Below are 1,066,500 nucleotides of genomic sequence, written 5' to 3' on the forward strand. Positions count from 1 at the left end.
CAGTTCATATTATTATTATTATTATTGTTATTATTATTATTATTATTAAGTAGGGAACAAAAAGTTTGAGGATACTACATTTGGTAGGACAACATTTTATTTCCTCCCAGTTTGTTTTTACACCTATGGACACCTATGTTACAGTATGTTGTCTTGATGTATCAGAACTATTTTAGTTAGGTTTTTCACGAGGATCTCACATTTTTTCACTTAAACGTCTTAATTGCTCTCTATAATATCACCGTTTGCTAGACTCTTATCTCGCAAGAATGCCGTCAGTTCCATGAAACATTGACAATCACCTTACCCCGAACAATTTTACACGAGTATTTTGCGGGTAGAGATAAGGTATGTTCTCTAATGCTTTCAAATTGGCTTTGTCTCAGGTCCAAAGTAGTAGTGTTATCAATGGCTCGAGCAGCTCGACTCACGGCTCAGTCACCACCGAGCAGAATCGAGAAGTGAGCCGAGCGAACAACTCACCCTACCAAACTGATGACTCACAAGAGCTAAGCCGAACCCAGCTGATGACTCACCCCAATTGAGCCGGTTCGAGCCGATGGCTCACTTGAGCCGAGGCGAGCAGGTGGCTCATGCCAATGGAGCTGGCTAGAGGTGTTGATTGAGTTGAACCGAGCCGAGCTAAGCTGGTGGCTCAGGGCTCCAGCCAAGTCGGTTGACATCATTACATTACGATTTTTCCTAAAACTTGGTTGTATTCTCTTTATAAAGATAAATGATGTGCTAAAGAGTGAACACTACTTTTTTCCATAGAAGAGTTTGTCTGAGGAGAAATCAAAATGAGTTGAGGCCATACTGGGATACTATTTGGTATATCTTAGATCCTACGCAGGGCGATGTTTCAACTTCGAGGAGCAAAGTACACCTAGAAAAAACACTGAACTCGCTGCCGACTGTGTTCAGGATTCAGATTTGCAGACCTGTCTGGTCAATATTTTCCTCATGCTCTACCACATAATCTTCAAGACTTCATCCGAGGATGTTGTAACTTCTGATACAAAATGTCTGCAATTTCTATAGCACACCAAAGGTTTTGATTCTGCAATACTATGTAATGGATGATATCAATGTTTTCTTGGTCAGTATTATTGAAGGTGCACCACAGCGAAGTTCATTAGCAATGAACGTCTGACCTTTTAGAAATCTGCAACTCAAATTTTCACAGTAGCATTAGAAATTGCACGTTTCCTCAATGATTGACACATATCAAGATGGATTTTTGAGGTGACATCCTTCTAGCAGAGGCACCCAATAACAGCTCGGTTTTCTGCTCCTGTTCCTTGGTCATACCTATTCACAAGTCCATTCTTTCTGCGCGGTTCGAAGCAAAATTAAATTGTAGTGTCAATGATGTAGGGAGAATTTTGTAACCATAATGATTATATTCTGTGCTACTTTTACAAAAGGACTAATAATAATAATAATTATTATTATATTTCCGTACTTACGTTTATAGAAATACTGGAAACTTTAGAAATTTATATAACATCCGATTTCCGTTGTGATGCTCTTGGATCAAGAACTGTACTAAATAGAGAAAACTCTTTCGCGTGGATTCAGCGTATGAAGAAAACATTCCATCTTACAAGAGGAAAGCATATTTTGTTACAAGAACTTTGGACCCATCTTACGCGAGGATGTAGTGTACATTTAAAGTGTTTATATTACAAACTAAAAGAGCACAATAGCTAGAAATAGCGGAAAAGAAGCATGTTAAAGTTTCCGACTTGACGCATATATGATACGACGCGTTAATTTGTCAAGTAACGTCGTGGCAGAGTTAAGGAGCAACCACACTTCAGTTGCATTCGATTCCCGCTCGAATCAACACATTTTGTTTGCTTTAAATAGTAAAGTAGCCATTTGTAACTAGAAGTAAAATATTAATTCAAGATATGTTTGTAATGCATAAAACAATAGAAATGTTCAAATCAGTTGTAAAACCATCCAATGGTCTATATTAATTAGCAATAAAATGTAACCTATTTCGTAAGTATGTTGATATCACGAGTTATAATATGATCACCACAGTCGTGTAAAAAATATTCTTGACACTTTGTATTTATATGTGTAGACAGTGTGCGAGTTACAAGGGGAATAAGAGAGAAATTCCCTTTGATTACACCATACCTCTAGTATTACCGAAGGGGATTTTCCCCCTTATCCCCCTTGTAATTTGCATAGTGTCCACACAATTTAATTTTGCTCCGAACTCCGCAGACAGAATGGACTTGTGAATAGGCATCACCAAGGAATAGGAAGAGAAAACCGAGCTGTCTTGGGTACCTCTACTATTCTCTTTCCAGCCTCAAAAAAAAGTAGATATAAACAAACCCACCTGACTACCAGTGGGTCGACGACCAGTGATTGGTTGTTGGTCTCACTGAGCTAGTATCCTACTGCAATATAATCCCTATTAAAATAATAATTCCAAATAAAGATATATTAATTTATCCTGCATTTTGTGATAATAAACTCAATATATATAATATTTAACCGACCTCACCCGTATTTGAACATACGGTATTTACTGGACATGCGTAGGCGTTCGCGCGCCTGCTCCACTCATTTAATATTATTGTAGAATGGAGAGTTTCATGGTGACGATGTGTGACAATAATCCATTTTCGTCTCTTGTTATAAAACACAAAAGAGGACAACAGGAACAGCGGTAATCTCGTTTATATAAGGATTTAAGAAAATACATACTTCCAACAGTAGTAGTCAGTTTCAGTGCGTTAAGTATTTACCAACCAAGTGTAGCCTTACACTTTGGAAATTATGCGACGACAGTAAGTAAGCAGACGATCTTGCTGTTCACGATTCTCGCTGCCGAAGCACGTGTGAGCTGCGGAGTAATACATTTCGCTTTGTTTACTTCTACTTTGTTCTAAGGCTGGAAATACTTTAGAAGGATATCACCTCAAGAATCCATCTTGATATGGGTGAATCATTGAGGAACCGTGCAACTTCTAATGCTACTGTGAAAATTTGAGTTCCAGATTTCTAAAAGGTCAGACGTTCGTTGTTAATGTTCGCTGACGTTCGCTGTGGTGCACCTTCAATAATACTGACAAGAAAACATTGATATCATCCATTACATAGTATTGCAGAATCAAAACCTTTGATGTGCTATAGAAATTGCAGACATTTTGTATCAGAAGTTACAACATCCTCTGATGGAAGTCTTGAAGATTATGTGGTAGAGCATGAGGAAAATATTGACCAGACAGGTCTGCAAATCTTCATGCTGAACACAGTAGGAAGCGAGTTCAGTGTTAGTTCTACGTGTACTTTTCCCTCGAAGTTAAAAACACCGCCCTGCGCAGGCTCTAAGATATACCAAATAATGTCCTAGTATGGGCTCAACTCGTTATGATTTCTCCTCAGACAAACTTTTCTATAGGAAAACGTGAAAGAGTGACTTTCGAGCACAGCATTTATCTTTATAAAAAGGAAACAACCAGGTTTTACAAAACAAACAAATAAATAAATAAAATTTTAAAAATCAACGTATAGCTTATATATACTACTTTGAACCTGAGACGAAACCATTTTGAAAGCAGTATAGAACACAACACATCTCCACTCGCAAAATACTCATGTGAGATTGTTCGGGTTAAGGTGATGGCCAGTGTTTTATGAAACTGAGGGCATTCTTGTGAGATAGACTCTGACAAAGGGTGATATTATTGAATTACTAAGACGTTTATGTGAAAAAAATGCGAGATCGTCGTAGAAACCTATCTAAAATGGTTCTGGTACACCAAAACAACGCAAGGTCCATAGGTCTAACAACAAACTGGGAGAAAATAAAATCTCTTACCAAATTTAGTACCCTCAAACCTTTTTGCTATTTCTTAGGTAATAATAATAATAAGAAGAAGGAGAGAATAAGAATAGATTTGATTTTGAGTTTAGTGCCCCTTCAGTAGCGAGGCTATATGAGAAGTGAATCTACAACTTAACGTAGGTCCCGAAGCACATGAACTTCCGTTGGGAATCGAACCCGGGTCTCCCATGCCAAAGACGCGTATAATAATAATAATAATAATAATAATAATACTATTATTATGATTATTATTATGTGGATTGCGTTCTGGTAGTGATGGAGGATGTATTAGGTCTGATAGTGATTTCCTAAACACTAGAATTCGGGATTTATTTACAGGTTTACGAAAATGTTATAGATTGATGCAAAAAGTGATTTGCACTTAGAAGGAATCATATTGGGATATATATATTGTTACACAGTTAAGCCTCGAAGTCCTAAGCCGGACTCAAATTATGGGGCGAGACGCCCGCGCTTTTCTAATTGTGTGTGTTGCAAAGAAAAAAGAGAAAGGGAGAACGGAGTCAGGTGAGGCTTTGATTGTATTAGCAATCTGATGCCTCATTGACACCAACCCACACGCATGTAATAGTGGTATGACCCTGGCTTTGATTCACCTGAATCACAGCGCCGGGTCGCGGATGTAAATTTAGTTAACACCACGCAAGCGATAAGTACATAAAAACTATGTATTTGGAGCTCTGCGTGAAATAAAAATGTATCAGTAAATGTAAAATAGATACTTCAGCCCCGGCGTGATGGGGAAAAATCATAGAAAAACTAGAAGTCTTGGCCACTATTGAGCATGCGCATGAAGAAGCTTCTCCAAGCTCGTCAAGGCTCGTGACGTAGCTCTCGAGCGACGTCAGAACTGGCACAAATGCGTGAGACGAACTCGCTTTATAAGCGAGGCCCGTCGCCCAGCTCGGTTGAATTTCTTTCCAGCATTCGTCCAGTGTGCTTCGCCCTTCGTTCCGGACGCTCGTAGTAAAAACAGGTATGTGATTATTTTTCTAAGTCTCCCCCCCCCCTCGATTCGGGATGAGCACCTTGAGATTTGTGAAGGATTAATATAGTTTAATTCCAACATGAGACCCAGTTCCCCCTTCAAGAATTATCACTTTCTCTTTTGGGCCAATGCAAGTTGCGAGTACGGATTATCAAATTTACTATTCTGAATCAACCGCGGCTTAGCATAATAACCTTCTAGCACCCGTTTGGTAATAAAGGAGTTGTGCCCATACAGGTTAGGTAGTAATAACCTAAAGTTGTAAATTCAAGTAACCAATTTGTAAGATTCTTTGTATTTTCATTTTTTTATTCTTATAAATAAACCGTACAATGGAAATGGTCTCTTTAATTTAGTCAAGCTATCCCTCCCTATCTGGATTCAGTTCACAGTCTTCATATGTTACCTGGGTTTCGATTTCCAGTACAAGCTCTACCTCTGAAATACGAGTCTCTCCCCACTATTGAGACTTTTAGTGCACTTTCTCATCATCTTCGAACCAGTAAGCCGACGATGTTTCGTTACTAAGGCTTAAAGGGAGTTGGACTCAGAACCAAGTTTGACATACTGGGTGGAGAGTAGAGGAGTGATCTCAAATACGATTTCACGAAAGAAAGTGTATACAAATATAACGACAATCTCAGAAAACACATAACAGTTTTATGGTGTTCGGTGTTCGCCGGGTAACAAACTGTGTGTCTTGAATCCTTAAACAAGTCTCTGGTGCTCGTTCACTTTATAGGGGAACCAAAAATCTCAGTTGCGTTTTAGGGCAAATCGCGAGTGATTTTTTTTATCGAAGAGTTATTAATACATAAAAGTGTAAAGTGTACGCGAAGTTTTTCTTTTGACTAGTCAAGTGGTGTATCTGTACTATGTAAAGTCAGTAAAGTCCAGTGGCGTACTTGGCCTAGGCGGTGTTTAGCTTATGACTCTGATATACAAGTATAATCCTTCTGGTCTAAGTAGTGCGTTTTACAAGGAGTGAAGTAGCGACGAAAATTTTCTATTCTCAACTTCTCTCGCTTTAAGTTGTTATAAGTCAGCGGAATAGTTGCTAGGTTCCGCAGAGCAAGACTCAGTTTACCTCACGACGTTTTCTTGTGTACTGATGGAAATGTAAAATCGGGACGCGAGTGTTAAGACAGAATTCAGCTTTTGTCTCATGTACTTGCAAAACCCTAAATCTGCTTATGCTTCTGCTAGCTTTGGTGGGATCACAGTCATTTTTATCTCTGGGCAACAGAACCGCCCGTTTTACGGGATGAAAGTTCGACTCGTTTGTCCGGCGATAAGTGACTAAAATCCTTACCACTTATTTGGGGAGGATCACAGGCAGTTTATCTCTAGACAGCAGAACCGCCCGTTTCACGGGATGAAAGTTCGACGGTCTGTCTGGCGATAAGTGTCTAAAATCCTTTCCCATGCAAAGCTTGGGAGTCACAGGTATTTTATTCTCTGGGTTCAGCAGGGCCCTCCTGTACTAGGAGTGCATGTCCGACGGCTGGCTGGGAATAACTGCCTAAAACTCTCATTTATGCAAATGCAACAAACCAAAAACAAAATGCAGGTACTCCCATGCGCAAAAAAAATTGCGCGTATACTGTAACTCACGATTTTTCGCAATTATTTCATTTTCCTTATGTTTATGGGTAAAATTCAGTTATTAGTATGTGGAGATAATAGAAAGCAATCCATCTAAGGAGATATTTCCAAAAAATATAATAAAATAATAAAAATATAAGCAAAAAAACAAAATTATGTTCGGTTTTGTGTATACTGGCAATAATGTTTTCGAGGGAATTTTTGGAGTAGCACAGCACGATTGTAGAGGGAATTACAGAATTGGTAACAGAACAGGGGGACAGTTGAATCAAGGAACAGGAAAGTGGAGTAAAATATTGCATTTATTGGCTTAAATCTAGGGTGTAAATTGTCTGCCAAATATAAATTAGCTTCTGTAACCAAGATGTTGTACGGAAATATATAAACAAAGAGAAAAACTGTTGTCTTAAGTTTGGAAGTAACATGCTCTATAGCCATGAGCATTTATTTCTTAACAAAAAGATAAGCAACAAAAGAAAGTCTGTGTGGTCAAGTGGGTAGAGTGACGGATTAGTAATTCTTATACTGTTTTGACCCTAGATCGAATCTCATCCGATCCTGTTCAATTTTTTTTCTTTACAAAACATTCTAGAAAGTGTATAATTTTTATGTTAATAAGAACCGAAACAATATAATAATGAAATAACTTTTTGTTTTTCTGATGACGTATTTATTCAGAATTAGCTTACTATTTATTACTAATAGCGATTGTTTTTAGTTTATGGTATGGTATGCTTAATCATTCCCTCTCCTTTTTTTAACACAGCAGAAGTAACTTCAACTCACTGCGAGTGTGTAAAAAACAAAACAAGCGCGACCTGCAGCTTTACACACAGCGTGACGAACACAATCACAGCCATAGCTCGTTGTCTGTTCTAGTGTTTCTGTGTGTGTGTGTTCCTTTTTAGAGTATTGACTCTCTCTCTCTCTCTCTCTCTCTCCTTTTGTTTCATATCAACAAGTGCAACAAATGCAAGTCTGTGTAAAAAAGAAAATCAATAATGCTTTCTTTAAACAAAACTAAATTTTACCGCTCTCTTTGTGAATAACACGAATGCTTCCGACGAATTATACAGTACCGTGAAAAACTGATAATAAAATGATCTAACATGCATAAGCTTTTTCCAGCGTGACAACAAATTAAACATAACAAATTAAATTTTTGGGATTACAAATTATCACATTACGTGTCGGTGTAGGCCTATTCGTTTTCACATTCGAGCGACCAAAGAAAGTGTGGTTATAGTTATAAAAACCGAATACCAGGTTTCAATGAATTCAAGTTACATGGCTCCTACATATCGAAAAAATGATTTTTCGATGTCTGTCCATCTATTCATCTCTCGGTTCGTCACGCTTTTACACGCACTCAAATAGAGGCCATACTGTTCAACGTATCTGGACCGAATTCTAGACATAACGTTTTAATAACATACTATCTTTCGAATTTTATGTCCTTCGACATCTAAAAGTAAGGGTAATTTACTGAAGGATTAAAATTTAAAACAATTCAATTTTCTCAAGTAAAAAAGCTGTGACGATTTTATTTACTTTTTATAAATATATATTTTATTAACGAATCTCCACCGCATATGAATAATTTTTCTGAAAAAATATATATGGTGTAATTTACTGTATGGTATGCGTTCTTTTTGCAGAATTTTCTCAACCACATTTCATAAATAAACGTATCATTAATAACCTAACAAACTACTCGTTCGAAGGAGTAGCTTAATTTTAGGGTGAGCTTTACCCCGATAGTTTTCCCATTAACGCCTCAGGCAATTTTGTTCATATTTCGTGAAGAAATGTTTCATTAATAAACTAACATACAGCATAAATCGTTTATTCCGATAACATACAGAAGAAGTGGTTTTCTCAAGGGTTGAATTTTTTGGACAATTTTCTCAGTAATAACTGAAACAAATTTGTTCTAATTTCAGTAAAATATTTTCTGTAATAATCTTACAATATGGTATAACTCGCTTGTTCCGAAAAGAAAAATCCAAAAGAGATATATTGACAGTGAATTTTTTCCCGACGATTTGCTTAAAAATTACTCGATATACTGTCAAAATTACAGATAGAAGAGTTTACCTTTGGGGGTAAGCTTTTCCCGATGACCTTCCTAAAAAACACTCAGGAGATGTTTGTTGTTCATATTTTATAAATACATGTGACATAAATAACCTAGCTATATGGTATAATTCCCTCATCCGGAAAAACTAGAAATGGTATATTACTTTTGACAGTAAGTTTTACCCTGCGATTTTCTCAAGAACGACTCAGGCGATTGTGTTCGTATTTCATAAATAAATGTTTTACGAAAACACTAACAATATAGCATAGCTCGTTTGTCCTGAAAAGATCCACAAGGGATAATTTATTCTTGGGGGTGACTTTTTTCATGATTTCCTCAGAAATTACTCAGACGCTTTTGCTTATAGTTCACATACAATTATATCCTTAATAATTCTAATATATGGATCGAGTTATTTCTAACGAAAATATGACCAAAGGGTACTTTACTTTTGGGCCTGAAGTTTCTTCTAGCAAAGTTTTCCAAAACATTATTTTATTCGCAATTTCCCAAATAAATGTTTCAATAATAGTTACAGCCTAACATAAGTCAGTGTAAAAAATTCGAGCGAGAAAGTACAGTGCGTTTGCTCCGTATCCTTTCTTAAATATATTTTTTAATGTTACACCTAATCACAATTTTCCGAACAAAATCGAAACTTCTTTTTAAATGTGCCTTGTTGTGGTCAAATGGTTCAAGTGCATTGGTTCTGGATTTGATTTCCAGTGAGAGCTAGTGTATTTTCATCCAAGAGATGTGACACGTCGGTGCAAAGAAAAAAGTGTTTAAATAAGCCTAACCAAGCTAATCAACAAAAGAAATAATACAATGTTACGAAATTATCGTAGAAACGTTGTTAATATTAGGTAGGTGCGACTGAAATGTCCAAACGATTATTGTCAATTCCAAAGGCCTTTGTTTTCGTCCGGCGGGAGCTCATGTGGTTCGGATTCTACGTTAATCAGTAGGTCCACGTCTCATAGCCTCGCTGCTGAAGGGGACGTTAAACTCAAAATCACATCACACATCTTTGTTTTCGCCTTTGTTTTAAATGTCTCTGTTCATGAGCTCCTTAGTGGCTAAGCGGTTAGCGTACGCGCCTTTGGCGTGGAAGACCCGGCTTCGATTCCCGGCGAGAGCTCACGTGCTTCGGAGTCCACGTTAATCAGTAGGCCGACGTCTCATATAGCTTCGTTGCTGAGCGAGACGTTAAACTCAAACTCAATGTCTTTGTTCATAAATGTCTTTGTGTATGGTTTTGCATATACGTGGCATGGACATTAAATTTTGATTTCTACGCCATATGTATCTACTTACATACACAGCTATAGAACGAACACAACAAACTTGGAATATCTACATTGTTTGTGTATGGAAAATAATCACGCTCTACTGCACAGGAGAGCCGTGTGTATGGAATTCCATACACATGGCAATCAACGTAATAAGAAATGTATAATAATAATAATAATAATAATAATAATAATAATAATAATAAACAGAAAACGATACGATCACTTACATAATTTATAAATATAAGTTAACATTTAATAAGGATATAACTGCAATGGAATTAAGTTGTTTCTCTCTCTCCCTGATCGCAACAGCCCTTATTGTGCTAAGGCGTAGAAGGGAACTTGTGGCACTCACGATTTGGGGCGGTGTGTGGTCACAACTTCGGATCCCTTTGTTGTTAGTCCTAGCTTTCTAGACGGATGCAGTTATTCGTCCAAGAGATGTGACGTAGAATATACAAGCAAATCGATTTTGTATTACTATTAAAGTAAATAATTATACTCATTCCCTCAATGTGATACTTGTGGTTGCTTAACCGTATACAGACAGCTGATCCATGGAAGAATCGTTGATAATAATAATAATAACAATAAAAATAGTAATAAATAAATAACAGAAGCTCGACAAATATTCTTGCAAATAATAGGAAAAAGTTTGCATCACACAGTTCACTTTGCTGGACACACCAGTGTGCCGCGTTATACCGATTGTGGCACACTGGAATATAGGGTGTTTTTTTTTTAATTTTTTTTCCAACTATTCCAACTGCTTCAATTGAAATGGATCTATAATAATAAGAGAGTGAATTTAGTCTTCTTACCCTTCGATTTAGAAGTAAGGTTCGCGAGAATTTCATAAAAGAATAATATACTCAGAATTGTATATAGTAGGTTGTTTTATTCGAAATTACATACTTCCTGCAACTGTTTTTTGATTGAAATGATTTGAAATGAAATCTCTAAGTTTTACGTCCCACGATTATGCCGGATAGGCTAAAGGCAGAGCCGTAGCTAGGGGGGGGCAGCGGGGCGCCCGCCCCGGGCGCTGATAGCAAGGGGGCGCCGAACGAGCAAGGAAAAAGAAAAAGTGGTGTTGGACATGAGTAAAAGATGATTCGCGCCCAGAAAGTATTGGCGCTCTATTAGATTAATATTGCTGTCGGTTATCAATGAAATATGTAGATTTCTTTAAAATTTTCTTGCTCGCTTCGCTCGCAATCCAAGAGATTAAATAAGTCACAAGTTTTTACTTATTACTTGAAGAGTTATTATAGATTATTTCTTAATGACATGTGGTATACAAGGTGCCGAGTAATGACTTATAGCGTACGCAGGAGCATTTTCAAAACCAGAAACGAGCAAAGTCATATTCGGCGTTTTGACAGTGATGATTTTGCTCAGTTCAAAACGTTTTTCTACCCAATCGGATTAATCACGAAGCACAGTAGGGCCAAAGCACTGAATTCTTGGCAAAAATAAGAATTCGTAATATGAAGCAGAAAATTGAAAGAAAACCAATTAGTTCGGTGTGTGCAGTGGCTACAATAATGTTATTTCGACATTATTTCATCAAAAACATAGTTTTACATCATAAAAGGAAATATTCCTTATATTCGCTCTTAAATTATGTAACAGATTATATGATTGGCCTAAACAAACGCGTGGGCAATATGCTTTGGTTTGTCAATTTACGATTGGTTTACATTCTTACGCATGAAAGGAAAAAGTGTACTTATTCATTTTACAAGTGAAGAGTAATAAAATTGAAGAGAAGTTCTTGCTTCTCAAATTATTTCAAAGTTGTGGAGGATTCGTTATGACAATGAAGATGCAAGGACGCTTCAATATAAAAATTATTTCATCACAAGTTCTCGACATGAATATATTATCAGATGTATTAAACATATTATGATTTACACGCATCAGTAACCTGTTTCATATATTGCATCGTGCATTACGTGAGCTCATTTCAGGGCTTGATTGGAACACTCTGAGTTCGAGCGAGCGGAGGCTCATTATTAGTTGATTTCAATGTCACTTCTGTACACGCATCACAAAAAACACAATACTGAATTGATAAACATCATTTTTAATATTGATCTATCTTATGGTCCATAGATTGTTTATATGCTTTCAGTACCACAGTATTTTCCAAATATGATATTAAGTAGGGGATTATCTTAGTGATGTGAAAATGATATTAGCATCAACATCATTTGAAATATGATTATTGACTACACATCACATCAACATTCTAAATATACAAAACGATACATACATATCGGCTGTGTCACCATTTTCGCCAGCCACTGAATATCTACATGCAATGGAGGAACAGTCGCATTCAAAGTCAATTTCCTATCTTCTGTCACTAAGCAACGCCTCTCCGGCTTCAGCGGATAACCAAATTTACACGTCCCATGAGTTCATTGTAAACTGCTATCACTTCTTTTCCTGCACACTATCTTGTGTGTACACTATTAAGGTTTCATTATATCGAGTCAATCTTTTATTTCATTTTTCGAGTTTTTGCTAAGAATTGTCTGGTTTGGCCCCACTATGCGACGGTGAGAATGAAGGTATGAAAGTGAGAAGAGTGAAGAGACACATTCAAGCTGCTGTTTGCGCGGGAAAATTAAAAATAAAGGTAAACGAGGGGAACAGTAACATTTTCGAATTTCAAGCAGTTGTAGAATAGGGGCTTAAGGGGTCAGAACTTAGCCAAACGAAATTCTACTTTTTCAGACTCTTATCACTACCAATGATTTATTTTTAAATTCCATTGACATATCAAATGCTTCCAATTTGGAGGTATTTATTGAGGTCATTTTTCATCAATTTTTTTTTGTATCGCCAGCATATTATTTTGTGCATAAGTGTCTAGTTGTGTGATGTTTTTACCTATCTACATACATATAAAAGATAAGTACACACACTCTTTATGTATGTACGTGTTAGTGTATTTTAATATGTTAATTAATAATAAATACCTTAAATTCAGAACTTTCGTTCATTAAGAAATTAAGTAATTACTATAATTTCAGACATTTTAGCAGCCAAAGTACATTTTAGATTTTAAGTACAAACATTGAACATATTCTTCACCTCCATCGATCAATATTTAGATATTTACAAAGAAGGTTCCTTCTGAATTTTCATTACCTTTCACAAAATATTTCTTACCGTAAAAAGATCGAAATTAAAATACTATTGATGTGATCACATACAGAATAAAATTAAAATTTTACAATTATTGCTGGAAATTAATACTGTCACCCATTTCGAACAATTTAAAAACACATAGTTTTTAATATATTGAAATTTCATTTCTTATCGATAGTATGAAACGCTGTAAATAGTCGTAACATTCCATAACTGTTCTCCTAGTGAATCTGTATACAACTAAAGGTAGTTTTCTCAAGTTTACCAAAAAGTCCAAAATAACACTCTTGAAAACAGCTCTTATTTGAAAAAGAATACATAATGATCGTTTTTAGTTGTTGCATGTAGGTCTTCTAAGAAGATTAATAACAACAAAGGCTTCTTTTCTTATATATATACAGGGCCGGTCCAGGATTGTCTGAGGGGGAGTGCACCAACATCCATAGGCGCCGACTTGAAGAAAATATTGGGGGGCCAAACAATGAATAAATATAGTGTCTATCATTATATTCAGTCGTTTTATATCAACTGCTTGATGAAGGCCCCTTCTCCCCTCCCCCCACGGACCTCTTTCCGCTGCATCCGCTCCGCTGGGAAATTCACGACCTAAGTCAAATTTGTCTCAAGGCATTAAAACAAATTCAAGTTCAAAATTTGGGAACTTCACTGGAAGTTTACACACCACATTGATCTTCACTTTTCATATCAGTGCTGCCAGAGTGTTGGTTGAAGCTTCAGTGCTCTATTAAACACAGTTTTGAAAATGATGTTTTCTATCGAATAAGAAGACTGTTCTTAATATTGAATTAAAGGCACGACAAAGTTTACGACAGAAATTCTTGCTCCTCTTTGTTAATTTTTCCTCGACTTTATTATATTGGGGGGGGAGAGGACCCTACCTTTAAATATTGAAGGGGCCAAAAGTGTTCTGCCCCCCAAAGTCGGCGCCTATGCCAATATCTACCAAAATAACCAATCACACTGAAACTCTTCAAAGTGACAGGCGACAATATTCTTTACCCCAGAGAACTGATCCATAGAACGGGGGAGGGGGGAGTATTTTAAAGAGGGTCGCAAGTCTTATGCAGGAAAAAATGTTCTCTCCTCGTGGTTTCTGTTTTCTTCCCTACTTGAGAAATGTTATATTGTTTTGCTTGGTGAATACTTTCCCTTCAACCTTTAGAAAATCGACTTAAACTCTTTTTTTTTTTTTCAAAGCTCTGTCCAAACGGAAACACGATAGAAGAAAGTTTCGGAAAGTGTTGCTATTTTCACTGGTAGCTTCTCATGTTAGATACTGTATATTTACAACGAAGGGGGTTGCACGTGCACCTTTGCACCCCCCTAAATCAGGCCCTGGATATATATATATATATATATATATATATATATATATATATATATATATATATATATATATAATGATTGGTAAGATGAGTGTGGGGGGCGCCGAATTCTACTTCGCCCCGGGCGCCGAAATCTCTACCTACGGCTCTGACTAAAGGAGACAGTGATGATAAGAAATGAATGAAATGATCGAGTGAAGAAAGTGGGATAAAACGGGAGAACCTCGAGAAAACCCACGCACAGTGTTTGTCCAGCACAAGGTTCACTTGGCGCGAGCATAGATCGAACCAAGGACTCCATGCACCAGAGGTGAACGCTCTACCACTGAAACACCGTGGGCTCTGAAATTACTTAAAGGAGAAAGGGACTACTTTATGAAAAGTTGATGACGAACACATTTGTTAAAAAATACCAGCTTTTCGTGAAATATTGCTTATAGACAGGGACGGATTAAGGCTTTTGTGGACCTAGAACCGTCTGTTTTAAGGGGGCCCTATGTTAAGAATAGTTCCAGTGCATAAATTTTCTTTTCTGCCTTCCACAGCCTCATAGGCTTATGGAACTACCGAGAACTATGCTGTAATATTTGAATGTGCTCCAAGTTTAGAATAATTAGTTTAGTTAAATTCATTATTAACAATTAAATAATTGCATTCATTATTAACAGGTAAATGCTGCTGATAGAAAGACTTAAATCTAGCGATACCGCGAGCGTAACGAGCGGGAAAAAATAGCATCGGTCTGAAGCCTATAATATAATAAGTTGATTACTATATTTTAGTATTAAACAGAGGATTTTAAAGGGCCCCCTGAGCTTGGGGCCCCGAAGCCTGGGCTCCATTGGCTCCGCCCTTAATCCGCTAATGCTTATAGATTATAAATTAAAGGGGACGGGCCGGGTCCGTTCTAAAAATTCCGGCCCGTGCAGACCTCTAGCCCCTGTGTATATGCTATCTTTGAAAATACAGTAGAGTTTCGCTTATCCGACATGAAACAGGCAGGCAGAACGCCGGATAATATGGATGTATTAAGGAAAGACCTATTAAAAGTCAAACTATGATATAATTTTACATATTACGCATCTAATTATCATGTTTTGCAAGAAACAAATACAATGCATTGACTCAGTGACGTATCCAGCGTGAGGTCCTGGAAGCTGTCCCTTACCAAACCTCAAGCACTTTTTAATAAAGTTACTTTTTCCCTTTTGAGGTTCTTTTATGACAGATTACTTTGAGTCAGTGTCCAAACTGTGGAGAATGCGTTGTTGTTGTAATTCTAACAAGTAACACTTCCCAAGTGTAACACTCCGATTTTGATCAAATTTGGCAGGTACATACTACACATAAAATAAACAAATAAGTGCTTCTTTATTTTTTGCTGAAAAATGGTTTTAGGGGGCAAAAGCGCTCACCCAAAATTTTGAAAGTTGACGCCCGAAAGGCAAAAACAAGTGGACCAAAGTGAACTAAATTGTGAACAGATATTACGGACATAAAATTAGGAAATACGTGTTTTGTATTTTCCTGGAAAAAGCGGTTAGGTGGGGCACAGACCCCTCCAAACCTTTGATCATGAAATATCAAAAGTGCTAATAACAGTATGCCAGAAGTGCCTAAATTTACACGAAGAATTGGAACAAAACTTTGTGTTAGTACAATAAGCAAAAAATAAACAAATACGGCTTTTTTATTTCCTGCGAAAAAACGGTTTTAGGGGGCAAAAGGTCCCACCCAAAATTTTGAAATTGGACGCAAGAAAGGCAAGAAGAAATGGACCGAACTGAATGAAATTGTTCACAAATATTGTAGAGGTAAGATGAGGGAATACGTGCTTCGTATTTTCCTGAAAAGAAAAAAAAAACTGTTGAGTGGACCGAGGCGTTGAGTGTCGGAAGGAGAGGACCGAAGCGAATGAAATTGTCTGTAGATATTGGATATGAAAAATAAAGCCTCTCGTGTTTCTCAAGCGTCTCCATCAGATTTCTTCAAATTTGGCAGATCAACAACAAGCACAAACAGTTAGCGTATTTTGTAGTATATCACGAGGCAACTTTAACCCTTATAATGTTTTTCCGCATAAACAAAAACACGTGCCGATTAATTTCCTGTTTGTTGTTGATGTGCCAAAATTGATAGGGATATCTTAAAAACACGAAAGTCCTTATTTTACATACAGTCTATACAATATCTACACACATTTTTATTTGCTTCGGTCCATTCCTTCCTGCACTTTTACGGTAATATTTACTTTTTTTTTTGGAGGGGCTCTAGGCCCCAACACTGTTTTGTCGTACAAATTAAAACGCATTTCATTTATTGTTTTGCAAATTGTCCCTATACGAAGTTTCGTTGCAATTCTCCATACTCTTTAGGAACTTCTGACGTATACTTATTTGCACTTTTAATATTTCGTAATCAACAGCTTAGAAGGTCCGTTCCCCACTCAACCGCTTTATTTCCAGGAAAATACGAAACACAATTACCTCAATTTACGTCTAGAATATCTATACACGATTTCAAAATTTTGGGTGGGGAATTCTGCCCCCTAAAACCATTTTTTCGCAGAAAATAAACCCGTATTCGTTTGTTTTTTGCGTATTGTCCCTACACAATGTGTCGTTCAAATTCTTCATGTCCATTAAGCACTTCTGACATACTATTATTAGCACTTTTGATATTTCACGATCAAAGTTTTGGAGGGGTCTGTGTCCCACCCAACGTTTTTCTTTTTTTTTGCAGGAAAATACGGAACCCGTATTCCCTCATTTTTCGTCTGCAATATCTTTGCACAATTTCATTCATTTCGGTTCACTTCTTCTTGCCTTTCGGGCGTCAACTTTCAAAATTTTGGATAGGAGGCTTTTGTCCCTTAAAACCATTTTTCCGCAGAAAATTAAAAAAAAAACAGGTATTCGTTTAGTTTTTGCGTATTGTCCATACACAAAGTGTCGCTGGAATTCTTCGTCCTTTACACACATCAGACATATTGTTACTAGCACTTTTGATATTTCATGATCAAAGGTTTGGAGGGATCTGTGCCCCACCTAACCGTTTTTCCAGGAAAATACAAAACACGTATTCCTTCATTTTACGTCTGCCATATCTGTGCACAATTTCGTTCACTTTGGTCCACTTTTTTTTTTGTCTTTCGGGCGTTAACTTTCAAAATTTTGGGTGAGGGCTTTTGCCCCCTAAAACCGTTTTTCCGCAGAAAATAAAAAAAACACGTATTCGTTTATTTTATGTGTAGTATCTGCCTGTCAAATTTTATCAAAATCGGAGTGTTACACTTGGGAAGTGTTACTTGTAAGAATATACCGTAATGCCATTGATACCAGGTGGAATTAAAGAACACTTTTAAATGGGATTACAATTTCGTTTCCGTTCTGTTTATAACATTACTGTATTAGAACGATACACTCATTCCCATTTGCTATTTTTGTTATGTGATATACGTAGCAGACAGTTTTCCTTACATTTCTCTAGAAAATATTTTTTTGATTTCGTTTGTGTTAGAATGCAGTTTGACCGGTTCATATATGAAAAGTAAGGAATGTTTAAGAGAAATACAGAACTGCTGCATTATTATTATTATTATTATTGATATTTTTGAAACATTAGAATTACGTGCTTACGAGCTTTCGTGTCGGACCCCCTCCGAAAAATAAAGCTGGATATGTGCCTGCACTGAATGATAAACGTATGAGTCAAGGTATAGACGGGCGTGCTAGGCGATCGAGTCCGGAGCATCAAAAACAGACTAAGACCACAACTTGCAGTTTTTCTTGCCGATTGATGCTGCTTTTTACCTGCTATGATATGTCGGATAATAATGTGAAATAAACGAAGGTCAAGACCATGGCGTATTGGTGTTTCATGCACCTAGACCTGTAAAATATTTGTGCCGAAAACATCTTTCATCCACTAGCTAAATTTGTGGGTATGATCGCACATCTTGCCTTATAAAGTATAGTCTTATAAAGAATATATATAGCATGCTAAAAACCTAAAGACCAAATTCAATGATTTTCTATAGTTTTCTTTTTTAATAACGGGAAACTTGTTTATTTCATCACGATAAATCACGTTTGATACTAAAATGTCTGTTTCTGTCTATATATATTTTTCATACATTATTGGAGACAAATTTGTTTTTTTGTTGTTTTTTTTAAGAAAAGAGGATGATAAAAGAAGCTATATAACAGCATAAACTGAAAGCAATGGCTATTACTAATAGTACACTAATTCTAAATAAATACGTCATTAGAGGTAACAGAAAGTTATTTCTTTATTGTATTGTTTCAGTTTTTATTAACATACAAATTATACACTTCTATAATGTTTCGTAAAAAAAATTGAACAGGATCGGATGAGATTCGATCTGGGGTCAAAACAGTATAAGACTTACTAGTCCGTCACTCTACCCACTTGACCACACAGACTTTCTTTTGCTGCTTATCTTTTTCTTAAGAAATAAATGCTCATGGCTATAGAGCATGTCACTTCCAAACTTAAGACAACAGTTTTTCTCTTTGTTTATATATTTCCGTACATCTTGGTTACAGAAGTTAATTTATATTTGGCAGACAATTTACACCCTAGATTTAAGCCAATAAATGCAATATTTTACTCCATTTTCCTGTTCCTCGATTCAACTGTCCCCCTGTTCTGTTACCAATTCTGTAATTCCCTCTACAATCGTGCTGTGCTGCTCCAAAAATTCCCTCGAAAACATTATTGCCAGTATACAGAAAACCGAACATAATTTTGTTTTTTGCTTGTATTTTTATTATTTTATTATATTTTTTGGAAATATCTCCTTAGATGGATTGCTTTCTATTATCTCCACATACTAATAACTGAATTTTACCCATAAACATAAGGAAAATGAAATAATTGAGAAAAATCGTGATTTACAGTATACGCGCATTTTTTTTTTTTTTTTTTTTTTGCGCATGGGAGTACATGATCCAATGGTTGAATGATCGTAATCCCCCCTGTGGATTTAAAATAAAATAGTTTTAAAAAAATGAAGTTTAAAAAGAAAAAAAGAATAGAAGTAAAAAGTAAAATCATCATAAGTGAACAAATAAACATTTTCTTTTATAAACAGCTGTCTAGTCACTTTCCGTTTCCCGTTCTAAAAAATAAAGCAAAATTTATAAAGAAAGGGAAGTTGAGTATTCAAGTTCAAAGGAAGCTAAATAAAGATATTGAAATAATAATAAGTCTCATAATACGTAAAAAATTGACGTAGCATTTCCGAGGGAAGTAGCTATCAGTGATTAAATTCCTATTATATCAGAGGAAATAGATTGATTACCCACTGCCCTGGTTTAAGAGGCCACTGACTTGAAAAAAAAACAGATTTATTCATCAAAAATGAGTTTCGCGCAGAAAATAAAAGAAAAGCTGTTAGATTTAGGGCAATCCCATTGTCCTAAGACACCCACGGGCAAGCACCGTTATATTTTGGATCGGTGGAATAATTATTATTGTATTGAATGCAATAAAGTAAAAGTACATGGGCATTCTCCTCCTCAGTTTGGCCGTTGGAAAAAGAACCCGTTACCGAGATACTTGGATACGTGGAGTCAGCCCAGACATCTCGAACCAACGACTGCTAGCCCGCAAATTCCTGACGCTCCGGCGAGTGGCTACGATCTAACGCCGCTTGCCGCGTCCAGTCCTATCCCGACTAGAAATGATACAGAAATACAGTGCTGGTTCGAGTGATAAACCAACACCAGCTCCCAGGACGATATATGTAAATTCAGATACTGACGAGACCCCACCGGGGGTAGATCCAAAAACTAGTGAATGAATTAAATTTAAAGGACGAATTAGAAATCGCAGAACTAATAACTGCAGGTCAGGAATGCCCTCAAGCAACAATTGAGATAGATTCAACATCAGGTGTAATACCTGATGTCCCCTCGAACCAAAGACCTTTAGACAATAGTAAGTTAGCTGATAAGGAAAATAGATTAAGTAACTTAGTGTTAAGTTCAGGAAAAAAGATAGTGGTGTATCAAAAAAACCAGATAGCCCACTAGCATTATATTTTCCTATTAAATACGAACTGTCAGATCCTACAACGCCGTTAGAAATGCAAAGACCGACCTTTCAATACTTTTATGCTGGTAGTAGTGATGAAACAGTTTATGCTGAGATCCGTCCTAAAACTATGTATGCTAACTTAAATACTGAATCACAAATATCGACGAGTAAAGAACCAATTTATGAAAATATTGGTCTCGAACCCCAGGCTTTCACGAATAAAGAGCCAATTTATGCAAATATAGGAACCGAACCAAGGGAAACGAAAATTGAGAGCCCTGACGAGAATAATGAAAATGAATTGCGCTCTCTGACACAACCTAACGATGAAGCATTAATAGACCAGATTAAGCATTCATTACAAACAGAACTGTCCCCTGCAGTAGGAAACTTAGTTCGACCTTTAACTAAACAACTACGGAACAAGAAAGTACAGGTCACAGTTGTTCGTCGCCAAGGTGACGAGGAAGAGAAATTAGGTATTGTATTTCAAGCTGACCCCTCAGCCCCCTTTGAAGATTTATTACCTGAGAAAAATGTAGTCGGAAATTTTGATATGGAAATACAGACCGAAGTTTTTCAAAAGAAAGATGTTAGCGTTCAGACCGAATATAAGTTTCCTAAAATGATCCGGATTGACAGATCGTGAACTTAAGGTTATTCGGACAACAGCTACTCAAACCAACCCTGTCATGTTTGAAAATAGCCTTACCCTCCAAGAGAAACTGCAATATTTGGACAGCATAGATAACATACTCAGTGTAGTTACTAAAGTGGTCAAATGGAGATATTAGTAGTGCAGATTCAGATGGGGGTGAATCGTTGAAAGACGATTGGTTGGGATACGAACTGCAGAAATTACAAAACGAAGAGATAGCCCAATTACAAGACGACAACCCGGAGTCTCCTCCTGCGTCATCCCTGGAGGATGAGTCAAACCCTTCTTGGAACTCCGAAGAAGAACTCCGATATGACCATTGGGATCCTCCTACGGTTTCCACTCCCCGAGCAGCGAACCAAGACCCTCCCACAGAGGACGCTGACCAGAGGAATGACCTCGTCGCCCCTGCTCTAGCTGAGAGGATGTTAGACGATGAGAAGAAAAGTGATGATGCTTTTCCCTCAGTTTATTCCGACCACCAGAAGCAAATTGAAGAAGACGACTCCTGGTCTGAGAGTAGAATAAACGAAAACATTGCTAGAATATTTGAGTACGCGGAAATTGGTGCGTCAGTAATTTGTTTAGATGAAGTAGAAAATAGAGACGATCCCTCAACCTCTCCAACTCAGAGTGAATCTAACAAACAAACTGATAGTATTAAGAATATTGGTTTACAACCTTCAGCTAGTGCTAGTTCTAAATTTAGTTCCTATAATGAAACTGGTGAATCACCTGCGACCAAGGAAATGAAAAAGTACCAACAAGAGGAAAAGTTAGATCCCTTACAGATAGTGTTTGTTTCGCCACCTAATAGCGTAGTTACACCCACGTCCCCAGTGGAGAAATTAGTTTAGCGAAGGGGAAAAGACAGAAAAATCAGTACTTAGCGAACAAGATAGATCTAATACATCAGAATTTAGTCCAGAACAAACCTCCGAGTTAGAAAATAGAAGCGTCACTGATACCGACTATAGGTCCGTTTCTGAAAATGTCAACACTTCTTTAGACAGGTCCTTAGATCTGAAAGATGAGCCCGTTTCACATTCATCAAGTGAAGATAAGACCTCTGACAAGCAAAAATCAAATTTTTCGCCCTTTTTAAAAGTAGATCCTGAGGATAAGCCTCGTATAAATTTAAAATCTGAGCAAGAAATTAAAACTAGTCCGGTTACCAAGGCATCTATACCATATAGTTTTGAGAAACCTAAATTTACAGATACTGTTGTAACAGGCCAAGTTAGCAACCCTCCTCCCGAGGATGACAATCAAAAATCTACTATTAGTGCTAAACCACAAGCCTTCAAGATTTATCCAAATGTTGAAATTCCCTCCTTCTCTGGTAATAGACATGAGTGCGTGGAAATTTTCCTGCAAGAATATGAATTAGTGGCTAGCATATACGAATGGTCGACCCTCGAGATAGTAAATTACCTCCCTTATTGTTTGAAAGGGGAAGCTCTCTCCTTTTATTTAGTAGACCTAGCAAACCTTTCACCCTTAAACTATAACGAGACAAAGGAAAAACTTAAAAAGGCATTTCCTAGTATTGAGTACACTGCAAGATTAGAATATGACGTTGATACAAGAAAACAACAACCCAATGAAAGTACTTTAGCGTTCATTTATAAGTTAATAAAGGATTTGAAATTCTTACGAGGTTGGGTTAATGAAAGTGAATTGATGAGTAAGCTTAGAATGAGTTTGTTACCAGACATCCTAAATAAGCTGATGCTTGATGTGGATGATTGTGATAATCTCGAACAGTGCCTTCAATATCTTAGAAAACTTCACACAGCACAAAGATTAGTTAGTCAGAGGATGAGTTATGACGTAATATGGGAAAATGACCGCTTGGACTGGTCAAGCATTAAAGAAAATACCCAACCTGGATTTGTACAGATTAGCTCTTGTTACTCAGACGAAGTAGTAGCAGAACCGAGTTATAAAATGTATAAGAACACTCACCAAAATACCTATGGCTTTGGCCATGGGCGGGCGCAGCTTTGTACAGTCAAGATAAAAATAGGAGACCGCTGGGCGCAAGCTCTTATTGACACAGGCTCAGAAATTTCGCTGGCTTCTTACCCTCTTACCCCCAAGATTCCCACTAACTGAGAGATTGAAGGGTTATGTAAAGCTTCGTGGCGTAGGTGCCCACCCCACAGATTACATTCCTGTGGTGAGAATAGCGTGTTGCTTCAAGGATCACTTGAAAACAACCAAACGAAGGTTTCTAGACGTAGCTATACTTGACCCACAGTTTTGCGCCTATGATGTCATTTTAGGGATAGATTTTTTGCATAAGTATGTCACAACCATTCATTCCAAATACTTGGAGCTAGCAGATAAAGACGGGAATCATGTTGAAGACCTATGGTTCACAATCCCAAAAGGTACAAATGGGCATCGTCAAGGTGTAATTCATACTTTAGATTTAACATATGTTGAACGATACCCACCGTCAGCAGTAAAAGGATCGTTTAACGATTCTCAATCGGCACAGGTCGATAATGCTAGACAAACGGCCTTCTCTAACCCCCCTCATAGAAACAACCAAACTTATAGGAAACGGAACCTCCCACTCAGGAGTAGGGATCCGTCTCCAAAATTGGTCAACGGAAATCCCATAAATTCCGTTGCTAGTGTAGCTGATAAGAGACAAAAACTTCCTGTTAAAGAAATTACATCTCGAGTATTCGTGTGTTCCAGGGAAACTACAAAATTTCCCTCGGAGCCTACGAATAGAACGAATGGAAAAGTCAATAGGCGTGAAAAGGCAAGACGTAAACGAACTAAGAAGGGCAAGGTATCTTCAAGTGCTCCTGAGCTGGAACCTACCAATTCGCCTGACTTAGAAAAAGAGGAAAAGAATCTATGCAGCCTTGACCCTCAACCAGGCCCTAGTGGAACTTTGGTAGCTAGTTCTACAGAAAGTTCGAGTACAGAGATTATTCCCAGAAAGAAAAAGAAAGTGTTTTATGCGACAAGATATAGCAAAAAGAACCAACACTCTGAAAAGCCACCCCTGGCCTCACAGGCGCCTTATGAGCCTGTAGAGGACAAATAGAGGACAGTTAGAAACATTAGAAAAACCTTTGACAACGCAAGGAAGTGGAAATGATCCAGCAACTCTCTCTGACCTAGATAGTTTTGCTGAGGATCCTATTAAGAAAGAGGTCGTGCCAAACCCCTTGGGGTTGAGCGACGAAATTTTTGATATCTATCCGGACACTACCTATAAAGTGCACCTTCCAGCAAATGTCCGCGTGCCGTCCAAGGCGTCGTATGACATAGAAATTATGGCACCAACCGGGAACGTGCATATTTGGGAATTCATACCGTCCAAAGGAATTCGGTATTGGCACTCCTGTTTGATCCCCAGAGGTCCAGTTTTTACTGAAAATGGAAATATTACTCTATTTTTAATAGTTCGGATCGAACTAGATCTTTGTCTAAAAACCTTTATTTAGGGAAACTTGTTCCCCAGGTTGAGTCTCTAAATGATGAGACGGACAATGACGTGCAGGCCGTTAATCAGATCGTACACCTTACTAATAAAGATGAAACAGACGACGTGGAAGTCTGGACAACCCCAAAACGTCCCCCAAACATAGGAAGAATTAGCTCAAGTTTTAAATATTGGTCCAAACTTAAACTCAGAAGAAAGAAACCAGTTACTGGACTTATTGATGGAATTTAGGGATGTTGTAGCCTGGGATAAGTCTCGTCTTACTGCGGCTACCGATAAATTTATGTGCCCCTTAGAGGTCATCACAGATATTCCTGTTTCTCACCCCCCATATAGAGAAACACCAAAACAGAGAGACAGAGTCGCAGAAGAGATCCAGAAAATTTTAGACAGCAATATTATCCGGGAAAGTAAGAGCCCATATTCGGCACCAATTATGATAGCACCTAAAAAGATGGCTCCCCACGCATATGTATCGACTTTAGAGGAATCAATAGGATTTTAAGGCCAAATTATGTGCGTGCCGCGCAGAGATGAGGTACTAGCCTTTTTAAACGGGACCAAATTCATAAATACTTTGGACATGCAAAATGGATACCATCAATTACTCATCCGTCCGTGCGATATAGAGAAGACTGCATTCATCTGCAGCCGGGGAAAATTCGAATTTTTGAGATTACCGTTCGGCCTAACCACGGCCCCGGCCCTTTTTCAAAACATGATGAATGTTATCTTTGGTGACATTATGTGGAAGTATGTAATCTGTTATTTAGACGATTTGGTTTGCACTAGTCCTTCCTTTCCAGCTTTAATAGAGAGAACGAGAAATATTCTATCTCGACTACGGGAGGCGAACCTAAAACTCAACCCTAAGAAATGTTACTTTGGTTACGAAGAAGCCTCGGTGCTTGGTCACATCGTCGGTAGACGAGGAATTTGCGTAGATCCCGCCAAAACTGAAGCTATATGAAAGGTACCATAGTCAAAGAAATACGTAGTTTTATTGGACTTTGTTCATTTTACAGAGCTTTTGTCCAAGGATTTTCTACTATTGCAAAACCCCTCATTTCATTGACTAAAAAGAACGCCAAATTCGAATTTGGAGAAACCGAGAAACAAGCATGGGATACTTTGAAGTCTTGTCTCATATCTGCGCCAGTCCTCGCCCACTTTGACCCGAATCAGGACGCCATAGTCTATTCGGATGCCTGTCGAGACGGAATAGGTGGATACGTCGCACAAATTAAGGAAGATAACAAAGAACACCCAATAGCCTATTTTTCGAAATCTGTCTCCAGCGGATCTCAACTACTCTACGATTGAGCTTGAAGCGCTAGGAGTTACTAAGACAATTTTGCATTTCCACGTTTTATTGGCAGATCGCCCCTTCATTGTTCGGACTGATGCCTGCGGCATCTGTTATCTAAGAAATAATAAGATGCTAAATTCTCGTCTTATGCGTTGGGCCATCCGTTTACAACCTTATCAATTTACGATTGAACATGTAAAAGGCCGCAATAACGTGACCGCAGATTTTTTGTCAAGGTGTCCGTTGAAGGATGAGTTACCCTCCAAATTTGGTCAAGAAGAAGATTGTGCAGACGTGTGCAACCTAGTGTTATGTCCCAAAATAGATATAAGAACAATGCAAAAAGAGGACGATAAAATTAGAGAACTAATACAAAAGAAGAAAAATAACCCTACTGATCGTGCCCTAAAACCCTATGTGGTAGTTGACGATGTTCTATATCGTGTCATGAACAAAGATAGGAAACTAGTGATACCCGAAACGGCTATCCCCGACATCTTACAAGAGGCCCATTCGTCTCCGCTGTGTGGAGGCCACACGGGATTTTCTCGCACTTACTCTAGAGTGAACGAACGTTAATACTTTCCTAACATGGGAAAAATAGTTAAGGAGTACGTTCGCTCTTGTGACGAATGTCAAAGGGTGAACATCCCTCGAGAAAAGAAACAAGGTTTTCTTCACCCCTTACCTGTAAAAGAGGAACTATTCTCCCGATGGAGTTTGGATATTTTTGGCCCGCTACATAGTAGTGCAGGCTACAGTTACATCCTGGTTATCATAGAATATCTTAGCCATTTCGCAATATTAGTACCGCTGCGAAACATAAAAGCTCCTACAGTGGCTAGAGCCATGTTGGACGAGTTAATCACGCGTTTTGGCCCCCCAAAAGAGGTATTGACGGATAGGGGAACTAATTTTTTATCAGCGATAATGGCCGAACTAAATGACTTATTTGACATTAAACACGTTCGAATTGCAGCATTCAAACCGTCAACAAACGGGCTATGAGCAATTTAACTCTGTCATTCCAAATTTTCTAACTAAGTACACGGCTAAACAGCCTACTAAGTGGGCAGAATATGTCCGATTGTGTGCATATGCTTACAATATATCAACCTCCCCTATTAGAAAATACTCCCCATACGAGATTGTCTTTGGTCAAAAGGCAAGATTTCCCACTCAGTTGGACACCCAGTATCAATTTACAAAAATACAGGAACACCAGAAACAACTAAAGTTAATCCGTAAGTTAGCTCAGCAGGCTATGACGCATGCACAGCAGCAGACTAAATTACGAGTTGATCGCACTAGACAACCTATTAAGCTAAAAGTTGGTGACAGTATTGTGTAGAGATTATCTACCTAAGAAGGATATTTCTCCTAAATTGACACCAAAGTTTATGGGACCGTATTACCTAAGAAGTATTTCTCCCACAAATGCCTGTAAAATCGAATTAGTAGCAAACCCTAACCACACTCAGATTGTAACCATTGAAAGGTTAAAGAAGTATTTCCCCCGAGACAATTCACGCGTGCTGGAAGTTTCTAGCGATAGTGAGGACGAGGAATGTTAAGTGGGACGTATATGTTGACCATGAGGTCTAGTCGCCTCAATTTAGACGGACTTATGCCATACAAAAAAAGAGGAAAACTTGGAGTATATTATTTATTGAGTGTGTCGAATATCTCATATATCGCATAGACCCCTAAAAGGTGGAGTACACGTATTCAAAATGACCTCTGGCATAACGAAACACGTACATACATAGCTATAGATAGAGCCTAAAGGTATACATTGTGAAATTGTGAAAAAAAACTATATCGTATACTCTTCAAGAATCAGCAACAAAAAAGGTTACTTCCTGGGATCCATTCCCCTCTCCCCTCGATGCCATAAGAGGCATTAGTAGGCCATGTGTAATAGGCACTCATCTTAGTCGGCGGCGCTAAAACCGATTTGAGGATCAAACACGTCATTTTTTGTAGAATCATGGCCCTACCAAACCTACCATACCAAGACGCGTCACAGGAAAAGTTATGTCGAATTGATACCTAAATGAATGGTTTGCCAACATATTGGGATGGATATTTTTTTGTGTGTGAATGTGGCCGGCCACGACTGAGTTACCCTTCCTCTTCTCCTATAAGACTCCCAATATGCTGATAAACACAGAGACCATATAAGGGAAACAAGTGTTGACATAGCTGAAAAGGGAAACTTATTAGTGATCCCGAACATTTATACATACATGTGTACCTCCTTGTATTACCGCGTATACTCAACTCCGGCTTTAAGTATACGTCGTTGCAGCTGCAAACTCCTCATTCACATTACAGGGATCCATCCGTTGCTGACGCCTGATTATTTTATTTCTTTCTCTCAAGAAACTCGCCGCTCTCCCTCTTCGTGTCTAGGAATGCATTAACCTGGAAAATAAAACAGAGTCAATATTGCTTGTTTTTTTTGTTGTTGTTGTTGCTCAGCTACAAACTTACTCCTACTTATGATAAACGCGTTAATGTTTACGTGTCACTTTCTTTTGACCTGGGTTATCTACCCGTGTAAAAAAAAGGAAGCTTGATTCTTCACACCAGAAATTTACATAGGCTCCTTTACCAATGCCTTGCCCAGTTTGTTTTTCTTTCGAGCTTCTTTAGCAATTATCACTATTTTTATTTTATTTTTTCCGCGTAGTTCAGGCGGGAAGAATAGGGATTATTTTTTTTTAATTTAAAAAAATAAAATAAAAAATAAATAAAAATAAAAAAATAAAAACAATCAAAATAAGGAGAAATACGCCTTCGTCTCTTTTATGCTTTTCTGCTGCTGCTGTGGACACCATATATACAGTATATACGTGCAATTTTCCTGCGACCCTTCTGGGTGAACACAAGTGAACTTACGCTGCTGTAAAATTGCTAAGAGATTGGCAAACCACGGCGATGTACTAGCATAATGCGCATATTGTACATAATGCATTTACAATTATATATGTATCGCCCATTCTTTTTTTAAAAAAATGTAAATAGCTACCTGTGTACTATACTTCGCTACCTTTAGTCAGTAAGATTACACTACCTTTAGTTATATTCATGTTGAATTATGATCAAGTATTAAGAGTGATGCTCATTCTAGAATAATGTTTTCAATTATAAGGGCATTAATGATATTTATCAAAATAATTGGTAGTATCGTATCGTATCACTATCTCTTGTTCGTTTTGACAAGCTGACCTTATGTATGACGACCTCTTGATCTTGCCAGCAGTCTAGTTAAATAGTTATTAAGGATGGTAAGTAATTAAACATGTTAGCTGATCTATTGCTAGTAAAACCATTAATGTTAGTATACTTAGTGTTAGAGTTACGATGTGTATTTCGTAAGGACATTGGGTGTAGATCGAGCCCCCCATTTTTTATGTCCTCCCATAATTGGGTAATGGGCTAGAACCCGCTTATTATAATACTAACTTGATTATAATACTACCGACATGTTACGTAAAGTAACGGTTACAAAAATAACATCGTTGTGAGCTATAGTAACTTCCCAGATGTTGTCCTACCACTACACCACTATCCTCGTGTTGTTCAATCATCCCTGTGTAACTGCCTTGATACAAGTTAAAATCTTAGCTTGGTTTGATTAAAAGGCACACAACGCTGGTAATACAACGCAGAGTGGTATTAAATCACGCTATCACTTGTACATTAATAATAATAATAATAATAATAAAAACATTTCGTAATTAGGATCAATAATCGAATAATAGAATCTTTCATAATGTACATGACACATATTAAGGATACTCGAGCTCTGTCAACTTGGTTTTAATAAATCCGGTATAAACTAACTTAATTCTAGTCAGAATAAAACTCAGACTAGTATAGAATAGAATAGACTAGTGGAATAGAATAAGAAAAGACTTAATAACTAGAAGTCATGAGACTTTCAAATTTGGTGGCCCCCTCCATAAGCGGCCCTGCATCACAACAGCGCACAGCACCGTTGACACACGGTAAGTCAAAATCAGATAAGCCGTGAGAGAGATAGACAAACTTTAGGATATAAATATAAGAACTTGACGTTAAATATACATTCAAGTGAAATAAGTTAAAAGTCAAAATAACCAAACAAAAGTAGTACTCTTTAAAACTTAAAAGTCAATCGAATATCATTTTGTTTCCTGAAATTTCTTAAAATGTCCGCGGAGTAGAGAGGGAATGGGGATTCTGCAGACAAATTTATTATTAGCCCATTTAAACTATATGTCACCCTATCATCTCTAATAAATTCTAATCTACCCCTAATAATTTCTAGCGCACCCCCTATCCCAAATAACTTCTATCACATCTCAAATAACTTCTATCTTACTCATAATAATTTCTAATGCATTCTATCACTAAATCTAGTTACAGTTAAAAAATAAAAATCACTAAATCTAGTTATAAAAATCACTAAATCTAGTAAAATAAAATTAAAAAACACTTTTATGATATTACCATAAAAGTTAACTAAATTCTACATAATTACATAATAGTTACAAAATAGTATATTGATAGTTACAAATTAGGATATTGATAATGGAATCTTCTGCTAACCTCGTTCTCAATAGGAAACAATGACTTCTTAAACTCTGTCCACTGATCATAATTCAAGCTGAATAGACAACCGTTAATATCAAAAACAACTTGAACTTCGGTCTGTACATTTTTAACAATTACATTGAAGTTATTAGTAAGTATAAATTTCTTTTGAGGATCCATTCTATTCACTCCATTTTTTACTTCTGACGACATATTTTTGATCATTTTTATTATTTTTTGGATTCACATACAGAACTCAACAGTTGGATAATTATCTTTTAAACCAGTATATTTGATTTTTATTCCATCTTTAACGATCTCATCAATCATTTTATCTGTTAAGTGTTTTGTAAATCTAGGTGGAAGAAATACCTTAAACTCCTCACACTGAACTAAAATACTCTTTCCAAACTTAGTTTTAATCTTTTCCATTTTCACAATCTTATATTCTGTATTTAATTCTAATTCTCTTAATCCAATAACCTGTTTTTGTTCAAGACTTCCAAGTTTATTTAAAAGTTCAATATGACTCGCCATCGTATTTATTATATAGAATTTTTTCTAATAGTCTCGAATTTCGTTAGGTATGTCATTGATTCTGTTAACAATATCTCTTACATTTTCATCTGTTAATTCACCATTCATGAGCTTAATTACATTAAGCTCATCTTTAAACAGCCCAATTCGATTCACCATATTTTTATAATATTCTTTCTTTGAAGCTATATTAAACCGTGTTGATAGGCCAGTGATAACAGCAGAAGCCGAAGCAAATGCAGTTGTAATAATTGAATATACTGTAACAGGAATAAATACATTGATGAACCCTGTAGAAGCTGATAATAGAATTGATAACGTAATAAGAGTAGTATAAACACACTTTATTCTCTTGAACTTCCTTTTGTTTTTCATTAATAACTTCTCAAGATTTAATATAGTATCTTCAATTAACACAATTAAATTCTCACGTGGAATGTTATCTGGAATAGTCATTTTATTAAATAAGTTTTTTATGATATTGTCATAAAAAAACACTTACAAACTAAACAAATCTAATAAACATATAATTGATTTATATCTTCTCAATTATTTTTCTTTCTCAACATCATACTCTAAATTTTTCTTACCAATCATAACAACATAGCAAATTGTTTTATCTGGTACATCGCTTTCAAAATTAACAGTTAATTTCAAATTGGTTCTATCACTTACAGTTACTGATTTATGCTTACTTGTGTTAATTACGAACATCGGCCTATTTTCTAAAAATTCTTTAGGATAATAAAACATGTCAGTATTTCCAATTGTAGCTCGCTTATATACCGTATACATTTCATAAACTTTCAAATACTTATGTTTTGCAAAATCTAAGTTTAAAGATTCTAATGGGAAATATTCATTTCTAGAATTACGAAAATGGATATTCTGAACTTTACAATGATCAAAATAGCTTGAATCTCTTTCTTGATTATCATTTCTATCAGTTTGAAAAAAGGCAATCACGAAATTAGGCATATCAAATTCACTTGAGTTAAATTGTGTGGTTAAATCGAATTCTAAATACTTTCCACTAACTGATTTCTGTAAACATTGATATGTGTTGAATGAAATAGGAATCTTACCTTCTTTTAACATATTAGATCTTAACAAGGTGGCATAGTTAGGTTCATAATTAACAATAGGCATTCTTAACTCCATATTTGTAATCTTAATTTTACCTGGATGCGGTTGATTGTCTTCATATGTTCCATCCTGCTTTTTTGTTTTCCAAATAGCAAATGCATTATCATCAGAACCACTTCTTTTAAATGTATATTTCAAACCTCCTTTCCACATAATATCTTTAAAATCTGAACAAAATCCTGGTAAAAGTCTTAGCAAAAACACTATTTCTTCATCTGTTCTTGCCCACGTAATTCCTTTCCATCCACGTTCATCAGTGATTTGCCTCTGGTTTTGAAATCGTACATGTGTTTACAGCTGTTGAAGTTAAACCAGGATAATCTATAATATCTAATATCTGTCCATGCTTACTAACTTGAATTTGAGAAAACAAATGTGGGAAGAAATTATTAATAAGTCTAATATTTTGACCAGTAGTATATTCTCCATCAGCGTCTCTACCTCTAATTTCAAAAGTTACATAAATATCAGCATAATAAGGATGTATGAAGCCATCACCCACGTCAATATCAAATTCAATAGACCTGTTTGGCTTATTTAAATTCTCGATTGTTTTTTGATTAGGTTTAAAGGATTGTAATTCATATGATTCTATCTTATCCATATTTACTATAAAAAATATTTGTAATCGTTTTATGAATTAAGCCCATAAAAACTTAAATATAACTTCTCCAAATATCCTTATTCCTATTCACCTGACTAATAATTTCTGAAAAACTATACCATCTGTAAACATTTTTAACACTGTAATGCATAAATGTCCACAAATTACCTCGTTAAAATGTTGTATACGGCTGCTATTGTACTCTATATTATGACCAAGATATTTTACGAGTGTTTTTGGCGGGTTACCTCCAAATGAATCAAACACATACTTTCTATTTCCTTTTTTCCAATAACAAATCCAATGCGTTCCTATATTTTTAGACGTATCAAAATTAACAATACCACACTCATTCTTCCTTGGTTGTTTAGGCAATTCATCACTCATAAAAACACCTCTAAAATTTCTTATCTTAAGTTTTTTAACAAGTTGTATTAGGTCTAAATTACTTAAAGGTTTAATTTCTTCTTTTTCTTTACTGTTTTGGAGTTTACGTTTTTTGAAAGCTTACCACCTTGTTTTTCTTCCATTGCTAAGTTATGTCGCTTTTGTTCCTCTAATTCCATTTTATTCTTTTTTGCATCATCTACAGTCTTAGCAATAGCAGCCGCACCTCCAGCAACAGAACCTAGAGCACCTATTAAAGCTAAAATCGTTGGAATAGTAAATATAAAACCACCATAATGAACTTTATTATCATTTGCCTTCATTTCTTTGTTTATTTTCTTAAGTTGTGGTATAGAAAGAGATAGAGACATACATTGTCCTTTACTTAGTTTTGCTTCCTTTTGTTTGAGTTGTTTGTTAGTTAAAATGTGATCTATATTTAATTGTTTAAGTTCCTGATTAGGAATCGTAAATGTAAAACCTTTTAACTGCATATTTATTATATAATTAAAAGCTTTTTATGAAAAATTTCCATAAAAAGTACATATAAACCTAAATCTAAAAATTATTTATAAACCTAAACCAAACCTTACTTTCGTTACTTATAAACCTAAACCAAATCTTACTTTTGTATTCATCACTAAAGCAGTTCCAAGAGCAGGTAGTTTTTCAGTTATTAAATTAGCATCTTTAGCAAAAACTCTTTCCCAAGCTTTATTTTCTAATTCCTTATCTGCAATATGTCTTGATTCTGTATCTTTATTATCCCTATAGTATATATTATGTTCTTTACAAGCCTCATCTAATGGATTAATACCTTTATCACCTCTCTAATCTTTCTTGTAGCTTAGTAAAAGGTCCGCAAAATTCATAACGTGGTATATGTAACTCTGGAATTCCTTTCATGTTTAAAATCCTATTCATTAATCCTTTACCATACTTCTCACTATTCCAAAATTTTGGTGGTAGCGTATTCAATATCTTTATCAAATAACCTATACCTTTTGGATCATTAGGTATAAATTGTATGAGTTTAGAATTAATCATATCCATAATACCTACTTTCTCATTATAAAAGTTATCATTTCCAGATTTTTCTTCCCCATCAATAACAATCAAGCGATCAATTAGTTTTTCTCACATCATCCATCCATATGTATTCTTTTGATAATTCGTTATATACCTTTATTCCTTCTCCAGATTTTGGTGTCTTTTTTGAAGGTGTTGTTGGTTTTATATATTCATCCCAAATAGGTTTGATAATTTCTTTATATTTTTTACCTTTACTAGATTTTGTTTTCTTGTACTTGGATCATTATTATGAAATGCAACACTAGAATCAATTACTATTTGTTTACATTTTTCTAGATCATCAATATTTGTTGGATTATGTTTTGTCAATAATTCCCATAAACCTTCTATTCCTGTATAATGTCGATTATTAATAACTAAATCATCACCATGAATTTTAACTTCTGCATTTCCTATCATATGTATAATTTTCCCATCTTCATCATATGGCTGTATTCCAAAACTTATCATCTCTAGTTGCATAATATCTTGAGGCAATCTTACCAAAATGAGTTGTTGCTAAAGATTCTATTCCTTCTACTTTATATTTGTTTTTTCATGTGTTTTATTTCTTCTGTTATAGGCGTATCACTTTCATTTATAGGACTATCATACATAGGTGGTGTTTCTAATAAGCTTGAATCCACTCTCGCACTTTTATGTACAACTGGAACTAACTCTTGAATTAGATTTTTATTTTCTTCTGCTACTTTTGATATATCTTGCCCTAAATCTTTAATTGCATCAATAACAGGCTGATCTTGTTCTTTAAATTTTTCATACTTACTTCGATTACTTTAATTTCCTTAAATCTTTTAATAAGTTCTTATTTTAACTTAATATATTTCTTAGCTTTATTAACATCCATTTATTATATAAAGAAAAAATAAAAACATAACATAACATAACATAACATATACGTTCACCTGCATTCATATACGTTTAGTTCACACTTTTAGAAATTCTTGAATTTTATTTCTATATTTACCATTATTCACCTTCCTAGTCATATCTATTGTTAAGAAACCATGTTCTTCACTCCAACACTTGCTACATAATGATTGTAATTTTTCAAACGACATATCAGATGCAACAAATTCATCATATATATGTTTTAAATTTACATTGTCCTGTCTAAATATACAAAGAAAGTTTATGTTGTCCCTAATTAATTGTTTTGGTACTTTAGAATATGTTTGTCCAAGATAGAAACAGTTCAAACCCTTATGACGACCTCGAGTAAAATATTCTCTAACGTGGTTTTGTTCTTCTAATATGAAATCATCAAATACTACCACAGAATAGTCCTCACATTCATCTAATGGATAATCTCTTCATTGTTTCCTTTTATTATTGCTATTGTGTCTTTAATATTACGTTCTATATCTCGAAAAAGTTGTATTAAGTGTTGGTATTTAGGTTGATTTAAACTTTTAGAATAGATATAAACATTTGCATATTTTAACCATTTAGGTGCCAACAAAAAATTATCAATCATTAACGTCGTTTTACCACAACCACTAGACCCAACTATTAAACATCTTATATCATCAGGTAACAACTCACCATTCCTCTTTCTCTTCGCTGTTTCTTCTGTTAACCTTACTTTAATATCCCAATTATCCATATTAGTTATTTATTATATAATAAATGAAGGTATTTAATTTAAATGGTTATTCATCTGTATTAAACATGTCTTTGCACTACCCATTTGAAAACGATTTAGAAGTAGCAGTTGCAGGATTTTACACAACATACTTAACACCAAACATTACAGAAAAAAATAATAAGTTGACATTTTGTAGTGAAGAACCTGAAGTTACAAGACAAGCCATAGTTCAACCTGGTCAATATAGTTTAAAAGAATTAGAAGAATATATTAAATCAAACCTTCCATTCTACACTGATGAATTCAAAGATACTTTTGAAATTACGGAAGACAGGAAGAGAAATAGTTAAAATATTTAGTGAGGTTTGTGATATAACCTTAGATACCATTAATACTGTATTAGGTTTTAGTGAGAAAAAGTTAACTAATAATATAGAACATGTTGGAGATAAGCCACCAAAGTTTCATCCGTTTGATACTATAAATATTCACTGTGATTTAGCAGAAGATATTTTAAAACACAATGATACAACACACAACGAAACAGATTTAATCGCAACATTTAGAACAAATGCAGAGTTTAGAGAACCAATTATATATGAACCTAATGAAAAGATATTTTTCCCAATACATCACAATAAATTTAATAATTTCAAAGTTTCAATTAAAGATGAGAATGGTGATTTGATTGATTTTGGTGGAGCTCGTATAACTGTTTTACTTGCTGTTAAATAATTTGAATTGTTATATAATAAATATGGATATCTTTGGTAATACTAAAAGGGGGACTACAAACCTCAATCATGTAAGTGAAGTTTTTACATCAAATAATATAACATGGGTTGATTTCAAAAACAAAAGACTTGTTAATGTAGGTGATGCAATTGACCAACATGATGTAGTAACTTTACAACAGCTAGATTTAATAAACAGTAATGTTAATAGTCAATTGGAAGGTGATAGAAACAAATTTGAAGATGTATTAAAAACATTACAAGACACATATATAAAGAAAGAAGATTTTCAAAAGATTACGATGGATACTACTAAATTGATTATGCAGAAGGAAACTATACCCTTAATATGTCGATTGAGAGCTAAAACTGTTAAGGAACCAATCTTTAGAATATTTAATCTCTCTAATGGTTACAAATTTCTCTATAATGGGAAAATAATGCACATGGAATTAAGTTTGGATAAATACTTTCTAGAGATATATTTAGGTGATACTTTGATTGAAAATTTACCTGTAAACATTAAAAAGGGTGATATAATTACGTTTCAAGCAAATAAGAATTCAGCTATGGAAGGGCAACCATTGCAAGTTATTATGTATATAGAAAGAGAGCTTTCATAAAACCATTTGCTATATTCAATCTATATAACAACATTCTAATTCAATCTATATAACAACATTTTAATTCAATCTATATAACAACATTCTAAATTGAATTATACAGCTGAATTATAAATTGTTTTATAGATTGAATTATTGTTCGAATTATAGACTAAGTTATAGAATGTTATATTGATTAAATTATATAGATGAACAGTGTTTGAATTGTAGAAGTTATTATATAGATTGATTATAGATTGAATTATAGATTGAAGTTCATAATCAATTTTAGTATTAATCAACAAATACCAACAACAGCATTAATTATAGTATTAATCAACAGCAGCATTAATTATAGTATTAATCATCAAATACCGACACCCGCTAATTATAGTATTAATCATCAAATACCGATACCCGTTAATTATAGTATTAATCATCAAATATCGGAAACAGCATCAAACAAACATATGCTTGAATTATAGTTTGAATTAGGCCGATCTTTAGAATGATGTTGTTAGTTGATATAGTGTTTTGAATTATAGATTGAGGTTAATAATTTTCCATATAATAAATAGTATGATGTATTGTGTTAAGTGTAAGAAATCAACAGATACAAAAATAGATAACATTAGAATAGAACAAACAAAGAATGGGAGATATGTTAAGAAAGGTATATGTGTTGTATGTGGTACTAATAAATCCCAATTCATTAAAAACCTCGATTGACTATATGAAGGTGAAGGTATTAGAGAAGATATTATAGAAGAAATTCATAAACCATCTAGAAAGAATTATCCTAGGTTAAGTGTTATTGTTAAAGGTATAGATGACTTATGGCAGGCTGATCTTGTGGAAATGGATAGTGGTGTGAAAAGGTGTTTCGAAATTAAATAAGGGCTATAAGTATCTGCTAACGATTATAGATGTGTTTTCAAAATATGCATTTGCTGTTCCTGTTAAAGATAAGAGTGGTAAGAATGTTACAGAAGCATTTGAATCAGTGTTAAAAGTAAGAAAACCTAGTAACTTACAAACAGATCAAGGGAAAGAGTTTTACAATAAAGAATTTAAGAAGTTGATGGAGGAAAATAGGATTAATAATTACTCAACATATAGTGGTAAAAAAGCTTCTGTTGTTGAAAGATTTAATAGAACACTTAAACAAAATATGTGGAAGAAATTTACTGTTCAACGTAATTATAAGTGGTTAAAAATATTGCAAGGTTTGGTTGATGAATATAATAACAAAGTACATAGAATAATTGGTGTGAAACCTGTAGAAGTGAATAGGAAAAATAAGCATGTGATATTGAAAAAAGTATATAAGAAAGAATATAAGTCTGTTAAGTATAAGATTGGCGATTATGTTCGTATAAGTAAATTTAAAGGTTTGTTTGAAAAAGGTTATACACCAAATTGGTCAGCAGAAGTGTTTGTTATTAATGAGGTTATACCATCTAATCCACCAACATATAAAATTAAAGATTTAAACAATGAAGAAGTTAGAGGAAGATTTTATGAACCAGAAATATTGAAAACTAAATATAAGGATGAGTATTTGGTTGAAAAAATATTGAGAAAGAAAGGTAATAAAGTGTTTGTTAAATGGTTAATGTTTGATGATTCACATAATAGTTGGATAGATAAGAGTAATGTAATATTATAAATGTTATATTTTATGGTTTAATAATTCACATAATAGTTTGATAAGATAAGGAAAATGTAGTGTAAATTTAATGTTTAACTTTTATGAATATTTTCATAAAAGGTAATAAAGTGTTTGTTAAATAACTTAAATTTATTAAATGGTTAGAGTTTAATAATTTGCATAATAATTTAATAAATAAAAGTAATATATTATTATAAATGTTATCTTTTATAGTTATTTCATTAAAGGTAAATAGGATAAGAAGGTGAATGATAATTATGATGATGAGTGAGTTTATGAAAATGATTCAGTTTTTATCATATTAATAATGACTTTGATGGGGTGATCCCATGAAAGCCCTATACTAACACAACACACTAATATATGTAGACAATGGCAGGAGTGTACAAGTATTAGCAGTTGTGTTAGGAAAAATAAGTATGCTAATGTTGGTATATATAACATGAAAAAATATTATGAAAATGAACTAAAAAATTTGGTAAATATTAAAAAACGATACAGTACTTTTTCAAATAACATGAATATAAATAGTGTTAATTTTACTGGTGAGGAGATGAGGGAGATGTCGATTACAAAACTAAAACTAATATGTAAAGTCAAAAAAAATCGTAACTATAGTTCTTTAAATAAGAGTGAATTAATCAAAAAATCGAACAATATCAAAATGAACCAGATGAATTGAAAGTTATATACACAATGAAAGTTGATGAATTAAAAAACCATTGTAAAAGGAAAGGAATAAAAGGTTATTCTAAATAAAGAAAGGCTGAACTTATTGACCGTATTAAAAAATATGAAGATGAACAAAACAGATCACAAATTAGAAACATATTTCCATTTAAACAAGATGTTTTTGAAGAATCGAAACCACAACGAATACCAATTAAAGTAGAAACAAAGGAAACAGCAATACAGAAACGATTACAAACTATCACAATTGAAAACATAGGAGGATATAAAGATCCAGTGAAGTTTTTAAATATAAGTGGGAAAGTAGTTATTAACAAAATCAAGGAAGAATTAAAACACCACCCATTAAAAGTCAACCTTGTATTCATTTGTGATTATATTAAAGATAAAGAAGTACAAGAACGCAATTTTAAAACTATGAATGAAAGAATATTACAATCAACTGACTTAGACGAATATATAACCCATGCTAAACAAAAATTATGTAGAGAGATGGAGGAATTTCAAGGTAGAGGATCAGGATGGACATTACATCAAATTAAACATTTAGAAATCAGACTAAATAAATATGTACCATTACGAGCTTCTTCCTACATTGACCTTCCTAAACCAATTAAAGATAGGAAAGCAGTAATCAATATTAAAAATCAAGATAATAAATGTTTCTTATATTCAGTTGCAAGTTATTTAAAGCCTATTGATAGATGTTCTCAATATCAACGACCTTCACACTATACAAAAATTGTGAATGAGTTACAAGATAAATATTGTAATGGTATTGAATTTTCTGTACAATTAAAAGATATAGTAAAGTTTGAAAAGAGAAGTAACATATTCATTAACGTGTATAGTTATGATAATGAATATAGTATATACCCACTTCAAATCACAAAAAATAAGCAGGACAAACACGTCAATTTATTATATGTAAAAGATGAAAATAATAGTCATTTTTGTTGGATAAAGGATTTATCGAGATTAATAAGTCAAGTAACAAAACATAAGAAGAAATTGTACTTTTGTGATAGATGTTTGGTAAGACATTTTAGAAATGAGAAGCAATTACAACAACATGAGCTATATTGTAAGGAGCATGAGTCTGTTAGAATAGAACTTCCAAAACCATATGACAATCAAATACAGTTCCAAAATTATAATAGATCATTTAGAGTACCATTTGCGATATATGCCGATTTTGAATGTTTGTTATGTAAAATGGAAGTAGACCATAATTGTTCTAAAACTGTGAAATATCAAAAGCATTTACCAATGAGTTTCTGTTATTATATCAAATACTCAAATGGTGTGTATAAAAGTCCTGTTAGTTATATTGGTTTAGATGCTGCAAAGGTGTTTGTGAAGAAGTTAAAACAAGAAGCAATAGAAATAAAGAAAATATATAACAAAAAAGTTGAAATGAATAACCTAACTAAAGATGAGAACGAGATATATAATAATTCCAATAGTTGTCATATATGTGAGAGAAACTTGAATGATTTACCACCAGCAATTGAAAAACAAATAAATATGTTAAATAAGAAAATACAATTCGCTAAAGATAATGATAGCATGATTGAAAAGTTAGAAGAATGGAAACATGAATTAGGAAAATGTTTAAAGGATATAAATAAAAATAAAGCAAAAGTAAGAGATCATGATCATTTAACTGGAAAGTTTAGAGTTGCAGCTCACAGTTATTGTAACTTAAGCTATCGAAATCCTAATTTTATTCCAGTATTTATTCACAACTTAAGTGGTTATGATACTCACCTGTTTGTTAAAGAACTTGCTTATGATAAGAATGAAATAAAACTAATTGCAAATAATGAGGAAAAATATATAACATACTCAAAATATGTGAAGGTTGTTAAAAAGAATGGGATTAATTTACGATTTCTAGATTCATTTAGGTTTATGTCAAAGAGTTTAGCAGAACTAGCAAATAACCTTACAAAAGAACAATATAGAGAAACGTCAAAGTACTTCCCTAATGATTTGTTAGATTTAGTAATTAAAAAAGGTGTGTATCCATATGATTATATTGACTCAATTGAAAGATTAGAAGAAACAAAACTACCTTCAAAAGAAATGTTCTTTAATAAACTTACTAAAACCCACATCAGTGATGAAGATTATGAGCATGCGAAAAATGTTTGGAAGTCATTCAATATTAAAAATCTAGGTGAATATACAGAACTTTATAACAAGACAGATGTATTAATATTAGCTTATGTATTTGAAAGTTTTAGAGATGTGTGTTTAAAAGCATATGGTTTAGATCCTGCTTGGTATTTCACTGCTCCTGGTTTATCGTGGGATTCAATGTTAAAGATGACTAAGATCAAACTAGAAATGTTAACTGACTATGATGAAATATTAATGATAGAAAAAGGTATAAGAGGTGGAATTTCACAATGTAGTAAGAGATATGTAAAAGCAAATAATAAATATATGAAAAATTATAACAAAGACGAACCTTCAAAGTATTTAGCTTATCTAGATGCAAATAATTTATATGGATGGGCTATGAGTCAATACATGCCTTACAAAGACTTTAAATGGCTTCAACCTTACATAAACATAATGAATATTCCAGATGATTCAGAAACTGGCTACATATTAGAAGTTGATTTAGAATATCCAGAATACTTACATGATAAACATACAGATCTACCATTAGCTCCAGAAAATATGTGTCCACCTGGATCGAAACATTCAAAATTATTAACAACGCTTTACAATAAAGAAAGATATGTTATTCACTACAGAAACTTAAAACTATATATGTCACTTGGGATTATATTAAAGAAAATTCATAGAATATTGGAGTTCAAGCAATCAAACTGGTTAAAGGAATATATTGATCTAAATACAAATATGAGAACAAAAGCTAAGAATGATTTCGAGAAAGATTTTTACAAGTTAATGAAATATAATGTATTTGGTCAAACAATGGAAAACATTAGAAAGAGGCCATCTATTACCTTAGAATGTGATCCAATGAGGGTGGAAAAGTTAATAGCGAAACCGAACTTTGATTACAGAACAATATTTACTGAAGATTTGTGTGCGATACATATGAAAAAAGAAAAATTGACCTTCAACAAACCTATATATGTTGGTATGAGTGTGCTAGATTTGTCAAAACTATTAATGTATGACTTCCATTACAATATTATGAAACCTAAATACGATATCGATATAGACTTATGTTACACGGATACTGATAGTTTTATATTTGAAATTGATACAGATGACTTCTACAAAGACTTAAAGGAAATGGTTGATCTATTTGACACAAGTGATTATGGAAAGGATAATCAATATGGAATACCACTAGTAAACAAAAAAGTATTAGGAAAGATGAAGGATGAAAACAAAGGTAAAATAATGACGGAGTTTATTGGGTTTAGATCAAAGATGTATACCTTTAAAGTTGAAAATAAAGAGGAGAAGAAAGCAAAAGGAATAACAAAATGTGTAGTAGCAAAACAGTTACAATTTGATGATTATAAGCAAACCCTATTCAATGATGTGAAAACATAAAAATATAAATCTAATTCGAAGTTGTAAGCATGATGTGTATACTATAGCTGTAAATAAGTTAGCATTAGATTCAAATGATGATAAAAGATATATACTAGAGGGTGGTGTAAGTACATTAGCTTGGAGTCATTATAAGATATAGTTAAAATGTATTTATGTGTAGTTTAGTTTTAAGTCATATTTAATTAACTTTTATGTATAGTTTAGTTTTAGATAAAATTTAATTAACTTTTATGTGTGGTGTAATTTACTTTTAGGACATATTTAATTAACTTTTATGTATAGTTTTAGGTAAAATTTAATTAACTTTTATGTGTGGTGTAATTTACTTTTAGGACATATTTAATTAACTTTTATGTATAGTTTAGTTTTAGGTAAAATTTAATTAACTTTTATGTGTGGTGTAGTTTAGTTTTAGATCATATTTAATTAACTTTTATGTATAGTTTAGTTTTAGGTAAAATTTAGTTAACTTTTATGTATAGTTTAGTTTTAGGAAAAACTTAGTTAACTTTTATGTGTGGTGTAGTTTAGTTTTAGGTCATATTTAATTAACTTTTATGTATATTTTAGTTTTAGGTTAAATTTAGTTAACTTTTATGTGTGGTGTAGTTGATAGGTGTTTGAGTAATTATGTATAGTTTAGTTTTAGGTAAAATTTATATTTTTAAGTCATAAAAGTTGTTTTTGTAATTTTATCCTTAGACATAGGCAACCAGTAATACATGAAAATAATTGTTTTGTAGTCTAGTATTTATGTCCTGTTTACATTTCCTTAATACATTCTTACATAGTGAATTTTTTTGATTTTTTATAATTTTAGACAACCAGTAACGTGTTAGAAAAAAAATATGAGAATAGAAACCATTTACCGTTTGAATTTTGAAAATCGGTTAATATTTGACGAAATTATAACAAGTTCAAAATTTCGGGATTTTTTACGGGTTTATTTTTGAGTTTTCGGGAAAACGTTATTCTTTAAAAATGTCTTAAAATTTTATTTAACTTATGGTAGTATTTTTTTATTTTTCGATTTGTTGAAATTTTGTAGAGATATTGAAAAAGGGAAACATATCCTGTGGGTTATGCAACCATCTATGCATTTTAAAAATTTGTTGTTATTAGTATTCATTTACCGTTTGAATTTTTGAAATCGGTTAATTAGGGACCGAGGTATTAAATAATAACGTTATTTGGGGGTAAAACTCTCAGTGTTGCCAACTCATTTTTAAATATTATCATATTTATTAGTAATGGGGTGAATTCATCCCTATATGTTTTAAAGCGATATCTTGAAAAATTAAACTCCTGGAACGTTCCGAAAAAAATATTGAGTTGGAGACACTGATTTTTTCTTTTTTGAACATTGATGTTTTAACTAAATTTGTCGGTGAGGTGACCATATTCAAGCAGTTACTCACTTACTCAATAGATGATGTTGCATGCGGCATGTTTCAGAATTATAAAAGCTAGAGATTTGCGGACAGATTTTGCATCAAGGATTTTCTTCAAAGTGATGATCTTGAATCGAAAAAAGCGGGACAGACAACAAGCCGTGACAGCTAGGACAGACAGCCAGGACGGACAGTTTTGGTGTTATTATTACATACTCAGAAGAAAGAGAGAAGGAAACGATATATATGCATTTCACGAGTGCTAGGTAAAAAGTTCTGTTGGTGTTAGGAGAAGGAAAAAGAAAGAGACTATAAATCTCATGTACATATATGATCATGCTTCTATCAAGCAAACTGAATTGTAAATGTGTGTGTGTGTGTGTGTGCACAAACTTCTGTGTTGGGTTGTATAAATACAGGCGGCAAAATGCTAAATTCGTTATTTTTTATCCGATTTTGATAATTCAAACGGCATTTAAAAGAGTATATATCAGAATTTAAGATGCAATTGTTCATTCTTGTTAAATGTTGTTAGATTTAGTGATTTTTTGTTTTTATAACTAGATTTAGTGATTTTTTTTGGTTTTTGTAACTAGTTTTAATGATTTTTTGTAACCAAATTTAATGATTTTTGAAGTCAAAACCAGTTATAACCAGATTTTTGAAACCAGATTTAGTAATTTTTGTTTTTGTAACTAGATTTAGTGATTTTTTATAACCAGATTTAATGATTTTTATAACTAGATTTAGTGATAGAATGCATTAGAAGTTATTATGAGTAAGATAGAAGTTATTTGAGATGTGATAGAAGTTATTTGGGATAGGGGGTGCGCTAGAAATTATTAGGGGTAGATTAGAAGTTATTAGAGATGATAGGGTGACATATAGTTTAAATTGGCTAATAATAAATTTGTCTGCAGAATCCCCATTCCCTCTCTACTCCGCGGATAGTTCCTAAAAAAACCGCCTCTCATTCAGTGTTAAAACTAAAGCAAATCACCTCTTATCAGGTTACGAAAGTGAACCCAGCTGCTATCAAGGACTCATGATGGTTGCGCGTAGCGTCAACATCGAAGAACATACCAACATTTACAACGAGAAAATATAGAAACAATTAAAAACAGGGGAATGAATTTACAACGAAACGAATAATAATAATAATGTTGCCCAACAAATCATCACGATTGGGATGCACCGTAGTCTCTGTTGAGCAATTGGTTTTTAACGACGTCTGGTTCGATCCCCCGATGAATTACTTCTTTTATCCTATATCCGAATTATCGCTCCGCACGAGCTCAAGTTAGAATCGAATTGGTTACGTGTAAGTAGTTTAAAATCAAATACCTTCAATAGAAATATAGTTTACCACATATCATCACTATCTACACTAGGGGTCCCGAGTTCGAGACCCGGAATATTCCGGTCAAAATCAATATCATTGTCAAAATGATCTCAATTTCCGGTGATTATTGGCATTTATACAATCTCTTCCAACTTTGAAACAGATAAGTCTGAGATCGAAACCCAACTCACGCACTTTCTGTATGCGTGACACGCTCAAAACTATAGTAAACGTCGGTTTTTTTTGTTCTATTTTCCTTAGGGGAACACTTACTAAATTCACAGGTAATGAAAAACGGACTTCTTATAATCACTGTTAAACTGCAACTTCGAACACTATCTTTCGTTGTGGCTTTCACTTAATTCAGTGATAATAAAAATCGGTATGGGATACTCCCAGGATACGAACTTCGATTTCGTTGCACTCGAGTTCAACATTAAACTATGTTAACACTCAGTAGCTAAATGAATTGGTAACTTGAAGTGAAGTAATTGAAAACGATGCTTCAAGAATAATACACTAACAATTCAGGGAGATAGTACTTACCCCTTTTCTTTGGTTATTTATTCTCCTTCAAGAAATTCTTCTTGTAACGGGAGACCTCCCCACATTGTCTTTGGAAACGTAAGTCTCCCCTTCTCTTTCCTTTGCGTTTCTCGAGCAAAGATAATAAGTATACCCCAACAAGCTGAAAAATATGAACCACAAAGTTAAGAACTTATTTACACTCGTTTGTTATTATACTTAATAATTAGCATATTGTAGAATCAGATAAAAGTTAACTATTAATTAAATCCAGTAAATTTTTAACTAACAAGTTCTTTAAATTTCGTCTAATAAGAAGTCGGGACACTACGAACACATTCGAGTCCCCGGGTTCAATTTATAATACTATTTTGTGTGTGAGAATTTTGCGTTTCAGAACTTTCCTTTCAGAAGCCTAACAGCAGACGCCTGCCCAGGTGAGAAAAGTGAATGAACCTGCGCATTGTAGATAACTGAATATTCATTTTCCTTTTTATGTTTTGTTAAAAGTTATTAATTTTTAATCATTTGATTATCAATTTACTTCTAAAAGAAATGACACTTTTTTCCTCGTATTTTTACTAAGCTACCTACAAAAGTATGCAGACAAAATGAACAAATCATAATGTGCACAAGATAAGACTGCCTCCTCCTCTGAGGGCCTAATTTATCAATAATTAACTATACAACGTTGCACCAAAGCTCAAAACCCTACAGTATTAATTCAAGAAATCTATAACAATTGAGACAACATATCATCAAGGATTTAGTGAGACACTATTTTGAAAAACAAAAAAAAAGGGGAAATCAGCATACAATTGTGAAAAAATATACACGTTAACTGAGAATTTCTCAATGCTGGTTATGCCCTATTGTGAGATACGTCTTATCTTGAACACTATACGTACACAAGTTGTAACAAGGCGTAAAACTAGAAATGATTTTCAATTATGAAATATTACATGTTTCAAATTTATATCAGTTTGCTTGAGATGTTTTAAATTTTTAGTTCAATTAATTGACATAAATTTTGAAGATACTTTGGAACTATTTCTCCTAACTGGCATACTTGCAAAGGTATAAAGAAATTTAATTAAGTCTTGTTGAATCTAAGATCTGCTTAATAGTCTTATGGTTCACGAAGTTACTTAAAAGCATTGCATCAACTCGTTAAGTTTTATCTTTGTTAAAATTCAATTAAAAACAAAAACGTAAATAATGTTAACATTTCCAGGTATAAAACACCGTATATAACACACTTTTTGTACTCATGCATAGCAATCCAAACGACTGACCACTCCTATCCTCTAATTTAAAAAAAATGCAAATATACTTATCTGACAGTGTTAAGATGTTCCTTGTCTAAAGTGCTTAGCTGGCGTTTGTAACAGTATACTAGATATTTTCTCTCAGTTGCGATGCGAAAACACCCCCTTTATTCCCCTCACTCCGAACATTCGTAAGCTGAGCTGATAATTTACAAACCACATATCATTATACCAAGCTGTATAATTAGCTAACTTCCGCCAAGCTGACTCAATTCAACTTCCTCTTAACACTCTATTCCTCAACCTGACCACTTCTGAAAACAAAATTTACGGCAAATGTATGTCAATAAGGCAATTACGTCCCGACCTTTTAATAACAAACAAGGTATTGCCCATCTTGTAAAGTACCTTGGATTTACTCACCATATGACTCATCACCCATCAATCATTCCAGAAAATGAAAATTATATTTAATAATCCACTTTCCTCCATCATTATTATTCCACTCACGAAGAAACAAACCAAGTTAGGTAAATCAATCATCTTGTGAAGAACTTGTTCTACCATGATGTTATCTTTATCTTCGCACCATCACAGCTCAAACACAAGAGGCATTCTAAAAATAATGTGTGGTCAGCGCACATACATTTATTTCTAGGCTTCCGGTTTAATTTGTTCATGGTACAAAAATTGATTCTTAATCTCATTGTGATATTAATACAATTACATACATTATTTAAACAGGTAACTATACCTAGACTCTGACGATGTGTGGACAGCACACTCAGGACATCTGAATGAAAAAACATTTTTTTCTTATTTGACTCTCATTTTCAGATAGCCTCATTATTGATAACCTTCGCAGGTTCCATCGATCACTATACCTTTCCTAAACTGATGTGTGGTCAGCCCCATTTAAAAAAAACATAATGAACAATTACAAGAAGGATACAGTGGACCATCCTATATAAACAAGTACTCCGCACAAGCCAAAGTTATTATGTAAAGCATTAATGATAATGTAGTCTAATAGTCTCTTTGATTGCAGATCTCTATTCATTGCCTTCCCAGTGTGATGCCTAAAGTAAGGCCCCCTCCGTCCTAGTATCTAGAGATACCCAAGGATCCAGATCACAGCTTGTCGGCCCCATCCAGGGCTGATCCAGAGGGACGATATGGAAATCGATTATTTTTATTGTTCGATCCATCACTTTTTGTTGGTGGACATCAGTTATCTAAAATCTGAACTTCCATCCGGATACAGAACCTTCTCTGTGCCACAAAATTTATAAACTTCTGCAGTGACAAGGAAATCTCTTTTATCTACAGACAGACTCCCATTTACCTACCTCAGTTGATTGCTTACAGGTGAAAAAAAAATCTTCTCGTAACAGTACAAACACAAAATTTGGACAAGTGATAATACTCAAAGCAAAAGGAATAAAAGACTCTTTCCAATCGGCGTTGTGATAAATCATAAGAAGATTGTAATAATCAAACAGCAAACGTCAAGAGACTTTAAAACTCTACTCGGAATAACTCAATTTCATTGTAATAATCACGGTATAATGTACCAAAACCATTGAAAGTTGTTGTCTGAATATATAATTTAAATTCCTATTATTTGGTCAAATGTAAGCACAAGATTCGTTTCAGACAATTAAAGAGCCTATATGTGAGTATGGTAATCGACTCTCCACATTCTCATTCCACTACGTTAAAGACCGTAATTTTTGGAACCTCTGTATATTTATCTTTTGTCAAAAACCAAAGCGAGAAAGAACAAGGAAGTATTTTATTAAATTATCCATTGCACATTGAAATTAATCATATCTGCATTCAACTGTTGCTCAACAACAGGATATATACATATCACCATGTATTTAGTCTCTATGTAGAATTAGTCTCCGAATAACTAAATCACTTACAATGTGTGTTTAAGATTTAAACAGGAAAGTTCACCACAGACGGAAACATGGGCGGCGATTAGGGGGGGGCAAAGGGGGGCAGTTGCCCCCCCACTTTTTTGAAGTAACCCGTGAATGTATATAGTTTCATTTGGAAATGTGAAGTTTTTGTATGTATTACTGTTTCATAGAAAAAATGGTACCATATAATATTTGCCGTTGTGTGAGTACATATTGGCTGTCTTCCCGTGGAGTTAAGAAAGCTACAGGAATTGCGTTTTAATTGCGGAGGAAAATAACCCAAAAATTAACCTATTGGAGCACAATAATTCCAGCATACTTTCACTTCTTCTTACAAGGGGTTGATATGTAAGTCAGCCGCTTTGAAACTAATTGAGAGAACATTTCGAAAAAAAAAAGAAAAAAGTATTTCACAAGTTATTCTTTAATTGCACAAAAATTGACAGTTCCTAAAATATATTTTCTTCTATGTAGTAATAAAGAATACTGATTAAAAAGAGAGTAATAAGAAACAACTTCTACCTTTTTCATTGTTTTGCAGTGTAATATACGTTGAAGTGGTGTGTTTAGGGGTGTGCAAGCACGGGCGTCTCTGGCGGGGGGGACGAGAGGGACGCGTCCCCGCCAATATTTAAGTACAATATTTCAATATTTTATTCTAATTTAATTTATTTACTAACGACAGAATATCATATCAATAAAAATAAATATATTTATTTGGAATATAATATTCAGGCTGTGAAACGATTGTAATCGAGTTCTTGATATACCTTAGGGGGTCCGTGAAGGTAAGCAGAAAGGTAACAAATGGAATCGAAGTTAATAAACAGGTTGGGCTAGGTAGTACCATTTAAATCACTTTCTTTAATGTCCGCCCCCCCCCCCCAATTTCACATGCCAGAGACGCCAGTGTGTGCGAGTGTATAGACAATTAAATTTAGTGAACTCAACATAACTCTAGGTTTCGGGTTTATTTTTTATAACTGGAGTGAGTTTACTTTGTAGTGTTTTAATATGTTCAAAAAAAGTGAAAAGTGCACGTAATGAGAACGAACAGGTTTCGGGAAGCTGCTAAAGCAAATATTGCTTTAAAGTCGTAGCATATGCTTGTAGTATTTAATGTCTTTAATTTTCTAAGAGTAATAACATACATTTATAGAATTAAAAATATGAGTTGATCATTAATCCCCAGTCTCAAATTGAGTCTGGGGATTATTGAACAACTCATATTTTTAATTCTAAACTATTTAATTCTAAACTATTTAATTCTATAACTTTTGCAAAACAAGCCTTAATATTCATTACTGATTAATATTATTCTTTCTATTTATTTGTTTTGCAAATTTGTTATTAAATAATCTGATCACACAATTTTCCAGGCAGAATTTTAAGATGTTCACAAGCAAGGAATCAAATCTTTCGTACATCTTCGTTGTTTAAGAGTACAAAAGGCTAGTACCCACTTACGCTGCTCTTGTCAATTTACTTAATAGAATATAAAATGCGATATACGGTATTTTAACAGAAAAAGATACTATCCTATTGGTTATGCAACCTTTCGTCAAACAAAGTGTTAGAAACAACCAGAGAAACTAAGATTGAAATACAAATATTCAGATCATGTCTTGCCCCCCCACTTTTAATGTCCAACCGCCGCCACTGGACGGAAATATATGTTTGTTATCAGTCAAGGTTAGTTGAATTAAAAGAAAGAACGGAACATACTTCCGGTGTTTTTTTTCTTTTTAAAAAAAATCCTCTAGCTCAACCATAGCTTTTGTTGTGGTTAACTTTTGTGTTTAAAATCTATCCTATAAAACAACAAGAACCACCAACATGATGGAACATGATGTGACTTCGTAAATTTCCTTTTTTTTTTTTTTTTTTTGTTTACTACAAAGAAATCCCTTTCGATTTTGTTTGTATATTAAAAAAAATAATACAACTACCAATACCAATACTACTTTTAATAATAAGAATAGGAATACTAACAATACTAACTAACTTATAGACCCTCCAAACATCCCCCCTAATTACGAAGAAACTTTCTGCAGTCCCCTGCAAAACGAGTCCGCTAGTATGGTTAATGTAACTGCATCCCTGATATTAGAATTTGTATCCGTTATTACCGTAGGCCATTAGGGCATAAACTAACACACTAACCATAGGGTCAGTTCTTCAACTATTAAGTCTCCCTCTTGCTGACAGAACCTCCCATGGAAAGGAAATCCATATTTGTTTATATTCAATCCCTAGGTGCGCTAATCAGTTTGTAATGTCTGTATATTGCCAGTATACGTAAATGTTAATGTGTCTGGCATGATTCATACCCCACAGGATGAGAAAAACCAAATCAAGGTGTACTAAATAAAAAAATAATATACTTTGATCACTAGTATAGAACAGAGTTATGCAGTAAGATTGTAATATATTACACTTATTGCAATTGATAGTAATATACGTATTGATAGAATAGCCAATAATGTTAGATTTAGTTTTAATATCAAATGTTTATAGACGAACTCGAAAAATTTAGTAAGCATTGTTTATTAATCGTTAGTTGCTCATTATTCAATATACAATACCACATTCAAGTTATATTACATACACGCTTTAAGCATTTAGTATGCAATCGCTTCTGTATTACAGGAAATATATTACAGGATATGTAACATTGTACTCAAATACTTTCCAAGTTATATATTTCCTTATATGCCATAAATATTCAATATTCACTTGATTCTTGTTTTATAGGAAAGTATAGTATCGCCTATGCTTAATTAATTATAAATGGTATATTGAAACAACATAATGAATTCTGTTCACAAATTGTAAGGCACAACCCCGCAAGGTTTTAAGAAATACGGCAAAAACGATCGAGTGTACTATTCTATATCATTATGTGTTTCCCATTTGGTTTATACTATAAACAAGGAAAACTGCTCTTGTAATTTTATTGTTCATCTCAGTCAAACTTTAAAGCGCTTCACGCTATTTGTTTTTGAGTGTACCTAATTCTACTACTAGATTAAAATCTACTAGATTGATTTCACACGAAACCTCTTAGTAATTATAGGCTAGAAGGATACCATGATTGTAAGGTTTCATCCTACAAATTTCAAATCATAAAGCTTCGTACTAAACATGGTTCTTTAATCTACTATTTTGTTAGTGGAACTGTTGTAGCATTTAAACGTAGTGTAGTCGAAACACATGAAATCTTACAATCCCGCTCTCTTGCAATTTATTCGTTAATAATCTCCAGATTCTCAGGAAAATTTGTTTTTAGTTCCTTAGCGCCTTACGTAAGGCCCGTTCTATATTAACCCTTTAAACCCCAGCAACTTGCCTTGGATAACCGTTTCCGTATTTGGTTATTTTATTAGGAAGACAACTTTCGACATTTTTTTATTTTTTTATTTTTTTTTAACTGAGGTCGGCGGATAACTGTTACACAGTTAAGCCTCGAAGTCCTAAGCCGGACTCAAATTATGGCGCGAGACGCCCGCGCTTTTCTAATTGTGTGTGTTGCAAAGAAAAAAGAGAAAGGGAGAACGGAGTCAGGTGAGGCTTTGATTGTATTAGCAATCTGATGCCTCATTGACACCAACCCACACGCATGTAATAGTGGTATGACCCTGGCTTTGATTTACCTGAATCACAGCGCCGGGTCGCGGATGTAAATTTAGTTAACACCACGCAAGCAATAAGTACATAAAAACATTATGTATTTGGAGCTCTGCGTGAAATAAAAATGTATCAGTAAATGTAAAATAGATACTTCAGCCCCGGCGTGATGGGGAAAAATCATAGAAAAACTAGAAGTCTTGGCCACTATTGAGCATGCGTGGGACGAACTCGCTTTATAAGCGAGGCCCGTCGCCCAGCTCGGTTGATTTTCTTTCCAGCATTCGTCCAGTGTGATTATTTTTCTAAGTCGCCCCCTCGATTCGGGATGAGCACCTTGAGATTTGTGAGGGATTAATATAAAGTTTAATTCCAACATGAGACCCAGTTCCCCCTTCAAGAATTATCACTTTCCCTTTTGGGCCAATGCAAGTTGCGAGTACGGATTATCAAATTTATTATTCTCAATCAACCGCGGCTTAGCATAATAACCTTCTAGCACCCGTTTGGTAATAAAGGGGTTGTGCCCATACAGGTTAGGTAGTAATAACCTAAAGTTGTAAATTAGAGTAACCAATTTGTAAGATTCTTTGTATTTTCTTTTTTCTTTTTTTTATTCTTATAAATAAACCGTACAATGGAAATGGTCTCTTTAATTTAGTCAAGCTATCCCTCCCTATCTGGATTCAGTTCACAGTCTTCATATGTTAGCTGGGTTTCGATTTCCAGTACAAGCTCTACCTCTGAAATACGAGTCTCCCCCCCACTATTGAGACTTTTAGTGCACTTTCTCATCATCTTGGAACCAGTAAGCCGACGATGTTTCGTTACTGAGGCTTAAAGGGAGTTGGACTCAGAACCAAGTTTGACATACTGGGTGGAGAGTAGAGGAGTGATCTCAAATACGATTTCACGAAAGAAAGTGTATACAAATATAACGACAATCTCAGAAAACACATAACAATATATATATATATATATATATATATATATATATATATATATATATATATATATAGGAAAGGTTTTACGCCTGTACACCTTATTTTTTGGATAAATTAGAAAGTTGTCCATCACCTCGTGTAATATATATACTATAAAAGTGTACATCAAGAATAACTGAAGAATTACAAAATAAAAAAAGAGCATCGAGTGGGATTGGAACCATTTTCAAAAGCATTGCATCAACGCAAAAATAGACTACTTAATAGGCATAGCTATCGCAGCAACTACAGAACGCTTCTTCAGTTGTGTATATGAAGAACGAACTCCTTAACAACCCTTCTTTTTATCAATATCTTTTTTTTTCGTCGAGAGGCGTGTGTGTTTTCTTTAACAGTTTTCTGCATATATCCTAACGGACCATTTTGTACTAAAATATTATTATGTAAAGTAACAAAACAGGAACTGAGAATTTCAAGCAGGAAACTGTGACTGTGTTCCTAAGTCTTGTTTCTTTTTTCATTCCTTCCCCTCCTATTATTCAGAATGCGTTGTTGCCAAAGTTACAATTTTAAGGGACTCAGAAAATTTTACTCGCGCAATTGGAGAAGTGTACTACCATGAGCAAAGTAAATGACGCGTCTCTTTATTTTGAAGTTTTTTGAAAATATCTCTGTTTTCTTTATATGTTCGAAATTTCGGAAGGTTTCCCCAGCAGGACAGGTTAATAACAAACCCGTTTTTAATATTTGTGTTAGATATTAGCTTAAAATAAAGAAATTAGAAGCAAAAAACATTAAATCGACAGAAATCTCGAGAATTACGAACTCTGCTAAAGTGGGAAATTTTCAAGAACGCGAGGGAATTCTGCAGTTCAACACGAAGCAGCGACATCTATGTCACTGAGAGAAATGTGGATAAAATCTACAAACGAAACTTTTAACGAAATATTTCTAATATGTCTTATTTCGTGCGTTATCTGCAAACTCCAAATATATGAATATATGCCAAGTATTAACGTAAAGATAGAGCCAAAAGTGGAAATTGTCTATGGAAAAGGACGAATTGGTAGCGCGACCGTAATGAAAAATCGTCTTTACCGTAGAACAAGGTCAGTTCACGTAACGAAACAAATAGCTCAGTTAGTTAAAGCAAGTAGTCTGTATGCCGAAGGTAGCGGGTTCGAATCCAGATGGAAGTGACGTTGTCATTTTTATTATTATGGTTATTTTATTTATTTTTTATGTGGGAAAGAATGAAATTGTAACATATGTGTAAAATTCATGACGATACCAAAAAAAGAAAAAATGTTGTCGCACTTGCATTAGCATCCCTAATTTTGTTTGCAAAAAGTTTAGTAATTATTTCCCCTGTGCTCACTGCTCACTATACGTAATGCTCGCTGGCGCGTTGTTTCCCAGTAAATGTTAATCCTAATTTGGAGAATTTTATAAAGTTTCACAATATTTCTCACTAGATAGTCTTCTATCTACTTGTTTGGATATTTTGATGACAGATTTCCCTATTAAATGTTTAATTTTCCCTAGATGTTTAATTACGGAAAAGTTTTACAATGTATTTGTATTAAATTGAAATTGTTTTGAATTTACCACATGAGATAAGTAGCTCGAAGGAGGAAAACTCAAGTAATTGATATTCTACGTAAAAGCTACCTATTGTAGAATGATGATACTTCTTGCCATCAGCACATAATCTTCACGTTAGAGAGTCACACAGAAAAAAAATTCTGGTTTTTCCTCCCTATGACCACCCATCTTAAACCTCTACATTCCATTGTTCGTCTCACAAAATTTCGGTGCTCCAAAAACATTCATATAATAATAATAATAATAATAATAATAATAATAATAATAATCCTGAATATGCCATCCTTACACAATGTAAGGATATCTTAGTTTCTTAGTTTAAATCTTAGATATCTTAGTCTAAAGTGCTTTCTTTAGTAATTATTTGAACAACCACGTAGGAGGGGGTACGACGTTTCATTTTGCCCCTCTCATTTCAGTACCCTTCCAACAGAAAGAATTTCTCATAAGCAGGGTAGACAAAATGAATAAGAAATATATTTACAGCATCCTCTCACCTTTCATGATTGGAATATCACGTAGCATTTTTTTTATTCTACCAAAGATGGCCCTGTGCGGTTAGGGGTAGGTAACTAAAGAAATACCTAATATATAGCACCCCTTGATTGTAATATTACCGCTTCTTTATTTGTACGAGGGAGCCCCAACAAGGTGATAAAAAGAATAGGAAAAATGTCTATTGAATCCAGTGGCGGATCCAGCACAAACTTCTGGGAGGGAGGGTAGTGAAAGATTCTTTTGATGATGTGAAGCTGTCACAAATTACCACTTAACTAAACTAAACATAATAGTGGGGTGAACTGGAACCCAGTCAGTTTAAATTGATGTAAAAGTTTAATTTTTGGCTTCATATTAAAGTTTTGGTTTCAAATGAAAATCTCTGTCCCAGTGGTCAAGGATCAAATCTCGTGGGGCTCTTCAGTGTAGGCTAATACGGGCCCCTTATGAGAAAAGGCAAAAATATTAAAATGTTTCTAACGTTCGAATTTTTCGTCTATTTTAAAGAATTGTTGGGCTTCGTATTAAAGTGTTGGTTCCAAATGGCAATTTGAGTCCGATGGAGAATGATCAAATCCTGGAGTCGGGGGGGCTCATCAGTATAGTGTGCTACGGCTCCATTATGGGAAAAGGCAAAAATATGAAAATGCTTATAACTTTCGAATTTTTCGTCTATTTTAAAGAAATTATTGGCTTCATATTAAAGTCTTGGCTTCAAATGACAATTTCAGTCCTTGTGGACAATTATCAAATCTCGGAGGGCTCTTTGGTGTAGGGGTTTCGGCTTCTTTATGGGACAAGATTCACGTAATTGAAATTGCAAAATTGTTTTGTATACATTAGTGTAAACTTGCACCATTTGGTTAATTTTACCTCTTATATTTTGCAGATTTCAAATTCCAAGCATAGTTACTTCTCAAAGCTAAAAGGCACTTACTAGTTTCATTAAAAGGAAATGTCTTTTATGAAAAGTTGTCATGGAGTTGACGAACGAACAGGCACCCAAACATTGGTTGAGTCGGACGGTTGAAACTCGTTAAGCTCACTTCAATTATTATTATTATTATTATATTAATATTAATAATAATAATAATAATAGAGCATTCATGGGGTCCGTGGCTCGACTCCACTTCGCGCCAAGTGAAATTTGAGGTAGACAAATACCGTGTGCATGGGTATGGGTTTTCTTGGAATTTTCCATTTTCCTCCCACTTTCTTCATTTCATCATTTCATTCATCATCATTCTCCCTTAGCGTAGGTGCATAATCGTGCAACGTTAAACTAGATATTCCATTTAATTTTAATTTCAATAATAATAATAAACAATTAATTCAACTGAAAGAACTGTAATTTATGTTGACGGCAATTATCATAAATATGCAACCATTATAAAAACAATGCTTTGAGTAGAGAGATAATCCTTCCCAAGTGTTAACGAATGCGCACGAGATAAGACATGTCTCGAGAAAGAGACGAGACGCGCTTTGTGACATCCAAAAGAAGACGTAACAAATGTTTTGGACACGAGATAGCTTTTAAAATGTCTCGTCTTGTCTGGAATGTCTCGAAAACAAAAGTAAGTTTTAAAATTATTTTTAAAGATCTATTCTCTCAAAAGTAGCTCTCTGCCTTAAAATTAATAAAGGCATTTGTGATTTTTTTAAAAAAATAAACAATGTCTAAAGTTAATAGTTAACTTTTCGAAAAGAAGCTTCATTAAGGGTGAACCTGAAAGATGTCCACAAACTTCGGGAGATGATTCGTGACATCAAAAGGAGACAAATAGCCCTCTTGCAGTTTTCGAGTTCAGCTTCGTTGTCGAGATACAGGGTTGCCAACTGGTCGTGTTTGAGAACTCACTGGACATAAATTCAACTCCAAGAATAAGCTACTACAGGTCAATTGACTTATACCATGCTGCAAGGTTAAATATTTGTTTATGAAGTGTGTACAAAATTTGCCAGTGTCCTTTCTGAGAACATCGTCGAGAAAAAGTCACCTCCAAGAATAAACTACCCCTCGTAAATTTTTCTAAGAGAAATATCTGATACTGCAATATAGGGTTGTTAATTAAATATTGATTAATGAAAAATAAACAAAATTGTTAAAACCATTTTGGAGAAAATAGCTTTTTTCGATTTTCGGCTGTTAGTAAACCACACTTATTTTAGGCGGTAGGAAAAAAATGGGAAAATCTCCTGTAGGAATACTATGTAAAGCCTAAGTTTAAAATTTGGTGTAGATACGTTGAACGGTATGGCCTCTAGGCGAGTGCACAGAAAAGTATACCGAACGGACGGACCGGAAGGACAGGTATCGAAAAATCACATTTCCAGTATGTAGACGCCATGAAGTATGTAAATCCGTTGAAATCTGAATTTGATATACTATTTTCACAATCACCATATTTTCTTCTCTCTTTTGTCGCTCGAAAAAGAAAAGCCTGAGTTTACCACAAAAAGCTAGGGTGTTTACCAAAAAATATTCAATTACAGGGCCACCGCACTAAACTTTTTCAATTCAATTTCTTAACTGTGTTAGGCCGCAGTTGTTACTGAAGTGTGTATTTGGATAATACGAAAAAAAAATATCGTATTATTCAAATACATCGAATGTCAGATTATCGAATAAAAAACTTCGATTGAAGAAAATCCACACTACAAAACTAACTCACACTTTGAGCACATTTTCATTAGACATATAATAGAGCAATTAATGCAATAATTGTTTATGAAATATGAAAAAATCAAATGAGTCGTTTTCGAGAAAGTCGTTCAAAAAGAACACGTCAGAAGTAACCTACCTCTTGTGAATTGTTTCGAACAATGAGTTAAGATATACTTTTGCTTATTAATGAAATATTTATTTGCGAAATTTGAACAAAATCGCCTGTCGTTCGAGAAAATTGTTGGGAAAACCTTGACCCCCAAAATAATCTATCCGTCGTAATTGTTTTTCATAGAAATGACTTATACTAAAATATAGGGTTATTAATGAAATATTTATTTATGAATTATCAATAAAATTGTCCACGTAAGTTTTGAGAAAATCGTGAGGGAAAAATAACTCCCCGAATAAACTATCTCTTGAGGGTTCTTTCAGGGCAAGCGAGTTATTACATATTATTAGGTTTTTAATGAAATATTTATTTCTGAGTACGAACAAAATTGCTTGATTCGTTTTAGAGAAAACCGTGGAGGAAAAACACCCCCAAGAGTAAACTACCCCTCGTATATTTTTTTCAGGACAAACGAGTTTTGCCATATTGTTCGGTTATTAACGAAATATGTATTTTTGAAATACGAATAAACTCTTTTGAGTCATTTTTGAGAAAATCACCCAGACAATACACTCCACCAAGAATAAACTACCCCTCGCATTTTTTTTAGGACAAACGAGTTATTTATGCCATATTGTTAAGTTATTAATGAAATATTTATTTATGAAATATGAACGAAAACACTTGAGTCCATTTTGAGAAAATCACTGAGAAAAAACTCACCCCTAAGTATAAACTACCACAAAGTATATACCACAAAATAGGGTTGCTAATTAAATATTGATTTATAAAAAAAGAAAGAAAACAAGATCGTTAGAGCCAGTTATTAGAAAATATATTTTTTCTATTTTCATCGTACAGGAAACTACCCTTGTTTTGGGAGTAGGAGGGAAATAAAAGAAACTATAGGAAATACTATGAAAATCTTAAACTAAAATTTAAGTTGAACGGTTGGCCTCTAGGCGAGTGCACAGAAAAGTGTAGCGAACGGACGGACGAACAGATGGACATGTATCAAAAAATAACTTTTTCGGTATTAGGGGCTATAATACGTGTAAATTCGTTGAAATCTCAAATTTGATTTTTTTTCGATCACCATACTTTCTTCTCTCATTTGTCACTTCAAAGTAAAAGGAACTCAGAACTACAGATAAGAGACACCTACTTTTACACATAGACATTTATTGATTTAAAACTGTTTTAGTTTGTCATTTCACTTCCAATTGAAAAGTTTTACCATGACTAACGGCATACCAATGACGAGACGGATGTTTTGAGGAAGTAAATGCATCCAGAAGTCTAGACTACATTACGCCTATCAGCCGGTTTTTACTTGTTGACAGTTGTAATTTCGCCCAAACGCTATATGAAATAATTCTTGGTTGACGTCATTGTGTTACTATTTTAGTATTGTTCTCTTCAGACTTGGTTGAAGTTTTGTCTTAACGGTTATACATTTATTCTTTCTTATTTCATCGTTACACATAAGAATAAAATGTTCTGGTGAGTGGATAAATTCGAACCTACGAACATTGAGTTTTCATTCTTCCAACACATTACCAATGGACCAAGCTTTGTCTTCACGTTAACGCACGGTTACAGGGTTTATTACGATTTAAATAAAATGGCTGGCTGTTAGAGTTTCCTGCTCACATATTTCGATAAAAAAATTTCATTGCTTCGTAGATACGTAGAGCAATGTTTAGATACACATTTTAGGATAGTGCATTTTAGTGTATATAATAATTTCATGACAGATAAAAGCTAGATAAGTTTTGATAAAATGTTTCATATGTAGTTCTCAATAATAGGCTTGCTGTTCGGGGTGAAGTTTCAAGGTTCAGCATTGACTAGCAGTTTTTGCTATCAATATCCCTCCTAACAATATTGGCAGTGGACAAAAGTTAGCCCGTGTTGAAGCTTTTTGCTCCTAATTTAATTATTTTACTTTATTATTTAACGAATATATTGAAAATTGTCAGCAGGCACGTATACAGTAATTTATTTCGGAAGGGGCCCGACTTCAATATTAGGATAAATTATAATAAAATTTTAAAAGATAATCCCAAAAATTAGGCCAAATTTACAGAAAAGTTGGGATTTCAGAGGGGGTCCGGACCCCCTGTACCCACCCCTAAATGAGTCCTTGTTTGTCAGTAACGTTTCCTCATTTTAAACCCTCAAAAACTTCGGATATATAAAGGGAAAAGAGTTATTTTCGATAAAATATCACTTCAAGGAGACGCGACAGTTTTATTGCACATGGTGGTATCCAACGTTCACAAGGGCAAGAATTCCTTCCATTTTATTCTTTTCCTATTGTGCTCTATCGAAAGGTTAGGTTTGTAAAATATTACTCTTACAAACAAGCGTGATTGGCAGATAGGAATACTGAACAGAACTCCACAGAAATGCATGCTGAACTTACGTTTATAGCTACTCTTTGGTGATATGGCCTCAAGGTCAATCGAGTGGTAATTCAGTTCCGTCTCTGTTCTTGAGCCATGTTCGTATTACTTCGAACAGTTTTGCTAATGAAAAGCATGCCTCGTAATATAACAGACTTCTCTCGCGTAAGAAATCGAAACTCAGTTGGTCACAGCAACTTTTGTTACCTAACCATAACGGCCTAGGGTCGTCTTCAGTAGAATAAAAAATGTTACGTGATATTCCATTCACGAAGGAGGAAAGGTTACTTTAGATATATTTCTTATTCATTTTGTCTACTCTGCTTGTCAGAAATTATATACTTTCTGTTGGGACGATGCTAAAAAGAGAGGGGGGGAAATAAAACTTCGTGCCCCCTCATACATTTTAAATTTTGTTACATGGTTGCTCAAATTATTACTAAAGAAAGCACTTTAAACCAATATATCTAAAGTTACATTATGTAAGGGTGGCATATTCAGGAATAATAATAATAATAATAATAATAATAATAATAATAATAATAATAATAATAAATGTCTTTGGAGAGCCGAAATTATGTGACACGAATCATTACATGTAGAGCTTTAAGATGAGTGGTCATAGGAGAGGAAAAAACAGGGTTTTTCTCTGTCTGACCAACGTAAAGATTATGTGCTGAAGTTAAGAAGCATAATAATTCTACAATAGGTTGTGTTTACGTAGAACATCAGTTACTTCAGTTCTCCTCCTTCGGGCTACTTACCTCAAGTGGTAAATTCAAAACAATTTCAATTTAAGACAAATACATGTAAAACTTTTCTGTAATTAAATATATAGAAAGGAAATTAAACATTTAATAGGGAAATCTGTTATCAAAGTGTCCAGAAAAGTAGATAGAAGACTATCAAGCGAGAAACATTGTGAAACTTTATAAAATTCTCCAAATTAGAATTAACATTTACTGGAAAACATTCGTTATGCACCAGTGAGCATGTAGTGAGTAGTGAGCACAGGGGAAATTTTTACGAAACTGTTTGCAAACAAAAATTAGAGACACTAATGCAAGTGCGAAAACGGCATTTTTTTTGGTATCGTCATGAGTTTTACACATATGTTACAATTTGATTTTTTCCCACATAAAAAATAAATAAAATAACCACAGTAATAAGAATTACAACGGCACTTCCATGGGGTTCGAACCCAATACCTTCGGCATACAGACTAGTTGCTTTAACTAACTGAGCTACTTGTTTTCTTACGTGAACTGAACCTGTTCTACGGTAAAGACGATTTTTCATTACGATTGTGCTAAGAATTCGTCTTTTTCCATAGGTAATTTCCACTATTTGCTCTATCTATACGTTAATACTTAGCATAGATTCATATATTTGGAGTTCGCTGATAATGCATGTAATAAGACACATTAGAAATGTTTCGTTAAAAGTTTCGTTTGTAGATCTAATCCACGTCTCTCTCAATGACATAGATATCGCTGCTTCGTGTTGAACTGCAGAATTCCCTCGCGTTCTTGAAAATTTCCCACTTCAGCAGAGTTGGTAATTCTCGAGATTTTTGTCGATTTAATGTTTTTTGCTTCTAATTTCTTTATTTTAAGCTAATATCTAACACAAATATTAAAAACGGGTTTGTTATTAACCTGTCCTGCTGGGGAAACCTTCCGAAATTTCGAACATATAAAGAAAACAGAGATATTTTCAAAAAACTTCAGAATAAAGAGACGCGTCATTTATTTTGCTCATGGTAGTACATTCTTGTTAGTAAAGACCGACTACTCATGTATAAGTTTCCAGCGGCAAGTAAGGTTGGTTGCATAAACAAAGACTTTCCTCTTCAGTAATTTAATTTAGTGGTCCGAGACACAATTTTGCATGTGTTCCTATTATTGGATTTCGAAATAATAAAACTAAATTTTTGATAATCGAAATAATGTATATTTTATTTGCGTAATGTAACTTGTTAATTATATTTAGAATGTGAATCGTTCAGATATATTTTTATCAGGCGTTGATACTTAAAAGATATTGAAAAAATACATTAATCCAATTTTCACTAGTAGTATATTCAATACAGTTCTTAAGAGATTTTCGTGGTTTTGGGTTCTATACAAAATAATAATTGATTCCATACATTTCCTAATTTGTAACCCACACCATAAGGACAAAATTAAAGTATATACAGTGGAGTCTCGTTAATTCGAACTTGGACAATTCGAACAGAAGTCCATTCCCCTTGAAAACTGTATTGAAAACAATAGTAAAAAATCGTGGATAAATCGAACTTTTGAACCTAAGTTTTGGATAATTCGAAGTAAATAATAGTTGAAAATTTTTAATGTTGAACAGATAAAAACAGAGAAATGCAGTTTTAACATGTTTTCAGTTATCCAGATGCAGCCATAGGGAAGAGTAATACAAAAGATAAATAGAAAATCTATGTAATGATATAGGAGAAGGTGAGTTGGGAAGAAGTAAAGATAGAGAACATGTGCCAATCTCATCTTTCAGAATTGGTTGAAAATTTAAGATGAATTATTGATAAAGTCAACCAAATGTTATTAATACCGTATTCCACGCAATACATGAAATTAAAGATTTATTGACCGTACAGAAACAATCAAATTTAAGCAAATGAGACTTCTTAAAAGTGAGAACAAAATATTCAAATTGTTACTGGTATTTAATTGTTTGGGCTATTCAATGTATGTTGTAGTGTTGTACATAAATATATTTTCCATTGTACACGTAGTTCGAATTATGTGGAGTCAATGTCGTTTGTTAGTTTGCGGTATTCGATCGCGCAAATAATAAGCTGCTTTAAAGGTAAAGTCTACACCATATGAATATGTTTTTGATGCTCAGTACTTTGGTTTGTTTGTTGTAATATATGTGAAAATGAATGTTGTTGGATAATTCGAAGTTTTTTTCGTGTCCCCTTGGACTTCGAATTAAAAAGATTCCACTGTATGTAGTGCAATACAAAGCCTGTTTTAAGAATCATTAACTTTCTCAATCTAGAATTGTGATTAAACTAACGTCAACATCTTGAGGCAAGACAATAATAAACGCATATACCTTTCTCTCTTGACTATGTTGGAAAATGTAAATTATTAATATCTTACAGTTATTAAAACATTAAAAAAGGACTCATAGTTGTGAAACGAAATTTCTTTATATCGAGGGCGGACCAATAAGTCCTTTTTCTTTCTTTCTTTTAATTGTTTGATTGCAAAAGCGTAAACTACTGAGAAAAAATGGTTACATTCGTCTACTCTGCAAAGCAGAAAGATTTTGTTCGTTTGTTTTGGCCGAAAAGACAAGACCCGACTATAATTCGAAGGGAAATGATGTACATAGATGAAAAAGACTCTATAGACTGTAGCAACATTTCTAGGTGGTGCTTTTCTTTGAAGAAGGCCTGTAGACCTTTTTGCTATGTGCCGGACGTCCAATAACAGCGTCAAGCAAACAGAATGTCACTACCATTGAAGAGGCAGACTTTTGAGCTCGTGTTTGCATGCTGATAGAATTTCATTCACTCCTTGGATCGAAATAAACTTGAGTGTTCTTGAATAACATGTTTTACATTATTCTGTAGCTCCGTTAAGACAATTCGTGTTGCGGTTGTCTAGTGAGGGTAATAAGGAAATACTCGTTTGGAGTATTTCTACTTAATATCTTTAATGTGTTGTCAATGTGATATAAATTATCGACATTATCAATGGCTTTCTCAAGAGACGAAATAGTGGATTGTATTTCATGGATTTCTTGAGACGTAGGCAATATATACTGCTTCTCGAATTGAAGCCAAACGTTCCCTAATTTCGTCAAGATTTCCCCTGGTTTCAAGCAGTGTGTGTAAATTTCCGCGCAAGGTTGCTAGATCGAGGGTTCCTACGGGTTTTTAGCAAACATATTCCCTGATTATTTCCATGACTCTCCGTACAAATTCCCTGACTACAGGAAATTTGTGTGGAATCGGCCTGCTCCTCTCCCTAGAGTCGACCGTTCCTCACCAATGTGGTAGTTTTCCTTTGATATAATTGGTTACTATTATACATATTCATTACATATTCCATATTAAATCTTGATTATAATAAATGGTCCAATAAATACCACAACACTATACCTGTGAAAGAAAGAATAATGTTTAACACAATCGTGTTCAGCATCTTGACGAAGTTGTAATCAGCACCATTGTTTGCAGTGCAGTGAAGCGTTTTCTTTCTTCAGGTATTTAATTTCTGCATCAGTTACACACTGTCTCTCCCCATTCTCTTGACTTTCACGCTTACTTTCTTTTTCTAATTTTTAAGCTTTGCACCCAATGTCTTTTTCGCAGCTTTCTTTTGTTCTTGTTCATTCCTCTCTACCTCTTCCTGATCCAGATATTCTTGATAACTTCTCTGTGCATTTAAAACATAACTCAGTATCTTCCTTGAGATCTCGACATTCTTGATTCTATCGGATTCTAGGATCGCACACTTGACGATATGGCACAGCATGTTCTCTACTAACGAAGACGTGTCTACGAAAAAGAAAAAACACCTTCGACAATTGGGTTGCCGTGAGAGAAAATCATGCAGATCTCTGGCAATTTTTATTCTTTTATGATATTATTCGTATAACGTCAATTTATTGGATACTCGCTATACCGATTTCGCTCAAACCACCGATTTTAGTTTGAAAATACAATTATATTCCATTTTTGAGACTCTCATCTTAGGGAGCAGTGGTAAACAGTTCCTGCTTCGTTTCCATATGAACTTGGTTAACTTGTGTTTCATTCTGTAAATAATTGGTTTTATATCTTTCTGGGATACAATATTTTTATCTGCTAACTTTGGTCATTAACCCTTTCGGACGCAGGTCATTTTTGGCGTTTTCCTACATTTTCAGTTAGTGACTTATTGTTCAAAAACTATTTAGCCGATTAATAATGGTTAAGGCCTTGTTTTTTAAAAGAGGGATGTGGCTGTTTTTTGTTCTTCGAGTGTGGCTATTACGAATGTTGTCAACGGGAGAGAGATGTAAGGGTGAAAATTTACAAGAAATCCCTAACCGAATTTGAAGATTTTTTGTAGCTGGCACCACTATTGCCATATCATGTGTTGTCAAGGTACAGTGAACACCTCAAGTCGCTGGCTGCCATACAAAGATGTCATCATACACATGAAATTTTGATACTTTTTACGCCTCAGAAACAAAAATCAACAGATATGCCAGGGCTACAGCTTCCCTAATAGTCCTATTAAAACTTTTTATAGTGCATTCTGTAGGTCAGAAAGGAGGCTTTCAGATAGTGGTATGTTTATTCCAATATAGCCAGCAGGAGGAAAATAATAGAGTGGAGAAAGGGAAATTTTGAGAATTTTTCACCTAACAACGAGAATAAATTTTCTGCAACTGGCAACACTGCTACTAGACACGCAAACTATTTTAAAATAAACCTTGGTACCCCACTAATATATCCTACAAGTATCATGGCCATATCTAGCAAAGTAAGTATGAAATTTTAAAAAATATCTCATTCTACCTCTGAAATTCATAATCTTACCATTTACAGAACATGGGTTATTGTAAACCTCAACTGTAATTCCCCTAATTTATGGTGCGTTATGGTGCGTTGTGTAGGCTAAGGATGATGCTTTCAGACACTGGTACGTTTGTTTGAATGTAGCCAACAAGAGGGAAATAATAGAGACAAAAATTGACTTTTTCCAAAATTTTCCCCTAAAATTGGGAATTTTCTGTAGCTGACAACACTGCTGCCAGACAGACGTAAACTATCTTTAAATAAACATTGGTACAGTCCGCGGCATAAAATTTGTTACAAAAATTCTAAGTCCAAAATAATAACAAACTCTTGCCCAGTTTTCTTATGCATTCCCGCAATACATGTATCAATCGATTAGTTGCTTCTAGTATTTAATCCAACTCCTCCCCGTCCTCCACCTCTCCTTGTCTAAAGCAGTGTGTATGATGTAGTACACTCTTTCCATTCAGCTGAAAAGAAACAGGAATCAACTTTACAACGTTATAGCTTTAAAACAGTCTTTTCCATTCGTTTGTTCTGAAATATTTTTAAGAGCCTAAATTAAAGGAAAGTCACACAATCTTCCCAAAGCTTCATAAATATCATTAGTTTCATTCTTTTCTTTCTTTAAAGACTGCAAGCTAGTAAGGTGCTCCCTAAGAAATCTATGGAAATTGCCAAGAGCTCTAAAATATCTACGGAGAGAAACGAGTTTTATTCAATGATTCATTGAATTTCTTTTCAGTAAGTGCAAGCAAATATTTCACGGGCGTCATTTGGGCAGGACAGGGAGGTGTAATTCTCCCTCTCTTGAGCTTCATAAATACGTATTTTTTGATCAAATGTATAGTAATACACTAATAAAAAGTGAAAATCTTATGTCGCCGGAGAATCTCTTCCCCCCCCCCCCCCCCGAATAAAGTCTAAAAGACACTGGTTTTAACAACAAACCTATAGAGCTACGATAGCACATTGCTAAAGAGCTTACATTTGGTTTCAAGAGTCGAAGGTTTGATCTCAAGCCATATGACTTCCTGGGTGACATTGAGAGAGAGAAAGAGGGATTCAAGTATGGAGACAGAGAGGGATGATTTGTATACACAGATTTAGAATTGGGTAAAAAATTATCGTACAGCATTCGTATTATGACGAAAATTCTGATTTTGTGAAAGATAAGAAGGGAAGTTTTCGAACTGCGAGGATCACATTAGGCAGTTGTCGAATTAATGTGGAGAACTCTTTTTAGAGCATCAGATGATTACGAAAGGAGAGAAAGATCTTCAGAACTGAGGAATTAAGATTTTTTTAAAATCTGGTTTCAGCGACGGGCTTCGAACCACGAACCTTGTGGTCATCGAACCATGACTTTATCCATTCTGCTACGGAGGATTCTATTACTCGTTGACATACGTTTCCCTTAGCTGCGTTGAAACCTACCTTAAGGGGATATTCCAAAAGTTGACTCGGTAGATGCGCCGTTCAGTTAGGACGTAAACCTCTTGTAACTTTTTTGCAGAGGGATTCGTTAACTACTGTTTGAATATCAATGAATTGGCTTTTTTTGCTCTGCATGCTGGAGATTGCCAAAGAACTAAACTTCATTCTGTACTATTGTGCTATGAATATAGTGGTTTAATTCACTGAATACTCGCTTAGATGATGCTCTCGTCACAGGAAAAGTGAGATACAGTCATAAAAGAAAAACGAAACGAAATATTTAAGTTTTACGTCCCACGTTATGCCGACTACGCTAATGGAGACAGTGATGGTGAGAAATGAATGAAATCGTTTAATGAAGAAAGTGGGAAGAAACTGGAGAAACCCGAGAAAACTCATGCACACAATGTTTATCCATAATAAAGTTCATTCAGCGCGAGCTGGGATCTAACCAACAACTCCATGCACCATAGGTAAAGTTGTAAAAGAATAGGCGTCTAAACAAATACGGAACACTACTATCAATGAGAGTTGTATAAGATTAGATTTTTATTTATTTCATTCTAAGTTGAAATTTCAATCAATCTTGATCTTCATTACTGTTCGAAATTCGGACCAACCAGTATTCCCTACTAGGGTAAAGATTAATTGATCGCCAACAGAAATCCAAAATCCTCTGTATAGCCCCACGTTCCATTATTCCATATACACAATTAAGAGTCCAGCGTAACCTACCAGTTAATAAGTTTTCTTATTATTATTATTTTTAACACCTCAAAAATATAGGCTCATAATTGAACCACTGATTGGAAAAAGGGAATAAGTACATAAAAATATTTTTTCCACTTTTAAGCTTTTCTCACCAATTGCAGTGCTACAATACAAGATTCTTCTTCTTGTCTTAGAGTTTGTCAGTTCTTTTGCTACAATAATCAGTTATACACATGTTGAAACAAATACAAATACACCTCGGGAAGGTTTTTTAGCGTTTCTGAAAACTTAGGTCTGATGTACTTATTCCCTTTTGCTGGAAATAGTTGCTGCAAGGACGTGATAAATCTTTTCGGTAGACTTCACAGTCTATAGCTCCTTCACAACTTCCTTTTCATCTAAGACTAAGTAGTTACATTTTAGACATTGAGGAAAAAGTGTGAAATTAATTAAAACCCTTCAAAGTGGAGTTACGAATCTTCAATGGACCCCATTTTGCTGTTGGCCTCGCTCGCTCAACGCACTCCCGTCACTGTTCAGGGTGCACGATGGAGTTTCTCCCTTTTAGGAATACTTTCTAAGACAGTACTATTTTTTTTACAGCTGTTTCAATTGAGTTGTATTTGCTAGAACTGTCGGTTAAAGGAAACTAAAGATCCTATACTCAAACACAAATCATCTCTCTAGAAGCTCTAATGGAAAACGAATCGTTGTAAACATGTTACGTTCTTGAAGAGGAAAACAGCAAAACATTGATTGCACAAACGTATAATGGTATCATTTGCTTGCAAATTTAAAACTTATAGTAGTTGATGGCTTGTTAGGTGAGGGGTTAGTGAACAGGATTTCTGTACTGGTGGTCCAGGGTTCGAATCTCGTCCGTTCTTCTTACGTTTTGTTTCTTTAAGCTACACTGAGTTTGTTCATTCCAGTTCTTTAAGCTTGAATTAAATCTAATACCAGTTAGTGAATTAAAAGTAGCTAACACTATTTTCAAATACGAGACGTTATTACATGCTTGTCACTAGTTCACAATACTCAACCTTGATATAAACTCTTGCAGCCTTCATTTAACTCATTTCTTGACTGTTTTGTTACAAAACTCATGAATCGTGGCGAACAAAATTGCTTTACCAGATAATGGTGACTGCTTTGAAACCAAATGACAAGTATGAGAATGAAACGTATCATATCTGTAGTTTGGTGTGGAGAAGAAACCAAATAGCGAACGAAAGGTTTAAGAACAACCACGTTATTAATATAAACTATGCCAAAGATTATTGACTTATATGATTTTAAAAAATCGAAAGAAATTTTGAAAGAACGAAAAATACTAACTTAGAATTTTGTAACTGGAGGCAAGGAAATCTAATTTAAACATACTAAAACATACCATTTAGCGCATATAGAGCGTGGATCTGTGCTCAAGGCGCTAGCTAATAATCTGGAGGTTCTCAAGTCGGAACCATGTGTGAATATTTTGTTTAAATTTAGAATTTTTGGTGATCATTATTCGGCGATGACACACGTTTAATTGTCTAAAGGTATTTGAATATTTTGATCTTTCAATATTTGAATGATCAAATCTTCAATAATAATAATAGTTATTATTATTATTATTATTATTATTATTATTATTATTATTATTATTATTATTATTAGCAAAGTAATTCAATAACACGTTAATATCTTTAATTATTTCTCGATAACTACTCGAACTTAAGACGTCCTCGAATCTAAGTCGCACCCTGATTTCGCTGGGCTAAATTAAAGAAAAATAGTAATATGTTATGGTTTTACTATTACTAAAGTACTCTTTGATATTGGTCATTTTAGATGATTTTATGTATCCCTCTCCCCTCTCCATGTTGGGGGCACGGTATGACAAAAATTATCCCAGGCCCGAATGTCATGTACGTTGAAAATTTGATCGAAATCTGTTGGATGGTTCAAGAGTTGTTCTATTTATTTTTATAAATTAATCTCCCCTTCTCTTATCCTCTCCTATGTTCTACCGTCAAAGTGAAAATATTACAACAAAAGTTTCTAGCCCCGAACGTCGTCTATGTTGAAAATTAGATCGAGATCGGTCAGGTGGTTCAAGAGTTGTTAAGTTTTATTCATTTTTTAGATATCTCCCCTCCCCTCCTCCTACCCTACGTTCTACCATCAAAGGGATATGACAAAAACCACCCCAGGTCCGAACCTCATCTATGTTGATAATTTGATTAAGATCAGTTCGGTGGTTTAAGCGTGATGAAGTCACCAAGACAGCATTTTTATTTTTATTTGTTTACATAGCCCCCCTTCCCCTCTCCTACATTGTGCCGTCAAGGCAAAAAATGAAAACATCCCAGGTCCGAACCTTATCTATATTGAATGTTTGATTGATTGGGATCAGTCGGATTGTTCAAGAGTTATTAAGTTTTATTCATTTTCATATATTTACCCTCCCCTCCTCTTCCGCAAGTTCTAATATCAAAATGAAATAACAAAAAGCTCCCCAGGTTCGAATTTCATCTATGTTCAAAATGTGATTGAGAACGATCGGGTAGTTCAAGAGTTATTCACCACCGAACATTGTCACTTTTATTTTTATATTTATAGCTGCTATGTATCTTCCCCCTCCTCTCCATCCTCTACGTTATTCCGTCAAAGTGAAATAGTACAATCCATCCCTCGCGTTAATCGAGACGGGGACATATAGCCTCATTGCTGACGTCCCCATTAATTCCCCTACTCATACCCTATAGTGTGTTTAAGTTAGTTTTTTTGTCTTCAGTTGCAAATTTCTAAGTTATTTTTCTTTGTTTCAAAATTCTCGCATTTCTTGTATGATAATACAAGTTAATAGTCTTTGACTTGTTTTATATTAATAATCTGAGTTGTTCTTAAACCTTTGGTTTCCAATTTTGTTTTGTCTCTACACCAAACTTCAGATATGACAAATTTAATTCTCATACTTTACATTTGATTTCAAAGCGTTCGCCATGAACTTCTTAAAAGCACTTTTTCCGTCACGAAACACCCAGCAGAGGGCGTACGATATCGTCTACAGCAATGAGAGGAAACTCCGCCTTGTTACGTGACGTCACATGAAGCACGTTCCGTTCAAACACCTAAGCAAAGCTATCATTTTGCTTCCGGTGTGAAAATGACTCACTACGAAGCTTCTGTTAAAAGCAGCGTGACTGCTTTAATTGAACATGCGGGCATGAACTATAGCGAGGCAGGCGCGAGATATGGCGTTAACCGTGCTACAGCACGAAGGTGGTGGAGGGGATATGAGGAAACAGGAGATGTAAGACGTAAAAGAGGAAGTGGGCGACAAAGAGTTTCCTCTGCCGAAGAAGACCAGAGTGTAATTGCCCAATGCCGTGAGCACTCTTTCATGTCTGCCCGACAGTTACGAGAGGAAACCAATTTCCCAGGCGATGTTACGACTGTCCGTCGTAGACTCAAATCCTTTGGTTTGAGATCATACAGGGCAGCTGTTAAGGAGCGACTAACAGAAGACCACATGGTTGACCGTCTGTCGTTTGCACAGTTAAATATTGCACCTGTGTGGGACGAGGTCGTTTTCACAGACGAAAAAGTATTTTCCAGTGTAAACTTCGGGCCGAGGCGTGTTTACCGCCCCCCTGGAAAAAGGTATGCCTCTGAATACGTTTCCCGTTCTGGTCGAATGGGACATGTAACTGTCCACTGTTGGGCATGGATATGCAAGGCTGTAAATTTCGGAGGAATCTACAGGATTCCTGGTCGCCTAAACGCCCAGAAGTATGTGGAACATCTGGATGAAACGCTTCCGGAAATAAAAGCTCATGTAGGTGACGGCATATTATATTTGCAAAAGGACAATAGCTTGATACATAATTCAAATGTGGTTCAGACATGGTTGCAGAGGCAACCTGATGTCGAAATAGTTGACTGGGTTCCTCATGGAGCAGATCTGAACCCTATTGAAAATATGTGGGCCTCTGTTGCAAAAACATTGCGGGAAACTTGGTCGAACAATCCTCCACGAAAATCTAATGATCTTTGGGAGCGTGTTGAAGATGCGTGGTCGATCTGTTGCACCCAACGCTATATCTCTCGCCTGGTGGATTCAATGCCACGGCGTATGGCAGCTGTAATCGAGTCCCAAGGGGACTATACACACTATTAATAAATGCTCGCCCACAACACCATCAGCCCTCTCGAGGGCTACCTAATTCGCCCCACTTATTAACAAAATTTTATGAAATACATTACGCGACACCAGTGAATGTAAGTGTCTCAGTATGTTCTGCATTAATAAAGAGGCTAACGTGCGAGACTTGGTGGCCGAGTGTTATTACGCTTGCTATGTAAACCAAAACCTCCTGTAACAGTGGTTCGAATCTAGTGAAGAAGACCCCTATTTTTTATCACCAGGGATATTTGCAATACGCCTTCTGCTATGTCCGCCTTCGTACGGTCTATTATATGACACATAATGTGGACCGCCATAAGTTTTTACTTAATAAACAATTTATAAATATATGAACAAATACCTAGGTATATTAGAGTAACAATGGAATATAGTACTTTCGTCCGACTGACGTCGCTCTGCAAATGTTCATTGTATTACACCGGAAGATGAATTAAATAAAGACTGGAAAATTTTATATAAAAATTGATACGTAATAAGTTAAAGACAAAATATGTAATTATAATCTCATATTTGAAACTAATTTCGACTACAATTAATTCTCTACCTGCTTTCATAAATAATCCAAACCATTCTTCGAGGTTTGGAATGCACAAACTAAGTGTAGCTAAGAGAAAAAGTAACAAGAAGAGCAGAGATTCGAACCCACGACCACCAGCGTAAGAATTCCTTTTACTAACCCTTCATCTATCAAACCATGACGTGAACATGACTTTTGTAAGTTATAAATTTGTATCCAAGAAACACCATTAAGCGTATGTGCTACTACTGCTTTGCTCTTTTTCTCTTCAAAAGCGTGACATGTTTAGGACGATTCGTTTCGTTTTCCATTAGAGTTTCGAAAGAGATTATTTGTGTTTGAGTGTAGGATCTTTAGTCTCCTTTAACCGACAATTCTAGCAAATACAACTTAATTCACACAGCAGTTAAAAAAACTCGTACTGCCTTAGAAAGTATTCCTAAAAGCAGAAGCTGCACCATGCATCCTGAACAGTGGCGTAACTAACGGCAGTGCGTTGAGGGAGCTCAGAGTAAAACGGGGTCCATTGAAAATTCGTAATTACACTATTTTTCCTCGATGTCTAAATTGAGACTACTTTAGCCTTACAGGAAAAAGAAGCTGTGGAGGGGACTGCGAAGTCTACTGAAAAGATTTATCACGTCCTTGCAGCAGCAACTTTAAGTTTTCGAACAGTAATGAAGAACAAGATTGATTGAAATTTTAACTTAGAATGAAATAACTAAAAATCTTCTTATATAACTCTCATTGATAGTAGTGTTCCGTATTTGTTTAGACGCCTATTCTTTTATAACTTTACCTATGGTGCATGGGGTCCTTGGTTCGATCCCAGCTCACGTCGAATGAACTTTATTATGGACAAACACCGTGTGCATGAGTGTCCTCGGGTTTCTCCCGTTTCCTCCCACTTTTTTCATTAAACAATTTCATTTATTTTTCACCATTACTCTCTCCATTAGCATAGTCGGCATAATCGTCGGACGTAAAAATTAGATATTTCATTTCATTTTTGTTTTATAACTGTATATCACTTTTTCTGTGACGAGAGCAACATGTAAGCGAGTATTCAGTAAATTAAACCACTAAAACTTATATTCATTGCACAATAGTGCAGATGAAGTTTAGCCCTTTGGCAATCTTCAGCATGGACAGCAAAAAAAGTTAATACATTGATATTGAAACAGTAGTTAACGAATTCCTCTGCGAAAAAGATCACCCGCACTGTTGTGTTTCAGATGATAATTTATAATTATACTTAGTTGGTTGAAATTTGTCCATAGTTGTGGGGGCGTGATACTGAAAAAATCCCTACAAAAAGGTGAAGGTGACATGTAAAAGTAGTCAAATACGAACGAAATTAGTGTCGAATTCATATGCAAAGATGAAAAGTGACACTGTGGATGCTGCGTAAGTCCAAAATAAGGCTTGGTTGGCTTCGAGTTGACAATGGGAGGGTGACAGGAATAAAGAATCGAAAATATCCTATATTTGTGTCGAATGGATAGTTTTCGGGATCGCTGACATAAAAGGTGATATTTCAGATGTGTATATGTCCAAGGTTGGCCATATTGAAATGGGGTCATAGGGAGAACCAGTAAATACTTCAGAACAGTTCGTTTTTGGTGCGTTTCAAGACACTGAGAGTGAAAAGTAATAATGCACAAATCACATTCTGAATTATCGGAGATATGACTTCTGGGGAAGTGTCGTTGCTCCAGGGAGGCATTACTAACTGATCACTCCCTAAAATCGTCACTGTTTTGCAGAGCCGTAGACAGAAATTTATTTCAGCGATCGAAAGCTTGACAGGAATTTATTTCAGCGATTGAGGGCATATTTTACTAAAATGTCTATCATCCAGAGGCGGATCCAGGATGATTGTTTGGGAGGGGCGGTCGTTCGACGTCAAATCAAGGTAAGAGCGGATTGCAAAAAAAACAAAAGAAAAAAGAAAGAAAGAAAAGTAAAAGAGGGGAAAGAGCTCTTCTGTAGAATTAACTTTCTTAAGAAAGTAAGGCCTATCTACTTTAGGTTTTAATTTACGTTTATAATACAAAGATGAAAAACACTTAGGATATGTTTTATTTTTAAAATAAAAAGTATAAAAAGTTCCCTATTCTGAGGGATGCGATCACCCCAAACACACTCCCCTGGATCCGCCCCTGCTATCACCATCTATAAAATTAGATATATATACAAACAAAAAAGTAGTGATTTCGTGGGGGCAAAAGCTCTGGATTGCCAAGGCCTGCATCCTGTGTATGTCTCTGCTGCTCTGAATTGTCAAAAGCTCCTCTTCAAAGGTAAGGCATAAAATGTAAATAATAAACGTGAAACATAGAATACAATATAAATAGAAAATATGTTATAATTAAGAAATAGAAACTAATTATAAAATAAATCTGAAGGACAATTTAAAAAAATCAATAATACTTGAAAGTAAAATATACTTTTAAAACAATTTTGCATTTATGCAGGGCTACAAACAAGTGAGGAGTGCCATGTAAATTTAGTAACAAATATAATATTGGAAAATTATTTCGAATTAAACTAGCTGTGACTACATTACTTCAAACTTGAACTTGTGGAATATACAGTATGAGCGTAGCTCAAATCAAATAATCAATAAGAATGGTCTTGATTGGAAGCTCGGACCATCCACGTAAAAGTAACTTACATTAACCATTCACCTAACAGACAATGACGCACAGGGCTTGGCACTACTTTATCAGATGGTTCTATCAAATGTCACTTAATTAAAACATCAGTAACAAATTTTAAAGCTTTAAAAAGTGTCCTGAAGAAGAGGAAGTTCATTTTGCACATTGTAACTAAGTTACAAGAGGTTTACGTCCTAACTGAACGGCGCATCTACCGAGTCAACCTTTGGAACATCCCCTTAAGGTAGCTTTCAACGCAGCTAAGGGAAACGTATGTCAACGAGTAATAGAATCCTCCGTAGCAGAATGGATAAAGTCATGGTTCGATGACCACAAGGTTCGTGGTTCGAAGCCCGTCGCCGAAACCAGATTTTTTAAAATCTTAATTCCTCAGTTCTGAAGATCTTTCTCTCCTTTCGTAATCATCTGATGCTCTAAAAAGAGTTCTCCACATTAATTGGACAACTGCCTAATGTGATCCTCGCAGTTCGAAAACTTCCCTTCTTATCTTTCACAAAATCAGAATTTTCGTCATAATACGAATGCTGTACGATCATTTTTTCCCCATTTCTAAATCTGTGTATACAAATCATCTCTCTCTGTCTCCATACTTGAATCCCTCTCTCTTTCTCTCAATGTCACCCAGGAAGTCATATGGCTTGAGATCAAACCTTCGACTCTTGAAACCAAATGTAAGCTCTTTAGCAATGTGCTATCGTAGCTCTATAGGTTTGTTGTTGTTAAAACCAGTGTCTTTTAGACTTTATTCGGGGGGGGGGGGAGGAAGAGATTCTCCGGCGACATAAGATTTTCACTTTTTATTAGTGTATTACTATACATTTGATCAAAAAATACGTATTTATGAAGCTCAAGAGAGGGGGAATTACACCCTCCTGTCCTGCCCAAATGACGCCCGTGAAACATTTGTTTGCACTTACTGAAAAGAAATTCAATGAATCATTGAATAAAACTCGTTTCTCTCCGTAGATATTTTAGAGCTCTTGGCAATTTCCGTAGATTTCTTAGGGAGCATCTTACTAGCTTGCAGCCTTTAAAGAAAGAAAAGAATGAAACTAAAGATATTTATGAAGCTCTGGGAAGATTGTGTGACTTTCCTTTAATTTAGGCTCTTAAAAATATTTCAGAACAAACGAATGGAAAAGGCTGTTTTAAAGCTATAACGTTGTAAAGTTGATTCCTGTTTCTTTTTCAGCTGAATGGAAAGAGTGTACTACGTCACACACACTGCTTTAGACAAGGAGAGGTGGAGGACGGGGAGGAGTTGGAATAAATACTAGAAGCAACTAATCGATTGATACATGTATTGCGGGAATGCATAAGAAAACTGGGCAAGAGTTTGTTATTAATTTGGACTTAGAATTTTTGTAACAAATTTTATGCTGCGGACTGTACACCACTAATATATGCTAGATGAATCATGGCGATATTTAAGAACCAAAACTTCTAATTACAAAAAATAGATTACGGTAAACAGAAAAGTGGGGAAAAACTAGAAAAATCAAAGAGTTGGAACCTAAATACGAATTTTTCGTGCGTCCCGTAATTACCCTATTGTAACGATCTGTACCCGCTTTTGTTCAGTAAAGACCATTGTTTACAGGCGTAACTTGACTTGCGCTTTGACGTATAGGTACGGATTTATAAACAAAAATTTCGAATTTTGCCCAAATTTAGGGGAATTTTAATTTCTCTAGTTGGCAACACTGCGCGCTGGCCGGTCCTGTTGATGTCAACAATTACGTATCCATCCAAGGTATTAGGTATCCATTAGGCTACCTGACATGTCTTGAGATTTCTCTACGACGAAGAATGCTACAAGGACAAAAAGAAAATTCGAAAAATCTCGAATTCTTTACTTTAGGCTAAAATTTGAGAAGGAGATTCGACACCAGAAGAAAAAAAAAGAAATATGATAACTATGGTCCAACCATATTTGCCCAGAAAATAATTATCCCGATATCTTAATTATTGTTCACACAGGAGCGAATTAAGAAAGTAACACATGCGTGTGCCACTTTGGCTACCTGAGTCCGAAAGGACTAAAAGGTCAGATATTGAATTAGAAACTCAATTTAAGCAAAATATATTTATTAATAGTAGCAGCTTTCGTTCTTTTCTAGAATTAACAAATAGTATATTGGTAGTAACAAGTAGTATAGATTGTCCCCTCACGTGATACTAATTTTACCACCCCATCCACAGCTCAAGATAGGACAAAAAAGGGGAAAATAACTTAAACCACAACGTCCAGTCCCATTCTTCCAGAAGTAATTTGATGCTTGTTAGTTCGTATACTCGACCATCGCCGGCTACGATCTCTTAGCGCCTTCCCAAATAGCACAGAGAAGCGAACAGGGCCTAGTTTCTTTAGGAGCCGCTGTGGCGCTAGTTACGTTCACCAATATTTTCTCTGTGTAGCAGGGAAATGAAATAGCTAGCTATAACAGGAAAATTCCCCCCCCCCCCACATAGTATCACAAAAACTAAACTGTTTTTAAAATTGAATACAATTAGTATCGATTAATTAAGAATAAAAGATAATACAAACACACCAGAAAGAAATCCTTTACAAATTACAAACGAAATACTTCCGCAGATAATGGCTTGGCATTTAGAAATTTTGCATGTTCAAAACATACTGTTTCAACATCTGCTATGTTCTTCAGCAACACTGGAACTATTACATCGCAAATTTTTACACTTAATTTGAATGAATGATTGTCCGAAAAGAGGCACTGCAAATACTAAACGTGTTGCAGAAAGGAAACAATATAGGCGGAAAGAGTTTCCGAAATTCGGATGTTCACAAACCGACTGGCCTTTTCAACAACGTGAATCACCCATACTAGTTCTTTTGTAGGATAGCGCATTACGTTTCTACTGTCTTGTTTATATATCAAGTTCATAAGCGTGGAATTGCATTTGCCCTGACTGATAAGTTTGTGACATGAGGCACAATCTATACTTTGAATAATTTTCCGATCTACAAAACTTCCTAAGAAAGCAGTAGAAGCTAATTTCACTGTTCCTAATAAAATGTCTGAAAAGAAAACCATAAATGGGAACATTAAAGTACTATACAAATTGTGACAATAGTAGTGAACAATAGGCTAAAATGTTATGAATTGACTAATTTCTTAAAAATGTCATGAGTTGACTTATTTCTTATTGCGCATATAGTGTGTACAGACTGAATTGTTAAGGATTGGATTTCATTTGCGTTATGATTTAACTGAATTTCACTTTTAGTTTACACTTTAATGAATGTGTCTATTTTTCTCCTAGTGCAAAATGGTTATATTTTTTCCTGGCATTATCATATTAGTAGGTTTCATATGGTAGATTGTCAGAAATACATAAATATCTTTCTAAAACATAGGATCTTTGTATATTATTATTATTATTATCTGTTTTAGCAAGATGTAAATAGGACTCTACTAATATATTACTACGACATTTCACAAAATAAATAAAATCATTTTATCTATTGTAGATAAATATTAGGGAAATTTGGGGTTACCACTGGCATACCAAATACTGGGATAGTATCTGAAATATAGGCTCTGGGTTCTTCTATCCCATTAGCAAGGGCATCAATTTTGGGAAGCTTTGTAGGCCGTGCCCCCCGAAGTTAAAATTGGCTCCCCTAATGGGGGGGATGCTAAATTGAAGTAGGTTCTCCAATTTCTACAGTACATGGTAATTCCTTTTCCTGTTCTACTAAAGCGTATCTGCCATAGGGCCAGGGGTGTAGCCAAGGGGGGACCCATCGGGGCCGGGCCCCCCAAATGGTTTCCTGGCCCCCCCAAATGACCAGCTTTTAAAACATCATAGTAAAATTATCTCGCTTCATTCATTTAAAAGTAACAAAGTTTATTGACAATTAATAATTTATGGTAAAATAGTATAGAAAAATGTTGTTTTTCCATACCGATCGAAAAATAGGATACCTTTTTTTTGTGACAGCAGATAACACAATTTACTGCGATTTATATTTGACAGTTTGAAGACAAACGCTTTAACAAGGTACTACAAATACAGCCATAAAACAAAGGTACTAAACTGATTTGTAAGTACAGTATATTTTTATATGCTTTAACAATGTTTTAAAAGACATAGAGGATGGAAAATTTGGTGAGAAACAATGTTTTTATTCAATTTGGATTTCATTCGCTCTCTCTTTTATTTCTACTCAATGTAGATAATATATATATATATATATATATATATATATATATATATATATATATATATATATATATATATATATATATATATATTACTCACGAATAATAAATAAATATTCTCGTCAGGAAACCGTAAAGCAAATAAGTGAAATTTCATAGAAAATCGATCTTGTGTAGATAAGTTCTGTATACAAGGTCTTAAATTTAAATATAAAGGTAACCAAGAAAAGTTTTGTTGCTTTTTCACCCACCACCTTCGAACATCGATATGCCACCGAACCTGGAAGATCAAAAATAGTCCCCATCAGCATCGACGACCTTCTGAAAACGTTCTGGAAGGCCATGGAATCCATCGCGGTAGAACTTGGTGGGCCGTGAAACGAAGAAAGTATCAGGTGCATTTTGGACGTTTACTAGGGATTTGAACTGACGTACTCTAAGGTGATTGTCCAAAGAATGGAGCAGGTGATAATCGGACGGTGCAATACCCGGGAAATATAGTGGTTGCAATATTGTTTCTCATCCAAGGCGGAAAATGGTGTCCTGAGTCATCCTAGCCACGTGGGACTTAGCGTTGTCCCGTAAACGAGGACCCATTTGCAATTCCGAAGTGATGGCTCCAGAGTTTTGAGTTTTTGTTGAGCACAGCTCAACTGCTGACACTACACAGTTGCATTGATACTCTGACCAGCTGGTAGCAGTTCCCGATGCACGATGCACCAAACACACAGAAGGACTTTCTTCTGGTACAGTGCTGGTTTCGGCTGATTTGAAATCGGTTTATGGGATGCTAACCAATGTTGACGGCGCCGTGGAGCTTCGTATAAAACCCACTTTTTGTCACATGTCAACGCCCTGTCCAGAAATGGCTCCGAAACAGTAAATAAACACAGGCGACTGCCGCGTTGCCTTCTGCCCTGGAGTCAAAACATGTGAGACCCATCGACCCAACTTGTAGTGCTTCCCAAGTTGATGGATGTGCTGTCGAATGGTTTCTCCACACACTGAATTGTAGTCCCAGTTCCTCTTTGTACATGTGTTGGTCTTCTGGCACGTGGTGTTTTCGGGTGTTTCGTCATCGTCCTTAAACTTGTTAAACCATCGCTGCACTGTTCGCGTCGTCACGACACCCTCACCAAAGACCTGGCATATCTGTCCCGCTACAGCGGCGTTTGACCTCCATTTGAACTCGTTGAGCATACATGCTCTTATGACGCTCTGTGGATGTCCCATGTTCCCTCTGTCTTTACGCAAGTTCACGGTGTATTTGAATTGCCACAATCAGGTAGTATGTTGAATATACCCACACCAACAACTGACGTTCGCCTTATCTCCACTCGCATTCAACTCACGGTGTGAGGTCCAATTCAACACAGACCTCCACGAAAAGGACAGAACTTTCTTGGTTACCTTTATAGTTATGCACAAAAGTATAGCGTTTGGTCCTGGGCAGTAGTTCTTGATTAAGCATAATAAAAACTATCTTGAATATAATTTATGGATAATAAAAGTAATAATAATAATAATAATAATAACAATAACAATAATAAGCTAAAATAGTGTTTTTAGTTTTCCAGAAGGAAACCAAAATTTTTCTTTCTTTCAGGCCTCAAAAACATTACCAGCAACACATTTTTTTGGGGGCTTTGTATGTAGCTGGCCCCCCCTCAAAAACGACGGGCCCCCCTACACAAACCTGCTGGCTACACCCCTGTATAGGGCTTTCCCAAAGTTACACAGAAATCGGCACTCTTGCACATAAGTTAAAGGTTTTACGTCTGTTTTTTTTCTTTCTTTAGAAAAGTACTAACCTACGCATAGATCCCATTACTAATCAGAAACATAAATAAATAAAATTAATTACACAAGCAAAAAACAACACTTACTAGGATCAGTATGAAGACCCGTTAACAATTATGTAACTGTATCTGGTATGGGGACATATATGCTTCAGAATCAGGAAGGTGATCGGGAATATTTTCCTTTGAAATAGTAATAGAATTTGCAGTGGAAGGCAGCGATTGTAATCCAGTTTTCAAAATTCGATTTATTGTATATACAATGGCTCTGCTAACCAACATATCATTGCTCCCAGACAAAATGATACACAACAATATACCATAATTAAAACAATAAAAGAACATTTTTGTGTTGTTAATTTTACCACATTAAGATACTGCAAGTATTATGCAACTATAGTGCCTATACACGCCACGTGACTTTTTTTTAGCAAGGAGAAAAATCACGTAAAACACCACACTCAGGGTTCCCAAATGTCCCGGATTTTAAGGGACAGTCCCTTATTTTATGATTTTGTGTCGCGTCCCGGGGAGCTTCGATACGGGGCAGCAAAAGTCCCATATTTTGCCCAAATGACAAATTTACCTCAGACAACGACTTTAAAGCCCGCAATTTTTAATGAGTCGTCATGTGTGTGGCCAGTAAATGGCAAATGCTATTTCAGAAAAGCTCCGAGTTGCTGAATTTATTTAAAGTCGTCTCCTTTTGCCTAAGGATCCCACCGTCAAATTCATTTGTGGAAAGTTTGGATATAGTATACGACAGTGCCTCGTTACATCCCGAGGACGCACGAAGTGCAGTCTTTTACAGATTATTCACTGAACATCTAGGAACTTAAAAATGGGGTAAAAAAGCGAGTGTCGTTCACTTTTGTGGTGGTACGAATATAAAGAACAACGTATGTATTTCACTTTTGGGATCGTACAACTTGTTTATTTTGATGCACGGTGAACTCTCTTCAACTGTTTGAGAGTTGTATGCAGTAGTAGCAGGTCTACCGTGATTGATTACCGGTTTTTGAAGGGTTGTTTCGTGAAGGTTTGGGCTCATTCCGTAGAGGTTTTTGTGAGCTCGCGTTTTTTTTTTGTTTTTTTTTTTTTACTTTCGCTTATTGGTAATTTGCATTTTCGGGATTTTCTTGCGGGCCGTATAACGTCCTGCAGTTCTAGACAGAGGTTCCGCCTACATGGGGGTGCCATTTTTTTTTTTTTTTTTTGGTTCTGCCTATATTGACGGAGCTTGTGCTTTGTGTTCTGCAGGTGGCAGTACGGTAGGAAGAAGATGAAAATGGTGATATTTGTACGTGTAAGTAAGTAAAGTGCATGGATCGTGAAGTAAATGTGCGATCTTAATCTTTTTTTATATTTGTGCTTTAAAATCTTGTATTGCAGATCTTGTATTGGAGATAATAAGTGATTTTTTGTGTTGATTGATAGTTTAATGTATTAAAATTTCAGCACGTTGGCGGTAAGCACTTCTATGTTGCTCAATAGGTCATTGTAGGCATTAACTTTTCCAGACCTTTTTATTTCGTGATTAACAATAATATAGCCCTTGTACTTCGGGCTATATGTGCGCTTTTTCGCTTGGTACTCCCTCCCTAATTTTTATTGCATTCTTAAAATGGCCCTTGTACTTACAGATGTTCTTCTAAGAATGTGTTTTTTTATATGGTATGCGAAGAATAATAATGTGCCCTTGTACATTTTGTATGAGTATATGTGGGGCATTTGAAACACATATCGCATGTCACGTGCACGTGGATGCTTCTTACTGTTGCACTATGTATAAAAATGATTTTATTACATGTAGAAGTAGTAATAGAACACGCAAGAGACCCAGATCATGTTGTATTCACACTTCATATTGGAGTGTGAATACAACATGATCTGGGTCTCTTGCGTGTTCTATTACCACTTCTACATGTAATAAAATCATTTTCATACGTAGTGCAACAGTAGGAAGTATGCACGTGCACTGGACATAATGAGGTCCTCTTGTATACTATTACCGAAAGTTTTCTCACGTATGAATTTGAAATGGACTGACACAGAAATATGTGTTTCTGTCCAGTTGATGACAGCTGAGTTTTTCGACAGCCTAAAGAAAACTCCAAACTTGAAAAAGATTATAAGTACAGTTAAGTCAAGCGTAAAGTAGGATTTTTGAAATAGTTTAGATTACATAAATCCAATGGTTTAAAAGTAAGATTTACCTATTTTTTCTTAGATATATATTAACTCTTTGTTTTATTTTATACTTTTGTATTTCTTTCAGTCTAAAATGATTACCTTTTTATGTGATGCATGGTTCATTTTCTACCACTAGATCATGTTTATTAAAACCTTCCTGTTAATACTCACTGAAACTCGTTAACCCATCCCGTATTTAGACTATTTTTATTTTGGCAATCCTGACCACACTACACTTGTCTAAATCCACTCAGACTTACGTGACAGACAACCTGTCCTTCTGTTTAGTGCACGTTAGTAGCGCCACAACGGCCGAAAGGTCAACTATGCCCTGTACGCTAAATCTCATGTTACGAGAGGGATATGGTAAGGCGCTAAGGGATCGTAGCCGGCGATGACTCGACTGTTGTAAGTTGATGTAATAATCTGCGCTGCTTCCACCCACCTTTTTTATTTGAAAGTTTATCTTGATGTTTAGTTTTTATCTTTTGTTAAAATTCATTTTAATATTTATTTACCTTAGATTGGGTATTAGCATGCGGGGTCAGGTTTAGCTTAGTTCAGTTCAGTTCTGGTTTTCATTTATTTTCATTTAATGTTTTTTTTTTAAACGTAGTCTTTAGAGTCATCTACCATCTTAAAATATTTTTATCACTTAATGACAAAATTTTCCTTCGTCCTTCCTGGCGGGTATGTGACAGTCCTCCACCATGATCGAACCCCAACAGTCGTCGTGATCAGCGTTACTTTCTTTTTATTATTTTTAATTTTTTTTTACAAGATTTCCCTTCGTCTTTCTCGTGGTTTCTTTTGGTGTTGTCTGACAAGGTACATTCGCGAAGTGTCCCCTCAGGATTCCTGCAAAAATAATTTAAATGCAAAGTTCTCCGCGACCTAATGTGTATTGTACTAATTTTAACGGCCCGTACGGGTAATTTGCAAATTTGTGGGCCTTCATATACCGGAATTCAATCATACACTACTATAATGCTCGAGACACAAATTGGTTTAGTTTGTTTAAATATCACTGGACATGAATGTGGGCATATGCAAAACAAATTGGATCAAATACTGCTTCTCTGACACATGTTACTCTCACTGGCCGCCATCTTGAATCCCCAATATTGGATTCAACTTTCGGTTTTTCAAATAAGAATAGGTGCAAATGACACATAAAATTCATGTACAATTTTCTCGAAAATTCACTGGTGTAGTAAATTTTACCGTAGCTTGTACCATTTGTAAGGTATTGCATGTTAAATCCCTCCAGGCACTTCGCGAATAGTCATTGCAGAGTAATATCAGTTACTCTTACGTTTTTGTTGCTGACAAATAAAAACAATTTCTAACTGGAAAAATCTTGTAGGTATAAACAAACTCTTTACAACATTGGTGTCATAATCTTATTACATTTCTGTGAGTGATTGTTATTACTTGGATTTTATACTATAACAATAAAGTATTGTATTACGGTCAAAATGCCTAATGTAAATCCAGATATAACCAGATTTGGGTGAAAACCTTCCATTTTCGTATTTACGTCTGTGTGTGTGTATGTACCTATGTTCAGAGAATATTTCGTCAACAATAAATCACGTAAAAGATTACATATACATACAGGGTCCTGCACAACTTCTATTTGATTTAATATTCGTGAAGTGGCTGATATTTAACATGCAATACCTTCCAAACGGTACAAGCTACGGTGAAACTCACTACAAAAATGGATTTCCAAGAAAATTTTATATGGATTTGATGTATGACATGCACCTATTCCCATTTGAAAAACCGAAAGTTGAATACAAAATGGCGGCCGGAGTGAGTAACATGTCAGAGAAGCAGTACTTGATCCAATTCATTTTGCATATACCCACATTCATGTCCACTTACAACTAAAGAAACTAAAGGCAATTTTTTGGCCGAGTGTTATAGTGGTGTGTAATTGAATTCCGGATACATGAAGGCTCATAAATCTTAAATTACCCATATGGGGCGCTAAAATTAGTACAATACATATTGGGCCTTGGAGAATTTTGTATTTGAATCAATTTTACATGAATGCCGAGGGGACACTTCGTGAATGTACACCTTGTCTCAAAAAGGTTGAGCGCATTCTTTATTGGTGTTTTGAGGCAAAAATTTTCTAAGTCCAGCTTCGGGTATCTTCGGAAAAAAGTAAACCAGGTTCGAACCTCCAAGCCAGCCTTTGCAATCGGGAAAAAGTTTGCAGATGTGTTTTTCTTCTTTTAAATATAATAAGACTTGTTACCAAGTGTAGAAAAAAAAGCAACTTTGATTCAAATACTTAATGATACAATATTTCGAAACCTTGTATTAATGTCAACACATGCTTGTTTGCCATTTAGCTCTCCATACGTAATTGAACATTTAGATACGTTAAAGAATCTTTCCATATGTAAAAGAATGCTCAAAGTTAAGACATAGAACGTAATTATCGCCTCAAAAACAGCGTTTGTAGTGGATATGAATGTCATAATTTTCTTGAGAACAGTTACACATGTTTTGCTAGAAGCATGTTAGCTGAAGTTCTTGTGTTAGCTCAGTGGTAAGCTGTCGGATTTCAAATCTTAAAGTTACAAGTTCGATTCCCATCTGGGGTAGTGATTTTTTTTATGAAATTGTATTTTCCGCAATGCATGAAAAATTATATAAAATAATTACATTAAAATACCTCAGTTGTATATATATAACATAATCATTGCAGAACATAGTAATTATTATGCTTAAAATATAACATCTGAGATAGGTAGGTGTTCACAGTAGGTCGGTATTATATATGAGAATGTTAAATACAAGTTAGGAAAATCGTTCAATAGCAATAAATAAATTATGTAGTGTATTTATTTGCAGCTATTTGTCATATAGAGGGTACTTCTCAATATTCATATTACAGCATATCATTTATGTTCTTGAAAAATTATTCGATGCATAAAGAGAGGGTATAAACAGAGAATCCAAAGTCGCAATGCTCGCAGGAAATTCATGAACCCCAAAGGTCACGTGAGCAGACTGGAATTGTCCTTATGAAGCATGCCACAGCAGAAAGTCTTTACATAGATTTTCAATTCAATTCCCATTGGCGTAACTAGGATATTTTCCTAGGGAGGGGGCATGGTCCATTAGTTCTGAAAAAATGGAAGAATCTTTTAGAAGACCTTGTTATGATGTTATATATAGTCTCCCTTACCCCGCACTCATTATCAACTGCAAGTTATTTAGTTCTAACACGATACTGTCATGTAACATTTCAGTGAAAACTTTTTTTTTGAAAATTACTTAAAACTGGATATACCCTATATTCTGATGCTACTAAATAACTACCTAAAATCTACTCTAATTAGGAAAACTCACAATGTTCTATTACTGTTTTACTCGAGCAATTCTGAGTGAAAATACATTATTCGTAAACGTTAACTTTCATGCTCTCAGTTTTCTCTTACACAAGGGTAAAAGTGGGTCTGAAAAGATAGGGAGACGGTTGACGTCACGCCGTCTTCCGTGCCTATCTTTGCCCATTGCATTTTTTAGGAATTGGAGGGGCATCGTAGATAGTTTTGGAAGTGGGAGAAGGGTGTCCTCCTGTATTCCTCTTTACTTTTACCCCTGCTCTTACATCTTATAGAAACACAAATAAATATACAAACAGTGACATAATTTAAAGTTATAACTTTTCAAAAATCAGTCATGAGCTATTCATTGTCGTTTACTAATGTTGCAGTTTAATTACATAAATCTTTGAGAACAAAAAAATACAATAAATTTTTATACACAAAACATTTTTAACTAAAAAAACAGAGACAATGGTATACAAAACAGTGGTAGAAATATAGTTGGCTAACTTCCCGAACAACTTAAATATTAAAAAAACATACAATTAGAGTGAAGCAGATCAACAATACGAGAGGAGAAGACATGTAGACGGACTTGAGGGACTCGTTTTCCTATAAAAGATGTTTCCCATTATCTTTTCAATTAGATATTAAATTACACACCTTACAATTTTCGGGAGGACGTATGATAAGTGGCACTGATGGACAAGCAGATGTGATTGTAAAAATTAAAACAACAAACATTTAATGAAACAAAGATTCAACTAGCAGAATTGATTGATAATAATGTTGATCACAATATTTTAAGAGAGAGAGAAAATATATCAACACTTGTAATATTCCTGAATTACATTATGAGCTTTTAAGCGTATTGTTGTAGTTACATCGTTAGCGTCAACCGTTGGGAAATATCATTACAGCCAGGGGACACCCACGAAGAGGTCCACCGGACCCGAACCCTCAAAAAAAATATTTTTAATGATTGTGTTTTGTTTGTACCATGGAGCACTCATGGAAAGTCCATCCAATTTGGACCGCATGAAATCTTAGTGACTTGACATACATATGTGCACTTCCTTAATAAAACTATACTTTACTTAACAGTGAAATTATTATTGGTTTATTTCCGACGAACAAAGAAAAACTTAAATATTTATATTGGCTAATCAGTAAGCGCAAGAATTTCTCTAGATTAGAGAAATTTCCCTCAAACTACAAACATTGCTTGTTATTGCTGCGATACCCATGTAACTTTTACAGCATGAAACTACAATATCAGGTTATCAGGAACATATATATATATATATTATTTTTTTTTAGCATAGCACAAATACATAGCCCTTTCGAAAGCAAAATATAAAAATTGTTCATGTGGTGCACAACTTACGCTACTTGGAAATTATTTATGGTTTACTCGGACGCAGAATAACGCCATGTTTGTGTCTTGCAATATTGTACCCCTCCCAACTTTCGACGCTCTGAACAAACATTTCTGGGTGCGCATCTGATTACAGTTTATACCTTAAGAATGTAACTACAAACTTCAGCTCATAAATAATACTAATACTAATACTAAGAAGAAGGAGGAGGAAAAGCAACAAACGATATTGAATTGTGACTTTTGAATGGGTATTATATGCGTAATTGCTTCACTTTAGCAGTTCAAGAGTTCGACTTCTTTTTTTCTTTCCTTTCTGTTTTTTTAGTGTATCTTAATAATTTGCTCTGAGAATAGTAACTGTTCAAACATTACTACAGTATGCTATAAATAAAATAATAACAATAAGACTGATTTATCACACATATATAAACAAGAAAAATTACTACATCAATAAGTGAATTAATTGAAAGAATACAAAAATAATTTACATTAATGAAGCTATCAAATAAAAAAAATCGCATACAGCGCAAATCGAGAGGTCACTATACTGCCCACTATCACATTAGTCCAGGTATTTAATTACATTCAGGCACAAGACCATAGACCCATATTTAAAAAAAAAAAGGTCGATAGGCGGACGAATATAGACACTGTTAAACATGTCGAATGCAAGCATCATTAAAATTGTTATGCGTAAATTGAGGTAAATTAATAACATTATTTTCATCCAGTATAAAAATTCTGGGGAGGGCCAGCTTTGCTTCTAGGGGGAGCCGGCACCCCCTGGACCCTCTCTAGTTCCGCCTATGTCAATTCCTGATATATGCTTTTGCAATGTGGAAGTTGTGATGCCTTGAGTCGCTCTCTCTCGCTCGTTCGCTCACTCTCTATTTATACATAATATAAAAGTGGATGTATGTGTGTGTTTCAACATAATTCTGATATATCTAGAGCAATTTTAACTATATTTCTTACAGTCTGGAAAAGAGTACTGTCGGGATACATATCAAAAATGCTAGAAACGGGTCGATATTAGTATCGAATCCATAGTTTTGTGGTCGCTTAGGTGAATAGTTCTACTTTCAATTCAAGTCCAATTAAGCTCCCATTAGCACCCAGGGTGGTTACGTAGCGACATAAAAATATCGACATCAACCGATATTAGAATCGAATCGTAAGTTTTCAGCGCCGCTAACAGTGCCGCATTTCCCATTAGTCCACATTAGTCCCATTGCCTAGAGGGCAACATATTTGCAGAGTGCAAAGTTTAAAACTTGAATAATATTTTAATTTTTTCCGTATGAAAAAGTTAAAAATCAAGAGCAAATATACTATTTCATGAACAATCCTCTTTTACTATTGTAATATGTTTAATAATAGCATTAGAAATCTAAAAATAATTCAGAACATGTTTTACATTTGTTATTTTTTGTTACGTAATTGTAGCTGTTACATCTAGTGAGTGGTATTTAACTGTAATAAATTCACTAATTAAGCATATTCGAATTAAGTTTTATTTTTAAGTTAGGGATGAAGGGGCGGAGAAATATGTAGTTATTGGGGACGACGAGAGCAAAAGTGCGTATGCTTACCGAGTTTATGTGCAGAGATCGGAAGATGCAGAAGATGAGGGGCAAGATTAATGAACTTGAACAGAGGTTGAAAAAGAAAAGAAAGAAATCAAATGATGGACTGGAAAAAATGTAGCCGTGAATTAGAGATCATCTTTTGTTTTAGTTATGTAGACTTGAATTCTTTTGCTGTTTTATTTCGGTAATCCCCGGGAGAATATTGGGATGAGACTGTGCTTTTGACAATTTGCTTTTGGCAATACCCGGGAGAGTGTTGGGTTATATTAGTTAGCCGGACATGGTGTTGATTTTGAATAATCGGACAAAGTGTTGGAAAATAGAAACAACAAATGAAGGATGTTACTATGTAGAAATAAATAATGTGTAATTGTGTTGATGTAGAAATGGAGCCATATAAGTGGCTGAAGTCTTTTGTATGTTAAGGAAAGTTAGAGCCAGTGTGGTAATTGATATTTTAGGGTTTATGAGCCAAGCGTGGTTGTTGATAATAAGGTCGAAGAGCCGAGAGTGGACACTGTTATGGTAGGTTGATGAGCCAAGAGTGGCTTTTGATGTTTTAGTGGCTTATGGTAATGTCAAGTGGGATCATAGTTATTGTTAAAGTTTTTGGGACTCAGAAAGGCTCCTGTTTAATTGAGTGTATTGGTGTAAGTCAATTAAAGGTTGACAGTGAAAAGAATGTGGTATAATTCATTTGTAAACTCTAGTAGATTTGAGAAGTTAATTAAAGTAATACTTTGCTTCACTGAAGGTACCAAAAATAAACAAACCTAACGATTATAATACATATCCTTAGGGAAGGGGGTAGAAGTCCGAATTTTTGCGAAAAATAGAGTATCTCACAAGTCGTTGAACTAAGACCTGAAATTCAGCACATAACTCTTTATTAAAAATAAACAGCATATGTCCTGACATTTTTTTATTTTTTATGAGCGGGGGGGGGGGAATTTTCTACATATTGGAAATTGGTAGTGGGTTGATTTGTAAAAATAATCGAAAACGTTTGATATTAGTTGAGAAAAAAATTGAGTAATGAAAACTACAGTTCTTCGAATTTTATACCCACTGCTTTCTATTTATAATTGCAGAAGCTGGTGTTTAATATATGGAGCGTTCAGAACATAAGGCAATCATGCCATAAAGTTGAGAGAAAATGGCCATAAAATTGGTATTCTGAACTTAATTATATGGGCATTTTCAATTAGTACGGCATGCTTAATTATATAGAAAATTAGTTTTTCTTTCTTTTTTACCTTCGTCTACTTTTCCTTGATTTGAGACTTAAATTTCATCCTATTTTCTACTGAAATGTGTATGTAAGGCAACAAAGAAATAATTATATATGATAAATTTAAATTCATTTTAATTCGGAAGATGAGAAACACTTTACCATTGTATATCTTAAAGGTCAGATCCACCAATATTGTAATAGAGAGGTGCAATGAGCCATTGACGGTAGAAATTCAAACTCCGAAAAGTGATAATTTCATAGTCTTCTTTTATTACAAGCGTAACCTCTTTAGTCAATGGAGAGAAGGACGTGGATCATGGGTCAGAGTGGATCACGATGGATGATGGGTCAGAGTGGGTCAATGGGTCATTTGGGTGTTGGGTGATAGTAGGTCATGGTGGGTCGTGAGTCAAATTTTCATTGACCCACACCATCTCTGGTTAAAATTGTACTAAAGAGAAGAGGCACCGAAGATGCATGTCGGCTATTATGCTCAAATTTTGCACATAGATAGTACCCCACCAGAAAGCAATAAATCTGAAATGGTTCACGGTACCACCTCCTAGAACTCGAGATGTAGGGGTTTGTCTGATTGGCTAAATTAAGACCTCAATGATTTATCCTTCAGCAAGCAAGCTTTTTATGATCGTTTCCGTGGGGAAGTCAGAAGAACAAGTGCCTAGTAATCGTAATATTGATAGTTCGCGTCCACCCCGGGGTATTTGTTTAGTGTTTTTTTGACTCACCTAAATATAAACAAATCACAGATATAGGCAATTTAACATATTTTGGGAGAGTAATTTTGTGGTTCGTTGGCGTTTCATCGCGTCTCTGCCAATGGTAGTAAAGTTTTCAAAATGGAACTGGGGCCACCGCTGATCGTCACTGCGGGACCACCAATTTTTGGCGAGAGGTCAATAGTTGACCATCTGTAGTCCACCGACGCTTACAGCTTAGAGTAATGAACGATGTCTTTGCCTTGTAGACTTCATGACTACCGAATTATTATTATTATTATTATTATTATTATTATTATTATTATTATTATTATTATTATTATTAGTAGTAGTAGTAGTAGTAGTAGTAGTAGTAGTAGTAGTAGTAGTAGTAGTAGTAGTAATAGTAGTATAATTGATAATAGAATAAGTATATTGTCTATGTATTGTCTCGGTAGGACTACACACAGGATTTGGCTCGTTTTGGTTCGACTCGACTCTAATCCGAGTCGAGTTGGAGGAAATTTTTCGCGCCGAGTCCTAGAGGAGACCTCAAAGATGTCTGTTTCGAGTCGAATCGAGTTTCAAAGAAAAGTCGCTCGTGCCCATTCCTACTAATGAGAGCTTAATCGGAGTTAATCGAAATCGAAAGTCACACTATTTTTTCTAAGCGACCCCGAAAACTATGAATTCGACACTAATATCGATCATTTTCTATCATTCTTTTATATGTATCCCCCTCCCATTCACCATAGGTAACCCAACAGCACTCTTTTTCTGACTATAAGAAATGTGGTTAAAATTACTTTAGGCCAGTGGTTCTCAATCTAATTCCTATCATGATCCCCTTTTATCACATCCTCTTGCCAGCGACCCTTTTATAATTTGTGTTTTATAATAAGCTTGTATGGGATTTTTAACATACCTGTTTGTATAATAGTGGAATCCATTTCTTGTTTATAGTGAACAGAGCCGTGGCATGGAAAATCAGCGCCTGGGGCGAGAGTATATGACGATGTCTCCGTACATATGAGTGAGGTCGACAGACTAACTGCGAAGCGCCACCATGGTTGGCACGAAGCTCAATACATTTTTCAAAAGTAAACCCTGCATTTCCTTAATTTTGAGCACATTTTATTACTTTTTCCTTCTATTTTATACATGTGCACATTCACCTTCCTAACATGAGTAACACACTTCCTCCGAAATTTGTGCCCCCTTTTTTCGGCGCCCGGCACTGACAGTGGATTCAGTAACTGTAATATCTATATTCCCAACGACGAAGATGTTGGTTCAAGATGGATGTTAAACTCCTTCATTGAAGAGGTCATTAACGTATCTGATCTAAGCCCACAACTTCTTGACCAAATAATTCAATGATCATGCGACAAGTCTTTGCAACTGGTTTTCTGTAACGAAGACTTGGACAAGTTCTGCCTGATGAGGAGAAAAGATTATCCTGGTCTGGTATTTGCTGCTTTAAAAGTAATAATTCCATTTGCTTTTTCGTACCTGTGCGAAAGTGTGTGTGTGTGTTTTATTTCATGGTAAACATTAAAACAAAGACAAGAAATCGCTTATCAGTTGAAAATGGCTTGATAATGTTCGTCACGAAGATTGAACCGGGCATTGCTATACTAGTGAAATTACACCATGCTTAGGTATCTCATTAGGTTTCAATTTTAATTGTATTTCAATGTGCAGGTTTTGTTCCTTGTGTATTTTTCTAGCATTTCTATATACAATTCTCATTAGTTTCATATCATATCCCTTTCATTTAAATCCATTTTTAAACAACTCTGCACCCTTTGAAAATGTTCAGTAGACTTATTTTTTATTGTGCTTTACAGTATGTATAAAAATAAATGTATGCCTATCAGAACAAAATTCAAAATAATATTTAAAAATAATTTCTGGTATTAGATTCTAACTATATTTATCTCTTCCGCTTATCTTCGCGACTCCCAGGTTGAGAAACCCTGCTCTAGGCATACATGAGTTATGTTGGAACATACATACATACACTTTTATATGTATAAATACAGATAAGAGAGGGTTGAGAGAGAGCGATTAAGGTATTACCGCTCTCAATCTCTTCACTTTACTTTTGCGATTCGTGAATTTCTTACGTGGCAGTTTGGGGCTAGCTAGTTTTTTGTCTTGAACCACGATCCGATTTTCGATATGCTCTACCTAAATGCTGTAATGCGAATATTGAGAAGTTACCTGCGTATGAAAATAGCTGCAAATAAATACATTACATAACTTATTTATTGCTATTACACGATTTTCTTAATTTGTATTTAATATTCACATATAACATACCGACGTTCTGTCAATACCTCAGATGTTATATTTTAAAGATCAGTATTACTTATGTCGTGAAATGATATGAATATATATATTCAACTGATATATATATATATATATATATATATATATATATATATATATATATATATATATAACTGATGAATTGTAATGTAACTATTTTCCATAATTTTCATGCATTGAGGAAAGTAGAATATCATAAAAGAATCTCACCTGAACGGGTATCGAACTCACGATTTAAACGCTCGGGGTGTACACCTGAGCTAACATTACCGCTTTTCGGAATCTGCTTCTGAAATACAACTGAGCTCATACGTAAATGCTCTTTTCCGTATGGAAATCACAATGACGAAACGAGAGTGTGATTACATAGTTTCGAAATATTGTATCATTAAGTATTTCAATCAATGTTACTTTTTTCTACACTTAATACCATTTCAACATGTCTTATTATATTTAACAGAAGGAAAAACATATCTCTACATTTTTTCCCGATTGCTAAGGTCGGCTTGGAGGTTCTAACCAGCAGCTTTAGTTTACTGTTTTCCGAAGATACTCGAAGTTGGACTTCGAAAGTGTTCGTCTCAAAATAGCTATCATCATATCGCTCAATCTGTTCGGTATATGGTATATCTTTTTATACGTATAAAGTCAGTATAACAATTTATTCTTTAAACAGCTTTTCGTATGTATTAATATTCCTTTATAAAAACTGTTTTTAATATTATTATTACGGCGCACCATTTTCAGATTTTTTTCGCGAGTCGTTGACCAAGTCGTTCCCCACAATAGGCGTGTCGTGCAAGTAACCAATCACACGTCAGGTACTAGCTTTTACCTATTGCTTCCTGCTCACAGCTCAGAACATTGGTAACTATGGATAGACGTACAGCAGTAATTGCTTTATGGGAGTTGGAAGGCTATTCTGCAACTGCAGCTATACTAATGCCACATTGACTTGATCCCTAGTCTTCCGTTGGAAGCGCTGCTATCGGCTGAAGGAATTCCACTCACTTTCTCTCTCTTAGCAACAGCTGAACCCTTATTGGCTCAACGCGTAGGTGTTTGAGGGTGTGAGCTTTAGTTTGCATTTTTGCCACGGCTCAAGCCATTTTTGCAGCACAATAGCAGGCGAGAAGGTGTCCCGGCCTCTACAGGAAGGCGATGGATTCGGAAATATGGTGCTACAGGTCAGACTGGTAATTTACGATCTCCTGGTCGTCCGCATGTCAACCGAAGCCGAAGTTGCGAGATTAGTAAACGAAGCCCGGTTAGACCCACTAAGGACGTCTAGACAGCTAAGGGAAGTTTCTCTCTTTCCTGGTAGAAAGCATACAGCTCTGCGAAGGCTTCGTCACGCTGGGTTACGTGGCTGTGTTGCTGCCGTGAAGGAAAAACTCTCAGACGACCACAAAATTTACCGTCTCGCGTTTGCACAGGCGAATGTGGGTCGCAATTGGGAAAACGTAGTTTTCGCAGATGAATCCATATTCACAACATCAAATGAGGGACGCCGTTTTGTGTATCGTCCGAGAGGTACCCGATATGGCCCTGGATATTTGGCTGCTTGCAATCGCAGTGGCCATGTATTTATTTCATGTTGGGGATGGATTTCCAGTCGCGGAGCAGGACAGCTTCACAGAATTGAAGGACATCTGGACAGTGCTCAGTACTTAGACATTATGAGTAATATCATGGTGCCATCTGTATGAGTATTTCAGCCTGATGGTGTAATTCAGTTCCAGCAAGACCAGTCGCCAATACATACTTCCCGTGTGGTTCAGGAATGGTTCGCAGGGCAGACTGAGATTGATTTAATTAACTGGCCGCCTAGTGGAGCAGACCTCAATCCCATGGAAAATATGTGGGCAGAAGTGAAGCGTACTCTAAGGGACAGTTGGCCTGAGGCAGATCCATTAAGAACTCAGGATGACCTGTGGCATCTTGTTTCCGGAGCATGGCTGGAGGTAGGGGAAGGAGATAGATTTGTCACCCATTTAATAGATTCCATGCCCAGAAGAATGGAGTGTAATACATTCAGAAGGGTCTTGGAAACAATATTAATGTCCCCGCCTTAACTCCCGAAAACAGCCCTTTTCAGGACTACCTAAACGCTCCTAAAATATTTCTAGAAGTAAACCACTCCTTGTATCCGATTTCAGTGCAATTCTACTAACAAAAAAACAAAAAAGAAAAGATAAATCGTTGCAGGCTTTGAACTCAAGACTTCTTCATTACCAAGCCCGTACTCTACCAGTGAGCTAACATGAACACGAAACCCAAACACGATTTTCAATTTCTGGTATTCAATGACAATGGTGCTCATATACTTTGCAAATGGTGTATTCAACTTGGGATATTCCGCAACACACACACACACATAAACAAAGCGAGAGAGAGAGAGATGAATATACAAAAGCATATTCAACGTATTCGAATGAGACTCAAAGTAACGACATTCCGTTCTAAAGAGAATTTGTTTTTCTTCCCGTGACGTTAAGGGGATCGGGAAAAATTGTGTCTTCAAGCAGGATCCGACTTTGGATACTCTGTTTATACACTTTCTATATCCGTAGGAATATACTGTATTTCACGAATGTAAAAACATGCTGTAATGAGAATATTGAGAAGTTACATCTGTATGACAAATAGCTGCAAATAAATACACTACATAATTTATTTATTGCTATTGAACGATTTTCCTAACTTGTATTTAACATTCTCATATATAATACCGACCTACTGTGAACACCTACCTATCTCAGATGTTATATTTTAAGCATAATAATTACTATGTTCTGCAATGATTATGTTATATATATACAACTGAGGTATTTTAATGTAATTATTTTATATAATTTTTCATGCATTGCGGAAAATACAATTTCATAAAAAAAATCACTGCCCCAGATGGGAATCGAACTTGTAACTTTAAGATTTGAAATCCGACAGCTTACCACTGAGCTAACACAAGGACTTCTGCTAACATGCTTCTAGCGAAACATGTGTAACTGTTCTCAAGAAAATTATGACATTCATATCCACTACAAACGCTGTTTTTGAGGCGATAATTACGTTCTATGTCTTAACTTTGAGCATTCTTTTACATATGGAAAGATTCTTTAACGTATCTAAATGTTCAATTACGTATGGAGAGCTAAATGGCAAACAAGCATGTGTTGACATTAATACAAGGTTTCGAAATATTGTATCATTAAGTATTTGAATCAATGTTGCTTTTTTTCTACACTTGGTAACAAGTCTTATTATATTTAAAAGAAGAAAAACACATCTGCAAACTTTTTCCCGATTGCAAAGGCTGGCTTGGAGGTTCGAACCTGGTTTACTTTTTTCCGAAGATACCCGAAGCTGGACTTAGAAAATTTTTGCCTCAAAACACCAATAAACAATGCGCTCAACCTTTTTGAGACAAGGTGTACCTTGTGAGAAAAAAACACTGTGTATATATACACTCACACACGAAAGAAGAAAAAACAGCATTAAATTACTGAAATCAATTCGTTCAGCGTGGGCGGTATCGAAATTGATATCAAATGAGGTTTTGCAATATTGGACGCAGATTATTAAAAAATGCCAGAAGCGTCGTTGACGGCTTGGTATATCCCAGTGGTGGAGAGTTTCAGGAAGACCATCATTTGGGAGGAGGTGTAGATTGGGACCCCCATGATCATAGGCGGTAGATTGCTCTCTGCACCGCTGTAGTTCATTGGTCAGCAGGAATATACAGATGGTGATCAGAAAAATGGAAACACCTGAACGAAATTGCAACTTATCAGATTAATATGGTGTCGGGCCACCTTTCGCCTTCAGAACAGCCTTGATGCGACGTGGGATGGAGGCATAGAGGTCGTGAATGGTAGCAAGTGGAATTTTACACCATTCCTCGTGCAGGGCATCGGCCAGTTCTGTGGGAGAGGATGGAGGTGGAATTCGTCGCCGGAGTAGTGTTTCTAAGACGGACCACAGATGTTCAATTATGTTGAGATCTGGAGATTGGGCGGGCCAGGGGAGGTGTTGAACTTCATCCCGATGTTCCTCAAACCACGCTGCAACAACGCCAGCTGTGTGAATGGGTGCATTATCATCCTGGAAGATGGCGTCATTGTCCGGGAACAACATCAGGACCATAGGATGCAAGTGGTCTCATAAAATTGCGACATAGTCATTGGCAGTGATTCGTCCGCTAAGTGTGACCAGAGGACCCAATGAAAACCATGATACGGCGACCCACAGCATCACCGAGCCGCCGCCATGTTTCACAGTTGGGCGGAGACACTGCAGATCATAAACTTCTTTGGGCTTTCTCCACACATGAACACGGCCCGTGGTTGGGAATAGGGTGAAGGATGACTCATCCGACCATATTACACGTTTCCACTCCTCAACGGTCCAAGTTGCATGGTCGCGGCACCATTTGCGGCGTGCGAAAGCGTTATGGTCCCTGATGCAACACGACCCCGTAAGTTCATGTCATATAATTCGCGGCGGACTGTGATTGTCGAAACAGGGTGGGGGAGGTTCTGATTGAATTCCCCTGTCACTTGCTCCGCAGTGGCACGACGGTTCTGCGTGACAATGCGCATTAATATCCGGTGTGACCTGTCACTCATGATTTTCTTCCGCCCACTGTTCCGCTTCCCCGATGTGGTTTTCCCGTGTGTTGTGTAGGCCGTCATCACCTTCGACACTGTCCCACGCGACACATCTAACACAGTAGCCACTGCCGTCACACTCACTCCACATAACCACGCATCAACAATTTGCCCTCTTTGAAAATCTGAGATGTCCCCCATTTTACACTACCTCCGTCTGCTGCAGCCACTGGACACTGCTGTTCCACTGCGCCTGACGTAGTATGGAGACCGACCTAACACACCACCACCAGCGGTCCGGCGCTGCGGGCGCCACGATACCACCACTGCCAACCCATACATCTAACGTGTCGCCAACTACAGGTGTTTCCATTTTTCTGATCACCATCTGTACCTTTGGATAGCCAGATGCTGGATCAGTAGCGGTTGGGATCTAGATCTGCAATAGAGAAGACTGTGCTGTTTTTCACACTGAAGTACGTTTCGGAAACTGGACAGTAGTTGCGGTCAGGGATTAGGAACTAGGGTAAATTGGGAGTAAACGCAATATCATAAAGAAAATGGAAAGAACTCAGTTTAAAAAAAAATTAGCCTAGTATATTTTCATGTTTCCCCTTTTTTTTAAATATTTGTTTTATTTATTTATTGGGCAGAAAGACAAGAGAAGAACTTTCTTTGGGAGAAAAGGAAAATAGGTGTAAAAAAGTGATGGTTACTGAATAATAAAATGAGAGGAGGCTTATTATTACTGTCCTGAACTTAATGAGCACGGTTATGTAATGTGCAATATAGATAGAACGAAGGGGTGTTTATACAACATTTTAAAAATGCGGATCTGCCAAGGGAAATGAAATAGGGGCAGATAAGGAGGTAATTTTGATTGGAGGCGCCCGTGGAGTCATACGGTGATTGTTGGAAATGAGCAGAAGGGAATAGAAACGGCGAGTGAAATACAGTTTACAAGAGAACTCAAAAGCGAGAATAAATAGTAAGATCGTTAAAGGTACTAATACGAGAAGGGCGAGATGTGTATATTGTAAGGCTGCTACGGGACAGGGAGAGTGTGTGATGAAGTAAAACGTAGTATAGAATCTGAGAAAAAGGAAAGGACAAGAATTAGAAATCGGGTGTTTGAGTAGTGAGAGATGTTCTTGATGTGGTCTATCTGCATTGTGTGCTTACTGTTGAAGGCCGCGATATACGATAAAAATGCAAACGGAATTGGCTAAAGATAGGATGAACTGGAAAGCAAGGAGGGGACTATAGATTGGGAACAGGAATCCAACTCAACCAACTGGGAGGGTTATAAGTATTAATAATGGATGAAACAGGGGAAATTTGCGTGCTGAAATTAAGGGAAATGTTCGTAAAATTGAAATGAAAGGTGAACAAGCGATTCGGCGGGAGGAAAAGTAAATTATGATTAACTGATAACATATGGTGCAATAAAATATATCGTGGGTTGGTAGTGTTTTGGAAACTCAGGGAAGGACGTTGGATTAAAAATAGTGGATGTCGATAACTTATAATCACAAGGTAGGAAGACACGACTAGTGCTAGTGTCATGTGCCTGTAATAGTTGAAGGGTATAATTTGGGGGCACAAAGAAAAGTTAGAATGAATTGTTCGCTAGTTAGCTCTAAGATACATAACGGGTAGTCTTGGGTACAAGAATAATTACAGACACCATGAAAGAGTCCGATTACTGTGGGGAAACGTAATTGATGTAGACACTTTGTGAGTTGTGTGTTTTGGTTTGAAATTACTGGTATTTGACAGAAAAATGGCTAAACGGAAAAAGCACCGGTAGGTAAATCGTTCTTGTAAAATGGTATGGTATGGGTAAGATTTGTGGGTAATGGAAGCAGGCCCGGAACCAACCACAGAGGTTTGGGGGGACCATGAATATGTTAGGGGAAGCCAAGTCATTAAAAATTATCTTACAAATATTAAATATCTGAATTGTGTTTTTTGTATTGATGTCTCGAAGGGCCACGAAAAGTTGAGGATTGGCCAGGCTCCCCTAGCCCCCCTTTGGTTGCGGGCCTGAATAGAAGCAAACAGGTTTTATTTCGTGTGGCGACCGGATAACTCCTAAATGGAATAATGTAAAAGATGAGAGAGGAATAATCGGATGAGAGAGGAATAATACTAACTAACTAACTCTATGGCCTATGGAACCCGGAGGTTCAATGCCACGTTCACAAAAGCTCTCCACTGACTTCTATCCTTAGCTAACTGCATCCAGTTTCTACTTTGTATTCCAATCTCTACGAGATCCATCTTAATATTGTCCTCCCATCTGCGCCTAGATCTTCCTAATGGTCGTTTTCCGATTGGTCTTGCAGTGAAGACTTTCAAAGCGTTTCTACTTTCTTCCATTCTAGCTACATGACCCGCCCACCTAAGCCTCCTAGACTTGATGATCCTAACGATGTTGGGTAAACCATCTAACTTATGAAGTTTCCGCCATTCTCCATTCCCGTTCCTCTTGGGACCGAATATTCGTCTCAGGATCTTGTTCTCCAATACTTTCAGTCTATGTTCTTCCCTCAGAGTAAGTGACCCTGTTTCGCAACCATACAGAACAACAGACATGATTATCGTTTTGTATATTTTAAGCTTCAAATTCCTCGACAGAATTCGCGACGACAAGAGATTGTTAACCGAATAATAACACGAATTCCCTGCTTTTAGTCGACATTTAATGTCTTCGTGAATATGATTTTCCTCTGTTAATATTGATTCTAGATATTTGAAACTATACACTTTATCAAAAGTATTACTTAATATTTTAACGTATCCATAATTTGCTGTATTACGGTCCCGACGCACTTCCATGTATTTAGTTTTCTCTGCATTTACTTCTAAACCCATGTTCCTGCAAGTGTTTAATAAGATCTCTGCATTTATCTCTATTGTTCTCCTATCATCCCCTATTAAATTATATCATCAGCATATGCCACAACCTGGTGAATACCGTTCAACTGTATGCCCTGGTCGCTATTTTTGATTTTCCTTATAGCGTATTCCAGAACAAAATTAAATAATAATGGCGACAATGCATCTCCTTGTTTCAGGCCATTTTCGACGTGAAATCTCGTGCACAAATATTTTCCTACCCGGATTTACTTTAGGATTCATTTAAACATATCTTAATTAATCTAATTAGCTTTCTCGGTATTCCAAGTTCTGTAAGAACGTTGTATAATGTTTCTCTCCTAACCGAGTCGTACGCTTTTCTAAAATTAATAAATAGTTGATGTACCGGGGGATTGTATTCCCACTTTTTTTTTGAGTATTTGGCGAATGGTAAATATTTGGTCGATAGTTGATCGATTTCGTCTAAATCCGCACTGATAATCTCCAATAATTTCATCTGCGTATGGGATCAATCTTGCTAATAGAATATTTGAAAGGATTTTATAGGATGTTGACAGAAGAGAAATGCCTCGATAATTATTACAGTCAGTTTTGTCGCCTTTCTTGTGAATTGGAACAATGTTTGATTCTTTCCACTCTTGTGGCAATTCTTCCTTGTTTCAAATAAAGAGAATGAGTTTGTGTATCTTGTTCCAAAATTTTTCGCTTCCAGCTAAAATTAACTCAGCCGGAATTTCATCTACACCCGGAGATTTGTGTTTCTTTAATTTCTTTGTAGCGGTTTCTACTTCTATTCGATTGGGTCTGAAATATACGGTTCTGCGATGTGTATCTCCTTTTCTCCACGCACACTAGTTTTTGATTGCGTATTAAGCAAACCGTCAAAGACAGTGGACAGCGGATTGATTTGTTACAGCCCATAGTTTTTTCGATTAACGTTACAAAGAACTTATCGTCTCAAATTTTTCCATTCGAATGTGTTTTTGGTTTTAAACCTAGGTTACTTCATCAGGCAAGTTTAAACATCCCGTATCAATACGAAGATAAAAACAATTACAGCAGTTACAAGAGATTAGAGACAGATTAGGAAAGATGTGTTTTACCTGTATGCAAACACGCATATTATTGGAATATTAACAAGAGAAAAATTCTATGAAACGTATGCAGAATTATTAAGTGATACAGACTATCTCCCGGAAATACTGGACATTTTCATAAGAAAAGACAGACGGAAATTGGACATTCCAGATTGAAAAATGCATTCTAATAATGGTAGTGTTTCATGTGTGTTATGTAGTGGTGAAAACATTAATCTGAATTGCGTATTAAAAACTATAAAAGTACACTTACGTAATAATAATCCAATTGAATTATGGAATGCAACTTAAATTTTCCTCATGACTGTACTCATCTTCATAATACTGGAACATTTGCAGCGAAGTACTTATCTTGAGCAAACTATTAGTGAACTTTTTGAAGTGTTCGAACAAGAACATAGTGAAATTTCATTTATATGGTTTATGCGTAAAACTTGTGATCTTTCAGAAAATGCAGAATTTGACAAATTATTCCGTTTTTCATTTATCACACACATGAAATTTCACCATGCGTAAATCAGTACATTATCGATATTCAAGATTTTAAAATGTCTGATAACGAATTTATCATTCGTGAGTTTTGTTTAACTGCATGCGCTGATACAGTAAATTTCCATTACTTGGTAAATCACCAATAAATTATAATTTATTATCATTATGTTGTTACAAAGAAATTGATTGGTAAACATTAAATTTACACGCTTTGAAATGGATTAGCAAAACTGGATATATTGTATCATGCATTCGGAGCCTTGTATATTAATCATGTGCAAAGAATTCAACCTTTTATTGTAAAGGTTTAGAAAAATATTCTTTGGATTAAAAGAATATTGTCATTAGATAATGTCATTGATTTAGAAACAAAACATTGTCCTTTATTAAATGAATTATGTGGAAACACATTTAATGAATATCGTTCTTTTCACACAAATATTGTAAAGAAATCAGGATGTGCATATCGTAATGCACAACAGTTGAGTTATTGGTGGAAATATGAAAGATCAAGAGCATTAACTAATGCAATATCAAGATTTAAATGTTTTTCTTAGGAATCTTAAATAAAATAGAGGAGTGTGTTTTAAAAAATATTGAAAAATTAAAAAATTGTATATATGCTAAAAAACTGTAAATATATAATAAAATTAAAAATATTTGTGTTTTCTTTTTAAAAAATGTTAACGTGTATATATATCATCATTCTTTTTCATATTTTTCTTGTTAAACATTTTCAAACACTTTTGAAATGAATGAGTGCTCATAATATGATGCAAAAAAATAAAAAAATATCCACAAAACACAGAATTATCATGTTGATATTGATAATTGTTCGTAAAATATATTTTAGTATTTTGTGATAAAAAGATTTTATTTTCTTGGGAATGTCCATAGCAACACTAGCAAAGTAATATCCATGTCTTTTCTCATCGATGTACACTGCAACTCAACGTGATGGACTTGAATCAGATGTATCGCGATTAATCACAAGTGCAGCAGGAGGTTCTACCGTTACATGAAGTCCTTCAATAGGGTAAATTCGAGTAATACTTACACCATTCACTTTATCAGATAGTAACACTTTTACAAATTCGTCACTATATACTACGAAGATTATTATTTTTAATCGTAGTAGAAATGTAACTATCACTGTTATTCACATGTAACATTCAGTCATACACTTTCACATATTCACTATACGGTAATGCTTCATGAACAGTGCACCTATATCGTCCGAAACGATGCGTATTATGTGTACACCTATGAACGTGAAAACTTAATATAGTCTGGACAGTTTATTTCTTCTAAATTTGTAACATTTCTTCGAAGAATTTCTTGAAGAAAACACTTTCTAGTTATTCTGTAAGTGTTTATGGTTGTAGTATTTGAACAATATAATTGAAGGATTTCCTTAAGATGTGTATACTCTACATCACCTTCGTGCCAGGTAATGCCATATACATTCTCACCTAGGTACTTGCTTGTAGTCTGATCGGCTAAGCTAACTTATTTAAAGGAAATGGTGGTTTAAAAATCCAGTTTTGAAGAAAGGGAACGTCAGGATTTACAATGGCTAGCTCCTTTACAATAAACTCATAATCATTATCGTGATAGGTATAGAAGTGTACAACCACCCTCATCGTACTCAACTGAATAAATTGGAAGGTGTTATCAGTATAAATATATATTTATCTTTGTCTAGTTGTGCTAAGGAATCAAATTGTGCATACACAATGCATGCAACAGGTTCAGTTAAAGTTCTGATACTTTTAAATGCACACGGGAATCGCGTACTACATCCCATGTGTTGTCATCTAAAGTTCCTGTTGGAGATTGAATAAAAGCATATAGAGCATATACGTTTGGGTATTCATCAAGAGTAACAGTATGTGAATAGTTTTGATAATATATACTGGTACCTGAAATCAAAGAATAGTAACTTAGAAGGTACAAATCGTTATTAAAATCAGAGATGAGGGGGTTGGAACAAAATGATTTTGAGCCGACTTGTAATTGCAGTTTGTTAACATTGAAGTTTCGAAACTCATAGGGATTAAGATGTGAAGGCTGTATTGGAGATGAAACCAATAGCCAGGCCTTTAAGAACATTACCCAAGGAGAGAATATCAATGTTGTAAGACTTCATTCGTGAAGGTATAGTATAGGATGTTGTCTCCAGTCTTGTCAGAGGTAACTTGGCAGTTTCCGAAACCATTCGCGTATTTAATTGCATACCTAAATCTGCAGCTACATCAATGCGAGATACATGAAGAATAACTTCCTAAAGTGCAACTTCGTAACTTGTATTTTCAGGAGACATTAAGCAAAATTTATCTTTACTACGGTGTATTCTACACATAAACTTACTTTGTTGGGAAACATACGATCTAAGCTTACAATCAGAGTATCTAGGCACATTTCAAAAGATTTACTATTTTTCATCTTATTAGCACGTTTTGAAGACCAGCATTTGTATTATTTACTAAATGTTTTGGATTATCTTTATGCCACATAGCACATGCTAAATGTGTTTCAGAAGCATCATAAGAGTAATTTAATAATGTTTCATTGTATGCACGACAAGAATAAGATTCTGATAAAGAACTAATTAATTTATCATGTAACGAAATATCAATTTGACTAAATAATGAGTGTAAAATATTATTTACTGGTGAACGGTATCATCTTGAGTTAAAGTTGTACCATCAGCTTTTGTAATTTTAGAACGTACATAAAAAGATGGAGATATGCAATATGAATAAATACCCCTGTTTCTCCAGGAATAACAGATTCAATAGGTCCTTCTGAGGTTAATGTAGAAATAGGACGATATTCAGCATTTGTAGTTGCTTCAATAGATATTTCTGTCATTGGCATACAAAAGAAATCAAATTCATTGGTACAACATTCAGAAATATTTGAATTTAGGAGCGCTATTATGAAAAGATGTCGTTTATATGTTTACGTTTTGTTGGTGGTCCAAGCTTTACAATTGCAGGAACCTTTCTCTTGCGTGACCGTCTCTTGTCGCTACCTGTTAGCAACTGTCCGACTTCATTAATGGTTATTGTCTTTAAACTATCACCAGCTTCTTTCACACGTGCACGAACAGATTGTTTAAATGGACGATTTTCTAATACATTACCCGCAACTTGTATACCCGTTTCTAATGCCTGACGTCCTACAGTTTTTGCACCTTGTTTAAGAAATGGTAAAGCAAAACGAAATAAGCCTTTAAAGAAACTATCTATCCCATGTCCCCTTTGATATACAGGTCCTGAAAAATATGGTATTCCATGTCCACGATGATAAGTAACACGTCTTGTTCTCATCTTTATTATTGTTATTTACCAGATGCACGAGAGCGTTTAAAATGCAGTGTTACGGCCAGTGTCCCAGAACAAAATGGCAAATTTCGCCCTGCATGATCTTTTAATAGTATTTCGGTTGTGTTAAAACAAAATGTTGCAAATGGCATATAATGAATATCTTCAAAGGTAATTGTTTGAACTTTGCCGTATTTAATATCAGAGATTGTTGCTATACGTAATAATGGTGCCTTTATATTACCTAAAAATTGATATTGTATAATATCTGTATAAAAATTTGATGTGGATATCCGATATCTACGTATGGTTGTTTGAATCCATGATATTCTTTAGCAAGATCTGATTTTTCAGAAAAACCTAATTGTAAAGCTAATGTAGGCGACAATGTAACTCATTCTACACGTTCATCATTCAACATGTACAACATTTGAAAAACTAAATCTTATAAAACTTGATATAGCGTGTAATTCTTCTAGTAAATGATGAATGGGTGGATAATATCCAACAGTAACTTTACTTTTAATCGGAACTGCATTTTAAAATTTGTACCATATAACATTTTCATTTTCGGTAACATACATGTTAATGGAATATGTATTTCACCTAATCTTACATACCAACCAGATTCTGGTAAACGAATATTATTTTTAATAGATTAATAAAGTGTTGAACTATTTGCAGGATATACATCTGCACTAGCATTTTAAACTAATGAAATGTAAAAACTATCATCGATACTTTTAGAAATCATTTTCGTTTAAAGTGAAGTGTTAGGTTTGAAGTTCAAAACGAAATGGTAATTTTAACCCATGTTCATCTTTTAAGTGTACTTCTATCGTATCAAAATATTTCTTTTCCACTTTAACATAATGCGGTGTGTGAAACAAAAGATTTTACATGGCCGTGTTGTACATTATACACACTAAGTTTTCAATTTATATTTTGTTGTTTTACAATATCAACGCACACATTAATTGTATTGGGAGTATTATAATCTAAATCACATAGAAATTTTCCACGTGTTAATATAAAATCGACATTTCTAACTTTTGTGTATACAACATTTTTAATATCAACTGTATTTTCATTAATAAATCCAAAAATGTCTTGTAATCCTGGTGTAATACCAATCATACATTGATCTTCTAATTTTAAAGAATGTTTAATAACAATTTGATTATTATTTTGGAAATAATGTAACATACGAACATTTTCAGGAATCAACGGTAGAATATATTCAATCGAATAATATCCCGGTCTTACTTGAACATAATAGCGTTCAACTTTATCATCGATAACAGTAGTAATTATGATTTCTTAATTTTCAACAAATATTATAAAAACTCCCTCGAATATTAATTTGTTATGCAATACTCCATTCCGCATTTCTTAAATCCGCATTTCATAGGTTGTGCTAAGTGAACTCGAAGTGACGATGTAGTATTATCAAAAAGTTTGCTACTTTCATTTGAAGCAAGACTAATGTAAATGTCGCTGTAAAGTTCGAATTTATTTTGCGGACTGAACAGAATCTAATCTAATCCACGAATTCATACTTGATGGATATCCCAACCATTTAACATACATCCACTAATTTTTAGGTTTCATTATTTTTCAATTTCATAAGTTTTCTTTGAATTTATAATTACTTTTCGTAATTCTTGTGCATAAAAATTTCTTTAATTTCTTCACCATTTCAATCTTTTAATTTATTCCAAGTGACAAGATCAGATTTAATATATTTACCAACAATAAATATTTCTTGTGATCATTTAGGTAAATATCCTTTTTCTAATATCTGTTATACTTACTAACCCGAACATAATCATCCGGACTAAATATACAAGTTATATTCTTTTCATTTATTCTAGTCTCGTATAATGTTTTCCACACTTGATTCATATTGGAACCAATTACTTGTGTAGATGCTATTTTAATACTTGAATGATATGAATGATTATAATTATTTACAATTTGATCTAATACATAAATATAACGACAGTTATTCTTGGCGGTAAAATAACAATAGAATCTTTCTTTAATGCACTATAAACTGTTCTGCACCTTCTGTAAAGCACATTTAATTTCGGAATGAATACTATAACGATTAATTTCATATTTTTTAAACAATTGTTTTACATGCCGATTATAAAATTCACCGCCTAAACCTGTTTGTATGTTAAGCACGAGCAACTTGAAAATTTTAAAAATTATTGTTTTTCTCATTTTAGGACTTTTCTTTGTTTTTAACGGAACACAAGATGCATAACCTGAAAAAATATCAATACAACATAATATTTTTATATTTATTATTTATAATTATTATTATACTTTGCAATATTTTGCATATCTGCTAATCCACTTGTAATGTTTCATTTGGTGCACTAACATAATACTTTTTACGTTCAAAAATTTTACGAGCTTGTGCATATAATGTATAAGCGTCTTTAGAAACTAACGATTTCTCAATTTTTTAGATAACTTAGTTTTACGTTGTAATGTTTGTATACTTGCTAAAGAATCAGGATTTGAATAATCATAATATATTTGTGACAATTTTGTCATTGTTACATACTATATTTTTTCCAATGTTTAAATAAATTTGCTACTACTGCAGGACCAGGTGATTTTCTTACTTTACGACTAAGTTGTCTGCTACTATTATTACTATTCATTTTTGATGCTAGTGTGCTAGTATGTGTACCAATAAATTCTTTAGGAACCATAAGATCTTCTAATAAATCTAAATTCATAAACCTATAGGATTTCTTGAATATTTTCTTGTACGAACATCATTTACTAAATCTATAATATTTGAACCTGGTATTCTTTTTCCATGAATATGTACTATACCATACTTATCTCACTGCATTTTATCAGAACTTGTCAACTGTTTTAAAATAGATCTGTTTTCCTACGAATTGTTTGCGGTACTGATTCTAAAATGTCTGATACAAATGGCACAATAGAAGTATTGTTATTCTTCTTGAATGACAGATAAAGTAATAGCTTTATGTGAAGATGGAGTATACTGTAAATAACGATGCAAAGCTTGTTGATATAATTTCCACTTTTGTAATACACTAAGATCACGACGTTTTAAAATGTTATTCATTTCTTCATCTAAATGTGACTAATGTGAATCTATGGACTTAAGATTGGATTGAATTTCATGTATAACATTTTCCGGAACTAAAATCATTTTACGTAATTCTCACATACTTAATGACTAAAAATACAACTACCTTCTGCTGCAAGAAGTGGTCCCAAGATTAACCGTAGAAGCGCACCAGCTTTGTGTGGTAACAACTTCTTTTTCTTCAATGCAATACGCTGCTGAAATAGAGCAGGTAAGATCTTTTTATTTCTACGTAAAAGTTGCTTCTGACGAGAATTTAAAGAGATGTTTCCTTTTATTGTTATTAGCTACTTGAGAAATTGTTCTTATTAAATCTCCTGAAGCATTTTGCAAAACCTGTTTTCGTTTTGTACTCTTGCATTTGCACAGAGCACGGAGCGTGTTGTAATGTTGTTTGAGCTTTAACATCTTGACGGAAATGAAACAAAAAATTCTGAATGCCTGTCTTTTACGTTAGCATACACATACACGATTTCATTCAGAAAAATATTTGTACGTATTCGTAATGCATCGTTTGTTTTCTGTGTCAAGTCAAACAATAAATGTGAGGCTCACCTGTTACTTCTTCGAACACATTCACGATTTCTTTACTATACCGAAGCATAATTTGCCTTGCTAAATATTGTATTTGTAATTTATAAGGATGATTTTTAAATACTATAATATAATGTGCATTTAAACTAATATCATGTGCATGTTTTCCTTTTGGAAATAAATTTTGAATAATAAAAACACTATTACAGTTAACTTTTTATGATGTGTATAATTTCTATATAAACTAGCAACAGCACCGTTGGTTTCTGACATTAAATCATCAACTATTAACAAATAGTTTTCTTTAATTTCAAAATTATTCACGTGAGGTATTCCCTTTACAAAACGTATTTTTGCTTTTGCATCCAATTTTTGGTATTACTGCACCATAACACCAAACAATACCATTAAATGTTATACTAAACATTTGATCACGTTCATTAAGTAAACGATTTAGAAAACAAGTTTTACCAGTTCTTGAAGGACCAGCGATTAAAATAGTACAGGGATGTTGAAACTTTAACATCTTGCACTCAAATGAATGCATACAATAGAGCATTTGCTTGATATACACACATCCACACATTTAACACAGAACTTACATAGGAATAGATCCAACAAAAATTCTAAGGAAACGAAACGGTTAAAAATCACTGGGTTATAAGAATATTAATGTTTCAAATGATTAGTTGAACAATTAGTTTTCACAGAAAACGATCGAATAAATAAGGTAAGGTTCTGCAACAGAAAATAAAGAATAAATTAAAAATAAATTAGCAATAAATTAAGTATAAATAATTTAAAGGGTTCACAGCACGAAAAGAGACATTTATACAAGTCACATTTACTTGTTCGTGGGTGTATAACCTTATGGTACACTTGCACGTTTTTGTATACATTCATCGTCAGTCACGTCATGTTCGTCAATACGTTTCCCTTTTTTGTTGACCTCACGGTGTGTCTGTCTTTCTACAGCTAAAGATTCAGAAACTTGGTCTACACACGATGCTATTTTATAGAAACTCTCAAAGTTAATTTTCTGAGAGGTCCTATCATTTAGTATTATCCCCCTAATTTTGAATATATGCTGAACATCTCCTTGGGCATGTTAGCCTCATAGCATAATTTTTGGCGCCTAAGCCGATAAAGGTTTATACTTCCAACCTTCTGGAATTTTATTTGTCAGATAACCCAAATTGTTTCCGAGCGGCAACAAAGGTTCCTCACTTATTCCTGTATATACATGATGCTTAGTGATGTGAGGTGGACAATTTTCCGCTATATTTTTCCGGAACATTTTCCGTTCTAAAAAATATCAGTAATCAAGAACAATTCGTCAGTAATCATAAAATTGGTTGAATTCATGTACAGAAATGTTAAAAAGTGAAAGATCGTTTAAAGAATCTGAAAATGTTCGTGGTTCAGGCAATTTTCAGTACTATGTAGGAACAAGTTAAACAATTTTTCATGAATCGAAATATTTTCTGTCTTATATACAAAAGTTGGAGAACTTTTTGAGTCGGAAAATTTTCATCATTTTGTAGCAAAAAGTAAAACAACCTTTTGTGAATCGGAAAGTTTTATTGCTCTGTAGAAACAAGTGAAAGGAATTTTCATAGATCGAAAAATTTTCATCACGATGTATAAATAAGTAGAAAAAACTTTCCGTAAGCTGAAAAATTTTCCACTATATTTAACTGCACATAGGGCTACAAAATTGAATTTCTGTAGAGGAATGTTAGTTAGCAACAAATTATTTTCTAATTAGGTATCGGGAACCGAAAAATCTTCTAATGTTTCAAGGTGGGAAGTAAAATTTTACAGTGTTTTTCTCTTTTCCTCTGCGAGCTCCTTCGTCGCTAAGCGGTTAGCACACGCGCTTTTGACATGGAATATCAGCCTTCGATTCCCAGCGGGAGCTCATGTAGTTCGGATTCCACGTTAATCAGTTGGTCCCGCCTTATATAGTCTTGCTGCTGAAAGGGACGTTAAACTCAAAATCATCTCAATTCAACTCCTCTCTCTCTCTCTCTCTCTCTCTCTCGCTCTGTGTCTGTGTGTATGTGTATGCAAAGTGGAGAGAACATACATCGAGTTCGTAGAGTACAAATATCCCATTCTATTGTTTAAAATTTCAATTTATTAAATTCATGAATATTTTCCGACTCATAAAAACATATTCCACTTATTCCTACATCGTTTTTAGCCGTATAATTTATTGGTAATACATATTGTCTTAAAATTTTTCATGAAATGAAAATGTAGTGATTCTTCATTTGAAGAATGTTTCAAAAACTTCAATGCCTTCTTCCCTCAGCATCCACCTTGGATCTTACAATATTAGATTTCGTCAGTTTAATACGCATAAGACGGTTTTTTCATAGCTTTCCTACTTTTATAGATTTCCATACTGCAACATTTATAAATAAGTAGATATAATATAAAGTGCATAGTGTAAATTTTTGACTACCCAAAATTCGAGTTTAAGTAACTCATGAAAGCAAATACTGTACATTTTCAGGAAATAAACATTTATTTATTCATATATTCATTCAGAAAAGAAGGTGAAATGTAACTAATAAGGAAGCTGATTTGTGCAGTTGTTCTTTCAATAAAATAATAAAAGAATCATAAAATACACTATTAGCGCTGCGTTCTAAAAGCAGCAAGTACTTTCATTCTAATTTACAAAATAAAAAACATATTTCTTTGATATATATAATATGTACTTGTATCGAATCATCATTATTCCTAATACATTTCATACACAATATTGGTACTTTTACAATACAAATGTCTGCTCTATGATGTTGATTATACAAAATTCCGATTTTGAAATTATGATTTACGAGTGTTAAATACAATAAAATCATTTATCTTATTTTCTGTTACAAAAATCATCTTCATAAGGAACTCTTATATACTTATTTCATTACATACGCAGTCCTAGTGGGACTTTCTGTTTCTGAAATTTATAAATTCACAAAAGTTTATTTTCCATTTCTTGTTACATTTTAAATATTGGAATGGGATATTTGTTTTCTACGAACTAGATGTATGTCCCCTGCACTATATGCACACATACACGCACAGAGAGAGAGAGAGAGAGAAAGAAACACTGTATATTTTCCTTACCAACTTGAAATATTAGAAAATTTTCTGGTTTCCGAAAGCTAATTGGAAAAATGATAATTTGATGTTGTCTAACTTCCATCTTCAGGAATTTAATTTTATAGCTGAATGTGCAGTTAAATGTAGCGGAAAATTTTTCACCAAACATCACTATACATAATATCCAAAATTGTCCGGATTATCAAATTTTTTCACTTGTTTCTCCATCGTCATGAAAATTTTCTGATTCATGAAAAGTTCTTTCACTTATTCCTACAGAGCAATAAAACTTTCCGATTCACAAAAAGTTGTTTTACTTTTAGCTTCAAAATGATGAAAATCTTCCGACTCATAAAAAGTTTTTCAATTTTTCCATACAAGATAGAAAATACTTCGATTCATAAAAAATGTTTTAACCTGTTCGTACATAGTACTGAAAATTGTCTGAGCCATGAACATTCCAGATTCTTTAAACGATGTTTCACTTTTTAACATTTCTATACATCAATTCAATCAATTATATAAATACTGAGGAATTGTTACTTCAGCACGATTTGTTAAGAACGGAAAATTTTACGGAAAGCTATAGAAGAAAATCTTCCACCTCACATCACGTCTAAACAACGATGTAGCAATAAGTGGAGTATGATTTTATGAATCGGGAAATTTTCCGTTTCAAAATTTTCCTGAAAATTTTCATCACTGATAATGCTGTCAGTGTCACAGTAGATTGCTCTGCCTGATTCTACAGTTGTCAGTAGTTCGTACAGTCTAAGTCGAGCCGATGAAACCTTACTAAATTTTTTTCACAAAAATATGTAGAAAAAACGAGGAATCGTAATCGTGTTTCATTTTACAATAAGGTATTATGAGTCTGCTGTTTCACTTTTGAATGGAATTACGATTCCCCGTTTCTTTTCTACATATTTTTGTGAAAACACGTTAATGAGCAATAATATGCAACTGTTTTTCGATTCGGATTGGTCTAGGTTAACAGCTTGAAAATGAAATCTTTACGATGTTTAATGTCCCACGATTATGCCTGTTAGGTTGAGGAAGACTATGAATAAAGCAAGTGAACTATGATGGACGAATTGGTGGAATGAGAAATGGGAGTGTCCCGAGAATACCCACGAGCACGATGTTGTCCGTCTCAAGCTTACTTGCCTTGGGAACGAACCAGCCACACCATCTATCAGATATTTCAGTTAGCGGGGTCTCAGTTTCGATTCCCGTTGGGAGAGCCTTTGAAATATATGTTGTCGATGCATCTGTGTTCGTGTCCCTGTCGTTCAAGGTTACTGGAAATAAATGTAAAACGAGAAGAACCGAATATAATAGAGATAAGTTACGGAGACACTTTCGGTCTTTTTTAAAAATTTAATCTTGAATTCTCTAGACTATAATATTTTATCATGACTGAAATCAGTGCTTCATCGTTAATAAAATATTGCAATCGTAAACGTTTGCAATTTGTTATGTACACGAGTGTTTCTTGACTCTTACTTAAAAGAGCAGTCTCAGGGTAGTGGCTTGGGCAGTCGTTTCGTGAGTCAGGGGTCCGCGGTTCGAGTCCCTCCGACAAAATTCAGAAATATTTTATAATGTACAAAGTTGATATCTCTGATGTGTAATAACATAAAACAGTCCATTTCTCTCGTTCTTACAAGTTAGAGTTGAAACAATTTCCTTCACGGGGGGAAAACTAACCACATGACGTCACAGTCTACACTCTCAATTCCTACAAGTGAAAACTTCGCATGTTTTGCAAACAATTCATGAATACAAAATGGTCATCCTTAAGATCTAATATGAGTCATAAACTTGTCTGAAATGACATTGTGGAATTGTTTCTAAGTTCTTCCACTCTTACTAAAAGTAATAATATTTCCGTTTTTTTACTTTCAACACGATTCATATATTCGTTCAACCAAACTTGGTAAATACGAACTATTCTTTTTTGTATTTCTATATATTGTTAAAATATCAATATAACGCAAACATAATCCAATGTCTTTTACCCAAAGAAAGGGCATTATTATGTGTCGTGTTGAAAAATCCTAGTCAGTTTCTGTTAAGGCATTTGAAGGTTCGATTTTCATATTCAGTAGGTCAAACCTTTTCCTCCCTCTTTTCTTTCCAAAGTATCTCTTATAAGGCAATTCATCCTTATGCAGGGTCCAAAAAATTTGTGATTTTTCTTAATTTCAGTATGCTTATTTGCATTGGAATATGACGTAATATTTAAGTCTCAAATATTCAGAAATAATAATAATAGTATTAACAACAACAATAATAATAATAATAATATAGAAAACAAATTCCGTATGAGGACAGATTATATTAAAACCTGTAAAATCGCCTCTAGCGTTAGGCAAAAGTTAGAAAATTGTCGGGATTGGGGACAATTGTCTGGACCATCAGGACATACCCTCTGTATACGTCCCTACAACTAGCTAAATGTTAAACGGAAAGTTTCCAGGCCAATTTTATGTAGAAAGTAGCGATACTAAACTCAGAAGAGCCATACAAAAATTTGTTTTTAAGTAATGGTTATGCCGGCTAAGCTACAGAAGAAGTCGATGATGAGAATGAAAGAAATAATGAAAGAAACTGGGAGGAGGCGGAATCCGGAGAAAACTACACTCACGATGTTTATTCAGCACAAAACCCACTAGGCGGGAGCTGGGTGGAAGAGGCTGAAGCATTAAAAGAACAAAACTCAATAATAATATTATAATAATAATGGTATTAAAAGTTTTAAAGTTGCCCTAAACTTTGGAAAAACTTTCTTAAACGTAGGGATTTCGGAGAAGGGTTCTGTACCTACAAGATACACCTCTGCAACTATACACATTTTAAACAAAATTTTCCACTAACGCTTCATGTAGAAAGTGCTGTACTGTATGTTTTTAAAAAATAACTGTAATAGAAATAATTGAATATCACTCAACAGTAAGGCATATAATATACTAATTTTTAGGATATGCAAAGGTAATTAAAAATCTTTGCTACAAATATCTACTCAGACCATAATTCAATGAGCTGAAAAATACAAAGTAACAAAAAGCCTATAATGTTCACTCTACAGAGCAACTCTTACTTAAAGAATGGACATACACTATTTCGAGAATCGTAACAAGACGAGATATGTTTACGATACTTTCCGTATTGTCTGGATTCTCATCTCCAAAGTGACATGATAATTTGAGTTACCCTGGTCCCGTCTAGAATGTAAAATGTTAATTCTCATGTTATTTTGTTTGTTTTAGGAACGAGATGAGAAATTTCTCTTCTCGTGGGCAACATGAAACAAAACCGAAATATTCCTGCCAAATGTCACATTTCTGCTTGTAACGGTATGACCGGAGCGATAATTAGCTTGTAGCTTTTAATGTTCTACGAGATAATAATAATTGTTATTATTACTCTTATTATTCGTGAAGATTTGATAGTTCAAGTATTGAAACATCCGAATATTCAAATATCTGAATATAATAAAACTGTGTCATCGTTGATCAATCGCCATCAAAAATCCTAAATTAAAAATGCCCGACGTGGATTCTAACCACAAACCTCCTGATTACTGATGGAGCGTCTTGACCACTCAACCACGATCACTGCGCCGTAAATGATTCGTCTTTAGTCTTGTTACGTTAGGTTTCTTTGCCTCCGCTTGTAAAGTTGTGTTATATTTTTTTCGTTTTTGCGAAAACGGGTTTTATTGTTTTTGCGAGAAAAGTGTTGCAGGAGCAATGTCGCCTTTGAAATGACAAAGGAGCCCGCACAGTCCTTACGGAAATTGGGTTTCGGTGGAATTGCTTGAAACCGTGATATGTTGTAGATATGGTGTTCCGGGGAAAAAATCTCAGTGGGCACAACCACAAATCACTGACCATTTGACCACTACAGGGCCACTTTTTGAAAACAGCTAGAGATAACGACGTTCTGGATTTCTGTAAAAATGACTGAAACCCTGATATGTTGTCGATATTGTGATCCTGAGAGAGTCTTAACGGACAAAACCACTAGTCGCTGATCGTTTGGCCACTACAGGGCCACTTTCTTGAAATCAGTCGAAGATGGTGATATATTCTGGATTTCGATGAAAATAACTGAAACCCTATGTTGTAGATATTGTGTTCCTAAGAAAAAGTCTCAATGGGCACAATCACAAATCACTGACTGTTTGCCTATTATAGTGTTACTTTTTTGAAAACAGCCGAAGATAGTAATATCCTGGATTTCGATGAAAAAGACTGAACTTATGATATGTTCTAGATATTGTACTCCTAAGAAAAAGTCTCAGTGGACACAACGACAAATCACTGACTGTTTGGCCGCTACAGGGCCACTTTTTGAAAACATCCGAAGATCACGACATTCTGGATTTCTGTAAAACTGAATAAAACCGTGATACACTATGTAAGCAAAAGTATGTTTATGGCCATTTTTGATATGTTTTTCATCATATCAAAAGTACAATGTATGAAAGTAAAATAAATTGTCCCAGACGGACTCCAACTCAAAATTTTTAAATTGAAAGGAGGGTCAACTTTCATATCATTTGAAAGTTGGTGTTAAAAAAGAAGATAAGTCGCGACTCTCTATTATAAGCCTGTGCAAAATAGTGGTGGGTCAAAATATCAACACAATCTTTATTGCAAAGTCTATAGCCTCTCGTATGAATCTGAAACTGTGGGATAGGTGTAGAAACATAAACACGAATATGTAATTATTTCAAAAGTATAATGATTCAAAGTAAAAAATGTTCCATGGTTCCTCACAGGGTCCCAGACGGGATCCAATCAAAATGTTGAAATGGGAAAGTGGTTCAAGTTGAGTATCATATGAAAGCTTGTTAACTGAAAGAAGAGGAAACAAGTCTCGACTCTTGATGAAAAAGTCTATGGCCACTCCTATTAATCTGAAATGGTGAGAGAGGTGTAAAGACAAAACAAAAAATAGAATGTATCAAAGGACATGGCCAGCTGCCATTTTGCAGTGGTTATCGACAGTGGAGACTTGTCCACTGTCCAATTCTGTATCATTTAATACGAACTTTCACATGATGTACTTATTTACCCCTCTTGGCATTTGAAATTTTTGAGTTGGACCCGTCTCGGATCCTGCGGTTGAAACTGGGACATTGCTTTTTTCCTTTGATACATTCTAGCTTTTTTCACACCTGTTTCACCTTTTCAGATTAATAGAAGTGTCCATAGACTTTTCAATGACACTTGTGTTGACATTTTGACCCACCCCCATTTTGCACAACCTTATCATCAAGAATCGAGATTTGTTTCCTCTTCTTTCACTTAACATAAGCATTTGATAGAACCATCTGATAAAGTAGTGCCAAACCTTGTGCGTCATTGTGTGTTAGGTGAATGGTTAATGTCCGAGCTTCGAATCAAGACCATTCTTATTGATTATTTTCTTTGAGCTACGCTCATACTGTGCATTCCACAAGTTCAATTTTGAAGTAATGTAGTCACAGCTAGTTTAATTCGAAATTATTTTCAAATATGATATTTGTTATTACATGTGTTTCTTAAACTTGGGATGTTTCAATCTTGATATTAAATCTTACAACCTTAATATAACTCATTTCTCTACTTCATATCATCATGAATGTCTGCATAACGACGATAGTCAGGTGTTAATACAAAATTCCGTTCTTACTGTAATGTATGTATATATATTTAGAAAGTTTGACTCAGAAAAAAACGTACAGTGCAACATTGACTCTTGGAGGAATTTCAAACGAATTTACTATACGTATAAATTACCATCTCAACAATTTACTGTGGGGGCTAAGACACTGAAACCATTCCAGGGAGGGAAAGGGGTTACAGGTAAAACAGTAATAGAATAAGAAAAATATTGGTGTCAAATTCATAGTTTTCTGGTTCGAAGAGATGAATAGTGGCTACCAGATAGCACTCCTCACTTGTTTGTAGCCTTGCATAAATGGAAAATTGTTTTAAAAGTATATTTTACAATCAAGTGTGATTGTTTTTTTTAAAAAAAGCTTGTCCTTCAACATTATATTTTATAATTACTTTCTACTGTATTTCTTATTTATAATAACATATTTTCTATTTATATTGTATTCTATGTTACACGTTTCTTATATATATTTTATGTCTTACATTTTAAGAAAAGTTTATGAAAATTCAGAGCAGCAGGGACATACACAGAATGCAGGCCTTGGCAATCCAGAGCTCCTGCCCCACGAAATCACTACTTTTCTGTAAATTATATCTAATTTTAGAGATGATGATATACAGTTTAGTAAAACATGCCCTCAAAAAGCCTTGTCTAAGCCCCTGCAAAGCAGTGAAAATTTTAGAGGGTGAGCAGTTAGTAATGTTTCCCCAGAAGTTATATCTCCGATAATTCCGAGTGTGATATCAGTATTTTTGCATTATCACTTTTCACCCGCAGTGTATTGAAAGCACTAAAAAGGAACTGTTCTGAAGTCTTCACTGAATCCACTATGACCTTATGCCAATACGGTCAACCTTAGACATATCCACATCTCAAATATCACCTTTTATGTCAGTGATCCCGAAAACTATCCATTCGACACAAATATAGGGTATTTTCGATTCTTTTTGCCTGTCACTCTCCCATTGTCAACTCCATGCCAACCAAGGCTTAATTTGGACTTACGCAGCATCCACAGTGTCACTATACATCTTTGCACATGAATTCAACACTAATATCGTTGGTATTTGACTTATTTACATGTCATCTTCACCTCTTGGTAGGGGTGGTTTCAGTGTCTCGCCCCCATAACTATGGAGAAATTTCAACCAACGTAAGTATAATTATAAACAACGAATTCCTCTCCGAAAAAGATCACCTGTACACCGAAAAGGATTCGCATTTCTACAGGAGTCGTTGCGTTTCTGAACTGAAACTATACATACTTTCTTTTCTCTATAGGAAAAAAAATTCAAGCTGTAGGTTTTATAATTTTTTTAAAATACTAACTAGGGAAGGTCGCGGGGTGTTACTCTGGCTTTGTATCGATATTATGTTCAGCCGACGCCTTTTTACATATGAAACAATTAGGCAACCGGAGAAATCCTCAATCACAAGCGTATTCGAATTACGAGCGTTAAAAGTTCAAAATTGAACAGGTTTTGCAGAAAGTTTGAAGTACCATTTCTTGAGATAAACGCTTCAGTTTTAGTAGCAGGGGATTTTCTTGGGCACCCCCACAGTGGTAAGACCAAAACGTACGCATTTTGCAAGATAAGGGCAATTATTTGGAAGAGGGTGAAGGCTTATTGCGTCTTACACCTTGCAAATTGCCTCCCATTTAGTATACTGGACCAATAAGCTAAAAAAAAATGTATTTGCTACCCCTATTCGACTGTAGTGTCATTCAAATATCACTTTCCCTCCACCTTCAAATTGAACGATAACATTACTGTCGGAAACGCTTTGTCAGGTGTGCAAAATTCAATGAAGAATGTCGTATACGATAATCTATATTGTAGTGTTCTTCCCCCTTCTGTAGCTAGGAGTGAGACCAATATTTTCTCAAAACGCTCTGTCACCAATATGTTGTTTTATCCGGATCAGCTGTTCAGCAAAAAAGAAAAAAGAAAGAAAGAAACACTACACTGGGCGCACTACAACTCAGTATCATATATGGAAAACGAAAATCAGGTTATTGTTAAAACGAAGTTAAATCAAATAAATTATCCACTACAGGCTGGCATTGACAGTGAATACAAATATTAATTTATACCACCGGTATTTCATTTGTGGTTAGTCATGCGTAAATGGCGATCCAAAGAGCTCGCGTAGCGCCAGAGAGGCCTACTGCGGAACAAACCTGAGCGGTACTCCGACCCTGTCGGCCTATGCTTATGCATCACAGAATACGGTGTTCTAATACATCATCGGTAGCAATGTGCTTAGTTTTCAGTGAATTGGAATGTCGATTATGGGAACATATTGGGCCAGTTCCAAGGAATATTCTAAGACATTCAACGACAAACTAGACCGAAAAATTAAAAAAAAAAAAAAAATGGTTAACGGTAATGTGCGCTCAAAGTTGTGAACAGGTGAATTTGATTCTCGAGAAAACCGCTGATTTGCACACATCATCGCTAGCGATTGTTTTCTGGTCACATTTTTAGCGGAATACCGTAAAATATTGCCTGAAGTTTGGTCACTATTTTCTAACAATCGTCATTAAAATCCGTTGAAAATTAAAAAAAAAATGCCTAGTGGTGAAATATTGAAACACTGTCTTCCACAATGGATACCATCATGCCCATGGGATTTCTCGAAATACTCCCGTTTCCTCCCTTCTTCTCATTCCATCTATTCTTCCATCATCATTCACTTGCCTTAACTATCGTCTTCCTTAGCCTAAAGGGCATACTCGTTGATGTTCCTTAGCCTAAAGGGCATACTCGTTGATGTTAAACTGAAATATTTCAATTTTTCCATAATACTCAAAGGCCGGCTGGGTTGGGAGTCCCGTTCACATTAGTTCCGCGGCAAAGCGTTTCGAAGACATATGTTATTGTTCAATGTCAAGGTGGCCACACAGGAAAGTGACATTCGAACGACAATAGAGCAGAATAGGACTGGCAAATAAATTTTATTAGCCTACTGACCCGGTGTCCCAAACAGTTGGCAATTTGCAAGTTGTAAAACGCCATTACCCTTCAACAGTGGCGTATTTAGGGGGGCTTCCGGGCTTAAGACTATAGTAAAGTATATGAATATCTTGCAGAATTTTCACATTTTCAGGCAAAGCCGAAAGTTAGCAAAGCCCCCCGAACAAAATCGTAAATACGCCGCTGCTCTTGAAGTTTTAACATTTCCTCAATAAGTTCCTTTATCTTGCAAAATACGTACATTTTGACCTCATCATTCTGTCGAGCACCCAAGAAAACACCCCAGTACCAAAAATGAAGCGTGTATCTAAAAAAAAAATGGTTACTTCAAACTTTTTTCAGAACTGTTCGGTTTTGAACTTTTAACGCTCATAATTCGAACACGCTTGCTATTGAAGATTTTCTCCAGTTGCCTAATTGTTTCATATGTCAAAAGGAGTCGACTAAGCATAGGATCAATATGAAGTCAGAGTAACACCCCACGACCTACCCTAGTAAGCGAAATGAATTAGTATTTTCCACTAACGGGTTCAGGCAACTACTCGTGTACATACGAAAGCTCAAAAACATAAATAAATTATTTTCAAGAAGATATAATATTTTACGTAAGCACATTCAATTTCATAAAAAATAAAGAAAGGAAAGGAAATAGAAGAAAACACATATTACATATTTAACGTTCAAAATGATGATGAAAATAAGCTATCCTTATATTATACGTCTGTATAATATTTACGTAGCAACAAACAGTTAAAAATTGAAAAGCGCTTAGCTGTTTCTTAAAATTATTCTCCCTTTCTCTTCGCTTCCTTTGGCTCTTCGACCTTCTACTTTGAGTTGGATTCTTTTTTCTTTTATATCATTCCGCCCGTTTCCCCATTTTAAACTTTTATTAATTATAATAATTTTGTCACAATTCACAGGTCCCGCCTCTGGACTTCAAACGCTAACAGGGAATTGCCCTGCAACTGTGACTGTAACAGTACATATGCAAGTTTGGCAACGAAGCATTATGGCGTCCTGCGCAAGCATGAGATCTAGCCGCTAAAACTATTTCCTGAAACTTAGAATAATATTTGGATAAAATGTAAAACATAACACAAAAAACGGTCATACAATATCCATATTGCGTAAAGAGATAACTACTTGTAAAATAATTTATGCTTATAAGTAAAAATTTCATAAAACTGAGCACAGGAGTAGCAAGATTGAATAGCAAGCGCCATCTTGCGTACTTATCTTAAAACTCATCAAGTTTTCCTCTTATATCTTACTTTTTTAGATAACAGAATACATAAGCACAGGAAATAGTATCTTATGTTGTACCTAACGCATAACTCTATTTTATAGTGCAATACTTATAATAAGTGCCACTTCGTTACGCATTGGTTAAGGCAATGAACTAATGCTTATACTGACTTCCGGGTAGTGATCCACCTTAAACTCCAAATCAACCCACTAACCAACCAATTGAAGTCGGACTTGGGAGCGCCTTTCTATGTTATAATTGAGGTTTGGTGGCTTAATGATCGAGTTCTCATCTCTGGTTTCATAGTCATAGATTCGATTCCAGGCTATGCCAAAAAGTTTGTGTTGAACAGTATCGTGTCGTTGGTTTCTAAGGGATCTTTTTTTCCTTCCAATTCATTCATCAGTTTCTTTCATTATTCGTTTTGTTCACTCATCATCTGTTTCCTTTAGCCCTTAGGACATAATCGTGCGATGTCAAAATTCCCTTTTCATTTCGTAGTATTAGATCAATAATTGCGTCTTGAATTTCCAAAATCAATTTCACTGTTCACATCTAATTACTTGTAAGCAGATAATTAGTATTTAAATATCTAAATTAACTATAATAAGTACCCTGGCACTTGCACATTACTGTGTATAAATTATTTTTCTTGTTTCCGTGAAAAAGAAATTCAAATAATGTTTCTCCTCTCTGTCTAAAAGCATTAAGCTTAGTATCGAATGGAAGATTGCTTTTCAGCAGACACTGGATTTGTTTGACAGGAGTCACTAGATTACAGATCTCACGTGAAAGCTGCAAGTCTCTCGAAGAGGTTAACTTAACTCACGTGAACAAGGTTGGAAATATTTTGCCCTTTTACTCGGCTGACTTACTTCTTTCGCGACTGTACGTGGCCAATAAGAGTGCTACCTCAGCCATGTATTGGATGAATCTCTTTGAGATCGACGAAAATTCGGCCCGTAGAAGTACTAACTTAAGGAAAACTGACAAAGCGCAAGAAACCACCATGAATGATACTCGATCAGGAAGGGCCGTGGAAGCACTAACTCAGGAAAACATTGACAAAGCGCAAGAAACCATCATGAATGATCGGCGAATGACCATCAGGCAGATTGCTGAGATAGTGGGCTTATTCTACTGCAAGCGTTGACCGAATTATCACCCTGTATCTGGGAATGAGCAAGTTTTCCGCGAAATGGGTTGGAAACTTTTGACACCTGATCGAAAGCTCACCAGATACAGCACTTCAAGGGACAATCTTCATCTCTTCCGGACAAATCCAGATGCCTTTCCCATTTGATCGCAACAGTAGATGAGATCTGGGTCCACCATTACCAACCACAGTCCAAACAAATTTCCAACCAGTGGAAATACCCCTCATACCCCTTCGAATAAGGCCAAATGAGAGCCCTCAGCTGAAAAAATGATGACTATAGTTTTCTGGGATTCGGAAGGGATAATAATGGTGAAATATCTTCAAATGGGCAGGGTATGACTGGGCTCATTCCAAGTCAAATCACAAAGAAAAAATCCGAAATGTCACCCACCGATTCAGATTTTAATGAAACATTGTGTACTTGTTAACACTACTAAGGTATGAAGACCTGTAAAATTTTCTTCCGAAATCCTAATAGTTTGTGAGAAATACGAGACCAAAGTTTCAGAATTCCAGGCATCTCAGTCGTTCTCGAGGCCATCTAATATTTCGTAGAGCTTAATACAAAAATTCATATCTCAGTATCTACGCAATGCATCACTTGAAAATTTCTACCCGAAGTTTATATAAGTCTGTAGAGCTAATAATAAAAAACATCATCAAAATTGCTGTACATTAAGGGTGAAAAATGCACCTTTGCACTTCAAAATAATCAATTTTTTGTGTAAATTTCTAATTTTACGTTATGCGCATTATCGCTGTGAGGCGGACAAATTACCTTGCCGCTCTTTTTTTTTAATTGAACCTTAAGGTATGTTCTAAGAGACTGTAAAATAATATTAGTGTTTTTTGAATGCTTCGGTTAGTAATTCTCGTTTAACCCTTCAAGGCTAACGCACCAGCTTTTCGTATCCTCTGTAAAGTGTTATTGCCATTGATGCAAGCAAGGTATTGGCACATTATTGGTCGATTCACTTACAGAGGTCTCAAGTAGTTACTAAGTATAAGTGTTGTTTGTGTTGAAGTGTGTGGGGGTTCAGAGAAGCGGAATAACCAGGCTAGAAACATTCACTTTCGAAATTTTATTTTAAAAAATCTGTTTGCCGAACTATTAATATAATCAAAGTGAATTTAATATTAAAATTGAATTAATTTTCCAAATCTACAGTCCATTATCTTTCAATTAACGTAGAAATAAGGGCTACATGACAGTCCCGGGGGAAGGGGCAGTATTTTTATTCGGATTATTTTTTGATTGGGAAGACGTGCTTTCATAAACATAATTTATAAATAGGAACACCAGGACCAATACAAAGTACAGATCAAAACTCAATATCGTACTTCTTTTTTATCAACATTTACGACAGTTACATTTTAGTCTTCAAAACGAAATAAAAATAATGATTGAAATTTTCCACTACATTAAATTTAAAACTTGTAAAGAAATATGCAAAACTCCTTGTGCATGAAATCAATTTCTTACCTCAGCATATGCCAATCACAATGATTGGATTTCATTATTTGAGACTGAATGAACTTGCTACTTCGTTTAAGCAAAACACAGCCTGTATTGTTCCTCCACAAACTGAACCTCCTTATCTGAGAAATAATATACTAGTCCAGTAAAGGAGTCGCACATAGAGCTAATAATGTTAGATATTGGAACATGTCACACGTCGTCTTTTCCAGCAGAAGGCCAGTAAAAGGATGGAGCCGATCCAAAAGGGTGCATAAACTTGACTTCAACATCATTTTCCTCTTCATCTTTGCCTAACGCTAACCCCAAAAAACTAATGGTTATCGGAAACACATGCAAGATACGAATTAGTGATGATGTCCGCAATGTTCGTTCGAGAAGATGCCTTTTCTTCAGTAAAATGGAAAATGGAACTGAAATCTGGATCAGCACTAATTCGCTTTGTCCCAATCGAGGTTTGGCTTAGAGGAGAGAACTGATGATATGATCGTGTTCCAGGAATTGTTTTTGCACCAAAAAACGATTTTGTAGTTTTTTGCGTGTATTTATGAGAGTATCGTTTTTCAGCAAGCTGAAATTTATATGTTCAATGTGAGATCTACAAAAGGTAAAAACTTTTTCTGGCGTATTTTAAAAATTAGAACATCTTTGAAGGCTTTCTTTAGTAAGCAGACGTTTAATTGTCCCACCAATACAATCACATGGTGATTTACCATGGCTTGTAGCAAAAATGGCCATGATTCACTTAAGGAGAAATTCTCATAATGGTAACGCAAGTTCATGAAATTTTTACAATTCTTGAACTGTGCAGCGCATCCATCACTAAAGTAATTTACAGTTTTGACATATGGAAATTGCTTTTTCAGAAAAGAAGTTATTTGTTTCTGAGTTTCATAAACAAACGCAACATCGTGTTCCAAGTCATCTGACATCACACACAAACTAGAAACAGTGAGGTCTGCAGATCCAGGAAGACGTATATAATACTGCTGGGTGTAGGGTACAGGAATCACTAGACCAGTGATACCCTTAAACTTCGTCTTGAATTATGTAGGAATAATTTTCACTGAAGTCCATCAGAACGACGGGTGTCTCTGGCTCAATATTTTTCTTTCTGTTCTTTAAGAAATGTGACTGTGCTTTGGAAATAAATGAATGTGGCACAAGCTTTACAAGCATTCGTATCAAAATTGTCACATACTTGCCCAGTGTGACAGTACTTTTCACCAATTCTGTTCTGTCCGTTGATACCCACTGGTAATATGTTGTTACTTCCTCCTCAGGATCAAAATCATCGTTTTTTGCAATCAGAAGCTGCCTCAAATTTTCACTGGAGGGCACTCGGAACAATACCCCAGCATGCAATCCCGACTGTACATAGAACAAACTAGATGACGAATCAAGTCTTGATATGTCTCTTCTATATGACATGCATGCAGTAGGAGAATAACGTTTTGATGTATTGTACATACGCACAAGGATTGTGTCCCAGCAGAACCTGCTAATACACACCCCTTAGGACGTAGCGTACAAAATTTAGAAAATCCAATTTTAATGTTGAGTTGTGGGTGTTTAAATGAGGAGTATAATTCTTTTAAATTCCCAAGTAATAATCGCTTCTTCATGTGTACATTTTTTGAAATACTCACTGTTTTTCCAGGTAGAATTCTGGAATATTCATCATCAACGTAGAAATTCTTTACTATTTGAATTGTATCTTCTCTCAGCTGTTTCAGGAATAGTTAAAATTCCTTTATTCTTCAGAACGTCCCTTGCTTGCCGGACGGCGTATTCACTCACATTAAATTCACCGACAATCTGTTTCCTGCTCCAAGATGAGGGCACTAGATTTAACAGTTGTACCTTTTCTCTTCTAGTGAGTTTACCTTGGAGTTTGGCCTTTATTAAATCAAGAAGCTTATCCATATCATGAGCCTTTTGTTTCACACCTTTTGAAATTTTACAAGAATCTTGTTTAGAGACAAGCTCTTTTCCCCCAACGTTGCTTAATTTTACTTTTAAAAGCAGAATTTGCTGAGTCAAGCTTTCTTTTAGCATATGCAGGCTTCCTGTGTGAGGGAATGGCATGGAATTTTAGAGGTGACTCCCCTAATGCTGCAAGTGAAACATTAAGATGCTCTACAGTTTCGTTTCTTGCGACAGATTTTTCTAAACCAGATACACCGTGTTCACTAAATCCGCCCACGTCTTTGGATTCAAAGGAAATCCCAAGTTTGTTTCTGCAATTACCGCTTATCTTTTGTCCAGGAATAGCCTTTACAGAGTCAATGTTTTTATTAATTTCATTAGCAAAATCAACACTTACTTTTCGAAAATTCTTTGTGGTTGTTTTTTTTTTCTTTTGTGGCAATTAAATGGATCAAAACAACTTGTCTGATAATGTTCATTCTTCTTCAAGTAATATGTTTTATGATGTTCACAAACATTAGTTAAGAAATCAGAACTGATTCCACTCCTTTGGGATAATAATTCTTTCTCGGATGCACTGATAATACAATGAAATTTGACCATCCGTGTATAGCTGTTTTTGTGGCATTCAGTTTTAGTTTCCTTTCCTACACTGCACTGTTCTTATTCACTTCGGGACATCGTTATAGGCCAAATTATCAGTTGACAAGATGAACAACACTATCTTGCAGCAACCCCAATAAGTATTGTCTTAAGCACTCAACACGACATAAACAGAAACACAGCTGAAACCGAAATGAACAAGTTACTGTACAGCAACAATGCAAATCAGGCAAGATTAGACATGTTCCTAATCGCATTGCTCAGACAAGATTTTTCACGTCAGCTTGGTAGTTCAAGACACAACTTGCATGATCGCGTTAACTAAATGATTTTCAATCTGTAACTAGTCCTGCATTAGATTTGATAGTTTATTGTGCATCGTGTTCATTCACAACTAAAAGTTCTGAGATGAAGAAATGAAATTTGCTCCCCTCCCACAGTTACAAATTCGGTCAATCTCACTTCGTTTCAAATACTGAAAGCTACACAATAACTCTAAAAATAACAGTGAGTTTAGAACTTCAGATGGAGAAAGTATTTTATTCGGGTGCTCATGAAACGAACATTTGTCCTTGTGTACAGGATGTCTCAAAAGTCCCCTCACATAGGGTAACTCGGTTATTATCAGAGTTACAACAAAATGTAAGAGGAAAAATCGTCTCCAAATATGATGTTTTCAATCTAAAGTGAAGGATTTTTTTTTAATCGAACTAGCCGTTTGGGCTATACACTCTTTATGTAAATGCAACATTGTCATTTACCTGGACCCACAACATAAGTGAATGAAGTTACTGTCTTTTACGCTAACGGTTCGGTGGCCAGCCCCCATTTAAAACATGACCCCTATTCACCATACTTTTACAAAATTGATCCACCTCCCCTAACCCCTCTATTAATGGCAACGTTGCATTTTCGTTCAACATTTGGCACATACAGAGTGCACAGCCCAAACGGCTAGTCCGATTTAAAATAATACTTCACTTTAGATTGAAAACATCATATTTGGAAACTTTTTCCTCTTACATTTTGTTGTAACTATGATAATAACAGTTACCCTGTCAGGGGAATTTAGAGACACCCTGTATATTTAACAACTACGAACGTGAGATCTTTGACGCTATAGATACACATATCAACAAATATATTAAATAAATGTATACTCTTCAAATGATAAAAAACTTTGCATTATGACCAAAAGCTTGTACGATTAGGTTAAGTTTGGTTGGCAGGACTTTTATCTGGCACTAGCTTCCCCTTGACTGTTATATAACCTTCATTTCTACTTTGTTTCAAAGATAATGGACTGTAGTTTTGGAAAATTAATTCAATTTTAACTTTAAATTCATTTTGATTATAGTAATAGTTCGGCAATTTTATTTCTATATATAAAATTTCGAAAGTGAATGTTTCTAGCCTGGTTATCCCGCTTCTCTGAACACCCACACACTTCAACACAAACAACACGTATACTTAGTGATTACTTGAGACCTGTGTGAGTGAATCGAGCAATAATGTGCCAATACCTTGCTTGCATCAATGGCAATAACACTTTACAGAGGATACGAAAAGCTGGCGCGTTGGCCTTGAAGGGTTAAACTAGAATTACTAACCGAAGCATTCAAAAAAATACTAATTTTATTTTACAGTCTCTTAGAATATACCTTAAGGTTAATTTTTTTTAAAAAAAAAAGAGCGGCAAGGTAATTTGTCCGCCTCGCAGCGATAATGCACATTATGTAAAATTAGAAATTTACCCCAAAAATTAACTATTTTGAAGTGCAAAGGTGCATTTTTCACCCTTAATGTACAGCAATCTTGATGGTGTTTTTTAAATTAGCTCTACAGACTTATATAAACCTCGGGTAGACATTTCCAAGTGATACATTGCTTAGATACTGAGATATGAATTTTTGTATTATTCATTCATTCATAGGTATTCTGCCTTTATTGGCAGGTCACTTGCCGCAGCTGAGAAACTTCCATGCTCCACGGTCCTCCGCTAACCTCTTTGTCTTCGCGTATGATCTTTCTGTTTTAATATCATCCATTAATTGTAGTCTCCTTCGCCCCCTCCCTCTCTTTCCCGCCACTATACCCTTTAGGACGTCCCTCATGATACAATCTCTTCTTAGGCAATGTCCCAACCAGTTTTTCTTCCTCTTCCTAATATCTAAAAGTCTTCTTTTCTCACCCACCATTTTTAACACTCTTTCATTGGTTTTCCGCTCGACCCAACTAATTCTTTCCATTCTTCTCCACACCCACATTTCGAAGGCTTCCAGTCGATTTTCGTCACCTTTACCCAATGTCCACGTTTCCGCCCCATACAGTACAACACTCCACACGAAGCATTTTATGAGTCTTTTTCTCAACTCTTTATTCAAGGTCCCACAAAACAGACTTTTCTTCCTCCTAAAGGCTTCTTTCGCCATTGCTATCCTTGCTTTTATTTCACGTTCGCACTTCATGTTATTACTAAGAATACTGACCAGATATCGAAAACTATTCACTTGTTCCATTTTCTCCCCTCCTACTTTTATATTTGACACAGACCCCTTCGTTCCAATCACCATGGCTTTTGTCTTTCTAACATTTATTTTCATCCCATATTCTTCAAAGCCCTTTCTCATTTTTTGTAACATTTTATTGTTTTTCTTTTCAGATTCTGCAAGAAGCGCCATATCGTCTGCAAATCTTACGCATCTAATCATTCTACCTCCTACCGAAATGCCATCATCATCATGTAGGCTCTTTTTCACTATCTCTTCTAGATAGACATTAAATAGTGTTGGCGAGAGGCAGCATCATTGTCGAACTCCCCTTCCAATTGCACTCTCTTCCGTCAGTTCTTCCCCTATCCTAACACTTACTTGTTGGTTCATGTATAAGTTCCTTATGAGGCTTCTATCTTTCCATACAACCGAATCTACGTTAGAACTCCCAACAGCAATTCCCAATTCACGCGGTCAAAAGCCTTTTCTAGATCAATAAATACAACATACACTTCTTTCCCTTTTTCTATAAATCTTTCATCGATCGCCCTTAATAATCCAATTGTATCTCTTGTGCTCTTGCCTCTTCTGAACCCGAACTGCTCCTCCTCAACATCTTTATTTGTTCTTTCATATAACCTTCTGTTCAGTATTCGGAGCAGAATTTTAGCTGCATGAGATATGAGACTAATAGTTCTATAATCCTCACATCTCTTTGGATTCGATTTCTTAGCCATCGGTATCATGATCGTTTTCAGAAAGTCTTTTGGCCATTCTCCTGTTTCATATATTCCATTGCATAGTTCCAACAATTCTTTAATTATTATTATTATTAATTTGTATTAAGCTCTACGAATAGATGGCCTTGAGAACGACCGGGATGCCTGGAATTCTGAAACTTTGGTCTCGTATTTCTCACAAACTATTAGGATGTCGGAAGAAAAATTTTACAGGTCTTCATACCTTAGTAGTGCTAACAAGTGCACGAAGTTTCATTAAAATCTGAATTGGTGGGTGACATGTCCTGAGTGATTTGACGTGGAATGAGCCACTGGGGAATACTATTTTTACGACAGCTGCGTGATAATTTGGCAGAAGCTTCGTGGGAACCTGACAGCTGGTGTGCTTCCGCATCAAGACAATAACCCTAGCCACAAGTCAGTCATCGCAATTGTAGCAATTCACGATTGCCGCTACAGATTGGCCCATTGACTTTATGCGCCTGATTTAGCACCTTCTCACTTTCATCTCTTTCCAAAGCTAGAAGTTGAAAGGCACTCATTTTGACACTGATGATGACGTCATGTATGCCGTAGATAGAATTTTATAAGCCTTCGATAATAATTTACCTGCAGCGTTAACACGCTTGAATATGGATGAGCAAAACGTATTGACTTGTCAGGGGACTATGTTGAAAAGTAGCCCCAACCATAAACTCTGCTTCTCCGCTCATATGTAAGCTTAGAACTTTTGTAACAACCTTCGGACTTCATTAATTGAAATTAGTTCAGCCGGTCCAGCACCATCTTGTTAGCTTTGCCGTAGTCGGGTAAAATTGAAATAAAGTCTCTCAGTTTTACGTCCCACTTAGAGTGGGGTGGGGGGACTCTGAACGGCGGGCGACTCTGAACATATTAACGTTTGTCATTTGTTTCCAAAAACCGCCACCTTGAGTTTGGTAGAAAGTGGTGGAATTGGAAGACGTTTGGGTGGTGAGCTAAATATTTGTGCGACGTGAGGAACTCAACGTTTGTTTTGGCGAGGAAAGCGAAAGAGACAAACACAAATGTAAGGATCAAGTAATAAAATAGCCATATTGTAGTTTGAGACCTTGTGTATAAAGTGTGTAATTTCTATGAGAGACAGCATAGAACCACGTTGTTGATGCATGGAAGTTTGGCGGGGATTTAGTCATGCCTGACTGCTATATGCTGACTGGTGCTGCCATCTGTGAAAAATTACGAACACTTAACCGACAACCTGCGTTGTGGGGCTACTCTGAACAGATTTGGTGGGGTGAAACTGAACACAGCTTTGTATTGCTGTTATGATATTTTTACTCTACAATTTGTATACAGTGCCTTATCAGGGTTTCATGTTTCATTACAGCTACCCAGAGACTACAAGAGAGTAAAGAATGGCACAAAATACGAACGATGGAATGAGCAAACAATGGCGCAAGCCTTCGAAGAAATTAAAAAAAAACTGTCCTTCTGCCAGGCAGCCGAGAAATACGAGATACCCAAGGGCACGTTACACTTGCGGTTGAAATCTGTCAGTAGGAGGTCACAAGGAAGTAAGCCCGTGTTTGGGAAAGAAGAGGAAGACGAAATGGCAAACTTGTTGCTCAAGGTGGCACGAAAAGCTTTCCCTATAACACCGCAAAATGTAAGAAAAGCTTCATTTGACTACGCTGAAAAGAAAGCACTGAAACATCCTTTCAACAGGGAGACGCGATCGGCGGGAAAAGATTGGCTTCGATTGTTTCTCAAACGAAACCCAGAATTATTATTACGAACCCTGAAACAGCTATCTCTTACAAGAGCAAAAGGTTTCAACAAGGAAGAAAGGTTCAGAATATTTTGATCTCCTGCATCAAACCGACACTGGCTTGGTCAACTCTCCGGAACACATCTACAACGTGGAAAAGACTGACCTTTCTTTTAACAATAAACAAAAGTGTGTTGTGGCTGACAAAGGTTGTTCAAATGCAGTATTCGTGACATGCGCCGAGAAACGGGAAAATGTTTCGTTAATTACCTGATGTAATGCTGCAAGCGCTTTCATTTCTCTGTCCTGGGTTATCTGCAATAGATAACTGGATCCAATGTTCAAGATGCAGTCGTTGGTACCGCATAGTCTGTGTGAGCACTGGTGACAATGTACTTTTTATCTGTGGATGATGCAGAACCAGTGCGTGAGCACATGTCAGCATTGCTTAGTTCTTCGTGGTCTACGTTCCCCAAGGAGTTTTAATACACAGTAGATATATTATTGATTTTGCTTTGACTTTAGTAAATCTCTTCCTTTGTTCTTATGGGACAGATCATACATGCAGATTATTCTTTCCTAAGATATATACGTTTAGTATTTCTGCATATTTTAGTGCTTTTTTTAATGTTCAGTGTCACCCCTCCCGTGTTCAGTTTCACCTCACGATCGTGGGTGACTCTGAACAGAACACACGTGTTCATTTCCACGCACGTAGCATCCATTCTATACCAGATATCGCGCAGTGCTTGCATCGAGTGTTGAACAACATATTGGGGTTTCGATTCCATGTAAAGTTTCTTCCATTCGTTGCGAACCGTTTGCTTATAAGGTAAATTACCATGAAATTGTTCAGTGTCCCCCCACCCCACTATATGTGCTCTATAGGGTTAAGGAGACGGATGGTGGAAATGGTGGATGAAGAAAGTGAGACGAAATGGAAAAACCTAATGAAAACCCGCGCGCACAGTATCTGCCCACCACAAAGCCCACTTGGCGTGAGCTGGGATCGAACGAGAGAACCCAGACACCAAAGGTGTACGCTTTATCACTGAGCCACCACGATCCTCTATATTATGGGAAATTTTAATTGCCTTTGGGTGACATGAGAAACAGATAATTCAAATGACTGAAGGACTCTCTAATGGCATTGCAGTTCTTGACAATGTCGTGAAAGTTGAAATACCTCTAAAGGTACATCAAAACTATTTAAGTTTAATTGCTGGATGGGATTTTGTCTTATTGTATAAAGCATATTGTATCCAAAATAGGTAAAGTGATCAAACAACAAATAATTAATTCTAAACTTAGCAATAATTAACTTTGAAATATCAAATCGAGGAGAAAGGTGGTTGTTATTTTGAAATGTCCAAAAGGATTATTGGTGATTTAGTTGTAAGGATTGTAAACAATTAAATAAATGAGAGGAGAAAAATCCCCAGTGGATGTTGTATGCTAAACATGCAATAGAACATCAGTAACAGTGAACAGGAGGGTGAGGTGGAGTGCTCCATCAAAATTAAGTATCTCAATCTAAATTACAATCATTAGTGCGCACATCAAGAAAATTTTATCCTTTAAATCTTCCTCGTACAACAGAACATTTTTCATGAGTAACAAAACATAGAGATACTCTTCTTAAAAGAAGAATGTATTGAAGCAATATGCTTTGTGCAACCATTGCAAGATCCTCAGTGTATTTGTTGTCTGAATTCTGTCACAATATCACGCATCATGTTTTTACTCCTTTGATTCTATTCAAAAGAAGTATATCGTTGCTATTAATGTCAGGAGATCTGTCAACTATTTTGTTAGTGCTCTACATAATGTTCCAGACTGTATATAAATGTTTATTCTTGAAATGATCCGTTGACGAAAAATCTCGCTCATGCAAGACTTGTTTTCCTCCTATGCTTTCTATCCCAAACATGTTTTCTTCTCTTTCCTTATTTTTTACTCTCCTTAAATATATTCTTCAGGACATCTGTTTTCTCTCCTATCTATCCTATTCTATTCCAAATCACATTTTCTTCTTTTTCTTCTCTCTCTCTCTCTATTCTCTTTCGTTTTCTTTTTCTCCTTTAACTTTACTTTACTATATCCATTTTGTTCTAATAAAGTACTGACTTCTCTGTCTTCCCTTTTTATTATTCATTTCTATCCTTTCTTTTATATTTCTAATAGAATTCCTTAAAATTTTCGTTTGTACCGACTTCCAATTCGAGAAAATCAAAAAGTTCTGCTTAGTTTATATGAACGTAGCAAGAGCACTGATAAATTTCCACAAATTTGAAGAATACGTGTATTCCAATAATAAGTGCACAAAAATTCAACGGACACAGAACGCAAACAAAAGATTATTTACATTGCAGAAATGAAACTTTTTTTACATCGACTATTTAAAATGTTTGAATAGGGAGTCTGCCTTAAAGTGCAAAGAATATCCATAAAATAAAATGCAAGTCCTATACATAATAAATAAAAGAATAAATTCACATATAAAAGTCTTGAGTTACGTCAACTTTTTTGTTGACTATTTACTATTTAGCAAAATGTAAAACGGAGTTTAGCAAAGTTTAAAAAATCATCATACCTTCAGAAAGTACTTAAAAACCCAAATTTAGGCAAAATGTAACCCGAATGTACATGAAACATAATTGAACAAATATATTGTATAATCTTTCTTACAACAGAAACAATAGTTCTCATTAATGCGGATTTTAACGTAAGCATTTATGTTATATTTTAGTTTATAAAAAATCCTGATCATACTTTAAAATAAAAATCCTATCTCTTAATTATACTTTTAAAGCAAGTCTCCTGATAAAAGAGATGGGAATTTCAAAAATATTTATCACACAGCATTGTTTTGTGAGAGTTAAAAGTATATATAAATTAAACACTAAATGGAAGAAAATTCCTAGGGGTATTTTGGTTTAAATTCGAATATCATGCACTTACAACTCAAAATGTAACACGAATGTACATGAAACATAATTGAACGAACACTGCAAATAGAGACTAATAATACTGAAACGCTGAATTCATATTACTCTGTTCATAATCTGTTAACATTTATCTCTAAATAAATTTTATGCAAGCTGTTCGGAAACAGAGGTGGAAAGTATTTAAGTCGTTTTTCTTTATTTCCTTTAAGTAGACAACTAACATTTGAGTGTAATATAATAATCAGAATTTTAAAAAAATCTTTGAGTTTTACGTCCCAATAAGAATTCAAAAAACATTTTAGATTCCAAACTTCTTTTCATTTGAAAGTAGGACACTTACCTTAAAAGCAGGGTGAAGAGGTAGGATTTTTTGAGTCTGATTAAACGTTTGTAAACGACAAACCTGACAAAAATGCTTCGTTAAAATCCGTGTGTAATGAGTGACTAATGTCTTTGTTGTAAGAAAGATTATACAGTATGTTTGTGTCAATTATGTTTTATGTTCACTCATCTCCAAAATGATTGTCGCATATCTATAACTATCTTCTTGTAAGAATATAATTTGATAATGATTTTGCAGGGTACTTTTAATACTTATACTATGTGTATAATCGAGAAATGTATATATGTGGTAAATTTCATAGGAAAAGAATTATAAATATGAAAATTAGAATGAGTAAAAGAAAATGTGGCTAAATGGACAAGAAAGTTCTGTTGTTCTTATTTACTGCTCTTTTGACATGAAATTTTGCTGATTATACACATACTAACATTATAAGGAATGCCGGGCGAATTCGTTATCAAATTATATTCCTACAACAACATGTTTATAGATATACGACAATAATTTTGGGCAAGAGTGTACATTCGTGTTATATTTTGTGTGAATTTGGGTTTTAAAGTACTTTCTGAAGATATTTTTTTTCAAATTTTGTTAAACCCCGTTTTAAATTTTCCTAAATAGTAAACAGTAACAGTTGACGTAACTGAAAACATTTAGATATGAATTTGATTTTTTATTTGTTGTGTGTAAGTCTTTCACTTTATTTTCCGGATATTGTTTCCACTTTCAGTAAAACACCTATTTAAACATTTTAAATAGTGATGTAAAAATATTACTTACAGTGTGTCTTACGACGTCTTATTTTTACAGTGTGAATAAAGTTTAGTTTGTGTTCTGTATCCGTTAAATTTTTGTGTAATTATGATTGCATACACATATTCTTCAAATTTGAAGAAATTAGTCAATAGTCCTACTATGTTCACGTGAACTTAGAAAGAACTTTTCGATTTTCTCGAATTTAAAGCCGGACGACTCCAAAAATGCATTCCCACCTGCATTTTTCCCTTTCCTGTAATAGTAGGCAACCCCTGTAAAGTTCGTTGGGGTAGTTGAGAAAGGCGTAGGACTACACCTCAGTTTTATTACAAATATACCAGTGTCGCAAACTGCAAATAAGAGAATAAAATAAATTAAGAAGGACGATTTTATTATCGTGCAAACAATGGGTGACATAAAAAGTTACAAAGTGATCTTACTTAAGCTGCTCAAACAAGATGTAATGTAGACACCCAAGGTCTTACCCTTTTTTTTTCTTGTTCGCTCCCCTTAAGGGCCCTCAAGCCTCCTTTTTTCTTTCTTTGAATACATTTGATAATTTTGGCATTACTCATACACTTACCAATCATATGTCTGTCATGCACTGGATTGCTTATCCATTTAAACTATCATTCAATGTGACCATCAGTTATCATAAAGGGAGCATGTATTTTTACATCAAAAGGAACCACGTTAACATCCAACTCAAATCGCATGACAGCTCCAAAGTTCATGATAACTCCAGTAATTGCAAAGCAGAGAAAGAACGAGAAAAATTACGAAAACCAGTGTCAAGTCATGGATGTGCACTCAAAGCGGCCTACGTCACATCTTGGCAATACTGTCTCTCTATATAAACGTACTACGTCCTTATATCGGGTCAGTCAGTCACTAGAGTTCGTAACTTTCCGCTAAGTATTTTGCGCTTTGAGGCCGCCGTCGCCGCTGCCGCCTCCACTAGCAGTCATCATTATCAATAGGAGCTACCAATATCCTTCAGGTTGTATTGTTTACTTTCTAATTCTTTCTGAACTTAGCAAGTATCGTCCTCACGATTGCCACATACATACTCCGTGTTCAAGATGTGTTCGCAGCCCGCTTTGGGATCTTACTAGTATCTGTAAACTGTTGAACATTATATCCATCTAACCTTATTCGTAGTTATTGGGACTGTAGTTAGTGAGAACTGTATTCTATTTTAGACTCCAATAAACTAGTAGATAACAAGAGGACAACTGAGTTCTTCAGTCATTTCATAGAAAATTACTCGAACCCCTTCTTCGAAGCATTACTGGGCACGTCCTACCAAGGCCCCTGCTACAACAAATCAAACTGGTGCCAGTGGTGGGATTCTCTCACTGAATTGGAAAACATACAACTTTGCAAAATTAGGGGGTGCTAAGTAGGCGGGTCCGATACACAGGCAGTCCCCGAATCTAAATAATTGTTACCAATCGATCACTAGACTGAACCAGTAACCAGCCTACAATGGCATACTATACCAAAATACACAGGCACGTGAAGGAACATTATACCTTTTTCCCAACTTTGCGAACACCCTACATATGTGTCTGGCACATTTAATTCTCTATTAGAAGATCTTTCTGAACGAAGTCAGTGTTAAGTGTGGTGAAAATTCAGAGTATATCCTTTTAGTGTATTCCTGTTAAAAGCAAAATATTATAACCCGACCGGGGTTCGATTCTCATGTTCGGGAAGTTAATTTTATATTTAAAGCGAACTTAGTGGTTAGAGGGAAGAAATACTTGACTCTGCAGGTGGTAGTAGTTAGAGTAAATATCATGCAAGCCTCCAGGTTAAATAAGAAACCAAAGTAAACTCGTGTTGAGATTGCGCCCGCGCATACCCACCATCCTTGACGTGTCCATCTATTATGCTTGCAGAGTATACGCAAGTACCTGTACCTATTGCTAGGAATTCCTGTGGTGATTCATGTAAGAAACATGGCAAAGATTATTGAAAACAAATACACAGAATAAATTTTACTTGAACAAAAGGTATTGTACACTTCACATTTACTTGCGTGCACCTTTTATGAACTTAATTTTATTGATACATCTACTTCGATATTCTTTTAGTACCTTCCTTTTTTTAGCCCATTTTATTTTATACAAAAAAATAAAAAAGGACGAGGGATTAATTCAAAATGATATGATATATTGTCGTAGCCGGCTTATTTTGAGGTTGGTGATATATGACCACTTAGCCCACGTTGGTTCACTAAACACTTTTCTGCACTACACTTTAATTACTGAGGTTTTAAGAGGGATTTGGTGTTATTCCATTGAAAAGGAACCTTATTCCGTCTTCTTATTCTGATGACGATTTCGTGGTTCTATCCTGGTTACTTTTGGCTTTCATCTTCCCATTGCGAAGTTTATGGTAAAATCACTAAATATTCGATAATTTGATGGTACATCAAATGAATTTGTTCTTTGAGATAACTTATACCATCTTGCAATGAATATTGACGTAATCGACTACGAAGATTAAATTTTCTTATTAAACGAACGTGAATGTAACTGGTTTTTACGACGTGCGTTCACGTCATTTTACGTAATTTGCATAAAATTGGCATTTGTTCACTAATTTTCACAAACCATTTATATCTTGAAACTAGATTCACTCTCCAAACCTTTGATACTATTAAGTCCACGACACTATATGAGATGAACAATTTGTTTGCAGATTTTCATTGCATTCGGTTTGCCTAGTCGTTCGTTAAGTTCATGATGGCTTCCAATGCCGTCTTTCGCAATGTTCATGTTCCTACGCCTATTCACGATAGTGCGTAGTATTACAATATTATTGGATGGCGTTTACTCATAGTTAATGTGTATTATGGAGCTTTATACCCACTTGCTGTATAAATAGAACAATTAAAATATTACAAACAATAGAGATGAACATCGATGTCATTAAGTTTCACAACTAGTTTTTTAAAGAATTACAGCCACTTCACAGTTCATTGTCTTCTGGCGTTCGAGGCTGGATGTACGGCGCTGCATAGAATATTTTAACACCATATTCTTCCATTTTCTGCTTGAAGTTTTTAGAAATAAAAAACTACCGTTGTCCGCCAATATAGCCGAAGGTATACCTAGATGCACAAAATACAATGATTCTAAACATTTAACTACACACTTTGTAGTAGCATCCCGAATCGGATAAAGTACAAAGTAGCGAGTGAAAACATGTAAGACTGAAAGTATAAATTTACAGATTGAAGGATATGTCACGAGAGGTCCAATGATATCAATTGAAACCAGTCTGCTACGGCCTTTCACCTGTATGGTTTCTAAAGGTCTAGCTGGAGGTCGAGTATCGACTTTAGTTCGTTTACACTCGAGACAGTCATTAATATAGTTCATCACGTCTAGCCGCATTGATTTCCAATAACAAATTTCACTGATAAAACTTACTGTTTTTTCACAACCGAAATGTTCACGGTTATTATGCATTTCTTCAATTACCAAATTTACTAAAGATGGTGGAATGCAAATTCTCCAACTGTTAGGAAAATGAAAGTTCTTATACAGGAAAATTCCGTTTTCCAATTTATAGAATTTCTCTACATTTCTATTTTTAATATTACTGTAAGGATCGTTCGGTTTCTCTAAAAATTTAATAATTTTATTGGATTCAGGATGTTCCTTCTGTTTTTCGGTTAACTCTCCTGGTGTGAGATTTCTGAAGAATGAAGGGAGAAGTTATATATTGTTCATGTCCAAAATTTCACTAGGAGAGGCCAAAACTATTCTTGACAATGCATCACTAGCAACATTCTCACTCCCCGAAATATGCTTTATTTCTAAATCAAATCCCTGTAGTTCAAGACTCCACCGAGCCAAATGGGAGTTCCAATGGCGAATTTTATTTAAAAACACTAATGAGTTATGGTCTATGCAAACTTTCACATGGTAGCCATCTAACAAATGTCCCCATTTACGTATTGCCGTTACAATCGCATACGCCTCTAATTCGGTAATAGTGAAATTTCGCTGTGCACTATTCAGTCTTACTGTAAAAACCAAGTATGTGTTTTTCACAATTGACTTCTTGAAATAATATACTTCCAACTGCTACTAACGAACTATCAGTCACTAAACAAAAATCGTGATCTAACAGCGGATGATTTAACAACACGTCTTCAGCTAAAGATACTTTTAACTTAATAAAACTCTGCTCACACTCGTCAGTCCAAATCCACTTTTTATGCTTTTTCAGAAGTTCAAACAACGGATTGGCTAGATGAGCGAAATGACGTACGAATTTGGAACACCACTCAAATAAACTTAATACTCGCTTAAGTTCCTTTACATTTTTGGGACGAGGCAATGTTCGAATTGTTTCTACGTATAATGGATCCTTTTTCACGCCTTCAGGTGTGACTACGAAACCAAGAAATTGAAAGCTCGTATTGCAAAATGAAGATTTCTTTAAATTTACAGTCATATTAGCTTCTTCTAATTTCGTAAACAACAAATACAAAATTTTTAACTGTTCATCAAAAGAAAAGGTTGGTACTGAAATCTCATCGATACGTGACTAATTTATCAAATAATGCATGACCTAACACAACCAAAAGACAAGCCATTAATCCTACACCTCCATTTGCATATCCGAAAGGGATGGATGTAAATCTATACATTTTTCCGTTCCAGGAGAATGGTGTGTAATCTCTACAATTTTCAGAAATTGGAACTTGCGTGTAACGTCCTACTAAATCAATATTTGTTACATACTTTACACCCTGAAACTTTAACAACAAGTCATCTATTCTATTCACCTTTAATTGTTTTATTTTCACATGGGAATTCAAAGCCGTCAAATCCACTACTACACGCATTTTACTAGTATTTTTCTTTGGCACGCAGAAAATTGGGTGAGAATGAAATGAAATGAAATCGTTGAGTTTTACTTCCCACGGTTATGCCGGTTAGGCTAAAGGAGACGGTGATGGTGAGTAATGAATGAAATGGTGGAATGAAGAAAGTAGGAGGAAACGGGAGAACCCCGAGAAAACCCACGCACACGGTGGGTGAGAATGAATTGATACATACGGTTCTATTACACCACATCGTAACCACCGATCAATTTGTGAATCAATGTTCTTTAAATTTATATGGTAACGTATATTGTCTTTTGACTAACGGTTGATCAGTATCTACCTCAATTGTATACTCAAATTTATTACAACGTCCGGGAATATTTTTAAAAATATTCCGATGTTTCAACAACAATTTGAACAATTTTTCTCTCAAAATCAGACAATTGTGCTTCCCTCACATTTTCCCGTATATCTGAAATTGAAACAAATTCACTTTCTATTCGACTATCCGTTGTATTACATACTGCAACTCTATCTAACGATTTACAATGCGATTTTTCAATCTCGCTATCAATCTGATATTTGTTGTGAATAATAATCGAACAAAAATTTATCATCATTGGCAATTTCTAAATTTAACACTTTCATTTCTTTATTATCTCTACAAGAATTTCGAATTTTATCGTAATCTTGGTCAGAAAGAACATGATTAACCTATACTTTTTGTAATTTACACCTTTCACTTACCAAATTATTTACTATGGGACATTCTACATTTACTTTTCCAATCTCAAATAAAAATTCCGATTCATCATCACTGTCGCTAACAACATTTACATTAGTTTCATTACCAGTTTGAGACACAGTTTACCTTTTGCTGTACCTCACCTTTAGTTAAAATTTTTGTAACTTTGACATGGTCAACTTGACCACCTAGCATAGGTACGTTAACGATTTCCCCTTCTTTTTCAACCGTAATAGAATTATTACCAAAATCCATCTTCGCCTTGGATTGAGTAAGGAAATTTCTACACAATAAGCATTCAGCGTTTAAGTCGGAAACAACTAGCACACGTACGTCCAAACAAACTTTCCCTATTTCAATACACAATATCGTTTCACCTTGCACCTGTTTCTTTTTCTTACCTGAAAAATCCACCAACAAAACATGTGGGACTGGTCGCAAGTGAGGATGGGAAATAATTGACGCTACCCGTTTCCATGCCTCTAAAGACAAAAGGCTAACTGATGGCCCAGAGTCACACAAGGCTACTATTGGATGATTTAAAATCCGTACCTTTATCTCAGCTGACCTACATTGACTATTAAACTTCTGTTCTTCACTGCTACTATAAGATGAATCGATGTCCCAGCTTACTACATTAACTACATTTTTTCCAATCACAACAAACTTGCATAGCGGATCATTTTTGAGTGCATTTCTACTTTCAATACCTAGATTACCATTTACGTTACCAACTCTGCCAACCGCACTCGCGTTGGAGAGTTACGTTAGTTTACATTCTGATCTTTATTTTGTGGGAACATAACTTTTGGGCTATAATATGGAAATTGTGGTGCAGATTGACCATATGTAGGCATTGACTGTACTCGGTTCATACCTTCATCATAATTACTGTTTACAAAATTAACTTTTTCATTCTGATTCGAAGTTTCATAATCATGATCGTCTTCATAGTTATAACGATTCTTACCTTGGCCCTCATTGCCATCATAATTCCCAGCATAACTATTCTTACCTTTGTTCCAATAAAACCTTTTCTTGTTCGGATTTCCCTTCTTTTTCGGTCTTTTAAACTTCCCTTTAATTGAATTTTCATGGTTTTTATTACCATATTTTCCCTTTCTACTGTACTTCTCGTGGCTTTCTGGCACTTCATCTACCTGATTTACACGTACGGTCCTACCATGAAAATTGTTCCTATCATTAATATGTCTACTATCATAATACAATGCTTCAAGATTTTGTATCGCAGTTAAGAATGAATTGAAATCTAAATTTGGGAACAATGCCAACTGTCGTCGGTAAGAAATGGGTATCACCTATTTAATCGTGTTCACAATAAAAGTTTCCGGTATACCAGATGACAAACCACGTATCTTGTTAAATCTTTTATAAACAAAGTCGGTAACGCTACCATCAGTTTTTGGGTTAAACGCTTGAGATTGCAACACCGATAATTTACTTGCAATAATTTGTTCGGAAGCAAATTGAGCTTTGAATTCTTCGGTAAAGTTCTCGAATGAACGAAATGTACTTAATTTTGATTTGTACCAGTCACGAGCATTACCGGTAAAAACAAATCCTAGTACATCTAAATATTGAGATTTAGGTAAATCTACAGCGTGCGCCGCGAGCTTAAACTGCTTTAAAAACGAAGTTTGTGACTCATCATCTTCTAAACCTGAAAACTTTGGATACATTTTAATGTCACCGTGACGTAATATTCGTCGTTTAGCATTTTTCGCATCACCCCTGTCTGATTTTTTTCCTTTAATTCGTTTCTTTAATGCTGTTATCTCACTTACTGTCGAGGAACTAGAATCTGTTTGGTTGGAACTACTAGTTTCTTCGTTGCTGTATTTTGACTTATGGCTACTCCATTTATCACCCGATATACTTGATCTACGCCAATTACGTTCACTCCCCTCTTTGTTAGCGCTCTCAGCTAAGGAAGTTAACTTCGTTTGAGTTTCATCTACCTTTAATTCTAAACCTGACAATCTATCACTTATTAAAGCAATGTTTTTATTCATATTTATATCAATACCTTGAGGAATTGTGTTCTGTGACAAACTATCGACCTTACGGTGCAATATTGCAACATTTCTTTCTAACTTATGAGTCGTGTCACTTAATCCCACTAACAACTTTATTTTCTAAATTGCTTTCAATATTTTTTACTGACTCTTCAATCGATTCAATTTTTTCTAACGCTCGGCCCCCCTTTTCACATTTACCCAAATCAACCGTAATATTCTCAAGTTCTTTACAGTTTTTCCACATATTTTCTCTCATTTATAATTTACCCTCTCGTCTTTCTCGTCTACCCACACATTCTTTCCTTACTAATTCTAATTGTGCCTCGAGTTTATCGTAAATTTGTTTTTTTGTTGCTTCTAGGATTTCTAGCATTTAGGTTTCTAAAGATTCGTTAACCCTTTCTATTTTACTTTCTAACGCTTCATTAACTTTTTCCATTTTATTTTCCAGAGATTGACGTAAAATTTGCATTTCATCTTTATTTGCTTTAATTGCGTCCAACACTAACTTAACATTACTTTCGTCCATTTTGTATGCCTAAAAAATGTAAACACCAGTCAGACTTGTATTTTACCTTTACGTTTCTAAACATAAATCACTACTTTCAATTCAACGATGCAGCGATTCTGTCGTTGTTCGGTGCCCCATTTTTGTAACCCGACCGGGTTTCGATTCTCATGTTCGAGCAGTTAATTTTATATTTAGTGGTTAGAGGGAAGAAATACTTGACTCTGCAGGTGGTAGTAGTTAGAGTAAATATCATGCAAGCCTCCAGGTTAAATAAGAAACCAAAGTAAACTCGTGTTCAGATTGCGCCCGCGCATACCCACCATCCTTGACGTGTCCATCTATTATGCTTGCAGAGTATACGCAAGTACCTGTACCTATTGCTAGGAATTCCTGTGGTGATTCATGTAAGAAACATGGCAAAGATTATTGAAAACAAATACACAGAATAAATTTTACTTGAACAAAAGGTATTGTACACTTCACATTTACTTGCGTGCACCTTTTATGAACTTAATTTTATTGATACATCTACTTCGATATTCTTTTAGTACCTTCCTTTTTTAGCCCATTTTATTTTATACAAAAAAATAAAAAAGGACGAGGGATTAATTCAAAATGATATGATATATTGTCGTAGCCGGCTTATTTTGAGGTTGGTGATATATGACCACTTAGCCCACGTTGGTTCACTAAACACTTTTCTGCACTACACTTTAATTACTGAGGTTTTAAGGAGGATTTGGTGTTATTGCATTGAAAAGGAATCTTATTCCGTCTTCTTATTCTGATGACGATTTCGTGGTTCTATCCTGGTTACTTTGGCTTTCATCTTCCCATTACGAATTTTACGGTAAAATCACTAAATATTCGATAATTTGATGATACATCAAATGAATTTGTTCTTTGAGATAACTTATACCATCTTGCAATGAATATTGATGTAATCGACTACGAAGATTAAATTTTCTTATTAATCGAACGTGAATGTAACTGGTTTTCACGACGTGCGTTCACGTCATTTTAAGTAATTTGCATAAAATTGGCATTTGTTCACTAATTTTCACAAACCATTTATATCTTGAAACTAGATTCACTCTCCGAACCTTTGATACTATTAAGTCCACGACACTGTATGAGATGAACAATTTCTTTGCAGATTTTCATTGCATTCGGTTTGCCTAGTCGTTCGTTAAGTTCATGATGGCTTCCAATGTCGTCTTTCGCGCCTTCAACACAGAATGTTCATGTTCCTACGCCTATTCATGATAGTGCATAGTATTATAATGTTATTGGATGACGTTCACTCATAGTTAATATGTGTATTATGGAGTTTTGTACCCACTTGCCGTATAAATATAACAATTAAACTATCAAAAACAATAGAGATGAACATCGATGACATTAAGTTTCACTGAACTAGTTTTTTAAAGAATTACAGCCACTTCACAGCTCATTGTCTTCTGAGCACGTAATGCAAGTCACCACTGCACAGCGTTGCCAACACGTTGAAAAAGACAAGACCATAATATAAAGTTTGCGTGAACATATAGTGTATAGAGCCTTATTCCACTTCAGATGAAGCTGAACGGGGAATTTAAACAATTGAAATGGGAGTGAGGGAGGACACACGCTCACAACATTCAGTGAATAATTAATTTCAAGTGAAACAAAATATATAAAATGTATCTCCTTTGGTAACGTCCTCCTTTCATCAGACGTTATGTGTGTGAGAAAATAATATACAAGAAGCAAAACGTCCAATTCGAAGTGCGAACACGAGATAAGCGTCACACTTTTCTTCTATCATTGAATTCTCGCCAACTTATCGATAAAGCCAAGCTAGTTCACCTTTGAATTTCGTGATCTGGCAATTAAAGATAAATTAATTCATGGCAAATTACTTTTTAGAAAATTCTGTTACATTTAGTTTAAAGAATGAGTATTAACGAGAGGAGTGGATCTTGTATAGTTGTAAATAACGAACATTTTTGGGCATGCAATTCGCTTTAGTGTAAGTAATTTAATACAGTGGTTTAATTTTCGTGAATTATATATCCGTGTGGTGAACCTCGTCTGAAATTTCATTTCATAATTTTTTGTGTGTATATCTTTTTTCTTTTAGTTAAAAATGTCAGAAACTACTGAATCAGACAATGAAATAGATCAGTATTGTACCATTTCCTAAGCCCTCAAATTAATTCCTGATGCATTTTCAGGCGACAAACGGAAACTAAAGGAGTTTCTTAAAAACGTAGATACCGCTTTCTCCTTGGTAGCCCCAAATCAGCATACAAAACTTTTAAAATTTGTAAAAGCGCGCATAACTGGCGACGCTAAGGCCAAGATTTTAGTAACAACAACCGCTGAGACATGGACTGATGTGAAACGCATCCTAGAAGAGAATTATTCGGTTAGGAGGACTCTTGATTTTCATGCCTGTCAGCTTTTCAATGCTCGACAAGGCACAAATGAAAGCACGGCTGCCTGGGGGTCACGAGTTGACACCCTTCAGTCAGAACTGAAAGAAAGCGCTAGTCGTGTTTGTTCTGACGAAGAATTAGTGGGAGCCATGTCCCTTATTGAGCACTTAGCTAAAGCAAGTTTTATACAGGGATTAGCAAACAAGCGTATTCAAACTATAGTTAGAAGTAAGAGTAATGATCAAACAAACTTACGTAAGGCTGTGGAAATTGCCCTGGAAGAAGAAAGCTACCTTCTTTCACAGAGAGAAAAAAATTAGAGGCCTCAGTTCGATCTTCAAATTTTAAGAAAAAAACTTCTTCTTTCAAGCCACCTTCCACTATAGTCTGTTGAAACGCTAATAAAAGGGGGCATTCGGCGCAAACCTGCTTTTTCAAAACGAAGCCGGTACAAATTAACGCCGTTTCCGCGGAAGCATTTAAAGGAAGTAAATCTAGTAAAAAGGGTAAGCGCAACCCTTCAGGAGTTCCACGGAGAGGCAACCAGCCGTCGAACCCAAAAATAGGGCAGGAATGATGCTTAAGCCCGCGTTGCAACGCACATATGCATAGTACTTGTGAATGCACACAGTGCACTCACAGGAATCGTAACGCTGCAATACCGCACATTCAGTGCAACAATGCTAGCCAGAGTGCACCCGACTGCAGTGTGCATACCAGTTCTTGTCCAGATATAGGGAAATTACATATAAACCCTATTATGAACACAAGTACAAATCAGGAAAACATTTAATTGTGGAACCAAAGGTGCAGCTGCTTGGTCCCACACCGTGTAAAGGTTGCACAAAATCTCAAGATTACCTCTGGGACTCAGACTTGAGTAAGGTGAACAAGAACATACAGAATTATTTAGAAATATATATTAAGGAGCTAGGCACCGTAGTAGCCCTTTTACCGGATACAGGAGCGCAAATCACCCTCCTTACAGCGCAAGCCCGGACTCCCGATTTGTTAAGTTTAGCTAAACAAGATCGAATGATCAATATCCAAGGGTTAGACGAAACAGTTCATAACACTTTAGGGCTTATCACCCTCACGCTACACAGATTCACAAGATTTTAAACATAAATTTCACATTATATCTGACTAACTCAATATTACCCCGCCTTGTGTAGGAATTTTAGGTATGGATTTTTTTGTTGCAAATAATGGTTGCAATACTATATCTTATTTCAAACACGAACAACCCCTTGGTAGTACAAAGGTAAAAATAACTGTACCAGCGAAAAGTGAATATGTTGCAGTTTTGCCCTCTTCAAGCCAAGGTACCTGCATAATTCCAAAAAAGATATTAGCTACTAATCTGTACGTGGGAGAAGCTCTCACTCAAGCAAGAGATAACAAATTTGTGGCCTGTTTGCTAAATACTGATGAAAAAGATATTACAATAGAACTCGAGCCTATACCATTAGAACCTGTTAGTGAATTAGCTTATATTATTCATACATTAAACCAACATCTTATAAATTCACAAAAAACAAATGTGTCAACCAAAAATCGAAAACAAATCTTGAAACAAGAATTAAGATTAGATCATTTGAGTGTAGCTGAAAAGGAATCGTTATTACACCTATTGGAAAATTATACTGATATTTTTTCTTGCCTGGCGATAAGCTTACTACTACTTCAATCATTCAACATGCAATTCAATTATTACCAGAACACGTACACACGGAAATAACACACAAGCTATAGGTTAACTGAAGTATTATCTGTCAGGAAAGTAAATGTACATTTATTTTTGGAGTCTGGTATTCCTGCGCTCCATCCGTAGAGAGTATGAGAATTAAATCAATCAAATGTTTACTGAGGGACAAGAAGAAAAGTCTAATCTAAATAAGACATTGCAGAGGGGCACAAGCTGTGAATGCGAATAGTCCAAAGTGTAAATAAAGGACGACACCGAAAGAGAAAGCCAGACACAGCTGCTAAACGGAGCAAATAGTTTAAAAATTGTCGAAGTGGGAACATAAAACACAAAAGCAACAAATACGCCGACAACTAAACGTTTACCACGCCATGATCTTGGTGTAGTGGTTAAGGTGCTGGTTTACAAATGCAAAGGGCGCCATTTCGAATCCCCGGCAAGGACGTTTTTAAAAAAAAATTGTTAATAATACATACAGCTCATGAGAGATGGTACAAGAGGACGTATTTAGTCATTCGTAGCAATTATTATTGGTAATGTTTAGCACTGATAATACCTTTTGTCTTTTCGTATTGCTTTTATTCTTGTCTTCATCTCGAAAGAGAAGAATATCCGAACAAAATGTCATCAAAATTCCTCTTATTTTGAATGCAAACGCTATTTTGCAATTAGTAAAGAATAAAAATTGAATGTTCCGACGTAGCTGCAAAAAGTAAAAACGAACATGGTAGTTCAGGGGTTCGAACCCATATTCATGGTTATTAAAAATACAATGTCTGCATGCCTTACACCTCTCGACCACGTTTCTACGTTAGCAAATAAGAGGCTTGTGTTTAGGCTAGGCTGGTAAATACGTTTTGCAAAGAGGCCCGGTTTAGCTCTGACGCAGCACAGGTGCGACAAGGGAGCAATACACTTTTTCTCTCTCCCTCTGTGTGTCTATCTATCTGTATATATCGCTATTTGAGAATGCCATAACCACCCTAATTTTCAGGAGATTGAGACGAAATTTGGCTCAAATATTAACTGTTGAAATATCTTGATGAGTTCGTTAACCAGAATAATCAGATGAAAATGTTCAAAATGGCGGCCCTTCAAACTCTTAAAAAGTTCCAAGGGAACCAAATTTCGCCCATAAATATGTATTCAGAAAGTTTGAGTAACGTTTCCTCTTTTACTGAAATATTTGTGTGCAGGGACGTATCCTCTTTTATTGAAATATTGGACCTGATTAATCGCCTAAAGAAGGTTCACGTCCTTTCGCTACGGTCAGGCTTTCTTTGCAGGAGGGGGATATTTTCCTATCGGAACAAGATGATTGTTAGTGGTGATATGAAATTACACATTGAAAGTGAAGTAACTTGTGAAACGTGTTATTTGAAAGAATAATATAATAAATGTGTTTTCCCCTAAAACAGAGAACTGTAAATAATGTATTTCGTGTTCGTGAGCGTGAATGGCTAGGAGAGTTATTTGATTTGCTTTTTAGTAACACATTGCATTGCAAATAAAGGTAAGCAACATTAATGGTAAATAAAATAATAATAATAATAATAATAATAATAATAATACGAGGTGTTGTTTGTAGGTGTTGTTTGTGGCAAGGCAATATCTTCCTCAATTCTTCTTCAAACGTAATGATTGTAACCCCATATCTTCCTTACAAACAAAATATTAGCAATTTATATCGAGAGAACGGGAAATTATAGAGTGATGGGAGTAACGTTGGACAGTATGCACTCATAGTACTCAGAAAAATAAGCGATTTCAATGCAAAATGAACGAAGAGTCATTGTCATGGGGAGTCATGGGGCACGGCAGAGTCCTCTTTAAGCAAAATGTCGATAACTTATATCGAGAGAACAAGAGATGAGAGTGGGATGGGACCAACGTTGGACACCGTGGACCCATAAGGCGCATCGAAAAAATTAGGGGGGGCGCTAGCCAGCCTTACTTATATCCACATAATAATACAAAATTATATTGTCGAAATACACACACGAGTTAGGTAGTAATATTTCATATTATTATTATTATTATCAACAGCGTCTTTTCATCTCGTGTGCATGTTTGACATGAAACCAAAGAGAAGATCCATCATTCGTAGAAAGAATAAGAATAGGCAGTTACTTTAACTGTGAAGGACGGCGAAAAATACGAAAGGAGTGACTACCTGTAGTGAAAAGAAGCAATACTTTCTCAAAAATGGATAAAAAATCAAGCCGAGATAGATTCGAACTCGCATGGACGGCGCGAAAAGCCAGTGCTTTGTCCACTTTTTTAACTGACTCACTGAACGTGTTTCAGTAACTTACTTATTGCTTATTTTTCCTTGCTTCACTCGTTTAATTTGCTTTTTCTAATAACTTTTAGCGACAGGGACACGAACACAGAAACCTCGAGGATAGTTAAAAATCATAAATGCTCTCCCACCGGGAATCGAACCCGGGACACATACACCAAAGGCCCACGTGCTAGCCACTAGACCAGCGGGGAGAGCACCGCTCACCCCCTGTGTCGTTAGGGATTAGGACCACTGTATTGCCAGCTATCACTTCTGTGGGTTGTATACTATAATCGCATGTTACTTCTTTGCTGGAAGAGTTAAATCTACATTCTATGCAATACACGAGGTATTTAGACCCACATGCTCTTCATATAATGTAATAAAAGGGTCATGCTGAGAATTAAAAAAAAGAACACTCCTTGGACAAAACGGAAACTATTGTGATCAGAAATATTTATTTACGGGGCATGCGCAGTAGTGAAATTCAGAATAGTTACTGTTTAGTTAGGGATGCGCACGAGTCGAGACAAGTCTCGAATCTCGAGTCGAGACACACTTTGTATAATTCGAGACGAGTCGAGACAAACGTATTTCTCGACTCGAATTTTCGAGTCGAGACACGAGTCGAGTCTGCTCGTAAAAATCTCGACTCGACTCGAATGTCTCGAAAATATTTTTATAATTTTTAATATTATTTTGAAGAAAGTATTTACTCACAAACAGCCTTGAAACTAATTGAAGTGAGCATCCATGCATAGACGTAACTTAGGGGGCCAGGGGGGCAACAACTTCCCTCCCACATTTCTGAGGTTTATTCGGATAGTCATCCAGTGTTATCTATGAACTGAGCTGAAGCGTATACAACACAATTTTTCTTAATTCTATGTTTTTGTTTCACAGCATTAAGGTCATTAGGAGACTAACGAGGCCAAGAGAAAGGAGGGGCAAGGAAGTGAAAAGACAGCGACCCTGGCCTGACAAAAGGTACCAGGTAAAACCTCAGTCACTCATTTAGGATGGCCGATCGGAACAGAGTTCGTGGCCATGCTCCACCTTTAAAATGCTGCTTGTTAGGTATACACACTGCCCAGGGCTTCAAGTGGCTTCAGTGAATGGCCACCTCGCCAGAATGCTTTTCCACAGCGATTTGCGAGAACACAGTCAACAATGAAAGTAAATAATCCCTGATCCATGTTTCTGATCTGGTTTGATAAAACATATTAATAGTCGTTTCATAGACGGAACCAAATTTTTAATTAAAAATTAAAGCACAATATTTGTGAAGTGACAAGTGTTGCACACGAACTAAATTCTGACAGCAGGCTGATTTGCCAGTACGCACTGCCAGTGCGTTCCGGCTCACTTTAAGCCCTAACACTGCCTCTCCACTACTAGCTGGGTAATTGTCACTCACTTTTGATGCATGTGATCTGAATTGGTTAACACCTCACATTATTACTTTTTTCGTTTTTAGACATTTCATGTTCCTCTACGACGGTAATAATAATTTATAAACTGTATTGTCTAATTCAGGGTTTCTTTATTTTTCTGTTACATCAGAAATGCTTGTAATTTGAATAGATAGGACTTATTCTGAGCATGTTTTTTTGGGGGTGGGGGAGAGATCACAGAGGCAGTATAAAATTGTGATTGAACTATATCTTTAAAAAAAATGCTCATGTTCAAAGATGTTCATATACCTTCTCCCTTACTGATTCTGGCTGTTTCTTAGACAATGGACAGTTATTAAAAATTTTGCCTTATTTATGCTGATATTATTACAAAATGTTCAAATGTAAACTGTCTTTAAGTCTACTGTCTGTAAACTGTCTTTAGAAAGTTCTAGAATAACAATGGGAATGGAACTCTGATTTTAACCATATCTGGCAATGTCTTGCAATTAATGTTTTGCTACATCCATCTTAATAAAGGTCAGTGTACTTTGGGCGTGCTGGAGAAAAGGATAAGGAGAGACATACAGAACTCGGCTCTTTGTCGGAAATCTTGTGATCCTAAATACAAAAGATATTTTATTGCTTTCCCTGTAAGTCGCAAAAATAGCAACATCTCGTATTGTAAAGTGGAAAGGGAGAATTAATTGTAGGGTTAAAACAACGAGTTATTTTTACTAATAGCCTCCCTGGCACTCAAACCAAAAATATTACACTTGATTTATTCTGAAGATTTTGTTTGCAGTGAGCAAGGGCGCAAATCCTGGGGGGCCGTGGGGGCCGATTCCCCCAAAGTTCATATGGGCCCCATGTATTTTTCTGAATATGTATTTTGTATTGTTATATGTATTGTTTTATAAATATACAAACTCACATCTGAATGCCCCCCCCCAAAGTTACAGAGAAATCGGTGCCCTTGGCAGTGAGCAGTACGTTTGAAGTTTTTTTCTGTATATATAGCCTTCACGTGTATTAGTGTATAGTGGTTTCATTTTTTTATATTTTATCTGTGGTACTTGAATATTTCTCAAGTTTCACAGGAAGTTGTTGCGACTAACATGCAGTGATCAAAAAAAAAAAAAAAAAAAAAAAAACTTTGTTGGAATATTTTAGTAAGAAGCCGAAACTTAGCAATATTGACAGTGCCAGCGGAGATAACGAAATAGTGACTAAACAATTTACTTCTTGCGTTTCAGAAGATAAGAATTCAAGTGCTAGTGTGAAAACAGTGTCAAAATATGAAGTCTCAAAATATAGGAATTCAAATGCCGGTACTACTGTGGAAACAGTCTCACAAGATGAAGTTTCAGAAGATCGTGATCCAGTCAGAGATGGACTGGGTCAAGTTTTCTGAGTGGGTCAGTGGGTCGTGGGTCAACAGGATGTGACCCACTGTGACCCACCAACCACCGTGACCCACTGTGACCCACCAACCACCGTGACCCACTGTGACCCACCAACCACCATGACCCACTGCGACCCACCACCCACCATGACCCACTGCGACCCACGGACTTGGTATGATCTACCGACCCTCTCTGCTCACTGCATTGTAGACAGATCTTCTGAAGACTGGAAAATTTATCTTCGTTTTACTTTCAAGACCTTCATTTCTTTTCCTTTTCCACTTGTTTCTGTCTATTTACCTGAGGTGAGTATATCTAACCAAGTGAAAAAAGAACTTCAGGCGCCTTTGGATATTGATATTTTTAATTGTAATAATAGCAATAGGACTTACACTACAACTTGGCTTTCGAGATCTGTGAGTTTTTAGAGGAGCTAACTACTGAAAAAAAATACATTTTTGAATCACTGTAATTTATAAATTATTATATAAAAAATTGAATGTAACTGTGTGTGCCTGATCATCACGGTCAAATTGCAAAGTCAAATGAAATTACTTTTGGTATATAGTTAGGCCTTAATCCAAATTGGGATGTTATATTGCTTTTATTATAATGCATAATATCCTAAGGAGATAGAGAGGATCCGAATTTTTGCGAGAAAAAATGAGTATCTCGCAAACCGTTAAACTTACGGAGCTGAAGTTCAGTGTATTAACTCTTTATTGAAAATAAACAGAATGTGTCCTAGCATTTTTTTAAATTCTCCTTTATGTGTATGTCGGGGAGGGGCACTTTCTATATATGGAAAATTGGTAGTGAGTTTGTTTGTAAAAATGATCGAAAACGATCGATGTTATTTAAGAAAAAAAATCAGAAACAAAAAATACAATGCTTGGCTTCATATATCCATTGCTTTCTACTATAATAATTGTTGAAGCTTATGTTTATTATATGGAGCGTTTACAGCACAGGGCAATCAACACAAAAACTTGTGACTAAAATAGGCATAAAATTTGTACTGCAATCTTAATTACACGGAAATTTTAAGGTTGAATTGTACGCATAATTATATGGAAAATTTTACAATTTTTTTTCCTTTTAAGTTGGTCTACTTACCTTGATTTGGAACTTTCAAATTTCATCCTTTTTTGCACTGAAAAGTATTCATAATTCAACAAGGAAATAATTATACTATGATAATTTAATTTAAATTCATCGTAATTTGGCACATAACAAACAGTAGTGTGGTAATTGAAGGGGAAGAAGGAGGGAAATTCCCATTCACCTCCGAACACTCCAGGAACCTCGTTCCCTTTCGCTTTCTAGACGGGGGAGGGAACTTGGTAATGGCATCAAACCTTCATGTGTAATTGCAAAAATTAAATTTATAAACAAAAAAGAAATCATCAGTTTATCAGGCTTTAATTGATAATTTATTCACAAGATTCCCTATCGAAGGCGTGGTAGATGAAGTTTCTGTTCTCCATGAGTCGACATTGCCAACTGACATGGTCGATATGGAAAATATGTTGTATGGTGATAGAGAGATTATACTTCTTGCTGAGTATTTCAAAACTGACTAAGAAAAATCGTTATCAGACTTAATTCTAACAAGCAGATTTTCGATGAGGAATTGCAGAAATCGGGCAGAAGTATTATCAATTTTCCACGACAGAGTGCGAACGGGGATTTACCCTTATGAATTTACAGATGACTGATATTAGAAATAGACTAAGTGCTCAAACATTGTCTAACTTGTTGTTCATCAATGTTAATGGCCCACCAGGCCCGTGCTGGCCCACCGGGACACCGGGACGTATCCCGGTGCGCCCTCCGAATCATCGCAGTACCGGTATAAATAAAGGTACAAGATTTAGTAATAAAAATTCTTAAAGTTTTATTGGTAAAGAACCCGTGAAAGGTTCAGTGCGCCCTTTACATGAGGCGCCCTTGCGAGTCCACACCAAAGATGAACGATTTTATTTACTATTTTGTATACCACAGTTCTGTATAATAAATACATACAGTTACTATTGGTAAAGAATCCGTGAAAGGTACAGTGCGCCCAATACATAAGGCGCCCTACGAAACATCACATTATAGATAAGTGGTTTTAGTTATCCTGTGTGCCAGTTTTATATAATAAATTCGAATAGTGATTGTTAATAAAGAAGCTATGAAGAATACAAGGCGCCCTTTCCATGAGATACCATGCGAAATATAGCATTAAAAAAATATTCTTCTGTATTTCAGTTTTGTATTATAAATTCATATCGTTGCTATTGGCAGAACAGGTATAGAGTACAATCACTTACAAAAATATTATAAAGTTATGTAGCTATAAAACGAAACAATGTAATACATCAAGAATAGTTCGGATAGTCAAACGTACAATGCATTCATGAAATACTACACTGACACTAGTCTCTAATTTACGATTTTTACGGCATCGAAACTTTTACACTCTTAATGTGCATCCATATATCCGAGCATATTGATTATTCCTGTGTGTTTTAAATCAATGTTTGGATAATCAGTATCTATTGTAATTCTAAAATATAGGTATATTAATTTCCATAAAATGTGGTCTTCCTGTCACCACGGCACGGCACGTCCTCAGGTTGTGGATCGAGGAGAAGGCCTCTGGGATATAGAGGTTAGCTGCGAATATACTGAATAAGCAGTCGCGGACAGACAAGGGGTGATCCTCCAGCTTGGGGATTTGGTGTGGGACTAACAACTCATCCTGTAAAAAAAAAAAAAAAAAAGTTTGTTCAGATATATTCGCAGAATCCTCGGATCAGAACTGATAACTTGGCACGAACTCAGCTAAGTAAAATCAACATGAAAATTGGAACATGGAAGACAAGAAGTCTCTATAGGGCAGGCGCGTTAAAATGTGTAAGGAACGAGTTCAGAAATAGAAGATGGACCTAGTGGGATATCAGGAAGTTAGATAAGAAGGAAATGGAGGATTCAAGTCGGGAAATTTTACGTTCTTTTACAGGGAACGAATTAAAGTTTACCAACTAGGATCAGGACTTTTCGTTCATAAACGAATACGTAATATCAGCAATTACATAGGTTGAATTTGTTAAAGATAGATTTTCTTTTAATTCTTTTAAGGGTCGGTGGTGTAATATTATTCTTTTAAATGTACATACCCCAACAGAAAATAAGGATGACAATAAAGAAAGTTTTTTACGAAAGAATAGAACGGGTATTTGATCACCTCCTGCAATGCCATATGAAAATTCTGTTAGGCGGTTTCAATGCAAAGGTAGGACGAGAGGGTATTTTCAAACCGATTATAGGGAATAAATGTCTGCATAAGGAAGGTTGTGACAACGGCGTTAGACTCGTGAACTTTGCAAATCCAGAAACCTTATCGTGATGATTACAAAATTCCCACGTCGCAACGTTCATAAATATACATGGTCCTCACCAGACGGAAAAACACATAATCAAATCGATCACGTTTTAGTAGATAGAAGAAAATAGTCTAGCACAACTGATGTTCGGTCGTCCAGAGGACTTGATTATGATAATAAGAGAGAGACTATCGTTGAATAAAGGAAATATTCAATATCTGAAAACGGAGTGGTTTAATTTAAAGAAATTAGAGGAGAGTCAGATGAGAGGGGAGCCAGATTGAAGTGTCGAATAGATTCTCGGTTTTATAAGATTCGGTGTGCACTAGTGTTCAGGATACTTGGTTGAAATTAGAGATAACATTAAGATTTCAGCAATAGAAATATTGAGACACGCAGAAATACGTAGGAACAAAGCATGGTTCAACCAGGAATGCACTAAAGTAGCAGAGAAGAGAAAACAGAAGAAACAGCGTTGGCTACAAAATCCGAACGAAAAAACTACATAAAATTTCACTGTCATCTGGCGGAAAACTTCCAAAACATTTAGAACAAAGAAACGCGATTTTTGAAAGCTAAAATTAATTAACTTGAAGATAATAGTAAAAATAAAAACATTCGGGACATGTATAAATGCATTAACGGACTTAAGAAAGGCTATCAATTTCGTGCTTATATATTAAATAAAGCTAAAGGAACAGTTCTCACTGATCAGGATAGCATCTTAAATAGATTGAAAGATTTCTTTGACCATTTGCTTAACACATAGCCAAAAACTAATGTGAGTGGAGAAACTGAAATGCATACAGCGTAACCGTATATTCCAGAACCTTACCAGACAGAAATAGAAATCGCTATTAAAAAATTAAAGAAACACACATCTCCGGGTATAGACGAAATTCTGGTTGATTTAATTTTAGCTGGAGGGGAAAAATTGTAGAGCAAGATACACAAACTCATTATCCTTATCTGGAACAAGGAGGAATTACCACAAGAGTGAAAAGAATCAATTATTATTCCAGTTCAGAAGGAAAGCAACAAAACTAATTATTGAGGCATTTCTCTTCCGTCAACATCCAATAAATCCTCTTAAACATTCTATTAGAAAGATTGCCTCCATACGCAGATGGAATTATTGGAAATTATCAGAGCGGATGTAGGTAAAATCGATCAACTATCGACCAGATATTTACTATTCAACTAATACTTGAAAAATAAATGGGAATACAATATTCTGGCGCATCAATTATTGACTTTAGACTAGAGTAGGAGGGAAACATTGCATATATAACATGCTTACAGAATTTGCAATACCGAAAAAGGTAGATTAATTAAAATATGTTTAAATGAATCCCAAAGTAAGGTTCGAGTAGAGAAATTCTTGTTCGCGAGATTTCACGTTGAGAATGGCCTGAAAGAAGGAGATGCGTTGTCGCCATTATTATTTAACTTTGCTCTGGAGAACACTATAAGGAAAATCAAAGACAGGAATCAGGTTCTAGAGCTGAATTGTATTTATCAGGTTATGGCGTATGCTGATGATGTAAATTTAATAGGGGATGATAGAACAATAGAAAGGAATGCAGAAATCTTATTTAACGCTTGCAGAGATATGGGCTTAAAAGTAAATGCAGAGAAAACTAAATAAATGAAAGTTTGTCGGGTTGTAATACTACATTTTATGGATGCGTCAAAATACCAAATAATATTTTCTTTCGACAAAGTGGATACTTTCAAATATCTAGAATCATTATTAACAGACCGAAACCATAATCACTAAAAAAATTTGATGTCAACTGAAAGCAAGGATTTCGTGTTATTATTCAGTTAAAAATCTTTTCTTGTCACGAATTCAGTTTAGGAATTTGTAGCTTAAAATATAAAACGATAATCATGCCTGTTGTGCTTTATGGTTGCGAAAGATGGTCACTGAATCTGAGGGAAAATCGCAGACTGAAAGTATTTGAAAACAAGATTCTTAAATCAATATTCGAACTCCAAGAGGAACGGGAATGGGGAATGGCGGAAATTTCATAACGAGGAACTGCATAATTTTATACCGTTTACAAAAACATTGTTAGGGTCATCAAGTCTAGGAGGCTCAAATGGGCATGTTAAGTAGCCAGAATGGAAGAAATTAGAAAACGCTTTCAAAATTCTAATTGGAAATCCAAATAGGAAAACAAAAATTAGGAAGACCGAGGCGCAGATGGGAGGACAATATTAAAATGGTTCTCGCAGAGATTGAAATAAAACGTAGAAACTGGGTCCAGTAGGCTAAAAATAGAAATCAATGGAGAGCTTTTGTAAACGCGGCACTGAACCTCCTGTGTCCATAGGGCATAGAGCTATATTAAATTGTTGATACATTTATCTCCTTTTTATATAGTGGTGGTTTTGATATAGAAAGGCATCCACACTTTCTTTCAAAGTCTATATATATATATATATATATATATATATATATATATATATATATATATATATATATATATATATATATATATATATTCCCGTTTGTATCGGCGCCCTTTTAGTACACCTGTCCACCGCCCTTATTAGTATCCCAGCACGGCCCTGTGGCCCACCGCTAGACAAGCTCAAAGTAGATGAGCTAGTTATTTCTTGGCTAAAGGATGGACATCATTCCGCTGTGGATGATTTACCACGAAAAAGTTACCAACAGGAAATAAACCCGATTTCAGATTTGTTTTAAGGTGGAAAATTACGAGTTATAGAAATTGTATACTTGTATTAATAATGGCTTATTTGTGTTATTCAACTTTGTACCTATTTTTTAGTAAGTCTCTTCTATGCTTTAGGTAAACTATTTTGAATAAATATTCATAATAATTGCAATTATGAATATTTGTAACTTAAATTTAACGTGGTGTTTTAGTGATTACACAAATTACAATTATGAGCATACTTTATGGAGATGCTCTCACATAGGGTACCCGAGCACCTTTATAAACTATGAAAAACTGATTTTTCAAGTTTTTTTTTTTTTTTTTTTTTTTTGTGAGAAAAATACTGTGAACTGAGAAACCCCATATTGTGCAGGGGTATTTTCCTGCGAATAGAAGTTTCTTTTGGAATGCGTTCAGAAATTAACGCTTGCAAGAATACTCTCTTAGTACAAGTATATTTTAGGCACATACTAACTTCCCCCCACCTCGAACTGTTTCAATTTCCTCACTGACAAACACTTTACCATTTCATATCATAAAGGTCAGATCCACCGTTATTCTAACAGAGTGGTGCTTGAGCTATTGACTAGAAATTCAAACTCCGATTAGTGAGAATTTCACAGTCTTGTTTTATTACAAATGTAAACTCTTTAGTCAGTACAGAAGAGGCCGTGGATCGTGTTCAGAGTTGATGACGATGGATTTTGGTTAGTCAGAATAGGTCACAGTGGATGAGAGTGGTTCATGGTTGGTGGTGGGTCACGGTGGGTCAGAGTGGGTCACGGTGGGTGGTGGGTCAGTGGGTCACCGTGGGTGGTGGGTCATGTTGGGTCACAGTGGGTCATTGTGGGTTGCGGGTTAGAGTGGGTCACGGTGGCTGGTGAGTCAGTGGGTCGTGGGTCACGGTGGGTGGTGGGTCAGTGGGTCGTGGGTCAAGTTTTCATTGACCCACGCCAACTCTGGATCCAGTCAAAGGTTGTGAAAAGGCAAAGACATTTCTGGCAGTAGGTCACGGTCCCTTACAACCGCAATTGAAAACATACCCCAATAAAATGGCCGCCGGTTCCGATCTGAGCGGTAAAGGCAATTTAGTTGGTTAGAATATAGCATTTCTCGAGGTAGTGCTCTTTGCTTTTATAGTTGCGCATTCTCCGAAAATATTCCGAAATCTGAAGACACCTTTACTAAGGAGGGTATCCGTAACTGGAAGAGGGTCGTAGATAAATTCGGTACTCATGAAGCAAGTAACGCTCATAAGACTTGTATTTCTAAGACTGCGGAAGTCCAAAACGCGCTATTGCACGGATTAGTTGCGCGTAAATTAGATTTGCAGACGAACCAAATATGTAGTGAACGGCAATAGAATACATTTAGAAGCACTTCTAGATAGTCTTTTGTATTGTGCTCGCCAATGTGTTCCCCTTAGTGGCCATAGGGAAAATAACGAAAGTGAAAATAAAGGTAATTTACTAGAACTCTTATCGCTAAGATTCAAAGACAATGACGTGATTTTTCGGTATTATATTAACAAAGAGAAAACATTTAGATACGTTAGTCCCGAATACCAAAATCAATTTCTAGATTTAATGTGTGAGTGTGTGCTGGGAAAAATAATTGATCGTGTGAAGACTGTAGGTATATATAGTGTCACCATGGATGAAACTCAAGATTTGAAGCGACATGAACAAATATAAATTGTTTTGCGATACTGTGATGAAACATTAAACGTTCACGAAAGTTTTATCGGGTTTTACAACACAGAAAAAACACGGCGAAAGTTTGTCCAAACTGTTAACAAATGTGTTAATATCACCGGGTCTGAGCATAGATAACATCCGAGGACAATGTTACGATGGTGCAGCCGCTATGCGTGGCAGTACTCTGGCGTTGCAAAGAGGACCAGGGACGTGAATGATTTAGCCATTTATATTCATTGTTACGCTCACATTTTGAACTTATGCATTGTTGATGTGTGCCGAGAAGTGTCTGCAATTCAAAACATGTTTGGTGTTCTGAGTAGTTTGCATTCCTTCATAGAAGCGTAGTCAAAAAAGCACGCTATTTTTTGAAAATATTCAACGTCAAGGAGAAAACTTAAAGCATTTGGTAACATTAAAATCTTTGAGCGACGGCAAATGCGCATTCCCTGTTAAGAAATGTTCATGACTTTTTATTTTTGTTTCGTCTTAAACTGATGAGACGTGTTCTTGAATACACGAATCAACTGTCAATACACATACCTAATACACGTGCCAATTTTTCTACTGCGAAAAATTTGTCGCAAGCCAATATCTGCAGCCTTCAGTCCTTACGGAGTGAGAAAAGTTCCAAAACGCTGTGAACAGAAACAGAAGAAATTGCAGAAACCATGGGATGCACTGCACCGAACGTTCCACGAAGAAGACGAATCCCACGAGCATTGGATGGTGGTGATACTTCTTCCGAGTGTGAGACAGCAGCTGAATATTACAGATGCGAAGTGTATTATTTCGTTATTGGCACCCTTGTGGCAGATATTAGCAATAAAAGTTCAAAGAAAATGATATGCAGGTTCTTCATTCCCTCCACGACGTGATGAATCAACACAAGCTATCAGCAGAATGTATCACAATTGTCAGCAACACCTACAAAACCCCCAAAGTTAAGCTGACATCAGAGTTAACAGTTTTCTCCAATTTGTGTGCAGAGAGAGACACTGAAAATGATTTTTCATCGCTTCTAAATTTGTTTTAAAAATTGAATCTTTGCGAATGCTTCCCAAACTTGAACCAAGTTTATAAGATTTTTCTAACCGTGCCCGTCAGTTTCACAACTAGTGAACGTTCCTTTTCATGCCTGAGACGGCTAAAAATATACGTTCGTAGCACTATGGGTTAAGAAAAATTTCGTAGTTTAGCTGTGTTGTGCATAGAAAGGTCTTACGACATTAACGTTTCTCAGATTATCGTCAAATTTGATTCAGAAGCAACACTTCGAGGAAGGCGGCTCCAGCCCCAGCCCAGTTCAAGTCCAGTTTCCATATCATTACACGGAGAAAAATCCGTTCTCCGGACAGCGGTATATTGTACAACGGATACGGTATCCTCTTGCTTACTATAGAAATCAGTACGAAGCATACGTTATCCGTATGCTACATAGACACTGCCCTTAGATATTACATCATGCCGTAGCAGGATGTCTGACATCTAACAGTTTTCCGTATATCACATGCATATACTTGTGTTACCTTCGTCAGCTATATGTTATATACGTCCATTTGTATGTTAGATCCTGACCGCCTACATTGTTTCATACAGAGGTATATATAGATGGAACACTTACACAGAAAGTATTATAAAACATGCGTTTTCAGTTATACGCCTGCTGTACGTTAAGTCCAAAAACTACAGGAATTACGCATGTAACCTATCTTTTTAAGTACGCCACCTACAATTGATTTTCTCAGTGTACATTTACCGGTAAGTGAAATATTAACTTACTAAATCAAAATTATAACTGCGATATTTACTGGCTACAGTTTGGATTTCATAATATTGTGATTTCCTTGTGTTATTGATAAGCAGTATTTCTTTCAGAGGGTGAGCCGGGGCTTTTCCCTCGATACACACACAGTCAAGTGCAAAATACCCTTCAGGCAAATTTTCAGAGAAAATCAGGATATCAAGAAACATACGTTTAACTATAATTCCCTTTTTTACTTTTAAAATACCCTCTTTGGGGATTTTTTTTGAAAGAAACACTATTAATGTGCTGGGGTAAACGAATATGTGGATATTGTGCTGATAGGTTGTTCCAGGTAATTCCTTAACAACATTTAAGGCTCAGGTCAATATGAGGGATTGGGCAAAGATCAGGGAAAGATTGGCTAAGCGGGGCTTGAAATGGACCGGAACGCACCAGTTCTGCGTTCCAGTAAGTCAGTGTGGTGTCCGAATTCAGTTCCTGTGCTGTACTTGTCTCGCTCCAAATTTGTATCTTTTCAGTTTATTATTGTCATATTTTAAGCAGATTAATATCCAATTAAAGCACGATAAAGAACTAATCTAGAACTTTTCGTTCTGCGTCATTGTGTTCCGCGAAATTATTCTAGGGAAAGGCGTTCCGGCTATTGACTAAACCAATTTTTAGAACAGAGACAAAGGTTTAATTTTAGGTCTCATCCACAAAAACTGACGTAAAGTTAGGCTGGATATCTGCGTGAGTAGTATTTATATCATTCCCACACTCCAACTACAAGGGTTTCTCGAAACTACGATGCTGAATATTTGGTTAAAACATTAGAAGCAAATGTATGGTTGGTTTCAAAAAGTGACAATTTAAGGCCGAAGACTACCTGCCCAAGTGGAAATTTGTGATTACATTTTTCTCGAAACAAAGAGAAGTTTACACGTGCACAAGTGAGCAATGTATATTATATACTTCTAATTGCAGTTTGTGATTCTTACAGTCAAAAAAAAAAAACTTGCTATCTTTAACAATGAAAGAAAAGAAGAATCGCAGTTCACGCGATGTTATGACCTGATTATTATTGATATTTCAATCTTAATCTATATTTTGTTTAACTATATCTTATGTTCGATCATGTTGTGTTCAAACAATAACTATATAAATATCACATACATCTTTCTCGAAATACTCTTCATGAAGCCCAAGTAAATGATCAATAGCTTGTAACCCGCATTTAATGGACCCGAAAAAGGACTTAAAATCAAACAGCTTGCAAATAAAATTTCGAATGTACCTTATCGTCATTGAAACGTAGAAATAGATGAAAATGATGATAAGATTTAAAATAAATATGATAATAAATATGAAAATAATATTGTGATAGAATTAAATATGATATATATGTATAATTATATGAATTGTAATTTTGAAGTATACGAGGTGCATTCGAAAACTCGAATGATTAACATATATTATGTAAACGGTCCAGAATTCTTTTTTCTTTTTATGGAGTTAATGAATAGAAAGAAAAGTCCGTCGGAAGCCATAATATACAACGGTACGTTGTATATTTGTACTAAGGTGGCAGATTTTCGTATCAGAAGAAGAGAAAGAAAATAGATATAATGTTAGTGTATATAAAAAATAAGATATTCAAATGTTTAAAAAATAATAAGATTTTGGAACGTCGTTGTCAGGGACAAGAAGATATAAATAAATGGTTTTTATTCAGTGAAGTTTGCGTTGTAGAGGCTCAATTAATTTAATAAAAAGCGAACCAGTGAATCGTTGTAGTAGGGGTGAAGTGCTGGACTTGTGAGTAATACAGCTAATCAATATAGCTTCAAATCCTTTTCAAGTTATTTTATTTTCAAAGCAATCGTGAAGAATCAAAGAGTAACTTCTCATACTAAATGAGCAATCCTTAAGAACGTGTACGCAAACACTTGTATCATGATAGAGACGATTTACGCATGTTAATTGGGAAAGGGCAAGGAAATTACTAAAACATTCGAAACACTTGGTCCATATGCAGTATGCACTTTTTAATTTATCGTTCTAAGGAAAAAAACACTACACCATTTGTTATTGTTAAATTAACTTTGGCTAGCGCAATCGGTCGAATATGATGGTCTCGGTAATAGGCACATTTCTGAAAAAGTTTGCCTATTGTAGAGACTCACATGTGTGAAATTCGGAAAAATTTCGTTTTATCGATCACCGCCCTCTGATTCATACCTCTGATTAGATATACTTGCTTTCTCATTTTCATTCTATCACTTCTCTAATAAATGTCAGTGAAACTTTTACCAAGTTTTCACTTAACATCTCAAACGGGTAATACGCTCTCTTTTACCACCTCTCACGTGCTGTATGCATTATTAAAACATCATTGTACTTGTAGTGGATTCGAACTTACGTCCTTTGTATTTTCAATCTAGCGTCTTAGCCACTACATTCCTGCGTTCTAACCATCTAGAATATGAGAATGAAATCAATACAGAGAAAGCGGAGAAAAAGAAAGTAGAAATTCTCGAAGTGGGGACATAAAATACAAATGCGAACATATATTCCAAAACTAAACGTTTACCAAGCAACGATCTTCGTGTAGTGGTTAAGGCGCTAGATTACAAATCCAAAGGACGGCGATTCGAATTGCTCTAAGAAGTATGATAAGATATATTCATACTAAGAAGTATATATTTTTTTAGGTTTTTAAAAATAATGCATAGAGCACATGCGAGGTGGTGAAACAGAACGTATTATCCGTTTAATACGTTAAGTGAAAAAGAGTTAAAAATTTCGGTTAAATTTATTAGAGAAGTAAAACTGAAAACGAGGAAGAAGGTATATTTTATCAGGGGTATGTATCAGAGGGTGGTAATCTCAGAAACTGCAAATTTTTCCGAATTTCGAACATGCGAGTCTCTACGATAGGCAAATTTCTTCAGAAATGTGCCTATTGCAGAGACCATATTGCCAGAAATGCCGTAAAATTTCTATGCAATTTTGCCCTTTTGTCTATCATCACCTGTAAAACGGAAAGCGAGAGAGACAGAGAGAAAGAGAGGGGTGTTCCCGGAACTGAGAGTGAGGTGCTTCCATTCAAATCAGCGAGTTGACAAATAGATGCTTACATAATGAGAATGCGGAATACAAACAACTATAAAACATCAAAGTGATAATTGCAAGCATTATCACCTAAGGTTCCGGAACCGTGACGGTCAATGAAACATGATCCGATTTCGGACGTCGAGAAATAATTTGATACAGAAATAATTTGAAAAAAGAACTTTAGAAAGGAAATTATTATGATGCACTAGACACAACATGATTGCCTGTTTCTTCACCTCATGTTAAATTCTCATTTTAGCGATGCGAAACGAAGCCTGTGTCTCGTCTTGTGCCTATCCCAGTGTCTTCTGGTGTTTCCGAAACGAGACAAATTATCTCGTCTCCTTTCGTCTAATTTTCTTTCTTAAACCTCATAATAAAGAAGTAAAATTGGAAGCCATGCGACTCCGAAATGTAACAAAGTTTACAAGTTAGAATTGACAATCGGGAAAGAGAGGGCTATGGAATGCTTTCGAGACATTTAAAACGCAAAGAATGCAGACAAGGACATGTCACGTCTCGTGTCGGAAAACGACACGAGACAGACGCTTTGTCTCGTCTCGTCTCGGATTTAACAAAGCCTATATTGTCTCTCCCATGCTGAATTGAAAACCTCTCACCAGAATTGAAGTGGGTATTGTGTCAAGTGAGACATGTGGGTCAAGATGTGTAAGTCGGTTAGTGGGACGTGGTTCAACAGGATGTGACCCACTGCAATCCACCACCCACCGTGACCCACCATAAACCAACGATCCACCATAACCTACAGACTCACTCTGCTTAGTGCACTGTATATAGCATCCTCTGAACAGTGGAGAAAATTTCTACATTTTACTTTTAGGGTCTGTATTTTCATTTTTGGCATTTGTTTTTATTTACTTACCTGAGATGAATATATCTTACAAGGCAAAAGCAGACTTTGTTAAATGAACTTTCGCGAGGTAGTAGTGCATATTTAAAGTGTTAATATTACAAACTGGGAGAGCGTAATAACCAGAATTAGCCTAGGAAATGCGTCTTAAAGTTACGACTCAGGGTATATATGATACGACGCCTAAAATTCCCAAGTGTCGGTGTGGCAGAGTGTGGAGCATTCACGATTCACGCGTAAAGGACCGCGAGTTCGATTCCCGCTCGAGTCAATTTGTTTTTGGTTTTACCAATAAAGTAGTCATTTATAACTACAAGTAAAATATTAATTCACCATATGTTTATAATGCATGAAACAATAGGAATTTTTTAATCAGTTGTAAAACTTTTCAATGTTTCATGTGAACTAGATACAAACATAACCTATTTCGTAAAGTCTTTAAATGAAAAATTTTCTTGACGATTCGTGTCTATATCTGTGGACAGAGTGCGAATTGCAAGGGGGATAATTCGGAAATCCCCTTTGGCTACAGCATTCATCCAGTATTCCCTAGAGGATTGCACCCTCATCCCCCTTGCAATTCGCACACTGTATACAGATATAGACACGAAACTTCAGACACAACGACTGTGGTGACCGTAATACAGGTAGCGATATCAATATATTTCTGAAATAGGTTATATTTTGTATCTAGTTCACATAAAACATTGAAAAGTTTTACAACTGATTTGAAAATTCCTATCGTTTAGAATATATGAACATTTAGTGAATTAATATTTTACTTGTAGTTATAAATGAATACCTTATTGATAAAAAGCAAAAACAAGCCGCCTCGAGTGGGAATCGAATGCTGGACCCTTTACACGAAAGTCGTGAATGCTCCACACTCTGCCACACCGCCACTTGCTAATTTTAGCCGTCGTACCGTATATACGTCGAGTCGAAACTTTAAGACGCTTTTTCTAGGCTAGTTCTGGGTATTGCGCTCTCCCAGTTTAAATGTGCACTACAGGTAAGTAAATAGAAACAAATGCAAATGAAGAAGAAGAAAATGGAGATCCTAAAAGTAAAATGTAGACAATTCACCACTCTTCAAAGGGTGCTATATACAATGCACTAACCAGAGTGTGTCGTTGGGTCGTAGTGGGTATGTAGGTTATGGTGGGTCTCGGCGGATGGTGGGTTGCAGTGGGTCACGTCCTGTTGACCCACGCAATCTATTTCATCTCTGGTGAGAGGCTTCCAATCCAGCATGGGCGAGACAATATAGGCTTTGTTAAATCCGAGACGAGACGAGACAAAGTGTCTTTTTCGTCTCGTTTTCCGAGACCATACGTGACAGGTCCTTGTCTGGACTCGTCGCGTTTTAAATGTCTCAAAAGCCTGCCATAGCCCTCTCTTGTCCGATTATCAATTCTAAATTAAAAACTTCGTTAAAATTTGAAGTCGCATGGCTTCCAATTTTACTTCTATTGTTATGAGGTTTACGAAAGAAAATTAGACGAAAGGAGACTAGATAACAATTTGTCTCGTTTCGGAAACACGAGATGACACCGGGCTAGCCACGAAACCAGTTGAGGATCTAGAAGGTAAAAACAGGGGCTGCCTGAATTTAAACTATGATACGTATATCATGACCTTACTATAAATTTTCAAAACTATATAAATACAGATTACATTATTTTCGTCAATCTGAAAGTGGAGGGGCCTAGGCCCCCCCGAGCTAGATCCGCAACTGCACAATACGAAACACAGGCTTTTTCACGCCTCCCTAAAACGAGACATTTTCACACGACGAGACGAAACAGGCAACCATGTTGTGTTTAGCGCATCATAACCATTCCTTTTATAAAATTATGTTTTCATCTCATTATGAAGTTATTTCTCGAAACCCGACCTCGGATCATCTTCTTTTCATTGACTGTCATTATTTCCTTCATTAACTTGTGTTCATAATTGTAATTAAAAAGCCATTCTATTTTCTACGGTTTCCATTCCACGGTCAGTATACGGTTTTCATTCTAACACTTGTGAAGTGGAATTAACCTATGATAGTTTATAATGGTGTTGTGAATGTTTTGTTATGTGTCTAATTGTTTGAAACTAGTGTATATTTAGATAGTCGATAATATGTGGGGTTAATTGCATTCATCTATTACTACTTAACTGTCTATGTATGGTATATCTATAAGTGTAGTGTTCTACGTTTTCTTTCGAAAGTTGTTTGAAGGCTCTGGATTAAGTGTAATGGAACTGTATAATAGTGTAGGCATGTAACTTTGATGGGGAAATGGAAGTTAAAACTACAGCATGAAGTGTGGAAAGAGGGATCTTTTATTTTTTCCCTTGAAATGTCTGTAATGCATTGCTTGTTCCGTTCACTGTATCGCTCTCTCTCCTCGCTGCTTCCTTCAGGCGTTATTCAGCGTGCCTCGGTGCCTAGGCTCTGCATAGCAAAAGTCACGAGTGTAATATGCATGATTCACTGTGTAACGCAGTGTTGCAATAACTTCGCTTTGTTGTTATCAAATATAGTGCTTTTGCTCTCTTGAATATCAATAAAACTGGTTATGGAACAAAATAACTCAATACGAATCTGCAAAAAGTCCAGTTATGTAGTTTAATATTGTAGTCTCAATATGGTCCCTCATCCCAAAACTTGATTGTTTTCACAGGACATATTTGGGGAGAGGGGGAGTTGTGTAAGTCACAATATTTTGGCATTCGGGATATTAGTGATATGTTGTTCGGACCTTGGAACCTTAGCTGATAACGCTTTCAATTATTACTTTGCTGTTTTTTGGCTGTTTGTATTCGGCATTCTTAGTATGTAAGCGCCTATTTGTCATCTCGTTGATTTGAATGGAGGCAGCACACTCTCAGTTCCAGGAGCATCTCTTTCTCTCTCTTTTTTTTCTGCAATAGACACATTTCTGAAGAAATTTGCCTATCGTAGAGACTCACAAGACAGTCCTGGGTTGTATTACGAGTACCAAGAATTAACACAAAATTTCAACACAGAATGGAAACTCGTAACATACGTAAATATATCTCGGCTAGATTGAAATTTCCAAAAGGTTTTTCAATATATTCAATCTTCTCAATATCTATGTCAACATAAATTGGTAAGAAACAACAAAACCAGTTTTGCTACTACTTTAGAAAATGCGATAAATCAAAAATTAAAATTCATTCGCGAATCACAAGTGTTAATTCGGCCAATAACCGAAGCTAAAACAACAGAACGTACAAAGCGTGGCTTTTCTAATTTTATTGGTACTTTGAGCAAGACCCTGTTCGGAACACTGGATGCCGAGGATGCTGAATACTACACTAGTCAAATAAAAAAATTGGAACAAGATTAAATTGACTTTTTAAAATTAGCTAAACGACAAATGTTAGTAGTTAAGAGTACATTGCAAACTATTAATGGTACTATTTCGATCGTAGAAGAAAACGAAAAACAATTAAACCAATCAATTCACTGCCTGATTGATGAATTAAACAAACAAGACAAATGAATAACTCACTCTTACCTTACACTGGAGATGCGTGTGCTCTTGTATGAAAATATCCAGAACATCGACAAACTTTTGAGAGATCTCAGACAAGATTATAAAATGATACTCCAGGCTATAATGAACACTTAAAAGGGTATTCTTCAACCTCACATTATTAATCCTGGACAAGTATTTGTCCATTTCCAGGCATCCACACCAAGTCTTCCCCAGGGTCTTACACTTCCCTTTGCTCCTTCAGTTTCATATGATTATTTACTTCAAAAGGTGATGACATTGAATGTATTTATATGTAATAATATCCTAGCATATGAAGTAAGCTTACCTCTTGTAGAACATCTAAAATTCGATACTTATCAACTCTTACCCCTTCCGATTATCAATACAAATTCAACTTCTCGATTTCTTTTTATTCAATCAGAAAAAATCCTAATTGTGGATATAACGAAACAATATTATGCTAAATTAGATGTAAGTAGTTTTACCTCTTGTAAACAATTAAACAATGAATGGTACATATGTAAACAAACCTTCCCCATTTTATCAACACACGTTTATGATGAGTGTGAAATTAAATTATTACAATATATAAGAAATATACCATCAGATTTTAACCGGCGCATTGTAGTATTAGAACAGCTGTGTGGACTCAATTACGGAAAAATCAATGGCTGTTTGTAGCACCAAAAACAGAGAAATTAATAATACTTTGTTCACGTCAGGAACCTTATGACCTTATTATTACAGGTATAGGTAAAATTACTCTTAATCCAGATTGCAAGCGGTATGGATTACGAATATTAATACAATCTCATAGTACTTATTAAGTAAATGCAACAAAAATCTTATCCCCAAATTAAATAAGTAACAAAACAACTTAGATGATCTTGAGCTTGCTTTGCATACAATCGATCATATCGATAATGCAATTTCTGAACAAGAATGTAAACTGTATCATTTCAAACAAATTTCACAATTATCAATTTATGCATATACTGGTGCAATCATTATACTCTTACTGATATTAATATACTGTTATAAAAGAAGCTATTGCCTTAAATGGGTTTCGAAAACTTGTACTGATGGCAACTGTATGAAAACAATTTGTTTTAAACCGACTATCATTAATAAAATTCGTTCTAGCAAGACAAGTTATGATGTAGCTTTGGTAAAAATGTCTTAACTGGCACAGTCAAAATAGCTTACATGAACTAGTGAATGTGCCTCCTGTTAAGATTGAAAACGTGGACCGACTTTGAAAAGTCGTTAACTATGTACAACTTGTTATATATCTATATAATAGAGTAATTAGTAATAACGATCCACTTCTCTCCCATTCGAATTACGATAATATGGTAATAGTTGACCACGCTATATCGCTCAAATATCTTTGTTTTGTATCAACATAATATGTGGAGCTTCAACTATATGTGCCCATTTACTTTTAGATTTTTACTCTGGACTAGTTTCTTCTTTGGCTTTCCTATTACTTCTGTGACGCGTTACTCCCATCTCCTTTTTAGGAGAGTGTTGTAGACACCCAGTGTCTTACCCCCTTTTTTTCTTGTTCGGTCCCCTTAAGAGCCCTCACCCTCCTTTTTTTCATTTGATCATTTTGGCATTACTCATACACTTACCAATCACATGTCTGTCATGCGCTGGATTGCTTATCCACTTAAACTATCATTCAATGTGACCATAAGTTATCGTAAAGCATGTATTTTTCCATCAAGGGGAACCATGTTAACATCCAACTCAAATCGAATGACAGCTCCAAAGTTCATGATAACTCCAGTAATTGCAAAGCAGAGAAGGAACTAGAACAATTACGAAAAGCAGTGTCAAGTCATGGATTTGCACTCAAAGCGGCCTACGTCACATCTTGGCAATACTGTCCGTCTCTATAAACGTACTACGCCCTTATATCGGGTCAGTCAGTCACTCGAGTTCGTAACTTTCCGCTAAGTATTTTGCGCTTTGGAGCCGCCGTCGCCTCCACTGCCAGTCATCATTATCAATAGGAGCTACCAGTATCGTTTAGGTTGTATTGTTTACTTTCTAATTCTTTCTGAACTTAGCAAGTATCGTCCTCACGTTTGCCACATACATACTCCGTGTTCAAGATGTGTTCGCAGTCCGCTTTGGGATCTTACTAGTATCTCTAAACTGTTGAACATTATATCATCTATCCTTATTCTTAGTTATTGGGACTGTAGTTAGTGAGAACTGTATTCTATTTTAGACTCCAATAAATTAGTAGATAACAGAGGACAACTGAGTTCTTTAGTCATTTCATAGAAAATTACTCGAACCCCTTCTTCGAAGAGTTACCCGTAGCAGAGGCCGGAGGCTCGGTACATCCTACCAACACACCTGCTACAACAAATCAAACTGGTGGCAGCGGTGGGATTCTCTCACTGAATTGCTTGAATTGGACAACATACAACCTTGCAAAATTAAGGGGTGCTAAGTTGGCGGGTCCGGTATATATGCGGCCCCCCAATCTAACTGTTACCAATCGTTTACTATACTGAACCAGAAACTAGCCTACAGTGGCATACTAAACCAAAATACACAGGCACATGAAGGAACATACCATTTTCCCAACTTTGCGAAGACCCTATATATGTGTGTGGCACATTTAATTATCTATTAGAAGATCTTTCTGAAGGAAGTCAGTGTCAAGTGTGGTGAAAATTCGGTGTTTATTCTTTTAGTGTATTTCTGTTAAAAGCAAAACATTCAGTGAATAATTAAATTCAAATGAAACAAAATATATAAAATGTATCCCGTTTGGTAACGTCCTGCATTCATCAGACGTTATGTGTGTGAGAAGATAATATACAAGAAGCAAAACGTCAAATTCGAAGCGAGAACACGAGATAAGCGTCACACTTTTCTTCTATCATTGAATTCTCATCAACTAATTGTTCACATTTGACTTTCGTTTCAACCTAGTTCACCTTTGACTTTCGTGATCTGGCAATTAAAGATAAATTAATTCATGCAATTACGTTTTAGAAAGTTCTTTTACATTTAGTTTAAAGAATGAGTATTAACGAGAGGAGTGGATCTTGTATAGTTTTAAATAACGAACATTTTTGGGCATGCAATTCGCTTTAGTGTAAGTAATTTAATACAGTGGTTTAATTTTCGTGAATTATATATCCGTGTGGCGAACTTCCTCTGAAATTTTATTTCATAATTTTTCGTGTGTATATCTTTTTTCTTTTAATTAAAAATGTCAGAAGCTAGTGAATCACACAATGAAATAGATCAGTATTGTACCATTTCCTAAGCCCTCAAATTAATTCCTGAGGCATTTTCAGGCGAAAAACGGAAACTAAAGGAGTATCTGGAAAACGTAGATGCCACTTCCTTTTTGGTAGTCCCAAATCAGCATACAAAACTTTTATAATTTGTAAAAGCGCGCATAACTGGCGACGCTAAGGCCAAGATTTTACTAAGAGCAACCGCTGAGACATGGACTGATGTGAAACGCATCCTCCAAGAGAATTATTCGGTTAAGAGGACTCTTGATTTTCATGCCTGTCAGCTTTTCAATGGACGACAAGGAACAAATGAAGGCACTGCTGCCTAGAAGTCACGAGTTGACACCCTTCAGTCCGAACTGAAAGAAAGCGCTAGTCGCGTTTGTTCTGACGAAGAATTAGTGGGAGCCATGTCCCTTATTGAGCACTTAGCTAAAACAAGTTTTATACAGGGTTTAGCAAACAAGCGTGTTCAAACTATAGTTAGAAATAAGAGTAATGATCAAACAAACTTAGGTAAGGCTGTGGAAATTGCTCTGCAAAGATGAAAGCTACCTTCTTTCACAGAGTGAAAATTAGAGGCCTCAGTTCGATATTCAAATTTTAAGAAAAAAAAACTGCCTCTTCCAAGCAACCTTCCACTATAGTCTGTTGAAAAGCTAATAAGAGGGGGCATTCGGCGCAAACCTGCTTTTTCAAAGCGAAGCCGGCACAAATTAAAGCCGTTTCCGCGGAAGCATTTAAAGGAAGTAAATCTAGTAAAAAGGGTAAGCGCAACCCTTCAGAAGTTCCACTGAGAGGCAACCAGAAGTCGAAACCTAAAATAGGGCTAAAGCGATGCTCGTGCCCGCGTTACAACGCACATATGCATAGTAGTTCTGAATGAACACAGTGCACTCACAGGAATCGTAACGCTGCAATACCGCACATTCAGTGCAACAATGCTAGCCAGAGTGCACCCGACTGCAGTGTGCATACCAGTTTTTTTTTTCGATATACGGAAATTACATATAAACCCTAGTATGAACGCAAGTACAAATCAGGAAAACTAATTGTGGAACTAAGGTGCAGCCGCTTGGTCCTACAGCGTGTAAAGGTTGCACAAAATCTCAAGATTATCCCTGGGACGCAGACTTAAGTAAGGTGACAAGAACATACAGAATTATTTAGAAATATATATTAAGGAGCTAGGCACCGTAGTAGCTTTTTTACCGGATACAGGAGCCCAAATCACCCTCTTTACAGCGCAAGCCCTGACACACGATTTGTTAAATTTAGGTAAACAAGATCGAATGATCAATATCCAAGGGTTAGACGAAACAGTTCATAACACTTTAGGGCTTATCACCCTCACGTTACACAGATTCACAAGACCTTAAACATAAATTTCACATTATATCTGACCAGCTCAATATTACCCCACCTTGTGTAGGAATTTTAGGTACGGATTTTTTTTGCAAATAATGGTTGCAGTATATCTTATTTGAAACACGAACAACCCCTTGGTAGCAGAAAGGTAAATATAACTGTACCAGCGGGAAGTGAATATGTTGCAGTTTTGCCCACTTCAAGCCAAGGTACCTGCATAATTCCAAATAAGATATTAGCTAATAATCTGCACTTGGGAGAAGCTCTCACTCAAGCAACAGATAAATTTGTGGCCTGTTTGCTAAATACTGACAGAAAATACATATTACAATAGAACTCGAGCGTATACTATTAGAACCTGTTCGTGAATTAGCTTATATTATTCATACACTAAACCAACATCTTATAAATTCACAAAAAAACAATCGTGTCAACCCAAAATCGAAAAGAAATCTTGAAACAAGAATTAAGATTAGATAATGTGAGAGCAGCTGAAATGCAATCGTTCTTAGACCTATTGGAAAATTATACTGATATTTTTTCTTGCCTAGCGATAAGATTACTACTACTTCAACCATTCAACATGCAATTTGATTATTATCACAACACGTACACACGGAAATAACAAAAAACTGTAGGTTACCTGAAGTACATAAGAAATTAGAAAACGTATAAAAGAACTTTGAGATCAGGCTATTATTAAACCCAGTCGAAGCCCTTGGAATTTCCCTTTGTTGGTCATTTCCAAATATACTAGATGCAAACGGTAAACCCCGTTACAGAGTAGTGACGGACTTACACAAACTCAATGCAATCACCGTAGGGGACAGTTACCCCCTTCCTCATATAATAGAAATTTTAGAGCAGGTAGGGGACGCAAAATATTTCTCCAGAATCGACCTAGCCCAAGGCTATGTACAAGTAAATTTGCGTGAAGAAGACAGACCCAAAACTGCCTTTAACGCTGCTGACATCCATTACGAATTTCGACGTACGATTTTTGGATTAAAGGGTGAACCTTCAACCTTCCAACGACTTACCAATACTCTGTTGGCTGGCCTGCAGGTCCTGAAATGTTACGTTTACCTTGATGGCATTTTTGTACACAGTCATGATTTTTCTCTTACCTCTCACGACTTGGAGAAGTATTTGAAAGGCTAAGAGAGCACAACTTCAAAATTCTACCTTCCAAATCTGAATTTTTAAATTCGAAGTACTATATTTAAGCCATATCCTATCAGAAAAAGGTGTGCGACCTGATCAACATTTAGTTGAGAAAATTACGGAATAACCAGTACCAAAAACAAACAAACAAGTTCAGCGTTTCCTTGGTTTATGAACCTTCTACTGTGAGCGTGTGTCCTCCCTCGCTCCCATTCCAATTCTCAAGTCAACCCCACCTGAAGTGGAATAAGTCTCTGTGCAAAATACGTTGACGCAAACCTTATATAATGGTGCTGTTCTTTAACGTGTTGGCAACACTTTACAGTGATGACTTGCCTTACGTGCTCAGAAAACAAAAGGATGTGAAGTGGCTATGATCTTTTTAAAAAAGTAATTTCGTAAATACCTTGTGTCATCGACATTTATTCCTATTGTCTTTGGTATTTCGATTATTTCATCTAAATGGTAAATAAATATAAAACTTAATAGTACATATACTATCTACAAATGAACGTTTTCTACTAACATTTTAATATTACTCATTGCCATTAATAGGCGTAGGAAGACGAACAATGTATCGAAGGCGCGAAAGGTTGACATTGCGACGCCATCACCAAATAAACGAACAAACATGTAAGTGGAGTGTAAAGGAAATCTGTGGTTCATCCTGTCATCCTCCACGGTGTTGTGAAATCAGTTGTAAAAATATTTTCTATAGTTAACACAGTTTCACGGCGTAAACATTACAGTGAGTGTTAGTGAATGTATAAGAAAATGATACAACTTAGAATCCATGTGAACACTCATCGTGAAAATCTATTACGTACATTTCTGGTCAACCAGCAAATTTAATATTCGCAGCTAATCACGTCAACAGTAATGGTAATACAATAAAAAATATATGAAAAGACAAATTTATTCGTCGTACTATCAATTTGTCGTATATCAAGTAGGTTTACTGTAAGTAGTACAATAACAAGGTCGAAGTTGAAGTAACCTAGATGAAGCCTTAAATTCATCGTTGCAATAAGAAGACAAAGCTAAAAGGATTTCTTTTCTATGGAATTACTTTATACCCCTCCCAAAAACCCCTGTGACCAATGACAAAAGTGGTGAAGTGTTCAGTGAACCAACGTGTATTAAGAGGTCGTGCACCACCAATCTTAATATAGGCCGGCAGCGAAACTATGATTCCATTTTAAATTAATTCTTCGTGTTCTTTATTTTTTATTCTATATTAAATGGGCTAGAAGGTTCTGATGATATATTGAAATCTATGTATCAATAGAAGTATACTAGTAAAAGATAGACGTAAGTAGGTGTGAAATGTAAATTATCTACACATCAAGTAAAATTTATCCTATGCATTTATTTTGTTTTCAGTTTTATTTCCCACGTTTCTTACATAAATCATTACAGGAATTCTTAGCATTGTGTCGGTATTTATACATACTCTGTACGCCTCAGTGATTGACGCGTCAGGGATGGTGGGTAAGTACGAAAGCAACCTCCGCGTGAGTTCATCTTAGTTTATGATTGGATTAAGAGTTGCATTTTACTTTTGTTCTAACCACTGCCACCTGGAGAGTTAAGTATTTGTTCTTATTGACCACAAAATCCTTTTTGGACATAACAGGAATTCTTAACATTTTGTGTTCGTATTCATATATACTCTGTACGTCTCAACAATTGGCGCGTCAGGGATGCTAGGTAAGTACGAAAGCAACCTCAGCACGAGTTCATCTTGGTTTAGGATTCGATTAAGTGTTGCATTTAACTTTTGTTCTAACTACTGCCAACAGAGTTAAGTATTTGTTCTTACTGACCACAAAATCCTTTTTGGACATAACAGGAATTCTTAACATTTTGTGTTGGTATTCATATATACTCTGTACGTCTCAACGATTGGCGCGTCAGGGATGCTAGGTAAGTACGAAAGCAACCTCAGCACGAGTTAATCTTGGTTTAGGATTCGATTAAGAGTTGCATTTAACTTTTGTTCTAACTACTGCCTACAGAGTTAAGTATTTCTTCTTACTGACCACTAAATCCGTTTTGGACATAACAGGAATTCTTAACATTTTGTGTTGGTATTCATATATACTCTGTACGTCTCAACGATTGGCGCGTCAGGGATGCTAGGTAAGTACGAAAGCAACCTCAGCACGAGTTAATCTTGGTTTAGGATTCGATTAAGAGTTGCATTTAACTTTTGTTCTAACTACTGCCTACAGAGTTAAGTATTTCTTCTTACTGACCACTAAATCCGTTTTGGACATAAAAATTAAGAGACCGAACATGGGAAATCGAACCCGGCCGATCATAAGAATGGCGCTCTGAACAACGGCAGAATTCCTGCACCGTTAAATTGAAAGTAGTGATTTATATTCACAAACGTAAAGGTAAAACATAAGTCTGACTCGTGTTTAAAAATTTTTTAGTCGTATAAAATGGTTGAAAGTAATGTTAAGTTATTGTTGAACGCAATTAAAGCAAATAAGGATGAAATGCAAATTTTACGCGAAGCTCTGGAAAATAAAATAGAAAAGGTTAATGAATCTTTAGAAAGCAAAATAGAAAGGATTAACTAATCTTTGGAAAGTAAAATGTTAGAAATCAGTGAAGCAACAAAAATACAAATTGACGATAAACTCGAGGTACAATTAGAATTAGTAAGGAAAGAATGTGTGGGTAGATATGAACAAATATCTAAGGAAATAGACGAGAAATGCGAGAAGGTAAATGATAAATGTGAAAAAAATATAGAGAAAAACTGTAAAGAACTTCAGATTATTACGGTTGACTTGGGTAAATGTGATGAAAAGGCGGGCCGAGCATTCAAAAAAGATTGTATCGATTGAGGAGTCTGTCAATAATATTGAAAGTAATTTAGAAAATAAAGAAAAGATGTTAGTAGCATTGAGTGACACGACTCATAAGTTAGAAAAAAATGTCGCTATATTGCACCGTAGGATTGATAGCTTGTCACAGAACACTATTCCTCAAGGTATTGATGTAATCAATATGAATCAAGACATTGTCTTAATAAGTGATAGATTGTCAGGTTTGGAAATAGAAGTGGATGAAACTCAAACGAAGTTAACTTCCTTAGCTGAGAGCGCTAACAAAGCAGGGAGTGAACGTAATTTGTGTAGATTAAGTGTATCGGGTGATGACAGGAGTAGCTATAAGTCAAAGGGCAGTAAGGAAGAAAGTAGTAGCTGCAACCAAACGGATTCTAGTTCCTTGACGTCAAGTGAGATAGCAAAATTGAAAAAACGAATCAAAGTAAGAACATCAGATAGGGGCGATGTGAAGAATGCCAAACGGCAAATATTACGTCACGGTGACATTGAAAGGTTTGCAAAGTTTTCAGGTTTAGAAGATGAGTCACCAACTTCATTTTTAAAGCAGTTTGAGCACGCTACGCATGCTGTAGATTTATCTGAATCTCAATAATTAGATGTACTAGGATTTATTTTTACCGGTAATGCTCGTGAGCGGTACAAGTCAAAATTAGGCACATTTCGTTCATTCCAGGACTTTACTGAAGAATTCAAAGCTCAATTTGCTTCCGAACAAGTTATTGCGAGTAAATTATCGGTGTTGCAATCTCAAGCGTTTAACCCAAAATCTGACGGTACCGTTACCGACTTTGTTTATAAAAGATTCAATAAGATGCGTGGTTTTTCATCTGGTATACCGGAAACATTTATTGTGAACACGATTAAATATTTGATACCCATTTCTTACCGACGACAGCTGGCATTGTTCCCAAATTTAGATTTTAATTCATTTTTAACTGCCATACACAATCTTGAAGCGTTGTATTATGATAGTACAAATATTAATGATAGGAACAATTTTCACGGTAGGACTGTACGTATTAATCAGGTAGATAAAGTGCAAGACAACCATTAGGAGTACAGTAAAAAGGGAAATTATAGTAATGAAAACCGTGAAAATTTAAATAAACGGAAGTTTAAAGGACCAAATAAGAAGAGAAATTCGAACAAGAAAAGATTTTATTAGAAGAAAGGTAAGAATACTCATGCTGGGAGTAATGATCGTAATCAGGGTCAAGGTAAGAATCACAATAATTATGAAGGTGATCATGACAATGATACTTTGAATCAGAATGAAAGAGTTAGTCTTGTAAATAGTGATTATGATGAAGGTATGAACCGAGCACAGTCAATGCCTACATATGGTCAATCTGCACCACAATTGCCATTCTTTAGCCCAAAAGTTATGTTCCCACAAAATGAAGATCAAAATTTAAATTAATGTCACTCTCCAACGCGAGTGCGGTTGGTAGAGTTGGTAACGTAAATGGTAAACAAGGTACTCAAAGTGGAAATGCACTCAAAAATGATTCTCAATGCGAGTTTCTTGTGATTGGAAGAAATGTCGTTAATGTAGTAAGCTGGAAATGAAGTACAATCTTTGAGTTTTACGTCCCACGTTTATGCCGGTTAGGCTAAAGGAGACGGTGATGATGAGTAATGAATGAAATGGTGGAATGAAGAAAGTGGGAGGAAACGGGAGAACCCCGAGAAAACCCACGCACACGGTGTTTCTCCACCACAAAATTCACTTGGCGGGGGTTGCGATCGAACCCGGAACCCCTAGCACCAGTGGTAAACGCTGTACCACTGAGCCACCGCGTTGGTAAATTTACAAAATCCTTACGTGTCATTCAATGACCAAGTTCAAGAATTATACATATAAAAATTGTTTGATATGATGTGAGCAGGCATCTGTGACCAGCTGTGCGGGTTCCAGATGGCCGTTGATACTTTTTCCAAAGTAATGGAAAAACCAGTTATGCTGTATGCCAAGTCATAGAGATGAGGTTCTCCTCATGTATTTTGGGTAATACAATATTTAAAGCTCTTAGTAAGCAATTTTGGTAAAGTCCCATTCTTTATTATTTTAAATTTTAACCTTATGTTCTATCTTGCGCCCTCATCTCGGGATAAAGAAACAAATGATTTATTGTGCGTTGGTATCTTCAAAACTTAGCAAGGCAGACCCTGTCGAGTGGTCAGAGAGAAGCACAACTGAATTATTACTTTGTAAAAATTACCTGTGGATCTTGAATGCGCCGATAAATTTTATTAAATCTCGACAAAAGTATATTATTCAATGCTATGTTGAAAATAGTCTTTAATATGTAATGTGTTTTGAAAATTTACTCACTAATAAGAAAATTTATATCGTACTTTCATGTTACTGTATTATTGTACAATGTTTGGAGTTAACCAATAAGTTGAAATTACGTCGTTTAAATGCTGTACTTTGAATGTTGGATAATGAAAATAATATTTCATTAAAAGTTATTTTAAAGGTTAGCTATGAGTAAGCATAGGTGCGCATAAATTTACATTTCATTTTCTTAAAATGTCGAAAATTAAATATACTTAGTGTAATGTAATGAAAATGTTTAGTTTAAGATATAATAACACTAGTCAGGTACATGGATATACATATATATGTAAAAAAAAATCCCATTTAAGATGAAGAGCCCTTAAAAATAAAAACCCATTTATACTTGTGTAAAGTGTTAATGAACCTTAATATATCAAGAATTAGTATTGCAAGAAAGAAGAATAATCATCGGAAAAATATATTTTAAGAAGAGGAATATCTGAAGATTCCAGGATTCTGATAATTTTCGATGAAGATCATCGTCCCTCCCGCGCGCTATTTGTGAGCGTGTGTCCTCCCTCACTCCCATTTAATTTGTTTAAACTCTCCACTCAGCCCCACCTGAAGTGGAATAAGGCTCTATGCACAATACGTTGAGGGAAACCTTATATAATGGTGCTGTTCTTTAACGTGTTGGCAACACTTTAAGTGATGACTTGCCTTACGTGCTCAGAAAACAAAGGGATGTGAAGTGGCTATGATCTTTTAAAAGTAATTTCGTAAAACTTGGTGTCATCGATATTCATTTATATTGCTTTTGGCATTATGATTATTTCATCTAAATGGTAAATAGGTATAAAACTTAATAACACACATATTATTTACAAATGAATGTTTTCTAATAATATTTTAATATTACTCATTGCCATTAATAGGCGAGGAAGACGAACACTGTGTGTCAAAGGCGCGAAAGGTTGACATTGCGACGCCATCACCAAAGGAACGAACAAACATGTAAGTAGAGTGTAAAGAAAATCTGTGATTTATCCTGTCATCCTCCACGGTGTTGTGAAATCAGTTGTATAAATATTTTCTATAGTTAACGCAGTTTCACGGCGTAAATATTACAGTGAGAGTTAGTGAATATATAAGAAAATGGTATAACTTAGTTAGAAACCATGTGAACACTCATTGTGAAAATCTATTGCGTACATTTCTGGTCAACCAGCAAATTTATCTTTCGTAGTTAATCACGTCAACACTAATGGTAATATAATAAAATATAAGTGAAAAGATAAATTTATTCGTCGTACTATCAGTTTGTCGTATATCAAGTAACTTCGCTGTAAGTAGTAAGTGGATGGAGCCTTAAATTCATGGTCGGAATAAGAAGACAAAGCTAAAAGGATTTCTTTTCCACGGAATTACTTTAAACCCTTCCCAAAAACCCCTGTGAAAAATGACAAAAGTGGTGAAGTGTTCAGTGAACCAACGTGTGCTAAGTGGTCGTGCACCACCAATCTTAATATAGGCCGGCAACGAAAATGATTTCATTTTAGATTAATTCTTCGTCTTTTTTATTTTTATTCTATATTAAACGGGCTAGAAGGTTCTGAAAATATATTGAAATCTATGTATAAATAGAAGTATACTAGAAAGATACACGTAAGTAAGTGTGAAATGTAAATTAGCCTCAAATCAAGTAAAATTTATCCTATGCATATATTTTGTTTTCAGTTATGTTTTCCACATTTCTTACATAAATCATTGCAGGAATTCTTACCTTTTTGTGTTGGTATTCATTTATACTCTATACGCCTCAGTGATTGGCGCGTCAGAAATGGTGGGTAAGTAGGAAAGCAACCTCCGCACGAGTTCATCTTGGTTTACGATTCGATTAAGAGTTGGATTTAACTTTTGTTCTAACCACTGCCACCTGCAGAGGTAAATATTTGTTATTAATGACCACTTAAATCCGTTTTGGACTTAAAAATTATCAGCCCGAACATGGGAAATCGAACCCGGCCGGTTATAGCCATTGGAGCTACCCTTGCGCAGGGCGAACTCAACAAGAATATCCTATAGCATATGCATCACGAGTTTTAAATTCAGCAGAACGTAGGTACAGTACAACTGAAGAGGAATGTTTGGCTATAGTATGGGCCTGTAGAACTTTTCGGCCATACCTTTTAGGTAGAAAGTTCACAATATTCACTGATCACCAACCTCTCTCTTGGATCTTCAATGATAAAGATCCCAGTTCGAGACTTGAAATGGAGACTTAAACTTGAGGAATTTAACTACGAAATTAAATACCGCCCTGGAAGGCAAAATTTGCCGGCAGATGCCATCATCCGAGCTTATACTGTACAACAACTAAACGTCGAAGAATCTACCCTACCACAGACAAAAACTCTGACGGAACAACTTAAACTACAAATTTTGAAGGAATTTCATAGCATCCCGATTGCGGGACATCAAGGACGAGATCGTACTTTACGCAAAATTAAACAACATTTAGTACTAAATAACTATTCGTTAAATGATTGGTCAGATGTAGAACAGATGTAGAACAATATATAAAAATTTGAATTATGTCAGAGAAACAAAATAACTCATAATAAAAAAATGCCTTTAGTAGTAAGTTATACTCCGGTCAAATACTTTGAAAAATGTCTCACGCATTTAGTGGGGCCCCTAACCCCCACACTTATTCAAAATAAATATCCATTAAGCTTTCAAGATGACCTCACGAAATATACAGTAGCTATAGCCATAGCACAGCAGGATGCTGATACTATTAGTAGAGCATTTGTAGAACACATTGTATTACGTTACGGTATTCCTTCCGTGTTACAGACAGAGGGAATAGTTTTAGTAGTGACCTATTCCAAAAGGTTTCTAAACTCTTACGTATAGAAAGAATATATTCAAACTCATATCATCCTCAATCCCATGATCCATAGAAAAATGCACCATAGCTTAGTTGCCATACTTCGACACTATGTCTGTGACGCAAACTGATTGGGACACTTGGTTACCAAACGCAGTCTTTGCATTAAATTCATCCCTGCACACAACCACTTCGTTTTCACTTCACGAATTGTTGTTCGGAAGACCTTCTATTCCGGGTGTTCTACAGCAAAAACCAATAGAACAAAATTACAATTATGATGATTACGTCAAGTTTCTCAAAGATAAAATGCAGACTATATATGACATAGCCCGACGCAACCTAAGACAATCAAAGGAAAAGACTAAAGAACATTACGATAAAACAGTTACCAAACCCTTGTTTGCACCCGGTGACTTAGTATTACTTGACGACGACACGGATCGCCGTGGACGTTCAAGTAAGTTATCATCTTATTGGATAGGCCCTTATAAATTAACCAGAATTGACGGAGTTAACTGTATAATTCAGACCAAACGTAATACTACCCTTAAGGTATAATCCTACTACTAGACTGTATCGACTTTCTAGAATATGGTACTGTTTTTTCTTTACAGATTGTCAATATGTTCTTGATGATACTCTTAAGTATGGGTCTCGTCACACCCGTAACAATTGCGATTCAAGCGAGAATGAAGCGTTTTCAAGACAGTTCTGGGTTGTATTACGAGTACCAAGAATTAACACAAAATTTCAACACAGAATGGAAACTCGTAACATACGTAAATATATCTCGGCTAGATTGAAATTTCCAAAAGGTTTTTCAATATATTCAATCTCCTCAATATCTATGTCAGCATAAATTGGTAAGAAACAACAAAACCAGTTGTACTACTACTTTAGAAAATGAGATAAATCAAAAACTAAAATTCATTCGCGAATCACAAATGTTAATTCGGCAAATAACCGAAGCTAAAACAACAGAACGTACAAAGCGTGGCTTTTCTAATTTTATTGGTACTTTGAGCAAGACCCTGTTCGGAACACTGGATGCCGAGGATGCTGAATACTACACTAGTCAAATAAACAAATTGGAACAAGATTAAATTGACTTTTTAAAATTAGCTAAACGACAAATGTTAGTAGTTAAGAGTACATTGCAAACTATTAATGGTACTATTTCGATCGTAGAAGAAAACGAAAAACAATTAAACCAATCAATTCACTACCTGATTGATGAATTAAACAAACGAGATAAATGAATAACTCAGTCTTTATCTTACACTGGAGATTCGTGTGCTCTTGAACGAAAATATCCAGAACATCGACAAACTTTTAAGAGATCTCAGACAAGATTATGAAATGATACTCCAGGCTATAATAAACACTTAAAAGGGTATTCTTCAACCTCATATTATTAGTCCTGGACAAGTCTTTGTCCATTTCCAGGCATCCACACCAAGTCTTCCCCAGGGTCTTACACTTCCCTTTGCTCCTTCAGTTTCATATGGTTATTTACTTCAAAAGGTGATGACATTGAATGTATTTATATATAATAATATCCTAGGATATGTAATAAGCTTACCTCTTGTAGAACATCTAAAATTGGATACTTATCAACTGTTACACCTTCCGATTAAGATTACAAATTCAACTTCTCGATTTTTTTTATTCAATCAGAAAAAAATCCTAATTGTGGATATAAGGAAACAATATGCTAAATTAGATGTAAGTAATTTTACCTCTTGTAAACAATTAAACAATGAATGGTACATATGTAAACAAACCTTCCCCATTTTATCAACACACGTTCTGATGAGTGTGAAATTAAATTATTACAATATGTAAGAGATATACCATCGGATTGTAACCGATGCATTGTAGTATTAGAACAAACCGTGTGGACTCAATTACGGAAAAATCAATGGCTGTTTGTAGCACCACAAACAGAGAAATTAACAATACTTTGTTCACATCAGGAACCTTATGACCTTATTATTACAGGTATAGGTAAAATTACTCTTAATCCAAATTCCAAGGGGTATGGATTACGAATATTAATACAATCTCATAGTACTTATTAAGTAAATGCAACAAACAGAAATCTTATCCCCAAATTATACATTTCGTTTGACTGTTGCGAGATTCACGGTGACACTTTCTCTATTGATGAAATTTGTTTAAATATTCCAATAAAGCATGTAATAAACAACTTGGATGATCTTAATCTGGCTTGCCATAAAATCGATGATATCGATAGTGCAATTACTGAACAAGAATGGAAAGTGTATCACTCCAAACAAATTTCACAATTATCAATTTATGCATATACTGGTGCAATCATTATACTTTTACTGATATTAATATACTGTTGTAAAGAAAGCCAATATCTTAAATGGGTTTCGAAAACTTGTACTGATGACAACTGCATGAAAACAATTTGTTTTAAACCGACTATCATTAATAAAATTCGTTCTAGCAAGACAAGTTATGATGTAGCCTCGGTAAAAATGTCTTAACTGACATAGTCAAAATAGCTTACATGAACTAGAGGATTTGCCTCCTGTTAAGACTGTAAAACGTGGACCGACTTTGAAAAGTCGTTAACTATGTAAAACTTGTTATATATCTATATAATAGAGTAATTAGTAATAATGATCCACTTCTCTCCCATTCGAATTACGATAATATGGTAATAGTTGACCACGCTATATCGCTCAAATATCTTTGTTTTGTATCAACATAATATGTGGAGCTTCAACTATATGTGCCCATTTACTTTTAGATTTTTACTCTGGACTAGTTTCTTCTTTGGCTTTCCTATTACTTCTGTGACGCGTTACTCCCATCTCCTTTTTAGGAGAGTGTTGTAGACACCCAGTGTCTTACCCCCTTTTTTTCTTGTTCGGTCCCCTTAAGAGCCCTCACCCTCCTTTTTTCATTTGATCATTTTGGCATTACTCATACACTTACCAATCACATGTCTGTCATGCGCTGGATTGCTTATCCACTTAAACTATCATTCAATGTGACCATAAGTTATCGTAAAGGGAGCATGTATTTTTCCATCAAGGGGAACCATGTTAACATCCAACTCAAATCGAATGACAGCTCCAAAGTTCATGATAACTCCAGTAATTGCAAAGCAGAGAAGGAACTAGAACAATTACGAAAACCAGTGTTAAGTCATGGATGTGCACTCAAAGCGGCCTACGTCACATCTTGGCAATACTGTCCGTCTCTATAAACGTACTACGCCCTTATATCGGGTCAGTCAGTCACTCGAGTTCGTAACTTTCCGCTAAGTATTTTGCGCTTTGGAGCCGCCGTCGCCTCCACTGCCAGTCATCATTATCAATAGGAGCTACCAGTATTGTTTAGGTTGTATTGTTTACTTTCTAATTCTTTCTGAACTTAGCAAGTATCGTCCTCACGTTTGCCACATACATACTCCGTGTTCAAGATGTGTTCGCAGTCCGCTTTGGGATCTTACTAGTATCTCTAAACTGTTGAACATTATATCCATCTAACCTTATTCTTAGTTATTAGGACTTTAGTTAGTGAGAACTGTATTCTATTTTAAACTCCAATAAATTAGTAGATAACAGAGGACAACTGAGTTCTTCAGTCATTTCATAGAAGATTACTCGAACCCCTTCTTCGAAGCGTTACCCGTAGCAGACCAGAGGCCGGACGTTCGGCACATCCTACCAACGCCTCTGCTACAACAGATGAAAGGTAAGAAATAGGTGTCAGAGGAAAGTAGTTTCTCTCATTTAAAAAAACTCGTAAAAATGAAAAAGCTTACATAATGTAGAGGTTTAATATAAAAGCCTAACAGCACAAAAAGAAACATCCAGACGAAACGGAAACAGAGAGAAGCACAGAGCAAGGGACATCAATAGCTTGGCAGGCTTGCGGGCCTCCCATGCAAGATAAAGAGATGGGACCTTATTTGTAAACCGAGTTATTATTATTATTATTATTATTATTATTATTATTATTATTATTATTATTAAATACTCGTTTTCGTTTCAAAACATCTGACTCTGCCTAAGATTATGTGTGCATATAACGGTCATGTGTGCACTTTTTGTCAATGAACAGTCACAAAAATCAAAAAGGATGGACATCTCTGAGCGAGAGAGAGGAACCTATGATAAATTCTAGGTTAAAGTTCAAAGCACTTGCTTTGACAGGTGCCTGTTTCTTTCTTTTTTCGGGGGTGAGAGAAGTTTTGCCGGCTAAGAAACTACAGTATATAATATTGCAAATCTGCAAGTGGAATTATTTAGATTGTAATTTATGGTAATCAAGAAATTGTCATTAGAAGACATTATTGTAAAAATTAAGTTTTATTTCTTCATCCAGTGCAAGTTTTAGGTGCCCCCTTTGCCTCGCCCCCCTAATATTGATACCCAAAATTTAGGATGTTGATATATCGATCTTGATATATTTGCGATATCGAATGTTGGTATACGTCAATCAATATCAATATATTGTAGATATCAATATATCGACATATCCCACAGGCCTACATCCTAGAAATGATGCTTAAATTATACTGGAAACAACAAAGTCTAAATGGTCTTCCATTTCCGTACCCAAGGTTGAGAGGGAAGAGGGTGAACCCGAACAAAAATTTTAAGCATTTTTTTTTAAATAAAAGTAGTTATACTTCCAGCTTAATAGAAAACTATTACTGTAATTTACCTTTTACTTTTGTTTCTGATTGTCATGACACATCAGCGACAGTACACATACTTTACATATAACACTATATAATTTTCCAGAACGAAGCAAACCGGAAGGTGAAGTTCCTCTGAATTGGAATGTTCTACAAAATAATCATAATTCATTGTTCTTATTTCTACCATACCTTTGCCACAGTCTCAGAGCTACAAGACTAAAATAACTAGAAATTAGACACTTCATTCTTTTTTTGTCCCAGACTAAAGGACTTTGTATTTTGATGAGATTGTAATTCCTTTAAATATAAGTCCCTTATTCCGGGCTAATTCTGACTACCGGGGTTTCGAGGTAATCGGTAGCCGAAAGCGTAAATTTTGTCGACTCTCAAATCGCGACAATTTGTAAAAAGAGACTTCACATTTCATGTTATTTCTTCGTTACAAAAATACTTCTGGTTGACTCTATTCATGGTGAATTACTAAACTTATACATTTACAATTATTGAAAAATAAATAATTATTTTTAAACAAAAAATCATTACACTTCAGTAGAATGCAGTAGTAGATGTATAAAAATAGGAAAGGAATGAAAATATTGTTTATTTGTTGAGACGCGCAAACTTAATGTGAATAAACTGATTATTCACCTATGCTCTTGTGACAGAGTTTGAAGACATGCGGCTCCTGTGATTACCGATCCTGCTTTCTAGGGATGGGCATGGGCAAGTTGGAGCGAGTTTTCTTTGAAACTACTCGAAAAATTTGCTCCAACTGAAGTCGAGTCCATTCAAAACGAAGCAAATTCTGTGTGTAGTTTTATGTACTCTGGAAAGAAGAATGTGAGGCACAAGAATACGAAAAATCATGCAGGAATTTAATGTCCAGTGCACTGAAATTATACCTATAATAATAATAATAATAATAATAATAATAATAATAATAATAATAATAATAATAATAATAATAATAATAATAATAATGAGAAGAAGAAGAAGAAGAAGAAGAAGAAAGTTGAAAAGACTTTTCCCTTCTTTCAGTTTTTTACCTTCGTTTGTCTGTTTCATATATATCATCCTATCTTTCTTCTTTTCTATTACAACATCGAGTATAAACACAAAAGATGGGCTGTTTTTTCTGCGAATACTAAAAAATACAATATTTGTTAACTGCTTGACTGCTGACCTTGGTAGTCGAGAAGTCCAGGTGGTAAAGATGTCATTCATGAGGTTCCCGGTTTGAGTTGGGAAGAAGCATGTTACTACAGCTTATGCGAAGATGGTTAAAATTATATTGCGGTGGCGAAACACGTTCAAAAGTATTCGGCCCGGGTTGGACTGAACATTTGACCGTGCACGTCTCTGCCTTGATAGTAAGTAAATACTGATTTTCATGCACACAAGACAAGATTTGACGGGACTGTCTTCTCATAGAAACTTACTCTCCTCTCATTATCGAGACAAGAAGAGGTGCTAGAATTGTTCACTTTCGCGAGCATTAAAACTGTTTCACATTACTGCTTGTGTTTCCCAAAAATTTCGTTTTCCAAATAATTACGCGATATTTCAAAACCAGTGAAAACGATCTGCACGGACGAGCTAAACATCAAATTCGATTCGATTCCGAACTTTACCTCAAAAACAATGAATTGACTCGCAACTCGAATAGGGAAAATTACCTCTTACTTGGATTGTGCTCATCCTTACTGCTTTCACATGTTCTGAATTTGCAATCTGCAAGTATGACAGGCATTATTTTTCGTAGAGAAAATTATAGATCTGCAGAGTATTTATGTTCTGAACGTAGCTATGGCAGCTTGACACACACAATCGACAAGCAGGCAGCAACTGTTGGTAGATCGATGCCAAACGAGCTTAGGAGAATAGCAATACTATAAGAAACAATACACTTTCTATAAGAAACCTCGATGTGCTGTGTGTGATGACGGTATATATAGAACTCCCCTATTGCTATATCTCTGCTTGATTGTGTAAGTAGACAAGCGTTACGCATATTTTCTACGCCTCACAACATCTTCAAAATCACTTTCTAGCAGTCGTGTTCCTAAACGTATTGGTAACGAACTCATATCTTACTTTCTGAGTGTTCACTTCGTACTGTTTTGGTATTATCTGTCAGGAAAGTAAATGTACACCTATTTTTCGAGTCTGGCATTCCTGCGCTCCATCCGTGGAGAGTATGAGAATTAAATCAATGAAATGTTTACTGAGGGGCAAAAAGAAAAGTTTAATCTGAATAAGACATTGCAGAGGAGCACAAGCTGTGAATACGAATAGTGCATAGTGTAAATAAAGGACGACACCGAAAGAGAAAGCCAGAAACAGCTGTTAAACTTAGAAAAAAGAGTAAAAATTGTCGAAGTGGGAACATAAAACACAAATACAACACATATGCCGACAACTAAACGTTCACCACGCCATGATCTTGGTGTAGTGGTTAAGGTGCTGGCTTACAAATGTAAAGGACGCAAGTTCGAATCCCCGTCAAGGATGTTTTTAAAATATTTTGTTAATAATACATACAGCTCATGAGAGATGGTAAAAGAGGTCTATTTAGTCCTTCGTAGTAATTATTATTGGTAATGTTTAGTACTGATAATACTTTTTGTCTTTGCGTATTGCTTTTATTCTCTTCTTAATTTTGAAGGAGAAGAATATCCGAATAAATGCCACCAAAGTTCCTCATATTTTGAATGTAAACGCCATTTTCAATTAGTAAAGAATAAAAATTGAACGTTCCGATGTAGCTGCAAAAAGTAAAAAGAAAAACATGGAAGTGGAGTGTTCGAATCCATACTCATGGTTATTAAAAATACAATTTCTACATGCTTTACACCTCCCGACCACGTTTCTCCGTTAGCAATTAAGAGGTTTGTGTTTAGGTTAGGCTGGTCAATACGTTTTGCAAAGGGGCCCGGTTTAGCTCTGACGCACCACAGGTACGAGCAGGGAGCAAAACACTTATTCTCTCTTCCTCTGTGTGTCTATTTATCTATCTGTATATATATATATATATATATATATATATATATATATATATATATATATATATATATATATAACGCTATTTGTGAATGCCATAACCACCCTAATTTTCAGCGGATTGAGACGAAACTGGGCACAAACATTAATTGTTGAAATATCTTGATGAGTTCGTTAACCAGAATAATCAGATCAAAATGTTCAAAATGGCGGCCCTTCAAACTCTTAAAAACTTCCAAGGGAACCAAATTTCGCCCATAAATAGGTATTCAGAAAGTTTGAATAACTTTTCCTCTTTTACAGAGATATTTGTGTGCAGGGACTTATTGAAATTTTGGACCCGATTAATCGCATAAAGAAGGTTCACGCCCTTTCGCTACGGTCAGGCTTTTTTTTTTTTTGCAGGAGGGGTTATTTTCGTATCGGAACAAGATGATTGCTAATGATGATATGAAATTACACATTGAAAGTGAAGTAACTTGTGAAACGTGTTATTTGAAAGAATAATATAATAAACGTGCTTTCCCCTAACACAGAGAACTGTAAATCATATATTTCGAGTTCGAGAGCGTGAATGGCGAGGAGTGTTATTTCATTTGCTTTTTAGTTACAAATTGCATTGCAAATAAAGGTAGGCAACATTAGTGGTAAGTAAAATATTATTATTATTATTATTATTATTATTATTATTATTATTATTATTAATAATAATAATAATAATAATAATAATAATAATAATAATAATAATAATAATAATAGGTGTTGTTTGTGGCAAGGCAATATCTTCCTCAATTCTTCTTCAAACGTAATAATTGTAACGCCATATCTCCCTTACAAACAAAATATTAGCAATTTATATCGAGAGAACGGGAATTTGTATAGTGATGGGAGCAACGTTGGACAGTATGCACTCATAGTAATCAGAAAAATAAGCGATTTCAATGCAAAATGAACGAAGAGTCATTGTCATGGGTAGTCATGGAGCCACGGCAGAGCCCTCTTTAGGCAAAATGTCGATAACATATCGAGAGAACAGGAGGTGATAGTGAGATGGGACCAACGTTGGACACTGTGGACCCATAAGGCGCATCGAGAAAAATAGTGGGGCGCAGCCAGCCTTACTTATTTCCACATAATATTATAAAATTATATTGTCGAAATACACACACGAGTTAGCTAGTAATATTTGATATTATTATTATTATTATTATTAAATATTATTATTATTATCATTATTATTATTATTATTACTATCGACAGCGTCTTTTCATTACGTGTGCATGTTTGACATGAAGCCAAAGAGAAGATCCATCATTCGTAGAAGAGTAAGAATAGTCAGTTATCTTAACTGTGAACGACAGCGAAAAATACGGAAAGAGTGATTAGCTGTAGCGAAAAGAAACAATACTTTCTCTCAAATGGATAAAAAACCAAGCCGAGATAGATTCGAACTCGCATGGACGGCGTGAAAAGTCAGTGCTTTGTCCACTTTTTTTAACTGACTCACCGAACGTGTTTCAGTATCTTACTTATTGCTAATTTGACTTGCTTCACTCGTTTAACTTGCTTTTTCTAATAACTTATAACGACAGAGACACGAACACAGAAACATAAGGAACAGTTAAAAATCATAGATGATCTCCCGCCGGGAATCGAACCCGGGACACCAAAGACCAAAGTCGCACGTGCTAGCCACTAGACCAGAGGGGAGGGCACTGCTCACTCTCTGTGTCGTTAGGGATTAGGACCACTGTATTGCCAGCTATCACTTCTGTGGGTTGTATACTATGATCACATGTTTCTTCTTTGCTGGAAGAGTTAAACCTACATTCTATGTAATACATGAGGTATTTAGACCTACATGCTCTTCATATAATGTAATGAAAGGGTCATGCTGGAAATAAGAAAAAGAACATTCCTTGGACAAAACGGAAACTATTGGCATCAGAAATATTTATCTACGAGGCATGCGCAGTAGTATATTTCAGAATAGTTACTGTTTAGTTCAGTAAACGAAGAAAGGGGTGTAAAAAAGCAAATATGTCGCGTCAACGAGGTCGACCAGAGTTGACAGAGGCGGAAGCAGATGTGTAGTAATACAACAACTTGGTTAAATTGATAATTGGTTCTTTATTCTGTAGTAGATCGTATCACAACTTTACGGGAGAGCAGAGAAAGACTTACTAACGCTGTCATATAGTAAGCCTTAGTAACACGATCATATAGACACAAATGGATGTAACTGTGAGTACTACAACTTGGATTTAACGAAAGCCGTTTAGATATTCAGTGGTTTGCAGGGTTGTATAAGACACAAAAAGATAAGACATAATACAATTCTTCATACCTCAGCTTCCAGTAACTAGATACATGCAATTTCTGGTTAGATACTGAAACTGCTGTCGGATTTTAATACATGACGTATTGCAGGATACAAAATGCTTTGCATTACTTGTTTGTTTGTAGACAGCTACTAGCTTAGTGTTCTCAAAGGTTGTGTATAAACTAGGGATAGCCAATTCCGGAATTATTACGTTTAACTGAATTCCATAATTTTCCGAAATCCGGGAAGTGAAAGTTCCGCTTCCAAAAAATGAATTTATTTTGATTAATATGAATCGTGGCGGAAATAAGTCTTTGACCAGGTAATGGCGACTGCTTTGAAAGAAATGGGGTGTATGAGAATTCAATTTGTCACGTTTGTAGTTTCGTGTGGAGAAAAAACAAACTTGTGAACCAGCGGTTTAAGAACAACTCAAGTTATTAATGTAAACTTTTCGGACTTCATAAAAGAAATACGAAAGACATTTTGAATCGAAGAAATATAACATACTAGTTTGCAAGCGAAGACAAAGAAACCTAACGTAACCAGACTAAAAACAAATCTTTTACCGCGTAGCGATCGCGGTTCAGTGGTCAAGGTGCTTGTGCCAATGCACATTTTTTTTTGTACTTTAGGATTTTTGATGGCGATTGATCGGCGAAAACATACGTTTTATTATATTCAGATATTTGAATACTCGGATCTTTCAATACTTGAACTATCAAATCTTCAGGAATAATAGTAATAATAATAAACTAATAATAATTATTATTATCTCGTAGGTGATTAAAAGCTAGGAGCTAATTATCACTCAGGTCATACCATTACAAGCAGAAACGTGACATTTGGAAAGAATATTTCAGTTTGGTTTAATGTTGCTCACAAGAAGAGGAGTTTCTCATCTCGTTTCTAAAACAAATAAAATAACATGAGAATTAACATTTACATTCGAGACGGGTCAAGGCTAACTCAAAATGTTCGTCTATCTTTGGAGATGAGAATCGAGACGAGACGAAAAGTATCGTAAACATTTCCCGTCTTGTCTCGATTCTAGAAATAGTGTATGTCCATTCTTTAAGTAACAATTGCTCTGTAGACTGAATCTCATAGGCTATTTCGTTACATTATATTTCAGAGCTCATTGAATTATGCTCTGTGTAGGTATTTTGTAGCAAAGCTTTTATATTTACCTCTGCATATCCTAGAAATTAGTTTATTATATCCCTTACTGTTGCGTGATATTCAGTTATATTTATAACAGTTATTTTCCTTAAAATATACAGTAGAATACTTTCTACATGAAACTTCAACGGAACGTAGTAGTTTAAATGTTGGTAGTTGCAGAGGTGTGTCTTGAAGGATCCGGAACCCTTTCCCCGAAATCTATTTTTAAGTAAGTATTGCCAAATTTCAGCGGCAAGTTTAAAACTTTTATTATTATTATTATTATTATTATTATTATTATTATTATTATTATTATTATTATTATTATTATTATTATTATTATTATTATATCAACACCGTGTATAATCTTTAAAAGATATACGGTTTGTATCTGAATAGTAAAAGTCAATTGATGCCGATCTCGGTCATCGAGAAGTCTTCAGGAGGGAAGGACATCGGTCACGTTCTGGGTTTGAGTTCCGAAGGGCCAAGTATTCGGGCTCGAGCCAAAAATTGTTAAAAGTTATAGGCTTCAGCCAAACATGTTCAAAACAGCTGGGACCGGGTTTAGGCTTCTCAACGGCTCGAGCGGCTCAGCTTACAGCTCATTCACTATCGAACCGAACAGAGAAGTGAGCCGAGCCAACAGCTCACCCAATCGAGCCGATTTGAGCCATCGGCTTAGTTCAGCTGAATCGAAGCGTGCCGATGGACTAGTTTCAACTTAGCTGGCTTAAACCGGTTCACATGAGCCGAGTAGGGGACCCATCCCAACCGAGAAAGCTCGAGCCATCCGCTCAATTGAGCTGAGTCGATGGCTCGTTCTAACTGAGCCGGCTCGGGTCATTGGCTCATCCCAACCGAGCCGACTCGAGCTGTTCGCTCAGTTGATACGAGCCGAACCGGTTGATATCACTACCCGAGTTGGCCTTCAGCTTGGGCTCAAGAATTCGACCGTGCAGGTCTCAGCCTTGATTTTAAGAACTACAGTATATACTTATATTGGTGATTACGACATTTGAGGCTGTCTCATAAAAAAATTCTTGTCTTCTCGTTATCTAAACGAGACGAGATACACTAAAATTGCCCCACGAGATTCACTAAAATTACGAGACGAGACGCACCCCTGTCGTGAGCAACACTAAAAGTATTCCACATTACTGCTTACATTTCTCATGGCTTTCGCTTTCCAGTCTAATCAGGCCATTATTTCAAAACGAGTTAAAACGAACTGGACGAGCGAGCGAGCCATTATCAAACTCGACTCAACTCGAAACTTGCCCTCGAAAACAGCTTGACCTTGATCGCTACGCGGTAAACGATTCGTCTTTAGTCTGGTTACGTTAGGTTTCTTTGTCTCCGCTTGCAAACTTGTATGTTATATTTCTTCGATTCAAAATGTCTTTCGTATTTCTTTTATGATGTCGGCAAAGTTTACATTAATAACTTGCGTTTTTCTTAAACCGTTGGTTCACAAGTTTGTTTTTTTCTCCACACGAAACTACAAATATGACAGATTGAATTCTCATACACCCCATTTCTTTCAAAACAGTCGCCATTACCTGGTCAAAGACTTATTTCCGCCACGATTCATATTAACCAAAATAAATTCATTTTTTGGAAGGGGAACTTTCACTTTCCGGATTTTGGAAAATTATGGAATTCAGTTAAACTCCCTAATTCAGAAAAATTCCGGAACTCGGGAAGAATCCGTAATTTAGAAAATTCCGGAATTGAGAAAAACTCCGGATTTCGAAAAAATCCGGATTGTTCCGAATTCCGAAATGTTAACGAAATCAGAAATTTCTAAATTCCGGATTTTTCCGAATTCCGGAATTATTCCAAAATGGGAATTTTCCGAATTCCGGAATTTGTCCGGGTTTACCTTCGGGAGTCCGGAAAGTAATAATTCCGGAATTGTCTATCCCTAGTTTATACACAACCTTTCAGAACACTAAGCTAGTAGCTGTCTACAAACAAACAAGTAATACAAAGCATTTTGTATCCTGCAATACGTCATGTATTAAAATCCGACAGCAGTTTCAGTATCTAACCAGAAATTGCATGTATCTAGTTACTGGAAGCTGAGGTATGAAGAATTGTATTATGTCTTATCTTTTTGTGTCTTATACAACCCTGCAAACCACTGAATATCTAAACGGCTTTCGTTAAATCCAAGTTGTAGTACTCACAGTTACATCCATTTGTGTCTATATGATCGTGTTACTAAAGCTTACTATATGACAGCGTTAGTAAGTCTTTCTCTGCTCTCCCGTAAAGTTGTGATACGATCTACTACAGAATAAAGAACCAATTATCAATTTAACCAAGTTGTTGTATTACTACACATCTGCTTCCGCCTCTGTCAACTCTGGTCGACCTCGTTGACGCGACATATTTGCTTTTTTACACCCCTTTCTTCGTTTACTGAACTAAACAGTAACTATTCTGAAATATACTACTGCGCATGCCTCGTAGATAAATATTTCTGATGCCAATAGTTTCCGTTTTGTCCAAGGAATGTTCTTTTTCTTATTTCCAGCATGACCCTTTCATTACATTATATGAAGAGCATGTAGGTCTAAATACCTCATGTATTACATAGAATGTAGGTTTAACTCTTCCAGCAAAGAAGAAACATGTGATCATAGTATACAACCCACAGAAGTGATAGCTGGCAATACAGTGGTCCTAATCCCTAACGACACAGAGAGTGAGCAGTGCCCTCCCCTCTGGTCTAGTGGCTAGCACGTGCGACTTTGGTCTTTGGTGTCCCGGGTTCGATTCCCGGCGGGAGATCATCTATGATTTTTAACTGTTCCTTATGTTTCTGTGTTCGTGTCTCTGTCGTTATAAGTTATTAGAAAAAGCAAGTTAAACGAGTGAAGCAAGTCAAATTAGCAATAAGTAAGATACAGAAACACGTTCGGTGAGTCAGTTAAAAAAAAGTGGACAAAGCACTGACTTTTCACGCCGTCCATGCGAGTTCGAATCTATCTCGGCTTGGTTTTTTAACCATTTGAGAGAAAGTATTGTTTCTTTTCGCTACAGCTAATCACTCTTTCCGTATTTTTCGCTGTCGTTCACAGTTAAGATAACTGACTATTCTTATTCTTTCTACGAATGATGGATCTTCTCTTTGGCTTCATGTCAAACATGCACACGTAATGAAAAGACGCTGTCGATAATAATATTAATAATAATAATAATAATATTTAATAATAATAATAATAATAATATCAAATATTACTAGCTAACTCGTGTGTGTATTTCGACAGTATAATTTTATATTGTGTGGAAATAAGTAAGGCTGGCTGGCGCCCCCCCCCCACTATTTTTTCGATGCGCTTTATGGGTCCACAGTGTCCAACGTTGGTCCCATCTCACTATCACCTCCTGTTCTCTCGATATGTTATCGACATTTTGCGTAAAGAGGGCTCTGCCGTGGCTCCATGACTACCCATGACAATGACTCTTCGTTCATTTTGCATTGAAATCGCTTATTTTTCTGATTACTATGAGTGCATACTGTCCAACGTTGCTCCCATCACTATACAAATTCCCGTTCTCTCGATATAAATTGCTAATATTTTGTTTGTAAGGGAGATATGGCGTTACAATTATTACGTTTGAAGAAGAATTGAGGAAGATATTGCCTTGCCACAAACAACACCTATTATTGTTATTATTATTATTATTATTATTATTAATAATAATAATAATAATAATAATAATAATAATAATAATAATAATAATTTACTTACCACTAATGTTGCCTACCTTTATTTGCAATGCAATTTGTAACTAAAAAGCAAATGAAATAACACTCCTCGCCATTCACGCTCCCGACCTCGAAATATATGATTTACAGTTCTCTGTGTTAGGGGAAAGCACGTTTATTATATTATTCTTTCAAATAACTCGTTTCACAAGTTACTTCACTTTCAATGTGTAATTTCATATCATCACTAACAATCATCTTGTTCCGATACGAAAATAACCCCCTCCTGCAAAAAAAAAAAGCCTGACCGTAGCGAAAGGGCGTGAACCTTCTTTATGCGATTAATCGGGTCCAAAATTTCAATAAGTCCCTGCACACAAATATCTCAGTAAAAGAGGAAAAGTTATTCAAACTTTCTGAATACCTATTTATGGGCGAAATTTGGTTCCCTTGGAAGTTTTTAAGAGTTTGAAGGGCCGCCATTTTGAACATTTTGATCTGATTATTCTGGTTAACGAACTCATCAAGATATTTCAACAATTAATGTTTGTGCCCAGTTTCGTCTCAATCCGCTGAAAATTAGGGTGGTTATGGCATTCACAAATAGCGTTATATATATACAGATAGATAGATAAATAGACACACAGAGGAAGAGAGAATAAGTGTTTTGCTCCCTGCTCGTACCTGTGGTGCGTCAGAGCTAAACCGGGCCCCTTTGCAAATCGTATTGACCAGCGTTAGGCTAAACACAAACCTCTTAATTGCTAACGTAGAAACGTGGTCGGGAGGTGTAAAGCATGTAGAAATTGTATTTTTAATAACCATGAGTATGGATTCGAACACTCCACTTCCATGTTTTTCTTTTTACTTTTTGCAGCTACATCGGAACGTTCAATTTTTATTCTTTACTAATTGAAAATGGCGTTTACATTCAAAATATGAAGAACTTTGGTGGCATTTGTTCGGATATTCTTCTCCTTCAAAATTAAGAAGAGAATAAAAGCAATACGCAAAGACAAAAAGTATTATCAGTACTAAACATTACCAATAATAATTACTACGAAGGACTAAATAGACCTCTTTTACCATCTCTCATGAGCTGTATGTATTATTAACAAAATATTTTAAAAACATCCTTGACGGGGATTCGAACTTGCGTCCTTTACATTTGTAAGCCAGCACCTTAACCACTACACCAAGATCATGGCGTGGTGAACGTTTAGTTGTCGGCATATGTGTTGTATTTGTGTTTTATGTTCCCACTTCGACAATTTTTACTCTTTTTTCTAAGTTTAACAGCTGTTTCTGGCTTTCTCTTTCGGTGTCGTCCTTTATTTACACTATGCACTATTCGTATTCACAGCTTGTGCTCCTCTGCAATGTCTTATTCAGATTAAACTTTTCTTTTTGCCCCTCAGTAAACATTTGATTGATTTAATTCTCATACTCTCCACGGATGGAGCGCAGGAATGCCAGATTCGAAAAATAGGTGTACATTTACTTTCCTGACAGATAATACTACTGGAGTCTTACCGAAACCATTCGACAATGTTTATAGTACAACCGTGCTCAAAATAAATGGCGTGTACACTGTAACCTACATTCTTCCGCGATAACTGGTTTGGTTTTATTTTTTCTTTGAGTATTCATGGGAGCAAGAAGTTAGTAACTAATATTTCTTTTAAATTTTATGCAGAAATAGTGCGAAATAAGGACGATATAAGAGAAAAATAGAAATAAATAGCAACTTTCGGCTCGTACTAACATTGAGTGAACAAATAAATGACAACACGCGTATTTGGAATCAAGGTAAACGTGAAGTTTGAATTGATATTTCACTATATTTCTGCTATCATTTTAAGCACGTAGTATTGCAAAGTCCTTAAATGCTCATTAAGTCTGGATCTTACATTCAAATTAAGTTCCAACACAATTCTAGTTAGAAAACCAGAATCGGCAATGCGAATTTAAGATTAGCCTATACTTTAGATAGCTTGAAAAAATGGAGAGTATAATCTATGTGGGCGAGTGGGTTGCGAGTCAAGTTAATAAATTTCATGTCTTCTACGGGGCAGTTCGAGTGCAACTCACTCCTTTCAATAAAAAAATCACGAATTACATTAGTATACACTACATGGGTGACAATTTATATTATGATATATTCTCTATGAGCTCTAATAGAAAAAGTGCAGACATTCATTACATTAATAATAGTAAGTTTCCAATTGATTCTGTGCTTGATAGTGCCGTCTGTCAATGTTATGAAACATGAAATGGTTTCGGCACTACGAGTTCACGACGATCAACACCGTAACCATAAAGAAATAATAAGAAGTTAGACCCCTTCCCTCGAAATTGTCAAGTTTATAAATTGACATTTCGCACAATTTGCAAGTATCTCTAACAGAACTTCTTGCTTGATTAGACACAACCATCCACAGCTTATGGTTCTGCCTTGACAACGATGTTTCGTTACATTGCCAAATAAAATATTTACATCATAAAGCGAGTTAGGTGCTCGATGACACGTACTAGACGTTTGATACACATGTATATGTCACTAAGTTTGCAGCCAAAAACGAAAGTTTGGGACAAAGGTTTAAAATTCCATAAATAACTATAAGCAGACACACTATAGAAACCTCCATATCATGAAGTGGAAAATCTTGAGATGTTTGTGTATAATTGTATGAATTTACATTGCAATTGTCGTCGATCATTAGAAAGTGAATATGGAAGAACTATTAAATAAAGTAAATAGACGCGCGTCATTTTGATATAAAATTACATGGCAAACGCATTTTATCTGATCGCAAATGGTTATCGTCGAATATACACGGTTAAAGGAGCACTCTTATTAGCCAAATTAAACGATTTATCCCTCTGCAAACCAGGATTCCTGCATCACCTGCGTGGCGAAGTAGGAAGAACACGCGCCTGGTAATCGTAAGGTTGGTGGTTCGCTCCCACCCCGGAGTACTTTTTTTTTCTTTTTTGTGTTTTGCTCACCATAATGTAAACAAATCACGCATACAGGCAATTTAATGTTTCAGGGGAATAATGTGGTTGGTTGGCGTTTCGTCGCGTGTCTGCCGGTGGTGGGCCACTGGTGATATAATTTTCAAAATGGATCGTCGCTGCGGGGCTACTAATATTTGGCGAAATTTCGTCAGTCTCCCATCGGTGTTCCAGCGACGCTTCCATGTTAATCAGCAGGTCCACGTCTCATATAGTCTCGCTGCTGAAAGGGACGTTAAACTCAAAATCAGTAAGTCAACTGTAGTAAAGTTAAAAGAATGAGAAAGTTTTCACTGTTTTGGCGTATGCAATTCTACGTTAAATGAAACTACATATTTGATAATGGAAGCATCGTCAGAGATACAGTATCCAATAGAGCAAACTTTTCGAGGAGGGTTTGTCTCAAGATAAATCCACCTATTGAAAGTAGTTGAAAAAGGTGCGTAATACGAAAATGCCATTTTATTCCGTGTGAACTTGAGACTTCTGGAAGCGCAAGTTCTGACCACAAATGTTAACATCCTTGATCATCATAATAGTGAAACCAATTCATATTTCATAACATTCACAGACGGCACAATCAAGCACTGAAACTATTGAAAACTTACTACGTAATAATTAACGAGTGTCTACATTTTTTCTATTAAAGCTCATAGTATATGCTATTATCACCCATGCAGTGTGTGCTAATGCAATTCGTTATTATTTTTTAAAATGAAACGATTGAGATGGACTCGAACTGCCACGTAGAAAACATACAATTTATTAATTCGACTCGTAACTCACTCGACCACTGGTTACACTCACACTTTTTTCATGTTATCTAAAGTATAGGTAACCTTAAATTCGCATAGCCGATTCGGGTTTTCTAGCAAGAATCATTATGTTGCAACTTAATTTGGATGTAAAATCCCTTAGCATTTACGGACTTTGCAGTACTATATGCACTAAAATGATAGCAGAAATATAGTGAAATCTCAGTTTCAAACTTCACGTTTACCTTGATTCCAAATACGTGTGCTGTCATTTATTTTTTCACTCAAGGTTAGTAGGGGCCGAAGATGATATTGATTTCTGTTTTGCTTTTATCATCTTTATTTCCCACTATTTTTACATAAAATTTTAAAGAAATATTAGTTACTAACTTCTTTCTCCCATGAATACTCGAAAAGACATACATAACGAAAACAAAGTTATTTCGGAAAAATGTAAGTTAGAGTATACGCGCCATTTATTTCGGGCACGGTTGTACTATAAACATTGTCGAATAGTTTGGGTAAGACTCGCCAATACGCTACGAACACGACTGCTAGAGAATGATTTTGGCGGTGTTTGTGTGATGCGTAGAAAATATGCTTAACGCTTGTCTACTTACACAATCAAGCAGAGATATAGCAATAGGGGAGTTCTATATATACCGTCATCACACACACCACATCGAGGTTTCTTATAGATAGTGTATTGTTTATTATAGTATTGCTATTCTCCTAAGCTCGTTTCGGATCGAGCTACCGACAGTTGCTGCCTGCTTGTCGATTGTGTGTGTCGAAAGCTGCCATTGTTACGTTCAGAACATAAATACTCTGCAGATCTCTAAGCTGTGATACTTATCTCTACGAACAATAAAGCTTGTCATACCTCCAGATTGCAAACTCAGAACATCTGAAAACAGTAAGGATGAGCACAAGCCGAGTAAGATGTAATTTTCCCTATTTGAGTTGCGAGTCAATTCATTGTTTTTGAGGTAAAGTTCGGAATCGAATCAAATTCGATATTTAGCTCGTCCGTACACCTCGTTTTCACTGGTTTTCAAAAGATCGCCTAATTATTTGGAAAACGAAAGTTACGGGAAACGTAAGCAGTAATGTGGAACAGTTTTAATGTTCACGAAAGTGAACAATTCTAGCACCTCATCTTGCCTCGATAATGAGACGAGAATAAGTTTCTATGAGAATACAGCCCCGTCAAAATTTGTCTTGTGTGCATGAAAATCAGTATTTACTTACTATCAAGGCAGAGACGTGCATAGTCAAATGTTTCAGCCCAAGCCGAAGTCCAACCCGGGCCGAAGTTTTGAACGTGTTTGGCCGCCGCACGAGAATTTTTAACAATTTTTGGCGCAAGCCGGAATACATACTTCTTTGGAACTCAAACCGGGAATTTCGTGAATGACATCTTTTCCTCCTAGACTTCTCGATCACCAAGGTCGGCAGTCAAGCAGTAATTACTGTACTTTTTATTATTCGCAGAAAAAACAGCTGATTTTTCATGTGTATACGCGATTTTAGAACAGAAAGAAGAAAGATAGGAGGATATATGAAAGACAGAAACGAAGATAAAAAACTGAAAGTAGGGAAAGATCTTTTCAATTTTCATCTTGTTGTCCTTCTTATTGTTATTATTATTGATATAATTGCAGTGCAGTGGACTTTAAACTCCTGTATGATCCTTCGGATTCTTGTGCCTCACATTTTCCTTTCGAGAGTACTTCAAACTACACACAGAATTTGCTTCGTTTTGAATGGGCTCGACTTCAACTGAAGAAAATTTTTCGTCAACTTTCAAATAAAACTCGCTCCAACTTGCCTATGCCCATCCCTAGAAAGCAGGATCGGTAATCACAGGAGCCGCATGTCTTTTCAAACTCTGCTACACGAGAGTATGGGTTAATAAACGCTTATTATTCACATTCTGTTTGCACGTCTCAAGGAATAAACAATATTTTCAATCCCGTCCTATTCTTATGCATCTACTACTGCATTCTCTGAAATATAATGTATGACTAGAAGTGCATTCACAATATTATAATAGTTATAGTGATTCAATATAGCACAATCTATGCAGAAAATTTTAGTATAGCACTACTTGGGAAAAGTTACTTTACTAATGTAACCGAGTGAATGACAAAATACCTTTTGACCAATAATTAAATCTAAAATCTTAACGCCTCGTTCTTTTTGAGTAAAGTAACGGAATAAGTGAGTGAAAATATTTTTGCCGATTTTCTCAAAAGTAGTACCTCAAAAATAGTTAAAAAGAGCAAAATATGATTTAACCGATTACTGCTAGCACCCCACAAGATTTTTTCAAAAGGGTTGTCCTTCGCGAATTTAATCTTCATTTGGAAAGCGAAAGGTGTTTCTTTTTCATTCAAACATTTTTTCGTTCTTTCTCCGATTTTGATCCTATGAAGACAACACTCAAGTTAGGAGACGTTGCCGGTAATGGAAGAATAGTTGAGGTGTTATAAGGCGCTTGTCGAATGATCTCAGGGTCTTCAGTTCAAATTCATTCAACTTCAAAATAATGCTTTTAAATTTAAATTGTTCTTAGAAGTAGAATTCTAAATTCTCTTTGCTCAAAGTTTTCTTCTAGAGATAGAGATGCAAGGGCTCGGAAAAAAAACCGGCTTTTTTGAAAAAAAAACTCGGTTTTTTCTGCTTCGCTTTTTTGCTTGGGAAATTTTGGACTTTTTTCAAAATTCTGCTTTAAATTGATAAAGGAGACTTGGTTTCGCTTCCCTATAACACAAAAAGTCATTTAATTAGTTGTTGATGCTGATAATAATATAAAACCTCGAAAATAAACTATGAATTTCGAAAAGATATTTCAAACAATTTTTCTTCAACATATTTACATTATGAATTCCAAAGGATTAACCAATGTATATAATAAGAAATTTTTAACCTCCTATATACAAATGGAAGGAAAATTGGCAAGAACCATGGTTGTTTTTGAAAATGCCAAAAACCCGTTTTTGGGAGGAGATATTTAAACCAGGCTTTTTTGGTTGAAACCAGGTTTTTTGATTTAGATTTTTTGCTTTATGTATTTATATTACATATTCACAGAAATAAGTTTGTTTCGCCTTGGTGCTATTACGCAACAGCGGGGTTATGCTGGAAGAACTCCCATAAGCTTAAAGAAGTCCGGTCAGTAAATTTCTTAAATTGAGAAGCTCCCGCCCTAGCCATCGGGAAAATCCCGTCATTATTTGAAATGTAAGACAATAATGGGAAAATCCTGTTATTGCTTTGCATGTAAAATTTAAAGGTCAACGTATCATAATCAGTACGCTAAAACTGAGGTATTAAATTACAAATTTAGTAGGCAGATATCATTGAAAGTCCAATCCAAGCTAATGTTGGAAGCTACGTAGGAAATTGATAAATTTTGTCAATTTCTATAAATATATTTAAGCAATCTTGGCTTCTTTATAAAACAACAGGCATTTAAGCATGCAGAAATATACAATTTGATTTCCTTTCGTATATTTAGGCTTAACATCCGTACGAGATACCGAGCTTATCAAGGAGACTTTCGCTTAAACTGACATTCGAGTCGCTACTTGGTTTACGTATGAAAGAAGGGTTGTGCTTCGACCGAGAATTGAACATGGAACACCTTGATTAAAAGGTGAAAGGGAAATAAAACTATTGCAGGTACTTTGATTTCTGGAAACGTCACCATGAAGTTCACACGATTCGCATTTTTCGTTCTTTTTTTTTTTTTGTTTAAACCAGTTATTAAAAAAAAAAAAAGTTGGTGTAAACCAGCCAACCCTAAAAGTAAACACTTCTTTTTTAAAAATACAAAAATAACTAGCAAAATTGTATGTAGTATTTTTACTTCAAAATATTCCATACCCTCTTTTTGAAACAAAATAAAATTGAAATAAAACATAAAAGAAATACTTAGATTTATATGATACACTTAAAGGCTGCACATCTAGAGCTTTTGGTCCTGTATATTCTTGAAATTCTTCAGTTAAGTTTATATAACCACCATCACGGTTTACCCAATCCTCAAGTTTTCTGAATGTTTAACAAGAGGGATTCAACATATCATTACGGGGCTCTCCCCCCCCCCAAAGAAAAGGACTAGGAAATATATTTAAGTTAAGTTAAATACAACTGCACAACAAACATGACTTCTATTGGGAAGTCCGGGATTCAACCTAGCATTCGACCATTCTGACAAAGCTTTTCTTCATTCCATCTGTGATTGTAGAAATAGTGCGTGTACTGTGAGTTGGCAGACTTCCTTTCTTATTGTTTTCAAATTGCTATTATTACTAATTACCAGCAGTGACGGTTTTGCGAAGGTTAGGGGGGCGGTCTTTCGGACTGAAGCCTGTTCCCCAAAGTTACGGAATGTCTGCAGCAAACGAAATATCTATTAGTTATGTCTTTACTCATAAACTTTAAGCTCCCGTCAAATAAAAATTACGAATGTTTAGAAAAACTAAACATTAGTCAGAAAAACCCTTCCCAAAATACTTTTGTAAATCCGCCACTGATTCTCAGTATAAAATGATCTTCAAAGTTGTATCCGGAAGATTATTGCTAAACATATAAACGAAACGAAATATTAGTTATGCCTGTACTCATAAACTTCAAGCACCTCCCAAATAAAATTAGGACTTTTTAGAAAACGAAACAATCAGAAAAAACCCTCCTAAAGTACTTTTCTAAATCCGCTACTGATTATTTGTATAAATTGGTATTCAAGGTTGTTTTCGGAAAATTATTGCTAAATCACTGCACAGCTTCAGTATAACAGAAATGTAGAAGTACGGTTTGATGGATATATTAAAAAACGTACGCTTTGACGGATATGTAGAAAAACGGGCAAGTTTAACTTTTGCGCTAGAAGCTAGAAGCTAGAGTACTAAGCTCTTAGAAATGAAACACGGATGACAAACTAAAATGATCTAGAGAAGAAAAAATATGTCAATAACTCAAAAGTTAAAATAAAGTTAAATAGCCTCTAAAATTGCTCTCAAATACTACATTCTTCATGTTAGCTTTAATTTGTAAAACATTTGCTCCATCCATCTTGATGGTGAATTTCAGAGCGAAATATCGCATTTAGGTCATGGAATTCTTATCTAACTATAGAATATACTATAAGAAAGCTATTTAGATAGAAAAATCATGAAAATGAAAAAAGCCAAAATTTGCAAAATTCTTGTTTTTTCCCAAAAAAAGCCGCCTTTTTATGTTAAAAAAAACCATCGATTCAAAAAAGCCGGCTTTTTTGCATCTCTATCTAGAGATGAGATGCACTAATCATGCACATATTAACTAAGAGAAAGAGAGAGTAGATCTTATTGACGTATTATCAGGAACAGTCATGCACCTTCATATTTGATTATGTTTTAGTTCATTTTCGTTTATTCTTCTTTACGAAATTACAGTTCTTGGTTACTTAGAATATAGCAATAGTGAATGATATGTTACAGCGTTCTACAAGAGTGAACTGGTGTTCTTTGGATATCGTAAATGCTCCTAATGGAGATATGCTTGCATTATTAGTTCGAGATTAAATCACACAAACTCTTGTTATCTACTTACAAAATACTCAAAGGTATAGATTTCTACTATTTGTCATATTTGAAACATATTACTTTCTATTGATGCAATGGTTTTCACAAATTAAACTGTCACACACTTGTTTTCGCATCTCGTTTTCGCTTTCTCAGATTGTCCTTTTCTTTTCCCGATTGCATTTTCCGAACACCGGAAAACGTTCATTTTAGATTTAATGTGTAAATGACACACAATAATAATTCTTTTTTTAAAAAACGAAAACTACGGTGGTTTTGCATATTATGTATATATATATATATATATATATATATATATATATATATATATATATATATATATATATATATATATATATATATATATTCATCCTCACGGCATTGTCAAGGCTCTATATTTGTATTTTACATTTATTATTGCAACCGGGTGCTTCTGACTGCCGTATTCGGTAGCCCGATCATCACCCCTGTTCTTCGTGCGCAAAGTCATTCGAAGAACTGAAAACGTACTCTGTACACACAGTTTATGGTTGTGAACTCGGAAAGCCTGGTACTTCTGCTTGTGAAGGTCAAAAAGTGGGCGAAAAAAGGATGTGTAGAATGTAAAGAGGGTTCAACAGTGACTGATACTTGTAAGAACCATATTCATTCGTAGTTCGTGCACATTCCGCCTGTAGCGCTACTGTGGCACAACGTATATTGTAACTGTATAACTCTTGTACACCGCTTGTAGGTCTATTGGCGTATGTGACGACCGAAACTATGTTGTCAGCTCTGACTGCGATAAGGCACTGCCGTGCTGCTTTTCTTTTTTTTCTTTGTCATTTGTGAGACGCCAAACATGTTGTTTTTGCTTGTTGCACGCGCTGAACGGGTTCCTGCGAAGGTAAGTATTTAACAAGTTGACTACATATTCTTGTTTCCGATAGTTTTAAATTGATTAACTGTTGAAAAATATACGAAAATAAAGCTGTACTTGTAAAGGTATATTAGTCGAGGACGTAGCTACCGACAGTGTTGATTACTGATTTTTTCGAGGAAGAATTTAATTACAGTTGAGGTGAAAAAGAGAGGTCCATTTAGACAGCCCCCCCCCCTTATCAGACTCAATCGGAAATGGTCTCAATCGTTTGTACACAAATGTGCAGGCGAAATTTTCGTTTGTATACAATTAGGAGCGCCGTCAGAACGAAAACAAAGTGGGGGCTGTCTACGTGGTAGCCCCCCACCATGTCCAATTCAATCACAAATTGTCGCAATCGTTTGTACTTCGTTTGTACAGAAATGTGCAAGCGAAATTTTCGTTTGCACACAATTAGGGGCGCCGCCAGAACGAAAACAAGTGGGGGCTGTCTAAGTGGTAGTCCCCCACTATGTCCAATTGAATCAGAAATTGTCACAATCGTTTGTACAGAAATCTGCAAGCAAAATTTTCGTTTTTGGACAATTAGGGGCGTCGCCAGAACGAAAACAAAGTGGGGGACTGTCTAAATGTTAGCCCCCGACACCATGTCCAATTCAATCACAAATTGTCGCAATGGTTTGTACATCGCTTGAACAGAAATGTGCAGGCCAAATTTTCGTTTGTATACAATTAGGGGCACCGCCAAAACGAAAACAAGTGGGGGCTGTCTAAGTGGTAGTCCCCCACTATGTCCAATTGAATCAGAAATTGTCACATTCGTTTGTACAGAAATCTGCAAGCAAAATTTTCGTTTTTAGACAATTAGGGGCGTCGCCAGAACGAAAACGAAGTGGGTGACTGTCTACATGTTAGCCCCCGACACCATGTCCAATTCAATCACAAATTATCGCAATCGTTTCTACACCTTTTGTACAGAAATGTGCAGGCAAAATTTTTGTTTGTACACAATTAGGGGCGCCGCCAGAACGAAAACAATGTGCGGGCTGTCTAAATGGTAGCCCCTCCACCATGTCCAATTCAATCACAAATTGTCGCAATCGTTCCTACATCGTTTGTACAGAACTATGCAGGCAAAATTTTTGTTTGTACACAATTTGGGGCGCCGCCAGAACGAAATCAAAGTGGGCCTGTCCAAATGGTATCCCTTCTACCATGTCCAATTCAATCATAAATTGTCGCAATCGTTTCTACATCGTTTGTACAGAAATGTGCAGGCGAGATTTTCGTTTGTACACAATTAATGGCGCCGCCAGAACGAAAACAAAGTGGGGGGGCTGTCTAAATGGTACCCCCTCCACCATGTAAAAATTCAGTCAGAAATTGTCGCAATCGTTCCTACATCGTTTGTACACAAATATGCAGGCAAGATTCTCGTTTGTACACAATTAATGGCGCCACCAGAAAGAAAACAAAGTGGGGGGTTGTCTAAATATTAGCCCGTCCACCATGTCCAATTCAATCACAAATTGTCGCAATCGTTTCTACATCGTTTGTACAGAACTGTGCCGGCGAGATTTTCGTTTGTACACAATTAATGGCGCCGCCAAAACGAAAACAATGTGGGGGCTGTCTAAGTGGTAGCCCCCAACCATGTCCAATTCAGTCACAAATTGTCGCAATCGTTTCTACATCGTTTCTACAGAAATGTGAAGGCTAAATTTTCGTTTGTACATAATTAAGGGCGCCGCTAGAACGAAAACAAAGTGAGGGCTGTCTAAGAGATACCCCCTACCATGTCCAATTCAAGCACAAATTGTCGCAATCGTTTGTACTTCGTTTGTACAGAAATGTGCAAGCGAGAGTTTCGTTTGTATACAATTAGGGGCGCCGCCAGAACGAAAACAATGTGAGGGATGTCTAAATGGTAGCCCCCCCATTTCTAATTCAATCACAAATTGTCACAATCGTTTCTACATCGTTTGTACAAAAATGTGCAGGCTAAATTTTCGTTTGTACATAATTAAGGGCGCCGCTAGAACGAAAACAAAGTGGGGGCTGTCTAAGAGATACCCCCCACCATGTCCAATTCAATCACATGTCGCAATCGTTTCTACATCGTTTGTACAGAAATGTGCATGCGAAATTTTCGTTTGTACATAATTAGGGGCGCCGCCAAGGCGAAAACAAAGTGGGGGGCTTTCTAAGTGATAGCCCAATCACCACGTTCAATTCAATCACAAATTGTCGCAATCGTTTGTACAGAAATTTGCAGGCGAAATTTTCGTTTGTACACAATTACGGGCGCGCCAAAACGATAACAAAGTATAGGCTGCCTAATTGGTAGCACCTCCCTACGTCCGATTCAAAGGAAAATTATCTCAATTGTTTTTATACACGACTCCAAAAGTGCATTACCACTTGCTCTCCTCCTTTTCCTGCAATAGCAGGCAACCCAGAAAGCTCGGCGGTCAGGTTGGTTGCGAATTCGAAAGGCGTTGGACCAAATCTGAATTTTGTAACAAATATATTAGTGTGACAAACTCCAAATAAGAGAATAAAACAAATTGTTGAAAATGACAATTTTATTATCGTGACGGAGTTAGATGACATCAAAAGTTACAAAATGATCTTACTTAAGCAGTTCAAACAAGATGAATGGCAAGAAACAGATATAAGAAGAAAGCATTTCTCTCTTTCCCCCAAAAAATAATCTCATAAAAACGAAAAAGTTACATAATGTAAAGTTTTAATATAAAACCCACACAAAAATTTAAAAAGTTGACACCCGAAAGGCAAGAACAACTGAACCGCAGTGAATGAAATTGTGCACAGATATTTAAAACATAAAACGAGGGACACGGGTTTCGTATTTTCTTAAAAAAAAAACGGTTGGAGAGGACGGACCCCTCCAAACACTTGATCACGAAATATCAATAGTGCTAGTAACAGTACGTCAGATGTGTGTAAAGGACAGGAAGAATTTCAACGAAACTTTACGTGTGGGCAACACGCAAAAAATAAACCAATACGGGCATTTTCATTTTCCAGGAGAAAACGGTTTTACGGGGCAAAAGCCCTACCTAAAGTTTAAAAGTTGAAGCCCGATAGGCAAGAAGAAGTGAACCGAAGTGAATGAAATTGTTCACAGATGTTGCAGACGCAAAATAAGGATACGGGTTCCGTATTTTCCTGGATAAAACGGTTGGGTCGGGTACCGACCCCTCCAAACCTTTGATCTCGAAATATCAAAAGTGCTAGTAACACTATGTCAGATGTGAGTAAAGGACATGAAGGATTGCAAGGAAACTTTGTGTATGGATAATAGCGCAGAAAAAAGGAATACGGTTTGTTTTCTATTCTGCGGAAAATGGGTTTCAGGGGCAAAAGAACGCGCTCCAAAATTTCAAAATTTGACGCCCGAAAAGTAAGAACAAGTGAACCAAAGTGAATGAAATTTTGTACAGGTATTGTAGTCACAAAAAGAGGGACTGCTGGTTTCGTATTTTCCTGGAAAAGACGGTTAGGTCGGGCACGGACCCCTCCAAACCTTAGATCATGAAATATCAAAAGTGTTAGTAACAGTATGTCAGATGTGTGTAAAGGACATGACGAATTGCAATGAAACTATGCGCATGGACAATGTGCAAAAAATGAAGGTATCCTTTTTATTTATTTTCTGCGTAAAAATGGTTTAAGGGGCAAAAGCCCCACCTAAAGTTTTGAAATTTGAGGCCCGAAAGGCAAATAGAAGTGAGCCGAAATGAATGAAATTGCACACAGATATTGTAGACATAAAATTAGGGAATACTGGTTTCGTATTTTCCTTTAAATGTTGTTGGGTGGGGCAGGGTACCCACCAAACATTTGATCACGAAATATCAAAAGCGCTAGTAACAGTATGTCAGATGTATGTAAAGGCCATGACGAATTGCAACGAAGCTATGCGCATGGACGATTTGCAAAAAAAGAAGGTATACGTTTTATTTATTTTCTGCGGAAAAACAGTTTAAGGGGGCAAAAGTCCCCACCGAAAGTTTTGGAATTTGAGGCCCGAAAGGCAAAAAGAAGTGAGCCGAAGTGAATGAAATTGTACACAGATATTTTATATATAAAATTAGGGAATACGGGTTTCGTATTTTCCTTGAAAAAAAAGTTAGGTGGGGCAGGGTACCCTCCAAACACTTTATCACGAAATATCAATAGTGCTAGTAACAGTACGTCAGATGTGTGTAAAGGACAAGAAGAATTGCAACGAAACTTTACGTCTGGGCAACACGCAAAAAGTAAACCAATACGGTCATTTTTATTTTCTAGGAGAAAACGGTTTTACGGAGCAAACGCCCCCACCGAAAGTTTTGAAATTTGTGGCCCGAAAGGCAAAAAGAAGTTAGCCAAAGTGAATGAAATTGTACACAGATATTGTAGACATAAAATTAGGGAATACGGGTTTCGTATTTTCCTTGAAAAGGGGGTTGGGTGGGGCAGGGTACCCACCAAACATTTGATCACGAAATATCAAAAGTGCTAGTAACAGTATGTCAGATGTGTGTAAAGGACATGATGAACTGCAACGAAACTATGCGCATGGACGATGTGCAAAAAAAGGGAAGGTATACGTTTCATTTATTCTCTTCGGAAAAACAGTTTAAGGGGCATAAGAACCCACTCGAAAATTTTGAAAGTTGACGCCCGAAAGGTAAGAAGAAGTGAACCGAAATTAATAAAATTTGGCATAGATATTGTAAACATAATATGAGGGTATACAGGTATCGTATTGTCTGGAAAAGACGGTTAGGTAGAGCACGGACCCCTCCAAACCTTTGATCGCGGAATATCAAAAGTGCCAGTGACAGTATGTCAGATGTGCTTAAAGGACAGGAAGAATTGGAACGAAACTTTGTGCATGGACAATACGAAAAAAATAAACAAATACGGTTTTTTATTTTATGCGGAAAAACGGTTTTTGGGGGCAAAAGCCCCCATCCGAAATTTCTGATATTGACGCACGAAAATCAAAATAGGTGTACCGAAGTGAATGAAATTGTGCACAGATATTGTGCACATGAAATAAGGAAATACGGGTATCATATTTTCATGGAAAAAATGGTTGAATGGGGAACGGACACCTACAAATCTTTGATCACGGAATATCAAAAGAGATAGTAACAGTATGTCAGATGTGTATAAAGGATATGAAGAATTGAAACTAAGCCTTGTGCATGGACAATACGCAAAAAAATAAACGAATAATGTTTTTCATTTTCTGCGAAGAAACGGTTTTAGGGGGCGAAAGCCCCCACCTAAATTTTGAAAGTTGACGATCGAAAGGCATAAGGAAGTGAGCCGAAGTGAATGAAATTGTAGGCAGACATTGTAGACATAAAATGAGGGAATACGGGTTTCGTATTTTCCATGAAAAAAGGGTTAGGTGGGGCACCGACCCCTCCGAACATTTGACCACGAAATATCAAAAGTGGTAATAATAGTATTTCAGAAGTGTGTAAGACATGAAGAATTGCAAACAAACTTTGTGTATGGACAATACGAAAAAATAAAGGAATAAGGTTTGTTTTATTTTCTGCGGAAAATGGATATCAGAGCAAAAAATAGACCCCAAAATTTTGAAAGTTGACGCCCGAAAGGTAAGAAGTGAACCAAAATGAATGAAATTTTGTGCAGACATTGTAGACACAAAATGAGGGAATACGGGTTTCATATATATTTGCTTGGAAAAGACGGTTAGGTGGGACACGCACCCCTCCAAACCTTTGATCACGAAATATCAAAAGTGCCAGTAACAGTATGTCAGATGTGTGTTAAAGAGATGAAGAATTGCAACGCAAATTTGTGTATGAACAATAGGCAAAAAATAAACGAATACGTTTTTTATTTTCGAGGGGAAAACGGGTTTTGGGGGGCAAGAGCCCCCGTCAAACTTTTTGGAATTTGACCCAAAAAGGCAAGAAGAAGTAAACCGAAGTGAATGAAATGTGCAGAAATATTGTAGAGGTAAGATGAGGGAATACGTGTTTCGTATTTTCCTGAAAGAAAAAAAAACTGTCGAGTGGAACGATTTGTTGAGTTTCAGGAGGGGTGAACCGAAGCGAATGAAATTGTATATAGATATTGGATATGTAAAATAAGGCCTTTCGTGTTTTACAAGTGTCGTGTATTCATCCGATTTTTTCAAATTTGGCATATCAACTACAAGCACAAACAGTATAACGTATTTTATAGAATTTCAGGAGGAATGTTTAACCCTTACAATGTTTTTGCGCATAAAAAAACGTGTCAATTTATTTCCAGTTAGCTGTTGATCTGCCGAATTTAAAGCAAAACGAATTGGGACACTTGAGAAAGACGAAAGGCCTTATTTTACATTGGGTCTATATAATATCTACACACAATTTCATTTGCTTCAGTCCACTCCTTCCTGTGCTATTACGGTAATATTTACTTTTTTGTCGGAGGGGCCTAGGCCAAAGCACACTTTTTCCTCAAATATTAAAACACGTTTCATTTATTGGTTTGCAAATTGTCCCTATACGAAGTTTCGTTGCAATTTTCCAGTCTTTACGAGGTTCTGACGTATGCTTATTTGCACTTTCGATATTTCGTAATCAACGGGTTACAAGGTCCGTTCCTCACTCAACCTTTTTTTTTAAAGGAAAATACGAAACCGAATTCTTATTTTATGTCTACACTATCTGCCCACAATATCATTCAATTCGGTGCATTCCTTCTTGCCTTTTGGACCTCAAATTTCAAAATTTTGGGTGGGTATTTTGCCCCCTAAAACCGTTTCTCCACAGAAAATAAAAAACCGTATTTCGTTTATTTTTTGCGTATTGTCCCTACACAATGTGTCATTTCAATTTTTCATGTCCTTCAAGCACTTCTGGCATACTATTATTAGCACTTTTGATGTTTCACGATCATAGTTTTGGAGTGGTCTGGGTCCCACCAAAACGGTTTTTTCTTCAGGATAATAAGAAACCCGTATTCCCACCGGTGGTGACGAAAAAAATTCGCCTGTAGAGAGATAATTTGCTGAGGTTTTTTTAATTTGGCCAATCAGGGCACCTTTAATTGTGTATATTCGACGATAGCTTTGAATCAGATAAAATGCACTCGCCATGTAATTTTATTACAAAATGACGCGTGTCTGTTTGTTTTATTTCATAGTTCTCCCATATTAACTTTCTATTGATCGGCGACAATTTCCATTCAAGAGGACTGAATACCGCCGAAATTTTTAAAATGATCCCCATTGATTCATACGGGAAACTATTCCACTTTTTGAGCCGAAACGAGACTGAATTTCAAGGTTATGATTGTATTGATTCAAATCATTAATTGCTCCTTTTTCGTAACTGCATCTTATATTGCCATCTAGTGGCAAGCAACAGAACTCAGTGATGAGTGGATATTGGTCTCCCGGAGGAATATCAAGCTCGTATGTTTCTGCTACTCTCAGGCGCTAAATTCAGAGCTTAATACTTGTGTGGAAAAAAATCCTGCCACGAATAAGTAAAAAGGTCATTAGGTTTTATCAACGAAGAGAAAGAAGGGGGTTGAATTTAAAACCTTGGAGAGGAGAACAAACTTTTGTAAGCGAAGTTCAACATAAAATATACAATATAATTTTTGACATTATAAAGAAACCTTGAATGTAGGTTGGAAGAATCATTCAGAAATTTCAGCTCGAATTTATTTCAGGCGGGCTCGCGTGTGGTGTTGTCAATTCTCCTGTACATATTCTGAGTGCGGCACAGTCACTATTAGATCAGCTGAGGAAAAAAAAGAGAAAAACAGCTCGCACAATCAGCGAGTTGTTATTATTCTCACTATATTTACGTTTTAGTTTCTTACTATATTATTGTTTATAACTAAGCCATGACCTCTGCAGATCACAGTCATCTCCAATAATCAGTGCCAGATCTGGGGAAAAGGGACAAACGCCCCGAGCGGCAATTTAGGGGACGACAAGCTGCAAAAGTAAAAAGTAAAATCTCCTACAAAGGAAATACAATCACCTATTAAATTCAATTTGGCCTAAACGTCTTTCAAATTTCAATACCAGTATGCTCATATATTTGTAATGTTAATACATACAACGTACCTTCCTCTACAATTCAAAATACGTAGGCAGGTCTCCATTGAAAATTTAAAAAAAATGGACTACATGATGCGAGGCCATGGTGGCAGTCACGTCGGCTAGTCGTGTTGTGTAGCTAATAAAAGATGACTCTTCTCCACTGCCCTGATCCGGCCCTTCAAACTTTTTTCTTCTATCGAAGCCAGGACTGCCTATTTGGGAAAAGTCTCAATGTTGACGATTGCTAGTTATAAAAGCGATGCATCCGCCGTTCTGTTAGAAAGGTTGGCGGGGTGTGGAAAGTCCCGCAAAATTCTACGTTGCCCAGTGGGAAAATATCTAGGCCTAGATTCTACACTACCAACCTATATATATAAAATTGAAAATAACTGTTTGTGAGTAAATCTCCTGAACCGCCCAACCGATATCGATCAAATTCTTAACATGGATTAGCTTCAAGGATGGGCTGGTTTTAGGCTATTCACTTTGATGGTACAACTGAGGGGAGGAGGAGGGGGTGTAAAAATAAATAAAACTTAATAACTCCTGAACCACTCGACCGATCTCGATCAAATTTTCAACATAAATGAGGTTCAAGCCTGGATCACTTTTATGATTTAAATTTGACGCAGCACTGTGAGGGAGGAGAAGGAGTGGGAGACATATAAAAATCAATTCATATAAGACTGCAAGCGACTATTTTGTAACTTAATACCTATTGAACTATCTGACCGATCTCAATCAAATTTTCAAGATATATGAGGTTTGGGTCTGGAAACATTGTTCTAATTTCACTTTAACGGTAGATCCTAGGGGAGGGGGAGGGGGACGAATAAGTAAAAACTAATAAAACCTAATATCTTTTGAACCACTCAATCAATCTTGATCAAATTTTCAAAATATATGAGGGTCGGGCCTTGGGTGTTTTTATCGTTTCATTTTGACGAGCCAACGTAGGAGAGGTGGAGGGAAAATATATGTAAAAAATAAAAATAAAAATGACTACCTTTGTGACTTCATCACTCTTGAACCTCGTGACCGACCTCAATCAAATTTCCAATACACGAGTTTAGGGACAGGGATTGCTTTAGGTTATTCACTTTGACGATGCAGGGATGGGGGGGGGGGAGAAAAATTTGAAAATGATCAAACATGACCGATATTAGAATTGAATCCATAGTTTTCGGGGTCGATGAGAGAAACAGTGACACTTCTGCTGTTGTTTCAATCCAAGTTCAGCCCTAATAGTTGGGGAGGGGGAGGGTGCAATGGAGGAGAGAGGATAAACATTTAAAAATGATCGAAAATGACTAATATTAGTGTCGAACCAATAGTTTTAAGAGTAGCAGAGATTAACAGTGACAATTCTGATGCCGTGTGCCGCAGCACGGAGGAGGGGTAGGGGAGCTATATAATAATAATAATAATAATAATAATAATAATAATAATAATAATAATAATAATAATAATCGAAAATGACCAATATTAATGTCTAATCCACAATTTTCGGGATCATTCTGATGAACTGTGACATTTTCGATCCGGTTTAAATGCAAGATCAGCTCCGCCACTTGCGGGAAGGCGAGAAAGAGATATATTAAATGGTCACTATCAGTGTCGAATTTATAGTTTTCTGGGTCGCTTAGATGAACAGTGGTACTTTCGATCTTCAATTCAATCACACAACTTGGGGGAGGTGGAGAAAGAGATATTGAAAAATGATGGAAAATGACAAATATTAGTGCTGAATCCACATTTTTGGGGGTCGCTGAGATGAACAGTGTCACTTTTGATGCCATGGCCCGCAAAATGGGGGAGAAGGAAATAAATGATCGAAAATGACCATTATTGGTGTCGAATCCATGATTTTTGGGGTCGCCGAGATGATCAATGATCTTTCCGATGCTGTTTAAATCGATGCCATTAAAAACGAAAACAGCATATTTCACGGGTACTAAACACATGAAATACGGAGTTGTGCATTTAAATTTTCATTTCAACTCAGCAAAGCGGGTAATATATGCTAGTAATATTAATAAAGCTCAGGCACTGTCCTTTCTCTATTTCAAAACCAGCTACAAATCTCTTTCCTAGAATATCTATTACTGGAACTATCGTTATATTTTTGTTTTTCGTCCTTATACAACACCAAGGTTATAAAGGAAGGTCTTTTTGATGTGGGTTCGCAGCTTGAATCTGATCGACCGTTCCCAACCATACTATCTCGCCTCCAGAAAAACTGGATTACAGGGCAGAGTCTAAAGCAAGAAATGTATATCTTTTTGCTAAAAAAAACTTTAGTTCGCATACTAGTCACAGCACATGTTTAGAGGTTTTTCAACGGATCTGTATGAGACGAGACCTGCAAATGACACAGGACTGAAAGTTGAGCTTACACCAGAAGTCGAATCTGGTATCATTCTAAGACAAAAAAAAATCCTAATGGCTGACTACTTAATGCTCATATTTCAATCTCATGTAAAAATTTAGGGTGAGCCCGGCCCCCTAAACTGCCCGTGGATTCGGGCCTGTGTGACCCCCACCCTCGAACACAATTTTCTGGAAGAAAGCCTCTATTCTTCCTTTTGTCTGTCTAGTTTACTGAAAACATGAAAAGCAAACTAGGTCACAGAGCATAGAGTTGGAAATGATTGACATGTTGTATTGCAGACATATTTCGTACCATTGATGATTTTGGGAGGTTTCCCAGGGACAAAATTCCCCTCGGAGTTATATCTCCTATGGTGCTCAATATGCGTTGAGTTGATTTTATCGTCCCTTTCAGCAGCGAGGCTATATGAGACGGGACCTACTGATTAATCGTGAAATCCGAACCACATGAGCTCTCGGCGGGAATCGAACCCGGTTCTCTCACGTCAAAGGCGCGTACGCTAACCACTTAGACACGAAGAAGCTTGGTGCTCATATTAGTAAAGAAGAAAACACATTATAGGACTTTCAGTGCAGATAACTAAATACGACGGCTGTTAAATGAATATTTTTCGTCTTGAATAAATTGTGATAATTTTCAATCTTATTCGATAATGTCATTCTCTCTTTAAAAAATACCATTCTCTTTTCTGTACCTTACTACAGTATACAAATTAAATTTCAGACAGTGTGCAAAAGGGGGGAAGGGACTACAATGTACGATGGACCTTCTTGTAAACCATTCTTGTAAACCGATGAACAAAACCTTTCTTGTAAAACTCAGCGTTGCAAAGAACCTGTGTGGTTGACTGATAGCTACACATAAACTGACAGAACGAAAGTCTTAATTTGAGTACTGAAGCTGCCTCAGGCTCAAAGCAACCTGCCCTCAGGTGTTGTTTTGTGCCTTGTAACATTGTGTTTAAGAAACAGACACAGACACAAGATAAAACAACTGATAAGGCTAGTTTTCTATTATACAAAATTATATTTCCCAATTTGTTGTTTGAAGCCTCTTTATTCCTTATAAAAAACAACATATCCAGATTTATATTTATCATGAAAATATATTTATCATTCAGGTCCTTTATTATTATTATTATTATTATTATTATTATTAGTAGTAGTAGTAGTAGTAGTAGTAGTAGTAGTCGTAGTAGTAGTAGTACTAGTAGTAGAATTGGTATTATTATTATTATTATTATTATTATTATTATTATTATTATTATTATTACCGCATAATATTTTTCGCTAGTCCTCACAGCAATTAATATTTAGCAGCAGTGGTAAAAGTGCGTGGGAACGCGGGGGAACCCGGCCCCCCACCTCCAAAAAATGTGTACGGCGTCCCCCGAGTTCCTAAGCAATTACAATGGGCAAACATAGGCATGGGGGACGGCGTGACGTCATGCCACTACCTACCGTCCAGATGATTCCATCCCATCTCGCCTAATCTCACCTCGTCTAACGATTTATCAGCCACTTATATCTCCAAGAGAAGAATGTCCACCATTTTAGGCGAAATGGGAATTCCAATCTTGCCTAATCTCATCTCGCCTAATATCGCGGTAGGATGCAAGGAGGAAATTTCTGTACTAAAGAGGGAATTCCTCTACTAGCATTATAACCAGATATTTCAATCAATATTGGCAATCTCTGTAAACTACAATATAAATATATAATAATTACTATACAAGAAGAAAGCATAGGGGAAGGCGATTTAGTTAATTCAGTTCACTTTTGATTTGTTTTGGGAATACTGGAAATTGATTGGCAAACAGGAGCTAATCAGAAACAGGATAGAAATATACAGGGTGTTTCAAAGCAACACCGAGAACCTTTGAGAGCTGATTCCTGATACCAAGATAAGAACCTGGGTGCACAAATACTTCCTTTTGGCGCTATGACCAGCCAAAAACCTGTCGGGAAAATGCCCAAAATGTAACTCGAAAACAGAATGTCGGATCGAAGTCGGGGTAAAGGAAATGTACGAGTATATTATTTTTAGCCATAGTTTCCATTAATGCACAACTCGATATGGTACAGGGGCAGCACAAAGATCACCCCAAAGAAATTGAAGAATTATTGGGATATTTTATGAAATGTTGACTGAGGCAAGTTAACTACAATTAAATACGATATTTCAAATAACAGGAATCTTAGAACACGGTCGAAGTTACAAGAACATCGTTAAAATTATGAAAAGGGAAGATGCAAATATTTGATTGATCTACTTTGTCTCATTATAGAATTGACTATGGAGAAAGAACTGAAGTTATTTGAAGTCCATAAAGTTTACATGTTATGCCTTCTAGGCTAAGGAAGACAGAGAGATCACGCATGGCAATGGGGTAGCGTGTGCGACTTTCGCATAGGAGACCCGGCTCTAATTATCAGCGGGAGCACAAGCAGTTCGGATCTCACGTTAATCCGTAGCTCCATGTCTCATGTAATTTTGCAACCGAAGGGATGTTAAACTGAAATCCAATCCAATAATAGAGAGAGATAATAGATGGAAGCTATTTTTTTGGGAAATAATTCGTGAAAGGAGAATGTAGGAGAAAACAGGATAATTCCGAGAAATCTCACGGGTACGATGGTATCCACTACAAACTTTTATAGTCTAGGATCCATCCCGCCATCCGGCATCCAAAACGGTTTTAGGGGGCAAAAGAACCCACCCCAAACTTTTGAAAGTTGACGCCCGAAAAATAAGAAGAAGCGAACCGAAGTGAATGGAATTTTGCACAGATATTGTAGACATAAAATGTTGGTATACGGGTTTCGTATTTACCTGGAAAAGACGGTTAGATGGGGCACGAACCCCTCCAAACATTTGATCACGAAATATGAAAAGTTGTTGTAACACTATGTCAAATGTGTGTATAGGACATGAAGAGTTGCAACGAAATTTTCCGTATATACAATACACAAAAAACAAAGGAATACGTTTTTTTATTTTCTGCGGAAAAATGGTTTTAGGGGGCAAAACCTCCCACCTCAAACTTTGAAAGTTTACACCCGAAAAATAAGAATTGAACCGAAGTGAATGAAATTTTGCACACATATTGTAGACATAAAATGTGGGTATACGGGTTTCGTATTTACCTGGAAAAGACGGTTAGGTGGGGCACGGACCCCTCCAAACATTTGATCACGAAATATCAAAAGTGCTAGTAACGGTATGTCAGATGTGTGTAAACGACATGACAAATTGCAACGAAACTATGCGCATGGACGATGTGCAAAAAAAAGGAAGGTTTATTATTTATTTTCTGCGGAAAAACAGTTTAAGGGGGCAAAAGCCCCCAACGAAAGTTTTGAAATTTGAGGCCAGAAAGGCAAAAAGAAGTGAGCCGAAGTGAATGAAATTGTACACAGATATTGTAGACATAAAATGTGGGTATACGAGTTTCGTATTTTCCTGGAAAAAAACGGTTGGGTGGGGCACGGACCCTTCCAAACATTTGATCACGAAAACATTGAAATGTTAAAGGTGCCTCCTGAAATACTATAAAATAATATATATACTGTTTGAGCTCACTGTTGATCTTCCAAATTTGAAAAACCAGATGGATACACTTGTGAAACACGAAAGGTCTTATTTTACATATCCAATATCTACACAAAATTTCATCACTTCTGTCCACTCCTTCCGCCACCAGACACCTCGATCCACGCTAAAGTTTTTTTCTTTTAAGGAAATTACGAAATATATATTCCTCCATCTTACCTCTACAATATTTGTGCACAATTTCATTCACTACGGTCCACTTGTTTTTGCCTTTTGGGCGTCAATTTTCAAAATTTTCGGTGGGGGCCTTTGCCCCTTTACCGTTTTTTCGCAGAAAATAAAACGTATTTTTTTATATTGCCACTACGCAAAATTTCGTCGCAATTCTTCATGTTCTTTAGGACTTCTGGCATACTGTTATTAGCACTTTTGATATTTCGTGATCAAAGATTTGGAGGGGTCCGTGCCCCACCTAAGCGTTTTCTCCAGTAAAATACGAAACCCGTATTCCCTCATTTTATGTCTACAATATCTGTGCACAATTTCGTTCACTTCGGTCCACTTGTTTTTGCCTTTCGGGCGTCAACTTTCAAAATTTTGGGTGTGGGTTTTTGACCCCTGAAACAGCTTTAACGGAGAAAATAAAAATACACGTACCGGTATTCGTTTATTTTATGTGTAGTATCTACCTACCAAATTTTATCAAAATCGGAGTGTTACACTGGGGAAGTGTTACTTGTCAGTCATTGTAGAATTATTTTCCCTGTTTCTCCACCAAGAAGAAATTGTCTGACAAGTAAAGGGTCCAAATGGATGAATCGAGTTGCGGAATGAGACGTAGTGTGACTGATAGAGGATGTAGAAATATGTAAATGTGCAAAGTTATAAGGGCTAAACGTCATAAGAAACGGAGGGGGTCAAAATTGATGGGAGAAGGGCTATGCTATGTTATTGAAATACATCAAATAAAGTGTTGAATCGTGAAAATAGTGAAAGATAGACAATGCAAACGGTGGTAGTTTCACATATTGACAAAATGTGATCTACAATGGGCAGAGTAAATCACGAACTTCCGGCTGCACCTTGAAATCCGCCATTTTGAAATCTGTGATAATTTTGGAAATGGAAAAGTAGTGATGTGATATATCAGTTAGGGCCAGCATGTTCTCAAAAGTCAATTATGAACTTTATTGATCATTATCTGAAGGGTAAGGGGAAAAAAGAAGGAATGTCACAAAATTGCATTTTCGAGAAAACGGCGTTTTAATATTGAAAAACCGCGTAAAAGACAATAGAATTAGTCAAATATTTTGCCCCTTTTTAATGAAGATTTCCACATCTGCACATGCATGGCATATACAGTCAAATAGTACCAAGAGTCACCAACAGATAGGACAAAGAACTCGATAAAGCACATACATGGACATTCCTTGTTTTTTCCCCTTACCCTTCATCTGTACTTATTTGTTAGATTTAGGATAATCTTCATAGTTATTTACGAAAATTTAGGAGACTGATACTCGTACGTTGAAAGTTTGGACTATCACAAAAACACATGTAAGTTGAACATGTTCAAAGCCAAGAAAACTAACCTCGATATTTGATATCCAAGTTGTAGGCTATATTATTATATTTCACTGTCGAATATCAAATTTCAGTGTTAGTTTTCTTGGTTTGTAGATATGTGAATTATTTCTTGTCCATAATACGACTAATAACGCTAAAAGACTCACAAATCAAATTTAGTTCGCACCTTTAACATTTCTTACAATCAACGTACAATTGTAGTTATCAGCCTTTCGATAATTATGAGCCTCATAGACTCCTTCTTTCTTACACATATTATTATCAAGTATTAGTATCTTAGCGGTAATCCACTGATAAACTGTAAGCAACCCCTGTAAAATGAAATGAAGTATTTCATTTTAACGAACACGATTATGCTCTTTAGACTAAGAGAGACAATGATTAAGGCAAGTAAATGTTGATGGAAGATATGATGGAATGAGAATGTGGAAGGAAATTGGAGTATCCCGAGAAAACCGACACACGATACGATGGTGTCCACCAGAAAGTTTTTTGGCTTAGGATCGAACCACAGGCCCCACGTAGCAGAGACAAGCTGTTTACCACTGAGTCACCGTGTCCTCCCCAATCCCTAAGAGACGCGGGCATCCAGTTAAGAATAACTGACAGAAAAACGTGTTCAGTTTAGCATCCCTTCGGTAGCAAAATTACATGAGATATGGAGCTACGGATTAACGTGAGATCCGAAAATGGTGGACATGTTTATCTTGGAGATGTAAGTGGCTGATAAATCGTTAGGCGAAGTGGGATTAGGGTAGATGGGATGGAATCATCTGAAAAGGTAGGGGGACGGTAGGTAGCGGCATGAGTCATGATGTCTCCCATGCATATCTTTGCCCATTGTAATTGCTTAGGAACTGGGAGGACGCCATACACAGTTTTTTGGAGGTGAGGATGGGGTCCCCCGCGTTCCCACGCACTTTTACCCCTGCTGCTAAGTATTAATTGCTGTGAGGACTAACGAAAAATATTCATGATAATAATAATAATAATAATAATAATAATAATAATAATAATAATAATAATAATAATAATAAAGGATCTGAATGATAAAGGTATTTCTTTTAAATTTCTTTACAATTCCTGTGGGTTTCCGTGAATCTGGTTATATTGCTTTTATAAGGAATAAAGAGGCTTCAAACAACAAATATGATTTGTACAAAAGAAAAAAAAGCCTTATCAGTTGTGTCACAACTGACCTTGTGTCTGTTTTTTAAAACACAATGTCACAAGACACAGAAGCCACGAGTGCGAGCAGCTTGCTTTTTTCCCTGAGGGCAGATTCAGTATTAAAATTAAGACTTTCATTCTGTCAATTTATGTGTAGCTATCAGTCAATCACACAGGTTCTTTGCAACGCTGAATTTTCCAAGAAAGGTTTTGTTCATCGGATAGGAAGCGAAGTCCATCATACGTTGTAATCAGTTTCCCTCTTCAGGTGAACTTTGTGGTGGACAAACACCGTGTGCGTGGTTTTCTCAGGTCCTACCGTTTCCTCCCACTTTCTTCATTCCACCATTTCACTCATTACTCATCATCACCGTCTCCTTTAGTCTAACCGGCATAACCGTGGGACGTAAAACTCAAAGATTTCATTTCATTTTCATTTTCACTTCCCCTCTTTTGCACACTGTGCGAAATTTAACTTGTATACTGTAGTAAGGTACAGAAAAGAGAATGATATTTTTTAAAGAGAGAATGACATTATCGAATAAGATTGAAAATTATCACAATATATTCAAGATGAAAAATATTCATTTAACAGCCGTCATACTTAGTTGTCTGCACTGAAATTCCCATAATGTGCTTTCTTCTTTTCTAATATGAGCACCGAGCTTCTTCGTGTCTAAGTGGTTAGCGCACGCGCCTTTGGCGTGAGAAACCTGGGTTCGATTCCGACGAGAGCTCATGTAGTTCGGAATTCACGATTAATCAGTAGGTCCCGTCTCATATAGCCTCGCTGCTGAAAGGGACGATAAAATCAACTCAACGCATATTGAGCACCATAGGAGATATAACTCCGAGGGGAATTTTGTCCCTGGGAAACCTCCCAAAATCATCAATGGTACGAAATATGTCTGCAATACAACATGTCAATCATTTCCAACTCTATGCTCTGTGACCTAGTTTGTTTTTCATGTTTTCAGTAAACTAGACAGACAAAAGGAAGAATAGAGGCTTTCTTCCAGAAAATTGTGTTCGAGGGTGGGGGTCACACAGGCCCGAATCCACGGGCAGTTTAGGGGGCCGGGCTCACCCTAAATTTTTACATGAGATTGAAATATGAGCATTAAAGTAGTCAGCCATTAGGATTTTTTTTTTTGGTCTTAGAATTATACCAGATTCGACTTCTGGTGTAAGCTCAACTTTCAGTCCTGTGTCATTTGCAGGTCTCGTCTCATACAGATCCGTTGAAAAACCTCTAAACATGTGCTGTGACTAGTATCCGAACTAAAGTTTTTTTTTAGCAAAAAGATATACATTTCTTGCTTTAGACTCTGCCCTGTAATCCAGTTTTTCTGGAGGCGAGATAGTATGGTTGGGAACGGTCGATCAGATTCAAGCTGCGAACCCACATCAAAAAGACCTTCCTTTATAACCTTGGTGTTGTGTAAGGACGAAAAACAAAAATATAACGATAGTTCCAGTAATAGATATTCTAGGAAAGAGATTTGTAGCTGGTTTTGAAATAGAGAAAGGACAGTGCCTGAGCTTTATTAATATTACTAGCATATATTACCCGCTTTGCTGAGTTGAAATGAAAATTTAAATGCACAACTCCGTATTTCATGTGTTTAGTACCCGTGAAATATGCTGTTTTCGTTTTTAATGGCATCGATTTAAACAGCATCGGAAAGATCATTGATCATCTCGGCGACCCCAAAAATCATGGATTCGACACCAATAATGGTCATTTTCGGTCATTTATATGTATATTTCCTTCTCCCCCATTTTGCGGGCCATGGCATTAAAAGTGACACTGTTCATCTCAGCGACCCCCAAAAATGTGGATTCAGCACTAATATTTGTCATTTTCCATCATTTTTCAATATCTCTTTCTCCACCTCCCCCAAGTTGTGTGATTGAATTTGAATTTAAACGGGATCGAAAGTACCACTGTTCATCTAAGCGACCCAGAAAACTATAAATTCGACACTAATAGCGGCCATTATCGATCATTTTATATATATATCACTTTCTCGCCTTCCCGCAAGTGGCGGAGGTGATCTTGCATTTAAACCGGATCGAAAATGTCACAGTTCGTCAGAATGATCCCGAAAACTATGAATTAGACACTATTATTGGTCATTTTCGATTCTTATTATTGTATATAGCTCCCCTACCCCCGTGCTGCGGCACACCGCATCAGAATGTTCACTGTTAATCTCTGCTACTCCTAAAACTATTGATTCGACACTAATATTAGTCATTTTCGATCATTTTTAAATGTTTATCCTCTCTCCTCCATTGCACCCTCCCCCTCCCCAATTATTAGGGCTGAACGTAGATTGAAACAGCATCAGAAGTGCTACTGTTTGTCTCATTGACCCCGAAAACTATGGAGATTCAACAATAATATCGGTCATTTTTGATCATTTTTAAATTTCTCTCCGTCCTCCTCCCCTACGTTGCTTCGTCAAAGTGAATAGCCTAAAGTAATCCCTGCCCCTAAACTCATGTATGCTGAAAATTTGATTTAGATCGGTCAGGTGGTTCAAGATTGAAGTCACAAAGGCAGTCATTTATATTTTATTTTTTTACATATATTTCCCCCTCCCCTACGTTGGCTCGTCAAAGTGAAACGGTAAAAAAGAACACTGAAGGCCCGACCTTCATGTATATAAATAATTAGATCGAGATTGGTTGAGTGGTTCAAAAGTTATTAGGTTTTATTAGTTTTTATTTATACGTCCCCCTCCCCTCCTCTTAGAATGTACCGTCAAAGTGAAATTAGAAAACGTTTCCAGATCCGAACCTCATATATCTTGAAAATTTGATTGCGATCGGTCAGATAGTTCAATAGTTATTAAGTTACAAAAATAGTCACTTTCAGTCTTATATAAATTGGTATTTATATATCTCCCCTCCTTCTCCGCCCCCACGTTGCTCCGTCAAACTTAAATTACAAAAACGATCCCAGGTTTGAGGCTCATCTATGTGGAAAATTTGATCAAGATCAATCGAGTGGTTCAGGAGTTATTAAGTTTTATTTATTTTTACATTCCTCCCTCTCAGTTCTACCATCAGAGTGAATAGCCTAACCAGCCCAGCCGGAAACTCCTCCATGTTTCAAATTTGATCAAGATCTGTTATGCGGTTCAGGAGATTTAGAGTCAAAAACATAGTGTTTTTCAATTTTATATATATTGAAATTAGTGTAAAATCCATAGTTTTCGATATTAGTGTAAAATCCATAGTTTTCGCGGTCGCTGAAATATATATATATATATATATATTAGTAGTGTCGAATCTAAATATTTTCCTATGGGGGCAAGGTAAAATTTTACGGCACTTTCCACCAGCCCCTCGCCCCTTTCCAACAGAACGGCGGATGCATCGCTTTTACCACTAGCAATCCTCTACATTGAAACTTTTCCTAAATAGGCAGTACTGGCTTCGATAGAAGGAAAAAAAGACTTTGAAGGGCCGGATCGGGGTAGGGGAAGAGAAGATTCACAGTGTTAGGCAAATTTCAATTGAATTAACAGTTAACAATTAATCAGTAAATTTAATTGTTAATTGCAATTAACATCTGAAGTAAGTAATGGTTAATTGTTAATTGCAGTTGGCCATTAAGAAAGGAGAATCAATTGCAATTAATCAATCGATTGAAAGTAATTGCAGTGGAAAGTAATTGCAATTGAATTCAGTCATTCAATTGCAATTGAAATTAATTGGCAATTAATTCAATTGCAATTGATTTCTGGGGTCCGCGGTGGCTCAGTGGTAGAGCGTTCACCTCTGGTGCTTGGGGTCCCGGGTTCGATCCCAGCCCCCGCCAAGTGAACTTTGTGGTGGACAAACACCGTGTGCGTGGGTTTTCTCGGGGTTCTCCCGTTTCCTCCCACTTTCTTCATTCCACTATTTCATCCATTACTCATCATCACCGTCGCCTTTAGCCTCACCGGCATAACCGTGGGACGTAAAACTCAAAGATTTCATTTCATTTCATTTTTTGCAATTGATTTCCACAGCAATTACTTTCAATTGATTGATCAATTGCAATTGATTTTCACCGATTAATTTTCTACACTGTAGTTCAGAGAGGGTGGGGGCAATGAAAACTTTAGCCACGACCAGTTGACCTACCACCCATCGTGACCCACGACCCACCATGAACCACTCTCACCCACTGTGACCCACAGACCCGTAGAAACCCATTATCATCAACTCTGACCCATAATTCATGCCCTCTTCTCTACTGACTAAAGAGTTTAAACTTGTAATAAAACAACGCTATGAAATTATCACTCATTGGAGTTTGAATTTCTACGATCAATCACTCAAACACCGCTCTATTACAATAACGGTGGATCTGACCTTTCTAATATAAATAAAATAGAGTTTGTTTGAGTGTCTGTCTGTCTATCTGTGTGCGGCCTGTGAACCAGACGAGTGGACGAAAGTTTTATAAATTTGGTCACGGGTAGCTTGGTCTAGGCCCCAGATCAAGACGAAGAGTGTTTTTTTTTCAACCGGGACCGGCCTGGGGACCAGACAAGTTGGCCGAGAGTAACCACCGGGACAAGTAAAAGTAGTAGAAAATGACCGAAATGAGTGTCGATTTGATAGTTTTCGCGTTCGCTGAGATCAATGGTGAAACTCCGATCGCATTAACTTCCAAATTCACCCTATTCGGCTGCGGGCCGGGGGTCAACTGACTGGAAGGGATACCGAAACGTAAAAGTAATCTAAAATGACCGATATTAGTGTAAAATCCATAGTTTTCGCGGTCGTTGAGATAAATGGCGATAATCCCACAGGCGTTGACTTCCAAATACAGCCGCCATCGGCTGCTGGCCAGAGGCGTTGTTTTTTCAAAATTGGAACCAGAGGATCATAGGGGCTTTTAACGGGATATGTAAAAGTAGTAGAAAATGGCAGATGTTAGTGTCACATTCATAGTTTTCGCGGTCGCTGAGATAAATGGCGATACTGTCATTAGCGATTATTTTCTAATTCAGCCACCATTGTATGCGGGCCGGGAGTCACAGGGGGCGAATTGCGAGACATGCAAAATTATGGAAAATGACCGATATTAGTGTAAAATCCATAGTTTTCACTGTCGCTGAGATGAATGGTGATACTCCCACAGGCGTTGACTTTCAAATACAGCCGCCATCTGCTGCGGGCCAGAGGCGTTGTTTTTCAAAATTGGAACCAGAGGATCATAGGGGCTTTTACCGGGATATGTAAAAGTAGTAGAAAATGGCAGATGTTAGTGTTACATTCATAGTTTTCGCGGTATCAGCTGGAGGCCAGAGGGGATTTTTTCACAATTGGAACCAAGGGGGTCTCAGAGGGCGTTTACCGGGACATGTAAAAGTAGTAGAAAATGACCAATATTTGTGTCGAATCCATATTTATCGGGATTTCTCAGATGTATAGTGACATCCCCGATAGTGTTTTCGTTCAAATTCAGCCCCCATCGGCCTTCCCAATGAAAATACATGTACGTTATTGGGTATATATTCACATAAAATATATCCAATTTTAGAAATTTTTCATAATTGTTCTTCCGTTGTTCAGTTTGTTTACATTGATACTTTATCTGATCAGTGCGAAGAACGGCATAACAGCTAGTACGAAATGGTAAAGTGTTTCTCATTGACCAAATTACATTGAATTCAATTACATAGATAATTATTATAATTATCATTGATAATTATTACCTTGTGAATTATAGATACTTTTCAGTGGAAAAAGGATTAAAATTTGAAATCCAAAATCAAGGTAAAGGAGACCAACGTAAATGAAAAAAGTATAAAATTTTTCATATAATTAAGCGTACCTAAACTTAAAATTTCCATGTAATTAAGCTTACTGTACAAATTGTATATCTCTTTTTCCCACAATTTAATTTCCTTGTGCTCTGAACGCTAAACACAAGCTTCAGCAATTATTATAATAGAAAGCACTGGATATATAATGCGAAGCACTGTATTTTGTTTCTCAATTTGTTTCTCAACTAACATCGATCGTTTTCGATTATTTTTTACAAATCAACCCACTACCAATTTCCCATATGTAGAAAGTCCTTCCTTCCATAAAAGAGATTTAAAAAATGCAAGGACACGTTCTGTTTATTTTTAGCTCCATAAATTGATGTCGAGTTTCGTGTCGAGCCGAGTTTAACAAATAGCTCCCTCGTTCAGCTCGTTTTAACTCGTTTTGAAATCATGATCTGATTATACTGGGAAGAGCAACCATGAAAAATGTAAACAGTAATGTGGAACACTTTTAGCAGTGCTCATGACAGGGTTGCATTTTGTCTCGTACTTTTAGTGCATCTCGTCTCGTCTCGATAGCGAAACGACTATAGATTTTTATAACGAGACAGCGTCAAATGCCGTGAGCACCGGCGTCATTAACTTGTTCCGCAACCAACGAATTTCGGGATGGTGTTTTGCATAGTTTTGTGCCATTTTGTACGCCTATTCTCACTTTTTGTGCGTCACCGCAAGTGGATCAAAGTGAGCATACAAATATGGCGAAACAAGTTTTTATATTTTCTGCGGAAATACGGTTTTAGGGGGCAAACGCAACCACCCAAAATTTTGGATGTTGAGGCCCGAAAGGCCAGAGGAAGTAATCCGAAGTGAATGAAATTGTGCACAGATATTGTAGACATAAAATGAGGGAATACGAGTTTCTTATTTTCCTGAAGAAGAAAAAACGCATAGGTGGGATCCAGACCCCTCCAAAACTTAGATCGTGAAATATCAAAAGTGCTAATAACAGTATGTCAGAGTACTTGAAGGACATGAAGAATTTGAACGATATATTTTGTAGGGACAATACGCAAAAAATAAACGAATATGTTTTTTTTATTTTATGCGGAAAAGCGGTTTTAGGGCGAAAAGCCCCCTCCAAAAATTTTTGAAATTTGGGGCCCAAAAGGCAAGAAGAAGTGAACAGAAGTGAATGAAATTGTGCACAGATATTGTAGACGTAAAACGAGACAATTAGGTTTCGTATTTTCCTATTAAAAATCGTTGAGTGAGTCACGAACCTTTTGAACCGTTGATTACGAAATATCAAAAGTGCAAATAAGCATACGTCAGAAGTTCGTAAAGAATATGGAGAATAGCAACAAAGCTTCGTATAGGGACAATTTGCAAACCAATAAGTTAAACGTGTTTTAATATTTGCGGAGAAACAATGTTGGGGCCTATTCCCCATCCGAAAAAAGTAAATATTACCGTAATAGCGCAGGAAGGAGTGGACTGAAGCAAGTGAAATTGTGTGTAGATATTATATAGTCTTTATGTAAAATAGGGCATTTCGTGTTTCTCAAGTGCCTCTATCCGTTTTGCTTCAAATTTGGCTGATCAACAGCAAACTGAACATAAATCAATACATGTTCTTGTTTATGCGCAAAAACTTTGTAAGCGTTAAAGCTGCTTCCTGAAATACTATAAAATACGCTATAGTGTTTTTGCTTGTACTCGATCTGCCAAATCGAAAAAATCGGATGGAGACAAAATACCTGTGAAACACGAAAGGCGTATATTACATATCCAATATCTACATACAATTTTGTTCGCTTCGGTCCACTCCTCTCGCTACTCAACGCCATGGTCCATTCAACAGTTTTTTATTCTTTCAAGAAAATACGAAACACGTATTCTCTCGTCTTACCTCTATAATATTTGTGCACATTTCATTCACTTCGGTCCACTTCTTCTTGCCTTATGGGTCAAATTCCAAAATTTTGGACGGGGGCTCTTGCCCACAAAAACTATTTTCCCCCGAAAATTAAAAAACGTGTTCGTTTATTTTTATACTATTATTTATAGACAAAGTTTCGTTGCAATTTTTCATGTCCTCTAGACACATCTGACATACTCATACTAGCACTTTTGATATTTCGTTATCAAAGGTTTGGAGAGGTCCGTGCTCCACCGAACCCTTTTTTTCAGGGAAATACGAACCCTGTATTCCGTCATTTTATGTTTACAATATCTGTGCAAAATTTCATTCACTTCGGTTCACATCTTCTTACCTTTCGGGCGCGAACTTTAAAAATTTTGTGTGAGTTCTATTGCTCATTAAAACCGTTTTTCCGCAGAAAATAGAAAAAATTATTCCTTTATTTTTTGCGTATTGTCCGTACACCAAGATATGTCGCAATTCTTCGTGTCCTATACACACATCTGACACATTGTTACTAGCACTTTTGATATTTCATGACGAAAAGTTTGGAAGGGTCCGTACCCCACCCAGCCGTTTTTTTCCAGGCAAATACGAAACCCGTATTCCCTCATTTTACATCTACAATATCTGTGCACAATTTCATTCACTTCGGTTCACTTCTTCTTGCCTTTCGATCAACAACATTCAAAATTTTGGGTGGGGGATTTTGCTCCCTAAAAGCCTTTTTGTGCAGAACATAAAAAAACCCGTATTCGTTTATTTTTTTCGTATTGTCCATACACAAAGTTATATTGCAATTCTTGATGTCATTTACATACATCTGACATACTGTTACTAGCACTTTTGATATTTCATGATCAAAGGTTTGGAGGGGTCCGTGCCTCACCCAGCCGTTTCTTCCAGGAAATTACGAAACAGGTATTTCCTCATTTTACGTCTAAAATATCTGTGCAAAATTTCATACCCATCGGTTCATTTCTTTTTGCCTCTCGGGCGTTAAGTTTCATAATTTTGGGTGGGAGGTTTTGACCCCTAAAACCGTTTTTCCGCAGAAAATTTTAAAAAACGTATTTGTTAATTTTTGTGTATTGTAAATACGTAAAGTTATGTTGCAATTTTTCATGTCCTTTACATACACCTGACATACTGTTACTAGCAATTTTGATATTTCGTGATCAAATGTTTGGAGGGGTCCGTGCCCCTCGAACCATTTTTTTTAAGGAAAATTCGAAACCGTATTTCCTCATTTTACGTCTGCAATATCTGTGCAGAATTTCATTTACTTCGGTTCAGTTGTTCTTGCCTTTCGGGTGTCAACTTTATAAATTTTGGGTGGGGCTTTTATATTGAACGTTTACATTATGTAACTTGTTCTTTTTTATGAGATTCTTGTTTGGGGGGAGTAGAGAAATGCTTTCCTCTGGTATCTCTTTCTTGCCATTCATCTTGTTTGAACTGCTTAAGTAAGATAATTTTGTAACTTTTGATGTCATTTAATTCCGTCACGATAATAAAATTGTCATTCTTAACAATTTGTTTTATTATTTTATTTGCAGTTTGCCACACTGATATATTTATTACAAAATTGAGGTTTGGTCCAACGCCTTTCGAATTCACAACCAACCAAACCGCCGGCCTTTTTTGGGTTGCCTGCTATTGCAGGAAAACGAGAAATGTAGGTGGTAATGCACTTTTGGAGTCGTGTATACATCGTTTGAGCAGTAATGCGCAGGCGAAAGTTTTTTTCTACGCTATCAGGTGCGTGGACAGAACGAAAAAAGGGGGAGTTGTCTAAGTGGCAGCCCTACCATGTTCGATTGAACCACAAATTGTCGCGATCGTTCATACATCGTTTGTGCAGAAATCTGCAGGTATAATTTTCGTTTGTAATAAATAATATACGGATGTTAGTATTTTTAATATCTGTGATCAACGTTAACCGGTTTGAATAATGGTTGCTGAGTTTGAAAATGGTACCTATTCACTAGTCGAAAAAAAATTCTTTTTCTCTGGCATACGGAAGAAAATGCCTGATTCTAATAGAACTTTTCACGTAGAATTCGAATCTGCAATCAGTTTTTCTCCATCACCCTCAGTTTTCCCGTGACAGAGGTGTTTTCGGAAAATTTCCCCTCAAATTTCTTTTCTTTTTTCTTTTTTTCAAAACCATTTTCATACTTGTAGCTTGGGTACCTTAGGTATATAAAGGCACAAATTATATTGTATGTTAGCTTGATTTATACTTAGTAAGCCCTCTAAGTTTCATAAGAATAGCATTATTCTATCTAGAGAAATAAAGATATTTATATAAAAAATATGCTATGTGTACTGTTCATTTTACAATATTCATTAGTGCAGATAAAATCACATATAACTTCCACGAAAATTACAATATAAGCACGGTCTATATCTTATTGGATTTGAAATAAAACATATTTTCAATGATGTATACACCGTGTCACAATTTTATATCTACTTAATAAATAATACAAACGAAGTGAGTGGTATCTTCTTAATAAATAAACACTTACTTACCTCAACTAATATGTTTTAGTTGTCGACTTTCTTCTGTGTTTGGTTCGGGGGGCGCGGTGGCTCAGTGGTAGAGCGTTCACCTCTGGTGCTTGGGGTCCCGGGTTCGATCCCAGCCCCCGCCAAGTGAACTTTGTGGTGGACAAACACCGTGCTCGTGGGTTTTCTCGGGGTTCTCCCGTTTTCTCCCACTTTCTTCATTCCACCATTTTCATTCATTTCTCATTATCACCGTCTCCTTTAGCCTCACCGGCATAACCGTGGAACGTAAAACTTAAAGACTTCATTTCATTTTTTTTCTGTTTGGTTTCTGGAACATCTCTTTTGTGTCCAACAGTAATCAGCTAGCATTTTTGAACTCCACTGTCACTGATATCTCTTTTCCATGGAGGAAATGTCCTGATGAAAATGTTCCCCCTACTCATCACTAACAGCACCAAGGTTTTCAGGAAAGAAATGCAGGTGGGAGTCTAGAAAGTGAACTTTAAGGGACATGTTGTAACCCATTTCATTGAATGATTGCCGGAAATCACTCACAATTTCACGGTAATTTGGGGCTTTCTTGTTTCCTAAAAAAATCTCTGTTAAACATTTGAATGGACACCAAGCTGCTTTCTCAACCAGAGTTAAGAGATCCTCAAATTTTTGGTCACGAATCAAACATCTTATTTGGGGGTCTACAAAAATCCCTAGCATCACTAACCCGAGGAATTTTTTCCTTGAGGTAACAAGATCCTGCATTACTTTCGTCCATTGCCCTAACAAAGTTTTTTAAGATCCCCAACTTTATGTGAAGAGGAGGTAGAATTATCTAATCAGGGATCACCAGTGAGGAATAAACAGCATTCTTCTGTCCAGGAGTTAATACATGCTTTGGCCATTCCTTCTTGATGTAATGTTCCGCTTTGTTCCTGCTCTCCCATTCGCAGAGTAAACAACAATATTTCGTATAACAGAGCTGCAAACCCATTAACAAAGAAATGACTTGTAAATCACAGCAAACGGTACACTTGTATTTCTCATACTGATTTTTTTTCTAACACTATTTCGATGTTTTCATAGGTTTCCTTCATATTAGTTGAATAAGCCAAAGGCACTGAAGGAAATTTGTTGCCATTGTGCAAAAGGACAGCCTTAAAACTAGTTTTCGAAGAGTCAATAAGCAATCTCCACTCTGTACTTATATGTGCATGTCTAAGTGTATCCATCACAGCACAGACATTATTACAATACACTAAATCATTTTCTTGAGAATAATAGTTTTGAAACTCTGTATGAAGGTTTCGAAAAATACACACTTTAGTGTCACGATGGAGCAGATTCCAGCCTTAAGTTTAGAATCAAGAAGTTCTGTCTGTGTCTTGGAGAGTTTTAAATCCCGTACGAGGTCATTTAGTTCACCCGGAGTTATCAGATGGGGATCCAATGTAGATGTGCTTCCTACATAAGTAGGATCATCTTCTTCATTTGGAACTTCAATAGTTGCCTCAAGTACATAATCCTCATTTACCGTAAGATGAGGAGGAGGTACTGGTACAGGTAATTCTGCACTGTTTGGAACTGGCCTAATTGCTGATGGCAAATTAGGGTACTGTACTGTGTGGTTAGATTTACTGCTTATTTCTTTTATCTGTGTCATACAAAAGTAGCAGTCTGAAGAATGATCTTTTGGTTCCCTCCAGATCATCGGTACTGCGAAGTTCATGTTTCGTCCACCATTGCCCACCCAGTCAGACGTTTCACGCAAGTACAACAAATGTAGTGAGGAACCCAGTTCTTATCCTGGTCGCCTACACAGCAACCAAAATGTAACTGATAACACTTCCTCACAAGTGGAGTAAAACATCGACGTTGTGATTTAAATATCAGCTCCCCACATACATAACAGAAATTGTCCGGTTTATTTACACACTTCCTCGACATCTTGTATCCTGTAAGGTATCACACACACACACACACACACAGGAATCTACACTCCATCAAATTCCCACAAAATTCCTCTAGAAATTCCATCATACAAAAATGGTGACATGGTGTACACATCATTGAAAATGTTTTATTGGAAGCCCAATGAGGTATAAACCGTGGTATATTGTAATTTTCGTGGAAATTATATGTGTTGAAGACCGACCCGACCCCACCCGTGACACGAATTGACTAACCCGACCCGACAACCCGACCCGAGCTGACCCGATTGGCCCGACCAAAAGTGACTAGAGTGAACCGACCCGAGGTGACCTAACCCGACAACCGACCCGAGTGACCTGACCTTACAATCTAATCAGTTTGAGAGAGCTAGAACCTTACAAAACTGCCACCAGAAAAAAATGCTGACCAATTCTTATGCATAAACCATTGTTTCGGCTTTTTTTATTTGTAGTATAATTATCCTCCTCCTCCTCCTCAGTGTTCTGCCATTAATGACAGGCCAGTTTCCGTGAACTAGGTAAGAAGCTTCCATTTTTGCGATTTCCCGCTAATATCTGCCTCGCAACCCAACATAAAGTACCACCCTCCTTATTACAATCTATCAATTGCAACCTTCTTACACACTCTCGCTTTCCTGATTATACTCCCTTTACTACATCTCTCAGAATGCAATCCCTTAGCAAGATCGAAACTTGTGATCCGTCCATTTTTTCGCTTCCTTATATCGTCTAATATTGCTCTCGTCTCTTGCATTTTTTCAGCATTTCCTAATTCGTTTTCCTCTCTACCCTGCTAATCTTCTTTATTTTACTCCACATCCAAATTTCCAAGGTTAAAATTTAGGCAATCAACTTCGAAAGTCAAAATAAAATTTGACTGAGTTCTGAAGACAAGTTCTGAAGACTAAAAGAATAAAAGTTCTGAAGACAACATTATTTTCTAGTAAGGAATGTATATAGAACTTCTTTTAATATTTTTTGCTGTGTAACAAACAAAAATTTCATCACGTTAACATTCCGATTTTTCTATTTAAAAACAGCGTTGCTGTCTGATAGAATCATAAGGAACTAATTGCACTGAAATATCATTCTGTAGGGAATTACCTTTTATTTTTTTCTTGATTAATTTATCTAGAAGATATTTGCAACGTTATATAAAATTAGCAAGTATTTTATTGCGGAGAAAGTCAAATCACTACCGCAGTAATAATAATAATAATAATAATAATAATAATAATAATAATAATAATAATAATAATAATAATAATAATAATAATCTGAAGGTGACCAAGAAAGTTATGTCTCTTTGTGGAGGTCTGTGTTCAATTGGCCCTCACACCGTGAGTTGAATGCGAATGGATATAAGGCGAAGGTCAGTTGTTGGACGAGACGAGACGAGACAGAATTTTCATGAAGGGGTACGAGATGAGACAGAGCTCTTTCAATAGAAACATATGCACTTTTCGAGACGAGACTACCTTCACGACACATTTTCGAGACGAGAATGCCCCAAACCTGGTCTCGTGAGCAACACTAGTAAGTATATAAAACATACTACTTGGTTGTGGCTGTTCAGATACACTGTGAACTTGCGTAAGGACTGAGTGAACATGGGGCCGTCACAGAGCGTCATAAGGGCTTGTTTGCTGTACGAGTTCAAATTGCTGCTCCGCGGGGCGGAAGATATGACAGGCCTTTGGTGTGGGTGTCGTGACTACGCGGAGAGTGCAGTGGTATGACGGTTTAAGGACGGTGACGAAACACTCGAAGACGCACCACGTGCCGGAAGACAAACAGATGTTTAAAATACAGATCTTCAGGCAGCAATTGAGGCGAAGACAGACATGTGAGGAACTGGTACTACATTTCGGTGTGAGTGGAGAAACCATTCGGCACCACCACCATGAACTTGGGAAACACTGCAAGTTGGGTTGATGGGTCCTACATGATTTGACTTGGAGCCAGAAAGCAACGCGAGCAGACACCTGTGTTTCTTTGGTATCTCGTCTGAGGAAGGAGCAATTTCTTGACAGGGTGTTGACATGTGATGGGAAGTGGGTCCTGTAGGAAGCTCCACGGCGCCGTGATTGTTGGTTAGCATCCCATGAACCGGTTCAAAAACAGCCCAAGCCAGCACTACACCAGAATAAGGTTCTCCTGTGCATTTTGTGGACTGCTCAAGGCATGGTCCATCGGGAACTGCTACCAGCTGGTCAGATCATCACTACAACTGTGTACTGTCATTGTGTACTGTCTGAATCCAGCAGTTCTGAATCGCAAAGGGGTCCTCCTGTTACAAGGCAACGCTAATCCCCACGTGGCTAAAATGACCCTGTACACCATTCTACGCCTTGGATGGAAAACACTATTGGATCCGCCATACTCTATGGACATTGTACCGTCCGATTATCACCTGTTCCATTCCTTGGACAATCACCTTGGAAAACGCCAATTCAAATCGCTAGTAGAGGTTCAATATGCACTTGATACCTTCTTCACTTCACGTCCCACCAAGTTCGACTGCTATGGAATCCATAGCCTTCCAGAACGTCGGCAGAAGGTCGTCGAGGCTGATGGAGACGATTTTTGATATTCCAGGTACGTCTTAGGTTACATATCAATGTTGGAAGGTGTTGGTGAAAAGGCGGCGGAACTTTCTTGGGCACTCTTAAAGTTATAGTAATAATAATAATAATAATAATAATAATAATAATAATAATAATAATAATAACGTATCCTGCCCAAAGGGAGATGTTTAACCCGAAGGTCCATGGGTATTGATTCCAGCTCGTACCAAGTAAGTTTTCTAGTGGACAAGCACCGTGTGCATGGGTTTTCTCGTTGTTCTCCCATTTCCTCCCACTTTCTTCATTCAACCACTTCAATTATTTCTCATCATCACTGTCTCTCTTAGCGTTGGTGCGTAACGTGGGACGTTAACTAGATATTTCTTTTCAATTTCACTTAATGTGACATTTAACTTGACATAAAAACGCAGAAAGGAAAAAAGTCAGTAGTAATATTAATTACAATTACAATGCCAATTAGTTAATATAGGGTTAAATTAAAATTTTATTACTTTTTCCCCTTCAATTAGTCACAATTATCATTAATTCACCAACTTCGAATTGAATTCTACAACAAAGCTCCTTATAGTATTCCGTATAGGAAATAAGTGAAGAATGTGACGACCCGACCCGAGTGACCCGACACGAGCTAACCCGACTGACCAGACCCGACAACCCGACCCGACTCGTTTGAGAGCACTATCAGAGGGGTACAATTTACAGTACAATTTATTTTGTATGGTTTAGCATACTTTAAAACTACCATACTTTTTGAAAACAGAAAAAACGGGACATCTTACAAATTAATAGTAAATATTGCATTTTGTATTAATTTTATCTTTCGAATTCTACTACAGTATCGCACTAGTTATACAACTTAAAATAATGTATTAATATAGTCCATACTTAATCAACAGTGCTAAAAATTATTATAGAAGCTAGAAGCTGTTGTACAATATAAACGCAATCAGTGCACATACAATATTTAGGCAAAAATTATATTTTCAATATTATTACACATACCACCTTTACATGCTCTACATGTCTATAAAGAAAAAAATCCAGATTTATGAAGTTGTTTCCAAATTTCAATAGACTGATTTATTTTTGTTAACCTAAAATGCGAACTAAAAGAAAGCAATTCGCATAATTGCTTTTCTGAAGCAGAAAAAAAATGTGTTTTCGGGGCTGGTCTGCAACGTCACAAGAATTTGTTGCCACCTCGGGGTATACATTCTTACTTTTAGTGATAAGAGTGCTACCTAGGAGGATTTAAACATTGCATGTTATATCCGGGGAAGCAGCGTTTGGAATAATAATAAAGATTAGAATGAAATTGTTCCTATAGTACTGTCGGAATTGAAAGCAAAAGGAATAAGTCGATTTTATTATCTTTTCAGAAATTTTGATATGTAGTTAATAATAATAATAAAGAAAAAACAGGACAAGAATTAAAATTTCTGCACACCAGGACAAATTTTAAGAAACCGGGGCGTATGGTAGCCTTACATACTTATTTACACGCGGAGTGTCAGTACGGAGCCACTACGTAGCAGACTTGAAACAAAACCTCGTAAATAGGTTGCCAACTCAGGAAAACAAAATTACCGGCACACCCTGAAAATTCTCTGTACAAATGAGAAACTAAAGACTGTATTGATCGTTATGGTATTTACCAGCAATTGCCACTTGTTTAAAATTATCGAAACAGATGAATAATACTGGATATTTATCTTTATGTAACAATAGTTGATTCATAAAATGAAATTTACTCTATAAACTTACACTGCAAACAAAGGAAATTGCTTTAAAAAGTCATTTTCTACTCTCAATAAATGTAAAATTCTTTTACAATAAAATATAAGTGTTATCAAATTTCTTATGTTAAATAAATAAAAAAACTGCTATACATTAAAAAAATATCGATAATGTATAATACAACGGAAATTTGTGTTTGTAAAGGCCCTGTTGAAAAATTTCGATGTTCAATGTTATATTCTGGATTGCAGATTGCAAAATACCGGTCAGAAGGGGGCTAATAAGAAGTTTGTACCGGAGTGATACCATTTCAAATCGTCCAGGGTGGTCCACACGACTGTCTCAGATTTAGCTTATTTTTTAAAATAAGAAACTACATACAAAATTATTAGACCCATATTTTTTCTTTTTGCTGAAAAAAAAAATTTCCTTCGATATACAGCCTTCCAAAATGGCCGCCCTCCTCTCGGATTGCTCGAAAAACTGAAAAATATGTCAAATTAAAACTTTTATTGTAGACAAACGAGTATACTTAGTAACATAATCGCAATAGCAGGAAGAGTGTAAAGTTGTATGTTTCGGTGGAGGGCCAAAATTCGTCCATTGGTCCAATAGGAATCGCGCAATTTACTCGCAATGTTGCCAACTTTGGTGAAATTTTTGCTAACTTCAAACATTTGTTTTTCTGTCCTCACGAGAAATATCAACCATCTGCTTCTAGCATCGAAATCTACTCCATAAGGTCTCTTGAGAATGTAAAGGACTTAGGTTTCTGATTATTACATCCCACGTTATAGCATGATAAAAAGCTGAAAATTTCATTAAGACGCCATGTTTGGACGCCATTTTCTCAAAAACCCCACCTTTTAAAAATCTGAATTTTTTACATGTATTGGAGAAGTACCTAAGTATTTAATATCCGTTAACCGTTCATGCGGCTGCAGCCCCTAACATTCGCAACTAATTATTGGCATTTCGATTTTTGTACTTCCAACGTAAATATTTCCTATGGGCATTTAGGTCCTATACACAAAGCGATTTGAAAGGGAGTATGGAAATTTTGAGAGATGAATCCTGACATCAAATCCAGTAGAAAACTTCCTAAAACATGAGTCGAATTCGGCTTCGTTTTCGAGTTACAGGGTTTCCAACTCGGGACCCAAAATCAGTTCGGGACAATGGAAAATAAAATATAAATTTCGTGTTAAATCAGAAACTATGTGTTAAAGCTTTAATAAAGTTCAGAAAGCTGATTTATATCAATATGATGATTTTTACGTGCGTTGCAATTCGATTGGCAGTGTTGCCAACTTGCGAGAACTTTTATTTGTTTCCAAATGACACTACGTGGATTTTATTTGATATTTGGTATTCATTAATGATTGCAAACATCACACGAAGCACAATTTTCCCTCACATCACTACAGTTTTCGAAAACTTACATGTATTTCATTAAAAGGTTTTATCTCGTGCGTTATTGATAGTTTGTGTGATTCGGTGTCGTGAACATCGTCCTAGTGTTCTCTGGAACCATGAAAATTTTTTACACTGGTAGCATGACATTGTAGTGCACTAGTTAAGTGTTTGTGTGAATAAGAATGGGGAAGTCCTATTACAGTAAGGACCGTATTAAATGTTTTGATTATGCTAAAAGTCGTAAGATGATTGTGCACAGAAAGAATTCTAGACAAAAAAATTTATCTTGCGGTAAAATATATGGATTGCGTACAGCGTGTCAGCCCAAACGTACTATTAGGTTATTTGTGTCCTATACACAAGGCGAAAGGCAGTATGAAAAATTTTGAGATGTGAATCCTTCACCGTAGTCTCGGTTTCACCGATAACGGCCGTTTTAATGGGGGGACATTCATGTTTAGCATGTTAACTGTCTGGTTAATGGTTTCCAAATTTACATTCAGAGGAACAAATTCTTTATCCTGCTGGCACATAATTTCATATTTACATTTTTCGTGATCACCAATATGTCACACACATATGTCACGTTGTTCACGGTAAATATTCAAAGCACCCTTTACACTAATAATCATTCTCTCCTAATACTACGTTTTGGCAGACGCGCTGTACGCATTTTACCGCAAGATAAAATTTTTGTCAAGAATTCTTTCTGTACACAATTATCTTATGCGTTTTAGAACCATCAACACATTTAATACGGTCCTTACTGTAATACAGTGAAAAAAATTGTAGGTGGCGCAGTTAAAAAGATATGTTACAAGCGTAATTCCTGTAATTTTTGGACAACGTACAACAGACGTATAACTGAAAATGCATGTTTTATAATACTTTCTCTATAAGTGTTCCATCTATACGTACTTTCTGTATGAAACAATGTAGGCGGTCAGGATCTCACATACAAATGGACATATATAACATAGCTGACGAAGGTAACATAAGTATATGCATGTGATATACGGAAAACTGTTAGATGTCAGACATCCTGCAACGGCACTGCCTATGTAGCATACGGATAGCGTATGCTCCGTACTGATTTCTATAGTAAGCAAGAGGATACCGTATATTTTTACAATATACCGCTGTACGGAGAACGAATTTTTCTCTGGGTAGGACTTCCCCATTGTTACTCACACAAACACTGTAACTAATGCATTACAATGTCATGTTACCAGTAAAAACAATTTTCATGGTTCCAGAGAACACTAGGACGATGTTCACGACACCGAATCTCGTAAAAAACTGTTTCGTGGTTGCAGCAGAACTTCTTGATTAAGTTCAAACTTGATGCGTGGAGTTACGAGAGGTTTTGCAATAATATTTAATAAAAAATATTTTCCTCCTCTTCTTCTTCTTCTTATTATTATTATTACAACTTACACAGACGTAGTTTTTATTCGACATTGTGCTTCATGAGAAAATTGTGCTTCATGTGATGTTTGCAATCATTAATGAATACCAAATATCAAATAAAATCCACGTAGTGTCATTTGGAAACAAATAAAAGTTCTCGCAAGTTGGCAACACTGCCAACCGAATCGCAACGCACGTAAAAATCATCATATTGATACAAACCAACTTTCTGAACTTCATCATAACTTTAACACATAGTTTCTGATTTAACACGAAATTTATATTTTATTTTCAATTGTCGCGAGCCGATTTTGTTCCCGAGTTGGAAACCCTGTAACTCGAAAACGAAGCCGAATTCGACTCATGTTTTAGGAACTTTTTTACTGGATTTGATGTCAGGATTCATCTCTCAAAATTTTCATACTCCATTTCAAATCGCCTTGTGTATAGAACCTAAGTGCCCATAGGAAATATTTACATTGCAAGTACAAAAATCGAAATTTCAATAATTAATTGCGAATGTTAGGGGCTGCAGCCGCATGAACGGTTAACGGATATTAAATACTTAGGTACTTCTCCAATACATGTAAAAAATTCAGATTTTTAAAAGGTGGGGTTTTTGAGAAAATGGCGTCCAAACATGGCGTCTTAATGAAATTTTCAGCTTTTTATCATGCTATAACGTTGGATGTAATAATCAGATACCTAAGTCCTTTACATTTTCAAGAGACCTTATGGAGTAGATTTCGATGCTAGAAGCAGATGGTTGATATTTCTCGTGAGGACAGAAAAACAAATGTTTGAAGTTAGCAAAAATTTCACCAAAGTTGGCAACATTGCGAGTAAATTGCGCGATTCCTATTAGACCAATAGACGAATTTTGGCCCTCCACCGAAACATGCAACTTTATACTCTTCCTGCTATTGAGATTACGTTACTGAGAACACTCGTTTCTCTACAACAAAACTTTTAATTTGACATGTTTTTTAGTTTTTCGAGCAATCCGAGAGGAGGGCGGCCATTTTGGAAGGCTGTATATCGAAGGAAATTTTTTTTTCAGCAAAAAGAAAAAATATGGGTCTAATAATATTGCATGTAGATCCCATATAAAAAAAATAAATAAAATCTGAGACTATGATGGGGACCAATTGTGGTTTGCCTGGACGATTTGAAATGGAATTGGTCACCGGTCACCGGCCTTAATCAAAATCACAGCAAATACCGGCCAGTTAGCATTTAGCAACTCTACTCGTAAATCAGAATGCTGAATGCACCAAAATACTTCACCATGCATTCTATAGTTTCTGCAAAATGACCTTAATGAAGATGATGAAATAAAACAAAATACTGTGTTATAATTTTCCCTTTAACAGTCTACTTTCTGAATTTGTTATATCTTCCACTTATCAATTTCCTGTACGAGATGAGAATAACGGTTTCTGCGCAAGATAGAAAGAAAAAAATAAATTTTTCTCATAAGGATTCAGCCCACGTAAGAAATAAAGAATAAGTTTAATAATAAAAGCCGAGATTAATAAACTAACTCAGCAATAATGATTGTAAGTATAAGTATAAATATAAAAAAACAAAAGAAGAAAAACATTTAATTCCATCATCGTTAGAATAAGATCAATATAGTGAATCACACCATAGTGTGAACATACCAATCCACACAATAGTGTGAACAAAGTCCTGTTAGAAAAATACTCCATAAATGTGACACTTTTTTTAATGTTTCTACCATTTATAGTCCCCCACATTGTTTTCGTTCTGGCGGCGCCCCTAATAGTGTACAAACGAAAATTTCGCCTGCATATTTCTGTGCAAATGATGTACAAGCGATTGATATAATTTGTGATTGAATTGGATATGGTGGGGCTACCATTTAGACAGCCCCACTTTGTTTTCGTTCTGGCGGCGCCATTAATTATGTACAAAAGAAAATTTCGCCTGCACATTTCTGTAAAAACGATGTACAAACGATTGCGACAATTTGTGGTTGAATTGGACATGGTCGGGGGCTACCACTTAGACAGCCCCCACTTTGTTTTCGTTCTGGCGGCGCCTTTAATTGTGTACAAACAAACATTTTGCCTGCACATTTCTGTACAAACGAAGTACAAACGATTGCGACAATTTGTGATTCAATTGGACATGTTGCTGGGAAGCTACCACTTAGAGAGCCCCCAGTTTGTTTTCGTTCTGGCGGCGCCCCTAATTGTGTACAAACAAACATTTCGCCTGCACATTTCTGTAAAAACGACGTGCAGACTAATGCGACTATTTGTGATTGAATTGGACATGGTCGGGGGTTACCACTTAGACACACCCCACTTTGTTTTCGTTCTGGCGGCGCATTTAATTGTGTACAAACAAACATTTCGCCTGCACATTCCGTACAAACGAAGTACAAACGATTACGACAATTTGTGATTGAATTGGACATGTTGGTGGGAAGCTACCACTTAGACAGCTCCCATTTTGTTTTCGTTCTGGCGACGCCCCTAATTGTGTACAAACGAAAATTTTGCCTGCACATTTCTGTACAAACGACGTACAAACGATTGCGACAATTTGTGATTGAATTGGACATGTTGATGGGAAGCTACCACTTAGACAGCCCCCACTTTGTTTCCGTTCTGGCGGCGCCCCTAATTGTGTACAAAGAAACATTTCGCCTGCCCGTTTCTGTACAAACGAAGTACAAACGATTGCGACAATTTGTGATTGAATTGGACATGGTGGAAGGGGCTACCACTTAGACAGCCCCCATTTTGTTTTCGTTCTGGCGGCGTCCCTAACTGTGTACAAACAAACATTTCGCCTGCACACTTCTGCACAAACGACGTACAAACGATTGCGAAAATTTGTGCTTGAATTGGACATGGTGGGGAGCTACCACTTGACAGCCCCAATTTTTCTGTTCTGGCGGCGCCCCTAAATGTGTACAAACGAGAATTTCGCCTGCGCATTTCTGTACAAACAAAGTACAAACGATTGCGACAATTTGTGATTGAATTGGACATGTTGGTGGGGGGCTACCAGTTAGACAGTCCCCCATTTTATTTTCGTTCTGGCGGCGCCCTTAATTATGTACAAACAAAAATTTAGCCTGCACTTTTCTGTACAAACGAAGTATAAACGATTACGACAATTTGTGATTCAATTGGACATGGTGGTGGGCTACCACTTAGACAGCCCCCACTGGGTTTTCGTTCTGGCGGCGCCCATAATTTTGTTCAAACAAACATTTCGCCTGCACATTTCTGTACAAACAATGCACAAACGAAAGCGACAACTTGTGATTGAATTGGACATGGTTGGGAGCTACCACTTAGACAGCCCCCATTTTTTTCTGTTCTGGCGGCGCCCCTAATTGTGTACAAACGAGAATTTCGCCTGCGCATTTCTGCACAAACGAAGTACAAACGATTGCGACAATTTGTGATTGAATAGTGCATGTTGGTGGGGGCTACCACTTAGACAGCCCCCAATTTTTTTCGTTCTGGCGGCGCCCCTAATTGTGTGCGAACGAAAATTTGGCCTGCATATTTCTGTACACACAATGCACAAACGATTGCGGAATTTGTGATTCAATTGGACATGGTGGGGGCTACCATTTAGGGGAACTCCCTCGAGAGGAATCACTCTACTTATTTATTGCAAAAAGCAGAATTTAAAAATTCGCATTCGTCCAAAGTTATCGTGTGAAGTAACAGCCGTTCGTATGTACGTACTAATATCGATAAGATCCACTACGCGATCCCAATTAATACTTCATATACCCGCGCCACGCACATACACACTAGCATATGGACACACGAAAGTATACCTGGTAGTATCCACACGCTTACGCCGGAAAGTAGAAACAAAAATACACACCCACAGAGAGAGAGAGAATGAGTGAGAGAGAGAATATCTTGTTGTACCTTTATACTGAATGCACCATTACTCACAAAATCAGTTAAAAAAGAAAAAGGAAAAAAGTTGTAAATGAAACTTTGAAAGATTGGTACCACTGCTGCGTGTCACACATGAGATTGTTCCATAATGATTGATTCGTAATATGATGTATATGGGTTTCTTAATGATAGTATAACAAAATGCCTTCAAATTGACCACTAAATAAAAAGTGAAATTTATTTCTCAAATTTTGTAAAATCGAAGTCGGTGGGCATTATGGGAACAGTCTACAATAACAATATATGCAAATAAATATTAATATACTTCACGTTTTCCAGTGGGTGCAAGAAAGCTTCGAATAGTATTTGCTGTCATAAGCATTAGCTGATGTAATATATATATATATATATATATATATATATATATATATATATATATATATATATATATATATATATATAGTATGTTTGAAAATGAATTCCCTAGTTTTAATGTGTCCTAGAATCTGTACAAAGTGACATACACTATTCTAGTTTGTGATGTTTGATTAATCAACTCTCCAAGTTTGGCTCACCTGCAGTTGGCAGGTCTGCTTGACCTTGAGACGGCACCAGTGCTGTTTTCTCCTGTTTCCTCAGTAAAGTCCAGGCAGGCGTGCAGTGCAGAGCAACTCAGCAACAATGTGTACTCCGCAACAGAAAGCCCAGTGTGTTATTTGGCTTGTGAAAACTGAGTCAGTTATAACAGTGCAACGTAATTATGGTAGTGAACCACCTACAGCAAAAACTATCCGTCATTGGCCAAATCTTTCAAGGAAATCGGTAGTGTTTTAAAAGCAAAATCACCAGGTAGACCGAGATCTTCTGAAGATGTTGTTGAACAGATCGTGTTTCTTCTGTTGGGAGCCCGAAGAAGAAGTCGTTGGCCAGACGTAGTCTATAATTAAAAGTGCATATAGGTACTGTGTATAATGTGCGTAAAAGACTTAAGTTGCGCGCCTACAAATTGCAACTGTTACATTAAATTAAACCTACTAATAAAATCGAATGGTATGAGATTGCTGCTGACTTTCTACACAGAATTGATAACGATGTCACTTTTGTTTTTTTTAAAAAAAGACTCTTTCATGATGAGGCTCCACTTCATGTCAGTGGAACAGTTAATCGTCATAACTGCAGAATTTGGAGGGCAGAGCATCCACATAATGTTATTCAGCATCAACGTAACTCTCCTAAACTTAATGTCTGATGCGGTTTGATGGAAGACCATGTATTTGGTCCTTTCATTTTTGTAGAAAAAACAATAAACGGGGACGTTTACAATGGCATGCTGACAGAGTACATCTTTCCCCAAATGGGCGATATTGAGGCGGAACAGGGGCTTGTGTTTTTGCAACAAGATGGCACCCCACCTCATTACAGTAACCATGTGCACGCGGCTCTTGACACTCGCTTTCCAGCAAGGTGGATAGACAGAGCTGGCCTAATACCTTGGCCACCACGAAGCCCAGACTTAACCCCACTGGATTTTTTGTTTTGGGGCCACATAAAAAATGTGTACAGTGAAAAGATCAGAGACATCAATCATTTACGGGAAAGAATCGTCGCGGCGGTTGGGACAGTTACACCTGAAATGTTGGTGAATACGTGGCGAGAAGTGGAATATCGTCTCGACGTGTGCAGGGCCACAAATGGATCACACGTTTAGGTCTATCAACATTAAACAAAACTTGAAGGAATTCTCTTTTATGATATGTACTCATTGGTGTAAGTTTTCATTCATTTCCGAATTAAATTTATAGTTAAAACTAAAGAGTACTTTTTCAAACACCCTGTTTATATATATATATATATATATATATATGCACTTTGCAAAATAAAGATGGCAGTTAAAACACCTCATTCGACGCAATATATATATATATATATATATATATATATATATGAGGGCGGTTTAAAGGGAGGGCTACGGAGCTATAGCCCCCTTGACGCTCAGATTTACACTGGATAAAATGCTTCAATTCTGCTTTACATTGGATAAAACGGCAAATTATGGTTATATATATATATAAGTAGTGTACATTGGTTACTACGAGCGCAATTTTCCCCTCCCAATATTTTTGACTAGCACAGAAGGATCCTACTAATTATATAAAGTTACATAGCGCAAAGTATTTAGATAACAACAATGTTAAAGTGATATTGACTAGGCTTTTATGACATTTAAAATCATAAAAACTTACATCTAAATACTTACAATCTAAAATCTTACATCTAAAACTACATCTCTTCCCCATGGTAGAGTATGCATTCCATTCTTTAAAACACATCTTTTATCGTCTACACAACTTAAAGCTAACTTATTTACTTCTATACTTTACAAATCGTGCTTATAACTTCTGATTAAATTCATCTTTTTATAGTATTCTTTTTGATTGAATAAACAGTCTTTATAATCGTTAAATGACACTTCTTTACTTATAACATTTTTCTTAACTCCTTTTGCTTTTTACAATATTTGTCTTTTTCAAACCTGATTGAATACATTTTTGATCTTAAACCAACAAATTCTTCTATGATTGTTCCTTTAAGTTCATCTTTCATCTTACCAAGTATTTTCTTATTAACCTGTGGTACCTTATATTTGTTATCTTTAGAGTAATCACTCGTGTCGAAGTAATCAATATAATTTTTCATATCCTCGTACACATCGTCTGTTTGAATATGGTATATATAACTATCGGTATCTGTATAACATACCTCTATTTTGTCTTGGTATTTTGGCTTCATCACATTATAATGGAAGTCGTACATTAAATGCTTTGATAAACCTAAAATTGTCATACCTACATAAATCGGTTTGTTAAATTATACTTTAACCTTGCTCATGTGAACAGCTACTAAATTTTCCGTAAAAACTGTAGTACTCTGATAATTTGGTTTTGCTACAAGCTTCTCGTATTTTTTCTCATCACTTACAAGTTTAATATTAACTCTCTTTCTAATTTTCTCCATAGTCTTCCCAAATACTGAATTATTCATGAGGTTATAGAAGTCTTTTCCAAAATCGTTTGTTGCTATCGTTCTCATCTGTGTGTTTAAATCAATATATTTCTTTAACTAATCTGATTGTTCGAACTCTATTACTCGATGTATCTTCTTAAGTTTCAATCCAAGTGAAAGACATTGTTTTAGGTTTCGATAGTGAATTACATATTTTTCTTTGTCATATATGGTTGTTAAAAGCTTTGATTGTTTTGAACCAGGCGGACATATGTTTTGAGGAGCTAGTGGATAGTCTTTGTGATAGTTATGTAATTCTTTTGGATATTCAAGATCAACTTCTAATATGTAACCAGTATCAGAATTATCAGATATACTTGCGAAGTCTATTTCTTTTATCTCATCTTCGCTTAACTATCTAAATCCCTTATACGGTAAATATTGACTCATTGCCCACCCATACAAGTTATTAGCATCTAGGTACATTAAGTAAGAATCTTCTTTATTCTCATCGTAATCTTCCATATAGTTATTATTTGCTTTAACATATCTTTTTGAGCATTGACTAATCCCACCTCTTATACCTTTCTCTACCATTAATACCATATCATAATCACACAACAATTCTAATTTTATATTTGTCATCTTTAACATTGCATCCCAAGCTAAACCTGGTGCTGTCATATACTAAGCAGGATCAGGGTCATAAGCTTTAAGACATGTTTTCCTAAAATTTTCGAATATAGCTGCTAACAATAATACATCCGTTTTTAAATATAAATCATAGTATTGTCCGAGATTCTTAATGTTGAATTTTTCCCATACTTTCATTGCATATTCATAATCTTCATCATTTATATGTGTGTTCATAAGCTTGTTGAAGAATGCTTCTTTTAGCGGTAATTTTCTTTCTCTAAACCTATTCCAATTGTTAACAATCATATGGGTAATCACCTTTTCTTATTACAAGTTGAAACTGTTCTTGATTAGGATAAAAGTGTTGGGTATTATCATTTGTTCAGGTTTCAAGTTCGATGACAATTTTTCTAAACTAGAAGCCATAAATCTAAATGAATCTACAAATTTCAATTTAATAGTTCCAACCTTTTTACTGAATGATATGTATCCTTCTTCGTTATTGGGTATTAGATCTATTTCTTCTTTATTACATCCAAGCTCTTTTATAAACAAGTGAGAGTCATATCATTTCAAGTTATGTACAATTATGTTTGTTTTAAACATTCTTCAATTTTATGGTATTGGCCTTTATTATTTACTTTTCATTAGGTCCTCGTTATTAACTTATCTCAGTGATTCTCAACCTATTTCGTATAATGATCCCTCTTTATAACATCCTGTTGCCAGCGACTGTTATATCTAAGTTTCTGTTCTTAACAAACGTTTATGTGAGGGGGGGGGTAATTACCTGTTGCAAAGGGATCACGATATTAGTTAGAAGAGGCAAGTTAGACTTTTTTTTAATTGCACACATTACGGAGAAACGCTAACGAGCATGAGGACGATTTTGTTTCACTAGCCACGTTTACGTTCGGTGGCCAACAGTCTTAACTAACAATTAAGGGCGGTATTCAGAGAGAATTCGTTAATCGACGGTTAGTCTCAGACTAGTTAGTAAGCATACTAACTCTTACTAAGGAAAGTGCACGTTATGGTATTCAGAGTCTACTTTGAGTACAATTAAAATTATGATTTGGGTTTGATTAACTAATATAAACCCAATGCATCAAGTGAGAACAAAAATCTGGCAACTACGGAAAAGTAGAGGAGCGCATGCGTAGTCTGTAAAAATGAAAATATATGAAATACGAAATGTTGTGTCGCACGCTAAACCGTGGGTAAAAGATTAGCCTCTGCTCTAGATTAATTAGTCACATGTGATTAACTTCGTCAAATACTACGTCCTAATCAGAGACTCTGAATACAATTTTGATAACTATCCTTTAGTCAACCCTGTAGTATGACGTTAATCAGTCTTCCAAACGACTCTGCATAAGGCCCTAAGAGTTTTCGAATCTTTTCCTCTTTTCCACTAGGAAAATGCTTGACAAGCACTATTAATGTAGATTCTCAGTGTTTTTTTGCTTCCTCTTCCTTTTCCATTGTTATTTGGTTTGATTTCAGTGTAGCGTTCCGTTCAGCAGAGAGGCTATATGAGACGTGCACCTATAGCTTAATGTCAAATCTGAACCACATGAGCATCCGGCAGGAATTGAACCCGGTATCCCTTTTCCATTGTTATTGGTATCACTACTGTTCACTCATTGCCAAATATTAGAATGCAATTCGGATATACAGGTTGTATCACCAACTGCTTAGAAAATAAAAATAAACAAAACCCTCCTTACTAAATTGCAGTGAAACAACGAGAGTGTAAGTGAGGAATTAGATATACTTTCCAATAAAGATTTCACTTCACTCGTAACTGTAGTTCCTATATATTGTCTTCCATAATATTTATTATCAGTTCATTTCCCTAAACTTAGTTTTAGAATATACTTGGTATAACATGCCACTAAATTACGAAAGGGTTCTCAGTCTGTAGGGACAGTGTGAAGATGTTAGTCCATAGCGTACTCCCTTGGTCTAGTTGTTAGCGCTTGGGACTCTCGAACGAAAGATCGGGAGTTCGATTCCCAGTGGGTATTATGAGTGTTTTTCTGTGAAATTTAAGATTTTTATATGTGGCGCTTGTTGTTAGAAGTTACAATTTATATTTCTATTTTTTTTTGGAATTTATTAATGTAGCCCTCAAAAGGGCTGTTTTATGTAAATTCGTCTCCAAATTAATAAGACGTCCAATGTCCATCTGCATCAATAACCGCTTGTATTCTTCGCGGCATCCCATCAATGAGACGACGGAGGTAGCGTTCGCTTTGCGCAACCTTCTCCCATGCGTCTTCTACTAAGTTCCAGAGAGCAGCTTGTGTTGTTTGTGGCGGATTAGGAAAGCATTCTTTAATCACTCTTTCGATCGGGTGCATGTCAGCCCCACGTGGAGGCCTATCAAGAAAATCTAGATCAGCTTGTTCTGCTAGCCAATTCTCAACTACCCGACATTTGTGGATGGGAGATCTGTCGTGCTGAAAGTTGACTACGCCATCAGGACAAAGTTCTCTCACAGATGGCAGCATGACATTCTGAAGAATGTGCAAATACTGCGCACCCGTCAAACGTCCCTCTATCCGATGGAGTACTCCTAGTCCCTTTGATGTTAAGAATCCCGAGGCCGACACCGACACACGACCACAGTGTCGCCTGTGATGGATGTATCGATGGTCATACCTGGTTCCTATTTTCAGAGACGAACACGCACTAGTCGGTGAAAACAACATCGTTCCAGTTGCGACGCCTGTTCGCTTCTGCAAATTCAAGTCGCAGTCTACCAGCTTCCCCAGTTTCCCGATACCGCTTCATCCACCGTTGAGCTCTTTTAGGGTTAACCCCAACACTTACTGCTGCTTGCGACACACTGTACCCCACGTTAACAAGGGCAAGAATACCTTCCATTGCGTTCTCTTCCATTGCGCTCTATCGAATGATTACACCTCCAGCTTGGGTTTGTAAAATATTACTCCTAAGAACAAACGTGGTTGGCAGATAGCCAGTCACTGAACAGAATACTGAACTACTGAAAAGAACACAGAAATGCATGCTGAATTTACGTTTATAGCTACCCTTTTGTGATTTGCCCTGAAGGTTAATCGAGTTGTAATTCAGTTCCGTGCGTGTTCTTAAGCCGTGTTTGTATTGCTTCGAACAGTTTTTGACGTATTTGTTTCAAAAAGAATAAATTTACAGCACGATCATAATGAAAAGAATGCCTGGTAATATAACAATTTCTTTCGCGTAAGAAATCGAAACTCAGTTGGTCAGAGCAACTAGTCTGTAGGAAGGAGGCTGTTGGTTCGAGCCCAGTAAAAATAAAGGTTTTATTATCATTGGTTTTCTTTTTTTTTGTCAGGAATAATCAAATTGTGACATCCCGATATCAAATGTATTTGGTTAGGTAACTTTGTCTAAGCTAAACTTAAATATCAGTAACCGTCTAATTTATTACATTGAGATAAATGTGGATTAAATCTACAAACAGAACTTTTAACGAAATAACGACGTATTTAACTAGACCAGATCCATATTACTCTGATGTTTACTTTGGTTACCTCACTCATTCTGCTCACAACATTTCTCATGTTCATAAAAGAAATTATTTTGCAAACTTTTTAACTATATTGCCTTAAGTGTATAATGTTTGTCCGACTGTCGCCAATGTATATTTGTCCTCTTTACTGTTTGTTTTTTTCTTATGCATGTCCTATCTTGAACTACTCTATCTCTGTATAATTAATTTCCAAATAAAGAGCTTTAAAAAAAACTAGAGCAGCGAGTCTGTAAGCAGGAGGTAATGGGAAGTGGGTTCGAGTCCTGTAAAAGTGAGATCTTAATTTTTACTTGTTCACTGATAAATAACAAATGCTTTCCAGTAAATTGTAATTCTAATTTAGAAAGTTTTATAAGTTTTCACAGCGCTAATCATAAAATTGTCCTCAATCTATTTGTTTGGACAGTTTGGTAACAGATTTCCCTATTAAATATTTATCTCTGTTTTGTCATTCTGTTACGGGATTGTCCCAAAAGTGAGAATTGCCGAAAAGTGGGCATTCCCCCAAAAGTAGGGACTGCTAGGAAAATTCCAACTCCCAATTGGTAATTCCCTCAAAAAGCGGAAATTCCCAGATGGTGACGATTTCTCAAAAAGTAGGGACTCCCCAGGAAGTGAGAATTCCCCAGAAAGTGCGATTACCTAGAAAGTGGGAGTTCTCCAAAAACAAAGGATTCCCAGAAAGTGAAGATTCATCAAAAAATGGGAATTCCCTAGAAAGTGGGCATACTCCAAAGTGTGAGGTTCCCCAAAGTGTAGGGACTCCATAAGAAGTTGGAATTCCCCCGAAGTGGGGATTTCCCAGAAAGTGGAGATTCTTTAGAAAGTAGGAATTCCCCAGAAAGTAGGGATTTCCCCAAGTAAGTTCTCAAAAAGTGGGTATGCCTAGGAAAACGGGATTTCCCCAATAAGGAAAGTACGGACTCCCTAGGAAGTGGGAATTTCCACAAAAACAAGGACTCCCTAGGAAGTAGTATTTCCCCTACAAAGTGGAATTCCCCATTAAAGTGGTGTTTCCCAGAAAGTGGGGATTCCCCCCAAAAAGTGGGTATTCGCAAAAGTGGGGATTTTCTAAGAAGTAGGTATTGCTCAGGAAAAAGGATTTCCTCAAATTGGAATTTACCCAAAGCAGTGTGTATTCCCATTAAAATATGATTGCTTATAAAATGGAATTTCCTTTAACATGGAGGTTCCCCATGAAAACGATATTTACCAAAAAAGGGGATTTCCGAGAAAAACGAGGTTTCCCAGGAAAATGAGATTCTTCAAGAAAAAGTAAACGGTATTTTCCCTAAATAGTATATCCCAGACAAGCCTGATTTCCTCAAAACGGAATGCAAAGAAATAGAAGAGGAGGGAGGGGAAGGAAATGGCCGGGACGCGAGTTCGCCCCTCGTGGCAGCTAATTTGCTTTATAAGCTGTTTTTACGGGGAAGTTTTGCAATATTTTTAGTTATGTAACTTTGTTTTAGCTAAAGTTTAAATATCAGTAACTGTACAAAACGTTTAACCAGCTGATCAATTAGTGAACATATCAAGCACTCTCTCACTCAATTCACTAACAGTTTCAATAATTATACCACTAACGTGGAAACGAGAATATTTTTCCTAGTAATTCAATGTGGGCCAGAAGCTAAAATTACGAAATTTAATATATAGTTTATATGAAGACCCTACAAACATGTTTCTAATCTGCAAAAAAGATGGTCCTAAGAGCATAAAGAGTAGAAATCATTTTTCAAAATAACAATAGTTATTCACGTCTTGTCCACTGGCGCAAATCCCGAGGGAATGAGGGGGACATGTCTCCTCCAATCTTGGAACTGGAGGGGACTGTTCCCCTAATAATCCGATTTGATTTTTTTTTTTTTTTTTAAAAAAAAAGATGTGATGATTTGTGTCCGATGGCCAGAAAGGAAAGTGAGATGAAATTGATGTTCCCCCAGAATAAGCCTCAAATCTGCCCGCTTCCCAATGTTAACGACAACTCTGCTCCCTGATCCTCCACTGGATTGTTTTTCAACTTCACAAATATTTTGAGCATCGCTTAACAAAAAAAAAAAAATTCTTACTTGTCCCCTCAATGTTGAAGACAGATTTGCGCCGCAAGCCAAATATATTGTTTATGTTCACACCAATAGAAAGAGTTGTATTCATTGAATGTTGTTTACATCAAAGGCGGTTTTCATGTACTCTTGGTTCAAGACGTCGCGTCCAACGATGTATTTCGTTTTAACCTACGCATTCTATCACTTTCGATACTTTTACTGATTTGTGTGTGTCTATGAATAAACTATTTTGCAAGTCGTAGCCAACTGCAGCATTATGATGAAAAAGAAAACGGGGACTTGAATCTACGTCCTTTAGATTACAAGCATAATGCCTTAAATGCTTGCTCTATTTTGTTGGTCTACCAACAGTTCGCATAAACCGTGAAGTATCGAAAATAGTCTTCCTTTTTCTTTGTCTAGGCAAACCGTTTTGTAATGTAGACTATAATTTACTGCAGTTTCCGTTAACTCTTAGAGTAAACGTGTACTGCATCCATATATGCTTTCGTGTTTTAATTAATGTTTCTTTCTTTTTTTATTTCCTTTCTCTATCCAAATACATTTCAACTGCTTTTTTTTTCTTTTAAAAGAATGAGAATTGTTCATCGCCACAGAGCAAACCTTTAGTGAAACGTATTCTACCTAAAAGGAACTCATTTTGGAATGAATATGCTTAACTTTTCACCATGATATGTTTTATATATAATCGTTTTCAGTGAAAAGGGCGTATGTGTCCAAAGTTTGATATTTTTCTTGTAGGTTAACAATAACTTATAGTTACATCCTAACAAGCTAATAAAACATTCAATACCAATATGCACCCTTTACATATACTTTTATTTTTTTCGTAAGCCAAACCAAATCGAGAGAAATCATTTTTTTGTCATTTAAAGAAACTTTTGTTAATTGCACATACATCCTTTTAACAGAAACGATTCAATACAGTATGTTTCCTTTACTCTTTTGTCAATTTCTCTGAAAGGGGAAGATGTATGAGAGAACCTCATGCCGTGAGCGTCGGTGGACCACCGATAGGCAATTAGCGACATGTAGCCAAAAATTGGCGGCCCCGCAGCGACGATCGGCGGTGGCCCCACTCCCGTTTAGAAAATTATACCACACCAGCGGCAGAGAAACGCCGGAACGCCAACGAACCACAACATTATTCCCCCAAAAATACGTTAAATCGCCTATATCCGTAATTTGTTTGCATTAAGGTGAGTAAAATGTTTAATAATAATAATAATAATAATAATAATAATAATAATAATAATAATAAAATTAGTGCTTCGAGCTGGGCGCGAACCACCAACTTTAGCATTACTAGTCGCGTGTTCTTCCGAATTCGCTACTGTGGTGATGACATAAATACACCTTGTAGAGTGATAAATCATTGAAGTCTTTTTAATATTTCTAATCAGAGTGCTCCTTCAACTGTCTATATTTGAAGATAACTGTTTGGAATCAGATCAAATGCACTTGCCATGTAATTTTATAAAATGGCAAGCGTCTATTTACTTTTTTCATAGTTCTCCCATATTCACTTGCTAGTGATCGGCGACAGTTGCCGTCTAAATTCATACATTATACACACCCATCTCAAGATTTTTCACTTCATGATGTAAAGGAAGGAGTTACTCTTGACCCTCGGAGCTCAAGTATTGTCCTTATAGTAACAATTCGTCAGGGTAAAATAATATATAATAATAACCGTATGCACATGACTGGCGATAGTTCGTGTTGGTCCCTTCGCGATTCTCCGTGACAAATCGAAGCAGCGCGGACCTCTTAAGTGCTTAAGTCCTCGCTGTTACGCGGTGGTAACTTCAATACCCGCGACTCTAGATATCTCCGACTCGACGAATCCCTGACGCTAATGTCACACTAGCGGCAATCCTTCGACGCGTCGCTATATCGACGATCGCCATTTACCGGCAAGTGAGCCAGTACGTGTTGGCGACGTTTACGGCATGGGGTAACTGAGTGTAAAATGCACCAGTAGCAAAAATTCCCGGGTCACTCATGGGGTCCTAGTAATTTGCATATGATCATGTAGAATTTAAGTGTGCCCAGCAGAGCCCAAATGGGTCCCCTTACAGACTCATGTCGATAAACGATATAACTCATATTTATATATTTGTGTAGATTCTGCCGAATTGGAACGTAAATTACTAATTTCTTTCGGAATTTGTGTGTTAACGTAACTATAAGACGATTTAAGCCAATGTAGCAGTCGATATGGGGCAATGTCGTCCAATGTCATTTTACCCAGGGGTGCCCACAAGGGGGGGCTATGACGCAAAGTGCGTCATTGTAATATTGGGGGGGGGGTAAAAATCTGTATAAATATGTTTCAGGGAGTGTAAAAATTAATCTAAAAGATTTTTTTCATGGAAGAACACTTACGAGTAGACAATTGGGGGGGGGTGCGTCATGAACATATGGGGGGTGGGCACCACTGTTTTACCTAGCCTGTGCCATTCTTAGTAGTTTGACATCGCGCCATCTGTAATGAGACGACTTGTTAACCGTTCTAGGAGGATCAACCTCGAGATCCATATGGATCGATGTCGCAGTTTCCCATTTACCCATCAACGGTTCATCGACATGTGCTACTGGGGTGGTTTCGGCTTGTAGTTACATTATAAGCAGGAAAAATTGCTTTGTCCCTTTGACATAGTCATTATTATTTCAACTTTATTCTTAGTAATTTAAAACAGTACTTCTCAAAGTGAGCATTAAAGCACCACAGGATGCGTTCGCATTTCCAAAGGATACACTGGAACAAAAAAGAGCAATTGGGAAGGTGAGATTTCATGACCTTTTAGACTTTTTCTTATTATTGGACGAAAGCAATTATGTATTTTACAAATTATCCAAAGTTTAGATTTCTTTAGTAACTCTAAGGTGAGTTATCTCTAAAGGTTAATATCTACCGGAGAGAGAACATTCCAATCTGTTTTTCTCTCCATCTTTTACACTTAGTGATACTATAACGTAATTACATCATTTGTACGACAGCAACATGTCACTCACTGACCCTTTGACGTTGAGAATGGACATAAATAGTACTGTTCATTGGGCAATTCTACTGCTGATAAGAAAACATGGTTAACTTTGTGAATTTACCAATATTAAGGTGGATCACTACCCGGAAGTCAGTATAAGCATTAGTTCATTGCCTTAACCAACGTGTAAAGAAATGGCACATACTATAAATATTACACTATAAAATAGAGTTATGCGTCAGCTACAACATGACGTACTATTTTCTGTGCTTATGTATTCTGTTAGCTAAAAAAGTAACATATAAGAGGAAAACTTGATCAGTTTTAAGATGAGTACGCAAGATGGCGCTTGCTGTTAGATTTTACTACTCCTGTGCTCGGTTTTATGAACTTTTTACTTACAAGCATAAATTATTTTACAAGTAGTTGTCTCATTACGGAATATGGATATTTTATTACCATTTTTCGTATTATGTTTTACATTTTATCCAAATATTATTTTGTTTTTACGGAAATAGTTTTAGCGGCTGAATCTCATGCTTACGCAGGACGCCATAATGCTTCGTTGCCAAACTTACATGTGTACTGTTGCAGTCACAGTAGTAGGGCAATTCCATGTTAGCGTTTGAAGTCCAGAGGCGAAACCTGTGAATTGTGACGAGGAAACGGAAGGAATTATATATATTTAACTGTTTGTTTGCACGTAATACAAAGATAATAATACAGAGATAGTTTATTTTGATGATCATTTTGAACGTTAAATATGTAGCCTAATATGTGATCTTTCTTTCTCTTCTTTCCTTTCCTTTCTTTCTTTCTTTATTTATTTTTGCTGAAACTTAATTTGCTTAGATAAAATAGTATATCTTCTTGAAAATAATCTATATATGTTTTTGAGCTTTCATACATACACGAATAGTTGCCTGAACCCGTTAGTGGAAAATAGTAATTAACTCCACTTACTAGGGAAGGTCGTGAGGTGTTACTCTGACTTCATATTGATACTATGCTCAGTCGACTTATTTTTACATATGAAACAATTAGGCAACCGGATAAATCCTCGATCGCAAGCTTGTTCGAATTATGGGCGTTAAAATTTCAAAATTGGCCAGATTTTGAAAAAAGTTTCAAGAAACCATTTTTTGAGATACACGCTTCATTTTTTATTGGGGTATTTTCTTGGGTACTCGACGGAATGGTGAGGTCAAAACGTACGCGTTTTGCAAGATGAGGGAACTTATTGGGGAAGGGTTGAAGGGTAATGGCGTCTTACAACTTTCAAATTGCATCCTATTTGGCACACCGGATAAATAGGCTAATAAAATTTATTTGAAACCAACTGTATTGACATTCAAAGGTCACTTTCTGTGTGGCCACCTAAACATTAAACAATGACATTTGTCTCCGAAACGCTTTGCCGCGGGACTAACATCAACGCAACTCCCAACCCAGCCGGCCTCTGTGCATTGGGGAAAAAATGAAATAATTCAGTTTAACATCCGATGATTATGTCCTTTAGGCTAAGGAAGACGATGATTAAGGCAAGTGAATGATGATGGAAGAATTGATGGAATGATAAGAAGGGAGGAAACAGAGTACCCCGAGAAAACCCATGGACATGATGGTATCCATTGTGGAAGATGGTGTTTCAAAATTTCATCGCTAGCCATTTTTTAAAATTTTCAATGGATTTCAATGGCGATTGTTTGAAAATAGTGGCCAAACTTCAGACAATATTCCGCGAGAAATGTGACCAAAAAACAAACAATCGGCTAGAGATGATTTATGCAAACTGTGGTTTTCTCGAAAATAAAAGTCACCTGGTTCACAACTTTCAGCGCACATTTCCGCTAACCATTTTTTTCTTCTTTAAATTTTCCAGTCTATTTTCTCGTTGAATATCTTAAAATATTTTCTGGAGTTTGACCAATATTTCCCCATAATCGACATTCCAATTGCTGAAAACTAAGCTCATGGCTAGCGATGATGTATTAGAACACCTTATTCTGTGATGCATAAGCATAGGCCGACAGGATTCGGAGTACCGCGGCAGAGCAAACCTGTCTGGCGCTGCTCGAGCTGTTTGGACCTAGCTACAGAAGGGCAAGAACCAGGCCAGTAGTCAGTCCAAAAATGCAGGGGAGCGGCAGAAGTTAGGGGGCCGATCAAACCATATTATATAGTTCATCATCATATTATTGTTCATTTGCAAGTTTATCGTGAAAATTTTAGGGTAGCAGTAAAAATTTAGGGGGAGCCCGGCCTCCTAGACCCCCCGAGGATTCGGGCCTGGGAAGAACACAACAATATAGATCATCACAAGTTTAATTATGAATATCACGTCGTTCTTCATTGAATTTTGCACGCCTGGCAAAGCGTTTCCAAGACAAATGTGATTGTTCAATTTGAAGGTGGCCACACAGGAAAGTGATATTTGAGTAACAATATAGTCGAATTAACTAACTAACTAACTAACTCTATGGCCTATGAAACCCGGAGGTTCAACGCCGTGTTCACAAAAGCTCTCCACTGACTTCTATCCTTAGCTAACTTCATCCAGTTTCTACTTTGTATTCCCATCTCTGCGAGATCCATCTTAATATTGTCCTCCCATCTGCGCCTAGGTCTTCCTAATGGTCGTTTCAAGATTGCTCTTCCATTCAAGACCTTGAAATCGTTTCTACTTTCTTCCATTCTAGCTACATGACCCACCCATCTAAACCTCCTAGACTCCTAGTATGCCAAATGGGAGACAATTTGCATGGTGTAAGACGCCATTACCCTTCACACCATTCCAAATAATTGCACTTATCTTGCAAAATGCATACGTTTTGATCTTATTACTGTGTTGGGTATTCAGGAGAACTCCCTGATATCAAAACTTAATCGTCTATCTCAAGAAATGGTTCTTCAAATTTTATGCAAAATCTGTTCAATTTTGAACTTTTAACTCTCATAATTCGAAGACGCTTGCGATCGAGGATTTCTCTGGTTGCCTAATTGTTTCATATGTAAAAAGGCGTCGACTGAGCATAATAACGAAACGAAGGCAGAGTAATATCCCGCGACCTTCTCTACTTAGTATTTAAAAATTCATAAAACATTACAGCTTGAATTTTTTTTTTCCTAAAATGAAAAGAAAGTAATCAGACCCTATAGCTTCACTTGAGAAACGCAACCACTCATGTAGAAATGCAAATCCTTTTTCTACTCCAGAGCTGCAGTGACTCCGTGGTAGAGCATTGACATCTTGTATGCGGGGTGACTGGTTCGATCCCATCTTAGCCAGGTGAGCTTTTTGATGGACACACACCATGTGTGTGTGTGGATTTTCTCTTTCTTTGTGCTCCTACTTTCTCATTCTACCATTTAATTCATTCTTATCATCACCGTCTCGTTTAACCTATATGGCATAACCGAGAGACATGAATATTTTTTTTCCTCTAACGTCCTATCATTGTGTTTCGAAGGAAAATGAAATGAAATCTTTAAGTTTTACGTTTCACGGTTATGCCGGTTAGGCTAAAGGAGACGGTGATGATGAGTGAAATGGTGGAATGAAGAAAGTGGGAGGAAACGGGAGAACCCCGAGAAAACCCACGAGCACGGTGTTTGTCCACCACAAAGTTCACTTGGCGGGGGCTGGGATCGAACCCGGGACCCCAAGCACCAGAGGTGAACGCTCTACCACTGATGTTTCGAAGGAAAGATAGAAGGTGATGACAACGAATGAAATGGTTGAATGAAAGAAAGGGAGGGACGCGGAGGAAACTCCACTTATGGTTTGTCCACCACAAGCTCACTTGGCGCGAGCTGGGATCCAGCCAAAAACCTGACCCACCAGAAGTGAGTGAACTATGTTTAGCTCTTATTGATCCAATATTCCAGCGTTTCCCAACCTTTTTCAACTTGCGGCACACTACAGGTGTAACTTGAATTCTCGCGGCACACTCATATAGATATTATTATTATTTGTAAATATAAAATACAGTGGTATTTTTTTCTTTGATTACTGATCTCCTTCTCACAGAGAAGAAAGCTGGATTACTGATTTCCCCCGTGGTAAATCATTATGCTTATTTTTTTATTCTAATTTAGAAATAGAAAACAACTGCAATGAAATATGGGACCAAGGCTTTTAAAAATACACTTTTTCTTGAAATCTTTATCCAACTTTTCACTAAGAAGGAAGATCACTAAATAACGAATGAACAAACACATCTCTTTTACTTTCAAAACACAAATGTAGGTAATTTGTATGCATGTTTGCTTTGTTGAAAGGACTGAATGCAAGGGCGCCCATGTTGTGGTTTCCAAGGGGGGGGAGTATAAGCGACATTTCAAATGTAGTCTCAAATTTTGCGGTAACTATTCTAAAATATCTATTGGGTTTTCGATCTTCCGAAGCACAATTTCCTCTAAAGGGGGCAAGCGCCCCACCTTGCCCCCCTGATGGGCGCCCTTGACTGAATGTATTTTTCAATTTCAAGTTACGAAATAGTCTGCAACAATAAAGAAGCAATACTGGTCATAACAATGATAACAAGTACTATTTTCAACATTAAAAATAACAGTGTAAAACTCAAAATTGTAGATTCATTGTTGAGGTTCATGTTAATGTTAAGTACAAATATACATTTTCCCCTATGTCTTGCAATTTGATTGCTATAGAATTAATAATTTTGTTTCGATTTCCTCGCGGCACACTAGCGACCCATTCGCGGCACACCGGTTGGGAAACGCTGCAATATTCTGATGCATATTATCCGTGAATTCCGAATTATAAGTGATACGTTTACTGCTTGCGGTTTCAACATAAGAATAAGGAGAGGAGATGGAACCCATGCTTGGGACGCTGAATCTATATCAACAAATAATTTCTTGTCATCGCTTACCGTTTTGCTCTATGTAAAGTGAAAGTGTGATTAGGAGCAATGCAGAGTGACTGGATGAAGTAGCTACAATCATTGGCATAAGTCATTGTTCAATCTGTAACATTATCCACGCTGTGCTCAGATTTTGGAATTTGTGTGCCAGGATGGTATCACGCCAGTTGATAGACGAACTGAAGCAGCGATGTGTTGATGTGTCACGAGATTTTGCCACGCCGTAAACGAGAAGGTAGTGACTTTCAGAAGAGATTCGTTACTGGGTATGAAATATGGGTGCACTATTACATTCCGGAAGTAAGAAAGCGAGCATGCAATGGCAGTATCCATTATCAAACACAACCATCTACAGGGAAGTTGGTTCTTTCTTCTGGGACCAAAAGGGCACTTTCTGCAAAACACTTGGAGAAATGAAGTAGGTTAAATATACTAGTAGATTTTAATTACATTAGCTGTAAATAGCTTGGTAGATAGATCATCCCTGGCGCACGAGATCGCTGGTTCGATCCCACTTTTCACCAGGAAGACTTTCTGTAGGACCCATACTGTGCGTGGATTTTCTCGGTGTTTTTCCATTTCCTTCAGTGCACCATTTCGATAATCATCATCGCTGCCTTTTTAGATTCGGATTATAATCGTAGAATATTAAACTAGAAAATTTCAAATAGCGCCTTTGGCACCCTAACACCCGTGCTAATCGCGTAGTTTTACTCGCTGCGGGAACTTATGCAGAGTCATTCTGACGCGTGATTACTAAAGAGTTCGACTAACATATGTTTCCTGCAGTAGTCAGGCCTTTAATATGACGCTAATCATACGTCAAAACGACTCTGCATAAAGCCCTATCTCAGATTCCTAATTCCACCTGGATTGTGGAACAAAATCTGTCTATGTAAGTAAGCAACCTAGTAAAAGTTGGTGATAGTTTTCATTTAACGAAGCCATGTTTGGTCCTGAAAACGCTGGAATTTTAGCCATAATGATTATCATCCCGGTAGTCACTCCAAAATTGTAGGGGGTCCGGCTGAAGTTAGAGTGGTTCGATCCAACAATATTATAGTTCATTACCATATTATAGTTAATTTGGAAACCTACCGTGAAAATTTTAGGGGGACCCGGCCCGCCTAGACTCCCCAGGATACGGGCCTGATGATTATGCCATCTAAAGTAAAGTTACACCAAGACATTCAACTTAAAAAATATATGCACTGGGGAACACAACTTACAAAATACCTGCACGGGAATACAACTGACAAAATACCACGCTTGAAGGAACTAAGTCTGATTTGTTGAAAAGATCGAATTTGTGTAATGGTTTTGTATTTGTATACTTAATTTGTACCTTTGAGACATCTAGTTATAGATAAACGTATATCTTTGTAATTTGCAGAGAAAATTTTACCACAAAAGTAGTTTTCGTTACCCCTAAATGCAGTTTGAGTCGAATTTTGCCCAGAAAACGCTCGAATCTTAGTCATGATATTTAACCTTTTCAGGACGAACGGCTCAACCCTTGAGCCAGCAATTCAAACCTCTCTAGCTCAGCTCCTAATTAACCTAGAGATATGATTTTGGTATGTATCTCTTCAGAAAGGATGGAACTTTTTAATCCTGTGTATCCCATTCATGTAGTGGGTCCCGCCGTGAAGGGGGAGGGGGCAAAGTTGGGTATTTATAGCTTTTCCTCTCTCCCTTCAGAATTTGGGGGGAGGTACCCCCCTGATGGAGCTACAAGAATAAAAATTGGCATCCATAGAGACAAATGAACATACTTACTAGCCATACCCAGTCCATGACTTTTGGGCTTGAGAGGGGTGAATAGGAGGGGTATTGAATTTACCCTTTTTCTTATTGTATATTTTCTTATAAAGACAAAAAAAATATTTCAAATTTGAGGAACTCTAGCAACATTGTTATTCATCGTACGCAAGAAAAAAAATCTCACATTTACGACAGATATTTGGGACAATGATATACAAAAGTCAAACCCGTCGGTTCAATACGAATGGAGAAAGAAATTCGGAACCCCACACCTACGTGACACATCCTGTATATTATTCAATATCCACTGTAATGTACTATAACGTTGACAGCCCTAGCGACATTCCTAATTATCACAGACACACAAACCATACCTCATTGAAAACCTTATAGATCAGCCATTCCAACAATGTAACTTTTGTGTGTCTCGGGCCAAACCAGTAAAAGAAGAAGAAGACGAAATTCAAAATTTTGGGTGGAAAATTAAATTTTTCGAAATTTGTCGAACTATGGCAACGCTGTTATTTGTCGTACGCAAGGGAAAAAAAATCTCACATTTACGCCAGACATTGGGAACAACGATATAAAAAAATGAATGGTGTAGGTGCAATAGGAGTGAAGAAAAAAATTCAGAACCTCGAACCTACGTGAATCATCCTGTATTTTTTCAATAGATTGTGGTATACGCTAATATCGGCAGGCTTGGCCACGCTCCTAATTGTTACAAGCATATCAGCTATACCTCGTTGGAAAGCTTATGGGACAAACATTCCAACAAGGTAACTTTTGTGTGTCGGGCCAAGCCAGTAAAAGAAGAAGACGAAAGTCAAAATTTTGGGGGGAAATTAAAATTTTTCGAAATTTGTCGGACTATGACAACACTGTTATTTGTCGTACGCAAGGAAAATAATTCTCACATATTTGCCAGACATTGGAAACAACGATAGTAGAAAAATGAAGGGTTTAGGTGGAATAGGAGTGAAGAAAAAAATTCGGAACGCCGACCCTACGTGAATCATCCTGTATGTTTTCGAGAGATTGTGGTATAAGTTAACATTGGCAGTCTTGGCCACGCTTCTAATTGTCAAAAACATATCAGCTATACCTCGTTGGAAAGCTTGTAGAACAGACATTCCAACAAGGTAACTTATTGAACAGACAGAGACACACACACACACACACACACACACACACACACAGAGAGAGAGAGAGAAAGAGAGAGAGAGAGAGCGAAAAGAAAACAGTTATCACCTCAGAACGCACCGTTCTATTTTTAGCCTGGTCAAAGTCAACTGTAGCTATCAGTTGAACCTAAGGGTCGTAAATATGCATTTCTTTCAACTCCCTCCTTTGACAAGTTATTTAGTTTTAGAAAGAAATCTTCCTGCCGAAGCAGAAGGAAGGAAAAGCAATGATCTTGCGACGAACAATGTTAGGTGAACCAATGCGAGTTTATTCTCTGCCGTTAGTAAGAGAATATTTCTGCATTCCTACTGCACTTACACGGTTTATTTTTTGCACAATTGTTCACAATAACGGGGGTAAATGTGAGAATTATTTTTCTTGCATACTACAAACAACAGTGTTGCCATAGTCCGAAAAATTTCGAAAAACTTGATTTTCCACCGAAAATTTTCATTTTTGTCTTTTTTTTCTTTTACTAGTTTGGCCCGACAGACACGAAAGTACCTTGTTGGAATGTTTGTTCCATAAACTTTCCAACGAGGTACAGCTGGTATGTTTGTGGCAATTAGGAGCGTGGCAAAGCCTGCCAATGTTAGCGTATACCACAATCTCTCGAACAAAATACAGGATTCACGTAGGTTCGGGGTTCCGAATTTTTCCTCCATTCCTATTGTACCTAAATCCTTCATTTTTTTATATCATTGTTCCCAATATCTGGCGTAAATGTAAGAATGTTTTTCCTTGCGTACGACAAATACCAGTGTTGCCATAGTCGGATAAATTTGGAAAAAATATTTTCGCAAAAATTTTGACTTTCGTCTTCTTTTTCTTTTACTAATTTAGCCCAAGCGACACGAAACTTGCCTTGTTGGAATGTGTGTGTTATACGGATTCCAACGAGGTATAGCTAATATGTTTGTGACAATTAGGAGCGTGGCCAAGCCTGCCAATGTTAGCGTACACCACAATCTATCGAACAAAATACAGGATGATTCACGTAGGTTCGGGGTTCCGAATTTTTTCCTCCATTCCTATTGTACCTAAATCCTTCATTTTTTTATATCATTGTTCCCAATGTCTGGCGTAAATGTAAGAATTTTTTTCCTTGCGTACGACAAATACCAGTGTTGCCATAGTCGGACAAATTTGAAAAAAATAGACTTTTTCGCAAAAATTTTGACTTTCTTCTTCTTCTTCTTTTACTAGTTTGGTCCGAGAGACACGAAAGTTACCCTGTTGAAATAGGTGACTCATAAGGTTTCCAACGAGGTATAGCTGATTTGCTTGTGACAATTAGGGGCATCACCAGACTTGCCAATGTTAGAGTATACCACAATCTATCGAAAAAATACAGGATGATTCACGTAGGCTCGGTGTTCAGAATTTTTCCCTCCATTCCTATTGAATCTAAACCCTTCATTTTTTGATATCAGTCTCCAATGTCTGGCGTAAATCTGAGATTTTTTTGCTTGCGTACGGTATATAACAGCGTTGCCATAGTGTGACAAAATCTGAAGAATTGTATTAAAAAATTTTTGTCTTCTTCTTCTTTTACTAATTTGGTCCGAGAGACATGAAAGTTACTTTGCTGAAATGTCTGTTCTATAAGGTTTCCAACGAGGTATGGTTTGTTTATGTGTGACATTTAGGGGCGTCGCCAAGCCTGCCAACGTAAGGGTAGACGAAAATTTCTCGGGAAAATAGGAACAGGATGATTCACCTAGATTTTATCTTCCGATTTTTTTTACCTAGCTATTGTACCTTTGCCCTTCATTTTTTGGTATAATTATTACCAATGTCTGGCCTACAGGTCAGAATATTTTTTCTAGCGTACGACTAGAAACAGTGTTGCCAGACTCACAAATTTCGAAAAAAAATTTCACTTTTTCTCTTTCTTCTTCTTCTACGGGTTGGGTACGGTAGCCCCAAAGGTTATCTTACTAGAATCTTTGTTTCATAAGCTTTCCAACAAGGTATAATTCATACCCATGGAAGAATTAGGAGGGGTGCTAGGGCCGCCAAAGTAAAGGTCTACGATTTTCTTGAAATCCCTGCCCGTCCTGAAAAGGTTTAGCCCCTAAAGTAAAGCTGCTCCAAGGATTGCAACTTCGCCTATAAAATAACAGTTTTGAACCTACTAAGAATCTGTTTTGCCCTATCTATCTAGGTAATGATTTTGCATTTGTACACGTATCCTTAATCTGCACCGTAGAGGCATCTAATTATAAATAAATGTATAACGTTTAACTGCCGTTTTCTAAGAAACTATTACTATTATTTCATGTGATGCCATTGGTTTGACGTGTTTGAAATGTTCAGTAACTGATCGGTTAGTGAAATAATTTCGACGGTTCTGATATTTGAAGTTTAGCTAAGACAAAAAAATGAAATGAAATCTTTTAAGTTTAACATCCCACGGTTATGCCGGTTAAGCTAAAGGAGACGGTGATAATGAAATGAGTGAAATGGTGGAATGAAGAAAGTGGGAGGAAACGGGAGAACCCCGAGCACGGTGTTTGTCCACCACAAAGTCCACCCGGCGCGAGCTGGGATCGAACCAGGGACCCCAAGCACCGGAGGTGAACGCTTTACCACTGAGCCACCGCGGCCTCCAGCTAAGAGAAAGTTACGTAACCAAATATATTTGATATCGCGATGTCACAATTTGATTTTTCCTCACACACAAAAAAGAGGAAGCAATAGTAATAAAAACCCTTACTCGTACTAACAACCTAATTCGTACAGACTTGTTGTTCTGACCAACTGAGTTTCGATTTCTTACGCCAAAGAAGTCTGTTATATTACGAGACATGCTTTCTATTATGATCGTGTTGTTAATTTATTCTTTCGATAGGTAGTTTCCACTGTTTGCTTTATCTATATAATTAAATGTATAGATTCATATATTAAGAGTCTTTGGGTAATGTGTGTAACAATTTCACGACAAATATACTTGCTTAAATATATGCTATGATTGGCCCTGATTATCTGTTTCTATGAAGGTTGGAAAACAAATACGTCAAAACTGTTCGAAGTAATACGAACACGGCTTAAGAACAAGGACTGAACTGAGTTATCACTCGATTGACCTTGAGGGCAAATCACCAAAGGGTAGCTATAAACGAAAGTTCAGCATGCATTTCTGTGGAGTTCTGTTCAGTATTGCTATCTGCCAATCAGGTTTGTTCTTAGGAGTGATATTTTACAAACCTAACCTTTCGATAGAGCCCAATGGCAGATAACCAAAGGGAAGGAATTCTTGCGCTTGTTAACGCGGGGTGCCACCATGTGCAATAAAAATGTTGCGTCTCCTTGAAGTGATACTTTATTGAAAATAACTCGTTTTCCTTTATATATTCCAAGTTTCTGAGGGTTCCAAATGCGGAAACGTTACTGACAAAGACGCATTTAGGTGTGGGTTCAGGGGGTCACGATCCCCTCTGATATCCCAACTTTTCTGTAAATTTAACCTAATTTTGGGAGTTATTTTTAAAAATCTTATAATTTATCCAAATATTGAAGTTGGGCTCCCAAATAGCTTTCAACCGCTCCCGAAATAAATTCCTGCATATGTGCCTGCTGACAAACATATTTTCAATATATTCGTTAAATAAAAGAAAAATAACTAAATTAGGAGCAAAAACCTTCAACACGGGCTAACTTTTGTCCACTGCCAATATTGTTAAAAGAGATATCAACAGCAAAACTCCTAATCAATGCTGAACCTTGGAACTTCACCCCGAACAGCAAGCATATTTTCGCAATACACTCAGCCCTAGCCAGAAGGCATTGAAAGCGAGTTACGTTTGGCAACATCACACGGAAACAAAAGAAAGTGCTGCATTCTGACCCGTTCCTACTACTACTACTACTTTTGCTATGGATCTGTATAGTACAAGGGCAAACATTTTATTGAAAAAAGTTAATGAAAATTTTAAAAAATTATCGTTAAATCATTTTTTGAATATTATTTTTAATCTTATTTTAACGAAAGAAGTGTTATAAACTTTTTAAAAAATAATAAAAATAACTCTCCTCAGGCAGGGTTTGAACCCACGCCAAAACCAATTTCCCTTAGTAGCATGTTCACTAGCTCACTCGGCTACGAGAACCAACAGTATCTAGCGTTTACTTTGTGCTATACTTAGGTCATGACTCGTGATGTCACAAAGAGGATCACGATATAGACGTCACTATTTTTCGTACATTGCAGAGCGCCCCGATATTTGATCATTGTCTAGTCGGACTGAAATTGTCATTTGGAACGAACACTTTAATATGAAGCCAAAAATTCCTTTAAAGTAGACGAAAACTTTGCAAGTTTTAAGAATTTTAATATTTTTGCCTTTTCCCATAAGGGGGTCATAGCCACGACACCGAAGAGCCCCTCGAGATTAGATCACGGACCACTCGCACTGAAATTCTCATTTGGAACCAAAACTTTAATATGAAGCCAACAATTTAACTTTTACATCAATTTGAAGTGACTGGGTTCCGGTTCACTCCACTATTATGTCTACTTTAGTTAAGTGGTAATTTGTAACAGCTTCACATCATCAAAAGAATCTTTCACTTCACAGCCCCCAGGAGTCCGTGCTGGATCCGCCACAAGAATCAATAGACACTTTTCCTATTCTTTTTGTCACCCTTGGTTGTGTAGGGGCTCCCTCGAACAAATAAAGAAGTGGTAAAATTATAATCAAGGGGCGCTATATATTAGGTATTTCTTTAGTTACCTACCCCTAACCGCACAGGGCCATCTTCAGTAGAATAAAAAATGCTACGTGATATTCCAATCATGAAGGGGAAGAGGATGCTATAAATATATTTCTTATTCATTTTGTCTGCCCTGCTTATCAGAAATTACTTTCTGTTGGGAGAGTACTGAAATGAGAGGGGCAAAATAAAACGTCGTGCCGTCTCCCACAGGGTTGCTCAAATTATTACTAAAGAAAGCATTTTAAACTAAGATGTCTAAAGTTATGTCATTATGTAAGCATGGCATATTCAGGAATATTATTATTACTATTTATTATTATTAGTATTATTATTATTATTACATGAATGTCTTTGGAGCACCGAAATTGTGTAAGACGAACCATGATATGGAGAGGTTTAAGATGGGTGGTCATAGGGGAGGAAAAACCAGGAGTTTTCTCTATCTGACTCTCTAACGTAAAGATTACGTGCTGAAGGTAAGAAGGATCATCATTCTACAATAGACTGCTTTTACGTAGAATATCAGCTACTCAGTTCTTCTCCTTCGGGCTACTTACCTCGTGTGGTAAATTCAAAACAATTTCAATTCAAAACAGATACATTGTAAAACTTTTCCGTAATTAAACACCTAAGGAAAATTAAGCATTTACTAGGGAAATCTGTTATCAAAATGTCCAAACAAGTAGAGAGAAGACTATATAATGATAAACATTGTGAAACTATAAAATTCTCCAAATTACAATTAACGTTTACTGGAAAACAGTCGTTATGCACCAGCGAGCATATTGTGAGCAGAGGGAAAATAATTACGAAATTGTTTGCAAACAAAATTAGGGACACCAATGCAAGTGCAACAAGGATATTTTTTCTTTTTTTGGCATCGTCATGAGTTTTACACACATGTTTCAATTTGATTCTTTCCCACATAAAAAATTAATAAAATAACCCTAGTTATAAAAATGACAATTACAATTCTATGGGATTCGAACCAGATACCTGCGACATACAGACTCGTTGCTTTAACTAACTGAGGTATTTGTTTTCTCACGCGAACTGAACCTGTTCTACGGTAAAGACCATTCTTCATTACGCTCGTGCTGCCAATTCGTCCCTTACCATTGGTAATTTCCACTATTTGCTCTATCTATACGTTAATTCTACATAGATTCATATATTTGGAGTTTGCAGATAATGCACGTAATAAGACATATTAGAAATGTTTCGTTAAGAGTTTCGTTTGTAGATTTAATCCACATTTCTCTCAATGATATACGTGTACTTCGTGTTGAAGTGCAGAGTTCCCCCGCATTTTTGAAAATTTCCCACTTTAGCAGAGTTGGTAATTCTCGTAATTTCGGCCGATTTAATGATTTTTGCTTCTAATTTACTTATTTTAAGCTAAATCTAACACAAATATTAAAAACGGGTTTGTTATTAACGGTTCCTGCTGGGAAAACCTTCCGAAATTTCGAACATACAAAGAAAACGGAGATATTTTCAAAAAACTTCAAAATAAAGAGACGCGTCATTTATTTTGCTCGTAGTAGTACATGGTCCATTAAATTAGCGACATAATCACGGGCAGTGACGCGACCGATAAAAGCACAGCACTCAACGAAGTCAGCACAGAACTCACTGAAAGAGCCACTGCGCTCCACAGCATCAGAAAGCTACCGCTGTATTTCACTGATAAACAGACACATTGCAGATCTTTGGGTAGCTGACACTCAAACACGGCCCGTAGTTTGAAATAGGGTAAACAATGACTCCCTCGACCACATCATACGCTTCCAGTCATTATCAGTCAAAGTTCCATGTTCGTGACACCATTCACTTCATGCTAAAGCATCAGTGGTTTTGCCCGTGCAACCCGACCCGTAGGGTAAAGTAAGGTATATTCGTGATGAATCACTATAAAGTCGATATTTCTACTAGAAGTTAAAATCTAAGCAAAAAGTAAGGCTGCATATAGATAGTGCGTACATTGCTTTATACTGTTCCGCTGTATTGTTTATTCTGCATACAATCTGTAGTGTGTATCAAGTTAGTTTATAAAATGAATACATGCATAGGTAATTTCGTGAGAGGTAAGGAAAGTTCGTGATAGTGGGTAGGTATATTCGTGATAACACTGTAATTAGTACAATATAATAATGCTGATTGAACATAGGAATGAAATATCAGCAAGAAAGAAGCGCCTTCCAGTTATAAAGCGTTTTATACACAAAATACGCTAACTCTAATTGACAGGACTACCTAGGGCCTATCCACTATGATGTGGGTATGTAAATATGCCTCATCAATTCTTAATAGCAAAATCACACATAGAAACAAGCACACAGATTAGGTCAATCACAAATAAAAAACGAAGTTCGTGTAACAGTCAGTTCTCATCAGAACCTTGAAGGAGTTGTGGCGCAAGAATCACACATGAACACATGAACACACCCGATCTGTCGTCCTGCTTTTGACAACGCACATAGTATGGCACTAAACAGAAAGAACATTGGATCCATTTATCCCCTGTCTTATCATGCGCATTGTCTTCATAGCTTTCACCATACACATCACATTCTCAATCACCATCACGAATTGCCTGTTTCTAACGGATAGGCCTAGCTTTATTGTTATAGGAAGATCGTGAACTCTAAGGCTGATCAGTAGAGTTACTATTTTGCACGTTAGTAGGGTAAAAGACCGAGAGCTTTCTCAGTCGACCAACTTGCTTTCTGTCAGTAGTAGTAGGACTAAGTTCATTCAGATATTTTGCCTATGAATCTCTCTGCTTTCGTCTTTTGAAAGGAACTCTCAGATTTAGTCCGTATCTTTTCTTGAACTCACCCCACCACCATTTATTTGCACATTCACTTTCAGTGTATGTGATTTTTCTTTCTTTTTGCTGATTTAGCAATCTTGTATGCGAGACTTCTGATTTACTTTACAGTAGGGCTATAGCCGTATCCAAGCTTTAGGCAATTGTGTATCGTTGATGGAGTTTTCAACTGCGTGCTCAGTTAATTTAATATGTGAATACTGTGGACGAGGTAATTTTATTGTCATGAAGGACAGGTAATTTCGTTACAGTAAGGTAATTTCGTGATAGCCTCTACACAAGAATCAGACTGATAATTACACGTGATATTTATTCAACTACCATTCTGTAACACGATAACTACGAAAATTTGACCTGCTTAGCAGAAATGAAGCCCTGATTTCAAGCTACTTGGCAACTTTTCCATAAATGCAAATATTCATTAAGAATTTTACATGTGTTCTTAAGAGTCTAAAATGTTTAAAAAGCGACACACAGACACACTACTACCGCAGAAAATTAAATTAATATATCAGTTATGAAACCAAACACTAATATTTACGTGCCTCGTTTTGCTTTCGTTGTTATCTCATGAAAATGACAGACGTGACACAATCTTCCGCACAATGTAAACAATATCCCTTCCTCTGTTTTGTTTCTTTCCCTTCAAACCTATTTGTGCACATGGCCCAGCGGCGCCGACCTACACATGAAACTGGATCCATGCTCGATCTTGTGGCAAGAAATGGAAATCTTACTGGGATAAGTTTCTTTGCTACAGTTGTTTAAAAAACTATCACGAAATTACTTATACCACGAATATACCTTACTATACCCTACATATATTTATGTCATGTACCTTGCGGCGAACCGTGACTGTCGACATAGGCTGTGGAAGGTTTTGCTTAAGGTCGTCCGCAACTTCCACCGCAGTCGCACCATAGTTCTCAGTCACAACCTGATTTACCACTCGGCGCGATCCGTCAGTTCATGTTCTCTTCCCACCAGTGCTCCTCTTTGGCAAGATGGTGACGGGCACGGTGATACCACATTCAGGCCGGTAAAAAGCGCAAAAATGTAGGGGGGCCAATCCATCCATATTATACGTCATTTGCAAGTCTACCGTTAAAATTTAAGGGGCCCAGCAAAAATTTAGGGGGGCGGCCCCCCTAGGCTTCCCCTGGATACGGGCCTGACCACATTAGTGTCTCTCGCATCACACCTAAGTTACTTGTCACTTTTCTTACGCTCGCATCACGTAACTCAGTACCAACAATTTGTTCTCTTTGGAAAACAGATATGTCGCCTATTTTATACTATTACAGCCTACTATGTTCAGTGCGCACTGGCGTTCTACTGCACTCCAATACCGTACGTAGTGCGGCGTTTGCCATAAAACACTTCCACTGGAACTTCTGCGCTATGCACACCACCTGACCGTTGCCATTCCAGACTTGTGTCTAACTGGAAGTGTTTCTATTATTTTCATATTATATATTTCTAATAAACTATCGATAATCAAGCCTTCCTATGATACACAACATAACAAATCACTCAAATACGACACAGGGAATATGCATGCAACTACTTTAAAATGAAAAATTGCAATATCATGATAATTTAGGTGAGTAATACCAAAATCACATAAAACGAATAACTCCAATATTAAAATTATTGAGCACAGTATTTGTATGTACTTTTTAGGTTATTCAATATACAAAGATTATAGTAATTTATTTTTTATTAGACTTTATGTATGCTATTATTTTGCAAAAGTACCGAGTACAAAATAAAATCATCTTACCCGAAGTTAGCTACATATTTTACATATATACATACACAATATAATCATTTTACAAGAATGTTAGAAACTACGCCATATTTTCTATTTACATTTTCTTACTACTTGTATAAAACATTACATAACTTCCAAGTTGTTGATTCACAAGATAGGCACGTAGCCAAGGGAGGAGGTCCGAATCCCCCCGTTCGAAACCAGAAATGAAAAAAGTAAGGAAGAATGAAACAAAAGGAAACGAGAAAAAGAAGAATCAGCGTTAAAAATAAAAAGCTTGAGCAAGTTTTTGGTTACTCTTTCTTATAAGTACATTTGTATTACCTGCAATACATGGTGTTGAATGAGCAGGATATCCTAAAAAAGTCGGGGAATTTAAAATTTGTAGAAAAGTTGCGAAATTCTGAGAATTTATGATACTAGTAAAGAAAATTTCCAGCTTTAGGAAGCATATTGCCGTTCTGTAACAGCGTGAACATTCTTTTTAAAATCAGGTATTTTCGTCATTGCGTCATCAAACATGTTACTATTTCAGAAAGTTTCCTACTGCTCCTTTAACTTGTCATTTTGAACAGACAGTAGTTGGCGGAATAATGAAACAAAAAATGTTATGTGGAAAGAAAGTTCTGTTAACATTTGATTAAACAGAGAAAGGAACGCAGATAATGTAAAATATTTTACAAGACATTATTGATATGTACCTTTTTATAGCAGTTGAGGTCATAATGAAAGGAAAATAGTTATATTTGAATGAACAGAAGAAGGAACGTAAATATTGTAAAATTTTTCAATACATTTTATTTAATTCCCTGACTCGAGATTTCTTCATAGTTCGTTATTGAAATACTAACATATCCTCATTTTATTGCCCTAACAAACATACATTTTGCCAGTAAAGTAGTTTAGATTGATCGAGCACCTGGGCCTTCAGTATTTCATGTCACGCCTCCCCCATTACGAAATCCTGACTAAACGAACCAATACATGTTCCAATAAAATAATTTAGAATGATCGAGCCCCTGATGTGATGACTACAGTATTTCATGTCACGGATCCCCCCCATTAAAAATCCTGGCTACGTGCCTGCACAAGACAAAACATTAAGATGAGTAATTTTTGAGACTAGAAAGGAAAATTTAAAATAGACCATTTTGTCTTTTCAGTAACTGATTCTTCAATACAAACAAAAGTCGAAACAGAACATTACTAAACCAGTAAATGTGTCAAAAACGAATACGAGTATTTATTTTTAATTTATTTTGTATATTGGTCATCAACGAGATTTCACCTTTGGAAGTCCGTCTACATTTCATGAGACAAGATTGCAGAATCTTCTCCTAAGATATCACAGAGCTCCTAGAAAAAGAAAATAGTAGATTAGGAATATAAAAATACAAATACATGCATTGCTTATATATAGCTTCCAATGATAATGTACAAAGAGAAAGCGAACTCCTTTACTGTTGGGACGAAAAGAAAGGCAAAAGAAAAAATAATATGAGAAAATGTGAGGAATCAATTTGTATTTTATTTTATAAGGTCGATGTATACAGGGCCGCCCACAGGGGGGGATGTATGGCGCAAGCTGCGCCATTGAGAAAAAATTTTGGGGGGATTTTACTCTACTTTCGTACTAGCAATTTTACTGTCGGAATAGCATTAAAACACGATTTTGAGAAGCTAATTTTCAAAAATTTTCCGGGGTGAACCCCCGCACCCCCTGCCTCGATACTCGATGAATGAAGTACCGCGCAAGTAGCCGTATGAAAGGAAAGGTTGGTTCGTTTTCAGAGAGAAGGGCCGCCCGCAGGAGGGATGAATGGCGCAAGTTGTGCCATCGAGAAAAAAATTGGGGAAGAATTTTACTCTAATGTCGAATAAGTAATTTTGCTGTCGTCAGAATAACATTGGAACATGATGCGATTTTTTTAAAATCTCGAGAATCAATCCCCCTACCCCTAGAAACTCTATGAATGAAGTACCGCGCAAGTTGCTATATGAAAGGATGGGCTGGTCGGTTTATCGCTTTGTGTAGGTAATTTACCCATTTTCTGCTGGGAGCATTTATTTATTTCTTATTTATACCATGTACGACACTTAATAAGTAATGCTGTTCAATTGCTACATGATGTATAATAAATGAATTAATGATAATATTTTCTATAGCCTTCTGTTTGTGCGATTACATTTTCCAGGGCCTGCGGTAAACTGAAAACCAGCTCAAAAGTGGCATCACTGTGTTCAATAGAGACTTTCCGTGAGAGGTCGCTCCAGTAGTATTCTATATATTCAGCTCCATGTATTGTACAGTCAGCGACAGTAGAAAATGGAGGTTGGATACATAAGAAATGATAACTTTTTCCAGTAGCAGAATAGTTTCACTCGATAGTAGAATAGCACGTAGTTCTCACCAACTTGTTCCGGATTTCTCACCAAAACAGGCCTAAAATCCGCCATTTTGTACCAAAAATTACCCATGTTCCCAAAATCTCACCAAAATCGCCCTAAAATCCGCCATTTTCTACCTAAATTTATCGATGTTCCTAAAATCTCACCAGAATTGCTTCAAATTCCCCTCATTTCTACCAAATACGTGTACAGACCGAAATTCTCATCAAAATGCATGCAAATTTCCTTCATTCTCACAAGAATTGATCAACAGTGTAAATTTCTCATGAAAATGGATGCAAATTTCCTTTGATATTATTTATTATATATTTTAATACAATTTTATGTTGATTTATTCAATTTATGCTGATTACTTACCGTTTTTCCCCAATCCTTTAAGAAACGTGTTTTTTCCTTCCTTATTCCTTGGTCAAGTGGCGAGAAATAGCTAAAGGAACTTCAGAACATGTCCACACAAGTCTTTTTTGTTAATCTTGAACGCAGTTGGTCTTGCTATTCAAGAAACTAATTCTAAAGAAAGAATTCACCTATAATGAAATAATGGCATGTCCTAAGGTGAGGTAACCAGTGGGGGAAAGTATCAGGAAGTGGGGGAGGCTGTAGTCTAGGGGCTGTTTCTATCCAACGTGGGTGTTCTTAGAAAACAATGGATTGCCGACAAACACCATTGTAAGCGTAGCAGATGGTCTTATGGAGCTGTCTCGTAATTTGAACCTTGTGTTAATTAAGGAAGTAAGAAAGTGTCAATTTAATGTGAGATATGGATGTTGGACAATACTTTAACTGTTGGAAGGCAGAGAGACACGTCAAATAAATTTTAGAAACATGAGAAACTCTGGATAAAGAACAATTGTTAAAAGATATTGACTGTCTAAGATGGAAGGCGTAGGAGGGAGAGAGCCCTTTGACGGGTGAAGAGTAACGAAAGGAACATAGACACCTGCTTGTATGTGTGTGTTCCAATGTGATGGAGGTGGGGAGCGAACTGTGCTCTCCTATGGAGTAAAAGACACTGCTTAATTGGGGACTGTAACTTCTACCGCATGGAAACTGAAAAATATACGAAAAAAAAAGAAATAGGAAATCATTATTCTAAGGACAGAGAATTGAAGAATGAGATAGTTAAATGTCACTTTTTAAAAGTTAATGTATTGCTTCCCCATACTCAGAGACCACACATAAGATTGGAGGGGCGAAGTGTGCTCTTGTTTTGTGAGCAAAGGACCAGTTTAAATTAGCGTTTGACTTGTTACGCATTTTGTTAAGACCTTGCCACATACGTAGAGGGGAGAGAAAGGGTGGCCCTTTCTACCTGAGTTGCAAAGAGGAAAAAGATTGAATGAATTGTATACATAAGGGAACTTTCACTTTTGTGCTTTTGGAAGAAGTCTTCAAACATGATTTTTTTAGGTATTTCCACATAAATGATTTTATCCTTTTAAAAACTAGATTATTGAATTAATTAATTATGAATATTAATGAAATGATAATGAATATTAATGAGATGGTAATGAATATTAATGAGGGGGTATTTTATGTATTGATATTGTATTTTCAGTAGCTGATATGTGATTTTAGCATAGAATATCATCTTTTGGATACTGTAGGGGTCTAATGATGTACGAAGCTTAGACGAATGACAAATTGCATGTATATGTGATTAGTTTGTAAGTGGGACACATGTATGTGTAGCTGATATATGATTTTAGCATAGAATATCATCTTTGGATACTGTATGGGTCTAACGGTGTACGAATCTTAGACGAATGACAAATTGCATGTATTTGTGATTAGTTTGTAAGTGGGGTACATGTATGTGTAGCTGATATATGATTTTAGCATAGAATATCATCTTTGGATACTGTATGGGTCTAACGGTGTACGAAGCTTAGACGAATGACAAATTGCATGTATTTGTGATTAGTTTGTAAGTGGGGTACATGTATGTGTAGCTGATATGTGATTTTAATATAGAATATCATCTTTTGGATACTGTATGGATCTAAGGGTGTACGAAGCTTAGAGGAATGACAAATTGCATGTATATGTGATTACTTTGTAAGTGGGGTACATGTATGTGTAGTTGATATGTGATTTTAGCATAGAATATCATGTTTGGATACTGTATGGGTCTAATGGTGTACGAAGCTTAGACGTATGACAAATTGTATGTATATATGAATAGTTTGTAAGTGGGCAGATGTATGTATGTATGTATATTGGTTTTTGATATCGGGACAGGAATATATGTATCATATTGTAGACATATTATGTGTTGTTTTCATGTAAGTGTTTTAAGCATGTGTTGTTGGTTGCGTAGCTTTAGGGGCTATACTAGGATGGATGCAAACATCTAAAGTGTTTCTATTGTATTAATATTGGATTGTAGCCTTATTTTATTGTATTGTAGAGTTGTATATGTTGTTGTGGTGATACGCTATGTGAATGCAAACACATGAACTGATTCCTTATGTATATAGATTACCTTGAATACCATGTTAGAATGTATATAATGTGATTTTTACGTATTTATGCTCTCGTAATATTCATTGGATTGTTTGTTACTCGAACACTTCGTGTCAGCATACCAAATATGTTCCGAGAAATACTAAAATGTGTGAGCATGCAAAGATGTTGTACTGATATTTTAACCACAAAGGATATCACTATGATATAAGGCATTTACATATACATATGTTTTCACTAGAGTATTCTAATGATATATATTTTGGTTTTTACGTACGTAGATACTTTTTAGACATGACCTAGTGGTATTTTAAGCACAAAGAAAATCACTGTGCTATAAGTCATTTACATATAGATATCTTTTCAGTACAGTATTGTAATGTCTTATATTGGTACCTTTACTTACTTCTAAGATGCTTGTTCATCGTATAGTAGACATTATGCCAACATTATGGTTTCCAACTTAGAGTCATTTATTGTAGGAACATAAAATACGTATAAATAACCTTATATGAAGCATACGTATTCTTTCTTTATCTTATATAGAATACAGATACTTCGTATAATATCAATATTTGTTTGGAGAAATAAAACATATTATTATAAATTGTAACGCTTTATTCTATTTATATAGTCTACAATATTCTATTTTCCAATATTGGTGTATTGATATACATATTTAAATAAGATATTTACTATACTTAGAATATTCTTAATAACTTATTGACATATTTACATGATATATACGTACAAGTACCAACAGATAGCAAAACTTATGGACATATTTGATGATATTATGACCATGTTATGACATTATAGTACCTTTAGACAGTTTACTATTTACATATATACAGAATACCATTCATTTCACGCACTTAATACTTTGATAACCATATGGCAATGTTCTATAGTCAGTAATACTGTTATGATTTAATCGTCGTCTTTTATTTTGAACTTTTTGATGTGTTTTAGTTTCAGACTTGGATACGATGACAAACCCAGGCTTACGAACAATTCTTCCTGGATTGTGTAACTGTTTTTTGTCAGTTTTATCCCGAACTAGTTGATAAAAATGATCAAAGTTAATTTCTTGTCGTGTACGATGATTTAAAGTTATTCCTCTAATTTTAAATACATAATCTAATTTCCCTGTTTTAAGTTCTTTCATTCTATAGGCATAATTTTTTGGCCCTAAGCCTATAAAGGCATCAATTTCCCAGCCATCAGGAACTTCATTAGTTAACTGACCTAAATAGGAACCCAAAGAAAGTGGAGGCTTTTCATTACGTTGCTGCACAAACATAATACTATCAGTATCGCAGTACAATACACGCTCAGGATCTATAGCTGTCAATAATTCATAAAGTTTTAGACGTGCCCAAGACGTGATGAAGGCTGCAAGGACAACATTGGAAAATTTCCATGGCTTGTTTTTGTTTTCAATGTTTTTATATGATACAATGAGATGGCGCTCTCCAATAGGCAATACAGTTTGTACCTCATATTGTGGTGCCCATAGATAACTTAAAAATTTTTCTGGAGTATCTACAATTACAGATTGAGATAAATCTGTTCTTTGTCCCCATTTTCCATACAAGGAATTGAGAAATATTTTGGAAATATATCTTAGACCAGGATTTGATTCAATGTTATTTTCCGTTAACTGAATGCATTCATGTTCATAATAGTCTGTAATATATTTTTCTTGATCTTGTTTAGTTTTGCACCAGCTAGGAAATCCTGAAGACTCCTGCTTCATTTTTAAGAAGGAATTGACATAATCTTTAAACAGATTATTTTCTGAATCGGATAATTTGAATTCCCAAATTTCAATAATTTGTAGAATTTTGTATCCGAGATCTAAAGCTACATGAAGTTCAGGAGTACAGTATGTACCAGTAAGGACACGCTCGGCATCATTATGCATACAATTGTTGTCACTTTGTTCCATACACGTACGACATAACCCAAACAAAAGGCGATCATTACATGTATATGGTAAAATTGGAAAATATAAGTCTTTGGGAGGTAAGATACTACATTTGACTAATCCATGAATACTTTGCACTTGTGGAAAGTCAGGCCCCTTGTACATTATAGGTTTACCTATAGGCAATGGCTTACGTGCCATCACCCAGGGGTAAAGACTGGTAACATCATAATATGACACAGACTCTTCGCTGGTACATTCATATAAGGCATTAAAACATTCTGTACGCCCACCATGAAAACTATCTTTAGGTACCAGATGGTCGACAAGATCATGACACTGTGTTTCAATAAACTGTTGTAATTTTTTATCATTTTTTACCATATGATCCCATTCACATTCCCACATTTCAATGACATTAAGATTTAATTTTTTAAGAAATGCTATTTTTGTGGTGGTGTTTTCATACCGATCTTGTAGTGATGTGCCTTGCTTAGAGGTAGAATTTAGGGATACGTGTCGTAGTGTAGGATAACAGTTTAAACAACCGTGATAGTAACATCCATGAAATTCGTAAACTGTATTTGTTTTAGTTTCAAATCCATCAACCTTATACCTCCCAAATTGTTTTTCCAAGCCATTTCCAGAATGAAGAATTTTATTACCAGTAGTACATTCTAAGTATCGCAGCCAATACATTGCCTTCAGACTTTGACGATCACGATGGTCAAACCCATAAGGTGAAATGATGGGAATAATTTCTTTGGGTAAATATAAGGTACGATATGTTAGTATTGCCAAACTAGCAATAGTTGACGCAACAATAAAACATTGGATACCATTTGTTTTGTCTTCAATTAAGTTTGAAAATTTAATGACAGCCTCTGCTAAAATTTTAACATCATTCCGACAATATTCAATCATTTCCTTTTGGAGATTATATTCCTCATTACTTGCAGCACGTTCTTTGTGCCATATAATAAGTTGCTCTCGATCTTCAGTGCTCCTTGAATCAGGATCAAAATATTTTAGATCAGGAATTTTGCCTATATAATTCTGGTTTTCTAATGTATTAAACAAGTACGGGAAATCTCCCTTTCGTAAATTTGCAGAAAGACCTAACGTCTTAGGTAATTTAGATAATTTAACTCCCATATACAAATATGTGTCACGGAAGTAAATCTTTTGTCCTAAACGCATTTCAATAATTTTTTGCCCTGACATTATTACTTCAGGTGTAAAATGATGGTTTATGATTAAAGTTTTAGCACAGAATTGCATATCATAATTACTGCCATTATGGGAAAGCACAATGATTTTTTTAAACATTGGTCGAGTTATTAATACATGATTAACAAATTCTTCAATGTTGTTGAAATCAAACGAACGGAATCCATTTTTATCACCGCATACAAAGCATGTATCATCAAGTTTCATGTCCTTACACTTGTAACAAGCATGAATACAATTTACGAAATTTACGTGATGTTCTTGTTCTCCTTGTTCATTTTTAGGAAGTAACATTGTTTCTACATCAAAGATAATGTACAAAAAGGTATCTACATGTTGCATTATAGCCGTTTGAACAAAACAAATATGGTCATCGCTTACATATGTGTAACATGTTTTACAATAACGTTCACCACATTTATGTTCAGACTTGCGTGTACGCATGTCAATCATAGTACCACAATGGACACAAATTTTCTTTGTTTCGCATAAACTCTTTCCGGAAACATTTATTATTTTATGATTGTGAAAACATTCTTCTGAAGAAAACAGTCTATGACAATCAACGCACTCGTGTTTAATATTATTATCATTATTACAAACATTGTGATACTTTTCGCACATTGGACATTTGAAGTTACACTTATGATTTTCGGTACGATGATAAGCTTCCAAACAATACTGACAATAATTTTTCTTGTTTAATAACGTTGTAATACTAGTAATTAATTCATAGTGTCCCTCAGTATACAAAATTAAAATTTTCTTGGATGCATGTATTCCAGGATAAATTACATTGTAGTTTCGAGTTAAACGATTTTTTTCGTAAACAACAATTTGATAATGAGGTGCTAGCTTATTTTGAAACTTTTTTACATCATTAATAGTACATCCATCATGGATTTCAATGTCAACTTTAGCACTGACACACAAATCCTTTGCTTGTTTCATCAATCGTTCGGGATGATTTTTCAATTGATATACATAGTTATAACGATGATCAGCCCTACCCATTCCAAGAATAATACTTTTAGGAAGACAATACACATCCTTTTGTACAGGAATAGTACATTGATGCATGTGTGTTACAAGATCAACATATGTTGCTGAACCCATTGTTCGTCCCCTACCTTTACGTGAATCAACAATATGAATTTTGAAATTTACTTTATCACCTAATAAATAATTTTCATTACTATTTAAAACATTTTCAATTTTACGAAATAAAATGTCAGAGCTTAAATTTGACTTTTGACGCCACGAAATGTATATTGGTTTATTAATTGTGGAAGCAGAACTTTCTATTGTTATACCAACATACATATCATCATCGGCATCATTTAAAACATGATCCTTTACAAATTCAAATAACAACTGAATATATTTTTCAGGACCATCTATTCCGCTAGTTTCCATACGTTCGATTGTAACTTCCTTTCCCGTAAGTCCAAAATAAGTATAATGTTTGGTTGTACTATTAACAATACGAAAATATTCATTTGTTTTACCACTCCCATACATGGTAGGTTGTGATACATTATTAGTATTAGGACTTGGAAAGTTTATAAAATTTTCCATGAAAACGCTAAAATCATTTGTAGTTAAACTATTAGCTTTTCCTTCAGACACAAGTTCCATAAACTTCTCACGAGCTAAATTTTTTATATTATCTTGACGAAAGAAGCCTACATGATATAAATCAATAATATCTTTTGCAGACTTACATTTTTTCAAAACAACATGAGGATCACAATCAAAATGCATAAACAATGCCTGCAATAACTTGGAATAAGCTTCATTGCTTACCCTTGCACCCGTAGCATGACATTGCGTTATCACTTCCCATGTAAATAAAACTTCGTTTGGATTTTCATATCCACGTGCTTCCTGTGCCGACAACATGGTACAGATGACAGATTGTCCTTCCATTGTGTGATTGACACACTAAATATGTAATTGCAATATGAATTTTTTGTTTTATACAGTAAATATTTTATACAATGATGTACAGAGAACTTTAATAATTGTTTTCACAGTTTTTTAAATGATAGGGTTTCGTAAGTAGACTTTTATGATATGATTCACAATGTGTTGACCAAAGATACACTTTTTAAGAATTTTACACTTACCAGTAAGTATAATAATAAAACTTTCCCGAACTTGTTTTGAGTTCACAAAAGATTTAGTTGTAAGTTTACCGACACTACACTTGAAAGCTTGTCGGCAATTGCACTAACACTTGCCGTTAACTACAATCATAAAACTTTCCGTAACTTTTTTCAGTTCAGTATCGATGCACTACCACTTGTCACTCACTAACTATATTTTTTAGTTCACCGAAGATATACTTTTAAGTTTATCGGTTAATCCTTTAGCACTTTCCGATAATTGTAATTTACAAAGTGCCGTAATAAAATTGTTTTAGACTAATTACAGCACGCAAAGTACAAACAGGAAGTGTGTTTACTTTTTATTGATTGTTTATTATCAACACTAATAAATGGAAATTCCAAGAACTCCACACGAAGATTTCCGAAGATTGCCGAAGGTTCCCGAAGTTTTCCGAACATTGCCGAACCTAACCGAAGATGAACATGAGAGTTTATCCACAAGTCTTGTACATGTTGGTTAATGTACCACACGAATGGTTCCGAAAATTGCCGAACTTAACCGAAGATGGACATAAGAATGTATAAACAATTCCTGTGCACGTTTAGTAAATGTAAATTGCAAAAATCTTGTAACTTTAAGATATATTTCAAAGTTTATTATTAGATGTAACTTTATAACAAAATTGGTATTTTAAAATAAATGTTTTAACAACAGAGAGTATACCAATGATTGGCTTTACTTTAACAGTAGTAATTCTATAGTGTGCGGCGCGGCTTGCTGCGCGGGATTTATACTTTTAAAATTTAATCTCGTACCCATACGCTTTTAGTTTGTAGTCTCGTACCCAAACGCATTTTGTTTGTAATTTCGTATGCAGGTGCTTTAACATATTTTAAATTAGTAACAGTGATATTACATAATGTGATATAATTTGTAAATGCACTATTAAAGTTTGCAACACTTTAAATAATTATAGCTACTTGTTTTGTATGCTTTTCCACTATGTTATTGATCTAAAAAATTCCTTTGTTAGTAGTGCTAAGAATTTGTTTTGTTTGCATTGCTACAGCTGTTTAAACTGGTTTAAACTAGTTTATTGTTTTTGTTAACAGAACACTCATAGAGTGTGATCGTATTTAAATTGCTGTGCAAACTCGTTGTTAAATTTGATTGTGAAAATATAAAAATTCCTGTGCAAACTCCTTATTTATTTATTCTCTCATATATTTTATTCTATTGTTTCCTTTGGAAACTCGTTGTTAAAAATGTGAGCATACCAAAGATAATTTGAAAATATTAAAAGTTGTGTCAACCTACAAATAATTCCAATAGAAACACAAACTAACATAGTTACAAATATTTTATTCGTTTGCTTCATTAGCAGCTCAGAGGAATTACATTCCAAAATTATTAAAATTAACAAAACAAACTTGAACATAAGAAAGTTATTTTAGCACGACACACGTCGGTTAAACTTAAAATTTATTACATGAAGCTCTTTGATTGTTAAATGGGGAAGTAAAATTTAAGTCAGTGTTGCAATTGAATACAGATACTATTAGTAAAAGTACAAGTTCCCAAAAGTAAGGTGTAGAAACAAAACTTAAAACACAATGTTGCAATCTAAATTGGAAAGAAAATTAAAAATACAACTTACAAACAAAATGTAGAAACCGAAAATAAAATTGCAGAAGCAAAACTAATACTACAAATTTAAAAAAAATTGAAACTGACATGAAAATACAGAAACAAAATTAAACAACGCTACAATCTAAATTAAAAGTACAAGTTCCCAAAAGTAAAGTGCAGAAACAAAACTTAAAACACAATGTTGCAATCCAAAATACAAAAAGTAAAAAAAAAGTACAAGTTTAAAAAATTGAAACATACAAACTAAAAAATAAAAAAATACAGAAACAAAACTTAAAACACAATGTTGCAATCCAAATTGCAAAAGAAAAGTACAACTTTAAAACACAATGTTACATTACAAATTCCGAAACAAAATAAAAATTACAAGTGAAGAAATAAAAATGCAAACTGAAAACTAGAAGCGCAGAAACAAAAAATTTTAAAGTACACAATGTTGCAATCCAAATTGCAAAATGAAAATAGCAAGGAGGAAACAAATTTAAAAAAATGCAAAACTGAAACGAAAATACAAAATAAGATTAAAAAATGTTGCAATCCAAAATACATAAAGGAAAATAAAAATACAAACATAAAACATATACGAAACATTATGTAGTAGAATAGCACGTTATTATTTTAATAACATGACTTTGCACCAACTTTTGGTGAGATTTGCGGACAAAGTTGGTGAGAACTACGTGCTATTCTACTACATAATGTTTCGTATATGTTTTATGTTTGTATTTTTATTTTCCTTTATGTATTTTGGATTGCAACATTTTTTAATCTTATTTTGTATTTTCGTTTCAGTTTTGCATTTTTTTAAATTTGTTTCCTCCTTGCTATTTTCATTTTGCAATTTGGATTGCAACATTGTGTACTTTAAAATTTTTTGTTTCTGCGCTTCTAGTTTTCAGTTTGCATTTTTATTTCTTCACTTGTAATTTTTATTTTGTTTCGGAATTTGTAATGTAACATTGTGTTTTAAAGTTGTACTTTTCTTTTGCAATTTGGATTGCAACATTGTGTTTTAAGTTTTGTTTCTGTATTTTTTTATTTTTTAGTTTGTATGTTTCAATTTTTTAAACTTGTACTTTTTTTTTACTTTTTGTATTTTGGATTGCAACATTGTGTTTTAAGTTTTGTTTCTGCACTTTACTTTTGGGAACTTGTACTTTTAATTTAGATTGTAGCGTTGTTTAATTTTGTTTCTGTATTTTCATGTCAGTTTCAATTTTTTTTTAAATTTGTAGTATTAATTTTGCTTCTGCAATTTTATTTTCGGTTTCTACATTTTGTTTGTAAGTTGTATTTTTAATTTTCTTTCCAATTTAGATTGCAACATTGTGTTTTAAGTTTTGTTTCTACACCTTACTTTTGGGAACTTGTACTTTTACTAATAGTATCTGTATTCAATTGCAACACTGACTTAAATTTTACTTCCCCATTTAACAATCAAAGAGCTTCATGTAATAAATTTTAAGTTTAACCGACGTGTGTCGTGCTAAAATAACTTTCTTATGTTCAAGTTTGTTTTGTTAATTTTAATAATTTTGGAATGTAATTCCTCTGAGCTGCTAATGAAGCAAACGAATAAAATATTTGTAACTATGTTAGTTTGTGTTTCTATTGGAATTATTTGTAGGTTGACACAACTTTTAATATTTTCAAATTATCTTTGGTATGCTCACATTTTTAACAACGAGTTTCCAAAGGAAACAATAGAATAAAATATATGAGAGAATAAATAAATAAGGAGTTTGCACAGGAATTTTTATATTTTCACAATCAAATTTAACAACGAGTTTGCACAGCAATTTAAATACGATCACACTCTATGAGTGTTCTGTTAACAAAAACAATAAACTAGTTTAAACCAGTTTAAACAGCTGTAGCAATGCAAACAAAACAAATTCTTAGCACTACTAACAAAGGAATTTTTTAGATCAATAACATAGTGGAAAAGCATACAAAACAAGTAGCTATAATTATTTAAAGTGTTGCAAACTTTAATAGTGCATTTACAAATTATATCACATTATGTAATATCACTGTTACTAATTTAAAATATGTTAAAGCACCTGCATACGAAATTACAAACAAAATGCGTTTGGGTACGAGACTACAAACTAAAAGCGTATGGGTACGAGATTAAATTTTAAAAGTATAAATCCCGCGCAGCAAGCCGCGCCGCACACTATAGAATTACTACTGTTAAAGTAAAGCCAATCATTGGTATACTCTCTGTTGTTAAATCATTTATTTTAAAATACCAATTTTGTTATAAAGTTACATCTAATAATAAACTTTGAAATATATCTTAAAGTTACAAGATTTTTGCAATTTACATTTACTAAACGTGCACAGGAATTGTTTATACATTCTTATGTCCATCTTCGGTTAAGTTCGGCAATTTTCGGAACCATTCGTGTGGTACATTAACCAACATGTACAAGACTTGTGGATAAACTCTCATGTTCATCTTCGGTTAGGTTCGGCAATGTTCGGAAAACTTCGGGAACCTTCGGCAATCTTCGGAAATCTTCGTGTGGAGTTCTTGGAATTTCCATTTATTAGTGTTGATAATAAACAATCAATAAAAAGTAAACACACTTCCTGTTTGTACTTTGCGTGCTGTAATTAGTCTAAAACAATTTTATTACGGCACTTTGTAAATTACAATTATCGGAAAGTGCTAAAGGATTAACCGATAAACTTAAAAGTATATCTTCGGTGAACTAAAAAATATAGTTAGTGAGTGACAAGTGGTAGTGCATCGATACTGAACTGAGAAAAGTTACGGAAAGTTTTATGATTGTAGTTAACGGCAAGTGTTAGTGCAATTGCCGACAAGCTTTCAAGTGTAGTGTCGGTAAACTTACAACTAAATCTTTTGTGAACTCAAAACAAGTTCGGGAAAGTTTTATTATTATACTTACTGGTAAGTGTAAAATTCTTAAAAAGTGTATCTTTGGTCAACACATTGTGAATCATATCATAAAAGTCTACTTACGAAACCCTATCATTTAAAAAACTGTGAAAACAATTATTAAAGTTCTCTGTACATCATTGTATAAAATATTTACTGTATAAAACAAAAAATTCATATTGCAATTACATATTTAGTGTGTCAATCACACAATGGAAGGACAATCTGTCATCTGTACCATGTTGTCGGCACAGGAAGCACGTGGATATGAAAATCCAAACGAAGTTTTATTTACATGGGAAGTGATAACGCAATGTCATGCTACGGGTGCAAGGGTAAGCAATGAAGCTTATTCCAAGTTATTGCAGGCATTGTTTATGCATTTTGATTGTGATCCTCATGTTGTTTTGAAAAAATGTAAGTCTGCAAAAGATATTATTGATTTATATCATGTAGGCTTCTTTCGTCAAGATAATATAAAAAATTTAGCTCGTGAGAAGTTTATGGAACTTGTGTCTGAAGGAAAAGCTAATAGTTTAACTACAAATGATTTTAGCGTTTTCATGGAAAATTTTATAAACTTTCCAAGTCCTAATACTAATAATGTATCACAACCTACCATGTATGGGAGTGGTAAAACAAATGAATATTTTCGTATTGTTAATAGTACAACCAAACATTATACTTATTTTGGACTTACGGGAAAGGAAGTTACAATCGAACGTATGGAAACTAGCGGAATAGATGATCCTGAAAAATATATTCAGTTGTTATTTGAATTTGTAAAGGATCATGTTTTAAATGATGCCGATGATGATATGTATGTTGGTATAACAATAGAAAGTTCTGCTTCCACAATTAATAAACCAATATACATTTCGTGGCGTCAAAAGTCAAATTTAAGCTCTGACATTTTATTTCGTAAAATTGAAAATGTTTTAAATAGTAATGAAAATTATTTATTAGGTGATAAAGTAAATTTCAAAATTCATATTGTTGATTCACGTAAAGGTAGGGGACGAACAATGGGTTCAGCAACATATGTTGATCTTGTAACACACATGCATCAATGTACTATTCCTGTACAAAAGGATGTGTATTGTCTTCCTAAAAGTATTATTCTTGGAATGGGTAGGGCTGATCATCGTTATAACTATGTATATCAATTGAAAAATCATCCCGAACGATTGATGAAACAAGCAAAGGATTTGTGTGTCAGTGCTAAAGTTGACATTGAAATCCATGATGGATGTACTATTAATGATGTAAAAAAGTTTCAAAATAAGCTAGCACCTCATTATCAAATTGTTGTTTACGAAAAAAATCGTTTAACTCGAAACTACAATGTAATTTATCCTGGAATACATGCATCCAAGAAAATTTTAATTTTGTATACTGAGGGACACTATGAATTAATTACTAGTATTACAACGTTATTAAACAAGAAAAATTATTGTCAGTATTGTTTGGAAGCTTATCATCGTACCGAAAATCATAAGTGTAACTTCAAATGTCCAATGTGCGAAAAGTATCACAATGTTTGTAATAATGATAATAATATTAAACACGAGTGCGTTGATTGTCATAGACTGTTTTCTTCAGAAGAATGTTTTCACAATCATAAAATAATAAATGTTTCCGGAAAGAGTTTATGCGAAACAAAGAAAATTTGTGTCCATTGTGGTACTATGATTGACATGCGTACACGCAAGTCTGAACATAAATGTGGTGAACGTTATTGTAAAACATGTTACACATATGTAAGCGATGACCATATTTGTTTTGTTCAAACGGCTATAATGCAACATGTAGATACCTTTTTGTACATTATCTTTGATGTAGAAACAATGTTACTTCCTAAAAATGAACAAGGAGAACAAGAACATCACGTAAATTTCGTAAATTGTATTCATGCTTGTTACAAGTGTAAGGACATGAAACTTGATGATACATGCTTTGTATGCGGTGATAAAAATGGATTCCGTTCGTTTGATTTCAACAACATTGAAGAATTTGTTAATCATGTATTAATAACTCGACCAATGTTTAAAAAAATCATTGTGCTTTCCCATAATGGCAGTAATTATGATATGCAATTCTGTGCTAAAACTTTAATCATAAACCATCATTTTACACCTGAAGTAATAATGTCAGGGCAAAAAATTATTGAAATGCGTTTAGGACAAAAGATTTACTTCCGTGACACATATTTGTATATGGGAGTTAAATTATCTAAATTACCTAAGACGTTAGGTCTTTCTGCAAATTTACGAAAGGGAGATTTCCCGTACTTGTTTAATACATTAGAAAACCAGAATTATATAGGCAAAATTCCTGATCTAAAATATTTTGATCCTGATTCAAGGAGCACTGAAGATCGAGAGCAACTTATTATATGGCACAAAGAACGTGCTGCAAGTAATGAGGAATATAATCTCCAAAAGGAAATGATTGAATATTGTCGGAATGATGTTAAAATTTTAGCAGAGGCTGTCATTAAATTTTCAAACTTAATTGAAGACAAAACAAATGGTATCCAATGTTTTATTGTTGCGTCAACTATTGCTAGTTTGGCAATACTAACATATCGTACCTTATATTTACCCAAAGAAATTATTCCCATCATTTCACCTTATGGGTTTGACCATCGTGATCGTCAAAGTCTGAAGGCAATGTATTGGCTGCGATACTTAGAATGTACTACTGGTAATAAAATTCTTCATTCTGGAAATGGCTTGGAAAAACAATTTGGGAGGTATAAGGTTGATGGATTTGAAACTAAAACAAATACAGTTTACGAATTTCATGGATGTTACTATCACGGTTGTTTAAACTGTTATCCTACACTACGACACGTATCCCTAAATTCTACCTCTAAGCAAGGCACATCACTACAAGATCGGTATGAAAACACCACCACAAAAATAGCATTTCTTAAAAAATTAAATCTTAATGTCATTGAAATGTGGGAATGTGAATGGGATCATATGGTAAAAAATGATAAAAAATTACAACAGTTTATTGAAACACAGTGTCATGATCTTGTCGACCATCTGGTACCTAAAGATAGTTTTCATGGTGGGCGTACAGAATGTTTTAATGCCTTATATGAATGTACCAGCGAAGAGTCTGTGTCATATTATGATGTTACCAGTCTTTACCCCTGGGTGATGGCACGTAAGCCATTGCCTATAGGTAAACCTATAATGTACAAGGGGCCTGACTTTCCACAAGTGCAAAGTATTCATGGATTAGTCAAATGTAGTATCTTACCTCCCAAAGACTTATATTTTCCAATTTTACCATATACATGTAATGATCGCCTTTTGTTTGGGTTATGTCGTACGTGTATGGAACAAAGTGACAACAATTGTATGCATAATGATGCCGAGCGTGTCCTTACTGGTACATACTGTACTCCTGAACTTCATGTAGCTTTAGATCTCGGATACAAAATTCTACAAATTATTGAAATTTGGGAATTCAAATTATCCGATTCAGAAAATAATCTGTTTAAAGATTATGTCAATTCCTTCTTAAAAATGAAGCAGGAGTCTTCAGGATTTCCTAGCTGGTGCAAAACTAAACAAGATCAAGAAAAATATATTACAGACTATTATGAACATGAATGCATTCAGTTAACGGAAAATAACATTGAATCAAATCCTGGTCTAAGATATATTTCCAAAATATTTCTCAATTCCTTGTATGGAAAATGGGGACAAAGAACAGATTTATCTCAATCTGTAATTGTAGATACTCCAGAAAAATTTTTAAGTTATCTATGGGCACCACAATATGAGGTACAAACTGTATTGCCTATTGGAGAGCGCCATCTCATTGTATCATATAAAAACATTGAAAACAAAAACAAGCCATGGAAATTTTCCAATGTTGTCCTTGCAGCCTTCATCACGTCTTGGGCACGTCTAAAACTTTATGAATTATTGACAGCTATAGATCCTGAGCGTGTATTGTACTGCGATACTGATAGTATTATGTTTGTGCAGCAACGTAATGAAAAGCCTCCACTTTCTTTGGGTTCCTATTTAGGTCAGTTAACTAATGAAGTTCCTGATGGCTGGGAAATTGATGCCTTTATAGGCTTAGGGCCAAAAAATTATGCCTATAGAATGAAAGAACTTCAAACAGGGAAATTAGATTATGTATTTAAAATTAGAGGAATAACTTTAAATCATCGTACACGACAAGAAATTAACTTTGATCATTTTTATCAACTAGTTCGGGATAAAACTGACAAAAAACAGTTACACAATCCAGGAAGAATTGTTCGTAAGCCTGGGTTTGTCATCGTATCCAAGTCTGAAACTAAAACACATCAAAAAGTTCAAAATAAAAGACGACGATTAAATCATAACAGTATTACTGACTATAGAACATTGCCATATGGTTATCAAAGTATTAAGTGCGTGAAATGAATGGTATTCTGTATATATGTAAATAGTAAACTGTCTAAAGGTACTATAATGTCATAACATGGTCATAATATCATCAAATATGTCCATAAGTTTTGCTATCTGTTGGTACTTGTACGTATATATCATGTAAATATGTCAATAAGTTATTAAGAATATTCTAAGTATAGTAAATATCTTATTTAAATATGTATATCAATACACCAATATTGGAAAATAGAATATTGTAGACTATATAAATAGAATAAAGCGTTACAATTTATAATAATATGTTTTATTGCTCCAAACAAATATTGATATCATACGAAGTATCTGTATTCTATATAAGATAAAGAAAGAATACGTATGCTTCATATAAGGTTATTTATACGTATTTTATGTTCCTACAATAAATGACTCTAGTTGGAAACCATAATGTTGGCATAATGTCTACTATACGATGAACAAGCATCTTAGAAGTAAGTAAAGGTACCAATATAAGACATTACAATACTGTACTGAAAAGATATCTATATGTAAATGACTTATAGCACAGTGATTTTCTTTGTGCTTAAAATACCACTAGGTCATGTCTAAAAAGCATCTACGTACGTAAAAACCAAAATATATATCATTAGAATACTCTAGTGAAAACATATGTATATGTAAATGCCTTATATCATAGTGATATCCTTTGTGGTCAAAATATCAGTACAACATCTTTGCATGCTCACACATTTTAGTATTTCTCGGAACATATTTGGTATGCTGACACGAAGTGTTCGAGTAACAAACAATCCAATGAATATTACGAGAGCATAAATACGTAAAAATCACATTATATACATTCTAACATGGTATTCAAGGTAATCTATATACATAAGGAATCAGTTCATGTGTTTGCATTCACATAGCGTATCACCACAACAACATATACAACTCTACAATACAATAAAATAAGGCTACAATCCAATATTAATACAATAGAAACACTTTAGATGTTTGCATCCATCCTAGTATAGCCCCTAAAGCTACGCAACCAACAACACATGCTTAAAACACTTACATGAAAACAACACATAATATGTCTACAATATGATACATATATTCCTGTCCCGATATCAAAAACCAATATACATACATACATACATCTGCCCACTTACAAACTATTCATATATACATACAATTTGTCATACGTCTAAGCTTCGTACACCATTAGACCCATACAGTATCCAAACATGATATTCTATGCTAAAATCACATATCAACTACACATACATGTACCCCACTTACAAAGTAATCACATATACATGCAATTTGTCATTCCTCTAAGCTTCGTACACCCTTAGATCCATACAGTATCCAAAAGATGATATTCTATATTAAAATCACATATCAGCTACACATACATGTACCCCACTTACAAACTAATCACAAATACATGCAATTTGTCATTCGTCTAAGCTTCGTACACCGTTAGACCCATACAGTATCCAAAGATGATATTCTATGCTAAAATCATATATCAGCTACACATACATGTACCCCACTTACAAACTAATCACAAATACATGCAATTTGTCATTCGTCTAAGATTCGTACACCGTTAGACCCATACAGTATCCAAAGATGATATTCTATGCTAAAATCATATATCAGCTACACATACATGTGTCCCACTTACAAACTAATCACATATACATGCAATTTGTCATTCGTCTAAGCTTCGTACATCATTAGACCCCTACAGTATCCAAAAGATGATATTCTATGCTAAAATCACATATCAGCTACTGAAAATACAATATCAATACATAAAATACCCCCTCATTAATATTCATTACCATCTCATTAATATTCATTATCATTTCATTAATATTCATAATTAATTAATTCAATAATCTAGTTTTTAAAAGGATAAAATCATTTATGTGGAAATACCTAAAAAAAATCATGTTTGAAGACTTCTTCCAAAAGCACAAAAGTGAAAGTTCCCTTATGTATACAATTCATTCAATCTTTTTCCTCTTTGCAACTCAGGTAGAAAGGGCCACCCTTTCTCTCCCCTCTACGTATGTGGCAAGGTCTTAACAAAATGCGTAACAAGTCAAACGCTAATTTAAACTGGTCCTTTGCTCACAAAACAAGAGCACACTTCGCCCCTCCAATCTTATGTGTGGTCTCTGAGTATGGGGAAGCAATACATTAATTTTTAAAAAGTGACATTTAACTATCTCATTCTTCAATTCTCTGTCCTTAGAATAATGATTTCCTATTTCTTTTTTTTTTCGTATATTTTTCAGTTTCCATGCGGTAGAAGTTACAGTCCCCAATTAAGCAGTGTCTTTTACTCCATAGGAGAGCACAGTTCGCTCCCCACCTCCATCACATTGGAACACACACATACAAGCAGGTGTCTATGTTCCTTTCGTTACTCTTCACCTGTCAAAGGGCTCTCTCCCTCCTACGCCTTCCATCTTAGACAGTCAATATCTTTTAACAATTGTTCTTTATCCAGAGTTTCTCATGTTTCTAAAATTTATTTGACGTGTCTCTCTGCCTTCCAACAGTTAAAGTATTGTCCAACATCCATATCTCACATTAAATTGACACTTTCTTACTTCCTTAATTAACACAAGGTTCAAATTACGAGACAGCTCCATAAGACCATCTGCTACGCTTACAATGGTGTTTGTCGGCAATCCATTGTTTTCTAAGAACACCCACGTTGGATAGAAACAGCCCCTAGACTACAGCCTCCCCCACTTCCTGATACTTTCCCCCACTGGTTACCTCACCTTAGGACATGCCATTATTTCATTATAGGTGAATTCTTTCTTTAGAATTAGTTTCTTGAATAGCAAGACCAACTGCGTTCAAGATTAACAAAAAAGACTTGTGTGGACATGTTCTGAAGTTCCTTTAGCTATTTCTCGCCACTTGACCAAGGAATAAGGAAGGAAGAAACACGTTTCTTAAAGGATTGGGGAAAAACGGTAAGTAATCAGCATAAATTGAATAAATCAACATAAAATTGTATTAAAATATATAATAAATAATATCAAAGGAAATTTGCATCCATTTTCATGAGAAATTTACACTGTTGATCAATTCTTGTGAGAATGAAGGAAATTTGCATGCATTTTGATGAGAATTTCGGTCTGTACACGTATTTGGTAGAAATGAGGGGAATTTGAAGCAATTCTGGTGAGATTTTGGGAACATCGATAAATTTAGGTAGAAAATGGCGGATTTTAGGGCGATTTTGGTGAGATTTTGGGAACATGGGTAATTTTTGGTACAAAATGGCGGATTTTAGGCCTGTTTTGGTGAGAAATCCGGAACAAGTTGGTGAGAACTACGTGCTATTCTACTCTCGATGTCTGATAGTTGGACAACCAACATGACAGCAAATACGTGCCCGAAAACATAACATGCCAGGATATTCCTCCATTTGGAGGAAAAAGTATTACTATCTGAGAGCATCATTTAGAGAAACAACCACGAGATAAATCTGCAGAAATTCCATTCACATTAAGTTCAAAGAGATAGGAATTAATGCAAAGAAAACGAAAAGAATAATACGCTTCATGCAGAAACCGAAAAAGTACGGAAAGCTAAACAAAATGAGAAAAGAAGGAAAGAGCAAAAGACATGGGAATAAATTAAATATTAACACTTAAGGATAAACAGTGTCCGTCTTTCCCCTGCCCCCGTCTTGGTTTTTCTCCCTTCATAGGATAAATCTCTTTCAGTATCAAACGCGAACATCATTTATAGTGTTGAATTCCTTGAAAAAAATTTAACTCAGTCTAGGCCGAGACTCGAACCCCAGACCCTTAAAAAGACAGTCTTACGCGGTATCCACTTACCTACACAGACTCTATCTATAAATAAGCTATTACCCGGGCTGTTATCAAACGTGTTAAATCAGCCATTGTCGGTGAGACACCGCAGTTCCATTTGAAGTTTAAATTTTATTTACCTCACTTAGCCATCTATGGGTAGCAGTCCCCTTGCTTTCATAAAAAGCATTTGTTCTGTAGATTAAAATCAAGAATGAATTAATCTGTACTCTTGGGAGCTTACTGGTGCACCAACATATCTATCTATCTATCTATCTATCTATCTATATATATATATATATATATATATATATATATATATATATATATATATATATATATGTGTGTGTGTGTGTGTGTGTGTGTGTCGGATTGATTGAGGATTAAAAGAGCGACTTCGTAAATTTACGGAACGCGTGTTAACAGTAAGGACATCTCGTAACGTTGTTACGTAACACACGCAATGTAAATAAAGTTTCAAAACCAGAAGTCGGAAGATATGCCGTGGGTAAGTCGGTAAGACGTCTGCTTGCTGAGTGGAGAAATCCGGGTTCAAATCTGGGCTGTTACGTTTTTTTCTGTTCCGTTGAAAATACATTTCTATATTTTTGCGTTTGAAATTGCTTTCTTTCATTTTTTGTAGATTATCTTAAATTAGTGAAGGCCAAGTAAGGTCAGATTACATATATGTCTGCTTTATCTGTGTGTACAGTCCAGAGATGGAGTGAGTCAATTGGGTCAAGATTTGTAAGTAGGTCAGTGGGTCGTGGGTCAACAGGGCGTGACTCACTGACACACCACCCACCGTGACCTCTCTGACTCACACTGACCCTACGTTTTAAATTGTAAGGTCTCCCTCTTTATTCGGCCTCCCTCCTTATTATTAAATTCAATGTATAGATAATTATTGAGTTGAGTTGATTTTGAGTTTAGCGCCCTTTTCAGCAGCGGGGTATATGAGACGGGACATACTGATTAACATGTAATCCGAAACACATGAGCTCCCGTTGGAATCAAACCAGGGTCTCCCACGCCACAGGTATATAATTGTGTCTTATATAGCAGTTAATATTCTTGCTATAAAGTATAAAGTTAAAGAAAACTTGTAGCTTCACGAAAGGCATTTGTTGGTCCTTCAAGGTCAACACAAGAACAAAAAAACTAATACTAGTTGTGCCTTTACAAGTGACTACTATGATAACAACAGAATGCTGCCTACGTTTAACATATTATGCCTCCGGGGGTTAGTAAAACGGTTAACTGCGTGGAAATCGCTGCACACTACAGGTCTTAGGAACACTCACAAGTATGTAAAATTGAAAGAACAGAAAATAGTGCATTTTTGAAATGAGCATACAATTCACACTTCACGCAAAGTTCCAATATGGGAAATCAGTCAATATCTTCAGTTGGAATTACTGAAAAAGACAGAAACTGGCTATTTAAAACTCCAAGTGTAAACCTGCGCTTGGAGCGATTCTATTAGCTATATCACAACGCATTTTCGTGAGTTGCCTCTGTGGTCCATCGTGCTTAATAGCGCTGTTAGAGTTCTAGAACCGGAGGGCGGCGGTTCGAGCCTGAGTACAGTAAAATTCTATTTTTAAAATAGGGATGGCTTTTTAAAAGTATATATAAAGTTGTATTTTGAAGTGATTGTAAAACAAATTCAGATGAACCTTCACATTTCCAAGCTCACTCGTATTTATTCGCCATGTCCCAAATTTCACAGAAATAAATCCCTACGTTAAGCGGGTTTACATATCCAGACTCTGTAAGTATGAAAACATTTACGCTCACTCCAACCTCAATCATTCCATGAATTTAACCTGATTTACGTATGTTATTAGGACGTAAAATTGAATGTGATTTTTTCTACAAACACTTTTATACATTGCAAGAGCTGTGACGTCTAAATATTCACTGAGAACTCATAGTCGTATCGCAATAAACAAAAGCGAGTATGGAACAGTAAACTGCTTTCACAAAAGTTAAAAGAAAGCCTGCAAAAGCATGCAAAATGGTCGAGTGGTTTAGGTGGATACTCTATCAATCATATGTTTGTGTGTTAAAACCCGATAATAAGTTTTTCTAAGTGTCTTCCTATTTTCATTTGGAGGCGGAAAACATTTCTTTGAGTAACTCATTGGAAACTTCTTTTGTTTCAAATTCGGCTAAGACAGAACAATATATCAATTGCAAATCTAAAATCCATAGCTGAAAACAAAATATAAAGTATGTTTTCCCATTATTATCCTCCGATTTGTAACGAGACCCGGGTTCGATTCCCGGAGGGAGTTCATGTGGTTCGGATTCCACGTTAATCAGTAGGTCCACGTCTCATATAGCCTCGCTGCTGAACGGGACGTAAAACTCAAAATCAATCAATCAATCTCCAAGAGAAAGAAATAAAAAAAGACTTTTTAATGGTAAATTCTAGTTCAAAGTTCGAAGCACTTGCTTTTGCACGTGATTTTTTGTTTCTTTTTTCAGAGAACAGAAAAGTTCTGGCGCCTAAGAAATTATACCATATAATATTGCAAATTTGCAAGTGGATGTATTTACATTGCATTTGTGGTAATAAAGATATTATGAATAGAAAACAATATAGTAATAAGTAAGCTTAATTTCTTCATCCATCGCAAGTCTTAGGGGCCCCTTATACCTCGCCGCCCCCCGAATATCGATATCGAAAATTTCGAATGATATATTCATGTCCATATATTCGCGATATCGAATGTTGATATATGATAATATATATATCGACGATAGCAATCTATCAACATATCACAGGCCCAGGTCCGAGAAGTGATGCTTGAAATATACTGGAATCAACAATCAAATTCTAAATAAGTTCTCCATTTCCGTATTCAATGTTGAGGGGGAAGGGTGTGAACCCGAATAGAAATTTTAAGAAAAACAAATGTTAAGATAAAAGTAGGTTTTCCGTCTCCCCTTGAATATAAAAATTAACAGAAAACTATTACTGTGATTTACCTTTTACTTCTGTTTCTTATTGTTATCACAAATCAGCGACAGTACACATATTTTACATCGTATACCAATACACTCTATAACTTTTCACAACCAAGCAAGCCGGAAGATGAATTTCCTGTGATATTAAAGTGGAATGTTCTACAAAATAGTCATAATTCATTGGCCATATTTCTATCAGTACTTTGGTACGGACTAAGAGCTACAAGACTAACAGAACTAGAAATTAGAGATTTCATTCCTTTTTTCTCTCAGACTAAAAGACTTCTGCATTTTCCTAAGATTTTCATTTTCTTAATATAAGTCCCTTATCCTGGGCTAATTCTGGCTACCGCGGTTTCGAGGTAATCGGTAAACGAAAGATCAAAGTTTGTCGACTCTCAACTCTCGACAGTTTGTGAGAAGATATTTCACAGTTCATGTTGTTATTTCTTTGTTACAAAAACACTTCTAGTTGACTCTATTCATAGTGAATTACTGAACTTACATTGACAATTATTGAAAAATGAATAATTAATTTTAAACATAAAAGGTGTTACAGTTCAGTAGAATGCAGTAGTAGAATGCAAAAGTGAAAGAAAATATTGTTTATTTGTTGAGATGCGCAAACTGAATGTGAATAATAAGTGTTTCCCATTCTCTTGTCCAGAGGTGGATCTACGATGGACTTCTGGGGGCTCGGTGGTTGGTAATACTCCTATTTAGAGCTACTTTTAAGAGCTCCAAACTCTGGAATGGGTTTTATTTATATATAAAATAACAGATATTCCCTTTCTGGGAGGCAATCGCCATTATCGCCCACTGGATCCGCCCCCGCTCTTGTGTAGCAGACTTTGCAGATATTTAGCTCGTGTATGTTCCTGCGATGGTGATTAAGGATTGTAACATCTGGATAATTTTTATACTGATATCGGATAGAAACTTATCCGGATTTGCAATATTCGGTTGACGGACAACAAAACGGATGACGGATAACGGATAATATCAGGATAATGGATGACGGATAATATCCGGATAGCGAATGACGGATAATATAGATAACGGATACTATCCGCATGATGGATAACGGATGGCGAATAAGATCCGGATAACGGATGTTATCCGGATGTCGGATAATGGATTTATCCGGATAACTTATAAAATTAAGATAACGGATAATATCTGGATAACAGAACATTCGGATAACGAATAAAGGATAATATCCGGATAAAGTATGTGGTTTGAAAAAGACAATATAGGATAGGTACTTATCAATGCTTTCTCCTCATGAAGTTATTAAAAGACGATCATCGGGCAGTGGTCTTTACCATTGAAAGATATTGCTTCTTAAAATGTTTCCTAATAACTTCCAATTTTCTTGTTCTTGTTGGGCGCGGTGGCTAATGGTAGACCGCTTACTTTGGCGCGTAGGGTCCTTATTGTTTCGATCCCCGGCCAAATAAGTTTGCGGGGGACAAGATCGTATCCGTAGCTTCTCTCAGGGTACTCCCCCTTCTTGCCACTTTTCACTCCGTCAATTCTTCTATTATCATTGACTTGCTTTAATCATTCGGCACGGCAGCTCAGTGGTAGAGCGCTTCCTCTTTGGCGTGGGGTCCTTATTGTTTCGATCACCACCCAAGGAAATGTGTAGTGGACAATATCATATCCATGGGGTTTTAAGGGTACTCCCGCTTCCTCCCACATTTCATTCCACCAATTCTTCTATTATCATTGACTTGCTTCAATCATTGGGCGCAGTGGCTCAGTGGTAGAGCGCTTCGTGTGATGTGCCAAGTAAGTTTGTAATGGACAAGATCGTATCCGTGGGCTTTGTGAGGTTACTCCCGATAATTCCCACTTTTCATTTCACCAATTCCTCTATTATCATTGACCTACATTAATCATTGGGCACGGTGGCTCAGTGGTAGAGCGCTTCCTCTGGTGGGCCAATTAAGTTTGTAGTAGACAAGATCATATCCATGGGATTTTCAGCGTACTCCCGCCTCCTCCCACATTTCATTCCACCAATTCTTCTATTATAATTGACTTAATTCAATCATTGAGCGCAGTTGCTCAGTGGTAGAGCGCTTCCTCTGGTTGGCAAAGTAAGTTTGTGGTGGAGAAGATCGTATCCGTGGGTTTTCTCAGGGTACTCCAGCTTCTTCCCACGTTTCATTCAATCAATTTTCTATTATCATTCACTTGCTGGAATCATTGGGCACGGTGGCTCAGTGGTAGAGCGCTAACTCTTGTGCGTGGGGTCCTTATTGCTTCGATCCCAGTCTAAGAAGTTTGTGGTGGACAAGATCATATCCATGGGTTTTTCAGGGTACTCCCGCTTCCTCCCACATTTCATTCCCCTAATTCTTCTATTATCATTGACTTGGTTCAATCATTGGGAGCAGTGGCTCAGTGGTAGAGCGCTTCCTCTGGTGGGCCAAGTAAGTTTGTAATGGACAAGATCGTATCCGTGAGTTTTCTCAGGGTACCCCCGATTTTTCCTACTCTTCATTCCACCAATTCCTCTATTATCATTTACTTGCTTTAGTCATTGGGAGCGGTTGCTCAGTGGTAACGCGCTTCCTCTGGTGGGTCAAGTAAATTTGTGGTGGACAAGATCGAATCCGTGGGTTTTCTCAGTGTTCTCGTGCTTCTTCCCACTTTTCATTCCACCAATTCCTGTTTTATCATTTACTTGCTTTAATCATTGGGAGCGGTGGCTAAGTGGTAGAGCGCTTCCTCTGGTGCGTGGGGTCCTTATTATTTCGATCCTCAGTCAAGTAAGTTTGTTGTGGACAAGATCGTCTTCGTGGTTTTTCTCAGGGTACTTCCGCTTCTTCACACTTTCCATTCCACCAATTTCTCTATTATTATTGACGCTTTAATCGTTGGGCGCGATAGCTCAGTGGTAGAGCCCTATCTCTGGTGCATGGGGTCCTTATTGTTTCGATTCCCGGCCTAGTAAGTTTGTGGTGGACAAGGTCGTATTCGTGGGTTTTCCCAGGTACTCTCCCTTCCTCCCACATTTCATTTAACAAATTCTTCTATCATCACTGACTTACTTTAATCATTGGAGATGCGTTGGTCCCTTGGGGATTGCGGTGATGTCAGAAATCAGATTCGGTCCCAAGCATTTGGGTTGTGATGTAAACCTTTGCTGTGGTGCAGTCTCAGTATTTTATTACGCGAGATAAAGCCATCCATACAGCTATAAATGTTGTTCTATCTTGCGCAACCAGGTATTGATTTTGAGCCAATTCGGAACCACATTTTTGGGGCTTTGAGGCTAGAAACCGATTTCGTACATTACGCTGTCCTCAAACTACTAGGATCTTTCCAATGTTACCATCCGCGTCCAACAACCCCATGTTTAAAAGGGAAATAGAAAGGACTCGTGTCTAAAACTTCCGGACCCAGTTTCTTGAGGTTCAAATTTAGGGATCGATTTCTGATATCACCATTGTGCTCAACGGATCAAAACCTTTGAAATGTCGCCAACGCCGTCCAATAACTTCATCTTTAATAGGTGAATAGAAGGGACCTGAGCCCATAACGTCAGGACCCCATTCCTTGAGATTCGTGGCCTGAGCCTGATTTCTGACATTACTACTGAACTCAGGGGCAGTGGTTAGGGATGGGCACGAGCGAGTGGTTTTCTAAACTTGATTCGACTCGAAACAGACATCTTTTAGCTCGACTCGGGAACTCGACTCGAAAAATTTCTTCCGACTTGTGTCGAGCCAAATCTTGTGTGTAGTTTCAAGTTCCTTTTTCACTTATTCTGCATAAACAATATAATTATTATCAATGTTGCTACTTCCACTACAAATTATTATTATTATTATTATTGAATTCTGTAATTAAGCTTGAAAGATAGGCGGTATGCATCTAAATACTAAAAACTAGTTGACTGCCGATTTCGGTAGTCCTGAAATCTAGGATACAAGGACATCGTTCACGAGGTTCTGGGTTTGAGTTCCGGAGGATCAAGTATTCGTGCTTGGGCTAAAATTTGTTAAAAGTTATAGCGTGCCAGGCGAACATGTTTAAAACTGTTCTGCCTGGGTCTACGGTTGTCAACGACTTGTGCGGCTTGGCTCACAGCTTATTCAATATCGAACCGAACCGAGAAGTAGGGATGCGCACGAGTCGAGACACAATTTGTAAAATTCGAGTCGAATCGAGACTGCTCGTAAAAATCTTGATTCGACTCGAATGTCTCAAAACTCTTCACATATTTTTAAAAATAGTTTTGAAGAAACTAAGCACTCAGAAACCGTTTTATATATATTATACAGGTGCGGATCCAAGGGGAGCTACAGCCCTCTTGACACTCAGGTATACACTGGATAAAATAGGCTTCAATCCTGCTTTACACTGGATAAAGCCGCAAACTGTGATTTAGTCGCTCCCTTGATCATATCCTGGATCCGAGGCTTTAAGGGTTCATAGCTGTAAAACTATGGGACCTATCGTTAGGGATGCGCACGAGACGAGTCGAGACAGAAATTTCCTGACAAATTTCGAGTCGAGACAAGTTCTTGCAATAAAAAAGAATACAGTTTTCGAGTCGAGACATCACTTTTACAGCACATTTTCGAGACGAGAAAGCCTCAAATCTCGTCTCGTGCGCATCCCTACCTATCATAGTCGAATTAAGACTTCACTTAGAAACTAATATGTGCGCTATCCAAAAATACAATGTTTCAGAATCTAGAGTACACATGCGACAATTTTTAGAGAGGAACTTTGGCTATGTGCATATAATTTGAAGTACTCACCAAATACCTGTATAAAAATTGTTGCAGAAGTATGGCAGAATTCTGAAACATGGACATTTGGATAGCGCACGTACTAGTTCCTAAATAAGGTGTTGACCCTACTACGGTAGGTCGACTAGTTTTGGAGCTATGGACCTTTAAAGTTCATTTCTTCATGTTTTTGGCAGCCTATTAACTCCGAAATTAAGCATTTGTGCGCCCAGGTTTGTTATTACCTTTTGTCTTATCTTGGGTGTCAGGAACAGTATTTCTTCCAGATATGTTTTTGGGGCACTGCCCCCCTCCCGGAACTCTGAGAGTGCCCCACGGAGGAGACCAAAATATTACGTCTATAATACAATAATAAATAGAATAGTACCAGCAGTGCTCCCCTCACCCTGAACATTTTTTTCTGAAAGAACAACTGGTCAGGAATCTCCTTGAATTTTTTAAATGGAGTATCGCATCGCAGTTTGCAGTGAAAAATGGGAATGCAATGCAGTGCAAACACGGAAATGCAACATTGCATTTACATGTTTGCACTGCAATTTGAAAAATGTATTGCAAATTGCGATACATCTTCGTGTCTTAAATTACTACGTAAGCTAAAATAAGGAGCAAGTTAAAAATATATTACTATTATTTCAAGAAACTTCCCCCGACTTAAAGGGTCGGTTATTGCAAGAAAAAATGCCTCGACTTTGGATTACAATAGTTTTCCACTTTTGTATTTCCTTCCCTTTGTCAGTTTATTGTTACTGGGTCATTCTCCAGATCTTCTCAGGTTTCGGGTGATTATCCTTGTTTCTGAGCGTGTAATAATAAAAAAATGTTCCTTGAAGAAAAGGCGCATTGGCAGCAGATTGGACCTAGCCGATATATGGTATATATAGCATGATTGTGGCTTGGTTAGTAAAACGCAGAAGTGCGTACAGTAGATCAATAAAACAGTAACGGTATTCTTCAATGCCAAAAATACAGTATAGGAAATTACACTCATCTGTCTCTCTTTTCTTTTTGCTTTTCATTTGAAGTACTGATATACCTGATACCCATTTACGTTCCTTGTTAAAAACAACATATGTTTTAGCAAGATTTCTTCTTGGAAGACGCCGCGAACCTCAAAAAACATCCCGAACAAATAGACTCTCTCTTTCTGTGTGTGTTTGAACCAATGAGTTGTTTTTCCTAAACCTAATTGTTGAATTTGCCGCTGTGGTAAAACTATTTCGCTCAATTTGACAAATAATATAATAAAATATAATACTTATTCAGCAATGAGCGTGGATTGCAAGGAAAAGCAGTGAACCCTAAAGTACCCCTGTAGCAGAGGCGGATCCAGAACGGACTTCTCGGGGGGGGGGGCGTGGATTGTAATACTGCTACTTAGCTAGTTTTAAGAGCTCCAAATTTTGGGATGGGTTTTATTTATATATAAAATAAGAAAGCTTCCTCTTCCGTGGGAGGGGAGGGGGCGATTGCCCCGATCGCTCCCTGGATCCGTGTCTGCCCTATAGCCTCTCCCCGAAATTAAATGCATTGATCTATTATTTCCAATTCGAAGTCATTTTCGCTTCCATGTTAATGGTGACGGAGTTCTTGTTCTTTGTATCTCTGTACTCAAGAAAATAATAATAATAATAATAATAATAAAGCATCTGAATAATAAAGATATTTTTAACCCTTCTTTAAACTTTCTGTGTATTTCTCTGAATCTGGATATGTTGTTTTATAGTGTATAATGCAAAAAGGCTTCAAACAGCAATCTGGCAAAAATTATTTGTGTAAAAGACACAAACGCCTTATCAGTTGCTCTGCAAAGAACTACTAAACAACTGACGTTCTTTCTGTTTGCCTTTAAACACAATGTTACGATTTACAAGGCACAGACAAAAGTAGAGAGCAACGTGAAATTTCGCCTAAGGGCACCTTCGTTGCTAAACTGAAGACTAGCACTCTGTCAACATATTGCATAGCTATCAATAAGTCACACTCAAAGGTTCTTTCCAAACGTTTTGGTATAACAGGTTAATCAAACTACGCTGTTGTAGGTAAGGGATGAGACTCTGAATGACCGATAAGTGTTGGAGCTCAGAGCCGTAGCTAGAAATTTCGTTGCCCGGGGCGAAGTAGAATTCGGCGTCCCCCGACACTCACCTTACCAAACTTTGACTTTTTCTTTCTGTGCTTTTATTTTTAACATATAAGAGAAACACCTTTTTGTTATGCTACGCTGGTTTTTTTTTTTTTTTTTTTTACCAAGCCACTTAGACAGACCATTGCAACAGCCAAAAGCGATCGTTATGTATTCTTTAACAAATAAGAGCCACTCTCAAGAGGCTTATTTTAGACCTGCTGCTAAACTTGCCAAACTACCTTGTATACAAATCCATTTGGAGAATAATTATGAAAAAAGCATGGAGTCGATTCTCCTACGTCAGGACGACCATGTTAGACATGGAGTTGCTGGACGCGAGTGGTAGCGTTGGAAAGGTCCGGGTCCCCTGAGTGCAGTAGTAATGTCAGAAGTCTGGCCCAGGCCACGCAACTCAAGGAATGGGGTCCTGACGTTATGGATTCGGGTCCCTTCTATTCACCTATTAAAGATGAAGTTGTTGGACGGCGTTGGCGGCATTTGAAAGGTTTTGATCCGTTGAGCACAATTGTGATGTCAGAAATCGATCCCTAAACTTGAACGTCAAGAAACTGGGTCCGGAAGTTTTAGACACGGGTTCTTTCTATTCCCCTTTTAAACATGGGGTTGTTGGACGCGGATGGTAACATCGGAAAGATCCTAGTCGTTTGAAAACAGCGTAATGTCCGAAGTCAGTTCCTGGCCTCAAAGCGCCAAAAATGAGGTTCCGCATTGGCTCAATATCAATACCTGGTTGCGTAAGATAGAACAACATTTATAGTTGTATGGATGGTTTTACCTCGCGTAATAAAATACTGAGATTGAACCACAGCAAAGGTTTACATCACAATCCAAATGCTTGGGACCGAATCTGATTTCTTACATCACCGCAACGCGCAAGGGACTAAGACCTCTCCAATGTCAATGATGATAGAAGAATTGGTTGAATGAAATGTGAGAGGAAGCGGGAGTACCCTGAGAAAAATCACGAATACGATCTTGTCCACAACAAACTTGCTTGACCGGGGATCGAAACAGTAAGGACCCCATGCACGAGAGGAAGCGCTCTACCACTGAGTAACCGCGTCCAATGATTAAAGCAAGTGAATGATAATATAGGAATTGGTGGAATGAGAAGTGGGAAGAAACGGGAGTACCCTTAGAAAATCCAATACGATCTTGTCCACCACAAACTTACTTGACCAGGAATCGAAACAATAAGGACTCCACGCATAAGAGGAAGCGCTTTACCACTGTGCCACCGTGCTCATTGAATAAAGTAAGTCAGTGATTAATAGAGGGAAAACAAAATATAAAGTATGTTTTCCCATTATTATCCTCCGATTTGTAACCAGACCCGGGTTCGATTCCCGGTGGGAGCTCATGTGTTTCGTATTCCATGTTAATCAGTAGGTCCACGTCTCCTATAGCCACGCTGCTGACCGGGCAGTTAAAACTCAAAATCACAATCACCACCACACGGCGGGAGTTTACATGGTTCGGGTTTTACGTTAATCAATATGTCCACGTCATATATGGTCTTGCTGTTGAAAGAGACGTTAAACTCCAAATCAACTCAACTCATTAAGATCAGAGTTCTGAGTTTAATACCAACTTGAAACCATTAATTTCAAAATAAAAATTGAAATAAAATGAAATCTCTAAGTTTAACGTCCCATGGTTATGCCGGTTAGGCTAAAGGAGACTGTGATAATTAGAAAGGAGTGAAAGGGTGGAATGAAGAAAGTGGGAGGAAACGGGAGAACCCCGAGAAAACCCACCAGCACGGCGTTTGTCCACCACAAAGTCCAAACGGCGCGAGCTGGGATCTAATTAGGGACCCGAAGCACCGGAGGTGAACGCTCTACCACTGAGCCACCGCGGCCCCCAAAATGAAAATTATTCATGCTTCTGATACCTATATATATGAAGAGAGAGAGAGAGAGAGAATAAATATGGTTGTATTTTTCATAGGGCCGAAGTGGCTTAGTGGTAGTGCGTTCACCTCTGGTGCATGGGGTCCTCGGTTCGATCCCAGCTTGCACAAAGTCAGATTTGTGGTGAAAAAACACCGTGTGCGTTCGTTTCTTCAGGATTCTCCGGTTTCCTCCTACCTACATCGTTGCACAATTTTCGTTCACTTCTCATCATCACCGTCTCCTTTACCTAGCCGACATAAGCATGGGACGTCAAACTTAATTTCATTTCATTGAAAAAATTACTATAATTCATAATCTGCATCTTTATAAAGCAACTTTAACAATTATATGGATGTATAATGCTTAAAATTGAATTAAATCGCAATTGCAGTAATCTGCAATATTTTAGGTTTCCCATTTATTTACATCAAATGTTTAGTTATTTGATACTTTATAGCAAGAACATTAACTGCTATATAAGACACAATTATGTACCTGTGGCGTGGAAGACCTTGGTTTGATTCCCAACGGGAGCTCATGTTTTTCGGTTTCTATGTTAATCAGTAGGTCCCGTCTCATATAGCCTCGCTGCTGAAAAGGGCGCTAAACTCAAAATCAACTCAACTCAATAATTATATATACATTGAATTTAATAATAAGGAGGGAGGCCGAATAAAGAGGGAGACCTTACAATTTAAAACGTAGGGTCAGTGTGAGTCAGAGAGGTCACAGTGGGTGGTGTGTCACAGTGAGTCACGTCCTGTTGACCCACGACCCACTGACCTACTTACAAATCTTGACCCAATTGACTCACTCCATCTCTGGACTGTACACACAGATAAAGCAGACATATATGTAATCTGACCTTACTTGGCCTTCACTAATTTAAGATAATCTACAAAAAATGAAAGAAAGCAATTTCAAACGCAAAAATATAGAAATGTATTTTCAACGGAACAGAAAAAAACGTAACAGCCCAGATTTGAACCCGGATTTCTCCACTCAGCAAGCAGACGTCTTACCGACTTACCCACGGCATATCTTCCGACTTCTGGTTTTGAAACTTTATTTACATTGCGTGTGTTACGTAACAACGTTACGAGATGTCCTTACTGTTGTGTTAACACGCGTTCCGTAAATTTACGAAGTCGCTTTTTTAATCCTCAATCAATCCCCCCCCACACACACACAGAGACAGAGACACACACACACACACACACACACACATATATATATATATATATATATATATATATATATATATATATATATATATATATATATACAGGGTGGGCCATTTTAATTAATCCACGGAAATATCTAAAAAATGATAAAACATAGAAGAAATGTTTGAAGTACACGTTATATATTGCTAAGGGGGAAAACCATTTCCGCCAAAAGTACCCCTCCCCACACCCCGGAAATGGGGGTAACTTTGAAATGTCAAATGGGAACACAAATGGGAACATGGGTCGAGTAATACCTCGTTCGAAAGGTCTTGGAAAACTAAGTAACGCTGTACCAAAATTTGTTTCATATGGAGCACCAGTTTCAAAATGGCTGCCATGATATAGTTCGGAAACTCCAGTAGCCGTAGTATGAAAACCATGGGAGATAGATGAATGGAACAAAATTGAAATATGTAAATATCATAGGGCATATCGAATGATGTGACCCCTGCGATCCCAGCGTCTTTCCTGAAGGGATCTTGTGAGCTAACTTCAAAATTTCAATGTCCGACCGGACAACGGTTCGGGCGTACGCTTGACCTACCCAATGCTGTTTGGAAGGCAGACTTCAGGGATAGAGAATTAGTGCACTCAGTTAATGCGGATGGCCACAGTCAAGGGCGCCCATAAGGGGGGCAAGGGGGGCTCTCGCCTCCCTAGAGGAAATTGTGCTTCGGAATATCGAAAACTCAATAGAATTTTTAGAATAGCTACAGCAAAATTTGGAACTATATTTGAAATGTCGCTTTTTCTTGCCTCCCTTAGAAACCACAACATGGGCGCCCTTGGCCACAGTTGCATTTTGATTAACTATTAGCACTCATGTCATATTGTGAGCTTGAGGGACGAAACAGTGTGTATGTATATCCCCGAAATGCTTTCCGAAATAACCAGCACGCATTGCATAAAAGTTTCTGTGGCGACGGAGATTAGCAAATTCACACGTTTGTAAGTTCCAGCAACAGCATTATTCGACAACTTCTTTCGTATAACGTTCCTTCTGTTTTCGCATCAAATTATACTTAGCCATACAGATATGCGTTACCATTCAAATAAAATTTCACCTTCTTATAGTCACTACAGCGTCATCCTTACAAACAAATGTTTCAACCATACCATACCTATTTGTAAGGTAGCCTTAATTTGCGAATTAAAGTAGAGTTCTCATTTGAACTTTCACTGTTGCTTTCCACCCCGCTCACATACAGAGCTCAGGAAAAGATTATTTTGCAAGACTTGGATATCTCTCTATACATTGTGGCAATTTTACTCTAACGTTTTTATCTCTGTTGTATCATTCTCGAGCCTTGGAACGCCTCCATGGTTTTCCTATTTAATTTTCGTTATTTTCATTTATCTCTACCCGTATTCATACTATGGGCACTAGACGTTTTCTTAGACACATTCACCATGTCTTGGCGATCATTTTGAAAACGGTGTCTCATGTCGAAAATATTCTTACAGAAGCTGTTTGATATTCATTTGTCTATGTAACATGATGTTACTCGCTTCAAGTTGCTATTTGAAATTTTCAAGTTGGCCCCGGATACCTTTCAGTGCAGTCACCCCGACAACACCACTCGATGTGCCTTACGTCAGTTACCTACTCCAGTTTTTCTTCTGTTGATTTATCTCCAATCGCTTTCATACTACGGATACTAAACCTTTTCTCTGACACTGATACTATGTTTCGGCGGCCTTTTGAGAACACTGCCATTTCACCTCAATCGTTTCCTCCTGCAAGATGTTTGATTTTGCAAGATTTATCGAACGAGGTACCACTCGACTCATGTTGCTATTTGAAATCTTGAAGTTAGTCCCCAAGACCCCTTCAGGGAGGCCACTGGGATCACAGGGACCACACTATTCGATATGCCCTATGATATTTACGTATTTCAATTTTGTTCCATTCATTTACCTCCCATGGTTTTCATACTACGGCTACTGGAGTTTCCGGACTATATTATGGTGGCCATTTTGAAACTGGTGCTCCATATGAAACAAATTTTGGTACAGCGTTACTTAGTTTTCCAAGACCTTTCGAACGAGGTATTACTCGACCCATGTTCCCATTTGACATTTCAAAGTTACTCCCGTTACCCCCATTTCCGGGGTGTGGGGAGGGGCACTTTTGGCGGAAATGGTTTTCCCCCTTTTTAATATATAACGTTTACTTCAAACATTTCTTCGACAGTAGACAGTCAGCGACAGTAGAAAATGGAGGTTGGATACATAAGAAATGATAGCTTTTTCCAGTAGCAGAATAGTTTCACTCGATGTCTGATAGTTGGACAACCAACATGACAGCAAATACGTGCCCGAAAACATAACATGCCAGGATATTCCTCCATTTGCAGGAAAAAGTATTACTATCTGAGAGCATCATTTAGAGAAACAACCACGAGATAAATCTGCAGAAATTCCATTCACATTAAGTTCAAAGAGATAGGAATTAATGCAAAGAAAACGAAAAGAATAATACGCTTCATGCAGAAACCGAAAAACTACGGAAAGCTAACCAAAATGAGAAAAGAAGGAAAGAGCAAAAGACATGGGAATAAATTAAATATTAACACTTAAGGATAAACAGTGTCCGTCTTTCCCCTGCCCCCGTCTTGGTTTTTCTCCCTTCATAGGATAAATCTCTTTCAGTATCAAACGCGAACATCATTTATAGTGTTGAATTCCTTGAAAAAAATTTAACTCAGTCTAGGCCGAGACTCGAACCCCAGACCCTTAAAAAGACAGTCTTACGCGGTATCCACTTACCTACACAGACTCTATCTATAAATAAGCTATTACCCGGGCTGTTATCAAACGTGTTAAATCAGCCATTGTCGGTGAGACACCGCAGTTCCATTTGAAGTTTAAATTTTATTTACCTCACTTAGCCATCTATGGGTAGCAGTCCCCTTGCTTTCATAAAAAGCATTTGTTCTGTAGATTAAAATCAAGAATGAATTAATCTGTACTCTTGGGAGCTTACTGGTGCACCAACATATCTATCTATCTATCTATCTATCTATCTATCTATCTATATATATATATATATATATATATATATATATATGTGTGTGTGTGTGTGTGTGTGTCGGATTGATTGAGGATTAAAAGAGCGACTTCGTAAATTTACGGAACGCGTGTTAACAGTAAGGACATCTCGTAACGTTGTTACGTAACACACGCAATGTAAATAAAGTTTCAAAACCAGAAGTCGGAAGATATGCCGTGGGTAAGTCGGTAAGACGTCTGCTTGCTGAGTGGAGAAATCCGGGTTCAAATCTGGGCTGTTACGTTTTTTTCTGTTCCGTTGAAAATACATTTCTATATTTTTGCGTTTGAAATTGCTTTCTTTCATTTTTTGTAGATTATCTTAAATTAGTGAAGGCCAAGTAAGGTCAGATTACATATATGTCTGCTTTATCTGTGTGTACAGTCCAGAGATGGAGTGAGTCAATTGGGTCAAGATTTGTAAGTAGGTCAGTGGGTCGTGGGTCAACAGGGCGTGACTCACTGACACACCACCCACCGTGACCTCTCTGACTCACACTGACCCTACGTTTTAAATTGTAAGGTCTCCCTCTTTATTCGGCCTCCCTCCTTATTATTAAATTCAATGTATAGATAATTATTGAGTTGAGTTGATTTTGAGTTTAGCGCCCTTTTCAGCAGCGGGGTATATGAGACGGGACATACTGATTAACATGTAATCCGAAACACATGAGCTCCCGTTGGAATCAAACCAGGGTCTCCCACGCCACAGGTATATAATTGTGTCTTATATAGCAGTTAATATTCTTGCTATAAAGTATAAAGTTAAAGAAAACTTGTAGCTTCACGAAAGGCATTTGTTGGTCCTTCAAGGTCAACACAAGAACAAAAAAACTAATACTAGTTGTGCCTTTACAAGTGACTACTATGATAACAACAGAATGCTGCCTACGTTTAACATATTATGCCTCCGGGGGTTAGTAAAACGGTTAACTGCGTGGAAATCGCTGCACACTACAGGTCTTAGGAACACTCACAAGTATGTAAAATTGAAAGAACAGAAAATAGTGCATTTTTGAAATGAGCATACAATTCACACTTCACGCAAAGTTCCAATATGGGAAATCAGTCAATATCTTCAGTTGGAATTACTGAAAAAGACAGAAACTGGCTATTTAAAACTCCAAGTGTAAACCTGCGCTTGGAGCGATTCTATTAGCTATATCACAACGCATTTTCGTGAGTTGCCTCTGTGGTCCATCGTGCTTAATAGCGCTGTTAGAGTTCTAGAACCGGAGGGCGGCGGTTCGAGCCTGAGTACAGTAAAATTCTATTTTTAAAATAGGGATGGCTTTTTAAAAGTATATATAAAGTTGTATTTTGAAGTGATTGTAAAACAAATTCAGATGAACCTTCACATTTCCAAGCTCACTCGTATTTATTCGCCATGTCCCAAATTTCACAGAAATAAATCCCTACGTTAAGCGGGTTTACATATCCAGACTCTGTAAGTATGAAAACATTTACGCTCACTCCAACCTCAATCATTCCATGAATTTAACCTGATTTACGTATGTTATTAGGACGTAAAATTGAATGTGATTTTTTCTACAAACACTTTTATACATTGCAAGAGCTGTGACGTCTAAATATTCACTGAGAACTCATAGTCGTATCGCAATAAACAAAAGCGAGTATGGAACAGTAAACTGCTTTCACAAAAGTTAAAAGAAAGCCTGCAAAAGCATGCAAAATGGTCGAGTGGTTTAGGTGGATACTCTATCAATCATATGTTTGTGTGTTAAAACCCGATAATAAGTTTTTCTAAGTGTCTTCCTATTTTCATTTGGAGGCGGAAAACATTTCTTTGAGTAACTCATTGGAAACTTCTTTTGTTTCAAATTCGGCTAAGACAGAACAATATATCAATTGCAAATCTAAAATCCATAGCTGAAAACAAAATATAAAGTATGTTTTCCCATTATTATCCTCCGATTTGTAACGAGACCCGGGTTCGATTCCCGGAGGGAGTTCATGTGGTTCGGATTCCACGTTAATCAGTAGGTCCACGTCTCATATAGCCTCGCTGCTGAACGGGACGTAAAACTCAAAATCAATCAATCAATCTCCAAGAGAAAGAAATAAAAAAAGACTTTTTAATGGTAAATTCTAGTTCAAAGTTCGAAGCACTTGCTTTTGCACGTGATTTTTTGTTTCTTTTTTCAGAGAACAGAAAAGTTCTGGCGCCTAAGAAATTATACCATATAATATTGCAAATTTGCAAGTGGATGTATTTACATTGCATTTGTGGTAATAAAGATATTATGAATAGAAAACAATATAGTAATAAGTAAGCTTAATTTCTTCATCCATCGCAAGTCTTAGGGGCCCCTTATACCTCGCCGCCCCCCGAATATCGATATCGAAAATTTCGAATGATATATTCATGTCCATATATTCGCGATATCGAATGTTGATATATGATAATATATATATCGACGATAGCAATCTATCAACATATCACAGGCCCAGGTCCGAGAAGTGATGCTTGAAATATACTGGAATCAACAATCAAATTCTAAATAAGTTCTCCATTTCCGTATTCAATGTTGAGGGGGAAGGGTGTGAACCCGAATAGAAATTTTAAGAAAAACAAATGTTAAGATAAAAGTAGGTTTTCCGTCTCCCCTTGAATATAAAAATTAACAGAAAACTATTACTGTGATTTACCTTTTACTTCTGTTTCTTATTGTTATCACAAATCAGCGACAGTACACATATTTTACATCGTATACCAATACACTCTATAACTTTTCACAACCAAGCAAGCCGGAAGATGAATTTCCTGTGATATTAAAGTGGAATGTTCTACAAAATAGTCATAATTCATTGGCCATATTTCTATCAGTACTTTGGTACGGACTAAGAGCTACAAGACTAACAGAACTAGAAATTAGAGATTTCATTCCTTTTTTCTCTCAGACTAAAAGACTTCTGCATTTTCCTAAGATTTTCATTTTCTTAATATAAGTCCCTTATCCTGGGCTAATTCTGGCTACCGCGGTTTCGAGGTAATCGGTAAACGAAAGATCAAAGTTTGTCGACTCTCAACTCTCGACAGTTTGTGAGAAGATATTTCACAGTTCATGTTGTTATTTCTTTGTTACAAAAACACTTCTAGTTGACTCTATTCATAGTGAATTACTGAACTTACATTGACAATTATTGAAAAATGAATAATTAATTTTAAACATAAAAGGTGTTACAGTTCAGTAGAATGCAGTAGTAGAATGCAAAAGTGAAAGAAAATATTGTTTATTTGTTGAGATGCGCAAACTGAATGTGAATAATAAGTGTTTCCCATTCTCTTGTCCAGAGGTGGATCTACGATGGACTTCTGGGGGCTCGGTGGTTGGTAATACTCCTATTTAGAGCTACTTTTAAGAGCTCCAAACTCTGGAATGGGTTTTATTTATATATAAAATAACAGATATTCCCTTTCTGGGAGGCAATCGCCATTATCGCCCACTGGATCCGCCCCCGCTCTTGTGTAGCAGACTTTGCAGATATTTAGCTCGTGTATGTTCCTGCGATGGTGATTAAGGATTGTAACATCTGGATAATTTTTATACTGATATCGGATAGAAACTTATCCGGATTTGCAATATTCGGTTGACGGACAACAAAACGGATGACGGATAACGGATAATATCAGGATAATGGATGACGGATAATATCCGGATAGCGAATGACGGATAATATAGATAACGGATACTATCCGCATGATGGATAACGGATGGCGAATAAGATCCGGATAACGGATGTTATCCGGATGTCGGATAATGGATTTATCCGGATAACTTATAAAATTAAGATAACGGATAATATCTGGATAACAGAACATTCGGATAACGAATAAAGGATAATATCCGGATAAAGTATGTGGTTTGAAAAAGACAATATAGGATAGGTACTTATCAATGCTTTCTCCTCATGAAGTTATTAAAAGACGATCATCGGGCAGTGGTCTTTACCATTGAAAGATATTGCTTCTTAAAATGTTTCCTAATAACTTCCAATTTTCTTGTTCTTGTTGGGCGCGGTGGCTAATGGTAGACCGCTTACTTTGGCGCGTAGGGTCCTTATTGTTTCGATCCCCGGCCAAATAAGTTTGCGGGGGACAAGATCGTATCCGTAGCTTCTCTCAGGGTACTCCCCCTTCTTGCCACTTTTCACTCCGTCAATTCTTCTATTATCATTGACTTGCTTTAATCATTCGGCACGGCAGCTCAGTGGTAGAGCGCTTCCTCTTTGGCGTGGGGTCCTTATTGTTTCGATCACCACCCAAGGAAATGTGTAGTGGACAATATCATATCCATGGGGTTTTAAGGGTACTCCCGCTTCCTCCCACATTTCATTCCACCAATTCTTCTATTATCATTGACTTGCTTCAATCATTGGGCGCAGTGGCTCAGTGGTAGAGCGCTTCGTGTGATGTGCCAAGTAAGTTTGTAATGGACAAGATCGTATCCGTGGGCTTTGTGAGGTTACTCCCGATAATTCCCACTTTTCATTTCACCAATTCCTCTATTATCATTGACCTACATTAATCATTGGGCACGGTGGCTCAGTGGTAGAGCGCTTCCTCTGGTGGGCCAATTAAGTTTGTAGTAGACAAGATCATATCCATGGGATTTTCAGCGTACTCCCGCCTCCTCCCACATTTCATTCCACCAATTCTTCTATTATAATTGACTTAATTCAATCATTGAGCGCAGTTGCTCAGTGGTAGAGCGCTTCCTCTGGTTGGCAAAGTAAGTTTGTGGTGGAGAAGATCGTATCCGTGGGTTTTCTCAGGGTACTCCAGCTTCTTCCCACGTTTCATTCAATCAATTTTCTATTATCATTCACTTGCTGGAATCATTGGGCACGGTGGCTCAGTGGTAGAGCGCTAACTCTTGTGCGTGGGGTCCTTATTGCTTCGATCCCAGTCTAAGAAGTTTGTGGTGGACAAGATCATATCCATGGGTTTTTCAGGGTACTCCCGCTTCCTCCCACATTTCATTCCCCTAATTCTTCTATTATCATTGACTTGGTTCAATCATTGGGAGCAGTGGCTCAGTGGTAGAGCGCTTCCTCTGGTGGGCCAAGTAAGTTTGTAATGGACAAGATCGTATCCGTGAGTTTTCTCAGGGTACCCCCGATTTTTCCTACTCTTCATTCCACCAATTCCTCTATTATCATTTACTTGCTTTAGTCATTGGGAGCGGTTGCTCAGTGGTAACGCGCTTCCTCTGGTGGGTCAAGTAAATTTGTGGTGGACAAGATCGAATCCGTGGGTTTTCTCAGTGTTCTCGTGCTTCTTCCCACTTTTCATTCCACCAATTCCTGTTTTATCATTTACTTGCTTTAATCATTGGGAGCGGTGGCTAAGTGGTAGAGCTCTTCCTCTGGTGCGTGGGGTCCTTATTATTTCGATCCTCAGTCAAGTAAGTTTGTTGTGGACAAGATCGTCTTCGTGGTTTTTCTCAGGGTACTTCCGCTTCTTCACACTTTCCATTCCACCAATTTCTCTATTATTATTGACGCTTTAATCGTTGGGCGCGATAGCTCAGTGGTAGAGCCCTATCTCTGGTGCATGGGGTCCTTATTGTTTCGATTCCCGGCCTAGTAAGTTTGTGGTGGACAAGGTCGTATTCGTGGGTTTTCCCAGGTACTCTCCCTTCCTCCCACATTTCATTTAACAAATTCTTCTATCATCACTGACTTACTTTAATCATTGGAGATGCGTTGGTCCCTTGGGGATTGCGGTGATGTCAGAAATCAGATTCGGTCCCAAGCATTTGGGTTGTGATGTAAACCTTTGCTGTGGTGCAGTCTCAGTATTTTATTACGCGAGATAAAGCCATCCATACAGCTATAAATGTTGTTCTATCTTGCGCAACCAGGTATTGATTTTGAGCCAATTCGGAACCACATTTTTGGGGCTTTGAGGCTAGAAACCGATTTCGTACATTACGCTGTCCTCAAACTACTAGGATCTTTCCAATGTTACCATCCGCGTCCAACAACCCCATGTTTAAAAGGGAAATAGAAAGGACTCGTGTCTAAAACTTCCGGACCCAGTTTCTTGAGGTTCAAATTTAGGGATCGATTTCTGATATCACCATTGTGCTCAACGGATCAAAACCTTTGAAATGTCGCCAACGCCGTCCAATAACTTCATCTTTAATAGGTGAATAGAAGGGACCTGAGCCCATAACGTCAGGACCCCATTCCTTGAGATTCGTGGCCTGAGCCTGATTTCTGACATTACTACTGAACTCAGGGGCAGTGGTTAGGGATGGGCACGAGCGAGTGGTTTTCTAAACTTGATTCGACTCGAAACAGACATCTTTTAGCTCGACTCGGGAACTCGACTCGAAAAATTTCTTCCGACTTGTGTCGAGCCAAATCTTGTGTGTAGTTTCAAGTTCCTTTTTCACTTATTCTGCATAAACAATATAATTATTATCAATGTTGCTACTTCCACTACAAATTATTATTATTATTATTATTGAATTCTGTAATTAAGCTTGAAAGATAGGCGGTATGCATCTAAATACTAAAAACTAGTTGACTGCCGATTTCGGTAGTCCTGAAATCTAGGATACAAGGACATCGTTCACGAGGTTCTGGGTTTGAGTTCCGGAGGATCAAGTATTCGTGCTTGGGCTAAAATTTGTTAAAAGTTATAGCGTGCCAGGCGAACATGTTTAAAACTGTTCTGCCTGGGTCTACGGTTGTCAACGACTTGTGCGGCTTGGCTCACAGCTTATTCAATATCGAACCGAACCGAGAAGTAGGGATGCGCACGAGTCGAGACACAATTTGTAAAATTCGAGTCGAATCGAGACTGCTCGTAAAAATCTTGATTCGACTCGAATGTCTCAAAACTCTTCACATATTTTTAAAAATAGTTTTGAAGAAACTAAGCACTCAGAAACCGTTTTATATATATTATACAGGTGCGGATCCAAGGGGAGCTACAGCCCTCTTGACACTCAGGTATACACTGGATAAAATAGGCTTCAATCCTGCTTTACACTGGATAAAGCCGCAAACTGTGATTTAGTCGCTCCCTTGATCATATCCTGGATCCGAGGCTTTAAGGGTTCATAGCTGTAAAACTATGGGACCTATCGTTAGGGATGCGCACGAGACGAGTCGAGACAGAAATTTCCTGACAAATTTCGAGTCGAGACAAGTTCTTGCAATAAAAAAGAATACAGTTTTCGAGTCGAGACATCACTTTTACAGCACATTTTCGAGACGAGAAAGCCTCAAATCTCGTCTCGTGCGCATCCCTACCTATCATAGTCGAATTAAGACTTCACTTAGAAACTAATATGTGCGCTATCCAAAAATACAATGTTTCAGAATCTAGAGTACACATGCGACAATTTTTAGAGAGGAACTTTGGCTATGTGCATATAATTTGAAGTACTCACCAAATACCTGTATAAAAATTGTTGCAGAAGTATGGCAGAATTCTGAAACATGGACATTTGGATAGCGCACGTACTAGTTCCTAAATAAGGTGTTGACCCTACTACGGTAGGTCGACTAGTTTTGGAGCTATGGACCTTTAAAGTTCATTTCTTCATGTTTTTGGCAGCCTATTAACTCCGAAATTAAGCATTTGTGCGCCCAGGTTTGTTATTACCTTTTGTCTTATCTTGGGTGTCAGGAACAGTATTTCTTCCAGATATGTTTTTGGGGCACTGCCCCCCTCCCGGAACTCTGAGAGTGCCCCACGGAGGAGACCAAAATATTACGTCTATAATACAATAATAAATAGAATAGTACCAGCAGTGCTCCCCTCACCCTGAACATTTTTTTCTGAAAGAACAACTGGTCAGGAATCTCCTTGAATTTTTTAAATGGAGTATCGCATCGCAGTTTGCAGTGAAAAATGGGAATGCAATGCAGTGCAAACACGGAAATGCAACATTGCATTTACATGTTTGCACTGCAATTTGAAAAATGTATTGCAAATTGCGATACATCTTCGTGTCTTAAATTACTACGTAAGCTAAAATAAGGAGCAAGTTAAAAATATATTACTATTATTTCAAGAAACTTCCCCCGACTTAAAGGGTCGGTTATTGCAAGAAAAAATGCCTCGACTTTGGATTACAATAGTTTTCCACTTTTGTATTTCCTTCCCTTTGTCAGTTTATTGTTACTGGGTCATTCTCCAGATCTTCTCAGGTTTCGGGTGATTATCCTTGTTTCTGAGCGTGTAATAATAAAAAAATGTTCCTTGAAGAAAAGGCGCATTGGCAGCAGATTGGACCTAGCCGATATATGGTATATATAGCATGATTGTGGCTTGGTTAGTAAAACGCAGAAGTGCGTACAGTAGATCAATAAAACAGTAACGGTATTCTTCAATGCCAAAAATACAGTATAGGAAATTACACTCATCTGTCTCTCTTTTCTTTTTGCTTTTCATTTGAAGTACTGATATACCTGATACCCATTTACGTTCCTTGTTAAAAACAACATATGTTTTAGCAAGATTTCTTCTTGGAAGACGCCGCGAACCTCAAAAAACATCCCGAACAAATAGACTCTCTCTTTCTGTGTGTGTTTGAACCAATGAGTTGTTTTTCCTAAACCTAATTGTTGAATTTGCCGCTGTGGTAAAACTATTTCGCTCAATTTGACAAATAATATAATAAAATATAATACTTATTCAGCAATGAGCGTGGATTGCAAGGAAAAGCAGTGAACCCTAAAGTACCCCTGTAGCAGAGGCGGATCCAGAACGGACTTCTCGGGGGGGGGGGCGTGGATTGTAATACTGCTACTTAGCTAGTTTTAAGAGCTCCAAATTTTGGGATGGGTTTTATTTATATATAAAATAAGAAAGCTTCCTCTTCCGTGGGAGGGGAGGGGGCGATTGCCCCGATCGCTCCCTGGATCCGTGTCTGCCCTATAGCCTCTCCCCGAAATTAAATGCATTGATCTATTATTTCCAATTCGAAGTCATTTTCGCTTCCATGTTAATGGTGACGGAGTTCTTGTTCTTTGTATCTCTGTACTCAAGAAAATAATAATAATAATAATAATAATAAAGCATCTGAATAATAAAGATATTTTTAACCCTTCTTTAAACTTTCTGTGTATTTCTCTGAATCTGGATATGTTGTTTTATAGTGTATAATGCAAAAAGGCTTCAAACAGCAATCTGGCAAAAATTATTTGTGTAAAAGACACAAACGCCTTATCAGTTGCTCTGCAAAGAACTACTAAACAACTGACGTTCTTTCTGTTTGCCTTTAAACACAATGTTACGATTTACAAGGCACAGACAAAAGTAGAGAGCAACGTGAAATTTCGCCTAAGGGCACCTTCGTTGCTAAACTGAAGACTAGCACTCTGTCAACATATTGCATAGCTATCAATAAGTCACACTCAAAGGTTCTTTCCAAACGTTTTGGTATAACAGGTTAATCAAACTACGCTGTTGTAGGTAAGGGATGAGACTCTGAATGACCGATAAGTGTTGGAGCTCAGAGCCGTAGCTAGAAATTTCGTTGCCCGGGGCGAAGTAGAATTCGGCGTCCCCCGACACTCACCTTACCAAACTTTGACTTTTTCTTTCTGTGCTTTTATTTTTAACATATAAGAGAAACACCTTTTTGTTATGCTACGCTGTTTTTTTTTTTTTTTTTTTTTTTTTTTTTACCAAGCCACTTAGACAGACCATTGCAACAGCCAAAAGCGATCGTTATGTATTCTTTAACAAATAAGAGCCACTCTCAAGAGGCTTATTTTAGACCTGCTGCTAAACTTGCCAAACTACCTTGTATACAAATCCATTTGGAGAATAATTATGAAAAAAGCATGGAGTCGATTCTCCTACGTCAGGACGACCATGTTAGACATGGAGTTGCTGGACGCGAGTGGTAGCGTTGGAAAGGTCCGGGTCCCCTGAGTGCAGTAGTAATGTCAGAAGTCTGGCCCAGGCCACGCAACTCAAGGAATGGGGTCCTGACGTTATGGATTCGGGTCCCTTCTATTCACCTATTAAAGATGAAGTTGTTGGACGGCGTTGGCGGCATTTGAAAGGTTTTGATCCGTTGAGCACAATTGTGATGTCAGAAATCGATCCCTAAACTTGAACGTCAAGAAACTGGGTCCGGAAGTTTTAGACACGGGTTCTTTCTATTCCCCTTTTAAACATGGGGTTGTTGGACGCGGATGGTAACATCGGAAAGATCCTAGTCGTTTGAAAACAGCGTAATGTCCGAAGTCAGTTCCTGGCCTCAAAGCGCCAAAAATGAGGTTCCGCATTGGCTCAATATCAATACCTGGTTGCGTAAGATAGAACAACATTTATAGTTGTATGGATGGTTTTACCTCGCGTAATAAAATACTGAGATTGAACCACAGCAAAGGTTTACATCACAATCCAAATGCTTGGGACCGAATCTGATTTCTTACATCACCGCAACGCGCAAGGGACTAAGACCTCTCCAATGTCAATGATGATAGAAGAATTGGTTGAATGAAATGTGAGAGGAAGCGGGAGTACCCTGAGAAAAATCACGAATACGATCTTGTCCACAACAAACTTGCTTGACCGGGGATCGAAACAGTAAGGACCCCATGCACGAGAGGAAGCGCTCTACCACTGAGTAACCGCGTCCAATGATTAAAGCAAGTGAATGATAATATAGGAATTGGTGGAATGAGAAGTGGGAAGAAACGGGAGTACCCTTAGAAAATCCAATACGATCTTGTCCACCACAAACTTACTTGACCAGGAATCGAAACAATAAGGACTCCACGCATAAGAGGAAGCGCTTTACCACTGTGCCACCGTGCTCATTGAATAAAGTAAGTCAGTGATTAATAGAGGGAAAACAAAATATAAAGTATGTTTTCCCATTATTATCCTCCGATTTGTAACCAGACCCGGGTTCGATTCCCGGTGGGAGCTCATGTGTTTCGTATTCCATGTTAATCAGTAGGTCCACGTCTCCTATAGCCACGCTGCTGACCGGGCAGTTAAAACTCAAAATCACAATCACCACCACACGGCGGGAGTTTACATGGTTCGGGTTTTACGTTAATCAATATGTCCACGTCATATATGGTCTTGCTGTTGAAAGAGACGTTAAACTCCAAATCAACTCAACTCATTAAGATCAGAGTTCTGAGTTTAATACCAACTTGAAACCATTAATTTCAAAATAAAAATTGAAATAAAATGAAATCTCTAAGTTTAACGTCCCATGGTTATGCCGGTTAGGCTAAAGGAGACTGTGATAATTAGAAAGGAGTGAAAGGGTGGAATGAAGAAAGTGGGAGGAAACGGGAGAACCCCGAGAAAACCCACCAGCACGGCGTTTGTCCACCACAAAGTCCAAACGGCGCGAGCTGGGATCTAATTAGGGACCCGAAGCACCGGAGGTGAACGCTCTACCACTGAGCCACCGCGGCCCCCAAAATGAAAATTATTCATGCTTCTGATACCTATATATATGAAGAGAGAGAGAGAGAGAGAATAAATATGGTTGTATTTTTCATAGGGCCGAAGTGGCTTAGTGGTAGTGCGTTCACCTCTGGTGCATGGGGTCCTCGGTTCGATCCCAGCTTGCACAAAGTCAGATTTGTGGTGAAAAAACACCGTGTGCGTTCGTTTCTTCAGGATTCTCCGGTTTCCTCCTACCTACATCGTTGCACAATTTTCGTTCACTTCTCATCATCACCGTCTCCTTTACCTAGCCGACATAAGCATGGGACGTCAAACTTAATTTCATTTCATTGAAAAAATTACTATAATTCATAATCTGCATCTTTATAAAGCAACTTTAACAATTATATGGATGTATAATGCTTAAAATTGAATTAAATCGCAATTGCAGTAATCTGCAATATTTTAGGTTTCCCATTTATTTACATCAAATGTTTAGTTATTTGATACTTTATAGCAAGAACATTAACTGCTATATAAGACACAATTATGTACCTGTGGCGTGGAAGACCTTGGTTTGATTCCCAACGGGAGCTCATGTTTTTCGGTTTCTATGTTAATCAGTAGGTCCCGTCTCATATAGCCTCGCTGCTGAAAAGGGCGCTAAACTCAAAATCAACTCAACTCAATAATTATATATACATTGAATTTAATAATAAGGAGGGAGGCCGAATAAAGAGGGAGACCTTACAATTTAAAACGTAGGGTCAGTGTGAGTCAGAGAGGTCACAGTGGGTGGTGTGTCACAGTGAGTCACGTCCTGTTGACCCACGACCCACTGACCTACTTACAAATCTTGACCCAATTGACTCACTCCATCTCTGGACTGTACACACAGATAAAGCAGACATATATGTAATCTGACCTTACTTGGCCTTCACTAATTTAAGATAATCTACAAAAAATGAAAGAAAGCAATTTCAAACGCAAAAATATAGAAATGTATTTTCAACGGAACAGAAAAAAACGTAACAGCCCAGATTTGAACCCGGATTTCTCCACTCAGCAAGCAGACGTCTTACCGACTTACCCACGGCATATCTTCCGACTTCTGGTTTTGAAACTTTATTTACATTGCGTGTGTTACGTAACAACGTTACGAGATGTCCTTACTGTTGTGTTAACACGCGTTCCGTAAATTTACGAAGTCGCTTTTTTAATCCTCAATCAATCCCCCCACACACACACACAGAGACAGAGACACACACACACACACACACACACACACATATATATATATATATATATATATATATATATATATATATATATATATATATATATATACAGGGTGGGCCATTTTAATTAATCCACGGAAATATCTAAAAAATGATAAAACATAGAAGAAATGTTTGAAGTACACGTTATATATTGCTAAGGGGGAAAACCATTTCCGCCAAAAGTACCCCTCCCCACACCCCGGAAATGGGGGTAACTTTGAAATGTCAAATGGGAACATGGGTCGAGTAATACCTCGTTCGAAAGGTCTTGGAAAACTAAGTAACGCTGTACCAAAATTTGTTTCATATGGAGCACCAGTTTCAAAATGGCTGCCATGATATAGTTCGGAAACTCCAGTAGCCGTAGTATGAAAACCATGGGAGATAGATGAATGGAACAAAATTGAAATATGTAAATATCATAGGGCATATCGAATGATGTGACCCCTGCGATCCCAGCGTCTTTCCTGAAGGGATCTTGTGAGCTAACTTCAAAATTTCAATGTCCGACCGGACAACGGTTCGGGCGTACGCTTGACCTACCCAATGCTGTTTGGAAGGCAGACTTCAGGGATAGAGAATTAGTGCACTCAGTTAATGCGGATGGCCACAGTCAAGGGCGCCCATAAGGGGGGCAAGGGGGGCTCTCGCCTCCCTAGAGGAAATTGTGCTTCGGAATATCGAAAACTCAATAGAATTTTTAGAATAGCTACAGCAAAATTTGGAACTATATTTGAAATGTCGCTTTTTCTTGCCTCCCTTAGAAACCACAACATGGGCGCCCTTGGCCACAGTTGCATTTTGATTAACTATTAGCACTCATGTCATATTGTGAGCTTGAGGGACGAAACAGTGTGTATGTATATCCCCGAAATGCTTTCCGAAATAACCAGCACGCATTGCATAAAAGTTTCTGTGGCGACGGAGATTAGCAAATTCACACGTTTGTAAGTTCCAGCAACAGCATTATTCGACAACTTCTTTCGTATAACGTTCCTTCTGTTTTCGCATCAAATTATACTTAGCCATACAGATATGCGTTACCATTCAAATAAAATTTCACCTTCTTATAGTCACTACAGCGTCATCCTTACAAACAAATGTTTCAACCATACCATACCTATTTGTAAGGTAGCCTTAATTTGCGAATTAAAGTAGAGTTCTCATTTGAACTTTCACTGTTGCTTTCCACCCCGCTCACATACAGAGCTCAGGAAAAGATTATTTTGCAAGACTTGGATATCTCTCTATACATTGTGGCAATTTTACTCTAACGTTTTTATCTCTGTTGTATCATTCTCGAGCCTTGGAACGCCTCCATGGTTTTCCTATTTAATTTTCGTTATTTTCATTTATCTCTACCCGTATTCATACTATGGGCACTAGACGTTTTCTTAGACACATTCACCATGTCTTGGCGATCATTTTGAAAACGGTGTCTCATGTCGAAAATATTCTTACAGAAGCTGTTTGATATTCATTTGTCTATGTAACATGATGTTACTCGCTTCAAGTTGCTATTTGAAATTTTCAAGTTGGCCCCGGATACCTTTCAGTGCAGTCACCCCGACAACACCACTCGATGTGCCTTACGTCAGTTACCTACTCCAGTTTTTCTTCTGTTGATTTATCTCCAATCGCTTTCATACTACGGATACTAAACCTTTTCTCTGACACTGATACTATGTTTCGGCGGCCTTTTGAGAACACTGCCATTTCACCTCAATCGTTTCCTCCTGCAAGATGTTTGATTTTGCAAGATTTATCGAACGAGGTACCACTCGACTCATGTTACTATTTGAAATCTTGAAGTTAGTCCCCAAGACCCCTTCAGGGAGGCCACTGGGATCACAGGGACCACACTATTCGATATGCCCTATGATATTTACGTATTTCAATTTTGTTCCATTCATTTACCTCCCATGGTTTTCATACTACGGCTACTGGAGTTTCCGGACTATATTATGGTGGCCATTTTGAAACTGGTGCTCCATATGAAACAAATTTTGGTACAGCGTTACTTAGTTTTCCAAGACCTTTCGAACGAGGTATTACTCGACCCATGTTCCCATTTGACATTTCAAAGTTACTCCCGTTACCCCCATTTCCGGGGTGTGGGGAGGGGCACTTTTGGCGGAAATGGTTTTCCCCCTTTTTAATATATAACGTTTACTTCAAACATTTCTTCGACAGTAGACAGTCAGCGACAGTAGAAAATGGAGGTTGGATACATAAGAAATGATAGCTTTTTCCAGTAGCAGAATAGTTTCACTCGATGTCTGATAGTTGGACAACCAACATGACAGCAAATACGTGCCCGAAAACATAACATGCCAGGATATTCCTCCATTTGCAGGAAAAAGTATTACTATCTGAGAGCATCATTTAGAGAAACAACCACGAGATAAATCTGCAGAAATTCCATTCACATTAAGTTCAAAGAGATAGGAATTAATGCAAAGAAAACGAAAAGAATAATACGCTTCATGCAGAAACCGAAAAACTACGGAAAGCTAACCAAAATGAGAAAAGAAGGAAAGGAAAGAGCAAAAGACATGGGAATAAATTAAATATTAACACTTAAGGATAAACAGTGTCCGTCTTTCATCCTGCCCCCGTCTTGGTTTTTCTCCCTTCATAGGATAAATCTCTTTCAGTATCAAACGCGAACATCATTTATAGTGTTGAATTCCTTGAAAAAATTTTAACTCAGTCTAGGCCGAGACTCGAACCCCAGACCCTTAGAATGACAGTCTCACGCGGTATCCACTTACCTACACAGGCTCTATCTATAAATAAGCTATTACCCGCGCTGTTATCAAACATGTTAAATCAGCCATTGTCGGTGAGACACCCCAGTTCCATTTGAAGTTTAAATTTTATTTACCTCACTTAGCCATCTATGGGTAGCAGTCCCCTTGCTTTCATAAAAAGCATTTGTTCTGTAGATTAAAATCAAGAATGAATTAATCTGTACTCTTGGGAGCTTACTGGTGCACCAACATATCTATCTATCTATCTATCTATCTATCTATCTATCTATCTATCTATCTATCTATCTATCTATCTATATCTATCTATCTATCTATCTATCTATCTATATATATATATATATATATATATATATATATATATATATATATATATATATATATATATATATATGGGCAGAATACCTATGATGATATTATATATATATATATATATATATATATATATATATATATATATATATATGTGTGTGTGTGTGTGTGTGTGTGTCGGATTGATTGAGGATTAAAAAAGCGACTTCGTAAATTTACGGAACGCGTGTTAACACAACAGTAAGGACATCTCGTAACGTTGTTACGTAACACACGCAATGTAAATAAAGTTTCAAAACCAGAAGTCGGAAGATATGCCGTGAGTAAGTCGGTAAGACGTCTGCTTGCTGAGTGGAGAAATCCGGGTTCAAATCTGGGCTGTTACGTTTTTTTCTGTTCCGTTGAAAATACATTTCTATATTTTTGCGTTTGAAATTGCTTTCTTTCATTTTTTGTAGATTATCTTAAATTAGTGAAGGCCAAGTAAGGTCAGATTACATATATGTCTGCTTTATCTGTGTGTACAGTCCAGAGATGGAGTGAGTCAATTGGGTCAAGATTTGTAAGTAGGTCAGTGGGTCGTGGGTCAACAGGACGTGAATCATTGTGGCACACCACCCACCGTGACCTCTCTGACTCACACTGACCCTACGATTTAAATTTTAAGGTCTCCCTCTTTATTCGGCCTCCCTCATTATTATTAAATTCAATGTATAGATAATTATTGAGTTGAGTTGATTTTGAGTTTAGCGCCCTTTTCAGCAGCGAGGCTATATGAGACGGGACCTACTGATTAACATGTAATCCGAAACACATGAGCTCCCGTTGGAATCAAACCAGGGTCTCCCACGCCACAGGTATATAATTGTGTCTTATATAGCAGTTAATATTCTTGCTATAAAGTATAAAGTTATAGAAAACTTGTAGCTTCACGAAAGGCATTTGTTGGTCCTTCAAGGTCAACACAAGAACAAAAAAACTAATACTAGGTGTGCCTTTACAAGTGACTACTATGATAACAACAGAATGCTGCCTACGTTTAACATACTCGTATTATGCCTCCGGGGATTAGTAAAACGCTTAACTGTGTGGAAATCGCTGCACACAACAGGTCTTAGGAACACTCACAAGTACGTAAAATTGAAAGAACAGAAAATAGTGCATTTTTAAAAATGAGCATACAATTCACACTTCACGCAAAGTTCCAATATGGGAAATCAGTCAATATCTTCAGTTGGAATTACTGAAAAAGACAGAAACTGGCTATTTAAAACTCCAAGTGTAAACCTGCGCTTGGAGCGATTCTATTAGCTATATCACAACGCATTTTCGTGAGTTGCCTCTGTGGTCCATCGTGCTTAATAGCGCTGTTAGAGTTCTAGAACCGGAGGGCGGCGGTTGGAGCCTGAGTACAGTAAAATTCTATTTTTAAAATAGGGATGGCTTTTTAAAAGTATATATAAAGTTGTATTTTGAAGTGATTGTAAAACAAATTCAGATGAACCTTCACATTTCCAAGCTCACTCGTATTTATTCGCCATGTCCCAAATTTCACAGAAATAAATCCCTACGTTAAGCGGGTTTACATATCCAGACTCCTAACAATGAAGGGTCACGCAGTGGCTCCGCTGAGATCCGAACGAGACAAATGTGTTTTCATTTGATATGTTATAACTAGATGGATCCCAAAGTTATACGTGCCACCGAGCGGAATATCGTGAGTTACAACATATTTTGTAATGTAAGAACTACAAAGCTGGCAGAATATTTTGACCGAATCATTTGTTCGGAAACGGTTGGGTAAATGGAAAACTCGGATAATATGTATCCCGTCATTTTCAAGAACACACTTTTTCGGATAAAAAAGTTTGCCCAGGATCCTCGCAGGGTCCCAGATGGGGTCCAACTCAAAATTTTCAAATGACAAGAGGGATTAAGTAGCACATCGTTTGAAAGCTGTTGCAAAATGAAAGAAGATGCAGCAAGTCTCGACTCTCTACGACAACCCTGTGCAAAATGGCGAAGGGTCAAAATGTAAACAAAAACAATTGAAAAGTCAATGGTCATCCCTATAAATTGGAAACGGTGAGAAATGTGAAAATAGGAAAGAAAGTGTGGCATTATTTTCAAAGCACAACAATTTAAGGTAAAACGTCTTGTCCCACGGTCCCCACATGGTCCCAGGTGGGGTCCAACTAAAAAGTTTCAAATGGCAAGAGGGGTTAAGTAGCTCATCGTTTGCAAGATCTTGTTAAATGAAAGTAGTTGGATCAAGTCTCTACTCTCTATGACAACTCTGTCCAAAATTGCCACGGGTCAAAAGTAATCAAAAGCTTATTTGATAAACTATGGCCACCTCGAATCCAAGATGGCCGGTTAAAACTTATGTCGTTCATAACAGTACAAATTTAAATCTCTATTTTTCTCTATTATATATTTAGAAACAATAGGAAGATTAAAGAACAATTGAATTTCGATTCACCTCAACTATAATTTCATTCGGTAACAACACATATATGTTTTGTTTGGTTCCCTCGCCATCATTTACTTTAATATAACGAATATGCGATGAACACACAACTCTGACTTCCTCTAATTTTGTCATACGTAGTTCATGCATAAAGGACTTGCTGCACCAGTAGGTGGGTGGCTCTATTGTAATTCGTAACTGCGTATTCGTGGCGGTTACATTTGTATGTAATTCGTTGGTTTGATCGCAATACTCCAAGCAATACCAAATATACAAAAAAAAAAAAAAAAATCATTTGCAAGATTGGCGAGTAGTACCAAACCATGTGTGTCATTTCAGTACTTCGAGTTGCGCCAAACTTTGTTGGTTTAATTACAGTATTCCAAGAAATAACATATTTATATACAAACTCATTTTTCACTCTGGCAGCCATATTGGATTACCTCCAACACCAGTGGTTTGAGCTGAACATGCGTTCGATACATACTACGGCATTTTGAACTCAAGACGTTTCGTTTTTGAACATTTCGCATCTTTTCGTCATCCACTGATCAACATTCATGCCAAATTTGGTTTTCCTAGCTTCAGCAGTTTGGTATGCCTATCCTTTCGATATAGGTTTTAAGCTGTCTCTTGGATTCAAGGTGGCCATAGATTTTCAATTAAGCTTTTGCTTATATTTTGACCCGCCGCAATTTTGGACAGGGTTGTCGTAGAAAGTCGAGACGTGCTCCATCTCCTTTCACTTAACAAGAGCTTTCAAACAATGTCCTACCTCTCTTGCCATTTGAAACGTTTTAGTTGGACTCCACCTGGGACCATGTGAGGGCTCTGGAACAAGACATTTTCACGTTGTACTTTGAAAATAATGCCACGCTTTCTTTCCTGTTTCCACATTTGTCTTACCGTTTCCGATTTATAGGGGTAGTCATGGACTTTCCAATTAAGTTTTTGTTTACACTTTGTTCCGTCGCCCTTTTGCACACGGTTGTTGTAGAGAGTCGAGACTTGCTGCATTTTCTTTCATTTTACGACAGATTTCAAATGATGTGCCACTTAAGCCCCCTTGCCATTTGAAAATTTTGAGTTGGACCCCATCTGGGACCCCGCGGGGGACCCTGGGGCATTTTTTCTTACCACAAAAAGTTTCTCGTTGAAAATGGTGGATAAGTGTTGGCAGAGCTTTCCACTTACTCAACCATTTCCGAACAAATAACGGTACAAACTATTCTGCATGGTAATTTTTTGTAGTTCTTACATTACAAAATATATTGTAACTCACGATATTCTGCCCGGTGGCACGGGATCCATCTAGTTATAACATATAAAATGCAAACACAATGGTCTCGTTCCGATCTCAGCGGAGCCACTGCGTGACCCTTCCTTGTAAGTATGAAAACACTTACGCTCACTCCAACCTCAATCATTTCATGAATTCAACCTGATTTACGTATGTTATTAGGACGTAAAATTGAATGTGATTTATTCTACAAACACTTTTATACATTGCAAGAGCTGTGACGTCTAAATATTCACTGAGAACTCATAGTCGTATCGCAATAAACAAAAGCGAGTATGGAACAGTAAACTGCTTTCACAAAAGTTAAAAGAAAGCCTGCAAAAGCATGCAAAATGGTCGAGTGGTTTAGGTCGATACTCTATCAATCATATGTTTGTGTGTTAAAACCCGATAATAAGTTTTTCTAAGTGTCTTCCTATTTTCATTTGGAGGCGGAAAACATTTCTTTGAGTAACTCATTGGAAACTTCTTTTGTTTCAAATTCGGCTAAGACGGAACAATATATCAATTGCAAATCTAAAATCCATAGCTGAAATCAAAATATAAAGTATGTTTTCCGATTATTATCCTCCGATTTGTAACGAGACCCGGGTTCGATTCCCGGAGGGAGTTCATGTGGTTCGGATTCCACGTTAATCAGTAGGTCCACGTCTCATATAGCCTCGCTGCTGAACGGGACGTAAAACTCAAAATCAATCAATCAATCTCCAAGAGAGAGAAATAAAAAAGACTTTTTAATGGTAAATTCTAGTTCAAAGTTCGAAGCACTTGCTTTTGCACGTGATTTTTTGTTTCTTTTTTCAGGGAACAGAAAACTTCTGGCGCCTAAGAAATTATACCATATAATATTGCAAATTTGCAAGTGGATGTATTTACATTGCAATTTGTGGTAATAAAGATATTATGATTAGAAAACAATATTGTAATATGTAAGTTTAATTTCTTCATCCATCGCAAGTCTTAGGGGCCCCTTATACCTCGCCGCCCCCCGAATATCGATATCGAAAATTTCGAATGATATATTCATGTCCATATATTCGCGATATCGAATGTTGATATATGATAATATATATATTGACGATAGCGATCTATGAACATATCACAGGCCCAGGTCCGAGAAGTGATGCTTAAAATATACTGGAATCAACAATCAAATTCTAAATAAGTTCTCCATTTCCGTATTCAATGTTGAGGGGGAAGGGTGTGAACCCGAATAGAAATTTTAAGAAAAACAAATGTTAAGATAAAAGTAGGTTTTCCGTCTCCCCTTGAATATAAAAATTAACAGAAAACTATTACTGCAATTTACCTTATACTTCTGTTTCTGATTGTTATCACAAATCAGCGACAGTACACATACTTTACATAGTACACCAATACACTCTATAACTTTTCACAATCAAGCAAGCCGGAAGATGAATTTCCTGTGACATTAAAGTGGAATGTTCTACAAAATAGTCATAATTCATTGGCCATATTTCTATCAGTACTTTGGTACGGACTAAGAGCTACAAGACTAACAGAACTAGAAATTAGAGATTTCATTCCTTTTTTCTCTCAGACTAAAAGACTTCTGAATTTTCCTAAGATTTTCATTTTCTTAATATAAGTCCCCTATCCTGGGCTAATTCTGGCTACCGCGGTTTCGAGGTAATCGGTAAACGAAAGAGCAAAGTTTGTCGACTCTCAACTCTCGACAGTTTGTGAGAAGATATTTCACAGTTCATGTTGTTATTTCTTCGTTACAAAAACACTTCTAGTTGACTCTATTCATGGTGAATTACTGAAGTTATAAACATTGACAATTATTGAAAAATGAATGATTATTTTTAAACATAAAAGGCGTTACAGTTCAGTAAAATGCAGTAGTAGAATGCAGAAGTGAAAGAAAATATTGTTTATTTGTTGAGATGCGCAAACTGAATGTGAATAATAAGCGTTTCCCATTCTCTTGTCCAGAGGTGGATCTACGATGGACTTCTGGGGGTTCGGTGGTTGGTAATACTCCTATTACCCTGGATCCGGGGCTTTAAGGGTTTATAGTTGTAAAACTATGGGACCTATCGTAAGGGATACGCACGAGACGAGTCGAGACAGAATTTTCCTGACAAATTTCGAGTCAAGACACAGCTCTTGCAATAAAAAAGAATAGAGTTTTCGAGTCGAGACATCACTTTTACAGCAGATTTGCGAGACGAGAAAGCCTCAAATCTTGTCTCGTGCGCATCCCTACCTATCATAGTCGGGTTAAGACTTCACTTAGAAACTAATATGTGCGCTATCCAAAAATACAATGTTTCAGAATCTAGAGTACACATGCGACAATTTTTAGAGAGGAACTTTGGCTATGTGCATATAATTTGAAGTACTCACCAAATACCTGTATAAAAATTGTTGCACAAGTATGGCAGAATTCTGAAACATGGATATTTGGATAGCGCACATACTAGTTCCTAAATAAGGTGTTGACCCTACTACGGTAGGTCGCCTAGTTTTGGAGCTATGGACCTTTAAAGTTCATTTCTTCATGTTTTTGGCAGCCTATTAACTCCGAAATTAAGCATTTGTGCGCCCAGGTTTGTTATTACCTTTTGTCTTATCTTGGTGTCAGGAACAGTATTTCTTCCAGATATGTTCTTGGGGCACTGCCCCCCTCCCGGAGCTCTGAGAGTGCTCCACGGAGGAGACCAAAATATTACGTCTATAATACAATAATAAATAGAATAGTACCAGCAGTGCTCTCCTCACCCTGAACATTTTTTTCTGAAAGAACAACTGGTCAGGAATCTCCTTGCATTTTTTAAATGGAGTATCGCATCGCAGTTTGCAGTGCAAACATGGAAATGCAACATTGCATTTACATGTTTGCACTGCAATTTGAAAAATGTATTGCAAATTGCGATACATCTTTGTGTCTTAAATTACTACGTAAGCTAAAATAAGGAGCAAGTTAAAAATATATTACTATTATTTCAAGAAGCTTCCCCCGACTTGAAGGGTCGGTTATTGCAAGAAAAAATGCCTCGACTTTGGATTACAATAGTTTTCCACTTTTGTATTTCCTTCCCTTTGTCAGTTTATTGTTACTGGGTCATTCTCCAGATCTTCTTAGGTTTCGGGTGATTATCCTTGTTTCTGAGCGTGTAATAATAAAAAAATGTTCCTTGAAGAAAAGGCGCATTGGCAGCAGATTGGACCTAGCCGATATATGGTATATATAGCATGATTGTGGCTTGGTTAGTAAAACGCAGAAGTGCGTACAGTAGATCAATAAAACAGTAACGGTATTCTTCAATGCCAAAAATACAGTATAGGAAATTACACTCATCTGTCTGTCTTTTCTTTTTGCTTTTCGTTTGAAGTACTGATATACCTGACACCCATTAACGTTCCTTGTTAAAAACAACATATGTTTTAGCAAGACTTCTTGGGAGACGCCGCGAACCTCAAAAAATATCCCGAACAAATGGACTCTCTCTTTCTGTGTGTGTTTGAACCAATGAGTTGTTTTTCCTAAACCTAATTGTTGAATTTGCGCTGTGGCAAAACTATTTCGCTCAATTTGACAAATAATATAATAAAATATAATACTTATCCAGCAATGAGCGTGGATTGCAAGGAAAAGCAGTGAACCAAATTTTGGGATGGGTTTTATTTATATATAAAATAAGAAAGCTTCCTCTTCCGTGGGAGGGGAGGGGGCGATTGCCCCGATCGCTCCCTGGATCCGTGTCTGCCCTATAGCCTCTCCCCGAAATTAAATGCATTGATCTATTATTTCCAATTCGAAGTCATTTTCGCTTCCATGTTAATGGTGACGGAGTTCTTGTTCTTTGTATCTCTGTACTCAAGAAAATAATAATAATAATAATAATAATAAAGCATCTGAATAATAAAGATATTTTTAACCCTTCTTTAAACTTTCTGTGTATTTCTCTGAATCTGGATATGTTGTTTTATAGTGTATAATGCAAAAAGGCTTCAAACAGCAATCTGGCAAAAATTATTTGTGTAAAAGACACAAACGCCTTATCAGTTGCTCTGCAAAGAACTGCTAAACAACTGACGTTCTTTCTGTTTGCCTTTAAACACAATGTTACGATTTACAAGGCACAGACAAAAGTAGAGAGCAACGTGAAATTTCGCCTAAGGGCACCTTCGTTGCTAAACTGAAGACTAGCACTCTGTCAACATATTGCATAGCTATCAATAAGTCACACTCAAAGGTTCTTTCCAAACGTTTTGGTATAACAGGTTAATCAAACTACGCTGTTGTAGGTAAGGGATGAGACTCTGAATGACCGATAAGTGTTGGAGCTCAGAGCCGTAGCTAGAAATTTCGTTGCCCGGGGCGAAGTAGAATTCGGCGTCCCCCGACACTCACCTTACCAAACTTTGACTTTTTCTTTCTGTGCTTTTATTTTTAACATATAAGAGAAACACCTTTTTGTTGTTATGCTACGCTGTTTTTTTTTTTTTTTTTTTACCAAGCCGCTTAGACAGACCATTGCAACAGCCAAAAGCGATCGTTATGTATTCTTTAACAAATAAGAGCCACTCTCAAGAGGCTTATTTTAGACCTGCTGCTAAACTTGCCAAACTACCTTGTATACAAATCCATTTGGAGAATAATTATGAGAAAAGCATGGAGTCGATTCTCCTACGTCAGGACGACCATGTTAGACATGGAGTTGCTGGACGCGAGTGGTATCGTTGGAAAGGTCCGGGTCCCCTGAGTGCAGTAGTAATGTCAGAAGTCTGGCCCAGGCCACGCAACTCAAGGAATGGGGTCTTGACGTTATGGATTCTGGTCCCTTCTATTCACCTATTAAAGATAAAGTTGTTGGACGGCGTTGGGGGCATTTGAAAGGTTTTGATCCGTTGAGCACAATTGTGATGTCAGAAATCGATCCCTAAACTTGAACATCAAGAAACTGAGTCCGGAAGTTTTAGACACGGGTTCTTTCTATTCCCCTTTTAAACATGGGGTTGTTGGACGCGGATGGTAACATTGGAAAGATCCTAGTCGTTTGAAAACAGCGTAATATCCGAAGTCAGTTCCTGGCCTCAAAGCACCAAAAATGAGGTTCCGCATTGGCTCAATATCAATACCTGGTTGCGTAAGATAGAACAACATTTATAGCTGTATGGATGGTTTTACCTCGCGTAATAAAATACTGAGATTGAACCACAGCAAAGGTTTACATCACAACCCAAATGCTTGGGACCGAATCTGATTTTTGACATCACCGCAATGCTAAAGGACTAAGACCTCTCCAATGTTTAAAGACCACTGCCCGATGATCGTGTTTTAATAACTCCATGAGCAGAAAGGACTGATATGTCGCTCTCCTATATGGTATTTTTTCAAACCATATACTTTATCGGGAATATTATCCTTTATTCGTCACTTCATGAATTGTTTGAGGTTGGAGTGAGCGTAAATGTTTTCATACTTAGGAGTCTTGATATGCAAACCTGCTTACCGTGGGGATTTACTTCTGTGAAATTTGGTCCATGAAGTTATACAAAAACGGTAAAATAAGGAACGTTAACATTCTTACAATGAGAACAGATTTCAATTCCCGGTGGGAGTTAGCGTACGCGCGACTTTATCGTGGGAAACCCGGATTCGATTCCCGGTGGGAGCTCATGTGTTTCGTATTCCATGTTAATCAGTAGGTCTACGTCTCCTATAGCCACGCTGCTGACCGGGCAGTTAAACTCAAAATCACAATCACCACCACACGGCGGGAGTTTACATGGTTCGGGTTTTTCGTTAATCAATATGTCCACGTCATATATGGTCTTGCTGTTGGAAGAGACGTTAAACTCCAAATCAACTCAACTCATTAAGATCAGAGTTCTGAGTTTAATACCAACTTGAAACCATACGTTCAAAATAAAAATTGAAATAAAATGAAATCTTTAAGTTTAACGTCCCATGGTTATGACGGTTACGCTAAAGGAAACGGTGATAATGAGAAAGGAGTGAAATGGTGGAATGAAGATAGTGGGAGGAAACGGGAGAACCCCGAGAAAAACCACCAGCACGGCGTTTCTCCACCACAAAGTCCAAACGGCGCGAGCTGGGATCTAATTAGGGACGCGAAGCACCGGAGGTGAACGCTCTACCACTGAGCCACCGCGCCCCCCAAAATGAAAATTATTCATGCTTCTGATACCTATATATATGGAGAGAGAGAGAGAGAATAAATATGGTTGTATTTTTCATAGGGCCGAAGTGGCTTAGTGGTAGTGCGTTCACCTCTGGTGCATGGGGTCCTCGGTTCGATCCCAGCTTGCACAAAGTCAGATTTGTGGTGAAGAAACACCGTGTGCGTTCGTTTCTTCAGGATTCTCCGGTTTCCTCCTACCTACATCGTTGCACAATTTTCGTTCACTTCTCATCATCACCGTCTCCTTTACCTAGCCGACATAAGCATGGGACGTCAAACTTAATTTCATTTCATTGAAAAAATTACTATAATTCATAATCTGCATCTTTATAAAGCAACTTTAACAATTATATGGATGTATAATGCTTAAGATTGAATTAAATCGCAATTGCAGTAATCTGCAATATTTTAGGTTTCCCATTTATTTACATCAAATGTTTAGTTATTTGATACTTTATAGCAAGAACATTAACTGCTATATAAGACACAATTATGTACCTGTGGCGTGGAAGACCTTGGTTTGATTCCCAACGGGAGCTCATGTTTTTCGGTTTCTATGTTAATCAGTAGGTCCCGTCTCATATAGCCTCGCTGCTGAAAAGGGCGCTAAACTCAAAATCAACTCAACTCAATAATTATATATACATTGAATTTAATAATAAGGAGGGAGGCCGAATAAAGAGGGAGACCTTACAATTTAAAACGTAGGGTCAGTGTGAGTCAGAGAGGTCACAGTGAGTCACGTCCTGTTGACCCACGACCCACTGACCTACTTACAAATCTTGACCCAATTGACTCACTCCATCTCTGGACTGTACACACAGATAAAGCAGACATATATGTAATCTGACCTTACTTGGCCTTCACTAATTTAAGATAATCTACAAAAAATGAAAGAAAGCAATTTCAAACGCAAAAATATAGAAATGTATTTTCAACGGAACAGAAAAAAACGTAACAGCCCAGATTTGAACCCGGATTTCTCCACTCAGCAAGCAGACGTCTTACCGACTTACCCACGGCATATCTTCCGACTTCTGGTTTTGAAACTTTATTTACATTGCGTGTGTTACGTAACAACGTTACGAGATGTCCTTACTGTTGTATTAACACGCGTTCCGTAAATTTACGAAGTCGCTTTTTTAATCCTCAATCAATCCGACACACACACACACACACACACACATATATATATATATATATATATATATATATATATATATATATATATATATATATATATATATAGATAGATAGATAGATAGATAGATAGATAGATAGATAGATATGTTGGTGCACCAGTAAGCTCCCAAGAGTACAGATTAATTCATTCTTGATTTTAATCTACAGAACAAATGCTTTTTATGAAAGCAAGGGGACTGCTACCCATAGATGGCTAAGTGAGGTAAATAAAATTTAAACTTCAAATGGAACTGGGGTGTCTCACCGACAATGGCTGATTTAACACGTTTGATAACAGCGCGGGTAATAGCTTATTTATAGATAGAGCCTGTGTAGGTAAGTGGATACCGCGTGAGACTGTCATTCTAAGGGTCTGGGGTTCGAGTCTCGGCCTAGACTGAGTTAAAATTTTTTCAAGGAATTCAACACTATAAATGATGTTCGCGTTTTGATACTGAAAGAGATTTATCCTATGAAGGGAGAAAAACCAAGACGGGGGCAGGGGGGAAGACGGACACTGTTTATCCTTAAGTGTTAATATTTAATTTATTCCCATGTCTTTTGCTCTTTCCTTTCCTTCTCTTCTCATTTTGTTTAGCTTTCCGTACTTTTTCGGTTTCTGCATGAAGCGTATTATTCTTTTCGTTTTCTTTGCATTAATTCCTATCTCTTTGAACTTAATGTGAATGGAATTTCTGCAGATTTATCTCGTGGTTGTTTCTCTAAATGATGCTCTCAGATAGTAATACTTTTTCCTGCAAATGGAGAAATATCCTGGCATGTTATGTTTTCGGGCACGTATTTGCTGTCATGTTGGTTGTCCAACTATCAGACATCGAGTGAAACTATTCTGCTACTGGAAAAAGCTATCATTTCTTATGTATCCAACCTCCATTTTCTACTGTCGCTGACTGTACAGAGTGAAGCCAGCTAGGCAGTTGTTCGTTTTTCGCAGATCCTGGAAATTGTAATCACACATTCACACACATAAGAATCTATAGAAAATATGATCATTCATCATACATCAAGTAGAAATAGAATATTGTTACGTATTGTATGTCGTCCATAATAAATAAATAAATAAATAAATAAATGTAAACGTAACCGAACAATAGATTGGTTAAAATAGCGCCAAGAATTGAAATCACAAAAATGAGCGCCAAGTTCTGGTGAACATCAGTTACAAACACTCAAGGAATCACTTTCAAATTTAGATTTGAAACTTGCCTATGTTGTCTGTTGAAAAGTATAAAGTAGTTTGACATAATTGTAAGCTAGTGGTAACCATACAGACAACAGCCAAGTTTCAAATCTAAATTTGAAGTGAGCCAGTGAGTGTTTGTAACTGTTGTCCACCAGAACTCGGCGCCTATTTTTGTGATTTCAATTCTTTTTAAGGCCACTCGTACTTGGCTCTTTTACAGGAATGTTTTTTGTTGGATATCACTTCTTTTTGTAGGCTAATTTCGAGGATAACATTTTCTTTTGGTATCAAACTCAATAACTTGTAACTTGCGTCTTACTTTTCATGTACAAGGGAATTATATCAATATTTTGTAAAGAAAAAAATAATACTACTAATTGTAAAAAAAATGAATACCTGTGCCATACACAGTGTGTAGAAGTTTTTATACCCTTCAATATCCTTATAGAACACATTATTTAGTATTGTACACTACCAAGACTACTAATAAAAGTAATGCCATTTTTATAATTACTACTGCCCCTACTACTACTACAAGCATTCTATAATACCTAATATTTACAGGAAATAAAAACAACTACAGGAAATAAAAACAACGAAAATAACAATTACTAGTACTATAAAAACTACTGCTATACTGGGCAATTGATTTTAGAGGACGAGTTTTGAGGAGGGAAGAGATTATTAGTTTTGGGGGGGAGTGCGCCATCAGCTTTGGGGGGATGGGCACCCCTGGATGTATAAATTCATGCGGTTGTTTGGGTTGGCAACAATGCGGCGTGAAGCGATTGTTTATCTTTATTCCGTTATTTTACCATAGTTTGGAGTTTGTGTGTTGTGAAGCAGAGGTTTTCTTGATTGTGAATGTATTATTGTATATATTTCAGACAAACTAATATGGAATGCGAAGTTGAGAAAAGTGATCATTTTCGTCACATTTTACTCTTCGAGTTTAACCGAGGATCCAGTGCAACAGAAGCTGCGAGAACAATTTGTGCAGTGTACGGGAATGAAGCAATTGCTGAAAGAACAGCAAAGAAAAGCTCCTCTTGACCAATGGCTAACAGATTTCTTCCAGTCAAAACCAAAACACTTCTACAGGCGAGGCATTGAACTGATACCCAGAGCTGGATTTAGGTTTGGTGGGACCCTAAGCTACTGAAGGTAATGGGGCCCCATATATATGTCCAGATGAATGCACACTGAAAGAAAGGTTTTGTCAGGTTAAGCAAAAATAGGTGCTGGTGAACAATACAGCGCTAACCAGACGTTTGGGCACCAGCATAATATCATTTGGTTACGATTTGTTTGGTTGTATGAACCTAGTATTTCGTTACCAGCACCAAATATGCATTCGGTAATTTTGACCAAATAAGTAGGTTTTGGTTAGGAATACCAAAACTTTGGTTAAAATGATCCAGATTTGGTTCTTAGAACTAAATAATTTGGCAGTAAATACTAAACCTGTATTTAGTGAATTTGGCCAAAACATTTTTGTAGAAATTACCAAACACTGCTGGTATAGGTACTAAACTGAAAATAATACGGTTATCACGAAAGTCATGGAAATTTTTTCTAACAAATATGGTAACAAAGCAAGAAATTCTTAAATATGCAAATGGAAAGTTAGTACATGTGTAAATATTAGGTTGTAAATTGTAGGTTAGATGGAAATACACATCCCACAATAACTTTAAGGTTTAAACCACTTTTTTAAAGTACAAACAAGAAAACTTTAAAGCAAAAAGTTACTAGTAGTGTGCACTTCATGGTACAATTCCACTTATCTTAAACCATCTGCGTTACATGATTCCCACCGACAAAAGCCCTAACGGAACCTCCACAAAATGAAATGAAATCTTTCAAGTTTACGTCCCATGATTATGCCGTGCAGGCTGAAGGAGACGGTGATGATGAGAAACGAATGACATGGTGGAATGAAGAAAGTGGGAGGAAACGGAATAACCCCGAGGAAACCCCATACACGGTGTTTGTCTACCACAAAGTTCATTTGACGCGAGCTGGGAACGTACCAGGGACCCCATGCACCAGAGCAGTAGCGTAGCTAGAATTTTTTTCAGGGGGGCAATGAAGGGCCCAAGAAAATTTTGAGGGGACCATCTCCAATGAATGAAAAATTTTATTCACAGGAATATATATATAATGTGTGTTCAAGGTGAATGTTTTCATGTTTGTTGTTCATGATTTTATTCTTTTACAGTGAAAATGTAAGAATTCACTGCCTCAAACAACTAGGATACATTAACACAATTAATTTGTAATATAAATAAGCAGTTATTTAATCACGGAGTTTAAAATATGTGTGGCTGGTTGATTTAAGTGCAAGCAGAGAAATACACCTTTACAGGTAAAGAAAATAACTTATAGGTTCCTGCTTCTACTTAAGATAATCTTCCTATTCTTGTGGGTAGCAGAATACTTAACAACTTCTTCAAGATCTAACGATTTAGCAATTTTCTTTAATATAAAACAATTCTAAGTTTTTTTAAACCTAGCAATCATTGAATTGCGTATGTCTTTAATCTTTTCAAACAACTGGTATAGTCACAGCGATTTGACTTGTGTTTGGAAAGATTTTGAGTTCACATTTTAATGTTTCCAGATCACTTTCATAACGCTGGGCCATAGGCTCCGCAACATGGGCGCCGACTACATGGGTGCTCCGGAACTCCAGCACGCACACAAATAATCTTGTCGGTGCGGTGCACCCACGAAATTTTTAGTTTGATAGGAACAATATAAAAATTTTTTACTTCACATTATCAAAAAATAATGAGCAACTAAAACACTCGGATACAAGTTAAAACTTCTAACCTCTAAAACACAATTTTTTGTTTCAAATGTGTCTATGAAAAGCAACTAAGCAATATCTTGTCCTCTTCTTTGCCTTCTCTGGCCTAGTCAAAGGCAATCCCTATAATAATAATAAAACGTGAGACTATATTGTTAATATAATCGAGTACAGCCCTTTATGACAGTGTTCATAAAAGATTTTAACTAAAAGGAAATCAATCAAAAAATATCGACACTTCCTTGAAAACATAACATGCCCCACCATTGATATGCACCCACATAAATTTTGGAAAGTCGGCGCCGTTGCTCCACAATGTTGTCATTAGAAAGTTTTCACTTTTTGGATGTAGAGCGGTGATTGATCTAATGATTTTACCACATTATCCAAAGCAGTTTTCCATTTCATTGATTGCCTTATCAATAGTAGGCAGAAAAATGTCTCTTATGATTTAGGATTTCGATTTCTGGGCTTTCCGCATCTAAGGCCATTTAGCCCGTTACGTTTGAGGGATGACGTCCCTCGGCGAGCACACTATCCGGGGAAGGGAAAGGAAGGAAGCGGCTTGGACCTGTAAATTAGGTACCGCCCCGGCATTGCCTGGTGTGAATGAGGAGAACCTCATTCAGGGTGACTGTCTGAAAAAGTGTTTTATACTTTTTCGACCAAGTGCCCCAACCGGAAAAATATCTCTTAGTAAATTAACTTTAGAACATTCGTTTTCTGCCTCCAGTGAAGGAAAAGATTCATCCAAAATGAATTTGTGATATTTCGATGGCGAATGATTAGTTCGTTTCCACGAGGAACCCTTATAATCTACCTATTTCCGCCTCTGGAATATCAAGAACATTTTCTTTGCATACCTCCAAACATTCTTGATACATTTGTTTGAATGTTGTTCGTTGAGAGTCATATTCTCCAGACCTCATCTTCGACAGCGTTTGAACTAGTGCATCTACGTAAAAGAATCAAACCTTCCGATATGTCTGCATCTACTTGAGATAAGGTGAAGCTCAAAGTTATAGCATGACAGCAGTCGCCTCAAATTTTACCAGCGCGAAAACATTTCCTCTTGTACAGATTACACTAATTTGCCGGACGGAATGATGGAAGTAAATAAATATCGCAAGTTCCAGATTTGGTTTAATACCGCATAATAATATAAATAGTTGTTTGGTATATAAACTTTATTAATAATAATAGGTCTAATAATAAAGTAAAAAGTGATGGACAAGGACAAATGTTTTAAAGAGACAAACGTCGCACAGAAACAGGAACTGAACTCTAACAGGACATTGATTTGCACTCTTTAAATTTTAAACCTTGCTCTTGAAGGTTAAGTTTCATTTTAAAGTAAATTGTCAATAATTATCATGCATTCTTAATATTTCAGAAAAATGTTCAGATTTCACACACTAAAAATATGGTAACCTAATCAGTAAGGAAACTAGATATTAAAAGTGCTAATCGCAAAATTTGCCCTGGACGCCTTTTACTAGTTTACTTTTACCTTTGAGCTCTAAAACCGTGTAATGAATTTGCCTTTATTTCATTAAAATGATGAAGTGAACACTCTTTGAAGCAAAAAAGGAAATGTTTTTCTTTACCTAATATCAAACAGCGCCAGAACAGACATTTTAATGGGAACTCTTTACAGCAAAAGAAGTATACATAGCCTTTTCTTTCTTTTGCTTACCTTTACTAGGTTTTCTCTTTCTTTAGAATTTAGAGTGAATTCAAATACACAAACATTTCACACCCACAACAAATTGCCAAGGCTCAGCGGTAGAATATCAGCTTAAGATTCGGAAAATGGTATGACCGATCCCTCGTGGATAAATGTGTCGACTGAGGAGTTTCCCAAGAGTCTTCCTCGGTATCACTAGGGAAATTTTTATGACCCTATTGACTCATTTACCTCATTTCTATCTCCTGAGCTTCGGATGTTTCAAAGCCTTAAAACAAATTCAAATGTAGTTGAAGTAACTTACCACTGCTATACTGTAGTCGATGCTGAATTGTTAGTTTTGAGATTTAAAGGAGGGGCATTAATTAGTATATCCTGTTGAAAATTCATGTCACCACTGATTTACTGTTCTGCACAATTCCTACAATTTAATTTTCTCAGAAATGCTTAATTCTCTCAAATACATATTTTGACGAGAACAAATATAAATCTGTGATAAGTGGGTATTCACTGACTGAACTTACTGAATGGAATATCTGTCGACCAGTCCCACAAACTCCTGATATCTTCAGTAGTATCAGTCTGTGGGGGGGGGGGCACTAGAGAAGCCAAGAATTTAAGCAAGGGGTCCTGGCCCCCCAGGCCCTCCCTTGGCTCCGCCACTGCACCAGAGGTGAACGCTCTACCACTTTACCACCGGGCTCCTCTCCACAAAATTCGTTTCACGCATTATGTTTGTGCCCTTTGTGTCAAAGGTGACGGGTGATTATTAGAAGGGAATGATTGTAAAAAAAAAATGGCGGAATGTGAATGTGTGAGGAAACGGGAGAACCTCGAGAAAACTCACGGACACGATGTCTACCACAAACTCACTTCGGTGGAAAGAATTGTGATCTTTCAACAATAACTTCTGGTCGCCTCCTTGAATTTTACCTATAGCAACTGAGATATTTTCATGTCACCCAGTGCAAATTTTTTAGGGGTCAGTAAGAAGTAAATTAGGGAAAAATATTTCTTCAATAAATATTTCGAGTGGTGTCCCAAGCGTAAACTTCTACGCTTTTATTAACGTATTTCTCAAGAAACATTGATCTCACAGGTAAGAATTTCCAAGATCCTCAGACGAATATTCGGAACCAAGAAGAACGGGAATGGGGAATGGCGGAAACTTCATAACGAGGAACTACATAATTTATATGGTTTACCCAACATTGTTAAGGTCGTCATGTCTAGGAGGCTCAGGTGGGCGGGTCATGTAGCTAGAATGGAAGAAAGTAGAAACGCTTTCACAGTCTTGACTGGAAGAAAAATCGGAAAACGACCATTAGGAAGACCTAGGCGCAGATGGGAGGACAATATTAAGATGGATCTCGCAGAGATTGGAATACAAAGTAGAAACTGGATGGAGTTAGCTAAGGATAGAAGTCAGTGGAGAGCTTTTGTGAATGCGGCATTGAACCTCCGGGTTCCATAGGCCAGAGAGTTAGTAGTTAGTTATGAAAAGTTGTTTCAAAACTATGTTTCATATTTCGGATGACGTTTAGTATCTCCCCCAAATCCATCGACGGTTCAGGAGCCGTACTGTGACTTAGAGTGAGCTGTTCTTAACTACCTCGTTTATATGAATACCCACCGTCGGTGGCGCGTCTGCTCCCTACGGACGCACCTCGTTTCTAACGCTCGGGCATCCCTGCTACGCTCTTGTCCTGACTCGGTCAGATAGCATTCGTGCTTAGGTCATCTAGCATAAGTTGATTCGTGTTTTATGCACCGTAGTTTCTATGCCATACGTTCACACTGCATTTATATTCATGACTACATCACAGTTACAAATAACGAATGGTAACCACTACCAAGTGAGCTAGAGTCAATACTAAGTGATCTGGGAAAGAAACGGGAAGGTTCTAGAACACAAGTCCCCCTTCTCATTTAGCTGTAATAAGGACAGAAAGCAAAGTATCCTGCGGGGCTCTAACCCGTCTTCACTCGCCAACGCTCGCTCGGCAATACCATGTAAATTAAATATTAAACTTCGGTACAGAAAGGAACAAACCTAGCTACTAATCTACATTGGGGGATCCGTGTTCTAGAACCTTTCCGAAGAAACTAAACAATACTCCTTATTTTTTTCGTATATTTTTAATTTTGTGTATCAGTAAACTGCGAACGCACCAATTTATTTTGCAAAGTTCTGGTGTTAGTGTCACTTTTTTTAAACCCCTTTCTGGAAGTTTCTAGTGGGGGAATAGGAAATGCCCCAACCCCTGTCCATATAATTTTGCTTCTGCTCTAGTGTCGTCAATATAACTTCCCCGCTTCATCTGTATAAAAAGGACTATTTGTTTCGCGAAATTTACGGCCACTAAAATAACCAATACACATTACATTACATTACAGTAAAATAATATATACGAGAAACTAAGCTTACCTCGATTCGCACAATTAATCACACACTTCAAATATTCGTTTTGTGCTGCTGAATAATCACTTTAATTTTTCACTTGAATACGCTCAAAACACTGATAGCTTCCATAAAGATTACCCAGAAGTCAAATCGATACACGCGACTTTTAAAACACTTTGGTCATTGGTTGGCATAACCACATTAATCAACCAAATGTTCTGACCAAAAATATAGTGTTCATGACCAAACACATTTGGTATAAATGACCAAATTTTGGTTAAACTAATCAAATAAAGTGACCAAATTCCCTGACCAAACAAATTTGGTATTCCTGACCAAGTCATGTTTTACAGTGTAGGCACCCTATATCCGGAAACGAAGAAACTAGTGATAATTTAGGAACCAGGCTAGCAGAAGGGGCCCCATTACTTACATTATAGTAGCCTAGACACGAAGCACTGTTGCTATATGTAGATTTTATTTTATTTATTGTATTTGTTATATTTTCGAAAAGACATCCAATTTTTCCTTTAATTTTTTGGGGTTCCCAAGAGCGTGGGACCTTAAGCTATACCTTGTTTAGCTCATACGTAAATCCGGCTCTGCTGCTAGCTGAACGTTGGCAGAAGGTCATAGATAGTGGAGATGAATACATCACGGATTGATTGTGAGTTAATATGAGTGACAGTAAAATGTATGCAATGTATTGTTACACTCGTAGAATATGTTAATGTTATGTCCTTGCTGTATTTGTATTTGAATTAAGCTGGATCGCTAGTCATCTTTAGGGTAAACCTTTCTCACTAGATAGCAGAGCACATTGCGGTACATGCGATGTTGCCACATGAGTTACGGATAGAAAAGTGTTTAGACACGATCGCATTTTATACATGATTTACGATAAAGAGAAATGAAAGCTTTTATTTCCATTTTGCTCAATACTGCCTGCTTTAAAATATGAATTAATTATATTCTTTGATGAAAAGTGTTTTTTTTTTTAATTCGTGAAACGTTAAGCGTATCTCTCAAACTAGATATCTTTACGGTGCAGATTAAGAATGCCTATTTTGTATTCGTATAGACATTCTAATACAAACTCATTACATAAATTTCATCTTTTGGACAAAACAGACTGTCAGTACGCTTAAAAATGGTGTTTTATAAGCGTAGTTGTAATCCTTGGTGTAAAACTTATCTCTACTTTAGAGATTTAATATTTTTTATGGCTAAAACTCCATTGTTTTCTGGTCAAAGGGCAACTAAATTTGCATTTAGGGGAAAATTATATCAGTTCTATGGTAATAGTTTCTTAGAAAACGGCAGTTAAACGTTATACATTTACGTATAATTAGATGCCTCTACGGTGCAGATTAAGGATACGTGTACAAATACAAAATCATTACCTAGGTAGATAGGACAAAACAGATTCTTAGTAGGTTCAAAAATGTTATTTTATAGTCGAAGTTGCAATCCTTGGAGCAGCTTTACTTTAGGGGCTTAAATATCATGGCTAAGATTCCAGCGTTTTCTGGGCAAAATTCGACTCAAACTGCATTTAGGGGTAACGAAAACTACTTTTATGGTAAAATTTTCTCTACAAATTACAAAGATATACGTTTATCTACAACTAGATGTCTCAAAGGTGCAAATTAAGAGTAAGTATACAAATACAAAACCATTACACAAATCCGATCTTTTCAACAAAACAGACTTAGTTCCTTCAAGCGTGATATTTTGTCAGTTGTATTCCCGTGTAGGTATTTTGTAAGTTGTTCCCCAGTGCATATATTTTGTAAGTTGAATGTCTTAGTGTAACTTTCCTTTAGATGACATAATCATCAAGAATATATATCTAGGGGGGTCTAGGCGGGCCGGGCTCCCCTAAATTTTGGCTGCCCCCTAAAATGTTCACGGTAGGCTTGCAAATGAACTATAATATGGTGATGAACTATAATATTGTTGGATCAAGCCCCCTCTAACTTCAGCCGGATCCCTCTACAATTTTGGAGTGACTACCGGGATGATAATCATTACGGCTAAAATTCCAGCGTTTTCTGGACCAAATATGGCTACGTTAAATGAAAACTATCACCAACTTTTACTAGGTTGCTTACTTACATAGGCAGATTTGTTCCACAATCCAGGTGGAATGAGGAATCTGAGATAGGGCTTTATGCAGAGTCGTTTTGACGTATGATTAGCGTCATACCACAGGCCTGACTACTGCAGGAAACATATGTTAGTCGAAATCTTTAGTAATCACGCGTCAGAATGACTCTGCATAAGTTCCCGCAGCGAGTAAAACTACGCGATTAGCACGGATGTTAGGGTGCCGAAGGCGCTATTTGAAATTTTCTAGTTTAATATTCTACGATTATAATCCGAATCTAAAAGGAGCAGTGATGATGATTATCGAAATGTTGGACTGAAGGAAGTGGGAAAACACTGAGAAAATTCACGCACAGTATGGGTCCTACAGAAAGTCTTCTGGCGAAAAGTGGAATCGAACCAGCAGTCTCATGCGCCAGAGGTGATCTATCTACCAAGCTATTTACAGCTAATTTTATTAAAATCTACTAGTATATTTAACTTACTTCATTTTTCTAAGTGTTTTGCAAGTACTTGCTTTTGCACCTTGATTGCTGTACTTCATATATCACATGATCTTCAACAATAATAACAAGTATGAATTCTGTAATTCATGTTTATAGTGGCATATATCAAAGCAAATTCACGCTATCTTTCAGTACTGGTTCATACTTGATACTATGCACACCTGAAGATAATAACAGTTCCGAATAAGAACACTTTTATCAAGAAACACCCGCAGGATTTTTCCAAGGGCGGGGAAGGGGCAAATCCCGACATACATTGATGCGCATAACGCATGATGCAAAACAGTTATTATTGAGGCATATTGTATATCTTTGTGGACTATATTAAATAGGTGTATATTCTAGTAGGTGTAACGAAATATAATGTTCCTTCATGTGTTTCTGGGTAAAAGCGTTTTGAAACAACCAAACACCTTTAGAAAATTCAAGGTAAAGCGATTTTCCCCTTGCCTCCGCTGCAGACGCTCATGGCCTGATCGTTGACAGAGCATACGGGTCTATTGCTTTACTCAATGGTGTCATTCACCTAGTTCGCCCGAGCCGGTTATTAAAATTTCTCAGGTTCTTGGAACCGGTTGTTAAGATTGCATCTTTACTTCCATATCCGGTACTTACGGAAACAACAGTTTTCTAGTGTTACGAGGTCAGTCAAAAAACCTTAAAAACTTTTAACATGGAGAGAGTATGAAATACATGAATTTCATTTTCCTACATAATCCACTCTACGCTCAATACAAGTTTCCCATTACTTACAAATTGTCCAAATGCCTCTGAAGAATTTTTTTTCTTGATTGGCTACGCAACCAGTCCTACACCATTTGTTGCACCTCTTCATCAGATTGCAACTTCTTTCTCTCTAGTGCTTTTAAGAGATACAGATATGTGAAAACCACTAAGGCGAGATTCAGTACTCAAAATGGATGGGGTAGACACTCGAAATGAAGATATTCAATGATCGCAGCCATTGCACAGTCAGTAGTATCAGGCCAAGTATTGATGTTGTTGAAGGGAGTTTGTTGTCAGAAGTCATCGTCACTTCCTACAGCAGGTTTAGGATCTTCTTGGAGATCCGAATACAAGATATTATTGACTATGCGTTCCCTAGGCTATAATGCTCCAAAATGACACCGTTTTGGTCCCAGAAGAAAGTACTAACTTCCCTGTAGATGGTTGTGTCCGATAATGGATACTGCCATTGTATGCTCGCTTTCTTACTTCCGGAATGTAATAGTGCAACCATGTTTCATACCCAGTAACGAATCTCTTCTGAAAGTTACTACCTTCTCGTTTACTACGTAGCAAAATCTACGTAGCAGAAGAGCAGAATAAAAATAAGAACCGTACGCATCAACCCAATAATATTTTTACACCATACATACTATTACTGTAAACTCACTCTTCAGAGTGATTCGAGGAGGGAAACCTGTCTTCGATTCCTGGATATAACCGGCATAACCGTGGGACGTAAAACTCAAAGATTTCATTTCATTTTCGATTCCTGGATCGCTCTCGCACTTATACAGGGTGTCCAATATACAATGCAACCCGGAGTTTGGGATAGTAGAACTTTTGAACCTGAACCGATACACAAATAATGGTTATACCAAAATGAATTTTTGTTCATGTATATTTTCTAAAGTAAGAAGTAACGATTGAAGCACACTAGGAACCAGACAGTGTTGCCAGATGTAACCGAAGGTGTAAATCAATTTTTTTTTGCAAGACATGTATATTGACTCATAACTCATACGTATGGATGTTCTGTCGTTAATTTTCAGTTTGTTTAGCTGGAGTAGCTTGTAATCTATGGAGCAGAAAATAGGATTTTTCATTTCCATCGATAACTAATCGGATGAGGTCTCTGTAAGGGGGGACTAGGGAAATCGAATTTTTCAGAAATTAACACTCTGAATTGGCAACAGTGCTCATGTTTCAGTGCATCAAAAGGAGTGTTAAGGATCTGTCTACATTATGCAATTCCTGAAAAAGAAACTTTGAAATTATCGATAAAACTTTTACTTACATGCATCCGGCAACACTGCTATTCATTTCTATGGGGCTACTTAAAGCAAGAGGTATGCAAGAACACATTCTCGAACTATAGAAGATTTGGGAAAGAACATTCGCAGTGCTACTGAGAACATAAAACTTCTATTCTTCGTAAAGTTACTGCAACATGGTGAAACTCGTTTCGTGATAGTATCAGTAATTCATGAATATAACTCTTCGACACAGGTGCACCGATCCTAATTTCCTCTTTCTTTGGAAGAGTATTCTTTCCGGTAGTTCCACAGTCTTCCGAGCTAGACTGTAAAACCTCTCAATGGCTGACAGTGTCCATACCATAATGGACATTTCCTTTTTGACCAAAGGTTGTAATTTAAAGGCATAATCGTGTAGAACTAGCCTTCAGTACACCATATACCAAAAATCTTCGAAAAATATTTTTTCATTACGGAGATACAACGCTTCAAACAATGCAAAAATGAGCTGCTTACGTCACCACAACAAAAACAGGCGTTTTGGCATGACTTCATAAATATGAATCCCTCTGTGTGTCGTACTGAAAGCTTCAGGGAATCTATTTATATTGCAGTTCCTTACTGGAAACTAAAAATAAATGTAGTGGAGTAGTGAAAGGAAAAGTGGCAAAATATGTAATACACTACTGTATATAAACGTAACGTGTTAATTAGATCTCTTCTCCTAGTTTAAAATACATTAAACTTCATTTGTAATGTTCTATCATTAGGAATATTTTAGATACTGGTACACTTAAGCAGGACTACTTTATTATTGTATTACACCAAAAACATTAGGAATCTAAGCACTACATCAGTTCAAATTAAGTGAAGCCAGGGGTGTAGCCAAGGGGGGTCCCATCGGGGCCAGGCCCCCCAAATGATTTCCTGGTCCCCTCCAAATGACCAACTTTTAAAACATCATAGTAAAATTATCTCGCTTCAGTCATTTAAAAGTAACTAAGTTTACTGACAATTAATAATTTACGGTAAAATAGTATCGAAAATATTGTTTTTCCATACCGATCGAAAAATAGGATCCTTTTTTGTGACAGCAGATTACACACTTTACTGTGATTTATATTTGACAGTTTGAAGACAAACGTTTTAACAAGGTACTATAAATACAGCCATAAAACAAAGGTACTAAATTGATTTGTAAGTACAGTATATTTTTATATGCTTTAACAAGTGCTTTTAAAACACATAGAGGATGGAAAATTTGGTGAGAAACGACGTTTTTATTCAGTTTGGATTCCATTCGCTCTCTCTTTTATTTCTACTCAGTATAATAAAATAATTGTTTTTTTTAATCGCGAATAATAAATAAATACTGGTACTTTTGTCAGGAAACCTAAAGAAATCAAGTGAAATTTCAAATAAAATCAATCTTGTGTAGATAGGTTCTGTATACAAAGTCTTAAATTTAAATATAAAGGTAACCAAGAAAAGTTTAGTTGCTTTTTCACCCACCACCTTCGAACATCGATATGTCACCTACGACAAACCTGGAAGATCAAAAATAGTCCCCATCAGCATCGACGACCTTCTGTCAACGTTCTGAAAGGCCATGGAATCCATCGCGGTAGAACTTGGTAAGACGTGAAACGAAAAAGGTATCAGGTGCATTTTGCACTTTTACTAGGGATTTAAACTGGCGTCCTTTAACTTGATTGTCCAAAGAATGGAACAAGTGATAATCGGACGGTGCAATACCCGGGGAATATAGTGGTTGCAATATTGTTTCCCATCCAAGGCGTAGAATGGTGTTCAGAGTCATCCTAGCCACGTGGGACTTAGCGTTGTCCCGTAAACGAGGATCCGTTTGCGATTCAGAAGTAATGGCTCCAGAGTTTTGAGTTTTTCTTGAACACAGCTCAACTGCTGACACTACACACTTGCACTGATACTCTGACCAGCTGCTAGCAGTTTCCGATGCACGATGCACCAAACACACCTTCTTATGGTGCAGTGCTGGTTTCGGCTGTTTTGAAATCGGTTCATGAGATGCTAACCAATGATGAGGCGCCGTGGAGCTTCGTATAGGACCCACTTTTTATCACATGTCAACACCTTGTCCAGAAATGGCTCCAAAATAGTAAATAAACACAGGCGACTGCCGCGTTGCCTTCTGGCCCGGAGTCAAAACATGTGAGACCCATCGACCCAACTTGTAGTACTTCGCAAATTGATGGAGGTGCTGCCGAATGGTTTCTCCACTCACACTGAATTGTAGTCCCAGTTCCTAAAATGTCTGGCCACTGTTCGACTCAATTGCTGCCTGAAGATCTTTATTTTGTAGATGTGTTGGTCTTCCGGCACGTGATGTTTTCGAATTTCGTCATCGTCCTTAAACTTGTTAAACCATTGCTAAACTGTCCGCGTCGTCACGATACCCTTACTAAAGGCCTGACATATCTTCTGTGCCGCTGCAGCGGCGTTTGACCTGCATTTGAACTCGTTCAGCATATGACGCTCTGTGGATGTCCTGTTTCCTCTGTCCTTACGCAAGTTCACGGTGTATCTGAAATGTCACAACCAGGTAGTATTTTGGATATACCAACACTAACAACTGACCTTCGCCTTATCTCCACTCGCATTTAACTCACGGTGTGAGGTCTAATTGAACACAGACCTCCACGAAAAGGGATAGAACTTTCTTGGTTACCTTTATAGTTATGCAACACACTTTTTTGGGCTTTCTACATTGTAGCTGCCCCCCTCAAAAACGACGGGCCTCTCCTACATAAACTTGCTGGCTACACCCCTGAGTGAAGCGCAGACTGAGAATATTTAGGCCACCATATTCAGGATTTCCTTTATTTCAAAGATTTGTCGTGAATCTCCATGCTATTATACTACGGCTACAAATAAGCACTTTCAGCATGAAAAAACTCTTAGTACTTTTTAAAAAATTCGTATCCTATTATATCCCCACATTTTCCCTACTATTTACTGTACATATTAGCAATTTGTCATCCCACACCTTTGCTACAACTATTCTTATCTTAATGCTATAAGAATCGTGTTATACATCGCTTAATTTTTTTTACTAAATTTATACAAGGGAAATGCTTTCGTGGTCACCGCGGGGGTTGACACTGAAGAAAGCTGTAGCTAATAGAGATGGTTAAGCTGTCAAAAAAACATCATAAACAAGATAAATGCTCGAAAAGTTTTCTTGTGACCTAGGCACCGGTTCCGTAGGCACCATAATAATACAATTTCATACATGGGCCTACATAATTTCTTTTTGGATTTAAATTATTTAAGAGCCAGACTCGTATTTGGAATCGCCTTGACTACCTGGCGCCCGGGATTTTTCGAGCCTAAACAAGAGGAATATTAACAGAAATTCATTATGTATTACATGTGTTGTTACTTTGAAACTTCAACCTTTTCTTCTCAATAACCTGACACAAAATAGTGTTCTAAGTATACGAACGTAAGTTTATTTATATTCTTTCTCTCGTCAGCTCTAAGGTGATTAATGTTTAGTATATGGTAGTACATTTGCAAAAGGTTATATCGTGAAAATATTGTGTTTCGTTTTCTGACCGCCCTTCGCCGGACAAGGTAGAAAGACATTGCAAGTAATGAAGCTCTTCACATATGTGCGGCGGTCGCCGGACATTTATCCGGCGAGGAAAAACAGCCGGATCTTCCTGCTAGAATCCGGCGCGGCAGATCGCCGTGTATAGCCAAGCGGGACATTACAAGCAATGAAGCTCTTCACATATACGCGGCAAACTGCCGGATGGGTGTTGGGGGAGGAAACAAGTGTTGCCAGGAAAGAGTAGAGAGTGGCTGCGACAATATGGATGCGTGTGTTTTACGTATATGCAGTATATATATATATATATATATATATATATATATATATATATATATATATATATATATATATATATATATATGTGTGTGTGTGTGTGTGTGTGAAGTGTGTTTGTGTATGTGGTTATGTTTTAGCCCAGTACACCTGGAGTAATTTTAACCGAACTTGTTACATACAATATATGGGAAAAGATGACATGTGAAAATAATCGAAAACGACCGATACTACCGAAGTGTCGAATCCATAAGTCGTTGATTAAAGAGTCCAAATCAATATAAATTATTTCGCGAGCATTTTATCGGAAAAGAAATATAGGAAACTTGAAAGAAGATGAGATGCACGCAAAGGCTCTAAAAAGTTTTTCGACTTTGGGCAAAATTTCGTAAGTGATAATCGTACAAATGTTGAAGTGTGGGGGTTGTCAATACCAGTTACTGTTAACGAAACATTTGTAAGTCGACGAACTTTTGAAACTGTACAATTATGTTGCTTGATTGCAGTAATTTAATTCTTAAATTGAAATGGAATGGATACAGACTCTTCGGTTACGGGTCTGAGTTAAATTTAATATATTTCAAAATTTGTTTGAATATAATTAGTTTTCACGTATTATATGCGTATATAACTCGAAAGGGTAACTGTAATCGAAATCAAAAGGTCATTAGGATTATAAGTAACACGTATTTTTCAGAACTCTCATAGTGAATCACAGCAGCATATACATATGCTTGTACTATAACAGTGTAACAATCATTACCAATTCATTCTTTCGTATTAAATTTAGATGGAGCGATATTTTTAAACATTTGGTAAAAGTCTTAATACAAAGTAGAGTTTTGATTATTATTTACTTGTATTCAGGGAAGGTGGTCCGAAGTCTGGATCCCCTACAAGTTTTAATTTCTAAGAAAATTATCACAATTTCAGGGGGCGAATACAGAAAATTATTTGCATTTTGTGTTACTTTGAAAAACTTTCGGACCTGAAAGAAAAATTTTGGATTCACCACTGCTTGTGATTATATTGTGTTAACTCATTGCCTGATTTCGAACGTCTATATTGGAAAGAGACATGAAAGATCTGAATTGTTTTACAGGCCTAAGGAGTCATGATTTTTAAGTTCCGCCAGTGGATCGAAGATAAATATTGATTAAGGCACACACTTTTGTCATTTGTTGTATATTAAACAAGTTCGGCTAAAATTAATAATTATTTGAGATCCAACTATATCTCATGAACGATTAAATGGATTAGCTTTGATGTCCACTGGAAACGACATACTCAATGAAATGGATACGGATGCCGTAATAAGAGATCTTGTAAAATTGAAAGCCAGAAAAGCGTGTTTATAACATGAGCTTTTCAGTAACAAAGAAACCGAGAAACTGAGGTAATTACCATAATCATATCACTAGAAAATACTTTGTAAATATGCTTATAATGAAGCATAAGAGTATACCTCTTTGTCAAAATCAAACCTGTGTTAATGTTAGACTTGGAGCTCATGATTTTTATTCTGTTTCGACTTTTACGTTTTAGTTGTACTTGTCACTTTAGGTGGGTATACGCTCCAGTCCTTTTCACACACATATTATATATATATATATATATATATATATATATATATATATATATATATATATATATATATATATATATATATATATATATATATATATATAGAGAGAGAGAGAGAGAGAGAGAGAGAGAGAGTTTCATAATTACTAGTACAGCGCTTAGAAGTTGAAAATAGACAGGAAAAAATGCAAATAATAATAATAATAATAATAATAATAATAATAATAATAATAATAATAATAATAATTGTTACACTGAAGTCGAAAGCGGCGTCCTTTCCGAGTTATGAGCGCGGGAAAGGGCTGGAAATTGAAACGCTGAGCATTAGTACCTCATAGACTAATAGTGTTAGAAGTACTATTGTGATTTCAGAGGAAACCTTACTTGTATTTTCGAAAAATGCCACATTCAAAATGTTCGGGAAATTACGCAAGATTTCATTAAACCTTGCTCCACTCAATCCACAATTATCTACGAGACCTTGACTTAATATGTGGAATTCTGTATGTACTGGGGTCGTTCACACAGATGTAAATTGCAATAATAATAATTGCAAATCAGTCAAGAAGGTGTGAAAAAATCTTTGCAGATCAGTTGCCCTAAGAGAGGATTTTCTTCATTCGCACCAGGCAAATGTCGAAATGCTACCTAACATGTAGGCCCCAAGTAGTTTCCTTTCGAATGCCTTTAACGAAGAACGTTATTCCTCTGACATCTTCGTCATCAAGCCGGAGATGTCATAACAACCTTTATAATTTTAGTAAGCCTTTTCGGGCTATCAGCCAGCTGAAGGTATTGACACCCGACTTTTCGAATGCAGTCATTGCATTCATCTTCATGGATTGTGATGAAGAGCTCAGAGTCAAGTCAAGTAGTCTGTTTTTCCCTCGAACGGGTTAGGGACGTCTAGCCTATAAAAAGCTAGTTTGTCCAATGTGTGTATTTTCTGTTGATGTTTAATGCGGAGAGAATGTTCTGGGAGTTAAGGTATATTGTATTTTGTTTAGATAAGATTTTATACTGGAGGCAGGTTTAAGCATCTGAATCATATCCCTTAAGATCATCCAGATTGAATGCCCATACACGCGAAGAAGAGGCAAAGCCCACAACATGGAATTCAGTTGAAAAACTTTTTATTCTCGTTGGCTGAGGGATGCTGGCTCCTGGTTGGGTATTGTGGTTCTCTGTGAGTAATCTTATTGAGCAGTATGTCATGATCCCCTTGGTGTATATCTGCTTTATCAGCCTCGATTAGGTTGAGGTGGTGGTATATTATGTGGTAGTGGTGGTGTATTTTTTCAGTAAGTTTTCTTCTGGTGTGATGACTTTTTTGATCTGGTTGTCATCGTTCAGGAATGGTCAGTACGGTCGTCGGCTACTGTGATTATTAGCTTTGCAGGTGCTCAGTGAGGTCCTTTCTGATTGATTGTTTTCTGATTATGATGTGTAGTATTTTCTTGGATTGCACTCCGGTTTTCTTTCTGTTCATCTTTACATCTATCCTTTTCATGGATGTTGTCTTGGTTATGCGATCTTCATGAGTGTGGCTGTATGGGCATATCCGTGTAGCAGCAGTTATTCTCAAACATTTTTTAGTATTTCTTTGTCTACTAGTAAGTGAGCATATGTTTCGAACTCGTAGTGTGATTTCGCGGCGTCAGAATAGCTATAGATGGAGTTAGGTGATCCCGTAGCTAGAGAGAAGGTAGCTTCTAGGAGCCTTTTTCAGAAGGTGGCTCTCTTTCAGGAGTGTTTTGCGTTGACTTCTGTGGCGATACCTGGAAAGGCCTCCTTTCTTTTCCTCTATTTGTTGGTTGGTCTTCTACGTGTAACATCTCTTGCCTGTTTTTGCTTAGAATGCTTCTAGTCCTTGCGTTCCGTGACATTTTTATATTTCCTTTTTTTTAATTCTTGCGTGAGCCTAAAAAGAGTCTTAAGACTTCGTCGCTCTGCTTCCAGTAATTTACAAGGTGGGTAGATGTTGGTTTGTTTTCTTGGTGTAAGCAGCCCTTAGGTATAATACCGCAAGGTGTGCAGAGGTACGATGTTGTATGTCTGTGTATGAGTGTAAGTGTAGTTGTTTATGGGTGTAACTAGAGTGTCGTCCCCTTGGAATAAACTTAGCCTACTTACTTTCCGACTGTCGACAAGGCTTGAACATGCAAGAGTACCTACTCTAAGCTCGGTCACTCAAGAAGGACAGGGGAGCAAATAGTGAAACCTCACAGTTCGGTTTGTTTAACGTCAATACTGTCTCGTGGACTCCAGCTTGCCTGTCTCGGTCCGTGGAGCACTTGATTTATGATGAGACCGGAGATGTGAGGATGTATATATGATGACTACTTATATGAATAAGCTATGAATGGGGCTTGTGATTGGCCGAGGGAAATTCTGGCTCGTGATTGGCTATTGTTGTGGCTACGAGAAATGGCTTTGTTGAATGTCCATTTTTGTACCTGAAAAGGGCCGACCAGATAGGTCTGAGTTGAAACCCATTTTCTCTATTGAGACTGTTCTTTTCACGTGAGAAGAGTTATTGCTTTCTTTATTATTCTGTCCCAAAAATTGCTGCACTTGACTACAATGGTGGTTTTGGAAAATCAATTCTTATCCAAGCTGACTTTTCGGTTGTGGAAGTCTTATATAGCTGTTGTGTTCTTTGCATCGTTGTTCTATTGTACGTCCAGTTTGTCGTAAGTATGATCTGCCACATTCGCATGGTATACGATATAAATCAGGAGTGCACAAATAAAGGTCGTCTTTCACTGATTTGAGTAATGATCTTATGTTGGCTGGAGATTTATGAGTAAGTCTTATACCATGTCTGACAAGAAAAGTATGTGCTGAGTTTGCCAGAGGTGCGGCCGATGAAAGACAATACAGTAGTAGAGATAATGTTCACTTTTAACTTTTTTCATCACTTTGTGTTGGGAAGTAACGGCCCTCTTTTTGGCCTGTTGATATCTGTAAGACTGTAGACATTCTCTTGTAGCGTCGAACGAAGATGGTTGAGTTCCTCTTGTAAACTTTCCTGGTCATTTACGAAGACTGCTTTGTAGATCAAGGCAGTGGCGTAGCAACTGCCCCCGCAACCCCCGCAGTGCGGGGGGAGCCCGAGGTATAGGAGGCCCCGAGGTCTTACGATGAATAAAGATTTAAAGAAGTAGAATTTCAACCTTACTTCCACTAAATAATTCCACTTGCAAACATTTGTGTGTATCTGTGTGTACATCGTAATTTACAATTCACCTCCACTTCTCAAACTAATGTTGACCATACTGCTGAAGCATTAGATTTGTCTCATAAATATCCAACCGATCGATGTAATTTTAATTTCGAAATCCCAGCAAACTTAAAAAAGTGCATTTTGAGTTATGACCCCTGCAAACCATCCGGTCCTTTTATTAGAGATGAGAAAAATAGATGTTTCTCTTCCGATTATTACTTTCAAAATACACAACACGGCAAAATCCCACGACAATGGTTATGTCATTCGGAAAAACTGAACCGCGCATATCGTGAGCCCTGCTGGCTCTTTGGTGACAGAAAAGTAACTCACTTTCATTCAGCATGGATTGAAGGAATAAGTGACTGGCAAGGACTAGCGAAAAAAGTTAATGGGCACAAACGAGCTCAATATCATTTGTAAGCTTGTATTACTTACACGACATGGAGAAATAATAGTACTGTGAGAGACAGTTTAGTATCTGAAATGGAAGACGAGATAAAGTATATTCGAGAAATATTGAGGAGAATAATCGACGTCACACTCACTTTGGCAATGTGTAATATTGCCTTTAGGGGACATCGAGAAAAACTGGGTGAACCTAACAGTGGAAATTTTCTTGCGATAGTTAAACTTTTGAGTAAATACGACCCCATTTTGTCTCTATTAATAAATGATAAAACAAAGAGCAAAAATGCATACTTAAGTCCCGAAATACAAAATGAAATTATTCAAATGTTGTCAACGCAAATAGAGAAAAATAATCACAGAAATACAGGACGCTTGTTTCTTTTCTTTGATTTTGGATACTACTCAAGATATTTCAAAACACGACCAATTAAGTTTCATTTTTCGATACGTCCTAATAAAGAAGGATATAAACGACAGCCCCGTAGAACTCATTATACATGAAAGTTTCTTGGGATTTTTGAAGGTATTGGACGGAAGTGCACAAGGATTAGTAAATACAATTTTACAATTCATTGAAGAAAAGGGAGTGTCAATAAGACAGTGCAGGGGACAGGGCTACGACGGGGCGAAAGTGATGAGCGGAGTGTATTCGGGAGTGCAAGAGCGCATCAAGAGACTTGAGCCTTCAGCCAGTTATGTATATTGTGCTGCTCACAACTTGAATCTAGTGCTAAGAGACGCAGCTAAAATTCCACAGATAACATTCTTTTATAATATTCTTAAAAAAAAATATGTATTTTTTAGTTCCAGTATTAAAAGATGTCAACTTCTAGAAACTAATAATAAAACCATGACTCTTAAAAGACTATGTCCATCAAGGTGGGGTTCAGCTTACGACGCGTTATTAGCTGTCCGTTTTCGTTATGGAGAATTTCTAAAGGCTTTAAGCAACATAATTGTGACATCAAACAAATCAGAAGAACGCGACGATGCAATTTCCTTAAGAAAACAAATGGAATCCTACAAGTTTGTAATTCAAGTGGTACTACAACATGAAGTTTTAGAAACGATGACCATCGTATAGAAAAAAATGCAGTCACCAAATGAAGATGTACAAACTGTAACAAAATTACTGGGTGAGGCACTTATTTCACTTAAAGAATTAAGGAATTCTTTTGACGAAGTGAAGAAAGAGACTGAATAAATAGCACAAATGTGGAGGATCGAACGTCGTTTCACAAGTAAACGTCCAAGTAGAGCAAAAAAGTTTTTTGACGAATTATGTGAGGATGAAAGACTAAGTAATTCAGAAGAATATTTCAGAATTAATGTTTTCTATGGTTATTTGGATACTGTATTGACCCAATTACAGACCAAGTTTGAAAGCATGATGAACATCACTGAAAAATTTGAGTGTTTGCAACCCAGTGTTCTCGTGAACACTAGTGACAAGGAACTCTATAGGCGGAAAGACTTGTAGTGATCTATCCGAGTGATATTTCTTCAGAATTCCCTCATCAGTTACTTATGACCCGTAATGTATTCCCATGCGCAAAAAAAAATTGCGCGTATACTGTAACTGAAGATTTTTCGTATTTATTCCATTTTCCTTACGTTTATAGGTAAAATTCAGTTATTAGTATGTGGAGATAATAGAAAGCAATCCATCTAAGGAGATATTTCCAAAAAATATAATAAAATAATAAAAATATAAGCAAAAAACAAAATTATGCTCGGTTTTGTGTATACTGGCAACAATGATTTCTAGGGATTTTTTCAGTAGCAGAGCATGATTGCGGAGGGAATTCAGTAGGGGAGTCGAGGAGTTGGATCAAGGATCAAGGATAGTGGACTAAAATGTTGCATTTATTGGTTAAAACCTAGTGTGTAGATTGCCTGCGAAACATAAATTAGCTTCTGTAACTAAGATGTCGTACGAAAATATAGAACTAAACAGAAAAACTCTTATCTTAAGGTTCGAAGCGATACGGACCATGGTTATGAAGATTATGTCTTTTTGAAAAAAAGAGCCAACACCACGTAACCTCAGTGGTTAGGTGGATAGAGTGGCGGACTTGTAATTATTTCATTATTTTGACACCACATCGAATCCCATCCCATCCCATCCTTTTTTTTTTTTTTTTACAAAACATTATGGGAAGTGTATGATTTTGATGTTAATAAGAACCGAAACAATATAATAAGGAAATAATTTATTGATAGTATCCTTTAATCGACGTATATATTCTGTATTAGAATACGTGTACTATTGGAAACAGTTATTGTTTTCAGTTTATAGTCTTGTATGTTACTTCCCGTTCTTGAACAGCAGACAACTCACTTCGGGTTTGTGTGTCTGGAACAGGAAAAAGAACATACGCGACCTTGACAGCCTATTCAGTCTTACCCCTTGTTACATCGACCTGATGTTAAATTATCGTTTGTGTGTGTGTGTGCTTGTGTTTTTTGCTTTTTAGAGTATTGACTTTCTCTATCTCTTTTTTTTTTTTCATATCCACAAGTGCAAGAATGCTTTCGTTGAACGTAACTAAATTATACAGACCTATGTATGCGGAACACGAATATTTCCAAAAGATAGCGTGAATAAGAACGAAAATCATACCATATTTCTACATTATATAGTAGCGTGAAAAACTGATATTAAAATGATATAACAAACAGGCATAAGCTTTTTTCTAGCATGGCAACACATTAAACGTAACTCATTAAATTTTGGGAATTACAAATTATCACCTTACGTGTCGTTGTATTCCTATTCTTTTTCACGTTCAAGCGACGAAAGAAGAAATTGTAGTAATAGTGATGAAAATCGAATTCGAGATTTCAATGACTTCCAGTTTCACGTCCCCACATATCGAAAAAGTTATTTTGATGTCTGTCCATCTGTTCGTTTGTCGGTTCGTCATGCTTTTACATGCATTCAAATAGAGGCCATACTGTTCGACGTATCTGGACCGAATTCTAGACGAATTTTTTATAACACTTTATCGTTTCGAATTCTATATCCTCCGACACCTAAAAATAAGGGTAGTTTACTGATGAATGAAAATTTAAAATAATTAAATTGTTTCAAAAACAGCTGTAAAGATTTTGCTTATTTTTTTACAAGTATAGTATGAATCATTGCTCTGAAAAAAAAACATAAGGTGTAATTTACTGTATGGGATGCGTTTTTTCGAACAATTTTCTCAATCACATTTCATAAATAATTGTATCATTAATAACCTAACAATATGACACAACTCGTTCGTCCTGTAAACATTCAGAAGGAGTAGTTTACTCTTCTCCGACGATTTTCCCATTAACGCCTGACGCAATTTTGTTCATATTTCATAAATAAATGTTACATAAATAACCTAACGATATGGTATAATTCCATCATCCTAAAAAGCTAGAAGTGGTATATTACTTTTCGGAGCAAGTAATTACCCTACGATTACCCTACGATTTTGTCGAGAATGACTCTGGCAATTTTGTTCGTATTTCATAAATATTTATAGCATAACTCGTTTGTCCTGAAAAGATACACAAGGGATATTTTATTCTTCGGGATGACTTTTTTGACGATTTCCCAGAAAGTACTCAGACGCTTTTGCTCATAGTTCACATACAATTATTTCCTTAATAATTCTAATATATGGCATATGTTATTTCTAACAGAAATATGACCAATGGGTACTTTACTTTTGGACATAAGTTGCTTTGAACAAATTTTTCCAAAACACATTATTTTATTCGCATTTCCCAAATAAATGTTTCAGTAATAGCTGCAGCCTAACACGAGTCAGTTTAAGAAATTCGAGCGAGAAAAATCAGTGCGTTTCACCCGTACCCACTCTTAAATATGGGGGGCGCGGTGGCTCAGTTGTAGCCGGTGGGTGTAGCCGAACGGTCTGAGGCGTTAGGCTGATGATCGTAAGGTGAAGCCCATTGGGGGTTCGAGTCCCTCTGAAGAGCAAGGGTGGAATTTTAACTGTCCTCGATGTTTCTGTGTTCGTGTCCCTGTCGTGTCCAGTAGTCCTGAGAAGTGGTTAAAATAGAAAAAAATAGTCACGAAGTTTTAAAAAAAAGTGGTAGAGTGTTCACCTCTGGTGCTTGGGGTCCCGGGTTCGATCCCAGCCCCCGCCAAGTGAACTTTGTGGTGGACAAACACCGTGCTCGTGGGTTTTCTCGGGGTTCTCCCACTTTCTTCGTTCCACCATTTCACTCATCTCTCATTATCACCGTCTCCTTTAGCCTAATCGGCATAACCGTGGGACGTAAAACTCAAAGATTTCATTTCATTTTCATTCTTTAATATATTTTTAAATGTTACACCTAATCACAATTTTCCTAACAAAATCGAAACTTCTATTTAAATGTGCCTTGTTGTGGCCAAATGGTTCAAGTGTATTGGTTCTGGATTTGATTCCCGGTGAGAGTTAGTGTATTTTTATACAACGTTAAGATATAGGTAATAAGTAGGTGCAAAGAGAAAAGTGTTTAAACAAGCTTAACCAAGCTAATGAATAATACAAAGAAATAATACAATATTACGAAATTATAGAAGAAACGTTGTTAATATTAAATATTTGCGTGTTAGATATCCAAACGATGACTGTCAACTCCAAAGGTAAAAAAGTGAAACATCCAATACCAGGTTAATCAGTGGTCTCTAGGTAAAGCTATCCTACTAGGAAGTGATTGAGATACCAAAAAATGTTGTAATCGCTGAGAGACATGTTAGGAGCATACATTGGGTGAGAGACTTTAACTCATGAATAGTCTGCACCTTTTGTTGGTGTATTGAAGTGCGTAGGTGGTGTGTGTTTGGCACATCGGGTTCCTTTGTTGTTAGTCGCAGCTTTCTAGACCGGATGCAGTTATTCCCGGTAGAAAATACAAGAAAATACACATTTCTATTACTATTAAAGTAAATAATTACATTCATTCCCTCAATGTGACACTTGTTTGTTTAACTGTATACAGACAGCTGATCCGTGGAAGAATCGTTCATAATAATAAATAAAATAAACTCGACAAATATTCTTGTAAATAATAGGTAAAAGTTTGCGTCACACTGTTCATTTTGCTGGGCACGCCAGTGTGCCCCGTTATCCGGTTGTGGCACACTGGAATATAGGGTATGCCTTTCTATTTTTTCCCAACTATTTTAACTGCTTCAATTGAAATGAATTTATAATAATAAGAGAGTGAATTTAATCTTCTTACCCTTCGATTTAGAAATAAGGTCCGCTAGAATTGTATATATAAAAAATAATAATACTCAAAATTTTATAGAGTAGTTTGTTTTATTCGAAAAGACATACTTCCTGCAACTGTTTGGGTTGGAATTATTTTAAGTCAAATCTTTAAGTTTAACGACCCACGGTTATACCGGCTAAGCTAAAGGACACGGTGATGACAAATGAATGCAATGGTGGAATGAAAAAAGTGGGAGAAAACGGAAGAACCCCGAGAAAACCCATGCACATGGTGTTTCTCCACCACAAAATTCACTTGGTGCGAGATGGGGTCGAACCAAGGATCCCATGCACCAAAGGTGAACGCTTTATCACTGAGCTACCGCGGCCCCTCTGAAATTATTTATATTAGAGAGTGATTACTTTATGAAAACTTGATATCGAACACATTTGTTAAAAAATACCAGCTTTTTGAGAAATATTGCTTAATATTCAGAAAAACCTGTCAATAAAATAATAATAATAATAATAATAATAACTATTATTATTATTATTATTATTATTAATTAGCTTAAATTAAGAACTCTCTGGACCTAGTGCATTGGCACAATTCCACGAATTAAAAAGAATGTGTTTACTTCTCATGTAAGTGTAGAAGAACTTAATCCCTGTTGCTTTCAATATACGAAGAAAGTGTCCAACTTTCAAATGATATGCTACATAAAATGCCCTATGCAACATAATGTAGTACAGAGTCATCATTTCAGGTTGCCTAAAGAACACTTTCGTTTTAGCAAGAAAGGAAGAAAATAGAAAATACTGAGTTTTAACCTAATAGAAAGTTTGCAGATTTAAGGGAAAATGCACAGAGCTGTTGGATATAAAATGTAGTTCGGATTAATGGAGTAAGACACCGTAAATTGTTTATTGTTTGAAATATACTGGGAGTGACCAAGGCATTACATATGGAAATATCGAAAGAGATACGTTAATGGTGTTAGTTGCAAACTGTTTTAGAAATGAAAAATTTAAGGAAATCTCTAAAACTCTGATATCACATAACCAAGTTGACTGACTGTTAAGTAAAACTGTTAAATCTGAGTAAAGCAAAAAAAAAAAAAAAAAGTATTAATGACCTATGTTACAGTTTCAGACATATTATTCTCATATCAAAACTACGATAGAAATAAATTATGAATAAAGGTGAATTCACAGTTCTGGAATACCAACAAATGATTTTGCTAGATGTAAATTTTCGGAAAACTTTTTTTATAAGGCGATTTATTTTTTTGTTTGTTTATTAGCTTCCTCATGCCGTAAACGTCGCCAACTCCTAGTGGCCCACTTGCCGGTAAATGGCGATCGTCGATATAGCGACGCGTCGAAGGATTGCCGCTAGTGTGCCACTAGTGGCAGGGTTTCGTCGAGTCAAAGCAGATATCTAGAATCGGGGGTATCGGGAAGAAAATATTTGCAACCCATCGCATTGACAGCAGAGGAAGATATCGAACTAACGGACAACGAGGAAGTTGAAACAATAATTAAGAAACTAAAAACTAAAAAAGCTCCAGGATTGGATGGTATAGTAAATGAGATCTACAAAAATAAAAAGGATATTTGGACTCCATATCTAACAAAATTGTTCAACACCCTACTTAAGAAGCAGATATTTCCCTCGTTGTGGAAAGAATCGAAATTGCTAATTTTGTTAAAAAGTCAGGATAAAGATTTAACAGAAGTGAGTTCTTACCGTCCAATCTGCCTTTCGAGAAACATCTCAAAATTATTAGAAAGGATAATAGCAAATAGAATTCGACGAAAGCATAGAAATATCGAAGATGATAGTTTACAATATGGTTTCAGAAAGGGCAAATCTACGGAAGATGCCTTAAATGCATTTGTGTATCAAGTTAAGGAAAGTAGCATGGAAAGAAAATATGCACTGGCCCTGTTTTTTGACATAGAGGGAGCGTTTGATAACTTATGGACACCATCTCTCATTGAAAGGTTAAAAGAGCTAAATTTATCACAATATTTAGTAATATAGTTAGGGATTACTTCTTGAATAGACAGATCATCATCCATGAAAACCTGGGAAATATCAAAGTTACTGCACAAAAGGGATGTCCGCAAGGATCGATCTTAGGACCATTGATGTGGGATTTGGAATACCAGCCGTGTTTAGAAAGACTAAACCAATTAGAGAAAACTGAACGAGTAATTGCTTTTGCTGATAATTTGGCTGTAATAATCTCAGCAAACTCTAGAATAGAATTGGAAAGAAAATCAGCACGAATTACTTGATTGGCGTGGAAAGTCTAAGCTAAAAATCTCTGAGAGGAAAACGAAATACATGATTTTTGGAAGTAAATTATTAAGAGGACCAATAATTAAAATAGGCAACAGTAAGATCGAGAGGGTATCAGTATTTAAATATTTAGGGATTATGATAGACGATAAACTGACTTTTGGAGAGCATATTAATTATGTTACTCAAAAGGGTCATAAAGTAACTAATAAACTCATTTCATTGGCTCAAACAAATTATAGGCTACCGAGAAAATTAATTAAGACTTATCAGAAGGTAATCCTAAGCGCCTCGATGAACTATGCTTCCAGCGTATGGGCACATTGATTATTAGAGAATAACTCCTTAAAAGCAAAAATAAATCGCCCACAAAGAAACCTTTTAATTCGGCTCATTGGTGCCTTCAGCACGACACCGCACAGCGCGTTGTGTATTTTGATGGGTTTCAAACCAATGTATTTAACAGTAATCCAGAGAGCGGCAACATATTGGTATAAAAAAGGAAATTTAAATAAGACGAAAAAACTTTTAGGGACCAAAGCACAAAAACTCGATGAAATAGAAAGACAAATTCAACAAAAATGAATACAGGACTGGCAAGTAGACAAAACATCAAGAAGATTATTCACGTTTATTCCAGACGTTGGAACGCGACTCAAATGGGATTACTTCAATCCCAACAAAGGACTAATTCATTTCCTAACAGGACATGGTCCCTTTCCAACCCATCTTTATAGAATCAACAAAAAAGAACATGATAGCTGTGAATGTGGAGAACAAGGGACACCTGAACACAGTGTTCTGTGGTGCCCGTTCCTGGAGGAGTACTTGCGAATTCGTGACCAAATTAGACAGAAAGATATAAAAGCTATCTTGGAAGATGAAGAGGATTATAGAATCCTGGCACATGTAGCAGAGGAATACTCAGAACTATGCAGAAAACATTTTACAGAGAAAACACAAACTAAATGAACATAAAATATGGAAAACAGAATGAGTGAGGATTCCTCCCTCCTGGACCGAAGGAAACTTCTGGAAGCGCTGGATCTCCGCGCCCCCAGGAAGGAGGTTGAGTGATGATGTGTGAGTGCCTAGAGCATTCTCGGTCTTTGACTGGTAAGGAACTCCGGATGCTCTGGGAGCGTATGTGTGATGCGATGGTGACGGAATGAGTGTTAAATCTAGAGCCGTGGGAATAAATATACACTAATATGTAATAGAAACAATCATATAAAAATATCCCAATTTTGACATGAAGACTCGGAAATAGAGCATCATCTCGAAGCCGCTTCGCGATTCGGTTACGATAGCGTGCGACTTTCGGTCCGTGGGTACGCGGCGGCGGGATACAACTGACCAGGGCCCGCACTAAGTGCTCCAAGTGTGTCCTGGGCCTCATGTCGATACTCACGGTCCGTTTCTGATGTGTAGGATGAACCGAGATCAATGAATAATACAGCTATTAATACATCAACAAATACAGCCATAATCAAAATTTTTAAAAAATCAGTGAACCAACTTTATCGATATGACACTTAAATGCATTATAGAAAAGTGGTGTGTTAGTGAAGTGATGTGTAGTGTAGTGTTTAGTGAAGTGATGTGTATTTAGTGATTATTAACCACAAAGGGGAAACCGTGACACAGGAGAGGAACGCACATACAGGTGAAAATCATTTAGGTGAGAAACCAAGATTAGGAAGAGTATCAGCAGTCAGCAGTAAGCAGACACCGAAGTTATCAGAGTGTGATAACAGGAATTTTTCGTGTTATTTAATAAACTCTTAAAATCAATAAGACGAAAATAGAAAATGTATGTTTTGGAAATATTAAACAATTGTCAACTTACTATATATGACAATTTAGGTAGTAGCTAGATAGCAATCAAATTTGTTACGTAATACGATAATAAAATTAGGTAGGAATTAGATAGTAATTTAATTCTTGTTTAGTTAGTTAATATTGATTAGATAGCTCAAGTCCTTTTGTTTTTCTTTTCGTTTTTCTTTTTGTTTTTAAAATTTTGTTTTGTTTTATTTGTTGTTCATTGTTGTTGGATGTTGAGTGTTGTGGTCTCCTCCTTCCCACCGTTTTCCTTGTTCCCTGTCTTCTTTCCAATTATTGCAAATAAAGGATGTTGAAAAAGGCTAAGAAAAACAAAATGCGATGATGATAGCCCGTTTCGGTTAAAGTCTTCAGATGCCGAAACTGAAGAGGCAGATCTGAGCATTAAAAAAAAAAAAAAAAAAAAAAAAAAAAAAAAAATCGAGGGTATTGAAGTTACCACTACGTAAGAACGAGGATTTCATTTTGGTCCGCGCTCGTTTGATTTGTCAAGGAGAATCGTAAAGGGGCCAACATGAACTATCACCAGTCATGTGCATGCGGTTATTATTATATATTATTTTTCGCTGACGAATTGTTATTATAAGGAGAATACTTGAACTCCGGGGGTCAAGAGTAACTCCTGCCTTTACATCATGAAGTGAAAAATCAGGAGATGGGTGCGTATAATTGTATGAATTTAGTTGGCAACTGTCGCCGATCACTAGCAAGTGAATATGGGAGAACTATGAAAAAAGTAAATAGACGCTTGCAATTTTGTTATAAAATTACATGACGAGTGCATTTGATCTGATTCCAAACAGTTATCTTCAAATATACACGGTTAAAGGAGCACTCTGATTAGAAATATTAAAAACACTTCAACGATTTCTCACTCTACAAGCTGTGTCTTCATAGTCGCTTCCGTGGCGAGTTCGGAAGATTACGCAACTAGTAACCCTAAGGTTGATGGTTCACGCTCAGCTCACGGCACTTTTGTTTTATTTTTTAAAAAATGTTTTTAGACACCTTGATGCAAAGAAATTACGCATATAGGTGATTTAACGTATTTTAGGGGAATAATTTTGTGGTTCGTTGGCGTTCCGTCGCTTCTCTGCCGGTGGTGGTATAATTTTCAAAACGGAAGTGTTACCAATTTTTGGCTGCGGGACCGCCAATTTTTGGGGACATGTCACTAGTTGCCTATCGGTGGTCCACCGACGCTTGCGCCATGGGATTTTCCCCTCACGAGTGAGGCAGATTGTAATCGACCAAGAGTGTTTTGGAAAAATGGGAAACATCTTCCGACTTCGACTTCTGAATAATACGTTTAGGATCATGTCGAATCAAGGCTGCGCCACGGGAAGGTAGAACAAGTGAGGCAATCGTTCCAAGCACTACGCTCGAGAGTTTCCGTCTCATTCAAGACTTAGACTCTTCAGGAAAAGTAACAAGTTTATTACTTGTAATTCATTCTTTGAATCAAAGTATTTTACAATAAACCATCGTTTTGTAAGATATTTTTACGATTGTATACTATTAATTTCGAAAATTGTACTCATAATATAATTTCCCATCATGGATTTGAAAAAAATCAAAGTTGGAACAAAGAAAGATCTTCGATCCACATGTCTCTTCATGTTTGGTATGGAAGTCTCATCTTCATTATTGACCCTTAATTTATTTTAGTCCTAGGCAACGCGAATCGACGGGATGGCTCTAAGTGAAAACATTCATTTAGATGGTTAAGTAATCAGGAAATTCCTGCTGTTATTTCACGAAACACAACAGATCTTGAGGGGAAAAAAAAAATTTGCTTACCAGGGGGAGGGAGTAAATCATCTGCATACGTTTTCTTAACTAGGAAGAAGGCAAGGGCGCCGATCCTGGGGGGCCGGGCCCGCCCAAAGCTCATGTAGGCCACCTTTGTATTTATGAATATACAATATTTGGCATAATTTGAGTGTAATTTGTCTTAAAATCCTCATATATATATATATATATATATATATATATATATATATATCTTCTGCCTTTGAATGCCCCCCAATTTACAGAGAAATTGGCGTCCTTGGAAGGTCTAGTGAAATGAATAAAAATGTGATAACGTAATACTTGAATAACTCTATCTAATGGAGGAAAGTAAATTAGTATTCAACACTTCTTTCAATTTTAAGTATTTCAAAGATTCTCGTAATTTAGTAGCGGCCCGGATTTGCATTTTTGAAGTACGGGAACTTTATCTATACCTTAACGTGGGAATCGGTTTCGGACCATGCACTTAAGCCGCTTTGCCATAGAGGCACATAGGAGTTTTTCTTTCGATTTCCTTAGGAATATTGAGAATGGTATGACTTAAAACAATGTTTAAAAAAGAATACACATCGACACAATAAGATGATAATCTGATACCTAGGAAATATATTCAATTGTTTTTAATTTGTTCTCACGCTACCAAAACAGTACTTACGCTTTTTTTTTTTTTTATTCCAGCCTTTTAATATAAGCATTTCACACTATTGTCTGTTCTAGGATGATACAATTCTAGTTCATGTATATGCTAGCTTTGGAAATACAGTAGAGTTTCGCTTATCCGACATAAACAGGCAGTCAGAACGCTGGATAATATGGATGTGTTAAGAAAAGACCTATTAAAAGTAAAACTTATGATATAATTTTACATATTACGCATCTAATAATAATGTTTTATAACAAATAACTGCACTGCACTGAATCAGGGACGTATCCAGCGTGAGAGCCTGAGGGCTGTCACTCTCCGAAACTCAAGCACTTTTAAATAAACTTTTTTTTTTTTTTTTACCCTTTTTAGGTTCTTTTATATCAGTTTACTAGTAGTCAGTGTCCAAACTTTGGGCAATGTGCTGTTGTCTTGTTATAATTCTAAGAACATACCATAATGCCATTATACCAGGTGGAATTAAAGAACAGTTTTAAATAGGATTAACATTTCTTTTCCGTTCTGTTTTTAACTTTAATATATTAGAACGATACACTCAATGTCTTCTTGCTATTTTTGTTATGCGATATACGTAGCAGACAGTTTTCTTTAGTTACATTTTTCTCGAAAATATGTTTCATTTTGTTTGTGCTATAATGCAGTTTACAAAGTAAATGTAAAGTAAATGCGGTTTATAAATGAAAAGTAGGAAAAAGTTTAAGAGGAGTACAGAACTGTTGCATTATTATTATTATTATTATTATTATTATTATTATTATTATTATTATTATTATTATTATTATTATTATTATTATTGATATTTTTAAAACATTAGAATTACGTGCTTACGAGGACGTAATTCTACGTAATTAGAATCATACGTGTTGGGCCCACTCCGAATAGAAAACCTGGATACGTGTCTGCACTGAATGATAGACGTATGAGTCAAAGTGTAGAGGGCGCGCTAGGCGATAGACTCCAGAGCATGAAAAATAGATTAAGACCACAACTTGCAGTTCTTCTTGCCGATTGGTGCTATTTGCAATGATATATCGGATCATACGGTATGTGGAACAAAGGATGGTCGGATAAGCGAGACCATTGTGTATTGGTGTTTCACGCACCTAAACCTGTAAAATGTTTGTATAAACAATTATCTTTCACTCCCTAGCTAAATTTGTGGGTATGAGCACACACCTTGCCTCATAAAGTATAGTCTTATAAAGAAAAAATATTTTTTTAGGTAAAACCTAAAGAAAAGCCAACTTCAATATATATATATATATATATATATATATATATATATATATATATATATATATATATATATATATATATATATATATATTAATAATAATGGCAAACTAGTCCATTTCATCACGATAAATCACTTTTGGTACTAAGATGTCTTTTTCTGTCCGTATATATCCTTCACACTTTGTTGGAGACAAAATTGTTCTTTCCCCAAGAAAACAGGATAAGAGAAGCTATACAACAGCATGAACAGAAAACAATAGCTATTAACAACAGTTCTCTAATCCTGGATAAATACGTCATTACAGCAAGATATCAGTAAGTTGTCCTTATTATATTGCTTCGGTTCTTATTAACATGAAAATTATAATGTTTTGTAAAAAAAAAAAAAAAAAAAAAAAAGGATCGGATGGGATGGGATTCGATGTGGTGTCAAAATAATGAAATAATTACAAGTCCGCCACTCTATCCACCTAACCACTGAGGTTACGTGGTGTTGGCTCTTTTTTTTAAAAAGACATAATCTTCATAACTATGGTCCGTATCGCTTCGAACCTTAAGATAAGAGTTTTTCTGTTTAGTTCTATATTTTCGTACGACATCTTAGTTACAGAAGCTAATTTATATTTTGCAGGCAATCTACACACTAGGTTTTAACCAATAAATGCAACATTTTAGTCCACTATCCTTGATCCTTGATCCAACTCCTCGACTCCCCTACTGAATTCCCTCCGCAATCATGCTCTGCTACTGAAAAAATCCCTAGAAATCATCGTTGCCAGTATACACAAAACCGAGCATAATTTTGTTTTTTGCTTATATTTTTATTATTTTATTATATTTTTTGGAAATATCTCCTTAGATGGATTGCTTTCTATTATCTCCACATACTAATAACTGAATTTTACCTATAAACGTAAGGAAAATGGAATAAATACGAAAAATCTTCAGTTACAGTATACGCGCAATTTTTTTTGCGCATGGGAGTACTTCGAAATGATATCAAATGCTTAAAAGTGGAAACAGTGAAAGATTTTGCGGAATTGATCCTTATTAAAAATCACGTGATTATTTCCAGTATTCCTGAGGTCTCTGTGGCGTTGAAATTGTTTTTAACTCTTCCTGTGACAGTGGCTTCAGCAGAACAATCTCTTTCAAAAATAAAATTAATTAAGAACCATGTGCGCAGTTCGATGATGCAGGAACGTTTGTCATCTCTTAGTATGATAAGCATCGAAGTTGAAAGAGCACGCAAGTTAAATCTGCATTCTTTAGTGGAAGATTTTGCTCGCAAGAATGCTCCACGAGAAAGACGTTTCAAAGTTCAAGATTAATTGTAAGTAGAAAGTGCATGTATTATTATTATTATTATTATTATTATTATTATTATTATTATTATTATTATTATGTACATTTCGAAAAGGCATCTAAACCTGTATATTACAGTCGTTTCAACACAGTTTAACGTTTCATGGTCCATAGACCTCAAAACCATGGTCAGTTAAAACTGTTACACACTAAATTTGTTATAAATCACTTGAAAGCCGGCCTGATAAAAAGCCCGGATAATGAGCGAAAATCCCTCGAGAAATTACCCAAGTAATCCTTTCCATTCGGCAACCACTCTCTCCTTAGTTATACATAACATGAGTTACACTCAAATCAATAACATCTTTCCCCTGTACAAATTTTACAATCTACCTCCCCTTGTAGGTTTGGCCGAAAGGCATTTTATTGTTGTCGCCATAACTATCGGCTTTACAACTAGGGCTCCTTCTCTATATTTTGCGGGGGAAGGGGGCGCAAAAGTGTGCTACGCCACTGGATCAAGGTGTTTAACACGCAAGACGTTGTGACTTGTGGTGGAAGCTGCTTGCGTTGAGATGAAGATCCGGATGTGTCTGCTTATGTATGTTACACGAAATAAATAAACAAATATAGTTACGTCTTTCTCTAAAGTAGTAGCTGGCTAATTAACATGTTCTTTGGATCTTTTTTTTTTTTTTTTCGCTATTTCTCGATGTCTTTACTTTTGCATTTTCATCAACGGAATTTACAATGGTATTGTCACTTTTCTTTTTAACCAATTTTCTAGCACCTTCTCGGGCATCTTACAAATTGCGAAGCAACTCTTAATTCGTGAACCCAAAAAGAAAGTTCGAACACTACTAAGCAAATATTTTCAAAGTAACGGTTGTACTGAAATGATCATAGATTGCTGTAACATGCTCATACGCTACAAGTCCTTCTTGACTTTTGTTTTCTACCTCCTCCTGTTATCAAATTTTCTTCAAATATTTTTATCTGAATGAAACAAAAACAACAAGGAAAATTTTTATTTTTACCCTTTCCTTTTTTTTCTCAGTAGGTTGTGGGAAAACTACTGCTACAGTACTAGCTGCTAAGTATTTATAGAAATCAATTTCCGCTTTCTCTGGTTTCAACTGCGGCTACAAATGAATAGTACTAATCCAAGGTTCGCTGTTGTAGTGTATGATATCGGGAACGACAGTGAATGCTTCAAACTAGCCCGACGATAATTCACATGTGTTATATTTATGGAGGTCAACGATTTCTTGGCGCAAATATATTTAATTTTCTCTTAACCTTTGAATTAAAGTAAAGACCACATTTTTTCGGAACCTGCTTGCCGTGATTAGAAAGGAGCTTGTTCCATCTCATACTGCCTCGCTCTAATTACATCCAATTGGCAGACTTGAATTTGGATCAAAGTGGGCGTGAAAACTATGGTCATTCCTATGTAAAAACAGAAAATAAAACAATGTCACCTCATGAATATAGGCCCTACTCCTCACCCTCAACTCTATCTCCCACTGATCTTTAGAAACGAAAGAGTTCTACACTGATCTTTAGAGACAACGCATCTGACATCTTGAGGAAAAACCACTGCAGGTTCAGAGTGTTGTTTTTTATTATAGAAGGGATTCTCGGAAAACTCGATTCCCACACCCCGAAACGCAAACATTTTAAAAGAATTTAGACATCATTCGCGGCAACAGCCTGACGATCAGCTCTTTAGTGAGATTTTTTTCTTTTGAAATACAGTACATGAAAAACAGTTGTTGTTTGTTCCAATGACGTGAGTATACTATGGATCGAATGTAGCGTATACTCGCGTACTTCCTAAATTTTAGCTGGCTATACGATAGTTCCCAAATATTAGAGGTGGGTATACGCCGTATACCCGCGTATACCCTTCATTACATCCCTGATGTTAGGTATATATATATTACGATGTCCCTTATTTTGGGTAATTTCGTGTTGCTAAACGCACTCCCTCCCAAATATATTCTATGTGACCCTAAACACGCATTGGTGAAATATTAGCTCTACGAGAACGTTAACCCGTGCCGACTTGACGTCAAAGACATGAAACTTACGTTATAATTTATAATTTCCAACCGTGATAACAGAGAAACTACAGAGAAACGAAACTTTGCACGAAGCAATTAGAGAAAGAACGACATCTGCCCGTGTATTAACAACATCAGCGGATGAACAGTGTTGCCAACCCAAGAGAAAGTTATGTTTTGTAAATTGAATGACATAAATTGGAAATCATCATTGGAAGCAATAATGAACATAAAGACAAAAGAGATGGTAAACGTAGATCAGTGTTGCAAACTTTTCGAGAAATAACATGAAACATGTGCTGAATGCAGGCATGCATATGCTTTATGCACAGTTAGCGCATATAGGAAGTGAGGTACTAACGTTTTGTACACCTTAAATTAAATAGTAATAACAACTGTTTACGCTGACTCTAGGTCTAGAAGGGTCCGCGGAACAGTATTGCCGTAAACAGAAGAGAAAACCTACAATAACTCGGAAAAGGCCACTAGTGCTGTATGCTTTAAAACCTATGATGCTAGGAGATAGAGCATAAGGAGTAGTACCATGGTTATGTAATATTGATAAGCCACGTACTGACAGATATATTCGTTATCTTCTTAAAGCTGAGAAGTAAGATTCGTAAAGGATGGCAACGCTGGACAGCGGCAGATTTTTACTCTTGACGTAATCATCGTTATCAGTGATCTCGAAGCCAAACGGGTACGTAAACCCATGCAAATTGCACACTGTTTTCATATTTTAACCAGGTTGTTAAGATTCGAACCTACTGTGCAGCGTTGCCATCTTTTACGAACCTTACTTCTAAGCTTTAACAAGATAATGAATATATATCAGTACGTGACTTATCGATCTCACATAACCACGGTATTATTCCTCATGCTCTACGGCCTTGCATTATAGGTTTTAAACCACACAGCACTAGTGTCCTTTTCCGAGTTATTGTATCTTTTCCAAACTCAACTTTTCCGTTGATGGCAACACTATTCCGCGAACCCTTCTAGATCTAGAGTCAGAGTAAACAGCTCTTATTACTATTTAATTTAAGGTGTACAAAACGTTAGTACCTCAACTTCTATATGCGCTAACTGTGCATATACCACATGCATGCTTGCATTAAGCACATGTTTCACTTCATTTCCCGAAAAGTTTGCAACACTGATCTACGTTTACCATCTCTTTTTGTCTTTATTTTCATTATTGCTTCCAACAATGATATCCAATTTAGGTCATTCAATTTACAAAAACACAACTTTCTCTTGGGTTGGCAACACGGAAGATGTCGTCCTTTGTCTAGTTGTTTCGTGCAAAGTTTCGTTTCTCTGTCTCTTTTAATTTCTCTGTTATCACGGTTGGAAATTCTAAATTAAATTATAAGGTGGAAACTTAAATTTCACGACTTGTAGTCAAGTCGGCACGGGTTAATGTTCTCGTAGAGAGCTACAGTGCGTCCCACTAGCTTTCGAACCCGAAAAAAACGTTATAATTTCCGAACAAATGCACATAAGAAAATGAAATTCACAATACACGTATCTTGTTTCATGCTAAACACGAGAAAGGGTTGAACAGAAGCGCACACCTCAAAACAAAGACGATAGGTGGCGCCAGGGGAAGTGCTGCTTGGCGTGGTGCGCGTGCGTTAGTGTGACTCGAGTCGCTGCATCGCGAGGATGGTTTTGTACACCGTACAGGAACGCGTGTTCATTGTTAAAATATATTGGATATCGGGATCGTATCAGACCGTTCAACGTGAATTTTGCCATGAATTTGGATGCCGTAAAGGACCATCGAAATCATCAAAACATTATTTGGTGAACAAGTTCGAAACAACAAGAACGTTGCTTACGGGACATGGAGGCGCGCGTCCACGGATGTCCGAGGAGACAGTACAGAATGTGTGGCAACGTCTTTTGCAGTCCCCCAAGAAGAGCCTGCGTCGATTATCACAAGAGGTAGGGATGTCAAAGTCAACTGTGCAAAGAGCCGCCAAAAAAGCCAAGCTGTTTCCATATCGCGTTACAGTCGTCCAGGAGTTGAAGACTACAGATTGGGAAAAGCGCGTGATGTATTGTCGTTGGTTGCAAGCTTTGTTGCATGACAATCCAGGAATCCTAGACTATACTTGGTTCACAGATGAAGCTTGGTTCCATCTCTCCGGTTATGTGAACTCGCAGAGTACTCGGGTGTGGGCCGCCAAAGATCCGCATGTGTACCATGTGATTCCACTTCATCCCTTGAAGGTGGGAGATTGGTGTGCAATTTCCTGACAGCGTATCATTGGACCCATCTTCTTTGAAGATACAGTAAACACACTAGTTTACTTACACATCTTCAGTGAATTTGTGAATCAGCTGGACGATCAAGAACTGCGTCGCGGTTATTCCCAACAAGACGGAGCAACATGGCCATGGATACTTCCAACATGGCCATGGCAGAAATTGAGTCTTTTTTTGGTGACAGGATAATCTTCAAAGGATTGTGGCCGCCAAGATCCCCGGATTTGACACCACCTTTCTTCTTATGGGGTTTTCTTAAAGGTTGTGTCTACAGAAACAACCAAACGATCACTGCAAGAGTTGCGAAACAACACTGAGAATGCGATTCACGAGATCACACCGGATACTCTACATCGGACTTTTCACAATCTGGAACGCCGTGTACAAACATGTCTTGACGTCCAGGGAGGACACTTTCAGCACCTGTTATGACGGTCATGTATTCAGCATGAAACAAGGTACGTGTATTGTGAATTTCATTTTCCTAGTATATTTGTTCGGAAATTATAATCAAGGACATCCTAATATATATATATATATATATATATATATATATATATATATATATATATATATATATATATATATATATATATATATATATATTAGTTGTATCTTGAGCTTCTTTAATAAAACATGCTATTAATTATTAAAATTGGAACTTTGTTTAGTATTCATCCACAGTCAGTCATAATTTCGCCATTTCGCTTGAATATTCACAGGAAGACTAAAGATATTGAAGAAAACTGTAACAATTATTTGAAAAAAAAAAAATGTTTGTCCATTATAACTTTTAATTCTTCTATTATCATTTCGTTGGGGGCGCCTAAATATTGTTTGCTTACACTGAAGAAATGTCTAAAACCGGCCTGTTACTATGTTACCATGTCTGTTTATTTGTTGGTTTATATGTTCTCACATTTCAGTCGATCTGTAAATGTTCGCATGGACTAATATATACAATTTACGAGTATGTTCCATGGGCTGAAGAAAACGACAGTAAGTGTGAACATAATATGGTGAAAAGTAATTGCTAATGTGTGAAATAGTTCGATAATAGCATTGGTGAATTCTCAGAAAGCTCGTGAAACATGATTATTAGAGCAACCCACATTATGCTTTATTTTTTTTCAAATTATATTTTATTGTTAATTTCAATTATTGTTTTACACTAATCGTGTATAATGTATAATATTTACTATATATTAAATATTCTAAATATCTTGATATATTTATTAATATTTTATGCAACCAATTTATTTCATATTTAATGAACTTTCTACTTAATGCACTGTAAAGAGATATATGCGCGAGTCAGTTTTTCTTATCACTTGTGTGCACCTTAGAGGTGCGTATATACAGAAAGGGAAAGTAAAAGATGCCACCAAAAAGTACAGAAAGTGCTTGAGTTCAAGAGGTACACATAATACAGTGTGGAGTTCTTGTATACTATTCATTGTTGGCGGAGTTTTCTTCTTCTTTTACTTTTTTTCTCCACATCAAAGGATTACACCGAAAAGAAGTTTACAGGAATAAAAATAAGCTTTTCATTGTTGCATTGCTATGTTCTCAATGATTTTGCGTTGTAAGTATTGGTTTAAAAAAATATTAATACAGTTAAACAGTTAAACAGAATTTTTCAAGAATTATGCTATATATTTTAAATTATGCTTTATGTTCTAAATTTATGCTTTATTATGCTTTTAAAATTATTTTCTTCTAGACCCTTAGACAACCACAACCATGTTTATAGTACCAACCATGATTAAGATAAGAATGAATAAAATTTGCTTCGTAATGTAAGTCGGTGACCTGAATATGGGAACATTAACTATTTTATTATCTCAGGCTGCAAACAATGTCAGTAATATTGTAAATTAGTACACTACAACTTTCTCCTAAGATATTCAAGTATACTCATATAATTGTTAATAAATAAATACACAAATAGTTTTCTTTTAAAGAACCCTTACATTCTGTTACTTTTCGTATTCTTTGTGATGTTAGTAAGTCGTTCACATATCATAAACAAGCATCGTATCTTTCGCTAAGCAGTTTCTCTACTGAGCGGCTCTCTACTTGTGTTCATACTCGCCCATAACTTCAACACAAATATACACATTTTGATTATTTGTTTTTAGTTTCAAAAAGTGCGCTTTCTTCTAGGTTCCATATAAATTTTATCAGGATCTAATGACACTCTTTGGAGTTAAACCGTGAAACTCCTCAGTAGCTGATAGTCTTAATACCATATGTATGTTTACGTATAATTTCATTAAAAGGCACTTGTTCATAAACATTAACAGAAGCTTCTGACCAGGACTGATAACTTGCCATCACCTCAGCAAAGTAAAATGGACATGAGGTCGGAACATGGAATATAATAATTCTTTATAGGGCAAGCGCGTTAAAAGCTGCAACGGATGAGTTAGAGAAATACAGGATGGAAATAGGAGGAGTTCAGGAAGTTAGATGGGAAGGAAATGCAACAGTGAAGAGACGAACTTCTACATTCTTTACGGGGAATAAAAATGAACTGGGGTCATGGTTGTTCACAGACGAATACTATCAGCAACTAAACGGGTTGAATTTGTTATTGACAGACTTTCTTTTATTACTCTTAAGGTCGGTAGTGGGTCAATCCATACGACGTGGTCCAGAGGTGGCTGCTCGACTACCTCCGAAAATTATAAAAATTAGAGTGTGAGGAACCTTGTGTATGACAAGGTCATCATCATTATTCACGTTGTATCTACAAGTGTTCCTGAATAGCGCCATCTTTGTTGTTGGTGCAGTGCCATTTTTTTGCATTTGCAAGCGTTTACGGAAACTACAGTTGCTGAGGACGTACGTACGAATCAGATGATTACCCAACAAAAACGAATGTTTAGAGGAGAGACTGAGGTACACGGAGAAGATTGCATGTCAGAAGGGCCCGAGTCGAAACGGCTCCAATCAAAAGGGTCCCGCGACAAAAAAGCCCGACTCAAAAGGGCCTGGGTAGAAATAGTTCCATGGCCAGAAAGCCTGAAATCAAAGCAGGAGTGAAAATCAGAGATGCACGAGGGAATAGTGTCCCCTTAGTAAGTTGAAATGTATGTCCAACAGAAGGAAGAATATCAGTGGTTAGTAGTAACAAAGGGAAACTTGAATGGTGATCTTAATTTTGTTTGGTTGCTGTTAGTTCTGCAACTATCGCTTAAGTCGGTTCTCCATCAAAGTTTGCTTGCACCGCGTCTCTCTGATCTTGTATTCTCGAGACATAGCCCAATCAGACTAGTTCTAAAATTCCAATTTGTCCCTGGATCAAAGTATAAAAACTCATATTATATAAAAAATATTCTTTTGAAAACATTTGTTTAATTTTGCTGTAAGAACATAATGTGAATTTCTATACAGGGTTAATCAAAAGTATTGGGACAGAACAATAATAACGACACGCGTGGACGGACGAAAATAAAATGTTGCAATGAGTATTATTGCGAAAACTGCATTGATTTGGAGTGTGGTCACCGAGGAAACCATCTTGAATTTCGCTATATTGCAGATCGCATTTTTTAACGGAAAAGACTAAGATTTTACACTTCAATTTAAGCTTGAATATTCCAACAAATGATAATGTGAACTCATTTTTGTCATATCTGTTTATGAGACTTGAGTTCGACATATGCATCTAATAGAAAAAAAGTATCATGATAGGACAGTAACAAAGAGACGCGTGGATAAAGGAAAAGCAAATGTAACAGGTTAGTATCGGTGTAAAACTGTGTTGAATGATTGCGTGTACCAGGTTATCATAAAATAAGTATCGCTATTCAGATAACTCTGGAGACGTAACCACTCGACAGAATGCAACCAAACTTGGTAGGAGCATATTTGGGAACATGCAGAAGCATATTTGGGAACATTGGTGTAGAAAACAAAATTATTTCCAATTTTCGCCACCAGAGGTAATTGTGGCGCTGTACAACGCCATATAAGTGCAGCATGGAAGGAGAACAACATTAGTGATGCTAAATGATAAGAAAGACTGTAACTGTCTCTCTAGGCACTTACTCACGCCTGTGTGTGTTTCAATGATACGGGTTTGAGGGCCACTATGTGCCAGAAGTGTATTGATGGTGATCCGATGTTTTTTTCTCTCTCTTTCCACACTCTGCGTTGTGTCCAACGGGTTCCGGGTTTGATTTCCGGTGAAGACACAGGTGAGTTGGATCCCACGTTACTCTGTAAGTCCTGTCCTTGAACGTATTCATCATTTCATACGGTCTATTCCTTGCTCAAGGACCTCCACATCCTCATCATCGCTCATAACACATCGCTACATCACGGGGTTATTGACAGGAGTACAAATCAATGCCACGCGTCGCACGGGGAACAATTACGGCCTTTCTGTCATTAAATATCAATATCATTTGCCTTCCATATCACACTCACCGTACTTAACACTGAACAGAAACACAATAGCCTCTGGAGGCGAGATTTGACTCTAATCTTTTCCTGGAATTTTAGAGGAGTTTGCATTTTAGAGACCACAGAAACGACTGACATTTAACTTCATTTTTGTAAGATACCCAAAAATTTTAAAGAGACGCTTCAGTTCAAAAGGACCCTTCCTCTAAATCCGCCACTGTCCACAGGGTATTATTAACATTAGTAATCAATGCCACGGTATCCATAGGAGGGGTAATTACAGCCTTTCATTTAGCATCACTAGTATCCTTTCTCTTCCACGATGCACTTACTTGGTGTTGTACGGCGCCACAATTACCCCTGGTGGTGAAAATTTGAACTAATTTTCTTTTCTACACAAATTGCTTCTGCATGTTCTCAAATGTACTTCTACCAGGTTTGATTACATTCTGTCAAGTGGTTACGTCTCCAAAGTTCTCTGAACAGCGATAATTATTTTATGATAACCTGGTACATCATGGCAGCCAACCTGAATTCTGCATATTGTACACCATACAACATTTTTAAATAGAAAGATGTATTTGTGTTACATAAATTTAGGCCAGAATCTTCCTACAAACGATAATCTGAACCGATTTTTGACCGACTGCTATTCGTTTACGAGATAGTGTGTGTTACGTTTGACCCCGATGGCGGAACTTTGTTTTTCTGCGATGAGCTTTTTTAAGTCAAAAATTTTCTGCACGAACTCTGCAAAAACACTTGTGATTGTTAAAAATAACGCTTTACGCGACATAAAAAACATACTATATTTATGAGAGTCGTTCGTGCATTTAAGACATTACACATAGCAGGCATGTTTTTATACTTTTCTAGTGGCTATTTTTCTCTGGCAATTTTTCTGCACAGGCGTGGCAATTTTCTGCGATCACATTGCAGATCGCGGCATGTTCTGCTATGGGGCGTTTGACATTTGTTTTTAGTAGAATAAAGTATTGGGACAGACAGGTAATAAAGACGGCTTCATTGTGTTCTTAATGTTTCTGTTCGTTAGCAGAACATTGTGAAGTTACCACATATGTTAATAGTAAGTATAACATTTTAATAGTAAGTATATTTGTGGTTAATTGTTTCTTTACAAGTATAAAGCAATAAAATGCTTTTAATGTGCAACTTCGAATATTCAGTAAAGCTCAACGACTTCGTTCAAATAGTAGAGGGTGGTAGCAATGTTTTGTCTGGCCACTGTATTGTACCGTATGGAGTTAATACGGGAAGGATATGAGAATGATAATACTGAGAATGAGGAGGACTTCTAATTTTATCAAGATATCGATCCCAAAGTATATGTTGTAAGGAAATGATTGTTTTAAAACTGCCCAAAATTGCGAGAAACCCCATCGCACACTACCGGCTTTAACTCCATTGAGAATCTTTGGAACGAATTGCAACGTAAGGTCAATATATACGAGTTACGGTGAAAGAAAGTTTAAGAAAAGCATAACGTACAGTGTGGAATAATATTTCCACACACTATACCAGCAAAATTTGTAACAACCATGCCGAAATGCTTAGAGGAAGTTATAAATCGTTGTATGGTATCAAATACTAACTGTATTAACTTGGAGGGACAAAATAACTTTTGAGAACATTTTAGTTTGTTTCATGATATCTGAATATTCATGTGATGAACAATGTCCACGTCCCCATTCAATGCAGGTTTTGCAACAACACACACACTTGCAACATTTGCTTTTCCTTCGCCACGTTATTACTGGATTGCCTGATACTTTTGTCTACTACACACAAATGTCGAACAGCACACCTACCTCGTAAAAGAATGGGGATTGGTAAAAAAAAATTAATCATATTCTCGTTTGGGGGAACATTCAAGCCTAAATTGATATGCCAAACATACTCTCTTCCATTTAAAAATATTGTGTGATATCCAATTTGGCGGAATCCAAAATGGCTGCCATTATGTCCATATCCTCACTCAATGCAGTTTTCGCATCAACATGCACTTGTAACCTTTTACTTTCTTCCCTCTACGTGTCTCGTTGCCTGTCTAGATACTTTGGTCTACTAGATACCAATATCAAACGAGCTCGCAAACGAATGAAGATAGATTAAAAAAAAAAAAAAAGTTCTTATTCTGATTTGTGGGAAGATTCTAGCCTAAATTGATGTGTCAAACTTACTCCTTTCCATTCAAAAACTATTGTGTAATATCAGATATCGCGGAATCCAAAGTATCTGTCATGAGATTCATTCAATGCAGTTTTCGCATCAATATCCATGAGCAACATTTATTTTCCTCCGTCGACGCGTATCGTTATTGCTGATCTGTCGTAATATTTTTTACTAATCTTATATTTTTTTGACATGTATATTCTTTCAACACAAATAAATCAGGTACTGTCCAAAGAATAATTTTCATCCAATAAGTATTTTTATACTTCTGAAGTTTTTCAGGCTTTTTTGACGTGGGGCCCGTTTGTCGTGGCGCCCTTATGACTGAAGCCCTTTCTACGCGGGCCTTTCTGTTCTCGCCCGTTTCTCCGGGCCCTTCTGACGTGACACCCACGGAGAATATATACTCTTGCTTCTAACCAAATATGCAGGGTTGCAAACCAATACACGAAATCACTAGAAAAAGTACAGAAAATTACACTTTTAAAGGGGCTATATTTTGGAATGGCATAAAATGGGGGGTTGTGCTGAATACTATTGCATGCAAAGAGTCTGCAGAAATATCTACACATAGTATACTACTGGCAACATAGATTTGTGGGGGGTCCGAAAGTTGAAGTTTGTGATTTTGATGCCATATTTGCGGTGAAATATCTCAGGAGGGCAAAGTGCTAAAAATTTCTGCTTTGGTCACGAAGTAATTCTGTATATGAATAAGCTATTGCAAAAAAATCATGACTGATATTACATGGAGAAAAAAGTGAGAACATGGTAAAAACGCGAAGAAAGCGCGCGCGTGACGATGGTCGTAGCCTGGAAGAATTTAAATGTTTCGATATTTTTCATGCTAGATCTCACAAACCATACATGGTTGAGCAATTAGGTCCACTTTTGTTTTTGTCCAGCTGTGCAAAAGCTTGCCAATGGCGTTTGTTCCATTTATTAGCTCCATGATTATTGTCAATTTATCTTGACCATCCGGTATAACGGACAAACCAAGAGAGACAAAGACGAAACTTCGCACGAAGCAAGTATAAGGAGGGGAACATTTATGTATTAAACAGAAAGACTCAAAAAACATTGGTGCCAATCCAATATAAAGCTATTTCAAACGGCACTACGTCAGATTATTACATATTTCAAATCAAAGTGTCAAACGTACTCTTGAAATATCACTTTTATTATTCAGTGTTGGAAACTAACAAGTAGACCTCACCACTTCGCCGTTGCGTTAGCAAAAGGAAACAACTACTGTCCTAATGTAGGGTTGAATATAAGACACTGACAAAAATTTTAGCTGCTAATGAGCACTAGATACATGGGAAGACGAAATAGAAACATGAATTTGGGAAAGCCAAATACAACATAATTTGATAGTTGCAAGACCGATATTTTTTTTAAATAGATGGAGGAACAATAGTTATGACTTCAACTATGTAAATCGAATTAGGAGGGATGTTTTTATGGCATTCCAGATCATGGCCGCTATCTTGAAATCCGCCATATTGGATCGACGTCAACTTTTTCAAATGGAAAGAGGGCCATGTGAGGTATCAAACAACAATGATTTTTTCCACCCAATCTCATACACAAATTAGTTTGTCCATATCTAGAACGGTTTACAGCTTACAGCTCTTTGAATGTTGAAAAATTCGTTGTTTGTAGTAGATAACAGATAACTACAGTGACAATGCACATAGCTCCAGAGATAGCATTCTTACTGGACAAAATTACGGCAATGCAAGAAATGCAAGTCCTCAGCATTTATAAAATGGTCAAAACAATTTAGGAGCACCATGAGCACCTAATAAAAATTGAAACGTCACAAATATCACAAAAGTTAATGCCGGGAATATTGAAAGCGTGCTTCTTCGGCACCTCGAACCATTCGATCGGCTCATCAATATATACTGATATACAAAATGCTTATTAAATCATTCTCGTGAAGCGAGGAGACTAAAATTGATTGTACACAAGGGAATGCAGAGTGACAATAGTATCTCTGTCATGCAGTTTTGAATGGAAATGTTCGTCCTTTATTGCATAATCACATATGGTACGCCTATGTTTTGTATTGTCTAAAAAAAAAATACAATCAAAGGTTGAAATATGCCGGTGGTACCTTATGGAATTAGTCGCACTTTTACTGATTTTCCAGCTGGAGCTATTGTACTTCGCACCTCTTCATTATTAAATAATTCTCAGCTATCCAGCATAAGTGAATTCCTGGTCCCTGTATTCGGCCAATAGCAATTCACATACCATTCTCGCAATTCATGTAATCCCATTTTACCAGATGTTGATGCCAGATGTATTGTCAAGTCTCTGCAATAACTATTAAATCCAGTCTGAAATGTTACAGGCACTATTCCGTTCTTTTCCTGGAGAACAATGAACAGTTTACCAACTAAATTTCCCTTTAAATTAATTAAAGGCATGATTGTGTAGAAATGTGTCATAGGATTTACACTTATTGCAAGAGCCTCAATTTTCCTTTTGCCTTCAATATCCAAAGTTTTCGGGCGGTGCATTTCAAATTGAAAACCACTTTGGTCAGCATTACAGACATACTTAAACTCAAAATTACGCAACGTCTGTTTGATGCTGTGAACGTACTCTTTAGCAGTCTGCATTAAGTGTGGCTGGCGCTCATGTTCAAGTCTTGTTTTAAAGGTTGTCACTTTCCGTAGCCCGATATTATAATGTCGTTTGAAGTTCAGTAGTCAGACCTCCGAGGCTTTAAACTGTTCATACTCAATATCACGCGCAACGTGGCATGCCATTCGCTGAAGATTACTGTCTGATTGCTGTTTGGAAAAGCAAGATTACTGGAAAAGATTGCTGTTTGGAAAACTACTTCACGTGCGTGGGTAAACTGCTTCCTGTAAAAGGTTACATATTGTCTTTTTACCGTGGGTTGAGTATTGTCATGTAGTTAATAATTTGCTTCGTCTTCTCAACCGAGAGTGAATCGCCTTTCTTGCGTTTCGATGATGGAAGTGATGCGTCTGACACTTGGTGTTCTGTCTTCGGAATCTGTTGTGTGATTACACCCTTCCGCTTCCACACTAGCTTCTTGATTGTTTATCTCATGATGTGCCTCCTCTAGAATATCTACAGTGTATTCCATTTTGAATTCCAGTTCTTCATCCGCTAGGAATCCAATTATGTCATCTGCGATTACTCTTTCCTGTTCTGATATATTTGTTGCTTTGTGCTTGAACCGTAATGTCTGCAACTGCTGCAAGAGGTACATGGTAATGTTTGCCTTATTTAACGCCATGGTGTGTCGTTTTTTTAGTCTATATTTGTTGCCTGCACACGCTTTCCCTAACACACACACACACACACGTATGCACCTCACAGAATTACAGACACAATACAATAAACGAAATAACTATTTCTCAAACACTTCCAAGTTCACGAATAGAACTGACAGTGGGAATAATATTTTTTTTCACTTGTCTCCTTACAAAGAGTTTGTCGCTGTAGAATGGTACACGATGCAGGTAAGCTCCTACCTTATACCGTAGCTGCTACGACCAGGAATGCCATTAGCAACCAATATTGCTATTCTCTTCATCGTGCTGCCCCAAATGCTTATAGTTACAGTTTGAATTTACAAACGCACACACGAAGTGGCGAGGTCAGAACCACTTTATGAATGCTGAGGACTTTCATTTCTTGCATTGCCGTAATTTGTTTTCTTTAAGAATGCTGTCTCTGGAGCTATGTTCATTACCACTGTAGTTATCCGTTATCTACTACAAACAACGAATTTTTCAACATTCAAAGAGCTGTAAGCTGTAAACCGTTCTAGATATGGACAAACTAATTAGTGTATGAGGTTGGGTGAAAAAATCGTTGTTGTTTGATACCTCACATGGCCCTCTTTCCATTTGAAAAAGTTGACGTCGATCCAATATGGCGGATTTCAAGATGGTGGCCATGATCTGGAATGCCATAAAAACATCCCTCCTAATTCGATTTACATAGTTGAAGTCATAACTATTGTTCCTCCATCTATTTCAAAAAAATATCGGTCTTGCTACTATCAAATTATATTGTATTTGGCTTTCCCAAATTCATGTTTCTATTTCGTTTCTCCCATATTTCTAGTGCTCATTAGCAGCTAAAATTTTTGTCAGTGTCTTATATTCAACCCTACATTAGGACAGTAGTTGTTTCCTTTTGCTAACGCAACGGCGAAGTGGTGAGGTCTACTTGTAAGTGTTATAAAATCACAAACATCCAAAGTTCGGAAGCCTCTAACGCAAATGCAGCATAACCGAGATGCACAGGATAATGCACATCGAAAGTACTTCAGTTTTGGATACCATCGTCATGGTATAACTTGTTTCGAATGAATGGGAACGAAGTTACCAGGGCTTAAATTTTTTTAAAGCCTTTATTTCGAAAAAATGCTGAGATAAGTATCATGTCTAGTTACTTGCATGCTTTATAATGGATATGGATTTTGCAGTTTACACCACTTCGATATATCAAACCGTTTCGGAGATATGATAAACATTGCTGAAGTTTGCACCAATGCTTAAATTGTGTAATTGCGAGAACTTGTAGTTACAGCTGCTAAAAGCTATTGCTGTAATGGTATAAAAGAGAAGGGAAACAACAATCACTTTAAATGTTTTCCAGAAACACGCCATTTACAGCAGAAGAGGATATATAGGTGTAACGCAACATTGTGAACAGATTAATTTCCGTAACTGACATTAGATTTCAAAGATACTTTGCTGATACATTCAGTGCCTTAATACCGCGGTCCAGTTTGACGATGGGTGTCGTGGGTGCAAGGGGGAGCTAACCCACTTACCATGTAGAAGTGACAATGATCATGGAGCTAGAAAGACGGTACAAAGGCCACTTGCAAGCTTTTGCACAACTGAACACAAACAAAAATGGACCTAATATCTGAACCATGTGTAGATTTTCAGATCTAGCATGAAAAATATCAAAACATTAAAATTTTTCTGGGCTATGACCATCATCACGCACCTGCTTTCTTCGCATTTTTACCATCTCCTCACTTGTTTCTCCATGTAAGATGAGTCCTGATTTTTTGCAATAGTTTATTACTTTGTGGTTTGCAGAATTACTTTGTGGTCTAAGCAGAAATTTTTAGCACTTTGCCCTCCTGAGATATTACGCCCCAAACATGGTATGAAAATTACGGACCTTCGGACCCTCATAAATCTATGGTGGCAGTAGTACTATAGGTGCGGATATTTCTGCAGACTCTTTACATGCAACAGTATTCACCACAAAACTTATGAACCCCACACTTTATGCTATTCCAAAGTACAGCCCCTTTAAAAGTGTAATTTTCATGTATTGGTGTGAAACCCTGCATATTTATTTAGAAGCAAGAGTATATATTCTCCGTGTATCTCAGTTTCTCCCCTAAACATTTGTTTTTGTTTGGTGTTCATCTGATTCGTACGTCCTCAGCAACTGTAAGTTTCGTAAATGTTGGCAGATGCAAAAATTGGCACTCTACCGATAACAAAGATGGCCGCCATTATGGAACACTTGTACAGTGAGGGACACTTCTGGATGGTACAGCTATATGGATATTTACAGCTAAAGTGCTTTACCAGCTATAATGAGTCCGAAGCATTTGCCGGGAAGTATGCAACCAAATTAGCTGTAAAGGAAGGCGGGTGGCATAATCGTTAGGCACTGAAAATTCCCGTACACTTGGGCGAAATTCCCACTACAGCCTACAGCACCATTTCTCCAAATTGAAATGAATCTCAGACGTGTAGTTCTTAGGGCAAACATATTACTTGCTATTTGTTCTATTCGTGCAGATAAATTGAAACAAAAAAATTAAAAGTCCAAGACTATTGCTGTTGGAATGAACACTCTTTCAGTCGTTTGATCTGAAATTTCTTTGCAGTCTGAATAAATATTCCGTCACTTCAGCAAGGTACTGAGAACGAATCACCCACCTTCAGTATGAAAACACATACATTTAATCAAATGCTTAGTGGGAGTAAGCCCATTGGTACAGCACTTTTATGATTTGAAGTTTTGCTCCCAAGGCATCTTATGTCATATCTGATGACATTGGAGAACAAGAGATGCAAATATGATGAAAGAGCGATACAGTCACATGTGCAAATTTAGAATTTGAGACAAAATGATCGGATAGCATCCATATTTTGTAGAAAATTTTGATTTTGTAAGTAGACATGTAAAACCTCACCCGAACCTGAGAGCATCCCACTACCAATTGTTGAATTCAAGTGGAGAACTCAATTGAGAGCATCAGATGATTACGGAGGGGGAGAAACATCTTCAGATATGGGAAACAGAGAATGAAAAAATTGGACTGCCCTAAACAGGAGTCGATCCATGAAATTCATGATTACCAAGCAACGACTCTACTCACTCATCCACGGAGCCACACAGAACGATAGGCAGTCATACGTCAGACAGAATGTTTGTTACTTACAAAACGTTTTTGTAAGGGGAAAAGCTAAGGAAATTCCCCGTCTCTAATTTTTCTTTCCCTGGTACTAACTTAATTACTGTTGTCGCAGCCTGGGAAGAATATTTTCCATCCCTCCATAAACTTTCCTAACAATTTTCATACATTTATATATAGCAGCACAAAACATTTATCTATGGCTGTTCTGCACAATTATACTTACACAAAACAATTACTCCCAATTCTATTAATTCCAGTACCAAGTAAACAGAAATACTGGGTATGGAATTCTGCATCTCGCCAATAGTCTTGCAGGAAATATCCAAATTCAATTTTTCTATTTGGAACAGAGGAGACCATACACGCAAGTTGCGCCCATGAGATTTGTTTTGCGGTGGAGGGGACAGAAATTTACATTGAAAATCGAACGTTTAATTATAACAATTTTATTTTTAAGAACGCAAATGCGAAGGAGAACTCTCTTCGGCTCCCGAATGTATTATCTTTGGCTTGAAAGAGGAAAATTATGGCTGAAGGTGGAAGTGAACAGAGACTGATGATATTTAGGAAGAATGCATGCTATCAAGCAGTGGCGTAGCCAGTAGGCCTGGAACCTCCGAACATTTGCGCAAGTTGTTAAAATAAGGCCCAAGGGTAGAAACATACCGAAGACACCTCGCGATCGAGGTCGAGGTGTCACTCTCGATACTGGCACAAACACATTGATTCAAATGGATATGCTCATGCGGAATATGTACGCTACATCGCGACCTAGAGCTCGACTGCGAGGGTGAATCAGTGGTCGCAATGATAACCGAGTTTGTTTTTACATCGATGTTCAGCGGAAGCATCGCTGTGGCTCATGTTCTCTTTGGTTCTCCTTGAAGCGCTGCAAGGAATAAATTCATTTGTTTAAAATTTCGTCTGCAGAAGATTCTGTATGTCTATACTCAATTGGTTTTGCTGCACTGTTAAATTCGATTATAAAAGACATATTAGTAGAACTAGTGAGGAATGTTCCAGCAATATGGGATAAGGAACACAAAAACATCATAATAAATAAGTTTCAAATAGAGAATGGAAGAAAATAGTAACTGAAATTTGAATATCGGGTAAGTTATTCATATTTATTTAAGAATTATACTGTAACTTATTAGAAAAAAAGAAGCTACTGTTAATTATATATATGCATAAAAACTCCACTCCTCCCCAATTCCTAGATTAATAAAAAGGGGTTTCTTGTAAATTCCTTACTGATATAAGGTAAAGAAATACCTGTAAAGACAGGCACATATCCATAGGGAGAAAATGTCAAGTAATAGAATTGCAGTGACGAAACTTCATTTGCTTCCAAAGATATACCTCAAGATATACCTGTTTTTTCAAGCACCTGGAGGGATGGCCACCCGTGGCCCAGACGGGGAACCGCAATTTTAAGTTGCCAAGAGCTAGCCGAGAGTCTAAGTTCTTTCCCCTCCAGAAAGTCAGTACAAAACATTAGTTACTACTGTGTTAGTTAAGATTTATTTGGAAGAACGGTCTCCTAAAAGCTACTACCAAATAATAAGACACAAAGCATAGTTAATATTCAAAAATGTTCGAAACACGTGATATTTGTGAAACATAAGAGAGAGGATTAGTCCTGCACATAACGTTGCCCTTCGGTTATAATTTTAAACAAAGGAACACTCCGTTTGAGCCGAATTTATTTTCAGATATGAGACTTCTTATTATGTTTTTTTTACTTGAAATATTGCAAATTTGATTTCAAATCTTACAACGTTAATTCCACTCATTGTCCTACGTCAGGTTATGATGAAATTTTGCACAGCGACGGCAGTCGGGTGGTGCTATAATATTTGATTCCTACTGTGATACGTTTAAATATAGTGCGGAAACGTAACTAAGAAAAACAAATTTGTTAGCTCGTACGATACACCACAGACCCCTGGAGGAATTTCATACGTATATATTACCAAGGAGAAATTTACTGAAGTGGTAAGACACTAAAAGAATCTTTGGGAGCAAATGATAACCAGGGGAAGAGTTCGGGGTGTGTGGATCTCAAACTTTGTAAAAACATTTTTAAGAATTGAGGTAAGGTTTTGTTGCACTTTCTGTCTTGAGAATAGTTCCGAGACAAATGGATTAAAAATCCACAAGCTCCGAGGGGGCATGTTTATAACAAATGCCACAAAGTGCCCCAAATTGGTGTTGAGTTAATATGATAATCAATAATAAGAGTCTGTGAAGCAACAACACTTGAATAGCTAGGCATGCCTGCGGAATTAGCTAAAATAAAAGGGAAAAGTGGGACCATGGGTTCCCACTGCGGAGGGTCGAAGTTGGATTTGCACTCTGGATTTGTAAAATAATTTCGGTTCTTTCTAGATATGTGTCAAAACATTAGGTTTACTTCATACTATAGTATTGAACGTATTCACTCTAGTTATACACTGTGCTTAAATAATAGCTGTTTTACATTAAGTATTGCGGGCCACTATGGCACAATGATAGAGCAATCACCTCTTGTAAGTGGGGTTTTTAGTTCGATCCCATCTCGCGCCAAGTTGTCTCTGTAGTAGACAAACACGGTGTGGTGGGTTTTCTTGGGGTTCTCCCGTCTCCTCTCACCTTTTTGATTCAATCATATCTTATTTTCATCATCACTGTCTCTCTTAGCCTATTGTGGAACGTAAACCTGCAAGATTTCATTTTATATTAAGTATTATGTGACTCAAGGTCTGTGTATTCGCAACTTAGGTTATGTCACGTTTCTCAAAAAAGCACTTTCGGTAACCGTACTTCCTAATTCGTGTCTCCATTGAATTTCATAAGAGAGAAATGTGCTTCACAGTAAAACCAAGTGAAATATCACTACTCAATTGCAAAAAGGATAAAATAATAGAAACTCGAACATGGGACTGCTGCGTGGAAAGCAAGGAGTTTTCCAATACGCCATTACGACACTCCGCGACACATTTAATTTATAATAGTTATAATTTGTTAAAAATATCGTACTACTTTCCCACAAACATAATCACATTACTTGTTGCCTCCAAATTGCAATTCACGTGGAAACGTCAGAAACGATTAGAAAAAAAACAAAGGTCCACATCCAGAATCGAACATAGCACTTTCGGAACTTAAGGCAGCCACTCTAACCACACGACTACGAAACAACTACTTCGTATCGTCCTTATTCAATTATTTCCAGCCACAAAATTATCTATTACACATAAACAGCGAAGGATCATTTTACAACCACCTTGTTAGCTATTTTATCATACTATACACGCGTTCTGTTAGAATACTCTGAATTGTGCTGCGAGAGAAAAATACGAAACAGTAGTAAAGAAACAATTATCATTAATTTCAATATACAAATCACGATGAAGATTCGTTGAGTTGATTTTGAGTTTAACGTCCCGTTCAGCAGCGAGGCTATATGAGACGTGGACCTACTGATTAACGTGGAATCCGAACCACATGAGCTCCCGCCGGGAATCGAACCCGGGCCTCCCACGCCAAAAACGCGTACGCTAACCGCTTAGCCACGGAGGAGCTCTGATGAAGCTTCGTAAGTTCACAATATAGCAACGAAGGTTTTCACAACATAGCAAAACATGTACTGTAGTAGTTATACCACGTGACTCCTGTTCGGCGCACTCGGCTTCGAATCAACAGTAGTATAGCTTGAATTTTTCCTCAACAAAAACATTTTTGAAAATAGCTGCAACGCAACGTAATGTAGAAATCCGTCAGTTCCATGCAGAAAAATAATGCAGGATTCAGAAGTGTTCTATTTAACAACGATAGTGAAAATGACATAAAATGACCAGAGGCAAACAGTACTTTTACGTCATTTATTTGTCCATGTTTTCTTTGTAGAAAAGTTGTTGCACAGTTGGCTGTAAACAATATTACCCACATAGTTTCAAATAATTTGATCAGTCCGTCATTGTAGTAAAGGGCCTTGCGGAATTAGCATGTGAAAACTGCCTCCCAGCATATCTACACTAAATTTACAGTATCAATTAACATTTATGAGAAACTCAGTTTTCAAAATTTTGAGCCCCCAAGCGCTTTTGGAGGGGTGTTAGGAGGGGGGAAGGAAAATTGAATTTATTTTTTCTCCTGAACGGCTCAACCGATTTTCATTAAAAATGTTAGGTGTTCTCAACAAGAGAAAAGTCGGAAAATATTTTTTTTTTTACATTTTTTGCGGTTGAAAATTGAAGTTAATTTGTTTTCAAATTTTCAAAAAAAAAATAGTCGAAGACTAACTGGGACACCCACAATTATTTTGCCAGTTTTGTCTTAAGAGGGTCCCTAACAACGTATATTGTTTTCATTTTGTTCGCAAGTGTACCTCATAGTGAAAAAAGGCAAATGTATCGCGGCGGACATAAGTCTTTGACCAGGTAATGGCGACTGCTTTGAAACAAATGCAGAGTATGAGAATTAAATCTGTCATATCTGTAGTTTCGTGTCGAGAAGAAACAAACTTTTGAACCAAAGGTTTAAGAACAACTCATGTTATTAATATAAACTTTGCCGAATATTATTTACTTATATCATCATAAAAGAAATACGAAAAACTTTTTGGAACGAAGAAAAATAGCATACAACTTTACAAGCGGGGCAAAGAAACCTAACGTAACCAGACAAAAGACAAATCATTTACACTGTAATGTAATTGTGGTTCAGTGGTCAAGGCGCTTAACCAGTAATCTGGAGGTTTTTGCATCGAATCCACGTCGGGCAATTTTTTATTTACTTAAGGAATTTTGAGGGTGATTGATCAGCGATGAGACGTTTTATTATATTCAGATATTTGAATACTCGGATGTTTCAATATTTGAAAAATCAAATCGTCAGGAATAATAATAATTATTATCTCGTAAGAGATTAATATAATTGACGACATATTAATTACCGATATATGATGGTTTCGTTTTAGGTTAAGGTATTACGTTTCCCCATGTTTTCTCTCTATATATTTTTTTGTGAAAACACGTTAATGAGCAATAGAAAATACAACTGTTTTTCGATTCGTATTGGCTTGGGTTAACAGCTTGAAAAAGAAATTTTTTCGTTTAATATCCAACGGTAATATCTGTTTGGTTTCGGAAGACTATGATTGAAACAAGTGAATTATAATGGACGATTTGATGAAATGAGAAAGTGGGAATGTTCCGAGAAAACCCACGAGCACGCTGTTGTCAGTCTCAAGCTTACTTGCCTTGGGAACGAACCAGGTAATCCACCCATCAGATAGTTCAGTAGGCAGGGTCTCAGTTTCGATTCCCGGTGGGAGAGCCTTTGAAATATTAAATGTATCTGTGTTCGCCTCCCTGTTGCTCAAGGTTACTGGAAATAACTACACACCTGTTCACAAAAAGCTGGAAACTCGTTCAGAAACTAAGTCGAAAAAGTGAGCCTAAATCCGTCACAATTCCCGCAGATCTATACACAGGGATTTGCATGTTCCCATCGTTCTTTATATAGACTCTAGTTTCAAACCGTACTGTAATCCGAGCGATGTTTAAATATAAAAACAAAATCAAACTACTTATTTCTGAGATTAATATTGATTGCACACCACATACACAGTTTCAATATGCAAAATCAACCATTATCTTATGTAAAAATTAGTGAAAACAACAGAAAATGGATATTTAAACCTCCAAGTAGGAACCTGTGCTCGAGTGATTCTATTATCAATATTATAACAATCTCTTGTAAGTTGCGTCTGTGGTCAATCGGGTTTAGTACTGCTATTGACATTTCTGAAGCGAAGAGCGACGGTTCGAGCCTCCGTGCGAAAAGTTAGTTTTTCTTCCTTTTTTAAATATATGAGAACTTTTTTATAAATATAACTTTCTACTATGAAGTGATTGGAAACACATTATCCGACAAACTGTCACTTTTCAAATCCGTCACATTTACTAGCCCGCCATGTCCATAATTCATATACGAAAAACGCTAAAGATGAGAAATGTGAACACAGTTGAATACCTAAAACCACACGTCCAAAATGAAAATTATTCATATATATATTTCGGGGGGCTTTGCTAACTTCATTCTTGGAAATGTGAACATCTTGGATCTACAAGATATTTCATCTACATCTACAAGATATTTCATTCACTTAGCAATATTTTATCTGAATAAGCATAAAATTTTAGGGGGATCAAACCCGGAAGTCCCCTAAAATACATCTATATATATATGCTTGTTTTAGGGTACCTTATAATCTGGATTCTTATAAAGCAATTGGAACAATTATTTAGAAAATATGCTCTGCTTGAAATCGGATTAAATCGCAATGCTAATCTGTAATATCTTACTTTTGTATTTATTTACATTAAATGTGTACCGTACTTGCTTTATACTGTATAGCATGAATATTAGCTGCTACATAAGAAACAATTATCTATAATTGAATTTAAGTAGGAAATCGATATAGTTATTATAAGAAGAAGCTTGTGAAAATGATGTGTATTATAATGGTTGTATCTGAAATAGATGTTGCGTAACGGTGTAATTGGTTACCCCACCAGCTTTGGAATACTGGGCTCTTCAAACTGTCCATCCTTAGGGATGCGCAGAGTCCAGCCCAGACAGAATTTTCCTGACAAAATTCGAGTCGAGACACAGCTCTTCCAGCAGAAAAATATACATTTGTCGAGTCAAGCATATTGTCGACTTTTACAGCATATTGTCGAGACGAGACGGCCTCAAATCTTGTCTCATGCGTATCCCTATCCATCCTACCTAGATAAAATCAATTTTGGATGCGAATATTCAATTTCTTTTAACGATAATTGTAATCTACGATACAGATTGAAGTAAGATATTGGCCTGAACTGCTTTATTACCCACTTAACCTTCGTATACTGCAATTATATTTAAGTTTGGCATAAATATTTATTATTATTAGAATGTAAACACTGAAGAATATATATTAACACACAATGAAGAAGAACTCAATGCTCGTAGTAATTAACAAATTGGTTGCATGTTTATTTAAAATTAACTCTCTTGAAATCTGAGCATTATTAGAAAGAAAGCAAGAGAACCGTTTTGTTAATTTGGACATATTATAAGAGATTGAGTAATGTGTCTAATCGAACAGAATATATGAAACTAAATAGAATGCCATGTGGAACCGAACTTGAAAGCAAGTAGGATGTGTAAATGAAAAATGAAAGAAAGCAACGGTTAACAGCAGTAGTCACTACTTACAGCAGATGAGTGAAATCTATCCGCCCCACCCCCCTAAAAAGTTCCACAATTCTGAAACAAGGGCGTCACATTTTCTTCGTTTCCTGACAAAATTAAAAAAATGGATTTTTCATATTTTTCGTCTATATCCCTTCAACATAGTTAGCTAACAAACCAAGTACGATCGACTGACTAGGATTCACGTGAGTGAAATTTATATAGGAAGTTTCGATACAGCGTTCACCGAAGTGACGCAGACGTGGTGTTGAAGCTTCTGGTACGTCCTATTTCGTAATGGATTTTAGGTCAGTGAGATTTCTTTATACGTATCAGAAAGCTCTTTAACTCCATACTAAAGGAGTGTCGTATGATTTATTGAAATCATCAGGTATTCGGACAACCATAAGTCCAATTCGTTTTGCTTCACTGCTCACAAGTTTAACTTGAAATAAATTCTTACTTTTCCACGGAAACACAGACTGTTTGAATGCTCATTTTATTATGGGTGAAATGTATAATTCTGCAAGTATAAAAATTTTCATGCCCATCTCCGAGATTCGATCCCTCGTCCTTTGGCTTAACAGTTCGACAGGTAGACAACTAGACTAATTGCCGTTGTGTAACAGCTTGCAGGAAAATCTGTTTGAACTGCACGAAGGAAATTGAGGGATTGAGGCAACTACCATGTACTCCAATGTATACATAATTTCGAAATACTTTACCATTTAGTATTACAATGATGAATTGTTTCTACAGTACAGTTAATGACGGATCACATATCTTATTACACTTAAAAGAGAAACATACAGATTTACAGAATGTTTTCGATTGTGAACGTTGGATTGTGGATTCGAACGTATCATCTTTGGTTTACTGTTTCCCGAAGATACTCGAAGTTGAACTTAGGAAATGTTTGCCTCAAAAAACCACTATTACACAGTCCAAGTTCAAAACCTAGTTCTTATAGCAACAATAGTGATTTCCTAATTAAATTTTATTTAGAGTTACGCCCTGCCATAAGCGTCGGTGAACCATCGTTGGGTAACTAGCGAGCTTTCGCCAAAAATTGATGACCCCACTGCAACGATCTGCGGTGGCCCCATCTGTTTTGAAAATTATGCCACCAGTGGGCCACCGATGGCAGAGATGCGACGAAATGCTACTGAATTACAAATTACTCCACGAAAATGTTAAAGAGCATATATGCGTGATTCATTTACATTGAGAGCACTTACAAAATATATAGATTTCTCCCGGAACGGTGTGAAACAGCAACCTTGTCATGTAGAAGCATGGGTTACTTTTGACCCCGGAGCTCACTTTAGGAATATTCGTCAGAAAAAAACAAATATATAATAATAAACGCATGCATATAACTGGCGATAAGTCGTTTCGGTCCCTTCGCTGATTCTCCGCGACGAATCGAAAGACGGACTGAAAAGAAGTCATCGCCGCTACGTGGTGGTAACTGGAACACCCCTACTCTAGGTGTATTTTTTGACTCGACGAAACCCTGCCGCCAGGGACACACTAGCGGTAATCTTTCGATGCGTCGCTATATCGACGATTGACATTTACAGGCAAGTGAACAACTAGATATCGGAGACGTTAACGGCATGGGGTCAAGTTTCATCTCACTAATGTGAGATATTCTATTTCTGGCATAAATTGTAACTCCTGTTAGGATACGCATTTTAATAAAAATGGCGTGGCAACAAGCCAGTCCGCGCATGGCACCCTAAAATTTTCTAGGAGGGGTTATCTTCATGGTTGCTATATATTATGTTTGGTATTTCTGTTTGTATACATTTCTTGAGTCAGAGGGCGGCTCACCCTGCCCCCTTCGGATGCTCATGAGTCAGAGGTAGGTGAAAGTGTTAATAAAAATCATTTAAAACGGTTAAGCCATTTTTTGTTCTGATAGACGACGTCTTTTTCATTTATATCCTATGTAGATAGATACAGATTAATAGCATTATTAATGTCTTATTATTTTATTTTTAGCATATACTTTTCTAAACGTTTAAGTCCTTTAGGATAAAGAAGACGGGTGATTCATGCAAATAAATTCTAGTTCAAGTAAAATTTTAATTAACCCTTAACGGGAATTGAACCCTCGACTATAAGACCCAACAACGAACGCCTTGCAAAGTTGTGTTATTTTTCTTCCTATCAAAAAGTCTCTCGTATTTCTTTTATGATGATATAAGTTAATAATCTTCGGCAAAGTTTATATTAATAACATGAGTTGTTCTTAAACCTTTGGTTCACAAGTTTGTTTCTTGTCCACACGAAACTACAGATATGACAGATTTAATTCTCATACTCTGCATTTGTTTCCAGAAGTGTCCCTCACTGTACGCTGTGGACTGTAGCCTTACAGTGTAATCGTGGGACACTAAACCTAAAGAAAATATAAAATATATAATTATATAACTATAATATTTCTCTCATTATAGACATGAACTGTTAAAGTTGTCTCCCATCATCACAGGAATAAAACATTTAATCAAATACTTCTTATATTTTTAGACTATATAAAGCAAACAGTGAAAATTATCTATCAAAGAGACCATTCGTCCAGCTTGGAACCATATATAAATGACAGCGAGTTTATACAAATGAAAAATACAACTTACGTTATGAATGCTGATACTCCACCCATGTTATGCAGATTGTGGTTGGTTGCTGAGAGATGGTCCTTGGACGTCTCCCTTACCTTTTTATATTGTATAAATTTCGTCAGCCAGACCCTGAGGTTCTCCATAACAGCCTTGTTTGTTCTCTTAATTACTTCTTGCGCTACGTGACTGCCTGAGAACCTCATTAGTCCACGATAAGTGTCTGTCTCTCATCATCACAGGAATAAAACATTTAATCAAATACTTCTTATATTTTTAGACTATATAAAGCAAACAGTGAAAATTATCTATCAAAAGAGACGAACTGGAACATGATAATAATGAAAATCATTTCTTCCAGTAGAATAAACATGTAGTGTAAGAAATCAATAAAACGAGGCGGCAAAAATTAACCTATAATATTAAGGGTAAAGATGACTAGGGTGTAAAAGCAGAGATGTTCACCCTCGCGAGGGTGGCCCTCTCGAGGGCATCCTCACCCTCAAATTCCCTCGCCCACAATTACGCGAGGGCGAGGACAAGCTTCGACAGTGAGGGCGAGGAGAAGTTCCAAACATGAGAGCAAGGGTGCGCGAGGGCGATGGACAACTCCCTTCGCAATGGCGAGAGTGAACGAGGGCGAGGGTCAAATGTCACTGCGAGGGCAAGTTTCGGCAGCAACAGTGCGCGAGGGCGAGGAGAAATTCCCAACACGAGGACCAACTGTCACTGAGGGTGAGGGTGCGCGAGGCCGAGGGTCAACTTCTGCAATGGCGAGGGTTCGCGAAGGCGTGGAACAATTTCCTTCGCGAGAACAAGGGCACGCGAGGGAAAAGGACAAGCTTCCTTAACAACTATTTTGAATTTGCTGTTTAACCATTTTTAGAAGATTACGAGACGGGAATTTTTTCGAATCTTGCCAGTAACACTAGTTCACCAAAGTCTTAGATGTCAAACACTATTTTAGCGCTCAAATCACAATATATTCCAATAATAAATATGGTTTAAATGTTCTTAGATGTTCTTATGTTGTAAATGTTCTTACACCTCTCTTGACGCAGAAGGATTGAACTAAATAAGGGAATACATTTTGTATGTAAATTTACAGAACGAGACGAGAAGTCGTTGATAATTGAGGCAATAAAGAAGTTTCGAAAATTGAGACAAGACGAGATATCTTCTAAATGATGTCGATGCTTTACTCAACTTCCTAATTGACACTGATATATTCTCACAAACCTGTGTCCTTTTATCAAGGCAATTTTTAACGCATTAGCTCCGTATATACGCCCTCGGCAACATAAATGACGAACAGATCAATAACAAAATACACGTTAGACATAACGTCTACAAGGTAAAAATACGATTAAAATCGGCAAAACTATGTTTTCGGTAGGCAACAAATTGCTCCGTTGTAGATTACACCAACCTTGAAATTTCATTGATAAATAGGCTGCAAATGACACACGTTTCCAGTTCATTCCAATTTCTTTTTACAAACAACTCTAAGGACAATTTATCTCATCGTTAACTAACGTTCACTTCAGCTTATCTCATACTTAACCAAAAAAAAAGAGAAAAAATAAAGAGCAGAACTAACAAGAAAAATTGTGAAAGTAACAATTAGATAATCATCTTCAGTTAATCTGATAACAAGGAAGTTCGTTTGCAGTACTAAACTTAACATCTCTCATATCTTTCGGGCAAAAAGAGAAATTCCATAGTATTGCATAGTACTTTAAAAACAATGCTGGATAATACAGAAAGCTTTAAAACGATTTACCCCGCAGCTACTAGTCCCAGTTGCTTTTATCATACCATTTTCCGTCAACGAGAAACAATACAGAACAAACAAACAAAAAAAGTTCACGGACTCATTTCCTTCCCAGAACTAAACAACTATATGTCATTGGAAGAACATACACAGTATGAAGCATTTCAGTCTCTAACTTTTACCAGAGGTCATTTTCACAGTAACATCCTAATATTAGCACCAAGCAACTTACGCTGCCACACAAGAAGACATAGACAACCACAAGCTTCTAGATAAACAGAATATACATAATAATAATAATAATAATAATAATAATAATAATAATTATTATTATTATTATACAGCTACTCCTCTCTAATTCCTACTGCTAATCATTTTAGGGCTATGCTGTTACAAAAAATACCTAGCCCACAAAACCTACCAACAAGTTAGACAGCATGTGGCTATCCCCCTTCAACAGGTGATAGAACCACCATTTTTTCAATCCCCTCTTCCCATCGCTAATCCGTACTATACTCCACAAAGAATTAGTAATTGTGTTTTATAATAAGTACCTATCCCCAGGTACCAGGAACACAGTACAGGAGAATCCATTCCTTAAAATAAACCGAAACTTCAACATTTAATTTTTTTTAGTTCTTTCTTCTATTTTGTTTTACATTTATCCTTTATGAACCTACCTCTAATCCACATATTAACCTTCTCTTAGCCCACAGATCTGTAATTTGCTGCATCTGATTATAATCCTTCTATATAACCCATTCACACGCATACCGACAAAATATATAAAAATATACAATTAAAATTGCACTGGGAATTTGCTGTCATATGTCTGCCTTGAATTGAGAAAAACATGTCTTTTTTCTATCGAATAAATCTGGTATAAAAACAATACCCCACCCACCTACGCACCAAACAAACATACAAGCCTCTCCTTTATCTCATTCCTTTCACGTCATTCATCATACCTCTCCTCCATTGATCCTCTCAAGCAATGATGCCTCCACAAGTAGCATCGAGGATGGTGAACATTGGTTAGATTCTCCATGCTGAATTCTGCTTCCGTTGAACGACGCAGACATCTCCTCAAGCAACATCGAGGACCGCACAGGATGGTGCACATTGGTTCGATTCTTCATGCTGGATTCTGCTTCCGTTGAATGACGCAAACGTCTCCTCCAAAACTCCAAAGAAGATGGTTCCCACACCCATTCAACCTACTGCCAAGCTCGTGTAGTGATTTCTCATAGAAACAGACTTGCTAATGGACTATCATGGTATTTCATGACAACAACGGGTTGTTGTACTCCTTCCTCCGGAGGATTGTACTACAGATGAGGAGGTCCAGGTGACGAGCACCCGGAAATTTTCACACCCAATGGGCGACAGTCTATCCCCCTTCAGCGGACTAGAGGACTGGGTCATGCCATATTCTTGTGTTCATGGAAATTGTGATGTAGTGTAGAACATCGTTATACTGTGATGCAGTAAGATGTTGTGAGTGTGAATTGTGATTCCTATTCTTGTTTATTCATTTACAAATTCCTTTCTTTATTATTTTTTTAAAAACATGATTCACATTATTTTGAATCTAATACATTCTGTGACAATGTTAAGTGGCTCACTGCCAGGACAGATTTTTGCAAGAAAAAGGATAAGACCGACACACACAAAAAGGTGTTGTTCGAGTTATGTACTGATACAGTGGGGGAATGTGTTGGGAAACAGATTTTGCAAGAAAAAAATGGATAAGATAATTTAATATGTGCTAAGAAGAAGAACTATTAAAATGTTTTTTTTTTTTTTAGAAAACCTTGCCTAAGGGACAAGAGAGACTTCGTAATTATTAGAAATATAATTAAAGTGTGATAAAGACGGAGGATATAAGGAGGATACAGGCTGGCAAAAAGAAGGACGGAAGCAGCCAAAGACGAGAGGAAAATTCAGTCATGTGGGTGAGAGGACACCTTATATTCATGTAAGACCTTTTTCTGTTTGTAAAATCTTAGTTGGAAAAGAATCTGAGCTAAGTAAGGTCTCTTGTGTATAATATTTTGTGATTACGAAATTTACTTTATTTCAATGTAATTTTATTGTGTTTTTGCATTTTCAAATAATCTCTCTGTGTTAATAAAGTTTGCTTACTTAAGTATTCCTCCCGGTTCTTTTACTTACTTCCACAGAGAAGAGATAAGAACCAGTATTTTTGAATTGACAGCGGTGGATACTCAACACTACCGATACTATGAAAATTCTAACATTTTTATTAATCATGGCTCCCCTGGCGACATGCTAATGTTCAGATTCCCTTTTTGGCTAGATTTTACATATTTTATACCAGATTCTATTTTTTTAAATTTTTCTCTATTTCTTGGTTACGGCTGATGGGTTTCTCAGTGCAATTATTTTTATAATTTTAATATCCTTATATTTATTGTTTGGTTGAGTGATTCCGTATGCCGTTAACGCGCAGTGCAGTTCAATCACGGAAATTAGGTGAAACTTCACCGAGATGCAGTCGGTTACAAACAATCTTACTAATTCCTGGTTACATTCCAACCCCCCAGTGGCACCAGCTGCCACCTCACATTTCTCTCATCAGATTAACAATGTTATATCAAGTCCTCAAGTTAATGGGTCGCCCTTAACTAACATTTCAAACGTATCCGTTGTTAATCCCCCAACTCAGAGCTCAGGGCTGACATTGTCGGCCACTTCAGCACCCACACAAGGAAATTCAAGTGATCCCACCATTGCCATACATCCAAATTCACTCAGCATATTCTCGGCTACCCCGTGCGAAAGAGCAGACCTATTCATTACTAACTTTGAGCGTACAGCCAAAATTGCGGGTTGGAGTGAAGACAAAATGCGTTCCATCTTTCCGTTATGTCTGGCAGACATTCCGCTCTATTGGTACAAAAGTACCGATTCACTTTCCACCCTGCCATGGAATACACTTAAGGATAAATTCCTACAGCAATTTGGGCCAAACAATTTACCGCTCTCCGCAGCTGAAAAATATAGATCCAGAGTTCAGGAACCAACAGAATCACTCCTCCACTATTTACATGCCAAGAAATACTTGTCTACTCAACTAGATCACCCACCCTCCTTTGAAGATTTTCTGTTGGATTCAATTACAGGGTTATTGCCCCACTTTATTGTAGAATTTTCTCAAAAGACTATTAAGTCATTTGATGAACTTATCGAATTAGCAGCCACAACGGAGAGAGCAGACAGGTTAGCCCAGCGGCGCCTAGCCAGCTTAACCAATCCTACCCCCACCACAAACTCACCAGCAAGACCCCTTAAACAACATCATTTCTCGTTTAGATTCACTTCAAGTGCAACTTAACACCCATCTTCATGCGCAACCTGTCCAACATACTGTTGCATTCATGGAACATAATCAACCGCAGTACAGGCATCGCAACTCAGATCGTTCACCGTCTCCTTCCTACTCCCGAAATTTCTCCCGGGGGCGGAATGACCACACTCATCGTCCACGGCAACGATCACACAGTAGGGAACGGAATGACCGGAATCCACCTCAATCCCCACCTCCTACTCCCACACCATCCTCAGATCACACCCATAAATGTTGTTCTTGCCAAACTCCAAGACAACAACAAAATTCGAACAATACCACTCAAACCTCCCCCCAGAAGAATGTTAATAGGAAAAGTCGTCCTCCTTTTAGAAAAGGTGGAAAAAATCAAAAGGGTGCAAACTATAATGAGGCTGCCTTGGCTACCATATATCCTATGCCTTACCCACAGTTTTACCCTCCACCATACCCATCTCCCTTTCCTTTTCCACTACCTACAACGTCACAAACTCCTGGTGGTACCACCCCTTTTGTTCCAACTTTACCTTCGTTACCCTCAACAGAGCAGCCGCCAAAAAACGGCTAAACTTAGAGGAGGACCCTCCTCCTCCCCCCCGAACTCACCCTTCCCGCAATGATTTACAATCACAACAAACATCCGACCTACACAAGAACACACAGCTCCAGCAACCTTCGCCCGTTGCTGAAAATAATCATATTCCTCCTACCATACTAACAGACGAGCATATTAACCAGTCTGGTAAACAGTGTACATTCAATGTCCCATTGATCTTTAGAAGGCATTTAACTTACATTGAAGGCTCTATTGCTTCAAAACGACATTTAATAATCCTTGACTCAGGAGCAGAGCTAAATTTAATTCCTAGCTATTTAGTTCCTCAAAAAGCGCGACCTTTTCCTTTGGCCACGGTTCTTCACGGTGTCTCTAACCTCCCGTTTACCCTTACCCACGCAGTTACATTACCAATTACAATAGCGGGTCGTACATTTTCGGTTCTTTTTCGCATTTCACCCCTTCAGTCATTCCCCACCATTATAGGAAATCAATTCCTCAAACAGCATCTGGCTAAACTTGATTACGAAACAGGCACACTAAGCTTAACATATTTTGGGCGCAAACTGGCACAACCCATATCACATAAACCTGAGGAGGTTCGTTTTCTTTCAAATTAAGTTGCTAAAAGACAGGAAAAACCACAGATTTGTTTTTCTAATTGCTAAAACACAAACCATTCCGGCAAATAGTGTTGGCATGCTAAGATTAACAATTCCTCTAAAAACAAACATAAAACATTTTTACATAAATTCCATTATACATGCCAATCTTAAAGGGTGTTACACGGTACACACGGCAACCTCAATTGACAACCTTCAAATACCAATTAACCTCTCTCCCTACGATCAAACTTTTTTCAAGGGCCTACCTATTGCCTCGGGCACAATCTTCCCTACAGAGCCTCGTTCCTATAAGGCGTACTGTTAGGCAACTTTTTGAACCGACGGAAGAACATGCGGAACAAAATAGAAGGGAAAGGATGGAAAAAATTAAGGATCACATTGATCTCACTAAATTCAACATTAACCTTGCACTTTCTCCATCCCAGAGGCAACAAGTGTTGGAAATTTTAGAAAAGCGGGTCACTACTTTTAAATGGACAAAAACTGATTTTAGTAAAATAAAAACCTTTGAAGATTCTTTGGACTTAATCGATGATAAACCCTTTGTTATGCCCCAATTTGTCATTCCACATCGCCTTAGGCCTATGGTGAAAGAAAAAGTCCTAAAGTTTCTTGAACAGGGCATAATCCAACCATCTAACAGTCAGTATAGAAATATTATTGCAGTGCTGAAACCAAACAGTAAATCGGACATTCGTCTAGTTTTGGATCTCAGAACTTTGTCTAGCAAATGCCAAACATTAGCAGATCCCATACAGCCCATGACAGACGTTTTGGATAACATGTCCGCTGCTCGCTGGATTATTCATCTTGACCTAGCACAATCTTTCTATCAGTGTCCTTTGGCTCCTGAAGATCGCAAGGCCACGGCATTTTCGGTTCGGAATCTTCATTTGCCCCACACGCAATTTGAACTTACAGTGCAACCGCAAGGACATAAATCTAGTACGCTTAACTTGCAACGCATACTACGCACTATCTATCGCGATATACCAGCTCAAAATTTCTCCCTGTATGTTGATGACTTTTTTTCTTTATTCTTCTTCATACTCGCATTTATTGGAACTATTAGACCAAGTCTTAGCTATTGCTGAAAAACATTCACTTTTATTTAATGTAGACAAATCTGAATTTGGGGTCACTTCTGTTAAATGTCTAGGACACATAATAGAAAACGGAACAATTAGCCAGACCCTGACAAAATCACTGCCGTTACTAAAATACCAAAACCTAAAACCATAAAACAACTCCGTAGTTGGCTAGCGAGTGTAAATTTTTTTCGTAACTTCTTCCCATATATTTCGCTAACTTTAGAACCACTGTACAAAGCACTTCGGTGAAATCCAAAAACATTAACCTGGAATTCTGATATGGATGAAGCATTCGAAAAAATGCGAATAGCTATTGTTAATCCTCCAATCTTCCAATTATATAGTACAATCTTCCAATTATATACTTGTCTCTTTCAGAGAAAAGTAGGCGAAAAAAATTATCATCCGGTATGCTACGTCTCAGCTCGTCATCCCAAAAGAATTCGACCTCTGCCAATTCACAATTTAGAACTTTTTGCGATTTTCTACTCGCTAATGAAGTTAAAGAAATATCTACTAGGTAAACATTTTACACTAGTAACGGATAATAAGAGTCTGCTAGCATTAAAGACTACTACCCAATTAACTCCTAAGCTTACGAGGTGGTTGGAACAGATACAAACCTTTGATTTCACAATAGTTCACGTCTGGTCATATCAAAACTCACTGTCAGACCTATTAAGTCGGAACCCCTTGCCTTTTGATGAAAAGACATGGAACTTCTCGACACTGAAGTTCATCCCTTTCATCTCTTGGCATTAGATGGAAACACTGACATTGAGCAACTCCAAAGGGATGATCCATTTTTCTCTAAAATAGTGCGAACATTACTAACGGAAAATAAAAACGATAAAAACTACAAAACATGGCAAAAGCAATACGTTTTCAAAAATAATTTACTATACCGTAACATGTATTCACCAACACAACCGCGCACCTTGTTATGCATACCGAGGGTACTGCGTGATACGGTATTTAACGAGTTTCACAATAACTCTTTAGTTCATCCTGGATACTTGAAATTATACTACCTCATTCGTAGCAAGTATTATATACCAAATCTGAAAAATTGGTTACATTACAAAGTAAACTCATGCTTAGATTGTGGCTACTTTAAACGGAGTTGCCAACAAAACGTTGACACAATTCAAAGAATACCGTCGGGTGACCTCTTCGACTGCTGGATCATAGATATATGTGGCAAACTTATGCCATCACAGGGTGACGAATACACACACTTTTATGTAGGTGTGGAACAAGTATCATCATTTACGGTCACTAAACCTACAAAATCTCCTACTACAGATGCATTCATAGATTTCATTACAACTGACATAATTATACCCTACGGCGTAATGCGTAATTTGCGTCTCGACCAGCAAAGTAGTCATATGAGTTCCAAATCAAAAGCATTTCTCAATTCGCTAGGCATTAAGGCCATATACGCGTTGCCGAATTTGCACAAATCTATAGGACAAGTTGAACCAAGAATTTCCAATTTACAAACAGCCCTCAAATTTCTTATCAGACAGGACCACAAACAGTGGCTACAATTAATCACACTCCATTAACACAGTTTGGGGTTTCACCATTTCACATTTTATTTGGAAAGGAAGTGAGATTCCCAATTCAGAACTTTCTTCGTGATGATACACCTCCCACTGACATCAATGACAGGCTAGTTATGCTCAAAGAACTACGGGACCTAATAGAATTCAGGAGGGAACAATTTTTTCAGAAGCATAAAGAAAAAGAGGAAGCCAAAAACACCCCCACCCAATTCATTCCCGGTTCCCAAGTTCTTTTGAAAAGACTCAGCACAAAGAAGGAAGAAAGTGGACCTCTGAGGCAACTTTATACAGGCCCACACACAGTTCTGAATAAACTCGATGAAAATTCATATCAGATTGATGTTGGAGGGAAAATAATTAATGTTGGAAAGAACAGACAAACTATACATTCCAGACACAGAGAAAAATACAGTTTTTGAAACTAAATATAACAAACACCTACGCGGCATCAAGGCATAGGCAGCAGACATGGCATACAACCCCACCCAAATCAAACTTATAGCCCAATCCACTCCCACAAAGCACGCAACCTCCGTTGCGGACACCTCATAACTTCATTGCATCCTTTCCACGCGTTTTTTTTTCAACCAAATTGCTAAGACCATATTGCGATTATCTATAACAGTAGTGCTCAACCTGTGTGTCGCTACCTATGTTGTCTCGTGCAGCAATAATTATAGTTTCACCATATTAAAGCATCATAGATGAGTTATAAAGGCACATGCTGCATATATCTTTTGGCGACCTTTACGTGCATGGTATAAACACGTATAGTCTGTCACGAAAGTTGAGCACCACTAGTCTAGAACAAGCTCACTGCCATTCATTAAGTGTTCCTCCTTAGCCCATCTAAATTGTTAACAAAGGAGATTTAATATCTCAAACAGTCATGATTTTGCACTTTCAAAACGGTCTAGCAATAGGATTAGTGATTTACATTCACTCTATCCTTCATTCACATTTGACCCTTATCATTTTCCTTCCTATTCATTAACAGACACACTCATGCAAGCTTGCCGCCTTTGTCTCCCACTCGCATGATTCACTTAATCCTCCTATGAAAATATACACTGCGCCTTTAAATTGAATTCTGAAAGATAACAAGAATGCAGTTCTCCCCCCCCCCAAAAAAAATCTCTATACTACGCACATAACAACCCACGCAGCTGAGGTTCACGCGGATTGCTGATAACATACAACACGTATAGCAGGACAACGAACTGTAAAGTTATAGGTATTCATATTGTGGAAAAACATTGTACTACGGTGAAAGGGTACTCCTACTCCCCACCCTCAGTATTTTGCCTTGAACCAAACCCAACATTTCAACATCATACTCCTTACATACACATCAAAAGAAACGTGACGACATAGGCCGCCACTAAAATGCGGGCCTATCCATCAGGTCAACACTCGTGACCACCCCATAAGTTTTAGACCCATCCTATTAGGATAATTGACATTAAATGCTCCTAATCATTACATTACGCAACTACCCTTCTCCTAATAGTACAAGATTAAATTCATTTTAGACTTTAGAACGAATATTGCATGACACAAATTACGTCCCGATGGATTTCATAAGTACCGAGTGAGAGACCGGGATTCAATGACAGAGGCTAAGCCTCACGTATCTAACGTTTATGAATTGATCCAGCCTGAAAACAGACATATGCATTACGGTGGCTTTCAGGCGTAAGTCATTCAATCCGCAATTGATCACATTTTCAAAGAACAATAATAATAACCAAAAATACTTTTCACTGGGGGAAAACGCCCCACCACTTTCAGCCGATGAACTCAAACTGATAAAAGAGAATGTGCAAAGAAGAGGAAATGACTCTTATTGAGTAGGCCAAAAGCCCCCTCCCCAAATTGAATACCCATTCCTATCACCAGTTGTTTCCCTTCAACTTACAAAAAAAAAACCTACCGAAACATAACTTCTTGTTCTCTTTTCTCAGTAACACAAATAGAATGAAACATTGCTTTTAGCAGGATTATAACCTTAAGTACAAAAAGAAAGAAAGAAAAGGATAGAGGTTGAAAAGAGACTAACACCCACCCTCAATAACCTCACATTACAGAGCACCGGATTATATTCAGCCATTTTACATACGCATGTATTGTAAACGTTACGTACAACGCTGTTAAACTTACGGCCGAACTCACCTGCATCACAAATGCAGTTTGGCACTAGCATTTACTTAAGAGGCTCTAATTGTGACGTCATCACTAACATTTATGCATCCATTCTTCTTTATCAAATATCTCATGGACAAAATGAGTTGAGTTGATTTTGAGTTTAACGTCCCTGTTCAGCAGCGAGCCTATATGAGACGTGGACCTACTGATTAACGTGGAATCCGAACCACATGAGCTCCCGCCGGGAATCGAACCCGGGTCTCCCGCGCCAAAGGCGCGTACGCTAACCGCTTAGCCACGGAGGAGCTCTATCATGGACAAAATATCCGCGGTCATTTTGAACAACGACTTCTTCCTTCTAACCATCTCGCACATCATTAATCATTCATTAAAACTTATTAGAATTCAATTGGAGACATCTGTTCTTATTGACAAACATCACAACAGAAATGTAAAATTCAACTCTAATCAAATAGGAGAAATGCGTTATTAACTACACCAGTTCATTAACAAAATGGAAATCCTATATTGTTTCTGAACGAATCTTTATTAAGACCTAATAGGAACGGCTGAAACCTCACAATCTCATTGTGGGCCATGTCGCCTTCAAGGCATCCGCTCCTTTCATTTTTCCTGTGCCTGAAACCTAAAGTATCTTTTCAGAGAGATTTGGCCATGTCGATTTCCTAAGCGAAATCATGCACAGGAAGCTAGCATTTAGCTAATGAAATTCATGCAATATTGATAAAGTCACATTCCAACATTAACTCCAATTCTCATAATGAAACCATAAAATTCAAATTTAACAAAAGAAGAAACATACCTGTTATCTTCTAAATGATGTCGATGCTTTACTCAACTTCCTAATTGACACTGATATATTCTCACAAACCTGTGTCCTTTTATCAAGGCAATTTTTAACGCATTAGCTCCGTATATACGCCCTCGGCAACATAAATGACGAACAGATCAATAACAAAATACACGTGAGACATAACGTCTACAAGGTAAAAATACGATTAAAATCGGCAAAACTATGTTTTCGGTAGGCAACAAATTGCTCCGTTGTAGATTACACCAACCTTGAAATTTCATTGATAAATAGGCTGCAAATGACACACGTTTCCAGTTCATTCCAATTTCTTTTTACAAACAACTCTAAGGACAATTTATCTCATCGTTAACTAACGTTCACTTCAGCTTATCTCATACTTAACCAAAAAAAAAAGAGAAAAAATAAAGAGCAGAACTAACAAGAAAAATTGTGAAAGTAACAATTAGATAATCATCTTCAGTTAATCTGATAACAAGGAAGTTCGTTTGCAGTACTAAACTTAACATCTCTCATGTCTTTCGGGCAAAAAGAGAAATTCCATAGTATTGCATAGTACTTTAAAAACAATGCTGGATAATACAGAAAGCTTTAAAACGATTTACCCCGCAGCTACTAGTCCCAGTTGCTTTTATCATACCATTTTCCGTCAACGAGAAACAATACAGAACAAACAAACAAAAAAAGTTCACGGACTCATTTCCTTCCCAGAACTAAACAACTATATGTCATTGGAAGAACATACACAGTATGAAGCATTTCAGTCTCTAACTTTTACCAGAGGTCATTTTCACAGTAACATCCTAATATTAGCACCAAGCAACTTACGCTGCCACACAAGAAGACATAGAACACCACAAGCTTCTAGATAAACAGAATATACATAATAATAATAATAATAATAATAATTATTATTATTATTATTATTATTATTATACAGCTACTCCTCTCTAATTCCTACTGCTAATCATTTTAGGGCTATGCTGTTACAAAAAATACCTAGCCCACAAAACCTACCAACAAGTTAGACAGCATGTGGCTATCCCCCTTCAACAGGTGATAGAACCACCATTTTTCAATCCCCTCTTCCCATCGCTAATCCGTACTATACTCCACAAAGAATTAGTAATTGTGTTTTATAATAAGTACCTATCCCCAGGTACCAGGAACACAGTACAGGCGAATCCATTCCTTAAAAAAAAACCGAAACTTCAACATTTAATTTTTTTTAGTTCCTTCTTTTATCTTTTTTACATTTATCCTTTATGAACCTACCTCTAATCCACATATTAACCTTCTCTTAGCCCACAGATCTGTAATTTGCTGCATCTGATTATAATCCTTCTATATAACCCATTCACACGCATACCGACAAAATATATAAAAATATACAATTAAAATTGCACTGGGAATTTGCTGTCATATGTCTGCCTTGAATTGAGAAAAACATGTCTTTTTTCTATCGAATAAATCTGGTATAAAAACAATACCCCACCCACCTACGCACCAAACAAACATACAAGTCTCTCCTTTATCTCATTCCTTTCACGTCATTCATCATACCTCTCCTCCATTGATCCTCTCAAGCAATGATGCCTCCACAAGTAGCATCGAGGATGGTGAACATTGGTTAGATTCTCCATGCTGAATTCTGCTTCCGTTGAACGACGCAGACATCTCCTCAAGCAACATCGAGGACCGCACAGGATGGTGCACATTGGTTCGATTCTCCATGCTGGATTCTGCTTCCGTTGAATGACGCAAACGTCTCCTCCAAAACTCCAAAGAAGATGGTTCCCACACCCATTCAACCTACTGCCAAGCTCGTGTAGTGATTTCTCATAGAAACAGACTTGCTAATGAACTATCATGGTATTTCATGACAACAACGGGTTGTTGTACTCCTTCCTCCGGAGGATTGTACTACAGATGAGGAGGTCCAGGTGACGAGCACCCGGAAATTTTCACACCCAATGGGCGACAGTCTATCCCCCTTCAGCGGACTAGAGGACTGGGTCATGCCATATTCTTGTGTTCATGGAAATTGTGATGTAGTGTAGAACATCGTTATACTGTGATGCAGTAAGATGTTGTGAGTGTGAATTGTGATTCCTATTCTTGTTTATTCATTTACAAATTCCTTTCTTTATTATTTTTTTTAAAAACATGATTCACATTATTTTGAATCTAATACATTCTGTGACAATGTTAAGTGGCTCACTGCCAGGACAGATTTTTGCAAGAAAAAGGATAAGACCGACACACACAAAAAGGTGTTGTTCGAGTTATGTACTGATACAGTGGGGGAATGTGTTGGGAAACAGATTTTGCAAGAAAAAAATGGATAAGATAATTTAATATGTGCTAAGAAGAAGAACTATTAAAATGTTTTTTTTTTAGAAAACCTTGCCTAAGGGACAAGAGAGACTTCGTAATTATTAGAAATATAATTAAAGTGTGATAAAGACGGAGGATATAAGGAGGATACAGGCTGGCAAAAAGAAGGACGGAAGCAGCCAAAGACGAGAGGAAAATTCAGTCATGTGGGTGAGAGGACACCTTATATTCATGTAAGACCTTTTTCTGTTTGTAAAATCTTAGTTGGAAAAGAATCTGAGCTAAGTAAGGTCTCTTGTGTATAATATTTTGTGATTACGAAATTTACTTTATTTCAATGTAATTTTATTGTGTTTTTGCATTTTCAAATAATCTCTCTGTGTTAATAAAGTTTGCTTACTTAAGTATTCCTCCCGGTTCTTTTACTTACTTCCACAGAGAAGAGATAAGAACCAGTATTTTTGAATTGACAGCGGTGGATACTCAACACTACCGATACTATGAAAATTCTTACATTTTTATTAATCACATCTATGTGTAAAAGTCATGACATCTTTTGACTCATAAATAATTATATGTTCCACCTACTACTATATTGTACTGATTTTTTCTTATTCTAGAGTATATTCCATCTGTTTTAGCGGATCATGATCATGAGTGTATTTCAGGTCCATTCACAATAGACGATGTCAAACTGTCGTATGATTATGCAAGCTTGGGAAATCCACAGGCATTGATTCTTTGCCATTAAAATCTTGTGTTACATTTATGGTTATTTTAGCTCCCTTCCTCGCTGTCCTTTTAATGAATACCGCAGACATCTTGCTTTAGGACAGTCTCTGAATATAAGCATTACAGTTTTGGTCCTCATATTCACTAACAGCTACTGTTACCATTTTTCGGCCTATAAGTCTTTTGTGCACGGACTTAAAACTATTAACTAGTCTCACGATCAGAGTGAAAGCATATCTTGAAAAGCTATTAAGTTCTTACCCATATGATCTTGAACACAATAACCCTATTTATAAGAAGTCAAATCTCGGGGCCGCGGTGGCTCAGTAATAGAACGTTCACCACTGCTGCATGGGGTCCCTAGTTCGATCCCAGCTCGTGCCAAGTGAACTTTTTGGTGGACAAACACCGTGTGCGTGAATTTCCTCTTAGTTCTTCCGTTTCCTCCCACTTTTTCATTCCATTATTTCATTCATTTCTCATCATCACCGTCTCCTTTAGCCTAGCCGGCATAATCGTGGGATGTAAAAAACAGATTTTATTTATCAAATCGCAGAGATTTTATTTTTTTCATGAATCTGTAGCAATTTTATCCACGAATTATTCCAAGGCCTTTGACAGAATTAATCACAATTATCTCTTCCAAATTTTAACTAAATACGGAATGGGTGATATTTTCATTTCTCTTATTAAAGGGGGATATTCGAAACAAATTACAATGTTGAAGCTAAATGTTGGTTTAAGTGGTCCCATCTCAGTTTATAATGGTATTCTACAAGGGGATACAATGTTTAGTATTTTATTCAGCTTATCTTTAGTATCACTTCTGTATGCAACACACTGGCTACTCCCTGGTATTTCTGTGTATAATAAGTCTGGTAATGCAATCATAGATAGATGATACTATTACACAATGAAACAGATCTGGAATGTATACAGCACCTGCTAACACTATATTAAAATGCATCTGGCGCGCAATTTCATAAAGCAAAAACCAAAATATTATGCATACATGAAAAATATCAGTTCCTGTATAGATTGGTTAAGAGTAATACTGAATAGAACACCACAGAAACGTTTGCTGAACTCACGTTTATATGTGCCCTTGAGCGACGTATGTCTGGTCAATCGAGTGATAATTCGGTTTCAGTCGTGTTCGTTGCTTGCAGCCCTTCCACCGTATTTGTTTCCCAAACGTTAGTCGTATGTAAGATATAGACAGGAATAAATTACATCTATTTTATTTTCATGTAGTAGTATCTCCTTGCAACAGATTCTGCTTGTGTGATGATGAACATTCGATGTTCTTAAGTCATACGGTAAATTCAAACAACAAAAATAAATGTATTTGAAAAAAACGGAAATAAATATAGAAAAGAAATAAAACACGAAAGCATTATTTACTCGTTAGGGAACTTCATTGTGTATTAATACATTTCCCATTCAATGAAAGTATTAACAGCAACGAGAATAAATTACTCGTATTGTCAATGATTTTCCACGACAAGGTAAAAGAACTGTCCAATACTTCACGGTTTATGTGAATTGGCACTAAAAATGCAGCAGTTTTCTACGCCTTACCAAATGTTCATTGATAAACGGAAAACCAGTTGAAATATCAGAGGTAACAGAATTTGTAAGTAAAACGCAACACATGGTTGTTTCATGATGCCAGCTTTGAACCAAACAAGTCTTTGAAAACTTTGAACACTTTCCATTGCTTGATATGAACGTCTGTAATACATTCGACTCAAGCAGAATGTGGACAATTGTTGTTATTTTTTCTATAAAGCTTTCTTTTACGCTGTTAGGAACTTCATTTTGTAGATTAGAAATATATTTGTTAATTTCTTCGTATAAACTATATACTAAATTTCATATTTCTCGCTGCTGGCGCTCATGGAATTAAAAGAAAATACTCCCGTCCCCACCTTAGTCACAACATTTCTAAAATTGTTAACGAATAACTAAATTGAAAGTGTTCGAAATGCGATGTGTCAGGAATTCACTACTTGTTCATTTAATTAAACGTTTTCGACGGTTACTGATATTTAAAGGTTGCCTAGGACATATTTAACTAATTTAGTAGTGTGACCGCAAGACGAGATTGTAGGCTGTTTCGTCTCGTCTCGTGGAGATGCCGTCTCGTCTAGAAAATTATATAACTGTCTCGTCTCGAAGTCTCGTTATTTATATTTATTTATCGATACGGTACACGAGAAAGTTTGTCTCGTGGAATTTCTAGTGTTGGCACAGGACGAGACGAGGCAGTTTAAAATATCTACTCGTCTCGTGAAAGCAGTGTGGTGCGAATTAGATAATCTATATTGGGGGGGATAAAATTAGGCCAAAGGACAGTCTGAAGGTTCAAATTTCAAAATGAGACAATAAATGCCTTACACCTCATATATATATATATATATATATATATATATATATATATATATATATATATATAAGAGATTTATTTAATAAATCTACCAACAATAACTATGCACATATATATTGTCTGACATACACACACCTCACTAAACCTTTCTGAACGTGTTTTAATGTTGTACTCACTCTTGTCCCCGTAGCTCTCCAAGGTTTATTTAGTTAATAATTTGGCTCGAGCGATAGCCATGATCACAAGCATATGTTAATTTTTCCACTCATATTGAAAGCTTCCACTTTGCATTAATACATACAGGTTGCGAAAAGAAACCTACTTCAGTCTTGTGAAAACCACTAAAATTATCAGTTAAACCGGACATTTTTTTTAAGAAAATCTAGATATTAGCCTATCAAATAAGAAATGGATTGTTGCTGGTCCCGATTTCTCACATCAAGGTCAAATCGAAGGCCAAATATTTAAAATCTCTCAATTCAAATTTCGAGCTTGTGCTTCTACTTCCCGCTAAAGCTGTGCTCATCACGACTTTTTTCCTCCAAATATCGATTCCGTGATGGGCACGGAAAGTCAACACTTAAGAATTACTTTACTGTTAGGTTGAAGATGAGTTGATTCACTATGGGCTTCGTTATTCAAATAAAGTAAAACATTACACTGAAGTTTTTCAGACAACATTAATTGCGTGGACAGCAAACTGTACAGCGAAAAGATGAAAAAATGAAGGGTTAACTTTGAAAAAACCCGCTCAAGTTGAAATGCTTATACAGACACGGACAATGACACGGAGAACCAGTCATATTAACAAATGCTGAAACAAATCTTGAATTATGCGCTTATTCACCTAAAAATCACCTTCATTAACATGTCTGCTCACTAGGAGCGTATCCCCCAGCGTGTACGTTAACATATACTTACGAGAGAATACCTATATCTCAGATTTTGAGTACAGTTTCAAAAGTTCATTTCCGTAAACTGTAAAAGCAGTGATTACTATCCTAATTATCACAAATTAAATGCAACTTTTGAGTTGCATACACACAACCTACTAGGGAATGAAGACCATGTGCTAACAAAGAGTACACTGGAAAATGAAATAACATGTTATAACAAAAATTAAAATAAGATGATAATCGATACAAATATAGAGGATGAATATGACATATCCGAACTTCGCCAAGTATGATAGAAGAAGCTATTTGTTTACTTCTTCTTGGCCAACCGCTAAGAACATTTATAAATCTATATGTGGCTTTGTTATACGCAATTAGTACATTCAAATTCACAAACGATGACGAACTGAAGGGTACGAAGGTACAGTTGCAAGTAACAACCGTAGTCATAATAATATAGTTCTACTAAACAACGTTGAAAATAGTGGGTAATTAGGTGGTAAGTAGAAATGACCAAAACTGAACAGTTTACATCGATCATTTCGAAATACAGCTAGAAGATTAAATTTACAAGCAATAACAAAAATCAGTGAAATTTGGAGTTATACTAAGCATAGTTTGAGGGGGAAAGCGAGCATCCCCGGTGGGGATACTTCAGCTGACTTCTTTGGGGGGGAACAAAATGTGATTGAGGGGGAAAATCCCCCTCATCATCCCCGGTAATTCGCACCCTGCGTGAAAGTGTTGTCTCGTCTCGAAATATCATTACTTAATTAAATGTGTTATAGAACTTTTACCTCAATAAATGCTTACGGAGAAAATTAAACATTTACTAAGGAAGTATATGTAACAAATAAATAGAGAGAAATGTTCTATAATGCATTTAATTAAATAGTGCTGTCACGAGACGAGACATTCATATAATTTTCGAGACTACGTAATGTGAAAATTGATTAATAAATTCCCTCGATTAGTGCTTTTAAGAAATAGAATTTACTGGAAGGTTTCTTTAGGCACAATGAGCACATAGGCAACACGAAACCTTTGCAAACAAAACGTGAAGAGTAGTAATAAAGTTGCAAGATGACATTTTTTCATATTTTGATTTGATGAGTCTTAAACATAAAAGTTTAATTGTTTCTCACATACAAAAAACAAGAAGTTATAATAGTTAAGAAATTTCTCAGTACGAGGTTCGAACAGCTTACAATCACATTTACTGATTGACTTTACAATTTCACGGTTATCAATCTTGCTATCGATTTCTTACACGTGATCACCCTGTTCTACTAGAAGACATGATTTTCATTATTATAGTGTTCCAATGCGTCCCTTTTGATAGACAATTTCCAATGTTTGCTTTATTTACAGATGGTGATCACAAAAATTGAAACACCTGAACGAAATTGCAACTTACCAGATTAATATGGTGTCCGGCCACCTTTCGCCTTCATAACAGCCTTGATGCGACGTAGATGGAGGCATAGAGGTCGTGAATGGTAGCAAGTGGAATTTTACATCATTCCTCGTACAGGGCATCGGCCAGTTCTGTGAGAGAGGATGGAGGTGGAAATCGTCGCTGGAGTCGTGCTTCCAAGACGGACCACAGATGTTCAATTATGTTGAGATCTGGGGATTGGGCGGGCCAGGGAGGTGTTGAACTTCATCCCGATGTTCCTCAAACCACGCTGCAACAACGCCAGCCGTGTGAATGACTGCATTATCATCCTGGAAGATGGCGTCATTGTCCGGGGACAATATCCAGGCCATAGGATGCAAGTGGTCTCCTAAAATTGCGACATAATCGTTGGCAGTGATTCGTCCGCTAAGTGTGACCACAGGACCCAATGAAAACCATGATATGGCGGCCCACAGCATCACAGAGCCGCCGCCATGTTTCACAGTTGGGCGGAGACACTGCAGATCATAAGCTTCTTTGGGCGTTCTACACACATAAACACGGCCCGTGGTTGGGAATAGGGTGAAGAATGACTCATCCGACCATATCACACGTTTCTAGTCATCAATGGTCCAAGTTGCATGGTCGCGGCACCACTTGCGGCGTGCGAAAGCGTTATGGTCCCTGATGAGAGGTTTGGCCCGTGCAACATGTCATGTAATTCGCGGCGGACTGTGATTGTCGAAACAGGGTGGGGGGTGGTGGTGATTGAGTTCCTCCGTCACTTGCTCCGCAGTGGCACGACGGTTCTGCGTGACAATGCGCTTTAATACCCGGCGTGACCTGTCACTCATGATTTCCTTCCGCCCACTGTTCCGCTTCCTCGATGTGGTTTTCCCGTGTGTTGTGTAGGCCGTCATCACCTTCGACACTGTCCCAAGGGACACACCTAACACAGTAGCCACTGTCGTCACACTCCACATAAACGGGCACCAGCAATTTGCCCTCTTTGAAAATCTGAGAGGTCTCCCATTTTACACTACCTCCGTGTGCTGCAGCCACTGGACACTGCGCCTGACGTAGTATTGATACTTACCTAACACACCACCACCAGCGGTCCGGCGCTGGGGAGGCCACGACACCACTGCCAACCCATACATCTGACGTGTTGCCAACTACAGGTGTTTCCACTTTTCTGATCACCATCTGTATACGGAGTTTGAAAGATAGGAAATGTTAGGAATATTTGATTAAATGTTTTATTTGTGGATATGAATTCACATTGTTCACACTGTCAGTGATGTAAAGGTCTCCGTACTACCTTGAATTACAGAACTCTTCCTCAGTATAAAAAATAGCCTTTTCAATAAAGTTAATTTTCGTAACAGGCCAAATTAAAGTTTTTGCTTCTAATTTTGTATTTCTTTATTTTGCTTCTAATTTCTGTATTTCTTCCTCTCCTTAGGATACGCTTATAAATCCAAGTTAAATAAGAAAACCAAAGCCGGCTTAACTCACAAATTAATTTTAAACGGTTTAACTACTTTGTGAATTTGGCTATTTTACAAATTGATAATGGAAATTTAAAATATTGTAGAATTTGATATTTTTCTTCTCAAAGTCAAAATTTTCGAAGGTGATGGGACTAGTATCAACTTGCTCATAAACAGAGATTGATTTGTCTATCTTATATGGGTTCTAAGATATATTTTGATATTGTGATCATTGTTGTGACGTAGATTTCCGAAACTTCCGGTTGGAATTATATACCTTTAAAGTCGCAATCACACTTAATTAGGCCTACGACTTGGTTAGGAAAGAAACATTGTACAACAATCTTACAGAATTTGAAATTCCGAAAAATTTAGTTACTTTAATCAAGGTATGTTTAAATGAAACCCACAGTAAAGTTCGAGTAGAAAAATTCTTGCCCACGAGCTTTCACGTCGAGTATGGCCTGAAACAGCGAGATTCGTTGTCGCCATTATTAAGTTTATTCTTGTGTATGCTATAAGGATAATCAAAGACAGCAACCAGGGCCTAGAGCTGAATGGTACTCACCAGGTTAAGCCGTAAGCTGTGATGTAAATATAATAGATGATAGGAGAACTACAGAAAGAAATGCAGAGGTCTTATGAAATGTTTGCAGGGACATAGGCTTAGAAGTAAATGCAGAGAAAACTAAATACATGGAGGTTCGTCGGGAACGTAACACTGCAAATTATGGTTGCGTTAAAGTATCAAATAAGAATGGTGTATTTTGTGGGCTACCGAGCCAACCGGCGGTAGCTCTAGAATATTACAAACTAGGGTTAATATAAACTAATTTATATCGATAATTTTATACTTTAGTATCTTCTTTTAATGTTAATGTTAAAAGTTTCTGCTAAATGTATGTATTTAGAAACATGTCTTAACTTTTTTCACGCACTCTATGCAATGGCGGTGCTACAGGGGGAAAGGAGGGGCGGCCGCCACCCCCAATATTTTTTCTTGTCCCCCTTCGCCCCCAGAATTTTTCTACGTACAATAGGTGAACTCATGATCACAAACTGGTGCTGCAGAATTTGCCACTGAAATCTATATTACATTGAAATCTTTGTTGTTCATTGACATGTTTACAGATATAGATGCTACCTTTGTTCATTAAGGCATTTTTTAATGCTGGTTCTGATCCATAATTAGACCTACTCTTCTGGGTATGGTAACCATCGAGTATTTCACGCTGTACATTTTACAATCTCGTTGCAGTTCTTGATAACTATTGATAAACTGCAGTCACATGTGGTCAGTAGCGTAGCCAGGATGTGTGTTTGGGGGGGGCCCAAGTGCTGCTATAGGTACATATAGAAAAATTACAAACAAGAAAATATATAAACATAAAAATATATAAAAAATTACAAACATCAAAGTACCAAAGTACATTGTCGGACCTCTTTGGGGGGGGGCCCGGCCCCTCCGGGCCCCCCCCTTCCCTACGCCACTGCATGTGGTTATAAAGTTAAATAACATAAACAGAACCACCTTTATATTTCTGTAAATAACATAATTTCATAATTGGTTTTATGAATACCAAAAAGAATAATGAAAATATTAGTTATATTAAAAAAAGTTCTTGATACCCTGAAGATCCTATCATATTACCTGCAAAAGTCAGATTGTGTTCTATATAGAAACAACAATCAGACTTGTTGATCTCAAGTTTCCGATTTCAGTGATCTCAGAAAAAATGATAATGGAATATTTGATGAAACTATACAAAAATCAAAATCATTTGCGGACTATAATGGCATTTTTGTTTTGGCTACAGAGCATCCTGCTGATCGTGCTCGAAATCTCTCCCAATAAGTTTGCAATCTTTATTACGTAGCTGAGAAGCTGTGGTAAAAGCAAAGTGAGTACTGACGACAATCTGAAAACAATGATTTATTTTCCCATATTAGACAGAATTATTAGCGAACTAATAGCCAGGTTGACTGATAACGGTTCGATTCTGAAAGGAGTAAGTGATTTGAATCCCGGTAGTGAGTATTTTTTAAAAACATGTAACCCTTTTGCCGTTAGTAGCGCACTATAAATGTGACAGAGATTTTGGAAAAGGAGATCAAATTGCTTCCAAAAGTAATCGAAAGGTACGAAAAGCAGGGACGGCGCCAGAAATGCTTCATGGGGTGGGCGGAAAGAATCGGACCTAGTTGCCGGGTGGGCGGACAATGAAAATTAGAACTGGGCAATGTAGACCTGTTTTTGACAGCAATTAAGTTTCATTTTTTATACTCTTTAGTTAGCTGACGCTCAGACCGAAATAGGGGAGGAACAAGGATGTGGAAAACAGCTGTCTTGGCCTTATAGAAGGTACAATTTCGGCATTCGCCTGATAGGACTGAAGAAATGCAGGACAGAATGGGTTTCGAGAGTTCGTGGCTATATGCTCGACCTACGGAATTCCGCGTGGCAGACACACTATCTCTATTTACAGTTTTAAAAAAACAATAATAACGGTATGTACTGTGTAGTCGATGAAGTTAAGACAGCTTTACCTTCTCTCCCTCCAAGAGTGCTCATGAATGCATAGAAATAAAAGAAGGTTCAAGAAAACACAGACTAACGGATAATACTCTACCTTTCCTTAATACCATAAAATACACAATAAGTAGGTAAAGTAAAACAATATTTTTTTTACGTGATCTCTATATGCAACAGCAAAGACCTATGTTACTAAAAAAATAGGGAAATTCGACAGCATGATTGTCTGAACATAGCTTACACGGATATCTTTGACACTGAAACTCAAGTTAGCAATATATATATATATATATATATATATATATATATATATATATATATATATATATATATATATATATATATATATATATATATATATATATATATATGTATATATATATATATATATATATATATTGGATAAAGAAGTAAATAGCAATTAATAAAACTTCATCATGATCCACAGAAAGAACAATGTATTTTAAACTATGAAGGGCTGATCACACGATACGAAAAAGCTTACAATAAACTTTTCTGCACTTTAATGAAGAGCAATGCGTCGATTTTATGGCCAGCATCGAACGCGTTTACCACATCCTCTACAGCAATACTCATTACAAGTTTTCTTTCTACTGAGAGGAAACAAAGATCGCTTAGGCAACCGCCAGTGGCGGATCTAGCCCGGGGCCGGAGGGGCACAGGTCCCCCAATTTTCTGACTAATAAAAATAATTTAAGCTATTATTTATATCTTTTGAAGTTTATAGTAAGCTCATGATACACCTATCAAAGTCTGGGGTGTGGCTGTTCCCCCTTCTCTGCAAGTTTTTACCTTCTAGATCCGTATGTTTTAACCCGTCTAGGACACGAGAAAGAACGCTCACATGGTGAACTAGATACAGGAATGGTGACAACAATTACGGCTAATTTGGGAATTTCATGAAAGCAATTTTGAAACTATCCATTACTTCAGTAAACTGATTTAGATTTAGATTTCTAGGCTTTCGGCATCTATGGCCATTTAGTTCACTAAACTGAGAAACGGAGGTAATTTTACATGGCTTTTCCTCCTCATAAGGTTTTAAAATTTTCGGGAGAAGTTTCAGTTCCACCTTTACACGATCGACACTGTCCATAATGACGTCCAAGTGGTTCAATTTTCGCAAATGAGAGGACGTGTTCACTTTTAGGGTGAAGACTGCTTATCCCACATAGAATACCTGTATTTTCTGCAAAACGCCTATTCATTTCTGCAAGTATTCTGTCAAGTACAGGAAGAAATATCCTAAGTGTGTAGTCTTCTTGGGATTAGATATCTTCTTCCTCAACCGATATTTGCTATGTCATAATATACTGACGTAAATGATGGGGCCGTGATCGTGTTCTGGACATTGAACCCGTTAGAGATATACCATTATTTTCAGCAAGACTCAAAGGCTCTTTTCGAACTCCTCGACTGTGTTTCAAATTTCAGTAAAATAATTCACTACACCCTTCGTAACTAAAACAGCATCAGCCAGTGTGCTCTCCTTATTTTGTGGATAATCTGACAATCTTTTCAACTTTCCAAGAAAAAGTGTGAACAAGTTGAGTTGGAACACAAACTGAAAATTAACTTCACTCAATAGACGTCTTGCTTCAGAAGTGTGACTGCGATTTTTATTACTTATCTCAGCAAGTTTTAGAATAACTGCCCTAATCGTTTTTCTTATAGCCACGCAAGCTGCAACCTTAGATAAACGGATAAAAAATATTTCGTTAGTGGTTCAGAAGACACGTACTTAATGCCATAAATAATACTATATATTTAATACCATACGAAGATAGAACATTAGAAGCCGTCATTTTCTGGCTAAGTATCACTGACGACACCTCAGCAATATACAAAGGACTCGATGACCGATTAGTGGAAGGTCATTATGATGATGCAGTGTCCTGTTCGAAGGTCCCTGGGCAAAGTGAACAAATGATGGTTTGCCATAGCCTTCCATGGAACTATGATAACCTCTTAAGAACGGGACGTAGAGTAGGATCCAAATCACTTGTGTTCCCACTTGGAATCGAATCCGGAACTCACCGGGGACACTCGAAGGTCAATAGGAGCAACATTATTTCGCATCTGTTTATTTTCATGGTAACTGTGCGGGCAAAATGTGAACCAGTAATAATCTTCGATAACTACAACAGGAAGCTCGCGTTAATTCGAATATCTCCTTGAGCTGTTCGGGTTATTAAATTGTTTGGTGTAAAAGGGAGTGCTCAAAAGCCACAAATCCAGTTACAAATGAATATTTGTTAAGCTTTATTTCTAATCCAAAATATGTATAGTACCGTATATGTAGTTAAGGATTCAAAAGTCATTTGAAACAGTCTTGTATTCAAGAAAAGTTACCTAATTTAGTCACACGACTCACAACAACTGTTTCTGTTTGAGCAACCAGTCTAAAACTATCAACCCCGCCAGTAGAAGTATATGTTTTTATACACAAAGAGATTGCCGCCTTTGATAAGAGAGATCAATTGATAATGATAAAATCATGATACGTAGTGTCTGTGTCACAATCATGTGACTGAGGTTAGGGTAGGATTTTTTTCCTGGAGGAAGTTGAACGACCTTTGTATATGTCTACGTAGGTCTTGAAGAGTGCCCCTGCTTATGTAATCGTTCGCTACTTTTATTCTTTCGTATGGCAAACCATATTCTTGTTAAAAAAGCTCGTTGTTAAAAATATGGCCCCTGATGACCCCCCAGGAATCTTCCCTGCTTGTGATGCACATGGCTTACGAGGGACCACAACCTATATGGAGGAATCTATGACTCTGATATAATAAAAGCTCGTAATACAAGTAATTACTCGATTAATTTAGCAGGGGCTATCCGGTGTGTCCCTGGAGGGTCATGCGTTCAATGCTTCATCAAGTAATTACGAGAAAAATAAAAAATACGTACCAATTAAATTGATCGAGTAATTATTACGAGCTTTTATTATATCAGAATCATAGATTCCTTCATATAGGTTGTTGTCCCTCGTAAGCCATAGGCGTCACAAGCAGAGAAGGGTCGTGGGGATCAGGGGCCATATTTTAACAAGGCGTATTATAAATAATACGAAAGAATAAAAGTTACAAACGATTACACAAGCAGGGGCTATTCGGTGTGTCCCTGGGAGTCCTTCTTTAGGGGCTATGCTTTCACCAGAAAGGTCATTCAACTTCCTCCAGGAAAAAAATCCTACCCTAACCTCAGTCACATGATTGTGACACACTACGTATCATGATTATATTAATATCAATCGTTAAACATTTGATATCTCGTATCAAAGGCGGCAAACTCTTTGTGTACAAAAACCTATACTTCTACTCCCGCCGGCTAAAAATCATTCGGACAAGCGCAGGGTTCGGATTACGGTGGGTTTGGATTAACGTGAGCAGCCTGTACTACTAATGGAGACACAAAATACGGAAATGTGTAATTAAATGAGCTTGAATAAAAGCACGTCACCTATATTCATGTCCAATGGAACAAGCTACCAATCACGTTTACACCATGCGAGGGGAAACAATGTTAGCAATTCTAGTCGTGCTAACTTTATTAATCCACAGCAATTTGCGAATTATCTGGGAATGATGGGGAAATCCCCCTTTAAAACTAGATACGCATGTTTTATTTGTTGTGTTATTTCCTCCTGGAGTACAAACTGGAATTAGAAAGGAAGATTTACATCGATTGTGATGTCAAATAATGTACTTCAAGGAATAATAAACACATACTCCTATCAGTATATTTGAGGAGAGGTGGGGGAGAAATTTTAGTTTTCTTTCCTAAAAGGAAATTTACTGTAATAACAATACTAATAATGCATACAACAATAAAAAATCACGTATATGTCAATAACTGAAATTCAAGTAGAGATATTAAGTAACGAAAGTTTTTTTTTTTTTTTTTGCTTCATGTGTCTGCGGCAATTACGAGTGATTATTTTTACATTTTTTTTTCCAACCCTACGAAATCGGTTTAAATGGCTTCGTAGTTCACGAGGTGCTTTAATTTAAAGCCCGCGTAATTTAAAGATTAATCCGACTTTTGGCGTCATTATACAAGTATTACTACAAGTATCTTCTTAAAACCATTGTTCATTGCAGAATTAAACAGAGTCATAGAACCTTTTTCATTACAATCCAAAGTAATACCTATTGCTTTTGAAGTACAGGATGTCACCTTCATTACTCTACTTCTGTTGGGGTGGGCGGATGGGTGGGCGGTCGCCCACCCTTAATGCCGTCCCTGACGAAAAGGAAAACCAAGTCAAAGTGTTAAGCTTGGCGAAGTTGCTGCTCATGCTGGAATCCTATAAGCTCGCCTTCAGTAAAATTTACAAACTGTGCTGTGCATTCTTCCTCCAACAGTAGGGTGCGAAAAGACTTCCTCTTTGTCTAAGAATCCCGAAGTTACATTTTAGAAACACAATTGGTGATATTAAGCTAAATTCACTTGCTGTTTTTCAATTGAAAAGCGAATTTCTAAAGCTCTGAATTTGCAAAAAATTGTAAAAGAATTCGCTGCTGTTCATAAAAACAGAATAATTTTGTTGTAGCTGAGATCCATTCTATTTTTGTTAGATGTGTTGTGAGTTTTTACTATTATATTTGCCATTACAATGAACAGAACCGTATGTGAAAACTGAAAAGCTCTCACAATAGTGGACATTAATGTTTCTTTACTTGTAATTGCTTTCATAATACTGCTACATGCCTTTATAAACTTCACATCACATATATTACTTGTTGTTTCAAGTACAGTCAAGTCTAAAATGATTGTCGCATATCTATAACTGTCTTGTTGTGGGAATATAATTTGACAATGATTTTGCAGGGTAATTTTAATAATGTTACTATGTGTATAATCTAGAAATGTATACCATGGATATACAGTCTCTACCTGATAACAAACATAATAACAAGGAAACTAAGAATGATAGAAGAATGGGGTTTGCGGCAAATACAGTGAAACCTCCCTTAACGGACACCTCTATAATACGGACAGATGTTTTTGTCCAGGCAAAAATACATGTTCTCTTAAGGAACAAAACCCTCCCTTTTACGGACCCTCGCAGATACAGACGCGGACAGTCCTTTTTCTCCAAAAAAACATTTCAGTAACCTCTTCATAACGGACAGGAATTATTCTCGGTTCTGCGATATATTACAGTAGACAGAAAAGTCTTTTCCCCACAAGTGTATCTATCATGAGTCTAGCCCTGGTGAACCATCAAATAGAACAGCTTCAAGCTGAACTTGAAATTGTTTTTTTCTGCCCGCAATAAACTGCTTTTTGGTGGAAATCATAGAAAACCTTCAATGAGCAATAACACTCATGCAGGGACATTCATATGCTCAAGAACTCTATGTGAAAGATCTTCCTTTCCCAAGCAAATTTAGTCCTTTTTTCTGGGCCTTGCATCTTTCCCGACAATTTCATGGTTTTAAAAAATATTTTTTAAAATCAAATCTCGAAATTAATTTTTTGAAAATGTTCTGAGAATTTGAAATATTTAATAGAAATCTGAGGATTTAATAGAAATTAACTTCTCCTTTATCCCTTCCAGTAATTCAAATACGTACTAAATAGAGTATTTTCATATTGAATTTTACGTATTTACGCTCATACATAATGTATTTACTATATATTACTGCATACAATTACCGTTGTGGGAAATTAAATTTCTGTAACCTCTCTGTAACGGACATCTCTCACTAACGGACAAAAATCTATGTCCCACTGGTGTCCGTTATTCAGAGTTTTCACTGTAATAAGAAAACTGAAGTTTTCGTTTTCTTACCTGATTTAGAGAATTTCCACATGTGCTCCATTAGTTGTCCTCAAGACATCCACGCGATATTCAATTTTCATATTGCAGTTTTGATGTGGATGACATAAATTAACGTGGCTGTGTTATCGTAGGCATCTGACGCAACTTGTGTGTGATATATAGAGTGTCCGATGCTCTGATGTTACGTGTCGAATTGCTGTATAACAGGATACGACGACGGTAGAGTGTAGTGTCCAGGTATTCATGTCATGTAAAACTGTAGACGTTGGTTTAAATAAAATTAATTTATTTAATGTGCCTGCGCAATGGCAGATTACCCAGTCAACGAGCTGGCAAATATGCACCTCATTTATGGAAAGATAAGGGAAAATATCCCAGAGGCAAGACGTTTATATCGTAACCGTCGCCCTCATAGGAGAGTAACTTTCCCTTTTTCCACGCCTCCATATTGGCCTTCGGAAGATAAAGTCTCTTCAATTTCCCCTACATGAAATCGGAGGAAATTGCACCATGTGGACAGTTGAATTTGAACAAAGCGTACTGGGAATAATCAAAGACCGTCCATGGTACTAGTAGTAGCCATGTGTAGGGCGTAAAAATCCACATGCAACTCTAGTGAACGATCAGCAGAGAGATTTAGTGCGAACGCGCGGTGCAGTATGGCGGATAATCTTGTGGTAGGACCTTATTTCTTACCGGTCTGCCTGTGTGGGAGTACGTATAATTTATTTTTACGTAATGTTCTCCCAAAATTGTTAGAACATGTGCCCTTGAACATAAGACAGCACATATGATTACGGCATGACAATGCACCTGCACATTTTGACAGGTATATGCAGACCTACTTAATTGAAACATTCCCAGATAGTTGGATTGGGAGAGATTGACCTGTGTTATGACCACCTCTTTGACCCTAACTCACGCAACTTGATTTCTTATTTGGGGCGTTATGAAACGCGTTTTGTATGCAACACTAGCCACGACAGCCGAAGAACTTGTTGCTTGAGTTAACATAGCAGCGGCAATCACCTCCGAAATTTCAGGTGTGTGTGCTTCGGCAATGTCATTTTTGCAATGCGGTCAACGGTTGACGATATCAGACTGTGAACATGCTTTCCTTTTCTAGCGAACTACATGTTGTATCGGATCCAGCAAACGCATGAGAGAAGGAAGATTTCATTCTCCCATTTCAATATATATTATGTTCTCTAAAATTTGATCCCTTTTCCTGTTCCAAATGCTATCCGTAACACAAAATTTGGAAAATGTCTAATCGAATTATAAAATTCACCGATCAAAACTACAGAAATATCTGTGTCAAACTGTGCTTACCGTTATTTTCCTTGAATCTTGCTGTGCATGTAAGCCTACTTTTATATCTGCTTCTTGATTTGTTACATCATGTCACAATCTATAGATTGGAGTAACTAAATTTTCTAATATTATAAATATTCGTTTTCCATCTGGAATTTCAGTTTTGTATTGTTTCAGTCAAGGCCGACTATAGCTCTCCTTTTTTTATTATTATTATTATTATTATTTGTCAGAAAGGAGGTGAGAATTCTGCGAAACTTAGATTCAAGTGACACTTTTATACTTTATCCTTCACTCCATTTTCGATTTACAAAGTACCCTAAATATGTGTCGGAAATCCTATAGATCGGCTTTGTCCATCCTTCTGTCAATACGTGTCTGAGCAAAAACAGCAAGAGATATAGAGAAGTGATTTCTCAAATCGATTCATCGTGTCAAGAATAGGTTTCATCTCCTTCGTCAACCCTCTATTCAACCGGAAGTAGTTCATATTAGCTATTATCGATTTCAACATTTATAGCCGTAGAACGAATACAAGAGACAGTGAGAAGCGATTTCTTGCAAACTATCCAGAGTCCCAAAGCAATTTACCAGGACTATTCCCACCACATACTAAAACATGAAATAGTTGAAATTTACTATTACTTCCGGTTTTAATACTGATTCGCCAGAGCAGAAACGGATGCGGTTTACTGTAATCGATTCATTGTCCCATGAATAGATTCCATCTTCCAGTATAAGCCTCTATTCAAACCGCGATTCAAATTTGCCATTTCCGGCTTTAACACTTATCGCCAAAGAACAAAAAATAGTAATACATAACCACAAGCGGTATGCTTAAATCGATTCAGGGTCCAAAGTGAGCACATAATCACAACTCATAACACTGTACCAAAACCGGAAGTGGTTGAAATTTACTACTACTTCCGGTTTCAATACTGTTTTCCATAGAGCAAAAACGGTAAGAAATATCGAGATGTCTATTTTTGCAATTGATTCAACGTCCCAAAAATAGCTTCCATCTCCACCATTAATCCTCTACTCAAACTAGAAATAGTTTTAATTAACCGTTTTCAGATTCAACATTTATTGTCAAGAAACAAAAGTAGTATTAGCAAGATGTGGCATTCTGCAATCGATTGAGATTGTCCAAAGAATTTACAATCACAATCCGCGAGACCCTACCAAAGCCGGAACTAGTTTAAATTTATTAGTACTTTCGATTTCAATATCGATTTCCGTAGAGCAGAAACGGTAAGATATATTGACATGTGGTTTCTTATAATCGATTCAGTTTCCCAAGAATAGTCGTTTTGTCTGATAACCCTCTACTCAAACCGGAAGTGGCTCAAATTAACCAGTTACGGTTTCAACATTTATCGCTATAGAACATAAATTTTAATGGATAGCGACAAGCAGTTCTTTGCAATCGATTTAGGGTTTCAATGGAACATATTACAATCCACAGCACTGTACTGAAAGCGGAAATGCTTGAAATTTACTACTAGTTTCGGTTTTAATATTGATTTCTGTAGAGCATAAACTGTACGGGATATAAGAAGCGGTTTTATGCAATCGATTCAGTTTTCCAAGTTCATGGTCTGACTTAACTGACTATATTACATAAACTTTTATCTTCTACTTCAAAGGTTGCAGTGCAGGAATTATTGCACTATAATTATCTGGAAAAGCTTAATGGCTTAAAAAATCATCTGAAATAGAAAGATATGCTCTTGGAATTCGCTGGTTCGTCTTCATGAAAACTGAAACACGCTAATGTTCGTTCTGTGTAAACAACTCTCTGAACGTGTAGTTCATAGGTTTAGCAGTAAACACATTTTGTCTCATTTCACATGGCCATACAATGTTTTCTTTCTTCGGGTTTGCACTACAACAATGAAGCCTATCCCGCCATGTTGCGGGACTGGTATGTCTGTCAACTGCAAGCAAACCAAAGGGATTGTCGATGGGGTTTGGTTTCACGAAGATGACGCACTAGCTCATTATTTCGTTGGGGCGAGAAATTATCTGAACAGTGTGTTTACTAATAGACAAAATAGAAGTGAATACCACTCTCACCAGTACTTCTGAACTGCGGTACCCAATATCCATTTTTCAGCGTGTGATAAGGCATTGTGGTGTTACATCTAGAGATGCAAAAAAGCCGGCTTTTTTGAATCGATGGTTTTTTGCAAATAAAAAGCCGGCTTTTTTGGGGAAAAAACAATTTTGGAAATTTTGGCTTTTTTCATTTTCATGATTTTTCTGTTTAAATAGCTTTCTTATAGTATACTCTAAAGTTAAATAAGGTTACATGACCTGAATGCCATATTTCGCTCTGGAATTCACCATCATGATGGATGGAGCACATGGTTTATGAATTAAAGTAAACATAAAGTACGTAGTATTTGAGGGCAATTTTAGAAGCTATTTAACTTTATTTTAACTTCTGAATTATCGACATTTTTTCTTCTCTAGATCATTTCGTTTTAGTCATCCGTGTTTCACTTCTTAGAGCTTAGTACTCTAGCTTCTAGCACATAATTAAACTTATGTTTTTCATTATATCCATCAGAGCGTACGTTTTTCATTATATCTGTCAGAGCGTATTTCCACATTTCCGTTATACTGTAGCTGTGCAATAATTTAACAATAATCTTCCGGACATAACCTTGAATACCATTAGATAGAAATAATCAGTATCAGATTTAGAAAAATAATTGGGAGGTTTTTTTTCTGAATGTTTGTTTTTGTAAAAATTTCTAACTTTTATTTAAGAGGAGCTTAAGTTTATGAGTACAGACATAAATATGATTGTTGTGCAGTTGTGCTTAATTTAAATGTATTCTCTCTCTCTTTCTGTATGGCCACGAAAGCTATCCACTGACTCCTGTCCTTATCCAATTCAACCCAGTTTCTACTCTGTATTCCTATTTCTGCTAGATCCACCTTAATATTGTCCTCCCATCTGGGCCTAGGTTTTCCTAATGGACGTTTCCCGATTGGATTTCCAGTTAAAACTTTGAAAGCGTTCCTACTTTCTTGCATTCTGGCTACATGACCTGCTCACCTGAGCCTCCTAGACTTGATAGGCCTTATGCACAGTCGTTTTGACGTCTGATTAATGCCTTACTTCAGGTTTGACTAACAGATGGTTATCAAAAGTGTATTCGTAGTCTGATTAGGACGTAATAATCGACGAAGTTAATCACATGTGACTAATTAATCTAGAGCAGAGGGTACCCTTTTAGCCACGGTTTAGCTTGTGCGACACATTTCGTATTTCATGTATTTCCATTTTTAGAGACTACGCAAGCGCACGTGTCTTTTACGTAGTTGCCACATTTATTTTTCTCACCTGATGCATTGGGGTTATATTAGTTAATCATACCCAAATCAACTTTTTAGTTGTACTCAAAGTAGACTCTGAATACCAAAAAGTACACCTTCCTTAGTGAAGACCTAGTATGCCACTAACCAGTCGGTGACTAACTATTGATTATCGAATTCTCTCTGAATACCGCCCGATGACTCTAACGATGTTTGGTAAACCGTATAGATTATGTAGTTCCTCCTTATGAAGTTTCCGCCATTCCCCATTCCCGTTCCGCTTGGGTCCAAATATTCGTCTCTGAATTTTATTCTCAAATAATTTCAGTCTGCGTTCTTCCCTCAGCGTAAGCGACCATGTTTCACAACCATAAAGCATAATAGGCATGATTATCATTTTATATATTTTAAGCTTTAAATTCCTTGACAGAATTCGCGACGACAAAATATTTTGAACTGAATAATAACAAGAATTTCCTGATTTTAGTCGACATTTAATTTCTTTGTGGGTATGATTTTGGTCTGGTAATACTGATCCAAGATATTTGAAAGTATCCACTGTGTCGAAAGTATTAATTGATATTTTAACGCATTCATTATTTGCCGTAACTTCCTTGTATTTAGATTTCTCTGCATTTACTCATGTCCCTGCAAGCGTTTAATAAGGCCTCTGCATTTCTTTCGATCGTTCTATCAGATTTACATCATCAGTATACATCATAACCTGGTGAATACCATTCAACTCTAGGCCCTGGTTCCTATCTTTGATTTTTCTTATAGCGTACTCCGGAACAAAGCTGAATAATAACGGCGATAACGCATATCCTTGTTTCAGGCCAATCTCGACGTGGAAGCTCGCATTTTTCTACTCGGACTTTACTCTGGAATTCATTTAAACACTTAATAAATCTAGCTTCAGTATTCCAAATTCTGTAAGATTGTTGTACAATGTTTCCCTCCTTACCGAGTTGTAAGCCTTTCTAAAATCAATAAACAGTTGATGTACTGGGTAATATATTCCCATTTCTTTTCGAGTATTTGTCGAATGGTAAATATCTGGTCGATTTCGACTAAATTCACACTGATAATCTCCAATAATTTCATCTGCGTATGGGGTCAATCTTATTAATAGAATGTTAAGAGAAATGCCTCGATAATTATTACAATCAAATTTGTCGTCTTTCTTGTGAATTGGAACAGTGATTGATTCTTCCACTCTTTTTAAATGTATTCCATAGTTTTTCTTTTTTATAAAAAAAAAAGTTTCGTAACTATATGTTGAATTTTCTTGTTAAAAATTCAGAAACCTTCAGCATTGGGTAAACCGTGATGGTGGTTATATATTCGCCTAGGAAACCATACGCTCAGATGAACCGTCTATTACGTATATGATCCATGAACAGAAAATTCGATACTTTGCCGATTCTGAACAAGCTTAAGGAACAGTCAGTGCATCACAGAATTTGGAGCTTTACCGATTTTGCAGATCCGAAGCACCTGATAGGTGGTAACATATTATTATGTATGTGATCAATCAGTGAAAAATTTGTTCGAAATATTCATACAATGTATATGAAAGTTAGAACTTAACTGAAAATTTTCAAGAATGTACAGAACCCCCGAAACGAAGTTCTTGATGTGCAGATTTCTCGCATGTTTTTTTTTTTTTTTTATTTTTTTTATTTTGCTTCAAAAAGAGGGTGTGTGATATTTTGAAGTAAAAATACTACATACAATTTTGCTAGTTATTTGTGTATCATTTTTTAAAGTACTTATTGTATATAAGAGGTTAAAATATTATTACATATATTGGTTAATCCTTTGGAATTCCTAATGTAAATATGTTAAGAATTTTAAAAAATCTTTTTGAAATTCATGGTTTATTTTCGAGGTTTCATATTATTATCTGCATCAACCATTATTTAAATTAGTTTTTTCTTGTAGAGAAGCGAAACAAAGTCTACTTTATCAGTTTAAAGCAAAATTTTCAAAAAAGCCCAAAATTTCCCAAGGAAAAAATGCGAAGCAGAAAAAACTTTTTTTTTTTCTTTCAAAAAAGCCGGTTTTTTTCCGACCCCTTGCATCTCTAGTTACATCACACAGCCGGTTCCCAACACGCGTTACCACACAACTAACGAACTGAAAGAAACTGACTGGCATGCATTTTCCATGATCACTCGTGCAATGTTGTGTCAAATTTCAGAACTACCTGAAAGCGTATTTGTTTCGAAAATGATGGTGCCCACGCAGACACTCTGGATTAAATTAATATTTTGTCTCTGTTTTTCTCATCCATAATTTACCTCGTCATAAAATATATAAATACGTAGGGATGTAAGAAGAAAGAAAGATAAGGGCAAGAATGGCAGTATTGGATTTATAAACAGAAACCTGACGAACAATGTCCTGGAAATAGATAGTACGTCTGGCTACTCGAGTAGATGTTTGATCAGAAGAAAGAAAAGCAAGTTTTTAGGGTCTTGAATCTGCCACTGCTTCTGTGTGGACTTCTTCGTATACTAAATATGGTATAAACTGGCTCAACGCGAGCATACCCTTTCGCCATTGGAACATCCTAATTGAAAGTGTTGTTGTCATTTCTGGCTGAAGTGTTCCGAAGTAACCAAACGCAACAAAGGCTGAGTTAATCCATTCGAAAGGATTACAGTGGTCAAAGTAATGAAATTATTTACTGGTGAGCGTACAAAATGTGTTTTCAATGCCATTAACATTTTTAACTGAGAATATATTACAAACCAAACGAAAACACAGATAGATCGCGAAGAAATCTATGTCTCAAACATTAGTAGTACCTTCAATCTTTGCTGTGCACTGGGAACTCCTGCTAATTGCGCTTCCAGCTGCTGTTTTTCTTCTTTTAGAGTAAGTCGGGTACTCGTATCAAGGGGTTCCAAGCGCCAACCTCCTTCTCCATCAAACTGAAGAACATGGGTATGGAACTTCCTGTAATACCAAGAGGAGAACGTAAGTTTAACTATACTAAAGGAATACAAAACACAGAAATGAGAATATTATAACTATGAAATTTGGTTAGCTTCATCTATAATATCTTAGTCATAATTACGTTATGAATACCCGGGTCGCATATTTTGCTATCACGGAAAACAAGAAAATATATATGCAAAATCTAGTTATCTCTCCATCCATATTATGTTGAAACTACAGAGGCTAATTGTAATCTGTAATGAAACATTTATTACTTTCTGTTAGTAAAAGAACGGGTAATACACAGATTTCTTTCAGTAATATAAGAATTTGGTGCATTAACAAGGCGCAATTCAAAGTTCTTACTTATGTATATGTCGAGGACATGAATAATACTTAAATAAAACGGGACAGTCAGACGTATTATATAGAACTCTTAATAGAACTATGGACGAATTTAAACAAGATACCAATGAAAATAACAATCCCCGAACCTAAAAGAAAATATACTAATTTAAAGAAAATGCAGGGTTAACAAAATTAACGATAGGAAAATAAAAATTATACTGTTGGTGTGTATTATTCACGTTATTCGGTTCCGAGATTTAAACTGCATAAAACGACGATACAACAGTATTTGCACGAACATGACATCTGTGTACATTTAAATAATTGGACCGGTAAGGTAGCAAAAGAAATGGTAGTTACAGCGTTTCCTGGTTTAAAAGAACAATTACGAACTCTTCTTAAAGAGAACAAATATTACATCTTACCAGTGGCGTTGGAAGTATTTTCAGCTTTGGGGGGGGGGAAACTGATTTTGAACTATTGTCTTGAAAATAGACGCGGGAATGTGACATAGGTAAGATAATACGAATATATATTCGTAATGTAACATGGTTGGACAATAGTAGTAGTAGTAATAATAATAATAATAATAATAATAATAATAATAATAATAATAATAATAATAATAATAATGCAGCTGTAAACAGTTTCGTGAGGGTAAAATTTCCATCTACGAGAAGCATCTTGGTTTACATCTTTAAGATTAATAAATCAAGTGCCAGTTTTGTGCTGGATTCTGGTATGGTGCAAACATTTTCAACCACTTAAATCACAGTTAAAAAGATATATAATAGTAAATATTAACTACCTAGAAAAAATACCTCTTTGTAACTACAATTTTTATCATTTTATATATTTTTAACTGTGTTGGAAATGCCCACACGGACATTATTCGGACAATGGAGTCCGCTTTTCTAATGTGCTCTGAATTTGTCTGTGGCCTTTTTCCAGTTCTTGAACCCTATGGCGAGAAAAGTCAATTCAGCTCGTTGCGTCAGCATTTACCTGTCAAATGATATGCCTTATACAATCGAAACACAAAACATAATTTCTAACTGTAACATAATGTAACTAGGAAATGTCTGAAACCATTCCTCGCGACAAGATCGACGTGCAGTTCGTGAAAAATTGAAATCCTTAGTCGGTTGAGTTTTATTTTCTAAAACAGGAATTTCAAACTTTTTCCCGCGATTGGTTACATAAGATCTTTCATCAAGTTCTTTAGGCAAGTCCTGTGTGGGAGTATTGGAGGAATTTGTCGCAATTTGCCTGACGCTTTGCTCAATTTCCTGCTTGGAGGTGCTCGTGGATTCCTGTACTTCAAGTCAGGCACATTGCAGAGAATTCTGAGATGCATTTTGTTGTGAACTTTCTGTACCAATGCTGGCACTGGTTGTTGGTGCAGTTTTTCATAAACACCAAGAAGACTTGTATTTTCCGATACTTTCTTTGTTGATGATGTTAACCATGGGTCAAGAAGGGTTCTTCTTCGGCTAAAAATAAAGTAAGGAATAAAGTAAAAAATAAGGTAAGAAACACATGTGTAATATATGCATTTCCTTGCGTCCCTACATAAACAGCAATCGATTTAGTAACGCAAAGTTAACTCTTTTATTTCAATGTCAGACTAATTTACAGGTTTCAGCACTCTCTCCTACATGGCCTAAGCGAACTTATGTGATTAGAGTAGTTAGGGGATTCAAGTGATCGTTAATGTGTAAACTGAGTGCTTCTTTCGAGAACTTAAGCAGTGTTCATTTTGCTATCTGCTGTGCTGGTAAAGCAACGATAAAAGAATCCAAAAACAAATATCACGTGAACCAAAATTCCAACTCTGTAAATAATAATTGTGTGCTGAAAAATTGTTGCAAAGGTTCACCAACTTGTAATTAGACCATCGACTTTGTGGATGGGATAGGATTTGAATTTTTATGGGCCCTTCAGCAAATTTGGCTATATCAGCCCTTCACGTGTGTAAGGGATGACGTCTCTAGGCGAGCACACAACCCGGAAAAGGGAACAGATGAAGAAAAAGAAGAATTAATTAGAAGAGGAAGTCACGGCCCTTAAAGAACGTACCATCCCAGCATTTACCTGAGGAAAACCGTGAAAAAACCTGTCACGATGGCTGGCCTCGGGGATCGAACCCAGGACCTCCAGAATGCGGAGCTGTAACGCTACAACTGCGGCACGGCTGCTCATTATTGACTTTGTGGGGCTGATAAACTAATAATAGTAATGATTGCAATATTCTATAATCACAAATCATTGAGTTCACAGCAAACAGAAAACTATTTAGAGAAATACCTATATCTTGATTTTAAATCCAAGAAATTAAACATAAAGAAAATGTTTCACCTCTGTTTTAAAATTTAGAAGAGCTGTCGCATTTGTTTTTAAAAAATGATGTTGTTTTAGTGTATCTTTTGAGGGGAACGCGGGAGGACGCAGTCTCCCCACCTTCAAAAAATGTGTACGGCGTCCCCCAATTCCTAAAATATTACAATGGGTAAAGATAGGAAAGCATGGGACGGCGTGACGTCATGCCGCTATCTACCGCTCCCTACCTTCTCAGATCCAAATTTATCCCTGGGGTAATATGAAGAAAAAAATTGATTTTTAGATAAATGACACTCTGTGCTTCAAAACATTATACCATATTTGCATAAAAAAAGACACTCAAACATGGAGAAAACAAAATTCATGAAAAAGGAACACCAAAACAAACAGTATTTTTACACCAACGCGGTTGGTGTACTACCTTAACTACGAGTGTTTCAGATGTAAAGCATCACGGGCCGTTGCCAATAGTGCATGATGTTCCGCGCGGTGCTGCCGGATTTCGGACTCCCCTTTCCCTTCTCGCTCTTCCTCCAGTTGAGATTATGACACATACATTGGCAACATTATTCACAATGTAAATGTACTATTCCAGGAAACTCAAGAATTTTCACTGTGCATCCTAGAAGTATATATAGCAACTAAATTACTTACATGTTAGCTTTTTTCAGTAGAAATGCTAAACACTTGTCTTCAACACTACTTTCACTATCATCTATGTCAATTAACATTTCGTCATTGTCTGAATTTGAGTCTTGTAAATTTATTGTTATGGGTTCCAAAAACTGTAAACACAAAAAAATAGTCTTCGAGCTTGACTTCGTAGCACTTGAAAAAACTTCTGCTGTACTCGGTTTGCTTAAAGACATTGTCAACTATAATTTTGGAGAACAAACGAACTACCACGAAAGAAAACAAACGAGACACCGATGAATTCTCTTTATGCTAGAAGAGAAGTTACGTTCCTACACAACTAGCCCCTTTATTTCCTTAACCGTTTTCATAACAAGTAACACGCTTGGGCTTGGTGTAGGTGCCACGAAAGCAATCCATCTGATTTCTAAGCAACTCGATATGCTCGAGTTTGTTTTGGGTTACGATAATTTATGACACCATACAGACGCCTGATGGTTTGGTTCCCTTATAGAAGAGAAAAGAGGGTGTTAAAAGTCGCACATAATAAGACAGTGGAACGTGAAAGAAAAAAAGAACCAGAAAACATAGTGCGTTTCTTCTGTCGAATAAGAAAGAGTCTATCTTGAAGTAAATTTCAAAACAAATTACGAACTTCCCATGCCTTATTCTTATGATGTTAGGCGTATATATATGAATCAGATTGTAAAGGTATGTAGCCACGGGGGAAAAGGGGGCCCTGTCTTTCCAAACTATTTCCAGCTCCAAAATGAGGTTCGTCTGGTATATGTTTAATAAACTTATTTAACGGTTAATGCAAATGAGCGACGTTTATAGTGAAATATGAAAATTAAAAAAAATAATCAAACATCATCAATACGGTTTCTATACCTAATTGAAACAACTAAAATTAATCATATGCTTTATATTCTCATTTCCCTAATTGGGCGGACTGTGAACTCACTACTATATTGTTGCATAATAATATCTGAGTGTATATTTTTTCGAGTTTTTTTCCCTTTAGTATTTTAACCTACATAAACACAAAGTCAGATAAAGAGACTGCTATAAACAGCATTTTGTTTTCTTATGAATAGCTTATTCATTTATCTCTTACAATCCGGTTTTCAACTTCAGTACTGTCAAGATTCGTCTTTTGATAAGGTAGCATCCTGAAAACATAATATGTGTATAGTATGTATGGTGAGTTAAAATGCTTTTATATTCTGAAAGAGGTCATTTGTTCTGTTTTTAATGTGTGAAAAACTTTCCTCCCCCTGCAAGTAATGTTCCCCTCCTGTAATAAAAGTTGAGTTCCAGTTCCAAATCGAAGAAAAATCCACTGGAAATTAGACGTGGGACTCAGCTCGTTTTACTAATTGTTTTATATGGAAACCTTTAAAAGTCTGTATCATGACAACCAGTTGTCATAAAAAGATGTAGTTTCCACGTATGTGTTCGTAATTCTTTTCTCTACTTCGTAAGGTGAGCAGTTTATCTGCTAGTAAAATATTTCTAATAAGCGCCTCTGGTATTGTCAAGATTCGCAGTAGCGCGAGAAGTCAGCGTGCAGAACTACTTGTCGCGAATTGTCAACACCGCTCAAAGCCAATTGGACGCCGCGTGAAGCCAACTCAAGGTCATGCCGCTTATCATTTGAAACACACATTCTTTTATTTATTTATTTGTGAACAACAAGAACAATAGGCGAAGCCCAATTATAGTGTTGGTGTATTACAAAATTAACTTACGATATTTTTTTTAATATAGTTCATACTACAGATATCAATTTCTTTGTGTTCGATACATAATTTGTTATAAGAAGGGCATATTCTCCAGATTGGTGACTTTAATAATACGTTTTTTTTTTTTTTTTTTTCTCAATAGAACAGATCCGAGTTTTCAACACGAGTTTTAAGTGTCGGGACATGAAAATTTACTGTCGATATCTGATCTGCACAATTAAACTCATTTTTTACTATTTTAAGAAAAAAATCAAAGCTACCACATTTCGCCTTTGTTCTAGTGTAGGGATACAGAAGTTGTCTATTAATGTAAGATAGTTTTTGTAAGATGGATAGATTTAGTACTCATATACTAAGTATTTGATAAATTTGAATTGGGCTTTTTCGAGTTGGTTTCGGTATTGTTGTTGTGATGGGTTCCAGATCACAGCTGCGTATTCCAGTTTTGATCGGACATAAGAGTAATACATTTTTGTTAGTGTGGTAATATTGTTAAACTCCTTTCCCGTTCTAATTGTGAATCCTAACATTTTAAGAGATTCGTTAATTATGTTCACTATTTGATCATTAAATGTTAGTCTGTACTGTATATACGTATGCAATGGCAATTTCTAATTCTCACCCTCTTGTTTCTCTTAGTTCAATATACAGAACAGTCGGGATTTCGGGGGAGGTCCGGATCCCCAGGACCCAACCCCGCATACATCCCTGTCGGAAGCGTCCTTGCTGACGTTTGTGAACGTGTCCCCGCCCTGTCCCCTTTTCAAGCAAGATCATCATAAATAATGTCATTTTTTAGTGCTCACAAGGGATAAATTTTTCCTCACTTTAAAACTTACTGCACTCTGCATATTGCTTGTAACAATAATTTAAATTTATAGAAAATATATTTAAATGTCATGTTACGCATTTAAACTTTTTTTAAAACTTCAAAATCTCGCTCAACGACTCGTTTCATATTGCAGACTTACGATTACTTAAGGCTGTTGCTACCTCTTTGTCAAGTCGAGTTTTCCCCCTTTTTTCGAATTTTTCTCAGTAAGCAATGAACAAATCCCTACAAAACTTTGCATGGAGTCAGGTCAATAATAAAGGATTCCTTATATGAGCTTATAATTTTACTAAAAGCCTCCAATTAAGTTATTCATTCCCCCCTTTTTTATCATGTGAAGATTTGCAACAGTGCGATCTCTCTTTCTTCCTGTTTGTGTTAGCAGCGTGCGAGAAATTCGGGCTAGCCATTTAAAACAGGTTTTAAAACTCTGTCCATAACGCATCTGCGGAATGAATGTTTCTATCCCTGTCGCCTTTTTCGAGGACAGATTTATGGCACTCAGGAAGAGTGAGAGCTCTTTATTTTCTTTGCTGAACCTATTGCTTTTAGTATATTCGTCCAGTCTTATTGGAAGTTTTTGTGGTTACTTTCAAACCTAGCAAGGTGTCTCTTGCATCTCGTGTATTTCAAAGTCTTAGATTTAGTGATTGGTTATACAAATATAAATTAACAGACGGCTGTGATACCAGATCAATCTCCTGTGTGAAATAATAATAATAATAATAATAATAATAATAATAATAATAATAATAATAATAATAATAATAATAATAATAATAATAATAATAATTAATATTATTATTATTATTATTATTATTATTATTATTATTATTATTATTATTATTATAGGGAATCCGTCGAACAAGAGCCTGTAAGGAGCAGGGAATCTCGGTGCGGCTTTGACACTAGTAACCTAGTTAAAATGTGAGGTCACCACATCGGTTCTCCCTTGCCGGTAATGCTTGTTTCCCTGCCGCCTTTAGCGTGGGAGATCCTTATTCGGTTCCCGGCGGGAGCTCATGTGGTTCGGAATCCACGTTAATCAGTAGTCTCGTTTCATATAGCCTCGCTGCTGAAAGGGACGTTAAAATCAATTCATTGTTTCCGTGCCGACACCAGCTGGGTTTTCACATTGAATACACTAGCGCTCTTTCACTTTTGAAACCTCACGGAAACAGGTAAACCAGTCAAGGTAGCATTTTGGACTAATAATTATAATTATAATATGTATCGCTTTAACAACTTTGAATACTATTATAGAATTTTTATGCTAAATAGTAATCATTTTTTTTACCACATGCGAAGAAATTTTAGAAATAAACCTTCTTTTGTTACACAAATTTGTTCTTAGCGTGAATGCTGTCGAATTCTATTCCTCGTGATGACAAATTTTTCGGTATTGATTCAGTATCGCGAATCAATTGGGAAATTGAGGAACTGACCACACATTACCCTTCTTACAGAGCGTATTTGTAGGAGAAAGTGAACTGTAGTATCAGGGATTCTTTTATTATACAAGAAAGACATCTATACATAATGAAATAGGTACTTTTAATGTAGATACAAATATCATTTTCTATTATTATAACTTTTCAAAATATGAATAGGGATTTATTTCTTGGTTACAGGATATAGTGTAACCTGATAATAATAACCTTGAAACTTACGCATTCTACACATGAAATATTTATTTCCAAACGGTGGAAGTGAAATTTCATATATGGCAATACAAATACAAATAGTACAACATATATTATTAACAGAATAATTTTAATTTTATACATTATCTTTTGATGCTTCATTTTAAAATACAGGCCTTACTTTTTTATTGAAGTACACCCGTTTGTCAATGTCATACTTATTCAACTAAAACATTTTCGCATGAGTATACAAATATGTGATGGAATACTGTTTCATCAAGCTACTACATTAATGAAATTCGAGTCGAGACAAAAACTATACAAGTTAAAATATACACACACATCAGCGAGAACATTATGACTATCTACCTAATTGTTAGTATGTCCACCTTTGGCACGGATAACAACGGCGACACGTCTTGGTATAGACGCAATGATCCTTGGTAGATCGCTGGAGAGAGTTGGTACCACATATGCACACAGGTCACCTGATTCCCGTAAATTCCGGGGAAGGGGCGATGCGCTCTGACGTCACGTTCAATCACATCCCAGATGTGTTCGATTGGGTTCAGATCCGTCGAGTTGGGCGGTTAGCACATCACTTGGAACTCGCCCCTGTGATCTTCGAACCACTCTATTCCACTCCCGGCCTTGTGGCATGATGCATTATCTTGTCGAAAAATGCCACTACCGTTGGGAAACATGGTCGTCATGAAGGGGTGAACGTAATCTGCAAACAGTGTGACGCCTGGGCCGTTGTGGTGCCTTGCTCGAGCTCCACTAGACACATGGATGCTCCCAGAAATTGGTTTCAAAACTGTTTCTGGGTGAATACTTTCTTCAAAATAATATTACAAATTATAGAAAGATTTTCGAGACATTAGAATCGAGTCGAGATTTTTACGAGCAGTCTCGACTCGACTAGTGTCTCGAATCGAAAATTCGAGTCGAGAAATAAGTTTGTCTCGACTCGTCTCGAATTTTACAAAGTGTGTCTCCACTCGAATTCGAGTCGAGATTCGAGACATGTCTCGACTCGTGCGCATCCCTAGCTACTGCCGTTTATAGCTTGTTTCGAGTGTTATTTATGAATACAGTTAGGGTAAACTTTCTGCTTAAGTACAAGGAAGCCCGTTGGGGATGATTTGAACGTGGCAAGTATATAACATGCTATTACCCAGAAATAACATCTATGGTACATCCTTTTTTCAAAGTTTCATTTCTTCCGCGTATAACGCTACATGCAAATAAGATCTCTGGTTCAAGGAAAATTCGAAACACCATCTAAGTAGCAAAGTACGTAAAGCAGCGATCCCTACTGGGAAACATTTAAACTTTTGATAGATAACCAACAAGGAGCTATGCTGTTAATTTTTTTTATTTCGTTTTGCAATATGAACTGGCCCTTATTTGTTATAAATTTCCTGAGTTTTCCAGACGGAATTGTCTTCCAATAAGGAAATAATAGGTTATCTAAAGCTCAATAAATCCATTTCAACTGGAATACAAAATTATTTGCAATGTCGTATAATATTGGTAACGTTATGTTCAAAAATCACTTACAGTTGACATAGAAACCAAGGAACACTACTAGCGTCTCTCGTATTTTTGGGAGAATTAGTTTTAATGAGCAGCTTTTCCCTCTTTCTACCTTTGATTTATTGACCTTTGAAAACAACAGTAATAGATGTTCTTCTCGTACAAGGTTTTTAAGAGATGAAGAAAATATTATATTGTGTGCCCAATATAAACGTAAATAGGAGCCCAAAGGTAAGGAACACCCGAAAATGAGACTGCTTCAATGCGGCCGAATTCCAAGATAGATAGATAATCAATTTACACGGTAGCATGTAATGCATGTCTTGATCAATGAGAAAATGAAACTTCTACAAAACTAAGATCAAGTTGGGCAAATGGCCAATTTTAGGGTTACCATATTCTGAAATGTCAAAATATGAGCATACTTCTACGTGTACTGCCCTCCTTACCTGGGTAATATGCGGAAAGCTTATACTAAATACAATAGTAAGAAGTAGAGTCCCGGTGTGACTAGATTTAGCCATGTTCAAGACAACGAAACAATTTGATCAGGAAATGTATGTGGATGGAAATTTTAACTCTCAAAATGCGGACATGTCTGTAAAAATGCTAATGTATGGTAACCTTACCCAACGTACTTAGAGATGTGGGCAAATTAAGTTTTATTTCTGTAATATAAAATCTGTGATAGTTTCCATTAAGTTTCTTGGAGTTTAATTAGTATAAAAGTGCGGAACTTTTTTTTTTTTTTTTTGCTTTTAAAATAGTATACGAAGTTGTGACTATAACTGCAAAGGCAGTTATTTATACATATGCAGTAATTTATATTATGCATGAAATATGATGATAATGCATTTGAAATTTGTTTCAGGTGGAAAGAAAAGACAAAGAACAGTTACCGGATACAGATATAGTGATTATACATAAAAATCTGCTCCTAGAAACGCTTTAGTAAATACCGTTGTTCAATATAGATTTTCTAATGGAGTTATGAATAACCATTTTTGGACAATTTTAGAGTGCTAAACACGAAAATAGCACTGAAAAAGCGAGATTAGTTTTTGTTTTGAATTGTCGCGGAGAAAAGGGTGAATCTAAAAATTACACTATTCTCCAAACTTTAGTAGGTATTGTGTAACGGAGACATAAGCAGACATTATTGGATAAGGGTGCTGAAGACGAAAATGGCAAAGGGGTTTCCAGTTTTAATGTTACAGAGAAAAGGGAGGAAATGGAAATAATGGAAGGTTTATGTATTTTTCCGACTTTCATGTGGGAACTTCACAAATTCTGCACATTTTTCAAAGCCAAGCATATTATAGCCTTTGTATTATTTTTATATGTTTTGTATGCCACTTTATTCAAAAAAGTTATAATAATAATAATAATAATAATAATAATAATAATAATAATAATAATAATAATAATAATAAAGTGATATTCGCTTTCGTATACTCTAAAAGTATCTTTATTCAATAGAGACAGTTCGCTTCTAATTGCTTACAACTGTCTATCCATGAACGGGGAAAAAGCTAATGTAAAAGAAGAATGGATTTTTTTTCATTGTTTTTATTTCTTTTTTTTCTGCTTTCAGCAAAGAAAACGTACTCCAACGCCTCCTCACTGAAATGCCATAAATATGTCATTCTTGAAAGGGTCCCTTCGCAGCTGTGGACAATGTTCAACCTCAAAGTAACCCTCCGCAACTTGCTAGAAGAGAGAACCGAGTGTCGTCAATGCGTTGTTGCGAATCTTCACATGATAAAAAAGGGGGGAATGAATAACTTAATTGGAGGCTTTTAGTAAAATTATAAGCTCATATAAGGAATCCTTTATTATTGACCTGACTCCATGCAAAGTTTTGTAGGATTGTTCATTGCTTACTGAGAAAAAATCGAAAAAAGTTCCAATGTTATTAGATAGGGGAAAACTCGACTTGACAAAGAGGTAGCATCAGCCTTAAACAATTCTTAAAAAATTTAGTTGTTTGAGAATGTACACCAATGAAAGAAAGAGAATTTTCAAGTCTTTTTCCTCTGTCTAATATGGGTTGAGAAAAAGAGCCCTTCTCGTTTCTCAAAGAGAAAGATGACTCTCGAATAGAGAATTTTTTCACATTGCCATAAAGAAACAAAATTTAGTTCATATAATCACTTTTATGTGATGATTTTACGGTCTGAAAGTGGAGGGGCAAAACGAGTATCTTGCCCTCCATGAAAATTTCAGGGGGGACAGCTGCCCCCTTGCCCCCCGGTTCCGACGCCTCTTCATCTTACGAGAACTGTAAAAGCGAAATAATAATAAAATACTTCAACAGTGCGAAAGACAGTGTAGATTTTTTCTACCGTACATATAAATTGAAAAAACAAACAAACAAAAATGAGAATCAAAAAAAAAAAAAGAAAAAAAGAAAAAAGAAAAGAAAAGAAAAGAAAGAATAGGCTTAATCCTATGTGTACACTATTTTGGCGATGGTAGATACGCATGCACACATTTTAATAGAACAAATAATTTCAATGATTAGCGGGTCTAATACCGTACTTCATTCAACACCTAGGCTTTAGAGACATCAGATGCATTTATACAGGCGCTTTATATGTTAGAGGAAAATAAATGTAAAATTAAAAATGGAAAGAGAGAGAGAGATAAATTGATGTACGGACTAAGACAGCATATAAGGATTTTAGGAAATGTAAATGTAGGTGCACATCTTCGGATTCCGAAACCGAATCTACTGGTTTTGACAGTTCCTCAACTGAGTAAGCATGGATTTCAGAAAGGTTGGGAACCACATCAATCTTCATAGCTGTGAATCAACACAAATGGATCGTGGTAGTTCAGAAGGCAGCAGACATGTTACAACAGGTACTAAGACACTACATATTATCAACGTGACATACATGAGATCTATTTTTATCAGCTCTCACGTTTTCATTAAATATCACAATATAGTGACGAAGTTCAGCGATATTTGTTTGTTAAATGGTTATCACCAAAAAGCGGTGTTGGAAAATCAATTCTAAATTGCAGAGCTAAACATCAAGAACGCAGATAATAATTAAGTCCTAAAAACAATAAGAGAAGAGGCGTATCGAAATTTAAGCAAGAATCATCAAAATAAATGAAATAGTTTCTTCGATGAAAGAGAAGTAAACTTCCGGACTAGGGATGCTGTCTCGGTTAAAGACCATCTAGTCTAGGGGCCAGACATAGGTTCTGTTGGAAGGTTTGCGTATAGAGAATTTGACTTCTGGAATGTGTTCTGGATGTTAGGCCTACCGCTCACTGGCGACAAAACAGTTGCGCAACTATCTTGTCGCTGTCGCCTACAGTCAGCAACTTCACGGCGACAAAACATTTTTGTTGCCACACCCTCGCTCATTGGAGACGGCAGAAAAGTTGCCGGGTATTTGATATCACAATTTGACGGAATTGGACACAGTACGATGTACTTCGAATAATATGCTTTTTTTTTTTTTTTTTTTTTTGCACTAATGCTGAATTTAAGAAGGAAGAAAAGTAGAAAAAAATACTGGGTACATCCTATATACAGTGAGAGATTGCTCAAGGGAAAATTTTACATGCTATATAGTGGTTTACGCAATTATCCCTCGAAGTTATTTAGCTACTGTAGAATGAATGTGATTACCTTTGCGGAACTGTTGTATCTAGTAGCACCAGCAGTAACAAAGATAAACACAAACTTCAGACTAGGTGTACCACCTGAAGAAAGGCTAATAGTGACATTAAGGTAAGCATGTACTATATATGTATTAGATTGATTTACCTGTAGAATAATCGTTAATAATAATCGGACCACGTAACGACACGGTCCATTCAGATACGGTACTACGATATCAGATTCAAAATCTAATATGGTTCTGTGGTAAAGCGTTCACCTCTGGTGCACAGGGTCCCTGGTTCGATCGCAGCTCATGCCAAGTGGAGTTTGTGGTGGACAAACATCGTGTGCATGGGTTTTTCCATTTCCTCCACTTTATTCATCCTACCATTTCATTCATTCTTATCATCACCATCTCCTTTATCCTACCCAGCATAAGCGTGGAACATAAAACTCCAAGGTTTCATTTCATTTTCGTTTCAAAATGTAATAGACTCCCGTGTAAATGCCTGTATTATTTTTTCTTGACTGGAAAGCTCATTCTAGTTTCATCAATAGCGAAACACACTTCCTCCCACAATTTCTTTAAATTTATATCTGAATATTCTTGCAAACTTTCTTTATATAATGCTGGGTGTTTCTCTATTTCCTCAATTTATCATTGTCTTCATCACTAATTAAAGACATACATTTATTAGCTTCCATTCCAAATACTTCTTTTCATACGCTACACGAACTGTTATGTGGAAAAACCTGTAAAAAACATTTATTTTTTAGCCCTCTACTTGGAAGTACCTCGGCAACTTTTCTGTCGCCGTCGCCGCAGTGAGCGGACTTCCATAAGACTCAATGCATTTTTAAATGTTGCCCAACTGTTCCGTCGCCGAGCTGGTTGCCCTGCTTGGCGACACCTCGGCAACTTTTCTGTCGCCGTCGCCTCAGTGAGCGGACTCCCATAAGACTCAATGCATTTAGCCAGAGCAACAAGATAGTTGTCCGACAAAATGTTGCCAGTGAGCGGTAGGCCTTAAAGGACAAGATTTGGCTTGGTCACATCATCATCATTATGTGAGATTTTTTTTTCTATATGGCCGCCAATCATGGCGCCCGCTAGTAACTTGAGACAAATTGCAGACCCTGATTTGCACAGCTCTTGTGCAGCTCCTAATTAGCGTAGCGCAATGAATCATACACCGTTGGAAAGCTGAAGGATTGTATGTTCCAAAACAATAACGTTTATATCAACCAAGTCCAATCTGCTCAATAGGCAGACTAAAACATCCGAATTTTTTATATTATTGTGGAAAAAATTAAGAAAAACCTAAGCTCGCAACACTGTTATTTACCGTACAGCGGCTACACAACACTAATAAGTACGTTAAACATCTGTGTACATTATACGCAGGGATCGGATATTTTTTTAAATAACAAAGGTGCAAAGAATGGGATATTCGATTATAGTACGACATAAGCTGTCCCAAAAAGTCTTAAGACAATTTTTTTTTTTTTTTTTTTTTTGCTGCCTCCCCTTGGAGTGCACAGATGGAAGTGAAAGTGGGCGAGAGAGCTTACGAGCTTACTCTGTTCTTTCCGGAAGTGTGAAGACAATCTGTTAGAAAATGTGGATCTAAGTAATATATATATATATATATTACCATGTGAAGTGTTATAGACCTTATGTGTGAGAGGAAACCGAAAAAAAAAAAAACACCGGAAAATATTGACAAGAAGAAGCTGAAGTGGTAGAGCGCTGGCTTAGCTTTTGGGAGGACGTGGGTTCGATTACCGCTGCCGAACATCCTGACTAGGGTTTTCTTCAGTTCTACCAGGCAAATGCTGGGGTTGTACCTGCTAAACAGGCCCTGGCCGATACCTTCCCAAATCCTTTCCATCGTTATTGCTGTTGTTAGGTATCCAGTATAAACTGGTCTCTGAGCTGTATCTGGTGATTGTTAAATAAATAAAGATTCGTGTGATGTCAGACAGTAGATAAATAGTACATCGTATAAGGGTAATCACAGATTGCAAAATTTGTTATAAAAAATTGTACCAACTTTTTATCGCGGAGTGGACGGTGTGTGTTACGTGAAGAAATTTTATCCACACTTTATAAAAATTAAAAAAAAAATATATATATATATATCTTGGAATGTATTGCCTGAGGAGTATGCAACCAGGAATAAAGATGTAATTTTTTTTTATTAGCGCCTCTGGTGGAAAGTTGTGCATTACGCACCTACAACGTTGCTTGAAGAGGATGGCTTCGCCATTCAATTGCTACTGTGGAAGTGGGCACTATCAATTCTGTTATTGCCAACTGCGTATAATGTAATTATATATATATATATATATATCGCGTTTCAGAATTAGTGTATTTTACAGTTTATTCATGAGAAAGAAATCTATATTCAGATATTTTCTAAAGTATGGGTACCTAAGTTCCGAAAAGTGTTATTTCTGTTTGGTGATATTTTGTGGATGAAATTTGCTGTGGTGTGACACCAAATTAATTAAATCGGGAATGCATATGATTATATACAAGTCTTGTATCCTCATCCGCTAAAAAAAGTTCGCATATACTGTAACTTCCACATTTTCATTAATAACTCGCTTTTCTGACTATATTATCGCTTCTTTGTGCTTTCCTTAACAAAGCAGTGTAATAATGCATAATTATTTATTATTTTAGAGAAAAAATAAAGCAAACTAAGAAAATTATAAGCAAAAAACCTTTAATCTTATGAAACCTTAGTGTGTCAAATAATTACACGAAGAATATCCCGTGGGAAAAAAGAGGGAAAATGACACAGGTATTAGGAAACACTCACTAACATGTGAAGCTATTGAACAGAAACATGAACTGAAGAGTCAACTACGTATTTCTGCGTTTAATATGCAATTCACACTTCATACACAGTTCCAATATGCAAAATCAGTCAATATCTTCAGTTGAAATTACTGATATAGGGAGAAAATGACTATTTAAAACTTCAGGTGTGAACGTGCGCTTGGAGCGATATATGAGCATTATTACAGCATATTCTTTCATGAATTGTCTCGGTGGTCAAGCGTGTTTAGTAATGTTCTTGAAAGTCTAGCATCGGAGGGCGGCAGTTCGAATCTGCCTTCCGGCAGTTTTGATTTTTTCAACATAAGGAAACATTTCTTTAAATATAAAGTTCTGCTTTGAAGTGCTTGAAAAAAAAAAAATCAGATGAACTATCACGTTTCAAAGCCTGTTACATTTGTTCACCCTGTCATCATTTATATACGAAGACGCTAAAATGAGGAACGTTAACATTGTTATAATGGGAACAACTTTCTGATTTGAATACCAACCTTAAATCACACGTCCAAAATGAAAATTATTCATGTTCTGATACCTATTGTAATATACAGGTGTGTATATATAGAGAAAGAAAGAGAGAGAGAGAGAAAGTATGTAAGAGAGATAGAAAACAACATATGATGTAATTTTAATTACAACGTAAAAAGTTATTGCAATTCATAATCTGGATTTTTACAAAGCGATTTGAACCCTTGAAGCGACTTAATATTCATAAAGCATCTTTTTCTTGAAGTGTCGCAAATAGTCCGATGCTTTGTAATATGTGCCAAAGAAATAAATGCATGTTTTTAACAGGATAGTATCGTCTACCTTTTGCTTCAATTGATGGTATAAAATAATGTTGAGTTGATTTTAACATCCCTTTCAGCATCGAGGCTATATGAGACGTTTACCTACTGATAAGCGTGAAATCCGAACCACATGAGCTCACACCGGGAATCTAACCGGGTCTCTTACGTCAAAGGTGCGTATGCTAACCGCTTAGCTACGAAGGAACTCGGTATGAAACTAGAATAGCACACATTACCCCATATTATTTCACCGATAGATTTCTGTTTTATGATCAGTTAAAATAGTATTTCTGGACACCGTAGCGAAAAATGTATTTGCTTTTTCAAGTAGTGTACGAAAAATACAAAGAATAAACACAGTAGAAACGAAACCAAGAAATGAATTCAAAGTAAAGTGCTTTGCCTCTCTCGAATAAATCACTCAATGTATTACAAGTGCATATCTCGTGCATTTCCAGTAGAATTATTAAAACGCGCTGGCTTTATAACTTGGCTGTGTGGTCTAGTGGCTAGCATGTGTGTCTGTGGTGTACAGGGTACCGGATTTGATTCCCGGTGGGAGAACTTTTGGAATTTTAAATGTTCTCGACGTGTCTGTGTTTGTGTCCCTATCATTCAAGGTTACTGTAAAACGTGTATAACCGAATAGAAAATATACAGAAAGTACTGATAAGGGGAAAGTAGACTTTGGTAAGTGAACTTCGGGGCCGCCTTTCGCGACGTAAATTAAGAAGAAAATAAGTGGGTTTAGCGAGGCGCTTGAAATTACAGTAATGATTGACGGTTCGGTTCCCAGGCCGGTTTTCTTTCAATATAAGGATATTTTATTTTTTCTAAATACAACGTTACATTTTTAACATTTGAATTGGTTATAAAAACAAAATCAGATAAACTGTCAGCTTTCAAACCTCTGTCACTTTTATTCATCATCTGTTTGTATACGAAGATGACGCTATGCAAATGCTAGCACTACCAAAGTTCAAATAGATTTCTAAGTTAATATCAAATTGAAAACACACGCCCAAAATTAGAATATATGTTTCTGCTTTATATGTATAGTTCAATTATACCAAACAAAATCCGCTATCCCCATTCCCTTTGGCGGTAGGGGTAACTTTAAAATTTTAAAGTGGGACCCCCATTTCTTATTGGACATTTTTAGGGATGCATTCGAGTCGAGTCGAGTCGAGATTTAAGCCTGTCTCGACTCGTCTCGAGAAAATGTTGTCTCGACTCGTGTCTCGACTGATAATATGTTTCTGTCTCGACTCGTGTCTCGACTCGACAGTCTCTGTCTCGACTCGACTCGAATTCGAGTCGAGACGTCTCGAAATTCGAGTCGAGACAAAATATATGAGTTAAAATATACGCACACATCAGCCAGACCATCATGACTACCTACCTAATTGTCAGTATGTCGACTTTTGGCATGGATAAAAACGGCGACACGTCTTGGCATACACGCAATGATCCTTGATAGGTCGCTGGAGAGAGCTGGCACCACACGTGCTCACTCAGGTCACCTAATTCCCGTAAATTCCGGGAAGGGGGGCGATGTGTTCTGACGTCACGTTCAATCACATCCCACAAGGGACATCGCTCAAATGTCCGGCTCCAATTTCAATGAAACTTTTTTTTTGCTGATAGAAGGCATGTATGCATCATTACTTGTGAAGACAAATTTTTGCCATGGTGCATGTTTTCTATTTTTTTAAATTAACTTTTAAGAGTTGTGATGTGGTTATTAGAGATTACTACAGAAGTCCCTTACTACCCTTTGTAAACGGAGCGTTAATGAAGAAAAGTGAAGGAAAACCATGTGGATACATTTAAGTCCTGGGGGGAAGTCGTATGGTAGATATGACCTTGATGGCAGCCATCTTGAAATTCGCCATTTTGAATTAAGGTCAAGTTTTCAAAATGGGAATAGGGTAATATGATACATAATTTCGGGCTAGAATTTAATTAGAAAAATAATGGTGAGGTTAGTTTTAAGATACACCCATTTGGGGGAAAGTTACAGGCATAGTAATTGTTTTTACTTACTGTGTGACTAAGTCCCTTCTTACTTTCGTCTCAAGACCTGTAAATCGATCGCAACGGCAGAGCCCGGTTTCGCACTAGTGTTTAGAAATCTTTAAACTCACTTGAGGCAATATTTGTGGATTATTGTATTGTATTTTGCCTTTAATTAAATTTGAACCCACTTCATGATCTTGTGTAAAGTATCACTAAAAGAGAATTTCTGTTTTTATGGAGAACGTAAGCATAGCAATTATAAAAGGTGAGTAAGGTGCGTATGTATTTATAAGAAAGTTTATTTTACGAGTCTTTTGTGGTTCCGCCAACCTATTCTTTAGTTGTTTTTTTTTTAAATACTCATATCTCATAAATAAAAGAGCTATTATAAAATCTCTTACCACTATTCTTTAATACTTATAAAATTTTATTTATTGTAAAAGCACTGGCGAGATATTTCTTATCGCCCACTAAAATTATGGTGGAGCTCCTTCGTGGCTAACGGTTAGCATACTTGCCTTTGGCGTGGGAAACCTGGGCTTGATTCCCGGTGGGAGTCCATGTGGTTCGGATTCCACGTTAATCAGTAGGTCCACGTCTCACATAGCCTCGCTGCTGAACGGGACGTTAAACTCAGAATCAATTCAACTCAAAATTATGGTTTTGACTTTATTATGATGTCATTAGTTTAAACGCCCAACTGCCCAGTAATTATAAACATTGACTACATTATAAAATTGTAATTTGTGACGACTAAAATATCAGAAATTAAAGATTATTCTTTGGGTTTTGGAACATTTTGAAAAACGTGAAAAACTGGTACTGCACCGATACAACACCTTTTGGATTTGTCATTGTGTAAAGTGATACAAACTAAAGAAGAATTACAACTTTATGAAATTGTATTAGGACTTATTATTTAGAAATAAACACCAAATAAGTGTAATTGAATTGTTTACAAAACTAATCATGATGAGAAAACTCTTGAATACTATTATACAAACAATTATTCTCTTTTGTTTAACACTGTAATGTAGGGTATAAAGATCCAATAGTAAGAGAAATAAATATAATAATAATTGTGTTTGAACATAATTCACGGTCGTTTTCTACAATCCTAAAACACGATTGTCTAGTTTGTTCAGCATTGTTTATTAAAAGAATACTTAAGAGCCTGACCCTAAATGATGTCTGTCCGACCTAATCTTCAAGCCTGATTACGGCCATGGGTGTCAATATGTTTCCCATACTAAAAGAATAAGCCTTCAATTTAATTATGATTTAATTGTTTTTTTTAAAAAAATGAAATGAAATCTTTGAGTTTAACGTCCCAGGATTATGTCTGTTAGTCTAAGGGAGATAATGAGAAAGTAAGTGAATGATGATGGAAGAATTGTTGGAATGAAATTGTGGGAGGAAACGGGAGTACCCCGAGAAAACCCACGAGCACGATGTTGTCCACTACAAAACTACTTTGCCGGGAATCGAACCACAGCCCCACGCACCAGAGGTAAGCGCTCTAGTACTGAGCCATAGTGCTCCATCTAATTTGTTTAGATAATAAACTAAGTAGTAACAAAGACTATCCACTGGTTATTTACTAAGTAGTATTTTGTGCTCGCAAATATGATGTACGCAAATGTTAACACTCGGTCTCAAAGGGTTAAACATGCATTTCGCGGTCTGCAACCCGATTTCCAATAGTGATTCTGGACAAACATTCATCTACCAAGAGATAGAAACACGCAATGAACCCAGGAACATTGTCGAACATTATCGTTTTGGTGTAAATGTGTTCTTGTGTGTGCGATTATAAAAAGAAAGAAAGAAAAGAAAAGAAAATGAGTTCGTGGCTTCTATTGCTACTAGTGTCGCATTTAAAATAACATATAGTAAATAACTATTAGTCTTGTAATCTTTTCTTTAACTGTAAAAATTTGAACTGCCTGGTAAGTTTGTCTAGGGTAATTAACAAGCACAGAGTAGTACATACCACATGTTTAAGGAAACTTTGATAAATAAAGCATTTCCACAGTCCATACAGGATATTTTGGTGCTTAAGAATGGTGCTCTGATTTGAGAAGAATTTCCTTTAACTGCCATGAAATAAAAGACCAACTTTTCAGTCCGGAGAAGAAGTCGCCTACTTAAGCCTTCATGAAACTATAACTTCAAATCGATTTTCTTTAACGCAGCTAAGCTGTGCTTCTATCATGAGAGAGCAGAACATGTGTTTTCTTACATCATACTCCCTCACATCTAAAAGACAATTTCAATAATCAGAAAGCTGTCTGGCCTAAAGTCCTAAACATGGAATGGTCTATAAACAGACTCTCCATCAAAAAGGCTAATTCTGTTACTTATAGGATTGACTTGGTTGAATATAAGAAAATTCCTCTCACCAGAGAAGTAAAGCGCCTTCAGCAGCATCTTCGTTTGAGGTTAGGTTCGCATCGAGAACTAGTCCAGTATTCTATAAGTTCACACTCAGTTGAATACAGTCAGACTGTGGTTTAAAAACAGTCTTTGAACCTCGTAAACAAGCATCCTTCTTGCTCACAATTCAAATAAGGCTCTCACTCTAAAATCCCTACGACTTGCTCCGTTACTATGGAAACCAGGTATTGCTAGCAATCTTAAATATACGTGGAAATGTCAATATTCATAAAAAGACACTGTCTCCCGTGAAAATGTTAGATGTTCCCTACTAAGAAATAACATAAGAGTAATCAATTTCTCTATCCGGGGATTGATTTACCTTGCCTTAACTAGAAACAAGTCGAACTGACTCAAAATAGTTCTGAATTCCACTCATATACTCAGAAATAACTTATTTCAACAGATATGCTGCCTGCTTCAAAGTTTGTTATAGAGAATACTGCTCCAACTCGAGTTGTATATCTGATATATCCCAGATAATCCATTATTCTCGAAGAGAAACCTTTAAGTCAGGGTTGCCACTCTTGAGACAATCGATGATGCCAAACACGGGCCTGAATTACCATATATTTTTCTAAATTATGCCAGATTCTTTACTAATCTTTCCACATTAGTTTTAAAGACCAACCACCACTTATTTTCATTAAGAGGAGCTAACTGTATTCATGTACTTGTATTAAAGAAATAACATGACTCTTTCATATATATATTCAATTTTTGTTTAAAGGTATTTGAATGACTTAAATTTATATTTGTACGTTTTAAGTTCATATCCGTATCAAATACCAAGTTTATGATGAATCAACTACACAAAGTAGGATCCAAAAACGCTCATTGCAATTTGTTCCATCCTTCAGTCGAACCAGGAACTGAAACATAAAGAGTGACATTTTCTTTTTAAAGATACTTTGTCCAGCTAAGTATTGTGAAGGTTTATGTCAGTAGAAGGAATTGCATTCCATTATACAAGCGCAATTTCACAACTTTATGTACACATTACTAAATATCGAACACCCTTGTCCATATGATTAGCGTACGCGTCTTTGGTGCGGGAAACCTAGGTTCGATTTCCGATGGGAACTCCTGTGGTTCTGAACCCACGTTAATTTGTAAGTTCACGTCTTATATAGCCTTGATGCTGAAAGGGACACTAAACTCTAATCTAACACTAAATACAAATATTTAAAGAAAAATGATGACGCACCAAGATGACGTGAATTTGGCTATCAAATCCATTTTGTGTTTTCAGTTATTTTCTAGTAGTATTTTTTCTAGGGATCCTTTCAAAAGACAGTGATGCAAATTTCGTAACTGCGAATTCCTGTTAGAAGCCATGAAATTATCCGATTAGATGCAAAATATCCCGTCCACTAAAATAGATACCGTAAATTTACAACATCTAACAATAAATAATTTTGAAAGATATCGCTTTCGAGGGAAAAAATGAAGTGAAATCTTTGAGTTTTACGTCCCACGCTTATGCCGGTTAGGCTAAAGGAGAGGGGTGATGATGAGAAATTAGTGAAATCGTGGAATGAAGAAAGTGGGAGGAACGGAAGAACCCCGAGGAAACCCACGCACACGCTGTTTGTCAACCACAAAGTTCACTTGGTGCGAGCTGGGATCGAACCACGGTCCCCAAGCACCAGAGGTGAACGATCTACCACTGAGCCCCCGCGGCCCCGCTTTAGAGGGGCCATGACGTATAGTTGAACTCATTCTCGTAGCATGAAAGGCATTATTTATAATTATGCATGATAGAATCACAAACAAAATTTAAAAATATTATGTGCACTTTCTTTTAACAAACATTAAGTTGTCTTTTATGGTGTTGAAGGGAATGTTATGTTCGAAAAAAAAAGTCCTTAACACGATTCTTGTTGCTACACACTGCATGTTCCTAGCCACAGAAAAGATGCAGCGATAGGTAGGCTATTTTTCAATTGCTTTACATTAGCTTGATGTTTCAAGTCTTTTGTGTTTCTGAAGTTCACTTTTACCACAAAAGAGCTCAATATTAACAAGTCTTACATAGCTTTGGTTCGATTCTCAACACGGACTGCAACTACCCGTTAAACTGTGCATCCGAAAGGCACTCTTTGTTAAACCTCGCTTATCACCGCTCATCTTAATAATATATATAACTTCACCGCGAAACAAATGTTGCATTTCTCTCTTTCATCCTAACACAAAACAAAACTAGCCACAGCTGTGACACGAAGGAGCTATTTCGAAAAGAAACAAGCTGTGCTTCATAGAGATGTGTACCAAATGATAGAAGTATAAAGTATTGTTTTCTTTCCTGTTTATTGATATCAGTTGGTGTTCTTAATGAGTTTACTCATTAGTTTAGAAAGAGTATATATGGAATTTGGACATATGTTGTACGTATTCTCCTGAGAAATTGATGAGACCAGAAAAATTATAAGGACAGATGGAATAGGTTTAAGCGCATCTACGTGACTTTATCAAATATTTATTCTCCATAATGGTCCCACGCGGAAAACTTGATATAGGCCTAGTTTTATCTTTACCTCCCTCTGTTAGCTGTTTCGTATCATATATATCCAATGGTTTTGATATTTCTTCTGATCATTAAAACAACAATGGTACCTGTGTGCGTGCAGAAATGCAAAAGCACAAGGTAACTTCCTATTTGTTTTGAAAACAACAAACCCATTTCACGTGTGCGAGAGAAATTGAGCACAGCGAGATCGGGTGTTTACTCACGGTCAGTTCGCAGCAGGAGTCCATGGTAAAAGATTTGGCTATCTCGAAAACACTCGCAAAACCTTACAAATACAAAAGACTGCGCTTCAAAGAAAGTTTAGACACAGATGTTTCAATTTTCTTTTAGCATCTTTCTTCAGCAAAAGAGTCGGTTCATTGTATTCGAAAAAGGGAAGGGAGAAAGGGTGAATATATATTTTATGTGGGGGGTAACGTTGTAAGTAGTATAAACAATACATACCACTTCCGACTCCGACTCATCCCACCTCAAGTTGTAAAGTAGAAAGGGACAGAAGTATTCAGCATGACTGCGCACTTGAGTTTCAGTTCACAATACTAAAACCAGTAAGCAAGTAAACAGTCTTTTGTAGGATCGTGTTTTACTTCTTGAATTTATTTTTGAACATTTCTGTGAATTCAACAACGGAACGCAGTACAAATACGGACTAGTTTTTACTCCAACCATTACTTTCGCTCCAACCCAGGGATGCCACATTTATGATTTCGTACTAGATTTAGTGATTTTACTATTGAACTAGTGATCTAGTACGTACTTGGGTAAATAGGCACATTCTAGTGATTTTTTTGCATTTTTTTCTGATGCAGACAAATGAGAAGGAAATGGTTCTTAAAATAAAAGGAAGAAGTATATTGCAGTTCAAAACAAATGTAGAAACCTTAAATTATTTTTTCTTTTCCCTCTGACTGAATGAAACCCCTGCTGTGTAACGACCCTAGGTAAACAACGGCTATCTTTGGTCCGCTACCTCCTTTGGTTAGCCGACATGAGATGGGTAACTTTTTTTTTTGGAAGAAAGTGAAGAAATAATTATCCAGTACATTTACGTTTTGTCAGGCACACAGGCGCAGTCTGTACTTGTTTCCTAACGAATTTTAGCAACATAACATAAATGAAACATATGTACCAGAAAATAGAGGCAGTACAAACGGAAATTTACATCTGTGACACATTTGATGAGAAATATAGTTAGATGTCACGTGCAAGCACTCTAAACATGTCCTATCCTGTAATTCTATTCGTATGTTTATGTAGGTGAGACTGAGAAATCGAGAAACAATAATAACTGGTTTTCTTCCAGGGGAAAAATCTAAATGTGAAGGGGTGTTACACTGGGACTTTAATTGCGTCCTTTGTACAAGATTAACAAGTAATAGCAATTTTTTAATTTATCTTAGTTCTTGGGGAGAGGAAGATGGAAGCGAACCTTCGTAAGGACCTCTGCAAGGAAACATGAATACTATCCGCCACTGTTTGTTACATTACACAAAATAGTTTTATATATATATATATATATTGAGTTTTAGTCAGGGTTTTCATTCTGCAGGAGAGGGGGGGATTGTAATACCTGACGAACATTTTCTATTCTCAGAGTGTTGCAATGATGGCATTTCCTTCATTATAACTTGGCCAAGCTATTGCATTATATGTAAGGATTAAGTTAGCCTAAAAAAGCTTAAATTTCTATGGCTATTTTACTCTGTACCCATGTTTCTCATTTTCGGTCTACGGGACTCTGTGTCCGGAAATTTTCGATGGCTTCCAAGTCGGAAAATAAGTGTATCAAAGGCATATATATTATATCTATGGTTATATGAGGCATGGATCTACAGTTTAAAGTGGGATACCGGTAACAACTTCATGAGCTTCCACCGTAAATCGAACCAGAGTCTCCCGCGATCAAGGCGTATGTGTTAACCATACAGCCACGAGGAAATTCACATAAGCACACACACATATATATTGTTGAGTTGATTTTGACTTTACCGTCTCTTTCAGCAGCGAGGATATATGAAATGTAGACCTACTGATTAACGTGGAATCCGAACTACATGAGCTCGCGCCGGGAATTGGACCCGAGTCTTCCGCGGCAAAGACGCGTACACTAGCCGCGGAGTTCACACACACACACAGAATCAGAGTTCTCACACACCAAGGGTGAGAGTTGTGCCACTGAGTCACAGCGGCCACGGGGCTAGGTCGAGTCCACTTTACGTTCATAGTTTCTTAGTACATAAATGTTACGATTATGAAATAGATTTTCCTTAATGAGCTGCATAAAAACAAAAGCTTTCGAAATGCATTAAACAATTAGCTCGATTTGAGTGTGAACTTAAAGTTATATCAGAGTGTAAATACGGATACGCACCAAAGCTCGAAAACTTAATACACTATTTCTCCTATATAGTCAGCATGTATCAAGCAATCGTTCAGCTTTCATTTGAGAGGATGGAAATCGAAGGCCCCTGAACAACTATGTTACTAATGTGCGGAATGTATTTATCTTACAGTGAACTGCTTTGATGCCAAGTGGCCTAACTCCAAAATTGAAATTTTCCAGGAGTGAAAGTTGAAGTTCAATATCTCATGAACAATCCATATTTCTTTTATGGTGGGAACCAAAACCATAACTACTGTATGTAGTTCATTGTTTTATAACTTAGTGTTTACAAAAATCCTTTTAAAAAATACCTATTCATAGAAGTGAATGGTACTTATCTGTACTAGTTCTTGGCATCCAAGCAGTCCATTTATTGTAATACTAGCTTAATATACCCATTCTTCGCATGGGGGCTGTATTTGGAAGTCAACACCTGTGGAAGTATCACCATTCATTTCAGTGACCGCGAAAACTATGGATTTGACACTAGTATCAATCAATATGGGCTATTTATACATGTCTCGGTATTCCTCACCCGCTGACACCCGGCCCGCATACAGTAGTAGCTGAATTTGCAAGTCATCGCTGATGGAAGTGTCATCATTGATCTCAGCGACCGTGAAAACTATGGATTTGACACTAATGTCGATCAATTTGGATTACTTTTACTACATGTCTCGCTAAACGCCCCCCTGAGAACCCCTGGTTCCAATTTTGACAAAAACGCTTCGCCTTAGACTGGGACCTGGACCAAGGTATCCGTGACCAAAATTTGGTAACTCTCGGTCAACTTGTCTAGTCCCCAGGTCGGTCCCAGTAAACGTTCCCCCCCGAGACCCCCCTGGTTCGAAATTTTAAAAAAAACGCTTCGTCTTGATCTGGGGCCTGGACTAAGGTACCCGTGACCAAATTTTGGGAACTCTCGGTCCACTCGTCTGGTCCCCAGGTCGCACACAGACAGACAGACAAACACACAAACAAACTCTTTATTTTATTTATATTAGATAAGATATACTATGTAAAATAGTCTCGTATCATAATATGTGATGTTCAACAAATGTTACATTATATAGTATCCGTAGCTCGTGATATGCTGCAACATATTAAAGCCTCAGAATAGTTGGGAAAGCGAATAATCCAGAAGTTACGTAACCCTATTGCGTTCATGGGAACGAAAACACAATAATTATAACTATGCTAAATTACTATAGACTACCAACTGCTCATTCAGAGAATTTATGAAGTTCACTTTATCGCAATAGTTTTATACAAACTAGATTTAGACTACGGATAATAGTTTTATACAAACTGGATAATCAATTATTATTATTATTATCATTATATTTGTAGTACAACCAAATACAACGACATTAACTATTAGTTCTAATCAACTGAATTGACCTGAAAATTAAATCTTGATCTTTAAAGATTAACTATTAATTTTATGCGTTCTGTACCTTTCTGATGGAATAAAAGCTGGAATTGGTTTCAAGGCTGTTTCTGAGTGAATACTTTCTTCAAAATAATATTAAAAATTATAGAAAGATTTTCGAGACATTCGAGTCGAGTCGAGATTTTTAAGAGCCGTCTCGACTCGACTCGTGTCTCGACTCGAAAATTCGAGTCGAGAAATACGTTTGTCTCGACTCGTCTCGAATTTTACAAAGTGTGTCTCGACTCGAATCTCGACTCGAATTCGAGTCGAGTCGAGTCGAGATTCGAGACATGTCTCGACTCGAGCGCATCCCTAGACATTTCGATTCTCCAGAAAAAAGTGACTGATTTCACCCAGAATTGAAAACAATTCCTTCACGGATGGCACTTTAATCGATACGGGAAAAGGAGGGGTAGCAAAACGTTATGAAAATGTTTTTTGTCAGATCCGTGCTCTGTGGTCATACAGTTAGCATACTGGACTGCACAGTCAGAGATCCTGATTTCAATTCCTAGTAACCCTAGGGGAACACCAAATGAGTACATAACAAGTAGTGACTATTTTCATGAATATATGCATCATATAAAAATCGCTTAAAGTTTGATACTAAGATATTATTATTATTGTTATTATTATGTTACATATTACTTGAGCTTATAATTAGGAAGACCTAGGCGCAGATGGGAGGACAATATTAAGATGGATCTCGCAGAAATAGGAATACAAAGTAGAAACTGGATCCAGTTAGCTAAGGATAGAAGTCAGTGGAGAGCTTTTGTGAATGCGGCATTGAACCTCCGGGTTCCATAGGCCATAGAATTAGTTAGTTAGTTAGGAGGGTAAGTGTTCCTAAAGTCAGCCGTCTCCAGTAGTCAGCCATTTTTCAGTAAAAAGCATATTAAATAAACATACAGTAGCTTGTTATCAAACAAATAATCAACTACAACTTAAATCAGAGCTCCAGTATTCAACCTCATTTGTTCTGGCCTGGTGTAACTCCTCGTGGCAGAAAAGAAAAATTATCATTTGAGGTCTGCTGATGCAAGTAAGCAAAGTGCGCATTTTGTTAATAAAAAAATAAGGAAGAAGCTTTACTTCAAAGTTAAGTTAAAATTATATTATTGTAAAATAGTACGAGTTATTGCTTTCTTCTATGCATGAATGTATCGTAGCTTATCAAAAATTCGTGGTTTATGATACAAAACAAGATATTGCGTAGAAATAAGGGGGCTGACTACAAGTTGCATTTTTGATAACGTTTTCCGGTAGTCAGCCATTAGGGGCTGACTACTGGAAATGACTCTTCACTTCAATTTCCAATGGTCAGCCCCCCATTACTTTCAACGGACGACTACTGGATACATATACTCCAGTACTCATCCACTTATCATTCATTCAATTTAAATGACACATGACATACAACTAAGACACTTAACTAATACGTAGAAGACTTTTCTAACGATTTAATGAAAAAGTAACTGTTATGATGTCACTAATTGCATCATACAAGTATAATACAGTTATAAAGTACGGGACAAAATTAAACGATCGAAAATGCCATTAAAACTTATGACGATGTTGGTCGTTTATTTTTGTCCTGTACTTTAATATCAGTCTGGTATTGTAACCATTTCAATTCTTGTATTTTTCTAGAACTGAGGGAAAAAAGGTTAAGGATTTATGGCTGGTCTGAATTATTTCTCTAAAATTTAAAAAGGACAGGTAATGAGTATTTATTTTACCCTAAGCATACGCCCTACATAAGCTTTGGGGGCCCGGGCCCCCCGGCCCTAGCAGGATCGACGCCCTTGACCCTGATCATAGCTTAGTCTTTTAATCTAAGGTAGCTATGAGGAAGTAAGGGTTATCCATATCTAATTGATTTATTTTTTTAAATTACTCCGCACAATGTCGCGTTTCTGCACGTTTTTAATTCCAAGGCTGCAATTGCTCTTCAACTATTATTATTATTATTATTATTATTATTATTATTATTATTACTATTATTATTATTATTATTATTATTATCTGTTCTTATCTGCTCTGTTCCTAGAGTTGCCTGATTGCCGAAACAATACAGAATAATCATAAATATTTACATTCTAACTCACTATGAGCGTGAGGAAAATATGTCTAAGAGTTTAAGAACGCGTGATTTAGCGTTTCTTTCAACCAGTCCAAAGACATCTACTGGAATAGACTCAGTGTCAGATGTTTTTGCAATCAGGTGCGTTGAGGATACTCTATCCAAAGAGTCTTCTTATTCTACACTAATGAACACATATAAGGCTATTGTTCTGTCCGAAGAGGATCGATCTGCTATCAGTAGATACTTACTAGTGAAATGCTCGATATCTTAGTCCTAGAACATACCAAATTTTAGCAATTGGCCGTCTAGAGCCTACAAATATATCTTCGATATCAGAAATAGACGTTACGTCTGACTCAAACCAGGAAAACAACATATCCGTTATGGCATCTTGTACTGAAGCGACGCAAGGTGAAAGGTCTGCTTCTGTTTCTACAGTCAGTAGAGCCAGAAATAACTCCATATGATCTCAGAAGAAATTCAAAGAAAACCTTCGTAAAATACTTCCATATCATCTGGCTTTGATTAGCATCTTTTCTGGCTAGCTCCAATCAAAAACAAAACTACCAAACATGTGCCCAGAGAAAAAGTTCAAAGTGCAGTATCCTCCCAAGCATGGAGAAATTATCAGATGGTAAAGAATGAAAAGAAAAGAAAACTAGAAGAGGAATGTCTGAAATGAAAAAGGGAGAGAATACAAAAGAAAGGAAAAATTTTAAGTCAAACAAAAAGAAAAGGACTGTCAAGCCAAGTAGCACTAGTAGTTTAAAAGACGAGACGCAAGAAGTTGTTGAAATGCCGTCTAAGGCCTGAAGAAGAATTCATAAGTGATATTGAGAACGATACACTTAAATATATTGGGTGTCACTTTTGTGATCACTGGTACCACTTAAAATGCACGTGCCTCAGTGTATTATCGTACGAGGAACCTGCTAAACAAGTGCTTATCTGTCCTGAATGTGCTTAATGAACTTCATATTAAAGGGTTAATGTCATAGCTAAATATAAATATCAATGTAAATATAAATAGGTCTATATATTAGTTTTAAATAGGCTAGTCTAGGCCGAGGCACATTTTTCTTAGTTTATGGTAAATATCATACAAGAAGTCTTTTTTCCTGTATCGCAATATATTTTCCACCAGGCCTGCTTCTAGCCACAGAGGTTTGGGGGGGCATAGATATGTTAGGGGGCAAGTCATTAAAAATCTCTTACACATAATAATATAATAATATGTAAAAACGTCACTGTGGACGCGTATCTGTATCTGCTTGGGGTTTCATGACATCACAGTGTCTTGGAGTACTCCATAGGGTAGAGGGGCGTCTTACAGGTGAGCAATATTTACATATCCTTCGGGATGTTATGTTACCATCTGTGCGTTTTATCTACCCCGATGGAGTAATCCAGTTTCAGCACGACAGGTCTCCGGTTCATATGTGTCAATTAGTTCAGAATTGGCTCTCGCAGCAGGCAGATTTAGAGGTCCTAGATTGGCCATCGCGTGGAGCCGATATGAATATAATTGAGACAGTATGGGCAGAGGTCAAAAGGGTGATGAAGGAGAACTGGCCTAACCCGCCTCCATCCACAAAAAATCAACTCTGGGAAATCGTTGAAAACAGCTGGGAGGGAGTCTCCCGTAGTGAACGCTTTCTCCGCAGACTTACCGAAAGCATGCCCAGAAGGCTCCAGGCAGTCATTGATGTAGAAGGTCATTGGACCTCCTATTAAACACTTATATATAAACAGCCCTTTTCAGGGCTACGTATTCCCTTCCACTCTTTTTTTTTTTTTGAATGTCAATGAAAATGTATCTACGTCACTTTCACCGTTAAACAATGCAAATGAAAAAAAAACATAATAGCAGTGGACAAGACTCGATCGTGCGAACTTGTGTATTGTAATCTCTCACTTATCCCCTGAGCTACGAAGTAACACGTAAATTTTTTGAAAAAGATATTAGTAGTTCATAACAACACACTCCCTTTTTATGTAATTCATGTGCCCCTTGCTGCTATCGATGGCGTGAAAACAAAATGCTACACATTACCCCATATCATTTCACCAGTAGATTGCTGTTTTCTGATTAGTTAAAACAGGATTCCTGGATATCTAAGCGAAAAATGTATTTCTTTTTCATGTATTCTACGAAAAACCTAAAGAGTAAACAAAATCGAGACAAGCAACTTTCTCGAACAAACCACTCAATGTATCAGTGTCATTGCAAACAACGTCTCGCTGATGTAATGAATAACAACATGTAGTAAAGATCATGAGGTCTTCAGATCAAATACAGCTTGTCATATGGTTTTGTTTTCTTCAGCACAATAGAATTTTTTAAAAAATTATCCAGACATGTGAGAAAAACAAATTTTGCAGAAATATAACATTTCGTTTTGAGAGGCGTATTAGCACGAAGAAATAGTTTTATTTCTTGCAATCCAAACCGTGAAGAATGAGCTAATGAATAGCGTTTATGGGTCTTTCGATAAGCACCATCCAGTGTGTTGTCGTCGGCAACGTTACGTTTTTCCTTTTCTTTTTTTTTTCTCGTTTTCGCGCATCACATTCTGTTTTTCAATGACTTCTAATGCTAAATTTTAATCCGCTGTTACTTCGTTCGTCGTTTTCACTTCCACCTACAATATTAGATTTAGGCATAGCTGACTATCCTCTAATTTGTATCGAAGTTTTGTCAAGTTTCTAGTGAACGTCAGCTAACCATTTTCTTCCAAGTACTAAATGTATTCAAATATTTATTTCAAACGGCTGATTTGATTTCCCGTGATGACTGGACAGACAAACACGACGTCGCTTTTACATATTGACCGCCTTATTTGGAACTTGCCCCATTTCCCCCTCAAAAGTGGATTTTTAAGGACAACGGAAGATGGGCTCACATATTTTAAAATAAGGTGTTTATATCCATCTGTTCCTCTTACGACATGTGTGTTAATGAATCCGACTGGACCAAATGCTAAATACCGTATATTTAAAAGATAATTTCAAGTGCTTCATCCGTTTTGCTGTGAAGACAAGACACAATCTCGATGTCATCATTTTTAAATATTGAGCAAAAACGATACAAATTGCCCCTCTTCTCCATTTAGTACCGAAATTTCTAAACACGGTCGGACACGTGCACACTCGTTTTAAATAAGGAATTTATGTATCATATTTCATCTCACAAACGTGAGAGATTCTATTTTTGGCATACATTTTAACCCGCTCTCTTCTGTTTGGATACGCATTTCAATAAAAATGGCGTGACAACAACCCGGTCCGAGGTAGGTGTTAACTATGCTAATAAAATTCATATCAAACGGTTCAGCCATTTTTCGTTATGATAAACAACGTGTTTTTAATTTATATACTATGCAAATATAGGTTAATAGTATTGTTCTGTCTTGTTATTTATTTATTTAAGTTATTTATTGATATAAAATTGAGGTGTTACGTTTAATGTTTAACATCAACCATTTATTCAACCATTTACCATGTTATCAACCGTGAAGTAGCGAATTTTGTGTCTAATATTTATATTATATTTAATTTAATGTGTCACGCTAGTAGCAAATTAAGCATAAATGCGAAAACATTGTTCACTTTCAGTTCTCAAGAGAATTTCTTTCCTGTCTTTCTATTATTTTGTCAATAGCTTACAAAACACTGGCATCAGACTTTTGCAATTATATTTTTTAACGTTTTTCCCATAAACTCCCCTGAAAATTTAACCTGAATCGACCCTTACCGGGAATCGAACCCGAGACTACAAGAACCAAAAACACTCGCGCTAACCACTAGACTTTTTTTATTTTTATTCCACGTTAATTAGTAAGCCCACGTTTCATATAGCCTCGCTGTTGAAAGTGTTACGTGAATATAGACTAGACCAAAATTAATTATTGGTGTCCATTTCAGGATCACTCAGTATTATGTTTTTAAGTGTTAGAGTGTTACAAAATCCAACACTTTTCAGTGCCTTATTAAACAACTTATTTTTTTAAAAAAGTCTTGAATGTGTATTCACGGATACAATAAGAATAAAAATCACTATTAGAAACAAACATTTGCAGTAAAAGGAAAAGCAGAAACTATTTGTGTAATAAAAATGTATATCTTTGTTAAAATATTTGTGACTTGGTGTAATCTATATTCACGTAACATTCCTCCACTAAAAACATGCTACCGAGTGATCCTGAAATGAACACCAGTAAAAAAATTTTGGTCTAGTCTATATTCACATAACAAAAGGAACAAGAAACTAAAAATCAACTCAACACTACTTTTATACCACCAATAGCAGCAAGGGGCAGACGATACTATCCCGAAAAAATGCATTTATTCCTTTGACCCGCATTGCAAAGCATCGGACAATTTGCAACATCAATTACAAAAGCTTGACGAGAAAGAATCTTTATGGACAATAAGTTTCTTACATACAATATTCAATTATAAAATGCCTACTACTTATCTTTCTTATTTAATTTATGGGGCGCGATGGTTCACTGGTAGAGCGCTTACCTGTGGTGCATGCGGTCTCTGGTTTTATTCCGTTCAAGTAAGCTTGTGGTGGACAACATTATGTCCGTGACTTTTCTCAAAGCATTTCCTTTTCCTTCCACTTTCTCATTCCACCAATTCTTATATAATTTTTCTTACTTTAATTATCTTCTCCCTTAGCCTAAAATAGCAGGATTCTAGAACACTGGTCCGTATACCAATTGAGTGGTGATGAAGAAAGCAATCAACCTGGTTAACCTGCCTTCACTCGCTATCGCTTGCTCGACATTACTATGAATTGTGCATTGAGATTTGATAAAGAAAAGAACCAAACTGGTTACTAATCCAAATTCTCCTCTATGTGAGGACCAGCAATCTAGAACCTTCCCGCCTAAAGGGCGTAATAGTGGGATGTTAAATATTTCATTTTCTAATTTAATTTAGCTCTTCCACATAATATTTTATCTGAAATAATAATAAGATATTGTCAAGTGCTCGCAAAGCTGGGAGCGATCTCGGAATCTACCGTAATGTGCGGTAATCTTATTAAATATGTTTCACTACTAGATCAGTTGTTGAATGTTTCGTAACACTAGTTAACAAATTTAAACTTTTTGTTTGTTACATGAGAAAAATCACCTGATCTTAAAGGAACTTTTTGCGCTGAATTCGAATATGCACTCGGTTTCTCTTCATCACGTACAGTTTTCCCGTAACAGAGGGATTTTCGGAAAATTCCCTCAAAAATTTCCCTTTTTTCAGATATTTTATTCCCCTAGCTCCTGTCCCCTTACATATAGTAACATAGAAATTATACCTAAGTATACCTTGATTTATATTTAATAAACCCTAAAAGTTTCGTAAAAATCGCTTTGTTCTTTCTAGAGAAATAAATATATTTGTATGTATACTGTGTGCACTGTTTATTGCACCTGATAGTAATGCTTTCAGATCTCCTGAGTTGGGGTAAAAACGATTTGCTTTATTACTACAAACACAGACATAAAAATGAATATTTACAATAGTCAACAACACACTTGTATTGCTCTCTGTAAATTAGAAACGTGTATAGAAATAGAATGTACTTCCAACGTATATTTTTTTTATACGTACAGTATATGTATATCTTAATACATATATATACAATTCTCCAAGTTTTTTCGTTTTGTCCTGACCTAGTCCGTGATTTGCACCTGACAAAACAAGAGGCGGAACTTCTGGGATCAAGGCTCCAGCAGTGGAACTTATTGGATGCAGAAACGAACATATCAGTGTACAGGAAAAGGCATGTTCAATTTTCAAGCTATTTCTCAATGCAAGATAATGTGTGCGTATGTACGGATATAAATGGGTTGATGGCGGAGCTAGGAATTCCTTACGTTCCAGAAGAATGGAGGTTATTTATCGACGCGTCAAAGGTCAGCCTTAAAGCTGTCCTTTTACATAATGGAAATAAAAAACCTTCTATATCACTTGCGCACTCAGTGAAGATTAAGGAATCCTATGACACCATGTCAACTTTGCTAAATCTTATAAATTACAAGGACCATTGTTGGAAAATATGTTGTGATCTCAAGGTAGTTGGTATTTTATTAGGACTGCAGTGCGGTTACACGAAGTACCAATGTTTTTTATGTTTATGGGATAGCCGAGCTGATGACAAACATTATGAAGTGAAGGAATGGGAACCTAGAGTGAATTACGTACCTGGAGAATGCAACGTCAAATACGCTCCTCTGGTAGATCCTAATAAGATATTACTACCGCCACTTCATATCAAGTTAGGACTTGTGAAAAACTTTGTCAAAGCCATGGACACATCTGGTGAAGGTTTCACGTATTTGCGAGATAAGTTCCCTAACCTGAGTGATGCTAAGATTTCAGCGGGAGTGTTTATTGGTCCCCAAATTAGGAAATTAATGCTTGATGATAGCTTTGACAGCAAGTTAAACAGTGCTGAGCTAGCTGCCTGGACAGCATTTAAGTGTGTTGTGCGCAACTTTCTGGGCAATAACAAAGCTGAGAGTTACACAGAAATCGTACAGGACATGATACAGAAATACAAAGAGTTGGGTTGTAGGATGTCTTTAAAAATCCACTTTTTGCACTCCCACCTCAGCTTCTTTCCTGCTAACCTAGGTGCTCTCAGCGACGAACAGGGGGAAAGATTCCACCAAGATATAATGGCCATGGAGAAAAGGTACCAGGGACGATGGGATCCTTCAATGATGGGGGACTATTGTTGGGGTCTTGTTAGAGAATGCAACATTTCTTACAAAAGAAGGAAGTAGTGTACGTTTTTGTAACCCAATGGAAGTTTCATATATTGTGATAGTTTTGATTGTCTTTTCATGACCTTTTGGTACATTTGTATTATTGTTTATTGTAAATGGTCACACTTGTAAATTATATTGTATTATATTTTATATATGTGTTTGTGGTAATAAAGCAAAACGTTTTACCTCAACTTAAGAGGTCTGAAAGCATTACTATAAGGTGCAATAAACAGTACACACAGTATACATACAAACATATTTATTTCTCTAGAAAGAATAAAGCGATTATTACGAAACTTGGAGGGTTTGTTAAATATGAATCAAAGTATACTTAGGTATAATTTCTATGTTAGTATATGCAAGAGGACAAGATCTTGGGGTGTAAAATAAACGAAAAGGGAAATTTTTGAGGGATTTTCCCGAAAATCCCTCTGTTACGGGAAAATCGTACGTGATGGAGAAAAACCGAGTGCATATTCGAATTCAGCGCAAAAAGTTCCTTTAAGAACAGGTATTTCCTTTTATGTAACAAAACCTTTGTTAACTAGTGTAATGCTATACTAAATTCCATAAACATTCAAGCGAAATAAGTAAAATTGATGAGATTGACAATTTAAATCGCACAGTATTGCAAAGCTGGCGGTGTAAATATTTACTCCATTACGCAAACTCTGTTTCAAATACAACCATTATTATACAGTTCATTTTCATAAACTTGTTCTTATAGCAACTATATCATTTCCTATTTAAATTCAATTTATATATAATTTTATGTTACATATCAGCTGATACTCATGCTATAAAATATACAATAAGTTAACATTCGATGTAAATAAATAAGAAATGTATAATGTTACAGATTCTGGAATTGCAATTTAATTCAATTTTAAACTGTATACATTTTCTATATGATTGTTTCATTTACTTTATAAAAATCCAGATTATGATTTACACTAACTGTTTTAATTAAAAATACAAGCTTATACAGGGTGCGGGGAAAGTCCCGGAACGGGTCCAATATCTCGCGAAATATACAGATCAGCAAAACAAAAATAACACGTGTTAAACAGTTTTGAAAAATCTATCCAATGATACCAAACGCAACCCTCCATTCCCACACGGGGGGTAACTTTAAAATTTTAAATGGAAATCCCCATATGATGTTGCACATTTGGATTCTTCGGAATAAGTAACAGTGATTTGACCCAAAATTGAAAACAGTGCCTTCACGGATAGCATTTGAATCGACACATAAAAAATGGAGGCGGCAAATCTTTATGAAAATGTGGCCTCTCAGTGTCGAGCTCTGGGCCATGCGGTTAGCGTACGGGACTGCGGCATGAAAGGTCATGAGTTCGATTTCCACGCAGAGTAAAATTTTCATGTGATTTTTTTACCCACATAACGAATTCATACATTTTAACTTCCATAAAATAATGCATTTGTCCATATTTATTAATTTGAAGAAAATACAAATGGTGACAAAAATGGCTTATTTTTGTTGTAAATAACCCTACTACTAAGAACTACTTCATAAAGCTACTTTGCAAAACAATTATCGATATTGTATTCCATGTAATTTCATCTTCGCACACACTGTTTTCAATTTTTGATCAAATCACTATCACTTTTTCTGGAGAATCCACACATGAAATAAGAAATAGGGGTTCCCATTTAAAATTTTAAAGTTATCCCCCGTAGTCCCCAAGGAGGTAGGGATAGGTGATTGTGTTTTCTATCATTGTATAGCTTCTTTAAAACTATTTAACATGTGTTATTTTTGTTTTGGTGATATTTATACTTCGCGAGATATTGGACCGTTCCGGGAATTTTTCCGCACCCTGTATACAGTATTTTATCTCTCTCTTTCGCACTCTCACTCTCTATATTACAACTGAGTGTTGCAATAGGTATCAAGAACATGAATAATTTTCATTTTGGACGTATGGTTTAAGGTTGGTATTCAGATCACAAATCTGTTCTCATTATAACGGATGTGGTATTAACGTTAATAAGGATCGTTAACGTTCCACATTTTAGTGTCTTCGTATATAGCCTAATTGATGAACATAGTGAATAAATGTGACTGAGCTTTGAAAAGTGATTGTTCATCTGGTCTTGTGTTTTTAAGCACTTAAACTAGACATTTATATTTTAAAAAATATTTCACTATATTGAAAAAAAAAGCGTTCCGCACTCAGGCTCGAACTGCCACCCTTCGGTTCTAGAATTTCAACAGCATTGCTAAACCCGCTTGGCCACGCAGGCATGTTACGAAATAACGCGTTCTGATATTAGAAATAGACTCGCTCCAAGCGCAGGTTTACACTTGGAGTTTTAAATAACCATTTTCTGTTTTTTTTTTTTTTTTTTTTTTTTTTTCAGTAATTTCAACTGAAGATATTGATTGATTTCCCATATTGGAACTTCACGTGAAGTGTGAATTGTATGTTCATCTCAAAAATACATTATTTTCTGTTCCTTCAATTTTACGTATTTGTGAGTGCTCCTAATACCTGTGCACTGTATGGAGTGAATTTCCCTCGGGATATTCTTCGCGTAATTATCTGACAGACTAAAGTTTTATAACAATCACAGTTTTTTGCTTATAATTTTCTTATTTTGCTTTATTTTTTCACAAAAATCATAAATAATTATTCATTACTACACTGCTTTGTTAAGGAAAGCACAAAGAAGCGATAATATATTAAGAAAACTGAGTTATTAATGAAAATGTGGAAGTTACAGTATATGCGAACTTTTTTTTGCGGATGACGATACATAGGTGAGTTGTTAAACTAATTTGTTGAATTCTCTGATTTAAGTGTTCCATTAGTTACGAGTACATATACAGTATGTCTATTTAAATTAAATAACAGGATGTTATAGAACAATTTTGAAAATGATTTTTTTTGGAGAAAATTAACGTTATGGAATTGTGGTAGGGTAGATTTTGCTACTCTGTTAGACTCCTCAAATATACTTACTGTAAAAACAGTTTTTTATAGTATAAAAAGATATATATATATATATATATATATATATATATATATATATATATATATATATATATATATATATATATATATAAGGATATCAATTTACATATTTAGAAATTCTATTCTTGTTCGATTCCAATGAAAGTATATATTGCTTGATTGCATTATAGTTATAAAATTTTTCAATTCACATATATAAGCTTTTATTTCACTATCCTAAGAGCATCTTTTTGATGATTTTTTTTTTTTTTTTTTTTTTTTTTTTGCTAAGCTGAAATACGCAGAACTCTTATAGATGAGCATTATTATAGAAAATATAGTTAAGATTTGCACTAGAAAGAACTCCCTTTATTTACCTCATTAAACCATTATTATTGTAAGGCATTCTTTACTCTTTAGATATTTGTCCTGGTCATTAACGGCCGGTGGCTCACGACGGAGCCATACCTGAGGCACGTTACAAGCTATAGCAGACGACTTGTGAAAGGTAATAATTCGGATATGAAAATTATGATAACTATATGCCTAAAAAGTTTGTGTTTAATACTTCATGCAAAACGTTCTGCTGAAAACATTGGAATTATACGCTTAAGCTAATATACATGTTTCTTCTTACTAGCACTTTGGTTTGGTCCTTTGTATGTAAATCGAGTGATTTTTCAGCATTTTTTATCCTTTCTGGAGAAGTGTAGGGAGAAAAGTAAACATTTATTATCTTTATCTATCTATTAAAATGCTACAATAGCAATTAAAAGCGCCTGAGCTCCAACCTATAACTTTGGCTTTCAAATCTTTCATTTACGGCTATGTGTGATTTCACGTTTAACAAACATTTTAAGTATTTGTACTTTAAATAGTCTAAATTAGTTAACTATATCTTTTTCATAAAGTTTATGATATAAAATTATTGTTCAAAGCCTTTGTATTTTAGTAAGCCTTCTCTAAAATCAATGCATGTGAATTGTGCTTCCATCTTCCGAGTTCTTTTAAACTATTTTTATATGTTTGTGGTCAATCCTTTCGACAGTGAGATCTCGGAAACTACAGGCTCTAGAAAGATGACGTTTTCACTGATCGATTGGAAATTTTGCGTAGATTGTCGAGTTCTAATTCAATATTTTTTTAAAAAGAATCATGGCCATTATTTCTTTATTACATTTTTTAGGGTAAACTGGAAGCGTTGAAATTAAAAAAAAAAAAAAAAAAAAAACCTAAAGCATCATATCCTATGCGTTATACATTCCAACACCACATTGTTGTATATGTCTCAGGCGTTCATTTCATGGCCAAATAATAGTGAAAAAGGAAGGATAACCATTTCTCGAATCTTAAGATAAATCTTTATTTTTTGTGTGTTTTGCCCAATGTACACCATATATAACTGACATTATAATTAATTGTATATGTAATGTATTTGCTTATTACATACTGCATGCAAGAAGAAAGAAAACACTGGTCATACATGAATTAGAAACTCCAACCGGAAGTAGGCTCAAATCTTGCAAACGTTGCGAGATATTGAGAAAAAATCTCCCCTTTATGATACCCCTTGCCGATTTTTTTTTTTTTTTTTTTTTTTTAAATCAAGACGTCTTTCACTTGTGTCTGTAAAGGGACATGTACATATGTTGAGAAGAATGAGAAGAAGATTTATGCTCATATGCGAATGATGCGCTGTGTAGAGAGGGCAGGTTCAGCTAGTCTATATTACAAAATTGAAAGTGACTATGTTTGTGACTCTCAATCTCTTGAACCACCACACCGATCTCAATCAAATTTTGAACATAGATGAGGATCGGATCTGAGATGTTTTTTGTCATATCATTTTGACGGTGCAACTTAGGAGAGGGGGAGGGACACTTAAAAATGATGAAAAATGACCGATATTAGTGTCGAATCCACGGTTTTCAAGGCCACTGAGATGAACAGTGACACTTCCGGTGCCGTGCCCCGCAATATGGGAGATGGGAGGGGAGGGGGAGATAATAAATATAAATCATCCGAAATAACCAATATTAGTGCCGAATCCAAAGTTTCCGGTTTCGCTGTGATGAAGTGAAACTTACGGCGCCATTCAAATTTAAATTCAGCCACTCAATATGGGAGAGGAGGAGGAGAGAGAAATATAAAAATAATCGAAAATGACCGATATCAGACAGCGCTTTAGTAATGGCAGAAAGTGACTGACTAACGAAACGTATTACTACTTTTTTCTTAACCCAGCGAAGCGGGTAATTGAAGCGGAAGTGTTAGTGTTCTGCATACTTCTGGAACACCTGGGGAATTTTAACCAAACTTGGTACACATATTACTTAGATTCTGGATAAGAGTACTATGGAGCTATGACCCCTAGCACACCTAGGAAAAGGAAGAGAGGTGACATAAAAATGATCGAAAACGACTGATATTACTATTGAACCCATAGGTTTCGGTGTCCATGGGCTGCTTGGTGACTGTTATAATGCTATTTAAGTCCAAATTCATCCCCGTAGTGAGGGTGACACTGTAGCACACCTGGAGAGTAGGAAGGGATGACACGAAAATGATCGAAAATTACCGATATTTGTGTTGAATCCGTAGTTCCCGTCGTCGCCGAGATGTATAGTGAAATTTTGATGCCGTTTAAATTCAAATTCACCTCTCCTTAGTATTCAGGAGGGGGGGGGGGGGACGATGACATGTAAAAACTGAAAGAAGATGAATGTTAGTGTCGAATCCTTAATTTTTAAGGTCTCCAAGCTTATTGGTGACAGTTTTGGAACACTTTAATTCTCAAGTCAGCTTCCAGTTGGTGCAAGACCCCCTAGCACTCCTAGGAGATGGAAGGGTGAGATATATTAAATGATAAAAAAAAAAAAAAAAAAACGAACAATGTTAATGTCGAATCCACAGTTTTGTGGGACGTACTGACAAACTGTGATACTCCCTACCGTTTGAATTCAATTAACGCTCTCATTGTCAGCCAGGGGGTGGCGATATGTAAAAATATCGAAAATGACCTATATTAGTGTCGAATCATTAGTTTTCAGCGTCACTAATTTAATTAGTGGCAGTTTTGATCCAATTTCAACCCCAGTGGGAGAAAGACTTCCTTTGCAATCCTAGATGGGAAAGGGATGGGCAGAAAAATGGTAAAGAATGACATTTCAAGTTCAGCCTTCATTACCACCCGCAGGGTGAAAACGTAACGTAAAAATTATTGAAAATGACTAATATTAGTGTTTAGTCCTTAGTTTTCGAGGTCTCTAAGTTGATTTGTGACAGTTTCTGTACCATTTAATTCCAAGTTGAATTTTCAGTTGGGATAAAAAAAAAAAAACAGTACTCTAGGGTGGGGAGTGGGAGACATAAGAAAACGACCAACACTAGTCTCGAATCCATAGTTTGCAGGGTCGCTTACATAAATAGTGACACTCTCGATGCCGTTTAAATTCGATTAGGGCTCGGAGCACTTGGAGTGAATTTATGACGTGTAAATATTGTTGAAAATGACAGATATTAGTGTCGAATCCTTAGTTTTCAAGGTCTTTTAAGTTGATTGGAGACAGTTTTTCACTTCTTAATTCGAAGGTTGGATTCCACTTGGGGTAAGACTCCCTAGCACTCCTACGGGGGACAGGAATACATAAAATGATAGAAAACGATCACTATTATTTTTCGAATCCATAGTTTTCCGGGTCACACAAATAAATAGTGACACTTCCGATGGTGTTTAAATAAAACTAAGGCCTCTGTTTTCACCCGAGAGAATGGGGACGTGTAATTATTGTTGAATCATTAGTTTTCGGCATCACTAAGTTAATTGGTAGCAGCTGTTGTGCCTTTTAACACGAATTTTTGCCCGCTGTGGAGAAAAGACTTCCTTAGCACTTCTAATGGGAGTGGAAGTGGCAGACAGAAAGATAAGAAACGACTGATATTAGTGTCGAATCCGTAGTTTTCGGAGTCAGTTACATAACAATAATAATAAAAAAGGAACTTCTGATAACATTTTAGTTCAAGTTTAGCCCCATTAACACCCAGAGGGTGGTGAATTGTCACGTGTACCAATTATTAAAAACGATTGATATTAGTGTCGAATCTTCAGTTTTCGAAGTCTCTAAGTTGACTGGTGACAGTTCTGACACCCTTTAATTCCAAGGTCAGCTTTCAGTTGGGGTAAGACCACTAGCACACCCTAGAGGAGGGAAGGGGAGACAACATAATATGATCGAAAACGAACAATATTAGTATCGAATCCATAGTTTTCGGGGTCGCTCAGATAAATAGTGACGCTCCAGATTCCGTTTATGTCCAATTAAGGACCTCATTGGCACCTAGAGGAATGACATAAAAATATCGAAAATAAACGATATTATTGTCGAAGCATTAGTTTTCTGCATCGCTAAATTAATTAGTGGCAGTCGTGATGGCGTCTAAATCAAAGTTCAGCCTTTAGTTGGGGTAAGACCCCTTAGAACTCCTAGGAGACAGGAGGGGGAGACTTATAAAATGATAGAAAAATATCAACATTAGTGTCGAATCCATAGTTTTCGGGATTGAGTGACATAGTCGATGTCCTTTATATCCAATTAGATCTTCACTGTCACCCGAGGGAGGAATAGTGACCAGCAAAAGTATCGAAAATGACCGATATTAGAGTCCAAACATTAGTTTTCAGCGTCACTAAGTTAATTAGCTGCTGTTCTGATGTCATTTAAGTCCAAGTTAAAAACCATTAGAAGCCAGGTTCTCTGAGAACTCTTAGTAGAGAATGGGAAGGCCTGACAAATTCATAAACAACCGATATTAGTGTCGAATCTGTAGTTTTCGGGGTCGGTTGGGTAAAGAATGACATTTTAGATGCCATTTAAGTTCAAGTTTATCCCCATTAGCACTCGGGGGGTGAAATTGTGACATGTAAAAGATATCTCTAAGTTGATTGGTGACAGGTTTTGCACCCTTTTATTCCAAGGTCAGCTTCCAATTGGGATAAGACCTCCTAGCACTTTCAAGGGATGGAAGACATAAAATGATAGGAAACAACCAATATTATTATTGAATCCATAGTTTTCAAGGTTGCTCTGATAAATAGTATAACTCCCGATGCCGCTTAAATCCAATTAAGTTCTTCATTGTCACCTGACGGGATGGTGGCATGTAAAAATATCGAAAATGACATTGATATCGAATCATTAGTTCTTTGTATTGGGTAAGTTCATTGGTGGTAATCGTCATGTCATTTAAGTCCAGTTTGAGTCTCAGTAGAAGCAAGACTCCTTGAGAACTCCTTCGGAGGAGTGGAAAAGACAGACAAAATGATAAGAAATGACCGACCTTATTCTCGAATCCATACTTTTCGGAGACGCTTAGATAAAGAATGGCACTTCAGATGCCATTTATGTTCAAGTTCAGCCCCTATTAGCATCCCCGAATGTGAAACTATTACAGCCGAAAATAATTGAAAGTGGCAGATATTAGAGTCGAACTAATGGTTTTCGGAGTTGCTAAAATGAATAGTGACGCCCCAATGACGTTTAAATCCAAGTTCATCTCAGTTTGAAAAGAGTGGAGTGGAGTTTTTTTTTTTTTTTTTTTTTTTTTTTTTTTGTCATTTGTTTCGAATTCTTAGTTTTGCATGTCGGGAAAACATCTGACTCGTTTGAAATTACTTTTGGAAGATAATATCCACTTACAAGCTGGGCTTTTATACACATCAATTTGATTGAAGACGTGTTCCGTAGGGTTAGGAGAATCGTCTGCATTTTTATCATTACACTTTCATTGAAACAAATGTTCTAAGGAGGAAGGGGATTAAAATACTTCTCATAAATCTATTCTCCCCATGCCAAGAACGGACATTTCAGCTAGTTATATATAAACAGGATTACTCAAATACATCCGAGAAACATGGGCAGACTCCGTAATGGTCAGTAAATTTGATGTAACTTTATAATTACAAACGAATATAACTTTTTCATGGCTAATTCCTTTTAGAACGCTGCACCAATTTCGATGTTTTGTGAACATATGGACACTGAGCAAACCTATCTGAGAAGGTAAAGGGGTGATATACAAAATAATCGACAACTCCCTATGTTAGTGTCCAATTTATAGTTTTTTGGGTCAGTGAGATGAACAGTTACACTTTCAGCGCCGTCTAATTCGAAATTTGTCACCTTTCGGCATAAAGTTAGAAGTAGGGTGGGAATAAGTACATGCAAACATAATTGTAAAATACCTTCGTTCTTGTCCAATCCATAGCTTTCGATGTCGCTGAGATGAATTGTAACAACATTGATGTCGTTTAAGTTCAAATGCATCCCCTATTGGCAAAAGAAGATAAAGAGTGGTGGCAGAAAGAGGGTGACACCTTCAAATAATCGAAGAGGAACGACGTTGGTTTGCAATTCATAGTTTTAAAGGACACTGGTATGAACAGTGATACTCCCCATGCAATGTAAGACCAAATTCTTCCACTGTCGTCATGAATATGAGGGATGGGAGCAGGAAGAGAGTGACGTGTAAAACAAAATTGAAAACGCCCGATATTCGTGTCCAATCTAATGTTTTCGGTGTCGCTGAAATGAATGGTTAAATTTTCGCTACAATTTTAATCCAAACTCATGCTTTATCGGTTTGGGAAAGTTAAGAGCAGAGGTTGGAAGATGTGGCATGTAAAAATTATAGAACACAACTGATGTTAGTGTAGAATTTATAGTATTCAAAGTCCCTAAGATAAATAGTGATATTTTCGGTGACGTCCAAGACGTAATTTATCCCCATCGCCATTAGAGGTAAGGAGTGTGGGTGAAAAGGGTTGGCGTGTAAATATAATTAAATGCGACAAATATTAATGTCCAATCCATAAATTGTGTGGGTCGCTGAGATTATGATTGACAATCCCGATTGGGTAAAGTCCATGTTCAGCTCCAATCGATATGGGGGTGCAAGCAGAAGTGGAAAGGAAATGACATGTAAAAATAATCGGAAATGACTAGTATTACAGAGTGTCCAAGTTTTAGAGATTCCTACTTCTCATATCACTTCAATTCAAGTTCAACCCCATTTTCATGTGGTAAATGGTAGGGATGGGTGGTATGTATTTACGAATTTTTATCATTGCTCTTTCATTGTAATGTGTATTCTTAGGGGGTACGGGGTTCCAATACTTTCAGAAACCCATTCTCCACGTGCGAGGAACGGCAATTTCAGCTAGTATTTCAAAAAGGAAAAATATTTGGCTGTTTTTCGTATATCTATCGTGACCAGTGATTATGCGACCTGCTTTGGTTTGTACGCTTTCTAAGGTTTTGATATGACTTGGAGCTGCGTGCTGCCAGACCGGAGAAGCATACGTTGAGGTGGATAGTATTATTGCTTTAAGGATATGTACTCTTGTCCTATGGCTGAGAGATGCACAACGTAACATTACGTACAAGGCGGATAATTTGCGGAGTGCTCGTTGTTTAATTTCTGAGATATGAGTGACAAAGTTGAGGCCTTGGTCCAAACGGATTCCTAAATATTTTGCATGCGGGGATTTAGGTATGAGTCTCCCTTCAAAGTATAATGTAGGATGATCTTTATGTCTTCGTTTAGTGTACACAACAGCCACACTTTTTTCCGCACTTACTTGCAATCTCCAGTTCCTTGCCCAGTTTTGGAATGCGTTGAGTTGTTCTTGTATGTATCGGTAGCAGAAATTTAATTTATGGCTGACAGTGAAAAACGCAGTATCGTCTGCGTAGGTTGCGGGAAAGCAGCGATGATGTATAGGTGCATCTGCTGTGTACAGTGTGTAGAGTAACGGGGAAAGTACTGCTCCTTGTGGTACCCCAGCTTTAATTGGTCTGGCAGAAGAAAGACTTTGTCCATAGGAAACTCTAAAATAACGGTTTTTGAGGTAGGAATTTAGCAGCTTGATATATGGATCAGGAATACCTTGTTGTATAGTTTGTGCAATAGTCCTGACAACCATATCCGATCAAAAGCTTTCGATATATCGAGATACACTCCCAGTACATATTGCCGTCGACTGAAAGCTGTGGTATGTGCTGTCGTGCTGTGTTGTTGGCGAAAACCAAATTGATGTGTGGCTATCAGAGCTTCAGCATAATCTTTTAACCTGGTGAGCAGCACACGCTCAAATAGTTTACTTATATGTGATAGTAGACTTATTGGCCTGTAACTCGTTGGCAAAGTTGGGTTTTTGCCCGGTTTCAATATTGTGATGACTCTTGCTTCCTTCCATGCTTTGGGAAAATAACTGTGTGTGAGGATTGCCTTGAACAAATAAGTTAAGTAAACGATCAACTTTCTTGTGCTAATTTTAATTCTGGTCTTATGTTGTCCATGCTAGCGGCTTTTTTGGTTGGTAACTTTTTGATATATTGTTCAATTTTTTTTGGCTTAACTAATTTTATTTCATGGACAGGCGGGGTGTCGAGCATGCCTGCCAATGTCGCTCTTACATGTTGGATGACGTACGGGTCCGATGGAATGGTGTTCGGTTGAAATTGTTCTTCCAGGGTGTTTGCAAAAATTTCTACCTGCTCTTCTGGAAAGTATTTTAGCCCGTTTGGACTCTGTAGGATTCTTGTTCGAGAATTTGTGCTGGTTGATTTGGCAAAAGCTCTAGAATAAGACCATACTTTTGGGTCATTTATCGAGACTTCTTGGAGGTTTTTCCAGTGTTTGATACTTTGTTGTTGGGTTAGATATTTGATTTTGCCGCTGAGTTTGTTCCATAGCGTTTTATAAGCCGGGTGTTATGTCTGTTGCCATCGTTTTCGAGCCCAACGATTTAAATGAATATTGATCTTTAAAACAACACACATATCTGCTATCAGTCTGTTCCATCTGTCTTGAGGTTTGTGAAGTGATTGTGCTAACTCGCTCTGCCCGTTTCAGTGCGTATGTAATATGAGCCACAGCTTGATCAATTTCTTCTATGGTTTGCGGGGGTCTATGAGGTTGATCATTGAGTGTAACTCTTGTCTAAATTTATCCCAGTTTTTGTGATAGTTCTTAACCCTTATAGGATCTTGGCTTTTTGGGCTATTTTTTAGACTTTCAGTCAAGCAGCTACTGCATCGTCACTATTTATGCTAGGATCATGGTTCATACCTCATTCTCTTCAGAATAGAGCTGGCTTTCAAATGCTACCACTTGCATGCCCATACCATATACCAGGAGAGGGAAAATTGATGTCGAAGGGAAAATTTTGAGGAGAAAATTTTTGTCCAATTTTGGGCCCTCTGCTTCCCCCCCTGTGTGAACGTAGAGACCTCCAAAAAATCTGATAAATAGTACTTGGTAAACTAAATGCGTGTACCGAATTTCAAGTTTCTATCTTGAATAGTAAGGGCGGGAGAAATTTTATAAAAATTCCCACAATGCTCAAAATTACCACAAAACACTATGATCTCAGGGAAAATATTTCCTGAGACATTCCTAATTACACTAGGGACATGTGTCGCCCAAATTCTCTTATGAATAGAACTGCCTTTCAGGCGGTACCATTCACATGTCTCCGTCATGTATCTAAGGCGGGAAATTCCAGAAAAAAAGGGATTTTTTGTCTAAATTTCCCTTTTTCCAACTTTTAGCCCCTCTGGACCCCCCCTGTTTTAACGCAGAAATCTGAAAAAAAAATCTGTTAAATGCTACTCGGTGGACTGAATGTTTGTGCACAATTTCAATCTTCTAGGTGCAAAAATAAGCCCGCCAAAAAAAAATCAGAAAATTCCCCATGTTACCCCTATACAAAAGTATATTTTGAAAAAAATTCACTGAGACGTCCCTAATTACCCTAGAATAATAATTCGACCGTCATTCTCTTCCGAATGGAACGGCCTTTCAGACGGTATGACTCACGTGTCTCCATCATGTATGTGAGGTGGAAAAATCATGAGAAACGGGACTTTTTTGTCTAAAAATCCCTTTTTTCAATTTTTCCCCCTTCTGGACCCCCTCTGTTTTAATGCAGAGATCTGAAAAAAATCTGGGAAATACTACTAGGTGGGCTGAATGTTTGTGCACAATTTCAATCTTCTAGGTGCAAAAGTAAGCCCGCCAAAAAAAAATATATACCCACCATGTCCCAGTTTTCCCTATATAGAAGTATATTTTTAAAAAAATCTCTGAGACGTCCCTAATTAGCCTAGGATAATGATTCGACCGTCATTCTCTTCAGAATGGAACTGCCTTTCAGACGGTATGACTCACGTGTCCCCATCATGTATGTGAGGCGGGAAAATTTTGAAAAACGGGATTTTTTGGGTAAAAATATCCCTTTTTTCAACCCTTTGCCCCTCTGGTCCCCCCCCTGTTTTAGCACTGACATCGGAACAAAAAATCTGGTAAATACTACTCGGTGGACTGAATGTTTGTGCAAAATTTCAATCTTCTACGTGAAAAAATAAGCCCGCCCAAAAATAATGAACATAGGCTTCATAAGGGAAAATTTCTATTTCAAAATTATGACGTCATCACCTCCTAAGTCTGGACGCAGGACGGTCTGAAACCATACGTAATGTCTTCTACAATGTATCTGGACTTGAAAAACAAAACAAAAAAAAAAAAAAAACGGACGAAAAAGCTCAAATAGAAGAGAAATAACGCAATGTACGATGAAAAATTCGTATCGTACAAAATGTACGATAAGATCCCCAAAGGGTTAATAAAGGGTATGTTATGAATAGTTGTTTTGTGTGCGTGTGAAGAGAACAGGCTCGTCATCTGAGTCTAGTGTTGAGATAACATGTGGTTGACTTTGTAGTGAGACGTTCTTGGTAAGTACAACATCAAGAATGTCTGGTTCACCTCCAAATTTGGGGTAATGTGCTGGATCTTTTGGGTCACTGATATTAAATTCTTAATTTAATAAGTAGGCATGTAATGCTTCTCCGGCATCATTTTGAACATGAGAGTTCCATTCTCCATGTTTTGCATTTAGGTCTCCTGCCAGTACGACTTTGGGACCTAGATTTGCAATGGCATTCAAGTCAGTTGGCTCTACAATTGTAGAGGGCGATCGATACCCTGAAACCAGGATGAGGGGAACTCCAGGAGTCTGCAGCTTTATTGCAAGGGCTTCTAGTGTCTTCAAGGGCGGAACAGGTAATGGTCGTGCGGGAAGGTCTCGTTTGGCTAGTATGAGCAATCCGTTGTGCTGATTTGATTTGCTCTGTCCTGCCTCTGTGAGACATAGTTTGGAATTCTCCACTTCTTGATTTTATTTGTAAAGTGTGTTTCTTGGATAAGGCATATGTCTACTTGATGAACTGTGAGAAAGTGTACCAGCAGAGACTTGATTTTTAAGTCCATCGGCGAGTGAGAGAGTGGTTTATTTTGGTTGATTCAGAAACAGCATTTCCAAAAATGTTTCTATAATAGCAGTTGCTTTTGTCGCCATATCAGTTGCCTTTTGGAATTTCTCTACCCCCCTTTGTATATGCGGCATCAGTTTCTTGAGGTTAATGCCTTTTAGAAACTCTAGTATTGATTTTATATCGGTGGAACTTGCGGATGCTGGATTATTGGAATCAGCAGCGTTTTCTATAGTTTGTGGTGATTCTCTGGTGCTTGTTGTGTCTGAGTTATCTAGTTCGCTGGCAGTGACTTGCTTCAACAGAGGTTGCGGATCTTGGATGTTAACAGTGGTAGATGTGTTCAATGGTTGTTTATTGTTTGTGGTTTGTATTTCTTGTTGTCCAGGTTTCTTTAATGCCTCTGAATAGGATTTAAACACCAGGCAACCTTTAAAGTTTGCTGGGTGAGGTCCATTACAATTGGCACAAGAGGCAGGGTTGTAGTGTCTGGCTTGGTACAGGCTTTGGTATAGTGTCCTTGACCGCACTTAAGACATCTTGGGAAAGTTTGACACGTTTCCTGTGAGTATCACATTCTCTGACATCGGTAACATTGCAAGACAGATGGGGGTCTGTAAGGTTCTATTTTAACTTTGTAGTGCATTATGGAATCTGCTCCATATGTCTTTTTTGATTTGATGCTCTTTTCTAGTGCTATTAGAAACAGTGGCATCATAACTTCAGGTTCTCCCTGCGCTCCACGACAAGACATTTGAGTTACGTTAAGTGGTTTGAAACCTAACTTTGTGAGTTCCTCCTGCAATTCTTCACAATCTGTATTTATGGGCAGCTTCCGTATAACAACTTTCAGGGGTTTTGCGTCTTTTGATATACCGGTAGCAAATTCTGGGTTTGTTTGTTCGCAGTACGCTTTGACTTTGTTGAAGTTTTCATTGATGTGGAGCTGGAACTTGACGCGTTTCTTGTTATGCCGAACTTCCGGCGGATGTTTGAGCGTGTATGCAAGTTTTTACGAAATGAAATGTGTTCTTAACGCCAAATATATTAATAAATATAGGTGGTGGCTTGCGGGTCACTTTCTGAGGCAGTGGTGCGGAAGATATGGACTTTGTGTCCATAGTTTGTGCATCCTGACAGAGAACCTCAAAGGAGTTTCTCAGTGGAAATGGTGGAAAATTTTCGGATGGTGGGGTTTTGCTTTTACTTGGTGTGTTGCCATTCAGGGAAGAACGCCTACGCTTCATGTTTCCCACCACTGTAAATTCCATATCACTGCTTGTAGTAGCAGTCGATTTGGGGTTTTGAGATCAGTTCCCAAGTGATACAAGGAAACGTTCCGGCTTATACGTCCCCTTCTCTTTTTTGTTTGAGCTCTTTGTAGTCTCCGTCTTCCTCAGGGTAGGAGCAGTCGTCTTCTGCGTAGCTGTCTTCGAAGTTGATGGCATAATTGGTGCCATTTCTTTTGTACTGTATTCTCAATGAGAATGAGATAACCGTGTTTTCTGTGGTGGTACACCCGTAATAAATGACAGCTTGAACCAAGATAATTAATTATACAGTATGTACTGCTTAGTGAATCCCCTCAGAGGTGAGATAGCCATTTTTTCAGAGGTGGGTCACCCTCTTAATAACTAATGACAAACCGAGGAGACAACTTTACATTTTCAATACAATTCAAACACAGCTATTGCAGACTGCTTAAATTTTAAACTTTGCTTAAATGTTAACGCGCAAATACTTTAGTTCAGACTAAACTAGAAAACTAAGTATAATATTGCTAATTAAGTAATGCAAAACTGGAGCGCTACAGTCGCAAGTGTAGGACGTTAAACTGAATCAACCAAAAATCTATTTTAGGCAATTTTACATTGTTCATTATAGTGTCTTAAGTTTTCTTCTCCAATCTTGAAACCTTACGCAAAGATCGTCATTGTTGCAGAATATTGCGTTGTTTTCCAATACTCATACTTGACAACCTATAATTTATCGTGCATATTACGAAGTTAAAATATTTTAATGTATTTATTGTCAGTTTATCTAAATAAAATTGATTTATCGCTGACGCATTGAACAATGAAGGGGATTTAAATTATCAGTTTACAGTGCATTTTTAGAAGATACAACTGGAAACTTAGAATTCACTTTTCTTGTGTCTGTTCTGCTATCAGTGATAAGAGAATGCATACACACCTGCTAAGAATAGATGGCCACAAATATTATTACAACATTCAAGGCCAAGTTATAATCCATAAAACAAGCTTCTTTCATGATTTCCCTTCTATATTAAATAATTAAATATCTGCATCTTTCTACCTTTAACGATAAAAAAATAAAAAAAAAATAAATAAATAAACTCGCTTCTAATATGGGCGAGACTAGTTTTCATATCAAAGCTGTGATAAATAACTAATTGTAGCAGGCGTTCCTCAAAGTCCGAGGATTTATTTATTATTTAAATTACGTACTTGACAACTCAAGAAATTCATTTTGGGACTTGTTTATTCATTTTTTTTAACACTGACGAAAATTGGTTAAAAAGGAAATATTTATTTTAAAGAATACATTTTTTTCATATATTGTTATTGTGAATACTTTATGCCAGTCTTTTCCACCCTGTGGAAATACATCATTTGCACATGCGTTAGAGTCGGCATGTGTAAATTTTGTAATACATCACTTTTGCACGTTGAATCGAAGTTAATGTCTCATTTGTGTGCAAACTTGGTCCATACGATTTATTTTGAACGAATCTCTACAAGTTACGAGCATTTAAAATGATATGTATGGCCAGGGGTGTAGCCAAGGGGGGGCTCATCGGGGCCGGGCCCCCCCAAATGGTTTCCTGCCCCCCCCCAAATGACCAGCTTTTAAAACATCATAGTAAAATTATCTCGCTTCATTCATTTAAAAGTAACAAAGTCTATTGACAATTAATAATTTATGGTAAAATAGTAAGGAGAAATATTGTTTTTTTTTTCATACCGATCGAAAAATAGTATAGTATAGGATACTTTTTTTTGTGACAGCAGATTACACAGTTTACTGCAATTTATATTTGACAGTTTGAAGACAAACGTTTTAACGAGATACTACAAATACAGCCATAAAACAAAGGTATTAAACTGATTTGTAATACAGTATATTTTTATATGCTTTAACAAGTGTTTTAAAAGACATAGAGGATGGAAAATTTGGTGAGAAACAATGCTTTTATTCCATTTGGATTTCATTTGCTCTCTCTTTTATTTCTACTCAGTGTAATAAAATAATTATGTTTTTTTAGTTACGAATAATAAATATTTTTGTCAGGAAACCGTAAAGAAATTAAGTGAAATTTCAAAGAAAATCAATCTTGTGTAGGTAGGTTCTGTGTACAAGGTCTTAAATTTAAATGTAAAGGTAACCAAGAAAAGTTTTGTTGCTTTTTCTCCCACCACCTTCGAACATTGATATGTCACATAACCTGGAAAATCAAAAATAGTCCCCATCAGCATAGACGACCTTCTGAAAACGTTCTGGAAGGCCATGGAATCCATCGCGGTAGAACTTGGTGGGCCGTGAAACGAAGAAAGTATCAGGTGCATTTTGGACGTTTACTAGGGATTTGAACTGGCGTCCTTTAACTTGATTGTCCAAAGAATGGAACAGGTGATAATCGGACGGTGTAATACCCGGGGAATATAGTGGTTGCAATATTGTTTCCCATCCAAGGCGGAAAATGGAGTCCTGAGTTATCTTAGCCACGTGGGACTTAGCGTTGTCACGTAAACGAGGACCCATTTGCAATTCAGAAGTGATGACTCCAGAGTTTTGAGTTTTTGTTGAGCACAGCTTAACTGCTGACACACAGTTGCATTGATACTATGACCAGCTGGTAGCAGTTCCCGGCACGATGCACCAAACACACAGAAGGACCTTCTTCTGGTACAGTGCTGGTTTCGGCTGTTTTGAAATCGGTTCATGGGATGCTAACCAATGACGATGGCGCCGTGGAGCTTCGTATAGAACCCACTTTTTATCACATGTCAACGCTCTGTCCAGAAATGGCTCCGAAACAGTAAATAAACACAGGCGACTGCCGCGTTGCCTTCTGGCCCGGAGTCAAAACATGTGGGACCCATCGACCCAACTTGTAGTGCTTCCCAAGTTGATGGATGTGCTGCCGAATGGTTTCTCCACATACTGAATTGTAGTCCCAGTTCCTCTTTTTACATGTGTTGGTCTTCTGGCACGTGGTGTTTTCGGGTGTTTCGTCATAGTCCTTAAACTTGTTAAACCATCGCTGCACTGTCCGCGTCGTCACGACACCCTCACCAAAGGCCTGGCATATCTTCTGTCCCGCTACAGCGGCGTTTGACCTCCATTTGAACTCGTTCAGCATACATGCTCTTATGACGCTCTGTGAATGTCCCATGTTCCCTCTGTCTTTACGCAAGTTCACGGTGTGTCTGAATTGCCACAACCAGGTAGTATGTTGGATATACCCACACCAACAACTGACGTTCGCCTTATCTCCACTCGCATTCAACTCACGGTGTGAGGTCCAATTGAACACAGACTTCCACGAAAAGGGACAGAACTTTCTTGGTTACCTTTATAGTTATGCACAAAAGTATAGCGTTTGGTCCTGGGCAGTAGTTCTTGATTAAGCATAATAAAAACTATCTTGAATATAATTTATGGATAATAATAATAATAAGCTAAAATAGTGTTTTTAGTTTTTTAGAAGGAAACCAACATTTTCCTTTCTTTCAGGCCTCAAAAACACTAGCAGCAACACTTTTTTTTTTGGCTTTGTACATTGTAGCTGCCCCCCCTCAAAAACGACGGCCCCCCCTACACAAACCTGCTGGCTACACCCCTGTGTATGGCTCTTTTTTGTGTTTGAAATACTCTACAGGAATGTGGTGGATTTTCCGAATATTGTACTTCGTATTATTAAAAACTGACAAAATAAACTTATTAGTTCTCTTGACTTTAGACTATTGTGTAGGGTTTTAAGACATAGCACGCAGAATTTAGAGTTCTTTCCTACATATAATTACAACATAAGTATGCAGTGAGGTGTATGGTGTCTGTCTTCGAATGATAAACGGTAGTAGTACAGCAATTTTGCTGCGGGCAGGAGTGTGACTTTCGGTACGAACGCATTTGTTGAACCAATGAAACATTCATTCCGTGCATAAAATGCGAACAATTAATCCGATAAACATAGTCAACATTTTAAATCAAGCAATCGTGGAAAAATGTGTCGAGAGTGGGAATGGGGTAGAAGATAAGACATTTGCAGGTACATTGCTTGCAATGATAGCAAGCAAATATGATGGTGACGTTTCTCTAACAGTTAGTGACACATTATATGTAGACACTGACACAGAGAAAGCACATGAAGATTTGACAAACGAAATGGATTTGGAACTAGTACATCAATTAGTGACAGTGAGCCTTTTATGAGCGAGTTTGAGTTTTCATCTCCAAGCCGGACTAAATCCGTACGTGTAACAGAAGCTGTCGTCAACAAATAAAAAACAGCAGCACGTTGCATTATTGAAAAGGAATGACGACCGCAATACTGTTGCAGTTGCAGCGAAGAAATACAAATGCATTACAGCATTTGTATAAGGCTTTGAAGTTTAATAAGAAACCTCCTCGCTCTCATGTCATGTCACTACTAAAATACAGAGTACTAAAGAAATTCAACATTTATCGCACTAAAGGACTTACGGTCCATGATTATCATCTGAAACCGTGGATGTTAGTGACAGCGTCGAAATTGAACTATCCATTCCGTGCTTCTCGTGGCTTCATTAACAAATTTAAGAAAAGAACATACGATTCGCTCACAAAGGATTACTCAATTTGTAACGAAGAAAGATTTTGAAAATGAAGGTGAATTACTTGATAATGCCCAAAATTTTGTGATTAAAATTAATAAAATAATACATGAGAAAGCGTACAACAGTGAATGCATCTATAATACTGATCAGTCTAGGTTTGAGTACGAAATTAGCTCTGGTAGAACTCTTGTCAGAAATAGGTGAGGAACATACTACAGCAGTCGTTTAGTCTTTGGCATCAATGTCCCAGGCATACAACATCCAAATTCACATTTCTCCAGTACGGCTAGGCGCGCGCACGCACGCACACGCACACACACACACACACTATATATATATATATATATATATATATATATATATATATATATATATATATATATATATATATATATATATATAGCGCGCTTTGAAATAGGTATAATTTGTAGCATCCTGCTATTCCATTTTTCACTACAGGCATTTCCATTTAATTAACGATTTCTCTCACTAGGCTCAAGATCTGATTGGTATAGTGGCTATTGTAGATCAAGTGACTACTACTGCATTAGTTAAAACCCTGCAAGTGGCGCACGACCGCATTTCGTAACACACATCTAACTCGCACAGTTTTTATATGTGGGTGAGAGAGCTCTTAACTCTGTAGTTTAACTTTGGTTACGGAAATGGATTGAAGAGTAAATTCCAGTGCTATTTGATACTCCACATGACCCCGTTGCCATTTATCATATTTGACCGCGATTCAATATGGCGCCTTTCAAGATGGCGATCATGCACTGGAAGTACTCCCACATATAGATGCTCTATCTCGATTTACAATAGTGAAGTCAGATCTACCAAAAGCTTTTTCATTTCTGTGCCAAAAGGACATTGCCTACTGGATTTCAAGATGGCGTCGGTGTAGCAGCTCAACGAAGCATCTGCGCACCAAGTGACTATTACTACGTTACTTAGCAACTCGAATTGAATCTTGTCACTAATTTTCATCAAAATTCAACTCTCAAGGTTTATGGATCTTCCTCGTTAGTGAATTCGATTGGTATATTATTATCCCGGTTTCCTTTCCATTCCTAATCTCCAATATAACTTTTTCAAAATGATTTCGAAGAATACTAAACTCTTTATCATCTCAACTACTTCACTTTCTACTTCAACATCTAAGTCATATTGTCTATCCTTACTCTCATATAAGTGCTCAACATACTCTTTCCATCTTCCTAAGACTGCACTTCTCTCATTGACTACCTTCCCATTCTTATTTTTTACTGCCATCGTGATACCCCCTTGTTTCCTCCGGAGTTCCATAGATTTCACCTCCTTGTACATTTCCTCATATTTTCCAACTCTTTCTAATTCTTCTATGTTCTCACATTTTCTTTTCTAAAACTCTTCCCTTGAAATCTTTGTTTTCAATCGCAACTCATTGTTTACCTTCCTGTATGTCTTTCTGCCCTCTTCCGTATCAACCTGTTTCCACGCCTTCCTTTCCCTCATTTTCTTCAACATTTATTCTGTAACATGGTTTCTTAGCCATTTTGTGTTCCCTGTAACTTACTACTTCTTCTGCAGCCTGCTGTATGCAAAGTTAAATATGCTTCTACCGTCTGTTACTACCCGCACCTATCCTTTCCTCGTTTGACTATTTTCTTCGAATTTCTCAACGAAAAGATTTCTTACTTCCTCCTTTTTCAACTTTTATATATGCAACATCTTGTTGCCTACTTTTCTTCTGCCTACATTTTTCAGATGAATATCCACTTAGGCGAGCACAAGATTATCATCAGTGAAAATATCAGCTTTGGAAAGGGTCTTCGCGTTCCTCAAGTCATTCCGATACCCACACTCAATCATAACATAATCTATCTATCTATCTGATATCTTCCGCCGTCCATTAGGGAATTTCCACGTATATCTCCCTCTCTTGTGCTGATTAAACCATATGTTTCCAATTGCTAATGGATTCTGTCTACAGAAATTGACCAGTCCCTCTCCCCTTTTATTTCTTTTGCTTAAACTACAATTGCCTACGTGACTACCTCCTTGTTTTCCTCCTAGAAATGTGCTGAAATTTCCCATTACAATTGAAGGGGTAATTTGGATAAGGGCGTATTGACCTATTTCCGCTAAAATGAGATATACATATTTTCTGCAAGTCTGAGCATGTCTGCATGCGTCTAGGTGGTTCCCTGCTCCGTAGCGAACGCCTGTCTCCAAAAATATTGTGTGAATACGTTGATTAATTTAGTAACGGCGTTTGTTTTTCTGCTCTCCTGAAAAATTGAAAAATTGCTAGTTACGCCCTTATCCAAATTAACCCCTCAATTACACATGCACCCCTCTTCTCTCCGTCTACAATCTTTTCTATTTTCTCATAATTTTCCTCTAGTTCTTCAACTGCATGCGAAGTCGTCGGCGCATATGTCTATATTACTACTATTAGGCCAGTCGAATTAGGTACCTCTCGTGGACATAATTGGTAATGAATTTTTCTCTTCACAGGATTGTTGTAATAGTGGTCCTAATCAACATACCAAAAGTCCTAAATGATCCGCCTTGTGCTAACTCCACCATCTTGGAAAATGGCGGACGAACACACATCGTCATTTGGTTTTCGGCTAATTTCTCGAAAACGGTTAATTTTAGAAAGAAAATGAACTAGACCAATTTGAAAGAGCAGAAAATTTCCTATTAGATAAACTTCTTTACATTTCTCTCAAAAGCATTCTATCACCACTCACACGGCATTTTTGATGAGGTGATGTGTGGTGATGAGGTGATTTTCTTCCTTGCTCGTAAGTAATGAAATTTTCTTTTCACAATGCTGGTGTAATTGTGGTCCTCATCAATATATTAAAAGTCCTGAATAAGCCGACTCGTGCTGACGCCGCCACTTTGGAAAATGGCGGACGATCTCAAATCTTCATTCGGTTTTTGGCTAATTTCTCAAAAACAGTTAAGTTTGGAAAGAAAATTAACTGGGCCATTTTGAAAGAGTAAAAAATTGTCTATTAAATAGAACTTTCACAGGTTTCTTCAATACTCATGGTTCTCCAGAAATTGTGGTCATTTTTCCACTCTTGAAATTATAAATCAGCTGAAAATTGTTTCTGGTAGCGGAATATTGCATTTTTATAGAATAATTGACTATTATTAACTCCAATTGATTTTTTGTTATAAAGGATGAACTGTAGAGTATTTCTTGTGTATTTGAGAGCACAAAAATGTTCCCTTCCTTATATAGTTGAATCTCCTTTGCTAATACAGATATGTTTTCCGTTTTGTGATTTACATATCGCAAGCGCCGATATTACTTATGATATTTGTAAGGTCTCACCACCTTTACCATATTGGGAGGTAAGGTCAATTGAGCGTTTTTACATTGTCCCCTGGAGACCTAATCCACGAATGTAAGCATCATTCTAATTTTCATCTTCATTCTTATCATCCATTATTCTATTGCAGGTTGATTACTAACAAGGGAAGAGAGGGAGATTATATATCGAAGTGGAAGATGGTTTATATACCAATCGAAAGCACTAATGACGCCTATTACGAAACCGAATTTTCCGAATGTATATACTGTGCGAGTTATATGAATATAGAGGGTATCCAGAAATCCGTTTTTACCCTTAGAAATCTCAACCGATGAGATGGATGCCAAAACAGGAAACCACATGTTTGATCATTTTAAAAGTACAACGTATCAAAGCAAAAAGTGTTGTCCCAGGGCCACCCACAGGGTCCCAAACGGGGTCCTACTAAAAATTTTCAAATGGCAAGGGGGTCAAGTAGCATAACGTTAAAAAGCTGTTGGGAAATGAAAGAAGACAGAACAAGTCTCGACTCTAAAATTACCCTGTGTAAAATGGCGGTCGCTCAAACTAAATCTTCATTTCGATTCTCCGAGCGCATTCACTTTCCATTTTGCAATCGGCACTTGTTATCATTGTGAGACATATGCACGTATTCACTGTTCCTGCAGCGAGATTTTTTCTTTGTTTGAATCATTTTATAATTGATAATCCAGACAACAAGCATAAGTATCACTATTGTACAGTAGGGTGGAACGAAAAAAACAAATTTTGATTTTTAATTTATAATAGCGTGGAAAAGTTGCCTTGTGGTGTAGATAAGATAAAAATAAAATATGAAAAATATTGGAGCACGTCTTGAGGTGCCGCAAGGAAGATAAAGTTTCATAAAATTGCAATTTTCACTATATTTTAAAGTTTTTTTTAAAAAGAAGTTGTCAAATATTTTTTTAAAATTTCAAATACTGTCAAATAAGCAATTTTATATCAAAAACATATATAATCTTCTTGGATTAAGTCTTGAGGTGCTGCAAGAGCTATAAAATTTTGTAAAAGCAAACCTTAGGAGCTAAATTTAGGGACATTTTTCCAATAAGAGATGGCAACAGTGTTTTCGTGCGGTGACAAGCTCAGATCAGGTGTCAATCGCTTTGCCGAGTTCATTTGAGTTGGCGTCTATTGTGTAACAGAGCAACATAATATTTTGTTAGTTTGTGTGCTGCTTTATTGTTGTGAGTTAAAATGGCTCAGTCTAAACAAGTGAATACAAGACAAATGTCGGAATGTCCTATTTTTGGAAGATTTAGTGATTTGTGTGAAGTTGTACTGCCTACCTACGATGATGTAATGAAGTGCTACTGTTTTATTAGACATAACCTCAAAGTTGCATCAGGGAAGGATCCTAGTGTAAGTGAAATATGTGAGACTTTAGTTCCTAAAATAGAGCAAATATGGTCAAGAGCTTCTATTCCCACTGTTTCTAACCTTAGAATTTCACAAATGATAAAAGTTTATCATGCCAAAAATAGGAATTTATTAAGGTCTAAAAATAGAAAAGGGTCAGATAAGTTTGACTCGAACCTCACAAAATTTAGAGAAGAAGCTAAACGTCTATTTGATATTGCTGCCTGCAAGTGTCAAAACTTTGATACTTGTAGTTGTAAAAAAGAAAGAAAAGTACCCGTTTTAGAACAAGACTTTCTAAAAGATCAACGCTCTACCAGGAAAATGGTTATGAGTAATGTTGATAGAGCTACCACAAGCGCTTTGAAGAAAAAAGAAGCAAGAAAAAGCAAAGAACGACAGAGAAAAGTTAAGTTAAATCAAGAACGGACACAAAGTGCGAGTGTAACAGAAACGGTTACTGACGACATTGACAGCACTGAAGAGCAAATAGAAGAGCAAAAAGAGATTACTTTTGAAGAACAGCTACCAGGCCCTTTAAAACTGAAAAAAGAGAAAAAGATAAGCACTCAAATGCGTATGAAATTGCCATCTGTAGCTTCCATTTGTGACCGTACCGGAATATCAGATAGAGCTGCTGCAGCTATAGCTAGTGCTGCTTTACAGGACTTCGGTTTAATCACACGGGAAGACAAAACCAAAGTAATAGACAGGATGAAAATTAGACGTGCAAGATCAAAAAATCGAAGAAATGTCATTAATGATAGTCTTTCTTATCAGATAATCAAAAATAGAGGATTGTTTTTTGATGGGAGAAAAGACAAAACAATTGTTCAAGAAAAGAAAGGAACTAAGTTATACAAAAAAGTTATTTTAGAAGAGCACGTTTCACTAATAGAGGAACCAAACTCAAAGTTTTTAGGCCACGTAACACCTAAATCTGGCACTGGAAAGGACATAGCCGACAGTATACTGGAGTTTCTTGAAGATAGAGAACACAACGAACAACTTTTGAACTTTACTGCTATTGGGTGTGATGGAACCGTTGTAAATACAGGACATAATCATGGTGTGATTTCTTCGATAGAAAATAAAATAGGAAGACCATTACAATGGTTAATTTGTTTGTTCCATGGAAATGAGCTACCTTTGCGACATCTTTTTTATCATTTAGATGGTAATACGAAGGGACCCAATGAATTTAGAGGTGAAATAGGTCAGCAGTTGGAAAACTGTACTAATCTTCCTGTGGTCACTTTCTTGCCAATTGAAAATAACCTTCCTCTTTTGGAGAACATAAATGATTTAAGTACAGATCAGAAGTATTTGTTGGATATGTGTATCGCTGTATCAAGTGGAAATTGTTCGCTAGATTTATCTTTAAGGAACCCTGGAAAACTTGCTCACTCCAGGTGGCTTACATTAGCAAACCGTATACTTAGATTGTATGTGGCAACTGAAAATCCAACTGAAAATCTTAAGATACTAGCTGAGTATATTGTGAAAGTATATGCACCTGTGTGGTTTAACATTAAGTTAAAACCTTCATGTACTTATGGTTCCAAGCATCTGTTTAACCTAATCTCATATTCACGCTATCTCTCTGATGATTTAAAGAACGTTATAGATCCAGTTATTCAACGAAATGGGTACTTTGCTGCTGCAGAAAATCTCCTTTTGTCCATGCTATGTGATGAGCGCAAACATGTAAGAGAACTTGGTTTACGACGTGTTTTAAAAGCAAGAACAGAAAATAGAGGCGGAGTCAGGAAGTTTAAAGTTCCACAGATAAACTTTGACGCACAGGACTACATCGACATGATATCATGGGCTGAAAATGACGTAACTGAACCCCCCTTGGTAAAACATGTTCCCAGTAACTCTCTCAAAGACTTCATACGGAAGACATCTGAAGCTCAACCAAATAGTAAAGTGGACCCGCTTATCGACTTTTCCCGGCTTCCTTGTCACACGCAAGCAGTGGAAAGAGTTGTGAAACTGGTGACCGAATCGGCTCAAAGTGTCTGTGGTTCATTTGCAAGAGAAGGATATATAAGAGCAAAAATTGACTCACGTGAGAACATGCCAAAATTTGATACAAAAAAACAGTTTAATGTGTCAATGAAGTAGAAACAAACATTTTGCAGCTGTAACATTTGTAATCGTTAAGGGTTTTTTGAACGATAAAAAAGGAACTTTCATTGCCTTTAAAAGTGAATTATGATATTTTTACGTGTATTGTAATAAAAAATATATATAATTGATTTGACGAGCTTTTATTTCAACCTTATTTACTAGTGTTTGTAACAACAAAAATAGTTCCCAAAAGTTTCAAAATTAGCAAAAATACAAACTTTTTCACAATAATGTTTTTAAATTATATTTTGTAATTAATATTTTTTTTTAAATTCTAATGCTTATATATGTATTTAAAACTATATTTTCTAGCATTATATGTACGAGAAAACTATAAATAATAATTTACCAAAGTTTATAATTTTTCAATTTTTAATTTCTTTTTACAAACTTTAAGCTTTTTGCGGCACCTCAAGATGTTGTAGTATAACAACCAAATTTTTTCTTCTTCTTTTTGAACCTAAAAGGCAACTTTTCCCCACTATTACAAGACGAAAAAAAAATAAAAAAGAAAAAAAGGCCATTTTCGTTCCACCCTATTGTACAGTCATAGACATAAACAAGTAGAGGTAAGAGTCTTTATTTCTTATGGATCCAACCTCCACTTATTTATATTCGTGGATGCACATATGTTAACTAGTTAGTTCTACACTTAAAGATATCAAATGTTATGTCTTTTCTTTATTTCTTAATTTGGTTTTATTTTATTATACTTTTTTTTTTTTATTTATTTACACATTACTGGTACCAAACAACAGAATCTCACGGTAGGGGCATTTCCTTTCTTTCCGTTGAGTACAATAATTAAAGTGAAAACAACTGAAATCTGACTACAGAAAGAAGAACTAAACCACAAGATGTTTCCACAGTGTTATCGTAGAGCGTCCAGACTTGTTCCATCTGCTTTCATTTAACAACAGCTTTAAACGATGTGTTACTTGAACCCCCTTGCCATTTGAAAATTTTGAGTAGGACCCCGTCTGAGACCATGTGGAGAAAAATGCGACAAACATTTTTACTTTCAATCACTGTACTTTTGAAATGATGACACACATGTTCTTCTGATTTGACATCTGTCTCACCGTTTCAGGTTTTTTGGGAGTGGCCATAGACTTTACAATGACGTTTTTGCTGACATTTTGAACGGAGGCCAATTTGCACAGGATAATTTTAGAGTCGAGACTTGTTCCTTCGTCTTTCATTTCCCAACAGCTTTCCAACGATATGCTACGTGACCTCCCTTGCCATTTGAAAATTTTGTTTAGGTCCCCGTCTGGGACCCTGGGACAAATATTTTTACTTTCAATCATTGCACTTTTGAAAAGATGACTCGCATGTTTTCCTGTTTTGACATCTGTCTCACCGTTTCAGGTTTTTTGGGAGTGGCCATAGATTTTACAATGACGTTTTTCCTGATATTTTGAACGGAGGCCATTTTGCACAGGGTAATTTTAGAATCGAGACTTGTTCCGTCTTCTTTCATTTCCCAAAATGTTTCCAACGATATACTACTTGACCCCTTACCTTTTGCAATTTTTGAGTTGGACCCCGCCTGGGACCCTGTGGGTGGCCTTTGCTTTGATACGTTGTACTGTGGGTGGCCAACGCTTTTTGCTTTGATACGTTGTACTTTCAAAATGATCAAACATGTGGTTTCCTGTTTTGGCATCTGTCTCATCGTTTGCGATTTCTAGTGTTGGAAATGGATTTTCTGGACACCCTGTATATTCATATAACTCGCACAGTACATGCATTCGGAAAATTTTTATTACAGTTTCGTAATAGGTGTCAGTGCCTTCGATTGAATTTTTTTTTTTTTTTTGCATAAACAACGACTTTCAGTTTTTTTATATATATATATATATATATATATATATATATATATATATATATATATATATATATGTAGGAACACAAAATCAGTTTCAATAATTCGTCAGATGCCGATGCTTGAGTCGGTGGGATAGGTAGAAGAATGTTTCCATGAGCTTTCTATCCCCGTTCTTCGGTATCAAGTCGTTTCCCTCTCCATAACTGCACTTGGTGGAAAACCCTCAACATGTGCATGGGGGCTGCATCTGAAGTCGCAGAAAGACTATCTAGCTTCACTTCGATTTTCCTTTTTGCAATTTCTGTGTTAAAACATTTTTATCTGTAGTCATTAAGACATTTATCTGATGTGTCAGCTCCGTATAATCCAAGGACGAACTTTTCTCCTGCTTCACGAATCTCATTCTTAGTAGCATCAGGATTATTGAAGATACTTACAGCATCTCGAATGTCTTCTCTTATTAAGTACTGCAATTATCTTGACCTTTCCTTTGTGGAAAAAAAAAAAAAAAAAAAAAAAACTGAAGTTATGTCAGTACACTTACCGCATGAGGAAATGTTCTTTGAGGTTAGGGGTGCTTCTTCTTCAGTTGCGTGGCAGAGTATGTTTTAGTGGATACCTTTCCTCTTCCTGGCTTAACGAAGATTACATCGTTCCCGTCTGGAGTTAACAAAATTAAAAGAACTAATAAATCAATGTCCTCACCGACAACTGTAGTTCGTTGTGATTTTACAGCGTTTATAGGTGTTTACAATGAATGTGTCAGCATCGTCTTCAGCTTGCAAGGCGCTGATGTAATGATTTTGTGATTCTTCTGTTAGTAAGCTAATGAGTTTAGACTTGATTTCTTTCGTTAGAAAGAAAAGTTTCTTGTGAAACTGTTACTTGGTTTCTTTCTTCACCTCGTAGTTTGCGCATCTTTTTGTGGCGTATTTCCGAGCTATTTCAGCACTTTTTTGTGTTCTTGGTAGTTTCACCATACCCATCAAATACCAAAGTGCAGTTCAAACCATAATTATTTTTAAGATAAGCAATGCGAGCAGAAAGGATGTCTTGAAGTGTGCTTTGACAAGGCCATAGCACACGGTGAAGTATAAAGCAACCATCAACAACAAATTTACATTCGTTAGGGTGCAGTGTTTGTGGATCCATTGTGTCGAAACATGAAAAGAGGCTTCATTTGACATATTTTCTCGTTCATCAAATAGGAATTCTGGTAAGGAGGAAAGTTCATATTTAAAACAGTTCTTCAGTTGGCTGTTGTTGTAAACTGTTTTTATGATTCTTTGTGTGAACAATAACCATACCGAGCACAAGCCTTTTCCGTAGACCAGAGTTCTATACATGAGCACAATATAAACAATCGATAACTCAAATCCGTTTCAAGAATTCTACTTGTTGTTCTTCTTTGTTTCAGTCTTTTCCCCTCATGTTAGTCGACGTTTCTGATGATTCCACTCCATACACCCCTGTTTCGGAATTTGCACCCCTGTTAAACCATCCTCCCTATAATCATTCTTTACCGATGTATGCTAGAATTAATAAATTATACATTGTATTGGAATCAATAACAAACTCAGATCAAGAAAGCTACTAAACAGCGGCGAGGACAACCTATGTGCTGACCACACATCTGACCAAAACGCTTAATGGTCTGCGATGACCCTTCGGATCTCTAAAAATATGGACTTTAGTTTAAGAATTGAATAATGATCTATTAATCCCTAAAAGATTTCAATAATCCTGCAAAAGTGACAATTTAAAAAAAAAAAAAAATTAATTTGATTATCAGAAAAATGGCCATTTTTTAAAGAGAATGCTTATCTTTTAAGAGAATTGTAAAAGTTCTATTAATAGGAAATTTTCTGCTCTTTCAAATTGGTCTAGTTCATTTTCTTTCTAAAATTAACCGTTTTCGAGAAATTAGCCGAAAACCTAATGAAGATGTGTGTTCATCCGCCATTTTCCAAGATGGCGGAGTTAGTACAAGGCGGATCATTCAGGACTTTCAGTATATTGATTAGGATCACTATTACAACAATCCTGTGAAAAGAAAAATTCATTACCAATTATGTCCACGAGCACCATATACGAAAATCTTAATTCGACTGGCCTATATATAATTAGGCGTATACAGTTTGCACATGATATAGTGCTTGTTGCAAAATCTCAAGAGAAAATCAATAAGATGTTAGAAAACTTAGGGAAGAGCTGATGATGAATATGAGATGAAAATAAATGATAGAACGACAAAGCCGCGGTGACTGGAACGAAGCGGTCGGTGTCAAATATAGAAGTAGAAAGGGAGAAAATAGAACAAGTGACTAGTTTACGATACCTGGGTAGTATTATTAGTGATGATATTAAGTGCGAATGTGAAATAAAAGCGTGGATAGGAATGGCGAAAGAATCCTTTAGGAGGAAGAAAATACTAGTTTGTGGGAGCTTAAAAAGTATTTTCCTCACGACTCATAAAATGCTTCGTGCGGAGTATTGTACTGTATGGGTCAGAAATATAGACATTACGCAAAAAAGGTGAAAAGCGACTGGAATTTTCGAAATGTGGGTGTGAAGAAAAATGGAATTAGCTACGTCGAACGGAAAAGAAGTGTTTTGGAAACGGTGGAGGAGAAAAGAACAATTTTACATATTATTAAGAAGAGAAAGGGAAACTGGTTGGGACATTGGCTAAGAAGGAACTGTCATAAGGCATATGCTAGCGAATATGATGGCAGGAAAAGAGGAGGGATTAAAGAAGACTACATCTAATGGACGATATCAAAAATCGTACGTGAAGAAGTAATTAGCGAAATACCCTGGAGCATGAAAGCTTTTCAGTTGTGCCAAATGACCTGCTAATAATGGCAGAATCCTATGAGACATTTAGTCCAAAGACATGTGATTCAGGGACCTTTGGTCCAAAGGACATTTTGTCCAAAAGACAATTGGCCCAAAACACATTTCGTCCAAACGGCATTTGGTCCAAAGAACGTTTCGTTCAAAAGACAATTGGTCCAGTGACATTTCGTCCAAAAGACAATTGGTCCAAGGGACATTTCGTCCAGGGATGTTTAGTTCAAAGCACATTTCGTCCAAAGGACATTTGGTCCGGTAACGGTTGGGGGGTCCGGGGTTTGTTTCTATTAGAAGAGTAAAAGTGATGCCTATAGCCCTATGACTCAGTAGTTTCTTATTTCTAAAGGAAATTTGAAACAAAGGTTTATTCTGCAGTTTTCGTTTCGATAGAACAAATATATGCTGAGATATTCAGAAAAACGTAAACGCCTGAAAACAAAATGGCCGCAGGTGCTGCGTCAAAATGGAGTGTTGTAAAAAAAATTTTTTTTGTGGTTTTGAAGTACCCTTTTATAGGATATACAATAATTAAAAAAATAGATTTTTTGAGATTGTCGAGTGGACATGCTGGATCACTTCGAATGGATTGACTAAATACAAAATATAGGGCACCTTTCTATGCTTTGATTAATAATTTTACAAAAATACATCCGTTGGTTAAGGGATTAACCTTTTCCCGAAATAACGATAAATAACCCTTTAAAGAGCAAACTCCCTCTTCATTTGAGGACAACATTGCCTCTGCATGGTCATATGAATCCTCAATTTGGTTTAAGACTTTGCAATGGATATCGTAAATGTACTGTACTGTACCGTGAAAATTAATATGAAAGCCAAAGTATATACTGCATTTTCATTTTAATAACACTAAAATAAAAATACAAGAAAAAATCAACAATTTTGGTTTGTCATACAACTCACTAGTTATGTAGAAACGTCTGCAGAAGTTACACACTATCAATAGTCTACGAATAGAAACCAGACTTGTAGTTAACCTAAAAATATACCTACATTCTACACAAAATGTTCCAACTGTCATCTTATATTTGTCAATCACGTATCAGAATGTTGCAGCCAAGAATGTGACTGTTTAAGAGTATTATTAACGGTTTATTAACGGTAATATATATATATATATATATATATATATATATATATATATATATATATATATATATATATATATATATATATATATATTCACACATGTTTATTTTTCTATTCTCAGTATTTCTTCAAAGAAACTTGACATTATTTTTCACTTTTCTAACACAAAGGTTTGAACACCTAATATTTCACTTACTCAAATTTGAACTTCATTAATTTTAGTTAAGGGTACTTATTTTAAAACTATTTCTTTCACAACATAAAAATTTTAGATGTCATGTTAGCAGTTATTGCAGCAACATACTTTACATCCAAACCTTTTCCTCATTGCTGTTGTTCGTTCCGAAAACTAGGTAATTTTAAGTGGTAGCTGATAGCACAAAGATACTTGCGCACATCTCTGTAATTTCTGTAATTTCGAACGATTGTTTGTAGTCCTGTGTGATTCGTCACATAATTCTTGGAGACAAGATTGCGAATATGTTGATGACCACCGCGCAACTGAGTAATCATGATTTCTACGCCTCTTTGTTCCTTCTTGATATTTTCAAGAAATCTCCATATTGTTGCATGATGAACGCTCACCATCTTCTGAAACTTCGAATGAAAGTTGAAGTGTGTGTGAAGTGTGCTGTCAAGTGAAGTGAAGTGTCCTGTCATAACAATTACAATTCGGAGGGGGGGGGGATACGTGGTGGGACAGATCCTCTTCTTCCTCTGGCAGGCCTTCCTCTAACCTAATTCGATTCTATGTATGAAACGACTTCTTGAATTGAATCGCTCGTATCTTCAGTGATATTAACAAAAACATCTAACAAGTCATCCAATGGAATGAAGAGCAAAGCAGGTAGCATTCCCACTTCGTTTCTCACTCTTGGGTTTTGAGGGTCATTGTATTCCCGTACGAGTCGATGATTACAACAGTTCTTGAGTACTTAGTAAATGCGTCAATATGTATCGTCAGTCTTTCTGACAGTGAGACAATATACGAGCAAAGGTCCATAAATATACCATGTATTGTAAAAAGCTGCAAAAACAGTTTAGGTACAGTTTTAAACGTACCGTCGTAAAGTGTTCTATCACTTTGAGAGAGGAGCACAAAGTCATTAAGGGTAAACCACATTAAGATTCGGTTTGGATCATTCAGTTCAGAATCAATCTGGAAGAAGATATCGCCGACCTCACTAACTGTATATGGTGGAACAATCTCACATTGCTGAAAGTGTTGAGGCAGACGAGGTTGATTGTGATGCTGATAACGCCGTACAAACTTCGTCAATGTGTTTCTATCGGGCATTTGTACAAGCACTTCTTTATCTTGAACCTCGACCAATGCGTGCTTCACAATTCCTCATGGGGGAGCATTAGGATGAACTTCAGCATTCAGTTTCACAGTTGATCTCACTTGACGGGTTTTCGATTCTGTAAATGTCCTCCCATGAAAATGATCATTTGTACCATCTTTAAGAAGTTCCAGCTTGTCATCGTCACATGTAGTAAGACACCGAGCAGAACAAATTATCTTTTCTCGCAACGCCAATAGCGTTCTGTCTTGTCTTTCTTACACAAGTGAAAATGATATATATAAACACTATGACTCAATAGCTTCTTATTCCTTGAAGAAACGAGAAACGCAGGGTCAGCCATAGCATATGAATAAACACTTTGACTTTAACTAACTAAAACCGAAGCACACTTCAACACAAGAATGTCACGGTCACGGTTATTTTTCAGGTTTTGATTCGAGTATCGGGCCGTGGCCCTTGACTCCATGACTTTTGTTTTAATATATGGGTTGGGATGATTGATGGGTTGTTTTGATTACATCATTTGTTCTGTACCACTGATGTCTGAGCCAGCAACTGTCACTAGTCAGGTAATATCAATCATTTCATTAGTTTGATCACGGACATCATGAACATTGTCGTGCAACTGGGCTGTGCCTATAGTAGCGAGTGCTGCATTGATATGTCTTGGTATCTTTCTCCAGAAGTTGGTATGTAGATGTGTGAGGACCTTACTTATGCTGTGTAGTTCTAGATCTTCTAATATTTGGCTGTTTTTCGTATATCTATCGTGACCAGCGATTACGCGCCCTGCTTTGGTTTGTACGCTTTCTAACGTTTTGATATGACTTGGAGCTGCGTGGATAGTATTATTGCTTTAAGGATATGTACTCTTGTCCTATGGCTGAGAGATGCACAGCGTAACATTACGTACAAGGCGGATAATCTGCGGAGTGCTCGTTGTTTAATTTCTGAGATATGAGTGACAAAGGTGAGGCCTTGGTCCAAACGGATTCCTAAATATTTTGCATGCGGGGATTCAGGTATGAGTCTCCCTTCAAAGTATAATGTAGGATGATCTTTATGTCTTCGTTTAGTGTACACAACAGCCACACTTTTTTCCGTACTTACTTGCAATCTCCAGTTCCTTGCCCAGTTTTGGAATGCGTTGAGTTGTTCTTGTATGTATCGGTAGCAGAAATTTAATTTATGGCTGACAATGAAAAACGCAGTATCGTCTGCGTAGGTTGCGGGAAAGCAGCGATGATGTATAGGTGCATCTGCTGTGTACAGTGTGTAGAGTAACGGGGAAAGTACTGCTCCTTGTGGTACCCCAGCTTTAATTGGTCTGGCAGAAGAAAGACTTTGTCCATAGGAAACTCTAAAATAACGGTTTTTGAGGTAAGAATTTAGCAGCTTGATATATGGATCAGGAATACCTTGTTGTATAGTTTGTGCAATAGTCCTGACAACCATATCCGATCAAAAGCTTTCGATATATCAAGGTACACTCCCAGTACATATTGCCGTCGATTGAAAGCTGTGGTAATGTAGCCTACTACTGTCACTAATTGTGCTGTCGTGCTGTGTTGTTGGCGAAAACCAAATTGATGTGTGGGTATCAGAGTTTCAGCATAATGTTTCAACCTGGTGAGCAGCACACGCTCAAATAGTTTACTTATATGTGATAGTAGACTTATTGGCCTGTAACTCGTTGGCAAAGTTGGGCTTTTGCCCGGTTTCAATATTGTGATGACTCTTGCTTCCTTCCATGCTTTGGGAAAATAACTGTGTGTGAGGACTGCCTTGAACAAATAAGTTAAGTAAACGATCAACTTTCTTGTGCTAATTTTAATTCTGGTCTTATGTTGTCCATGCTAGCGGCTTTTTTGGTTGGTAACTTTTTGATATATTGTTCAATATCTTTTGGCTTAACTAATTTTATTTCATGGACAGGCGGGGTGTCGAGCATGCCTGCCAATGTCGCTCTTACATGTTGGATAACGTACGGGTCCGATGGAATGGTGTTCGGTTGAAATTGTTCTTCCAGGGTGTTTGCAAAAATTTCTACCTGCTCTTCTGGAAAGTATTTTAGCCCGTTTGGACTCTGTAGGATTCTTGTTCGAGAATTTGTGCTGGTTGATTTGGCAAAAGCCCTAGAATAAGACCATACTTTTGGGTCATTTATCGAGACTTCTTGGAGGAGGTTTTCCCCGTGTTTGATACTTTGTTGTTGGGTTAGATATTTGATTTTGCCGCTGAGTTTGTTCCATAGCGTTTTATAAGCCGGGTGTTATGTCTGTTGCCATTGTTTTCGAGCCCAACCTTTAAATGAATATAGTTCTTTAAAACAACACACAGATCTGCTATCAGTCTGTTCCATCTGTCTTGAGGTTTGTGAAGTGATTGTGCTAACTCGCTCTGCCCGTTTCAGTGCGTATGTAATATGAGCCACAGCTTGATCAATTTCTTCTATGGTTTGCGGGCGGTCTGTGAGGTTGATCATTGAGTGTAACTCTTGTCTAAATTTATCCCAGTTTTTGTGATGGTTCTTAATAAAGGGTATGTTATGAATAGTTGTTTTCTGTGCGTGTGAAGAGAACAGGGTCGTGATCTGAGTCTACTATTGAGATAACATGTGGTTGACTTTGTCGTGAGACGTTCTTGGTAAGTACAACATCAAGAATGTCTGGTTCACCTCCAAATTTGGGGGAATGTGTTGGATCTTTTGGGTCACTGATATTAAATTCTTAAATTAATAAGTAGGCATGTAATGCTTCTCCGGCATCATTTTGAACATGAGAGTTCCATTTTCCATGTTTTGCATTTAGGTCTCCTGCCAGTACGACTTTGGGGCCTAGATTTGCAATGGCATACAAGTCAGTTGGCTCTACAATTGTAGAGGGCGATCGATACCCTGAAACCAGGATGAGGGGAACTCCAGGAGTCTGCAGCTTTATTGCAAGGGCTTCTAGTGTCTTTAAGGGCGGAACAGGTAATGGTCGTGCGGGAAGGTCTCGTTTAGCTAGTATGAGCAATCCTCTGTCCAGCCTCTGTGTGACATAGTTTGGAATTGTCCACTTCTTGATTTTATTTGTAAAGTGTGTTTCTTGGATAAGGCATATGTCTACTTGATGAACTGTGAGAAAATGTACCAGCAGAGACTTTTGATTTTTAAGTCCATCGGCGTTCCACGTGGCTATAGTGAGAGAGTGGTTTATTTTGGATTATTTAGAAACAGCCATTATTTAGCATTTCCAAAAATGTTTCTATATTAGCAGTTGCTTTTGTCGCCATATCAGTTGCCTTTTAGAATTTCTCTATCCCCCTTTGTATATGCGGCATCAGTTTCTTGAGGTCAATGCCTTTTAGAAACTCTAGTATTGATTTTATATTGGTGGAACTTGAGGATGCTGGAATATTGGAATCAGCAGCGTTTTCTGTAGTTTATGGTGATTCTCTGGTGCTTGTTGTGTCTGAGTTATCTAGTTTGCTGACAGTGACTTGCTTCGACAGTAGGTTGCGGATCTTGGATGTTGACAGTATCACATTTCCTGTGAGTATCACATTCTCTGAGATCGGTAACATTGCAAGACAGATGGGGGTCTGTAAGGTTCTATTTTAACATTATGGAATCTGCTCCATATGTCCTTTTTGATTCGATGCTCTTTTCCAGTGCTACTAGAAACAGTGGCATCATAACTTCAGGTTCTCCCTGCGCTCCACGACGAGACATTTGAGTTACGTTAAGTGGTTTGAAACCTAACTTTGTGAGTTCCTCCTGCAATTCTTCACGATCTGTATTTATGGGCAGCTTCCGTATAACAACTTTCAGGGGTTTTGCGTCTTTTGATATACCGGTAGCAAATTCTGTGTTTGTTTGTTCGCAGTACGCTTTGACTTTGTTGAAGTCTTCATTGTTGTGGAGCTGGAACTTGACGCGTTTCTTGTTATGCCGAACTTCGGGCGGATGTTTGAGCGTGTATGCAAGTTTTTACGAAATGAAATGTGTCCTTAACGCCAAATACAAATATAGGTGGTGGCTTGCGGGTCACTTTCTGAGGCAGTGGTGCGGAAGATATGGACTTTGTGTCCATAGTTTGTGCATCCTGACGGAGAACCTCAAAGGAGTTTCTCAGTGGAAGTGGTGGAAAATTTTCGGATGGTGGGGTTTTGCTTTTACTTGATGTGTTGCCATTCAGGGAAGAACGCCTACGCTTCATATTTCCCACCACTGTAAATTCCATATCACTGCTTGTAGTAGCAGTCGATTTGGGGTTTTGAGATCGGTTCCCAAGTGATACAAGGAAACGTTCCGGCTTATACGTCCCCTTCTCTTTTTTGTTTGAGCTCTTTGTAGTCTCAGTCTTCTTCAGGGTAGGAGCAGTCGTCTTCTGCGTAGCTGTCTTCGAAGTTGATGGCATGATTGGTGTCATTTCTTTTGTACTGTATTCTCAATGAGACTGAGATAACCGTGTTTTCTGTGGTGGTACACCCGTAATAAATGACAGCTTGAACCAAGATAATTAATTATACAGTATGTACTGCTTAGTGAATCCCCTCAGAGGTGAGATAGCCATTTTTTCAGAGGTGGGTCACCCTCTTAATAACTAATGACAAACCGAGGAGACAACTTTACATTTTCAATACAATTCAAACACAGCTATTGCCGACTGCTTAAATTTTAAACTTTGCTTAAATGTTAACGCGCAAATACTTTAGTTCAGTCTAAACTAGAAAACTAAGTTTAATATTGCTAATTAAGTAATGCAAAACTGGAGCGCTACTTTTAAGAATTATGTTAACATTCTACTCTTACAATTAATAAATGTGTTGTACCATCTATTGTTAATAAGTGCAACAAAGCAGTATTAAAGGGAGAAAGTAAAATTTCTATAATTTTTTTTTTTTTATGTTGAAGTACAATGCGAAAGAATTTCTTGAAAAAAGAATATTAGTAATAGCAGCACAAGTACAATGGAAATGTACAGCATTATGTTTCGATATTAGAGGTTTAAAGGAGCAGGAGCACATATAAAGAAATTATGGATCTTGGTATAAAAAATACAGTATTAAACTATTACTGAATAAGCATAATAATAATCCTTAACATATCGGTATATCTGCATATGATATTTTTACATTAATTTATAAGCACGAAACATCATTGACCGCAGAAATATACATCAAGTATTTTGATAATGGAGCAAAAATGTTAGATCAGCATTATAGCAGTGTAGTAGATATTTAGCCACTATAATCCTATTCTAAATAACATAACCGTTCTAGAATATTTAATAATGTAGTATATCCAACAGGGTCATTGTTTAACGATGGGAGGTCAGCTTTTTTATCTACTTTTTGCGATTTTCTACTCACATTCGGTCGTTTTATGGTTCTATAAGTTAAGTGAGGTTATTTTATGTTAGGTTAGGTTATTTTTCATCACACTTTACTCAAAAATCGATAACCCGTCACAACTATTAACTCATTTCCCCTGTAAATCATCCTGTTTTGGCATTCATCTCTATACTATTACCGCCACCTTTTTTATACCCCCCCCCCAAACACACAATATTAGGATGGAATACAATTTTCTATATCAGTGTATTCCATACTTTGTATAATCTTGGTGACATCTATTTATGGGATAACGGTTTATAAAAGGCTTTCTGGAAAATCTTTCCATCTATAAATAAGAATGCTTCTAGGGTCAAAAATAATTCTTTACACATTTTATACTCATATCTTTCTAAGATTTTCTAATTTTTCAAAATGTCTATCCATTAAATGTAATTTAAATTATTCGAAAAGTTTGTCATAAAAAATACTTTTAGAAAATTTAAATTTTGAAAAAAGTTATTGTTTCATTATTGATTCCATTTGTTTCATTTTAATATTTTTGTCCTTGCTAATTACTAACTTTTGACAGGTTCACTGTTTTTGATAGGATTTCTTTATCTGTGCTCTTTTAACGATGAAATGTTGAAGCATAATACGGCATATTTTTGCTAGATTTGGCAGTTTTTGTAAAATAATAATAATAATAATAATAATAATAATAATAATAATAATAATAATAATAATAATAATAAATATAAATAAAATCAGAATCATTGTCCCTTCATTTAATTTTATTTTCGAAACGTGCCTTTGATGAAAAACTTTTACGCAAAATGCCGTTTCCCTAGCTCCAACCAACGGTGTAAAATGAGTTTTCCCATCAGCCATCTTACATTCAAAATACGCTGGGGCCTTGATTGCTTCGAGCTTTGTTCCCAGACTCTTTCCCGTCTGAAGCCACAGGCCCAAGTGTCTTTGGACTAAATGTCTCTGGACGAAATATCCCTCAAATCAAATGTCCTTTGAACCAATTGTCTTTTGAACGAAATGCCCTTCGGAGTAAATGTTTATACACGAAAAGCCCATTAGACGAAACGTATTTTGGAGGAAATGTCACTGGACCAATTGTCTTTTGGACGAAATGTCATTTGGACCAATTGTCTTTTGGACGAAATGTACTTTGGACCAACTGTCTTTTGGACGACATATCCTTTGGACCAAATTTCTTTGGACTAAATATCCTTTAGACGAAATGATCCCCAACCCAGTAAACTGCTGGTTATTGCAACTAATACATTTTTTTATTTTGTTTCAACAGAAAACAAAGTGAGGGGCTGTAATAGTATACCAAAATTAAAACAATATGACTGTAAATATTTAAATTTTGTAAATTCATGTGAACAGTTCCAGGATGGTTCGAGTACAAAATATCAACTGACTGAATTGAATTAATTAAGTGAAGTTTGTTTGCCAAATCTAATCTGGTTATTGAGACAAGCCCAACATTTATTTTATCCTATTAAGACATACATGTAGAACTTCCAGACAAAGAAATGTGAAATGTATGCGGACTGCATTGCGCAGTTTCATATAAAAAGGATTATGTACATTTAGTCAACCATGCTTCAAGTCTACACTTCAGTTCTAGACTTGCCATTTGTTTATAAGTTACGTAAGTCGAGAAGGGGCAACCTTCGAGGTTGACTTCGACTATCACAAGGAACACAATGTAAGTGCTTTTTTATATTAACCTTTTCTGACAGTTTCAGATTCCTTCCTTCATATCAAATTTCCTATTCTTTTCAATTCATTTTTGTCTTCATCTCTCTAAATATTTTGTGGGCGATCAGTCTAAGATTTAGACAGACAGAACCTACAATCAAGGGTTCGATTCTCAGTTGACGCTCCAGTATCTAGTATTCTTCACAGAATAACTATACATATAAGTCAAGTCATAAGTAACTTCTGATGCAGCTACATAGAATCTATTGTTCGTATTTACCCACAATGAGCCACTGGAACAAATGAACTTTTGCTTTTATTAAATAGATAAGTGTTCAGTTAGTCTTCTGGCAACTCTTTTGTGTGTTGCATGTTACATTAAACCATTCCTCCTAACCCCTAAAATGGAGAGGTAAAAATGAATATTCGTATGTGATGCTTTGGGAATTTACCCAAGCCAAAAGTGCTAAGGCAATAGCTGAAGAAATATACAGTGCATAAGGTGAAGGACCAATAACCGATCGGGCAACTAGAAATTGGTTTGCCAAAATTCCGCTGTGTAGATACGACCTTAAAAGACGAACTGGGCGGCGGAACGCCCTTCCGACCCTGAACGACAGCCTTTTAAAGGCAATATTCGAGGAAAATCCACGTCAGCCAATAAGAGATATAGCAGAAAGGTTGAATGCATCACAATCAATTGTTTGCCGCCGGGTGGAGAAATTACGAAAATTGAGTAAGTTAGGAATATGGGTATCTCACACTTTCACTGAAGAAATAAAGAAGATCGCATGTCAATTACGATTACGACAAGCTGCCAGGAAGATGGGGAAAAGTCATACATAATAAATTAATATAATTTTGTTATTTAATGAAAGCGACATAAATATTTGGTAAGAAAACGCAAGTTATTTAAGACTCAACCGAATATTTTATAGTAACATACACTAATAACAATGATATATATATATATATATATATATATATATATATACACTGCCGGTCATAAGTTTTCGGACAGGCGCTTCAACTTACATTTTTATGAGCTAATCAATATATATTCGATAGGGAAAGGCACCAATTCGAAATATTTTGTTTGTGTAAGTCTCTATAATGTCTCAGGAGGATAATAGACGATTTTAGTTTTTGTAACATGTTTACATGTAGTAAAAAAGAAAGATTATTGAATTATTGTAAAGTCGGCGATTATTTTAATTAAAAATAACGTGATCAGGATCATGAAATAACTTTGCCTAATCGAAGTACGGATAAACGTTAGCAGTTACTTCCTTTTTATAGTCACCCGGAAATATAATTCCTTAGTATACAAGCCTTATCAGACATAAATAATGTCAGGAGTTTACACTATTAGTAAACAATATTATAAGATACAGTACAGTGACGTTTTGAACAGTGTTTGAGTGGATGTTGGTGCCTCTACTGAGGGTTTGTTTCCGTTAGTAGGTGTGGGATGGGGATTCTGCGCCACCTCATCATTTCCAATAACAATCTAGCACACCATCAATAATAATAGCGCACTCCTAATAACAATAGCGCATCCCCCTACCTCCAAATAACTTCTAAACTACCCCTAATAATTTCTACCGCACTCCCTATTTCCCAAATAACTTCTATCACCATATCAAATAACTTCTATCTTACTCATAATAACTTCTAATGCATTCTATTACTAAATCTAGTTACAAAAAATCACTAAATCTGGTTAAAAAAAAGTTACTAAATCTAGTTACAAAATCACTAAATTTAGTTACAAAATCACTAAATCTAGTTACAAAATCTAGTTATAACCGGTTTTGACTTCAAAAATCACTAAATCTAGTTATAAAATCTGGTTATAACCGGTTTTGACTTCAAAAAATCACTAAATTTGGTTACAAAAAATCATTAAATCTAGTTACAAAAACAAAAAATCACTAAATCTAACAACATTTAACAAGAATGAACAATTGCATTTTAAACTCTGATACATACTCTTTTAAACGCCGTTTGAATTATCAAAATCGGATAAAAAATAACGAATTTAGCATTTTGCCGCCTGTATTTATACAACCCAACACAGCACAGAAGGTTTGTCCACACACACATTTACAATTGAGTTTGCTTGAGAGAAGGAATAGCATATATGTACATGAGATTTACGATCATTCTCCTTCTTTCTTTCTTAGCATGGGAACGTGACTTGCTTACATCATCATACACTCATCCACACTCACATTCTCTTCAGTCAACCGGAGCAGCAACAACATTTTTTTTCTTTTTAGTAGTCAAGCAGTATATGGAAGTCTAGTAATAACAACACCAAAACTGTCACGACACGTTAGATAGTCACGTTATGCAGTTACAATTTTCTCTCTCTTCGCAGTCGAAAAATTTTTAAACTTTTTAAAACTTCTTAGTTGTAACGTGATGATTTTTACTTTCACGTGACAAACAGGGTTGGAAACTAATTCTTTTTATCATGTTTTTCCAGAATTGTTAAAATTATGAATTAAGCTCTGAAACTATTACAAATGAACTAGTACCAAATAAGGTAAATATGATAAATTTTTGGAAACGATAACCAACCCTGTTTTAATGGCGTACTCGAGGGATGTTATTTTTTTAAGTCGTTATAACTTTGTTGTTTATTAGCCGATTTTCAAAATTCAAACGACAAATGAATACTAATAACATAACCAATTTTCTAAAATGCATAAATGGTTGCATAACCCAAAGGATACTTTTCCCTTTTTCAATATCTCCACAAAATTTCAACAAATCGAAAAAATAAAAATACTATCATAATTAGAATAAAATTTAAAGACTTTTTTAAAGAATAACATTTTCCCGAAAACTCAAAAATAAACCCGTAAAAAATACCCGAAATTTTGAACTTGCTATAACATCGTCAAATATTAACCGATTTTCAAAATTCAAACGGTAAATGGTTTCTATTTTTTATATTTTTTTTCTAACGCGTTACTGGTTGCCTATGTCTAAGGATAAAATTACAAAAACAACTTTTATGACATAAAAATATAAATTTTATCTAAAACTAAACTAAACATAAAAGTTAATTAAATTTTATCTAAAACTAAACTATACATAAAAGTTAATTAAATTTACCTAAAACTAAACTATACATAAAAGTTAATTAAATATGACCTAAAATTAAACTAAACTATACATAAAAGTTAATTAAATTTTATCTAAAACTAAACTATACATAAAAGTTAATTAAATATGACCTAAAACTAAACTAAACTAAACTATACATAAAAGTTAATTAAATTTACCTAAAACTAAACTATACATAAAAGTTAATTAAATTTTACCTAAAACTAAACTATACATAAAAGTTAATTAAATATGACCTAAAACTAAACTATACATAAAAGTTAATTAAATATGACCTAAAACTAAACTAAACTAAACTATACATAAAAGTTAATTAAATTTACCTAAAACTAAACTATACATAAAAGTTAATTAAATATGACCTAAAATTAAACTAAACTATACATAAAAGTTAATTAAATTTTACCTAAAACTAAACTACATAAAAGTTAATTAAATATGACCTAAAACTAAACTACACATAAATACATTTTAACTATATCTTATAATGCCCCCAAGCTAATGTACTTACACCACCCTCTAATATATATCTTTTATCATCATTCGAATCTAAAGCTAATTTATTTACAGCTATGGTATACACATCATGCTTACAACTTCGAATTAGATTTATATTTTTATATGTTTTCACATCATTGAATAGGGTTTGCTTATAATCATCAAATTGTAACTCTTTTGCTACTACACATTTTGTTATTCCTTTTGCTTTTTTCTCCTCTTTATTTTCAACTTTAAAGGCATACATTTTCGACCTTAACCCAATAAATTCTGTCATTATTTTACCATTGTTTTCATCCTTCATCTTTCCTAATACTTTTTTGTTTACTAATGGTATTCCATATTGATTATCCTTTCCATAATCACTTGTATCAAATAAATCAATCATTTCATTTAAGTCTTTGTAGAAGTCATCTGTCCCAATTTCATATATAAAACTATCGGTATCCGTATAACATAAGTTTATATCAATATCATATTTAGGTTTCATAATGTTGTAATGGAAGTCATACATTAATAGTTTTGATAAATCTAACACACTCATACCAACATATATAGGTTTGTTGAAGGTCAATTTTTCTTTTTTCATATGTATCGCACACAAATCTTCAGTAAATATTGTTCTATAATCAAAGTTCGGTTTCGCTATTAACTTTTCCACCCTCATTGGATCACATTCTAAAGTAATTGATGGCCTCTTTCTAATGTTTTCCATTGTTTTACCAAATACACTATTATTCATTAACTTGTAAAAATCTTTCTCGAAATTATTCTTAGCTTGTGTTCTCATATTTGTATTTAGATCAATATATTCCTTTAACCAGTTTGATTGCTTGAACTCTAATACTCGGTGAATTTTCTTTAATATCATTCCAAGTGACATATATAATTTTAAATTTCTATAGTGAATAACATATCTTTCTTTATTGTAAAGCGTTGTTAATAATTTTGATTGTTTCGATCCTGGTGGGCACATATTTTCTGGAGCTAATGGTAGATCTGTATGTTTATCATGTAAGTATTCTGGATATTCTAAATCAACTTCTAATATGTAACCAGTTTCTGAATTATCTGGAATATTCATTATGTTTATGTAAGGTTGAACCCATTTAAAGTCTTTGTAAGGCATGTATTGACTCATTGCCCATCCATATAAATTATTTGCATCTAGATAAGCTAAATACTTTGAAGGTTCGTGTTTGTTATAACTTTTCATATACTTATTATTTGCTTTTACATACCTCTTACTACATTGTGAAATTCCACCTCTTATACCTTTTTCAATCATTAATATTTTGTCATAGTCAGTTAACATTTCTAGTTCGATTTTAGTCACCTTTAACATTGAATCCCACGATAAACCAGGAGCAGTGAAATACCAAACAGGATCTAAACCATATGCCTTTAAACACACATCTCTAAAATTTTCAAATATATCGGCTAATATTAATACATCTGTCCTGTTATAAAGTTCTGTATATTCACCTAGATTTTTAATATTGAATGACTTCCAAACATTTTTCGCATGCTCATAATCTTCATCACTGATGTGGGTGTTAGTAAGTTTATTAAAGAACATTTCTTTTGAAGGTAGTTTTGTTTCTTCTAATCTTTCAATTGAGTCAATATAATCATATGGGTACACACCTTTTTTAATTACTAAATCTAATAAATCATAAGTGAAATACTTTGACGTTTCTCTATATTGTTCTTTTGTAAGGTTATTTGCTAGTTCTGCTAAACCCCTTCACATAAACCTAAATGAATCTAGAAATCGTAAATTAATTCCATTCTTTTTATCAACCTTCACATATTTCGAGTATGTTATATATTTTTCTTCATTATTTGCAATTAGTTTTATTTCATTCTTATCATAAGCAAGTTCTTTAACAAATAGGTGAGTATCATAACCACTTAAATTGTGAATAAATACTGGAATGAAATTAGGATTTCGATAGCTTAAGTTACAATAACTGTGAGCTGCACCTCTAAACTTTCCAGTTAAATGATCATGATCTCTTACTTTTGCTTTATTTATATTTATATTTTTCAAACATTTACCTAATTCATGTTTCCATTCTTCTAATTTTTCAACCATGCTATCATTATTTTTAGCGAATTTTATTTTCTTATTTAACACATTTATTTGTTTTTCAATTGCGGGTGGTAAATCATTCAAGTTTTTCTCACATATATGACAACTATTGGAATTATTATATAACTCTTCCTCATCTTTAGTTAGGTTATTCATTTCAACTCTTTTGTTATATATTTTCTTTATTTCTATTGCTTCTTGTTTTAACTTCTCCACAAACACCTTTGCAGCATCTAAACCAATATAACTAACAGGCCTTTTATACACACCATTTGAGTATTTGATGTAATAACAGAAACTCATTGGTAAATGTTTGATACTTCACAGTTTTAGAACAATTATGGTCTACATCCATTTTACATAACAAGCATTCAAAATCGGCATATATCGCAAATGGTACCCTCAATGATCTATTATAATTTTGAAATTGTATTTGATTGTTATATGGTTTTGGAAGTTCTATTCTAACAGATTCATGCTCCTTACAATATAGTTCATGTTCTTGTAATTGTATCTCATTTCTAAAATGTCTTGTTAAACACCTATCACAAAAGTATAATTTTTCCTTATGCTTTGTTACTTGACTTCTTATTAATCTTGATAAATCCTTTATCCAACAAAAGTGATCATTATTTTCATCTTTTACATATAATAAATTGATGTGTTTATCCTGCTTATTTTTTGTGATTTGAAGTGGGTATGTATTATATTCATCATCATAGGTATACACGTTAATGGATATGTTACTTCTTTTTTCAAACTTTACTATATCTTTTAATTGTACAGGAAATTCAATACCCTTACAATATTTCTCTTGTAATTCATCCACAATTTCTGTATAGTTTGAAGGCCGTTGAGGATGTGATTGGTGATCTATAGGTTTTAAATAACATGCAATAGAATATAAGAAACATTTATTATCTTTATTTTGAACATTAATCACTGCTTTTTTATCTTTAATTGGTTTAGGAAGGTCAATATAGGAAGAAGCTCGTAATGGTACATATTTATTTAATCTGATTTCTAAATATTTAATTTGATGTAATGACCATCCTGAACCTCTTCCTTGAAATTCCTCCATCTCTCTACATAGTTTTTGTTTAGCATTGGTTATATATTCATCTAAGTCAGTTGATTGTAATATTCTTTCATTCATAGTTTTAAAATTGCGTTCTTGTACTTCTTTATCTTTAATATAATCACAAATGAATACAAGGTTGACTTTTAATGGGTGATGCTTTAATTCTTCCTTGATTTTATTAATAACTACTTTTCCACTTATATTTAAAAACTTCACCGGATCCTTATATCCTCCTATGTTTTCGATTGTGATAGTTTGTAATCGTTTCTGTATTGCTGTTTCCTTTGTTTGTACTTTAATTGGTATTCGTTGTGGTTTCGATTCTTCAAAAACATCATGTTTAAATGGAAATATGTTTCTAATTTGTGATCTGTTTTGTTCATCTTCATATTTTATAATACGGTCAATAAGTTCAGCCTTTCTTAATTTAGAATAACCTTTTATTCCTTTCCTTTTACAATGGTTTTTTAATTCATCAACTTTCATTGTGTATATAACTTTCAATTCATCTGGTTCATTTTGGTATTGTTCGATTTTTTTGATTAATTCACTCTTATTTAAATAACTATAACCGCGGATTTTCTTGACTTTACATATTTGTTTTAGTTTTGTAATTGACATCTCCTTCATCTCCTCACCAGTAAAATTAACATTATTCATACTCATTTTATATGGAAAAACACTGTATCATAATTTTATATTCACTAAATTTTTTAATTCATTTTCATAATATTTTTATACCAACATTAGCAACTCATTTTTCTAATACAGCTGTTAATGTCGACATAAAAAAAATGATACAGTGTTTTTCCATATAATAACACACCTTATATGAAAAAACACTGTATCGTTTTTTATATTCACCAGATTTTTTAATTCATTTTCATAATATTTTTCATGTTTAAACAAATTAAATTACATTACAACATTTATAATATTATATTATTTTTATTTATTTAATTATTATGCAAATTATTTATTTAATTATTAATGCAAATTATTTATTTAATTATTATGCAAATTATTAAACCCTAACCATTTAATAAACCCTAATTATTTAATTATTATGTAAATTATTAAACCATAACCATTTAATAAACCCTAATTATTTAATTATTATGTAAATTATTAAACCATAACCATTTAATAAACACTTTATTACCTTTTATGAAATAACCATAAAAGATAAAATTTATAATATATTACTTTTATTTATTTAATTATTATGCAAATTATTAAACCCTAACCATTTAATAAACACTAACCATTTAATAAACAATTTATACCTTTTATGAAATAACATTTATAATATTATATTACTTTTATTTAATTAACTATTATACAAATTATTAAACCCTAACCATTTAATAAACAATTTATACCTTTTATGAAATAATCATAAAAGATAACATTTATAATATATTACTTTTATTTATTTAATTATTATGTAAATTATTAAACCCTAACCATTTAATAAACACTAACCATTTAATAAACAATTTATACCTTTTATGAAATAATCATAAAAGATAACATTTATAATATTATATTACTTTTATTTATTTAATTATTATGTAAATTATTAAACTCTAACCATTTAATAAACCCTAATTATTTAACAAACACTTTATTACCTTGTATGAAAATATTCATAAAAGTTAAACACATTAAATTTACACTACAACATTTTCTTTATCTATCCAACTATTATGTAAATTATCAAACCCTAACCATTTAACAAACACTTTATTACCTTTCTTTCTCAATATTTTTTCAACCAAATACTCATCCTTATATTTAGTTTTCAATAATTCTGGTTCATAAAATCTTCCTCTAACTTCTTCATTGTTTAAATCTTTAATTTTATATGTTGGTGGATTAGATGGTATAACCTCGTTAATAACAAACACTTCTGCTGACCAATTTGGTGTATAACCTTTGTCAAACAATCCTTTAATTTTACTTATACGAACATGATCACCTAATTTGTATTTAGGTTTAACACGTTTATATTCTTTCTTATACACTTTATTCAATATCACATGCTCATTTTTCTTATTCACTTCTACAGGTTTCATGCCAATTGTTCTATGTACTTTGTTATTATATTCATCAACCAAACCTTGCAATATTTTTAACCACTTATAATTACCTTGAACAGTGAATTTCTTCCACATATTTTGTTTAAGTGTTTTGTTAAATCTTTCAACAACAGAAGCTTTTTTACCACTATATGTTGAGTAATGATTGATATTGTTTTTTCCCATCAAATCTTCAAATTCTTTATTATAAAACTCTTTACCTTGATCAGTTTGTAAATTATTAGGTTTTCTTACTTTTAACACTGATTCAAATGCTTCTGTAACATTCTTACCACTCTTATCTTTAACAGGAACAGCAAATGCATATTTTGAAAACACATCTATAATCGTTAGCAAATACTTATAACCTTTATTTAATTTTGAAACACCTTTTAACACACCACTATCCATTTCCACAAGATCTGCTTGCCATAAATCATCTATACCTTTAACAATAACACTTAACCTAGGATAATTTTTTCTAGATGGTTTATGAATTTCTTCTATAATGTCTTCTCTAATACCTTCACCTTCATATAGTCAATCGGGGTTTTTAATGAATTGGGATTTATTAGTACCACATACAACACATATACCTTTCTTAACATATCTTCCATTCTTTGTTTGTTCTATTCTAATGTTATCTATTTTTGTATCTGTTGATTTCTTACACTTAACACAATACATCATACTATTTATTATATGGAAAATTATTAACCTCAATCTATAATTGAAACACTATATAAACTAACAACATCATTCTAAAGATCAACCTGATTCAAACTATAATTCAACTAACAATAAAATTCTAAAGATTAGCCTAATTCAAACTATAATTTAAGCATATGTTTGTTTGATGCTGTTGTCGATATTTGATGATTAATACTATAATTAACGGGTGTTGATATTTGATGATTAATACTATAATTAACAGGTGTCGGTATTTGATGATTAATACTATAATTAATGCTGTTGTTGATTAATACTATAATTGATCATGAACTTCAATCTATAATTCAATCTATAATCAATCTATATAATAACTTCTACAATTCAAACACTGCTCATCTATATAATTTAATCAATATAACATTCTATAACTTAATCTATAATTCGAACAATAATTCAATCTATATAACAATTTATAATTCATCTGTATAATTCAATTTAGAATGTTGTTATATATATTGAATTAGAATGTTGTTATATAGATTGAATATAGCAAATGGTTTTATGAAAGCTCTCTTTCTATATACACAATAACTTGCAATGGTTGCCCTTCTTCCATAGCTGAATTCTTATTTGCTTGAAACATAATTATATCACCCTTTTTAATGTTTACAGGTAAATTTTCAATCAAAGTATCACCTAAATATATCTCTAGAAAGTATTTATCCAAACTTAATTCCATGTGCATTATTTTCCCATTATATAGAAATTTGTAACCATTAGAGAGATTAAATATTCTAAAGATTGGTTCCTTAACATTTTTAACTCTCAATCGACATATTAGGGGTATAGTTCCTTTCTGCATAATCAATTTAGTAGTATCCATCCTAATCTTTTGAAAATCATCTTTCTTTATATATGTGTCTTGTAATGTTTTTAATACATCTTCAAATTTGTTTCTATCACCTTCCAATTGGCTATTAACATTAGTATTTATTAAATCTAGCTGTTGTAAAGTTACTATATCATGTTGGTCAATTGCATCACTTACATTAACAAGTCTTTTGTTTTTGAAATCAACCCATGTTATAATTGATGTAAAAACTTCACTTACATGATTGAGGTTTGTAGTCCTCCTTTTAGTATTACCAAAGATGTCCATATTTATTATATAACAATTCAAATTATTTAACAGCAAGTAAAACAGTTATACGAGCTCCACCAAAATCAATCAAATCACTATTTTCATCTTTAATTGAAACTTTGAAATTATTAAATTTATTGTGATGTATTGGGAAAAATATCTTTTCATTAGGTTCATATATAATTGGTTCTCTAAACTCTGCATTTGTTCTAAATGTTGCAATTAAGTCTGTTTCGTTGTGTGTTGTGTCATTGTGTTTTAAAATCATACCTTCTGCTAAATCACAGTGAATATTTATAGTATCAAAATGATGAAACCTTGGTGGTTTATCTCCAATATGTTCTATGTTATTAGCCAAGTTTTTATCACTAAAACCTAATACAGTATTAATGGTATCTAAGGTTATATCACAAACCTCACTAAATATTTTAACTCTATTTCTTTTCCTGTCTTCTGTAATTTCAAAAGTATCTTTGAATTCATCAGTGTAGAATGGAAGGTTTGATTTAATATATTCTTCTAATTCTTTTAAACTATATTGACCAGGTTGAACTATGGCTTGTCTTGTAACTTCAGGTTCTTCAGTGCAAAACGTTAATTTATTATTTTTTTCTGTAATGTTTGGAGTTAAGTATGTTGTGTAAAATCCTGCATCAGCTACTTCTAAATCGTTTTCAAATGGGTAATGCAATGACATGTTTAATACAGATGAATAACCATTTAAATTAAATACTTTCATTTATTATATAATAAATAATTAAAATGGATAATTGGGATATTAAAGTAAGGTTAACAGAAGAAACGGCGAAGAGTAAGAGGAATGGAGAGTTGTTACCTGATGATATAAGATGTTTAATAGTTGGGCCTAGTGGATGTGGTAAAACAACGTTAATGATTGATAATTTTTTGTTAGCACCTAAATGGTTAAAATATGCAAATGTTTATATATATTCTAAAAGTTTAAATCAACCTAAATACCAACACTTAATACAACTTTTTCGAGATATTGAACGTAATATTAAAGACACAATAGCAATAATAAAAGGAAACAATGAAAAGATTATTCCATTAGATGAATGTGAGGACTATTCTGTGGTAGTATTTGATGATTTCATATTAGAAGAACAAAATCACGTTAGAGAATATTTTACTCGAGGTCGTCATAAGGGTTTGAACTGTTTCTATCTTGGACAAACATATTCTAAAGTGCCAAAACAATTAATTAGAGACAACTTAAACTTTATTTGTATATTTAGACAGGATAATGTAAATTTAAAACATATATATGATGAATTTGTTGCATCTGATATGTCGTTTGAAAAATTACAATTATTATGTAGCAAGTGTTGAAATGAAGAATATGGTTTCTTAACAATAGATATGACTAGGAAGGTGAATAATGGTAAATATAGAAATAAAATTAAAGAATTTATAAAAGTGTGAACTAAACGTATATGAATGTAGGTGAACGTATATGTTATATTATGTTATGTTATGTTATGTTATGTTATGTTTTTATTTTTTTCTTTATATAATAAATGGATGTTAATAAAGCTAAGAAGTATATTAAGTTAAAAAAAGAACTTATTAAAAGATTTAAGGAAATTAAACAAAGTAATCGAAGTAAGTATGAAAAATTTAAAGAACAAGATCAGCCTGTTATTGATGCAATTAAAGATTTAGGGCAAGATATATCAAAAGTAGAAGAAGAAAATAAAAATCTAATTCAAGAGTTAGTTCCAGTTGTACATAAAAGTGCTAGAGTGGATTCAAGCTTATTAGAAACACCGCCTATGTATGATAGTTCTATAAATGAAAGTGATACGCCTATAGCAGAAGAAATAAAACACATGAAAAAACAAATTAAATATAAAGTAGAAGGAATAGAATCTTTAGCAACAACTCATTTGGGTAAAATTGCCTCAAGATATTATGCAACTAGAGATGATAAAAGTTTTGGAATACAACCATATGATGAAGATGGGAAAATTATACATATGATAGGAAATGCGGAAGTTAAAATTCATGGTGATGATTTAGTTATTAATAATCGACATTATACAGGAACAGAAGGTTTATGGGAATTATTGACAAAACATAATCCAACAAATTATAATGATGATGATCTAGAAAAATATAAACAAATAGTAATTGATTCTAGTGTTGCATTTCATAATAATGATCCAAGTACAAGAAAACAAAAATCTAGTAAAGGTAAAAAATATAAAGAAATTATCAAACCTATTTGGGATGAATATATAAAACCAACAACACCTTCAAAAAAGACACCAAAATCTGGAGAAGGAATAAAGGTATATAACGAATTATCAAAAGAATACATATGGATGGATGATGTGAGAAAACTGATTGATCGTTTGATTGTTATTGATGGTGAAGAAAAATCTGGAAATGATAACTTTTATAATGAAAAAGTAGGTATTATGGATATGATTAATTCTAAACTTGCACAATTTATACCTAATGATCCAAAAGGTATAGGTTATTTGATAAAGATATTGAATACGCTGCCACCAAAATTTTGGAATAGTGAAAAGTATGGAAAAGGATTAGTAAATGATTTGATTAATAAACTTCCATTTGAGTTGCATATTCCAGGATTTAGATATTGCGGGCCTGGGACTAAGTTAGAAGAAAGATTAGAAAGAGGTGATGAAGGTATTAACAAATTAGATGAGGCTTGTAAAGAACATGATATATACTATAGGGATAATAAAGATACAGAATCAAGACATATTGCAGATAAGGAATTAGAAAATAAAGCTTGGAAAAGAGTTTTTGCTAAAGATGCTAATTTAATAACTGAAAAACTACCTCCTCTTGGAACTGCTTTAATGATGAATACAAAGGTAAGATTTGGTTTAGGTTTATAAGTAATGAAAGTAAGATTAGGTTTATAAGTATTTTTTAGATTTAGGTTTATAAGTATTTTTTAGATTTAGGTTTATAAGTATTTTTTAGATTTAGGTTTATATGTACTTTTTATGGAAATTTTTCATAAAAAGCTTTTAATTATATAATAAATATGCAGTTAAAAGGTTTTACATTTACGATTCCTAATCAGGAACTTAAACAATTAAATATAGATCACATTTTAACTAACAAACAACTCAAACAAAAGGAGGCAAAACTAAGTAAAGGACAATGTATGTCTCTATCTCTTTCTATACCACAACTTAAGAAAATAAACAAAGAAATGAAGGCAAATGATAATAAAGTTCATTATGGCGGTTTTATATTTACTATTCCAACGATTTTAGCTTTAATAGGTGCTCTAGGTTCTGTTGCTGGAGGTGCGGCTGCTATTGCTAAGACTGTAGATGATGCAAAAAAGAATAAAATGGAATTAGAAGAACAAAAGCGACATAACTTAGCAATGGAAGAAAAACAAGGTGGTAAGCTTTCAAAAAACGTAAACTCCAAAACAGTAAAGAAAAAGAAGAAATTAAACCTTTAAGTAATTTAGATCTAATACAACTTGTTAAAAAACTTAAGATAAGAAACTTTAGAGGTGTATTTATGAGTGATGAATTGCCTAAACAACCAAGGAAGAATGAGTGTGGTATTGTTAATTTTGATACGTCTAAAAATATAGGAACGCATTGGATTTGTTATTGGAAAAAAGGAAATAGAAAGTATGTGTTTGATTCATTTGGAGGTAATCCGCCAAAAACACTCGTAAAATATCTTGGTCATAATATAGAGTACAATAGCAGCCGTATACAACAATTTAACGAGGTAATTTGTGGACATTTATGCATTACAGTGTTAAAAATGTTTACAGATGGGTATAGTTTTTCAGAAATTATTAGTCAGGTGAGTAGGAATAAGGATATTTGGAGAAGTTAAATTTAAGTTTTATGGGTTTAATTTATGGGCTTAATTCATAAAACGATTATAAATATTTTTTATAATAAATATGGATAAGATAGAATCATATGAATTACAATCCTTTAAACCTAATCAAAAAACAATCGAGAATTTAAATAAGCCAAACAGGTCTATTGAATTCGATATTGACGTGGGTGATGGCTTTATACATCCTTATTATGCTGATATTTATGTAACTTTTGAAATTAGAGGTAGAGATGGTGATGGAGAATATACTACTGGTCAAAATATTAGACTTATTAATAATTTCTTCCCACATTTGTTTTCTCAAGTTCAAATTAGTAAGCATGGACAGATATTGGATATTATTGATTATCCTGGTTTAACTTCAACAGCTGTAAATACATGTACGATTTCAAAACCAGAGGCAAATCACTATGATGAATGTGGATGGGAAGGAATTACGTGGGCAAGAACAGATGAAGAAATAGTGTTTTTGCTAAGACTTTTGCCAGGATTTTGTTCAGATTTTAAAGATATTATGTGGAAAGGAGGATTGAAATATACATTTAAAAGAAGTGGTTCTGATGATAATGCATTTGCTATTTGGAAAACAAAAAAGCAGGATGGAACATTTGAGAATGATCAACCACATCCAGGTAAAATTAAGATTACAAATATGGAGTTAAGAATGCCTATTGTTAATTACGAACCTAACTATGCCACCTTGTTAAGATCTAATATGTTAAAAGAAGGTAAGATTCCTATTTCATTCAATACGTATCAATGTTTGCAGAAATCAGTTAGTGGGAAATATTTAGAATTCGATTTAACCACACAATTTAACTCAAGTGAATTTGATATGCCTAATTTCGTGATTGCCTTTTTCCAAACTGATAGAAATGATAATCAAGAAAGAGATTCAAGCTATTTTGATCATTGTAAAGTTCAGAATATCCATTTTCGTAATTCTAGAAATGAATCTTTCCCATTAGAATCTTTAAACTTAGATTTTGCAAAACATAAGTATTTGAAAATTTATGAAATGTATACGGTATATAAGCGAGCTACAATTGGAAATACTGAGATGTTTTATTATCCTAAGGAATTTTTAGAAAATAGGCCGATGTTTGTAATTAACACAAGCAAGCATAAATCAGTAACTGTAAGTGATAGAACTAATTTGAAACTGACTGTTAATTTTGAAAGCGATGTACCAGATAAAACAATTTGCTATGTTGTTATGATTGGTAAGAAAAATTTAGAGTATGATGTTGAGAAAGAAAAAATAATTGAGAAGATATAAATCAATTATATGTGTATTAGATTTGTTTAGTTTGTAAGTGTTTTTATGAAAATATCATAAAAACTTATTTAATAAAATGACTATTCCAGATAACATTCCACGTGAGAATTTAATTGTGTTAATTGAAGATACTATATTAAATCTTGAGAAGTTATTAATGAAAAACAAAAGGAAATTTAAGCGAATAAAATGTGTTTATATTACTCTTATTACGTTATCAATTCTATTATCAGCTTCTACAGGGTTTATCAATGTATTTATTCCTGTTACAGTGTATTCACTTATTACAACTGCATTTGCTTCGGCTTCTGCTGTTATCACTGGTCTATCAACACGGTTTAATATAGCTTCAAAGAAAGAATATTATAAAAATATGGTGAATCGAATTCGACTGTTTAAAGATGAGCTTAATGTAATTAAGCTCATGAATGGTGAATTAACAGATGAAAATGTAAGAGATATTGTTAACAGAATCAATGACATACTTAATGAAATTCGAGGCTATTAGAAACTGATTTTTAAAAAATTCTATATAATAAATACGATGGCGAGTCATATTGAACTTTTAAATAAACTTGGAAGTCTTGAACAAAAACAGGTTATTGGATTAAGAGAATTAGAATTAAATACAGAATATAAGATTGTGAAAATGGAAAAGATTAAAACTAAGTTTGGAAAGAGTGTTTTAGTTGAATGTGAAGAGTTTAAGGTATTTCTTCCACCTAGATTTACAAAACACTTAACAGATAAAATGATTGATGAGATCGTTAAAGATGGAATAAAAATCAAATACACTGGTTTAAAAGATAATTATCCAACTGTTGAGTTCTGTATGTAAATTTCAAATAATGATCGGTTTTGTAAATCCAAAAAATGATCAAAAATATGTTGTCAGAAGTAAAAAATGGAGTGAATAGAATGGATCCTCAAAAGAAATTTATACTTACTAATAACTTCAATGTAATTGTGAAAAATGTGCAAACCGAAGTTCAAGTTGTTTTTGATATTAACGGCTGTCTATTCAGCTTGAATTATGATCAGTGGACAGAGTTTAAGAAGTCATTGTTTCCTATTGAGAATGAAGTTAGCAGAAGATTCCATTATCAGTATCCGAACTTGTAACTATTAATATACTAATTTGTAAGTATTATGTAATTATGTAGAATTTAGTTAACTTTTATGGTAAAATCATAAAAGTGTTTTGTAATTTTATTTTACTAAATTTAGTGATTTTTATAACTAGATTTAGTGATTTTTTTTGAACTAGATTTAGTGATTTTTTGTAACTAGATTTAGTAATAGAATGCATTAGAAGTTATTATGAGTAAGATAGAAGTTATTTGATATGGTGATAGAAGTTATTTGGGAAATAGGGAGTGCGGTAGAAATTATTAGGGGTAGTTTAGAAGTTATTTGGAGGTAGGGGGATGCGCTATTGTTATTAGGAGTGCGCTATTATTATTGATGGTGTGCTAGATTGTTATTGGAAATGATGAGGTGGCGCAGAATCCCCATCCCACACCTACTTCCGTTATTGTTATAAATCATGCACAGAGGTAAGATATTAAGTGAAAAGGTACACGTTGGTAGGATTACGCATTGTAATGCTGGCTTTTCTGTTCGTCAAATACCTTTCACACTGAAGTAGACTCCATCAGTGTTGGTTAAGTTACTTGTAAAAATGTAACGCGTTACAAGTTACTTTCTCTTAAAATGTAACGCGTTACTTGCCCCGAAAAAGTAACTGTTACTTTACTTCGAAAGTAACGCGTTACTTTTATGTCCGAAACTTTGAATATGTGAAAAAATCTTATTACTTCAATTTTCCGTACTACTATTACTACCGCTATTTTATAATTTTATTATTATTATTATTATTATTATTATTATTATTATTATTATTGCACGTTCTGAATTGCTTTATGTAAATTTTTACTTGACAGCTATATGAATATTTTCATATCATGTAACATTGACTAAAATGCCATACTGCGTTACTCATAGGGATGGGCTACGGTGATCAGACGTACTGATTTTCGCAGTACAGTACTGTTTTTCAAAGAGCTGTCCTGCGTGTTGCGAAGACGCCTAGAAAATCGAGAAATATTATTCTTTTAAATGTTCTGCGAAATGTCCAGAGTTAATTTATTAGCAATATCTTAATGTTTCATTCTTTATTCACAACATTTTGAATCAAATGCACTCTTTTCCTGAATGATGAACCGCTGTGTTTTTTAACACTCCTCAAAAGACTAGGGATGGAGAACAATCAACAAACCTTTTTTTTTTTTTTTTTTTTTTTTTAAGCCCAACACGAAGTTTCACTGTATGTTCATAAAAATAAACCATTTTGTCATTCGTCAAAGCATTTGGAGTTGTGTTGAATTCCTGGAATACTTTTGTTAAGTGCTTCTTTTTTAAAAAATGTTGATTAACTTAAGGTTAACATTAAATGAAATAAGGATATGCGTATTGCCAACGCAGTAAACTACCATATACTATTATACTTGTGTCCTACTTTTCGTTTGTTAAAATCTGGTCGCTGTAGGATGGGCGAGTTTTCTTTGAAACTCGATTCGACTAGAAACAGACACCTTTGATTTCGAGTCGAGAACTCGGCTCGAAAGATTTCCTCCAACTCGACTCGAATTCGGGTCGAGTTTCAAGTGGATCGAGCCAAATCTGGTGTGTAGTTTCGAGTACTCTCTTCAAGTATCTTGCATAGACAATATAGGCTAACAATGATACTACTACTACTACTGCTACTACCACTACTACAATTATTATTATTATTATTATTATTAATTATAACAACACTGTATTTAAACATGAAAGGTAGGCGGTTTGTATTTGGATACTAAAAAGCTATTTGATTGCCAACCTCGGTAGTCGTGAAGTCTAGGAGTCAAGGACATTGTTCACGAGCTTCTGAATTTGGGTTGAGGGTCTAGATTGAGTATTCGGGCTCGAGCCAAACATTGTTAAAAGTTATAGGACACTGGCCAAATACCTTCAAAACTGCTCGGCCCAGGTTTAGAATTGTCAACGACTTGAGCAGCTCTTCTCACAGCTCATTCACTACCGACCCGAACCGAGAAGTGAGCCGAGTCAACAGCTCACCCTACCGAGTCGGCTAGATCCTTCGGCCCAGATGAGCCGAACCGAGCAAATGGCTCATCCCAACCAAGCCAGCTCGAGCCGATGGTTCACCCCAAGCAAGCCGGCTCGAGCCATCGGCTCAGTTGAGCCAAGCCGAGCTGAGCTTGTTATAAAATAATTTCTTGTGGTCTCGATATTGAGACGAGAATAGATGCGAGCAGTGTTCCCCCTCGTGAGCAACACTAAAAGTATTCCATATTACTGCTTAGCTTACATTTCTCATAGCTTTCGCTTTCCAGTGTAATCAGGCCATGATTTCAAAACGAGTTAAAACGAGCGAACCATTTATCAAACTCAACTCGACTCGAAACGACGCCGAAAAAAGTGAGTCGGCTCGGAATTAGACTCGACAATATTACCTTCGACTCAACTCAAAACTCGACTTGAATCTGAGTCGAGTTTTAGCTCGACTCTTGCCCATCAATATGCGTTAGAAAAAATCATTGCTTATTATTCTTTTGCTAAACTAATTATATAATAATAACAATGTTGTTATGTAATATTGAAAATACAGAATATTGAGAAACATTACACTACAACTAATAAAATGAGAACACATTAACTAAAGGTGAATCAAAACTTGCCAGTAATTCTAAAATCGATACATGCTTTTTAAAGCTAGTTGTTCCAAACTCTATAATCCACGGGACTCCAGGGTCCGCAAACTGATCTGAAAGAACTCCAATACTACAAACCATCAACAAACTATTTTCTAGTAATAAAGTAAGCCTGCTCATCAGAACACAGGTTATTCATATTAACCCCTTACTCTATATCATTAAATTATGGCACCCTAGTTGTTGACAAAATTTCCCGCCGGGGCACCACTTTACTTTTAAATTCTGTCCACCATCATCTTGAGCTTTTAAGAAGAAGTATTTTTCAAATGTTCGAACGGTAAAATATTTTCGTTCTCCATCTTTATAAAAACAACACCAATCAAAGTAAAATAGACTATCGGTACAATTGCACTCGTAGTTCACTCTCTGAATGGACTTGGAGCTGTCAAAATCCATGACAAAACCTTTCAGGTGCTTGCAATCAGTACATGTGATTTCCCTGAGGCTGTCCTCATCTTCCAAAAACAGCAAGTGGTCCTATGATCTTATCTGTTTCTTTGAGTGCCGGTGACTGACTGTCGGTCAGCGACATCGTTCATGCTCCATTGCTCTATTCCGAGAAATTCACTTACAGGAAAGAAACGTTTGTTTCCGAAAAATAATATACATATATTGTAGTTACTCATCCGAAATGTAACGCGAAAAAAGTAACGCAAACTAGGTACGTTACTTAAAAATTTGTAATGCGTTACCGTTACAGTTACTTTGGAAAAAATGTAACGCGTTACTAGGAAACGTTACTTAAAAAGTAACGCGTTACTTGCTTTACGTTACTTCCCAACACTGGACTCTATCTACTTTTTGTGATTCAATTAAGCATTTTCAGCGAAGACGAAAGAACGTGGACAAAAATCAAACTGGAAGGTCTCGTATTACGTTACGAAAAATCGTATTATTGTATTGTTTGGCAAAAGAAATTTGTAACTTACTGCAGTGTAACTCCGATCAGAATTTAATCGTAGTCACCCTATAAACATTCAGTTATTACTGTAAATCGACATTTAAGAGTAGCTGCACTCTGGGTAAAAGCTGCTGTGCAGAAACCATTGGTAGTTCAGTGGAAACAAATAACAGAGGCTCCAATGGATCCTGAAGAACAAAAAATGGGCAACAAAGCAGTAGAAACGAGTATTATGGACTGATCAGTCAAAATTTCAAGTTTTTGGACAACGACATCGAGTTTATGTTCGAAGATCTGTTACAGAAAAGATGCGTCCTAACTGCGTAACGCCAATTATTGAAAATGGAGAAGGTTCTGTAATACTTTCGAGGTGTTTCGGAAATTCTGGAGTTGGTTGGATTCACAGAATACAAGGAAATCTGGACAAAAATGATTATCATTCCATTTTAAGCAGCTATACTACTCTCCCAGAATTTGTTTTGCTTGGTCGCAGAATCACTTTTCTGCGAAATACTAATCCGAAGGACACGTGCAAACTTTGTTCTAATTATTTTAAGAAGAAACAAGCCAAAGGAGATATTAGTATCATGGAATGGCCTCCCCAGTCTCCAGATCTTAACCCCGTCGAACTTCTCTGGTAAGAGCTTGGCAGAAGTGTACGAAAAGACTGTCCAACATCTGCTGCTGATGTGTTTGATATTCTGCAGAACGCCTGGAATAACAGTTCAGATGAAAATCTTCAAAGCTTGGTATTACAAGCCTCACTTAATATTTCTGTTTTTTGATCTGTCCGGAAACTTTTGACCGGCAGTATATAATATATATATATAATCTTCAATCCTGCTTTACACCGGATAAAGCTGCAAACTATGGTTTAGCCCATCCCTTCATCATATCCTGGATCCGCCGCTATATTATATATATATATATATATATATATATATATATATATATATATATATATATATATACAAGTATCAGTCTACTACTACTTATTCAGAAGATGTTATATAGACACTTTCACAGACGAAATAACCAGCATCAAACGCACAAAGCGAATACATCCCCAGCCTTTTACCGACACATGGAAGATGCAACTGGTATTCGTGCTATTCCGTTCGGAGATAATCCTGTTAAGAGTTTAAATGCTAGTCTCGTGGATTGCCATGATCTTGGACTTGAGAAGCGGCGCTTTTCATTACGTGGAATTCGCCCATAAATGACACCTGGGAAATCTGCAAGCAGGAATGCGTAAATATATTCCTACTACAGCTTGAAGTCTGCTGCAGTGGAAACTGTGATATTGTGCAAATGTCCATCCCAGTAGCCATAACATCGAGCATGATCAATGGTGGTAAGGTGCAATGAAATGAAATGAAATCTTTGAGTTTTACGTCCCACGGTTATGCTGGTTAGGCTAAAAGAGACGGTGATGATGGTGTTATGAAGAAAATGGATGGTGTTATGAAGAAAATGGGAGGAAACGGGAGAACCCCGAGAAAACCCACGCACACGGTGTTTGTCCACTACAAAGTCCACTTGGCGGGGGCTGAGATAGAACCCGGGACCCCAAGCACCAGAGGTGAACGCTCTACCACTGAGCCACCGCGGCCCCAGTAAGGTGCAATATCCTAGGTAAGCGACAACTATAATGTATCAGCCTTTATATTTTTCATGTTCAAAGATCTCCGCTTGTTGATACAGCATGCCCTTGCCCTTGTATGTCTTTGAAATAGTGAACCGGACAACCATCTTATTAAAAAAAAAAAAAAAAAAAAGAAATAAAAATAACCCTTAGTGCCTTAATTTCAGCATGTTGAAGTAACTCTTTCCAGTAACGGTGAACTTTTGAAAAACAATAGTACCGAATTCAAAATATCTTTAGAAGTTGCGCAGAAGACAGTCATTATCGACTAGTGTCGTATATATTCTGTCGTCGTTGGACCCCCACATACACACATTATTCCGATTCCCCTTTCCAGATGGACAGTAAGCTGCGTCGTTGCTAAATAAAAAGCAATCTTTAAACTATCAATTTCACATCTCCTTTATTTCAATGCTAAAATAACAACCGATGTCTTGCAATTTCTGCTGAGAACGAGATGCAGTTCATATAGCAGCAAGTACTTACACTTCACTCACTTAAGAATAATCCGAAATACTCTTGATTGCTTGAGGTCAAGCTTTAAATTGCACGTGTAGTAGACTTCCGAAGCGGTGCTAATAAGTTTCTTCAACACGATGTAGCTTCTTAACTCGCTCCTTGATATCCCATCCAAGGAGATGTGCACAGATTTTGATTTTGTACTCTAGGTTTTGCAAACAACTTTCTGATACTGTTTGATAGATAGTAGTCTCCTGGGATTCTCTTGAAAATCGTTGTTGCGCAATAACAATACTTGGATTCTGACGTATTTTAAAACCCAGAATGAGTGCTTACGTTTCTGAACGTTATATTTTCAGTACTATCTCTTAGTGGAAAGATTATATTCGTCCAAGAATTACTTAATCCGTTGTGTAGTTTCCTTGTTGTGATTAAAAAATAAATAAATAAATCAAAGAGTTGTGAGCAACATAATGTGTATGCTATAGATCATATACTGCGAATTAAAAATTATCATACCATAACGAAGGCCGGTGTGTAATGGTCAGAAGTGTCACTCCAGCATCTTTCGCTGCTTGATAGATCTTGCTTTCAACATCTATGCTGACAGCACTCGTACATTCATCGAGAAGAGCAAACTTTGGTCTGTAAATAAGAAACACATTATTTATATATCCAATGTCGGAAAGGAACGTGTTCTCATTTCACACTTACACTGAATAAAGAATAAAGAAATAAGAGACTACGGAATCATACGTGTTTGGTTGTATAAAGCAAAACAAGATACGAGTATTTGAACTTGCTTCTATCGGGATGTTATAATGTATCACACAGAACTTACCAGTACTTTTAGACAGTAATTTAATTAATGATATTAATTAATATAACTATCTTAGCTTTTGTAAAGCAATTGTGCTGCATCGGTACTTGTCAATGTAAGACACACTAGCTTGTATCTTTAGATTGAATATATTTTAAAAATCGGTAAATATGTGAGGTTGGGACAAATGAATTGTTCACTTTGGCATCTGGTGGAAAACTCAATTCGGCAACACAACACGGATAGATTGTGATAATGTCACAAACTCTCTACATGTTCAGTAAACACATCGGGTACCTAGACAGTAAGCTATCATGCATTGTTGGACTGAGTCGTATGAATGTGCACCATGAGAAATATAAGATGACGAGTGATTTTTCTTTACATTCGAACGGAAACATTCTGCACAGCAAGCCGAAGGAAATATAAATATTGAACATAGTTGCTCGGGCAATCAGCCAGGTCAACTGACAATATTGTCGAGAACTGACAATATTGTTCTCTAAACGTTGGACGACGTAGAATTTACCTGGCTGATTGTCCGAGAACAACTATATTCATTATAACAGCAGGAAAGCTTCAGTTGTTATAAATATTGGATTTGGGTTAAAAAAGGCGATTAAACACACCTTCGCCGTTCGTCTGTCAAATTTCGTTTTGGTGCAAGATGAGCCCCTCAGTAACATTGTGGAAGGAATATAGCATACCTCTGTCGTTCGGTGGATTCGAGCTATCTGTAAAGTGAAACAACTGAACTCATGGGGGTGTCTGGGTTTGGAAGAATGAGTTCTCTGACAATGTATTATACATTCGCGAAGTTTCCCCTCGAGATTCGTGTAAAATTGCCTGGCAATGTCTGGTATGGTTGCAGACAGCGACCAATTTTATTAACCAGATGTTGTACTCTATTCTCTCTCTCTCTCTCTCTTTGGAAATGACGCAAGTAGTGCAGACATTTAACCCACACCAACCTTATATTACGAAGTTGTCACTTCCATTACCTTATCCTCAAATAGAAGTGAAAAAGCGAAAACGAACCGGAGTAAAGGTGGAAAGCTACATGTAATTTAATTAATGCTTATGCTGAAGGGTTAAGGATTGATCACCCTATACAAAAATTGTGCACTTTGTGCAAATACTACTGCAATTGCACTAAACAAGATATAATTCGTACAGTGGTAGATTTTATTTGCTGATCTTTATTTGTGTCCTCCAATCATGAAAACAGTCCTGAAGTGAACGACCCAGCTCATCTTGTCCAACATTAGGAGTCGTACAAGCCCATAGTAAGGCGTAAAGATGGTGGCTAAATGTTCACTGGTTTTGTGGTGAAGTTGACGCCAAAAGCCTCACGAACTCTCATTCAGATCCCGGTTGGAAGAAACTGTCCCAACGATACAGGAAATGCTTACCCGAGGTAGCATAAAGCTAACCATTCGTGAGAACGAATTACCCTCTTTCTTCTCTTAAGAACAGCCCAAACTGCTTCCAAGGCATTGATCTTCTTTAGCAATGTAATTGCCACGATTTATACAACGGGAAGACTGTGACCATGTGCGGCGCCACAATGGGTGCAGTGGGTGCAGCTGCACCCACATTAACTTCGATTTTCAGATTTTCTTCTATTTTGTATATTTATTGATTCCTATGTTTACGTGTGTTTGAGTGACTTCGTAAGTCTCTCATAAGTTACTTATTACCATACGGTGTTTTTCTCTTAAGTAAAACTTAGGGATTATTTTGGAGTTATTTTTGAGATCTTAAGGCTCAATAGTGCAGAGCGTTCTGGTAACAATGTTAGGATGTGTTGGCAGAGAGTCTTCGGCGAACAGTGCGATGTAATTGCTAGTTGAGTTATTGTATCTACGCAAGTCGGCATGTTAATTTACCCTTAAAATGATTAAATTAAGACAAGGAACTTTGCTTGGGTGGATAAAGATCACATCTTTAACCAAAGCTCTTGTAATTGATGCCATTGCACAAAAAAAAGCACTCTTGAACACTTAGATATTCTGATATTTCTTTGATAAGTCTATAATTCATACACACGTGTATCCATGTATGAAGTTTGTTCAAATATGTACATAAAAGTTTTTATTGCATACCATGTTAATATTTTTTACTATGCCTCATCCCTTCCCAGCCTGCACCCACATTACAAAAATCCTGGCGCCACCTATGACTGTGATCATCGGATAGAGTATGAGGGGATCATGTTTGGTTAGTACGAAGACTGGCCCCAGTTGTTTAAGAACATCCTATGAATGACAAAGCTGTGGTTTATGTGAAGAAACCAGTAAACACCTAAAACATGCAACATTATTTTAAGGTGGAAGCGTGTTACGTCGCACTATTTAAATTTGTGGGCACATGGACAAATCTTCTAAGATGCTTAGCTGGACTGCATTCGAATCACCAGAGCAGATACGGAATTAGCCGAGGATAATTCCAAATTAATACAGAAATTTATAATTACACTAGTGCCTTAGTGGGGTTTTATTAATATTAATATGTAGTATTTTCATTATTTTCATTAATATGTAGTATCTATTTATCAACTAAACAGCATAATGCTTGGTGAGATAATTTTGGTTAGAATATACAGCGTGCAGTAACTTGCTGTTTCGCAAAATTATGCGAATACGTCAGCTGTGGCTAATGTCGTATAGAGGATGCTATCGTTCGAGACCAAAGGTGCCCAAACTCATGAAGTCGGCGCTCATGAGTTCGGAACTCACGCTTACTCGACCTCACCCTCGACGTGAGTGTGAGGTTGAGTAAGCGCGAGTTTTAAATCATGTGAGCGTGAGCGTGATGTCGAGATGATGTAAGCGTGATGTCGAGAGGATGATGTGAGCGTGAGGTCGAGTGAGCGTGATGTCGAATGTATGTTGTGAGTGGGAGGTCAAGTGAGCGTGATGTTGAGTGACGATGTGAGTAAGAGTTCGAGTGAGCGTGATGTCGAATGGATGTTGTGAACGTGATATCGAAAGGACGTTGTTGAGCGTGAGGTCGAGATCATGATGTAAGCGTGAGGTTGAGTAGGCGTGATGTCGAAATCATGTTCTGGTCGAGGTTGAGTGAGCGTGATGTCGAAAAGATGTGATCGTGAGGTCAAGTGAGCGTGATGTCAAAATGATCTGGTAGTGAAGTCAAACTGGTGATGTGAGTATGAGTTCGAAATAATGTGATCCTAAGGTGAAGTGAGTGTGATACCAGTCTGATGGTATGAAGTTGAGTGAGCGCAATATCAGAATTGTTTATCTTCAAAATAGTTTTTCGGAAGTTTAGTTTTAGATCTTTATATAGTGAAACATATGTATCTATGTTGGACATCATCGGCTGCACTGAAAAGCGGCAATTATGAAACAAAATAATTTTGAAACAGAAACTATTATAAACTCACTATGTTTGTGACTAAATCTCCTGTAGCGCCCGACCGATCTCGATCAAATATGTAACATGGATGAGGTTCGAGGCTAAGCTGGTTTTAGGCTATTCACTCTGATGGTAGAACTGAGGGGAGGAGGAGGAGGAGGGGGTATTAAAAATAAATAAAATTTAATAACTCCTGAACCACTCGACCGATCTTGATCAAATTTTCAACATAGATGAGGTTCAGGCCTGGGACTGTTTTTATGATTTAAATTTGACGGAGCAACGTAGGAGAGAAGGAGAAGGAGGAGAGATATATAAAAATCAATTTATATAACGAGGGAACATATCCAAGTGTAACTCTGACTTCGAGTCGAGACTATGGCCGTTGGATACCTTGTCCCAAAAAAAACATAACACGAAAAAGGATATATCCTCGATCGCAACCGTTGCGGAGATATAAACGTGAAAAGTTAGAAATTGAGCTCCATATTATACATTACAAAGTCAGATTCCGGGTAAGATTTTTTCGGAAACGGTCGAGTAAGGAAATTCAGCGAATACATATCAAATTTGTGTGGGGAGCACAGCACCTTTCGAATGAAAAAATTGTGTCCCGGGGCACTCGCAGGGTCCCAGGCGGGGTCCAACTCAAAATTTGCAAATGGAACAGGGGTCAAGTACCATATTGTATGAAAGCTATTGTTAAATAAAAGAAAATAGAACAAATCTCAACTCTACGATAACCCTGTGCAAACGGGCAACTGGTCAAAATGTCAATACAACCTACATCAGAAAATCTATGGCCATGCTTCTAAATCCGTTAAGTTGCGACAATAACAAAACAGAAAAACACGTTTGAAAGTGCAAGGTATTGAAGTAAAGCAAATTGCTGCAGAGTCTCTTACAGAGTCGCACAACGGACCTTATCCATGTATAAGTATGACTTCGAATGGCCAATGGACGATAGAATAACCATGACCATTGGATTTCGTGTCCTAGAAGAGGAAGGATACATTGTCAATCGCAATCGTCGTGGAGGGTGAGAAGGTCAAAAGACAACGGTATATGCTTCGCCCATCGGGACCCCACATTCACAGATTGCACTATGAAATTTGTATCGGGGGATTTGCTGAACGAGAAACATGATGGTAAAGACGAAAGGGAATAACCTTGAAACTGTTAGGCAACTTGGAGAGGAGTGGGGTTGAAGAAAACTGGAATAATGGTGCAAAAATAAAATATATCGGAGGGTGCTTTTGAGAGAGAGAGACTGCAGCAATTTGCTTTACTTCAATACCTTGCACTTTTAAACGTGTTTTTCTGTTTTGTTACTGTCGCAACTTAACGGATTTAGAAGCGTGGCCATAGATTTTCTAATGTAGGTTGTATTGACATTTTGACCAGTTGCCCGTTTGCACAGGGTTATCGTAGAGAGCTGAGATTTGTTCTATCTTCTTTTATTTAACAATAGCTTTCATACAATATGCTACTTGACCACCGGTTCCATTTGTAAATTTTGAGTTGGACCCCGCCTGGGACCCTGCGAGTGCCCCGGGGACACAAATTTTTCATTCAAAAGGTGCTGTGCTCCCCACACTAATTTGATATGTATTCGCTGAGTTTCCTTACCTGACCGTTTCCGAAAAATCTGACCCGAAATCTGACATTGTAATGTATAGTATGGAGCTCAATTTCTAACTTTTCACGCTTATATCTTCGCAACGGTTGCGATCGATGATGTATCCCTTTTCGTGTTATGTTCTTTTGGGATAAGGTATCCAACCGCCATAGTCTCGACTAGAGATGCAAAAAAGCCAGCTTCTTTGAATCGATGGTTTTTTGCACATAAAAACCCGGCTTTTTTTGAAAAAAAAAAACCGATAATTTTGGAAATTTTGGCTTTTTTCATTTTCATGATTTTTCTATTTGAATAGCTTTCTTATAGTATACTCTAAAGTTAAACAAGATTTCACGACCTAAATATCATATTTCACTCTGGAATTCACCATCATGATGGATGAAGCACATGTTTTATGAATTAAAGTAAACATACAATACGTAGTATTTGAGGACAATTGTAGAGCATATTTAACTTTGACTTCTGAGTTATCGACATTTTTTTTCTTCTCTACGTCATTTCTTTTTAGTCATCCGTGTTTCATTTCTTAGATTATTAGGTTTACTCGAGCTTCTAGCACATAAGTTAAACTTATGTTTTTGAATATATCCGTCAGAGCGTACGTTTGTCAGTATATCTGTCAAAGCGTACTTTCACATTTTTGTTATACTGTAGCTGTGCAATGATTTAGCAATAATCTACCGGATACAACCTTGAATACAGCTTTACAGAAATAATCAGTAGCGGATTCAAAAAAGTATTTTGGGAAGTGTTTCTCTGCTTAATGTTTGATTTTTCTAAAATTTCCTAATTTTTATTTGGGAGGAGCTTGAAGTTTATGAGTATAGGCATAACTAATATTTCGTTTTGTTTCTATTCACTAATAATCTTCCGGATACAATCTTGAAGACCATTTTATACTGATAATCAGTGGCGGATTTAGAAAATTATTTTGGGAGGGTTTTTTCCATATTAATGTTTAGTTTATGTAAAAATACCTAATTTTTATCTGAGGAGAGCTTGAAGTTTATGAGTAAAGGCGTAACAAATATTTTGATTGTTTTAGAAATTCCGTAGTTTCGGGGTACAGGCTTCAATCTGTAAGATATCCTCACCCTAACTCTTTTCCCAAATCCGTCACTGCTGGTAATTAGTAATAACAACGATTTAAAAACGATAAAGGAAGTCGGCCAGGATTCACAGTATACACACTATCTCTACATTCACAGATAGAATTAAGAAAAACTGAGCTCCTTTGTGGCTAAGTGGTTAGCGTGCGCGCCTTTGGCGTGGGAGACCCGGGTTCGATTCCCGGCGGGAGCTCATGTGGTTCGGATTCCACGTTAATCAGTAGGTCCACGTCTCATATAGCCTCGCTGCTGAAATAGACGCTAAACTAAAATAAACTCAACAACTCAATTAAGAAAAACTTTTGTCAAAATGCTCGAATTCGGGGTTGAATCCCGGACTTCCCGATAGAAGTGCAAAAACTAATCATTCACTCATGGTTGTTGTGCAGTTGTGATTAACTTAAATATATTCTTTCTCTTGTTACCTTATGCTCGGCATAATGTAGCATGGCCCGGTAGTTTTGAACACCCAGTGTATATAAAGAACGCAAATTTTGCGTAAAAGTTTATTCAAATTGATAGTTTCAAATATGTATTACATGAAAATACATGGTTAGTAATTATATTTTGTAAGTTTTACGTATTTAACCGAAAATATGGCATTATTTTAGAAAATAAGTGTATATTTTAGCGTTTTATAGGGCTTTTAGTTTATTTCTATGGATATTTTGGTATAGGGAATCTTCAAAAGAAAACTAAAAATTTTATTTCATAATTTTCTTCAAAATTCTAAATTTAGAAAGTCAGCCATAATTTTTTCTTGATGCATCAATTTGTTTCGGAGTAAATTATCTGTGATTGGATCATCCGCAATCACAGCTCTGGTTGAGATTTTCGGTTTTCTTTGATCTCAGGAGAAAAATCTGTCATCCTATAGTTACGTCACAATAATCCTCCAATTAGGGATCTTCATCCCATTGTCTTTGTCTTACATCAGAAGCAGTCGTAGGACATAGACGTGAAGTTTTTAACGTCTGCACAAAATTGTAGAAAATTGTTATGTTAAATAGTGACGCTCTCTTGGAATGGTGTTCCTCGAAATTACATAAATGTTGATGACAGTCTAGGCTGGGAGAATTGTTGGCAGCAGTCGTAAGACAGTGGTCAAATAAAAATTGTGTCAACGGTGACTAGCGTCAGAGAAAAAGAGGGGAATTGGTACATTTTTTTCGTGGAACGACATGGACGCTAGTGGATGTGAATTTTTTGGAACCACCTAATAAAATCACTTGATGGGATTTGGTGGTAGGTAATAGTTATTTTTTTTAAACTCCTCAGTCCATAGATCGTCGAGGGATGTAATCCAAGTAAATGTGAAGCGAGAAAACCGAAAATTGAGTCTGGATAAGCAGAACCTCTAAATTTATTGTTTCGTGGCATAACTGAAGGTGTGGTTTTTTTCTGTGCAAAAGTGAATCCTAACATGATGTGCTAATTATCGTAGCTTTTTCCCAAAATTGCGTACATACAGATTAAAAATGTGATTACCTGAATACATTCAATGGGGGGGAAGTTAGAGTCAACATTACGAAGACGATTGTCATAATAACAAGAAAATGTGTGTACCACAGATACACACATTACCCCAAAGAAAGAAATTTTAGATTCCATGTTAACCTCAAAATTATTTATTTTGAAAAATCGTGATACTGCTCGAAAGTTTACAATTTGGCATTGTGCTTTTCTTTGTTTAATCTTTCTTAGATTTAGAATTTTGGAAACAAATGTGGTCAAAATCACAGCTAATGGTTAGTACAAGAGTACATGGTTTTAGTACCGGTAACAAGAGACTGTCGTCAATAGGTCAGATCTCGGCTGTTTTATTCTGATACCCATCGAGAAAATTTACAGATACAGTTTTAAAGATTTATTTGCATAAATATTTCAGTATTTTAAGTGAAAAGAGAAAATTTCAAAGCGACACATTCATTGATAGCCACTACGTCTTCGCAAATCTGTGGTAGCTATAAGAAATGTAATTTGTGAATGAAAAGGGTGCTTCATGTATGTATATTTTCTTTTTCTTTTTTTTTTTTTTTCGTAGGTTAAGGTAGTATAGTTAGGTTAGGATAGGTTAGTTAGATTAAGTATTGTGAAATTTTCTATGAAGTGTTCCTGTGCTAGTTGTTATTTCAATGAGGCCCGAGCTTCAAGGGAGGTAGCAAATAATGCGTAAACTCTCTATGCCGGCCACAACTACAGCGCACAGAGGTTTGAGCACCGAAATGAAGAATGAAAACACAAAATAGCTAACCACAGAAAACTTGTAGATTGGCTTAGTGTAGACTTAATGTAATGTGTTTGTTCATTTTCATTGGTTTGTGTCGTTATGATGTAAATGTCCACTAATATTGAGAATATTGATGAATACGCATATTTTAAGATTTTTTTTTCCCTGAAAACTCAACGAAATGTAAACCACGTTCGACTCTGAGAATTTAGGAATTTTAATGTTATTTTCTTTTGGTTTATTTCGATTCAGATGGGTATATCCGTACAAGAAAATGTGAAGATTTTTTTTTTTTTTTTTTTTAGAACTTCCTGTTAAATCTATTTGGTCTAGGAATTAATTCGTGCGGTTGGTACGCACACATTGAAGCTGTAGTACAAACACAAAATACATAAATATCTTAAGAAAAATATTGTCCATCGCTAGCCACCACTTTCGCCCATCTGTCAGGCAATGTACGGATTCCGTGGCGAAAGAAGTCCTCATCCTTGGAAGCGATCCAGTCAGAGACCCATATTTCGATATCTTCTGAAGAAGTAAACCGCTGTCCAATCAAACCGTTGTTCATGCAATCGAACAAGTAGTAGTCCGAAGGAGCAACGTCTGGTGAATACGGCGGGTGGGGTAAAACTTCCCATCCGACATTTTCTAAATAGGTTTTGACCGGTTTTGCGACATGTGGGCGAGCGTTATCATGTTGAACAATAAGTTTATCATGTCTGTTCTCCCATTCTGGTCGTGTTCTGGCCAGAGCTTGCTTCAAACGCATTAATTGTCGTCGATAACGTTCTCCATTCATAGTTTCACCCGGTTGCAGCAGCTCATAGTACACAACACCTTTCATATCCCACCATATGCACAGCATAACCTTTGCACAGTGAATATCTCGTTTTGGTTGTGATGGACCTGGTTCACCTGGTTTCACCCAGGCCTTTTTTCGTTTAGGGTTCTCGTAATGGATCCACTTCTCATCACCCGTAATAATTCGATGCAGAAACCCCTTTCTGCTCTGTCGTTGAAGCAGCAATTCGCAAATGGTTTTTCGTCTTTCAACGTCTCTGTCTTTCAATTCATGTGGAACCCAATGTGACATCTTTTGAATCATTCCCATGGCTTTCAAGCGTTTGGAGACTGTTGTTTGATCAACGTCTAATGCTGCTGCAAGTTGTTCCTGCGTTTGACACGAATCCTGCTCGAGCAATACTGTCAATTCTTCGTCTTGAAATTTTTTTGGCTGTCCAGCTCGCTCTTGGTCTGCCAAGCCGAAATCACCACTTCTAAACTGTGCAAACTACTTCTGACACGTTCGCTCAGCTAGAGCATGGTCACCATACACTTCCACCAAAATACGATGACTTTCAGTCGCACTTTTCTGCATGTTAAAGTAATGCAGCAGGACACCCCGCAAAAACACTTTATCAGGCACAAATTGCGCCATGTTCACTTAACTACAAACTGGTGTTGTTGACGCTTTAATCCACTGCCCTATACTACGAACGATACGCGATGACAGGGGTTTGCAACACATGTGTGGATACACGGAAGTGTGGGACGCTCCGTTCGTTGCGCCATCTCTTGTCCACCCGCACGAATTAATTCCTAGACCAAATATTTCAATGAATGATGTAAATAAAAATTACTAGCTGTGAAGTAACATCTTTCTTTTCGAGCACAAGAAAGTATCATTTAGTTTTAAGTAGTAAATTTGAGTACAGTTATGTTTTAATAGTATGTGAAGTATGGACAAGGTAAAGAGCAGTACGCACAGAATTCTTTTACCGGTGAACTGAAATTGCTATGAATCGAAGAAAGGAGATTTTCCTTAGTGTGACCGGGGTTGAAACAGCAGAGTCTCCATAAATTCATTTTTTTCTTTTCTACCAGTTTGATCAAAATTTCAGTTTGGATTTTTTGTTTTATTTCCGTTGCGCTACAAAATTCTGTTTGGGATTCGTATGCGATTTTTTTTGGTAGAGCTATTACAGACAAAATTAAGATCTCCATGGTGCTCATTGCCATCTCCACTCATAGGTCGATGTCCTATGTCGGTAGTTTGTGGTTCGCGACCTATTTCACGGTGGGAGCGGATGATGAACTGCAGGCCTGGATACCGGACTGTGAGTTGAGATGGAAGAGGCTCTGGAGTCTTCTCATATTTGGGCAAATTTGAGTTCTATTTTCCGTAGATGATTGGCTTGGTAAATGTGTCAGTGACTGTTGATGGCAAGCCCACACGGGCCCAGTAGGTTCGTTACCACCAGTCAGTGATACATTTGCATAGCCCGCAATCTTAAGGAAAGTGAACATCATTCAACACAAGCATAGTAAACAGTATACAAAAATATTTATTATTATTTATATTTTTTAAAGTAAAATTTGCGACCCAGCCAGGATATTTGTTGTTTCAATCTTACGCGAGTGCTAAGGAAAAGAAACAATCACAGCAGAGTATGTAATGGGGATCATTATGACAATCGACTCATTGAGTCATTCATGGTCGCTTTTGGATCTGTATGTGTGTAATGTTGGGGAAAATAATTCCATGAAAGTGAAGATGTATGCTGGTAGCAGGTCTAGTAACGAGTCTTGTAACCCAAGCGAGTACATATATTGCAGTGACGAATTAGCGGGTTACAGTGTATACTGTGATAGTTGTTTTAGATGGGTGCATGCTCAGTGCTATAATCTTTCGGATGAGCAGGTACAAGAATTAAACAAGAGTAACGAACCGTGGTTGTGTAAGCCTTGTATGGAAAAGAAGGTTACAGTGCTGCCACTTCCGAAGTCACCAGAAACTGAAACCGAGGAAGGTAACAATGAAATACAGGGTAGCCCGAACGAAACGGACACGGAGGAAGGAAACCGAGGGAATGTAACTTCCTGTTCTAATGTACCTTTGACAGACTTTGCGGTAATGATGGAACATTTCAGAAATACATTAACTTTGACATTAAATGAGAAATTTGAAAAAGTAGACAATAACTTTCAGGATATGAATCAGAAATTTGAAAAGGTAGACAACAATTTTCAGGCGATGAATCAGAAATCTGAAAATGTAAAATTTGAAATGTTACAGATAATTAACGATAAAGTAGCTCATGTGAACGAGGATGTAGAGGCTATCAGGTTTGAAGTTCGCGATTTATACGCTCCAGTAGGGAATCACCAGAATAAGATAGACGCTCGAGTAGACGCTGTTGAGGAAAGTCTCCGGTTGTCGGTCGAAGCGAAGAATCAACGATGTGGTGACCTGGCTAAAAAGTTGTCACATCTCGAGTCAAGTACCCAGAGATCGTATCACGCACTTGAAGCCAAAATTCAGACTTTAGAAGAAAACCAAAAACAAAGAAAAGACAGTCGGTGTGGGCGAAAACGATCGCGTGACTTTGCTGCTTGTGATGGGATCGAATCTGATGGTACAGTCAGACATCCAAGTGGATGTATCAGTCTCTTCTGTTGGGGAGACTCGTGCTGTCTCTACGGTTACTGTCTCTGTCTGTTAGCCGACCAGTATTCACGGCACAAATGTCCTTCCTTTTGAATTTCCCTCACAGATGTCGAACATAAGTAATGCAAATTCATCCTGTGCTGAGACAATAGGTTGTCAGGCTTTGTCTAGGTCGTCGAATCCTTTGTTAGTTTCACCTCAGGTTTCAGGTTCTTCAAATAGCATATGTCGTTTGAACCATGTGGTGTCCTCAAGTAATGTAGCAGACATGACTCCTTCGTTTGCTGGAGTTCAGGAGGGAACGTGTAGTCACACGGTGGTATCAATGCCAAGCAATCTAATTTCTGGTCAAAATTATCAACAAATCGGACAGAATTGTTCGGGTGCAAAGAGCTCCGTGGTAGGCTGCAACTCTCCCTTGAATCCCAGTAGGAACGAGGAATGTTTTAGCAAGCGAACTTTAAATTTAAGACTATCAGAATTAAATCATTTACCTACCTTCTCAGGAGAATACGGTTTGGCTAGATCCTTTTTAGAAAATTTAGAGCAGACCTTTAGAGTAATTTCGGCATCAGAACATGAACGGTTAACCTTAGTACCTTGTTGTCTAACATCTGGGGCCAAGACTTGGTTTCAGACTGGTAGCAAAGACATCAAAAGTTATGCAGATTTTGTACATTTATTCAGGGAACATTATTTTTCGGTTAGAATGGAAAGACTACAAAAGAAATTTATCCAGGGTATGAAGTAGGATCGAACAAAATGTAACAGGTTGACGGACTTTGCCTGGAAAATCATCGCAGAATACTATGCGGTGGCGCAGCATCCGGATGAAACCGAGCTGATTGAAATCGTTCTGGACTGTTTACCAGCTGGTGATGCAAAGTTACTGCGGGCTGTTGAGCCGAAGAATATCCAACATCTCATGGTGAAAATTGCAGAGATTGAAGGACATCTGGAACCGATTGAACCGGTCACCGACAAAAAGTTCAGACGTTTCCAGGTGCGCCAGGCAAAATTAGGAAAGAAGTCTGAAAAAGCAGGAAAACAACAAACCAAGGATACTTCGTCTCAGACGGAGGAAGACGAAGGAAAAAGGAATGACGGATACTCCAATGGAAAAAGAGAGAGAGATGACCATTTTCCAGAAACAGGGGTCGAAGAAGAAAATTCCAGTCACGAAGGCCTTGGCCCAATAATGGAAGACAGAATTGGGGAAGACCGTGGAAATCGGAATGCTTCGTACGGTTACAACCGATCCTACCAACCGACATCGATGAGTTACGGGTATCATCGGGGTACATCTCAGACATGCGCGCCAAATCCGATAAACTCAGCAGGAGCGCAAGCTTATTCAGGGTATGCGCCGAATTTGCCTCCTGGAGGGGAAGTGGCAACTCCCACGTCCACTCCTTTCCCAGCGGTGAACATGGCAATGTCCACTGGCTGGCCTCCGCAATATTCGATGTCTGTACCTACGATGGCTCAGCCACCGGAATCGAACGGGAACAGCTTGGGAAATGCATATCGCAGCCCTCATTAGGGGAGAGTGTGGACTGCGAGATGGATTCCTCAACTCCCCAGAAAGAACAAAGTAAGTTAGCGGAAAGTCAAAATTCCAGTTTGGTTAGAAGCTCGTCAGATTTTTATATAAACCCTCCAAATTCAAAATTCATTGTTTCGTAAAGATCCGTATTGTCGAAAGTTACATACCGTTTGGAAGGGTTGTCAAAACAATAATAGGGTACGTGTGGAGAATTATTTGGTTTACGTTCGAAATTCACAAAATTCTGTTTGGTTGCTGGTTATTCCTGCCAGCTTAGTGAAAAACATTGTTTCGGCAATCTATAACAAAGGCCATTTTGGGGTGAAGCGATGTTTGTCTTTCGCTAAGGCCATGTTCCATTGGAGAGGTATGCGTGAGACATTCACTAAGTATATCCAAGAGTGCCTTCTTTGTGTACGAACTAAGTACTCCTACAGGGTGATTAGAAAGGAGCTCTGCCATGTTGAAGCGTCTTCTTCGAGAAGCAATGTCTCGATCTGGTTGGGTCTTTTCCTAAAAGCCAAGGATATAAATATATCTTGTCCATCTTGGACGTTTACAGTCGCTTTGTGTGTTTCTTCCCACTTCGGACGGCACACACAAGGGAGATTATGACGGTCCTTGAGATATTATCAACTACCATACCCTAAGTACTTGGTGAGTGACCAAGGTCCGCAGTTCTTATCGGGCGTTTCGCGAGAGTTTTGTCAAAAACATCGCACAAAACATATACTTACCACGACATACCATCCTGCCTCTCATGGCACTATCGAGCGCAGACATCGTGACCTTCATCCCATTCTCCGCCTTTATTGTAGTGACAACCAGTCCAAATGGAGTAATTTTCTCAACGCCGCCCAGATTTGTGCAATCATTCTTGGTGTGATGCTCTCGGATGTACTCTAGCAGAGCATTTCTTATCCTATTCAGCATCCAAGAATTTCAAGGAAAATTTCATTTAGCCCAAGGAGTCATTACAAGTAAATGAAGGTAAAAAATTTATAGTCTCTATTCCAGCAGCAGTACCGAAGAAGGAAAGAAAACTACAGAAACAGCAAGATACGATCACAGAAGGTTCTTTGGTTATGGTAAAGACGCATCATGTGTCATCGATACCGAAGAAGGTATTCGCCAAGTTTATGAATACATATGTCGGACCTTAAGTAGTCCCATCTTTGACCAGGAACTCAGCCTAACTAAAAACTCTGAAAGGCGAAAATATAGGACTACAGAGTTTCGACAATTTAAAATTATTCAGATGCTCGGAAGAGAAAACAAAGGAACTATTAGAAGGATAGAAAAAAGGATAAAAAAAAGAAAGAAAATTTGGAGAACAAAAGAAAGAACTTTATTTAGAGGTTAAGTTTAGGTTAAGATATCATTATTATATATAGGGAGTTTGTATGTTCATGATTAGGGTTAAGATACATTCAAACTTTCAATTTTTTTATCTTGTGTAACATTTAGTACCTTGTAGTTGTAATGTATTTGAAAAAAAAATCAACTTAAGAAGAACTCATAAGTTCAGATTTTTTTCTCCTAAGTTCCCACAGGATGTTAGCTTATGCTTGGCATAATGTAAAATGGCCCGGTAGTTTTGAACACCCAGTGTATATAAAGAAATTTTATCTTTAGTGAAAATTTTAAAATATGTTTATTTCTCGTATTATGAAAAACGTAGGTCGCAGATTTTGCGTAAAATTTTTTTCAAATTGATAGTTTCAAATATGTATTACATGAAAATACATGGTTAGTAATTATATTTTGTAAGTTTTACGTATTTAACCGAAAATATGGCATTATTTTAGAAATTAAGTGTATATTTTAGCGTTTTATAGGGTTTTTAGTTTATTTCTATGAATATTTTGGTATAGGGAATCTTCAAAAGAAAACTAAAAATTTTATTTCGTAATTTCCTTCAAAATTCTAAATTTAGAAAGTCAGCCATAATTTTTTCTTGATGCATCAATTTGTTTCGGAGTAAATTATCTGTGATTGGATCATCCGCAATCACAGCTCTGTCATCCTATAGTTACGTCACAACAATCCTCCAATTAGGGATCTTCATCCCATTGTCTGTGTCTTACATCAGAAGCAGTCGTAGGAGATAGACGTGAAGTTTTTAACGTCTGCACAAAATTGTAGAAAATTGTTATGTTAAATAGTGACGCTCTCTTGGAATGGTGTTCCTCGAAATTACATAAATGTTGATGACAGTCTAGGCTGGGAGAATTGTTGGCAGCAGTCGTAAGACAGTGGTCAAATAAAAATTGTGTCAACGGTGACTAGCGTCAAAGAAGAGGTGAACTGGTACATTTTTTTCGTGGTACGACATGGACGCTAGTGGATGTGAATTTTTTGGAACCACCTAATAAAATCACTTGATGGGATTTGGTGGTAGGTAATAGTTATTTTTTTTAACTCCTCAGTCCATAGATCGTCGAGGGATGTAATCCAAGTAAATGTGAAGCGAGAAAACCGAAAATTGAGTCTGGATAAGCAGAACCTATAAATTTATTGTTTCGTGACATAATTGAAGGTGTGGTTTTTTCTGTGCAAAAAGTGAATCCTAACATGATGTGCTAATTATCGTAGCTTTTTCCCAAAATTGCGTACATACAGATTAAAAATGTGATTACCTGAATACATTCAATGGGGGGGGGGGGGAGTTAGAGTCAACATTACGAAGACTATTGTCATAATAACAAGAAAATGTGTGTACCACAGATACACACATTACCCCAAAGAAAGAAATTTTAGATTCCATGTTAACCTCAAAATTATTTATTTTGAAAAATCGTAATACTGCTCGAAAGTTTACAATTTGGCATTGTGCTTTTCTTTGTTTAATCTTTCTAAGGTTTAGAATTTTGGAAACAGATGTGGTCAAAATCACGGCTAATGGTTAGTACAAGGGTACATGGTTTTGGTACCGGTAACAAGAGACTGTCGTCAATAGGTCAGATCTCGGCTGTTTTATTCTGATACCCATCGAGAAAATTTACAGATACAGTTTTAAAGATTTATTTGCATAAATATTTCAGTATTTTAAGTGAAAAGAAAATTTCAAAGCGACACATTCATTGACAGCCACTACGTCTTCGCAAATCTGTGGTAGCTATAAGAAATGTAATTTGTGAATGAAAAGGGTGCTTCATGTATGTGTATTTTCTTTTTCTTTTTTTTTTCGTTGGTTAAGGTAGTATAATTAGGTTAGGTTAAGTATTGTGAAATTTTCTATGAAGTGTTCCTGTGCTAGTTGTTATTTCAATGAGGCCCGAGCTTTAAGGGAGGTAGCAAAAAATGCATAAACCCCCTATGCCGGCCACAACTACAGCGCACAGAGGTTCGAGCACCGAAATGAAGAATGAAAACACAAAATAGCTAACCACAGAAAACTTGTAGATTGGCTTAGTGCAGATTTAATATAATGTGTTTGTTCATTTTCATTGTTTTGTGTCGTTATGACGTAAATGTCCACTAATATTGAGAATATTGATGAATACGCATATTTTAAGATTTTTTTTTTCCTGAAAACTCAACGAAATGTAAACCACGTTCGACTCTGAGAATTTAGAAATTTTAATGTTATTTTCTTTTGGTTTATTTCGATTCAGATGGGTATATCCGAACAAGAGAATGTGAAGATTTTTTTTAGAACTTCCTGTCAAATCTATTTCAATGAATGATGTAAATAAAAATTACTAGCCGTGAAGTAACATCTTCCTTTTCGAGCACAAGAAAGTATCATTTAGTTTTAAGTAGTAAATTTGAGTACAGTTATGTTTTAATAGTATGTGAAGTATGGACAAGGTAAAGAGCAGTGCGCACACAATTCTTTTACTGGTGAACTGAAATTGCTGTGAATTGAAGAAAAGAGATTTTCCTTAGTGTGACCGGGGTTGAAACAGCCGAATCTGCAGAAATTATTTTTTTTCTTTTCTGCCAGTTTGATCAAAATTTCAGTTTGAATTTTTTTTTCATTTCCGTTGCGCTGCAAAATTTTGTTTAGGATTCGTATGAGATTTTTTTTTGATAGGGCTATTACAGACAAAATTAAGATCTCCATGGTGCTCATTGTTAGCTCCACTCATAGGTCGATGTTCTGTGTCGGTAGTTTGTGGTTCGCAACCTATTTCACGATGGGAGCGGATGATGAACTGCAGGCCTGGATACCGGACTGTGAGTTGAGATGGAAGAGGCTTTGGAATCTTCTCATAGTTGGGCAAATTTGAGTTCTATTTTCCGTAGATGATTGGCTTGGTAAATGTGTCAGTGACTGTTGATGGCAAGCCCACACGGGCCCAGTAGGTTCGTTACCACCAGTCAGTGATACATTTGCATAACCCGTAATCTTAAGGAAAGTGAACGTCATTCAACACACGCACAGTAAACAGTATACAAAAGTTATTTATTATTATTTATATTTTTTTAAAAGTAAAACTCTCTATGGCTTATGGAATCCGAAGGTTCAATGCCGCGTTCACAAAAGCTCTCCACTGACTTCTATCCTTAACCAACTGGATCGAGTTTTTACTTTGTATTCCTATTTCTGCGAGATCCATCTTAATATTGTCCTCCCATCTGCCCCTAGGTTTTCCTAATGGACACTTTCCGATTGGTTTTCCAGTTAAAACTTTGAAAGCGTTCCTACCTTCTTCCATTCTGGCTGCATGACCTGCCCCAGACCTGCCCCATGGCCTGAGCCTCCTAGACTTGATAACCTAATGATGTTTAGTAAACCGTATAAATTATGCAGTTCTTCGTTATGAAGTTTCCCTCATTCCCCATTCCCGTTCCTCTTGTGTCCGAATATTCGTCTCAGAATTTTATTTTCAAATACTTTCAGTCTGCGTTCTTCCTTCATCGCAAGTGACTATGTTTCACAACCATACAAAACAACGGGCATGATTATCGTTTTATATGTTTTAAGCTTTAAATTCCTCGACAGAATTTGCGACGACAAAATATTTTGAACTAAATAATAATACGAATTTCCTGATTTTAGTCGACATTTAATTTCTTTGTGGATATGATTTTGGTCTGGTAATATTGATCCTAGATATTTGAAAGTATCCACTTTGTCGAAAGTATTATTTAATATTTTAACGCATCCATAATTTGCCGTATTATGATCCCGGTGAACTTTCATGTATTTAGTTTTCTCTGCATTTACTTCTAAACCAATGTCGCTGCAAACGTTTAGTAAGGCCTATGCATTTCTTTCTATTGTGCTCCTATCATCCACTATTAAATTTACATCATTACCATACGCCATAACCTGGTGAATACCATTCAGCTCTAGGTCCTGGTTGCTATCTTTAATTTTCCTTATAGCGTACCCCGGAACAATGCTGAATAATAAAGGCGATAAGCTCATGGACAAGAATTTTTCTACTCGGACCTTACTCTGGGATTCATTTAAACACATTTTAATTAATCTAACAATCTTTTTAGGTATTCCAAATTCTGTAAGAATTGCACAATACTTCCTTCCTATCCGAGTCGTAAACCTCTTTAAAATCAATAAACAGCTGATGTACCGGGTAATATATTCCCATTTCTTTTCGAGTATTTATCGAATAATAAATATCTGGTCGATAGTTGATCGATTTCCCTAAATCCACACTGATAATCTCCAATAATTTCATCTGCGTATGGAATCAATCTTGTTAATATAACGTTAAGAGAAATGCCTCGCTAATTATTACAATAAGTTTTGTCGCCTTTCTTGTGAAATGAAACAGTGATTGATCCTTTCCACGTTTCTTAAATGTATTCCATAGTTTCTTTTTCTTTCTTTTTTTTTTTTTTAACAAAAAAGTTGAATTCCTGTCGTTAAAAATTCAGAAACCTTTAGGATTGGGTAAACCGTGATGGTGGTTATAAGCCTAAGAAACCACACGATCAGATGCATGATCTATCACGCATATTATCCATGAACAGAAAATTCGGTACTTGCCCGATTCTAAACAAGCTTAAAGACAGTCAGACATTATAGAATTCGGAATTTTACCCATTTTGCAGATTCAAAGCATTTAATAGGTGGTAACAGATTATTACGTATATAATCAATGAATGAAAAATTTGTTCGAAATATCCATACAATGTATACGAAAGATAAAACTTAAAAGTTTCAAGAATGTGCAGAACCACCCGAAACCAGCTCTTGATGTGTAGCCTTTAGGATTATCATATAAATATATTTCTCTCATGTTTTATTTTATTTTGTTTCAAAAAGAGAGTGTGTGATATTTTAAGTAAAAATACTACATACAATTTGGCTAGTTATTTATGTATCATTTTTTTAAATAAAAGTACTTACTTTTGTGTATAAGAGGTTAAAAAATTATTACATCTATTGGTTAATCTTTAGGAATTCATAATGTAACTATGTTAAGGATTTTAAAAAAATCTTTTCGAAATTCATGGTTTATTTTAGGTTTTATATTATTACCTACATCAACCACTAACTAAATGAGTTTTTGTGATGTAGTGAACCGAAACAAAGTCTGCTTTATCAATTAAAAGCAACATTTTGAAAAGAGCCCAAAAATTCCCAAGCAAAAAAGCGAAGCAGAAAAAACGTTTTTTTTTTTTTTTTTTTTCAAAAAAGCCGGTTTTTTCCGAGCCCTTGCATCTCTAGTCTCGACTCGAAGTCAGAGTTATGGATAGGTTCCCTCGTAAGACTGAAAGCGACTATTTTTATAACTTAATAACTCTTGAACTATCCGACCGATCTCAATCAAATTTTCAAGATACATCAGGTTCGGATCTGGAAACAGTTTCGTAATTTCATTTTAACGGTAGATCCTAGTGGAGGGGGACGTATAAAGAAAAACTAACAAAACCTAATAACTTTCCAACCACCCAAAAAATCTCGATCAAATTTTCAACACATATGAGAGTCGGACCTTGTGTGTTTTTTATTGTTTCGCTTTGACGAACCAGCCTAGGGGAGGGGGATGGGGGAGATATATGTAAAAAATTAAAATTAAAATGACTGCCTATGTGACTTCATCACTCTTGAACCACCCGACCGATTTCAATCAAAATTTCAAAATATATGAGTTTAGGGATAGGGATTACTTTAGGCTATTCACTTTGACGATGCAACGTAGGGGATGGGGAGGGGAAGAGAAATTTAAAAATGATCAAAAATGACCGATATTAGTGTTGAATCCGTAGTTTTCGGGGTCGATAAGAGAAACAGTGACACTTCTGATGCTGTTTCAATCCAAATCCAGCGCTGATAGTTGGGGAGGGGAAGGTACAAGGTAGGGGAAGGAAATAAACATTTAAAAATGATCGAAAATGACTAATATTAGTGTCGAATCCATAGTTTTAGGAGTAGCTGAGATTAACAGCGACAATTCTGATGCAGTGTGCCGCAGCACGGAGGAGGGGGAGCTATATATACCGTAGGGAGGGGGAGAAAAATTTACAAATGATCAAAAATGACCGATATTAGTGTTGAATCCATAGTTTTCGGGGTCGATGAGAGAAACAGTGACGCTTCTGGTGCTGTTTCAATCCAAATTCAGCCCTGATAGTTGGGGAGATGGAGCGTACAACGTAGGGGAAGGGGATAACATTTAAAATGATCGAAAATGACTAATTTTAATGTCGAGTCTATAGTGTTAGGAGTAAGTGAGATGAACAGTGACAATTCTGATGCCGTGTGCCGCAGCACGGAGGAGGGGAAGGGGGATATATATATATATATATATATATATATATATATATATATATATATATATATATATATATATATATATATATATATATAATAATAATAATAATCGAAAATTACCAATATTAGTGTCTAATCCATAGTTTCCGGGATCATTCAGATGAACAGTGACATTTCCGATCCGGTTTAAATCCAAAATAAGCCTCGCTACTTGGGAGAAGGGGAGAAAGAGAGATAAAAATGATCGAAAATGGTCACTATCAGTGTCGAATTTATAGTTTTCTGTGTCGCTTAGGTGAACAGTGATACTTTCGATCTGGGGAAGGAAGAGATATTTAAAAATGATCGAAAATGACCGATATTAGTGCTGAATCCACAGTTTTTGGGGGTCGCTGAGATGAACGGTGACACTTCCGATGCCATGGCCCGCAACATGGCGGATGGGGAAATATATATGATCGAAAATGACCAATATTAGTGTCGAATCCATGGTTTTCGGGGTCGCCGAGATGATCAATGATCTTCCGGAGCTGTTTAAATTGATGCCATTAAAAACGAAAACATCACATTTTACGGGTACTAAACACATGAGATACGGAGTTGTGCACTTAGGTTTTCATTTCAACCCAGCGAAGCGGGTAAGGTATGCTAGTAGATAATAAATGAGAAAAATGTATTTTTGGAATATAAGAACATTGCATAAAACAATACTACAGTATATTATACACATAGTGTGATGGTAGCTCCAGCTTTGTAGCTACCTACAAAACGCTAGGATTTGTTCTTTATTCCCGTATTTCTTTTACCTGTTATGACAATACGAAATTGTAGGAAAAGCATCTACACTGTTCCTCCCGTCCCTCTGAACAGCACAACAAAGGCTGCCGTTGTGAACTTATAAACATGCTACATTTTCGTGTCGGGCTAATGGAACTCTTCTAACAAGCACATTAGTGTGCAGAGATTTGGAGCATTGTGTTTTAAACATATTTTTCTTTGTAGCATGCATTCGATTCTTATTTGTTCAAGTGACATATTTTACTTTACGTTTGGGAACAAATTCGTTTTGATAATTTGATTCCACATATCAACATATTAGATTCGTTTATTCATTCACTATAGTAATTAAATACTATTGCATATTTACTGGAATTAGTAAAGTTACACAATGTAGTAAATAATAGTTGTTTAAATGATTTATTATGCGCATCCAAATGTGTGTGAATGTATTCACGACTGCGCTTAGATGTTGGTCTCTTTTCCCTGATTGAAAAAAAAAAAAAAAAAACTGTACACGTCCTTGGTTAGACACCACAAATATTATACGTGTAGCTTAGCAACTTTATGGACTGACATGAGAAACAGGATTACTTAACAAATTTCAGTAAGACTTGCAGTAAGTGTAACTACGGTATATTGTATCTGTCCCAGTTTAAAGATTTGTTCCGTATTCTTACAGATTGTGAAAGATTTTATTCTTTCTTTTTTAAGCGAATTCCAGTATGCGATCGTAAATAATACAACCAATATTATATTGTAGAACCAGCGGCGCAAATTAGGGGGGTAAGATAATTCACATAATCTTTTGATTTTAAGCGATGTTCAAAATATTTATGAAGTTGAAAAACAATGTTGTGGAGGACCAGGGGAGCAAAGTTGTTTTCAACTTTGGGTGAAGTGTGGGGAGTTTTCCCCAAAGGCACATTTCAAATCGGATTATTGGGGGACAGTCTGCCCCAGTTCCAAGATTGGTGGGACATGTCCCCCTCAGCCGCCCGGGATTTGCGCCAGTGTGTAGAACTAAAAAAGTCAGCGATGTAAGACTACAGTAAATATATATACTATACCCACCTAATAGTTTTATAGTCTATGGAGAAATGTCCAAGTAGTGGCCCGCGAGTGTTTCATTTTGTCACAAAGAGTATCAGAATTTATGAGGATTTATTCCATTTTTAACTCCATGCGTACAGGAAAGAATGTAAGTGGCCATCATAATATACCTGAACCAAAACTTCACTTTTAACTGTGAAAATATTTGAATTACCCATTTAGTTACCAAGCCTATTCTGCAAGATAAGGCTGTTGGCAGTTTTTATTAAAATATATTTTTATTAAAAGTATTTGATCGAGCTACTTTCTAATATTCGTAGCTCAGGACTGAATCGGCCTAGATATATAAAACAAGAAGTCGGATACGAAGAATAGAACAAAGATTCAAAAAAAGTATTTACTTACACATATTCAGCCAACTGTAGCATCAGAGGGAGGGGTAAAAAAGAAATTAAAGTCGTCGTCATATACAGTTCTTATTTTGTCCTGGTCCGCAGTCCATATTAAGTTTCTACCACTGATCCAGCGTACATTCACGTTAAATTTGCAAGTATGCGAGCATACTCTGAATATTCACAATTACTTCGTTTTTGATTAGTATTCATTTAACTCTGAAACAGAGCAATATAAGTATTTGTACATGTGAATGATTTTATTAGTTTCTTTGAAACGAGTTTATTTTAGTTTGCATCCGTTCCAATGCTAGCCAGATGTTTCAGGCAAAATGTCAACATATAGCATTCTTTTGTTCTTTCATTTCGGTCAAGTGTGCGAGCAACAAATTATTTTGTAGAAGCCTGGTCCTGTGGGTAAGTTTGTACCTCAAGGCTATGGGCTAGCGGAGGTAATGGAAGTTAGATAGTATACGCGATAGGCTGGATGAGCTAGCAAATTTAAGATTTTGGGCCAATAATCATTAAGGTAAAGGCGTCGAAAATTTGAAGGGCTAACTTCACGCTAGCCTCCCAAGTATCTTGAGTAGCCGAGATTATAGATTTGCTAGACAATACACTTTATGCGCTGTCTGGGATAACAAATTTTAGCTCCTGTGCCACCGTAGTTGCTGAGATACAGGAGCCGAAAGTTTGCAGATTAGTGTGAAATTAGCCCACTCAAATGTTTGAGCTAACCGAGAAAAATAAGCCTCCAAGTGTATGGGGATTGGGGATAATAGATGGACCACCTTATAGGCTGTTTGGTTTAACATCTTTAAACACTTGAGCTAACATTAGATATGGGCGCTAAAAATTCAGGAGCTCACTTAACCCAAACCCAAAAATGTCTGAACTAGTCGATATTTTACATAAGCCAAATAGTACACGTGACAGGCTGCCTAGATAAGTCAAGTTCAGCTTCTGGGCTAACTTAGTAACTAAAATAAGGGTACCATAAGTTTGGAGCTAGCATGAAGTTAGCCACTTTCGGACTAGCCGAAATATTAGATGATCCAGGCAAATAAGCTGTCCGGGCTAACAAATTTCAACTTCTGGACTAAATTAGTTACTGAGTTATGTGCGTCAAACTTACGGAACTCGTTTATCAGAAGAAGAAAAACAAAAGAGACTAGAGTAGTTGAGATTTTACATGAGCTAGATATTATTTCTTACGAGATTTTACATGAGCTAGATATTATTTCTTACAAGTACCTGGTTCAGCAAATTTCAGCTTCAGGCTAGTATAGTTACTGAGAAATGGGCACCAAAAATTTCGAGGTTAGCATGAAGATAGTAGTACCCCAATTGTCCAGGCTAGCCAAGATAAAAGATGGGCCAGGAGTACACCGTGTTGTCTGGGCTAAAGTACTTCAGAGTAAAACTAACTATAAACTACTATACGTTGATTTCGACGCTATTATTAGAATAGGTACATTTCTGAGTGAAATACTGATGCCTTTCTCCTTTACGTTTGGTTTTCAGGATTCTAATTCTGACAGCCGTATATTATCATCATTATTTACCTTATTTTTTCTCTATTACCAAATTAACTTGAATTTAATCTATATACCCAGACAGAAAATACAGGTGGTTTACAGGCGCCTGTGAAACATGCATACACAGGCATATTTTTACAGGCGCCTGAAAATGGAACACTTTTAAACGCATGAGACAGGTACCGATTTTTTTCACGATCATTGCATGTTCATTTCATGGAAACAGGTAGTTTTCATGTTGATAGGGTTGCAACCTTGCAACGTGAAAAATGCGTGTAAACAACATGTAGAGAATGGAAAGACATGTATGTAACCGGCATATTTCATGTAGTTGACATAAACGTTACCTCATGAGGATCTGACGACAGCTGCTTTTCATTTGATAAGAATGTAATTGACATGTTAAATACATGTGAAATATAGGTGTTAGGGAAATAGTGGGCGTGTTAGCGGAATATATATGTAAAGTACATCGCATTAAGTACTATACATGTGTGCATGACAAACTGGAGACTTGGTGCCAGAATATTACATGTTTCCTATACCTGCAACATTAATAATTCACTTCAATCAACCATGTTCATGGCATACACCAGTTTAACCCATTTATTGGCAATCATGATGATTGCATTTTCCGTTTACCTGCACATTGCCTGTACATTAAATATAGGTGGTTCACACTTCGCATGTACACGGAGATAATACAGGCAATGTATTCAGTTTTAATCCCATGCATTATACATGTGTCAGGACCTTGCATAGCGAATGTCGAACTGGAGACTTGTACCTGAATAGTGCATGTCTCCTATGCCTATAACGTGAATGTTTAGCTCCAATCCACCTTATTTACCACACGCATCTGTTTAATACATTAATTAGTAATCATGATTATTGCATGTTCCCGTTCACCTGTACATTGCCTTTACACTGCACGTAGGGGAGTTACACTCTTCACATGTACACGAAAATGATAAATGTAAAATAACATATTCTACATGATGCGTTTTCCATGCTATACGCTAATACATGGTATTTACATGTAATGCGAATGTCACACATGTATATTATATGTTGATAAACAGGCACCTTCCTGGTACTTTTCATTCTAACTGTATTCAACAATTCATCCAAGGTACTTTACATGCACATATTCCCTCCATTTACTTGTACGTGAGTGACTACGTGTACATTGCATGTTCTCATTTTAATGTACAGGCTCTGTACAACGCGTGTTTCCGTGCAAAATTTCCAACAGAAATTTAATATTTATTTTGACATGCATATCATCTGAAGGCAATGTGCCTGTAATATTTTCTTTACATATGTTTTCGCCGAAACAGGCGCCTGTATAATGCCTGTCAAAATCTGACAGGCTTTTACAGGCAGTTCCATGTACAAAACATTGCATGTTTCCTCAAAAATTTTCATAATAGTGTCCATTTATATAATTCACGTTGGTTTGGTAATAGAGAGAAAAATAATAATAATAATAATTATACGGCTGGCAGAATTAGAATTTTGCCGGATCCGGGATACAGAGCCAGATATAGAATTTTCTGATGGGGAGTATCAAGAACTACCAAAATAACCAATTACACTGAAGCCCTTCGAAGTGACATGTGACAAATCCTTACTCTTGATGCATAGAACGGAACAGATATCTTATAGAGGGTAGCAAGTGGCATGCAGGAAAAAGTTCTTCTCTCCTCCTGACTTCTGTTTTCTTCCCTATTTAAGAAATGTTATTTTGTTCTGCTAGGTAAATCCTTTTCCTTCAACCTTCAGAAATTCGACTTAAAACTATTGCTTTTGTAAAACTCTGCTTTCTTTAAAAGCCCCAAACGGAACCATGACGGCAGAAAGCTTCGGAAAGGGCGGCTATTTTTATTGCTAACTTCTCATTTTAGGTAGTGACAATTACAACGAAAGGGGAAGTGCAGGTCCAGCCCTGTACATATAATATTAATACGACTACATATATCGATGAAGCAATTTTTTTTCTATTTTTATTTATGATTAAACTGTAATACTATTTTCTAACATCTCTCTCGTTGATCTAGTGACTTCACATATTCCTTTTAATGCATGTAGTCCGAGGTTCTTTTCTCAGTAAAAAAACATGGAAAAAATGAACGGATTACAGGATTCGGATTTCACTTTAAACTGTACGTTCACGTCTCATATAGGCTTTGTGCTGAAAATAGACGTTGAACTTCAACAAACAACTACTATATGTCTATTTAAAAAACATGAATCAACAATGAACATGTACTTTCCCTCTCTCTCTCTCTTCACTCAATCGGTTCTGTATTTAGGATTGTCAGTCCAAATTCCTCGAAAGCTGTACAGTGGAAGTACAATACTTTGTTTCTTTCGTTAGGATTAGCAAAGCAATGTTAATCTTCACGTAGTAGCTCCTGCCGTGCTCAGAACCTCTATTCTTGAATGCAAGTAGGTTTCTTTAGCAAAACAGAAAGGAACATATTCTCAGAAACAGAATTTAAATCACCTACTCCGGTAAATAAGGTCATTGATCTGCTGGTATGCATATTTGTATTTAAGACTCGGATCAAATGGACGTAAAATAATGCTCTTTTTCGTCAATAATCTGCGGTTATGAGAGGAGATATATATGGCGTGAATAGGTTCTTGTGGAAAGATCTCACCCAAATGTAATTTTATTCCAGTAAAAATTTGTTGTGATGATTAATTCTTAGGGTGATAATGAAGTTAGGCTTCAATGTACATATTCAGAAAGTTCCTATCAGAGAATTTTTGAAAGTGCAAAATGGAATTAAAGGTAGTGCTATAACATAATTGATTTTTTTTTGTTTCATTTTCTGATGATGTTAAAAATATTGGAGTCTTTCATTTTATTTGTCATGAACAGCATACAGTATTTGACCCCCCCCAAAAAAAAAACTAAGTGCCTGTACCCTATCATTTTCGAAGAGAAAATAAGCTTGAGAACGACTCAAGAAGGAACTATTGGCCCAGGGGAGGATCCAGAACGGACTTCTAGGGGAGCGGTGGGTTGTAATACTGCAACTTAGAGCTACTTTTAAGAGCTTCAAACACTGGGATGGGTTTTATTTATATATAAAATAAGGATGTTTCCTCTTCTGGGGGGTATAAAATTACACACATCTATTCTTTGGTTTGTAATTTTCATTTTTGTTTCTTGGATTTTTCAATTCTGGATCGCAAGTATCTAGTTTTGTAATATCATAATTTGTCTGTAAGATAGTGATTTGAAAAAAAAAAAGAAAAAGCTGCGTGGAACCAAGCATTTCATGTAATGAGAAGCCAATACTTTCCCTACTACACACATTGATAAGTATTAAGCATTAATAATAATTTCTTCTCTCTTGCTCAAAAAGTTTCTGGCAGTCAGAGCCGTAGCTAGGGGCGAGCGGGGCGGTTGCCCCGGGCGCTGATAGCAAGTGGGCGCCGAACGAACAAGAATAAAGAAAAGGTGTCGGAAAAGAATAAACGACGCGGCGCTCTATAAAAGAATTGGCGCAATATTAAATCAATATTGTGGTCAGTTTTCAAACAACTACATTTGTTGAAAATTTTATTGCTTGCTCCGCTCGCAACCCAAAATTTTCAATGAGTGACAACAAGGTTTTAGTTATTACTTAAAGAAAGTTATTTTGATTTGTGAATGACTATGTGATATACAAGGTGTCGAGTATTGACTTATATTGTACGCAGGAGCGTTTTTAAAATCGAAAATGGTCAAAGTCTGAAAAACGTGTTCAGCGTTTGATGGTGATGAGTTTGCTCAGTTAATCACGCTTTTCTACCCAATCGGATTATTCACGATGGTGAGGATGAAGGTATGGAAATGAGAGAAGTAAAGTGACACACGAGCCGCTGTTTGCGTGGGAATATTAAAAATGAAGGCAAACAAGAAGAATAATATATTCGAAATCGTAGAGTAGAGGCTAAAGGGGTCAGAACTTAACCCAACGAATTTCGTCTTTTTCAAAATTTAATCACTACCAGTGACTTTTTTATTCCATTGACATATGAAATGTTCCCAATTCAAAGGAATTTATTGAGATCATTTCTCCATCAACTAGCTGTATCGCCAGGATGTTTTTTGTGCATACGTATTAGTTGTGGTCTGTTTTATCTATCTACATACAGTCGAAACATAAACCTTCTGAATTCCCGTTATATTTCACAAAATATGTTTTACCGTAAAACAACTAACTAATAACTCTATGGCCTATAGAACCCGGACGTTCAATGCCGCGTTCATAAAACCTCTCCAATGACTTCTGTCCTTACCCAACTAAATCCAGTTTCTACTTTGTATTCCCATTTCTGCAAATTTCTTTTTAATATTGTCCTCCTATCTGCGACTAGGTCTTCCTATTCCGATTGGATTTCCAGTCAAAACTTTGAAAGCGTTCCTACTTTCTTTTATTCTCGCTACATGACCTGCCTACCTCAGCCTCCTAGATTTGATGATTCTAACAATGTTTCGTGTTATTATTAAGTATTATGCCTTTTGGCAGGTCCTGAGACTAATGAGAGTTTTTTCTTCTTCTTAATTTTCAGTTTAGGCTTGGTAATGTTTCTTCCATGCAGGGTTGATATGTTTAAAACAAGTGTTTAAAACATGTTTAAAACGAGGGCTGTTGTTTTATTCAGTTCGTTTTAAACGAGTTTTATTTTTTTTTCAATGGTGGTTGGACATGTTTAAAACAATTAAAATATCAGATTGAAGAAGCAAATTTAATTTTCTAACACACAGCCCATTTTCCTGGATTTGCGCATGATGTAAATTACAAGCAGAGTTATATTGTTATTATAACAGCAAGTACTGAACGAAATCATGCACATTAATGTGTGTATAACTAAACCAACAGAAATTAAAATGAAGTATTTGGACAGTTCTTAATTTCCAAGAATAACGGAGGATAAACACACTATACACTATTCTAAGATCCAAATTCACAAATTCAAAACTTGAGTATTTTTTGGTCACTACCATTTCCATAATAATGAAGTTTTCACATCATAAGCTAGAAAAAATACTCTGAAAAATACAACTCATAGAAAAGAGTTTGCTCCGCTCGCAACTCAAAATTTTCAATGACTAGCCTACAAGGAGTAAATGACATTTTAAGTAAACAGTTTTCAAGATACATCTCTATCTGCATCATGGATAGTTAACAATGATTAGTGTCTACGGCATAACAACACAATTAACCTTTAGACGCCTGGCAGGAATTTTAACAAAATGACAGATTCTCACGTTGGGGGCTCTGGTGACCCTCCTAATTATTACAGAATCATGATTTATACACCGTTGGAAAGCTTATAGTCCATAGATTCCAACGAGGTGACATTCGTAAAATTCCCGCCGTATTTGTAGAACAGACAAAAAAATAAAAAATAAAAAAAAAAAAAATAAAAAAATAAACAAAATAAAATAAAATAAAAATATGAAAATATTGACTTTGCGGGGCCCTGGCAACCCTTGCAATCACCCTATACTGACAAAATGATGCTAATGTGTAAGCCAGATACTTGTGACTATAATACAAGAAATGGTAGCCATTGATGCCATTGCGTAATGAATTCGTTTTATGTAAGCAATATTTAAAAAATAAAAATCCATTGAATTAGATATTCTCTTGCCTCCCCCACCATAGCAAATCATTTTTGCTGCACACATCATGTATACGAACAAGAATTATGCTTCTAAACTACTTCAGTGAAACATATCTTTTCTTATATGGAACAGTCCTGAAAATAAATGTAAATTAGCCAAATTTGACCGTTTCTTCCTCTATAAACAAGTACACATACAGGTTACTATCATCTAGGGAAGTACTTCATTGCTTCTCATACCAATTTTTATGGATGTACCACAAAGGGGGGGGGGGAATGGCTCCCAAAATCTGATGAAAATTTTAAAAAAATGAACTCCACTCTCCCTCCCTCGACAGTGGTACTCCCTACATACATAAAATGCATACTGGCGGAAAGCTTCATCCCTCAGGAATACTTTGGTACAAAATCAACTTTCTAGCTTAATTAGGGGGGGGTGAGCTATTGATGTTTGTTCCAAAAATAAATGTAATTTACGTCAAAAAGTGAAACTCCAAATATTGGACAACTTTGCACCCTCCCTGCTCCCTCATATATAGGCAAGAAGTACAAATACGCGATATTATCATGTAGTGGCCTACTTCATTGCTTCATTTACCAATTTTTATGAGTGTACTCCCCAAGAGGGGAAATAGCCCCCCAAAAAACTGTTGAAAAACACGATTTTTACTCTCCCACCCAGCCGCACGTGGTAACCCCACATACATAAAATGCACATCGGCGAAAAGCTCATTCTTCAGGAATAAATGAGTACCAAAACCATCTTCCTACCTTAATTAGAGACTGAAACAGTGAGATTTAAAGCCCTGACACAGCAGTTGCGTCAATGGGCGTTTAAAAATTAAGAATGCAGACGACCCACAGTGGACGAAATGCACAATCTAGGTGTGCAAAAGTCCAAAATGAAATTGCTTGGAATTGCACCCATTGTACCTGTAATGAGTCACTAAGAAACCACAGATAACAGGCAGAACAGTAGAAAAAATATTATATTCTGCAGGAAAATGGGTTTGCACTATAAAAGTCGGGTTGTGATACAGGAGTAGGCATTAATAATAGTGATCAGATTTAGACGGTCAAAGTTAACCCATCGTGCTCAACGTTTGTTCGACTGTTAGGAATCGAGATCTGCTGCATTTGCTGTTGCAGGGATGTACTGTGATTGAAATACAAATTGACTGGAAAATTAAATGAATTTACCACAAGCAGTACGCACACAATATCGGAAGTTGCTATTCGTATAAAGAAGTATGTCATATTGAATTTTAATGGAAAATAATAAAGATATTCACCTATACCCACCTCCAAATACGTTTATGTGCAATGAATGTATGTTTTCTTATGCAATAATAGTGACATTAGCTGCACCAAACTGCAATCTGATGATGTGCTTAATCATTTCAGATACGATGTTTATATCCCGGAGAAAGCTGTTTAAAAATTGGCGTGAAGAAAGAACTCTAACTACCAAAAATGTTGAAGTTGCAACATATGTCTGGAGCAAACTGGGACTGGAGAAGACAAACACAGATGAAAACGAGTACACTCAGCAGTAAGTAAACAATTTTAATAGCAAATTGTATCAAAAATGGCAGAAATCGAATAGTGTACTGCAGGCATTTTTATCACAAGAAAGTAAGTGGCTGGATAACAATGTCAGCTTTGTCCCTTCTGTCCATAATTGTCTATGACAACCATTTTTTTTCTGTGGCAAAAAATACTATATATATTGTTTGCTGCAGCTAATATCACTATTATTGTATACAGGAACATTCATGTATTGCACATAAACATATTTCGAGGTGGATATCTTTATTATTTTCCCTTATAATGCAATATGACATACTTTTTTGTACGAACAGCAACTTCCGATGTTGTACGCGTGCGTCCTACTTGTGGTAAACTAATTTAATTTTCCAGTCAATTTGTATTTCAATCACACTACATCCCTGCAGAAACAAATGCAGCAGTTCTTTATTCCTAACAGTCGAGCAAACGTTGAGCACGATGGCTTAACTTTGACCCTCTAAATCTGACCACTATTAGTAATGCCTGCTGCTGTATCACAACCCGACTTTTATAGTGCAAACCCATTTTCCTGCAGAATGTAATATTTTTCCTACTGTTCTCTCTGTTATCTGTGGTTTCTTTGTGAGTCATCACAGGTACAATGGGTGCAATTCCAAGCAACTTCATTTTGGACTTCTGCACAGCGAGATCGTGCATTTCGTCCAGTGTGCGACCAGTAGAACGTAACACAAACTAAACTACACATTTCGTGAACGGAGATCGGGAAATCCCCAATTTCTTTCTCCGGAATTGAACATCTCGATAGATCGAAATCAGGGAAGTTCCCGAAGTTTGATCTAGCGGTTGAATATTGATGGCAAGCAATACCTGTAAGCGTGTAAAAATGTAATATATCGGGTGATTCCGTTAGTTCATACCAGGCCTTTAAATCGAAAACAGTCCGAGATATGTACAAACTGAAAAACAAGTATCCCATTAGTTGCAAAGAACAACAGAGCGAAGTAAAAAGTTTCATCCCAGGGTCCCAGACGGGGTCCAACTCAAAATTGTCAAATAGAAAGAGGGGTCAAGTGGTATATCGCTTGAAAGCTCTTGTAAAAAAAGAAAGAAGCCACAACAAGTCCCGATTCTCTACGATCACCCTATGCAAAATGGCGGCGGGTCAAATTGTCATCAAAATTTGTATTGAAAACAATATGGCCACCCCTATAAATCTGAAACGGGCAGCCAGACAGAAAAACTGAAAACAAGTTTCACATGATGTTCAAAGGACAACAGATCGAAGTAAAAAGTTTCACCCCAGGGTCCCCGTAGAGTCCCAGACGGAGTCCAACTCAAAATTGTCAAATGGAAAGAGGGGTCAAGTGGTATATCGCTTGAAAGCTCTTGTAAAAAGAAAGAAGCTACAACAAGTCTCGATTCGCTACGACCTCCTGTCGCTTTATTTTCGCATTGAAATTTTCTAATGAAAGTTTCATATGGTATCGCAGGACTTGGTCAAATGCCCGTGATACTTTTTCTTAAAAAGTCTTTTATATCGTCATGCTTATCTTCTGTTGGGGCATGTACATTTAAAACAATAATATCACACCACTGACCCTGAAGAGCAATAAAAGAAAGTCTATCATTAAAAAATTCAGCCCGTCTAATTACTGATATTAAAAGAATCGAAATTAAAATACTACTCACATACAGAATAAGATTACAAAAGTTTACAATTATTAGTGGAAATTAATGCTATCACCCATTTCGATTTTTTTTTAAAAGCACAGTTTCCAATGTATTGAAATTTCATTTCTTATCGATAGTATGAAACATTACACACAGTTGTACCGTAAATTTCCATAACTGATCCCCAAGTAGATCTGTATACCAACCAAAGGTAGTTTTGTGAAGTTTAACAAGAAGTCCGAGATACGCCCCTTGAAAACAGCTCTTATTTGTAAAACATAATAATCGCTATTGGCTGTTGGAATAGTCTTTCCAAGCAGCTTGATAAAAAACAGCATACTATAACAAAAAACCTGCTTCTCTTATATGAAAAAAAAAAAAAAAAAAAAACGAAGGAAAAGCTTGGTGTGGTGAGTGGGGCCCCGAATTCTACTTCGCCCCCGGCACTGAAATCACTAGCTACGGCTCTGGGCAGTATATATAAACTGCCAGTACTGCTATAGGTCTAGCACAAATTTACATTGCCTGGGATTGAACTAGATATTTCTTGCATTGGAGTGACAAAAGGACAAAAAAACAGGTAATGAATGTTAAAGGAAAAATAAATAGAAAAAGATTGCTCTAGTTTTTATTTAATTACTTTTGTAAGTAGACGCTATATTCTTGAATAATAGTCAGGAGTCGAGAGCACTCAACAAAAAGTTAATTCCTTTATTCCAGTATTCTAGCATTGCAATTCCTCTAGTATCAAAAGCGTGCAAGATTTAAACAAACTTACCTTTTTTTTTTTTTTTTCATGGGATTCGGAGAAAACTAATAGCGTAAGTTCGGAAAGAATGAAACTGTAATAAGTCGTTTCATACAATTGAAACACAACTTTTTAGTAGTTTAGTTTAATGTCCCGTTCAACACAAAGGCTATGTTAAACATAGATCTAAAGCTTAATGTAAAATCCGAATACATGAGCTACCTGGAATCGAACCCGGTCTCCCGTATCAAAGGCGCGTACGCTAGCCTCATAGCTACGAGTAACGTATGAAATAATACCTACATCACGAGTAATTTATCAAAATTTGTAAATGTAATGTTCTATAGTGAATACAGCAATGAAAGAAGAAGAATGGATGATAAATGAAAAATTCAAGCGTATAAGTTATATATGTGGCATTGATTCACTTTTCTCTCAACAGAGTGGAAATAAGCTAATAATACCGAAGTTCAACTTTCAATTGGAGTTGGTTGATTGATTGATTAGAGTTTACACCATCACTTTCCAGCATCAACTCTATACGACAGAAGATCTACTGTTTAAAGTGGGATCCTAGATTTAGACTTTTATTCAAGGTTTCGTTCGGGTTTTAACACACCTTTGACCAAGATGACATGCAAAAACAAACATTTACAATATTAAGATATTTATACAACCACATGGAATTATATGAACTTGAGAGCTTGAAGGGGCCGTGGTGGCTCAGTGGTAGAGAGTTCACCTCTGGTTCATGGAGTACTTGATTCGATCCCAGCTCGCTTCAAGTGAACTTTGTGGTGGACAAACACCGTGTGCGTGGGTTCTTCCGTTTCTTTTCACTTTCTACATTCCATCATTTTCTTCATTCTCATCAACACTCTCTTTTTTAGCCCAAACGGCATAATCATGGGATATAAAACTTAGATTTCATTGACTTTCATTTCAGAGCTTGAACTTCCCTTGAGAAATTCCTGTATACACCACTACTCATGGGATCGAACCTGCTATCACATGCACAGAAATCACAAACGTCAGACACTTGGTCATGAAGGGATATGCAAAGTACAGTAATTCTACAATAGAGAATAATGCGAAAAATAAGAGAAAACGACAGGTTATAAAGATTATACTGCTTATGCTATCATTGTTTATTTCATATAAAAATTATTTTGAGGCTATCGACACGAGACCGAGATCGAAACGCGATTTTTAACATGGGACATGACAGAAACCAGTCTATTTGTCAATTAAGACGAGAGTGAGAACAAGTAGGAAAAAGACCCGAAATAGAAAGTTCACCACGTTCACATGGGACTGGACAAAGGATTCTTTGATCAGGTATAAACCTTTTACCACTAACCCCTGATATGGTGATCATCTTTTTTAAAAAGTTGAATTTAATGGTATTTTCAGACTAAAATCGGTAGTTTAAACGAAGTTAGCATAAAGATTAAATAATACATTGAACTTACAGGATCCTGCAGGAACAAAAATTGCCAAAACAATGATTGCTTGTTTCTACAGGTTCTTTACCAGGTGAAATAGTGTTCAATCTCTCCTCATAAGTCTCTTCATGAATACTACTGTTTCGCTCAAGTTGAGAAAAATTCTCGTCTCTCGCGAGGAACACTAGTTCAGCCAAGATCTATATGTCAATCATTGTTTTATTGTTATATAATTCATAGTGAAAAGAAAATATAAATCGATAAAGTGATTGTATAAACACAATGAAGAGAATTTAGCGACATTTAAAGATACAAAAGTCATTACATAATATATTCCAATAATAAATATGGTTTCAATATTGCCATATCATACCCTTCGTGAACTTCTCATGACGCGGAAGAATCCTGATAACTTCTAAATAAAAATACAAAGAAAATCAAGTATAAACTTAGAAAACGAGACGAGAAAAGGAAAAAAATGAAATTAAATCTTTGAGTTTTAACATCCCAGGATTAAGGCCGTTAGGATAAGGGAGGCGATGATTAAAGCAAGTGAATGATAATGGAATTGGTGGAATGAGAAAGTTGGAGGAAACGAGAGTACCCCGAGTAAACCCACGGACACGACGTTGTCCTTCACAAATTTACCACGGGCCCCACGTACCAAAGATAAGCTCTCTACCACTGAGCCACCGTGCCCCCTAAGACAAAAAAAGGAGTTCCGAGAATAGAGACGGGACTATAAAGATTTTTAAAATTGAGGCGAGAATGTGACAAAAAACACGATACGAGATTACCTTATTGTTCGTCTCGTGGACACACTGATGAACAATTTTGGAAATTTAAGGCTTATAAATTAAAATTAGGAATGATACTGAAGTAAGTATATAAATAAATCTGTAACTAAGATCATCTCAGATTAAAATCATTTCAGCCACGTAAACTTCGAAATTCTACATAATGTTTACACTTCAAATGAAAATTACTTAATAAGTAACGCAAACTTGGCAATGAAATTCAATATCAATATTTTTGTACTCCACTCGATAAAGCAAAGAAATATATGTACTTAAATCAATATGGGCCAGTAAAAGAAATTTCCCTAATCTAGTAAACATAATCTTCCCGAAAATCAAATTGAAGAATAAATTTATCATCCGCATGGGCCTCTGCATTGAAGTTTGAAGGCGTGAAAATGACTTCCAGAAGTTCGAAGTCCCAATGATGATGTGCGTAAAGTTAAGTGAAGGTTATGTCGAAAGGAATTCAACGTGAGGTTGAGTGAGCGTGATGTCGAAAGGGTGTTGTGAGCGTGACGTTGAGTGAGCGGGATGTCGAAATGATTATGTGAGTTCGAGATAGAGTGAGCGAGATGATGTTTTGTTGGCGATGTAAGCGTGAGGTACAGTGAGCGTGATGTCGAAATGATGTTGTGAGTGTGAGGTCGAGTAAGCGAGATGTTGGGCTGGGAATGTGAGCGTGAGGTCGAATGAGCGTGATGTCGAAATGATGATGTGAGCGAGTTCGAGTGATGTCGAAAAGATGTGAGTTTCAGGTTAAGTGAGCGTGATGTCTAGATGATGATGTGAGCGTGAGATCGAGTGAGTGTGATGTCGAAATGATGATGTGTGAGGTCGAGTGAGCGTGATGTCCAAAAGATGTTGTGAGTGTGAGGTCGAAGAGATGTGAGCGTGAGTTTGAGAGAGGTTAGTCCAAAGTGGACACCTTTGTTCGAGACATTTACGCATTTCTTTCTATCTCTTCATGAATGATAGTCTTTTGGATTGCGATACAAAGACATCATTTTTGTTTTAATATCAATTTTCGCGTGAAGTCTTTGCAATAAATATTGACAGAAAATTCCATGTTGAAATTTCCAAGTTTCAGAACATAAAAATAGTGAGGGGGGGTGAGTATTGATTCGTAGAGGGAGGACACTGGTAGAAGGTTGTGGTGACTGCACCGGTGACTGTTACGGTAAGCCTAGTGTTAGTTGAGACTGCGGAACATTGTGTAAAGGAGGGTCTCTACACAAGGATTGCATTTGGGGTTGTGAGTTTGAAACTATTTGAGAATTTTGCATATTAGGAACTGCTTCCCGTGTATGTATATTAGATAGTGAAGAATAGAACATTGCTGGCTTGTTATATTCATGTGCAGGTCTTCGTGTCATTTGCAAAGATTGTCTGTAGAATTAATGGATTGTTTTATATAGTCCTCTTTCTTAATAGGTCCTGAGCGTTTTCTAATGAATGTAGTTCTTGAACAATAATCGAATGTATCTAGTGCAATTATCTGAAAAAAGAAAGTTTTATATAGTCCTCTTTCTTAATAGGTCCTGAGCGTTTTCTAATGAATGTAGTTCTTGAACAATAATCGAATGTATCTAGTGCAATTATCTGAAAAAAGTTAACGTTGTAATCCTAATGATAAAGTTTATATTTTGTTTTTCCGTTACTTCAGGCACCGTTTGTTTTATTACCTTTAATTTTCAAAGAAAATAAGCGTCTATGGGTTTCTTTTTGCGTTGCCAGATCTGAAAACTTTCGAAGTCACCCTTAGTGTTGTAAATAGAAAAAAAAAACCGTTCGTTTTTTTCAGAAATGTACGTTTTTTTTTAGAAAAAAAAAACATTGCCTCTCGTTTTTTTTTCTAAATTTCGTTTTTTTTTCAAATAGTCATTTGTAATGTATCTTACGTCATTTAAGTCTGAAGTATTTTTATGTAGGTGTAATTACCATAAAATGCAACATAAATTAAACACTAGATACTGATACGGTACAAATATTTTACAATTTATATGAGTAGCGTACCTACTAATAATCCGTGTTTCTGTATTGTTTCACCAATATCAACGAAGAAAAAAAGTATAAATGAACATTTTTTTTTTCGTGAAAGTAGGCCTTTAATAAGTACGAAAATAATACCACGAACAGTATAAAATGCAAATAACTTGTCTAAAGGTAAAAACTAATACTAATTTGCCTACTAATATTTTCTGAATATCATATAAATAATTTGTCGACTAGATATATGATATGCATTGCTGGCTATACCATATGTGCAACACGTGCATTTGCACTGGGCTGCAATATCTGTCATAAGTGTTTTATTTAAAATAAATATTTCTTGTTGGAGATAGACTTCATGATCATGGTAGCTAAATTTACTAAGCCAGGGGGGCTATGACGCAAATTGCGTCATTGAAATATTTGGGGGGATTAAAAATCTATATAAATATGCTTGAGGGTGTGTAAAAATTAATCGAAAAGATTTTTTTTTTTCATGGAAGAACACCTACGGATAGACAATTGAGGGGGGTGCGTCATGGACATGAGGGGGGTGGGCACCACTGACTAAGCTGACCTTCTATTTGAATACTACATTCATAAATTATGTTTAGGTCGCATTACTTTAAGTAACATGATCAGTGCTAAAGCAAATGGTAAAATAAATCCCAGAATAAATTGCTTGATTGTTGTCAAATGCAGGAACTCAATTCTCGAATGCCTGTCCCCTTTGGTTAGTTACCAAAGTTCTGATACGAAAGCTTCTCTTGTCTTTGTCGCAAATAAGATTGTTATCATGGAAAGTGGAAAAACTTTTTTTTTAAAAAAAAAAATAACAGATGTAGAAGGAAAATCAAGAAATAAAGGCAAAACAGCTAGTTGCACTATAATTGCAAACTGATATGTTGAGATTGAAACTCGATATTGAATTCTATAAAAAGGATTACCATCTTTCAGATGTATTTGCTTTATCTTTCACTAACATAATAGATTAATATTTAAAGAAAAAAACAGACACAACAATGTTGTATTTGTAGTAAGTATTTAAGCCTTTCTGAGTGCGAGTGTACTTTCCCTCCCTTTCGTTGTTCATGCTGGAGTAGCATACTTAAAATCGTGAATTTTAAGATTTGTTCTTTCTGGAGAAAGATTTAGGCGGCAAATTACGTCATTGCGCGGGCGACAAATTGTCTGGGGTCGGCCCGATGATATGTACATTCATGTCCACAATGATTGTCGCATATCTATAACTGTCTTCTTGTAAGAATATAATTTGATAATGATTTTGCAGGGTACTTTTAATATTACGTGTATAATCGGAAAATGTATATTTGTTGTAAATTTCAAAGGAAAAGAATTATAAATACGAAAATGAGAAAGAGTAAAAGAAACTGTTGCTAAATGGAAAGAAAGTTTTATTTTTGTTTTATTGTTCTTATTTACTGCTGTTTTGACATGAAATTTGCCACATGCATGTCTTTGCCGATTATACACATACTAATATTATAACAAATACCAGGCGGATTCGTTATCAAATTATATTCCTACAACAACATATTTATAGACATACAACAATAATCTTGGACATGAGTGTACATACAAGACATGAATATAGGATGACATAATTTGAAGTAATGCAGGGTGTTTCAAAATGAATATTAGGGTTTTGAAACTTTGTAGTATCTATTACAATTAACTTACAATTATAAGTATTATCAAATAAAAGAGCAACTCAAACAGTTTTGTACACACGCATGCCATGCATTGTTTCCTCTGTCTGCCGTTAGAAAGAGCAAGTAGCAAAGATGGAGACTAGAGACCAGAAAGCTTTGTGTGTTTTAACTTTGCAAAGACTGAATCTGTATTTACAGTGCAACCGTCTGTGTGAATTGAATGTTTTGTGCCATATGGCGGAAAGTTTATGGGCCTTTCTCACCTATTGACTCTATGTGTGCCATGTGACGAATGAAGCTCACATCGAACACTTGAAGCAAAAACTGTTTGAGGTGTTCTTTTATTTGATCTATTGTTTATAATTGTGCGTAAAATGTAATAAGTACTGCGAAGACTTAATTCCCCGATATTCATTTTGAAACACCCTGCATTTCTCAGCATCAGTATTGGAACAAAGATGTAAAAAGGAGAGATTGTGATTGTTTACAACGATATTATTATTAGTCAAGACTATAATTAATACAACAACACAAGTTAGTAGTCAAAAAATGTAATTAAATGTACACTCGTAACCCTTTCGGACCCAGGTGGCCAAAGTGGCACATACGGATATGTCAATTTTTTAATCCGCTCCTGTATGGTCACTAATTAAGATATCGGTATATATATATATTTCTTGCCAAATATGGTTGGTCCATAGTTTATCATTTTAGTTTCTTTTTCTTCTGTGTGTCGAATTTCCCTCTCAAATTTCACCCCAGTCAAAAATTCGAGAATTTTCGAATTTTCTTTATTACTTTTCCCCTGTAGCTTCATTCGTTGTAGAGAGACCTCCTTAAGACTTGTCAGGTAGATACGTGCGATGGATACCTAATTGTTGACATCAATTGGACGGGCTTGCGCGCAATGTTGCCAACTACGGAAATTAAAATCTCCTTAAATTTAAGCAAAAAATTCGAAATTTTTGTTATAAACCGTACCTATACGTCGGAATGCAAGTCAACTTACGTCAGTCGAACATTTGTTCTTACTGAACAAACTCGGGTACATATCGTTACAGTGGGGTAATTAGGGGAAGCACGAAAAATTCGGATTAAGGTTCTAACTCTTGATTTTCCCCTACTTTTCTCTTCATCGAAATATATTTTTGGTAATTAAAAGCATTGTTTCTTAAATATCGCCATGATACTTGTAGGATATATTAGTAATGTACCAGTGTTTTTTAAGATAGTTTTCGTCTGTCTGGTAGCAGTGTTGCCACCTACGGAAAATTTTAATTCAATATGTTAGGGGAAAGTTACGTGTTTTGTCTATTATATCTTTCTTGTTGGCTACATAGGAACAAAAGTGCCAGTATCTGAAAGTCTTGTCTTTACCCTTCACAACGCACTATAGAAAGTTTTAATAGGATAGTTAGGGGAAGTACAGTTAAGATTTACAGTAGATCTTGTTCTCTAAGTGGAAAGATAACTGTGATTTTTTTTTTTAGGTAGACTGAAATATTTTTAATGACCTGCTTACTTTATTAGATATTGTCACAATACTTGTAGGGTATATTATAGGGATACCAAAGCTTCTTTTAAGATAGTTTGTGTGTGTCTGCTAGCACTGTTGCCAGCTACAGAAAATTTTAATTTCCGGTTTTAGGGAGAAATTTTGTGAAAAAATCCCTTTTTGTCTCTATTATTTCCCTCTTGTTGGCTACATTCGAACAGACGTACCACTGTCTGAAAGCCTCGTTTTTGGCCTACACAGCACACCATAAAAAGTTTCGGTAGAATAATTAGGGGAAGTACAGTTAAGGCTTATAATAAACTATGTTCTGTAAATGTTAAGAAAATTGTGAATTTCTGAGGTAGAATGAGATTTTTTTTTAAAAAAAATCATGCTTACTTTGTTAGATATCGCCATGATACTTGTAGGAAGTATTCTTGGGGTACGAAGGTTTACTTTCAGATACTTTACGTCTGTTTTATGACAGTGTTTCCAGCCAAAACAATTAATTCCTGATTTTAAGTAAAAAAAAATTGGCAAATTTCCCTTTCCCCTCTATTATTTCCCTCTTGCTCGCTACGTTGCAACAAATGTACCACTACCTGAAAGCCTTCTCTTTAGCCTACAGAACGCACCATAAAAAGTTTCAATAGGATAATTAGAGAAGCTGTAGCCCCGGCATATCTGTTGGTTTTTGCTTCTGAGGCGTAAAAAGTGTCAACATTTCATGTGTATGGAAACAGAGAATTTTTTCTATCTCTCTTTGGATGGAAGCCAGCGACTTTAGATTTTCACTGTATCTTGTCAACCACCAAATAATTTTTTTTAGGTGATTTAGACCCATATGGCATCAGTGGTGCTAGATACAAAAATCTTGAAATTCGGTTAGGGATTTTTTGTAAATTTTCACCCCTACATTTCCCTCAGTAATTTCCCACCCGCTCGCAACACTGCAATGTAATGTACACCAAAAAATAGCCACATTCCTTTTCTAAAAAACAAGGTCTTAACCATATCAATAGGATAAATGGTTTTTGAGCAATAAGTCACTAATTGACAAAGTAGGAAAACGCTAAAAATGATCTGGGTCCGAATGGAATAATCACACGATTTTGCTCGTATAGGTACAAGGAAACAAACGATTTGTAAGTTACGAGGGCTTCGATTTAAGTTCTATTGATTATTTCAATAATCTTCAAGATAAATCAATAAATAATAGCTGTCAGAAAAAAACAGACATTTGAAAAAAAAACATGAAAAAGAACGATGTTTTTTATTGAAAAAAAAACTTCACAGAAAAAAAAACCGTTTTTTGACAACACTAGTCACCCTTATATACTGCTAATTTAGAACGGCTTAAATTAAAAAAAAAGTCTAGAGCAATGTTCATCGGTACACCGGCAAGATTTATTTGTTGTTCTCGGGTACCCACGATTGAAAGATCTCTAATCCTACCAGAATATTTGGTAAAGTATGGTAAATTAAATGACAGTTTAAGGTTTGCTTCCTGTTCGTCATATCATCATCTTTTTTTAAATTATTATTATTATTATTATTATTATTATTATTATTATTATTATTATTATTATTATTATTATTTTCAACCAGTTTTCTTTCCTGTCCTAGTTCTCGGCATATGTTTACTGGTCAACCAGATTTAATTTTTACTTTTTGAAAAAAAAAAATCCCAGAAAAAGCTTTAGAGCACTGGCGTCGCCTTGTGCAGTTTTCAAGAGCACGTGAACCATCAAATATTGTGCACTGTTTGTTGCTCCTTAAGATATTTAATAATATTTAGAATATTATAATATTGTCGTTTCGTTTCTACTCTCCGCTTGCTCTACCTCTTGAGTATTTGCATTCCATCATCACACCACGTTTACAACAGAGCTGCGAACGTGATCGACTGCTCTGTGTATTGTACAGAAGGGAGGCTCGGATACCGGATAGAAGGAACTGCGGTCTCCTGACGTTCAAGTCAAGATCTGAACGTGCAGCGTTGACTAATTTCCAGTAATGTGACGCTCTGAACAGAATCAAAGAATGAACTTCTGCAATTTAAAATAGGAGAATATAACTTTTCTATAGGAACTCATCTTTTCAATCTGTTATTTCTTTTTATATCAAATCTTGTAATGAAAATAAACTAATGGAACAAACAAAATTATGGCTTTCCGAGGTCGTACCGAAGGGAATGAGGGTAGCAATACCAATAAAGAAAACGGCTTTCCCCAGAGATTCTTAAGTTCACGCATAACAAAATTTAATTTTAATGTATTTTCAAGACTTCTTTTTAAATACGTACCATCTCCGATTTTTCTTTAGGCTATGGTGTTCCTGTTTGATAAAACTGAATGTTTGTAAGAAAAGCGAATAGTTTATCAAAGCATACTGTACTTGGTAACACTGCTACAATGGTAAAATCTCACCATCTGTATTGTGGGTAGTGTTGTAAATAAAAAACAACCGTTCGTATTTTTTCAGAAATGTACATTTTTTTAAAAAAAACATTGCCTCTCGTTTTTTTCTAAATTTCGTTTTTTTTTTTCAAATCATTTGTAATGCATCGTACGTCTATTTAAGTATGAAATATTTTTATGTAGGTGTAATCACCGTAAAATGCAAAATAATTAAACACTAGATACTGATATGCTACAAATATTTTAGAATTTACATGAACACCATACCTAATTCGGGTTTCAGCAGTTTTCATCAATATCAACTAAGAAATAAAAGTAGAAATGAAATTTTGTTTTTCCGTGAAAGCAGGCCTTTAATATGTACGAAAATAATGTCACGAACAGTATAAAATTCAAACAACTTGTCTAAAGGTAAAAGCTAATACTAATTTGCCTAATAGTGTTTTTTCTAAATATCATATATAAATAATTTGTCGACTAGATATATACGATATGCAAAGCTGGTTCTACCATATCCGTAACACGTGCATTTGCATGGAGCGGCAAGTTTGGAGGGTCCGGCAAATTCTGTTGTAAGTAGAGATCGGATGTTTAGGGATTAAAAACTTGGAAAATGGGCACTTAAAATTTAAAAAATAAGCAGTAATATACGCACTAAAATGTAACTCGAAATAATGAAGATAAATAATCAATAAATTTAAAAAATAGATTCGTCATAAATAGTGTTCAAAGAATATAGCAACATACCTGTTTGTTAATGCCTTCTTTCATTCTATATGTAAAAAACGAAGCTTATATATATACGGTTTACGTGCCAATTTCGCAAGTGAAATATTGTTGCATAACAATGAAGATTTTCTGGATCGTGTCGTCTTCAGTGATAAATCGACATTTCACCTAAGAGCTATTGTGAACACTCATAATGTTTACATCTGGCCGTCAGTAAATCCTCAGGAGATGGTACAGTTGAAACGAGACTCTCCTAAATTGAATGTGTTTTGTGCCCGTTCATTCACACACATTCAATTTAGGAGAGTCTCGTTTCAACTGTACCATCACCTGAGGATTTACTGACGGCCAGATGTAAACATTATGAGTGTTCACATTAGCTCTTAGGTGAAATGTCGATTTATCACTGAAGACGACACGATCCAGAAAATCTTCATTGTTATGCAACAATATTTCACTTGCGAAATTGGCACGTAAACCGTAGTCTGTAGGCTTTAGACCTGTAGCAACTGCAAATGATAAAGACGTAGTTGCAAGCATCTCCTTAATATTATTCACACAAACGGTTGCACTGTACAGATTCAGTCTTTATTAAAACATAAAAAGCTTTCTGCTCTCTAGTCTCCATCTTTGCTACTTGCTTTTTCTAACGGCAGACAGAAGAAACAATGCATGCACATGCGTGAGAACAAAACTGTTTGAGTTGCTCTTTCATTTGATATAATATTTATAATTGTAAGTTAATTGTAATAGCTAATACAAAGTTTCAAAACCCTAATATTAATTTTGAAACAGCCTGCATTGCTTAAAATTGTGTCATCATATATTCATGTCTTGTATATACATATCATCAGGGCCAGCCCTAGGCAATTTGTCGCCCGTGCAATAGCATAATTTGCCGCCTTCCCCTTTCTCCAGAAAGAACAAATCTTAAAAGTCATGATTTTAAGTATGCTACTCCAGCATGAACAATGAAGGGGAGGGTAAGTGCAGTTGCACTCAGAAAGGCTTAAATAGTTACTAAAAATGCAATCCCGTTTTGTCTGTTTTTTTTTTCCTTTTAATCTATTATGTTAGTGAAAAATAAAGCAAACACACCTGCAGAGGAAAGATGGTAATCCTTTTTATAGAATTCAATATCGAGCTTCAATCTCAATGTATCAGTTTGCAATTCCAGTGCAACTAGCTCTTTATCTTCATTTTTTGATTTTTCTTCTACATCTGTTAACATTTTTTTAAAAGCCTGTTTTTATCTTCAACGATAAGGAACTTGTTTCTGACAAAAACAAGACTAGTTGTCATATCAAAACTGTGATAACTTACTAAAGAGAACAGATATTCGCTACTATTCGAGAATTGGATTCTTGCATTTGAAAACAATCAAGCAATTTGTGCTCGGATTCATTCGACCATTTGCTTTAACATTGTCCATGTGACCTTAAACTAATGCAACCTAAACATAATTTATGAATGTAGTATTCAAATAGGTCAGCTTAGTAAATGTAACTACCATCATCATGAAGTCTGTTTCCAACAAGAAATATTTAATTTAAATAATATACTTATAACTAGAGACCGGATGTTAGGCAAAATGTTCTTTAATGCTAAAGATATGATCAAAAATAACGTTTTAAAGTTTATATCTGGGATTATAGTTTCGATTTAAGCCAACTTCATTTTGCTTATTTTGCCTATGTCGGCCCTCACTGCCTAAATAATTGCTTTAGTGCCTAATGTTGCGTATTCTATGCATTTTCTTTGAAATAAGACTTAATTGCGAAATATATATAATTTATATACTGTAAATAACACAATCACATGGTACATTACAATTTCTCTCTCTCTCTCTCTCTCTCTCTCTCTCTCTCTATATATATATATATATATATATATATATATATATATATATATATATATATATATATATATATATATATATAAAAAGGATTACCATCTTTCCTCTGCAGGTGTGTTTGCTTTATTTTTCACTAACATAATAGATTAAAAGGAAAAAAAAACAGACAAAACGGGATTGCATTTTTAGTAACTATTTAAGCCTTTCTGAGTGCAACTGCACTTACCCTCCCCTTCATTGTTCATGCTGGAGTAGCATACTTAAAATCATGACTTTTAAGATTTGTTCTTTCTGGAGAAAGGGGAAGGCGGCAAATTATGCTATTGCACGGGCGACAAATTGCCTAGGGCTGGCCCTGATGATATGTATATACAAGACATGAATATATGATGACACAATTTTAAGCAATGCAGGCTGTTTCAAAATTAATATTAGGGTTTTGAAACTTTGTATTAGCTATTACAATTAACTTACAATTATAAATATTATATCAAATGAAAGAGCAACTCAAACAGTTTTGTTCTCACGCATGTGCATGCATTGTTTCTTCTGTCTGCCGTTAGAAAAAGCAAGTAGCAAAGATGGAGACTAGAGAGCAGAAAGCTTTTTATGTTTTAATAAAGACTGAATCTGTACAGTGCAACCGTTTGTGTGAATAATATTAAGGAGATGCTTGCAACTACGTCTTTATCATTTGCAGTTGCTACAGGTCTAAAGCCTACAGACTACGGTTTACGTGCCAATTTCGCAAGTGAAATATTGTTGCATAACAATGAAGATTTTCTGGATCGTGTCGTCTTCAGTGATAAATCGACATTTCACCTAAGAGCTAATGTGAACACTCATAATGTTTACATCTGGCCGTCAGTAAATCCTCAGGAGATGGTACAGTTGAAACGAGACTCTCCTAAATTGAATGTGTTTTGTGCCATATGGCGGAAAGTTTATGGGCCTTTCTCATTTATCGACTAGATGTGTACCGTGTGACGAATGAATCTCACATCGAACACTTGTAGCAAAGACTGTTTGAGGTGCTCTTTTACTTGATACATTGATTATAATTGTACGTAATATGTAATAAGTACTACGAAGACTTAAAACCCCGATATTTCTTTTGAAACATCCTGCATTTCTCACGAACAGTGTGAGAACTAAGATGTAAAAAGGAGACAAAATTTTCCTTATAAAGTTATTGTTTACAACAACGATATTATTATTAGTCGAGACTATAACTACAACAACACGGGTTAGTACTCAAAAAAATGTAATGAAATGTACACCACGTGGCCAAGGTGGCAGGTGGCCAAAGTGGCACACACGGCTGTGTCACTTTTTGAATCCGCTCCTGTGTGGACACTAAGATATCGGGATAGTTTATCCGATTGATTTCTTTTGCTTTCGAATTTCCTTCTCAAATTTCACCCGAGTCAAAAATTCGAGAATTTTCTAATTTCGAATTTCCTTTACTTCTTTTTTCCCTGTAGCTTCATTCGTTGTAGAAAGACCTCCTTAAGACTTGCCAAATAGATACCTCGGATGGATACCTAACTGTTAACATCAATTGGACGGGCCTGCGCATAGTGTTGCCAATTAGGGAAATTAAAACTTCCCTAAATTTGGGCAAAAAATTCGAGATTTTTGTTTATAAATCCGTACCTATACTATAGAGATCCGAGTGCAAGTCAACTTATGCCGATCGAACATTTGTCCTTACTTAACAAACGCAAGTACAGATCGTTACAATGGGGTAATTAGGAGGCGCACGAAAAATTCGTATTTAGGTTCTAACCCTATTTTTCTAGTTTTTCCCTTTTATGTTTACCGTAATATATTTTTGGTAATTAGAAGCTTTGTTCCTTAAATATCTCCTTAATACTTGTAAGATATATTAGTGGTGTACCAATGTTTAATTTACGATAGTTTGCGTCTGTCTGGTAGCAGTATTGCCAGATACATAAAAATTTAATTCCAGATTTTACAGGGAAATTTTGGGAAAATTATCTGTTTTGTCTCTATTATTTCCCTCTTGTTGGCTGCATCGAAACAAACGTACCAGTAATCTGGAAGTCTCGTCTTTGCCCTACACAACGCACTATAGAAATTTTAGTAGGATAATTAGGGGAAGTACAGTTGAGGTTTACACTAGATCTTGTTCTCTAATTGGAAAGATAGCTGATTTTTTTAAGGTAGAATGAGATATTTTTTATTGACATGCTTACTTTATTATATATCGTCACAATACTTGTAGGATATATTAGAGGGATACCAAAGCTTATTTTAAGGTAGTTTGTGTGTGTCTGATAGCAGTGTTGCCAGCTACAGAACATTTTAATTCCAGACTTAGGGGGCAAATTTTGGAAAAAATTCCATTTTTGTTTCTATTATTTCCCTCTTGTTGGCTACACTCGAACTAACGTACCAGTGCCTAAAAGCTTCGTCCTTAGCCTACACAGCGCACCATAAAAAGTTTCACTAAAATAATTAGGAGAAGTACAGTTGAGGTTTATAATAAACCATTTTCTGGAAATGGTAAGAAAATGGTGAATTTCTGAGGTAGAATGAGATATTGTTTAAAATTTCATGCTTACTTTGTTAGATATCGCCATAATACTTGTACGATATATTTTTGGGGTACTGAGATTTATTTTCAGATAGTTTTCATCTGCCTGATAGCAGTGTTTCCAGCCAAAACAATTAATTCCCGATTTTAGGTGAGAAATTCGGAAAATTTCCCCTTTCCCCTTTATTATTACCCTCTTGCTGGCTACATTGAAACAAATGTACCATTATCTGAAAGCTTCCTTTTTGGCCTACAGAACGCACCATAAAAAGTTTCAATAGGATAATTAGAGAAGCTGTAGTCCCGGCATATCTGTTGATTTTTGCTTCTGAGGCGTAAAAAGTGTCAAAATTTCATGTGTATGATGACAGAGAATTTTTTCTTTCCCTCTTTGAATTGAAGCCAGCGACTTCAGGATTTCACTGGACCTTGTCAACACACCAAAGAATTTTTTTTAGGTGACTTGGTGCTTGATACAAAAAAAAATTGAAATTCGGTTAGGGATTTTTTTGTATAAATTTTCACCCTTACATTTCCCTCAATAATTTCCCGCCAGTTGGCAACACTGCAATGCAACTTACACCAAAAATAGCCACATCCATTTTCTAAAAAACAAGGCCTTAACCATATCAATCGAATGGATGGTTTTTGAGCAATAAGTCACTAACTGAAAATGTAGGAAAACGCCAAAAATGACCTGGGTCCGAAAGGAATAATCACACAATTTTGCTCGTATAGGTACAAAGAAACAAACTATTCGTAAGTTACGAGGGCTCCGACTCAAGTTCTGTTGATTATTTCAATAATCTGCAACATAAATCAATAAATAATAGTTGCCAGAAGAAAAACAGACATTTAAAAAAAAACATGAAAAAGAACGGTGTTTTTTATTGAAAAAAAAACTTCACAAAAAAACCAGTTTTTTTTACAACACTAATTGTGGGAACCTGAAGGAAATTTTGGAACTGATTTTTCTATTTCAACATTCATCTTTAACACACACGAAATGGAAAAGGACGTGTATTAGTATTTACAGTAATTTACGTTCAGCTAGAATGCTTCTGAAAATACGCGGAAAAGTTTTTTCTTTGAAGGAAGGGTAACTTACTTCCGAGATGCGCAAAAATATTATTTTCTTAGTGCATTTCAAAGTGGCGAAAGTGAAAACTTATTGTGTGGCGGTATACTGATTGATTTATAAATGTGTTTGCTAGTATTTATTATTTCTTTTTCATAATGTCTATCAGCTATGTACCGCTAGAATTTTTGGTATGTATACGAGGGTGGAGTGAAAAGAGGTAAAAAAAATTTTTTTTCGAAATTCGATTTTGGATAGGGGGCAAAAGTTGCATCATATTATAGTACTTTACCATGGAAAATTTCAATTCTCTAAAATAATTTTTAGCCGGGGCGCAATGGGCCTTAAGTTTGAAAGATTATGCAAATAAGTGAAAAGAGGCCATTTAAAAAAAAAATCAAATTTGGATAAGTTCCAAAAGATGCATCATATCGTAGTACTTTACCATGGAAAATTTCAATTCTCTAAAATATTTTTAGCCGGGGCTCCATGGCCTTAAGTTTCGTAGATTTTGTAAAGAAATACATGTTTGTTGTGTATTTGTGTAATTATTAGACAGCTCTTCGCTTGAAGTAGGCTGTAATTTGAGGGTGTTAAGATTCGTTGTCGCGACGAGATGAATTTCTAAAGCTACCGAAATTCTCATTCTATGTTACAGGCTACATTAACCCAAAATTCACCACTAAGAGGTGGCTGCCGTCGAGTTCAAATCCACCCACCCGCCAACATTAGATTGAATTTTTCATAAGTTGCGTTCACGTCTTCCTGTAAAATACTGTGACTGTCTGAAAAGTAGGCATGTATTTTCTCGAGTCAATTTTGGAACGATTGAAGAAATCGCTCTCTCGTGCCCCAGATACTGAAAGAAGATTCACTAATTAATTTCACTAATCTTTCCACTATTTGCGTATGACATTTGAACTCAGGGATATCAAAACATGTATTTTCTGAAGCGCGAATTTCTTGCAATTTTTCGTGTGACTCATGAGTCAGTATTAGCGTTCTGTTATATTACACTCATTCCAGCTTATCATTTCTGTGTAATTATTAGTCTCGAAGTTTAATACTGGCACTTCGAAGGAACGAATTTCAGAAGGTTTACACTGCTTTCTGGATTGGAATATTTTATCAGCAGCAAAGATTCGTGTAGTTGATCTGTCGACACCGATCATGGCAATGAGAATGTTTTAAGGACTCGCATAGAATGCATTTCTGGAAATTACTTTAGGGCCATTCCATCGTCACGGGCAGGACATTTACACTACATTTTTGACGCTTTAAAGTTGTATATTTCTAAAATACAACATAAATTCTGCTAATTGTATGATACATGAGCAGTACAGACTTAGTAGTATATGTAGCTGATGTTCTCAGTATTTTTTTCTGTTTAGAGTAGAAAATATTAATTCCTAAACGTCTGTCACGGGCGGGGACAAGAAAGAGAAGTGGCTTTCGACACACCAACTGAATGTTACAAAACTCTGTGAATTCTTGGCTCAAAATCTTTTTATTGAAACGGAAATGTATAAATGATGAAATTTGTTACCAAACTACACTTAAGAGAAATTTGCCAAATATTTATATTAATAAAAAAACTCAACTTTACTGTGTCACGGGCAGGACATATGGTTGTCACGGGCAGGACACCGTGTGAATCAACACAAAATCTCAATAAGAATGATTTGAAAACTGAAATAAAATCGAAAATAAGTCAATTTCCGCTGTTCTGTTATATCATTGTGCACAAATAATGCTATTTCCTTTACTTGGGGCTCGCTTTTATCACATAAAATAAAAATATATAGTACACTTATTTCTCACCACCTACACTTTAGGAAATGGTTTTATTTGCCCATTTACACCCACCTTGTAGGGAACTTCGTACAAAACACTGTCTAACAGTATATAAAATAGGTGCTGGTATCCAGTGCCGTAGAAAATCAGCGCCCGGGGCGAGAGTATACGACGGCGCCCTCGTAAATATGAGTGAGGTCGACAGACCAGCCGCAAAGCATCACATGGTTGGCGCCATGCGTAAGAAATTTTTAAAAAAATAAACCCTGCTTTTCCTTGATTTTGAGCACTATTTAATACTTTTTCCTTCCATTTTTATATATCTTTTATTTTTCCTCTTGAATTTTGCGCCCCCATACTTTGACGCCCGGGGCCTGCGCCCCGCTCGCCCCTTTCCCCCAACGCCACGACACTTCTGCTATCACAGGCATTATTTGATTGAAATGCATGTAAGACACATCTTCAACAGTCTTGAAAATTTTACTGCAATTGCTTACGGTCTTCATACGAATTTCTTTGACTTCTTCGTCCTCTTCCACTGGGCTATGTGCGATAGTTGCATGTCTATGCTTTATTTTTCTGTTCACTAGAGAAAAATTCCATCAACAAAAATGTTCCTTGTGTTATATCTTCAACAGCTGGTCTAACACAAACCTTGTTAACATGCAAACCTAAGTCGTCGCTCAGGATAGCTTCATGGCTTTCGGAATCATCATTTTCAGATCTGAATAAAAGTCTATTAGGAATTTAAAGATTTTACACGGATGAAGCTCTGATTAAAAAGTTCGACGAACTACTCAATTTTCGCTGTCAAATTGCAGGAAAAAAAGTGTTTTGATTGGAGACATTCAATTGATAAGAGCATTTTCCCGCCTTTTATTCAAATCGTCTTTTTATTTCAATTTCTGCAGATGATAGTAGTAAAACAGATATATTTTGAAACGAAGAGCTTAAAGCTGCTACGAAATCAGCAACACATTCTACAATTACTTTCTTTTGTTTCACAAAGTTCCATATTGGCCTTCTTGTACGTACTGCAATACCATCCACTTCTCCCTTGAAACGAACAAAAAGGTGACGCTAATAATAATATTTATATGACACTTTTTTTTTTTTTTTTACGTTAAAACGTCATACTGACAGTAATAGATAATCCTCTATTTAAGTAAATAATGTTCATGCTTAGAAAACTTTATTTTAGTACACATGGAATCATTGTCTATCATGAATAACCAATGTACACAAACTTTCCCACCAATGCCATGTCCACTGTCACGGGCAGGACAAGTTTTCAAATTGAAATAAATCGAAATATATTATTAGCATTAGTTCAAAATTTGGTAAATGTGAAGTACACATGCAAATTGTTACTTCTACTAAGTACGAACCACATTCTCAAATTTAGTAATTCAGTACAATAACTTTTGGTAGTTTTCTGTCACGGGCAGGACACTCAAGTTGACGTTTATATCTTTAATGATATTATAAACAATTTTTATCTTGTAAACACTTTTTCAACTGCAGTTTGTAGCAAAAAGAAGCATCTTGAATAGCTCGAAGTTACTTCAGCCAAACATGCACAAATTACCGTAAAATGTTGCCGATAACAAGAATAAAAAATTTCCTCGCAGCTGACATGTTACAAGTTCACAACTTAGATTTAAAATTTTACGTTAATTCTAAGTATAAATAAATTTTTCTTTGTGAAAAAGTAAATTTCGTTCTATTTACTTCATATATATGTAAAAATTCATTGGTTTTGACAGTTTTCGAAAATTTGGGTTCAGGCTCACTTTCGCGTGGAATGGCCCTTTATTGACTGGAGTCTTGTATGGTTCTTGCAAACATCGCGAAAGTTTTATGGTCAGGAACAAATGTTTAGCTTCGTATTTGACAAGAGGTTTCAATTTGATGCTGAACCACACTTTTACCACGAACTTTGATAGAGTTTTGAACTCCTCTGAAGGATTTGACATTGATATATACACATATAGATGCAAAAGTCTGTAAGCCACTGATAACCAGCGAACATACCCAAGTTTCCCAGGTTTCTTAATCTGCTAGGCTTTTATCAGTCTAATCTTATGACAGATTGGAGTATTTCACACAAGCACCTCTGATCATAACTGAAATCACGCACATTTAGGAGTGTAGGAGGTTCTGAAGAAATCTTTTCGAAGCCGTACACTGAATTTGTTTCACAATTCACTAATGATCTACCAATAGAGCCAAAGAAAGTGTAAGGGCCAGTACTTATACCGTCGATTTCTTTTAGTAAATGACGAAGTGGTAGTTCAATGAAATGCAATAAGCATATGCACCACTGCAAGGGCCTCCCTAAATGGTTTTCGAGCACTTTAATCACTCCTCCTTTTGACCTAACATTAATATTAGTGCCATCGCAGCCGATAGCTACCACATCTGATAGGTCCACATTATTTTCTTGTAATTCGCGGCAGATGAAACTAGCAATATTCTTTACTGATGCTGATCCGGTCAAAGCATTTCAGGCATAGCCGAGAAATTTGTTACCCGTTTCTACACGGATAGAATAATATTCTTCCATCTTCATCTTCCGGACATCGTGAGCGTTTGGTCTTTCTTCCAATCAAAACAGATGCCACGAGGTTTCACTTTATTAACAGTCTCTTAGTTCTTACACTTATACCATTTCTCACAACTTCTCTTTGAATTTTACTTCTGTCAATTATGTTTTGCGACTGCTCTAGACTCACATATTCAAAATCTTCCAAACCCACAGTAGCAATTGCTGCAATTTTTCTTCTAGTCACGGCGGTTTTCTCCTTCACTTTTGCTAATGGGACGAATTTTCTCATTTTCGTGCATCCAATCTGAGCTTGCTTTCTTGTCGTCTTCAAAGGATATTTCCAACTAAAATATGGTCTCCTCCAGCTTCAGTGTGTTGTTTATTGCCTTCCTATCTTGAAGATGACAAGTAGTCTGAAGATTCGATAATGTAACTAGTAGAGTATAATACTCTTTGGTGGAAAGCTTCACCGTAAGATCGCTTTTTGGCTTTCCTTCCTTCTCTTTTCTTGAATTTCTTTGTCCAAGTAATATAAATAATACCGAATATAATTTTTTACTCACCACTCAGCAACACAACTAGGCTAGTTATCGTCCGGGGCAAGAACTCGCCTTAGTGCCCCCCCCCCCCCGACCAACCAAATCAAAAGGCTCCGCAACTATATCTGATATTGGCATTAGACAGTAGTTCTCCTATTCCATTCTTTTTTCAAGTGATAATGCTTGATTTCAAAATTGTAGTACATATTTTAATTTTTAGTACAAGATAATTCACTAAACTACTTTGTAACTGATTGACAAATAATCTGAGAGTAGCATGCTTGACACATTCTTCCAGTCTTAACGAAATAACTGCAAATCGCAATGTTTTCGGAATTATATTGGGATGTGGATATGTGTAGAATTAATCATCATCTTTTGCTTTTGAATAGAATATTTAATTATGAAAAATAAAGCTGTTGTCTCGAGTATTATACTCGGACATTTTACAAATCTCTTAAATCGATGTAAGTTAAATGAAAACACAAAAAGCTGGAACTAAAATTTAACCTTACGGCCTCTTTTGGATGCAAAGGTTTTACAATGTCCTCAAAAGATAGCTTTGAACCTAACATAAGCTCTATGGATATGATCCTAAAGTTGATGAGTCGTTGTTATCCTGTTAAGTTTCTGAGGTATTTTTTTATGATATTTAGTTTGCTAAAACTCCTTTCCATGCTTTATAGTGAAAATAATTATATGCCCAGTTTTGCGGCCCCCAATTCGACGCCCGGGGCACAAGCCCCGTTCCCCCTAGTTACGTCACTGTCACCACCAACCAAACTATTGTACTATTAACAATACTGCCAAAAGTTCATTGTAGGATATCAGAAGTCTTATTAAGTAGCAAAAAGCTTCTTTATGACAGACTCACAAAATGCTTATAGTTGATCACTTTTCGTCTTATTATTCCCAAATTTCAGGACCATTGCGCCCCGGCTAAAAATAATTTCAGAGAATTAAAGATTCATGTTGTTATCTATTGACAAAGGATGCATCCTTTGCCCTCTATCCACAATATAAATTAAAGTCTACTTTCAGCAAACATTTGCTAAATGGTTACATAGTAAACGGAAATTGATTTGCAAAATTTCAAATTTAAAGCCCCTTGCGCCCCGGCTAAAAATTATTTTAGAAAATTGAAATTTTCTATGGTAAAGTAGTACGATATGATGCAACTTTTGCCCCCTATCCAAATTCGAATTTCGAGAAAAAATTTTTTCGCTCCACCCTAATGTATACGGTCGCCGTTTTCAAAACTATAGCTTATATCCATTTTTATTTCTTCATTACATCTCTCAATTAAAGTAGATATATGCTGAACTATAAAAAAATTGGTCAGTATATTCTGTACATTCCCGTGTACCCTCGATAGGTTTACAATGTTATGTTTTCATAAAATTGTTTTCCAGTACTAGTGAAAGACCTGTTCGATACGGAAGCATTTTTCGAAAGATTTCTTGTAAGTAAGATCTTATGATTACCCTATTTTCTAGAGGATTTTGTTCAGCAATTACAAAGCACTCCACAGGGTGGTCCATAAGTCTTAGTACAGTGAATTGTTTTGGAAACAAATATGATTAAAGCAAATCTGACTAACGGAGGGCGGACTTGGGTAAAGGAGCTACCGATTGATTCATGCGTGGTGAATGGTGGACATCTTGGATCCAGGTTATTTTTTTTCAAATGGGAAGGTAGGCATGGGACACATCAATTAACACTTTTTTGCAGGACAACGCAGTCCGGCAAGCAGAAATGCGTTATCATGTCCCATTCCAAAGTTATGAGCCCCAAAGTGCCACCTACAGGATGTGCTCTACGTGTTGACCTTCGATTGCAACACACAACCGGAGTCTTTTAATTCAATCCTCCTGAACCGGTAACAACACAGTGGGGGTGATGCTATCACAGGCGTCCTGGATACGTCAATGTAGGTGTGCAATATCCCTAATCTTCTCCTGATACACCAGGTGTTTTAAGTGTCCCCATAAAAAAAAAAAAAAAAAAAAAAAAGTGGGGCCAGGCGCCTGGCTGGCCACTCCACAGGGCATCGGCGACCGATCCAACGTCCAGGAAAATGCAGATCCGCATTCCCGCACAGGCAGCGCATAGTACGGTGGGGCACTATCTTGCTGAAAATATCGCGGCAAGGTGGCATTAGGGCGGAGAAGCAACGGAAACACCAACTCCCCTAACATGTCCCTAACATCGGACACCATTTAGGGTACCAGGGATGAATAAGGGTTCTATGATCGAAGTGTTCCATATCCACACCACACCGTAATATGAGCAGGGGTAACCCTCTTGCAGGAATTGATCGCACATAGGGTTGCATCCGACCAATATCGCATGTTCTGGCGATTCACTTCCCCATCCAAATAAAAGTTTGCCTCGTCTGTGAAGAGAACACTGGCTCGGAAATGCGGATCTTGGTCATATTGTGACATAGCCCAATTGGCGAATTCCATGTGCCGGTCTGGATCATCCTCTGAAAGATTGTGGACAAGATGCACCTTGAAGGGATGCCACTTGTTCGTATGGAGAATCCTCATCACGGAAGCACGTGATGCCTGTTTTCGCTGATAGTTGTCTTGTGCTACGCCTCGGACTTTTCACACTCGCAGCATGCACCATTATGGATGTCTCCTCATCAGTCGCGGTTCGTGGGGGATCTGACGGTGGTCTGTCGGCAACATTACCAGTTACACTGAATTTCCCAATGAGATAGCTAACGGTGTTGTGGCTTATTGAAGGTCTTTCGGGGTGGCGTGCGTTGAAGTCCTGGGCAATCACATGACTGCTTCTTTCCCCAGACATTAGGATGATCTCAATTCTTTCCTGCTTCGTCAGTGCCATCTCACTCTACCTGCAACGGAAAGAAAACCTGTCAAATTTGGGGCGTCATGTCTTCCTTGTAGCGTTAGTGCCATGCCGCTCTCCGTGCAAGGAAACAGAAAACCGTTAACTTTGGGGCGTTATAACTTTGAAACGGGACATGATAACGCATTTCTGCTTGCGGGATTGCATTCCCCTACAAAACACAGTGTTAGTTGATGTGTCACATGCCTATGCATCAATCGCTAACTCCTTTATCCAAGTCCGCCCTCCGCTAGTCAGATTTGCTTTTATCATGTTTATTTCCAAAATAATCCCTGTACTAAGACTTATGGACCACCCTGTATATCTTTTAGTGCACTGACGGATTGTGAAAGTTTAGAAAGAAGTTAGAACATAAGTGACGAAAGTTAACTATTATCTGGAGGTGAAAACTAAACTGTGTCGAAATTTCCAAGTTGATTTAAAGCAATAAACGGGTGATAGATTATGAAATGAATATAACATTTTGCTTTCCTCGCGTCTCATATGAAGAGAATTACCATAGGATCTGAATTGTCTAATATACTTGGGATAACTGATTGAAAAAGTAAAGTATGAGAACTGTAAAAAAAAAAAAAAAAAAAAAAAAAAAAAAAAAAAAAAAAACTGCTGAATTTAACTAGTGTGAGCACCAGGGGTATACCCACACAGAGAATCTACCGGGTTCGGATTCTCTCCTAAAACTTCTTAACTCGACTCACGTTTGTACCTTTCATAATAAAACTAGAATTGTTTAGTAGAGAAATGACTAATGTAGCCTAAAGATTTGTTTCACTTCATCTGCACTCTTTCTTTTCTTTAAAAAATCTAATTCTATATTCTTTTTTTACTAGTTAGAATAGAGATGGCAGTACTAAACAATTACATATCGTTTCTCGGGTGTAGAATTACATCGGATCAATCGTACATAGATGTAGTGTCTTATAGTACTGGAACCCCTCCTAAACTTTGGGACTCATTCAACAAAATTTTCTAGGTGCGTGCCTTGTATGTACGAAACATATTCTATTACGATTTGTTCGCATGATCATTTATATTAAGACTCATAAGAAGTCACATTCGCTCGCTTTTTGATCGACTGCATCGAATTTTGGGGTGTCTAAATATGCTGTATGTCCCCATTAAGAGTCCGAAGATTCTAGTAGCTTTGATATTGTACGTGGTTTGGTTGACTTCATAAAGTGTCCTGTCCTCCTCATTTGTATAGTGACTAGTGTACGTCTTTGGTGAACAAGCAGGAAGAGCATCAAACACATTACAGTAATCTCCTTTTTAAAATTGTAAATATCGACTTATATAGCCTAACCCCTAACAGACAACGTAAATACAAAATAAAGTCATGAAGTATCTTGAAACAACAATGCAAAAGTACATAGACAAAGAGTTCGCTGCCTCTGCAACTGTCATAATAATTTGATACATATGTACTGTTTCGTGTATACTGTTAACATTGCTAATAAAACTCCAGTGACCAAAGCAGTAGGGGAGGCCGGGGTAATAGGAGACAGGGGTTATAAGAGACACGGCCAAAAAATACCCTAAATATCAAGTCAAAATTATAAAAAAAAATTAAGTAATGGTAACTTCAAAACCTTTACTTTCCTACCCCACTTGCACTTATGAAGTAATATGAGTTTTTATATTGTTGTCACGTTATGAAAAAATACCTTCACTTTGAACTTACCATAGAAGTTCGTGACTGTTTTAAAATAAAATTTTATTGTGAAAAGTGAGTTACAAATGTGGAAATGACTGCTATGTAACTTTGTGTCTAAGATTATGAAGATTGATGTGAAATTTTGAAAAATGCTGAAACATTGCATTTCAGGTCAATTGAGGGCATGTCTCTTATTACCCCTTTTAGAAATGTTGAAGGGGTAATAAGACAGCTGTCTCTCATTACCCCAGTTCAACTTTATGTTTATTTAGCGCATGTGATGAATATAACCTGCTATTTTTTGTACATAGAAATTAAATAGGAAAATTCCTACTCTGGCAATTCAGTCAGAGTCTATGCATAGATAGTGACAGTGGAGGATATGCTTTGGATCAACCAATTTCATCATCAACTGGTGAAAGTTTGCCAGGAGAAATTGATCCAACCAGAGCAGAATCTTCCTTAGAAATGTATTACGCCGTGTACTACGATATTGACTGGTTTATTGGGAGGATTATTGCTTTCCCAAATGAAGGACCGTGCAAGGTTAAATTTTTGAAGAAAAAAATCTAAGTGGTTTCAATTGGCCTGGCTATGATGACAAACAATGACATCCAAATTTGTGTTTTATGGACCTATCAAACTGGATGGAAATGGGAATGGACCATTCTAGATTTCCAGAGGATAGCTCCAAATTTCGTTGTATTTACAGCAAAGTGAAAAAGGACTTTTGAAACCAAAACAGAAAGATTAAATATGTCTCCTCTTCTTTTGGTAGCCCTAGGTATTTGTAGGACTATTCTTAATATTTGTTAAATTCATGCCTATATGCCAACAGTTCCTTTTGGCCTATACATTTTTCCTGTGTTTGTTTAAGTGGTAAAGCTTAAGATAATTAATAAGGCCTACCTGCTGTAATTATGTAACACTAAAGTTTAAATTACATTTATGAGGTTTTAAAACGTTAACTTGGATTTCACATAGGCTACCAAGACATTTTCCAAACTCTTTTGTAAATTTTTCATATGATCGTTCGACTGTACATCTTAAAAAGGTTTAATATTTATCTTAGATGTTTTTCGAAAATGTAGTTTTACATAGGCCACATTTTACATACCCTTTGGACAACAATAGGTTTACAACATTTTTCAATTTTCTCTTCGTGTATGTTTACAATTTAATAGCTATTTCAGTCCATTTAAGTTAGCTAAAACTATTTTTCAAATGCGGTGCTGCTTCTTCATTGAGAATTTAGGTACTTTTTAAGTTCATTTTCGACATTCTCCAAAAAATTTCTTGTCAGCATTCTTTTTTATTTGGTAGTGAGTTTTATCCATGATGTATCTAGATTCCGTAATACGCAACTATACTTTGTTTCAATGGTTTTTGATATTTAATACTCAGGCAAATAAATTTTCCGAACGAACTATTAAATTTCATTTTTTTAATCTTGATATTTCGGGAACATATTTCAGACCTGAAAAAAGTAAATTGTTCAGAATTTTCTGAAGATTTTTTCCTTAAACCTCTTCTCATTTTTTCTTCTTTGTGTATAAGTACTGAGAGCCCTGTCTGTTATTACCCTTCAGGGGTAGTAAGAAACACTGCCTGTAACAAAATTTTTCGTGAGTGTGTGAGTGAGTGAGTGAGTGAGAGAGAGTGTGAATGAGTGTGAGTGAGTGTGTATATATATATATATTGGTTTCACTTTTTAGTGCAATCATATATATTTTTTTCTAGTTCCTCAAGAATAGTTTTTTGTCTCTTATTATCCCGGCCTCCCCTATATATTTTAAGAGTATATATATGCAGTATATATCTGTGTTACAGTTTCGGCTACGTAACATACAGACTTCCTCAGAGATATTACACACCTGAAACTGTAACATCCATATATATACTCTTCAAATATACATTTTCTTTGATCAGTTGGAATTTTATTGGCAATTTTGAATTTTCCAAAACTGCAATGAATAATATACTGTTAACAGTTCACAAAACAGCATACCTGGCAACTCAAATATACGAGATAGTACATGTTTGGAGTCTAAAGCAGATTTCATTTAGTATATTGTCGTGAAACTGATGGTGACTCTGCAGAAAGAGAATGGCATACAACACAATTCATGAAAATTATAGTAAATAATCTGACGTTGACTTCAGAAACTGAAAGTTGTTTTAACATATTAAAAAATATAGAAGCATTTAAAGGTGTACCGCAGCTCAAAACAGTCTCAGTGCATTAACTATGTTATCGACAGAGAAAAAACTGTAAAAATTAAACTTCAAATGATTTATTGACAAGCTGACTGCCCAGAAGAACATCAGAAGTGATTTCATATACAAATAAAATGGAGCATTTGTTTATGAATGGGTACTACTTATATGTAAATATATATACATGGGTACTTTCATTGATTTTTATCGTTTTTCTTATTTAAAATACTAAAAGAATTCTACAATTAGAATTTTCAAATGGCTGTGAACTATCGAAAATTATGTTACGAGACGCTACTGCTTTAGAGATAAACCTGGATAAAGTGTTGATTGAATTTCTCTAATGTATAAATATCCTTAGTCTTTGGTTGTCATCAAAATTCGTTTGATCGATCGCTCGCATCCGCCATGTAATAATTTCTTAGGCAGAGTAACCTACACGGAATTTGTCTTTTTAGACTCTTCACCTACCATTTACCTTTTAGGTATTACAAAACACTCCGTTACTTTTTTTAAAACAAAAACTCATTCCCGTGACATAGTTGTGACCCTTTTTATAGGTCTCCATCCTATCCTGAGGAGCTAGACAAGAATGAGAAAAGCATTTGTATAGGAGAACTGAACGCCCAGACAACCTTCGAAGTTCGTGGATAAGTTATCTCTTTGACCCAAGTAGTGAACAAAAGTGGCTTGTTTTGAAAGGGTATTCCGACCCAAGTAGTCGGAATGGGATCCTCCCAACCCAGGTAGTTTGTGAGAAACGTGGGATAGTTTCTCAAAGTCGGGGTCTAGTCAATCTCAGGCAGACCGAACTAGAGGCGTATAGTGGATATTTGGGGTTCTATTATGGATATTTATAATGCTATGGATTGTTGTTATGGATATTTGGGGTTCTTCATCTTTCCTCGTTGCTGGGATAATCGCTTGATGATGGTGATGTGTCTTCTGCTACTGTTTATAGCTAACACATACTCAAGATATTACAGTATGTTCATTTTTGCAATATAAACTAACATCTTTAAAATTATTTGTCCTCTTGAATGCCATTTTCGGCGTTTTATTTTGCCATAACTGCCGGTTTTTATTTATGAAAGGCGTATCGCCTATGCAATTGGTGGGGCGTTTGAAATGATATGTCAAATGTTTCTCATGTCTCCCGGCAATATCTCGGAAGCTAACACGTGCTTTAACACATTAATGAAGCATTAAAGTCAGATATATTGTCCAAAATAACAGGATTTCAGCCATGTATATGGAACTACTTCACATCAAAAGTACGTTTTTTGAAGCTACGCCTGCGGGTACTGTTGAGAAATCATACTTAACAGTTTCCAACATTCGGGGGAAATTATTACCTAGCAGTATTGCCAACATTTGGGGAAAATTTATATGACCGTGAGTGCTGATATTGAGTATGAGAGTTGCTCAGTGAGCACTGTTTTTTGTTTCATGTTAACATTTTTCAAGTTGTGTGCAAGTATACATCAGGTACCATTCGCGGCTTAGAAATCGTTACAAAACATTGTAAGTCCAAATTAATAACAAACTCCTGCTCCGTTTGCTTATACATTCAGGAACACACCTCTCGGTCGACAACTTGCTTCTGGTATTCAATCTAACTCCCTCCCTCCTCCACCTCTCCTTGTCTAAAGGAATGTGTGAGTCATATACTCTTTCCATTCACACGGAGAAAACAGGAACAAGGTTTATAAGGTGTAAAGCTCTAAAACCGTCTCTTTCATACGTTTGTTCTGAAATGTCTTTTTATAGCCTGATTTAAAAAAAAATTGTCACAAAATGTTCCCATAGCTTCATAAACGCCTTTATTTGCATCCTTTCCCTTCTAGAAAGACTGCGAGCTAGGAAGATGCTCCTTGTGAAATCGATGGAAATTGTCAATCACGGCAGTCGGTTTTGTGGTCTTCAAAGGCAAAACGGGCGCAGAGCTCTAAAAACTACTGACAGTAATTGCAAGCAAATGTTCCAGGGGCGTCATTTGGGCAGGACAGAAGGGTATAATTTCCTCCTCCCTTGAGCTTGATAAATACATATTGTTTGATCAAATGTATAGTAATATATTAATAATAAGAAAGTGAAACTCTTCTGTCGGCGGAGAATCTCCATCTTCCTTCCCTCCCTTAGGTAAAATCTAAAATGATGCTTCTTTTAACAACAAAGTTATATAGTTACGATAGCACATTGCTAGAGTGCTTACATTCCTTTTCAGAGTCGAAGGTTTGATCCCAAGCCATGAGTTCATGAACGATATTGAGAGAGAGAGAGAGAGATTGAAATAGAATGTGACATTCCGAAAGTTGAGTCGATAGGTTCGCCGTTCAGATGGGACGTAGACCTCTTGTAACTCAGTTAAAGGGTGCATAATGAACTTCTCCTTGTTCAGAAACACTTTTCAAGGCAGTAAAAGTTTGTTACTATTGTGTTAATTAAGTTATACTTGATAGAAACATCTGATAAAGTAGTGCCAAATGCTTTGCGTCATTGTCTGTTAGATGAATGGTTAGTGTAAGGAACACCTCCGTAGATGGTCCTAGGTTCGAATCCCGATCATTTTTATTGATTTTTTTTTTTTTTTTTTTTTTTTTTTTTTTTTTTTTAGCTACGCTCAGACCGTGCATTTCGGAAGTTCAATTTTGAATTAAACCGAAATTAGCTAGTTTAAGCCGAAATTATTTTCAACTATGACATTTGTTATTACATATTTTTCTTTAACTTGCAATGTTTCAACTTTGACATTAAATCTTACAACCTTAATGTAACTCATTTCTCTACGTCATACCATGATGAATGTTTCCACAACGACAACAGTCCACTTCCAAAATTCCACTGTTACTGTAATATACGTATATATACACAGTATATTAAAAAGTTTTGACTCGGAAAAAAACGTACACTGGACTGCACGATGCAACATTGACTCCTGAGGGAATATCAAACGAATTTAGTATATGCATAAATTACTATCTGAACAATTTAATGTAGGGGGTGACACTGAAACCATTCCTAGGAAGGAAAGGGGTAACATGTAAAAAAAAAGTAATAGAATACGAAATATATTAGTGCGGAATTCATAGTTTTCTGGTTTGAAGAGATGAATAGTGGGACTCCAGATGAGCGCTCCTCACTTGTTTTAAGCCTTGCATAAATGGAAAATGGTTTTAAAAGAAAATTTTTCTTTCAAGTATGATTGTTTTAAAAAATCGTCCTTCAACATTATTTTGTAATTATTTGCTACTTCTTAGTTATAATTTATATATTTTCTATTTATATTTTATTCTACGTTCTACATTTCTTATTTACATGATATGTCTTATACATTTGAAGAGAAGCTTATGACGATTCAGAGCAGCAGCGACATACACAGGATGTAGACCCTAGTGGTTCAGATATCTACTTTTAGAGATAAAGTTAGACATTTTAATACACAATGTCCTCATATTAAATTTGAACCCCTCAAAAAGCTTTCGATCCCTGAAATAAATTCCTGGCTACGCCCCTGCAAAGCAGTGAAGATTTAAGGGAGTGATCAGGGGTAATGCCTCCGTGGAGCAACGACAATTCCCCAGAAATCATATCTCTGATAGGCTGAGGCTAATCTTAAACATATACCACAACTAGAATATCATTATTTATGTCAGGGACTTAAGCTGCATTCATCTTTGTGACCCCGAAAACTATGTCACTACGTACTAATATCGTACGTATTTCACTACTTTTACATGTCACCTTCCCCCTTTATTAGAGATGATTTCAGTGTCCCGCCCCCACAACTATGGAGGAATTTCAACCAACTTAAGTAAACCGATAAATTACCATCTGAAAAACAACTGTACGGGTGATTTCCTTCGGAGAGGAATTTATTAACTACTTTCTCTATATCAATCTGTTGGCTTTTCTCGCTTTCCATGCTGAAAATTTCCAAAGAGCTCAACTACATCTGCACCACTGTGCTATGAATATAGGTTTTAATTGCGTTTAATTCACTGAATGCTCCATTAGGTGTTGCTCTCGTCACAGGAAAAGTGAGATAGAGTCTCGGTCTAAACAAATACGGACTACTAGTAATGACTACCTAAGATAAAAACTATAGCTAATTCATTCTATTTCACTCGATCTTTTCCTTCATTACTGTCCGGTAAAGTTGTTGCACCAAAGAGATGATAAATCATTTGAGTGGATTTCACGGTCTACAGCTCGTTCCACAACTTCTTTTTCATCTAAGACTACAGTAGTATGCATTTTAGAAACTCAGAAAAAAGTTTGAAGTCATACAAAAACCTGAAAAGTGGAATTACGAACCTTAAATGGGCTCCCTTTTGTCGTACGCCTCCCACACCGCGCGCCCGTTAGTTATGCCACCGTTCAGGGTGTATGATGCAGTTTCCCCTTCTTAGGCAGTAATACGGAATCTGCCTGGTGATTTTTCTTTTTTTAATTCTAAACTTGTATATGTAACTCATACCTCTCTGTCCCCATATTTGAATATCTCTCTCTCTCTCAGTATTGTCCATGAACTCATATGACTTGGGATCAAACCGTCGACTCTTGAAACTAAATGTTAGTGCTCTAGCAACGTGTAATCGTAACTATATAGGTTGGTTGCTAAAAGTAGAGTCATTTGAGATTTTGCGTGGGGGGCGGAAGAGGCGGAGATTCTTCGCCGATATAAGAGTTTCACTTTTTTATTAGTGTATTACTATACATTTGATCAAACAATATCTATTTATCAAGTTCAAAGCGAGGGGAGGTGGAATTACACCCTCCTCTCCTATCCAGATGTCGTCCCTGGCACATTTGCTTGCAATTACTGAAAAGAAATGAAATTAGTCATTGAATAATAACACTCATTTCTGTCAGTAGCTTTTAGAGCTCTGCACCCACATTACGTACTGTAGGAAGCGCAAAACCTACTGCGGTGATTGACAATTTCCATCGATTTCACAAGGAGCATCTTCCTAGCTTGCAGTCTTTGAAGAGGGGAAAGAATGCAAATCAAGGCGTTTATGAAGCTAAGGAAACATTTTGTGACTATTTTTTTTTTTTTTTTTAATTGAGGCTTTAAAAAGGCATTTCAGAACAAACGAATGAAAGAGACGGTTTAAAACTATTAACTTTGTAAACTGGGTTCCTGTTTTTTTCCATGCGAATGGGAAGAGCATACTGCGTCACACACTTCTGTAGACAAGGAGAGGTGAAGGAGGGGGGTAAGTTGGGTTGAATAACAGAAATCAAGTTGTCGATCGAGAGGTGTGTTTCTGAGTGCATAAGCAAAAGGGGCAAGAGTTTGTTATTAATTTAAACTTGAAATTTTTGTAACGATTCCTAAACCGCGAAAGTACAAGGAGGGTGTCAGATGCCTAGTACACATATATGCCTCTTACCTTCGTGATGACATAAAAATGAAAGCATTCTTCTAACATGTTTTGATATGTAACGAATTCGAATATGTGTGAGGCTCAGCAGGCGCATTTTGGAATGCCTGTTAGTGACTTGGACAAACAATGAGACTCGCATTTTCTTTGTGAGGACTGCAGAAGAACCTTGGATAGCAACTATGAAATGTCTCTAGTAAAGTTGTACTATTTAAGCTTGTCTCCTGTATTACATTCTTTGCATTACTCGGCATTTATGTGCTACTTACAAAGTAAATAAGTTTTATGAGAATTTGACTCGAATATTCTGCAAATTCCTGTTGACTTAGTAGCTAGAGTGCTTTCGGTGCAGCAGGTTCCGGGTTTTAGGAGTCCATTTCACGCATTAGTATTTTTCCTTCCCACTTTCAGCTTAAACTGTAACATTATGTTCGACAGTTTCGCTTCTCAAAAAGGACTTCATATTTCCAACAGATCAATCGAATTTTAAAACAACCGGCTAGCAAGGTGGTACAGGGAGAGCAAAGGTTAAGTTCGGAATAAAACGAATTTGGTGAAAACCCGCAAATCACACTAAAAATTACTATTTCTGAATGGTAGACCGAACAAAATCTACACATAGCAAGAATCTACACACAATACTATCAGATCGCCACATTGTACAATTTGATTTCGATAAAAGCGCAAATTCTGTGCACGCTCGTGATGAAATTTGTGCTAATTATGGGTAACACACGTTATCAAAAGCAAAGCAAAAGATGGTTTAGTCCCATTCGTTATGGAAATCTTGATGTCTAACATGTTCCTCGCAGTGGACGACCAATCGCAGAAAAAGTAAATGATATTCTGGCAAAAGCCGAGCAAGATTAGCATGTAAACAGTCATAACATCACCAATGATCTAAACATCCATCACCAAGCAGTGTTAAACCATTCGGGAAAAGCTGGCTACAACATGAAGCTCGACGTTCGGGCACCATATAATCCGACTCAAAAACATTTACTCCACTAACTTTTTACCTTCGAACATCTATTGAAACATAACGAACTCAAGCCACTTCAGAAGTGGTTGCTCACGACTAATGAAAAGTGGTTAATCTACGACAACAATGTGCGAGAAACATGGTAATCGAAGCGAGGAAATGCTCCACTGTCTGTAGAAGGCACATATTGATGCCCAGGAAGGTTATTTTGCTATGCATTTAGTAGGATTGAAGGGCATCGTGCATTATAAGATACTGCCGCTGGGCAGAACGATAGACTAGGAGCTGTACTGTCGACAATTAGTGCGAGCGTACGTAGCAATTTAAAAGAAACGACCGGTACTGGTTAAGAGGAAGAGTATTGTATACTACTCTGCCAATGAAAGACCTCATATATCTTTAACATGACTCCTCAGAAATTAAAATAACTTGACTGGGAAGTTCTCAGGTATCCACCATATGGATCGGATCGGGCACCGTCAGACTATTATTAGCTCTGTATCCGCAGAACTTCCTGAATTGCATTGTTTCGAAGCAGGTCTGTCAAAACCATGTGTAACTTTTTTTTTTTTTTGCCAGAAACATATTCTAGAGGGAGGGATTATGGTGTCGGCTGTCTTCTTTTGCTACTGTTTTTAATTTTAGTGGATCAAGGTTGTCGATTTTGAAATAAATACTTTTTTCTTTTTTCTTTTTTTCTTTTTTTTTTTTTTTTAAGTATTTTCATCAGTTATGTATGTTTAGTTTTCCTCCTGTATACTGTATACCAATGTAATTCAACATACGCCACTTCGAAGCCTTTCCACTTCTTATAGAAGATATAGTTTATGTATATCGAACATAATACAGTAGAGTTCTGTGTTTTTAATTGAAAGTCAGCATTTTGCCTTTTAAAATAATACGATTTTAAAGATAAAACCCAAAGTACTAGTTACAAAACCAAAGATTTAAGTACACACTACTTTCCATCATATTCAGGTTATTACAACTTCACCCACAATTCGTTATACTAATATCTTAAATGTTATATCTTTTAATTAATTAAAAGAAAACGAAATGAAATATTTGAGTGTTACTTCCCACGATTATGTCGGCTAGGCTAAAGAAGAAGGTGATGATGAGAAATGAATGAAATTGTGGAATGAAGAAAGTGGGAGGAAACGGGAGTATCCCGTTTCCCGCACACGGTGTTTGTCGACCACAAAGTACACTTGGCGGGAGTTGGGATTGAACCCGGGACCCCATGCACCAGAGATGAACGCTCTACCACTGAGCCACCGCGGCCCTTAATTAATTAAAAGATTATACACTAGATTGTCATGCGGAAAATGTTGTATTTCTGAAAATATTTACCAAAAGTTCCAATTACGCACTACAAATTTACATTAATGAAAGATGTCTTCTGTTTTTAATAATCTTGAATAATTATATATACTATATCTTAGTAACGAAAAACGTTACCTCGACAACCGTATCACTCATTTATCAGAAAAAAAGTTTTATAACTAACAACTGAAAAATAAACGTTTACAAAATAAGATTTCTGACTTATACCATTTTCTCCTCCTTTTATGCTGCAATTGCCAGATAAAATAGCATTTATATCCTAAATGTTAAATGAAACATATGGTAAAAATATACATGATATCGTTATAAGTATTCATGAACTAGAAAGTACCTATAAGAACTCAAAAATAAACCGAAATTTAAAATTTATTATATAGTACAATTAGTACAGTTGTAAGCAATTTACAATAGGTAAACTTAACTTTAAATTATCCTATATAATGAACATTAAGTTGTAAAAAGCCATTACTTATTATTCTTCAAAATTTACACTTAAGAAGTTAAGCATAATGGTGGAGGGCTGACACACGGAATCATGTAATGACAAATCATCGTAACGAATAGTCATAAGTCAAATCTATTAAATTAAATTTCTAGACGAATAAATATTTCGTTTTATCGGATAATGTAACAAATTAATAAAATCAAAATAGTCCAGAAAGCATAAAACACTTAACAGAATAGGAACTTACTTGTGGTAGAACAACCTTGCCATTCCCATCCTTTGCTTCTCTCCTCCCGAGAGAACATCCTTCCAATCAGCTACAACATCCCAGCCACCTTCTCGTGTTACTATGTGGCGAAGGTTGACAATATCCAGAAAATACTCCAAATCAGAGTCTTTTAAGCCCTTCTTGAGCATACTGGCTACAGTATCCGGATAAATAACTTGATCTCTAAGACTGCCCAACGACATATATGGTCTATAAAAATATAAGAATAACTTATTACTTCAAATTCAGTGTTAGTTAGCACTGAGCAACTTCTTACTCTAAACCTGTATTATATATATATATATCCCTATGTATATCTGAATATAATGCAATAATGAAATCTGGAGAAAAGTTGTGATGCTCAGCACCGAGGCTGTATCAAATGTGGACCTAAAACTTAATGCGCGATCAGAATCACATGTGCTCCCGCCAGAAATCGAATCCGGATCTCTTACATAATAGACGTGTGCGCTATCTATTTATCGCCAGGTACATTATTATTATTATTATTATTATTATTATTATTATTATTATTATTATTATTATTATTATTATTATTATTATTTTCATTTGATTTTAATTTACCTCCTCTTCAACACCACGATTAGGTGACCTACATTTTAAGTAAGATCCCAATCACATGAGCTCTCACAGGAAATCGAATCCGAGGCTTAACATAGTGGAATCCGAACCACAGAGCTCCCACCGGAAACCCATCTTCTCCCCACTCAATGAAATCAAACCCTGCAACGATATATTTTCCATTTTATAATAACGTATACTTACTTATCTTACATATATACCTTTTATTCTAAATAAACAAACGAATGCACATACTTCTCACTCAACACTACGTACAAGTAATGAAGGAGTGCGTACTCGACCAAGTAATTACTTCCTAATCTATGCTGATGTCACACCCTCAATCAAACAGAAGCCATTTTCTTCAATTTCATCAATAAAGTCAATGATCTTACCCAATAAACCCTGTTAAAAGCCCATATTTTGACTCCTCGGCCACTGACCCCCTTCTCCAAAATTTCAATAAGAACTCTTCCACACGGCCACACCAACACCCCTTCCGCCAAAAAATCACGTGACCACAAAAAACTAAGAAAATCTTCCCAAAAATGCCAAACAACGATGCAATTTCTGCTCCCTCCCCGTCTCCTTCACCCAAGAATACCAGTTTTATGCTATGAATGAGAACTCAACGGGTCAAGTTGTTGTTGTTTGCAGAGCCTGAATATGAAATAGCAAGACACCTGGACGATCATCGCTTCGAAACCCGTACTGTGCTGTATTCTTATGACCTATGTTCAGTTATGTATATCCTTTCTTTCTTCTTACCCGTTTCCACCCCATTTATCATCTTGTTTGTTATCTCTTGTAATTGTTGATTATTCTTTTAATGTAATCTGGATCTTGATCTCCGTATTATAAATCCTAGGACAGTAGTTTAGCCATCATTCCCCTTAAATTTATGTCACATTATGTGTACTCTGAGCTTAATTTTAATTAACACTACAGCACCTGCACACACACTTTAACGAATAAGCCAACTGGTGCTGCTGTAAGTGGTGACAGGCTTGTGGTATGATAAAACAATGATAAGAGCTAATTTCTTGCTTCTATTGTATCCTATTCTTACATTCGCACCAAAGTGTTGAAAGCTAACCAGTATATACATAAATAGATAAACAGATTGATTGATTTCACATCCATAGCTACCTTCTTTAAATGCGCTCTTATTATGTAGTGTCAAATACGAAATATATCATATTACAACTCTTTCAACACATCAATACGGAGATCACTTTCTTTCGTGCATACGATGATTCTAACTAGCCGAAATTTGCGATTGAATTCCGGTCTGCTATTCGTGCGCTTAAAACAATGACCACCATATTTGTCCGTCACAGGTCGGTACAGGGGAAAAGGTCTGCGCCGCTCACTAGGGAAACGGCTTAGCGAAAGATTCGGTGCATCTTTTTCAATTGTATACGACGTTGCTCATAACACAAAGAATAAGAAAAGTAACAATTTAAAGTTTATTTAAAAAGGAAGCTATTTATTTATTTATTTATTTATTACCAATTATTTGAATATACTTGAATATCTACAAAGTTGTAGGGTACTAATTTGCAATATCATTGACATTGTTTGCAGCCTCAGATAATAAACTAATAGATATTCTCACGTCTAAGTCATCGACTGACCTTGCGAAGCGAATTTTATTCATTCATAAGAAAAAAATGAACAATATAAAAACACAGTCATTTGATAGTACAGCGCTAATTTCTTGTATGCAAGTTCGTTATAGATTCAATAGTTATGCGTTTAGGGGGAAGCCCGAGGAAATTAACAGTTGAAAAAACATCTCCACAAATAAAACAAACTAAATTTTTATTACTGACAAGCAAGGTTTTCCAAGTGACACTGCGATTTCCTTGAAACTCCTGTAGTGAATAAAGGAACGTATTTTCTTTATATCGACCAACGTGAGGGATGAAGGGGTAAACATCCCCCTAAAGTGCGAACATAGGGCAATATAACACCTTTTAGCAAGGACATAAGTAGTAGGGTTGCCAGATTTTGTGAACGAAAAACCGGGATACCAATCCCAGGCTATGTATAAGGTGAGGGTTAGAATCAATTAATTACCTTTCTTTTCTAGATTACTACTCACAATTTTCCAGTTCATTCTATATACAGTTAATATAATGTAGCCCCACAATGGATGTATAAATAATGTAAAAAAGTAACATAAGAAGAGCTGCGTGGTGTCCCTTATTCCAAATTCCAATTTGTTGTATTTAACAGATCCTAATATAGCGAGCAAGAGCTTAAAATACTCCTTCGCAACAACACGGGTTTTCCTATTACCAATATTTTTCCACTAGTGTAAGTTTCTACTGGCAAAATTTATCTGATTTTGAGTTTAGCGTCCCTTTTAGAGCCCAGGTTATATGAGACGTGGACCTACTGATTTACAGGGAATCCGAACAACATGAGCTCCCTCTGGGAATGGAACGCGGGTGTCCCACGCCAAAGGCGCGTACACTAACCACTTAGACACGAGGGGACTGCAAAAAATATTATTTTATTATTGAGGTATTCTAAATTCCCCTCCCTTTGCTACAGTAATGTTCACAAACTTCTTGAACTCTTTTTTCACTAGGTCGTAACATATATACAGGCGCAGTTAATGTGATTTTCAAAAGAAAAGTACTGAAGCTAACAATAGACTTTGTCGCTGTAAGTCCTGCTTGAAAATAATAATGAAAGTGGAAATTTAAAATCAGGAGTCGGCATCTCTTTCAAGCACGTCTTATACGAAATGTCTGATGTAGTAGAATGGAAGTTTAAAGCAACATGTTCGGAGTAGGCAAAATCATCCAAGATATAATATGGTAACACTGTCACTATATTGTAACCAAAGAATATCATTATTCAGGAAATTATTGTCATAACCTTATGCCCACTCTCGAATATTTTCTAAAATCCTCTTTTTTTTCCCCGTCTGGAAGTTAAACAACCCATAGGACAAAAGAATGGATGTGATTTTCAAGTTGCTTCTTGTTTGTTTAGTAAAATTAATTAGCTACACAAATCTTTCAAAAATCTTTCGTTTTTAGTTGAGAGACTAGTTCTTGCAGGATGAATTTTTTTCAATCTGAAGAACGAGAACCGAGACAAACAGGCGTCCCGAAAGCCATTTTCGGGACAGTAAATTATTTCATTGAAAACCGGGACGTCTGGCAACCCTAATAACTAGGAACGCACAATGCGAATTTACCTAAAAGTCATGGAGTGAATAAAGGAATCAAAAGCAGAACAAATGCGTTTTTTATATAGGCTAACGTGAGGAATCAAGGGGTAAACACCAGCCTAATCTGCGAACATAAGCAATACACCTGTTACGAAGACCATAACTAGTTACGCCGTTAGAGATATACATCGGCTAATGTTGAAAATTAGCTATAAGTTTGGTCACTTTACGTAAAACAATATTGTGCGCCAATTTAAATACCCACAACTATGTTTTTGGGGCCGTAAATGAAGCGAAATTATGCTTCTGACTTGAATGGAGAGCCCACCACTGCAGATCTACGTCATGCCGCGGTAAATGTGCACCGACGGTGGTTTGAAAGTTCTGAAGCACGGCGAGCGACACCTCACGCAATTTGTCTTCGCACGTTCCATCTGAAGAGACTTGCTTTTCCCAACGGTGCGAATGTTTTCAGGAGGTTACTCTCTTGTGGTATCGCACAACGGACTGTAACGACAATCTCTTTCGTTTTCCACTCTTCCATAATTCAACTGCTTTCCTCTTGTATTCCAAGTCCACAGACTCGCCACTCATATCAGCGCAGGTCCCCGATGCTCTCCTCCGCACATATTCCCCGTAATCTTCATCTACTTCTCCAGAGTCGGTGATGGCACTTGACTCCATGACATACTCATCCAAACAAAAATGTACAGTAACGTCTTCGTTGTAAATTCGCGTGGCTCTACCAGCTGCATCATTGACCAATTCCCCGAGGTAGTCTCTGCCCTGTTTGGAGGTGGTTCTCGAATGTCGACAATAGCAAAATAGGTGCTAGTAGACGAATGACTTTTAGTGGATTTACATACATTTTGAATAAGGCCTTATAGCTTTATGACTTATTACGGCCCACTAAAATAATGATAAGCATGCCTTATTGAGCATATATATATATACCGTTCAGTGCACGTCATCAATGATATATAGGACACAAGGCATACGATTAACACATTGACTATTGTTCACTGATAACTTACCGCCACACTTGTACTTGAACGTATAGCTCTGAAGTACGCTTTACTCTGGTGAGATTGTATTTTTATTAATACGAGATAACACTCCACTTGCAACACGCTTATCAAGGATAAAACAAATTAAATCCAGTGTCCAATTGTGTTATGAATTCTTTGCAATTATAATTTAATTTCTAGTATCGTGTGATGTAATCATGCTCTAAACACTCAAGACATTGCTTTATAAAACAGGTATAAACAACAATTCAAACTGCAGTAACGAATTAAAATCCTCTCTCTTACTTTGGCCAATATTTACAAAAGATCAATCTAATGTTTTCCTTAAATCTCTCCACAGCAACAGGAATTCATAGCACTTCTCACATTGCATGGAGATGATGATGACAATATTCGTAACTGACTCGCCATTTGCCAGATGTATCGACTACTATTACGATGTTTTCCCCTTATTGTTTTTTTTCCTCTACGGATTTTAAAAGCGTCTAGCGAATCGACAGAATACGTTGCTTGTTATGGCCTTCCTACATGGTGTCATATTGCCCAGTGTTCGCAATTTATAGGGGTGTTTATCTCCTCCATCCCATACGCTGGCCGATATAAACAAACATGTTGCTCCCACTTTTAATTCCTTTATTCATTCCAGGAGTTTCAAGCAAATCCCCATTGTGCGTTGCTAGTTATGACCTTGTTAAAAGACTTCATATTGCTCCATGTTCGCACTTTAGAGGGATATTTACGCCCTTCATCCCCTACGTAGGCCGATAAAAAAAATCACGTATGTCCTATTTTTGATTCCTTTATTCACTCCAGGAATTTCAAGCAAATTCTCAATATGAATTAATAATTATGACGTTGCTAAAGTGTGTCATATTGCCCTATGTTCGCACATTAGGAGGGTGCTTTCTCCCTTCATTCCCCACGTTGGCCGATATATATATATATATATATATATATATATATACACCGGGTGCACCATTTATAATGTCCCACCTTTATAACAGAGGAACCAAGAGAGAGAGAGAGAGAAGCGAAACTTTGCACAAAGAAACTACAGGAAGGAGGACATCTATCCGTATATTGGGTACCATCACCAGGTGAACAGTGTTGCCAACCCAATATAAAGTTATGATTTTTTTAATGGAATCACCTAAATTTAATTTCATAATTCGAATCAGGAATGAAAACAGACGAAAGAGATGACACTCGCAGATCAGTGTTGCATACTTTTTGAAAAATAACGTTAAACATGTGTCAAATTTAAACGCCTTTAACACACACAAGGGATGAAGTAGGAACTATTTATGCACATTAAATTAAATACTGGGTAGAACTCTTCAAAATGACTTCAAGTTTAGAAGGATCAGTAAAACAGTGTTGCCACAACAGAAGAGAGAAAAGTTGAGTTTGGAAATAGTGCAATAACTTGGAAAAGGTCCCTGGTACAGTATGGTTTAAAATTCATGGGGCAAATCATTATGTTATAAAGTGTATTGTCGCGTTTATTTGAGATCGATAAGTCAAGTACTTATCGAGATATTCGGTACTCTGTAAAAGGTGAGAAATTTGTGCTGTACAAGATGGTAACGCTGTTTCGAAATTCCCTTTTTTCCCTCTGCGTTGGACGAATGTTAAAGTAGTAATCTGTGACAGAAGTTATATTCTGTGACCTGCCGAACTAAAGCAAACACTTAAAATAAGGAAATAATATTTTTGTGTTTCATGATTTTTATAATGCATGTCACGAATAATTGTTTCTTGATCATAAATATTTATTTATTTAATTTAATTTCTTTCTCCTGAATATGTTAGAAAAAACAATAAAACGAAACTATAAAATAAATTTGTAAATATAAATATAAATATTTGAAATTTGTAAATATAAAACTATATTTACAAAACTATACTTTTTGTAAATATAGTCTACTTTTAGGGGCAATTTTAGAAATTTTCATATAATTTAGCCTCAAATTGTATTTGGACCCCTCAGAACGCTTTAGACACTTCCCGAAATAAATTCCTGCGTACGTACCTGGGTCCAGGTATAAGTACGAGGGTAATTTTTAAAGTCTTGTACATAGCCCATGCACGACCGTTTGAGTGGTTTGATCCAGTTCACTTTTAGGTTAGTTGTGGGTCAGAGTTTTGGCTTCACGATTGTTTCTGTGTTTTCTGGTTTGCGTAGCTGTGTTGTGAGAAATTCAGTGGTGAACCCGACTGAGGTTGGATTACACATGATAAGCGTTCCTATAGCAAAATCAAAATCCTATGTGGAAAGAATCCAACTGAAATTTACAATGCTTTGCGGGAGGTTTGTGGAAATAGTGTAATGGATCATAGCACTGTATTACGGTGCTCAGCTCGTTTTCGTGAAGGTCGTGTAAGCACTGCGTGCACCCCAAGAAGTGAAAGCCTTCAACTGCGACAGGCTGCACTTCTGAGATTATTGTGAATGACATTTTGAGAGAGGATCGACGAAAACATGTAAGAAAATTGCATATGAAGCCAAAATGTCTGTCACTTCAGTTTACAGAATCATTACTTAGAATCTGAAGATAAAGATGAGATGGCTTCCGCATGATCTGAGTAAAGAGCAGAAAGTATGTCGTAAAAGAATCGCAGAAAAATTGCTTCAACGTTAACAAATAAAAGGAAATAAGTTTTTACGAAGAACTGTTGCAATTGATGAAACCTGGATACGACAGTTTGAACCAGAACTGAAGTTTCAGTGGTCACAATAAAACAGTTCAGACTCTTCACTCCCGAAGAAATTCCGCCGGCAACAATCAAAGGTTTAACTCACAATGATCTTCGCGTATGATACAAATGGAGAGATGGCTACAATAGTGTATCACATGGGACGTCTGTACCAGGCGTATACTACAAGCTGTTTCTGCAAAATTTTTTGCGCTCGAAAATTCGTGAAAGAAATCCTGATATGCTTGCAGCTGGTGTCCTCATTCTGAAAGATTATGCAAGGCAGCATACTGCTCTACAAGTAAGGTGACACTTAACAAGTATGGATGGGAAATACTTCTCTTCCCAATATAGTCCTGATTTGAGCCCACTAGATTTGTTCCCCAAATTAAAATGACCACTCTGTGGAAAATGTTTTGAATCGATTGACGAAGCTTTAAGTGAGGTGACCCGGGTGATCAAACATCTCAACAATGAAGGTGTCCCATCCAGAATACAGAATTTACAAAATATTGAGAAGCTGTCGTAAACAAGTATTGAAGGCCTGTAAAGATATTTTGTCCAAAATTCCATAATAACTTTCAGTGTGCAGAACTTTTGAAATGACTATCGTACAATATATTGGAAAAAATATTCCGAACAGTTGCTAGGACATAATATTGTACGTAACGGCACATATAAACACTAAATGCAAACATTAGAAACTATTGGTATCATAACAAATAACAGTATATGAATCTAATTTCGTAATAATGTTTGCAAAATTTGCAGATCGCAAACGAACGCAAATAATAAAATATATAATTATAATTGTATAGGGCTACCAAGTACAGCAAAAAAGCCAAACTTTACATTTCGTAACACAATCCACTGCAGAATGAAGCAGTATAAACCATTTTAAGACATTCATTAATTACGACCCAGCTGGTGCGTATGTAAGAGAAAACTTGAACCTGCGATTTTTATGATATTAATGCACAATTAACATATTTTTACGTTTGGTGAAGTATCATAGAACGAGTTTACCAAATGTATACTTTGCTAAGCTAACCAAAGCCAACCTACCTATCCTAACACATATTTTATGTTCAAGGACAAAAAGAAAGAAAAATAAAACACCTAAGTAAAATTTTAGTGAACTCCATCAGTAAAACATATCACGTATTGTTGTGCGTGAGCCTGTGTACAGCACATTGTCAGTCAGTCTTACTACTTGCATTCCGCTCAATTTATTTACCTTTGAATTTATAATAAATATGGTTCTGGTTTACTTTTGGTGCACCAAATTTTGAAAGATTTACAGGAAAAATTCCGTACTTCGTATGAAAAGACACATATATAAAGAACAAATTTCTGCAAGCGATAGAGTTAAATACAAAGTAATACACCTGTGTTTTATTTTACAAGTGTAGGTTACTAGTGTAAAATCCTTACGAGTACTTTACTACGGATAAAATAAGAGTGCATATAAATGATGGTTGTATTAGAAACTATTTTCTACCGGTGCTGTATATGTGCACAGTGTACAGAAGTTGTATTTTATGTTTACAAGTGGAACGCTACAAGTATGAAGCCGTGACAAGTATTATTGAAACTCATATCTGCCAAAATCCACTCGTTTTCACTATTCTAATTTTTGCATATATTGCATCGCTGACGCATCTTCTCCCTTCGGACGCACCCCCTGCCGTGACTCGGTTAGATAGCATTCGTGCTTTTTAGTGGCCTACTAGCACAGGTTGTTTCTTGTTTCTTGTTTTATGCATACATCCGGGCGCAGTATTTACACGGAAATCCTAGAAGAATTTTAATTTTTCAACAATTGATTATGATAGTCGTTTTGAAATTTAACTATGCAATTTGAAATGTTTTCATGTCGGCCAGCACAAATCATTTAGTAAACAATAAGAACAAATTAGTGAAAGAATTGTAGCTTTTGAAAAATTATTCCGAGTGGTGCGGCAAAAGTAAACCTGAACGACAAATATTCCTAAAAATGTGCTTAAAACATTATGTCGAGCTTCACATGAAAGGCAGTAGCGCGTTTCAAACTTATTCGATGAAATGTAACTACACATTCAATAAATGAGCTGACAAATACAGAAGATAACATGCAGTATGACAAGCTGGCGGCAAAGTAGAAATTTAAAAAATACACGAATTTTATGGTACATATAATTATGTATTTACAGAAAAATTCCTATTTCAGTGGTGCATATAGGGTACAACTCATACAGCTAACCTTTGCAGAGATTTGTAATATGAAATCTGTGAGTTTTACGTCCCAGGATTATGCCGGTTAGGCTAAAGGAGACGATGATGATGAATAATGAATGAAATGGTGGAATGAAGAAAGTGGGAAGAAACGGGAGAACCCCGAGAAAACCCACGCACACGGTGTTTGTCCACCACAAAGTTCACTTGGTGGGGGCTGGGATCGAACCCGGGACCCCAAGCACCAATGGTGAATACTCTACCACTGAGCCACCGCGGCCCCGAGATTTATAATATGGTAGCAAAATAATAATAAATAAAAAATATTGTTAGGGCCAATGACTTTAAAATTTTAAGTTGCTAAGTGAGAGTTCATATGTACTAAATATACTACACAAAGAAATTTGTTTTTTGAACTGATGGGTAATGCGAAAGACTTGGGGAACTATTCCGTTATAGATTGCGTCAACGCAAAGCAATGTTTACCATATTGTTAGTGATCATTGGCATAGCAGTTATAGTGACTTTTTGCACTTCTTTTATGTACAATCCGCGGCAAAAAAACCTGCAAGATGAGCATATAAGTTTATTGTGAAATGACGAAGTCTTTTGCTCCAAAATAAGTGTGCACGGGAGGAGGCAGAGGTTTATCCTGGCGTGATTTGTTCCACTTAGACGTGATGTTCATTCCCTGTGCTGTTAGGTGTAGTTTCACAATAAACTTACATCCTCATGTTGCAGGTTTTTTGCCGCGGATTGTACAATTTCTTGAACATTGCTTCCGAATGATCCCCTTAGACGTATGTTAGCAAACGAAGGAAGTGGGTAATTATCTTGGTTACACCACTTGCCTACACCCACCAGCTACAACACAGCCAAAGAAATTGTGCTTGGAAACCATCTTTTGTATTGCTTCAATTGCATAAAAAAAGTTACTTATTTCATTCATTCGTGTTTAAAAAAGAAATGGTAAAAAGTCGGTAATATTTACAGATAATAATGAATTGTTTCGATATTACTCTCCTAAAATTGCACGAGAATAAGTATATTCATCGCACGAAATAGCTATTAGGTAACTTTCGTAAACGTATTTCTACCATCTTGTTGAAATGTGAATTCGTATTACTAACTCAAGAATAATTTATATCCACATTACGTTTAATTAGTCCCTTCAAGAACTCAAATGAATTTCATTTCATTCTATGTCCATTTATTAATGTTTTATTTCGTTTTATTCATTTCTTCACGATTTCTCCAACGCAGAGGGAAAAAAGGGAATTTTGAAACAGCGTTACCATCTTGTACAGCACAAAATTCTCACCTTTTACAGAGTACCGAATATCTCGATAAGTACTTGACTTATCGATCTCAAATAAACGCGACAATACTCCTTATAACATAATGATTTGCTCCATGAATTTTAAACCATACTGTACTAGGGACCTTTTCCAAGTTATTGCACTATTTCCAAACTCAACTTTTCTCTCTTCTGTTGTGGCAACACTGTTTTACTGATCCTTCTAAACTTGAAGTCATTTTGAAGAGTTCTACCCAGTATTTAATTTAATGTGCATAAATAGTTCCTACTTCATCCCTTGTGTGTGTTAAAGGCGTTTAAATTTGACACATGTTTAACGTTATTTTTCAAAAAGTATGCAACACTGATCTGCGAGTGTCATCTCTTTCGTCTTTGTTTTTATTCCTGATTCAAATTATGAAATTAAATTTAGGTGATTCCATTAAAAAAATCATAACTTTATATTGGGTTGGCAACACTGTTCACCTGGTGATGGTACCCAATATACGCATAGATGTTCTCCTTCCTGTAGTTTCTTTGTGCAAAGTTTCGCTTCTCTCTCTCTCTCTCTCTCTCTCTTGGTTCCTCTGTTATAAAGGTGGGACTTTATAAATGGTGCACCCGGTATATATATATATATATATATATATATATATATATATATACACACGTATATCCTACTTTTGATTCCTTTATTAACTACAGAAGTTTCAAGTAAATCGGGGTGTGACTTGGAATATCTTGCTTTTGAATTCAACATAAGGACGCACAAATTTATGATGATAATCATGTCAGTGAGTTTTCTGAGAACTGAGTGCTATTATCGAACTACTTTACATATTAACAATATTCTTACACCATAATATCTTCGCGCATACTGTCGTTTTCTTTAGTCCATGGAACGCACTCGTAAATTGTGTATAACTTCCTCCATGTTCACTCTGGAATTGTCATTTAAACAACAAATATTTTTTTGACCAGAGTACGCATTTCTTTATTAAAAATAAATTATTTCGTAACAGTTTCTATAACGTAACGTTTTCTTCCTCAGATGTTAATATGTATGTTCATATTAATGTTGGTAATAGAGACGACATAATATTAAATTGTTGATATCAGGACTCATAGTGGTCTGGTCTCTTGTAAATAGTTGAAAAGTGACCTAAAGCACACGAAGAAGTGACTAAAAGCACACGAAAATGTGACGAAAATCTCATGATGCCCCATTTTTCCTTTGTCAATTTATCAATCACCTCTCTCTTTGTTGTTTTATCTTTTCTTCTTTACTACTTCTTTTTGAGCTTCCTCCTTTCTTAGGTTTTCGAAGTATGTTTTGTAGTTACGGTAAGGAGACTTAGCAGATAAAAGAAGCTCCTGAGTAAGTGGAACCAGTTCTCGCCTATTTCCGAATTTCTTCATTCCAGACTTTATATTTAACTTATTACTGAGAGTTCTCAAAGCCATGCAATATTCAAATTCATCACCTACTACTAAGAACATACAAGAAGCATAACACAAAACGAACATGATGAACCACACACACACACACACAACGTTGACCGGAGCGTTAACTATTACGAGAGAAAACTAAAAGACTATTATGATAGAAGAAAGAATAGACACAGAAAGGTTCTCAACCCCACCCTGAGAGCTTAAGCATCCACCAACCATCCACTGTGCTTTAGAAAGAATAAAAGCTGAAGTGAGAATAAAACTGACTGTTTCACATGTGGCAGCAAGAATAAAAGCTGAAGTGAGAATAAAACTGACTGTTTCACATGTGGCAGCAAGTACTGAAGCTTTCAGAAGCGTAATGAGTAACAAGTTTCTGCCTTTTTTCCATTTATTTTTACATTTTTCTTAGAAGACTGCCAATCCAAAACATAAATCACACGAAAAAGTCACGTTACCTCCCAAAAACGTTAACTTTTAGTAACAACTTTGAAAAAAAAAGTAACTTTTAGTTCAACAAGTGACTCGCTATGAGCCCTGTGATATTCATTGTTGCTTATTATATAATTTCAAATTTATATTATGTAACAATACGATATTATTATAATTTACCGTTTCATTTAAATATATATATAAAACTGGCAGAATCTTAAAAACCTTAGTGGGTGGTAATCGGAACTGTCCGAACAATCATATCCTCTTACTAGCGACATTGTGACTTAACTTACGTTCAACGACGTTGCCATAGCTTTGGTCCCCAATACATTGTGATTAATGGCTTACACATGTGGGTTTTTTCTTTCTATATAGAGAAGGGGGAAATAAACAAACACTGACCAACTTGGAACTTGCCTGCATATATAGATCATTCCTTCTCAATGGAAAAAGAAATATTCTGTTGAAAGCAGGTTGAAAGTGTCAAATAACAAAGCAACATCAAGCACTCGGAGTTTCCAGACTACTTTTTTCTTCGCCAAAACATTTGAGACATTCCATAAATTATTCATGTGACGGAGAAGATCAGCTTTTGCTCACCCCCTATTTTCGCCGAGAGCTGCCGTCCAGTTCGAAATTTGTTCCTCTCCAAAGGAAGAAGGAAGATTTTTCCACTCAAGGTGTCAAATAACAAAACAACACAAACCATTCGGAGTTTCCACGCTACATTTTTTTCTTTTTCGCCAAAACCATTCTCAAGTGAGAGAGAGGAATACGCACTCGGGCACTCCTCTGGTCGAGAATTGTCAGCTAGCTAGAATTTCTTGGCAACACCGGATTTTGGAGAAAATATCTGTTTCACTACCATGTAGTAGGAGGAGAAGGCTAATAGGTCAATTTTTCATACCTCCCCCCAAGGTTTTTAAGATGTTTCAAAAAGTCTATATTATATATATAATGAAATTTTTGAGTTTTACGTCCCACTGTTATGCCGGTTAGGTTAAAGATGAATGAGAGATGAATGAAATGGTGGAATGAAGAAAGTGGGAAGAAACGGGAGAGCCCCGAGAAAATCCACTCACATGGTGTTTGTCCACCACCAAGTTAACTTGGCGTAATATATTTATATATAATCACTATAATTATCATTTTTCTCTTTCTTTTCTTCTTATTCCCAAATATCAATTTATTTCCTAATTTCCGTGAATTTTTATTCTTCAATTCTTTCTAACAACCTATCCGATAATTCATTAATTTAAAGTCCATTTCTTCAATTCATTATTCTTTCTCTTTTTTCTCTCTTAATCCATCTCGCTTCTTTCCACTTTCTTATGAATGTTCTATTCTCTTTTTCTAAACCTTGTACACCTTCCCAATTTATATCATGTCCTGTTTCTTTTCATGTTTATATATCGCGTTATTTTTTCTTTTAAGTCTTACTTCATCCTTATATATCCTTATATAAAAATAACAACAAAGGAGTGGCAGCGAAAACTTCGGATTTTGACACAAAAGGCGCAATTCGATTGCTAAGCTCAGATGACACATTGGCCCCAGTGAACGAGGAGATCTATAAGCTTCTCACCAACAAATATCCCATGCCATCTAGAAAACTCTCGTTTCCAGATCCTCCTTTAGAAAGTGACCCTGTTTTAACGGTGGATGCTAAGATGGTTTCGAGAGCTATCTACAGTTTTCCCAGTGGTTCAGCTCCAGGCATTAATGGCTTATCTCCACAACATCTAAAGGATATGTTATCCAAATCGGTAGGGGAAGCAGCTGAAATATTATTGGATAACCTAACGAGGTTAATTAATCTTATTCTGGGAGGAAGAGTGCCTCAAGATATACCAAAATATTTCTTTGGAGCCACATTTTGTGCACTCCGTAAGGAAGAAGGCGGAATTCGTCTATTAGCTGTAGGTTGCACCTTAAGAAGATTGGCCTCTAAGCTCGCATGCTCCAGTGTTTATCAGCAATGCTCCTCCTATTTCCAGCCCAACCAACAAGGGTTCGCAAAGAAAAGAGGGTGTGAAGCAATTATCAATTTAACTCGAACTTTTATCAAGAACCATGAAAATTCACAGCACGTCATTCTCAAAATAGACTATAAAAATGCCTTTAATACAGTGGAACGTGATATCATGTTAAGTAAAATAAAGCAACAGCTCCCTGCCACCTATCCCTTTTTCTGGCAAAGTTCTGCTTGTCCATCAATGCTGTTTTCTGGAGAGAAAAAAATCTTATCCAGGTCGATTGCCAACAATTGGATCCCGCTGGCCCAATGCTTTTCAGCTTATCAATCCATCCTATAGTTCGCAAATTATTATCTGAACTAAACTTATTTTATCTGGATGATGGTACTTTGGGTGGGTCCCCACAATCCGTTTTTCAGGATGTGAATATTTTATTAGCGGAATCTAAACGCATTGGTTTAGAAGTTAATCCCTCTAAATGTGAACTGTTTTTCACATCTGGACAAGTGGATCCCTCTATTGTATCACAATATCAACAGCTTCTTCCCGGTATTCGAACAGTTAATGCGAACCAGTTATTTCTTTTAGGTGCTCTACTGCATGAAACAGGATAGGAAATAGCTTTTAATGAGCACCTAAATCCGTTTAAAAATGTTATTGAACGTTTAAAAATTTTACCATTTCACTTGGCATATTTCCTTCTAAAAAATTGCATGGGTATACCACAGTTACAATATTTTCTTCGAACTATTCCAACATGGTATATGCCATCTCTACTTCTCCAAATGGATGCCTGCCTGAAAAAAGCATTACAGTCTATCGTAAATACATCCATGAATGAAATACAATGGACACAAGCTAGTCTTCCAATTCGTATAGGAGGTTTGAACATCCGCAGAGTCTCCGACCTCAGTCTTCCAGCTTTTGTTTCCTCTTGTTATGGGGTGAAACCACTCATCTCCAACATTCTTAGCACTCCTGTTGATGATGTGGTCATTTATCATTTGACAGAGGTAACTGACGTATGGAAGTTCTTATTTGGAAATGACATACCATCCACATTGGAGATACAGAAAAGTTGGGACAAAATAATAATAAAATCAATTATTGAACAAGAGTTAGTCTTGGATAATGTATTTGATATAGCTCGCTTTAAGGCATTACAAGAAAAAGAATCTGGCGCATGGTTGCAATCAATTCCATCGAGGAATATTGGAACTCTCATGGGTAACAATTCTTTTCGTCTTTCTATTGCTCTACGCCTTGGCATGAACATGTGTAAAAAATTTACATGCATTTGTCGGGAGCAGGTCAATGAAAAGCAGGGTGGATTGATTTAAATCAGTCTGATTTAAATCACGATTTAAATCACTTGATTTTTTAAATAAAACTTGTTGATTTAAATCAAATTCCGAAATAAATTAAAGTGGAAATAAGTAAAATCCAGCCTATGTTGTGTTATTTCAATTATGGAAGATAATCATAATACAGTAAGATGCAAATGTATGTACAACACAGTATGAAAACGAGTGTTTCATGCAGAGGATGATTAGGGAAAATCCCGTTTTAAACGGGTAACGGAGGAATTCTGCTTTCTTATCTTCGTAACATAAGGTTTTTAAATTGTTAACTATTCCAACGAGAAAATCAGCATGGACATTTAAGACGAAAATTCTTTTGTGTGCGCGTCTGTTTGTTTGTTCCCAGATAGTAGGGGCGTATTTATTAAAGGGGTCCGATTTCCTCTCAGAAACTTAAATCTTTTTTAAATTTTTAACTTTAGACGAAATTTGTATATTTTATATGTATTTCGTGCCGCAAGCTAGTTCCAGTTTTTTTTTTTTTTTTAAGGTATGCCTCCTGCCAAATATGAGTAACTTTTGTTGTAAAAGTATGTTGATAAACGTCGCTGTACTTTTTCCTTAGTGCTTAAGAAACATTGCGATTAGAGATGCAAAACAGCAGGCTTTTTTGATTTTTTTTCACATAAAAGCCGGCTTTTTAGGGGAAAACGGAAATTTTGGCTTTTTTCATTTTCATGCCATATATCCCTCTAGAATTCACCATCATGATGGATGGAGCCCATGTTTTATGAATTAAACATTAAGTACGTAGTATTTGAGAGCAAGTTTAGAGGCTATATAACTTTATTTTAAGTTCTGAGTTATCGACATTTTTTTCTTCTTTAGATCATTTCAGTTTTAGTTATTCGTGTTTCATTTCTTAGAGCTTAGTACTCTAGTTTCTAGCACATAGTTAAAATTTATATTTTTCAATATATCCGTCAGAGCACACTTCCACATTTCTGTTATACTGTAGCTGTGTAATGATGTAGCAATAATCTTCCGGATGCAACCTTGAATACCATTTTAGTACGGATTTAGAAAAGTGTTTTGGGAGAGTTTTTTTCTTATTAATGGTTATTTTTTGTAACCTGATTTTCATTTGAGGGGACCTTGAAGTTTATGAGTAAAAACATAACTAAATTTTGTTTGTTTTAAAAATTCCGTAATTTCGGAGAAGAGACTTCAGTCCGAAAGACACCCCCACCCTAACCCCTTTCGCAAATCCATCAGTGCTGGTAATTAGTAATAACAACAATTTAAAACATAAGAAATGAAATCAGTCAGGAATCACAGTACACGCACTATCTCTACATTCACAGATGGAATTAAAAACTTTTGTCGGAATGGTCAAATGCGGGACTGAATCCCGGATTTCCCAATAGAAGCGGAAAAGCTAACCACTCACTCATGTTTGTTGTGCTTGACTTAAATGTATTTCGTAGTTTTTCCTTTTTTTCTTTTCTTTTTCCTTTTTCTTTCTTTTCTTTTTTCTTTTTTAAAGGGAAAGTTCAGTAATGACATGTTATATTCTTGTTAAAAATTCAGAAATCTTCAGGACTGGGTAAACCGTGATGTTGGTTATATATTCAAGGGCCTTGGAAACCAAACGCTCAGATGAACAGTATTACGCATATGATCCATGAACAGAAAATTCAGTACTTTCCTGACTCTAAACAAGATTAAGGAAGTCAGTGCATTACAGAATTTGGGACTTCACCGATTTTGCAGGTCCCAAGCACCTGATAGGTGGTAACAGATTATTACGTATGTAATATCTGAATAGAAAATACATTTTCAACATTTCTGTTCAATTTCAAAGAAGTTTCTGTAGGGGTAGCAAAGGCGGAAGCAAGAGGTGCATTAACAAATTAGGTGATTTTTGAGCGTCCCATACAAAGATTGCATTTTTTTCAGTCTTTTAAAGTAATGCCTTGAATTGTAATAAAACGAGGATTATTTTTCATTGTTACTCTAGTACGAATGTATATGAAAGTCTCGGAAGTCTCACATAATAAACTTACAGGCTATAACAGATTGACGAGGGAATGATATTTATTTATTTAACAATCACCAGTTGCAGCTCAGATGCTATTTTATACTGGATATCTAACAAGGAAAGGATTTGGAAAGGTATCGGCCAGGGCCTGTTTAAGTAGGTACTATCCCGGTATTTATCTGGTAGGACTGAGGGAAACACTGGAAAACCCGTCAGGATGGTCGGCAGCGTCAATCGAACCCATGACCTCCCGAATGCGAAGCCAACGTTGTATCACTTGAGCCACTTGATATACGTAATGAACAAAAAGAAGAACATGTTATTTTTGAGAAGGCTACGCGTCGAAACTTAAATTTGTTTTGTGCGTTTGTTCAGTAAATATATTATCATCTTCCCGATGTGTTATTTGTTTGAACTCACATACATAGTACAATAAATTCTGTATGTCATGTAACAGTTTTTCCTTGTTTTTGTATTTTTAATTCACAATAAAAAATATTGCTTATAATGCATATGAACTTAACCGCAACTTATTATATACATGGATTAATTTTTTGGGATTCATAATAAAAATGTGTTAAGAATTAAAATTGTTTGAAATATGTTTTCGAAATTCATGTTTGTTTTCGAGGTTTTGTATTATTATCTGCATCCACTACTACTTAAATGAGTTTTTGTATTGTAGAGAAGCGAAACACAACCTGCTTTATCAATTTAAAGCAGAATTTGGAAAAAAGCCCAAAATTTCCCAAGCAAAAAAGCGAAGCAGAAAAAACGAGACCCGCCCCCCAAATAAAAAGACTGTTGTTTTCCGAACCCTTGCTCTGTATTTGGGATTGAAATAAGTTAACGACTGGCAATCAATTCAAAATTCAAGCCCAATACTTTCACTTAAATGGCATCATTAACATTCAATATTAATTCCTAATGTTTTATCTTCAGTTTGTGACTTGTATTACGCGAGAAGAAAGATTTGATTTAAATCAAAAAATCGATTTAAATTTTAAAAAATCAACAAAAATGATTTTTTAAAAAAAAATCATGATTCTTTTCCACCCTGATGAAAAGTGTTTGCATCCATTGAGCTGTTCCAAAAGCGCAAGCAGAGTGTCCCGACACGTTGAATTAAATAATATTCTAAAGCGTGCTTTGGCCAGCATAGAAGTGCCTTCAATTTTAGAACCATCAGGTTTATCAAGGGATGGGAAAAAAACCAGATGGCATCACGTTAATCCCATGGGAAAATGGGCAATGTATATAGTATGGGATGTCACTTGTGTTGATATTTTTGCAGCTTCTCATATCGTATCAACATCTAAGGAAGCTGGAAGTGCGGCAGAGATAGCAATCAGACGAAAACATTTAAAATGTACGTGCTTAAAAGAGGACCATATTTTCATTCCCTTTGCTGTTGAAACAATTGGTGTTTTCAGCAAAGAGGCAAAGAATCTAGTGAAACAAATTGGTTCACAGCTGGTTGCGAAAACAGGAGATCCGCGGAGCAAACAATTTTTTTTTAATTTTTAGTTTAGCAATTCAGCGGGGAAACGCAACATGTATTTTTAAATCATTCCCCTCTAATCCTATTATGGAAGAAATTTTTTATCTTAAATAGTTGTAAGGGACACTGAGGATGAAGATCGGCCTAAGTACCAAGAAGGGAACAAGTTTGGACTCGAAGTGGTATCTCTTTGATCTCGATGGTGCTGCAAATGTTCAAGTCATAGATGGAAAGCAAATGTTAATAATTTGATTATTGTAAAACTATCGTTCGTTACATAATATAAATTTAAAATTATATAATAAGCAACAATGAATACGAGGGTCACTACGAAAGTTCAGAGATACGCACTGTTGTGGCACAGTATTTGAATTCCAACAATTGCGTTCGGTAGTGGTATCCAGATCGAAGAAGCGAAGCAAGTTTCAACTCGCCTCACTTATCGGCGTGGCCGTATCGCCTTCACTTGTTTGTTAATGCGAGCAGTATTCGGCTGTCAGGAATGGAGCTCGAAAGGGAACATTTTCGGGCAATGATCCTTTATGATTTCAGAAGTGGTTTGAACGAGACACAAAGCCTTGACCGTTTGCAGGGGGCATTTGGGGACCTTGCTCCTTCCCGTGCTACAATTTTTCGGTGGTTTGGTGAATTCAGAAGGGGCCGACATCGCTTAAAGATAAAGAGAGAGCTGGACGTCCGGCAACAACTGTGTCAGATGAAAACATTGCCGCTGTGGAACAAATGATTCGAGAAAATCCTCGAACAACTTTCAAGGACATTGAATCTACAGTGAACATTGGATCGCCAGCAGTAACAAAAATTCTTCATGATCATCTTCGGCTCAGGAAGGTTTCATCTCATTGGGTGCCTCACACTTTGACTGAACAGCAGAAGCGCATGCGTGTGGAATGGTGTAAAGAAATGCTAGCAAGATTTGACGGAGAAAATTCTCGACGCGTCCCTGACATTGTTGCTGGTGATGAGACTTGGATATATCAATTTGACCCTGAAAATAAACGCCAGTCTACAGTTTGGATCTTTCCAGACGAAAATCCACCCACGAAAGTGAAGCTACTGCGAAGTGTGGGGAAGAAGATGGTCGCAACTTTCTTCTCCAAATCTGGTCATGTTGCAACTGTTTCACTTGAACAACAAAGGACTGTTAGTGCTCAGTGGCACACCAGTGTTTTCCTAACAAAAGTGTTCCAGAAGCTTCGGGAACGGCGTCCAAGAATTGGATTACGTGGGATCCTGCTTCATCATGATAACGCGTCCGCACACACGGCCAACATCACAATTCAGTTTTTAGAATCTACGGAGGTCAAACTTATGACTCATCCGCCGTAAAGCCCTGACCTGGCCCCGTGTGATTTTTTTCTGTTCCCCAGGATCAAAGATCGCATGCGTGGGAAGAGATTTTGCAGCCCTGAAGAAGCTGTAGTAGCTTACGAGAATAAACTTTTTACACTTGAAGAAAAAAACTGGCAACACTGCTTCCAAAAGTAGTTTTCGAGGATGCAAAAGTGTGTACAGTGTAATGATGAATACTTTGAGAAAATGTAAGTGTTAAATTGATTTTAAGTATGTAAGTTATTTAACATCTCAAACCTTTCGTAGTGACCCTCGTATCAACAATTTAATATTATGATGTCATTATTACCTACATTAATATGAACATACATATTAACGTCTGAGGAAGATAACGTTACGTTATAGAAACTGTTACGAAATAATTTATTTTTAATAAAGAAATATATTTGTAATAATAAAGAAATGCATACTCTGGTCAGAAAAATATTATATATATATATATATATATATATATATATATATATATATATATAGTCAACATTTACAGATTGACTGAAGTGTTTTGAGCACATGAGTGAACATTTAAACCAACAAATAAACAGAAACGGTAACACAGTAATAATAACGAACTAGTTACAATTGGCTTATTACTGAACAAAATAAAACGAAATTTACGAATATGCCCTGCAGGCAAAAGAAGACGAATGATTATGAGAATGAATGATTCTTATAGAAGCCTCGGTGGAATGATCATGTGGGTGAAAACATTAGAATCGCGATAAAATCCACAGATACGATGTCGTTCACCACGAACTCATATGGCCTGGGTTCGAACCACGGATCGCTCACACTAGAGGTAAGCGCTCCACTATTGATCCACCGTGCCCTCTTATAATGAATGTTTGTGAAATGTTATGACGAGTAATAAAAACAATATTCTGTTTCATTGAGTGAAGCAATATAAGAGAAATCACTCTACACGGACTAAACTAAAAAGTTCCTCAAATGTTTGTTTTTAGCATTTTTTTTCCTTTGTGGACCTAGGAAAACAAAAACCGCAATAGTCTCACGATGTAATCTTTTGCAAATGTAGTAGCATATACAAAATACCTAATCACTTCAGAACAAAGGAGAGAAAGAATATATATAAATTTATGTTCACATGCTCAGAACACTATTTTGTGTGAGGTTATTGAAAAGAAAAAGTTGAAGTTTTGTTACCACATGTTATATACAATGAATTTCTGTCAATATTGGTCTCGACTCAGGCTCGAAAAATCCCGGGGCCAGATAGTCAAGGCGATTGAAAATACGAGTCTGGCGCCTAAAATAATTAAATCGAAATAAAATTATATAGGTCCATGTATAAAATTGTATTACTATAGTGCTTATTTTTGAGTCTGGCGCTTAGGTCACAAGAAAAATTTCGAGCTCTTCTTTTGTTTATCATGATCTTTCGGCACGCTACCCATCTGTTTGCCTTTATTCACCACAGCATTTTTCAGCTTCAAACCACTGTGGTGACCACGAAAGCATTTCCTTTTTAGAAACATAGTAAAAAAGCGCTATTTAATACCATTGTTATAGCATTAAGATAAGAACAGTTGTAGCAATAGTGTGGGGTGACCAATTGTTGATAGGTACAGTAAATAATAGAAAAAAGTAAGGATGTAATAGGATACGGTTTTTTAAAAAGATATTAAGAGCTTTTTGGTTCAGAAAGTGCTTATTTGTAGCCGTAGTATAATACAATGGAGATTCAGGACAAATATTCAAAATAAAGAAAAGCTATAGTATGGTGCTTTAAATATTCTTAATCTGTACGTGACTAATTTAAACTGATATAGTACTTAGATTCCTAATGTTTTTGGCGTAAGATAATAATAAAATAATCCTTCTTAAATGTACGATCTCTAATATATTTGTAACGATAGAATGTTACAAATAACCTTTAATGTATTTTACACTACAACAGTATGTCTTATTAACAAGCTACGTTTATATACAGTAAGTGTTTTACTTATTTTGCCATTTTTCCTTTCACTATTCCACTAAATTTATTTATAGGTTATAGTAAGAAACTGCAATATGAAAAGGTTCTCTGAAGCTTCGAATGCTACTCACAGACGGATACCGAAATATGACGTCACGCCAAAACGCCTGTTTTTGTTGCCGTGACGTAAGCAGCTCATTTTTGCATTGTTTGAAGAGTTGTACCTCCATAACGAAGGAACATTTTTTTCTGACATCTTTTGTATGTGGTATAGTGAAAATTAGTTCTATACGATGATGTCTTTAAATTACAACCTTCGGTCAGATTTGGTCAGATTGTCCATACCATTTTTCTTAATTACACAATAAAATATACTTATATAACGACAAATACAACTTTCGTATTATCAACAAAATTTGTTTACTCATATTAAGCCATGTCTAATATATTACTGTATTAGACACTGCACTGCACTGTACTGTACTGTACTGCAATGTACTCTTGAAAACTATATTTGTCATAATTTAAGATTCTCTGCACAAGAAAACAAGTATATTAATACGACTTCTCAATAACTGTAATTCATTTAATTATGATTTAAAACAAGGACTCATTTTAAATAACTCCTTTTCAGATTTAATTCAATACAAAAGCACTGGACAATTAAAAGAACTTCACGCACTGTGTTGATTATATTAAATATGCTTCCAAATAATAATAATAATCTGTTTGACAAATGGAATAATCTTGTTTTTGAATATTTAAAACAATATAATTTTTTCTTCCTCAGAATTTATGTTAACAGCTAGCGATGTATGCTTCTTCCTAGTGAACGGTTAGAAAATTGCAAAACATCGATTACCTTTGTGGAATATAGAACATACTGCTGTTTGGAGGCTTTTGTAGTTCCCCACCATACACTGGCCACAATCCACTTAGTATACGGAAAAGCGAACTTTTTCCACATCCGTTTGGACCTGTAATGAGCAGGTGCATTCCTGGAGTAACATGTAATGTTAGCTTTGGCACTACTACGTCACAGTTAGGAGTTACAATCGGCACGTCTTTGACTGAAATAGTCCCATTTAGTGTCTCCTTAACGACACCTAGAAAAAAAATTAATTTAGGTACATATAGTCAGTTACAGGAATACAAGTTACAGTCATCAACGAATGTATAATTGTCAAGTTTATTTTATTTTTACATTCTCTCTCTCTCTCTCTCTCTCTCTCTCTCTCTCTCTCTCTCTCTATATATATATATATATATATATATATATATAGTCCATTTATCTTCATATACCTGTGTAACATTTACACTAATACATAAAGAGCGCTGAAATTATGTACGAGTGTCAGCAAAACAAATGAGGCCTCTCTTTAATTTGACGTTTTTTTGAAAATATCTCAGTTTCCTTTATATGTTCACAATTTCAGAAGGTTTCCACAGCAAGGAAAATTAATGACAAACATGTTTTCAATGTTTGTGTTCAATATTATTTTAAAATAAAGAAATTACAAGAAAATAACTTAATTTAGCCGAAAAACACGAAAATTACCAACTCTGTTGAAAAGGTTACTTTTCTACACCGGGAAGAAATTCTATAGTTCAACGTAGAACTGAGACCTCTAAGTCACTGGATTCATATCCACATACAAAACATTTAATCAAATATTTCTAACATTTCTTATATCCACGCGGACATAAGAAATTCAGATGTAACATGCAGACTCCATATAAATAAAGAACACAGTCGAAATTGTCTATCAAGAGGGACGAAATGGAACACGATTATAATGAAATTCATGTCTTGTAGTAGAACAGACGTATAATGTGTAAGAAGTCGGTAGCACAGTTGGCTACCGCGAGAAAGTGAATTCAATTAACAAATGTGAGTGAAGGCGGTTGAAGCTTCGTCTACAGAACGTTTCTTTTACTATCATAATTGTTTTTCTTGGATATGAAGAAAAAATAAACTATAAAGGTAACTAAGAAAGTTCTGTCGTTATTTCACCCACCACCTTAGAACATCAATATGTTACCTATGTTATAACATCAATATGTTATCAATATCAAGACGTACCTGGGAGATCAAAAATAGTCCCCATCAGCTTCGACGACCTTCTGCGAACGTCCTGGAAGACCATAGATTCCATCGCGGCTGAACTTGATGGGCCGTGAAGCGAAGGTATCAAGTGCATTTTGCACTTCTACTAGCGATTTGAACTGGTGTCCTCTAAGGTGATTGTCCAAGGAATAGAACAGGTGAAAATCGGACGGTGCAATGTCCCAGCAGTATGACGGATGCAAGTGTTTCCCATCCAAGGCGTAGAATGGTGTCCCGGGTCATGCTAGCCATGTGGGGTTTAGCGTTGTCCTGTAATAGGAGGACCCCTTTGCGATTCAGAAGTTCTGGATCCACAGTTTTGAGTTTTTCTTTAACACGGCTCAACTGCTGACCGTGCACAGCTGCACTGATGCTCTGACCAGCTGGTTGCAGTTTCTAATGCACGATGCCGCGAGCAGTCCACCAAACATACAGGAGAATCTTCTTCTGGTGCAATGCTGGTTTCGCCTGTTTTGAAACCGGTTCATGGGATTCTAACCAATGATGACGGTGCCGTGGAGCTTCGTGTGGACCCACTTCTCATTACATGTCAACACCCTCTATAGGCTCTTTCTTCAGACGATACAGCAAAGAAACACAGGTGTCTGCTTGCGTTGCCTTCTGGCCCGAAGTCAAATCATGTGGGACCCACCGGCTCAACTTGTAGTGCTTCCAAAGTTGATGGAGGTACTGCCTAATGGTGTCTCCATTCACACTGAATTGTAGTTCCAGTTCCTCGCATGTCTAGCCACTGTTCGCCTCAATTGCTGTCTGAAGATCTTCATTTTGTACACGCGTTGGTCTTCCGGTACATGATGCGTCCTCTAGTGTTTTGTTACCGTCCTTAAACTTGTTAAACCACCGCTGCACTGTCCGCGTAGTCACGACACTCTAAACAAAGGCTTGGCATATCTTCCGCCCCACTGCAGCGGCGTTTGACCCCAGTTTGAACTCGTACAGTGTGCGTTCACAAAGTTTTAAGACTGGTCTCAGAATAACGAATGTATTACACACTTTTGTACAGCGAACTAAAAGTCTTCGAAACATGACCCTTGGGCATCAACACACCGCTGCCAGCATGTTTTCCATTGTTCATAGGCTCCCTGAAAGTCTTCGCGCGCACGGCTGTGAAGGGACCTCGTCGAAGCCGCCTGGACCACTGGAATGTGTCCAAAAAATGGGAATCGTTTGGCAAACGTTCAAGCCTTTCTTCACAAACAGCCAGGCACCGTGCCTTCTGTTCATCCGTCAAAAGTTTGGAAACAAGTTTGGCGCATACTTTTCTCATCTTCAAATCTTCTGTCACTAGCTTGGACACCGTAGTCGGACCCAATCCCAGTTCATCGGCAATTAATCTAAAACTAAGACGACGATCAGCGTTTAAGAGTTCACGCACTTTCACTAGATTTTCCTTAATTAGGCTTGTTGAATGTCTTTCAGAGTGGTCATCGTCTTCAATATCCTCGCGGCCCTCTTTGAACCTCTTGTGCCACATGAAAACCATTGCACGTGACATGGCGTCTTGAATCATACGAAAAGTCTCTGTATTTGTATTGTTCATTTTCACACAGAACTTTACAGCATAACGCTGCTCCAAATGCAGCGGCATTTTCCATTCATTCAGGTTTCGTCAGGAATCACTGACATGCAGTCACGCCACTAGTGATCTACTTACTCCCGCGTCTCGGAGGAAACTGACGCTGGTGCGGTAGGTTAGTTGATACCCCCTACTACCGTACCCTGTCGGTGGAACGGGTATGCGCGCGTGCCTCTACTCAGGTAACACTCAGACTTGAAACTTTGTGAACGCATCCTGTACAGTATACACGTCCTTATGATACTCTGTGGAGATCCCATGTTTACTCTGTCCTTACGGAAGTTCACGGTTTAACTGAACTGCCACAACCAGATATACCCACACCATAAACTGACCTTTGCCTTAACTTCATTCGCATTGAACTCACAGTTTGAGGGATGAATTGAACATAGACCTCGACGAAAAGCGACAGAACTTTTCTTGTTACTGTTATACTACATATGTTTAAAACTCATCACATTATCAAAGTAAAAATTCCCTAAATTACTGCTTTTAAGAAATATAATTTACTGGAAAGCATCCTTTATGCACGAATAAGTATACGGAAAATAATTGCGAAACCTTTGCGAACAAAATAAACAATAGTAATACAAGTACAAGAATGGCATTTTTCTTACTGTGACATCATGCTTGAGTTTTAACCATATGTAGAATTTTTTCTCACATACAAAAACAAAAAGTAAACTATTAGAATAGAAAAAGAAAAGTTCTGCGGACTGGGCTTGAAACGCCTTCACACACATTCGTTTCTTGATTTTACATTCGCGCGCTAACCAAGTGCGCTACTGATTTCTTGCACATTATGGGTTTTATACAGAGTCGTTTCGACGCGTGATTAGCGCCACACTAAAGAGTTCGACCAACATATCTTCCCTGCAGTAGTCAGACATTTAGTATGCCGCTAATCATACGTCAAAACGACTCTGTATAAGGCTCTATATGTCTGTTCTACTACAAGACATGAATTTCATTATGATAGTGTTCCACTTCGTTCCTTTTGATAGATAATTTCCATTGTTTTCTTTATTTATATGGAATTTGCATGTTATATCTGTATTTCTTATATCTGCATGGATAAAAGAAATTTTAGAAATATTTGGTTAAATGTTTTGTTTGTGGAAATGAATCAATGAAATACTTGTCAAATATTTAATAAAACATTTCTAACACGTTTCATATCTCCAGACTCCATATAAATAAAGCAAACTGTAGAAATTATTTATCAACAGGGATGAATTCGACCATGATCATAATGAAAACCATGTTTTGTAGTCGAACAGACGTATCAGGCAAGCGCGAGAGCATAAAATCAATCAATAAATATGGTTGAAGGCGGTTCAAGCCCCGCAGGCAGAAATTTTTCTACTATTATACTGGTAATTGTTTATTTTGCAGATGGTGATCAGAAAAATGGAAACACCTGTAGTTGGCAATACGTCAGATGTATGGGTTGGCAGTGGTGTCGTGGCGCCCGCAGCGCCGGACCGCTGGTGGTGGTGTGTTAGGTCGGTCACCATACTACGTCAGGCGCAGTGGAACAGCAGTGTCCAGAGGCTGCAGCAGACGGAGGTAGTGTAAAATGGGAGACCTCTCAGATTTTCAAAGAGGGCAAATTGTTGGTGCGCGGTAATATGGAGTGGGTGTGACGGCAGTGGCTACTGTGTTAGGTGTGTCGCGTGGGACAGTGTCGAAGGTGATGACGGCCTCCACAACACACGGGAAAACCACATCGGGGAAGCGGAACAGTCGGCGGAAGAAAAACATGAGTGACAGGTCACGCCGTGTATTAAAGCTCATTGTCACGCAGAACCGTCGTGCCACTGCGGAGCAAGTGACAGAGGAACTCAATCAGAACCTCCCCCACCCTGCTTCGACAAAATCCGCCGCGAATTACATGAATGAAGTTACGGGGTCGTGTTGCACGGGCCAAACCGCTCATCAGGGATCATAACGCTTTCGCACGCCGCAAATGGTGCCGCGACCATGCAACTTGGACCATTGAGGACTGGAAACGTGTGATATGGTCGGATGAGTCATCCTTCACCCTATTCCCAACCACCGACCGTGTTTATGTGTGGAGAACGCCCAAAGAAGCTTATGATCTGCAGTGTTTCCGCCCAATTGTGAAACATGGCGGCGGCTCGGTGATGCTGTGGGCCGCCATATCATGGTTTTCATTGGATCCTTTAGTCACACTTAGCGGACGAATCCCTGCCAACGATTATGTCACAATTTTAGGAGACCACTTGCATCCTATGGTCCGGATGTTGTTCCCGGACAATGACGCAATCTTCCAGGATGATAATGCACCCATTCACAGCTGGCGTTGTTGAAGCGTAGTTTGAGGAACATCGGGGTGAAGTTCAACACCTCCCCTGGCAGGGTTTGCCCAAGTGGGCCCAGCCCGAAAAAACCCGGGTTGGACCCACCTGAAAAAAAACACCTTAAAACCCACTTGGGTTTTTGAGCTTTTTGTTAGTATATTGTTGGTACAACGAAGGTGATTACATTGAAAGTTATTTTTATCAGATTTTTGACTTTCCTGGGCGAATTAGATGCTTTCACGTTAAGGTATACAACAACATAAGACTTTTATAAACTTCTGAATGCACTGAATAAATTAAAAAAATAATTTAAAAGAAAACCTTAGCTTGAGGTAATTATAGAACAAATTAATGTATAGATTATGCTTATAGTCTGTTTAAAGTAAGATATGCAATTTTATATTTTAGAAAATACTATCCGTGAAAAGTATGCTCGCTGACTCGGCCATGCCGAGGGACGTTATTCCTAATCGGGTTTAAGGCCACGGGTGCTGGTACTACCAGTAAATATGTAGTCCATTAGTAAAACTATTAGTATTATTGTTTTATTACCTTTGATGGTAACACAAGTATTATTCAGTAAAATTTGGTTTTCCAACAACAACAGTTTAGTTATTTGTTGTTTCTCAAGGTGACCAGAACTTTTACTTTCAAAAACGGGACGCATAGGAATTGGCGACGGGGGGGACTTCCACATTGCATTTTGGGACTCAGCAGTGTTTTCAATTTACAAAATACACAAGTAAGAATGATAACACAGCGTTTCTAACTTAAGTACTACCCAACTACACTTTAACTACTTCAACACTCAGAATTCCCACTCAATTCCCACTTGAACCACACAACACTCAATTCTCATTTGAACATTCAGAAGTTCTAAACACGGCTGAAGCTTCCCATTGTGTGTTGGTACGGAAGAGTGTAGAATTAGCATTAACCATACGGAGGCCCTGGACAAAGGCAAAAAATACGTAGAATTGTTTCTAGATTTATCCAAAGCTTTTGATTCTGTCCCTCATAACATTCTTATCCAAAAACTTAACAGTTACGGTCTAAGAGGAGTCGTTAACTCATGGATTAAATCTTATTTTCAAAATCGCACTCAAGCTGTTGAAATATCTTTTATGCCAGACACAGCTGAATCAGTAACTTATAAATCTCAATTTAGAAGCATCTCTACCGGCGTCCCTCAGGGTTCGATACTAGGACCCATATTATTTTTGTTATACGTGAATGATTTGCTACATGACGTATCATTAGCAAATACAACTATGTACGCAGATGACACAAGCCTAACAATAACAGGTACAAACTATGATATTGTCTGCGATAAAATTGACGAGACAACTCGTAGTTTAGAAAACTGGTTTGCCAAAAAAAAAAAAAAAAAAAAAAAAAAAAAAAAAAAAAAAAAAAAAAAAACAGACAAATCTACAGCTCTAAATTTCCATCACATTCAAAATAAACAGTGCGTAGAAATTGATATAATGCTAAATAATTACAAAATCATATACTCAAACTCAACCAAATTTTTGGGACTCTGGCTAAATCACAACCTCTCCTGGGAAACACATATTTTCACTGGCCCAAAAACTCAATAAAATGCTCTATGCATTAAAATCAATTAAACATGTTTTACAACTCGACACGATTCGTAATTTATATTTCGGGCTCTTTCAGTCTTTACTTACATATGGCATAATCTTCTGGGGAAATTCTCGAAAAGGTAATATGCTGTTTGTAATTCAAGAAAGGCTTTTAAGAACTATAGCAGGGGCCAAAATAAACGACCCATGTAGGCCAATATTTAAGGAATTTAAAATTTTGCCGTTACCCTCTCTGTACATATTTCGACTGCTGCTCTTTGTCAAAAACAACATTGACTTATTTAACACACCATCAACACATAAATATGATACCAGGCGTAAGGATAAAATCCCCAGCAAACAGCACTTCACTAAGTTATACGAAAGGAATCCAATGTTTATGGGTACTATATTGTACAATAAACTTCCTCAGAATATTCGAAGGACAGAACAAAAAGGAGAGTTCAAGAGGTTAATGAAAACTTATCTGTTGCAGCACTGTTTTTATTCTGTAAACGAATTTTTAGATATGTAAGTGAATTTGTCTATTGATAGTTTTGGGTAGCATAGTAGTTTAATTCAATTGTCTATTGACAGTTTTGGAAATATATATTGTTATGTACTGCTTTTATATCGTAGATGTAGCATAGTAGTTTAATTCAATGGGTATGTATTTGTCATTACTACGTATTTTATATATTTGTACCCTTGACGAGTCTTATTCATACGCACGTAATCGTGCAATATGTATGACTAAAAAGACGAAATAAATGAATGAATAATTACGGGACACCTGGGTCATGTTTGCTTAAAAACGGGACATTTAGGCGTCCCGTTTGAGAGTCAGAAGAAATGGTTGAAAATAAGGGACGTCTGGTCACCTTGTTGCTACTCTTCAAATAAGCATTCTGCAGAATCAACACCTGCAATAGGGTAAAAATTCTTGTCAAATTTAATGAGCTTAATGCTCGGACTTTCGAAGATTACGTAACTTACTATTTCAAATGCTGAATTCAAACTTCCTTACTAGTGGAAGTTTCGATGTCACCAAGAAAAAGCTGCATTTTCGAGAGAAAAAAAAAAAGTCGCGAAAGAAGTGCTCGGGAAATTCCCGCAATTCAACGCACAAAGCGTCGCAACTGAACAATTCAACAATAACACTATTTATTTTAGGCTGGAAGATATTGAATTTCATTTAAGACATTTTGAAATATTTACTTTATAAAATATGAATTATGTCTCTGTTAATTATTTTAAATTAATTTTCTGGAAAGAGCCGTCTTGCAACAAGTGCTCGGGAAATTCCCGTAATTGAACGCACAAAGTATCGGAAGTGAACTCCAACCAGTGGTGGCGGTTGGACGTTAAAAGTTTGTGTGTGTGGGTGGGTGGGGGGGGGGGGGCAAAACATGATCTGAATATTTGATATCAATGTTAGTTTTCCTGATTGCTTGTAACACTGTTTGACGAAATGTTGTATAACTATTAGGATACTGTCTTTTTCAGTTAAAATACCGTATATCATGTTTCATATTTATTAAGTAAATTGACAAGAGCAACGCAAGTAGATACTAGCCCTTTGTACCACAAAGGGCTAGTATGAAGAGATTTGATTCCTTGCTCATGAATATCTGTCTGGAAAATTGTGTGATCAGATTAGGGTCCTATTTAATAACAAATTTACAAAACAAATAAACAGAAAAGATAATATTAATCAAATATTCATAGTAATGAATAATGAGGCTTGTTTTGCAAAAGTTATATTAAAACTGGAAATTAATGAACAACTTATATTTTTAATTCCACACACGCTATTATATGTGTTATTACTCTTAGAATGACAGTGAATACTACAAGCATATGCTACGACATTTAAAGAAATACTTTTGCAGCTTCCCGAAACATGTTCGCTGCCATTAAGTATAGTTTTCACTTTCTTGGAATATATCAAAACTCAGCAATATTTAGAGTCACTCCACATTTCAGTTATACAAAATAATCCTAAAACCTAGAAGCAAGCTGAATTCACTAAATTTAATTGTATATACAAAACTGTATATGTACACCAATAAACCTAAACTCGTATATTACACTGCAGAATTAATATTCCTTACTGAGCTCCTTCGTAGCTAAGCGGTTAGCGTACGCGCCTTTGATGTGGGAGACCCGGGCTCGATTCTCGGGGAGAGGTCACGTGGTTCGGACTCACGTTGATCATTAAGTCCACGTCTCATATAACTTCGCTACTGGACAGGATGTTAAACTGAAAAAAAAATCAAATCAAAATATTCCTTATTTTTAGAAAGAAGAAAATACATTTTAGGAACTGTGATTATGTGCAATTAAAGAATAACTTGTAAAGAACTTCTTTTTTTGCGAAAATTTATCTCAATTTGTTCCAGAGCGGCTGACTAACATATCGAGCCCTCGTAAGAAATGAAAATACGCTCGAATTGTGGCTCTCCAGTAGGTTAATTTTTGGGCCATTTTTAGTGGCAGTTCAAACGCAATTCCTGTAGCTTTCTTAATTCCACGGGAAGATAACCAATACGTACTCATGGAACGACAAATATTTTATGGCATCAGTTTTATTCTATGAATATGTATATACATACAAAATTTTATATTTCCAAATGAAACTATATACATTAATGGGTAATTTCAAAAAAGTGGGGGGAACTGCCCCCTAATCGCCGCCCATGACTCCAACAATAAAACTATTTATTTTACTCTCGAAAATATTCATGTCGTATAAGACATTTTGAAACATTTATTTTATAAAATACGAATTATATATCTTTGTTTTATATTAATGTATTTGGTGTTCATATTTGGCAAACGTCACTGAGGTTCCTGGGGTGATTCGATCTACATTTTTTAGTTCGTCTGCCGGTACCACACATACTCCAGGGTATCACTTTCGGTCTTTTAAGTTTAAATTTTCAGGGTACAAGCACGAGACACACTAAATTTCCTGTTGGCGGCATACCAACGTAAAATTTCGGCCATGGCGGCCATGACGTAAAATTTCGGCCATACCAACGTAAAAGGCGGTCATTCTTTTTTCAAAATAACGGATATCTACGGTACAAAGTGCATTTTTTTTATCTTTTAAGTTGACATGTTCAGAGTAGAAGCACGAGACACTCTAAATTAACTGTATATACTTTGGCAGCAATCCAACGTAAAATTTCAAAACGGCGGCCTTTTTTTTTCAAAACTGCAGTGAATAGAAAATTGTTGTGACAATTGTGACAAGTTGTGACTATGATAATCTTGAAATATAAATCACATTTTAACATTTTTATCCCAAAAACATTGAAATATTTCGAAAAAACCCAATTAAACCCGAAAATACCCGAAAAAACCCACATGGGTCCAGGTGGGTTGGGCTTTTTTTTTTAAAAAAAAAAACGGGTTTTTTCAAACCCTGCCCCTGGCCCGCCCAATCCCCAGATCTCAACATAATTGAACATCTGTGGTCCGTCTTGGAAACACGACTCTGGCGACGATTTCCACCTCCATCCTCTCTCACAGAACTGGCCGATGCCCTGCACGAGGAATGGTGTAAAATTCCACTTGCTACCATTCACGACCTCTATGCCTCCATCCCACGTCGCATCAAGGCTGTTCTGAAGGCGAAAGGTGGCCCGACAACATATTAATCTGGTAAGTTGCAATTTCGTTCAGGTGTTTCCATTTTTCTGATCATCTTTATTTTTATAGATAATTTCCATTGTTTTCTTTATTTATATGGAATTTGCATGTTATATCTGTATTTCTTATATCTGCATGGATATAAGAAATTTTAGAAATATTTGGTTACATATTTTGTTTGTGGAAATGAATCAATGAAATATTTCTGTCAAATATTTAATAAAACATTTCTAACATGTTTCATATCTCCAGACTCCATATAAATAAAGCAAACTGTAGAAATTATTTATCAACAGGGATGAGTTCGACCATTATCATAATGGAAACCATGTTTTGTAGTCGAACAGACGTATCAGGCAAGCGCGAGAGCATAAAATCAATCAATAAATATGGTTGAAGGCGGTTCAAGCCCTGCAGCCAGAAATTTTTCTACTATTATAATTGTTTATTTTGTTTCCTGTATCTTAGAAAAAAATAAACTACAACATATGTTTAAAACTCAGCATAATATCAAAGTAAGAGAAATTGCTTTGTTTGCATATATTTCGGAATAATTTTTGTATACTCACTGGTGCTTAAAGAATGCTTTCGACTAAATTATAATTTTTAAAAGCAGTAACTTAGGGAATTTTATAATTAATTTTCACATTACTTATCGTCATCAAAATCATATTATTGTCTCGTCTCGTGGCATCACTACCTAATTAAATTCATTATGGTACTTTCCCCTGTATCTACTTGTTTCACAACAGACTTGCGTATTAAACGTTTAATTTTCTCTAAACATTTATTGAAATGAAAGCTGTATAAGCCATTTAATTAGTTATGATACTTCGAGATGATACAGTAATATAATTTTCGGGACGAGACAGCATTTTCACAAAACGAGAGGAAGCGAGATTTTATACTGTCTCGTCTCGTCTTGTGGGATCACTAGTGCTGTCACGAGACAAGATATTTCTCGCGTAACGTCTCGATATCGAGCGGAAATTGCGAGACGAGACGCGTTTGTAAGAAACCAGAGGAGAGAGTCTATAAGCTCATCTCATCTCGTGGCGACACTATTAAATTAGGTAAGTTTGTCTTGGGAAAACTTTAAACATCAGTAATCGTCGATAACACTTAAGTCAACAAGTAGTGAATTCCTGACATATATTGCATTTCGAACACTGAATGTAGTTTAAAGTATTCGAAGTGTAGAAGTAAAAGTACTTCAGTTTCCATCTCAGTGGCAACATTTCTGCAATTGTACACTTCGAAGTTTAGTTCAAAGTGTAGAATTCACTTACAATCACAGAAATGTTGCCAGTAAGATGGAAACGGAAGTATTTTTTCTCTTAATTCTCTGAACACCAGCAGCGAAAGATAACATAATTTAGTATACAGTTTATATGAAGAAATTAAGAAATATGTTCTAACCTGCAAAATGATGTTCCTAAGAGCGTAAAGAAAATATACTTTTTTTTTAAATAACGGTAATTGCCCACACTCCGCTTGAATCGAATGTATTACTAATGCTCACACCATGCAATGGAAAGTGTTGTTTATAAGGACTAGTTTGATTCAAGACTGATGTCATGAAACATCCATGTGTTTCGTTTTACCTAGTATTCTATCACCTCCGATACTCTACCTTCCATTTTGTAAGTCGCAGAAAACTGCTTCATTATATAAAGAAAACTAAAATTTCTACCTTAATGGGGACTCGAATCTACGTCCGTGAGATTATAAGCGTTATGCCTTAAACCCCTCGCTATTCTGTTCACCTATCAACAGTACACATAAACCGTAAAGTATTGGACAATTCTCTTGCCTTGTCGTGGGAAATCATTTGATCATACAAATAATTTACCTTCGTTGCTGTCAATACTTGGAGAAAATGTGAAGCGTATTCCTACAAAATGAACAGTTTCCTAAGCAGTAAAGAATGTTTAATGTTTTAATTGGTGTTTCTTTTCTACTTTTATTTCCATTTCTTCAAATATATTTATTTTTGTTCTTTGAATTCAACGTATGATTTAAGAACATCGAATGTTCATCTTCAAAGAAGCAGAACCTCTAGTGAAACGTATTCTACTTAGAATTTTTTTTATTTTTTATTTTTATTTATTTATTTTATTTCGGAATGATTATACTTTATCCCCTGTTGATTTACAGTATCTTCTTACGTTGCCTTTTTGTCAATTTCTGCGAAGATTAAAGCAAAAAGTCATTTCCCTACGAACCCCAAAGTAAAATTTCACACGTCGCGACCCACCTCATATATTTTCAATGTTGTAAGGAAATGTTGAAGTAGGAAAACTAGTTCCAAACTTGCCTTCAATTTCTCATAATACAGCAGGTAAGATTTTACCACTGTAGCAATGTCATAAGGTATTCGTATTTCCTACAAATATTCAGGTTATTTGGGCAGGAAAACCGTACCAGAAACAAAAATCGGAGATTATACGTATTAAATAAAAATACTTCAAAATACGTTGAAATACAATTTTATCGAGCGTTAATCTAAGAGTCTTTGGGGAAAGGTTCTAAATCTCTCATCTCCTACGGTCGATCTCGGAAAGCCGTAATTTTGGTTGTTCCATCATTTTATTTTTATTGTAAGAAAGTAAGATAAAAGGAAATGCAAATAACTGATTGAGGGAATAAGTTATATATTAAACAAACGAATATGAGCTAGATCCTTCAGTTTTCCATTGCAAAAGCTTATTATTTGATTCTGTTTAAAGCGTCACATTACTTGAAGTTTGTGAAAACAGCTAAAACTGCACATTTAAATTTTGTTTTGAACGTCGGGAGACCGCAGGTCTTCCGCTCTGCTGTCCCCGATCTTCCCTTCTGTGCCCATAGCGCTCGCAGCGCTGGTTGTGAAAGTGGTGTGATGATAGAATGCATATACGAAAGGGGGATACAAGCAGGGAGAGGATTTAAAATTTAAGGAAAACTTCTGGTGACTGTACTAACATATGCCAACATATTGGACCGAAATCCGGACGTTGACATACACAATTTTTATCCACACATAACTCAATGTATTAATAACCATAATAGCATGGGGGCAATTTGAAGAGTTTTCTCATAATAAACTTAACCATTAAATTTAGGTAGAGCAAACGATTAGTTAGGATGGATGGTTTTGATTGTAGAAATAAAAGTAGAGATATCAGATCAGATAATTACCCAAATCTGGTGCTGTGGCCTTACGTTAAAATTTATAATAACTGTCATAATGAATTTTGAAGATAGGATATGAATTAAACGAATTTGGTGACAAGGTCGAATAATAAGTGTAATATCAAATAGTAACCAACATTGTACTCACCCAAACTCTGACGATTGAAAATTTTTGAGATGTCGATCCTTTTGGTCAGATGGTCACTTCAAAACTCTATCGAGTTCCCTACTCTTTTTGACCACCTACCTTTTCTTCTTAGTTTTTGGTAGCATCTTTTCTTCCGCTTACCATTACACATTTTTAGAATTACTTCATAACGTGAAGTAGGAAGTGTTATTATTTCCTTGATACATTGCTACATAACATAATTTTATATTTCCTATTTAAAAGAATGTTTTAACTGGACATAGTTTTAAATTATTATGAGACTTCCTTAATTTCTTTGCACGTGTGAATGACCTACAGCACCAGACTGGGGATTGAATTTTATTTGCATTTAATATAACAAGGTTTACAAAATATTGAAGCCAAAACCAATAAAATATTAATCGCCCTTCACCAAAATGCTTTAGTCATATTACATTCCTCCCCGCTTGGATATTCGGCATCTCCGATGTCGATATAAATATTTAAAAATCAAGGTAACACCAAACACTAAATAAATTGAATATATGTATAAGACATTTTGATAAAATAAAAATCAGTTTGTAGCAAGCTGAAATGAATGAGTTACAAAAGACTGCTTAGTCCAAGATAATCATATCAAACATAGAAAAGAAGTCGTTATGATTACGTTTGCATATTACAAGGTCAGTAATACAGTCAAGAATATGCCTGCGTCCTTGCAATGTCACATGTAAAGAAAACAATCTCCACACAGCAAAACAGAATATATGTCAGTTTTACATTGTTTATGTTCTGTGATGAAGTAAATTTTATGTGTTTTCAAGATTTATTCGCTGATATATTGGTAAGTATGTCTTTATATCATTATATAAAACAAAATTCACTCGTTTTTTTTATATAAACACTGATTTTATGTTATGTGAATTGCACTAATGTTCGCAACTGCACTACACTAAATAATTGTGAATATATGTATATAAGTAACATGAAGATAATTATAATTATATCCATCACCATAACTATTCGTGAATTCACTCTCACTTTTCTTTTTACTAAAAATTAAATATGCACTAAAATCACCACACTATTTACGTAATTATATATATAACATTTTCACTATTGATAAGACCTTATTTCACACATAATCACTTATCACTTTTCACTTTCACATATAGATTTGGGGGGGGGGGTTGAGACGAGTATTTTCTGGTTCATCCTATTTCCAGTGGATATGGCAGGAATCCAAGATGTGTCCTCTTCCATTGCACTTGTTGAAATTTTAGTGTCCATGGAAAATATATTGGTGGAATTTAGTAATTAATATCGTCTTGATGTAGAGAATGATTATTTATTAGCATATGGTATGTCGACATAGCCGTCTTGAATATATTCTTTACAGTCAATGGTTGGTGATTTGTAATTACAAAACTCTTGGGGTTTTAGAGTACATGCATGCTGGTCTTATTGTCACGACACAAATTCGACTTAAGGAGAAATATTTGAAGTATAATTGGAATAAGTAACTATGTAATTTAAACCATGAACGCGCAGAAAGATATTATCTGAAGAGAAATTAGGAATGTTTAGATTTTGCTCATTTTCGTAGTAGATATCCTCATATACAGGGTCTAGTTGAGGTAAAGATGGGATTTGAATAGAACAAATTTTCTGCTGTGGCTGTTGAATTACATTTTCTGAAGATTTTCTGCATTGAAAGTAAATAAAAATGGCTAACATAAGGAAAATTAAGATAAAAATGACAGTGAATATAATTATTTAGAATATGGCGAAGTTCATGATTATTTGCCTATAAAGGAAAACAGAAGAAAATACTATATAATTTTAGTATGGGAGTTTAATGAATAGATTTATAATTACATAAGACACAATATATATTTGTTTCATATGCGCATACACATTTCCAAAAATTCGCTTTGCGAATACCTTTTTGTGTACCACCTTTTTTTTTGTCCAGTTTGATGTCTTCGTTTCGCTTTGCAAGAAATTGATATTCAAAACTGGGATTTTTCTTTCAAAGAAAATAATAGTCTGTCTTTGGATTTGCTTTGCAAATCATGTTATGACTATTATTTGATTACTTCAGTAATATAACCTGGGTTTCTATCATCATGTTGCAATAATATTTTTCGTATAAGGAAACATTTCATACACTATTCGTTTGCACGTGCTTAAAATCATTTAAAGTTTCTTCATTATGTAAATGTAATTTCGTATTTATATTCGATAACTCCCTATTAATTTTAAATAATTTTATAGATAAAAATATGATAATGAGAGGTGACAGTACAGCACTTGTAATAGATATTATTAATAGCAATGACATTGGGTCATTAGAAATTTGTAGACGGAGTGTAGGCATTTACAGTTATATTTTCTATTTGCTGCGCTAAAGATTCCAACTTATTCGAAAAAGTATCCATATGAGGAGAAAATGGAGGATAAGTGATGTTAGGCATTAAAATTTTGTGAGTTAAATTTAAAATGCGTCGTGAATCAAGAATTTGATCGGCTATTGTTATGGACTCAAAATCTTCGTACACGAAAAGTGAAGCATTTTCATAATTGACGTTGACACTGCTATAGGCTGATTTTCCGTGTATCCTTTTAATTAGGTGACCATTTACATTTGTGGAGAGAATTATTCCCAAAGGAGTATGCTTGAAAATAAAACTTAGCATTTGTTTCCCTGGTTTGCATTTCATAAAATTCTGTAGAATTATGAAACAACAAGTTTGATAAACATTTCGCTTTAGGTAAGATCGACATTTGATTAGTGTAGCAAAGAAACAAGAAAGAAATTCAATGGCACTGATCTTTTTCTATTAAGTGAAGAGAATCTTGGTATAAGTATACATGTTCTGGAAGTTTGAAGGAAACAATACGATTTTGTGATAAATAACCCAAATTGGTTACTTTGTATAAAGGATTTATGTTTTGTGGAAGAATTAATGGAATGTCTAATAAAACAGATAGCGTATGAATGTTGGGATTATACTCTAAAAGAAGCGTTTTCGTAATAGCATAAAATAAACCTAAGTCTTTTTGAAACACACTATACTTGAGTAAAGAATGATTAGCAATAAGTTCTTTAGCATGAATAGAATTTAGAATTCGAAAAGTTAATTTATTTGATAGCACATCTCTAAAAGTACGTAAGGTTTCATCTTTTGAAGCTTCGTAAGCTTGTTTAGCTAATAACCAAGCATCAGAGGACAGATGGTTACAATATTGTTCAAACATGTCCTTCTTTAATTCATGAAGAGCCAATTGTATTACCAAAATAGTGTCATGTTGTATAGACATTTGATTCTTACACTGCGTACACATTGCAGAAATTCCGATTTTGGATGCATCTGTCCATAAACACAAAGGTTTGTCTGGCCGGTAAGGAGCTAGTATTGGTGCTTCCAAAAGTTTCTTCTTTAACGTCTCAAATGCCTGTTGGTGAGTAGAGTCCCAACTAAATTTCACGCCCTTTTTTAATAACTTTTGTAAATTTTGTACTACTTCCGCGTAATTAGGTAAAAATTTCCTTACAAAATTGCACAAACCGAGGAACGATCTAACTTTCTTCGTCGATTTCGGGACAGGATAAGTTTCAATTGCTTTTAACAGCCGATCTGAGATTTGGTAGCCATAACGTGACACTTTGTGTCCGGGCACTAAAATTTCTTGAATTAAAAATTGAGATTTTTCTACTGAAATTCTAAGTCCTGGTTTTCTAAGACGTTTAAAGAGATCTCTTAAAATCTCAATAATTCGTTCCTGTGAGTTGGCAAAAATGTACAAATCGTCTACATAACAGGCTATGTTTTCTGGATGGAGGTTAGCCAACACCATAGACAATCTATTGTACACAGCACCACTATTTACAAATCCTTGGGGAGTAACACAATACTGAAAAGTCCCAAGTAACGGTAGAGAAAAAGCAAAACATGGACGAGAATCTGGTGTTAATTCTATGTTAAAATATGCCGAAGAGACGTCCAAATTTACATACCAAACATGTCCAGCCATGGAAGAAATTATATCATGTATAGGTGGTAAAGCCAAGGAATGATGAACCACTTTTGAATTCAACAGTCGCATATCAGCTATTTTAATCAACTTTCCCGATGTTTTCTCAAAAATAATACTGGCGAATTAAAAGGAGAATTAGACCTTTCCACAACACGTTGCTGAATTAAAGTATTCATGTATTCACGCACTTCTGATTACAAGGCTTTCGGTATTTGATATTGTTTACGAGAGGTAGGTAACTCTGGCTTTAGTTGCACCCTCTATTGATATCCTCTCGCACGGCCTAATTTATTTGGATTCCAGGTAAAAATATCGGTAAATTCCCAACATAGATCTATTACTTTTTGTTTATATTCCGGACTAGCTTTTTCTCCTATTTTCAATTTTGAAGCATCAAATAACCTTTGACCTTGTTCCAAAAATTCGTAATTTATGTAATCGTCATCTTCTAATGCGGTAATAACATCTGTCGGTTGAATATATACGTCTTCTGCCTTACCAACTATAAGATTAGTATTTAATACTACCTTATGTGCTAATGGATTTATTATTTCAATAACTGGAGACTTATCTGACACAAGAGCTCTCGGAATTAAAAGTCCTAACCTTTCTGGTAATTCTTGATTCGGTTCAAGAACAATTTCTTTATGTGACCTAGATTGTTTTAATGTTAGTGGAACGATAACCTTAGATCTCGCTGGTAGCATAGATCTCTTCTTTACAACAAATTTAGGTGCAAGAGCTTCCTCAACCAAAAGGAATACGAAATTCGACACAGTTTGCTCCTTATTTACATCAATTTCTGCATTCTTGGGTGGTAACCCAAACCTAGTTAACGTTAGAAGATTCTTTCCTAGACACAAGTTAGCTTGGTGAAATATTAAAAAATCGTTTCCTATTAATACTTTCGATTTAAAATGCTCCAAGACACGAAACTTGTGGTGAAAAGTTCTTCCATTAATGCAAAAAGGAACAATTGCCATATATTTTATAATTATGGGAATTATGTCTTGGAAATTATGTCTATGGGAAACTTAGCTATTTCATTTTCTATATTTAAAGGAACTTGAATGAATTCCTTTTTCGATTTTCTAGCATTTTTACGTCATTCGTTATATGTGAATAGATTATCTTTCTGTTGACGGTTTTGATTATTAGGCTGGACTTTGTTATTCTCCGAACATGCACCGCCGTCATGCACGGATGAACTCAGTTTAAACCTTGCGTTTGAGATGCATTTGCGTTTGAACCCTGCATATTTTGATAAGTAGGAACTACATATTGGGGAAAGCTTTGTTGTACTGGTACCATTTGTTGAATGCACAGATTTCCCTGTGACATACAATTTGGATCATTAACTACTGGTAACTGCCAAATTTGATACATCTGGGGTACAAATGACCGTTGTGGATAGTAATTATTTCGACCTCTACTTTTAAAATTATTTTTACCCCTAAAAGCTTTGCCTCTATATGAACATGTTCCAACACTATTTTGTGACTGATAATTATTTTGTCTATAATTTCTCGAATTTCTTCTGAAATTTCCACGAAAATTTCCTCTATGGAAACCTCTGTTGTTCTGATTAAAATTTTGTTTCGCAGAATTGTTTCCCTGTGTTATCTGCACATTAGTTTCCTCACATTGTTTTTGTGTATCCTCAAAATTTTCCATTTTCAACGTTAATTGTTCTAGTTGTTTCTGGACATTCTCCACTGCCTGCGATATTTTGTCATGTTCTTTGTTATTCCGTTCCGATCCACTAGTTTCAAATTTATTGTCGTCCTGTTTGGTCACTCTCGCAACCTGCGAACTAGATCTTATATTATTACGCGATCTTCTATTTTGACGCAAAACTATATTATCTTCATCTTCATCTGACTCGAATAATTCGGCCTTACGTGATTCTGATGATGTTTCAGAATCCGACGACATATATTTACGCAATTTTCCCAATTTACGCAACTCCTTTTTCATTGATGAATTTAGTCTAGCATGAAGCTCGTGTTTCTTCCTATTTTTCGCCCTATACCTATTCGTTTCGAGATTATTCAAGGCTTGAATAAACTCATCCAATGAATTAAATTGCTGCACACCTACTCTTTCTAAAAAGTATGGCCTCAAACCGTTTGTCAAAATAGAAATAATCTGGGCTTCCTTTAATGTAGGTGCTCCTTTCTCTATTAGTGCTAATACATCGTATATGTAACTCTGTACCGACTCATGTTCCTTTGGAATTCTATTTTGAATTTTAGCAAAGATATCTACAGTCTCTTTCGGTGTTTTAAAACACTTTTTTACCTCTTCCTTAAATGTGTCATATGACTTACAATTTAACTGCTTCCTATTTATAAAAACATATAATCTTTCTTTATCTTTTCCTGAAAAACACGTTATTACTAAATCTTGTAGAGGAACTCGATTTTCGAGAATAATTATTTGTATATTTCAAATTTATTGTTATGTTTATGTCTTGAAATTATTAAGAAAGGTTATGGGAATTTAATGTTGAATGTGTAAAGTTAATGCAAGCTGCACAATCTCGCTAACAGTTGTGTCAGCAATTCATTGTAAACAATGTTGTATAAAAATGTCATCGTATCGTGTCTGGCAATGTAGGAAGGAAATGTTGAAAATGTGTCTTTCCTCACATTAGCCAGATTCTGGAAATTGTACAAAAACATGAATTTGTGGGATGGTATGAATTTCATGAGATTACGGATGTACGGAGAATTGCTTAGGATCGGAAAATCAGAACGTGTCGAGGGTTGCAGTTTTGAGTTTTGACACATGGAAGGAATTTGTCTCTCCATGTGAAAACGGGGTCACACGTGCAACAGCAGACGAAACAGCAGACGATGGTAGTTGGACCCAGCCAAACAAAACCACAGGACGAGAAGGTTTTGGGATCAGTTTATGGAGATGGGATCAGTTCATGGAGACCGGATCAGCTCTTGAGAGTCAGTTTTAAGAGTGCCGAGATTGGTCTTCGATTTTGAAGATACTTGGGTTCGAGTCTGGAGAACCAAGTTACATTGAATTAGCCACCAGATGATAGGAGAAAACAGTACGTTGTACTTCGACAGATTATAACGACGCAGAACTTCGAGGGAGATTTACATTGAGAGGCCCATTCCTCAATGCCAGCTTTCATCGTCCAACAACAAGGAGTGACAGCTTAAGGTGCAGAGTTCAACACCAGATCGACGTGGGACAACAACAGATTGAACCAGGTATGTGTGACTCCGAGTCAGAATTCAAAGCTCAATGCTTGGTCGTACTATATCTTACTGGCAAATAACTCCGAATATCCGTTATAGCAACTATTCAGAAATCTCACAATTCAGTCATCAAATTTTAGAAATACAGTGTTTTATGTTAAATGAAGTGGAAGTATATTTATTTGTTTAAATCCCCAAATAAACCTCTCGCTAGTTAAGTTATAAGTTACCCACTCATTTTAGATGGTGAGTGGAGGGCGCCTAGTAGCACTCATTATTGCATCCCCAAATAGGCACTGAGTGACTAGGTTGTCATGGTGTAGAGCTGGGATCAATCTCAGTTAGAAATAATAGAAAATTAATTCCCACCCTTCCCTCCCGTTTAATAGTGCAGAATTACAGTTTTTATGAATTTGTATAATCTCATTTTGAGTTATCACACGGAAAAAAAGTAATTAGATTAACATGGTAATAAACAATAGTAAATTTAAATCCCTCCCGTCCCACCCATGGTGAATTATGTGCGTATAGTAAATTTAAAATCACTCTCGATGGTAAATAATGTTAAAAGTAGTAACTAAGATAATTGTTAATGAAACCCACCCATCCCACCCTCGCTTCAATACAGCTTAATGGTAAAACAAGTGCGTCGACTACTGAGTTCGATTCTTGATTGAATGACAGAAAAGTGTATCAGTTACATTAAACAACGAATTACGTTTATTAAACATAGTAACTAAATGCTAGTGTGTGTTGTAATAATAAGGTTAATAAGAGTGACAAATACAGTAATAATATTAAGAGATTACAACAATAATATTAAGAGAAAAGAAAGTGAAATAATTTCGTTGTATTTATGTTCTGGACACACAGAACAGATGCATGTATCAAGCAGGTTGTGTTGAACGGAGGACGAGAGTCGCTCAAGCGATTACGCACGAGTGTACCCGAGTTGACACGAAGGTACAAGGTCACGGAGACGGCCGCACAGAAAATTTGCTCCGTGTTGAAGCAGGCAGAACAACAGAGTCGAACCTGTGGTTGTACAGTACATTAAATATAACTTTCATTAATTCTAGGATTAGACTATTGATTATTCAGTTAATAGTAAATAGTAATAGTTACAATGTTGTCCCTAAAGAACAATCATAGGGTGCACTACCCTGTTCTTAAAGACAATGGTAAACCGGCGACAATGTTTAGTAAATCTAGGTACTATTCATTAGATTTAGGAGTTTTGAGATATTTTGCGGAATATTTTCCGACATATAGTGTAAACAAAGAACAGACATTTAGAGAGAATGTTCTGGGTCGCCAATACAAAAACTATTACATGATCGAATTTTCTGAGAAGGATTTAAGCGTTGATAAGTTAGTAGAATTGGGATTCAGGAGACATTTCTTATCCATAATTACTGGTATTGCTGAAACAAATACAGTAATACGCAACGCTATATTTTTCGCAATAAAAGAGGAACAACTTAAATATAGAGTATGTGCGTTATTTACTAGCGGTGCTAGTCAAGAGCTAGTGAATACATGGCTTGATCATTTTAGAAATAGATTTGACTGCACGCAGGCAGTAAAGATTTCTGAGTTTGTGAGTACAGTAGCGTTATACGAGAAAAGAGCACAAATTATAGTAGCAAGCGATAAATCATTGCTTGATTTAGTAGCTTTTGCGTTGTTCTTCAAACAACGAACACCTTGGTTATTAGCCTAGTGATGGTCAAGAAACTACAAGAGTGTTATGTAGATATTAGTATTATTATTGGTTAGATATATATGGGATAAGGATATATTATTAGTAAATTATTAAGGATTTAGAATTTAGTAACGATAGTAATTTAATTATATGATATTTTGTGTTAGTAATATAGAACGTAGATATATGGGTAATTATAGTATTATTATTATTATTATTGGAAGAAAATCTGACTATCAATCGGTTATTATAGTATGTCTTTATGGCATATAGTTTTAATATAATTTTAAATAGTGACGTAGAATAAAAATAGGAAGACTATGGAGAAGAAAAGCAAAACAAAGGAAAAGAAACATGAATGATTTTATGTGATTAGTTTTGCGCTAGGATTTTAGATGTAAGAGAAGGCAAGAATGAAAAAAAAAAAAGCAAAGTGAATGATGCAATTGAAGTAGAGTTAGTCTAGATGTAAATTTAAAATTAAGAAACCCTGTTAATTAGGCCAAACCTTTCATTAGGGGAAACTCTAATCAGGAAGGAAATCCCATTCTCTTCGAGTTAAATTGGGTGATTACCAAACGTCGATGAGAATATTTATTTATAATGCAACATAAGTCTTCCGTGATTGTTGAAAAGAGACACAGAATTGACTCGCACATCACGTGAAAGCAGTGCAAATTTTTTTTTGGTGGAGATATCCTTCATTTTTAGCTAATCCCTTAGAGTAAGATTAAAATTAAGTTAGAATTAATTAGTTATTAAATCATTCGACATTCTAGGAGTTCTAGGATAGTCAGAAGAGAGAGAGAGAGATGTTAGTAGAGCATCTAATAGTAGAGATAGAATATAATTATATTCTTCTAGTATAAAAGTAAAAATAGTCTAGATTAATCGATTCAGTTGTATTAGTTAGGAAGAAAGAGGAAAGGAGAGTTGGATTTAGGAATGTGAGTATTGAGAAGAAGGAAATTTTAGTGATAATTAGATTTAGAATATAAGTAATTATAGACGTAAGACGTAAAAGAAGAACATCAATAGATCTATAACATAGACTATAAGCTAATAATGAAATGTGGAGAGAGAGAAGAAGGTAGAAATAATAATTAATAGTAAATAATGTTAAATAAATAAATAAGTAATAAGATATAAGTAAATATTGAATAGAGATTTAAGCATACATCGACGAGTATATATATAAATAATTAAGTATGCATAGATGAGCGCTAGGAGTACTCCATGAGAATAAAAGAAATAGTTATATAAATGTAGAATATATGAATAAAGCGCAAGAAAAGAAGAAAATGGAGAAATATTATCGGGGATATGCAGAGGATTTTCCTGCAGAAGAGAAGCCCTGAAAAGATATAGAACTTTCGGAGTTGGAAATAAGAAGTAGTTTTTAGACTTTCTTCAATAGTTGTCCTACTCACAAGCTATAGGCCCTGTCGGCAAGTGTTAAAATAATGTAATAATGTAATAATTTAATAATTTAATATAAAGATAAGTATAGTATAATAAGTTAAGAAGAATAGTAATAATAATAAGAAGATGTTAACCTAGTGTAATTGTTGCGGAATGGCCATCCTAAACAATGAAAGTAGGTGAGGTAAATAAGTAAATAAATAAATAAATAAATAGTCTATGATAATGATTTAAAAGAAAAAGAGTCACGTCTTTGATATGAAAAAAAAAAAGAGAATCACGTTACGTTAATTTTGTTAAATTTAGGTATGGAGAAGAATTAAATTTTAAATTTTTGAAAACCCGTCAGATTTTGTTAAACCATGTATAGATAGTTGTAAATATGTTGACTGTAGCCAATTGTTGATTGAGATGATACGGCAAGTCAGGCTGCCGTATTTAACGACCAAAGCCTTTAGGATTTTTAGGAAATGGAAAATCCATCATTTTCTGAATCACAATCAATTTTTGTATACAGTTAACAAGTGTTAGGTTAATAATAATTATAGGTTTAGGTCAAGTAAATAATTGTAGTATTTAAATAATATATATAGTCGCGTGTAAATTTGATACTTACCCATATAGTTAATCCATTAAATAGTCCTTTGTAATGTCCAAATAATTATATATCCATTAGAGTAAGATCACATATTAATCAATAATTTTCACTTGTAAATGTTTTAATCACTTTATAACATTTTAACTTTAACATATCACATTTTGAATATTTATTCACGAACGGATATGCCAGATAGATAGAGTAATGGTCAGGTAATAGCATGAATTTTGAATGTCGGTAACACTACCGTAGTGCAAGAGCCCGTACGCAATTTCACGAATAGAGGTCACGCATTGGAACATTGTTAGTGAATTCCAATAAACATTTGACGTAGATAAAACATTTACGTACATCGTGTGATATTGTCGTTATATAAAATAATGTGTTTTAAAACTATTAGTGTAATAATTGCGACGCAAGATTGGAACTTGATGTTATCCAGTCGACGATGACGCGTGAATAGAACGCAGGAAGTTGAATTAACCTTGACAAAGCTTGATTGAAAAACTGTTGAGCTTGCAGTTACTAAGTAGCTTGAAGAATCAGGATTTCCAATGCACTGCTGCAGGATTTTCTTTCTGTTCAGATTAAAAATCAGTGAATAAAATTTTTATGAAAATAAAACATTAATATTTTCAAACTATATAGTGCAGATGTGAATATGTTAATTGCATATGTTCTAATAACTTTGTGACAAGTTTTATTTTTACAGTTCCATCCACGGAAAGGTGGAAAGAGACGGAGTTAAAACATTACTGATACGGCCAATAATTTTATTGGTTGGCAAGTATGAACATTCAGAGTGATGGAAATTTTTGGTTACTTGATACTGTAAAAGCGTTGTTTCTAAGAGGAGATAGCTCAAGAGTACTTGCAAATGTGTATGCACATTCACTCTTGACGAAATGTGCTGTGCAAGTAGTTTAGCAAAAACTCGTTAGATGTCGCGAGGATATACTTTGTGACATGACATTTTGAAATGTCGTATTTTATAATGTTAAAAAAAAAAGTAATACAAAGATTAAAAATTCGAATATATATATAATTTTTAAATAAATGTTAGGTGAAGGAAGATTAATCAATATTTATATAATCATGTTGAATAATAATACATATTTTATTTCATTTTAAGTTGATATTTATCTTTAATATGGTGTCAGTATATATATTATGTACAGGGTGTTTATAGAAAATCGCCCTCTTACGACGTCGAATTTGGTTTGCGGAGCAACCAATTTTTAAGGGGGGACATGTAGAGGAACTCGATTTTCGAGAATAATTATTTGTATATTTCAAATTTATTGTTATGTTTATGTCTTGAAATTATTAAGAAAGGTTATGGGAATTTAATGTTGAATGTGTAAAGTTAATGCAAGCTGCACAATCTCGCTAACAGTTGTGTCAGCAATTCATTGTAAACAATGTTGTATAAAAATGTCATCGTATCGTGTCTGGCAATGTAGGAAGGAAATGTTGAAAATGTGTCTTTCCTCACATTAGCCAGATTCTGGAAATTGTACAAAAACATGAATTTGTGGGATGGTATGAATTTCATGAGATTACGGATGTACGGAGAATTGCTTAGGATCGGAAAATCAGAACGTGTCGAGGGTTGCAGTTTTGAGTTTTGACACATGGAAGGAATTTGTCTCTCCATGTGAAAACGGGGTCACACGTGCAACAGCAGACGAAACAGCAGACGATGGTAGTTGGACCCAGCCAAACAAAACCACAGGACGAGAAGGTTTTGGGATCAGTTTATGGAGATGGGATCAGTTCATGGAGACCGGATCAGCTCTTGAGAGTCAGTTTTAAGAGTGCCGAGATTGGTCTTCGATTTTGAAGATACTTGGGTTCGAGTCTGGAGAACCAAGTTACATTGAATTAGCCACCAGATGATAGGAGAAAACAGTACGTTGTACTTCGACAGATTATAACGACGCAGAACTTCGAGGGAGATTTACATTGAGAGGCCCATTCCTCAATGCCAGCTTTCATCGTCCAACAACAAGGAGTGACAGCTTAAGGTGCAGAGTTCAACACCAGATCGACGTGGGACAACAACAGATTGAACCAGGTATGTGTGACTCCGAGTCAGAATTCAAAGCTCAATGCTTGGTCGTACTATATCTTACTGGCAAATAACTCCGAATATCCGTTATAGCAACTATTCAGAAATCTCACAATTCAGTCATCAAATTTTAGAAATACAGTGTTTTATGTTAAATGAAGTGGAAGTATATTTATTTGTTTAAATCCCCAAATAAACCTCTCGCTAGTTAAGTTATAAGTTACCCACTCATTTTAGATGGTGAGTGGAGGGCGCCTAGTAGCACTCATTATTGCATCCCCAAATAGGCACTGAGTGGCTAGGTTGTCAATCTTTAGCCTCATCCGGGGATAATTTGTTTAGCTTTATAGTATGGTCAAATGCAGAAAAGAATTGCTGAATAGTCATTTCTTTCGGATCATATTTGGGAAAAGGAAAGGCATTGCTATACACATTTACAATAGGTTGTGAATTTTGGTTGGGTGTTCCTGACTGAGAATTAGATTGAGAAACATTATGGGAGGGAGATGGAGGGGTCGCCATGTCTGATCTTAACTTCACCCTACGTCTGCTCATAAGTTTTATAACAATAAATATTTAATTCTTGAACGTGATTTCTGTACTGAAACTAACTTCGTTTTTCAAGATAACCTTCGCACACGCTAATGTCTACATAAGCTTTTCCTGTTACAATACATTGCAATACGATATCCTAAGAATGCCTAACATATGAAAAACAACTCAAACATAAACGCAAAACGTATCTATATGTATATGTAATATTTCTTTGTTGTAAGTTACCACAGAATTCTCTATAGGAAATGGTAGGCACATATTCAAACATATATATCAGCACCATCCTGGATAATAACAAATCTGATATCCCATGTAATTTTTCTCTGCATGATTTGATTCCTTACTCATATATGTGTGGCTTCGGGATCGATATCTATATTTTAAACGAAAAATTGCACTATCATTTACGTTCACTCCTATAACATGTTTCTAACACGGGCGCTAGCCACAAAAATCGGCGCTTATTCCACCATAACATATGCCAACATATTGGACCGAAATCCGGACGTTGACATACACAATTTTTATCCACACATAACTCAATGTATTAATAACCATAATAGCATGGGGGCAATTTGAAGAGTTTTCTCATAATAAACTTAACCATTAAATTTAGGTAGAGCAAACGATTAGTTAGGATGGATGGTTTTGATTGTAGAAATAAAAGTAGAGACATCAGATCAGATAATTACCCAAATCTGGTGCTGTGGCCTTACGTTAAAATTTATAATAACTGTCATAATGAATTTTGAAGATAGGATATGAATTAAACGAATTTGGTGACAAGGTCGAATAATAAGTGTAATATCAAATAGTAACCAACATTGTACTCACCCAAACTCTGACGATTGAAAATTTTTGAGATGTCGATCCTTTTGGTCAGATGGTCACTTCAAAACTCTTTCGAGTTTCTTACTCTTTTTGACCACCTACCTTTTCTTCCTAGTTTTTGGTAGCGTCTTTTCTTCCGGTTACCATTACATTTTTAGAATTACTTCATAACGTGAAGTAGGAAGTGTTATTATTTCCTTGATACATTGCTACATAACATAATTTTATATTTCCTATTTAAAAGAATGTTTTAACTGGACAGTTTTAAATTATTATTAGACTTCCTTAATTTCTTTGCACGTGTGAATGACCTACAGCACCAGACTGAGGATTGAATTTTATTTGCATTTAATATAACAAGGTTTACAAAATATTGAAGCCAAAACTAATAAAATATTAATCGCCCTTCACCAAAATGCTTTAGTCATATTACAGTACTGTTACAGAAAAGAAAATAAACGAAAAAAACGCTACGAAAAGGAACCATAAACAACGCACAATATTAGCTGGTTTGCGTGTTCATATAAACTGCCTAAGGTGACGTCACTGGTCAAATACTCCAAACGAAAAAACAAAATAGTTTCGCGCATATATGCATAAAGTTAGTAAACAGTCGACTTTAAGTCTTCTCGGGCTATCGGCTGAGGCATCAAGAGAGTCGATGTTGATGCCACAGCTATTCAAAGAACCACCGTAGACATCGCTAATCAAATAGTCTTTCACTTCAGAATAGATCATTAATGCATATCAGTCCAGATTTGATAGAGAGTTCTGGCGGAATTCTCGCCATTAAGGGAAAGAAGACAATCTTTGGTGCCATGGGTTCAATCCCTCCAGCACAATATTCAAATATGATTATACCGATGGTTGGAATGGATGACACATTGTAAGTTCTTGTTTCGGAGCCCAGTGGTCATTTCCCAGCGAGCACGGCCGTTGAATACTCTAATCTGAAAGCATATGCAAATAGATCAGCGAAAATTACCAAACGCGATTCGCAAATCTTCCTGGTGGTCCGGTTTGCAGTGCAAGGATCGGGTTTTGCTTTCCGTTGACTCCTGGGCAGCAAACAAAGATCATGATCTTTCGAAACGACAGTTCCTGACGATGTTCAGTTCTATAAGAAGCTAATTCCTGCGAAATGCACAGGCCTTGTACAGTCCGCAGCTTAGAAATTGTTACAAAAATTCTAGTCCAAATGAATAATAAACTTGCCCCGTTTTCTTATGCAACCCAGAAATACATGTCTCGATCGATTATATATTTCTTGTCTTCAATCCAACTCCCTCCTTCCTCCACCTCTCCTTGTCTAAAGCAGTGTGTGTGACGTAGTACACTCTTTCCATTCAGACGAAAAAAAAAAAACGAATCAAGTTTACAATGTTATAGCTCTAAAATAGCCTTTTTCATTCGTTTGTTCTGAAATATCTTTAAAGAGCCTATTTTTTTTTTTTTTAAAAAAAGTCATACAATCTTCCCATAGCTTCATTAATACCTTTAGTTTCATTCTTTCCCTTCTTTAAAGACTGCAAGCTAGTAAGATGCTCCCTAAGAAATCTATGGAAATTGCCAATAACGGCAGTAAGTTTTGTGCTTCCTAAAGTCTGTAATGCACGCACAGAGCTCGAGAATATCTACTGACAGAAATGAATGTTATTCAATGATTCATTTCATTTCTTTTTAGTAATTGCAAGCAGATGTTCCAAGAGCGTTGCAGGACAGGCAGGACAGGAGGGTGTAATTTCCCCTCCCTTGAGCTTCATAAATACATATTGTTTGAGCAAATATATAGTAATAAACTAATAAAAAAATGAAAAATTTCTGTTGGCGGAGACTTCCTCCCCCCGAATAAAATCTAAACTGACGCTGCTTTTAGCAACAAACCTACAGAGTTAGAGAGCTTACATTTGGTTTCAAGTTTCGAAGGTTTCATCTCAAGCCATATGAGTTCCTGGGCAACATTGAGAAAGAGAGAGAGAGACAGAGAGAGATTGAAATATGAAGACAGAGAGGAATGATTTATATACACAGATTTAGAACTCGGGAAAAATGATCGGACAGCATTCGTATTATGACGAAAATTGTGATTTTATGAAACAGAAGAAGGGAAAGTTTCGAACTGCGAGGATCACATTAGGTAGTTGTCGAATTAAGGTGGAGAACACTTTTGAGAGCATCAGATGATTAACGAATGGAGAGAAAGACCTTGAGAACTGAGGAATTAAGAATTTAAAAAATCTGCAGCTTCCGAGACGGGTTTCGAATCGCGAACATTGTAGTTATCGAACCATGACTTTATCCATTCTGCTATGGAGAACTCTGTACTCATGCACATACGTTTCTTTTAGCTACGTTGAAAGATAACTTAATGGAATATTCCAAAAGTTGACTTGGTAGATGCGCCGTTCTGATAGGATATAAACCTCTTTTAACTTAGTTACAATGTGCATAATGCATTTCTCCTTGTTCAGACCACTTTTTATGGCAGTAAAATTTGTTACTATTGTGTTAATTAGGTTACATTTGATAAGAACCACCTGATAAAGTAGTGCCAAACCCTGTGCGTCATTGTCTGTTAGGTGAATGGTTAATGTAAGTTACTTTTACGTGGATGGTCCGAGCTTCAAGACCATTCTTATTGATTATTTTCTTTCTGAGCTACGCTCATACTGTGCATTCCACAAGTTCAATTTTGAAGTAATGTAGTCACAGCTAGTTTAATTCGAAATTATTTTCAAATATGATATTTGTTATTACATGCGTTTCTTTAACTTGCGATGTTTCAAACTTGATATTAAATCTTACAACCTTAATGCAACTCATCTCCCTATGGCATATCATCATGAATGTTTGCACAAGGACGACAGGCAGACGTTAATACAAAATTCAGTTCTTACTGGAATGTATGTATCTATATATATATATATTTAGAGAGTTTGACTGAGAAAAAAACGTACAGTGCAACATTGACTCTTGGAGGAATTTCAAACGAATTTACTATACGTATAAATTACCATCTCAACAATCTACTGTGGGGGCTAAGAGACTGAAAAGATTCCAGGGAGGGAAAGGGGTTATAAGTATATATATATATATATATATATATATATATATATATAAAATAAAAACAAAAGTAATAGAATACGAAAAATATTGCTCAAATTCATAGTTTTCTGATTCGAAGAGATGAATAGTGGCTACTAGATGGCACTCCTCATTTGTTTGTAGCCTTCCATAAATGGAAAATTGTTTTAAAAGTATATTTTACATTCAAGTATGATTGTTTAAAAAAAAAGCTTGTCCTTCAAAATTATGTTTTATAATTATTTTCTACTGTATTTCTTATTTATAATAACATATTTTCTATATATATTGTATTCTATGTTATACGTCTCTTAATTACATTTTACGTCTTACATTTGAAGAGGAGCTTATGACAATTCAGAGCAGCAGGGACATACACAGAATGCATTCCTTGGCAATCCAGAGCTCCTGCCCCACGAAATCACTACTTTTCTGTAAATTATATCTAATTGTAGAGATGATGCTAGACATTTTAGTAAAACATGCCCTCAAAAAGCCTTGTCTACGGCCCTGCAAGGCAGTGAAAAGTTTAGAGTGCGAGCAGTTAAAAATGTTTCCCCAGGAGTTATATCTCCGATAATTCCGAGTGTGATATCAGTATTTGTGCATTATCACTTTTCACCCGCAGTGTATTGAAACGCACTAAAAAGGAACACTTCTGAATTCTTCAGTGGTTCCCCCTATGACCTCATGCCAAGAGGGTCAACCTTGGACATATCTACATCTGAAATATCACGTTTTATTTCAGTGATTCCGAAAACTATCCATTCGATACAAATATAGGATATTTTCGATTCTTTTTGTCTGTCACTCTCCCATTGTCAACTCTATGCCAACCAAGGCTTAATTTGGACTTACACAGCATCCACAGTGTCACTATTCATCTTTGCACATGAATTCGACACTAATATCGTTCGTATTTGACTTCTTTTACATGTCATCTTCACCTCTTGGTAGGGGTGGTTTCAGTGTCTTGCCCCCATAACTATGGAGAAATTTCAACCAACGTAAGTATAATTATAATTTACCATTTGAAAAATAAGTGTAAGGTAATCTTTGTCGGAGAGGAATTCGTTAACTACTTTTTCGATATCAATGTATTGCCTTTTTTTGCTTTCCATGGTAAGAATTGCCAAAGGGCTCAATTTCATCTGCACAATTGTGCTATGAATATAGGTTTTAGTGATTTAAATCACTGAATGCTCGCTTAGATGTTGCTCTCGTGACAGGAAAAGTGAGATACAGTTATAAAAGAAAAATGAAATGAAATATTTGTTTTACGTCCCACGTTTATACCGATTACGCTAATGGTGACACTGATGCTGAGAAATGACTGAAATCGTGGAATAAAGAAGTGGGAGAAAACGGGAGAAACTCGAGAAAACTCATGCACACAGTGTTTGTTCATAATAAAGTTCATTCGGCGCAAGCGGGGATCGAACTAAGCACTCCATGCACCATAGGTAAAGTTATAAAAGAATAGGCGTCTAAACAAATACGGAACATTACTATCAATGAGAGTTATGTAAGATTAGATCTTTAGCTATTTCATTCTAAGGTAAACTTTCAATCAATTTTGTTCTTCATTACTGTTCGAAAACCTAAAGTTGTTGCTGCAAGGGCGTGAGAAATTTTTTCAGTAGACTTCAGTCTATAGCTCCTTCACAATTTCTTTTTCATCTAAAGCTAAAGTAGCTGCATTTTTAGACATTGAGGAAAAAGTATGAAATTATATAAAAACCTCCAAAGTGGAATTACGAAACTTAAGTGGGCCCCTTTTCGCTGTAGGATTCCCTCACCACACTCCCGTTAGTTACGCCGGGTGCATGATACAGTTTCGCCCTTTTAGGAATAATTTCTAAGGCAGTACGAGTTTTTTTTTTCTGCTGTATGAATTGAGTTGTATTTGTTAGAACTGTTTTTTAAAGGAGACGAAAGATCCTATACTCAAACACAAATCATGTCTTTCAAACCTCTAATGGAAAACGAAACGAATCGTCGTATACATGTTACGTTTTTGAAGAGAAAAAGAGCAAAACATTGATTGCACAAACGTATAATGGTATCATTTGCATGCAAATTTATAACTTATAAAACGCGTTGGCTTGTTAGAGGAGGGGTTAGTAAACGGGATTCTTCTGCTGGTGGTCCTACCTTCGAATCTCGCCCATTCTTGTTGCGTTTTTCTTTTAGCTACACTGAGTTTGTGCATTCCAGATCTTCAAGCTTGAACCAAATTTAATACTAGTTAGTGAATTAAAAGTAGCTGACATTTTCAAATACGAGACGTTATTACATGCTTTTCATTAGCTTACAGTACTCAACTCTATCAACTCTTCCATCCTTCATTTAACTCATTTCTTGACGTGTTTTGTTACAAAATTCATGAATCCTGACGAAAAAATTGCTTTACAACTTAATGGTGACTGCTTTGGAAGCAAGTGCAAAATATGAGAATTAAATGTCATATCTGTAGTTTCGTGTGCAGAAGAAACCAACTTGTGAACCAAAGGTTTAAGAACAACTCAAGTTATTAATATAAACTTTGCCGAAGATTATTCACTTATATCATCATAAAAGAAATTCGAATGACGTTCTGAAACGAAGAAATACAACATACAACTTTGCAACCGGAGGCAAAGAAACCTAACGTAACAAGACTAAAGACGATTTATTTACGGCGTAGTGATCGTGGTTGAGTGGTCAAGGTACTGGATCAGTAATCTTGAGGTTCTTAGTTCGAATCCGCGTCGGGCACTTTTTTACTTTAGGATTTTTGATGGCGATTGATCGACGATGACGCACTTTTTATTATATTCAGATATTTCAATACTCAGATGTTTTAATACTTGAACTACCAAATCTTCAGCAATAATAATAGTAATAATAATACTTATCATTATTGTAATAATAATACTTATTATCTCGCAGGAGATTAAAAGCTAGGAGCTAATTATCGCTCCGGTCATACCGTTACAAGCAGAAACGTGACATTTGGCAAGAATATTTCTGTTTCGTTTAATTTTGGCCACGAGAAGAGAAATTTCTCATCTTGTTTCTAAAACAAACCAAATAACATTAGAATTAACATTTTACATAAGGGTAGCTCAAGGGATAAGAGTAACTCAAATTATCATGTCGCTTTAGAGATAAAAATCGAGACGAGATGAAAAGTATCGTAAACATTTCTCGTCTTGTTACGATTCTCGAAATAGTGCATGTCCATTGTTTAAGTAACAATTGCTCTGTAGACGGAATCTTATAAGCTTTTTGTTACTTTGTATTTTACAGCTCATTGAATTATGGTCTGTGTAGGTATTTTTTTAGCAAAGCTTTTTTACTTACCTCTGCATATCCTAAAAATTAGTATATTATATACCTTACTGTTGAGTGATATTCAATTATTTCTATTACAGTTATTTTTCTTAAAACATTCAGTAGAACACTTTCTACATCAAACGTTAGTGGAAAGCTTTTGTTTAAAATGTGGGTAGTTGCAGAGGTGTATCTTGAAGGTACGGAAACTCTTCTCCGAAACCCCTACATTTAAGTAAGTTTTCCAAATTTTAGACCTACTTTAAAACTGTTAATACCACTATTATTATTATTATTATTATTATTATTATTATTATTATTATTATTATTATTTTACTGAATATTTGAGACCTAAATATTACGTCCTATTCCAATGCAAATAAGCATAATGAAATTAAGAAGAATCAAAAGAAATTTGTTGGACCCTCTATAAGGATGAATTGCCTGATAAGAGATACTTTGGAAGGAAAAGAAGGTGTCAGCTACCGAATAATATGAAAATCGAACCTTCGGATGCCTCAACAGAAACCTAGTAGGATTTATCTTCATCACGATACATAGTAACGCCCTTTCTTTGCGTAAATGACATTGGATTATGTTTGTGTTATATTGATATTTTAACAAAATATATATACAAAAAATAGTTCGTATTTACCAATTTTGGTTGAAGGAATTTATGGAACGTGTTTGAAAATGACGAACGGAAATATTATTTTTAGTAGGAGTGGAACAACGTAGAAACAATTTCACAATGTCGTTTCAGACAAATTTGACTCATGCTAGACTTTAAGGATGACCGTTTTGTATTCATGAATTGTTTGCGAAACACGGCGTTTTCAGACAGTAAGGATCGAGAGTGTAGACTGTGACGTCACGTTAGTTTTCCCTTTGTGAAGGAAGTCGTTTCAACTGTAACTTCTAAGAACGAGAGAAATTGACTATGTTTTATGTTATTATACATCAGAAATATCAACTTTGTAAATCATAAAATATTTCGGAATTTCGTCGGCGGGACCCCTGACTCACGAAACGACTGCTCAAGCCATTACCCTAAGACTGCTCTTCTAAGTAAGAGTCAAGAAACACTCGTCTATATAACAAATTGCAAACGTTTACGATTGCAATATTTTGTAACGATGAAACACTAATTTCGGTCATGATAAAATACTAGAGTCCAGAGAATAGAAATATGAATAGAAAGTAAAAGATGGATCCAGTTGGCTTTTAAGATAGAAATCAGTCGAGAGCTTTTGTGAACACGGCATTGAACTTCCGGGTTCCATAGGCCATAGAGTTAGTTATTAGACAGAGCTGTAGGTTGATATATAAAGTTGTATTAATATCGTTTTATTGCGTATTGTAATGTTTCTTCCGTTCTCTGTCATTTAAATAAATTGTAATTGGGTATGAACTTCCTCTAAAAATTTCCTATTAAATTAGTTTTACATTAAAATTATCATTTAATGCTCTTACCTTTGATAACAGGTTGTCCGTCTTTGAATTCTAATGTTATTTTCTCACCATGCTTCCTTTGTTTATTCGAAGTTGCAATTGTTGTCTTTTTATATTTTCCTTTGCTAGTTTCTTCGAAAACATCGAGCATTTCCCCTACTCGGGCAGTGTAGCCAGCCAGTTCAACCACTTCCTGCAAGCATTTCAATATTAGTATTAATACATTTGTTCACAGAATGGAGTTCTAGTTCTAGATATATTTCTTTATCCTCTACGTTAAGTGTATTGACAACTAGCTATTATACTGGTCTAGTTGTTTTAATACAATTGTATTAACATAATGTAAAAGTATCAACATTAATGCAAACCTTTAAGAATATATAATTCCAACAAAATTTCGACCCTGGAACGTGTATCAGTAGGTATTGCTAAGAATATTTATTGTGATCCTGGTCAACAGACAGGTTCTCTCCGACTCCAGTGCAAGTAGTGTTGCCAGCTCATACGTTAAAAAATACAACTGTAACTTACATGATAGTCTTATTTCAATATCTACGTTTATTGCCACGATTATAGCAACAACTCATAAATTATTATTAGGGGCAGGGGTTTTCGCAAGTTGCGAAATCGCGAAAGTTTTCTGACAATATCGAGAGTTGGTTTTTCAACAAACAACGTCAGATTTAGTAAGGCAATAGGTACTTTGAAGTCGCGACAAAATGCGATAACTGGCATTTTGAGCGAAATATGCCGCAAAACGCTCCACATTTCAGTTGTTAAAATACAGAAATAAAAAGTACAATTTTTGAAGCATAGTTTTCCTTTTGCAACTGGCAACGCTGATTACCTACTAACTTCCGTTTCAAGTTCATAGGTGATAGATGTGAAATGTGGAACATTCAGCGTCGTGTTAAAAGAGCAGAAATTCTCACTTCTGTGTTTTTGTAGAATACGCACGCTAAAAGAATTTATAATTTTAAAAATGATGAATAAAAAGGGGACGGTACAAGATCGAGCAAATGAATTTGTCAGTGAATGCTTGCACGTAAGTGATATCCAAACCTTAATGTGTAAATTTTTGTAACTCATGCAATGAATGGAAAAAGAAAGATACTGTACAAAAACATATAAAGTCGGCAGAACATAAACGTAACAGAGTTGAATGTGGACCAAGCAGTGCGAAGCGACAAATGACGTTGGAAGGCTTGACAAATGCGCAGAAGAAGGCATTGCAAAAATCCTTTATTTAGCGACAAAATGTGAAATTTTATATCTCAGAATGCGACAAAATACGAAATTTTTAATTTCAAATGCGAAATGTTGAATTTCAAATTGCCAAAAACTCCTGTCCCTAATTATTATACATCCAAAGCAAATTTCTCCTACAACGTGCGATCATTTCTATTAAACTTTAGAATCTCACAAACTAGTAAATTTTGATGACACACATATGAATAAAGGTTTATTAAAAGTGATGCAAGGATCATTGACGCATGTGAAATTGCTTTTCAGATGCTTGATTTGATTTGCTTTTGAGTTTAAGCTATAAAAGCTTATAACCTCTAAAACGAGATTCAAGTAAAGAACCTAAAGGTAAAATATATCCGAAAGAAGAAGGGAGTTTCGTTTTGCAGTTTGAAACTATGGTACACTTCCAAACTATAGGAATTCAATACTCAAACTTGAAGTAATACATCTATAATTACTGTTTGCAATAGATTACAAGATCAAAGATAGACCCTGTTACTCGGGCTCTGAATCCATATCGGAAAGCCATTACTCGCTATGCCTTACTGTTTCTATGGCGATAAACACTGAAACAGAAAATTTATTTGAATCACTTCCGGTTTGAACAGAGAGGTAAAGACAGAACAAAGATCACTTGATTGGAAAAACTGCATTTCGATATGCCTTACAATTTTTGCTCTACGGAAATCACTATTGAATCTGGTAATAGTAGTAAATTACAACTACTTTCGGTTTTAATGGAGTGCTGCGCGTTATGATAGTATGTTCTCTTGACACAATGATTCGATTGCAGAAAAACCGACTTTTGCTATATATATTACCAATTTTTTTCTTCTATGACGATAGATGTTGAAACCACAAAGTGTTTCAATCATTTCCGGCTTGATTATAAGGTTAATGAAGAACACGGAACCTATTCTTGAGAAGCTGAATTAATTGCAAAAAACGCATCTCGATCTCTTACCCTTTTCGTTGTATGAAAATCAGCATTCAAACCGGAAGTAGTTTAAATTTAAACCAATTCTGGTTTTGATAGAATGTTCGGCATTGTTATGATATGTTGCTTTGAGACGCTGAATCATTTGCAGAAAACAGCTTGTTGCTATCTAGTAACTAGTTTATTCCATAGCGATAAATGTTGAAACCCGAATGGTTCATTATAACCATTTCCGGTTTGAATAGAGGGTTAATGGACAAGATAAATCTATTCATGGGACGCTGAATCAATTGCAAAAAAACACATCTCGTGATCTCTGTAGAAATCAGTATTGAAACCGTACAAATATCAACTTCGAACCACTTCCGTTTTCTGTAGTGTTCGGAATAGTCATGGTAGTCATGCCTCGATATGCTGAAACATTTAAAAGAAATCGCTTCTCGCTATCTGTTATCGTTTACGTTTTATGGCGATAAACGTTGAAATCAGAAGTAACTAATCTGAACAACTTCCAGTTTGAACAGAGGTAACGGAGGAGTTCGAACCTATCCATGGGACTTTGAATCGATTGCAAAAAGCTGGATCTCGATATATCTTACCGTTTTTGCTCTGATATCTGCCAACATATGGACAAAGCCATTCTATACTATTTCCGATACTTACGTATACCATAGTTCGAATGTCTAATATCAAAAATGAACTTAATTCTGCACTGAATGTGCTAATTTTCAGTATAAATCACTTGCTTCTGCTACTAATCAAAACTGAATAACAGAAAGTTTGTCTAGTGAATAACATGTCAAAAATGCAGCTTTCCTAAAGACATTTACCTATACTTGATTTGTGTAATAGACTTCTTATAAAAAGAAAAAAAAATTGCTTTATTAAGATTACAGTGCTAAGCAAGTTCCAGAACACAGGCACGGGCTACAACCTAGAACTGGTCAGATGGTGGCACGCAGGTAACTACCTAAAGAGAAACAACTTGTCGTAGTAGCAGTGGTAGACTAGGAATTACCACAAACAAGAGTTGACTTTGAACAACCACATTAAAATTCGCGCCAACTGCAACAAGACACTTGTATACACGACAAGTGCGTATACAATCGCAATAACTGATGACTGAGATGAAATCACTGGAAATTACTGACACGAAATAAAATTATTAACGTCCACGTTTATGCTCCTAAGGCTAAAGATGGCGGGTAATTAATTAGAGTAAATGAAAAGAAAATTTATTTTTTGTTCTACCGAAATTGAATCCTGAACACCATGCCCCAAAAGCGTACGTGCTACTCTCTAGAGCAACAGGAAGGGTTAGAAAGATAATATTTTATCTGGGAGTACAATATTATATTCACATTTATTTCTAACAGTTCACTTAGAAACAAATGTGAATAAAATATTGTACAGTAAAACCTGTCAACTTGGCCACCTCTCTAAGTTGGCCCCCTGCTTATCTTGGCCTAGTTTGTCTTGAACCTGCATTTCCCCATAAGACATTCGTTACTTACTTCTCTGTAAGTTGGCCACCTGTCTATCTTGGAAGTTGGCCACACTGAAGCATTGTTTATCCTATGATGATAATGATAAATTTACCTGCGTATCTTGGCCATGCAAAATACCGTTTTGTTATTTTTCTTAACTCTTTCGTATTCCCGTATGACAGGTAGATGTTCTGTATTTGTGATTGGACACAAAGGAGCATGGATTCCCATCATTTGTTTTTGGAGGTCAATGGCCAGAACACTACCCTATAAAGGGGTGGTGAAGGAAGATGTGAATAAATGTGAATAAGAAAAAGCATATACATGAATTCAGGAAATGGTTGTATGTATTTGTTTACCCTGTCTGTTTTGGTAAAATCATTAGCTATATCGGCTCCTTTCATCAGTGGGGAGCTTTAGTAATTCCGGAAAATTCTCAAGGTTAAAACTAACCATCTCAATTGTCAACTATTGGCACCTGACAACTTGTCAAAAGGTAGCGGAGGTTTTGAGATATGAATTCCCTTAAGATTTTCTCAAAACATCTGCTCCGAGGGAAACACTTGTTGCTCATTAACAAGAGGTAGTTAATTACAATATTAGAATGTGCGTATGTGCCGAAAATAATAAAAGAAATACGTCTAGAATGAACCGCCATTCAGTAACAACTGAAAAGAAGTCATATAAACTGCATTTGAATTGTTCAATTTATTATAACTAAGCTTTGCTTGTTTTCAATCTGAATAACTCAGAATGCTATAATATTAATTTCAATAAACTTCGTACATACGCTACTATTTGACGGTTGTTTGTGTTATTGTGTTCTCAATCTGAATAATTCAGTGTACCAGAGTAGTTTTCAGGAAGAGAAAGGCCGTATGTACATATATTAAACATACTGCAGTAATATTTTCTAGTACTGTATATTTTTATGATTACTCTGTATACATTATTTATAAAAAGCTGTCGTCCCATTGCTTGTTAAAATTTTACAATCAAGCAATACTAGATATCCTATTATAAAAATACACCAATCACACTTATTTTCTCTAAGCTGACCACCTGTCTAAGTTGGCCACTTTTCAATGGAACCGATGGTGGCCAACATAGACAGGTTTCACTGTACTCACATTTACGGTTCCAAAATAGGGACTTGGCGACTTTGGCGATGAAAGTTTTGGAGATTTCTTTCTTTCAACTGTAACTTATTTATTTCTTAATTTTTTATTGAAAAATATTTTCTTTTCTTTTTGGAAATGTGTGTTCTTTTGCTGCACATTTCCAAGAAGACATTTTTTCTTTCATACGAAAGTGAGTTCTTCCCGCCTCACTACTGTAGTGAGGGATGATTTTGACCGATCGGATGACTTTAAACAAAAATTGAGGATACCTATAGGTTCAGTATTTGACTGATTAACCTGCTTTCTTAAATGTACTAAACACAAAATGTACCAGTATTTTATTATTATTATTATTTTTGTAACAGGTTAATCTGTGTCAAATACTGAACCCTAAGACTTCCTCAATTTTTGTTCAAAGTCACCCCTCACCATAGTAACACAAATTTACCGCCAAAGAATCAAATACCGCTCACAATTCTTCTTTGCAATTTTTTACTCATGGAAGAATACAGGGTGTATCAACCCAATTTACAGGGATACGTATCAATTTCTATTTTTGAACAGTTCTTAAATTTCCTATTTACCAAACAAACTTAAAATCCACCTGTGTCCTATTGAAGAGAATGAGACCCTATACTCATCTATATAACCATACAATGGAACAAAGCCTATCAAAGAGAATAAATTAGATTAATAGTCAAACATGTGGTAAAACTTACGTGTATTACTCTAATATATTTTTGGCAATATTTACCCAGAGAAGGGAATAAGAAGTACCAACTAAATTTACAGAAACAGAAATTCGAATCCTGGAGAACATTTACTAATATGTTTTTCTTGACAATTGCCCAATTTAAGAGATGGCTCAGTGTATGCTCCCCAAAATTAAAGAGAAGTGCATAAATGTACCCATGACAGAGGATAAAACTCTCTGTACTTTGTACTCTCCACATAATCATACAATGTAAAAAAGTCTCAAACTGAAACTGAAACAAAATCTTTTAGCTTAACAACCCAAGATTATGTCTTTTCGGCTAACGGAGATGACGATTAAGGTAAGTGAATGATGACTGAAGAACTGGTGGACTGAGAAACGGGAGTATCCCGAGGAAACACCGGACACGATGTTGTCCACCATAAACTTACTTGGCGGGTAATCAAACCAGGAATCCCCCACACCAGAGATTAGCGCTATACCACTAAGCCAACATGTTCCCTTTTATCAAGGAGGATAAAATAGGTCTAAAGCCTTCGAAATTTGAATTTTTGGCAATTTTTAATCCACAGAAGGGATCGACCAAAAAACTTATAGACGTACATGCAGTTCTATAAAAAAGACCGCACTCTTAATTGTTGTTTTGAGGAAATGTCCATCTTCGAAAAAAGTGAACCAGATTCAAACCTCCAAGCCAACCTTTGTAATCGGGAAAAATTGTGCAGATGTATTTTTCTTCTTTTAAAAATAATAAGACTTCTTACTAAGCATAGGAAACAAGCAACATTGATTGAAATATTTAATGATACAATATTTCGAAAACGCACACTCATGTCAGCACATGCTTGCTTGTCATTTAGCTTTCCATACGTAAAAGAATATTTAGATATGTAAAGAAACCTTTACAAGTGTAAAAGGGGACTGGAAGAAATGCCATCAAACATAATTCTCGCCTGCGTTGTAAAACAAAGAGAAAGTAGAACAAACACATCACCTGGAATGGATCTGAATGTCATTGTCTTGAAAAGCAAGTTAGAAGGAGCCAGCCTAGAGTGCTCGTATTAGCTCGAAGTAAACCTTGGAATTCAAATTGTAAGGTCTGAGTTCAATTCCCATATGGGTCAATTCTTTTTTGTATGAAATTCCATTTTCCGCAATGCATGAAAAATTTCATAAAATAATTACATTAAAATACATCAGTTGTATATATATTCATATAATCATTGCAGAACATAAGTAATTACTATGTTTAAAATATAACATCTCAGGTATGTGTTTACAGAATGTCAGTATTACATATGCGAATGTTAATTACAAACTAAGACAATCGTGTAATAGCAATAAATAAGTTATGTAGGTATTTATTTACAGCTATTTGTCATATAGAGGTTACTTTTCAACATTCTCATTACATCATGTCATTTACGTTCTTGAAATATATTACTAGGCATAAACAGAGGCTATAGACAGAGAATACCCGAAGTTGGATCGTGGTTCAAGACAAAAAACTAAAACAGCCCCAAAACCTCACAAAAAATTCGTGAACCCCAAACGTCACGTGAAGAAACTGGAATTGTCTTTAAGAAGCATGCCACAACGGGAAGTCTTTACATAGGGTTTGAGTTCAACTGTGAAATATCTTTATAATATGCAAGTGGTATCAACTAGGTCGCAGTCTCTCGCTATCTTACCTGTATATATATATATATATATATATATATATATATATATATATATATATATATATATGTGTGTGTGTGTGTGTGTGTGTGTTTGTTTTCCAACATAATTTTAACGTCTAGAGCAATTTTAATCATATTTCTTTTCTAGCAGTCTGGAAAAGAGTAGTTTCGGATTAGCTATAGGAAGTGCGATACATATATATAAAAATATATATATAGAAAAGGATTTATATTAGTATCGAATCCATAGTTTCGTGTCTCTTAGGTAAATAGTTTTACTTTCAATTACGTTTAACTTCAATTAAGCTCCCATTAGCATCCAGGGTTACGTAGGGACGTAAAATATCGAAATAAACCGATATTAGTATCAAATCGTAAGTTTTCAGCGTCGGTAAGTTAATCGGTAGTTCTAATGTCATTTAAGGTCAAATTCAGCCCCAGCGGTGCCAATACTCCCTTAGCCCTCCTAGGAAGAATGGGAGGGGCTGATATCAAAATGATTTAAAAAAAGGACTGATAGTGTCGAATCCATAATTTAGGCGATCGCCTAGACAAAGAGCGGCTCTCCAAATTCAATGTTCGTTAATCCCCCATTACCACTCTAAAAAGTTGTAAAAATAATTGAAAATCACCAATGTTAGTGTTGAATCCGTAGCTTTCGGGGTCCCCAAGTTCATTTCGAGCAGTTCTGATGCCATTTAAGTTCAACTTCTAGTAGGGGTAAGATCCCCTAGCACATCTACTAAGGAAAGTCGAAGGGAGTAACATATACAATGATTCAAAACGACTGATATTACTGCAGAGTCCATAGTTTCGGGATCACCGAGAAAAATAGCAACATTTTTGGTGCCATTTATGTTCAAGTTCAATCCATTCGTCGTCCTGCATTTTGAGGAACAGTGACATGAGAAAAATAATCAAAAACGGCTGACATACCGAATCCACAGTTTTCGGAGTTCCTAAGTTGATTGTCGACACTCCTTATACCATCGTTTACCTTCCATTAGTACCCAGCGTTGGTGGGAAAGGGTTGACATATAAACGGAATTAAAAATAATATTAGTGTGGAGTGATTTTATAATTTGGGTTCGTCAAGCTATTAGATTACAACCGGACAGGAACGAGCATATCAGCTGGATTCTGAATTTACAGGGACAGCGTCGAAGGCGTTGCTCGCACAGCTCTAAACATTTTAATGTATGTGTATAAATGTATATTCCAGAGTAACTCCAGAATGTCTGGAGCAACTTTTACCATACGTGGAAAACATTACTTTCAATCTAAGAAAAAAATATTATGGTAGTAAGATAACCCAAGAAATGGAAGTTGGAGGGAGTGACATGTAAAAATAATGTAAAACGAATGATCGTAGTGTGTTGTCCATAGCTTTCTGGATTGTTGAGATGAATAGTAATGCCCCGAATGCTATTTACATCCAAATTCATTCCCATCTTCAGAGGATGAGCGGCTGAGAGGTCTGAAAAATAAAATGTAAAAAATTACTGAAATATTTGTCGATTTCTTAGTTTTCCGGCTCGGGGAAGCATTTCTAATAACTTTGAAGGTAGTTCGTACCCACTTCAAGATGAGCTTTTTAATCATTTCAGTTTCTCACCGTAAAAAGAAATGACGATTTCAACTAGTATATGTATCAAGCCAACCTTTGCAATCGAAAAAAAAAAAAACTGTCTAGATGTATATTTCGTCTTGTAAACGTACTAGGACATTTTAAAATCAGAGATGAAGTAGGTCAGTAGGTCAAGATTTGTGAGTGGGTCAGTGCATTGTGGGTCAACAGGACATAACCCACTATGAAACACTACTAACCGTGACTCACACTGACCCACCGATTTATTCTGCTCAGTGCATTGTAGACAGAATCTTCTGAACATTGGTGAGTTTGTCTACGTTTTACTTTCAATACTTCCATTTTTTCATTTGTTACTAATGAAAAAAGAAGTACAGGCACTTTTGGATTTTGAGATTTGCAATTGTAATATAAACAAGAGGACTTACTACTTGGCTTTTAAGATGAAGCCTGTGAGGTTTTAGAGGAGGTAACTACTGGAAAAAAATATATTTTGAATCACCTGTAATATATGAATTATTATATAAAAATTGAAAGTAACTATGTCTGCGTGATCATCGCGATCAAATTGCGAGGTCAAATGAAATGACGTTTGGTATATAGTTAGGCCCCAATTCCAACCGAGAATTTATCATACGCGTATCGTTTTCATTATAGTACATATATTAAGGGGGTAGTGGAGGTCCGACTTTTTGCGAGACATCTCACAAGCCGTTCAACTTAGAGAGCTCAAATTCAGTATGTTAACTCTTGATTAAAAATAAATAGAACATGTCCTAGCATTTTTTTAAAATTCTCTTTTATGGGGAGGGCATTGGAAATTGGCAGTTGATTTGTAAAGATTAATCGAAAACGATGGATATTCTTCTTTTCTTTTTTGAGTTTTGCGTCCCACGGTTATGCCAGCAAGGCTAAAGAAGACGGTGATGATGAGTAATGAATGAAATGGTGGAATGAAGAAAGTGGGAGGAAACGGGAGAACCCCGAGGAAACCCATGCACACGGTGTTTGTCCACCACTGAGAAGCAAATCGAGAAATAAAAACTACAGTGCTTCGCATTTTATATCCACTGCTTCCTATTATAATAATTCCTGAAGCTTGTGTTTAATATATGGAGCGATTAGAGCATAAGGCAATCAAAAAAATGAAATTAAATACTAAGTTTTACGTCACACGGTTATGCCGGTTAGGCTAAGGAGACGGTGATGATGAGAGATGAGTGAAACGGTGGAATGAAGAAAGTGGGAGCAAACGGGAGAACCCCGAGAAAACCCACGAGCACGGTGTTTGTCCACTACAATGTCCACACGGCGCGAGCTGAGAAAAAGTTCTGAGAAAAATAGACATAACATCTGCACTGTAAGCTTAATTACATGGGAGTGTTAATTTTATACAGAACGCTAAACTATATGGAAAATTTCAGTCTTTTTCCTTTACGTTGGTGTACTTTATCTTGATACAATACTTACAAATATTATCTTATTTTCTACTGAAAAGTATCTGTAACCCAACAAAGAAATAATTATATATGAATTTAAATTTAAATTCATAATCGTAACATGCATTTGACTCACTGACCAACTTCATCTCTTAATTTTAACAGGTCTTTCTTCATTTAAAAGACGAAACATACATCTAGACAATTTTTTTCTCGATTGCGAAGGTTGGCTTGATACATATACTAGTTGAGATGGTCATTTCTTGAGATGGTAAAAAATTGATATGATTAAAAAGCCCATCTTAAAGTGCGTAAAAACTACCTTCCAAAGTTATTAGAAACGTTTTCCCGACCCCGAAAACTACGAATTCGACAAGTATTTCAGTATTTTTTTTATAATTTATTTTTCAGTCTCCCAGCCCCTCATCTTCTGAAGATGGGAAGAAATTTGGACGTAAACGTCATTGCAGGCATCACTATTCATTTCAAGGACCCAGAAAACTATGAACAACAGACTACGATCAGTTCTTTTACAGTATTTTAACATGTTACTCCTTCCAACTTTTATACCTTGGGTTCTCTTATTATCACAATATTATTTTTTCTTAGACTGAAAGTAATAGGTCTACCAAGTTTGGTAAAACTTGCTTCAGACATCCTCTGAAAACTGAAAATGTATATTAAACTGGAATATACATTTGTACACATAGATTAAAATATTTAGAGGTGTGCGAGCAACGCATTCGATGCTGCCCTTGTAAATTTAAAATCCAGCTGAAATGCTCGTTCCTGCCTGAACCTGGCATTAATAGCTTGACGAACCAAAATTATAAATTCGACACTAATCTCATTAATTTGGTTTTTCATCTCCCATCACCTCACACTAATATCGCTGTTTTTGATTCCTATTATATGTCAACGCATTCCCACCAACACAGGGTACTAATGGAAGCTAAACGTAGAAGCTTCAATGGTGTCAGGAGTGTCGACAATCAACTTAGGAACTGCGAAAACTATGGATTCGACACTAATGTCAGTCGTTTTTGATTATTTTCTTCATGTCACTATTCCTCCCAATACAGGGAGACTACTGGATTGGACTTGGACTTAAACGGCATCAGAAATATTGCTATTTATCTTGGTGATCCTGAAACTATGGGCTCTGCACTAATATCAGTCGTTTTGAATCACTGTATATGTTACTCCCTTCGACTCTCCTTAGTAGATGTGCTGGGGCATCTTACCCCTACTGGAAGTTGAACTTAAAGGGCATCAGAACTGCTCCCAATGAACTTGGGGATCCCCAAAGCTATGGATTCGACACTAACATTGGTCATTTTTAATTATTTTTGCAGGTCACAATTTCGCACATCCCTTCTTCAAAGTGCTAACTTACATGGCATCTAGAGTGGCACTCTTTATCTAAGCGACCTCTCAAATTATGGATGCGACACTAATATCGGTTTTTTCTTTATCGCTTTGATATCAGTCCCTTCCATTCGTCCTGGGAGGGCTGAGAGGTATTGTCACCGCTGGGGCTGAATTTGGTCTTAAATGGGATTATAACTGCTACCAATTAAATTAGCGGCGATGAAAACTTATGATTCGACACTAATATCGGTCGATTTCCGTATTTTTACGTCCCTACGTAACTACCCTGGGTGTTAATGGGAGCTTAATTGCAGTTCAGCAAATTGAAAGTAAAACTACGTATTTACCTAAGCGACTCCGAAACTATGGATTCGATACTAATATCATTCCTTTTCTAGCATTTATTTATATGTATCCCACACTTCCTATAGCTAATCAGAAACTACTCTTTTCCAAACTGTAAGAAATACGATTAAAATTGCTCTAGACATAGCAGAATTACGTTGGAACGAACGAACACGAAAACAAACAAACAAACAAACAAACAAACACACACACACACACACACACACCTGTTTGTCTACCCTACAAAAGGCGTATGCGAGCTGGGCCATAGGAAAACTAAGTATGCACTCATATCTGCTTTATTAATGGAGCTATTTTCCTGATACGTTCCCAACAGTTGCGTCATCGATATAGCTACATTTCCAGAGGCACCAGAATATAGTATCTCGACCTTGACAGGGTACGTACACGTGGGAACCCAAATCAACTGGGCATTCGCAAAACGAGTAAATGTAACAAACGAAGACATTAACAAACAAACAAAGATGTTGTGTGTAAAATGTGTAAAATGCGAGTTCAGAGAGTAAATTTGAGCAATGCAATTAGAACAATTGCTTTAAACACTAGTTAACTTTGTAGCAAATGAAACACATGGATTAATGCTGTTGACTTTCTTGGGTTCTCCAATTTCCTTCCACATTTCCTTTTCACCAATTATTTCATAATCATTCACTTTCATTAATCACCCGTCGATTATAAGCTATAGTGGTTAACCAAGGGATATAAAACTTGAAATTTCATTTGATTTCAAATGCAATAGTGCATTGATTCAATCCCCGGAGAAGTTAGTTTGTGGCTGACAACATCGTTTCCATGGTTGTTTTCGGAGTACTCCCATTTCCATCCACATTCAATTTTCACTAACTATTCCATCACTCTCTTGCCTTAGTCCTCGCCTCCCTTAACCTAACGGTCACAAACGTGGGACGTTAAACTGTAAGATTTCATTTCATTTTGAAATGGAATGGCGAGAATAAAGTAGGGTTATATCTGTTTGTATGTTTGATGAAGGTTATTGTTTCTTTCTGCACCCAGGCTGTATGAGACGGAGACCTATAGTTCAAGGTGCAATCCGAACCACTATAATAGTTCAGATTTTATAATTGCTTCCATGAGAGAATGTGACCAAAGAGGCACGTGCCAGCTACAAAGCCAGCGGGAGAACAATATTATAATGCCTACAAGAAACACCGAAACAAGATACATTATTCATACCAGGTGGGAGACCCGGGTTTCCGGCGGGAGCTCTTGTGATTCGGATTCCATTTTAATCAGTAGGTCCCGTCTCATATAGCCTCGCTGCTGAAAGGGATGTTAAACACAAAATCAACTTAACTCAATTATTCGTACCACCGAATTTAATATTTTTGTTATAACGTCGAAAATGAAGTACTAAACGTCAAGAATACTACAAAACAAAATAGAATATAAAACAATAAGACGAAAAAGGCAGTAAGTTTAAAACTGACAAGGGGGGATTTTAAGGGGTTAAGACATTATCATGTTACTTGCATTAACACTTAGCAACAACACACAAATATACTATTATACTATTGAACGTCGTAATCTTGTATCACTTAAAATTTTTGTTTCTCTGAAACATTATAATATATTTGTCTAATCGAATCAATTTATTTATTTTACTGTTTTAGCCGTAGTAACTATGAAACAAATAATGTTACTTATGCTAATACACAATGTTTTCAATTTTAATGCGAATGGTTAGCAATAATCTGTGCCTTCACTTTTTTGACAACTTTTTTTTTATCCGTCTATCTTCACATATTTACAGTACTCTTACAGATTTTTTACTTCTATCTCTCCATGAAATCCACATATTTGCTCCCAAGGGATTCAACTGTTAATTTAATGAGATAATAGCGAGACCATTGCAATCCAAAATTAGTGACCAACAAAACTTGATCCCTGGCTTCTACATGTGCACCATTGTTCTCTCAGTTTTCTGTCCTATCGGCTTGCTTCAAAGACTCACTGCCCTTACGAACTATTGCGAAACTCAAATGCTACTAAATGATTCATATAAGCATGATATAACTACATATGAGATTTCGTAGTTGACTTCCCAACTTCAGGGAACAAAACCTAATTGCAACATTCTATTCATTAATAATAATAATTCTTATAATAGTAACAGTAATAATAATAATAATAATAATAATAATAATAATAATAATAATAATAATAATAATAATAATAATATTAATGTGTAACTCCGTTACTGCTCAACTACTGACATTTGCGCTAGCCACTTTAGAGACATATACTTTCAGTTGAGTTGATTTTAAGATCCCTTTAAACAGCGAAGCTATATGAAACGGGACCTACTGATTAACGTTGAATATGAACCACATCAGCTCCCGCCGAGAATCGAACCCGGATCACCCACTCCAAAGGCGAGCACGATAACCGCTTAGCCACGAAGAAGCTCATACACATATTTGCTTTCGGTGTAGTTTTCATTTCTCTATTGCAAAATAAGTCAATTCGTTATATATTGGCGCACTGTATTTGGATATACATAAATGTACTACCTCAGTCTCTTGAATCATTACAGGATAAAATTAATGTCAAATTTGCAGTACCTAGACAAAATCCTATTTTTCAATATAATCCTCCTGCTCCGCCATTACATACTTCAATATCACTACCACAACCAGAGAAAGAAGATCAAAAGTGTAATTTCAACGTCGTAGAATCTCCACACCAGCAGAAAATTCCTGTTTAAAACTATTTTTCTTCCCTGACCAATAAAATGGCAGAGCACTATTTAATAGATCCACAAACCAGTTTGCATAACCAAAATAGAAAGAGGAATTAAAGGAATAAGCGACAAAACAAAAAAAAACTATTACAACGGGGTGAAGTATAGAGGAAAACAGGGGACACAACAAAACATCCAACAAAATCCACAACAGAATATCAAATACTGGACTTCGCAATATGCAGAAAGCGTAGGTACTGTGCTTCTACCTATTTTAAACATCCAAAAAGCGAATAAGGCCGACCCTTGTTCAGGAGTCAAAGATCAAGCAATTCTAATGACAGAACAAAGCCTATAAATAGTCATTAAATTACGCAGACGAACAGTGCTACTGCAAACCGATCCAGGATTTTTATCTGGCCTTTCGAATATTTACTTCCTGATGTTCAATTAATACCACATAAAACAGCGGTTAAAGGGATATGAAATAAAATTATTACCTTGAAATATGTAGCAATGGTATCATTCAAAGTTGAGAAACGACATTTTCTCATTACTTTCGTATGAGGAAGAAATCATGTATTCCTGTTATTTTTAGTTTCGACTTGCTTAAACGCTTATGTTACAATCGATTTAACAAGGAATCTTATATCTCTATTTAAAAATCATAAGAAGCCATCATTACCAGAAAAGAACCAGTAAAACATTTTATCACAACACACCACTCATATACTTAGACAAAGACAAGCTTGCCCTTTTACCGACAAACGCATTACGTTAGTTCAACTTTTCCACGCATTTATTTCGGAATAGCAAAAAGACAGATTGAAGATTATATCTGTATCGTATCGTTGAAGATTAGATTCTTCGTATCGTTTTTCTACGACTTCCTTGACAAGATAAACATGACGTAGTTTCCAATCCAAATAATTATCCTGTAACTTTAAGGAAAAATACGTCAGTGGTGGACCTTGTGACATGCTAAAATTAATCTTTTCCAGCAATGAAAGCGTACAAAATAGAAGAAAATAAAAATTGTACAGGAAGAGAGGAGGTTGTCATTTCTTTGAAGTATAGATAAAACATTTCAAAATTAATGTTTCTGATATTAATCCTAATTTAGACCAGTCGCAGAAACAGGCCATTCACGAGTTATTATACAAATATAAAAATGTTTTTATACAATCTGGACGGAATTGGGCATTATAGGGGCTACAATCACAAAATAAGAATCCCTAAATCGGCAGTGTTATCCAAATCTTGCTCCATCCGAAAAACCGCTGATACATGATCTTCAAGGTCAATCACATAAAAAAATCTTACAAAATTCTCATATGCGTGATGGGTCATAAAACTAATACGCAAGCTCTCTTAATTGCAACTAGGATGATTTTACATTGATCAACGAATAAGATCTTTTGCCGATGACATCGATCTGGGAGACTACAGTTTTCAACAATAGCTATCGGAATTTTATTTTAAAAATTAAGAAATATTTCTGCTCCAGCTAAGACAAATTAATTTTACTCAGAGCTGAATGTTTTCGGATATTTAGTATCAGGCAATTCTATTAAAATCTCTGCAAGAATAGCCAAAAATACAGAATTCAAGATTCCACCAAAAGTGAATTTTACAAACTTTTACGGACTTATGTTCCTACTTACTGGCACGTATCAAAGATTTTGCCATGAAAATAGAACCCTTTTAACAAATGTTTCCACAACAATATTTGTACTTTTCACATAATCTTGTGGATTATGTTCCTGGTGTGGGGGCTGTAAGGTTCCGTACCTCAGGTGTAAGCAACTACTATAAAGCATGCTTCATTAACGAGCACGTGTTTTCTATTCAAAACATAATCACCAAGAGACGGTGGAAGGAGGATACCAGAAAGACGCAAAGTTTGTTCCGAAGGAAATCGAAGATGGCCAACCCTCTCCTCACGAACTTTCTTTTCAGAGGACAGCCATCAAAGAAGTCCTCAAGTGGACTGAAGAATAAGTTCCAGTGCTGATCGCTAACCTTTCTAAACTATTCCTGAAATCGTTTTTTTAAGGAGATTTCCTTAAATCCAACTTCTGAAGCCGTAATAGGCAAAAGAATATTTCTATAACTACCTGCCCCGGAGCACGTATAAGCAGAGAGATACAACTGTACTATCTTCTAAAACTACGATAAGTAAGAAAGATATCCTTTAAGTCACCACCCTAGGCCGCTGTAGGATAGATTTTACCTTTTAATCTTAAGCTATTTATCACCATCGACTTCGGTAGAGGCAAAAACATTACAGCTAAGCCGCATTGTGTTGCTACTGTCGATGCAACCATAACACAGATCTGAAAATAAGCTAGCAATTATTTATTTCAAAATAATTTACGACTTTAAACTTGTTCCAGAGGCATGTTGAAACGTGTGTCGCATGGATATTGCCCTCAATAGATTTGCGTGCACCGGAATATATTCACTGAACCCTCAGATATTTACAAACCCGACTATCTGTCCGCAAACTTGATTCGTGTTGCAAGATGATACAGTAGACCTACCTGTGAAGACCCACAATGTTCAATTTCCTTAGGGGTTAAGGAAAAGGAGGATACTTCTTGTTTGTCGTCTGCAGCGAATCCATGTTCTCCACATATGACCGAGAAATCAGAATCTTCTCGTCCGTCAACTAGTAAAGAGATCTCGATTAGTGAACAGTTATAATCATTGACGAAAAATCGCAAGAGACGTTGAGCGTCACGCACCAGAAGAACTAAGTAGAGGGCGATACCATATAAGAGGCAAATTGAAAGAAAAAGTGACTTTAGCAAATGAAGTAGCAAAGTAAGGTCACAAGAAGCTAATGAACCACTAGACAGACAACGAGAAAATATTAACCCTAGAAATACCAAGGGGGGGGGGTCAGTTTTGCCCGCGCGTCTTTTCTGTTCAATTTGAATACCTTAAAATGTTTTACGGATTCTCATTTTTTTTTGTTATTGTTACTTTTGATTAGATGATCATTTTGGAATTTTTCCACCTGTTTAAAGCAGTGTGGTTTTATATAAAAATATATACATGTTGCGCGGGCTGATTTCACCCCACCCCCCCTTGGTCATAGGTGCTACCCATTCTTTTATTTTTCGATGATTTCTTAATTTTGATTTTTTATGTCCAAAATTTAATCCTTTTAAACTATATTGAATTTTCCTTTATTTAAACACTCAGACTTACATAGAGCCGGCCCTAAAATACCCTGACATCTTTCTGATTGGATAAGATAACCAAATGGTCATGAAAGTAAGTCATCGCTTTTATGGAAAGTGCTATCTAGTTGTATTATCAACTGACTGTTAGCAATCCGATATGTACCAGAGGAGGATTGTAGGATAGATATTGTCGAGTGTTATGTTTCCTTCTTAGCAGAATAGGTTTCTTTGGTGGAAATGGAACAATTTTGATTTCGGATATGTTCACGACCTGGCAACACGAGGAACAGATAAATGTTCGGAAGTACGCCAAAAGTATGAATGGGACAGCATATAAACGAGAGTAACTTACATCTTAATAATTTTAAATTTTTGCCTAACCTTATATAACCTGAACTTTATATTTTAACAAATAAAACAAGCATTTTCGTATAATATATCAGTGATTTCACGCATTTTTTGTATATATACACTACCAGTGCTGGAAATATTCTCGGTTTTGAAATTTGTTCAACAGTTTAACCATGAGGAAATAAATAAGGTCTGAAAATTACTTGAATCGAACGCGGGCAAATTTGACCCCCCGTTGGTACTTCACATAGCTGACGCGAGCATGGTCATTCTAGGGTTAACAAGAAAGCCCCACTAAATGTATTATTTGTGGTGGAACGTTCAATGAAGGCTGGGTGTAGTGTGAATCCTGCGATGGCTGGGTTCATGAAACTGCACCTCAATTGAATCAACAGATATACATTACACTTTACCTCTGTTAGCTTCGTGGATAGGTTTTCTTATTGTTCCTTCTAGGTGTAGAATATGATGTTTTTCAAACATCTTACGTGTTCGTTAGTGCTCGCCAATATTCCAAATATGTGAAATTTAGCGATCTGTATTGCCATTTGTTTATTTCATTATTTTAGCATTTATGTCGATGTGTTCAGTTTGTTAATAAAGTTCACATTCCATATTTCAGGTTTATTTCGGGGCAATTTTACATCTTTTTACCAAGAGGCACTTCAATGTGTTAAAATGTCTGGGGCTACCTCCTTTCCCATAAAAATGTGAACTAATATTGACATGTTTATATTTCCAGGTTTACTTTCGGATAATGCTTAGCACTCTTGAGTTAGTTAATAATTTGTGCAAAACAAAAAGTTGGACACCAGTCAAGTCCCCTCGGCAGTCCCTTGCAAAACCCTTCCGTCTTGTTACGGCGCTACGAGTTTTAAAAATCCTGATGCAGGGACGACCATGTTTTCAATGATTTTGTATCCATTCAGCACATGCTGCTAGTATAGAACAGATAATTAGGCCCAAATGAAGATCAATAATACAGTGAGAGCAGCTAGATTTATTTCTTCCACTCTTGAATAAAATTCACAAAACATGGTTACTTCCCTTTCCAGTGAATCTACATGATTTGCTATATCTATGCGATGTGCATTGTTAAATCAGTGTACAAAAGCATTTTTTCTCGCTACAAGTGAGTGTTGCAACAGATCAACGAAAGATACAAAAATCTACCAAGACAAACTACATAAAATCAATAGATTTCGTTCTGAAACAATCACAGGAAAATATGGATGTTATCAATATGGTTGTTTAGCATGTGGAAAACATTTTAGATATTAATGTTCAGCTAGGAGCGCACAATGTAGGAATTGCAACGAATATAATCATTTTGCACAATATTGAAAAAAATGAAATGAAATCTTTGAGTTTTACGTCCCACGATTATGCCGGTTAGGCTAAAAGAGACGGTGATGATGCGTAATGAATGAAATGGTGGAATGAAGAAAGTGGGAGGAAACGGGAGAACCCCGAGAAAACCACGCACACAGTGTTTGTCCACCACTAAGTTCACTTGGCGGTGGCTGGGATCGAATTGAACAATATTGTCCAAAAGGTATACAAATAGGTACATAAGAGGAATCAATGAGTTACCTGATGAAGATATTCAGAAGGAAGACAAGATCTTCATCCCTACTGAATTACAGAAGAATTAGATGACAGAAGCAAATACGAATGTAGAAGATGAACGAAATTTTAGTTCAGTGGAGATTTTATGTTAAGCTCCATTCAGGTAGCCAATACAGAGAAGAAAATATGTTCACTAGTAATTAATCGAATTTAATTGGTAAAACGAAATTGAGAGGTTAAACACGAGAATCTTGAACCAGAAAATCCATAACAGAGGAATCAGGTCTGTAGACCCACCGACAAACAGGTAGTAGAAACGGAATACCTTAGTATGAGTCAGGGAATACCTACACGGTCAACAATAATAGAAGGAAAGAATACAAATAATAGAAGTCCAAAACAAATATGGTAAACAAGTGAGAATAGAAAATAAAGTTACGAAAGAAAGAAAAAGAAGAAAACAATACAGAAATGTAGATAGTGGAATAATAAGGATGTGTAAAAATAAAAGAGAAGGCGAAGATATAGAGGAATTAGTCAAGAAAAAAGATGTAGAGGATAAGTTTAAAGAAATGATATAAAAAGATGATGGATGGAAATCTGAAGAATTAAAGCAAACCGTTGAGACACAGGTGAAGATGAGAGTCAGAAAGAAAAGGAATGCGTACAAGTTTACTTTTGGCGCACCACTAGAAACAATTGTTAAAACTTATAATTTTTTTTTACTAATTTCCTTCTTATTGTCTCCTAAAAGATTTCCCTTGGCGACATGAAAATGTCTCACTTGGCATAGATAAAATACAGGGATGAACAATTAAATATTATAGTGCAAAAACTTAAACCAACCTGTGTTAGGTAGCCATTAAAACACGAATTCTATCCACTCGGGTCAGGGAAGAATAAAGCTGGTACACCCGTACGCTAGCGCGGGAGTGCGTCCGAAAGGAACAAGTCTGTCAGTAGTCGGGGATATGTGCGCACGCCAAGATGAAAGGAATGGGTTTTGTCAATGGTACGAATTTCAATAGCATTTGTAATGATTTCGTACTAGTAACGTTGCACTTGAACACATAAAATACATATTTTTTACATTGTGCAAAAATATGCTGCCAGTGGAAAATAACATTTAATAGTGCCATCTTTCATATAAACTCACTTATTATATCCCGCGTAAATCACTTGTAATCATTCTAGACTAGGAACACTACACTTGTAAACCTATAATACAAAGTATCACTTTGTATTTCATTCTGTCGCCTGCAGATATTTTGTTCCTTATAAACATGCCTATCCATACAAAGAATTGAATTTTACATATAAATAGTTCAAAGTGTGCGCCAAAGCTACACCTGCACATAAGAATGAGATACAGGTGAAGACGGTGGTCAAGAGGGAAAGAAGCTGCAAAAAGGAGTGAAAAGGGAGAAATTTTTCTACGATGATTATTAGTAGCGAAAATACATTAATGAAGTGCCATCTGACAAAGTAGAAGAAGGAAAGATAACAGAAAAAGTTCTGATATAAAACAGTTGAATATTTGTTGTTTATAGTTGAAAGATAGTATTGAATGTTTGTTGATTTCGGCTCCTATTTCCTATTATTTCGTGTGCTTGAGGGAACCCAAACGATGTTTTGGAATATAGTAGCTTTTGATATGTTAATAGTGTTGAGTGAAGTCGGCAGAATTATTGCGAGGCTGCGCGACTATATGGCCAACGGTTTCCCAATCGTGCTGGGCAGTCGAGGAAAGCATTTCGTCACTTAGCACTTGTGTGCAGAGGACTGGGCACGTCCTTCCTCAACACAAAAGACGTCAGCAGATCAGGCGCCGTGGTAAGGATAAACGGTCTCCCGGCATCCTTGCTGCAGTCCATGTGGTTCCCCAAATCTCGAAAACACGATTCGCCAGGGATTCGACATTAATATTAGCCATTTCCGATCATTTTTAATGTTTATTCCCCTCTCCTACGTTGCAACTTCCCCCACCCCTCTCCTACGTTGCAACTTCCCCCTCCCCAACTATGAGGGCTGAACTTGGATTGTTTTAGCATCAGAAGTGTCACTGTTTCTCTCATCGGTTCCGAAAACTATGGATTCAACACTAATATTGGTCATTCTGATCATTTTAAAATTCCTCCTCCTTCCCCCTCCCCTACGCTGCATCGTCAAAGTAACTCGCCTTAAGTAATCCCTGCCCGAAAACTCATGTATGTAGAAAATTTGATTGAGATCGGTCGGATGGTTCAAGAGTGATAAAATCACAAAGGCAGATATTTTTTTTTTTTTACATATATATCTCCCCCTCCCCTATGGTGGCTCATCATAGTGAAACGATAAAAAACATCCAAGGTCCGATCCTCATACATGTTGGAAATTTGATCGAGATTGGTTAGGTGGTTCAAAAGTTATTAGTTTTATTAGTTTTTATTCATACGTTCCCCTCCCTTCCCCCTTTCCTAGGATCTATCGTTAAAGTGAAATTACAAAAATGTTTCCTGATCCGAACCTCATGCATGTTGAAAAGTTGATTGAGATCGGTCGGGTGGTTCAAGAGTGATGAAGTCATAAAGACAGTAATTTTTATTTTTTTTTACATATATCTCCCCCTCCCCGCCCCTATTCTGGCTCGTAATAGTGAAAGGATAAAAAGCACCCAAGGCCAGACCTAGTGTTGTAAAAAAACGGTTTTTTTTCTGTGAAGTTTTTTTTCAATAAAAAACATCGTTCTTTTTCATGTTTTTTTTTCAAATCTCTGTTTTTTTTCTGGCAACTATTATTTATTGATTTACGTTGCAGATTATTGAAATACTCAACAGAACTTGAGTCGAAGCCCTCGTAACTTACAAATCTTTTGTTTCTTTGTACCTATATAGCAGCAAAATTGTGTGATTATTCCTTTCGGCCCCAGGTCATTTTTGGCGTTTTCATACACTTCCAGTTAGTGACTTATTGCTCAAAAACCATTCATTCGATTGATATGGTTAAGTCCTTGTATTTTAGAAAATGGATGTGGCTAGTTTTTGGTGTAAGTTGCATTGTAGTGTTGCCAATGGGTGGGAAATTATTGAGGGAAATGTAGAGGTGAAAATTTACAAAAAATTCCCTAACCGAATTTCAAATTTTTTTGTATCTAGTACCACTACTGCTATATGGGTTCAAGTCACCTAAAAAAATCTTTCGTGTGTTGACAAGGTACAGTGAAATCCTGAAGTCGCTTGCTTCCATCCAAACAGGGAAAGAAAAAATTCTGCCATACACATGAAATGTTGACACTTTTTACGCCTCACAAACAAAAATCAAATATGCCGGGGCTACAGCTTCTCTAATTATCCTATTGAAACTTTTTATGGTGCGTTCTGTAGGGCAAAGAGGAAGCTTTCAGGTAGTGGTCAGTTTGTTTCAATGTAGCCAGTAAGAGAGTAATAATAGAGGGGAAAAGGGAAATTTTCCAAATTTTTCACCTAAAAGCGGGAATTAATTGTTTGGCTGGAAACACTGCCATCAGACAGACGAAAGCTATCTGAAAATAAACCTTAGTACTCCAAGAATATATCCTGCAAGTATCATGGCGATATCTAACAAAGTAAGCAAGAAAATTTTTAGAAAGATCTCATTCTACCTCAGAAATTCACCATTTTCTTACCATTTACAGAACATGGTTTATTATAAACCTCAACTGTACTTTCCCTAATTATTCTAGTGAAACATTTTATGGTGCGCTGTGTAGGCTAAGGACGAGGCTTTTAGACACTGGTAGTTTGTTCGAGTGTAGCCAACAAGAGGGAAATAATAGAAGCAAAAAGGAATTTTTTTAAAATTTGCCCCTAAAATCTGGAATTAAAATTTTCTGTAGCTGGCAACACTAGTATCAGACACACACAAAATATCTTAAAATAAGCTTTGGTATCCCTCTAATATATCCTACAAGTATTGTGACGATATCTAATAAAATAAGCATGTCAATAAAAAATATCTCATTCTAACTTTTAAAAAATCACAGTTATCTTCCCAATTAGAGAACAAGGTGTACTGTAATTCTCAACTGTACTTCCTCTAATTATCCTATTGAAACTTTCTATAGTGCGTTGTGTAGAGCAAAGACGAGACTTCCAGATACTGGTACGTTTGGTCCTATATAGCCAACAAGAGGGAAATAATAGAGACAAAACAGATATTTTTTCCAAAATTTCCCCCTAAAATCTGGAATTAAAATTTTCTGTAGCTGGTAACACTGCTACCAGACAGACGCAAACTATCTTAAATTAAACATTGGTACACCACTAATATATCCTACGAATATTATGACGATATTCAAGGAACAAAACTTCTAATTACAAAAACATATTACGGTAAACAGAAAAGTAGGGTAAAACTAGAAAAATCGCGTTAAAACCTAAATACGAATTTTTCGTGCGTTCCCTAATTACCCCGTTGTAATAATCTGTACTTGCATTTGTTAAGTAAGGACAAATGTTCGATTGGCGTAAGTTGACTTGCACTTGGACGTATAGGTACGGATTTATAAACAAAAATTTCTAATTTTTTGCCAAACTTAGGAAAATTTTAATTTCCCTAATTGGCAACACTGCGCGCAGGCCCGTCCAATTGATGTCAACAATTAGGTATCCATCCGAGGTATCTACCTGGCAAGTCTTAAGGAGGTATTTCTACAACGAAGGAAACTACAGGGGAAAAAGAAGTAAAGAAAATTCGAAATTAGAAAATTCTCGAATTTTTGACTGGGGTGAGATTTGAGAAGGAAATTCGACACCAGAAGAAAAAATTACTATGATAAACTATAGTCCAACCATATTTTGCAAAAATAATATCCCGATATCTTAATTAGTGTCCACACAGGAGCGGATTAAACAAATGCACATGTGTGTGCCACTTTGGCCACCTGGGTCACCGAGTATACATTTGATTACATTTTTTTGACTACTAACTCGTGTTGTTGTTGTAGTTATAGTCTCAACTAATAATAATATCGTTGTTAGTCTCGATTAATAATAATATCGTTGTTGTAAACAATAACTTCATAAGGAAATTTTTCTCTCCTTTTTACATTTTAGTTCCAATACTGTTAGTGAGAAATGCAGGGGATTTCAAAATGAATTTTGGGGTTTTAAGTCTTCGTAGTACTTATTACATTTTACGTACAATTATAAGCAATGCATCAAGTAAAAGACCTCAAACACCAACTGAAAGACCAAACCTCAAATGCACCTCAAACAGTCTTTGCTACAAGTGTTCAATGTGAGATTCATTCGTCACACGGCACACATCTAGTCGATAGGCGAGAAAGGCCCATAAACTTTCCGCCATATGGCACAAAACACATTCAATTTAGGGGAGTCTCGTTTCAAGTGTACCATCTCCTGAGGATTTGCTGACGGCAAGATACAAACATTATGAGTGTTCACATTAGCTCTTAGGTGAAATGTCGATTTATCACTGAAGATGACACGATCCAGAAAATCTTCATTGTTATGCAGGAATATTTCACTTGCGAAATTGGCACGTAAACCGTAGTCTGTAGGCTTTAGACCTGTAGCAACTGCAAACGATAAGTACATAGTTGCAAACGTCTCCTTAATATTCTTCACACAGACCGTTGCACTGTACAGATTCAGTTTTTATTAAAACACAAAAAACTTTCTGCTCTCTAGTCTACATCTTTGCTGCTTGCTCTTTCTAACGTCAGACAGAAGAAACAATGCATGCACATGCGTGCGTACAAAATTGTCTGAGTTGCTCTTTCATTTGATATAATATTCATAATTGTAAGTTAATTGTAATAGATACTACAAGGTTTCAAAACCCTAATATTAATTTTGAAACACCCTGCATTACTTCAAATTGTGTCATCCTATATTCATGTCTTTTATATACATGTTGTCAGAGCCGGTCCTAGTCAAATTGTCGCCCCATGCAATGGTATAATTTGCCGCCTCCCACTTTCTCCAGAAAGAACAAATCTTAAAAGTCATGATTTTAAGTATGCTACTCCAGCATGTACAACAAAGGTGAGGGTAAGAGCAGTTGCACTCAGAAAGGCTTAAATACTTATAAGAATGCAATCCCGTTGTGTCTGTTTTTTTTAAATATTAATCTATTATGTTAGTGAAAGATAAAACAAACACACCTGCAGAGGAAAGATGGTAATCCTTTTTTATATAATTCACTATCGAGCTTCAATCTCAATGTTTCAGTTTGCAATTCCAGTGCAACTAGCTCTTTTATCTTGATTTCTTGATTTCTCTTCTATATCTGTTAACTTTAAAAAAAAAAAAAAAACTTGTTTCTATCTTAAATAATAAGGAACTTGTTTCTGACAACAACAAAACTAGTTGTCATATCAAAACTGTGATAACTTACTAAATGGAACAAATATTCACTACTGTTCGAGAATTGAATTCTTGCATTTGGCAACAATCAAGCAATTTGTGCTCGGATTTATTTGGGCATTTGCTTTAGCATTGTCCATGTGGCCTTAAACTAATGCAACCTAAACATAATTTATGAATGTAGTATTCAAATAGAATGTCAGCTTAGTAAATGTAACTACCATCATCATGAAATCTGTTTCCAACAAGAAATATTTAATTTAAATAATATACTTATGAGAGATTTTGCCGGACCATCCAAACTTGCCGCTCCACGCAAATGCACGTGTTGCATATATGGTAGAGCCGGCTCTGCATATCATATATATCTAGTCGACAAATTATTTATATATGACATTTAGAAAAATACTATTAGGCAAATTAGTATTAGTTTTTACCTTTAGACAAGTTATTTGAATTTTATACTGTTCGTGACATTATTTTCGTACTTATTTAAGGCCTGCTTTCACGAAAAAACAAAATTTCATTTCTACTTTTATTTCTTAGTTGATATTGATGAAAACTGCTGAAACCCGAATTGTTAATAGGTATCGTATTCATGTAAGTTGTAAAATATTTGTAGTGTGTCAGTATCTAGCGTTTAATTTATGTTGCATTTTATGGTGATTATACCTACATAAAAATATTTAATACTTAAATAGACGTAAGATACATTACAAATGACTATTTGAAAAAAAACGAAATTTAGAAAAAAAACGAGAGGCAATGTTTTTTTTCTAAAAAAACGTACATTTCTGAAAAAATACGGTTTTTTTTCTATTTACAACACTAGCCAGACCTTCATACATGTTGAAAATTTGATCGAGATTGGTTGAGTGGTTCAAAAGTTATTAGTTTTATTAGTTTTTATTCATGTCCCCCTCCCCACCCCCTTCCCTAGGATCTACCGTTAAAGTGAAATTACAAAAATATTTCCAGATTTGAATCTCATGTATATTGAAAATTTGAATGAGATCGGTCGGATAGTTCAAGATTTATTAAGTTACAAAAATAGTCACTTTCAGTCTTATATAAATTGATTTTTATATACCTCCCCCTCCTTCTCCTCCCATACGTTTATCAGTCAATTTTAAATCATAGAAACGATCCCAGGCCTGAACCTCATCTATGTTGAAAATTTGATCAAGATCGGTTGAGTGGTTCGGGAGTTAAGTTTTATTTATTTTTTATACCCATTCCCCCTCTTCCTTCACTTTTACCATCCAAGTGAATAGCCTAAGACCAACCCGGCCTTGAACCTCATCCATGTTACAAATTTGATCGAGATCGATCAGGCGGTTCAGCAGATTTAAAGTCACAAACATAGTGATTTTCAATTTTATATATATAGATTTATTTTTATATACACAACTCTCCCTCCCCTCAGTTCTAATAAAAACATTTTAAACATAGGGTTATTTTTACGTAATATTCATATCCGAATTCTTACTGTGAATGATTCCTTGCTATAGCTGCTAATTTTCTTTAACGTTTTAACAAATACTTGATTGGCAACAATGGTGAACGCAGCTGCAGGGAGCTTGAATTGCTCTCGTTCCTGGTTGGAACACACACGTAGATGGCACTGCGTCGGAATACACACCGATCGAGAAATAATTTTTTTCAGTCTGAACACACACTTTACACACACAACCGGCTGTATCCGTATAAACGAGCGGAGTGAAAAGAACTCGCGGGGGGATCCCTATAAGGGTCCTGAATGCGTTAAAAGTAAAAAACATTTCAAGCAACCACTAAAAAATGCTCGCTTTGCAAAAATTGCTCACAATGCTGCTGTGTAGACCGATCGACCTACAAAGATTGGCGGGTTCACCAACGCACACACACACACACTTACTTACTTACTTACTTTTATATACATAAATACAAATAAGAGAGAGAGAGAGAGAGAGAGAGAGAGAGAGAGATCTCGGCATCACCACTTGCATATTACAAAAGCATATCAGAGTATTGAATTAAAACTCTATTAAAGACCTTCCGTTGTGAAATGCTTCATAAAGACAATTCCAGTCTGTTCACGTGATCTTTGGGGTTCACGAATTTCTTGTGATCGTTTTGGGGCTATTGAGTTTTTTTGTCTCGAAACACGATTTGACTTTGGATATTCTGTGTTTATACTGTTTCTGTATGCCTAGGAATGTAGTTCAAGAACGTAAATGACATGCTGTAAGAATGTTGAGAAGTAAACTCTTTATGACAAATAGCTGCAAATAAAGACACTACATAAGTTATTTATTGCTATTACACGATTGTCTTAATTTGTATTTAACATTCACGTATGACGTTTTGTGAACACCTACCTGAGATGTTATATTTTAAACATAATAATTACTCATGTTCTGCAATGATTATATGAAAATATATACAAGTGATGTATTTTAATATACTTATTTATATAATTTTTCATGCATTGCGGAAAGTAGAATTTCAGACAAATATAGAATTGACCCTATGTAGGAGCACAAGTTTTTCGCACTAAGAATTTGAAAATTTCGCGTTTTGTCGCAATTTTCAAATAAAGTTTCGCATTTTGATGAACATTGCTGAAGTTTGCACCACTGCTTAAATCATGTAATTGCTAGGACTTGAAATTACACCTACTAAAAGTTATTCCTGCAATGCAATAAAAGAGAAAGAAAACAACAATCAATTTAAATATTGTCCAGAAATACGCCATTTTCAGCAGTGTTGCGAACTTCATGAATGTTTATCATATCTTCGGAACGGTTTGGGATATCAAAGTGCTGTAAACGGCAAAATGAGTTGTTTGCCAATTGCAAACCACACAAGTAATTAGATATGATACTTACCTAAGATTTTTTCGGAATAAAGCCTTTTGAGAAAATTCAAATTTTCAAACCCTTGTAACTTCATTGCTATTCATTCAAAACAAGTCATACCATGAAAATAGTATCCAACGTTAAGGTATTTCCGATGTGCATTGTGTTGTCCATCTACATTGTGCTCTGTGTGTGATAGAAGCTTCTAAACTTTGAATGTTCGTGATATTATAACATCCTTAGTTTGCAACACTGAATAATAACTGATATTTTAAGTTTTCGTTCAACATGTTGATCTGATATATATAATAATCTGACGTAGTGCTATTTGAAAAAATATAACTTTATACTAGGATATCAACACTGTTCACCGGTTGGTGTTGTTTAATACGTTAAACGATGTCCCCCTCCTTATAATTGCTTCATGTAAAGTTTCGCTTTTCTCAGTCTTCTGGTTTCTCCGTTATCATGGATGTTCCAGATAAATTGTCCACCCTGTATATATATTGTTGTTAAGTGTCCAGTTAGATGCTGTGTTGGAAACCACAGTCACGAGTTCACTTCTGCGTTATGTGGAAACACTTATATCTATTAGTAGTGGGTAATTAGTTACATTAATGTATTTATAATAGATCAAAATTACAATTTTTTTTTTGTTTTCATCTAAATTCTTCGTTCCTTTTATTATATATATATATATATATATATATATATATATATATATATATATATATATATATATATATATATATATATATGATATAGATAGATAGATAGAGATATACAGGGTGTCCATAAAGAACGTTGTCACCCCGTGTATCTTCGAAACTACTGCTAATATAAACAAACGCAAAAACACGTACGTCACAATTGTGAGGGACTTGAATTTTGAGCTATAATAGGTCCATCCCCATACAGAGGTACGTGGGATCAACTTGAAAATTTCAAATGTCAAAGGGGATCGAGTACAAGTAATATACAGTTGGAAAGGTCTCGACAAAAGAAATATTTTGCTGAAAGTTTCAAGTCGCTATGCTGACCCCATCTAAAATGGTGGCGGTTAACTAGCGGCTAACATATCGTGTCCATAAAGTCGCGCCACCCCGTGTATCTGCGAAACGACTGCGAATACGAGAAAATGCAGAAACACGTCCGTCACTATTTTAAGGGATTCAAATTGTATGCTATAAAAGTTCCACTTCAGATACTCTAAACAGAAATAAGGGGGTAAACTTGAACATTTCTAATGGCAAAGGGGTCAAGTAGTTTGAACGGGAAAGTTGCTGACATCTAAATTGGCGGTGAATTCAAATTTTGGAATGAAGGCCGTATGTGACTTTTAGATATCTATGGCTTGTGAATGTGATCCTTCTGCGTTTATTATTATTATTATTATTATTATTATTATTATTATTATTATTATTAGGTCAGGTGTAAGTATCGTAAATACTTTAGTAAAACGAGAAAATGATGAGTTATTGTGTGGAAACGTTGTTTCTGTGCATGTTGCCCCTGGTTTTGTAAACGGAGGCCCATTTTGTTGTTATACTGTATTGCTATGAGAGTAAGGTTTTAACACTGGCGCAAATCCCGGGGGAGGATGAGGGGAACATGTCCCCAACAGTCTTGGAACTGAGGGGGACTGTCCCCCCAACCTTAAATCGGATTTGACATGTGCTTTTTATGGAGAAATATGATGATTTGTATCCGATTTCCACAAAGGAAAGTGAGATGAAATTAGTGTCTCCGTAGAATAAGTCTGAAATCTGCCCGCCTCCCGATGTTGAAGACAACTCTGCTCTCCTGATCCTCCACAGCATTATTTTTCAACTGAATAAATATTTTGAACATCGCTTTAAAAAAAATGAGAACAGTCTTACTCCCCCCCTCCCCTCAATGCTGAAGACAGATTTGAGGCGCTGGGATTCAAGAAATGTCTTTTTCAAAAATGAAAGTAAAGAGTTGTGAGAATATGTACATCAGAAAGAGGGGTCAGTACTACCGTAGTTTAGAGAAGTGGTAATCACTATAAGATAAACTTGATTTCAGACATGTAGGACAAGTAGTAGACAAGTAGTTTCGCTTATTGAAAAGTAAACCCCCATATGCAGTTCGAAATTACCTTAAAATTAGTTAAATTGGCATAAATAACCTTTGTATAAACATTTAATGTACATAATAAAGCAAATACTGTATTATACTACTTACGTTAGTATACATGTTCAAAATGAGCTTCATTCACTTCTTGACAGTGAAATAGACAGTTATGAAATTCCATCCATACTTGCCTAAATATTTCCTCGAAAATGTCATAATGGGCTGTTGTTATTCGATATTTTTTAGGTCCTCGATAGAGGTGGCGTTTTGTGAACAATAGATTTTACATGACCCTATAGAAAAGTCATTTATACACGGTGTGTATCGGTCACGAAAGTCACGAAACCAGAAAACGGTCATGAAAGTCAAGAAAAAGTTACGATTTTTTGGATCTGTACAAATATAAGTACAGACTAGAAAAATTTGTTCTACAAACGGCAAAATTCATCGCCAAAAATATATATGGTCGGCTTTAGATGCTACCAAATCGCAAGCAAAGCACGCTTCTATCACATGCATGAAAATTCGGCCTAATTTGTACCCAAATTCACTCTTGAGAATGTTACGAAATTTTATGGTTTGGTAAAGAAAAGGCCACGAAAAAGTAAGAAATTTAATTTTGGAATTTCAGTAGAGACTCTGTGAAAGATAAATCGAGAGATCGCGGGGGCCACGACGACCTATCCATCTATCTGAGTAGATTTCGTATAGGTATTCACGAATTCCCTGACAATAATGTGTATGGCATCCGTCGTACTGTAAAACTACAGTGTCCGTATCAAATTCAACCTCTCTGTATTGATCCATTGCATGGTCCACTAGATTAGTTATTAAAGGATCCACTGTGTCCCGTAGAAGCTGCAACTACACATCACCTGTTGAATTGATAAATAAAGAGTCAATTACATGGTTACCTAAAATACTTACCCACACATTTATTTTCTCAGGTCTTTGATTGTGCCCTTTCCTGATAACATACGGATTCGAATCTCCCCCACATCGAACAATATGTATATTGACCATTCCGATCAACGGAAAGGAACTTTCGTCTTTAAAACAGATTTGTTCCAAAAAATTCTCATTTTGTGCAATTTTCTGCCACATGATTTCGCAAAACTTGACCCATCTGTCAAAATCATCATCTCGTAGCTCTTGCGCCAGGTGCATTTTGTATGGGTGAAATTTGTGTTTTCAGAACTTCGCTAATTGAGCTTCGTGGGATGTAACTTTCTTTCTCTACCTGTTTCATTGAGATTTCTGGGTTCGCAGTGAAGCGTCCTATAATTTCGGCCACTGTGTTCATCTAGCTTTGGTCGTTCTGAACGAGGTCGGTCCTTGAGGCTTTCTGTTTCACGAAATTTCTTTACAATGACGCACATACTGAAGAGAGTATGTTCGGGATATAATTCATTAAATCTTCTAGCAGTCGCACAATGGTTTGACCCACATTCTTCGAAAAGGAAAATAAGTTCAAATTTATCTCCACCAGAACGTGCTACTCCGAAACGATTCATTATGAAAGTCGTCGTAAGAAAATCTTTAGCAAATATCAAACACTCACACACAAGCTCAATCAAACTATCCTCGAGAAAATGTCTTAGAACAGCACAGCGTTCACTACTTCGTTTCAGTACTAATTGGAAGACTGCACCCAATTACATTCCTTTATATGAAGATTGGAGCTCAATGACTGTAACTCTGTAACGATGCATTTCCTGACATATGGTAATATAAACTTTTTTCCTTGTCTACCTATACGGAATCCACCCCTGAAATTTTGCCGTACCTTTTTGTTACACCGTATATATATAAGAAAACAAGAATTTTGGGAAACAAAACTAAGAAACCAAGAGCAGTGTAACCAACTAGTTTTTTTTTTGTTTCTTATCAAAGATAAAAATTTAGATGAAAACAAAAAAGAAGATAAAGTGTAATTTTGATCTATTATAAAGGCAGCGACTAGAAAAATGAACTCAACGGTAGTTGATGACTTATCATGCTGTCTACCTTTCTTTTTTACTACTTTTTAAAAAATGTTTCTACTTATTTTGTAATAACTTATTTATTTTGTAATAATTTATGTAAGTTTTATAAAATAAATAGAAATGTTATTTAAAAAGTAGTAAACAAGAAAGGTAGACAGCATGATAAGTCATCAATTACCGTTGAGTTCATTTTTCTAGTCGTTGCCTTTACCTAGATTTTTGAGTAATTCAAATTCTGGTCACACTGTAATTTCTATGGATGGCAACACTAAAAATTCTTCCGATTCGTATTTTCGGGTGTAGAATAACATTATCTATTATTGTAGTAAGTTACATTTCATTACCCCTTTCCACTTACGAAAAATTGGGAAAAGAAAAATTATTAGTTTTTCAAAAATATTTAGTAGTCTGCCGCCTTAATCTAACTAATTACCCACTACTAATAAATATAACTGTTTCCACATAACGCAGAAGTGAACTCGTGACTGTGGTTCCCAACACGGCATCTAATTGGACACTTAAAAACTATTTATCTTTCTTCAATTTTTATATTCGTGGTAGTTCTCCCCTTCTTACGTAATGAATCCTTTGCAGAAAGAGCTTATACCTTACATCCTTTATGTCATGTGTTAGAGCTCTTACCTCGCCTTGGGATTCTCTTGTTTTAAGGTTACATATATTTAGACGTCTGTACAAATAAAATATAACAAAAAGGTTCTAGATGCTAAGAAATTTTAGCTATTTATTAGAAAACACCATTGATCTTGTAGCATACAGGTAGCAAATATTAGAGGAAAACAATTCCAGTTTGTTCTAAACTACATCGTTCATCTTTCAACTAAAGATGAGGAAAAGTTAGACATCAAAAAACGGTTAAACTGGAGAAGAGCTAACAAAACATTTACAATCTACCCTAGATAATTCCAGGTGCAGTACCCATACTATAATGTTCTTTCATTTGAAATTAAATTAATTAAGTATTATTAAATCGCCATTCTCGTCCTTCATTTGATCCTATCTCTCTCTCTCTGTTATGTACAAAGAGAGCACATACCGTATGCAATGGATGAAGCTTATCCGATCTTGACCAAAATTAGTATGATAAAACTTCACAACCTTAATACACAAATTAAATATTTTTACATGCAGGCTTTTGGTTCCACCAAATTTGGGGTTCAAATTAGTGAAATATTATGTGGTCGACGATACTAATCCGATCTTGATGAAATTTGGTACGATAGCAGACCTCGTGTACACTTAGTATGTGTATCAAATATTATGGTATATTATGGTGTATGGTTCTCGGTTTATTCGCCACCAAATGCCAGTTAACACTTACAGACATGTGCGTGACCTTGAACGCTTAGAACAGCACGAAATTGTGCTTAGAATATAAATTGCTCATCCCAAAACAGTGGTATGAGCCATTCGCATGCAAAACTGCGCGTTTTATCAAGAGAGATACTTGAATGACCTACGAAAAGTCTAAGAGGTGAACTTCGGTAACACGAAGAAAAAAAATATCAATTATAATAGGACCAAAAAAATCACATTACAACATTGTGACCGCTATTCGATCTCCTTAAAATAATTACGCTGTCTGAACAACAAACCTTTTCCACTGATCTGATAGTGTTTCCCCGCTATTCAGTATCGAAGTGTAGGTGTGGGATTTCAATAAAGTGGTAAAAGCAAAGTAGAACAGAACAAAATGCACATTTGACTAAAGTCACTTTTCCCATTCAACAGCACTTCTGCATTCAAGCAGTCCAATATGAAACGCCACACAAAATACATTTTCAAAGGATGGTATTGGATGTTAAGATAATAATCCGCCTTTCGCCAAACGTATTGTTACACAGGCTATTACTTCGCTGTGGAAAGTTGATGATATAGCACAGAGTGAAGTCTGATGATGAAATGACGATCGTGTAACTTTACTTGTGGTTTTTTACATTGCAGTTTTAAAAATCAAGGTTCCTTCTCACGTAGAGTTTATATTGCCCAAAGAAATACATATCAAGAAATAACAACATTTTGTTGTCTTGAGCGGTGACAATGTCTTGAGCATAACATCCTTTTTCGGAAAACTTTAATCTAACAAGTATGATCTTTATGGCCTGACCAGGAATCACACAGCAATAGACTTCGCATCGTCACGTACATGGTCAAAAAGGAGGAAATCAGAAAACTTTTCACATGCTCTTTCGCCATTTTGCTACTTTAACTTGCCTCTACATGAACGTTTCGTGGACATCTTTTTTCAAGTTTCTTTGGGCCACAAGTCCTTGTGGTTCTTGAAAACAAATATAGAGCTTGTTAGCTAATTTGCCACTCACTGATAATGCAATATCAATTCCAAGCTGTGTATAGAGTTATTCCCAGACTGCAACACCCAGCTGCAGTTTTCTCGCCTCTGTGAGACAGTATTGACAATGAAGACATTTAATAATTAAACTGACTTTTGTCACTGTTCCAAACATTTTCTTTATCCATACTTCCGTCTGTTACATATTTGTTTACTTCCTCAAACGCTTCTGCCTTTTGACGAATACTATGATCTTGTATGTCCTTACGTGTGATCAACATAGTAATATGCGTGGAAGAAATGTCATCTTCAGCCTTAAGTTTGTTGAGAAATGTAATCGAAGGTGTGAAATTGTTTAGGTCAACCTCTTTAGACGCTTCTAGTGCTTACATTTCCACTTGCCAATAGTGAACAACAGATCCATCTTGCTCTATCAAATTGTGACATTACATACTCTCTTCTCGTTTGTAAGTGTAACAGCCTGTTTCCTTTGAAGTGACCTTGATCTCACCTTTTGCTAGTCATATAATCTAATACTACCTTGCAATCTGATTTAATTCAAACGCACTTATAGCGTTTCATAACTTGCTACAGAAGCTGAAGCCACGATTGTAATAGTATTCATAAACTTCTCCAGTATGTTGTCATCAATATCTTGTAACATACTGGCCCTCGACATTTTGGGTGAAGATGGTTCGTGCTCCTTTCACTTGAAAGTTCTTGTTGCTCTGCAGACGAAAGTTTCGTACACTCTTTACACTCCTAACCCACAACCGAACACTCGAAAAGAAGGCTTCCTACTACAGCTATACTATTCACACAACTAAAGTACTTGTTCGTGCAGGTACTACATGCCACCATCGAATGGCGCTAGCAAACAATAACAAACATGGACTCAATACCATTGTTTTTGGGATGAGCGATTTAAAATCTAACTATATTTTCATGAGGTTCTGTGTTCGAGATCACTCACATCCATCGTTAGTGAAATCAAGAAATTTCACTAATCACGATCGATAAAAACCATTCAATCTTGGTACAGTAGTAAAACGTTCTAGGATGGTATGAAATATTAAGATGTACAAATCTTTAGTTTCCGAGTTGTTGGTCATAGAAGTCGGGTTTGAACTTATTGAAATCACAGAATTTCACTGAAACGCTATTGATGTATCTCATCCGATCTTGACAAACTTAGGATGACGATAGAACGTGACAACCTTAGTACACATATGAAATATTATGCTGTGCTGACCTTTGGTTTCTGAACCACTGGCCACCAAAACTGGGGTTCGATTTAGGGAAACGTTTTATGTGATTTGCAATGACGATACAAATCCGATCTTAATGTAATTGGTATAAAGATCACTGGCTTTAATTTATTGACTACCAAATTTAGATTTGGACCGATGAAATTTAGAAATTTCTCTAAATCACGATTGATAAAAACCATCCAATCCTGACCAACCCTGGTACAGTAGTAACACATTCCAGCATAGCATGAAATATTAATACAGATTATTTAGCTTCCAAGCTGTTCCCATCGAATATGGGTTCGAACTTAGTGAAACCAAGAAATCTCACTGACACACGATTGATGGGACTCGTCCGATCTTGGCCAAATTTGGGAAGATGATAGAGCGTGACGACCGTAGTATACGTGTGAAATATTATAGGGTACCGTGCTTTGGGTCCTGAATCATTGGCCATCATTTAGTGAAATGTTATCTGTGATGAGCTATCGACAATATACATCTGATCTCGACCTAATTTAGTGTCATAATAGGCATTGTGTAGCTTAATAGCTTAATGAAAAATTATGGTATACAGCCTATTTTTTCTTCGAGTTATTGACTTAGTAAATTTCGGTTTGGACTTATCGAAATGAAGACACTTAATTATATCGTTATCAATGAAACTCATCAGATCTTGACGAGCTATGTACCTATTGGAGCGTACTATGAAATATTATGGTGTACAGATCTTTAGTTTCCATGTTATTTGCTATCGAAATTGGGTTTGAACTCAGCGACATCAACAAATTTCACTGAAAGGAATTAATGGAACTCATCTGATCTTGACCAAATTTGGCATGATGACAGACCTTCATGATCTTACTACATTAAGATTTGCATATATATCATATAGATCTTTCGTTCTCGAGTTATTTGTCATCGAAGTTGGGGTTTGGACTTGAGTCGAAACCCCCAGTTCTTATTTGAGTCCGAACTCCAAGTTTGATAGCCGATAACACAAGAACTAAATGTATGTACACACGGCATTTCACATGCATATTAAGTTTGTAATAGTCTACCCCTTACTTGCGTCCACACCCCACATTCGATACTCAATAACGCAAGAACTAAGTGCATGTACACTACGGTATTTCAAATGCACATTAAGATTGCTAAGGTCTACCAACATTTGGAATTTGGTCGAGCTGAGACCTTTAATTCTCAAGTTACCAGTTGCCAAATTTCGGGCTTGAATTTGACAAACCTGTTACGGGAAGTAAGTGCAGTGTATATAACCCAAATTTACTGAAAATGAATGAAGGACGATTTTCCAACCCTATAGGTGAAACCCTACCCTATTTATTAGTTGAAGATCGAAATAACTAAATGAATCATGCATAAAACAAAGTATGTCGACAAAATATGAATGACGTAAGCGTTACTTCAACGGTCCACCAAGGTTAAATCTATTGGTTGCTCCATCTCTAAAACTCAACTGTTATATTAAAATTACAGATATTAGTGGCGTCTACGTTTTCAAAACATTAACATTTACGAGCCTTTAATCTCTTTTGTTTAGTAACACAAACCCTAAAAGGGCTTGTAAGAGTGAGTGTGTCGAGAAAGTACCGGACCGAAACGCTCTCAACCATGCTGTTTTACTCTGTTAGTGGAGATACATAAGCTGATGTATCCTTAGGTTGCTGAAGCATTTAGTATTTTACTAAAATCCACAGAGTCTATGCATATCAGTTACATGCTAAAAATACAATACTGTAGTTTGCATTTGGGTGAAATATAAGTAGATGATGATTATGTTTTACTATACTCACCTTGTATGATGACATCAGTCTTTCTGCAGCATCTGCGCCAGAAACAAGAAGATTTCGTGTAGTTGTAAAGTACTGTGTTCTTTCACTAACTCCGCCGTCTGGGGATTCACTTTGCTCTAAAATGAGTTATACATATATATATATATATTATAATTTCTCTTTACCACGTAATATAGACAAATTATTCTGTAATTTCTTTCATTGAACTACTTTGCTGAGTTGTTATAATTTGACTAAATGATATATATTTTGAACAACATGCAAACAAACACTTGAGCTGCATCAGGCAAATTTTTGATTAATTTGTAGATATATTTACAAATAACCGTGAAGCATGCACCAGACACGTCGTTCGTTTACAAAATACAAGCTGCGAATATACAGCTCTGGATCGGAAATCACTGAACAGACCCGGAAAACGAGAGAGAAAAATACGATACAGTAATACCTGCCGACGTATGTGACATTTTTCTACGATTGGCTCTTGAGAATCACGTGACTAAAAATAGCGAGGAAATTAGTAATCTGGTACGAGATAACTTAGGGATATTGGCCTGCTATTCTTTGGAATGGGTAAATCTCACACACCTTAAAATTTTGGGGAGTAGCACACTTGTTACCTCCAGAAATTAGTAGAGTTACAAGTTGTACCTTGTTAATATAACATTAACTGATCTGTTTTCCCCAACGGTTTCTAGTATTATTATTATTATTATTATTAATATATTGTTAAGGGATTCGGTTAGTGAAATATTTTAAAATGTTTTTCATCACACTGAGATTGATATGCTAGTCATCTAACCCAGCCATTAGAGGGGTATGCTCTCTCTTTGGTAAAGGCTTCAATATATTTTCATAGTGTGTAAACAGTAACAACAGACTGACTAAGTGCAATAGAAATAAACAACAAGAAATTGAGAGAAAATAATAATAAAAAATACGTAATTAATATTCGTGAGAAACCAAACATTAAAATCAAGCAGTAGAAGATAGAACATTAATGGTGAGCTATACAAATACACGCACAACTTATATCAATAACGTTCGACGAATGAAGTCATTGCTTTTGACTTAGAAATACTGGTGAAACGAGTCACCGTGCACAAACACCGACAGGTATTAACAGTGGAAGACCGGCATTGCTTAATTGTGAATCAACAATGTTCCGTGTGATATGTGTTTTATCAGCTGTCTGGTAGTACGTCCGGTTCCGTAAAATAAAGGATAAATTTACACCTTTATTTTAAGCCTGGAAGACAGCCAAAAAGCATGGTATGCTACGCTGCAACAAGTTTACGGAAATCAAATCTTGGTACTGAAGTGTGTTTGGAAGTGGTTCAGCCGTTCTTGAGAAGAGATGCAAGGTGTTTCTGATGCTCCTCGTAACGCAAAGCTGTCAACTGCTCGCAATCAATAACATTGACCAGATGCGAACGAGAGGTGAGGAACTAAACCTTTACCATGAATCTGTAAGACTCATCGTCACCCAGGACTTTGGAACAAGGAAGCATGCTATCATCTACTACCACATCATTTAACAGAAGAGCAAAATCAACCACGTGTTCATGCTTTACATGCTATAGCAAATAAAGATCACAATTTCTTGAAACGCATTATCGAGGATGAGAGCTGGTGTGTGAGGTACGATCCTGAAGAAACGAAATGTCAAAAGGATCGAATGGCGCCCTTCTCTTCATCCCGTCGGAACAAGGTCAAGCTGGAAATATCACGCCTCAAGATGATGCGCATCACTCTCTTTGACAGTAATGGCATGATCCACAAAGAATTCCTACAGGAGGGAACAACACTGACTGCTGCTGAGTATCTTGATATTCTGAGACATTTCATGAAACGTCTCCGACAAGTACGACCCCAGTATTGACAACAAGGTTTATAGTTTCTCGCACCCGACAATGTTCGCCTTGACACAGCCACTATCATCCGACAGTTCCCGGCTAAAAGTAAAAGGGATGGTGCAACTGAACGTGAACCAAACGATTTCTTCAGGTATCTTTCTCTTCCAACGCCTCAAAATCGAAAGTGTAAGACCTGAGAATATTACAGACATTGTATGGAACGTGACGAGGGTCTTGAACACCACCCCGAAACAATATTTTTCTTGAACTTTTTAAGACATGCACAGCCGTTCTCAATAACGCATAGCCATGGGAGGAAACTACTTCAAAGAACAGTAAAGTAGGTTACATTAAGAATACATCTACTTTCAATACTCATGATCATTCACCGAACTTTACTGTCAGAGGTTGTAATTACAGTTTAAATTTATTTAGACATACCATATGATAACGATATGAAGTATATTGATGTATAACTCACATTGGGAACATTAGCTGAGACACATGATGGTTAGATCTTCTGTCTCGGAGTGTCAATAGACTGAAGTATGACATAATGAAAGCCCAATGTTAGTTATGAGTAAAGAACAAGCACAACATGGGAAAATACGAGGTAGACAATTTCTGACGACAAATAAATATCTCTCCGTTGTGCCAAGGTCTGTTGTGTGAACATAGAAATCTATGAGGATGTTGAGGGGTTAGAGCTGCTAACGAGAGGATGCATCTGTAAGGGAATTAACACTTATAATGTCAAGATAGAGCAGATGAGCATTTGAAATGCGGAATTAAATGTGAGTAGCCCGTAGTGCAGCAAGAAGATCGATAATAGTTGAAAAGTCTATGTATTGGTACATCTGTAATTTGGACACACTAAGCGAATCCCATATGATAGGCGAATAAAATGGCGTTCCATAACTTCTAAGTTTTCGTAGAGCTTACAGGAAGCGTGGCACGGAGCAATATGACCAAAACTGAGAAAAGCTCGCAGAAAAAAAATTGTATATCTTTAGTACTCAGCCTTTAGCCCGTAAGGAGGCGTAGAAAATTTAATCTTGTTGAGACTTTCAGAGCCAGTTTCTGAAAGTGATGCTACCAAGTGAGTTTGCGTTCGATTACTACACAGAACTAGGTAACACAAGCGGTTGCTCAAGTAAACCGCCTATCAACTGATACGCGGCGATTAACGTTAGTAGGAATTCGGCGTTATACGTTTAGGTGAAAGGAAAACAAGGACTTGCGTTTTTTCGGAATTAACAGCAAAACTTTCGATGTAGGGCACTATGGCTTCCTGCGCAAACTCGACGCACCTTGACAGCCTGCTTGCTATTTCCGCATCATTTACTAGTTTTTAAATAATCACATTGCATATATCTCCATAGCAAGTGTAGTTTTGTGTGTGTGTGTGGGGGGGGGGGAGTGCGTTGGTGAACCCGCCAATCTTTGTAGGTCGATCGGTCTACACAGCAGCACTATGAGCAATTTTTGCAAAGCGAGCATTTTTTAGTGGTTGCTCGAAATGTTTTTTACTTTTAATGCGTGCAGGACCCCAGAGAGTTCTTTTGACTCCGCTCGTTTATACGGATACAACCAGTTGTGTGTGTAAAGTGTGTATTCAAACTGAAAAATTTCGTTTCTCGATCGGTGTGTATTCCGACGCAGTGCCAAGCTGGAACGTGTGTGTTCCAAGCTGGAACTAGGGACTAGAGTAATTTAAACTCCCAGCAGCTGCGTTCACCATTGTTGCCAATCAAGTATTTGTTGAAATGTTAAACAAAATTAGCAGCTTTAGCAGACGAATTATTCACGGTAAGAGCTCGGATATGAATAGGTCTATTTTACGTCAAAATAACCCTATGCCTAAAATGATTTTATTAAAACTGAGGGGAGGGAGAGGGGAGGAGAGGTATATATATATATATATATATATATATATATATAAACTTGAAAATCACTATGTTTGTGACTAAATCTGCTGAACCCCCTGACCGATCAAGATAAAATTTCTAACATGGATGAGTTTCGAAGCTGGGCTGGTTTTAGGCTATTCACTTTGATGGGAGAACTGAGGGATGGGGGAAGGCGAGGGACTATAAAAATAAATAAAAATTAGTAACTCCCGAACCACTCGACCGATCTTGATCAAATTTTCAACGTAGATGAGGTTCAGGCCTGGGGTCGTTTCTATTATTTAAATTTGACGGAGCAACGTAGGGGTGGAGAAGGAGGGGGAGATATGTAAAAATCAATTTATATAAGAGTGAAAGTGACAATTTTTGTAAGTTAATAAATCATGAACTATCCGACCGATCTCAATAAAATTTTTGAGATACACGAGGTTCGGATCTGGAAACATTTTTGTAATTTCACTTTAACGGTAGATCTTAGGGAAGGGGAAGGGGAGCGGAACTTATGAGTAAAAATTAATAAAACTAATAACTATTGAACCACCCAACCAATCTCGATCAAATTTTCAACATGTATGAGGGTCGAGCCTTGAGTGTTGTTTATCGTTTCACTTTGACGAGCCAGCATAGGGGAGAGGGAGGGGGAAATATATGTAAAAAATAAAAATGACTTCTTTGTGACTTCATCACCCTTGAACCACCTGACCGATCTCAATAAAATTTCCACATACATGAGTTTTGGGGCAGGGCTTGCTTTAGGCTATTCACTTTGACGATGCAACGTAGGGGAGGGGGGGTAGAAATTTAAAAATGATCAAAATGACTATTAGTGTTGAATCCATAGTTTTCGGGGTCGATGAGAGAAACAGTGACACTTCTGGTGCTGTTTCAATCCAAGTTCAGCCCACATGGTTGGGGAGGGGGAGGATACAACGTAGGGGAGGGGAATAAACATGATAAAAGATCGGAAATTACTAATATTAGTGTCGAAACCATATTTTTAGGATTAGCTGAGATGAACAGTGACTATTCTGATGCCGTGTGCCGCAGCACGGTTGAGAGAGAGGGGGAGCTGTATATAATAATGGTCGAAAATGACCACTATTAGTGTCTAATCCATAGTTTTCGGGATCATTCAGATGAACAGTGACATTTTTCATCCGGTTTAAATCCAAAATTAACCCTACCAGTTGAAGGAGAAGGAGATATATAAAAATGATCGAAAATGGCCACTATCAGTGTCGAATTTATAGTCATCTGGGTCGCTTAGATGAACTGTGATACTTTAGATCCCATTCAAATTCAAATCTTCAACTTGGGGGAGGGGGAGAAAGAGGTTTAAAAATGATAAAAAAATGACCGATATTAGTGCTGAATCCACATTTTTTGGGGTCGCTGAGATGAACGGTGACACTTCCGATGACATGGGCCGCAACATGGGGGAGAGGGATATAATGGTCGAAAATGACCGATGTTAGTGTTGAGTCTCTAGTTTTTGGGATCGCCGAGGTGAACAGTGACACTTCTTATGCTGTTTAAATCCAAATTCAGTCCCGCATCTTGGGAGAGGGGAAAGAGAAATAAATAAAACGAATAAAAGTAACCCATATTAGTGTCGAATCCATAGTTTCCGGGGTCGCTGAGATGACCGGTGACACATCCGATGCTGTGCCGCGCAACATTGAAAGGAGGAGGGGGAGAATTAAAAACGGTCAAAATTTTCCGATATTAGTGTCTGATCCCTAATTTTTAGGCTCGCTGAGATGAAGAATGACACTTCCGATCCCGTTTAAAACCAAATTCTGCCCCGTAACTTCGGAGAGGGGGAGATAATAAAATGAACGAAAACGATTAATATTAGTGTCGAATTCATGGTTTTCGGGGTCCCCGAGGTGATCAATGATCTTTCCGATGCCATTTAATTTGAAAAAAAAATGAAATGAAATCTTTGAGTTTTACGTCCCACGGATATGCCGGTTAGGCTAAAGGAGACGGTGATTATGAGAAATGAATGAAATGGTGGAATGAAGAAAGGGAGGAAACGGGAGAACCCCGAGAAAACCCACGAGCACGGTTTGTCCACCACAAAGTTCATATGGCGCGAGCTGGGATCGAACCAGGGACCCTAAGCACCGGAGGTGAACGTTCTACCACTGAGCCACCGCGCCTCCCTCCCGTTTAATTTGATGCCATTAAAAACAAAAACGTCATATTTGCCGATACTAAACACATGAGATACGAAAATATGCATTTAACTATTCATTTCACTCAGCAAAGCGGGTAAATATATGCTAGTAAAACTTCATATCTTTGGAACCACTGAACCGATCTCATTCAAATTTTCAACTTGGATGAAGTTCGGACGTGGGATGACTTTTATCATTTAAGTTTGACGGTGCAATGCAGGGAAGCGGGAGAGGATTTATATATATATAATATTGGGTGTATCAGACCACCAGTCTTAGGCATTTTTCTCAACTGGTAGTGCACGTAGACCAAGGATGTTATAAACAGAGGATCTGAACATATGTATCTTCATCCTATTAAATTGGTGAAGCCAAAAAGGAACCGAGCATCGCCACGTCTGATTGGCTACTCTCGTTTCTACCATCGTCTGATTGGCTACTCTCGTTTCTGCCATCCTCTGATTGGCTACTTTTGTTTCCGTCATGATTGTTGGCTCAAAACATTGCTATCCTATTGGGCGGAGTGGGCAGAGTAGAGGTGGCGAAACTGTGACGTATGGCTTCAAGATTTTGTTGTAAGACCAGATCCTCTATTTTATAAGATCCTTGAGGTAGACACTGGAAACAAAAAATGGATGACCAAATGGTACATGAAGAATCAAATGGTGATACTTCCATATTCAGTGGCGTAGTGGGAATACACCAACGGGGTCAACTCCAAAATTTTTAATGGAAACTGGTATCAATTTTGATTTCTTGAGAAGTAACATTGAAAAAGAAATAACTTTTACGGGAAACACTTTTCGTTAAATTCTACGGTCTGGGATTTACGTCTGTTATTTGTTGAATTGCTACTATCAGATCACCCGGTACAGGCATTTTTCTGTTCTTAGTTCACGTAGACACTTCAAACAAAAAATGAATGACTAAATCGTATGTGAAGAATCAAATGGTGTTGCTTCTATATCCAGTGGCGTAGGGAGAATACCTCTACGGGGATCAATTATAACTATCAATTTCAATTTCTTTCGAAATACTATTGAAAACGAAACAATATTTACGGGAAACGCGTGTGGATTTTGTGGTGGACAAACAGTGCTCGTGGGTTTTCTCGGGGTTCTCCTGTTTCTTCCCACTCTTCATTCCACCATTTCACTCATTTCTCATTATCACCGTCTCCTTTAGTCTAACCGGCATAACCATGGTACGTTAAGCTTAAAGATTTCATTTCATTACAGGAAATGCTTTTCGTTAAATTCTACAGTTTGGCAGTCTGTTCTTTCTTGAGGAATTGTTACTATCTGAACATACGTCCGAGGCAATTTCCTCGTCTCTTGGTGCACGTAGACACTTTAAACAATAAATTGAATTAATAAATTGTATGTTAAGAATGAAATGGTGATGCTTTCAAATTCAGTGGCGTAGCGGAATACCTATACGGTCTGTCATCTCCAAAATTTCAAATGTGATGTTTTCTTTTTCGATTGCTTTGGAAATATTATTGAAAAAGAAATCTGTTTTATTTCTGTAGGCATCTGTCTTATTTGTTGTTGAATTGCGACTACAGAACAACAGTTTTACTTGGCAATGACTCGAAAAGAACACCAAATAACTCACATTCTATCAAATATTCTGGTGGTGAAAACTCTTTACAGCATTTAGTATCAGACGTTGCGACATATTTCTTGCACGTATCAACGAAAACAGTATTACAGGACAGTACGTAGTTTAAATTCCTGGGTCGAAACCAATTTACAACAGAAAAAAAAACACTCTTTGATTTTAGAAAACTACTTATGAAACAAATTTGGATGTAAAGTCAGAGCAATAAAAGATCCAAAAAATCTAAAGTTTCAGACTTATGAAATTCCTGCCACTTTGCCGAGCATCTTAAAGTTCTAATTAACTTATCTATATACTACATTTTAATTAAAATCACTTTTCGGAACTCATTGCACAAATAATTTTTCAGGAATAGTACAAATAAACTGAGGATAAATAAATAACGTGAACAGCAAATTCCAAACATTTTTACCAAAATATCGTACTTGGACCAAAATTACTCACAATAAAGTTTCAAAGCATCGTCCATCACGGGCGATGCACATGCGAATGTGTACCGGGACATTGTTGACTTCTTTTAACACTTAGTTTGCACTTAGTTCATTGCATCGATTACGGGTCCTCTGCACTATATCCTCCCATGTAGTAGGATTATCTCGGTAAACCAGGTCTTTGACACATCCCCAAAAGAAAAAAATCGAGCGGAGTCAGGTCCGGAGATCGAGCTGGCCAGCAAACAGGCCTCCTCTTCCGATCCACCTGTTTGAGAATATACGAGCAACAGTTTGTTTGGTAACTTCTGCAAAATGAGCAGGGCAACCGTCTTGTAGCCACATCATTTCACGACTTGCAAGTGGGACGTCTTTCAAGAGCACACAAAGAACATCTGACAAAAAATTTGCTTACCCTACCCTTATTAAGGTACCTTCGAAGAAATAGCGACCAATTATTTTTCTCCCGCCTATAACACACCAGACATTTAGGCTCCAGATGTGTTGATTGTGTACCCAGTAAGGATTCTCACTGGACCAGTAGTGTGAGTTGTATATGGTGACATCTCCATTACTCTTGAAGGTCGCTTCATCCGTCCAACGAATGTCCGGGTGAAAACATGGCTTTCCTGGCACTCATCCTCTGATAAAACTCAAGACGGTATGTAAATCTTGTTCTCGGAGTTCCTGATTCAGATGAATATGGTTAAGATGGAGCAGAATCCTCCAAACCGTTATGTTGCTTATCGCAGCATCACTGGCGACTCGTGTTGTCGAGATTTGGGGATCCACGTGGACTGCAGCAAGGATGCCGGAAGACCGTTTATCCTGAACACGGCACCTGATCTGTTGACATCTTTTATGTTGAGGAAGGACGTGCCCAGTCCTCTGCACACCAAGTGCCAACCGACGAAACACTTTCCTCGACTGCCCAACACGATTGAGAAACCGTTGACCATATGGCTGCGCAGTCTCGCGATAATTCTTCGGACTACACTCAACACTATTAACATATCAAAAGCTACGATATTCGAAAACATCGTTTGGGTTCCCTCAAGCACACGAAATAATAGGAAATAAGAGCCGAAATCAACAAGCATTCAACAGTTTATCTTTCAACTACAATCAAATATTAAAATGTTTTATATCAGATTTTTTGTTTTCTTTCCTTCTTCTACTCTTCGCCAGATGGCACTCATTAATATATTTTTAGCTACTAATATAACCATCATTCAAAAATTTCTCCTTTTTGCAGCTTCTTTCCCTCTTGACCCCCTCTTCACCTGTATCTCATTCTTATGTGCCAGTGTAGCTTTGGCGCACGACACTTTGAACTATTAACAGGTAAAATTCTTTGCATGAACATGCATGTTTATAAGGAACAAATATCTGCAGTCGACAGAATGAAATACAAAGTAATACGCTTATTATAGGTTTAAAGTCTAATGTTACTAGTCGAAAATGATTTCAAGTGATTTACGCCGGATATAATAAGTGAGTGTATATGAAAGATGACACTATTAGATGTTATTTTCTACTGGCAGCATATTTTTGCACAATGTAAAAACCTGTATTTTATGTGTACAAGTGCAACGTTACTAGTATGAAACCATGACAAATGCTATTGAAAATCGTGCCACTGACAAAACCAATTCCTTTCCGCTATCCTAGTTTGCGCATATAGTCCCGATTGCTGACGGGCTTGCTCCATTTGGACGCATTTCCATGCAAGCGTACGGGCCCCCAGCTTTATTCTGCCCTGACCCGAGTGGATAGCATTCTTGTTTTAATGGCCACATAGCACAGGTTGGTTTGTGACTTTGCATTGTAATATTTAATTACTTCATCCTTGTATTTTATCTATGCCACGTGAGACATTTTCATGTCGCAATGGCAAACCTTTTAGGGGACAATGAAAAGGAAGTTACTAAAAGAATTATGTTTTTACAAATGTTTCTAGTGGTGCGCCAAAAGTAAGATTGTACGCATTATTTTTCTTTCTGACTCTTCTTCACCTGCGTCTCAACGGTTTCTTTTAATTCTTCAGACTTCCTTCCATCATCTTTTTATATCTTTTTTTCAACTCAGCCTCTACTTCTTTTTTCTTGACTAATTCCTCTATATCTTCACCTCTTTTATCTTTACACATCCTTATTATTCCACTATCTACATTTGTGTATTGTATTCTTCTGTTTCTTTCGTTACTTTATTTTCTATTCTCACTTGGTTATCATATTTGTTTTGGACTTCTATTATTTGCAATCTTTCCTTCTATCATTGTTGACCTTGTAGGTATTCCCTGATTCATATTAAGGTACTCCGTTTCTACTACCTTTTTGCCGATGTATCGTCTACAGATTTGATTCCTCTGTTATCGATTTTTTGGTTCAAGATTCTCGTGTTTTATCTCTGAATTTCGTTTTACCAATTAAATTCGATTAATTACCAGTTAACATATTTTTTTCTCTGTATTGGCTACCTCAATGGAGCTTAACATAAAATCACCATTGAACTAAAGTTTCGTTCATCTTCTACATTCGTATTTGCTTTCTTCTGAATATCTTCATCAGGTAACTGATTGATTCTTCTTATGTACCTATTTGTATACCTTTTGGACAATACTATGCAAAATGATTATATTCGTTGCAATTCCTACATAGTGCGGTCCTAGCTGAACAGTGATATTTAAAATGTTTTCCACATGCTAAACAACCATATTGATAACATCCATATTTTCCTCTGATTGTTTCAGAACGAAACCTATTGATTTTATGTAGTTTGTCTTGGTAAATTTTTGTATCTTTCGTCGATCTGTTGGAACATACACTTGTAGCGAGAAAAAATGCCCTTGTACACTGATTTAACAATGCACATTGAATAGATATAGCAAATCCTGTAGAATTGCTGAAAAGGGAAGTAACCATGTTTTGTGAATTTTATTCAAGAGTGGAAGAAATAAATCTAGCTGCTCTCACTGTATTATTGATTTTCAGTTGAGCATAATTATCTGTTCTATACTAGCAGCCAATGCTGAATGGATACAAAATCTTTGAAAACATGGTCATCCCTGCATCAGGAATAATAAAACTCGTAGTGGCGTAACAAGACGAAAGTGTGGTGTAAGGGAGCACTGCCTCCCCCAATTTCAGGAGTAGACTGGTGTACAACTTTTTGTTTTTGTTTTGCACGAATATGTAAGATGTTTGACACACATCTTATTCTACACCTAGAAGGAACAATAAGAAATCCTAGCCATAAAGCTAACAGTTATAACATGTGTAATGGATATCCGTTAATACAATTGAGGTAGATTCATGAACCCAGCCATCCCTGGATTCACACTACATCCAGCCTTCATTGAACGTTTCACCACAAATTATGCATATAGTGGTGCTTTCCTGTTAATATTTTCTCGTTGTCCATGTGGTGGTTCATTAGCTTCTTGTGACCTTACTTTGCTACTTCCCTTGCTGATGTCACCTTTTCTTTCAATTTGCCTTTTATATGGTATCGAACTCGACCCAGTTCTGGAGCGTGACGCTAAACGTCTCGCGATTTTCCGGCAATGATGATAACTGTTCACTAATGGAGAGCTCTTTACTAGTTGATGGACGAGAAGATTCTGATCTCTCGGGCATATGTAGAGAACATGGATTCGCTGCAGACGACGAACAAGAAGTATCACCTTTTTCCTCAACCCCTACCGAAGTTCAACATTGTGGGTCTTCACAGGTAGTCCTAATGTATCATCTTGCAACACGAATCAAGTTCACGGGGAGAGAGTCGGGTTTGTAAATATCTGACGGTTCAGTGAACATATTCCGGTGCAGTCAAATCTATTGAGAACAATATCCATGCGACGCATGTTTCAATATGCCTCCGAAAGAAGTTTAAACCTGTAAAATAATTTGAAATAAATCATTGCTAGCTTCTCAGATCGGTGTTATGGTTGCAACGACAGTAGCAAACCATGCGGCTTAGCTGTAACGCTTTTGCCTCTACCGAAGTGGATGGTTATAAGTAGCTTAAGATTAAAAGGTAAAATCTGTTATTCCACAGCGGCCTAGGGTGGTGATTGAAAGGATATCTTTCTTACTCATCGTAGTTTCAGGAGATAGTATAGTTGTATCTCTTTGCTTATTTTCAGCCCCCGGAGTAGGTAGTTATAAAAATACTCCTTTGCCTATTACGAAATGAAATGAAATTTTTGAGTTTTACGTCCCACGATTATGCCGTTTAGGCTAAATGAAACGGTGATGAGAGATGAATGAAATGGTGGAATGAAGAAAGTGGGAGGAAACGGGAGAACCCCTAGAAAACCCACGCACAGGGTGTTTGTCCACCACAAAGTTCACTTGGCGGGAGCAGGGTTTGAATCCGAAACCCCAGGCACCAGAGGTGAATGCTCTACCACTGAGCTACCGCGGCCCCTTTGCCTATTACGGCTTCAGAAGTAGGATTTAAGGAAATCTCCGTAACACAAAACGATCTCAGGAATAGTTTGGGAAACTTAGCGATCAGCACTGGAACTTATCCTTGTGTCGACTTGAGGTATTCTTTTATTCCTGTCCTCTGAAGGGGAAGTTCGTGAGGAGAGGGTTGGCCACCTTCGATTTCCTTCGGAACCAACTTCGCGTCTTTCTGGTATCCTCCTTTCACCATCTGTTGGTGATTATGTTTTGAACAGAAAACACGTCCTCGTTAATAAAGCATGCTTTATACTAGTTGCTTATACCTGAGGTACGGAACCTTACAGCCCCAACACCAGCAACAGAATCCAGAAGATTATTTGAAAAATACAAATATTGCTCTGGAAAAATCTGTTAAAAAGGTTCTATTTTCATGGCAAAATCCTTGATATGTGCCAGTAAGTAGGAACATAAGCCCGTAAAACTGCAAAATTCTCTTTTCGTGGAATCTTGAATTCTGTATTTTTGGCTATTCTTGCAGAGATTTTAATAGAATTGTCTGATATTAAATATGTGAGAACATTCAACTCTGAGTAAAATAAATTCGTCCTAAATGAAGCACAAAATTTCTTAATATTAAAAATAAAATTTCGATAGCTATTGTTGAAAAGTGTAGCCTCCAAGCAAGATATCTTCGGCAAAAGATCTTATTCGTTAATCAATGTAAAATTATCCTAGTTGCAATTAAGAGAGCTTGCGTGCTAGTTTTATGACCCATCACGCATATGAGAATTTTTTAAGATTTTCTTGTGTGGTTGACCTCGAAGGTCATGTATCAGTGGCTTTTCGGATGGAGCAAGATTTGGTGATAGCTCGAGGAGATCTAAAGTCGTTATGTATTTTTTGCCTTTCAAAGTGTTTTACACATACTCAGTTGACTCGAATGGCACCTACAGGTATTTAATGTGTTTTAAACTGTTGTAAATTTTAAAAATTCTAAGTGCGTTCCTATTTGGTTTCTTGACAATAATCATAATTCTAGTATTAATGAGTTCTTCAATTTGTTTGTCTGGCTGATCTAGAACATGCATTGAAACAGGGAGATTTGTTCTGGAACACTGCCGGTTTAGGGATCCTTAGTTTGTGATTGTAGTCCCTATAATGTCCAATGCCGTCCAGAGTGTATAAAAACATTTTTATATTTGTATAATAACTCGTGAATGGCCTGCTTCTGCGACTGGTCGCCTTTGGAGTGGGAGACCCGGGTTCGATTCCCGGCAGGAGTTTATGTGGTTCGTATTTCACCTTAATCAGTAGGCCCCGTCTCATATAGCCTCGCTGCTGAAAGGGATGTGAAACTCAAAATTAACTTAACTGAAAGTATATGTCTATCAAGTGGCTAGCGTAAATGTCAGTAGTCGAGAAATTACAGAGTTACACATTATTATTATTAATATTGAATAGAATGTTGCAATTAGGTTTTGTTCCCTGAAGTTGAGAAAGTCAACTACGAAATCTCATAGGTAGTTATATAATGCTTATATGTAGCATTGTGTAGACTGAGTTCGCAATACTTCGTAAAGGCAGTGAGTCTTTGAAGCATGCCGGTAAGACAGAAAACGGACAGAACAATGGTGCACATGCAGAAGCTACGGATCAAATTTTGTTGGTGACTAATTTTGGGTTTCAATAGTCTCGCTATTCTCTCATTAAATTAACAGTTGAATAATTTTGGGAGCGAATGTATGGATATCATGGAGAGATCGAAGTAAAAAAATTCTGTAAGAGTACTGTAAATATGTGAAGACAAACAGATAAAAAAAGTTGTCAAAAAATGAAGGCACAGTTATTGCTAATCATTGGCATTAAAATGGAAAACATTACATATTAGCATATGATATGGTTTGTTTCATAGTTACTACGGCTAAAATAGTAAAATAGATAATTTGATTCGATTAGACAAATATATAATAATATTTCAGAGAAACAAATTTTAAGCGATACAAGATTACGACGTTCAATAGTATATTATTTATAGTAACGAACTAATAGTATATTAGTTCAGTAGTATAATAGTACATTTGTGTGTTGTTCCTACGTGTTAATGCAAGTAACATGATAACGTCTTAACCTTTTAAAATCACTCCCTTGTCAGTTTTAAACTTACTGCCTTTTTCGTTTTATTGTTTTATATTCTATCTTGTTTTGCAGTATTCTTACAGTTTAGTACTTCATTTTCGACGGTATAATAAAAATATTAAATTCGATGGTACGAATAGTTGAGTTAAGTTGATTTTGAGTTTAACATCCCTTTCAGCAGCGAGGCTATATGAGACGGGACCTACTGATTAACATGGAATCCGAACCACATGAGCTCCAGCTGGGAATCGAACCCGGGTGTCCCACCTGGTATGAATAATGTATCATGTTTCGTGTTTCTTGTAGGCATATAATATTGTTCTCCCGCTGGCCTTGTAGCGAGCACTATCTCTTTGGTCGCATAATCTAATAGAAGTATTAATAAAATCTGAACTATTATAGTGGTTCGGATTCAACCTTAACCTATAAGCCTTCGTCTCATACAGCATCGGTGCTGAAAAGAAACGCTAACCTTCATCGAACAAACAAACAGATATAACCCTACTTTAGTCTCTCCTTTCCATTTCAGAATGAAATCTGGCAGTTTAACGTCCCACGATTATGCCGTTAGGTAGAGAGGCGATGATTAAGGCAAGTGAATGACGATGGAAGAATTAGTGGAATGAGAATGTGGAAGGAAATTTGAGTACTTTGAAAAAAACCATGGAAATGATGTCCACCACAAACTAACTTCGCCGGGGGGTTGAATCAATGCGCTATTCCATTCGAAATGAAATGGAATTTCTAGTTTTACATCCCTTGGTTATAGTCTATAGCTTATAATAGACGTGTGATGAATGAGAGTGAATGATTATGAAATAATTAGTGGAAAGGAAATGTGGAAGGAAATTGGAGGACCCAAGAAAGTCAACAGCATTAATCCATGTGTTTCATTTGCTACAAAGTTAACTAGTGTTTAATGCAGTTGCTCTAATCGCATTACTCACATTTACTCGCTGAACTCGCATTATACACATTTTACACACAATATTATTGTTTGTTTGTTAGTGTCTTGGTTTGTTAAAGTTACTCGTTTTGCAAGTGCCCAGTTGGTTTGGGTACTCACTTATACACGTCCAGTCATGGACAAGATATTGCATTCTGATGCCTCTGGGATCGTAGCTCTTTCGTCGACGCAACTTTTGGATAGGTATCAGGAAAGTAGGTTCAATACTAAAGTAGATATGAACGCATACTCGGTTTTCCAATGGCCCAGCTCGCATACGCCTTTTGTAGGGTGGACAAACAGGTAGGTAGGTAGGTAGAGTGAGTGAGTGAGTGAGAGAGAGAGAGAGGGAGAGAGAGAGAGTGTGTGTGTGTGTGTGTGTGTGTGTGTGCGTTGGTGAACCCGCCAATCTTTGTAGGTCGATCGGTCTACACAGCAGCACTGTGAGCAATTTTTGCAAAGCGAGCATTTTTTAGTGGTTGCTCGAATTGTTTTTTACTTTTAACGCGTGCAGGACCCTTATAGGGGTCCCCCCGCGAGTTCTTTTGACTCCGCTCGTTTATACGGATACAGCCGGTTGTGTGTGTAAAGTGTGTGTTCAGACTGCAAAATTTTGTTTCTCGATCGGTGTGTATTCCGACACAGTGCCATCTACGTGTGTATTCCAAGCAGGAACTAGAGCAATTCAAACTCCCTGCAGCTGCGTTCACCATTGTTGCCAATCAAGTATTTGTTGAAACGTTAAAGAAAATTAGCAGATATAGCAAGGAATTATTCACAGTAAGAACTCGGATATGAATATTACGTAAAAATAACCCTGTCTAAAATGTTTTTTATTAGAACTGAGGAGAGGGAGCGGGGAGGGAGAGGTGTGTATATAAAAATAAATCTATATATATAAAATTGAAAATCACTATGTTTGTGACTTTAAATCTGCTGAACCGCCTGATCGATCTCGATAAAAATTTGTAACATGGATGAGGTTCAAGGCCGGGCTGGTTTTAGGCTATTCACTTGGATGGTAAAAGTGAGAGGGGAGGGGGAATGTGTATAAAAAATAAATAAAACTTAATATCTCCCGAACCACTCAACCGATCTTGATCAAATTTTTAACATGGATGATGTTTAGGCCTGGGATCGTTTCTATGATTTAAAATTGACTGAGCAACGTATGGGTGGAGAAGGAGGGGGAGGTATATAAAAATAAATTTATATAAGACTGAAAGTGACTATTTTTGTAACTTAATAAATCTTGAACTGTCCGACTGATCTCGTTCAAATTTTCAACATACATGAGATTCGGATCTGGAAATATTTTTGTAATTTCATTCTACCGGTAGATCCTAGGGAAGGGGGTGGGGAGGGGGACATGAATAAAAACTAATAAAACTAATAACTTTTGAACCACCCAACCAATCTCGATCAAATTTTCAACATGTATGAGGGTCGGGCCTTGGGTGCTTTTTATCGCTTCACTATGACGAGTCACCATATAGGGAGGGGGAGGGAGAGATATATACAAATAAAAATGACTGCCTTTGTGACTTTATCACTCTTGAACCATCCGACCGATCTCAATCAAATTTTCAACATACATGAGTTTTCGGGCAGGGATTACTTAAGGCTACTCACTTTGAGGATGCAACCTAGGGGAGGGGGAAGGAGGAGAAATTTAAAAATGATCAAAATAACCAATATTAGTGTTGAATCCATAGTTTTTGGGGTCGATGAGAGAAACAGTGACACTTCTGATGCTGTAACAATCCAAGTTCACCCTGATAGTTAAGGGGGGGGGGGAGTTGCAACATAGGGGAGGGGAATAAACATTGTAATGATCGGAAATGGCTCATATTAGTGTCGAATCCATAATTTTAGGATTTGCTGAGATTAACAGTGACAATTTTGATGCCGTGTGCCGCAGCACGGTTGAGGGGGAGGAGGAGCTGTATATAATAATGATTGAAAATGACCAGTATTAGTGGCTAATCCATAGTTTTCGGGATCATTAAGATGAACAGTGACATTTCCGATCCGGTTTAAATAAAAAAATAAGCTCCACAAGTTGAAGGAGGGGGGAAAGAGATATATTAAAAATGCTCGAAAATTTCAATTATCAGTAGAATTTATAGTTATCTGGCTCGCTTAGATGAACAGTGATACTTTCGACCCCGTTTAAATCCAGATTCAAACCTTCAACTTGGTTGAGGGGGAGTAAAGCGTTTAAAAATCGTCAAAAATGACCGATATTAGTGCTAAATCCACATTTTTTGGGTAGCTGAGATGGACGGTGACACTTCCGATGACATGGGCCACAACATGGGGGAGAGGGATATAATGATTCGAAGTTAGTGTCGAATCTATAGTTTTTGCGATCGCCGAGATGAACAATGACACTTCTTATGGTGTTAATTCCAAATTCAGCCTCGCGTTTTGGGAAAGGGGGAAGAGGGAAATAAAAGATAACCCATATCAGTGTCGAATCCTTAGTTTCCGGGATCACTTAGATGACCGGTGACCCTTCCAATGCCAAGCCGCACAACATGAAAGAAGAGGAGGGGGATATATATATATATATATATATATATATATATATATATATATATATAAATGTTCAAAATTGTCCGACATTAGTGTCTGATCCGTAGTTTTTAGGGTCGCTGAGATGAAGAATGACACTTCCGATCCCGTTTGAAACCAAACTCAGCCCCATAGCTTGAGAGATGGGGAAATAATAAAATGATCGAAAATGATTAATATTAGCGTCGGATACGTGGTATTCGGGGTCGACGGGGTGATCAATGATCTTTCCGATGCCGTTTAATTCGATGCCATTAAAAACGAAAACAGCATATTCCACGGTTACAAAACATATGAGATACGGAATTGTGCATTTAAATTTTCATTTCACCCAGCGAAGCGGGTATATACTAGTAAAACTTCATAACTTTGGAACCACCAAACCGATCTCATTCAAATTTTCAATATGGATGAAATTCGGACCTGGGATGACTTTTATCATTTTAGTTTGACGGTGCAATGTATGGAGGGGGAGAGGGTGAATCAGACCACCAATCTTAGGGATTTTTCTCAGCTTGTAGTGCAATAGACGCTGGAAACAAAAAATGGATTACCAAATGGTACATGGAAAATCAATTGGTGACACTTCCATATCGAGTGGCGTAGCGGAAATAAACCAACGGGGGTCAACTCCAAATTTTTTAAAGGAAAATGGTATCAATTTCGATTTTTTAGAAGTAATATTGAAAAAGAATGAACTTTTACGGGAAACATTTTCGTTAAATTCTACGGTTTCGGATCTACGTCTGTTGTTTGTTGTATTGCTACTATCAGACCAACCGGTCAACTCATTTTTCTGTTCGTAGTGCACGGAGACACTTCAAACTTAAAGTGAATGACTAAATCGTATCTGAAGAATAAAATGGTGATACTCCCATATCCAGTGGCGTAGCGGGAATGCATCAAAGGGATCAACTCCAAATTTTTAATGGAAACTGGTATCAATTTTGACTTCTTTGGAAGTATTACTGATAAAGAAACAACTTTTACGGAAAACACTTTTCGACATATTCTACGGTTTGGTATCTACTTATGTTATTTGTTGTTGAATTGCCACTTCAGATCACTCATCTCAGGCATTTTCCTCTGTTTGTAGTGCACGCAGACATTTCAAACAACAACAAAAAACTGAATGACCAAATCGTACGTGAAGAATCAATGGTGATGCTTCTATATCAAGTGGCGAAGCGGGAATACATCCACGGTGGTCAACTCCAAAATTTCAAATGGAAATTGGTATCAATTTCGATTTCTTTGGAAGTATTATTGAAATAGAAAGTACTTTAACGGGAAACACTCTTCTTTAAATTCTGCGGTTTGGGATCTACGTCTGTTATTTGCTGTTGAATTGCTACTATCAGGCCACCCGGCACAGGCATTTTTCTCTGTTCGTAGTGCACGTAGACACTTCAGAAAAGGATTCAAACTGGAGCAATAGTGTGCGTTGTGTATGCTGACATCTCCATTACTCTTGAAGGTCGCTTCATCCGTCCACAGAATGTCCCGGTAGAAATATGGGTTTCCCGGCACTCATCCACTGACAAAACTCTACACGGATATGTAAAGCTTGTTCTCGGAGTTCCTGATTCAGATGAACATGGTCAAGATGGAGCACGTTGTTGAGCAGAATCCTCCAAGCCGTCATGTTGCTTATCGCAGCATCCCTGGCGAATCGTGTTTTCGAGATTTGGGGAACCACATAGACTGCAACAAGGATGCCGGGAGACCGTTTATCCTTACCACGACGCCTGATCTGCTGACGTCTTTTGTGTTGAGGAGGGACATGCCCAGTCCTCTGCACACCACGTGTGAGAGACGAAATGCTTTCCTCGACTGCCCAGCACGATTGGGAAAACGTTGACAACATAGCCACGCAGCCTCGCGATAATTCTGCCGACTTCAGTCAATACTATTAACATATCAAAAGCTGCGATATTCGAAAACATCGTTTGGGTTCTCTCAAGCTCACAAAATAATAGGCAATAGGAGCCGTAATCAACAAACATTCAACACTTTATCTTTCAACTACAAACAACAAATATTCAACTGTTGTATATCAGAATTTTTTTCCCGTTTTCTTTCCTTCTTCTACTTTGTCAGATGACACTTCATTAATGTATTTTTCCCTACTAATAACCAACATACAAAAATTTCTCCATTTTTACTCCTTTCTGCAGCTTCTTTTCCTCTTGACCCCGTCTTCACCTGTATCTCATTCTTATGTGGAGGTGTAGCTTTGGCGCAAGACCATTTGAACTATTTACATGTAAAATTTAATTTTTTGTATGGATAGGCATGTTTATAAGGAACAAATATCTGCATGCGACAGAATGAAATACAAAGTAATACTCTGTATTATAGGTTTACAAGTGTAGTATTCCTAGTCTAAAATGATTACAAGTGGTTTGCGTCGGATATAACTAGTGAGTGTATATGAAAGATGGCATTATTAGATGTTATTTTCCACTGGCAGCATATTTTTGCACAATGTAAAAACCCTGTATTTTATGTGTTCAAGTGCAACGTTACTAGAAAATAAACCATTACAAGTGCTATTGAAATTCCAACCATTGACAAAACCCATTGCTTTCCATCTTGGCTTGCGCACATATCTCCGACTGCTGACAGACTTGTTCCTTTCGGACGCACTCCCGTGCTAGCGTACGGGCCCACCAGCTTTATTCTTCCCAGACCCGAGTGGATAGCATTCGTGTTTTAATCCCCACCTAACACCTTTTAGTTTGAGTTTTTGCACTTATTCATCCCTGTATTTTATCTATGCCAAGTGAGATATTTTCATGTCGCCAAGGGAAACCTTTTAGGGGACAATAAGAAGAAAATTAGTAAAAAAAAATTATAAGTTTTAACAATTGTTTCTAGTGGTGCGCCAAAAGTAAACTTGTACGCATTCCTTTTCTTTCTCTCTTCTTCACCTATGTCTCAACGGTTTGCTTTAATTCTTCAGACTTCCATCCATCATCTTTTTATATCAATTCTTTAAACTTATCCTCTACATCTTTTTTCTTGACTAATTCCTCTATATCTTCGCCTTCTCTTTTATTTTACACATCCTTATTATTCCACTATCTACATTTCTGAATTGTTTTCTTCTGTTTCTTTCTTTCCTAACTTTATTTTCTATTCTCACCTATTTACCATATTTGTTTTGGACTTCTATTATTTGAATTCTTTCCTTCTATTATTGTTGACCTTGTAGGTATTCCCTGACTCATACTAAGGTATTCCGTTTCTACTACCCGTTTGTCGGTGTGTCTACAGACCTGATTCCTCTGTTATCGATTTTCTGGTTCAGATTCTACTGTTTAACCCCTGAATTTCGTTTTACCAATTAAATTCGATTAATTACTAGTGAATATATTTTCTTCTCTGTATTGGCTACCGGAATGGAGCTTAACATAAAATCTCCACTGAACTAAAATTTCGTTCATCTTCTACATTCGTATTTGCTTCTGTCATCTAATCCTTCTGTAATTCAGTAAGGATGAAGATCTTGTCTTCCTTCTGAATATCTTCATCAGGTAACTCAATGATTCTTCTTAAGTACCTATTTGTATACCTTTAGGACAATAGTGTGCAAGATGATTATATTCGTTGCAATTCCTACATTGTGCGCTCCTAGCTGAACATTGATATCTAAAATGTTTTCCACATGCTAAACAACCATATTGATAACATCCATATTTTCCTGTGATTGTTTCAGAACGAAACCTATTGATTTTATGTAGTTTGTCTTGGTAGATATTTGTATCTTTTATTGATCTGTTGCGACATTCACTTGTAGCGAGAAAAAATGCTTTTGTACACTGGTTTAACAATGCAGAAGGCATAGATATAGCAAATCATGTAGCATTACTGAAAAGGGAAGTAACCATGTTTTGTGAATTTTATTCAGGAGTGGAAGAAGTGAATCTAGCTGCTCTCACTGTATTATTGATCTTCATTTGGGCCTAATTATCTGTTCTATACTAGCAGCATGTGCTGAATGGATACAAAATCATTGAAAACATGGTCGTCCCTGCACCAGGATTCGTAAAACTCGTAGTGCCGTAACAAGACGGAAGCGTGGTGTAAGGGAGCACTGCCCCCAATTTCAGGAGGGGACTTGACTGGTGTCCAACTTTTTGTTTTGCACAAATTCGTACCTAACCCAAGAGTGCTAAGCATTTTCCGAAAGTAAACCTGGAAATATAAACATGTGAATATTAGTTCACATTTTTAGGGGAAAGGAGGTAGCCCCAGACATTTTAACACATTGAAGTGCCTCTTGGTAAAAAGATGTAAAATTGCCCCGAAATAAGCCTGAAATATGGAGTGTGAACTTTATTAACAAACTGAACATATCGACATAAATGCTAAAATAATGAAATAAACAAATGGCAATACAGATCGCTAAATTTCACATATTTGGAATATTGGCGAGCACTAACGAACACGTAAGATGTTTGAAAAACATCATATTCTACACCTAGAAGGAACAATAAGAAAACCTATGCACGAAGCTAACAGTGGTAGCGTGTAATGGATATCTGTTGACTCAATTGAGGTGCAGTTTCATGAACCCAGCCATCGCAAGATTCACACTGCACCCAGCATTCATTGAACGTTTCACCACAAATTATACATTTAGTGGGGCTTTCTTGTTAATATTTTCTCGTTGTCTGTGTAGTGGTTCATTAGCTTCTTGTGACCTTACTTTGCTACTTCATTTGCTAAAATCACTTTTTCTTTCAATTTGCCTCTTATATGGAATCGCGCTTTACTCAGTTCTTCTGGTGCGTGACGCTAAACGTCTCTTGCGATTTTCCGTCAATGATTATAAATGTTCACTAATGGAGAGCTCTTTACTAGTTGATGGACGAGTAGATTCTGATTTGTTGGTCATATGTGGAGAACATGGATTCGCTGCAGACGACAAACAAGAAGTATCCCCATTTTCCTTAACCCCTAATGAAGTTGAACATTGTGGGTCTTTAGAGGTAGATCTAGTGTCTTGCAACACGAATCAACTTTGCGGAGAGATAGTCGGGTTTGTAAATATCTGAGGGTTCAGTGAATATATTCCAGTGCACGTAAATCTTTTGAGAGCAATATCCATGCGACACACGTTTCAATATGCCTCTGGAACAAGTTTAAAGCCGTAAATTAGTTTGAAATAAATAATTGCTAGCTTATTTTCAAATCGGTGTTATGGTTGCATCGACAGTAGCAACTAGAGATGCAAAAAAGCCGGCTTTTTTTAATCTATAGTTTTTTCTTTTTTGGGAAAAAACGAGAATTTTGGAAATTTTGGCTTTCTATCTAAATAGCTTTCTTATAGTATATTCTATAGTTAGATAAGAATTCCATGACCTAAATGCCATATTTCGCTCTGAAATTCACCATCAAGATGGATGGAGCACATGTTTTACGAATTAAAGCTAACATGAAGAATGTAGTATTTGAGGGCAATTTTATAGGCTATTTATTTTAACTTTTGAGTTATCAACATTTTCTTCTTCTCTAAATCATTTTAGTTTGTCATCCGTGTTTCATTTCTAAGAGCTTAGTACTCTAGCTTCTAGCGCAAAAGTTAAACTTATGTTTTTCTTTATATCCGACAAAGCGTACGTTTTTCAATATATCCGTCAAACCGTACTTCCACATTTCTGTTATACTGTAGCTGTGCAACGATTTAGCAATAATTTTCCGGATACAATCTTGAATACTAATGTATACAAATAATCAGTAGCGGATTGAGAAAAGTACTTTGGGAGGGGTTTCTCTGATTGTTTCGTTTTCTAAAATGTCCTAATTTTATTTGGGTGGAACTTGAAGTTTATGAGTTCAGGCATAATATTTCGTTTCGTTGATATATTTAGCGATAATCTTCCGAATACAACCTTGAAGATCATTTTATACTGAGAATCAGTGGCGGATTTGGAAGAGTATTTTGGGAGGGGATTTTCTTACTAATGTTTAGTTTTTCTGAACATTCGTAATTTTTATTTGACGGGAACTTAAAGTTTATGAGTAAAGGCATAACTAATAGATATTTCCTTTGTTTTAGACAGTCCGTAATTTTGGGGAACAGGCTTCAGTCCGAAAGAACACCCCTCTAACCTTCGCAAAACAGTCACTGCTGGTAATTAGTAATAATAACGCAAGGTAGTCGGCCAACTCACAGTACACGCACTATTTCTACTTCACAGATAGAATGAAGAAAAGCTTTGTCAGAATGCTCGAATGCTGGGTTGAATCCCGAACTTCCCGATAGAAGCGCAAAAGCTCCACTCGGTCATGTTTGTTGTGCAGTTGTATTTACCTTAACTTAAATATATTCCATAGTCCTTTTTTTTTTTTTTGGTGGTCGTGGGGTGGGGAGAGTTCCGTCATGATATGAAGGGTGTGAGCCAAGAACATGGTATCCAACTAATTTTCAATTGCTGAGTTATGCAGCAGATAGACAGCAACGCATCCCGCTTCGTTCAGTCCTTCATGTATAGTATTATGTGAAAAATCTGCTTTCCGACTTTCAAAATGCATTGTGCAGCAGAAAATCTCTAATTTCTTAAAATAGTAAAATTGTGGGTTACCATGTTCTTTCCTCACCCCGTTCATATGTCGAATCACTCTTGTTAAAAATTCAAAAAAAAAACTTGAGGACTGAGTAAACCGTAATGGTGGTTATAGAAAACTATAGCATTTCATGAATATAGAGAACGAAAAGCTCTAGCTGTGCAGCCTTTAAGAGTATCATATAAATCTTAAGTATTTCTCTTATGTTTTATTTTAATTTTATTTTGTTCCAAAAAGAGGGTATGGAATATTTTGAAGTAAAAATACTACATAGAATTTTGCTAGTTGTTTGTGTATTTTTTAAAAAGAAGTATTTACTTTTAGTTTTGGCTGGTTTACACCAGCTGTTTTTTTCTTTTTCTTAAATAAACAACTGGTTAAAACCAAAAAAAATAAAAAGAACGAAAAATGCGAATCGTGTGAACTTCATGGTGATGTTTCCACACATCAAACAATCTGCATTAGTTTTATTTCCTTTTCACCATGTTCAATTCTCGGTTGAACCACAACCCTTCTTTCATGTGTAAACAAAGTAGCGGTTCGGATGTAACTTTAAGCGAGTTTTCTCCTTGATAACCTCGATATTACGTAAGGATGTTAAGCCTGAACATACGAAACGCAACCAAATTGTATATTTCTGCATGCCTGAATGCCTGTTATTTTATAAAGAAGCCAAGGTTGCTTAAATATATTGATAGAAATTGGCATAATTTATCGATTGCCTACGTGGCTTCCAACATTAGCTTAGATTGGACTTTCAATGATATGTACGTACTAAATTTGTTATTTAATACCTCAGTTTTAGCGTATTGATTATGATACGTTGACCTTTAAATTTTACACGCAAAGCAATAACAGGATTTTTCCATTATTGTTTTACATTTAGAGTAATGACGGGATTTTCCCGATGGCTAGGCCGTGAGTTTCCCAATTTAAGAAATTTAGTGACCGGACTTCTTTAAGCTTATGCGACCTCTTCCAGCATAACCCTGTTGTTGCATAATAACACCAAGGCAAAACAAACTTATTTCCGTGAATATGTAATATAAATACATAAAGCAAAATATCTAAACCCCAAAAACCTGGTTTAGACCAAAAAGACCTAGTTTAAACTCCCCTTCAAAAACGGGTTTTTGGCATTTTCAAAAACAACTATGGTTCTTGCCAACCCTGCTTACTTTTGTATATAGGAGGTTAAAAAAATCTTATTATATACATTGGTTAATCCTTTGGAATTCATCATGTAAATATGTTGAGAAGTAAAATTGTTTGAAATATCTTTTCGAAATTCATGGTTTATTTTCCAGGTTTTATATTATTATCGGCATCAGCCACTAATTAAATGACTTTTTGTATTATAGAGAAGCGAAACAAAATCTGCTTGATCAATTTAAAGCAGAATTTTGAAAAAAGCCCAAAATTTCCCAAGCAAAAAAGCGAAGCAGAAAAAATCGAGTTTTTCCCAAAAAAGCCGGTTTTTTCCGAGGCCTTGCATCTCTATATTATAATAATAATTATTATTAATGAATAGGACGTTGCAATTAGGTTTTGTTCCACGAAGTTGGGAAGTCAACTACGAAATCTCATAGGTAGTTATATAATGCTTATATGAATCATTTAGTAGCATTTGAGTTTCGCAATAGTTCGTAAGGGCAGTGAGTCTTTGAAGCAAGCCGGTAGGACAGAAAACCGAGAGAACAATGGTGCATATGTAGAAGCCAGGGATCAAGTTTTGTTGGTCACTAATTTTGGATTCCAATGGTCTCGACATTCTCTCATTAAATTAACAGTTGAATCCCTTGGGAGCAAATATATGGATTTCATGGAGAGACCGAAGTAAAAAAAAAATATGTAAGAGTACTGTAAATATGTGATGACAGACGGATAAAAAAAGTTGTCAAAAAAGTGAATGCACAGATTATTGCTAACCATTCGCATTAAAATTGAAAACATTGCGTATTAGAATAAGCAATGGTTTGTTTCATAGTTACTACGGATGAAATAGTAAAATAGATAAATTGATTCGATTAGACAAATAAATTATAATATTCCAGAGCAACAGAAGTTTTAAGTGATGCAAGATTACGACGTTCAATAGTATATTAGTCATATTATATGAACTAATAGTATATTAGTTCAATAGTATAATAGTATATTTGTGTGTTGTTGCTAAGTGTTAATGCAAGTAACATGATAATGTCTTAACGTTTTAAAATCCCTCCCTTGTCAATTTTAAACTTACTGCCTGTTTCGTTTTATTGTTTTATATTATATCTTGTTTTGCAGTATTCTTGCCGTTTAGTACTTAATTTTCGACGTTATAACATAAATATTAAATTCGATGGTACGAATAGTTAAGTTGATTTTGTGTTTAACGTCCCTTTCAGCAGTGAGGCTATATGAGACGGGACCTACTGATTAAATTGGAATCCGAAACACATGAGCTCCCGCCGGGAACCCGGGTCTCCCACCTGGTATGAATAATGTATCTTGTTTCGGTGTTTCTTGTAGGCATATAATATTGTTCTCCCGCTGGCTTTGTAGCTGGCACATGTCTCTTTGGTCACATTGTCTCATGGAAGCAATTATAAAATCTGAACTATTATAGTGGTTCGGATTCCACCTTGAACTATAGGTCTCCCTCTCATAAGCCTCGGTGCAGAAAGAAACAATAACCTTCATCAAACACACACACAGATATAACCCTACTTAGTCTCGCAATTCCATTTCAAAATGAAATGAAATCTTACAGTTTAACGTCCCACGATTATGCCCGTTAGATTACGGGAGGCGATGACTAAGGCAAGTGAATGGTGATGGAATAATTAGTGGAATGAGAATGTGGAAGGAAATGGGAGTCCTCCGAGAAAACCCATGGAAACGATTTTGTCCACCACAAACTAACTTCCCCGGGGGGATGGAATCAATGCGCTATTCCATTCGAAATGAAATGAAATGAAATTTCTAGTTTTACATCCCTTGGTTATACTCTATAGCTTATAACCGACGGGTGGTTAATGAGAGTGAATGATTATGAAATAATTGGTGCAAAGGAAATGTGGAAGGAAATTGGAGGACCCAAGAAAGTCAACAGCATTAATCCATGTGTTTCATTTGTTACAAAGTTAACTAGTGTTTAAAGCAATTGCTCTAATTGCATTGCTCAAATTTACTCACTGAACTCGCATTTTACACATTTTACACACAATATCTTTGTTTGTTTGTTAGTGTCTTCGTTTGTTACATTTACTCGTTTTGCAAATGCCCAGTTGGTTTGGGTGCTCACTTGTACGTACCCAGTCAAGGACGAGATACTGCATTCTGGTGCCTCTGGAAATGTAGCTTTGTCGATGACGCAACTTTTGGGAGCGAATCAGGAAAATAGCTCCATTAATAAAGCAGATATGAATGCATACTCGGTTTCCTATGGCCCAGCTCGCATACGCCTTTTGTAGGGTAGACAAACAGGGGTGTGTGTGTGTGTGTGTGTGTGTGTGTGTGTCTGTCTGTCTGTCTGTCTGTCTGTCTGGTGCAAATTTTAAGTTAGCTGCTACAAATCAAGCATGTATTGCAGCCTGTATTGAAGCTGTCATGAGTGACGTATTTCCTTTAGTAGTATGATCTGTAGAAGATGACTACTGTATTCTTCAAGAATGTGGTGAATGTCCTGGAGTGGAAGGAATGAGTGTGCAGTCTTTAATTATTGATCCTGATGAAAATGAAAGTGTTACGTATGCCATATGGGAAAAGGCATACGTAACACATATGCATAGAAGCAAGAACTTCGTACTACCATTAAGAACTAGCATTGGTACCACATTGGTCGTAACATTGAAAAAAAAAAAAAGTCTGTTGTTAAATGCCAGACTTTTTCAAGGTTTTCCAGGCACAAAAATGAATTCCAGATTTTCCAGATCAGTAGACATCCTGAATGTAAGAACACAACTTAACTCGAGACAATTTGATATACCTGAATTTGTAATACTACCATTTCATACTGGTAGAAGTCTAGATAAAACAAAAGATAATAGTAAATTTGATCATTGTAAAGTTAAAAATATACAGGATGTGATAGAAATGCATGGCCAAAAGTGACGAGGTGATTGCGGATATCCAAATAAGTAAAAAATGTTCCCATAAACATGGGTCCGATGCCGCTTCGTTTTCGAGATACAGGGTGTTCGAATGTCGAGTCCCTTTACTATGGAAAAGTCAGTGGAAATGTTCAATATTACAGGAATAATACAATAAAGTGAAATTATGCCTCTGCAAATACATTTACACTAACATAGAGGATGAAACTAATCAACATTTGAGGTTATTGGGATAGCACTAGACGTTTAGTGTGAAGGGTTTAAAGATCTAGATGCACCGATTGTACTTTCAAAATGAATTTAAAAAGTAAAAAACTAAAATTTTTAAAAACGTTTTAAGAGAAAGTGAGTTACTAGTATGGAACTTCAAAAGTTTATTGTTACAAGGAGTTTTAATGTAATTGTCAAAGACGTGCAACACAAAATGTATTTGAAATTAATGGACGTTTACTTCCTTTGAACTATTATGATCAACAGACTCAGTTGTAATCGCGTTTTCCCGCCGGTGTTAAAATTCTGTAAACCTAAATTTCATTTGCTTTCACCCCAGCTTTACCACGGCAGGTCACGATCACTTCCGCACTTATATTTTATTGATCTGTGTGCCCAGCTTCGGTTTCAATAAGATATAAGTACCGTAAAACAAAATATGTATAAATGGTTAATTTTAGCACAAATATTAACGCACGAGAATTACTTTACAATATAAATCACAAAACCTAGTTAAACTATGTAAAAGTATAATATTCCTTAGATACGAAATATACAATTAATGATACAGAAAATTACAAGCAATCGAGAAACTATTATTGGCGTTCTTTGATTATTTTAACCTTTTTTCTCTTAATTCTGTTTGAGTACGTTCAACGAAGTGATGGCTTTTAAATATATTAACGAATCAATGTTTTAACTACTCACAGTTAATCTTCGACCGGTCAGCTGATATCACTCGTCCTGGGGTAGAATTCAGCAGACGATAAGTCCGCAGAAGGTTTTTAGGCTGAGGCCAAGATGAGCTTGGAGCGGCGTAGGTTAACTTCGGGATCCCAATTCAGCTTCCCGCTAATAGAAGTGCGTGATCGTCTTAACTGATGCTCTTAGTTTCTTGTTACTCGCTGGTTCGAACTCAAACGTTTATTACGAAAGAACTGATATTACAGACAAACTTGAGAATGTTAGCACGTACTATATGTAACTTACAAAATCAAACTTTTACTTTAGCTCAACTCTTCCAAGGGAAGCGCTTCCTTCTATTACTCTTGGAAAGTAACGCACCCCACTCGCCTTGGTGGGTGCTCTTCGAAAATGCCAAACAGGCACGCGTACCAAACACACTCAGCGTTCTAGTTAGCAAACCAAAGCTTGTATATGGCCAACCGGGAAAAACCCGATGTTCACTCCTAGCGTCGGGACCAGAATTATTATCCAATAAGCTTTTGGTTATAAAAGTGCGTAGGTGGAAAGCGATTGTTCCGAAAATCAGACTCAAAGGAACATTCACTAAGCACGTTATTATCACGTGAACAGTCCTTGTTCCTCGGCCATATATGGCCGTAAAAATCGAAGTAAGGCCTACCAACACTAATGTACGAAATACCAAACCGATGAAGAAAGCATCAGAGTTGTTCCCTTTTAACTACAAGGGTTGGTTAATAAAGTTCAAAATTAAGTCTGTTTTTCCCAATGTCCTTTTTAAATACAAAAAATGAGCTTTAGGTTGGTGATACAGTTTAAGAGATCACTATTTCTAATAGAAAACTAAGTAAATAAAGTAAATAGAAGATTCCACTCTCAATATACTGACTTGTAATTAACATATAATTGTAAAAATTTAAAGGTTTTTATGGTTATAAAAGCCGATAAACTGATTTTGTAATTTTATCCTTATACTTAATCAACCATTAATAATTTTAAAAAATCTGTTTTAATTTCTTATTGATTTTAGTTGAACTTTTTAAAATCCGAAAATATATAACTGCGCCAGGACAAATCAAAAGTTTCGGAATTTTGAATTTTTTACTGGTTTATTCCTGATTTTCGAATAAATTTTATTATTAAAAAAAATCAAATTATATAGTGAGTATGAAGGTATAATTGGGTTAGAAATAGCTGTGGTAAAGCAAAAAAAGGATGTTTCGGGATTTTTAATTTTTTACGAGTTTATTTTTAATTTTTGGAAAAAAATGTTATTTCAAATGTTTCGAAATTTTATGTATATTACGCTAGTATTTTTAATTTTTCGAATATCTTAATTTTATGGTTTGCAGTGTTACCATCTATCATTTTCACTAGACTTAATGATTTTTATTATATAAATGGGCAATGCTTATAGGTTGAGTGGTGACAATCTACCAAAAATGCAATATCAACCTCTATCTCTCATAGGAACTGAGACATAAATTTTATTATAATTATGTTTTAAATTTGCCGGTCCATGTGAGTAGTTAGCTAGGTTCAAACAGTTATTCACATATTCAATAAATTGTGCTGTTCGTGTTTCACTTCAACGCTTTACTGATAGATGTCACTTCTTGAAGTGACAAGGATCGATTTTCTCCCGAAGAGAATTCAAAAGAGAAATTTTTCATGGTATAAATTTACATAAAATGTAATTTATAATCGAGCTGTTTTAAAAATAATAATGTAATAATAAAATAATAAATTAAAATCTAGACATAAGCATACTTTATAGATAGTTAAATGCTATAAAACTGATTACCTAAATGCCTTTTCTAAATGGTTTTTGCACTAGGATAATTTGGTAAATGAGATTTATATATAAAAATGTGCTAGAATCCCTTTACTAAATATTTTATATTTTGGTCCACCTTATATCGATTGCCAAAAATTAGGATCTGTATGCTTTTTTGCTAGGATAATTTGGGGAGTAAGATTTATAAACAAAAATGTGGCTAAATGAAATTGCGCTTCAGTCCCCATTTATTCTCTACTTATCGTTCAATTTTCACCTCTGACCTGGTAAAAACACAGGAAGAATGATCCAAACTGAAAAGAAGGTCGTAAGGCTCCAAGGTCATTTTATTGGACTTTCCCTCTGGAAGACAATCTAGGCTTTTGTGAACAGAAGGTACCATGATTATCACTGATATCCGCACATTTCCTTAAGTTTTAGACATGATTGTAATTGTATATACAAATCCAATGTTGTTTACGATTAAGAAGAAAATCAGACCAGACTGAATTGGCATATTTTGAATCATTTATGGGTTTAAATTTTGAGAAACTGACCATAACAACACGAGATACTTTCTGCTGTTATACGATAAAGCAACAAATTCAGTGTGAAAACTCAGTGCAATGTTTCGTTGAAAAGAAGTATTCTGATGCCTGACTGTCACATTTTTTATTTACGTAGTGCTGACTTTTAGTTATTTCTAAAATAAAAGTTAACCATAAAAAGAACAATATAAGTCTTCGTTCAATTTGGAGTAAAATGATGCATAACTGTCACGTTTATAAGATTCATAAGATTAAAATATTATTAATGTTGCATAACTCACAGGATGTGGTTTATGGTACAATAAACAAGTTGTGTCACATATAAGAGTGAGTTTATTGAAGTATACAAAGAATATAAAACCAACACCATTTGAATAAAATAGTTAAAAGCAACAATATGATACAGGTAGTATACCATAACAATTCGGAGTTCGAATTGATAAGGAAATTGTCCTTTGGTTCTCTCGTGTTACGACATAGAATTTAGTGCTCACTTCACACATTTCAAGTCATTTGAGAGAAAAGTGCACAAAGCATACTCACAGTCTGTAAAAGTTCTCCATAGTCGTCCTGGAATTGTGATGATTCCGAAGGAGCGATAATACAAATGATCGTTGAATGATCGAATGACGACACTGTTTTAAAACTGCTAGTTTATATACTAGTTCGAAGACTATTTTGGAGTCTGGGATAAGCACATGCTTGCACTTGTTTTTTGACTTAAAGGAAAAATGTTTTTCTTTTTCTTTAAAATCGTTACCTTGGAAGTGTTTATGTAACATAATTTTGACTTTCATTGGCAATTTCATTTGCGTATAGTTTCTTTACAACAAGGTCAAGCGAGTTGTTTTTGTTCTTGGATTAGTTTCAAAGATATATTCACAGATGCAACATCTTAAAATTCACGTGAGTATAGAATTTTAAATCTTTAATCACTCATGTCATTTAGATTTGACGAAGTTTCTTGAGAAAATTCTGGATGTGGTTCGTAACGATTTTTGAAATACTAATACAATGATCGCCGAGCCTCCTTAGAATAATGAATTAAAGAAATAACTTCTTCGAGAGAACCACACCAAATCAGAAATAAATTATTATTCTTTCACAAAAGTTACGTTCTCACTGGAAAAGACTATAGTTTGGTTCTCTCGTTTGTATTTATTTCATTACTAGCTCAAACGTCCCTTCTTTTGACGAGAAGAATACGTTTAAGTAAAGTATTTGAACCCCTTCATCTACTTACAATACGCATTGCAATGGAAATGTATAAAAAAAATCCGTGATATCACACCATACACACACCCAGCCCTTACCTGTATGGCGACTTGGGATGGATTTTGAATTAATTGGCATCGGAAGTGTCACTATTCATCTCACTGAACCCGAAAACAATGAATTGGACACTAATATCGGCCGGTTTCGATCATTTCTAATGTCAACACTCAGTTTGTCGTGTGTCAACACTCAGTTTGTAGTATCAACACCCCCTGCTCCCACTTAGGATAAGCATGTTATTACGATAATTGATCGGTTTCCGACAGTGCCTTTGTCCGATGCCGTTTACCGAAGCTGTCCGAGACCATTATTTGGTTGGAGTGATTTATTTATTTATCCTGTTTCCATGGACGACCACTTTAAAGTCTTATTTAACGTAAAAGCGTAGACACTCGTAAAGTTCAATTAGACCTGTCATAACTTCCCAACATATTCACTCTAAAGGTCGGGGACGTGTCGTACCCCTACGTAATTTTATACCACGCACACAATCGTATAATACAAAAATTATACAATCCTGTCTCGAGATGCCTTAACTAAATACTTACTAGAAGTGCACTAAACACATTTCACTTCATGAAATTTTGTTTATTTACACTCGAAAAAAAATCATTTTCTTTAACGTTTGGTCTTCCTTTCCTATTAGTACACGACGCGAAAAAACGACGGAACGCAGAAAACAATGTTGAATATTGTTTAATCAATAAAAATATCATATCTTATGTCTAAAAAATGGTAATCGTAATTTTCTTCCTTTATTGCTTCATAATTCACTGAAAAAAAATATTACATGTGTTCGCTCAAGTTCTCAGACTAATACATATTTCTAATGATATTGCATAGTGGGTTGAGTCTGAGAGTACTTCACCGCATTCTTTCCCATATAGGATCTTCTGATTCTTTACTTCACTCTTACCGATAGAAACACACGATTTTACGGTTTTGCGTTTTCGTTTGCACACAACAGATGGCACAACTAGTCAAAGCCTCATCGTGTGCTATGGTACCAGATCTGCAGACAAGTGAAAAATCAACAAAATATGTACAAATTTGCTATTTTGATAAGGGTTCAAACACTAATAACAAATATTGCCAAGTATCATTATCATTGCTTCAGTAGTTAATGAGTGATTCGAGTTTACGCATACGATGTCACTCCCGTCCTGCTCTGTCCTTAGGATAAGCATTTTATCAATTTAATAGCATGTGATCCTTGAGTAATCTAAAGTTTATAATAGTGCTAAGTATCATTTTAATTTGTTCACTAGTTATTGCGTGATGGGTTCAGACAAACTCAGATTCGGTTTTATATAATAAAATACTAACTAAATAGATATATACAGGTAAAGGAAAACAACAGATAACTTATTTTGTTATGATTTCTTGTTCCGAGATTTAATATTGAGCAGATTTTCATATCGCCAGCAATCGCTGCGAACAGGAAAATGGCCAGTATGCCACACTGCATGCATCCGAATAACATTTTAATCTTACAAAATGTAAAATCTTTACGTACTTAATACTTATATGAACTATCTTCATTATTTTCGTGTCAAGTCACGGCAAATAAATACTTGTTTACCTACACACATAATATGGGTTGTTTTCTATCATTCGTGACAAACAATATAAACAAAGAACACTTCAATGTGTGATAAAATGACACTTATTATTTTATTTTAGTTATTATATGAAAGTGGATAACATATTTATGCTTACCATCACTCCTAGAGCTCATTATAATTGGTAATGAGACCATTATCATGCCGGTACCACTCCAAATGTACTTCATCAAAAACTGTTCGAGCATAACATACCATAAACGTTGTGAGAAAATGCTGTTCATATGTTCAACCAATGATTTGTACGCATGTTGTAAATGTTTCAATTCCACCTGGAAATATAAATAAAAATATGAATTCCATAATATGGTAATGAAATTGCCGAACACTATAACACAAAACTTTATTAAGAAGAAAATCACATGCAATCTCTGCTCTTACGCTGTGAAATATGGTATATACTCGATATTTAATCAACTTGAATTTATGATAGATGAATAAAAATATAGGTAAATACTATAATTACTTTTTTTTCTCATAACAAAACAACACTCTTATTTACTACATTTCACACCTTTAAATGTAAAATAATACAAGGAAGTCTCTTACCATGCGACAACCTGAGGTGGTTTGTTAGAATATGACCACTGCCGCTAAAAGCTAGAAAATCGTCCAAAATCCTTTTAAATTATAAAATTTTAGTTTCTGATATAACTAAGCTATAATCATCTATCACGGTTGGTTGCTGATTTGGAGAATAGTGGCCCGTTCAACACCCGCGGCATCCAAACTACTTGATCTCCCATTAAACTTAAATCCATGTTTCCCGCGTCCAAGGTCTGCGTATGCTAACCATATATCCACAAGAGAGTTCCCATTTCAATTATAAACAATTAACATACATTGAGTGCATTTCTATAGAAATGCCTGTTCAAAGAAAAACTATAATTAAGATACATAATTTCCTAGTTCTATTGATAAACTAATTGGTTTGAGTTTAGGATCATCTTTAGCATCAAAGCTATATGAGTAGTAATTGGGTCACCTGAGGACACTTCAGTACCGCTGGGTCCCTGATCAAGGAACCATGGCCACGGATGTACAGGACCACCCCATGTAAATTTTGGGAGAGCTACCTTGGCCCACTCCTAAATTTCGGGAACATTACACAGGACCACCTCCATTAAATTTTAGAAATTGCCAAATTTAAAAATTTGGTATCCTAGTATAGGACCAGGGTGTAAACTTCTGTATGTTTTGGTAAATTTCTTAAAATTAAGCAAAATTTGGTAAATGTTCGGTAGGTTCTACTGTAGATTTCGGTGGTTCAGCTTATTTCTTTCTCTGGCTAAATAATAGCCAAATATCAGTACGGTCATGTGTTCGCCACGTGGTTGGTTATCGACTTTTTTCTTCTTCTTTCTGGTGAGGCCTTATTACCTTATATGACTAACTTGTTGAGTATAAAGATTCATTCATAACACATAGGTATATTGATGCTTCTCTCTTAAATTTTGGGAGAATACATATGACCACCCCTTAAATTTGGGAATTGTCAAAAATAATATATAGTAAATGTTCTTTAGGACCCAAATATACAGTTCTACAAATTCCATTGGTCCTCATTCTCCCCTCCTATGAGTAAAAAAGACGAAATATAAATGTCAGCAATACATAGTACCACTTCGTATGTTATTGACCTAATTTATCTTCTTCGATAAAGTTCTATCATATTATGTTGTTAGCTGGAGGCGAAAAATTGTGGAACAAGATACAAAAACTAATTCTCCTTATTTGGAACAAGGAAGAATTGCCAAAAGAGTGGAAAGAATCAATCATTGTTACAATTCACAAGAGAGGCGACAAAACTGACTGTAATAATTATAGAGGCATTTCTATTCTGTCAACATCCTATAAAATCCTTTCAAATATTCTATTAGTAAGATTGACCCCATACGCAGATGAAATTATTGGAGATTATCAGTGCGGATTTAGACGAAATCGATCAACTATCGACCAAATTATTACCATTCGACAAATACTCGAAAAGAAGTGGGAATACACTACCCCGGTACAACTATTTATTAATTTTAGAAAGGCGTACGACTCGGTTAGGAGAGAAACATTATACAACGTTCTTACAGAACTTGGAATACCGAGAAAGCTAATTAGATCAAAATATGTTTAAATGAATCCCAAAGTGAAGTCCGGGTAGGAAAATTTTTGTCCACGAGCTTTCACGTCGAAAATGGCCTGCAACAAGAAGATGCGTTGTCGCCATTATTATTTAACTTTCTTCTGGAGTACGCTATAAGGAAAATCAAAGATAGCAACCAGGGCCTACAGTTGAACGGTATTCACCAGGTCATGGCATATGCTGATAATGTAAATTTAATAGGGGATGACAGGAGAATAGAAAGAAATGCAGAGATCTTATTAAACGCTTGCAGGGACATGGGTTTAGAAGTAAATGCAGAGAAAACTAAATACATGGAAGTGCGTCGGGACCGTAATACAGCAAATTGTGGATGCGTTAAAATATTAAATAATTCTTTTGATAAAGTGGATAGTTTCAAATATCTAGGATCAATATTAACAGAGGAAAATCATATTCACGTAGAAATTAAATGTCAACTAAAAGCAGGGAATTCGTGCTACTATTCGGTTCAAAATCTCTTGTCGTCGCGAATTCTGTCGAGGAATTTGAAGCTTAAAATATACAAAACCATAATCATGCCTGTTGTTCTGTATGGTTGCGAAACATGGTCGCTTACGCTCAGGGAAGAACATAGACTGAAAGTATTTGAGAACAAGATCCTGAGACGAATATTCGGACCCAAGAGGAACGGGAATGGGGAATGGCGGAAACTTCATAACGAAGAACTACATAATTTATACGGTTTACCCAACATTGTTAGGGTTGTCAAGTCTAGGAGGCTAAGGTGGGCAGGTCATGTAGCTAGAATGGAAGAAAGTAGAAACGCTTTCAAAGTCTTGACTGGAAGACCAATCGCAAAACGACCATTAGGAAGACCTAGGCGCAGATGGGAGGATAATATTAAGATGGATCTCTCAGAGATTGGAATACGAAGTAGAAACTGGATGCAGTTAGCTAAGGATAGAAGTCAGTGGAGAGCTTTTGTGAACGCGGCATTGAACCTCCAGGTTCCATAGGCCATAGAGTTAGTTTAGTTAGTTAGTTATGATTAAATACAAGGGTATATTCTATTTTATGGGACGTGGGTACATGGACGCTTTCTTAAATTTGGAATGATTCATAGGACCACCTCTTAATTTAGGAACTGTCAAAAACCAAATTTGATAAATGTTCTCAAGGACCTAAATATATACGCCTGGGTGATTCATCTCTCCCTTTCATGGTATAAATTGAATTTAAAATAAATTGGAATAAAAAAGTCAAAATTTGGCGGCTTTTGACCTTCCCTTTGATAAGGCCTTATTATCTTATAAAATTCTAAGTGTGAACATAGGAATCCATTCTTTATATATATATATATATATATAATACATGGGAACCTTGATGTCCCTTAATTTTCTGGGAAGAGTACATAGGACAACTCCTTAAATTTGGGAACAGTCAAAACATAAAATTTGATAAATCTTCTCTAAGACTCACTGTAAATTTGAGTGGTCTTATTCCTTTTGTGAGTAAAAAAGATGTCAAATATTAGTATTGTCCCGTGGTCGGTTATTGACGTAATTTATGTTCTTTATAAACGTTTATGATGATATGATTTAATACAAGTGTTCATTCTTTTTTCAAAGAACACGCTTCATTCTTAACATTTGGAAAGGTTTCATGGGATCACTCCTTGAGTTTAGGATTGTCAAAAAAAAAATTGGTAAACGTTCACTACCATTCATATATATGACTATGTAAATGTGGGTCGCTTTGCTTACCCCCTTCTACAGTAAACAATTACCAAAAATTCAAACTTTGAATGTTATTGATCTAATTTACTTTCTTAGATGAGGTTTTACTGCCACCACATGATTATATGATTAAGTGCAAAGTCAAGTTTTAATTTAGGTATATTGATGTACTCCCTTCAATTTTAGGAAGGATACACCCTTCAATTTGGAAATTGTTAGAAATAAAATTTGGCTAATGTTCTAGTATGAGGTGTGAAAATTGAGTGTTGTGCTTAACGTAAACTAACATAGATTGTAACATTATCAATAGAAGATCCCACTGTCTTTCATTGAACATGAATACAGCGAGAAGTACATTTGACTCATCCTTAAAAATTGGAATTGTCAAAAATAAATAAACATACCTAATTGTTCTTTAGGACTCTGGTAAATTTGGATGCTCCAACTTATGTCCTTTCGAAGTATAAAAGTGCCAAAAATCAAAGTTTTTAGATATCAATTTCAAAATTTGTACTTCAGTGACAACTCATAATCTAGTCATTGGTGTAATTTTAACTTTAGTGAAATCTGATTGGTTAATCCCTACTTCAAATTACACATTTTGGACTTGAAATCTGATAGGTAACCTATTGATGTATACTTTGTTCCAGAAAGGATGAGCGCATTCCTTATTGCTGTTCTGAGGCAAAAATTTCGCATTCCTTATTGCTGTTTTGAAGCAAAAGTCCAACTTCGGCATCTTCGGAAAACAGTAAACCAAGGCTGCTGGTTCGAATCTCCAAGCCAACCTTAGCAATCGAGAAAATTTTGCAGATGTGTTTCTTTCTACTTTTAAATATAATAATACATCTTGGAATGGTACTAAGCGAAGAAAAAACTAACATTGATTAAAATACTTACTGATATAATATTTCGAAACTATGTATTCACACGTTCGTTTTGTCATTTTGATTTCCATACGTAAAACAAGAACGAAAAGAAAGACATCGAACATACTTCTCGCATGCGTAGTAAAATAAAACACACAAAGATGAACAAAAACAGCGTTTGCAATGGATATGAATGTCATTGTCTTGTGAATCCAGTTACATTTCGTTAAAAGAAGCTCCACTACAGTGGTCATTTTAGGTCAGTGGTAAACCGTTGAAGTTCAAATCGTAAGGTCATGAGTTCGATTCTCATTTGGATAAATTCCTTTTTTCGTTATTAAATTTTATTTTACGCGATGTACGAAAAATTATACAAAATAATTACATTAAAATACATCAGTTGTATATATACAGGGTGTTAACGAACTATACCGACAAACTAAGAGGTGATTCCTCACATCAAAATAAGCGAAAAAGTTCATATGAACCTATTGCGAAAAAGTGCATACTTTCAGAGCTAGGGCTGTCTAAAATCGCGAAAAACCTAAATTTCAACAGGCCCTATTTCGAATTTCAGAAACTGAGGATGGTAGTCGTTGTCAGCATAAAGGAAGTCACGCATACACAATCCAAAAATGCATACTACATCAATTTTCAGTGGGTGTGCATTGTATTCGGTATAGGGTATAACGCTCAAATATGCTCTTAATAGAGATTTTACATATACCTTGATTTCAAGGAGGATCCAAAGTAGGCAGGCGGTAAGCCTTGGCAACAATCAACATCCAGTGCTTTGGAGGGAAGTCGGAAGTGTTAGGGACCGTCAGCTAAATGTTTTTTTGTGTTCGAAATAACATGTGATGCGATTTATTTCGTCACGGTATATTTCACGTTTTATTCTCTTGTAAGCGTGAAAGAAAACATCGCAGCATACTATTTCCCGAGTACGACAGACCGTACTGTTGACGATTCTTAACACTTCCGACATCGCGCCTAAGGATTCCATGTTCATTGCTGCCAAGGCTTACCGTTTGCCTACTTTGGATCAATCATAAAATCAGAGCATATCCCAAAATTCGGTTGATGCCATGCATGGGAATTTCACCCTGCACGGAATACTCTGTACATCTATTGAACATTAATGAAATATTCATTTTTGGATTGCGTTTGCGTAATTTCCTTTATTCTCATAAGGACCACCACTCCACGATTTCCCGAATTCGAAATATGGCCTCAAATTTGACCTTTTCGCTATTTTGGACAGCCCTAGTTCTCAAACTATGCACTTTCCCCCACAGGTCCATAGGAACTTTTTGACTTATTAAGGTGTGAGGAATCACCTCTTACAGTTTGTCGATATAGGTCATTAACACCCTGTATATTCATATAATTATTTCAGACCATAAGTAATTATTATGTTTAAAATATAATATCTCACAAGTAAGAGACCATATGGTTGTCGCGCAAATCAGATGAAGACATACGCCATCTGATTGAGCATGAAAAGATATGGAGAACACAGAAATTTAAGGTGCTAAGGGCCATAGGGAGCGGAGCGAGGAAAGAGGAAACATTGAATGTCGGCAAAATTGAAGAAAGTCAGGAATGACGGGAAAAGTTAATTTCGTGCAAACAGGGAAAGAAAGTCAACCAAAAGAAAGAAACTAAACATAACAAGGGCATCAAGGACGAAGAAAGATCATAGTCAGGGTTGCCATCCGGACCGCAGTGTTGCCAGTGCTGCATAACATTGATATGGAAGGTATAGCACAGTATAGCAATTCATGCACAAGGAAAAATATTAGTAACACAAAAGACAATTGAAAAGACTCTGTACACGTGCGTAAAAAGGTTTAACGATAGTCGTGAGTGAATAATATACATGAGGGAGGACAAATGTAGACATGAAAGTGAAGGGGGTACACATGATAACACAGAAACAAAAGTGTTTGGGAGCATCGTTTCATGATGATGATGATGATGATCGGTGTTCTGCCCGAAGGCACGTTTTGACCTGAAGGTCCCTGGGCTGGATGAACCCATGGTGGTTTGTTTTTGCCTTCCTGGGATGATAATGACGTATAAAAGACGGGAGCTACAGTTTAACGAGGGATCCAAATCTTTTGTGTCCCCACCGGGAATCGAACCCGGGACCCCTTGAATACAAAGCGGAGCTTAGCCACTCATCCATCCGGGACAGTATCGGTCCAGTCCTTTGGTTGACTCCTGGACTCCAAACAAGGATGACACTCTTTACAACATGACAGTTCCCGACGGTGTTCAGTTCTACAAAAAGCTGATTCCTCCGAAATGTACAGGCCTTATACAACCTGCTGATGTGTTCTTCTTTCGTCCATTCAAAAACATGGTGAAGTTCATCACAGATACGTTAGTGTTCTCCAGTATTAATGTGTGGCAACGTGAGAACTTTCTCCGCCTTCAGTCATTTGTTCATTACCAGTTTTCCTCTAGGCGATTCCAAAAGATGATACGCTTTGCGTTTCTCAAATGTGGCTACTCCAATGAACATCCTGGACAGTTTGAAACACCTTCCGCATATTGCTTTGAAAAAGGACTCACAGAGGAATGCTGCAGAGACGCGTGTGACCAGCTTGCTTTCATCCGCTGTGCTCACTGCGAGAAATGTTTGTGTGTTGACCACGCATATATTCGTGATCTTCACGTCAATTGCTACAAATGGTACGTACTGTTCTCTACTTTCATCCATTTTTATTCACGCGGGTGTAATATTCACTCACGACTACGTTAAACCTTTTTATGCACGTGTACAGAGTCTTTTTAATTGTCTTTTGTGTTACTAATATTTTCCCTTGTGCATGAATTGCTATACTGTGCTATACCTTCCATGTCAATGTTATGCAGCACTGGCAACACTGCGGTCCGGATGGCAACCCTGACTATGATCTTTCTTCGTCCTTGATGCCCTTATTATGTTTAGTTTCTTTCTTTTGGTTGACTTTCTTTCCCTGTTTGCACGAAATTAACTTTTCCCGTCATTCCTGACTTTCTTCAATTTTGCCGACATTCAATGTTTCCTCTTTCCTCGCTCCGCTCCCTATGGCCCTTAGCACCTTAAATTTCTGTGTTTTCCATATCTTTTCATGCTCAATCAGATGGCGTATGTCTTCATCTGATTTGCGCGACAACCATATGGTCCCTTACTTGTCAGTTGTGGTACCAGTAGCTGTTCACAGAACGTCGGAATTATACATGTGAATGTTAAATACAAATTAAGATAATCGAGTAATAGCAATAAATAAGTTATGTAGCGTATTTATTAGGCATTAGCAGTTATTTCTCATATAGAGATTATATCTCAATATTCGCATTACAGCATGTCATTTACGTTCTTGACATATATTTCAAAGCGGAAAGAGTGGGTATAAAAAGAGACTATCCAAAGTCGGATCGTCGTTCCAAACAATTTAATATTCCCAAAGCGCCTACAAGAAATTCCTCATCCTCAAAAGACATGAAGATACAAAAATTGTCCTTATGAAGCATGCCAGAACGGGAATTCTTTACGTAGGGTTTCAATTCAATACTCTGATATTGACACAGAAGTGGTCACTCACACAAATGGCTTTTGACGACAAGTAGTTATGCCTTGGTCTCTCTCTCTCTCCCTCTGTATCTATCTATCTTATCTGCATTTATATATATATATATATATATATATATATATATATATATATATATATATATTGCAAGGATCCCCACATCACAACAGACGCACGTGTCAGCTCAACACGTGCTAATGATTATAAACAATCTAACAGACAACAAGCCGACAGGAAAGACACCGAGGAACACCGAAAGAAGACGGACCCCACGGAAGGACCCGAAGAGGACAAATAAAAGGAAGATCACCGAGGTACCCAGCATCAGTCGTCCAACTGATCGAATCACCTACACTGCCCTGAGGTCGCGCTGGACTAGGGGTCCTTTCTACAACCAATCCTCGCGAAGCTGCCTTGATCTGAGGGGGCTATCCTTCCAGACTCACCGAACCGGCAGGTGCCTTGGAGACTGCCTTGAGAGAAGGGGCACCGTGCAAAAAAACACCTATTCTTCTCTACTTGGACATTAACGAGAAAACAGTATTGTACTCTTTGCAATCAAAGACGTTTTGTATTTATCAAATTGTATAATAAATTGGTAAAGGGGATAAATCTCGGTCCATTATCAACTCTACCAAAATCATTACATGGTGATAGGCACCGGAGTTTTGTACGGGACGCTCTTTTTATTAACTTTTTAACAGGCACAAGGTCAGTATCAGAATCTACTTTATCTAAGTTTTACTATCAAAATTCAGTTAGAACATATATATATTCTTTCCCTCTCCCTTTTTTTTTTTTATCTTTCCTTAAGTGCGATTTATGCCGGAAACTAGATCGGGTAAACAAATATATAGATCAGGAGAGATTAACACGAGTTGAGTTGAGTTGATTTTGAGTTTAACGTACCGTTCAGCAGCGAGGCTATATGAGACGTGGACCTACTGATTAACGTGGAATTCGAACCACATGAGCTCCCGCCGGGAATCGAACCCGGGCCTCCCACGCCAAAGGCGCGTACGCTAACCGCTTAGCCACGGAGGAGCTCTAAAGAGATTAACACGAATATGACAGAGGGTGCATCTAATTTATCCTTTAATATGCCACACTTAACGAAGTATGCGGGACACGTGCACGAGGACCCGGCAAGCTTTTATGCTATTCGACCATATGGCAGCAATGCAGGCATGGTCACCGGCTAAGAAAACAGAAATTCTACCAATATATTTACAAGACACGGCATTAGATCTCGTATTACAGCTTAAAAATCAAAATCAATTTGATACAATGATCTATGACAATCTAAAATCTAAGTTAGTAGCTTTATGTAGGCCAAAGGTCTCATCGTATAAAGCAGAACAGGAATTGTTCGAGGTACAACAGGGAATCGAGGAGCCAATAGACTCATACTTTCTACGGAAACTTCGAGCAATAAGGCAGTTATTACCGGAAGCGACTGAAGAACAAAAGATCCAACATTTATCTTTGGGGTTGCCGAGGGATTTCCTTAAGATACCATTAGAAAGGTTTGCAACGGTAGAAGCGCTACAGAATAAATTAAACACACTGGAAGCCGCTAATGACCTTTTAAGGAAAAGAGAACACGCAGAGCTATCACAAAAATTACATGTTATACGACCAGAACAATATACCTAACCTGCAGAATACATCCTATGGCCTATCACCGAAGTCAATATATCCTGGACAACAGTTTTATCATCATACATATCCTATAGAAATGCAACCTGTTACACCACCAATAAACAGTTATATACCTACATATCAACAACAAAATCCTTCCATAGCAGTTTCTCAACCCAACCCTCAAGAATTTCAAACCTCAAGTCAAGAACCTAAGACCGTTTCTCACCGCGAGCAAAATCCTCCACAAAGTGACCTCTACCTTGGCCAATAAAATGGCAGAATTGTCGCTGGTGATAGCCCAGACGAATTACAAAAGCCATCCGAGGAATAGGAAGCAGCGAAACAAAAGGAGAAATAACAACAATAATGGGAAGAAAAAAACAGGGACAAGCCCAGAATAATCAGCAAGCTGCTCCAACGGAAAATCAGATTTTGGTGTGCGCAATACGCCGGAGCGGGGACATGGGGCATCAATTTGCTACAAGCGTAACAAACGAATAAGGCAGCCCCTTGACAAGGGGGCCGACAGTTATCATCACACAGAATGAGGAGACCTAAGAGAAACTGACAAAAACTACGAAATACCTGTAATAAACGAACAATCAGGACAATTGGTAGAAAGACGGGAAAACATTGCATTAGAGGACGAAAATAACAGGTCGCATTTAACAATTAAAACTAAATTAGGCTTTCAGAATGCGATAATTGACACAGGAAGTACTGTTTTCCTCTGGCCAGCTCAGACCGTTCCCCCTGGGACAAGTATAATTCCATTTCAGACAATAATAAAATGAATTTCAGGCAATAACATTCATTTGAACCAAATAGCATTAATAAAGTTTAAAATAGGTCAAAAAACATTCACTCATTACTTTAGAGTAATTGACAAGACAATGTCAATAATTATAGGAAGCGACTTTCTCCAACGTTCGCATTCCACCATCGATTTAAACAAGAATAGAATCTCATTTTTTAAACGACCGAGGAAACCGCAGTTACGAGTTCTAAGCACAGAGAATACATTGTCAGCTTTAACGACTCAGATAGTATCGCAGACGGACCACAATTGTTTATACCTGACTAAGCAAATAACTTTGCCTCCAAGATCGCATACATATGTATACACGACTCCAAAAGTGCATTACCACTTGCTCTCCTCCTTTTCCTGCAATAGCAGGCAACCCAGAAAGCTCGGCGGTCAGGTTGGTTGCGAATTCGAAAGGCGTTGGACCAAACCAGAATTTTGTAACAAATATATTAGTGAGACAAACTCCAAATAAGAGAATAAAACAAATTGTTAATGGCAATTTTATTATCGTGACGGAGTTGGATGACATCAAAAGTTACAAAATGATCTTACTTAAGCAGTTCAAACAAAATGAATGACAACAAACAGATACCAGAGGAAAGCATTTCTCTTTCCCACAAAAAATAATCTCATAAAAACGAAAAAGTTACATAATGTAAAGTTCCCCACAAAATAAAACCCACACAAAAATTTAAAAAGTTGACACCCGAAAGGCAAGAACAACTGAACCGCAGTGAATGAAATTGTGCACAGATATTTAAAACATAAAATGAGGGACACGGGTTTCGTATTTTCTTAAAACAAAACGGTTGGAGGGGCACGGACCCCTCCAAACATTTGATCACGAAATATCAATAGTGCTAGTAACAGTACGTCAGATGTGTGTAAAGGACAGGAAGAATTGCAACGAAACTTTACGTGGGGGCAACACGCAAAAAATAAACCAACACGGGCATTTTCATTTTCAGGAAAAAACGGTTTTACGGGGCAAAAGCCCCACCAAAATTTTAAAGTTCAAGCCCGATAGGCAAAAAGAAGTGAACCGTAGTGAATGAAATTGTTCACAGATATTGCAGACGCAAAAGAAGGATACGGGTTCCGTATTTTCCTGGATAAAACAGTTGGGTGGGGCACCGACCCCTCCAAACCTTTGATCACGAAATATCAAAAGTGCTAGTAACACTATGTCAGATGTGTGTAAAGGACATGAAGGATTGCTAGGAAACTTTGTGTATGGATAATAGCGCAGAAAAAAGGAATACGGTTTGTTTTCTATTCTGCGGAAAATGGGTTTCAGGGGCAAAAGAACGCGCTCCAAAATTTCAAAATTTGACGCCCGAAAAGTAAGAAGAAGTGAACCAAAGTGAATGAAATTTTGTACAGGTATTGTAGTTACAAAATGAGGGACTACGGGTTTCGTATTTTCCTGGAAAAGACAGTTAGGTCGGGCACGGACCCCTCCAAACCTTAGATCACGGAATATCAAAGGTGCTAGTAACAGTATGTCAGATGTGTGTAAAGGACATGACGAATTGCAATGAAACTATGCGCATGGACAATGTGCAAAAAATGAAGGTATCCTTTTTATTTATTTTCTGCGTAAAAACGGTTAAAGGGGGCAAAAGTCCCACCTAAAGTTTTAAAATTTGAGGCCCGAAATGCAAAAAGAAATGAGCCGAAGTGAATGAAATTGTACACAGATATTGTAGACATAAAATTAGGGAATACGGGTTTCGTATTTTCCTTTAAATGGGGTTGGGTGGGGCAGGGTACCCACCAAACATTTGATCACGAAATATCAAAAGTGCTAGTAACAGTATGTCTGATGTGTGTAAAGGACATGACGAATTGCAACGAAGCTATGCGCATGGACGATTTGCAAAAAAGGAAGGTATACGTTTTATTTATTTTCTGTGGAAAAACAGTTTAAGGGGCAAAAACCCTCACCGAAAGTTTTGAAATTTGAGGCCCAAAAGGCAAAAAGAAGTGAGCCGAAGTGAATGAAATTGTACACAGATAATGTATATATGAAATTAGGGAATACGGGTTTCGTATTTTCCTTGAAAAAAGGTTAGGTGGGGCAGGGTACCCTCCGAACACTTGATCACGAAATATCAATAGTGCTAGTAACAGTACGTCAGATGTGTGTAAAGGACAGGAAGAATTGCAACGAAACTTTACGTGTGGGCAACAAGCAAAAAGTAAACCAATACGGTCATTTTTATTTTCTAGGAGAGAACGGTTTTACGGAGCAAAAGCCCCCACCGAAAGTTATGAAATTTGTGGCACGAAAGTCAAAAAGAAGTTAACCAAAGTGAATGAAATTGTACACAGATATTGTAGACATCTGGGACCACTTTTGATTTAAATTTGACGCAGCACCGTGAGGGAGAAGAAGGAGTGGGAGACATAAAAATCAATTTATATAAGACTGAAAGCGACTATTTTGTAACTTAATACCTATTGAACTATTTGACCGATCTCAATCAAATTTTCAAGATATATGAGGTTTGGATCTGGAAACATTTTACTAATTTCACTTTAACGGTAGATCCTACGGGATGGGGAGGGGGACGAATAAGTAAAAACTAATAAAACCTAATATCTTTTGAACCACTCAATCAATCTCGATCAAATTTTCAACATATATGAGGGTCGGGCCTTGGGTGTTTTTATCGCTTCATTTTGACGAGCCAACGTAGGAGAGGTGGAAGGAAAAATATATGTAAAAAATAAAAATAAAAATGACTACCTTTTTGACTTCATCACTCTTGAACCACGTGACCGATCTCAATCAAATTTCCAACATACATGAGTTTAGGGACAGGGATTGCTCTAGGTTATTCACTTTGACGATGCAAAGTACGGAGGGGGCGGGGGAGAAAAATTTGAAAATGATCAAACATGACCGATATTAGAGTAGAATCCATAGTTTTCGGGGTCGATGAGAGAAACAGTGACACTTCTGCTGTTGTTTCAATCCAAGTTCAGCCCTAATAGTTGGGGAGGGGGAGGGTGCAATGGAGGAGAGAGGATAAACATTTAAAAATGATCAAAAATGACTAATATTAGTGTCGAATCAATAGTTTTAACAGTAGCAGAGATTAACAGTGACAATTCTGATGCCGTGTGCCGCAGCACGGAGGAGGGGTAGGGGAGCTATATATAATAATAATACTAATAATAATCGAAAATGACCAATATTAGTGTCTAATCCACAATTTTCGGGATCATTCTGATGAACTGTGACATTTTCGATCCGGTTTAAATGCAAGATCAGCTCCGCCACTTGCGGGAAGAGGAGAAAGAGATATATTAAATGGTCGATAATGGCCACTATCAGTGTCGAATTTATAGTTTTCTGGGTCGCTTAGATGAACAGTGGTACTTTCGATCCCGTTTAATTTCAAATTCAATCACACAACTTGGGGGAGGTGGAGAAAGAGATATTGAAAAATGATCGAAAATGACCAATATTACTGCTGAATCCACATTTTTTGGGGTCCCTGAGATGAACAGTGTCACTTTTGATGCCATGGACCGCAAAATGGGGGAGGAGGAAATATACATATAAATGACCAAAAATGACCATTATTGGTGTCGAATCCATGATTTTTGGGGTCGCCGAGATGATCAATGATCTTTCCGATGCTGTTTAAATCGATGCCATTAAAAACGAAAACAGCATATTTTACGGGTGTTAAACACATGAAATACGGTGTTGTGCATTTAAATTTTCATTTCAACTCAGCAAAGCGGGTAATATATGCTAGTAATATTAATAAAGCTTAGGCACTGTCCTTTCTCTATTTCAAAACCAGCTACAAATCTCTTTCCTAGAATATCTATTACTGGAACTATCGTTATATTTTTGTTTTTCGTCCTTATACAACACCAAGGTTATAAAGGAAGGTCTTTTTGATGTGGGTTCGCAGCTTGAATCTGATCGACCGTTCCCAACCATACTATCTCGCCTCCAGAAAAACTGGATTACAGGGCAGAGTCTAAAGCAAGAAATGTATATCTCTTTTGCTTAAAAAAACTTTAGTTCGCATACTAGTCAAAGCACATGTTTAGAGGTTTTTCAACGAATCTTTATGAGACGAGACCTGCAAATGACACAGGACTGAAAGTTGAGCTTACACCAGAAGTCGAATCTGGTATAATTCTAAGACCAAAAAAAATCCTAATGGCTGACTACTTTAATGCTCATATTTCAATCTCATGTAAAAATTTAGGGTGAGCCCAGCCCCCTAGACTCCCCGTGGATTCGGGCCTGTGTGACCTCCCACCCTCGAACACATTTTCTGCAAGAAAGCCTCTATTCTTCCTTTTGTCTGTCTAGTTTACTGAAAACATGAAAAGAAAACTAGGTCACAGAGCATAGAGTTGGAAATGATTGACATGTTGCATTGCAAACATATTTCGTACCATTGATGATTTTGGGAGGTTTTCCAGGGACAAAATTCCCCTCGGAGTTATATCTCCTATGGTGCTAAATATGCGTTGAGTTGATTTTATCGTCCCTTTCAGCAGCGAGGCTATATGAGACGGAACCTACTGATTAATCGTGAAATCCGAACGACATGAGCTCTCGTCGGGAATCGAACCCGGGTCTCTCACGTCAAAGCCGCCTACGCTAACAACTTAGACACGAAGAAGCTCGGTGCTCATATTAGTAAAGAATAAAGCACATTATAGGACTTTCAGTGCAGATAACTAAATACGACGGCTGTTAAATGAATATTTTTCATCTTGAATATATTGTGATAATTTTCAATCTTATTTGATAATGTCATTTTTAAAAAATAGCATTCTCTTTTCTGTAACTCACTACAGTATACAAGTTAAATTTCAGACAGTGTGCAAAAGAGGGGAAGTGACTACTATGTACGATGGACCTTCTTGTAAACCATTCTTGTAAACCAATGAACAAAACCTTTCTTGTAAAATTCAGCGTTGCAAAGAACCTGTGTGGTTGACTGATAGCTACACATAAACTGACAGAACGAAAGTCTTAATTTGAGTACTGAAGCTGCCTAAGGCTAAAAGCAACCTGCCCTCAGGCGTTGTTTTGTGCCTTGTAAGATTGTGTTTAAAAAACAGACACAGACACAAGATAAAACAACTGATAAGGCTAGTTTTCTGTTATACAAAATTATATTTCCCAATTTGTTGTTTGAAGCCTCTTTATTCCTTATAAAAACAACATATCTAGATTTATATTTATCATGAAAATATATTTATCATTCAGGTCCTTTATTATTATTATTATTATTATTACCGCATAATATTTTTCGCTAGTCCTCACAGCAATTAATATTTAGCAGCAGGGGTAAAAGTGCGTGGGAACGCGGGGGAACCCGGCCCTCCACCTCCAAAAAATGTGTACGGGTCCCCCGAGTTCCTAAGCATTTACAATGGGCAAACATAGGCATGGGGAACGCCGTGACATCATGCCACTGCCTACCGTCCAGATGATTCCATCCCATCTCGCCTAATCTCACTTCGTCTAACGATTTATCAGCCACTTATATCTCCAAGAGAAGAATGTCCACCATTTTGGGCGAAATGGGAATTCCCATATTGCCTAATCCCATCTCGCATAATATCGCGGTAGGATGCAAGGAGATAATTTCTGTACTAAAGAGGGAATTCCTCTACTAGCATTATAACCAGATATTTCAATCAATATTGGCAATCTCTGTAAACTACAATATAAATATATAATAATTACTATACAAGAAGAAAGCATAGGGGAAGCCGATTTAGTTAATTTAGTTCACTTCTGATTTGTTTTGGGAATACTGGAAATTGATTGGCAAACAGGAGCTAATCAGAAACAGGATAAAAATATACAGGGTATTTCAAAGCAACACCGAGAACCTTTGGGAGCTGATTTCTGCTACCAAGATAAGAACCTGGGTGCACAAATACTTCCTTTTGGCGCTATGACCAGCCAAAAACCTGTCGGGAAAATGCCCAAAATGTAACTCGAGAACAGAATGTCGGATCGAAGTCGGGATAAAGGAAATGCATATTATTTTAAGCCATAGCTTCCATTAATGCACAACGCGGTATGATACAGGGGCAGCACAAAGATCACCCCAAAGAAATTGAAGAATTATTGGGATATTTTATGAAATGTTGACTGAGGCAAGTTAACTACAATTAAATACGATATTTCAAATAACAGGAATCTTAGAACACGGTCGAAGTTACAGGAACATCGTTAAAATTATAAAAAAAGAAGATGCACATATTTGATTGATCTACTTTGTCTCAGTATAGAATTGACTATGGAGAAAGAACTGAAGTTATTTGAAGTCCATAAAGTTTACATGTTATGCCTTCTAGGCTAAGGAAGACAGAGAGATCACGCATGGCTATTGGGTAGCGTGTGCGACTTTCGCATAGTAGACCCGGCTCCAATTATCAGCGGGAGCACAAGCAGTTCGGATCTCACGTTAATCCGTAGCTCCATGTCTCATGTAATTTTGCAACCGAAGGGATGTTAAACTGAAATCCGATCCAATAATAGAGAGATAATAGATCGAAGCTATTTTTTTGGGAAATAATTCGTGAAAGGAGAATGTAGGAGAAAACAGGATAATTCCGAGAAATCTCACGGGTACGATGGTATCCACTACAAACTTTTATAGTCTGGGATCCATCCCGCCATCCGGCATCCAAAACGTTTTTAGGGGGCAAAAGAACCCACCCCAAACTTTTGAAAGTTGACGCCCGAAAGATAAGAAGAAGCGAACCGAAGTGAATGGAATTTTGCACAGATATTGTAGACATAAAATGTTGGTATACGGGTTTCGTATTTCCCTGGAAAAGACGGTTAGGTGGGGCACGAACCCCTCCAAACATTTGATCACGAAATATGAAAAGTTGTTGTAACACTATGTCAAATGTGTGTATAGGACATGAAGAGTTGCAACGAAACTTTACGTATATACAATACACAAAAAACAAAGGAATACGTTTTTTTATTTTCTGCGGAAAAATGGTTTTAGGGGGCAAAACCTCCCACCCCAAACTTTTGAAAGTTTACACCCGAAAAATAAGAATTGAACCGAAGTGAATGAAATTCTGCACACATATTGTAGACATAAAATGTGGGTATACGGGTTTCGTATTTACCTGGAAAAGACGGTCAGTTGGGGCACGGACCCCTCCAAACATTTGATCACAAAATATCAAAAGTGACATGGCAAATTGCAACGAAACTATGCGCATGGACGATGTGCAAAAAAAGGAAGGTATACGTTTTATTTATTTTCTGCGGAAAAACAGTTTAACGGGGCAAAAGCCCCCACGGAAAGTTTTGAAATTTGAGGCCCGAAAGGCAAAAAGAAGTGAGCCGAAGTGAATGAAATTGTACATAGATATTGTAGACATAAAATTAAGGAATACGGGTTTCGTATTTTCCTGGAAAAAACAGTTGGGTGGGGCACGGACCCCTCCAAACATTTGATCACGAAAACATTGAAATGTTAAAGGTGCCTCCTGAAATACTATAAAATAATATATTTACTGTATGAGCTCACTATTGATCTTCCAAATTTGAAAAACCAGATGGATACACTTGTGAAACACGAAAGGTCTTATTTTACATATCCAATATCTACACAAAATTTCATCGCTTCTGTCCACCCCTTCCGCCACCAGACGCCTCGATCCACGCTAAAGTTTTTTTTTCTTTTAAGGAAATTACGAAACACGTATTCCTCCATCTTACCTCTACAATATTTGTGCACAATTTCATTCACTACGGTCCACTTGTTTTTGCCTTTTGGGCGTCAATTTTCAAAACTTTCGGTGGGGGCCTTTGCCCCTTTACCGTTTTTTCGCAGAAAATAAAACGTATTTTTTTTATATTGCCACTACGCAAAATTTCGTCGCAATTCTTCATGTTCTTTAGGACTTCTGGCATACTGTTATTAGCACTTTTGATATTTCGTGATCAAAGATTTGGAGGGTTCCGTGCCCCACCTAACCGTTTTCTCCAGTAAAATACGAAACCCGTATTCCCTCATTTTATGTCTACAATATCTGTGCACAATTTCGTTCACTTCGGTCCACTTGTTTTTGCCTTTAGGGCGTCAACTTTCAAAATTTTGGGTGTGGGTTTTTGACCCCTGAAACAGCTTTACCGGAGGAAATAAAAATACACGTACCGGTATTCGTTTATTTTATGTGTAGTATCTACCTACCAAATTTTATCAAAATCGGAGTGTTACACTGGGGAAGTGTTACTTGTCAGTCATTGTAGAATTATTTTCCCTGTTTCTCCACCAAGAAGAAATTGTCTGACAAGTAAAGGGTCCAAATGGATGAATCAAGTTGCGGAATGGGACGTAGTGTGACTGATAAAGGATGTGGAAATATGTAAATGTGCAAAGTTATAAGGGCTAAACGTCATAAGAAACGGAGGGGGTCAAAATTGATGGGAGAAGGGCTATGCTATTTTATTGAAATACATCAAATAAACTGTTGAATCGTGAAAATAGTGAAAGACAATGCAAACGGTGATAGTTTCACATATTGACAAAATGTGATCTACAATGAGCAGAGTAAATCACGAACTTCCGGCTGCACCTTGAAATCCGCCATTTTGAAATCTGTGATAATTTTGGAAATGGAAAAGTAGTGATGTGATATATCAGTTGGGGCCAGCATGTTCTCAAAAGTCAATTATGCACTTTATTGATCGTTATCTGTACTCATTTGTTAGATTTAGGATAATCTTTATAGTTATTTACGAAAATTTAGGAGACTGATACTCGTACGTTGAAAGTTTGGACTATCACCAAAACACATGTAAGTTGAACATGTTCAAAGCCAAGAAAACTAGCCTCGATATTTGATATCCAAGTTGTATATTATTATATTTCACTGTCGAATATCAAATTTCAGTGTTAGTTTTCTTGGTTTGTAGATATGTGAATTATTTCTTGTCCATAATACGACTAATAACGCTAAAAGACTCACAAATCAAATTTAGTTCGTACCTTTAGCATTTCTTACAATCAACGTACAATTGTAGTTATCAGCCTTTCGATAATTATGAGCCTCATAGACTCCTTCTTCCTGACAAATATTAGTATCAAGTATTAGTATCTTAACGGTAACCCACTGATAAACTGTAAGCAACCCCTGTAAAATGAAATGAAGTATTTCATTTTAACGAACACGATTATGCTCTTTAGACTAAGGGAGACAATGATTAAGGCAAGTAAATGTTGATGGAAGATATGATGGAATGAGAATGTGGAAATAAATTGGAGTATCCCGAGAAAACCGACACACGATATGATGGTGTCCACCACAAAGTTTCTTGGCTTAGGATCGAACCACAGGCCCCACGTAGCAGAGACAAGCTGTTTACCACTGAGTCACCGTGTCCTCCCCAATCCCTAAGAGACGCGGGCATCCAGTTAAGAATAACTGACAGAAAAACGTGCTTACCATTTTTGCACGAAGGAAACTCCACGAATCCCACATTCTGATCGTTTGTACTTCTTGTAGGTTGGTTTACCATACGCAATATTTAGTATATCGATACATCTGTCAGAATCATACTGTTTCCTCCAAAGTAGGGGCAGGGTGACTTAGTGATAGAGCGCTTACTTCTGGTGCGGGATGGACCTCGTTCGATTCCAGACTATAAAAGTTTGTAGTGGATACCATCGTACCCGTGAGATTTCTCGGGATTATCCTGTTTTCTCCTACATTCTCCTTTCACGAATTATTTCCCAAAAATTAGCTTCCATCTATTATCTCTCTTTATTATTGGATCGGATTTCAGTTTAGCATCCCTTCGGTAGCAAAATTACATGAGATATGGAGCTACGGATTAACGTGAGATCCGAAAATCGTGGACATTCTTATCTTGGAGATGTAAGTGGCTGATAAATCGTTAGGCGAAGTGGGATTAGCCCTTTCCGGATCCTGGCTTTTTGGGCTATTTTTTAGACTTTCAGTCAAGCAGCTACTGTATCGACACTATTTATCCTAGGATCATGGTTCATACCTCATTTTCTTCAGAATATAGCTGACTTTCAAATGGTACCACTTGCATGCTCATACCATATACCAGAAGCGGGAAAAAAATGTCAAAGTGAAAGTTTCGGAGGGAAATTTTTTCTCGAACTTTGGCCCCCCCTGTTTCAACGTAGCCATCTAAAAAAAATCTGAGTAATAGTACTTGGTATACTGAATGTGTGTGCCAAATTTCAAGTTTCTATCTTGAATAGTAAGGGAGGGAGAAATTTTATCAAAATTTCCCACCATGCCCCAAATTACCACAAAACACTATGATCTCAGGGAAAAAAATTCCTGAGACATCCCTAATTACCCTAGGGTCATGTGTCGCCCATATTCTCTTCTGAATAGAACTGCCTTTCAGGCGGTACCATTCAAATGTCTCCATAATGTATCTAAGGCGGGAAATTGCAGAAAAAAGGGATTTTTTGGTCTAAATTTCCCTTTTTTCAACTTTTAGCCCCTCTGGACCCTTCTGTTTTAACGCAAAAATCTGAAAGAAAATCTGTTAAATACTACTCTGTGGACTGAATGTTTGTGCACAATTTCAATCTTCTAGGTGCAAAAATAAGCCCACCAGAAAAAAAAAATTCACTGAGACGTCCCTAATTACCCTAGAATAATAATTCGACCGTCATTCTCTTCAGAATGGAACTGCCTTTCAGACAGTATGACTCACGTGTGTCCATCATGTATGTGAGGCGGGAAAATCCTGAAAAACGGGATTTTTTGGTCTAAAAATCCCTTTTTTCAGCAGTTTTTCCCCCTCTGGACCACCCTTGTTTTAACGCAGAGATCTGAAAAAAAATCTGATAAATACTACTAGGTAGGCTGAATGTTTGTGCACAATTTCAATCTTCTAGGTGCAAAAGTAAGCCCGCCCAAAACAATATACAAACTATGTCTCATTTTTCCCTATATAGAAGTATATTTTTCAAAAAATCCCTGAGACGTCCCTAATTACCCTAGGACAATGATTCGACCGTCATTCTCTTCAGAATGGAACTGCCTTTCAGACGGTATGAGTCACGTGTCCCCATCATGTATGTGAGGCGGGAAAATGACGAGAAACGGGATTTTGGGGGTAAAAATATCCCTTTTTCACCGCTTTGCCCCTCTGGTTCCCCCCGTTTTAGCACTGACATCGGAACAAAAAATCTGGTAAATACTACTTGGTGGACTGAATGTTTGTGCAAAATTTCAATCTTCTACATGGAAAAATAAGCCCGCCAAAAAATATTGAACATAGGCTTAGAAAATGAGAAAACAAATTTTTGACTTATGACGTCATCACCTCCTACGTCTGGACGCAGGAAGGTCTGAAACCATACGTAATGTCTTCTACAAGGCCTCTGGACTTGGAAAACAAAAAAAAAAAAAAAAAAAAAAACGGACGAAAAAGCTCAAATAGAAGAGAAATAACGCAATGTACCATGAAAAACGCGTATGGTACAAAATTGTACCATAGGATCCCCAAAGGGTTAGGCTAGATCGGATGGAATCATCTGAAAAGGTAGGGGGACGGTAGGTAGCTGCATGAGTCACGATGTCTCCCATGCCTATCTTTGCCCATTGTATGTAATTGCTTAGGAACTGGGGGGACGCCATACACAGTTTTCTGGAGGTGAGGATGGGGTCCCCCGCGTTCCCACGCACTTTTGTCCCTGCTGCTAAGTATTAATTGCTGTGAGGACTAACGAAAAATATCCATGATAATAATAATAATAATAATAATAATAATAATAATTCTAATACTACTACTACTACTACTACTACTACTACTACTACTACTACTAATAATAATAATAATAATAATAATAATAATAATACTAATAATAAAGGATCTGAATGATAAAGGTATTTTTTTTTAAATTTCTTTACAATTCCTGTGGGTTTCCGTGAATCTGGTTATATTGCTTTTATAAGGAAGGCTTCAAACAACAAATATGATTTGTATAAAAGAAAAAAAGCCTTATTAGTTGTTTCACAACTGACCTTGTGTCTGTTTTTTTAAAACGCAATGTTATAAGACACAGAAGCCACAAGTGCGAGCAGCTTGCTTTTTTCCCTGAGGGCAGATTCAGTACTAAAATTATGACTTTCATTCTGTCAATTTATGTCTAGCTATCAGTCAATCACACAGCTTCTTTGCAACGCTGAATTTTACAAGAAAGGTTTTGTTCATCGGATAGGAAGCGAAGTCCATCATACGTTGTAATCACTTCCCCTCTTTTGCACACTGTGTGAAATTTAACTTGTATACTGTAGTAAGGTACAGAAAAGAGAATGCTATTTTTTAGAAAGAGAATGACATTATCGAATAAGATTGACCATTATCACAATATATTCAAGATGAAAAATATTCATTTAACAGTCGTCATACTTAGTTGTCTGCATTGAAATTCCCATAATGTGCTTTCTTCTTTTCTAATATGAGCACCGAGCTTCTTCATGGCTAAGTGGTTAGCGCACGCGCCTTTGGCGTGAGAAACCCGGGTTCGATTCCGACGAGAGCTCATGTAGTTCGGAATTCACGATTAATTAGTAGGTCCCGTCTCATATAGCCTCGCTGCTGAAAGGGACGATAAAATCAACTCAACGCATATTGAGCACCATAGGAGATATAACTCCGAGGGGAATTTTGTCCCTGGAAAACCTCCCAAAATCATCAATGGTACGAAATATGTTTGCAATGCAACATGTCAATCATTTCCAACTCTATGCTCTGTGACCTAGTTTGCTTTTCATGTTTACAGTAAACTAGACAGACAAAAGGAAGAATAGAGGCTTTCTTCCAGAAAATTGTGTTCGAGGGTGGGTGGTCACACAGGCCCGAATGCACGGGCAGTTTAGGGGGCTGGGCTCACCCTAAATTTTTACATGAGATTGAAATATGAGCATTAAAGTAGTCAGCCATTAGGATTTTTTTTGTCTTAGAATGATACCAGATTCAACTTCTGGTGTAAGCTCAACTTTTAGTCCTGTGTCATTTGCAGGTCTCGTCTCATACAGATTCGTTGAAAAACCTCTAAACATGTGCTGTGACTAGTATGCGAACTAAAGTATTTTTTTTAGCAAAAGAGATATACATTTCTTGCTTTAGACTCTGCCCTGTAATCCAGTTTTTCTGGAGGCGAGATAGTATGGTTGGGAACGGTCGATCAGATTCAAGCTGCGAACCCACATCAAAAAGACCTTCCTTTATAACCTTGGTGTTGTATAAGGACGAAAAACAAAAATATAACGATAGTTCCAGTAATAGATATTCTAGGAAAGAGATTTGTAGCTGGTTTTGAAATAGAAAAAGGTCAGTGCCTGAGCTTTATTAATATTACTAGCATATATTACCCGCTTTGCTGAGTTGAAATGAAAATTTAAATGCACAGCTCCGTATTTCATGTGTTTAGTACTCGTGAAATATGCTGTTTTCGTTTTTAATGGCATCGATTTAAACAGCATCGGAAAGATCATTGATCATCTCGGCGACCCCAAAAATCATGGATTCGACACCAATAATGGTCATTTTCGGTCATTTATATGTATATTTTCTCCTCCCCTATGTGGCGGGCCATGGCATCGAAAGTGTCACTGTTTATCTCAGCGACCCCCCACAAATGTGGATTCAGCACTCTGTCATTTTCCATCATTTTTAAATATCTTTTTCTCCCTCTCCCCCAAATTGTGGGGTTGAATTGGAATTTAAACGAGATAGAAAGTACCACTGTTCATCTAAGTGACCCAGAAAACTATAAATTCGACACTGATAGCGGCCATTATCGATCGTTTTATATATATCACGTTCTCGCCTTCCCGCAAGTGGCGGAGCTGATCTTGCATTTAAACTGGATCGAAAATGTCACAGTTCATCAGAATGATCCCGAAAACTATGTATTAGACACTAATATTGGTCATTTTCGATTATTATTATACATAGCTCCCCTACCCCCGTGCTGCGGCACACGGCATCAGAATATTCACTGTTAGTCTCTGCTACTCCTAAAACTATTGATTCGACACTAATATTAGTCATTTTCGATCATTTTTAAATGTTTATCCTCTCTCCTCCATTGCACCCTCCCCAATTATTAGGGCTGAACGTAGATTGAAACAGCATCAGAAGTGCCACTGTTTGTCTCATTGACCCCGAAAACTATGGAGATTCAACAATAATATCTGTCATTTTTGATCATTTTTAAATTTCTCTCCGTCCTCCTCCCCTACGTTGCTTCGTCAAAGTGAATAGCCTAAAGTAATCCCTGCCCCTAAACTCATGTATGCTGAAAATTTGATTTAGATCGGTCAGGTGGTTCAAGATTGAAGTCACAAAGGCAGTCATTTATATTTTATTTTTTTACATATATTTCCTCCTCCCCTACGTGGCTCGTCAAAGTGAAACGGTAAAAAAAAACACTCAAGGCCCGACCTTCATGTATATAAAAAATTAGATCGAGATTGGTTGAGTGGTTCAAAAGTTATTAGGTTTTACTAGTTTTTATTTATACGTCCCCCTCCCCTCCTCCTAGGATGTACCGTTAAAGTGAAATTAGGAAAAGGTTTCCAGATCCGAACCTCATATATCTTGAAAATTTGATTGCGATCGGTCAGATAGTTCAATAGTTATTAAGTTACAAAAATAGTCACTTTCAGTCTTATATAAATTGGTATTTATATATATCTCCCCTCCTTCTCCGCCCTCACGTTGCTCCGTCAAAAATTACAAAAACGATCCCAGGTCTGAGGCTCATCTATGTGGAAAATTTGATCAAGATCGGTCGAGTGGTTCAGGAGTTATTAAGTTTTATTTATTTTTACATTCCTCCCTCTCAGTTCTACCATCAAAGTGAATAGCCTAACCAGCCCAGCCGTGAAACTCCTCCATGTTACAAATTTGATCAAGATCTGTTATGCGGTTCGGGAGATTTAGAGTCAAAAACATAGTGTTTTTCAATTTTATATATACTGAAATTAGTATAAAATCCATAGTTTTCGATATTAGTGTAAAATCCATAGTTTTCGCGGTCGCTGAAATATATATATATTAGTAGTGTCGAATCTAAATATTTTCCTATGGGGGCAAGAGTTTGAAGGGCCGGATCGGGGTAGGGGAAGAGAAGATTCAGAGTGTTAGGCAAATTTCAATTGAATTAACAATTAACAATTAATCTGTAAATTTAATTGTTAATCGCAATTAACAACTGAAGTAAGTAATGGTTAATTGTTAATTGCAGTTGGCCATTAATAAAGGAGAATCAATTGCAATTAATCAATCGATTGAAAGTAATTGCAGTGAAAAGTAATTGCAATTGAATTCAGTCATTCAATTGCAATTGAAATTAATTGGCAATTAATTCAATTGCAATTGATTTCCACAGCAATTACTTTCAATTGATTGATCAATTGCAATTGATTTTCACTGATTAGTTTTCAACACTGTAGTTCAGAGAGGGTGTGGGGCAACGAAGACTTTAGCCACGACCAGTTGACCTACCACCCATCGTGACCCACGACCCACCGTGACCCACTCTGACCCACCACCCACCATGAACCACTCTCACCCACTGTGACCCACAGACCCGTAGAAACCCATTATCATGAACTCTGACCCATAATTCATGCCCTCTTCTCTACTGACTAAAGATTTTAAACTTGTAATAAAACTAAGCTATGAAATTATCACTCATTGGAGTTTGAATTTCTACGATCAATCACTCAAATACCGCTCTATTACAATAACGGTGGATCTGACCTTTCTAATATAAATAAAATAGAGTTTGTTTGAGCGTCTGTCTGTCTATCTGTGTGCGGCCTGTGAACCAGACGAGTGCACGAAAGTTTTATAAATTTGGTCACGGGTAGCTTGGTCTAGACCCCAGATCAAGACGGAGTTTTTTTTTTTCAACCGGGACCGGCCTGGGGACCAGACAAGTTGGCCGAGAGTAACCAAATTTTGACCACGAATACCTTGGTTCAGGACCCTGACCAAGGCGAAGCGTTTTTGACTAAATTCGAACCAGGGGGTCTCAGGGGGCGTTTACCGGGACAAGTAAAAGTAGTAGAAAATGACCGAAATGAGTGTCGATTTGATAGTTTTCGCGTTCGCTGAGATCAATGGTGAAACTCCGATCGCATTAACTTCCAAATTCACCCTATTCGGCTGCGGACCGGGGGTCAACTGAGGGGAAGGGATACCGAAACGTAAAAGTAATCTAAAATGACCGATATTAGTGTAAAATCCATAGTTTTCGCGGTCGCTGAGATAAATGGCGATACTCCCACAGGCGTTGACTTCCAAATACAGCCGCCATCGGCTGCGGGCCAGAGGCGTTGTTTTTTACAAAATTGGAACCAGAGGATCATAGGGGCTTTTACCGGGATATGTAAAAGTAGTAGAAAATGCCAGATGTTAGAGTTAGGGGTGGGCCAGAGGCGTTGTTTTTTTCAAAATTGGAACCAGAGGATCATAGGGGCTTATACCGGGATATGTAAAAGTAGTAGAAAATGGTAGATGTTAGTGTCACATTCATAGTTTTCGCGGTCGCTGAGATAAAATAGCGATACTGTCATTAACGATTATTTTCTAATTCAGCCACCATTGTATGCGGGCCGGGAGTCACCGGGGGTGAATTGCGAGACATGCAAAATTATGGAAAATGACCGATATTAGTGTAAAATCCATAGTTTTCACTGTCGCTGAGATGAATGGTGATACTCCCACAGGCGTTGACTTTCAAATACAGCCGCCATCGGTTGCGGGCCAGAGGCGTTGTTTTTTACAAAATTGGAACCAGAGGATCATAGGGGCTTTTACCGGGATATGTAAAAGTAGTAGAAAATGGCAGATGTTAGAGTTACATTCATAGTTTTCGCGATATCGGCTGGAGACCAGAGGGGATTTTTTTCACAATTAGAACCAAGGGGGTCTCAGGGGGCGTTTACCGGGACATGTAAAAGTAGTAGAAAATGACCAATATTTGTGTCGAATCCATATTTATCGGGATTTCTCAGATGTATAGTGACATCCCCGATAGTGTTTACGTTCAAATTCAGCCCCCATCGGCCTTCCCAATGAAAACACATGTACGTTGTTGGGTATATATTCACACAAAATATATCAAATTTTAGAAATGTTTCTTAATTGTTCTTCCGTTGTTCAGTTTGTTTACACTGATACTTTATCTGATCAGTGCGAAGAACGGGCATAACAGCTAGTACGAAATGGTAAAGTGTTTCTCATGGACAAAATTACATGAATTCAATTACATAGATAATTATTATAATTATCGTTGATAATTATTACCTTGTTGAATTATAGATACTTTTCAGTGGAAAAAGGATTAAAATTTGAAAACCAAAATCAAGGTAAAGGAGACCAACGTAAATGAAAAAAGTATAAAATTTTTCATATAATTAAGCGTACCGAAACTTAAAATTTCTATGTAATTAAGCTTACTGTACAAATTGTATATCTCTTTTTCCCACAATTTAATTTCCTTGTGCTCTGAACGCTAAACACAAGCTTCAGCAATTATTATAATAGAAAAAAGTGGATATATAATGCGAAGCACTGTATTTTGTTTCTCAATTTGTTTCTCAACTAACATCGATCGTTTTCGATTATTTTCTACAAATCAACCCATTACCAATTTCCCATATGTAGAAAGTCCTTCCTTCCATAAAAGAGATTTTAAAAAATGCAAGGACACGTTCTGTTTATTTTTAGCTCCATAAATTGATGTCGAGTTTCGTCGAGCCGAGTTTGACAAATAGCTCCCTCGTTCAGCTCGTTTTAACTCGTTTTGAAATCATGATCTGATTATACCGGAAAGAGCAACCATGAAAAATGTAAACAGTAATGTGGAATACTTTTAGTGGTGCTCATGACAGGGTTGCATTTTGTCTCGTACTTTTAGTGCATCTCGAGGGGTTCTTTTAGTGCATCTCGAGGGGTACTTTTAGTGCATCTCGAGGGGTACTTTTAGTGCATCTCGTCTCGTCTCGATAGCGAAACGACTATAGATTTTTATAACGAGACAGCGTCAAATGCCGTGAGCACCGGCGTCATTAACTTGTTCCGCAACCAACGAATTTCGGGATGGTTTTTTGTATAGTTTTGTGCCATTTTGTACGCCCATTCTCACTTTTTGCGCGTCACCGCAAGTGGATCAAAGTGAGCATACAAATATGGCGAAACAAGTTTTTTTATTTTCTGCGGAAATACGGTTTTAGGGGGCAAACGCAACCACCCAAAATTTTGGAAGTTGAGGCCCGAAAGGCCAGAGGAAGTAATCCGAAGTGAATGAAATTGTGCACAGATATTGTAGACGTAAAATGAGACAATTAGGTTTCGTATTTACCTATGAAAAACCGTTGAGTGAGTCACGAACCTTTTGAACCGCTGATTACGAAATATCAAAAGTGCAAATAAGCATACGTCAGAAGTTCGTAAAGAATATGGAGAATAGCAACGAAGCTTCGTATAGGGACAATTTGCAAAACAATAAGTTAAACGTGTTTTAATATTTGCGGAGAAACAATGTTGGAGCCTATTCCCCATCCGAAAATAGTAAATATTACCGTAATAGCGCAGGAAGGAGTGAACTGAAGCAAGTGAAATTGTGTGTAGATATTATATAGTCCCTATGCAAAATAGGGTATTTCGTGTTTCTCAAGTGCCTCTATCCGTTATGCTTCAAATTTGGCTGATCAACAGCAAACTGAACATAAATCAATACGTGTTCTTGTTTATGCGCAAAAACTTTGTAAGCGTTAAAGCTGCTTCCTGAAATACTATAAAATACGCTATAGTGTTTTTGCTTGTACTCGATATGCCAAATTGAAAAAATCGGATGGAGACAAAACACTTGTGAAACACGAAAGCCATATATTACATATCCAATATCTATATACAATTTTGTTCGCTTCGGTCCACTCCTCTCGCTACTCAGCGCCATGGTTCATTCAACAGTTTTTTATTCTTTCAAGAAAATACGAAACACGTATTCTCTCGTCTTACCTCTATAATATTTGTGCACATTTCATTCACTTCGGTCTACTTCTTCTTGCCTTTTGGGTCAAATTCCAAAATTCTAGACGGGGGCTCTTGCCCACTAAAACCATTTTCCCCCGAAAATTAAAAAACGTATTCGTTTATTTTTATACTATTATTTATAGACAAAGTTTCGTTGAAATTTTTCATGTCCTCTAGACACATCTGACATACTCTTACTAGCACTTTTGATATTTCGTGATCAAAGGTTTGGACAGGTCCGTGCCCCACCCAACCCTTTTTTTCAGGGAAATACGAACCATGTACTCCGTCATTTTATGTTTACAATATCTGTGCAAAATTTCATTCATTTCGGTTAACATCTTCTTACCTTTCGGGCGCGAACTTTGAAAATTTTGGGTGGGGTCTATTGCTCCCTAAAACCGTTTTTACGCAGAAAATAGAAAAAAGTATTCCTTTATTTTTTGCGTATTGTCCGTACACCAAGATATGTCGCAATTCTTCGTGTCCTTTACACACATCTGACGCATTGTTACTAGCACTTTTGATATTTCATGACGAAAAGTTTGGAAGGGACCGTGCCCCACCCAGCCGTTTTTTTTTCAGGAAAATACGAAACCCGTATTCCCTCCTTTTACATCTACAATATCTGTGCACAATTTCATTCACTTCGGTTCACTTCTTCTTGCCTTTCGATCAACAACATTAAAAATTTTGGGTGGGGGCTTTGCCCCTAAAACCCTCTTTCTGCAGAACATAAAAAAACCCGTATTCGTTTATTTTTTTTGTATTGTCCATACACAAAGTTATATTGCAATTCTTGATGTCATTTACATCCACTGACATACTATTACTAGCACTTTTGATATTTCATGATCAAAGGTTTGGAGGGGTCCGTGCCTCACCCAGCCGTTTTTTTCCAGGAAATTACGAAACAGGTATTCCCTCATTTTACGTCTAAAATATCTGTGCAAAATTTCATACCCATCGGTTCATTTCTTTTTGCCTCTGGGGCGTTAAGTTTCAAAATTTTGGGTGGGAGGTTTTGCCCCCTAAAACCGTTTTTCCGCAGAAAATTTTAAAAAACGTAGTTGTTAATTTTTGTGTATTGTCCATACGTAAAGTTATGTTGCAATTCTTCATGTCCTTTACATACTCCTGACATACTGTTACTAGCAATTTTGATATTTCGTGATCAAATGTTTGGAGGGGTCCGTGCCCCTCGAACCGTTTTTTTTAGGAAAATACGAAACCGTATTTCCTCAGTTTACGTCTGCAATATCTGTGCAGAATTTCATTTACCTCGGTTCAGTTGTTCTTGCCTTTCGGGTGTCAACTTTATAAATTTTGGGTGGGGCTTTTATATTGAACGTTTACATTATGTGACTTTTTCTTTTTTATGAGATTCTTGATTGGGAGGAGTAGAGAAATGCTTTCCTCTGGTGTCTATTTCTTGCCATTCATCTTGTTTGAACTGCTTAAGTAAGATCATTTTGTAACTTTTGATGTCATTTAATTCCGTCACGATAATAAAATTGTTATTCTTAACAATTTGTTTTATTCTTTTATTTGCAGTTTGCCACACTGATATATTTATTACAAAATTGAGGTTTGGTCCAACGCCTTTCGAATTCACAACCAACCAAACCGCCGAGCTTTTTGGGTTGCCTGCTATTGCAGGAAAAGGAGAATAGCAGGTGGTAATGCACTTTTGGAGTCGTGTATACAAGTAGCAGGAAACAAAAATATAGCTGACAGAGAATATGTATATGTATCACTTCTTAATGGATTACGCGAGAAGTATAGGTTAAATGCCCTCGATCAAAAGATAGAAACAAGCAAAATGATAATTTTAATTTCAAATCCAAATGGCAAAAGCGTATCTATAAAAAGGAATACGCCAGGGGCGGCTTTTGAGGAAGGGCACGAAATTTCTTTTAACGCCCTAAAAGAACCAGTTTGTTTTTGAAAAAGCATATCAATTTAAGACAAAAGAACGACTAAAATACACATTTTCAATAAAGAGCTCTTTGACGTATACCCTGATCTGGACAGAACAAAAAAACAAGCAGTTTATGACTTGTTACTTAAATATTGAGACGTTTTTACATATGCCCCTGATATCGGATATTTTAGGGGATATGTTCATAACACTAGAATTTCTAAGTCTGCCGTATTCCATGACCCTTCCCCACCTATCCCACTAAATATTAGAAGTAGATAAACAAATTCAAGACCTTATCAAGGCAAACATAATCAGGCCCACAGACAATAACGAATTCGCCTCTCCACTTCTGGCTCAAGAAGCCTAATACGAAGGAATTTCGAATAGTTCTCAATCTGCAGAAATGTAACAGTTACACAAAGTATTGTCGGTGCCATTTCAAGCAACAGATGACGTTCTAAACTCTATAAAGGGGAAAACTTTCATAACAACCGTCGATCTTTCGAATTCCTACTTCCAAATTTTGTTGCATCCTAAGAGCCGTAAATATATGACTTTCGAGCTCAATCATAGTAGAAAATCATACGAATTTTTGAGATGCACAATGAGCGATTGAACATCGAGTCAGAGCTTGTCTTTAGCCACGAGAATGATTTTGGAGGGACTACCAGATAGAATTACAAGTTTTGCCGACGATCTTGTCACTAGTTCGTATAATTTTCCAAAGCACTTGCAGGATTTAGAATTATTATTTCAGAAGCTTAGAAAACACGATTTTCGGGCATCACCCAAGAAGACACACATTTAATACCAGGAGCTTAATGTATTAGGGCACCTTGTTAGTGGGGAATCCATTAAAATATCCCCAAAGATAGCTAAGAAGATACGAAATTTTAAGACACCTACTACAAAGCGGATTCTCAAAAGCTTTATCGGCCCATGTTCATAACTTAGAGCCCACATCAAAGACTTTACGATTAAAATTGAGCCTTTTCAGCAATTGGTAACATCCAAATCTAAATTTAAATGGACGGAGAATCAAGATGCTTTATTTGAACAAAAGAAGACATATCAAACGCCCCATCACTCGCTCATTTTGACGATTCACTAGAAATTAGCGTCTACAGCGATAGTAGTAGAATAGAAATAGTGGGCATATTGGCCTGTTATGACCCAAACACCAACACTATGAAAAGGTTGTGGCTTACTATTCCCGGAGGCTAACGAAAAGTTAAGAGAAAGCTAGCATATGGCAAAAAGAGTTGTACGCTCTCGTATACACATTGCGCAAATTTTGCTACTTTCTAGTAAATAGAAAATTTAATATATACGTAGACGCAAAGTGTATCGCGACGATGAACACCCAGCCGGACAAAGTTGGGAAGTACACACGATATAAGCTACTTTTAGCTTATTATAATTTTGATATACAATATTTGCCTGGATCCACACACCCAGCAGATATAATCAGTAGGCTAAAACAGACCCAAGATATTAAGAAAGAAGGTGAAAAAGAAGAAAATGACGAAGAGAAGGGGAAGGACTAATATGCTTTTAAATCAAACAGCCTTCAAGTTAATACTGTAGAAGCAGGAGATAACGAGCCTTTACCCAATATCGCAAGCGAACAGCGTAAGGATGAGAATTACAAAGACAATTTCCGTTTTAGAGGGAAGGGAGCCGGAAAAGATCCACAGTCAGATCAGCAAGATTTTTTGTCTTAAAAACGGCATCTTATATCGAAAACAAAACCACCCCGATTATGGATTACTACATCTTTTATGCATACCGAAGTCCCTAGCTAATTTATGGTTTACAATCTTCCACCTCCAGGCGACCAATGCGCATTTTGGATTTTCAAAATCATACAAAACCGCTATCAAGAAAATTTATATGCCATATCTGAAAAACTATCTTGCTCATAAGATACGCACGCAATTCAGATTACCACAAAAGAAACAAGAAGAACTATTACATCACCCGGTGGGAGAGATAGCAACAGCATGGATATATGACGAACGAGGCCCTTCCCAAGCAGAGAAGGAAGAAATAAGTACATACTAGTAGCCACGGAACTAGCCACACGATATGACACTGCAAAGACAGTAGACGCCATAAACGCGGAAAACAAGAGAAATTTTTGGAACACGATATTATCCTCAAATTTGGAGCTTTTACAACATTATATTGAGACCGACACCCAGTACACGGAGCAGCTCGTTTACAAAATTTGGCACAGAAATACGATTTCGTATAGAAGTACTCACCCGCATATAATCATGCTTCTATAGGGTTAGTAGAACAAATAAAAAAAAAAACAATTGTCTAAAATTTTTCGTACAAGAACACCATACGGATTGGGAAAGATGGTTACCGCACGTTATCTTTGGCATCAACACGTACGTACAAGAAGGGACCAAATATTCTGCAAGTTTCTTATTGTTTGGTTACGAACCCAGGACCCCGCCAGAATGTACGCTACAATTAAAACATATACAAATTGACAGAGAAACACTAGCGGCAATCAGGAAGATAGTACGAAACAATCTGGAACAGGCGTATAACAGACAAAAGCATTTTTCCAATAAGCGCCATAGACATACAACTTATAATCCACGGGACCTTGTTTTGGTATATTATCACACAAGGAAAGTAGGTTTACCCGAACACTTCATTGTTCACTACGACGGTCCGACACGCATCCTGGAGAAGATTAATTCAAATTTATATCGAGTAGAATTACCGTCTAAATTCAAGGACAGAATTCAAGAAATTGCGATCGACAGCTTAAAAACCGTTTCATGAGGATCAAACAGAGGGAAGACAAAATTAAGGAGGAGACGGCACAAATCCAAAAAGAAGAAGAAAAAGTATAACAAACTTTTGAATATTTACCTATTAAATACTGAAGTGGATCACCCTCTTCCCGTTCACAAATTTCTTGTTCAGCCACACCGTGATCTGACTTCTCTTCCCACGGGTGGCCCACTTGTACTCTTTTAGAAAATTTGATATTAGTTTATCCAATTTTCGTTCCTTTATCTTTTTGAGATAACGAAGGCCACTTAAAAGCTTTTTCGATGGATTTTTTCACCTTACTTTTCTTCAGAACCTTACGTACTTTCTTTGCGCACTCACTTGCACCATTTTCACGGTACTAAATCAATATAATAACACAGTGCTTTTCTCTTTCGTAGGATGAACCGAATAGCCAGATCAGCGATTTACCTACGCATACTACTCAGTTCGACAACCTGTGGCAATGAACTTATATTCAGCCAGCTGGGACTTACAGTAGCTCGATATAAGCCGATCATTCAATTGCGACACCGAATTTGTACCTTGTCTACATTTAGATTTTTCCGCTGTACGATTTAAAATGAATCATGTTCCGGATATGAAGATTTAATTACCTTATTACATAAGAAAGAGGCACAGTTTATTTCTAAAATCAATACTATAATCCCATGCGATTTTAGGCAACGATGCTCTCACAGCCCTAAACGGATGATATTCAGTCTTTTAATGGGGATTACAAATTTGGCACTCAGTGGCTTTTCGCTGTACGAAGTACACAAGTTAAAAAGCTCTATAAACCTTCTTAAGGACCAAACGGACTACCTTAATAACCAGATGCAGCAAATTAAAGAAAGTAACTTCCAACTAACCCACACTGTTTCTAATTTCACAGTAGCCATTGAGAAACTAGTTTCTCAGACACACCATGAGATTTTACAATTAATGTGCACCACGGCAATAAATGAACGATTTCTAATAATTCTTTTAAACTTTCAGCTAATACAACAGCATTTTGACTTAATAATACAAAGTGTATTGGATAATAACATTAACGATGCACTAATTAAACCGACACTCGCTAAAAGTATTATACAGAGCAATACAAATCTACTAAACACTTTAATGGAACAAGACTTAGGACTTTTTTGTCAATGTTCTAAAAGCATCATATCTTGTCATTTGACTCAAATAAGGCTAACTTAGACATTGTATTACAAATTCTGATTATAAGGGACAATAATTACTATTTTCTTTACAAAGTATTTAACAATGTATTTTTGACAGATTCCTCGTATCTCCGCCTACAAGCACCTGAGTTCGCCATATGGACACCATCAGGAATTTTTTAATTTGACATTTTCTTTGTCAAACACACGTATGATGGAAATATGTAAATTTCAAACCCAAGCTAGATCCCAAAAAACGGATTGCTTATATGATCTTATCTTCCGAAATATAACAACAACATGCCATTTTAAACTTACATTATCTAAAGCAGAAGAATTTTATTTGTATACAACAACGGAACTTCTACTCACAACACGGAAAATAGTAAGAAGAGCTCATCAAAGAAATCATATAGTTGTTACAGATGAGATGGATCACTTTTTAACTTATTTTTCCCCATATGAAGATTATGAGTACATTAAAACAGAGACCCTCAATTTACCTACTAGACATACGGCAAACTTTACCATAGAATATCGCACACTCCCGACTAAGTATAACTTTAACTTCACCTTCAACCTCCAAAACATACAACAAACTGTAACATCTCTTCAAGCTCTAATACAACATGAACGTAGCCATCTACCAAGTCATTTTTCCGAGTTACAGTTACAGCATGCTTTTCCATGGACTATTCCCATTATCTCTTGTATTTCATTTCTTCTCCTCTTTGCCATAGGAATAGCTTTACATTTTCTGTACAAACGTTTAAGAACACAACAGCCTTTCCCTTTCCAGAATTATGTTCCAGCTTCTGCTACCAATAATTCTTCTTTCCTTGGTCCTAATAACAATAACATATCTGTGCCTCCTCTTTTGCAAGTCCCGTTACAAAAACAAAAACTTAGTTACCGACTCCATATATCATAGCCATTAGAAAGACTTAATACACTGGCGCCTAATATCCAGACGGAAATTCAACATATGCAACCTACACATATAGAGTGCGACGTCAATATCAACATAGATTTTACTGACCAAAACGCTCAAACGATACCTACAATTAGTGAACTCGTGTATATTTATTAATAACAGTGATGACACTTCTCCCCACTTTGAGGAAAATGATAAACTGTTTTGATCCTGCTTAGTTGGGACCAGGGTGGAAAAAAATCATGATTTTTTTATTAAAAAAATCATTTTTGTTTATTTTTTTTTTTATTTAAATCGATTTTTTTTATTTAAATCAAATCTTTCTCTTCGTATAATACAAGTCGCGAACTGAAGAAAAAACATTAAAACTTACTACTAAATGTTAATTATGCCATTTAAGTAAAAGTATTGGGGTTTAATTTTGAATTCATCCCCGATCGTTAATCTATTTCAATCCCAATGTTTCTTATGCATTATGGAGAAAGTACAGCAACGTTTATCAACATGACTTTTTTTTTTCTTTTTACAAAGGTTACTGATATTTGGCAGGGGCATATATTTATAATAAATCAGAACTAGCTAGCGGCATGAAATACATATAAAGTACATAAAATTCGATTAAAATTAACTAACTCCATAGCCTATAAAACCCGGAGTTTCAATGCCGCGCTCACAAAAGGTTTCCATTGACTTCTATCCCTAGCTAACTGGATCCAGTTTCTATTTTGTATTCCTATTTCTACGAGATGCATTTTAATATTGTTCTCCCATTTGCACCTAGGTCTTCCTAAGGTCGTTTTTTGATTGGTCTTTCATTTATGACTTTGAAAGCGTTCCTAATTTCTTCCATCCTGGCTACATGACCTGCCTACCTGAGTCTCCTAGACTTGATGACCCTAACAATGTTTGGTAAACCGTATAAATTATATAATTCCTCCTTATGAAGTTTCCGCCATTCCCCATAATCGTTCCTCTTGGGCCCCAATATTCGTCTTAGGATATTGTTCTCAAATACTTTCAGTCTATGCTCTTCCCTCATAGTAAGCGACCATGTTTCGCAACCATACAGAACAGCAGGCACGATTATCGTTTTATATATTTTAAGCTTCAAATTCCTCGACATAATTCGCGACGAGAATATATTTTGAACTGAATAATAAGAGGAATTCCCTGCTTTTAGTGGACATTTAATTTCTTCGTGAATATCGTTTTCGTCTGTTAATATTGATCCTAGATATTTCAAAGTATCCACTTTATCAAAAGTATTATTCGATATTTTAACGCATACAAAATTTCCTGTATTACAATTCCGAAGGACTTCTATGTAGGGGAGAGTTCCCGATATCGCGCCGGGTTCTAAATCGCATCACCTGGTTTAAAAAGAACCGTAGTACTAACAAGCCATCTAATAAATTAAGTACTTAAACATATTTCCATAATTATAGAGCAAAATGACGACGTTCAGAAAGTTATGTGTGTGTGCAGTTGCAGTACAATATAATTGGAGTATTCCTTACTAATTTTCGGGGTATTTCACAGTAGAATAGAGATTAAGGTAAGAGAATTAGCTTATGTTTCAATACGTAATAAAAACAAAATACCATTAATATTATAGTGACAAACTCAATTTATTATTTTTTTTTATTTGTGAAGTATGTAAAATGATGTACTTTCCCAAATCGCACTACTACCGTGTGTCCGAAATCGCTCCAGTGCGCTTTTGGCTCCCATGAATTGTTTTTCGGTTACAATTCACACAAAGTGGGCACATGGCAATATGGAAAATGGTCTCCGCAGTCTATGAATCGTACTTTGAAAAAATATATAGAAAATAAAGTGACGCTGCCCAGCCCAATAATAGGAAGAAATAAAACTACCAACATGCAACCACAAAGAACAGAAGTACTCTCATCAAGTCCTTACAAAAAATTGAAGAATAACGGCAAAGGCAATCAAGAGAATCCAAACATATGGAGAGATCTAATCCTTCTGAACCGTCAACTAGGTCTGTATGTGCTTCAGGAAACCTTAACACCAAAAAGTGTATTCGAAAAGTAGATACACTCAAATCACGATGCTCCGAGCTACATATTCGCAGTGTTTCAAATGTGGCTTTTGAAATCAATGAACGAGATTGGTTTTGCGTCTTTGTCAACAAAATTTAGTCGAAGATATGGTACAGAGTGTTTTCTGTAAAGTCTGGATACATGAGCCTTGTGCGGGTGTTTCAGAAGATGAACGTGCATTCCAATGTGATTTTTGTGCACATAGGTGTAGCTGTCTGTTTTCCATAAATATACATACTTTACGTTCCATAGGATTATGAACAATATTGCTCATTGGATCAACAATATGGATATTTTTTTCTTTAATGATATGTTCTCCCTCGTATTAATAACACTGAGATAAAACAATGGGATATATCATAGATATATTAATTTGTTTTACTTCTAGGTTGCATTTCTACTTAGCTTATTTCTAAGGTGTTATTTCTGTGTTCGGTTATTTACATTGCACTATTTTTCTCTTTAAAGATGTATTATACCTTATCTTAATATAACATAAACAAAATAATGCGATATTCCATGGAAATGATGATTTGTTTTACCCATATGCATTACTGCAAATTTGCGTGTATTCAAATGGCGGTGTGATTTTGGCTTCACATGGTGCGATTTGGGAAACCTGTTGGGTAAATCGCACCAATCGCAGACTACTTCATTTTTATCATATCAAGATATCGTTATGAAATCACTGTAAAAGAATTGTAAACTATAAAGTTTAATACGATCAAAAAATCATTTTAAATTTCTTCAGAAGTTTCGAATTAAAGCAATTCATGCAAAAAGTGGTGCGATTTTGTCCACTCTCCCCATTTAGTACATAAATTTCACCTAAAAGTTTTAAATTTTTTTCTGAGAGGGGATGGGACCCCTCTAAATACGCCCCTATTATTTGGAAGCACAAATAGACGTGGACACAAAAGAATTTTCGTCTTAAATGTCCATGGTGATTTCCCCGTTGGAAAGTTAACGGTTTAAAAACCCTATGTTACTAAGAGAAGAAAGCAGGATTCACTTGTTACCCGTTCAAAACGGGAGTTTCCCTAATCATTCTCTGCATGATACTCGTTTTCATACTGTGCTTACATACATTTGAGTCTCATTGCATTACGATTATTATTTTCCATAATCGAAATAACAGAACAGAAACGAGATTTTACTTCTTTTCTCTTTAAATTAATTTATTTCGGAATTTGATTTAAATCAACGATTTTTATTTAAAAAATCAAGTGATTTAAATCTTGATTAAAATTGTGATTTAAATTAGACTGATTTAAATCAATCCACCCTGGTTGGGACGGAACTACAGTGTTATTACCATTATGTGTATATTTCACAGCAAGTTTTCATACTGATCTTGGTGTATCATAGTGTTTTCTTGTGTCTAAACAGTATCTCAAGTGTGTCAGTTTTGCGGTGCAGTTACCTTTCACTAATTACAATTGTATATTTTCTCAAAATAATCTTCCAGATTATATTTTTTTTTTCCAGTGTGGGGGTGCAAGGATCCCTACATCACAAGAGACGCACGTGTCAGCTCAACACGTGCTAATGATTATAAACAACCTAGCAAACAAGCCGACAGGAAAGATACCGAGGAACACCGAAAGAAGACGGACCCCACGGAAGGACCCGAAGAGGACAAATAAAAGGAGAACCACCGTGGGACCCAGCATCAGTCGTCCAACTGTTCAAATCACCTACACCACCCTGAAGTCGCACTGGACTAGGGGTCCTTTCTACAACCAAGCCTCGCGAAGCTCCCTTGAGCTGAGGGGGCTATCCTTCCAGACTTATCGAACCGGCAGGTGCCTTGGAGACTGCCTTGAGAGAAGGGGCACCGTGCAAAACACCTATTCTCCTCTATTTGGACATTAACGAGAAAACAGTATTGTACTCTTTGTAATCAAAGACGTTTTGTATTTATCAAATTTTATAATAAATTGGTGAAGGGAATAAATCTCGGTCCATTATTGACTCTACCAAAATCATTACTATATATATATATATATATATATATATATATATATATATATATATATATATATATATATAAGTGGATGTGTGTGTGTTCCAACATAAGTCTGATATGTCTAGAGTAATTTTAAACATATTTCTTACAGTTTGGAAAAAAGTACTGTCGAATTAGCTATGGGGAGTGGAATAATATAAAAATGTCACAAAACGATCGATATTAGTGTCGAATCCAGTGTTTCGGGATCCTTGTAGGTAAATAGTGTAAGTTACAATTCCGCTTAAGTCCAATGAAGCTCCCATTACCATCAAGGATGGTTACGTAGCTCTTAAAATTATCGAAATGGACCAATTTTAGTGTCGAATCGTAAGTTCTCAGCGTCGCTACGTTAATTGATAGCAGTTATAATGCATTTAAGACCAAATTCGGCCCCAGCGGTGGCAATATTTCTTAGCCCTCCCAGGACGAATGGGAGGGGCTGACATCAAAGTGATAAGAAAAGACCGATATTAGTGTCGCATAAATAATTTGAGTGGTTGCTTAGATAAAGAGTGGTACTCCAAATGCCATGTAATTAAGCCCCCATTAGCATCCTGAAGGGATGTGCGGAATTGTGATATGTAAAAATAATTAAAAATGACCAATGTTAGTGTCGTATTCATAGCTTTCGGGATCCCCAAGTTCACATTGTGAGTAGTTCTGATGACCTTTATGTTCAACTTCCAGTATGGGTAAGACCCCCTAGCACATCTGTTAAGGAGAATCGAAGGAAGTAACATATACAATGATGCAAAACGACTGATATTAGTGTAGAGCCCACACTTTTGGGATCACTGAGATAAACAGCAACACTTCTGGTGCCTTTTATGTCTAAGTTTAACCCATTAGTCCCCCTTTATCAGGAGGAATAGTGACATGAAAAAAATAATCAAAAAATACTGACATTAGTATCGAATCGATAGTATTCGGAGTTCCTAAGTTGATTGTCGACACTCCTTACCATTTAAGACTCTACGTTTAGCTCTCTGGATTGGAGGGAAGGGGTTGACATGTAAAAGGAAACAAAAACGACGATATTAGTGTGGGGTGAAAAGGGATGGAAAATGAAATCTCAAATTTCTGAGATTAGTGTGGAATTTATAATTTGGGTTCGTCAAGATCTTAGATTCCGTGTAATGTGGCTTCCTGTCACCACGGCATGGCGAGTCCTCAGATTGCGGATCGAGAGAAGGCCTCTAGATATAGAGGTTAGCTGCGAATATACTGAATAAGCAGTCGCGGACAGACGACAAGGAGCGGTCCTCCAGCTTCGAGGTTGTGGTGAGGCTAACAACCTCTTCTGTATTATATATATATATATATATATATATATATATATATATAGGGTTTGTCCGGAAAGTAATAGGACTGAGTCGATTTAAAAAAAATGTATTGAGCCAATCGTTACAATTCTTTAAAAACTTTCAAAATAGGCTCCTTCTGCGTCGATGCAGCGCTGCCAGCGCGATTTCCAAGAATTGAAGGCGTCACGGAAGTCATTCTCCGGAATAGCCTTGAGAGCCGCGGTGCAAGCTGCTTGGATTCCCTCTGTCGTCTCAAAATGCTTGCCTTTCATCGGGCGTTTCAGGCGAGGAAACAAAAAGAAGTCCGGGGGCCACATCTGGGCTGTAGGGCGGCTACGGAAGCGTTGGGATGCCGGCCTTGGTCAGGTAGCTGTTCACAAGAAAGGCGGTGTGAGCCGGGGTGTTGTTGTGATGCAGCTTCCAGTCGGCTCCGATGTCTGGTTGGACCCGATTGACCCTTCGTTTGAGTCTCTTGAGCACTTCCACGTAAAACTTGGCGTTGACGGTTTGTCCAGGAGGAACAAATTCATGGTGGACGATGCCTTTGATGTCAAAAAAGACAATGAGCATCGTTTTCACTTTGGATTTGCTCATTCTTCCCTTTTTTGGGCGAGGAGACGCCGGCGTGTGCCACTCGGAAGATTGCCTCTTTGTCTCGGGATCATACTCAAAGATCCATGATTCGTCACCTGTGATTACGTTATTTAAAAATTGGGGGTCACTTTCACACATGTTCAAATTTTCTTGGCACAATTCCACTCGCCGCAATTTCTGGTCGTCAGTGAGAACTTTTGGGACAATCTTCGCGCACACCTTGCGCATGTTCAAATGCTCCGTCACAATTTCATGAACCACAGTTTTTGGTAAATTTAACATCTGGGCAATTAAACGAATACTTAGTCGACGGTCTGAGTTCAAAACTTCGCGCACACGAGTCACATTGTCGGTGTTTGTCGAAGTCGAAGGTCTTCCAGCACTGTCTTCATCGGCGACCTCTTCCCGGCCCTCCGAAAAGGCCTTGTGCCACCGAAACACACCACTTCTTGCTAAAGCATCATCTGGGTAAGCCTGCTTGATCATATCAAACGTCTCCGTCGCAGATTTACCGAGTTTAACACAGAATTTAATCGCGTACCTCTGCTCTAACGAACGCTGAATTTTCGGCTTGCACCACTCACAGAAACACGTCGCGCGAAAAAGCCTGTCCTGACTCTCCGTGTGCTCGAAGACAACTGACCAGCCGCTCGTTCGTTAGCTAGGAACGCCCTCTACCGGATCCAGTCGGTGCGCGCACGCTTCGAAGTACAGTCATGGCGGAATAAAATCAGTCCTATTACTTTCCGGACAAACCCTATATATATATATATATATATATATATATATATATATATATATAAAGGCACATATAAAGGCACTTGTTCAGAAACGTTCATAGAAGCCTCGGACCAGGACTGATAACCTGGCACCTCAGCAAAAAAAAAAATAAAAATAAAAAAATAAAATAAATAAATAAAAAATGGACATGAGATTTGGAACATGGAATAATAGAAGTCTTTACAGGGCAGGGCAGGCGCGCTAAAATCAGTAACGAATGAGTTAGAGAAATACAGGATAGACCTAGTAGGATTCAGGAAGTTAGGTGAGAAGGAAATGGAACTGTAAACTCCGGAAATTTTACGTTCTTTTACAGGGAAGGAAATAAAAATCACCAATTAGGAACAGGGTTTTTCGTTCCCAAACGAATAATATCAGCAATTATGCGGGTTGATTTTGTTAATGATAGACCTTCTTTTATTACTCGTACGAGTCGGTGGTATGATATTATTGTTTTAAATGTACATGCCCCAACGGAAGATAAGGATGATATAAAAGACAGTTTTTACGAAGAAGTGGAACGGATATTTGACCAACACCCGCGATACCATATGAAAATTCTATTAGGGGATTTCAATGCGACGCTAGGACGAGAGGATATTTTCAAATCGATTATAGGGAACGAAAGTCTGCATAAGGAAAATAATGACAACGGTGTTAGACTCGTGAACTTTGCAACATCCAAAAACCTTTCGTGAAGAGTACAAAATTTCCACATCGCGATGTTCATAAATATACTTGGACCTCACCAGACGGGAAAACACATAATTAAGTCAATCATGTTTTAGTAGATAAAAGACAATCTAGCATAATTGATTTTCAGTCGTTTAGAGGAGCTGATTGTGACACTGATCACTACCTGGTAACAGAGATAATAAGAGAGAGATTATCGTTGAATAAAAGAAATTCTGAAAACGGACAGATTTAATTTAAAGAAATTAGAAGAGAGCTAGGTAAGAGCGGGATACCAAATTGAAGTTTCGAATAGATTCTCGGTTTTAGAAGATTTGGAGTGTACAAGTGTCGAAGAAACTTGGATTGAAATCAGAGATAGCATTAAAATTTCAGTAAAAGAAAAATTAGGACACGCGGAAATACGTAGGAACAAACCAATACGTAGGAAATGCGTATGGTTTGACCAGGAATGCACTCAACTAGCGGAGAAGAGAAAACAGTCAAAATTACGTGGGCTACAAAATCCGAATGAATTAACTATACAAAATTTCGTAGATATCAGGAGGAAAACTTCCAAAACTTTTAGAACAAAGAAGCGCGATTTTCGGAAAGCTAAATTTAAGGAACTTGAAGGTAATAGTAAAACTGGAACTTGAAGGTAATAGTAAAACTAAAAACATTCAGAACATGTATAAGGGGATCAGCGAATTTAAGAAAGGATATCAACCTCGTGCTTATATATTAAAGAAACCTGACGGAACAGTTCTCACTGACACAGACAGCATCTTAAATAGATGGAAAGATTTCTTTGACGAATTGCTTAACACGCAGCCAAAAACTAATGTGCGTGGAGAAAGGGAAATACGCACCGCAGAACCGTCTACCCCAGAATCTAACCGAATAGAACAAGAAATCGCTATGAAGAAATTAAAGAAACACGAATCTCCAGCTGTAGACGAAATTCCGGCTGAGTTAATATTAGCTGGAGGCGAAAAACTGTGAAACAAGGTACACAAACTCATTATCCTTATCTGGAACAATGAAGAATTGCCACCACAAGAGTGGAAAGAATCAATCATTGTTACAATTCACAAGAAAGGCGACAAAACTGACTGTAATAATTATAGAGGCATTTCTCTTCTGTCAGCGTCCTATAAAATCCTCTCAAACATTCTATTAGCAAGATTGACTCCATATGCAGATGAAATTATTGGAGATTATCAGTGCGGATTTAGACGAAATCGATCAACTATCGACCAAATATTTACCATTCGACAAATACCCGAAAAGAAGTGGAAATACAATACCCCGGTATATCAACTATTTATTGATTTTAGAAAGGCTTACGACTCGGTTAGGAGAGAAGCATTGTACAACATTCTTACAAAATTTGGAATACCGAAAAAGCTAATTAGATTAATTAAGATATGTTCAAATGAATCCCAAAGTAAAGTCCGGGTAGGAAAATTTTTGTCCACGAGCTTTCACGTCGAAAATGGCCTGCAACAAGGAGATGCGATATCATCATTATTATTCAACTTTCTTCTGGAATACGCTATAAGGAAAATCAAAGATAGCAATCAGGGCCTACAGTTGAATGGGATTCACCAGGTTATGGCATATGCTGATGATGTAAATTTAATAGGGGATGATAGAAGAACAATAGAAAGAAATGAAGAGGTCTTTTTAAACGCTTGCAGGGACATGGGTTTAGAAGTAAATGCAGAGAAAACTGAATACATGGAAGTTCGTCAGGATCGTAATACCGCAAATTACGGATGAGTTAAAATATTAAATAACACTTTTGATAAAGTGAATATTTCAAAATATCTAGGATCAATATTAACAGACGAAAACCATATTCAGGAAGAAATTAAATGTCGACTAAAAGCATCAGGGAATTCGTGTTATTATTCAGTTTAAAATTTCTTGTCGTCACGAATTCTGTCGAGGAATTTGAAGCTTAAAATATATAAAAGGATGCCTGTTGTTCTGTATGGTTGTGAAACATGATCGCTTACTCGGAAGGAAGAACATAGATATAAACTATTTGAGAACAAGATCCTGAGACGAATATCCGAACCCAAGAGAAAAGGGAATGGGGAATGACCGAAACTTCATAATGAGGAGCTACATAATTTCAACGGTTTACCCAACATTGTTAGGGTCATCAAATCTAGGAGGCTCAGGTAAACAGGTCATGTAGCCAGGATGTATGAAAGTAGAAACGCTTTCAAAATCATAACTGGAAGACTAACCGAAAAACGACCATTAGGAAGACCTAGGCGCAGATGGGAGGACAATATTAAGATGGATCTGGCATAAATATGAATACAAAGTAGAAACTGAATCCAAATGGCTAAGGATAAAAGTCAGTGGAGAGCTTTTGTGAACGCGGCATTGAACTTCCGGGTTCCATAGGCCATAGAGATAGATAGATAGTTCAAGATATTAGCTTACAATCGCAATGACATTTAATTCCACGTTTAGGCATGAACGAGCATGTCAGCTGGATTTTGACTTTATAGAGGCAGCATAGAAGGTATTGCTCGCACAGCTCTAAATATTTTAATGTATGTATATAAATGTATATTTCAGCGTAACTCCGGAAAGTCTGGAGCAACTTCTGGCAAACGTAGTAGACGTATTACATTCAATCTAAGAGAAAAATGTTAGGGTAGTAGGATACTCCAAGTGGATGAAAGTTGGGGAGTGACATGTAAAAATAATGTAAAACGACTGATTTTAGTGTTTTCTCCATAGTCTTCTGGGTCGTTGAGATGAATAGTGATGCCCAAATGGCTTTTACGTCCAAATTCATCCCCATCTTCAAAGGATGAGGGGCTGGGAGAGCTGAAAAATAAAATGTCAAAAATTACTGAAATATTTGTCGAATTCATAGATTTCGGGGTAGGGAAATCGTTTCTAATAACTTTGGAAGGTAGGTTGTACCAACTCCAAGATGGGTTTTTTAATCACATTAATTACCCCCCATGAGAAGAAATCACCATCTCTGTTTGTATATGTACCAAGCCAACCTTCGCAATCGAGAAAAAGTTGTGTGTTTCGTCTTTCAAATACAATAAGACATGTTAAAATTATACTAAAGAGGAGAGGCTCCGAAAGTGTCAGTTGGCGATTTTGCTCAAATTTTGCATATAGATAGAACCGCACTAAAAAGCAATAAATCTGAAACGGTTCACGGTACCAACCAATAGAACTCGAGATATAGGGGTTGGTTTGATTGGTCAAATTAAGACCTCAATGATTTATCCCTCTACAAGCGAGGTTATTTTCATCGCCACCGTTGCGAAATCAGAAGAATACGAGCCTAGTAATAAAGTTGACGGTTTGCGCCCACCCTGGAGTACTTTTTTTTTTTTTTAGTGTTTTTTAGACACCTGTATAAACAAATCACGTATATAGGACATTTAATGTATTTTGGAGAAGTAATTTTGTGGTTCGTTGGAGTTTCGTTGCGTCTCTGCCGCTGGTGGTATAATTTTTTAAACGGAAGTGAGGTCACCGCGGATCGTTGCTGTGGGGACGCCAATTTTTAGCGCGAGGTCGTTACATTGCCCATCTGTGATTCACTGACAGTTACGTGGGGAGTTTATATCTGAAATATAAGAAAAAAGAATCATGGTATCTATGACATCTGTTGACACCCCTTAAAGTCTGAAACAGTGAAACAATGTGAAAAACGGAACACACATATTTCATCATTTTAAACGTACCCCCTATGAAGGTAAAACCGTTTGCCCCACGGTCCCCGAAAGGGTCCTAGGTGGAATCCAACTCAAAATTTGCAAATGGCAAAGGGAATCAAGTAGTGTATCATTTAAAAGTATTGCTAAAAGAAAGAAGATTGAAAGAGTCTCGAGTCTTAAAAAGTATAATGCACCAAGGTAAAAAGGCCCGTTGTAGGCTTATTACAACACTAATTTTAAATTCTACGTTTCACGGTTGTGTTCTTTACGCCAAAGGACATAGTGATTATGAGTTATGAAATTAATGGTAATATATATACCTAGTTATAAATACTGTCACAAGTTTGAATGTGAATAACACAGAGAGTATTAACACCAAGGCAATTTATTTTGGTCATGTTTTACACTGATATGTTGTACACCTGACGCACGAATCATTCTTCGAAATGTCCCCGCTTGGCCTTGATGCAGGCACGAAGTCTGTCTGGCCACTGGTCAATAACATTATATACCACGTCCATGGAAAAATTATTCACTGCTCGGGTCAAGGATTGTTCAGACTGTCGACAGATGTATGCCATTTATGGCAGACCTTTGCCTGAAGGACTGCCCAAAGTTTGTAACCCAACGGGTTAAGGTCCGGGCTGCTAGAAGGCCAATCAGCGGCAGAAATAAACTCGGGCACGTTCCGTGCCAGCCAGTCCTGGGTTGTTTTCGCTTTGTGGCCTGGAGCGGAATCTTGCTGGAAGGTCCACCTTTTTCCAGGGAACATGGTAGCAGACAGTGGTTTCACTATAGGTGTTAGCACTGTGTCCTGGTACACCTTGGCAGATGTTTTAACACCTTGTTCGCAAAAATGCAGCTGGGTTGTGCTTGAGTAGCTCACTCCCCACCAAACCATCATTGAGGCAGGTTGATGTGCCCTCTGAACCCTTGGAGCTGCCTCAGCAGCTGCAGTAGATGACGTGACATACACACAGTCATTTTGGGCGTTGTAGGCCTGCTGAATTATGAACACCTATTCGTCAGTGAACAGAATCTTTCTGTGCAGATTGTTGGCGTAACGCCGCAACAATCTCTTTGATTTAAGGACCCTCTTCGACAATAATGTTTGGGTCAGAAAGTGACAGTCCTCCTCTTATACGTCCGTAGATGTAGGTCACTCCTGAGCACACGAGACATGGAATTTCTGCTGATGTTCATCTCAGCAGCCATCACACTGTGTTCGAACAGGATTTCTTCGGATTCTTGCTGCGACTGCTGTATGGCGCGATACACGAATCTCTTGCTGATTTGTAGAGGTTTCCGGTGGTTGAAAATCTCACCTGCTGTCTTCCCGACCTTGTGTAGTGCAATTACTGCTACACGAGTTTCGTAATCGCCCCACTCCATTAGAACTCAGTACAATATCAACGTATGTCATTAACAGTCAAACACACACTACATGCATCTTCGCTTTATACACAGATGGCAGCACTGTGCCACTCCGGATGCCTACAGCGCCAGTTCAAACTTTATGACAGTATTTATGATATAAATAGGTAGAAATGGAAGGAATGCTGGAGAAAAACGAGTCTTATTTACCAGTACAAGAGACAGTTCGGCATAAACTTTGACAATATTTACACTTTGTTTTTGTTTGTTTTGCTTTTTTCAAGCACTTGGCTATGTAAGGGCTAGCCCCAACATAATTGATGCCCCACCTACCTCTTACTTCTGATAGCTCCCCAATTGCCCTTACGATGCTGGCTCAACACCGAAATTTTTGAGTGCCTCACTGGAAACTGAACGACCATGGATACCGAAGGTACGCGCTAAAACACTTAAAAAAAAAGTAACCACCTTTTACCAAATTATCTCTACTTAAACTGATGAACGCCTTGCACGGATTACACCGTAACCAATACGACACCATATGGACATACAAGAAGTAAACAAGGTCAGTTAAAAACTCCAATGCCCGAAACTGTATTCGAATCCACGACACTCACAGCAAACGATCCACAGCCTAATACAACAGACCACTCGACTATGCCTATCGCGTTTTCTTGGCTAAGGAGGAGCACATTTAAGATAACTGATTATATTACATATTGCTCCTAAATACTGACAATCTACGTCTTATGTATCAAATATTACCTGTGATAATACCATGTCCTCTCTGTCTTCTATAGACGAAAAGTTACTAGTTATCTACATTATCTAGTACATAGATAAGTTCCGATTCTCTAATAGCTGCTAACAGTGATAATCAAGGTTCGCCGAAAGATGACCTCCCAAACCCAAACTGAGATACTGACGCTATTAGAACGGCTGAAAGGTCATCGTAAGTGAATTGCTCATTTGTCAGCATGAAAGGCTTGCTCACAGTGTGTCCAGGGCGCTGTTGATGTCAAATGCAGGCCTGTCAGAGGTACTACTTATGATAATTGAATCTATGATCTTCCGTCCTGTAGGAAACCATCTTCAAGAAGATTAACTTAGCTTTGAAAACGTTACATAAGGAGTTTTATTGCTATCTTTAGGTTGCATATAAATATCTTCATTCCGCAATTATCGGATTTACTTTAACGCTTAAAGTTCCCATCTCTTCTGATTAGCGAATATTTAAATCACGATTGTCCCCTTAAGGTCAATAAGTGATAACTTAACTCATTTCGAACCAATTACATATATGGTTAGTCTTGTTATATGGGAATAATTGAGACCAGAAGCAGTCTACATGCTAAGTCCGGAAGAGTGTTGGCCGACCTCCTGATAAACCACGTCTTTCCGCGAGGTGAACTGTGGCACTCCGATACCCGCATGAGGAAATCTTCCGGCTCAATGTGAAAGCTCCCATAAGAACTCTAATCGTGGAATGCACCTTACTATTTCTTCCCCAGTGTGATGGTACCTAACTTCATTGTTAAAAATGAAAAGGCTTTTATTTCAAATAAATCGCCACTAGTTTTCGTATATCAGCACAACACTCATGAAAAGTCATATTAAAGCGCGACTAATACCTGAAAAAGAATATTTATCTTATTTAGTTTCTAGTGTTCCCCAAAGTACGAGCGGAATTGGTACAAGTGCCTTCCGTTCGCATTACATCGGGCTACGGGCTTGGTATTACCGTATGTTTCGGATTCCAGATCTCAAATATTTACCCTGCATTCACAGCCCGATCCTATAAATCCGAAATTTCAAATCTGGATATGGCATGCTTTATTCTCAGTGTTCATATTGTGATTTACTCAATAATTATTAAATTATTTTTTAAGGTATACATCTGATATTATGAGCAGGCTGAGGAAGATAAATTGACGTAAAAACTAGTTAACACTCGTCTTAATTGTTTATGTTTTCTAAACATTCAATGAAATAACTCTCTTGGGGAATTTTAAATACACGTATGTATTCGAGTTTTGTATTCCGGTTTCAAACGTATTTTGGATTCAGAGGTTTCAAATCCGAGGTACAGATCTCGGTCCTAGAACCAGGTCCGGACCTAGATTCGACATCCGAACTCTCATGCGGATCAAATCAGATCTTTTTTAGTAAGGTATGCATCGATCTTTTGAGTAGACGGAGGGAGACAAATAGAAGAGTCAATATTTGCCTTAATTTTCTGTCTTCTTCTTCACTGTCGGGACATCCTGGAATTGCTTTTGACGAATTTTAGATGTAGAAGTTCATTATCACAATCTGAAATGTAGCTTTGGATTCGAATTAAGATCTGAGATCCTGATATCAGGTCCAGACTCCAATTTTGGACTCAGATCCGAGATTTGAATTTAGGACCCAGATCAGAGATCCGAATTTAGGACCCAGTTCCGAGATTTGGATTTCGGATCCAGGTCCCAGGTCCGGACCGAGAACAGAGATGCGGATCATGATATGTGATCCGAAATCCGAATCCAGATCCGAGATGTGGACCCAGATCGAAGATTCGAATTTCGGATCCAGATCCCAGATCTAGATCCGGCCATCCCTAGTACAAACTACCTTGCGTTTCGAAGTTAATAGAAACCATTTCTCTACCCCGAAAACTGTAATTTCGCCAAATATTTCAGTAATTATTGACAATTCATTTTTTAGCTCTTCCAGCGCCTCATCTTCTGAAAATGGGAATGAATTTGGACGTAAACGTCATTGGAGGCATAACTATTCATCTCAACGACCCAGAAAACTAGGACAACACACTACGTTCAGTCGTTTTACACTATTTTTACATGTTATTCCTTCCAACTTCCATCCCTTGGGTTATCTTACTACCGCAATATTTTTTTTTCTTAGACTGAAAGTAATATGTCTACTACGTTTGGTAAAAGTTGCTCCAGACAATTCTCCGTTGTCCAGTTCCGGAGTTGTGCCGGGATATACATTTATACACACACATTAAAATATTTAGAGTTGTGAGAGCCTTCGATGCTGCTCTTATAAATTCAAAATCCAGCTGAAATGCTCGTTCATGTTCAGTGACACATTTTATTTCCATCCCTTTTCACCCCACATTAATATAGTCGTTTTTGATACATTTTACATGTCAACTCCTTCCCACCAACACAGGGTAGTACTGGGAGCTAAACGTAGAGGCCTAAATGGTATAGGGAGTGTCGACAATCAACTTCGGAACTCCGAATACTATGGATTCGATACTAATGCCAGTCGTTTTTGATTATTTTTTCATGTCATTATTCCTCCCAACACATGGGGACTAAGGGGTTAAACTTAGGCATAAATGGCACCAGAAGTGATGCTATTTATCATCAGTGGCTCTCATCAGTGGCAGTGTGAAACGCTGTGTTACAAAGGCAAATCTGCAGAGGCCATTTCAAAACCAGATAAATTCAAAACAAATGTATGACTTTTGCAAGCGTCAGTTTTCGAAACATATCTTCCTGAAACTGAGATCAACTATGTAAGAAGTATGTTAGCAAATTGTTTCCAGATTGCTCAGACTAGCAAGCACAAGTGGTTTTCATAAGTTTGTACCACTGTAAAATTCAGTTATAACGGCAAGACGATTGAGTGCCGATGAAACACCAGATTTAGAATTTAACTTTGAACCAAAATACGGCCAGTTGCAACAGTTGGCTTGCCAGGAGATTACAGTTAATTGCCTGCATGTATCAATCATAAGTGGTATATAGGACTAGTAGCAGAAGTAGATGCTGACAATTCGAATATAAATATAAAATTCATTCATCCAGTTTGGCCTGCAACATCCTTTTATTGGTCTAGCAAAGCTGATACATGTAGGGTCCGAGTACAACATATTTTATCTGTTGTTGAGACTCCACCTACTCGTACTGGTAGGGAGTACCAACTGAATAATAAATGTAAATTGAACAGAAATGGAAAACTACTGCCAAAAAATGAAATATATAGGCCTGTGTAAGTGTGAGAGTTGTGGGATATATTACAATTACCTGTACATTGTGGAAAACTCCATTTTTACTTCCTGTTTAACACTATGCCTAATACCCAAAACGATTTTCGTTTTATTCTACAGGAAATTTTATCGCCTTTCAGAATATCTAGGAATTATTTGTGAGTTTGGTACTTTTTGAAATATAGCTATTTTTGTACTTCTAGCTGAGACTCGTTTTCCAAGCATACTTTTTACTAGTTTTTGTACAAAAGTGTACTTTAGGTTGATGCTATGCCAGAACTGACCACATACTTGAAATCTACACACAATTCTACATCAGAACGGATAGGTCTGTTGCCTCAAAGGATTCGTGTCAGCATCAGGCTTTGAAAAAACCCGGGCTTTTTTGAAAAAGCCCAACCCACCTGGGCCCATATGGGTTTTTTCGCGTCTTTTCGGGTTTAATCGTTTTTTTTCGAAATATCTCAATGTCTTTGGGGTAAAAGTGTTAAAATGTGATTTATATTTCAAGATCGTCATTGTCACAACTTGCAACAATTTTCTACTCACTGCTGTTTTGAAAAAATGACCGCCATTTTGAAATTTTACATTCGATTTCTGAGAAAATCTATACAGCAAATTTAGCATATCTCGTGCTTCCACCGTCGAAATTTCAACTTAAAAGACTGAAAATTGCGCTTCGTAGCGTGGATACTCGCTGTTTTGAAAAAATGGCCGCCATTTTGATATTTTACATTGGTATGTCGCCAAAATCTACACAGGAAATTTAGAGTGTCTCGTGCTTGTACTCTGAAAATTTTAACTTAAAAGGCCGAAAGTTGTACCCTGTAGTGTGTGTGGTAGAGGCAGACAAACGAGTTGAGTTGATTTTGTGTTTAACGTCCCTTTCAGCAGCGAGGCTATATGAGACGGGACCTACTGATTAACATGGAATCCGAACCACATGAGCTCCCTCCGGGAAGCAAACCCGGGTCTCCCACGCCGAAGACGCGTACACTAACCGCTTAGCCATGGAGCAGCTCCGCAGACAAACGAACAAATGTAGATCAAGTCATCCAGAAGCCTGACTGACGTTCGCCAAATATGAATACCAAAAAGGATCTATTAATTTAAAACAAAGATACAATTCATGTTATATGAAATAAATAAATGTTTCAAAATGTCTTGTATGAAATTAACATCTTCCAGCGTAAATAAACCTCCCATATTTTCTCCATGAGAATACGGGACACCTCAGATCCCCCCCTTCCTCAACTTTCCAACACAATGCTATGAACTGTAGTCTGGTTATGAACAAAAGTATAATAGGCCGCGGTGGCTCAGTGGTAGAATTTTTATCTCTGGTGCATGGGGTCCCTAGTTCGATCCCAGCTTGCGCCAAGTGAGTTTTGTGGTGAACAAACACCTTGTGCGTGGGTTTTCTCGGGATTCTTATATTCATTCCGTCATTTCATTCATTTCTCATCATCACCGTCATCTTGAGCATAGCAGACAACCGTGAGACTAAAACTAAAAGATTTCATTTTATTTATTTATTTATTTATTTTTAAGAATATAATAGGCGAAAGTTCACTAAGCAGCAGCTGCTTTTCTCTGTTCGTACCCCGCAATTAATTGTACGGGCTGAAAATGCCTAAAAACTTAAGATGTGCTATAAGAATGCTTTACAGGGAAACAATATGCAAATTATTTAAATCAGTGGTACAATCTACCTTCAATATTCTTCGCGCGTTTAGCAATATTTATTTACATGACTGTATTTGCCAAAATTACGTTTGTCAATTTAATCTGATGAAAAACTGATTTTTCTCCTTGTGTCGTGTGTAATTGTCAGGAACAGATTTACAGTTTTCTAAGACCTGGACCAAAGCACAATTCTATGCCCCTAGCCTCTGAAAAAGATTATAATTCTTGTTAACTTATCTAATGTGTTGCTGGAGATAAGGTCAGTCACCTTCCCTGTGTTTGTAAATGTAGAAACACTTAAAGCCCCCTTTTTTATATTTTAAATATTCCGGAGAGTATCCGAGTTCCCATAAAGCGCAATGGAAAAAATAACATTGCAAATTTCGCTCGCTATCAAGTCGAACAGGGTGGTGTAATAACTTCCTCGAAACTGTTACATGCAACAGCGTACTGTTCATTCACTAATTACAGGATTTCCAGCCAATGTCAGATTTTTTTTGTTTTTTTTTGTTTTGTTTTTTCACTTTTCGAATAAACTGATATTGATAGCAGAAATGGAACAGAGTTTAAAAAACGGGACATTTCCCTGTCCCGACTAAATTTACGGGGACGCGGGACACTCGGGTCCAAAAACGGGACGTATGGTAGGCTTAAGAGTAAAATAGTTAGTTTTATTGTTGAAGTATTCATTTCCGATCCTTCTGCGTTTAATTTACCGAGCACTTCTTTCACGGCGTGTACATCAAAACTTCCACTAGTACGGAAATTTGAACTCAGCACTTGAAATACTGTAGTAAGCGTTACATAGTCTTCGGAACCACGAGCATTAAACTTCTTAAATTTGACAAGAATTTTTACGATATTGCTGGTGTTGATTCTACAGAATGCTTATTTGAAGAGTAGCAACTAATGACTGAACTAAACTGTTATTGTTGGAAAACCAAATTTTAGTTGAAGAAACTTGTGCTTTACATCAAAGGTAAGAAATAATACTAATAGTTTTACTAATGTATTTACATGTACTATTAGTACCGGCACCTATGACCTTAAACCTGTCAAACGTATGAGTGATAACGTCCCTCGGTGTCGCCGAGTCGACGAGCACACTATTCACGGAAAATATTTTCTACAGTACAAAATTGCTTATTGTACTTCAAATAGGCTTTCAGCATAATCCATACATTAATTTGTTCTATAGAATCCATACATTAATTTGTTCTATAACTATCTCAAGCTAAGGTTTTTTTTTTTTTTTTTTTTTTTTTTAATTCATTCAGTGCATTCAGAACTTTATGAAGGTCGTATGTTGAATGTTGTTGTCTACCTTAACGTGAAAGCCTCTAATTCGCCCAAGGAAAATCTAAAATCCCATAAAAATGTGATCACCTTAGTTGTACGAATAATATACTAACAAATAGGTCAAAAACCCAGGTGGTTTTTAAAGTGGGTTTTTTCAGGTGGGTCCAACCCGAAAAAACCCACCGGGTTTTTTCGGGCTGGGCCCACTTGGGCAAACCCTGGTCAGCATGTTACTAGGGTAATTTTAAACCTCAATGCACCATTTCTGGCTGTCGCAAACAGAGATGTTCACCCTCGCGAGGGTGGCCCTCTCGAGGGCATCCTCACCCTAAAGTTCCCTCGCCCACAGTGACGCGAGGGCGAGGACAAGCTTTGGCCGCGAGGGCGAGGAAAAGCTTCGATGGCGAGGGTGAGAATGCGCGAGGGCGAGGACAAGTTTTGGCCGCGAGGGCGATGGTGAGGACAAGCTTCGATGGCGAGGGTGAGGGTGCGCGAGGGCGAGGACAAGTTTCGGCAGCGAGGGCGAGGGTGCGCGAGGGCGAGGACAAGCTTCGATGGCGAGGGTGAGGGTGCGCGAGGGCGAGGAAAAGCTTCGACGAAGAGGGCGAGGGTGCGTGAGGGCGAGGACAAGTTTCGGCAGCGAGGGCGAGGACAAGCTTCGATGGCAAGGGCGAGGAAAAGCTTCGACGAGGAGGGCGAGGGTGCGCGAGGGCGAGGACAAGTTTCGGCAGCGAGGGTGAGGATGCGCGAGGGCGAGTACAATGTCAATTTTGTAAATAAAATCTCATTCTAAGATAATTACGTTAAGTGTAGATCGCAACTATCTAGGCCAGCCCACAAACTGTTTTTAATTGAAATCCTATCCGTTTTCCAAGTACCCAGTTACAAAACTATTAAGTCAATACTGAAAACTAAAACGAAAATATTTATTGCAATTAAACGATTAACACGATTGGTATTATTGGACGGGAGCACGTTGGCTCAGTGCTACAGCCAATCTCTGGTTTCAGGGGTCACTCGTTCGATCCCAGGCCAAGTGAGTTCGTGGAGGACGATAGCGTATACTTGGGTTTTCTCGGGATTTTCCCGTTTCCTCCCGTTTTCTCATTCCACCTATTCTTTCATCATCATTCACTTGCAATTCCATCAGTCTCCTTTAGCCATCGATGGCATAACCGTTGGATGGTAAACTAAAGATTTATTTTTTTATTTTATTTTATTTATTTATTTATTTATTTATTTATTTTTGAAGATTGGTATCTTTGAAAGCGTTTTTAATATAGTGTAAGAATATGCAGCGCACAGTCTTGAAAAGGGAGACTATTTTGGGCGTCCAGTAGGCTTCTTTCTGTGATCTGTTACCCTTCATTATCGACGTTTTTATTATTTTTTTTTTTTTTTCGCTAAATAGGATATTAAAATAGAATGATTTGGTTCTATATCGCAAGTTTTAAAGCTCCCTGACAACTGATATTTAGTCAGCAAAGCATAGGAAAACTTAGATATAAAGAAGCAAAACTACCTTAAGTATTCGGCTATGGTTCATCTAATCATGGGCGTCGTAACGAGGGGCTTGGGTGGTCGCGTTCCTCCCAGATATTCGTCACACATATGTAAGCAAACTAAGAAAATAAAAGCATATATTCAGGGGTGTAGTCGAGAGTATACGAAGGTGTATTGCTCAATCTTAGTCATTTGCGCATACTTTCTGCTTCAAGGCGTGTAGTACTATATTCAAAACTAGCATATATAACCTGTGAAATTTTTAAGACTAGCGTATACTCTGTGAAGATTTTAAGACCATGGTGTACGCCTTGTGAAATTTTAGGACTTGAGCAGGAAGTTTTTGATAGTCTATTATTGCAACACAGCCCCTGCCCGCTGCAGCCCCTAGTTATTCGCCTTTACTTTCTAAACATTTTCTATATATTTTACATCCCTGGAGTTGGTGGTCCCGCATCGTGGAGGTTGTGGGGACATTTTCTAAGCCTTTGGTCAAGTGACCTTACATTTGGACCTGTCAAGTGACTTTACATTTACATAGATTACTATTGAGATAAGTGGGTAAAACTGCATTCAGGTTTACACCTATAATTTCATGATTCTTAGTGTTAATCCTCCCGAAGGGGAACTTTCGAAGATGTCCTCAATTCTAACTATAGAGAAACGTTCTCACACAACAGAATAAACATAATTTCAAACCGTTCATGATCTATATTTAGAAAAAAATAGCACTCTACTAACGTAATTTGCTGTTTTGGAAAATATAAGTTTTACTTATGAATATCTGGGAATCAGTTGATCTCTCTGTATTCTGTGTCTGTATTCTGACGTATTAGAGTTAATGTCCCTTCATAATTCATCACCGATGCCGATGCTAAATGGTACGTGAATCTATAGTTTATGGTAGGATCCGAACCACCATAATGCGTTCAAACTTCACTCAAGGGAATCGAACCTGAGACTTGCTGCAAAGCAGACATGCTTGCTAGACACTATACTAACTTCCTTTGTATATTTCAATATCATTAACTTTCAGTAATCACCGGTAATCGACCTATAACCAGAGTCGAAGTCTAAGAGGGAGTTATTGAAAATGTTTAATTATCCTAATTTTTATGTAAATATTTCACTTTAGAATATTAGCGTTTAAATACTCCTCTCCCCCATACAACCATTACACACGCTAATACTATGTAACAAGCAGTAACGACTACATATTATCAGGTGCAACATTTAATCAATCAACATATAACATATAAACCTTATAAAATTTTAATTAGTCAGCTGGATTACATCTTATGAAAAAAGTTGAATAATTTCCACCTTATATGTTAGTTGTTTGACGTAACGTAAGCATGAAGGTAAGCTTAGATCTTTGTTCGAAATTCACATTGAAATGATATTCGCAAAGAATCTTCAGTGGGCTGAATCTCTTTCGTTCCAGGTTGGCTACAAGACTGCGATAATCGTAGGACGTAAAAATGAAGATTTTATTCCCCAGTCAGAATTTTTAAACTATCCTATCTCTTCAAATCAATAATTGTCTGTTTTGCATTATTACTTTTCAACCACAGAGCAAAATAATTCAGTCACTCTACTCCTGTTTTAATGATGTATGGCAGCGTGTAACAAATTGTTGCGAGGTCCTGGGCAAGAAAAGTTTGTGATCGCCTTTTCAGTTTTTAATTGCTAATTATAATAAAATTTCTGGAAATCAATTAATCTACACATTTAATTATTTGTGCTAAAGAAAATAAAGGTTTGTTCTCTTACTTTCCCGTTCCACCATTTCTTTCCTCATCATCCACTTGCAATTTCATCCATCATCTTTAGCAGTTACATAACTCTGGGGCGCTAAACTAAAGATTTCATCTTTTCTTTCATTACTACAATCTTAAAGTTTGCACGTATTAAAGTTTGCACGACATTATTAATTGTTGAATTGGTGGATTTATAAAAGTCAGTGCTAAATCATTTTAGGCTCGATAATCTTTCCAAGGCCCCTGGAGGCGCTAAGCTCTGAGCGTGCCATTTAGGGAGGCACGGTGGCTCAGCGATAGAGAAATTACCTTTGTTCGAAGGGTCGCATGTTCGATTCCCGTCCAAGTAAGTTCGTGGTGGAGAACATCGTGTTCGAGGTTTTCTGGGGATTCTCCAGTTTCCTACCACATTCTCATTCAACTATTTCTTTCATCATTCACTTCTGTCTCCTTTAGCATTTAGCTTGCATAATCGTGGGATCTTAAACTAAAGATTTCATTTTTCATTTGCCTTTACGTATTTGTAGTGTAAGGAATCCTTGAGACAACGTTTGAAAGATATCATTTCATAATTGTGGGAATTACTGAAAATAAACTTTCCAACAATGATAGCTACCAAAAATGAACCAAGACCAAAGTGATAAAGTGCACAAATAGGCCCCTAGGGTAGTTTCTTAAGACAAAGTTTCATATTTATGGCAATTATTGAAAAAAATAAAAATTTTAACATTGTTAAGGTAGGACAAATGTATCTCTATTAGTGGTGAATATTAAAATATTTGAGCATCGAAATTAACCTTACAAGCACATTGACACATTTCAGTTTATATTTTAAAATACCAATTAACTTAGATTCACATTCAAATCAATGAAGTCATTCATGTTATAGGTTAGAGTGGGTATATATTTCCGAGTGATAATTCAACAATAGTGTTCTGAAGTATTTTATTTGTTTGCTGACGGAGTTTCAAAATTAAGCTCTTTAGATCTTTCCCTTTGAATTTGTTCAAATTCCTCAGTTACGCTACATCAGGGATGGCCAACGTGTTGACTGTCAAATTCTGACAGATAGTCACTCTACCGCTACTCATCAAACCTTGATTTCACCCTCACCCTCATGAGAGCCGCCCTTGTGTGGCTGAATACTTATGCTTGCATCGTAGTTCAAGGAACATTTTGAAGTAAAGGCATTGGATACTGTTGATAAATGATGCAAACGTCACTATCGACCGAGATCTCCATTGTAACAGTTGTTCCATTTTAGGTGTTCCACAGTAAGTTTACATATGTTTAGTTTCCTTTCTTTAGGACGTATGTTAAGCAAGGGCGGATCCAGGACGGACTTCTGGTGGGGGTGGTGCGTTGTAATACTGCTACTTAGAGCTACTTTTAAGAGCTCCAAACTCTGGGATGCGTTTTATTTGTATATATAAAATAAAGAAGTTTCCTCTTCTGGGGGGGAGCGATCGCCCCCCTGGATCCGCCACTGACGATAAGGAAATAATTCAACAAATAGGTTGAATAATTGATGCTCTGATCCTCACGAAGGAGGCCCTCTCGAGGCCTCCTCACCCTCAATTACCCTCGCCCTCAATGATATGAGGGCGAGGGTGCGCGAGGGCGAGGAAAAGTTTTGAGCACGAAGGCGAGGGCGAGCGAGGATAATGGACAACTCCTATCGCGAGGGCGAGGGTGCGCGAGGGCGAGGACAAGCTTCGATGGCGAGGGTGAGGGTGCGCGAGGGCGAGGAAAAGCTTCGACGAAAAGGGCGAGGGTGTGCGAGGACGAGGACAAGCTTCAATGGCGAGGGTGAGGGTGCGCGAGGGCGAGGACAAGCTTCGATGGCGAGGGTGAGGGTGCGCGAGGGCGAGGACAAGTTTTGGCCGCGAGGGCGAGGGTGCGCGAGGGCGAGGACAAGCTTCGACGGCGAGGGCGAGGGTGCGCGAGGGCGAGGACAAGTTTCGACAGCGAGGGTGAGGGCGTGCGAGGGCGATGGACAATTCCATTCGCGAGGGTGAACGAGGGCGAGGGCCAACTGCTACTGCGAGGGCGAGGGTGAGTGAGGTCGAAGTAAAATGAACATCTATGGTCGCAAATAGAATATTTTACCTACCACGTCCAAAATTTGATGGGCCATAACATGGGAACGGGTTAAGCCAGAGCCCTCAACTTTTGCATATGTTAGTTTTGGTGGTTGTAGACCAAGTGTACCACATATTATCAAAATCCGAGTCGGTGGGTGACACGACCTGGATAAACAGACGCGAAATAACCCAGATATACGTTATTTGTTGCTTTCAACTTTATCTTCACACTTGTTGGACGGATAGAACAGCGTTGTATCGTTAGTCAACTTGTTTATTTAAAAAAATATACTTTTATATTTACCTCTTAATAAATATTCTGTTTCCAAAATTTCTTACTATCACAAACGCACAATATATACCTGTTTTGACCCGCGCTAGCCTCAGTCTATTTTCAAAATTACTAGAAGCCCTGCAAGTTACATAATAAAAAGATGCAAAAATCCAAAGTCCGTCCAAGGCAAGCGCCAAATACAGCTGTCTTCTTGATATGTCGTGCGATCGAAGAAAGAATAAAAAAAAAAAATGTTGAGCACTTTAAGCATTCCTGTATGAATAGAAAACGAGTGATCAGAATTTAATTATCTTTGAGACGCACGATGATGATAATATTGAAAATAGTGTTAATAACGAGTTTAATAAATACGAATTTAATCAAAGTGTTGATACGGAAAATGGAGCTGGTATGGGTTACCGAATGCACGAGCTTCAAGAGAGTAAAATTGTGCTGAACAAAACGCACGCGCTTCAAGAGGGTTATACCGCGCTCAACAAAATGCAAAAGTTTCAAGAAAACAATATTGTGCTGAAAAAAAAAAAGAGCAAATCACGAATTTTGTTCTCAACAAAACACACCAGCTCCTAGAGACTATTTCACAGTGAATACTTTTCACAGCAAATTAAATATCCGTGTGCGCGTTGTGGTAATAGTACCACCACAAATGAACCTTATGTCGGCCAGTCAAAGTTACTCTTGTTCAAGGTTCCGATGCGACATTCTGTGTATGTATATTCTGTAGGCCAAAGTAATGTCGGGCAAGGTCAAGGTGTAAATCAAAGTAATATTTGTTTCTCATAGTATCAACTTAGAAGTACTCCCAATTTACTATCCGTGGCTTAGAAATCGTTACAAAAATTTTAAGCCCAGATTAACAACTCCTGCCCCCTTTACTTATGCATTCAGAAACACACGTCACGATCGACCACTTCCTTCTGGTATTCAATCCAATTCGGCCCCTACTCCACCTCTCCATGTCTAAAGCAGCATGTGACGTAATATACTCTTTCCATTTAGACGAAAGAAAAAAACAGGAGCCAGGTTTAGAAGGTTTATAACTCTAAAACCATTTCTATCAATAGTTTGTTCTGAAATGCCTTTCTAGAGCTTGAGTAAAAGAAATTGTCACAACACTTTCCTACAGCTTCATAAATGCCTTTATTTGCATCCTTCCCTTTCTGCAAAGACTGCAATCTAAGAAGATGCTCCTTGTGAAATCGCAGAAATTGTCAATCACGGAAGTAGTTTCGTGCTTCCTACAGTCTGTAATGCGGGCGCAAAGCTCTAAAACCTACCAACAGAAATAAGTGTTGTTCAATGATTAATTTCATTGCTTTAATAATGAGTCACCTGAAAACACCACTAAACCCTTAAGACTCTCCTCTGCGTAAGACCAAGAACTAAGGACGGCAGTTGGGCTCACTTTTGTGCCCATGGTATCCTAGGGTATGGTTAATGACATAAGAGCACGTAGGACCACCGCTCCAAATTTTTTCAATGATTACATTGGTCAACCCCTAAATTCTGGGAGAGGTGGATAGGACCACCTTCTTAAATTTTGGAAATTGCAAAATTTAAAAAACGGGTATGGTAGTATAGGACAGTATAGCGGGATATGCCTGAGGACCAGAGTTGTTATAAGCTGAACAGTTACAAATTGAATAATAATATAACATAGTTACGAGTTATTCTGCGTTACATGTTTATACATTTAGTTGAATGAGAATAGTAACGTTCAATAAATATATGCAGGTAACACTTGTAATTATTTTATAAATTTGACCTGATCTATGTCTATATATGTAGGTCTCGTATGTATGTCCAAATTTCACAATATTAAAACCCCACGTTAAGCGGTTTTGCATATCCAGGCTCCTAACTATGAAAACATTTACGCTCAGTCCAACCTCAATCATTTCACGAATTCAACATGTTTTACATATGTTATTAGGACATAATATCGATTGTGATTTACTCTAAAAACACTTTTATACATTGCAAGAGCTGTAACGTCCAAATATTTACTGAGAACTCATAGTCGTATCGGAATAAACAAAAGCGAGTATGGAACAGTAAACTGCTATAACAAAAGGCAAAAGAAGATGTGCAAAGGCATACAAAATGGTCGAGTGGTTTGGGTCGATACACTATCAAGCACATGTCTGTGAGTTCAAATCCTGTAGCAAGTTGTTTCTTTTTTAAGTGTCTTCCTATTTTCATTCGGAGGCTGAAAATATTTCTTCGAGTAACTCATTGAAAACTTCTTTTGTTTCAAATTCGATTAGAACGGAACATTATATGAATTGCGAATCTTAAATCCATAGCTAAAAAAAATGAAGTATACTCACTACTCCATTATCCTCTGATTTGTAACGAAAAACTATATATAAACAGTGGTTACTTCAGAAAATTATCCTCGGGGGGAATTTCAATATACGGGTGGAGGGCAAACATTGGTAGTGCACATTGAGCACGATCGAATATATGGTCCTGAAGGCGGAAATTTTTTTTAGCTCGAGAGGGGTCTCAAATTCTCCCTCAGATCACGTCCTGAAAGCATCATTGCTTAAAAGCTTTTCGTAACAAATATAATATTACACTTGTTTCTCGTTCTACATTTAGAATTGGTAAAATCATAACTTATAGAGGATTATAATAAAAGCATAAAAATTACAATACCAATCATGTATAAATTATCCTGTAAGTTACCAACTTTGGGTCAAATTAAAACTCAAATATTTGTTTTCGGATTGCACTTAGAAGTAAGTCCTCTCTATATAATCCTGATTGGAAAGCCATGTTTAACTCTAATTAATTAATCAATATTTATACGAATATTTTTTTTTATTTTACTATTTTTACTATTCAATATTATATACACTTCATTTCCAAAATCAAAATCTCGAAAATGTATATTGTACGAGTGCAGACTCGCAAATAAATGATTATTTATCATATATATTGGTCTCTATTCGAAATTCTCTTTAATCGAATCCGACAAGAACACAGACAGAAACATCGAGAACAGGTGAAAAAAGAGAGAGAAAAAGGTGTTGTTCCCGGCGCGGACTCTAAGTAAGTTCGAATAGTGCTTAGAAACCGAACGCCTTAGACCACTCGGCTATGGTAACAACTAGTGATTGTAGCAAAGGCTTCGAGTAGTAGTTCTTATCAGAATAACATTTTCTATTGCCTAAAATTTAAACCTAATTTACTTTGATATAATATATCTATTAATTTGTTTCATGAACGTTTTTGTTACTTTGATGAATGATGTATGTTGTTGATATAGATTCTATTACACGTTCTTTTGTAAATATTATAGAAAGTATCAGGGTTATTTATGATCTTTTATGGAAATTGGCTGGCGCATGCGCAGTACACAAACAGATCAATTGGAAGGCGAGGAAGGAAACGCTAACACACTGTTAGAATGTTTCCCTCGCAAGCAGTAGTTCCCAACCTAGGGACGGCGGGACGCACTTCGTCCTCCTGGGATGGCGTGAAGGGTTTACGAAGTCCCTTCGTTGTCTTATATTTCTTGAATGATTATACACAATATCCAGTCACATCTTCTACACATTTGGAAGTGATAAATCGTAGTATAAATAAACCGTCCTCCACACACAGTGATTGTTGCTTTTCCAAGATTATAAACTGAAACACTTTTTATTTCAATAGAATATAAAAGTTTCAATGGGAGGGGTTACAACCCCCTCAACCCCCTGGGACTTCGATATGCCACCGCCTAAACTGTAACTTTCAAGTTAGAATCGAAAAATGGAGACATGTGACCTACTAAATATATTTTTAGTTCATTATACATTTTCATAAATAAAATATCCACAATTACAATGACAGTAAATGCTAAGTAATTATTGTAAATCTTTGTACTTTCATTTTCCCTCTTTCTTCTCAATTGAGCTTGAAAAATCTAAAAATGGGATGTTAAGAACTTCAAGTATTACGTATATTTTAGCGTATTACGGAATTATATTTAATAGAATCCGGCAGGATCACAAACAGAAACGTCAAGAAGAGGTAAAACCAAATTGTACTGTGGTGGGATTCGAACTACTCTTGAATGGTGCCTCAGAATCTCTAGCCGAATGCCTTAGTCCACTCGGCTAATGTGACAAATTAAAAATATAGTAAGCGTGTTTCATGTTCAATCTTTTGTTACAGTATGAAATTTATTTTGTATTCTCTGAAGTTTGAGCCTATTTTGGCCTGATGTAATAGTCTGTTGAAATTGTTTTATGTTTACGGTATTCTTTACTTTGACGAATGATGTTAATATAGGTCCTATTACGTATTCGTTCATATATATTACAGCAATTGTCAGGATTATTTATGATCTTTCATGAAAATTGACTGGTAGAAACGCAGTAGAAACAGAAAGATGCACTTTACCGACATTTGTCATACACGCCAGAACGCAAATTTCTAACAGGTTCTCAAAATGCCTCGTTCTAAAGGTTGTGGAGAACTGTCTGTTGCTCTGAGAGGAGCAATCATAGGCCGAGCTAAAATGGGACAAACTGTGCCTCAGATTGCTAGAGATCTGGGATGTGACAAGAAAACGGTCAAGAAATGGGTTCAGCGACATGAAGAAGGTGATGAATGGTTCAGGACTCGGCCAAGAAGTGGAAGGCCAAAAGTGACAACTGCAGCTCAAGATCAAGCTTTAGTTACAGAAGTAATCAACAGACCTCTACGCCACACGTCAATCCTCTTGGACAAGGCCAGAGAATATAATTATTCTCACGGAACAATAAGAAGAAGATTATTGGGGTCTGGTCTACACTGTTCAAGACCCGCTAGGAAGACTCTCCTGACTGAAACTCACAAGGCCAGACGAATGGAATGGGCACAGAAAAACATAACCCAACCTCAGTCATATTGGGACTTAGTCATCTGGACCGACGAGAAGGTTTTCAAGTCTAACCAACAAGGCAGAGTTATATTGTATAGACCGCGAGGAACCAGGTATGCTGAACAAAATATTATCAGAACTTCTTGTTCAGGACGAATATTAGCACACTTTTGGGGATATATGACGGCTGCAGGTCCTGGAGATTTGGTTGCGGTGCCTGAGAGAATGAACAGCAGTGTTTACATTAATATCCTCGAAAATACGTTGTTGCCGTCCTTAGAAACAAACTTCCCCGAACAGGAAGAATATATATTTATGCATGACAACAGTGCTGTTCACACTTCCAGGCAAACACGAGAGTGGCTAAGTGAACATCCAGAGTTAATTTGTATTGAGTGGCCCCCTCTATCCCCAGATTTGAACCCAATTGAACATCTGTGGGCCTACATGGTGCAATAATGGGAAGAGAGACGTGAAGACAGAGACCAAACGTTTCTTCAAAATCATGTTATGGAACTGTGGCAACATTTTCGTGACACACCGTCGTATTGCTCGAGACTTATATCTAGTATCCCCTCCAGACTTCAAGAAGTTACTGACTCTGGAGGTGACTACACGAAGTACTAGTGTGCTATTTTTTGTGTAAACATTTATTTAAGTTTCATTTATTTATTATATTTTTTCAAGAGCAATACTTTCGTTCTTCATTCTTTTCCTTTGCTTGTTTACTTATTAGTTCGCTAAGACGTAAAGGAAGAGTAGTATATCTTCAAAAAGTATTTGTGAATTTACTTTGACCGTTTCTAAGAATACATTTACTTTTTTTTCTTACTCTATATCATGCCCAATATTACTTTCATTTCAGTTAATTAATAACTTTATTTCACATCTCGGATAAAAGTATTATTGTCTTTTTAATGATATTTTTCCTTTTGATTGTGTAATTTCTAGTTTCATTGAAGTATCTCAATTCGAATGAATAAATCACATTTTGTTTATTGTCCATTCCTTAGCTAAGTTCGAATACGAGAACAATGTGGTGTAATATACGTTCTTTATTCTTCATATTGTGCAGTAATGACAATATTAATTATTTTTCATGAGTCCAGTTGATTAGTGAGAACCTGGACAAACATTAACCTGGTGATTCTTTACGCAATAACAAGCGTAAAATACATTTTAGCTGTTCTTTATACTTCACAGCGATGAAACATTCTAACAGTGTGTTAGCGTTTCCTTCCTCGCCTTCCAATTGAACTGTCTGTGTACTGCGCATGCAGCAGTCAATTTCCATGAAAGATCATAAATAATCCTGATACTTTCTATAATATTTACGAAAGAACGTGTAATAGAATCTATATCAAAAACATACAGATGGTGATCAGAAAACTGGAAACACCTGAATGAAATTGCAACTTAACAGATTAATATGGTGTCGGACCTTTCGTCTTCAGAACAGCCTTGATACGACGTGGGATGGAGGCATAGAGGTCGTGAATGGTAGCAAGTGGAATTTTACACCATTCCTCGTGCAGGGCATCGGCCAGTTCTGTGAGAGAGGATGGAGGTGGAAATCGTCGCCGGAGTCGTGTTTCCAAGACGGACCACAGATGTTCAATTATGTTGAGATCTGGGGATTGGGCGGGCCAGGGGAGGTGTTGAGCTTCATCCCGATGTTCCTCAAAGCACACTGCAACAACGCCAGCTATGTGAATGGGTGCATTATCATCCTGGAAGATTGCGTCATTGTCCGGGAACAACATCCGGACCATAGGATGCAAAGTGGTCTCCTAAAATTGCGACATAATCGTTGGCAGTGATTCGTCTGCTAAGTGTGACCACAGGATCCAATGAAAACCATGATATGGCGGCCCACAGCATCACCGAGCCGCCACCATCTTTCACAGTTGGGCGGAGACACTGCAGATCATAAGCTTCTTTGGGCGTTCTCCACACATAAACACGGCCCGTGGTTGGGAATAGGGTGAAGGATGACTCATCCGACCATATCACACGTTTCCAGTCCTCAACGGTCCAAGTTGCATGGTCGCGGCACCATTTGCGGCGTGCGAAAGCGTTATGGTCCCTGATGTGCGGTTTGGCCCGTGCAACACGACCCCGTAAGTTCATGTCATGTAATTCGCGGCGGACTGTGATTGTCGAAACAGGGTGGGGGAGGTACTGATTGAGTTCCTCCGTCACTTGCTCCACAGTGGCACGACGGTTCTGCGTGACAATGCGCTTTAATACCCGGCGTGACCTGTCACTCATGATTTTCTTCCGCCCACTATTCCGCTTCCCCGATGTGGTTTTCCCGTGTGTTGTGTGCCGTCATCACCTTCGACACTGTCCTACGCGACACACCTAACACAGTAGCCACTGCCGTCACACTCACTCCACATAACCGCGCACAATATGCCCTCTTTGAAAATCTGAGAGGTCTCCCATTTTACACTATCTCCGTCTGCTGCAGCCACTGGACACTGCTGTTCCACTGCGCCTGACGTAGTATGGAGACGGACCTAACACCACCACCAGGTGTCCGGCGCTGTGGGCGCCACGACACCACTGCCAACCCATACATCTGACGTATTGCCAACTACAGGTGTTTCCATTTTTCTGATCACCATCTGTACATAATTCATCAAAGTAACGAAAACGTGTTCATGTAACAAATTAATAGATATATTATATCAAAGTAAATTAGGTTTAAATTTTAGGCAATAGAAAATGTTATTCTGTAATAAGAACTACTACTCGAAGCCTTTGCTACAATCACTAGTTGTTACCATAGCCGAGTGGTCTAAGGCGTTCGGTTTCTAAGCACTATTCGAACTTACTTAGAGTCCGCGCCGGGAACAACACCTTTTTCTCTCTCTTTTTTCACCTGTTCTCGATGTTTCTGTCTGTGTTCTTGTCGGATTCGATTAAAGAGAATTTCGAATAGAGACCAATATATATGATAAATAATCATTTATTTGCGAGTCTGCACTCGTACAATATACATTTTCGAGATTTTGATTTTGGAAATGAAGTGTATATAATATTGAATAGTAAAAATAGTAAAATAAAAAAAAATATTCGTATAAATATTGATTAATTAATTAGAGTTAAACATGGCTTTCCAATCAGGATTATATAGAGAGGACTTACTTCTAAGTGCAATCCGAAAACAAATATTTGAGTTTTAATTTGACCCAAAGTTGGTAACTTACAGGATAATTTATACATGATTGGTATTGTAATTTTTATGCTTTTATTAAAAACTATATATAACCACTGTTTATATATAGTTTTTCGTTACAAATCAGAGGATAATGGAGTAGTGAGTATACTTCATTTTTTTTAGCTATGGATTTAAGATTCGCAATTCATATAATGTTCCGTTCTAATCGAATTTGAAACAAAAGAAGTTTTCAATGAGTTACTCAAAGAAATATTTTCAGCCTCCGGAAGAAAATAGGAAGACACTTAAAAAAGAAACAACTTGCTACCGGGTTTGAACATACAAACATGGGCTTGATAGTGTATCGACCCAAACCACTCTACCGTTTTGTATGCCTTTGCCATCTTCTTTTGCCTTTTGTTATAGCAGTTTACTGTTCCATACTCGCTTTTGTTTATTCCGATACGACTATGAGTTCTCAGTAAATATTTGGACGTTACAGCTCTTGCAATGTATAAAAGTGTTTTTAGAATAAATCACAATCGATATTATGTCCTAATAACATACGTAAAACATGTTGAATTCGTGAAATGATTGAGGTTGGACTGAACGTAAATGTTTTCATAGTTAGGAGCCTGGATATGCAAACCCGGTTAACGTGGGGATTTAATTTTGTGAAATTTGGTACGTTTTCATAGTACGGAATTAATCGTAGATAAAGACAAAACATGTTCTAGCCTCTTCATCACTTTTATATGACACAGTCCGTAAGTTTTCTCATCAATAATGTGCCTGAGACCCAAAATCCGGAACGCAGCTGGAACTATTTGGATTAGCGCTCTTACAGGAATCCAAACCCACGAACCGTATGATTGTACTTTCGGATTAACCACATCGTGGATTAATCTTTAATTCTGGAACAACAGGAAGTATTTCATGATGTTTAGTTTCGAACTTAACGAATTACTGCGAACAGGCCACAGCTTGAGACAAATTTGAACAAAAAGAAAGAAAGAAAAAAAAGTTAGAATATCCTAAACATAATGGGCCTTATGCAGAGTCATTCTAATGCGTGATTAGTGCCATACTGAGTTGGACTAACATATTTCCTGCATTAATCAGGTCCTTAGTATGACGGTCATCATACGTCAAAAGGACTCTGCATAAGGCCTAATGATTTGAACAGCATGAATATCAGTGTATTAATACTCTACCTGTTATGTTAAGTGTTAGGTCAACTATTTGTTTGTATCACAAATCTGATTCACAAAATAGTCTTTTCACTACGAAAATATTGTTAAAGTACATTGATATATTGACATAATTTAAACTATTTCTAACTCCTTTTACCTGGTGCCCTCCATAAAACGCTATTTCTTCGGCATTCGTAATAATTCTTGCATGAATATGTCGCAAATATCCCTTTCGATTGGCCTCTTCTGCAACTAGTTTTCCGAATTTTGGTGACACTACCTTCAAGATCTGACCAGTAAGTGATATAACAATGCATGCCAGCAGAGGTCCTGCAATGAAGTTTAATAATATTGAATAAAACTCAAATAAATAATCCTGAAAATAACGTGTAATACTATATAGAAATATCGAAATAAACTTTAAATAAGCAAATAAAAGTAAGTACAACCGCAAAATAAATTAAATTCCAATTATTCGTGACACAAAATAAGACTGTTCATATTTGAATTATCCATTCATTATGTATCATATGTACAGTATCTAACGGCAATTGTTTCGTCTTTGAAGTTTTATTTTTTATTGTAATTTGTGTTTTCATTCTTTCATTTATTATTATTTTACACAAGTCACATTTTTTAAATATATATAATCTTTCCACAAATTATTATTACTCTTTCTATGCACTGTTAAGTATCCGTTCATTCCACGAGTTTCAACTCTCTTCAGTGTACTCTCTCCACTTTTAACTTATTCTATGACTTTGCTTCTGCTTTTCCTACTCCCTCCCCCCCTTCTACTAATCTGATGAAATAACACAAACGATTAGTGATTTGTTTGTATCTTTTAATTGTGTAGTTCGTGCTAGTTTCTAGAAAACAGTTGTATCCCATGTATATACATCAATAATCTATATTATAAAATTGAAAGTGACTATATTTGTGACTCTTAATCTCTTAAACTGCCCGACCGATCTCGATTAAATTTTTGACATGCAGTTCTGGCCTGGGAGTGGTTATAGTTATTCACTTTGACGGTAGAACTTACAGGAGGGGGAGATGGAAAAAAAATAAATAAAACGTAATAACTGTTGAACCACCAGATCCATCTCGATCAACTTTTCAACATAGATGAGGTCCGTGACTGGAAACTTTTCTATAGTTTCACATTGACGGCAGAACCTAGGGGAGTGGGAGGGATATGTTACACAGATATATATATATATATATATATATATATATATATATATATATATATATATATATATATATATATATATATATATATATATATATATGGTGATCAGAAAAATGGAAACACCTATAGTTGGCAACACGTCAGATGTATGGGTTGGCAGTGGTGTCGTGGCGCCCGCAGCGCCTGACCGCTGGTGGTGGTGTGTTAGATCGGTCACCATACTACGTCAGGCGCAGTGGAACAGCCATGTCCAGGGCTGCAGCAGACGGAGGTTGTGTAAAATGGGAGACCTCTCAGATTTTCAGAGGGCAAATTGTTGGTGCTTGGTTATGTGGAGCGAGTGTGACGGCAGTGGCTACTGTGTTAGGTGTGTCGCGACGGCCTACACAACACACGGGAAAACCACATCGGGGAAGCGGAACAGTGGGCGGAAGAAAATCATGAGTGACAGGTCACGCCGGGCATTAAAGCGCATTGTCACGCAGAACCGCCGTGCCACTGCGGAGCAAGTGACGGAGGAACTCAATCAGTACCTCCCCCACCCTGTTTCGACAATCACAGTCCGCCGCGAATTACATGACATGAACTTACGGGGTCGTGTTGCACGGGCCAAACCGCTCATCAGGGACCATAACGCTTTCGCACGCCGCAAATGGTGCCGCGACCATGCCACTTGGACCGTTGAGGACTGGAAACGTGTGATATGGTCGGATGAGTCATCCTTCACCCTATTCCCAACCACGAGCCGTGTTTATGTGTGGAGAACGCCCAAAGAAGCTTATGATCTGCAGTGTCTCCGCCCAACTGTGAAAGATGGTGGCGGCTCGGTGATGCTGTGGGCCGCCATATCATGGTTTTCATTGGGTCCTGTGGTCACACTTAGCGGACGAATCACTGCCAACGATTATGTCGCAATTTTAGGAGACCACTTGCATCCTATGGTCTGCATGTTGTCCCCGGACAATGACGCCATCTTCCAGGATGATAATGCACCCATTCACACAGCTGGCGTTGTTGCAGCGTGGTTTGAGGAACATCGGGATGAAGTTCAACACCTCCCCTGGCCCGCCCAATCCCCAGATCCCAACATAATTGAACATCTGTGGTCCGTCTTGGAAACACGACTCTGGCGACGATTTCCACCTCCATCCTCTCTCACAGAACTGGCCGATGCCCTGCACGAGGAATGGTGTAAAATTCCACTTGCTACCATTCACGACCTCTATGCCTCCATCCCACGTCGCATCAAGGCTGTTCTGAAGGCGAAAGGTGGCCCGACACCATATTAATCTGTTAAGTTGCAATTTCATTCAGGTGTTTCCATTTTTCTGCTCACCATCTGTACATACATATATATATATATATATATATATATATATATGTACAGGGTGGGCCATTTTAATTAATCCACGGAAATATCTGAAAAATGATAAAATATAGAAGAAATTTTTGAAGTACACGTTATATACTGCTAAGGGGGAAAACCAATTCCGCCAAAAGTACCCCTCCCCGCCCCCCCTAAATGGGGGTAACGGGGGGTAACTTTGAAATGTCAAATAGGAACATGGGTCAAGTAATACCTCGTTCGAAAGGTCTTGGAAAACTAAGTAACGCTGTACCAAAAGATGTTTGATATTGTGCACCAGTTTCAAAATGGCCACCATGATATGGTTCGGAAACTCCAGTACCCGTAGTATGAAAACTATGGAAGGTAAATGAATGGAACAAAATTGAAATACGTAAATATCATAGGGCATATCGAATGATGTAATCCCTGTGATCCCAGTGGCCTCCCTGAAGGGGTCTTGTGGGCTAACTTCAAAATTTCAATGTCCGACCGGACAACGGTTCGGGCATACGCTTGACCTACCCAATGCTGTTTGGAAGGCAGACTTCATGCATAGAGAATTGGTGCACTAAGTTAACGCGGATGGCCACAGTTACATTTTGATTAACTATTAGCATTCATGTCATATTGTGAGCTTGAGGGACGAAACGGTGTGTACGTATATCCCCGAAATGCTTTCTGAAGAACCAGCACGCATTGCATAAAAGTTTCTCTTTTTTTTAGTCACTACAGCGTCATCCTTACAAACAAATGTTTCAACCACACCATACCTATTTGTAAGGTTAGCCTTAATTTACGAATTAGAGTTGAGTTCTCGTTTGAACTTTCACTTTATTTTCCACCCCACTCACATACAGAACGCAGGGAGAGATTATTTTGCAAGACTTGGATTTCACTCTATACATTATGGCAATTTTACTCTAATATTTTTATTTCTGTTGTATTATTCTCGAGCCTTGGATCGTCTCCGTGGTTTTCCTATTTAATTTTCGTTATTTTCATTTATGTCTAACCGTATTCATACTATGGGCACTAGACGTTTTCTTAGACACAGTCACCATGTCTTTGCGATCATTTTGAAAACGGTGTCTCATGTCGAAAATTTTCTTACAGAAGCTGTATAAAAATAATTTGTCTATGTAACGTGATGTTACTCGCTTCAAGCTGTTATTTGAAATTTTCAAGTTGGCCCCGGATATCTTTCAGTTGGCCCTTGGAGTCACCCCGACAACACCTCTCGATGTGCCTTACGTCAGTTAGCTACTCCAGTTTTTCTTTTGTTGATTTATCTCCAATCGCTTTCATACTACGGGTACTAAACCTTTTCTCTGACACAGATACTATGTTTCGGCGGCCTTTTGAGAACACTGCCATTTCACATCAATCGTTTTCTCCTGCAATATGTTAGATTTTGCAAGATTTATCGAACGAGGTACCACTCGACTCATGTTACTATTTGAAATTTTGAAGTTAGCCCCCAAGACCCCTTTAAAGAGGCCACTGGGATCACAGCGACCACACCGTTCGATATGCCCTATGATATTTACGTATTTCAATTTTGTTCCATTCATTTACCTTCCATGGTTTTCACACTACGGGTACTGGAGTTTCCAAACCATATTATGGCGGCCATTTTGAAACCGGTGCACAATATGGAACATCTTTTGGTACAGCGTTACTCAGTTTTCCAAGACCTTTCGAACGAGATATTAGTCGACCCATGTTCCCATTTGACATTTCAAAGTTACCCCCCGTTACCCCCATTTAGGGGGGGCGGGGAGGGGTACTTTTGGCGGAGTTGGGATTCCCCCTTAGCAATATATAACGTGTACTTGAAACATTTCTTCTATGTTTTATCATTTTTCAGATATTTTCGTGTATTAATTAAAATGGCCCACCCTGTGTATATATATATATATATGAAAATATATAAAACTCTTGAACCACTCAACTGATCTCAATCAAATTTCAACATAGGTGAGGTACGCACCTGGGGTGGTTTTTATCATATCATTTTGACCGGAGAACTTGGGGGAAGTGGAGGGGAGATACATAAAAATTTAAAAAAACCTAATAACTCTTGAACCACCTGACCGATCTTGATAAAATTTTCAACATAGATGATGTTATGGCGTGGGATGATTTCAATAATTTTACTTTGATGGTGCAACTTAGAGGAGGGTGAAGGGGAATATATATATATATATATATATATATATATATATATATATATATATATATATATATATATATATATATGGGTAATTCTCAAAATAGGGGGGAAATGCTGTCTCCAGTTAATATTTTTTAAACCAAGGACACTAATTGCTCAAAAATTGAAATATGTGTAATTCAGTTCCTTCAACAATCCCATGTACATTTCTTTCTCAAAATGTACTATTTGCAAAAAAAAAATAGCTTCGTACGAAATTTAAAAGTAAATGGAGAATGTCATTAGCATGGCTGTAACCAACTACATTTTCACGGTTTTTTGTTCTTATAAAGTAGCTGTTTGTATCCGTACTCCTTTGATATTAAGTGACAACTTTTAGGTGATGTTCAACTTTACTGAGCTTCAAACATAGCTTCGAATCTTAATGTATTCTTATTTTACAGACTTTAAAAATTTTGTTCCCATTTCTGCAGTCGTCAGCAAAGGCGCATTTTAAATTGATATGCCGTTCGCTGGAAAGAGAAATATGACCTGGCAACCGTGCGACTAGAACGGTTTTCGTGTGTCATTTGTTGGTCAGTGGAGTTGGAGGGAAACTGTTGCCCAAGATAGACATTACATAAGTATTTGTATGATTTTCCGGCAGGGTGGCAAAATAGATTGTCAATAGTATGGAGACTGTGGAAATCAAAGTATTTATGAAATCAGTGCGATATTGTTTCTGTAAATTAATACATTAAGAACTTAAGGTATTCAAGTAATGTATTTAATAATTTGTGGAAGGAGTTGTTGTACAAGCTCGATTAAATGCAATTTCGTCATTAGCATGGAAATTTTGGCGTTAATTTATATTCTCTTGTAATTTATTTAATTTGAGGTTTACTATTGCTTTTCTGAAAGTATTATTTGTTTTTTAAAATAAACTTGCCTTGTTACGTGATTTACAAGTGATTGACAGGCACATACCCAGAAATTGTTTTTGGGGAGGGTCCAGAACTTTACCTGTGGATTCTAATTCATAGTAGGAGTTTAAATTACATAGAAAATGTTGACTAAATTTTAATTCGATGAATTTTAATTTTCAAAACTAGCGGGATCAAGAGAGAGGAGTCAAGACGGGCAGTGGGAATTATACCCAAAGAAAACCATTTAGGTGTTTTGGGCTTATATCTGAGTTTTCTATAAAAGCTCTTTTCTATTAGCACATGACAAAGGATGTCTGTCTGCTTTGTGTTTGAAGTTGTATTAAAAGAGGATTAAAGGTTAAGGTGTAGTGTCCATGTAGCCAGTGAATTGCACACGATGTACTGTACAAAGGAGCATTTAAGTACGTCGCAGAAAGTTTCTTTCAAAATGGCTTAGAACTTTGATTTGATATTCTAATGTATTTCATACAAACCCTAGATGTTAAACACATTTTATTATAATTTGTGTAGAGTGGATTGGAAGTAATTCCTTTTCTAGATCAAACTTCAGAGATAAATAAAACAGATCCCCTTAGTTCAAAATCATCGGGAAAATGATACTAGATCTATGTAATAGCAAGTAGCATAAATTTAAACTTGCATGTGAGGTGGTATCTTGATTTTAGAAGATCATACATGCGTAAGTGCTGGAAATATGTTTTCCAAAAATTTATAAAAATACATTTGTACCCTTGTACATTTATTGAATATCATTGTCTTGCAGACAGCAAGAAATAATTACCGAAGTGACAGTGAGAAAAACAAAATAATAAATTATGACCGATACAATGACTGTTCCTAATAAATTTCGCTACTTGACAACTTGACTCCTGAAAAAATGGACAGTAAAAGCCATAGTTAAAAACCAAAATGAGAAATACAAACCAAAAAGTATAAAAGAGCGTGTTCCGAAAAATTAATTCTCATGAATGCTCATGTAAATTTTGAACGTTTATAGCGAGTTTTATTAATCGAAGAACCTTTAACACTAATCTTCTACTTTTTGATAAAACTTGAATAGATAATACAGTGATGATATATGTTTAAAAATACATAGCGTATTAGATTAATGTGTACAAACAAAATAAGGGCTAATACATGATGCTAAAAGAAGAATGTCTCTGGAACTTTAGCCAAAAGCCCATAGTTTCGGAGATCTGAACTGCCGAAAGCATGAAAAAGTGAATTTTAGAGACCCCTTTATTAAACAACTATCCAACATAGTGAGTGCGTCTTAATAAACCGATAAAAATGAAAGTGACTGTCTTTCCGACTTCATTACTCTTGAACCACCCAACCGATCTCGATGAAATTTTCAACATAGATGAGGCTTGGTCCTGGGATGGTTTTTATGCTATCACTTTGACGGTAGAACTTAGGGGAGGGGAGATATATAAAAATAAAAAAAAACTAATAACTCTTGAACCACCCGACCGATCTCAATCAAATTTTTAATATAGATAAGATTTAAGGTTGGAAAGTTTTTTTTTTATATTTTCTCTTTGACGGTAGAACCGAGGGTTTGGGGAGGGGAGAGGAATATATCTTAAAAAAATGGAAATGAAAGTGACTGTCGTTCTGGCTTCATTGCTCTTGAACCACACGACCGATCTGGATCAAATTTTCAGTATAGATGATGTTGAGGTCTGTGGTGAACTTATTATTTTACTTTGACGGTGCAACTTAGGGGAGAAGAGGAGAGATTATATATATAAATCAAAATGAAAGTATCTGTTTTTCTGACTTCATTACTCTTCAACCACCCGACCGATCTCGATGAAATTTTCATCATATATGAGGGTTCTGACCTGAGATAGTTTTGACATATCACTTTGACGATGCAACATAGGGGAGAGAAGGAAGAGGAACATTTATAAACGATCAAAAATGACCGATATTAATGTCGAATATATAGTTTTCAGGGTCACTGAAGTGTATAGTGACACTTTTGATGCCGATTAAATCCAAATTCAGCACCGCAACTTGGGGGAAGGGGAAGGATATACATACATACATCGAAAATGACCAATATCAGTGTCGAATCCATGGTTTTCAGGGTCGCTGAGGTGAACAGTGACCCTTCCGATGCTGTGCTTCGCTATATGGGGAGGAGTATTGGAAGATATATAAAATCATCGAAAATGACCTATATTGGTGCCAAATCCACAGTTTTCGGGGTCGTGAGATGAACAGTGACACTTCTAATGCCGTTTAAATCCAAATTCAAACTTGCAACTTGGGGGAGTGGGAAGTATGTAACAATTATCTCAATTATCAATATCAGTGTCGAATCCATAACTTTTGCGGTCGCTGTGAAGAACAACGACATTTTTAGTCCGGCCGTCAAACCCTCGATTTTGAGTGTACCGTGCATTCGCGTCCGCATAAAATATTTTCACGTTTTCATAATCTTTTAACCCTACCGAGTAATATTAGGAAGGGTGTCGCCATAACACCCTTGGGCAATTTGTATAAAACACGTTAATATGAAATGGCTGCCGCCATTAACGGAATTTCTAGTCTCATTAATCTCTCTTCAACTTCTAGTTCTATCATATGAATATAGGTGTTTATACCTATGTTTTAATGGTCAAAAAATACTTTGAGCAGTTTACCATTGTCGTTGAGTCCATATTTAAGAATGTAAAATTTATGTATATACAGAAAATTCAGAAAGAAATTATATTAACCATAGGAAATACAGTATGCGTGGGACAAGAAAACATTAATTTACCAGGAAGAAAAAATATTTGCATGGACAACCATTGTAGGGCAGACTGTTATCAAGATGTAGTGATTTTGATTTCCAATTTATAAAACGGATAGTAACTGAGAACGATATCCTAGAATTTGCTAGATTTAATACATAATTGTGCCGCCACAAAGTACAAGACTCTCTAACAGCCACAAGGGCCATATATACTCCTTAATAGACATGGATCCTGCAGACCTCGACACAATGTTCACAGCAATGGTTGAGGCCATACGACTTACCAGTATGTGCGGACAAAATGTGACTATATTCACAAACGACCAGCAACTGTATAAGTTGGCTGTGCACATCAGCTGGTTTTACCGCAAACAGTTTTCAACTTTCATTCCAAAACTGGGGGGAATGCACAGACTAATGATCTTTATTGGTTGCGTTGGATGTCTGACATGAAATGGTCTTGAAGATATTCTGAATGCAGCATTTGGAACTGTTCCAAAAATTCTATCTGGTAAGATGTTCCCATAGCATTTCAGAGCTCTTCAATTGGTTGTTGAAGAAGTTTAGAGACCTATTTTTCTTGCGATAAATTCAAAGGAAGAGCTTATATTAAAAAAAAAAACAACAAAGCATCAAGCAGCTCTACATCCAAAGTATGGTGTGGAAAATTTAGTAAAGCCTTTTTTTTTTTTTTTTTTTTTTTAATGATGGTGTTTGTGAGAGTTGAACGTGAAACTGAATGGCCACTATACCTGTGGGCTGTAAAGCATATGCTGCCGTATTTCTTTTTTGCTGATCATCACAATTATACAAGGTATGGTGTGTATTATTTGTAGTCAATGCAAAAATGTCATGGTGATGTACTAAAGAAATTAATGGAAGGGAAGCACGTCATGCACCACATCTGGTCTGACATGTATATCGAAACGACATTTACGAGATGCGGTGAAGGATCCCGTGGAATCATCGGACTGACAATGAAACCAGAAAGTATGAAGACGTGGGCATACAACATGCGCATTTTTAGTCGTATTTTGCAAGATCTGTCCGACTTGACCAACGACAGTCAGAGGGATGAAGTCACTACTTACAAAGAATAGAAACCAGCAAGGATTCGAGCAGATAGAATTGACAGAGAGAAACTCAGGAGTAAGCTAGAAACGTGTGTTGATCCATTTGACACGAAGGACCATTCCCAATCTCTTACCAACATAGTCACTGGCAGAATCGTGTCAGAAAAAGTGAATGTTCACAATGTGTCGAATATTGGAATGGATCAAATGGTTAATTATTCATCTACTTGGCAGGCAGGTTTCTCCATACCAAAGAAAGTTATAACGATGACTATTAACAGGAAGTTCATGTGCGTTGGCACTACAGATGTATGTAATGCCACGTTGATCTGCTCTCGTGTTCCTGGAATACAAGGGCCAAGAGACATCAATTTTCAACCTGTCCTCAAACATGAACTTTCCCCCGTACCAATTGCCATGTTTGATGACTAGCGGGAGATGAGAATAACAAAGGCGAAATCACTCATGATGAATCAGCTAAAAGTTGCTGCATCTGCAAGAGTAATCCTCAGACCAGAAGATACAGTGATTGATGGAAGTGCTATACTGTGGGTTAGTAGACTGTCCGAACAATGGAACTGTTCATGGCTATTCCAATAACGTATGAGAATATGTGTTTCAGAAGACAAGGTTCTTTCGACGTATTAGGTATTCGACAGATACTACAACTACAGCATTAAGAGTGGCACAAGATTGGCCCGAGCTGGCCAGTTTGGTATGAAGAAGCAAAAGCCGAGTTTGGGAACATCACTTTCATCCCGGAAAATGTACTTACTGTCACTGAAAACAAGATACAATTGACAGAGTTAATTATCCAGCAACTTCTAACTGATGTTCATATCAGAAATCTGGACTATAAATTGGTCATAACTGGAAAGGACCCCACTCAAAAGAGACACACACAGAACTGATTTGCGGACAACATACGAAGAAGCGGGTGTGATCATACTGCAGCAAGTAGTGAGGACTGCCCAAAAGGGAGTGAAGAGTATCACAGTTACGTGCGACGATACCGATGTTTTCATACTTCTCATGTACTTCTTTCTCACTCTTAAACTATAGAACTTTCTCGCGAGTTTTAACTATAGAAAGCAGTGGGACTATCAGGACCGTTATCGACGTTGGTGCAGGCGTAGAAAAAAATAAGGCATTTCTTCCAGATCTTCCAGGTGCACATGCTCTCTCAGGGTGGGACACGGTTGCAAAGTGTTTTGGCATCGAAAATAGAGTGCAACAAACTCAAGCTACTTGGAAAATTTCATGCAAATATCTCCGATGTTGTAAAAGAAACTACGTATCTCATGTTCGTTGCTACGAAAGCAAAAGGAGAGAAAATATATCTGATGTACGAGTCGTTGCGTGGATTACGAAGATATCAAGGCGAAAGGCTGCGTCATCTGATTTGAAAAGTCTTTCATTTACAACGGAAGCGTTCGAGTTAAATGTGCGTAGAGCACACATTCAAATTGTTATATGGATGTCAGGGTGCGAATTTTAGCTTCCCAAGTTTGATCCCCCTTTGTAAGGCTGGAACGTTGCAGATGATTCGAAATCTCTTGTTTTTGTGCTACTGCTATCAAATACTGCATTGGCACTTCCAGAATGACTCATTGTCGTTGTTCATCTGATAAACCATTCTTAACAGCTTATTGTCGTTGCAATGCAGCTAAACTGTCATGCACTGTGTTTTATCTCTGTCATGACGAAGCACGGTGTTATAACGAAAAAAAAATAAAAAAATCGCCGCGGCAAATACAAACGTAGGCGAAGAGGAGACAGCATATTTTATTCAAGATTTGTACTCTTTTTGCTCGCAGTGACTGAAAATGAAAGTGTTTATACTTTTAAAACATATTCTTCAACACTTTTAAGATGTTTAAAGCAACATGTGATCGATAAAAAAACCTTGAGTGTACACAACGGGAAGTTTCTGGTAGGATAATAAATTTGAGGTGTATGCACAAAATTTGATTTATCAGTAATAGCAGCACTTAGTTTCCACAGTAACCCTTTCGAATATAACGACGACAAGACAACGTTGTGAAGTACTAGAGGCAATTAGTATCAAATTAGCTGCTTACTTGTACCAAAGCCTGTAGTTTGCATCAAAACCTAACCAACGTACCAATGAAATATATATATATATATATATATATATATATATATATATATATATATATATATTTTTTTTTTTTTTTTTTTTTTTTTGCTTGCACAGAGAATTGAGAAAAATTTCATAACGATGTCATTATGTAAGATATCAAAATAATAATTGGCATGAACATTACCAATATCTCAATGTATATTGGGGTACCGTGCTTTCACCCAGGGCCCCAAGGGTAGAAAAAGGGCTTTTTTCAGAGAAATTTTCAGATTTTTCTAAATTTCCCTTTTCTCGTACGTTGTAAGGGTATGATTTTTATAGTATTTGAAAGACTGCATCATTTTAAAGAGAATGGCATATGAACTATAAAATTCTGATGAATTGTGTTGAAGTAATAGATACTTGAAAAAAAGTCATAAAAATTGCTTAACGTCAATTGATTCGAAAGTGTTAATGGGTATTATGCAAAATGCCCAAGGGTGTAGGAGCGACACCCTTTCTAATATTGTTTAGGAGGATGTAAAGGCCATGAAAATGCAAAAATATTTTATGCGGACGCACATGCACAGTACAGTCCGCGGCATAAAATTTGTTACAAAAATTCTAAGTCCAAATGAATAACAAACTCTTGCCCAGTTTTCTTATGCATTCCCGCAATACATGTATCAATCGATTAGTTGCTTCTAGTATGTATTCCAACTCCTCCCCGTCCTCCACCTCTCCTTGTCTAAAGCAGTGTGTGTGACATAGTACACTCTTTCCATTCAGCTGAAAAAGAAACAGGAATCAAGTTTACAACGTTATAGCTTTATAACAGTCTTTTCCATTCGTTTGTTCTGAAATATTTTTAAGAGCCTAAATTAAAGAAAAATCACACAATCTTCCCAGAGCTTCATAAATATTTTTAGTTTCATTCTTTTCTTTCTTTAAAGAGTGCAAGCTAGTAAGATGCTCCCTAAGAAATCTATGGAAATTGCCAAGAGATCTAAAATATCTACGGACAGAAACGAGATTTATTCAATGATTCATTGAATTTCTTTTCAGTAAGTCAAGCAAATGTTTCAGGGGCGTCATTTGGGCAGGACAGGAGGGTGTAATTCCCCCTCTCTTGAGCTTCATAAATACGTATTTTTTGATCAAATGTATAGTAATACACTAATAAAAAGTGAAAATCTTATGTCGCCGGAGAATCTCTTTCCCCCCCCCGAATAAGGTCTAAAAGACACTGGTTTTAGCAACAAACCTATAGAGTTACGATAGCACATTGCTAAAGAGCTTACATTTGGTTTCAAGAGTCGAAGGTTTGATCTCAAGCCATATGACTTCCTGGGTGACATTGACAGAGAGAGAGAGAGAGAGAGACAGAGAGATTCAAGTATGGAGACAGAGAGGGATGATTTGTATACACAGATTTAGAATTGGGGAAAAAATGATCGGACAGCATTCGTATTATGACGAAAATTCTGATTTTGTGAAAGATAAAAAGGGAAGTTTTCGAACTGCGAGGATCACATTAGGCAGTTGTCGAATTAATGTGGAGAACTCTTTTTAGAGCATCAGATGATTACGAAAAGGAGAGAAAGATCTTCAGAACTGAGGAATTAAGATTTTAAAAAATCTGATTTCGGCGACGGGTTTCGACCCACGAACCTTGTGGTTATCGAACCATGACTATCCATTCTGCTACGGAGAATTCTATTACTCGTTCACATACGTTTCCCTTAGGTGCGTTGAAAGCTACCTTAAGGGGATATTCCAAAAGTTGACTCGGTGGATGCGCCGTTCAGTTAGGACGTAAACCTCTTGTAACTTAGTTACAATGTGCAAAATGAACTTCCTCTTCTTCAGGACACTTTTTAAAACTTTAAAATTTGTTACTATTGTTTTAATTAAGTTACATTTGATAGAACCATCTGATAAAGTAGTGCCAAGCCCTGTGCGTCATTGTCTGTTAGGTGAATGGTTAATATAAGTTACTCCTACGTGGATGGTCCGAGCTTCCAATCAAGACCATTCTTATTGATTATTTTATTTGAGCTACGCTCATACTGTATATTCCACAAGTTCAATTTTGAAGTAATGTAGTCACAGCTAGTTTAATTCGAAATAATTTTCCAATATTATATTTGTTACTAAATTTACATGGCACTCCTCACTGTTTGTAGCTCTGCATAAATGCAAAATTGTTTTAAAAGTATATTTTACTTTCAAGCTTTATTGTTTTTTTTTAATTGTCCTTCAACTTTACTTTATAATTATTTTCTATTTCTTAATTATAACATATTTTCTATTTATATTGTATTCTATGTTACACGTTTATTATTTACATTTTAGGTCTTACATTTGAAGAGGAGCTTTTGACAATTCAGAGCAGCACGGACATACACAGGATGCAGGCCTTTGCAATCAAGAGCTTTTGCCCCCAAGAAACCACTACTTTTTTTTTTTTTTTTTTTTTTTTGTAAATTATATCTAATTTTATAGATGATGATAGCAGGGGCGGATTCAGGGAAGTGTGTTTGGGGTGATCGCATCCCCCACAATAGGGAACTTTTTATACTTTTTATTTTAAAAATAAAACATATCCTAAGTATTTTTCATCTTTGTATTATAAACGTAAATTAAAACCTAAAGTAGATAGGCCCTACTTTCTTAAGAAAGTTAATTCTACAGAAGAGCTCTTTCTCATTTTCTATTTTTTTCTTTTCTTTTCTTTCTTTCTTTCTTTTTTCTTTTCTTTTTTGCACTCCGCTCTTACCTTGATTTGACTTCGAACGACCGCCCCTCCCAAACAATCATCTTGGATCCGCCCCTGGATGATAGACATTTTAGTAAAATATGCCCTCAATCGCTGAAATAAATTCCTGTCAAGCTTTCGATCGCTGAAATAAATTGCTGTCTACGGCCCTGCAAAACAGTGACGATTTTAGGGAGTGATCAGTTAGTAATGCGTCCCTGGAGCAACGACACTTCCCCAGAAGTCATATCTCCGATAATTCAGAATGTGATTTGTGCATTATCACTTTTCACTCTCAGTGTCTTGAAACACACCAAAAAGGAACTGTTCTGAAGTATTTACTGGTTCTCCCTATGACCCCATTTCAATATGGCCAACCTTGGACATATACACAACTGAAATATCACCTTTTATGTCAGTGATCCCGAAAACTATCCATTCGACACAAATATAGGATATTTTCGATTCTTTATTCCTGTCACCCTCCCATTGTCAAATCGAAACCAACCAAGGCTCATTTTGGACTTACGCAGCATCCACAGTGTCACTTTTCATCTTTGCACATGAATTCCACACTAATTTCGTTCGTATTTGACTACTTTTACATGTCACCTTCACCTCTTGGTAGGGATTTTTTCAGTATCTCGCCCCCACAACTATGGAGAAATTTCAACCAACTGAGTATAATTATAAATTATCATCTGAAACACAACAGTACGGGTGATCTTTTTCGCAGAGGAATTCGTTAACTACTGTTTCAATATCAATGTATTGCCTTTTTTTGCTCTGCATGCTGGAGATTGCCAAAGAGCTAAACTTCATTCTGTACTATTGTGCTATGAATATAATGGTTTAATTCACTGAATACTCGCTTAGATGATGCTCTTGTCACAGGAAAAGTGAGATACAGTCATAAAAGAAAAACGAAACGAAATATTAAAGTTTTACGTCCCACGTTATGCCGACTACGCTAATGGAGACAGTGATGGTGAGAAACGAATGAAATCGTTTAATGAAGAAAGTGGGAGGAAACTGGAGAAACCCGAGAAAACTCATGCACACGGTGTTTGTCCATAATAAAGTTCATTCAGCGCGAGCTGGGATCTAACCAACAACTCCATGCACCATAGGTAAAGTTATAAAAGAATAGGCGTCTAAACAAATACGGAACACTACTATAAATGAGAGTTGCATAAGATTAGATTTTTATTTATTTCATTCTAAGTTGAAATTTCAATCAATCTTGATCTTCATTACTGTTCGAAATCCGGACCAACCAGGATTCCCTACTAGGGTAAAGATTAATTGATCGCCAACAGAAATCCAAAATCCTCTGTATAACCCCACGTTCCATTATTCCATATACACAATTAAGAGTCCAGCGTAACCTACCAGTTTATAAGTTTTCTTCTTATTATTATTATTTTTAACACCTCAAAAATATAGGCTCATAATTGAACCACTGATTGGAAAAAGGGAATAAGTACATAAAAATATTTTTTTCACTTTTAAGCTTTTTTCATCAATTGCAGTGCTACAATACAAGATTCTTCTTCTTGTCTTAGAGTTTGTCAGTTCTTTTGCTACAATTAATCAGTTATACACGTGTTGAAACAAATACAAATACGCCGGGGGAAGTTTTTTAGCGTTTCTGAAAACTTAGATCTGATGTACTTATTCCCTTTTGCTGGAAATAGTTGCTGCAAGGACGTGATAAATCTTTTCGGTAGACTTCACAGTCTATAGCTCCTTCACAACTTCCTTTTCAACTAAGGCTAAGTAGTTACATTTTAGACATTGAGGAAAAAGTGTGAAATTAATTTAAACCCTTCAAAGTGGAGTTACGAATCTTCAATGGACCCCATTTTGCTGTTGGCCTCGCTCAACGCACTCCTGTCACTGTTCAGGGTGCACGATGGAGTTTCTCCCTTTTAGGAATACTTTCTAAGACAGTACTATTTTTTTTTTTTACAGCTGTTTCAATTGAGTTGTATTTGCTAGAACTGTCGGTTAAAGGAAACAAAAGATCCTATACTCAAACACAAATCATCTCTCTAGAAGCTCTAATGGAAAACGAAACGAATCGTCGTAAACATGTTACGTTCTTGAAGAGGAAAACAGCAAAACATTGATTGCACAAACGTATAATGGTATCATTTGCTTGCAAATTTAAAACATAGAAGTTGATGGCTTATTAGGTGAGGGGTTAGTGAACCGGATTTTTGTACTGGTGGTCCAGGGTTCGAATCTCGTCCGTTCTTCTTACGTTTTGTTTCTTTAAGCTACACTGAGTTTGTTCATTCCAGTTCTTTAAGCTTGAATTAAATCTAATACCAGTTAGTGAATTAGAAGTAGCTAACATTATTTTCAAATATGAGACGTTATTACATGCTTGTCACTAGCTCACAATACTCAACTTTGATATAAACTCTTGCAGCCTTCATTTAACTCATTTCTTGACGTGTTTTGTTACAAAACTCATGAATCGTGGTGAACAAAATTGCTTTACAAGATAATGGTGACTGCTTTGAAACCAAATGACAAGTATGAGAATTAAACGTATCATATCTGTAGTTTGGTGTGGAGAAGAAACCAAATAGCGAACGAAAGGTTTAAGAACAACCACGTTATTAATATAAACTATGCCAAAGATTATTGACTTATATGATTAAAAAAATCGAAAGAAATTTTGGAAGAACGAATAATACTAACTTAGAATTTTGTAACTGGAGGCAAGGAAATCTAATTTAAACATACTAAAACATACCATTTAGCGCATATAGAGCGTGGATCTGTGCTCAAGGCGCTAGCTAATAATCTGGAGGTTCTCAAGTCGGAAGCATGTGTGAATATTTTGTTTCAATTAAGAATTTTTGGTGATCATTAGTCGGTGATGACACACGTTTAATTGTCTTAAGATATTTGAATATTTTGATCTTTCAATATTTGAATGATCCAATCTTCAATAATACTATTATTATTATTATTATTATTATTATTATTATTATTATTATTAGCAAAGTAATTCAATAACACGTTAATATCTTTAATTATTTCTCGATAACTACTCGAACTTAAGACGTCCTCGAATCTAAGTCGCACCCCGATTTCGCTGGGCTAAATTAAAGAAAAATAGTAATATGTTATGGTTTTACTATTACTAAAGCACTCTTTGATATTGGCCATTTTCGATGATTTTATGTATCCCTCTCCCCTCTCCATGTTGGGGCACGGTATGACAAAAATTATCCCAGGCCCGAATGTCATGTACGTTGAAAATTTGATCGAAATCTGTTGGATGGTTCAAGAGTTGTTCTATTTATTTGTATATATTAATCTCCCCTTCTCTTATCCTCTCCTATGTTCTACCGTCAAATTGAAAATATTAAAACAAAAGGTTCTAGGCCCGAACGTCGTCTATGTTGAAAATTAGATCGAGATCGGTCAGGTGGTTCAAGAGTTGTTAAGTTTTATTCATTTTTATAGATATCTCCCCTCCCCTCCTCCTACCCTACGTTCCACCATCAAAGGGATATGATAAAAAAACACCCCAGGTCCGAACCTCATCTATGTTGATAATTTGATTAAGATCAGTTCGGTGGTTTAAGCGTGATGAAGTCACCAACACAGCATTTTTATTTTTTTACACAGTCCCCCCTTCTCCTCCTCTACATTGTGCCGTCAAGGCAAAAAATGAAAACATCCCAGGTCCGAACCTTATCTATATTGAATGTTTGATTGATTGGGATCAGTCGGATTGTTCAAAAGTTATCAAGTTTTATTCATTTTCATATATTTACCCTCCCCTCCTCTTCCGCAAGTTCTAATATCAAAATGAAATAACAAAAAGCTTCCCAGGTTCGAATTTCATCTATGTTCAAAATGTGATTGAGAACGATCGGGTAGTTCAAGAGTTATTCACCACCGAACATTGTCACTTTTATTTTTATATTTATAGCTGCTATGTATCTTCCCCCTCCTCTCCATCCTCTACGTTATTCCGTCAAAGTGAAATGGTAAAATCCATCCCTCGCGTTAATCGAGACGGGGACACATAGCCTCATTGCTGACGTCCCCATTAATCCCCCTACTCATACCCTTTAGTGTGTTTTAGTTAGTTTTTTTTGTCTTCAGTTGCTAATTTCTAAGTTATTTTTCTTTGTTTCAAAATTCTTGCATTTCTTGTATGATAATACAAGTTAATAATCTTTGACTTGTTTTATATTAATAATCTGAGTTGTTCTTAACTCTTTGGTTTCCAATTTTGTTTTGTCTCTACACCAAACTACAGATATGACAAATTTAATTCTCATACTTTACATTTGATTTCAAAGCGGTCGCCATGAACTGCTTAAAAGCACTTTTTCCGTCACGAAACGAAAAAAGAAGAAGAAATGGAACTTATATTTGACCAACTCCCGCGATACCATATGAAGATTCTATTAGGGGATTTCAATGCGAAGGTAGGACGAGAGGATATTTTCAAACCGATTATAGGGAACGAAAGTTTGCATAAGGAAAGTAATGACAACGGTGTTAGACTCGTGAACTTTGCAACATCCAAAAACCTAATCGTGAAGAGTACAAAATTCCCACATCGCGACGTTCATAAATACACTTGGACATCACCAGACGGAAAAACACATAATCAAATTGATCACGTTTTAGTAGATAGAAGAAGACAATCTAGCATAATTGACGTCCGGTCGTTTAGAGGGGCTGATTGTGACCTGGTAGCAGCGATAATACGGGAGAGATTATCGTTGAATAAAGGTAATACTCAATGTCCGAAAACGGAGAGATTTAATTTAAAGAAATTAGAAGAGAGCCAGGTAAGAAAGGAATACCAGGTTGAAGTTTCGAATAGATTCTCGGTTTTAGAAGACTCGGAGTGCACTAGTGTTGAAGATACTTGGACTGAAATTAGAGATAGCATTAAAAGTTCAGCAATAGAAAAATTGGGATACGCGGAAACACGTAGGAACAAACCATGGTTCGACCAAGAATGCATTAAAATAGCAGAGAAGAGAAAACAGGCAAAATTACGGTGGCTACAAAATCCGAATGAAGTAACTACACAAAATTTCGCAGATATCAGGCGGGAAACTTCCAAAACTTTTAGAACAAAGAAACGGGATTTTTTGAAAGCTAAAATTAAGGAACTTGAAGATAATAGTAAAAATAAAAATATTCGGGACATGTATAAGGGGATCAGCGAATTTAAGAAAGGCTATCAACCTCGTGCTTATATTTTAAAGAAACCTGACGGAACAGTTCTCACTGATACGGATAGCCTCTTAAATAGATGGAAAGATTTCTTTGACGATTTGCTGAACACGCAGCCAAAAACTAATGTGCGTGGAGAAAAGGAGATACACACCGCAGAACCGTATATTCCAGAACCCAATCGAATAGAAGTGGAAGCCGCTATAAAGAAATTAAAGAAACACAAATCTCCGGGTGTGGATGAAATTCCGGCTGAGTTAATTTTAGCTGGAGGCGAAAAATTGTGGAACAAGATACACAAACTCATTCTCCTTATCTGGAACAAGGAAGAATTGCCACAAGAGTGGAAAGAGTCAATCATTGTTCCAATTCACAAGAAAGGCGACAAAACTGACTGTAATAATTATCGAGGCATTTCTCTTCTGTCAACATCCTATAAAATCCTTTCAAATATTCTGTTAGCAAGATTGATCTCATACGCAGATGAAATTATTGGAGATTATCAGTGCGGATTTAGACGAAATCGATCAACTATCGACCAAATATTTACCATTCGCCAAATACTCGAAAAGAAGTGGGAATACAATACCCCGGTACATCAACTATTTATTGATTTTAGAAAGGCTTACGACTCGGTTAGGAGAGAAACATTATACAACGTTCTAACAGAACTTGGAATACCGAGAAAGCTAATTAGATTAATTAAGATATGTTTAAGTGAATCCCAAAGTAAAGTCCGGGTAGGAAAATTTTTGTCCACGAGCTTCCACGTCGAAAATGGCCTGAAACAAGGAGATGCGTTGTCGCCATTATTATTTAACTTTGTGCTGGAATACGCCATAAGGAAAATCAAAGATAGCAACCAGGGCCTAGAGTTGAACGGCATTCACCAGGTTATAGCATATGCTGATGATGTAAATTTAATAGGGGATGATAGGAGAACAGTAGAAATAAATGCAGAGATCTTATTAAACGCTTGCAGGGACATGGGTTTAGAAGTAAATGCAGAGAAAACTAAATACATGGAAGTGCGTCGGGACCGTAATACTGCAAATTGTGGAGGCGTTAAAATATTAAATAATACTTTTGATAAAGTGGATACTTTCAAGTATTTAGGATCAATATTAACAGACGAAAATCATATTCACGAAGAAATTAAATGTCGACTAAAAGCAGGGAATTCGTGTTACTATTCGGTTCAAAATCTCTTGTCGTCGCGAATTCTGTCGAGGAATTTGAAGCTTAAAATATATAAAACGATAATCATGCCTGTTGTTCTGTATGGTTGCGAAACATGGTCGCTTACTCTGAGGGAAGAACATAGACTGAAAGTATTTGAGAACAGGATCCTGAGAAGAATATTCGGACTCAAGAGGAACGAGAATGGGGAATGGCGGAAGCTTCATAACGAGGAACTACATAGTTTATACGGTTTGCCCAACATTGTTAGGGTCGTCAAGTCTAGGAGGCTTAGGTGGGCAGGTCATGTAGCTAGAATGGAAGAAAGTAGAAACGCTTTCAAAGTCTTGACTGGTAGACCCATAGGAAAACGACCATTAGGAAGACCTAGGCGAAGATGGGAGGATAATATTAAGATGGATCTCGCAGAGATAGGAATACAAAGTAGAAACTGGATGCAATTAGCTAAGGATAGAAGTCAGTGGAGAGCTTTTGTGAACGCGGCACTGAACCTCCGGGTTCCATAGGCCATAGAGTTAGTTAGTTCAACACGTGTATAACTGATTAATTGTAGCAAAAGAACTGACAAACTCTAAGACAAGAAGAAGAATCTTGTATTGTAGCACTGCAATTGGTGAGAAAAGCTTAAAAGTGAAAAAAATATTTTTATGTACTTATTCCCTTTTTCCAATCAGTGGTTCAATTATGAGCCTATATTTTTGAGGTGTTAAAAATAATAATAATAAGAAGAAAACTTATAAACTGGTAGGTTACGCTGGACTCTTAATTGTGTATATGGAATAATGGAACGTGGGGTTATACAGAGGATTTTGGATTTCTGTTGGCGATCAATTAATCTTTACCCTAGTAGGGAATCCTGGTTGGTCCGGATTTCGAACAGTAATGAAGATCAAGATTGATTGAAATTTCAACTTAGAATGAAATAAATAAAAATCTAATCTTATGCAACTCTCATTTATAGTAGTGTTCCGTATTTGTTTAGACGCCTATTCTTTTATAACTTTACCTATGGTGCATGGAGTTGTTGGTTAGATCCCAGCTCGCGCTGAATGAACTTTATTATGGACAAACACCGTGTGCATGAGTTTTCTCGGGTTTCTCCAGTTTCCTCCCACTTTCTTCATTAAACGATTTCATTCGTTTCTCACCATCACTGTCTCCATTAGCGTAGTCGGCATAACGTGGGACGTAAAACTTATGCCGACGAGATACTGAAAAAATTCCTACCAAGAGGTGAAGGTGACATGTAAAAGTAGTCAAATACGAACGAAATTAATGTCAAATTCATGTGCAAAGATGAAAAGTGACACTGTGGATGCCGCGTAAGTCCAAAATAAGCCTTGGTTGGCTTCGAGTTGACAATGGGAGGGTGACAGGAATAAAGAATCGAAAATATCCTATATTGTGTCGAATGGATAGTTTTCGGGATCACTGACATAAAAGGTGATATTTCAGATGTGTATATGTCCAAGGTTGGCCATATTGAAATGAGGTCATAGGGAGAACCAGTAAATACTTCAGAACAGTTCCTTTTTGGTGCGTTTCAAGACACAGAGTGAAAAGTGATAATGCACAAATCACATTCTGAATTATCGGAGATATGACTTCTGGGGAAGTGTCGTTGCTCCGAGGAGCTATTACTAACTGATCACTCCCTAAAATCGTCACTGTTTTGCAGGGCCGTAGACAGAAATTTATTTCAGCGATCCAAAGCTTGACAGGAATTTATTTCAGCGATTGAGGGCATATTTTACTAAAATATCTATCATCCAGGGGCGGATCCAAGATGATTGTTTGGGAGGGGCGGTCGTTCGAAGTCAAATCAAGGTAAGAGCGGAGTGCAAAAAAAGAAAAGAAAAAAGAAAGAAAGAAAGAAAAGAAAAGAAAGAAAAGAAAAAAATAGAAAATGAGAAAGAGCTCTTCTGTAGAATTAACTTTCTTAAGAAAGTAAGGCCTATCTACCTTAGGTTTTAATTTACGTTTATAATACAAAGATGAAAAATACTTAGGATATGTTTTATTTTTAAAATAAAAAGTATAAAAAGTTCCCTATTCTGGGGGATGCGATCACCCCAAACACACTTCCCTGGATCCGCCCCTGCTATCACCATCTATAAAATTAGATATATATATACAAACAAAAAAGTAGTGATTTCGTGGAGGCAAAAGCTCTGGATTGCCAAGGCCTGCATCCTGTGTATGTCCCTGCTGCTCTGAATTGTCAAAAGCTCCTCTTCAAAGGTAAGACATAAAATGTAAATAATAAACGTGTAACATAGAATACAATATAAATAGAAAATATGTTATAATTCAGAAATAGAAAATAATTATAAAATAAATTGAAGGACAATTTAAAAAAAATCAATAATATTTGAAAGTAAAATATACTTTTAAAACAATTTTGCATTTATGCAGGGCTACAAACAAGTGTGGAGTGCCATGTAAATTTAGTAACAAATACAATATTGGAAAATTATTTCGAATTAAACTAGCTGTTACTACATTACTTCAAACTTGAACTTGTGGAATATACAGTATGAGCGTAGCTCAAATAAAATAATCATTAAGCGTCTTCATTGGAAGCTCGGACCATCCACGTAAAAGTAACTTATATTAACCATTCACCTAACAGACAATGACGCACAGGGCTTGGCACTACTTTATCAGATGGTTCTATCAAATGTAACTTAATTAAAACAATAGTAACAAATTTTAAAGTTTTAAAAAGTGTCCTGAAGAAGAGGAAGTTCATTTTGCACATTGTAACTAAGTTACAAGAGGTTTACGTCCTAACTGAACGGCGCATCTACCGAGTCAACTTTTGGAATATCCCCTTAAGGTAGCTTTCAACGCAGCTAAGGGAAACGTATGTGAACGAGTAATAGAATCCTCCGTAGCAGAATGGATAAAGTCATGGTTCGATGACCACAAGGTTCGTGGGTCGAAACCCGTCGCCGAAATCAGATTTTTTAAAATCTTAATTCCTCAGTTCTGAAGATCTTTCTCTCCTTTCGTAATCATCTGAAGCTCTAAAAAGAGTTCTCCACATTAATTCGACAACTGCCTAATGTGATCCTCGCAGTTCGAAAACTTCCCTTCTTATCTTTCACAAAATCAGAATTTTCGTCATAATACGAATGCTGTCCGATCATTTTTTCCCCAATTCTAAATCTGTGTATACAAATCATCCCTCTCTGTCTCCATACTTGAATCCCTCTCTCTCTCTCTCTCTCTCTCTCAATGTCACCCAGGAAGTCATATGGCTTGAGATCAAACCTTCGACTCTTGAAACCAAATGTAAGCTCTTTAGCAATGTGCTATCTTAACTCTATAGGTGTGTTGTTAAAACCAGTGTCTTTTAGACTTTGTTCGGGAGGGGGGGGGGGGAAGGAAGAGATTCTCCGGCGACATAAGATTTTCACTTTTTATTAGTGTATTACTATACATTTGATCAAAAAATACGTATTTATGAAGCTCAAGAGAGGGGGAATTACACCCTCCTGTCCTGCGCAAATGACGCCCCTGAAACATTTGCTTGCACTTCCTGAAAAGAAATTCAATGAATCATTGAATAAAACTCGTTTCTGTCCGTAGATATTTTAGAGCTCTTGGCAATTTCCATAGATTTCTTAGGGAGCATCTTACTAGCTTGCACTCTTTAAAGAAAGAAAAGAAGGAAACTAAAGATATTTATGAAGCTCTGGGAAGATTGTGTGACTTTCCTTTAATTTAGGCTCTTAAAAATATTTCAGAACAAACGAATGGAAAAGACTGTTTTAAAGCTATAACGTTGTAAACTTGATTCCTGTTTCTTTTTCAACTGAATGGAAAGAGTGTACTATGTCACACACACTGCTTTAGACAAGGAGAGGTGGAGGACGGGGAGGAGTTGGAATACATACTAGAAGCAACTAATCGATTGATACATGTATTGCGGGAATGCATAAGAAAACTGGGCAAGAGTTTGTTATTCATTTGGACTTAGAATTTTTGTAACAAATTTTATGCCGCGGACTGTAGCATGGACTGACTGCCGGACTATTTCGATGCCGTTTAAATCTAAATTCAGCTACGCCAGGTGGGGGAGAGAAATATAAAAATCATTGAAAATGTTCGATATCAGAGAGCGCTTTAGTCAATTTAAAAAATGAGTGACTAACATTCGTTAATTCTTACTCTGTTAGTTAGCCACCTGTCTATCTGGTAAATAGTCCGCATTGAAGCAATGTTTACCCTATGATGATAATGATAAATTTACCTGCGTATCTTGGTTAAGTAAAATACCGTTTTGTTACTTACCTTTTTCGTATTCCCATACAAGAGGCAGATGTTCTGTAATTATCACTGGAGACAAAGGAATATGGATTCCCACGATTTATTCTTGGAGGTCAATGGCCAGACCACTACCCTGATAACAGGGTGCCGAATGAAGGTGTGAATAAGGAAAAGCACATACAGGAATACAGGAAATGGTTGTACGTATTTGTTTATCCTGTCTATTTTGGGTAAAACCATAAGCTATATCGGCTCCTTTCATTCAGTGGGGAGCTTTAGTAATTCCGGAAAATTCTCGAGGCTAAAGTTAACCATGTCAATTTTCAACTATTGGCACTTCACGGTTTGTCGAAAGGTAGTGGAGATTTTGAAATATGAATTCCGTTAAGATTTTCTCAAAACATCTTTTGCTCCGTGGTAGTAGTTCACTAACACCGACACTTGTAGTTCATTAACATGAGGTAGTTAACTCAGTAGCGTAGCTAGAATTTTTTTGCAGGGGTGGCCAACGAAAGCACAAGAAAATTTTGAGGGTACCATCTTCAATGAATAAAAAACTTGATTCACACAAATTATAATATTTTATATTATATATATATATATATATATATATATATATATATATATATATATATATATATATATGTGTGTGTGTGTGTGTGTGTGTAATATGTAAATCTAGTATTGTAATATATAAATACTACTTCAGAGCTATCTTACCGAAAATGAAATCAATGTTCATCTGCAGAAATTATTTTATCCCAAACGATTTTCTTCACTCTCACAACAAAGAAATCATTAAATATAACACTTCAAACACTTGTATAAAGACTTTCATTGCCTTTCTAGAAATTTTAACATACAAGTATAATTACGTGGCAAGGAAATTATTCTGTGTTGTGAAAACAGCAGAACGGACAGTATTATTTGAGAAAGGTGAAGATTATAAATTTCAGTAACAGCGCTTCGTCTATATTGTCCTGTTAAAATAAACTAATTTCACTTGTGTGCTTGACAGCTGTAACACACAGAAGCATTGATCAATACCAGTTTGTAACAGTTTACATTACAACAAAGTATGTAGTTTACTTAGGTAGTTAATCAAACTGCACACGAATACAAAAACAAAGCTATGATCAACAATGTGCTTCAGAGCTCAGCGGTAGAACAATGACTTCAGATTCGGAAGATTGTGTGATTGATCCTTCGTGGGCAAATATTTCAACTTAGTAGTTTACCAAGATTCTTCCTCAGTTCACTAGGGAAATGTTTATGGCCCAATTGATTCCTTCCCCTCATTTCTCATTTGAACATCGGATGTTTCAAAGTCTTAGAATAAATTCAAATGTAGTTGAAGTAACTTAATGCTACAATCCTCTAGTCGGTGCTAAATTAATATTGTTAGTTTTAAGATTAGATATGAAGGAGCGGCATTAATTAGTATATCCTATTGAAAATTCATGTCACCACTGATTTACTGTTCTGCATAATTCTTACAATATAATTTTCCCAGAAATGCTTAAGCATATTCTGACGAAGAACCAATATAAATCTGCGATAAGATTAGGTATTCACTAACTGAACTCGCTGAATGGAATCTCTATGAACCAGTCCCACAAACTCCTGATATATATCTGATTAATAAGCATCAGATAAGACAACGGGATGACACAACCTCGTCACGGGAGTAACCAACACTTTTACACAAAATAATATTACTGCCGCGATCAAGTTGTATCATCTCGGTATCTTATCTGATGGTTAGTAATCAGGAGATTGTAGCACTGGCTCTATGTAGTAGCATTTTAGGGATTAAGCTACAGTTAAAATCTTTAAAGAAAAATACTTCTGGACGATTAAATTACAAAGAATCACAGATTTTTACTACATTTTCCCAGACTTTAGTTAGTAGTATAAGTCTACCGGGCGCTGAATCCGTTTTCCTGGAGGTCGCTCGTATCGCTTGTTAACATCGTAGCAGAAGGTCTCTACAGAGTCGCCAACGGCCAAGATCGTTAGTAGACTAGACGTACTAGAGACAAGACCAGAATGTAATCGAGAGGGAGAACCAGTACCAGTAGTAGACGTACTAGAGACAAGACCAGAACGTAATCGAAAGGGAGAACCTGTACCAGTAGCAAACAGTTGATGTTGGTAGTAGGCCCTATTCAGTATCTTATTTTTCTCAAAGGATCGAGATGCGAACAACAAAAAGAATGATTACACTGGCCGACGTCAGTTCAGTTACAGAAAGAAAAACCTCTGATTCTGACTAATTCCAGGATGCTGAATTCGAAATTGATAGCCGTTTTACTATATTAGCTCGTACTTTGGCATTATGCATTGTTGCCAATTTTGCCATTTTGTAGGGACGGCTTCAATTGTCATCGAAGTAACCGGTCTGACAATGCTATTTGAGTAATAAATAAATTAGATTTCACTCAGTTGGCGACAGATAAAACCCCCCTTGTTGTTGGCATATATATATATCTCAAACAATGAATACCGGGAGGACCGGGATGATTGAAATGCTTGACACTTGTGTTTCTCCCCCTCCTTTGTTTGTTTGTTTTTAGACCACTGAAACCGGTTTAAGAAATAGGTTCTATGTGGCAACAATGAACTGCACGATGACGCGGGCGAGAAAAGCACCAACTGCGCCGTTATTGCGTGGCTCAGTCTTGCTCTTATGCAGCCCTGGCCACTGCGAGCAGATAGTGGAAACTCTCCTCGTGAACGCTCACGAGCATTCTACGTGCAAATACCGTTGTTCGTACTTCGTGGATCTTCGGGTTTCGTCCTTAGAGGAGCGGAAGTGTTGTCAACCTTGGCGGTAGTCACTAGCTTACCAAATAAGAAAAGTATGTATGGTAACTGATTGCCATTTAGTGTAAAGTGTTTTTTACAATGTGGTAACCGCTAATTACAGACAACACAAACTTGTAACAGGAATCAAATAATAAACTATGTACGTTCCTTTTCTTCTTTTTTCTTTCCTTTTGTTAAAGGAGGATGTGATGGAACCAAACCATCGCTTACATTTATAAAAATTTGCTACTTTGCCCAATGGAAAACCCGTTTTCAATATATATATATATATATATATATATAAAGTTCTTAATCCGAGTGTGGGTTTGTTATATTATGTTGTTTCGCTTTTTAGGAAAAGAGATAATCTGTTGATACGAAAAAAAATACTGTAGCACTTGTTTGTAATCATCTAAATATTATCTCCAGAAAATTAGCTTATGCATGTATGTGTATACGAATAGGCTTAGCAAGGGGTTGGTTGTGGAGATTAGAAGCCACTATTAGACTATCAATAGGAAGAATAGTATTTCTTACTCCACTTTTAAAGTTACTTTGATAGCAAAGAATCAAAATATTAAGAGAGCCAAAGAGATTTTCCATTTTAAAGAGTGACCATTAGTGGCTACTATTAGTGTGTGTTTTTTTTTAACAAGGAGTGTCTTTTTAATAATGAAAAATATGTTGTCCCTGGCTGGTTGCTTGTTAAAAGTGAAAAAGAATGTTAAATTATATCAACGACTGAAGCTACACGCTTGTCTTTCTTCAATAGTTACTGACTGATTTTGAAAGTCACAATGTTGTAGGCCTACTGTAACAGCGTAAACTCGGAAGGAAACGTTCCAACTGAATGATACGAACAATTTTTCCCAATGTCTTGAACATGAAACGTGGGTTGCACGGATAAAGCTTAAAGCGGGCTGGACTGCACTGGAATTTTCTTCCGGCAAATTAGTGTTTGGTCCGAACTCAGTTCTTCTGTGTAATTATCTCTTAACAACATTTGAACATTTCTTTTAGATAATAATAACTAACTAACTAATTAACTCTATGGCTTATGGAACCCGAAGGTTCAATGCCGCGTTTACAAAATATTTCAACTTCTGTCCTTAGCCAACTGCATCCAGTTTCTACTCTGTACTCTTATTTCTGCAAGATCCATCTTAATATTGTCTTCCCATCTACGCCTAGGTCTTCCTAGTGGTCTTCTTCCAATTGGGTTTTCAGTTAAAATTATGAAAGCGTTTCTAATTTCTTCCATTCTGGCTACATGGCCTGCCCACCTCAGCCTTCTACACTTAATGACCGTAACAATGTTAGGTGAGCGGTATAAACTATGCAATTCCTCGTTATGAATTTCCTCCAATCCCCATTTTCATTCCTCTTTGGTCCGAATACTATTACTACTACTACTACTACTAATAATAATAATAATAATAATAATACGCATTATTATTATTATTATTAGTAGTAGTAGTAGTAGTGGTAGTGGTAGTAGTAGTAGTAGTAACAAAAGTAAAGATTAAGTACATGACGAAACAGCTTTACTAGTGTATAGCAGACAGCGACTAGTGCCACTTATGCTCAGCCTACTATCATCCGTGCTTCCAGTTTTGGCACCTGCATACATAATACGTAAGTTATCTAGCCACTAACTCCCCCTGTGTACATCTGCTTATAGAGACCTGTATCGAGCACAGTCGTTGTAAAGAGTTGAAAGCGATAAGATGGCGAAACGACGCTGCCCTACGCCTACACTTAAGTTCAACAGGCAGTGGGAGGAGGATTATCTCTTTGTCGAAGAAGACGGTGTAGCCAAATGTTTAGTGTGCTTTAAAACATTACACGGATTTAAAAAGTTCAACCTTCAATGTCACTACAATACTTATCACGTGGAGCAATACGGGGAACTTGAGGGACATCTTCGCAAAGAAGAATTGAAGAAGTTGAAAGAGAATAAGGCCGCATCGGAAAAGGAAGATGGGGAGAGAACGTGTGAAGCCTCTGTGCGGGTGAGGTACAAAATTGCGTTGCATATTGCAAGATTGTTGCGGTCTTTCACAAACGGACACCTAATAAAGGAGTGTATAGTAATATCAGCAGAAGACTTTTGTCCATCTCGAATACAGCAGTTCGAATCGCTTCCACTTTCCCGACAGACTATTACGCGATGCATAGAACATCTTGCAGATGATGTTTTGAGCCAGCTATCGGAACTTTCGAAAACGTTTATTGCATTTTCCCTGGTGCTCGACGAAAGTACGGATGTTACAGATACTGCGCAACTTGCTATCTTTATTCGTGGTGTACATAGTGATCTGGAGATTCGAGAGAAACTGTTGCACATAGTACCTATGAAGGGCACCACAACGGGCGCTGACATTCTTGCGTGTATTGAAGAAAGTGTCGAAAATACAGGCCTTGTGTGGAATGCACTGGTTTCTGTAGCGACCGATGGGGCACCTGCTATGGTTGGGAAGAGCTGCAAGAGCTTGGGGTGTCGCATGATATCAGGGGAATTCATTGTACGCTGCATCAGAAACAGTTATGTGCAAACAGTGTAACGATGAACGATGTCATGGACGTTGTAGTTCGTACCACCAGCTACCTCAGAAAACATGGACTGAGACATCGCCAATTTAAATCCTTCCTCGAAGACCTAAACAGTGCATACGGAGACATACCTTATTATACTGAGGTGCGCTGGTTGAGCCGTGGGAACTTGTTAAACCAGTTCTTTCAGTTACTAAACGACATTGATATGTTTCTCGATATGAACGATCATTCTGTGCCAGAATAGAAAGACGACCAATGGAGATGCAACGTTGCGTTTTCGGCAGACATAATTACTTATCTCAATGCTCTTAACCTCTCATTGCAGGGTCAACATTTGCTAATTACAAATATGTGCGATCGCGCCGAAACGTTCAAAATGAAGCTATCCCTTTGGGCGCAGCAATTTGAAAACAAGATTTTGGTTCACTTTCCCAGCTTAGGTACCTTACAAGAGTCCGGTAAACTTCTTGACTTGACTCATTACCGCAGTTTGCTGCTTAGCCTTAAGGACAAGTTTGAAACCAGATTTCAGGACATAACATGTTTGGAGATGAGCTTCAGGGTATTTGCCAGCCCATTCTCTACAAACATTGAAGACGCTCCTTCTGATATTCAGTTGGAACTTATAGACTTAGTGTGCGACAGGGAATTTAAAGAGAAATTCCATCAGTAAAGCAATTTATAAGAGTTCTATAGGAATTTCCCCGACTGCATAGAAATGTTGCCAATATTATGTCAATGTTTGGTTCGGTGTATGAGTGTGAGCAATTATTTTCAAAAATGCGACTGACGAAATCAAACCAGAAAAGTTCGTTGTCCAACCATCATCTGGAATGTTTGTTACGTCTAAGCTGTGTGCAAACAACATCACCTCGTATACGAACCTTACGAAGAAATTGTGCGGTACATCTTCCTCAGACAACAAGGCTTGAAGCAAAACACTTGTCAGTTACTAGTGTTTATAGTGTATTTTCTTTTTTCTGTGTTTCTAACTTTATACACATTCGACCTCTTTGTGCGTTTTCGTGTTCTGTTGGTTTGAATTTTGATTTGCTACTGTCAGACATTTGCCTCTTGTGGCGTTAAGATACGTGAGTACGCTTCGGCAAATGTGATTGCATTTTTCGAACTTTTGGGAATGTGCAACAATCGTTTTTCTTTTGGGACCTTTGTCTACGATCTCAGATTTCTGTGGTAAGTTATAAAAGCTATTACAATGTTTATATTTTGTAGCTACGGAAATCTAATAAGTATAGACTATTTGGATGAGTTCTAATTGAATAACATGTTTTCGAATAAAATCTACTGAAATAATCTGATTTTTGAATTGTTCCTCATCTCTGTTTCTTTGCCTACATTAGCAACCAGTGGCAATTTACGGCAGAACTCAAGCAGGTATTTTGCATATTTCGAACACGATCTTATTATTATTATTATTATTATTTTCAACCTCCCGTCGTTCTGCTATCAATCTAGCAATGAAAGGCGTTTACAACTTAGCAAACGTGAAGCGAGTGGCAAGTTACAGACCGAGTGCTAATGTAATACAACGTCACAAATTGTGTAAGCAAGCTAAAAAGGTCTGAAACAATTCGTTTCCGATTTTTGAGTCGTTTTTACGTGTTAGCTGACATGTTTAATATTAGTTTCTTTGTTTCTTTCTTTCTTGTTCGTTTGTTAGTTACTTCAACGCTAACTGTAACCTCTATCATGCGTCTTCCTCGACCAAAAAACGTACCAATTTTATTTCCTGCAGTGTTTTCGCGTCACTGCTTTCGAAATGGGGAGGGGGAGAGCACACCTGCACATTTCACGCTTGCGTCTGCTCAATGCTTCAACATCGTGCGAATTTCTGACCAGGCTTGGCCGTAGTTTTGCCATCATGTGTGGTTGGCAACACTTATCGGATGCATTGGAAGGGGCGAAGCTACCAGCACCTGTGCTCACCTGTTCTTGTCTCCGCTCGTACTCGCTCACGCTTCGGCTCCGGGAGCCAATCCATGGGCAGGCCTGGTCTTATGCATTGCAGTAAGTAATCCCTCAAGTGTATAAATATTTTGTCCGGGGAATTGACTTCGAATTTTTACGTCAGTAACTTCAGTTTTATTTTATCGTATTTTTAGAACTGTTTGCCTGTGTTTTCAGTATCTTTTAGTGATTTTATGGAATAAGTGGTTGCGCTGTTGCTCTAAGTTTCGCTTTCCTATGTAAAATATCAAGTTCTTCCCGCAGAGGATGTAAAAACTCACCGGACAGATTTTGTTATATCTGTGGCGTATTTATGGTTAAGTCGCAGATTAGATCGATAAATGATGGCGTTAGGAAAACATATTATTTTTATTTTGGCTGCAAGATCGGTGATCAAGATAAAAGCTGGGCCCCTCATGTGTGTTGTTTGATGTGTTATGCAACTATGACTGCCTGGCTTAAAGGAACCAAACGAAGGATACCTTTTGCTGTTCCGATGATATGATGAGAACCCCAGAAACATTATGATGATTGCTATTTCTGTATGACGAATACAGCAGGAAGTAAAAGGAAGAAACAACGTGCCATCGAATACCCAAACTTGCAATCCGCGATCAGACCAGTGCCCCATGGAGAAAATTTACCTGTACCTACTCCTCCGAAAGATTGGGAAACTATCGATATTACAACGCTTACAGGAAGCGATGAGGACACCAACTCAATATCTGCAGATGAAGATCCGACAGACAGTTTCTTCCACGTAAAATATGAGCCTCACTTTATCCTACAACATGAGTTGAATGATTTAGTGAGAGAGTTACAACTTTCGAAAGAGAAAGCTCAACTGTTGGGTGCTAGACTCAAAGAGTGGAATTTATTAGCTCCTGGAACTACTTACACTCTCTACAGGAAAAAGGAACAAGCCCTTTTCAGAATACTACAGAATGGAAGGTTTCTTTTGCGTATGCACGGACATCAATGGTCTGATGAATGAATTAGAAATTCAACATGATCCATCCGATTGGTGTATTTTCATAGATTCGTCTAAGTACAGTCTGAAAGCAGTTTTACTTCATAATGGAAATAAGCTGCCGTCTATTCCTGTGGCACACACTGTTTCGATGAAAGAGACTTACGAGAATCTCGCACCCATTTTAAATCGTATTAACTACAAAGAATATGGTTGGCAAATTTGCGGAGATTGAAAGTTATTGCAATATTACTTGGTCTGCAAGGTGGATTTACAAAATACTATTGTTTTTTGTGTCTTTGGGACTCAAGAGCCACAGGAAAACATTTTCCCCAAAAAGAGTGGCCCCCAGAGAGACATTTAAGCCCGCTACCAACAGTGTCAAGTATGAGCCTCTGATCGATCCAGCCAAGATGCTGCTTCCACCTCTTCATATTAAGTTGGGCCTCATGAAAAATTTCGTAAAAGCTATGGACAAAGAAGGTGAAGAACTTAAGTATCTTAGACAGTGTTTTTCAAAACTAAGTGACGGTAAATTAAAAGAAGGAGTTTTCACAGGACGTGATATTCGCAAACTTATCCATGACGAATTGTTTGAACAGAGTTTAAACGACAAAGAGTTAAATGCCTGGCGTGCTTTTGTTCAAGCTATAAAAGGTTTTTTGGGCAAAACTAAAGCTCAAAATTACGAGGCTCTGGTGCAGCAACTTCTGGTCGCATATGAAGCTCTGGGATGTCGCATGTCTTTGAAAATCCACTTTCTGCACTCCCACCTCAACTTGTTTCCAGAAAATCTTGCAGATGTAAGTGACGAAATGGAAGAATGGTTTCACCAGGATATAAGAACGATGGAAACTCGATATCAAGGACGCTGGGACCTTGCAATGATGGGGACTATTGCTGGTCGGTGAAGAGAGAGGACCCAACATTTCATAAAAGAAAAAAGTAAAGCAAATGGTGTTATTTGCAGCTCTAAACATTAGACTTTATAAATTACTCTGTGTAGGTAAATGCTAATAGGCCTCCACTAACAGAATATATATAGTTCTTTTAGTGCTAATACATAAAAAAATATATAGTTTTTTAACTGGTTTGATTCAATAAATTAATTTTAAGAATTTTTAAAACTGAATGTCGTTCTTGACCAACTGTCGAAATGAAGTTGATTCCCTTTCGGCACGCAAACAGCTCATTGGCCGGTACACTTCATGATAGCTTATTTTCCCTATTATGGTAAATCTGGCAACTATGCCTTACAGTGACGACGCCAGCTTTAAGTTCTTAGGGGGGCAAACGAGGGGCAGATACATTTTCGGGGGGGCAGCTATTTGCCATACCAAAAATGACATATTAATTACGTTTGACTTATTTTACATTACATTGTGTATTTCGTTGCTGTTTTCATATTAGACCTATATGATTATAAATTAAACTTATTCCAAGTAAAATTTGTAAATAACAAGTGAGTAACGTCTGAACATGAAATATTTTTCAATGAAACTTTTGAAGCCTAAACATAAATTGAATTACTTTCGCGTATGCTACAAGTAACACATTCGTCTAGTACTATATGCTACGTATATCTCTCTCTCTCTTTATATCTTTATATATATATATATACAGTGGCGGATCCAAGGGGAGGGCTATAGGGGCTATAGCCCCCCCCCTTGACGCTCAGGTATACACTGGATAAAATGGGTTTCAATCGTGCTTTACACTGGATAAAACGGCAAAATATGGTTTAGCCCCTCCCTTGATAATATCCTGGATCCGCCACTGTATATATCAGTGGTGCCCACCTCCCCTTAACTCCATGACGCACCCCCCTCAATTGTCTATCCGTAGGTGTTCTTTCATGAAAAAAAATCTTTTCGATTAATTTTTACACCCCCTCAAACATATTTATATAGATTTTTAACCCTTCCAAATATTTCAATGACGCAGTTTGCGTCATAGCCCCCCCTTGTGGGCACCCCTGTATATTATATATATATATATATATATATATATATATATATATATATATATATATATATATATATATATATAGAGAGAGAGAGAGAGAGAGAGAGAGAGAGAGAGAATTTACGAGAAGCTGCTGAAAATGTCGCAGTCCAATACTGGAGTGTAGATACTAGGTAGAAAAATGAAACCGTGGTTTAGAAAAACATATCTCTGTATGTACAAATATAAATTTTCATATTAATAATGAAATTCTTCTTGTTTCTCAGGCCTCTGAAGTGATCATTTGTGCCCAAACAGATAATTTCACAAACATCCAGATCCTAGCTGTTATAACATTTTTGTTCCACCAAGGAAAGTCACCGAAGTAAATTAATTAGGAAATCAGTGAAACACCACGGGACTCTCCTCCGTTATACAGTAATGAAGAAGTAAGTGGCTTAGTATAAACGTGGCGATTTCTCAATAAATTATGCTTTACATCCAGGATGAATAAAAGCAATGACTCTTCCCGAAATCATGGATGCAATTTGTGACATTATTCTTGAAAATTGCAGCATTTCAGCCAGTGGTGAATATAGCCCGGGGCCGGAGGGCCTAGGCCACTCCAGTTTTTGAGTGACAAAAATAATTTAAGCTATTATTTATATAGTTTTAAAGTGTACAGTAAACTCACGATATACTTATTATAATCTGAGGTCTGGCTGCACCCCGCTTTCTCAGTTTTTACCTTCTCAGCAAAACTTGTGTCAGAGATTCTGGGCATTTCTTTGGAACTTGTCGGTAGCATAATTCAGAATGGCTTGGGTATGCGTAAGTTCTCGGCATAATGGGTTCCCCAAATATCTGTCAGGAGAATAAAAGAGTGACGGCATTAACAGAAGTCTTCTTCCAATTTGACCGTAATGCTGATCAATTTCGCTTACGAATAGTAACCATAGATAAAATATGGCTGTACCACTATCATCCTGAATCGAAACAACAGTCAATGGAGTAGTAGCACTCATTTCTCCATCGCCCCAAAAAGTTCAAGACACAGAAGTAGGTTAAGAAACTGTTTTCAACATTCTTCTGGGATAAGTATGGTCTTACTCATAGACTACCTTCGCAATGGTCAGATATTTAATCCAGAATCTCTACATTACTTACAAAACTGAAAGAAAAATTCAAAGTTCAACGCCGCGGAAAATGAAAAGAAAGGAATTCTGTTCCTTCAGGAGAATACACCTGTCCATCAAGCCCCTGCGAACACAACTAACATTGCATAATCTAGGATTTCAATGTCTAGATCATTATTCTTATTCCGCAGATTTAGCTCCGTCTAACTATTACGTGTACTTATTTCCCCAAACTTAAATAACACTTGAAAGGATACCATTTTAGATCTGATAGGGGTAGTGCTACGAACAGTGGTGCGAGGAAATCTTGAGATTTTTAAACTTTTCTGCAAAAATTGGAGCACTGCACAAGGTAGTATATTGACTCTCGGGGGAAGTGTAGAAAAAGTAAAACTTCACCATTCCACGTGCACTCCTTCTGGGTTGAGCTACGAATTTTTCAGCAGTTCCTAGTCAATATGGTAGACGTCACGTCAGAACTTTCAAATAAAATAAGTAAGGGAGCACTAGTATAAACAAATTACTAACTAAAGATCAGCACTCTGACAATACGTTTTATTGGGAATTAATTTAATTCCATAAATTATTATTATCATTTGCAGGAAGGGAAAACACAACTCTTTTTATCCTCTTCAAAAAATTAAGCCCTGGTAGTTGCAAACTAAGGTGTTATAAGCACATCCTCTGAATATTAAAAGCCGAGAATAATGTTTCAGAAAAAAGAAGTAGGGCCTATAGAACCTTGAAATAAAACAAAATATGAAACTGAAAACTTCAACCTTGGATAAATGCAAACAAGTTACGTAACTGGTTTTACCCTTCTTTTGTTTCCAATCGAAGTTGATCCAGTAAGAAGAAAACAAGTCGACCAAATCTACTATTGTTCGCTAGGCACAATAATTAAAAATCATAAGAAAGAAGTATAACTAAAATTTACCTCAAAAGGCGCTAAATTAGAAAACAGAAATATGCGTGCATACCCAGACGCGCAAAGAAGAAAGCCTGAGGACTAATCTGGCACATAGTAAATGCATGGAAAGTAGACTACAATTTGTCAATGAGATTGGTTATGATACTGATATAAAATACTACATGTAGAATGTTTAAAGATTGTAGGAGTCTGGGGGGCAGTCTAGGTGGCAGTCAGGGGGGCAGAAGTAGCTACTAGGGGGGCGCTCGCCCCCCTTGCCCCCCCTCTGGCGTCGTCACTGATGCCTTATACAAAAATGCGAGCTAATGTAGTAAAATGGATATCATATTCAGGGACCTAAAATTAATCAGAATCAGTGAGTTTTGTTTCTGTAACTTTTCAATAGTTTAAGAACGTCGGCCTGTGTTATTTTAGAAATAATACAAGCTTCTGTTCTCTTTTTTTTTTATTGTATATTAAACAAGATGGCTCGATATTAAGATGTTTTGAAAATAAAACAATAATACCAAATTATTTTATGGATGTTATTTATTTGTTCTATGTCGTCATAAACAATGGGAATTAATTACTTAGTGTACGAATTATAATAATTAATGTACGAAAACTTCTTTTGTCCAACACAAGTTTAATGATTTACTGCAGTGTATGTTATTTGTAAGTAAGCATCTCACGTTTTAGTATGACCTTCAATATTGAAGCGAATGCCAACTGATTTTCCTTTCCTTTCTGATTCTTTGTCGAAAACAAAGGAGAAAGGGGCAGAGGTTAAAAGGAATGTTCAAGTGGTGAGGTCAATGCATGCGCTTCACACATTTCAGCGAATTAGATCTTGTTGTACTACAAACAAAAAGGAACCTGGAGCTGTTTCACTCGGAACGCAGTGTATTGAACATACGGTATTCTGCAGTTGGTAACTGCTGTCGAGAGATGTTCTGGTAGTAGCTTCACTTATGGCCAAGACCCACTTACCGTTTGTCGTCCTATAGCAATATCACTGTGTGGGGGGCACTAGGGGGCCAAGAATTCGCGCAAAGGGGCTGGCCCCCCTTGGCTTTGCCACTGAGTTAACTACAAAATGAGAATATGCATAGGTGCCAAAATGAATAAAAGGAATACATCTAGAATGAACCACCGTGAATAAATTCGCTATTTTTCGAAAGGTATCTACAGAAAATATACGTCACTCTCGAAAAATTCATATAAACTGCATATAAATTGTTCAATTTATAATTTTACTTTTCTTGTTTCCAATCTGAATAACTGAGTATGCTACAATGTCAATTTCAATAAACTGCCTACATATATATCTATTTTATGGTAGTTTGTGTTATTCTGTTTTCAATCCGAATAATTCTGTACCAGATTAGTTTTCAGGAAGAAAGAGGTATGGACATACAGGGTGGCCCAAAAGTAGGTATACAGTCCCATAGTAATCGGCTCATGGCATTTTATATCATTTACTTATTCTTATTCATACAGGTTATCTTAGTTTCTTCATTATTTGTTCTTAATTTCTTTTCACTTATACCTTAAGCTCGGAAAGATAGAAGCAAATAAATTCATTAACTTCATCAATTAAAATGTCATACTTGATCGATACAGGTCTGTATACCTACTTTTGGGCCACTCTGTATATTAAACATACTGTAGTAATTTTTCTAGTACTGTATAGTGTTATGATTACTCAATATACATTATTTAAAAGTAGCTCTCGTACCATTACTTAATTAAAATTTTACAATCAAGTAATACCAGAAATCCTATTCTAAAAATACACCAATCCCATTTATTTTCTGTAAGTTGGCCCTTTTCAATGGAACTGATGGTGGCCAACATAGACAGGTTTCACTGTATCAGACTAAACTGCTTCATACACTGTATAGTTCAACAATTTTTAAGTCTGAAACGAGATTATGTTTATGAATTCAAGTGAAAATAAAGCATTAAGCACTTTTAGAATTAAGATTTTACGTGAATCGGCATTGAGGAGGCTAAAGAAGAATAAGAAACCCATGTGTCATATTATCCCTCAGTACAGAAGAGTTGGTTTTGTACCTGAAACCTCGAAAACTTTCGCTATTCTTCTGGGTTCCGTGAAGCGCGAGTGGGTCCTGCCATAGGTGCCGATCCTGGGGAACACATGAGGCCTGGTTCCCTCCAAAGTTTGTTTCGGCCTCCAGAATCTGGATATATTTGTTTCGATCTTTGATTGAAAATATGACAAACACACATCTCCTGAAACTCCCAAACTTCTACAGAAATCGGAGCCGCTAGTCTCAGACTGGAAAAGGCTTGGAAATCCTGACATATTTGACTGTTGTGAAATTTATATAAAATTTTAAACCGTAGGCGTAAACTACCATAAGTTGCTTCAAGCTAAACGTAATGAACAGAAAACAATCAGCACAAATCTGTTTACTATAGAATCCGAGCAATATAAAACTTTGCTGTTCTGGGTTGGTAAAAGTCTTGGAAGGGATCATGACCACTGTCTTAATTGTTGAACTTATGTTTCGACAAGAACATCTCCAAGCTATGGAAAACATGGGAGCCAGTGGACGAGGTCTGGCGAGAGGTGGATGGGGCAGTTTTTCGTATCGCAATGCATGTAACTTGATTAGACCTTTCCTGTTGATCAATACTCAACATAGATTTCGTCGATTTTGGTACATTCCATCAATTTCCCGAATCATTGCATTCACCTGGATTCAGTAAGTTGTAGTGAATCAGTGCAGCTACGAAGTCCCTCATAATAACTATATACTTTTTCGAATGCAAGTTGGCGCTAGAAAAGTTATAGGAATAGACACGCGACCGCAACGGATAAGATGTATCGGTTGCCAAACAAGATTAATTTTTTCTTGCAGGTCTGTGCATGAAATTAGATCGCTTTTATATCGCAGGAGCAAGAGCAGAGCAGAATTCAAATCGCTGATTTCTTTGGTGGTCACCTTCAATTCATCGCCGCCAACACACAACGAAGACTATGACCTTCCTTATCTTCCAAGCATAAAAGTACACTACAGAATTGTTACAACGAAGTTATATTGTATAGTCGTTCAGACTGTCTTCATTTACCCCGTGCATTCATTGATGTATTGAACTCTTTTTAAATTCCTTTGCGACTGAGCTTAAATACGTTGAAATAGATTTTACGAAAATCGTGTTTTGTCATCCTATTGTATCAGGCATGAAAATAAACAAAAGCACAGATATACCATAACGCTATAGAATTGTTATATGTAACTTGGACGCTACCCAATTTTTCTGAGTATGGCTAGTGTTGTGTAGGCCTGAAAACAAACAAAAAGAAAACAGCAATTTTTGGTTTAAAAAAGTTTCTTACGGTTTTTCCTCAAGCTTGAAAAAGCGAAAAGTTCGGTGAAAATTGAAATTTTCGAATATTTTACATCATGATTTTGAAATGAAAACTATGGGGGAAAAACGGAAAGTTTGGGAAAACTGTGATTTTCGAACATTTTACTATATTATGCTTTTAAAATGAAAACTATTCTATATTTAATAGTTTGCAGTTAAGATCATTGAGTACTTATATTTCTTGTATTAGAACAGGGAAATTTTGTGACAACAAATATCCAAATTCTTTAAAGTAAGCACCGTGATAGAATGGAGTTATGGTTACAAAAGAACCTAAAATATAATCACAATTGGATAATTAATATAGACACATTTAACTTATCAAACACCGTGTGCGTGGGTTTTCTCGAGGTTCTCCCGTTTCCTCCCACTTTCTTCATTCCACCATTTCATTCATTACTCATTATCACCGTCTCCTTTAGCCCAACCGGCATAACTGTGGGACGTAAAACTCAAAATTTCATTTCCTTTCATTTCATTTCACATTTAACTTATCTTAAGCAATTTTTATAAAGTTCCCGCTTGATGGCAGAGAAGTATTAAAATAACGGGGCCAGAATTATTTTAGTTAATATCTTAAAATCAAATACATATTTTATAGGGATATTTTCCCTGTATTCTGTAAAATTTCCGTAATTCTGAACTCATTAGAAAAAAAATCTTTTGTTCGGAAAGGCAAAAACCGGAAAATATAATTTAAATACTATTTCTTCGCGTGATGCTGATCTTATTTGCTATAAGCTATCTCCAACATGTATACGATGTATTTCACTAACACGAAACATACTTAAAGTAAAAGGTTTCAATTTTACTTCTGTTTTCTGATTTCTGGTAAAATTCCTCTTTATTATTTGTACATTTTCGAACAACTCAAAAAGATATATGATCTTATTTATACATATACACACACAATGCACAAGTGAGCAAATTTGGGCAACGAGAAATATATCAAAACGTTGAATACGTGAAACTTCCGTTCGTTATTATTAGTACAGACTTTCAGAATAACTGTTCATCGCACGGAGAAACTACGTTTCATTTTGGACGTAAGGGGCACCAAAATGTTTTCAGCCAACTTAGGGACTCCAAAAACTATAAATTCCACACTAATATCGGTCACTTTCAATTATTTTTACATGTCACTCTCCCCCTTAGGAGTACTAATGTGGGCTGAATTTGGATTTAAACGGCATCGAAAGTGTCACTGCTTATCTCAGCAAACCATGGATTCGATACTAATATCGGTCATTTTCGTTATACTCCCCCCCCCCCAAGTTGACCTTAAAAGTGAAATGATAGAAACCATCCCACGCCCGAACCTCATCTATGTTGAAATTTTTATCGAGATCCATCGGGTGGCTCAACAGTTAAGCTACAAAAGCTACAAACATGGAATTTCTCAACTCTCATTCTTCACGTGCTAGAAAAAAAAAATCCATTACTATAGAGCGTCTCACCCTTAGATTGCAGTACAGAAGTAAATGGCAATGCTTTTCCTTATGCCCATTGTTGCCAAAGTTAGACTGAATTTTAGAAATTGCTTTATTTACTATATATGGATAATTTTTGTAGAACATTGTATTCTCTATCAAATAATGTGTTTCTCTCATATCAAGAAGAATTTTCAAGTATTGAAATAAATTGAAATAGTGAAATCTTGCTAATCGCAAATTCTAACGTCGCACGGTGGGACGAAATGTCGAAAACGTGGACAAAAGTCCAAAAATTAAAGGTTCGATTTAGTGATTTTTATCTTTTGGGTTGGCTAGAGTATTGTTGGCACTACTGAAATCCGGCAATGGGATCGGTCAGCTCTTGTTTGTTGAAGGGACGCAGCAGGTCAAATGTGGAGTTCGTTTATTAGTGTCGCGTTAGAATATATCTACGAACAATAAAGTGCATGTTCAAACGTGGATACAAGTTTGCAGTCAACACTGATTCCAAATATTGAAAATGGAGGGTGTTCAGCAAGGTATGTACTGAATTATAAATGCATAGTCACTTGTTATATGATGTATAAACCATTGTTATTTGAATTAAGAATTATATTGAAAAATAATTTTAAAAAATCATATAATTTAATTGAAAGCAAGAGATAAGTTAAAAGTTCCACGGAGTTCCACTCAGTTACCCTTTTTTTTCTAAGCTAGGCTATATTAACTTCAAGATAAAACGACAAACTCCTTCTACTAGCTTCTATTCCGTCAATGAACAACAGATGGAGACACGGCTGCAATATTTCAATTTTTCATATCTATATTTAAAAGTGCAGGAAAATTCTTAATAGTGTTCAATTTGGACGAAACTTGGTTTTGTATAGTAATTGACCTTGCTGATTACGAATATGATGTCAAAATTTGAAAATTCTAAATGTTGAGCCCAATATGAAGTAAATTGCAAAATTGATATACAGAAGTAGAAATTTTTGGTGAATAATTACGCGATATTTTATTCCGTTTTCTAATGCTATTGATTGTGTGTTATGATATGATGTTGAAAGCTTCATTTTCTTTTCAATTTCTGCTAGTGACACTAATACCATGCAGTATTCCAGAAAAGAAATCTTTTTGGAAATAAAGCAGCATTTAAAGTGCGACATCAACGTCATAGTTGAGAATCTGGAAAAGTCTCTAAGTGAAAAGAGTGGGCATCCTGTTAAAATACCGGAAACCATGAAGTCAACTATTAAAGTGTTATGTACCAAACTAAAGACTAAATTTTGTGAGGCGAAGGGCCGGGAAGATTATTTCTTAACGAAAAACGAATCATGGCTGGATGCTAAGCTAGACTTCTCTGTGACCAAGACGACTGAAAAGCGTAAAGCAACTGGACTACCACCAGCAGAATTTGGTAAGATTTCAGATAAATCTAAACGCAGAAGGACGAAAGATATTCGTGCAAATTATTACGATAAAGAATTAGCATCTGCGCAAATGAGTTTTCGAGCTTCTGGGAACGTGGATGCTTCAAAAATAGTAAAAGAAGTTTTATCAGCCAGTCCATCCAAAGTAGCCAAGTTTAGAAAATTGAGATGTCGTGACAATTTATTGCATCTCTGCGTCAAGAACGTCCGGAAAACTCAAAAAGCTTACTACCAGAAGCCAAAGCTCTTCTAGTCTCAAGTCCAATTACGGAAGACCGCGAAGGAGATTCAGGCGACGAGGAAAGCGATTCCGACGAAGATGAAGGTTCAAGTGGGACATCAGCGATTTTGGAATTGAAACTGATGAATAATCCCAATAACAACCAGCTGAATACATTGATTCAAAGAAAATTCAGCATGTTACATTTAAAAGTGATTTTTTTTATTATAAAGAAGCAAATTTGGTATTGTTTGTGTTTTATCTTTAATTATTAAAACAAGATGAAACGAAATTAAAATATCATATATAACTCATTTTCTAATTTTTTTCGTATTGTATCAACTATTTATCCTTTTGAATTTTGAACATTCCCTGTACGATTCATCATCACCTCACTTATCAACATATAAACACAAGTTTCGGACTTGATTATTAATTCTTTTTTTAAAATTTTGACCGCCATATTGCATCCACCGTTTTGAATTCCCCAATTGTAAAATAAAATTCATAATCTGCATGCTCAAAAGCATGTAAATAAAAATTTTGGATTTAATTATTTGACTTTTTTGAATTTTTCCCGCCATATCAAATCCGCCATCTTGAATATTGAAATTTGAACACCAAATTGGAAATCAGTATGCTTGGAAACATATATTTACACGTATTGGACTTATTTACACGATTGTTTCAAAAATGATGTCCGCCATATTGGTTCCGCCATTTTGAATTTTGCAATTTTGACATCATATTCGTAATCAGCACGGCCAGCTACTATAAAAAGTCAAGTTTCGTCCAAATTGCATAATAATTAGACTTTTGTCCACGTTTTCGACATTTCGTCCCACTGTGCGTCGTGTTAAACATATCACGTCATAAATTCGGGACTATAAGAGATACAACGTTGAAGCTTGTACAGCTATTAACACCATATTTGGTGCCAATGTTGGAAAAGTTGGCATTCAAAGAAGCTTCTTGATTTTTGAAATAAAAAGTAAGAGAAATTGCATATACTATTGTAATGTAATATCTAAAAAGTTGACTAGTGAGAAACCTTTTTATTTTTCAGCTTAGATGGGGGTGCAAAGCGAGAAAAATATTGAGACAGGATAGAAGTTATTTTTAAAACAAATTGCAGGTCGATATCTTTCTTTATTTAGTTTTTATGACTTTTAGTGTTAAGAGTCAAGTTTCCAAAGCGCGCGCATCTGACCAGAAAAAAGACAGTGACAAATCTTGCCAATGCTATTTTCCTTGTTTTAAAATTACTGATGTAAAGTGTTGTGCTATACCGATGACTATTCACACTTGATGCTATGCGAGAACGAATCTATTGCTTAACGTAAGCATGATCGCAAAATCGAATCCTGGATCACACCTACGAGAAGCGTCAACTCCACTCAATCTTACATTCCACTTACTTCGCTTTTTATCCTTGAGTTATACATACATACATACAAACACACACACACATATTATATTATATATATATATATATATATATATATATATATATATATATACCGGGTGCACCATTTATAATGTCCCACCTTTATAACAGAGGAACCAAGAGAAAGAGAAAGAGAGAGAGAGAGAGAGACAGAGAGAGAGAGAGAGAGAGAGAAACGAAACTTTGCACAAACCAACTACAGGAAGGGGGACATCTATCCATATATTGGGTAACATCACCAGGTGAACAGTGTTGCCAACCCAATACGATTTTTTAAATGAAATTACCTAAATTTAATTTCATAATTCGAATCAGCAATGAAAACAAAGACGAAAGAGATGACACTCGCAGATCAGTGTTGCATCCTTTTTGAGAAATGACGTTAAACATGTGTCAAATTTAAACGCCTTTAACATACACAAGGATTGAAGTAGAAACTATTTGTGCACATTAAATGAAATACTGGGAAGACCTCTTTAAAATGACTTCAAGTTTAGAAGGATCAGTTAAAAAGTGTTGCCACAACAGAAGAGAGAAAAGTTGAATTTGGAAATAGTGCAATAACTTGGAAAAGGTCCTTAGTACAGTATGGTTTAAAATTCATAGAGCAAATCAGTATGTCATAAGGAGCATTGTCACGTTTATTTGAGATCGATAAATCAAGTACTTACCGAGATATTGGGTACTCTGTAAAAGCTGAGAATTTTTTGCTGTACAAGATGGTAGCGCTGTTCCAAAATTACCTTTTTTCCTCACAGCGTTGGAGAAATAGTGAAGAAATGATTAAAACGAAATAAAACATTAATGAATGGACATAGAATAAAATGAAATCCGTTTGAGTTCTTGAAGTGACGAATTAAACGTAATTTGGATATAAATTTTTCTTTAGTTAGTAATACGAATTCACGTTTCAACAAGATGGTAGAAATACGTTTACGAGAGTCACATAATAGCTATTTCGTGCGGTGAATATACTTATTTTCGTGCAACTTTAGGGGAGTAATATCGAAAGAATTCAATATTATCTGTAAATATTACCGACTTGTTGCCATTTCTTTTTTAAACACGAATGAATAAAATAAGTAACAGTTTGTTGCAATTGAAGGAACACAAAGGATGATTTGCAAGCACAATTTCTTTGGCTGTGTTGTAGCTGGTGGGTTTAGCCAAGTGGGTGTAACCAAGATAATTACTCACTTCCTTCGTTTGCACGTCTATGGGGATCATTCGGAAGCAATGTTCAAGAAATTGTACATACAAGAAATGCAAGAAGTCATTATAACTACTATGTCGATGATCACTAACAAAACATTAAATATTGCTCTGCGTTGACGCAATCCATATAGGAATTATTCCCCAAAGTCTCTCACATTACCCGTCAGGTCACGAAACAAATTTCTTTGTATGGTATACTTTGTACATATGAAGTCTCACTTAGGAACTTAAAATTTAAAAGTCATTGGCCCTAGCTGAGTATTTTTTTTATTTATTATTTTGCTACCATTTATAAATCTCTGCAAAGGTTAGCTATATGAGTTGTACCCTATATGCACCAATGAAATAGGCATTATTCTGTATAAATTCTACTTGTCAACTGCCGCCAACTTGTCAAACTGCACGTTATCTTCTGTATTTGTCAGCTTATTTATTGAATGTGTAGTTACAATTCATCGAATAAGTTTGAAATGCGCTACTTCCTTTCATCTGAAGCTCGACATAGTGTTTTAAGCACATACTTAGGAATATTTCTCGTTCAGCTTTACTTTGGCCGCACCACTCGAAGCAATTGTTCAAAAAATTACAATTCTTTCACAAATACCTTCTTATTGTTTACTAAATGATTTGCGCTGGCCGACATGGAAACATGTCAATTAGCATAGTTAAATTTCAAGGGGACTATCATAATCAATTATTGAAAAATTAAAATTCTTTTAGGATTTACGTGTAAATACGGCGTCCGGATGTATGCATAAAAACTGCAATCAAAAAGAAAAAAGAAACAACCTGTGCTAGTAGGCCTCTAAAAAGCACGAATGCTATCTAACCGAATCACGCCAGGGCGATGCTAGAGGGCGCGGGCTCTAGAGAGGAGGTGAGTCCGAAGGGAGCAGGTGCCTCAGCGAAGGTTGCTATGCAAAAATGAGGATAGTGAAAATGAGTGGATTTTGGCAATGATATGAGTTTCAATAATACTTGTCACGGTTTCATACTTGTAGCGTTCAACTTGTAAACATAAAATACAACTTTTGTACACTGTGCACAAATACAGCAGCGGTGGAAAATAGTTTCTAATACTACCATCATTTATATGCACTCAATTATTTATCCGTAGTAAAGTACTCGTAAGGATTTTACACTATACTCCGCGTTACCCGAATTTGCGTGTGGCATTAACCAATAAACTCACAGTGCGCTGTTACTAAACGTTTAGGGAGGAATCCAATCATTCATAATTAATTTTGTTCGTATTTGTAGACAATTATGAATGATTAGGTTCCTCCCTGAAGGTATAGTAACAGCGCACTGCGGGCTTGTTGGCTGATGCCACACGCCAATTCGAGGGACTCGAACTATAGTAACCTACACGTGTAAACATAAAATACACGTGTATTACTTTGTATTTAACTCTATCGTTTGCAGAAAATTTGTTCTTTATGTCTTTTCATGCGAAGTACGGAATTTTACCTGTAAAATTTTCAAAATTTGGTGAGCCAAAAGGAAACAAACACCATATTTAGCTACTATAAATTCAAAGCTAAATAAATTGATCAAAATGGAAGTAGTAAGACTGACATAATGTACTATACACAGGCTCACGCACAACAATGTGTGATATGTTTAACTTTTGTAATATAGTGCTGATGGGGTTCACTAAAAACTTAGGTATTTTTTTCTTTCTTTTTGTCCTTGGACACAAAATATGAGTTAGGATACATAGATTGGCTTTGGTTAGCCTAGTTTAGTATACATTTGGTAAACTCCTATGATACTGCAGCAAACGTAAAAATTTGCGAATTGTGCATTAATATCACAAAAATCATAAGTTCAAGTTTTCTCTTACATACACAGCTGCTAGGTCGTATTAATAAACGTCTTAAAATGTTTCTACGGCTTTATTCTGCAGTATATTGTGTTAACGTATGCAATTATAATTATTTATTGCATTATTTGCGTTCGGTTGCGATCCGCAAATTTTGCGAACATTATTACCAAATTAGACTCATATACTGTTATTTAGCATGGCACATAGACTTATTTGTTACGGTACCAATAGTTTCTAATGTTTGCATTTAGTATTTAGATGTACCGTTACGTACAATATTATGTTCTAGCAGCTGTTCGGAATATTTTTTGCAATATATTGTACGACAGTTATTTCAAAAGTTCTACACACTGAAAGATGCTATGCAAGTAAATAATTTATTGTACAAAATACCTTTACAGGTCTCCAATACAATCTCCATACTTGTTTATGACAGCTTCCCAACATTTGGCAAATTCTGTATTCTGGATAGGGCACCTTCATTGTTGAGATGTCTGATCACTCGGTCACCTCACTGAAAGCTTCGCCAATCGAATCTAAACGTTTTCCACAGAATGTTTTTTTTTTTTAATTTGGGGGAACAAATCAAAGTCTGGCAGCCTCAAATCAGGACAATATTGGGAAGCGAAGTATTTCCCATCCTTACTTGTTAAGTGTCACCCTTACTTGTAAAGCAGTATGCGGCCTTGCATTATCGTTCAGAATGAGGACAACAGCTGCAAGCTTGTCAGGATTTCTTTCAATAATTTTCGGGCGCAAAACATTTTGCAGAAACAACTTGTGGTACACGCCTGATATAGACGTCCCCTGTGTCACTGTATTGTACCCATCTCTCCATTCGTATCATACGCAAAGATCATCATGAGTTAAACGTTTGATTGATGCAGGTGGATTGTGACGACTGATACTTCAGTTCTGGTTCAAACTCTTGTATCCAGGTTTCATCAATTGCAACATTCGTTTGGAAAAACTTATCTCCTTCTGTTTGATAACGTTGAAGCAATTTTTCTGCGATTCCTTTGAAACATGCTTTCTGCTCTTTACTCAGATCATGCGGAACCCATGTCATCTTCAGCTTCTCAGTAACGATTTTTTAAAGTGAAGTGACAAACATTTTGGCCTCATATGCAATTTTCTTACGTTTTCATCGACCCTCCCTCAAAATGTCATTCACAATAATCTCAGGAGTGTAGTCTGTTGGAGTTGATAGTCTTTCACTTCTTGTGGTGTCCGCAGTGCTTACACGACCTTCACAGAAACGAGCTGAGCACCGTAATACAGTGCTAGGATCCACTAGACTATTTCGACAAACCTCCCGCAAAGTATTGTGAATTTCAGTTCGATTCTTTTCGTATAGAGTTTCGATGTTGATATAGGAACGCTAATCATGTCTAACACAACTTCAGTCATGTTCACCACTGAATTTCTTACAACACAGCTACACAAACCATAAAACACAGAAACAATCGTCAAGCCCAAACTCTGACCCACAACTAACCTAAAAGTGACTCAAACGGTCGTGCATAGGCTGTGTGCAAGGCTTTTGAAATGACCCTCGTACTTAAACCTGGAGCCTCATTTTGTAACAGTTTGTTTCAACACAAAGCGAAAATAAGCTTTGGTTTTACTTTCAAGTGGTGACGTGTTTGATTTCTACGCACACAGTCCCACGTTTGCTTATCCTGAACTCCAATTATATGTCACATCATAATTACTATGTAGCACAGGATGGTGCTTGTTTCTCTCCCTTGTCTTCCTTTACGCGCATACACACTGTTGCTGACATGCCTCCTCCACACTGAGAAAAAAAAATATGTGTTCCATCTATACGTACTTTCTGTATGAAACAATATAGGCGGTCAGGATCTCACATACAAATGAACGTATATAACATATAGCTGACGAAGGTAACATAAGTATATGCATGTGATATACGGGAAAGTGTTAGATGTCAGACATCGTGCAACGGCATGATGTAACATCTAAGAGCAGTGCCTATGTAGCATACGGATAACTAGTGCTCTCAAACTAGTCGGGTCAACTCGGGTAGGATTGTTGGGTCGGGTTGTCGGGTCAGGCTACTCGGGTCGGGTCGGGTCAGTCAATTCGGGTCACGGGTCGGTCTTCAACCCGACCCGTTGAGAGCACTACGGATAACATTTGCTCCCTACTGATTTCTATTGTAAGCAGAGGATACCGTATGTTTGTACAATATACCGCTGTCCGGAGAACGGATTTTTCTCTGTGCACACGGACAAAAACCCGTGTGAGTTTCCAACTTCGTTCTGTTCAAATAGATGAAATGATTCTAGTGACCACTATACAGAGGTTTGTATGTATTTTTCCGAGAATAATCGCTTTTCAGACACATCATTTTGCAGTATATCATAAATCTGTATTCAATTATTGTGAAGCATTGCACAAAAAGCAAAAGATTTTGATTGAATTATAATAGGAAAATTGTGGTTAAGCCTTCTTAAAGTTAAACTGCGAGGGCACGGTTGCTCGGTGGTAGAGCGCTTACCGCTGGTGCGTTGGGTCCCTGATACGATTTCCAATCCACTAACTTTGTGGTGGATAACATCGTGTCCATGGGGTTGTCGGGTACTCTCGCTTTCTCTCACATTCTCATCCCATTAATTCTCATATCATCAGTCACTTGCCTTAATCATTCTCTCCCTTAGCCTAAATGGCATAAACGTGGGACGTTATACCGAAAGTTACGCTGCGCTAAGGAATACGATGACGCATATAATTTTAAGAAGTACTATGGAATATTCTTTACACAGTATGTTTACACTATTTTGTTTACAAGCATACCCACCTTTGCTAACGCGCCTTGTCCCTGTAGACATTTTGAGTTCCCACTAGTTTCGCCCTGCCCTGACTTGGTTAAATACTTCCTTGCTTTTGAGGTCATCCAGTACAGATTTAATCGTTTTTTTTCTTTCTTTCTTACAGTGTATTCGTTTTCTCGTCAGCTCAATTCGGATCCAACCGTTCATGGACCCATCAGGTTCTCCGTTCCTTAACTGATCAGATACATTTCTGGTTTCTAATGGCCACCTAGCACAGATTGTTTGGTGTTTGTTCCACTAAAGCTTTTATGGCATATTTCTACGTGCTGTACATTAAAAACAATTTATAAATTATTTGTAGTTGATTTCGTGGTGAATTAAATACAAAATAAAACTGTGTATGTTCCCCTGAAATTGAATAGTATGTGTAAACATTGGATGATATGAAAAATTTTGCTACCATTTTTACAGCACTTAGCCTATGTATTTCCAATTAAAATTTGACAACTATTAATATCTAAGTTTTATTGTCTTTTCTAACTTATATTCAGGAGAAAGAAATTAAATTAACGAAATATATGTAATGATGATCAAGAAACAATTAATCGTAACATACATTACAAAATTCATGAAACAGAAAAAATATTCTGTTTTCTTATTTTAAATAGTTTCCTTTCCTTCTTCATGTCTGAGGATATGTTTTGTCACAGATTACTTCTTTAATATTTCTCCAACGAAGAGGGAAAAAAGGGAATTTTGGAACAGCTTTACCATTTTGTGCAGCACAAAATTCTCAGCTTTTCAGAGTACCCAATATCTCGGTAAGTACTTGACTTATCGATCTGAAATAAACGTGACAATGCTCCTTATGACATAGTGAATTGCTCTATGAATTTTAAACCATACTGTACTAAGGACCTTTTCCAAGTTATTGCACTATTTCCAAATTCAACTTTTCTCTCTTCTGTTGTGGCCACACTGTTTAACTGATCCTTCTAAACTTGAAGTCATTTTAAAGAGGTCTTCCAATCCTTGTGTGTGTTAAAAGCGTTTAAATTTGACACATGTTTAACGTCATTTCTCAGAAAGTATGCAACACTGATCTGCGAGTGTCATCTCTTTCGTCCAAGGATGTTATAAAATAGAGGATCTGCCCATACAACAAAATCGTGAAGCCATACGTCACAGCTTCGCCACATCTACTCTGCCCACTCCGCGCCACTAAGATCGCAATGTTTCGAGCCAACAATCATGGCGGAAAGGAGAGTAGCCAATCAGAATTGCCGGTTTAGACGATGCTCACTTGTTTTTTTTTGGCTTCATTGAGTTCATATAATGAACATACGTATGGGCAGATCCTCTATTTTATAACATCCTTGCTTTCGTCTTTGTTTTCATTGCTGATTCGAATTATGAAATTAAATTTAGGCCAGTCCATTTAAAAATCATAACTTTATATTGGGTTGGCAACACTGTTCACCTGGTGATGTTACCCAATATATGGATAGATGTCCCCCTTCCTGTAGCTGCTTTGTGCAGTTTCGTTTCTCTCTCTCTCTCTCTTGGTTCCTCTGTTATAAAGTTGGGACATTATAAATGGTGCACCCGGTATGTATATATATATATATATATATATATATATATATATATATATATATATATATATATATATATATATATACTAGGGATGGCCAGTTCCGGAATCTTTACTCTCCGGAATCCGGAAAGTAAAATCGGAAAATTCCGGAATTCGGAAAAATTCCGGAATTAAAAAATCCAGATTTCGGAAAAATTCCGAAATTCAGAAAAAACCGGAAAAATTCCGGAATTCGGAAAAATATTTTTTCTCTTTGTAACCCTAAGAATTTTGTTCAAATGCAAACGAACAAATTTCCTTTTTGTAATCCTAAGAATGCATGATGCAAGTTAAGCTGAAACATCCTAAAGTATACACTAATCAATCTTTTCATGATTAATGAGATGTAGTCAAAAAGTACGATGTACTCCTAATATTTAATTTTTGTTTTACTGTGATATTGCCCAGAGGTAAGACATATATCACACTGAGATAAACAACTTGACAGAATGAAGATGTTATCATACGTAGTTTTCCAGAAAATCGTGAGAAGCGAATTTTTATGATGTTAAAATATGCGTCGCTTGTTGCCAGTGTGATGCAATTGATAACTTTTATGCTGGAATAGTCTTATTATTATTATTATTATTATTATTAATCGTTTATGTACTGTAAAAGAAAAATAAGAACCGTTAAGTAGTAGGTTTTATCTGTTGTTTTTTGATATCTTCTAACAGTAATAACAAACTGCTTGTAAATACGCAATGATTATCAAGGACAATGGCATATTAATGTAAGGACTACTCTGCAGACTAGCAATAAATAACAGATAAACAATAGTTGCAAAAAAAAAAAAAAAGTAACTAACTTGGGCACGTCAGGGGACATCCACATTGCGCACTATGTTCGCGAGAATATAGGGACGCATTGAGACTCTAGCAAAGAGTGTGGTGTTATCATGTTCGTTTGGCTAATTTTAATAAGGTGAGCTTGATGTATAAAGTTGTTAAAGTCATATTATTACTCCAAGCGCCGTACGATGGAGGCATTAACTTTAATATTAATGGCACTAATAAACACTTACTTGCTCTAACGGTTAACCTCATTTTTGAGATGATTCTTAGAAGTGGGCGTGTTGGCATGCAGTTAGAAGACCTATATTCATTATTTAAAAAGCACACGTTATCTGTGGAGTACTAACGATTTGCGTCACTATCGAACACTAACGTAGCACAAGCGATGTTTAAAGTCGAAATTGGGGTCTGACATAAGTGGCTTGTCAATTTCACGGACATTATATTTTCCTTGAATGCGAGAATTTTGCGCCCGGGAAATTTGCGCCCTACCACAAAAATAGGGAAAAATGCGCCCTCAATATATTTGCACTGGGATGTTTGCGCCCTACCCCAAAAGGAGGGGAAAATGCGCCGGCTATATATTTGCACTGGAATGTTTGCGCCCTACAATTCAACTTATTTTTGTATTGTGTAAAGTAACTTCCACTCACACTTGAACTAGGCTTGCCTCTCATCGTCTCAGTGAGTTACTCCATCCGTTATAATATTCCAAACAAATGAAAAAAATACAAATTTAGTTCACTCAAGGGCAATTCAAACAAATACAATTTTTCACTATACTACAAAATTTACAATAAAAGTATAAATGACTGATATATAATTATTTATTAATATAATCAAAGAGTATATCTACAAAAGGCTGTTTGGCTCTACCCAGATATCTCGGTTCACAATCCTTGCGAGTTGTTTGGCTTTTCAGGACACAAAATATAGAAAAGAAAATGTAAAATCAGTTTAGTAATATTATCAAGAAAACTATGTACAATGTGTTTACTTGCTGGAATTACACTTCAAACACACAATTGCGTTCAGTCGTTCTTTCAGAAAAAAATGTTCCGGGGGGCACACTTAGTATTCCGAAGGGTGGTCACTGGTGGTTCTATTCTATTTATTATTATATTATAGGCGTATTATTTTGGTCTCCTCCGAGGGGGCACTCTTGAGAGCTCGAGGGAAGCCAGTGTTCCCCAAAATCATCTCTGGAAGGAGCAGTGATTCCGTTGATCCGTTGTGTTCTTTTGGCTTATATTGAAGTTTATTCTCCCCTTATATAGCCACAATGAAAATAAATCACAAATGGTATGGCTATGGGGGGAAGATTGTTTGTGCTGTAATGTCAGCCCCTCCGAGCAAATGCGTAAGCTCGAATAGGTTCTTTTATTTCGCAGTGCTCAAACTTCCCGGTGGAGGTACATCGCAGGCGCAATTTTCCCTGTTCTTGATGTAGGGCGCAAATTTCCCAGGCGCAAAATTCTCGACACCGTTCGAATGACCTCGGAAGACTATATCTTTTATAATACTTTTTTATATTCTTTTACTCGAGATTTCTTCATGGCTTCTTATTAAAATATTTACTAACATACCCTCATTTTATTGTCCAAACCAATCAATATGGGTATATTGTCAGTAAAATATTTAGACTGATCGAGCCCCTGGTGTGTAACCACAGTATTTCATATCATCCCGCCCATTAGAAATCTTGGCTAAACGAATTAATATATGTTGCCAATAAAATAGTTTAGAATGATTGAGCCCCTGGTAAATAACCACAGTATTTCGTGATAGACCCCCCCCCTTCCTATTACCATATTCTAGCTACGTGCCTGACTCAGCTAATTCTCTACATTCATAACCAAGCACACATTTTCTAAAGCGGAAAATGCTCTCTAAATACCTAAGCTCATTATTTTCAGCAGATGCACAAATTGGGTAACATTCTATCTACATGAATGTTATATATGTCGATTACTAGAAACCGCTTCTCGCTATCTATTACCATATTTACAATATAATGATTAACGTTAAAACCGGAAATGGTTGATTCGTATCGCTTCCGGTTTGAATATTACATTCATCAGGGAACTCGTTTCTTAACTATTGACTCTGTACATCGTGGCCAAAATTGATGGTGATCCATCAGATAGTTCTTGAGACTGTTTGTTTCACTGACGGACAGAATGAATATATGGCTATAGTTTTGATAAACTAAATTCGTTAATGAGTGATGATGGAACAAATACAAGAAAGGGAACCAAGAGTACAACCGGGAAAATTTTCGAACACAAAATTAGCCATCCAAAACCCACATGTCCTGGGTTAGAATACCATAGATGAAAACTCTACCACTGAGTCATCAATCATCCGCTTATTAGTTTTATTAATTATTATATTAATATAAATTAATGAATGCCTGCTTATGTTAATTATTGAACATTACATTGTAGAAGTCAAAAATTATAAATTCGTATTTACTGCACATAGGTATGTTGACATTAAGTGAACGTTATTATAATATTTGTTGAGATTTCTTTTCCTTCACTGCCTTTCGTCTGGTTAAAAAGTAGTTTGCAGCGCTTTGGAGCAGCTGCAGGTGGGAACATTATAATGTTTGAGACATACCGGCGACTTTTTTGTGTGAAAATAAGACCTTCCTCATAAAGCAGTAAATTAGCGCAGTAGCAATTGTCTACGTAAGTGATAAAGACATATCCAACTACAAGAAACTAATACAAGTATATATAGGCCTATTCATTACAGTATTTTGTTTTTCTTTTAACTGCTACTAGCTAGGGATGGCCAATTCCAGAATTTTTACTTTCCGGAATTTTTCCGAATTTTTTCTGAATTCCGGATTTTTTTCCGAATTCCGGATAATTTTGGCCATCCCTAATATATACAGACTGTCCCATAATTCGGTGTGTAAACTTTAATTTCATAGTACTCAGTACTCGTAAAAGCTAGAACTGTAAAATTTGAAGGCAACTTAGAGGAAGGTCAGAAGATTTGTTGGATAGCAAAAGGAGATCACAGATGATATAGTCTACGGAGTTACATATAGGCAGGTGATATAGTCTGACTAGGTGTTTATAGGACTATTCTTAATATTTGTTAAACTCATGCCTATATGACAACACTGCTTTTCGGTCTATACATTTTTCCTATGTTTGTTTAGGTGGCCCAGCCTAAGATAATTAATAGGGCCCACCTGCTATAATGATATTACACTAAAATTTAAATTACATTCATGAGGTTTTTAAATAACTTGAAGTTTACATAAAATAAAATTAGGCTAGCATAAAATTTCCAAACTCTTGTACATTTTTCATATGTTCTTTCGACTGTACACCGTACAAGGTTTAATATTTATTTTACATGGTTTTTGAAAATGTAGTCTCACATACATTTTAAATAAAATTTGGTCAATAATAGGTTTACAATATTCTTCAATGATCTCTTTTTGTATGATTACAATTTAATATCTGTTTCAGTCCATTTAAGTTAGCTAAAACTATTTTTTAAATGCGGTGTTTTTTCTTCACTGAGAATTTAGGGACTTCTTACGTTCATTTTCGACTTCTCAGAAAATTTCTTGTCAGCATTATTTTTATTTGGTAGTGTCAGTTTTATCCATGGTGTATCTAGATTCCAGAAAACTGAACTATCCTTTGTTTCAATGTTTTTGATATTTAATACTCAGGCAAATAAATTTTCAGAACAAGCTTCTGAATTTCATTTTTTTTTAATCTTGATATTTCGGGAACGTACGTACATATTTCAGATCTGAAAAAAACTGTTCAGAATTGTCTGAAGATATTTCTTAAAACCCCTACTCATTTTATTCTATTTGTATGAGCAGTGAGATCTCTGTGTCTTATTATCCCTTAGAGTTAGTAAGAGAGACTGACTTCAACAAAACTTTTCATAATTTTTTTGGCATGATAAAGTAACTGGAAAATCTGTTAATATATCAGCAGGTTTCATTTTTTTTTAGTACTGTCACATATATATTTGCTAGTTCCTCAAGAAATCAATGCAAGTGTTAGAATATTTTTTGTCTTATTACCCCAGCTTCCTCTAGTAGTAGAAACCTTAAACTTTGCTTTTTAAGAAACATTAATGGAATTTATCATTTCTTGAAAATAACGTCCTTTAGATGCTGTCCTCATGAGCCTCATCTGACATCCACAACTTGCTTAGAAATTCATCGTCATTGTTTATGTTTCTTATCATTTGTTGACAGAATTTTAATCGCAAATGGTTTTTATTTAGTTTTTGCATTATCTGCAGCTTGAGCATATGAATGAAATTTCAAATCTGAATGAAGAATTCTGCGAACGCTCTCCCGGGACATTTCAACCGCGGCTGCTTGCTCACAAATTGAACGCCATGGGCTCCGTAAGACAGACTCCCGTACAACATTAATGAGCCATTGTTACTAAATGACAGTGTTTTTTTTTTTTTTTTGCTCAAGGTCACTGTTTCGTAGTGCTGCCAGCTGCTCACGGCTGACAATACGCATTTCAAAAATTATCGTTATTGTGTGTTACCCTGTACCAGGGCATTTTTTAAGCTACCTTTTTGTATCCAAATGGATAACCAGGCCCAGCAGTTTGGATACACAGTGCACTTCATAAATCTTTAAATTAGTGGAAATGTACTTGGACAGTAAATTACTTGAATGACTGTATTATTTCGGTATACTTTGGTTTTGTAAGTACATGTGTTAGCTTGTATTCTGTGAATAGGTATAAAATTGGAGAGCTTCATTCTTGAAATTTCAGATATTTCTCATTCCTTCATTTCGCGTACTCATTTATCTACCTTGAGATGCTAGCACTTTCATTCTACTCTAATTTAGAGAAAGTTAATAGACCGACTAAGAAGATAGAAAAGTTGAAGCCGAACTCTCACATGTAATGGTCCAAATGACGTTTGGCTTATATACTTCTTGAATAGACTCTGAGAGAAAATAACAGAAGAAAACAACTTGCTATTTAGATATTTAATTTTTATGAAATGGAATTTACTTAACTTTAGCTTACAACACTGTTTCAGTTCGTTACAATTAAGACTCATTATCTCTGATAAAATATTTTAAGTAGAACTTTTACACTTTTGGGAAACACTTTGCGTTGCGACGTTAGCCAGTAGAGTTTCTGACCTGGCAACCTTAGATTAAAACGGCGAGATGTAGAGCAAGAAAGAGCTGCTGATTCAGTGTCAACGCCGATAGCCTTTTTAGTAAAAGTGTCTCAAATAAATAAATAAATAAATAATTGAAGTAAAATATCTAGTTATGATAGCACAATACGGTTTTATCTTTAAGTACCGACCTGAAGGCGGATCTGACAGTGAGCCAAAATATAAAGAAGAAAATGTCCGCTCCTGTATTGATGGCGATGTGTTGAATCGGAAACGAAACGGTTAGCAGAAGCCTGACAAATACATCGGTTTGTACGTCATTCTTTCAAGTGTACATTATACAAAAATACACTTTTAAAAATCTCTATGCGTTTGAATTTTGCTATCTGTGTCAAGGGCCCTTTTTGTGCCAGGATACCCAGTAGCTGGATACCCAGTTTTCTTAAAAAATGCACTGCCCTGTACCTTCACACCTCTTTCAATTTTTTCTATTCTCATTAATTTATTACAATTATTTCTTATTCTATATTAGTATTATATTCGTATTTTAAAATTTTACTTCAGTTTTGTAAAGGCACATCAATACATTAATAGCATTTATAACTTACACTTGATAGTTGGTCTACTATGATATCTGTAGTTATTCGAAGAATTACAAAGACTTTAAGAATAGGCCAAACAAAGTTATGATGCAACACAAGGAAAGGATATAACGTTAATGTTAAATCGAATTCTTGGTCGGGTGCAAAGAATATATATAAAGAGTTTTTTTTTCACACAAATTAATACTAATCATGAGTATAAATTAACGAATACTAAAATATTTAAAATAAAATTAACATTGCGATTAATACTAACAATGTAATTAGTCAGTTTGAAAGCGACAAGATGTGTACGGCGTTTCATAGTTCCTTACAGCTGACTCATCATTTGGTAGGAAATTCTCGTAATCAAAATTAATTAGACAACGAATTACATGGTCGTGTATTTACTTCATCTAAAACTTTAGGAATACTTCCATTTTCAGAAAAGTCAACTGAAGAATTTAAAATACTATTACAAGAGTATTTACAATTGTTATGATAGCCATGAGAATAGGTGGCTAACGCAGTTTTATCCCTTTCCGGATCCGGGGTTTTTGGGGTATTTTTTTAGACTTTCAGTCAAGCAACTACTGCATCGTCACTATTTATCCTAGGATCATGATTCATACCTCATTCTCTTCAGAATGGAGTTGGCTTTAAAATGGTACTACTTGCATGCTCATACCATATACCAGGAGAGGAAAAAGTGGTGTCAAAGGGAAAATTTCGAGGTAAAAAAAAAATCACATTTTGGGGCCCTCTGGAACGGCCCTGTGTGAACGTAGAGATCTCAAAAAAAAATCTGATAAATAGTACTTGGTATACTGAATGTGTGTGCCAAATTTCAAGTATCTATCTTGAATACTAAGGGCGGGAGAAATTTTATCAAGAAACCCCACAATGCCCCAAATTACCGTAAAACACCATGATCTCAGGTAAAAAAAAATCCTGAGACATCTCTATTTACCCTAGGACTATAATCCGCCAATCATTCTCTTCAGAATAGAACTGCCTTTCAGTCGGTACCATTTACGTGTCTCCATCATGTATCTAAGTGGGGAAAATCCCGAAAAAAGGGATTTTTTGGGTCTAAATATCCATTTTTTCAACTTTTAGCCCCTCTGGCCCCCCTGTTTTAACGCAGAGATCTGAAAAAATCTGAGAAATACTACTAGGTGGGCTGAATGTTTATGCACAATTCCAATTTTCCAGGTGCAAAAGTAAGCCCGCCAAAAAATATATATACCGACAATGTCCCATATTACCGTATACAGAGGGATATTTTTAAACATATCCTGAGACATCCCTAATTACCCTAGGATCATGGTTTGCACATTCTCTTCAGAATAGAACTGCCTTTCAGGCGGTACCATTCACTTGTCTCCATCATGTATCTAAGGCGGGAAAATCCCATGAAAGGGATTTTTTTGTAAAAATTCCCTTTTTCAACTTTTAGCCCCTCTGTACCCCCCTGTTTTAACAGAGAAATACGAAAAAAATTTGTTAAATACTCCTTGGTGGACTGAATGTTTGTGCACAATTTCAATCTTCTAGGTGCAAAAATAAGCCCGCACAAAAATAATACCGAACATGTCCAAAATTCCCCTATACAGAAGTATATTTTGATAAAAATTCCCTGACACTTCCCTAATTACCCTAGGGTCATGTTTCGCCCATCATTCTCTTCAGAATAGAACTGCCTTTCAGGCGGTACCATTCAAATGTCACCATCATGTATCTAAGGCGGGAAAATCCCGAAGAAAGGGATTTTTTGGTAAAAATATCCCTTTTTTCAACTTTTTGCCCCTCTGGGTCCCCCCTGTTTTAACGTAGAAATCTGAAAAAAAAATCTGGTAAATACTACTCGATGGACTGAATGTTTGTGCAAAATTTCAATCTTCTACGTGCAAAAATAAGCCCGCCAAAAAATAATGAACATAGACCCGCCAAAAGATAATAAAAGAAAATATATATTTTAGAATTATGACGTCATCACCTGCTATGTCTCGACGCAGGAAGGTGTGAAACCATACGCAAGGTCTTCTACAATGCCTCTGGACTTGAAAGAAAAAAAAAAGCCGGACGAAAAGCTCAAATAGGAAAGTTATAACGCAATGTACCATGAAACACCCGTATGGTACAAATTGTACCATGGGATTGCGAAAGGGTTAATGCTAGTCGCATCTAACACTAAATATTATTATTGTATAGTTGTATTAGGTACAGCGCATTTTTGCCTAGAATTTCGTATACAGTTTGATTCGTTATTTCTTTGAACCCTATTTTGAAAATTTCTGTCACCTCTGAAATTGTTGCGAAATCTAGAAGTACGAATAAAATGGGACCTATTGCACTCATTATTTCTAAAAGTTGTGGCATTATTATTTCTTCGGAAACTAGGTTCTGTCGTATTACTATTACGAGGAAACTTAAGATTGTACCTTGCATTTCGATTGTTGCCTTCCTCAATATTAATGTTTCGAACAGGTAGATTACTAGGTTGGTTTCTAGTAGGCTACTTTGAACCACCATCTGACTCTCAAAGTTCTGAACTATCACAATTGATTGAAGTTAATACACTGCTATGATAGGATTTGCTGTAACCTGAAAGATAATAGCATACGTATAGACGCAATAATTCGTGATTCCTTCTGGTACGTATTTAACAACTTCAAATCATTATATGCTGAGATCACAAAATTAGTAAGGCTTTTATCAACTTTAGGATCAAAACGCCTATTCCTAATCTGAGCATCACGATTTGCTGGCATAAAATCGCCCTCGAAGTTTGCTATTAGTGCGTTTTTAAAGCCCGAATAATCTCAAATTATTACGAATGGCCTTAAATCAAAATAAACACGGAGGCAAAAAAACATGTGGTAGGATTTTAAGAATACTTATTTACTCCTATTAAATCCCATTCTTCTTTGAATTTTTCTAGAAATACACTCGCTGGAATATTATCAGCTCGTCCACTAAATTATGTCATGGATCTTATTTCGCTAAATTTAAAATGTACTTTAGAATTTCTTAATAAACCAGGTTTTACATGTGTATGGATATCCTGCCGTATGTGAGAATTAATATCCCACAGTTGTCTTCGTTCTTCTCTATCACTCTCGGAAATCGAAACTATATCTTCTGTTTCAGAAGGACAGTATTCTAACTCTCTTCACAAATTCGGGATTCCGCTATATTTGTTTCAGCGTCAGCTACGTTCACCTAAATATTATGGTGTCATCTATTGTTAAGTTCTGTTTAAGAATTCGGACTTCTTGAAAGCTCATAATTTGGTTGGAGTGGTCACTAACTTGGATTTCTACCACTTTAATAGAACTTCTCAGAATTTCAAAATTGTGAAGGATTTGTTTTATTCTGCCGTCCGTTTCTTCCAGTTTAGTAATAATAATAATAATAATAATAATAATAAAGAATTTTATTGTCGTTAAGTTATACATAGCAATAGTCAAAGTCAAAATGTGATACAATATTGATACGTAAATATAAATAAATAAAAAATCTGTAACTAAATTAATGATGAAATGACATTACAAAATAAATTACAGTAACAATATGCATTTTAAATAGAAGCTCAACACGAGATTACAAAATACGTTACACTTCTATTGAACAATTAAAATACTCCTGTAAAGAATAAAAGGGTGTTGCAACTAACCAATTGTATAACTTAATTTTAAATCTATCTATTTGGTCTAGGAATTAATTCGTGCGGTTGGTACGCACACATTGAAGCTGTAGTACAAACACAAAATACATAAATACCTTAAGAAAAATATTGTCCATCGCTAGCCACCACTTTCGCCCATCTGTCAGGCAATGTACGGATTCCGTGGCGAAAGAAGTCCTCATCCTTGGAAGCGATCCAGTCAGAGACCCATGTTTCGATATCTTCTGAAGAAGTAAACCGCTGTCCAATCAAATCGTTGTTCATGCAATCGAACAAGTAGTAGTCCGAAGGAGCAACGTCTGGTGAATACGGCGGGTGGGGTAAAACTTCCCATCCGACATTTTCTAAATAGGTTTTGACCGGTTTTGCGACATGTGGGCGAGCGTTATCATGTTGAACAATAAGTTTATCATGTCTGTTCTCCCATTCTGGTCGTGTTCTGGCCAGAGCTTGCTTCAAACGCATTAATTGTCGTCGATAACGTTCTCCATTCATAGTTTCACCCGGTTGCAGCAGCTCATAGTACACCACACCTTTCATATCCCACCATATGCACAGCATAACTTTTGCACAGTGAATATCTCGTTTTGGTTGTGATGGACCTGGTTCACCTGGTTTCACCCAGGCCTTTTTTCGTTTAGGGTTCTCGTAATGGATCCACTTCTCATCACCCGTAATAATTCGATGCAGAAACCCCTTTCTGCTCTGTCGTTGAAGCAGCAATTCGCAAATGGTTTTTCGTCTTTCAACGTCTCTGTCTTTCAATTCATGTGGAACCCAATGTGACATCTTTTGAATCATTCCCATGGCTTTCAAGCGTTTGGAGACTGTTGTTTGATCAACGCCTAATGCTGCTGCAAGTTGTTCCTGCGTTTGACACGAATCCTGCTCGAGCAATGCTGTCAATTCTTCGTCTTGAAATTTTTTTGGCTGTCCAGCTCGCTCTTGGTCTGCCAAGCCGAAATCACCACTTCTAAACCGTGCAAACCACTTCTGACACGTTCGCTCAGCTAGAGCATGGTCACCATACACTTCCACCAAAATACGATGACTTTCAGTCGCACTTTTCTGCATGTTAAAGTAATGCAGCAGGACACCCCGCAAAAACACTTTATCAGGCACAAATTGCGCCATGTTCACTTAACTACAAACTGGTGTTGTTGACGCTTTAATCCACTGCCCTATACTACGAACGATACGCGATGACAGGGGTTTGCAACACATGTGTGGATACACGGAACTGTGGGACGCTCCGTTCGTTGCGCCATCTCTTGTCCACCCGCACGAATTAATTCCTAGACCAAATATATGTTCATCTTTTAGTGATGCAGGCAACTTGTTACACAGTTTTATTCCAATTGTCTCGTAACTATTTAATGATTTGGACAGTCGTTGATATGGGACATTTATGAATTTATCGCTTCTAGTATTATACGAACGGATGTCTTGCCTGAGTTGTAAATTTTGGTGATTACTTTTTATATAGAGGAGTACTGTGTAAATGTATAGATAGATTATTGTCTTAATTTTAAGATTGATAAACAAAAGTCTGCAATGAGCTAATTTGTCTACGTTTGAAATAATTCTGATGGCCTTTTTTTGTATTAAAAGAATGCTATTTACATGATAATTATTACCCCAAAATAATATACCATGCAAAATTATACTCTGAAAAAAAGCAAAGTAAGCCGATCTGACATAGTTATCAGGAACATGATTTTTTTATTTGTTTTAGCAGATATTACTCTTGAGAGTCTTCCAGAAATATAATTAATATGCTGTTCCCACGATAACTTGTTGTCAATATATATACCTAGAAACTTCACACATGTTAAGTTATTCTCAACAGGCACTTCTTTTAGACTAAAAGTTTATTCTCGTGAAGTAAAAACCATTAGTCTTAAACCAAATCACAACCTGATCCCGTGTATTTTCAGTTATAGAATTAAGTCTAGTAAGATCAGGATTAGTATTTAAGAAGGTCGTATCGTCAGCATATAGTATAGAGGAAGCGGATAAAAAGTAAGAAGTGGCCCAAGTACTGAACCTTGGGGTACTCCGTATTTAACTGGTGCAATACCAGACTTATTGTTATTTGCAAAAACAATCTGTTTACGGTTTTCTAAGTAAGACTTGAAGAATCTAAAACTTAAACCCTTGATACCGTAGTACGCTAATTTTTTAAGGAGAATTGTGTGTTCAACACAATCAAAGCTTTGCTTGAATCACAAAATGTTACCTGAACAAAATCCTTATTTTCAAAGCCTCTAATAACCTTTACTAACGAATCGATCGCTCCAACAGTAGATATACAGTATCAAATTATTGATTATAAAACCAAACTGTGAATCACTAATTACGTTATACTTATCAAGATAATCACATAACTGCATATGTATCACAGTTTCAAGAATTTTTGAGAAGACTGGTACTAGAGAAATTGGTCGATAACTAGATGGACAATTTTCGGGCCCCTTTCTATATACAGGCACAACTTGTGATAATTTTAAAACTTCGGGGAAGATTCCCTGTGTTAGACATTGGTTAATGCAATGGGTAAGCGGCAGAACAATACAATCAATAACTTTTTTAATTAGATTACTCGACAATCCATAAGCATCAACACTCTTTGAGCACTTAAAGTTATTTACAATGTTGAGAACTACTTGGGGAAATATATTTCTGAATACAAAACTATCGTGTATAGGATTTACAGATTGTTCCATTGAATTGGAATTGGATTCTTCTGAATTGGGGTAAAGACAGTCCCGAATACTCTTAACTATAGAATTAATTACATTCCAAGCTTGTTTACACTTATTAACAGACGATTCGATTTTTGCCAAAGTATACTGCTTTCTTGCTTCATTAACAGCTTGCTTATACATGTATGTATTCCTAGCTTTCAGATAGACTGACCTAGTTACTTCATTTTTCTCTCTTATATTTGTTTAAATGTAACATCACCACACACTTCATTGAGTAAAGTTGAGGGGTATACCACGTGAAATTATATTCTTCATGTGGCTTTTTAAGTAGGCTCTGATTAACTTTACAAATTCTTTGTGCGATGAAGATGTCAAAGTTATACATAAATAAATTCAAGAAGCGTTCAAACAGTGCATTAGAGTCATTGTAATTCGACAGCAATTCAAACCAATTCATGTTGCAGAGTGAATTCTTAAACTCAGATATTTTAGCCTCAGTGATTGGCCTAGAGACAACTATTTTACATTCTGTGGACAAGATATCAACCTCCTTACTTAATAGTGCGTTATCCAATTTTATCCATACACAATCATGATCAGAAAAAGGAAATATTGGTACATCACAATGAGTTTGACATAAAATGAAATTTATATGTTATCAAGGCAAGCTAGACTCTTGTTGGCTTCATATTTGTAATAATATAATTAAACTGCCTTAAATTTTTTAATTTATCTATACTGTTCTTTGTTGTTGTTACGTCAAAATCAGAGTTTAGATCACCACCTATGACTATCTTAAAATTTCTAAAACTAGTCCTACTCAATAAGTTTAGCAGTTCCTCGAGCCTATCTAGAAAGACTATTGAATTACCGTTTGGGGATCTTTATAGTGATACGAAAACCAACTTAAGACAATTAATAACGATACCTGTGGCTTCGAAATCGACTTCAGTACACAGAAAGTCAAAGTCTAATTTCTTCACTTAAGTGAGAGCTTGTCTCTTCCAAAAATTGCTACCCCACCGTGAACACGGTGATTCATACAGAAACTATTAACAAGTACATAGTCATCCAATTTATTAAACACAATTTCATCTTCTTTGTAACAAAGTTCACTTCAACCTAAGACATCTAAATTATTATCATTCCCAAAGTAATTTAAAACTACGCGTTTATTGTTGATCCCTTCAACATTTAAGTACCCCACTTTAAAATCAATAGTGTGGTTTTGTTTTACATTAACCTGTTTTGCTATAACCGGTTGCAGATTTTTGGCTAAGTCTGCATCATTAAACTCTTTTGATCTAAAAAAATAGCATGAGCTAGAGGTATTGCATCACCTGAGGTAGTAGACTGAGATTATGAGCTAAACAAATTTATTACACATATGGTGCTTCCCATTGCTGTTTAAATGTAGCCCATGTCTTGTGAAATGTGACCTATCTAGCAACTGCAAATCGAAGTACTTTACATTTGGGAAAAACTTACATACCTTTGCTATTTTACGACTGGTACAATTCAGTAGTATATTTGCACATGAACTTTCTGCCAGATCATGTCTGTATGGAATTCCCACTACAAACACAAACACATTAGTCTTTGTTAACGTACTCAGCATCTTGTACAAGTTTCGCACTGCCTCCTGACCATCATTCCTTGCCACGTCATTTCCTCCCGCAATCACAATTAATGTGTCTTTCACGGTCATTTTTTTTTTTGATAGCGATACGCAATCTTTCAACACTTCGCTGGTTCCGGCCCCAGGCTTCGTAATGCAGCTCACATCGTAACTTGACTCAGGGGTGCCCACAAGGGGGGGGGCTATGACGCAAAGTGCGTCATTGAAATATTGGGGGGGGTAAAAATCTGTATAAATATGTTTGAGGGAGTGTAAAAATTAATCGAAAAGAAGATTTTTTTCATGGAAGAACACCTACGGGTAGACAATTGGGGGGGGGGGGTGCGTCATGGACATAAGGGGGTGGGCACCACTGACTTGACTGTAGCTTTCTTGTAGTAGGTTAGCTATATTTCTAGCATGACTATCTCCAAGAATCAAAACGCGTCGTTTGTTACTTAATTGCAATTTACTCGGACTTACTTTTTTTTTTTTTTTTTTTTTTTACCTCGGAGTTTTGTTTCATTTCTTGGGCGACGTTCTTTTGTTTCTTTTCACTTTTCTTCCCTATGTTCAAACAATGATGATTTTGAGATGAAATTTTCCCTTGCATATTGACCGTTATTTTTCTTGAGTGTGCAAGAGCACAGTTCTTCCTTGCACTTGAATTTTCTACTATTTCACTGTATAGAACATCAGACTTATTGTTCACTGGTACAGAATATAACGTTGTAGATAGATCTCCTTCATTCAGCGTATTACCTTTTTCAAATACCATGTTTTCCGCCCCCCCCCCCCCCCTTTTGTCATGTCGTACCTGTGTCTTATCCTGTACTACAGAGTCACTTTGTATAATTACTTCGTTAAATTTCTTTTTTAACTCCGTGTTTTCAACTTTCAGAGATTCCACATCACACTTTAAAGCACATAGTTCTTCATTTAATACACTTAGTATTTCAGGTGTGTTACATTTCCAATACACATTGATTGTCATTTGTCACTGTTGAACTGGAATTCAACATTTTTCTTGATGTTGCTCTTGTGATTATTGTATTTTTGTTTCTAATTTTAATTTCACATGGTTTACATACCTTTTGAGCACTATTTGTTTCGGTTTTGTCACAAATATCACACTTAATTTTTATTCTCTACACGGGGAGCCTCAAAACTCTTACCTACCAGTGCCGCCATCTTGTAGTATTTAACTGTGATTGAGAATTGCAATTTGTTCTATTTTGGCTTCTGACTGTTGAGCAACAGTCTGGTCCATCTTTGCATTTAACTGTTGTCCAAGTTGCTGCACTAATTCTATCAAAGTGGTTGTTGGATCAGAAGCTGTTGTATTGGTGTGTACTGCTGTCATGGAGACTACTTTCAGCGTCTTGCTGGTTCATACTGGTATTTCGATGCACATTTTTGTTGTTACGTAATAAAATATAATCCGTCTTGATATATAAAATGTTTACAATATAATCGAAGACAGTTATACTCTAATGCTCCTAGATGATAAACATCATTTAAATTATGTAATCGAATTTTCGATTATACAATTTGCCACAGTTCGTTACATCAGATTTTGTATCTACAGATACTTATATATTATACACTATTCCACACTTGAGTAAAAAGACATCAGATCAATCCAACTAGTTATATCCTCTGTAATTAATTTAAAACGAGCACCTAGTTACATTATCATCTTTATATTTTTCTCAAACAATATATATTCGTTGTCATAACATTAATCAGCCTATAAACTTCGAATAAACAACACACACTTCAATACTATTCAGAAGAATTTAACTACATTCTCTTTTTTCTTCTTCTTCTAGCTTATGCAATATTTAAAAGTATATTTCGCCCTAAGGACATATACACGAACCTTAAATAAACATTAGGTCATTCCACGTCAATTCAACCAAAACTTTTGGGAAATTTAACCCACTATCGCAGATTTGGATGAAATTTGGTAGTATTATAGAACTTTTTAAGCTGGCTACAAACATGTAAATTTTATTGCAATAGCATCAGCGATTCGGAAGTTATTCCATTTCAAAAATGGAAAGAAAATCCATTTTATCATCGCGACATTATATTTCCCGCGTTTTGTAAGAATAAAAAATTCATATTTCCGTTCCTATTAATCCCAGAAACTATTATTTTTTATTCAGATTGTCTTTAAGTTATTTACCATGAAAAAAATTAAAACTTTCCATAGAACTGTTAGAAAATTTATAGTCATTTAAAAAGTGACATTTCGAGAAAAAAAACTAGAACGCCATTTTGTAAACCTTTACGTATTTCTCAAAATCCCCATCATGGATTTCAATGTTTTTCTTTCCTCTTTTTTTTTTTTTTTTTTTTATTATTATTATTATTATTTGAAAGCTTATTACATCTATTTTCACATATACAAAAGTTGTGAAGGACCATCCAAGCACTGAGGAGATATCTTAGTCACTGTTGCCAACTGATTGTGAAATAAACTTTTTCCAATAACTTCCATACGACTTAACATATACCCCCCCCCCCCCAAAAAAAAATGGTATAAGTACTCTTCGGTACCCTACTCCTAAGCAAGCCAGTTGTCAGGGTTACCAACCAATTTCAGAGTTGCGTGTCACAGCGTTAGACGTAGCTGTTCCCATATTAGCATTATTACTTGTGACATTGGAAATATACAAAATCAAGTGGACCAAATGCACCTAATTACTGAACTATCAAAACACTATGTGTTCGACACCCTATTAACCTGTAAGTAGGGCTCAAAGCCCGTATTCACTCTGCTCTCATTTCCAAACAATAGCGAAAATAGTTTTTTTTCTAATGCACATGTCACTATATATTACATGGTTCAACCCCTCCTAATCTTTCCGAAAGTCAAGAGTTAGTGAATGTATTTGGACATCTTCCAAATACTATTTACCCCGCACAACGACGGGCGTATCAGCTAGTATACCTATAACATGTAAAGTCTTGTGCTGCTATTATAATGTAATATATATTGTTAATGTTAGAATTATTGTATCCCAACGCGATTCTCCCAACTAATTAGGGTAAGATTAATTTTCATCTTTTTAAAGGATTTCCAGTGATACCAAGGGATACGAGAGTACACGAATTATACGTGGATTACTTCACTTGACCTAGCTACTTTCTCTCACAGTTTGTTGTGTTAGAATGGTTCGGTGCTTGCAACGATGGAAGGTGTTTCCTGTACTGTTGGAAAATTGACACGTATTCTCAAAAACGGTGATCCTCAAAGTATTACACCTATTATCAACTTGCTTGATGGTGAACAGAAACAATTAGTTCTTAAATGTGAAACTTTTGAGGAAGTTGAAACCATCTCAGCAATACTTAAAGATGAGTTAATGAAAAGGTTCAGCATACATTTCAAGAAATGATGCAATCCATTCAATAAAACTGGTCACGGAGGGAAAACACAAAGCCTGAGAAGTGTGTCTATAAAACAGTCACAACAATGTAAAGCACAAATTCATCTGCTAATTGCCCCGGGAAGAAGCTGTGCTCAGTGTGCCGAAAGATTGTGAGATTTGCAAAAAGTTTAAAATCACATCATGAAAAGGTAGATTCTAGAGACAGCAGTGAATCCAGTGATGATACTATTGTCGTAGAAACACAAAGAACCGGGAAAATGATCGTGAAGACGTCGATGCAAGCTTACATAGTCTGAACATATCTCCTTTGAATCTTCATACTGCTCCCAGTTCAAGTAAAGTACAGGATGGAAGACGAAATGTCAAACAAGCAAAGAAAATTACGTCAAAGTAGCTAGCCAGAGTATTGAATCTGGAAGAGAAAGCATTAACCGCTAGCAGTTCCTCCAGTGAAGAAACACACAAAGCTAATATTCAGCAAAATGCTGAAGATTTGGATAGATTTATGGAACTAATGAAGCGAAAACTACCTGAACTAAATCAACAAGCAAAGATTCAAATGCTAACATTAGTGCTTTCCTCATGGACAAAGAAGAAAGCTGCACAAACATTTGGTGTGTCAGATTACATGATTCGTGAAGCACGTAAGTTGGTGAAAAAATGAGGCATTCTTGCGGTTCCTGAGCCTAGACGTGGGAAAAAATTAAGAAGAAACTGTGCAATTAATTCGAAATTTTTACCAAGACGACGAATATACCAGACTAATGCTTGGCAAGAAGGATAAAGTGAGCATCAGAAAAAAATGTGTATGAACAGAAAAGGCTGGTTTTGTACAATTTAAACGAACTGTTTGCAGAGTTCCAGCGGAAGAATCCCGAAGTAGGTGTAAGCTTTTCAAAATTTGCAAGTCTGAGACCAAAGTGGTGTGTTCTGGCAGGATCAGCAGGAACACATTCAGTATGTGTGTGCACCATTCACCAGAACATAGACTTTCTACTTGATTCAATGCAATCAGAAGAATCAAGTAAAGACCTAACGCGGAAAATGGTTTGCAATATCGATAACAGAACCTGTATGGTCGGTTTATGTGACAAATGTGATTCGTCTGTTCTCACAGAGTTTCTTACAAACAAGTTTGCAGATTCTGACCCTGATGATGTTATTCAGTTTAAATAACATATATAAACGGACAGAGTAGACTTGATTTCGCACATTTCTACAGCGAACGAATTAATTGAAACCGTTGTATCAAAGATACACAAGCTTATTTCCGATTCGTACATCGCAAGACGCCAAGCAAAATACTTGAGGCAGAGGAAAGAAGATCTAGATGACCATTCTGCCTTAATACTTATGGATTTCAGTGAGAATTATTCATTTGTAGTACAAGATGAAGCACAAGGTTATCACTTGACTTATGGACAGTGTACTCTTCATACGGTGGCGGCATTTTAAGTTAGATAGGACACTTCAACACAAAAGTTAGTGCATTCTTTCAGATGATATGGAAAACAGAAACTGGTAATGTCCGATTTAAAACAACATTTTTCTCACATAACAAAAGTGGAATATTTCACTGATGAGTGTGGAGCTCGATATAAAATCTGCAAAGCCTTCTTGAATCTTTGCCTCAACGCAAGTAATTTCCATGGTGTGGTGGCAAAATGGTCTTTTTTTTTGCTACCAGCCATGAAAAGACCCCATGCGATAGAATTGGTTTGATTGTTAAGCGGGTTGTGACAAAAGCAGGCATTCAGAGACCATTGTCTGAACAAATAAATACATGTGCCCTTATGTTTCGTTTCTGTGAAGAAAACATCGTTAGCACCAAGTTTTTCTTTGTGCACAAAGAAGAAATGCCTGTTGTTCGTGCCACACTTCAACAAAGATTTCTCAGAGCAAAAGCTATTCCGTGGACACGCGCAATGCATTGTTTTGAAAACACTGGTCCAGTGGTCGAAGTGAGACGGTATGCGGTGGTATGCCATACTGCCTCTGGTTTTTCAGTGGTGAAGGCATACCACCTGTGGTTTATCAGTGATCAAGACATACCATTGCAGAAGAGTAGATGCTAAATACCTTTAATAAATCCATTTTTAAACACAGTAATTGACGAATATCTTTGCACGTAAAAGCATTTATTTCTAAGTTGACAACACCGACATTTTCTTTTCTTTTTAACCTTTTGTTTTTAAAATGAGGTGTCTTGAAAGAAGTTCATCTAGTTTATATGATGTGCCATATTGAATTGTTTCTTTCGTACGTATGTGTATGTCTTCTTGTTTTAATTCATATAAATGTCGGGTTTTGAACATGAGCGGATTTAGGGGTTGTCTGCTATGGGGGCGGATCTTACAAGGGTTTGAAATACTCCTCATTCGAGTGGTGGTCCGAGAGTTTTCCCGCAGGAAATTGTCAATATAAAAACTCGGTTTTTGAGCATTTTCGTGTATAATTCTCTATAATACAACACAAGGGGATATTTTTTTTACTTATTTTTTTTTATTTTTATTTTTTATTTATTATTTTTTTTTTTCAGAAAGTTGTTGGCGGTGAATCAAAATCTCTCCATGTTCCCTCCGTAACTAAAGAGAAGCTCTACAGTAGTTTTCAGTTTTTACGTTGTATGTAAATAGAAATGCAATCTTTTAGACACCATACGCTCATTGTATTTCAACATTTAGATAGCCGGTATGTCGAGTCAAAATCGTAATAAAACATACCGCTTCTGCTTTTTTTCAACTTCGAACACTGCACTGGTCCATTCAAGATTGGAACAAAGCGTACAAGTTTGGATGAAGACTATAGTATTAACTTTGATTTCGACGATGGTATTGGAAACTCTGTAGCCCAGTGTATAACTGCTCATACATACGTGGCTTGTGCTTATGATGAGCACTGGGATATTGGTTTCACAGAATCAGTGAACAGTGATGAAGGTGATGCATCAGTAAAATTTCTACATCCCCATGGTCCATCTCCCTCATTGATTGGGTTGAAAATGATTCCTGTTGTGTTCCGTTTACTCACATCTTGTGTAAAGAGGATATAACAACTGCTACTGGCAGAACATACTAGTTATCTCCAGAGTCTCTAAAAGTATAGTAAGGAATGTAAGGAACGTTTCCAAAAAACACTTGATGTTAGTATCTAATTACAGCAAAACCGTAGATTTATTTTATGTGCCATAACATTACTACATGTAGGCCTATAATACTATCAGGATTACTATATCTGCTTCTTTGGTAGTTAATTCTGATTAACAATAAAAAAAAAATCCTAATTCCCATTTATTGTTCAGATTATTGTATATTTCCCCTTAATTATAAATTTTCGAAACTCCGTATTTCTTCTCAGTGCTTGGATCAATTTTTGTATAGTGAAAATAGATATAATAAGCTTACTGCAAAATGTGGCACAGATACGTCTAACGCTGTGACGGGCAACTCTGAAATTGGTTGGCAACCCTCAAAACTGGGTTGCTTGGGGGGAGCGGTAATGCTCACAGGCGTGTTTCTAGGGTACCGAAGAGTACTTATACCAATTTGGGGGGGGGGTTCATCAGGGTGTCCATTCAAAGCGTTTTGAAATTCCCGGTTTTCCCGGCTCTATTAGATAAATTCCCGGGATAACGGGCACTAAAAGACGAATATTTTGCGAAAGAGGCGGAAGGATTATTATTTATTCCCACCCGAACAATATAAAATTATGCCATCGAAAGAAATTATATTTTCTTACCTGTTTTCATTACTTCCCGATAAGTACATTAATTTTTCTTCCACAAGAGCAGCTTCTTTCTCTGCCTCAGCAATTACCTTTGCCTCTTTAGCTTCCAATTCCAGTCTTTCTCGCGTTACACGTTTTCTCTCTTTTTCCATCTTTTCCTTTTCATTCAAATCCTTCGTCTTTTTCTTCTAATGTTCAGTATACCGAGCATGTGCATTTCTGGCGGCAAATATCATATCTTTGCTGATTTTAATTGACTCCAATCCACCTAATGCACTCCCACCATCATACACTTGTCTCATGGCAATAAGGCTCTCCTGTTTGGTTCTCAAAAATGCATTCAGAATTCACAGAAAATCCTCTCTACTGATGCATTTCCGTGTGACAGTATCAAAATACATTGTATAAAATCATTGAGTTCTCGTACACTGCCCTCACTGAATACGCTAAGAAGTTCGACATAAAATGCATCCAGACGCTTCTCCTTTCTTTTAAACGTTTTGCACTGATTAATAGATTTAGCTGACGAAAATACCTTCCGATATTGTCCCATAATTTTATCTGTTTTGCTTCCCGTAAACCATCGTTCAGCTACCATCTCCTCCAAAGATAATGTAAAACGCTTTTCCGCTTGTGTCAGATTGTGACCAATAAGCACAGGATCGAGACACGAAATAGCTCGAGTAAGTTTGTATTTCAATGGTGACCTACCCATTATTTTACTAATCATCGCTGCGATAGCTTCTCTGCACGTTCGTCGCAGTGTTAGCTTGTCTAGATCCGTTATTTCCTTGATTCCATGCATGGAATCCCTAGTTGCAAAGCCACATCTTTAGCAGGAAGAAGATTATTTGGATCTGATATATCAATTTTTTGAACAGATGCACCTGCTTTATTAAGAACATGACCCTTCACTATTTTTTCCATTAATCTTTGTACGAGAGAAGTGAGCTCTTCATGCAAAAAGGGTTCCATGAGTTGGTCTGTTTGAAATTTGGTCAGAAATGGTTCCACCATTGAAGCAATAGTTGAGAAAAATACTAATTTTGGTGGTAGCATTTTGTCGTGCAATTTTTTTCTCCACAAATGAGAACGTTGTCGAGTTAGGTCTTTTCTTGTCCTTCTTGACATACGCAATATATATTTTTTCTAAATGAGACAACATTATTAAGGCTCGAGATGCAACGTCACTGTTTTCTACCCATCTAACAGCACAAAACTTCTTTGGGAAAATATCAGATTCAGTGTAATAGGTGTAGTCCGACCTTCGTGCTGGCGAGTCTTTGAATAAAATACAAAACACTTAAAAAACCCAATCTGTCTTCTGCATGTCAGTTTTGAACGCCCCATTAACTACATGAAGACCGCAACTACTAATGCTTAACAACACTGGACTTTCCGGCGTATGTTGCAAATCTGACAATAGTTCCAAACACTATTATGTGCCCCACTTTAGTTCGATGCAATTGCATTTTTTCTACAATATCACTGTCAGAAAATATCAATTTAAATGTTGATGCACAACGCTCAGCTTTTCGGAGAGACATATGGTTCATCACAATTTGTAAACACCAAATACCTCAGCTTTAGTAACTCAATCTGCTAATACGTAACGTTTAATAGTCTGTTTAGAAGTAGAATGAATACTGCCTGACTGACAACAAAAAGATGTGTCATTCTCAGTCGAATATGCAGAAGTTGACCTTGACAATGATCGGTGGGTGAACTTTGCTTACTATTTGTGTCGGACGAGTTTTTATGACAACGATCGGTGGATGAACTTTGATGACTATTAGTTTTGGACGACTTCTTAAACGCAACATAAGTTAATCCATTCACAACGCAAATAAACATCCTCCAGCTGATTTTTCCACTGTATTAGGCAATAAAAAATAATAAGAAACCATAATAATATCTCGCCATATGTCAGCCTGATAGGGGCCAGAATTTATTACCAAAAAAAAAGTTGTTTCTTTTTTTAAAAAAAAATGCCTATGATAAGGTCAGTTTCGGTTAGGTTGGATTAGGTCAGGTCTGGCTAGGCTAGGTTTATTTCGTTATTTATGTTTGTACTTACTATTACCGTTTGTATAGATAGGCCCGCAAGAATTTGTGCAAGAAACTTCAATATTTCGCTTTCATTTCCCACATAAGTACGTATGAAATTCAGAATTGACATTTCACACCCGATGCAGTAGCTCTCAACATTAGCTTTCCGTAACATGAACTCATTTCTCCTATAAACATTCTGTTCTGTTCCTAGTTTTGGTCTTCATCTGTTCGACATAAGCCTAATATCTTAAGAGGTGGAAACAGAGCCGAGATATTAAACTTAAGAATGGCCTTAAATGCGCACAACGTTGACTGCCATGTACTTAATATTCGATTGTATCGGATTTGTTAAGGTTGGCCCTTACACTTTATCTGTGGAGAAAACAACGCATTTATTTTCATGGACGTAGGTTAGCCCTACAGGGCAAGTTTAGGAGTGGGAACATGTCATATAGCAAAACATAATGATTATGTCAATTTAAGTTCAAACCTGTAACGAATAACGCAAATTTCATTAATATCGATGATGCGTATCTTTTTGACTCCACACGCAAACACAAAAGGAAACAAAACCTGATTGTACCTAATCTGTGCATCCGATGAGAAGGGGAACAATAACTGGTCCAGCACGTGTTATACTATGAATTTCACAATTTTTCTATGTACAAAGGTCAATGTACATTATCCTTCACAAGGGGCACTATCCTTCCTTATGTATTCTTTTATGGGCTACTCGCAGCATCAAGAAGCACTTACACGCACTGTAATCCTCAATTGTTTTTAGTTCATTGCTTACCCAGTGGGAAGTGCTGTTGTTGTTTATAGTGGCTGCTTCCGAAAACAAGCTCATTTCCTTCACATAATTCCGTTCCGTTATCCTCACTTGTTTACGGCGTACTTTTGCGTATCCAAATTGGATGCGATAGTACTGCACCATTATGTATTAAATTTACACGTACTGAGTCACTAGACTAGGGCCATCGTAACCTGAGCTCTGACAGATCTAACATCGTGTAACTCGACGACAATGTTGCGAACCGTCATAGCAAGAAGAATCAAAGCGACCACATGACAGAACGATAAGGGAATCGAATTACTTTATCACTGACTGAATCAGATTATAATTTGAAATATTTACAAACTAGATATTTAAAAAAAATAATCGTACTTCACTTTACTCCTCAACATTCCAGCACAACGTAGTTCCACTAGGCCTAAAGTTATTGCCACAATAATGAATACTTCTTTTCTTTTTCCACTTATTGACACAATTCTCTCCTTTTGACAAATTTGCTACGTAAATAGAAGTGGGGTTTCATGGAACAACAACCGGTCCACCACCCTATCGCCGCAGGGAGTAGGTTTTCGTGGAATTGAAAGCGAAGAGAGTAGTGAGTCTGTACGGCTCTTCTAAAGTTCAAGGGCAATGAAACATTATTTGGAATGTCAGGCTGAAATGAGTATAATTTCTAATGATCTTTGTAGGAAATTTGTTGACATAAGGAAAAAATGTACCTACATACTCTATATATTACAGAGATTGTTATAATGAGCTTTTCATAAGGACTGATTTAGAAATTGAGTGGTTGGAAAGTAACGAACGTGATCCAGCTATGTTTGTCTTTTCGTAGAAGACATTTTTTCACCAACATGTGAAGGGGAGGATAGGTTTAGACGCACAAAAATACATTTGGAAACACTAGGTTGTTTCCATGGTAACCGAACAGTGTCGTCGCATTTATACCTACTCATTACTGTGAAAGTTTTTGTGTTGTCAGGTTGTTTTGATTTTTTGTGCTATTATCTCAGTGCATTGGTGTGAATATTGTGTTGTTATTTTCACTCATCAGTGGAACATAGTTTGTATTCGTATTATTCACAAAGACCTATGTAACAACCCGTTTTACCGGTTGTTTACATTGGTACTGAGGTTGGCCCCCGTATGGTGCTACTGTACCAGTCATATTGTTTTATTATTCTTGTTATGTTGTTTGTTATATTCTTTAGCAATTCTAATTCGTTTTCTTTGTTACTGGTATAGAGGATGTCCGTAATAATGGCACAGATGCGATATATCTACTCAAGCTAATTTATGATATGAAACACGAAACACACACCATAAATCTTAATCCAAAAGTCGAATGTTTCTTTAAAGCTAGTTACTATAGATTTAGTTCAAGTTACGACATAATGCGTAAGAGTCTTTATTCTTATCATATACGATATTCTTAAAAACAAGCTTAATATCTAACTAAACCTAATTACCTTGTTGATAAACAAACTCATAAAACGATGGAAATGAAATACAACTTCTGCTTTGTATATGCCGTTCTTTTGTTGATAGTAGAGTGGTAGTTCTTGCTATTACCGCAAGAGGGCGTTTGAATCGCTATTTGATGCAGACGTAATGCTAGTTTTGAAAGACGGCGACCAGGAAATGGATGAAACATTTTGTTGCTTTGATAACAAATAAACACGGAAAAGGAAAGAATAAGTGAGTTCTAAATTTTATTTTATATGTTATTCCCAATAATTTAAAATTTAAATTTAATATATATAATTACTGCTTATGTGGCTAGATCTCTTTACTGTGATATAATTGTTATAAAATTGTCTTAGTTATAGTCGAGTATGTGATATTGAAAAACGCGTTTATCGAGGCCTGGTTCCGAGAGAAGGAAGGCGCAGCGAATCCTTACGTACTATAGTGACTAGACGGTGGCCGTGTCAGTGCTCCAAAAACCTTTAGAAATTTCGTAACCAAAACGTTTATTTTGGCCTTATAACAGTGGTGAAATTGTTGTTTAGACCTAACTTAGTTAATTGTTTTGGCAAGATGAGAGGAGCCTGACTCAAAATTTGAATGTAACATTTTTTTCGGCAAAAGGCCACCGAATATCACCTTCGCCATTACTATAATTATAAAGTAATGAGGCGGGAGGTGTAGTCGTCGAAATCCGTCGCTTCAGACTACGGGATTTACCTTCTATAATCGTAGAACGTCGAGCTGGTGGCCTGAGGAAAGGGAATTCGGTGTTTTAGTTCGCAGGTTGGACGAAACATAACCTCTCCTGCATAATCCAAGATTGAGCCTGCATAATCCAAGATTGAGGGGGCCAGTTTGTGTAAGCTTCTAGTAAAAAAAAACGTTGGAGAACTGGTAATATCAAATTTTCCTTTTTCAATTCTAGACAGTATGATAATTTATGAAATGAAAATCTTCGAAACCAACATGTGCAGATAAGTAAGAGTGCGTCACGCGTCTTCATAACTCACCACATTTTTGTCCATTCCTAAATATATTTGATAAAATCGAAATGAGATCGAATTATTAAATTTGTTACTTTTAATACGTCCATTTGAAAAATCGTCTTGGGAAAGTGTGTGTTTCTATTATGTCATAGATTAGGCTGACTTGGTAGAATTTTACTTTGACCGTGCCTACAAATATGTTTTATCGCATTATAGTTTAGGTATAGTTTTACTTTGATCATGTCCCTGAATATGTTTTGTTTGTTCGTCGTAAAATTTACTTCGATTATATTAACGCATATTTGTCTCGTCGTAGGTGAATGTAGATTAATCAAATATCACTCAACTTGCCACTATTCGACTAAACTAGATAAAATATTATTTGCCATGTGTATCCATCACTTTTGAAGCTGAATTGTGAATCTGAAATGATAACAGTTTTGATAATGACGTTCTGGTATCATTGACGATATGTAGGCCCTGTCATATAGATGTAGATGTAATTTTTTTTTTTCATTGATCATTTGTTAATATTTCATTTTTCATTCCATTAATAGTACTGCTCGTCATAATAGATGTGTTATTTAACTGATGCATAAGCCAAAACATAGTAGTATATGTTACTTACTCACCTTTAAGTTGAAATGAAAGTATAATAGTAGTAATACGGGCTTATGTCTGTTGCTTTATTTGAAATATGAATGACAGTAGTAGTTATCGATTAAACCTAACGAACGTCCATATAATAATATTTTTGTAAATAAGTAGAGAGGATGGATGACTAACATTTTTGTAAATGTTTTTTTTTTTTTTATCTTCTTCTGTTGATGTATCATGATTTAATGTATATTAATGAAGAGTGCTGAACTTCTGAGAATCTAGACAATGATTTTGTACTATACTAATGGAACAACATAGTCACATAAAATGTATGATATTTGAAATACTGCGACGTAGGCAAATATTCGGAATAACAACATTTTTTTTTTTTTTTTTTTTTTTTTTTTTTTGTTAATATCTGTTATTGTGTACTTATTTAATGATTGGCAAGAATAAATAGTCATGATAATCCGGCTTTATAATTTCGAATACTGCTCATAGATTTAAGTTCATACAACTCTAAATATACATATGTAGTACAATTTTTTTTTTTTTTTAACATAGTGTGAAATTGCAGTTCAGTAACAGTGTTAAATTTTCTTTTACTCTTGGTTTGCTGCTGAAACAAGAACTTGAAATCTTTTGATATTTTCCGTTGCGCATACGAATCGAATATTCTATTATAACTTTCGTTAGGTTAGATTAGCCTTAGTAAATAACAATTTCATTTCTGATAAATATAAATGTATGACACATTTTATAGGTTAAGGACAGTTAGGAAAAATCTAAAGCTAATACAACCTGATATTTTTTCTTTTATTCTCTGAAAATTACGTATTGTTATACCTAAAATATAAATTTAGTATGTGTATGTGTGTATGTTTGTGTTTATGAACACAATGCCTGAAGTGCGTAAGAAGTACGAAAGAAAACCAATGGACGTCCACTTTTACCATGCGTCGAAAATAGCTTCAGCCTTCGACCACATCATCATAGATTTTCTCTAACTCAATTAAACCACACAATGCTACAAAGCGATAGCAATTAATATCCGAATCTAATATAAACTTATTTAAAAAAGATACGTTCAAATTCTTTGTATCAAATTCATTAAACGGATTTTTAGTCGCATTTGCTAACACGCGCGCTTCTACGTACATTTCACCAGCGCAAAACTTGACACACACCAACTGCAAAAAGACTGAGCAGGTGACATCATAGTAATAAACTACCGTATGACTGTAGACAGACACCTAGTGGAAAAAATATGAACTACCGCCTATCTTACAACCAAGGATGTCCCACCAAAGGCACATACAATCCCAACAAATGACTGAGGCAAAAACAGTTCCAGAAAGTGACTGAACCTCTAAGAACCGATTGAAGTCACTGTCCGAGTCAAAGTAAAATCTTCCCATTTTCTCCTGAGATCAGAAATTGTTACACAGATAAAACGTCAGGGTGGGGCAAGTTTAGAATGCTTGCATCAAACTATGCTTCTGAATAACTTTGTCACAGATGAAAATGCAAAAAAAAAGCCGACTTTTTTTAATCAATTGTCTCTTGCACATAAAAAACCAGCTTTTTTTGAAACAACGGGAATTTTGGCTTTTTTTTTCATTTTCATGATTTTCCTATCTAAATAACTTTCTTATAGTATACCCTATAATTAAATAAGATACAATGAACTAAATGCCATATTTCGCTCTGGAATTCACTAACATAATGGATGGAGCACGTGTTTTATTAATTAAAATAAACAAAATACGTAGTATTTGAGGGCAATTTTAGAGGCTATTTAATTTATTTTAACTTCTGAGTTATCAACATTTTTTCTACTCTAGATCATTTCATTTTTAGTCATCCGTGTATCGTTTCTTAGAGCTTAGTACTATAGCTTCTAGCAGATAATTAAACTTATGTTTTTCAATACATCCATTAGAGCGTACTTTCACATTTCTGTTATACTGCAGTTGTACCATGATTTAATAATAATCTTCCGGATACAACCTTAAATACCATTTTATAAAAATAATCAGCAGCGGATTTAGGAAAGTATTTGGGAGGGGTTTCTCTGATAAATGTTCGTTTTTTATTTATTTTTTTCTCTAAAAATCCCTAATTTCTATTCGAGAGGAGCTTGAAGTTTTATAAGTAGGCATAACTAATATTTCGTTTTGTTTGTATATTCAGCAATAATCTTCCGGATACAATCTTGAAGACAATTTTATGCTGATACTCAGTGGCGGATTTAGAAAAGTATTTTGAGAGGTGTATTTCTTATTAACGTTTAGTCTTTTTCAAGTTCCTAATTTTTATTTGATGTAAGCTTGAAGTATATGAGTAAAGGCAAAACTAACTAATATTTCGTTTATTTTAGAAATTTCATAATTCCGCAATCCCCACCCTAAGCCCCTTCGCAAATCCGTCACTGCTGGTAATTAGTAATAATAACAATTTAAAAACGATAAGTAAGGAAGTCGGCCAGGACTCACAGTACACGCACTATCTCTACAGTCACAGATGGAATTAAGAAAAACTTTTGTCAAAATGGTCGAATGCGAGGTTGAATCCCGGACTTCCTGATAGAAGCGGAAAAGCTAATCACTTATTCACGTTTGTTGAGCAGTTGTGCTACCTTAAATGTATCCTCTCTTTCTACGGCTTATGGAAACCAAAGGTTCAATGCCGCGTTCACAAAAGCTCTCCATTGAGTTCTGTCCTTACCAGGGTTGGCAAAAACCATGGCTTTTATTGAAAAAACCAAAAAACCAGGTTTTTTTTGGTTTAAATAATTTGCTCTATGTATTTATATCACAGATGGACAGAAATAAGTTTGTTTCGCCTTGCTGTTATTATTATGTATGTTGGGAGAGGTCACATACGGAATTCAACCGCTTCTCGGCTTACATCTGAGGAAAACTGTCCTTCATTTGGACTCGAAACCGGGACTAATTGGCCACAACTGCGATACGTCTGCCGACTACTCACGAAGGACTCCTGATAAAAATACGTTGTACTGATCTTTACATACTTGTTAATATAATTATCAAGAGTCATTTCAGAAGGACAAAAAGATAAATAGTTGCACAAGTTAAACCATTATACAGATTTACATATGGACAATTTCAAAATACTGCAGAGTACAAAAGAACTAATGTCGAAATTAGTTCACTACGACTTTTATTATTCTAAGTTAAAGAAATACAACGACTTACTTTGCGTATCAGTACGAAAAGTGAATAAAAATACGAATTACTTGAGTCCACTTTGACCCATTTATACATAAAAGATACCAGAGATACTTCTGATTTCAAAAATGCCTCTCGTGCGGTTTGTATGACGCCCCCCCCCCCCCCAAAGTACGGCATTTCGATGTATTTTATCAATAGTAAACATTATTAGAACGAAATAATATTTAGAATTTTTCTTTGATTGCAACTGCATAATAATAATAACAAACTATAAAAAAAATCACATAAGAAATATTCATAAACTTATACAAAAAAAAGTTGCTTTTGTAGTATAATCCCTTTGAGTAAGGAATGAGGAATTTACGTCTGAATATAATACGAATAATATACGGGAGTGAAACGTGATAACCCACAAATGTGTGTCCATCAAGATTTTACGAACACTTACACTTTTAGGAACATTATTCGCTTTTTGGTTTCAACCAGTTTTTTTTTTTTTTTTTTTTTTTTTTTTTTTTTTTTTTTTTTTTTTTTTTTTGAAAAAACCAGATGGTTTAAACCAGCCAACCCTGGTCCTTACCCAAATCGATCCAGTTTCTACTCCGTATTCCTATATCTGCGAGATCCATTTAAAGATTGTTCTCCCATCTGCGCCTAGGTATTCCTAATGGACGTTTTCCGATTGGATTTAAAGTTAAAACTTTGAAAGCGTTCCCACCTTCTTTCATTCTAGCTATATGACCCGGCCACCTGAGCCTCCTAGACTTGATCATCAGAACGATGTTTGGTAAATAATATAAATTATGTACTTCTTCGTTATGAAATTTCCACCATTCCCCGTTCCCGTTCCTCTTGGTCCAAATATTCGTCTCAGAATTTTAAGCTCAAACACTATCAGACTACATTCTTCCCTCAGCGTAAGCGACAATGTTTCACAACCAAAAGCACAACCGGCATGATTATAAGCTTTAAATTCCTCGACAGAATTGGCGACGACTAAATATTTTGAACTGAATAATAGCATGAATTTCCTGATTTCAGCTGACATTCAATTTTTTCGTGGATTTTGGTTTGGTAATATTGATCCTAGATATTTGAAAGTATCCAGTTTGTCGAAAGTATTATTTGATTTTTGACGTATCTATAACTTGCCGTATTACGATCCCGGTGAACTTCCTTGTATTTAGTTTTCTCTGCATTTACTTGTAAACTAATGTAGCTGCAAGTGTTTAATGAAGCCTCTACTCTTCTTTCAATTGTTCTTTAATCTCCTATCAGGCTTACATCATCAGCATACTCCATAACCTGGTGAATAAAGCTTTAGGCTTTTTTTTATCTTTTTGATTTTCGTTATAGCGTATTCCGGAATAAAGCTAAATAATAATGGCGATAACGCATCCCCTTGTTTTAGGCCATTCTCGACGTGGAAGCTCGTGAACAAGATTTCCTTTCTACTCGGACTTTACTCTGAGATTCATTTAAACGCATTTTTTAATTAATCTAACATTTTCGGTATACTAAATTCTGTAGAATGCTTTGTTTCCCTTCTAACAGTCATAAGCCACATCAATAAGCAGGTGATTTACTGGGTAATATTTTCGAGTATTTGCCGAATGGTAAATATTTGGTCGATAGTTGATCGATTTCGCCTAAATCCATACTAATAATCTTCAAAAATTTTATCTGCGAATGGGATCAATCTTCGAGTGTATAGGAAGATGACAGAAGAGAAATGACTCGATAAATATTACAGTCAGTTTTGTCGCCTTCCCTGTGCATTGGAACAATTATTGATTTTTTCCACTCTTCTTAAATGTATTCCATAATTTTTCTTTTCTGAAAAAAAAAAAAAAAAAAAAAAAGGTGTGTTTCGTAATATTCTGAATTCCTCTTGTTAAAAATTGAGAAACCTTCAGGACTGGGTAAATGGAGGTGGTTATATGTTCTAGAACAGCGTCTTCCAACCGGTGTGCCGCGAGGAATCGAAACAAAATTATTAATTCTATAGCAATGAAATTGCAAAACGTAGGGTAAAATGTATATTTGTATTTCACATTACTATGAACCTCTACTATGAATCTACAATTTTAAATTTCATACCGTGTTACTGTTCTGTACATTTCTAATGTTGAAAAAAATGGTTATTATTGTTATGACCATTATTGCTTCTTTATTGTTGCAGACTATTTGTAACTTGAAAATTTAAAATATCATTCAATCCTTTGGACAAATTACCCACATTTGTGTTTTAAAAGTAAGAGAGATTTGTTTGTTCGTTCGTTATTTAGTGATCTTCCTTCTTAGTAAAAGGTTGGATACAGTTTTCAAAAAGAAAGCGTCATTTTAAAAATCTGTCCAATATTTCATTACAATTGTTCTCTATTTTTAAATTAGAATGAAAAATAAGCATAATGATTTACCACTGAGAAAACCCAGTGATGGAGCTTTCTTCCCTGTGAGAAGGAGATCAATAATCACAGAAAAAATACCAGTGTTTTATATTTAGAAATAATATCATCTATAAGTATGCCGCGAGAATCCAAGTAACACCCGTAGTGTGCCAAAGTTGAAAAAGGTTGGGACACGCTGTTCTAGAACATAGGAAATCACACGCTCAGACGAACAGGCTATTACGCATATGACCTACGAATAAGAAATTGGGTACTTTCCCGATTCTGAACAAGCTTAAGGAGAAGTCAGTGCATTACAGAATTCGGAACTTTACCGATTTTGGAAGTCCGAAGCTCCTGATGGGTTGTAACAGATTATTACGTATGTGATCAATGAATGAAAAAGTTCTTTGAATTATTCATACAATGTATGTGGAAGTTGAAAGTTAACTGAAAAATATCAAGAATGTACAGAACCAACCGAAACGAAGTTCTTGATGTGCAGCCTTTAAGAGCATTACATAAATCTATTTCTCTCATATTTTACCTTATTTTGCTTCAAAAAGATGGTGTATGATATTTTGAAGTAAAAATACTACATACAATTTTGCAGGTTATTTGTGTATCACTTAACCCGTAAGTACTCGTGCCCTTTTTGTAACACTAATATTCGCGCGGAGGTCCAGTAGACCCCAAAAATTGATATTTGTTTTATTACAATAAAAATGTATTTTTTTAATAATTAAGACAATGTAGACATGTTTTTAAAAGTATTTGCTGCAATCAGATTTTTTGAACTCGTTTTGAGACATTTTTAATATTTTTTCATCAGGACTTCTGGCTAGCAAACACAAAAGTTACCTGGTTGGGGAGTCTGTGAACACCCCGCGCGTGTACTTAAGGGTTATAAAAAAAAAATACTTTTGTATATAAGAGGACACTTTATGCCGAACAAGTGATTCTGTCTTGGATGTGGCATTGGAGGAATAGAATCAGTTATTCCTCCAATGCCGCATCCAGTGACAGAATTACTTGTTCGGCAGGTACGGAATCGGTGTTTCTTGTTGATAATGTTTTGAAGTTTTAGCGGTTGGTGGCTCTGATATTGTCTCCTGTATTTTGGACTGATCATGCTCTATGCTTGAATGTTGAATGTGTTTGCAAAATTTGTTAATAGTGGACGGTTATTTGTTTTGTTATCATGTCATAATAGGAAATATTCGGCTTTTTAGAAGCATGTTTCTGTATGCAGGGTGTCTACTAAAATTCCAAAATGAAATCTCATGACTTTTTCATGACCTTTTCTTTACCAAACCATAACATTTCGTAACATTCTCAACAGCGAATTTAGGTGCGAATAAGGCTGAATTTTCATGCATGTGATAGAAGTGTGCTTTGCTTGTAATTTAGTAGCGTCTAAAGCCGAGCACAGAAATATTTCGTGATATAATTTTGACTTTTTATAGAATAAAATTTTCAAATCTCTACTTATATTTGTACAAAAAAAAAAAAAAAAAAAAAAAAATTGTGACCTGAAAGCTAAATTTCTTGACTTTCATGACCCTTTTCTGATTTCGTGACCGATAGACACCCTGCTGAGAAAAAAAGTTTCCTTGATAATGTGAATTTATCTTTATCGAGGTTTTCTCTCTCTCTCTTTTTCCTTATGTTACTAATTGATTTCATTATCAACGAGTGTTCTGGAATTTCTTCGAAACTCAGTCCGCACACCGTTTTGGATTGGTTGTGTTTCTGCAGAGACGTGTGTCTTGAAACAATTGTTAAAAATTCTAGTGACTTTATCGGAGATCCTAGACTAACAGTTGAGGTGGACGAAATTGTTCGGCAGACGCAAACTCAATGTTGGTCGAATGCTCCGAAGTCCTTTCTCTTATTACTTATGGAAGAAAAGCTTTACTGCTTTTCCTATTGGTGGGATGTATTTCATGTTTCATCGTCATGCTGCATTGATTTATAATTAGTGGTGAGTGTTACTTTATTTATTATTATCTAACTTCTTACGTTAGAAGTACAGTACTGGTTTTATTATTTACTGTTGGTTTGGATGTTTCCTTTACTGGTTCTTGAGCGGGGGGTTTGAGGTGGGGCGGTAGCCCCCCATTTAGATCTCAAAATTGATAGTTCACCTGAATTGGTTTCTCAGAATATTTAAGTATCAGTTCCCAAGGATATCTGCATTGTTCGTAGCAATTGAAGAGTAAATTCTTGGTGAGTGTGGTAGATCATTTGGTTAGCAATCGTGAACCAGTTGTCGCTGTTGTGATGTACCTCAGTGTATTAATTTTACATTATGTGGGTGCATTACTGGTGCAAACTTGGATAACGATTGCTCATTAGATGGTCTCCAAAATATGTCAAGAATTTATTTTCCGATTGCTCCGAATAATGGAATCATATTTGGGAATTCATCTTTTTACTGTTCCGAAGAATCAGGTGAAACGATTCCTATGATGCAGAAAGTGCACTCTTACCTATAAGAGGTTAAAAATTATTATATACAATGGTTAATCCTTTGGAATTCATAATGTAAATATGTTAAGAATTAAAATTGTTTGAAAAATCTATCCGAAATTCATGGTTTATTTTATAGGTTTTATATTATTATCTTAATCAACCACTAATTTAATGTTTTTTTGCTGTAGAGAAACGAAACAAAGTCTCCATTATCAATTTAAAGCACAATTTTGAAGAAAGAAAAAAAAACAGAAATAACGACTTCGCCCCCCCCCCTCCCAAAAAAAAAGCCGTTTTTCCAAGCCCTTGCATCGCTAGATCTCTAGTTTGGGCTGCCTCTATTTATTTTATGGTATATACGTATTAGTCATATTATGTTGTTCAAATTCATCGGGAAAGAGACTGTACATGGGTGCGTGACAAAACGCGAATGTACCAGATAATTATCTTTCCAACTGCTTCAGAAAACTACCGACTGACTTATTCTAAGCAACCCTCAATCCCAACTCATCTCATGTCGGCTAACAAAAGGAGGTAGTGGAACGTCGATAGTCGCTGTTTATCTATGGTTGTACCCAGGGTATTTCATTCAGTCAAAGGAAAAAAATAAGTTTTTGTTCGTTTTGAACTGCATATACTTCCTGTTATTTTAAAAACGATCTCCTTGTCATTTGTCTGCATCAGAAATGAAATGCGCAAACTCACTAGAATGTCTAGACTTACCCGCAGTACGCACTAGATCACTAGTTCAATAGTAAAATCACAATCTAGTACGAGAGCACTAAAAATAGCATCCCTGCGGGACTAAATAACAATAGCAATACTATTTTAATAAATATGTGACACGTTTAACGATTTACTAATGAACTACTTTCATGACAATCCGCCTCAGAATACGGACTAACGAAAGAGACCCCAAAACCTACCACACTTATACAATAAATTACAGATCGACCCATTCTGCCTCCCGTAAGCGTATGAAATAAGTTACTATCCGGCAAGGTTCTAGAACATTGGTCCCCCTTTCCCTTTAGGGTCCATGTTCCGTTAAGGAGGTCCAAAGCTAACCTAACCTAACATAACGTTATATTATGTAATCAAACGAAAATCAATGGAAAGAAGAGCAGAAATTGCAAATTTCGTGTGAAAGAAATTACTGGACCCCCTTAACGGAACATTAACCGACCTGTGTTCTAGAACTTTCCGTTACTATCCAATGGTACTACAGGAATTCATCTCGTAAGACTACAAACACCTGCACCCAGGATGCAATATCTGAAATCAAGCCTCAATCCCAATATTGGGAGAAAAGAAAACAAATTATACACTACCTGGTATTATAGTTGCGCCCATTTTTCTTGTTGTCCTCGCCAATGATAAACCAATTAAAGCACAATCCAGAAGAGGTTTTGTAATATGTGAGTACAAGTGGGCAATAGACGCAGCAAATGCAGTAATGTCATCTGTTAGACAATGGTCTGCATTTTCAATTCGTCCATCCAAATTAGATACACGATAGTAAGTCTGATCCTTGAAATACAACTTGTAAGCATGGTGAACAAGCCTAGTTCTAAACGCAAGCGCAAGTTTATTTTCCAAGAAACGTATCATGGAATTTATAAATGTTGCCGGAATTGCAACTCCAAACCACTTCAAAAGCATTAAGGCAAAATTTGTTATATCTTTTCTAACAATGTATTTAACAATTTGTCCCTCTAGGGAAGCGACATAAATAGACAGAAAAGTCCTTGTTATTAATGACAAGCTATGTATCGACAGAAGACCAACCTCTACTGTCCACAAACCAGGAATCATAATTTTTGCTAACTTCTGAAGCTGCATAAAGAAGTCTCTATTAACACCTGGAGATTGCTTCTTAGTTGGTGTCTCCGAGTTTTCGGTAAATATATCATTCTTGGACTCCGATCTCTTTCTTGTTTTTGTGAATGAATTACTACTGTTAATAACGTTTATATCCAGTTTAGATAACTTATTCAAATTATGTGATTGCTTATATAAGTGTTGAAGATATGGATGACCTATCTTCAAACCATACAATATCACAGCTAAAACAACAGCACTTCTAGTTATATGTTCTTTACGCACAATGTTTGTTTCAACAAGATATTTTGAAATTACGGTAGGCATTGTGCTCAGGCGCTACTCCACAACTTGCTTATTTACCGGAAAATATTACTCCACAGTAACAAGAAATGACAGCTTAAACCACACTCGTTACACGATGACCACTTGCACTACACTTTAGCTCGTAACACTTAACTAGCATCTTTTCAATAACTATGCACTTTCATCCTATCTGGAAGTCACCTGACTGATAGTGAAAGCAGCAGAGTTGCCAATAACAGAGTTGAAAAAAACTTGACAGTGGGCCTTACAGGCATATATCCGGATGTTTTGAGTCAACGATGACTTTTTATTTTTGTGTCTGTTTCTGTTGGGTTGAAGTACGTACAATTTCGAGAAGATTGGTACAGTACGATAGTTTAAGTATTGAAACTTTTCTAGGACTTACTTCATTTATTGAAAGAATTCCAGTTTATTTTAATTATAAAACGAAAATATCGATGCAGCCACGTACACGTAACATCTGTCAGGAAAGTAAATGTACACCTATTTTTCGAGTCTGGCATTCCTGCGCTCCATCCGTGGAGAGTATGAGAATTAAATCAATCAAATGTTTACTGAGGGGCAAGTAGAAAAGTCTAATCTGAATAAGACATTGCAGAGGGACACAAGCTGTGAATACGAATAGTGCATAGTGTAAATAAAGGACGACACCGAAAGAGAAAGCTAGAAGCAGCTGTTAAATGGAGAAAAAAGAGTAAAAATTTTCGAAGTGGGAACATAAAATACAAATACAATAAATACGCCGACAGCTAAGCGTTTACCACGCCATGATCTTGCTGTATTTGTTAAGGTACTGGCTTACAAATGCAAAGGACGCCAGTTCGAATTCCCGGCAAGGACATTTTTAAATAATACATACAGCTCATGAGAGATGGTAAAAGAGGTCGTATTTAGTCTTTCGTAGCAATTATTATTGGTAATGTTTAGTACTGGTAATACTTTTTGTCTTTGCGTATTGCTTTTATTCTTTTCTTCATTTCGAAACAGAAGAATATCCGAACAAATGCCACCAAAATTCCTCGTATTTTGAATGTAAACGCCATTTGCAATTAGCAAAGAATAAAAATTGAACGTTCCGACGTAGATGCAAAAAGTAAAAAGAAAAACATGGAAGTGGAGGGGTTCGAATCCATGCTCATGGTTATTAAAAATACAATTTCTACATACCTTACACCTCTCGACCACGTTTCTACGTTAGCAAGTAAGAGGCTTGTGTTTAGGTTAGGCTGGTCAATACGTTTTGCAAAGAGGCCCGGTTTAGCTCTGACGCAGCACAGGTGCGAGAAGGGAGCAAAACATTTTCTTCTCTCCCTCTGTGTGTCTACTTATCTATCTGTCTGTATATATATATAACGCTATTTGTGAATGCCATAACCACCCTAATTTTCAGCGGATTGAGACGAAACTTGGCACAAACATTAATTGTTGAAATATCTTGATGAGTTCGTTAACCAGAATAATCAGATGAAAATGTTCAAAATGGCGGCCCTTCAAACTCTTAAAAAGTTCCAAGGGAACCAAATTTCGCCCATAAATTCAGAAAGTTAGAATAACTTTTCCTCTTTTACTGAAATATTTGTGTGCAGGGACTTATCCTCTTTTATTGAAATATTGCACCCGATTAATCGCCTAAAGAAGGTTCACGCCCTTTCGCTACTGTCAAGCTTTTTTTTTTTTTTTTTTTTGCACGAGGGGGATTATTTTCGTATCGGAACAAGATGATTGTTGTTGATGATATGAAATTACACATTGAAAGTGAAGTAACTTGTGAAACGTGTTATTTCAAAGAATAATATAATAAATGTGCTTTCCCCTAACACAGAACTGTAAATCATGTATTTCGAGTTCGGGAGCCTCAATGGCGAGGAGTGTTATTTGATTTGGTTTTTAGTAACATTGCATTGCAAATAAAGGTAGGCAACATTGGAGGGAAGTAAAACAATAATAATAATAATAATAATAATAATAATAATAATAATAATAATAATAATAATAATAATAATAAAAGGTGTTGTTTGTGGCAAGGCAACATCTTCCTCAATTCTTCTTCAAACGTAATGATTGTAACGCCATATCTCCCTTACAAACAAAGTATTAGCAATTTATATCGAGAGAACGGGAAATTGTAGAGTGACGGGAGCAACGTTGGACAGTATGCACTCATATTACTCAGAAAAATAAGCGGTTTCAATGCAAAATGAACGAAGAGTCATTGTCATGGGGAGTCATGGGGCCACGGCAGAGCCCTCTTTAGGCAAAATGTCGATAACTTATATCGAGAGAAGAGGAAGTGATAGTGGGATGGGACAAACGTAGGACACCGTGGACCCATAAGAAGCATCGAAAAAATTAGGGGGGGGAGCAGCCAGCCTTACTTATTTCTACATAATAATATAAAATTATATCGTCGAAATACACACACGAATTAGCTAGTAATATTTCTTCTTCTTCTTATTATTATTATTATTATTATTATTATTATTAACAGCGTCTTTTCATTACGTGTGAATGTTTGACATGAAAACAAAGAGAAGATCCATCAGTCGTAGAAAGAATAAGAATAGCCAGTTACTTTCACTGTGAAGGACGGCGAAAAACACGAAAAGAGTGACTACCTGTAGTGAAAAGAAACATTACTTTCTCTCAAATGGATAAAAAAGATCAAGCCGATATAGATTCGAACTCGCATGGACGGCGCGAAAAGCCAGTGCTTTGTTCACTTTTTTTTAACTGACTCACCGAAAGTGATTCAGTAACTTACTTATTGCTAATTTTACTTGCTTCACTCGTTTAACTTGCTTTTCTTAATAACTTATAACGACAGGGACACGAACACAGAAACATCGAGGACAGTTAAAAATCATAAATGCTCTCCCGCCGGGAATCGAACCATGGACACCATACACCAAAGGCGCACGTGCTAGCCACTAGACCAGCGAGGAGGACACCGTTCACCCCCTGTGTCGTTAGGGATTACGACCACTGTATTGCCAGCTTTCATTTCTGTGGGTTGTATACTATGATCACATGGACCTTCTTTGCTGGAAGAGTTAAACCTACATTCCATGTAATACATGAGGTATTTAGAACTACATGCTCTAAAGTGAGAGTTCCGCTTCCGAAAAATGAATTTATTTTGGTTAATATGAATCGTGGCGGAAATAAGTCTTTGACCAGGTAATGACGACTGCTTTGAAAGAAATGGAGAGCATGAGAATTCAATCTGTCATATGTGTAGTTTCGTGTGGAGAAAAAACAAATTTGTGAACCAACGGTTTAAGAAAAACTCAAATTATTAATGGAAACTTTGTCGACATCATAAAAGAAATACGAAAGACATTTTGAATCGAAGAAATATAACATACAAGTTTGCAAGCGGAGACAAAGAAAACTAACGAAACCAGTATTTACCTCTGCATATCCTAAAAATTAGTTTATTATATGCCTTACTGTTGCGTGATATTCAGTTATAAAAGATATGCGGTTTGTATCTGAATAGTAAAAGCTAATTGACTCTCGATCTCGGTCGTCGAGAAGTCTTCGGGAGGCAAGGACATCGGTCACGTTCTGGGTTTGAGTTCCGAGGGGGCTCGAGCCAAAAAGTGTTAAAAGTTATAGGTTTCAGCCAAACATGTTCAAAACAGCTGGGACCGGGTTTAGGCTTCTTAACGGCTCGAGCGGCTTGGCTTATAGCTCATTCACTACCGAACGGAACCGAGAAGTGAGCCGAGCCGACGGCTCATCCCAACCGAGCCGACTCGAGCTGTTCGCTCAGTTGATACAAGCCGAGCCAGTTGATATCATTACCCGGGTTGGTCTTCTGCTTGGGCTCAAGTATTCGACCGTGCAGGTCTCAGCCTTGATTTTAAGAACTACAGTATATACTTATATTGGTGATTACAACATTTAAGGCTGTCTCGTAATAATTTAAAAAAAAAAACTCTTGTCCTCTCGTTATCTAGACGAGACGAAATACACTAAAGCCCCATGAGATTCACTAAAATTACCAGACGAGATGAACCCCTGTCGTGAGCAACACTAAAAGTATTCCACATTACTGCTTTTTCTCATGGCTTCTGCTTTCCAGCCTAATTAGGCCATTATTTCAAAACGAGTTAAAACGAGCGAGCGAGCCATTATCAAACTCAACTCAACTCGAAACTCGACCTCGAAAACAGCGACTTGGCTCGAACTCAACTCAAGAAAATTACCTTTGACTCGACTCGAATTGAACTCAAGTCGAGTCGAATTTTGGCTCGACTCGTGCTCATCCCTATTCGTATTTGTATTTTGTTTCCACTTTAACAATTTCTACTCTTTTTTTCTCCATTTACCTGCTGTTTCTGGATTTCTCTGTCGGTGTCGTCCTTTATTTACACCATGCACTATTCTGATTCCCAGCTTGTGACCCGCTTCAATGTCTTATTCAGTTTAGGCTTTGCTCCTTACCTTGACTACACATGTGATTGATTTAATTTTTACTTTCCGCGCAGGACCGATGAAAAATTATTATTATTATTATTATTATTATTATTATTATTATACTATTAAACTTGCATGGCGAAATTTCTGTATCATATCATTTCTGTAATTTTACTCCATTGTATGTTATTTAGTTTATTAATGGGCACTAAATTGTCTCCAGATCATCGAATAAATTAACTTCGGCATGCACTTTTGTGGAAATATCATTACAGGAACATTACCGGTTCGTTCCAAACATCAGGGCTGAACTTAGCAATATTTAGCTTATGATGTTGCATGAGAAGATAATGTAGGGGTGAAGTGCTGGACTTGTGAGTAATACAGTTAATCAATATGGCTTCAAATCCTTTTCAAGTTATTTTATTTTCAAACCAATCGTGAAGAATCAAAGAATGACTTCTCATACTAAATTAGCAATCTTTAAGAAATTGGACGCAAACACTTGTATCATCATAGAGACGATTTACGGATGTTAATTGGGAAAGGGCAAGGAAATTACTAGGACATTCGAAACATTTCGTTCATCTGCAGTATGCACTTTTTAATTTATCTAAGGATAAAACACTACACAATTTCTTATTGTTAAACTAACTTTGGCTAGCGCAATCGGTGGAATATGATGGTCTCTGTACTAGGCACATTTTTGAAGAAGTTTGCCTATTGTAGAGACTCACATTTGTGAAATTCGGAAAAATTTCGTTTTGTCGATCACCGCTCTCTGATCATACCCCTGATTAGATATACTTGCTTCCTCATTTTCATTGTATCACTTCTTTAATAAATGTCAGTGGAATTTTTACCAAGTTTTCACTTAACATCTCAAACGGGTAATACACTCTCTTTTACCACCTCTCACGTGCTGTATGCATTATTAAAAAACTTTCTACTTGTAGTGGATTCAAGCTTACGTCCTTTGTATTTTCAATCTAACGTCTTAGCCACTACATTCCTGCGTTCTAACAACCTAGAAAATGAGAATTAAATCAATACAGAGAAAGCGGAGAAAAAGAAAGTAGAAATTGTCGAAATGGAAACATAAAATACAAATGCGAACATATATTCCAACAACTAAACGTTTACCAAGCAACGATCTTCGTGTAGTGGTTAAGGCGCTAGATTACAAATCCTACGGACGGTGGTTCGAATTGCTCCAAGGAGTATATATTTTTATAAGTTTTAAAAATAATGCATAAAGCACATGAGAGGTGGTGAAAGAGAACGTATTATTATCCGTTTAATACGTTAAGTGAAAAAGAGTTAAAAATTTCGGTGAAATTTATTAGAGAAGTGAAACAATGAAAACGAGGAAGAAGGTATATTTAATCAGGGGTATGTATCAGAGGGTGGTAATCTCAAAAACTGGAAATTTTCCAGACTTTTGCACATGTGAGTCTCTACGATAGGCAAATTTTTCAGAAATGTGCCTATTGCAGAGACCATCTTCCCAGAAATGCCGTAAAATTTCTATGCAATTTTTCCCTTCTGTCGATCATCATCTCTGAAACGGAGAGAGAGAGAGAGATGTTCCCGGAACTGAGGTGCTTCCATTCAAATCATCGAGTTGACAAATAGACGCTTACGTAATGAGAATGCGGAATACAAACAACTATAAAACATCAAAGTGATAATTGCAAGCATTATCACCTGAAGTTCCGGAACCGTGACGGTCAGTGAAACATGATCCGATGTCGGACGTCGAGAAATAATTTGATAATGAAATGAAAACAGAACTTTAGAAAAGAAATTATTATGATGCACTAGACACAACATGATTGCCTGTTTCTTCTCCTCATGTTAAATTGTCTTATTTTAGCAATGCGAGACGAAGCCTGTGTCTCGTCTCGTGGCTATCCCAGTGTCATCTCGTGTTTCCAAAACGAGACAAATTGTTATCTCGTCTCCTTTCCTCTAATTTTCTTTCTTAAACCTCATAATAATAGAAGTAAAATTGGAAGCCATGCGACTTCGAAATGTAACGAAGGTTACAAGTTAGAATTGATAATCGGACAAGAGAGGGCTATGGAATGATTTCGAGACATTTAAAACGCGATGAATTCAGACAAGGACATGTCACGTCTCGTGTCGGAAAACGAGACGAGACAGACGCTTTGTCTCGTCTCGTCTTGGATTGAACAAAGCCTATATTGTCTCTCCCATGCTGAATTGGAAACCTCTCACCAGAATTGAAGTAAGTCTTGTGTCAAGTGAGACCTTGTGGGTCAAGATGTGTAAGTTGGTTAGTGGGTGGTGGGTCAACAGGATGTGACCCACTGCAATCCAAAACCCACGGTGACCCAACATAAAGCAGCGATCCATCATAACCTACAGACTCATACGACCCACCGACACACTCTACTTAGTGCATTGTATATAGCATCCTTTGAACAGTGGTGAATATGTTTATTTTTTACTTTCAGGGTCTCTAATTTCTTTTTTTTCTTTTTTGGCATTTGTTTCTATTTACTTACCTGAGATGACTATATCTTACAAGGAAAAAGCAGACATTGTTAAAAGAACTTTCGCGAGGTAGTAGTGCATATTTAAAGTGTTAATATTACAAACTAGGAGAGCGCAATAACCAGAAATAGCCTAGAAAATGCGTCTTAAAGTTTCGACTCGCCGTATATATGATACGACGCCTAAAATTCCCAAGTGACCGTGTGGTAGTGTGTGGAGCATTAACGATTCAGGCGTAAAGGATCGCGAGTTCGATTCCCGCTCGAGTCAATTTGTTTTTGCTTTTACCAATAAAGTAGTCATTTATAACTACAAGTAAAATATTAATTCACCATATGTTTATAATGCATGAAACGATAGGAATTTTTAAATCAGTTGTAAAACTTTTCAATGTTTCATGTGAACTAGATACAAATAACCTTTTTCGTAAAGTCGTGAAATGAAATATTTTCTTGACGATTCGTGTTTATATCTGTGGACTGGGTGCGAATTGCAAGGGGATTATTCGGAAATCCCCTTTGGCTATAGGATACATCCAGTATTCCCTAGCGGATTTCCCCCTCATCCTCCTTGCAATTCGCACACTGTCCACAGATATAGACACGAAACTTCGGACGCGACTGTGGTAACCGTAATACAGCTAGTGATATCAATGTATTTATGAAATAGGTTATATTTTGTATCTAGTTCACATAAAACATTGAAAGGTTTTACAACTGATTTGAAAATTCCTATCGTTTAGAATATATGAACATATAGTAAATTAATATTTTACTTGTAGTTATAAATTACTACTTTATTGGTAAAAAGCAAAAACAAGTTGACTCGAGCGGGAATCGAACGCTGGACCCTTTACACGAGAGTCGTGAATGCTCCACACTCTGTCACACCGCTACTTGATAATTTTAGGCGTCGTACCGTATGTATACGGCGAGTCGAAACTTTAAGACGCTTTCCTAAGCTATTTCTGGCTATTGCGCTCTCCCAGTTTAAATGTGCACTACTACCTCGCGAAAGATGGGTCCTAAGTTCATTTAACAAAGTCTGCCTTGTCCTTGTTAGATATACTCATCTCAGGTAAGTAAATAGAAACAAATGCAAAAGAAGAAAAAGAAAATAGAGATCCTAAAAGTAAAATTTAGGCAAATTCACCACTCTTCAGAGGATGCTATATACAATGCACTAAGCAGAGTGTGTCGGTGGGTCGTAGTGGGTATGTAGGTTATGGTGGGTCACGGCGGATGGTAGGTTGCAGTGGGTCACGTCCTGTTGACCCACGGCCCACGATCTACTTCATCTCTGGTGAGAGGCTAATAATCCAGCATGGGCGAGACAATATAGGTTTTGTTCAATCCAAAACGAGACGAGACAAAGCGTCTGTCTCGTCTCGTTTTCCTATACGAGACGTGACAAGTCCTTGTCTGTACTCGTCGCGTTTTAAATGTCTTGAAAGTATTCCATAGCCCTCTCTTGTCCGATTATTAATTCTATAACTTATAAACTTCGTTACATTTCGAAACCGCATGGCTTCCAATTTTACTTCTATTATTATGAGGTTTACGAAAGAAAATTAGACGAAAGGAGACTAGATAACAATTTGTCTCGTTTCGTAAACACGAGATAGCCCGAGTGACACTGGGATAGCCACGAAACCAGTGGCTGATCTAGAAGGTAGAAACTGGGGGGGGTGCCTGAATTTAGACTTTGATAAGTATATCATGATCTTACTATAAATTTTCAAAACTATATAAATAATAACTTAAATTATTTTCCTCAATCTGAAAGTGGGGGCCTAGGCCCCCCGCCCCAGATCTAGATCCGCCACTACACAAGACGAAACACAGGCTTTTTCTCACCCCTCTAAAACGAGGCATTTTCACATGACGAGTCGAAACTGGCAACCATGTTGTGTCTAGCTCATCATAACCATTCCTTTTATAAAATTCTGTTTTCATCTCATTATCAAGTTATTTCTCGAAATCCGACCTCGGATGATCTTCCTTTTATTGACTGTCATTGTTTCCTTCACTAACTTGTGTTCATAATTGTAATTATTAAAAAATCATTCTATTTTTTTCGGTTTTCAATCCACGGTCAGTCTACGGTTTTCATTCTACCACTTGTGAAGTGGAATTAACATATGATAGGTTATAATGGTGTTGTGAATGTTATGTGTCTAATTGTTTGAAACTAGTGTATATTTAGACAATCGATATTATGTGGGGTTAATTGCATTCATCTATTCTTACTTAATTGTCTATGTATGGTATATCTATAAGTGTAGTGTTCTACGTTTTTCTTCGTAGAACAAAGTTGTTTGAAGGCCCTGGATTAAGTGTAATGGAACTGTATAATAGTCTAGGCATGTAACTTTGATGGGGAAATGGAAGTTAAAATTACAGCCTGAAGTGTGAAGAGGGATCTTTCTTTTTTTCTCTTGAAATGTCTGTAATGCATTGGTTGTTCCGTTCACTATCTGTCCTCGCTGCTTCCTTCAGGCGTTATTCAGCGTGCTTCGGCGGCTAGCCTCTGCATAGCAAAACTCAAAACTCACGAGTGTAATATGCATGACTCACTGTGTAAGGCAGTGTTGAATAACTTCGCTTTGTCGTTAACAAATATAGTGATCTTGCTGTCTTGAATATCAATAAAACTGGTTGTGGAAAAAAATAACTGAATACGAATCTGCTAAAAGTCTACTTATAGTTTAATATTGTAATCTCAATATGGTCCCTCATCCCAAAACTTGTGATTGTTTTCACAGGACACATTTGGGGAGAGGGGGAGTTGTGTAAGTCACAATATTTTGCATTCGGGATATTAGTGATATGTTGTTCGGATCTTAGAACCTTAGGTGATAACGCTTGCAATTATTACTTTGCTGTTTTATGGCTGTTTGTATTCGGTATTATTATTATTATGTAAGCGTCTATTTGTCATCTCGTTGATTTGAATGGAAGCAGCACACTCTCAGTTCCGGGATCCTCTCTCTCTCTCTCTTTCTCTCTCTCTCTCACACACACACACACACTCACTCACTCTCTCTCTCTCTCTCTCTCTCTCTCTCTCTCTGCAAGAGACACATTTCTGGAGAAATTTGCCTATCGTAGAGATACACATGGGGGAAATTCGGGAAAATTTCCAGTTTTTCCCGTCACCATCCTCTGATACAACCCCTGATTAAATATACTTGCTTCCTCATTTTCATTGTCTCACTTCTCTAATAAATTTCACTGAAATTTTTAACTCGTTTTCACTTAACATATTAAACTGGTAATACGCTCTCTTTTACCACCTTTCATGTGCTCTATGCATTATTTTTTAAAAAAATATATGTTATATCTGTCAGAAAACTAAATGTACTACTGTGAGCAAAATAAATGACGCGTCTCTTTATTTTGAAGTTTTTTGAAAATATCTCCGTTTTCTTTATATGTCCGAAATTTCGGAAGGTTTACCCAACAGGACAGGTTAATAACAAACCCGTTTTTAATATTTGTATTAGATATTAGCTTAAAATAAATAAATTAGAAGCAAAAAACATTCAATCGACAGAAATCTCGAGAATTACCAACTCTGCTAAAGTGGGAAATTTTCAAGAACGCGATGGAATTCTGCAGTTCAACACGAAGCAGCGACATCTATGTCATTGAGAGAGACTTTGATTAGATCTACAAACGAAACTTTTAACGGCACATTTCTAATATGTCTTACTACATGCATTATCAGCGAACTCCAAATATATGAATATATGCTAAGTATTAACGTATAGATAGAGCAAATAGTGGAAATTACCTATGGAAAAAGACGAATTCTTAGCACAATCGTAATGAAAATTTCTCTTTACCGTAGAATAGGTTCAGTTCTCGTTAGAAAAGAATTAGCTCAGGCACTTAAAGGAACTAGTCTGTATGCCGAAGGTATTGGGTTCGAACCCCATGGAAGTGCCGTTGTCATTTTTATTTGTATTGTTATTTTATTTATTTTTTTGGTGGGAAAGTTTCAAATTGTAACATATGTGTAAAACTCATGACTCAACCAAAAAAGAGAAAATATTGTTGTGGCACTTGCATTAGCGTTTCTAATTTTTGTTTGCAAACACCTTCGTAGTTATTTCCCCTGTGCTCACTGCTCACTACATGCTCAATGGTGCATAACGAATGTTTTCCAGTAAATGTTAATTCTACTTTGGGGAATTTTATAAAGTTTCACAATGTTTCTCACTTGATAGTCTTCTATCTACTTTTTTGGACACTTTGATAACAGATTTCCCTATATATATTTAATTACGGAAAAGCTTTACAATTTATTTGTCTTAAATTGAAATTGTTTTGAATTTACCCAATGAGGTAAGTAGCCCGAAGGAAAAGAACTGAAGTAACTGATATTCTACGTAAAAGCAACCTGTTGTAGAATGATTATGCTTCTTACCTTCAGCACATAATCTTTACGTTAGAGAGTCATACAGAAAAAAATCCAGTTTTTTCCTCTCCTATGACCACTCATCTTAAAGCTCTACATGTAATGATTCGTGTCACATAATTTCGGCTCTCCAAAGACATTAATATTATTATTGTTATTATTATTATTATTATTATTATTATTATTATTATTATTATTATTATTATTATTCCTGAATATGCCACCCTTACATAATGTAGTAACTTTAGACATCTTAGTTTAAAGTGCTTTCTTTAGTAATAATTTGAGCAACCACGTAACAAAATTTAAGATGTATGAGGAGGCACGACGTTTTATTTCCCCCCTCTCTTTTCAGCACCGTCCCAACAGAAAGTATATAATTTCTGACATGCAGGGCAGACAAAATGAATAAGAAATATATTTAGAGTATCCTTTCCTCCTTCGTGAATGGAATATCACGTAGCATTTTTTATTGTACCGAAGACGACTCTAGGCCGTTATGGTTAGGTAATAAAAGAAATACCTAATATATTTATTAAGCCCCTTGACTGTAATATTACCTCTTCTTTATTTGTTCGAGGCCGCCCTACACAACCAAGGGTGAAAAAAAGAATAGGAAAAGTGTCTAAAGATTACAAAGCACTTTATATTTTGTCAGAAACAAGGAAGTGTATACAAAGCATTGCTTTCGTTAACAAGTGTTTCACCCTTGAGTCGCTTATAAAATTAGGCAGAATAAACTTTTGCCGATCATTGTTCTAGAGGGATTTGTCCAGGATGGTTTGGTGTCGGGCTAATAACGATGAGTATGCGGTATGTTTATTTAGACCGCCGTTAAAGAAATAGCAAACTTTCTGAAAGGAACTTACTTAGGAAACATCAGAACCCCCTTTCTACTTAATTTTATCTAGCGTTCTGAGTGAAAGTTCTATGGGACTATTAGAAAAATATATATTCCCGTTTCCACGCTGATGGTAGAATTTCTTAAGCAGTTATTGAATTACGTTCGAAGCATAGGCGTAAACACCGCCCCCGCAACCCTGTGGCGTGGGGACCACACAAGCTGCAAGGCCAGAAAATATACAGAAAGTACGCAGGGGCGGACCAGACCAAATTTTCACAAGGGCAAAGTGACTTTTTGGCGCCCTCCCCCTGGTACTAGCCTATATTTTACATTTTACCATAGTGTTTTTAATATTTTAAACCCATTTTTCAAAAAGACAGTCATTACCTAGGAAAACTTCACAAACGATATGGCCCGCTATAAACAATATGAACTCCGCCCCCCTTCATTTGGTCTTGTGGCTAGCACGCCTGCTTTCTGTGGTACCGGGTCCAATTCCCGCTGGATTACTGTTGAGCAATAAAAGTGGTTCGGATTTCACTATAATTAGTATCCACATCTCCTTTGGCCTAACACCGTGTGCGTGGATTTTCTAGGGGTTCTTCCGTTTCCTCCCACTTTCTTCATTCCACCATTTCATTCGTTACTCCTCATCATTGTCTCCTTTAGCCTAACCGGCATAACGTGGGACGTAAAACTCAAAGATTTCATTTTTCTCCTTTAGCCATTAAGGCGTAACCGTGGAACGCTGAACTCAAGCAAACAAACAAACAATGCTTACTCCCCCGTCACTCTTTATTCTACATGACATCTCTCAATTTTTCGATACAGCCCCCTTAGTACTATGAAACTCTCCTCTTCCATGGTTATGTAATTGCCACTACTTAACAAGAATATAAACCAAAAAAGTCAGTAGAAAACACGCTATAAAATTTACTTTTTGAGGCTCGTTTTGGCGCCTCTCTTTCTCTGGCGCCCCGGGAAGTCGCCCGGCCGTTGGTACGCCCATGAATGTAGGGACGCATAACTAAGGACTGCGGAGGAGAGGTTAACCTTCATGTTATGCCACTGGTTTGACGTGTTTGAAATGTTCAGTAACTGATCGGTTAGTGAAATTATTTCGACGGTTACTGATATTTAAAGTTTAGCCAAGACAAAAATTACGTAACCAATTACATTTGATATCGCGATGTCACAATTTGCTTTTCTGCACATAAAAAAAGAAAAACAATAGTAATAAAAACCCTTACTCATATTGGGCTCTAACTACCAACCTAATTCGTACAGACTAGTTGCTCTAACCAACTGAGTTTCGATTTCTTACGCGAAAGAAGTCTGTTATATTACGAAGCATGCTTTTCATTCTCAGAACTGTTCGAAGTAATACGAACATGGCTTAAGAACAGACGGAACTGAATTACCACTCGATTGACCTTGAGGGCAAATCACCAAAGGGTAGCTATAAACGTAAGTTCAGCATGCATTTCTGTGGAGTTCTGTTCAGTATTCCTATCTGCCAATCACGCTTGTTCGTTGGAGTAATATTTTACAAACGTAACCTTTCGATAGAGTGCAATGGCAGAGCAAAGAGAAGGAATTCTTGCCCTTGTGAACGTTGGATACCACAATGTGCAATAAAACTGTCGCGTCTCCTTGAAGTGATATTTTATCGAAAAAAAAACTGTTTTCCTTTATATATCCGAAGTTTTTGAGGGTTTCAAAATGAGGAAACGTTACTGTCAAACAAGGACGCATTTAGGGGTGGGTCCAGGGGGTCCGGGCCCCCTTCTGAAATCCCAACTTTTCTGTAAATTTAGCCTAATTTTGGGGATTATTTTTTAAAATTTTATTATAATTTATCCTAATATTGAAGTCGGACCCCTCCCGAAACAAATTACTGCATACGTGCCTGCTGACAATTTTCAATATATTCGTTAAATAACAAAGTAAAATAATTAAATTAGGAGCAAAAAGCTTCAACACGGGCTAACTTTTGTCCACTGCCAATATTAATAGCAAAAACTGCTAGTCAATGCTGAACCTTGGAACTTCACCCCGAACAGCAAGTCTATTATTGAGAACTATTTATACATATGAAACATTTTATCAAAACTTATTTAGCTTTTATCTGGCATTAAATTATTATATACACCTAAATGCACTCTCCTAAAATGTGTATCTAAACATTGCTCTACGTATCTACGAAGCAATGAAATTTTTTTATCGAAATATGTGAGCAGGAAACTCTAACAGCCAGCCATTTTATTTAAATCGTAATAAACCCTGTAACCGTGCGTTAACGTGAAGACAAAGCTTGGTCCATTGGTAAAGTGTTGGAAGAATGAATACTCAATGTTCGTAGGTTCGAATCTATCCACTCACCACAACATTTTATTCTTATGTGTAACGATGGAATAAGAAAGAAAAAATGTATAACCGTTAAGACAAAACTTCAACCAAGTCCGAAGAGAACAATACTAAAATAGTAACAAAATGACGTCAACCAAGAATTATTTCATGTAGCGTTTGGACGAAATTACAGCTGTCAACAATTGCAGAAGTAAAAACAGGCTGATAGGTGTAATGCAGTCTAGACTTCTGAATGCATTTACTTCCTGAAAACTTCCGTCTCGTCATTGGTATGCCGTTAGTTATTGTAAAACCTTTCAATTGGAAGTGAAATGACACAAACTAAACAGTTTTAAATCAATAAATGTCTATGTGTAAAAGTATGTGTCTCTTATCTGTAGTTCTGAGTTCCTTTTACTTTGAAGTGACAAATGAGAGAAGAAAGTATGGTGTTCGAAAAAAAATCAAATTTGAGATTTCAACGAATTTACACGTATTATAGCCCCTAACACCGAAAAAGTAATTTTTCGATACATGTCCATCTGGGGTTCGTCCGTCCGTTCGCTACACTTTTCTGTGCACTCACCTAGAGGCCATACCGTTCAACTTATCTGCACGAAATTTTAGTTTAAGATTTTCATAGTGTTTCCTATAGTTTCTTTTATTTCCCTCCTACTCCCAAAACAAGGGTAGTTTCCTGTACGATGAAAATATAAAAAAGATATTTTCTCATAACTGGCTCTAACGATCTTGTTTTCTTTCTTTTTTTATAAATCAACATTTAATTAGCAAACCTATTTTGTGGTATAAGGCATTTATCTGAGAAAAATCTACAAGGGGTAGTTTATACTTATGGGTGAGTTTTTTCTCAGTGATTTTCTCAAAATGGACTCAAGTGTTTTCGATCATATTTCATAAATAAATATTTCATTAATAACTTAACAATATGGCATAACTCGTTTGTCCTAAAAAAATGCGAGGGGTAGTTTATATTTCGTGGGTGTGTTGTCTGGGCGATTTTCTCAAAAACGACGCAAAAGAGTTTATTCATATATTCAAAAATATATGTTTCGTTAATAACCTAACAATATGGCAAAACTCGTTTGTCCTGAAAAATATGCGAGGGGTAGTTTACTCTTGGGGATGTTTTTCCTCCACGGTTTTCTCAAAAATGAGTCAAGCAATTTTGTTCGTACTCAGAAATAAATATTTCATTAAAAACCTAATAATATGGAATAACTCGCTTACCCTGAAAGAATCCTGAAGAGAGAGTTTATTCGGGGAGTTATTTTTCCCTCACGATATTGTCAAAAATTACTCGGACAATTTTATTGATAATTCATAAATAAGTATTTCATTAATAACCCTATATTTTAGTATAAGTCATTTCTATGAAAAACAATTACAACGGATAGTTTATTTTGGGGGTCAAGGTTTTTCCCGACAGTTTTCTCGGACAGGCGATTTTGTTCAAATTTCGCAAATCAATATTTCATTAATAACCAAAAGTATATCTTAACTCATTGTTCGAAACAATTCACAAGAGGTAGGTTGCTCCTGACATGTTCTTTTTGAACGACTTTCTCAAAAATGACTCATTTGATTTTTTCATATTTCATAAACAATTATTGCATTAATTGTTCTCTTATATGTCTAATGAAAATATGCTCAAATTGTGACTTAGTTTTGTAGTGTGGATTTTCTTCAATCGAAGTTTTTTATTCGATAATCTGATGTTCGATGTATTTGAATAATACGATAATTTTATTCGTATTATCCAAATACACACTTCAGTAGCAACTGCGGCCTAACACAGTTAAGAAATTAAATTTAAAAAGTTTAGTGCGGTGGCCCTGTAATTGAATATTTTTGGCAAACTTCCTAGCTTTTTGTGGTAAACTCAGGCTTTTCTTTTTCGAGGGACAAAAGAGAGAAGAAAATATGGTGATTGTGAAAATAGTATATCAAATTCAGATTTCAACAGATTTACATACTTCGTAGCGTTTACATACCGAAAATGTGATTTTTCGATACCCGTCCTTCCGGCCCGTCCGTTCGGTACACTTTTCTGTGCACTCGCCCAGAGGCCATACCGTTCAACGTATCTACACCAAATTTTAAACTTAGGGTTTACACAGTATTCCTACAGGAGATTTTCCAATTTTTTCCTACCGCCTAAAATAAGCGTGGTTTACTAACAGCCGAAAATCGAAAAAACCTATTTTCTCCAAAATGGTTTTAACAATTTTGTTTATTTTTCATTAATCAATATTTAATTAACAACCCTATATTGCAGTATCAGATATTTCTCTTAGAAAAATTTACGAGGGGTAGTTTATTCTTGGAGGTGACTTTTTCTCGACGATTTTCTCAGAAAAGACACTGGCAAATTTCGTACACACTTCATAAATAAATATTTAACCTTGCAACATGGTATAAGTCAATTGACCTGAAAAATATGTGAGTAGTAGTTTATTCTTGGAGTTGAATTTATTTCCTTAATTTTAAGGCAGAGAGCTACTTTTGAGAGAATAGATCTTGAAAAATAATTTTAAAACTTAGACTTTTGTTTTCGAGACATTCCAGACAAGACGAGACATTTTAAAAGCTATCTCGTGTCCAAAACATTTGTCACGTCTTATTTTGGATGTCACAAAGCGCGTCTCGTCTTATCTCGTGCGCATTGGTTAACACTTGGAAAGGATTATCTTTCTACTCAATACATTGTTTTTATAATGGTTGCATATTTATGATAATTGCCGTCAACATAAATCACAATCCTTTCAGTTGAATTAATTGTTTATTATTATTATTGAAATTAAAATTAAATGGAATATCTAGTTGCACGATTATGCACCTACGCTAAGGAAGAATGATGATAAATGAAATGGTGAAATGAAGAAAGTGGGGGGAAAATGGAAAATCCCAAGAAAACCCATACCAATGCACACGGTATTTGTCCACCTCAAATTTCACTTGGCGCGAAGTGGAATCGAGCCGCGAACCCAATGCACCAAAGATGAATGCTCTATTATTATTATTATTATTATTATTATTATTATTATTATTATTATTATTATTATTATTATTATTATTATTATTATTATTAATCTTATTATTATTATTATTATTATTATTATTAATAATAATAATAATAATAATAATAATAATAATAATAATAATAATTGAAGTGAGCTTAACGAGTTTCAACCGTCCGACTCAATCAATGTTTGGGTGCCTGTTCGTTCGTCTGCTCCATGACAACCTCTCATAAAAGACATTTCATTTTAATGAATCTATGTAGTAAGTGCCTTCTTCTAGCTTTGAGAAGTAACTATTGCTTGGAATTTGAATCTGCAAAATATAAGAGGTAAAATTAACCAAATGGTGCAAGTTTCCACTCATGTATACAAAACAATATTGCAATATCAACTACGAGAATCTTGTCCCATAAAGAAGCTGAAACCCCTACACCGAAGAGCCCTCCGAAATTTGATCATTGTCCACTCGGACTGAAATTGTCATTTGAAGCCAAGACTTTAATATGAAGCCAATAATTTCTTTAAAATAGACGAAAAATTCGAAAGTTATAAGCATTTTCATATTTTTGCCTTTTCCCATAAGAGAGCCGTAGCCCCCTATACTGAAGATTCCCCCTAGGATTTGATCATTGTCCACTCGGACTGAAAATGTCATTTGGAACCAACACTTTAATACGAAGCCCAACATTTCTTTAAAACAGGCGAAAAATTCGGAAGTTATAAACATTTTAATATTTTTGCCTTTTCTCATAAGGGGGCCGTATTAGCCTACACTGAAGAGCCCCACGAGATTTGATCATTGACCACTTGGACTGAAATTCTCATTTGAAACCGAAACTTTACTATGAAGCCAAAAAGTAAACTTTTACATCAATTTAAACTAACTGGGTTCTGGTACACCCCACTATTATGTTTAGTTTAGTTAAGTAGTAATTTGTGACAGCTTTACATTATCAAAAGAATCTTTCACTCCCCCTCAGAAGTTTATGCTGGATCCGCCACTGGAATCAATAGACACTTTTCCTATTCTTTTTGCCACCCTTGTAGTGGCTCCCTCGTACAAATAAAGAAGCTGTAATATTACAATCAAGGGGCGCTATATATTAGGTATTTCTTTAGTTACCTACCCCTAACCGCACAGGGCCATCTTTGGTAGAATAAAAAATGCTACGTGATATTCAATCATGAAAGGGGAGAGGATGCTGTAAATATATTTCTTATTCATTTTGTCTGCCCTGCTTATCAGAAATTACTTTCTGTTAGAAGGATACTAAAACGAGAGGGGCAAAATAAAACGTCGTACCCCCTCCTACATGGTTGCTCAAATAATTACTAAAGAAAGCATTTTAAACTAAGATAACTAAGATTTAAACTAAGAAATTAAGATATCCTTACATTATGTAAGGATGGCATATTCAGGAATATTATTATTATTATTATTATTATTATTATTATTATTATTATTATTATTATTATTATTATTATTATTATTATTATTATTATTATTATTATTATTATATGAATGTTTTTGAAGCACCGAAATTTTGTGAGACGAACAATGGAATGTAGAGGTTTAAGATGGGTGGTCATAGGGGGAAAAAACCAGGACTTTTTTTTTTTACTCTCTAACTTAAAGATTATGTGCTGAAGGTAAGAAGTATCATCATTCTACAATAGGTTGCTTTTACGTAGAATATCAATTACTTGATTTTTCCTCCTTCGAGCTACTTATCTCATGTGGTAAATTCAAAACAATTTCAATTTAATACACATACATTGTAAAACTTTTCCGTAATTAAACATCTAGGGAAAATTAAACATTTAATAGGGAAATCTGTTATCAAAATATCCAAACAAATAGATAGAACACTATCTAGTGAGAAATATTGTGAAACTTTATAAAATTCTCCAAATTAGAATTAACATTTACTGGGAAACATTCGTTATGCGCCAGCGAGCATAACGTATAGTGAGCAGTGAGCACAGGAGAAATACTTACGAAACTATTTGCAAACAAAATTAGGGACGCTAATGCAAGTGCGACAACGACATTTTTTTTCTGGTATCGTCATGAGTTTTAGACATATGTTACAATTTGATTCTTTCCCACATAAAAAATAAAAATAAATAACCATACTAATAAAAATGACAACAGCACTTCGAGGGAGATTCGAACCCACTCACTTCGGCATATAGAGTAGTTCCTTTAACTAACTGAGCTATTTGTTTTCTTAGGTGAACAGAGCCTGTTCCGGTAAAGACGATTTTTCGTTACGGTCGCGCTACCAATTCGTCCTTTTCCATAGATAATTTCCACTTTTTGCTCTATCTTTACCTTAATACTTGGCATATTATTCATATATTTGGAGTTTGCAGATAATGAACGTAATAAGACATATTAGAAATATTCCGTTAAAAGTTTCGTCTGTAGATTTAATCCACATTTCTCTCAATAACATAGATGTCGCTGCTTCGTGTTGAACTGAAGAATTCTCTCGCGTTCTTGAAAGTTTCCCATTTTAGCAGAGTTGGTAATTCTCGTAATTTCGGTCGATTTAATGTTTTTTGCTTCTAATTTATTTATTTTAAGCTAATATCTAACAGAAATATTAAAAACGGGTTTGTTATTAACCTGTCCTGCTGGGGAAACCTTCCGAAATTTCGGACATATAAAGAAAACAGAGATATTTTCAAAAAACTTCAAAATAAAGAGACGCGTCATTTATTTTGCTCATAGAAGTACACCTGTTTTTTGAGTCTGGCATTCCTGCGCTCCATCCATGGAGAGTATGAGAATTAAATCAATCAAATGTTTACTGAGGGACAAGAAGAAAAATCTAATCTGAATAAGACATTGCAGAGGAGCACAAGCTGTGAATACGAATAGTGCATAGTGTAAATAAAGGGCGACACCGAAAGAGAAAGCCAGAAACAGCTGCTAAACGGAGATAATAGAGTAAAAATTGTCGAAGTTGGAACATAAAATACAAATACAACAAATATACCAACAACTAAGCGTTTAACAAGCAACGATCTTGGTGTAGTGGTTAAGACGCTAGATTACAAAACCAAAGAACGGCGGTTCGAATCTGCTCCAAGTAGTAATACAACACACACATCGATACACAGGGCCGGATCTACGAAATACTGCGCCCGGGGCAAAGAAGTTTTCTGGTGCCCCATTCCTCCCAAGTTTAAAAGCTTTATGTTAGGAATTGGAGCAAATCTTATGTTAAAGTATATATATTTTAAAAAGTTTAAAATTATTGCCATCTTTCTCCCTTTTATAACTTTTACCGAAATGTGTGTACACATACGAGCTTCAAACCAATTAGGAAGCGCAGGTATATCCAAAAGTTAAAAAGTGAGAAGTATTAAAAGTCATTTTATCGTTTAATCGAAACACAAACCGATACATTATGCAATGTTTACGTTTTATTTATATTAAAAATTTATGATATTTGTTAAAACTTAAATTCTGAAACCGGTTCCTTTGTTGAAGCTCATTTATGTCGAAAATAAAATACTCTGTTATACTAAAAACAAAATTCTCAAGATTTTCCTTGTAAGAAATCCATAGTTTTAGAAGATGCAACTTTGTTACATACATGTATTGCGACCTATTGTGAAATGTCCATCAGATTTTAACGCAAAGTAATATTAGTGTTGTAATAGGAAAAAACAAAAGAAATACATAATTTAAACAAGCTATAAAGGTAACGAAGAAAGTTCTGTCGCTTTTCGTGGAGGTCTGTGTTCATTTGGCCCTCACATCACGAGTTGAATGCGAATAGAGATAAGATGAAGTTCAGTTGTTGGTGTGGATATATCCAACATACTACTTGGTTGGGGCAGTTCAGTTGCACCGTGAACTTGCGTAAGGACAGAGTAACATGGAACCTCCACAGACAGTCATAAGGGTGTGTATGCTGTACGTGTTTAAACTGGGGTCAAATGTCGCTGCAGCGGGGCGAATGATATGCCAGGCTTTTGGTGAGGGTGTCATGACTATGCGAACAATGCAGCGGTGGTTTAACAAGTTTAAGGACGGTGACGAAACACTTGAAGACGCACCACGTGGCGGAAAACAGACCTATGTACAAAATGAAGATCTTCAGGCAGCAATTAAGGCGAACACTGGCCAGACATGTGAGGAACTGGGACTACAATTCAGTGTGAGTTGAGAAACCATTCGGTAGCACCTCCATCAACGTGGGAAGCGCTACAAGTTGGGTCGATGGGTCCCACATGATTTGACTCCGGGCTAGAAGGCAACGCGAGCAGACACCTGTGTTTCTTTGCTGTCTCGTTTGAGGAAGGAGCCATTCCTGAATAGGGTGTTCACATCTGATGAGAAGCGGGTCCTGTACGAAGCTCCACGGCGCCGTCATCATTGGTTAGCATCCCATGAACCGGTTCCAAAACAGCCGAAACCAGCACTACACCAGAAGAATGTCCTCCTGTGTGTTCGATGGACTGTTCGCAGCATCATGCATCGGGAACTGCTACCAGCTGGTCAGAGCATTAGTGCAACTGTGAACTGTGAGCAGTTTGGAGCCAGCACTTCTTAATCACAAAGTAGTCCCCCTTTTATAGGACAACTCTATAAAAGCCCCTTCTTGAAGTCCGGCAAGAATACAACAGCCTGGTCATTAAGACACTCAATTTCTATACATAATTCTACAGCATTCAAATCGTCTTGGTATTTCAAAGTGATATCCGCGCAGAAATTCCTCTGAGGAAGCTGAAGTTCTTGCTTACTTCTTTGAGCCTGTCCATTCTACTAAAGAGTTCTTTCCGTAAAAGGTCAAAAATTCTGAAGAAAGATTGTCTAAGGCGATCCTCTTCAGTAAAAAGTCTTGCTTCATCATTTACTGACATTTTCTTCTTCAAGATACACTTTTCCCTGAATTGATCTTTCATATCGATCAAATTAACAATAAGGGGGCGCGGTGGCTCAGTGGTAGAGCGTTCACCTCTGGTGCTTGGGGTCCCGGGTTCGATCCCAGCCCCCGCCAAGTGAACTTTGTGGTGGACAAACACTGTGCTCGTGGGTTTTCTCGGGGTTCTCCCGTTTCCTCCCACTTTCTTCATTCCACCATTTCACTCATCTCTCATCATCACCGTCTCCTTTAGCCTCACCGGCATATCCGTGGGACGTAAAACTCAAAGATTTCATTTCATTTCATTTCAAATTAACAGTAACTTTCATTTCTGACAGCCATCTGTCAAATCCATAATTCGAAACCTGGAGATTGTGTTCAAAAGATCAGATAACCAATCAAGAGACCTTTGCAAAATCAAATCCTCATTCTCAGTGTTTCTTCCAGACATGTTTCTAGGTGGGCACTACCCACCGGATCTTTTAGAATGCCCTTCCGGAGGAGAACAAAATAATACATCTATAGTAATAAATAGAATAGTACCGTGTGAAAATAATATGTGCTCCTTCGAATACAAAGTGTGCCCCCAAGAAACATTTTTTTCTAAAAGAAAAACAGCTTAGTCTGTATTTCTTTATTATCTCCATTTATTTCATGCAAAACCGAGTCCCAAAATACTAAATTAATTGCAAATTTCAGATCCTTGATTGATTTCATTAAGTTTTTGGCAACTGATTTGACTTCTGAATTAGAGGAAGTGGTTATAATTTCATCAAATAGTGCGAGAACATTTTTCAGCTCAGATTTCCTCCCACTTTCTTCATTGCACCAACCATCCCATCATCGTCCATACGGCTTTCCAAACTTGCCATCATTAATCTTGCCTCGAAATGGCACCCCCTACATGCTCTCAACCAGCTGCGCCCCAGGGCAAATGCCCCGAATTGCCTTCCCCCGTAGATCCGGTCCTGTCGATACAAACATCTTCTGCAAGATTTTGCCTAATCTGCACATTCCGTCTATAATACGTCTATAATAATAAATAGAATAGTACCGTGTGAAAATAATATGTGCTCCTTCGAATACTAAGTGTGCCCCCAAGGAACATTTTTTTCTAAAAGAAAAACAGCTTAGTCTGTATTTCTTTGTTATCTCCATTTATTTCATGCAAAACCGAGTCCCAAAATACTAAATTAATTGTAAATTTCAGATCTTTGATTGATTTCATTAAGTTTTTGGCAACTGATTTGACTTCTGAATTAGAGGAAGTGGTTATAATTTCATCAAATAGTGCGAGAACATTTTTCAGCTCAGATTTCTTCCCACTTTCTTCATTCCACCAACCCTCCCATCGTATTTGGGAGTAATTCCGTACCACTTTTCATAATGTTGTTTCTAAACTGTCCAAAAAAAAAAAAAAAAAAGGCGAACAAGACCATTCGATCCCTCAAATTTACACGTTCAAAGAAATATTGTTCAGGACACTTGAACAAGAGTCTCGAATGAACTTGAAACAACGTTTACACGATCATAAAGGTATTGAATCACGTTTACGTACTTGTTGATAGGTGGCAGACCAAAACAATTGACCAAAACTATGAAAACAAATTAAAGCGAAACTGCGTACTGATCTACTTCAGACCAGTATTCGTAGTTTAAGGGAAATTTCCCTAATCTAGGGAAATTTGATTGGTAAATTTATCAAAAAAGGGTCAAAGGGAATTTTGGATAAAACGTTGAAAATCCAGGGAAATTCTCGGGTTAATTGATAGACCAATATAAATGCTTTTTTTTTTTAAATCAATACAATCGCAATGGTTTGTGTGTTTGTAATGTTCAAAGCAGCATAATTTACACCCTTTGTTGGCTGGGTGTATTTGTGTGTGTGTTGTTCTGTAGCAGTAGCGTAGCTGAATTTTATTTCAGGGCGGACAATGAAGGGCCTAAGAAAATTTTGAGAGGGCCAACTCCAATGAACGAAAAATTTTATTCACATAAATACACACACACACACAATTTGTTTTTTTTTCAAGGTGAATGTTTTCATCTTTTTTGTTCATGATTAAGATCTTCATTTCATCTTTATGATCTTTAAGATCTTCATCATTCCATTTAAGATTTCATCTTTTACAGTGAAAATTTAAGAATTTACTACCTCAAACAACTAGCATACATTGATACAGGGCCGTGCCGTGGAATATCAAAGCCCGGGACGAGAGTATACTACGGCTCCCCCATACATATATTCCAAAAAATTTTTCCTATCTTTTTCCTTTTTTCACCCGAATTGTTTATTTATTTATTTTGCTTATTTCAACTTTGTTTCAGTAATTCATAAAATTAAGAATATTAAATAAACTGCACTACCGTCCCGTTTACCAAATCTCCGGATTAACAGAATCGCTAAAAGAAATAAGCATTTACTCGTGCACGACTTTTATATTAAAGCACCAGCAATGAATAAAATATTTCCTTTTAAATAAGTAAAACAATAAACTTTTTTTTGGGGGGGGGGGATTGGTTTAGTGTCCCAAGAGTATGTTCTAACTAATCTCCTCCTTGAATCGCATAGTTACAGTGAAACGATACTCACTTGTTACGTCATCAAAATGCATATCGTCGTCTGAGATCAACATAACGTATCTCCAATTTTGGCGAATTTGAGTTTTTGATACCATTAGAGTCAGTATAGGATGGCCACAATCTGCTTAAGTAGTACACCTATATCACGACAAATGGCTCTGTTATTTCCTCAAAGTAATACCGCGTATGAATGAGGTTTAAATTAGGTTTTAAACAGTTTGTTGCCTTTCCTGTAAAATTGTTGAAATGTTCCTTACGCAGTATTGAACCCTATTATAGGGTTATTAATCAAATTATTATGTATCGTCTGTTTCATTTTTCAAAAAAATTATAGTAATAAAACTACATTTCCTGGTGCTAAATTTCGCATTACAAATGGGAAGTTTTCAGAATTATGCAGCAGGAAATTTTGACAGAACTCTCCACCATTTTCATTTTCCCCCCAAACAAATAGTGAGATGCATACTTACCATTTACTTATTACTTGTCAGAATCCTTTCCAATTTTTTTTTCCATTTCTCATTGTAATGTTAAAATGCATTCAAACTATTCCTAGAGCTCTATTAAATAAATACCTGTCAGCAATAATAATAATAATAATAATAATAATAATAATAATAATAATAATGATAATGATAATAATAATAATAATAATAATAATAATAATAGAGAACAGTGTTCCGCTAATAACTAGCCATTTGGCCTATACATAACACATTAATACTAAGCATCTTTCCTATCTTTATCGAATAACGAAGAGAAAAAAATAATATTATACCAATGTTCTTCCTGTGTCATGAGGAAAGCGCAGTGAAAGAAAATTAAGACAGTCTATGCTCTGGTGTAGAATTTTATAAAAATAATCGATGTAAAATATAGTATAATTATTTAATAAAATAATTAAGAATAATGTAATAATTTAATAAAATGTAAAATATAATTAAAATACACTATTCATAAATTTTTGATCTCTTGTTGCCTTATCTATTATATGTAGATGAGAAAGTTAATTACTTCTTCATGCATTTCAGATGTTATTATTTAACTGGAATTGAAGAGACTTTTATATATATTAAAATCTGTCCTGTGTTTTCTTTTCTATAGATGCATTCATGTTTATCTTCTTCTTCTTCTTCTTCTTTTTAATGCACAGTCCAAAATGTATTTCTGGCTTCTTTTGTTTATTTCTTTCTATACAGAGAAGGGGGAAATGAAGAAACATTGACCAGCTTGCCTGCACACATGGTTCGGAAGAAGATATTCTGCTGAAAGTGTCACATAACAAAGCAACACCAAGCATTCGCAGCTTTCCAGACTACTTTTTTTCTTCGCCAAAACATTTAAGACATTCCATTCCTTACACAAATAACAGAGATCAGCTTTTACTCACCTTCCCTTTTCTAGCTGAGAGCTGTCATGGAGTTCAAATTTGTTGGCAACATCGGATTTCGGAGAAAATGTCTGTTTCTCTACCATGTAGTGGGCGGAGAAGGCTAATAGGTCAATTTTCTATACCTCCCCCTAAGGTTTCCTTGATTTTTCCAATGCTATAGGATCATGTCTCTACTTAAAAGAGTAACTTTCTATTCTTGTTGGCAGCAGCAAACTTATCAACAACCTCAAGATCTAATAATTTAGCAATTTTCTTCTCAATATAAAGTAATCCTAAGTTATTCAACCTATCATCAGTCATTGACTTGGGTATATGTCTTTAATCTTCTCAAACATGAGAGTAGAGATGCAAAAAAGCCGGCTTTTTTGAATTGATGGTTTTTTGACATAAAAAGCCGGCTTTTTTTTGGGAAAAAACGAGAATTTTGGAAATTTTGACTTTTTTCATTTTCATGATTTTTCCATCTAAATAGCTTTCTTATGGTATACTATATAGTTAGATAAGATTTCCATGACCTAAATGCCATATTTCGCTCTGGAATTCACCACCAAGTTGGATGGAGCACGTTTTACGAATTAAAGCAAACATAAAGAATCTAGTATTTGAGGGCAGTTTTAGAGGTTTTTTAACTTTATTTTAACTTTTGACTTATCAACATCTTTTTCTTCTTTGGATCATTTCAGTTTGTCATCCACGTTTCATTTCTTAGAGCTTAGTAATCTAGCTTCTAGCGCAAAAGTTAACTTACGTTTTTCTATATATATGTCAAAGCGAACGTTTTTCAATATATTCGTCAAACCGTACTTCCACATTTCTGTTATACTGTAGCTGTGCAATGACTTAGGAATAATTTTCCGGATACAACCTTGAATACCATTTTATACATATCAGTGGCGGATTTAGAGAAATACTTTGGGAGGGGTTTCTCTAATTGTTTCGTTTCTTAAAAAATCCTTAATTTTTATTTGGGTGGAGCTTGAAGTTTATGAGTACAGGCATATAATCTTCCGGATACAACTTTGGAGATCATTTTACACTGAGAATCAGTGGCGGATTTAGAAAAGTATTTTGGGAAGGTTTTTTCTTTCTAGTATTTAGTTTTTCTAAGAAGTCCTAATTTTTATTTAAGGGAAGCTTAAAGTTTGTGAGTAAAGGCATAACTAATAGATAATTCATTCACTCAGTCATGTTTGTTGTGCAGTTGTATTTGGCTTAACTTAAATATATTCCGTAGCTTTTTTGGGAGTGGGGGTGGGAAAGAGGTTCCGTAAAGATATGAAGGATGTGAGGTAAAATATGATAAGCAACATTGCTGAGTTATGCAGCACGGGATAGAGAGCAACGCATAGTGCTTCATTTAATCCTCCATGTATAGTCTTACGTGAAAAATCATCTTTCCGATTTTAAAAATGAATTGTGCACCAGAAAACCTCTAATTTCTTAAAATAGTAAAATTGTGGGGTACCATGTTCTTGCCTCATACCCTTCATATGTTGAATTCCTCTTGTTAAAAATTCAGAAACCTTGAGGACTGGGTAAACCATGATGATGGTTATATAAAACTTGAGCGTAAAATTTCAAGAATATACAGAACTACCCAAAACAAAGCTCTAGATATGCAACTTTTAAGCGTATCATATGAATGTAAGTATTTTTCTTGTTTTATTTTAATTTTATTTTGTTTCAAAAAGAAGGTATGGAATATTTTGAAGTAAAAATACTACATACAATTTTGCTAGTTGTTTGAGTATTTTTTTTTAAAAAAAACGAAGTATTTACTTCAGCTGGTTTAATAAAAAAATGGTTCAAACCAAAAACAAAAAAAAGGACGAAAAATGTGAATCATGTGTACTTCATAGTGACGTTTCCGTAAAGATATGAAGAGTGTGAGGTAAAATATGATAAGCAACAATGCTGAGTTATGCAGCACCGGATAGAGAGCAACGCATAGTGCTTCATTTAATCCTCCATGTATAGTCTTACGTGAAAAATCATCTTTCCGACTTTAAAAATGAATTGTGCACCAGAAAACCTCTAATTTCTTAAAATAGTAAAATTGTGGGATACCATGTTCTTGCCTCATACCCTTCATATGTTGAAATCCTCTTGTTAAAAATTCAGAAACCTTGAGGACTGGGTAAACCATGATGATGGTTATATAAAACTTGAGTGTAAAATTTCAAGAATATACAGAACTACCCAAAACAAAGCTCTAGATATGCAACTTTTAAGCGTATCATATGAATGTAAGTATTTTTCTTGTTTTATTTTAATTTTATTTTGTTTCAAAAAGAAGGTATGGAATATTTTGAAGTAAAAATACTACATACAATTTTGCTAGTTATTTGTGTATTTTTTTAAAAAAAGAAGTATTTACTTCAGCTGGTTTAGTAAAAAATGGTTCAAACCAAAAAATAAAAAGGACGAAAAATGTGAATCATGTGAACTTCATGGTGACGTTTCCGTAAAGATATGAAGGGTGTGAGGTAAAATATGATAAGCAACAATGCTGAGTTATGCAGCACCGGATAGAGAGCAACACATAGTGCTCCATTTAATCCTCCATGTATAGTCTTACGTGAAAAATCATCTTTCCGACATTAAAAATAAATTGTGCACTAGAAAACCTCTAATTTCTTAAAATAGTAAAATTGTGGGATACCATGTTCTTGCCTCATACCCTTCATATGTTGAATTCCTCTTGTTAAAAATTCAGAAACCTTGAGGACTGGGTAAACCATGATGATGGTTATATAAAACTTGAGTGTAAAATTTCAAGAATATACAGAACTACCCAAAACAAAGCTCTAGATATATAACTTTTTAGCGTATCATATGAATGTAAGTATTTTTCTTGTTTTATTTTAATTTTATTTTGTTCCAAAAAGAAGGTATGGAATATTTTGAAGTAAAAATACTACATACAATTTTGCTAGTTATTTGTGTATTTTTTTTTAAACAAAGAAGTATTTACTTCAGGCTGGTTTAATAAAAAATGGTTCAAACCCCCCCCCCCAAAAAAAAAATAAAAAGGACGAAAAATGTGAATCATGTGAACTTCATGGTGACGTTTCCAAATATCAAACCATCTGCATTAGTTTTATCTTCTTTTCACCTTTTAATCAAGGTGTCTCATGTTCAATTCTCGGTCGAAGAAACCACACTGAGAAAAAAAAATGTAGGTGGCATACTTAAAAACGTAGGTTACATTCGTAATTCCTGTAGTTTCTGGACTTAACGTACAACCGTATATAACATCCTGCTGCAAACGTATAGCTGAAAAAGTATGTGTTATACGTACTGTCTGCATAAGTGCAATGACGTCATTCGTGTGACGTCATCTGCAGTAACAAGTATATACGGAGGTGATATCTAGCTTTGTGACGTCAGGACCGTATGTAGCATGTGGGTTAATAATGACGACACACACTGACTATCAGGACGGAGCATAATTTCAAGAAGTATGCAATATACGTTCTGTACGTATGTTTCTTGCGTTCAACCCCGAGACAGCATCTATATTGTACTTACGCCCCGTACGCATGACTAGATACAGTATACGTATTGTACGTATGTATTATACAGATTTTCCTTATGTCGCACATAGCTTGTCCAGATACAACATACAGAATATCCGTATGCACCATACAGGGTGCACATACGTAGTTTACAGACTGTCTGCATGCAGCATATAGATTATACTTATGTCGCGTACAAGTTGGCCATATGTAATGTATGGATTGGATGTATGTAGCTAATTGGTTCTCTATATGAAATATACGGATTTTACCTGTATCGCATACGTATTGCTTTCTTGTAATATATGGATTGGACATATGCAGGATCTAGATTGTACGTATAGTGCACCATTATTAAAGTGCTGCAACATACTGCAAAATGCATGATACATTCTTACTGTAATGTTGTCAAATATTGTTTTACGCTGTAAAAAAACAAAAATAGCTTAAAATATGGCTGATCTCCTTTGTGCCAATAATAATAAAATTTACAATACTACACTTTTCAAATCTTAGTTTGGAGCAGTGAAACTGTCCAAAGGAATGTATTTACCTGCAGGGTGTCCTATAAGTTTGGGCTTCCTGCTAATTCGTTGGAAAGCTACTGCAAAGCCAAGCGTTGAAAAGTGACACAAGCGTTAATTTTAAAATTATGGGCACAAAGGAGGTTAACCATATGTTAAACTATTTTCGTTTTCATACAGAGTAAATCAATATGTGATATATTACTGTAAGAATTTATCATATGGTTTGCAGTTAGTTAGTTGCAGCACTTCAATAATAATGCAAAATGCACAGCCATATGCAATCCTATATTCAAACTCAAACAAACAAGATTTACGTACAATCATTTATTAAGCTGTTATCATCCATTGCTTGTACGATATAAATATTATTTTACCTCATTCTTTTCCTTAATAGTATCTTCTTCTAAAGTGCAGTTGTTACCACAAGAGGCCTGAATAGAATTTTCCAGAAATAACTTCTCTGTACATTTTAATTAACAGGTATGTTTTTTTTTATGTCGCAATAATTAAAAGTATGGTGTCAGCCGAAAACGTGTTCGCTCAAAAGATGATTTCTACTCAGTACTCGCCATTAAAAATGCAACACCAAGAAGGAGACAAGATAGCTGCGCCAAAGTTCCCAGGCCGATACCTAATAGTGAGTGCAGAATACTCTTAACATCCGCTGTATTTGCTGTGTGACAACGTGGTGACAGCGGAGGTGTTGTGCAGCCATCGACTAAACATTTATCCTTCCCTGCTATAGACATTCTACAAATTTGGACTTTCCTGGCTGCATCCTTCTTAGTGCAACATTTTAAGCATCGAGCAGTTTAACAGTATCATACATTGCTTAAAGAAAGAGCAATGATTCTCAGAATTACTCGGAAGATATATATACAATAATTTAAAACGGTTATTTCAAACTTTGCAATTCAGAGCACGAAAAGAAGTATAGCTAAAGGAACACTGATTTTAACCAGATAGTAACTAGTAAACTCAATCACACTCAGTACCATTAGTTGCTTGGTGTTATCCGTAAGTCAGAGATCATGGTATCTCATTTCGTGTAGATTTTTGCATTTGTTTAATGCTAAAAATGTATTTTATCGCTAATTGAACCCAGTACCATATATATACAGACAGGACGTACCTTAGTCACAAGGTGACATGAGTGAAACACTAAACTTTTCGATTGACACCTGCAGCCTTGTCAACACTAGAGAAAGTTACAAAGTGATTAAGTAAATACGGAACATAGTTCATACAAAGTATAGCGATGTATGAAGTCTCCGTTTCATACGACTTGGATAAAATATACATCTGAAAATAGCAACAAAGAAATATATAATGATTTCTCTGGATAATTTGGATTAGTCCAGAATTCGAACACACATACGTTGGTAAGTCCAACTTTTTTTTTAACTTCTTTCTTCGGATTCCCAATAAAGTTGACTACTGAAAAGCTGAGTTATAGATTCTGTATTAAAACAACACTTTTGCTAGACATGTTCAGTATACACATTGTCTTATATACAGAACAATACATTAGTTATTAATGCATGTCTGAAATAATAGTGCTTCGTACAGAATTTTACTTCGTCCAATCGTAATAGCACAAAGATAAAAAATATTGCGAGGGATAATGTTCTTATTACAGAGAAAAAGAGTTGAAATGACTTAACACTAACAAACATTTCTTTAAACAGAGATAATATTTTATTTTAATTTATGGAAGAAAGAAATAATTTGTAGTACAGTATCTTTATTAGGGTTATATATTCGTACAAAAGAATGTAAGTACAATTGGGTCTGTCTTCAGAAAGGACGTACTTTTAGCCACAACCTACACTGCTTCTTTTGACTGTCTTTCAAGCAAAATCCTGGTTTGATGCACGAAATACCTGAAACAAAAATCAGAAAATATTTAAAATGTTACATTCGGTGTGCTTAACTTGGTTGTACTTAACAATACAAAGTATCTTAACATTTTTGAGATTAAATGGACAAAATCTGTTCGGTCAGGTATGGACTTTTGGGTTGCACGTAGAAAAACTATGAAGTGTTTATTGATGCTGAACAACAACTCAAAATGTATTACTATTCAAAAGTAAGTGGGTACCCCAATGGTGTTCGGGGTACCATGGGGTACCTAATGTCTGTATTTTTTAGATATATGAAAATATATGTATCTAAAATATAAGGAACTGACATCTGTTTACCGAAAAACTCAACTCGGTAAGTCTTATGGATATCGAGATATGGGAAAATAAAGAGCGACACTACAGAAGTGTGGAGTTTGTGTACTAGATGGTGCAGTTTCGGAAACGTAATTACGAGGGCTTACAACAACCTCAAAAGTAGTTTCAATTAAATACACTACACACACGCCCTGATGGGGGTTTTCGGGTACCATGACATTCACAGAACTCTCATTTCTAAACATTCTAAAATATGTCTTAATAACATTTTAAAGAACGTTAGAGATGTGTGTTTACCGAAACCGTGAGTCGGTACGCCTAACAGTTACCGAAATATGGTGAAATGAAAAGCGACACCATAGGTACGTGGTGCTTGCATATTAGACAGTACAATTTAGAAAATTAATTAAAATATGACTATCAAGATTTTGTCAAATAAAGGAAGGATCCATACAGTTATGGGGTTTTCGTGTTAGGTGGTAAAATTTCCAAAACCGGTCATGGAAAGTTAATAAGCATCAGCAGCAATTTCATCTTAATGTAATTAGGTATTTGCATAGAGTTTAAGAACATCATGAGGTCTACCAAGATTAAATTTTAAAAGCTTTGGAAAATATATTTTGACATTTGTAAAGAGTATTAGAAATATGTATTTACCTAAAACTTCCAGCTAGTACATCTAGCAGCTAGAGAGACACCATACAATAAAAGCGTAGATCTTGATCTTAGCTTAGATCTTGAAATTTCAGAAAACAAATATTGATCCTAACAAAAGCTAAATAAGATGGTACTTCTATGGGTTAAGTGAGTACCTCAGACAGACTAAATTTTTTTTGTCAATATCTAATATAGCAAGCGAGAAATAAGGAATTGTGTACTTTATGACGTCGTAAAAATAGAGAGCCACATAGATTTCTACATTTGAGTCTTTGCTGTAAGAAGAAAAATTTCAGAAAACAACCATATATAACTTAATAGACAAATAAATGGGCGGGGGGCACGGTGGCTTAGTGGTAGAGTGCTTACCACAGGTGTATTGGGTTCTTGGTTCGATCCGCGGCCGTCAGTTTGTAGTGGACATTGTATTCATGGGTTTTCTCGGAGTACTCTCTTTCCTCCCACCTTTTCATTCCATCAATTCTGTCAACAACATTCACTTGCTTTAATCATAATCTCCCTGAGACTAAAATGCATAATCGTGGTCACTACTCTGAAATATTTCCTTTTATTTAATTTTAAAATTAAATAGGGAGTTAAGTATGATCTATCTCTATGGGTTAAGTGAATACTCCAATAGTTTCTGCAAAAAAGATTAGTTAAACACCCTACCACTAAGCTACTGTGTCCCCGCCCATTGAATTGTCTATTAAGGTATATGCAGTAGTTTTCTGAATTTTTTTCTTATAGGAAAGACCCAAAAGTACAAATCCATAAAGATCTCTATTTTTACGTCATAAAATATATAATTCCTTATATCTTGGTTACTATCTTAGATATTGACAGCGAATTTTCATTCTTTTGCACAGGAATTGCCTGAAGAAAACCTAGGACTGAACTAATCTTTCGATCGAAATTGTACTGAGGTACTCATTTAACATGAGGTCAGATAAGACAGCATTGACACTCCAAGAATATGAGCGTATTGCATTAGAGGGAAAGAGGATATAAGAATGAATAAATGTGATACGATATTCTTATCAAAACAATGCTACCGTGTTATCAGATTACTTTTTCATTCAACAACATGGATATGGAGAATTTTTATCAAGATACTTCTGAAATAAATGACCTTTTCTGCTCTATGAAATGTGTGGCACTTAGTTACTAATCAAAGCAAGTGCTACACATACGTATCTGAAAGGATTATTTGATTAGCCCACAGTTTGGTTGCTTTGTGATGATGAAGAGTGTTACTAAGTTGGTAGCGAAAACAGGACTGACTATACCGTAAATATTTTCCACCTAACCGTGTAAGAGAAGATCTCAAAAGAACTTAAAATCGATGCTTTATTTGAGTCACCGATCAGATAACCGGTCTCAGGCCCTAAGAAGCTGCTTTGGAGATTAGAATATAATGGGTTCCAAAGCTATTTTACAGGATACAATCGGGAAAATATTACAAATGATAGACCAGAACATAGTGAATCCTACACAACTATGTATGTAAATACTAGTGAGCAGCTAGGACGCTAAATAAACGTATATTTGATAGCCTCGAGTGTTAACACACAGGAGACTATCTTTAAATAATACATTCTCAAAAACATGACTCTTTGGTTTAAACCGTTTTTATCAGGCTAACAATTAAGAAAAAGGTGAAAGCGTTATGAGTGCTAAGTGATTTCTTCAGCAGGAAGCATTCTTAAATACTAATGTAGTTGCATAGAAACGGGAAGTATAGCAATTGCTTGATTATCATTGATTAATTAATACTTGTATTTTATTCATTTGGTATCACATTTTTCAATCCCAAGGGCCCACCGAAAACCAACCTCTGTTCGTTCCCAAAGCTATTCGACCTCGTCTTATAAAAGGGAGAAGTAAATCCACGGTTTTTTTAAATGGTACGCCATCCTATAATGTCAGTTAAAGAGCTCTAAAAACACTACTGCTTCGTTTTTGAAACCTAGGTACACAACACAAGATCCTCGGATTCAATGTTGAATTCCATTCCTAGCTATAAGCCAATAGAAATTAAGGAATAGACGCCGATGTCCACTGGTGACTTCTAAATTTCACCGCATTGTCCCTTTGATATGATTATCGAACATTGCTTAAAGAAGACCACGATTTTTTCAGGGGATAAAGTCAACATGAGAAACAACGTTAGCAAGATAAATGCTTCATTCCCAAATAATGTTACGATTAAAGAAGTTCTACAGTACTTTTGAAAGAAACAGTTTATCATCTGATCGGCACGTTGAGCTAATGCAACCTTCCTTATGTTAAAATATCTCAATGGGAAGTATGTCAATTCGAATGCGGTGAATTTTGCAGTCTCTCTCTTGTGTTGTGTTTTAAAACCCACTCGTAGAAAAAAGAGTTCCTTTAAACGCTTAATGTGGACTAAAAATGGACTCTCAAGTCTTCGTTAAGTACGTATATAAATTATGTTAAGCGCTATTTTAACCTTATATTTTATTGATTTAAATTACAATTAGAAACGGAAAGTGTCGAAAGACAAAAAAGAGCTTTCGGGAAATATCTGCAACGATCCAGTTTAAATCTGCTATTGAAGCCACTACAATTGAATTAAAGTTCTTGGGAAACTTGGAGATCAATACTGTACGGCTTCAAATGATACAAAAAGGTTTCGAAGGAGTAAAGATAGCTGTATATGGACAAGAATAATAGAAGAAACTACAAACGGGAAATCTGTAGCTGTTGATGGGACTGATTAAGATATGCTAAGAATCTTACTAGAAAACTTCGTAAGGAGTTGCTGATTCTTTTGAGGCCTATACAAGCACAACTGAAAGGAAATGCTACGAAATTATTATATTTAAAAAAACTTTAGCGTCATTAAGATATTGCTTTCACTTTTTCGTGATGTAACAGGCTGTGACACGATTTCAGCTATACTCAGCAATGAATAGTTGGCAGTCCTCAAGATCTTTCAAAAAGAAAAATTGTGAAAGTTAGTCGAGTCTACATCCAACCAAAACTCATTCCTGATAAAATGGTGAAGATTACACATTTCTTAATCGCCTGTATGGAGAAGGAAACACGTCCTCCCTGGTATAAGCCATATCAGGTATAACAAGGGAGTAGTTACAAAGCTTTAATATGGCCATTTTTCCCCTACTAACACGGCACCTTGTCAGCATTCAATTCGGAAATACCTCCAATTCCAGGAGCGAAATGGTCTAAACATGTACCCAATCGAATGAGGTTTGTGTGTCAAAGAGGATATGCGAATTCCAGGACCCACACAGCTACCATCAGCTCCAGCCTTCTAAGGTTACTAACCTGCACATAACAAATGACTGCAAGATTGGTTTTTGAACGAACACATATTAGTTTAAAAGAGAAGATATGCAATATTGTAGGTTTACTGCATTCTGCCAAGCGAGTTCTTATACAAATGGAAGATCGGAAGACAATCTGATATAGATGATGACGAACAACAGCTGTAGAAAACCAATATGTCATTGACAACGGCTTAATTCTTGATCCAGTCAGTTATGATTGTTATATTGTAATAACGACCCCGCCTTATAGACCTAACAAAATGGACATGAAGACGATCTTGATGGAACTTTAAATAAAGGTGTAAGGACAAAGTCTAAAAAATGAAGGTGGTTAATTGTTCTGTTTACAAATTTTGGAATCTTATAACACGAGCACCTTTGGTACCCGAAGAGAAAACGAAACCGTAGCAGGACACACTTAAGGTAACGACCAAAAACCAATTCATTTAGATATCACATTCGCGTACTACAGTATCATTCAATTGTACGTTTATAACAATTGTTTATTGGTTGATTGTTTATATGTTAAGATGTTCAACAGCAGATGATTGACTCCAAGGATACCACCATCTGCCAGGACACTAAAGATTATGTAATTACCGTTTAGTTTTAGATTCTCCAAAGGGAAGTAAAGTTTAACACTCTTAATAGAGAACGAAGTTGGGATATTCCGTACATGCAAAGACTCCACATACATTTTTATCTAAGATGATGTAAGAATGAAAGCTCTACTACACGATGATCACAGTTGTTTTCAACTTATTGGCCTAGGTTTAATACGACATAAGTTTAATCAATGCTTACTGCTCACCACCTTGTTCCTTTACGACGGTACCAACCTACTTTTCAGACAGAAGCCTTCGAAGCTTAACAATTTTCTGGAACAGTTATATTAGACTTATAGTCGTAAGCTTGTAAAAGATTTACAGGCAGGTAATAGGCCTGAAAATCTAGTATGAGATCCTTAGGAAAATAGGTGCGTCATTTCCGTGTAGAACCAGGCCTGCTTCTCTTAGCGTGTGAGACAAGTCCGGCCAATGAATTACTAAAGCTAGCGGTGTAAAGCACTGATTCGCGATACAAAGAAGTTATACAGGCTTGGTATAACAGGTGTAGAACAGACACATCAACAAAATTATCAGGTGACAGATTTTTTTTTTGTCCTTAGGTTACTTTGAGAGATTTTCAGTCAAGTGCACCTAAAAGATGTAAAACTTCCTACGCTAGCGCTCCATATCTTGGAGCAGAAGGCTTGAATTTTCTCCCTTAGTAATAGTGTTCGAGTACTTGCTCGTCTCGGTGCCCAAAGTAAATAATAGAAACTGCGAAAAACTTTCGATTAGCTTGAAAGTTAAACTTGCGTCTATAAAAAATTCGAGGCGTCTTTTGCAAAATTGACTCATTCCATCCAGATGCTATATTGATAACGCTACGTATCTATTACACTAATGTTTAGGCTATAGAACCTTAAAGTCTTTCTGGCACGCACGGTTCATCATGCACTACAGACTGCCATATCGCACACTGTTATTAAGCTTATTGGAGGATTTAAAATTCTCAATCTTCTCAAAGTTTTCTCAGTGGTAAGTAAATTCTGCTAAGATTCCGCTCTGTAGCAGACTAGTGGGCCAACCGTATTAGCTTTTCGACACCTTTAATATTTGATACTCAATGATAAGTAAGAATTTCTGTTATCTTATTAAATTCACACTAGCTAATCTCGCTGATGTGAATAGAGCTTGCGTGTCCTCCCACCGACTGAAAGTTTTCTTCTCAAGAGCAGAAAGTTACTCCACAAAATGTACATGATTAATCGCCTGCATTTGAGGCTTACGAAGTGTACTCATCTCTAACACTGAACCAGACTCTCTTTTGGACTGCTATGTATGCCAGCATAACCACGGCCATTGACCAGAGGCATCCTAGATCACCAAATATATTCCTTTACAAAAATAGAAGCACCAAATCGACTGAAGATTTCTGCTTAGGTGTTCGCTGCATATTGCGGAATACCATGGGAACCTGCCTACAGTATATTCCTTAGTAGAGCCATTAACATTGGCAAGAAGAAAGTCGAAATACACAGATATGTGCTTAGATCAATACTTCAGACTGTTTTCAGAAAACATAGTAATTCTAAGACACCGAAACGTTCAGATAACATTTTACTAAGAGGAGATGTCGAGATACGTGTTATTGTCATCAAAACGAATGCAAGCAGTTAGCATGCACTACAACCAATCAGACATAGTAATATTTGATAAGAAGTGTAGTGAGATAAGGATTTTTCAATTGCAACTCACACGCTGTAAAAAACTAATATCTGTTGAATTATAACATCCATATGCCAGAAGAAATAAGATATATCTACAAGGCTGCCGAATGTGGTTTTCTGCAGAAATAATGGTAATGCTAATTGTATATATAAGGATGAATATAGAAAAAAAGATAATATCAGTAGATGTCGAGATCCGGCATGACACGCATTAGAACGAGTGTAATCAGTTTGCATTCAGTACAACCGACGAGAGAGGGTGAGTTAAAATGGGAATAGTACTTCTGCACATATTGTCCTTAAGACTTGCTAATTAGAAATATTCGAGTTTAAAACCAATGACGAGAGGAACATGAGGTGTTTAGCTGTGAAAGACTAAATATCACGGTGAGCTCATAATTTATAGTTAAGAGTAAGTGCGTTATAATGATGGACAAGTTGATGGGTCACCTGTGATAGAACAGGCATCCCGTAGCTTGTAAAGCTTTTTGTAGTATGCATCCACAACGGCAAAAATCGCCTTAAAATGAGAAAATTAGCAGAGATGTAACTTGGCTTCATTGTAGAATAGTATTCTACAATTGAGGCGGTATATGGAAAAAGGGCATATGTTGCTATATGCCCTTTTTCCGGAGATCATTTTATCGAATTCTCCAGTCTTTCAAGAATATGTGGTGAAATTTTCATCAAGATATTTAAAAAATTGAGGTTGGTACTCCTGTTTTTGTGTCGTGTGCAGAGCTGTATTTTGGCGGTAATAGATTCGTACTGCAGTCCATTGTGTTTCGTGGTGAATATATCTTGAACCTAAACATGAACGCCAGTAACAGCAATGATTCTAGTATTGCGGAAAGCAAAAAGAAGGGTAAGAAAATATATATTCAGCGAAGAAACAAGAAGAAAGAAGATATTAAACGTAAGCATCTTCGAGGCGAAGAGTATGTCAATGCTGGAGGGAAACGTATCAGCAGCAAAAATTTCAGGTACTGTTCTAATTGTTGTCTTAAATCATGTTGGGAACAGTTTTCTGTGGATACGCAAAACGAAATATTTGCAGGATTTTACAATCAACAGGATAAATCATGCCAGGACTCATTTTTAGCTAACTGTATGGAACGAAGGAAAACGTCGTCTGGAAAGAGGACTGTGAATCCCAAGAAGGAACGTTTGCACACTTGGTCGTATTCGTTGTGTGTTAACGGAAGAAAAATGCCGGTATGTCAGCAGTTCATACTAAAATTGTTACTAGTGTCCGTGAAGCGGCTGCGTGTTATTCAAAGTAAACTACTGGCAAATGCAGACTTCAGGGAAGTAAGGGGGTCTCACGCGAATAGGCCTCACAAACTTCAAAACAATGTGTTGGAGCTAATGGCAGAACATTTAAATACTATACCCAGTGACTGCAGTCATTATTGCTCGCATAAGACTAATCTAAAATACGTTGAGAATCCTAATCTATCGATAAAGAAACTTCATGAGCTTTTCCGCGAGTATTACAAAGAGAAAACTGGCACTAATCTGCGTATGAATTACAAAACATATTTCCGCTACTTTTCCACTGAATTTTCATATGCCTTTGTTAGACCCAAAACCGACACTTGTGATTACTGTGCTGCATGTGAACTGACGTTGAAAGACAATCCCCGTGCTGAATGTGCATTATCATATGCACTTCATAAACGCAAGGCAGCAAGACGAAAAGAAATAAGGAATCATTATGTGCAGAAGGCAAAACAGGATATGTCTTATTTAGTGATGGAGTTTGATTATGCTCAAAATTTTCCGGTTCCACGCCTAAACGTAAACACACAGTTTTACAAACGACTACTGTGGCTCTATTGTTTCAATGTGCATGTTTTCAATGATGATACATCGTACTGTTATTGTTTCATAGAAACTGATGGTAAGAAGAATGCTAATTCAGTGGCTTCTTTTTTGTATGACTGTTTAGTGAAGAAACTTCAAGAATACTCCAATGTCAAGACGATTGTATTGTTTTGTGATGCAGCTGGAGGTCAAAATCGGAACCTCACCATTCTCAAATTCTTAGCGTGGTTTGCCAAGACCAATGATCTTGAAATAATACAAATATTTCCAGTACGTGGACACTCATTTTCACAATGCGATCGCAATTTTGGACTTATTAGGAAGCACATCAGCAAAAAGGAAGTCATAGGAACAGCGAAACCATATCTTACTGCGATGGTCTGCTGCAGACGCAACCCCAGTCCGTTTCAAGTTCTAATGGATAGAGATCTATTGAAAGAATGGGAGAACGGATTAAGCCATTTGTTCCTATCCAAACCTGTTTCCAACCGCCACACATTTACGATTATGAAATATGTCATGATAAAGGTGAACCAATCTGGCTCTCTGCTTTGTTCCGAAAATTACCTCCCTGTGTATAAGCCATTCATTTTTTGGAATCAGAGGGCACCGCGAGACCGTATACATCTTGACCTTGAAAGCATACCATATCCAGAGCTCAACCGCCTAAAACTCAAAGATGTAAGAGCTCTATACAGATTTCTGAAGGACGAAGACAAAGAGTGGCTGGAAAAATTATTTGATCGTTAGACTTCACCTTCTGGAAGCATTTGCAATTCGATGTCATGTTTATTGTATGCAAATTTGTTAATAAACATTGTATAATGTGTGTAGTTTGGTTATTACATTTGTATCTATGGAAAAAGGGCATATAAGGTATATTTTAGATTACATCATTCTGAAATATTTTTTCAACACAGCAAGTATAAATGTCTATAATTCCATACATTAAATTCAAAAGTTTATTTTTATCATAGGTACCCAGTGAAATAAGCACCATGCATTTATGTATTCAACAATGAAAACTTTGATAGCGATTTTCTCGAAATGGTATTTTTGCGTATATGCCCTTTTTCCATATACCGCCTCAATTTCTAAAACGTGATATTAATAACAGATTAAATCGATCTCTAAGTGATGCGTTATTAAAAAAGTAATATCGAAGATGGACGGGGATTTTCGATTTTTATTTGTGGTTTAGGGTTAAACAGGCGTGCCAATAATTCCAGGGTTATATTTCAAGGTGTACGGTAAGGCTAAAAGGCTTATAGCGGCTTATGTCAATTTAAAAATGCTGTGAATTTAGAAATCAGCAGTGGACGAATCCATGTATTCCTTAATTTCTATTGGGTTAGAGCAAGTAAAATAACTCAACAATGAATCGGAGGCCGCAGTATCTTGTGTTGTGTACCTAGGTCTTAAAAAGGAAGCAGTAGTGCTTTCATAGTTACTTAACTCACATTATACATGGCGTACCATTTAGAAAACCGTGGATATACTTCTCCCTTTAATAAGACGAGGGTATCACAGTCATATAGCGTTGGGAATTAACCGCGGTTTGTTTTAGGTGGGCCTTTCGGATTAAAAATTTGTCATACCAAATTTAAAAAACATAAGTATTATTTTATCAATGATAATCAAGCAATTGCTATACTTCCCGTTTATAAGCAACTACAATACTATTTGAGAGTGGTTCCTGCTGAAGAAATCTACTAAACACCCATAACGCTCTCACATCTTCTTGATCGTTAACATGATGGAAACTGTTTAATCCAAAGAGTTGTGTTCATACGGATATTTATTTAAAGAAAGTCTCCTGTGTGTAAACACTCGAGACTATCAAATATGCATTTAATTAGGGCTCTTGTTGTTCAGTAGGGCTTACATACAGAGATGTGTAGGATTCACTAGGTTCAGGTCTATAATTTATAATATTTTCCCGATTGCATAATGAAAAAACTTTCTATGGAACCCATTATATTCTAAACTCCGAAGCAGCCTTACTTTGGGTCTGAGACCGGTGATCTGATCGATGAGACAAATAAAGTATGATTTTAGGTTCTTTTAAGATCTTCCCTTGGTTAGTTGGAAAATATTTACGGTATAGTCAGTCCTGCGTTCCATAACAACTTAGTAACACTGGTCATTACAAAGCAACAAAACTGAGGAATAATCCATATAAGCGCACTGTATGCTTTGATTACCATTTGCCACTCTATGCCAAACATTTCATAGAGCAGAAAAATTCATTTTTTTCAGATGTGGTTTGATGAAAGTTCTCCATATCCAAGTTTTTGAATGAAAAAGTATTATTATATCACGGTAGCATTGTCTTGATAAGAATATCGTATCACAGTTTTAAATTCTGATATCCACTTTCCCTCTAATGCTGTACACTCATGTTCTTGGTGTGTCAGTGCTGTCTTACACTTAAGATTTAATCAAGTTTTCACTAGCGTCTCGTGTCTCGATTTCCTTTTCTCAAACAACCTTTGGATTGCCTTTCATCTTCTGGAAGCTTCGCTTCAACGATTGTATATTTCTGAGATACACACCTCTCCTTTTGATATTAGCAATCTAATCCCTCTGTATTTCTTCAATATTTCAATATCAAGTACTAAAACCATATATTCTACTTTTTTGCATACAGTAAATAAATGCAGCTGAAGAAATTTCTGAACGGTCCAAAGGTTTCCAGTTAATTAATTTCTAGGCACGAATAGACACATTATGTCAGGAAATGCTATAGAAGAATTTTTGGGTTTCCTGTACACTATAACAACATTAGTGAAAATGCTGAATGGCCATGCCTACACAAGATCATTGAGTACACACTTCTAGAGTTTGCTCGGCGACCTTTACATGTGGTTATGTAGTCATTTACAACCCTCGGAGGAGATGACAAAATCTAGGTTATGGGATCTTTTTAACAACGTCTGGATGACGAAATCAATATGCAACATTTACAACAAAATGTAACTGCATGACAAAAACCATATTAGGAAATCTCAAAATTAAGACGGTTACATTTTCCGAACCGTTAACTTGGGCTGCAGTATATAGAGAAAGTCATAATCGTATTGCAATTCATCAAGAGGGAGTAGATTGAACATGGGACTAGAAACTATTTGAAGCCTATTAAATTAATGCTTCTGTTTTCTCACGCAGCTGGTCATCTTTTCTATGAAAAATTTGTACATCACTATACTAAACAGATGGAAACCCTGGAGGCAAATACGGTATCACAGTATACCAGAAATTAACAACTCAAGGAACATTCACAATTCGCAGGAAAAGAGGCCTTCTTGAGCGAAGTTCCAAGAGATATGATTATCGAACAGTGCTTAATTAAGGGCACGAAATTTTCTGGGGATTAACTCAACGTGAGACCCAACGTTAGCAAAAGTATTCCGTCATTCCCAAATACTGTTACGATAACAAAAGTTCTCCAGGGCTTTTGTGGGCATCAATTTATCGTCAGTACGAAACGTTGAGATAATGACACCTTCCTTGTGTGATAATAATTCAAAGCGCAAGAATATCAATTTGACTACGGTGAATAATGCAGAGTCTCTGCTATCATGTGTATTAAACCCACACGTAGATGGAAGAGCACTTCTACTCGCAATGGTGTGGACTAAAAATGGCCAGTCAAATCTGCGTTAATTACGTATATAAATTATGTTAAGCGCTATTTTCACCATATATTTTTTGGACATAAATTACAATTAGACACGGAAATTGTCGAAAGACAAAATAAACTTTCGTGAAATACCTCAACGATCAAATTTAGTTCTGTCATTGAAGCCGCGAAAAATCAATCACGGTTTTTCAGAAACTTGGAGATCAATACTAGACGGCTTCAAATGATGCAAGCAGTTTTCGAAGGAGTAAAGGTAGCTGTATATGGAAAGAATAATGGAAGAAACTACAAACGGGAAATTTGTAGCTGTTGGTGGGTCTGATTCAGTTCTTTTAAGAATCTTGGTAGAATTCTTCATGAGCAGTAGCTCTTTCTTTTAAGGCCACATGGAAGCAGAACCGAAATCATTAAATTTATGGAATCTTGCGCATCATTAAAAGAGTGCTTTCACTTTTTTCATGACGCAACAGGCTGTGACGACCTCAGCTATACTCAGGAGAGAATAGTTGCTGTCTTCAAGATCCTTCAAAAAGAAAAACAATTGTGCAAGTTAGAGTATTCAAGCAACCTTATCTCAATCCCGAAAAATTGGTCAAAATTAGATATTTCTTATCCGCCTGTATGGAGAAGGAAACATGTCCTTCTTGGTATAAGTCTATCAGATATATCAAAAAAGTAGTTACAAAGCTTCAATATGGCCACTTTTTTCATTACTAGCACGGCAGGTGTGTAGCATTCAATTCGGAATTACCTCCAGCTTCAAAAGCGAATTGGTCTAAGCATGAACTCAGTCGAATGAGGTAGGTGTGTGAAAGGGGATATGCGAATTCCAGGACCCTCACAGCTACCATCCGCTCCAGCCGGATGAGCTTACTCATCTGTAGATAAAAAGTGATTGATTGATAGGATTGTGAACGAGCCACATGTAAGTGTTGCTTACTCATCTGTAGATAAAAAGTATTCAAGGTTTTCTGCATTCTGCCAAGGGACATCATTTACAAATGGAAGATCAGAAGACAATCTGATTTAGATGATGACGAACTACAGCTGTAGAAAGCCAATATGTCATTGACAACGCCTTAATTGTTGATCCAATCAGTTATGTTTATTACTTTGTAATAACGTCCCAGCCTTATAGACCTAATAAAATGGACATGAAGACGATCTGGATGAAACTTTAAATGAAGGTGTAAGGACAAGGTATAAAACATGAAGGTGGTTTATTGTTCTGTTTACATACTTTGGAATCTTTTAACACGAGCAGCTTTGGAACCCGAAGAGAAAACGAAACCGTAGCAGGACACATTTTAGGTAACGACCAAAAACCAATTCATTTAGATATCACATTACAGTACTACAGTATCATTCAATTGTACGTTTATAACAATTGTTCATTGTTTGATTGTTTATATGTTAAAATGTTCAACAGCAGATGATTCACTCCAAGGATTCTGCCAATGAACAATTGTTATAACTATGTAACTGCCGTTTAAATTACGACTCTCCTGAAGGGAAGTAAAGTTTAACATTTTAATATAGAACGAAGTATGGGTTTTCCGTACATGCAAAGACTCCATGTACATTTTTATCCAAGATGATGTCGTAAGAATGAAAGCTCTACTACACGACGATCACAGTTGGTTTCAACATATTTGCCTAGGTTTAATACGACATAAGTATAATCAATGCTTACTGCTCACCACCTTATTCCATTGCGACTGTACCGACCTACTTTTCAGACAGAGCCCGCGAAGCTTAACAATTTTTTGTAACAGTTATACTTGACTTATAGTCGTAAGCGTGTAAAGGATTCAAATGCAAGTAATTGGCCTGAAAATCTAGTAGGAGATGCTTAGGTAAATAGGTGCGTGATAACCGTGTAGAATCAGGCCCGCTTCTCTTAGCTTGTGAGACAATTCCGGAGAATGAATTACTAAAGCTAGCGGTGTACTTAGGTTACATTGGGAGATTTTGAGTCAAGTACACCTGAAAGATATAAGACTTCCTATGCTTGCTTTCGACATGTTGGATCAGAAACCTTGATTTTTCTCACTTAGTAATAGTGTTCGATTACTTGTTCGTTTCGGTGCCCAAAGTAAGTAATAGAGATTGCGAAAAACTTTCGATTAAGTTGAAAGTTAAACTTGCGTCTATAAAAAATTTCGAGGCGTCTTTTGCAACCTTCACTCACTTCATCAAGATGCTATATTGATAACCCTACGTATCTATCACACTAATCTTTAAGCTATAGGACCTTAAAGTCTTTCTCGCTCGCGCGGTTGATCTTGCACTACAGACTGCCATATCGCACACTCTTATTAAGCTTATTGAAGGATTTAAAATTTTTAATCTTCTCAACATTTTCTCACCGGGAAGTAAATTCTGGTAAGCTTCCGTTCTGTAGCAGAATAGTGGACCAACCATATTAGCTTTTCGACACCTTACATACCTGATACGGAATGATCAATAAGAATAATATCTGTAATCTAATTTATTAAATTCAACACTAGCTCAACTCGTTGACGTGATTGGAGCTTCCGTGTCCTGCCACCGATTGGAAGTTGTTTTCTCAAGAACAGAAAGTTACTCCACAAAATGTACATGATTAATAGCAAGCATCTGAGGCTTACGAAGTGTACTCATCTCTAACGCTGAACAAGACTGTGACTTGGCCTGGTATGTATGGAAGCATATCCATGGCCGTTGACCAGAGCCACCATAGATCACCAAATAAATTCCTTTACAAAAATAGAAGCACCAAATCGTTTGTAGATTTCTGCTTACGTGTTCGCTGCAGTAATACCATGGGAATCTGCCTAGGGCACATTCCTTAGTAGAGCCGTTAACATAGGCAAGAAAAAAGTCAAAATACACAGATATGTGCTTAGATCTATACTTCAGACTGTTTTCAGAAAACATAGTAATTCTAAGATACTGAAACGTTCAGATAACATTTGACTAAGAGGAGATGTCGAGATATCTGTTGTTGTCTTATCAAAACGAATGCAAGCAGTTAGCATACACTACAACCAACCAGACATAGTAATATTTGATAAGAAGCGAAGTGAGATTAGGATTTTTCAATTTAAACTCACACGCTGAAATAGACTAATATGTGTTGATTTATAACATTCATATAGCAGAAGAAATAAGATTTATCTACAAGGCTTCCGAATGTGGCTTTCTGCAGAAATAATGGTAATACTAATTGTAGATATAAAGATGAATTTAGATAAAAAGATAATATCAGTTCATGTCGAGATCCGGCATGATACTTGCATTAGAACGAGTGGAATCAGTTTGCAAGCAGTACAATCGACGTGAGAAGGTGGGTTCAAATGGGAAAAGTACTTCAGCACTTATTGTCCTTAGGACTTGCAAATTCGAAATATTCGAGTTTAAAACCAGTGACGTTCGGAAAAAGAAGTAAGAAAAAACGCGTTAAAATCATGGACAAGTTGATAGGTCACTTGCGATGGGACATGCATCCCTGACCTTGTGAAGCTTTTTGTAATATGGATCTACAACGACAGAAATTTTCTTAAAATGAGAACATTAGCAGAGATGTCACTTGACTTCATTGTAATAGTATTCTACAATTTCTGAAAAGAGATATTAATGAGATTAAATGGATCTCGAAGTGATGCGGTGATTGAAGAAATAATTTTGAGATTGGACGGGGATGTTCGTTTTTTAATTAGTGGTTTAGACTGGAACAAGCGTGTCAATATTTCGAGGGTTCTATTTCGAGGTGTCCGGTAAGGCGAAAGGACTTATGTCAGCTTATGTCCTTCTTACAATGTTGTGAAATTTAGAAGTCAGCAGTGGACATCGGTATGTATTCCTTAATTCCTTTGGCTTCCAGAAGTAAACAAATTCAACATTGAATCCGGGGCCGTAGGATCTTGTGTTGTGTACATAGCTTTCAAAAACAAGGCAGTAGTGCTTTTAGAGCTCCTTTAATCACATTATGCAGTGGCGTACCATTTAAAAACCATGGATTTAATTCTCTTTTAACTAAGACGAGAGTATCACAGACGTATAGCCTTGGGAACGAACAGCGGTTTGTTTTAGGTGGGCCCTTGGGATTGAAAAATGTTGTGATATCAAATGTAAAAAACATAAGTATTAATTTATGAATGATAATTAAGCAATTGCTATACTTCCCGTTTATATGCAACTACAATACTATTAGAGAGTGATTCCTGCTGAAGAAATCTACTTAGGACTCACAACGCTCTCACCTTTTTCTTTATTCTTAACCTGATAGAAACGGTTTATTCCAAAGAGTTGTGTTCCTACGAATGTATTACTTAAAGAAATTATCCAGTGTGTTAACACTAGAGGCTATCAAATGTGCGTTTAAATAGCGTCCTTGCTGCTCACTAGGACTTACATACATAGTTGTTTAGGATTCACTAGTTTCCGGTCTATCATTAATAATATTTTCCCGATTGTACCCTAAAAAACTTGCTATGGAACGCATTACATTCTAACCTGCAAGGCAGCCTTCCTTTGGGCCTGAAACCCTTCATCTGATCGGTGAGAAAAATAAAGAATCAATTTTACTTCTTTTGAGATCTTCTCTTACACGGTTAGGTGGAAATATTTACGGTATAATCATTTCTGTGTTCGCTACCAACTTAGTAACACTGGTCATCATCACAAAGCAACGAAACTCTGGGCTAATCAAATAATCTTTTCATATAAGCTCACTGTATGCTAAGTACCACACCTTTTATAGAGCAGAAAAAGTCATTTATTTCAAATACCCCTTGATGAAAGTTCTCCATATCCAAGTTTTTGATTGAAAAAGTAATCTTATATCACGGTACTTTTGTCTGAAGAGAATATGGTCTCACATTTCTTCATTCTGACATCTACCTTTTCTATAATGCTATACACTCATGTTCTTGGTGTGTCTATGCTGTCTTACTCGGAAGATTTAATCTAGTAATCACTCAGGTCTCGCGTCTCGATTTCCTATTCTCAAACAACCTTTGGATAGCTATTCATCTTCTGAAAGCTTCGCCACAACGATTGTGTAATGGTGAGATACAGACCTCTTCATTTGATATAAGCTGTGTAATCCCTCTGTATTTCTTCAATATTTCAACATCAACTACTAATACTAAATATTCTACACTTCTGCATACAGTAAATGACTGCAAGAAAAGTAAACAAAGCACTTCTGTAGTAATTTCTTTCTTTGATCAACATTTGGTTGATCCCTCTTTCTCACTTCTCAGGTATGATGTCCAGTCTATATACAATGTGCAACAGACACTCAAAGCACCTTATCCAGTAATGCAGACTTGACATCCCGAATTCAATCGTTGTTGTGTCAGGTGGTTGTGCTGTAGTTTTGTGTGGATCGTTCATTTGCATGGAAGATGCACCGCAGATGTAACATCGTTAATATGATTTTTTGTGATATCACTACAGACCTTCACATCTACAATTGTCAGCATTAATCTGTGTTTCACTACTATTTGATGATCATTGTAAGTGATAGTTTTTGGTGAGAGAGCTTGTAGTTGCTGTTGTATCATAGTTGCTTCTAAAGTCTTAATTCTGCTGTTTCTTTCATGAACAGTAGCTTGATTGGCCGACAATAGCGTATTGGCAATTGCCGTGGATTATGCCAGAGTGTCTCATAACCATATTGTAAGTTTAGAGACACTAACGAAATAACAAACAAATATGTATATTCATGTATATCGTCTTCTGTATCTGAACTATACCATTGTTTGTATGCGCTCTGACCTGACGCGCCATCACAAACACCATTTGAAGAACATGGTCATTTCAACTTCCTGATTGATCTCTCGCAGTATAGTAGTGTTTCTACCGCTCGATAGTATCATCAAGTAACGCTTGCAGCTGCACTTCCGCATATACGTCTGCGATAATATAGGCTGAGTAGCACGCTTTCTTTGCCTCTAACAGTTTATAGTATGTCGAATAGATATTTGCATTGTGAACTTTCGCCCGGTTACGAACTAACTGGTGTTTCTTTGTCAATTTCGCGTCAACATATAATGCTAATGCCTCATCGTTTGTAATCTTAATTGGTACTGTCGTCTCTGGACTCTTGTACGCCTTTTTGATTAACGATCCCTCCTGTGTGACACATCAATCTCTTTCACAATATAAGAAGCATCACGTTCTTCTTTTGCACGTAAACCCACGTGGGCTGCATACACTAACTCTTCAGTTGTCGATGTTGTACTAACGACTGCAACCGTCTTCTCTTTGCTTTCTCACTTGCTTCTTCAAACAGTTCTCTTAGACGCCCTACAGGTGTTCTCGGAGTCACACCTATACTAAATGTTCCTGGTCGTCGTAATGTCGCTGCATTCCAGACGTTTGCAGAAAACTCCACTGTACTGTCAAGCTACTTACCATATTTGATTACAAAGTTATTCATTGCACGATGACATTTTTGCCATTTCTCTTTGACATGTATACAAAAACTATCTGTAACCTTTCTGACGCACTCTGCTAAATCCTCATCACAGTTTTGTAACCTTAATTTATCCATTACACAGGTGTAAACACTATTGGTTCTCTTGCAGCTATTGGGTTCACCTTTCCATGCGTCGAAGAACTCTCGTTGTGTCATCGTACACTCCATTTTTGAAAGTACAAGAAGCAACAATTATGCAAACATTTGCACGTCATAGTTATTAGGCACACGCTACAATCATTACTCTACACATCTATAGTCATTAAAACCTGGAAACTGGTGGAGAATTGTTTTTACGCGTCAATTAATTAACTTATTCCTAAGTACAGTATACGTTTTTATTCCCTAGAGTTTCCCATCACGCCATAGCTCACCCATAAAACCACGGCACTCCTCATTCACGTTACATGCACGTCATACCTTCATCTATAGTTGTCACACTATATTCCTGGCATTGACAAACCGCTGTCTGTGTTATATGCTGCAGCCGTAAGGTCTAGCACGGAAACTGTCGATCAGCTGATTCTGCATTGCATACAATTAATCTTCTGCGTCGGATCCGACATACTTCCCCATGTGTAATTTGGCACTTAGTGTTCCTTTCCCACCGGTTCGGACCTTGCCCGAAGAATTCCCATCGTTTTCTCACTATTTCTCAGAACTCGATTTTTTATATTTTGTCCAGCTAGACCATTGAGGCCACGACAATTCAATCACACTTCTTGAGAAACTTGGAGTTCAATACAAGACGGCTTCATGTGATGCAATCAGTTTTCGAAGGAGTAGAGGTAGCTGTATATGGAGAAGAATAATGCAAGAAACTACAAACTGGAAATCTGTAGCTGTTGATGGGTTTTAGTTGGATCTTTCAAGAATCTTACTAAAAGACTTCATGAGGAGTTACAAAGCTCCAAAGAATTTAAAAAAAGTTACAAAGCTTCAATATGGCCACATTTCCCCCTGCTAAAACGGCAGCTGTTCAGCATTCAATTCGGAAGTCTCTCCAACTCCAGGAGAGAAATGGTCAAACATGAACCCCATCGAAGAGGTTGGTGTGTGAAAGAGGATATGCGAATTCCAGAACACACACAGCTACCATCAGCTCCTGCCGGCTAATGTTACTTACCTTTAAATAACAAGTGACTGCAAGATATGAACGAGTCACCTGTTAGTATAAAAGAGCAGATAAGAAATATTGAACGTTTTCTCAATTTTGCCAAGGGACTTAATGTACAAATGGCAGATTGAAAGACAATCTTATATAGATGGAGTCAAACAAAGCTGTTGGAAACCATTATGTCGTTCACAATTGCTTAATTGTTGATCCAATCAGTTATGATTATTATTTTGAAATAACGTTTCCGTCTTATAGACCTAACAAAATGGACATGAAGACGATCTTGATGTAACTTCAATAGAAGGTATAAAAACAAGGTATAAAGCATAAAGGTGGTTTATTGTTTAGTTTACATATTTTGGAATTTGCGTAACTGCCGTTTAGTTTTCGACTCTCCTAAAAAGAAGTCAAGTTTAACACTCTTAATAAAGACGATGTTTGGATATTCCGTACATGCAAAGAATCATTGTACATTTTTATCCAGACCGGGTCGTAAGAATGAAACCTCTACTACACGTCCATCGGAAGTGATTTCGACTTACTGCCCTTGGTTTTATACGACATAAGGATATATAATGCTTACTGCTCAGCACCTTGTTCCTTTGCGACTGTACCAACCTACTTTTCAGACAGAAGCCCATGAATCTTAACAATTTTCTGTAACAGTTATACTAGACTTATGGTCGTAAGCTTGTAAAGGATTCAAATGCAGGTTATTGGCCGGAAAATCTAATGGGAGATCCTTAGGTAATTAGGTACGTGATTACCTTGTAGAGCGAGACCCGCTTCTCTTGGCCTGTGAAACAAGTCCGACCAATGAATTACTAAAGCTAGCGGTGTAAATCACTGATTCGCAATACAAAGATGTTATACAGGTCTGGTAGAACAGGTGTATAACAGAGACAGCAAGAAAGTAATCAATTGACAGATTTTTTTTTTTTTTTACTTAGGTAACATTGGAAGTTTTTCAGTTGTCACTTGAAAGATATAAAACTTCGTAGACTCACTTCCCACATCTTGCACCAGAAGCCCTGTAATTCCCCTCTTGGGAATAGTGTCCGATAACTTGTTCGTCCCGCTGCCCAAAGAAAGTGAAAGAGACTGCGATAATTTTTCTATTAGCCAGAAAGTTAACCTGGAGTTTATAAAAAATATCGAGGCATCTTTTCGAAGCTTGACTCATTTCAAAAGATTCTATATTTATAACTACAGTTTAGTTTTCGAATCTCCTATAAAGAAGCAAAATTTAAGTCTCTTAATAAAGAACGATGTTTCGATATGCGTTCCATGCAAAGACCTCATGTACTACCATGAGCAAAATAAATGACTCGTCTCTTTATTTTGAAGTTTTTTGAAAATATCTCCGTTTTCTTTATATGTTCGAAATCTCGGAAGGTTTCCCCAGCAGGACAGGTTAATAACAAACCCGTTTTTAATATTTGTGTTAGATATTAGCTTAAAATAAAGAAATTAGAAGCAAAAAACATTAAATCGACAGAAATCTCGAGAATTACCAACTCTGCTAAAGTGGGAAATTTTCAAGAACGCGAGGGAATTCTGCAGTTCAACACGAAGCAGCGACATCTATGTCAGTGAGAGAAGCGTGGATTAGATCTACAAACGAAAATTTTAACGAAATATTTCTAGTATGTCTTATTATATGCATTATCAGCGAACTCCAAATATATGAATCTATGCTAAGTATTAACGTATAGATAGTGCAAATAGTGGAAATTACCTATGGAAAAAGACGAATTGTTAGCCCAATCGTAATGAAAAATCGTCTTTACTGTAGAACAGGTTCAGCTTACGTAAGGAAGCAAATAGCTCAGTTAGATAAAGCAACGAGTTTTTATATCGAAAGTAGACGGTTCGCATCCCGTGAAGGACTGTTGTCATTTTTATCACTAAGGTTATTTTATTTATTTTTTATTTGGGAAAGAATCAAATTGTAACATATGTGTAAAACTCATGACGATACAAAAAAAAGAGAGAGAGAGAGAGAGAGAGAGAAAATATCGTCGCATTTGCATTAGTGTGTCTAATTTTTGTTTGCAAACAGATTCGTAATTATTTCCCCTGTGCTCACTGATGCATAACGAATGTTTTCCAGTAAATGTTAATTCTAATTTGGAGAATTTTATAGTTTCACAATCCCTCACTACATAGTCTTCTATCTACGTGTTTGGATATTTTGATAATAGATTTCCCTATTAAATGTTTAATGTTCTCTATAAATATTTGTCTTAAATTGAAATTGTTTTGAATTTACTACATAAGCAAAGTTGCCCGAAGGAGGAGAGCTCAAGTAATAGATATTCTACGTAAAAGCAACCTATTTGTAGAATGATGATGCTTCTTACCTTCAGCACATAATCTTAACTTTAGAGAGTCAGAGAGAGAAAAATCCTGCTTTTCCTCCCCTATGACCACTCATCTTAAAGCTCTACCTATAATGATTCGTGTCACATAATTTCGGCTCTCCAAAGACATTCATATTTATTATTATTATTATTATTATTATTATTATTATTATTATTATTATTATTATTATTATTAATATTATTATTATTATTATTCCTGAATATGCCACCATTACATAATGTTGTAACTTTAGACATTTTAGTTTAATGTGCTTTCTTTAGTAATAATTTGAGCAACCACGTCACAAAATTTAAAATGTATGAGGGGGCACGACGTTTTATTTCCCCTCCTCTCTTTTCAGCACCCTCCAACACAAGGTATATAATTTCTGAGAAGCAGGGCAGACAAAATGAATAAGAAATATATTTAGAGCATCCTCTCCTCCTTCGTGAATGTAATATCACGTAGCATTTTTTATTCTACTGAAGACGACCCTAGGCCGTTATGGTTAGGTAACAAAAGAAATACCTAATATATTTATAGCGTCCCTTAACTGTAATATTACCTCTTCTTTATTTGTTCGAGGCTTCCCTACACAACCAAGGGTGACAAAAAGAATATGAAAAGTGTCTAAAGATTACAAAAGACTTTATATTTTGTCAGAAACAAGGCAGTATATACACAACATTGCTTTCGTTAACAAGTGTTTCACCCTTGAATCGCTTATAAAATTAGGCAGAATAACTTTTGCCGATCATTGTTCTAGAGGGATTTGTCCAGGATGGTTTGGTGTCGAGCTAATAACGATGAGTATGTTTATTTACATCACTGTTAAAGAAATAGCAAACTTTCTGAAAGGATCTTACTTAGGAAACAGATCTTCCTTCTACTTAGCCAGAGCCCACTCTGAAAAATTGCATCTGGCGTTCTGAGTGAAAGTTCTATGGGACTATTAGAAAAATATATTCCCGTTTCCACGCTGATGGTAGAATTTCTTAAACCGTTATTGAATTACGTTCGAAGGGTAGGCGTAAATAGCGCCCCCGCAACAATGTGGCGTGGGGACCGCACAAGCTGCAAGCCCAAAAAGTATACAGAAAGTACGCAGGGGCAGAGCAGGCCAAATTTTCACACGGGCAAAGTGACTTTTTGGCGCCCTTCCCCTAGTAGTAGCCTATATTTTACATTTTATCATAGTGTTTTTAATAGTTTAAACCAGGAGCGTCATTTCAGATTTTGCTTTGGGGGGGGGGCAAGACCTCTTGATGTAAGTAGAATTTCGCGTTTTTCACTGATTTACTACTATTCTAATAATAAAATCTATATACATCTCAAACTCAGGGGGGGGGGGCAAATGCCCCTCCCTGCCCTCCCTAAATGACGCCCCTGTTTTAAACCCATTTTCAAAAAGAAATCCTTACCTAGGAAAACTTCACAAAGAATATGACCCGCTATAAACAATACCAACTCCATCCCCCCTGGTCTAGTGGCTAGCACGCCTGCCTTCTGTGGTACCGGGTCCAATTCCCGGTGGATTACTGTTGAACGATAAAAGTGGTTCGGATTCCACTATAATTAGTATCCACATCTCCCTTGCCCATTAAGGCATAACCGTGGAACGCTAAACTCAAGCAAACAAACAAACAATACTTAATTCCCGGCACTCTTTATTCTACATGCCATCTCTCAATTTTTCGATACAGCCCCCTTAGTACTCTGAAACTCTCTTCTTCCATAGTGAAATGGAAAAAGATCATATAATTGCCTCTACTTTACAAGAATATAAACCAAAAACGTCCGTAGAAAGCACATTATAAAATTTACTTTTTGAGGCTCGTTTTGGTGCCCCTCTTTCTCTGGCGCCCCGGGCAGTCGCCCGGCCCTTAGTCCGCCCTTGAAAGTACGGACGCATAACTAAGCACTGCGGAGGAGAGGTTAACCTTCATGTTATGCCACTGGTTTGACGTGTTTGAAATGTTCAGTAACTGATCGGTTAGTGAAATAATTTCGACAGTTACTGATGTTTAAAGTTTAGCTAAGACAAAGCTACCTAATCAAATACATTTGATATCGGGATGTCACAATTTGATTTTTCCTCACATAAAAAAGATAAAAACAATAGTAATAAAAACCCTTACTCGTACTGGGCTCCTAACTAACTAACAACCTAATTCTTACAGACTAGTTGCTCTGACCAACTGAGTTTCGATTTCTTACGCGAAAGAAGTCTGTTATATTAAGAGGCATGCTTTTCATTATCAAAACTGTTCGAAGTAATACGAACATGGCTTAAGAACAGAGACGGAACTGAATTACCACTCGATTGACCTTGAGGGCAAATCACCAAAGCGTAGCTATAAACGTAAGTTCAGCATGCATTTCTCTGGAGTTGTGTTCAGTATTCCTATCTGCCAGTCATGCTTGTTCGTAGGAGTAATATGTAACAAACCTGACCTTTCGATACAGCACAATAGCAAAAGAATAAAAGGGAAGGAATTCTTGCCCTTGTGAACGTTGGATACCACCATGTGCAATAAAACTGTCGCGTCTCCTTGAAGTGATATTTTATCGAAAATAACTCGTTTTCCTTTATATAGTCTATCCGAAGTTTTTGAGGGTTTCAAAATGAGGAAATATTACTGACAAACAAGGACGCATTTAGGGGTGGGTCCAGGGGGTCCGGACCCCCTCTGAAACCCCAACTTTTCTGTAAATTTAGCCTAATTTTGGGAATTATCTTTTAAAATTTTATTATAATTTATCCTAATATTGAAGTCGGACCCCTCCCGAAATAAATTACTGCATACGTGTCTCTGACAATTTTCAATATATTCGTTAAATAATAAAGTAAAATAACCAAATTAGGAGCAAAAAGCTTTAATAATAATAATAATAATAATAATAATAATAATAATAATAATAATAATAATAATAATAGTAATAATTGAAGCGAGCTTAACGAGTTTCAACCGTACGACTCAACCAACGTTTGGGTGCCTGTTCGTTCGTCTGCTCCTCTCATAAAAGACATTTCATTTTAATGAAACTAGTAAGTGCCTTCTTTTAGCTCTGCGGAGTAACTATTGCTTGGAATATGAATCTGCAAAACATAAGAGGTAAAATTAACCAAATGGTGCAAGTTTCCACTTATATATATAAAACAATTTTGCAATATCAACTACGTGAATCTTGTCCCATAAAGAAGCCGAAACCCCTACACCGAAGAGCCCTCCGAGATTTGATCATTGTCCACACGGACTGAAATTGTCATTTGAAGCCAATAATTTCTTTAAAATAGACGGAAAATTCGGAAGTTATAAACATGTTAATAATTTTGCCTTTTCTCATAAGGGGGCCGTATTAGCCTACACTGAAGAGCCCCACGAGATTTGATCATTGGCCACTTGGACTGAAACTCTCATTTGAAACCAAAACTTTAATATGAAGCCAAAAATTAAACTTTTACATCAATTTAAACTGACTGGGTTCCGGTTCCCCCCACTATTATGTTTAGTTTAGTTAAGTGGTAATTTGTGACAGCTTCACATCATCAAAAGAATGTTTCACTCCCCTCCCCTCCCCCAGGAGTTCGTGCTGGATCCACCACTGGAATCAATAGACACTCTTCCTATTCTTTTTGTCACCCTTGATTGTGTAGGGGCTCCCTCGTACAAATAAAGAAGCGGTAATATTACAATCAAGGAGCGCTATATATTAGGTATTTTTTAGTTACCTACCGCTAACCGCACAGGGCCATCTTTCGTAGAATAAAAAATATTACGTGATATTCCAATCATGAAAGGGGAGAGGATGCTGTAAATATATTTCTTATTCATTTTGTCTGTCCTGCTTATCAAAAATTACTTTCTGTTGGAAGGGTACTGAAATGAGAGGGGCAAAATAAAAAGTCGTACCCCCTCCTACATGGTTGCTCAAATAAGTACTAAAGAAAGCATTTTAAACTAAGATATTTAAGATTTAAACTAGGAAACTAAGATATCCTTACATTATGTAAGGATGGCATATTCAGGATTATTATTATTAGGGCCTATTATTATTATTATTATTATTATTATTATTATTTGAATGTTTTTGGAGTACCGAAATTTTGTGAGACGCACAATGATATGTAGAGGTTTAAGATGGGTGGTCATAGAGGAGGAAAAACAGGATTTTTCTCTGTCTGACTCTCTAACGTAAAGATTATGTGCTGAAGGTAAGAAGCATCATCATTCTACAATAGGTTGCTTTTACGTAGAATATCAATTACTTGAGTTCTCCTCCTTGGGTCTACTTACCTTATGTAGTAAATTCAAAACAATTTCAATTCAATACAAATACATTGTAAAACTTTTCCGTAATTAAACATCTAGGGAAAATTAAACATTTAATAGGGACATCTATTATCAAAATATCCAAACACGTAGATAGAAGACTATCTAGTGAGAAATATTGTGAAACTTTATAAAATTCTCCAAATTAGAATTAACGTTTACTGGGAAACATCCGTTATGCGCCAGCGAGCATATGGTGAGCAGTGAGCACAGGGGAAATAATTACGAAACTGTTTGCAAACAAAATTAGGGACGCTAGTGCAAGTGCGACAACGGCATTTTTTCTTTTTTTGGTATCGTCATGAGTTTTACACATATGTTACAATTTGATTCTTTCCCACATAAAAAAATAAATAAAATAACCGTAGTGTAGTGATAAAAATGACAACGGCATTTCCAGGGGGATCGAACCCGCTACCTTCAGCATACAGACTCGTTGCTTTAACTAACTGAATTATTTGCTTTTTACGTGAACTGAGCCTGTTCCGGTAAAGACGATATTTCATTACGATCGTCCTACCAATTCGTCTTTTTCCATAGATAATTTCCACTATTTGCACTATGTTAATACTTAGCATATATTCATATATTTGGAGTTTGCAGATAATGCATATAATAAGACATGCTAGAAATATTCGTTAAAAGATTAGTTTGTAGATTTAATCCAGATTTCTCTCAATGACATAGATGTCGCTGCTTCGTGTTGAAATGCAGAATTCCCTCGTGTTCTTGAAAATTTCCCACTTTAGCAGAGTTGGTAATTCTCGAGATTTCTGTCGATTTAATGTTTTTTGCTTCTAATTTCTTTATTTTAAGCTAATATCTAACACAAATATTAAAAACGAGTTTGTTATTAACCTGTCCTGCTGGGGAAACCTTCCGAAATTTCGAACATATAAAGAAAACGGAGATATTTTCAAAAAACTTCAAAATAAAGAGACGCGTCATTTATTTTGCTCATGGTAGTACACTTTCATCCGAGAGGGGGCGTAACAATGAAACCTCTACAACATGTCGATCCCAGTTGGTTTATACTTATTCCCTAGCTTTTATAGGCTATGAGTGAATCAATGGATACTTCTCAGCACCTTGATCCTTTGCCATTGTACCAAGGTGCTTTTGAGACAGAAGGTCACGAAGCTCAACAATATTCCGTAACAGTTATATTACACCTGTGGTCGTAAGCTTGTAAAGGGTTCACATGCAGGTTATTGGCCTGAAACTCTAATTGTTTTTTTTTAGGTAATTAGGAACGTGATTCTATTGTAGACCCAGGGCCGCTTCTGTTGGCCTCTGAGACAAAGCCGGCCGATGAACTTATAAAGCTGAGGAACTGATAAACAGATGAGCACAAAAGTCCTGTAGAACTTCTGTTATCGTAACAGTATTTGGGAATGAAGGATTAATCTTGCTAACGTTGTGTCTGAAGTTGAGATAATCCCCGAGAAAATTTCGTGCCCTAAATTAAGCACTGTTCGATAATCATATCTCTTGGAACTTCGCTCAAGAATGCCTTTTTTCCTGCGAATTGTGAATGTTCCTTGAGTTGTTAATTTCTTGTATACTCTGATACCGTATTTGCTACGAGGGCTACCATCTGTTGAGTATAGTGATGTGCAAATTTTCCATATAAAAGATGACCAGCTGCGTGAGAAAACGGAAGCATTAATTTAATTGCCTTCAAATGAAGATTGTAGTCCCATGTTCCATCTTGTCCCTTTCGATAGAATTGCAAAACGATTATGACCTTTTCTATATACTGCAGCCAAAGTTAACGGTTCGGAAAATATCACCATCTTAATTTCGGTGTTTTCTAATATTCTTTCTGGCATGCAAATTCATTTTCTTTTAAATGTTGCATATTGATATCCTCATCCAGACGTAGTTGTATAAGATCGCAGATCCTAGATTTTGTCATCTCCTCGGACAGTTGTAAATGTATTCAAAACCACACGTAGAGGTCCCCGAACAATGTCTAGAAGTGAGTTATCAATGATCTTAAGTAAGCATGGCCATTCTAAATTTTCACTAAAATTTACATAGTGTAGAGGTTACACCAAAGTTCTATACTATTTCCTGACATAATGAATCGTTACAGATATTTCCCGAAAGCTCATTTTTGTCTTTCGGCACTTTCCGTGTCTAATTGTAATTTAAATCCATAAAATGCAAGTTGAAAATACGCTTAACATAATTTATAAACGTACTTAACGCAAACTTGACTTGCCATTTTTAGTCCACGCCATTGCGTGCAGAAGGACTCTTTCTTCTACGTGTGGGATTAGAACACAACACAACAGAGACTGTGCAATATTCACCGCATTTGAACTTATATTCTTGCGCATTGAGATATTTTCACACAAGAATTAACTCAACGTGTCGCTCAGATGATAAACTGTTTCCTTCAACAGTCCTGTACAACTTCTTTTATCGTATCAGTATTAGGGAATGAAGGATTAATCTTGCTAACGTTGTGTCTGACGTTGAGTTACTCCCCACGAATATTTCGTGGTCTTCTTTAAGGACTCTTGGATAATCATATGAGTTGGACCTTCGTTTAAGAAGTTCTCTTTTTTTGCGAATTGTGAATGTTTCTTGAGTGGAAAATTTATTTTAATCCTGTGATACCGTCCTGTCCTCCTGGTATAAGCCATATCAGATATAACAAGGAAGTAGTTAAAACCCTCAATATAGCCTCTTTTCCAATTTCTAACACAGCAGCTGTGCAGCATTCAATTCGGAAGTACCTCGAACTTCAGGAGTGAAATGGTCTAAGCATGAACCCAATCGAACGAAGTTGGTGTGTGAAAAAGGATATGCGAATTCCAGTACCCACACAGCTACCATCAGCTCCAGCCAGATAAGCTTACTTACCTGTAGATAAAAAGTGACAGAACGATCGGATTGTGAACGAGCCACATGTTAGTGTAAAAGAGCCGATATGAAGTATTGAGGATTTTTTGTATTTTGCCAAGAGAGTTCATGTAGAAATGGCAGAATGGAAGACAATCTGATATAGATGATTAGGATCAACAACAGTAGAAAATCATCATGTCATTGACAACGGCTTAATTCTTGATGGAATCAGTTATGATTATTATTTTGTGTTAACGTCACCGCCTTATAGATCCAACAAAATGGACATGAAGTTGATCTTGATGTAACTTTAAATGAAGGTATAAAACATGGTGATTTATTGTTCTGTTTACATTCTTTGGAATTCTTTAACTAGAGAACCTTATATGCCGGCTTTTATCCTTACTCACTTTCCACATCTTGGAGCAGAAGCCATGAATTTTCTCCCTTAGTAATAGTGTTCGAGTACTTGCTCGTCTCGGTGCCCAAAGAAATACTGCGTAATAACACACGTAATAAGACATGTGTTGTTCTCATATAAAAACGAATGCAAGCAGTTAGCATGCACTACAACCAACCAGACATAGTACTATTTGATAAGAAGCGTACTGAGATTAGCATTTTTCAATTACAACTTACACGCAGTAATACTCAAAAAATTTGTTGGAAAATTACCTTCATATGGCAAGAGATTTAGGATTTACTTACAAGACTGCCGACTGTTGTTTTCTGCAGAAATAATGGTATTACTAATTGTAGATATCAGGATGCATTTAGAAAAAAAGATAATAACAGTAGATGTCGAGATGCCCCATGATACATTCATTAGAACGAGTGGAATCAATTTGCATGCAGTACAACCGACGAGAGCGGGCGTGTTGAAATGGGAAAAGTACGGCAGCTCATATTGTCCTTAGGACATGCACATTCGAAATATTCGAATTCAAAGCCAGTGACGTACTGAACAAGAAGTCTTTAGCTTAGAAGGAATTAATATCAGGGTGAGCTCCTAAGGTATAGTAAAGAGAAAGCGCGTTAAAATGATGTTCAAGTTGATGGGTCACTTGCGATAGGACAGTCATCCCCGAGCTTGTGAAGCTTTTTCTAATATCCATCCACAACGACAGAAATCGCCTTAAAATGAGAACATTAGTTGAGATGTCACTTGACATCATTGTAAAAGTATTCTACAAAGTCTCAAAACAGATATTAAGAAATTAAATCGGTCTCCAAGTGATGCGGTGATTGAAGAAATAACTTTAAGGATGGACGGGGATGTTCGATTTATATTTAGTGGTTTAGAGTGCAACAGGCGTGGCAATAATTCGAGGGTTCTGTTTGGAAGTGTCCGGTAAGGCTAAACGGCTTATGCCGGCCTATGTCCTACTTACAATGCTGTGAAAATTAGAAGTCAGCAGTGAACATCGGCATCTATTCCTTAATTCCTATTGGTTTACAGCTAGTAAAGGAATTTAACAACGAATCTGAGGACGTAGGATCTTGTGTACCTAACTCTCAAAAACGAAGCAGTAGTTCTTTTAGAGCTCCTTAACTTACATTATGCAATGGCGTACCATTTAAAAAATCGTGGATTTACTTCTCCCTTTAATAACACGTGGGTATCACAGAACGAACAGCGGTTTGTTTTAGGTGCGCCCTTGGGATTGAAAAATGTGATATCAAATGTAAAAATTTAAGTATTAATTTATCAATGATAATCAAGGAATTGCTATACTTTTCTTTTATATGTAAGTACATTACTTTTTGAGAGTGCTTCCTGCGAAGAAATCTACTTAGGACTCATAATCTTTTTCTTAATTGTTAGCCTGATAGAAATGGTTTAATCCAAAGAATTCTGTTCTTATGGATATATTATTTAAAGAAAGTCTCCTCTGTGTTAACACTCGAGGCTATCTAATATGGGTATAATTAGCGTCGTTTGCGTTCTCTAGGACTTAGATACAGAGTTGTGTGGGATTCGCTAGGTTCCGGTCTATCATTAATAATATTTTCCGATTGTATCCTGTAAAACAAGCTATTGAACCCATTATATTCTAACCTACAAAGCAGCCTTGCTTTGGGTCTGAGACCGGTGATTTGATGGATGAAAAATATGAAGAATTGATTTTAGGATCTGTTGTGATCTTCCCTTAGACGGTTACGTGGAAAATGTTTACCGTACACTCAGTCCTGAGTTCGCTACCAACTTAGTATCGTCTCCTCCAAGGGTTGTAAATGTTTACATAACCACATGTAGAGTTCCCGGAGCAAAGTCTAGAAGTGAGTTCTCAATGATCTTGAGTAGGCATGGCGTTATAAGTCCTAGGTAGATTTCTTCAGCAGGAAGCACTCTCAAAAAGTAATGTAGTTACATATAAACGGGAAGTATAGTAATTGCTTGATTATCATTGAAAAATTAATACTTATATATTTACATTTGGTATCACATTTTTCAATCCCAGGGGCCCACCTTACAAACCGCTGTTCGTTCTTTGATACCCTCGTCTTATTAAAGGGAGAAGTAAATCCACGGTTTTTTAAATGGTACGCCATTGCATAATGTGAGTTAAGTAGCTATAAAATCACTACTGCTTCGTTTTTAACACCTAAATACACAACACAAGATACTACGGCCTCCGATTCATTGTTGAATTTCTTTACTAGCTCTAAGCCAATAGGAATTAAGGAATACATGGTGACGTCCACTGCTGATTTCTAAATTTCACACCATTTTTAGAAAGACATAAGCCGCCATAAGCCCTTTAGCCTTACCGGACACCTCGAAATAGAACCCTCGAATTATTGGCACGCTTGTTGCACCCTAAACCACTAAATAAAAATCGAACATCTCCGTCCAACTTAAAAATTATTTTTTTAATCACCGTATCACTTAGAGATCCATTTAACCCGGCAATCCCCATAGCGTTGTTTATAAATATTAAACTTTCCCGCAAATAAAAGATTTCCTTAGGCACTCCTTAATACATATTTCATTTTATTTTGAGAAACTCATACCCCGGTACCCCGGTACCATGGTGTCACCTACAGGCATTACGTGTACAAACTGACACCATGCTAAACTTAATGGGAGTGGAAGTTTTATTCTAAGTATATATGGTTCTCGTGTATATATATTGAATGCGACAAAAATTCAACATATATAAAGATTGCACACACATTACAACAAATATCGAGCATAAATTAAGGTTCAAAAACCAAAGCAATTCATGAAACAGTTTGAACGACATCAAACTGAGAGTTTGTTTGCCTTTTCTGCCACCTTGCGTTCCGATTTGAAAAAAAAAATCATCGATTGGCATTATGGAACTTATACCAGCAATGCTGATGTAACCCAACCTCGCACTTACCACACACTATAGTTCTTTTGTAGCAGAAACCGCATCTTCTTTGGGGAGAATCCACACGGTAGTGATCTTCAACACTTCCACTATTTCGCTGCTACAGTGAAACTCTTGATGAAACAGATGATGCATACACATCAGTTTTTTTTAGCACGTTTCTCATATTTTTGGCAATACGCTTGCACTACTGCTCTCCTGAAATCACAATATGTAAATCGACTCCCAGTGGTTCTGGTTCTAAATATTAGCCAAGCATTCTGGCACGCTGCGTCGATTCCGAAAACAAACAGAGGGAACCACCACTTTTTACCCCGGTAACCTATCCGCTTAAGGTGAACATTTTCGTCAAACCTCTCTTCCCCTCCCATGTAACTGTTATATTTTTGTATAACTGACGGGCATTCAATTTGAATCTTTCTTCTTTTCAATTCGATCATTCCTATTCTTTCAACTTTCGAAATTGGGATCTGGGAGTGACAGTTAGACGCAATAGTCACTACACTATTATTCCACTTGACAATCGTAATGTCTTTGGTGCACTTGAAAGACATGGATTTTCGATTGATTTTCTTTAGCATATGTGTATCTTCGAAAGGGCATTTCTGACTTCTGTTTTCCCTAATAGTCCCTGTTCCACCAGTGTTATGGTTTGGAAGTTCTGTTAGAAGGGGCAAGGATATAAAAAAGTTTTCAAAATACAGATTACAAGGACCTAATTCACGAGGAAGACGTGATTCTATCTCGAGTACAACAGCAGCTCAAAAACCCAATTCGTCTTGCTTGGGTAAATGTGCAGATTTAGATCCTTGATAAGGTTCAAATGTGATCAGGTAACCCTCGCGTGTAGGAGCAGACCACACTTTGTAACAAAGCGCAAATTCTTGCCATGGATATGCTGTTTGATGCCGTGGCGACCAAAAGAAGGAATCTTGGTTTCATCTATAGATATATGATGAAAATCTTACTTTTTTCAAATTGTCATTAAATTTCTTATTTAGAATTGTTAAATATGCCCTAACTTTCCCAAATTTGTCATTTTCTGGGAGATTTAGGCAGTTTGACAGATGAACATACTTTTAAATTTAAAAAAATCGACTTCTTCTCATACTAGTTTCAAACATCTTGTTGTAAGTATCAGCCTTGTTTTCCCTCACCATACGAAAGTATTTTGGTGTCAGATAACCTGTTAAAAGCCGAATCGGAATATAAACCCTAATGTCATCTGTGGTTACGTCGAGTGGGTGATTGTTTTGTGAAGCATATCTATTTGACATTTCACAAATGTGTTGAATAACTTTATCAGAAAAAAAAGTTCAAAGCACTCCGTTGAAGAAACTATCAAGTCCTTGTTATGAGAAACCACTTCATCTTTGTCTCCCCATGTACAATGGTAGGTGAATACGTCGTGTATTCCAGACCACTCTCTACGTTCAGAGATAAAACTGGATTGTTAAGTCACTTATTTACTCGTTTGCTTCCCTTTCTTGTAAGGCACATAACCACTATTATAAACACTTTTCTTACTGTCAGCATATTTTTTGTGTGTTAATCTTTAACTTGTTGTTAAGTAATGTTTACTTCAAGAGAAGACCTCAAAACTCTTGAAGTCATCTTCAGTATTATAGTCATCTTCAGGAGGAATTAGAACTATTTGTTGTAGGTCAAGATCAGATTCGTTTTCTTCCAAACAGTCGAGAATTTCATGGAGCTTCAAGCTGAAAAAAGAGATATTTTGAATAAAGTAATATTGCAATCACTGTAACAAACAGTTATTTTGTATAAAATATCAGATGAATTCGAATCTCTAAAATTCCAACATAATATGAAATGCCTGTGCGATAAGTAGTTTTCTCGACTGAAGCAAGATATATATATTTAAAACCAAACTGGCTGCTTTGGAAACGCACATATTTATTGGATATTACGTTGTATGAAACGTCAAATGTCTTTTTTAGTTGAGGATAGCAAAGGAATGTAAACGAAGTGAAATAAAATCTCTAAGAAAGGTGCATATTCCTTGCGAGAAAATTCTGCACCAAATTAAAACTAAATTTATTAGTTTACTGACGGTAAATATGACTAAATTATTTCTACCAATGTAGAAGGTAACTAATTGTGTATTTTTTTCTGCACAAGGGACAAAAAATCACGAAACAGCAATCTTCACTTCTTATCTTATATCTCACAAGTAGACTAACTTTACCTAACATAGTCCATTTTTACCCTTTCTATTGCCACAAGTGAAGAAGTTACGTACATCTCTTTCTCTCTCCCTCCATCACTCTCTCTCACACACACACACAAACACGCGCGCAAGCAATCACACACAAATATACAGACACACTGAAGCACCATATTACAGGTTATACGATAGTAGTACATATTATATTCTTCAATACAAAAAGTAGCTCTATATCCCAGTGTCACCTGTAGGTGACAACGGAAATTCAACTGGTCATAAAATATATTAGAGTTTAGATTTCTTTTCTACAAACAAATATTATCACTAACTGATACTTGAAGAAAAATACTATAACATTTATATTATACCCACTCACCTTCCGTGACTGATAGAAGCGTCATTTCGGGCACACCTGCTCATCTTGTTAATATTCGGTGAAGCCATTCTGGAAATATCAATTCAGAAGTTTCGATTAGATGGCCGTCGAGTTCTAATGCCACTCATTTGTTTGTTTAAGGACTATTCATCACCCTTTGACAATTGAAACTAAGTTTCAAAAAAAGAAATTAAATTACATGCATCCAAAGTAGTGGGTTACTTAGAGATCGTTTTAATCTTTTATTATTATCTTTTTTCAATCAATGTAGAATACTATTTCGATGAAGTCAAGTGACATCTCTGCTAATGTTCTTATTTTAAGGCGATTTCTGACGTAGTGGATGCATATTACAAAAAGCTTCACAAGCTCGAGGATGCTTGTCCTATCGCAAGTGATCCATTAACTTGTCCATCATTTTAACGCGCTTTCTCTTTACTATACCTTATGAGCTCACCATGATATTGATTCATTCTCAGCTAAAGACTTCTTGATCGGCACGTCACTGGTTTTAAACTCGAATATTTCGAATTTCCAAGTCCTAAGGACAATATGTGCTGCCGTACTTTTCCCATTTCAAACCACCCTCTCTCGTCAGTTGTCCTGGATGCAAAGTGATTCCCCTCGTTCTAATGCAAGTATCATGGCGGATCTCGACATCTTTTTATCTAAATGCATCCTGATATCTACAATTAGTAATACCACTATTTCTGTAGAAAGCCAGTCGGCAGCCTTGTAGATATGCCATATAAAGTAATTTTTCAACAGATTTTTCAGTATTACAGCGTTTAAGATGCAATAGGAAAATCCTAATCTGACTACGATTCTTATCAAATATTACTATGACTGGTTAGTTGTAGTGCATGCTAACTACTTGCATTCGTTTTGAGATCTACAATTAGTAAAATATCTCCTCTTAGTAAAATATCTAAATGTTTCTGTAACTTGGTAATACAGTATCTCTGAAAACGGTCTAAAGTATAGATCTAAGCACATATCTGTTTGCTTCGCCTTTCTTCTTGCCACTGTTAATGGCTCTAAACTGGACTATGCAAGAAATGTACTCTAGGTAGTTTGCTATGTTATTCGGTTATATGAACCGATCATCTATGCAGAATTCTACCGACGATTTGGTGCGTCTATTTTTGTAAGGGAATTTACTTGGTGATCTAGGATGGCTCTGGTCAACAGCCATGGATATGCTCGCATACATACCAGGCCAAAAGCAGCGGCTCAGTGTTAGAGATGAGTACACTTCGTAAGCCTCAACTGCTGGCGATTAATCGGGTACATTTTGTGGAGTAACTTTCTGCTCTTGACAAGATACTTTTGAGTCGATGGACAGGACACGCAATATCTATTCACGTCAGAGAGATAATGTAGTGTTGAATTTAATAAATAAAACTCAAATATGAAAGGTGAAAGGTGTCAAAAATCTAATACAGTTGGTGCACTAATCTGCTACAGAGGGGAAGCTTTCCAAAACTATACTCACCAGTGAGGAAACGTTTAGAACATCGAGAAGTTGAAATCTTCCAATAAGCTTAATAAGAGTGTGCGATTGGCAGTCTGGAGGGCAAGATGAACCGTGAGAGTCAGAAAGACTTTAGGGTTCTATAACTTGAAGATTAGTGTGATAGATACGTTGCGTCATAAATATAGCATCGTGATGAAGTGAGTAAAGGTTTCAAAAGACGCCTCGAAATTTTTTATAGACGCAAGTTTAACTTTCATGCTAAGCGAAAGTTAATACTTGTATCTATTACTTTCTTTGGGCACCTCGACGAGCAAGTACTCGAACACTATTACTAAGGGAGAAAATTTAGGGCTTCTGCTCCAAGATATCGAAGGTGAGCCTAAGAAGTTTTATATCTTTAAGGTGTTCAATACTGAAAATCTCCCAACGTAACCTAAGTACAAAAAAATCTGTCAATTGGTAAATTTGCTGATGTCTGTGTTCCTCACCTGTTCTACCAGACCTGTATAATTACTTTGTATCGCGTATCTGTGCTTTAAACCGCTAGTTTATAAATTCAATACCCGGACTTGTCTCACAGGCCAAGAGACGCGGGCCTGGGTCTACAAGGTAATTACGTATCTAATTACCTAAAAATCAACTATTAGAGTTTCAGGCTAATAACCTGCATGTGGATCCCTTACAAGATTACGACCATAAGTGTTAAGTTTCGTGGCATTCTGACTGAAAAGCAACTAGGTACAGTCGCAAAGGAACAAGGTGCTGAGCAGCAAGCATTGATTGGACTTACGTTGTATAAAACCTGGGGCAATAAGTTGAAACCAACAGGAATCGACGTGTAGTAGAGCTTTGATTCTTACGCCCCCTCTTGGAAAAAAATGTACATGGAGTCTTGGCATGTACCGTATATCGAAACATCGTTAGTTTTTAAGAGAGTTAAACTTTGCTTCTTTTTAGGACATTCGAAAACTAAACGGTAGTTACACAATTATTACTATCCTTGCAGTTGGCAGAATCCTTGAAGTCAATCATCTGCTGTAGAACATCATAACTAAGGCCCGGATTTTTATGTTTTTACATATTTTTTCCTTTGTATGTACGCTGGTGAAAATATGAAATGTTCGCAAATTACGAAGTAAAGAGCCATATAAACCAAAATCACGTTACGTATTTTTACATATTTTGAAGTCTGTTACATATTTTCCGTCTACTGTATTACTTCATGTACAAATGGCAGATTGGAAAACAATCTTATATAGATGATAACGAACAAAGAAGTTGAAAACCAATATGACATTGCCAATGGCTAAATTGTTGATCCAATCAGTAATGATTATTATTTTGAAATAACGTCCCCGCCTCATAGACCTAACAAAATGGTCATTAACAATCTAGCTGTAACTTTAAAAGAATGTATAAAACATAAAGGTGGTTTATTGTTTAGTTTACCTATTTTGGAATTCTTTAACACGAGCGGCTTTGGTACCCGAAGAGAAAACGAAACCGTAGCAGGACACACACAAGTCAACGAGCAAAAACCAATTCATTAAAATATAACATTCGCGTACAACAGTATAATTCAATTGTACGTTTATAACAATGTTTATTGTTTGACTGTTTATATGTTATGATTAAGGCCCGGATTTGTATGTAGTACAAAGTACCGAAATATGTACATAAATATGTAACAAAAATCAATGAAATATGTAAGAAATATGTTAAAAATATGAAAATATGTAAAAATATTTTTTCGTGTTTATTTTGTGTCTGTGCTATTTTCTTAGCTAATAAATATACTGTAACATATTTATGTAAAAAAAGCTTAGCAGGTGTAAATAACTTCCTACAGATACGTACAAATTTTCAAGAGAAACAAATGAAAATATTATCAATAAAGTAAAAAATCACATTATTGAACATAAAAAAATATTGAATTTTTTCTAGCTTCTCGCTAACGTTTGCAATTCACCCGAAATTACTTGCAATGTACGCTAGTGAACATTGAACAACAGGATTTTTGAACGTACTTTGAGAACCACGCACTACTGCACTGGATTCTGCAGGAAATGTGGTGACAACTGACTACAGCATCAAAATTTTCATTGTAGAAGTTAACAGCCTGTATCCAGGTGCCCCACCGTGTCAGTACAGGCTGCGGTGGTAGCGACATATTTGGTAGCATATTGTTATAGCACTGCACACGACCAGGGGCTTTCACAAAAACTTTCTTAGTAGAAGACACAAGCTCATTGACTTCAGGGAAGTTGATCCGCACTTCCTCTGCTACACCATGTAATCCATGGACCAAACAGCACATATGAATGAGGTTTGGGTAGAACACTTTAAGCGCATCGGCAGCTCTTAACATGTACGCCGCAGCATCAGAACACATCAGAAGCTCTTTTTCTGCAGGAACACTTTCTGGCCACAACACTCTCAGTCCATAATTTACGAAACGTGCAACTGTGGAATGGTTTGTTTTGTCCAAAACTTTTGAACAGATCAGAAATGGTCGTGATGGAGAACCAGGGTCAAGCTTTCCTACCACCAGATTGGCAACTAAACATCCTAATACGTCTGTAGTTTCATCCACCGTAAATCATATATGCGAATCACCAATTTAAGCTCGAATGTGTTTGATAGTGTCTTCATAGCACACATCCAAATAATTCTTGCGGATAGTAGATTCGTCAGGAATGTGTCCCTTCCAATATTTTTCCAAAAAGGACGCGAACTGTGGGACTTGCAATTTGTACCACGGTATGTCTGCTGCTATGAACGCATTGGCAAGGTCTTTGTAAAATTCACTACTGTTTTCAGATGCTGGCTTTGTTTGGGTTAAAAGTTTTTGCTTTGTGGCACGCTGTAACACCTTTTTCATGTGAATAGCTGTTTTCATGTTCTGATCCAATTGCGACTTCATTGAACAGCCCACTTTCTTATCGAATACTTGACAAAATACAATTTTACCATCTGTGGTAAAAGCGTCATCCATAGCTATCCACGATTTCAATTTTGACGCTAAAGAGGAAGCCATCATTGAAAACAAGAAACAAATTGACTCGCTGCACACTACCAAACCGGTCGCGAAACTGAATCCTTTTTCCCTTTGTTTGAAGGAAGAAGTGGCGGAGTAGCCATCGAGTCATACAAAAGCGATTTTTTAATCGATTTAAGAAACAAGTGATAAAGCCTAGCCGCTCCAATCACCTCCCTCTCACCGCCAACCCCACCCCCACCCGTAGAGGTTGCACATACAAAAAAAAAAAATTGAGAAAGCCAGCCAACTGTGTGCGTTTTAGTTTGTTTTGTCGGCACACATCCGAGTGGCGTCTGCTTGCAAAGGCGATAAGCACAAAAATCCTTATATTGTTTTGGGTTTTCTTTCTTTATATATAAAAAACATTTTTTTTTCAGGATTGGAAGCGATAACTGACGACGTTTCTTTGCATATTGTAGAGTGTACGATTTGTTTTAACCCAGCTTTTCCGCAATGCAAATCGGTTGAACAAAGTGAGAGAAAAAATACAGATAATTAAATAAAGTACTTTTTGAGTTAAAGTACTTTATTTTTATTTGCGTATTAAAAAAAATTAGCGAAAAGGAGCAAGGAAACTGAATTTATGTAAAAATATGTACAGTAGACGGAAAATATGTAACAGACTTCAAAATATGTAAAAATACGTAACGTGATTTTGGTTTATATGGCTCTTTACTTCGTAATTTGCGAACATTTCATATTTTCACCAGCGTACATACAAAGGAAAAAATATGTAAAAACATAAAAATCCGGGCCTTAGTTATGATGTTCTACAGCAGATGATTGACTTCAAGGATTCTGCCAACTGCAAGGATAGTAATAATTGTGTAACTACCGTTTAGTTTTCGAATGTCCTAAAAAGAAGCAAAGTTTAACTCTCTTAAAAACTAACGATGTTTCGATATACGGTACATGCCAAGACTCCATGTACATTTTTTTCCAAGAGGGGGCGTAAGAATCAAAGCTCTACTACACGTCGATTCCTGTTGGTTTCAACTTATTGCCCCAGGTTTTATACAACGTAAGTCCAATCAATGCTTGCTGCTCAGCACCTTGTTCCTTTGCGACTGTACCTAGTTGCTTTTCAGTCAGAATGCCACGAAACTTAACACTTATGGTCGTAATCTTGTAAGGGATCCACATGCAGGTTATTAGCCTGAAACTCTAATAGTTGATTTTTAGGTAATTAGATACGTAATTACCTTGTAGACCCAGGCCCGCGTCTCTTGGCCTGTGAGACAAGTCCGGGTATTGAATTTATAAACTAGCGGTTTAAAGCACAGATACGCGATACAAAGTAATTATACAGGTCTGGTAGAACAGGTGAGGAACACAGACATCAGCAAATTTACCAATTGACAGATTTTTTTGTACTTAGGTTACGTTGGGAGATTTTCAGTATTGAACACCTTAAAGATATAAAACTTCTTAGGCTCACCTTCGATATCTTGGAGCAGAAGCCCTAAATTTTCTCCCTTAGTAATAGTGTTCGAGTACTTGCTCGTCGAGGTGCCCAAAGAAAGTAATAGATACAAGTATTAACTTTCGCTTAGCATGAAAGTTAAACTTGCGTCTATAAAAAATTTCGAGGCGTCTTTTGAAACCTTTACTCACTTCATCACGATGCTATATTTATGACGCAACGTATCTATCACACTAATCTTCAAGTTATAGAACCCTAAAGTCTTTCTGACTCTCACGGTTCATCTTGCCCTCCAGACTGCCAATCGCACACTCTTATTAAGCTTATTGGAAGATTTCAACTTCTCGATGTTCTAAACGTTTCCTCACTGGTGAGTATAGTTTTGGAAAGCTTCCCCTCTGTAGCAGATTAGTGCACCAACTGTATTAGATTTTTGACACCTTTCACCTTTCATATTTGAGTTTTATTTATTAAATTCAACACTACATTATCTCTCTGACGTGAATAGATATTGCGTGTCCTGTCCATCGACTCAAAAGTATCTTGTCAAGAGCAGAAAGTTACTCCACAAAATGTACCCGATTAATCGCCAGCAGTTGAGGCTTACGAAGTGTACTCATCTCTAACACTGAGCCGCTGCTTTTGGCCTGGTATGTATGCGAGCATATCCATGGCTGTTGACCAGAGCCATCCTAGATCACCAAGTAAATTCCCTTACAAAAATAGACGCACCAAATCGTCGGTAGAATTCTGCATAGATGATCGGTTCATATAACCGAATAACATAGCAAACTACCTAGAGTACATTTCTTGCATAGTCCAGTTTAGAGCCATTAACAGTGGCAAGAAGAAAGGCGAAGCAAACAGATATGTGCTTAGATCTATACTTTAGACCGTTTTCAGAGATACTGTATTACCAAGTTACAGAAACATTTAGATATTTTACTAAGAGGAGATATTTTACTAATTGTAGATCTCAAAACGAATGCAAGTAGTTAGCATGCACTACAACTAACCAGTCATAGTAATATTTGATAAGAATCGTAGTCAGATTAGGATTTTCCTATTGCATCTTAAACGCTGTAATACTGAAAAATCTGTTGAAAAATTACTTTATATGGCATATCTACAAGGCTGCCGACTGGCTTTCTACAGAAATAGTGGTATTACTAATTGTAGATATCAGGATGCATTTAGATAAAAAGATGTCGAGATCCGCCATGATACTTGCATTAGAACGAGGGGAATCACTTTGCATCCAGGACAACTGACGAGAGAGGGTGGTTTGAAATGGGAAAAGTACGGCAGCACATATTGTCCTTAGGACTTGGAAATTCGAAATATTCGAGTTTAAAACCAGTGACGTGCCGATCAAGAAGTCTTTAGCTGAGCTTTAGCTTATGTCTTTAGCTTATGTTAAAGAATTCCAAAATATGTAAACCAAACAATAATACACCTTCATATTTTAAACCTTGTTTTTATACGTTTTTTTAAAGTTACTTTAAGATCGTCTTCATGTCCGTTTTGTTAGGTGTATGGGGCAGGGACGTTATTTCAAAATTTTAATCGTAACTGTTTGGATCAACAATTAGGCAATTGTGAATGACATATTGGTTTTTAACAGCTTTGGTATTCATTATATATATAAGATTGTCTTCCGAACTTCCATTTGTACATTAGTTAACTTAGCAAAATGTAGAAAACCTTCAGTATTTCATATCTACTCTTTTATAGTAACATGTGGCTCTTTCACATTCCTATCTTGCAGTCACTTGTTATTTAAAGGTTAGTAACATTAGCCGGCAGGAGCTGTTGGTAGCTGTATGAGTCCTGGCATTCGCATATCCTCTTTCGATCGGGTTCATGCTTAGACCATTTAGCTCCTGGAGTTGGAGGGACTTCCAAATTAAATGCTGAATACTGCCGTGTTAGCAGGGGGAAGAAGTAGTCATATTGAAGCTTTGTAACTACTCCCTTGTTATATCTGATATGGCTTATACCAGAGAGAACATGTTTCCTTCTCCATACAGGAGAATGAGAAATATGTAACTTGACCATTTTGGAGGATTTAGTTTTGGTTGGTTGAAGACTCTGACTAACTTTCACAATTCTTCTTCTTTCTGAAGGATCTTGATGGCAGCCAACTATTGACCTTTGAATATAGCTGAGGACGTGTCACAGCCTGTTGCATCATGAAAAGAAGTGAAAGCTATCTTTTCTACCATAAAGTTTCTTTTAATTGAACAATTTCGTAGAATTTACAATCAGTTCTGCTTGTATGTGGCTTCAAAAAAATCAGCAACTGCTCATGAAGTATTCTAATAAGATTCTTAGAAGATCCGAATAAGACCCATCAACAGCTACAGATTTCCCTTTTGTAGTTACTTCCATTATTCTTCTCCATATACAGCTAGCTTAACTCCTTCGAAAACTGCTTGCATCACTTGAAGACGTCTAGAATTGATCTCCAAGTTTCTCAAGATCTGTGATTGAATTGTCGTGGCTTCAATGGCAGATTTAAATTCCATCGTTACAGATATTTCCCGAAAGCTCTTTTCTGTCTTTCGGCACTTTCTGTGTCTAATTGTAATTTAAATCCATAAAATACAAGTGAAAATAGCGCTTTACATAATTTATAACGTACTTAACGCAGATTTGATTTGCAATTTTAAGCCCACGCCATTGCGTGTATAAGATTCTTCCTTCTACGTGTGGGTTTTAAAACACAACACAACAGAGACTCTGCAATATTCACCACATTCGAACTTGTAATCTTGCGCATTGAAATATTTTCACACAAGAAAGATGGCATTAAATCAACATGTCGCTCAGATGATATACTGTTTCCTTCATAAGTCTTATAGAACTTCTTTCATCGTAACAGTATAAGGAAGAGTACGATGAATCTTGCTAACGTTGTGTCTGACGTTGACTTACTCCCCACGAAAATTTCGTTTTCTTTTTTAAACACTGTGGATAATCATATGAGTTGGATCTTCGTTTAAGAAGTTCTGCGAATTGTGAATGTTCCTTGAGTTGTTAGTTTCATGTAATCCTCCGATATTGTCCTGTCCTCCTGGTATAAGCCATATCAGATATAACAAGGAAGTAGTTACAAAGAATCAATATGGCCACTTTTCCCATTTCTAACACAGCAGCTGTGCAGCATTCAATTCGGAAGTACCTCGAACTTCAGGAGTGAAACGGTCTAAGCATGAACCCAATCGAACGAGGTTGGTGTGTGAAATAGGATATGCGAATTCCAGGACCCACAAAGCTACCATCAGCTACAGCCAGATAAGCTTACTTACCTGTAGATAAAAAGTGACTGAAAGATAGGATTGTGAACGAGCCACATGTTAATGTAAAAGAGCCGATATGAAGTATTCAGTGTTTTGTAGAAAATTCATTTAAGTAAGAGAGTTCATTCAGTAAGAGAGTTCATGTAGAAAATGCAGATTGGAAGAAAATCTGATATAGATGATTAGGAACAATAGCAGTTGAAAATCAACGTTATTGACAACGGCTTAATTCTTGATCCAATCAGTTTTGATTATTATTTTGTGTTAACGTCACCGCCTTGTAGATTTAACAAAATGGACATGAAGTTGATCTTGATGTAACTTTAAATGAAGGTATAAATAAAGGTATAAAAAATTGTGGTTTATTGTTCTGTTTACTTTTTTTGGAATTCTTTAACACGAGCAGCTTATATGCAGGCTTATGTCCTTACTCACTTTCCACATCTTGGAGCAGAAGCCCTGAATTTTCTCCTTTAGTAATAGTGTTCGAGTACTTGCTCCTCTTGTTAACAACATTAGCCGGTTGGAGCTGATGGTAGCTGTGTGGGTCCTGGAATTCGCATATCCTCTTTCGATTGGGTTCACGCTTAGACCATTTAGCTCCTGCAGTTGGAGGGACTTCCGAATTAAATGCTGAATACTGCCGTGTTAGCAGGGGAAGAAGTGGTTTTATTGAAGCTTTGTAACCACTCCCTTGTTATATCTGATATGGCTTATAGCAGGGAGGACATGTTTCCTTCTCCATACAGGAGAATGAGAAATATGTAACTTGACCATTTTGGAGGATTTAGTTTTGGTTGGTTGAAGACTCTGACTAACTTTCACAATTCTTCTTCTTTATGAAGGATCTTGAAGGCAACCAACTATTCACTGCTGAATATAGCTGAGGACGTGTCACAGGCTGTTGCATCATGAAAAGATGTGAAAGCTATCTTTTAATGACAATAAAGTTCCTTTTAATTTAACAATTTCGTAGAATTTCCTATCAGTTCTGCTTGTATGTGGCTTTAAAAGAATCAGAAACTGCTCATGAAGTATTCTAATAAGATTCTTAGAAGATCCGAATAAGACCCATCAACAGCTACAGATTTCCCGTTTGTAGTTTCTTCCATTATTCTTCTCCATATACAGCTAGCTTTACTCCTTCGAAAACTGCTTGAACCACTTGAAGACGTCTAGTATTGATCTCCGAGTTTCTCAAGATCTGTGATTGAATTGTCGTGCCTTCAATGGCAGATTTAAATTCGATCGTTAAAATATTTCACGAAAGTTTTTTTTGTCTTTTGTCAATTTCCGTGTCTAATTGTGATTTATATCCATAAAATATAAGGTAAAAATAGCGCTTAACATAATTCATATACGTACTTAACGCAGATTTTATGCCATTTAAAGCGCACACCTTTGCGTGTAGAAGGGCTCTTCCACTTACGTGTCGGTTTTAATACACAAGATAACAGAGAATCTGCAATATTCACCGTAATCAAATCGATATTCTTGCGCATTGATTTTTATCACATAAGGAAAATATCATTATATCAACGTGTCGCTCTGATGATAAACTGATACCCACAAAAGTCCTGTAGAACTTCTGTTATCGTAACAGTATTTGGGAATGAGGGAATATTCTTTCTAACGTTGTGTCTGACGTTGAGTTAATCTCCCAGAATATTTCGCGGACTTCATAAGCACTCTTCGATAATCATATCACTTGGAACTTCGCTCAAGAAGGCCTCTTTTTCACCGAATTGTCAATGTTCCTTGAGCTGTTAATTTCTTGAAATTCACTGATACCGTATTTCCTTCCAGGGCTGCCATCTATTGAGTATATTGATGTGGAAATTTTTCATAGAAAAGATGACAAGCTGCGTGAGAAAACGTAAGCATTAATTTGATAGCCTTCAAATAAAGTTTCTAATCCCCTGTTCAATGTAGTTCCTTTGGATGAATTGCAATATGATTATGACTTTCTCTATATACTGCAGCCAAAGTTAACGGTTCGGGAAATGTCACCGTTCTAATTTTGAGATTTGCTTATATGGTTTTTGTCATGCAGTTTTATTGTCATGCGGGTCCACGAGCAAAGTCTAGAAGTGATTTCTCAATGATCTTGAGTAGGCATGGTCATTCAGCATTTTCACTAAAGTTGTCATAGTGTACAGGATGCACCAAACTTCTTCTACACCATTCGTGCCTAGTAGTTACTTAATGCAAACCCCCATAGGCGGTAAAACTTTGGACTGTTCAGAAATATCTTCAGCTGAGTTAGAATATGAACATATTATATATCCTGTATAATGGCTGATCTAATTTCATAACGCATGCGCTTTGATCACTGTTCTTGCAGTTATTTACAGTATGTAGATAAGCAGATGGTTCTGGACAACGGCCAAGGTTATGCTCGCATACATACCAAGCCTGGATGAGTACACTTCGTAAGCCTCATCTACTTGCGTTTTATCGGGTACATTTTGTGGAGTAGGTTTCTCCTCTTGAGAAGATACCTTTGAATCGATGGACAGGACACGCAAGCTCTATTCACGAAAGCGAGATGAGGTAGTGTTGAATTTAATAAATAAGATTACAGAAATACTTCTTGTTGATCATTCCGTCTCAGGTATGAAAGGTGTCAAAAAGCTAATACAGTTGGTGCACTAATCTGCTACAGAGAGGAAGCTTACCAGAACTTTACTCACCGGTGAGAAAAAGTTTAGAAGATCGAGAAATTCAAATCCTCCAGTAAGCTTAATAAGAGTGTGCTATATGGCACTCTCTAGTACAAGATGAACCGTGCAAGTCAGAAAGACTTTCAGGTTCTATAGCCTAAAGAGTATTGGGATAGATACATAGCGTTATCAATATACAATATTGATGAAGTGAGTCAAGGTTCAAAAGCGCCTCGAAATTTTTTATAGACGGAAGTTTAACTTTCAAGCTAATCGAAAGCTAATAGCAGTATCTATTACTCATTTTGGGCAGCAAGAGGAGCAAGTACTCGAACACTATTACTAAAGGAGAAAATTCAGGGCTTCTGCTCCAAGATGTGGAAAGTGAGTAAGGACATAAGCCTGCATATAAGCTGCTCGTGTTAAAGAATTCCAAAAAAAGTAAACAGAACAATAAACCACAATTTTTTATACCTTTATTTATACCTTCATTTAAAGTTACATCAAGATCAACTTCATGTCCATTTTGTTAAATCTACAAGGCGGTGACGTTAACACAAAATAATAATCAAAACTGATTGGATCAAGAATTAAGCCGTTGTCAATAACGTTGATTTTCAACTGCTATTGTTCCTAATCATCTATATCAGATTTTCTTCCAATCTGCATTTTCTACATGAACTCTCTTACTGAATGAACTCTCTTACTTAAATGAATTTTCTACAAAACACTGAATACTTCATATCGGCTCTTTTACATTAACATGTGGCTCGTTCACAATCCTATCTTTCAGTCACTTTTTATCTACAGGTAAGTAAGCTTATCTGGCTGTAGCTGATGGTAGCTTTGTGGGTCCTGGAATTCGCATATCCTATTTCACACACCAACCTCGTTCGATTGGGTTCATGCTTAGACCGTTTCACTCCTGAAGTTCGAGGTACTTCCGAATTGAATGCTGCACAGCTGCTGTGTTAGAAATGGGAAAAGTGGCCATATTGATTCTTTGTAACTACTTCCTTGTTATATCTGATATGGCTTATACCAGGAGGACAGGACAATATCGGAGGATTACATGAAACTAACAACTCAAGGAACATTCACAATTCGCAGAACTTCTTAAACGAAGATCCAACTCATATGATTATCCACAGTGTTTAAAAAAGAAAACGAAATTTTCGTGGGGAGTAAGTCAACGTCAGACACAACGTTAGCAAGATTCATCGTACTCTTCCTTATACTGTTACGATGAAAGAAGTTCTATAAGACTTATGAAGGAAACAGTATATCATCTGAGCGACATGTTGATTTAATGCCATCTTTCTTGTGTGAAAATATTTCAATGCGCAAGATTACAAGTTCGAATGTGGTGAATATTGCAGAGTCTCTGTTGTGTTGTGTTTTAAAACCCACACGTAGAAGGAAGAATCTTATACACGCAATGGCGTGGGCTTAAAATTGCAAATCAAATCTGCGTTAAGTACGTTATAAATTATGTAAAGCGCTATTTTCACTTGTATTTTATGGATTTAAATTACAATTAGACACAGAAAGTGCCGAAAGACAGAAAAGAGCTTTCGGGAAATATCTGTAACGATGGAATTTAAATCTGCCATTGAAGCCACGACAATTCAATCACAGATCTTGAGAAACTTGGAGATCAATTCTAGACGTCTTCAAGTGATGCAAGCAGTTTTCGAAGGAGTTAAGCTAGCTGTATATGGAGAAGAATAATGGAAGTAACTACAAAAGGGAAATCTGTAGCTGTTGATGGGTCTTATTCGGATCTTCTAAGAATCTTATTAGAATACTTCATGAGCAGTTGCTGATTTTTTTGAAGCCACATACAAGCAGAACTGATTGTAAATTCTACGAAATTGTTCAATTAAAAGAAACTTTATGGTAGAAAAGATAGCTTTCACTTCTTTTCATGATGCAACAGGCTGTGACACGTCCTCAGCTATATTCAAAGGTCAATAGTTGGCTGCCATCAAGATCCTTCAGAAAGAAGAAGAATTGTGAAAGTTAGTCAGAGTCTTCAACCAACCAAAACTAAATCCTCCAAAATGGTCAAGTTACATATTTCTCATTCTCCTGTATGGAGAAGGAAACATGTTCTCTCTGGTATAAGCCATATCAGATATAACAAGGGAGTAGTTACAAAGCTTCAATATGACTACTTCTTCCCCCTGCTAACACGGCAGTATTCAGCATTTAATTTGGAAGTCCCTCCAACTCCAGGAGCTAAATGGTCTAAGCATGAACCCGATCGAAAGAGGATATGCGAATGCCAGGACTCATACAGCTACCAACAGCTCCTGCCGGCTAATGTTACTAACCTTTAAATAACAAGTGACTGCAAGATAGGAATGTGAAAGAGCCACATGTTACTATAAAAGAGTAGATATGAAATACTGAAGGTTTTCTACATTTTGCTAAGTTAACTAATGTACAAATGGAAGTTCGGAAGACAATCTTATATATATAATGAATACCAAAGCTGTTAAAAACCAATATGTCATTCACAATTGCCTAATTGTTGATCCAAACAGTTACGATTAAAATTTTGAAATAACGTCCCTGCCCCATACACCTAACAAAACGGACATGAAGACGATCTTAAAGTAACTTTAAAAAAACGTATAAAAACAAGGTTTAAAATATGAAGGTGTATTATTGTTTGGTTTACATATTTTGGAATTCTTTAACATAAGCGGCTTTAGTACCCGAATAGAAAATAGAACCGTAGAAGGACACACACAAGTTAACGAGCAATAACCAATTCATTAGGATATCATATTAGCGTACAATAACAATTGTACGTACAATTGTACAATTCAATTGTACGTTTATAACAATAGTTTATTGTTTGATTTTTTATATGATAAGATGTTCTAAAGCAGATGATTGACTCCAAGGATTCTAACATCTGCAAGGATAGTAACAATTGTGTGACTACCGTTTAGTTTTCGAATCTCCTAAAAAGAAGCAAAGTTTAACTCTTTTAAAAAAGAACGATGTTTCGATATGCGGTACATGCAAAGACTCCATCTACATTTTTATCCAAGAGTGAAAGCTCTACTACACGTCGATCACTGTTGGTTTCAACTTATTGTCCTAAGTTTTATACAACATAAGTCCACTCAATGCTTACTGCTCAGCACCTTGTTCATTTGCGACTGTACCAAGCTGCTTTTTTGACAGAAGGTCACGAAGCTTAACAATATTCCGTAACAGTTATATTACACTTATGGTCGTAAGCTTGTAAAGGATTCAGGTTATTGGCCTGATAATCTACTAGGAGTTCTTTAGGATATTACGAACGTGATTTACTTGTAGACCCAGGCCCGCTACTCTTGGCAGGTGAGAGTAATCCATCCATTGAATTTATAAAGCTAGCGGTAAAAGCAGTGATTCGCAATAAAAAGTAATTATACAGGCCTAGTAGAAAGGTGTAGAACACAGACATCAACAAATTTATCAATTGACAGATTTTTTTTTTTTTTTTTTTTTGTACTTTGGTTACATTCGGTGATTTTCAGTTAAGAACACCTGAAAGATATAAAACTTCTTAGGATCACTTTCCACATCTTTCCCTGAATTTCGTCCTTTAGTAATGGTGTTCGAGTACTTGCTCCTCTCGGTGCCAAAAGAAAGTACTAAATACAGTTAATAACTTTCGCTTAGCCTGACAGTTAAACTTGCGTCTATAAAAAATTTCGAGGTGTCTTTTGCAACCTTGACTCACTTCATCAAGATGCTAAATTGATAACGCTACGTATCTATTACAGAAATCTATTACATGTGGGGCTTAGCGGTATCCTGTAACACGAGGACCCGATTGCGATTCAGAATTGCTGGCTCCACATCTTTGAGTTTTCCTTGGACACGGCTCAACTGCTGACAGTACACAGTTGCATTGATGCTCTGACCATCTGGTAGCAGTTTAAGATGCACTATGCAGCGAGCACTCCACCCAACACACAAGAGAACTTTATTCTGATGCAGTGCTGGTTTCAACTGTTCTGGAACTGGTTCATGGATGCTAACCAACGATGGCGGCACCGTAGAGCTTCGTACAGGTCCCACTCATCATCACATGTCAACATCCTGTCCAGAAATGGCTCCTTCCTTAGACGAGACGAGAAAGAAACACAGGTGTCTGTTCGCGTTGCCTTCTGGCCCGGAGTTTAATCATGTGGGATCCATCGACCAAACTTGTAGTGTTTCCACAGTTGATGGAGGTGCTGCCGAATGATTTCTTTACTCATATTGAATTGTATCTCAGTTCCTCACACGTCTGGCACTGTTAGCCTAAATTGTTGCTTGCCGATCTTCATTTTGTACATGTGTTGGTCTTCCGGCATATGATGCGTCTTCGAGTGTTTCTTCACCGTCCTTAAACTTATTAAACTACCACTGCACTATCCGCGTAGCCACGACACCCTCACAAAAGGCCTGGCACATCTTCTACTTCATTGCAGCGTCATTTGACCCCAGTTTGAACTCGTACAGCATACACGCCCTTATGATTCTGTGGAGGTCCCATATTCACTCTGTCCTTACGCAAGTTCCCGGAATAACTGAACTGTTACAACCAGTTAGTACGATGGATATACCCACACCAACAACTGGCCATCGCCTTATCTCCATTCGCATTCAACTCACGGTGTGAAGGCCAATGGATCACATACCTCCACAAAAAGGGACAGAACATTCTTGGCTACCTTTATACATAAGACTGATCTTTGGGATCGCAGTTAATTTCTTTAAGATTTCCTGACAGAAGTATTTATTTATTATTCGTCATTAAAAAACATAATTATTTTATTAACAGCTATATATCCAGTTACACATCAAGTAGCATTAAAAAGAGCGAATTAAATCCGAACTGAAAAACTGAAAAAAAAAACGTTATTTTCCACTAAATTTTCCATCTGATATAAAAAAAAACTAGTTACATGTGAAAAATATATAATATCGTTACTAATTAGTTTAGTGCCGTTGTTTGATGGTAGTATTTGAAGTACCTTGTTAAAACATTTGACTTTAAACTTGAAGACTTCGGGGCAAAAACCCGTCAAGTCCAAAAAGTGAGAGTGTAAAGGAGATAGATTCACAAGGTGTTCTCGCCATCGGATTTTCTTGAAACTTGGCACATACTAGACCGAAAATAGACACTTTTTTCTTTCGGAAAATAAGTTAAGGAGGCCGAAGGGCCCCTTTTCAAAACCGGCCTCCTTGCTTAAAAGGGCCACCTTAAAGAAATGAAACTCTGCCGATCGATAGATGACTTAAAAATTGGAAATACGTGTTTTGTAGTTTTTGCGAGAATAGAGCTGTAGAGGGCAATGGCCCCTTCGAAATGATAAAGGATACAACCCTTAGGAAATTGGATTTCCGTGGAATTGCTTGAAACCCTGATATGTTCTAGATGTTATGTTCCTAGGAAAACGTCTCAATAGGCACAACCACAAATCACTGACCATTTGGCCACTACAGGGCCACTTTTTTGAAAAGAGCCGAATATAACCACATTCTGAATTTTGGTAAAGTGACTAAAGCCGTGATGTGTTGTAGATATTGTGATCCTGAGAAAACATTTTAATGGACATAACCGCCAATCATTGATCGTTTGGCCACTTTTTTGAAAGCAGCCGAAGATAGTGATATTGTGGATTTCGATGAAAATGACTAAAACTGTGATATGTTCTAGATGTTGTGATCCTGAGAAAAAGTCTGAATAAGCCAAGAAGCACAACCACCAATAACTGACTGGTTACTACAGGGTCGCCTTTTTGGGAAAAGAAGGTAACGGTATTCTGAATTTAGGTGGAATTGGTTGTAACTGTGATATGTTGTAGATATTATGACCCTGAGGAAAAGTCTTCACGGGCATAACTACCACTCACTGACCATTTGTCTGCTACGAGACCACTGATTTGAAAGCAACCGAAAATAGTGATGTTGTGGATATCAGTGAAAATGACTGAAACTGTGTTATGTTGTAGATATTGTGATCCAGAGAAAACGTTTTAATGGACATAACCACTAATCACTGACCGTTTGACCACTACGAGTACATTTTTTTGAAAGCAGCCGAGACGAAGATAGTGATGTTCTGGATTTCGGTCAAAATGACAGAAACCGTGATATGTTGTAGATATTGTCATCCTGAGAAAAAGTCTCAATGGACACAACCACAAATCACTAATCGTTTGGTCACTACAGGGCTGCTTGAAAACAGCTGAGTACAACGATGTTCTAGATTTCAGTAAGATTGAGTAAGACTAAGATATGTTGAAGATCTCATCATGAAAAAAAAGTCTTAATGGTCACAACTATCGAATTATGTGGCCACTACAGGCTCAGATTTTTTTAAAAACAGCTGAGTATAATGACATTTTTTATTTCAGTGTAAATGAATGAAACTGTGATACGTTGTAAGTCGTGATCCTAAAAAAAATATGTAGGACATTCTAGAGTTTTCCTTTGTCTCGCAAAAAGAGCATCTGAATGTTATCTACCGGTATGCTTAAATAATATTGGCCGCTACTCTTCGATCCCTTTTTCGGGTTGTGAGATAATTTAGAACTTTTCATGATTTTATACAATTCTACCAGAATTCCAGGTATCCTTACCTTCTTGTGTTTTAAAAAATGTGGTCCCGTAGTTGCTAAATGGTCACTGATTGGTGTTTGTGTCCATTAAGATTTTTTCTCAGGATCACAATATCTACAACATATCATGATTTCAAGCAATCCCACCGACATCCAGAATACTGTTACCTTCTGTTGTTTTTTTAAGTGGCCCTGTAGTGGCCAAACCGTCATTGTTTGGTGGGTGGGCACGTTGAGACTTTTCTCTGGATCACAATATCACACTATCTACAACATATCAAGGTTTCAAGCAATTCCACCGAAATCCAGAATAACGTTACCTTCTGCTGTTTTCAAAAAAATGGCCCTGTAGTGGCCAAACGGTCAGTGATTGCTGGCTGTGCTTATTGAGACATTTTCTCTGGATCACAACATTTACAACATACCAGAGTTTCAGTCATTTTGATCGAAATCCACCATATCAGGATATTAGGCTGCATTTAAAAACGTAGCCCTGCAGTGGTCAAACGATCAGTGATTTGTCATAATCTAAATCAGATTGTCTTCCGAAGTTCCATTTGTAAATGAACTCCCTTGCAGAATGCAGAAAACCTTGAATACTTCATATTGGCTCTTTTACACTTATATGTGGCTCGTTCACAATCCTATCTATCAATCACTTTTTATCTATAAGTAAGTAAGCTTATCCGGCTGGAGCCGATGATAGCTGTGTGGGTCCTGGAATTCGCATATCCTCTTTCACACACCAACCTCATTCGATTGGCTTCATGCTTAGACCATTTCGCTCCTGAAATTGGAGGTACTTCCGAATTGAATGCTGCACACCTGCCCTGCTGGTAGGGGAATAGGGGCCATATTGAAGCTTTGTAACTACTTTTTTGTTATACCTGATAGGCTTATACCAAGGAGGACATGTTTCCATCTCCATACAGGCGGATAAGTAATGTCTAATCTCGACTATTGTTTCAGGATTGAGATTGGTTGGTTGAAGACTCTGACTAACTTGCACAATTCTTCTTCTTTCTGATGGATCTTGATGGCAGATAACTATTCTCTCTTGAGTATAGCTGAGGTCGTGTCACAGCCTGTTGCATCATGAAAAATTTGAAAGCACTCTTTCAATGAAGCTCAGGATTCTTTAAATTTATGATTTCGTTGCGTTTCCTTTCGGTTGTGATTCCATGTGGCCTTAAAAGAATCAGCAACTGCTCATGAAGAAATCTACCAAGATTCTTAAAAGATCTGAATCAGACCCACCAACAGCTACAGAAACTCAAATAATGCAAGCAGTTTGTAGTTTCTTCCATTATTTTTGTCCATATACAGCTACCTTTACTCCTTCGAAAACTGCTTGCATCATTTGAAGCCGTCTAGTATTGATCTCCAAGTTTCTGAAGAACCGTGATTGAATTGTCGTGGCTTTAATTGCAGAATTAAATTCGATCGTTGAGGTAAACCACGAAAGTTTTTTTTTTGGTCTTTCGTCTATTTCCGTGTCTAATTGTAATTTATGTACATAAAATATAAGGTGAAAATAGCGTTTAACATAATTTATATACGTAGTTAACGCAGATTTGACTGGCCATTTTTAGTCCACATTTTTGCGTTTGGAAGGGCTTGATATCTACCATTAGTAATACCGTTTTTTCTGCAAAAAGCCAGAGTCCGCAGTTTTGTAGATATGCCATATGAAAACAATTTTTCAACAGATTTTAGTGTATTTCAGAGTGTAAGTTGCAATTGAAAAATCATAATCTGACTACGCTTCTTCTCAAATATTACTATCTCTAGTTGCTTGTAGTGCATGCTAACTGCTTGGCTTCGATTTGATAAGAGGACAACACGTATCCCGACATAACTTCTTAGTAAAATATCTGAAGGTTTCTGTAACTTGGAAATACAATGTTCTCTTAAAACAGTTTGAAGTATAGATCTAAACACATACCTGTGAGTTTCGACTTTCTTCTTGCTAATGTTAACGGCACTTAGTGTACTGTACAAGGAATGTACTCTAGGCAGTTTGCCATAATATTCCACTATATGCAGCGAGCATCTATACAGAATTCTGCATACGATTTGGTGCCTTTATTTTTGTAAAGGAATTTACTTGGTGATCTAGGAGGGCTCTGGTCAACGGCCAGGGATATGCTTGCATACATACCAGGAAAAATGACAGTTTGGTTCAGTGCTAGTGTTAGTACACATCGTAGGCATCAACTGCTGGCGATTAATCGGGTACCTTATGTGCAGTAGTTTTCTCCTCTGGAGAAGATACCTTTGCGTAGATGGACAGTCACGCAAGCTCTATTCACGTCAGCGAAATGAGGTAGTGTTGAATTTAATATATAAGATTACAAAATTTCTTCATGTTGATCATTCCGTCTCAGATATGAAAGGTGTCAAAAAACTAATACAGTTGGTGCACTAATCTGCTACAGAGGGGAAGCTTACCAGAAATTTATTCACCTGTGAGAAAACGATTAGAAGATCGAGAAATTCAAATCCTCCAATAAGCTTAATAAAAGTGTGCGATATGGCACTCTGTAGTGTAAGATGAACCGTGCGAGTGAGAAAGACTTTGAGTTAATCCCCGGGAAAATTTCGTGTCCTCTTGCGTCTTGAGTTAAACTTGCATCTATAAAAAATTTCGAGGCGTCTTTTGAACCTTGACACTTCAAGATTCTATATTGATAACGGTACGTATCTATCCCAATAATCTTTAGGCTATAGAAAATTAAAGTCTTTCTGACTCGCACGGTTCATCTAGCACTACAGAATGCCATATCGCACACTCTTATTAAGCTTATTGGAGGATTTGAATTTCTCGATTTTCTAAACGTTTTCTCACCTTTGAGTAAAGTTCTGGTAAGCTTCCCCTCTGTAGCAGATTAGTGCACCAACTGTATTTGCTTTTTGACACCTTTCATATCTGAAACGAAATGATCACTAGAAGTATTTCTGTAATCTTATTTATTAAATTCAACACTACCTAATCTCGCTGACGTGAATAGACCTTGCGTGTCCTGTCCATCGATTCAAAGGTATCATCCCAAAAGCAGAAAGGTACTACACAAAATGTACCCCATTAAAAGCCAGTAGTAGAAGGTTACGAAGTGTACTCATCCAGGCCTGGTATGTATGCGAGAATAATTCCTTTCCAAAAATAGAGGTACCAAATCGTCCGTAGAATAGTGCATAGATCGCTGCATATTGCGGAATATCATGGCAAACTGCCTAGAGTACATTTCGTGCACAGCCCAGCTAAGAGCCGTTAACATTGGTAAGAAGAAAGTCGAAACGCACAGATATGTGCCTAGATCTACACTTCGCACTGTTTCAGAGAACATTGTATTACCAAGTTACATAAACATTCAGATATTTTACTGACGAGATGTCGAGATACGTGTTCTCTTATCAAATGGAAGGCAAGCAGTTAGCATGCATTACAACCAACCACACATAGTAATATTTGATAAGAAGCGTAGTCAGATTAAGATTTTTCAATTGCAACTTACACGCTGTAATAGACTAAAAAATACTTTACTTTGGAATATGGATATGGAATATCTTCAAGACTGCCGACTTTGGCTTTCTGCAGAAAAAATGGTTTACTTATTCTAGATATCAAAATGCATTTTGATAAAAAGATAATAACAGTAGATATCCAGATCCGCCATGATACTTGCATTAGTGGAGTCAGTTTGCATGCAGTACAACCGACTAGAGCGGGCGGATTGAATTGGGAAAATTACTGCAGTTCACATTGAACTTAGGAATTGCATATTCGAAATATTCGAGTTTAAACTCAGTGACGTGTTAAAAAGATTTATTTAGCTGAGAAAGAATGAATATCGCGGTGAGCTCATAAGGTATAGTAAAGAGAAAGCGCGTTAAAATGATGGACAAGTTGATGGGTCACTTGCGATAGGACATTCATCCCTGACCCTTGAAGCTTTTTGTAATATGCATCCACAACGACAGAAATCTCCTTAAATTGAGAACATTAGCAGGCGTGTCACTTGACTTTATTGTAATAGTATTCTACAATATCTGAATAAGAGATTAAATTGATCTCTAAGTGATACGGTGATTAAATTAATAATTTTGAGGATGGACGGGGATGTTCGTTATTTAATTAGTGGTTTAGTGAGTGCAACAGGCGTGTCAATATTTTGAGGGTTCTATTTCGAGGTGTCCGGTGAGGCTAAAAATACAATGCTGTGAAATTTAGAAGTTGCCAGTGGATATCGTAATCTATTCCTTAATTCCTATTGGCTTACAGCTAGTAAAGGAATTTAAAATTGAATCCGAGGCCGTAGGATCTTGTGTTGTGTACCCAGGTCTCAAAAACGAAGCAGTAGTGCTTTAAGAGCTCCTTAACTCACATTTCACAATGGCGTACAATTTAAAAAACCGTAGATTAAATTCTCCCTTTAATAAGACTTTTTTTTATCACAGACGTATAGCTTTGGGAACGTACAGCGTTTAGTTTTAGGTAGGCCCTTGGGATTGAAAAATGTTGTGATATCAAATGTAAAACATGAGTATTAATTTATCAATGATAATCTAACAATTGCTATACGTCCTGTTAATATGCAACAACATTGCTATTAAGGAATGTTTCCTGCTGAAGAAATGTACTTAGGACATACAACGCTGTCACCTTTTTCTTCACTCTTAGCCTGATAGAAACGGTTTAATCCAAATGGTTGTGTTAATACGAATATATTACTTAAAGAAATTCTCCTGTGTATTAACACTCAAGGCTATCAAATATGCGTTTGAATAGCGTCCTTGCTGCTCACTAGGACTTATATACAGAGTTGTGTAGGATTCACTAGGCCTATCATTTATCAATCTATCATAAATAACATTTTCCCGATTGTATCATGTCAAACTAGCTATGAAACCCATTATATTCAAACCAGCGAAGCAGCCTTGCTTCGGGCATGAGACCGGATATCTGATCGGTGAGACAAATAAAGAAACGCCTTTAAGTTCTTTTGAGATCTTCTCTTACACGGTTAGGTGGAAAATATTTTCGGTGTAGTCAGTCCTGTGTCCGCTACCAACTTAGTAACACTGGTCATCATCACAAAGCAAGCAAACTGTGGGCTAATGAAATAATCTTTACATATAAGCTCAGCAACAGACATGCCAATAAGTCGAGGGTTCTATTTCGAAATGTCCGGTATGGCTTATTCCGGCTAATGCTCCTTCTTATAATGCAGTGAGATTTAGAAGTCAGCAGTGGGCATCGGTATGTATTCCTTAATACGCACTGGCTAACAGCTAGTAAAGGAATTTAACAATGAATCCGAAGCCGTAGGATCTTGTGAAGTGTACTTAGGGCATTAACACGAAGCAGTAGTGCTTTTAGAGCTACGTAACTCACATTATTCAATTTCACACTATTTAAAAAACAGTGTATTTACTTCTCCCTTAATAAGACTACGGTATCTGAGACAAATATCTTTGGCAACGTACTTTGGTTTATTTAAATGGACCCTCGGAATAGAACATTGTTGTGATACCAAGTGTAAAAAATAAATGTTAATTAATCAATCATAATCAAGCAATTGCTATACTTCCCGTTTATGTGCAACTATAATACAATTTGAGAGTGCTTCCTGCTAAAGAAATCTACTTAGCTCCGATAACGCACTCACCTTTTTCTTGATGGTTAGCCTAATAGAAACTGTTTAATCCAAAGAGTTGTGTTCTTATATATATTTATTTAAAGAAAATTTACTGTTTGCTAACACACGAGGCTATCAAATATGCATTTAATTAGCGTCCTTCTGCTCACTACGGCTTACATACAGAGTTGTTTAGGATTCACTAGGTTCCCGTCTATCATTAAGAATATTTTCCCGATTGTATTCTGTAAAACTTGCTATGGATCCTATTATATTCAACCTCCAAAGCAGCTTTACATTGGGCCTGAGACCGGTGATCTGATCAATCTATATATATAAAAGAGAACGCACAAATCCTTTGTTCCCTCATCACGCTAATACGGCTGAACCAATTTCTTTCATTTTTGGGGGGTTATTAGGATTTGGACCCTAGATGGTTTTTATCATATCACTTTAATTTTTAATTACCAGTGTCTTGAGATAATTGACCATTCAAGTGTCCATAACGTACAAATCCTTTGTTAGTTCATCATAGGTAAAAATAAACGTATTTATATGCAACCCGCATGACCGTGTCACTCGGCGGGTTAACATAAATGACAGGCGATATAATGTTAACATGGTTTTTATCATATCAATTGAAAGCGAAAAAGTAAAAATTATCTAATTAACAAGGTTTATTGCGTTCCGGGGTGACCCCAGCGAAGCGGGGTGAACGCTGCTAGTAAGACATATAAAGAATCGATTTTGAGTTCTTTTGAGTTCTTCTCTTACACGGTTAGGTGGAAAATATTTACGGTATACTGAGTCATGTGTTCGCTACCAACTTAGTAACACTGGTCATCACAAACTGTGGGCTAATCAAATAATCTTTTCATATAACCCCACTGTACGCTTTAAAGAAAAAGTCATTTATTTCAGATGTTTCTTGATGAAAATTCTCCATATCCAAGTTCTTTAGAGTTATCACGGTAGCATTGACGATAAGAATATCGTATCACATTTCGTGATTCTGACATCGTCTTTCCCTCTAATGCTATACACTCTTGATCTTGGTGTGTGAAGGCTTTCTTACTCGGCAGATTTAATCGTCTTCACTAGCTTCTCGCGTCTCGATTTCCTATTCTCAAACAAGATTTGTATAGCTATTAATCTTGTGAAACCTTCGCCACAACGATTGTGTAATGGTGAGTTACACACCTATACTATAGATATAAGTAGTGTAGTCCCTCTGTATTTCTTCAGTATTTTAATATCAAGTACTTATACTATATATTCTACTCTTCTGCATACAGTAAATGTGTGCAACAAAAGTAAACAAAGCACATGCGTTATGACATTAGATCAGCCGTTATACTGGAAGGGTGTTCAGATCAACCTGCAGTTGAAGAAATTTTTGAATGGTCCAAAATTGTACCGCCTTTAGGAGGTTTCCAGTTAAGTAATTTCTAGGCACGATTGGATACATTATTTCAGGAAATGGTATGGAAGAACTTTTGAGTATCCTATCCTTTAGTGAAAATGCTGAATTTTCATGCCTACTCATGATCATTCATAACTCTCTTCTAGACTTTGCTCCGTGACCTCTACATGTGGGTATGAAGACTTTTAAAACACTCAGAGGAGATGACAAAATCTAGGATCTGCGATCTCATTCAACAATGTCTGGATGACAAAATCAATATGCATCATTTACAAGAAAAAAAAACTTCATTTGCAGTTAATTAATAATGATTCCGGTTTCTCACGCTGCTGGTCATCTTTTCTATGTAAAATTTCCACATCAATAATCTCAACTGATGGAAGCTCAGGAGGCAACTACGGTATGAGAGAATTACAAGATATTACCAACTCAAGGAACATTCACAATTCGCAGAAAAAGAGACCTTTTTGATCATTCCAAGTGATATGATAATCGAACAGTGCTTAACGAAAACCACAAAATTTTCTGGGGGATTAACTTCCCGGGAGACACAACGTTAGCAAGACTACCAAATACTGTTACGATTAAAGAAGTTCTACAGGACTTTTGAAGGAAACAGTTTATCAACTGAGCGGCACGTTGAGCTAATAACACCATCCTTGTGTGAAAATATCTCAATGGGAAGAATGTCAAATCGAATGCGGTTAATATTGCAGTCCCTCACTAGTGTTGTGTTTTAAATCCACAGGAAGACGGATGAGCCCTTCTACACGCAAGGGTGTGGACTAAAATGGCAAATCAAATCTGCTTTAACTACGTATATAAATTATGTTAAGCACTATTTTCACCTTATATTTTATGGATATAAATTACAATTAGATACGAAAAGTGCCAAAAACAAAAAAGAGCTTTCGGGAAATATCTGCAACAATCCAATTTAAGTCAGCCATTGAAGTCACGACAATTGAATCACAGTTCCTGAGAAACATGCAAATCAATAAAAGTGGGCTTCAAATGACGCAAGCAGTTTTCGTAGGAGTAAAGGTATCTGTATATGGATAAGAATAATGGAAGAAACTACAAACAGGAAATCTGTAGCTGTTGATGGGTCTGATTCAGATCTCCGAAGAATCTTGCTAGAAGACTTCATTAGCAGATGCTGAAATCTTTAATGCCACATACAAGCTGAACAGAAAGGAAATGCTACGAAATCATTAAATTTAAAGAAACTCTTAAATTAAAAGTTTGCTTTCACTTTTCTCAGGATGCAACGGGCTGTGACACGTCTTTAGCTATACTCTCCAGTGAATAGTTGGCAGCCTTCTTGATCCTTCAAAAAGAAGAATTGTGCAAGTTAGTTAGAGTCTTAAACCAACCAAAACATAATTCTATCAGAATGTTCAAGATTACACATTTCTTATTCGCCTGTATGGAGAAGGAAAAATGTCCTCCCTTGTATAAGCAATATAAGGTATAACAAGGGAGTATAACAAGGGAGCCTTAATATGGCCACTTTTTCCCCCTACTAACACGGCAACTGTAGTAGGAAGTACCTCCAAGTCCAGGAACGAAATGGTCTAGGCATAAACCCAATCGAATAAAGTTCATGTGTCAAAGAGGATATAAAAATTCCAGGAAAGACACAGCTATCATCAGCTCCAGCCGGCTAAGGTTACTAACCTGTTCATAACAAGTGACTGCAAGGTAGGATTGTGAACGAGACACATTTTAGTATAAAAGAGCATATATAAATATTGAAGGGACTGCGTGTGCTAATGGCAGACCGAGAAGTAATCTGATAAAAACTGCACTAAAAAAACAATATATCATTGACAACGGTTTAATTGTTGATCCAATCAGTTATTATTATTATCTTGTGATATCGTCCCCGCCTTATAGACCTAAAAAAAATGGACATAAAGACGATCTAGAAACTCTTAATGAAGGCGTAAGGACAAGGTATAAAACATGAAGGTGGTATATTGTTCTTTTTATATATTTTGGAATCCTTTAACACAAGCTGTTTTGGTACCTGAAGAGAAAACGAAACCGTAGGAGGACACACAGCGAGCAAAAACCAATTCATTTAGATATCACATTCGCGTACTAAAGTATCATTCAATTCCATGTTTATAACAATTGTTTACTGTTTGATTCTTTTTATGTTAAGATGTTCAAAAGCAGGTGAATGACTCCGATGATTCTGACATCTGCAAGGACACTTAAAATTGTGTAACTGCCGTTTATTTTTCGACTCTCTTAAAAAGAAGTCAAGATGAACACTCTTAATAAAGAACGATGTTTGGATATTCCGTACATGCAAAGACTCCATGTACATTTTTATCCAAACCGGGTCTTAAGATGAAACCTCTACTACACGTCCATCGCAGTCGTTTTCAACTTATTGCCCTAGGTTTTATACTTCAAAGGATATATAATGCTTACTGCTCAGCACCTTGTTCCTTTGCGACTGCACCAACCTACATTTCAGACAGAAGGCCACGAAGCTTAACAATTTTCTGTAACAGTTATATTAGACTTATGGTCGTAAGCTTGTAAAGGATTAAAATGCAGGTTATTAGCCGGAAATTCTAATAGGAGATCATTTGGTAATTAGGTACGTGATTACCTTGTAGTACCAGGCCCGTTTCTCTTGGCCTGTGAGACAAATCCGGCCGACGAATTACTAAAGCTAGCGGTGTAAATCACTGATTCGCGATAGAAAGATGTTATACAGGTCTGGTAGAACAGGTGTATAACAGAGACAGCTAGAACGTAATCAATTGACAGATTTTTTTTTTTTTTACTTATGTTACATTGGGAGATTTTCAGTTGTGACCTGAAAGATATAAAACTTCCTAGACTCACTTCCCACATCTTGTACCAGAAGCCCTGAAATTCTCCTCTTGGACATAGTGTCCGATAACTTGCTCGTCCCGCTGCCCAAGGAAAGCAAAAGAGACTGCGTTAATTTTTCTATTAGCCAGAAAGTTAAACTGGAGTTTATAAAAATTATTGAGGCGTCTTTTCCAAGCTTGACTCATTTCGTCTAGATTCTATATTTATAACTACCGTTTGGTTTTGGAATATCAAAAAAAAAGGCAAAGTTTAACTATCTTAATAAAGAACGATATTTCGATATGCGGTACATGCAAAGACCTCATGTGCACTTTCATCCAAGAGGAAACCTCCACAACACGTCGATCCTAGTTGGTTTCAACATATTTCCCTACATTTTATAGGCTATAAAGACAATCAATGCATACTTCTCAGCACCTTGATCCTTTGCAAATTTACCAAGCTGCTTTAAGAAAGAAGGTCACAAAGCTTACAATTTTACGTAACAGTTATTTACACATGTCGTCGTACTCTTGTAAGGATTCACTTGCAAGTTATTGGCCTGAATCTCTAATAGGAGTTCTTTAGTTAATACGATCGTGATTACAATGTAGACCCACGACCGCTTTTCTTGGCCTGTGAGACAAGTCCGACCGATGAATTTATAAAGCTGATGAACTGATAAACTGATAAGCAGAAAAGTCCTGTAGAAATTCTGTTATCGTAAGAGTATTTGGGAATGAAGGATTAATCTTACTAACGTTGTGTCTCACGTTGAGATTATCCCCGAGAAAATTTCGTGCCCTTAATTAAGCCCTGTTCGATAATCATATCTTTTGGAACTTTGCTAAAGAAGGCCTCTTTTCCTGCGAATTGTGAATGTTCTTTCAGTTGTTAATTTCTTATATAATCTGATACCGTAGTTGCCTCCAGGGCTTAAATCTGTTGAGTATAGTGATGTGCAAATTTTTCATAGAAAAGATTACCAGCTGCGTGAGAAAACGGAAGCATTAATTTAATTGCCTTCAAATGAAAGTTGTGTCCCTTGTTCAATTTAGTCTTTTTGTATGAATTGCAATACGATTATTAGTTTCCCTATATACTGCAGCCAAAGTTAACGGTGCGGAAAATGTAACCGCCTTAATTTTTGAGATTTCCTACCATGGTTTTTGTCATGCAGTTTCATTTTCTTGTAAATGTTGCATATTAATTTCGTCAACCAGACGTTGTTAATAAGATCGCAGATCCTAGATTTTGTCATCTAATCCGACGGTTGTAAATATCTACATAACCACATGTAGAGGTCCCCGAGCATAATCTAGAAGTGAGTTCTCAATGATCTTGAGTAGGCATGGTCATCCAGCATTTTCACTAATGTTGTTATAGTGTACAGGAAACCCAAAAATTCTTCTATAGCATTTCCTGACATAATGTGTCTATTCGTGCGTAGAAATTAATTAACTGGAAACCTCCTAAAGGGGGTACGGTACACCTTTGTACCGTTCAGAAATTTCTTCAGCTGCATTTATATATTGTATGCATTTATTTACTATATGGAAATATAGTACTTGATATTGAAATATTGAAGAAATACAGAGGGATTAGATTGCTAATATCAAAAAAAGAGGTGTGTATCTCAGAAATATACAATCGTTGCGGCAAAGCTTTCAGAAGATGAATAGCAATCCAAAGGTTGTTTTAGAAAAGGAAATCGAGACACGAGACGCTAGTGAAAACTTGATTAAATCTTAAGTGTAAGACAGCATGAGAGTGCCAAGAACACGAGTGTACAGCAAGAACATGAGTGTACAGCATTAGAGGGAAAGTGGATATCAGAATGAAGAAATGTGATACGATATTCTTATCATTCAAAAACTTGGATATGGAGAACTTTCATCAAAACACATCTGAAAAAAATGAATTTTTCTGCTCTATCAAATGTTTGGCCCTTAGATAATAATCAAAGCATACAGTGCGCTTATATGGATTATCCCTCAGTTTTGTTGCTTTGTAATGACCAGTGTTACTAAGTTGTTATGGAACGCAGGACTGACTATACCGTAAATATATTCCAACTAACCAAGGGAAGATCTTAAAAGAACCTAAAATGATACTTTATTTGTCTCATCGATCAGATCACAGGTCTCAGACACAAAGTAAGGCTGCTTCGGAGTTTAGAATATAATTGGTTCCATATAAAGTTTTTTCATTATGCAATCGGGAAAATATTATAAATTATAGACCGGAACCTAGTGAATCCTACACATCTGTGTATGTAAGCCCTACTGAGCAACAAGAACCCTAATTAAATGCATATTTGATAGTCTCGAGTGTTAACACACAGGAGACTTTCTTTAAATAATATATCCGTATGAACACAACTCTTTGGATTAAACAGTTTCCATCATGTTAACGATCAAGAAGATGTGAGAGCGTTATGGGTGTTTAGTAGATTTCTTCAGCAGGAACCACTCTCAAATAGTATTGTAGTTGCTTATAAACGGGAAGTATAGCAATTGCTTGATTATCATTGATAAAATAATACTTATGTTTTTTAAATTTGGTATGACAAAATTTTAATCCGAAAGGCCCACCTAAAAGAAACCGCGGTTAATTCCCAACGCTATATGACTGTGATACCCTCGTCTTATTAAAGGGAGAAGTATATCCACGGTTTTCTAAATGGTACTCCATGTATAATGTGAGTTAAGTAACTATAAAAGCACTACTGCTTCGTTTTTAAGACCTAGGTACACAACACAAATACTGCGGCCTCCGATTCATTGTTGAGTTATTTTACTCGCTCTATCCCAATAGAAATTAAGGAATACATTGATTCGTCCATACCGTACACCTTGAAATATAATCCTTGAATTATTTTCATGCCTGTTGCACCCTAAACCACTAATTAAAAATCGAAAATCCTTGTCCATGTTCTATATCACTTTTTAATAACGCATCACTTAGAGACCGATTTAATCTGTTATTAATATCAAGCTTTAGAAATTGTAGAATACTAGTTTACAATGAAGCCAAGTTACATCTCTGCTAATTTTCTCATTCTAAGGCGATTTTTGCCGTTGTGGATGCATACTACAAAAAGCTTTACAAGCTACGGGATGCCTGTTCTATCACAGGTGACCCATCAACTTGTCCATCATTATAACGCACTTACTCTTAACTATAAATTATGAGCTCACTGTGATATTCAGTCTTTCTCAGCTAAACACCTCTTGTTCCGCTCGGCATTGGTTATAAACTGGAATATTTCTAATTTGCAAGTCCTAAGGACAATGTGTGCAGAAGTACTATTCGCATTTTAACTCACCCTCTCTCGTCGGTTGTACTGAATGAAAACTTATTACACTCGTTCTAATGCAAGTATCATGCCGGATCTCGACATCTACTGATATTATCTTTTTAACTATATTCATCCTTATAGCTATGGATGTTATAATTCACATGGATGTTATAATTCAACAGATATTAGTCTATTACAGCGTGTGAGTTGCAATTGAAAAATCCAAATCTCATTACACTTCTTATCAAATATTACTATGTCTGATTGGTTGTAGTGCATGCTAACTGCTTGCATTCGTTTTGATGACAATAACACGTATCTCGACATCTCCTCTTAGTAAAATGTTTTCTGAACGTTTCGGTATCTTAGAATTACGATGTTTACTGAAAACAGTCTGAAGTATAGATCTAAGCACATATCTGTGTATTTCGACTTTCTTCTTGCCAATGTTAATGGCTCTACTAAGGAATATACTGTAGGCAGGTTCCCATGGCATTCCGCTATATGCAGCGAACACCTAAGCAGAAATCTTCAGTCAATTTGGTGCTTCTATTTTTGTAAAGGAATATATTTGGTGATCTAGGATGCTTCTGGTCAATGGCCATGGTTATGCTCGCATACATGCCAGTCCAAATGAGAGTCTGGTTCAGTGTTAGAGATGAGTACATATCGTAAGCCTCAAATGCAGGCGATTAATCATGTACATTTTGTGGAGTAACTTTCTGCTCTTGAGAAGAAAACTTTCAGTCGGTGGGAGGGCACGCAATCTCTATTCACATTAGCGAGATAAGCTAGTGTTGAATTTAATAAATAAGATTACAGAAATTCTTACTTATCATTGAGTATCAGATATGAAAGGTGTCGAAAAGCTAATACGGTTGGCCCACTAGTCTGCTACAGAGCGGAAGCCTAGCAGAATTTACTTACCGGTGAGAAAACTTTGAGAAGATTGAGAATTTTAAATCCTCCAATAAGCTTAATAACAGTGTGCGATATGGCAGTCTGTAGTGCATGATGAACCGTGCGTGCCAGAAAGACTTTAAGGTTCTATAGCCTAAAGATTAGTGTAATAGATACGTAGCGTTGCATAGAATTTCTTGAGCTGAAGGTACTATAACACCCTGGCAGTATAAAAGCTCATCTAATGTCATAACGCGTGCGCTTTGTTCACTTTTCTTGCACTTATTTACCGTATGCAGAAAAGTAGAATATTTAGTATTAGTACTTGATATTGAAATATTGAAGAAATACAGAGGCACTACACTGCTTATATCAAAAGGAGAGGTGTGTATCTCACCATTACACAATCCTTGTAGCGAAGCTTTCAGAAAATGAATAGCTATCCAAAGGTTGTTTGAGAAAAAAAAATCGAGACGCTAGACCCGAGTGAAGACTTGATTAAATCTTTCGAGTAAGACAGCATTGACACTCCAAGAATATGAGCGTATTGCATTAGAGGGAAAGAGGATGTAAGAATGAATAAATGTGATACGATATTCTTATCAAAACAATGCTACCGTGTTATCAGATTACTTTTTCATTCAACAACATGGATATGGAGAATTTTTATCAAGATACTTCTGAAATAAATGACCTTTTCTGCTCTATGAAATGTGTGGCACTTAGTTACTAATCAAAGCAAGTGCTACACATACGTATCTGAAAGGATTATTTGATTAGCCCACAGTTTGGTTGCTTTGTGATGATGAAGAGTGTTATTAAGTTGGTAGCGAAAACAGGACTGACTATACCGTAAATATTTTCCACCTAACCGTGTAAGAGAAGATCTCAAAAGAACTTAAAATCGATGCTTTATTTGAGTCACCGATCAGATAACCGGTCTCAGGCCCTAAGAAGCTGCTTTGGAGATTAGAATATAATGGGTTCCAAAGCTATTTTACAGGATACAATCGGGAAAATATTACAAATGATAGACCAGAACATAGTGAATCCTACACAACTATGTATGTAAATACTAGTGAGCAGCTAGGATGCTAAATAAACGTATATTTGATAGCCTCGAGTGTTAACACACAGGAGACTATCTTTAAATAATAAATTCTCAAAAACATGACTCTTTGGTTTAAACCGTTTCTATCAGGCTAACAATTAAGAAAAAGGTGAAAGCGTTATGAGTGCTAAGTGATTTCTTCAGCAGGAAGCATTCTTAAATACTAATGTAGTTGCATAGAAACGGGAAGTATAGCAATTGCTTGATTATCATTGATTAATTAATACTTGTATTTTATTCATTTGGTATCACATTTTTCAATCCCAAGGGCCCACCTAAAACCAACCTCTGTTCGTTCCCAAAGCTATTCGACCTCGTCTTATAAAAGGGAGAAGTAAATCCACGGTTTTTTAAATGGTACGCCATCCTATAATGTGAGTTAAAGAGCTCTAAAAACACTACTGCTTCGTTTTTGAGACCTAGGTACACAACACAAGATCCTCGGATTCAATGTTGAATTCTTTTCCTAGCTATAAGGCAATAGAAATTAAGGAATAGACGCCGATGTCCACTGGTGACTTCTAAATTTCTCCGCATTGTCCCTTTGATATGATTATTGAACATTGCTTAAAGAAGACCACGATTTTTTCAGGGGATTAAGTCAACGTGAGAAACAACGTTAGCAAGATAAATCCTTCATTCCCAAATAATGTTACGATTAAAGAAGTTCTACAGTACTTTTGAAAGAAATAGTTCATCATCTGATCGGCACGTTGAGCTAATGCAACCTTCCTTATGTTAAAATATCTCAATGGGAAGTATGTCAATTCGAATGCGGTGAGTTTTGCAGTCTCTCTCTTGTGTTGCGTTTTAAAACCCACACGTAGAAAAAAGAGTTCCTTTAAACGCTTAATGTGGACTAAAAATGGACTCTCAAGTCTTCGTTAAGTACGTATATAAATTATGTTAAGCGCTATTTTAACCTTATAGTTTATTGATTTAAATTACAATTAGAAATGGAAAATGTCGAAAGACAAAAAAAGAGCTTTCGGGAAATATCTGTAACGATCCAGTTTAAATCTGCTATTGAAGACACTACAATTGAATTAAAGTTCTTGGGAAACTTGGAGATCAATACTGTACGGCTTCAAATGATACAAAAAGGTTTCGAGGGAGTAAAGATAGCTGTATATGGACAAGAATAATGGAAGAAACTACAAACGGGAAATCTGTAGCTGTTGATGGGACTGATTAAGATCTTCTAAGAATCTTACCAGAAAACTTCATAAGGAGTTGCTGATTTTTTTGAGGCCTATACAAGCACAACTGAAAGGAAATGCTACGAAATTATTATATTTAAAAAAACTTTAGCGTCTTTAAGATATTGCTTTCACTTTTTCGTGATGTAACAGGCTGTGACACGACTTCAGCTATACTCAGCAATGAATAGTTGGCAGTCCTCAAGATCTTTCAAAAAGAAAAATTGTGAAAGTTAGTCGAGTCTGCATCCAACCAAAACTCATTCCTGATAAAATGGTGAAGATTACACATTTCTTAATCGCCTGTATGGAGAAGGAAACACGTCCTCCCTGGTATAAGCCATATCAGGTATAACAAGGGAGTAGTTACAATGCTTTAATATGGCCATTTTTCCCCAACTAACACGGCAGCTTGTCAGCATTCAATTCGGAAATACCTCCAATTCCAGGAGCGAAATGGTCTAAACATGTACCCCATCGAAGAGGTTGGTGTGTGAAAGAGGATATGCGAATTCCAGAACACACACAGCTACCATCAGCTCCTGCCGGCTAATGTTACTTACCTTTAAATAACAAGTGACTGCAAGATATGAACGAGTCACCTGTTACTAGAAAAGAGCAGATAAGAAATATTGAACGTTTTCTCAATTTTGCCAAGGGACTTAATGTACAAATGGCAGATTGAAAGATAATCTTATATAGATGGAGTCGAACAAAGCTGTTGGAAACCATTAAGTCGTTCACAATTGCTTAATTGTTGATCCAATCAGTTATGATTATTATTTTGAAATAACGTTTCCGTCTTATAGACCTAACAAAATGGACATGAAGACGATCTTGATGTAACTTCAATAGAAGGTATAAAAACAAGGTATAAAGCATAAAGGTGGTTTATTGTTTAGTTTAAATATTTTGGAATTTGCGTAACTGCCGTTTAGTTTTCGACTCTCCTAAAAAGAAGTCAAGTTTAACACTCTTAATAAAGAACGATGTTTGGATATTCCGTACATGCAAAGAATCAATGTACATTTTTAGAATTAAACCTCTACTACACGTCCACCGGAAGTGATTTCGACTTACTGCCCTTGGTTTTATACGACATAAAGATATATAATGTTTACTGCTCAGCACCTTGTTCCTTTGCGACTGTACCAACCTACTTTTCAGACAGAAGCCAATGAATCTTAACAATTTTCTGTAACAGTTATACTAGACTTATGGTCGTAAGCTTGTAAAGGATTCAAATGCAGGTTATTGGCCGGAAAATCTAATGGGAGATCCTTAGGTAATTAGGTACGTGATTACCTTCTTAAGCGAGACCCGCTTCTCTTGGCCTGTGAAACAAGTCCGACCAATGAATTACTAAAGCTAGCGGTGTAATTCACTGATTCGCAATACAAAGATGTTATACAGGTCTGGTAGAAAAGGTGTACAACAGAGACAGCAAGAAAGTAATCAATTGACAGATTTTTTTTTTTACTTAGGTAACATTGGAAGTTTTTCAGTTGTCACTTGAAAGATAGAAAACTTCCTAGACTCACTTCCCACATCTTGCACCAGAAGCCCTGTAATTCCCTCTTGGGAATAGTGTCCGATAACTTGTTCGTCCCGCTGCCCAAGGAAAGTGAAAGAGACTGCGATAATTTTTCTATTAGCCAGGAGTTTATATAAAATATCGAGGCGTCTTTTCCAAGCTTGTCTCATTTCAAAAGATTCTATATTTATAACTACAGTTTAGTTTTCCAATCTCCTATAAAGAAGCAAAATTTAAGTCTCTTAATAAAGAACGATGTTTCGATATGCGTTCCATGCAAAGACCTCATGTACACTTTCATCCAAGAGGGGGGTAAGAATGAAACCTCTACAACATGTCGATCCATGTTGGTTTATACTTATTCCCTAACTTTTATAGGCTATAAGTGAATCAATGGATACTTCTCAGCACCTTGATCCTTTGCCATTGTACCAAGCTGCTTTTGAGACAGAAGGTCACAAAGCTCAACAATATTCCGTAACAGTTATATTACACCTTTGGTCGTAAGCTTGTAAAGGATTCACATGCAGGTTATTGGCCTGAAACTCTAATTGTTTTTTTTTAGGTAATTAGGAACGTGATTCTATTGTAGACCCAGGGCCGCTTCTGTTGGCCTGTGAGACAAGGCCGGCCGATGAACTTATAAAGCTGATGAACTGATAAACAGATGAGCACAAAAGTCCTGTAGAACTTCTGTTATCGTAACAGTATTTGGGTATGAAGGATTAATCTTGCTAACGTTGTGTCTGAAGTTGAGATAATCCCCGAGAAAATTTCGTGCCCTAAATTAAGCACTGTTCGATAATCATATCTCTTGGAACTTCGCTCAAGAATGCCTTTTTTCCTGCGAATTGTGAATATTCCTTGAGTTGTTAATTTCTTGTATACTCTGATACCGTATTTGCTACGAGGGCTCCATCTGTTGAGTATAGTGATGGGAAAATTTTCCATATAAAAGATGACCAGCTGCGTGAGAAAACGGAAGCATTAATTTAATTGCCTTCAAATGAAAATTGTAGTTCCATGTTCCATCTTGCCCCTTTCGATAGAATTGCAAAACGATTATGACCTTCTCTATATACTACAGCCAAAGTGAATAATTCGGAAAATGTAACCGTGTAAATTTTGGGATTCTTCTTGTTGATCATTCCGTCTCAGATATGAAAGGTGTCAAAAAGCTAATAAAGTCGGTGCACTAATCTGCTACAGAGGGAAAGCTTACCAGAACATTACTCACCGGTGATTAAACGTTTACAAGTTCGAGAAATTCAAATCTTCCAATAAGATTAAAAGAGTGTGCGATATGGCAGTCTGAAGTACAAGATGAACCCTGCGAGTCAGAAAGACTTTAAGTTTCTATAGCCGGAATATTATTGAGATAGATACGTAGCGTTATCAACATAGAATCTTGATGAAATGAGTCAAGGTTGCAAAAGACCCTCGAAATTTTTTATTGACGCAAGTTTAACCATCAAGCTAAGCGAAAGTTAATAGCAGTATTTATTAGTTTCTTTGGACACCGAGACGAGCAAGTACTCGAACACTAATACTAAGGGAGAAGATCCAGGGCTTCTGCTCCAAGATGTGGAAAGTGAGTAAGCTTATAAGTCGGCATATATGCTGCTCGTGTTAAAGAATTCCAATAAATGTAAACAGAACAATAAACCACATTGATTTATATATTGTTTTTACACCTTCATTCAAAGTTACTTCGTTCCTAAATGTATCCTATCTTTCAGTCACCTTTTATCTACAGGTAAGTAAGCTTATCCAGCTGGAGCTGATGGTAGCTGTGTGGGTCCTGGAATTCGCATATCCTCTTTCACACACCAACCTCGTTCGATTGGGTTCATGCTTAGACCATTTCACTCCTAAAGTTTTTGCTCGTTAACTTGTGTGTGTCCTGCTACAATTTCGTTTTCTCTTCGGGTACCAAAGCCGCTCGTGTTAAAGATTTCCAAAATATGTAAACTAAACAATAAACCACCCTAATGTTTTATATTTTGTTTTTTTCACCTTCTTTTAAAGTTACATCAAGGTCGTCTATATGTCCATTTTCTTAGGTCTATAAAGCGTGGACGTTATTTCAAAATAATAATCATAACTGATTGGATGAACAACTAAGCAATTTTCAATGACATAAAGGTTTTCAACTGCTTTGTTCGTCATCATCTATGTTAGATTGTCCTCCGATCTGGTATTTATACATGAAGTCCCTTGGCAAAATGGAGAAAACCTTCAATATTTCATATCTGCTCTTTTATACTAACATGTGGCTCGTTCACATCTTGCAATCACTTGTTATTTAAAGGTTAGTAACATTACCCGGCTGGAGCTGATGGTAGCTGTGTGGGTCCTGGAATTCGCATATCCTCTTTCACACACCAACATCATTCGATTGGGTTCAGGCTTACACAATTTCGCTCCTGGAGTTGGAGAGACTTCCGAATTGAATGCTGAAAAGCTGCCGTTTTAGCAGGGGGAAAAGTGGCCATATTGAAGCTTTGTAGCTACTCCCTTGTTATACCTGATATGGCTTATACCAGAGAGGACATGTTTCCTTCTCCATACAGGCTAATAAGAAATGTGTAATTTTGACCAGATTGTCAGGATTGAGTATCGGTTGGTAGAATGACTAACTTTCTCAATTCTTCTTTTTTTTTTTGATGCATCATGAAGGCTGTCATCTATTCACTTATGATTATAGCTGAGGACGTGACACAGCCTGTTGCATCCTAAAAAGAAGTGAAAGCAATCTTTTAATGACGCTACAGTTTCTCTAAATTTAATAAATTCGTAGCATTTCCTATCAGATCAACAACTGCTCATGATGTCGTCTAGCAAGATTCTTAAAAGATCCGACTAAAACCCATCAACAGCTACAGATTTCCAGTTTGTAGTTACTTCTATTATTCTTCTCCATATACAGCTACCTTTACTCCTTCGAAAACTGATTGCATCACTTGAAGCCGTCTTGTATTGATCTCCTAGTTTCTCAAGAAGTATGATTAAATTGTCGTGGCTTCAATGGCAGATTTAATTTCGATCGTTGCAGATATTTCCCTAAAGACCTTGTCTTTCGACACTTTTCGTGTCTAATTGTATTTTATATTCATAAAATATTAGGTGAAAATAGCGCTTAACATAATTTATAAACGTACTTAACGTACTTAATATCGAGGTTTTGAAATATGGTTTCTGTCATGCAATTTCATTTTCTTTTAAATGTTGCATATTGATTTCCTCATCCAGACGAAGTTAAATAAGATCGCAGATCTTAGTTTTTGTCATCTCCTCCGACGGTTGTAAATGTCTTGATAACCACATGTAGAGGTCTCCGAGCAAATTCTAGAACTGAGTTCTCATTGATCTTGAGTAAGCATGGCCATTCAGCATTTTCACTAAAATTTACATATTGTACAGGATACACCAAAGATCTTCTATACCATTTCCTGACATAACATATCCAATCGTGCCTAGAAATTAATTAATTGGAAACCTTCTAAAGTCGATACATCTTTGGACCGTTCAGAAATTTCTTCAGGTGAGGTACGATTTGAACACCATTCCAGTAGAATGGCTGATCTTTACCATTTCCCGACATGATGTATCAAATCGCGCCTAGAAATTACTTACTGGAAACCTCCTAAAGGCGGTACAACTTGGGCCGTTCAGAAATTTCTTCATCTCCAGGTACGAATTGAACAACGTTGCAGTATAATGGCTGATCTAATCTCATAACGCTACAGCTAACGCTACAGCTTTGTTCACTTTTCTTGCACTCATTTACTGTATGCATAAGAGTAGAGTATTAGTATTTGATATTAATATACTGAAGAATTTCAGAGGGACTACACTGCTTATTTCAGAAGGATAGGTGTGTAACTCACCATTACACAATCGTTGTGGCGAAACTTTCACAAGATGAATAGCTATGCAAGGTTGTTTGACAAAAGCAAATCAAGACGCGAGAAGCTATAGCAAGGACTTGATTATATGTTCAGAGTAACACAGCATTGACACACCAATAACATGAGCAGTGGCGTATTAAGGGGGGGGCTTCCGGTCTTAAGCCCCCCCGAAATTTTACTTACTATAGTAAAGTATATGAAATATCTTGCAGAATTTTCACATTTTCAGGCAAAGCCCCCCTCCCCGAAAGTTAGCAAAGCCCCTCCCGAAACAACATCGTAAATACGCCACTGAACATGAGTGTATAGTATTAGAAAGAAAGAGGATGTCAGAATGAATAAATGTGATACGATATTCTTATCAACACAATGCTACTGTAGTATCATTCAGAAACTTGGATATGAAGAATTTTCATCAAGAAAAATCTGAAATAAATGTTTTTTGTTATATGAAATATGTGGCACCAAGTTATTAGTCAAAGCATACAGTGAGCTTACTTGATTATCCCACAGTTTGGTTGCTTTGTGATGACTGAGGACAGAGGATTTATTATACCGTATATATTTTCCACATAACCGTGTAGGAAAAGGTTTCAAAAGAACTTAAAATCGGTTCTTTACTTGTCTCATTGATCAGATCACCGATCTCAGGTCCAAAGTTAGGCTGCTTTGGAGGTTACAATATAATTGGTTCCATAGCAAGTATTAAAGTATACAATCGTGAAAATATTATTAATGATAGACCGGAACCTAGTGATTCCTACACAACTCTATATGTAAGTTTTAGTGAGCAGCAAGGACGCTAATGAAACGCATATTTCATAGGCTCGAGTACTAACACACAGGATTCTTTCTTTAAATTATATATATCCGTAAGAATACAACTCTTTGGATTAAAAGGTTTCTATCAGGCTAACAAATAAGAAAAAGGTGATTCCGTTATGAGTCTTAAGTAGATTTCTTCAGCAGGAAGCACCCTCATATAGTATTGTAGTTGCTTATAAAGGGGAAGTATAGCAATTGCTTGATTATCATTGAAAAATTAATACTTAAGTTTTTTACATTTGGTATCACAAAATTTTCAATCCCAAGGGCCCACCTAAAACAAACCGCGGTTAGTTTCCAAAGCTATACGTCTGTGATACCCTCGTCTTAAAAAAGGGAGAAGTTAATCCACGGTTGTTTAAATGGTACGACATTGTATAATGTGAGTTAAGGAGCTCTAAAAGCGCTACTGCTTCGTTTTTGAGACCTAGGTACACAACAAAAGATCCTACGGCATCGTATTCAATGTTCAATTCCTTTAATAGCTCTAAGCCAATAGGAATTAAGGAATAGATGCCTATGTCCACTGCTGACTTCTAAATTTCACAGCATGTAACAGGGACATAAGCCGGCATAAACCATTTAGCCTAACCGGACATCTCGAAATAGAACCCTCGAATTATTGGCACGCCTTTTGCACTCTAAAGCACAAATTAAAAATCGAACATCTCCGTCCATCCTCAAAATCATTTCTTTAATAAGAGATTGATTTAATCTCTTATTAATATCTCTTTTCAGACATTGTAGAATACTATTACAAAAAAGTCAAGTGAAGCTAATTTTCTCACTTTAATGCAATTTCTCTCGTTGTGGATGCATATTACAAAAAGGTTCACAAGCTCGGGGATGCCTATCCTTTAACAAATGACCCATCAACTTGTCCAACATTTTAACGCGCTTTTTCTTTACTATGCCGTATGAGCTCACCGCGATATACATTCTTTATCAGCTAAAGACTTCTTGTTCCGCATGTCACTGGGTTTAAGCTCGAATATTTCGAATTTCAAAGTCCTAAGGACAATATGAGCTGCCGTGCATTTCCCATTTCAAACCGCACGCTCCAGTCGGTTGTACTGCTTGCAAACTGATTCTTCTCGTTCTTATGCAGGTATCATGGTGGTTCTCGACATCTGCTGTTATCTTTTTATCTAAATTCATCCTGATATCTACAATTAGTAATACCATTAATTCTCCAGAACACCACAGTCGGCAGCCTTGTAGATAAATCTTAAATCTTTTGCAAATGAAAGTAATTTTTCAACAGATTTTTGAGTATTACAGCGTGTAAGTTGCAATTGAAAAATCCTAATCTCACTACGCTTCTTATCTGAAGAAGTTTCTGTATGCTGAAGATTAGTGTGATAGATACGTAGCGTTATCAATGTAGCATCTTGATGAAGTGAGTCAAGGTTTCAAAAGACACCTCGAAATTTTTTATAGACGCAAGTTTAACTGTCAGGCTAAGCGAAAGTTATTAACTGTATTTGTTACTTTCTTTGGGCACCGAGACGAGCAAGTACTCGAACACCATTACTAAAGGACGAAATTCAGGGAAAGATGTGGAAAGTGAGTCACGGAAGTTCTTTCTCACCGTGTGATCTTTCAGGTGTTCTTAACTGAAAATCACCGAATGTTACCTAAGTACAAAAAAAAAAAAAAAAAAAAAAAAAAATCTGTCAATTGATAAATTTGTTGATGTCTGTGTTCTACACCTTTCTACTAGGCCTGTATAATTACTTTTTATTACTATTTAGCTCCTGCAGTTGGAGGGACTTCCGAATTAAATGCTGAATACTGCCGTGTTAGCAGGGGAAGAAGTGGTCATATTGAAGCTTTGTAACTACTCCCTTGTTATATCTGATATGGCTTATACCAGGGAGGACATATTTCCTTCTCCATACAGGAGAATAAGAAATATGTAATTTGACCATTTTGGAGGATTTAGTTTTGGTTGGTTGAAGACTCTGACTAACTTTCACAATTCTTCTTCTTTATGAAGGATCTTGAAGGCAACCAACTATTCACTGCTGAATATAGCTGAGGACGTGTCACAGGCTTTTGCATCATGAAAAGATGTGAAAGCTATCTTTTAATGACGATAAAGTTCCTTTTAATTTAACAATTTCGTAGAATTTCCTATCAGTTCTGCTTGTATGTGGCTTTAAAAGAATCAGAAACTGCTCATGAAGTATTCTAATAAGATTCATAGAAGATCCGAATAAGACCCATCAACAGTTACAGATTTCCCGTTTGTAGTTTCTTCCATTATTCTTCTCCATATACAGCTAGTTTTACTCCTTTGAAAACTGCTTGCACCACTTGAAGACGTATAGTATTGATCTCTAAGTTTCTCAACATCTGTGATTGAATTGTCGTGGCTTCAATGTGAGGATAGGAATGTGAACGATCCACATTTTAGTATAAAAGAGCAGATACAAGTTACTTCATGTACAAATGGCAGTTCGGAAGACAATCTTATATGTATGATGACGAACAAAGCAGTTGAAAACCAATATGTCATTGACAATTGCTTAATTGTTGATCCAAACAGTTATGATTATTATTTTGAAATAACGTCCCCGCCCCATAGACCTAAAAAAAAAATAGACATGAATACGATCTTGATGTAACTTTAAAAGAACGTATAAAAACAAGGTTTAAAATATGAAGGTGGATTATTGTTAAGTTTACATATTTTGGAATTCTTTAACATGAGCGGCTTTAGTACCTATTTTATTGTACTTCGGTTACATTCGGTGATTTTCAGTTAAGAACACCTGAAATATATAAAACTTCTTAGGCTCATTTACCACATCTTGGAGCAGTAGCTTTGAATTTCCTCCTTTAGTAATGGTGTTCGAGTACTTGCTCGTCTCGGTGCCCAAAGAAAGTAGTAAATACAGTTAATAACTTTCGCTTAGCCTGACAGTTAAACTTGAGTCTATAAAAATTTCGAGGTGTCTTTAGCAACCTTGACTCACTTCATCAAGATGCTACATTGATAACGCTACCTATCTATCACACTAATCTTCAGGCTATAGAACCATAAAGTCTTTCTGACTCGCACGGTTCATCTTGCACTATAGACTGCCATATCGCACATTCTTTTAATAAGGAGGATTTGAGCTTATTGGTGGATTTGAGTTTCTCGATTTTCTAAACGTTTTCTCACCGGTGAGTAAAGTTCTGGTAAGCTTCCCCTTTGTAGCAGATTAGTGCACCAACTGTATTAGCTTTTTGACACCTTTCGTATCTAAAACGGGATGATCATCAGGAAGAATTTCTGTAATCTATTTATTAAATTCAACACTACCTCATTTCGCTGACGTGAATAGAGCTTGCGTGTAAGGTATCTTCACAAGAGCAGAAAGCTACTCCAGAAAATGTATCAGATTAATCGCCAGCAGTTGAGGCTTACGAAATGTACTAACACTAACACTGAATCAGACTGTCATTTTTCCTGGTATGTTTGCGAGCTTATCCATGGCCGTTGACAGGAGCTCTCCTACATCACCAAGTGATACCTTTAAAAAAATAGAGGCACCAAATCGTCTGTAGAAATTTGCATAGATGTTCGGAGCATATAGCGGAATAACATAGCAAACTGCCTAGAGTACATTCCTGGCATAGTCTAGCTAAGAGCCGTTAACATTGGCAAGAAGATAGTCGAAACACACAGATATGTGCTTAGATCTATACTTCAGACTGTTTTCAGAGATATTGTATTACCAAGTTACAGAAATATTCAGACATTTTACTAAAAACAGATGTCGACATACGTGTTGTTCTCTTATCAAAACGAATGCAAATAGTTAGCATGCACTACAACTAACCAGACATAGTAATATTTGATAAAAAGCGTAGTCAGATTAGAATTTTTCAATTGCAACTTACACGTTGTAATACTCAAAAATCTGTTGAAAAATTACTTTCATATGGCATATCTACAAGTCTGCAGACTGTGCCTTTCTTCACAAATAATGGTATTACTAATTGCAGAAATCAGGATCCGCCATGATACTTGCATAAGAACGAGGGGAATCACTTTGCATCCAGGACAACCGACGAGAGAGGTTGGGTTGAAATGGAAAAAGTACGGCAGCACATATTGTCCTTAGGACTTGGAAATTCGAAATATTCGAGTTTAAAACCAGTGAATTGCGGATCAAGAAGTCTTTAGGTGAGAAAGAATTAATATCATGGTTAGCTCACAAGGTATAGTAAAGAGAAAGCGCGTTAAAATGATGGACAAGTTAATGGATCACTTGCGATAGGAGAAGCATCCTCGAGCTTGTGAAGCTTTTTGTAATATGCATCCGCTATATCAGAAATCGCCCTAAAATGAGAACATTAGCAGAGATGTCACTTGACTTCATCGTAATAGTATTCTACAATGAATGAAAAAAGATAAAAATAAAATATTAAATCGATCTCTAAGTAACCCACTACTTTGGATGCATGTAATTTAATTTCTTTTTTTGAAACTTAGTTTCAATTGTCAAAGGGTGATAAATTGTCTTTAAACAAACAAATGAGTGGCATTAGAACTCGACGGCCATCTAATCGAAACTTCTGAATTGATATTTCCAGAATGGCTTCACCGAATATTAACAAGATGAGCAGGTGTGCCCGAAATGACGCTTCTACCAGTCACAAAAGGTGAGTGGATATAATATAAATGTTATAGTATTTTTCTTCAAGTATCAGTTAGTGATAATATTGGTTTGTAGAAAAGAAATCTAAACTCTAATGTATCGTATGACCAGTTGAATTTCCGTTGTCACCTACAGGTGACACTGGGATATAGAGCTACTTTTTGTATTGAAGAATATAATATGTACTACTATCGTATAACCTGTAATATGGTGCTTCAGTGTGTCTGAGTAAGTGTGTGATTGCGCGCGCGCGCGCGTGTGTGTGTGTGTGTGTGAGAGTGATCGAGAGAGAGAGAAAGAGAGAGAGATGTACGTAACTTCTTCACTTGTGGCAATAGAAAGAGTAAAAAAGGGCCCCTTTTCTATATTACTATTTATGTTAGGTGAAGTTAGTATACTTGTGTGATAAAAGATAAGAACTCAAGTTTTGCTGTTTAGTGATATTTTGTCCCTTGTATAAAAAAAAATACACAATTAGTTACCTTCTACATTGGTAGAAATAATTTAGTCATATTTACCGACAATAAACTAATAAATTTATTTTTCATTTGGTGCAGAATTTTGTCGCAAGGAATATGCACGTTTTTTAGAGATTTTATTTCACTTCGTTTACATTCCTTTGCTATCCTCAACTAAAAAAGACTTCTCACGTTTCATACAACCTAATATCCAATGAATATGTGCGAATCCAAAGCAGCCAAAGTTTAGTTTTAAATACATATCTTGCTTCAGTTGAGAAAACTACTTATCCCACAGGCATTTCATATTACGTTCGAATTTTAAAGATTCGAATTCATCTGATATTTTATACAAAATAACTGATTGTTAAAGTGATTCCAGTATTACTTTATTCAAAATATCTCTCTTTTTTCAGCTTGAAGCTCCATGAAATTCTCGACTGTTTGGAAGAAAACGAATCTGATCTTGACCTACAAGAAATAGTTCTAATTCCTCCTGAAGATGACTATAACACTGAAGAAGACAGTGGAGATGAAGATGGGGCTGATATGAATCGACTACCGCCAAGAGTTTTGAGGTCTTCTCTTGAAGAAATCACAAAATATGCTGACACGAAAAAAGTGTTTATAATAGTGGTGATGTACCTTACAAGAAAGGGAAGAAACGAGCATATCAGTGGCTGAAAAATCCAGTTTTATCTCTGAACGTAGAGAGTGGTCCGGAGAAAAAGATGAAGTGGTTCCTCATAACAAAAACTTGATAGTTTCTTCAACGGAGTGCTTTGAAATTTTTTTCTGATGAAGTTATTGAATACATTTGTGAAATGTCAAATAGATATGCTTCACAAAACAATCACTCACTCGACGTAACAACAGATGAGATTAGCGTTTATATTGCGACACCATAATACTTACGTATGCTGTGGGAAATCAAGGCTGATACTTACAACAAGATGGTTCAAACTAGTGAGAAGAAATTGATTTTTTCCTTAAATTGAAAAGTATGTTCATCTGTCAAACTGCATAAATCTCCCAGAAAACGACAAATTTGGGAAAGTTAGGGCAAATTTTACAATTCTAAATAACAAATTTAATGACAATTTGAAAAAAGTAAGTTCCTCTCATATATCTATAGATAAATCCTAGATTCCTTTTTTTGGTCGCCACGGCACGAATCAGCATATCCATAGCAAGAATTTGCGCTTTTTTACAAAGTGTGGTCTGCTGCTACACACGGGGGATACCTGATTACATTTGAGCCTTATCAAGGATCTAAATCTGCACATTTACCCAAGCAAGAAGGATTCGGTTTTTGAGCTGCTGTCGTACTCGAGATAGAATCACGTCTTCCTCGTGAATTAGGTCCTTGTAATCTGTATTTTGACAACTTTTTTACATCCTTGCCCCTTCTAACAGAACTTTCAAACCTTAACACGGGTGGAACAGGGACTATTAGGGAAAACAGAACTTAAAAATGCCCTTTGGAAGACACACATCTGCTAAAGATAATCAATCCAGAATCCATGTCATTCAAATGCACCAAAGAAATTACGATTGTCAAGTGGAAGAATAGTGTAGTGACTATTGCGTCTAACTGTCACTCCCAACTCCCAATTTCGAAAGTTGATAGAACAGGAATGATCGAATCGAAAAGAAGAAAGATTCAAATTGAATGCCCGTCAGTTATACAAAAATATAACAGATACATTGGAGGGGTAGATAGGTTTGACGAAAATGTTCACCGTATGCGCATAGGTTACCGGGGTAAATTGTGGTGGTTCCCTCTGTTTGTCTTCGGAATCGACGCAGCGTACCAGAATGCTTGGCTAATATTTAAAACCACATCCTCTGGGAGTCGATTTACATATTGTGATTTCAGGAGAGCAGTAGTGCAAGCCTATTGCCAAAAATATGGGAAACGTGCTAAGGAAAGTGTTGTGTGTGCATCACCTGTTTCATCAAGAGTTTCACTGTAGCAGCGAAATAGTGGAAGTGTTGAAGATCACGACCCTGTGGATTGTCCCCACGGAAGATGCGGTTTCTGCTACAAAAGAACTATAATGTGTGGAAAGTGCGAGGTTGGGTTACATCAGCATTGCTGGTACAAGTTCCATAATGCCAATCGATGACTTTTTTCCAAATCCGAACGCAAGGTTGGCAGAAAAGGCAAACAAACTCTCAGTTTGATGGCGTTCAAACTGTTTCATGAACTGCTTTCGGTTTTGAACCTCAATTTATGCTGGATATTTGTTGTAATGTGTGTGCAATCTCTTATATATGTTGAATTTTTGTTGCATTCAAAATATATACACGAGAACCATATATACTTACAGTAAAACTTCCACTCACATTAAGTTTAGCAGGGTGTCAGTTTGTACACGTATTGCGAGTGACACCTGTAGGTGACACCAAAGTACCAGGGTACCGGGGTAACAGTTTCTCAAAATAAAATGAAAAATGTATTAAGGAATGTCTAAATAATAACTTTTATTTGCGAGAACGTTTAATCTTTATAAATAACGCTATGAAAATTGCCGGGTTAAATCGATCTCTAAGTGATGCGGTGATTAAAGAAATAATTTTTAAGTTGGAGGGGATGTTCGATTTCTATTTATGGTTTAGGGTGCAACAATCGTGCCAATAATTCGAGGGTTCTATTTCGAGGTGTCCGGTAAGGCTAAAAGACTTATGGCGGCTTATGTCTTTCTAAATATGCTGTCATATTTAGAAATCAGCAGTGGACGTCGCCATGTATTCCTTAATTCCTATTGGCTTAAAGCTATTAAAGAAATACAACAATGAATCGGAGGCCGTAGTATCTTGTGTTGTGTATTTAGGTCTTTAAAACGGAGCAGTAGTGCTTTTATAGCTAATTAACTCACATTATAAAATGGCGTAAAATTTAAAAAACAATGGATTTACTTCTCCCTTTAATAAGACGATGGTATAACAGAACGAACAGCGGTAATTAATTGACAGAATTTTTTTTACTTAGTTTAGATTGGGAGATTTTCAGTTAAGTACACCTCAAAGATATAAAACTTCCTAGGCTCACTTCCCACATCTTGGATCAGAAGCTCTGAAAATATCCTCTTGGAAATAGCGTCCGAGAATTTGATCGTCTCGATGCCCAAAGAAAGTAATAGTTTCTTCTATTAACTTTCACTTAGCCTGAAAGTTAAACTTGCGTGTATAAAAATTTCGAGTCGTCTTTTGCAACCTTGACTCCCTTCATCAGGATGCTATATTAATAACGCTACGTATCGATCCCAATAATCTTGAGGTTATAAAACCTTAAAGTCTTTCTGACTCGCACGGTTCATCTTACACTACAGAGGGCCATATCGCACACTCTTATTAAGTTTATTGGATAATTTTAATTTCTCGATCTTCTAAACGTTTTCTCACCGCTGAGTAAAGTTCTGGTGAGCTTCCCCTCTGTAGCAGATTACTGCACGAACTGTATTAGCTTTTTAACACCTTTCATATCTGAAACGGAATGATCAACAGACGGTATTTCTGTAATCTTATTTATTAAATTCAACATTACCTCATCTCGCTGACGTGAATACAGCTTGCGTGTAGTGTCCATCGGCTGAAAAGTATCTTCTCAAGAGCAGAATGCTACTCCACTAAATGAACCCGATTAATCGCCAGCAGTTGAGGTTTACGAAGTGTACTCATTTCTAACACTGAACCAGACTGTCATTTGCCATGGAACGTATGAGAGCATGTCCATGGCCGTTGACCAGAGCCATCCTAGATCACCGAGTAAAATCCATTACAAAAGTACAAGCACCAAATCGTTTGTAGAATCCAGCATAGATGATCGCTGTATATAGCGGAATATCATGGCAAACTGCCAAGAGTACATTCCATGGAAAGTCCAGCTAAGAGCCGTTAACATTGGCAAGAAGAATGATGAAGCACACAGATATGTGTTTCGACCTATACTTCAGACTGTTTTCAGGGAATATTGTATTATCAAGTTACAAAACATTCAGATATTTTACTAAGAGATGTCGAGATACGTGCTGTTGTCTTGTTGAAACGAATGCAAGGAGTTAGCATGCAATACAACCCACCAGAGATAGTTATATTTGATAAGAAGCGTAGTGAGATTGGGATTTTTCTATTCCGACTTACACGCTGTAATACTCTAAGGTTTGTTGAAAATTTACTTTCATATGGCTAGAGATTCAAGATTTATCAACAAGGCTGCCGACTGTGGTTTTCTGCAGAAATAATGGTATTACTAATTTTAGATATGAGGAAGATTTAATTAAAAGGTAATAACAGTAGATGTCGAGATCCGCCATGATAGTCTCATTAGAACGAGAAGAATCAGTTTGCATGCATTATAACCAACGAGAGCGGGCGGCTTGAAATGATTAAAGTGCGGCATCTCATATTGCTTTTTGGGTCTTGCAAATTCGAATATTCGAGTTTAAACCCTGTGACGTGCGGAACAAGAATTCTTTACCTGTGAAAAAATGATTAGCACGGTGAGCTTATAAGGTATAGTTAAGAGAAAGCACGTTACAATGATGGACAAGTTGCTCGGTCACTTGCGATAGGACAAGCACCCCGAGTTTATGAAGTTTTCTCTAAAATGCATCTATTACGTTAGAAATCGCCTTGAAATGAGGTCATTACAAGAATGTCACTAGACTTCATTGTAATAGTATTCTATAGTTCTGAAAAGAGATAATAAGAGATTAAATCGATGTGTAAGTGTCACGATGATAAAAGTAATAATTTTGGGGTTGGACGGGGATGTTCAATTTTTAATTGTAGTTTAGATTGCAACACGCGCGCCAATAATCAGAGGGTTCCATTTCGAAATGTCCGGTATGGCTAAACGGCATATGTCGTCTTATGTTCTCCTTACAATGCTGTGAAATTTAGAGTTTAGCAGTGGACATCGGCATCTATTACTTGATTCCTATTGGTTTACAGGTAGAAAAGGAATTCAAAAATGAATCCAAAGCCGTAGGATCTTGTGTTGTGTACCTAGGTCTTAAAAACGAAGCAGTGGTGCTTTTAGAGCTCCTTTACCCACATTATACAATGGCGTACCATTGAAAAAACCGTGGATTTACTTCTCCTTTTAATAAGACGCGAGTATCATAGACTTATAGTTTTGGGAACGAACAGCGGCTTGTTTTAGGTGGGCCCTTGGAATTGAAAAATGTTGGGATACCAAATCTTAAAATAATTAGTATTAATTTATCAATGATAATCAAGCAATTGCTATATTTCCAATTTATTTGTAACTACAATACTATTTGAGAGTGCTTCCTGCTGAAGAAATTTTCGTAGCACTCATAACGCTCTCGCCTGGTCCTTGATCGTTAGCCTGATAGAAACTGTTTAATAATCCAAAGAATTGTGTTATTACGGATATAATATTTAAAGAAAGTCTCCTGTGTGTTAACACTCGAGCCTATCAATTATGCGTTTAATTAGCGTCCATGCTGCTTACTAGGGCTTACATAGAGAGTTGTGCAGGATTCACTAGGTTCTGGTCTATCATTCATAATATTTTCCCGATTGTATGCTGTAACACTTGCTATGGAACCAATTATATTCTAACCTCCAAAGCAGCATTACTTTGGGGTCTGAGACCGGTGATCTGATCTATGAGCAAAATAAAGAATCGATTTTAAGTTTTTTGGGATCTTAGCTTACACGGTTAGGTGGAAAATAATTACGGTATAGTATGTCCTGTGTTCGCTACCAATTTAGTAACACTGGTCATCACAAAGCTACCAAACTGTTGGCTAATCAAATAAGCTTTTCATATAAGCTCACTGTATGATTTGATTAGTAATTCAGTGCCACACATTTCATAGAGCAAAAAAGTAATTAATTTTAGAAGTCTGTTGGTGAAAAATGTCCATATCTAAATTCTAGAATGATATCACTATAGCATTGTCATGATAAGAATATCGTATTACATTTCATCAATCTGACATCCTCCTCCCTTCTAATGCTTTACACTCATGTTCTTGATGTGTCAATTCCTTCTTACTCGGAAAAGATTTAATCAAGTCTTCACTCGCGTCTTGATTTCCTATTCGCAAACAACCTTTGGATAGCTATTCATCTTGTGAAAGCTTCGCCACAACGATTCTATAATGGTGAGATATACACCTCTTCTTTAGATATAAGCAGTGTAGTACCTCTGTATTTCTTTGATATTTCAACATCAAATACTAATACTATATATTCTACACTTCCGCATACAGAAAATGACTGCAAGAAAAGTGAACAAAGCACATGCATTATGAAATTACATCAGCCATTATACTGGAAAGGGGTTCAAATCGTAACTCAGTTGAAGAAATTTCTGAACGCTCCAAAGTTGTACCCCTTTAGGAGGTTTGCAGTTAAGTAGTTTCTAGACACGACTGGATATATTATGTCAGGAAATGGCATAGAATCTCTTTGGTGTTTCGTGTACACTATGACAACTTTAGTGAAAATGCTGAATGACCATGCGTACTCAAGATCATTCAGAACTAATTTCTAGACTTTTCTCGGGGACCTCTACATGTGGTTGTGAGGACATTTAATAGTGTCGGAAAAGGCGACAGAATCTAGGATCTGCGATGTTATTAACAACGTCTGGATGACGAAATCAATATGCAACATTAACAAGGAAATGAAACTGCATGACAAAAACCATATAAGGAAATATCAAAATTAAGACGGTTACTTTTCCGAACTTATAACTTTGGCTGCAGTATATAGAGAAGGTCATAATCGTATTGCAATTCATCCAAAGGGACTAGATTGAACAGGTTACTACAACCTTCATTTGAAGGCTATTAAATTAATGCTTCCGTTTTCTCACGCAGCTGGTCATATTTTCTATGAAAAATTTGCACATCACTATACTCAACAGATGGAAGCACTGGAGGCAAATACGGTATCACAGTATACCAGAAATTAACAACTCAAGGAACATTCACAATTCGCATGAAAAGGGGCCTTCTTGAACGAAGTTCCAAGAGATATGATTATCGAACAGTGCATAATTAAGGGCACGAAATTTTCTCGGGGATTAACTCAACGTCAGACACAACGTTAGCAGGATTAATCCTTCATTCCCAAATACTCTTACGGTAAAAGAAGTTCTACAGGACTTTTGTGCTCATCTGTTTATCAGTTCATCCTCTTTATAAATTCATCGGCCGGACTCGTCTTACAGGCAAAGAGAAGCGGCCCTGGGTCTACAATTTAATCACGTTACTAATTACCTATAAAACTCCTATTAGAGTTTCAGGCCAATAACCTGCATGTGAATCCTTTACAAGCTTACACCAAAGGTGTAATATAACTGTTACTGAATATTCTTAAGCTTCGTGACGTTCTGTCTCAAAAGCAACTTGGTACAGTCGCAAGGATGTAGCTGCTGAGAAGTACCCTTTGATTGTCCTTATAGCCTATAAAACCTAGGGAAATAAGTTGAAACCAACTGGGGTCGACGTGTTGTAGAGGTTTAATTCTAACGCACCCTCTTGGATGAAAGTGTACATGAGGTCTTTGCTTGTACCGCATATCGAAACATCGTTCTTTATTAAGAGAGTTAAACTTTGTTTTTTTTTTTAGATCCGAAAACTAAACGGAAGTTATAAATATAGAATCTTGATTAAATCAGTCAACCTTGCAAAAGACGCGTCAATATTTTTTATAAACTCCAGTTTAACTTTCTGGCTAATAGAAATGTTATCGCAGTCTTTTTTACTTTCCTTGGGCAGCGGGACGAACAAGTTATCGGACACTATTCCCAAGAAGGGAATTACAGAGCTTCTGGTGGGAGATGTGGGAAGTGAGCCTAGGATGTTTTATATCTTTCAGGTGACTTAACTGAAAATCTCCCAGTGTAACATAAGTAAAAAAAAATCTGTCATTGATTATTTTCTTGCTGTTTCTGTTATACACCTGTTCTACCATACCTTTATAACATCTTTGTATCGCGAATCAGTGATTTACACCGCTAGCTTTAGTAATTCATCGGCCGGACTGTCTCACAGGCCAAGAGAAGCGGGTCTGGTTTTACAAGGTAATCACGTAATGTTTAAATTTAATAATTACGTAGAATTTCCCTTCAGTTGTGCTTGTATTGGCCTCAAAAGATTCAGCAACTCCTCATGAAGTCTTTTAGTAAGATTCTTAGAAGATCTGAATCAGTACCATCAACAGCTACAGATTTCCCGTTTGTAGTTTCTACCTTTACTCTTTACTCCTTCGAAAACTGTTTGAATTATTTGAAGCCGTCTAGTTTTGATATCCAAGTTTCTCAAGAACTTTGATTGAATTGTCGTGGCTTGAATGCCAGATTTAAATTCGATTGTTGCCGATATTTCCGGTAAGCTCTTTTTTCTCTTTCGACATTTTCCGTGTCTAATTGTAATTTAAATCCATAAAATATAAGGTTAAAATTACATTTAACATAATTTATATACGTACTTAAGGCATATTTGAGTTGCCCTTTTTAGTCCACACCATTGCGTGTAGAAGAACTCTTCCTTCTACGTGTGGGTTTTAAAACTCAGTACAAATGAGACTGCGCATTGATAAATTTTCACACAAGGAAGGTGACGTTAGCTCAACGTGCCACTCAGATGATAAACTGTTTCCTTCAAAAGTACTGTAGAAGTTCTTTGATCGTAACAGTATTTGGGAATGAAGGATTTATCTTCCTAACGTTGTTTGTCACGTTGAGTTAATCCCCAGAAAATTTCGCGCCCTTCTTTGAGCACTGTTCGATAAACATATCACTTGGAGCTTCGCTCAATAAAGCCTCTTAATCTGCGAATTGAGAATGTTCCTTGAATTGTTAATTTCCTGTAATCCGCTGATACCGTAGTTGCCTCCAGGGCTTCCAAATGTTGAGTATAGTATGTGCAAATTTTTCATGGAAAAGATGACCACCTTCACGAGAAAACGGAAGCATTCATTTAATTGCGTACAAATAAACTTTCTAGTCCCTTTTTCAATGTAATCCCTTTGGATACATTGCAATACGATTAAGACCTTCTCTATATACTGCACCCAAACTTTACGGTTCGGGAAATGTCACCGTCTTAATTTTGACATTTCCTAAAATGGTTTTTGACATGCAGTTTCATTTTCTTGTAAATGTTGGATATTTATTTCGTCAACCAGACATTGTTGAATAAGATCGCAGATCCTATTATTTGTGATTTCCTCCGAGAGTTGTGAATGTTTTGACAACCACTTGTTGAGGTCCAGGAACAAAGTCTAGAAGTGAGTTCTCAATGATCTTGAGTAGGCATGGCCATTTAGCATTATCACTAATGTTGTCTTAGTGTAGAGGATACACAATTGTTCTTCTATACCATTTCCTGACATAATGTATCCAATCGTGCCTAGAAATTACTCAAGTGGAAATCTAAATGCGGTACAACTTTGGACGGTTCATAAATTTCTTCAGCTGAAAGTACGATTTGAACACCCTGCCAGTATAAAGGCTGATTTAATGTCATAACGCAAGCGCTTTGTTCACTTCTCCTGCAATTATTTACTGTATGCAGAACAGTAGAATTGTAGTATTGGTACTTGATATTGAAATACTGAAAAAATACAGAGGGACTACACTGATATATCAAAAGGAGAGGTGTGTATCTCACCATTACACAATCGTTGTTGCGAAGGTTTCAGAAGTGAATAGCTATCCAAAGGTTGTTTGAGATTAAAAAATCGATACGCGAGACGCGAGAGAAGGCTTGATAAAATCTTGCCAGTAAGACAGCATTGACACACCAAGAATATGAGCGTATAACATTAGAGGGAAAGAGGATGGAAGAATGACGAAATGTGATACGATATTCTTATTAAGACAAGGCTAACTTTATATCAGATTACTTTTTGATTCAAGAACTTGGATATGCAATATTTTCATCAAGAGACTTCTGAAATAAATGACGTTTTCTGCTCTATGAAATGTGTGGCACTTTGTTACTAATCAAAGCATACATTGAGCTTATGTAAAAACATTATTTGATTAGCCCACAGTTTGTTTGCTGTCTGATGATGACCAGTGTTACTATGTTGGTAGCGAACATAGGACATACTATACCGTAAATATTTTTCACCTAACCGTGTAAGAGAAGATCTTAAAATCAATTCTTTGTTTGTCTCATCGATCAGATAACCTGTCTCAGGCCCTAAGCAAGGCTGCTTTGGAATGTAATGGGTTCCAAAGGAAATTTTACAGGATACAATCGGGAAAATATTACTAATGAATGACCACGACATAGTGAATTCTACCGAACTGTGAATGTAGGTCCTAGTAAGCAGCAAGGACGCTAATTAAACGCATATTTGATAGCCTCGAGTGTTAACACAGAGGAGACTAATAAATTCGCGAGAACACGACTGTTTGGATTAAACCGTTTCTATCAGGCTAACAATTAAGAAAAAGGTGAGAGCGTTATGAGTCCTAAGTAGATTTCTTCAGCAGGAAGTAATCTTAAAAACTAATGTAGTTGCATATAAACGGGAAGTATAGCAATTGCATGATTATCATTGATAAATTAATACTTATGTTTTTTAAATTTGGTATCAAAAATTTTCAATCCCAAGGGCCGACGTGAAACAAACCGCTGTACGTTCCCAAAGTTATATGACTATGATACCCTCGTCTTATTAAAGGGAGAAGTAAATCCACCTTTTTTTAAATGGTACCCCATATATAATGAGAGTTAAGTACATATAAAAGCACTACTGCTTCGTTTTTAAGACGTAGCTACACATCACAAGTTACTGCGGCGACCGATTCATTGTTGAACTTCTTTACTAGCTCTAAAGCATTAGAAATTAAAGAATACATTGCGACGTCCACTGCTGATATCTATCTTCACAGCATTTTTAGATAGACAGAAGCCATCATAAGACCTTTAGCCTTAACGAATATTTTGAAATAGAACCCTGGAATTATTGGCACGCCTTTTGCACCCTAAACCACTAATTAAAAATTGAAAATCCACGTCCATCTTCAAAATTTTTCTTTAATCACCGCATCAGTTAGAGATCGATTTAATCTTTTATTATCATCTTTTACCATACATTGTAGAATACTAATACAGTGTAGTCACTTGACATCTCTGCTAATGTTCTCATTTCAAGGTGATTTCTGGTGGCGCTGATGCGTATTACAAAAAGCTTCACAAGCTCGGGGATGCCTACCCTACCGCAAGTGACCCATCAACTTGTCCATCATTATAACGCGCTTTCTCTCTACTATACCTTATGAGGTCACCGTGATATTCAGTCTTTCTCAGCTAAGGACTTCTTGTTCCCCACATCACTGGTTTTAAACTCGAATATTTCGAATTTGTAAGTCCTAAGGACAATATGAGCTGAAGTACTTTTCTCATTTGATCCCAGCCTCTCTCGTCGGGTGTACTGCATGCAAACTGATTCAACTAGTACTAATGCAAGTATCATGCCGGATCTCGACGTCTACTGATATTATCTTTTTTATCTAAATGCATTCTTATATCTGCAATTAGTATTACCATTATTTCTGCAGAAAGCCACATTCGGCAGCCTTGTAGATAAATCTTATTTCTTCTGCCATATGAATGTTATAATTCAACAGATATTAGTCTATTACAGCGTGTGAGTTGCAATTGAAAAATTATAATGTCACTACGCTTCTTATCAAATATTACTATGTCTGGTTGGTTGTAGTGCATGCTAACTGCTTGCATTCGTTTTGATAAGACAACAACACGTATCTCGACATCTCCTCTTAGTAAAATGTTATCTGCACGTTTCGGTATCTTAGAATTACTATTTTTTCTCTAAACAGTCTGAAGTATAGATCTAAGCACATATCTGTGTATTTCGACTTTCTTCTTGCCAATGTTAACACCTCTACTAAGGAATATACTCTAGGCAGCTTCCCAAGGTATTCCGCTATATGCAGTGAACACCTAAGCAGAAATCTACAGACGATATGGTGCTTCTATTTTTGTAAAGGAATTTATTTGGTGATCTAGGATGGCTCTGGTCAACGGCCATGAATATGCTCGCATACATTCCAGGCCAAATGAAAGTCTGGTTCAGTGTTAGAGATGAGTACACTTCGTAAGCCTCAAATGCTGGCGATTAATCATGTACATTTTGTGGAATAATTTTCTGCTCTTGAGAAGACAACTTTCAGTCTGTGGGAGGACACGGAAGCTCTATGCACGTCAGCGAGATGAGGTAGTGTTGAAATTAATAAATAAGATTACAGAAATTCTTCTTATTGATCATTCCGTATCATATATGAAAGGCTTCTAAAAGTTAATACGGTTGGTCTACTAGTCTGCTACGGAGCGCTACTATGAGCTTACCAGAATTTACTTACCGGCGAGAAAATGATGAGAAGATTAAGAATTTTAAAATCCTCCAATAAGTTGTTAAGAGTGTGCAATATGGCAGTCTGTAGTGCAAGATAACCCGTGCGTACCAGAAAGACTTTAATGTTCTATAGCCTAAAGATTAGTGTGATAATTACGTAGCGTTATCAATGAAGTGACTCAAGGTTGCAAAAGACGCCTCGAAGTTTTTTATAGACGCATGTTTAACGTTCAAGCTTATCGAAAGTTTTTCGCAGTCTCTATTACTTACTTTGGGCACCGAGTCGAGCAAGTACTAAAACACTGTTACCAAGGGAGAAAATTAAGGACTTCTGCTCCAAGATGTGGAAAGCAAGCAGAGCAAGTTTTATATCTTTCAGGTGTACATGACTGAAAATCTCCCAATGTAACCTAAGTACAAAGAAAAAAATCTGTAACCTGATAATTTTGTTGATGTTTCTGTTCTACACCTGTTCTACCAACCCTGTAAAACTTCTTCCTATCGCGAATCAGGGCTTTACACCGCTAGCTTTAGGAATTCATTGGCCGGACTTGTCTCACAGGCTAAGAGAAGCGGGCCTGATTCTACACGGTATCACGCTCCTATTTACCTAAGGATCTCCTAATAGATTTTCAGGTTTACTACCATAAGTCTAGTATAACTGTTACAGAAAATTGTTAAACTTCGCGGGCTTCTGTCTGAAAAGTAGGTTGGTACAGTCGCAAAAGAACAATGTGATGAGAAGTAAGCATTGATTTTACTTATTTCGTATTAAACCTAGGTCAATAAGTTAAAACCAACTGTGATCGTCGTAGTAGAGCTTTCATTCTAAGAACATCAACTTAGATAAAAATGTACATGGAGTCTTTGCATGTACGGAATATCCAAACTTCGTTTTTTATTAAGAGTTTTAAACTTTATTTCCCTTTAGGTTGAGTCGAAACCTAAACGGCAGTTACATAATCTTAAGCGTCCTGGCAGATGGCAGAATCCTTGGAGTCAATCATCTGCTTTTGAACATCTTAACGTATAAACAAACAAACAATATACAATTGTTATAAACGTACAAGTGAATGATACTGTAGTACGCGAATGTGATATCTAATTGAATTGGTTTTTGGTCGTTACCTTAAATTGTCCGGCTTCGGTTTCGTTTTCTCTTCGGGTATCAAATCAGCTCGTGTTAAAAAATTCCAAAATATGTAAACAGAATAATAAACCACCTTCATGTTTTATAACCTTGTTTCACACGTTCATTTAAAGTTTCATCAAGATCTTCATGTCCATTTTGTTAGGTCTATAAGGCGGGGACGTTATTAGAAAATAATAATCATAACTGATTGGATCAACAATTAAAGCGCTGTCAATGACATATTGGTTTTCTACAGCTGGGTTTCGTCATCATCTTAATCAGTATGTGTTCCGATCTTCCATTTGTAAATGAACCCTTGACAGAATGCAGAAACCTTGAATACTTCATATTGGCCCTTTTACACTTACATGTGGCTCGTTTAATATCCTATATAGCAATCACTTTTTATCTACAGATAAGTAAGCTTATCCGGCTGGAGCCGATGTTAGCTGATGGCATATCCTTTTCACTAAAGTTGTCATAGTGTATAGGATGCACCAAACTTCTATACCATTCGTGCCTAGAAATTACTTAACTGCAAACCTCCCAAAGGCTTTCTTCAGCTGAGTTAGAATTTGAACATATATCCTGTATAATGGCTGATCTAATTTCATAACGCATGCGCTTTGATCACTTTTCTTGCAGTTATTTACATTATATAGATAAGTAGATGGTTCTGGACAACGGCCATGGTTATGCTCGCATACATACCAAGCCTGGATGAGTACACTTCGCAAGCGTCAACTACTTGCGTTTTATCGGGTACATTTTGTGGAGTAGCTTTCTCCTCATTGAGAAGATACCTTTGAATCGATGGACAGGACACGCAAGCTCTATTCACGTCAGCGAGATGAGGTAGTGTTGAATTTAATAAATAAGATTACAGAAATACTTCTTGTTGATCATTCCGTCTCAGGTATGAAAGGTGTCAAAAAGCTAATACAGTTGGTGCACTAATCTGCTACAGAGGGGAAGCTTACCAGAACTTTACTCACCGGTGAGAAAACGTTTAGAAGATCGAGAAATTCAAATCCTCCAATAAGCTTAAAAAGAGTGTGCGATATGGCACTCTCTAGTGCAAGATGAACCGTGCGAGTCAGAAAGACTTTCAGGTTCTACAGCCTAAAGATTATAGGGATAGATACGTAGCGTTATCAATATAGAACTTTGATGAAGTGAGTCAAGGATCAAAAGCGCCTCGAAATTTTTTATAGACGCAAGTTTAACTTTCAAGCTAATTGAAAGCTAATAGCAGAATGTATTACTTTCTTTGGGCACCGAGACGAGCAAGTACTCGAACGCTATTACTAAGGGAGAAAATTCAGGGCTTCTGCTCCAAGATGTGGAAAGTGAGTAAACACATAAGCCGGCATATAAGCTGCTCGTGTTAAAGAATTCCAAAAAATGTAAATAGAACAATAAACCACCATTTTTTATACCTTTATTTATACCTTCATTTAAAGTTACATCAAGATCAACTTCATGTCCATTTTGTTAAATTTATAAGGCGGTGACGTTAACAAAAAATAATAGTCAAAACTGATTGGATCAAGAATTAAGCCGTTGTCAATGACGTTGATTTTCAACTGCTGTTGTTCCTAATCATCTATATCAGATTGTCTTCCATTCTTCATTTTTACATGCTCTCTTGACAAAACACACAAAACACTGAATACTTCATATAGGCTTAGACCATTTAACTCCTGAAGTTCGAGGTACTTCCGAATTGAATGCTGCACAGCTGCTGTGTTAGAAATGGGAAAAGTGGCCATATTGAATCTTTGTAACTACTTCCTTGTTATATGTGATATGGCTTATACCAGGAGGATAGGACGGTATCGGAGGATTACAAGAAACTAACCACTCAAGGAACATTCACAATTCGCAGAAATGGAAAACTTCTTAGACGAAGATCCAACTCATGTGATTATCCAAAAGTGGTTAAAGAAGGCCACGAAATTTTCGTGAGGAGTAACTCAACGGCAGACACAACGTTAGCAAGAGTCATCGTTCACTTCCTTATACTGTTACGATAAAAGAAGTTGTACAGGACTTTTGAAGGAAACAGTTTATCATCTGAGCGACACGTTGAATTAATGCCATTTTTCTTGTGTGAAAATATCTCAATGCGCAAGAATATAAGTTCGAATGCGGTGAATATTGCAGAGTCTCTGTTGTGTTATGTTTTAAAACCCACACGTAGAAGGAAGAGCCTTATACACGCAATGGCGTGGACTAAAAATGGCCATTGAATCTGCCATTGAAGCCACGACAATTCAATCACAGATCTTGAGAAACTTGGAGATCAATACTAAACGTCTTCAAGTGATGCAAGCAGCTTTCGAAGGAATAGAGGTAGCTGTATATGGAGAAGAATAATGCAAGAAACTACAAACTGGAAATCTGTAGCTGTTGATGGGTTTTAGTCGGATCTTTTCAGAATCTTACTAGAAGACTTCATGAGCAGTTGTTGATCTGATAGGAAATGTTACGAATTTATTAAATTTAGAGAAACTGTAGCGTCATTAAAAGATTGCTTTCACTTTTTTCAGGATGCAACAGGCTGTGTCACGTCCTCAGGTATAATCAGCAGTGAATAGATGACAGCCTTCAAGATCCTTCAAAAAAAAAGAAAAATGGTGAAAGTTAGTTAGGGTCTTCAACCAACCAAAACTCAATCCTGACAAAATGCTCATGATTACACATTTCTTATTCGCCCGTAACAAGGGAGGAGTATTACATAGCTTCAATATGGCCACTTTTCCCCCTGATAAAACGGCAGCTGTTCAGCATTCAATTCAGAAGTCTCTCCAAATCCATGAGCGAAATGGTCTAAGCATGAACCCAATCGAATGAGGTTGGTGTGTGAAAGAGGATAAGCGTATTACAAGAACCCACACAGCTACCAACAGGTACCAACACCATTGTGTGTGAAATGGAAAGATACAAGGGATGTCTTGATGCTTTCAACTAAACATCAAGCTACATCCACTGAAGTTCCAGTGAAATCAAAGAACGGTCTTGTAGGGATGACAAAACCGAACGTAGTGTTAGACTACAATATAAACTAAGTTGGTGTGGTCAAAAGTGATCAATTAGTTGCGTATTACCCCTTCAATCGGAAGCAACTGAAGTGGTGCACAAATGCATGGATACTATAGAAGAAAACTAGAAGTAGACAAGAGAAGAACAATGTGCATTTAGCAGACTTCGTGTAGAAAGTGGGGTAAGGTTTGAGTGAAAAAGCATGTGTCGAAGCTCAAGTTCGTGAAACCTCGAATTGAACCAACTGATTGACCGGGAGACATTTTGCAAAGAAGATTCCCGCAACGAAAAAAAAAGAGACCTACTAGATATTGTAAGGGTTGTTCTGATGTAGGAAAGGTATATGATGGCAAACGGAAGCGAAAGAACACAACGTTGATGTGTCCTGATTGTGATGTGGGTCTCTGCATTCCAAAATGTTTACGTTTTTATCATACCAAGGCTAGGTACACTCAAAAACTCAAAGTACTGCCTTTTTCCTATATCGAAAATCATATCCAAGATAAACCGTTATAGCTCTCCTTATGACGCATGTATGCTTGTAATGTTTGTTTGCGAATGTAGAGAAAGCACTGACCTTTCATGTGGTGTAATAAACACACATATTAACCTATAGAATATTTTTTAATTCTTTATTGAAAAACACCGAAAATGGCTGGTCTTCTGAATACTTGTTAAAAATAAACACGCCGGCTTTCAAACTGATAAGGTTATTGGAGGATTTGAATTTCTCGATCATCTAAACGGTTTCTCACCGGTGAGTAAAGTTCTGGTAAATTTCCCTCTGTAGCAGATTAGTGCACGAACTATATAAGCTTTTTGACACCTTTCATATCTGAGACGGAATGATCAATAAGAAGAATTTCTGTAATCTTATTTATTAAATTCAACATTTTTCATCTCGCTGAGCTTGCATGTCCTCCCGCCGAATGAAAGTTGTCTTCTCAAGAGCAGAAAGTTACTCCACAAAATGTACATGATTAATTGCCAGCATTTGAGGCTCACGAAGTGTATTCATCTCTAACACTGATCCAGACTGTCATTTGGCCTGGTATGTATGCGAGGATTCCTTGGCCGTTGACCAGAGCCATCCTAGATCACCAAATAAATTCCTTAAAAAAATAGAAGCACGAAATCGTCTGTAGATTTCTGCTTAGGTGTTCGCTGCAGTAAACCATGGGAATCTGCCTAGGGCACATTCGTTAGTAGAGCCGTTAACATAGGCAAGAAAAAAGTCAAAATACACAGATATGTGCTTAGATCTATACTTCAGACTGTTTTCAGAAAACATAGTAATTCTAAGATAGTGAAACGTTCAGATAACATTTTACTAAGAGGAGATGACGAGATACGTGTTGTTGTCTTATTAAAACGAATGCAAGCAGTTAGCATGCACTACAACCAACCACACATAGTAGTATTTGATAAAAAGGGTAGTGAGATTGGGATTTTTCAATTGCAACTCATACGTTGTAATAGACTAATATCTGATGAATTATAACATTCATATGACAGAAGAAATAAGATTTATCTACAAGGCTTCCGAATGTGGCTATCTGCAGAAGATAATACTAATTGTAGATATTAGAATGCATTTAGATAAAAAGATAATATCAGTAGATGTCTAGATCCGGCATGATATTTGCATTTGAATGAGTGGAATCAATTTTCATGTAGTACAACCAGCGAGACGGTGGATTCAAATGGGAAAAGTACTTCAGCACATATTGTCCTTAGGACTTGCAAATTCGAAATATTCGGTTAAAACCAGTGACGTGCGGAACAAAAAGTCTTTAGCTGAGAAAGACTGAATATCACGCGTTATAACGATGGACAAGTTGATGGGTCATTTGCGATAGGGCAGGCATCCCGAGCTTGTCAAGCTTTTTGTAATATGCTTTCAATTTTTTCATGATGCAACAGGCTGTGACACAACCTCAGCTATTCTCAGCAGTGAATAGTTGGCAGCCTACAAGATCCTTCAAGAAGAAGAATTGTGAAAGTTAGTTAGAGTCTTCAACCAACCAAAACTCAATCCTGACAAAATGCTCATGATTACACATTTCTTATTCGCCCGTAGCAAGGGAGGAGTATTACATAGCTTCAATATGGCCAGTTTTCCCCATACTAACACGGCAGCTGTTCAGCATTGAATTCGGAAGTACCTCCAACCCCACGAGCGAAAGGTCGAAGCATGTACCCAATCGAAAGAATGTGGTGTGTGAAAGAGGATAAGCGTATTACAAGAACCCATACAGCTACCAACAGCTACCTGATAATCTTACTTACCTGTCGATTAAAAGTGATTGCAAGATATGATTGTCAACGAACCACATGTTAGAGTAAAAGAGCTGATATGAAGTTTTCATGGTTTTGTGCATTCTGCCAGAGAGTTCATGTAGAAATGGCAGATCGGAAGACAATCTGATATAGATGATAACGAACAACAGCTGTAAAAAACAGATATGTCTTTGACAACGGCTTACTTGTTGATCCAATCAGTTATGATTATTATTTTGTGATATCGTCCCCGCCTTATAGACCTAAAAAATGGACATAAAGAAGATCTTGATGAATCTTTAAATGAAGGTGTAAGGGAAAGTATAAAACGTGAAGGTGGTTTATTGTTCTGTTATATATTTTGGAATCCTTTAACACGAACTGTTTTGGTACCCAAAGAGAAAATGAAACCGTAGCAGGACACACATAAGTTAACGAGCTAAAACCAATTCATTTAGATATCACATTCGCGCGCTGTAGTATCATTCAATGGTACGTTTATAACAATTGTTTATTGTTTGATTGTTTATATGTTAAAATGTTCAACAGCATATGATTGACTTCGAGGATTCTGTCATTTGCAAGGACACTTAAAATTGTGTAACTACCATTTAGTTTTCGACCCTTTAACAAGGAATTAAAGTTTAAGACTCTTAATAAAGAACGATGTTTGGTTATTCCATACATGCAAAAACTCCATGTTCATTTTTATCCAAGACCGTGCCGTAAAAATGAAAGCTCTACTACACGTCCATTGCAGTTAGTTTCGACTTATTGCTCTAAGTTTTATACGACATAAATATAATCAATGCTTATTGCTCAGCACCTTGTTCCTTTGCGACTTTTCCAAGCTACTTTTCAGATAGAATCCCACGATACTTAACAATTTTCTGTAACAGTTATATTACGACATATAAGTTGTAAATTTGTAAAGGATTCACATTCAGGTTATGGCCGGAAAATCTATTAGGAGATCCTTAGGTAATTAGATACGTGTATACCTTGTACAACCAGGCCCGCTTCTCTTGGCTTCAAACTGGTTCAATTGCCACACCTAGCTGGACAAAATTCATAACCAAAGAAAACACGGCAGAGCACGTACACAGAGCGACACGAATCGGTAAGCAGTCACATATCCTCACTGGAACAACGATTGTTTTGTTCAGTAGTATGATCAGCTGTAATGCATGATTGACACGTAAGGAACTTGTAACAATAGACGTATTTCTTCGGGAAGTAGTTCACTGTGTTTCAATGTGAATTTGCTAAGGTTTTTTATGCAGGGATCCGGCGTGATTAACAACATGACCATTAAATCTACTACGATGTTGTGACGAGAACTTTTCCTGGCATGATGTTCGCGGAACCTTCGACAATCTTTACTCCGAGCTTCTTGTGCCTCTTCGGAAAGCTGTCCAATAGGAACCAGCGCAGAATCGACGATGTGCCATGTATCAATACTATATACCCAATTGCCGGCATGTAATACCAGTTATACTGGTCCACATATAATCGTGCAGTTTTCAGAGAATACATACCAAATGCCTAACAGTTAATTGCACAACCACTAGCAATGGTACGTAAGAGAACTACAAATCGTTTAATCAACTCTTCATTGATGACAGTAATGGACGCTGATATTGATGGATTCAGAAAAACTTGCGGGCAATATTACCTCATTGCTTGTTCCGTAGTCTGGATTCGGCACATCCATCAGGACACAATTTCTTCACGAAATCGCTTCTGTAGTAATTTCTTTCTTTGATCAACATTTGGTTGATCCCTCTTTCTCACTTGTCAGGTATGATGTCCAGTCTATATACAATGTGCAACAGACACTCGAAGCACCTTATCCAGTAATGCAGACTTGACATCCCGAATTCAAACGTTGTTGTGTCAGGTGGTTGTGCTGTAGTTTTGTGTGGATCGTTCATTTGCATGGAAGATGCACCGCAGATGTAACATCGTTAATATGATTGTTTGTGATATCACTACAGAGCTTCACATCTACAATTGTCAGCATTAATCTGTGTTCTCTACTATTTGATGATCATTGTAAGTGATAGTTTTTTCGTGAGAGAGCTTGTAGTTGCTGTTGTATCTTAGTTGCTTCTGAACGTCTTAAATCTGCTGTTTCTTTCATGAACAGTAGCTTGATTGGCCGACAATAGCGTATTGGCAATCGTCGTGGATTATGCCAGAGTGTCTCTTAACCATATTGTAAGTTTAGAGACACTAACGAAATAACAAACAAATATATTCATGTATATCGTCTTCTGTATCTGAACTATACCATTCTTTGTATGCGCTCTGACCTGACGCGCCATCACAAACACCATTTGAAGAACGTGGTCATTTCAACTTCCTGATTGATCTTTCGCAGTATAGTACTGTTTCTGGTGATCAATCGCTCGATAGTATGATCAAGTAACGCTTGCAGCTGATATTCCGCATATACGTCTGCGATAATATTGGCTGGGTAGCACGCTTTCTTTGCCTCTAACAGTTTATAGTATGTCGAATAGATATTTGCATTGTGAACTTTTGCCCGGTTACGAACTAACTGGTGTTTCTTTGTCAATTTCGCGTCAACATATAACGCTATGCCTCATCGTTTGTAATGTTAATTGGTACTGTCGATTCTGGACTCTTGTACGCCTTTTTGATTCGCGATCCCTCCTAGGTGATACATTAATCTCTTTCACAATATAAGAAGCATCACGTTTTTCTTTTGCATGTAAACCCATGTGCGCTGCATACACTAACTCTTCAGTTGTCGATGTTGTACTAACGACTCTTTGCTTTCTCACTTGCTTCTTCAAACAGTTCTGTTAGACGCCCTACAGGTGTTCTCGGTGTCACACGTATACTAAATGATACTGGTCGTCGTAATGTCGCTGCATTCCATACGTTTGCAGAAAACTCCACTGTACTGTCAAGGTACTTACCATATTTGATTACAAAGTTATTCATTGCACGATGACATTTTTGCCATTTCTCTTTGACATGTATACAGAAACTATCTGTAACCTTTCTGACGCACTCTGCTAAATCCTCATCACAGTTTTGTAACCTTAATTTCTCCATTACACAGGTGTAAAAACTATTGGTTGTGTTGCAGCTATTGGGTTCACCTCTCCAGGCGTCGAAGAAGACTCGTTGTGCCAGCGTACACTCCATTTTTGAAAGTACAGGAAGCAACAATTATGCAAACATTTGCACGTCATAGTTATTATGCACACCCCACAATCATTGCTCTACACATCTATAGTCATTAGAATCTGGAAACTGGTGGAGAATTGTTTTTACGCGTCAGTTCATTTTAACTATTCCTAAGTACAGTATACATTCTTATTCGCTAGTGTTTCCCATCACGACATAGCTCAACCAAGAACCCACGGCACACTTCATTCATGTTAGATGCAAGTCATACCTTCATCTAAAGTTGTCACACTATATTTCTGGCATTGACCAACAGCTGTCTGTGTTATATGCTGCAGACGTAAGAGCTAGCACGAAAACTGTCGATCAGCTGATTCTACACTGCACACAATTAATCTTGTTCGTCGGATCCGACATACTTCCCCATGTGTAATTTGGCACCTTAGTGGTCTTTTCCCACCACTTGGGAACTTACCCCAAGAATTCCTATCGTTTTCTCACTACTTCTCAGAACTCGGTTTTTTACATTTTGTCCAGCTAGATGTGGCAATTGAACCACTGCGGGCCTGTGAGACAAGTCCGGTCTATGAATTACTAAAGCTAGCGGTGTAAAGCACAGATTCGCGCTAGAAATATGTTATGCAAGTCTGGTAGAACAGAGACAGCAACAAAATAATTGACCGATTTTTTTTTTTAACTTAGGTTAGATTGGGAGATTCTCAGTTAAGTACACCTGAAAGATATAAAACTTCCTAGGTTCACTTCCCACATCTTGGACCAGAAGCTCTGAAAATGCCCTCTTGGGAATAGTGTCCGAGAATTTGATCTTCTCGCTGCCCAAAGAAAGTTATAGTTTCTGCTAGTAACTTTCGCTTAGCCTGAAAGTAAACTTGCGTCTATAAAAATTTTCGAGGCGTCTTTTGCAACCTTGGCTCATTTCATCCAGATGCTATATTGATAACGCTACGTATCTATAGACGTATACAGGCTATAAAACCTCAAAGTCTTTCTGGCTCGCACAGTTCATCTTGCACTACAGAGTGCCGTATCGCACACTCTTAATAAGCTTATTGGAGGATTTGAATTTCCCGATCTTCTAAACGGTTTCTCACCGGTGAGCAAGGATCTGGTAAACATCCCGTCTATAGCAAATTAGTGCAACAATTTTATTACCTTTTTCACACCTTTCATACCTGAGACAGAAGGATCAACAAGATGTATTTCTGGTGACGTGAACAGACCTTGCGTGTCCTGTCCATCGACTCAAGGTTTTCTTCTCAAGAGCAGAAAATCTACCTTACAACAGTTGAGGATTACGAAGAGTACTTATGTCTAACACTGAACCAGACTGTCATTTGCCCTGGTATGTATGCGAGCATATTCATGGCCGTTGACCAGAGCCATTCTAGATCACCAAGTAATTCCTTTACTAAAATAGAAGCACCTGTAGAATGCTGTAGAATTCTGCAAAGATGATCGCATCATATAGCGGAATATCATGGGAAAGTGCCTAGAGTACATTCCTTGCTTAGTCCAGCAAAGAGCCGTTAACATTGGCATGAGGAAAGTCGAAACACACAGATATTTGCTTAGAACTATACTTTAGACTGTTTTTAGAGATCATTGTATTACCGACTTAGAGAAACACTCAGACATTTTACTAAGAAGAGATGTCGAGATACATGTTGTTCCCTTATCAAAACGAATGCAAGCAGTTAGCATGCAATACAACCAACCATACATAGTAATATTTTATAAGGGGTGTAGTCAGATTAGAACGAGTGGAATCGGTTTGCATGCAGTACAACCGGCGAGAGCGGGCGGTTTGAAATGGGAAAAGTACGGCAGCTCATACTGATCTTAGGACTTGCAAATTCGAAATTTTCGAGATCAAACCCTGTGACGTGCGGAACAAGAAGTCTATAGCTGGATAACTTCTTAAAAGAAGATCCAACTCATATGATTATCCAACAGTGGTTAAAAAAGGCCACGAAATTTTCGTGGGGAGTAACTCAACGTCAGACACAACGTTGGCGAGATTCATCGTACACTTCTTTATACTGTTACGATAAAAGAAGTTCTATAGGACTTATGAAGGAAACAGCATATCATCAGAGCGACACGTTGATTTAATGCCATCTTTCTTGTGTGAAAATATCTCAATGCGCAAGATTATAAGTTCGAATGCGGTGAATATTGCAGAGTCTCTGTTGTGTTGTGTTTTAATACCCACACGTAGAAGGAAGCTCTTGTGCAGAAAAAAAAACACAATTAGTTACGTTCTACATTGGTAGAAATAATTTAGTCATATTTACCGACAATAAACTAATAAATTTATTTTTCATTTGGTGCAGAATTTTGTCGCAAGGAATATGCACGTTTTTTAGAGATTTTATTTCACTTCGTTTACATTCCTTTGCTATCCTCAACTAAAAAAGACTTCTCACGTTTCATTCAACCTAATATCCAATGAATATGTGCGAATCCAAAGCAGCCAAAGTTTAGTTTTAAATACATATCTTGCTTCAGTTGAGAAAACTACTTATCCCACAGGCATTTCATATTACGTTCGAATTTTAGAGATTCGAATTCATCTGATATTTTATACAAAATAACTATTTGTTAAAGTGATTCCAGTATTACTTTATTCAAAATATCTCTCTTTTTTCAGCTTGAAGCTCCATGAAATTCTCGAGTGTTTGGAAGAAAACGAATCTGATCTTGACCTACAAGAAATAGTTCTAATTCTTCCTGAAGATCACTATAACACTGCAGAAGACAGCGGAGATGAAGATGGGGCTGATATGAATCAACTACCGCCAAGAGTTTTGAGGTCTTCTCTTGAAGAAAACACAAAATATGCTGACAGGAAAAAAGTGTTTATAATAGTGGTGATGTACCTTACAAGAAAGGGAAGAAACGAGCATATCAGTGGCTGAACAATCCAGTTTTATCTGTGAACGTAGTGAGTGGTCCGGAAGACACGAAGGTCTTCACAAACCAATGTGGACGGGGAGACAAAATTGAAGTGGTTCGTCATAACAAAAACTTGATAGTTTCTTCAACGGAGTGCTTTGTACTATTTTTTCTGATGAAGTTATTGAGTACATTTGAGAAATGTCAAATAGATATGCTTCACAAAACAATCACGCACTCGACGTAACAACAGATGAGATTAGGGTTTATATTGCGACACCAAAATACTTACGTATGCTGTGGGAAATCAAGGCTGATACTTACAACAAGATGGTTCAAACTAGTGAGAAGAAATTGATTTTTTCCTTAAATTGAAAAGTATGTTCATCTGTCAAACTGCATAAATCTCCCAGAAAACGACAAATTTGGGAAAGTTAGGGCAAATTTTACAATTCTAAATAACAAATTTAATGACAATTTGAAAAAAGTAAGTTCCTCTCATATAACTATAGATAAACCCAAGATTCCTTTTTTTGGTCGCCACGGCACGAATCAGCATATCCATAGCAAGAATTTGCGCTTTGTTACAAAGTGTGGTCTACTGATACACGCGAGGGATACCTGATCACATTTGAACCTTATCAAGGATCTAAATCTGCACATTTACCCAAGCAAGACGGATTCGGTTTTTCAGCTGCTGTCGTACTCGAGATAGAATCACGTCTTCCTCGTGAATTAGGTCTTTGTAATCTGTATTTTGACAACTTTTCTACATCCTTGCCCCTTCTAACAGAACTTTCAAACCGTAACACTGCTGGAACAGGGACTATTAGGGAAAACAGAACTCAGAAATGCCCTTTGGAAGACACACATCTGCTAAAGATAATCAATCGAGAATCCATGTCATTCAAATTTACCAAAGATTGATTGATTGATTTTGAGTTTTACGTCCCGTTCAGCAGCAAGGCTATATGAGACGTGGACCTACTGATTAACGTGGAATCCGAACCACATGAGCTCCCGCCAGGAATCGAACCCGGGTCTCCCGCGCCAAAGGCTCGTACGCTAACCGCTTAGCCACGGAGGAGCTCAAATTTACCAAAGACATTACGATTGTCAAGTGGAATAATAGAGTAGTGACTATTGCGTCTAACTGTCACTCCCAACTCCCAATTTCGAAAGTTGATAGAACAGGAATGATCGAATCGAAAAGAAGAAAGATTCAAATATAATGCCCGTCAGTTATACAAAAATATAACAGATACATCTGAGGGGTAGATAGGTTTGACGAAAATGTTCACCGTATGCGCATGGGTTACCGGGGTAAATAGTGGTGGTTCCCTCTGTTTGTTTTCGGAATCGACGCAGCGTGCCAGAATGCTTGGCTAATATTTAGAACCACAACCACTGGGAGTCGATTTACATATTGTGATTTCAGGAGAGCAGTAGTGCAAGCCTATTGCCAAAAATATGGGAAACGTGCTAAGGAAAGTGTTGTGTGTGCATCACCTGTTTCATCAAGAGTTTCACTGTAGCAGCGAAATAGTGGAAGTGTTGAAGATCACGACCCTGTGGATTGTCCCCACGGAAGATGCGGTTTCTGCTACAAAAGAACTATAATGTGTGGAAAGTGCGAGGTTGGGTTACATCAGCATTGCTGGTACAAGTTCCATAATGCCAATCGATGACTTTTTTTCAAATCCGGACGCAAGGTTGCCAGAAAAGGCAAACAAATTCTCAGTTTGATGGCGTTCAAACTGTTTCATGAACTGCTTTCGGTTTTGAACCTCAATTTATGCTGGATATTTGTTGTAATGTGTGTGCAATCTTTATATATGTTGAATTTTTGTTGCATTCAAAATATATACACGAGAACCATATATTCTTACACTAAAACTTCCACTCCCATTACGTTTAGCATGGTGTCAGTTTGTACATGTATTGCCAGTGTTACCTGTAGGTGACACCAAAGTACCAGGGTACCGGGGTAACAGTTTCTCAAAATAAAATGAAAAATAAATTAAGGAATGTCTAAATAAAAACTTTTATTTGCGAGAACGTTTAATCTTTATAAATAACGCTATGAAAATTGCCGGGTTAAATCGATCTCTAAGTGATGCGGTGATTAAAGAAATAATTTTTAAGTTGGAGGGGATGTTCGATTTTTATTTATGGTTTAGGGTGCAACAATCGTGCCAATAATTCGAGGGTTCTATTTCGAGGTGCCCGTTAAGGCTAAAGGGCTTATGGCAGCTTATGTCTTTCTAAATATGCTGTCAAATTTAGAAATCAGCAGTGGACGTCGCCATGTATTCCTTAATACCTATTGGCTTAAAGCTATTAAAGAAATACAACAATGAATCGGAGGCTGTAGTATCTTGTGTTGTGTATTTAGGTCTTTAAAACGAAGCAGTAGTGCTTTTATAGCTAATTAACTCACATTATAAAATGGCGTAAAATTTAAAAAACAATGGATTTACTTCTCCCTTTAATAAGACGATGGTATAACAGAATGAACAGCGGTAATTAATTGACAGAATTTTTTTCACTTAGGTTAGATTGGGAGATTTTCAGTTAAGTACACCTCAAAGATATAAAACTTCCTAGGCTCACTTCCCACATCTTGGATCAGAAACCCTGAAATTCCCCTCTTGGAAATAGTGTCCGAGAATTTGATCGTCTTGCTGCCCAAAGAAAGGAATAGATTCTTCTATTAACTTTCACTTTGCCTGAAAGATAAACTTGCGTGTATAAAAATTTCGAGGCGTCTTTTGCAAACTTGACTCACTTCATCAGGATGCTATATTAATAACGCTAAGTATCGATCCCAATAATCTTCAGGTTAAAGTCGTTAATCCCAGACCTTAAAGTCTTTCTGACTCGCACGATTCATCTTACACTACAGAGGGCCATATCGCACACACTTATTAAGTTTATTGGATAATTTTAATTTTTCGATCTTCTAAACGTTTTCTCACCGCTGAGTAAAGTTCTGGTGAGCTTCCTCTCTGTAGCAGATTACTGCACGAACTGTATTAGCTTTTTAACACCTTTCATATCTGAAACGGAATGATCAACAGAAGGTATTTCTGTAATCTTATTTATTAAATTCAACACTACCTCATCTCGCTGACGTGATTACAGCTTGCGTGTAATGTCAATCGGCTGAAAAGTATCTTCTCAAGAGCAGAATGGTACTCTACTAAATGAACCCGATTAATTGCCAGCAGTTGAGGTTTACGAAGTGTACTCATTTCTAACACTGAACCAGACTGTCATTTGCCATGGAACGTATGAGAGCATGTCCATGGCGGTTGACCAGAGCTATCCTAGATCACCGAGTTAATTCCATTACAAAAGTACAAGCACCAAATCGTTTGTAGAATCCAGCATAGATGATCGCTGTATATAGCGGAATATCATGGCAAACTGCCAAGAGTACATTCCATGCAAAGTCCAGCTAAGAGCCATTAACATTGGCAAGAAGAGTGATGAAGCACACAGATATGTGTTTCGACCTATACTTCAGACTGTTTTCAGGGAACATTGTATTATCAAGTTACAAAACATTCAGATATTTTACTAAGAGATGTCGAGATACGTGCTGTTCTCTTGTTAAAACGAATGCAAGCAGTTAGCATGCAATACAACCCACCAGAGATAGTTATATTTGATAAGAAGCGTAGTGAGATTGGAATTATTCAATTCCGACTTACACGCTGTAATACTCTAAGGTTTGTTGAAAATTTACTTTCATATGGCTAAAGATTCAAGATTAATCAATAAGGCTGCCGACTGTGGTTTTCTGCAGAAATAATGGTATTACTAATTGTAGATATGAGGATGATTTAATTAAAAGGTCATAACAGTAGATGACGAGATCCGCCATGATACTCTCATTAGAACGAGTAGAATCAGTTTGCATGCATTACAACGGACGAGAGCGGGCGGCTTGAAATGACAAAACTGCGGCATCTCATATTGTTTTTTGGGACTTGCAAATTCGAATATTCGAGTTTAAACCCTGTGACGTACGGAACAAGAAGTCTTTAGCTGTGAAAAAATGATTAGCACGGTGAGCTTATAAGGTATAGTAAAGAGAAAGCACGTTAGAATCATGGACAAGTTGCTGGGTCACTTGCGATAGGATAAGCCCCCCGAGTTTATGAAGTTTTCTCTAAAATTCATCTATTACGTTAGAAATCGCCTTGAAATGAGGACATTAGAAGAGATGTCACTAGACTTCATTGTAATAGTATTCTAAAGTTCTGAAAAGAGATAATAAGAGATTAAATCGATGTGTAAGTGTCACGATGATAAAAGTAATAATTTTGGGGTTGGACGGGGATGTTCGATTTTTAATTGTAGTTTAGAGTGCAACACGCGCGCCAATAATTAGAGGGTTCCATTTCGAGATGTCCTGTATGGCTAAACGGCATATGTCGTCTTATGTTCTCCTTACAATGCTGTGAAATTTAGAGTTTAGCAGTGGACATCGGAATCTATTACTTGATTCCTACTGGCTTACAGGTAGAAAAGGAATTCAAAAATGAATCCAAAGCCGTAGGATCTTGTGTTGTGTACCTAGGTCTTAAAAACGGAGTAGTAGTGCTTTTAGAGCTCCTTAGCCCACATTATACAATGGCGTACCATTGAAAAAACCGTGGATTTTATTTCTCCTTTTAATAAGACGAGAGTATCACAGACGTATAGCTTTGGGAACGAACAGCGGCTTGTTTTAGGTGGGCCCTTGGAATTGAAAAATGTTGGGATACCAAATCTTAAAATAATTACTATTAATTTATCAATGCTATATTTCCAGTATATATGCAACTACAATACTATTTGAGAGTGCTTTCTGCTGAAGAAATTTTCGTAGCACTCATAACGCTCTCGAATGGTTCTTCATCGTTAGCCTGATAGAAACTGTTTAATCGAAAGAAATGTGTTCTGACGGATATATTATTTAAAGATAGTCTCCTGTGTGTTAACACTCGAGGCTATCAAATATGCATTTAATTTGCGTCCTTGCTGGTCACTAGGACTTACATAGAGAGTTAAGCAGGATTCACTATGTTCTGGTCTATCATTCATAATATTTTCCCGATTGTATGCCTTAATACTTGCTATGGAACCAATTGTATTCTAACCTCCAAAGCAGCCTTACTTTGGGGTCTGAGACCGGTGATCTGATCGATGAGCAAAATAAAGAGTCGATTTTAAGTTTTTTGGGATCTTCTCTTACACGGTTAGGTGGAAAATATTTACAGTATAGTATGTCCTATGTTCGCTACCAATTTAGTAACACTGGTCATCACAAAGCTACCAAACTGTTGGCTAATCAAATAAGCTTTTCATATAAGCTCACTGTATGATTTAATTAGTAACTTAGTGCCACACATTTCATAGAGCAAAAAAGTCATTAATTTTAGAAGTCTGTTGGTGAAAAATGTCCATATTTAAGTTCTAGAATGATATCACTATAGCATTGTCTTGATAAGAATATCGTATCACATTTCATCTATCTGACATCCTCCTCCCCTCTAAAGCTTTACACTCATGTTCTTGATATGTCAATTCCTTCTTACTCGGCAGTTTTAATCAAGTCTTCACTCGCGTCTTTATTTCCTATTCGCAAACAACCTTTGGATAGCAATTCATCTTGTAAAAGCTTCGCCACAACGATTGTGTAATGGTGAGATACACACCTCTTCCTTAGATATAAGCAGTGCAGTACCTCTGTATTTCTTTGATATTTCAACATCAAATACTAATACTATATATTCTACACTTCTGCATACAGAAAATGACTGCAAGAAAAGTGAACATAGCACATGCGTTATGAAATTACATCAGCCAATATACTGTAAAAGTGTTCAAATCGTAACTCAGTTGAAGAAATTTCTGAACGCTCCAAAGTTGTACCCCTTTAGGAGGTTTGCAGTTAAGTAGTTTCTAGACACGACTGGATATATTATGTCAGGAAATGGCATAGAATCTCTTTGGTGTTTCGTGTACACTATGACAACTTTAGTGAAAATGCTGAATGACCATGCCTACTCAAGATCATTGAGAACTCACTTCTAGACTTTTCTCGGGGACCTCTACATGTGGTTATGAGGATATTTACTAGTGTCGGAAAAGGTGACAACATCTAGGATCTGCGATGTTATTAACAACGTCTGGATGACGAAATCAATATGCAACATTAACAAGAAAATGAAACTGCGTGACAAAAACCATATAAGGAAATCTCAAAATTAAGACGGTTACTTTTTCCGAACTTATAACTTTGGCTGCAGTATATAGAGAAGGTCATAATCGTATTGCAATTCATCCAAAGGGACGAGATTGAACAGGTTACTACAACCTTCATTTGAAGGCTATTAAATTAATGCTTCCGTTTTCTCACGCAGCTGGTCATCTTTTCTATGAAAAATTTGCACATCACCATACTGAACAGATGGAAACACTGGAGGCAAATATGGTATCACAGTATACCAGAAATTAACAACTCAAGGAACGTTTACATTTCGCAGGAAAAGGGGCCTTCTTGAACGAAGTTCCAAGAGATATGATTATCGAACAGTGCATAATTAAGGGCACAAAATTTTCTCGGGGAATAACTCAACGTCAGACACAACGTTAGCAGTATTAATCCTTCATTCCCGAATACTCTTACGGAAAAAGAAGTTCTACGGGACTTTTGTGCTCATCTGTTTATCAGTTCATCCTCTTTATAAATTCATCGGCCGGACTTGTCTTACAGGCAAAGAGAAGCGGCCCTGGGTCTACAATTTAATCACGTTACTAATTACTTATAAAACTCCTATTAGAGTTTCAGGCCAATTACCTGCATGTGAATCCTTTACAAGCTTACGACCAAAGGTGTAATATAACTGTTACTGAATATTCTTAAGCTTCGTGACGTTCTGTCTGAAAAGCAGCTTGACATAGTCGCAAGGATCTAGCTGCTGAGAAGTACCCATTGATTGTCCTTATAGCCTATAAAACCTAGGGAAATAAGTTGAAACCAACTGGGGTCGACGTGTTGTAGAGGTTCAATTCTAACGCCCCCTCTTGGATGAAAGTGTACATGAGGTCTTTGCTTGTACCGCATATCGAAACATCGTTCTTTATTAAGAGAGTTAAACTTTGTTTTTTTTTAGGAGATCCGAAAACTAAACGGAAGTTATAAATATAGAATCTTGATTAAATCAGTCAACCTTGCAAAAGACGCGTCGATATTTTTTATAAACTCCAGTTTCACTTTCTGGCTAATAGAAATGTTATCGCAGTCTTCTTTACCTTCCTTGGGAAGCGGGACAAACAAGTTATCGGACACTATTCCCAAGAAGGGAATTACAGGGCTTCTGGTGGGAGATGTGGGAAGTGAGCCTAGGATGTTTTATATCTTTCAGGTGACTTAACTGAAAATCTCCCAGTGTAACATAAGTAAAAAAAATCTGTCGTTGATTATTTTCTTGCTGTTTCTGTTATACACCTGTTCTTCCATACCTTTATAACATCTTTGTATCGCGAATCAGTGATTTACACCGCTAGCTTTAGTAATTCATCGGCCGGACTGTCTCACAGGCCAAAAGAAGCGGGTCTGGTTTTACAAGGTAATCACGTAATATTTAAAATTAATAATTACGTAGCATTTCCTTTCAGTTGTGCTTGTATTGGCCTCAAAAGATTCAGCAACTCCTCATGAAGTCTTTTAGTAAGATTCTTAGAAGATCTGAATCAGTACTGTCAACAGCTACAGATTTACCGTTTGTAGTATCTACCTTTACTCTTTACTCCTTCGAAAACTGTTTGAATTATTTGAAGCCGTCTAGTTTTGATCTCCAAGTTCCTCAAGAACTTTGATTGAATTGTCGTGGCTTCAATGCCAGATTTAAGTTGGATTTTTGCCGATTATTTCGGAAAGTTCTTTTTTCTCTTTCGACATTTTCCGTGTCTAATTGTAATTTAAATCCATAAAATATAAGGTTAAAATTGCGCTTAACATAGTTTATATACGTACTTAAGGCAGATTTGAGTTGCCATTTTTAGTCCACACCATTGTGTGTAGAAGAACTCTTCCACCTACGTGTGGGTTTTAAAACTCAGTACAAATGAGACTGCGCATTGATAAATTTTCACACAAGGAAGGTGGCGTTAGCTTAACGTGCCACTCAGATGATAAACTGTTTCTTTCAAAAGTACTGTAGAAGTTCTTTTATCGTAACAGTATTTGGGAATGAAGGATTTATCCTCCTAACGTTGTTTGTCACGTTGAGTTAATCGCCAGAAAATTTCGTGCCCTTCTTTGAGCACTGTTCGATAATCATATCACTTGGAGCTTCGCTCAATAAAGCCTCTTAATCTGCGAATTGAGAATGTTCCTTGAATTGTTAATTTCTTGTAATCCTCTGATACCGTAGTTGCCTCCAGGGCTTCCAAATGTTGAGTATAGTATTTTGCAAATTTTTCATGGAGAAGATGACCACCTGCACGAGAAAACGAAAGCATCCATTTAATTGCGTACAAGTAAAGTTTCTAGTCCCTTTTTCAATGTAATCCCTTTGGATAAATTGCAATACGATTAAGACCATCTCTATATACTGCACCCAAAATTTGCGGTTCGGGAAATGTCACCGTCTTAATTTTTGAGATTTCCTAATATGGTTTTTGACATGCAGTTTCATTTTCTTGTAAATGTTGGATATTTATTTCGTCATCCAGACATTGTTGAATAAGATCGCAGATCCTATATTTTGTGATTTCCTCCGAGAGTTGTGAATGTTTTGACAACCACTTGTTGAGGTCCAGGAACAAAGTCTAGAAGTGAGTTCTCAATGATCTTGAGTAGGCATGGCCATTTAGCATTATCACTAATGTTGTCTTAGTGTACAGGATACACAATTGTTCTTCTATACCATTTCCTGACATAATGTATCCATTCGTGCCTAGAAATTACTCAAGTGGAAATCATCTAAATGCGGTACAACCTTGGACCGTTCATATATTTCTTCAGCTGAAGGTACGATTTGAACACCCAGCCAGTATAAAGGCTCATTCTAATGTCATAACGCACGGGCTTTGTTCACTTGTCCTGCAATTATTTACTGTATGCAGAATAGTAGGATATTTAGTATTGGTAATGATATTGATATACTGAAAAAATACAGAGGGACTACACTGCTTATATCAAAAGGAGAGGTGTGTATCTCACCATTACACAATCGTTGTGGCGAAGCTTTCAGTAGATGAATAGCTATCCAAAGGTTGTTTGAGAATAAAAAATCGATACGCGAGACGCGAGAGAAGACTTGATTAAATCTTGAGAGTAACAGAGCATTGACACACCAAGAATATGAGCGTATAACATTAGAGGGAAAGAGGATGGAAGAATGCCGAAATGTGATACGATATTCTTATTAAGAGAAGGCTAACTTTATATCAGATTATTTTTTCATTCAAGAACTTGGATATGGAATATTTTCATCAAGAGACTTCTGAAATAAATGACGTTTTCTGCTCTATGAAATGTGTGGCACTTTGTTACTAATCAAAGCATACAGTGAGCTTATGTAAAAACATTATTTGATTAGCCCACAGTTTGTTTGCTTTCTGATGATGACCAGTGTTACTACGTTGGTAGCGAACATAGGACATACTATACCGTAAATATTTTCCACCTAACCGTGTAAGAGAAGATCTTAAAATCAATTCTTTGTTTGTCTCATCGATCATATAATCTGTCTCAGGCCCTAAGCAAGGCTGCTTTGGAATATAATGGGTTCCAAAGGAAATATTACAGGATAAAATCGGGAAAATATTACTAATGAATGACCACGACATAGTGAATTCTACCGAACTGTGAATATAGGCCCTAGTAAGCTGCAAGGACGCTAATTAAAGGCATAGTTGATAGCCTCGAGTGTTAACACACAGGAGACTAATAAATTCGCAAGAACACGACTGTTTGGATTAAACCGTTTCTATCAGGCTAACAATTAAGAGAAAGGTGAGAGTTTTATGAGTCCTAAGTTGATTTCTTCAGCAGGAAGCAATCTTAAAAACTAATGTAGTTGCATATAAACGGTAAGTATAGCAATTGCATGATTATAATTGATAAATTAATACTTATGTTTTTTAAATTTGGTATCAAAAATTTTCAATCCCAAGGGCCGACGTGAAACAAACCGCTGTACGTTCCCAAAGTTATATGACTGTGATACCCTCGTCTTATTAAAGGGAGAAGTAAATCCACCATTTTTTTAAAAGGTACGCCATGTATAATGAGAGTTAAGTACATATAAAAGCACTACAACTTCGTTTTTAAGACGTAGCTACACATCACAAGATACTGCGGCGACCGATTCATTGTTGAACTTCTTTACTAGCTCTAACGCATTAGAAATTAAAGAATACATTGCGACATCCACTGCTTATTTTTATATTCACAGCATTTTTAGATAGACATAAGCCATCATAAGCCCTTTTTGCCTTAACGAATATTTTGAAATAGAACCCTGGAATTATTGGCACGCCTTTTGCACCCTAAACCACTAATTAAAAATCGAAAATCCACGTCCATTTTCAAAATTATTTCTTTAATCACCGCATCACTTAGAGATCGATTTAATCTTTTATTATCATCTTTTTTCATACATTGTAGAATACTAATACAGTGTAGTCACTTGACATCTATGCTAATGTTCTCATTTCAACGTGATTTCTGGTGGCGCTGATGCATATTATAAAAAGTTTCACAAGCTCGGGGATGCCTGCCCTACCACAAATGACCCATCAACTTGTCCATCATTATAACGCGCTTTCTCTCTACTATACCTTATGAGGTCACCGTGATATTCAGTCTTTCTCAGCTAAGGACTTCTTGTTCCCCACATCACTGGTTTTAAACTGAAATATTTCGAATTTGTTAGTCCTAAGGACAATATGAGCTGCAGTACTTTTCTCATTTGATCCCAGCCTCTCTCGTCGGGTGTACTGCATGCAAACTGATTCAACTCGTTCTAATGCAAGTATCATGCCGGATCTCGACATCTACTGATGTTATCTATTTTATCTAAATGCATTCTTATATCTACAATTAGTATTACCATTATTTCTGCAGAAAGCCACATTCGGCAGCCTTGTATATAAATCTTATTTCTTCTGCCATATGAATGTTATAATTCAACAGATATTAGTCTATTACAGCGTGTGAGTTGCAATTGACAAATTATAATGTCACTACGCTTCTTATCAAATGTTACTATGTCTGGTTGGTTGTAGTGCATGCTAACTGCTTGCATTCGTTTTGATAAGACAACAACACGTATCTCGACTTCTCCTCTTAGTAAAATGTTATCTGAACGTTTCGCTATCTTAGAATTACTATTTTTTCTCTAAACAGTCTGAAGTATAGATCTAACCACATATCTGTGTATTTCGACTTTCTTCTTGAAAATGTTAACGGCTCTGCTAAGGAATGTACTCTAGGCAGCTTCCAAAGGTATTCCGCTATATGCAGTGAACACCTAAGCAGAAATCTACAGACGATAAGGTGCTTCTATTTTTGTAAAGGAATTTATTTGGTGATCTAGGATACTCTGGTCAACGGCCATGAATATGCTCCCATACATACCTGGCCAAATGACAGTCTGGTTCAGTGTTAGAGATTAGTACACTTCGTAAGCCTCAAATGGTGGCGTTTAATCATGTACATTTTGTGGAGTAACTTTCTGCTCTTGAGAAGAAAACTTTCCGTCTGTGGGAGGACACGCAAGCTCTATTCACGTCAGCGAGTGAGGTAGTGTTAAATTTTATAAATAAGATTACAGAAATTCTTCTTATTGATCATTCCGTATCATATATGAAAGGTTTCTAAAAGCTAATATGGTTGGTCTACTAGTCTGCTGCAGAGCGGAAGCTTACCAGAATTTACTTACCGGTGAGAAAATGTGAGAAGATTAAGAATTTTAAATCCTCCAATAAGTTGTTAAGAGTGTGCAATATGGCAGTCTGTAGTGCAAGATGAACCATGCGTGCCAGAAAGAGTTTAATGTTCTATAGCCTAAAGATTAGTGTGATAATTACGTAGCGTTATCAATGAAGTGACTCAAGGTGGCAAAAGACGCCTCGAAATTTTTTATAGACGCATGTTTAACGTTCAAGCTTATCGAAAGTTTTTCGCAGTCTCTATGACTTACTTTGGGCACCGAGTCGAGCAAGTACTAAAACACTGTTACCAAGGGAGAAAATTAAGGACTTCTGCTCCAAGATGTGGAAAGCAAGCAGAGCAAGTTTTATATCTTTCAGGTGTACATGACTGAAAATCTCCCAATGTAACCTAAGTACAAAGAAAAAAAATCTGTAACCTGATAATTTTGTTGATGTTTCTGTTCTACACCTGTTCTACCAGCCCTGTAAAACTTCTTCCTATCGCGAATCAGGGCTTTACACCGCTAGCTTTAGGAATTCATTGGCCGGACTTGTCTCACAGGCTAAGAGAAGCGGGCATGATTCTACACGGTAATCACGCTCGTATTTACCTAAGGATCTCCTAATAGATTTTCAGGCTTACGACCATAAGTCTAGTATAACTGTTACAGAAAATTGTTAAACTTCGCGGGCTTCTGTCTGAAAAGTAAAGGAACAATGTGATGAGCAGTAAGCATTGATTTTACTTATGTCGTATTAAACCTAGGCCAATAAGTTGAAACCAACTGTGATCGTCGTGTAGTAGAGCTTTCATTCTTAGAACATTATCTTAGATAAAAATGTACATGGAGTCTTTGCATGTACGTAATATCCAAACTTCGTTTTTTATTTAGAGTTTTAAACTTTACTTCCCTTTAGGTAGAGTCGAAACCTAAACGGCAGTTACATAATCTTAAGCGTCCTGGCAGATGGCAGAATCCTAGGAGTCAATCATCTGCTTTTGAACATCTTAACGTATAAACAATCAAACAATATACAATTGTTATAAACGTACAAGTGAATGATACTGTAGTACGCGAATGTGATATCTAAATGTATTGGTTTTTGGTCGTTATCTTAAATGTGACCGCCTACGGTTTCGTTTTCTCTTCGGGTATTGTTCTCTTCCAGAACAATAAACCACCTTTATGTTTTATACCTTGTTTCACACCTTCATTTAAAGTTTCATCAAGATCTTCATGTCCATTTTGTTAGGTCTATAAGGCGGGGACGTTATTAGAAAATAATAATCATAACTGAATGGATCTACAATTAAGGCGGTGTCAATGACATATTGGTTTTCTACAGCTGTTGTTCATCATCATCTTAATCAGATTGTGTTCCGATCTTCCATTTGTAAATGAACCCTTGACAGAATGCAGAGAACCTTGAATACTTCATATTGGCTCTTGTACACTTACATGTGGCTCGTTCAATATCCTATATAGCAATCACTTTTTATCTACAGATAATTAAGCTAATCCGGCTGGAGCCGATGTTAGCTGATGGCATATCCTCTACACTAAAGTTGTCATAGTGTATAGGATGCAAGAAAGTTCTTCTATACTATTCGTGCCTAGAAATTACTTAACTGCAAACCTCCCAAAGGCTTTCTACAGCTGAGTTAGAATTAGAACATATATCCTGTATAATGGCTGATCTAATTACATAACGCATGCGCTTTGATCATTTTTCTTGCAGTTATTTACAGTATATAAATAAGTAGATGGTTCTGGACAACGGCCATGGTTATGCTCGCATACATACCAAGCCTGGATGAGTACACTTCGTAAGCCTCAACTACTTGCGTTTTATCGGGTACATTTTGTGGAGTAGCTTTCTCCTCATTGAGAAGATACCTTTGAATCGATGGACAGGACACGCAAGCTCTATTCACGTCAGCGAGATGAGGTAGTGTTGAATTTAATAAATAAGATTACAGAAATACTTCTTGTTGATCATTCCGTCTCAGGTATGAAAGGTGTCAAAAAGCTAATACAGTTGGTGCACTAATCTGCTACAGAGGGGAAGCTTACCAGAACTTTACTCACCGGTGAGAAAACGTTTAGAAGATCGAGAAATTCAAATCCTCCAATAAGCTTAAAAAGAGTGTGCGATATGGCACTCTCTAGTGCAAGATGAACCGTGCGAGTCAGAAAGACTTTCAGGTTCTACAGCCTAAAGATTATAGAGATAGATACGTAGCGTTATCAATATAGAATCTTGATGAAGTGAGTCAAGGTTCAAAAGCGCCTCGAAATTCTTTATAGACGCAAGTTTAACTTTCAAGCTAATTGAAAGCTAATATCAGTATCT

At 36.4% G+C, this 1,066,500-nt stretch overlaps 2 protein-coding genes across 2 annotated transcripts; one reads left to right on the top strand and one right to left on the bottom strand.

The window, feature by feature from the left end:
• Nucleotides 1-281,203: 281,203 nt before the first annotated feature.
• On the bottom strand, nucleotides 281,204-913,785 carry Abcd1 (ATP binding cassette subfamily D). The gene is made up of 10 exons (XM_081759525.1): nucleotides 912,696-913,785; nucleotides 823,191-823,363; nucleotides 752,130-752,304; nucleotides 717,152-717,267; nucleotides 678,766-678,937; nucleotides 642,740-642,983; nucleotides 618,839-619,069; nucleotides 548,068-548,193; nucleotides 447,609-447,759; nucleotides 281,204-282,631 (listed from the first exon to the last, which is right to left on the bottom strand). Exons 1-10 carry the CDS (start codon nucleotides 913,510-913,512, stop codon nucleotides 282,578-282,580), a joined length of 2,259 nt encoding a protein of 752 aa, XP_081615651.1. The 5' UTR covers nucleotides 913,513-913,785; the 3' UTR covers nucleotides 281,204-282,577.
• A 112,984-nt stretch (nucleotides 913,786-1,026,769) lies between these two features.
• Nucleotides 1,026,770-1,029,933, top strand: LOC145684745 (uncharacterized). The gene is made up of 2 exons (XM_081757120.1): nucleotides 1,026,770-1,026,832; nucleotides 1,027,703-1,029,933. Exons 1-2 carry the CDS (start codon nucleotides 1,026,789-1,026,791, stop codon nucleotides 1,027,968-1,027,970), a joined length of 312 nt encoding a protein of 103 aa, XP_081613246.1. The 5' UTR covers nucleotides 1,026,770-1,026,788; the 3' UTR covers nucleotides 1,027,971-1,029,933.
• Nucleotides 1,029,934-1,066,500: the final 36,567 nt, after the last annotated feature.

This window comes from Thermobia domestica, chromosome 5 (genome assembly GCF_964235325.1).
Source record: "Thermobia domestica chromosome 5, izTheDome1.hap1.1, whole genome shotgun sequence".
NCBI lineage: Eukaryota > Metazoa > Arthropoda > Insecta > Zygentoma > Lepismatidae > Thermobia > Thermobia domestica.

Coding starts and splice junctions, on each gene's coding strand:
- LOC145684745 (XM_081757120.1), top strand. CDS start 1,026,789: ATGAGCAGGTGTGCCCGAAATGACGCTTCTACCAGTCACAAAAG. Junction 1,026,833..1,027,702: donor GCTTCTACCAGTCACAAAAG/GTGAGTGGATAT, acceptor CTCTTTTTTCAG/CTTGAAGCTCCATGAAATTC.
- Abcd1 (XM_081759525.1), bottom strand. CDS start 913,512: ATGCCTACCGTAATTTCAAAATATCTTGTTGAAACAAACATTGTGCGT. Junction 752,305..823,190: donor CGTTTTATGGAGGGCACCAG/GTAAAAGGAGTT, acceptor TTATATTTCCAG/GTGGAATTGAAACATTTACA. Junction 548,194..618,838: donor GCAAGGTTGTTCTACCACAA/GTAAGTTCCTAT, acceptor TCTTATTTACAG/ACCAAAGTTTGCTCTTCTCG.